This window comes from Pristiophorus japonicus, chromosome 5 (assembly GCF_044704955.1).
Source record: "Pristiophorus japonicus isolate sPriJap1 chromosome 5, sPriJap1.hap1, whole genome shotgun sequence".
NCBI classification, from domain to species: Eukaryota; Metazoa; Chordata; class Chondrichthyes; family Pristiophoridae; genus Pristiophorus; species Pristiophorus japonicus.
The window spans coordinates 289,204,664-290,168,695 of NC_091981.1; the positions used below are offsets into that span (position 1 = coordinate 289,204,664).

Below are 964,032 nucleotides of genomic sequence, written 5' to 3' on the forward strand. Positions count from 1 at the left end.
GGCCTGACCCTGATCCCGCCCGAGAGCCACACATACAGGGCCTGATCCTGATCCCGCCCGAGAGCCACACATACAGGGCCTGATCCTGATCCCGCCCGAGAGCCACACATACAGGGCCTGATCCTGATCCCGCCCGAGAGCCACACATACAGGGCCTGATCCTGATCCCGCCCGAGAGCCACACATACAGGGCCTGATCCTGATCCCGCCCGAGAGCCACACATACAGGGCCTGATCCTGATCCTGCCCGAGGGCCACACACACAGGGCATGATCCTGATCCTGATCTCGCCCAAGGGCCACGCACACAGGGCCTGATCCTGATCCCGCCCGAAGGCCACACACACAGGGATGGCCAGCAGGCTTTGGTGAGGAGGGGAGCCTGAGGGGAATCCCGGTTGATATTCCCTTCCCAACCAAGCGAGTGTCCCTATTACCATCCTGGGGTTGACTCAGCGCGGAGCACAGGCTGAGCCTGGGATCGTCGTGCTTTCGATATGTTACTGCAGCAAAGCTGCAATGTTGACTTATAAGAACATAAGACGTAGGAGCAGGAGTAGGCCATTCGGCCCCTCGAGCCTGCTCCGCCATTCAGTAAGATCATGGCTGATCAACGACCTCAACTCCACTTTCCCGCCCGATTTCTATATCCCTTGATTCCTCTAGACTCCAAAACTCTATCTGGCTCAGCCTTGAATATATTCAGACTCAGCATCCACAGCCCTCTGGCCTTATGGCCTCTTCCAGGTGCCAGGCTTTTCCTTGTGGTTTTGTACAAGCAGCATATTAAACAACAACAACTTGCATTTATATAACGCCTTTAACGTACTAAAATGTCCCAAGGTGCATCACAGGAGCGATTATCAAACAGAAATTTCACACCGAGCCACTTTAGGAGATTTTAGAACGACATAGGTTTTAAGGAGCGCCTTAAAGGAGGAGAGAGGTGAAGAGGTTTAGGGAGGGAATTCCAGAGCTTAGGGCTCAAGCAGCTGAAGGCACGGCCGCCAATGGTGGAGCGATTAAAATTGGGGATGTTCAGAAAGCCAGAATTGGAGAGGTGCAGAGATCTCGAGGGAATGTAGGGCTGGAGGAGGTTACAGAGCTAGGGAGGGTTTAGGGCTGGAGGAGGTTACAGAGATAGGGAGGGTTATAGGGCTGGAGGAGGTTACAGAGCTACGGAGGGTTGTCGGGCTGGAGGTTACAGAGATAGGGAGGGTTGTAGGGCTGGAGGGGGTTACAGAGATAGGGAGGGTTGTAGGGCTGGAGGAGGTTACAGAGATAGGGAGGGTTGTAGGGCTGGAGGAGGTTACAGAGATCTCAGAGGTTGTAGGGCTAGAGGAGGTTACAGAGATAAGGAGGTTGGAGGGCTGGAGGTTACAGAGATAGGGAGGGTTGTAGGGTTGGAGGGGGTTACAGAGATAGGGAGGGTTTTGGGCTAGAGGAGGTTACAGAGATAGGGAGGGTTGTAGGGCTGGAGGTTACAGAGATAGGGAGGGTTGTAGGGCTGGAGGTTACAGAGATAGGGAGGGTTGTAGGGCTGGAGGTTACAGAAATAGGGAGGGCGTTGTGTCAGATTTCCAGCCTCTGCATTATTTGCTGGTGTTTACTCAGTGACCATAAACAGGAGCTGATTGGAGGTGAATTGATTAACGGGGTACTTTGTGAAGGAAAGATCCTGAAGATAAGAATCATTGTCCCTGCATTTAGTCAAATGTGGAAAATGTGAGGAAGGAAAGGAAAGAAAGGAGAGAGGGGAGGGAGGTGCGAGGTACCAGGGAGAAGAAATCCTTTGGGATAAAGATTTGGGAGCTGGAAGTCAAGGACTGGTTTAATTTCGGAACCGGAACCAATCATGTATCTCACAGAACTCTGTGCCATGAGGTCACCGCGGGGTCAATTGAACAGACAGACTTTAATAGACAGTCTCTGGTGACAGGGGTAGCTCTCTGACACCGTTCAGCCTGTACTTAGTGGGGAATTGATTCGCTGGGTCAGGTCACTGGGCACTAACTCGATTCTGGAGACACATTGTGAACTGTGAAGGACACGGTGAAGGGTATTCGTTGCTGCCACTTCTGGCCCTGAAATCTCCACCTCGGCGACAGCTTCACTCCTCACCTCCCCGCCCACAAGCTTTGGGAGGGCCAATTCCCTCCCCCTGAAGCCAGTCATTTCTTCCCGGATTCCATGGACGTTGTCTGGTATCTCACCCAACCCACAGAGAGGCAGACAGAAAGAGAAAGAAAGACAGAGAGAGAAAGATAGAGAATGATTAAGAGAAAGAAAGAAAAAGAAAACAAAGAGAGAGAAAGATTGAAAGAAGATTTTAAAAAAAGAGAGCGAGAAAGAAACTTGAACATATAATCCAGGCTGACACTCCAGCGCAGTGCTGAGGGAGCGCTGCACTGTCGGAGGTGCTGCCTTTCAGATGAGACATTAAACCGAGGTCCTGTCTGCTCTCTCAGTTGATGTAAAAGATCCCGTGACATTATTTTGAAGAAAAGCAGGGGAGTTCTCCCCGGTGTCCTGGCCAATATTTCATCATCATAGGCAGTCCCTCGGAATCAAGGAAGACTTGCTTCCACTCCCAAAGTGAGTTCTTTGGTGGCTGAACAGTCCAATACGAGAGCCACAGACCGTTACAGGTGGGACAGACATTCGTCGAGGGAAGGGGTGGGTGGGGCTGGTTTGCCGCGCGCTCCTTCCGTTGCCTGCGCTTGGCCTCTTCATGCTTTTTGCATTGAGACTCGAAGAGCTCACCGCCCTCCCGGATGCACTTTATCCTCCTCGGGCGGTCTTCGGACAGGGTCTCCCAGGTGTCAGTGGTGATGTCGCACTTTACCAGGGAGGCTTTGAGGGTGTCCTTGTAACGCTTCTGCTGCCCACCTTTGGCTCGTTTACCGTGAAGGAGCTCCGCATAAAGCATTTGCTTAGGGAGTCTCATATCTGGCATGCGAACTATATGGCCTGCCCAGCAAAGCTGATCGAGTGTGGTCAGTGCTTCAATACTGGGGATGTTAGCCTGGTCGAGGACACTGATGTTGGTGCTCCTGTCCTCCCAGGGGATTTGAAGGATCTTGCAGAGACATCGTTGGTAATATGTCTCCAGCGACTTGAGGTGCCTTCTATACATCATCCATACCTCAGATCCATACAGGAGGGCGGGTATTACTACAGCCCTGTAGACCATGAGCTTGGTGGTAGATTTGAGGGCCTGGTCTTCAAACACTCTTTTCCTCAGACGGCCGAAGGCTGCACTGGCGCACTGGAGGCAATGCTGAATCTCCGCATCAATGTCTGCCTTTGTTGATAAGAGGCTCCCGAGATATGGGAAATGGTCCACGTTATCCAGGGCCGCGCCGTGGATCTGGATCTTGATCTTGGTGTCCTGGCCAATATTTATCCCTCAACCAACAGCACAAAAGAAACAGGTTATTGATCATTTATCACATTGCTGTTTGTGGGAGCTTGCTGTGCACAAATTGGCTGCCGCGTTTCCCACATTACAACAGTGACCACACCCCAAAAATATCTCATTGGCTGTGAAGCACTTTGGGATGCCCTAAGATGGTGAAAGGCACTATATAAATGCAAGTCTTTCTTTTATTTTGAAGTTGCTGTACTGGCCATTCATTAATGAGGAGACCACAGATGTGAGGTAATAACCCAGCAAGACAAGACATGAGTGCAACCAGGCATGTTAGAGCAGTGGCCCACAGTGCAGGCGAGGGTTGAGGGAACCGTCGGCTCTGGAATGAAGCATGAGGTGTAAATGATTTTAATTACACTACACGTCCCACTGGTCGCTCCAACACTTCATTCATTGTAAAAATCCACAGGACGCAATGTTACACTTGTTGCCAAAACACTGCTGTCCAAAGCTGTCATAATAATATATTATCCGTTTATAATCCGTTCATTTCACAGATCTCCCGCTGTCCCATTGCGTGTAGCAACATCCATGTACAGCAGATACATGGGATCTTCACTTGTCCTGTATTTCAATGCCCCTCGATGCAGGGTCAACTCCAAGATTTCACCATATAGAAACGTTAAAACAAATTGGTACAAACTGGCCGCCACATTACTTTCCCACATTACAACAGTGACTACAGTTCAGAAATACTCCATTAGCTGTAAAGTGCTTTGCGATGTCCTGAGGACGTGAAAGGAACTAGATAAATGTAAGTTCTTTCTTTATAATAGGAACAGGAGTTTATGCAGATCTGTACCTCAACTCCATGAGGCTCCGTATCCCTCGATACGCTTACCCCACAAAACTCGATTGACCTCAGTCTTGAACATTTCGATTTACCCGCAGCAGTCACCATCGGGTCACCAACCCTCCCGGATTGCCCTGGAGTCCCCAGGAGTTAAAGGATAATCTCCTGGATATTGCTGCACAGGAAACAAATCATGGGGGCTTTAAAACATATTGTGTGTTTCTTCCATTTCGTTTGACCATTTTTGTAATACACTTATGAATGACTCCACGAGGCAATGTGTTTATTCAAACTGGATTGACCTTGGTTCCTTTATTCGTAACCCTAGAGTGAGGCACAAGCTATGGTGGCTCCACTTTTATACTGGGCCCTGTACACCTATGCAGGTGACCCTCAGGTCTCCCACCGCAGTGCCCTCTGGTGGACAGCCTCTGCCACAGGGGCAGGAAACCCCTGTCTCCACCAGTTGCACCCTCTAGTGGTGCCAGCATAGTATATACACAGTGTAAACCTTATTGACAGTACATCAGGTAACAAGTCTCCATCTTATGCAACTATACAGTGACTACACAGAGAGTATATCTATAGTCTGCATATATAACAATTTTTATTTATTGGCTCTAAATATATTTGAAATGGGAAAAAAGGCTGATTGTCACCTGACTGTCTGTCAAAGATTCTGTTTGTTTTCCGATTAACATAGAAACATAGAAAATAGGTGCAGGAGTCGGCCATTCGGCCTTCGAGCCTGCACCACCATTCAATAAGATCATGGCTGATCATTCACCTCAGTACCTTCCTGCCTTCTCTCCATACCCCTTGATCCCTTTAGCCGTAAGGGCCACATCCAACTCCCTCTTGAATATATCCAATGAACTGGCATCAACAACTCTCTGCGGTAGGGAATTCCACAGGTTAACAACTCTCTGAGTGAAGAAGTTTCTCCTCATCTCACAAAAAGTTAGTATGCAGGTACAGCAAGTAATCAGGACGGCAAATGGAATGTTGGCCTTTATTGCAAGGGGGATAGAGTATAAAAGCAGAGAAGTCCTGCTACAGCTGTACAGGGTATTGGTGAGGCCACACCTGGAGTACTGCAAACAGTTTTGGTCTCCATATTTAAGGAAGGATATACTTGCATTGGAGGCTGTTCAGAGAAGGTTCACTAGGTTGATTCCGGAGATGAGGGGTTGACTTATGAAGATAGGTTGAGTAGGTTGAGTTTATAATCATTGGAGTTCAGAGGAATGAGAGATGATCTTATCAAAACATGTACGATAATGAGGGGGCTAGACAAAATGGATGCAGAGAGGATATTTCCACTCATAGGGGAAACTAAAACTAGGGGACATAGTCTCAGAATAAGGGGCCGCCCATTTAAAACTGAGATGAGGAGAAATTTCTTCTCTCAGAGGATTGTAAATCTATGGAATTCTCTGCCCCAGAGAGCTGTGGAGGCTGGGTCATTGAATATATTTAAGGCGGAGATAGACAAATTTTGAGCGATAAGGGAGTAAAGGGTTATTGGGTGCGGGCAGGGAAGTGGAGCTGAGTCCATGATCAGATCAGCCATGATCTTATTAAATGGCGGAGCAGGCTTGAGAGGCCAAATGGCCTACTCCTGCTCCTATTTCTTATGTTCTTATGGTCTCCCACAAACAGCATGTGATAATGATCGGACTGCCCACAGTGACTGAGCTCTCCTCCACTTGGTTCCAGTGTTCGGTCACCTGTGGAGGAGTGAACTCTACATCGTGTTCTTCCTCTGCTTCTTCTATGGGGTTGCTGAATCTCCTTTTTGTTTGATCCACATGTTTGCGGCAGATTTGTCCATTGGTAAGTTTAACTACCAGAATCCTATTTCCCTCTTTGGCAATCACCGTGCCTGCGAGCCATTTGGGCCCTGCAGCGTAGTTGAGGACAAAGACAGAGTCATTGACATCAATACATCGCGCCCTCGCATTCCCGTCATGGTAGTCACATTGTGACCAGCGCCTGCTCTCAACAATTTCTTTCATGGTGGGGTGTATAAGGGATAACCTGGTTTTGAGCGTCCTTTTCATTAGTAGCTCTGCGGGTGGAACCCCTGTGAGCGAGTGTGGTCGGGATCTGTAGGCCAACAAGAGGCGCGATAAGCGACATTGTAGGGAACCCCCTTGGATTCTGAGCATCTCCTGTTTGATTATCTGCACTGCTCGTTCTGCCTGGTCATTTGAGACCAGCTTGAACAATGCCATTCTGACATGGTTGATACCATTTCCTGCCATGAAGTCTTGGAATTCAATGCTTGTAAATAACGGGCCATTGTCGCTGACCAAGACGTCCGGTAGACCATGGGCGGCGAACATTGCCTGTAGACTTTCTACCGTGGCAGAGGATGTGCTTCAATTGAGAATGTCACACTCAATCCATTTGGAGTAGGCGTCTACTACAACCAAAAACATTTTTCCCATGAAAGGACCTGCGTAGTCCACATGGATAGAAACATAGAAACATAGAAAATAGGTGCAGGAGTAGGCCATTCGGCCCTTCTAGCCTGCACCACCATTCAATGAGTTCATGGCTGAACATTCAACTTCAGTACCCCATTCCTGCTTTCTCGCCATACCCCTTGATCCCCCGAGTAGTAAGGACCTCATCTAACTCCTTTTTGAATATATTTAGTGAATTGGCCTCAACAACTTTCTGTGGTAGAGAATTCCACAGGTTCACCACTCTCTGGGTGAAGAAGTTCCTCCGCATCTCGGTCCTAAATGGCTTACCCCTTATCCTTAGACTGTGACCTCTGGTTCCGGACTTCCCCAACATTGGGAACATTCTTCCTGCATCTAACCTGTCTAACCCCGTCAGAATTTTAAATGTTTCTATGAGGTCCCCTCTCATTCTTCTGAACTCCAGTGAATACAAGCCCAGTTGATCCAGTCTTTCTTGATATGTCAGTCCCGCCATCCCGGGAATCAGTCTCGTGAACCTTCGCTGCACTCCCTCAATAGCAAGAATGTCCTTCCTCAGGTTAGGAGACCAAAACTGTACACAATACTCCAGGTGTGGCCTCACCAATGCCCTGTACAACTGTAGCAACACCTCCCTGCCCCTGTACTCAAATCCCCTCGCTATGAAGGCCAACATGCCATTTGCTTTCTTAACCGCCTGCTGCACCTGCATGCCAACCTTCAATGACTGATGTACCATGACACCCAGGTCTCTTTGCACCTCCCCTTTTCCTAATCTGTCACCATTCAGATAATAGTCTGTCTCTCTGTTTTTACCACCAAAGTGGATAACCTCACATTTATCCACATTATACTTCATCTGCCATGCATTTGCCCACTCACCTAACCTATCCAAGTCGCTCTGCAGCCTCACAGCATCCTCCTAGCAGCTCACACTGCCACCCAACTTAGTATCATCCGCAAATTTGGAGATACTACATTTAATCCCCTCATCTAAATCATTAATGTACAGTGTAAACAGCTGGGGCCCCAGCACAGAACCTTGCGGTACCCCACTAGTCACTGCCTGCCATATTGAAAAGTCCCCATTTACTCCTACTCTTTGCTTCCTGTCTGACAACCAGTTCTCAATCCACGTCAGCACACTACCCCCAATCCCATGTGCTCTAACTTTGCACATCAATCTCTTGTGTGGGACCTTGTCGAATGCCTTCTGAAAGTCCAAATATACCACATCAACTGGTTCTCCCTTGTCCACTCTACTGGAAACATCCTCAAAAAATTCCAGAAGATTTGTCAAGCATGATTTCCCTTTCACAAATCCATGCTGACTTGGACCTATCATGTCACCTCTTTCCAAATGCACTGCTATGACATCCTTAATAATTGATTCCATCATTTTACCCACTACCGATGTCAGGCTGACCGGTCTATAATTCCCTGTTTTCTCTCTCCCTCCTTTTTTAAAAAGTGGGGTTACATTGGCTACCCTCCACTCTATAGGAACTGATCCAGAGTCAATGGAATGTTGGAAAATGACTGTCAATGCATCCACTATTTCCAAGGCCACCTCCTTAAGTACTCTGGGATGCAGTCCATCAGGCCCTGGGGACTTATCGGCCTTCAATCCAATCAATTTCCCCAACACAATTTCCCGGCTAATAAGGATTTCCCTTAGTTCCTCCTCCTTACTAGACCCCCCGACCCATTTTATAACCGGAAAGTTGTTTGTGTCCTCCTTCGTGAATACCGAACCAAAGTACTTGTTCAATTGGTCCGCCATTTCTTTGTTCTCCGTTATGACTTCCCCTGATTCTGACTGCAGGGGACCTACGTTTGTCTTTACTAACCTTTTTCTCTTTACATATCTATAGAAAGTTTTGCAATCCGTCTTAATGTTCCCTGCAAGCTTCTTCTCATACTCCATTTTCCCTGCCCTAATCAAACCCTTTGTCCTCCTCTGCTGAGTTCTAAATTTCTCCCAGTCCCCAGGTTCGCTGCTATTTCTGGCCAATTTGTATGCCACTTCCTTGGCTTTAATACTATCCCTGATTTCCCTTGATAGCCATGGTTGAGCCACCTTCCCTTTTTTATTTTTATGCCAGACAGGAATGTACAATTGTTGTAGTTCATCCATGCGGTCTCTAAATGTCTGCCATTGCCCATCCACAGTCAACCCCTTAAGTATCATTCGCCAATCCATCCCAGCCAATTCACGCCTCATACCTTCAAAGTTAGCCTTCTTTAAGTTCTGGACCATGGTCTCTGAATTAACTGTTTCATTCGTGACCATGGCTTGGCGGGCCAGGACCAGGGGCTAAGGGGTGCTTCCCTGGGTGCGTTGCCCAGCTGGGCACATGTGTTGCACCTGCGAACACAAAGTTCCAGGTCTGCATCTATCCCTGGCCACTAAACGTGTGACCTGGCAATTGTCTTCATCATGACAATGCCCGGGTGCTCATTGTGGAGTTCTCGGATGAACGCCTCTCTGCCCATCTGGGGCATGACTACTCGGTTTCCCCATAGTAGGCAATCGAGAGTTCATCCTTGCGCCTGTGAAATGGTTTAAATTCCTCAGGGCATGCCCCGTACATGGCTGCCCAGTCCCCATTCAGGACACATTTCTTGACTAAAGACAGTAATGGGTCTCTATTTGCCCAGACTTTGATCTGACGGGCTGTCACGGGTGAGCCTTCGCTTTCGAAAGCTTCAACAGCCATGACCATCTCAGCAGCATGCTCGGTTGCTCCCTCGATGGTGGCTAGTGGGAGCCTGCTGAGTGCATTGGCGCAGTTTTCGGTGCCCGGTCTGTGTCGAATTGTGTAGTCATAGGCGGCTAACGTGAGTGCCCACCTCTGTATGCGGGCCGACGCATTTGCATTTATGGCCTTGTTGTCGGCCAAAAGGGACATTAGGGGTTTGAGATCTGTCTCCAGCTCAAATTTCCTGCCAAACAGGTACTGGTGTATTTTTTTTACAGCATATACACATGCAAGCGCTTCCTTTTCTACCATCCCGTAGCCCCGTTCTGCCTGGGACAGACTCCTGGAGGCATAAGCTACCGGCTGTAACTGACCCTTGGCATTGACATGCTGCAACACACACCTGACCCCATAGGACGACGCATCGCACGTTAAAACAAGTTTCTTACATGGGTAATATAGCATTAACAGTTTGTTGGAGAATAACAAATTGCGTGCTGTACCAAAAGCCGGCTGTCCCCCCAGACCTATTCGCGACCTTTGCGTAGGATCACGTGTAGCGGCTCTAACAGCGTGCTCAATTTGGGAAGAAAGTTACATAAATAGTTCAGGAGCTCCAGGAACGAACGCAGCTCCGTCAGGTTACGAGGTCTGGGTGCTCTCTGGATCGCTTCAGTTTTGGATGCAGTAGGTCTGATCCCGTCTGCTGTTACCCTCATCCCCAGGAATTCTACCTCTGGAGCTAGAAAGACGCACTTCACCTTTTTCAGTCGCAGCCCTACCCGGTCCAGTCTGCGTAGCACCTCCTCCAGGTTGTGGAGGTGTTCTTCAGTATTGTAACCCGTGATGCGGATGTCATCTTGAAAAACCACCGTCCTTGGAAACGACTTGAGGAGACTTTCCATGTTTCGTTGAAAGATCGCGGCGGCCGAGTGAATCCCAAATGGACATCTGTTGTACTCAAACAACCCCTTGTGTGTCGTGATGGTGGTCAGCTTCTTCGACTCATTCGCCAGCTCCTGGGTCATGTAAGCTGAGGTCAGGTCCAATTTTGAAAAAAGTTTGCCACCAGATAGCGTCGCAAAGAGGTCGTCCGCTCTCGGTAGTGGGTACTGGTCTTGGAGTGACACCCGATTGATGGTGGCCTTGTAATCACCACATATCCTGACCGACTAATCCGCCTTGAGCACCGGCACAATCGGGCTCGCCCGGTCACTGAATTCGACTGGCGAGATGATGCCTTCCCTCAGCAGGCGGTCCAATTCGCCTTCTATCTTTTCCCGCATCACGTACGGCACTGCTCTGGCCTTGTGGTGTACTGGTCTGGCGTCTGGGTTTATGTGAATCACTACCTTGGTCCCATGAAAGTGCCAATGCCGGGTTGAAATAATGAGTCAAATTTGTCCAGGACCTGTGAGTTTGATACTCGCTCCACAGAAGAAATTGCATTGACATTGCCCCATTTCCAGTTCATGACAGCAAGCCAACTCCTCCCCAGCAGTGCGGGACCCTCCCCTGGGACAATCCAGAGTGGCAACCTGTTCTCCGAATCTTTGTGGGTCACGACTACCTTGGCGCTGCCTAGCACCGGAATGATCTCCGTTGTATATGTCCGTAGCTGTGTGTCAATCGGCAATAACTTTGGCCTCCTGGCCTTGGATACCCACAACTTGTCGAATTGGCCCCCATGTCTAGCTCCATTGATACTGGGATGCCATTGAGGAACACTTTCATCATTATCGGTGGCGTCCTGGTGTATGAAATGTATATGTGCTCCACATGAACTCGCTGAACTTCAGCTTCCAGTGATTTCCCCCAGTATCCATTTGGCCTCGTAGGGCTTACATCAGGCCTGTCCTCCTCGTACATCAACCTGGCTGCAGGCTGACGTTGCAATTTCTGCAGGTATATTGCTGATACCTGCAAGCTCTGGCTGTGTGTTTGCCTTCACACCTCCAACATGAGCCGTTGGAAACAAAAGGTCCATTACCAGTCGATCGTCTCTGACTGTCTCTGTAACTGTCCTTAAACGCACCATTGACAGGTGTTGATGGCCCCATTACTGGCCGTATTTTCCCTTGCGACGGCATGAATCGCCGTTCAGCTAGCCATTGTCTCTGTTGAATTCCCTCTTTGGGTTCGACTACATGCTCGGGCATGTCCGATTGCCCCTGTCTGCCTGGAGAACTGTGTGCCGCGTTAACAATGTTGACTCCCTGTCCATTTGCTGCATTTAAACCAAGATTTTTGTCAAACATCATTCTGGTCTCTTCCTCCCCTGAGATAAATGTCTGGGCCATCAAAGCCGCCGTTTCCAGGGTGAAGTCTTTGGCTCAATCAGTTTCCTGAAAACCCCAGCGTGCCTGATGCCCTCAATAAAAAAGTCTCACAGCATCTCCGCTCTGCATGCATCTGGGAACTTACATAGGCTCGCCAGTTGCCGGAGGTCTGCCACGAAGTCTGGAACACTTTGCCCTTCTCGCCGCCGGTGCGTGTAAAACCAGTGTCTCGCCATGTGCGTGCTGCTCACTGGTTTAAAGTGTTCCCCAATCAACTTACTGAGCTCTTCAAAAGTCTTGTCCACCAGCTTCTCTGGCGCTAGAAGGTCCTTCATCAGGGAGTACGTCCTGGATCTACAAACCGTCAGATGAGCCCTGTGTTTGTCGGCCGAATCCTGTCCTTAGTGAAGAAGCTTTGCTGTAGTCTCTCAATAAAGTCGTCCCAATCTTCACCAACACAGTACCTCTCGTCTGTGCTGCTAGTGGCCATGCTCGCGTGGTTTAAATCCCAGTTTCTTGTTGCCAATGATATGTCCTTACTATACAGTATAAATGCACACGAGGCCCACACTAAAGAGAAGGTCACTCTGTGACCAGTAACCTTTATTAGCCAGCACTGAAGTGGAGAAGATGGGTGGAGCTTCCCCTTTTATACCTGAAAGTTCAGGTTAGGCGTGTCTCCCACAAGTTCACCACCTAGTGGTCAGTGTTCTCACGGTGTACAACTTAGGTCAGTTTGTACATGGATTACAATGACAGTTGAATACATGACACTTATGTTCTTATGTTCTCCCACAAACAGCATGTGATAATGACCAGATAATCTGTTGTTGTTATGTTGTTTGAGGGATAAGTATTGGGCAGGGTACCGGGGATAGCATCCTGGCTCTTCTTCGAAATAATGCCGTGGGATCTTTGGCCTTTATTGCAAAGGGGATGGAGTATAAAAGCAGGGAAGTCTTGCTACAGCTATATAAGGTATTGGTGAGGCCACACCCGGAATACTGCCTGCAGTTTTGCTTTCCATATTTACGAAAGGATATACTTGCTTTGGAGGCAGTTCAGAGAAGGTTCACTAGGTTGATTCCGGAGATGAGGGGGTTGACTTATGAGGAAAGGTTGAGTAGGTTGGGCCTCCACTCAAGAATGAGAAATTATCTTATCAAAATGTATAAGATTATGAGGGGGCTTGACAAGGTGGATGCAGAGAGGATGTTTCCACTGATGGGGAAGACTAGAACTAGAGGGCATGATCTTAGAATAAGGGACTGCCCATTTAAAACTGAGATGAGGAGAAATTTCTTCTCTCAGAGGGTTGTAAATCCTTAGAGAGCTGTGGAAGCTGGGACATTGAATAAATTTAAGACAGAAATAGACAGTTTCTTAAATGATAAGGGATAAGGGGTTATGGGGAGCGGGCGGGGAAGTGGAGCTGAGTCCATGATCAGATCAGCCATGATCTTATTGAATGGTGGAGCAGGCTCGAGGGGCCGTATGGCCTACTCCTGCTCCTATTTCTTATGTTCTTATATTCTTCTTATGTCCATTTGAGAAAGCAGACGGGGCCTCAGTTCATCCGAAAGGCGGCACCTCCAATAGTGTAGCACTCCCTCCGCACTGCACTGGAGTAACAGCCTAGATTTATATGCTCAAATCCCTGGAGTGGGACTTGAACCCACGACCAACTGACTCAGAGGCAAGAGTGTGCTACCCACTGAGCACTGAGTCACAACTGAGTAACATGTCCTCCCCAAACAAAGATATCATGAGTAAAGTTAGATATAAATGAGATGGAAGTCCGATGTAGATTAAATGGGCTTCAAAATAAGTGCTCAGGGAGCAGGGAGCGATGGTATTTGTCCCAGAGTGCTGGGAGAGACTTGGGAGCAGACTTGTGAAAGCATTGACCATCATTACGAGAACGTCATTGGACTCAGAAATACAGGGGAAAGAGGGGATGATGGAACACATTTTGAGCCCTTGTGACCCATATGATGGACGGAACTTGCTGGTTTTATCCATGTCTGTGTGCTTGTTCACAGTTGTTAATTGAGGACTCCCACCTGAATCATGCCCAGTGCTGTCAGCTCCTGTATTACAAGCCTGGCTGGATAAGCAGATGTCTGACAGCAATGATCCACGCAGTGGTGGGCCGTGACATCTGGGCCATTTCTGGTGGGTTAATCAGGCTGGCACAGAGGCTGAGGGCAAGGTTTCATTAGTCTCTCGCTCTGAGAGTTCTTTGTGAAGCTTCCCAGTTAATAAACCTGTGCTCTCAGTGTCAGCTGTGGCTCAGTGGGTAGCACTCTTGCCTCTGAGTCAGAAGTCTGTGGGTTCAAGTCCCACACCAGGGACATGAGCACATCATCATCATAGGCAGTTCCTCAAAATCGAGGAAGACTTGCTGCCACTCTAAAAGTGAGTTCTCAGGTGACTGAACAGCCCAATAGAGGAATTACAGTCTCTGTCACAGGTGGGACAGACAGTGGTTGAAGGAAAGGGTGGATGGAGAGTCTGGTTTGCCGCACGCTCCTTCCGATGCCTGCGTTTGTTTTCTACATGCTCTCGGCAACGAGACTCGAGGTGCTCAGTGCTCTCCCGGATACTCTTCCTCTACTTTGGCTCGGGATTCCCATGAGCACATAAATCCAGGCTGACACTCCCAGTGCAGTGCTGAGGGAGTGCCATACTGTTGGAGGTGCCGTCTTTTGGATGAGACATTAAACCGAGGCCTCGTCTGCTCTCTCAGGTGGACATAAAAGATCCCATGGCACTATTTCGAAGAAGAGCAGTGGAGTTCTCCCTGGTGTCCTGGCCAATATTTATCCCTCAATCAACATAATAAAAGCAGATTATCTGGTCATTATCACATTGCTGTGTGTGGGAGCTTGCTGTGCACAAGTTGGCTGCCCCATTTCCCACCTTACAAGAGTGACTACACTCCAAAAGTACTTAATTGGCTGTAAAGCACTGGGATGTCCGGTGGTTGTGAAAGGCGCTATATAAATGCAAGTCTTTCTTTCTCTCAGATTCAGGACCAGGATCTGGAACGGCCACTCTGCCCTCACACCCATTGTGTATGAAGGTAGTATTAAATCAGGGACTCTCATTGGCTCATTTTTCATAGAGGTAGTTTCAGCTGGGGGCCCACTGGAGCTCCCTTAACACTACTTGTATTTAACGCTATTTTGAAATGTGGCAAATTTAAGGGAGTATGTTCATCTCTGCAGCAATGGCTCAATGGGCTGAGTGGCCTTTTAAAGGGATAGGCTTAAATAAAAACAGGAACTGCTGGAAAATGCTCAGCAGGCCAGGCAGCATCTGTGGAGAGAAACAGAGTTAACTTTTCAGGTCAGTGACCCTTTGTCAGAACTGGAAAAAGTGAGATATATAACAGGTATGTTGGCCTTTTAAAGGGACAGACTTTTGGGCTTTTTTCTATTTCTAATTCTTACGCTCCAATGAAAGCTGATACCATTTAAAGTACACAGCAAGTCTACCAGCACCTCCTGTAAAGATAGATTAACATTGCAAGTGGAGACCCATCACCAGGCTTCCAGAATCTGGGTGGTCATTCTTCATGTGTGAGCTTTGACAGCTTAAGTGAAGCCATTAGCCTGTGGGAACACAAGAACATAATAGCAGGAGTAGGCCATTCGAGCCTGCTCCGCCATTCAATAAGATCATGGCTGATCATCTACCTCAACTCCACTTTCCCACCCGATCCCATATCCCTTGAATCCCTTAGCATCCAAAAATCTATCGATCTCTGTCTTGAATATACTCAACGACTGAGCATCCACAGCCCTCTGGAGCAGAGAATTCCAAAGACACACCATCCTCTAAGTGAAGAAATTTCTCCTCATCTCAATCCTAAATGGCCGACTCTTTATTCTGAGACTGTATCTGAATGGCGGCAGATTAGGAAAAGGGGAGGTGCAACAAGACCTGGGTGTCATGGTACATCAGTTATTGAAAGTTGGTATGCAGGTACAGCAGGCGGTGAAGAAGGCAAATGGTATGTTGGCCTTCATAGCTAGGGGATTTGAATATAGGAGCAGGGAGGTCTTACTGCAGTTGTACAGGGCCTTAGTGAGGCCTCACCTGGAATATTGTGTTCAGTTTTGGTCTCCTAATCTGAGGAAGGACGTTCTTGCTATTGAGGGAGTGCAGCGAAGGTTCACCAGACTGATTCCCGGGATGGCAGGACTGATATATGAGGAGAGACTGGATCGACTGGGCCTGTATTCACTGGAGTTTAGAAAGATGAGGGGATCGCATAGAAACATATAAAATTCTGAAGGGACTGGACAGATTAGATGCAGGAAGAATGTTCCCGATGTTGGGGAAGTCCAGAACCAGGGGACATATTCGAAGGATAAGGGGCAAGCCATTTAGGACTGAGATGAGGAGAAACTTCTTCACTCAGAGAGTTGTTAACCTGTTGAATTCCCTACCGCAGAGAGTTGTTGATGCCAGTTCATTGGATATATTCAAGAGGGAGTTAGATATGGCCCTTACAGCTAAAGGAATCAAGGGGTATGGAGAGAAAGCAGGAATTGGGTACTGAGGGAATGATCAGCCATGATCTTATTGAATGGTGGTGCAGGCTCGAAGGGCCGAATGGCCTACTAGAATGGCACCAGGAATGAGGGACATCAGTTATGTGGAGAGACTGGAGAAGCTGGAATTGTTCTCCTTAGAAACATAGAAAATAGGTGCAGGAGTAGGCCATTCGGGCTTTTGAGCCTGCACCACCATTCAATAGGATCATGGCTGATCATTCCCTCAGTACCCCTTTCCTGCTTTCTCTCCATACCCCTTGATCCTTTTAGCCGTAAGGGCCATATCTAACTCTCTCTTGAATATATCCAATGAACTGGCATCAACAATTCTCTACGGCAGGGAATTCCACAGGTTAACAACTCTCTGAGTGAAGAAGTTTCTCCTCATCTCAATCCTAAATGGCCTACCCCTTATCCTAAGACTGTGTCCCCTGGTTCTGGACTTCCCCAACATCGGGAACATTCTTCCCGCATCTAACCTGCTGAGTCCCGACAGAATCTTATATGTTTCTATGAGATCCCCTCTCATCCTTCTAAACTCCAGTGTATAAAGGCCCAGTTGATCCAGTCTCTCCTCATATGTCAGTCCAACCATCCCTCACTGCACTCCCTCAATAGCAAGAACGTCCTTCCTCAGATTAGGAGACCAAAACTGAACACAATATTCCAGGTGAGGTCTCACCAAGGCCCTGTACAACTACAGTAAGACCTCCCTGCTCCTATACTCAAATCCCCTAGCTATGAAGGCCAACGTACCATTTGCCTTCTTCACCACCTGCTGTACCTGCATGCCAACTTTCAATGACTAATAGAGCATAGAAGGTTACGGGGAGATTTAATAGTGGTGTTCAAAATTATGAGGAGTTTTGATAAGAGTACATAAGGGAAAAAAATGAACAAAAAGCACACACATTTCTTTTATTGTCTCTGTGGTATTTCTCCTGGGTTGCTTGCAGCAGTATCCTCCAGATTAATCTTTCATTCCTGGAGACTCCCAGACAATCCTGGTGGGTTGGCAACACTTCCTTTTCCAGCACTAGAAACATTAGATATGCTTACTGCAAATAGATATGCTTACAGCAACCGGCAATGCTTGAAGCATACGATACATGTAGGCAATGCTAAAATCTCATAAGCTGATGGTGTTAGTGAATGCAAACTGACCATTTTACAGATGTTCCTCTCTTGCTCTCCATTTTGGGTAATATAGTTAAGATGAGCACACCTACCTGAAGATGCTGATTCAGACTGAAATATAGCTCGGTGGGTGCCAAGGGCTCATTCTTTATGTGCGACTGAGTCTTGGCAGGCTATTTGACTGCAAGAGCATCACAGTCTAGCCCAATCCAGTATTCCGCCTGATGTCAACACATTCTTCAGCTTCGAGCAGGAGTCACCAGTTGATGAGATCAAGAGCAAGAGCCCCATCTAATTGCCCCCCTTCCCATTGTAGTACCCCCACTGCTACCCCAGCACAGACGGGGAACATAGGAACAGGTGTAGGCCATTCAGCCCGTCGTGCCTGGCTGAGAGCTTGCTCTGTGGGGCACAGCTTAGACAGAGGTGATACACAAACCGACCAGGAAAAGAGAAAGCAGAAAAGTTTTCCATAACTTGTTTATTCATTATTCACACAACATGGAGTCTCTACATTTCCATGTGTTATAATTACAGAGTTAGGCTGACATCACGCACCGTTTGAAACCCTTCAGCCCTTTCCAGCCCGGGCGCCCTGAAATGGGCCGCAAATGTCGAAGGCCAGGTATAATGTACAAACATCCATCTCCACCATCAACACGTAGGACAAAAGAAAGCTGATTTTACTCGTGTTTAAAACCCACGGGGTGCTTTATCCCACCTCTGTCTGTATCAATAAACAGCCCGTCGGATCGCCAGCTTATTACTTAGCTGAATAAATAATAAATCTCAGTTCTTCAAAGTCAACATATAAAAACTGGAGAAACTTTACAGCAAAAAAGAAACCCAACAAAAAATTTACAAAGGTACATGTATAATCCGAGTCTTGTACAAAAGATTCCCTTACATGCAGGCAATTGTTTTCTGTGCTAGGTGTGGGTTCAGACAACTTATTTACCCCTCACTTTCTTTACAGGATTTCTGTGGAGGGGAGGGCAGTTGTTTTTTTGTTCATTTTATCCAGTCAAAGCCAAGAGGGGCCATCGACCCAGCTTAAAAAGAGCCGCCCTCTCTCAGCGGCGAGACACCGCCCGTCCCATCGTTACCCGCTCCTCCTACGCCACGTGGAGGGGATAAAGGACAGGAGACAATCGCTATATTCATTCCGACTTCCTACTTTCTGTTTTTCAGTGCACGCCGTCTATAAAATAAATTATTCAGACACAGAATCAGCGCCTGCACAGTCCACGTATGCAATAATCAGGTAAGTGACAGGCAGCGACCCACAGCTCAGTGTCCCATGCGAGTGAAATGAGAGCTGCTTACAAAGATCACCAGGAACCCCCCCCCCCCACCACTCTAAAACACACACAGGCATTCGTACTTAAAAAATAAAGTTTTGTTTTTAAAAATAACATTCTTCTGACTGTCCTCACTGTTAGGAGGTCGCGTAGCACAGGTAAAAGGGTAATAAGTGAGTTACATGACATCACACGCTCGGTTACTGTAGCACTGAATTCCCACCCTCCCCAACCCCGTGCATTGAAGTTCTGCATACACTTCTTGAATATATTAAAAAAACATTACACCTGCGCGCACTTAGTGTCAATTTTTTTCCATTATAATTTCCTAAGCCCACATTTATAATGGTAAGTGCCTATGTAAACGTCACGCTGTAATTGCGCTCTCCTTCCAGTGGAGGCATGCAGCACCAGCAGAGGATGCAATTACAGTATGACAAATTCTAAGAAGCCGTTTCCAGTGTAAATGAGGCCATAGACATTTGTAATGAAAATAGAATATGGAAAAAAAAACACACATTAAAATGGGGACTGAATTGCGTCTGTGAGACTGGCCCAATGAATCCCCACTCTCTAAGCCCATTTCACCTAAATACACCACTTGGTCTCGACCCCTCGTGTGAAATGCCACAGACCATGTATTCCATATGGAAATGATTTGGGAGTGAGAAATAAACAGCAGTTTCAATCTGAGGATTTGGACAACAGTATCATGCGGCATGAGGATGAATGTTGCGAGATTTAGGGGCACTTGGGATTATAATTACAACTTTTTACTCGCACCCTGTCAGACCAGGATACTCAGAACTACAGGAATGATGGGCAAGGGGGGACGAAACCACATGGAGGAACATCACTGGTTAATGTGGTATCACCACAGCAGAGCAACTTTATCAGGTGCTTCACAAGCGGGTGTAACAAGGGAATCAAATACAAACAGCTGTTAGATTATCAGATGAGACCATTCTCAACAGTTAGGGACCCGGATTCCCCATCTTTTGATCAGTGCAAAACCTGGGTGAAGGATGGACACTAAACTGGGGGTCAATATTCTGGAATTCTCTACCCAACAGTACTGTGGGAGCACCTTCACCGCACGGACTGCAGCGGCTCAAGAAGTGGTCCATCACCATCTCAAGGGCAACTAAGGATGGGCAATAAATGCCGGCCTTGCCAGCGACACCCACATCCAAAGAACAAATAAAAGAACCAAGGAAAGAGTTCGAGGGAAGGCGAGGTAAAACAGGAAGTAGTGACTGGGGGACAGGTGTAGAGACTGTAGGAAGGATGGAGGGAGGCAAGGAGTCCCCACAGTTTGGAGGCCCTGAGAATGGGTAGGAGACGGAGTGATGAGTCTTGATTAATAGAGTCTTACATTGGTAGGTTGCCAAATAAACATTCTGGTCAGATGGTGCATTGTTTAATAAGGACAGGAGCATATCATGTGCAGCCCTTTAAGGTTGCAAGTGTAATCGTATGTTCTTGAGGGCAATTAGAGGCGGATTATTCTTAGCAGAGATTCAGACAATTGGAGCTCAGATGAGCTCTTCTGTTGCCAAGTGTGACTCCTGAAGTCAATTAAAACCCATTTCGGAACCTATTTCTCTGTTGACTAGATTCTGGTTCTTGCAGGACTGGTGTGGAGTCCGAGGGATCATCAGGGTATAGAGACATTGGGAATCTGGGATCAGTGGGAAAGAAATCTCGGGATTTGGGGGCTTGGGAGAGGGAGGATTCAGGATCTGGGACCACTTGGTGGCCGGCCACTGGGATCAGGGAACATGCTGAGGAATTAGTGATTGGAGAGGGGGAATCCCAGAATCTGGGGAGTGGGGGAGCAGTCTAAGGATGAAGTGTCAGCAGGACTGGGCAGGTGGTTGTGGAGCATTATTGGGGGGTGGGGGTCTACCAGCCTTGTGAGGTAGAGGCCGAAGAGAACAGAACCCAAACTGCTGTTGGCCCCTTTCAAACCTTGAGACCGCAACCCTGTGTTGTATTCCTGCCTTCCATCACCCTCTCCCCTCCCTCCCCTCCACACCGCCACAGTATCTTCTACACACTCACCTTCATCAGCCAGTTCCTGTAAATCGCTAAGCTTACAATTTCTGCTTCTTAAAATGAAGGAATGGAAACTCACTGACTGGAGGTACCCAATTTCCTGACTTTCAGCCCTGGTGTGCACTGGGAGCGCAGAAGTAGAATATTTCATGCAGCACTGGTGACTGACTCAGACAGTCTTTAACAATCAGACATTTCCATAAACAAAATAATAATCATCTAATGAAATGCTCCAGAGTTCATAATTTATGCAGTTTCTAAGCCTTTTTTTTTGTTGAAAATTTAAGCTTCAAATGTTACAGAAGAGAATTTTGAACGGAATTTTTAAACAGCATTCCATTCCCAGCAATCCATTCACTACACCAGTCTGTTAGTATTCCTTTCTAATTGTCAGCAATGAAAGCACCATCACAGCTGCTTCTGTTCATACACATGTTAATAAATCCATAGAACTGCCAGACCTGCCTGAAATAAAAGCTTTGACAATTCAATCTCCAGTTTCTTTCAAGGTCGTTTGGAACAAATAAACTCTCAGATACTCAGGATGCGGGAAGCACATCACTATATTCTTCAGTTCGTATGCTGGGAAGTTGGGTAAACTGTGCATGCTCAGACTGCACAGATGTGGTTGGCAGCTTTGTGCAATTTTTTTGAGCTAAAATTGTCCAGTCAAAGCCCAGGCGTTTGAGACATACCCCAAATCTTCAAGTAAAAACTTTATGGAAGGCATTCAGAGAAACATTAGCAATTCAACGGGAAGATCTAATCATGTTATTGCGAAATATGCAATCTTTTGATATTTCAAATTTTGTTTAAAACCTTATTTTGGACATTAGCAATTTCAGCTACTGAGAAAAAAAATGGCAGATTCATTTTTTTGTTGTTGAAAAAAACATCAACAAAACGTTACCAGTATCGTTCATGCAGAAATGCCTACTCTAAATGTTTACATAGGAAGTTTCCATGTTAGATGTCGACATAAAAGTGTGACCATGATAACAGTAAGTAAGGTTTGTGGCCAGGAAGTACATGCATACTCAAGATTTGAATAAGATATATCAATATTAGCAGATCTCCCATAGTGTTACTCATGCTAAGTCAAAAGCTGACTATTTTAGAAAATGGGATGCTTGGAATGTAAGAGACAACATCTATTATATTCCATACTGAGGAAGACTGACAAAATACAAGATGACGTTAATATTGTAGAATAGGCATGTAAATGGTAAACTGATTTCAATATAGGTAAATGCGAGGTGGTACATTTTGGTGGGAGGAATAAGGAGGTCACCTACTCTTTGGGAAAGGAGTCCAAATGGGGTAGAGGCAAAGGGATCTAGGGACAATCATTAAAAGTTGCAACACAAGTTATCAAGGCCATAACAAAGCACTGGGGTTCATTTTTAGAGGAACAGAATTGAAAAGTAGAGAAGTTATTGGTTAAGACCATACTTGGGAGTACTGTGGCAGTTCTGGTCGCCATATTACAAAAAGGATATAGAGACTTTGGAAAAGGTGCAAAAAAGATTTACAAGGATGATACCAGAACTGAGAGGTTATACCTGTCAGGAAAGGCTGAGGCTAGGGCTCATTTCTCTAGAAAAGAGAAGGCTGAGTGGTGACCCAATAGAAATCTTTAAAATTATGAAGGAGGTTCGATTGGGTGGATGTAGAGAGGATGTTTCCACTTGTGAAGTCCAAAACTAGGGGTCATAAATATAAGATAGTCACTAATAAATCCAGTAAGGAATTCAGGAGAAATTACTTTACCCAGAGAGTGGTTAGAATGTGGAACTACTACCACAAGGAGTAGTTGAGGCGAATAGTATAGATGCATTTGAAGCTTGATTAAACACGAGAGAGAAAGGATATACAGATAGGGTTAGATGAAGTAGGGTGGGAGAAGGGTCATGTGGAGCACAAACACACATGGACCAGTTGGGCCAAATGGTTTGTTTCGGTGCTGTATATTTTATGTATAATGTGCACAAAAGCAGTTTATTTATAGATGGGTCTGTATACTGTATCTGATATGGATTCTCAGTTATTATTACCTAAACTAAATACAATACAGGCTGTATATGAAATAATTATTGAGTGATTCATTTCCATGTCACTGCAGTCTAATACTGTTTTATGTCCCTTACCAATATAAAAAGTGACCAGTCTCTTGTGTCCCGGTCCCATAATAATTTTCAATGTTATTGTTTATAAAATGTGTCATAGTACGAGAGTTGAATAGTGACACTCTTTTGGTTAATGATGATGCTGTGGGAGTTCAGATTGTGTTGCTGAGTAACGGTACTTTGATCAATTGAATCATGCCATAGCTTTAAACAATAAACTCAGACTATGCACAGAGGCACTATGCACACACTACCCCAGGCCCCTTAATGTAGTTCTCCTGCATGACAACAGCGACTAAAAGCGCATATGGTGACGTCCTGGGGTAGTGAGAGGAGTTGTTTAAATGTCAGTTCTTTAGGATGGCAACAGGACTGGACACATCCAATTTTTACAGGTGTGCAGGGAGTGATGAGCCATTTGTTCTGTAGGATATTTGATATTTTCTCTCCTTTTAGCCCTCTCTAGATCTTTCCCATATCCTGTACCGTATTATGCTTGGCTGAGGGTTTCATGTTAGCACAGTAGCTTCTCCATCAGTACTGCCCCCCTGGATCAGATCTACAACCTGCATTTATATAGTGACTTTAATGTGGGAAAAATGTCCCAAGGTGCTTCAGAATCCCCCCCCCCCAAATGATGCTGAGGCAAAGGAACAGAATGGTCAATCTGCTGCAGCTCAATCCCCACAGGGGAAACACCTGGCCTACAGGTACAGGTCCTGTTATTGGTAGCCACCTCACATCGTATCATTGGAACTCCGGATACATCTTGGGAACGGGTAAGAAATTGGCTAGTTGCTCGGAGTTATTGCAAGACGAGGGAGGAGCACTGAGTGGGGTTCCCCCGTCAGGAATCAGCGTTGGGGTGGTCCCATACTCTTTTCTAATTCACTTGGATTCAAAAAGTCAATGCAAATTGGTGACTGAGGGCCCAGTTATGTTCTGCCCCACTGGCCTTGCTCATGAACGTTTGGGTGCTGCGTGACTGCGGAAGCGCATGATCAGTGAGAGCAATTACAGGAAAATAATCCAGTTGAAAGGTTCAGACAATGCTGTCACCTCCAAGAGAAAAGCTTTAACCGATTGTGGTCTCACTCCTGGAGAGATTTTTACACTGCAATTACTCTCAAGCATGTTTTAAAAAGCAACACACACAGTGGGACCTACCAACATCTAACTTAACACAGGAGATGCCTGAGGACACAATGCGGACTGGTGGATTTAGCGAGAGCCCCCGAATATTGCACTTATGCACGCGATACAGCGATAGCTCGGGCACGGGAGGCAAGATCGATAACGGCTAAATAACAAAAGTATTACAACGTAGTGTTGTTCAGCAAGAAAAGGAGATGAAATAGACACAAGCAGCTAGGCAGTGAGGTGCCGTCTCACCCGAGGATTTGTGCTGAAACAAATAATAGTTGGAGTGTGGATAATGGAGTCCCACTTTACAGCAGTGGGATTCTGACCTGTAACAATTAACCCGAACCTCTTATTACTGGTTGAGGATGAGCTTTTGCCAATGTTAGTGGCCCACACTGGCAGACGGGTGCTGCATGATGTGGGGCCTTCGCCAAGAATGACACCTTGAAGCCACCGAGCATCTGAAAGTGCGTTACTGTCCAATGACAGTGGTCCGCGCATTCCAGCAGGATCTCTCCTCAGGGTCTAGCACTGAAACTGCCACAGGTCTCAGCTCGTCATTGTGTTCATTATTGGTAGTGGGAAACGTGGTTACATTTTTAAAAAGCACACGGGCCCCTTGGCTGCTGCTGTGCGTAAGAGAAGGCCAGGTGTATATTCACTTTGCGAGACAGAAAACACTTTCACTCAGCAAAGGTTAGCTGCTGGTACTTTTTGAGCAGGACTGTGCGTGGCCTACATACAGTGCCTAAAGGAAAAAGAGGGAGGGATGTAATATCCTGCAGGCGGGGTGGGAGAAACAATGCCAACATACTCCAGCCGTAATGATCAGGAACATTCAGGACAATAGGCCACGGGATCTTCCGTCAAAACTCGCGTGTTTGGAAAAGGCAAAATTGACTTTGGGTCTCGAAATGTGAATGAGCCGACTAATGCGGTGTGGGACCAGGAGGGGGTCCCGGGGTAGCATGTCCCATACACAGTGCCACTGAGATCCCAGCTTCGGACATGGTTGCATCAACAGCTCGAGTGGCGCGTTTCCGCTAAATTTTACCGGGGAATTTATTCATTGAGGAAAACCCAACGATGGCAGGACTCACCAAAATAATGCTTAAAAGTAAGACACGCGGAAGAATGCAGGGCAGTAGTTTAATTGTGGAGGGGTTCTTGCACCCCTCGAGCTGTGCTTGTGTTGGTAGCACCACCTGAACCTGTCTATTAAACCATTGCTTTGCTGCCTGCTTGTAACCAAAGATTGCCGGCACAGGCACGTTGGGCTGTGCTGTAAGATTCTTTGATCATTCACTCCCCCCACCCCCCCCCCATCACATCACATATCAATGTGCATCGTTCGCTCACAAACTCCACGGTACATGGCGAGAGAATGGAGCGGTTGATAGCGAGCGGTGGGATAGCAGGAATAAGTTGGTGCCATGGCCGGGTAGTGGAGCTTTAGAGGCTTGGAAAGTGGGAACGTGACTTTTCCATTGCATTTATGGGTCAGATGTACAATAAGCAATATAATATACAACTTTCCGACACAATGCTGGCGTTGGTCCCGCTACCCCACCAGTCCTGAGGATACCTGCGGGTTTAACCATTCGAGAAATGACCGACTGCCAGAACCCGAGTGGTTGAGAAAGAAACACGCGCTCATTTTAAGTCACATTCATATCAGTTGGAAAAAGAGGTCCTCTGCAGTTTTCAGCTCTGAAATCAGGCAAAGGAGATGGTGCTGAAGCGGCAATCTTCACCGGGAAGCCCAGTGGGAGAAAGTTTGGACACTGATAAGCAGGTGGCTTCCCTCAGTCTGATAGTTCCTCTCCAGTCTCAAAACAAGCACTCAGAGCCCAATCACAATGGATTAGGTGGTCCATAAATCCAGGCTTAGTCGGCCTTATGTAGACAGTAAAAAGGCAGTGGCCCCTGTAACAGGGCTGAGCTTTACGACTTAAATCTCTAAAGGTATAACTAGTGTGCTTTTCAACAGCCTCCGCCTGCGTAAGGCTTTCAAGGTTAGGTGCGGAAGTCGTTGGATCGTTCTTAATCGTTGGGAGTTGATTGCCGAGGCAGCAAACAGACTCTGGTGGAGAAACCAGTCATCAAGCCTGGACCCTGGACTGAAAGCAAGACTATAGTGAACGCAAATGTAATGTCACTTGGAGTCATGCTCAATTGAGTCAGGTCGCTATTTGCTAAGTAGTTAAGGGAGAAATTGAAAGCCTATGGAGCAGCCCTACTGCCACACTGACTGACAAGAGCCCATTCCACACAGCACGGCGGGTCTGTACGGCCGGCTCCGCCAAAGCTCTGCAATTGCCCTTTAAACCTCTGAGTCAATTTGTGCTTTTATCAACTGTTGGTATCTGTCCTCAATATCAGCCTCTGGCCGAGAGCCAGTGTAGGATTTATTTCCAATTAGGCAGCGGCTGAGAATGGGCCAGGCAGCTTCTTGGGTTTGTGAGCAGTTCAGATCTCAGATGTTTTCGGAGAGTGGTTAATATTTAGTTTTCGGATACAGGGAGGCAATCACAATTCAACCTTTTCTTTAAAAACAGAATTCAGTACAGGCCATTGGTTTGTAGCCAGCCAATGAATTACAACAGGAGATTGCAGGATTTTGCACCAGTATCGACTCCCGCCATTCCAGGTAAGTCCCAAAACACATTCAGACTCGCTGGAACGGACTAACCTTGAAAGCCCCAAACTGGGCGACTGGACTAAAACTCCGACATCAGAACTGCCAGAGCGATGAGAGTTAGCACCAAAGACTGGCAGCTTCAACACTGCCCTCAAACTCCAAAGGGAATTGAATTATTTGTTTTTGTTGTTGGAAGAAAAAGACAAGATTATTTAGAGAGAAAAAACACAGCAAAACAATTCTTTTTAAAAACATAAACCAGCAATATTTTGAATGTCTTTCACGCAACAAAAAAAAATTCAAACGACGTACGGTCTGGAATACTCTTGGCTAAAATTCACAGCGAAAAACGGCAAGACGTGGGGGGAAATGGTATGAGTACGCCTCGCCACATAAAAGGGTGTCTTTTGCTTCAGTTCTTTTTTTTAGCCCTGTATAATTAAATGCTATAAAAATAAAGTTACTTTTATAAAGTGGTTTAAAAACCCAATTACGAATGCTAAACTAAAAAATAAACTATTAGTAAACTGTGCCACAGGTGGGGATGGACCTGGATGGGAGCATCATACAGAGCGGATAAATCAAGCAGCTTCAAAACCAGCATCAAAATTTACATATACCTTTTTTTTCTTGATTTTTTTTTTCCCTTCTTATTTTTTTTTTACAATGTAGACAACACCAACCAGTAAGGGACTGGCAAGAAGATCGCAATTCGGTATAAACAAATGCAGACACAACCCATTACACTTTTGTATAAGGCTTATCTTCGTGCTTTTTTTTGTTTTGTTTCTCTTCCCCCTCCCCCCCCCCCCCACCTTTCAATTATTTTCTCAGATGCTCCTCGCTATAGCACATCTTTCATGAAGCTCGTGTCCAGATGTTGAATTAGCACTCGCAGGAAGGACATTTCTTTTCGTGTGTTCTGGAATATGACCCGGGGGTTATCGGATTGGCATCGGAGGCAGTTGGGAGCCATGACCATGGCCAGGTTGTTGACATCCATCTTGGTAACTGCGACATTGGCCGGTTGGACGAAAACCTGATTGGTGGGAGTCGAGAAAAGAGGGAAAAAATGCGATTAATTTTTCTGTTCAGCCAGTATGTCTCAGGCTACTTGGCCTTGGTTAAGGGGGAGAGGGCGGTAGACTTTACATCTGAATGTTTGTTTCTCTGCACCAACCTTCTCCCTCTCCTCATCTAAAAGTACTGACTCCTCAGGGCCACAGGAAGAGGCCATTCAGCCCCTCCAGCCTGTACTATGGGGTACGGTAGCACAGTGCTTATGCTACTGAACTAGTAGTCCGGAGGCCCGGACTAATAATCCGCAGATGGAAGTTCAAATCCCACCACGACAGCTGGGGAATTTAAATTCAGTTAATTAAATAAATCTGGAATTAAAAGGCTAGCATCAGCAATGGTGATCATGAAACTACTGGACTGTTGTAAAAACACATCTGGTTCATGTCCTTTAGGGGAGGAAATCTGCCATCCTTACCCGGTCTGACCTATACATGACTCCAGACCCACAGCAATGTGGTTGAATCTTAACTGCCCTCTGAAATAGTCAAGCAAGTCACTCAGTTGTACCAAACCACTCCGACAAAGTCAGCACTGTGGGAATACCTTCACCACACGGACTGCGGCGGCTCACCATCACCTTCTCAAGGACAATTAGGGACGGGCAATAAATGCTGGCCTTGCCAGTGACGTCCACATCCCGTGAAGGAATAAATAAAAAAAACCTCCAATGCAGCACTAAGAGACTGTTGCCCTTTCAGGTGCTATCTTTCAGATAAAATGTTAGATAGAAACCGAGGAACAGGAGAAGGCCATTCAGGATCTTCAACCAGTCAATCCGATCATGGCTGATCTATACCTCAACTCCATTATCTCTTGTAACCCTTACCTAACAAAACATCTGTCACTCAATCTTGAATTGCCCCTTAGATCCACAGCCTTTTTTGGGAGAAGAGATTCCCAGATTTCCACTACCCTGTGTGTGAAAACTCTGATTTCTCACTGCCCATAGTTCCACAAGTGCTGGTCACTGGCCAAGTGTCTACTGGAGGAAGAAGTTATTGTCTCCAAGTGGTCACAAATTTGAGCTGCTAGATCTGTTCTGAATCTATTCCATTTAGCACGGTGGTAGTGCCTCACAACACGATGGAGGGTGTCCTCAGTGTGAAGACGGGATTTCATCTCCACAAGGCCTGTGTGGTGGTCACAATGCTGCATCTGCGACAGGTAGATTGGTGAGGATAAGGTCCAGTAGGTTTTTCCCTCGTGTTGGTTCTCTCACCATCTGCCGCAGGCCCAGTCTGGTAGCTATGTCCTTCAGGACTCGGCCAGCTCGGTCAGTAATGGTGCTTCCGAGCCACTCTTGTGATGGACATTGAAGTCCCCCACCCAGAGTACATTCTGTGCACTTGGTACCCTTAGTGCTTCTTCCAAGTGGTGTTCAATATGGAGGATTACTGATTTATCAGCTGAGGGAGGGCGATAGGTGGTAATCAGCAGGAGGTTTCCTTACCCATGTTTGACCTGAAGCTACAAGACTTTATGTGGTCCAGATTCAATATTGAGGAGTCCCAGGGCCACTCTCTCCCTACTGTATAGCACTGTGCTGCCACCTCTGGTGGGTCTGTCCTGACGGTGGGACAGGACATACCCAGGGATGGTGATGGAAGAGTGTGGAACATTGGTTGAAAGGTAGGATTCTGTAAGTATGATCAGCCATGATCATATTGAATGGTGGTGCAGGCTCGAAGGGCCGAATGGCCTACTCCTGCACCTACTTTCTATGTTTCTATGTCAGGCTGTTGCTTGACTAGTCTGTGGGACAGCTCTCCCGATTTTGGCACAAGTGCCCAGATGTTAGTGAGGAGGTCTTTGCTGGTTCGACTGGGCTGGGTGTGCCGTTGTTATGTCTGAAGCCAGTGCCGAGGTTGATGACAGATGGCCCGTCCGGTTTTATTCTTATTGTTGTTTTTTGTAGTGGTTGTCTATAAATGAGTGGCTTGCTAAGCCATTTCAAAGGGTCTGGAGTCACATATAGGCCAGACCAAGTAATGACGGCAGATTTCCTTCCCTAAAGGACATTAGCAAACCAGATGTTTTTTTTTGACAATCCGATAGTTTCATGATCACCATTACTGATACTAGATTAAGTAAATAAATTTAAATTCCCCAGCTGCTGTGGTGGGATTTGAACTCACGTCTCTGGATTATTAGTCCAGGCCTCTGGATTATTAGTACAGTAACATAACCACTTTGCTACCGTTCCCATATCAAGTGCTGGAGCAAGGGCAGAACAGAGGCTCAAGTCTGACCCCTAGTGTCAGAGACCTGAATTATAAGAATTACTGGAGTTACTGAATGTCAGCATTGAAAGGTGATGTCCAAGAGTCAATCTTATGGAGGATAGCAAATGGTATGGAAAAGGCAAGTTCAGAAGGTTACTTTAAATTGTTAGAGCAAAGGGATACAGATTCAGATTAGGACTGATTTCAGGAAGGAGTTCTTTACACAATTACATTACAACTTACATTTATAAAGCGCCTTTAAAATATTAAAACGTCTCAAAGCGCTCATCAGACAACAACTAATGTCCAAAGGAGACATTAGGACAGGTGACCAATAGCTTGGTCAAAGAGGTAGGGTTTAAGGACCAAAGAGGAACAAACCACGGAATGAATTACTGGATAGAATAGTGGAAATTAAAACTCTGGAGCCAACTGGACATCACACTGGAGAAGGGGGAACTACTTTATGGTTCTTTGGATGGATGAACTAAGCTGGACCGAATGATCTTTCTCACACATACTGTATTCTAGTGAAGAGTCATAGGAATAGGAGGAGGTCATTCAACCCCTCAAGCTTATTCAATTAGATCATTGTTGATCTGAGTCGCAACTCCATTTATTCCAGCCAAAACAACTTTTTGGGGAAGAGATTTCCAAATTTCCATTACGCTTTGTGTCAAGAAATGTCAGCTGTGGTTCAGTGGGCAGCACACTCGCCTACCTGAGTCAGAACGTTGTGCGTTTGAATCCCACTCCAGGGACTTGAGCACAGGCTGACACTCCAGTGCAATCCTGAGGGAGTGCCGCACTGTCGGAGGTGCCGTCTTTCGGATGAGATGTTAAACAGTCAGGTAGATGTAAAAAATTTCATAGCACTATTTTGAAGAAGAGCAGGGGAGTTATCCCCGGTGACCTGGCCAATATCTATCCCTCAATCAACATAACGAAAGCAGATTATCTGGTCATAATCACGATTTGTGCAAATTGACTGCCCTGTTTGCACATTACTACACTCCAAAAGTGCTTTTGAGAAGTTTGATGGTTGTGAAAGGTGCTATATAAATCTAAGTCTTTCTTTATTCCTGACATCACCCTTGAACAGCCTAGCTCTAACTTAACCGTTTGGGTATAACTCTGGTGAATGTGCGCGGTACCCTCTCCAAAGGAAATATATATTTCCCAAGGTGTGGTGTTGAGAACTGAATGCAGTGCTCCAGATGCAAAGGTCGCACAGCAATTTCCACATCTGTGTGCCGCTGAGTACCATCAGCAGAGGAGAATAAAACTAGAGGGACAATGAAAGAACTGAACAAAGCCCTGGGTCAAACGGAGATCACACAGATTATTTAATAGAGCAGGTTATTATGGTGCCACGAGAAATAAGTGCAGTTTTGATGAACAAAATCCATTATGTGCAAGACATATGGACAAGCAGACCAGGAAATCAAATCTGACCCTAGACGCTAGGGTGTATAGGACGGAAGAAAATAAACATTAAATTCCTGAATCTAGAGGAAAATTAAGTTTATAATACAGTCCTTACTGCTTATAGCGAGCAACGCCATGGGAACCTGATTTGCTCGCTGATGGCCGATATAGCGGGGTAGCGCTATTACAGTACTCGACCATATAACAGGAACGCTCCTTCTAGTGACCCTTTGCCCATTTGATTCCAGCTCCACTCATACCTGCAGCTTTATTTGAACTGTAATCGGTGCTTAGTACAAACTGTAACCCCACACCACTTAGCGGAGATTAGATGGGCTTAAGTATACAAAAGGTAATTGAACATTATCGAGGTGTTATTTGCTTATTACATACATAGGATTACGTAGAATGTACAGCACAGTAACAGGCCATTCAGGCTAACTGGTCCATGCTAGTATTTATGCTCCACATGAGCCTCCTATCATCCCATCTCATCCCATCAGCATTTCCTATTGTTCCCTTCTCCCCTCGTGTTTTTCTAGCTTCTCCTTTGACTGCATCTACTTATGCCCGTTCTTGCATTCGGTGCATCTTAACGAGGTGTGAACGAGTGAGTGAGCACGGCTGTTTGTGCCTGAGATAAACAGAGCACGTAACACCCTATAACCGGCATCTCTGAAACTGACCTGAAAGCAAATGGATGATGGCTGTGGCTTTTTGGCCGATACAAGCAAGTGGCCGCTGTAAACGTGGACGTGTCAAGTGGCGGTGACTGTATATAAACAATTGTACCTGTAGAAAGCGGATGAGGTAGCCGAGCACCAGCCGGTTGAGCTTGGGTAGGGAGTGGACGACTGCGATTGCTGCCTCTGGGTCTTCATAATGCGTGATGGACTGCTCGTAAAACTCGTGAGGGATGAGTGGATCCTCCAGTTCACGGTACCATAACTTCAACAATGAGGCTGTCAGAAAGAGTAAAAAGGGAGAAAGAGAGAAGGGAGAAAGATTCATTTCAATCTTAATGCAGATGCACAGGCTCAGTTACCTTCAGCCGAATCCAAACTGTAGTCTCTGCATCTACCCTGTTGCCAGCTTTGATTTAGTTCAGACTTTATTTTGCTTTTTAAAACCCTCATGGCTCTCGGTAATGGAATTCAATCCATCCCGGCTCCAATCATAGGGCTCGATTTTCCCCAGTGATTTGCACCGGTTTTTTTGAGCAGGCTGCTCTTTTTGGCCTAAGTTGTAAAACCAGTTTCCCCAATCAATTTGCACCAGTGTAACTCGGTTAGTTACGATTTTTTAAAGTCAGTTTTAGTTTAGCCAAAGGGGTGTAACCAGCCACCTACGCCACTTTTGGCCATTTAGGGAAGTTTGGCCAGCTGAGAGTTACGCCAGTTCTGATTAGGCCAGCGTATGTGGCCTGTCCAGAAAAACCTTCTCTAGAGTTAAGGAAATCGGCGCAGGTAAGGAAAGTGACGCAGCAGATGCCCGGACACACTGAAAGAATTGAAAAACACATAGCAGCAACTTGCCTCCAAATCCACCCGAAGGCTGTCCGGTCTCATTCTCGGTCCCCGGTTCACACAAACACTACAGACAGACAGAGAGAGAGAGAGAGAGAGACAGACAGAGAGAGAGAGACTGAGTGTCCTGAGGACCGAGAATGGGACCGGACCGGGTTGGAGATAAGTTGCTGCTATGTGTTTTTCGATTCTTTTAGTGTGTTGGGAGGTGGCTGTATGTTTCCCTTTGCAGCCTCAGCTCGCATTGTGTCCCTGGTTACCATGGCAACTCGATCTTTTTGCCGCAGATCAAGGCCCCAAACTAAAAGTCAGGTTAGCCACATCAAATGAAGAGATCCAACGGGAAAACTTAGAATATTTTTTTGGGGTGTCCTTGGGCTCCCAAAAAAATCAGCGTGTAACTCTTCAAGTGCACCAAAAAAATGCTTTGGGGAAAATGGAGCCCATAAACTTTCAATCGTTGTTTTAAATGTAACACTTTATTTAAGTCTAAAGGAACAAATAGGGCCCTTTGGTTACAATGTCTGCTTGCTCCGGATGCGCTCTATCTACTCTCATCATAAAATGTAAGTCCATAGGTAAGCTTACCATCCCTCGGAGCTGGAACCTAACGATGTATTAATTATCTGGGATACAATACGCTGCAGGGGAAACAATTCTCCCACTGTGTAAACTTGAGGACACAGGATGTCGCTGAGTTTCATGTAATTTCACAAGATGGCTAATATTAACCATTCCACACACTTTAAACATTAGCAACGTGTATTTATATAGTGCCTTTAATGTTGTAAAACGTCCCCAGGCACATCACAGAAGCTTCATAAAACAAAATAATTGAGAGACAAAATAGGGCAGTAAAAGGCTAAACTATTAAATGGGATTATTCACAAATAGAATTATTTTCAAAATAGTTATAGATGAGATATTGAACAGGAGTCTGGAGAGAGATTCAGATTAATCAACAAGTCCCTTTCAATTCTTCTTCTAGGATTTGAGATGAAGCGCTTCTCAGAAAGATATAAGCAATCTTTCTCCTCAGCAGAAAGGGAATGGGGTCTTTCTATGAATTGAAACAAGCAGAGGGAGCTTCAGCTATCCCGGTGTGTCACTGCGAGACCAACCAAAGTGAGCCAGTACCGACAGTAACATTCATGTTCAGGATCCCACTATGATTTAAAAGCAGCCCATCCTGATGAGCTTACACTATTTAGAAACTTGAATTTATACAGTGCCTTTAACCATTAGTAAAACGCTTCACAGGAGCGTTAGCAGGCAGAATTTGACACCGAGCCACATACTAGGACAGATGAAAGAGGTAGCGTTTTAAAGGAGGAGGCGGGGTAGAGGGGTTTAGGGGCCCCAGCAGCTGAAGCATGGCCACCAAACAATCCAACAATGTAACAAGGTACAGTCGAGCAAATTGGACTGACGGACGACTAACCCCAGGAGGTTACAGGAAAAGTTCTTGTGGTGAACAACTTTGCAATCAAATCATAAACCAGACTGATTCCTGGGATGGGGGGGGGGGATTATCCTATGAGGAGAGATCGAGTAGACTAGACCTACATTCTCGATAGAGTTTAGAAGAATGAGAGGTGATCTCATTGAAACATACAAAATTCTTACAGGGCTCGACAGGGTAGATACAGAGAGGATGTTTCCCCCTGGCTGGGGAGTCTAGAACCAGGGGTCACAGTCTCAGGATAAGGGTCCGTCATTTAGGACTGAGATGAGGAGAAACTTCTTCACTCAGAGGGTGGTGAATCTTTGGAATTCTCTACCTCAGAGGGCTGTGGAGGCTGTCTTTGAGTATATTTAAAACTAATACCCCGTTCCATCAGAAGGACAAATATAAAGCCTCATGGTAACACCCTCGCTCCAAGCACTGGCATCTGCTAGATTACGCGAGGGACCGCAAAGCTTGTGCATCACCTGTGCCATGACAGGTGCTGACGGTTATGTATGTAAACCTGAAATTACCATGTCTAACCACCAGAGGGCTTATCCCCTGGAGTCCCAAGGGATCCCACAATCCCTTGGGAGCACCTGTATATAAGGAGGCCTCACAGGCTGGAGAGGCACTCTGAGATCTGCAATAAAGGACTACAGTCACACTTACTTTGAGCTTGCAGTATCTAGTTAATCAATAAGGGAATTAAGAATTACGGGGAGCGGGCAGGTAAGTGGAGCTGAGTCCACGGCCAGATCAACCATGATCTTGTTAAATGGCGGAGCAGGCTCGAGGGGCTAGATGGCCTGCTCCTGTTCCTAATTCTTATGTTCTTAGTCTGATTCTTTATTTCAAGACTTAACAACTGGCGACGAGATACAGATGACGAACCCCAATGCAACGATGCAGAGAACTGTGGGCACCCTGGAGAAATTTTCGGAGGGAGATGATTGGGAAACCTTCGTGGACTGACTCGACCAATACTTTGTGGCTAACGAGCTGGAAGGAGAAGGGAATGCTGCCAAACGAAGGGCGATCCTCCTCGCCGTTTGCGGGGCACCAACATATGGCCTCATGAAAAACCTGCTCGCTCCAGCAAAACCCACAGACAAGTCGTACGATGAGTTGTGCACACTGGTCCGGGAGCATCTGAACCCGAAGGAAAGCATTCTGATGGCGAGGTATCGGTTCTACATGTACAAGAGGTCTGAAGGCCAGGAAATGACGAGCTACATTGCCAAGCTAAGGTGCCTTGCAGGACATCGCGAATTTGAAGGACACTTGGAGCACATGCTCAGGGACTTCTTTGTACTTGGCATTGGCCATGAAGTAATACTTCGCAAACTTTTGTTGACTGTAGAGACCCCAACATTGAGTAAAGCCATAGCGACAGCCCAGGCGTTTATCTCCACTAGTGACAATACCAAACAAATTTCCCAGCACACTAATGCTGCTGCAAGTTCTGTGAACAAAGAAACATTGTTTTCAAATCGAAATGCACATGGCAGGACTTACACGCCTGTAGCTGCACGTCCACAGATGACTCAGAGTCCGCCATCAAGGGTGGTGAATACAAGGCAATTAGCACCTTGTTGGCGCTGCCATTCGATTCCATTCATTCTGCTTCAAAGGACACGTTTGCAAGGGCTGTGGAACAATGGGACTCCTCCAACGTATGTGCAGGCAAGCTGCAAATCCTGCTAATCTTGCAAACCACCATGTTGCAGAGGAGGACAGATCCACGGTGGATCACGACGAACCAGAGCCTCAGACCGAGGAGGCAGAGGTATATGGGGTGCACACATTTACCACAAAGTGTCCCCCGATATTGCTGAAGGTTGAATTAAATGGACTCCCGGTGTCCATGGAGCTGGACACGGGCGCAAGCCAGTCCATAATGAGTAAAAAGATTTTCGATAAGTTGTGGGGCAGCAAGGCTTCAAAGTCAGTCCTGACTCCCATTCGTACCAAACTTAGAATGTACACAAAGGAACTGATTCCCGTAATTGGCAGTGCTACGGTAAAGGTCTCCTACGATGGAGTGGTGCACGATTTACCACTCTGGGTGGTACCGGGCGATGGCCCCACGCTGTTCGGCAGGAGCTGGCTGGGAAAGATATGCTGGAACTGGGACGACTTCCGAGCGCTTTCGTCCGTCGACGACACCTCATGTGCCCAGGTCCTAAGCAAGTTCCCCTCGCTGTTCGAACCAGGCATCGGGAAGTTCCAAGGAGCAAAAGTGCAGATCCATTTGATTCTGGGGGCCCGACCATCCATCACAAGGCGAGAGAGGTACCTTACATGATGAGAGAGAGGGTGGAGATCGAGCTGGACCGCCTGCAACGAGAGGGCATCATTTCGCGATCGAATTCAATGAGTGGGCCAGTTCGATTGTTCCAGTCCTTAAGGGAGATGGCATCGTCAGAATCTGTGGTGATTACAAAGTAACTATCAATCGTTTCTCCCTGCAGGATCAATACCCGCTATCAAAGGCAGATGACCTATTTGCGACACTGGCGAGAGGGAAAACGTTCGCGAAGCTGTACTTGACCTCGGCCTACATGAAGCAGGAGCTGGAGGAATCTTCGAAAGGCCTCATCTGCATCAACACGCACAAAGGTCTTTTGGTTTACAACAGATGCCCGTTTGGGATTCGATCGCCTGCGGCGATATTCTAGAGGAACATGGAAAGCTTGCTGAAGTCGGTCCCGCGCACCGTGGTCTTCCAAGACGACATCTTGGTTACAGGTCGGGACATCGTCGAGCACCTGCAGAACCTGGAGGAGGTTCTTAGTCGGCGTAATCGTGTGGGGCTCAGGCTAAAACGCTCGAAGTGCGTTTTCCTGGCGCCTGAAATGAAGTTCCTGGGGAGAGGAATCGTGGCAGACGGCATCAGGCCCACCGATTTGAAGACAGAAGCAATCAAAAACGCACCGCTCCCACAGAACATGACGGAGCTGCGGTCGTTTCTAGGACTCCTGAACTACTTTGGTAACTTCTTACCGGGTCTTAGCCCATTGGTAGAACCCTTGCACTCTTTACTGCGTAAAGGAGATAATAGGTATGGGGTAAAAGCCAAGAAAATGCCATTGAGAAAGCTAGGAAACAGTTATGTTGAAACAAATTGCTTGTGTTGTACGATCCATGTAAACACTTGGTACTAGCATGTGATGCATCGTCATACGGGGTCGGGTGTATTGCAACAAGCTAATGAATTTGCGAAATTGCAACCAGTTGCTATGCATCCAGAAGTCTGTCGAAGGCCGAGAGGGCCTACAGCATGATTGAAAAAGCGTTAGCGTGTGTTTACAGGGTAAAGAAAAATGCATCAATATCTGTTCGGGCTCAATTTTGAATTGGAAACCAACCATAAGCCGCTTATACCCCTCTTTTCTGAAAATAAAGGGATAAATACGAATGCATCGGCCTGCATCCAGTGATGGGTGCTCACGTTGTCCACATACAACTACGCCATCCACCACAGGCCAGGCATAGAAAACTGTGCCGATACACTCAGTAGGCTGCCATTGCCCACCACCAGGGTGGAGATGGCACAGCCTGCAGATCTAGTTATAGTAATGGAAGCATTCGAGAGTGAGCAATCACCTGTTACCGCCTGACAGATTAGAACCTGGACGAGCCAGGACCCCTTACTGTTCTTAAGTAAAACACGTTCTGCTCCACAGGAGTTGGTCTAGTGTCCCGTTAGAGAAAAAATAAAGCTGTACCAGCGGCGCAAAGATGAAATGTCTATACAGGCAGACTGCCTCCTATGAGGTAATCGGGTAGTTGTGCCAAAAAAGGGCAGAGACACTTTCATTAGTGATCTCCACAGTACCCACACAGGCATTGTAATGATGAAAGCAATAGCCAGATCCTACGTGTGGTGGCCCGGTATCGATGCAGACTTAGAGTCCTGCGTGCACAAATGTAACACATGTTCCCAGTTAAGCAATGCACCCAGGGAGGCACTAAGTTTATGGTCTTGGCCCTCCAAACCGTGGTCTCGGGTTCATTGCGACTATGCAGGCCCAATCTTGGGAAAAATGTTTTTAGTGGTTGTAGATGCGTACTCCAAGTGGATTGCATGTGTGGTAATGTCGGCAAGCATGTTCGCTGCCACCATTGAAAGCCTACTGGCCATGTTTGCCACACACGGCCTGCCTGATGTCCTTGTGAGTGACAATGGGCCGTGCTTTATTCAAGGAATTCATAACCTGCAATGGGGTCAAACATGTCATGTCTGCCCTGTTTAAGCAAGCATCCAGTGGTCAGGCAGAACGAGCAGTTCAAACAATCAAGCAGAGCTTGAAAAGGGTAACTGAAGGCTCACTGCAGACTCGCTTATCCTGAGTCCTACTTAGTTACCGGGGTCCCCCCACTGCTGAACTGCTCATGAAAATGGCACTTAAGACAAGACTCTTGTTAGTCCACCCTGATCTATATGAACAGGTAGAGAGCAGGCGGCTTCAACAGAATACATATCATGATTGCGCAAATGTGTCACGAGAAATTGAAGTAAATGATCCTGTATTTGTGTTGAACTATGGACAAGGTCCGAAGTGGATTGCTGACACTGTTTTGGCCAAAGAGGGGAGTAGGGTGTTTGTGGTCAAACTCGCAAATGGACTCACCTGCAGAAAACACTTGGACCAAACCAAACTCAGATTTACGGACTATCCAGAACAACCCACAATAGACTCTACCTTTTTCGACCCTCCAACACACACACACACACGTGGCAACTGACCCAGTGGTTGACCACAAAGCAGAACCCATCGCCCACAGCAGCCAGCTGCGCAGCAGCCCAGCGAAGGCCCAACAAACGACTCACCAACACCAGCATTTGCACCGAGACGATCAACCAGGGAAAGGAAGGCCCCAGATCGACTCACATTGTAAATAGTTACACTATTGACTTTTGGGGGGGGGGGGGGGGGCGGGCGGGGAGTGATGTTATGTATGTAAACCTGTAATTACCATGTCTAACCATCAGAGGGCTTATCCACTGGAGTCCCAAGGGATCCCACAATCCCTTGGGAACACCTGTTTATAAGGAGGCCTCACAGGCTGGAGAGGCACGCTGAGATCTGTAATAAAGGACTACGGTCACACTTACTTTGAGCTTGCTGTATCTAGTCTGACTCCTAAGGCTTGAATAAACACTGACGACTACTGGACGGACCATCGCCTAATTTGCTCTGTCGTCACCATCAATATTGCCCCAAAACAGCGACGGCAACAGAAACAATGCCACAGGAAAATCAACGGCGGAGCACTCAAAAGACCCTGCTAAGAAAGCCCTATTCAGCCAAGGCCTCGCTACCAACCTGACGACTCCCAGTGACCCAGAGTATCCACAGTGCCTGGTCTGCCCTCAAGGTTTCCATAATTAGCACCTGCGAAGAGACGCTCGGTCACTCGACCAGTAAACACCAAGACTGGTTCGACGAGAACGACCAGGAGCTAATATGCCGCAAGCGCAAGGCATTCATGGACTGGAAACAGCAACACAACTCGAGGGCAAGAAAACAGCTCGACAGACGTCTGAAGGCCGAGGTCCAACAGAAAACCTGCAACCTAAAGAACAGATGGTGGATGGAGAAAGCACAAGAGATCCAACAGCTAGCCGACAACCACGATATGCGAAGATTCTTTAGCGCAGTCAAGACCACCTACGGCCCAAGCACCCAAGGCCCTATCCCACCGCTGGCCAAGAACGGAGAGGTGCTCATCAAGGACAGAGAGGTAGTTAGTGCCAGCTGGGAGGAGCACTTCGAGGATCTCCTCAACCGAAATTCTGTCTTCGACGCGAGTGTCCTCGACTCCATCCCACAGCACAACCCCAGCCCGGCACGAGGTTGAAAAGGCCATCCGACAACTGAAGAACAAGGCATCAGGAGCAGATGGAATCCCCGCTGAAGCACTAAAACATGGTGGAGAAGTACTACTGGTGTGGATCCATGATCTCATCTCTCTTATCTGGAAGGAGGAGATCATACCAGGAGATCTCAGAGACGCTGTAATCGTGACCATCTTCAAGAAAGGTGACGTGTCCGATGACGGTAACTACAGAGGAATCTCCCTGCTGTCTGCCACTGGGAAAGTCATCAAGAAAGTCCTCCTCAATCGCCTTCACCCTGTGGCTGAAGAGCTCCTCCCAAAGTCATAAATGGTTCATTCTCGGGTTGGCAATCGGTAACTAGTGGGGTGCCGCAGCGATCAGTGCTGGGACCCCAACTATTTACAATCCATATTAACGACTTGGAGGAAGGGACTGAGTGTAACGTAGCCAAGTTTGCTGATGATACAAAGATGGGAGGAAAAGCAATGTGTGAGGAGGACACAAAAAATCTGCAAAAGGACATAGACAGGCTAAGTGAGTTGGCAAAAATTTGGCAGATGGAGTATAATGTTGGAACGTGTGAGGTTATGCACTTTGGCAGAAAAAAAATCAAAGAGCAAGAAATTATTTAAATGGAGAAAGATTGCAAAGTGCCGCAGCGGGACCTGGGGGTACTTGTGCGTGAAACACAAAAGGGTAGTATGCAGGTGCAGCTAGTGATCAGGAAGGCCAATAGAATCTTGGCCTTTATTGCAAAGGGGATGGAGTATAAAAGCAGGGAAGTCTTGCTGCAGCTGTACAGGGTATTGGTGAGGCCACACCTAGAATACTGCGTGCAGTTTTGGTTTCCATATTTACGAAAGGATATACTTGCTTTGGAGGCAGTTCAGAGAAGGTTCACCAGGTTGATTCCTGGGATGAGAGGATTGACTTATGAGGAAAGGTTGAGAAGGTTGGGCCTCTACTCGTTGGAATTCAGAAGAATAAGAGGTGAACTTATCGAAATGTATAAGATTATGAGGGGACTTGACAAGGTGGATGCAGAGAGGATGTTTCCACTGATAGGGGAGACTAGAACTAGGGGACATAATCTTAAAATAAGGGGCCGCCCATTTAAAACTGAGATGAGGAGGAATTTCTTCTCTGAGGGTTGTAAATCTGTGGAATTCGCTGTGGAATTTGAATAAATTTAAGACAGAGGTAGACAATTTCTCAACCGAGAAGGGAATAATGGGTTTTGGAGAGCAGGCAGGGAGGTGGACCCGAGTCCATGATCGGATCAGCCATGATCTTATTGAATGACGGAGCAGGCTCGAGGGGCCGGATGGCCTACTCCTGCTCCTATTTCTTATGTTCTTATGTTCTTAATGCGGATTCCGCCCACCAAGGGGCACAATGGACATGATCTTCACCGCGCGGCAGATACAAAAGAAATGCAACAACACCAACCCCTGTACATGGCCTTCTTTGACCTCACAAAATCCTTCAACACTGTTAACCGTAATGGATTATGGAGCGTCCTCCTCAGATTCGGCTGCCCTCAAAGGTTTATCACCATCCCCCGCCTGCTCCACAACGACATGCAAGCCGTGATCCTGACCAACGGATCCACCACAGACCCAATCCATGTCTGGATCAGGGTCAAGCAAGGCTGTGTCATAGCACCAACGCTCTTCTCGATCTTCCTCGCTGCAATGCTCCATGTCACCCTCAGTAAGTTCCCCGCTGGAGTGGAGCTAAATTACAGGACAAACGGGAATCTGTTCAACCTCCGCCGCCTCCAGGCCAGATCCAAGGTCGCCCATCCTCCGCTGAAGAACTACAGTACGCAGGCGACGCTTGTGTCAGCGCACACTCGGAGGCTGAACTCCAAGCTATTGTCAACACCGTTCACCGAGGCATACGAGAGCATGGGCCTCACACTAAATATCCGTAAGACAAAGGTCTTCTACCAACCTGCCCCGCCACACAGCACTGTCCCCCCGGTTATCAAGATCCACAACGAGGCCTTGGATCATGTAAACCATTTTCCATACATCGGGAGCCTACTTTCAACAAGGGCAGACAGCGACGACGAGGTTCAACACCGCCTCCAGTGCGCCAATGCAGCCTTCAGTCGCCTGAGGAAGAGTGCTTTTGAAGACCAGGACCTCAAACTTGGCACCAAGCTCATGGTCTACAGGGCAGTAGTGATACCCGCCCTCCTATATTGTTCACAGACATGGACTATGTACAGCAGGCACCCTAAAACACTGGAGGAGTACCACCAATGTTGCCTCCGCAAGACCTTGCAAATTCATTGGAAGGATAGGCACACCAATGTCAGCGTTCTCGCTCAGGCCAACATCCCCTGTATCGAAGCATTGACCAAGCTCGATCAGCTCTACTGGACAGGCCACATCATCCGCACGCCTGACACAAGACTCCCAAAACAAGCGCTCTACTTGGAGCTCCGACACGGCAAGTGAGCCCCAGGTGGGCAGAGGAAACGTTTCAAGGACACTCTCAAAGCCTCCTTGATACCTGGGAATCCCCGGCCCAAGACCGCCCTAAGTGGAGGAAAAGCATCCGGGAAGGTGCTGAACACCCCGAGCCTCTTCGCCGAGAGTAAGCTGAAGCCAAGCATCGACAGCGGAAAGAGCGCACAGCAACCCAGGCTCCCCAACCTCCCGTTCCTCCAACCACCATCTGTGACAGAGACTGTAGGTCCCACATTGGACTCCTCAGTCAACAAGCTCCCCGCTGGAGGCGGTGTTGAATCTCGTTGTCAATGTCTGCCCTTGTTGATAAGAGGCTCCCGAAGTATGGGAAATGGTCCACGTTGTCCAGGGCCGCGCCGTGGATCTTGATGACTGGGGAACTAAACCAGTGGTCACCTGTTCAACCTTCGCCATCTCCAGGACAGGTCCAAGACCACCCCAACCTCTCGTCGAGCTACAGTACGTGGACGACGCCTGCGTCTGCGCACATACAGAGTCTGAACTCCAGGACATAGTCAACGTATTTACTGAGGCGTACGAGAGCATGGGCCTTACGCTAAACATTCGTAAGACAAAGGTCCTCCACCAGCCTGTCCTCGCCGCACAGCACTGCCCCCCAGTCATCAAGATCCACGGCTCAGCCCTGGACAACGTGGACCACTTCCCATACCTCAGGAGCCTCTCATCAACAAGAGCAGCCATTGACGACGAGATTCAATACTGCCTCCAGTGCAGCCTTTGGCTGCCTGAGAAAAAGAGTGTTCGAAGACCAGGCCCTCAAATCTGTCACCAAGCACATGGTCTACAGGGCTGTAGTGATACCCGCCCTCCTGTATGGCTGAGAGACATGGACCATGTACAGTAGACACCTCAAGTTGCTGGAGAAATACCACCAGTGATGTCTCCACAAGATCCTACAAATCCCCTGGGAGGACAGATGCACCAACATTAGCGTCCTCGACCAGGCCAACATCCCCAGCATTGAAGCACTGACCACACTTGATTAGTTCCGCTGGGCGGGCCACATTGTCCGCATGCCAGACACAAGGCTCCCAAAGCAAGCACTCGACTCGGAACCCCTTCATGGCAAACGAGCCAAAGGTGAGCAGAGGAAATGTTACAAGGACATCCTCAAAGCCTCCCTGATAAAGTGCCACATCCCCATTGACACCTGGGAGTCCCTGGCCAAAGATCGCCTTAAGTGGAGGAAGTGCATCCGGGAGGGTGCTGAGCACCTCGAGTCTCATCGCCGAGAGCATGCAGAAATCAAGCGCAGGCAGCAGAATGAGCGTGCGGCAAACCAGTCCCACCCACCCTTTCCCTCAACGACTATCTGTCCCACCTGTGTCAGGGACTGTGGTTCTTGTATTGGACTGTTCAGCCACCTAAGGACTCATTCTTAGCGTGGAAGCAAGTCTTCTTCGACTCCGTGGGACTGCCTAAGAAGAAGGATATTCAAGACAGAGATAGATAGATTTTTGGCTATTAAGGGAATTAAGGGAAATGGGGATAGTGCAGGAAAGTGGGGTTGAGGTAGAAGATCAGCAATGATCTCATTGAATGGCGGAGCAGGCTCAAGGGGCCGAATGGCCTACTCCTGCTCCTAATTCTTACATTCTTATGTTCTCTCCTGAAATGTTGACTCTAGCTTGGGAATGGGTCATCTTTTATCTCCACGACTGATCATTCTACATGCCTAGCATCAGCCATGGCTCAGTGGGTAGCACTCTGGCTTCTGAGTCATGAAGTCGTGAGTTCAAATCCCACTCCAGAGACCAGAGCACATACTCTAGGCTGACACTCTCAGTGCAGTACTGAGGGAGACTTTCAGATTAGACATTAAACCCAGGCCCCGTCTGCCCTCTCAGGTGGATATAAGTAGTGAAGCTCTCCCCCAATATTTATCACTCAACCAGCATCAGTAAAAACAGATTATCTGGTCATTATCATGTTGCTGTTTGTGGGAGCTTGCTGTGCGCAAATTAGCTGCCGTAGTTCCGACATTACAGCATGTCAAAAGTACTTATTTGGCTGTAAAGTGCTTTGGACATCCTGAGGTTGTGAAAGGCACTATATAAATGCAAGTCTTTCTTTTATTTAATTTCTTTTTACTTCCAACCTGCTTGTTTCCCCCATCCCATCCCTAACCCAAGGTACTGAGGCCTATTGTAGCAGCCCTACTCCAAGCCGACCCCCTCCTCACCTCCCTCCAAGTATCACCGCAAGATCCTTTCCTTTGTCTGAGTCGCCCATGAGCAAAGCTAACCCTGTCGAACGGGGAAGGTGAATTTACTGATTTGCTCCGCCCCCAACCACTCGTACTGCTGACATGTGCCATACCACAACAACGGAGTGGAATATTTTCTGGTACCCAAAGGGTTATTTCGGAAGAGAGCATCAGAAGCACGGTAGGAATTCTAATCACTTTCCGAACAAATTGCGGCGGTACAATACAGTTGCTTAATGTCTTGAAATGCAAAAGCAAATCCTGCTGCACTAATAGCGTCCCATGGGGTGCTGCGTGCCAAAAGGTGCCTTATATTTAATTTGTTAGAATGACATCAAAGCACAGTTCTTGTATGTAATGCAACATTTTGAGCAGAGCAATGGCAATATTATAATGCGCTATTTTGTCAAAGCATTCATCTCTCATCTCTTGCCGGGTGATATAAGATATGTATCCCATCGGCCTTTTTATTTTGAATGTTGCTGCTGCTTGCAGTGTGTTGATGATTGCCAGCAATACAATCTATTCTCCAAGGCAAAGTCTGCTCTCTCTCTCTGACTTGCTCTGCAGTGAATGCGGTGACTTCCTTGTTAAGGCACAGTCCCCACGGGTGCTCCCGTGCCACGCCCAACTAGCTATTCTTCTGGCACGGGCGCCTCCGGGCTATTCGATTGTTCCGGTGGAGAGGGGGGGGGGGGGAGCCCAATTCTGCCCCTCGCGCTGGGAGTCAGTGAAAAGTGATCAGGGGCAGGCGGAGGACCCTGGCTGATTTGGTCATCTCAATTGTGGAATGTTTCTGGTCTGTCTGGTTTGACAGCAAGGGAAAGATTTCTTTAAAAAAAAAATCTGATTGATGCAATGTACCAAGACCAGGGATGTTACAAGAACATGGTTAAACTAAATAAGCTTGGGTTTGATCCTCTGTCTGTTCCCAGAGCGGAGGGAGGTGAGGCAAAGGGGAAAGAACATATTATTGGGACGAATGAGCCTTACATAAGAAATAGGAGCAGGAGTAGACCATTTGGCCCCTCGAGCCTGCTCCGACATTCAATATGATCATGGCTGATCTGATCTTGGCCTGAACACTCCACTTCCCTTCCCGCTCCCTGTAACCCTCGACTCCTTTACCTTTCAAAAACGATACCAGACCTTGCTGGTCTGAACTTTCGTAAGCATTCTTAACCAAGCTAAACAAGGCAAAATTACACACGCACATCTTTGTGGGAAGGAGCTTGAGATCCACTGGTGAGGCTTAGTGGGGGATGGATATGGTACTAGTGCTGACCTGTGCTGTGCCAAGCCAAAGAGCCCTATTCCAACATACCAGTGACAAGAGGTTGTACTCTCCAAGTACAGACATCCTTCACCATAACCAGCAAGTATACAAAAAGTGGCATTACCTGGAACATGGGGGTCTGTCAGCCCTTGTGGGATAGTCCACTGATCCACTTGCAGCTTGAGGGCGTTGACCTCGTCGATGTCCCCTGGGACTCTGCAGAGAGACGGAGCACACAGGACTCAGTCGCACTGCTAATGTTATTCAGAGTCATTTGTCAGCAAGCAGCCTGCAACCACTAACCTCTCTTGCTCTCCGCGCTGAGCTTCAAACTATCCATCTTGTAAACAAATGACCCTCCTCCCTCACTCCATCCCTGCCCGCTAAATGAAACAAGCGTCAGAGTTATGGCTTTCTGAAACAGCGGTTAACAGAAGGATAATGGGGCCAATGGCCCAATGCAGAGCTGAACAAAGCCAACCTAATAACAAACAAGACAACTTTGCCTCACTCTAATGCTGAGGGATTGAGTGCCAAACGTCTGCCTTCGAGGGGTTGCAAACCCTCCAGGGATTGGCCTGGCATCTCCAGGAAGTGAAGATTAATCTCCTGGACACTGCCCTGAGCAACACCCGGGAGATAAATCATAGGGGCATTAAAAAAAAGTGAGTGTTCCATTTTCTTTGAACTTCTGTTTATTATTTATAAAAATACCGGAGTTGAGGAAAAGGCTATTTGTCTGGCCAAGAATCATCGAGTTGGATACTGAAGAGTCTGATTGCTTTCTAACTGGTGAAGGGAAGGCGGAGATACACAAGGATAGGCATGGGGGATGATCACTGGCATAAACCTGGGGACGGGAAGTCACGTTGTAATGCATTTGCTCCAAGGGTTCTTTGCTTAAGAACTCATAGCAACACATTGCTATTAAGAACTAGTTGGTTTGTTAACAAAGGTTTAACAATCACACTACACATTACCAGTTCATCCACCAGGCTCACAACCACCTGCCTCATCGTGGATGACCTAGACTCAACTGACTGGGGTTTTATTGAGTCTTGTGAACATCATATGACCGGCTAAGCCACTCACAATGCAACAGCTTTATAAACCTGTGAGCATACTCACAGGTGCATACATTACACACATGATGGAACTTCCAGGAATACGACTAACCAGAGTTGGCAACCGACCAAAAAGTACTTCGATGCCTGAAGAAGCATTTTGAGCTGTTGCAACTTAAATGCCTGATCGAAATATAAGTGTTTTAAAAATGTATTTTAAAAATCACTGACTTGATTACAATGTTAGATTAACAATTTTGGAGTCAATTACTTAATTGTCCTTGGAAGTCAGAAGCCATATTGTCAGAATGCACAGTTTTGGTCTCCTTAACTGAGGAAGGATATAATTGCCTTAGAGGCAATGCAACGAAGGTTCACTGAGATGATTCCTGGGATGTGAGGGCTGTTCTATGGAGGAGAGATTGAGTAGATTGAGCCTATACTCTCTGGAGTTAAGAAGAATGAGCATTGATCTCACTGAAACATACAAGATCTGAGGGGGATTGACAGAGTAGCTGCTGAGAGGTTGCTTCCCCTGGCTGGTGAGTCTAGAACCAGGGGGCATAGTCTCAGGATAAGGGGTAGGCCATTTAAGACCGAGATGAGGAGGAATTTCTTCACTCAGAGGGTTGTGAATCTTTGGAGTTCTCTACTCCAGAGGGCTGTGGATGCTCAGTTGTTGAGTACATTCAAGGCTGAGATAGATAGAATTTTAGACTCTAGGGGAATCAAGAGATATGGAGATTGAGCGGGAAAGTGGAGTTGAGGTCGAGAATCAGCCATGATCTTATTGAATGGCGGAGCAGGGTCGAGGGGCCGTATGGCCTACTCCTGTTCCTAATTCTTACGTTATTATCTGTTGGAAAGTTTATTTGCAGTCTTGTCATCTAGCTCTGAGGATAATGTGAAGCTAGGAAATGTGGATGGCATGCAACTTGTACAAAGAGAGACTGGATTCTGTTGGTCTGGGCTGTGCAGCCCCTTGTCATTAAAAGGATCGCTGTCAAGGTTTACACATGAATAATGGACAATGTGCTGGAGCGTGCTCAGTCCTCATGGATCTGTGGCAAGGCAAGGAGGGGAGGAAAAACTGGCAGCCCAAAAAATAAATCATGGAATTTAAAAAGAATAGATATTAGTCTCTGGAGTGTCTCAACATCACACATCCCTGTCAGAGCCACATCGGAACCAACTGCTAGAAGATTTCAAAAGGGAATTGGATAAAGACTGGAAGGAGAAAGAATTGCTGGGTTGTGGGGAAAGAGCGGGGGAGTGGAATTAACTAGATTCCTCTTTGAAATAGCTGTCGCAGATGATGCGCCGAAGATGCAAAGCCTAGGGTCATGGTGCTCCCAGAGGGTTGTGAATCTGTGGAATTCTCTGCCCAGGGAAGCAGTTGAGGCTAGCTCATTGAATGTATTCAAATCACAGATAGATAGATTTTTAACCAATAAGGGAATTAAGGGTGATGGGGAGGGGGCGGGTAAGTGGAGCTGAATCCACGGCCAGATCAGCCATGATCTAGTTGAGTGGCGGAGTAGGCTCGAGGGGCTAGATGGCCTACTCCTGTTCCTAATTCTTATGTTCTTATTTTCCTCTTCTTACCCTGGACGTACTGCCTGCCCTTCCCCTGAAGCTAGTGGAACTCCCTTTCATGTTGTTTATTTGGGGATTCACAAAGCTTTTGACAAAGTTCCACAAGACGTCTAACTGAACTATAAGCCAGCGGGAGTGAGGGTGGAACAATAATTGTCTAAAATAACAGATAACAGAAGGTGTAAAGTCAATTTGGTAGGTGCTGTATGGCCTTGATCTACATAAATGACCTTGATAGTGAAGCCAATTATAAGCTTTCCAACATCCATCATCATCATAGGCAATCCCCCAAAATCGAGGAAGACTTGCTTTCACTCCAAAAGTGAGTTCTCAGGTGACTGTACAGTCCAATACAGGAATTACAGTCTCTGTCACAGGTGGGACAGACAGTGGTTGAAGATCAGGGTGGGTGGGACTGGTTTGCCGCACGCTCTTTCCGCTGCCTACGCTTGATTTCTGCATGCTCTCGGCGATGAGACGCAAGGTACTCAGCACCCTCTCTGATGCACTTCCTCCACTTAGGGCGGTCTTTGGCCAGGGACTCCCAGGTGTCGGTGAGGATGTTGCATTTTATCAAGGAGGCTTTGAAAGTGTCCTTGAAACGTTTCCTCTGCCCACCTTGGACCCGCTTGCCGTGTAGGAGTTCCGAGTAGAGCGCTTGCTTTGGGAGTCTCATGTCGGGCATACGAACAATGTGGACCACCCAACGGAGCTGGTCGAGTGTGGTCAGTGCTTCGATGCTGGGGATGTTGGCCTTATTAAGAACACTGACGTTGGTGTGTCTGTCCTCCCAGTGGATTTGCAGGATCTTGCAGAGGCATCGCTGGTGGTATTTCTCCAGCGATTTTGAGGTGTTTACTGTATATGGTCCACGTCTCTCAGCCATACAGGAGGGCAGGTAGCACTACAGCCCTGTAGACCATAAGCTTGGTGCCAGATTTGAGGGCCTGATCTTCGATCACTCTCTCCCTTTCCAACACCAAAGTAGGGAAGACAGCAGAGGATGCAGCTAAAGATTTCATGAAGGATTTAGATTGACTGGCCTACTGAATGGCCTCCCCCTTTTTATCCTATGTAAACGAGATCATCTAAAACTGTGCCTGTGCCTGAACTCTCAGCAAATCCCATTCATCCATTACCCCTGAGCTCATTGACCTACATTGGCTCCCGGTTAAGCAATGTTTCAATTTCAAAATTCTCATCCTTGTTTTCAAATCCCTCCATGGCCTTGCCCCTCTATCTCTGTAATCTCCTCCAGTCCTACAACCGCCCCCCCCCCCGCTCCACCCCATCCCGTGATATCTGCGTTCCTCCAATTCTGGCCTCTTGAGCATCCCTGATTTTAATTGCTCAACCATTGGTGGCCGTGCCTTCTGCTGCCAAGGTGGCAATCTCTGGAATTCCCTGCATAAACCTCTCCACCTCTCTTTCCTCCTTTTAGACACGACATAAAATCTACTTCTTTGACCAAGGCTGCCCTAACTTCTCCATATGCGGCTCAGTATGAAATTTTGTTTTGACATTCCTATGAAGCATCTTGGGATGTTTTACTACGTTAAAGGCGCTATATAAATACAAGTTGTTGTTGATTGTTAAATGGAAAATATTGCACATTGATCAAAAATGTGTATCTAAATCTAAGTCATTGTATTTATATTGAAATTGAAAATCAGGAAATGGCAAACTTACTAAGTAATTACTTTATATCGGTCTTCACAGTAGAGGAAGAGGATAAAGTATCAGACATACAAGTAAAAGTAAATCTCGGGGAGGAACTAACTAGATTTAATACAGGTATAAGTAAAATAATGGTAATCAGGAAAATAATGAGAATGATGACTGACAAGTCTCCAAGATCTGATGGTTTCCACCAAAGGACATTAAAAGGTGAGGAAATTGTTAATGTTTTAGTCATGATCTTCCAAAGTTCTCTTGATTCAGGAATTGCTCTCTTGGATTGGAAAATTGCCAATGTCGCTTCATATTTTAAGAAGGGCTGGAGAGAGAAACTAGGACATTATAAAACTATTAGTTTAACATCAGCTGTTAACTAGAATCTGTTATGAGGGACAGAGAAACTGAGCACTTGGGCAAGAATGAATTGATTAGAGAGCCTGCATGGATTTGTAAAGGGGAAGACATGTCTAACTAAACAAGTTGAATTTTTTGAGGAGGTTACTAATGTGGTAGATAAGGGAGTGTCTATGGATATTATTTATATGGACTTCCAGAAGGCATTCCATAAGGTTTCACACAAGAGACCATTAGCAAAAATGAAAGTGTATGAAAGTGAGACAACCTCTTGACATACGAAGAGTATTGGTTAGGAGGTAGATGACAGGGAGTCGTGATCATGGGTATGTACTCAAATTAGCAGGATGTGATGAGTGGTGTCCCCCAAGGATCTGGACGGAGGCCACAGCTTTTTACTATATTTACCAATGACTTAGATGAATGAATAGAGAGCCGTTTATCCAAGTTTACTGACAACACTGAGGTGGCACAATAAATAGTGCAGAGAGAATCATAGAATAGTTACAGCAAGGAAGAAGACTATTCGGCCCATTGAGTTCAATGGGAGCAGAAAGTTGCAAGGGGACATTGATAGACGAAGTAAGTGGACAAAACTGTGGCAGATGGAATTCAATGTGGGGAAGTATGAGATAGAAACATAGAAAATAGCTGCAGGAGTAGGCCATTCGGCCCTTCGAGCCTGTAGCACCATTCAATAAGATCATGGCTGATCATTCCCTCAGTACCCCTTTCCTGCTTTCTCTCCATACCCCTTGATACCTTTAGCCGTAAGGGCCATATCTAACTCCCTCTTGAATATATCCACTTTGGACCCAAGAAAGATAGACCAGAGTATTTTCTAAAGGCTAGGAACTATGGAGGAGCAGAGAGATTTAGGGGTACAAGTACAGAAATCACTGAAAGCTCGTGGACAGGTACAAAAAAATGAAAAAGGCTAATGGAAACCCAAGCCTTCATCTCAAGGGGGCTGGAATACAAAGGGGTGGAAGTTATGTTAGAGTTATATAAAGCTCTGGTTAGACCCCATCTGGAGCACTGCGTTCAGTTCTGGGGCAGTCCAGCTCAGGATCATTTTGCCTCGGAGGGAGTTCAGCATGGATTCACCAGAGTGATACTCAGGCTAAAACGGTTAAATTATGAGGACTGCTTGCATCGATGAAGCATGTATTCCCTCGAGTATAGAAGATTAAGAGGTGATCTAATTGAGGTGTTTAAGATGATTAAAGGATTTAAGAGGGTAGATAGAGAGAAACTATTTACTCAAGGGGCCATAGACTTAAATTTACAGCTAGGGCTGATGTCACACAAAGGCTAATGTAATTCTGGAACTCTCCCAAAAAGGTGCTGATGCTGTGGATCAATTCCATAATTTCAAAATAGATTTTTGGTTAGGCAAGGGAATTAAGGGTTACAGAACCAAGGCGGATAAATGGAGTTGAGGTATAAATCAGTCACAATCTAATTAAATGGCAGAACAGACTCAAGGGGCTGAATGGACTGCTCCTGTTCCTATGTTCCCAAGTTCCAGAGTGTGGAGCCAAGACAGGTGAAGGCATGATGACCGAATGTGATGTGGAGGATACGGGTTTGTAAAGGAGACCAGGGTTGGAAGTGGGGAGCATGTAGGGCTGGAAGAGATAGTAGAAGTATGTAGTGCTGAGGCCCTTGAAGGTAGATGAAGACCAGGATTTTGAATTCAATGCATTGGCAAATGGTGAGACAGTGAAGGTTGGCAAGGATAGGGGAATGGGCTTTAGTGCGGGACACACTGTACACAGCATAGTTCTGATTGAAGTGTGGTCAATGTTGAGATGGACAAGGACAACTTTGGAGTAGTTAAGCCTGGAGGTGACCATGGTGAGGGTGTGGGTTTCAGCAGCAGTGGAATGACTCTGGATGGATGAAGGTGATAGTGGCGACGATGTGGGGTTTGAAGTTCAGCTCAAGGGTGAAACAGGATACCAAGTTCAGCTTGAGTGAACAGCCTAGGGAAGGAATGGAATCAGGCGATAATATTCAGAGCCTCGAATAAAGGCTGAACAGGGTGACTTCAGACTTGCTGATGTTAAATAGGAGATGGTTTTTATTGATGTTGGACAATTGGTGACTGTGGGTTCAAGATTGATGGCAGACAAGTAGAGCTTGGTGGTATCTGGTGGTAAGCTGACCATGTCTACGGACGGTGTTGCCAAAGGGAAGCATAGAAACATAGAAAATAGGTGCAGGAGTAGGCCATTCGGTCCTTCGAGCCTGCACCATGGCTGATCATACAACTTCAGTACCCCACCCCTGCTTTCTCTCCATACCCCTTGAACCCTTTAGCCGTAAGGGCCACATCTAACTCCCTTTTGAATATATCTAACGAACTGGCATCAATAACTTTCTGTGGTAGAGAATTCCACAGGTTCACAATTCTGAGTGAAGAAGTTTCTCCTCATCTTGGTCCTAAATGGCTTACCCCTTATCCTTAGACTGTGACCCCTGGTTCTGGACTTCCCCAACATCGGGAACATTCTTCCTGCATCTAACCTATCCAATCCCATCAGTATTTTATATGTTTCTATGAGATCCCCTCTCATTCTTCTAAATTCCAGTGAATATAAGCCAAGTCGATCTTCATATGTCAGTCCGTCATCCCGGGAATCAGTCTGGTGAACCTTCGCTGCACTCCCTCAATAGCAAGAATGTCCTTCCTCAGATTAGGAGACCAAAACTGTACACAATATTCAAGGTGTGGCCTCACCAAGGCCCTGTAAGACCTCCCTGCTCCTATACTCAAATCCTCTCGTTATGAAAGCCAACATGCCATTTGCCGCCTTCACCGCCTGCTGTACCTGCATGCCAACTTTCAATGACTGATGAACCATGACACCCAGGTCTCGTTGCACCTCCCCTTTTCCTAATCTGTCAGATAATATTCTGCCTTCGTGTTTTTGCCACCAAAGTGGATAACCTCACATTTATCCACATTATACTGCATCTGCCATGCATTTGCCCACTCACCTAACCTGTCCAAGTCACCCTGCAGCCTCTTGGCATTATCCTCACAGCTCACACTGCCACCAAGCTTAGTGTCATCTGCAAACTTGGAGATATTACATTCAATTCCTTCGTCTAAATCATTAATGTATATTGTAAATAGCTGGGGTTCCAGCACTGAGTCTTGCGGTACCCCACTAGTCACTGCCCGCCATTCTGAAAAGGACCCGTTTATCCCGATTCTCTGCTGCCTGTCTGCCAACCAGTCCTCTATCCACGTCAGTACATTACCCCCAATACCATGTGCTTTAATTTTGCACACCAATCTCTTGAGTGGGACCTTGTCAAAAGCCTTTTGAACGTCCAAATACACCACATCCACTGGTTCTCCCTTGTCCACTCTACTAGTTACATCCTCAAAATATTCTAGAGGATTTGTCAAGCATGATTTCCCTTTCATAAATCCATGCTGACTTGGACCGATCCTGTCACTGCTTTCCAAATGTGCTGCTATTACATTTTTAATAATTGATTCCAACATTTTCCCCACTACTGATGTCAGGCTAACCGGTCTATAATTACCCGTTTTCTCTCTCCCTCCTTTTTTAAAAAGTGGGGTTACATTAGCTCCCCTCCAATAGACTAGGAATTGATCCAGAGTCTATAGAATGTTGGAAAATGACCACCAATGCATCCACTATTTCTAGGGCCACTTCCTTAAGTACTCTGGGATGCAGACTATCAGGCCCATGGGATTTATTGGCCTTCAATCCCATCAATTTCCCTAACACAATTTCCTGACTAATAAGGATTTTCTTTCAGTTCCTCCTTCTCACTAGACCCTCGGTCCCCTAGTATTTCCAGAAGGTTATTTGTATCTTCCTTAGTGAAGACAGAACCAAAGTATTTGTTCAATTGGTCTGCCATTTCTTTGTTCCCCATTATAAATTCACCTGACTGCAAGGGACCTGTAGATGTAAATCAAAGAAAAGAAAGGCGTACAGGATGAAAACTTAGTGGCTCACCATGAGATGACGGGAACAGTAACTATTGCAGGCAATGTGTTGGAATAGGTAGGAGCAGAGTCAAGGAAATGATGGGAGGAAGGACTGGTCGACAATGAAGAACTCTGTGGAAGGGAGGTGGTGTTGTGGAGGTCAAGATGGGTGAACTTTGCGGTAGTTAAGGACATGGGGTTTGAAGTTCAGCTCAGGGTCAAACAGGATGAGTTGGTTAAAAGCAGTTAGCTTCATTGATATGATTCTCAGCCAGTGTCTCTCTCATGATGAACTGCCCCAATAATCCTTCCAGCATGTTAATATTGGATATGGATGTTTTAATAAAAGGAGAGAGATATAAATGAGCGTGAAAGCATACATTTTACAATCCTATCAATCGGTCATGCTTTCCACCCCATCATTTATGGAAAGACACCTTTATTTTCCCTTTCCTGTCAGCTTGGTTCACTTGGTAGCAAGCACTCCCACCTCAGAAGGTCATGAGTTTAAGCCCCACTCTGGTACTTGCTGGCACTTACATAGTTATACAGTACAGGAGGAGGCCTTTCGGCCCATCGTGCCTGTGCCGCTCTGAAAGAACTATCCAATCAGTCCCACTCCCCTACTTTTGCCCCATATCCCTGCAAATCTTTCCTTTTCAAGTATATATCCAATTCCTTTTTGAAAGTTACTATTGAATTTGCTTCCTCCACTCTTTCAGGCAGCGCATTCGAGATCGTAACAACTAGCTGAGTAAAAAAATGTCTCATCTCCCTTTCTGGACAATATTTATCCCTCAACAACTTCACCAGAAATAGATAACTGGTTATTCATCTCTTTATTGATGGGACCTTGCTGCCACCATTGCAAAAAATACAATTTCGAAAGTAATTCATTAGTTGTTGGTTGTAAGACGATCCAGAGATTGTGAACAACAACAACTTGTATTTATATAGCACCTTTAACGTAGTGAAACGTCCCAAGGTGCTTCACAGGAGTACTTTGTAATAAAAATTTGACACCAAGCCGCCCAAGTAGAAATTAGTGCACAAAGAGGTATGTTTTAAGGAACGTCTTGAAGGAGGAAAGAGAGTTAGAGAGGCGAAGAGGTTCATGCAGGGAATTCTAGAGCTTGGGACCCAGGCAACAGAAAGCACGGCCACCAGTGGTTGTGCGATTATAATCAGAGATGCTCAGGAGGGCAGAATTAGAGGAGCGGAGACATCTCGGGGGGTTGTGGGGTTAGAGGAGATTACAGAGACAGGGAGGGGCGAGGCCATGGAGGGATTTGAAAATAAGGATGAGAATTTTGAAATCGAGGCGTTGCTTAACCAGAAATCAATGTAGATCAGCGAGCACAGGGGTGATGGGTGAGCGGGACTTAGTGCAAGTTAGGACATGGGCAGCCAAGTTTTGGATCACCTCTAGTTTATGTTGGGTAGAATGTGGGAGATCAGCCAGGAGTGGAATAGTAAAGTCTAGAGGGAACAAAGGCATGGATGAGGGCTTCAGCAGCGGATGAGCTGAGGCAATAGCGCTGTATAAATGTAAATTATTTTTTTCTTCTTCGTTTGCATCTCACTGAGTAGCATAATTCCCTACCAACTCACTACAGAGAAGAAGGTCCCTTTTGATATTAAAAATGTGTGTGGGGGGGGGTTTGTCTGTGTGTCCAGGAATGCTGAAGATCAAATCTCACCCTCGACCAATATTTGTATTGATTTCCAGTGGGGGGTGTGGGGGCAGCGAGTGGATGTGGCCTTCTTTCTATCGCCGGATGCTCATCACTGCTTGCTTCCTCACAGAGATGGCAATGTATTAAAAAATATCCTGAAATTGTCGTAATTTCATCCACCTTGCCTACAAATATACAGGTGAGACTTGGGTATCTAACCTGACAAAAAGGCTGCTAAAACAGTGACTCTCGTAATACTCAATCATCTACAAAAACAATGCACGCTTAAAATATTATTGATTGTGTGAAGCGTGTCGAGACTTGGTGCTACATATTATGCAGAATATAGTGCCATTATAAATTCCTGAAACAAGAATTATATTTGTTGAGTAGGTCCAAGAGATTAAATACATTAGGGAATTGTCCATGGTAAATAGTTTATTGGAAAGGGCAGCCACAGTGTGCAGTTTACGGTGGGCTCTTTCTCAAGCACTTTCATCTCTAACAAGTGCTAATGAATTCCAACTATTTCCATATGCCAGCCAGTACATTTTTTAACTTTATCTATGTTGATCGGGTTAGATAAAGAGGGGTGGGAGGAGGCTGGTGTGGAGCATAGCTCACTTGGGCCGAATGACTTGTTTCTGTGCTATAGACTCGATAGAGGGACTCGTGTTATTCATCAGCACTGAATGGGGTTCTTTAGTACTATTGTAAAACATGGGTTGTTGCAGCTCCCCTTGATGGGCTTACCAAATTTGACAAGGGCCAGCGCTCCCGATTTCCATCATACAATCCCTGCTGGGAGTGCGTGTCAGGAAGAGATTGGGCTCGGCTATGATGCCTCTCATGGTCAAAAAGTCCACTGACATTTACGGTCCACGCTCACTAGCAGTAGCCCAGGTAAGATTGGACACCAATCAGCCATGATCTAACTGAATGGCGGAACAGGCTCGAGGGGCTGAGTGGCCCTCTCCTGTCCCTATGTTCCACTTAGCCAACGTACTGGAGGGTTCCCAGAGCACGTGAACAGTATCCAAGCAAAGGGTTGACAATTACCAGAGGATACCAGTGCGATTCAATAACAGACAGCAAGTGTTACCTGAAGATGCCCTCAGTCTGTGCTCCATTGAGTTTCAGCACTTCCTCCGAGAGTTTAGTTTGTACCCACGGCAATTGTGCGTCTGGATAGTGCTCGTGTTGCATGTTCATGACCTCTTCCAGGGAGCTGCCAAACATGGAAGGGCAGAAAACAACTTTTGTGGCATGCCTGATCTCGTCTGTGTTGGGTTTCCGGAGGCCCTGTTTGGGGACACAAACAAAATTATTATTCCTTTTTTCCCACTTTCATAATCTACTCAAGGGCAAGCAGTGTCTGGCCCAACTAGACAATAGAATGACTAGAATTAGCAGCACAGAAACAGGCCAGTTAGCCCAACTAGTCTATGTCGTGTTTAGGCTCCAGACATGCCTCCTCCCACCACACTTAATCTCACGCTGCGTGGTTAGAATGTGACATTCTCAGCCATAGACCATTGATAAAGATGAGTCCAGGTTATATCAATAGAGAATTAGTTGCTTGAAAAAGATCACTTTTAAAAACTATAGGGAGCAAGAAGGGGAGTATGAATGAAGCAGAGGCCTTGTGTGGAGAAACACACCAGCACAGACTGGAATGACTAAGTGGCCTGTTTCTTTGCTGCAACATAGTGGGATTCGACGATTTTCCACACTACAATTGCTCTACAATATTTACCTTGCGCTCTGCAGATGGAGGCTGTGTCACTGGTCTGTAACAAGCTGGTCTTTATCATAGGCAGTCCCTCAGATTCGAGGAAGACTTGCTTCACCCTTAACATGAGTTCCTAGGTGGCTGTACAGTCCAATATAAGAACCACAGTCTCTGTCACAGGTGGGGCAGATAGTCGTTGAGGGAGAGGGTGGGTGGGACTGGTTTGCCGCACCCTCGTTCCGTTACCTACACTTTTGACGACGAGACCCGAGGTGCTCAGCGCCCTCCCGGATGCGCTTCTTCCACTGGTACAGCAATCCTGTGTCATGGTGCTGCAACAAGCTGGTACAGCAATGCTGTGTCCCGGTGCTGTAACAAGCTGGTACAGCAATGCTGTGTCATTGTGCTGTAACAGGCTGGTACAGCAATGCTGTGTCACTGGGCTGTAACAAGCTGGTACAGCAATGCTGTGTCCCGGTGCTGTAACAAGCTGGTACAGCAATGCTGTGTCATTGTGCTGTAACAGGCTGGTACAGCAATGCTGTGTCACTGGGCTGTAACAAGCTGGTGCAGCAATGCTGTGTCACTGGGCTGTAACAAGCTGGCACAGCAATGCTGTGTCACTGGGCTGTAACAAGCTGGTACAGCAATGCTGTGTCATGGTGCTGTAACAAGCTGGTATAGCAATGCTGTGTCCCTGTGCTGTAACAAGCTGGTACAGCAATGCTGTGTCATGGTGCTGTAACAAGCTGGTACAGCAATGCTGTGTCACTGGGCTGTAACAAGCTGGTACAGCAATGCTGTGTCACTGGGCTGTAACAAGCTGGTACAGCAATGCTGTGTCATGGTGCTGCAACAAGCAGGTACAGCAATGCTGTGTCCCGGTGCTGTAACAAGCTGGTACAGCAATGCTGTGTCATGGTGCTGTAACAAGCTGGTACAGCAATGCTGTGTCCCGGTGCTGTAACAAACTGGTACAGCAATGCTGTGTCATGGTGCTGTAACAAGCTGGTACAGCAATGCTGTGTCATGGTGCTGTAACAAGCTGGTACAGCAATGCTGTGTCACTGGGCTGTAACAAGCTGGTACAGCAATGCTGTGACATTGAGCTCTAACAAACTGGTACAGCAATGCTGTGTCAAACTGGTACAGCAATGCTGTGTCATGGTGCTGTAACAGGCTGGTACAGCAATGCTGTGTTACTGGGCTGTAACAAGCTGGTACAGCAATGGTGTGTTACTGGGCTGTAACAAGCTGGTACAACAATGCTGTGTCACTGGGCTGTAACAAGCTGGTACAGCAATGCTGTGTTACTGGGCTGTAACAAGCTGGTACAGCAATGCTGTGTCATGGTGCTGTAACAAGCTGGTACAGCAATGCTGTGTCACTGGGCTATAACAAGCTGGTACAGCAATGCTGTGTCACTGGGCTGTAACAAGACTGGTACAACAATGCTGTGACACTGGGCTGTAACAAACTGGTACAGCAATGCTGTGTCACTGGGCTGTAACAAGACTGGTACAACAATGCTGTGACACTGGGCTGTAACAAACTGGTACAGCAATGCTGTGTCACTGGGCTATAACAAGCTGGTACAGCACTGCTGTCACTGGGCTGTAACAAGACTGGTGACTTTTATGCAGCAAACCAAAAGGCTTGATACTCTGATAAAAATAAATCTTTAAGATGTACTGTCTGATGTACATCGCAACTGTTAGATATCTGTAAGTACACTTGAGAGTGGAATCCAATCTCTATCAATGAGCAGAAACCATTCTTTGTGATTTACGACATCGTCAGAAGGTCCCGACTTACTAGCTGGCAATATACTGAAGTGATAAATGTGGGGGTCCCAGAGCTTGTAAAGCAATAAATGGTTTCTTCAGTTGATTAATCCACAGGAGCTGTCTGTGTCTCCCCACTCCCCCACTGTCTCCAAGTAAATACTGCAGTCCTTGTATTAATGATTCCTTATATAAGACGTGCTTCAACCAAGGCCCATATTGCAGTTTAGCACCATGGCTGCTAGAAAGCAAACCAGAAATGGCAGCATTGCCAAGTTTTGTGATGCGCAATTTTGCAGTGAAATCAAGTATCACTCACGATCTCGCGATGGAATGCCAAAATCTTGGTATTTTTGGGAGGGAAAGAAATCGAGATTTGCGCATGTGCAGAGAAAAAAAATACCTTTTGCGCATGCACGGGAAACCTCTATATTTGTGAGAAAAAAATGATAAAGATACATAAGAAACAGGAGCAGGAGTAGGCCATTTGGCCCCTTGAGCCTGCTCCGCCATTTAATAAGATCATGGCTGAACTGATCATGGACTCAGCTCCACTTCCCTGCCCGCTCCCCATAACCCTTCACTCCCTTATCGCTCAAAAATCTGTCCATCTCCGCCTTAAATATATTCAATGACCCAGCCTCCACAGCTCTCTGGGGCAGAGAATTCCACAGATTTACAACCCTGAGAGAAGAAATTCCTCCTCATTTCAGTTTTAAATGGGCGACCCCTTATTTTGAACTATGTCCCCTAGTTCTAGATTGCCCGACGAAGGAAACATCCGCTCTGTATCTCCCTTGTTGAGCCCTCTCAGTATCTATTATGTTTCAATAAGATCACCTCTCATTCTTCTAACCTCCAATGAGTATCGGCCTAACCTGCTCAAGCTTTCGTCATAAGACAACTTCTTCATCTCAGGAATCAACCTCGTGAACCTTCTCTGAACTGCCTCCAATGCAAGTATATCCTTCCTTAAATACGGAGACTAAAACTGTATGCAGTACTCCAGATGTACTGGCGACTTCAGGCCGCTTGCTGTCCCATATTTATCAACTACCTAAGGGTTCCTTTGCCGTCGTGAGGTACAAACTAATTGTAGCAAGTCATTCTGTAATGAAATCAGAACACACACAGCCTCCTGTATCGACCATCTACATAGAAGGAATGTCCCCAATGCACAACGTGTCAAATAAAACCTGCAGGGTTAAATAGGAAGGAAAGTGCATGGGAATACGTTCTGTTTAAAGCACTTTGCTCTTTTCCCTCCTTCCTCAATCTTCATGGGAGAAATAATCACCATAAAAATAAATAATGGCCCAGAAATCCCGGTCGGCTGCTTCCCGCGGGCGATCGGGTAAAAAAAACGTTTAAAAAAAATGCGCACTTACCTTATCCTGCTACACCCACGCGAGTTTCCCAGTCTCGAGACCTCCTCTGACTGTGCGTCGCAGCATGTGCACGTCAGGACGTGCGCAGGCCTGGAGCTGGAGTCACATGGCTCTGGGCAGCCAATCAGGTAAAGTATGTTCTCATTCATCATAATGGGAACTCCGTAAGTTGGGGTTCCCATTATGAATGAGAAACAGCCCCCAAAACACACAAAACCAATAAGAAAAAATACACCACAAATTTTTATTAATTTAAATTAAAATTATTTATGTACTTTAAAAAATATATATTTTTCTGATTTTTAAAAAAAAGTTTTTTAAATTATGGTTTAAAATAAACTTATCGTAGTGGGAAGAGTTTTGTAAACAATTAAATGTGTTTTTATAATTTTATTTTAAAATGTTTGTGTATTTTAAAACTCTAATGCCTGTAAAAGTAGTCGATGCGTCTGCTTTTATCTGGCGCAAGAATTTTGAGGACATTTGTTGGGCAAGATATGGGTAAATACCGCAATCTTTCCCAAGCAAATGTCCTCGCTCCCGAGATACGGAAGATCGGTCAAGCTCCAGCTTGACTGATCGGAAAAGCCGGTTGTCAGCGCATACGCACTGTGCGCTGAAAACTGGCTTTTGTGATGCCTTCCCGGGTCTGACACTCAGTACGGACCCGGGAGGCTGGAATTTCTGCCCCAATATCATCAAATTTCCTAGCTGAGAGAGAGCCACCATTTCTGGTTAACTGCAGGGCTGGGTCGTGAGCCAAAAGTGGATGCAATTGTTCACTGGGGCTGGAACGTATACCCCAGTGAACTAGAACTACACTCTCTCAGCCCAGACTTGGCCGGGGTTGGGGGAGGGGCGGGGGGTCCACTCTGCCTGTGTCTCTCTGTCTGCCCCGTACTTGCCCTATGGGTGAGATTGGGAACCCGCTGCCTGGGGTTCATTGGCCATGGACTTGCACCAAAACAATTGAGTGACACCTCTGTACCCCAGTGCACACTGGGCATGTTCCATTTGGTAATGTCATCTCTTGCGGATTAATCGAGAGATTCGCGACTTTTCATAAAGATTTACCCCAAGTCGCGAAGGGTGGGCATAACGAGTATGAGTTTTTAAAAAAGTTTTTTGTAAAGCATTTTCAGATACAGTAATATAGTTTTTGTACAGAGCTGTGACCCGTTGGAGATTAAATAAAGCCACTAATGAGGTTTATAAACCAAAAAATACCAACTCATGATCTCTTACCAAATCTCATGATTTTTAAGAGTTTGTCTCATGATTTATGAGACGCTTGGGTTGGCATTACTGAACGTGATTTGGTGACACCAAGCCCGTGTTTTTAAAAACCTGTAGATTGTAGGAATAGGGGAAGAATAGGTGAGGTGTTCCAAAGACTTGAAGTCCTGGGAAAGAATGAGGTAGAGTAGAGGGTTCGACAATTCTTGACTTCAACACAGTTTCAACAAAGCAGTATGTGCAGGGCGGTACAGTGCAGCTTAACAGAAGACCAATGAAACTAATATTAAAAGAGAAACATGAAAACTTGCAACATTATATAGAAACAGGCCATTCGGCCCAACAGCTCCACACGAGCTTCCTCTCAGCCTACTTCCTCTAACTGCACATCCTTCTATTCCCATCTCCCTCATGTACTTACCTAGCTTCCCTTAAATGCATCTACGCTATTCGCCTCAACCGCTCCATGTTGTAGTAAGTTCCACATTCTAACCACTCTCTAAGGACTGCTGACCATTGAACTTCCCTTCCTGGCCCCCATGTTAGCCAATGTCGTTCCCTTTCCCCCTCCCGTCATCACACACCTCCTCAAAAAAAAAATCCTTGACCCCTCTGACCTTTCAAACTACACCATCTCCAACCTCTCTTTCCATAATGTATCCTTCTCCTCAGATATTGGTCCCCCTCCTCTTCAAATCTGTTACAGCACGAAACGGCCCACATCAAAGTCACAAATGACATCCTATGTGACTGTGACTCTGGTAAACTATTCCTCCTTGTCCTTCTCGACCGGTCTGCAGTTTTTGAGATGGCTGACCACACCATCTTCCCCCAACCCCTCTCCTCCGTTGTCCAGCTGGGTGGGACTGCCCTCCCCTGGTTCCATTCCTATCTATCTAGTCGCAGCCAGAGAATCACCTGCAATGGCATCTCTTCCCATTTCCCCCAACATTACCTCTGGTGTCCTCAATGGATCTATCCTTCGTCCCCTCCTATTTTTCATCTACATGCTGCCCCTTGGCGACATTATCCAAAAACACATCAGACTCCAAATGTACACTAACGACACTAAGCTCTACGTCACCACAACCTCTCTCCATTGTCTCGGATTTGTCATGCTGCTTGTCCGACATCCAGTATTGGATGAGCAGAAATTTCCTCCGATTAAATATTGGGAAGATCAAAGCCATTGTCCATTCCCTAGCCTGACTTCATCCCTTTCCTTGGCCACTGTCTGATGCTGGACCAGTCAGTGGCAACTTTGGCGTCCTAATTGAACCTGAGCCGTGCTTCCAACCCCATAACCTCTCCACCACCAGGACCGCCTACTTCCACTTCCATGATTTTGCTTGTCCCTGCCTCAGGTCATCTGCTGCTGATACCCTCAGAAGCCCATCCAAAACTCGGCTGCCCGTGTCCTAACTCGCACCAAGTCCCCTTCACCCATCATCCCTGTGCTCGCTGACCTACATTGGCTCCCATTCTGGCAACACCTCTGTTTAAAAATTCTCATCCTTATTTTCAAATCCCTCTGTGGCCTCGCCTCGCCCCTCCCCATTATCTGTAACCTCCTCCAGCCCTACAACCCTCCGTGATCTTTACACTTCTCCAATTCTGGCCTCTTGCGCATTCCCGAGTTTTTCCTCAATTCCTGATCAGGAATTATTACTGACCATCTTAGAATCTGGACTTCCAGAAGGCATTTGACAAGGTGCCACATAAAAGGTTACTGCACAAGATAAAAGTTCACAGGGTTGGGGGCAATATATTAGCATGGATAGAGGACTGGCTAACGAACAGAAAGCAAAGAGTCGGGATAAATGGTTCATTTTCTGGTTGGCAACAAGTAACTAGTGGGGTGCCGCAGGGATCAACGCTGGGACCTCAACTATTTACAATCTATATTAACGACTTGGAAGAAGGGACTAAGTATAACGTAGCCAAGTTTGCTGACGATACAAAGATGGGAGGAAAGCAATGCGTGAGGAGGACACAAAAAATCTGCAAAAGAACATAGACAGGCTAAGTGAGTGGGCAAAAATTTGGCAGATGGAGTATAATGTTGGAAAGTGTGAGGTCATGCACTTTGGAGAAAAAAAAATTAAAAAGAGCAAGTTATTATTTAAATGGAGAAAGATTGCAAACTGCCGCAGTACAGCAGGACCTGGGGGTACTTGTGCATGAAACACAAAAGGATAATATGAGGTACAGCAAGTGATCAAGAAGGTCAATGGTATCTTGGCCTTTATTGCAAAGGGGATGGAGTATAAAAGCAGGGAAGTCTTGCTACAGCTATACAGGGTATTGGTGAGGTCACACCTGGAATACTGGGTGCAGTTTTGGTTTCCATATTTACAAAAGGATATACTTGCTTTGGAGGCAGTTCAGAGAAGGTTCACTAGGTTGATTCCGGGGATGAGGGTTGACTTATGAGGAAAGGTTGAGTAGGTTGGGCCTCTACTCATTGGAATTCAGAAGAATGAGAGGTGATCTTATCGAAACGTATAAGATTATGAGGGGGCTTGACAAGGTGGATGCAGAGAGGATGTTTCCACTGATGGGGGAGACTAGAACTAGAGGGCATGATCTTAGAATAAGGGGCCGCCCATTTAAAACTGAGATGAGGAGAAATTTCTTCTCTCAGAGGGTTGTAAATCTGTGGAATTCGCTGCCTCAGAGAGCTGTGGAAGCTGGGTCATTGAATAAATTTAAGACAGAATTAGACAGTTTCTTAAACGACAAGGGGATAAGGGGTGAGTCCATGATCAGATCAGCCATGATCTTATTGAATGGTGGAGCAGGCTCGAGGGGCCGTATGGCCGCCTCCTGTTGCTATTTCTTATGTTCTAGTTATGATCCCTGGAAATATCTTCTCTACATAGACCCTATCACACCTTTTTCTTAATTTTAAAGGCCTCTATCAGGTCACTCCTCAGCCTTCTCTGAGAGAAAAGAGCCCCAGTCTTTGTTAGTGTTCAGTCTTTCCTGCTTATAGTTATAATTTGAACATACAATTATAACTACTGTTTAATAGGATTTTAAGCGAAAGGCAAAATAAGGAAAGACTGCTGAGATTACCGCTAATGGTGGAGTCTAAACTAAATGTAATGTACAATATGCAGTAACTTCAAAGTCTGTGCATTTAAAATTGGTCACAGCAAACCTTCAAACTTCATCTCAAGCTGGCCACTTAACATTACAAGAGAGAGCGCTATGCCAGTGACATTGTGGGTACAGGAATTACATCATGTGCTAATCAGGCACATTGATCAGGGGTTCACGGGCTTGAGTTAGCTTGAGGGAGAGGGAGGGAAGCGAGGTTCATTAGTCAGTCTCCGTGTGCCTGGGTTGGGAAGGGGAATGAATACAGTGCCAAGATTCCCACTTCTGGGATCAATATTCAGTGACCCCCCTTGCTGGAAAGTGTACGTGTGGATGCCAGGTGAGAATAGCATCGGGTTCACCCACGATGCCACACCTGGTCAAAAAGCTCAGAGTTCTGTCGGTGTCCCTGGAACTATCGGGGAGTGGAAGAGAGGGGGGAAAAAAAAACTAGCAAAAAGATAGATCAGATGCTGGGAAGCTGATTGAGGCATCACCCAGTCTGGTGCTAATGTTATGGGTGGCTGGGCGCTGCTATTCGGGTGTCTTAGCACAACACGAGCAGGTGGAACTATTCCCTATCCCTCCTCTCACCCCCTTCATCTGTGTTGCCTGTACAACATGACACATAATTTACACAGCTTCCACTGCCTCTGGCATTCACGCTACCAAATACTGACCCTCTATGTTACAGTGTTGATTAGAGAGAAGGCACTATTTCCTGGTATCAAACCACCTCTTCTATTAAAAAAGCATCTTCTTCTCATCTGTTCCCGCTTTGCTCTGCCTGAACAATGTTCCTTTTCTTGTCCTCCAATCAGTGCATGAACTTGAGTATTGAAAAAGAACACTCTCCGGTTCCCAGGATGGGAATCTTGTGGTGATAAAGGTGCTGGAATTCCGATGTCCCGGGTCCGTACGAAGTTTCTATGGACCCGGGAAGGCATCGGAAAAGCTGGCTTTCAGTGTACAATGCGATCTGTCAAGTTTCTAAGCTTGACAGATCTCGCGCTATATCGGGAGTGAGGACATTTGCAGGGCAAGATTTCCGATATTTACGGATATCTTGCCCAGCAAATGTCCTCAAAAATCTTGCGCCTGAAAAAGCAGACATATAGCCTACTTTTACAGGCGCAAGTGTTTAAAAACACACAAACATTTTGAAATAAAGTTATAAAAACACATTTTATTCTTAAAAACCCTCCCCACTACGGTAAGGTTATTTTTAACCATATTAAAAAAAACTTTTTTAAAGATTGGGAAAATATTTTATTTTTATAAGACATAACAACTTTTATTTCAATTAATTTTAAATATGTGTGGTCTGTTTTTTATTTTTTATTATTTTGTGTGATTACTTTTGTTCCCATTAATAGCACTGAGAACGCGCGGCTCAGTGCTATTAATGGGAACCTGTGAAATACTTACCTGATTGGCTGAGCAGTCACACATGACTGCATCTTCTGCGTCGGGACCCTCTGGGTGGGAGCACGCTTCTCAGCGCAGAAGCTGAAGGCCTCCCCATCGGAAATCAGGGCGCCTCCTAGACCACCAGGTAAATTCGTAAAAAATAGCCAGTGAGGAGCGAGAAGACCCCCAGAGGAATTTCTGGGCCAATATTACAGGAGATATCTTCTCAGAGTTTTCAGACCAAAGACGTGCGATACTTTGACAATAAAAACAATTACTGGTGTTGGGAAATTAAAGTGGGGTGTGATTTAATTCTCGAGGGCAGGGGGGGGGGCGGGGAGGTGGGATTTGTTGAGGTTTACATGCTTCATTCCAGCTCTCAAGCCTTCGACTGAATGATAGTTGCTCCCTCCCACACATTCTTTGGGAGGAGCGAGGCTCATTTTGCAAGGCTTGCCCTGAGCCTGGGGCTTCAGTTTGCTGTAGCTCTATCTCCGCTGTGGTGACCACTGCCAGTGAGCTTCAAGCTGGGCAGTGGAGCTTCACAAAAGGACCTCTGTACAAACACATATAATGTCCACACTAACCAATTCACACACGGATGGTAAGCTTCATTCAATCACTCTCCTTATCCCCTGCAGCACAATACAAGAGGAAGTGTTACCCTAACTGAGCAGTTAGTTACCCAGAACAATTCTTGTCCGCTAATTTCAGTCTATATACAGTCCTCACCTCTTGTCATTGTTTTTAAAACATGATACACAGAGTCATCCTCATAATGTCATATTTTTTATGTAGGATCAGAAATAGTCCATTAAGCCCATGAGTATTTCCTTTCTTTGATTAAATCTCAACCCACCTGCCTTCTTGCCATAACCTCAATCACTTCTCTCTCTGCACGCATACTTAATCCTCCCAAAACATGCAACCTCCACAACATTGGAGGACAAGGGCAGCAGGTGCCAAGTTCCTGGTATCTTGGCATCACCTCCGACTCACACACCATTCTGACTTGTTCACATGTCGCCGTTTCTTCATCGCTGCGTTAAAATCCTGGAACTCCCTCCCACTGTGGGAGAACCTTCATCGCGCGGACTGCAGCGGTTCAAGACAGCGGCTCACCACCACCTTCTCGGGGGCAATTAGGGATGGGCAATAAATGCTGGTCTTGTCAGTGACCCATAATAATGAATAATAATATATTTTTTAATTGCCTCGAACTCATTTTTCAAAAAGCGATTGTTTGTCCCTGTTTCTTCACATCCTGAAGAGGCCCAACTGCTCATTGGGATAAGTTCCATTGGCCCCTATTGTTCCAAGGGATACAGTTCTAGTGGCCCCAATTGTTGAGGTACAGTTCCATAGGTACCAATTGTTCCATGGGGTTTAGTTCTACATGCCGCAATTGCTTCATGGGCTATGGTGCCACATGGCTCCAATTTCTTGATTGGATATAGCTCCAGAGGTCCCAATTTAAAAAAAATTCGCTCATGGGATGTTGACGTCATTGGCAAAGCCAGCATTTATTGCCCATTCCTAATTGTCCTTGAGAATGTGGTGGTGAGCCGCGTTCTTGAACCGCTGCAGTCCGTATGGTGAAGGTACTCCCACAGTGCCGTTAGGGAGGGATTTCTAGGATTTTAGCCCAGCGACGATGAAGGAACGGCAATTATTTCCAAGTCAGGATGGTATGTGACTTGGAGTTCCCATGTGCCTGCTTCTAGGTGGTAGAGGTCGCGTGTTTGGGAAATGCTGCCAAAGATGTCTTGGCGAGTTGTTGCAGTGTATCTTGTAGATGGTACACACTGCAGCCACGGTGCGCCGGTGATGGAGGGAGTGAATGTTTAAGGTGGTGGATGGGGTGCCAATCAAGCGGGCTGTTTTGTCCTGGATGGTGTCGTGCTTCTTGAATGTTGTTGAGCTGCACTCATCCAGGCAAATGGAGAGTATTCCATCACACTCCTGACTTGTGCCTTGTAGATGGTAGAAAGGCTTTGGGGAGTCAGGAGATGAGACACTTGCCACTGAATACCCAGCCTCTGACCTGCTCTTGTGGCCACAGTATTTATGTGGCTGGTCCAGTTAAGGTTCTGGTCAATGGTGATCCCCGGGATGTTGATGGTGGGGGATTCGACGATGGTAATGCCACTGAATGTCAAGGGGCAGTGGTTAGACTCTCACTTGTTGGAGATTGCCATTGCCTGGCATTTGTGTGTGCGAATGTTACTTGCCTCTTATCAGTCCAAGCCTGAATGTCATCGAGGTCTTGCTGCAGGCGGGCAAAGACTGCTTTGTTACCTGAGGAGTTGCGAATGGCACTGAACACTGTGCAGTCATCAGCGAACATCCCCATTCTGACCTTAGGATGGAGGGAAGGTCATTGATGAAGCAGCTGAAGATGGTTGTGCCTACGGCACTGCTGAGGAACTCCTGCAGTGATGTCCTGGGGCTGTGATGATTGACCTCCAACAACCACAACCATCTTCCTGGGTGCTAGGTGACTCCAGCCAGTGGAGAGTTTTCCCCGATTGCACAATGGAGTTCCACATGACCAGTATTAAAAGTTCGGTTCTGTCGCAGATGCCTTCTTGGTTTCAGTGGCAGCAGAACAGCAGTGATAATCGTACTAAGTGGTCCTTGTTCACGAGCCTAGATAGGGAGTTGGGTCTGAGGCCCACTGTCGTCGTCTTAGACAGTCCCTCGGAGTCGAGGATGACTTGCTTCCACACTAAAAATGAGTTCTCAGGTGACTGACAAGTCTGATTCAGGAACTACAGTCTCTGTCACAAGTTGAACAGACGCTAGTTTAAAGTACGTTGGTTGAAGGGCCGATTGGTTGAAGTGTTTGGGTTGTCGTGCATTCCTTCTACTGTTTGCGCTTGCTCCCGGCGAAGAGACTCGAGGTGTTCGGCGCCTTCACGGATTATTCTCTTCCACTTTGAACAATTTTGTGAGGACCGCTGAATTTGAAGAGAACGTTCCATAATCCATCACGGTTGACAGTGTCGAAGGTCTTTGTCAGGTCAAAGAAGGCCATGTACAGAGGTTAGTGTTGTTCCCTGCATTTCTCTTGAATTTGTCGTGCGGTGAAGATCATGTCCATTAGTGGGCAGAATCCACATTGCGACTCTGGGAGGAGCTCTTCAGCCACAGGGTTGAAGGAGGATTCTTACGATAACTTTCCCTGCGGTAGACAGCAGGGAAATTCCACTGTAGTTACCGTTGGGCGGGCCACATCGTTCGCATGCCCGACACAAGACTCTCAAAGCAAGTGCTCTATTCGGAACTCCTACACGGCAAGCAAGCTCTAGGTGGGCAGAGGAAATGCTTCAAGGACACCCTCAAAGCCTCCCTGATAAAGTGCAACATCCCCACCGACACCTGGGAGTCCCTGGCCCAAGACCGCCCGAAGTGGAGGAAGTGCATCCGGGAGGGGGCTGAGCACCTCGAGTCTCATCGCCAAGAGCATGCAGAAAGCAAGCGCAGGCAGCGGAAGGAGCGTGCAGCAAACCAGACTCCCCACCCACCCCTTCCTTCAACCACTGTCTGTCCCACCTGTGACAGAGACTGTAATTCCTGTACTGGACTGTACAGTCACCTGAGAACTCACTTTTAGAGTGGAAGCAAGTCTTCCTCGATTTTGAGACTGCCTATGATGATGATGATGATGATGATGATGATGATGGTGATATTCCCTTTCTCGAAGATGATCACGATTACGGCATCTCAGATCCCCTGGCATGCACTCCTCCTTCTAAATAAGAGAAATTAGTTCATGTATACATGCCAATAGTGTTTCTCCACCATGTTTTGGTGCTTCAGCGGGGATTCCATCTGCTTCTGAGGCCTTGTTGTTCTTCAGTTGTCGAATGGCCTTTCCAACCTCATGCCGGGCTGGGGTTGTACTGAGATGGTGGCGGATGGCATGCTGCGGGATGGAGTCGGGGACACTCACGTCGAAGACAGAGTCTCGGTTAAGGAGGTTCTTGAAGTGCTCCTTCCAGCAGGCACTGACTGCCTTTCTATCCTCGATGAGAACTTCTCCGTTCTTGGACTGCAGTAGTGCAGGACCTTGGGCAATAGGTGGTCTTGACTGCACTGAAGAATCCTCACACGTCGAGGACCACCGTAGGGCTCCGAGCACTGCACTGACTGAAACCAGCCAACAGCATATAGCAGGGATTGAGCCCAGGTGGTTGCTGCTCTGTGTGGCTCAGCTTCTTACTGGATAGATTCATAGAAACATAGAAAATAGGTGCAGGAGTAGGCCATTCGGCCCTTCGAGCCTGCACCACCATTCAATAAGATCATGGCTGATCATTCACCTCAGTACCCCTTTCCTGCTTTCTCTCCATACCCCTTGATCCCTTTAGTCATAAGGACCATATCTAACTCCCTTTTAAAAACATCCAATGAACTGGCCTCAACAACTCACTGCGGTAGAGAATTCCACAGGTTAACATTCTCTGAGGCATCACAAAACCAATACTATTGCACACTTCAACGTGCTTCCCTCATAACCCAGAGCAATTGTTGCCCCTTGGATGAAAAGGTTCAGCACCAGAACGTTAACTTTCTAATTTTTACTCCTGGTATTTTGGCTTGCAATGATACGAAGGGTTCAAATTGGCTGCATAAGCCAATGTTTCCTAACCTCAAAAACATCCATGGCCACCTGTTGGAAATGAGTCCTGGCGTAATGTTTGGTCTCAACTGTGGAAAGAGCAGACGCAGCAATCTGTTCACACATCAGCAAGGAAGTGGGAAAGCAGGAGGCCCGGGATTTCAGCAGGTGGGGGAGGAAAGGGCCAGTGAGTGGATTGCTAGATGACACTGAATTACAAAAAAAAACCCAAGTCGCCAATACCTATTTATGAATTCCCACCCAGAAGCCATGTTTCCAATTAGATCAAACTGTTCGAGCTTCCAGCACAGGGAGTACCAGCCAGTGGAAAAGAACGACATCTCGCTTGGGTGAGTTGAGTGTCGGAGAGGTGCGGAAACACATTTTACTGTCTCCACTCCAGCTGCCGAGATGTCTACAACCACCTGAAATATATCAAGGCCTTGGAGAGTGGGCAGGGCAGATTTACTGGAATGACTGGGGATAAAAGGGTTAAATTATGAGGACAGGTTGCATAGACTGGGCTTGTATTCCCTTGAATATAGAAGATTAAAAAATGATCTAATTGAGGTGTTGATTAAAGGATTTGATCAGGTAGATAGGAACTATTTCTTCTGTGCGGGGGGGGAAAGAGTCCCGAACACGGGGGCATAACCTTAAAATTAGAGCTAAGCCATTCAGGGGTGACGTCAGGAAGCACTTCTTCACACAAAGGCGAGCGGAAATCTGGAACTCTCTCCCCAAAAAAGCTACTGGAGGCCAACTGAAAATTTCAAAACTGCAATGGATAGATTTTTGTTCGACAAGGGTATTAAAGGTTACGGAACCAAGGTGGGCAGCTGGAGTTAAGATGCAGATCAGCCATGACCTAAGTGAATGGCAGTACAGGCTGGAGAGGCTGCATGGTCTCCTCCTGTTCCGACGCAAAGGCCTTGGCGAAGGTGCAGAGAAGATTTGCTAGAATGGCTCCAGGGAAGGGGGACTTCAGTTATGTAGAGAGACTAGTAAAGCTGGAATTGTTCTCCTTAGAGCAAGAATAAAAAGGGGAGACTTAATATCGGTGTTCAAAATTATGAAGGGTTTCGATAGCGTAAATAGGGAAAAACCGTTTCCACTGGTGGGAGGATTGGTAACCAGAGGACACAGATTTAAAATAATTGACAAAAGAACCAGAGAGGAGATGAGGAGAACTTTTTTTTACGCAGTGAGTTGTTACGATCTGGAATGCACTGCCTGAAAGGATGGTCGAAGCAGATTCAATGGTAACTTTCAAAAGGTAATTGGATATATACTTGAAAAATTTGCAGGGCTATAGCAAGAGATCAGGGGGGAGCAGTTCTAATTGGGTAACTTTTCAAAAGAGCTGGCACAGGCAGGATGGGCCGAATGGCCTCCTTCTGTGTGGTATGATTCTATGATCTGTCTGCACAACGTAGTTGGCACACTTCATCCCCACAAGGTCACATCACGCATCTAAACACCAAAAACTCACCTCTAAGTAACTATATAGTCTGTTAAACACCTTAAGCAAATAGTTACCCATGCTCTCACCCTCAGTCACTTTCTCAAGCACACAGTACAATATTCAGGGGGCAGAAACACCAGTGGAAGTGTTAAATTACATCACAATGACAAAGTGACATCGCCTGGGTTCCAGTCTGTTATGTCTGCAATGCACTTGTGAATGACTCCACGAGGCAGTGTATTGTACTCAAACTGTAGTGACCTTGGTCCATTATTCGTAATTCCCGAGTGAGGCACAAGCCATGGTGGGCAGTCCTCTATACTGGGCCCTGCACACCTATGCAGGTGACCCTCAGGTCTCCCACCGCAGTGCCCTCTGGTGGACAGCCTCTGCCACAGGGGCAGGAAACCCCGGTCTCCACCAGTTGCACCCTCTAGAGGTGCCAGCATAGTATATACACAGTGTAAACCTTATCAGGTAACGTCTCCATCTTATGGAACTATACAGTGACTACACAGAGAGTATATCTATAGTCTGCATATATAACACAGTCAGTTTTCTTTGAGGAGGGGGGTGGTGTGGGTCAAATAAAACACACACAAAGAGCTTTGTAAAACTCTCCCTTTCCTTTCTTCCTGTCCGTACTTCAGGATATTGAGATCGGGAATGTGGTTTGCTCTCCCGAAGGCAAGTTAGGGATTGTTACACACTTGACCCCGTGTCGGCAGTGCCTCAGTGGGTAGCACTCTCGCCTTGGAGTCAGAAGGTTGTGGGTTCAAGTCCCACTCCAGGGACTTGAGCACAAAAATCTAGGCTGACATACCCAGTACAGTGCCGAGGGCATGCTGCACTGTCGGAGGTGCCGTCCTGTGGATGAGACGTTAAACTGAGGACACGGCTGCTCTCTCAGGTGGACGTAAAAGATCCCATGGCATTATTTCAAAGAGCAGGGGAGTTATCCCCGGTTATCCCTCAATCAACGTAAACAAAAAAAACCAGAGTATCTGGTCATTGTCAGATTGCTGTTTGTGGGAGCTTGCTTTGCGCAAATGCGCTGCCGTGTTTCCCATATTCCAATAGTGACTACACTGCAAAAGTACTTCATTGGCTATGAAGTCCAGTGGTCGTGAAAGGCACCATATGGGGCAGAGAATTCCAAAGATTCACAACCCTCTGAGTGAAGAAATTCCTCCTCATCTCGGTATTAAATGGCCTACCCCTTATCCTGAGACTGTGCCCCCTAGTTCTTGACACTCCAGCCAGGGGAAACAACCTCTCAGCATCTACCCTGTCAATCCCCTTTAGAATCTTGTATGTTTCAATGAGATCTCCTCTCATTCTTCTAAACTCCAGAGTACAGGCACATTCTACACAATCTCTCATCATAAGACAGCCCTCTCATCCCAGGAATCAATCGAGTGAACCTCCGTTGTACCGCTTCCAAGGCAACTATGGTACAGAGGGTGCGGAATTCATAAAACGCATTCAGGAAAACTTCTTTAGTCAGTATGTAACAAACCCAACAAGGGAGGGGACGGTTCTGGACTTGGTTTGGGGAAATGAAGAATGGCAGGGGTATCAGTGGGAGAGCATTTTGGTGCTGGTGATCATAATTCAGTAAGATTTAGGGTAGTTGTGGAAAAGGACAAAAGGGGGACCAGGAATAAAAGTTCTCAATTGGGGTAAAGCCAATTTTACTGAGCTGAGATGGGATTTGGTCAAAGTGGACTGGAAACGGCTACTTGATGGTAAATCAGTGTCAGAGCAGTGGGATGCATTCACGGAGGAGATCCTGAGGGTAGAGAGCAAGTATGTTCCCTTAAAAAAAAAGGATGGGGCTAACAAATCTAGAGTCCCCTGGATGTCAAGGGACATACAGGGCAAGATAAAGAAAAAAAGGGAAGCGTATGACAGATATCAAGAACTCAACACTGCAAAAACTCTCGACGAGGAGTATAAGTGCAGGGGTGCAATTAAAAAATATATCAGGAAAGCAAAGAGAGAGCATGAAAGAATGTTGTCAAGTAAAATCAGGGAAAACCTAAAGATGATTTAAAAATACATTAAGAGGATAACTAGAGATAGAGATAGAGTGGGGCCTATTAGAGACCATAAAGGAAATGTGTGTGTGGAGGCGGAAGACGTGGGTAGGATTTTTAATGAATACGTTGCATTCGTTTTCACAAAAAAGAGGGGCGATGCAGACATTGCAATGAGGGAGGAGGAGTGTGAAATATTAGATAAGATAAACATATTGAGAGAGGAAGTATTAAGGGCCTTTGAAGCTTAGCAGCTTTGAAAGTGGATCAATCCCCAGGCCCGGATGAAATATATCCCAGGCTGTTAAGAGAAGCAAAAAAAGAAATAGCAGAGGCTCTGACCATCATTTTCCAATCCTCTCTGGCTATCGGACTATGGTGCCAGAGGACTGGAGGACTGCTAATGTTGTACCTTTGTTTAAAAAGGGAGAAAGGGATAGGCCGAATAATTACAGGCCAGTCAGCCTAACCTCAGTGGTGGGAAAATTATTGGAAAAAATCCCGAGGGACAGGATAAATCTTCAGTTGGAAAGACATGGATTAATCAAGGACAGTCAGGATGGATTTGTCTGACTAATATGATTGAATTTTTCGCAGCGGTAACCAGGAGGCTTGATGAGGGCAGTGCATGTGATGTAGTGTATATGGATTTTAGCAAAGCTTTTGATAAGGTCCCACATGGCAGACTGGTCATGAAAGTAAACCCCATGGGATCCAAGGCAAAGTGGCAAGTTGGATCCAAAATTGGCTCAGAGGCAGGAAGCAAAAGGTAATGGTTGATGGGTGTTTTTTGACTGGAAGGCTGCTTCCAGTGGGGTTCCACAGGGCTCAGTGCTGGGTCACTTGCTTTTTGTGGTATATATCAATGACTTGGACTTGATGTTTGGGGGTATGATTAAGAAGTTTGCAGATGACATGAAAATAGGCTGTGTGGTTGATAATGAAAGAGAAAGCTGCGGACTGCAGGAAAATATCAATGTACTGGTCATGTGGGCACAGCAGTGGCAAATGGAATTTAATCAAGATAAGTGTGAGGTACTGCATTTGGGGAGGTCTAACAAGGTAAGGGAATACACATTAAATGGTACGACACTGTAGTAGGGACCTTGGAGTGCAAGTCCACAGATCCGTGAAGGTAGCAGGCCAGGTAGATAAGGTGGTTAATGCAGCATATGGAATAGTTGCCTTTATCAGTCGAGGCATCGAATACAAGAGAAAGGTGGTTATGCTTGAACTGTATAAAACACTGGTTAGGCCGCAGCTGGAGTACTGTGTGCAGTTCTAGTCACCACATTACAAGAAAGATGTGATTGCACTGGAAAGGGTGCAGAGGAAATTTACAAGAATGTTTCCTGGACTGGAGAATTTTGACAATGAGGAAAGATTGGAGATGCTGGGTCTGTTTTCTTTACAACAAACGAGGCTCAGGGGGGACCTGATTGAGGTGTATAAAATGATGAGGGGCCGAGATAGAGTGGATGGGAAGGACCTGTTTCCCTTGGCAGAGTGGTCAACAACCAGGGGGCATAGATTTAAAGTAATTGGGGGGAGGTTTAGAGGAGATAGGAGGGGAAATGTCTTCACCCAGAGGGTGGTGGGGGTCTGGAACTCACTGCCTGAAAGGATGGTAGAGGCAGGAACCCTCACCACATTTAAAAGATACTTGGATGTGCACCTGAAGTGCCGTGACCTACAGGGCCACGGACCAAGAGCTGGAAAGTGGGATTAGGCTGGATAGCTCTTGGTCAGCCGGCGCGGACACGATGGGCCAAAATGGCCTCCTTCCGTGTTGTAAATTTCTATGATTCTGTATACTTCCTCAGACAAAAACTGTGCACAGTACTCCAAGGCTCTGTATAATTATAGCAAGACTTCCTTACTCATACTCCAACCCTCTTGCAATAAAGGATAACATGCCATTTGCCTTCCTTATTGTTTGCTGTATCTGCACGCTAGCTTTCTGTGTTTCTTGCACAAGTACACCCAAATCTCTCTGAACACCAACATTTAAAATTTTCTCACCATTTAAAAAATATTCTGCTTTTCTACTCTTTCTACCAAAAGTGAATAACATCACATTTCCGTACATTATACTCCATCTACCACCTTCCTGCCCACTCGCTTAGTCAATCTATATCCCTTTGTGTTCTCCTCACAGCTTGTTATCGTCAGCAAACTTGGATACATTACACTCGGTCCTTTCATAGAAACATAGAAAATAGGTGCAGGAGTAGGCCATTCGGCCCTTCGAGCCTGCACCACCATTCAATAAGATCATGGCTAATCATTCACCTCAGAACCCCTTTCCTGCTTTCTGTCCATACCCCTTGATCCCTTTAGCCGTAAGGGCCACATCTAACTCCCTCTTGAATATATCCAATGAACTGGCATCAACAATTCTCTGCGGTAGAGAATCCCACAGGTTAACAACTCTCTGAGTGAAGAAGTTTCTCCTCATCTCAGTCCTAAATGGCTTACCCCTTATCCTTAGACTGTGTCCCCTGGTTCTGGAGTTCCCCAACATCAGGAACCTTCTTCCTGCATCTAACCTGTCCAATCCTGTCAGAATTTTATATGTTTCTATGAGATCCCTTCTCATCCTTCTAAACTCCAATGTATAAAGGCCCAGTTGATCCAGTCTCTCCTCATATGTTAGTCCAGCCATCCCGCGAATCAGTCTGGTGAACCTTCGCTGCACTCCCTCAATAGCAAGAACGTCCTTCCTCAGATTAGGAGGCCAAAACTGAACACAATATTCCAGGTGAGGCCTCACCAAGGTCCTGTACAACTGCAGTAAGACCTCCCTGCTCCTATACTCAAATCCCCTAGCTATAAAGGCCAACATACCATTTGCCTTCTTCACCACCTGCTGTACCTGCATGCCAACTTTCAATGACTGATGAACCATGACACCCAGGTCTCGTTGCACCTCCCCCTTTCCTAATCTGCCGCAATTCAGATAATATTCTGCCTTTGAGTTTTTGCTCCCAAAGTGGATAACCTCACATTTATCTACATTATGCTGCATCTGCCATGCATTTGGCCACTCACCTAACCTGTCCAAGTCACCCTGCAGCCTTTTAGCGTCCTCCTCACAGCTCACACCGCTACCCAGTTTAGTGTCGTCTGCAAACTTGGAGATATTACATTCAATTCCTTCATCTAAATCATTAATGTATATTGTAAAGAGCTGGGGTCCCAGCACTGAGCCCTGCGGCACTCCACTAGTCACTGCCTGCCATTCTGAAAAGGACCCGTTTATCCCGACTCTCTGCTTCCTGTCTGCCAACCAGTTCTCTATCCACGTCAGTACATTACCCCCCAATACCATGTGCTTTGATTTTGCACATCAATCTCTTGTGTGGGACCTTGTTAAATGCCTTTTGAAAGTCCAAATACACCACATCCACTGGTTCTCCCTTGTCCACTCTGCTAGTTACTTCCTCAAAAAATTCCAGAAGATTTGTCAAACATGATTTCCCTTTCATAAATCCATGCTGACTTGGACTGTGCTGCTATTTCATCTTTAATAATTGATTCCTACAACTTCCCCACTACTGATGTTAGGCTAACCAGTCTATAATTATCCGTTCTCTCTCTATCTCCTTTTTTAAACAGTGGTGTTACATTAGCTACCCTCCAGTCCATAGGAACTGATCTAGAGTCGATAGACTGTTGGAAAATGATCACCAATGCATCCACTATTTCTATGGCCACTTCCTTAAGTACTCTGGGATGCAGACCATCAGGCCCTGGGGATTTATCGGTCTTCAATCCCATCAATTTCCCTAACACAATTTCCCGCTTTGTAAGGATATCCTTCAGTTCCTCCTTCTCACTAGACCCTTGGTCCCCTAGTACTTCTGGAAGGTTATTTGTGTCTTCCTTCGTAAAAACAGAACCAAAGTATTTGTTTAACTGGTCCGCCATTTCTTTGTTCCCCATTATAAATTCACCTGAATCTGACTGCAAGGGACCTACGTTTGTTTTCACTAATCTTTTTCTCTTCACATATCTTTTGAAGCTTTTGCAGTCAGTTTTTATGTTCCCAGCAAGCTTCCTCTCATACTCTATTTTCCCCCTCCTAATTAAACCTTTGTCCTCCTCTGCTGTATTACAAAATTCTCCCAGTCTGCAGGTTTGCTGCTTTTTCTGGCCAATTTATATGCCTCTTCCTTGGATTTAACACTATCCTTGATTTCCCTTGTTAGCCACGGTTGAGCCACCTTCCCAGTTTTATTTTTACTCCAGACAGGGATGTACAATTGTTGAAGTTCATCCATGCGATCTTTAAATGTTTGCCATTGCCTATCCACCGTCAACCCTTTAAGTATCACTAGCCAGTCTATTCTAGCCAATTCACGTCTCATACCATCGAAGTTACCTTTCCCCAAGTTCAGGACCCTAGTCTCTGAATTAACTGTGTCAGTCTCCATCTTAATTAAGAATTCTACCATATTATGGTCACTCTTCCCCAAGGGGTCTAGCACAACAAGATTGTTACTAGTCCTTTCTCATTCCACATCACCCAGTCTAGGATGGCCAGCCCTCTAGTTGGTTCCTTGACATATTGGTCTCGAAAGCCATCCCTAATACACTCCAGGAAATCCTCCTCCACCGCATTGCTATCAGTTTGGTTAGCCTAGTTAATATGTAGATTAAAGTCGCCCATGATAACTGCTGTACCTTTATTGCACGCATCCCTAATTTCTTGTTTGATGCTGTCCCCATCCTCATTACTACTCATCTAGATCATTAGTATAGATTGTAAATAGCTGAGGCCCCAGCACCGATCCTTGTGGCACCCCACTCGTTACAGTTTGCCAACCTGAAAAAGACCCGTTTACCCTACTCTGTTTTCTGTCTGTTAACCAATCCTCTATCCATGCTAATACATTACCTCCAATCCCAAGAGCTCTTATCTTGTGTAGTAACCTTTTATCTGGCACCTTATCGAATGCCTTTTGGAAATCCAAATATACTACATCCACTGGTTCTCCTTTAGCTACTCTGCTGGTTACATCCTCAAAAAACTCAAATTTGTCAAACACAATTTCCCTTTCATAAAACCATGTTGACTGCCTAATCATGTTATGATTATCTAAGTTCCCTGATACCACATCCTTAACAATGGATTCCAGCATTTTCCCGATGACTGATGTCAGGCTAACTGGCCTGTAGTTCTCTGTTTTCTCTCTCCCTCCTTTCTTGAATAGTGGTGTTACATTTTCTACCTTCCAATTTGCTGGGACCATTCTAGAATCTAGGGAATCTTGAAAGATTAAAACCAATGCATCCGCTGATCTTGCGTGCGGGTGACCGGCCAGAGCACTCCCTCTTTAAAATGATGAAGGGATTTGATAAGGCAGACACAGAGAAACAAATTCCTCTGGTGGAGGATCCAGACCAAAATCTTCAAATTAGAGCTAGGTGGTTTAGGAATTAAATCAGTAAGTACTTTTCCCACGCAGGAGGTAGTGGAAATCTAAACTCGTTCCCCCAAAAGGCTGCGGATGCTGGGGACAATTGAAAATTTTAATTCTGTGATCGACAGATTTTTGTTGGGGAAGGTTATCACAGGAATGGAGCAAAGGTAAGTAAATGCAGTTGAGATACAGATCAGCCATGATCAAAGTGAATGGCAGAACAGGCTCAAGGGGTGAATGTCCTGCTCCTCTCCCCAAGTTCCTATCCAACACCTCCGGCAGTACAGCACTCCCTCAGTACTGCACTGGAGTGTCAGCCTAGATTGTGTGCTCCAGTTCTGCAATGGGGCTTGAGCCCACAACCTTCTGACTCAGTGACGAGGGTGTTAGCACTGAGCCAAGGCTCCACGCAACACAAAACCTATCACACTCGGGACCCAAGTAGTATAAGCTAAAATTACTGATCTAATTTATTTAGAAATTAGTCATTTAAAGCACAAGGAATGGCAAGTAAAATACAAGGCAAGACGAGAAAGATACATTCAGCTCAGCAAATTTCTTCCCGTTCGTACCTAAACTAAAACTAAGCCAGACTTGGGACATTTATACATTGGATTTCCTTTGATATAAATGCAATATCTTTGAAGACTGCCCTTAAGCAATGAACTTTGATGAAATTACAAATCACGAACATTTAACAAGGTACAGATTACCAAACCTGTGCCGAATAAGGGATTTTGCCGGATAAAGAGAGGTCAGCCCGAGGGGAGGAGGTGGCCTGAGGTCGGGTAGGAGGGCCGGGGGGGGGGGGGGGGGGGGGGGGGAAGAGGAGGTCGGTGTCCCGGGCGGGTCCTAAGTGTCAGCAGGTCGCGAATTGTCGGCGGGCCCCAAAGTCAGGGTAGAGGTCGGCTGCGTTCTGCGCATGCGCCCCCGGCCACCATAATCATGCTGGACGAGGGGTGGTGCTGGATAAGGGAGTTCCAACCTGTAGTTACTTGATGCATTGATGTGTGGTTCTATCCATCCAAGGAAATCAAAAGAATGGACTACAGTTTTTAGGGACCAGATTCATACATCACACAAGTTGCAAACCACATTTCTAACTGGGAAGCAGTTGGTTACTAAATATGTAAATTAATATCTGAAACAATCTTTTGTCGGAACTAATTCTTCAGCAAAGAATGTTGTGGCTATGCAAGTCAGTCATAGGCTACAGCAAATAAGAGAGAATTAATAGAAATTTTCAAAATTATGAGGGGGTTGATAAGAGTCGGCGGCTCAGTAAACTAGAGGTAAGAACATAAGAAATAGGAACCATTTTGTAAGATCATGGTTGATCTGATCATGGACTCAGCTCCACTTCTCTGCCTCTCTGCCTGCTCCCCACAACACTTTACTCCCTTATCGCTCAAAAAACTGTTTATCTCTGCCTTAAATATATTCAATGACCCAGCCTCCACAGCTCTCTGGGCAGAGAATTCCATAGATTTATAACCCTCAGAGAAGAAATGCCTCCTTATCTCAGCTTTAAATGGACGGCCCCTTATTCCGAGACTATGTCCCCTAGATTTCGTTTCCCCTATGAGTGGAAATATCCTCTTTGCATTTAAAACCTTGTCGAGCCCCCTCATTATCTTATATGTTTCGATAAGATCACCTCTCATTCTTCTGAACTCCAATGTGTATAGGCCCAACCTACTCAACCTATCTTCATAAGTCAACCCCCTCATCTCCGGAATCAACCTTGTGAACCTTCTCTGAACAGCCTCCAATGCAAGAATATCCTTCCTTAAATACGGAGACCAAAACTGGACACAATACTCTAGGGGCCCAAGTTTCTACAAGAAAAAAAACGGGTGCCCCTCCGAGCTGGGCGCCTGTTTTTCGCGCCTAAAACGGCGCCTAAAAAAATCCTCGGTATTCTCCACCTACTTACAGGTCCTGTGGCACTCGGCGCAGCCAGCACGAGCTGTGGGGGGGGGCGGAGCCAGGTCCCTGCGCTGAAAACAGTGCCGGGACCTCTGCACATGCGCGCTACAGTCGGCACGCAAGTGCAGTAGCTCCAGGCGCCGAACTGTGTGGGAGGGGCCCGAAGCACACAGCCCCTAGCCCTGGCTGAATGGCCTCACTGGGGCTGCGTGAATAAGGATCCTCCCACGGCCAGCTCCTGCTGCCAGCCCGACCAGACCCGACACTCGCTCCCCCCGCCCCCCCCCTGCCAACCAGACCCGACCCCAGCTCCCCCCCCCCCGCCCCGACCCGAGACCCGCTCCCCGCCCCGACCCGAGGCCCGCTCCCCCCCCCCCGACCCGACACCCGCTCCCCCCCCGACCCGACACCCGCTCCCCCCACCCCCCGACACCCGCTCCCCCGACCCGACACCCGCTCCTGTTCCCCGACCCCCCCCCACCTCTCTCCTCCCTCTCCCTCTCTCTCTCTCTCCCTCCCTCTCTCGCTCAGCGGCACGAACGGCTGCAGAATTCTCCCTGGCTGAAGCACTTTCACACAGGTAGGAAGATGGTTTATTTAATCTTTTCTTGGCTTATAATTGTTTATTCAGGTTGGATTTATTTGTATAATATTTGTAGAAGTATAAATAAGGATTTATTGTAGAATTTAATGAGTTCCCTCCCCCCCCACCTCGTTCTGGACGCCTAATTTGTAACCTGCGCCTGATTTTTTAATGTGTAGAACAGGTTTTTTCAGTTCTACAAAAATCTTCACTGGCGCCATTCTACTTTAGTTTGGAGTACATTTTCAAATCAGGCGTCAGTGGCCGGACACGCCCCCTTTTGAAGAAAAAATTCTGTTCTAAACTAGAACTGTTCTACCTCACTAGAACTGCAGAAAAAAAAATGTGGAGAATTGCGATTTCTAAAATAGTCCATTCTCCACCAGTTGCTCCTAAAAATCAGGCGCGAATCATGTGGAAACTTGGGCCCTAGGTGTGGCCTCACAATACCCTGTACAGTTGTAGCAGGACTTCCCTGCTTTTATACTCCATCCCCCTTGCAATAAAGGCCAATATTCCATTTGCCGTCCTGATTACTTGCTGTACCTGCATACTAACTTTTTGTGTTTCATGCACAAGGACCCCAGGTCCCGCTGTACTGCAGCTATTTTCAATTTTTCTCCATTTAAATTATAATTTCCTTTTCTATTTTTTCTGCCAAAGTGGATAACTTCACATTTTCCCACATTATACTCCATCTGCCAAATTTTTGCCCACTCAAATTAGCCTGTCTATATCCCTTTGCAGATTTTGTGTGTCCTCCTCACAATTTGCTTTCCCACCCATCTTTGTATCAGCAGCAAACTTGGCTACATTACACTCTGTCCCTTCATCCAAGTTATTAATATAGATTGTAAATAGTTGGACCTAGCTCCGATCTCTGCGGCACCCCACTAGTCTCTGCTTACCAACCGGAAAATGACCCATTTATCCCGACACTCTGTTTTCTGTTAGTTAGCCAATCCTCTATCCATGCTAAAAGATTACCTCCAACCCAGTGAACTTTTATCTTGTCCAATAAGGGAATTAAGGGTTATGGGGAGCGGGCAGGTAAGTGGAGCTGAGTCCACGGCCAGATCAGCCATGAGGGGCTAGATGGCCTACTCCTGTTCCTAATTCTTATGTTCTTATGTGGCACCTTATCGAATTCCTTCTGGAAATCCAAATACACCACATCCACTGATTCCTCCTTATCCACCCTGCTCGTTACATCCTCAAAGAACTCCAGCAAATTTGTCAAACACGATTTCCCTTTCATAAAACCATGCTGATTCTGCTTGATTGAATGATGCTTTTCCAAATGTCCTGCTACTGCTTCCTTAATAATGGACACCAGCATTTTCCCAACAACAGATGTTAGGCTAACTGGTTTATAGTTTCCTGCTTTTTGTCTGCCTTTTTTTTTTCAAAAATAGGGGCGCTACATTTGCGGTTTTCCAATCCGCTGGGACCGCCCCAGAATCCAGGGAATTTTGGTAGATTACAACCAATTCATCCACTATCTCTGCAGCCATTTCCTTTAAGACCCTAGGATGTAAGCCATCAGGCCCAGGGGACTTATCCGCCTTTAGTCCGATTAAAAGAACCAGAGGGGCGATCAGGAGAAATCTTTTTACGCTGCGAGTTATGATCTGAAATGCACTGCCCGACAGGTTGGTGGAATCTGCTTCAATAACAACTTTCAAAAGAGAATTAGAAACACAATTGAATGGGAACAATTTGTAGGAGCTATGGGGAAAGAGTGGAGAAGTGGGACTAATTGAATAGTTCTTTAAAGAGCTGGCATAGGCACGATTGGCTGAATGACCTCTTTTTGTGCTGCACAATTCAATTAAAATGTCTCCAAGCAGCCATTCCTGGTTCCAACAGAATGGAATCCATCTTGTATCTGGGTCAGGTGTAGTTTTAAAAAATGGATATAAGCCTAATAAGGCAGCAGTTCCATTAATGTCACAAAAACCTATTATCTTTCTCTGACAGATGGGGAGAAACAAAACAACAGCAAACACTTTTTCTTTGACTACACTGAACCATCTTGATCTGCAAAAAGATTCACTAGGACACTTGCTGTTGTATCTATAAATCACGTAGTCAGTCACATTGTAAAGAGGTAGCTAACTCGCACTAAATCCCATTCAACCATCACCCCCGTGCTCGCTGTCCTACACTGCTTCCCGGGCTGGCAACGCCTCGATTTAAAAATTATCATCCTTGTTTTCAAATCCCTTCACGGCCTCGCTATTTCTGTAACCTAAAAATAATAGAGGGAGAAACTAGTATTAAATATAAAAACAGACAGTAAGAGCTTCTCCAAGTATATAAAAAGGAAGAGAGTAGCTAAAGTAAACGTTAGTCCCTTCGAGGATGAGACTGGGGAATTAATAATGGGCAACAGGGAAATGGCAGAGACTTTGAACAATATTTTGTATCTGTCTTCATGGTAGAAGACACGAAAAGCATCCCAATAATAGTAGAAAATCAGGGGGTAAAAGGGAGGGAGGAAATTAAAACAATCATTATCACTAGAGGCAAACTAATGGGACTAAAGGGTGACAAGTCCCCTAGACCGGATGGCCTGCATCTGAGAGTCTTAACAGAAGTGGCTGTAGAGATAATGGATGCATTGGTTGTAATCTACCAAAATTCCCTGGATTCTGGAAAGGTCCCAGCGGATTGGAAAACTGCAAATGTAATGCCCCTATTTGAGAAAGGAGAGAAACAGAAAGCGGGAAACTATAGGCCAGTTAGCCTAACATTTGCCATTGGGAAAATGCTGGAATCCATTACAAAGGAAATAGTAGTGGGACATTTAGAAAATCATAATACAATCAAGCAGATTGTTTTATGAAAGGGAAATTGTGTTTGACAAATTTATTAGAGTTCTTTGAGGATGTAATGAGCAGGGTGGATAAAAGGGAACCAGCTGATGTTGTGTATTTGGATTTCCAAAAGGCATTCGATAAGGGAATTAAGGGTTACGGGGAGAGGGCGGGTAAGTGGAGCTGAGTTAACGGCCAGATCAGCCATGATCTTATTGAATGGCGGAGCAGGCTCGAGGGGCTAGATGACCTACTCCTGTTCCTAATTCTTATGTTCTTATGTAGGTGCCACGTAAAAGGTTACTGCACAAGATAAGAGCTCATGGTGTTTGGGGTAATATATTAGCATGGACAGAGGATTTGCTAACCAACAGAAAACAGAGAGTCGGGATAAATGGGTCATTTTCCAGTTGGAAAACTGCACCGAGAGGGGTGCTACAGGGATCAGTGCTGGGCCTCAACTATTTACAATCTATATTAATGACTTGGATGAAGGGACCGAATGTATTACAGCAAAATTTGCTGATTATACAATGACAGGTGGGGAAGCAAGGTTGTGTTGAGGACACAGAGTCTGCAAAGGGATATAGATAGGTTAAGTGAGTGGGAAAAAATTTGGCAGATGGAGTATAATGTGGGAAAATGTGAGGTTATCCACTTTTTTGGAAGAATAGCAAAGTAAAATATTATCTAAATGGAGAAAGACTACTGTATGGAGAAAAGACTACTGAAAGGTTCTGGGTGTCCTTGTACATGAAACACAAAAAGTTAATATGCAGATACAGCAAGTAATCAGGAAGGCAAATAGAATGTTGGCCTTTATTGCAAGGGGGATAGAGTATAAAAGTAGGGAAGTCTTGCTACAACTGGTGAGACCACACCTAGAGTACTGCGAATAGTTTTGGTCTTTTTATTTAAGAAGGGATATATTTGCATTGGAGGCAGTTCAGAGAAGGTTCACGAGGTTGATTCCTAGGATATAAAGGTTGTCTTATGAGGAAAGATTGAGCAGGTTTGGGCCTGTACTCATTGGAGTTTAGAAGAATGATAGGTGATCTTATTGAAACATAAGATTCTGAGGAGGCTTGACTGGGTAAATGCAGAGAGGATGTTTCCCCTCGTGGGGGAATCTAGAACTAGGGAGCATAGTTTCAGAATAAGGGGTCGCCCATTTAAGATGGAGATGAGTAGTGTTTTCTTTTCTCAGAGAGTCTTGAATCTTTGGAATTCTCTACCCCAGAGAGCTGTGGAGGCGGAGTCATTGAATATATTGAAGGCTGAGATAGACAGATTCTTTAACTATAGGGGAGTCAAGGGTTATGGGGAGCAGGCAGGGAAGTGGAGCTGAGGCCAAGATCAGATCAGTCATGATCTTATTGAAAGGCGGAGCAGGCCTACTCCGGCTCCTATTTCTAATGTTCTCCTCCAGCCCTACAAACCTCCAAGATCTCTGCGCTCCTCCAATTCTGGCACCTTGAGCATCTCCGATTTTAATCGCTCCACCATTGGTGGCCATGCCAACAACTGCCTAGGCCCTGTGCTCTGGAATTTCCTTTAAACTAAACCTCTCCGTCTCTCCTGTTTCAAGACGCTCCTTAAAACCTACTTCTTTGAAGCTTTTGGTCGCCTGTCCTATTCGCTCCTTATGTGGCTCAGTGTTACATTTGTTTGAAAACGTTCCTGTGAAGCACCTTGGGATGTGCTATCGACTATCATTGCTATGGCAACAACCTCCATCCTCAAACGCTGTACCCTTCAAATAGCTTCTGGACTTCAATCCCCTGCTACACCTATCTCTGAATTTGGACAATGGTTTGTCGATGCCCCGTGCCGGCTCCATCCTGCTAATGTCGGCTTTGTCCCTCCAAGGGACCTCTGACTTTGATCCTGGTCTCCCTACTATTATCTCCAACCTATTCCCTGCTACCAGGAAATATGTATCCCATTAATTATTACATAACCAGGCCAATGTAACCCGAGCTTTTCCGTGTCCATTTGCATGCGCACTTTGTCTGCCGCTCCGGACCCGAGCTGTTCATTTCTTTTTCCACTATTTTCTCCCCCTTTTCCTATTCCCTCTCTCCCTCCCTGACTGCTCTATCCCATCATTATGCCACCTTTCATTTCTCCTTTCTCGGATACTCTGCCCTCCGAAATAACTACCCAAATCCTTTATTACTCTTTGACCTTCCTACTCGACTCCCTGTGATAAGCCTACAGCTTAGTCTGTGCCTCTCTTGGCATCCTGCGAAGGGCCAATTGAGGCATTCGTCGCTGCCTCTTTACGAGCAACTGTCCCATCCTATTCTCTCGCTGACCTTCCCACCCAGCGTGCCCACTGGGGGCTAATCTTGCCAATCTCCTCACCATTCCATTCACTGCCCCAGTGCGGACCCTGTGGACACTGGCAGTGGGTCAGCCATCACCGACTCTCTCCGCATCTCCCCCCAGAATGTCCGTTCGCTTGCGAACAAGGTCCTTGCCCTCCATGAGCTTATCGTGGATGATTGCATCGACATCATGGCCCTGATGGAAACATGGCTGAAGGATGATGACACCTTACCCTTAAATGAAGCCTCCGCCGCTTGGCTACTTTCACCACTTGCCCCACTCAGACCGCTAAGGTGGTACTGTGGCTCTCAGCAACAAATTACACCCTGGTCTGCCTCCCTACTCCTCCGGCACTTTCACTTCCTTTCAGCATCTCACCCTATACCACCCCTCTCATTTAAAATCTCGTTCTCTACCACCCACCCAAGTACCATAAAAATGTTATTACCGAGATATTTTCATTGTTTTCCTCCCTCAGCCTCTGCACCGAGTGACTTTTCATTCTCGGTGATTTCAACCTCCATCTCAATTCATCATGCTCTCTCTTCTGTGAGTTCACTACCCTCCTATCCTCCCTTAATCTCTTCCTCCATGTAAACTCCCCAACCCATATTCACGGCCACCCCCTCGATCTTGCCATCTCTTTTGGCCTCGCTACTCCCATCGTGTCAATCGCAGATAAGGCCATCTCTGACCACTGTCTCATATTACTCTCTATCCACATCCCCCTTAACCCCTGCCCCTCCAACCCTACCTCTTTCTGTGTCCACCCTGGAAAAAAAACTCTCGCAACTCTCTTACAACTGCACAGCCATTGGCCCTCTATTCTCTACAGCATTTCTTCAGCCACCGATCTGCTTAACCACACCCTCACCACCACCTTTGATGCCCTAGTCCCTATTAAAACAAATACTCTCTCCCACCAAGGCCGCTCCCCCTGATATGGCCCTCATCTTTGCTCACTTAAGTTCAAGGGACGCAGACTTAAACAGATATGGTGGACAACTGGTTCAACTGTTCACCGGCAGATCTGGCTGGAGCACAAAGCATTATTCTGTCTGTCTTCTGCCAAAATTGCTCACTATTCCAGAATCATTCTGGAATGCAAAGATAAACCCCAGCTTCTATTCTCCACTGCGAACCATCTTCTTAAGTCCCTCTCCCGTCTCCACCACCCTTGCCTCCGACAATAAGTGTGAGGAACCCATGGACTTGTTTGTCTCTAAAATTGAGACCATTTTTTCAGCTGCCTCTGCTACTTCCTTTCCTTCCCCTAGCCCACTGGGGTAAGCGTCCGCTAAGGTTCCCCCTAGCTCGAGCCTCACATCTTTCTCCAGTTTCTCTCTGATCTCCCCTCATGACCTCTCCGAGCTCAACCTGTCCATGAGACCCACTTCCTGCTCCCTTGACCCTATTCCCACCAAACTGCTGTCCACCGAACTTCCTTTTCTGTCTCCCATGTTAGCCGACATTGTTAACGGTTCTCTCTCCTCAGGTACTGTCCCCCCTCCCTCAAATCTGCAGTTACCACTCTGCTCCTCAAAAAAACAATCCTTGACCTGACGGTGCTTGCAAGCTACCACCCCATCTCTAACCTTGGTCCTTGAACGTGTTTGTCAAGGTTCCCGCAACTCCATACCACAGTAACAAAATGCCTCTCAAAGTCACGAATGACATCCTTTGTGACTGTGACAAAGGCAAATTATCCTTCCTCATCTGTTATATATGTAAATTTGTATATACTCTGCTCAGACACCAGAGGGCTCACCCCCCTGGAGTCCCAAGGGATCCCATAATCCCTTGAGAGCACAGGTATTTAAGGTTGGAGAGGCATTCTGGAGACCTACAATCAAAGACTAAGGTCACACTTTACTTTGAGCTCTCAATATTCAGTCTGACTCTTTCTTCAAACACAACAACTGGCGATGAGGTACAGATAGTGAACCCAACGATGCATAGAACAGTGGGCATCCTGGAGAAATTCTCGGAGGGAGATGATTGGGAAATTTTTGTGGAGCGACTCAACCAATACTTCGTAGCCAACGAGCTGGATGGAGAAGAGAACGCTGCCAAACGAAGGGCGATTCTCCTCACTGTCTGTGGGGCACCAACATACGGTCTCATTAAAAATCTGCTTGCTCCAGCGAAACCCACGGAGAAATCGAACGACGATTTGTGCACACTGGTCCGGGAGCATTTGAACCCAAAGGAAAGCATTCTGATGGCGAGGTACCGGTTCTACACCTACAAAAGGTCTGAAGGCCAGGAAGTGGCAAGTTATGTCGCCGAGCTAAGATGCCTTGCAGGACATTGCGAATTTGAAGGACATTTGGAGCACATGCTCAGACTTTTTCGTACTTGGCATTGGCCACGAAACTATACTTTGAAAACTTTTGACTGTAGAGACCCCAATCTTGAGTAAAGCCATAGCGATAGCCCAGGCATTCATTGCCACCAGTGACAATACTAAGCAAATCTCTCAGCACACAAGTGCTGCTACAAGTACCGTGAACAAAGTGATGTTGTTTTCAAATCGCAATGTACAGGGCAGGTCACACATGCCTGCAGCTGCACGTCTGCAAATGTCTCAGAGTCCACCATCAAGGGTGATGAATGCAAGGCTTGTTGGCGCTGCGGGGGTGATCATCGTTTCCATTCATGCAAAGGGTACGTTTGCAAGGGCTGTGGAACAATGGGACACCTCCAACGTATGTGCAGGCGAGCTGCAAATCCTGCTAATCCTACAAACCACCATGCTGCAGAGGAGGACAGATCCACGGGGGATCACGACGAACCAGAGCCTCAGACCGAGGAGGCAGAGGTACATGTGGTGCACACATTTACCACCAAATGTCCCCGATAATGCTGAACTAAATGGACTCCCAGTGTCAATGGAGCTGGACATGGGCGCGAGCCAGTCCATCATGAGCAAAAAGACTTTAGAAAAATTGTGGTGCAGTAAGGCCTCAAGGCCAGTCTTAACTCCAATTCACATGAAACTAAGAACTTATACAAAGTAACTGATTCCCGTAATCGGCAGTGCTACTGTGAAGGTCTCCTACGATGGAGCAGTGCACAAACTACCACTCTGGGTGGTACCAGGCGATGGTCCTATGCTGCTCGGCAGGAGCTGGCTGGGAAAGATACGCTGGAACTGGGACGATGTCCGAGCGCTATCGCCTGCTGACGACACTTCGTATGCCCAGGTTTTAAACAAGTTCCCTTCGCTGTTCGAACCAGGCATCGGGAAATTCCAAGGAGCAAAAGTGCAGATCCACTTAATTCCGGGGGCATGACCCATTCATCACAAGGCGAGAGCAGTACCGTACATGATGAGAGAAAGGGTAGAGATCGAGCTAGACCGGCTGCAAAGAGAGGGCATCATTTCACCAATCGAATTCAACGAGTGGGCCAGCCCGATTGTCCCAGTCCTCAAGGGAGATGGCACCGTCAGAATCTATGGCGATTACAAAGTAACTATCAACCGTTTCTCCCTGCAGGACCAATACCCACTACCAAAGGCTGAAGATCTCTTTGCAACGCTGGCAGGAGGAAAGATGTTCACGAAGCTGGATTTGACTTCAGCCTACATGACGCAGGAGCTGGAGGAATCATCAAAGGGCCTCACCTGCATCAACACACACAAAGGTCTCTTTACTTATAACTTATATACTTATGCCGATTGGAATTCGATCAGCGGCAGAGAAACATGGAAAGCTTACTGAAGTCGGTCCCGTGCACCGTGGTCTTCCAGGACGACATCTTGATTGCAGGTCGGGACACAGTCGAGCATCTGCAGAACCTGGAGGAGATTCTTAGTCGACTCAACCGCGTGGGGCTCAGGTTAAAACGCTCAAAGTGCGTTTTCCTGGTGCCTGAAATGGAGTTCCTGGGGAGGAGGATCGCGGCAGATGGCATCAGGCCCACCGATTCGAAGACTAAGGTAATTGAGAACGCACCGAGGTCACAGAATGTGACAGAGCTGCGGTTGTTTCTAGGACTCCTGAACTACTTTGGCAACTTCTTACCGGGTCTCAGCACAATGTTAGAACCACTGCACGCCTTACTGCGTAAAGGGGACAAATGGGTATGGAGTAAAAGCTAAGAAAATGCCTTTGTAAAAGCGAGAAAATTGTTATGCTCAAACAAATTGCTTGTGCTGTATGATCCATGTAAGCGTTTGATACCAGCATGTGATGCGTCGTCATATGGCATCGGGTGTGTATTGCAACAAGCTAATGATTTTGGGAAATTGCAACCGGTTGCTTATGCATCCAGGAATCTATCTATGGCTGAGAGAGCCTACAGCATGATTGAAAAAGAAGCGTCTATGGGGTAAAGAAAATGCATCAATATCTGTTTGGGCGAAAATTTGAATTGGAAACTGACCATAAGCCACTTATATTCCTGTTTTCCGAGAGTAAAGGGATAAATACCAACACATCGGCCTGCATCCAGAGATGGGCGCTCACATTGTCCACATACAACTACGCCATCCGCCACAGGCCAGGCACAGAAAACTGCGCCGATGCTCTCAGTAGGCTGCCATTGCCCACCACGGGGGTGGAAATGGTGCAGCCTGCAGATCTAGCCATGGTTATGGAAGCATTTGAGAGTGAGCAATACCCGTCACTACCCAGCAGATCAAAACCTGGATGAGCCAGGGCCCCTTATTGTCCCTAGTTAAAAACTGTGCTTCACGGGAGCTGGTCCATTGTCCAAGTGGAAATGCAGGAAGAGATAAAGCCGTTCCAGCGGCGCAAAGGTGAAATGTCTATACAGGCAGACTGCCTTCTGTGGGGTAATTGGGTACTGGTTCCCAAGAAGGGCAGAGACACCTTCATCAGTGACCTCCACAGTACCCACCCAGGCATCGTAATGATGAAAGCGATAGCCAGATCCCACGTATGGTGGTCCGGTATCGATGCGGACTTAGAGTCCTGAGTGCACAGATGTAATACATGCTCGCAGCTAAGCAATGCACCAGGGAGGTGCCACTAAGTTTATGGTCATGGCCCTCCAAACCGTGGTCTAGGGTCCATATGCAGGCCTGTTTTTGGGTAAAATGTTCCTTGTGGTTGTAGATGCGTGCTCCAAATGGATTGAACGTGAGATAATGTTGGCAAGTACGTCCACTGCCACCACTGAAAGCCTGCGGGCCATGTTTGCCACGCATGGCCTGCCCGATGTTCTGGTGAGCGACAACGGGCCATGTTTTACCAGTGCTGAGTTCAAAGAATTCATGACCCGTAACGGGATCAAACATGTTACATCTGCCCCGTTTAAACCAGCGTCCAATGGTCAGGCAGAGAGAGCAGTGCATACCATTAAGCAGGGCTTTAAGAGGGTAACGGAAAGCTCACTGCAGGCTCGCCTATCTCGAGTCCTGCTTAGCTACCTCACAAGACCCCATTCGCTCACTGGGATCCCACCTGCTGAACTGCTCATGAAAAGAGCACTTAAGACAAGGCTCTCGTTAGTTCACCCTGAACTACATGAACAGGTAGAGAGCAGGCGGCTTCAACAAAGTCAATATCATGATTGCGCAAATGTGTCACGCGAGATTGAAATCAACGATCCTGTATTTGTATTGAATTATGGGCAAGGTCCCAAGTGGCTTCCCGGTGTTTAGGGTTAAACTTTCAAATGGACTCATTCACCGGAAACACTTGGACAAAATCAAACTCAGATTCATGGACTATCCTGAGCAACCCACTTTGGACCCTACCTTCTTTGACCCCCCAACACAGTGGTTGACCACGAAGCAGAACCCATCATCCACAGCAGCCCAGCAAGGCCAGCTGCACAGCAGACGATTCACCAATACCAGCATTTGCCCTGAGACGATCAACCAGGGCAAGAAGGGCCCCAGATCGACTCACATTGTAAATAGTTACACTGTTGACTTTGGGGGGGGGGGGGGGGGTGTCGGTGGTGTTATATATGTAAACGTATATACTCTGTACAGCCACCAGAGGGCTCACTCCCTGGAGTCCCAAGGGATCCCATAATCCCTTGGGAGCACAGGTATTTAAGGCGGCTTCACAGGTTGGAGAGGTACTCTGGAGACCTGCAATAAAAGACTAAGGTCACACTTTACTTTGAGCTCTCAGTATTCAGTCTGACTCTTTCTTCATACATAACATCATCCTTCTTGACTTTGACATGGTTGACCACTCTATCCTTCTCCACAGTCGTCCAGCTGGGTGGGACTGCACTCGCCTGGTTCCACTCCTAACTATCACCTGCAATGGCTTCTCTTCCCGCTCCCATATCGTTACCTCTAGTGTCCCCCAAGGATTTATCCGTGTCCCCCTCCTATTTCTCAACTATATGCTGCCCCTTGGCGACATCATCCGGAAACACAGCATCAGTTTCCACATGTACGCTGATGATACCCAGCTCTACCTCACCACCACTTCTCTCGACCCCTCCAGGGTTTCTAAATTTCAGATTGCTTGTCCGACAACCAGTTCTTAATGAGCAAAAAGTTTCTCCAATTAAATATTGGGAAGACTGAAGCCATGGTGTTCAGTCCCTGCCATAAACTCCGTTCCCTAGCCACAGACTCTAGCCCTCTCCCTAACATTCATCTATGACCGAACCACATTGTTCGCAACCATGCGGTTATATGTGACCCTGAAATGAGTTTCTGACCACATATCCACGGTATAACTAAGACTGCCTATTTCTACCTCTGTAACATTGCCTTTCTCCGCCCCTGCCTCAGCTCATCTGCTGCTGAAACCCTCATCCATGTCTTCTAGACTTGATTATTCCAACGCACTCCTGCTGGCCTTCCACATTGAACGCTACGTAAACTAGAGGTCATCCAAAACTCGGCTGCCCATGTCCTAACTCGCACCAAGTCCCGCTCACCCGTCACTCCTGTGCTCGCTGACCTACATTGGCTCCCGGTTAAGCAACGCCTCACTTTCATAATTCTCATCCTTGTTTTCAAATCCCTCCATGGCCTCGCCCCCTCCCTTTCTCTGTAATTTCCTCTAGCCTCAAAACCCACTCTGAGATATCTGCGCTCCTCTAATTCTGCCCTCTTGAGCATCCCTGATTATTATTGCTCAACCGTTGGTGGCCATGCCTACTGTTGCCGAGGCCCCAAGCACCGGAATTCCCTGCCTAAATCTCTCCACCTCTACCTCTTTGGCTTTTGGCCATCTGCCCTAATTTATCCTTATATGGAACGGTGCCAAATGTTTTGTCTTATAATACTCCTGTGAAGCGCCTTGGGACTTTTTACAACATTAAAGGTGCTATATAAATACAGGTTGTTGCAGCAATCTGACCCCATGTGCTCAAGACTGCATAAAACAGCTGTGCCTTGACAACCTCCAACTGGCAATCTGGATTACAAAAAAAAACACAAAGGAACAAAGCAGGTCAAGGGCACGACGGTAAATGTCCGGGAATTCTCTTTGCAACTCAGGAGGACCAGGTGTCAGTTCAGCAGAATATGCCTCTGCCGTTGATATGATGAACTTTTTCCCATGTAAGGTGCTAAACGACTAAATGAGACCAGCTGCTCAGTTCTAAGGTAAAGTGAGGATATCCGATGTGATGACACGATAAACGCTCCCAATTAAAGGCCCAGACTTTCCTATTTACAGTTGTAGCACAGCTTACAGACTCACTTTCTACTTTTAGTGAAGATAGCAGGTGTTCTCAGTGCAAGTATCTCAAAAGATGTTGAATAGACTCGCAGTTTGCCACAGCAAGTTACATTTATTAGATGTCAGCCGTGGTACAGTGTTAACGCTCGCGCCTCTGTGTCAGCAGATTGTGGGTTCGAGTCCCACTTCAGAGACCTCATATGAAACACCTGTAAACTCATCCCTTTTTGGTGTGGAAACAGGTCATCCGCGACACGAGGGACTGCCTAATACTACTAGAGACCTGAGCACATAATCTAGGCTGACACTCCCAGAGCAATACTGAGGGAGTGCAGCCTTGCTTCTGTAGGATAAGTTCTGGTGATATTAGCCTGCCTTTCACCGTGGCTAGGGAATGGGACGCGTGATAGGGTAGTAAACTAGCCCCTGCAGTCTTGGTGAAGACCGAGCAACTCAGCTACCATCCCTCTCTGCACTGCACGCAGTGTGTTCCACAATGACAGAGATCTTGCTACAAGACAGAAGGGTTTGCGACATCCTCAACAGAATTGTTACAATGCAGCCACAGTTAATCATCCCAAACAGATCCCCAAAACAAAATGATTTGTTGCCTACAGTGTCTGGTGCAGCTTAAATTCATTTCTAAACCACAAAGCTCTAACACAACCGTTGGTTTCTGAAAACATTAATAAACTACTTCAGCATTCTCACCACACTCCAGGACCTTAGGGAGTGCAGCATTGTTAGAGGTACCATCTTTCAGATGAAATGTTAAACTAAAAGCTTTTTCACCTGGCCGTTCAGGTAAGCTTAAAAGATCCCTTGGCAAGTGTTGGAGATGAGCAGGGGAGTTGGTCTGTTGTCTTGGCCAATATTCATAAAATCTTACAGCACAGAAGGAGGCCATTCGGCTCACCCTGCCTGTACCGTTGTTCTTTGAAAGATCTATCCAATTACTCCCATTCCCATGCTCTTTCCCCATAGCCCTGCAAATTCTCTCCCCATCACATATTTATCCAATTCCCCATGTGAAAGGTATTATTCAATCAGCTTCCACTCTCATTTCAGGCAGTGCATTCCAGATCATAACACGCTGAGTAAAAACATTTCTCCTCATCTCACCTCAGGCACTTTTGCAAATGACCTTAAATCAATTCATCCCAATATGACCAAAAACAGATTTACTAGCTGTTGCTCATTAGACCTTGTTGTGGCAAATTGGTTGCTGTGTTTGCTTAGATAAAGAAACAGTAAATACACTTCAAAAATAATTTATTGGATCTGAAGTGCTTTGGGAAATAGTGCAGATGTGATAAAGTGATACCTAAATGCAAGATCTTTCTTTCAATTGTGTTCAATCGGAATATAAATGAGGGAATTATTTAAGTTAGCACACAACCCTTTCACTTCTGAGACATGGGTTTGCAGCAAGACAGATCAATGGGATGAAAGTCTCCACACTGGGAGCGAGGGGGCCAATATGAAAGGAGTTTGCTGTGCCTCAGCTCACTTCCTGATGAACAAGAGCTTCGAGCAGAAAACCACTTGGAATTTAGAGCTAAGCTGGCAATCTTATTCAGAGAAAGAAAATAAAGACTTGCATTTATATAGAGCTTTACACAACCCAAAATGCTATACAGCCAATTAATTACTTTTGAAGTGCAGTCGCCACTGTTGTAATGCAGGAAACATCTCTTCTGAGCCCCGATCAGCAGCAACATAATTCAACCGGAGCATAATGTTCATCCCCCCCGCCACCCCGCAAAACAATAAAAAATAATGTGCTTCCAATGCACCTCCACACTATTGCTGCACATGCTGCAATTTATTGAAAGGAAACTCAACGACATGACGGGGAGTGCAAATTAATCCAGTTTTGTGGCTCAGAAAAATTATCCAGTGAGTGGCTGAGCTGCAGGGAACGAGGAGGAGAAATGTGCAGGGCTATGGGGAAAGGGCAGGGCAGCAGCTCCTTCAAAGAGATGCCAGAGGCACGAAGAGCCAAATAGCCTCCTTCTGTACTGTATGATTCTATGAAGAAGGTGCTATCTCTTGCCAGGTAATGATTCTACAAACACAGGTGCTGTCCACTAACTCACACAGTGGTCATTTGAAACATGCTAGCCAAGACACTTTGTCAGGTCACTTGTTTACAGAGAGCCTTATACCCAGGCCTGCACCGGTTCTCATTCGATGCCCACAGCCGCAAATGTTCCAGCAGGGTTTCTGGACAGTGGTCAGCATCAGGAAACCTGGTTACATTTTCACCTCCTTACCCCGAGGCAAAAACTTTACCAGGATTCCTGTCCCGAGGCCAAAACGGTTCAATTATGAGGAAAGGTCACATACACTAGGCTTCCCTCAAGTACAGAAGATTAAGGGGTTTTCTAATTGAGGTGGTTAAGATGATTAAAGGCTATGATTGGTAGATAGAGAGCAACTATTTCCTCTGGTGGGGGACCCAAGAATAAGGGGACATAACCTTAAAATTCGAACTAGGCCGTTCAAAGGTGATGTCAGGAAGCACTTCTTCACAAAGGGTAGTGGAAATCATAGAATGGTTACAGCATGGAAGGAGGCCATTTGGCCCATTGAGCCCGTGCCGGCTCTCTGCAAGAGCACCTCAGCCAGTCCCACTCCTCCGCCCTTTCAACGTAGCCCTGCAATTTGTTTTCTTTCAGGTACTTATCCAATTCCCATTTGAAAGCAGTGATTGAGCCTGCCTCCATCACCCTGTCAGACAGTGCTCGCTGAGTAAAAAAGGTTTGTTCTTATGTCGCCTTTGGTTCTTTTGCCAATCACCTTAAATCTGTGTCCTCTGGTTCTCAACCCTTCTGCCAATGGGGACAGTTTCTTTCTACTCTGTCTAGACTCATGATTTTGAACACCTCTATCAAATCTCCTCTTAACCTTCTCTGCTCTAAGGAAAACAACCCCAGCTTCTCCAGTCTATCCACATAACTGAAGTCCCTCAACCCTGGAACCATTCTCGTAAATCTTTTCTGCACCCTCTCTAAGGCCTTCACATCCTTCCTAAAGTGCAGTGCCCAGGATTGGACACAATATTCCAGTTGAGGCCGAACCAGTGTTTTATACAGGTTCAATCTAATTTCCATGATTTTGCACTCTATGCCTCCATTTATGAAGCCCAGGATCCCGTATGCTTTTTTATTGCTTTCTCAACCTGCCCTGCCACCTTCAACGATTTGTGCACATATACCCTCTCTGTTCATGCACCCGCTTTAGTTTATATTTCCTCTCCTCATTTTTTCTACCAAAATGTATCACTTCGCATTTTTCTGCATTAAAGTGCATTAAAGAAGGGAGAACCAAGGAAGTAAAGGATGGTATCAAATTAAAAATAAGGGCATACAATGTTGCCAAGGATAGTGGGAGACCAGAGGATTGGGAAATTTTTTTAAACCAGCAAAGGACGACTAAAAAATAATAGAGAGAGAGAAGATGGATTAGGAGAGTAAACTAGCAAGAAATATAAAAATAGATAGTAAGAGCTTCTACAGGTATATAAAAAGGAAGAGGAGCTAAAGTAAATGTTGGTCCCTTAGAGGATGAGACTGGGGATTTAACAATGGGGAACAGGGAAATGGCAGAGATTTTGAACAAATATTTTGTATCAGTCTTCATGGTAGAAGACACAAAAAACATCCCAATAATAGATTATCAAGGGGTATAGGAAGGGGAGAATGTAAAACAATCACTAGAGATAAAGAAAAAGGAATTAGTAAAATAATGGGACTAAAGGTGGACAAGTCTGTGTGTGTCTCTCTCACTCTCTGTCTGTCAGTGTCTGTGTTTCTGACAGCGAGGGGAGAGGGGGGGGCAGCGGGGGAAGAGAGGGGTGGCGGGGGGGGGGGAGGTGGAGAGACGGGGAGGAGGGGAGGGTGGGAGAAGGGGAGGGGGGGAGGAGAGGAGGAGGGAAGAGAAGAGAGGGGGGGAAAGAGTTGGGAGGGGGGGGAGAAAAGGGAGGGAGTGGGGGGGGGGGAGAAGAGAGGGAGGGAGGGAGAGGGAGAAGGGAGGTAGGGGGAGAAGGGAGGGTGGGGGGGAGAAGGGAGGGAGGGGGGGGAGGGGGAGAAGGGAGGGGAGAAAGGAGAGGGAGGCTGAACGGGCCGGGCCCGGCTGGGCCCAAGACTGCGGGCGGCCCCCCAGCACCGGATTTACAGGTAGGTGACGTCGCATCGGGTCCGGGAGTTGGGGGGGGCGCGGGGGAAAAGATAGCGCGGGTCGGGAGGTGGGGGGGGGTGGAGAAGCGCGGGTTGGGGGGGAGCGCAGGTAGGGTCCGGTCCGGGGTGGGGGGGTTGGGTCAGGTCCGGCGGGGGGAGTCAGGTCAGGTCCGGGGGCGGGGAGGGGTCGTGTCGGGTCGGATCCGGGGGCGGGGAGGGTCCGGGGGTCGTGTCGGGTCGGGTCCAGTCCGGGTGCTGGGGGTGTCGGATCTGGTACAGGGCAGGTGTCGGGTCCGGTCCGGGGGCTGGGGGGGTCGGGTCGGGTCTGGTCCGGGGGCTGGTCAGGTCGGGTCCGGTCCGGGGGCGGGGATGGGGGGTCGGGTCCGGTCCGGGGGCTGGGGGGGTCGGGTCGGGTCTGGTCCGGGGGCTGGTCAGGTCGGGTCCGGTCCGGGGGCGGGGATGGGGGGTCGGGTCCGGTCCGGGGGCTGGGGGAGTCAGGTCGGGTCCGGTCCAGGGGCGGGGAGGGGAGGGGGGCGGGGCCGGTCCAGGGCAGGTGTTGGTTCCGGTCCGGGGGCTGGGAGAGTCGGGTTGGGTCCGGTCCGGGGGCTGGGGGGGGGGGGTCAGGTCGGGTCCGGTCCAGGGGGCTGGGAGGGGTCAGGTCGGGTCTGGTCCGGGGGCAGGGTCGGGTCCGGTCCAGGGCAGATGTCGGGTCAGGTCCGGGGGCTGGGCGGGTCGGGTTGGGTCCGGTCCGGGGGCCTGGGGGGTCAGGTCGGGTCCGGTCCTGGGGTGTGGGGTGTGGGGTGTGGGGTGTCGGATCGGGTCCGGGGGTGGGGAGGAGGGTGTCGGGTCCGGTCCAGGGCGGAGGTCGGGTCGGGTCGGGTCCGGGGGTGGGTCGGGTCCGGTCCGAGGTGGGGGTCGGGTCCGGGGTGGGGTTCGGGTCCGGGGAGGGGGGTCAGGTCCGTTCCAGGGTGGGGAGCGGGGTTGGTTCCGGTCCGGGGGTCGGGTCCGGGGGCTGGGGGGGTCAGGTCCGGTCCAGGGCAGGTGTCGGTTCCGGTCCGGGGGCTGGGGGGGGTCAGGTTGGGTCGGGTCCGGGGGCTGGGGGGGGTCGGGTTGGGTCCGGTCCGGGGCAGGTGTCGGGTCCGGTCCGGGGGCTGGGGGGGTCGGGTTGGGTCCGGTCCAGGAGCTGGGGGTGTCAGGTCGTGTCCGGTCCGGGGTTGGGGATCGGGTCCGGTCCGGGGGTGTGGGGTCGGGTCCGGGGAGGGGGGGGGTGGTCGGGTCCGGGGAGGGGGGGGGGTGGTCGGGTCCGGTCCGGTGGCTGGGGGGGTCGGGTTGGGTCCGGTCCAGGAGCTGGGGGTGTCAGGTCGTGTCCGGTCCGGGGTTGGGGATCGGGTCCGGTCCGGGGGTGTGGGGTCGGGTCCGGGGAGGGGGGGGGGTGGTCGGGTCCGGTCCGGTGGCTGGGGGGGTCGGGTTGGGTCCGGTCCGGGGCAGGTGTCGGGTCCGGTCCGGGGGCTGGGGGGGGTCGGGTTGGTTCCGGTCCGGGGGCTGGGGGGGTCAGGTTGGGTCCGGTCCGGGGGCGGGGATCGGGTCCGGTCCGGGGGTGTGGGGTGTCGGGTCGGGTCCGGGGGTGGGGAGGAGGGTGTCGGGTCCGGTCCAGGGCAGGGGGAGGGTCGGGTCGGGTCCGGGGGTGGGGAGGAGGGTGTCGGGTCCGGTCCAGGGCAGGGGGAGGGTCGGGTCGGGTAGGGTCCGGTCCGGGGCGGGTGTCGGGTCCGGTCCGAGGGGGGGAGGGGTGTCCGGTCCGGGGCGGGGTGTCGGGTCCGGGGGCGGGGATCAGGTCCGTTCCTGGGTGGGGAGCGGGGTCGGGTCGGGTCCGGGGGGGGGCGGTCGGGTCAGGTTGGGTCCAGGGCGGGGCTCGGGTCCGGTCCGGGGGCGTGGGGGTCGGGTCGGGTCCGGTCCAGGGCAGGTGTCAGGTCCGGTCCGGGGGCTGGGGGGGGTCGGGTTGGGTCCGGTCCGGGGCAGGTGTCGGGTCCGGTCCGGGGGCTGGGGGGGGTCGGGTTGGTTCCGGTCCGGGGGCTGGGGGGGGTCAGGTTGGGTCCGGTCCGGGGGCGGGGATCGGGTCCGGTCCGGGGGTGTGGGGTGTCGGGTCGGGTCCGGGGGTGGGGAGGAGGGTGTCGGGTCCGGTCCAGGGCAGGGGGAGGGTCGGGTCGGGTCCGGGGGTGGGGAGGAGGGTGTCGGGTCCGGTCCAGGGCAGGGGGAGGGTCGGGTCGGGTAGGGTCCGGTCCGGGGCGGGTGTCGGGTCCGGTCCGAGGGGGGGAGGGGTGTCCGGTCCGGGGCGGGGTGTCGGGTCCGGGGGCGGGGATCAGGTCCGTTCCTGGGTGGGGAGCGGGGTCGGGTCGGGTCCGGGGGGGGGCGGTCGGGTCAGGTTGGGTCCAGGGCGGGGCTCGGGTCCGGTCCGGGGGCGTGGGGGTTGGGTCGGGTCCGGGAGCAGGGGGGGGGTCGGGTCGGGTCCGGGAGCAGGGGGGGGGTCGGGTCCGGCCCAGGGTGGGGGTCGGGTCAGGTCTGGGTGCGTCGGGTCCGGTACAGGAGCGGTGAGGGCGGGGGAGCAGGCGTCAAGTCGGGTCGGGTCCCGGTCGGGAGGAAGCAGGAGCTGGGCGTGGGTGGCAGCCTTATCCACACAGCCCCTGTGAGGCCATTCGGCCAGCGCTAGGGGCTGCGTGCTTCGGGCCCCTGCCACACAGTTTTGGGCGCCTGGAGCTACTGCACATGCGCACCCACTGTAGCGCACATGTGCAGAGGTCCCGGCACTGTTTTCAGCACAAGGACCTGGCCCCGCCCCCCACAGCTCGTGCTGCGCCGTGCTCTGCTCCAGAGGGCTTGCAGGGAGCCGGAGAATAGGTAAGTATTTTTTAGGTGCACTTTGTGGCGCTAAAAACGGGCGTCCAGGTCGGGGCTGCGCCGTTCAAGGCGCGGCCCGAAACTTGGGCCCGACAGACTAGTTAGCCTAACATCTGTCATTGGGAAAATGCTGGAGTTCATCATTAAGGAAGTAGTAGCAGGTCATTAGAAAATTAGAATGCAGTCAAGCACAGTCAGCATGGTTTTATGAAAGGGAAATCATGTTTGACAAATTTGCTGGAGTTCTTTGAGGATGTAACGAGCAGAGTGGATAAGGGGGAACCAGTGGATGCAGTGTATTTGGACTTCCAGAAGGCTTTCGATAAAGTGCCACATAAAAAGTGCACAAGATAAGAGCTCATTGGGTTGGGGGTAAAATATTAACATGGATGAGATTGCGGAATTATTAGGATGAGACTGGGCAAAGTCGGAATAAATGGGTAATTTTACATTTGGCAAATGGTAACTAGTAGGGTGCCACAGGGATTGGTGCTGGGGCCTCAACTATTTACAATCTATATTAATGACTTGGATGAAGGGACTGAGTTTAATGTAGCCAAGTTTGCTGATGATACAAAGATGGGTGGGAAAGCAAGTTGTGTGGAGGACACAAAGAATCTGCAAAGTGATATAGACAGGCTAAGTGAGTGGGCAAACATTTGGCAGATGGAGTATAATGTGGGAAAATGTGAGGTTATCCACTTTGGCAGGAAAAATAAAGCAGCAAATTATAATTTAAATGGAGAGAGATTACAAAATGCTGTAGTACAGTAGGATGTAGACGTCCTTCTGCATGAAACACAAAAAGTTAGTATGCAGGTACAGCAAGTAATCAGGAAAGCATATGGAATGTTGGCCTTTATTGCAAGGGGGAAGGAGTATAAAAGCAGAGAAGTCCAGCTACAACTTTACAGGCTATTGGTGAGGCCACCCCTGGAGTACTGCGTACAGTTTTGGTCTCTGTATTTAAGGACATAAGAAATAGGAACAGAAGTATACCATACGGCCCCTCGAGCCTGCTCCGCCACTCAACAAGATCATGGCTGATCTAATCTTGGACTCAGTTCCACTTCCCTGCCCTCTCCCCATAACCCCTTATGCCCTTATCGTTTAAGACACTGTCTATTTCTGTCTTAAATTTATTCAATGTCCCAGCTTCCACAGCTCTCTGAGGCAACGAATTCCACAGATTTACAACCGTTAGAAGAAATTTCTCCTCATCTCAGTTTTAAATGGGCGGCCCCTTATTCTAAGATTGAGCCCTCTAGTTCTAGTTTCCCTCATCAGTGGAAACATCCTCTCTACATCCACCTTGTCAAGCCCCCTCATAATCTTATACGTTTCGATAAGATCACCTCTCATTCTTCTGAATTCCAATGAGTAGAGGCCAAACCTACTCAACCTTTCCTCATAAGTTAAGCCTCTCATTTCCGGAGTCAACCTAGTGAACCTTCTCTGAACTGCCTCCAAAGCAAGTATATCTCTTCGTAAATATGGAAACCAAAACTGCATGCAGTATCTCAGGTGTGGCCTCACCAATACCCTGGACAGCTGTAGCAAGACTTCCCTGATTTGGATGAAGGAATTGAGTGTAATATCTTCAAGTTTGCAGATGACACTAAACTAAGTGGCTGCAGGGTGACTTGGACAGGTTAGATGAGTGGGCAAATGCATGGCAGATGCAGCATAACGTGGATAAATGTGAGGTTATCCATTTTGGGGGCAAAAAACACGAAAGCAGAATATTATCTGAATGGTGGCAGACTAGAAAAAGGGGAGGTGCAACGAGACCTGGGTGTCATGGTTCATCAGTCACTGAAAGTGGGCATGCACGTACAGCAGGTGGTAAAGAAGGCAAATGGTATGTTGGCCTTCATAGCTAGGGGATTTGAGTATAGGAGCAGGGAGGTCTTACTGCAGTTGTACAGGGCCTTAGTGAGGCCTCACCTGGAATATTGTGTTCAGTTTTGGTCTCCTAGTCTGAGGAAGGACATTCTTACTATTGAGGGAGTGCAGCGAAGGTTCACCAGACTGATTCCAGGGATGGCTGGGCTGTCATATGAGGAGAGACTGGATCAACTGGGCCTTTATTCACTGGCGTTTAGAAGGATGAGAGGGGATCTCATAGAAACATATAAGATTCTGACGGGACTGGACAGGTTAGATGCGGGAAGAATGTTCTCTATGTTGGGGAAGTCCAGAACCAGGGGACATAGTCTTAGGATAAGGGGTAGGCCATTTAGGACTGAGATGAGGAGAAACTTCTTCACTCAGAGTTGTTGACCTGTGGAATTCCCTGCTGCAGAGAGTTGTTGATGCCAGTTCATTGGATATATTCGAGAGAGAGTTAGATATGGCCCTTACGGTTAAGGGGATCAAGGGGTATGGAGAAAAAGCAGGAAAGGGGTACTGAAGGAATGATCAGCCATGATCTTATTGAATGGTGGTGCAGGCTCGAAGGGCCGAATGGCCTACGCCTGCACCTATTTTCTATGTTTCTATGTTTATACTCTATCCCATTTGCAATAAAGGCCAATATTCCATTGGCCTTCCTGATCACTTGCTGTACCTGCATACTATCCTTCTGTGATTCATGCACAAGTACCCCCAGGTCCCATTGTACTGCAGCACTTTGCAATCTTTCTCCATTTAAATAATAACGTGCTCTTTGATTTTTTTCTGCCAAAGTGCATGACCTCACACTTTCCAACATTATACTCCATCTGCCAAATTTTTGCCCACTCACTTAGCCTGTCTATGTCCTTTTGCAGATTCTTTTGTGTCCTCCTCACACACTGCTTTTCCTCCCATCTTTGTATCGTCAGCAAACTTGGCTACGTTACACTCAGTCCCTTCTTCCAAGTCATTAATATAGATTGTAAATAGTTGGGGTCCCAGCACTGATCCCTGCGGCACCCCACTAGTTACTGATTGCCAACCAGAGAATGAACCATTTATCCCAACTCTCTGTTTTCTGTTAGTTAGCCAATCCTCTATCCATGCTAATATATTACTCCCAACCCCGTGAACTTTTATCTTTTGCAGTAACTTTTTATGTGGCACCTTGTCAAATGCCTTCTGGAAGTCCAAATACACCACATCCGCTGGTTCCCCTTTATCCACCCTGTTCGTTACATCCTCAAAGAACTCCAGCAAATTTGTCAAACATGACTTCCCCTTCATAAATCCATGCTGACTCTCCCTGACCGAATTTTGCTTTTCCAAATGTCTTGCTACTGCTTCTTTAATAATGGACTCCAACATTTTCCAACCACAGATGTTAGGCTAACTGGTCTACTTTTCGTCTGCCTCCTTTTTTTAAAAAATAGGGGCGTTACATTTGCAGTTTTCCAATCTGCTGGGACCTCCCCAGAATCCAGCGAATTTTGGTAAATTACAACCAATGCATCCACAATTTAAGGAAGGATATACTTGCATTGGAGGCAGTTCAGAGAAGGTTGATTCCTGAGATGACTTATGTTGGGCCGATACTCATTGGAGTTTAGAAGAATGAGAGGTGATCTTATTGAAACACTCGTAGGGGAATCTAGAACTAGGGGGCATAGTATAAGAATAAGGAGTTGGCCATTTAGAACTTCTCTCAGAGGGTCGTAAATTTGTGGAATTCTCTGCTCCAGAGAGGCTGGGTCATTGAATATATTTAAGGTGGAGATAGACAGATTTTTGAACGATAATGGAGTGAAGGGTTATGGAGAGCGGGCAGTGAAGTGGAGCTGAGTCCAGGATCAGATCAGCCATGATTGTATTGAATGGCAGAGCAGGCTCGAGGGGCCAATGGCCTACTCCTGCTCCTATTTCTTATGTTCTTATGTTCATCTGCCACATGCCAACCCATTCCACCAGCCTGTCTATGTCCTCTGGCCTCTCTCCCTCAAAAAGCTGTTGCAGCTGAGGATCAACTGAAAATTGCACAACTGAGATTGATTGACCTTTGTTAGGCAAGGGTATTAAGGATCCCTGCCTTTTGAAGACTTTTATTAGTCTGCTCACCGTTTACTCTTTGTGGGTCTCCCTAGGCTGTGCATCCTGCAACTGTTATGCTCTAAAGGTTTATTCCACTTTACAAGTGAGTGGCTGAGCGCGACTTCTATTTAATTCCCTACCTGTGGGAACGCTCATGGCCTGCTTCCAACAGCCGGGCTGAGATCTGGCTCTCATCGAGTGCGGAGTGTGAACTCAGGGTACCATCCTTGCAAAGCACTTAGGAGCACTGACGTGTTGTGCCATCTTGCATCCTCAAAATATTACATAGAATATGTTATGTATGTAGACTTGTATTTACTCTGTACAGCCACCAGAGGGCGCATTCCCCGGAGTCCCAAGGGATCCCTTAATCTCTTGGGAGCACAGGTATTTAAGAATGCTTCACAGGTTGGAGAGGCACTCTGGAGACCTGCAATAAAAGACTAAGGTCACACTCTACTTTGAGCTCACAGTGTTCAGTCTGACTCTTTCTCCATACACAACAACTGGAGACGAGATACAGATAACGAACCCAAAGATGCAGAGAACAGCGGGCATCCTGGAGAAATTCTCGGAGGGAGATGATTGGGAAACATTTGTGGAGCAACTCGACCAATACTTCGTGGCCAATGAGCTAGATGGGGAAGAGGACGCTGCCAAACGAAGGGCGATCCTCACCGTCTGTGGGGCACCAACGTATGGCCTCATGAAGAATCTGCTCACTCCAGCGAAACCCACGGAGAAATCGTACGATGATTTGTGCACACTGGTCTGAGAGCATTTGAACCCGAACGAAAGTTTTCTCATGGCGAGGTACCGGTTCTACACCTACAAAAGATCTGAAGGCCAGGAAGTGACGAGTTATGTCGCCGAGCTAAGACGCCTTGCAGGACATTGCGAATTTGAAGGACATTTGGAGCACATGCTCAGAGACTTTTTCGTACTTGGCATTGGTCATGAAACTATACTTCGGAAACTTTTGACTGTAGCGACCCCAACCTTGAGTAAGGCCATAGCGATAGACCAGGCGTTCATTGCCACCAGTGACAATACGAAACAAATCTCTCAGCACACAAGTGCTGCTACAAGTACTGTGAACAAAGTAATGTTGTTTTTGAATCGTAACGTACAGGGCAGGTCACACATACCTGCAGCTACATGTCCGCAGATGTCTCAGAGTCCACCATCAAGGGTGGTGAATGCAAGGCCATTAACACCTTGTTGGCGCTGCGGGGGTGGTCATCGTTTCGATTTATGCCGATTCAAAGGATACGTTTTGCAAGGGCTGTGGCACAATGAGACATCTCCAACGAGTGTGAAGGCGAGCTGCTAAGCCTGTTAAACCTGCAAACCACCAGGTTGCAGAGGAGGATCACGACGAAATAGAGCCTCAGATGGAGGAGGCAGATGTACATGGGGTACACACATTCACCACGAATTTTCCCCCGATAATGCTGAATGTTGAACTAAATGGACTCCTGGTGTCAATGGAGCTGGACACGGGCGCGAGCCAGTCCACCATGGGCAAAAAGACTTTCAAAAGGTTGTGGTGCAACAAGGCCTCAAGGCCAGTCTTAACTCCAATTCGCACAAAAGAACTGATTCCTGTAATCGGCAGTGCTACCGTAAAGGTCTCCTACGATGCAGCAGTGCACAAGCTATCACTCTAGGTGGTACCGGGCGATGGTCCCACGCTGCTCGGCAGGAGCTGGCTGGGAAAGATACGCTGGAACTGGGACAATATCAGAGCGCTATCGCCCGCTGGCGACACTTCGTGTGCCCAGGTCTTAAACAAATTTCCTTCGCTGTTCGAACCAGGCATCGGGAAATTCCAAGGAGCAAAAGTGCAGATCCACCTAATTCCGGGGGCGCGACCCATCCATCACAAGGCGAGAGCAGTACTGTACACGAGGAGAGAAAGGGTAGAGATCGAGCTAGACCAGCTACAAAGAGAGGGCATCATCTCACCGATCGAGTTCAGTGAGTGGGCCAGTCCGATTGTCCCAGTCCTCAAGGGAGACGGCACCGTCAGAATCTGTGGCGATTACAAAGTAACTATCAATCCTTTCTCCCTACAGGACCAATACCCGCTACCTAAGGCAGATGACCTATTTGCGACACTGGCAGGGGACAAGATGTTCACCAAGCTCGACCTAACTTCGGCCTACATGACGCAGGAGCTGGAGGAGTCTTCAAAGGGCCTCACCTGCATCAACACGCACAAGGGACTGTTCATCTACAACAGATGCCCGTTTGAAATTCGGTCAGCCGCAGTGATCTTCCAGAGAAACATGGAGTGCCTACTCAAGTCGGTACCATGCACGGTGGTTTTTCAGGACCAAATTGGTCACGGGTTGGGACACCTTCAAGCACCGACAAAACCTGGAGGAGGTCCTCCAGTGACTGGATTGTGTAGGGCTGCGGCTGAAGAGGTCGAAATGCATCTCCATGGCAACAGAAGTGGAGTTTTTGGGGAGAAAGATCGCGCCGGACGGCATTCGGTCCACAGACGCCAAGACAGAGGCTATCAGGAACGCGCCCAGGCCAGAGAATGTCACGGAGCTGCGGTCGTTCCTGGGACTCCTCAACTATTTTGGTAACTTCCTACCGGGGTTAAGCACCCTCTTAGAGCCCCTACATGTGTTACTGCGTAATGGTGAGAACTGGGTATGGGGAAAAAAACAAGTAATTGCTTTTGAGAAAGCCAGAAACATTTTATGCTCCAACATGCTGCTTGTATTGTATAACCCGTGTAAAAGACTTGTGCTAGCATGTGACGCGTCGTCGTACGGAGTCGGGTGTGTATTACAACAAGCTATCATTGCGGGGAAGTTGCAACCTGTCGCCTATGCCTCCAGGAGCTTGTCTAAGGCCGAGAGGGCCTACAGCATGATTGAGAAAGAGGCATTAGTGTGTGTGTTCGGGGTAAAGAAAATGCATCAGTACCTGTTTGGCCTCAAATTTGACTGGAAACCGATCACAAGCCCCTCATATCCCTGTTTGCTGAAAACAAGGGGATAAATACTAATGCCTCAGCCCGCATACAAAGGTGGGGACTCACGCTATCAGCGTATAACTATACCTTCTGCCACAGGCCAGGCACCGAGAACTGTGCGGATGCTCTCAGTCGGCTACCATTGCCCACCATGGGGGTAGAAATGGCACAACCTGCAAACTTGTTGATAGTGGCGCAGCCCGCAGACTTGTTGGCGGTTATGGAAGCATTTGAAAATGATAAATCACCTGTCACAGCCCTCCAGATTAGGACTTGGACCAGCCAAGATCCTCTGCTTACCTAGTAAAAAAAACCTGTGTACTACATGTGAGCTAGGCCAGCATCCCCGTTGAAATGCAAGAGCTAATAAAGCCGTTCCAGCAGTGAAAGTACGAGCTGTTCATTCAGGCAGACTGCCTGTTGTGGGTAACCGCATAGTGCTACCAAAAAAGGGCAGGGAGATGTTCATCTCGGATCTCCACAGTACACACTAGGGTATAGTGATGATAAAAGCGATAGCCAGATCCCACGTGTGGTGGCCCGGTATCGACTCTGACTTAAAGTCCTGTGTACGGCAATGCAGCGTATGTGCTCAGTTGAGCAACGCGCCCAGAGATGCACCACTAAGTCTGTGGTCCTGGCCCTCCAGACCATGGTCAAGGATCCATGTCGACTATGTGGGCCCGTTTCTCGGTAAAATGTTCCTGGTGGTGGTGGATGCTTTTTCAAAATGGATTGAACGTGATTATAATGTCGGTAAGCACCGCCACCGCCACCATTGAAAGCCTGAGGGTCATGTTTGCCACCCACGGGCTGCCTGACATACTGGTCAGTGACAACGGTCCATGTTTCACCAGTGCAGAATTTAAAGAATTCATGACCCGCAATGGGATCAAACATGTCACCTCGGCCCCGTTTAAACCAGCCTCCAATGGGCAGGCAGAGTGGGCAGTACAAACAATCAAACAGAGCCTTAAACGAGTCACAGAAGGCTCACACCAAACCCGCCTGTCCCGAGTATTGCTCAGCTACCGCACGAGACCCCACTTGCTCACACGGGTGCCCCCGGCTGAGCTACTCATGAAAAGGACACTTAAAACCAGACTCCCGCTGGTTCACCCCCAATCTGCATGATCAGGTAGAGAGCAGGCAGCAGCAACAAATGTAAACGATGGTCGTGCCACTGTTTCATGGGAAATTGATCTGAATGACGCTGTGTATGTGCTAAACTATGGACATGGTCCCAAGTGTATCACGGGCACGATGATAGCTAAAGAAGGGAGTAGGGTGTTTGCAGTCAAACTAGACAATGGACAAATTTGCAGAAAGCACCTGGACCAAGCAAAGCTGCGGTTCACAGACTGCCCTGAACAACCCACAGCAGACACCACCTTTTTCGAGCCCACAACACACACCCAAAGGATCAACGACACCACCCCGGACCAGGAAATCGAACCCATCATGCCCAACAGCCCAGCAAGGCCAGACTCACCCAGCAGCCCTGCAGGGCCACCAACACGCCAGCCCAGCGAGGGCACAGCCAACACACCAGAACAGACATTTGTACCGAGGCAGTCCACCAGGGAAAGAAAGGCTCCCGATCGCCTCACCTTGTAAATAGTTTTCACTTTAACTTTGGCGGGGAGTGATGTTGTGTATCTGTAAAGCATGCACTCCCATTTTCCGTCACCAGGGAGTGTATCCCTGAAGTCCCAAGGGATCCCAGCATCCCTTGGGAGCACTGTATATAAGCCGGCCCCTAAGGCCTGTTCCTCACTCTGGAGTGTCTTAATAAAGACTGAGGTCACTGTTACTTTAACCTCCCTGTGTGCAGTCTCATTTGTGTTAGAAACACAATAAAAGGGATAAATACCAACGCATCGGCCCGCATCCAGAGATGGAGGCTCACGTTGTCTGCATACAACTACGCCATCCGCCACAGGCCAGGTACAGAAAACTGTGCCGATGCTCTCAGTAGGCTGCTGCTGCCCACCATGGGGGTGGAAATAGCACAGCCCGCAGATCTAGCCATGGTTATGGAAGCATTTGAGAGTGAGCAATCACCCGTCACTGCCCGGCAGATCAAAACCTGAACAATCCAGGACCCCTTATTATCTCTAGTCAAAAGCTGTGTGCTTCACGGGAGCTGGTCCAGTGTCCCAGAGGAAATGCAGGAAGAGGTACAGCCGTTCCAGCGGCGCAAAGCTGAACTGTCTATACAGGCAGACTGCCTTCTGTAGGGCAATCGAGTAGTGGTCCCCAAGAAGGGCAGAGATACCTTCATCAATGACCTCCACAGTACCCACCCAGGCATCGTAATGATGAAAGCGATAGCGAGATCCCACGTGTGGTGACCCGGTATTGATGCAGACTTAAGAGTCCTGCGTTCACAGATGTAATACATGCTCGCAGTTAAGCAATGTACCCAGGGAGGAGCCGCTAAGTTTATGGTCTTGGCCCTCCAAATCGTGGTCGAGGGTACACGTCGACTATGCAGGCCCGTTCTTGGGTAAAATGCCCCTTGTGGTTGTAGATGCGTACTCTAAGTGGATTGAATGTGAGATAATGTCGGCTAGCACGTCTGCTGCCATTACTGAAAGCCTGCGGGCCATGTTTGCCACTCACGGCTTACCCGAAGTTCTGGTGAGCGACAACGGGCCATGTTTTACCAGTGCTGAGTTCAAAGAATTCATGACCCGTAACGGGATCAAACATGTCACAGCTGCCCCTTTTAAACCAGCGTCCAATGGTCAGGCAGAGAGAGCAGTGCAAACCATCAAGTAAGGCTTGAAAAGATGACTGAAGGCTCACTGCAGACCTCCCTATCCCGAGTCCTGCTTAGCTACCGTACGAGACCCCACTCACTCACTGGGATCCCACCTGCTGAAGAAAAGAGCACTTAAGACAAGGCTCTCGTTAGTTCACCCTGATCGACATGAACAGGCAGCTTCAAAAAGTGCATACCATGAGAGCGCAAATGTGTCACATGTGATTGAAATCAATGATCCTGTATTTGTATTAAATTATGGACAAGGTCCCAAGTGGCTTCCCGGCACTGTCGTGGCCAAAGAGGGGAAGCAGGGTGTTTCGGGTCAAACTTTCAAATGGACTCATTCACCGGAAACACTTGGACCAAATCAAACTCAGATTCACGGACTATCCTGAGCAAATCACCTTGGACCCTACCTTTTTTGATCCCCCAACTTAGACACCAGTGGCAACCGGCACCACGGTTGACTACGAAGCAGAACCCATCATCTACAGCAGCCCTGTAGGGCCCAACACACCAGGCAGCCCAGCAAGGCCAGCTGCACAGCAGCCCAGCGAGAGCCCAACAAATGATTCAACAACACAGACAATCAACCAGGGCAAGAAGAGCCCCAGATCGACTCAGATTGTAAATAGTTACACTATTGACTTTGGGGGGGGGGGGGGGGGAGGGTGGCACGAACGTTGTTATATACGTGGACTTGTATTTACTCTGTACAGCCACCAGAGGGCTCATCCCCTGGAGTCCCAAGGGATCCCATAATCCCTTGGGAGCACAGGTATTTAAGAAGGCTTCACAGGTTGGAGAGGCACTCTGGAGACCTGCAATAAAAGACTACGGTCACAGTTTACTTTGAGCTCACAGTGTTCAGTCTGACTCTTTCTCCATACACTACAGAATACAATAGAATTACAAAGAAACTGGCTATTCGGCTGAACTCGTGTTATTCGCCACACGAGCCTCCTCCCACCCTTATTCATCTATCAGTATATCCCACTATTCCTTTCTCCTTCATATACATATACTGGAGTGTCAGCGGTGGCTCAGTGTGTAGCACACTCGCCCGAGTCAGAAGGTTGTGGATTCGAGTCCCAGTCCAGGGACTTGAGCACATAAATCCAGGCTGACACTCTAGTGCAGTGCTGAGGGAATGCTGCACTGTCGGAGGTGCCGTCTTTCGGTTGAGACGTTAAACCGTCTGATCTCTCAGGTGGACGTAAAAGATCCCACGGCACTATTTCGAAGAAGAGCAGGGGAGTTATCCCCGGTGTCCTGGCCAATATTGATCCCCAATCAACAGAACAAAAACAGATTATCTGGGCATTATCACATCGCTGTTTGTGGGAGCTTGCTGTGTACAAATTGGCTGCTGCGTTTCCCATGTTACAACAGTGACTACACTCCAAAAGTACTTCAATTTCTGTAAAGCTCTGAGACATCCGGTGGCTGTGAATGGAGCTATATAAATGCAAGTCTTTCTTTTTTTTACTTCCCTGTCAATGCATCTATGCTATCTGCCCCAGCCAGTCTATATGGTAGCGAGTTCCACATTCTAACCACTCTCTGGGTAAAGAAGTTTCTCCTGAATTCCTTAGTGAATTTATTCGCGACTATCTTTTATATATGACCTGTAGTTTAGGACTTCCCACGTGTGGAAACATCCTCTACCCTATCGAACCCCATCATGATTTTAAAGACGTGAATTAGGTCACCCCTGAGCCTGTTCTTTCGCAGAGAAATGGAGCCCCATTCTGTCCAGCCTTTCCTGATCATTATAACCTCAGTTCTGGTATCAACCTGGTATTTATTTTTTTGGAACCTTCAACCATATCCTTTTTATAATAGGAGCCCAGAACTGTGCACAGTATGCCAAGTGTATATAATACTATATATACTCTAAATAAATCCTAGTCACGCCACAAGAAACAACACACATGCTTAGCTCAAAGGTTTTACTAGAGGGGATTAATCTCACAAGTAATAGAAAGATATAACCTACAGGACATACACAAATAAATGCCTTTACTGCTGCCAGAATGGCAATTACATTACAAATGAGCACTAATCTAGTCAGAAGATTCATGTTAATTACTTCAATCTCTGCTCATCAAATCGAAGTAGAAGCAATCTCCACAATTCTTAGCATTGGCCAAAGGGCTGTGGCTACACTGGGCTTCCAGAGCACCATTGTTAGAATATAAATCTCAATCTGAAAGGAGCTCCTTTACATAGCATATTGCTGTGTATAAATCCTTTGCTGAGATAGCTCCAACCGTGTGGGCAGAACCATAATGAACACTGAGAACAGCTGTGATCTGCCACTCACATGGATAAATATGTCACTTTAATGGCAGAAGAAGGAAAAGGTTTGTTTTAAACCACTACAGAAGAAATCCAAATTTAATCCCTGCCCCAGTCGGTTAACTTAAACTGATTAAGCACAGCACAGCGGCGGACGATGATTCATTTATAATAACAGTTCTCAGACAGGCAACACAGGTAGGCACTGTTTCTGTCTCTCAGGGTTTACACTTTAAAAAAAGACTGGCGTCCCTTCAGCCTGGATGTGACTCCAAAAAACAGCAGCGCAATGACATTTATATTAAATGGCAGCATCATTAAGGCATCGGCAACTGCAGAAATATCTACTCCAGGAGCCTTGTCCTAATGTGGAACCATTCACTCCGGGAACCTTGTCCTAATGTGGAACCATGCACTCCAGGAACCTTGTTCTAATGTGGAACCATTCACTCCAGGAACCCTGTCCTAATGTGGAATCATTCACTCCAGGAACCTTGTCCTACTGTGGAACCATTCACTCCAGGAACCTTGTTCTAATGTGGAACCATTCACTCCGGGAACCTTGTTCTAATGTGGAACCATTCACTCCAGGAACCTTGTCCTAATGTGGAACCATTCACTCCGGGAACCTTGTCCTACTGTGGAACCATTCACTCCAGGAACCCTGTCCTAATGTGGAACCATTCACTCCGGGAACCTTGTTCTAATGTGGAACCATTCACTCCAGGAACCTTGTTCTAATGTGGAACCATTCACTCCAGGAGCCTTGTCCTAATGTGGAACCATTCACTCCAGGAACCCTGTCCTAATGTGGAATCATTCACTCCAGGAACCTTGTCCTACTGTGGAACCATTCACTCCAGGAACCTTGTTCTAATGTGGAACCATTCACTCCAGGAACCCTGTCCTAATGTGGAACCATTCACTCCGGGAACCTTGTTCTAATGTGGAACCATTCACTCCGGGAACCTTGTCCTAATGTGGAACCATTCACTCCGGGAACCTTGTCCTAATGTGGAACCATTCACTCCGGGAGCCTTGTCCTAATGTGGAACCATTCACTCCGGGAGCCTTGTTCTAATATGGAACCATTCACTCCAGGAACCCTGTCCTAATGTGGAACCATTCACTCCGGGAACCTTGTTCTAATGTGGAACCATTCACTCCAGGAACCTTGTTCTAATGTGGAACCATTCACTCCAGGAGCCTTGTCCTAATGTGGAACCATTCACTCCAGGAACCCTGTCCTAATGTGGAATCATTCACTCCAGGAACCTTGTCCTACTGTGGAACCATTCACTCCAGGAACCTTGTTCTAATGTGGAACCATTCACTCCGGGAACCTTGTTCTAATGTGGAACCATTCACTCCGGGAACCTTGTTCTAATGTGGAACCATTCATTCCGGAAACCCTGTCCTAATGTGGAACCATTCACTCCAGGAACTCTGTCCTAATGTGGAACCATTCACTCCGGGAACCTTGTTCTAATGTGGAACCATTCACTCCGGAAACCCTGTCCTAATGTGGAACCATTCACTCCGGGAACTCTGTCCTAATGTGGAACCATTCACTCCGGGAACCTTGTCCAAATGTGGAACCATTCACTCCAGGAGCCTTGTTCTAAGGTGGAACCATTCACTCCAGGAGCCTTGTTCTAATGTGGAACCATTCACTCCGGGAACTCTGTCCTAATGTGGAACCATGCACTCCGAGAACCTTGTTCTAATGTGGAACCATTTACTCCGGGAGCCCTGTCCTAATGTGGAACCATTCACTTCGGGAACTTTGTTCTAATGTGGAACCATTCACTCCGGGAACCTTGACCTAATGTGGAACCATTCACTCCGGGAACCTTGTCCTAATGTGGTACCATTCACTCCAGGCGCCTTGTTCCAATGTGGAACCATTCACTCCGGGAACCCTGTCCTAATGTGGAACCATTTACTCCGGGAACCCTGTCCTAATGTGGAACCATTCACTCCGGGAACCCTGTCCTAATGTGGAACCATTCACTCCGGGAACCCTGTCCTAATGTGAAACCATTCACTTTGGGAACCCTGTCCTAATGTGGAACCATTCACTCCGGGAGCCTTGTCCTAATGTGGAACCCTTCACTCCGGGAGCCCTGTCCTAATGTGGAACCATTCACTCCGGGAACCTTGTCCTAATGTGGAACCATTCACTCCAGGAACTCTGTCCTAATGTGGAACAATTCACTCCAGGAACCTTGTTCTAATGTAGAACCATTCATTCCGGGAGCCCTGTACTAATGTGGAACCATTCACTCCGGGAACCTTGTTCTATTGTGGAACCATTCACTCCGGGAACCTTGTCCTAATGTGGAACCATTCACTCCGGGAACCTTGTCATAATGTGCTACCATTCACTCCGGGAACCCTGTCCTAATGCGGAACCATTCACTCCAGGAGTCTTGTCCTAATGTGGAACCATTCACTCCGGGAACCTTGTCCTAATGTGGAACCAATCACTCCGGGAGCCTTGTCCTAATGTGGAACCATTCACTCCGTGAACCTTGTCCTAATGTGGAACCATTCACTCCGGGAGCCTTGTTCTAATGTGGAACCATTCACTCCGGGAGCCCTGTCCTAATGTGGAACCATTCACTCCGGGAGCCCTGTCCTAATGTGGAACCATTCACTCCGGAACCTTGTCCTAATGTGGAACCATTCACTCCGGGAGCACTGTCCTAATGTTGAACTATTCACTCCGGGAGCCTTGTTCTAATGTGGAACCATTCACTCCGGGAACCTTGTCCTAATGTGGTTCCATTCACTCCATGAGCCTTGTCGTACTGTGGAACTGGACCCCTGATGAGCAGAGCCCCCACTTTTAATTCTGTGTTACCAGGCACACCTTCGACCCATATATGCCAACCATTCAAAGGAAGGAAGAAAGGGAAGAGGGACACTGATATCAATGAGACAATATTACAGCAATGGAATATAAAAATTTAAGCAATCCTAACAGAATCGCTTGGGAATTAACTGGAGAATAGCAAGGGATCGGTTACTGGGAGTAGACCAGTTAGAGAGGTTAGTGAGAATAAGTCATAATTGAAGGAGTTTTTAATAATTCTAAAATAAACTTCGATAGGGAAAAACTCTCTGGAAAGAATGGGGCGCGTTTTTTGTTAGGTTTTCTTAGGTGTTATGCCAACAAGGAATGAAGCACGACTTGACCTGGTTCTGAGTAATGAAATAAGACAATGGCATGCCCTAAAACTAAGGGAAAAAATAATGATCTGGAAGACGCTGCCTGAAAGAGTGGTGGAAGCAGATTCAATAGTAACTTTCAAAGGGGAATTGGATAAATACTTGAAGGAGTAGAATGCACAGGACTCTGGGAAAAGAGCTCGGGGAGTAGGATTTATTTGCTGAGCTGGCACAGGCACAATGGGCCAAATGGCCTCCTTGTGTGCCGTATCATTCTATGATTCTGGTATCCCAACATTTGATGTGAATTACACAATACCTGCATACACATTGCTGGAAATAATTTGTGGCCCCTATGGATGCGTACGAGGTGCATGCAAGTTCCGGGTTTAGACATGCACTAGAACCCGAAACTTGCGTTCTGTTAAGATTTTTCTGTTTGTGTCAGCTGTGGCTCAGTGCACACTCGCCTCTGCATCAGAAGGACATAAGAAGTAGGAGCAGGAGTAGGCCATTTGGCACCTCGAGCCTGCTCTGTCATTTAATAAGATCATGGCTGATCTGATCCTGGACTCAGCTCCACTTCCCTGCCCGCTCCCCATAACCCTTTATTCCCTTATCGCTCAAAAAACTGTCTCTCTCCGCCTTAATTATATTCAATGATCCAGCCTCCACAGCTCTCTGGGGCAGGGGATTCCATAAATTTACAACCCTCAGAGAAGAAATTCCTTCTCATCTCAGTTTTAAATGGGCGGCCCCTTATTCTGAGGTTATGGGTTCAACTCCCACTCCAGGAACTTGAGCACATAAATCTAGGCTGACGCACCGGTGCAGTGTTGAGGGAGCGCTGCACTGTTGGAGTTGCCGTCTTTTGGATATCATGTTAAACGGAGGCCAAGTCTGCTCTCTCAGGTGGACGTAAAAGATCCAATGGCACTATTTCGAAGAGCAGGGAAGTTATCCCCGGTGTCCTGGCCAATATTTATTCCTCAATCATCATAACAAAAACAGATTATCTGGTCATTTATTACATTGCTGTTTGTGGGAGTTTGCTGTACACAAGTTGGCTGCCATATTTCCCACATTCCAACAGTGACTACACTCCAAAAGTAATTCATTGATTGTCACAACCTGGTAGTTGTGAAAGGAATATATAAATCCAAGTCAGTCTTTCTTTTTTGAAGTGTGCTTTCGATCGCATATCCACAGCATAACTAAATGCGCCTATTTCCACCTCCATAACATCGCCCTTCTCCGCCTTTGCCTCAGCTGATCTGCTGCTGAAGCCCTCATCCATGCCTTTGTTACCTCTAGTCTTGACTATTCCAACGCACTCCTGGCTGGCCTCCCAAATTCTACCCTATGTAAACGAGGGGTGATCTAAAACGCGGTTGCCCGTGTCCTAACTCGCAGAAAGTACCGTTCACCCATCACCCCTGTGCTCACTGACCTATATTGCCTTTCGGTTAAGCAAAGCCTTGATTTCAAAATTCTCATCATTGTTTTCAAATGGCTCCATGGCTTTGCCCCTCCCTATCTCAGTAATCTCCTCCAGCCCCACACCTCCCCACCCCCACCCGAGATGTCTGCACTCCTCCAATTCTGTCCTCTTGAGCATCCCTGATTATAATCGCTCAACCATTGGTGGCTGTGCCTTCTGTTGCCTAGGCCCTAAGCTCTGGAACTCCCTCCCTAAACCTCTCCGCCTCTCTTTCCTCCTTAAAACCTACCTCTTTGACCAAGTTTTTGGTCACCTGCCCTAATTTTTTATGTGGATTGGTGTCAAATTTTTTGTCCCATAATACTCCTGTGAAGTGCTTTGGGATGTTTCACTACGTTAAAGTCGCTATATAAATACAAGTCGTTGTTGTTATGATGCCACAGATTTAGGTTCTATGGCAAACAAAGAGGGAGTACCTCTATGACACCAAACTCTCTTACACAGGAATGAGTTATATCACACTTAGCCAACATACAGAATTCACTATATATTGGCAACTGGGCCAATGTGTTTCTTGTACCCTGGTGACTGCAGGTATACAATAGAAGAGCCACAAGTTTCCATGTACTTTCTTCATTGTGTAAAGTTTTACATCTTCGCAAACTACATCTTGCCCCCTGACTGTGAAGGTTTGACCACACAATACTGCTATGTAAACAGAGGAACCTGACTACGTCATTCAGCCCCTCCAGCTGTTTCGCCATTCAAATAGATCACAACTGTTCTGCAGCTCAACCCCATTTTTCAATCTTTGCTCTCTTGATACCTTTACCGAACAAAATCTATCGTTCTCAGTCCTGAAATTTTCGATTGACCCACCATTCACATAAATGGCTATCAAGGATCCACATGATTATTTTCAATCAGTCCTCTTTTCTGATTGGTCCTTTATTGGAAAGAAATGTCCGAGAGACACCCATCACTCCAACTCACCTCCCACCATTGGATGAGCTCCACAGCTGCTGCAAGTAGAGGACAGTAACAAGTGGACAACAGGAACAACCTGAAGAGGACATCACCATCATCGATCAACCAACACACACCCAACCAGCTGTCAATCAAGAGGATGAACCCACCATTCCCAACAGTCCTGTCAGACCAGCCGCGTCACAGTGCAGCAATGGCCCAACCAACTCACCCATGCCAGAGTTTGAACTCAGACGATCAACCAGGGAGTGTCGGGCCCCGGATCGTCTCAACTTGTAAATAATTTGTATCAAAGACTTTGGGTGGAGGGATGTTATGTACGTAAACACTGTAACTGTGTAAGACTTGCCACCAGAGGGCACAACTGTTGGAGGCCCAAGGGTCACCTGCACACCTCGTGCAAGGGGGTATAAAAGGTTGTCTGCCATGTTGCTTAGGCACTCTGGAGTTGTATTAAAAAGAGACTAAGGTTACATCAGTTTTAGCTCACAGTACTCAGTCTTGTGGAGTTCTTCCAATTGGCCTGAACCACGCTGAATCCCCGATGATAAGGTGACCTTGGCAATGGTTGAGGAGAGGCTGATGGTGAAGACAGTCATGAAGGACCAAGATGAGAAATGATTGTAAACCTGAATTTGGGGATGAGGGGGTGAGGAGAGGAACGGGCATGAAGAAAGTACATTTCTCCCAGTCCCATCAACTACTTCCAGGTGTTCAGAGTTGCATTCAGAACTACTGTTTATATACAATTAAAATGTTGCATTCCTCCTACTTTCACCAAGATACCCCCGAGCTATCCTCCTTTGGCTAGCTGGAAACACGCAAAAGGACCTGGGCTCAATTCATTCGAGCTCTGTCATAGGGTCCTGTTGTCTTAAAACATTCATGTAAGAAAAATATTGCACAGCTCTCAAAAGACAAAGATTCCAAAATTGCCCAAGAGTGACATAATGGGTTTATAATGAGGACAATTTATGAAAAATTCTTCATTAATGACTGTAACTATGAATTCTGTATAGCATTTTCTGTATCACAGCTGGCACTGATTAAATACTGTGTGCACCACAATGACTGCCTTGTGCTATATATACTCCCTGAGCAGTCATTCGAGGTGGAGTCATCGTATGTACACGACTCTGACTGCAGCACACATGTTTAAGCTGTACGATCGGACATTGATTTCAATCGGATGAAATATATTTGCTCTTCTCTGGCTACAGCGTGCTGATTGAAAAGGGGTTTGGACAATCTTAATCTAGTTGCGGATATAGAAAAAAAAAGGACATCTTAATGCTCCAGGTGGGACACTTCATCAGAACAGTTATGACTTCTGACCAGGAGTTCCACATGGAACACTACCCCTTTCATCAATCCACTGTGCCTTTCCAGCAATTGCTGTTTACATTTCAGGTTTCCAGCAGTTTTTCTTTCCATCTCATTCCAATTCCCAGCGGGTACAACACAAAATCTGGCACCACATTAGCCATGTCATTGAGAGGCAGTAATGGTGTCGGAAATGGAAATGTCCCATCAGGCTGTGCTTGTCTATAGGTGAGGGGTCGAGGGAGTTTTGAAGCAGAGCAGAAAGACCTTACTTTGCATCTACTACCTCTGGTGTAGAAGCATCTGAAGAGCAAGAGCACTGAGATTTAACTCTCCCGTTAAACCCAAACAAGGCGTACTTGATGCTCACACTAGGTTAACAAAACAGCTAAGAAAATTCACTGGAACTAAAATTCCTTGGCCTAGAAATTCCATTAGACGGGAAATGGCCAGTGTCACTGCAGGCTGAAGTTAACGGCCACTCACAGAGTGCAGGCAGCAGACAGTATTTTGGTGCTGTTTCAGGTGTTAATCTCAGCAGGAGGCCCAATGTAGCATGGCCGTAGCGTCCCTGGAGCAAAGCAGCGTTGTCTTAAAGCTAGCATATCATTTCAGAAAGCAGTATCGCTCCCTTAAAGGGAAACTGCCTTCTAAAATGAAAAATATACAACAATTTAAAAATAGGCAGTCTTTAGCCCTTAAGAGACTGCCTTCTGCACTTAAAAAATGGTAAAAGCGCTTCAGCACTAACACAAATGGCTCAACAAGCCAGGGAAGGGGTACCCAGGGTCTCGCAAGCAGCACTCCAGCTTTGTGCAGGGGATCAACACTACCCACAGGGGGCCAGGAGGCCCTCCAGAAAGGATGTGGGACCAGATCACCAAGTTAGTCACTGCCAGCAGTGTCGTCCCCAGGACCTGGCTCCAGTGCCCAAAGATGTTTCATGACCTCAGAGCAGTGGTCAAGGTCAGTGGTGGTGGGAGGGGGGGTGCGGGGGGGGGGGGGGGGGGGTGCTGTATCTTCAAAAGCAGGCTCCTATCAATACCCTGAAAATTTTCAGCTAATCAGAGAGAGACAGAATGGACTTGTGAAAGGTAGGTCATGCCTAACAAACCTGACTGAATTTTTTGACGAGGTTATTAAAGTAGTGGACAGGGGAATGAATGTCTATGGATGTTATTTATATGGATATCCAGAAGGCATTTGATAACGTCCCGCATAAGAGACTGTTAACTAAGGTTGATGCCCATGGCATTGAAGGCAAATTATTGACCTGATTAAGAATATGGCTGACCGAGAGAGAGAGTAGGGGTAATAGGCAGGAGGTGATTAGTGGCGTCCCACGGAGATCTCTGTTGGGGTCTCAACTATTCACAATATTTATTAACGACTTAGATGATGGCATAGAAAGCCACATATTCACATTTGCCAGTGACACAAAGATATGCAGCATTATAGGCAATGTAGATGAAAGCATTAAAGTACAATGGGATAGCGATAGATTAGGTAAAACTGTAGCAAATGGATTTCATCGTAGGAAAATGTGAGGTCATCCACTTTGGATCTAAAAAGGATAGAGCAGGGTGAATAGCTTCAAAATGGTGAATAGCTTAAAAACAGTGGAGGTCCAAAGAGACTTGGGATTCCAGACACCTAGATCATTAAAATGTCATGAACAGGAACAGGAAATAATCAAAAAGGCTAATGGAATAATAGCCTTTATATCTAGAGGACTAGAATACAGGGGGAAGAAGTTATGCTGCAGCTGTACAAAGCCCTGGTTAGACCACACCTGGAGTACTGTGTTCAGTTCTTGGTACCACATCTTAGGAAGGATATATTGGCCTTGGAGGGAGTGCAGCGTAGGTTTACCAGAATGATACCCGGACTCCAAGAGTTAAATCACGAGAAGAGATTACACAAATTAGGGTTGTATCCCCTAGAATTTAGAACGTTAAGGGGTGATTTGATCAAAGTTTTCTAGACATTAAAGGGAACAGATAGGGTAAATAGAGAGAAATGACTTCCGCTGGCTGGGGAGTCTAGGGCTAGGGGGCATAGTCTAAAAATTAGAGGTGTGAAATTAGGAAACACTTCTAGACACAAAGGGTGGCAGAAGTTTGGAACTCTCTACCACAAACAGCAATTGATGCTAGATCAATTGTTAATTTTAAATCTGAGATTGATCGATTTTTGTTAACCAAAGGTAAAGGGATACGGGCCAAAGCCAGGTATATGGAGTTAGGTCGCAGATCAGCCATGATCTCATTGAATGGCAGGACAGGCTCAAGGGGCTAAATGGCCTGCTCCTGCTCCTATGTTTGCAACTGCACAGCTTGCCACACACTTTGCTCATTGCACAACCACCCCACCCCCACCCACCAACCAACAATTTAATAGGGGGCATGGTAGCATAGTGGTTATGTTACTGGACTAATAATCCAGAGTCCTGGATTAATGATCCAGAGATGTGAATTCAAATCCCACCACAGCAGCTGGGAGAATTTAAATTCAATTAATTAAATAAATCTGGAATTAAAAAACGAGGGTCAGTAATGATGACGATGATATTACCATTTTGTCAGAAAAACCCATCTGGTTCACTAATGTCCTTTAGGGAAGGAAATCTGCCGTCCTTACCCGGTCTGGCCTATGTGACTGCAGACCCACAGCAATGTGATTGACACTTAACTGCCCTCTGAAATGGCCAAGCGAGCCACTCGGTTGTAACGAACTACTACACAACGTCAGCACTGTGGGAGTACCTTCACCACACGGACTGCAGCTGTTCAAGGCGGCGCTCACCACCACCTTCTCGAGGCCAATTAGGGATGGGCAATAAATGCCGGCCTTGCCAGCAACGCTGACATCCTGTGAATAAATAAAATAAAAAAATCTGTACCAAACTCGAGGCACACCTCACCCCCTTGGAAGAGACAGTGCTGGCCATTCTTGGTCAGAAGCGGCATTGAAAGATGCTGATATCCTCCTTCCCCTCATATCTTCTGATTTACATGGTGTGATGGTGTAAGCATGCAGCTCTTGCCTTACCACAATTCCACCTTCCTCATTTCAGATATCCAAGAAATCCAGCCTGTCCAGCCAGTAGGTGACTGAGAAGGAGAGAGTGTGAAGAAGAAACATGGAAACATATGGAGCAGGAGTAGGCCATTCGGCCCTTCGAGCCTGCACCACCATTCAATAAGACTATGGCTGAACATTCACCTCAGTACCCCTTTCCTGCTTTCTCTCCATACCCATTGATCCCTTTAGCCGTAAGGGCCACATCTAATTCCCTCTTGAATATATCCAATGAACTGGCATCAACAACTCTCTGCGATAGGGAATTCCACAGGTTAACAAGTCTGAGAGAAGAAGTTTCTCCTCATCTCAGTCCTAAATGGCTTACCCCTTATCCTTAGAAAATGTTCCCTGGTTCTGGACTTCCCCAACATTGGGAACATTCTTCCTGCATCTAACCTGTACAGTCCCGTCAGAATTTTATATGTTTCTATGAGATCCCCTCTCATCCTTCTAAACTCCAGTGAATAAAGGCTCCTCATATGACAGTCCAGACAACCCGGGAATCAGTCTGGTGAACCTTCGCTGCCTCAATAACAAGAACGTCCTTCCTCAGATTAGGAGACCAAAACTGAACACAATATTCCAGGTGAGGCCTCACCAAGGCCCTGTACAACTGCAGTAAGACCTCCCTGCTCCTGTACTCAAAACCCCTAACTATGAAGGCCAACATACCATTTGCCTTCTTCACCGCCTGCTTTACCTGCATGCCAACTTTCAATGACTGATGTATCATGACACCCAGGTCTCGTTGCACCTCCCCTTTTCTTAATCTGCCGCCATTCAGATAATATTCTGCCTTCGTGTTTTTGCCCCCAAAGTGGATAACCTCACATTTATCCACATTATACTGCATCTGCCATGCATTTGCCCACTCACCTAATCTGTCCAAGTCACCCTGCAGCATATTAGTGTCCTCCTCACAGCTCACACCGCCACCCAGTTTAGTGTCATCCGTAAACTTGGAGATATTACACTCTATCCAAATCACTAATGTACATTGTAAATAGCTGGGGTTCCCTGCGGCACCCCACCAGTCACTGCCTGCCATTCTGAAAAAGACCCGTTTATCCCGACTCTCTGCTTCCTGTCTGCCAACCAGTTCTCTATCCATGTCAGTACATTACCCCCAATACCATGTGCTTTGATTTTGCACACCAATCTCTTGTGTGGGACCTTGTCAAAAGCCTTTTGAAAGTCCAAATACACCACATCCACTCGTTCTCCCTTGTCCACTCTAATAGTTACATCCTCAAATAATTCTAGAAGATTTGTCAAGCATGATTTCCCTTTCATGTTGACTTTGATCGATCCTGCCACTGCAATGTGCTGCTATTTCATCTTTAATAATTGATTCCAACATTTTCCCCACTACTGATGTCAGGCTAACCGGTTTTATTTTTACTCCAGACAGGGATGTACAATTGTTGAAGTTCATCCATGTGATCTTTAAATGTCTGCCATTGCCTATCCACAGTCAACCCTTTAAGTATCATTTGCCAGTCTATTCTAGCCAATTCAAGTCTCACACCATCGAAGTTACCTTTCCTTAAGTTCAGGACCCTAGTCTTTGAATTAACTGTGTCACTCTCCATCTTAATAAAGAATTCTACCATTTTATGGTCACTCTTCCCCAAAGGGCCTCGCACATCAAGATTGCTAATTAGTCCTTTCTCATTACACATCACCCAGTCTAGGATGGCCAGCCCCCTAGTTGGTTCCTCGAAGAAACAGTCACTCAATTTGACACTCCAGCTTCTCGAGGCCATCCTGCACAGCCATCTACAGTGTCCTCCACTGAAAGTCAGCAGCCTTCCACCAGCCATGTTGCAGCACTGGGGTAGCACTGCATGACATCAGTAGGATAGGCAAAGACACACTCAAGACAGTCATTAAGGGAATGCACAAGGTGGGGTGGGCCGGGGTGGGGGGGGCAGCATTTTAACCAACACCATGGCAAGTCTGTGATTCCTCACCTGGGAAATCCGGGCTTCAAATTGCACGTTTCAAGAGATAAAATAGTGTTTGCGAAGACGGTGTTAAATAAAATGGAGAAGGGTGTTTTAAAAAAGAAAATGTACAAACGAACGCAGCGGTTGGAAACATAATCCACGCGTGCTGGGCGCTCAATGTTCCATGGGCCCCCCCCCCACCCACCTTCTCCGGGGCAGACGTTGGTTTATCCAGCAACCCTCATGGGCCATCGTGCGCACACACACACACATGCGTGATTGGACAGGTTTCTGAATGGCAGGGGACGTTCGAGGACTGGAATGTTAAAGGCAGTGATCTGATCAGCACCCCCCCCCCCCCCCCTTCTCTAATTAATCACCGGGCCCTGGAACATTGTGGTCCGCCCCGACCTGTGTGAGACCACCACTGCAGGTCGGGGCTATAAATAGAGCTGGTGCGCCGGGTCGTGGAACATCGTAGGTGAAGGTGCGGCGAATGAGGGTACGGGGCCGCCCACACTATGATATGTGTGCACACGAGGTCCGTGCAGCAGAGGAGGTTTCCAGTTGTCTTGGTTAATCCTTGCCACTGGACCAAGACCAAGCTCTGTCAAGCCTGTGTGGTGGCTGGTGTGCAACAGCCACCCCACGTTAAAAAAAAATCCACGCACAGGCATCTTCCACCCTTCAATTGGAGTTCAGGACTGAAACATCTGGTCCTTCATTGAAACATCTGTGAACTCTTGTGGAAGCAAGTCATCCTCGTCTGTGATGATGCACAAGGGTGATTAGTTGATTTCTTGATGTTATATTGGATGCATATATGGATAAAGTTAGATTGGAGAGGTGGCTTTGTTGTGCTGGCAGCTTTTATTTCAGCATTGTGGTCAAGAGGATGCTGTGATGGTCAGGAGCAGAGAGAAGGTAAGTTGTGAGACAAATGTTGAAGGGAATTGGGGCTGTGGTCACTGGTACCGCAGGCGACTGATTTCATCCCGAATATCCCTGCCAGAAAGGGGCTGTCTGTTTGCATCATTCCTTCTGCTTCCTCCTATTCTACGTCTTCCTCTTCCTTCTGTGGGCAGATGCTGGAAATCTGAAATGACAGCATAAAATGCTGGAAATACTCAGCAGGTCAGGCAGCAACTCGACCCGAGACGTTAACTCTGTTTCGCTCTCCATGCCTGCTGCCTGACCTGCTGAGTATTTCCAGCATTTTCTGTCTTCTCAGAGGCCTTCCTTTACCATCCGAAGCCTTGTAACCGTTCAGCAGCTCTCCCTGCATTATTTAAATACTTTTTAAATCTATTGCACCAAGCCACTACAATAAAAAAAAAAGTCCAAAAGCTTAAATCCAAACTTACTTGAAAGATGTGGGTCTCCCTTTAAGAATGCTCTGCAGGGCTGCTTCACGCATGCGTTTCTGAGTGTGGTTAGGACATAGAGTAAAGGACAGCGAGAATGTCCAAATTAGCAGACGTGGCATCAAGTCAGGTGATGCAGGCTGATTGAAAGGCCAGCGTCGTCAAAAGCAGCGCTATGGCCCTCGCTAAAATGGCGGCCGCCGTGTCCCACGCCGGACACCATTTTTTCAACAAAGCCAGCCAGCGCGACACCAGGGAGTTTCTCAGCCCTTACCTTTTAAAAGTCATCAGAACACAATAATTAGATTACTGTAACCACGTCTGTGTTATCAGTTATTTAAATGCTGTTTATTTAAAAGGAATTTGCTCGTTCTCACCCCCTCCTGTCCCATGGTGCTGACATGTGCTAAGGTAGAGTTGCATAAATGTTATCTGGTTGCACACCCAAGTGGCCACTCTGCATGTGTGTGTCTGCACAGTGAGTGTCAGTGGGCCGTTCAATTGTGGAGGGTGTCACATCCGAGCTCAATCTTAGTCTCACTTCACACCTACATATGGGCAATTTCCATCAGGAGCCACAGGATTATGATCGGGAGCATCGGAAGGGGAGTAGGCCATTGATAGATTTCTGGATACTAAGGGAATCAAGGGATATGGGGATTGGCTGGGGAAACTGGAGTTGAGGTAGAAGATCAGCCATGATCTTATTGAATGGCAGGCTTGAAGGGCCGAGTGGCCTACTCCTGCTCCTATTTCTTAGGTTATTAACCCCTCGAGCCTGTTCTACCATTCAATTAGATCATGGCAGATTTATACCTCAACTCCATTTATCCACCTTTGCTTCATATCCCTTGATACCCTTACTTGACAGAAATATATCGATCTTAGTATTGGAAGCATCCATAAACTTTAGGGAGGGGAGAAGAATTCCAGATTTCCAATAGCCATTGTGTGAAAAAGTGCTTTGTGATGTTGCTTCCATTGTAGGATTGTGCCCCCTTGCTATTGATTCCTCCGCCAGAGGAAATAGTTGATCTGTATCTACCCTATCAAATTCATTTAACATTTTAAACACCTTGATCAGATCGCTCCTCAACCTTCTTATCTCAAGGGAATACAAGCCATGTTTATGCAACCTGTCCTCAGAACCTAAGCCCCGATATTATTCTCTTGAATCGGCGCTCCAAGGCAGATTTCTCTCCTCCCTAACATAGGGGAAGTAAGGTCCATTGTAGCAGCCTAAACTGCTGCTGCGCAGAGATTGCCACAAGTCACTAATCCAACCTGGAACTTGCTAGTACAGGTATGGCTTATTAGCCTTTTACCCAAGCTGATAGTGTGATCACTTTGTTCGGGTTATTTCGCCGACAGGTGTCGGGTGTCAGTGTACTTGGTGCTGTTTATGGACAATGACATTCGCACTGTAGGATAAATGAGCGTCACGCCACAAATACAGTTTCGCAGGGATGTAATTTGCAGCTGATTACAAGGAAATTGCACGAGTGCTTAGACAACCTGCTTATTAGGAAGCAGTCGGCACATCTGCTCCTGCCTGTGAAACGGTTACAGTGCAAATGAGATACAGCTGGGACAACAGGAGGCTGCCCTTGCTCTCCATTTACATACTGTGACCTATACTGAATAGTAAACACACAGCGCCCACTCAACATTCTGTTAATATTGCCACCTTCAGCGACGTGTAGTGTTTCTCTCTTACAGATTGGGGCCATTTCACCATCTTCAGTTTGCAGCATTTGCTACAATTGTAATCAGCTGTTTCTCTCCACATTATGGGCCCAAATTTGGCCAGGAGTTGCTCCTTTTTTTTGGAGCAACTTGATTTTTTTGGAGTATCTTAAAAATCACAATTCTGCACATTTAATTTGCGCCAGCGTAAGTGAGTTAGTTAGGATTTGTTTTAAGTTTTGTTTTTTTTTCCAAAAGGGGGCGTTATCAGCCACCTAAGCCTGTTTTGACCATTTAAGCTAATTTGGGTAGCTAACAGTTACTACAAACTAACTTAGACCAGCGTATGTGGCCACTTGTGGCCGCACAGAAAAACCTTGCGGAGAGTTAAGAAATCAGCGCAGGTAAGTACATTTAAAGTACTAAGCACTAAATAAAGCACAAAAATAAGCATTCAATAACAAATAAAAAAATACAAGGAAGCTGAGAGGACTTGCACCTAACACCAAGACTTACAAAGCACTAAACAAAGCACAAAAAGTAATAAGCAATTAATTAATAAAAATAGAAGGAACCCTGCACCTAAAGCACCAAGACCAATCAATCAATCAGTCAATCAATAACAAATAGAAGTTCTACCTTTATGTGAATGGAAGGCAGCGGGCCGCCGATGAGGGAGCCCACTCGGCCAGGGACAGGAGGGGGGCGGGTGCACTTCGGGCCCCTCCCATACACATGTCCATGTTCAGACAGCAAGTGCCAGCAAGCCATCAGCCAATTCTGAACCTGTTCTCAACGCTAATGCCCACGCAATTAGCAATTAGAGATGTGGATGGTTTTTCCTTTTACGAGCTCAAGGTACCCGTGCCAATTGATGCCCGAGCCAAGACTAGCCAGCTCAGCAGAGACTCAAAATTGAATCTGGAACCTTCCAGTCTGTACATCACAGTGTAAATTTGCAGTAAATTTATAATGAATGACCCAAAGCTCAGGTCCAGTATCTGACTCTAACGGCATGGTTTTAAGTTCAGTCTAATCTGATACATGGAGCACCACGTGGAGAAGGGAAGAAAACAATCAGATGACAGAGCCTGCAGAGCACACTCTGGCCGCCGATGAGGGAGCCTATTTGGCCAGGGATAGGGGGCGGTGCGCTTCGGGCCCCTCCCACACAGCCTGCAGAGCACTTAGAGATTCTGGGGGCGAGGAGCTACTGCGCATGCGTGCACACTCCAGCGCGCATGTGCAGAGGTCCCGGCACGGTTTTCAGCGCCGGGAAGTTGCTCCGCCCCCTAATCCGGTTGCCAAACTGTGCCACCATCGAAAAGAGGCTGGGGAGTGGCCAAACGCGGCCTGAAGATTTTTGGCGCCCTAATCATTCTACAAAAGCAGCGCACCTCTGGTGAGTGCGCCAGAAATCTGTAGTGGCCAAATTTGGGCCCAATATGCTGGTCTTAATTGGAGGTGCCAAGCGTGATTTACTCCAAAGTCGAATAACACCGCTCTTCCTTTTTCAGATTTTCTTCAGCAGTTACACATGTCAAATTCCCCACCTGGGTACGTTAATGTCGGGTTTACGACACTGGACTAGCAGTCCATAGATCACGGGATAGAAATTGGTTCCTTGAGGCAGCGCATCTGCTGGCCATTATACACGCCGCCAGATATTCAGTTCTACTGACTTCCACTGAAACTGACCATCAGGCGGGGTGTAGGACAGGCGGGCAATGCATATAACCATGGTGCGCTTCCGCCCAAGACGAGCATCTACCTCTGGGAGTTTAAATCCCACCATGGCAAGTTGTGAAATTGACTTCAATAAATCAGGTCATTTGTGGGCTGGCATTGGGGTGGTGGTGGGGTGGGGGCGGGTAGCAGGAAGGGAAATGACCAAGAAAGCTGTCGGTTGTCGTAAAAACCCAACTTGTTCATTCATCTTCTCGGTCCCACGCAAGATTATGTGGTTGAGCCTTGAAGCTCCCTGAGGTAGCTGAGCAAGCCAACCAGGGCTGGACAATAAATGTGGCATTGCCAATGTTACTCATCCCAAGAATAAGAGCATTGCTTTCCACCCCCTCACTGCAGTGCCTTGCCGCTCGACACGTGTGAGCTAGACAAATGACCAGCACGATGGGCATCACATCCGAACCGTATCCTTTCATCGCACAAATGGGTCATTTTAACTTTCTGCGATAGCGTCAAACAGGATTGGATCAGCCAGCCATTGTAAACCTCAGGATCAGGCAGGATTGTAAACCTCAGGATCCCACCAGTGTAAACCTCAGGATTCCACCACTGCCATGGTTGAGATCAACTAATCCAAGAGATCAAGGCTGGGGCTTGTGGCCTTCGTGGCTCAGCATCAAACGCACGGTGCACTTATCCAATGTTCTTTATTTGACGACTCAGTGTTACCCAAGTTTACTTGCCCTGATCCTCTTCTCTACCCTTTGGGAAGACGACAGATCTGTACATCGCCTCCCAACATTGCAAACTCCCCATATGTGCTTGTAAATAACCCATGTGGGTTATTTACAAGCACAAACCCTCAACATAATATTGAATATTCATGGAATCATATAGCACAGTAGGAAGCCAGTTGGCTCATCACATTTGTGCTAGCTTTTAGAATCATAGAATGGCAAGAGCACAGAAGGAGGCCATTCGGCCAGTCGAGCCCGTGCTGGTTCTCTAAGAGCACCTCAAGCTAGTCCCATTCGCCCATCCTTTCCTTTAAGCCCTGCAATTTTTTTCCCTTCAGATACTTATCCAATTCCCTTTTGAAAGCCATGATTGAATCTGCCTCCACTGCCCTTTCAGGTAGTGCATTCCAGATCCTAACCACTCCTGCGTAAAAAAAGTTTTTCCTCATGTCGCCTTTGGTACTTCTGCCAATCGCCTTAAATCTGTGTCCTCTAGTTCTTGACCCTTCTGCCAATGGGAATAGTTTCTCTCTATCTACTCTGTCTAGACCCCAAATGATTTTGAACACCTCTATCAAATCTCCTCTCAACCTTCTCTGCTCTAAGGAGAACAACCCCAGCTTCTCCAGTCTATCCACGTAACTGAAGTCCCTCATCCCTGGAATCATTCATGTAAATCTTTTCTGCACCCTCTCTAAGGCCTTCACATCCTTCCTAAAGTGCAGTGCCCAGAACTGGACACAATATTCCAGTTGAGGCCGAACCAGTGTTGTATAATGGTTCATCATAACTTCCTTGCCTCTATTTATGAAGCTCAAGATCCTGTAAGCTTTTTAACCGCTTTCTCAACCTACCCTGCCACCCTCAACGATTTGTGCACATATACCCCCAGGTCTCTCTGTTCATTCCCCCCTTTAGAATTGTACCCTTTAGTTTATAATACCTCTCCTCATTCTTCCTACCAATATGTATCACTTCGCACTTTTCTGCGTTAAATTTGATCTGCCATGTGTCTGCCCATTCCACCAGCCTGCCCATGTCCTCTTGAAGTCTATCACTATCCTCCTCACTGTTCACTATACTTCCAAGTTTTGTGCCTTCTGCCAATTTTGAAATTGTGCCCTGTACACCCAAGTCCGAATCAAGAAAAGCAGTGGTCCAAGAACCGACCCCTGGGGGACACCACTATGTACCTTCCTTCAGTCCGAAAAACAACCGTTCACCATTGTTCTCTGTTGCCACTTAGCCAAGTTTGTATCCACGCTGCCACTGTCCCTTTTATTCCATGGCCTTCAACTTTGCTTGCAAGCCTATTATGTGGCACAAATGCTTTGAGAGAGTAATCCAATTAGTCCCACTCTCTTTCCTCATGGTACTGAAAATGTTTCCCTTCAACTAGATATCCAATTCCCTTTTGAAAATTACTCTTGAATCGGCTTCCACTGTCCTTTCAAGCAATACATTCCAGATTTTAACAACAATGCAAAAATAATTTCTCCATCTCCCCTGTGCTTCTTTTGCCTTAAATGTGTGTCCGCTGGTTATCGACTCTCCTGCCAATGGAAACAGTTTCTCCTGATTTACTCCCCTATAATTTGGAGCACCTCTATTAAATCTCCCTTTAACCTTCTCTGCTCGAAGAACAACAATTGCAGCACCTCTCATCTCTCTACATAACTAAAGCCGCTTATCCCTGGCACCATTCGAGTAAATCTCCTTTGCAACCTCTTGAAGGCCTTGACATCTTTTGTAAAGTATGGTGCCCAGAATTGGACACAATACTCCAGCTGAGTCCTAAAGCAAAGGTTTAGCATAACTTCCTTGCTTTTGTACTCTATGGCTCTATTTATAAAGTCAGGGATCGCATATGCTTTTTTAAGAACCTTCTCAACATGTCCTGCCAGCTTCAAAGAGTCCATTCGTAAGATTAATTCCTTCTGTGATGAATTAGGTTCATCCAGCATATGGTAGCATGAATTCCTGTCTGCAGGAGTTAACTTGAATGTGTTAAAATGCACGCACTATACAGAAAGAATTAAGACCACAACTTGCTGCAGTGATTAACGCTGGCTCCCTGTGTTGCAACACAAATGCAACACACACCCTCACGTTCAGGTCCTTCCATAACTTTACCCTAGTCTACCTTTGCAAACTGTTCCAGGCAGATCTCTCCTCCCCGCACCCTTTGGTGCTTGGATTCTGCCCTCCTCCCTCTCGCTGCCTTGACCCGACTCTATGGAGCTCCCTCCCTAAACACTTCGCCTTTCCACTTCTCTCTCCACCTGTAGAAAACCTTCTTGAAACCCATTTTTACAACCAAGCTTTATGGGATGAAGCTGTGCACTCAACTTTATCAACCATCTAATGGGTTAATTGCAGTTAAAATGTAAAACTTGCATTTATGTCGTACTTCGATTTCCAGTCCCTGACTTGCTTCAGTTTGTGAAGTCAAGCTGTTGCTGTTTGATCTGAGATTATCCACTCCTCTCTGTACTTTTTATATGCCAATAACTGCTCCTGATTTTTTTGTGTGAAGTTCTGGCCTTCAGTAATACCACATCTGTTATGTTTAGAATAACTCCACAAGACTGAATACTGTGAGCTTAAACTAATGTGACCTTAGTTTCTTTAATAAAACTCCAGAGTGCCAAAGCAGCATGGCAGACAACCTTTTATACTCCCTTGCACGAGGTGTGCAGGTGACCCTTAGGTCTCCAACAGGTGCGCCCTCTGGTGGCAAGTACAGTTATAATGTTTACATACATAACATCATCCTCACTAAGAAATGCCCCAGATTCTATACAAAGAAAAATCCTTGCACCAAAGGATTGATCCCTGGGATGAGAGGGTTGTCCTATGAGGAGAGATTCAGTAGGATTCCCCTTGCCCTAGCCCTGAACTCACATCTTTCTCCAGTGTCTCTCCAGTCTCCCTCATGTCCTCTCCGAGCTCATCCTGTCCATGAGACCCACTTCCTGCTCCCTTGACCCTATTCCCACCAAACAGCTGACCACCCAACTTCTTTTTCTGGCTCCATATTAGCTGGCATTGTTAACGGTTCTCTCTCCTCAGGTACTGCCCACCAAGCTCCCTCAAATCTGCCGTCATCACCCCTCTCCTAAAAAAAACCCTTGATCCCTCCATCCTTGCAAACTACTGCAAACCATCTCCAACCTCCCTTTCCTCTCCAAAGTCCTAGAAAATGTGGTCGCCTCCCAAATCCGTGCCCATCTTTCCCGGAACTCGATGTTTGAATCCCTCCAATCAGTGCCACGAGCTAGTCAGAGTAGGAATCGCAGGATAGCTCAGATGAATACGTGGCTTGAGCAGTGGTGCAGCAGGGAGGGATTCAAATTCCTGGGGCATTGGAACCGGTTCTGGGGGAGGTGGGACCAGTACAAACCGGACGGTCTGCACCTAGGCAGGATCGGAACCAATGTCCTAGGGGGAGTGTTTGCTAGTGCTGTTGGGGAGAAGTTAAACTAATATGGCAGGGGGATGGGAACCAACGCAGGGAGACAGAGAGAAACAAAAAGGAGACAAAAGCAAAAGACAGAAAGGAGATGAGTAAAAGTGGAGGGCAGCGAAACCCAAGGCAAAAAACAAAAAGGGCCACTGAATATAAAGGGGCTGCAGGAGGGGTCAAAACTAAAAATCATAGTTTAAAAACTAGTATTAAAACACTCTACCTAAACGCACGCAGCATTCGAAATAAAGTAAATGAGTTGACGGCACAAATCATTACAAATGGGTATGATTTGGTGGCCATTACTGAAACGTGGTTGCAGGGTGGCCAAGACTGGGAATTAAACATACAGAATTGGCTGGCTAACAGAAAGCAGAGAGTCGGGATAAATGGGTCCTTTTCGGGTTGGAAATCGGTGGTTAGTGGTGTGCCACAGGGATCGGTGCTGGGACCACAACTGTTTACAATATACATAGATGACCTGGAAGAGGGGACAGAGTGTAGTGTAACAAAATTTGCAGATGACACAAAGATTAGTGGGAAAGCGGATTGTGTAGAGGACACAGAGAGGCTGCAAAGAGATTTGGATAGGTTAAGCGAATGAGCTAAGGTTTGGCAGATGGAATACAATGTTGGAAAGTGTGAGGTCATCCACCTTGGGAAAAGAAACAGTAAAAGGGAATATTATTTGAATGGGGAGAAATTACAACATGCTGCGGTGCAGAGGAACCTGGGGGTCCTTGTGCATGAAACTCTTTTTGGAGTTCACCTACAAAAACATAAAACATTAAACCGTGCCACCCGACCTGGGTGACACACCAGACATTTACAAGGCCCTTTTTTCCTTTTTTTTGGTTTTTTTTTGTGTTTTTCATTTTTTTTTGGTTTTTTTTTTTGGGCGCTAAAATCACATTTTTCCAGTGCCCCCTATAAAAGGGATGGGGACACTAAAAGCACCGGCAATTAAAACAAATTAAACTTTAAAACGTAAAATCAAATTAAAATTTGGTTGCCGGGCGTGATGATGCACTCCAGTCCCTCCGGTGCCCACCTCTCGCGGAAGGCCGCGAGCGTACCGGTGGACACCGCGTGCTCCATCTCCAAGGACACCCTGGACCGGATGTAAGAGCGGAAGAGAGGCAGGCAGTCAGGTTGAACGACCCCCTCGACCGCCCGCTGCCTGGACCGGCTGATGGCACCCTTGGCCGCGCCCAGGAGCAGTCCTACAAGGAGGCCTTCGGACCTACCCGCTCCCCTCCGCACAGGGTGCCCAAAGATCAGGAGAGTGGGACTGAAGTGCAGCCAGAATTTCAGGAGCAGCCCCTTTAGATAATGGAACAGGGGCTGCAACCTTGTGCACTCAATAAAAACATGGAACACGGACTCCTCCAGACCGCAGAAATTGCAGGCGGCCTGGGAGTCCGTGAACCGGCTTAAAAATTTATTGCACGGCACTGCTCCGTGCACCACCCTCCAGGCCAAGTCCCCGATGAATAGTGGGAGGACCCCTGCGTAGAGTGCCCTCCATCGGGGACCCCCGCCTCCTCCGGACGGCAAGATGGTACGCCATGGCATGTCTGGACGGCCGGCGAGGATGGCAAAGTTGAGAGTGTGCAGGAGCAGCCCGTACAGGAAACCCCTCCGTGCGGAACTGAAAGGCACGGAGGGATTTCCCCGAGGCGGCTCAAGTTGTGAGGCGCCGGCTTTGCAGGTGCAGCAGGTAATCAGGAAGGCAAATGGAATGTTGGCCTTCATTGCGAGAGGGATGGAGTACAAAAGCAGGGAGGTCCTGCTGCAACTGTATAGGGTATTGGTAAGGCCGCACCTGGAGTACTGCGTGCAGTTTTGATCACCTTACTTAAGGAAGGATATACTAGCTTTGGAGGGGGTACAGAGACGATTCACTAGGCTGATTCCGGAGATGAGGTTGTTACCTTATGATGATAGATTGAGTAGACTGGGTCTTTACTCGTTGGAGTTCAGAAGGATGAGGGGTGATCTTATAGAAACATTTAAAATAATGAAAGGGATAGACAAGACAGAGGCAGAGAGGTTGTTTCCGCTGGTCGGGGAGACTAGAACTAGGGGGCACAGCCTCAAAATATAGGGGAGCCAATTTAAAAGCGAGTTGAGAAGGAATTTCTTCTACCAGAGGGTTGTGAATCTGTGGAATTCTCTGACCAGGGAAGCAGTTGAGGCTAGCTCATTGAATGTACTCAAGTCACAGATAGATAGATTTTTAACCAATAAGGGAATTAAGGGTTACGGGGAGCGGGCGGGTAAGTGGAGCTGAGTTCACGGGCAGATCAGCCATGATCTTGTTGAATGGCGGAGCAGGCTCGAGGGGCTAGATGGCCTACTCCTGTTCCTAATTCTTATGTTCTTATGGTTTCCGTGCCTGCTGATGTGATCTTGATGAGCTCTACAGTGCATCCTGTTCCAATTGCAGCCAGGGGGTGCCGGTGGCGGAGGAGAGCCCATCAAGCAAATTGCTCTGTCCTGAATGGCATTGAGCTTCTTGAATGTTGTTCAGCTACACCGATCCAGGCGAGCGGTGAGCATTCTATCACACTCCTGACGCGCCTTTTAAAAAAAAATTATTTCATGAGATGTAGGTGTCGCTGGCAAAGCTGACATTTATTGCACATTTCTAATTGCCCTTGAAAAGGAGGTGATGAGCCGCCTTCTTGAATTGCTGCAGTCCGTGTGAAGAAGGTACTTCCATAGTGTTGTTAGGGAGGGAGTTCCAGGATTTTGAGCCAGCAATGATGAAGGAACGGCGAGATATTTCCAAGCTGTCGATGATGGAGAGGCTTTGAGTCGTCAGAAGGTGAACCACTTGTCATAGAATCTCCTGCCTCTGCTCTGCTCGTGTAGCCATGGTGATATGGGTGGTTAGGTCAGCTTCTGGTCAATACTGATCCCCCAGGATGCTGATGATTGGCACCAACATTGCGTGGCCTCTTTGAAGTTCAAGAGGAGATGGCTGGGCTTTTGCTTATTCCCGAGATGGCCATTACCTGGCACTTACATGATGGTAATATTACCTGCTCCTCAGCTCAAGCCTCAGTGTTATTCAGGTCTTGCTGCAAGATGTCAAGGGCTGCTTCATTATTAGAGCAGGACACTGTACAATGGTCAGCAAACAGCCCTACTGATCACGGTATGATGGATGGACAGGCACGAAGCAGCTGAATATGGTTGGTACTCCAGCTGTGATGTCCTACATTATACATGAGCCTCTGTACTCGGGAGCACTAGATTAAACACTAAGTAAAACTTTTCATTTGTGTCAACACATTTACTTAATCTTATGCCTCCGAGCACAGTGTGAGGCTTGTGTTTAGCACAGCAGTGTAGCCAAAGCAGAACAGGATGACAAGGAGGAAAGAATGAAGAAGACAGCCACAGATGGGGAGCCACTGCTAGTTTCCAGAAGGAAGTCAACCCATGAGATCACAAAGATGATTTACCAGAGAACCAGTTTATATGTATCTAACATTTTTTCTTGTCAATCTTACTGAATATGAACTATTGATCTAATCTTAATAAACCACACAACAATCTTGGAACCCTGAATCAATTTGCTATACTTTAAGTATAACCTTGCTATGCTGCAGCCGAGATACAGCGATTCGCTTAAATTACATTTGCGTCTGCAACACAGATTATCAGGTCCCTCATTGAAACACCTGTAACTCATCCTCAATACGAGGGACTGCCTAATTCTAACAATAGTAATCTCAATGTTTAACGAAATGCCTGCTACAAACTCCACATTTACCTTTATGATGATTTATTAGTTGTGTTAATTTAGATGTTTGAGTAAATTAGTATTAGCTGCAACATCTGAGAACAGTCAAAAGGGAGCCCGCTCTTTTTCACAAGGGCTGTACTTTGATTCTATGTTGACTGTCTCGGCGTGTAACTATTAAACGACTGGGTCATGGATTCAGCAGCAAACAGCCCCACTGATTACTTTATGATGCTGGGAAGGTCACTGAAGATGGCTTGGGTCGAGGATGTGTCCCAGAGGTACTCCTGCAGCGATAGAGCATGTAAGATGGTTCAGGGACAAGCTAAACTGGGTATTGCATAAACCGTAAGCATATATGGTGGAAGGTTGTGGGTTCAAGTCCTACTCCAGGGACTTGAGCACATAATCTAGGCTGACACTCCAGTGCAGTGCTGAGGGAGTGCTGCACTGTCGGAGGTGGGTCTTTCAGATGAGACGTTAAATCGAGGCCCTGTCTGCTCTCACAGATGGAAGTAATAGATTGCACCGCACTATTTCAAAGAAGGGTAGGGGAGTTATCCTCGGTATCCTGGGCAATATTTATCCTTCAACCAACACCTAAAACAGATTATCTGGTCATTATCTCATGACTGTGGTTCCTTACTGTGTGCAAATTGGCTGCCATGTTTTCTACACTTCAAAAGTACTTAATTGGCTATAAAGTGCTTTGGGACATCCTGAGGTCATTAAAGGTGCTATATAAATGCAAGTCTTTTTCTTTTCAATGTGATCTGGTCTGTAAATATGAGGGAGGAGAAAAGACAAAGATTGCCTGCTAATTATGATGTATTTATACAGAATATTGAAGGTTCCAAGAGTATATTCTGTAAACACAGGACGTGTTCTACCGTCCAGGCAGTTATCTTACAATAGAGATAAGTGACCAAACACTGTGCCGATACCATGGTTCAAATCCTGCTGGATAAAGTAAAAGGATAGTTGTGGAATGTGACTGGTCAGGGAGAAAATGCCTGCAAACTATAACAGTCTAGTTAAAAACGGCAGGATAGCAATCGATGTGCAGGTTTAATGGAAAACACAATAGATTTATCGAATTCGACTTGTGAAACACAGTTAAAAAAATTATGGGAAAATTCCAGAATCGCACATAAGAAATTGGAATTATTCAGTCACCAACAATGCCAAGTATAAATGAGCAGTCCTGCAAAACACGATCTCCAAAACATCTCCGAATCCTAGAATGCGGTAAAAAGGGAATTTGATCTAAAGCAACACTGTAAAACAGTGCCCATTACCAAACAGAGACAATTACATGAGCACACATGGTAGTACAGTAATGCAGAGCCTGTTACAGTAGCAGTCTAGGGACAATCCCCCCAGAATTGTCCTGCACTCTCCAGGAATTAAAGATCCATTTCCTGGACATTGCTGTGAGCAACTCGGAGAGAAAAAAAATCATCGGTACATTAAAACAATTGTGTTCCCCTTTTTTTTGTACATTCGTTATAAAAATCTTAGAGATGAAGGGGGGCGGGGGAAGGCTGCTTAACTGGACGGGGTGATTGGAGATCATTTGATGAAACTTCCTGGAATACATCAACAACTTATATTTATATAGCGCCTTTGACTTCATAGGAGTGTTATAAGACAAAAAAATTTGACATCGAGCCACAAAAGAAATGATTATGGCAAATGACCAAAAGCTTGATCAAAGAGGTAGGTTTTGAGGAGGAAAGAGAGATGGAGAGGTAGAGAGGTTTAGGCAGGGAGTTCCAGAGCTTGGGGCCTAGGCAACAGAAGGCACGGCCACCAATGGTTGAGCGATTATAATCAGGGATGCTCAGAGGGCAGAATTTAAGGAACACAGATATCACGGGGCAGCGGGGTGGGTGTGAGGCTGGAGGAGATTACAGAGATAGGGAGGGGCGAGGATATGGAACGATTTGTAAACAAGGATGAGAATTTTGAGGCGTTGCATAACCGGGAGTCAATGTAAGTCAACGAGTACAGGGTTGAAGGGTGAACGGGACTTGGTGCGAATTAGGACACAGGCTGCCGGGTTTTGGATCACCTCTAGTTTACTTAGGGTAGAATGTGGGAGACCAGCCAGGAGTCCGCTGTGTCTGCTTCGCATTCCTTAGAAAATGGTCTGCTGTAGTCTACTGTCACAGTCTCCATTAGTCTCTACACGAGCAACGTATGTCCGTTCTGTAAATTCACCCTAGGTGAGAGTGACAGTATCGTACCACAGACTTCTCGCTCCTTATACGCTCAGGTGAGTGACAGTACCGTACCACAGACTTCTCGCTCCTTATACGCTCAGGTGAGTGACAGTACCATACCACAGACTTCTCGTTCCTTGTACGCTCAGGTGAGTGACAGTACCGTACCACAGACTTCTCGCTCCTTATACGCTCAGGTGAGTGACTGTACCGTACCACAGACTTCTCGCTCCTTATACGCTCAGGTGAGTGACTGTACCGTACCACAGACTTCTCGCTCCTTATACGCTCAGGTGAGTGACAGTACCGTACCACAGACTTCTCGCTCCTTATACGCTCAGGTGAGTGACTGTACCGTACCACAGACTTCTCGCTCCTTATACGCTCAGGTGAGTGACTGTACCGTACCACAGACTTCTCGCTCCTTATACGCTCAGGTGAGTGACAGTACCGTACCACAGACTTCTCGCTCCTTATACGCTCAGGTGAGTGACAGTACCGTACCACAGACTTCTCGCTCCTTATACGCTCAGATTTCGAAGAGCGTGTAACACAACACAGGTTTTGAGGATACTTTCAACAATTGATAAATCTAGATTTAGATTAAATCGCCATGTACTTCAAGCAGTTCACTCACAGTTGCTGGAACACACATTCACATCAACAATCTGGACAATGTAAAAAACTCATCTGCCCAGATTCACAAGGCAACTGTCTGAGCAATTCAATTGACAGAGGACTCAGACACATATTTAGCACAAAGTGCTTTCAATCAGTCTGAGACTTAGTTACACTGCAGCATTGATCAACTAGTCACAGACTAACTTTACCACAGATCAAAGGAATTTTCTAACGAAATCCGAAAGGGTAGCTGGCTTATGCCACTGCAAACAAGCCCAACATCCATGTTTTAAACTAGATTTCCTTTAACTTCTTAAAAAGAGAGAACCATGTCAAGATAGAAATTCTAGTTTAAACACGTTTCTTTCCTCCTACAATCTTCAAATTTTTAAAACGCCAAACTTGAGTGGCATCCAAACATTAGCCCCCAATTTATCTCAGCTTTTTTGACTCTTTCTAACCATGCTGGTGTCCTGACAGGGCCTAAGCCTTTACCAGGCTCTGCAACTTAAATCAACCAGTCAAGCAGTCAGAATCAGGGGAAGTCATAACGGGGAACAAAGAAATGGCGGACCAATTGAACAAGTACTTTGGTTCGGTATTCACGAAGGAGGACACGAACAACCTTCCGGTTATAAAAGGGGTCGGGGGGTCTAGTAAGGAGGAGGAACTGAGGGAAATCCTTATTAGCCGGGAAATTGTGTTGGGGAAATTGATGGGATTGAAGGCCGATAAATCCCCAGGGCCTGATGGACTGCATCCCAGAGTACTTAAGGAGGTGGCCTTGGGAATAGTGGATGCGTTGACAGTCATTTTCCAACATTCCATTGACTCTGTGTCAGTTCCTATGGAGTGGAGGGTAGCCAATGTAACCCCACTTTTTAAAAAAGGAGGGAGAGAGAAAACAGGGAATTATAGACCGGTCAGCCTGACATCGGTAGTGGGTAAAATGATGGAATCAATTATTAAGGATGTCATAGCAGTGCATTTGGAAAGAGGTGACATGATAGGTCCAAGTCAGCATGGATTTGTGAAAGGGAAATCATGCTTGACAAATCTTCTGGAATTTTTTGAGGATGTTTCCAGTAGAGTGGATAAGGGAGAACCAGTTGATGTGGTATATTTGGACTTTCAGAAGGCGTTCGACAAGGTCCCACACAAGAGATTGATGTGCAAAGTTAGAGCACATGGGATTGGGGGTAGTGTACTGACATGGATTGAGAACTGGTTGTCAGACAGGAAGCAAAGAGTAGGAGTAAATGGGTACTTTTCAGAATGGCAGGCAGTGACTAGTGGGGTACCGCAAGGTTCTGTGCTGGGGCCCCAGCTGTTTACACTGTACATTAATGATTTAGATGAGGGGATTAAATGTAGTATCTCCAAATTTGCGGATGACACTAAGTTGGGTGGCAGTGTGAGCTGCGAGGAGGATGCTGTGAGGCTGCAGAGCGACTTGGATAGGTTAGGTGAGTGGGCAAATGCATGGCAGATGAAGTATAATGTGGATAAATGTGAGGTTATCCACTTTGGTGGTAAAAACAGAGAGACAGACTATTATCTGAATGGTGACAGATTAGGAAAAGGGGAGGTGCAAAGAGACCTGGGTGTCATGGTACATCAGTCATTGAAGGTTGGCATGCAGGTGCAGCAGGCGGTTAAGAAAGCAAATGGCATGTTGGCCTTCATAGCAAGGGGATTTGAGTACAGGGGCAGGGAGGTGTTGCTACAGTTGTACAGGGCATTGGTGAGGCCACACCTGGAGTATTGTGTACAGTTTTGGTCTCCTAACCTGAGGAAGGACATTCTTGCTATTGAGGGAGTGCAGCGAAGGTTCACCAGACTGATTCCCGGGATGGCGGGACTGACCTATCAAGAAAGACTGGATCAACTGGGCTTGTATTCACTGGAGTTCAGAAGAATGAGAGGGGACCTCATAGAAACATATAAAATTCTGACGGGGTTAGACAGGTTAGATGCAGGAAGAATGTTCCCAATGTTGGGGAAGTCCAGAACCAGGGGTCACAGTCTAAGGATAAGGGGTAAGCCATTTAGGACCGAGATGCGGAGGAACTTCTTCACCCAGAGAGTGGTGAACCTGTGGAATTCTCTACCACAGAAAGTTGTTGAGGCCAATTCACTAAATATATTCAAAAAGGAGTTAGATGAGGTCCTTACTGCTAGGGGGATCAAGGGGTATGGCGAGAAAGCAGGAATGGGGTACTGAAGTTGAATGTTCAGCCATGAACTCATTGAATGGCGGTGCAGGCTAGAAGGGCCGAATGGCCTACTCCTGCACCTATTTTCTATGTTTCTATGTTTCTATGTCTTCTTGATGAAATTTGCTGACAATTTTCTAAGTTTTAGATGGCAAATCCACCTTTCAACTTGGTGCAGCAACATAACTGTTACAGGGTGTAAAATAGAACTTGGCTAACGGAGGACACAGAAGAAAAACTTGCATTTATACTGCGTCTTTCACAACTGCAGGACGTGCCAAAGTGCTTTACACCTGCCAATTAAGTACAGTACGCTGTTTGAAGCGCAGCCACTGTTGTGAGAGAGAAAGGCAGCAGCCAATTTGTGCACAGCAAGCTCCCACAAACAGATAATGACCAGGTAATCTGTTTATTTAGTATTGTTGAAGAATAAATATGGGCCAGGACACCGGGAGAACAGAACTGTCAGCCTAGATTATGAGCTCAAGTGTCTGGAGTGGGAGTTGACGCACTGAACCAAGGCTGACACCTTGTGGACAATTGGGGAATTGAAACAGTTGTTGAGGTCAACGCTGTAATTAGAGGCCGAGTTGCTCTGACGTCACTATTTACATATATGTAGTGGGTGGTTATTAGCCACAGACACAAGTGATGTATGGATGTCAGGACATAGTACATAGAATTTTACAGCACATTCGGCCTTCTTTGAAAGAGCTATCCAATTAGTCCCATTACTTTGCCATTTCTTCATACTCTTTTAATGTTTTTTTTGCAAATATTTATTCACTTCCCGTCTAAAAGTTATTATGGATTCTGCTTCCACCACAGTTTCTGGCATGGCACGTCCAAACAATCCTGTGTGTAAAAGAAAAAATTCTCCTAACCTCTCCCTTTGTTCTTTTGGTGATTATCTTCAATTTATGCTCTCTACCAAACTCAGACCAAAATGTTTTTTCCCCATTTACTTCACCCAGACCTCTGTGTTCAGCACCTCGATTAGATCTTCTCTCAATCTTCCTTGCTCTAACGAAAAGAGCTCCAGTTTCTCTTCATCATTAAAGTCTTTCAATGACCACCAAAACGGATGAACTGGTCATTTATCCCACTGCAGTTTATGAAGCCTTACTTGTGTGCAAATTAGCTTCCACATTTGCCGACATAACAAGTGACTATTCTGCAAAAGAAATTCATTGTCGAAGATCGTTGGGATTTTTTGAGGATGTGAAAGGGTGCTACATTATTTTAATTTCTTTCTTGCCTTCGCCCCTCTAATGACTTATGATTTGAGGCTACTTTAATTAGCTATATTGTGCTTATGAAGATCATGCAGGTATCCCCTCCTTCTTGAACCTCTGATAGTGCTTTGACCTGTTGAGCCAACCATGTTGGTGTGGGACTGGAGTCACATATAGGCCAGACCAGGCAAGGACGGCAGGTTTCCTTCCCAAAAGGACATTGGTGAACAAGTTGGAATTTTACAACAATCGGACAGCTTCATGATCACTAATGCAGTTTAAAAAAAAACCCAGGTTTTTGCAAACTGAACTCAAATTCTTTTTTGGTTGAGACGTTAACCGAGGCTCCATCTGCTCTCTCAAATGGACGTAATAGATCCCATGGCACTATTTTGAAGAAGAGCAGGAGAGTCATCCCCAGTGCCCTGGCCAATGTTTATTCCTCAATCAACACCTAAAATCAGGTTATCTGGTCATTATCACATTGCTTTTTGTGGGAGCTTGCTGTGCGCAAATTGGCTGCCACGTTTCCTGCATTACAACAGTGACTACACTTCAAAAAAGTACTTCATTGACTGTAAAGCGCTTTGGGACGTCCGATGGCTGTGAAAGGCACTATATAAATTAATTTCATTTTTTTCCCCTCAAACTGCCCCTGGTGTGATTTGAACTTGCATTCTCCGAGTTACTACATAACCACTGTGCTACCGCAGAGGAGATAGATTAGTTGCAGCCTTTGGGCATGCATCATGTAGATAATGAGCACGACCAAGAGATTGCAACAGGCAAAAAAAGGAAATTTAAAAACAATACAAATGAAACTAAATAACCTTGCAGCTTTCAGCTGGAGTTTTTCTTTTAAAAAGTAAATCAACCAAGCCAATTTCACAATGGCTCCATTCTTGTGGCTTCTCTCGGCACCTAGAGCTGAAATAGAGGCACATTTTCAGTGCTGGAAAGTGGATTGATACAGTATGGAAATCACTTCACCCTGGACTCCAGTCAGCAGAAATGGAGAAGACTTTCATCCTCTCTGCTTGAGCTGGTTCTCAAGGCGGAGCCTGCTCTGGACCAGTGGATCAGTGAAAAATGAGAACAAAGCGCTTGACTGGCACGACACACACCTGGCCCGTGCAGCTCGTAAGGAAATGCGCACACACACATTCTTGATCAGCAATACTTCGCAACAGAAATGAAAACCGGCCAGAAATATGGTTACGATTACAAGTCCTTGCAGAGCTAATTCCACAGATTCACAGCAAATTCCACTGGACCCGAAACAACAGTGATCAGGTTCGCCACCATCCACAAGCTGCAGTTTCTCTCTCCCCCTCCCCCCACCCACCCATAAAATCGATAATCTGCCCCTCACTGCATTGAGGCACCGGAGAAGGAGCAAAAAATATTTCCCACGATGATACCAGAACTGAGAGGTTATAACCATCAGGAAAGACCAAAAAACTGAGGCTCTCTTCTCTAGAAAAAAAGAGAAGCTGAGGTGTGACCTAATAGAGGTCTTTAGAATTATGAAGGGGTTTGATAGGGTAGGTGTAGAGAAGATGTTTCCGCTTCCAGGGGAGTTCAAAATTAGTGGCCATAAATGCTGAATAGTCACTAATAAATCCAGTAGGGAATTCAGGAGAAACTTCTTTGCGCAGAGAGTGGCGAGAATGTGGAACTCGCTACCACATGGAGTAGTGCAATAGTATAGAGGCATTTAAAGGAAGCTAGATCATCATGGGCAGTCCCGCGGAATCGACTTTCTTCCACTCCTGAAGTGAGTTCTTTGGTGGCTGAACAGTCCAATACGAGAGCCACAGACTCTGTCACTGACATTCACCGAGGGAAGGGGGAGGGTGGGACTGATTTGCCGCACGCTCCTTCCGCTGCCTGCACCTGACCTCTTCACGCTCTCGGCGTTGAGATTCGAAGAGCTTAACGCCCTCCCGGATGCACTTTTTCCACCCAAGGCGGTCTTCAGCAAGGGACTCCCAGGTGTCGGTGGGGATGTTGCACTTTACCAGGGAGGCTTTGAGGGTGTCCTTGAAACGTTTCCGCTGCCCACCTTTGGCTCGTTTGCTGTGAAGGAGCTCCGCATAAAGCATTTGCTTAGGGAGTCTCGTGTCTTGCATGCAAACTATGTGGCCTGCCCAGCGAAGCTGATCGAGTGTGGTCAGTGCTTCAATGCTGGGGATGTTGGCCTGGTCGAGGATGCTAATGTTGGTGCACCTGTCCTCCCAGGGGATTTGCAGGATCTTGCAGAGATATCGTTGGTGATATATCTCCAGCAACTTGAGGTGTCTTCTGTACATCGTCCATGCCTCGGAGCCATACAGGAGGGCAGGTATGACTACAGCCCTGTAAACCATGAGCTTGGTGGTAGATTTGAGGGCCTGGTCTTCTAGGAAAAGAGTGTTCGATCAGTACACGAGGAATAAAGGAATAGGTTATGCGATGGGGCATGAAGAGGGGTGGGAGGAGGCTCGTGTGGAGCATAAACACCAGCAGTTGGGCCCAATGGCCTGGTTTCTATCATTTCTGTTTGCATTAATACTGAATTAGCTGCAGCTAAATAGAAATACGAAGCGCAAAGTTCTGGCGAATACCAACAGGACAATATAAACATAATTATACATGTGGAGTCAATTACCCTTACTAAGCATTTCTAGTGAAGAAGTCTAATTGTCCTGTCTGTTGTGAAACACAAAGTTCTGGTTCCTGGAAAATAAAATTCAGTGTCCTTCTCTTCTTGTACCACTTTCGGTATTGGTGCAACACAATGTAAACCATTCGTCTCCCTCAGAGGGAGCAGAAAATCAGCCTTCCAGCTGTTCAAACAACAGAAATTGTCAGCATTTTGTTTCAATGTCCTACTGTTCAAAGCTCAATGCTTTTCAAGACAAGGTTGCCAATGACAATGCAACTCATACAAAGCCACAATCAACAATTCCAACGTTTAAATAAGCAAAAGTGGAGCTTGATTGGATTCACACAGTACAATCAACGGGGAAACATTTGATCCTGCTAGAATCACTCGATAATTCGGTTTTCAAGCGTTTACAATAAATAAACCACTAACTCATTCGAGAATTACACTGATGCACCCATAGGCAATTTAATCCACAAGCCACTCAGGATCCCTTAAACTACAGTCATTATATTTAAAGATGCAATCCATATATTTACAACAGGTACACTGTTAGATTGAATCCAAATACGTGTGTGTGCGCGTGCGCGTATCCTCAGTTGATGGCCATACAAATGCGCTTTGCTTTCCAATAATCATTGCTGCAATCAGCAGTGAGAAACGGTACTGACTTTCTTTCCAGTCTGGAGGTGCTGATGTTTAATTGTACACTTCTTGTCTTGTTAGCTCATTTGCACTCTGCCTTCACCAATTGAACCATCGGGAGAGTGCTCTAAATAACTTCGAGGAGAGGGAGTGGAGGAAGAAATAATTGGCAGCCTTGGCTGAGTGGCCTCCAAGTCAGAAGGATTCGATTGAACCTCCAGGTCCGACTGGAGCACCAAGTCTAAGCTGACACTCAGTGCAGTACTGAGGGAGTGCTGCACTGTCGCAAAGGCTGACTTTCTAATCAGATATTAATCGGAGTTCCCATCTGCCATCTTAGTTTTTTTTTAAATTCGTAACGTCCCTGGCAAGGCTGAACGCATTCCCCATCACTAATTGCTCTGAGAGTGTGGTGGTGGGCTCTCTCCTTGAACCCATGCAGTCCTTGTGCTGAAGGTGCTCCCACAATGGTGTTTGGTAGATAATGCCAAGATTTTCACCCAGTGACGATGAAGGAACATTGATATATATCCAAGTCAGGATGGTGTATGAACCAAGGGGATCTTGCAGATGTTCTCATGACATTGCTGCTCTTGTCTTGGTAGTAGAGGGTGCAAATTTTGGCAGGTACTGTCAAAATAACTGTAGAGAGAGTTGCTGCAGTGCATTCTGTAGAGATATACTGCGACTGCAGTGTGCCGCTGATTGGGGGGGGGGGGAAGATTAGATATTGAGTTCAGTGACAGGGGTGCTGATCAGAGAACTGCTCTGTCCTGGACAGTGCCGAGCTTCTTGAGTGTTGCTGTGGCTGCAGTCATCCAGGCGAATATTCCATCATACCCCTGACTTAAGCCTTGTAGATAGTGGAGAGGCTTAGAGGTGTCGGGGGTTGAGTCACTAATCAAAGAGTGCCCAGCCTCTGCTCTGGTCTTGTAGCCACGGTATAAGATGTTGGTCCAGTTAATGTTCTGGCCAATGGTGATCCCCGGGAGGTTGAGAGTAGGGGATATGATGAATGTCAGGAGGAGGTGTTTGAGTCTATTCTTGTTGGAGATGATCAATGCCTGGCAATTATGTGGCATGAATGATACGCACCACTTGTTAGTCCAAGGCTGAATGTTGTTCAGGTCTCACTGTAGGCTGACATGGCATGCTCCATTGTCGGAGGAGTTATGAATGGAGCTTAACAACGTAGAATCACCAGCAGACAGTCCCAAATTTGACGGAGGGAAGGTCATTGATAAAGCTGAGGATTTGGGGCTGTGATGATTGGTCTCCGAAAACCAAGACTATATTTTCTTATGCGCCAGCTATGACTCCAGCCACTGGAGGGTTTTACTACTGACCTCAATTTCATTAGGGCTCCATAGTGCCATACTCGATCAAATATTGCTTTGATATCAAGGATAACTACTCTCACCTCTGCTCTTCGATAATTAAAAAAGATCCCATGGTAATATTTGAAGAGCAGTGTGTTTTCCTGATCTCCTCGCCGACTAATACCACCAAAAACAGTTTCTCTGGTCATTTCATTCATTTGCCATTTGTGGGAGCCTGCGGTGGGTAAATTGGTACCACATTTACCCACATACCAAGAGTGACTGCTTGATAAAAGTAATTCATTACATGTAAAGTGCTTTGAGACATCCTGAGGACATGAAAGGCAGTTATCTAATATTATTTATTGTTTTAAGATCCTGTAAAAAGTAGGTGGATACTCTCCTGTCTGTCTATTCACTCTTAAATCTGGCCGAGACTGATTATGCAAAGTTGCGTCTAATTCGATTGCGACTTCTGCTTTGATGAGCCAATTACACAGCAGCGGTGCAGTGTGCACTTCCATGTTCAATAAAACATTTCTGTTGAAAGAGACATTTGCTCTTCATTAAAGTGGACCTTAACGGACGCAGATTAAAGGCAACTCCCAGGCCGTGAAGGAAAGGGATTACAATCATTTTCTCTTGTTTGATGTGAGACAAATTAGCAGTCAAGAGGTGGAATGCCGGATGGCAGGATTAACATCTGCTGTAAGAGACGGCAACCTTACATTGATTTCAAGTGCCGACTACAATCCGCTGGAGCTGCAAGCTCACATTTGTTTCAAATTTGTGGCCAGTTCAGATTGTGTTTTTTCTTTAAATAAAAGGGAAAAGTGTCCCGTCCTCCCCCGTAAACAAGAACTAGCATGAGTAGGCCATACGGCTCCCCCCCACCCACGACCCGAGCCTACCCGCAACTGCTTCTACGCCCAGTTAGATTGAATAAGTGGCTCCTTTGATCCAATTGTCATTGAACCAATCCCCTCTTATCCTGGTTATCAATATTGGCGCAACAATCAAACACATCTCAGTGTTCTCGTGTCCCCTCCCCTCTCCCACGCAGCGCCATTCCTCCCAAAACAGTGGGAGCTTTGCCCTTTAAGCTTTTTTGTCGAGTGAAGGCAAGGACAAACGAACGAACAAAACGACGCCAGCATATTAACACACAGGCACAATTTATACTGAAACAGAGAATGAGGAAACACAGTTACCTTCTTTGCTCCAGTCAGAGCCGATTTCTGCAGTTTACGGTAGCAATACTTCGCATACGTGCTAATAGCAACACCTACCAAAGAGGAACAGAAAACTATTAGCCATGGATGTACATCACGTTTAACAGGGGGACAAAAAAAGGCGTGCATGTACATGTGTTCACTACTGTCGCTAAAACATGTCTGACTTCAGTGCAACTGCTAAGTCGATTTAGCATTGAAACTAGATTCTCCAACAGAGTCAACCCAACAAGAGCACTGTTGAGCTAGTCAAAGGGATCACTCAATTCCTTACATTGAGTAGTACATAAATTGAGGGATTTCAGTACACTGGTGAGGCATTCGGTGCTCAAGGGGTTAGTCACTCTTGGTTGGCCTGGGCAAGGCTCATCAGGTACTGGGTGATGTGGGGTTAGAATGGCGAAGGGTCGTCGACCCGAAACGTTAACTCTGTTTTTCTCTCCACAGATGCTGCCTGACCCGCTGAGATTTCCAGTATTCTCTGTTTTTATTACAAAATAGTATGTTGGCTGTGAAGCACTTTGTCCTGAGGATATATTAGTGCAACTTCATTCTTTTCCTGCAGCCCCGCTGTGTTGAAATAAAGAGCCATCACACTTTCTCCGAGAATCCCCAACACTTGCCCCTTTCTCACCTTCTTTTGTTGGTCCCTTAGAGGATGAGACCGGGGAATTAGTAATGGGGAACATGGAGATAGCAGAAACTCTGAACAAATATTTTGTATCAGTCTTTACGGTAGAGGACACTAACAATATTCCAACAATGGATAGTCTAGGGGCTATAGTGGGGGGAGGAACCTAACACAATCACAATCACTAAGGAGGTGGTACTCCGTAAGATAATGGGACTAAAGGCAGATAAATCCCCTGGACCTGATGGCTTGCATCCTAAGGTCTTAAGAGAAGTAGTGGCAGGGATTGTGAATGCATTGGTTGTAATTTACCAAAATTCCCTGGATTCTGGGGAGATCCCAGCAGATTGGAAAACTGCAAATGTAACGCCCCTATTTAAAAAAGGAGGCAGACAAAAAGCAGGAAACTATAGACCAGTTAGCCTAACATCTGTGGTTGGGAAAATGTTGGAGTCCATTATTAAAGAAGCAGTAGCAGGACATTTGGAAAAGCAAAATTCGGGTCAGGCAGAGTCAGCATGAATTTATGAAGGGGAAGTCATGACTGACAAATTTGCTGGAGTTCTTTGAGGATGTAACAAACAGGATGGATAAAGGGGAACCAGTGGATGTGGTGTATTTGGACTTCCAGAAGGTATTTGACAAGGTGCCACATAAAAGGTTACTACACAAGATAAAAGTTCACGGGGTTGGGGGTAATATATTTGCATGGATAGAGGATTGCCGAACAGAAAACAGAGAGTCGGGATAAATGGTTTATTCTCTGGTTGGCAACCAGTAACTAGTAGGGTGCCGCAGGGATCAGTGTTGGGCCCCAACTATTTACAATCTACATTAATGACTTGGAAGAATGGACTGAGTATAACGTAGCCAAGTTTGCTGACGATACAAAGATGGGAGGAAAAGCAGTGTGTGAGGAGGACACAAAAAATCTGCAAAAGGTCATAGATAGGCTAAATGAGTGGGCAAAAATTTGGCAGATGGAGTATAATGTTGAAAAGTGTGAGGTCATGCACTTTGGCAGAAAAAAAATCAAAGAGCAAGTTATTATTTAAATGGAGAAAGATTGCAAAGTGCTGCAGTACAGTGGGACCTGGGGGGTACTTGTGCATGAAACACAAAAGGATAGTATGCAAGTGATCAGGGAGGCCAATGGTATCTTGGCCTTTATTGCAAAGGGAATGGAGTATAAAAACAGGGAAGTCTTACGACAGCTATATAAGGTATTGGTGAGGCCACACCTGGAATACTGCGTGCAGTTTTGGTTTCCATATTTACGAAAGGATATACTTGCTTTGGAGGCAGTTCAGAGAAGATTCACTAGGTTGATTCCGGAGATGAGGGGTTTGACTTATGAGGAAAGGTTGAGTAGGTTGGCCTCTAATCATTGAAATTCAGAAGAATGAGAGGTGATCTTATCGAAACATATAAGATTATGAGGGGGCTTGACACGGTGGATGCAGAGAGGATGTTTTCACTGATAGGGAGACTAGAACTAGAGGGCATGATCTTAGTATAAGGGACCGCCCATTTAAAACTGAGATCAGGAGAAATTTCTTCTCTGAGGGTTGTAAATCTGTGGAATTCGCTGCCTCAGAGAGCTGTGGAAGCTGGGTCATTGAATAAATTTAAGACAAAAATCGACAGTTTCTTAAACGATATGGGAATAAGGGGTTATGGGGAGCAGGCGGGGAAGTGGAGCTGAGTCCATGATCGGATCAGCCATGATCGGATCAGCCATGATCTTATTAAATGGCGGAGCAGGTTCGAGGGGCCGTATGGCCTACTCCTGTTCCTATTTCTTATGGTCTTATGTTCTTTTATCCATCAAGACCAGGAAAAGCAGGAAGTGGCCTGCTCCAAAACCTCTACTAATTCTGCACGGAGGTGGACATCAGTCTTAATTCGATGCTCCCATGCTCTCTGTTGGGAAACCTCATGATCTCCACTAGACTTCTCTTCACAATGATAGAGACCAACAACTCGCTCGGTCATGAATACCAGTACAATTTTTGGAGCCTTAATCTGCTGCTGTACTACTGCACTGCCCTTAAGCAAATCATTTAAGTGAAGAAACACAGAGCAGCTATCATCCAATAGAGTGACAGCAGGTACATTTGCTTCTCAGATAACTTTTAGGTTCAGTTAGTTAGTTCGTTCTACTTTAAAGTTTATATTATGTACGTTTAATATCAGTTAGTCTACTTAGCACCTCCTTCTCTCTCTGTATCTCTTGTGCATCACGCTTATTCCGATCTCCTCCTTCAAGACACTCCTTAAAGCCTACCTCTTCGACCAAGCTTTTATATTTCCTTCTTTGACGGCATCGATCTTTGTTTAATAATGCTTCTGTGAAGTGCCTTGGGCTGTTGTACTACATTAAAAGGTGCATTATGCCCAATGCCCACCAATTAGCCGTTTCACCCTGTTCCCATCTCATTCCGCTACCAGCTCAAGCCATGTGCTCTTGGCTCAAGCTGGAGTCACGCAACAATCTCACACCTCCGTCAGGTAGCAAACAAAATATCAAGTTGAATCTATTCTCATGCAAATGTAACTGAACACAGGATGTTTGAAGATTTTCTTCCTCTCTAATGTAAAACAAGGTCTTCAGAATTTTGATAAGCTTGATGATAGCTGCACATCATAGAATCATAGAATGGTTACAGTACGGAAGGAGGCCATTCGGCCTGTCGAGCCCAGGCCGACTCTCAGCTAGTCCCATTCCCCTGCCCATCACTTCAACTTTTCTGCGCTAAACTTCATCTGCCGTGTTCGCCCATTTCACCAGCCTGTCTATCACTCTCCTCCTCACGGTTTACTATTCACGATATTTCCAAGTTTTGTGTCATCTGCAAATTTTGAAATTGTGCCCTGTACACCCAAGTCCAAGTCATTAATATATATCAAGAAAAGCAGTGGTCCCAGTATCGACCCCTGGGGAACACCACTGTGTACCTTCCTCCAGTCCGAAAAACAACCGTTCACCACTACTCTCTGTTTTCACACTCAGCCTTAAATATATTCCAAGACCAAGCCTCCACAGCTCTCTGGGGTAGAGAATTTCAAAGATTCACGACCATCTGAGAAGAAAAAATTCCTCCTCATTTATGTTGCAAATGGGCAACCCCTTATGCTGAAACTGTGCCCCCCAGTGCTAGATTCCTCCATGATGGGAACATCCTCTCTGCATCTACCCCGTCATGCCACCTCAGAATCTTGTATGTTTCAATAAGATCACCTCCCATTCTTCTAAACTCCAAGCAGTATAGGTCCAATAGCTCAACCTTTCTTCATAGGACAACCCCTTCATCTCTGAACAGCTTCCAATGCAAGTATATCCTTCCTTAAATACGGAGACCAAAACTGTACGCAGTACTCCAGGTGTGGCCTCACCAATTCCCTGTACAGTTGTAGCAGGACTTCTCTGCTTTTATACTCTATCCCCCTTGCAATAAAGGCCAACATTCCATTTGCCTTCCTGATTACTTGCTGTACCTGCATACTAACTTTGTGTTTCATGCACAAGGACCCCCAGGGGCCCTCTGTACTGCAGCACTTTGCAATTTTTCTCCATTTAAAAAATAATTTGCTTTTTTATTTTTCCTACCAAAGTGGATAACCTCACATTTCATCACATCATACTCCATCTGCCAAATTTTTGCCCACTCACTGAGCCTATCTACATCCCTTTGTAGATCATCCTCAAGAAACTCAAAACCATCCAAGACAAAGTAGCCCGTTTGATCGGCACCCCAAAACATTCACTCCCTCCACCATTGACTCAATATGTCTACAGTGTGTACCATCGACATGATGCACTGCAGCAACTCGCCAAGGCTTCTTCTGCAGCATCTCCTAAACCTGCGGCCTCTACCACCTAGAAGGACAAGGGCAGCAGGCGCATGAGAACACCATCCCCTCCAAGTTCTCCTCTAAGACAGACAAAATCCCGACTTGGAAATATATCACCGTTCCTTCATCGTCGCTGGGTCAAAAGCCTGGAACTCCCTCCCTAACAGCACTGTGGGAGCACCTTCACCACAAGGACTGCAGCGGTTCAAGGCGGCGGCTCACCACCACCTTCTCAAGGGCAACTAGGGATGGGCAATAAATGCCGGCCTTGCCAGTGATGCCTACATCCCTTGAATAAATAAAAATAAACAAATATTTTCATATTTTGTCAGAAGTATAATATACACAGTTGAATACTGTGGTAAAGGGATACTTGGATTATCTGTGACCATTACTTGAGGTACATGTGTGGGAGTGTTGGGTGAGAACAGTGCTGCAGTTCACATCTCCAAGAACAATTTAACACCTGAAGGAATGAGGCTCCACAGTTTAAATTGTTCACTTTCTGGGCCACAGAGTTGGATTGGCATTGCATTAACAATTAACATGCTGATAATTACCAGTCTTAATCTTCATTGAGTATAATGGTCAATATATGTGCAAATCCAGCAAGTTCCTAAAAATAATAGTGGGGCTAAGCGAAAGTCAGCGTTTGTCCAAAGCAAACTTAAATCGAGCAGAAAATTCTGGAGATTCGCAACTCTTATAGAATCATAGCAGAATCATAGAAATTTACAGCACAGGAGGCGGCTATTTTGGCCCATCGTGTCCATGCCGGCCGACAAAGAGCTAACCAGCTCAATCCCACTTTTCAGCTCTTGGTCCGAAGCCTTGTTGGTTACGGCACTTCAAGTACACGTCCAAGTACTTTTTAAATGTGGTGAGGGTTTCCGCCTCTACCACCCTTTCAGGCAGTGAGTTCCAGACCCCCACCACTTTGGGTGAAAATATTTCCCCTCAAGTCCCCTCTTAACCTTAAGCCTAACAATTACTTTAAATCTATGTCTTCTGATTGTTGACCCCTCTGCTAAAGGAAATAGGTCCTTCCTATCCACTCTATCTAGGCCCCTCATAATTTTATACACCTCAATAAAGTATCCCTCAGCCTCCTGTTCCAAAGAAAACCCCAGCCTATACAATCTTTCCTCATAGCTAAAATTATCCAGTCCAGGCAACATCCTCGTAAATCTCCTCTACCCTCTAGTGCAATCACATCGTTCCTGTAATGTGATGATCAGAACTGCACGCAGCTGTGGCCCAACGAGTGTTTTATACAGTTCAAACATAACCTCCATGCTCTTGTATTCTATGCCTCAGTTAATAAAGGCAAGTATGCCGTATACCTTCTTAACCACCTTATCTACCTGTCCTGCTACCTTCAGGGATCTGTGGACCTGTACTCCAAGGTCACTTTATTCCTCCACACTTCTCAATGTCCTCATTTATTGTGTAATCCCTTACCTCACACCTCCAGATTTCAACATCTCCCACCTCCTATATCTTCCTTGGGTTGCCTCTCGCTGCTTCAGCTGTTCACAAATTCTCTGATTAACTTCTTTAATGTTTCTTTTTACATTGTCTAAATGTAAAGATTATCTCCATCATCCTGTTTTTCTTCTGAGCAGGTTACTGATCATCCCACAGAAGCTTCTTCTGACCCCATTAAAATACTTCTTCGTCTTTCAATTCTCACTTCGGAAGAAGTGCCAAGCCCAAAAGGTTAGCTTTAGTCTGTTCTCTCTACAGATGTTGGCTGACCTGCTGTGTGCTTCCAGTGTGTTCTGCTTTTGTAACAATTTTACAGAATATGTCATTGTGGTTTATAATATGTGACGGTCACGTGCATAACCAGTGTGCTCTAAAAATGTTTAGCTATAATGTATATATGGTGAACTGGAAACAATTTCTTGCACCAAATATGATCCAAAAATCACTGGGGTAAGGACCAATATTTGACCCATTGGCAGTACCTGGGAACTGGCAATATACACTTCAGTTGTTCTCCATGTTTTGGTGTCAGCCGTGGCTCAGTGGGTCGCGTTCGTGTCTTTGAAGGTTGTGGCTTTAAGTCCCACTCCAGAGACTTGAGCACCTAATCCAGGCTGACACTCCAGTGCAGTACTCAAGGAGTGCTGCACTGTCGGAGGTGCCGTCTTTCGGATGAGACGTTAAACCGAGGCCCCGTCTGCTCTCTTAGATGGACGTAAAAGATCGCATGACACTATTTTGAAGAGCAGGGGGAGTTCTCCCGGTGTTCTGGCCAAAATTAATACCTCAACCAACATCATTAATAAGACTGCTGTTTGTAAGACATTGCTGTGCGTAAATTGACTGCCACGTTTCATACATTACAACAGTGATTACAGTTCAGAAAGTACTTAATTGGCTCTAAAGCGCTTTGGGACGCCCGAAGGTCATGAAAGGCGCTATTAAAAATGCAAGTCTTTCTTTTTACACAACTTACCTGTGAGACTGGGCCTCTGTTTAAACTAAAAATAAAAGAAAGTGGGATTAATTGGATAGCTCTTTCAAAGAGCCAGCACAGACACAATGTGGCGTGGCCTCCTTCTGCGCTGTATGATTCTGGAAGGTGTATTTTTAGCACCACCTTTGTTGAAAGCAGCTAACTCAGCACAGACAAGACTGAGTGTGGGATCTTCTGTTCTATGTGGCTGCCTTTGCCAGCCGAGCTATCTGGGAACTGCAATAAGGGCAGTACAATTGGCCTCAGTGTTCTTGGATTATAAAAAACCGAGTGATATTTTGTGACCTCTCCTGGAAGGTGCAGATGAGAAGCGGATCATGGTTGTTCTGTGATTCTCTACTTACCCGTCGAGCAGTCATTGTTCAGGGTCCACACGGATGCCCACTCGATGAGGGGGGGGGGGATGGGGGAATTCTATTGCCTCTGAAGGGTCAGTGCAGTATGAATTAGCACCTTCAGAAGAGAGAACTGGTGGTGTGAGGTGGGTAGGCAACCTCTCTCCGCCATCCTGTGCTGCTCTATGTCATTCATGAGCTGCACCAAGTTAAACCAGAGCTTAAACTCTGGTACCCAGTTAAGAAAATACTGTTATTTTAAAAAGAGTCTGAGTGAGTGTGTGCACGTGTGCACGAAGGGAGAAAGAGAGAGAATGTGCAAGAGGGTGAAAATGAGCGTGTATAACATTAAGTCATCAAGATCCACGGTGCGGCTCTGGGCAACGTGGACCATTTCCCATACCTCGGGAGCCTCTTATCAACAAGAGCAGACATTGACGACGAGATTCAACACCGCCTCCAGTGCACCAGTGCAGCCTTCGGCCGAATGTTTGAAGATCAGGTCCTCAAGTCTGCCATCAAGCTCATGGTCTACAGGGCTGTAGTAATACCCGCCCTCCTGTATGGCTCAGAGACATGGACCATGTACAGTAGACACCTCAAGTTGCTGGAGAAATACTACCAACAATGTCTCCGCAAGATCCTACAAATCCCCTGGGAGGACAGACGCACCGACAATAGTGTCCTCGACCAGGCCAACATCCCGAGCATTGAAGCACTGACCACACTTGATCAGCTCCGCTGGGCAGGCTACATGGTTCACATGCCAGACACGAGACTCCCAAAGCAAGCGCTCTACTCAGAACTCCTTCACGGTAAACAAGTCAAAGGTGGGCAGAGGAAACGTTACAAGGACATCCTCAAAGCCTCCCTGATAAAGTGCGACATCCCCACTGACACCTGGGAGTCCATGGCCCAAGATTGCCCTAAGTGGAGAAAGTGCATCCGGGAGGGCGCTGAGCACCTCGAGTCTCATCGCCGAGAGCATGCAGAAAACAAGCGCAGGCAGTGGAAGGAGCGTGCGGCAAACTGTCCCATCCACCCTTTCCCTCAACGACTATCTGTCCCACCTGTGACAGGGACTGTGGTTCTCGTATTGGACTGTTCAGCCACCTAAGGACTCATATTAAGAGTGGAAGCAAGTCTTCCTCGATCCCGAGGGACTGCCTATGATGATGATAGTAACATTAAACATACTCTGCTGTACTGTTACATCGCATGACAAATGATAGTTTAGTCATGTACACTACAACCAGTGCAATCCTCGCCAGAGATTATGAACACTTTCTACAAATATAATGTAATTTTTTTTAGAAGTCACTTGTCAGAACCGACCTTCAATACACGACTGCAGTGATTAAAACATTGGGCCGCCCAATTCCCATTAGCTTTCATCAGACTAGGTTGGCTGGACTGGTATTAGCATGACAAGATTCCATTAGTATCACAAGGACAAATGCCCAACAGCCTGGTTTAAATGCTGATGCACATTCCACAACATGAATAAATCTTGTTCTTTTATTGGTTGGAGATTCAGACCTTGGTTCTCAACTTCCCTAAACCGTAGCTTCCCTTCCAAAAACAAGGTCAAAGTGTGTTGCTGTGTAATCATCATAGGCAGTCCCTCGGAATTGAGGAAGACTTGCTTCCACTCTTAGAATGAGTCCTTGGGAGACTGAACAGTCCAATACGAGAACCACAGTCCCCGTCACAGGTGGGACAGATAGTGGTTGAGGGTAAGGGAGGGTGGGACAGGTTTGCCGCGCATTCCTTCCGCTGCCTGCGCTTATTTTCTGCATGCTCTCGGCGATGAGAGGTGGCAGTAAACTGCGACTTGATTACTGCGACCGTGTAGCTTGCCGAGTAAACGTCTGCTTCGCATCTGTGTGGTCGCAGAATGAAACAGACTTTGGACAACCTTTCAATCTGTACGTTGGGACGCGGCTCATGGAAACCCCTCGAAGCCTCCCCACCGTTTACAAGGTACATCAGGAGTGTGATGGAATACTCACCATTCACCGGTTGGTGGTGCTCCCATGCACCTGTTGCTCTTGTCCTTCTAGGTGATGGGGGGGTCACAGGTTTGGGAGGTGTCTCTTTGGGTGCACGCCTATGCCCTATACCCCTTGATATCCGTAACTAACAAAAATCTGTGGATCTCGGTCTTGAAAGCTCCAATAAGACCTAGCATCCATAATCTCTTAGGGGAGAGCATTAGAGATTTCCACTACCCTGTGTGTGGCAAAAGTGCTTCCTGATTTCACTCCTAAATGGTTCAGCTATAATTTAATGTTTTTGATTCCGCCTGTGAAACTCGTAGCTGCAGTCTGCATGGCCTGCCGGCTTCCATCATTCTATTTATGATCCTAACCCCAGATATTTGAACAGCCAAACCATGCTCCCTATTACTTACACTGCAAGATAAAGATAAAGAAAAGTGTTCCTATAACTTGAAGATGCACCTTATATGGAAAACCAGCAACCAGCCATCAAGAAAGGATCCTGACACCGTCAGCAAGAGGGATTGTTCAGTCCAAGTAGCAGTGAATTGGTTGGTTTCTGCTAGAAGAGGAGCATAGCTGCCAGCTTAACATTAAAGTGATTGTACTCATTGGGAGATGAGCAATGGCTTCCATTAATAGCGATTGCAGCACTATCGACAGGCCAGGTTCACTGGACACATCACATCAGTTTAAAATTGAACCACATACACTCCCTCCCCCTTTCCCAAGCAACAATAGCATTATACTGTGTACAGTACAATGCTGCTGATGTCTGGAATGGACCGTGAGAATGATGGCTTTCAGAGTGTTATTTCTTCAGATCGGGAAACTCAGAAAATTGAGCGGCCTTCCATTTTCAACTAGCCCAAAGCTAGTTCTTTTTGTGAGACAGTTTTCTATTGATCCAGCACGAATGACCCTTTGTGTAACCGAGTAGTTTTCTACAGAAGCTCCAAGAACCCATACAGTGAGGACTGGGGATGGGAAAAAGGTGGGAAGAAACCTTCAATTTTCAAGCCGAAGAAAGACTTGCATTTATATAGTGCCTTTCACGACCATCGGACTTCTCAAAGCGCTTTACAGCCAAGGAAGTACTTTTGGAATGTCGTCACTGTTGTGATGTGGAAAACGTGGCAGCCAATTTGCGTACAAGCAAGCTCCCACAGACAGAAATGTGATAATGACCAGATAATCTGTTTTTTTGTTATGTTGAGTGAGGGATAAATATTGGCCAGGACACTGGGGATAACTTACCTGCAATTCGAAATAGTGCCATGGGATTTTTTACACCCACTTGAGAGCAGATGGGGCCTCGGTTTAACGTCTCATCCGAAAGACGGCATCTCTGACAGTACAGCACTCCCTCAGCACTGCACTAGAGTGTCAGTTTTTTTTTGAACCTCAAACTTCTGACTCAGAGGACAGTGTGCTACCCACTGAGCCACAGCTGACACAGAAAGCAAATTAAGGTTCTCCCCCACTTCCCCCCCAAAATGAGGAGTGATCAACACATGGAATGGGCACCCGGGTAGAGTAGTGGAAGACCCTGTAAGCATTTGAGACCTAATTCTACGCTACAATAAGGGTTTTTTCTAGATGGACAATTAAGATGGGCCGAATGGCTTTCCTTGGCCCTAATTCTCTGCGATCTTGCGGTAGAGTAAATGGTAAACATCCATACTTTATTGTTGCCTACACATTCACAACTGAAACTTAAGGGTCAGAGAGCATTGACTGGGTTTAGGTGGGGGGAAAAAACCTTGAAACTATTATTTGATGGATAGCATGAGAAAAAACCTAAATATCACCAGCAGACTATGTACTGAAAAATACAATGATTGTGGGCAGCAGGGTTGTAAGAAATAGTTGATAAAATGACACTAGTGGCAGAGAGGTCAAAGCTGTTCATTTGGTCTGGATTTGGAAAAGTGTTACATGTACAGAGCCAGGATTCTAAAATCTGTTCCAACTTTCATGTCCAGTTTCCAGAAATGTAAGCCTTGATCCCAGGAGTCAAAGTGGAAGAAAGCATCAGTGCAGAAGCAGAATCTGCCCAGAGAGATCTTTGTTCCTTCCTTTTTCTCCTCCTCTCGCAAAGGGGAAGGGATACAGTTCCAAATTCACTGGTAGCGCTCTGGGTAAGTGATGCACCCAGTCTGTCCCCGTCCTGTAAAAGTAGGTCTTCACTTCACCCACTGGGACCAGACAGAAGCTGGGTAGGCAGCTATTCTCTGAGACAAAAGAGAAACAAGTGTGTGGGGGGGCGGGGGGGAGGGGAATACAAAGTTTTGACTGCTGATTTTGGTGGGTGAGGGGGGGGGGGGGCGGAGGGGCAGAAGGTGAAGAAAATACATTTGGAATGACTCCAATTTCATGTATTTGCTGCTCTGCGAAATATCTGAGGGATTCTTCAGCACACAGAGCAAGAACGTTTCTATCAATTGCACGCCTCTTTGTATCCCAAAGCTGTCTCAATGACAACACTGCAAACTTCTTGGAATAAAATGGAAACTGAAATGGCTGCTCTCGACAATTTGCAAAATGGTCCATTTCATTTAAATCAAAGAATGTGCTCCATCAACACCAGAGGGAAAAGACTTGCATTTATATAGCGCCTTTCACGACCTCAGAACGTCCCAAAGCACTTTACAGCCAATGAAGTGCTTTTTAAAAGGGTATTCACTGTTGTAATGTAGGAAAGTGGGAGCCAAATTGTGCACAGCAAGCTCTCAGAGAGTCAGATAATCAGATTTTAGTGATGTTGGTTCAGGGATAAATATCAGACAGGACTCCTCTGCTCTTCTTTGAAATAGTGCCATTGGATCTGTTACACCCACCCGAGGGGGAAAACGAGGCCTCGGTTTAACGTCTCATCAGAAAGGCGGCAACTCAGAGTGTGCAGCTCTCCCTCAATACTGCACTGGAGTGCCAGCCCGGATTTTGTGTTCATGTCTTTGGTGTGGGACTTGAACCCACAACCTTCTGATTGAGAGGCGGGAGCGCTACCCACTGACCACGGCCCACACTATGGAATCTGTTAAAACCCCTGTGGTGATCAATCAAGTAATAGCTGGCAAACTTGTTTTGCCTCGAGGCAAGCAGGGAGCGTTTCTGCACAGGCGAAATCCCCATCTGCTGGGCTCTCGGGGCACATCCTTCAATTAAAGCTTTATTCTGTAAATAAAACGGGATATGCAAGAGGGGAACCTCATTCCACGGAGAGCCTTTTTCCGACTCCCTATTTTACTCTCCTTATATGTGGTCAACGTAAAGCTAACTCATCACGTTCAGAAAATCTCCCATCCATCAGCAGGTATTGTCATTTACACTGGGGCCAGGCCGTTATTTTTACACACACAGACTGTAAGCAGGTTAGCAATTGCAACAACAAACAGGAAGATAGGCTTGTGCAACAGAACTGCATAGGGATTACAAAGGAATAACTGACAATCCAGGCAGCTCGCGTATTAATCATTATTACGCACAGCGTGTGTGTGCTGTCCTTTCATAAAAGAATAAATTAAATCTAGAACCTGTGAATTTAATAATAAGACACTCAATTCAAAATCAAGTGTTAAAAGATTAAAAACAAAGATCTGATTCAACAAAACAAAGTATCTTCCCCCCCCCCCCCCCCCCCCGTTTAATCATACATAAGCAAATGTGGCAAAATGTTTGCCAATAAATGAATCAGCAAAGTGCTACTCGCCGTCAGCATGTTAAATGGAGACAAGCAAAGAGTGAACAGGAGTAATGTAGAACAGAATCAGTGCGTTTACTGGGCTCAATTTTCCCCAATGCCCTTTTTTTTGGCATATTGCCAGAGTTATGCCCGTTTTTCTAGGCCCCAACTACTCCAAAACAAAGTGGCAAGTTTCCCCAATCTATTTTTTGAAACAGCCTGTCCTGTAACATCGGGGGGTGCAGCCTAATGTCTGCGCTGAGAAAATGATGTTGCCCCTACTGCACATGCGTGGGTGAAAAAAAAATGATGTTTTTGACGTCATTTCTATGCGCGCACATGCCCAGTACAGCTCCCGGTCTGCAATCGGCCATTGTTAAAGAGCCAGTTGTTGTGTGTGAGAACTTTAATTCACACTGGAAAAATCGGAGCTGCAATACAAGATGCAATGTGGCTCAAGGACCAAGGATTTCTCACAGGATGAAGTGAGGGCAGATAGCAGGAGCTGGACACCAAAAGAAGAAACGCTGGAACCAACTTGCCAAAGATGACTGTGCAGTGGTGACCACCCCGAGGTCTGGAAGCCAATGCAAAAAGTGGCAGCAGGACCTTGGTCAAGTAATTAGTGCAAGTAACATTTTCATTTATTCATCTGAATTGCAATTGTAAAAGTGACCAGCTGTATATGTCCCACCCAGCAGAAAGGCACCCTCTCTAAAGAGTTATATTTTCATCTTTGCGGAGGAAAGTGGCACACAAGAAATGAGAAAAAACTTGAACAGGAGGACGCCCGGCAAATCTGCATCCACTGACATACTTGGAAGACAGGGTCGCTGCTTTGATGGGTCCTGCCTGGAGAAAAACAACCACCACCGCACAAGCTAGCCCACACTCAATGGAGAGATTAGGTCCTGCAAATTCCACAGTCGGACTTTGCTAAATGTTAAGTACTGCGCAGGCTAGCCATGGGGATGCCTCTGTCAGCTACACTTCGGTTGAGGCAATGTGCCATCATTCATCGTGGTCCTTCAGATCAGCCTGCTGCCTGCGCAGTGTGAGCCTACTCATGTCACCCACCCTGCCCCCTCCTCTGCTGCTAACCATTTGTCTGTTCGGTTAGATTTTGCAGAACTTGAGGCATACCCTGACGATGCAGGCACAAGCCTGAAGAGGAACTAACCCCTTGAACCTGCTCCGCCATTTCATAAGATCATGGCTGATCTGATCATGGACTCAGCTCCACTTCCCTGCCCGCTCCCCATAACCCTTCATTCCCTTATCGCTCAAAAATCTGTCTATCTCCGCCTTAAATATATTCAATGACCCAGCCTCCACAGCTCTCTGGAGCATAGAATCCCATCGATTTACAACCCTCAGAGAATAAATTCCTCCTCATCTCAGTTTTAACTATATCCCCGAGTTTTAGTTTCCCCTATGAGTGGAAATATCCTCTCTGCATCCAACTTGTTGTGACCCCTCATTATCTTATAAGTTTCAATAAGATCACCTCTCATTCTTCTGAACTCCAATGTGTATAGGCCCAACCTACTCAACCTTTCCTCATAAGTGAACTCCCTCATCTCCGGAATCAACCTAATGAACATTCTCTGAACAGTTCCCAATGCAAGTATATCCTTCCTTAAATACGGAGATCAAAACTGTACGCAGTACTCCAGGTGTGGCCTCACCAATACCCTGTACAGTTGTAGCAGGACTTCTCTGCTTTTATATTCCATCCCCCTTGCAATAAAGGTCAACTTTCCATTTGGCTTCCTGATTACTTGCTGTACCTGCATACTAACTTTTTGTGTTTCATGCACAAGTACCCCAGGTCTCTCTGTACTGCAGCATTTTGCAATTTTTCCCCATTTAAATTATAATGTGTTTTTCTATTTTTTCTGCCAAAGTGGACAACCTCACATTTTCCATTATCCTTCAAGTGCCAAATTTTTGCCGATTCACTTAGTCTGTCTATATCCCTTTGCAGGTTTTTTTGTGTCCTCCTCACAATTTGCTTTCCCACCCATCTTTGTATCATCAGCAAACTTGGCTACATTACACGCGGTGCCTTCATCCAAGTCATTAATATAGATTGTAAATAGTTGAGGACCCAGCACCAATCCCTGTGGCACCCCACTAGTCACTGTTTGCCAACTGAAAAAGGATCCATTTATCCCGACTCTCCGTTTTCTGTTAGTTAGCCAATCCATGCTAATATATTACCCCCAACCCCGTGAACTTTTATCTTGTGCAGTAACCTTTTATGTGGCACCTTATCAAATGCCTCTGGAAATCCAAATACACCACATCCACTGGTTCCCCCTTATCCACCCTTCCAATTCCACCTTCCAGACCAAGAGCATGGGGGTGAGGGGGAGGGGATGGATGAAGCCCCCCCTGTTGTACTCACTCTGGAGGTGGTGCAGGTGCCGCCCATTGAGGTGCCAGCCCCTTCCCTGAGTAGCGGTTTGAGTGTTGGTGGAACATTCCATGGTTTCCCACTGTCCCAGGTTGCGGGTCCCAGTGGGGTGCAGTGAGGCACACCCAGGGCCCCACCGTCCGAGGCTGCGGGTCCCAGTGGGGTGCAGCGAGGCACACCCAGGACCCCACTGTCGAGACTGCGGGTCCCAGTGGGATTTAGCGAGGCACACCCCGGGCCCCACCGTCCCAGGCTGCGGGTCCCAGTGGGAGGCAGCAAGGGACACCCATGGTGAGGAAGGGAAGGAGAGCTCAATGCGCTCTCCTGAGGTGCAGGATCTAACAGATGTGGTTCATATGATGGCAATGAGTGCGGAGAGAATTGACCTTAACCGATCATTCCTGGAGACCATCAGTGGGATGGGTAATGAGGTATCCGGACTGTCGGGAGAAGTAACAACACTCTCATGAGAAATGGAAACACTGTCCAGGAACATGAGGGAGGGAATGTTTCAGGTAGTTCAAACACGGTCAGTGAACATGAGGGTGGGAATGTTGCAGGTAGCTGACACACTGCCAGGGCACATCAGGGAGGGAATGTCTGAGTTAGCTGCTGTAATAAGGGAACATGCCCAGACCACGCGCCCATTGACAGAATCAACTGCCACTCTAATCCCCAAGCCGGGCCCACCACATTCCCACCTGCCCCGCCCATCAACGTGCACATTACCCGAGGCGTTTGAAAGAATAAGCTCGGTACCAACCCGAGAAATGCTGCACCACCGCCTGTGGGCAGTGGTGGTGGAGTCACCAAGACCAAGTGCAGCGGGTGGTCTTAGAATAAGGTGGAGGAGAGATCGGTACAGCCTTTCTTTGCTGCTGTATGCGGTGGCCCGGCCCGGAAATCGGCATGATCCGGGCCTGCAAGACCATTAGCGGGCCGGGGCCATTAGAGGGAGCAGCGTGCGGTGGCATACCACTGCTGGAAGCAGCGCGTGCTCTGCAGGAGGGCGACGGCTGACTGCAGTGCGGGCAGGTACAGCAGGAGCGGCGAGGTCGGGGCGAAGGAGTGGCAAGAGTTCGTAGAGGGATGTGATCGGGGCCCAGGAGAGGCGAGAGTTCGGGGCCCAAGTGAGGCATGGGCCCAGGGGCAGCACGGGCCAGCCCACACTGCGATATGCACTAGGTCCGTGCAGCAGAGCTGATCTTCAGTCGTCTTGGTTAATCCTTGCCACTGGACCAAGACCTAGCTCTGTCAAGCCTGTGGTGGCTGGTGTGCAACTGTCACCCCACGTTAAAAAGATCCACGCACAGGCATCTTCCACCCTTCAAGATGTAGTTCTGGACCTGGAATATAAGATCCTTCATTGAAACACCTGTGAACTCATCCCTTTTCGGCGTGGAAGCAAGTCATCCTCGATATGAGGGACTGCCTATGACGATGATGATATTATTTTTGTTGTTACTGTTGTAGCTGTTCTCAAATTAAAAGTTTTTTTTAATAAGTTATGTAAATTTACAAGTTTCAAAGTTAGTAAGTGATCTTATAGTTTGTAAGTGATCTCAAAGTTTGTAAGTGATCTTAAAGTTTATAAGTGATCTTACCTGAAAACCTTAAAGTTTTGTACAAGAATATTTTTTATTAAAGTTAAGTACAAACAAGTGTTTGTTAAACTTTTGAATAAAATATATTTTAAATTATAACTGAATCATTTACATTATTAACACAACTTTTTGAAGTAAACAAGAATCATTTCCATCATTTGTTCCATTAACACAACATTACGGAACAGGTCCAAACAATAAACATGGTCCATGGGGAATAGTTGCCGCTGAGCCTTCAGGCAGCAAAGCGTTCACGGATGAGCTGCTGGCGCAAGGCTCGAGCAATCGTTAAAGTGGCACGATGACCCGCCGTCGTGCTCTGGGTTCAGGTAGTTGCATGGCTTCCTCGTCATCTGCACCTTCCTCCTCATCATCAGCCACTCTCACCTCAGGTGGGTCTTCTACTACCAGCTGCTGCTGCCTCATGATGGCTAAATTTTGCAGCATGCAGCACACAACAGTGAACTGACCGACAATCTCAGGGGTGTACAGCAAGTAGCCTCCGGAATGGTCCAGGCTTAGGAAACCAGGCATAGGAAATGTTGTTTCAAGATGCCAATGGACCTCTGCATTATGCTGCGCGTCGCAATGTGCAATATGTTGCATTCCCGGTCAGCTTCCGTCCAGGTTATGCTCAGGGGCGTCATGAGCCAGATGGCGAGGCCATACCCTTTGTCCCCCAGTAGCCTGTTCTGCTCTTCTGGCTGCTGCTGAAACATGGCAGATACAGCGCTCTCGCGTAGAATGAAAGCATCATGGGTGCTACCAGGGTATCTTGCATCAATTGACATGATGCATGTCGTCACACACAAGTTGCACATTAACGGAGTGGAAGCCTTTTCTGTTCCTGTACATCTTGGAATCCTCCAAAGATGCTCGCAAGGCGATGTGGGTACAATCAATGCAGCCCTGTACCTTTGGAAAGCCAGCAATACCGGAGAAGCCCACAGCCGTTTCACTCATTGCCTGGGCAGTCCTGGGGAACTTTATGTAGTCATTTCTCTGGGCATATAGCGCAGCAGTCACCTGCCGAATGCATGTTGAGAAATGGCACACACATCCCTATTTGTAGCCTGGAACGATCCAGATACATAGAATGGAAGTGCAGCTGTAACCTTCACTTCAACTGACAAAACAGTCCTCCTGACATTTCTAGGTTGCAGGTCTGCTTTTACTAACTCAAAGATCTCAGTTACAACTTCTTTGTGGAAACGCAGCCTTCTGACACAGTCTGCATCACTCAGGTGCAGGTACGAACGCCTGTCTGATTGACCTGACATGGGTAAGGCCTCCTGCCCATAACCCTACATGCTCTGAGGTTCCTCAAGCGATGACATCGAATCAATTCTGCAGTACCATCATGCAGAAGGCTTGCAACAAGGTATGGCATTGTCAGTATTGCCCCAATGATTAAATTGTACCTTTGAGAAAAGCTCAAAACGGCAGGCAGGACAAGGTTCTTTGTTCTCTCTCCCCACAAGGGTCTAGTATGGACCACACCCAGGTCTGAGCAGGCGCAGTGATTGGGAACCCCTCCTCGGGCTACATTTGATGTGTAGTGCAGGCTTCTGATGCCTTCCGTATGCCTTCCACAGCTCCCCACCCCTCCCCAGGCTTCTCTTGAAGCTGAGCCCCAAGCCCGTGTCTGGGCGAGGGACCGATTCTGCCGGCCGATGCTCCGACCCTCGAGCTCGGTGGCGTGTCAGTTTAAAAAAAAATGAAAACGTAAAGAATTCCATTAAGCTTCCATTTCCTCTGTTTTAAGTTAAAAAAAAATTAAGCTTTATTACGCATACTTATGTGTTCTTGACTTCGCCTAAAAACAATGGCGTCTTTCTGCGCCGATTTTTGGGATGTGTGCTGGTTTTTCTTAAGTCCCCAGAAGGTGTCACATGCGCCATCCTAGGAGAAATTTAAATTGGCCTCACTCACATAATTGAGAAAAACTGGCGCAGACATCAGGTTACACCCGCTATGACGCAAAAAAACCCTTAAAAAAGTCGTAACTGAGTAACGCTTGCGCACAAAGATTGGGGAAACTTGCATTTTTTAAACTTAGGCCAAAAAAAGCGGCGCAAATCACTGAGCCCACTAATCCGTTACTTCACCACAGCAAAACCACCACAGATTTGAAAGCAGCAGCAGAGACTCTGTAAAATGCAGCAACGGATGGATACAGACAGGTGTGTTCAACGGATTTGGATTTCCCCCACAAGTTCGTGTTCTACACAGATTTGTTTTCCCTCCAAAATATGAAGTCGAAAGTGAAACTCCTTCGTTAATATTCCCCACCTTATATTCTCAATGAGTTTAGGCTGCTGGGCCAAGAAAGCTACACTGGCCCATCTGGGCTGGGGAGGGGAAAAAAGGAGAGACGCAACGCTAAATAACTTGTGTCAATGGAGAAATTTGCCAGCTGGTGAGTAACATTGTCTGCGGGTCTCAGCGTCCAATGGAAATCCCACAGTAAACCTGTCGGCTTCACCACAGCTGGCAGCTGGGAAGTCAGGGTTGATTTAAAATAAAATAGGCTTTCCTGGCCGGCCACAGGCCTCACTGAATTCAGCAAGGTTATTAATACACTACTAAACCCAGAATAAAAAAAGCTACTTTCCTGACCAATACCCTTCTCTATTGTAACCAATACCCTTCTCTACTGATAAAAAGTATTTATTAAGTCCATGGAGGGATCCTTGTTTTCAAATCCCTCCATGGCCTCGCCCCTCCCTATCTCTGTAACCTCCTCCAGCCCCACAGAGATATCGGCGCTCCTCTAATTCTGGTCTCTTGAGCATCCCCAATTTTAATTGCTCTGCCATTGGTGGCCGTGCCATTAACTACCAAAGCCCTAAAATGCTCTGGAGCTCCCTCCCTAAACATCTCCGCCTCTCTACCTCACTATCCTCCTTTAAAACGCTCCATAAAACCTACCTCTTTGACCAAGCTTCTGGTCATCTGCACTAATATCTCCTTGTGTGATTCGGTGTCAAATTTTGTTTGATGGGCTTCTGTGAAGTGTCTTGGGACGTTTTACTATGTTAGGGCGATATATAAATACAGGTTGTTGCTGCTAAGAATTCCTGCCAATTTCCATTGATCTTCGACTAACTCATTATTCTCGGGAATCCCACCTCACATTTATTACGCCTCATTTATGAATATATCTGTAGAATACCTTAGTACTCTTTTTAGTACTTTTTGAAATTCCTGTCTCATAATTCCGCTTTGCTTTCTGTGTCCCTCGCTCAAGAAGGACGCAATGTCTTCAGGTGAGAAGGGTCGGGTGAGTAAACTAGAGAGAAATAAAATCAGGAATTTGAGTGCCAGAGAATGAAACTCGTCACATGGGGAAATGATTTCAAGTTGAACTGTGAATTCATCTTCCCATTAGTACTCTCTTTAAAAATAAAGAGCGATAAACTTCAATATTCTTTTGACCTGTTGCCCATTTTTGGTTAAAAGAAAAAAAAAAAGATAATTTAAAAAGAGTGCATTTGTTTCTGGTTTTGTTTAAACGCAGACGTGACTGAGCCCGAATACACAAAAATATGAAAAGCCATTAAACCGGAGATAACCTCAGTCCTTCATTCAGCTGATTGAAACTGAAGGACAGAAGGTAGAAAAAGGCTGATGACTTATAATTACTTCAAGCCTTGCTGGAAAAAAAAAAGAGCGGGATAATGGCAAAATGTGCTCCTTAAAATAATTTATGTATAAAAATATCAAACGTGGTCTCGAAGAGGAGATAAAACCTTGTCTCAGGAAATCCGAAATCTTTCACCAATACCTTAAACTAGCGGAGCGGCTAATCAAGGTTTGTTTCACACCCTGGCTGTGTCTCTTTGGAGCAGATTGTTCTTCCATCCTATTGCCTTGTGGCCAAGGCACTGCATCTTAGAACGGTGCAAAGCTGAAAGAGGAATGGCACAAGCACATGCAGCTGAACACTAGGCTGAGACACGCTGGCTCTCAGAATCAAAGCCTACCATCAGCATCCGCAATACAAGGCTTTGCCTTCTTTCGCAATTTCAATTTCTTCTTATTTTTCCTTTCCTGGAGTTCTTTAATGTGCTGCGTCACTGGTAAAATAAACGAAAGTTTGAACGAAACGACAAACAAAGAAAACAAACAGGCTCTGCCGTTTAAACACACCATCATAGAAGGATGCAGCACAGAAGGAGGCCATTCGGCCCACCTTTGAAGGAGCTGTCAAATTAGTGCCCCTGCTCTTTCCCCATAGCCCTGAAAATTCACACCCACTCATCAAGTATTTATCCAATTCCCTTTTGAAAGTTATAGTTGAATCTGCAGAACATCTGCAGATGACACAAAACTAGGAAATATAGTGGAACAGTGAGGAGGATAATGATAGACTTCAAGACGACAGACAGGCTGGTGGAATGGGCAGTCATGTGGCAGATGAAATTTAATGCAGGAAAGTGTGAAGTGATATATTTTGGTGGAATGAGGAGAGGAAACATAAACTAAAGGGTACACATGAACAGAGAGACCTGGGGTATATGTGCACAAATCATTGAAGGTGGCAGGGCAGGTTGAGAAAGCAGTTAAAAATACTTAAGGGATCCTGGGCTTCATCAATAGAGGCATAGAGTACAAAAGTGTGGAAATTATGATGAACCGCTGGTTCGGCCTCAACTGGAGTATTGTGTCCAATTCTGGGCACCGCACTTTAGGAAGGATGTGAAGGCCTTAGAGAGGGTGCAGAAAAGATTTACAAGAATGTGGTTCCAGGGATGAGGGACTTCAGTTACATGGGTAGCTGGGGTTGTTCACCTTGGAGCAGAGAAGGTTGAGAGGAGATTTAATAGAGATATTCAAAATCATGAGTGGTCTGGACAGAGTAGATAGAGAGAGACTGTTCCCATTGGCAGAAGGGTCAAGAATCAGAGGACACAGATTTAAGGTGATTGGCAAAAGAACCAAAGGCGACTTAAGAAATTTTTTTTTTTTAACGCAGCGAGTGGTTAGGATCTGGAATACACTGTCTAACAGGGTGGTGGAGGCAGACTCAATCACTGCTTTCAAAAGTGAATTGGATAAGTACCTGAAAGAAAACAATATTCAGGGCTACGGGGAAAGAGCAGGGGAGTGGGACGAGCTGAAGTGCTCTTGCAGAGAGCCGGCACGGGCTCGACGGGCCGAATGGCCTTCTTCTGTGCTGTAACCATTCTGTGATTCTATGAGCTGCTTCCACACAAAGAGACAGTGCATTCCAGATCACAATAATTTGCTGCTTTGGAAATAAAATTACTATGTCTAATTGCTTTTGGTTTTGCTTGTAGGTCACAATTATAAGCTTGATTTAAAAAACATTCTTTCGCATTTTCTTGGACCCTTGCGTGCACTATTTCCTAGCCAAGAGTGTGGCTGATCTCTTGCTCCCTTACATCTGCAAACACTGTGTGCTGTTATAACCTGCTCTCCGATTCTCCCTCCCTCCTTTCTTGAAGGCCTTCATTCGGCGCTTCTCCCCAATGGTGTGGTAAGCTCATTATTTGAGGATAATCCTGGGTCTCCCAATGCCATGGTGCAGCATTTTACTGAATCAAGAGATGGGAGCATGTCACTCCCCTATTGCCACACATGCTGCAGTGTGGGGATCGGCCATCCGAGGCCTCGGTTGGGGGCTGCATTCTCGGTGCTGGAGCTGCGATTTCACACTTCTAGTTTACACGGATCAAGCTGGGCACGTGATATTAAACCTCTCCAACCGAGATGAGAAAATGTTCTGTGGTGGACTGAACCAACTATCCAATGACTGACGAAGAGGATACCTTAGGCGGGGCTAAATGTATCCCAAGGAAGCAGTGCTAATGCTCTATCACCAGATATCTGCAGCACATTAATACATACTGATCCCAGCACATAAAACATGCTGAAGGTGTCGAGGGATAGACCAACGCGCCAATGTGTGCTCTACCTGACTCTTTAATTTGGACATGGAGTGGATTCGGAGTTTCAGACTCGGACCCAACAGATTATTAAAAATCTGTTCTCTGGATGTGAGTTACACTGGTAAAACCCTGTTTTCTGCCTCAAGTGTGCTTCAACATTATTCTCAGTAAACGGCGTAACTGTATCGATCACCTCGCTTACTACCAGATCTTACTCCTGTTAATGAAAGTTGTGGAACACAGACAGGGTTTTTCCAGTGCCCTTATTTCGGATGTGAGCAATGGCCAACTTGTCAGGTGTTTGCAACAGGAGACATTCACCTTTTTCTGCTGGCAGTGTTATTTTCAAAACACAAATACCTCGGCTCAAACCGTTTCTTTCATTATTGTATCACAGTCCCAGAGACCAACACCTCGGATCTTTTAGTCTCTTATTGTTGCCAAGTATATTAAACCAGACCGTGAGCAAGGTATTGTGTTATTACAAGGTGCTTGCACCCTGAGACGCCGAGCTTGTGGCCAACATCTCGCCGTGGGCAACTAGGCTCACACAGCAATGCCTGGTCTCCAGTCGTCTTGGACCCCCTTGCCACTGGACCAAGACCTTGCTCAGCTAAACCCATGTGGTAGCCGGTGTGCAACGACCACCCCACGTTTAAAGAACTCACACACAGGCATCTTCCACTCATCTAATCGTAGTGGAGGCAAGTCTGCCTCGATTCTAAGGGATTGCCTATGATGACCCTGATACTACATTTTCTTTGTTGACCATAGCAAGTCATTTTCTAATAATGATCACCGAGGGGAAAACCAATCTGATGGTTAGGATCACAGATCCTCATTCTGCTGTCACTCTTCAGAAATGGCCATTTTCTCTTTAACAGATCTCTTTATGCCCTTCTTTGGTTCAGGTCGATCTCCCAACAGCATGCACCATATTCCAACCCAGGAGACAGGCAATCTCTTCGGAGGGATCTAAATTCCGCAAACTACTGTGGCTTAAGATTGGCCACTAGGAGCTACACAAGATGGGCCCTCTGCCAATTTACTTCTCTCCCTTGCGCTGTACTCCTTCTCCCTTCCTGACCTAGACTCCCGGCTAAAATGGAAACTTGCCATGAGAGAGAAGTAACAACAATAACTTCCATTTATATAGTACCTTTAATGTATACAAGTAAAACGTCCCACTGCGCTTCACAACGTCATTATCAAACAAAATTTGACACCGAACTGCATGAGACTAGGGCAGATGACCAAAAGTTTGGTCAAAGAGGTAAGTTTTAAGGAGCGTCTTAAAGGAGGAGAGAGGTTGAGAAGCGGAGAGATTTAGGGAAGAAATTCCAGAGCTTAGGGCCAAGGGAGCTGAAGGCACAACTGTTAATGGTGGAGCAAAGGAAACTGGAGATGCACAAGAGGCTAGAATTGGAGGAGTGCAGAGATGTTGGAGAGTTGTAGGGCTGGAGGAGGTTAGAGAGACAGAGAGAGACAGGGAGAGATGAAAACAAGGATGAGAATTTTAAAACCGAGGCATTGCTGGACCGGGAGTCAATGTAGGTCAGTGAGCATTAATGGGTGTACGGGACTTGGCACAAGTTAGGATGCGAGTTTTGGATGAGCTCACATTTACGAAGAGCACAAAGTAGGAAACAGGAACAGCAGATGGCATTTTAAGATCATAAGAAATAGGAGCAGGAGTAGGCCATTTGGCCCCTCGAGCCTGCTCCACCATTCAATAAGATCATGGCTGATCTGATCATGGACTCAGCTCCACTTCCCTGCCCGCTCCCCATAACTCTTTACTCCCTTATCGCTCAAAAATCTGTCTGTCTACGCCTCAATGACCCAGCCTCCACAGCTCTCTGGGGCAGAGAATTCCACAGATTTATAACCCTCTTGAGAAGAAATTCCTCCTCATCTCAGTTTTAAATGGGTGGCCCCTTGTTCTAAGACTATGTCCCCTAGTTTTAGTTTCCTCTATGAGTGGAAATATCCCCTCTGCATCCACCTTGTCGAGCCCCCTCATTATCTTATATGTTTCAATAAGATCACCTCTCATTCTTCTGAACTCCAATGTGTATAGGCCCTACCTAACTTCATAAGTCAACCCCTTCATCTCAGGAATCAACCTAGTGAACCTTTTCTGAACAGCCTCCAATGCAAGTATTTCTCTCTGGACTGCAACACTTGGAAATTTGTCTCCATTTAAATTATAATTTGCTTTTCTATTTTGTCTGCTAAAGTGGATAACTTTACATTATACTCCATCTGCCAAATGTTTGCCCACTCACTTAGCCTGTCTATATCCCTTTGCAGATTGTTTGTGTCCTCCTCACAATTTGCTTTCCCACCCATCGTTGTATCATCAGCAAACTTGGCTACATTACACTCGGTTCCTTCATCCAAGTCATTAATATAGACTGTAAATAAATGAGGACCCAGCACCGATCCCTGCGGCACCCCACTAGTCACTGTTTGCCAACCGGAAAATTACCCATTTATCCCGACTCCCTGTTTTCTGTTAGTTAGCCTCTATCCTTTATCCATGCTAATATATTACCCTCAATCCCATGAACTTTTATCTTGTGCAGCAATCTTTTATGAGGCACCTTATCGAATGCCTTCTGTAAATCTAAATACACCACATCCACTGATTCCCCCTTATCCACCCTGCTCGTTAAATCCCCAAAGAACTCCAGCAAATTTGTCAAACATGATTTCCCTTTTATAAAACCACGCTGACTTTGTTTGATTGAATCATGCTTTTCCAAATGTCCTGCTACTGCTTCCTTAATAATGGACTCCAGCATTTTCCCAACGTCAGATGTTAGGCTAACTGGTCTATAGTTTCCTGCTTTTTGTCTGCCTCCTTTTTTTAAATAGGGGCGTTACATTTGTGGTTTTCCAATCTGCTGGGACCTCCCCACAATCCAGGGAATTTTGGTGGATTGCAACCAATGCATCCACTATCTCTGCAGCCACCTCTTTTAAGACCCTAGGATGTAAGCCATCAGGTCCAGGGGACTTGTCTGCCTTTAGTCCCATTATTTTATCATGTACTACTTCATTAATGATAGTGATTATATTAAGTTCCTCCCTCTCTATAGCCCCTTGATTATCCACTATTGGGATATTTTTCGCGTCTTCTACCGTGAAGACCGATACAAAATATTTGTTCAAACGTCTCTGCCATTTCCTTGTTCTCCATTATTAATTCCCCAGTCTCATCCTCTAGGGGACCAACATTTACTTTAGCCACTCTTTTCCTTTTTATGTACCTGTAGAAACTCTTACAATCTGTTTTTATATGTTGTGCTAGTTTACTTTCATAATCTATCTTCCCTCTCTATCATTTTTTTTTTAGTCGTTCTTTGCTGACTTTTAAAAGTTTCCCAATCCTCTGGCCTCCCACTAGTCTTTCAATTTGATACCATCCCTTATTTCCTTTGTTAGCCTCGGATGGTTATCCCTTCTCTTAGTCTTTCCTTCTCATTGGGATATATTTTTGTTGCGAGTTATGAAATAGCTCCTTAAATGTTTGCCACTGCTCATCAACTGTCCCATACTTTAATCTATTTTTCCAGTCCACTTTAGCCAACTCTGCCCTCAGACCTTTGTAGTCTCCTTTATTTAAGCTTAGGACACTGGTTTGAGAACCTACTTTCTCACCCGCCAACTGAATTTGAAATTCAACCGTGTTATGGTCACTCATTCCTGGAGGATCCTTTACTATGAGATAATTTCTTGTCTCATTACACAGTACCAGATCTAAGATCAGATCCAACAGTGTAGCTACTGTTAGGGGGCCGAGAGCCTACGTGCCCCCAGCGACTTTTCCCCCTTATTATTCCTCATCTCCACCCAAACTAATTCAACATCTTGATCCTCCCATCGTGGGCCTTTTCAGTGCACATAGACTGATATCAAGTTGCTCCCAGCTTTCAAAATACTTTGTGCCCTCTAAATGCAGGGAAGCGACTTCTACAATTGATCTTTTAGTGTGATTCTATCTCTTGTCAGCAGCATAGTATAGATCTTTATAAAAAAAAAATGTTCCTTCTAGGTTGGTGTCTATATAGTTTAGAATGTTAGAGCTACTAAGGCTCTTAATTCATCCCATTCAGATTGTGGAGCAAACTCAGGACATGGAAGCAATTGCACTTGCGATTATTAATGCCATGAACTTATTGAATGGCGGAGCAGGCTTGAGAGGCCCTAACAGAGAATAGTAATTCATGGATGTCTTTTCCTGATTGGTGCTATGTAAATAGTTCTATTCTTGGATATAGGGAGCACAATATCAAAAAAGGGAGTGTGCTAACTGTGAAGAGGCCTGTCATCCACTTCAGGAGGATGGTTGATAGGTTAGTGAGTTAGGCAGATAAAAAGCTAACATTTAATTTAATGTGGAGGTATACAACATTTTGGGAGGATGAATAAGGAGGAGAAATATACACTAGGGGTTCAAATATGTAAATATTTAATAGTGGGCAGACAAATTGATGAAGCTTTATAAACAGAGGTGTGGCGTATAGAAGCAGAGATAAAGCGAAACCTATACAAAGCATTGGTTGGGCTGCAGTTGGTGTACGGAGTCCCGTTTTGGGTGTCCTGCTTGAGGAAGGATGTTTAATGCCATGGAGAGTGTGCACTGAGGGTGAGAAACTTTAATGATGAGGATGGGCTAGGGGAACTCGAGCTCTTTTCATTGCAATTGAAGAATGATAAGAGGAGATCTGATGGAGAAAAAATGATTTCCACTGGTTGGTAGGTCAGTAACTAGAGAGCATGAATTTAAGATGGACAACAAAAAGGAAAGGAAAGGAAAGGAAAGATTAAATTTTTGAGTATAAAGAAGATTGTTAGGACACAGAATTCCCAACCAGAAACGGGAGTGAAAGCAGAATCCAGAAGAGGTTTCAAAAGGGAAATGAATAAATTTGAGTTTGGGGAAAGGGCAGAGAAATGAGACCAAGTGGAGAACTCAAGAGCCGGCACATTAGTTGTATGGCCTCCGCCTGTGTTGTAAAACTCTACAACTAGTTCTAGAATGATTCCTGGAATGAAGGGACTGAGCTATTTTGAGTTACTTGGTAGATTTTGAAACACATTCCCTAGAGACGAGGGTGTTAAGGGACGATCGGTGAAGCTCAGAACAATGCAAGGAATTGACAGGGTAGGCAGGAAATGACTCCTCCCTCTAGTGGGGGGAATTCAGAAAGAGAGAACATGCCCTTGAAGCTGGTAAAACGAATCCTGAAAAAAATTTCTTTGCACGAATGCTCATGAGAATGCAAAATGAATCGTTCCAGAAAGCCAGAGATGCAGAATTAACTGCGATTAAAAGGGAGGTAGAGACTTAATTGAGAAGTAAGCTTACTGAGGGATAAGGAGAAAGGAGCAGGGAACTATAGTTAAAACGGCTGCTATGACTAACAGAATAGTGGAGCAAGCTCAAATGACCCACTCCTGTTCATATACTTATTGGAACAGCGAGGCTAAGATAGTTTGACACTCTCAAGCATTTTACTGTTATGAAGAAACATATTCTTAATGTACATTTTGACGGATTTTTGAGTGGAATTCCCTGTCTCGGAAGAGAAAACAAATGCTGGAGGCTGATATTCTGATTAGCATAACTGAAAAAAAACTCACGTTTTTTTTGTTAGTCAGCAAGTGTTCAAACCAAATCTCCAATCTACCGTAACATAACATCTGACAACTGTGAGGAGCTGAGCACGGCTGTGCCTGGATGATTTAAGTGGCAGGAGCACTGGGCATTTAGAAACTTGCAGAAAGGAAGGTGGCTGGAGATGGCAGTTACCACCACACTAATGGGCAGCGTCTCACAGGCCTGAGGGAGCAGAGAATTACAGATGGCTGCTGTCATTTTCATTCAAACACATTGATGTCCAGTGATCACGACAGCGGTATACAGCAAGCATTTCTCGTGTTACTGGGTCTAACCTACACAGTAAGAAAAAAAAACAGATTTTTATAGTGCCTTTCGCAACCTCAGAATGCGCCAAAGCACTTTACAGCCAATGTACAAACTTGTGAAATATAGTCACTGTTATAATGTAGGAAGTGCAGCACGGGCCAGCCCACACTGCGATATGTGTGTGCACTAGATCTGTGCAGCAGAGCTGGTCTCCAGTCGTCCTGGTTAACCCTTGCCACTGGATAAAGACCGAGCTCTGTCAAGTTCGAGTGGTGGCTGATGTGCAACGGTCACCACACGTTAAAAAAATCCACGCACAGGCATCTTCCATCCCTTCAACTGGAGTTCAGGACTGGAATATCACCTATGATGATGATGATGATGATGATGGGAGGAAGTGCGGCAGCCAATTGGTGCACAGCAAGCTCCCATAAACAGCAATGAGATAGATGGCCGGATGATTTTTTTTGGAAGGTAGACGGGCTTCGGAAAGGTGGCACCTCCGACAGTGCAGCACTCCCTCAGAACGACACAGGCAGTAATGGCGCAGATCTGGCAACGCCGGCTGTGCCAATGAAGAACTGTTACCCAAAAGCTGACACAGTCCCTTTAAACTGAACCATCACCCAGTTTACGCACCACTACCCCTTCCGCATGAGCTCCCATTGCCAGGTGCAATACGGGATAGGAGCCCAACTACACAAGGGCAATAAGGCTGGGTCCACAGAATCATATAAATATAGCAACAGGAGGAGGCCATTCAACCCCTCGACCCTGTCCTGACATTCAATTAGATCAGGGATAATCTGTAACTTAACTACATCTACCAATCTTGGTTCCATAACCTTTAATACCCTTGCCTAACAAAAATCAATCTCAGTTTTGCAATTTTGAATTGACCCTCCAGCCTCAACAGCATTTTGGGGGGGGGGAGAGGGTTCCAGATTTCCATTATAGCCCCTTGTTTTGGTCGCTTTCCCCACCCCCCCCACCCCTCCTACTAGAGGAAATAGTTTCTCTCTTATGTACCCAACCAAATCCTAGAATCATCTTAAAATACCTCAATTACATCACCCCTTCATCTTTTATACTCAAGAGAATACAAGCCTAGTATTTTTTTTATTTGTTCATTGGAATGTAGCCGTCGTTGGTGAGCCAGCATTTATTGCCCATCCCGTATTGCCCGTGGGAAGGTGGTGGTGAGCCGTCTTCGCCAACCGTGGTGAAGGAGCTCCGACAGTGCTGTTTTTGACTCTACGACGTTGAAGGAACGGTGATATATTTCCAAGTCAGGATGGTGTGTGACTTGCGGGGGAACTTGCAGGTGATGGTGTTCTCATGCGCCTGCTGCCGAAGAAGCCTTGGCGAGTTGCTGCAGTGTATCTTGTAGATGGTACACACTGCAGCCACGGTGCGCCGGTGATGGAGGGAGTGAATGTTTAAGGTGGTGGATGGGGTGCCAATCAAGCGGGCTGCTTTGTCCTGGATGGTGTCGATCTTGTTGAATGTTGTTGGAGCTGCACTCATCCAGGCAAATGGAGAGTATTCCGTCACAGTCTTGAATTGTGCTTTGTAGATGGTAGGAAGGCTTTGGGGAGTCAGGAGGTGAGACACTCGCCGCAGAATACCCAGCCCCTGACCTGCTCTTGTTGCCATAGTATTTGTGTGGCTGGTCCAAGTAAGTCATTGCCTGGGCACTTGTGTGGCACAAATGTTACTTGCCACTTACCAGCCCAAGCCTGAATGTTGTCCAGGTCTTGCTGCGTGTGGGCATGGACTGCTCCATTATCTGAGGAGCTGCGAATGGAACTGAACACTGTGCAGTCAGCAGCAAACATCCCCACTTCTGACCTTATGATGGAAGGAAGGTCACTGATGAAGCAGCTGAAGATGGTATGCAACCGGTCCTCACAATTTAACCCTTTTTGCCCCGGTATCAAACTCAGGCAGGTTCCAGCACATTAAAGGTTGGGCAGGTGTTAATAACACAAAGCCTGACTATCACCCGATCAGAAAATCTACTCCCATATTTAAAGGTGTTGCTGTGTTAGTTCTCAGCATTACTTCAATATAGGAGCTCCTCTCCCACAGAGCACCAGGCAACTCCCCCACGTTGAGGCCATTGACTAGGTGTCAGCCGTGGCTCAGTTGGTAGCACTGTCACCTCAGAGACTTCAGCACAAACGTTAGGCCGACACTCCCAGTGCAGTATTGCGGGAGTCGCTGCTTTTTTTGGAAGCGTCATCTTTCGGATGAGACGTTAAACCGAGGCCCCGTCTATCCTTTCAGGTGGACATAAAAGTTCCCGTGGCACTATTTCAAAGAAGAGCAGGGGAGTTCTAGCCAGTGTCCTGGCCAACCAACACCTCAATCAGGTGATCTGGTAATTTATTCCATTACTATTTGTGGGGCTTCGCTGTGTGAAATTGGCTGCCACATTACTACAGCGACTACACTTCAAAAGTTCTTCAGTGGCTGTAGAGCTCTTTAGGACGCCCTGAGGTTGCTATATAACTGGAAGTCTATCTATTGAATAAGCTGCATTCTATACAAAAGCGAAATACTGCGGATGCTGGAATTTGAAACAGAAAATGCTGGAAATCTCAGCGGGTCAGGCAGTAGCTGTGGAGAGAAACAGAGTTAACGTTTCAGGTCTGTGACCTTTCGTCAGAACTGGCGAACGTTCGAAATTAATAAATTCTTAAGGAGCACTGAAAGGGGGAGGGGAGGAAAGAACACAAGGGAAGGTCTGTGATAGGGTGGAAGACAGGAGAGATTAGAGACACAAAAGGGATGATGGGCTGACTTGAAATGATAATGGCAGAAGTTAGAAAAAGGTTAGTCTAGATAGGGTGTGAATGGCAGGATGATTACCAGCTGCCATGGGAAACAGAGAGAGAAAAAAATACATCAGAGCAAGGCGGGGGGGGGGGGGGTACGGTGGTGAATAGCTGCATTACTCCTCAATCCGTGACATGGTGAGGCACAGAGTCAGCACAACCAATATAAAGTGGGCAGTGGTATACGGCCATGACTTGGTTTGTCAAGTCAGTGCCAATTCCAGACAGAGCACCCATAGGAACTAACTGTGCAGCAGAGGAATCAAACTGGCATTTTAAAGTAAGGCATTTTAGTCTAGAAATGACTGTTGCCAATATTGAGCACAAGCTATAACCAGCAAGGAGCACAGATTGTAATATAACCACAATAAAATACTCTTTGCAACACCCTGTCTTTATAATCTTGTGGGCAGCGCATCATTTCCTTAGCTCATAGCTAAAATTAAAACTTGGCAACTTTGAATAACTTGTAAAAATGAAAAATAAGCTGCAATTAAAAAAAAAGATTTAAATGGACAAGAGAGCAGGATGTGGCCAAGTACAGAAAGCTCATTTTGAGTCTGCTTCCAACCTACTCCATACGAAACAGAACAAAACTAGTCTTGTATTTCTTGGAAACAGCGCTGATTTAGCAACATGATGTACAATGTGGAACAATGTAGTCCTCATGTGGACGGCATCTTTGACAGAACAGATGTTGTGGAGGTGGTGAGGGAGGGGGATGGGGGAAAAGAGATTCTGATGTGCTGCAAGAATCTCTGCTCACAAGGGAGCGGCATAAAACCTGTGCATGTCAACTCACTGCCAGGATCATTAAACACTTCTGAAACACCTCCAGTAATGACAGAGCGAGTAAATGGACAGTGTGCTACAGAGCTGAGCCACACAGACCGGGAATGCCCCACTTCTTGATCACAGATCTGTGCAGCGACCCAATCTCAGCCCAGGCGGGAGAACGGCCGCTATAACTGGCCTCTGAACCCCGGGGCTAGGAAATAATATCCAGCCAGTAACCCCTGCTGGAAAATGTCCATTTGTGGACATCAACTCAGCCCTTCCAGTCAGACAACATTAACCACCAGCTAGAAACACTGGCCCAGGCTCACACATGTAGAATGGACACTTGATGAAGTAGAGAAAGGTGTTCCATGTTCAAGGAACTGAATCTCAGCAGGAGTTTGCACAGATGAGAATTGTGGATCAAAGCGGATCGTAACAAGGAAATGCACCGAGTCTCACTTACACCGTTTATTATTCATGTTCTTTGATGCGTTTGAGAGAATGTGGAATTCTCTACCACAGAAAGTTGTTGGGGCCAGTTCGTTACCTATTTTCAAAAGGGAGTTAGATATGGCCCTTACGGCTAAAGGGATCAAGGGGTATCGAGAGAAAGCAGGAAAGGGGTACTGAGGTGAATGATCAGCCATGATCATATTGAATTTGGTGCAGGCTTGAAGGGCCGAATGGCCTACTCTTGCACCATATGTTTCTATATTATTTACATTCCCACCTGTTTTGGTCTCCCTGCCCATGGGCAGTACTCTGGGACAAAGGATGCTTCCATTGCTGCTCTGTAACCAACTCTGCCAAGTGCCCAAAGGCATTGTGAAACTGCACGCCGATAAATGTGAATAAATATACGATTGATATACTGCAGGAGACAAACTTTATTAGTTTGTGAATCATAGTACAAAATGTATTTTTATTAATTGATGCATGTTATAAATTGTGTTATTGTGGTGATAATTGTGGAGAGTGTTTTTAGATGATTCCGGTGAGGAGAGGCTTGAGATGCTCAGACTGTTTTCACTGATGTAGGGAAGGATGTGAGATAGGCCACAAATGAGGCCAGGACCCAGATATGCTGAGTCTCGGCCTTACGGCTGGATTCCACAACAGTCTTTTGGAGACATAAACAAGGATTAAAACAGGGTCACGGCTGGGGGCATAGACTCCCTATGTTAAGGGACCTGGCATTCGGTAACCAGAGATACACCGAGTGAGACATAACTTGCCTTTGAATGTGGGGCACATCTGGGGGTTCAAGGCTGTGATTGTGTTCTGAGTTCCTGAAGAGAAACCAAATTTTATTTTTTAATTAAATGCAGCCCCTTATAAATGGGACCACTGAGAGCCTTCTGTTTCCGAGGTGAAGACACCTCCCCCGGCCTGATACTTTCGGCTACATCCATTCACCGTGGCTCCATATCCCTTAATACCTTTGTCTAGCAAAAATCTATTGATCTCAGATTTATAATTATTATTTGAGCTAACATCTACTGCTTTTTGTGAGAGAGAGTTCCACACTTCTGGCACCCTTTGTGTGACGGAGTATTTCCTAACCTCTTCTGGCTGGCCTGACTCTGATTTTAGGGTTATGTTCCCTTGTCCTAGGCTTCCCCACCAGCAGAAAAGGTTTTTTTTATCTACCGTAACAATTCTCCTCAAATCCTAAAAATCTCAATCAAGTCACCTTCTATATTCCAGGGAAAACAAGCCTAGTTTATGTAATCTCTCCTCATAATTTAACTGTTGGTGCCCTGGTAACATTCTGATACAGCTATGGAGAGAACTCAAGCCTGGGATTCGTTTCGGATTGTTCTAGCAAATGCAATGTGCCGAATGGCTAACTTGTCTCAGGGACTGGAAAAGTTAGATGCGGGAAGAATGTTCCCGATGTTGGGGAAGTCCAGAACCAGGGGACAGAGTCTTGGGATAGGGGGGAGGCCATTTAGGACTGAGATGAGGAGAAACTTCTTCACTCAGAGAGTTGTTAACCTGTGGAATTCCCTGCCGCAGAGAGTTGTTGAGGCCAGTTCATTGGATATATTCAAGAGGGAGTTAGATATGGCCCTTACGGCTAAAGGGATCAAGGGGTATGGAGAGAAAGCAGGAAAGGGGTACTGAGGGAATGATCAGCCATGATCTTATTGAATGTTGGTGCAGGCTCGAAGGGCCGAATGGCCTACTCCTGCACCTATTTTCTATGTGTCTCAGCCTCCCATTTCCCTCCTTTCTGTGTCTATGATGAAGCACAGGGCACCTGTGGAGATGGGACCTTCCCAGTTTGTGTGGCTCAGCTCTGCAGCACTCTGTCCATGTACCCACTCAATCATTAGTGAAGTGTTTAAAGATCCCGAGACAGTGTCTTTCACAACCTCAGGATGCCCAAAAGTGCTTCACAGGACATGAGTTAATTTTGAAGTGTAGTCACTTGTTTTGTCGGTACATTTTCATGATTCAGAGACCTTCAGATACAACATCTCGGCCACATCGACCTCCCCTTGCTCCCCCTCCTCCTGCCTTGCTCCCCGACCTCCCCCTTGCTCCCCGACCTCCCCCCCTTGCTCCCTTAACCCCCCCTCCTCGTTCCCTAACCTCCCCCTCGCCCCCTGACCCCACCTCGCTCCCTGACCTCCCCCTTGCTCCCTGACCCCCCCTCCTCCCTTTGCTCCCTGACCATCTCCTAGCTCCCCAACCTTCCCCTCGCTCCCTGACCTCCCCCCCATCGCTCCCTGACCTCCCCTCGCTTCCCCTCCCCCCCTCGCTCCCCTCCCACCCCATCGCTCCCTGACCTCCCTTCGCTCCCCGACACCCCCCCACCTCTCGCTCCCCGACCCCCCCTCGCCCCCCGACCTCCACCCATCCCTCGCTCCCTGACTACCCCTCCCAACCCTCTCACCCCGACCCCCCCAGCCCTCGCTCCCCTCCGCCCCCAACCCTCGCTCCCCGAGCCCCCCCCAACCCTCGCACCCCGAGCCCCCCCCAACCCTCGCACCCCGAGCCCCCCCCAACCCTCGCACCCCGAGCCCCCCCCAACCCTCGCACCCCGAGCCCCCCCCAACCCTCGCTCCCCGAGCCCCCCCAACCCTCGCTCCCCGAGTCCCCCCCCAACCCTCGCTCCCCGAGTCCCCCCCCAACCCTCGCTCCCCGAGTCCCCCCCCAACCCTCGCTCCCCGAGTCCCCCCCCCCAACCCTCGCTCCCCGAGTCCCCCCCCCCAACCCTCGCTCCCCGAGTCCCCCCCCCCCAACCCTCGCTCCCCGAGTCCCCCCCCCCAACCCTCGCTCCCCGAGTCCCCCCCCAACCCTCGCTCCCCGAGTCCCCCCCCCCAACCCTCGCTCCCCGAGTCCCCCCCCCAACCCTCGCTCCCCGAGTCCCCCCCCCAACCCTCGCTCCCCGAGTCCCCCCCCAACCCTCGCTCCCCGAGTCCCCCCCCAACCCTCGCTCCCCGAGTCCCCCCCCCCAACCCTCGCTCCCCGAGTCCCCCCCCCCAACCCTCGCTCCCCGAGTCCCCCCCCCCAACCCTCGCTCCCCGAGTCCCCCCCCCCAACCCTCGCTCCCCGAGTCCCCCCCCCCAACCCTCGCTCCCCGAGTCCCCCCCCCAACCCTCGCTCCCCGAGTCCCCCCCCCAACCCTCGCTCCCCGAGTCCCCCCCCCCAACCCTCGCTCCCCGAGTCCCCCCCCCAACCCTCGCTCCCCGAGTCCCCCCCCCAACCCTCGCACCCCGAGTCCCCCCCCCCAACCCTCGCTCCCCGAGTCCCCCCCCAACCCTCGCTCCCCGAGTCCCCCCCCAACCCTCGCTCCCCGAGTCCCCCCCCCAACCCTCACTCCCCGAGCGCCCCCCCCAACCCTCGCTCCCCAACCTCCCCCCCGCAACCCTCGCTCCCCGACCTCCCCCCCCCCTCCACCTCGCTCCCCGGCTCCCCCCGCCGACCCTCCCCGTCGCTCCCCGACCCCCCCCCTCCTCGCTCCCCGACCTGCAGACACAACACATCGGCCACACTCCAAACTGCTGGCTGGTTACTTTGGGTGGGTGGGGGGTGGGAAGTGGGGCAAGTGAAACTATCCACCTTCAATTCTCCTTCCCACTCATTATCCCACTCCACCACACCTGTGTCCCATTACTCCCCAGCACAGACACGTCTCTGTTGAGTATCCAGGTTGATATCTCACTGTCTTTCGCCAGATCACTCAGCAATTGCAAAACCCGCTGTTCAAACACAGACGGACCATATTGCACACTTCACCCAGGCAGATATCAGCACAAGTGATGAGCATTAAAGTCTGCTAGGATCCAGGGAGATGACATATTCTAGGATCAAACATTTACATCGAGATTCACACGCATCAGTGATGCAGACAGCTGCCCACAGAGAGGTGCTTAGTGCAGCGTCCCAAAGCTCCGGCAGGACAACCACACTGCCGACAAGACTGGGTGAGAAATGGCTCAGTTTGTACCAGAGCACCACAGAAAAACAAAACGTCTATCGGAAATATGTATTAAACTCGGACATATTCAGCTGGGTAAAACGATTCCACAAAACGTGAGAAAAATGTCCCAAACGAAACACACAGAATTGAAGTGAGGGAATATCATCCCGATGCAAGGTTGGGTTAAAAGCCAATTTAAGATTTTGTTTTTCTGACCACTGCTCACGTCGACAAATTTCTATCGTCCTCATTCCTGGGGCATGCTAGGACAGCCTGCTCTTAGCTCAAAATTACTTAATTCAAATCATCTGATAATTTAATTTTTTAGCATTCTGCCCCACTTTGCTGTGCAATTTATACTGCTTCGTTCAAATGACTGAATAATCCAGTTTTCAAAATGAAAAACCCCTTGATTTATCAACAGACTGTAGTAAACATTGGTACTTTCCCCTCTCTCGGCCACGTTGCTGTGGAATACAATGATGCAGAAGATCTGCCCTCTATTTTCTCCTCACCCTCTTCTCATACAAGAAACTTTACACAAAATGTTATTCCTCTCTCCCGTGGCCCCCCACACACACAAATACGGGAGCGTTCCCCCGGAAAATCTGCCTTTTAGAAAATTGAAACCTGTTTTTCATGTTTTGCGATCTGGAGGCATTAGTTATTGTGGTCAATAAGGTTTGCAATGAGTTTTCATGAACTAGTAAAGGAAAGCTCTGGGCCCCACCCACAATCTGAATCAATGACTCTTGTCCACAGAGTGCAATCAATGTAGGAGGGCCAATTTAGCCCAACACGCCCATCGGAAAACTGACAGGATTGGATGCAACACTGGTTTTACACCCCGCCTAATTGTACTCTCCATTTTTGTGGTGTGAAACCGGCATGCCACCTGATTGGGAGGGTTACCCACCTGGGGAGTTAGGTTAAAATTGCCCCCAATGTTTCCGCTATCACACACAGCACAGAGACTAAGTGTGCCTGCATTATCCACCACTTAAACCAAGCTTTATAATGCTCCTCCCAGAATCATCCTGTGCCAAGCACCGTCCCCGAGCGAGACAGGCGTCAGTGTTGTCTTCTGTCCTATACAATGCTCCTCTCCAGCAGGTATGAGGCAATGGGCCTGGGCTGGGTTCATGGTTTTCCTTGAGGGAGCGTGCCTGGCTGAGATTGGGAATTCCCCACATGGGGAATGATGGGCATCCTGTTTAAGAAAGGAGGAAGACAGAAAGCAGGAAACTATAGTTAGCCCAACCTCTGTCATTGGGAAATTGCTGGAGTCCATTATTAACTAAGTATTAGCAGGACATTTAGAAAATCATAATGCAGTCAAGCAGAGTCAGCATGGTTTTATGAAAGGGAAATCATGTTTGACAAATTTGCTGGAGTTCTTTGAAGATGTAACAAACAGGGTGGATAAGGGGGAACCAGTGGATGTGGTTTTCCAGAAGGCATTCAATAAGGTGCCACATAAAAGGTTACTGCACAAGATAAAAGCTCATATGGTTGGGGGTAATATTTTAGCATGGATAGAGGATTGGCTAACTAACAGAAAACAGAGAGTTGGGATAAATAGGTCATTTTCCGGTTGGCAACTGTAACTAGTGGGGTGCCACAGGGATCAGTGCTGGGGCCTCAACTATTTACAATCTATGTTAATGACTTGGGTGAAGGGACCGAGTGTAATGTAGCCAAGTTTGCTGATGATACAAAGATAGCTGGGAAAGCAAGTTGTGAGGAGGACACAAAGAATCTACAAAGGGATATAAACAGGCTAAGTGAGTGGGCAAAATGTGGGGAAGTGTGAGGTTATCCACTTTGGTCAGAAAAATAAAAAAGCAAAATTATTTAAATAGGGAGAGATTACAAAATGCTGTGGTACAGAAGGACCTGGGGATCCTTGTGCACGAAACACAAAGTTAGTATGCAGATACAGCAAGTGATCAGGAAGGCAAATGGAATGTTGGCCTTTATTGCAAGGGGGATGGAGTATAAAAGCAGGGAAGTCCTGCTACAACTGTACAGGATATTGGTGAGGCCACATCTAGAGTACTGCGTGCAGTTTTGGTCTCCTTATTTAAGGGGGAATCATCATCATAGGCAGTCCCTCGGAATCGAGGAAGATTTGCTTCCACTCTTAGAATGAGTCCTTAGGTGGCTGAACAGTCCAATACGAGAACCACAGTCCCTGTCACAGGTGGGACAGATAGTCGTTGAGGGTAAGGGAGGGTGGGGCAGGTTTGCCGCACGCTCCTTCTGCTGCCTGCGCTTGATTTCTGCATTTTTATTTTTTATTTTTCGTTGCCAATCTTTCCAATTCTTTGTCAAATCACAAACGCCAGAGGTCACCTTGCACACATCAAGGATCACTCTGCGCCAATGCTCTTAGCCAAAAGGCCTAGAGCCACTGCACCGTTCCTGGAAGTACTGCAATACCAGGTTCGTGCCATGGAGGTGGATGGGTCAGGCCCTCCACACACCTCCGTGGAGGTGGATGGGTCAATCCACCCCACCCACCTTACGCTTGATTTCTGCACGCTCTCAGCGATGAGACTCAAGGCACTCAGCGCCCTCCCGGATGCACTTCCTCCACTCAGGGTGGTCTTTGGCCAGGGACTCCCAGGTGTCAATGGGGATGTGGCACTTTATCAGGGAGGCTTTGAGGGTGTCCTTGTAACATTTCCACTGCCCATGTTTGGCTCGTTTGCCATGAAGGAGTTCCGAGTAGAGCGCTTGCTTTGGGAGTCTCGTGTCTGGCATGCGGACAATGTGGCCTGCCCCGCTGATCAAATGTGGTCAGTGCTTCAATATGCTGGGGATGTTGGCCTGGTCGAGGACGCCAACGTTGGTTCGTCTGTCCTCCCAGGGGATTTGTGGGATCTTGCCGTATACTTGCATTGGAGGCAGTTCAGAGAAGGTTCACGAGGTTGATTCCTGAGATGAGGGGGTTGTCTTCTGAAGAAAGGTTGAGCAGGTTGGGTCTATACTCAGTGGAGTATAGACGAATGAGAGGTGATCTTATTGAAACATATAGGATTTTGTAGAGGCTTGACAGGGTAGATGCAAAGAGGATGTTTCCCCTCGTGGGGGAATCTAGAACTAGAGGGCTCAGTTTCAAATAAGGGGTCACCCATTTAAAACTGAGATGAGGAGGAATTTCTTCTCTCAGAGGGTCGTGAATCTGTGGAATTCTCTAGCCCAGAGACCTGTGGAGGCTGGGTCATTGAATATATTTAATGTGGAGATAGACAGATTTTTGAACGATAAGGGAGTCAAGGATTATGGGGAGTGGGGAGTGGGCAGGGAAGTGGAGCTGAGGCCAAGATCAGATCAGCCATGATCTTATTGAATGGTGGAGCAGGCTCAAGGGGCCAAATGGCCTACTCCTGCTCCTATTTCTTATGTTCTTATTTCATGGCACAGCTCACTGCAGTTTTATGAACTGCATTTCACTCATTCCTATTTTTAAATAATACAACATAATGAAGGTGGCCCTGTGGTGAAGCCAATATAATGGAGTTTAAAACAAAACCAGTATTTCCTTAAACAGTCTTGACAAAGATAAGAAGCAAGCTCCAATTTTGTTTTCGCAATGCAAATAAAGCTCAGTAAAGAACTGCTACGATCACTCCCAATGGCCAAGTGGGTGAAGGCACCACCCCTGTTGTATCATGTCACAGGTCAGAAGGTCCCAGATTCACTCGGGTGCTCTGCTGTGTGAGAGTTTGCCGGTCTCAGTCATGGCCGAGATGCTGCAATTCGCCTCAGAGCTCCCGGATAGGGAGTTGGAATATAAAACTGACATAGGTGTCCCGCTCCTGATGGTGATCCAGGAATGTCTGTCAGAGAGTGCAGGTGTGTGGGCGAGGAAAGGATCAGGCCCAGGTACCCGGCACAATCCAACTGCCTCTCGATGCTCCCGGCCTAGGTCAGACTGGAAGTTTGGCCATTTGGGAAAGATACCAGATCACTTCTGGTGGCCGTGGGACTGTGACCCAGTGTGTGGCACCGCCTTTAGAAGCAGAGGGAAGGAAAGGGGATAGAGTATTAGAAAAAAATATGTTTCAAGAAATGCAATCTGTTCTTGAGATCAGTAGATCGGCAACAAAATGAACAGGAGATCAACTCGCACAGAAGCCATAAAAGTCCTGTGCAGACCATGATGCTGCTGCAAATGGCAGGATCAACATGTCGGAAAAACTTTTAGGAATACAAAAAGACCATCAGACACTTTTTTCAGTCACACCTACCCACCTCCTCACCATGTCCCTCAGTCCCTTCTCTCACTGCAAACACATCCAACAGTCTCTAAGTTATTAACTATTAATGTCCTGCACCAGTAAACAACACACAGCTCGAAATTTTGGGTGTAAAGACTCTACCCAACTCCCCGTCTTATTCTTAATGTCTTCATTTGAAACGTGCACGCCCAAGTATCTGAGCCCTTCACCACAGTGAGCAATCACCTGGATAAATGTAATCAATTCACTTCATAATCTTGAAAACTGCAATTGGGTCACCTCGAAGTCTCTTTTCCAAAGAAAACAAATGAAATTTCCTCAATTTTTCCTCATAACAAATACCTGGAATCCTCTTCTTTGCTCGGTCTATTTTCAAATACACTGGTCAAAGTACCTGGGCTGGTGTCACTATCAGCACACTCACAATATACTTCTTTCCCTTTCTTTGTTCACTATGTACGCCTACTTTTTGAAAACCACTTTCCGCTCAGATACTAATCTGCTTCCACTCTATGTTGTAGAGATTGTCTCCGCTGTAGAATATTCCTGAGTTCAAGTACCACCTCCCAGACCTCTGTCAATGTCACTCTGAAGCTGCCCGGCACGCTGACGGAGCTGCGCAGTCCTGGAATCTGCTGTGTGCAAGGGAAGTGCCTGGTCTCACTGACTTCCGGAGTAGGGGTGTTTCTGGTGCAGTGAGCGCAGCACAAGTGGGGAACCTGCAGATGTTAACTCCTATCTCTGTTGGCATCGCGCACTGATGATCCAATGTGCTGTGCTGCCACAACGTCCCTTTCTACTTTGGGTTTCTGCATGATCTGAAAGGGAGGCCTTGCTTTCAGCTAAAATGCTACCGTTTCTACTGAATGAGAACACAAGCTACAAGGATAGTACTGGGTAGTATTTACTATTAGTTAGGGAACACTACTGCTCCCATCATGGCAGTCTCCATGTCTTCAGGCTAAAAAGCACATATAAACATGACAAGTTCACTTCATATTTTTAATAGATCTGTAGCAGTACAAAAATCTATACATTATTACAGTCAAACAAAAAGGAAAGGAAAGAAAAAGATTTGCGTTTATATAGCTCCTTTCATGAACTCAGGATGTCCCAAAGCGCTTTACAGACAATGAAGTACTTTTGGAATGTAGTCACTGTTGTAATGTGGGAAACACGCAGCCAATTTACACACAGCAAGCTCCCACAAACTGCAATGTGATAATGAGCAGATAACCTGTTTTAGTGCTGTTTGTCGAGGATAAATATTAGCCAGGACACTGGGGAAAAACTCCCCTGCTCCTCTTTGAAATAGTGCCATGGAATCTTTTACCTTCATCTGAGGGGGCAGACATTTAAAAGTGTCATCCAAAAGATGGCACCTCTGACAGTGCAGCACTCCCTCAGCACTGCACTGGAGTGTCAGCCTAGATTTTGGGCTCAAGAACCTTCTGACTCAGAGATCAGGATATCAACTGAGTCACAGCTGGCACAAAAAACCCGAAGTGTCAAGGACACTGAGTAAATCAATTAATTTAAAAGAAAAAGTTTTGTGTTTTCAGCGGTGAAATGGTTAAGCTGCTAATCGTGGCCTCGATCTGTGCCACAGCAGCGAATATTAGCAGAGATGTTGAACGAGGACTGTCTGAAAGGCTTCTCCTTCTTCAAGGACAAGCAACGGAATTGATTTTTAATGTTCATTCAAGGGGTACCAGATTGCTCAAACCTATTGATTTTTCCATTGTTTTACAGATCACGATTTCAATGAAAAAGATGGAGCAGCAAGTATGAAAATTAGGGCTCAGAATAAAGGAGAAGCAGAAAGCAGAAACGCACCTTCGCGGAAGCAATAGATCCCTTTAAGTTTGCTTTTGAAATGTAATTACATTTAGCGGTTGCAAAATTTGCACTTTAAAAATGAAAGATAGGTACTTTACTCCCAAGTGCCATCGGCCACTTTAGTGAAGCATACCTTGCCCAAGTGCCTTTTCAGCTTCCACCTCAAATCTCAACATTTGAGTCGTGCCATTTAAATTATAAAAAAGACAGAAGCATTCCAGTGCAATGAAATGCAATCTCAATTTCAAAACATCTTGTGTTCCCTTGCTCCCCAAAGGCGCATTTTAAGCAAATTGACAGAACCAATTAGAAAGATCCTGCCCAGTCATCCCATCAGGAAAAATGAGAGAACAGGCGGGCAAAAATATAACCATCGCCAAAATGACAGCATTGCTTCGCCATTACTCAAGTGGGTATCTGCACTAGAAAGATGTCATTGATTTTAACATCCATGTCTGGCCATCCAGACTCGAAAGCAGGTGTGTGGGTGATGTCTCATAACGGACAGCAGTATGGATATTCATTTCGTACAAGTGATATGTACTGCCTAAAATAATAGTTGGAAGAGATTACAAGACTGGAATCTAATCGCGTTCAGTTGATTTGTGACAAAATTCAAGCCTGCACTAGATATTCTCTGGGTTCAGATACACTTGTCCCTCCCGTAATTGGACACCCCACACCTTGCGATCAGGAGTTTATTTTTATCGGCCAATGTTTAGTCATACAATGGTGTGACCCACGGGGCCACAGCAATGAAACCCCTGGCTATAGGAACTGGATACTGTAATATCGCACATGCTGTTGCGTGCACTTCACCGATCTTCTGATTGGACTGTAGGGAAATCAAGGGATATGGGGATCGGGCGGGAAAGTGGAGTTGAGGTCAAAGATCTTATTGAATGGCAGAGCAGTCTCGAAGGGCCGCATGGCCTACTCCTGCTCTTAATTCTTATGTTCTTAACACGTTAGTGAGGCAAGGCCAGATATAAATCAATAAATGGGTTTAGTTTACAATCAGTAAATGAACGAGAAGAACAATGTAAATATAACCATACCAACTTAATTCAGAAATACTCCTTGTGGCATAGAAGATAACAATACACTCCTCACTGTTACTGTTAGTGGGCTAAATATAATTTTCCTAGTCAATACTCCTCCCGATCCTGCTCAGCTCTAGCTTAAGGGGTAGGTAACAGCTTGCTCACTTCCTGCCTGTCTCCCTCAACAGACCTTCTGAACCAAAACCATATTCTCATTTGTCCTTCCTTTCTTTGGACTAGAATTTCCAAAAAATCCACCCAAAAATACTGCTAAGATTTTAAAATTACCGCCGGCAAAAAAAATCCACAAAAAAAGGAAGAAATTCCACCCGGTGAAAAAAAATGGACCTTACACCCCGATTCTCGGTGGAAAATGGAATCTTGGGCCGATTGGGCAGTAATTACTAAAATTTAGACCGAGGCTGCGGGTTGGGCCTAGGAGGGGGAAAACACACAAAATATTTTTTTCGAAAAACATAAAATAAAATTAAAAAAAATCAGAACACAGTCCCAGGACCCTTTTCACCTTAATCACTGTAAAAGAATTTAAAAATAATAATTAAAAGCCCTTTAACTTAACCTTTTTGTTGCAGGGCTACTTACCTACTGCCCAGCTCCCACTGCTTCTCGTGGGCGTTTTTTTCCTACTTACCCGCGGGTCACCGCTGAGTCAAAACTCGGGTGGTGGCGGTTTTTGGATGGTGCACGCCGGCAGTCCGTTCCCCAGGGGTATTTCAAAACCGCTAGCGGAACTCTATGGAAATTTGCCCAAAACAACCAATACCGCCGAGAAAGCGGGCGGAGATGTAGTGCAAATTCTAGCCCTTTCCAACTAAGGAACAAAGGAAACCAGCAGCTTGACTGCTGAACTTCCCCAGCTCTCCTTGCCTGAGGATTGGCTAATTGATTGTATACTGTCCTTAAACACTGCTCCTGCGGAACTCAAATGAAGGGCCGAATGGCCTACTCCTGCACCTATTTTCTATGTTTCTAATAGATTTCCCGAATATAGTGAGAATGGATGGCTCACAGGAAGGTTGAAATTAATTCCATTGTCTCATGCTGAAGTGGCATACAAGGAGCACCATTTCATAAATTGATTCATCTGGTTCTAATATACGCCCGCCAGTGCTTGACTGTTCAATGAATTTAACCTTGACAGCTAAATATAAATGAAGAGTAACATTTTAATATAGATTATACCAAGATCCTTCTGTGGCAATAGAGTCAAAAATGTGACACATATAAAATAATGGATTACAGGCTGGAGTCAAATCGAGGGTTTCTAATGGTTTATACACATGGAATAAAGGATACCCGGGAGTGAGTTACAGACTGGAATCTATCAAGGGATTCGGGGGGGGGGTTTATATATAGAATGATGAATACTTCGGAGTGAGTTACAGGCTGGATGTTAATCAAGGGATTCAACTAGTCTACAAGTGTAACAATGCATACCTGAGAACAAGTTACAGGCTGGGGTTTAATCAAGACATTCACTTGATTTAAATATAGAACAATGGATGACATAGCAATTTAAAGCAGTCGGGTGTATGTGTGTGTCTAATCATGTCACTGTGGGAAGGCACAAAGCCATCATGTGTAACAAACTGAAATCTCACTGTTTGCTTCACTGCAGTAGCTCCCTCAGACTCCACTGGAACTGTGGGGCTGGCAGGAATCATTGGCAACAGATCATTTCAATTTCAATGAGATGGATAGATTTTTGGACTCTCGGGGAATTAGGGGATATAGAGAGCGGGCGGAAAAGTGGAGTTGAGGTCGATGATCGGCCATGATCTTATAGAATAGTGGAGCAGGATCGAGGGGCTGCATGGCCCTTGTTTTCACATCCCTCCAGTAACTCACCCTCCCGATCTCTGTAACCTCCTCCAGCCCTACAAACCTGCGTGATCTCTGCATTCCTCCAATTCTAGCCTCTTGCACATCCCGTGCCTTCAGCAGCCTAGGCCCCAAGCTCTGGACTTCCCTCCCTAAACCTCTCTCCCCTCTTTTAAAACATCCCTTTAAACTCTAATCGGACAGCAACTTGTGGCAATTCGCAATTCACGGGGTATCTCTTCCTCGCTATAAGTTGCCGGTCGATTTGAGCATTAGTAACGGTGTGTGTTGTTCAGACGCCATTATTGTTTCAGCAAAACCTGGTCCAAATTACTGAATATCTTCAGACACTTTCAAATTTGAGATTATAAGCAAATGAAATCAGCGCTGGCAACTGGCCTTGTGTTAAACATCTGTTAGAGACGTGTGGCCGATTTTAGTCTCCCTTATGTCTTAGAAATGGACACAGACAAGGCATAATGGAACGGAAAAAGTGGCGGAGACCCATTTCTCATGACTTTCATGCTTCTGATGGAGTTTGAGGTGGGTAGTTGAGATGGTAGCTTAAATAAAGGAGACTACAAAGTATGAGGGCGGAGTTGGCTAAAGTGGAGTGGGAAAATAGATTAAAATATAGGACGGTTGATGAGCAGTGACAGATATTTAAGGAGATATTTCATAATTCGCAACAAAAATATAACCCAATGAGAAGAAAAGACTAAGAGACATAGGCGCAGGAGTAGGCCATTCGGCCCTAAGAGAAGGGATAACCATCCGTGACTAACTAAGGAAATAAGGGTTGGTATCAAATTGAAAACAAGGGCAAACAATGTGGCCAAGGCAAGTGGGAGACCAGAGCATTGGGAAACTTTTAAAAGTCAGCAAAGAACTAAAAAATGATAAAGACAGGGAAGATAGATTATGAAAGTAAACTAGCACAACATATGAAAGCAGATAGTAAGATTTTCTACAGGCACATAAAAAGGAAAAGAGTGGCTAAAGTAAATGTTGGTCCCCGAGAGGATGAGACTGGGGAATTAATAATGGAGTACAGGGAAATGCAGAGACGTTTTAACAAATATTCTGTATCCGTCTTCACGGTAGAAGACACTCAAAGCATTCTAATAGTGGATAATCAAGGAACTATAGGGAGGGAGGAACTTAGGGCCCAAGTTTCCACAGGATAAAAAACGGGCGCCCCTCCGAGCTGGGCGCCCGTTTTTCGCGCCTAAAACGGCGCCAGAAAAAAAAACGCACTATTCTGGAGCGCCCTGCAGCTCCATGTCTGTTTGGCGCGGCGCCCAAGGGGGCGGAGCCTACACTCGTGCCAATTTTGTAAGTGGGAGGGGGCGGGTACTATTTAAATTAGTTTTTTCCCTGCCGGCAACGCTGCGCGTGCGCGTTGAAGCGTTCGCGCATGCTCAGTGTGAAAAAAACATTGGCACTCGGCCATTTTTGTAGTTCTTTGTAGCTGTTTAATTTTTTAACATTTTTTAATAAAAGCACATTGCCATCAGCACTGAGGCTACCCTTCTCACGGTCTCCTTCCCCTCCCTACCCTCCACGGCAACAAACGGCGGTTTCCTCCCCCTCCCTCCCCTCCGACAACAAACCGCTGTCTCCTTCCCCTCCCCCCCCTCCGCGGCAACAAACCGCTGTCTCCTTCCCCTCCGCGGCAACAAACGGCGGTTTCCTTCCCCACCCCCCGCGGCAATGAACGATGGCTGAAGCACTTTCACACAGGTAGGAAGATGGTTTATTTAATCTTTTCTTTGCTTATAAATGTTTATTCAGGTTGGATTTATTTGTATAATATTTGTAGAAGTATAAATAAGGATTTATTGTAGAATTTACTGACTTCCCTTCCCCCCCCCCTCCCCCCCCACCTCGTTCTGGACTCCTAATTTGTAACCTGCGCCTGATTTTTTAATGTGTAGAACAGGTTTTTTCAGTTCTACAAAAATCTTCACTTGCTCCATTCTACTTTAGTTTGGAGTACGTTTTCACTGTGGAAACTTTGAAATCAGGCGCCAGTGGCCGGACACGCCCCCTTTTGAAGAAAAAATTCTGTTCCAAAGTAGAACTGTTCTACCTCACTAGAACTGCAGAAAAAAAAAAGTGGAGAATTGCGATTTCTAAGATAGTCCGCTCTCCACCAGTTGCTCCTAAAAATCAGGCGCAAATCATGTGGAAACTTGGCCCTTAATAACTTAATACTATCACTAATGCAGTAGTATTCTGTAAAATAATGGGATTAAAGGCCAACAAGTCCCCTGGACCTGATGGCTTACATCCTTGGGTCTTAAAAGAAGTGGCTGCAGAGATAGCGGATGCAGTGGTTGTAATTTACCAAAATTACCTGGATTTTGGGGCGGTCCCAGCGGATTGGAAAACCGCAAATGTAACGCCCCTATTTAAAAAAGGAGGCAGACAAAAAGCAGGAAACTATAGACCAGTTAGCCCAACATCTGTCGTTGGGAAAATGCTGGAGTCCTTTATTAAGGAAGCAGTAGCGGGACATTTGGAAAATTATAATTCAATCAGGCAGAGTCAGCATGGTTTTATGAACGGGAAATCATGTTTGACAAATTTTCTGGAGTTCTTTGAGGATGTAACGAGCAGGGTGGATAAGGAGGAACCAGTGGATATGGTATATTTGGATTTCTAGAAGGCATTCGATAAGGTGCCATGTAAAAGGTTACTGCACAAGATAAAAGTTCACCAGCTCTTAAGCAGGCTGTTGGAGGGCTCCCGGTGCTGCAGTAGGTGAGTAGAAAGTTTAAATTTTTTATTTATTGATTGATTTTTTATTATTTTTTTATGTTTTTATTTTTTGTTGATTGATTGGTTGATTTATTGATTGATTTATCATTTATTATTGATGATGGCTTTTTATTGGTAAAAGTGAAGTGTTTAATGCTTTGTAAAATCCCCTAACTTCCCTTCCCCCCCGCTATCTCTCGCTACCTGCGCCTAATTTATAAAGTGTAGGCAAGGTTTTTCTGAGCGTACAAAAATCGACACTTACTCCATTCTAAGTTAGTTTGGAGTAACTTTTCGCTGCCTAAACTTGCTTTAATGGCTGGTAATGCCCCCTTTTGAAAAAAAAACTATGCTAAAACGAAACTATTCTAACTAACTAGAACTGGAGCAAACTAAATGCCGAGAATTGCGATTTCTAAAATACTCCATGCTAAACTAGTTGCTCCAAAAAAATAGGAGCAACTCAAGCCAAAACTTGGGCCCAGTTTGAACCCAAGGGCAAAAGTGTTGAGTGATATATTAGCATGGATAGAGGATTGGCTAACTAACAGAAAACACTGAGTCGGGATAAATGGGTCATTTTCCGGTCGGCAAACAGTGACTAGTGGAGTGCCGCAGGGATCGATGATGGAGCTTCAACTATTTACAATCTATATTAATGACTTGGAGGAAGGGACCGAGTGTAATGTAGCCAAGTTTGCTGATGATACAAAGATGAATGGGAAAGCAAATTGTGAGGAGGACACAAAAAATCTGCAAAAGGATATAGACAGGCTGAGTGAGTGGATATACATTTGGCAGATGGAGTATAATGTGGGAAAATGTGAGGTTATCCACTTTGGCAGAAAAAAATAGAAAAGCAAATTATAATTTAAATGGAGAAAAATTGCAAAGTGCTACAGTACAGAGGGACCTGGGGGTCCTTGTGCATGAAACACAAAAAGTTAGTATGCAGATACAGCAAGTGATCAGGAAGGCTAATGGAATGTTGGCCTTTATTGCAAGGGGGATAGAGTGTAAAAGCAGAGAAGTCCTACTACAACTGTGCAGGGTATTGGTGAGGCCACACCTGGAGTACTGCATACAATTTTTAAGGAAGGATATACTTGCATTGGAGGCTGTTCAGAGAAGCTTCACTAGGGTCATTCTGGTGATGAGGATGTTGACTTATGAAGATAGGTTGAGTCGGTTGGGCCTATACACATTAGAGTTCAGAAGAATGAGAGGTGATCTTATCAAAACATACAAGATAATGAGGGGGCTTGACAAGGTGGATGCAGAGAGGATATTTCCACATAAGGGAAACTAAAACTAGGGGACACAGTCTCAGAATAAGGGCTCACCCATTTAAAACTGAGATAAGGAAGAATTTCTTCTCTCAGGGGGTTGTAAATCTATGGAATTCTCTGCCCCAGAGAGCTGTGGCAGCTGGGTCATTGAACATATTTAAGGCAGAGATAGACAGATTTTTGAGTGATAAGGGAATAAAGGGTTATGGGGAGTGGGCAGGGAAGTGGAGCTGAATCCATGATCAGATCAGCCATGATATTAAATGGCGGAACAGGGTCGAGGGGCCAGGTGATCTTCTCCTGCTCCTATTTCTTATGTTGTCGTCTTAAATCTGTGACCTCTAGTTTACTCACCCGCCTGCCAGTGGAAAGAGTTTCTATCAAACCCCCTCATAATTTTGAAAATTTCTCTTAAATCTCCTCTTAACCTTATTTGCTCTAGCCTATGTCTGACTTGCATAACCACAACATTCTTTGTTGAAGAATTAGTTGCAACAAAAGATTATTTAAGATATTAATTTACATATTTAGTAACCAACTGCTTCCCAGTTAGAAATGTGGTTTGCAACCTGTGTGATGTATGGGTGGCCTACTCCTGCTCATATTTCTTATGTTCTTATGTAGTGCAAGCTCTCATCTGAGACAGGCAAGAGCATGACTCAAATATAGAAATGGGGACAAGGCATCCAGTGTGCAATACTCTATGTTTAGGCATGTAGGACATTCAGTGTGAACAACGTAGGAGAAGCTAGCCAGCCAAGGTTTTTAGGAAATATGAAGTCAGGCAGGAATAATATAAAGACGAGTGTTTTTAGGCTATTGCTTCTCTATTTTGTTCATTTGTTTGGTCTTTTTTCACAGGGGGTAATTTTGACCTAAATCGCCTGGTGGGAAACCGACAGGAAATTGACTTCAATGTAAAGTGAAACGGGCGGCCAATCTAATCTCATCAGTTGGGTTAAAATCACTCCCTCAGATTCTCAGGAGGCTCCGTGCCAATCATTCTCAAAACAAACTTCTCCCCCAGGACCATTACGGGGACAGCTGGGTTTCTCCAATGGGAATGGCCACTTTGTGAAGTGGAAGGAAGGATGAAGACCTACAGAGAGATACCAGGGAGGTCAGGCTGAATGAAGCAGCTCTGTACACAGTCCTCTGCAGCCAAACGGACGCTCACATACCTTCCTTCAACAGACAAGACGTGCACATAGAGGCACCCAATCCCAACGGAAGCCGGGACAGCAGGACCACTGGCTCCACTTGGATTTGTGAACACCTGACTTAGTGATGCTGGACAATTCCTCAGAAGCCCTCCCAATCATTAAGCCAGACTGTTGCTTGCAACGCATCAAAGGCGGCAATGCCAGTATGATCAACAGCCAGCTTCACCTGCCCAGATACCAACAATATCTTGTATTTATATAGCGCCTTCAACATAATAAAACCTTCCAAGGTGCTTTACAGGACAGTTTTCAGACAGAATTTGACACCGAGCCACTTAAGCAGATCATAGAATCATAGAAGTTTACAGCACGGAAGGAGGCCATTTCGGCCCATCGTGTACATGCCGGCCAACAAGAGGCTATCCAGCCTAATCTCATTTTCCAGCTCTCGGTCTGTAGCCCTGCAGGTTACGGCACTTCAAGTGCACATCCAAGTACTTTTTCAATATGGTAATGGTTTCGGCCTCTACCACACTTTCAGGCAGTGAGTTCCAGATCCCCACAATCCTCTGCGTGAAGAAATTTCACCTCAAATCTCCTCTAAACCTTCTACCAATTACTTTAAATTTATGTCCCCTGGTTGTTGACCCCTCTAAGGGAAATTGGCCCTTTCTATGCACTGTATCTAGGCCCCTCATAATTTTATACGCCTCAATGAGGTGTCCCCTCAGCCTCCTCCAAGGAAAACAAACCCAGCCTATCCATTTTGTCCTCATAGCTTAGATTCTCCAGTCCCAGCAACATCCTCGTAAATCTCCTCTTTACCCTCTCCAGTGCAATCACGTCCTTCCTGTAATGTAGTGACCAGAACTGCAGGTATTAGGAGAGGCGACCAAAAGCTTGGTCAAAGAGGTAGGTGTGAAGAAGTGGAGATGTTTAGCAAGGGGATTCCAGAGTTTAGGACAGCTGAAGGCACGGCCGGCAATGGTGGAGCGATGAAACCTGAGGCCGCGCAAGAGACCAGAATTGGGGAAAGGCAGAGATCTGGGAGGCTTGTATCGTTGGAGGTGGTCCCAGAGACAGGGAGGGTATTTACTGGCACTGTCGCACCCAACCATGGGGGAGCTAACTTCACAGGGTCGAGCTCAGCAGTGAGGCTGAATTAGAGGTGAGCTAGCTGCTGCTAACATGTACCATAGGGCTGGCACATCCAGCGACAGTACTGGTCAGTTTTAGCCTGAAGCCTGCCTGCACCTCCATTCTGCAATGCTGACCTACGGTGATGGTGTGAGTAGTAGCACAGTTCCACCCTCACTGCAACCACCTCCACGTTAGCAGCCAGACAGGGCCTGGGTTATGGGACTGCTCCATCACTTGCCTGAAGAATATTGGCTGCACATTGGGTTTTGTTTCCCTTCATTTTTCCGTGTTGCTTCTTTACTCCCTCACCCTTCAGTCTTGGCAAAGGCCATCAATGGGAATGAGATGCTATTTGAGTTTTTCTAAGTCAGGACGAATTGATGTTTCCATGTTCTGCCATTTCCCTTTAATTGCTTACATCCCTTCACACAGTTTTCCATTCTCAGCCCTGGTGTGGTCTTTGCAACTATCCAAATCTGCAACTGGAACTATAATAACTGTGCAAATGGAAGAGCCAGGAGAATTGAGTGCTACGAGCATATTACCATTCTAGCAAGATTTACACCAGCGGTTAAATCATTTAGAACTGGCATAAATCAGTAAACACAAATCAGCCCCATGCACTCATTTCAGTTCCTTTCCAATCTACTCATTTAATTTACTGTGCCGATTATGGAGGTTTGAGCACATCAGTCCAGTTCCTTGAGGGTTCAGGTGTTTCAGCAGAAAATGACCTGGAGTTTGACACTAATTGCCAGCACCTTTCAGAGAGAATGGCTGGTGAGAAAAATGTTGCACTGGCACAGTTGAGTGTGCTTTTCTGAGGTTGGTGCTCAAGCATATTGGTGGGGTAGTTGACGGCATATTTTCACTAAAGGCCCTTTTATATTGGTGTCAATGGGACGTTGGTGCTGCCAGTTCTCAAAAGTGTAGGTCTGACACAGCTGACATTGACCATAGGAACGCAGGGACAGGAGGAGGCCATTCAGCCCCTCAAACCTGTTTTGCCATTTAATTAGATCATGGCTGATCTGTACCTCAACTCCATCTAATCCATTGTTCATATCACTCGATATCCTTACCTAATAAAAATATTGGCTGCACATTGGGTTTTGTTTCCCTTCATTTTTCCGCGAACATGCCAAACGTGGACTGCAATGCCAATGGGACTGAATGGGATCTGTGCTTTGACAATGCATGTCCGTGCTTTGGAAGTGCACGTCACAAATACCCTACAGACACCAACGTAAAAGCACTTTAACTGTACTCTGCTTGGCAAGGGAGTGATAAATATAGGAATGCTGCGGGCCCAAAAGGGAAAGTGTTCGATTCCCCAGCACTAGCACTTCTTAAGGAACTGAAGTGAGTGCATGGGGCTGATTTGTGTTTACTGATTTATGCCAGTTCTAAATGATTTAAGCGCTGGTGTAAATCTTGCTAGAATGGTAATATGCTCGTAGCACTCAATTCTCCTGGCTCTTCCATTTGCAGTTATTATAGTTCCAGTTGCAGATTTGGAAAGCAGTGACAGGATCGGTCCAAGTCAGCATGGATTTAGGAAAGGGGAATCATGCTTGACGAATCTTCTGGAATTTTTTGAGGATGTAACTAGCAGAGTGGACAAGGGAGAACCAGTGGATGTGGTGTATTTGGACTTTCAAAAGGCTTTTGACAAGGTCCCACACAAGAGATTGGTGTGCAAAATCAAAGCGCAGTGTATTGGGGGTAATGTACTGACGTGGATAGAGAACTGGTTGGCAGACAGGAAGCAGAGAGTCGGGATAAACGGGTCCTTTTCAGAATGGCAGGCAGTGACTAGTGGAGTGCCGCAAGGCTCAGTGCTGGGACCCCAGCTCTTTACAATATACATTAACGATTTAAATTAAGGAATTGAGTGTAATATCTCCAAGTTTGCAGATGATACTAAACTAGGTGGCGGTGTGAGCTGTGAGGAGGACGCTAAGAGGCTGCAGGGTGACTTGGACAGGTTAGGTGAGTGGGTAAATGCATGGCAGATGCAGTATAATGTGTATAAATATGAGGTTATCCATTTTGGGGGCAAAAACACGAAGGCAGAATATTATCTGAATGGCGGCAGATTAGGAAAAGGGGAGGTGCAACGAGACCTGGGTGACATGGTTCATCAGTCATTGAAAGTTGCCATCTAGGTACAGCAGGCGGTGAAGAAGGCAAATGGTATGTTGCCCTTCATAGCTAGGGGATTTGAGTATAGGAGCAGGGAGGTCTTACTGCAGTTGTACTGCCTTAGTGAGGCCTCACCTGGAATATTGTGTTCAGTTTTGGTCTCCTAATCTGAGAAAGGACGTTCTTGCTATTGAGGGAGTGCAGCGAAGGTTCACCAGACTGATTCCAGGGATGGCTGGACTGTCATATGAGGAGTGACTGGATCAACTGGGCCTTTATTCACTGGAGTTTAGAAGGATGAGAGGGGATCTCATAGAAACGTATAAGATTCTGAAGGTACTGGACAGGTTAGATGTGGGAATAATGTTCCTGATGTTGGGGAAGTCCAGAACCAGGAGACATGGTCTTAGGATAATGGGTAGGCCATTTAGGACTGAGATGAGGAGAAACTTCTTTACTCAGAGTTGTTAACCTGTGAATTCCCTGCCGCAGAGAGTTGTTCATGCCAGTTCATTAGATATATTCAAGACAGAGTTAGATATGGCCCTTATGGCTAAAGGGATCAAGGGTTATGGAGAGAAAGCAGGAAAGGGGTACTGAGGGAATGATTAGCCATGATCTTATTGAAGAGCCGAATGGCCTACTCCTGCACCTATTTTCTATCTTTCTATGTTAACTTAGTGAGCACAAAGTGCCACAGAGTCAGATATATAGACTCGCACCAAGATCAATTATTAAAACCGCTTTCTTTCTGCACCATTAATCGAGGCAAATTCTGGAGACTGAGTAGAAAATTAGTCCTGCTTCAATCACTTGAATAAATTATTTAAATGATTACTGAACAAAAACCTATTCTAATATCTGTAGCCCTCCACGAGTGGCACCAGCAGAGCGTGTATGAGGAGCGGTGGGATATGATTTATAGCCCAAAAGTGGGCTGCCCTGATAATTCATCACCAGTGAGTTATGGTCAATAATGTGTGTGGGATTAAGACTCTAATAAAATCACTCCTCCTTCTCTGTGTGCCACATACTAGGTAAGCAATTAAAATGAAAAATACCAAGAGCTTGAGGCCAGAATTAGTTTTAAACAAGGACTAAACAGATGCTTTTACTGCAGACCTGTTCTGGTCAGGTTGCGGCAGAACTTTTTAATCCTACAGTGTTGTGTATTTGCAGAGGTGACTCTTTTCCTTAAGTGAAATCTAAGGCCGATTAAAAGTGAAAGTTATGGGGATTAATTAGTGATGTTATCGATCAGCTTGTACTCTCAAGCTATTTTATTTATATCAGTGGTAGAAAGCTTTACATTCGATCAAACGTATTAAAAAAATTAGTGGAAATTCATTTGTTGTTATTGCCCAATTATTAATTTATATTTTGATCAAGTTATATGACCCAATATATCTGTAGCAGAACGTATGATTATAGCGGTGATCCAATTAAGGCATTCAAAATGATTTCAGGATAATTTGAGAAAAACTATTCCCTCTGGTGGGGGAATCCAGAATCAGGGGGCATAAGCTTAAAATTAGAGCCAGGCCGTTCAGGAGGGAGTTAAGGATGTACTCTCTCACAGAAAGGGTAGTGGAAATCTGGAACTCTCTTCCCCAAAAATCTGAATAAGCTGGGGGTCAATTGAAAATGTCAAGACTAAGATTGGTAGATTGTTAGTTAAAGGCATTAAGGGTTACGGAACCAAGGCGGGTAGATGGAGTTGCGATACAGATCAGCCATGAATTAAGTGAATGATGGAACAGGCTTGAAGGGCAGAATGGCCTACTTCTGTTCCTGTCTCTGCACACATCACACTTAGTATAAAATAGAAACAAGGATGTCCCAAATCAGTGCTACAGCAGGGTCCTATGTATCCCATGGCTGGATTCCTCACACTCACCCCTCCCCTCCCATTTCTAGGCACCACATGGGACACCCAGATTGGATGCAAATGCAGTATTTGTGCAGTAGCCAGCTACCACCTGATATCAGCGCAAAAGCAAAGGGAAACCATAACCAGCATCCACAGCCACCAGTTCACAAATGTATAATGAATAATACTCAGGCAGCGGAGAGAACTATTAATGCTCTTTGTGCCTATTTTGGAGATGTACTTGGTATACACTCATATAATATACAAGAAATAATGAAACCTTTTCAATACACAATACATTCCAGAGAGGGGAGGGATAAAAAAAAAGAATTCTCTTTGTCCATTTGTGGAACTTGGAAGTTATGGATAGCCCGCTTGGGTGTTTGTAAAAATCATTAGCAGCTTACCTTTTGCATCATTCACGGGATCCATGTGCCTGTAGATATAGCCTTCTAGGTAGGAGTGAAATTTGGGAGTAGGAGGGAAGAAGGCCAGGCAGATGGCCATTAATTCCCAGCCCCTGGCAAGGCTCTCGTATCTAAAGTTTTCAGTAGTCTGCCGGCACAGTTGGATGTACAGTTCGTCCCTCAGACCCTGCATGCTCCAGCCCTTTGTGGCGATCTCCAGAGCCACGTTAACCTGGTCCGCCTTGGCCCGCCGGTCGCCCATGTACATCTGGATCAGTTTGAACAAGTCGCACGCTTCCTTCTTCACGTTGCGGTCGGCCGTCATTATCATGGGCTTCTTGATCGACTCGCTGCTCCAGGCCAGCATGTTGGCGATGGAGACTTTGCGGCGGAAGATTCCTTGCGTGTGCTTGTTGAAGTGTTTGGAGGCCCAGTTCTCGATGTCCGTCTCGGAGGAGGGCTTCCGTAGCATGAATCCTGGGAAGACGCAGCTGGCGCTGGGGATCATGCTCCGGCCTTGCCTTCCGATATCGTACTGACTGCAAGTGCCCAGGTCTTCAGACTGCAGAAAGAGAAATGGGTCGTCAGTGTTTGGATAATGTGACAGATTCCATTTGTACGAACCACATTCCCACCGAGAAACCATTGGAGCATGAAGAGAAATGGAAAGGAAAAAAATAATGCTCAAAATGCACAGCAGGCCAGTTAGCATCTGTGGAGAGAAAGACAAGTTAACCACCTGTTCTGATGTCAAATTATACCTAAAACATTAATATGTCTTTTCTCTTTAAAGATGGTGATAGACCTGCTGAATATTTCCAGCATTCTCTGAATTGGTTACAGATTCATAATATTTTTTTCTTCTAAAGCATGTCATGTTCCAGATTTCTGCTCCCATCTTCGTTTTCAATGCAAGACGACAAGCTCCAGGAGTTGATCTCCTCCCACCTAAACATCAAAAAAAGAACTGCATTTCAACACACAAGATAAAATGAGTCACAAATCATCTATCTAAAGAAACCATCCAATATCTCCTGCTGATTTGGGTTAGTCTCTATCCAGGGCTTAGCAGGCAGTAGTACTAAATTGCGTGGTTTAGTCAGAGAGGCCATAAGGCTTACTACCTCTCCCTGTGGGGAAGGGAATGGAGCAAACAGACTTTCGACACCAATTCACAGTTACGATGCACCTCTTAAGCAGGACTTAAATACAAGTTAGTTTTGAATCTTAGTGCAGTTTGACTGAAGGTGGTCATGGCAGTTGCAACCTGAATTTAGGGAATCTAACAATTTGATGTAACTCCACCAGACGAGCACTCCTCACTGCAAGAGTCAGATATTTGAACTTCCCACACCATTAATCCTTGTGGCTTCTCTATAGCTGCTTTTACATTGAGCCAAGGCCTATGCAACTGGCGCCAGCTCCTCTAATGGGTTATCTTAATTAATGGCCTTAGTAAATCCCGGAAACTTTACTTTTGGTTTGCAGCCGGCTGCCCAAGTTCCATGCGTTGGAAGCTAGAGCCACTGGCACATGACATACACAACAGCTTAAGCAAATGGCCATATGCTGCCTTATACACGTGCCATTTTGGTTGGCATTCCGTGAGCCAGCTGCTCATGAGGGGGTTTGAACTAGCTTGGCAGGGAGATGGGAACCCGAGAATAGATTCAGTAGGGAGGGGAGTAAAGCTGAAATTGGAAAGCAAAAATGAAGAAAGTGAGTTTGAAAGACAGAGGAAAAAAGGGTAACAAAACAAATTTAAAAGCTCTTTGTCTAAATGCACATAGCATTCGTAACAAAATAGATGGGTTGACGGCACAAATGGGTATGATCTGATAACCATTAGAGAGATGTGGCTGCAAGGTGGCCAGGACTGAGAATTAAATATTCAGGGGTATTTGACAATTCAGAAACACAGACAGAAAGGAAAAGGAGGTGGAGTAGCTCTGTTGATAAAGGATGGAATCACTGCAATAGTGAGAAAGGATATTGGCTCAAATGATCAGGATGTTGAAACAGTTTGGGTGGAAATAAGGAATAATAAGGGGAAAAAGTCACTGGTGGGTGTAGTCTATAGGTCCCCTAACAGTAGCAACTCTGTTGGTTGGCATATAAACCAGGATATAGTGGGGGCTTGTAAAAAGGGAATAATCATGGGTAATTTTAATCTCCATATTGATTGGACAAATCAAATTGATCAGGGTAGCCTTGAGGCAGAGTTCATAGAGTGCATAAGGGATGGGTTCCTTGAGCAGTATGTAACAGAACCAACCAGGGGGCAGGCTATCTTAGATCTGGTCCTGTGTAATGAGACAGGATTAATAAACAATCTCCTAGTAAAGGATCCCCTTGGAATGAGTGAACATAGCATGGTTGAATTTCAAATTCAGATGGAGGTTGAGAAAGTTGGATCTCAAACCAGTGTACTAAGCTTAAATAAAGGAGACTATGAAGGTATGAGGGCAGAGTTGGCTAAAGTGGACTGGGAAAATAGATTGAAGTGTAGGATGGTTGATGAACAGTGGCATACATTTAAGGAGATATTTCATAACTCTCAAGAAAAATATATTCCAGTGAGGAGGAAAAGATGTCAAAGAAAAGATAGCCATCTGTGGCTAACTAAAGAAATAAAGGATGGTATGCAATTAAAAACAAGGGCATACAAAGTGGCCAAAGCTACTGGGAGGACAGAAGATTGGGAAGCTTTTAAAAACCAGCAAAGAATGACTAAAAAAATGATTAAGAAAGGGAAGATAGACTATGAAAGTAAACTAGCATGAAATATAAAAACAGATAGCAAGAGTTTCTACAGGTATATAAAAATGAACAGAGTGGCTAAAGTAAATGTTGGTCCCTTAGAGGACGAAACCGGGGAATTAGTGATGAGGAATTTGGAGATGGCAGAAACTCTGAACAAATATTTTGTATCAGTCTTTACAGTAGAGGGCACTAAAAATATTCCAACAGTGGATAGTCAAGGGGCTATAAGGGGGGGGGGGAAGAACTTACCACAATCATAATCACTAAGGAGGTGGTACTCAGTAAGATAATGGGACTAAAGGCAGATAAATCCCCTGGACCTGATGGCTTGCATCCTACGTCTTAAGAAAAGTAGCGGCAGGGATAGTGGATGCATTGGTTGTAATTTACCAAAATTCCTTGGATTCTGGGGAGGTTCTAGCAGATTGGAAAACTGCAAATGTAACCGCCCCTATTTAAAAAAGGAGGCAGACACAAGCAAGAAACTATAGACCAGTTAGCCTAACATCTGTGGTTGGGAAAATGCTGGAGTCCATTATTAAAGAAGCAGCAGCAGGACATTTGGAAAAGCATAATTTAGTCAGACAGAGTCAGCATGGATTTATGAAAGGGAAGACATGTTTGACAAATTTGCTGGAGTTCTTTGAGGATGTAACGAACAGGGTGGATAAAGGGGAACCAGTGGATGTGGTGTATTTGGACTTCCAGAAGGCATTTGACAAGGTGCCACATAAAAGGTTACTGCACAAAATAAAAGTTCATGGGATTGGGGTAATATATTAGCATGGATAGAGGAATGGCTAACTAGCAGAAAAGAGAGAGTTGGGATAAATGGTTCATTCTCGGGTTGGCAACCATTAACGAGTGGGGTGCCGCAGGGATCAGTGCTGAGACCCCAACGATTTACAATCTGTATTAACGACTTGGATGAAGGGACCGAGTGTTATGTAGCCAAGTTTGCTGACGATACAAAGATGGGAGAAAAGCAATGTGTGAGGAGGACACAAAAAACCTGCAAAAGGATAGACAGGCTAAGTGAGTGGGCAAATATTTGGCAGATGGATTATAATATGGGAAAGTGTGAGGTTATGCGCTTTGGCAGAAAAAAAAATCGAAGAGCAAATTATTACTTAAATGGAGAAAAATTGCAAAGTGCTACAGTACAGCAGGACCTGGGGGTCCTGGTGCATGAAACACAACAGGTTAGTATGCAGGTACAGCAGGAAGGTCAATGGAATCTTGGCCTTTACTGCAAAAGGGATGGAGTATAAAAGCAGGGAAATCTTGCTACAGTTATACAGGGTATTGGTGAAGCCACACCTGGAATACTGCGTGCAGTTTTGGTTTCCATATTTATGAAAGGTTATACTGGTTTTGGAGGCAGTTCAAAGAAGGTTCACTAGGTTGATTCCGGAGATGAGGGGGTTAACTTATGAGAAAAGGTTGAGTAGGTTGGGCCTCTACTCATTGGAATTCAGAAGAATAAGAGGTGATCTTATCGAAACATATAAGATTATGAGGGGGCTTGACAAGGTGGATGCAGAGAGGATGGGGGAGACTAGAACTAGGGGCATAATCTTGAATAAGGGGCCGCCCATTTAAAACTGAGATGAGGAGGAATTTCTTCTGAGGGTTGTAAATCTGTGGAATTCGCTGCCTCAGAGAACTGTGGAAGCTGGTCATTGAATACATTTAAGACAGAGATAGATAGTTTCTTAATCGATAAGGGAATAAAAGGTTATGGGGAGGGGCCGTCTGGCCTACTCCTGCTCCTATTTCTTATGTTCCTATGAGTCAGTTTCCAGTGTATACTAAGTCTAGCTCTTTTGCCCCAAGGGCAGAATTGTCGATTTGTGAAAAGTTAGGCTCTGACAAAAGGTCATCGATTTGAAACGTTAACTCTTTTTACTCTCCAAAGATGCTGCCTGACCCACTGAGTGTTTCCAGCATTTTCTGGGTTTATTTCAGATTTCCAGCATCCGCAGTATTTTGGTTTTGTATTAGAGCTGAAGTGAAATCATCAAATTGCCCCAAATTGTGGTCTCATACAATGAATTCGAACTAACTGGGAATCTGGCTGAAGGCGTATCAAGCAGAGCTTGTGTCTTTTTACCGCCGAGTGCAGGGTTTCATACTATTGGCCCCAGCTGCATTTATGTCTCAGAGGTTCGTATTCCAACCCATTTCGCCTAGCGCATTTTTCTGCTGTTCATTTTATATTTAATTATCAAAGAAAAGTTAGAAACAGAAGGAGGCCATTCGGCCCATCGAAAAAGAGCTACCCAGCCTAATCCCACCTTCCAGCATAAAGCCCGTAGTCCTGTAGGCTTTTTAACTGCACATCCAAGTACCTTTTAAATGTGGTGAGGGTTTCTGCCTCTACCACCCTTTCAGGCAGTGAGTTCCAGACCCCCACAACCCTCTGGGTAAAGAAATTCTTCCCTCTACCAATTACTTTAAATCTAGGTCACCTGGTTATTGACCCTTCTGCAAGGGAAATAGGTCCTTCCTCTCCACTCTATCTAGGCCCCTCATAATTTTATACCCCTCAATTAGGTCTCCCCTCAGCCTCCTCTGTTCCAAAGAAAACAAACCCAGCCTATCCAATCATTCCTCATAGCTAAACTTTTCCAGTCCTGGCAACATCCTCGTAAATCTCCTCTGCACCCTCTCTAGCAATCACATCCTTCCTGTAATGTGGTGACCAGAACTGCACGCAGTATTCCAGCTGTGGCCTAACTAGTGTTGTATCTATACAGTTGTAGCATAACTTCCCTGCTCTTGTATTCTATGCTTCGGCTAATAAAGGAAAGCATAACTACCTTATCGACCCATCATGCTACCTTTAAGGATCTGTGGCTTTATACTCCAAGGTCTCTCTGCTCCTCCACACCTTTCAGTATCCTCCCATTTATTGCATATTCCCTTGTCTTGTTGCCCCTCCCCATATGCATTACCTCACCGTTTTCCGGATTGAATTATATTTGCCACTTTTCTGCCCAACTGACCAGTTCATCGATATTCTCCTGCAGTCGAGAGCTTCCTCATTATCAACCACGGCCAATCTTTGTATCATCTGTAAATTTCTTTATCATGCCCTCTACATTTAAGTCTAAATCATAACATATACCGGTTGAGTGCCGAAATCCGGAGTTCCGAAATTCAGAACAATCCGTGGCGGGGTCAGAAAAATGTTCCGAAATCCATACCCAGCAACCCCCCACCTCGGCCAACCGACCTCACCCCGCTTTGGTCATCGCCACGACGCAACCCCCCCCCCCCGCCTCGGTCATCGCCACGACGCACCCCCCCCCCCCGCCTCGGTCATCGCCACGACGCCCCCCCCCCCCCACCACCCCACCTCACCTTACCTCGACCCGGGCTTTTCCGGATTCGGAAATACGCAGAATCCGGAACGGCCTCAATCTCGATGTTTCTGGATTTCGGACGTTCTACCTGTACCACAAAAGACCGAGTACTGAGCCCTGTAGAACATCACTGGAAACAGCCTTCCAGTCACAAATCTCCCCTCAACTTTGCTTCTTGCCACTGAGCCAATTTTGGGTCCAATTTGCCACTCTCCCTTGGATCCCATGAGCTTTTACTTTCTTGATCAGCCTACTATGTGGGACCTTGTCAAAAGCCTTGCTAAAATCCATGTAAACTACATCAAATGCATTGCCCTCATCGACCCTCATAAAAAATCTGCAGAGATATAGACAGGCTAAGTGAGTGGGCAAAAATTTTGCAGATGGAGTACAATGTGGGAAAATGCGAGGTTATCCACTTTGGCAGAAAAAAAAAATAGAAAAGCAAATTATAATTTAAATGGAGAAAAATTGCAAAGTACTGCAGTACAGAGAGACCTGGGGGTCCTTGTGCATGTAACACAAAAAGTTAGTATGCAGGTACAGCAAGTGATCAGGAAGGCAAATGGAATGTTGGCCTTTATTGCAAGGGGGTTAGAGTATAAAAACAGAGAAGTCATGCTACAACTGTACAGGGTATTGGTGAGGCCACATCTGGAGTACTGCGAACAGTTTTGGTCTCCGTATTTAAAGAAGGATATACTTGCATTGGAGACTGGTCAGAGAAGGTTCACGTGGTTGATTCCGGAGAGGAGGGATTGACTTATGAGGATAGGTTGAGTCTATACTCATTGGCGCTCAGAAGAATGAGAGGTGATCTTATCGAAACATACAAGATAATGAGGGAGCTCGACAAGGTGGATGCAGAGAGGATATTTCCAGCCATAGGGGAATCTAAAACTAGGGGCATAGTCTCAAAATAAGGGACCGCCCATTTAAAACTGAGATGAGGAGGAATTTCTTCTCGGTTGTAAATCTGTGGAATTCTGTGCCCCAGAGAGCTATGGAGGCTGGGTCATTGAATATATTTAAGGTGGAGGTACAGATTTTTGAGCGATAAGGGAATAAAGGTTTTGGGGAGCGTGCAGGGGAGTGGAGCTGAATCCATGATCAGATCAGCCATTATCTTATTAAATGGCACAGCAGGCTCGAGGGGCTAAATGGCCTACTCCTGCTCTTATTTCTTAAGTTCTTATGTTAACAAGTCCATGCTGACTGTCCTTGATTAATCTATGTCTTTCTAAATTAAGGTTTATACATAAGAACATAAGGTTCTTCAAGGTTAAACTAACTGTAATTGCTCGGATTTATCCCTTCCTCCCTTTTTAAACAATGGTACATGTTAGCAGTTCTTCAATCCTCTGGCACAACTCCTGCCGCCAGGGAAGATCAAAAAATGATGGTCAGAGCCTCCGCAATTTCCTCCCTTGCTTCTTTTAGCAGCCTCAGATATATTTCATCTGGTCCTGGTGATTTATCTACTTTCAAAGATGCTAAACCCCTTAAAACTTCCTCTCTCACAATGTTTATCTCGTCCAATATTTCACTATCTTCCACCTGAACTTCAACATCGGCACTCTTTTGTGAAGACGGCTGCAAAGTATTAATTTGGTATCTTACCCACATCCTCCTCTGCCTCCACCCATAGATCACCATTTTGGTCCTGAAAAGGTCCTACTCTTTCCTTCGTTAACCTCTTGCTGTTTATGTCATTGTAAAACATCTTTGGGTTTTCTTTGATTCTACTTGCTGGTATTTTTTCATGCCCTCTTTTTGCTTTCCTAATTTCCTTCTTAATTTCACCCCTGCACTTTCTATACTCTGCTAGGCTTTCTGCAGTATTGAGCTCACGATATCTGATATCGGCTTCCCTTTTTTGCCTCATCTTACCCTGTATGCACCTCATCATCCAGAGGGCTCTAAATTTGGCAGTACCTGTACTACCCTTTTTCTTTGTGGGAACCTGTTTACCCTGAACTCCATGTACCTCCCTCTTGAATGCCTCCCACTGCTCTGGCACTGATTACCTTCAAGTAACTGTTTCCAGTCCAGCTTTGCTAAATCATTTCTCAGCCTAGTAAAATTGGCGTTCCCCCAATTTAGAACTCTTACTCTCCTGTTTTTTCTTTGTCCTGATCCATAATTCTGCTAAAACCAACTGAATTATGATCACCACCACAAAAATGCTCTCCTGCTGCTACTCCTTCCACCTGCTCAGCTTCATTCTCTAACAGTAAATCCAAAACTGCATCCCCCTCTTGTTGGGCTTGCTACCTATCGGCTAAAAAAAGTTCTCAGAATGCAATTTGGGAATTCTGTGCCGTCTGTACCTTTTACACTGGTAGGGTCACTGAACTCCCCTATTGATTTTGCACTTGTTAAATACTTGCCTACAAATTTGCTCTTCCAGCTCCCTCTGACTGTTTGGGGGTCTATAGTACACTCCCAGCAGTGTGATTGACACTTTCTGGTTCTTTAGTTCAACCCATATTGCCCTCATTTGATGATCCTTCTAACATATCAACCCTCCTCTCAGCTGTAATTGTTTCTTTAATCAATACTGCGATTCCCCCCTCCTTTTTTAACCCTCTCTCTATCTCACCTGGAAACCCTGTAACCAGGAATGTTGAGCTGCCATTCCTACCCTTCCAATTATTAGGCACTATCTTTTGGCAAACAACAAATTTTCAGCAAATTACATTCAGTACCTTTTAGTATGTTGATGAGTTTGTCATTAGGCAGATTTAAAAAAATAATTATCTGTAAATAGAATGCATTATCAGATCAAAAAGGAAATATACAAACATAAGATCTTCACAAGAGCAGTTTGCATAGATTTTGCAGACCATATTTTCACTACATACTAAAGGAGGATCTGGCTGTTCTTCTCATGTCCAAGATGGCAACAGATACACAACTGCCACAGAGAGGTCGGAGGAGGGGGAAACCTGGTCCTAGGCCTCTGTCGATGCCCACTTGACTGGCTATGGGAGTTTTTCTTTTAAACTTGCCAGGGTGTGGGTGTTGCTGGCAAGGTCCAGCAATTATTGCCCATCCCTAATTGCCCCGAGAAGGTGGTGATGGGCCTTCTCCTTGAACCGCTGTAGTCTGTGTGGCGAAGGTGCTCCCACAGTGCAGGCACAACATACTGCTGAAACAGGACATCCCAGTCCAGTGTTTGCTCCACCTGCAGCTCTTTTCTCCTCTCAGAGCAGCTCAGAAATCCCCGATAATGATGAACAAACCTTCAACTCCAATGACCGTTGTCAGTAGTGGAACTGGTTATATTCTAAGTTGCCATATTGTTGCTGATCAATGAGAGACTGGTCTGAAGTTGCTTAAAGCTGCTTTATACACGTACCATTTTGGTTGGGATTCTGGGAAACAGTTGCTCGTGAGCCGGTTTCCAGTGTTTACTACATGCAACTCCCTTGGCTCAACGGCAAAATTGTAGATTCGTGCAAAACTGGGATCTGTGAGCATTTCAAAGGGTTAAGGGAGCCATGGTTGGTGGTCTCCAGGAACATAGAAAATAGCAGTAGTAGGCCATTTGGCTCTTCGAGCCTGCACCACCATTCAATATAATCATGGCTGATCCTCTATCTCAACATCATATTCCCGCTTTTTCCCCATATCCCTAGATGCCTTTTGTGTCGAGAAATCTATCTATCTAAAAACCTGAAGATAAACAGCACCAATACAAATGGGTTTATATCTGCCTCCAACTCCATACATGCAGCTCCAGTGTCAATTCACCTCATCTCTTCTGAATGTTGGGGTACTGGCAGCCCTCCAGTTCCTCATGCAAACCTACACAGTGAACGTCAGCAGCCTATTCACTTCTCAGGGGACAGCATGGTTGGCAGTCATCTCACTTTTCTGTTAAATTAAAAAACTTACTATACCACACCCGAGGAAATATCAAACACGACATCACTCCTATATGATGGACTCTATGGTCACTGTCAGTGACAGTGGGGTACATAGGAACATTGCATTGCTAGATGAAAAAAGACAAAGGTCCATCTACTTCACCTTCTACCATCCTGCTAGTGGCATGATACAACGATAATGAAGCTATAGACTAATGATAGCAATCAATCTCTGTCTGATAGTCTACAACAGACCCAGACATGAGGCAGGGAAAGCCCCAGTGATGGAGAGCTTTGGGAACCATAGTTCCAAAGTCCCCTGTTCTTCCCAAGCAGGGTCCTTCAAATCTTAAAACTCAATATAATGTAATAAACCACATAACATACCCAGATCGCTACCTCCTGCATAGAATATCTTTTAAGAAATGACTGACGATCAGTAGAAGCTAAGAACTTCATCTCTGGAGAAGGAATTGGAAACGTTCTCCCTCAGGTCACCAGATTATTTAAGTTGTTACACGAAGATCAATTGAACATACCCCACTGTTTGCCCTTAGGCTCCAGTCCTGTGACTGGCTGAAAACCCAGGGGTGTAAAGCAAAGGTTCGTGGTGAGAGTACATTAACTGTAATCCATCTCTATTGCAAGACTTTAAGAAACAAGCAGCATCAATTTTAATCCCTCTTCCCCTGCCCCCTCCCAGCAGTAGAGCTTTTTACCTCTATGTTCGGAATGTGTATGTGCTACAGTTTATAGTATTAGGCAGTCCCTCGTATCGAGGATGACCTGCTTCCACATCAAAAAGGGATGAGTTCACAGGTGTTTTAATGAGGGACTGAACTACATATTGAAGGGTGGAAGATGCCTGTGCGTGGATTCTTTTAACGTGGGGTGGCCGTTGTACACCAGCCACCATACGGGTTTGCCACTGGATCAAGACCTTGCTTGGTCAAGGGTTAATCAAGATGACTGGAGACCAAGCTCTGCTGCACGGACCTAATGCGCACACATGCTCCTACTGTCCATAGATCACAGTGTGGGCTGGCCCGTGCTGCCCCTGGGCCCTCGCCTCTTCTGGGCCCCGAACTCTCGCCTCTCCAGGGCCCTGATCACGATGCTCCTGAACCCCAATCCCTCACTGCTCCTCTGCACCGATCAAAAATGGAGCAGTCAGCAACAGGACAGTAACAGTAATTAGTCTCCTCTTATCTTGGAGACATCAAATATCGACACACTGTTATTTGAAATATCAAAATATTAAACTCCAGCCTAGTTGAAGAGTTATTATCACGAAACAAACGCCAACTAACAGAATGAACACGATTTAGTAGGGATGTGAATAATTGCAGCTACATACATAGGCATGGCAGATCTTTAAAAAAAAAATAAGAGTACACATCAGGGAGCATGCAAGGTGCAGCTGCAGGCAGCCTGAACTTGCAGGTCCGATCCGGTCCGGTCCCAAATGGCCTCCCCGGTTCTCTCTCTCTCTCTCTCTTCTCTCGTTACTGACCCTCCTGCCAGTGGAAACAGTTTCTCCCTATGTACCATCAAAACCTCTCAAAATTCTGAGCACTTCTGTTAAATCTCCCTTTAACCATCTCTAATCTAAAGAGAACAACCCCAGCTTCTCTAGTCTCGCCACAGAACTGAAAGTCCCTAATCGCTAGTGCCATTCTAGCAAATCTCCTCTGGACCCTCTCTAATGTCTTAACAACCTTCCTCAAATGTGGTACCCAGAACTGGAGTCAAACACTCCAGCTGAGGCCGAACCATGAGGCCTTGGCCTTCGGCTGAGGGCAGTGGAGGTAAGTTGCAGCAATATATTTCAATGTGTTTTAAGTTGATGCAATGTGTTTTAGTGTGTTGGGAGCTGGCTGTATGTTTCACTTTGCAGCCTCAGCTCGCATTGTGTCCCCGGTTACCATGGCAGCACGATCTTTTTGGTGCAAATCAAGGCTCCACCCCCAAAACTAAAGGACAGGTTAGGCCACGCCAAAATGAAGAAATCTAATGGGGAAACTTAGAACTTCATTTTAGCCGTACTCAGGCCCCCAAAAAAACAGGCACAACTCTTCAAGTACGCCAAAAAAAAGCTTCGAGGAAAATTGAGCCCCATGAAACTAGAAAGGTCAAAGCTATTCAAGGCTCAACTGTTATCTGACCTGATAGAGATCTTTAAAATTATGAAGGGGTTTGATAGGATAGACAGAGAGAAGATCTTTCCATTTGTGGGGGAGACTGAAACTCAGGGCTATAAATATAAAATACTCACTGAACAATCCAATCAGGAGAAACTTCTTTACCCAAAGGATGGTGGGAATGTGGAACTCGCTACTACAGGGGTAGCAAACAGCATAGATGCTGTTAAGAGGAAGCTAGATGAGCACAAGAGGGAGAAAGGAATAGAAGGATATTCTGATAGGGCTAGATGGCAAGGTCTTGGAGGAGGCTCGTATGGAGCATAAACACAGGCATAGTCCAGTTGAGCTGAAGGGGCTGGTCCTGTGCTGTAGACTCGATGCAATTTGTTCAACATCTTAGCTGCCAATGGTGCTTTCCGGATATACTGATAACATGTTACACATCTGTACTGCTTTGTTTCTATGGAGCTTGACTTAAAAGTACACGGTTTTGAAGATTGCGAGCGTAAAAAAAAAAACTAGAAATAACAAACTTGCATTTATATAGCTCCTTCCTCAGGACATCGTAAAGCACTGGGCAGCTAACAAATTACTTTATTGAATGCAGTCCCCATTTAAAAAAAATCTGTAATTTCATTCAAGGACTAAAAATGTACTGGAAACAAAAGTTTTTAATCATATCTATTTGATTTAGAAATTGAATCTTGGCCTTTTATATTCCTCAAGTTAAGGGACATCAGTAAGAAGAAATGGTATTGACATCCCGTGTCAATACATAAGAACAAACATAAGAATTAGGAACAGGAGTAGGCCATCTAGCCCCTTGAGCCTGCTCCGCCATTCAACAAGATCATGGCTGATCTGGCCGTGGACTCAGCTCCACTTACCCGCCCGCTCCCCGTAACTCTTAATTCCTTTATTGGTTAAAAATCTATCTATCTGTGACTTGAATACATTCAATGAGCTAGCCTCAACTGCTTCCTTGAGCAGAGAATTCTACAGATTCACAACCCTCTGGGAGAAGAAATTCATTCTCAACTCGGTTTTAAATTGGCTCCCCCGTATTTTGAGGTTGTGCCCCCTAGTTCTAGTCTCCCCGACCAGTGGAAACAACCTCTCTGCCTCTATCTTGTCTATCCCTTTCATTATTTTAAATGTTTCTATAAGATCACCCCTCATCCTTCTGAACTCCAACGAGTAAAGACCCAGTCTACTCAATCTATCATCATAAGGTAACCCCCTCATCTCTGGAATCAGCCTAGTGAATCGTCTCTGTACCCCCTCCAAAGCCAGTATATCCTTCCTTAAGTAAGGTGACCAAAACTGCACGCAATACTCCAGGTGCGGCCTCACCAATACCCTGTACAGTTGGAGCAGGACCTCCCTGCTTTTGTACTCCATCCCTCTCACAATGAAGGCCAACATTCCATTCGCCTTCCTGATTACCTGCTGCACCTGCAAACTAACTTTTTGGGATTCATGCACAAGGACCCCCAGGTCCCTCTGCACCGCAGCATGTTGTAATTTCTCCCCATTCAAATAATATTCCCTTTTATTGTTTTTTTTTCTCCAAGATGGATGACCTCACATTTTCCGACATTGCATTCCATCTGCCAAACCTTAGCCCATTCGCTTAACCTATCTAAATCACTTTGCAGCCTCTCTGTGTCCTCTACACAACCCGCTTTCCCACTAATCTTTGTGTCATCTGCAAATTTTGTTACACTACACTCTGTCCCCTCTTCCAGGTCATCTATGTATATTGTAAACAGTTGTGGTCCCAGCACCAATACTGTGGCACACCACTAACCACCGATTTCCAACCCGAAAAGGACCCATTTATCCCGACTCTCTGCTTTCTGTTAGCCAGCCAATTCTCTATCCATGCTAATACATTTCCTCTGATTCCGCGTACCTTTATCTTCTGCAGTAACCTTTTGTGTGGCACCTTATCGAATGCCTTTTGGATATCTAAATACACCACATCCATCGGTACACCTCTATCCACCATGCTCGTTATATCCTCAAAGAATTCCAGTAAATTAGTTAAACATGATTTTCCCTTCATGAATCCATGTTGCGTCTGCTTGATTGCACTGTTCCTATCTAGATGTCCCGCTATTTCTTCCTTAATGATAGCTTCAAGCATTTTCCCCACTACAGATGTTAAACTAACCGGCCTATAGTTACTTGCCTTTTGTCTGCCCCCTTTTTTAAACAGAGGCATTACATTAGCTGCTTTCTAATCCGATGATACCTCCCCAGAGTCCAGAGAATTTTGGTAGATTATAACGAATGTATCTGCTATAACTTCCGCCATCTCTTTTAATACCCTGGGATGCATTTCATCAGGACCAGGGGACTTGTCTACCTTGAGATCCATTAGCCTGTCCAGCACTACCCCCCTAGTGATAGTGATTGTCTCAAGGTCCTCTCTTCCCACATTCCCGTGACCAGCAATTTTTGGCATGGTTTTTGTGTCTTCCACTGTGAAGACCGAAGCAACATAATTGTTTAAGGTCTCAGCCATTTTCACATTTCCCATTATTAAATCCCCCTTCTCATCTCCTAAGGGACCAACATTTACTTTAGTCACTCTCTTCTGTTTTATATATCGGTAAAAGCTCTTACTATCTGCTTTTATGTTTTGCGCAAGTTTACTTTCGTAATCTAGCTTTCCTTTCTTTATTGCTTTCTTAGTCATTCTTTGCTGTCGTTTAAAATGTTCCCAATCTTCTAGTTTCCCCACTAACCTTGGCCACCTTATACGCATTGGTTTTTAATTTGATACTCTCCTTTATTTCCTTGGTTATCCACGGCTGGTTATCCCTTCTCTTACCGCCCTTCTTTTTCACTGGAATATATTTTTGTTGAGCACTATGAAAGAGCTCCTTAAAAGTCCTCCACTGTTCCTCAATTGTGCCACCGTTTAGTCTGTGTTCCCAGTCTACTTTAGCCAACTCTGCCCTCATCCCACTGTAGTCCCCTTTGTTTAAGCATAGTATGCTCATTTGAGACACTACTTCCTCACCCTCAATCTGTATTACAAATTCAACCATACTGTGATCACTCATTCCGAGAGGATCTTTTACTAGGAGATACCAAACACTCCCTGGTCAGGTACAACTATATAATACAGCAAAGCTCCCTCGAGACCCCAGCAAAAAACGTTCCGTTCTCCCATCATTCCTGTGCTCGCTGACCTACATTGGCTTCCGTTCCAGCAATGCCTCAAATTTAAAATCCTCATCCTTGTGTTCAAATCCCTCCACAGCCTCACCCCTCCCTATCTCTAACACCCTCCAGTCCTGCAACCCTCTGAGAACTCCATTCTTCCAATTCTGACCTCTTGTGTATCGCTGATTTACTTCGCCGCACAATTGGTGGCCGTGTCTTCAGCTGTCTAGGCACCAAGCTCTGGGATTGCCTCGCTCCTCCTGTAAGACGTTCCTCAAAACCTACCTCTCTGACTAATCTTTTGGTCACCTGTCCTAATATCTCGCGCGACTCAGTGTCAAAATATGTCTGATAACGCTCCTATGAAGCGTCTTGGGCCGATTTACGAGGTTAAAGGGGCTGTTTGAATGCAAGTTGTTGTTAAACCCTATCTTTGGAACACCATCTCCTGCTGACATTTCCGTTTCCCACGCCAAGGATTCAGATGGCCTGAGTGAGACTGACTATTTACTGTTGAATTATGAGCATTTCCGTGCTGTGGGCTCAGGCCAACTAAGAACCAGACTGACTATCCAAACTCATTTTATTCTGAAACCTTACAACCACCAAAGAAGAGACTTTCCCACCGACAGCAGGATCTGGACGCAAACCTCTGTCCACAGGTATGAAACAGCAGGTGAGGGTTTCACCTGAGCACACCAGTCAGTCACAAATTACCTTACCACAGGAGGCAGCTCTCATCTTTTTCAAACGATTGTGCAATGCTGTGCTAAAGCTGTGATTGTCGGATTACAGGAGAGAAACACTCCTGATGAGAAAGCATCATTTTTGCTTCAAAAAATTAAATTCAGCTGATGGAGTGACAGGATAGCAGCTGTGTTATTGATTGCTTACACAGGGAATGTGATGGGTGAAACAATTGTTGGACTAGTGTGCGGACTATCGAGCAGCTGGTCATAGACCAGCACCGGCAGCGATGGGACGGCCTGCTTGCTTTCTTGGCTGGGGACAGAGCGAGCTGCGGAAAGGTCACAGAACGGAAAATAACCTACAAAAATCTTTTTTTTAAATAAATAAAATGACTCTGGACGAGGAGAATGGGCGAGATCCTATTAATCACACGCTAGTGATCTATCGCAGGCGTGAAAGCCCATGAGAAATGCCATAATTATTTTCTTAAATCTACCATGACAATTGTGATTGTACCGAAAGTAGTGTGACTCCAGTTCCAGACAGCAGTTCGGACATTTCAGAAGAGATTTAAAATGTCCAGATCCTCATGACGTCTTGAGACCATACTCACCCAGAGTAAAAATCAGCCCTTCAGTTTCAAAAATATATGTATTTGGTGATACCAAGGAATATAAGCAGTGCAGAGACTCATTGGCCCCGATTTTAACTCCAGGTGGATTCCGCGCTCAGGCCAGAGTTAAAATTACAGTCGGGTCTCAATGATGTCATCGGGCTGCAACATACATATGTAAGGAAGGACCCTTTTGGCTCCGGGCACGTGTCCTTGCTCAGGAGAGCAGATTAAAATTGTAGATATTGCAAACATGGCTGCTTTCAGACAGGTAAGAGCCAGGGTGATTTTAACTGCCCACCCACCAGGTTTCTGCTGAGCGAGTCGGGTTAAAATCGCCCCCATTAAGCCAGCCACCAGCCATGAAAACAACAGAAAAATGGTGTCTGGCTATCGTATGGTAAATGGTAAATTAAAACATTAAAAATAATTAAACATACTTTGAAAAGAAAAAGTCAGTAAAATACTGGGGCGTCGGCAGTGGTTAATATTTGCTGATAATATTCCAATGTTAAAGCCTTATCGGGTAGTATTCCTTTAAATGTGCACCATCTACAGTAACTATAGCAACTTGGCACATTCCAAAGGTGTAAAAAATTCCGCTTGTAATAAATGAGGTGACACGCAATGCAATTTGATTTCAAGAATTTAAAAAAAACCTCAGGATATATTCGCTCACGCAGAAAAGATTAAATCTCAAAATCCACAATTCCTTACTTTATACAATGAAGTCTCATCACCCGAAAAGAAATGCTGTTCACTGGTTATTTTGTAAAGGAAGCTGTGATGGGGACACAGTTGCGGATTTCATGCCCACGTTCCATTGGGTTCTGAACTGCAGCTATACCTCCATGGGGAGAAGACCAGCACACCCCGTAAGGAGGGCAAGAATAGTCAGTGGAAACATGGTCACTGGGCCAGCTTCACGCTGATCTGAGCAGCTGGCCTGAAACGCCACCAGTGCAATTCTGGGAAGCGATTTTCTCAGTTGTACATTGCCTGCCGAGATAAGAGGAAGACTGGGGAGCAGGGGAAGAGATTTCTGGGCTCCCCAATGGCTTGGAATTTGTCCAATGAGTGGGTTATTTAGACCAAGAGGCCCCAGGTTGTTCCTCAGTGAAATCTGTTACAACCCGGGCTCGTGGCAAAAGGGTACATTCCATGAGCGGACCCATGAACTGAGGCCTGTACCTATTTTCTATGTTTCTATGAATGGGATAGTGTACTCCAGGACTAAAACTACCCTTTCACTTCTGTGTTTTGCAGGCTACAAACAATTGGGCTAACTCGAGATTGGCTTTCAAGACTGAGATTGATAGTTTTTAGCTAGTTAAGGATATAGAAACATAGAAATAGAAAATAGGTGCAGGAGTAGGCCATTCGGCCCTTCGAGCCTGCACCACCATTCACTATGATCAAGGGATATGGAGCAAAGCAGGAAAATGGAGTTAGGGTACAAATCAGACATGATCGAATTGAATGGCAGAGCAGTCTCGAGGGGCTGAATCGCCTCCTCTTGTTCCTGTCATTCTATTAAATGGTATTAATAATTGAGTATATTTACTTGATTTACACAACACTTAAATGGCTCTAATAATAGGCAGGCTATCATGTTGATTGATTATACCACTCAAGTAGAGAGGGTGTGGATAGCAATAATTCAGCCATTCCAGTGGTTTTGTTTTGAGTTTGACAAGTATTACATACCTATTACTTACAATAAAACAAGTTAGCAGATTTTACATTCCTATACATATGGGTGTATATTTAAAAAAAAAAAATCACATTCATCAGCTTGTCAGCTCTCAGACTATTCCCCGAGCTATGCCGACTAGATAAGTGTCCAACAGGAAGGAGTCTATAAAGATAAAGAATATTCAGCTCTTCTTTCTCCTGAAAAATCAAAATTTTTAGGCAAGATAAAAATAGACAGCACGGTTAACTGCGAAGAGACTGGATCAAAATCCTGGAACTCCCTCTCTTATAGCACTGTAGGAGCACCTTCACCACACGGACTGCAGCGGTTCAAGACGGTGGCTCTCCACCACCTTCTCAAGGGCAATTAGGGATGTGCAATAAATGCCGGCCTTGGCAGCGACGTCCACATCCCGTGAATGAACACAGACAGGTTACTGGATTGGCCAGATAGAGGTCAATTAAATTTAGCACAGAGAAATGTGAAGCAATACATTTTGGATGGACATCTACACCAAACGGTAAAAAGGTTAAAAGAAGAGTGGAAGCTCAGATACACAAATCTTTAGGAGAGTAAAGACAAGTCGATAAAGCTGCTAAAAAAAGCATATAGGATCCTAGGTTTATAAAAGAGGCAAAAAAGTACAAAAGTAAAGTGATATTATTATTTAAATGGAGAGAGATTACAAAAGGCTGCAGTAGAGAGGGACCTGAGGGTCCTTGTACATGAAACACAAAAAGTTAGTATGCAGGTACAGCAAGTAATCAGGAAGGCAAATGGAATGTTGGCCTTTATTGCAAGGGGAATGGAGTATAAAAGCAGAGAAGTCCTGCTACAACTGTACAGGGTATTGGTGAGGCTACACCTGGAGTACTGTGTGCAGTTTTGGTCTCCTTATATAAGGAAGGGTATACTTGCATTGGAGGCTGTTCAGAGCAGGTTCATTAGGTTGATTCCTGAAATGAAGGGAGTTGACTTATGAAGAAAGGCTGAGCAGGTTGGCCCTAAACTCATTGGAGTCCAGAAGAATGATAGGTGATCTTATTGAAACAAATAAGATACTGAGGGGGCTCGACAAGGTAAACGCAGAGAGGATGTTTCCACTCGTGGGGGAATCTAGAACTAGGGGGCTTAGTTTCAGAATAAGGGGTCGCCCATTTAGAACTGAAATGAGGAGGAATTTCTTCTCCGAGGGTTGTAAATCTGTGGAATTCTCTGCTCCAGAGAGCTGTGGAGGCTGGGTCATTGAATATATTTAAGATGGAGATACTGTAGACAGATTTTTGAGCGATAAGGAAGTGAAGGGTTATGGGGAGTGGGCGGGGAAGTGGAGCTGAACCCAAGATCAGATCAGCCCGGCCATGCTGTTAGTAAATGGCGGAGCAGGCTCGAGGGGCCAAATAGCCTACTCCTGCTTCTATTTCTTATGTTCTTATGTAATGATAAACATATATAACTGATTGGGTACAGTACTCTTAACTGCAGCATAACCATTCTCAGATACCCTACTTTAAGAAGGTTGTCTAGGTGAAGGAACAGATAAAGTACGAAGAGGATATCCGGGATCAGAGGCTTTAGTAATGGGGAGTAACGAGCAGAAATTGAAGCTCTTTTCACGAGGACAGAGGTGGTTAAGAGAGGCTGATAATGATAAAAGCTTTTTGTATAGTGAATAGCATAAAATTATTTCCACTAGAAAATGAGTTGATAACTAGAGGGAACAAATTTAAAGTCACTCCCAAAAGGACAAAGTGAGAAATTAGGAGAACTTTTTTCATGTTTAAAATGTTATGCCCCATCAGAAACATTGCTGGAAGCAGAATCCATAATGGCTTTTAAAAAGGAGGTGGATAAATATTTTAAAAAGAAAAATTTGCAATGACATGAAGAAGTGACTTAAGGGACAGCTTTTCAGCGATCCAGCACAGATGTGATGGGCCGACTGGCTTCCGGTGCTGCAATTTTAAAAAAAAATTGTTCATGGCTTGTGGGCATTGCTGGAAAGGCCAGCATTTATTGCCCATTCCTAATTGCCCTTGGGAAGTACCTTCACCACACGGATGGCAGCGGTTCACCTTCTTGAACTGCTGCAGTCCGTGTGGTGAAGGTACTCCCACAGTGCTGTTAGGGAAGGAGTTCCAGGATTTTGACCCAGCGACGATGAAGGAACGGCGATATATTTCCAAATCAGGATGGTGTGTGACTTGGAGGGGAACTTGCAGGTGATGGTGTTCCCATGTGCCTGCTGCCCTTGTCCTTCTAGGTGGTAGAGGTCACAGGTTTGGGAGGTGCTGTCTAAGAATTTGATGATTCTATTGGTTTAGCATCTGTGCAAGGCTGCCAACATTAACGTGTGCAGTGTAAATCCTGAGCTGAAGTACGGCCTGATGGCAGAAGAAAGCTCAGCAAGATCCCTCCTCTAATGAGTCTCACTCCACTCAGCTCTGGTGTCGAGTGATGGGCTCACTCCACTGTGCTCTGGTGTCGGGTGATGGGCTCACTCCACTGTGCTCTGGTGTCGAGTGATGGAGTCACTCCACTGTGCTCTGGTGTCGAGTGATGGGCTCACTCCACTGTGCTCTGGTGTCGAGTGATGGAGTCACTCCACTGTGCTCTGGTGTCGAGTGGTGGGCTCACTCCACTGTGCTCTGGTGTCGAGTGATGGGCTCACTCCACTGTGCTCTGGAGTCGAGTGATGGGCTCACTCCACTGTGCTCTGGTGTCGAGTGATGGGCTCACTCCACTGTGCTCTGGTGTCGAGTGATGGGCTCACTCCACTGTGCTCTGGTGTCGAGTGATGGAGTCACTCCACTGTGCTCTGGTGCCGAGTGATGGAGTCACTCCACTGTGCTCTGGTGTCGAGTGGTGGGCTCACTCCACTGTGCTCTGGTGTCGAGTGATGGGCTCACTCCACTGTGCTCTGGTGTCGAGTGATGGGCTCACTCCACTGTGCTCTGGTGCCGAGTGATGGGCTCACTCCACTGTGCTCTGGAGTTGAGTGATGGAGTCACTCCACTGTGCTCTGGAGTCGAGTGATGGGCTCACTCCACTGTGCTCTGGTGTCGAGTGATGGAGTCACTCCACTGTGCTCTGGTGTCGAGTGATGGGCTCACTCCACTGTGCTCTGGTGTCGAGTGATGGAGTCACTCCACTGTGCTCTGGAGTCGAGTGATGGGCTCTGTGCTCTGGTGTCGAGTGATAAGAGTCACTCCAGATTTAGACCGTATTTAAAACTGGTGCAAAGTGAATGCCAAGAGGTAATTAAGAACTTTAATAGGCCCTCAGTGCAATCGATATCTATATAGGACGGATATTGAGACGAGAGAGGATACAGCACAGATTCACTAGGATGCTGCCGGGTATGAGGAAATACAAATATGAAGGCACGACATGAAAAATTGGGTCCTTTTTTGTTCAAACACAGATTGCAGGGGTATAATAGAAGTGTTTAAAATTATGAAAGGATGGGACAGAGTAGATGGAAGCAGATTTTTTCCAGCAGTCAAAATGTCAAGAAGGAAGGGCCAGAGATACAAGATTAAATGCAAGAGATTTAGAACAGAGGGCAGGAGAAACTTTGTTACTCAGAGAGTCGTGTGACTGTGGAACTCACTTCCAGGGTTAGTAGTTGAGGCAGAAACTGCGGCCACATTCAAAATTAGACTGGGTGGATGAAGGAGAAAGGGATTGAAGAGATATGGGATCAGGGCGGGTAAATGTGATTTGGACTAGTTGCTCATGTTGCGAGTAAACACCAACACCGAATGGCCTGTTTCCATGTTAAAACTTCTATGTATTTCTATGAAACAATTTCCAATTGATGTTAACACTGTAATGTAAAGGCCCTGTCAATTTCAGAACTTGAAAGCTGATTTATAAATTGCAAGAGGGAGTTTTCCAACACAATGAGACTACTGCTGCCAGTGCACAGATAAATATTAGCTTATTCCATTAACGAGATGCCATAACTATCGGAGCGATTAGGGTTAACTATTCTAAATAGTTAAGCCATGACCATCTTTTGGTTTGTCACATCTTTATTTTGATTCAGGTTAGAGATCACAGAAACGTACTGCTAGTTGGAAGACAATCAGCCAGCCACATAAAAAACTAAAAACATGCTGATCTCCGACTGAAACTGCAGCAAGTGCCAAATCAGCTGTAAAATAAAACTGAATTTGCAGATTTTGTTGTTGTTGTTCAGATCAGAATGGTGGCTGACTGTAGCAGAGGCATCACCAATACAGATGCCACCATGAGTTGGTAGGAGATTAAATGTGGAATAGGGCTTTGCTGATATTTAATATTTGGTACAGCACAGCTACGCCCTTACACATGCAAGGGTAATGATTTTAAACGATCAAGGGCCCCGAGTGAAGAGTACAGATTCTCACTGCTCTCCACTCTCACGATGTGGAAAATATTACTGGTTCTGACATCCAATGCTAATTAAAACACTTGACAATTTTTCAACAGTGGGTCAACTTAAAGTTCTACCTTACACGGCAGTTAATTAAAAGACATTACACCATATTTTTGCTACACCTGGCAGAAATTTTGGTAAGCAGAAAAAGAAAAAAAACCCTTTACTGTTGATTAATTACAGTCGCCACTGAATTTTAGCTCGAGGACTGGTTTCCATGATCCAGGGAAGAGCAAGTAGAGTAAAAGATCTATTGAGGAATGGGGAAACTAAAACAACTGGAGGAGAAATTGGGAATGAAAATATACAAGCTTTAATTCCTCTCTCCAACATAACCATGTGAATTTATTCCCCTGCATTGTATTTAAAAAAAATAATTCTCGGGATGTGGGCATCACTGGCAAGGCCGGCATTTATTGCCCATCCATCCCTAATTGCCCTCGAGAAAGTGGTGGTGAGCCGCCTTCTTGAACTGCTGCAGTCCGTGTAGTGAAGGAACTCCCACAGTGCTGTTAGGGAGGGAGTGCCAGGATTGTGACCCAGCGACGATGAAGGAACGGCTGATATATTTCCAAGTCAGGATGGTGTGTGACTTGGAGGGGAACTTGCAGACGATGGTGTTCCTATGCGCCTGCTGCCTTTGTCCTTCCAGATGATAGAGGTCGTGGGTTTGGGCTGATGAAGAAGCCTTGGCGAGTTGCTGCAGTGATGTAGATCATGTAGATGGTACACACTGCAGCCACGGTAGTGGAGGGAGTGAATGTTTAAGGTGGTGCATAGGGTGCCAGTCAAATTGTCTGCTTTGTCCTGGATGGTGTCTCCAAAGTTACCATGTGAATGGATTCCCTTGAGCTATATCGCCAATGTTACCATGTGAATTTATTCCCTGACCTGGGCCTATACATCGTGCTGGCATACTGTGCTGTAGGTGGCAGCAGCCTTCAGTTATCTCTCTGGTATTTTCTTCACGTGTTAATCTGGACAGTGAGGACCACCACAATGAAACCCAATGCTGTTCTCATCAGGCATACATGCATAAGTATTTGCATCTGGAGTCGCTGGACAGGAATCCTGTCTGAACTGCCCTCCTCACTAGCTAAAGAAAGTTACGGTTCAACGATAGCTTCCTTCCCTCTGCTGGTCCAGCGAAGATCACCCAACTCATCACAGGCCCAAGACCGCCATAGGCTGCACGGTACAGTACTATACTAGACATTACTTCTACTACACAAATATACCAATGTTCATGGCAACAGTGAGAAATGAAGGGAGGGGCAAATATTCAGAGGAAGGTGGGATCTGTAGATCTGCATTCAATGCCTTTATAACTCTTGCAAAATATATCATTAAGGATGGCTAGGAGTGATTTACTCCAAGTTCACAGAACATCAAAAACAGCATTGGGAAGCTGGAGTGCTTCATCTCAATCCAGAGGTTAGACCAACTTTTTGCAACCCACAATTTATTCTACATAAGATTATAAGAAGAACATAAGAACTAGGAGCAGGAATAGGCCATAGGCCTCTCTAGCCTGCTCCGCCATTCAATAAGATCATGGCTGATCTGATCATGGATTCAGCTCCACGTCCCTGCCCACTTCCCATAACGCCTTATTCCCTTAACGCTTAAGACACTGTCTATTTCAGTCTTACATTATTCAATGTCTCAGCTTCCACAGCTCTCTCTCTCTCGGCAACGAATTCCAGAGATTTACAACCCTCAGAGAAGAAATTTCTCCTCATCTCAGTTTTAAATGGGTGGCTCCTAGGTCCAGTCTCCCCCATCAGTGGAAACATCCCCTCTGCATCCACCTTGTTAAGCTCCCTCATAATCTTTTACATTTCGATAAGATCATAGAAACATAGAAAATAGATGCAGGAGTTGGCCATTCGAGCCTGCACCACCATTCAATATGATCATAGCTGATCATGCAACTTCAGTACCCCATTCCTGCATTCTCTCCATACCCCTTGATCCCTTTAGCTGTAAAGGCCACATCTAACTCCCTTTTGAATATATCTAACGAACTGGCCTCAACAACTTTCTGTGGTAGAGAATTCCACAGGTTCACAATTCTCTGAGTGAAGAAGTTTCTCCTCATCTCGGTCCTAAATGGTTTACCCCTTATCCTTAGACTGTGACCCCTGGTTCTGGACTTCCCTAACACAGGAACATTCTTCTTGCATCTAACCTGTCCAATCCCATCAGAATTTTACATGTTTCTTTGAGATCCTCTCACATTCTTCTAAATTTCAGTGAATATAAGCCTAGTCGATCCAGTCTTTCTTCATAGGTCAGTCCTGCAATCCCAGGAATCAGTCTGGTGAACCTTCGCTGCACTCCCTTAATAGCAAGAATGTCCTTCCTCAGATTAGGAGACCAAAACTGTACACAATATTCAAGATGTGGCCTCACCAAGGCCCTGTACAACTGCAGTAAGACCTCCCTGCTCCTATACTCAAATTCTCTCGCTATGAAGGCCAACATGTCATTTGCCTTCTTCACCGCCTGCTGTACCTGCATGCCAACTTTTAATGACTGATGTACCATGACACCCAGGTCTCGTTGCACCTCCCCTTTTCCTAATCTGTCACCATTCAGATAATTTTCTGTTTTCCTGTTTTTGCCACCAAAGTAGATAACCTTACATTTATCTACATTATACTGCATCTGCCATGCATTTGCCCACTCACCTAACCTGTCCAAGTCACCCTGCAGCCTCTTAGCATCCTCCTCACAGCTCACAGCTCACACTGCCACCCAGCTTAGTATCATCTGCAAACTTGGAGATATTACATTCAATTCTATCGTCTAAATCATTAATGTATATTGGAAATAGCTGGGGCCCAGCACTGAACCTTGCGGTACCCCACTAGTCACTGCCTGCCATTCTGAAAAGGACCCGTTTATTCCTACTCTTTGGTTGGCAGACAGGAAGCAGTTCTCTATCCACGTCAATACATTACCCCCAATACCATGTGCTTTAATTTTGCACACTTATCTCTTGTGTGGGATCTTGTCAAAAGTCTTTTCAAAGTCCAAATACACCACATCCACTGGTTCTCCCTTGTCCAGTCTACATCCTCAAAAAATTCTAGAAGATTTGTCAAGCATGATTTCCCTTTCATAAATTCATGCTGACTTGGACCGATCCTGTCACTGCTTTCCAAATGTGCTGCTATTACATCTTTAATAATTGATTCCAACATTTTCCCCATGACCGATGTCAGGCTAACTGGTCTATAATTCCCTGTTTTCTCTCTCCCTCCTTTTTTAAAAAGTGGGGTTACATTAGCTACCCTTCAATCCATAGGAACTGATCCAGAGTCTATAGAATGTTGGAAAATAACCACCAATGCATCCACTATTTCTAGGGCCACTTCCTTAAATATTCTGGGATGCAGACTGGGATGAAGGCCCTGGGGATTTATCGGCCTTCAATCCCATCAATTTCCTGACTAATAAGGATTTCCTTCAGTTCCTCCTTCTCGCTAGACCCTCGATCCCCTAGTATTTCCGGAAGGTTATTTGTGTCTTCCTTAGTGAAGACAGAACCAAAGTATTTGTTCAATTGGTCTGCCATTTCTTTGTTCCCCATTATAAATTCACCTGATCCTGACTGCAAGGGACCTACATTTGTTTTCACTAATCTTTTTCTCTTCGCATATCTATAGAAGCTTTTGCAGTCAGTTATGATGTTCCCTGCAAGCTTACTCTCATACTCTATTTTCCCCTCCTAATTAAACCCTTTGTCCTCCTCTGCTGAATTATTAAATTTCTCCCAGTCCTCAGGTTTGCTGCTTTTTCTGGCCAATTTATATGCCTCTCCCTTGGATTAACACTATCCCTAATTTCCCTTGTTAGCCACAGTTGAGCCACCTTCCCCCTTTTATTTTTACACCAGACAGGGATGTACACTTGTTGAAGTTCATCCATGTGATCTTTAAATGTCTACCATTGCCTATCCACCATCAACCCTTTAAGTATCATTTGCCAGTCTATCCTCGCCAATTCAAGTCTCATTCACTCAGAGTTGTGGGCATGTGGAATTCTCTACCACAGAAAGTTGTTGGGGCCAGTTCATTAGATATATTCAAAAGGGAGTTAGATGTGGCGCTCACGGCTAAAGGGACCAAGGGGTATGGAAGCAGGAATGGGGTACTGAAATGCATGAACAGCCATGATCATATTGAATGATGTTGCAGGCTCGAAGGGCCTATATCCTGCACCTATTTTCTACGTTTCTATGTTTCATACCGTCGAAGTTACCTTTCCTTAAGTTCAGGCCCCTAGTCTCTGAATTAACTGTGTCACTCTCCATCTTAATGAAGAATTCTACCATATTATGGTCACTCTTCCCCATGGGGCCTCGCACAAGAAGATTGTTAATTAATCCTCTCTCATTACACAACACCCAGTCTAGGATGGCCAGCTCTCTAGTTCGTTCCTCGACATATTGGTCTAGAAAACCATCCCCAATACAATCCAGGAAATCCTCCCCCATCGTATTGCTACCAGTTTGGTTAGCCCAATCTATATGTAGATTAAAGTCACCCATGATAACTGCTGTACCTTTATTGCACGCATCCCTAATTTCCTGTTTGATGCCATCCCCAACCTCACTACTACTGTTTGCTGGTCTGTACACAACTCCCACTAGCGTTTTCTGCCCTTTGGTGTTCCGCAGCTCTACCCATACAGATTCCACATCATCCAAGCTAATGTCCTTCCTTACTATTGCGTTAATCTCCTCTTTAACCAGCAATGCTACCCCACCTCCTTTTTCTTTCTGTCTATCCTTCCTGAATATTGAATACCCCTGGATGTTGAGTTCCCAGCTGTGGTCACCCTGGAGTCATGTCTCCGTAATCCCAATTACATCATATTTTTTAACAGCTATCTGCGCAGTTAATTCATTCACCTTATTACGAATGCTCCTCGCCTTGAGACACATAGCCTTCACGCTTATTTTTTTAATACTCTTTGTCCTTTTAGAATTATGTTGTAATGTGGCCCTTTTTGATTTTTCTGCCCTCCACTTTTCCTCATCTCCTTTCTACCTTTTGCTTCTGTCCCCATTTTACTTCCTTCTGTCTCCCTACATAGATTCCCATTCCTCTGCCATATTAGTTTAACCCCCCCCCCCCCCCCCCCCCAACAGCACTAGCAAACACTCCCCCTAGGACATCGATTCCGGTCCTGCCCAGGTGCAGACTGTCCGGTTTGTACTGGTCCCACCCCCCCCCCCCAACCCCCCACCCACCTCCCCCACCCCCCCCAACCACCTCCCCACCCCACCCCCCCCAAGAGCCGGTTCCAATGTCCCAGGAATTTTAATCCCTCCCCCTTGCACCATTTCTCAAGCCACGTATTCGTCTTAACTATTCTGCTATTTCTATTCTGACTAGCACGTGGCACTGATAGCAATCCTGTGATTACTACCTTTGAAGTCCTACTTTTTGCTCCCTAAATTCAGCTTGTAGGACCTCATCCCATTTTTTACCTATATGCACCACGACAACTGGCTGTTCACCCTCCCCCGCCAGAATGCGCTGCAGCCGCTCCGAGACATCCTTGACCCTTGCACCAGGGAGGCAACATACCATCCTGGAGTCTCGATTGCGGCCGTAGAAACACCTATCTATTCCCTTTACAATAGAATCCCCTACTATAGATCTCCCGCTCTTTCTCCTGCCCTCCTGTGCAGCAGAGCCACCCCTGGTGCCATGAACTTGGCTGCTGCTGCCTTCCCCTGATGAGCCATCTCCCCCAATAGTATCGAAAGTAGTATATCTGTTTTGGAGGGAGATGACCGCAAGGGACTCCTGCACTACCTGATGGTCACCCATCCCTTATCTGCCTTTGTAATCTTTACCTGCGGTGTGACCAACTCACTAAACGTGCTATTCACGACATCCTCAGCATTGCAAATGCTCCAGAATGAATCCATGCGCAGCTCCAGTGCTGCAATGCAGTCTGACAGGAGCTGCAGCTGGATACATTTCCAGCTCACATAGCACAGGAGGAGTATGACATGGGTCTGGGCTCTCCTGCCATGACAACCCTTAAATTAACTTAATTTGGCAACAATGCCAAAGGTCACTTACTGATAAGAAAAAGAAAAAAGATAAAGCAAAAAGAAAAAGTACTCACCAATAAACCACTTACCCTCTTGACTGTGATATTACACTTCGATTTATTTTTACTTCTTTCTTTTACTTTTGACCCAGCTGCCGCTACTTCCCTCACAGGTCGACCCACTCCCGGTCTGGGGCCTCGAGCCTCGGGTTTTATTGAAGCGGTCTGCTGCCGCCGCTTACCTCACAGGTCCACCCGCTCCCATTGCTGCTCCCAATCACCTCTCATTCTTCTGAATTTCAACGAGTAGAGGCCCAACCTACTCAAACTTTCCTCATAAGTCATCCCCTTCATCCCAGGAATCAACCTAGTGAACCTTCTCTGAACTGCCTCCAAAGCAAGTATATCCTTTCGTAAATATGGAAACCAAAATTGCACGCAGTATTCCAGGTGTGGCCTCACCAATACCCTGTACAACTGTAGCAAGACTTCCCTGCTTTTATACTCTATCCCCTTTGCAATAAAGACCAAGATTCCATTGGCCTTCCTGATCACTTGCTGTACCTGCATACTAACCTTTTGTGTTTCATGCACAAGTACCCCCAGGTCCCACTGTACTGCAGCACTTTGCAATCTTTCTCCATTTAAATAATAACTTGCTCTTTGATTTTTTCTGCCAAAATGCTTGACCTCACACTTTCCAACATTATACTTCATCTGCCAAATTTTTGCCCACTCACTTAGCTTGTCGATGTCCTTTTACAGATTTTGTGTCCTCCTCACACAATGCTTTTCCTCCCATATAATATAGCATCAGCAGAATGAAAAAAACCAAGTTAACATAGTATTGAAATGGCTCTGAAGGAATATGGGAACATCACTGCAGAACAATCTTCCTCAGGGGCATTAAACTAAGACTGCGTCAAAAACAAAACCTTTACTGGCTTCTGGGATCACGCGCTAAATCTGGAGGAGCCTTGCTGTATTTAGTTTACAAAATGACATACAAAAAAAAAAATTAGATGGCAGCTGGCTGGCACAGTGGGTTCAAACAGTCACACCACACAAGTGCCAGGCAATGCCCATCTCCAACAAGCGAGAGTTTAACCACCTCCCTTCACACTCATGGCATTACCATCATTGAATCCTTCACCATCAACATCCGAGAGATCACCATTGGCCAGTATCTGTGGCTACCAGAGCAGGTCAGAGGCTGGGCATTCCGCGGCGAGTGACTCACCTTCTGACTCCCCAAAGCCTTTCCACCATTTATAAAGGCACAAGTCAGGAGTATGTTGGAATATTCTTCACGTGCCTGGATGAGTGCAGCTCCAACAACACTCAAGCTTGACACCATCCAGGACAAAGCAGCTGGCTTGATTGGCAGACCATCCACCATCTTAAACATTCACTTCCCCCACCACCGGCGCACCGTGGCTGCAGTGTGTACCATCTACAAGATGCAATGCAGCAACTCGCCAATGTTTCTTTGACAGCACCTCCAAACCCGTGACCTCTACCACCTGGAAGGACAAGGGCAGCAGGACTTCTCTGCTTTTATATTCCACCCCCCTTGCAATAAAGGCCAATATTCCATTTGCCTTCCTGATCACTTGCTGCACCTGCATACTAACTTTTTGTGTTTCATGCACAAGGACCCCCCCCCAGGTCCTTCTGCACTGCAGCACTTTGCAATTTTTCTCCATTTAAATTATAAATTGCTTTTCCAGTTGGGGCAGCAGTAGCTGTTCTTCTCAAAAAAAATTGTTTATGTGGAGCATAGAGTGTTTTACTCTATTAATCCCATTTTGCATTTGGTCTGTGAATGCTCAATGGCGACACTGGGCACAAAATAAATGGTAAAATGTTCTAACCCACCATCCTACACACCTTGATGAGCAGAGCGGGGGGCGGGGAAATACTGTGTGTGACTTTCTTTTTTCCTAAACGTTAGTTACACTCTCATCTTTTTTGATACTGGTTGTGCTGAAGACCTACCTGCGATGGGTGCAAATAAGGCTCTGGTGAAGCCAAGTTAGTCTGTACAGAAACACTCTTTTCCAACAGCACTTGAGGGAAGCCGAGCTTTTCAAAAGTGTTCCTTTTCCAGTGTTTGCTCTCCTGCTGAGCCAGTGCTTCGTCCTCGCTGAAAGCCCGGACCACGGGGCCCGGCATAGGTAAAGGAAGGGCCCCGTCGCTCTCGTAGCCAGACACTTCTTTCTGTGAGTCCCAGCTGCTCCGCTGCTTGATGTGATGCAGTTGTTGAGCCTCCCGGGCCAGCCTCGCCTGGGTCATGTGGACGTCGGGGTAGCCCCGCAGCAGCTCCGCCTCGACACTCTTGTTGTCGGTCTGGCTCATCTGAGGCTTGTCGAGGGGAGAGTGCCGCTCCTCCGCCAGCAGCCGCTCGGGCACCGGGCTCATCTCGCCGCAGCTCTCCCCGACCACGCCGCAAGTCTCCTGCGTCAGCGAGGGCTTCCGGCTTTTCCTTTTCCTCGTGTTCGGGGAGTAGCCGATTGAGGACAACGAGTCGTGCTGGCTGGACCAGGACATGGAGTCCTCGTGTACCAGCTGGCTGCCCTGGTGACTGTACCTGGCGTCAGACCCTTCCAGGCCATTGTAGTCGGTAGATCTCGACTCGGAACGCTGAAAGTCTCTCACCAACGAATGGCTGTGCTGTAATGTGTAAGAAATCGTGGACGTCGCACTCGGTGAATACCGATGTTTGGTACTGGATTTGAATTTTGGGCTCGAGCCGGATTGCTCCACGTACACCAGCTGCTTCACAAGTTCTTTGCCCGCCGGACTGTATTCTAAGCTCATGGATTTCTCTGGGCATTTTTGTTTCGTTAACACCAGATGTTGATAAGGAGAGTTCTGGCCCTGTTTGGGAGAGTGAAGCATCGGGTGCGGTTTCCGAACTGGGGACTTCTGAGGCGACCCTGCTTTGTAGTGGCCCAACCCCTCGCACTGTACCTCCATGGGCGGCTCATCGTAGATCGGAGCCTGATATTCAACGGGGGGCTCCTCGTAAAGAGGAGGCTCGTAGCCATAGCGAGGAGATGAGGGCTGGGATTCAAAGGAGTACTTTCTGTGCTGGTAATGGATGGGAGAGTGATAGGGTTCCCCTCTGGCGGACACTGGGGAACAGCCACCAATGTGCTCCGCCCTTTTCAGGTAAGGGGAGGGCTTGCGTTCAGTGAAGAAGACCTGGTTGTCACTGTCCGACGCAAAGCTGTGGGCGTGAGGCAGCTGGTGCCCCGAAGGCCGACGAGGTCGCGTCCCTGGCTGGTTCTCGGCATTCCCATTACCCTGATGCAAGAGGTAACTTGGTTCCCGGTCGGTAACTTTAATCAACATTCGTTCCTTGGTGCCAGTCATCCACCGATGAGGTGATGTCCTGCAAAAAATGGAGAGAAAAAAAAATGAAGAGTTAAAACAAGGGGGAACCGATAATAAGGACACTATCTTACAGCATGTGAAACTATCGGCACTTAATAACCTAATTAGCATTTCCATATTTGTAACTCTGGTGTCTGATTAAACCACTTGGCACACTCTCAATAAACATCTTGTTTACAGATGTCACAGTGTACTAAAAGAAATGTCTTCAAATGGATTTATTTTGCTGTGGATTTAGACTAATCTGGCAGGTCAGGTAATGCTGAGTGTGCAGCAGGCACATTGCATCAAACACTCCCGAGCTGCTGCAGTCCAACAATCATCGCTCGCCATCATTAACTGGCTGCAGCAGATTTCAGCATCATTTCCTGCTCCTCCTCGTCAGCCTGTTCATGGAACATGCCGTTTATACAGCCATTTCCATCATAACTAGAGATTTAAATTTAATTTAAAAAAAATTCAGTTTATAGTGTTTAAAAACAGTTCTTTTTGATGGGGGAGAGCACAATGTAATCAAATGGTCTTTCATTAGACTTTTGTTTGTTTGCCGTTGCTCCACGAGCACATGATAGAATCACAGAATGATACAACACAGAAGGAGGCCGTTTGGCCCAATTGTCTGTGCCGGCTCTTTGAAAGAGTTATCCATTAGTCCCACTTCCCTGCTCTTTATCCACAGCTCTGCAAGTTTCTCCTTGTCAAGTATTTAGCCAATTTCCTTTCGAGTTACATTGAAATTGCTTCCATCATCATTTCAAGCAGTGCATTCTAGATCATAACAACTCGCTGCGTAGTAAATGTTCTACAAAGTAAGGTTTATAAGGCAGTTAAGCCAACAGGGTTTAATGTTTCAATACACTTACTGTGGATACTCTTAATTCATTGACCCAAATTACTCTTGCTGAGTGATTGAACTGTAACCAACGGTGCTTCAACACAGTTCAAAATACTCTCTCCAGCCACAATACGTGTTTGGAAGATCAAAAAGGTACAAAAAGGTTCAGTGCTTTCCAAATTCAAACTCATAAGGCTACATGTTTAAAAAAAACACATTTGTTGTGCAGACGCAGTGGACACGGGAAAGCCTAATCCTTAGTTGCCCCGAGAAGGTACTGGTGGGCTTTCACCTATAAATGCTGCTCCAAACTCATCTCTGTGCTCGCTGACCTACATTGGCTCCTGGTCCGGCAACACCTCCATTTTACAATTCTGATCCTCGTCCTCAAATCCCTCCATGGTCTCGTCCTTCCCGATTTCTGCAACCTCCTCCTGCCCCAACAACCCTCCGAGATATCTGCTCTCCTCGAATTCTGGCCCTCTTGGGCATCCCCGATTTTCTTTGCTTCACCGGTGATCTTCAGCTGTCTAGGTCCCAAGTTCTGGAAATCCCTCCCTAAACCTCTCCACCTCTCCACCCCTCTCTCCTCCTCCAAGATGCTTCTTAAAATCTTCTTCTTTGATCAAGCGTTTGATGACTTGTCCCAATATCTTGTGGCTCTGTCAAATTTTGTTTGAGAATTGCTCCCACGAAGCGCCTTGGGGCGTTTAACTATGTTAACAGTGCTATATAAATACGAGTTGCTGTTGTCGTTGTAGCGATTCATGTTTTTTTTTTAAAACAACTGAGCGGCTCGCTAGACTACTTCAAAGGGCATTAAGAATAAACCCTGCATGCGTGACTGGGTATGTGTGATAGATTCCCTTCCCTGAAGGATATTGATACAGCAGTTGAGTTTTATGATAATCCGACAGCTTTCATGCTCAGTTTTTCACAAATTACCAGATGTATTGAATTCAATGACACAACTAGTTAATAGTGGGAATTATACTCTCACCCTCCGAGTTACTACTCGAGTGCCACAACCACTGCATTATATTGGGATGCAGGAAGCCTTGCAACCTATTTTATTGCACCCTTCTACAGTACCAACCCTACCATTTTCTCATTTCACCATCTGGCTGGTTAAGTAGATCCAACAACTTGGCCTCAGCCACCCCTTGTGGTTACCATTGCCGCTGCTGGTCACCCTCAGTCCGAAACATGCCCTGCTTGTCCGGTACCAGTGGACACGCAATGGAAATTTCACACACACCATGGAGGTAATTTCATTTTTGGCGATATGTAAAGCAGTCGATATTGGACCTTCCACCCATGATACACCTCTCCCCATTTCCTTTCTATTGAAGTCAGAAGTTAAAATAACCCTCATTACACATTCATCATAGGTGGTCATATGAGTTCACAATTGTTTCAATGAAGGACCCGATATTCCAGGTCCTGAACTCCCATTGAAGGGGTGGAAGATGTCTGTGCGTGGATTTTTTTTAAAAACGTGTGATGACCGTTGCACACCAGCCACCACACGGGCTTGACAGAGCTAGGCCTTTATCCAGTGGCAAGGGTTAACCAGGACGACTGGAGACCTGCTCTGCTGCACAGACCTAGTGCGTACACATATCGCAGTGTGGGCTGGCCCGTGCTGCCCCTGGGCTCTCGCCTCTTCTGGGCCCCATACCCTCATTTGCCACACCTCCGCCACGATCTCTCACTGTTCCTCCGCCACGATCTCTCACCGTTCCTCATTACACATTAACATCCTCGTGACCACATTGCAACAAAATGACCACAGGTCACTAAATACTGACATGCAAACCATACCCATTTATCTCCCAACTACAATAAATATCTCCTACTCAAACACATTGCAGCGACTCGCTGTTTAATTCTATCCTCCACCACTACCAACCTGCTCTCCTCTCCACCCTCACAGATTAGATCTAAATTTCAGTCCTCAAATACTATTGTACCATTACACGGCCTGCTGGGACTGAGTTAGTGGTGGCTCTGTAGGGAAAAACGCCCAACCTGGAATTGTTATAGGGAGGGCGAGAAGCAAGGAGACCAAACACGAACAAAACGGTCACAAAAGAATGCTTCATACACGCCAACCATCAGATTTTCAGGTGTTAACAGCAGCTCGGTGGGTAGCGCTCTTGCCCGAATCAGAAGTCCGTGAATTGAGCACATAATCTAGGCTGACACTCCAATGCAGTACTGAGGGAGCGCTGAACTGTCGGAGGTGCCGTCTGTCGGATGAGACGTTAAAGCAAGGCCCCGTCTGCCCTCTCAGGAGGGCGTAACAGATCCCATGGCACTATTTCAAAGAGGAGCAGGAAAGTTCTAGCCAATATTTATCCCTCAACCAACATCATCTAAAAAATAACACATTTTCTGGTCATTATCTCATTGCTCTGAGAGAAATTTGTGCGCAAATTAGCCGTCGTGTTTCCTACATTACAGTACACACTTCAAAAGGCACTTCATTGGCTGTGAACCGCTGTCGGACATAGAGGTCCTGAAAGGTGCTGTAACAATGCTGGTTCTTTCTTTTTAAACTGATAGTGCATTTCACAAGAAACAGTTCTTTTTCAGTCCGATTGGAAGTTGTCAATATTGGTATAACTTTCTATCCATAGTTAAGTAGAGGAGGTTCCCCGACTGCTATTCTCCCAACTTGGAAACATTAGTGTGATTGACAACCTTGTACTAAAATGCCTGATAAATACATACATGTATTAAAGCTCTAGTTATTTCTACTTTAGTAGCTGAAATGGCTAACAAATGCTACAAATATGAACCAATCTGATTACAGAATTCTCTCAGATATATATAGTGTATGTGCATGTGTGTGTGTGTGTGTATAAATATGTATATGTACGTGTGTGTGTGTATAAATATGTATATGTACGTGTGTGTGTGTGTGTGTGTGTGTGTGTATTATATACACACACATATGCAGTTTAACTTACTGCACTTTCAGTCTAACTCATTGTCTTCATAGGTCATATGGCCTTTATTTAGGTAGGTTTTTGAGTTATCCTGTTTTTTTTTAAAAAGCACTGTGATAGCTTGTTTGTCATTTTTTGCTCGTTTCCTAAGTTAGGCTTGCCAACTCTGGCTGGACGCATTCCTGGAGGTTTCATCATGTAACATCCAGCCCCACCTAGTCGAACAGTCTTTTTTTCAAGACTTTTTTCCACAGATTGTTTTCAATGCCCATGATCTTTCTCCCGGACGTCGCTCGCAGCAGTATCCTGGAGATTTATCTTCAATTCCTGGAGACTCCAGGCCAATCCTGGAGGGTTGGTAACCCTATCCTAAGTTGTCATGTATGATGCTTTGCTTGATCTAAAGGCACTTTAATCCATGCACTGATCAACCCAGTGGTACAGCACTCCTCTCGACATCAGAAGGTTAGACTAGATTGGATAGGTGGATGAAGGGATTTGGAAACAAGATGGATAAATGGGATTAGGACTTATTGCTTGCAGAGGAGGTAAACTTCATCACAAATTAAGTGGGCCGAATGGCCTGTTGCTGTGTTACAGGTCATGGATTTGAATTGTGGTGCTCAATGTCATTCCAACCTCCCTGCCTCCGCTGGGTGATCATCGGCTGGATGGAGCGTTGCTGATTGCAGAGTTCCCCACTTTCACTTTTTACTGATCGTCAAATTCCTAGAGCCTGAAATTGTCACTGATCAATTTTCACTTGAAATTGGACAGATTTGAAAACTTGCACAATTTCCTGAAACCTGGCAATTTTATCTGAGATTTACAGGATTGTGTTTTGTACACGTAGGCTGTACACGGAGACTGTGTCTGGTACTTCCTGTAGTGTTTGGTGTCGTCACTGTATACCAACAGCGGTCACATCAAACGGGATTGAAAACAGCCAGGTTCCTTGCTCTCGCTCCCCGAAACAAGTTTATTGCTACGCCAACTCTTTCTTCCCATCTGCTGTGCTCCTCCTGCTTTTCTCTGTTCTGCTGTGTCCAGGGACCCACCAACACCAGCTCTATCGATGCTGTGTCCAGGGACCCTCTAATACCAGCTCTATCGATGCTGTGTCCAAATATCCTCCAACACCAGCTCTATCGATGCTGTGTCCAGGGACCCTCCAACACCAGCTCTATCGATGCTGTGTCCAGGGACCCTCCAACACCAGCTCTATCGATGCTGTGTCCAAATATCCTCCAGCACCAGCTCTATCGATGCTGTGTCCAAATATCCTCCAGCACCAGCTCTATCGATGCTGTGTCCAAATATCCTCCAACACCAGCTCTATCGATGCTGTGTCCAGGGACCCTCCAACACCAGCTCTATCGATGCTGTGTCCAGGGACCCTCCAGCACCAGCTCTATCGATGCTGTGTCCAGGGACCCTCCAACACCAGCTCTATCGATGCTGTGTCCAGGGACCCTCTAGCACCAGCTCTATCGATGCTGTGTCCAGGGACCCTCCAGCACCAGCTCTATCGATGCTGTGTCCAAATATCCTCCAACACCAGCTCCATCGATGCTGTGTCCAGGGACCCTCCAACACCAGCTCTATCGATGCTGTGTCCGGAGGCCCTCCAGCACCAGCTCTATCGATGCTGTGTCCAGGACCCTCCAACACCAGCTCTATCGATGCTGTGTCCAGGGACCCTCCAACACCAGCTCCATCGATGCTGTGTCCAGGGACCCTCCAGCACCAGCTCCATCGATGCTGTGTCCAGGGACCCTCTAGCACCAGCTCTATCGATGCTGTGTCCAGGGACTCTCCAACACCAGCTCTATCGATGCTGTGTCCAAATATCCTCCAACACCAGCTCCATCGATGCTGTGTCCAGGGACCCTCCAACACCAGCTCCATCGATGCTGTGTCCAGGGACCCTCCAACACCAGCTCCATCGATGCTGTGTCCAGGGACCCTCCAACACCAGCTCTATTGATGCTGTGTCCAGGATCCTCTAGCACCAGCTCTATCGATGCTGTGTCCAGGGACCCTCCAACACCAGCTCTATCGATGCTGTGTCCAAATATCCTCCAGCACCAGCTCTATCGATGCTGTGTCCAAATATCCTCTAGCACCAGCTCTATCGATGCTGTGTCCGGGGGCCCTCCAGCACCAGCTCTATCGATGCTGTGTCCAGAGATCCTCTAGCACCAGCTCTATCGATGCTGTGTCCAGGGACCCTCCAGCACCAGCTCTATCGATGCTGTGTCCAAATATCCTCCAGCACCAGCTCTATCGATGCTGTGTCCAAATATCCTCCAGCACCAGCTCTATCGATGCTGTGTCCAAATATCCTCTAGCACCAGCTCTATCGATGCTGTGTCCAAATATCCTCCAACACCAGCTCTATCGATGCTGTGTCCAGAGATCCTCTAGCACCAGCTCTATCGATGCTGTGTCCAGGGACCCTCTAGCACCAGCTCTATCGATGCTGTGTCCAGGGACCCTCTAGCACCAGCTCTATCGATGCTGTGTCCGGGGGCCCTCCAGCACCAGCTCTATCGATGCTGTGTCCAAATATCCTCCAGCACCAGCTCTATCGATGCTGTGTCCAGGGACCCTCTAGCACCAGCTCTATCGATGCTGTGTCCAGGGACCCTCCAACACCAGCTCTATCGATGCTGTGTCCAGGGACCCTCCAACACCAGCTCTATCGATGCTGTGTCCAGGGACCCTCTAGCACCAGCTCTATCGATGCTGTGTCCAGGACCCTCCAGCACCAGCTCTATCGATGCTGTGTCCAGGGACCCTCCAACACCAGCTCTATCGATGCTGTGTCTGGGGGCCCTCCAACACCAGCTCTATCGATGCTGTGTCCAGGACCCTCTAGCACCAGCTCTATCGATGCTGTGTCCGGGGGCCCTCCAGCACCAGCTCTATCGATGCTGTGTCCAGGACCCTCCAACACCAGCTCTATCGATGCTGTGTCCAGGACCCTCTAGCACCAGCTCTATCGATGCTGTGTCCAGGACCCTCCAGCACCAGCTCTATTGATGCTGTGACCAGGACCCTCCAGCACCAGCTCTATCGATGCTGTGTCCAGGGACCCTCCAGCACCAGCTCTATCGATGCTGTGTCCAGGACCCTCCAACACCAGCTCTATCGATGCTGTGTCCAGGACCCTCCAGCACCAGCTCTATTGATGCTGTGACCAGGACCCTCCAGCACCAGCTCTATCGATGCTGTGTCCAGGGACCCTCCAACACCAGCTCTATCGATGCTGTGTCCAGGGACCCTCCAACACCAGCTCTATCGATGCTGTGTCCAGGGAACCTCTAGCATCAGCTCCATCCAATTCAAGTCTCCCATCTATCCCTACACTCAACCTCCAAATTACCATTGGGGATTTTTTTTTTTTTAATTGTTGAATTATTTAGTTTATATATTTAAAAATATTTGTCCTCATTTTATTATGAACTCGCCCGGAAAAAAAGTATTGAAGGAACTACTTTACAAATAGGAGTAAGCTGTAAGAGTGATTTTGGTTCGGCTTTGATGGCCGATGCACCTTCTTGGCCACAGTGGTCACTCAGCCATATGGAGCTCCCGACAGTCACTGCACTGCCTCCGACCGTTTGGGATTCAAACTGCCCAAGCTCCTTCTCAGCCACTCTAGCAGCAGACAGCCCTCCGTGGCTCTGAGTCACTGACTGCTTACCCAACTCCCGAGTCACTCTGCATTTGAGACTAGCTACCCAGCTCTTCAGCTGTTCTCAGTTTCAGAGCAGCATCTCCCTCGAGACGTTTTAATACTCAAATGATGTGAAACCTGTATCCTAGCAGCCTCGTTACTACGGTAACTGAAATGTTAGCTGTAAAAGGCAGAGAGAAGTTTCCCTCCTCCTGTATGTTGGGTAGCATAATAACAGGGTGCAGGCGAAGACAAGGTTAGTTGTCTCTCAAAATAGACCGTGGCAGTTTCATGGAGTATAACAATATTTGGAGACAATGTACTAGAGTACAAATTCCAGACAGTGTCAGATTTCCAAGCAATGTGCTGCTTGAGAGCCACAAACTTCCCTTGTGAACATACAAGTCAGTGAGTAGGACAGTATAAAACTACTTAGCCCCACCAACAAAACAAGGCACCACCACCTAAAATACAGAGTAGAATGGGCCAATATTCTCCAGAGTCAAGACAAATAAGAGATGATCTCATTGAAACATAGACTCTGAGGGGGATTGACCGGGTAGATGCTGCGAGGTTGTTTCAACCTGGCTGGAGACTCCAGAACTAGGGAGCATAGTCTCAGGATAAGGGGTCGGCCATTTAGGACTGCGATAAGGAGGAATTTCTTCACTCAGAGGGTTGTGAATCTTTGGAATTATCTGTCCCAAAGGACTGTGGATGCTCAGTCGCTGAGTATGTTCAAGACTTAGATATTTGGACACTAAGGGAATCAAGGGATAAGGGAACAGTGCAGGAACGTGGAGTTGAGGTAGAAGATCAGCCATGATCTTATCAAATAGCGGAGCAGGCTCGAGGGGCCGAATGGGCTACTCCTGCTCCTGTTTATGTGCTTCTAAAATACAGAGCGTTACACTTTTGGGGGGTGGGGGAGTGGAAGGGGTGGAGAGGTGAGCAGAGTGAAATACCAATACACATAGTATTAATACTTCTCCATATTGAACACCACTTGAAAGAAACACTGAGGGTATCAAGGGCACAGAATGTACTCTGGGTGGGGGACTTCAATGCCCATCACCAAAAGTGGCTCGGTAGCATCACTACTGACCGAGCCCTGAAGGACATAGCTGCCAGACCGGGCCTATGGCAGGTGAACCAACACGAAAGAAAACCGCACTTGACCTCGTCCTCATCAATCTACCTGTCACAGATGCACCTGTCCATGACAGCAATGGTGACAGTAACCACCACACAGTCGTTGTGGAGACGAAGTCCCGTCTTCACACTGAGGACACCATTCATCGTGTTGTGTTGTGTACCACCTTGCTAAATGAGATAGATTCAAAACAGATTTAGCAGCTCAAAACTGGGTATCCAGGAGGCGCTGTGGGCCATCAGCAGCAGCAGAAATGTATTCCAACACAATCTGCAACCTCATGGCCCAGCATATCCCACACTCTACCATTACCATCAACCCTGGTTCAATCAGGAGTGCAGACGAACATGACAGGAGGAGCACTAGGCGTACCTAAAAATGAGGCACCAATCTGGGGAAGCTGCAACGCAGGACTACATGCATGCTAAACAGCAGAAGCAGCATGCTATAGACAGAGCTAATAGATCCCACAATCAACGGTTCAGATCAAAGCTCTGCAGTCCTGCCACATTCAGTCGTGAATGGCGGTGGACAATTAAACAACTAACGGGAGGGGGCGGCTCCATGAATATCCCCATCCTTGATGATGGCGGAGTCCAACACGCGAGTGCAAAAGACAAGGCTGAAGCGTTTACAACCATCTCCAGCCAGAAGTGCCGAGCGGATGATCCGTATGGGCCTCCTCCTGAGGTCCCCACCATCACAGAAGCCAGTCTACAGCCAATTCGATTCACTCCACATGATATCAAGAAACAGTGGAACGCATTGGATACAGCAAAGGCTATGGGCCCGACAATATCCCCGCTGTCGTGCTGAAGACTTGTGCTCCAGAACTAGCTGCGCCTGTAGCTAAGCTGTTCCAGCACAGCTACAACACTGGCATCTACCTGGCAATGTGGAAAACTGCCCAGGTTTGTCCTGTCCACGAAAAGCAAGACAAATCCAATCCGACCAATTACTGCCCCGTCAGTCTACTCTCACTCATCAGCAAAGTGATGGAAGGTGTCATTGACAGTGTTATCAAGCAGCACTTACTCACTATAACCTGCGTGCCGATGCTCAGTTTGGGACCTGGCAGGACCACTCGGCTCCAAATCTCATTACAGCTTAGGTCCAAACATGGACAAAAGAGCTGAATGTCAGAGGTGAGGCCAGAGTGACTTCTCTTGACATCAAGGCAACAACTGAGGGAGTGTGGCATCATGGAGTGGGTCAGAGGCTGGGTATTCTGCGGCAAGTGTCTCACCTCCTGACTCCCCAAAGCCTTTCCACCATCTACAAGGCACAAGTCAGGAGTGTGATGGAATACTCTCCACTTGCCTGGATGAGTGCAGCTCCAACACTCACGAAACTTGACACCATCTAGGACAAAGTAGCTCGCTTGATTGGCACCCCATCCACCACCTTAAACACTCACTCCCTCCACCACCGGCGCACCGTGGCTGCAGTGTGTACCACCCACAAGATGCACTGCAGCAACTCGCCAAGGCTCCTTCGGCAGCACTTCCTCAACCTGTGACCTTTTCTATCAGGAAGGACAAGGGCAGCAGACACATGGGAACACCATCACCTGCAAGTTTCCCTTGAAGTTACACACCATCCGGACTTGGAAATATATTGCTGTTCCTTCAGCATCGCTGGATCAAAATCCTGGAATTCTCTCTCTAACAGCACTGTGAGAGACCTTCACCACACAGACTGCAGCGGTTCAAGGTGGCGGCTCACCACCGCCTTCTCAAGGGCAATTAAGGATGGGCAATAAATTCTGGTCTTGCCAGCAACGCCCACATCCCGGAACGAATAAAAAAACTCCCAGAATATTCTCAATACAAGAGGAAAGATAGAGCTGCGTGTATACTAGACATACAGCAGTGATAATGCCACAATATATATGTAGGAAGTGGAGGGGAATTGGTGCTATGTATACACTAGAAATGGAGAAGGGAGGCAGTGCGATGCCTGTAGGGAAATATGTCGCCACCTCATCATCATAGGCAGTCCCTCGGAATCGAGGAAGACTTGCTTCCACTCCCAAAGTGAGTCCTTAGGTGGCTGAACTGTCCAATGCGAGAGCCACAGATCCTGTCACAGGTGGGACAGACATTCGTCGGGGGAAGGAGGGGTGGGACTGATTTGCCGCACGCTCCTTCCACTGCCCGAGCCTGACCTCTTCACGCTCGCGGCATTGAGATTCGAAGAGCTCAGCGCCCTCCCCGATGCACTTTCTCCACCTAGGGCGGTCTTCGGCCAGGGACTCCCAGGTGTCAGTGGTGATGTCGCACTTTATCAGGAAGGCTTTGAGGGTGTCCTTGTAACGATTCCGCTGCCCACCTTTGGCTCGTTTGCCGTGAAGGATCTCCGTATAGAGCAATTGCTTAGGGAGCCTCGTGTGTGGCATGCGAACTATGTGGCCTGCCCAGCGGAGCTGATCGAGTGTGGTCAGTGCTTCAATGCTAGGGATGTTATATGTATGTGGGTATGATGCCACATATATATTACAATCACAGTGGAAACACAGTGCCCTGAAATAGGAGAGATATTGCTATGTGTGATACAAGTTGTGTGCGGGAGGCAGGATTGTAGAAAACGGGAGCAATACTGCGCAATTGATATACTAGTAATAGTTGGAAACATGTTGGGTTTATACTAGAATTAGGGCAGACTCTTGGCTTATATTAGAAATGAGGGAAGGGGTGTGGGGAGAGACACAATGCCAGGTGCATATAACAAAAATGGGGAGACAGTGCTGTGGAAATTTACACAAATACAAATATTTGGAGTAGGAAGGCAGTGCAGGACTCCCCTGCAGTCATCTCCCTCCAAAACAGATATACCGCTTTGGATACTGCTGGGGGAGATGGCTCACCAGGGGAAGGCAGCAGCAGCCAAGTTCAAGACACTGTGGGCGGCTCTGCTGCACAGGAGGGCAGGAAAAAGAGTGGGGGAGCTATAGTGGTGGGAGATTCTATTGTAAGGGGAATAGATAGGCGTTTCTGCGGTCGCAACCGAGACTCCAGGATGGCATGTTGCCTCCCTGGTGCAAGGGTCAAGGATGTCTCGGAGCGGCTGCAGGGCATTCTGGAGGGGGAGGGTGAACAGCCAGTTGTTGTGGTGCATATAGGTACCAACGATTATAGGTAAAAAGTGGGATGAGGTCCTACAAGCTGAATTCAGTGAGCTAGGAGTTAAATTAAAAATTAGGACCACAAAGGTAGTAATCTCAGGATTGCTACCAGTGCCACGTGCTAGTCAGAGTAGAAATAGCAGGATAGCCAAGATGAATACATGGCTTGAGGAGTGGTGCAAGTAGGGAGGGATTCAAATTCCTAACTGGGATTATGGAGACATGGCTCCAGGGTGACCAGGGCTGGGAACACAACATCCAGGGTTATTCAACATTCAGGAAGGATAGGCAGAAAGGAAAAGGAGGTGGGGTAGCGTTGCTGGTTAAAGAGGAAATTAACGCAATAGTAAGAAAGGACATTAGCTTGGATGATATGGAATCGGTATGGGTAGAGCTGCGGAATACCAAAGGGTAGAAAACACTAGTGGGAGCTGTGTACGGACCACCAAACAGTAGTAGTGAGGTTGGGGATGACATCAAACAAGAAATTAGGGATGCGTGCAATAAAGGTACAGCAGTTATCATGGGCGACTTTAATCTACATATAGATTGGGCTAACCAAGCTGGTTGCAATGCGGTGGAGGAAAGATTTTCTGGAGTGTATTAGGGATGGTTTTCTAGACCAATATGTCGAGGAACCAACTAGAGAGCTGGCCATCCTAGACTGGGTTTGTGTAATGAGAGAGGACTAATTAGCAATCTTGTTGTGCGAGGCTCCCTGGGGAAGAGTGACCATAATATGGTAGAATTCTTTATTAAGATGGAGAATGATACAGTTAATTCAGAGACTAGGGTCCTGAACTTAAGGAAAGGTAACTTTGATGGTATGAGACATGAAGTGGCTAGGATAGACTGGCAAATGATACTTAAAGGGTTGACAGTGGATAGGCAATGGCAGACATTTATAGATCACATGGATGAACTTCAACAATTGTACATCCCTATCTGGAGTAAAAATAAAACGGGAAAGGTAGCTCAACCGTGGCTAACAAGGGAAATAAGGGATCGTGTTAAATTGGCCAGAAAAACCAGCAAACCTGAGGACTGGGAAAATTTAGAATTCAGCAGAGGAGGACAAAGGGTTTAATTAGGAGGGGGAAAATAGAGTATGAGAGGAAGCTTGCAGGGAACATAAAAACTGACTGCAAAAGTCTCTATAGATATGTGAATAGAAAAAGATTAGTGAAGACCAATGTAGGTCCTTTGCAGTCAGAATCGGGTGAATTTATAATGGGGAACAAAGAAATGGCAGACCAATTGAACAAATACTTTGGATCTGTCTTCACTAAGGAAGACACAAATAACCTTCTGGAAATATTAGGGGTTCGAGAGTGTAGCGAAAAGGAGGAACTGAAGGAAATCCTTATTAGTCAGGAAATTGTGTTAGGGAAATTGATGGGATTGAAGGCTGATAAATCCCCAGGGCCTGATAGGCTGCATCCCAGAGTACTTAAGGAAGTGGCCCTAGAAATAGTGGATGCATTGGTCATCATTTTCCAACAGTCTGGACTCTGGATCAGTTCCTATGGACTGGAGGGTAGCTAATGTAACACCACTTTTTAAAAAAGGAGAGAAAACAGGGAATTATAGACCGGTTAGCCTGACATCGGTGGTGGGGAAAATGTTGGAATCGATCACGAAGGACGAAATAGCAGCGCATTTGGAAAGCAGTGACAGGATCGGTCCAAGTCAGCATGGATTTATGAAAGGGAAATCATGCCTGACAAGTCTTCTAGAATTTATTGAGGATGTAACTAGTAGAGTGGACAAGGGAAAACCAGTGGATGTGGTGTATTTGGACTTTCAAAAGACTTTTGACAAGGTCCCACACAAGAGATTGGTGTGCAAAATTAAAGCACATGGTATTGGGGGTAATGTATTGCCGTGGATAGAAAACTGGTTGGCAGACAGGAAGCAGAGAGTTGGAATAAACGGGTCCTTTGGCAGGCAGTGACCAGTGGGGTGCCGCAGGGTTCAGTGTAGGCACCCCAGCTATTTACAATATACATCAATGATTTAGATGAAGGAATTGAATGTAATATCTCCAAGTTTGCAGATGACACTAAGCTGGGTGGCGGTGTGAGTCATGAGGAGGATGCTAAGAGGCTGCAGGGTGACTTGGACCGGTTAGGTGAGTGGGCAAATGCATGGCAGATGCAGTATAATGTGGATAAATGTGAGCTTATCCACTTTGCTGGCAAAAACAGGAAGGCAGAATATTATCTGAATGGTGGCAGATTAGGAAAAGGGGAGGTGCAACGGGACCGGTTAGCTTGACATCAGTAGTGGGGAAAATGTTGGAATCGATCACTAAGGACGAAATAGCAGCGCATTTGGAAAGCAGTGACAGGATCGGATCAAGTCAGCATGGATTTATGAAGGGAAATCATGCTTACGAATCTTCTGGAATTTTTTGAGGATGTAACTAGCAGAGTGAACAAGGGAGAACCAGTGGATGTGGTGTATTTGGACTTTCAGAAGGCTTTTGACAAGGTCCCACACAAGAGATTGTTGTGCAAAGTCAAAGCGCATGGTATTGGGGGTAATGTACTGACGTGGATAGGGAACTGGTTGGCAGACAGGAAGCAGAGAGTCGGGATAAACGGGTCCTTTTCAGAATGGCAGGCAGTGACTAGTGGAGTGCTGCAGCGCTTAGTGCTGGGACCCCAGCTCTTTACAATATACATCAATGATTTAGATGAAGGGATAGAGTGTAATATCTCCAAGTTTACAGATGACACTAAGCTGGGTGGCGGTGAGCTGTGAGGAGGACGCTAAGAGGCTGCAGGGTAACTTGGACAGGTTAGGTGAGTGGGCAAATGCATGGCAGATGCAGTATAATGTGGATAAATGTGAGGTTATCCATTTTGGGGGCAAAAACACGAAGGCAGAATATTATCTGAATGGCGGCAGACTAGGAAAAGGGAAGGTGCAACGAGATCTGGGTGTTACGGCTCATCAGTCACTGAAAGTGGGCACGCAGGTACAACAGGCGATGAAGGCGGCAAATGGTATGTTGGTCTTCATAGCTAGGGGATTTGAGTATAGGAGCAGGGAGGTCTTACTGCAGTTGTACAGGGCCTTAGTGAGGCCTCACCTGGAATATTGTGTTCAGTTTTGGTCTACTAGTCTGAGGAAGGATGTTCTTGCTGTTGAGGGAGTGCAGCGAAGGTTCACCAGACTGATTCCAGGGATGGCTGGGCTGTCATATGAGGAGAGACTGGATCAACTGGGCCTTTATTCACTGGAGTTTAGAAGGATGAGAGGGGATCTCATCAAAACATAAGATTCTGACGGGACTAGACAGGTTAGATGCGGGAAGAATGTTCCCGATGTTGGGGAAGGCCAGAACCAGTAGGGGGATCAAGGGGTATGGCGAGAAAGCAGGAATGGGGTACTGAAGTTGCATGTTCAGCCATGAACTCATTAAATGGCGGTGCAGGCTAGAAGGGCCGAATGGCCTACTTCTGCACCTATTTTCTATGTTTCTATGTTAACCAGGGGACATAGTCTTAGGATAAGGGGTAGGCCATTTAGGACTGAGATGAGGAGAAACTTCTTCACTCAGAGTTGTTAACCTGTGGAATTCCCTGCCGCAGAGAGTTTTTGATGCCAGTTCACTGGATATATTCAAGAGGGAGTTAGATATGGCTCTTACGGTTAAGGGGATCAAGGGGTATGGAGAGAAAGCAGGAAAGGGGTACTAGAAACATAGAAAATAGGTGCAGGAGTAGGCCATTCGGCCCTTCGAGCCTGCACCGCCATTCAATGAGTTCATGGCTGAGGTTGAATGATCAGCCATGATCTTATTGAAAGGCGGCGCAGGCTCGAAGGGCCGAATGGCCTACCTCTGCACCTAATTTCTAAGTTTCTATGATGCTGGGATGTAGGGCTCTACACTGTGGTGCTGGGATGCAGGGTTCGACAATGTGGTGCTGGGCAGGGCTCTACAATGTGGTGCTGGGACGCAGGGTTCGACAATATGGTGCTGGGAGGCAGGGCTCTACAGTGTGGTGCTGGGATGCAGGGTTCGACAATGTGGTGCTGGGCAGGGCTCTACAATGTGGTGCTGGGACGCAGGGTTCGACAATATGGTGCTGGGAGGCAGGGCTCTACAGTGTGGTGCTGGGATGCAGGGTTCGACAATGTGGTGCTGGGATGAGGCCAAGTTTAAAAATAAAGCATCAGACTCAGGCCACTGTAATGCCTTCACGTCACTTAAACCCACAACCAAAGGCTTAATCAGTGCTCTCAGGAAGCGAGTGTCTCCCACTTTTAAGCTTCGTCAATGGCCACATTGTGTTTCTCTGAAAGGCACTCATTACAGCTTCCAAATCGTTCCTGTGATGCACGGTTTGAGATCGGCTCATTAAAAATAAGCTCTTTACAAAAAAACTATTTGGAGAAGATCTTTTTAAAAAAAAAATCAGCTTTATTCATCAAATCCCACACACATAATTGCAGTGGCCAACAAAACAAAAATGGATATGTTAAATTGAAAGATAGCAATCCAAGTGGAAAGCCCAGCAGGGACTTGGTTATTTCTAAAACACACACACCTGCACTGGGGGGGCCAGTACTGTACTCAGACTGCACTGCTGTGCCTGTCCCAAATAAAGCTGGCATCCTGAAAGCAGCACACAGTACAGCCACAACTGACCTGCAGCGAAAATATTAAATTGTCTGTCCGCTCGAGTGAGTGAGTGAGTGAGTGTGAGTGAGTGCGTGTGTTCAGCATTTTCTGATTGTATTCCTGCGACATCATTCCATTCCGATGCAGGGTCTCACCCGAGATGTTCAACCAGCTAAAACCACTCGGTATGAGAAGTGTTGTGGTAATGACACCAGTAATGTAGAGGTTTGCACTAATAATCCAGCAAGTTTTCATTCCACCACAGACAGTTTGTGAATTTGAATGTTTTTTTTTAAATGTGGAAATTGAAAGCTGTTGGATTTTCATAAAAACCCAACTGATTCACTAATGTCTTTTAGCCTATATGTGACTCCACAGCCATGTGGTGGACTCTGAAGTGGTCTAGCAAACTACTCAGTTGAGTCAAACCACTACCAGCAGTTCAAGAAGGCCCATCACCAGCTTCTCAGAGATGGCAATAAATGCCGGCCTTGCCAGTGACACCCGTATCCCTAAAATGAATTGAAAAGGTACACTGGGTGTGACCCTATGGAGAAAGAGCTTGTCCTCTATATCAGGCAAACAGAACCCCTACGGTTAGGTTTTTCTCAGTCGTTTGGCTCGGAGACTCAACATGGTGTTTTTGCGAATGCCAGATACCTCACTGATCCCCCACTTCCATGTCACAGACACCAAAGTTATGGCCAGCCTTGTGACAGCTTCATGGGCTCACAGGTCGCATTGCCAGCCCCACAAGGTTTGCAGGCAACGGTACGTCTCACGACGCTGGGCCTCGGCAATGTAACTGGCTCTCAAGGCCAGAGAGCAGGCCTCCGGTTGGCCTGTGCAGGTGGAATAGGATGAAAAAAATGAAGGCCGGGACCAAACCGATCATTGTGAAAGACACCAAACCAGCGTGCGATTACCACAGACCAACTAGATGCCCAAAAATAGAGCTTCAGCTAACAGACCAAATCAGATCCTTGATTACAAATGAACAAACTTTTTTTTTAAAACATAGAATTTACAGCACACAAAGAAGCCATTCGGTTGAACTGGTCTCTGCCTGTTTATGCTCCACACACCTCCTCTCACCCTAACAACATATCCATCTATTCCTTTCTCACTCATGTAATTATCCAGCTTCTCCTTAAATGCATCGAGACTATTCGCCTCAACCATCCCTGTGGTAGTGAATTCCACATTCTCACCACTCTCTGGGTAAAGAAGTTTCTCCTGAATTCCCAATAGGATTTATTAATGACCATCTTATATTTATGGCCAATGTTCCCAACTAAGCTGCGCGGTTGCGCAGTTATCTGCAAAGTTTCACGCAGGCCGCTCACCGGCTTTTCTATCGCAGACACTGCACATGCGCAACAATTTGAATGGACCACGTATTGGGGGAGGCAGTGTAGTTTATGGGGGGTATTCTTTATGGCCCCTAGCTTTGGATTCCACCACGAGTGGAAACAGCTTCTCTACATCTACCCTATCGAAGCTCGATCATGTCACCAGTCAGTCTTCTCTTGGCCAGACAAAGAGCTCCGGCCTGTCAGTCTTTCCTGATAAGTATAACTTCTCAGTTCTGGTGTCATCCTTATAAAAAGAATTTTGCACCTTCTCCAGATATCCTTTTGTTGGGATGTTTTCAAAAACTTCAGATCAAAAAAGGTTGCAAGACTTAATAACTATCGTTATTTCGATACAAAAGTATTCAGAGAGGTTTTGCATTAGCAGAAGTGGCAGTAATCTGGCAATTCACACAGCAATATCACTTACAGCATAATATTAATACCCTGTGGCACAGGTACTTCCCTGGTCTATAATGTAGCTTACAGCTGTCACAGAGACTAGAAAATGGGAGCAGGATGAGTGCATGTGCACAGAATGAGGGCTTCATTACACCCAGAAAGCAGAGAGAGAAAAAGAGAGAAGTACCTAGTGAGGGGACAAACACGTTTCCTCCCCCCCCCGCACCCACCCACCCACTTCCTCTCCACAACCTGCCTCTGTGATAGCCCATTTTACATCTTGGACTTAAACAGAAATAAAAATGGGGAAAGTTGTAAAACGGGTTGCCAATTCACTATCACCCATTGTACACTATTGCACAAAGTCACAATTACCACCTTGGGCCAGAGTACTACCAACTGAAGGAAACAGTTGAACTTTTGTTGCAAATCAATCTATGAATTATGCATTTAAAGGGAAGTTGGAGGAGCACGTGCAGGAGAAAGGAATAGGATATGCTGAAAGGGTTAGATGAAGAGGGATGGGAGGAGGCTTGTGTGGACATAACCGGACACTGTAAACAGTGGAAGAGATCAGTTGGGCCAAATGGGCCGTTTCTGTACTGTAATTTCCTTGTAAAATGTGTGCCGGTGGGGGGGGGGGGGGGGGGGAGTGCGTGTGAGTGGAGCAGTGCCAGGTCATTTTAGTTGTGGAGAGATGTCTGTGGCCGAATGCAAGTTTGCTTGCATAACAATGTCACTGCACTTCAAGAAAAGTTCATCGTGTGAAGCGTTCCGAGATGTTGACTTGAAAGATGCTATAAAAATGCAAGTGCTCTTTATTAGTGTGCAAATGACTTTTTATACAAGTACATTACACACACACGTTATTCCATTGTTCACCTGAGCTTTTTTCCACTCTTCTAAATTATATTCTGTCCATTACCATGGTTACACATTTTTAAAGAGATTTTCTTCGAAGCCAAAGCAAAATCAGCTTTGGTGACATGTGGCTACGAGAGACCAGTAAACAACTGTATCTATGGCCCAATGACATTTGATTGAAGGGAGTGAAGGATTATGGGGAGCGGGCGGGGAAATGGAGCTGAACCCAAGATCAGATCAGCCATGATCTTATTAAATGGTGGAGCAGGCTCGAGGGGCCAAATGGCCTACTCCTGCCGTATTTCTTATGTTCTTATTGCTCCCAATACAACGGTCAGAAGAAATGAGCACCAGTTACCGCAGAAATGGTCACGTAGTAACCAGGGTCCAATGAGCAGTGATTATCATGAGCCGATGTTACAAAACCTCTCAGCCATGGGGTTGTGAATCTTTGGAATTCTCTATCCCAGAGGGCTGTGGATGCTCAGTTGTTGAGTACATTCAAGACAGAGGTCAATACTAAGGGAACCAAGTGATATGAGGATCGGGCATGAAAGTGGAGTTGAGGTTGAAGATCAGCCATGATCTCATTGAATGGCGGAGCAGGCTCGAAGGGCTGAATGGCCTACTCCTGCTCCGATTTCTTATCTTCTTAAGCTTTTCAGTCATGGTGTTCCCACAAACCAGTTCCAGCACTCAGAAAATGCCACTGTTCCAATGTGACATTGACAGAACAGTCATGATATATTATTGGCCAATGAGCTGGCTAGAAACTGACAGTTGAACAAGCATCACGGCCACAATAAATGAATTAGCCAATGAGATTTCTCTAAAGGGACACATCAATTTATTTCTATATATAGAACTGGTTTGATTTACAACTGGAAGAATTGAACTTGAAACAAGATAACCCAGGATATCTGGGTAGGCAGTTAATGAAAACTTAATGGTAGGCTAGCTTAAAATAAAGGTCGTCATGGAATCTAACTTAACATTTCAGTTCTATCAGACTTTTAAAAAAAAACAGTTCGGAAGCTACACTGTCCTTCGATTTACTGGAGTCCTCAACATTTAACAAGGCAGCCTCAAACGTACCCGAATAGTTCTGGTTCACACTGGCCTGCCCCATGGTCTCGCAGGTTCATCCCAAGCACTCGTGCTCACCGTTACCCAGTGACCATGCGAATTAAGGTCACTCTATAAACAATAGTGTCCTTTCACGTCCCATTGCAACGTGCCACAGAGCTATAATATGCTGGTTTGGGTTGTGATTACCCACACGGTGAATGGGCAGATTGTGTATGGGGGAGGCGTGTGCAAAATCTTGGCAAACCTCTGTGGGCACGGGGAAACAAACCTGAAGAAATGGATTGGATGTGTGACGGAGGTAAATGTTTACATTGAATTGAGGCTAATTGTTACATATAAGACCCTGTACTCGATAAGTGGCATTGGTACATATATTTATATTTCACATGCCTTGTTTAATAATGAACAATTCAATAAGAAGTCTGCTTGCTTTACCAGTACAGATCGCGCAGATTGTTGGCTAGTGGCTTGTTAATCGGATCTCAATTTTGACAGATTGGTGTACACGGATTACTCCAAGCCTGCTAATTGGTGTCGCTGCACAGATAAGGCAGCAACAGCCTCCTTCACACCCTGGCTTTCTCTCGCAGACGGACTCTTTTACCAGCCTGGGGGCGGGGGGGCCGTAGAGAGAACTGTTGTGTGCCTCCTCAGGTTGAACACTGAGCACAGGCCCATGGAGACATGCCCTTTGAGTGCCATTTCGATGTGTGGACTTTATTCCGAACCTTCCCTGTAACAGCTGAATGTCAGCCACCTGCTGACAGGATATCTGAACAGATTTAAAAATCTAATCCAATCAATTGTCTGAAATAAAACAAAAAGTAACAAGTGTAAAACGAGTGCAACCTGCCGCCGGGTTGAGTCAAAACAGGTAGAAACGGCTGCAACTACTTCCGCATTCATCCTGCTGGTAGGTCGCATTGCAGAATAAAAACACCGCCTCAGAATTTTTATTTGGATCATTGCCAAGGAAAGAAACTGACTGCAGATTTATCACAATCAAACTGTATTCACCGAGCTGAAACTAAATGTTAGTTAGAGCTGTCCCAAAATGTGCCATTTTACCTTCATTCATCCCGCCCAGCATCAATTCTCATTCTCCTTAATAAGATACTCGGGCTGCTATTTGACTGTCAATTGGAGGAATCACTGTGGAACTCACTCAGGCTCAGTTAGTAACAGGCACACTGCATTCTTATCCTTACAAGTGGCTGATGTAATTCAGTTGGTAGCATATTTGCCTCCGGTATGAAGCTTGTGGGTTTGAGTCCCACTCAAGAGACCCAAACATATAATCGAAGAAGAGCAGGGGAGTTCTGCCCAGAGTCCTGTCCAGTGTTTAACCCTCAACTGACATCCCTAAAACAAATTATCTGGTCATTATCACATTGCTGTTTGTGGCAGCTTGCTGCGCGTATACTGCCTTGCTGACATTACTACAGTGACTACACTTCATTGGCTGTAAAGTGCTTTGGGATGTCCTGAGGTAGTGAAAGACACTGTACGAGGAACATGGTCTGTCTTTCTTTACAGCATCTTCATTATCAATGGAAGGTATTATAGTTTGAGGAATTGGACTGTGCAGTGGGCTACACAATGACCTACACAATGACCTTTCACCTCTGGGTTCAGGGTTCAAATCTAGCTCAGGCTGATGGGATGAAATGATCCTCTTGCGCCAGGTAGAAGGGTCCGATGAGAAGGAAAGCTTTGAAAGTGACTACTGAATCTGCTTCCACCACCCTTATTCCCGATGTTGGGAAAGTCCAGAACCAGGGGTCACAGTCTAAGGATAAGGGGTTTAGGACCGAGATGAGGAGAAACTTCTTCACTCAGAATTGTGAACCTGTGGAATTCTCTACCACAGAGAGTTGTTGATGCCAGTTCATTAGATATATTCAAAAGGGAGTTGGATGTGGCCCTTACGGCCAAAGGGATCAAGGGGTATGGAGAGAAAGCAGGAATGGGGTACTGAAGTTGCATGATCAGCCATAATCATATTGAATGCTGGTGCAGGCTCGAAGGGCCGAATGGCCTACTCCTGCACCTATTTTCTATGTTTCTATGTTTCAGACAGTGCTTTCCAGATCATAACTCAGAGTATATTGTTTTTTCCTCATGTTGCCTTTGGATCTTTTGCCAATCACCTTAAATCTGTGTCCTCTGGTTACCGACCCCTCTACCACTGGGAACAGTTTCCTTATTTACTCTATCAAAATCCTTCATGATTTTGAAACCCTCTATCAAATCTCCCCCTAACCTTCTCTGTCCTAAGGGGGATTTTTTTCCCCATTAATTCAAATTCTCAAACTGGCCAGGGTGGAATTTGAACTTGCGTTCTCCGAATTATTATTCCAGGCCTCCGGGCTACTCGTCTGCTAACATAAACACTGCACCACTGTATCCCATATATCAGACTCTACAGAAGCATTGCAGCTCATAGGACTGACCATTTAAAGACGTGCTCAGCTGAATGCAAAAATTCAAAACAGCAGAAAGCCTGTATGGGCTGAAGATTGGACAGGAAAGGTCAACAAGTAAGAATTTTATTCCAGAAAGTTTGTCATGAAAAAAAAGTCATCTGGCCCCAAATTAAAGGTTAACTGTTTGGTCTAAAAGCCATCGTTGTGCCATTACCCTCCGGTCCTTGTTCAACCCTTCACCACTTTCACTCAGCAATTCCTCAGTTTCTTTTCCCTTGCAGATGATTTTTGTTAATAAAAGGTTATTCGAAAGAGGCACAATGACTGCTCCACACCCACGCTAAACAGACTTTACTTTTAGAGGCAGCAGGCACAGACAGGGAGAGAATATTCACCATTCAAAAAGTCTGAACGACTTAAAATAGCCCAGTCACAAGATGGAGAGCTCTACCCATGTTTGTACCTACAGTCTGTTTGCGATGGATTGACAGAAAGGATCAAAACACAGTGAAAGTACATTTCCCATCAGAAAGACCCCCTTCCTTTAGGAAAGAGCTACATGGTATTATTCTACGGGATATGACACCAGCGGGATTTTGGAGGAAAATGGTGGATAGATCTTTGAGTCATCAGCACAGTATTTGGTGGTAATGGGAAAGGGAGGGAGTTGGGGGGTGGAAAGTGCATACATTGTGATACACAAAGTGCATACATTGTGATACACAAAGTGCATACATTGTGATACACAAAGTGCACATATTGTGATACACAAAGTGCATACATTGTGATACACAAAGTGCACATATTGTGATACACAAAGTGCATACATTGTGATACACAAAGTGCATACATTGTGATACACAAAGTGCACATATTGTGATACACAAAGTGCATACATTGTGATACACAAAGTGCACATATTGTGATACACAAAGTGCATACATCGTGATACACAAAGTGCATACATTGTGATATACAAAGTGCACATATTGTGATACACAAAGTGCATACATCGTGATACACAAAGTGTACATATTGTGATACACAAAGTGCATACATCGTGATACACAAAATGTACATATTGTGATACACAGGGTATCACCACAGTGTGGGACAGGCTGGATGGGCTAGAGGGCCTTTTCCTGTCCATTGTTCGTACTAAAGACAGCAAATAGCAGCTCAAGTTCTACAGCAAGCGGAACAGAGCACACACCTCAGTCATTCAGAGTTTGTTAAGAGCACTGATCCGGCCACACCTTTCTTGTTCTGCGCACAATTCTGGTTACTGCAAAGGGTGGAGCAAAAGGCAATTACATTGATAGCTGGGATTGGATAGCTGAGTTAGGAGGACAGGTTGCAGAAGATGGGGATGTTTACACTGAAGAAGAGAGGGCTCAAGGACTCGGGAGCATCCTCCCCGGTGTTCTGGTCAATATTTATCCCCTCAACCAACATCACTAAAACAGATTATCTGCTCATTATCACATTGCTATGTGTGGGACCTTGCTGTGCGCATATCGGCTGCTGCGTTTTCTACATTACAACAGTGACTACACTTCAAAAGTTCTTTATGGACTGTAAAGCAATTTGGGAAAGGTGCTATACAAATCCAAGTTCTTTCTTTATTCAAGATCCTAAAGGACAGAAACAAGATAGGTCAGTATATTTAACATACAAGGAAAGCATAGCCTTAGAAAGGAAGGGTGAAAGGAAGTTTAGATTTAACTACATTTCCCTCCCCATCCGCTGTTTTGCTGCAACGATTCATACCTTCTCTGGACCAATCTTTTGTTCCTTTACTTGTCCCACTGCCTTTTGCCTTGCACCATTGTGTCATTTAATCTCTCCTGCCTTCCACCCTGTCACAGACCTTCTCTTAGGCCTTTCCTCCACCTCCACCCTACCCTTTTCCCTGGCTCTGTACTTGCTTAAAAACTGGTAATCTACAACAATTACCCATTCTGATAAAAGATCATCAACCTGAAAACGTGAACCGTTTCTCTCTCCACAGATGCTGCCTGGCCTGCTGAGTGTTTTCCAGCATGTTTCTGTGTTTATTTTTGATTGAACTACTTTCCATAGAGGATGGTGAAGGTACGGAAGAATGCCTTGAATCCCACCTCTTGCACTGAACTTTTTGGTCATCCCTCCCAATATTTCTGTGTCACTGCTGCCACCATTTTTGGGCACTGATTGTATTGGTAAGTTCAAGAGAGAGTTGCATAAATAGCTGGAGAATATATTTGACAGAGGGACATGGCGAGATACGATAATATAGACACTAGGACGAGCTAAGATCTTCTGTGGCCCTGTAGCACATTCTGATGTTCCAGTAAGGTTCAGTCCTGAACATAAAGTTTACCAGTTTGTACTTAATTTGCATTTAGGATTTTTTTTTCTATTCTACTTAGTATCTTATATACTTCCAAGAGGTCTGCTCTTATTTGTCTTTTCAAGGTTGAAGAGGCGAATGTTTTTCTAATCTTTACTCATAACCCAGTCCTCAGTGACCAGCTGAAATGTTCCCCTTGTACCTCAATGACCAGAAGTGAACGTAGTATTCAAGGTCTGGCCTGACGAAAGCACAAAGCTTCAGCATGATGCTCCCAGACCCATCATTTACTGACTTGTTCCTTTTTATTTTTACCCTGATGTTATTTTAATCTGTGTTTTTCTCTCCCTCCCCCTCCAGCTATAAAGTGCCTCAGGACAGGTTCCATGTTAAAGGCACTATATGTGAATATGATGCTGTTCCCTTCTCCTCAACATCCACCCCACCAGTCTCCACATTCAACAGATCATCCTCCGTAGGCCACCTCCAGTGTGATACTACCACCAAACACATCTTATCCTTCCCTCTCAGTGTTCCGAAGGGACCGTTCCCACCACGACACACTTGTCCACTCTTCAATAAGCCCCAACAGCCCCTCCCCTTCTCATAGCACCTACCCTTGCAAGCCCAGAAGATGCAACACCTTCCCTTTTACCTCCTCCGTTCCCACTGTCCAGGGCCCCAAACACTCCTTCCTGGTGAAATAGCGATTTACGCACTTCTTTCAATTTAGTATACTGTATTCGCTGCTCACGATGTGGTCTCCTGGGGAGACCAAACGCAGATTGGGTTATCACCTTGCCGAGCACCTCCGTTCAGTCCGCAAGCGTGACCCCCGAGCTTCCGGTCGCATATCATTTTAATTCACTCCACTCTGACCTCTCTGTACTCGTACACTGTTCCAATGAAGCTCAACCTAAGTTTGAGGAATACCACCTCATCCTTCGATTACGCACTTTATAGCCTTCCGGACTTAACGTTGCGTTCAACCATTTCAGATCATAACCACTGCCTCCATTTGTTTGGACAGCAGTTGCTGGTAATGGTTCTGCTATTCTAATTTACACTTCCTCTAGATCGATCTTTTGTTTCTTTACTTCTCCCATTACCACCTCCTTTTGCCTTGCACCATCATCCCTTTTAGAATCACAGAATCGGTACAGAACAGTAGAGGGCTATTCGGCCTGTCGAGCCCGTGCCGGCTCTCTGCAAGAGCACTTCAGCTAGTCCCAATCTCTCGCCCTCTCTCTAGCCCTACAAATTTTTTTCTTTCAGATACTTATCCAATTCCCTTTTGAAAGCTATGATTGAATCTGTCTCCACCACCCTGTCAGGCCGTGTATTCCAGATCCTAACCACTCGCTGCATGAAAAAAGTTTTCCCTCATGTCGCCTTTGGATCTTCTGCCAATCACCTTAAATTTGTGTCCTCTGGTTCTCGACCATTCTACCAAGGGGAACAGTTTCTCTCTATCAACTCTGTATAGACCCCTCATGATTTTGAGCACTGCTATCAAATCTCATCATCTTCTCTGCTCTAAGGAGAACAACCGCAGTTTCTCCAGTATATCTACGTAACTGAGCTCCCTCATCCCTGGAACCATTCTTGTAAATCTTTTCTGCACCCTCTCTAAAGCCTTCACATCCTTCCTAAAGTGCGGTGCCCAGAATTGGACACAATACTCCAGTTTTGGCCGAACCAGTGTTTTATACCTGTTCATCATAACTTCCTTGCTTTTGTTCTCTATGCCTCTATTTATGAAGCCTAGGCTCCTATCTGCTTTTTTAACCGTTTTCTCAACCTGCCCTGCCACCTTCAACGATTTGTGCACATATATCCGCAGGTCTCTCTGCACCCCCTTTAGAATTGTACCCTTTAGTTTATATTTCCTCTCCTCGCTCTTCCTACCAAAATGTATCACTTCGCATTTTTCTGTGTTAAATCTCATCTGCCACGTGTCCGCCCATTCCACCAGCCTGTCTGTGTCCTCTTGAAGTCTATCACTCTCCTCACTGTTCACTATACTTCCAAGTTTTGTGTCATGTGCATATTTTGAAATTGTGCCCTGTACACCCACATCCAAGTCATTAATATATATCAAGAAAAACAGTGGTCCTAGAACCGACCCCTGGGGAACACCACTGTGTACCTTCCCCCAGTCCGAAAAACAACCGTTTACCACTACTCTCTGTTTCCTGACACTTAGCCAATTTCGTATCTATGATGCCACTGTTTATTCCATGGGCTTCAACTTTGCTGGCACTTTGTCGAACGCCTTTTGGAAATCCATGTACACCACGTCAACTGCATTGCCCTCATCAAACCCCTCTGTTACCTCATCAAAAAACGCAATCAAGTTGGTTAAACACGATTTGCCTTTAACAAATCCGTGCTGGCTTTCCTTAATTAATCCACACTTGTCCAAATGAATGTCAATTTTGTCCCTGATTATTGTTTCATTGTGCTATATCGTAGGGTTACCCAATGACTTGGAATGTCTGGCAAGATCTGACCATTGAGACATTGCTGGCTACCAGGTCGTTTCATACAAGCATTAGTCAACTTTGTTCCGAATGTCCTAATTGTGTCAGACACTGATGTAAAACTAATGGGTCTTTTGCTACCTGGGTATGTTTGAACGCCTTTAAGTACCATTTTGGCTGGTTTCCAATCCACTAAAGCTTCCTCATGATGACGATTAGCACTCCACAGATTTTGTCACTTCCAACCCTCCAGCTATGGGGATTTATTGGTTTTGTGCCTTTATGCCTGTCTGGGCTGCCCATGCTAGAAATATTGATGTCATTAAGTACAGTTGTAAAACCTCCTGTGATTGGTGAAATGCTACTACAGTCTGCTATAATGAATACTTTGCAAAAGTAATCATTTAGTATGTTAACCATTTTTTGCTCCTCTTCTATTTCAACCTTATTTGCATCCTCCAAAGGACTTAAATGATCTAGATTCCCTCTGGCTGTTATTAAACGAGCAGAATTTCTTACTGTTGAATGTAGTTCCTACAGCTTTCTTGTTCTGCTTCTCTCTTTGCCCTCGCCCGCTCGCCCAACACCACTCACCCACCCCCCCAACCCCCACCCTCCAGCTACATTTTTAAACTTATTAACTTATTTTTAGTGGTTCCTGTATAATGAGCATAAAAATAGCACATCAATTAACATTTCCATCACTGGAAAGTGTTCCAGCAGCTTTAACCAGAGCAGCAACATATGAAATGGACTGGATACAAAGGGGCAAACAGACAGTCTGATGAGTCACTTTGTTTTTTAGCTTCTTGAATGTCAGAACACAGCTCATCGGCAGGTCGGGAACTGGATTTGTCCATTGTCTCATCGTATCCAGACATCCTTCCTCCAGAAAATCCATCCCAGTGTCATCCCACCGGACACTCATCCTGGTGAAAATCCATCCCAGTCTCATCCCACCGGACACTCATCCTGGTGAAAATCCATCCTAGTCTCATCTCACCGGACACTCATCCTGGTGAAAATCAATCCCAGTCTCATCTCACCGGACACTCAACCTGGTGAAAATCAATCCCAGTCTCATCCCACCGGACACTCAACCTGGTGAAAATCAATCCCAGTCTCATAATTTTACATTCCTCAAAGCCCTCATCACTTTATCTCTGAAACTTCTTCCAGCTCTATATCCTCTCCCAAAACATGCCAATTCTCTTGACTCTGGCTTTGTGTGCAACCCCCTCCCATACTTCACCCCACCATTTGTGGCACAGCCTTCACCCCTCTCTTCTGTCCCCTACTCACCCTTTATATGAATGATTTGGATCAAGGCACATTGACGTTTGCTTTACCATATTAGGCCATTTTATTAATATTACCATGTTGTATTATATTAGTGAAGTGGGCAGATGCAGTTCAATGTGAATGTGAAGTGATACTTCTCACTTTTCCCTCTAAAATGTATGATTTAAACCATAAGGTTCTTGGAGTGGAAGACCAGAAATCTAAGGGTGTAGGTACACAGATCTAGAGGTGGAAATGAAGGTCAAAAAGGCAAATGGGTTGCTGGGTTTTATGTAATGCATTGGTTAAGACAATACTGAAGTCTTGCTTGCCGGCTGGGAACCCTGTTACAAGAAGGAGATTAGAGTTATGGAAAAAGGACAGAAGGATTAGCAGTTAGAATTTAAGAAAGACTTGAAAATGTGGGGCTCTTTTCACTGGAACAGGGTTAAGGAGCTTTTAAGGTTTTAAGAGGGTTAAGATAGTTTGTGCAACTTGGTGAATTGATGAAAAGTGGGAAACTGTTTCCAGAGTTATTAGGACATAAGAACATAAGAAATAGGAGCAGGAGAAGGCCATACGGCCCCTCGAGCCTGTTCCACCATTCAGTAAGATCATGGCTGATCTGATCATGAGCTCAGGCCCACTTCCCTGCCTGCTCCCCATAACCCCTTATTCCCTTATCGTTGAAGAAACTGTCTATTTCTGTCTTAAATTTATTCAATGTCCCAGCTTCCACAGCTCTCTGAGGCAGCGAATTCCACAGATTTACAACCTTCAGAGAAGAAATTTCTCCTCATCTCTGTTTTAACTGGACAGCCCCGTATTCTAAGATTATGCCCTCTAGTTCTAGTCTCCCCCAGCAGTGGAAACATCCTCTCTGCATCCACCTTGTCAAGCTCCCTCATAATCTTATACGTTTCGATAAGATCACCTCTCATTCTTCTGAATTCCAATGAGTAGAAGCCCAACCTACTCAACCTTTCCTCATAAGTCAACCCCCTCATCCCCGGAATCAACCAGGTGAACCTTCTCTGAACTGCCTCCAAAGCAAGTATATCCTTTCGTAAATATGGAAACCAAAGCTGCACGCAGTATTCCAGGTGTGGCCTCACCAATACCCTGTACAACTGTAGCAAGATTTCCCTGCTTTTATACTCCATCCCCTTTGCAATAAAGGCCAAGATTCCATTGACCTTCCTCATCACTTGCTGTACCTGCATACTAACCTTTTGTGCTTCATGCACAAGTACCCCCAGGTCCCGCTGTACTGCAGCATTTGCAATCTTTCTCCCTTTAAATAATAACTTGCTCTTTGATTTTTTTCTGCTAAAGTGCATGACCTCACACTTTCCAACATTATACTCCATCTGCCAAATTTTTGGCCACTCACTTAGCCTGTCTATGTCCTTTTGCAGATTTTGTGTGTCCTCCTCACACATTGCTTTTCCTCCCATCTTTGTATCGTCGGCAAACTTGGTTACGTTATACTCAGTCCCATCCTCCAAGTCGTTAATATAGACTGCAAATAGTTGGGGTCCCAGCACTGATCCCTGCGGCACCCCACTGGTTACTGATTGCCAACCAATGAATAAACCATTGATCCCTACTCTCTGTTTTCTGTTCGTTAGCCAATCCTCTATCCATGCTAATATATTACCCCCAACACCGTGAACTTTTATCTTGTGCAGTAACCTTTTATGTGACACCTTGTCAAATGCCTTCTGGAAGTCCAAATACACCACATCCACTGATTCCCCTTTATCCACTCTTTGTTACATCCTCAAACAATTCTAGCAAATTTGTCAAACATGACTTCCCCTTCATAAATCCATGCTGACTCTGCCTGACCGAATTTTGCTTTTCCAAATGTCCTGCTACTGCTTCTTTAATAATTGACTCCAACATTTTCCCAACCACAGATGTTAGGCTAACTGGTCTATAGTTTCCTGCTTTTTGTCTGCCTCCCTTTTTACATAGGGGGCATGAAATGCCTTACTACAAACAACTACTGAGACAAAGACTAGAACATTGGAAAGGGAACTGGATGGGTACTTGAAAAGAAATATGAAAAGATCCAGGAAAGGGGACGAGAATTGGGGTTCCATTTGAAAAACTTGCATTGGCACAGGAGTAATGGGTCAAATGGCTGTAGTTTCCTCCATGACTATCTGATTTGGAGTATTTTCTTACCATCATGTGGCAGAAGCGACACATAACCATTGTGGATGGGATGTTAAAATGTTCGGGGATCAGTGCTAAGGCATGTGATTTGGCCTTTTAGCAGGACAGTTCAGCACTATTTTCCTGACGTGTAGTAATCACTGCTTATACGAACTGGTACATTATCTGCTTTTGATATCTCCCTCCGCTCCATCAGCGGTCATTTCTACAGCCTCTATGCAACTTCCTCCCTCAGTACATCTTGATTGGTCACCTCTCTAACCATCCTCAGGAAGCCTTCTAACGGCCCACCTCTGATCAGGGAAGGGTTTGCGTCGTCTTACTCTGTGCCCACGCATCATAGAAACATAGAAACATAGAAAATAGGTGCAGGAGCAGGCCATTCAGCCCTTCTAGCCTGCACCGCCATTCAATGAGTTCATGGCTGAACATGAAACTTCAGTACCCCCTTCCTGCTTTCTCGTCATAACCCTTGATCCCCCGAGTAGTAAGGACTTCATCTAACTCCCTTTTGAATATATTTAGTGAATTGGCCTCAACTACTTTCTGTGGTAGAGAATTCCACAGGTTCACCACTCTCTGGGTGAAGAAGTTTCTCCTCATCTCGGTCCTAAATGGCTTACCCCTTATCCTCAGACTGTGACCCCTGGTTCTGGACTTCCCCAACATTGGGAACATTCTTCCTGCATCTAACCTATCTAAACCCGTCAGAATTTTAAACGTTTCTATGAGGTCCCCTCTCATTCTTCTGAACTCCAGTGAATACAAGCCCAGTTGATCCAGTCTTTCTTGATAGGTCAGTCCCGCCATCCCGGGAATCAGTCTGGTGAACCTTCGCTGCACTCCCTCAATAGCAAGAATGTCCTTCCTCAAGTTCGGAGACCAAAACTGTACACAATACTCCAGGTGTGGCCTCACCAAGGCCCTGTACAACTGTAGCAACACCTCCCTTCCCCTGTATTCAAATCCCCTCGCTATGAAGGCCAACATGCCATTTGCTTTCTTAACCGCCTGCTGTACCTGCATGCTAACCTTCAATGACTGATGTACCATGACACCCAGGTCTCGTTGCACCTTCCCTTTTCCTAATCTGTCACCATTCAGATAATAGTCTGTCGCTCTGTTTTTACCACCAAAGTGGATAACCTCACATTTATCCACATTATACTTCATCTGCCATGCATTTGCCCACTCACCTAACCTATCCAAGTCACTCTGCAGCCTCATAGCATCCTCCTCGCAGCTCACACTGCCACCCAACTTAGTGTCATCCGCAAATTTGGAGATACTACATTTAATCCCCTCGTCTAAATCATTAATGTACAATGTAAACAGCTGGGGCCCCAGCACAGAGCCTTGCGGCACCCCACTAGTCACTGCCTGCCATTCTGAAAAGTACCCGTTTACTCCTACTCTTTGCCTCCTGTCTGACAACCAGTTCTCAATCCACGTCAGCACACTACCCCCAATCCCATGTGCTTTAACTTTGCACATTAATCTCTTGTGTGGGACCTTGTCGAAAGCCTTCTGAAAGTCCAAATATACAACATCAACTGGTTCTCCTTTGTCCACTTTACTGGAAACATCCTCAAAAAATTCCAGAAGATTTGTCAAGCATGATTTCCCTTTCACAAATCCATGCTGACTTGGACCTATCATGTCACCATTTTCCAGATGCACTGCTATGACATCCTTAATAATTGATTCCATCATTTTACCCACTACTGATCCCTCCTTTTTTAAAAAGTGGGGTTACATTGGCTACCATCCACTCCATAGGAACTGATCCAGAGTCAATGGAATGTTGGAAAATGACTGTCAATGCATCCGCTATTTCCAAGGCCACCTCCTTAAGTACTCTGGGATGCAGTCCATCAGGCTCTGGGGATTTATCGGCCTTCAATCCCATCAATTTCCCCAACACAATTTCCCGACTAATAAAGATTTCCCTCAGTTCCCCCTCCTTACTAGACCCTCTGACCCCTTTTATATCCGGAAGGTTGTTTGTATCCTCCTTAGTGAATACCGAACCAAAGTACTTGTTCAATTGGTCTGCCATTTCTTTGTTCCCCGTTATGACTTCCCCTGATTCTGACTGCAGGGGACCTACGTTTGTCTTTACTAACCTTTTTCTCTTTACATACCTATAGAAACTTTTGCAATCCACCTTAATGTTCCCTGCAAGCTTCTTCTCGTACTCCATTTTCCCTGCCCTAATCAAACCCTTTGTCCTCCTCTGCTGAGTTCTAAATTTCTCCCAGTCCCCAGGTTCGCTGCTATTTCTGGCCAATTTGTATGCCACTTCCTTGGCTTTAATACTATCCCTGATTTCCCTTGATAGCCACGGTTGAGCCACCTTCCCTTTTTTATTTTTGCGCCAGACAGGAATGTACAATTGTTGAAATTCATCCATGCGGTCTCTAAATGTCTGCCATTGCCCATCCACAGTCAACCCCCTAAGTATCATTTGCCAATCTATCCTAGCCAATTCACGCCTCATACCTTCAAAGTTACCCTTCTTTAAGTTCTGGACCATGGTCTCTGAATTTACTGTTTCATTCTCCATCCTAATGCAGAATTCCACCATATTATGGTCACTCTTCCCCAAGGGGCCTCGCACAATGAGATTGCTAATTAATCCTCTCTCATTACACAACACCCAGTCTAAGATGGCCTCCCCCCTAGTTGGTTCCACAACATATTGGTCTAGAAAACCATCCCTTATGCACTCCAGGAAATCCTCCTCCACCGTATTGCTTCCAGTTTGGCTAGCCCAATCTATGTGCATATTAAAGTCACCCATTATAACTGCTACACCTTTATTGCATGCACCCCTAATTTCCTGTTTGATGCCCTCCCCAACATCCCTATTACTGTTTGGAGGTCTGTACACAACTCCTACTAACGTTTTTGCCCTTTGGTGTTCTGCAGCTCTACCCATATAGATTCCACATCATCCAAGCTAATGTCTTTCCTAACTATTGCATTAATCTCCTCTTTAACCAACAATGCTACCCCACCTCCTTTTCCTTTTATTCTATCCTTCCTGAATGTTGAATACCCCTGAATGTTGAGTTCCCAGCCCTGATCATCCTGGAGCCACGTCTCCGTAATCCCAATCACATCATATTTATTAACATCTATTTGCACAATTAATTAATCCACCTTATTGCGGATACTCCTTGCATTAAGACACAAAGCCTTCAGGCTTGTTTTTTTAACACCCTTTGTCCTTTTAGAATTTTGCTGTACAGTGGCCCTTTTTGTTCTTTGCCTTGGGTTTCTCCGCCCTCCACTTTTCCTCATCTCCTTTCTGTTTTTTGCTTTTGCCTCCTTTTTGTTTCCCTCTGTCTCCCTGCATTGGTTCCCATCCCCCTGCCATATTAGTTTAAATCCTCCCCAACAGCACTAGCAAACACTCCCCCTAGGACATTGGTTCCGGTCCTGCCCAGGTGCAGACCGTCCGGTTTGTACTGGTCCCACCTCCCCCAGAACCGGTCCCAATGCCCCAGGAATTTGAATCCCTCCCTGGTGCACCACTGCTCAAGCCACGTATTCATCTGCGCTATCCTGCGATTCCTACTCTGACTATCACGTGGCACCGGTAGCAATCCCGAGATTACTACTTTTGAGGTCCTACTTTTTAATTTAGCTCCTAGCTCCTTAAATTCGTTTCGTAGGACCTCATCCCTTTTTTTTAAAACCTATGTCGTTGGTACCAATGTGCACCACGACAACTGGCTGTTCTCCCTCCCATTTCAGAATGTCCTGCACCCGCTCCGAGACATCCTTGACCCTTGCACCAGGGAGGCAACATACCATCCTGGAGTCTCGGTCGCGGCCGCAGAAACGCCTATCTAGTCCCCTCACCATTGAATCCCCTATCACTATTGCTGTCCCACTCTTTTTCTTGCCCTCCTGTGCAGCAGAGCCAGCCACGGTGCCATGAACTTGGCTGCTGCTGCCCTCCCCTGATGAGTCATCCCCCTCAACAGTACTCAAAACAGTGTATCTGTTTTGCAGGGGGATGACTGCAGGGGACCCCTGCACTACCTTCCTTGCACTACTCTTCCTGCTGGTCTTCCATTCCCTAGCTGGCTGTGGACCCTTTCCCTGCGGTAAGACCAACTCACTACACGTGATACTCACGTCATTCTCAGCATCGTGGATGCTCCAGAGCGAATCCACCCTCAGCTCCAACTCCGCAACGCGGTCAGTCAGGAGCTGGAGGTGGATACACTTCCTGCACACGTAGTCGTCAGGGACACCGGAAGTGTCCCTGAGTTCCCACATGGTACAGGAGGAGCATACTGCATCTACTGCACTATAAAAGTATACTGAAATAATCTTACTTATCTTCCTGCATTATTCTGTATATTTTTATACTAGCCTTTAGCTCCAATATGTGACTCCTCAAGACAGGTTTGGACAAAGACCCTTCAGCCCATTTGATTTCATCCTTCTAGAGTATCCTCCTAAAAGTTCCCTGCCTTCTATGAACCTCATCATAGTTATTGGGCTAAAGAGATGCACACTGCAATGATGGGGAAAATAAACTTCATCCTCTCCACCCCTCAACAAATAAGATCACAAGGATCCTACCTTACTCAAGTGGCAAGAGGTTCAGTAATTACGTACCATCTCAATACATATCTTGCGACTTAGATAAATTGTGTTTTACACTCCTGGAGGATGTAAGAGGATCCTCTATAAATAATATATTTCTCCAAGCTCAGTGAGCCTTATTACAATGCCCGATTTGCCAGCCAGGCATAGGCCATCAATTGGCCACATAGTGTAAAGATAACCAGACTAAGGAGGCAACAACAAATTAAGAGAGCAACATACGCGAGGGGGATAAAGTGACTGTTAACAGACAGCAGGAGGGCAGAGTGGGGCAATGTATCGCATCTCCTACACACTGTGCCACAAAGCAGTAGGATATGATTAGAGTCTGCAATTCCACATGTTGTCCAATCTGAGCCATACCATTATCGGGGGGAAGGGGGGGGAGGCAACAAACTACAGCACAAAGAGACAGGAAAAAGGTCTGTGGGGGAAGAGACATCTGCTGACCCTTCCGCATCTCCAGGGGTTGGCTCCAGATTGGCACTGACTGAAGCCTTGCAGCAAGTCACCTTGGGTAAAAGTGACAGGAAACGCAAAAGGGAAAGGAACAAAATAACTTCTTAAAAATCCCGAATGGAGAGCTAGGTGCAAAAGAATTCTGAAATCAAGTAGAAAAACCATAGTACAAGAGGGAGTTAGATGTGGCCCTTACGGCTAAAGGGATCAAGGGGTATGGAGAGAAAGCAGGAAAGGGGTACTAAGGGAATGATCAGCCATGATCTTATTGAATGGTGGTGCAGGCTCGAGGGGCCGAATGGCCTACTCCTGCACCTATTTTCTATGTTCTATGTTTCTAAATAACGATCAGTGGTTAAAACTAGATCGGATGGTCAACCTGATCCTGCAGCCAATGGTTGAGATAATCCAGACCCAGACCCAGACTACAACAACTAAAACACCAGGAGTGACTCAATGCCCCTCAACATTCTTTTGAAGCACACGTCCAAGGTGTGTGTACTACCATGGTCAGCTGGAATCAGAAGACAGATATGGACCAGCCCAGATTTGGCAGTTGTAAAGGCGACATACCTACAGATCAGCACACGCCGCAAAGTCCTAATTTGATCCATTCCCAGTCAACTGATCTTAGTTTAGGTTGGGTTATTACTCCTGACGCAGACATCAGGCGAGATCAGCATCACCATTGACTGTAACACCTTCCAAGGCAAGTTGCATCCTTGCGGCTTCACAACGGACACGTGGTACAGCAGGCAGGCCCAACAGTACAGAACACAAGCCTGTTAGAAACATAGAAATTAGGTGCAGGAGCAGGCCATTCGGCCCTACGAGCCTGCACCGCCATTCAATAAAATCATGGCTGATCATTCAACCTCAGTACCCCTTTCCTGCTTTCTCTCCATACCCCTTGATCCCTTTAGACGCAAGGGCCATATCTAACTCCCTCTTGAATATATCAACAACTTTCTGCGGCAGAGAATTCCACAGGTTAACCACTCTCTGAATGAAGAAGTTTCTCCTTATCTCGGACCTAAATGGCTTACCCCTTATTCTTAGACTGTGACCCCTGGTTCTGGAACTCCCCCGCAACGGGAACATTCTTCCTGCCTCAAACCTGTCCAATCCTATCAGAATTTTATTTGTTTCTATGAGATTCCCTCTCATTCTTCTAAACTCCAGTGGATACAAGCCCAGTTGATCCAGTCTATTCCCATATGTCAGCCCTGCCATCCCGGAAATCAGTCATGAACCTTCGCTGTACTCCCTCAATAGCAAGAACGTCCTTCCTCAGATTAGGAGACCAAAACTGAACACAATATTCCAGGTATGGCCTCACCAAGGCCCTGTACAACTGCAGTAAGGCCTCCCTGCTCCTATACTCAAATCCTCTAGCTATGAAGGCCAACATGCCATTTGCCTTCTTCACCATCTGCTGTACCTGCATGCCAACTTTCAATGACTGATGTACCATGATACCCAGGTCTCGTTGCACCTCCCCTTTTCCTAATCTGTCACCATTCAGATAATATTCTGTCTTCCTGTTTTTGCCAACAAAGTGGATAACCTCATATTTATCCACATTATACTGCATCTGCCATGCATTTGCCCACTCACCTAACCTGTCCAAGTCACCCTGCAGCCTCTTAGCATCCTCCTCACAGATCACACCACAACCCAGCTTAGTGTCATCTGCAAACTTGGAGATATTACATTCAATTCCTTCATCTAAATCATTGATGTATATTGTAAATAGCTGGGGTCCCAGCACTGAACCCTGCGGCACCCCACGGGTCACTGCCTGCCATTCTGAAAAGGATCCGTTTATTCCGACTCTCTACTTCCTGTCTGCCAACCAGTTCTCTAGCCATGTCAATACATTACCCCCGATCCCATGTGCTTTAATTTTGCACAACAATCTCTTGTGTGGGACCTTGTCAAAAGCCTTTTGAAATTCCAAATACACCACATCCACTGGTTCTTCCTTGTTCACTCTACTAATTACATCCTCAAAAAATTCAAGAAGATCTGTTAAGCATGATTTCCCTTTCATAAATCCATGTTGACTTGGACCGATCCTGTCACTGCTTTCCAAATGTGCTGCTATTTCATCTTTTATAATTGATTCCAACATTTTCCCCACCATCGATGTCAGGCTAACTGGTCTATAATTCCCCGTTTTCTCTCTCCCTCCTTTTTTATATAAAGTGGTGTTACATTAGCTACCCTCCAGTCCATAGGAACTGATCCAGAGTCAATAGACTGTTGGAAAATGATGACCAATGCATCCACTATTCCTCGGGCCACTTCCTTAAGTACTCTGGGATGCAGCCCTCTTCCATCTGAATTTGGACAAATGGCAGAGGATTATTCAGCAAAGGACATCAAAGGAAGGCGGGGCCACCCAGCAAAGCACTCGGCTGAAGACTTCCGAGGAAGGGTCGACGAGCAACAAACTACCTAGTCAGAGATATCGGAGGAGGTGGCAACTACCAGGAATGACCAGATCCATCAGAAAGCATCAAGCCCCACTCCTCAGGCAGACACACAAAGGAAGTGGGTAGTGAGTCACACTCTCGCTCTACCCACTCGAGGCGAGAAATCAGAAGGGAAAGGTTACCTCCACCAGTCAGGCACAGTGTCAGTGGTTGAGGAGTCAGGAGGTGAGAGAGTGGGCCAAAGTCTTCCCACCATCTACAAGGCACAAGTCAGGAGCGTGATGGAATACTCTCCACTTGCCTGGATGAGTGCAGCACCAACGGCACTCAAGAAGCTCGACACCATCCAGGACAAAGCAGTCCACATGATTGGCACCCCATCCACCACCTTAAACATTCACTCCCTCCATCACCGGCACACCGTGGCTGCAGTGTGTACCATCTACAAGATGCACTGCAGCAACTCGCCAAGGCTTCTTCGACAGCACTTCCCAAACCCGCGACCTCTACCTGCTAGAAGGATGAGAGCAGCAGGCGCATGGGAACACCATCACCTGCAAGTTTCCCTCCAAGTCACACACCATCCTGACTTGGAACTATATTGGCGTGCCTTCATCGTCGCTGGATCAAAATCCTGGAATTCTCTCCCTAACAGCACTGTGAGAGTACCTTTACCACACGGACTGCAGCGGTTCAAGAAATGGGCTCACCACCATTTTCTCAAAGGCAATTAGGGATGGGCAATAAATGCTGGCTTTGCCAGCGACGCCCATATCAAATTTTTTAAAGAGTGCAGTATGTGGTAGGGCAATAGTAAAGAATGTGGCCCATTACCACCTCCTATAATATTCTTTCACTAGATATTTGTTCAGGCTTTCATGTGACAGTATCTGGAAGAAATTGTGATGGCATAATCAGTGAATTGGAAGCAAGAGTCAAAATATCTGTATTTTGTGACTCTTGACAGCAGAGCAAAGAGAGTTGCAGAAACTGCCAAATATGCAACACACGGCCGTAACACAGAATCCAAATCTAAAACACCAGGGTGGATATAATCATCGCAGCACTTCAAAGAGGATAAAGAAAAAAAAAACAGAATGGTAAAGCAGATATGGCATAATACTGCTGTCAGCCGACCTACAGCAGAGGCAGAACAAAACCTTTGCCTTAATTCCCAAATACTTTCAATCCTGCTCGCTGGTTTTAATCTTTTCTGTGGGGAATTTAAGGAAATTTACAAAAGGAATATTACTCAATTGAAACGAAGACATCTGCGTTCCCTTCCACCACCACACACACGCACAAGCATACACTCAGTTCAGTTCTGCAGGCCAAGATAAGAATAGATTTGCTGTCGTACAGAGCGCACTAATCTTCTTAATGGAGAATGCATTCCTTTTGTTGGATTCAACAGGAGGGATTGCAAGCTGCAGGAACCGGAGCTTTATACGGTTTCCCTGGTTACAGCCGGAAACTTACGAAGTAGTCTGCTGATGGGATGGGTGAGGGAAGATTGTACAGGAAGAAATAGAGGTTCTTCTCCCTCCCCTCAAAAGGAGGAAGCAGATACATACAGTACAGTTCTGCGAAACTATGACCGTAGGTCTCCAACCTTTCAGCCCACCATTCTTGTTAATCGCAGAGTGAGAAACGAGGGGCGCAGGAAGCCAGTCAGTGCTGCATAGTTTGCCACTAATACACTCATGGGATAGATAGAGAGATAGAGCGAGAGCGATCATTTTTGGGGAATTCCACCTTTCCAAAAGGGGAACAAGGAGACTGCTAGGTGCAGTGTTCTTTTACCTCGAGAGGCCCTTTTACCTGGGATATCAGTTGTAGGAGACCAATGTTAAATTGACATTCGCTTTGGAAGGTGATTCAGAAAATGGAGCTTAGTATTCGGACCGTGCTTACCTTCAGACTGCACTCACTCAGAGTAGAAGCACTTTAAGATATGTGTCAAACCCAGCCCGAGGGGTAGGAATGAAACTCTTCCTCTCCTCCCCCATTGACCTGTGGCCAAAGATAGCATCACAGACCACCAAATTCTAGTCTAATCCTAGATGTGTGCTGAGTTAACTGATCCTAGTTCAGCCGGGGTTGTCACTCCTGACCAGTGTTCAGTGACCGCCGATGCAAAGTGCACTTATGCAAGCATCATGTGAGAACAAGATCACTGGGAATGAGAAGTTATGCTAAACCATTGTAAATCACTGGTTAGGCCTCAGGTGGAGTGTCCACTTTAGGAAGGAAGGCTGTCAAGGCCTCAAGAGGGTGCAGAGGAGATTTACTGGAATGGTACCAGGGAGGAGTTTTAGTTCTGTGGAGAGACTGGAGAAACTGGGATTGTTCTCCTTAGAGTAAAGGTGGTTAAGGGGAGAATTAATAGAGGTGTTTAAAACTGTAAGGACTTTTGAGAGGGTAGATAGGGTGAAATGGTTTCCATTGGCAGGAGGGTGACTAACCAGAGGCCACAGTGAGTTTGAAAGGGTGGTGGAAGCAGATTCAATAGTAATTTTCATAAGGGAATTGGTAGCTCTTTCAGAGAGCCAGCACAGGTATGATTGGCCGAGTGGCCTCCTTCTGTGCTGTATGATTCGATGTGATGCCTTTCAAGGTGAGTTGCATCCTTGCAGCTTCACAACAGACACTTGGCACAGCAGTCAGGTCCAACAGCACAGAACAAAAGCCATTATAAAACATCAATTGATAACCGATTCCCTCTTCCACACAGCTAGCACGACCAAACCCCAGCAACAAATATTCTCCTACACACGGTCGTCATTGTGCAGCACATTCTGCGGCCGATTGTTTTTGTAAAGTTTCTCAGTAGGTCTGGCACTTTGTTGGTGTGTACGGCCTAAACCACTTGGATTACCTTTTCTTACATCACTCAACTGGGGGAAAAGCCAAGTTATCAGATTTTTGTTCTTGTCCATGGTTGACACTATGGATTTGGACTTGTGGTTACCCAGTGCAGTTATGATCATACCTGAAGGTCTGACCGTTCTGACCTATATTAGAAAATGAGCTGTCTTGTGATATCAATTTAATACCAATTTTAAAATCATTAAATAACAGATATAATTTTGAACTATTTTCTAACCTTAACCTCATCCCAGCATCTCTCGGAGGCTGAACCAGATAGTTTGCGAACTTGGTGTCATATTTGATCCCGAGATGAACCTCCGACCACTTTTCCGTGGCTCAGAGGCAGGAAGCAGAGGGTAATGGTTGATGGATCTTTTTGTGACTGGATGGCTGTTTCTAGCGAGTTTCCGCAGGGCTTAGTACGAGGTCCCTTGCTTTTTGTGGTATGTATCAATGATTTAGACTTCAATATAGGGGCATGATTAAGAAGTTTACAGATAATACAAAAATTAACTGTGTGGTTGATAGTGAGGAAGAAAGCTGTAGACTGCAGAAAGCTTTGAATGGACTGGTCAGGTAGGCAGAAATGTAGCTGCAAGGAAAGATTGGATAGGCTGGGGTTGTTTTCTTTGGAACAGAGGAGGTTGAGGGGCGACTTGAATGAGGTGCATAAAATTATGAAGGGCCTCAATAGAGAGGATAGGAAGGACCTATTTCCCCTAGCAGATAGGCCAATAACTGTAAAGTCCGGTCCCCTCAGTACAGATTCATATGAGGCATGTAGTGAAGTCAAAGTCATTCTGGACCTGCACCTTTATTTCACAGCTCTGGAATGCTGCACTTGCCTGAGATCTGTCCTTATATACCTGTCTCTTGCAATTGCACCCCTGGTGGTAAGGTATGCTGGTGGTTACAGGTCATATCTTATTACAGTCATGTGTAGCATGTTAGGATACAGTTATATATAATAATGTAAGATACATGGCATCACCCTCCCCCAAGGTCTTATTGTTTTTATAGGTTCAGTCTCTCAGGTGGTCTACGCTCTCGCGTGGAGCGTCTGAGTTGTGGTTCAGTTGTTTGCCTTGGTGTCTGTTTTTCTTTGGGTGTGGTTGATGGTATCTCGCCTGGGCTGTTTCGATTGGTGTGATTGTTGTTGACTCGCCTGGGTTGTCTGCTGGGATTGCCCTTTCCTCAGGTTGTTCCCTCTGTCTGTCCACCAGGTGTGGTGCCACATTGTAGTCTGCCTCTGGTTCCGCAGTGTTGCTTTTGACTTGGTCTACATGCCTCCGGCAGGTTTTGCCATTGTCCATTTGTACTACCAGTAGCCTGTTTCCTTCCTTGCCCGTTACTGTCCCTACAAGCCATTTGGGATCCCTGCCATAGTTTAGTAAAAAACACTTTGTCCCTTATCTCATTCCATCTCCCCCTTGAAGTTCTGTCATGGTACTCAGTCAGCTTATGGCGCTTTGCCTCAACGATTTCGTGCATGTCTGGGAGGATTAATGAGAGCCTTGTTTTTAAAGTCCTTTTCATCAACAGTTGCGTGCGGGGGGGGGGGGATCCCAGTCAGTGAGTGCGGACGAGATCTGTGTGCCAGCAGCAGTCGCGACAGGCGACCCTGCAGCGTGGGACCTTGGATTTTAAGCATGCCTTGTTTAATGATTTGCACTGCTCTCTCCGCCTGGCCGTTGGAGGCCAGCTTGAACGGTGCCGTCTTGATGTGATTTATGCCGTGGTCAATTATAAAGTCTTGGAATTCTGCGCTGGTGAAGCACGGACCATTGTCACTGACCAATATGTCAGGGATTCCATGCGTTGCAAACATGGTTGCGAGGCTCTCCACAGTGGTGGAGGTTGTGCTCGAGTTTAAAATGGTGCATTCGATCCACTTTGAAAATGCATCGACAACTACGAGAAACATTTTGCCCATGAATGGGCCCACATAGTCTACGTGCACCCGCGACCACGGTTTGGTAGGCCAGGGGCTCAGTGGAGCCTCCCTGGGGGCATTGCTGAGTTGGGCATAAATGGTGCACCTTCGGACACAGAGCTCCAAGTCCACGTCAATACCAGGCCACCAGATGCAGTGGAGCTCCCGGACAAATGCCTCTCTGCCTCGCAGAGGCATGACTACTCGGCTGCCCCACATCAGGCAGTCTGCTTGTAGTGATAGCTCATGCATGCGCCTGTGAAAGGGTTTTAATTCCTCGGGACAGGCATCGCGAGCCTCTGCCCAGTCACCGGTTAGGACACATCTTTTTACTAAGGATAACGTGGGGTCGCTGGCCATCCAGGCTCTGATTTGGCGAGCCGTCATGGGCGAACTTGTGGACTCAAAGGCATTGATTGCCATGACTATCTCACAGTCCTGTTCGTCAGACCCTTCCGTGGTCGCCAGGGGTAGCCTGCTGAGCGCGTTGGCACAGTTGTCTGTGCCTGATGGTATAGTCGTAGGATGCCAGCATGAGTGCCCACCGTTAAATTCGTGCCGAGGCGTTGGCGTTTATTGCCTTGCTCTCGGATAGGAGGGACGTGAGGGGCTTGTGGTTGGTTTCTAACGCAAACTTGGCCCCGAAAAGGTATTGGTGCATCTTTTTGACACCGTACACGCATGCGAGCACCTCCTTCTCTACCATTCCATACCCGCGCTCCGCCTGCGAAAGTGACCTGGAGGCATAAGCTATGGGTTGTAATTTGCCCGCACTATTGACATGTTGCAAAACGCACCCGACCCCATATGCTGACGCATCGCATGTGAGAACTAGCTTTTTACCTGGATCAAAGAAAGTCAAAACACTGTTGGAAAACAGAAGATTGCGTGCCTTATTGAAGGCGCGTTCCTGGGCGTCCCCCCAAAACCAATCGCACCCCTTCCTGAGTAGCACGTGGATAGGCTCCAGCAGCATGCTTAAGTTCTGCATAAAGTTCCCAAAGTAATTGAGTAGCCCGAGAAAGGCGCGCAGTTCTGAGACATTCCGGGGCCTGGGTGTCAGGCGAATTGCTTCTGTTTTGGACTCTGTTGGGCGGATTCCATCAGCGGAAATCCTTCTGCCCAAAAATACAACCTCGGGTGCGAGAAACAGTCACTTGGATTTCTTGACTCGTAGGCCTACCCAATCCAACCGCTTTAGTACTTCCTCCAAATTATGGAGATGGGAGTCGGTGTCCCTGCCCGTGATAAGTATGCCGTCTTGAAATACAACCGTCCCCGGGATGGACTTGAGCAGACTCTCCATGTTGCGCTGGAATATGGCAGCTGCCGACCTGATGCCGAATGGGCATCGATTGTACAGGGAAAGGCCTCGATGTGTGTTAATGGTGGTAAGTAGCTTGGATTCCTCGGTCAATTCTTGCATCATACATGCAGATGTGAGGTCTAATTTTGAGAAAAGTTTACCTCCAGCCAATGTGGCAAATAAGTCCTCCGCTCTGGGCAGCGGGTATTGGTCCTGTAGGGAGACTCTGTTTATGGTAGATTTGTAGTCCCCACAGATTCGTACGGATCCATCAGGCTTCATGACTGGGACGATGGGACTTGCCCAGTCGCTAAATTCCACAGGTGATATAATGCCTTCCCGCAGAAGCCTGTCTAGTTCGTGTTCAATCTTTTCCCTCATCACATAGGGTACAGCTCTGGCCTTGTGATGGACCGGTCTAGCATCCTGTGTGATGTAGATTTTGACTTTGGCCCCTTTGAAAGTGCCCAGTTTGGATGAAAGAGATGTTCAAATCGCTTTATAACTGTTGAGCAGGAGGTCCGTTCCTCTAATGACATGGCATGGACATCATCCCATTTCCAGTTTAGTTTTACCAGTCAGCTTCTCCCCAGCAGTGCGGAGGGGTCTCCGGGGACAATCCACAGGGGAAGTCGGTTCACTGTCCCTTTGTGTGTGACAGAGAGCATGGCACTGCCGAGGACTGGTACGATTTCTTTGGTATTGGTCCTTAGTGTGGTGTCGACCCTTGTGAGTTTTGGTCTGTCTCTTTTATGCGGCCAAAGTTGTTCAAATTGTTGAGCGCCCATGAGAGATTGACTCGCTCCCATATCCAGCTCCATGTTGACAGATATCTCGTTGAGTAGGACCCTCATCATTATAGGAGGCGTCCTGTTGTAGGAGCGGCGGCCATTGATCGTGTTGACCCGCTGTATATCGGTGTCCCGGGTACTGTCCCCACCGTCTTCTGGTCCGCTTTCCGACCCATCCGATTCGTATACCAGCCGAGCTGCCGTTTTTTTGCACATGCGGGCCAAATGCCCTGTATATTCACAATTTCTGCAAACAGCCTGCTGAAATCGACATCCCCTTGACGAGTGCCCACCCCCACACCTCCAGCACAGACCTGTTCCATTGTTCAAAGTGTTCCCACAGAATGAGCTGCGTCTGGCTGATCTCTCTTGAGCTTCTCTCAGTTTGTAGTTGATTGCTCGCATTGTGGGTTGATAAGGTGTGAACGGCCATTCCTGTGGCCCTTGATGGCTTCTGCCTGCTGTCGCAAGCCTGTTCTCCCGGTTTTGTCTGTGTGGGGGTAGCAGCTTGTTTAGTGCTGTGAACTTCTTGTTCCGATATTTTGTTAGTTGTCGTACCTGCATTGTAAATCAACCTCGTTTCTTCTTCCCCTACCAAGAATGTCTGTGCAACCAGTGCTGCTGCCTCTAAAGGTCAGGTTCTTGGTCTCTATGAGCTTTCGGAATATGCCTGCGTGGCCTATTCCTTCAATGAAAAAGTCTCTCAGCATTTCTCTCCTCAGTTCATCAGAGAACTCATATAAACTAGCCAACCTCCAAAGTTCCGCTACGAAGTCTGGTATGCTCTGGCCCACACAGCGTCTGTAGTTGTAGAACCTGAGTCTGGCCATGTGTAGGTTGCTTGCTGGCTTCAGGTGGTCTTTTACCAGTGTGCTCAATTCTTGCTGGTTCTTGGGTGCCAACAGATCCTTCATTAAAGCGTATGTTTTCGAGCCACAGCTGGTCAAGAGATGGGCTCTTCTCTTGTCTGCCTTATCGTCGCCTAACCAGTCTTTGGTAACAAAGCTTTGCTGGAGACTTTCTATAAAGTCCTCCCAATTGTCTCCCGCATTGTACTTTTCATCTGATCCGTTGTTCGCCATTCTGTGGATTCTGTAATCCCGTAACTCGTCGCCACTGTAAAGTCCTGTCCCCTCAGTACAGATTCACACGAGGCATTTGGAGAAGTCAAGGTCACTCTGGACCTGCACCTTTATTTCACAGCTCTGGAATGCTGCACTTGCCTGAGACCTGTCCTTATATACCTGTCTCTTGCAAGTGCACTCCTGGTGGTAAGGTATGCTGGTGGTTACAGATCATATCTTATTACAGTCATGTATAGCATGTTAGGATACAGTTATATATAATAATGTAAGATACATGTCAATAACCATAGATTTGAGGTAATTGGTAGTAGGATTAGAAGAGAGCTGAGGAAAATGTTTTTCAGCCAGAGAGTAGTGGGAATTTAAACTCTGCCTGAAAGAGTGGTAGAGGCAGAAATACTTGGATGTGCACTTGAAGTGCTGTAATCTATAAGACTACGGACCAAGAGCTGGAAGGTGGGTTTAGGCTGGATAGCTCTTGTTCGGCCAGCACAGTCACAATGGGTCGAATGGCCCCCTTCTATGCTGTAAATTTCTATAGTTCTTGAACATCCCAGATTATAATCTCTCAACCATTGGTGGCCAGGCTTCAGCTGCCTCGGCCCGAAGCTCTGTAATGCCCCCCCTAAACCTCTCTGCCTCTCTTTCCTCCTTTAAAATGCTCCTTGAAACCTACCTCATCTGTCTTTTATTCATTTCTCCTTACGTGGCTCGGTGTCAATTTTTTTGTTATAACACTCCTGTGAAGCACCTTGGGATGTTTTACTACGTTAAAGACGCTATATAAATACAAGTCAATGATGTAAAATTCTTTTCCAATACTTTCTCTTCAGCTGCATCCTCACAGCGCTATCTTTCTTTCCCAGGATCCTGATACTGTGGAACTTTTCCCATGATTGAATGGATTTTCTAGCCCTGCAGATCGTATTCCAGTCTGTGTGACAGGACTCTCTTTGTCACAGACTAGTTATAATGTTGACCAAAACAACAGGCGTAGAAAGAAATACCTTGCATTTTTATACGGATATGTTTATTTGTACTAATATTTGTACTAACGCTGCGTCTCTGATTGGCTCTCAATTATCACATGACCTATTGCTGATTGGTCCCCTTGGAGGATAAACCACACCCTGAAGTTTCTCTGGAATATGAACTGGAACCGCCCATCTCAAGTTCTGACTGACTTTGCAAATTGTAATTTGATCCATTCTAACTTCAGAAGCCAGAGAGGACAGTTCGCGAACAACCCAGCAAAGCCACCAAGTTGCAACCGAAGTCCCTTACCCAGCACAAGTGCATGACCGTACCCTCCCCCAACCCGCCCCCCCACCCCACCCCCGCCATAGATGGGGCATTGCGCGGGTCACGGATTGTTAACAGGTTTATTGGGTATGAAGTGAATAGTGACAGTGTCATGACTTCTGGATTTCATCCACTTCAACGATGTCCTTGACGCACCGAGCTCTCTGAGAAATGTGATCTGTCTTCCCAGAGTTCCCGATCTCCCCTCTCCCCTTCATGTATCTCTCTCTCTCGACCACGCCCCCCCTCCCCCCACTCCGCATGTCTCTCTTCCTCTGGCATCCGCCTTCCCTCTCCCTGCCCAGTCGGGATGGCTCAGTGGCTCAGTCGGACAACATGGATAAATGAGGGACAACGTGGTCCCATTTCCGGTTCTGGGCGGGAGGCGTCGGGGGCAGGGTCCAGAGGACGCAGGCGCAGAAGGAAGAGATATGTAAAGAGAGAAAAAGGTTAGTAAAAACAAAAGTAGGTCCCCTGCAGTCAGAATCAGGGGAAGTCATAACGGGGAACATAGAAATGGCAGACCAATTGAACAAGTACTTTGGTTCGGTATTCACTAAGGAGGGCACAAACAATCTTCCGGATATAAAAGGGGTTAGAGGGTCTAGTAAGGAGGAGGAACTGAGGGAAATCCTTATTAGTCGGGAAACTGTGTTGGAGAAGTTGATGGAATTGAAGGCCGATAAATCCCCAGGGCCTGATGGACTGCATCCCAGAGTACTTAAGGAGGTGGCCTTGGAAATTGCAGATGCATTGACAGTCATTTTCCAACATTCCATAGACTCTGGAGGGTAGCCAATGTAACCACACTTTTTAAAAAAGGAGGGAGAGAGAAAACAGGGAATTATAGACCGGTCAGCCTGACATCGGTAGTGGGTAAAATGATGGAATCAATAATTAAGGATGTCATAGCAGCACATTTGGAAAGAGGTGACCTGATAGGTCCAAGTCAGCATGGATTTGTGAAAGGGAGATCATGCTTGACAAATCTTCTGGAATTTTTTGAGGATGTTTCCATTAGAGTGGACAAGGGAGAACCAGTTGATGTGGTATATTTGGACTTTCAGAAGGCTTTCGACAAGGTCCGACACAAGAGATTAATGTGCAAAGTTAAAGCACATGGGATTGGGGGTAGTGTGCTGACGTGGATTGAGAACTGGTTGGCAGACAGGAAGCAAAGAGTAGGAGTAAATGGATACTTTTCAGAATGGCAGGCAGTGACTAGTGGGGTGCCGCAAGGTTCTGTGCTGGGGCCCCAGCTGTTTACATTGTACATTAATGATTTAGACGAGGGGATTAAATGTAGTTTCACCAAATTTGTGGATGACACTAAGTTGGGTGGCAGTGTGAGCTGCGAGGAGGATGCTATGAGGCTGCAGAGTGACTTGGATAGGTTAGGTGAGTGGGCAAATGCATGGCAGATGAAGTATAATGTGGATAAATGTGAGGTTATTCACTTTGGTGGTAAAAACAGAGACAGACTATTAACTGAATGGTGACAGATTAGGAAAAGGGGAGGTGCAACGAGACCTGGGTGTCATGGTACATCAGCCATTGAAGGTTGGCATGCAGGTACAGCAGGCGGCTAAGAAAGCAATTGGCATGTTGGCCTTCATAGCAAGGGGTTTTGAGTACAGGGGCAGGGAGGTGTTACTACAGTTGTGCAGGGCCTTGGTGAGGCCACACCTGGAGTGTTGTGCACAGTTTTGGTCTCCTAACTTGAGGAAGGACATTCTTGCTATTGAGGGAGTGCAGCGAAGGTTCACCAGACTGATTCCCGGGATGGCGGGACTGACATATCAAGAAAGACTGTATCAACTGGGCTTGTATTCACTGGAGTTCAGAAGAATGAGAGGGGACCTCATAGAAACGTTTAAAATTCTGACGGGTTTAGACAGGTTAGATGCAGGAAGAATGTTCCCAATGTTGGGGAAGTCCAGAACCAGGGGTCACAGTCTAAGGATAAGGGGTAAGCCATTTAGGACCGAGATGAGGAGAAACTTCTTCACCCAGAGAGTGGTGAACCTGTGGAATTCTCTACCACAGAAAGTTGTTGAGGCCAATTCACTAAATATATTCAAAAAGGAGTTAGATGTAGTCCTTATTACTAGGGGGATCAAGGGGTATGGCGAGAAAGCAGGAATGTGTTACTGAAGTTGCATGTTCAACCATGAACTCATTGAATGGCGGTACAGGCTCGAAGGGCCGAATGGCCTACTCCTGCACCTATTTTCTATGTTTCTATGTTAAAAGCGTTAGTACAAATAGGCACTCTGTTTTTATACAGTGCCTTATCACACCTTAAACATTCACTCTCGCCACCACAGGTGCACTGTGACTGCAGTGTGTACCATCTACAAGATGCACTGCAGCAACTCGCCAAGGCTTCTTCGGCAGCACCTCACATACCTGCCAGTACTACCATCTAGAAGGACAAGGACAGCATGCACATGGGAAAACCATCACCTGCAAGTTCCCCTCCAAGTCACACACCATCCTGACTTGGAAATATATCACCGTTCCTTCATCGTCGCTGGGTCAAAATCCTGGAACTCGCTCCGTAACAGCACCGTTGGTATACCTTCACCACAGGACTGGAGTGGTTCAAGGCGGCGGTTCACCATCACCTTCTTCAGGGCAATTAGGGATGGGCAATAAATGCCGGCCTTGCCAGCAACACCCACATCCCAATGAATGAATTTTAAAAAGCTAGCCCAGAGTCCCTGACAAGCGGTGAATTACGTCAGCCAATCCACAAAGGTCAAATAAGGGGCATAACGAGTCAATGCGTTACTGGTACTGGCGAGGGGTGTAATGTCAGCTTGAGTGGGTTGGAATTCTTGGGGCTCAGTGGTTGGACCCTTTTTGTTGTAATCAACATAAATGACCGAAAATGAAGTACAGGTTTGTCAAATTTGGTCACAATGGTAAAATGGGGAGAGGGAGAGAGCGCGAGCCTATGTGTGCAGCTGAAGATTTGCAAAAGGACTGTGATTGTCTGCATATTGAGCATGTAATGTTGCAGGCAAATTAATGTATATACTATAAAATGTACAAATGTATGGAGTGGAATCGAAACAGGGAGACTTTAGAAAGAAACCTTGGAATAATTGTGGAGATTTACTTTCAATATCCAGACAATGTGACCAAGAAATCGAGGGGGATGAGGGAATGTTAGGATAAAGTAGTAAAATTAACTTTATCCTAAGGTTTTACAATTCACAGATCACATACTTATAATATTGTGTTCAGCATTGGTCACTGTACTATTAAAAAAAGATCTAGTGACACTGAAAACAGCAAAGGGCAGCAGACTGAGCCCTCGTGTAAAGGGGATGATCTAGGAGATAAGATTAGAGAAGCTTAAGGTTTACAGACTAGAAAGAAGGCAGTGGACGGTGGAACTTTACTGAAGTAAATAAAATTACATCGGATTTACAGCACAGCAACAGGCCATTCAGCCTAACTGGTCCATACCAGTATTTATACTCCATACAAACTATCTCCCTATTCCTCTCGCCCTATCAACATATCCTTCTAATCCTTCCTCCCTCCTACTTATCTAGCTGTCCCTTAAATGTGCCAAATGTTAAGTGTAAATCCGGATTATTACTTCAGGGTAAGCCATGAAACAGTCCCAGAGGTCATGAATGGAAATGAGTGAAAAACAAATATTCAGAACAATGTATTTTCTTGAATGTGAAGAGATTGCAGGGGTTTTCCAGGTAAGGTCGACTTGTTGAGGGTAAGTTGGAGGTTGTGATAAGTGGGGCAGAGCTTCAATGGGAAGAGCAGCCTTTTCTAAAGCTGGTAATAATGGAGCTTACTGTATTTTAGCTCTACATAAAAGCAGGCTCTTTGACAAGAGTTCCACTTTCCACAAACTGCCCTGCCAATATTACCATTTCTACAGCAGAATATGAATAAAGCCAAGCCTCCTGCTTCAGCAAAGGTAGCTGATGCCAGGTGAATTAAAACCGAGCTGGTAATTTTTTCAATTAAAACACCATCTGACCAAAGTACTATTTACAAAACTGGATGATCCAGATTAAATAAACTAGGGCAAGAAAGCAAGGCAGCTCAAACAATCTGTCTTGTACACGTGGGAAATGATTGCAGAGCAGGTCTACAGCAGACACAGTAACTGGGGCACTAACACTATGTGGGGAGGGGGGTGGCTAGGAAATGGTTAAATATGTTGTTAGTTTGTACTGAAAGACCAACCAATCAGGTTTAAAGGCTCCTGCTCTGCAGAACCCCCAGGCAGGACGTACAACAGGTGCATCAGCACAGGCCAAAAACAAAGCGTTATATGTATAAATATCACAGCCTCAGACATGCTGAGGATAGTGCATTGGTTGAATAAAGATCTCCAGTGAGCATACGTTGCCTTATTTGGACGGACAGAATAAAATGTTTATTCTTTTCAAACAGTCCTCCATTGTGCCAATATTTAATTTCACGGTCACCAAATCTCTTCAGCTGTCAAGTGCGGCTGCACTAATTTTTCAGTTACTTTTGTGAAGCCTCCGTCTATTGTAGGATAATAGTTCAATCACAATCAGGTGCCCTTTCCTCCCATCCCCCATAAAGTACCACACCGTTATTATACACTATCTATACCGTGACGAGAGAGAGAGAGAGAGAGAGAGAGAGCAACAGAGACAGAGAGAAAGAGAGAGAAATAATTACATAGAATATACAGCACAGAAGCAAGCCATTCGGCCCCAATGGTCTCTGCCGGTGTTTCTACCCGACACCACTCTCCTCCCATTGCAGCTACTTCATCTCAAGATAGTTCAGCATATCTTTCTATTCCCTTTTCTTTCATGTGCTTGTTGAAAGAAATGGGGAGAGAAAGAAAAAGAAAGAACGAAAAGGAGAAAAAGGAAAAGAGAAAAAGAAAAGAAACAAAGACCGACTTGCATTTATACAGCGTTTTCACAACCTCAGGATGTCCCAAAGCAGTTTACAACCGGGAATCACGGGATATGGAGATCGGGCGGGAAAGTGGAGTCGAGGTAGAAGATCGGCCATGATCAGTTGTTGAATGGCTGAGCAGACTCGAGGGGCTGGTTGGTGGTCTCCTGCTCTGAATATTTATATTCTTATGTTCAATGAAGTACTTTTGAGGTGTAGTCATTGATGTAATGTAGGAAATGTCTTATAATTGCAAATTGTTCATTTTAAGTTATTGACTTGCTTCTACTTAAGGTCATTCACCATTCACAAGGTGAACCCTTGCAATTAAATGCAGCACTCGGCGTGATCAGTTATCTGAACAGGTGGAAAAAGAGGTTTTACTTTGTGGAATATATATAAAAGATTGTTTTGTTAACATCCAAACAAGAGATAAAAGAAAAGACTTGCATTTATATAGTGCTTTCACGACCACCGGACGTCTCAAATTAGTTTACAGACAATGAAATACTTTTGAAACACAGCAGCCAATTTGCGCACAGCAAGCTTCCACAAACAACAATGTGACAATGACCAGATAATCTACTTCTGTTACGTTGATTGAGGGATAAACATTGGCCTGGACACCGGGGATAACTCCCTTGCTCTTCTTCGATATAGTGCCAAGGGATCTTTTACATCTACCTGAGAGAGCAGACAGGACCTCGGTTTAACGTCTCATCTGAAAGACGGCACCTCCGACAGTGCAGCACTCTCTCAGCACAGCACTGGAGTGCTAGCTTAGATTTGTGTGCTCAAGTCCCCGGACTGGGATTTGAACTCACAACCTTCTGATGCAGAGGCAAGTTGCTACCCACTGAGCCACAGCTGACACCGACAGCAACAGACATCCCAGGATGGATCTACCAGAAGGACAGGCAGACAAGCATTGCAGGATGGGTACCACTACTCACTACTGTGACCTAACTGGAAGGAAGAAGTTGTACGAGATTGAGGAATCAGATTGTTAAAGTTATGTAGACTACAGACCACCTAATAGTGGAAGGGAGGTGGAGGAAAAAATATGCAGACAAATTAGGGAATTGAGTAAAAATACAGAACAATCATCATGGGGGGGATTTCAACCAGCCCGATATTAATTGGAGAGAAGGATTAGGTAAGGGGGATAAGGGAATGGAGTTCCTGCAATGTGTACAGGACTCCATTCTAACCCAACATGTAAAAAGCCTATGGGAGGAGTCGCTATTTGATCTAGTAATGAACTAGAGCACCTAAGAGAAGTAAAAGTAGGGGAACATCTAAGCAATAGTGACCATAAAATAATACGTTTTAGGATGATAATTGAGAAGGATAGAAGTATGATGAAAACCAGGGCAATAGATTGGAGGAAAGCAGATTTTGAGGGGCTGAGAATAGAACTTGGGACAATAAAATGGGCAACAAAATGGCAAAAAACAATGTAGAACAGCAACGGGAAACATTTAAAACAGTGTTTGAGAGTCCAGGAAAATATATTCCGCGAAAAGGAAAGAACAAACTAAACACAATGGGCCGAAGTTTCGAACCGCGCCTAGAACGGCGCAGTCCCGACCTGGACGCCCGTTTTTCGCGCCACAAAGTGCGCCTAAAAAAATCCTCCGTATTCTCCGGCTCCCTGCAGGTCCTCTGGCCCTCGGCGTGGCGCAGCAGGAGCTGTAGGGGGCAGAGCCAGGTCCCTGCGCTGAAAACAGTGCCGGGACCTCTGCACATGCGCGCTACAGTGGGCGCGCAAGATCAGTAGCTCCAGGCGCCCGAAACTGTGTGGGAGGGGCCCGAAGCACGCAGCACCTAGCCCTGGCCGAATGGCCTCACTGGGGCTGCGTGAATAAGGATCCTCCCACGGCCAGCTCCTGCTTCCTGCCGACACCGACTCGACTCCCGCTTCCCGGCTCCGGACCGGACCCGACACCGACTCCCGCTCTCTCCCCCGCACCCCCCCCGCCGACTAGACCCGACCCAACTCCCACTCTCTCTCTCCCCCCCCCCCCCCCCCGGACCCGACACCGACTCCCGCTCTCTGCCGCCCCCCCACCCCCCCCCGGACTGGATCCGACTGATCTCCCTCCCCCCGACTTGACCTCCCTCCCCCTCCCTCCCCCCGACCCGAACCGAACAGACTTCCCTCTCACCACCCCCCAGGACCCGACCCAACGCCACCTACCTGTAAATCTGGTTCTGGGGACGGGCCCCGCCCGAAGTCTCAGGCCCGGCCCGTTCAGCCTCCCTCCCCCCAATCTCCTTCCCCCACCCTCAATCTCCTTTCCCCCCCCCCCCCACAATCTCCTGCCCCCCCATCTCCTTTATCCCCTTCTCCTCCCTCCCCCCTTCCCCCTTCTCCCCCATCCCTCCCCCTGCTCCCCCCCTCTCTCCCTCTATCCCCCTCCCCTTGCTGTCAGAAACACAGACACTGACAGACAGAGAATGAGAGACACACACAGTAGGACAGAGAGATAGAAACACTGACAGAGACACACTGGGGGCGGGGGACATCCCAGCACGCTGTTGGAGGGCTCCCGGTGCTGCAGTCGGTAAGTAGAAAATGTTTTATTTATTGATTTAAAAAAAAATTATTTCTTATTAATTTTTTTTGATTGATTTATTGGTTGATTTATTGATGTATTTATCATTTATTATTGATGATGGCTCTTTATTTGTAAAACTGAAGTGTTTAATGTTTGTAAACTTCCCTTTAAACCCCACCCACCATTCCCTACACCTGATTTGTAACCTACGCCTGATTTTCTAAAGTGTAGACAAGGTTTTTTCGAGCGTACAAAAATCTTCACTTACTCCATTCTAAGTTAGTTTGGAGTAAGTTTTCACTGACGAAACTTTGAAAACAGGCGTAAGTGGCCGGACATGCCCCCTTTTGAAAAAAAAATTCTGTTCCAAAGTAAAACTGTTCTAACTGACTAGAACTGGAGCAAACTAAATGACGAGAATTCCGATTTCTAAGATACTCCGTTCTACACCAGTTGCTCCTAAAAATCAGGAGCAAATCATGTGGAAACTTGGGGCCAATGAGACTCCATGGATGAATAAAGCCATAAGGGAACAATTGAGGGTAAGGAAAGAGGCATACATTAAGTACATAGACAGCAGGGGAGTGCATGATAAGGGAGATTAGGAGAGAAGTAAAAAAAAACAATTAGGAAGGCAAAGAGGAACTATGAAATTAAATTATCAAGGAACATAAAACAAAATAGTAAAATATTTTACAGGCACACCAATAAAAAAAGGACGATTGGGATGGGAATAGGGCCATTAAGGGAGTCAAGGGTTATGGGGAGCGGGCAGAGAAGTGGAGTTGAGGCCAAGATCAGATCAGCCATATCGAGACTCGAAGGGCCAAATGGCCCACTCCTTCTCCTATTTCTTGCGTTCTTATGAAGGAATAGACAGGATAATACCACATGTAACGATAGAGATGGCAGAAATATTAAATAATTATTTTGCTTCAGTATTTACCAGGGAAATAGAACAGGTGGACATGACATTGGATGATCAGATTAGTAATGAGATACGTACATTTAAAATAAAAAGAAGGGATATATTAAGTAAACTAATCAAACTCAAGATAAAACCCCTAGATTGCACCCACGCATTTTAGAAGAATATAGGGAAGAGATAGTAGAGACATTACTACACATATTTAATAATTCGTTGGAAAAAGGTGTAGTGCTAGAGGACTGGTGGATAGCTGACGTAATACTTATATTTAAGAAGGGGGATAGAACATGTCCATGGAATTATCAGTCAACTTAACATCAATGTAGGAAAAATAAAGGAACCCCAACATATTGAATTTTTTTTAAAGTTAACAGAAACATAGAAAATAGGTGCAAGAGTAGGCCATTCGGCCCCTCGAGCCTGCACCGCCATTCAATGAGTTCATGGCTGAACATGCAACTTCAGTAACCCATTCCTGCTTTCTCGCCATACCCCTTGATCCCCCTAGTAGTAAGGACTTCATCTAACTCCTTTTTGAATATATTTAGTGAATTGGCCTCAACAACTTTCTGTGGTAGAGAATTCCACAGGTTCACCACTCTCTGGGTGAAGAAGTTTCTCCTTATCTCGGTCCGAAATGGCTTACCCCTTATCCTTAGACTGTGACCCCTGGTTCTGGACTTTCCCAACATTGGGAACATTCTTCCTGCATCTAATCTGTCTAAACCCATCAGAATTTTAAACGTTTCTATGAGATCCCCTCTCATTCTTCTGAACTCCAGTGAATACAAGCCCAGTTGATCCAGTCTTTCTTGATATGTCAGTCCCGCCATCCCGGGAATCAGTCTGGTGAACCTTCGCTGCACCCCCTCAATAGCAAGAATGTCCTTCCTCAAGTTAGGAGGCCAAAACTGTACACAATACTCCAGGTGTGGCCTCACCAAGGCCCTGTACAACTGTAGCAACACCTCCCTGCCCCTGTACTCAAATCCCCTTGCTATGAAGGCCAACATGCCATTTGCTTTCTTAACCGCCTGCTGTACCTGCATGCCAACCTTCAATGACTGATGTACCATGACACCCAGGTCTCGTTGCACCTCCCCTTTTCCTAATCTGTCACCATTCAGATAATAGTCTGTCTCTCTGTTTTTAACCACCAAAGTGGATAACCTCACATTTATCCACATTATACTTCATCTGCCATGCATTTGCCCACTCACCTAACCTATCCAAGTCACTCTGCAGCCTCAAAGCATCCTCCTCGCAGCTCATACTGCCACCCAACTTAGTGTCATCCGCAAATTTGGAGATACTACATTTAATCCCCTAGTCTAAATCATTAATGTACAATGTAAACAGCTGGGGCCCCAGCACAGAACCTTGCGGTACCCCACTAGTCACTGCCTGCCATTCTGAAAAGTACCCATTTACTCCTACTCTTTGCTTCCTGTCTGACAACCAGTTCTCAATCCACGTCAGCACACTACCCCCAATTCCATGTACTTTAACTTTGCACATTAATCTCTTGTGTGGGACCTTGTCGAAAGCCTTCTGAAAGTCAGAGAGCATAGACAATGGCAATTCAGAAGATGTAATTTATCTAGATTTTCAAAAGATCTTCGATAAGGTACCCCTAGGTCAGAGAATGCTGAGTCAGGGGAAAAGTAGCAGAATGGAAAGCTAATTGGCTTCAATAGGAGGATAGAGCAGATGAATACGTGGCTTGAGAGATGGTGCAGGCGGGAGGGCTTTAGTTTCCTGAGGTATTGGGACCGCTTCTGGGGGAGGTAGGACCTGTACAAGCCGGATGGGTTGCACCTCAACAGAGCCGGGACCAATATCTTTGCGGGGAAGTTTGCTCGTGCTGTTGGGGAGGGTTTAAACTAGCTTGGCAGGGGGATGGGAACCAGAGAATAGATTCAGTAGGGGGAGGGAAGTAAAGCAGGAATTAGAAAGCAAAAATAAAGAAAGTGAGCTTGAAGGAGAGAGGAAAGAAGCAGGAAAAGAGGGTAAAAAAAAAACTTAAAGGCACTTTGTCTAAATGCACGTAGCATTTGTAACAAGATAGATGAGTTGACAGCACAAATCGAGACAAATGGGTATGATCTGATAGCTATCACAGAGATGTGGTTGCAAGGTGACCAAGACTGGGAATTAAATATTCAAGGGTATTTGACAATCCGGAAGGACAGACAGAAAAGAAAAGGAGGTGATGTAGCTCTATTGATCAAGGATGGAATCACTGCAATAGTAAGAAACGATATTGGCTCAAATGATAAAGGGTGTTGAAACAGATTGGATGGAGATAAGGAACAATAAGGGGAAAAAGTCACTGGTGGGTGTAGTCTATAGGTCCCCTAACAGTAGCAACTCTGTTGGTCGGAGTATAAACCAGGAAATAGTGGGGGCTTGTAAAAAGGGAACAGCAATAATCATGGGTGATTTTAACCTCCATATTGATTGGACAAATCAAATTGGTCAGGGTAGCCTTGAGGAGTTGTTCATAGCGTGCGTAAGGGATGGGTTCCTTGAGCTGTACGTAATGGAACCAACCAGGGGACAGGCTATCTTAGATCTTGTCCTGTGTAATGAAACAGGATTTATAAACAATCTCCTAGTAAAGGATCCCCTTGGAACGAGTGATCATAGCATGGTTGAATTTCAAATTCAGATGGAGGGCGAGAAAGTTGGATCTCTAACCAGTGTACTAAGCTTAAATAAAGGAGACTATAAAGGTATGAGGGCAGAGTTGGGTAAAATGGACTGGGAAAATAGACTAAAGTGTACGACGGTTGAACAGTGGTGTACATTTAGGAGATATTTCACAACTATATTCCAGTGAGAGAAAAGATAGCCATCCGTGGCTAACTAAAGAAATATAGGATGGTATCCAATTAAAAAGGGCATACAAAGTGGCCAAAACTAGTGGGAGGACAGAAGACTGGGAAGCTTTTAAAAGCCAGCAAAGAATGACTAAAAAAATGATTAAGAAAGGGAAGATAGACTATGAAAGTAAACTAGCACGAAATATAAAAACAGATAGCAAGAGTTTCTATAGGTATATAAAAAGGAAAAGAGTGGCTAAAGTAAATGTTGGTCCCTTAGAGGACGAGACCGGGGAATTAGTAATGGGGAACATGGAGATGGCAGAAACTCTGAACAAATATTTTGTATCAGTCTTTACGGTAGAGGACACTAACAATATTCTAACAGTGGATAGTCTAGGGGTTAGAGGGAGGAACTTGCCACAATCACAATCACTAAGGATGTGGTACTCAGTAAGATAATGGGACTAAAGGCAGATAAATCCCCTGGACCTGATGGCTTGCATCCTAGGGTCATAAGAGAAGTAGCGGCAGGGATTGTGGATGCATTGGTTGTAATTTACCAAAATTCCCTGGATTCTGGGGAGGTCCCAGCAGATTGGAAAACTACAAATGTAACGCCTCTATTTAAAAAAGGAGGCAGACAAAAAGCAGGAAACTATAGACCAGTTAGCCTAACATCTGTGGTTGGGAAAATGTTGGAGTCCACTATTAAAGAAGCAATAGCAGGACATTTGGAAAAGCAAAATTTGGTCAGGCAGAGTCAGCATGGATTTATGAAAGGGAAGTCATGCTTGACAAATTTGCTGGAGTTCGTTGAGGATGTAACAAACAGGGTGGATAAAGGGGAACCAGTGGATGTGGTGTATTTGGTCTTCCAGAAACATTTGACAAGGTGCCACATAAAAGGTTACTGCACAAGATAAAAGTTCACGGAGTTGGGGTAATATAGTAGCATGGATAGAGGATTGGCTGACTAACAGAGAACAGAGAGTCGGGATAAATGGTTCATTCTCTGGTTGGCAATCAGTAACTAGTGGGGTGCCACAGGGATCAGTGCTGGGACCCCAACTATTTACAATCTGTATTAACGACTTGGAAGAAGGGACTGAGTGTAATGCAGCCAAGTTTGCTGACGATACAAAGATGGGAGGAAAAGCAATGTGTGAGGAGGGCACAAAAAACCCGCAAAAAGACATGGACAGGCTAAGTGAGTGGGCAAAAATTTGGCAGATGGAGTATAAAGATGGAAAGTGTGAGGTCATGCACTTTGGCAGAAAAAAAATCAAAGAGCACGTTATTATTTAAATGGAAAAAGATTGCAAAGTGCCACAGTACAGCAGGACCTGGGGGTACTTGTGCATGAAACACAAAAGGATAATATGCAGGTGCAGTAAGTGATCAGGAAGGCCAATGGTATCTTGGCCTTTATTGCAAAGGGGATGGAGTATAAAAGCAGGGAAGTCTTACTACAGCTATATAAAGGTATTGGTGAGGCCACAACTGGAATTCTGCGTGCAGCTTTGGTTTCCATATTTACGAATATACTTGCTTTGGAGGTAGTTCAGAGAAGGTTCACTAGGTTGATTCCAGGGATGAGGGGGTTGACTTATGAGGTAAGGTTGAGTAGGTTGGGCCTCTGCTCATTGGAATTCAGAAGAATGAGAGGTGATCTTATTGAAACATATAAGATTATAGGGGGCTTGACAAGGTGGATGCAGAGAGGATGTTTCCAATGATAGTGGAGACTAGAACTAGGGGGCATGCTCTTAGAATAAGGGGCCGCCATTTAAAACTGAAATGAGGAGAAATTTCTTCTCTCAGAGGGTTGTAAATCTGTGGAATTCGCTGCCTCAGAGAGCTGTGGAAGCTGGGACATTGAATAATTTAAGACAGAAATAGACAGTTTCTTAAACGATAAGGGATTAAGGGGTCTGGGGAGCGGGCGGGGAAGTGGAGCTGAGTCCATGATCAGATCAGCCATGATCTTATTGAATGGCAGAGCAGGCTCGAGGGGCCATATGGCCTACTCCTATTCCTTATGTTCTAAGACAGAAAGCAGAGAGTAGGGGTAAAAGAGGGGCAGTGGTGTTCCACAAGGATCAGTACTAGGATCACTGTTGTTCACAATTTATATTAATGATTTAGATTTTGGAATCAAAAACACAATTCTAAATTTGCGGGTGACACCAAATTGGTGGTGGGGGTGGGGGGGGGGGGGGGGGGTGAGGCGAGTCAATACTGAGGCGGACTGCAACAAATTACAGGACGACATTAATAAACTTGCAGAATGGGCATATAATTGGCAAATGAAGTTCAACACAGATAAATGTGAGGTATTACATTTTGGTAGGAAGAATAGGGAGGTCACTTATTACTTGGAGGGTGCGAGTCTAGGTGGGGTAGAGGATCAAAGGGATCTTGGAGTACAAATACAAAAATAATTGGAAAATTATTGGAAAGAATTCTGAGGGACAGGATAAACCTTCATTTAGAAAGACACGGATTAATCAAGGACAATCAGCATGGATTTGTTAAGGGAAGGTCGTGTCTGAATAATGATTGAATTTTTTGAGAAGGTAACAAGGAGGGTCGATGAGGGTAGTGCATTTGATGTAATCTATCTGGATTTTAGCAAGGCTTTTGATAAGGTCCCACATGGCAGACTGGTCACGAAAGTAAAAGCCCAAGGAAAAGTGGCAAGTTGGATCCAAAATTGGCTCAGTGGTAGGAAGCAAAGTGTAATGGTTACTGGGTGTTTGTGACTGGAAGGCTGTTTCCAGTGGGGTTCTGCATGGCTCAGTGCTAGGTCCCTTCCTCTTTATGGTATATATCAATGGTTTGGACTTGCATGTAAGGGGTATGATTAAGAAGTTTGCAGATGACACTAAAATAGGTCGTGTGGTTGATAATGAAGAAGAAAGCTGCAGACTGCGGGAAGATATCAATGGACTGGTCAGGTGGGCAGAACAGTGGCAAATGGAATTCAATCTGGAGAAGTGTGCGGTAATGCATTCGGAGAGGACTATCATCATCATCATAGGCAGTCCCTCGAAACGAGAATGACTTGCTTCCACGCCAAAAAAGAATGAATTCACAAGTGTTTCGATTGAAGGACCCGAACTACATCCTGAAGGGTGGAAGACGCCTGTGCGTGGATTTTTTTTAACGTGTGGTGGTCATTGCACACCAGCCACCACAGGGGCTTGACAGAGCTAGGTCTTGGTCCAGTGGCAAGGATTACCCAAGACGACTGGAGACCAGCTCTGCTGCACGGACCTAGTACACACACGTATCGCAATGTGGGCTGGCCCATGCTGCCCTTGGACTCCTGGCCCCTTGCGGTATCCTTGCAGCATCCCACTCGTTACAGCCTGTCAATCAGAAACAGTCCTGTTTATTCCTACTGTTTTCTGTCCATTAACCAACTAACAAGGCATGGGAATACACAATAAATGGTAGGACACTAAGAAGTGCAGAACAACAGAGGGATCTTCGAGTGCATGCCCACAGATCGCTGACGGTAGCAGAAAACGTAGCTAAGGTGGTTAAGAAGGTTTATTAGCCGAGGTATAGAATACAAGAGCAAGGATGTGTATAAAACACTAGTTAGGCCACAGCTAGAGTACTGCGTGCAGTTCTGGTCACCATATTACAGGAAAGATATGATTGCAGTAGAGAGGGTACAGAGGAGATTTACGATGCTGTTGCATGGACTGGAGAATTTTAGCTATCAGGAAAGATTGTATAGGCTGGGGCTGTTTTCTTTGGAACAGAGGAGGCCGAGGGAAGACCTAACTGAGGTGTATAAAATTATGAGGAGCCTAGATAGAGTGGATAGGAAGTATCTATTCCCCTTAGCAGAGGGGTCAATAACCAGGGGCATAGATTTAAAGTAATTGGTAGGAGGTTTTAAGGGGATTTGAGGAGAAATGTTTTCACCCAGAGGGTGGTGGTGGTCTGGAACTCACTGTCTGAAAGGTTGGTAGAAGCAAAAACCCTCATAGCATTTAAAAAGTACTTGGATATGCACTTGAAATGCCATAACTTACAAGGCTACGGACCAAGTGCTGGAAAGTTGGAGTCGGCTGAATAGCTCTTGGTCGGCCGGCAAGGACACGATGGGCCGAATTGCCTTCTTCTGTGCTGTAAATTTCTATGATTTTATGAAATCACAAGTTGCGACACAGTTTAGCAAGGTAAAAAAAAAGCAAACCAAGCTTTATTTCTAGTGATATAGAATTGAAAAGTAGGGAAGTTATGCTAAACCTGTATCGAACAGTTCCGGTTGCCATATTATAAAAAGGATATAGAAGCACCAAAGAGGGTGCCGAGAAGATTTACAAGGATAATACCAGAAATGCGAGGGTATACACATCAGGAAAGGATGAACAGGCTGGGTGTCTTTTCTCTTGGCAAAAAGGTTGAGGGGTGATCTAATAGAGGTTTTTAAAATTATGAACAGTTTTGATAGAGTGGATACAGAGAGAATGTTTCCACTTGTGGGGAAGAGCATAACTAGAGGCCATCAATAAAAGATAGTCACCAAGAAATCCAATAGGGAATTCAGAAGAAACTTCTTTACCCAAAGAGTGGTGAGAATGTGGAACTTGCTACCACAGGGAGTGGTTGAAGCGAATAGTATAGATGCATTTAAGGAGAGGCTGAACAAGTATATGAGGGGGAAGGGAATAGAGGGTTATGCTGATATATTTAGATGAGGAAAGATGGGAGGAGGCTCGAGTGGAGCATGGACTGGTTGGGCTGAAAGGTTATACGGCACAGAAACAAGCCAATGTAATCCTACAAGCTTATTTGTAATATGCTTATCTGGGCTTTAAACATACCTGACAGACTTGTTGTTGAAAGCTGTCAACTTGCCAGCTACAAGTGAAATCTCACAATAAATTAACCTTGCCACTTTACGTCAATCTTGGATACCGAGCATAATTTTATTTTGTACCGAGGCCAGATGGTGTCGAGTTCGTGAGATACAGTTAAACTGCCTTTCTAGCTGTCGGATTGCTGACTCGGTTAGATAATAACACATGCTCAAGTACCTTGTGCAGTCACTGATGGTTAGTCTTCAGATAATTATATTATCTAAAGTGGGCTAATAAAAGAAATATTAGTAAATGATTTAGCTGCCTGACTGTTTTGGAAAACTCTTTCACTCAGAACTCGCGTGTCCTAAAAGAGGGGCTTGGTTTGTGTAACAGTCAATGTATTTTGGACCACTTAATGCAAGATCGCTCAAGCTCGCTAACTTATAGCCAGCCAATAAACTAAAGGCGTGAATGGTTCTCTTATGACGAGTTACGGTAAAGGTGTTAAAGAGCCATCTGATGCCCTTGGGTTAATATTCCTCACAGGATTTGCTAACCATAGGATTCTTACCAAGGAGATTGCAGTTTAATCCTTTAATATTAACAACGAACACTTGATCCATGTGATCTCCTGAACTGGTTTTGATTGCCTGACAGCAATGTTCCCTGTAAACTGCACTCTATTCTGCATGGCCTGTTACTTTTAATGCGCAGTCCCTTTAAATTTCTACGCCTGCGCAATATTTAAAAGGTAAAAGCCAGTGAGTGGCCTGCGCGAGACCGTGCATGCACCTTAGTGGGAACACTATCAGAGAGGAATTTTCCTGAGTATATTTTCCCTTAGCAGCCCTGGGTTCATGTCTCTGGTTTTTTTTCTCTCCCAGGAGATTCCAAGGCGGGTGGGAGTATTTAGTCACGATGCTCCAGCCATTATGTGTGTGGGGCAGGTTTGATGGACCAGCTAGTCATTTCCTACCCGTCAACTTCGTACGCAACACTGAACAGCAGCTGACTCTCATCGTCCAAACTCATACAAGAATGGCCGCTTGAAAACATACGGAAGAACTGCGGCTATCCATGTAAAAAATTGTGAGGAGGTAAAGAAAAAGATGCAGGTACCCAACATTACTGAAGATCTACTTAGATGAAACTGAAGAGGACTACAGGTTAGAGAAAGACATGCATTTATATAGCACCTTTCACTACCTCAGGATGCCCCAAAGTGCTTTACAGCCAATGAAGTGCTTTTGAAGTATAGTCACTATTGTAATGTAGGAAACACCTTGTGATGAAAACATTCTTGACTTGCTTCTATTTAAGGTCATTGACACTTGAAGGTGAATCCTTGCAAATTTAACGTCTTGTCCGCAAGATGGCACCTCTGCCAGTACAGCAGTACAGCCTGGATTATAAAAACATAAGAATTAGGAACAGGAGTAGGCCATCTAGCCCCTCAAGCCTGCTCCGTCATTCAATAAGATCATGGCTGATCTGACCGTGGACTCAGCTCCACTTACCCGCCCGCTCCCCATAACCCTTAATTCCCTTATTGGTTAAAAATCTATCTATCTGTGATTTGAATACATTCAATGAGCTAGCCTCAACTGCTTCCTTGGGCAGAGAATTCCACAGATTCACAACCCTCTGGGAGAAGAAATTCCTTCTCAACTCAGTTTTAAATTGGCTCCCACGTGTTTTGAGGCTGTGCCCCCTAGTTCTAGTCTCCCCTACCAGTGGAAACAACCTCTCTGCCTCTATCTTGTCTATCCCTTTCATTATTTTAAATGATTCTATAAGATCACCCCTCATCCTTCTGAACTCCAACAAGTAAAGACCCAGTCTACTCAATCTATGTGCTCAAATCTCTGGATTGGGGTACAAGGGCAGCATTTTAAAATGCATTCTGTTGCACATAAAGGGGGGGGGGGGGGAAAGAGAGTAATTATTTAATGTTGGAAGTATCCTTCCTTATTGAAACCTTTTTGTTAACAGTAGGCAGTGGGAGCACACAGTGTGCACTTACACCTTGAATGTTTAAGCTGCTTTAGCAATATCAGCATGACCCTGGAATACAAACTAAATGACATCAGTACGTTTAATACTAAAGAACTCCTGAATCCCAAGGAGATTACAGTTTAATCCTTTAATATTTGGCTGATAGTTAGGAGATGCCAGTTGTCTGAAAAAAGATGAGGTCACAGATGACTGCTTTAATATCTGACGTAGGCCCGGATAGCTGAGAAGCCCGAGGCCAGGCTGGCCCCACCGGTCCAAGCAGGTACTAATCGCAATGTTTCACCTCCAAGCCTTGACACTATCTCCACGTATCACAGTGTCTGTCCGTTTACACATCCCACAGCAGTCATGCTACAATATACACTGGAAGTGTCAATCAAATCTGAACTGTCAGAAACAATGGCCCCAAGTTTCCACATGATTTGCTCCTGATTTTTAGGAGCAACTGGTGTAGAACGGAGTATCTTAGAAATCGGAATTCTCCAGTTTGCTCCAGTTCTAGTCAGGTAGAACAGTTTCACTTTGGAACAGAATTTTTTTTCAAAAGGGGGCATGTTCGGCCACTTACGCCTGATTTCAAAGTTTCGTGAGTGAAAACTTACTCCAAACTAACTTAGAATGGAGTAAGTGAAGATTTTTGTACGCTCGAAAAAACCTTGTCTACACTTTAGAAAATCAGACATAGGTTACAAATCAGGCGTAGGGAATGGTGGGGGGGGGGGGGGTGTTTAAAGGGAAGTTTACAAACATTAAACACTTCAGTTTTACAAATAAAGAACCATCATCAATAATAAATGATAAATACATCAATAAATCAACCAATAAATCAATCAAAAAAAATCAATAAATAAAACATTTTCTACTTACCGACTGCAGCACCGGGAGCCCTCCAACAGCGTGCTGGGATGCCCCCCCTAGTGTGTCTCTATCTCTCTGTCTGTCTCTCATTCTCTGTCTGTCAGTGTCTGTGTTTCTGACAGTGAGGGGAGGAGGAGGGGGAGGAGGGGGATAGAGGGAGAGAGGGGGAGGGATGGGGGAGAAAGGAGACGGTGGGGAAAGGAGATTGGGGGGGGGGAAGAGAAGGAGATTGGGGGGGAAGAGAAGGAGATTGGGGGGGGGAAGAGAAGGAGATTGGGGGGGGGGAAGAGAAGGAGATTGGGGGGGGGAAGAGAAGGAGATTGGGGGGGGGAAGAGAAGGAGATTGGGGGGGGGGAAGAGAAGGAGATTGGGGGGGGGGGAAGAGAAGGAGATTGGGGGGGGGGAAGAGAAGGAGATTGGGGGGGGGGGAAGAGAAGGAGATTGGGGGGGGGGAAGAGAAGGAGATTGGGGGGGGGGAAGAGAAGGAGATTGGGGGGGGGGAAGAGAAGGAGATTGAGGGGGGGAAAGAGAAGGAGATTGGGGGGGGGGGAAGAGAAGGAGATTGGGGGGGGGGGAAGAGAAGGAGATTGGGGGGGGAAAGAGAAGGAGATTGGGGGGGGAAGAGAAGGAGATTGGGGGGGTAGAAGGAGATTGGGGGGGGGTAGAAGGAGATTGGGGGGGGTAGAAGGAGATTGGGGGGGTAGAAGGAGATTGGGGGGGTAGAAGGAGATTGGGGGGGTAGAAGGAGATTGGGGGGGTAGAAGGAGATTGGGGGGGTAGAAGGAGATTGGGGGGGTAGAAGGAGATTGGGGGGGTAGAAGGAGATTGGGGGGGGGTAGAAGGAGATTGGGGGGGGTAGAAGGAGATTGGGGGGGTAGAAGGAGATTGGGGGGGTAGAAGGAGATTGGGGGGGTAGAAGGAGATTGGGGGGGTAGAAGGAGATTGGGGGGGGTAGAAGGAGATTGGGGGGGTAGAAGGAGATTGGGGGGGTAGAAGGAGATTGGGGGGGTAGAAGGAGATTGGGGGGGTAGAAGGAGATTGGGGGGGGTAGAAGGAGATTGGGGGGGAGAAGGAGATTGGGGGGGAGAAGGAGATTGGGGGGGAGAAGGAGATTGGGGGGGAGAAGGAGATTGGGGGGGAGAAGGAGATTGGGGGGGAGAAGGAGATTGGGGGGGAGAAGGAGATTGGGGGGGGAGAAGGAGATTGGGGGGAGAAGAAGGAGATTGGGGGGGTAGAAGGAGATTGGGGGGGTAGAAGGAGATTGGGGGGGTAGAAGGAGATTGGGGCGGTAGAAGGAGATTGGGGGGGGGGGGGGGGGGAGAAGGAGATTGGGGGGGGGAGAAGGAGATTGGAGGGGGGGAGAAGGAGATTGGGGAGGGGGGAAGAAGGAGATTGGGGGGGGAAGGAGATTGGAGGGGGTGGGGTGGAAGGAGATTGGGGTGGGTGGGGGGGGGGAAGGAGACTGGGGGAGGGAGGCTGAACGGGCCGGGCCCAAGACTTCGGGCAGGGCCCGTCCCCAGCACCAGATTTACAGGTAGGTGGCGTTGGGTCGGGCCGGGTCGGGGGGGTGGTGCGAGGGAGGTTGGTTCAGTTCGGGGGAGGGAGGGAGAGGGAGGTCAGGTCGGGGGGAGGGAGGGAGAGGGAGGTCAGGTCATAGAAACATAGAAAATATGTGCAGGAGCAGGCCATTCAGCCCTTCTAGCCTGCACCGCCATTTAATGAGTTCATGGCTGAACATGAAAGTTCAGTACCCGCTTCCTGCTTTCTCGCCATACCCCTTGATCCCCCGAGTAGTAAGGACTTCATCTAACTCCCTTTTGAATATATTTAGTGAATTGGCCTCAACTACTTTCTGTGGGAGAGAATTCCACAGGTTCACCACTCTCTGGGTGAAGAAGTTTCTCCTCATCTCGGTCCTAAATGGCTTACCCCTTATCCTTAGACTGTGACCCCTGGTTCTGGACTTCCCCAACATTGGGAACATTCTTCCTGCATCTAACCTGTCCAAACCCGTCAGAATTTTAAACGTTTCTATGAGGTCCCCTCTCATTCTTCTGAACTCCAGTGAATACAAGCCCAGTTGATCCAGTCTTTCTTGATAGGTCAGTCCCGCCATCCCGGGAATCAGTCTGGTGAACCTTCGCTGCACTCCCTCAATAGCAAGAATGTCCTTCCTCAAGTTAGGAGACCAAAACTGTACACAATACTCCAGGTGTGGCCTCACCAAGGCCCTGTACAACTGTAGCAACACCTCCCTGCCCCTGTACTCAAATCCCCTCGCTATGAAGGCCAACATGCCATTTGCTTTCTTAACCGCCTGCTGTACCTGCATGCCAACCTTCAATGACTGATGTACCATGACACCCAGGTCTCGTTGCACCTTCCCTTTTCCTAATCTGTCACCATTCAGATAATAGTCTGTCTCTCTGTTTTTACCACCAAAGTGGATAACCTCACATTTATCCACATTATACTTCATCTGCCACGCATTTGTCCACTCACCTAACCTATCCAAGTCACTCTGCAGCCTCATAGCATCCTCCTCGCAGCTCACACTGCCACCTAACTTAGTGTCATCCGCAAATTTGGAGATACTACATTTAATCCCCTCGTCTAAATCATTAATGTACAATGTAAACAGCTGGGGCCCCAGCACAGAACCTTGCGGTACCCCACTAGTCACTGCCTGCCATTCTGAAAAGTACCCATTTACTCCTACTCTTTGCTTCCTGTCTGACAACCAGTTCTCAATCCACGTCAGCACACTACCCCCAATCCCATGTGCTTTAACTTTGCACATTAATCTCCTGTGTGGGACTTTGTCGAAAGCCTTCTGAAAGTCCAAATATACCACATCAACTGGTTCTCCTTTGTCCACTTTACTGGAAACATCCTCAAAAAATTCCAGAAGATTTGTCAAGCATGATCTCCCTTTCACAAATCCATGCTGACTTGGACCTATCATGTCACCATTTTCCAAATGCGCTGCTATGACATCCTTAATAATTGATTCCATCATTTTACCCACTACTGAGGTCAGGCTGACCGGTCGATAATTCCCTGCTTTCTCTCTCCCTCCTTTTTTAAAAAGTGGGGTTACATTGGCTACCCTCCACTCGATAGGAACTGATCCAGAGTCAATGGAATGTTGGAAAATGACTGTCAATGCATCCGCTATTTCCAAGGCCACCTCCTTAAGTACTCTGGGATGCAGTCCATCAGGCCCTGGGGATTTATCGGCCTTCAATCCCATCAATTTCCCCAACACAATTTCCCGACTAATAAAGATATCCCTCAGTTCCTCCTCCTTACTAGACCCTCTGACCCCTTTTATATCCGGAAGGTCGTTTGTGTCCTCCTTAGTGAATACTGAACCAAAGTACTTGTTCAATTGGTCTACCATTTCTTTGTTCCCCGTTATGACTTCCCCTGATTCTGACTGCAGGGGACTTACGTTTGTCTCTACTAACCTTTTTCTCTTTGCATACGTATAGAAATTTTTGCAATCCGCCTTAATGTTCCCTGCAAGCTTCTTCTCGTACTCCATTTTCCCTGCCCTAATCAAACCCTTTGTCCTCCTCTGCCGAGTTCTAAATTTCTCCCAGTCCCCAGGTTCGCTGCTATTTCTGGCCAATTTGTATGCCACTTCCTTGGCTTTAATACTATCCCTGATTTCCCTTGATAGCCATGGTTGAGCCACCTTCCCTTTTTTATTTTTACGCCAGACAGGAATGTACAATTGTTGTAATTCATCCATGCGGTCTCTAAATGTCTGCCATTGCCCATCCACAGTCAACCCCTTAAGTATCATTCGCCAATCTATCTTAGCCAATTCACGCCTCATACCTTCAAAGTTACCCTTCTTTAAGTTCTGGACCATGGTCTCTGAATTAACTGTTTCATTCTCCATCCTAATGCAGAATTCCACCATATTATGGTCACTCTTCCCCAAGGGGCCTCGCACAATGAGACTGTTAATTAATCCTCTCTCATTACACAACACCCAGTCTAAGATGGCCTCCCCCCTAGTTGGTTCCTCGACATATTGGTCTAGAAAACCATCCCTTATGCACTCCAGGAAATCCTCCTCCACCGTATTGCTTCCAGTTTGGCTACTGGATGCGATACAAATTGATAGAGGAGATATGTTTTGAAAGGTTGGCTGTACTTAAAGTAGGTCAGCTGCCAAGACCGGATGGGATGCATCCTAAGATGCTGAGAGATGTAAAGATACTGGCTATAATCTTCCAATCCTCCGTGGATACAGGGATGGTACCAGAGGAGTGGAGAACTGCAAATGTTACACCCTTGTTCAAAAATGGGTGCAAGGTTAAACTCAGCAACTGCAGGCCATCTTAACCTTGGCAGTGGGGAAGCTTTTAGAAACAATAATTAACAGTCACTTGGACAAGTGTGGATTAATTAAGGAAAGCCAGCACAGATTTGTTAAAGGCAAATCGTGGGTAACTAACTTGTTGAGTTTTTTGATGAGGTAATGAAAGTTCAGAGGGGAAGTGAAAGAGGAAATAAGAGGGGCACAGAGAGGTGATGAGAATATATTGGCAGCCAACATAAAAGGGAATCCAAAACCTAGAGTATTGCATCCAGTTTTGGTCTCCGTATTTAAGGAAGGATATACTTGCATTGGAGGCTGTTCAGAGAAGGTTCACTCGGTTGATTCCAGAGATGAGGAGGTTGACTTATGAAGATAGGTTGAGCCTATACTCATTGGAGTTCAGAAGAATGAGAGGTGATCTTATCGAAACATACAAGATAATGAGGGGGCTCGACAAGGTGGATGCAGAAAGGATATTTTCACTCATAGGGGAAACTAAAACTAGGGGACATAGTCTCAGAATAAGGGGCCGCCCATTTAAAACTGAGATGAGGAGGAATGTCTTCTCTCAGAGGGTTGTAAATCTATGGAATTCTCTGACCTAGAACTGTGGAGTCTGGGACATTGAATATATTTAAGGCGGAGATAGACAGTTTTTTGAGCGATAAGGGAATAAAGGGCAGGGAAGTGGAGTCCATGATCTTATTGAATGGCGGAGCGGGCTCGGGGGGGGGTGCAGGTGGCCTACTCCTGCTCCTATTTCTTATGTTCTTACGAAAGAGAGGGTTGATGAGGGCAATGCGGTTGATGTGGTATACATGGACTACCAAAAGACGTTTGAAAAAGTTCCACATAATAGGCTTGCCAGCAAAGTCTGTTTGACTCTTGGTTGTGCTGTATTATCAAATATTACTCATAGAAGTTGGTTTGCAGGGAGCAAGAAGTTGTCCTTGGTACTGAACACGAGAGAAATATCTGATGAAAGATTCAAAATTGTAACCGAGCTAAATTAAGCAACAGTGATTAGGTGATATGCTAAGATTTGGTTTAAAATGCCTGGAGGAAAAAAAAGATTGCGAGGTAAGAAGTTCCTTAGCTATTGAGTCCTAGGAAATAATGAGTTTGAGTAGAAGCCAGGATGCAAAGTCTTGATTTCAACACAATAAGGGTTCAGGGTAGGACAAACAGTGATTAGGATAACTTAATTGCAGTTTAGAGCATGAATGATCAATAAAATGAAGACAATGTGATAGAGAGGTTAGAAATCAGAAATGAGGAAGATTTGATCAGATGTCAAACATTTTGTTGTAAATTGTCCAGGAGCGCGAAAAGTGCCAGAAGAGCTTGGAGTCAAATATGGAAGCAGATGGATGTTGGCTCTATACAGACAATTAAGATTTGTTGACAGAAAAGAAGCATTTTGCATGAAGGAGGAAATTAAGCTTTTTGGAAGCAGCTTTAACAATGGGGGAAAGTGTGGAAGCTGTGGCTAAGCATAGAATGTTAAAACATGGGGGACTAGGGGGGTAGGGTCAAACCGTAAGCCTAGATTTTTTTGATTGGCATTATTTTAATATGGCAGTTGCCCACTTAAAATAAAATGAGTCACTGGATCAGGGTCAAGTTAGCAACCAATAATTTCTTCCATTAATGTGTAGCCATAACACCAATATATTAGGTCCATTTCTGGTGACCAATGGGAAAATTATGGTTCAGACAGAAGATGTCATTTGTTGAGTGGCACCACAGCATACTTGTGGTTTTCAAGAAGTTTTGATACTTGTCAGACTCCCAGATTGAATTGATAAGTCATGAGATTCGAAGTGGAGAAAATGTTTGAGGAGTGTGTGTTGACAATCACTGATTCCTTCAAAATGAAGATTTCTTTGTACTTTATTATGGAGCTGACGTGGATGTGTTAACATGCACTATTCAATGGGTGTGCCTGCGCCAAAGTTGGACAAGATTTGAGCTCATCATATAAAGGAGAATGTTACAATATTTATTCTAATGATTTCCTCAGAACACACATTCTTTTGACTATTGTGCAATTTAACTTAACTTCAAAGGGAGCACAGGTGCTTTTACCCCCAGCTACAGGACTCTTGTGCAGTGCTGGTCCAGGTTATTATTATTTTTAATTTTTTTTAAAAAACAGCTTTGCAGCATTTCAAACACCTACAAGATTTTCTCAATACATGAATGTTCCCAGCTTTTTTCTAGTCTCCATCAGTTGGTCTAAGTTTTAAAGTCCATATTTGAAATATATGGGGCATATTTATGAAGAACTCTGAAATCTCAGCCTTGTCAATTACAATCAGTCAATTACCTAGACAGGGCACTACATGAAAGCCAACCATTCATTTTGAGAGAAGAAAGGCCAACACCACCCACCTCAACCTATTTGAATTATCCTTTCTGCCATTCAACTCCACAGTGACACTGATAGTAATTGCAACAAAAATTGCCCCATCACCATCCTGTCCTCCCTCTGAAGGACGATGCTCGATGGTGAATAGTCTACAAATGGTGAAAAAATAAACATTACTACTGGCATTAAAATAACGCTGATTGGAAAATCTAGATGGCTATCTGTTGGTTGGACTGAAAAAATAACGCTTTCCGTGGCTTTAATATCCGTTCAATAACGGGGCACACTACTCTAACAATTGCCTTGTACTCATTTATCCTTCCCTCTGCTTTTATACTCTATTTATAAGCCCTTATTTATAAAAGCAAAAAATGCTGTTGGCCTTTTTTATGGCTTAATCTACCTGCACTCACATATTGAAGAAATGATGTATATGCATCCCCGGTGCCTCTGTTCCTTCACAGCCTTTCCATTGAGTTTATATTCCCATTGCTTGTTCATCCTCAAATCTTATACACGTCACAGTCCTCCCGAGCAAAGAAATGTCTCAAATTGAAAAAGAACACTCACAGAAGCATTCAGCAGCCCTTTTCTTCTATACTTAAAAAGGAAGGGTGGATAGCTTTGTTCTTGTACATTAGATGCTTTCGACAGACTAAAAAGAGCTAAGTGTATAAATCCTGTCCTGTTTTATGCCTATGCTAAAGGGATGTTACATTGTCAACTGATCCATGCCATTCAGTCGAATCATGAATCGTTTAAAAGAAGTTCATTCATGCAATGAATCCAGACCTAAATGTGTTGTAATTGCCGTTTCATGTCCATAAAGACTGCCTCATATACATGAAAGCAATCAAGTGATATGTACGTGTGAACAGCTAAGATTCACTCAGAGGGTGGTGAATCTTTGGAATTCTCTGTGGATGCTGAGTCTCTGAATATATTCAAGGCTGACAGATTTTGAGTCTGGGGAATCAAGGGATATGGAGATCGGGCGGGAAAGTGTCTCTGAGGTCGATGATCAGCCATGATCTTATTGAATGGCTGAGCAGGCTCGAGGTACCGAAAGGCCTACTCCTGCTCCTATTTATATTATTTTTATTTTATTTCAGATAATGTAGCATTACATGAGTTCTTCAACAGTATGTGTTTGTATGCCACCTTTAATGTCCCAAGATACTTCACAGAGCTGCAAGGAGGAGGAAATGGACACTGAGCCAAAGGAGACGATATCAGGAGGGGTGACCAAGCTTGGTCAAACAGATGAGTTTTAGGAGGGTCCTTGAAGGAGGAGAGCTCGGAGGTAGAGAAGCAGAGAGGTTTATGGAGGCAACTCCCGAGCTAGAGGCACGGTTGGCAATGGTGGGTCAGGGATATGGGGAGGGAGGGGGGGGTGCATTGGGTCAGATGAAAGATAAGTTCTGTGAGGGGGGTGGGGAGTGGTTATAAGGCTACTGCAGGTTACAGAGCTTGGGAAGGATTTAAACACAAGGATGAGAATTTCTGATTTGTAACCTACGCCTGATTTTCTAAAGTGTAGACAAGGTTTTTTTCGAACGTACAAAAATCTTCACTTACTCCATTCTAAATTAGTTTGGAGTAAGTTTTCACTGCCGAAACTTTGAAAACAGGCGTAAGTTGCCGGACACGCCCTCTTTTGAAAAAAAATTCTGTTCCAAAGTGAAACTGTTCTAACTGACTAGAACTGGAGCAAACTAAATGCCGAGAATTTGAATTTCTAAGATACTCGGTTCTACGCCAGTTGCTCCAAAAAATCAGGAGCAACTGAGGCCGAAACTTGGGCCCAATGGGTGGTTTTAACAGAGGAGTGAGGGGTCCGACAGAGCTTGAAGTAGACCAGCCAGAACTGTTGGTGGACGGCTAAACCAGTTACGGACTAGATAGTATCAAATCTGCGTCCCTTGGACTTGGAGTGAAGATGGCAGCCATTCCAGGGGAAGAGCATGATGGAAGAAAGTAAACATTTTGCTGGGGACAAGGTGGATGGAAGTGAGGAAGTGGTTGAGCAAATAGACAAATGCAGAAATAATATGATTTAATATAAGAATCTGCTATTATTCCTTTGACCATTATTGATAAACAGCCCTGCCTTAAAAGGAATTAGGGGCAGAGTGTTCAGCAGATACAGAGAACTGCACATTCCCAGATTCCACATGCAACACCTACCTGAATAACCCACGTCAAGACAACATTCTGTTACCAAGAGGTGAGAGAAGGCGCTTTTCGGTTTCAGTCTAAGAAACCTTTCCCTTTCACAAAACTAACAGCTAGAAAAAGACTTGAACTGCTGAAAGTGAATTAATGACTTAACCTTCTGTGGTTGGCTACTTCTAGATCGTTTGTAGAGTTATTATTGTACCCTACAATACTTGCCCACTATCTTTGCTAATGTAAACTGTTTTAAGTGTAGTTTAAGCCTGTAACAGTCAGGTCCCAAGTATTTTACTTTCCATCTTTTACAACACAAGAGACAGTCAGAATTTCATAGCACAGTGTAAATAAGGTAATGGTTAGCCTTGGGCAAACTGAGATCTTCATTTCTGATTCTCGAGAAGCAAAGCTCACTTGAGGGGAATACGATAAAACATTATTTCTCTTTCAGTGGTTGTAACAGCCCAAACTGCAGCAATTATGACACAAGTTAACATAATGTGTTCAAGAATCGCTCCCAGCATCCATAATTATACAATTCCAACACCTTATTTTACTCAGTTAAAAACACCTTTCATGAATGATCAAATTGACTCTGTTTTCTGGGAAGGCCCAGTCACTTACTCGGACGCCATTTGCTCTAACCAGTGTAATTACTGTGAAGCAAATCACACACAGGGCGGGAGCAAGAGTTGTTCTCGCAACCTGATCTTGCAGAAAAACTGAAGAAGCGTCATCAATTAGACATGTATTGACCGTCTACAGTACGAGGTTTAAATAGATACCGAAGTTGGAGCAAACACTTGCTCTCTAGGGTTTTCAAGTAATGGTAAATTTTATGAGTAAGTTGTAACTAAAAGTATAATTGCTAAAACTGAAACCTATGCATGGATGCAGGTGTTTTTGAGAACAGATAAACCCAATTGGCCGATCAACTAATTTCCCTTATACAGTTTAATCTTGTCGCCCGCCTGTTACTTATTCCCTTGAATGCATTTACAGTCTTCAGATCCACAATCTCTCTGATAACTTGCATCTGACTTCACTACTAATTCCTAAATTATTAATCTTGAAATTTAACTTTCACCTCTAATATCGCTCATCTCTGCCCCTGCCTCAGCCCATCTGTTGCTGGAACCCTCATCCATGCCTTTGTTACCTCCAGATTCGATTATTCCAACGCTCTCCTGGCTAGCCTCCCATCTTCCACTTCAACTCAACCAAAGCTCTGCTGATCGTATTCTGACTCGCAGCGAGTCCTGTTCACCCATCATCATCATAGGCAGTCCCTCCTGAAGTGAATTCTTTGGTGGCTGCACAGTCCAATACGAGAACCACAGTCCTCGTCACAGGTGGGACAGATAGTCGTTGAGCGTAAGGGAGGGTGGGACTGGTTTACCTCACGCTCTTTCCGCTGCCTGTGTTTGGTTTCTGCATGCTCTCGGAGATGAGACTCGAGGTGCTCAGCGCCCTCTCGGATGCACTTCCTCCACTTAGGGCGGTCTTGGGCCAGGGACTCCCAGGTGTCAGTGGGGATGTTGCACTTTATCAGCGAGGCTTTTAGGGTGTCCTTGTAGCGTTTCTGCTGCCCACCTTTGGCTTGTTTGTCGTGAAGGAGCTCCGAGTAGATCACTTACTTTGGGAGTCTCGTGTCTGGCATGCGGACTATGTGGCCTGCCCAGCGAAGCTGATCGAGTGTGGTCAGTGCTTCAATGCTGGCGATGTTAGCCTGGATGAGGACGCTGATGTTGGTGCGCCTGTCCTCCCAGGGGATTTGTAGGATCTTGCGGATCACCCTTCACCCCTGTGCTTGCTGGCCTACATTGGCTCCTGGTCGGTAATACCTCGATCTAAAAATTTGCATCGTGTTCAGATCACTCCACGGCCTTGCCTCTCCTTAACTCTGTAATCTCCTCCAGCCCTACAATCGCTGAGAACTCTACGTTCCTCCAATTGTGGCTTCTTGTGCATTCCCATTGTCCTTCGTCTCCCCATTGGCAACGAGAATAAAAATGTAAATGAGGCATGCGGTTATAGAGGTGCCCCTCCATCTCTGTAATCTCCTTCAGCTCCTCCATCTCTGTAATCTCCTTCAGCCCTACAACCCTCTGAGAACTCTTCGTTCTTCAGCTGCCTACGCCCCAAGCTCTGGAATTCCCTCCCTAAACCTCTCCCCCTCTCCTTTAAACCATGCCTTAAAACCTACCTCTTTCAACAAGCTTATGGCCACCTGTCCTAGTATCTCATGTGGCTTGGTGTCAGATTTTGTTTGGCAATAGCTCCTGTGAAGCACATTTTACTAAGTTAAAGACGCTATATAAATGCAATTGTGGGCCACCCCAACCTACAAGAGAACATCGCCGCAGGTCGGGGCTATAAAAAGAGCTGGCGCATGCCACTGCAACTTCGAGCGGATACCAATGTGCGCCGGCTTCGAGGTGGGCGACAGTATGACATCATCAGGACCCAGGTCGCCATTTGGAGTGTGGGCAGGATCATCGGCTGGGCCCTGGTAAAGCAAAGGAGCGGGAAGGTCGTGGCGGACTTGCGATGAGTGATTGGGCTGGAGGAGTGATGAAGGATCGTGGCTGAGATTTGGTGGGTGATTGTGACGGAGGTGCAGCGAATGTTTGTGGCGGAGGAGCAGCGAGAGATCATGGCGGAGGTGCGGTGAATAAGGGTACGGGGCCCAGAAGAGCCGAGGGCCCAGGGGCAGCAAGGGCCAGCCCACATTGCGATGTGTGTGCGCACTAGGTCCGTGCAGCAGAGCAGGTCTCCAGTCTTCCTAGTTAACCCTTGTCGCTGGACCAAGACCCAGCTCGGTCAAGCCCATGTTGGTGGCTGATGTGCAACGGCCACCACATGTTTAAAAAAAATCCACCCACAGGCATCTTCCACCCCTTCAATTGGAGTTCAGGACTGGAATATCGGGTCCTTCATTGAAGCATCTGTGAACTCTTGTGGAAGCAAGTCATCCTCGTTCGAGGGACCGCCTGTGATGATGATGATAAATGCAAGTTGTTGTTGATATTTTAACCCACTTCCACTGCCCTTTCAGATTACAACTCGCTGCGGAAAAACATTTCTCCTCTGCTCCCCCTAGATTTTTTTGCCAATTATTTTAAATCTGTGTCCTCTGGTTACCAAGCCTCCTGCCAGTATAAACAGTTTTTCCATGTCTGCTCTATAAAAAACCCTCATCATTTTCAACACCTCGAAAACCTCATTTACATTTTTATTGCTGCAGAGCACAGGGATGATACTTTAACAGATTCATCCACAATACTCCCCAGGTCCTTCCTGATTAGCACACTGTATCACTGAACCAAACTTAAAGAACCATAACCTCACAAAAGTAAACTGAATCAGAGTAATTCAAAAAGTCTTTCAATATTACTTAATTGGGAGATAAGAATGCAATTATTTATTATAAATGTAAGCTTGCGATGAAGTCGTAATCCTGATAGAAGTTCAATGTATTCTACTTTAATAATCAGAAAAAAAATAGTGCGATGCAGACGTTGATCAGTGTCGTGATTCAATGGTACATTGAGATTCTGGGTGCAAGATTCTGTGACCTTTACACAACATTTGCTCAGTGACTATTTTAACAAACCATTCCCTCAGGATGAGTGTGTGTTTAATGATTGAACACCAATCCTGGCAATGTTATTGACTGATCAGGTTAGTAATATTGGTTACGAGTTATTCTGACAAGGTCTGGAAGCCAAGTCTACAGTTTATAATTTTAAGCACAGACCAAGTTTCCTTTAAGACATACAGCAATTGGGCTAGGATTTTATTTTCACAATCTGCAAATCAATGCTGTTCAGACCTGGGAAACAATTCTGTAAATTCGGCTTTAAATCTTGTTCTCACGCACTCTCATAGCACAGACCGCAAAGCAGTCACATCCTCCACCTCTGTGTTCATTAGTTTTTAACAAATGCATCAAAAGTACCTCAACTAAAGCATAGCAACTGTCCGTGAACAATATCCTGTTGGAAGACAGCACACAGTATCAGTGACTAAACCTACTGTACAGGTTACAGTCCCAAGGTGCTGCAGCTCTTTGGTACGTGGGGCAGTAGTTCGGATAGGACAGCTTAGTCACCAGACTATTCCACCACTGGGGATTCCACAGTCATCTTTAACCCTGTCCTCGCCCAATCACTTGTGCATATTCCCAGCATGGACAGAGATTGGGCGCATGGGGGGCAGTATCCCCAATCTAGTCCATTTACTGCCTGACCTCATTGACCCAATGGACAGTCTGGGGAAGAGCGCAGTGGTGATCCCCAGCGCTCCACCGGACCGGGAAACGTACTCAGAGGCCAACCAAACAAGTCGAAGGGAGAACCGAAGCGCCTTGTAATAGAGTTTAAAACAAATACACCCTCAGGTCTGCAGGTATTACTTTATTTTTGCATGGACAAATTGAAATAAATGTAAGCAAGTTAGCTCCATTAAGATGTTACAGATTGTTCAGCGGTGTATTTTCTACTACAAAGCATTTTCTAAAGACGTATCACTTCATGCCCTGTAGCATGTTCTTATGATATCCATCTCACTGCATTTCTAATTACATGGTACAGAAAGCTTTAACATTCTAATGCACAATCCAGTAGACCTATTGGGACTGCCTGTCTCAATAATGATTACACGGCATTAGAATAATCCATAGCTCACAACACTTTTAAGTTCATGACTGCAGCTAGATCAAAGCTTTAACGGTCTATACTTGGAGCCATTTCCAATGCCCACTGCAAGAGTCATTGATCAAGTCGTTAGACAATGACAAAGACTAATATGGACACAGAAGTTCAGACTGCAGCAAAACATTGCCGCCAGATATCTCTGGTCATTATAGCGGCTGGTTACATTACTCACGTTCCTTGCAAGCTGCACGCAACCTGTCGCAACCTCACAAACTCATCCAACACAACAACAACTTGCATTTCTATAGCGCCTTTAACATAGGAAAATGTCCCAAGACACTTCCGACAGAAGGGGTAGCATTTAGGTCCTTATCCAGCAAAACAGCCAGGCACCTTTTATTAAACCTTTTGACTTATTGTGCATCGAACACTTAACAGCATGTTGTAACATGAAATAAAAACTAGTGACTAGCAGATTCTCTCAACTTCAAAGGGCTAGACTTTCCACTATGATCGCTATTGGCCAGAAATGGGTGATATTTCCAGCCTTGGTGCTTTTTTTATTTTTCAGGATCGCTGGAATATCGCCCATTTTAAAAACCGCTAGTTTCGCCTTTTTCATTTGGGCGATGGCCTTAGCGATGTGAAATAGGCCTTAGCGATGAATTCAGTCATGCAAGGCTGGTGTGTCCATAACAACGGCCATTCTGCGCATGCGTATTTTCTTTTAAGCAAATAACTTTTCCTGCGATTCGGGAGTTCAGGGGCCATCTGCGCATGCTCAGAAGACTGAAAGAGAGGGAGAGAGAGGAGAGAAGGAAGCTGTCTGTGGAGGGTAAAAAATGTTGAGCTGTCAGGGAGAAGGAGAGCGAAAGCCTTCTCTGATGAGGCCAATGAGGCCCTCGTGGCCCTCGTTAATGAGGTTGAAAATAGGTGGGGCCAATTAACCCAGGGTGGGCGTGGGAAACCTCTCACCCGGACATATCAAAAAATATGGGGCGATATCGCCGCCGTAGTCTCATCGGTGGCCCACGATAGGTGTGAGGCAGACCAGTGCCGCAAGCGGTGGAACAGTTTGGTTGCACCGGCAAGAGTAAGTATTAAATTATTACACTGTAATGATGCACTGACTCATTAATTAGAATGTAAATCTGCTGGATTGTAATTAAGCTGGGTAATCTCGGGTAGCTTCCCTGCTAAGATTTGGACTGGGGTTGGAACCTATGCCCTTTAAGTCTAATTTTGCTGAGATGCCTTACATTTAATCAACAGTATTAATTATTATTTAAAGGTTTTGATCGAAAATTGTGGCCAAAGAAATGACTGGAAACAGACAGACCGCAAACATTTGGCATTTCTACCACTTTAGTTTAGAAGGACAATTTGTGTGTGCTGTGAGCAAGTCTTTAACTTGGGCACCGTCTCCTTTTTGGTTATGTTGGTGGATGGGGCACGACGGAGGACTGAGGGGTCCGGTCAGCTTTACCCAGACTGTGAGAGTCTCTCCGGCTGCTTTCAGTCACACAGTGACCCAGCCTGGACTCACTGGCTCACTGTCTGCCCTGGGACACTGCAACATTAGCTCCAGCCACATGGAGGTCTCCGAGCACAGCCCATGGACACGGTGCCCCTTCCCATTACAGTCCTGTCATTGCCGAGCTCACCAGCGGTCCTGATTCCCTCCCCCTGGGGGACCTTCATTGATTCAAATAAACCACCTACCTCCCCTCAGGCTCCGAATGGCACGGCCCGTGGATGGGGCCTTTCCTGAAGATTGTACACGAGATGTTTGGTATCAAGCATTAGTTCATAAACACAATCTTATTAAAAATTCTCTCTGAATGTAGATGTTCTAACCATGCATCCATTGTGGATACAAACCGTATTAGCATATAACGTTAAAGTTATGGATAAATAGAATGTGGGGTGCCTAATTGTGGATTACAATATCTGTTGTGTTTCCATAATAGTATCTAGTCAATTAGCTTATGTCATGTTCTTGATATGTTTGCAGAGCAGAGGCGGACCGGAGGAGGGCTTGCTGAGCTGCACCCTCTGACTGACCTAGAAGAACATGCCGCAGCCTTAGCGGGCACCCGTAATCTTCTGCCTCCCGTGGTGGTGCAGATCCCGTTGTTGCACCACGTAAGTGATGTGTAAACCAGTGGTAATTTAATGGCATTGCATTATAATATACGAATGATGTAATGTTATGCATGCAGCTCCTGTACTCTCATGTTAATCATATGCAACATCGCTCGTTCACATTTATTGCAGTAGTGTTGCTCCTCGTACATATGCCAGCACAGCGCAAGCATTCTCATGTCTCTCCTTCTCTTCTACTAACCTCAATTATGTTTTCCAGCTCCCCGGACGCAAAGGGAGGCCCCTGCAGCAACACTGGTACCGCTACTGGTCGTCATCACCACGGGTGACGAACACGAAAGTGAGGAGGAGGATGAAACAGAGGCCGAGTAGTCATCTGTGGTACCTGCGGCCACATCATTCTCAATGGATGAAGTAGCAGGACCAAATGGCTTGCAACAGGCCACTCCAAGTCGTCCAGTGCCCATGCTGACCCCGCGGAGGTTGAGTCGGCGATGTAGGCACGCACTGTGACGGCCAGATGTCAATGAGGACATGGTGTCACTGTCAAGGGCGAGTGTTGAGATAGGACGGGAGCTCCTCCAGGCGGTTGGTGAGCTGACCGGCAACACTGTCTGCCAGAATAACAGAGGGCATAGGTCAGATAGTTGCTGCAATGGGGCGAACGACCGACTCTGTCGATGCCTTGCGGCACGCGATAGTTTCGCGATACAGCACTGCACCCCAAAGTGCCATGCCACCAACCACCACCACGACAGATGCGAGACAGGAGGAAGAACTTCCTTCTGACTCGGAAGATGTTTCTTCACAAACGTCTTCTCCTCGACCCACTGAGGTCATTCTGCCGTTGTCACCCCCACCCCCCCAACAGCAGCCCTTGAGGTGCTCTGCTGCAAGACGCCTTGGTCCTATTACTCGGGGATTACGTGGGAAGCAGGGGGTTACAACAAGGGAAGGTACAGGAGGGAAGCGTGGGGGATGGTGGGAGGGTGTTGTTATATTGTTCTGTTAAAAATGTTGACGACTGTTGGGGATTAGGAGATGTGTTATATATGTTTGTTAAAAAAAACTTAAATTACGTGTTAAATTATTAAACATTCTTATTTAAGTTTACAATTGTTGTAAAGTGCCTTCTAATAATGTACGGTAAAACATCAATACAATGCTTGGAAACAATGGCCATGGCCAGGAAAAGATGAAATGTAATGCAACTGTAACTGTCACCAATGTAACTTCACACAGAGTCCATTTATGAGTTGCTGACACAAGAGTTTTGCAGCTTCGTAACTACCACGGGGCTTTTTCAGTGTTGTGGGGGGGGGGGGGGCGTGGGGGCATGGGTTCATCGCCAGGCTGAATGTCCTCGTCCGCCTCCCCTCTCTCCTGAGGTGGCCCGGCGGTCCCATCTAGCAATTGTTGTACTGATAGCTAGGTTATGCAACATGCAGCATGCCACAATGAACTCAGCGTCCTCCTCAGGATGGTATTATAGATTGCCTCCCGAGTGGTCCAGCTGCTTCAGATCTCCAATTGTCTTTGACGATATTGCGTGTGGCTATATGGCTTTCGTTGTAGCACTCCTTGGCTTCTGTCTGGGGCTTATGCAGAGGGGGTCATGAACCAGCTGAAAAGACCATATCCTTTATCCCCCAGCATCCAACTGAGACCTTGTGGCTGACTCTTAAACAGGTCAGAGACAGTGCTCACACTCAAGATGTGTGCATCATGGATGGTCCCTGGATAATTTGTATTTACTACCATGATTATTTGCTTGTGGTTGACAACGAGCTGCACATTCAGGGAGTGGAATCCCTTTGTTCCGAAACACCTGTGCATCCTGTAAAGGTGCTCGCAGGACGATGTGCGTACAGTCTATTGCTCCCTGCAGCTTGGGAAAGTTTGCTACTCGAGAAACCCAACGCCCTTTCAGTCTATGCTTCCCTGATCATAGGGAAGTTTTTAAAGTCTATCCTGTGTGCGTAAAGGGCTTCAGTCACCTGTCGAATGCAGCAATGTGTGGCGTGCTGAGATACCGCAAATGTCACCAGCGGAGGCCTGAAAGGAGCCCGAAGCATAGAAGGAAAGTGCTGCAGTAATCAACCTCAACAGGCAGTGCAGTCCTGATGGTGCTGGTAGGCTGCAGATCTCCCTTAATTAGCTGGCATATCTCACTGATGATCTCCTTTCAGAATCGCAGCCTTCTAACACACGTGTCATCGGACAAGTCCAGGTATGATCGCTTATCCCTGTAAATGCGTTGGGTTTAACGTCTCCTCCTTGTGAGCAGTCTGCCACCTCTTTGATTGGGCACATAATACTCGTCAATAAACCTTCTCCCATCTCTATTCTGAAGCATGTGATTAGTCATCAATGCTGGTTGAGAAATTACAGGCCCCATCGCTATAAATCACTTTAAATGCCCTTAATTTGTCCTCAACAAATACAAATGTGATTAGATGATTGGCAAGAGTCAAAAAGGCCCGTAAAATCACTCAAATTGCTTCTTCTGATAACCACTTCAAGCAGCCTTTTATTAAAGATCCTCATCATCATCATCATAGGTAGTCCCTCGGAATCGAGGAAGACTTGCTTCCACTCTTGAAGTGAGTTCTTTGGTGGCTGAACAGTCCAATACGAGAGCCACAGACTCTGTTACAGGTGGGACAGATAGTCGTTGAGGGAAGGGTGAGTGGGACTGGTTTGCCGCACGCTCTTTCCGCTGCCTGCGCTTGATTTCTGCATGCTCTCGGTGTTGAGACTCAAGGTGCTCAGCGCCCTCCCGGATTTACTTCCTCCACTTAGGGCGGTCTTTGGCCAGGGACTCCCAGGTGTCAGTGGGGATGTCGCACTTTTTCAGGGAGGCTTTGAGAGTGTCCTTGTAAAATTTCCGCTGCCCACCTTTGGTTCGTTTGCCGTGAAGGAGCTCTGCAGAGAGCACTTGCTTTGGGAATCTCGTGTCTGGCATGCGAACTATGTGGCCTGCTCAGCGAAGCTGATCGAGTGTGGTCAGTGCTTCAGTGCTGGGGATATTAGCCTGGACGAGGACACTGATGTTGGTGCGCCTGTCCTCCCAGGAGATTTGTAGGATCTTGCGGAGACATCGTTGGTGATATATTTCCAGCGACTTGAGGTGTCTTCTATACATCGTCCATGTCTCGGAGCCATATAAGAGGACAGGTATTACTACAGCCCTGTAGACCATGAGCTTGGTGATAGATTTGAAGGCCTGATCTTTGAACACTCTTTTCCTCAGGCGGTCGAAGGCTGCACTGGCGCACTGGAAGATGCGTTGAATCTCCGCATCAATGCCTGCTTTTGTTGATGAGGCTCCCGCGGTATGGGATACGGTCCATGTTTTTGAGGGCCGCATCGTGGATCTTGAAGACTGGGGGGCAGTGCTGTGCGGCGAGGACAGGCTGGTGGAGGACCTTTGTCTTACGAATGTTTAGCATAAGGCCTATGCTTTCGTATGCCTCAGTAAATACGTCAACTATATCTTGGAGTTCAGCCTCAGAATGTGCGCAGACGCAGGCGTAGCTCAACGACAGAGGGTGGGGTGGTCTTGGATCTGGCCTGGAGTCGGCGAAGGTTGAACAGCTTCCCCTGCTTCTGTAGTTTAGTTCCACTCCAGAGGGGAGCTTGTTGACTGAGGTGGAGCATGGCAGCGAGAAAGATTGAGAAGAGGGTTGGGGCGATGACGCAGCCCTGTGTGACCCCGGTCCGACATGGATTGGGTCTGTAATGGATCCGTTGGCAAGGATCACGGCCTGCATGTCGTCGTAGAGCAGGCGAAGGATGATGACAAACTTTTGGGGGCATCCGAAATGGAGGAGGACGCTCCATAGACCCTCGCGGTTGACAGTGTCAAAGGCCTTTGTAAGGTCGAAAAAGGCCATGTATAAGGGCTGGCGCTGCTCCCTGCATTTTTCCTGCAGTAGTCGCGCTACAAAGATCATGTCTGTTGTGTCCCGTAGGGGACGAAATCTGCACTGTGACTCCGGGAGGAGCTCCTCGGCCACAGGGAGAAGACGGTTGAAGAGAACTCTAGCGACAACCTTCCCAGTGGCTGATAGCAGGGAGATTCCTCTGTAATTGCTGCAGTCGGACTTGTCCCCTTTTTAAAAGATGGGCACGATCACTGCATCTCTGAGATCTCATGGCATGCTCTCCTCCCTCCAGATGAGAGAGATGAGGTCATGTATCCGCGCCAACAGTGTCTCTCCGCCATACTTTAGCGCCTCAGCAGGGATTCCATCTGCTCCCGTAGCCTTGTTGTTTTTAAGCTGTTTTATGGCTTTTCCTGCCTCGTGCAACGTTGGTGGCGGGTTGCATGCTGCGGGATGGAGTCGAGAACACTCAAATCAAAGGCAGAGTCTCGACTGAGGAGATCTTCGAAGTGCTCCTTCCAGCGTGCCCCGACAGCCTTGGTGTCCTTGATGAGCGTTTCCCCGTTCTTGGCCAGCAGTGAGGTGGGGCCTTAGGAGTTTGAACTATTGGTGGCCTTGACTGCAGTGAAGAATCCTCGCATATCGTGGCTGTCGGCCAGTTGTTGTATCTTCTGTGCTTTCTCCATCCTCCATTCCAAATCCTCTGCACAGATTCACACAAAAATAGGCCAAAGCGTTCTCCTCCACATAACTGTGCCACTGCCCATCACGATCCCCTCTCATTGCTGCTGCACTGTCTTGGTTGATAAGTAGAACATCTTTAGAAAGATGTTGGCAATTGTCCGAGCACCTAAATGCTATCCACCCAAGAGTGTACGAGATGAGCATTTATTTTGGCTCGACATTTTCTATGAAGAAAGAGTAAGTACGTGCACAGAGATGGCAACGCTTTGCTTGGTCCTTCTCTTGATTCCACTGAACTTTTCCTCGGGTATGATGGTATGAACCAGACCGGTCGCAATCTTGGTGTTGTATTTGACCCCAAGATGAGCTTCTGACCACATATCCGCTGTATTACCAAGACTGCCTACCTCCAGCTCCGTAGCATAGCCCATCTCTGGCCCTGTCTCAGCTCATCTGCTGCTGAAACCCTGAAACCTTCGTTACCTCCAGACTTGACTATTACAATTCTGTTCTGATGGCCTCCCATCTTCCACCCTACATAAACTTGTGCTTATCCAAAACTCTGCTGCCCTGTGCTTGTTGACCTGCACTGGCTCCCGGTCCAAAAACACCTTAATTTTTAAATCCTCATCTTTGTTTTCAAATCTCTTGCTCCTTCCTCTTTTGTGTAACCTCCTCTAATATCTCTGCGTTGCTCCAATTTAGGCATGTTGAGCATCCTCGATATTAATTGCTCCACCATTGGCGGGCATGCTTTCAGCAGCCTGGGCCTAATCTCTCTAATTCCCTCCCTAAACCGCTCCCGCTCTCTTTACTCCATTAAGATGCTCTTTAAAACATACCTCTTTGACCAAGCTTCTGGGCATGTCCCGATCTCTTCCTATGGCTCAGTATCAATTTTATATTTCTAAAGCGTCGTGGGACGTTTTGCTATGTTAAAGGCGCTATATAAATGCAAATTATTGTTGTTGATGGATGGACTAGTTCAGCTCTCTCTACCTTACAACCCCTACCTTGCTGTACCAAGCACTGCCACTCTCCTTCGCTGCACCTCCTAGCAAGAGCTCCAAAGAGTTATTAAATGGGGCACAGCCCTCATTGCATACCAAATTCTCAAAAAGTCTGTACTTTTGCACCTTCCTTCATTGCAAGAAAGAAACCTCCCCCTATAAGAGCTGCTGGATTACTCAAAATTGCAACTTCCAGCCAACCAAATTGCAGGCCTATCTCCATGTGCAGCGAGCAGATCAAAATGAAGGGGAGGGACTTCAGCAAGTCAGCCCTTCGTACTACCAGTGTGTCTGTCTTATGGACCAGCACAGTCATAGAATAGAATCATAAAATGATACAGCACAGGAGGTGGCCATTCGGCCCATCGTGCCTGTGCCAGCTCTTTGGTAGAGCTATCTAATTAATCCCACTTCCCCTACTAATATTTATCCAATTTCCTTTTGAAAGTTATAGTTGAATCTTTTTCCACCAGCCTTTTAGGAAATGCATTCCAGATCACAACAACTCTGCGTAAAATAATTTCTCCTCATCCTGGTTCATTTTGCCAATTATCTTAAACCTGTGTCCTCTGGTCCCGTTTTTGCCGTTCTTACAAATAGGGGCTTACCTGCCTTTAAGTTTTCAGGTGTTGGAAAGTAGTGCGTTTTAATTATAATAATAATGTTTACAGAGCGACACTTTGAAACTGGCTGATTACATTTAAGAATGAGACATATAATGTGTACTGTTTAAAAAAAAATTAACACAATTAGATGAAGCAGATTGGAAAATTGCAGCAGGGAAATGAGCTGAAGGTTGAACTCAACCAAAAACAAGATTGTTTTGAACAATTTTGCAAAGGTACATCAAATTTAGGCATATAATTAGATCCAAAGAGTATATAGGCCCAAGGAGATTATGCTGACACCCGTGAGTTATGAGTTATTGGTTAGAGTCTACCTGGGAGTTTTTTTTTGCTGCATTCATTAAAAGATTTAAAGGTATTGGGAAGGCTTCAAAGAATAAGAATAAATTAACTAAATCAATGAGCTATGAAGAGAGGCTAAGTAGCTCAATCTGTTTCCAGTGGGAAATGGTGACTAGGGGGAAGCATAATTCAAGTTTATTAAAGTCTTGGTAAGGCATCTGTAGAGGTTGTGTTGCAATAAGTCAGATGGCGAGACTGTAAACTAACTAATCATAACATATGAAGTAACTACTTTGACTATGGATTTAACTTGAAGAATAGCTGACTTGGTCAAAGCATACACTTTGCTCCGCCTCCGCCAAGGCTTTCCTTGTCCCTTGTTCCATGTGCTGACGGCACCATGTTAATGAAGGGACCCCGGGGCCAGCGACTAACCGGCCGAAGGGACCTGGGGCCGGCGACTAACCGGCCGAAGGGTCCCCGGGGCCGGCGACTAACCGGCCGAAGGGACCCCGAGGCCGGCGACTAACCGGCCGAAGGGACCCCGAGGCCGGCGACTAACCGGCCGAAGGGACCCCGAGGCCGGCGACTAACCGGCCGAAGGGACCCCGAGGCCGGCGACTAACCGGCCAAAGGGACCCCGAGGCCGGCGACTAACCGGCCGAAGGGACCCCGAGGCCGGCGACTAACCGGCCGAAGGGACCCCGAGGCCGGCGACTAACCGGCCGAAGGGACTCCGGGGCCGGCGGCTAACCGGCCGAAGGGACTCCGGGGCCGGCGGCTAACCGGCCGAAGGGACTCCGGGGCCGGCGGCTAACCGGCCGAAGGGACTCCGGGGCCAGCGACTAACCGGCCGAAGGGTCCCCGGGGCCGGCGACTAACCGGCCGAAGGAAACCCGGGGCCAGCGACTAACCGGCCGAAGGGACCCCGGGGCCGGCGACTAACCGGCCGAAGGGACCCCGAGGCCGGCGACTAACCGGCCGAAGGGACCCCGAGGCCGGCGACTAACCGGCCGAAGGGACTCCGGGGCCGGCGGCTAACCGGCCGAAGGGACTCCGGGGCCAGCGACTAACCGGCCGAAGGGACTCCGGGGCCGGCGACTAACCGGCCGAAGGGACTCCGGGGCCGGCGACTAACCGGCCGAAGGGACTCCGGGGCCGGCGGCTAACCGGCCGAAGGGACTCCGGGGCCGGCGACTAACCGGCCGAAGGGTCCCCGGGGCCGGCGACTAACCGGCCGAAGGAAACCCGGGGCCAGCGACTAACCGGCCGAAGGGACCCCGGGGCCGGCGACTAACCGGCCGAAGGGACCCCGGGGCCAGCGACCAACCGGCCGAAGGGACCCTGGGGCCAGCGACTAACCGGCCGAAGGGACTCCGGGGCCGGCGACTAACCGGCCGAAGGGACTCCGGGGCCGGCGCTAACCGGCCGAAGGGACCCCGGGGCCAGCGACTAACCGGCCGAAGGGACTCCGGGGCCGGCGCTAACCGGCCGAAGGGACCCCGGGGCCAGCGACTAACCGGCCGAAGGGACCCCGGGGCCAGCGACTAACAGGCCAAAGGGACCCCGGGACTGCGACTAACCGGCCAAAGGGACCCTGGGGCTGGCCCAGGACAACACAGGAAACTACTCGAAGCTACTGCTCAACACACCCAGCTTGCACTCGGGCCCCCGGCGGGGTCCAGGCCTCTCCCCGGCAGCGTCCAGGCATTCATAGAAACATAGAAAATAGGTGCAGGAGTAGGCCATTCAGCCCTTCTAGCCTGCACCGCCATTCAATGAGTTCATGGCTGAACATGAAACTTCAGTACCCACTTCCTGCTTTCACGCCATACCCCTTGATCCCCGGAGTAGTAAGGACTTCATCTAACTCCCTTTTGAATATATTTAGTGAATTGGCCTCAACTACCTTCTGTGGTAGATAATTCCACAGGTTCACCACTCTCTGGGTGAAGAAGTTTCTCCTTATCTCGGTCCTAAATGGCTTACCCCTTATCCTTAGACTGTGACCCCTGGTTCTGGACTTCCCCAACATTGGGAACATTCTTCCTGCATCCAACCTGTCCAAACCCGTCAGAATTTTAAACGTTTCTATGAGGTCCCCTCTCACTCTTCTGAACTCCAGTGAATACAAGCCCAGTTGATCCAGTCTTTCTTGATATGTCAGTCCCGCCATCCCGGGAATCAGTCTGGTGAACCTTCGCTGCACTCCCTCAATAGCAAGAATGTCCTTCCTCAAGTTAGAAGACCAAAACTGTACACAATACTCCAGGTGTGGCCTCACCAAGGCCCTGTACAACTGTAGCAACACCTCCCTGCCCCTGTACTCAAATCCCCTCGCTATGAAGGCCAACATGCCATTTGCTTTCTTAACCGCCTGCTGTACCTGCATGCCAACCTTCAATGACTGATGTACCATGACACCCAGGTCTCGTTGCACCTTCCCTTTTCCTAATCTGTCACCATTCAGATAATAGTCTGTCTCTCTGTTTTTACCACCAAAGTGGATAACCTCACATTTATCCACATTATACTTCATCTGCCACGCATTTGCCCACTCACCTAACCTATCCAAGTCACTCTGTAGCCTCATAGCATCCTCCTCGCAGCTCACACTGCCACCCAACTTAGTGTCATCCGCAAATTTGGAGATACTACATTTAATCCCCTCGTCTAAATCATTAATGTACAATGTAAACAGCTGGGGCCCCAGCACAGAACCCTGCGGTACCCCACTAGTCACTGCCTGCCATTCCGAAAAGTACCCATTTACTCCTACTCTTTGCTTCCTGTCTGACAACCAGTTCTCAATCCACGTCAGCACACTACCCCCAATCCCATGTGCTTTAACTTTGCACATTAATCTCCTGTGTGGGACCTTGTCGAAAGCCTTCTGAAAGTCCAAATATACCACATCAACTGGTACTCCTTTGTCCACTTTACTGGAAACATCCTCAAAAAATTCCAGAAGATTTGTCAAGCATGATCTCCCTTTCACAAATCCATGCTGACTTGGACCTATCATGTCACCATTTTCCAAATGCGCTGCTATGACATCCTTAATAATTGATTCCATCATTTTACCCACTACTGAGGTCAGGCTGACCGGTCTATAATTCCCTGCTTTCTCTCTCCCTCCTTTTTTAAAAAGTGGGGTTACATTGGCTACCCTCCACTCGATAGGAACTGATCCAGAGTCAATGGAATGTTGGAAAATGACTGTCAATGCATCCGCTATTTCCAAGGCCACCTCCTTAAGTACTCTGGGATGCAGTCCATCAGGCCCTGGGGATTTATCGGCCTTCAATCCCATCAATTTCCCCAACACAATTTCCCGACTAATAAAGATTTCCCTCAGTTCCTCCTCCTTAATAGACCCTCTGACCACTTTTATATCCGGAAGGTTGTTTGTGTCCTCCTTAGTGAATACGGAACCAAAGTACTTGTTCAATTGGTCTGCCATTTCTTTGTTCCCCGTTATGACTTCCCCTGATTCTGACTGCAGGGGACCTACGTTTGTCTTTACTAACCTTTTTCTCTTTACATACCTATAGAAACTTTTGCAATCCGCCTTAATGTTCCCTGCAAGCTTCTTCTCGTACTCCATTTTCCCTGCCCTAATCAAACGCTTTGTCCTCCTCTGCTGAGTTCTAAATTTCTCCCAGTCCCCAGGTTCGCTGCTATTTCTGGCCAATTTGTATGCCATTTCCTTGGCTTTAATACTATCGCTGATTTCCCTAGATAGCCACGGTTGAGCCACCTTCCCTTTTTTATTTTTACGCCAGACAGGAATGTACAATTGTTGTAATTCATCCATGCGGTCTCTAAATGTCTGCCATTGCCCATCCACAGTCAACCCCTTAAGTATCATTAGCCAATCTATCTTAGCCAATTCACGCCTCATACCTTCAAAGTTACCCTTCTTTAAGTTCTGGACCATGGTCTCTGAATTAACTGTTTCATTCTCCATCCTAATTCAGAATTCCACCATATTATGGTCACTCTTCCCCAAGGGGCCTCGCACAATGAGATTGCTAATTAATCCTCTCTCATTACACAACACCCAGTCTAAGATGGCCTCCCCCCTAGTTGGTTCCTCGACATATTGGTCTAGAAAACCATCCCTTATGCATTCCAGGAAATCCTCCTCCACCGTATTGCTTCCAGTTTGGCTAGCCCAATCTATGTGCATATTAAAGTCACCCATTATAACTGCTGCACCTTTATTGCATGCACTCCTAATTTCCTGTTTGATGCCCTCCCCAACATCACTACTACTGTTTGGAGGTCTGTACACAACTCCCACTAATGATTTTTGCCCTTTAGTGTTCTGCAGCTCTACCCATATAGATTCCACATCATCCAAGCTAATGTCTTTCCTAACTATTGCATTAATCTCCTCTTTAACCAGCAATGCTACCCCACCTCCTTTTCCTTTTATTCTATCCTTCCTGAATGTTGAATACCCCTGGATGTTGAGTTCCCAGCCCTGATCATCCTGGAGCCACGTCTCCGTAATCCCAATCACATCATATTTGTTAACATCTATTTGCACAGTTAATTCATCCACCTTATTGCGGATACTCCTTGCATTAAGACACAAAGCCTTCAGGCTTGCTTTTTTAACACCCTTTGTCCTTCTAGAATTTTGCTGTAGTGGCCCTTTTTGTTCTTTGCTTTGGGTTTCTCTGCCCTCCACTTTTCCTCATCTCCTTTCTGTCTTTTGCTTTTGCCTCATTTTTGTCTCCCTCTGTCTCCCTGTATAGGTTCCCATCCCCCTGCAATATTAGTTTAACTCCTCCCCAACAGCACTAGCAAACACTCCCCCTAGGACATTGGTTCCGGACCTGCCCAGGTGCAGACCGTCCGGTTTGTACTGGTCCCACCTCCCCCAGAACCGGTTCCAATGCCCCAAGAATTTGAATCCCTCCCTGCTGCACCACTGCTCAAGCCATGTATTCATCTGCGCTATCCTGCGATTCCTACTCTGACTAGCACATGGCACTGGTAGCAATCCCGAGATTACTACTTTTGAGGTCCTACTTTTTAATTTAGCTCCTAGCTCCTTAAATTCTTTTCGTAGGACCTCATCCCTTTTTTTACCTATGTCGTTGGTACCAATGTGCACCACGACAACTGGCTGTTCTCCCTCCCATTTCAGAATGTCCTGCACCCGCTCCGAGACATCCTTGACCCTTGCACCAGGGAGGCAACATACCATCCTGGAGTCTCGGTTGCGTCCGCAGAAACGCCTATCTATTCCCCTCACCATCGAATCCCCTATCACTATCGCGCTCCCACTCTTTTTCCTGCCCTCCTTTGCAGCAGAGCCACCTACGGTGCCATGAACTTGGCTGCTGCTGCCCTCCCCTGATGAGTCATCCTCCCCAACAGTACTCAAAGCAGTGTATCTGTTTTGCAGGGGGATGACCACAGGGGACCCCTGCACTATCTTTCTTGCACTGCTCTTCCTGCTGGTCTTCCATTCCCTATCTGGCTGTGGACCCTTCTCCTGCGGTAAGACCAACTCACTACATATGATACTCACGTCATTCTCAGCATCGTGGATGCTCCAGAGTGAATCCACCCTCAGCTCCAATTCCGCAACGCGGATCGTCAAGAGCTCGAGGCGGACACACTTCCCACACACGTAGCGCCCAGGGACACCGGAAGTGTCCCCGAGTTCCCACATGGTACAGGAGGAGCATATCACATGGCCGAGCTCTCCTGCCATGTCTTAACCTTAGATACCCTTAAATTGGTAATAACAATAAAAAGAAAAGAAAAGCTACTCACCAATCACCAGCCAATCACTTACCACATTGGCTGTGACATCACTTTTTGATTACTTTCTACTTCTATTTTGCTTTCTCTCCCGCTGTAGCTGCACCGGTATGCTTTTGACAGGTCGCTCCCCTCTCACCAACTTCGGGGACAACTGGGCCTCTACTTCTCCGCAGTGCTCCGGGTGTGGCCTGGTCAGGGCTTTGTGCAGCTGCAGAGGGCTAGCAGCGCCCATGGAGCAATGCCAAGGGAGTAACCTACTACTGACTTACTTCTTAAACTTCTAATCAACTTTTAATCAACTTTTAAACTTTTAATCAACTTTTTAACTTTTAATCAACCTGGATAAAATAATGACCACAGATGAAACATATAAAGGACATGATAAAGGGAAAGTACATGTAACGTTTGGATTGTGATGGAATTAAAAGTGTGCACTTGGTTGTTAATGTTCTGACATGGATCTTAATTTTGTTTTAATCCAGTTTGCTTTTTATTCACAATCCTTAAACTATAATTTTAGTTCACTAGAAACAAATATTCTACACCCGAGTTTTATACAATATACAAACAGCTCCTTTAAGTCTTTTGTTGTGTAATATATCCAACAGGAGTCTCTTCCAAGTCCGAATCTAAGCCCCAGGTCACTGACATTTTATATGATTATAGGGAAGATGCAAATGAAAAACAACAATTTAAAAACCCCAACCATCAAAGCAGTAAATCAGGAACTGAAACAAGCACTTCACAAAAGCTATTAATAGCAGAGAGGAGCAAGCAAGAGACAAATTAACATCTTCATTTGTCAAAGCACTGATCCTAAACTCTCAGGATATGCAACAGACAATAAAGGGGGTGTGTGTCCCGTGTTTGTACTGTAACACACTATATTATGGTGCATTTACTGTTTTTAAAAGAAAATACTTAAGTGCAAGAGGAATCACATAGCTTTAGCTTCAATCTAGTGACAGCACTAATGGCCCGGATTTTGTGGTCAGCGACGAAGGAACAGTGCCCTGAGTTTTTGCGGGCATTGCAGCGGTGACTTGCTGTCATCGGACGTCCAATTCAGCATGACACCCTCTACAGGGGATCTGTGGTATGTAAGAGCAGGGATAGCAACAGTGTGGCTCTTCAACCAATCAGATTGAATAATCCCCACTGAGACACACAGGCCGGAATCTTGCCAGACCTGAGAGCGGGTTTGGAGGCGGGCCCAATGTCAAAATGGCTCAGATTGACAGCAGGACGGAAGTCCGTTCTGAACCCGCCTCCATGTCAGTTTCTCAACCCGCCCGTCAGTTTCTCAACTGTTGTTTGCTGTATAGCGCAGGCCCGACACCAAGCGCAGGCCAGTTAATTAAGGTAGATAACAGGTAGTTGAATGCTACTCAAGAAGATTAGAAGCAGGCACTTACAATTTTACCAACCTTTTGACGAGTTTGCCGTCCCTTGGGGAACACGCCAGGTAAGTGCGTCGGGTTCTCAGGTGACTCTCCATTACTTTAGTTAGTTGACAGCAGCAGACGAGGTATAAAAGCTACCATTTTACAGCTGTTCACTTTCCAATGTCAGAAGCTGAAGCCTTCAGGATTTGAAAGAAACGTTTGAGCTGTATGCAGTTTGGAAGTGTTTGCAGTGAACTCTATTCACTTGGAGCAACTTCTCTCACCATTGACAGATCGCTTCTGTCATTTCAACCTCACTAGCCATCTATTTCAGCAGCATCTGTGCCCTTGAAAAAATCTCACCTTGGGCCTCAGAAACCCACCACGATCAAACCCAACATCACCAACCTTCGCAGTCATCAACTGATGCTGCACAGGACATAGGGCATCAGCACCCGACCACATTGCTTTCTGGGAGCCAGGGATGGCTTCACTATGGCCACATTTACCGCACTTGACGCTGTACACCCTGGCTGCCACATGATGTGCCAGGTTGGCACCACCCACCACCAGCTCCATAAAGCATCCCTGCAATGTCTAAGCTATTCCTTTCACACTCATCATCATTGTGAGGGTTACTTCCAAAGGTGCCCACAAACCTGTTCAAAAGTGTTGAAAATAAAGATTTCAATGTTTGACAACACATAAACATTGGCTAAAGGACCCAAGTGCTTACCCTTGTGTGTTGTTAGTTGGTATGATTGGACAAGGAGGAGAGCAAGTTTGAGGGGTGGCTACTGAGATGGGGAACTGATAATGTGAATCGAGAGGAATGGGTGGAAGTGCAAGGTAAGTTGGCATGAGTAAAGATGTGCAGGGGGAGAGTAGGGAATGCAGAGTGATGGGGATGGGATGAGTGGCACGGCAGGATGAGGTAGTGTGTGGCTTTGCGGTAACATTTTGTGATCTACTGAGATCATTGAAAAGTTTGCACCACTGCAGTCAGACCCTCCTGACAACATCCCCGCTTGTGCCCTCCTGTGCAATGTGCAACCAGGCTGCATTGGTGTCCTGGGGAGGTCTCTTCCGCCCATTGGAAGGGAAGAGAACCTCCCTGCGTACAGTGACTCCCTCCATAAGCATCTGGAGTGAGTCATGGGAGAGTCTGGGTGCAGCCATGCACCTCTTTGTAATGCTAGTGTTTGCAGCACCTCAATGCTGCAGAACACTGACGGAAGAACGGTCAAAATCAATGTGGACATGGTTCCTTTCAGGAAATCGGCTAATGACCCGCTTCCTGTTAATTGGCTGGGAACCTCGCAGGGCGGGCTTAATAAGCCTCATCTATGGAAGATTGCTTCGAGAGGGTGGAATGGAGCCGGGAGTGGATTTCCCACATGCCACCAATGCCAGTCGCACCGATCTCGCCATAGGTGGCAAAGTCGCGGCCGCAGAGTGCAAACCAGGAAGTGTAAATTATATTTATATCATATACAGAAAGTGAAATAATGAGGGAAGGAAAAATGGGATCAAGAGAAGGAGATAAAATAGACAAAGAAAAAGTTTTTAAAAAATTATATTTTGAAATCTCCAACAATAATTAAATTCAGAAGGAATGGGACTCCACACGTGTAAAATTAAACTTTCAGGGCCAGACAGATTATTTGGCAGTAATTATGACACACTGCTTCATTAAAATTCAGTTATACCTGAATGCACCAGCTCTAACATCTAGTACCGCTATTTCACACCCTTGCATAGATTTCAATGCCGAGTCTACCAGCAAGGTTCTGTTATAGTGCAGCTGTGGAGGAGCAGGCTAACTTCGACCACAACTTCCTGACTTAAGCATTTAACTGCGCATGTGCGCACTCCGGAAGTTGCTGTCTGATTTACTTTTTAAAAGCCGTTAAGCCTCACCATTATTCTCAAAGTAAAATCCGGGCCAATATGTTTTAATGTTGTATGATGCTCTGACTGAGAAGAATTATTTTGTTACGCACAAGTTGTTATGATCTGGAATGCACTGCCTGAAGGGATGGTGGAAACAGATTCAATAATAACTTTCAAAAGAGAATTGGATAAATACTCGAAGGGGCAAAATGTGCAGGGCCATGGGGAAAGGGCAGGGGGAGTGGGACTAATGGGACAGCTCTTTCAAAGAGCCAGCACAAGGCATGATGGGATGCATGGGCTCCTTCTGTGCAGTATCATTGTATAAATTCATCATCTACCTCTACACTACTCTAATAGTGCTCTACAGCTCAAAATGCTCTCTCCAAACACAACCCAAGCTTGGGAAAATCAAATCGATAACTCACTGTTGGGCCTTGCTCACACTTCAGAGAAACAAGCTATGAAAATTATACACTTACATTTATACTTCACTGAAATCCTAGCAACAGAAGCATTATAGAATATGTTGGAATGCTGTGGAAGATTCTAGTAGGAACTGAAAATGGTTCTGGAAATTTTGAGATAAAATTATAAATGAATTATAGCCCCGAATTTCATTTTTATATATGATACACCAAGTTATATAAATGTGGCAGCGTGGAAGTCGAGAATATTCCTCTACAACAGAAGACCTTGTAAGGATTACAGTCCATCGGAGCAACAGCAGTTTTTAATCTGTAATTACTGCAGCACTTAACAGACAGTTCTACAATAAAAGAGAGGGAATGCAGTGGGCGTGTTAGATTTGGATTTTTAAAAGCATTTGATAATACGCCACTTGCTGTGAAAATGAAGGCCCATGGTATTAAAGGTAAAGTGGTGGCCTCGATGGGGGGTTGGAGTTCGGCAATGGTTCTCAGATGACCGAGCTGTAGCTAGTGACCAGGGATCTGTGGTAAGATTGTCTTTGTTCTCCATATACACAAGCAATTTTAATACTGCAAGAAGGACTATCAGAACTTGCTATCAATTTAGGTGGTATGGAAAATTGAGGGAGGACACAGGAGACTACAGGGTACAGGTAGTCAGGTTAGGGATTGGGGAGATATGTGCCAAATGTAGCTCAATAAAGAAGCTGAGCGACCCCCGGCCTGCGAGCACCATCGGAGCAGGCCGGGGAGTGGAAGGAGCAGCATAGCGGCATACCACTCCAGGGAGCAGCACGTGCTGGAGCAGGAGAGCAACGGCAGTGAAAAGGGACATCACCAAGATCCAGGTCGGTGATTGGAGCATGGGCAGGTACTGCAGGAGTGGCGAGGTCGGGGCGAAGGAGCGGCGAGAGATTGTGGAGGGACATGATCGGGGCCCAGGAGAGGCGCGAGTTCGGGGCTCAGGGGCAGCACGGACCAGCCCACACTGCGATATGTGTGCGCACTAGGCCCGTGCAGCAGAGCTGGTCTCCTGTCGTCTTGGTTAACCCTTGCCACTGGATAAAGACCTAGCTCTGTCAAGCCCGTGTGGTGGCTGTTGTGCAACGGTCACCACATGTTTAAAAAAATCCACCCTTCAAGATTTAGTTCAGGACCTGGAATATTAGGTCCTTCATTGAAACACCTGTGAACTTTTTGACGTGGAAGCAAGTCATCCTCGACTCGAGGGACTGCCTATGATGATAACGATATTGTGAGAGCCAAAGGTGGGCAGTGGAAACACTACAAGGACACCCTCAAAGCCTCCCTGATAAAGTGCAACATCCCCACTGACACCTGGGAGTCCCTGGCCAAAGACCGCCCTAAGTGGAGGAAGTGAATCTGGGAGGGCGCTGAGCACCTCAAGCCTCATTGCCGTGAGCATGCAGAAATCAAGCGCAGGCAGCGGAAGGAGCGTGCGGCAAACTAGTCCCACCCACCCCTCCCCTCAACGACTGACTGTCCCACCTGTGACAGGGGCTGTGGCTCTCGTATTGGACTGTTCAGCCACCTAAGGACTCATTTTTAAGAGTGGAAGCAAGTCTTCCTCGATTCCGAGGGACTGCCTATACTGATGGTATATTGTGGGGGGAGAAAAAAAAAAAGGAGAATTGGAAACAGGATGCTAAGCAAGCAGTCAGGCAGGCTCAGAGAAAGGACAGGAGACTGAGCAAGAGGAGGTACTGCCCCTAGGCTGTAGCACAGAACACAGGAGCAATTCTATTTGTTAAATAAGACAAGACACCAACATGGGGGAAGGATAGCATGTTCATTATTTATTATCTGAAGACAAGTTGTATTCTTTGAAATATTTGACCATTAGGGGGGAGTGGGGAGGGGAGAAAAAGAAACATAGCAACATAGAAAATAGGAGCAGTAGGAGGCCATTCGGCCCTTCGAGTCTGCACCGTCATTCAATATGATCATGGCTGATCCTCTATCTCAACACCATATTCCCGCTTTTTCCCCATACCCCTTGATGTCTTTTTGTGTCTAGAAATCTATCTATTTCCCTCTTAAATATATTCAGTGACTTGGCCTCCACAGCCTCCTGTGGTAGAGAATTCCACAGGTTCACCACCCTCTGAGTGAAAACATTTCTCCTCATCTCAGTCCTAAATTTCCTACCCCGTATCCTGAGACTGTGAATCAGGTATTGGACCAAGAACGCTGCAGTTAGTAGAACACTGGTTAGAGAGTGAACTGGTTACATTTAGTCGGTCCTATCACATCGACTACCTGGATTTAAATCCAACCCAGACTGATGGAACCCTCCTCTCTCTGTCAACTGTGATCATCTGTAGTGAATGACTATGTGCTGTACTCTCAACCAAGACTAATCAGCGTGGGTCTAAGCATAAAATTGTCCATAATTCAGCAAAAAATTGCCACTAGATTGACAGCCTCCCTCAAAGCATAAAGGTAACTGGTGTGGGAAATGGAAATGGAAATGTCACACTGGTGCAGCAGGAACGCTCTTCTGAAATTTGAATATAAAGGGAGATATAGATAATATAAAAAGGGAGAGATGCTCTGCATCTAGCTGTGCCATGATAGCAAAAGTGAGAAAACATTGCTTACCAAGGAGATAAGCACAGAAATTCACCCAAAAATAACAACCTATTTTACAAAGACGAAAAACGGAATGAGACGGATTAGTGACAACGGAGGGAGGGGAAACGAGAGAGGGGAGACTGTCAAATAACACACGCACACACACACACACACACATATGCGGAAACATCCCAAGATTGCTGGCTGATTGATTTCAAATGTGTGTAATTGACGAGAAAGCTGGTTTGAAAAGGGATAGTGCAGGCAGTTTTAAAGCTGTTATGTAAATGCAAAGCAAAAGGGATTAGGCCAAAATGTCAATCCTTCTCAGAAAGATGTTATTGTCAAAGATTCCATAAAAGGAATGAATTTATTGGACACAATCAGCCACTAACATCATTTGAGAAGGATAACACAGCATTAAGTCGAGGGGAATCGGGCTCGGAGGGCAGACCATGCCTCCTGCTGCTGTGCTCTGACAATAATCTGTCACTTCTAGGATGAGAGCTCAGGATAGTTGCAGCGGTTACAACGGCAGCAGTTCAGGAAAAACAGCTGACAGAGACATAAACTGCTCGTGCTACACGCCACAAAATAGCACACTGACAATCAGCAACAAGGTCAGCACTCGGTTCGAGTTCTCTTTCTCTGGAATTTGATTAGGCTGTGGACTGCTTGGAATTAAAATGGGGACCATATGTTACTGACATTTCAATCCAAGTACTTTCTTGGATAGAGGACAGAGGAATAAGGAAGGTTAGTGGCTAATGTTGCAAGGCGGAACAAACCTGTCCTTGTACTTCATAAGAACATAAGAAATAGGAGCAGGAGTAGGCCACCTGGCCCCTCTCCGCCATTCAATAAGATCATGGCTGATCTGATCATGGACTCAGCTCCACTTCCCCGCCCGCTCCCCATAACCCTTCACTCCCTTCTCGCTCAAAATCTGTCTATCTCCGCCTTAAATATATTCAATGACCCAGCCTCCAAAGCTCTCTGGGGCAGAGAATTCCACAGATTTGAGAAGAAAGTTCTCCTCATCTCAATTTTAAATGGGCGACCCCTTAATCTGAGGCTATGACCCCTAGTTTTAGTTTCCCCGATGAGTGGAAATATCCTCTCTGCATCCACCTTGTCGAGCCCCCTCATTATCTTATCATAGGTAGTCCCTAGAAATCGAGGAAGACTTGATTCCACTCTAAAAGTGAGTTCATAGGTGACTGTACAGTCCAATAGGGGAATTACAGTCTTTGTCACAGGTGGGACAGATAGTCATTGAAGGAAAGGGTGGGTGGACTGATTTGCCGCACGCTCCTTCCGCTGTCTGCACTTGATTTCTGCATGCTCTCGGCGACAAGACTCGAGGTGCTCAGCGCCCTCCCGGATGCTCTGCCTCCACTTAGGGCGGTCTTTGGCCAGGGAGTCCCAGGTGTCGGTGGGGATGTTGCATTTTATCAAGGAGGCTTTGAGGGTGTCTTTGAAACGTTTCCTCTGCCCATCTTGGGCTCGCTTGCCGTGTAGGAGTTCCGAGTAGAGTGCTTGCTTTGGGACTCTTGTGTCAGGCATGCGAACAATGTTGCCCGCCCAACGGAGCTGGTCGAGTGTGGTCAGTGCTTCGATGCTGGGGATGTTGGCCTAATCAAGGAAGCTAACTGTCCTCCCAAGGGATTTGTAGGATCTTGCGGAGACATCGTTGGTAGTATTTCTTCAGCGATTTGAGGTGTCTACTGTATATGATCCACGTCTCTGAGCCATACAGGAGGATGGGTATCACTACAGCCCTGTAGACCGTGAGCTTGGTGACAGATTTGAGGGCCCGATTGTCGAAAACTCCCTTCCTCAGGTGGCTGAAGGCTGCACTGGCGCACTGGAGGTGGTGTTGAATCTCGTCGTCGATGTCTGCCCTTGCTGATAATAGGCTCCCGAGGTATGGAAATTGGTCCACGTTGGCCAGGGCCGCGCCGTGGATCTTGATAATTGGGGGACAGTGCTGTGTGGTGGGGTCAGGTTGGTGGAGGACCTTTGTCTTATGGGTGTTTAGTGTAAGGTCCATGCTTTCGTACGCCTCGGTGAAGATGTCGACTATGACTTGGAGTTCAGTCTCTGAATGTGCGCAGACGCAAGCGTCATCCACGTACTGTACTTCGACGACAGAGGATGGAATGGTCTTGGACCTGGCCTGGAGACAACGAAGGTTGAACAGGTTTCCCACTGGTTCTGTAGTTTAGTGCCACTCCAGTGGGGAGCTTATTGAGTGCGAGGTAGAGCATTGCAGTGAGCAAGATCGAAAAGAGGGTTGGGGCAATGACGCAGCCCTGCTTGACCCCGGTCCGGACATGGATTGGGTCTGTGATAGATCCGTTGGTCAGGATCACAGCTTGCATGTCGTCGTGGAGCAGGCGGAGGATGGCGACAAACTTTTGGGGGCAGCCGAAACGGAGGAGGACGCTCCATCGTCCCTCGCGATTGACAGTGTCATAGGCCTTTGTAAGGTCAAAGAAGGCTATGTGCAAGGGTTGGTGCTGTTCCCTGCATTTCTCTTGTAGTTGTCGTGCCGTAAAGATCATGTCCGTTGTGCCCCACCCAGAGTGGACGGAATCCGCATTGTGACTCTGGGAGGAGCTCCTCAGCCACAGGGAGAAGACGGTTGAGGAGGATTCTGCAGCTGACTTTCCCAGTGGCTGATAACAAGGAGATTCCTCTGTAGTTGCTGCAGTCGGACTTGTCCCCTTTTTTAAAGATGGTCACGATTACTGCATCTCTGAGATCTCCCGGCATGCTCTCCACCTTCCAGATGAGAGAGATGAGGTCATGCATTCGTGCCAATAGTGTCTCTCAGTCATACTTTAGTGCCTCAGCAAGGATTCCATCCGTTCCAGTTGCCTTGTTGTTCTTGAGCTGGCAGATGGCCTTTTCTACCTTGTGCAGGGCTGGGGTTTTGCTGAGATGGTGGCAGGTAGCATACTGCGGGATGGAGTCGAGGACACTCGAGTCAAAAGCAGAGTCTCGGTTAAGGAGATCTTCAAAGATTTTCAATAAGATCAACTCTCATTCTTCTGAACTCCAATGAGTATAGGCACAACCTAAGTCAAACCCCTCATCTCTGGAATCAACCTAGTGAACCTTCTCTGAATAGCCTCCAATGCAAGTGTATCCTTCCTTAAAAATGGAGACCAAAACTGTACGCAGTACTCTAGATGTGGCCTCACCAATACCCTGTACATTTGTATCAGGACTTCTCTGCTTTCATACTCTATCCCCCTTGCAATAAAGGCCAACATTCCATTTGTTTTCCTGATTACTTGCTGTACCTGCATACTAACTTGTGTGTGTTTCATGCACAAGGATCCCCAGGTTTCTGTATTGCAGCACTTTGCAATTTTTCTCCGTTTAAATTATAATTTGTTTTTCTATCATTTCTCCCAAAATGGATAACCTCACATTTTCCCACATTATACTCCATCTGCCAAATGTTTGCCCACTCACTTAGCCTGTCTATGTCCCTTTGCAGATTTTTTGTGTCCTCCAAACAATTTGCTTTCCCACTGTCGAAATCTTGACCTCCGAAAAGAATGACTCCGACACTTACAGCTCCGGTAGAAGTTTATTTAATTTACTTGACTCTTCCCGTTTCTCTAATGGCAATGACTCACAAAGGTATTGCACACAACAGTAATACAAGGACAACAAACAATATTCTCAGTCTGCGTTGTACGCCACTACAGACCGAGTCCTTAACTTATCCTAATAAAAAAACTGATAAAACTTTGATCGATTGCGCTTTCTTTTTTTTTTCTGTACTCTTATCACATAAGAACCCCTTCCGAATTAAAAACAATAAAAATCTTATCACATAAGAACCTTCGATCGATTAGCGCTTTCTTTTTTTTTAAAAAAATAGTCTTATCACATAAGAACCCCTTCCGAATTAAAAACAATAAAAATCTTATCACATAAGAACCTGGAATCCTTTTCGATCGACTAGCGCTCCCTTACCTACTGAAACCTTCCCCGGGCTGTCTCGAGATTTTTCCAGAACCTGTTCTCTTCTGCTGGCGAGCTGAGAAAGAAATGGTTATAAAAAATACCTTTAACTTTTAAATGCCGAGTCTTGTAGATGCAGTACCTCCGCTGTGGACAACAGATTACATATGCGATTCAACAGTGAAGAAACCTCTTGTGAGCAAAAGGCTCACCTTGTTTGGCCACTGAAGCCTTTCACTGGAGAGGCACTATGCCTGTATCCGTTTTACTCACAGGACAGAGAGTATGCATCTCGGTGGAACCTCCAAGTAATAACTGTCGAAATCTCGATCTCCGAAAAGAATGACTCCGACACTTACAGCTCCGATACAAGTTTCTTTAATTTACTTGCTCGCAAGGGGTAGGTTACACTCAGTCAAGGGCTAAGTGAACACCTCCGAAATGGTTCAGTTTAACAAGATATTTATACAGTAAAACCAAAGTTATGGCCTCTCCCTGTGTATTGCTCTGTCTCACAGTCAGTGAATACAGATAAAGAGTTAATTACTATATCCTGGTCCTGACATGGTATCCAGATATTTCCTTTTGTCAGGGTTATCAGTTGGCCAGCCGGCCATTACTCCATGAGTCATAGGTAATGGGCTATCACCTGTCTTGTATTGTGTCAGGATTGTTCCAATTTCCTGGTCAGTTTATCTGTTTGCATCAAATGGATGAGGTCTCGGAAAGAAGATAATGGCTAGAAGATAAGGGTGGGGTGACATGGAACTCCTGTAGTGTAGACAATAGGAGAGCACCATGGGGGGGGTTACTTGTCTCAGCATGACTTGTCTCCTAGCTGTCTGATGGCCATCAGCCATCTCAAACCAGGTTTAGCTGTTTATGCAAGCTGACTGCTAAAATGCAGAAAGTTCTGGAAGGGCCAGGACTCCATTTTGATCAAAAGGCACACAAATACCGTATGGTATCAGCTTAGATAAAAATACATTTCCACACCACCCATCTTTGTATCATCAGCAAACTTGGCTACATTACACTCGGTCCTTTCATCCAAATCATTAATATAGATTGTAAATAGTTGAGGCCCCAGCACTGATCCCTGCGGCACCCCACTAGTCACTGTTTGCCAATCGGAAAATGACCCATTTATCCCGACTCTCTATTTTATGTTAGTTAGCCAATCCTCTATCCATGCAGATATATTACCCCCAACCCAGTGAACTTTTATCTTGTGCAGTAACCTTTTATGTAGCACCTTATTGAATGCCTTCTGGAAATCCAAATACAACACATCCACTAGTTTCCCCCTTCTCCACCCTGTCCATTACATCCTCAAATAACTCCAGCAAATCTGTATCTAGGACCCCAATACAAAAAATATGATGGCGAGATCCAAATTTAAAATGGCGATTAGTGAACAAGGCATTGTAAAAACACATTGAATACCCGCTCAAACATTGCAATGGAAGCTTCAACTGAGGCGTGCACTCCACTAATGCTGCTGCAGCTGGCCGCAAGATCACAAGGTAATGGTAGATGAGGAATGCCATTCTGCCCATCTTCATTCAGTCAATATAGAATTATCCTACAGTCTCCCCCACTGCAGCATCCAATTGTTTAAGTGATCCCAATATTTTGGACTCCACCACTCTTATGTGGAAATCTTTTCCCATGTCTTAGTCGCTGTGTTTCAAGATGCATTTCCTGTTATCCATCTTAAATTTATCTAGTCTGAACTAGTGTCCCTTATCCAAGTCCCTCAATTTAATTAAAAGCATTATTCTGGATTTATCTTTTTTCATTCCCTTAACTATCTTGGATACCTCCAAGATCATCTCTTAGCTGTGCCTCCTTTCCTTGCTAAAAGCCTAAAGTTTCTCTAGTCTTTCCTCATAACTCACACCTCCAACACCAAGGAATCTGCTTCATGGCACTGCTCTGCACTGCCACCAGGCCTTGAATGTCACCCGTGTGTCTCAGCAACCAGAAACTGGACACAGTATGGCAGATGCCGTCTGACCAGAGCACTGTACAATGTGACTCGGACTTGTACCCTACCCTACAGGTTCTGTACTTCAACATTCTATTGGCTTTATTGAGTGCTGCTCTGCTTTGGTTAGACAAGTTTCGCGTCGTGTCTACCAAGACTCCCAGGTTTCTTTAGCTTCACCTTGAGCTAATGTGTCACGTAACTGTCCAGATTATGTACGGTACCTGTCTGCATTGCTCTACCCATATATTTACTTTGCCTAGCTCATTGTCATTTCTGAGCTGCTTTTGTTGTTTCCACTGCTCCTTCCAGTTTGGTACCATCTGCAAAATTGGACCACTTTCCATCAAGCTTCCGATTCCAGGTCATTGAGAAATAGCACTGGGTTCAGCACCATGCTCCGAGGCATTCACTCAGTATTTCCCCACCCTGATACCTTTAATACGAACTTGTTTTCTACTCTCCAGCCAATTTCTTATCCGTGAATCCCCATAACTTTGAATTTGACCAAAAGCCTTTTATATGCTTCTGTGTCAAATGCCTTTCAGAAACATAGAAACATAGAAAATAGGTGCAGGAGTAGGCCATTCGGCCCTTCTAGCCTGCACCGCCATTCAATGAGTTCATGGCTGAACATGCAACTTCAGTACCCCATTCCTGCTTTCTCACCATACCCCTTGATTCCCCTAGTAGTAAGGACTTCATCTAACTCCTTTTTGAATATATTTAGTGAATTGGCCTCAACAACTTTCTGTGGTAGAGAATTCCACAGGTTCACCACTCTCTGGGTGAAGAAGTTCCTCCGCATCTCGGTCCTAAATGGCTTACCCCTTATCCTTAGACTGTGTCCCCTGGTTCTGGACTTCCCCAACATTGGGAACATTCTTCCTGCATCTAACCTGTCTAACCCCGTCAGAATTTTAAACGTTTCTATGAGGTCCCCTCTCATTCTTCTGAACTCCAGTGAATACAAGCCCAGTTGATCCAGTCTTTCTTGATAGGTCAGTCCCGCCATCCCGGGAATCAGTCTGGTGAACCTTCGCTGCACTCCCTCAATAGCAAGAATGTCCTTCCTCAGGTTAGGAGACCAAAACTGTACACAATACTCCAGGTGTGGCCTCACCAAGGCCCTGTACAATTGTAGCAACACCTCCCTGCCCCTGTACTCAAATCCCCTCGCTATGAAGGCCAACATGCCATTTGCTTTCTTAACCGCCTGCTGTACCTGCATGACAACCTTCAATGACTGATGTACCATGACACCCAGGTCTCGTTGCACCTCCCCTTTTCCTAATCTGTCACCATTCAGATAATAGTCTGTCTCTCTGTTTTTACCACCAAAGTGGATAACCTCACATTTATCCACATTATACTTCATCTGCCATGCATTTGCCCACTCACCTAACCTATCCAAGTCGCTCTGCAGCCTCATAGCATCCTCCTCGCAGCTCACACTGCCACCCAACTTAGTGTCATCCGCAAATTTGGAGATACTACATTTAATCCCCTCGTCTAAATCATTAATGTACAGTGTAAACAGCTGGGGCCCCAGCACAGAACCTTGCGGTACCCCACTAGTCACTGCCTGCCATTCTGAAAAGTACCCATTTACTCCTACTCTTTGCTCGAATCCAGATTCAAACTGTGTGTATGGCTTTCTTACACACACTGCTAATGTTTCACTGCTGTGTACCGAGTCAGAGACCAGGAACATGCCAGGCTTGAATTTGAATTTGAGCTGATCTCCAGCACATTGTGAAGGATTATGCCCAGAGATCCCACTCCCAACTGCAATACTGTGATTCCTGCAGCACCATAAGGGCATTATCAACAGGAATGGGCTTTGCTATGATGATCCTCTCAAATAAATGCTTTACAGCCAATGAGGTACTTTTCTTTTCCTGAAGTGTAGTCACGGTTATAATGTAGGAAACACGGCAGCCAACTTGCACACAGCAAGGTCCCACACAAACAGCAATGTGATAACGTGATTATCTGTTTTTTAGTGATGTCGGATGAGAGATAAATATTGACCAGGACACCAGGGAGAACTTCCCTGCTCTTCTTCAAAATAGTGCTATGGGATCTTTTATGTCCACCCGAGAGAGCAGACAGGGTCTCAACTTAACGTCTCAGCAGAGGCTTTGGCTGCAATTTTTCAATCTCCTAAAATATACAAATGGTAGTGTGGGACTGAAGAGTAGCAGACGTAACACCCTTGTTCAAGAAGGGAAAAAGGATAAATTATTGAGCAGTTGCGGGAAAGCTGTTAAAATCCATAATTCAAGATAAAATTAGGAAGCATTTAGAAATGCATGGATCAATCAAAGGACAACCAGCACAGATTTATTAAAGGCAAGTCGGGTTTATCAAATTTAATAAACTTTTGTAAAGAAGTGGCCAATTGGGACAGATAAAGCGAATGCAGGAGATGTAGCACCGGCAACTCTCGATTATCCGGGTCCCTCGGGGATTGGGCTAATCCGGGTAAACGATTCTTCCATTAGGGTGAGTCCACATTTTAAAGTTAAAACTTCGTCAGCCGCGAGAGACAGCAGCAGCGCACACACACACACCAGCAAAGCAAGGGCAGAGGAGGGTGATTTTTATGGTGCGAGAGAGAGAGAGAGAGAGAGAGAGAGAGAGAGAGAGAGAGAGAGAGAGAGAGAGAGAGAGAAAAAAAGTGTGTGTGAGAGAGAGACTGTGCGAGTGTGAGTGAGTGAGTGAGTGAGTGAGTGAGTGAGTGAGTGAGTGAGTGAGTGAGTGAGTGAGTGAGTGAGAGAGAGAGAGAGAGAGAGAAAGTGTGAGAGAGAATGAGCACATACAAATGAGCACAGTGTTTGGAAGACGATTTTTTCAAATTATTTGGAGCTGTCTTTTCACTTGTTAGCAACAGAATATTAAATCCCGATACAACGGTTTCCCGTTGGATCCATGTATGGATAATCGAGAGTTGCCTGTATATGGATTTTCAGAAGGTGCTTGGATAAGGGCGCTCACAAGAGGCTCAATAGAAAAATGTAGGCATATGGCACAAGAGATATATGAATCATTGTGATGGAGAAACTGGAAGGAGGGAAAGAGGAGGCTAGTTCCTCTGGTTGGGGAGTCAGCGCTGAGGGAGTAAGAAGATTAGAAGATTTTTTTTTTATGCTGAAATCTGTTGGAACATGGAATAATGCTTTGTTGCAGGGAGTGGTTGGGGCAGAGACCACTGCAGCTTTCAAGGGAAAACTGGATGAATATTTTAAGTGGAGGGAGAGACAGGGTTATAGGGGGAGGGCAGCGGGATTAGTTGCAGATTGCTCAAGCAAAGATGCGACCAAGGCTTCTGTTAACAAACAGATCAGAAATAACAAAGTAACGGTAAAAAGAAAACTAAATGCTGGAATCCAAAATTTAAATCAGAAACTGCTCAATTGTACAGCAGGTCGATCAGCTACCCAACAAGGTTTCACGTGCAAGCCTTGAAAACTGCATTTCAGCAGTGTTATTCAGTTAAATGTTATCCCTCCTCTCCCCACAGTATATCCTAGAAACAGTGAATACAGGAGAATCTGTACCATGAGGCGGATTTTTTTCTACGGGTGAAGACAGATGCCAAAGCAATCATTGAGGTGGGATTTTAGAAAGCGAAAAGGTCACTATAAATGCCTTACTCGAGGGCAAACATGCATTATATCCATTACACAGTGGAACATATTTGTGCCTTATTACAACAAAGTCATTTGACAAAAAAATCCAATATATAGAAAGGTGCACCCTGTAACAGCCACACCCCATGGAGGTCAAATCGCATGAAATCACAAAAAGAAACTGGAATTCTGAATAATAAGCCTCAGGATTTGGAGTATTCAGCAATGTCATGACCATACATGGTTTGAGTTTTTAAAAAAAACATAAATACAATCAGCAGTGTAACAATGTTGAGAAATAAAAGCACTGGTCATTCTCTGGCACCTCACCCGTGGCCATTCATCATATTCAAACCTCGAATCTCAGAAGCACAGCAAGATCCCACAAACAGAACGGTGATAACCTGTTTTAGGTGTCGGTTGAGGGATAAATATCGGCCATGAATCCAGGGAGAACTCTCCTGCTCTTCTTGGAATAGTGCCTTGGGATTTTTTGATGTCCACCTGGGCAGCATCACAGCTGAGCAGGCTCCTGCCCTCATTAACTGCAGGCACAAGTACACAGACTTTCCAGCAGGAGATCATTGGATACCGATCAGGAGTGGGAACAATGGTTGGGTTTTTTTCTTTCCTTTCACTCATCATCATAGGCAGTCCCTCGAAATTGAGGAAGACTTGATTCCACTCTAAAAGTGAGTTCTGAGGTAACTGAACAGTCCAATACGAGAACCACAGTCCCCGTCACAGGTAGGACAGACAGTCGTTGAGGGAAAGGATCGGTGGGACTGGTTTGCCGCACGCTCCTTCCGCTTTCTGCGCCTGGTTTTCTGCATGCTCTCGGCGACGAGACTCAAGGTGCTCAGCGCCCTCCCGGATGCTCTTCCTCCACTTGGGCCGGTCTTGGGCCAGGGATTCCCACGTGTCGGTGGGGATGTTGCACTTCATCAAGGAGGCTTTGAGGGTGTCCTTGATTCGTTTCCTCTGCCCACCTGGTGCTCGCTTGCCGTGTAGGAGTTCCAAGTAAAGCGCTTGCTTTGGGAGTCTTGTGTCAGGCATGCAAACATGCATCCGCTCGCTATCGCAGTGATGACAATTGTTTGTTACTGCTGAGGCACAGATCACACACCCGAGCACAGACTTGGGACTCTCCTGGTCTGTATGGCTCAGTATAACTTGCCTTCACGCATTGAGCCAACCAACCATTTGTCATTTGCAGTAAAATGTTAAGAGGAGGATCAGCTGGGGGTTCTGAGCTCAAGCCTTGATACCAGAGCTCTAGATGGAATAAAATTGGCAAATTCAAAGTATCCAAATAGATCACAAAATCACATACTTTAAAAAGATTTTACAACACAATAACAACTTGCATTCAGATTGTGGCATTACTCCAAAAAATAAGCCGCAAAACTGAAATACAATAAACAACGGAATCTAAGGCCAGGAAAAGAGATTCGAAGAGATGATCAAACGCTTGGTAGAAGAGAAGGGATTGTGAGAAGGTTTTTAAAGCTGGAAAGAAGGGTAAAGAAACGGGCGACTTTAGGAAGCGAATTCAACAAAGTAGGGTTAAGTTGGCTAAAAGTTCCACAACCAATGGTGAAACAATGGGGCAGGGGGAAAGAACGGATTATTTGGTCAACATCACACTGCTGTTTGTCAGGCCTTGCTGTGCGCAGGTTGGCTGTCATGTTTCCTACATTACAACAGTGATATTTAACGGGCTGTAAAGCGCTTTGGGACATCCTGAGATCATGAAAGGAGCTATATTAATGCAAGTCTTTCTTTCTCCTGACACAAAATACCAGAGTCTGAGGATCGGGACATGGCGGGGGGGGGGGGGGGAGGAGACGGCAGGCAGGGTATAGAGTGAGGTCAAGGAGAAATTTGAAGTGAAGGGATTTTAAGTTGGGGGACGGAAGCACTATGGGTCAGGATGATGGGCGAGAGGGGTTATGGGTGGCTATGTTTCGCACAAACTGACAAGGAACGTGTTTGGCATAGTCAAGTCTGAAGATGACAATGGGATACATGAAGGTGATGTGGCAGAGGGACAGGATGCAGGTAATATTGCAGAGACGGAAACAGATGGTCTTGACTTTAATATTTTTATAGAAATCATAGAATGGTTACAGCACAGAAGGCGGCCATTCAGCCCGTGCCAGCTCTCTGCAAGAGCACGTCAGCTAGTCCCACTCCCCTGCCCTTTCCCCGTAGCCCTGCAAATTCTTTCCTTCAGGTACTTAAATCCAATTCCCTTTTGAAAGCCACAATTGAATCTGCCTCCACCACCCTTTGAAAAATGGAAAAATTAATATTATGGCTATTCACAATTGCAGGTTTGGTCACAAGCTATAAAACAAACACTTGCTCCATCTGGCTAATGCAATTTTAAGGTCAAAGCTCCAAGTGCTTTGGTCTGGATTTCTCCGCACGATTGTGCCATTGATTTCAGCTTCATACATCACACTTAAGACATCAGTTACTGGGATATCTAATTAAATTAATGCAGTTTCCTCAAAAGGATCTTTCTAAGGGAAGCAAGCAAGCAGTGACATTCATTATCAATTTGTAGCCATCTTGAATTCTTATTTAAAGGCATAATAATAAAAACACAGACACACAGCGAAGCTGAAGGGAACAGTAGGGTGCAGATGAAACATGTGATTACATAGAATGTACAGCACAGAAACAGCCCAACAGGTCCGTGCCAGTGTTTAGGCTCCACATAAGCCTCCTCCCAACCCTCGTCATCTCATTAGCATATAAGTAATAGGTAATAAGAATATCCTTCTATCCCTTGATCCTTCAGGTGTTTATCGAGCTTCAACAGGTACAACAAGAAGCTTTAATGTAGTAAAACGTTCCAAGGCGCTTCACAGGAGTGTTAATAAACAAAATTTGACACCGAGCCACATAAGGAGATATTAGATGACCAAAAGCTTAGTCAAAGAGGTAGGTTTTAAGGAATGTCATAGGAGGAGAGAGAGACAGAGAGGCTTAAGGAAGGAATTCCAGAGCTTAAGGCCTCGGCCGTTGAAAGCAGGTCTGCCAATGGTGGAGAGATTAAAATTAGAGATGCACAAGAGGCCAGAATTGGTGCAGAGATCTCGGAGGGTTGTAGGGCAGGAGGATGTGGGCGAGGCCATGGATACAGGTGAGAATTCTTTAAAGCTTCCACTTAAATGCAACAAGATTGACTCAGCGTCAAAAGCAACTTGCAGTGCGAAAGAAGAATGAACCATACTTGTAGAGCTATATGTGGCGGGGACCGGAGACATTGGGCTAGAAATTTGCCTATTTTTTTGGGCACCGTTTTTTTTGGCGCTAAGTGCGGTTACAGTCTTTTTTTAAATCGCCAAAATAGCGCTATAAAATAAGCTCTCAAAATTCATCAAACAGTAAATGGCACAGACGATAGCAGTAAAGACCCTAACCTTAACCGCACAACATTTTGTGCACCCAAATCGAAACTACCGAAGTTAAAAAAACCGGACCTTCTGCACATTCGCAAATTTTTTTTTCCCGCACGATTTTTTTCCCCCGTGATCCTGGTCACGTGTCAGGGCATGTGCAGTACACCAAGGGCTGAATCAGACATTTTTGAGAGTTGATTTAAACAGCAGGATCGAAGACAGCAGAGTTCAGCACAGTTCATCAGAGATTAAAAATGCAGGGTGATTGAGATAGGAGGAGGGCCAGGAAATTCACTCCTGATGCAAATGAGGTCCTCATTACTGCTGTAGAAAGCAGATGGGGGAGATTTCGAAGAAGGGTAGTGTAAAACTCCCCCCCCCCAGCCGGTGTAAAATGTGTGTGTAAAAGTGTGGCTGAGGAGGTTTCCTCGTTCGCCTGTATCAGGAGGGACCATGTCCATTATCGGAAAAGGCGGAATGACTATTGCAGGGTCGTCAGAGTAAGTAATATTTTGATTGATGCACTCCAATTACATACATCGTAAATGTGACATGTTGGTATCGGTAGGCTTAGTGTTGCATCTTATTTGCCATGAATCATCGTCACACATTATAAAGACTGCTTTTTGACATCTTAGAAGATGGTTCTGCACTTCGATATCATCCTCATGAACCACGTGCAACCAGGGCCATGAAACACAGATGTATTAAATGCACACAGTATGGTACAAGTGCTTTGGATGGTTATCTGTGTGTTCCACAAGAGCAGAAGGACCCTCCGATAACCATTTGTATAGTCATCTTTGCAGGGAAAGTTGTGAGGTGTGAGAGAGGCAGGTAGAGAGAGGGAAAGAGGCAGAGAGAGAGAGAGAAAAAGAGAGAGAAAAAGGGAGAGAGAGAGAGAAAGAAAAAGAGGCAGAAAGAGAGAAAGAGGCAGAAAGAGAGAGAGAGGGAGAGAGAAAGAGGCAGAAAAAGAGAGGGAGAGAGAGAGAGAGAGAGAGAGAGAGAGAGAGAGAGAGAGAAAAAAAAAAGAAAGGGCCATTGCAGGGGTGGGTCAGTGCCTTTACACACCATCTCATGTCCATTTGTATCGTCATCTTTGCAGGGAAAGTTGTCTCACAACCGCCAGGAGCAACGGCGCACAGACGGCGGTCCGGCCAAACTGTTGCCACTCACCCAGTTTGAAAGTCGTGCGGCAGGTCTGATGGGTGCCTCGCAGAGATCAGCTACCCGTGGGCGTGCAGAGCCCTCGTCTGAGAGTGAAGGTAAGTCCTGCAAAATCCACGGTCTGGCTTGGATCGAGTCTGTGGGCTAGGGTTCGGGTAATGCAATGTACAGTCTGTCGTCGACATGTAATGAGTAGTGGTGGCCCTTGAAATGAGCCTGCGCTATGTGACCCTACTCATGTCACCCTGTCCCCTCCCCTGCTGCTAACCAGTCGCCTGTTGTTTTCTATTTTGCAGACGTGGATTCTGAGGCCTTGCATCCAGGAGTGGAAGCCCCCACCTCGCCGGATGCTATGGTGGAGGACACAGACATCAGCCACGATGAGGAACCTCCACGGGAGGAGGACCAAAGCATTATCCTGATGGGGGGGGGGGAGGGGGGGGGCACGCAGGCACTAAGGACTTCAGCTGCAGCCACCAGTTCGTGGGACGAGGACACCACATTCGGAGGCCCCGGGTCCCAGTGGGTTGCAGCAATCAATCCCCAGGGTTGAATCCTGTTTGCCGTCTGTGGAGGCAGAGTCGACAAAGCCAGTCTGGTGAAAGGCAGGCAGACGCGCACCTGGATTTGGTGGGACTGTCGAGGGAGAGCATCCAGCTCAGCCGACAGCTCCTCGAGGTCCTGGGTGGGATCTCCGCAAACATTGCAGCACTATCTGCGGACATAAGGGAGGGTTTTTCGCAGCTTGGAGTTGCAACAAGGCAGAACACCGAGGATGTCAATGCCCAGCAGCAATGGACGGTCTTGACTCATGGCACTCCAGTCCCCAGAGTCATGCCACCCAGACTGACAGCACCAGTGAGTGATGAGGCTGAGCAACAGGCTCGCCACTCAGGAGCCGGGCCTTCCACAGTCCCAGCTTCTCTAGGGGGGCCATGACGTCTCCTACGTCTCTCCCTCTCCCCCAACAACACCGGCACCCTGACCAAGTTGCTAAAAAACATCTTGAGCCCAAAGTGGGTCGGGGTAGGTGCAGGGCAAGGGTTCAAATTAGAGGGGGGCTGGGGGTGGTAAAGGTGGCTGCAGCTGAAGGATGTTTGGTGCAGGGGTTGTTGTTTTGTCAACTTTAGCTAAATAACAGTAAATGTTTTACCATGAAATATTTTTAAAGTTACTAAATTAAAGTTCACAAAGTTTCATTCATCATCATCATAGGCAGTCCCTCGGAATCGAGGGAGACTTGCTTCCACTCTAAAAATGAGTCCTTAGGTGACTGAACAGTCCAATACGAGAACCACAGTCCCTGTCACAGGTGGGACAGATAGTCGTTGAAGGAAGGGGTGGGTGGGGAGTCTGGTTTGCCGCACGCTCCTTCCGCTGCCTGCGCTTGATTTCTGCATGCTCTCGGCGATGAGACTCATGTAAAAATATTTAATACATTTCAATTGTTTTTTTCACCTCAACCAATCTTGTGCAATGTCTCAATTGCAGAATAACGGGGGAAATAGTCAACATGGTGGGATAGAGTGGGCAGTCAACAATCAAACATGCCGTTCAGCCTTCATGCAAAGCGTTGAATTATCAGCTGCTGACGTAAGGCTTTTGCAGTGGCGAAAGCTCTGAGAGACCTCCCCTGTCGTGGTGGGGGTGGTGGTGGTGGCATGGGTTCATCGACAAGCTCCTCGTCCTCCTCCTCCTCCCCCCCCCTCTCTCTGTCCTGAGGCGGTTCTGCAATCCCCATTGGCAAATCCTGTCCCCTCATGATGGCTAAGTTGTGTGGCATGCAGCACACCACAATGAACTCAGCGACCTGCTAAGGGCAGTATTGCAGGGAGCCTCCAGATTGATCCAGCCGTTGGAAGTGCTGCTGGAGCTCTCCAATTGTCTTTGACGATATTGCGTGTGGCTATATGGCTGTTATTGTAGCGATGCTCGGCTTCTGTTCGAGGGTTGCGGAGGGGGGGGGTCATGAGCCAGGTGGCGAGGCCGTAACCTTTGTCCCCCAGCATCCAGTTCTGGCCTTGTGGCCAACGCCGTGAGACAGTGCTCTCACGCAAGATGAAAGCATCATGGATGCTCCCTGGAAATTGGGCATTTACTGCCATGATGAGCTGAGTATGGTCGCACAGCATCTGTACGTTCAGCGAGTGGAATCCCTTTCGGTTTCGGTAAACCTCTGGATCCTCGAAAGGTGCTTGCAGGGTGATGTGCGTACAGTCAATGGCAGCCTGTACCTTGGGGAAGCCAACAATTCGTGCAAAACCTATAGTCCTATCATTCTGTGCCTTCCTGGTCATTGGGAACTTTATGAAGTCCATCCTGCGTACATACAGTGCAGTAGTCACCTGGCAAATGCAGCGATGTGTAGCATGCTGGGAGATGCAGCATATGTCCCCTGCTGATGCCTGAAAGGAGCCGGAGACATAGCTGGCAAGTGCTACAGTCACCTTCACCTCGACGGGCAGTGCAGTCCTGTTCCCGCTGGTAGGCTGTACGTCTGCCTTTATGAGCTGGCATATCTCTGTGACCACTTCTTTTTGAAAGCGCAGCCTTCTAATGCAGTGTGCCTCAGACAAGTTGCAGGTATGAGCGCTGTTCTCTACAAACTCGTTGGGGTAAGGCCTCCTCCCCATATGTCTGCGAGCTCTTTGATTACACTCATAATGCTGCTGAATAAGCCTTCTTCCAGCTTTATGCTGCATAGAAAAAGCAACCAGTAATAATGGCAGAGTAAGCAGAGGCCCCATTCTTTTAAATGTCCTTAAAAACAAAGTATAAACTCACAAAGAGCTCAATCTGTAAAACACAGCCTGCCCTCCAAATCCTCTTCTGCACTGAACTCTTGCTCCGTTTTTCAAGATGGCGACGTTAGCGCCAAGTGTGCCGTGAGTCCGACCTGGTAAGTCTTGATTTTTTTTGGGTGGGTTTTTTCGCTTGCGGTAAAAATGGCGATATTGGTGAATTTTGCAAAAACAGTGCTGGTGGAGAATTGCAAGACAACTGATATCACAAAAGCGGCAAAAAAAAAGGCGGACAATAATTCTTATTGCCGGCACTAAACCACTAACGAAACTTGCAAAATGGCGATAAATATTTTTAGCGCCAAAAAACATACATTTAGCGCTAAAAAATGGCGCTAAAACGGATGCAAACCTGGCAAATTTCGAGCTCAATGGCTTCAGTCTTCCCAATGTTTAATTGGAGGAAATTTCTTCTCATCCAATACTGAATGTTGGACCAGCAGTGTGACAAATCAGAGGCAGTGGAGGAGTCGAGAGAGGAGGTAGCAGTGGAACAAACAAGATGCGCAAATTCAAGTTGCAGTTTGCAATCTACCCAAACCAACCCATGATGCAGAATAGAACACTGCACATAAATTCACAGAAAAGCTTGTTCATTCCACTTATGAAGCAAGTCCACACGCTTCCCCCTCCCCACACACACACACGTGCAAACACACACACACACGTGCAAACACACACACACACACACACGTGCAAACACACACACACACACACACACACACACACACACACACACACGTGCAAACACACACACAAAATAAAAGAATGCCTGAGCCACAAAGTCAGGTCCACCTACTGGACGTTATAGAAACATAGAAAATAGGTGCAGGAGTAGGCCATTCGGCCCTTTGAGCCTGCACCGCCATTCAATGAGTTCATGGCTGATCATTCCCTCAGTACCCCTTTCCTGCTTTCTCTCCATACCCCTTGATCCCCTTAGCCGTAAGGGCCATATCTAACTCCCTCTTGAATGTATCCAATGAACTGGCATCAACAACTCTCTGCGGCAGGGAATTCCACAGGTTAACAACTCTCTGAGTGAAGAAGTTTCTCCTGATCTCAGTCCTAAATGGCCTACCCCTTATCCTAAGACTATGTCCCCTGGTTCTGGACTTCCCCAACATCGGGAACATTCTTCCCGCATCTAACCTGTCTAGTCCTGTCAGAATCTTATATGTTTCTATGAGATCCCCTCTTATCCTTTTAAACTTCAGTGAATAAAGGCCCAGTTGATCCAGTCTCTCCTCATATGACAGCCCAGCCATCCCTGGAATCAGTCTGGTGAACCTTCGCTGCACTTCCTCAATAGCAAGAACGTCCTTCCTCAATCTAGGAGACCAAAACTGAACACAATATTCCAGGTGAGGCCTCACTAAGGCCCTGTACAACTGCAGTAAGACCTCCCTGCTCCTATACTCAAATCCCCTAGCTATGAAGGCCAACATACCATTTGCCGCCTTCACCGCCTGCTGTACCTGCATGCCCACTTTTAGTGACTGATGAGCCGTAACACCCAGGTCTCGTTGCACTTCCCCTTTTCCTAATCTGCCGCCATTCAGATAATATTCTGCCTTTGTATTTTTGCCCCCAAAATGGATAATCTCACATTTATCCACATTATACTGCATCTGCCATGCATTTGCCCACTCATCTAACCTGTCCAAGTCACCCTGCAGCTTCTTAGCGTCCTCCTCACAGCTCACACTGCCACCCAGTTTAGTGTCATCCGCAAACTTGGAGATATTACACTCGTATTCCTTCATCGTTAATGTATATTGTAAAGAGCTGGGGTCCCAGCACTAAGCCCTGCGGCACTCCACTAGTCATTGCCTGCCATTCTGAAAAGAACCCGTTTATCCCAACTCTCTGCTTCCTGTCTGCCAACCAGTTCTCTATCCACGCCAGTACATTACCCCCAATACCATGCGCTTTAATTTTGCACACCAATCTCTTGTGCAGGACCTTGTCAAAAGCCTTTTGAAAGTTCAAATACACCACATCCACTGGTTCTCCCTTGTCCACTCTGCTAGTTACAACCTCAAAAAATTCCAGAAGATTCATCAAGCATGATTTCCCTTTCATAAATCCATGCTGACTTGGTCCGATCCTGTCACTGCTTTCCAAATGCGCTGCTATTTCATCCTTAATGACTGATTCCAACATTTTCCCCACTACTGATGTCAGGCTAACCGGTCTATAATTACCCATTTTCTCTCTCCCTCCTTTTTTAAAAAGTGGTGTTACATTAGCTACCCTCCAGTCCATAGGAACTGATTCAGAGTCGATAGACTGTTAGAAAATGATCACCAATGCATCCACTATTTCTAGGGCCACTTCCTCAAGTACTGTGGGATGCAGACTATCAGGTCCCGGGGATTTATCGGCCTTCAATCCCATCAATTTCCCTAACACAATTTCCCGCCTAATAAGGATATCCTTCAGTTCCTCCTTCTCACTAGGCCCACTGTCCCCTAGTATATTCGGAAGGTTATTTGTGTCTTCCTTCGTGAAGACAGAACCAAAGTATTGGTTCAATCGGTCTGCCATTTCTTTGTTCCCCATTATAAATTCACCTGATCCGACTGCAAGGGACCTACGTTTGTCTTCACGAATCTTTTTCTCTTCACATATTTATAGAAGCTTTTACAGTCAGTTTTTATGTTCCCTGTTAGCTTACTCTTGTTCTCTATTTTGCCCCTCTTAATTAAACCCTTAGTCCTCCTCTGTTGAATTCTAAATTTCTCCCAGTCCTCAGGTTAGTTGCTTTTTTTAGCCAATTTATATGCCTCTTCCTTGCCTTTAACACTATCCTTAATTTCCCTTGTTAGCCATGGTTGGGCCACCTTCCCAGTTTTATTTTTACTCCAGACAGGGATGTACAATTGCTGAAGTTCATCCATGTGATCTTTAAATGTTTGCCATTGCTTATCCACCGTCAACCCTTTAAGTATCCTTTGCCAGTCTATTCTAGTCAATTCATGCCTCATACCATCGAAGTTACCTTTCCTTAAGTTCAGGACCCTAGTTTCCGAATTAACTTTGTCACTCTTCATTTTAATAAGGAATTCTACCATATTATGGTCACTCTTCCCCAAGGGGCCTCACACAACAAGATTGTTAATTAGTCCCTTCTCATTAAACATCACCCAGTCTAGGATGGCCAGCTCTCTGGTTGGTTCCTCGACATATTGGTCTAGAAATCCACACCTAATACACTCCAGGAAATCCTCCTCCACTGCATTGCTACCAGTTAAGTTAGTCCAATCAATATGTAGATTAAAGTCGCCCATGATTACTGCTGTACCTTTATTGCACACATCCCTTATTTCTTGTTTGATGCTGTCCCCAATCTCACTGCTGCTATTTGGTGGCCTGCACTCAACTCCCACTAGCTTTTTTTGCCCTTTGGCATTCCGTAGCTCCACCCGTACCGATTCCACATCATCCAAGCTAATGTCCTTCCTTACAATTGCATTGATTTCCTCTTTAACCAGCAATGCCACCCTGCCTCCTTTTCCTTTCTATCTATCCTTCCTAAATGCTGAATACCCTTGGATGTTGAGTTCCCAGCCTTGGTCCCCCTGGAGTCATGTCTCCGTGATGCCAATCACATCGTATCCGTTAACTGCTATCTGCGCAGTTAATTCATCCACCTTATTCCGAACACTCCTCGCATTGAGGCACAGAGCCTTCAGGCTTGTCTTTTTAACACACTTTGCCCCTTTAGAATTTTGCTGTAATGTGGCCCTTTTTGTTTTTTGCCTTGGGTTTCTCTGCCCTCCACTTTTCCTCATCTCCTTTCTATTTTTTGCTTCTGTCTCCATTTTATTTCCCTCTGTCTCCCTGCATAGGTTCCCATTCCCCTGCCATATTAGTTTAACTCCTCCCCAACAGCACTAGCAAACACTCCCCCCCCTAGGACATTGGTTCCGGTCTTGCCCAGGTGCAGACCATTCGGTTTGTACTGGTCCCATCTCGCCCAGAACTGGTTCCAATTCCCCAGGAATTTGAATCCCTCTCTTATGCACCACTGCTCAAGCCACGTATTCATCTGAGCTATCCTGCGATTCCTACTCTGACTAGCACGTGGCACTGGTAGCAATCCTGAGATTACTACTTTTGAGATCCTACTTTTTAATTTAACTCCTAGCTCCCTAAATTCGTCTCGTAGGACCTCATCCCGTTTTTTTACCTATATCATTGGTACCTATATCATTGGTACCTATATGCACCACGACAACTGGCTGTTCACCCTCCCTTTTCAGAATGTCCTGCACCCGCTCCGAGACATCCTTGACCCTTGCACCAGGGAGGCAACATACCATCCTGGAGTCTCGGTTGCGGCCGCAGAAACGCCTATCTATTCCCCTTACAATTGAATTCCCTATCACTATCGCTCTCCCACTCTTTCTCCTGCCCTCCTGTGCAGCAGAACCAGCCACAGTGCCATGAACTTGGCTGCTGCTGCTCTCCCCTGATGAGTCATCCCCCTCAGCAGTACTCAAAGCGGTCCATCTGTTTTGCAGGGGGATGATCACAGGGGACCCCTGCACTACCTTCCTTTCACTGCTCTTCCTGTTGGTCTTCCATTCATTATCTGGCTGTGTACCCTTTACCTGCGGTAAGACCAACTCGCTAAACGTGCTATTCACGTCATTCTCAGCGTCGTGGATGTTCCAGAGTGAATCCACCCGCAGCTCCAGTGCCACAATGCGGTCCATCAGGATCTGCAGGTGGATACACTTCCCGCACACGTAATCGTCAGGGACACCGGAAGCGTCCGAGTTCCCACATAGTACAGAGGGAGCATAAGACGTGTCCGAGCTGTCCTGCCATGACTTAACCCTTAGATTAACTTAATTGGGCAATAACAAGGCTAAAGGTTACTTACTGATAAATGAAAAAGAAAAACTACTCACCAATCACCAGCCAATCACTTACCCCCTTGGCAGTGACGTCACCTTTAGATTTCTTTCTACTTCTTTTTTGCCTCCCTGCTGCAGCTGCACCGGCTGGCCTCCGACACTGCTCCCGCCACGTAGGGCCTTTTATAGGCCTGCCTCTCCGACGCTGCTCCCGCCTCTCCGAACTGACACCGCGTTGGGCCTTTTATAGGTCTGCCTCTCCGACGTTGCTCCCGCCTCTCTGAACTGCCACCGCTTTGAGCCTTTTATAGGCCTGCCTCTCTGATGCTGCTCCCGCCTCTCCAAACTCCCAGCTATATTTAGCCAGCTGCTCTGTGCTATGGATTCTGCTTGCAACATGTGAATAAACTAGAAGAGGAGAAATTCGAGTATTTGGAATCGGTTAGAAAGTAGGAATTAAAGCAAGAATATGTCGGGTACAGTGGTGCAGTGGTTATTGTTACTGGACGAGTAATTCAGAGGTTTGGATGAATGATCCCGAGAAAGTGAGTTTGAATCCTACCAGAGCAGTTTGAAAATTTGCCCAGTTTAAATCTGGAAATGAAAAGCTGGTCTCAGTAAACGTGACCATGAAGTGGTCGTATTGTCACTAAAAACCCAACCGGCTCACTAACGTCTTTCTGGGAAGGAAACTTGCCGTCCTTACCCGGTCTGGGCTATACGTGTCTCAAACCAAACTCTTAATTTACCTCCTTGAATTAGCCTAGCAAGTCACTCAGTTGTACAGGGCAACCAGACAGGATAAATCCACATTTGTAAAGGCAAGGATTAATTAGGGACAGTCAGCACGGATTTGTTAAGGGAAGATCGTGTTTGACTAACCTGATTGAGGAACAGTGGAGGACTTTTAAGGAGCTCTTTCATAGTGCTCAACAAAAATATATTCCAGTGAAAAAGAAGGGTGGTAACCAGCCGTGGATAACCAAGGAAATAAAAGAGAGTATCAAATTAAAAACCAATGCGTATAAGGTGGCCAAGGTTAGTGGGAAACTAGAAGATTGGGAAAATTTTAGACGACAGCAAAGAATGACTAAGAAAGCAATAAAGAAAGGAAAGCTAGATTTCGAAAGTAAACTTGCGCAAAACATAAAAACAGATAGTAAAAGCTTTTACAGATATATAAAACAAAAAAGAGTGACTAAAGTAAATGTTGGTCCCTTAGAAGATGAGAAGGGGGATTTAATAATGGGAAATGTGGAAATGGCTGAGACCTTAAACAATTATTTTGCTTCGGTCTTCACAGTGGAAGACACAAAAGCCATGCCAAAAATTGCTGGTCACAGGAATGTGGGAAGGGAGGACCTTGAGACAATCACTATCACTAGGTGGGGTAGTGCTGGACAGGTTAATGGGACTCAAGGTAGACAAGTCCCCTGGTCCTGATGAAATGCATCCCAGAGTATTAAAAGAGATGGCGGAAGTTATAGCAGATGCATTCGTTATAATCTACCAAAATTCTCTGGATTCTGGGGAGGTACCAGCGGATTGGAGAGCAGCTAATGTAATGCCTCTGTTTAAAAAAGGGGGCAGGCAAAAGGTAGGTAACTATAGGCCGGTTACTTTAACATCTGTAGTGGGGAAAATGCTTGAAACTATTAAGGAAGAAATAGCGGGACATCTAGATAGGAATAGTGCAATCAAGCAGACGCAACATGGATTCATGAAGGGGAAATCATGTTTAACTAATTTACTGGAATTCTTTGAGGATATAACGAGCATGGTGGATAGAGGTGTACCGATGGATGTGGTTTATTTGGATTTCCAAAAGGCATTCAATAAGGTGCCACACAAAAGGTTACTGCAGAAGATAAAGGTACGCGGAGTCAGAGGAAATGTATTAGCATGGATAGAGAATTGGCTGGCTAACAGAAAGCAGAGTGTCGTTTAAATGGGTCCTTTTCGGGTTGGAAATCGGTGGTTAGTGGTGTGCCACAGGGATCGGTGCTGGGACCACAACTGTTTACAATATACATAGATGGCCTGGAAGAGGGGACAGAGTGCAGTGTAACAAAATTTGCAGATGACACAAAGATTAGTGGGAAAGCGGGTTGTGTAGAGGACACAGAGAGGCAGCAAAGAGATTTAGATAGGTTAAGCGAATGGGCTAAGGTTTGGCAGATGGAATACAATGTCGGAAAGTGTGAGGTCATCTACCTTGGGGGAAAAAAAAAAACAGTAAAAGGGAATATTATTTGAATGGGGAGAAATTACAACATGCTGCGGGGCAGAGGGACCTGGGGGTCCTTGTGCATGAATCCCAAAATGTTAGTTTGCAGGTGCAGCAGGTAATCAGGAAGGCGAATGGAATGTTGGTCTTCATTGCGAGAGGGATGGAGTACAAAAGCAGGGAGGTCCTGCTCCAACTGTACAGGGTATTGGTGAGGCCGCACCTGGAGTACTGCGTGCAGTTTTGGTCACCTTACTTAAGGAAAGATATACTAGCTTTGGAGGGGGTACAGAGACGATTCACTAGGCTGATTCCGGAGATGAGGGGGTTACCTTATGATGATAGATTGAGTAGACTGGGTCTTTACTCGTTGGAGTTCAGAAGGATGAGGGGTGATCTTATAGAAATATTTAAAATAATGAAAGGGATAGACAAGATAGAGGCAGAGAGGTTGTTTCCACTGGTCGGGGAGACTAGAACTAGGGGGCACAGCCTCAAAATACGGGGGAGCCAATTTAAAACAGAGTTGAGAAGGAATTTCTTCTCCCAGAGGGTTGTGAATCTGTGGAATTCTCTGCCCAGGGAAGCAGTTGAGGCTAGCTCATTGAATGTATTCAAATCACAGCTAGATACATTTTTAACCAATAAGGGAATTAAGGGGTATGGGGAGCGGGCGGGTAAGTGGAGCTGAGTTCACAGCCAGATCAGCCATGATCTTGTTGAATGGCGGAGCATGCTCGAGGGGCTAGATGGCCTACTCCTATTCCTAATTCTTATTATGATTGAATTTTTTGAGGAGGTAACCAAGAGGGTCGATGAGGGTAGTGCATATGATGTTGTGTATATGGACTTTAGCAAAGCTTTTGATAAGGTCCCACATGGTAGACTGGTCATGAAGGTTAAAGCCCATGGGATCCAAGGCAAAGTGGCAAATTGGATCCAAAATTGGCTTAGAGGTAGGAAGCAAAGGGTAATAGTTGATGGATATTTTTGTGACTGGAAGGATGTTTCCAGTGGGGTTCTGCAGGGCTCAGTACTGGGTCCCTCCCTTTTTGTGATATAGATCAATGATCTAGATTCGAATATAGGGAGTATGATTAAGAAGTTTGCAGATGACACTGAAATGGACTGTGTGGTTGATCATGAAGAGGAAAGTCATGGAGTGCAGGAGGATATCAACCTAATAAGGAAAGGGTATACACATTAAGCGGTAGGCCACTTAATAGTGTAGATGAACAAAGGGACTTTGGAGTGCTTGACACAGATCCCTGAAAGTAGCAGGCCAGGTGGATAAGGTGGTTAAGAAGGCATACGGAATGCTTGCCTTTATTGGTCGAGGCATAGAATATAAGAGCAGGCAGATTATGCTTAAATTGTATAATACTTTGGTTAGGCCACAGCTGGAGTATTGCGTGCAGTTCTGGTCGTCGTATTATAGGAAGGACATGATTGCACTAGAGAGGGTGCAGAGGGATTTACTAGGATGCTGCCTGGAATGGAGAATCTTAGCTATGGAGGACAGTCTGGATAGGCTGGGTTTGTTCTCATTGGAACACAGGAGGCTGAGAGGAGACCTCATTGAGGTGTGTAAAATATTGAGGGGCCCTGACATAGCAGATAGCAAGGGCCTATTTCCCTTAGTGGAGGGGTCAATTACAAGGGGGCCTAGGTTTAAGGTGATTGGTGGAAGGTTTAGAGGGGATTTGAGGGGTGGCTTTTTTACGCAGAGGCTTGTGGGGATCAGATCACCACATTTAAAAGGTGCATGGATGGGCACTTGAAGTGCCATAACCTGCCGGGTTGCGGACCTAGAGCTGGTAAGTGGGATTAGACTGAATAACCTCTTGTTGGCTGGTGCAGATACGATGGTAACATAAGAACATCAGGAATAGGAGTAGGCCATACGGCCCCTCGAGTCTGCCCCGCCATTCAATAAGATCATGGCTGATCTGATCATGGACTCAGCTCCACTTCCCCACCCACTCCCCATAACCCCTTATCGTTTAAGAAACTGTCTATTTCTGTCTTAAATTTATTCAATGTCCCAGCTGCCACAGCTCTCTGAGGCAGCGAACTCCACAGATTTACAACCCTCAGAGGAAATTTCTCCTCATCTCAGTTTTAAATGGGCTGTTTTAAAAAGTACTCCAGGGAATCGAATACGGCCAGGGTGATCTCCTGGACTAGTTTCGATCACCTGGATGGGTCGGAGGGGAATTTTACCAGATTTTTTTCAGCAATTAGCCTGGGTTTGTAATTTTTTTTTTTGCCTTTCCCAGGAGATCACATGGCTCCGGTTGGGGTGGAGTGTAGAATGTTGCGGTGCAGTGGGTACCGCAGTTGTGTGGGGCTGACTGTTTGGGCCGGGTGCTCGTTACCTTTCCGCCATTTTTCATTGTACATAGGTTTATATGTAACCTTCAGGGCTGCTGACCGAGGGCCGTGCGACTCGTTGCCGGCCGGCACGGACACAATGGGCCGAAATGGCCTGCTTCTGCGCTGTAAATTTCTGTGTTTCTACTAGGGATGGGCAATAAATGTCAGCATTGCCAGCGACACCCAGCTCCCGAGAAAAGTTTCCTGTGAACTAAAGATGCAGCTTTTTCTTGCATTACAAAAATCTTCTTGCGGCCAAGAATGAACTTGGTGTCATGGCTGCGAGTAGAATGGACTGTTCACTAGTCACAGCACAGGTAAGGGGATGTTTGTGGTTCACAAGGGGAGTTGCTGCAGCTTGTTGAAAGATGCACAAAGAGAATGCGGACTATCTCAATGGGTACGTGCATCGCCAGGTGTGGTACTGAGCGATATTTATCCGCAAGCAGACAGGTTTGATCGGTAGCCTGTAGCGAGTGAGCTGATCAATCGGACTCGGCACCATGGGAACAGGAGGGAAAAAGAGAAGGAATAAAATGGCCAAGGTTCCCACTTTTGGATATGGTTGCCGACACGTGTGGACACTAGGGGAGGACGGAATCAGACCAAGCTTGTCTGCAAAGACTCCCAATTCTCACTTTTGTAGACTTGCGCCCAAAATCTGTAGCACCAAAGGCATAGCCTGTGGAACCCATCGCGCAGCGCAAAGTATGCCATCGGGAGAGGCAGGGAATGGAGAGGAAAACCAGGCGGTGAATTGCTTGAGTAGTGCAAATCTTTACTCACTATCACTGCTCACGAGTTACGTAACGGGAACAATACAGCATTATCTCTGTGAGACATCCAAGGCCGAGATTGTGATCTACAATGTTGATATACACACACGAATATTTAATGCACTGCACACATTTTTGGGGAGATAAAAAAAACATCAGTGACGCTGGAATAAGCTTGCAATGATTTTTTGAAATGAAAATGTACAGCAGTTCAGCCAGCATCCATCAGACAGACGGTTAGTAAATGTTTTGGGAGGGGGTCTGTCTGTGAGAGCTTCAATGCAAGAGTTGCTTTTTATTCGCTCTCAAGCTTGTAATTTCGATACTCCGAAGGGCATCCACAAATCATTTTGGAATCTGCTTCTTGGCAAAGTCTGTTTATGCACTCCATCTTAAGAGGCCGTGTATTTGGATCCAGTGATCAGACTGGCAGCCGACAGGCACAAAGGCGCCGTTTTGCTCCCCAGGAAATGTTATTTTTGACGCTAGGGGCAGCCATAATCTAAAACATAAATCCATTTCAAATTTTAAACACCAGTGCTGTATTTGAAGTACTGTACCCACAAAGGATTATTGCATCTGACAGTACAATGTGTGCTCTTTAATGCCAGGGTCGAAGGAGGAGACTACAAGCGGATTAAAATGTTCTGTCTGCGTTTGCTAACTACGGACATTTCCAGAGCTGGCCAGAAACACACGATAGAAAGTGTTCACTGCCCCAGCATGTCAGTCACCAATCCATTACTAAACATGATGTTAGTATAGCTGCATGGAATTAATTATATAATGTACCAGACAGTTTGTCCCCCTACCTGTAGTTTAGATCAGTTTATGTTGGACAATGTGGGTAGGATTTTTTTAATTGAATAATAAACTGGTTAAAAAATAAGACTTAAATAAAATAAGATCACCACAAAAATAGCCAGCAGCTACACAGAGAATTCACTAAAAGTAAGCATCTCATCAGAAACAGGTTCTCGAACTAAAATGAAAATGAGAGATCATACATCAAACCATAAGCACTTCATCAGAAGTTGGCCTCAAGATCCGTCCCATATTTGAAATAAGCTATTACAGTTAATTTGGTCTCCCAAGAATTTTTCTTTGAGAGGGAGGGGAGAACAACACTGCCAAAACATCAGCACTCGATTAACAAATCCTAACTCCCGAGTATGGTATGATAGCAGTACGGTCCGTAGTAAAAACCAGGGTGAACCTGGTCCGGAATCTCGCTGGAACGTCATGGGGCGGGGGCGGTGGAGGGGGGGGGGGGGGGAAAGCACAGCCAGAATACTTTGCACCGCAAAACTGGCTCTGGTCTACTCTGCTGCAGAATACTGCTTTGCCCCATGGTCCTGCAGTCGCCACACACACATCGTGGATGTTCAGCTAACCGGTGCCATGACGACGGTGTCAGGGACATAGAAACATAGAAAATAGGTGCAGGAACGGGCCATTCGGCCCTTCGAGCCTGCACCACCATTCAATAAGATCATGGAACTTCAGTACCCCGTTCCTGCTTTCTCTCCATACCCCTTGATCCCTTTAGCCGTGAGGGCCACATCTAACTCCCTTTTGAATATATCTAACGAACTGTGGTAGAGAATTCCACAGGTTCACAATTCTCTGAGTGAAGAAGTTTCTCCTCATCTCGGTCCTAAATGGCTTACCCCTTATCCTTAGACTGTGACCCCTGGTTCTGGACTTCCCCAACATCGGGAACATTCTTCCTGCATCTAACCTGTCCAATCCCGTCAGAATTTTATATGTTTCTATGAGGTCCCCTCTCATTCTCCTAAATTCCAGTGAATAAAGGCCCAGTCGATCCAGCGATCCAGTCTTTCTCCATATGTAAGTCCTGCCATCCCGGGAATCAGTCTGGTGAACCTTCGCTGCACTCCCTAAATAGCAAGAATGTCCTTCCTCAGATTAGGAGACTAAAACTGTACACAATATTCCAGGTGAGGCCTCACCAAGGCCCTGTAGAACCGCAGTAAGACCTCCCTGCTCCTATACTCAAATCCCCGAGCTATGAAGGCCAACATGCCATTTGCCTTCTTCACCGCCTGCTGTACAGCGAAAGGGAAATATTTGAACCCATCCTCAAAAGATTAATTCATATTAAATGAAATTATTTTGAAAAACTATGAAATGACTGATATACCATGACACCCAGGTCTCGTTGCACCTCCCCTTTTCCTAATCTGTCATCATTCAGATAATATTCTGCCTTCCTGTTTTTGCAACTAAAGTGGATAACCTTACATTTATCCACATTAGTCCACTCTAACTGAATGGCTCCCAGTGCTGTCCCACATTGCCCCACCTGCCATTCGCGCGATGCCACCGTGCTCCACTAGATGGAAAAGATAATAAGCAACACCGACCATCCCATTCACAAAGGCTTGAGAAATCCCACCACGAAAGAGTTTAAAATCACCCCTGCCATTCTGGGAGACAGCAGCCAATATTCAAGCAGATGGTATCGACCCACTATCCAGGTGGACGGAATCGTGGGATGCATGCAACATAAAGAACGGATCAAGGACACCCTCAAAGCCTCCTTGATAAAATGCAACATCCCCACCGACACCTGGGAGTCCCTGGCCAAAGATCGCCATAACTGGAGGAAGAGCATCTGGGAGGGTGCTGAATACCTTGAGTCTCGTTGCCGAGAGGATGCAGAAATCAAGCGCAGACAGCGGAAGGAGCGTGCGGCAAACCAGTCCCACCCACCCTTTCCCTCAACGACTGTTTGTCCCACCTGTGACAGTGACTGTAATTTCCGTATTGCGACTGTTCAGCCACCTAAGAACTCATTCTAAGAGTGGAAGCAAGTCTTCCTCGATTCCGAGGGACTGCCTATGATGATGATGAAAAAACCAACAACTCTTCACTGCCCCAACAGCAGAAGTCCCTGGCTTCGATCTCCCTCGAAGACAGTGGACGGCGCTCCACCCAATCCACACAGGGCACGGACAATGCGACCATGTGCTTCACAAGTGAACAGCGAGGAACGACCAGAGGTGGCCATGAGTCTCAGACCATGGAGCACATCGCATCAACCTGCCCACTGAGACCTATCGTGGGAGGCACCTCATTTCTCCACTCGGTATCTCAGGAGGCCATCGAGTGGATAGCCAAACTAGACATCCCATTATAAGCTTCTTCCGTCATACGAAACAACAACTACAGTCCATACTGTAACCCTTTCACAACTGAAGTGTGCATCAACCTGCAGTCTCCAAGGGAACAGCAGCATGCTGGGGGCTGTGAATAGCCCACATTAGGCTCGAGTGTGAGTGCCCACACAGAATTCCACATCTCGTCAGTCACACCACAGGCCTGCACTAACCTGTTGCTAAATGTACTGCTCGCTCCAGCTCAATTGGGTTTCTAAATATAAATTATTTTACATAAATATAAAAGATCCTACCCAGCATGGCCACAGAGAGTGCAGTGACCCAAAAAGTTTAACTATTCAAGACGTCACACAAGTCATTCCTCATTTTTAGTTCCTTCTTGTAAGACAGAGCCGGTGTAGAGTCAGCATCCAACATACCCTAGCAACGTATTCCAGAGGCTCACTACTCTGGGAAGTGAACCTCCTAACATCTACTCTATTCCTGCTCTTACATAGTCTCCTGGTTTCCTTTAAGCTGTGCAGCCACGCAGCTCGCTAGAGGTCCCACACAGCCGGTGAGCCGGGTTTTTAAATAGAAAAAACGCTCACGTGCGGAATTTTGAATGACCCGCACAGCCCGTTAAAGGGGCGGGAGGGATTAGAGGGAACATGGTCGCCTGGTCCACCTCAACCGGTTAGACTGCAATAATCTATAAATAGGGACACGATCCGGTGGCTTAATTAGTTTATAAAGTGCTACCAGGTCAACTGATCAGGAATAAACGGGTCATTTTCGGGTTGGCAGGCTGTAACTAGTAAGGTACCACAAGGATTAGTATTGGGCCTCAGCTATTTACAATCCACATCTATGACATAGGGAGTGTAATGTTTCAAAGTTTACTGACGATACATGGTTAGGTGGGAAAGCAAGTTGCCAGGGGGATGCAAGGAGACTGCAAGTGATCTCTCTCTCCCTCTTAAAATCTCTCTCTCTCTCTCTCTCTCTCTCATCTGCTGCGCCAATTTCCTTACCTCCGCCAATTTCCTTAACTCTCCAGAAGGTTTTTCTGCAGAGGCCACATACGCTGGCCTACGCTGGAGTAACTCTCAGCTGGCCAAACTTCCCTAAATGACCAGAATTGCCGTAGGTGACTGGTTACGCCCCCTTTGGCTGAAAAAAAACTGACTTAAAAAATTGTAACTAACTGAGTTACACTGGTGCAAATTGATTGGAGAAACTGTGGTTTTTCAACAAGCAGCCTGCTCCAAAAAAACGCCGCAAATTACTGGGGAAAATTGAGCCCATAATGTGGAGAAGTGTAAAGATATCCACTTTGGCAGGGAAAATAGAAACTGATTTGTTTTTAAATGGAGAGAGACTGGGAAATGTTGGCATTCAAAGGGGCCTGGATGTCCTTGTACACGCATCACTGAAAGTTAACATGCAGGTACGGCAAGCAATTAGGAAAGCAAATGGTATGTTAGCCTTATTACAACAACAACTTGTATTTTTATGGCGCCTTTAACGTAGTGAAACGTCCCTAAGCGTATCACAGGATTATTATGAGATAAAATAATTTAACTCCGAGCTGCACAAGTAGAAATTGCCGCAAATGACCAAAAGCTTGGTCAAAGAGGTAGGTTTTAAGGAGCATATTGAAGGAGGAAAGAGAGTTAGCGAGGCGGAGAGGTTTGGGGAGGGAGTTCCAGAGCTTGGGGCCGAGGCAAAAGGAGGCACAGCCACCGATGGATGAGCGATTATATTCAGAGATGCTCAGGGGGGCAGAATTTGAGGAGTGCAGATATCTCGGGGGGTTGTGGGGCTGGAGGAGATTACAGAGATAGGGAGGGATGAGGTCATGGAGGGATTTGAAAACAAGGATAAGGATTCTGCAATTGAGGCGCTGCTTAACCAGAAGCCAATGTAGGTCAACGAGCACAGGGGTGATGGGTGAACGGGACTTGGTGCGAGGTAGGACATGGGCAACTGAGTTTTGCATCACCTCTAGTTTACGCAGGGTAGAATGTGGGAGGCCAGGAGTGAGTTGGAATAGTCAAGTCTAGAGGGAACAAAGGCATGGATGAGGGCTTCAGCAGCAAATGAGCTGAGGCAGGGGCGGAGACGGGCGATGTTACAGAGCTGGAAATAGGCGGTTTTAGTTATGCCGCGGATATGTGGCTGGAAACTCATTTCAGGGTCACCTAGGTTGCGAACAGTATGGTTCAGCCTCAGACAGATGCTAGGGAGAGGGATGGCATCGGTGGCTAGGGGAACGCAGTTTGTGGCGGGACCAAAAGACAATGGCTTCGGTCTTCCCAATATTGAATTGGAGGAAATTTCTGCTCATGTATTGGATGGCGGACGAGCAGTCTAACAATTTAGAGACTGTTGAGGGGTCGAGAGAAATTGTGGTGAGGTAGAGCTGGGTGTCGTCAGCGTACTTGTGGATACTGATGCCATGTTTTCTGATGACGTCGTCAAGGGCCAGCATATAGGTGAGGAATAGGAGGTGGCCAAGGATAGACCCTTGGGGGGCACTAGAGGTAACATGGTGGGAATGGGAAGAGAAACCATTGCAGGAAATTTTCTCCCATTGGCTACCATTAGATAGATAAGAATGGAACCAGGCGAATACAGTCCCACCCAGCTAGATGATGAAGGAGAGGCGTTGGAGAAGGATGAAGTGGTCAACCGTGTCAAAGGCTGCAGACATGTTGAGAAGGACGAGGAGGGATAAGTGTACCTTCGTCACAGTCACAAAGGATGTCATTTGTGACTTTGATGAGCCATTTCAGTACTGTGGCAGGGACGGAAACCAGATTGGAAGGATTCTAACATGGAGTTCCTGGAAAGATGGGCACGGATTTGGGAGGCGACAACACGTTCAAGGACTTTGGAGAGGACAGGGAGGTTGGAGATGGGGCAGTAGCTAGCAAGCAGAGTGGCGTAAAGGGTTGTTTTTTTTTTGAGGAGAGGGGTGATGACGCCAAATTTGAAAGAGAGGGGGAACAGTACTTGAGCAGAGAGAACCATTAACAATGTCGGCTAACATGGGAGCCAGAAAAGGAAGTTGGGTGGTCAGCTGTTTAGTGGGAATAGGGTCAAGAGAGCAGGATAAGGGCAGGGTCTCCTGGACAAGTTGAGTGTGGAGAAGTCAAGTGGGGCGAACACACGCCCATTCTTCTGATACTTTGTCGCAGTTGATTAGTGTACTCTCGATTCCAGAGTCTAAATCGTTCCTGCAAATTGTGAACAGTGACCCCAGCAGCAATCCTTGTGGAACACCACTTCCCATCTTCCAACAGTCTGAGTAACTACTATTAACCCCTACTCGGTTTTGTGTTTTGTAGCCAGCTTGCTTTCCATTCTGGTACTTGTCCCTTGGCTCTATGATTATGAAAATCCAAATATATTGCATACGAGCAGAAGAAATAGGAACAGGAGTAGGCCATACGACCCCTTAAGCCTGTCCCATCATTCAACACGATTTTGGCTGAACTGATCATGGACTCAGCTCCACTTCCCTGCCCGCTCTCCATAACCCCTTATCGTTTAAGAAACTGTCTATTTCTGTCTTAAATGTATTCAATGTCCCAGCTTCCACTGCTCTGAGGCAGCAAATTCTACAGATCCACAACCCTCCGAGAAGAAATTTCTCCTCATCTCAGTTTTAAATGGGCGGCCCCTTATTCTAAGGTTATGCTCATGAACGATTGGGAAACTTTCTTTTAGCTGTTCTTTGCTGGCTTTTAAATGATAGAGAGGGAAGATAGATTGAGAGAGTAAACTAGCACGAAATATAAAAACAGATCGTAAGAGTTTCTACAGTTACATAAAAAGGAAAAGAGTGGCTAAAGTAAATGTTGGTCCCCGAGAGAATGAGACTGGGGAATTAATAATGGAGAATAGGGAAATGGTAGCGACGTTGAACAAATATTTTGTATTGGTCTTCCCGGTAGAAGACCCTAAAAACATCCCAATAGTGGATAATCAAGGGGCTATAGGGAGGGAGGAACTTAATACAATCACTATCACTAAAGAAGTAATACTCGGTAAAATAATGGGACTAAAGGCGGACAAGTTCCCGGGATCTGATGGCTTACATCCTAGGGTCTTAAAAGAAGTGGCTGCAGAGATAGCGGATGCATTGGTTGCAATCCACCAAAATTCCCTGGATTCTGGGGCGGTCCCTGCGGATTGGAAAAGCGCAAATGTAATGCCCCTATTTAAAAAAGGAGGCAGATAAAAAGCAGGAAACTATAGACCGGTTAGCCTAACATCTGTTGTTAGGAAAATGCTGGAATCCATTATTAAGGAAGAGGTAGTGGGACATTTGGAAAAGCATAATTCAATTAAGCAGAGTTGGCATGGTTTTATGAAAGGGGAATCATGTTTGACAAATTTACTGTAGTTCTTTGAGGATGTAACGAGCAGGGTGGATAAAGGAGAACCAGTGAATGTGGTGTATTTGGATTTCCAGAAGGCATTTGATAAGGTGCCACATAAAAGGTTATTGCACAAGATAAAAGTTGGGGGTAATATATTAGCATTGGCTGACTAACAGAAAACAGAGAGTAGGGATAAATGGGTCATTTTCCGGTTGGCAAATAGTGGGGTGCCACAGGGATCAGTGCTGGGGCCTCAACTATTTACAATCGATATTAGAAGAAGGGACCATAAGAACATAAGAATTAGGAACAGGAGTAGGCCATCTAGCCCCTCGAGCCTGCTCCGCCATTCAACAAGATCATGGCTGATCTGGCTGTGGACTTAGCTCCACTTACCCGTCCGCTCCCCGTAACGTTGCCAACTGAAACGTTGCCAAGTTTGCTGATGATACAAAAATGGGTGGGAAAACAAATTGTGAGGAGGACACAAAAAATCTGCAAAGGGATATAGACAGAAACATAGACATAGAAACATAGGAAATAGGTGCAGGAGTAGGCCATTCGGCCCTTCAAGCCTGCACCGCCATTCAATGAGTTCGTGGCTGAACATGCAACTTAAGTACTCCATTCCAGCTTTCTCGCCATACCCCTTGATCCCCCTAGTAATAAGGACTACATCTAACTCCTTTTTGAATATATTTAGTGAATTGGCCTCAACAACTTTCTGTGGTAGAGAATTCCACAGGTTCACCACTCTCTGGGTGAAGAAGTTTCTCCTCATCTCAATCCTAAATGGCTTAGCCCTTATCCTTAGACTGTGACCCCTGGTTCTGGACTTCCCCAACATTGGGAACATTCTTCCTGCATCTAATCTGTCTAAACCCATCAGAATTTTAAACGTTTCTATGAGGTCCCCTCTCATTCTTCTGAACTCCAATGAATACAAGCCCAGTTGATACAGTCTTTCTTGATAGGTCAGTCCCACCATCCCGGGAATCAGTCTGGTGAACCTTTGCTGCACTCCCTCAATAGCAAGAATGTCCTTCCTCAAGTAAGGAGACCAAAACTGTACACAATACTCCAGGTGTGGCCTCACCAAGGCACTGTACAACTGTAGTAACACCTCCCTGCCCCTGTACTCAAATCCCCTCGCTATGAAGGCCAACATGCCATTTGCTTTCTTAACCGCCTGCTGTACCTGCATGCCAACCTTCAATGACTGATGTACCATGACACCCAGGTCTCGTTGCACCTCCCCTTTTCCTAATCTGTCACCATTCAGATAATAGTCTGTCTCTCTGTTTTTACCACCAAAGTGGATAACCTCACATTTATCCACATTATACTTCATCTGCCATGCATTTGCCCACTCACCTAACCTATCCAAGTCACTGCAGCCTCATAGCATCCTCCTCGCAGCTCACACTGCCACCCAACTTAGTGTCATCCGCAAATTTGGAGAAGCTACATTTAATCCCCTCGTCTAAACCATTAATGTACAATGTAAACAGCTGGGTCCCCAGCACAGAACCTTGCGGTACCCCACTAGTCACTGCCTGCCATTCTGAAAAGTACCCATTTACTCCTACTCTTTGCTTCCTGTCTGACAACCAGTTCTCAATCCACGTCAGCACACTACCCCCAATCCCATGTGCTTTAACTTTGCACATTAATCTCTTGTGTGGCACCTTGTCGAAAGCCTTCTGAAAGTCTAAATACACCACATCAACTGGTTCTCCCTTGTCCACTCTACTGGAAACATCCTCAAAAAATTCCAGAAGATTTGTCAAGCATGATTTCCCTTTCACAAATCCATGCCGACTTGGACCTATCATGTCACCTCTTTCCATGTGTGCTGCTATGACATCCTTAATAATTGATTCCATCATTTTACCTACTACTGATGTCAGGCTGACCGGTCGATAATTCCCTGTTTTCTCTCTCCCTCCTTTTTTTAAAAAGTGGGGTTACATTGGCTACCCTCCACTCCATAGGAACTGATCCAGAGTCTATGGAATGTTGGAAAATGACTGTCAATGCATCCGCTATTTCCAAGGCCACCTCCTTAAGTACTCCGGGATGCAGTCCATCAGGCCCTGGGGATTTATCGGCCTTCAATCCCATCAATTTCCCCAACACAATTTCCCGACTAATAAGGATTTCCCTCAGTTCCTCCTTCTTACTAGACTCTCTGATCTCTTTTATATCCGGAAGGTTGTTTGTGTCCTCCTTAGTGAATACCGAACCAAAGTAGTTGTTCAATTGGTCTGCCATTTCTTTGTTCCCCGTTATGACTTCCCCTGATTCTGACTGCAGGGGGCCTATGTTTGTCTTTACTAACCTTTTTCTCTTTACATATCTATAGAAACTTAATGTTCCCTGCAAGCTTCCTCTCGTACTCTATTTTCCCTGCCCTAATCAAACCCTTTGTCCTCCTCTGCTGAGTTCTAAATTTCTCCCAGTCCCCGGGTTCACTGCTATTTCTGGCCAATTTGTATGCCACTTCCTTGGCTTTAATACTATCCCTGATTTCCCTTGATAGCCACGGTTGAGCCACCTTCCCTTTTTTATTTTTACGCCAGACAGGGATGTACAATTGTTGTAGTTCATCCATGCGGTCTCTAAATGTCTGCCATTGCCCATCCACAGTCAACCCCTTAAGTATCATTCGCCAATCTATCCTAGCCAATTCACGTCTCATACCTTCAAAGTTAGCCTTCTTTAAGTTCTGGACCATGGTCTCTGAATTAACTGTTTCATTCTCCATCCTAATGTAGAATTCCACCATATTATGGTCACTCTTTCCCAAGGGGCCTCGCACAACGAGATTGCTAATTAATCCTCTCTCATTACACAACACCCAGTCTAAGATGGCCTCCCCCCTAGTTGGTTCCTCGACATATTAGTCTAGAAAACCATCCCTTATGCACTCCAGGAAATCCTCCTCCACTGTATTGCTTCTAGTTTGGTTAGCCCAATCTATATGCATATTAAAGTCACCCATGATAACTGACAGGCTAAGTGAGTGGCCAAAAATTTGGCAGATGGAGTACAATGTGGGAAAATGTGAGGTTATCCACTTTGGCAGAAAAAAAGGCAAATTATAATTTAAATGGAGAAAAATTGCAAAGTGCTGCAGTACAGAGGGACCTGGGGGTCCTTGTGCATGAAACACAAAAAGTTAGTATGCAGGTACAGCAAGTAATCAGGAAGGCAAATGGAATGTTCGCCTTTATTGCAAGGGGGATAGAGTATAAAAGCAGAAAAGTCCTGCTACAAATGTATATGGTATTGGTGAGGCCACATCTGGAGTACTGCATACAGTTTTGGTCTCCGTATTTAATGAAGGATATACTTGCATTGGAGGCTGTTCAGAGGTTGATTCCGGAGATGAGGGGGTTGACTTATGAAGATAGGTTGAGTAGGTTGGGCCTATACTCATTGGAATTCAGAAGAATGTAAGGTGGATCTTATTGAAACATTTAAGATAATGAGGGGGCTAGACAAGGTGGATGCAGAGAGGATATTTCCATTCATGGGGGAAACTAAATCGAGTCTCAGAATAAAGGGCCGTCCATTTAAAACTGAAATGAGGAGGAATTTTTTCTCTGAGGGTTGTAAATCTGTGGAATTCTCTGCCCCAGAGAGCTGTGGAGGCTGGGTCATTGAATATATTTAAGGTAGAGATAGACAGATTTTTGAGTGATAAGGGAATAAAGGGTTATAGGGTGCAGGCAGGGAAGTGGAACTGAGTCCATGATCAGATCAGACATGATCTTATTGAATGGCGGAGCAGGCTTGAGGGGCCGGGTGGCCTACTCCTGCTCCTATTTCTTATGTTCTTACTTCCACTACCCTTTGTGTGAAGAAATGCTTCCTGACATCACCCTGCTCTAAAATAGACCTTAATAAAACATTGAATGAATGAATGAATGATTAAATAAAGAATATAAATAAGTAAATCTGGCAGCAAGTTTGAGGGTGAATTCAATCTTGGGTTCCTTTAATATCTAGAATCTGCGAGACTAAAGCTTGAGCACTCTATAAAATGTGATCAGAACTCCCGAGACTGAATCTCAGCCTGAAACCAACAGCTCGTGACCGGATAATTATTCTTTCGAATTAATAAGATTACTTGCAATGCCGTTGGAACGCCGGTCACCTTCAAAATAATATTTCTACCAAGTGCTGTCACTTCGGATTATTTATATATATTTTTAAAATTATAAACGAGTGGTTACATTAAATAAGAAAACTAGGCTTGCTCTTCAGCTCTGCTTCCAGTCCCATCAAAGTAGAAAATATGACTTCAGAGGTCCAATTACTGAGATTACTCCAGGGCACAATAAAACGTACGTCGATCGATCTGGTTCAGATTCGCGGTCCGTACAAACTAGTGTTAGTAAATTAAAAAGAAAAAAAAAAACTTGGTTTCTCATTCCCTTACTGAGAAACTTAAAAAAAAATAGAAAATAAACAAAATGGTAAAAATATTGGATTGCCCTGAGTTCTGTCAAACAACAGATGAACTTTTATTGGCCTCTGCGATACGCATTCAAAGATTAGATCGAGTGCACCAATATCTCTAATAGAGTAAGTACAGAACGCCACAACACAATTAGAGAAGCAATTCTCAATTTTAAAAACATTGATTTGCTCGATGTTTCAGAAGGTGCTGCAATAGTTTATACTCTGAGAAATATTGAATTTTCCAAGGATGGGGCGGGGACATCCGATGGAATTCAGACTCTTCCCCATCTCTGTGCAGTTTACACCATTTGTACCGTTGACCATTCAGCAGGGGCCTAGTCACATGGCCTGAAGTGGCCTCCACACCTCCGCTCCTTTTATGGCCCCGACTTGCCGCTGGTGTTCTCACGCAGGTTGGGGCCTAGTGCGTGAGGGCGACGGCAGCGAAGAGTGACATCATCATGGTCCAGGTCGGTGATTGGAGCGTGGGCAGATACAGCAGGAGCGGCGAGAGACTGCGGAGGGATGCGATCGAGGCCCAGGAGAGGTGTGAATTCGGGGCTAGGAGCAGCACGGGCCAGCCCACACTGCGATATGTGCGCGCACTAGGCCCGTGCAGCAGAGCTGGTCTCCAGTCGTCTTGGTGAACCCTTGCCACTGGACCAAGACCTAGCTCTGCCAAGCCCGTGTGGTGACTGGTGTGCAACGGCCACCCCACGTTAAAAAAAATCCACGCACAGGCATCTTCCACCCTTCAGGATATAGTTCAGGACTGGAATATTATTGAAACACCTGTGAACACATCCTTTTTTGGCGTGGAAGCAAGTCATCCTCGTTTCGAGGGACCACCTATGATGATGATGATGATGGAGTCACACGGCCAGCATTGCCTGAATAGTCCCCAAATATAAATTAGTTCATATATAGAGTCTTTCACAAACTCAGAACGTCCAAAAGCACTTTACAGCCAATGAAGTACTTTCGAAGTGTAATCACTGTTGTAAGAGGAGAATGCTAAATCCTCACAAAAACAGTGAAGGGTGGACTCAGAAAACATTAACAGCTTTTGATATTCCACAGATACTAGCACTGGGCGTGATACATATAATGGGTGCAATAGGATTGCAGATGTGGTAAACATTGCTGTTTTTTGAAAGGTGACATGTTATTTGTCTGTTGTGAGGACTGTTGTGTTCTTATAATAAGTGCTCAAGGGAGAGATATGGAGCAAGAAGCAACCACCGACTGCAAAATGAGCCCTGTGTTGCCTTATTATCCATTAGTCTGACGGCGAGAGGTTTGAAGCTACACAGTACAAGAAGGAATAGACAGAGAAGATGTGTCAAGCCAGCTAGAAGCCGATCTTTCCTGCAGCAAACCACTTCACTTCCAGCCTACCTGCCCCCAGAAACAAAATCCACCGAGCACCCTGACTACAGGGACCGTGGGATTACTGAAATACAACCAGCAAAGCTTGTCATTTTAATTTCATTTTTAATGGATTTTCTCCTTCCTTTCTCTCTCTTTGAATGCTGTCACCTTCGGCATTTTTACCCAGTGACCCAAGACGGGAATGTAGCTTGGGCGACGTCCTCAGCAGCCAGCAAGGGATTATACTTTTTGGGGGGGGGGGGGGGGCGGGCGATGGAGAGCGGAGTAATAATCTGGCGCTCAAACTCCCCCCCACCCACCGCACAATCCTCGATTTTCACCAAGGTTTGAAATGGAATGAGATGTGTAATTATTTCTTTGCCGTCCCATTCACTTAAATGTGCTGGCCTTCAGTTTCAGATTTTTAAAAAATGTTTTGATGCCATTCCGCAGAGGACCATCTTCAAAAAAGCTGTGCCTTTCAGCTCCATAGGTTCTCTTAGAAACGTCAAGGACTTCAACATTATTTCTGAAATGTAAAAACTCCAATCGTGTAATATTTCTTATCACATTTATATAGAAACATAGAAGAAACACAGAAATTTACAGCGCAGAGGGAGGCCATTTCAGCCCATCGAGTCCATGCCAGCCGACAAAGAGCCGCACGGCCCTTGGTCAGCAGCCCTAAAGGTTACATATAAACCTATGAACAATGACGGAATGGCAAAGAGCACCCAGCCCAACCAGTCCGCCTCACACAACTGCGACACCACTTATACGGAAACATTCTACACTCCACCCCAACCGGAGTCATGTGATCTCCTGCGAGAGGCAAAAACCAGATAAAAACCCAGGTCAATTTAGGGAGGAAAAAATATGGGAAAATTCCTCTCTGACGCATCCAGGCGATCGAAACTAGTCCAGGAGATCACCCTGGCCATATTCTATTCCCTGCAGCACTTACCATTATATCTGCGCCATTCAACAAAAGGTCATCCAGTCTAATCCCAATTACCAGCTCTAGGTCAGTAACCCTGCAGGTTACTGCACTTTAAGTGCCCATCCAACCATCTCTTAAAAGTGGTGAGGGTTTCTGCATCCACCACTCTTCCAGGCAGCGAGTTCCAGATCCCCACAACCCTCTGCGTAAAGAAGCTCCCGCTCAAATCCCCTCTAAACATTCCACCAACCACCTTAAAACCATACCCCCTCATAATAGACCCCTCCACCAATGGAAATAGACCCTTACTATCCACTATGTCCAGGCCCCTCAATATTTTGTACACCTCAATGAGGTCTCCTCTCAACCTCCTCTGTTCCAATGAGAACAAACCCAGCCTATCCAATCTGTCCTCATAATGAAGATTCTCCATTCCAGGCAGCATCCTAGTAAATCTCCTCTGCACCCTCTCTAGTGCAATCACGTCCTTCCTATAATACGGCGACCAGAACTGCACACAGTACTCCAGCTGTGGCCTAACCAAAGAATTATACAATTTAAGCATAACCTCCCTGCTATTATAGTCTATGCCTCGGCCAATAAAGGCAAGCATTCCATATGCCTTCTTACCCACCTTATCCACCTGGCCTACTTTCAGGGATCTGTGGACAACACTCCAAGGTCCCTTTGTTCATCTACACTGTTAAGTGGCCTACCACTTAATGTGTATACCCTTTCCTTATTAGCCCTCTCCAAGTGCATCACCTCACACTTCTCTGAATTAAATTCCATTTGCCACTGCTCTGCCCACCTGACCAGTAGATTGATATCCTCCTGCAGCACATCACTTTCCTCTTCATTATCAACCACACAGCCAATTTTAATGTCGTCTGCAAACTTCTTAATCATACTCCCTATATTCAAATCTAAATCGTTGATATATACCACAAAAAGCAAGGGACCCAGTACTGAGCCCTGCGGAACCCCACTGGAAACATCCTTCCAGTCACAAAAACATCCATTAATCATTACCCTTTGCTTCCTACCCCAAAGCCACTTTTGGATCCAACTTGCCTCTTTGCCCTGTATCCCATGGGCTTTAACCTTCAAGACCAGTCTACCATGTGGGACCTTATCAAAAGCCTTGCCAAAGTCTATATATACTACATCGTACGCACTATCCTCATTGACCCTCTTGGTTACCTCCTCAAAAAATTCAATCAGGTTAGTCAGACACGATCTTCCCTTAACAAATCCGTGCTGACTGTCCCCAATTAATCCCTGCCTTTCCAAATGCAGATTTATCCTGTCTTTCAGGACTTTTTCCAATAATTTTCCCACCACTGAGGTTAGGCGGATAGGCCTGTAATTACTCGGCCTATTCCTTTCTCCCTTCTTAAACAAGGATACTACATTAGCAGTCCTCCAATCCTCCAGCACCATGCCCAGATCAAAAGAGGACTGGAAAATGATTGTCAAGGCCTCTGCTATTTCCTCTTTTACTTCGCTCAACAGCCTGGGAAGCATTTCATCTGGGCCTGGGGACTTATCTACTTTCAAAGCTGCTAAACCCCTTAACTATATTTCCCCTCTCACTATATTTATTTCATCCAGAATATCACACTCTTCCTCGAAGCAGTATCTGCATTACCCCTTTCCTTTGTGAAAACAGATGCAAAGAATTCGTTAAGAACCTTACCAACATCTTCCGCCTCCACACAAAGATTACCCTCATGGTCTCTAATAGGCCCTACCCTTTCTTTAGTTACCCTCTTTCTCTTAATATATTAAGAGAACATTTTAGGATTTTCCTTAATTGTACTGGCCAAGAATTTCTCGTGCTCTCTCTTAGCATTCCTGATATCCTTTTTAATTTTGCCTCTTAACTTTCTATATTCCTATAACGATTCTAAAGTCTTTAGCCATTGGTATATGACATAAGCGTCCCTTTTTTTCTTAATCCTCCCCTGTAAGTCACTAGACATCCAGTGGGCATTAGAATTATTTTTCCTAGCCTTTTTCTTTAAGGGCACATGTTTGGCCTGAGCCTTCCGGATCTGCTCCTGAAATGCCTCCCACTGTTCCGACACTGATTTACCCACAAGTAACTGTTTCCAGTCCACTATGGCCAAATCACTCCTTAACTTAGCAAAATTAGCTTTCCCCCAATTTGGAACTTTTATCGCAGGCCTATTCTTGTCCTTATCCTTAACTAACTTGAGTCTGACTGAATTATGGTCACTGGCACCCAAGTGCTCTTCCACTTGTCCTTATCCTTAACTAACTTGAGTCTGACTGAATTATGGTCACTGGCACCCAAGTGCTCTTCCACTAATACCTCTTCAACCTGACCAGCTTAATTCCCCAAAACTAAATCCAAGAACGCCCCCTCTTGTGTTGGGCTTGCTACATACTGACTAAAAAAGTTCTCTTGAATGCATTTCAAGAATTTCACACCCTCTATCCCCTTCACACTAAATTTGTCCCGATCAATATTTGGATAGTAAAAATCCCCTACTATTACTACCCTATGGTTTTTGGACTTCACAGCAATTTGCCTACATATTTGCTCCTCTATCTCCCTCCCACTGTTTGGGGGTCTATAATACACGCCCAGCAGTGTGATCGCCCCTTTTTTATTTTTCAATTCAACCCATATAGCCTAATTTGATGATCCCTGTAACATATCATCCCTCCTCACCGCTGTAATAGTTTCTTTAATCAATATCGCAACCCCCCGCCCCCCATCTCGACTAAAAATCCTGTAGCCAGGAATATTGATCTGCCAGGGTAAATAGAGTGCATTTAACGTAGCAAAATGTCACAAGAGCGATATCAATAAAAACATTTTTGACACTGAGCCACAGAAGGAGCTATCAGGACAATCAAAAGCTTGGTCAAAGAGGTAGGTTTTAAGGAGCATCTTAAAGGAGGAGAGAGAGCGGCAGAGAGGTTTAGGGAGGGGATTCACAGGGGCGGGAAAAATCTTCAGTGCCCCTCCTGAAAATGGTAGTGTCAATAATTATAGGATTTAACAGAGGTCAGGCAGGGGCAAGTGTGAAAAAATTACTTTACAGGCCTGGACAACTGAAGAGTTCTTCCTATTGACAATTTGGTTCCACTATTTCAAAACGCTACAACTTCATGCAATTTAAGGTCCCCTTCCTCCAAGCTCAACATACTGCACCAGTTCCACAAGAGTTGGGAATTAAAATAATCCCAGTCTGCTAAAACTCTGCTTTAACTTGTTGCTGGGAGTTGCACTGTAGCAGCTTTGGTGGTTTATCCTTGCATCTTCCACCCCCGTTGGATAAAGTCCTTGGTCTCAGCTTTATGCCTGCCCAAGGACACAACGGAGATTGGGAATTTATTATTGGAGAAATCATGGACCCAATCCCAAATAATACCAGATTATTCAGGAGGCAATTCAGTAATAGTGCGTTTGCCCATCAGTAAAATACAAGTCTTGGAACCAGTTTGTCATCAAACCAACTCAGTGACTCGCAACACTTATCTCCTTCCTTGTAACTCAGAGTTCAAGTCAGTATTGTAGGCTGGTAGACAGATCAAGGTTTTCAAGATGATGAAGAGAACTGACAAAATTGATCTGGGCAAACTGTGTACTGTGGAAGACGTTTCGAATACCAGGGCACATAGGTTAAAAATGAAAAGGTTTGGAATCAGAAGGGAAGTGTGGGAGAATTTCTTTTTACCCAAAGAGTAACAGATATGGAATAAGTTTCAAGGAAAGGGCCCTAGTGTACAGTGCAAATGGGTTCAAGAGGCAATTAGATGCTATTTTAGAGGAGAGGGGGAAAAAGAACAGAAAAAGACAGAGGGGGTATAGAGCGATATAATGAGAAAGTGAGCATGATCTGAGAAAATGACTGGCTTGTCATTCATGAAATTTTCTAATTCACATTCTCTTGTTCTTAAAACATCAAATTCTCGACAGTTGTGGAGAGAGTCCTCCACGAAGAAAATAAATCGATTCAATGGCTGGCTAAATTGATCCTCATGGAACACTTATTTTACCATATTTACACTTTCAAGTTCAAGAATCAATGATCTATATTTGGAACTGATCGAGTTGCCCGTGCTGGTTTGTTGAGCTGTATCTCAACACGCTGCCTCACTCCAAGAATCTGCCCAGTGGGTATCACCTTCTTTGTGATGTTCACTGCCAAATGCTGCCATCACCTTTGATTCGGTCTCTTGTGCGTATTAATTCAAATGCACAGTTAGCAATTAGCTCCCGAACACAGTCGTTTAAGAATTCATTAGGCCAGAGGAAGGCTGTGCGATTACCTACTGACAACCAGTATTAACTCCCCGCACAGTTTAACCATCTGTCGACAATTGTCTATCACCTCGTTATGCCATCCAACAGCCCACCAGAAACCAAGGGCTAGACTTTCCACTTCACATCGCCCAAAACGGCCTGCTATTACCTGGGCACACATTACATCGCTGACCTTTTGCATCGCCCATTTCACATCGCTGGCCTATCGCCGAGCGGTAAATCGCGATCCAAAAAATGGGCGATGTTCCATCGATCGGTAAGGCTGAGACATCGCCCATTTTTTGGGTGATAGCCAGCAAAGTGGAAAGTCTAGCGTCTAACCCCAAGAAACCAATGCCTCAGATTGCAGATACAATTTTGGTGATGTTGGGGGGGGTGGGGGAAGGGAAGGAACAAATGAGAATAAACATGACATGTACACATACTATAGAGGGCATGCAGCAGCTCTAAACCTTACCTCTCTGGTTCCTCTTTGCCAATAATCTGCTGGGCTTGTTTTGGTCGTGCTTGTTCCTGTGACCTGTCGGCTTCCAGTTCCTGTTCGAGGGAAGAGCTGGTGCTCCCTTCTCTGCTGATATTACTGCTGCGTCCCGGGCTGTTGTCTGCCGAAGCGCGGCTCGGCGAATCGGTGTTCTGTTTTAACGTCTGCAATTTGGCCAGTGGGATAATGTCACAGTTCTGAGGCCGATGCCAGACTGTCCGCTGTGTTGTGGCATTGTAATAATAAAACCGAGAGGTGTTTGGATCGAAGAGCTCCCACCACTGATTCTCATTGGTGCGCTTTATCCGGACACCAGAAGGCGGATCCCAGACGCATTCTCCAGTGATAAGGTTAGCGTACATACGCTCCCGAGTTCGAGGCTCAATGATCTCCACCCATTCCAGCCTTGAAAAAGAAAGATAAAAAGGCTTATAAAAGTATATATGTATATACACAGGCACACACACACACCAGCTCTTTACTTTTGTGAATAAATTGTTCACCATACGGTAGGACTGAGACATTTAAAACCCTCTTACTTTGTGCAGTACACCAGGTGTCGATGACCACGAGAGTGGTTACTGCCACTGCACAGACCCTGCCCTAAATGATCACACGAGACGGCCACTGAATGACCAGATTTGCAATCACTTCTGCCTACAGGAGACAAGAGGAATGATTACAAGATGCTTGACAGATCACAGGACCATTTCCGTGTGAAGGAATTCAGGTAGAACAGATCTTGATGAATCCTAGACATTTACAGCACAGAAACATGCCCATCAACGCTGTACTGATGGGTTTTCTCTAGGAGCCACTTAAATTTAATACAACTCTCCTGTTTGCTCCCTATAGCCTTCAGTATTCCCCTCAATCAAGTGACTATCTAATTCTCTTAAAATAACTGATGGATTAAGTTAATTTAATTGATTAGGCAAGGTAGTTGTGGCAGGGACTTCGGTTTAACGGGGACTTTTGAAGGAGGGCAGGGTTGTGGTCTCTGGAACTCTCATCAATCTTCAAGCAAAATGGCTGTGAGGCTTACCACAATGTGTCGGACATACAAACAAGGGAAGAGGAGCGACAGCTCTCCTAATCTACATGGAGTATAATGATTTTTTTTGTGGTAGCAATTACAGGAAACATTTTTTTTTGAAGAGTTCAAATGATGTAAAACCAAGTCAAACTCAAAAAAGATAGTTATGAGAAGAGATGTAATACTGGGACTATTCTTTGTGGAGCATAGATGGCTCATTGGTCTATTTTTTTTTAAATAGAAGTTTTTTAAATTATGAAGAATGTTGATGGGGCACACGGAAAGATGATTCCCTCTTGTTGGGGAGTTAATGACGTGGGGAGATCAATTTAAAATTAAATCACTAAATGAAGGAGGAGACACTCCACCTGCACTGGTAAAATGTGGCACTTTCTTTTTGTTCAATTACGTTGACCCCCCATCTCCAATAAAGAGAGGATAAGCAGCGTTCAGAGTATGTGCTTTATTGTACAGGATGGCGTAGGTTTGGGCATCATGTTAGAGCGCAGACTCAAGAGGACTGATTTCTCGAATGAGCAATTCCCAACATAGTGCCTCGCTGGCTGGGAGTGCACATCATGTAGTGCACACCCAAAACTCGCATCTTTCTCCAGTTTCTCACTGATCTCCCCACTTGACCTCTCCATGTTCACCTTGTCCATCATGTTCATCTCCCCACTTCCTGCTCCCTTGACCCTATTCCCACTAAATTGCTGACCACCTAACTTACTTTTCTGGCTCCCATGTTAGCCGACATTGTTAACAGCTCTCTCCCTCAGGTACTGTCCCCCTCTCCCTCAAATCTGCCGTCATCGCCCCTCTCCTCAAAAAACCAACCCTCGACCCCTCCATCTTTGCAAACTACCGCCCCATCTACAACCTATCGGTCCTCTCCAAAGTCCTTGAAAGTGTTGTCGTCTCCCAAATTCATGCATATTTTTCCTGGAATTCCTTGTTTGAATCCCTTCGATCTGGTTTCCGCCCTGTCACAGTACAGAAACAGCTCACATCAAAGTTACAAATGACAGCCTTTGTGACTGTGACAAAGGTAAACTATCCCTCCTCGTCCTCCTGGACCTGTCTGCAGCCTTTGACACAGTTGACCACTCCATCCTCCTCCAAAGCCTCTCCACTGTCATCCAGCTGGGTGGGACTGCACTCGCCTAGTTCCATTGTTATCTATCTAATCGTAGCCAGAGAATCTCCAGCAATGGCTTCTCTTCCCACTCCCGCATCGTTACCTCTGGTGTCCCCCAAAGATCTATCCTTGGCCCCCTCCTATTTCTCAACTATATGCTTCCCCTTGGCGACATCATCCGGAAACACGGAGTCAGTTTCCACATGTATGCTGATGACACCCAGCTCTACCTCTCCACCACTTCTCTCAACCCCTCCACGGTCTCTAAATTGTCAGACTGTTTGCCCGATTCCCAGTACTGGATGAGCAGAAATTTTCTCCAATTAAATATTGTGAAGACCAAAGCCATTGTCTTTGGTCCCCGCCACAAACTGCGTTCCCTAACCACCAACTCTATCCCTCTCCCCAACATCTATCTGAGGCTGAACCAGACTGTTTGTTCACAACCTAGGTGTCATATTTGACCCTGAAATGAGCTTATGGTCACATATCCGCGGCATAACTAAAACCGCCTTTTTCACCTCTAATGTTGCCCGCCTCCGCCCCTACCTCAAGCTCATCTGCTGCTGAAACCCTCAGATATCTGCGTTCCTCTAATTCTGCCCTCCTGAGCATCCCTGAATATAATCGCTCAACCATTGGTGTCCAAGCCTTCAGCTGCCTGGGCCCTAAGCTCTGGAACACTCTCCCTAAACCTCTCCGCTCGCTTTCCTCCTTTGAAGCGCTCCTTAAAACCTACCTCTGACCAAGCTTTTGGTCTTCTGCTGTAATTTCTTTTGTGGCTCGGTGTCAAATTTATTTGTTTGGTCTTATAATACTCCTGTGAAGTGCCTTAAGAGTTTTTACTACGTTAAAGGCGCTATATCAGTAAAAGTTATTGTTGTTGTCACTGGTGCACTCCCCGTGTTTTTCCAACCGTTCATTTTAACAGATGGAAAATCATGGGCGTGCGCCTGCTATCTCAACAGGTGAAGTTCCGTGACTGGCACCCGCATTTGGAAAATCATCCCTACAGTGCCGTGCAGTTGTAGGACATTCAGCTCATCTGCAACTCTCTTAAACACCCTGCCGTCCATTTCAATGTTCCACCCGGCTGTCAGGGAAGCTATTAAATAGAAGGCGCTTCACAGGAGTGTTATCAAACAAAGTTTGACAATGAGCCACACAAAGCGATAGGTTTTAAAGAGCATCTTAAAGGAGGAGTGTGAGATAGCGAAGCGGAGAGGTTTAAGGAGAGAAGTCCAGGGCTTACTGTCTAGGCAGCATACGGCCCATCCACCAATGGTGGAATGATGGAAATCAGGGATGCTCAAGAGGCCAGAATTAAATTTGTAGAAAGACAGGTCTAGGACAGTTCCCGTTTGGCTGGAAAGCTCCTATAAATTTGTAGGTAGAACATTCAGCATCAACAGACTTCTAAAAGACAGAATACAGACTAACCTACAGTGGGGCACCGTTTATCCAAACATCACTGATCTGAACCAGCTGGACCCCCCACAATGCCCTATGTGAATAATTCTTTCCTCGCACTGTATGGGGTTTCCGAGCTTAATCAGTAGAGCGCGATACAGTATAATGCTACAAGCCACATGCGAACAGCTATCCAAATGATTCCCTTATCCACACAGGGACGATTGTACAGCATAAAAGGGTGCAGTCACTGCGGCTGAAGACAGCCGTTTTGTAGCAGATTAACACGCTGCAGGTTCACTTCAGCAATGTGTTAAAAGTCAGCTGTTCACGTTCCTCAAAAGTGATGAGCCTCCCTAATAGCAATTTTCTCTATTGAATTTATTTTTGATTTCATCTTGTAGAACCTATCACAAAGGAGAAAAATGGATCTTTCCTCATTACTTTAATGGGTAGAAGCGTATAAAAAACACTTGACTGCAATCCTACGATTTACACACACGATATTTTCATCCAATGTTGGGTCCTCAATTCTAATCATATATTACATAGAATTTTACTGCACAGAAACAGCCCATGCGGCACAACAGGTCCATGCCGCGTTTTATGCTCCACATTAGCCTCCTTCCACCAGTCTTCATTTTACCCTATCCTTCTATTCCCTCCTTCTTCAGGTGCTTATCTGTGCTATTCGCCCCAACTACTCCATGTGATAGTGAGTTCCACATTCTCACCACTCTCTAGGTAAAGAAGTTTCTCCTGAATTCCCCAGTGGATCCCTATCTTGTATGCATGGCTCCTAGTTTTAGACTCCCCTCTTCTCTATGTCTACCCTATCGAGGCCCTTCATGCTTTTAAAGATCTCTAATCGGGTCACTGCTCAGTCTTCTCCTTTCTAGAGAAAATAGCCGCAGCCTGTTCAGTCTTCTTTGCACTGTACTGTGGAGGTTGGGATAGAGCTGGGGGGGCGGGCTAGGCAGCCAGCTGAAATCAAAGATGAGACAACAGTCTCAAAAAAATCTACTGTATTGAAGTACTCTGTAATACATATGATGCTCAAGACCAATTTGGTCGAGTCTGATTTAAGGTGATTTATAATACATTGTGGCTCAGGGCATTGTTAGCTGAACAAAGTACATCATTTAAGCACTTGTACTTTTGGAATCCTCTAGGCTTTTTCCAGACAAGATGACTTGAAAAGCAGGTTGGCACACATTACCCATCAGTGAAACAGCATTAATAAGTAAACCACAAACTACTAAAAATGGTAATTAGTGGAATAATTAGGCCAGAACAATCACAAACCTGATTGTGTATAGAAATATTAGATTCATACAACATATAGGGAGGCCATTCGGCACATTGCATCTGTTCAAGTATTTATCCACTTCCTTTTTGAAAGTTAATATTAAATCTGCTTCTACAGCCCTTTCACACAGTGTGTTCCAGATCACAACAACTCGCTGCGTATAAACAAATTCTCATCTGCCCTCTGGTTCTTTCACCAATTACCTTAAATCTGTGCCCTCTGGTTACCGACTCTCCTGATAGTAGAAACAGTTTCTCCTTATTTATTCTATCAAAACCCTTCATAATTTATAAAAGCAAATTATAATTTAAATGGAGAAAAATTGCAAAGTGCTGCAATACAGAGGGACCTGGGGGACCCTTGTGCATGAAACACAAAAAGTGAGTATGCAGGTACAGCAAGTAATCAGGAAGACGAATGGAATGTTGGCCTTTATTGCAAGGGGGATAGAGTATACAAACAGAGAAGTCCTGCTACAACTGTACAGGGTATTGGTGAGGCCACACCTGGAGTACTGCGTACAGTTTTGGTATTTAAGGAAGGATATATTTGCATTGGAGGCAATTCAGAGAAGGTTCACAAGGTTGATTCCGGAGATGAGGGGGTTGACTTATGAGGATAGGTTGAGTAGGTTGGACCTATAAATCATTGGCATTCAGAAGAATGAGAGGTGATCTTATGAGGGGTCTCGTCAAGGTGGATGCAGAGGGGATATTTCCACTCATAGGGGAAACTAAAACTAGGGGGTAAAGTCTCAGAATAAGGGGTCGCCCATTTAAAACTGAGATGAGGAGGAATTTCTTCTCTCAGAGGGTTGTAAATCTATGGAATTCCCTGCCCCAGACAGCTGTGGAGGCTGGGTTACTGAATATATTTAAGGCGGAGATAGATTTTTGAGCGATAAGGGAGTAAAGGGTTATGGGGAGTGGGCAGAGAAGTGGAGCTGAGTCCATGATCAGATCAGCCATGATCTTATTAAATGGCGGAACAGGCTCGAGGGGCCAAATGGCCTACACCTGCTCCTATTTCTTATCTTCTTATGAACACTTCGAATAAATCTCCCCTTAACCATCACTCCTCTAAGACAACAACTTTTTTTTTTAAAGAAAAAATATGAACAGGAAAACAAGCTGCACAGATCATTTTCAGCCATTATGAATTCGACCTGTTTCATCTAATGGGGAAAAATTCTGCATAAAGGAAATTCAAAGCTTCTCAAGTGAAATTCCCCCTAAATATCCACCTGTGCTTACATACCAATGCTACACTAATGGACTACTGTCCGGTCACAGAAGTGGTCTCTGATTTTCCATTCCTCTCGTGAGTGGGGAGTGTTCAACAGCCACTAAGCATCTTGCCCACCTCCACCAACCCGCAAACCCCAGGAGCACAGCTGGGCTACCCAACCACAATGTTCTTCACCAGCATTCTTACCTCTGCACAGCTCCACGTTTGGCAATCCCAGTTACTGAAGCCAGCAGCGAACCTCGCCCCCAGAGCACCGAACCCAGAGACGAGATGACATCAGACGAGGAAGCGGAATGGCAGATAGTCGGGAAAAGGCGCAAGGCCAAGAGGCGACCACCAAGCTCGGCAGAAACCAGCGACGGCAGCTTGTCTGATGAGGAAAAGTGCCACCGCCTGAAGAAGAGGCAATGCGCCATCCCACGGCCAGGGAAAAACAGGAGCAGGAAAGCGACCAACACAGCCCTGCCCCAGGAACCAGAGAGCAACAAAGGTCCCAGCGCACACGAGCTCCGGGAAACCGGGAGCGAAGGAGCAACCAACGCAGACCAGCCCCGGGATAACGGGAGCAGCGAAGTGCCCAGCACACCCCACCTCCGGAACACCGGGAGCGACGCAGAGGTCGACGCACACCAGCTCGACACCGCCGCGACTGATGAAAAGGGGGAACCACCAACACCAGGCGAGGACACTGCAGAGAACATTGAGGACTTAATCGCAGAACTGCAGCAGACCCCTGGTCAAAACATCCCCACAGCAGAGGACGATGATGACCACGCCACCCCAGGTGCAGTAAATGTGGAATTTGATGTAAACAGTAATAACTTAGACATGCTGGAAATCGCCATTGTGAAATATGGGGGAACTGAAAACGGTTCACCTGAAATTGAAGACGATGTATCTGAACTGCAATGTATGTAAATGTAAAACATAGCGTAAAAATGGATTTAAAAATTGCTAGTATTAACGTGCGTAGCGTGAAATCGACTACGCGATGTGTTTCCACCTTGGGGTACCTCGCCAAGGTCAAAGCGGACCTGCTGTTCTTGCAGGAGTGCGGCCTGCCGCACTTCAGCAGTTACCGGCAGTGGTCACGATGGTGGACCCATGGACCATCCATTTGGTCAGGGGGCAACGACAGCCGAGCTTCCGGCTTGGGCATTCTGCTGCGGGGAGGCCACTTCACCATCACCGAAGTTAAGGAGTTGGTGGGCGGCCGCCTCCTCGTAGCAGATGTAATGTACAAAAACTCCCCTCTCAGGTTAATTAATGTTTACGCTCCAGCTGTGAAGAACGAGAGGCTGGCCCTCTTCCAGCAGCTCCCACTGTTACTGGCAACGTCCAGACCGGTCATTCTGGGTGGTGACTTCAACTGCATCATCGATGCGGCTGGACGATCCAGCAGAGCCGACAGCAAACTGGACGCCACGTCCAAACTCCTGATGGATGCGGTAAAAGATGCCAAGCTGTGCGACGTCTTCAGCAACCCTGCAGACGGAGCACCGCGCAGATACACCTGGTCGAGACCAGACGGGTCCGTCCGTTCCAGAATTGACTTCCTGTTTGTGTCCCACACGCTCAAGGTCAGATCCACCGACGTCACGCCGGTGTTCTTCTCTGACCACTGCCTCCTACTGGCTGACTGCCACATGCAGGACAATCAGAAAGTTGGCAGAGGGATATGGAAGCTGAACGTGAAACTGTTGACTCGGGAAAACATTGAGGAACTCAAGAGGGATTACAAAGGTTGGAGGACCGTAAAACCCCTCTGCGATTCCCCGATGCACTGGTGGGAAACAATCAAGACGAACATCAAGAGGTTCTTCATCCTCAAAGGTGTTCAGGAGGCGAGAGGGAGACAGAGGGAATTATCCCGACTCCAGACAAATATGCAAAACCTGCTCCTGCTGCAGTCGATGGGGGTCGATGTCGCGGAGGAACTCGAAGAGGTGAAGGGCCAGCAAGGCTCGCTCTTTGCCTCGGAGTCCTCCAAGATCATCTTCCGATCCAGAGTCCGCTCCGTCGAGCAGGATGAGACGTGTTCGCGTTTCTTCTTCCAAAAGGTACACAGGGGGAGCTCTGTGATCACCAGCCTAAAGGAAGAAGACGGTTCTGTGACGTCTTCGCAGCCTGACATGCAGAGGATCAGCGAATCTTTCTATGCCAGGCTGTACGAAGTCAAGCCCACAGACCGCGCGGCCTCCCAGTCTTTCCTGTCGTCTATTTCGGATGTCTTAGATGACGGCAAGCGAGAGAGTCTGGACCACCCGCTAACTCTGGACGAGCTGACAAAGGCCGTCCGGTCCTTCGAGACGAATAAAACTCCCGGAAGCGATGGCTTACCGGTCGAGTTGTACTCGGCTCTGTGGGACTGGATAGGCCCGGACCTGCTGGAAGTGTACGGAGGTATGCTTCTGGCCGGCAGCATGTCAGAATCGATGAGGAAAGGCATCATCACCCTCATCTACAAGCAGAAGGGGGAGAGGGAGGAAATCAAAAACTGGCGGCCCATTTCGCTGCTCAATGTGGACTACAAGATCCTGTCAAAGGTCATCGCCAACAGGGTCAAGTCTGCTCTTGAGCTGGTGATTCACCCGGACCAGACCTGCGCTGTCCCCGGCAGGAAGATCTCTGATAGCCTCGCGCTACTCAGAGATACGATCGCCTACGTGCGGGACAGGAGGGTGAACACCTGTCTAATCAGCTTAGACCAGGAGAAAGCCTTTGACAGGATATCGCACACGTACCTGATGGACGTGCTCTCCAAAATGGGGTTCGGGGAGGGCATCCGAAATTGGGTCAAACTGCTCTACACAGACATCAGTAGTGCAGTTCTAATCAACGGGTGGGAAACTCAAAGCTTTCCAATCAGATCTGGAGTCAGGCAAGGCTGTCCTCTGTCGTCTGTCTTGTTTGTGTGTTGTATCGAGCCCTTTGCCGAGTCCATCAGGAAGGACGCGGGCATCAGAGGGGTGACGATCCCAGGCAGCGGAGGCGCCCAGGTCAAAACCTCGCTGTACATGGACGACGTCGCCGTCTTTTGCTCGGACACGCAGTCGGTCCGCAGATTGCTCGCAATCTGCGACCAGTTTGAACTGGCCTCGGGAGCAAAGGTCAACCGCACCAAAAGCGAGGCCATGCTCTTTGGTCACTGGACCGACCGAGCCTCCATTCCCTTCACCGTCAAGCCAGATTTCCTGAAGGTGCTGGGAATATGGTTCGGAGCGGACGGGGCGTGCGCCAAAAACTGGGACGAGCGCATTGCCAAGGTCAGACAGAAACTGTCATTTTGGGAGCAGCGCTCCCTTTCCATCACAGGCAAGAACCTGGTCATCAGGAGCGAGGTGCTCTCGGTTTTGTTGTACGTGGCGCAGGTCTGGCCCATCTCACGATGCAGCGCCGCGGCAGTCACCCGAGCCGTCTTCCACTTTGTCTGGAGATCCAAAATGGACCGTGTCCGCAGAGACACGATGTACAAATCTCTGGACAGTGGAGGAAAGGACGTTCCGAACGTGGCCCTCATCCTGATGGCCACCTTTGTGTGCAGCTGCATCAAGCTATGCACAGCCCCCCAGTACGCAAACACCAAGTGTCACTACGTGCTGAGGTTCTACCTGTCCCCATTGTTGAGAAGGATGGGTCTGGCCACGCTGCCGCGAAACGCCCCCACCAGTTGGACCATGCCTGTCCACCTGTCCTTCGTGGAAAAGTTCTTCAAAAGAAACCCGTTTGACCACAAGGCCATCAAACAGTGGTCAGCACGTAAGGTCCTGGACACCCTACGAAAGAAGGAGACGGTGGACCCTGTCGGGTGGTTCCCTGAGCGGACTGTCGAACTTGTTTGGCAGAACGTCTCATCGCCAAAGCTTACACACAAGCACCAAGACGTAGCTTGGTTGGCGGTGAGGGGGGCCCTACCCGTCCGAGTGTTCATGCACAGCCGACGCCTCAGCAGCACGGCACGGTGCCCCCGGGCCGGCTGCGGGGCGGACGAGACTGTCACCCATCTCCTTCAGGATTGCGCCTTTGCGACGCAGGTCTGGAAAGAGATGCAGTGGTTGCTGTCGAGGTTCATCCCAAGCAGCTCCGTAACACAGGACTCTGTGCTCTACGGGCTGTTCCCAGGGACACACACCGAGACAGACATCACCTGCTGCTGGAGGGCCATCAACTCGGTCAAAGACGCCCTTTGGTCTTGCCGAAACTTGCTGGTCTTCCAGAACAAGGAGATGACCACGTCCGCATGTTGCAGACTGGCGCAATCCAAGATCCAGGAATACGTGCTGAGGGACGCACTGAAAATTGGTGCAGTCGCCGCAAAGGCACGGTGGGGTAGGGCCACAGTCTAAAACCCTTCCGCCACGGAAAACCCGGGGGCAGAAATCAGCAGCAAACTCCCTCGGGCTGTATTTGTATTTGAAATTTACACTTTGTGTACATAGAGCACCAAATCTGTAAACATCAATGTAGTGCCATGTACAATGTAAGGTGTGTTATGAAATGCAAGTTTGAAAAGAAAAAATGTAAATGTACCATCACCCATTCCGGGCTCTGTAATGTAACACATGAAATGTAATTTGTGTAAATGTACCACAATGTACCCTGTTTATTGTACTGAATCGCAGTTGAACAGAAAAACGAGAAATGTAACGAACGAAACTGCCGTCGGCACCCAGATGTATTGTATGGGATTGCTGACCGCAGCGAAATGTAATGAAATGCCATCGAATGTACTGTACAGATTCTTTTTATGAATAAAGTATATTTTGAAATTAAAAAAAAAAAAAAAAAAATCCCAGTTACTGAATCATATAGGGCTTCACATTATTTTCCGACCAGAGTAATTCATAATTTGGAGAACGCATGGCATCTACTGCACTGAGATCTTTTAATAATAGGGCTTAATTTTATAATACGGCATTCTGGGTCTTACAACATGTGAGCACAAAGTGAATTTACTGCAGAGAGCACGAGTGATGCTGTGCGCATAAGTATGGGGATCTGGACCCATCCAATGGTATAAGTGTGCAGCTGTAAGTGCCATCATATATCAGAGTGGCAACACCCAAATAAAGAGTGCACAACATTCTCTGAAAATCTATTAGACGGTCACCCACAATTTTCAACGAACGGAAAACAGAGCTGCAGAAATTCGCTTTTGAGCTCGATCATAAAAATAAGAACATATGAACACAAGAAATAGGAGCAGGAGTAGGTTATTCGGCCCCTCGAGCCTGCTCCGCCATTCAATGTGATCATGGCTGATTTTCTACCTCAACTCCACTTTCCTCAACTATCCCCATATTCTTTGATTCCCTTAATATGCAAAAATCTATCGATCCCTGTCTTGAATATACTCAAAGACTGAGCCTCCACAGCCCTCTGAGGTAGAGAATTCCAAAGATTCACCACCCTCTGAGTGAAGAAATGTCTTATCTCGGTCCTAAATGGCTGACCTCTTATTCCGAGACTGTGACCCCTGGTTCTAAACTCCTCAGTGATCATCATAGAATCACTGAAGTATGCAGCACAGAATGAGGCCATTAGACCCATCGTGTCTGTGCCTGATTATGTTCCAATACCTTCATTGACCACTAAAGAACTTGCATTTATAAAGCACCTTTCACAATCTCAGGATGTCCCAAGCACTTCACAGTCAATAAAGTATTCACTGCCGTAATGTTGGAAAATGCAGCAGCCAATTTGTTTGTTTTTCTTTAGTGATGTTGGTTGAGGGATAAATATTGGCCAAGACACTGAGGAGAACTCCCCTGCTCTTCTTGGAATAATGTCGTGGGATCTTCTCCTTCTATCTGAGAGGGCAGGTCATTTAATCTCTCATCTGAAAGACAGCAATTCCAACTGTGAAGCACTCCCTTCGTACTGCACTGAAGTGTCAGTCCAAATTATGTGCTTAGGGCTACGGAGTGAGGCTTGAAGCCACGACCTTCTGACTCAGCAGCAAGGGTGCTACCCACTGAGCCAAGCCCAACGTGACACCAAGTAAAAGTAATTCAGCCTCCAAAATGAAGCAACCTATCTATTAAGTCCTAGCTATTAGCAACACAGTAATACAGGACTTACAGGTTGTTCATGCACGTGTGCCTTTTCCCCACAATTGCTGGCAACATTACAAGGACACCCTCAAAGCCTCCCTGATAAAGTGCAACATCCCCACCGACACCTGGGAGTCCCTGGCCAAATGCTGCCCTAAATGGAGGAAGTGCATCCGGGAGGGCGCTGAGCAACGAGTCTCACCACCGAGAGCATGCAGAAATCAAGCACAGGCAGCGGAAAGAGCATGCGGCAAACCTGTCCCACTCACCCTTTCCCTCAACGACTATCTGTCCCACCTGTGACAGAGTCTGTGGTTCTCGTATTGGACTGTACAGCCACCTAAGAACTCATTTTAAGAGTGGAAGCAAGTCTTCCTCGATTCCGAGGGACTGCCTATGATGATGATGCTGGCAAGTCAAACATCAGTTTGGTAATTTTGAGAGGGGGTAGGGGAGTGCGACAACAGTGGCATGGGTCTCCCCACACAGAAGACAAACAGCGGACACATTTAAATCAGAGAGGTGAGTGACTCTCTCATGCAACCCAATCATCCTCTCATCAGGTTATGAGGGAATGGCACTCAGATAATCTATTGCACAAAGGAGGAAGAGCATAAAGATCTTTTTTAAAAACAGCGAGACACACCAGGTTCTTCTGCATCACGACAAATAAAATGGTGTATTTGGTGGGATTGCTTTGTCTTCAGTTGATTGACTCAGGAAGATGTTTGAGACTGATTTATTTGAAGAGAGTGGACCTGCCACAATATTCCTTTCTTTTCACACCTGGCCAACACTCCTCTAAAGGTCCCCATGATCCTGTCCTCGCCCTGAACCTGCATCGTTCTCTCATTTCGATTGTGTTCCGAACACAGATGAGACTGCACACAGGGAGGTTAAAGTAACAGTGACCTCAGTCTTTATTAAGACACTCCAGAGTGAGGAACAGGCCTTAGGGGCCGGCTTATATACAGTGCTCCCAAGGGTTGCTGAGATCCCTTGGGACTTCAGGGTATGCGCTCCCTGGTGGCAGAACATGGGAGTGCATGCTTTTCAGATATAAAACATCACTCCCCCCCAAAGTCAAAGTGAAAACTATTTACAAGGTGAGGCGGTCAGGAGACTTTCTTTCCCTGGTGGACCACCTCGGTACAAATGTCTGTTCAGGTGTGTTGGCTGTGCCCTCGCTGGGCTGGCGCGTTGTTGGCCCTGCAGGGCTGCTGGGTGAGCCTGGCCTTGCTGGGCTGTTGGGCGTGATGGGTTCGATTTCCTGGTCCGGTGTGACGTCGTTGATCCTTGGGTGTGTGTTGTGGGCTCGAAAAAGGTGGTGTCTGCTGTGGGTTGTTCAGGGCAGTCTGTGAACCGCAGCCTCGTTTGGTCCAGGTACTTTCTGCAAATTTGTCCATTGTCTAGTTTGACTACAAACACCCTACCCCCTTCTTTAGCTATCACCGTGCCCGCGATCCACTTAGCACATACACAGGGTCTTCAGATCAATTTTCCGTGACACAGTGGCACGACCATCGTTTACATTTTGTTGCTGCCGCCTGCTCTCTACCTGATCATGCAGGTTGGGGTGAACCAGCGAGAGTCTGGTTTTGTGTCCTTTTCATGAGTAGCTCAGCCGGGGGCACCAGTGAGCGAGTGGGGTCTTGTGCGGTAGCTGAGCAGTATTCGGGACAGGCGGGTTTGGAGTGAGCCTTCTGTGACTCGTTTGAGGCTCTATCATTGTTTGTACTGCCCGCTCTGCCTGCCCATTGGAGGCTGGTTTAAACGGGGCCAAGGTGACATGTTTGATCCCATTGCGGGTCATGAATTCTTTAAATTCGGCACTGGTGAAACATGGCCCGTTGTCACTGACCAGTATGTCAGTCAGGCCGTGGGTGGCAAACATGGCCCTCAGGCTTTCAATGGTGGCGGTGGAGGTGCTTCCCGACATTATTTCACATTCAATCCATTTTGAAAAAGCATCCAGTACCACCAGGAACATTTTACCGAGAAACGGGCCCGCGAGCATGGTCGACATGGATCCGCGAGCATGGTCTGGAGGGCCAGGACCACAAACTTAGTGATGCCTCTCTGGGCGCGTTGCTCAACTGAGCACACATGCTGCATTGACGTACATAGGACTCTAAGTCAGAGTCGATACCGGGCCACCACACGTGGGATCTGGCCATCGCTTTCATCATTACTATACCAGAGTGTGTGCTGTGGAGATCCGAGATGAACGTCTCCCTACCCTTTTTGGGTAGCACCACGCGGTTACCCGACAACAAGCAGTCTGCCTGAATGGACAGCTTGTCCTTTCGCCGCTGGAACGATTTGATTCGCTCTTGCATTTCAACGGGGGTGCTGGCCCAGCTCCCATGCAGTACACAGTTTTTTACTAGGGACAGCAGAGGATCTTGGCTGGTCCAAGTTCTAATCTGGCGGGCTGTGACAGGTGATTTATCATTTTCAAATGCTTCCATGACCATCAACAAGTCTGCGGGCTGCACCACCATCAACAAGTTTGCAGGTTGCGTCTTTCCACCCCCGTGGTGGGCAATGGTAGCTGACTGAGAGCATCTGCACAGTTCTCGGTGCCTGGCCTGTGGCGGATGGTACAGTTATACGCTGATAGCGCGATTGCCCACCTTTGTATGCGGACTGAGGCATTAGTATTTATCCCCTTGTTTTCAGCAAACAGGGATATGAGGGGCTTGTGATCGGTTTCCAGCTCAAATTTGAGGCCAAACAGGTACTGATGCATTTTCTTTACCCCGAACACACACGCTAATGCCTCTTTCTCAATCATGCTGTAGGCCCTCTTGGCCTTAGACAAGCTCCTGGAGGCACAGGCGACAGGTTGCAACTTCCCCGCAACATTAGCTTGTTGCAATACACACCCGACTCCGTAAGACGACGCATCACATGCTAGCACAAGTCTTTTACACAGTTATACAATACAAGCAGCTTGTTGGAGCATAAAATGTTTCTGGCTTTCTCAAAAGCAATTACTTGTTCTTTTCCCCATACCCAGTCTCACCTTTAAGCAATAACACATGTAGGGGCTCTAAGAGGGTGCTTAACCCCGGTAGGAAGTTACCAAAATAGTTGAGGAGTCCCAGGAACGACCGCAGCTCCGTGACTTTCTCTGGCCTGGGCGCGTTTCTGATAGCCTCTGTCTTGGCGTCTGTGGGCCGAATGCCGTCCGCCGCGATCTTTCTCCCCAAAAACTCCACTTCTATTGCCATGAAGACGCATTTCGACCTCTTCAACCGCAGCCCTACACGATCCAGTCGCTGGAGGACCTCCTCCAGGTTTTGTAGGTGCTCGACAGTGTCCCGACCCGTGACCAATATGTCGTCCTGAAAAACCACTGTGCGTAGCACCGACTTGAGTAAGCTCTCCATGTTTCTCTGGAAGATCACTGCAGCTGACCGAATTCCAAACGGGCATCTGTTGTAGGTGAACAGTCCCTTGTGCGTGTTGATGCAGGTGAGGCCCTTCGAAGACTCCTCCAGCTCCTGCGTCATGTAGGCCGAAGTCAGGTCGAGCTTGGTGAACATCTTGCCTCCTGCCAGCGTCGCAAATAGGTCTGCCTTAGGTACTGGGTATTGGTCCTGTAGCGAGAAACGATTAATAGTTACTTTATAATCGCCGCAAATCCTGACTGTGCCATCACTTTTGAGTACTGGAATAATCGGGCTGGCCCACTCGCTGAATTCCACTGGGGAGATAATGCCCTCACGTTGCAGCCTGTCCAGCTCGATATCCACTCTCTCCCTCATCATGTGAGGTACCATTCGCGCCTTGTGGTGAATGGGTCGTGCCTCTGGGACCAAGTGGATTTGCACCTTCGACTCGGAAAAGTTTCCAATGCCTGGCTCAAAAAGGGAAGGAAATTTGTTAAGAACCTGGGTACATGAGGCCTCATCGACATGTGATAGCGCTCGGATGTTATCCCAGTTCCAGCGGATTTTGCCCAGCCAGCTCCTTCCAAGCAGCGTGGGGCCATCGCCTGGGACAATCCAGAGTGGCAGTTCGTGCACCGTGCCCTCGTAGGTGACCTTGACCATCGTGCTGCCCAGGACAATGATGAGCTCTTTGGTCTACGTTTTCAGTTTCGTGTGGTTGGGGCTCAGGGCTGGTCTGAGTGCTTTGTTGCACCACAGTCTCTCAAACATCTTTTTACTCATGATGGATTGGCTAGCACCAGTGTCCAGTTCCATGGCTATGGGTAAGCCATTCAAATTTTACGTTTAGCATTATAGGTGGACATTTCGTCGAAAATGTGTGCACCCCGTGTACTTCAGCATCTGCCTCCTCTCTGAGGCTCGAAATTGCTTTGATCCACCATGGACAGATCTTCCTCTGCCACGTGGTGGTTAGCAGGTTTTGCAGAGCTTGCAGCTTGTCTGCAAGCTCGTTGGGGGTGCCCCATTGTTCCACAGCTCTTGCAAACATACCCTTTGAAGCGGCATCAATAGGCTGAATGGAAGCTTCCACAACGCCAACAAGGTGTGAATTGCCGTGCATTCATCCTTTGTTGCGGACTCAGGATCATCTGGGTCATCTGAGGCCTGCTGGCAGTTGCAGACTCGTGGGTTCTGCCCTGTACATTTCTGCTCGCAAACACAGTTCCAGTTAATTTATGAACATTGCTAGCACTTCTGTGCTGAGAGATTTGTTTGGTGTTATCACTGGTGGACATAAACACCTGTGCTATCGCAATGGCCTTACTGAGGATCGGTGTCTCTACAGTCAAAAGTTTTCGTAGGATGGTCTCGTGGCCAATGCCCAGTACAGAAAAGTCTCTGAGCATTTGCTCCGGGTAGCCATCAAACTCACATTGTCCTGCAAGTCGCCTTAGCTCGGCGACGTAGCTCGCCACTTCCTGACGTTCATAGAACCGATACCTCGCCATCAGCACGCTCTCCCTTGGGTTAAGATGCTCCCGAACCAGTGTACACAGCTCCTCATACGACTTATCTGTGGGTTTCACCGGAGCCAGAAGATTCTTCATGAGGCTGTAGGTCGGTGCCCCGCAGACTGTGAGGAGGACCGCTCTCCTTTTTGTAGCGCTTCCTTCTCCGTCCAGCTCGTTGGCTACAAAATACTGGTCTAACCGTTCGACATAGGCTTTCCAGTCCTCACCCTCCGAGAACTTCTCCAGGATGCCCACAGTTTGCTGCAACTTTGCGTTGGATTCGTGTACTCGTCGCCAGTTGTTGTGTTCCTAACACAGATGCACACAGGGAGGTTAAAGTAACAGTGACCTCAGTCTTTATTAAGACACTCCAGAGTGAGTAACAGGCCTTCGGGGCAGGCTTATATACAGTGCTCCCAAGGGATCCTGGGATCCCTTGGGACTTCAGGGGATACGCTCCCTGGTGGCGGAACATGGGAGTGCATACTTTACAGATACACAACAGAGACCTCTCATACAACAATGCTAATTCATTCAGAATCAATTTTCCCAGTAACATGGAATTTCTGCTCGGATTAAACAGCTACATCACTACAGTACATAGTTAAAAGACTTATCTTTGAAACAAAAAAATACATAGGCATTATCAACAGCATCAAATAATCTGGAGAGAAATTTTTTGAATCAAAGGAGGAGCATTAGGTTGTTTCCTCCAATAACTGGGTGAGGGTATTCAGTATGTAAATAAGCCACAGGCCAGGTGGGTTCTGGGTTCGATCCCAGTCTGTGCCCAGTTAGCTGATTTAACTGGGGCAGCAGGAATGCTGCAATTTGCTTCAGTGCCTCGGGTTAGAAGAAAGAAGAAAGACTTGGATTTATATACCGCCTTTCACGACCACCGGACACCGGACAGTTCAAAGCGCTTTACAGCCAATGAAGTACTTTTGGAGTGTAGTCACTGTAGTAATGTGGGAAACGCAGCAGCCATTTTTGCACACAGCAAGCTCCCACAAACAGCAATTTGATAATGACCAAATAATCTGCTTTTTTGTTGTATTGATTGAGGGACAAATATTGGCCATGATACCAGGATAACTCCCCTGCTCTTCTTTGAAATAGTGGGATCCTTTACTTCCACTTGAGAGTCGACGGGGCCACGGTTTAGCGTCTCATCCGAAAGGAGGCAGCTCAGACAGTGCAGTGCTCCCTCAGCACTGCACCGGAGTGTCAACTTAGATTTTTTGTGATCAAGTCCCTGGAGTGGGGGACTTGAAGCCACAACCTCTGACTCAGAGAGCGAGTGTGCTACCCACTGAGCCACAGCTGAAACCTAGGGAAAGAAGTGTTAACCAGGCTTCCCATTCTATCATAATCCATGTTGGAAGTGCAATTGTGCGAATGTCGTGAACAGGATTTGCCTTCTATTGTTGAACAGCCTCCTGCTATTCACTGCCAAGGCTCACACCTGAATAATGGCCATGGGTGAGGTTCCAGAGAACACCTGGCACCCACGTTAAACAAAAGGGATCAAAAAAGTCGTAAAAATAAAAAAGGGAAGGTGGCTCAACCGTGGCTATCAAGGGAAATCAGTGATAGCATTAAAGCCAAGGAAGTGGCATACAAATTGGCCAGAAATAGCAGAGAACCCGGGGACTGGGAGAAATTTAGAACTCAGCAGAGGAGGACAAAGGGTTTGATTAGGGCAGGGAAAATGGAGTATGAGAGGAAGCTTGCAGGGAACATTAAGACGGATTGCAAAAGTTTCTATAGATATGTAAAGAGAAAAAGGTTAGTAAAGACAAACGTAGGTCCCCTGCAGTCAGAATCAGGGGAAGTCATAATGGGGAACAAAGAAATGGCGGACCAATTGAACAAGTACTTTGGTTCGGTATTCACTGAGGAGGACACAAACAACCTTCCGGATATAAAAGGGGTCGGAGGGTCTAGTAAGGAGGAGGAACTGAGGGAAATCCTTATTAGTCGGGAAATTGTGTTGGGGAAATTGATGGGATTGAAGGCCGATAAATCCCCAGGGCCTGATGGACTGCATCCCAGAGTACTTAAGGAGGTGGCCTTGGAAATAGTGGATGCATTGACAGTCATTTTCCAACATTCCATTGACTCTGGATCAGTTCCTATGGAGTGGAGGGTAGCCAATGTAACCCCACTTTTTAAAAAAGGAGGGAGAGAGAAAACAGGGAATTACAGACCGGTCAGCCTGACATCGGTAGTGGGTAAAATGATGGAATCAATTATTAAGGATGTCATCGCAGTGCATTTGGAAAGAGGTAATATGATAGGTCCAAGTCAGCATGGATTTGTGAAAGGGAAATCATGCTTGACAAATCTTCTGGAATTTTTTGAGGATGTTTCCAGTAGAGTGGACAAGGGAGAACCAGTCGATGTGGTATATTTGGACTTTCAGAAGGCTTTCGACAAGGTCCCACACAAGAGATTAATGTGCAAAGTTAAAGCACATGGGATTGGGGGTAGTGTGCTGACATGGATTGAGAACTGGTTGTCAGACAGGAAGCAAAGAGTAGGAGTAAATGGGGACTTTTCAGAATGGCAGGCAGTGACTAGTGGGGTACCGCAAGGTTCTGTGCTGGGGCCCCAGCTGTTTACACTGTACATTAATGATTTAGACGAGGGGATTAAATGTAGTATCTCCAAATTTGCGGATGACACTAAGTTGGGTGGCAGTGTGAGCTGCAAGGAGGATTCTATGAGGCTGCAGAGCGACTTGGATAGGTTAGGTGAGTGGGCAAATGCATGGCAGATGAAGTATAATGTGGATAAATGTGAGGTTATCCACTTTGGTGGTAAAAACAGAGAGACAGACTATTATCTGAATGGTGACAGATTAGGAAAAGGAGAGGTGCAACGAGACCTGGGTGTCATGGTACATCAGTCATTGAAGGTTGGCATGCAGGTACAGCAGGCGGTTAAGAAAGCAAATGGCATGCTGGCCTTCATAGCGAGGGGATTTGAGTACAAGGGCAGGGAGGTGTTGCTACAATTGTACAGGGCCTTGGTGAGGCCACACCTGGAGTATTGTGTACAGTTTTGGTCTCCTAACCTGAGGAAGGACATTCTTGCTATTGAGGGAGTGCAGCGAAGGTTCACCAGACTGATTCCCGGGATGGCGGGACTGACCTATCAAGAAAGACTGGATCAACTGGGCTTGTATTCACTGGAGTTCAGAAGAATGAGAGGGGACCTCATAGAAACGTTTAAAATTCTGACGGGGTTAGACAGGTTAGATGCAGGAAGAATGTTCCCAATGTTGGGGAAGTCCAGAACCAGGGGACACAGTCTAAGGATAAGGGAGAAGCCATTTAGGACTGAGATGAGGAGGAATTTCTTCACCCAGAGAGTGGTGAACCTGTGGAATTCTCTACCACAGAAAGTTGTTGAGGCCAATTCACTAAATATATTCAAAAAGGAGTTAGATGAAGTCCTTACTACTAGGGGAATCAAGGGGTATGGTGAGAAAGCAGGAATGGGGTACTGAAGTTGCATGTTCAGCCATGAACTCATTGAATGGCGGTGCAGGCTAGAAGGGCCGAATGGCCTACTCCTGCGCCTATTTTCTATGTTTCTATGTTTCTAACACCTTCACAGGCGAGAAAGGGAAGGGAGAACATTCGTGACAAATTAAAAATAAATAGCAGCATCTTCAATTAGACATAGACACCTACGATTTTCTACGCAGTAAGTTTTAATCCCAGCCTGGACTGCATTTATCAGAAACGAGCTGCTTCCCCAATCCATCCCGACAGGGAAGGAAAGGGACAAGCAAGGGATGAAGACAACCCTTGGTCATTCTTGCTCAACTTCCAGTATCAATGGTACAACAGGTTGCCTCCTCAGTTGGCAGGAGAATGGTGTGTAATGAGGGAAAACATGAGAAAACTATAGTAGGGCTGCAGAAAAATTAACAGTTTAGGAACATCGGAACGGGCCATTCTGCCCCTCGAGCCTGTTCCAATTAGATCATGGCTGATCTGTACCTCAACTCCACTTACCCACCTTTGCTCCATACCCCTGGATATTCTTACCCAAATAAAATCTATCGATATAGGAACATGGTTTGTAATATTTATGTTGATAATGTCCTTAACTTATGACAAAATCATCTCGTCAGAAAGATCAGAAAACAGCAACCTGGGGCTAGATTGGACGTTTTGAGCAGACATGGCGCTGGTTTAAAATTGATGAAGCAATGGTCAGCTACACTTGAGTGGAAAATAGTAAGCAGCGATCAAACGCATGGTTTTAGCAGGAGTGCGGTCTTGAGCTGCTTAGGAAATGCAACAGCACAAACTGAAACCAGATATTTCAGCCAGCATATCTTGGATTTTTTTCTTCACAAGTTGGAGTGGGGGTTTTTTTGAGGGGGGGTGGGGGCAGTCAGACAGCTAAACTTCAAAAGTAATTCACCTTTAATATACGTGAACTAGAAACCGTGAAACTTGCTGGCGGTGGAGGGAAGTAGCAGATTTGTCGCCTTTCAAATCATACAGTCTATATATTTTTAATATCAATCTATAGGGAAGTGGTTGGTAATTCTAAATTCTATTACTGCCTGTTGCGAAGCATCCAGCTGTCCGTCTCCCAGCTGATTAGTTTTTGCTTGGTTGAAGACGATACACAGTGCTGTCTGGTATGCAAAATGTCACTTCAAAGGCATTTTTCCGTTGCAATTAATTGCAAAGCAAGTGGAAACTACTCAACACAGACCATTTGCTTTGTCCTGGAATCAATCAATTTAAAGCAAAGGGCTCAAGTCACATATTCCAACGGACTTCACTCTGGTATCTGGTTGTAATTCAGGAATAATTCAATGAGCTTTGTTCAACTATGGAAGACACCTATTGATGCCCTGTATCCCAGTTTTGAACTTCACAAAAGGTACAAAGGATAGATCACAAGATGATTACACACAAGGCAGGCCATTCGGCCCATCTCAGTTCATCTACCCAGGAGTACCCTAATGTCCACCCAACTGCAACATCCTATTAGTTCTTCTAATGACTCCCGAGTTTATTTTCCACTGGGACCTACTCAACGTGTTGGTCAATCATAGTGGGAAGAACTTCCGGACTTCAGTCCAAATTTACCTTTTACTAGTTTAAACCTGTATCCACTTGTCTTGCACTCAATTTAATGCCAGGTCATTTTCTAAATTGACCTTCCGATATCATTTCCAATCTTGTGTGCCTCTCTGATCACCTCTCTGGCAGCATGCTGCCAGTTCGTCCTGTACTGGTTCCCATGGGGAGTTGGGATACAAGAATGACTCTTTGCTGGTTAGACAAAGCCTCACAAACAAGCTTCAGGTCACAGATTGGTCGAAGTTCGTATTACCAAGAGAGTCAGTGCAGTGGCACAACTATTATTTTTGTACCCAAAGAGATGTAGTTACACATTCTGAATCAAATGAATCCTGCAGTATTAATTTTACTTATGATAAACCTGATCCTTAGTTTACATACCCCCCAAAAAATCAGGCTCTTTATCTTTATGAAATAACCTTTTTTATTTCACTACCCGAACAGTAGGAGAACACAAGAGGGTTGGTCAATTAACTGAGTTAATTACAGTATAAAGGGTTTCTGTTTAACCCCTGGGCAGTGCTAAGTTACTCGATATTGCGTGTATAAAGTCACATAGGATTATAAGAACAGGAGAAAGTCATTCAACCTCTCGAGCCTGCCCCGCCATTCATTTAGATCATGGCTAGTCTGCACCTCAACCCAAAGTACCCACCTTTGCTCCATATCGCTTGATACTCTTACCCAAGCTGAGGTGGCCTGGTTATTTAATCGCAGCCTGGCACTCAGCAATGACCAGTCACAGGTAGTTACTGTCATTATGGGAGCAGGTTTTAACACCCGACCGGACTCCAGCCTATGGACACTCTGGCTAATGTCAGCTCTCCAGCCAAGGTCAGCTAACTCGCACAGAGCCAGTATCAAACTTGGGACATTCCTAGTCTGTACAGCTCACCATCAGACTCGACAATTTAATAACCTGCTAATCCAATGATGTAAATCCAATCCCTGCAAGATTAAATCAAGCTATAATCCACAGTTGATTCCTGGAGGGGACAAAACATGCTTGCTATTCATTACAAAGTGGTAAATCCAGTCGTGGAATTTTACTCACATCTCAAACCACAATTCATAAAGAAATAGCCTGAATTTTCTTTACTATTTTCCTCTTACCATGTGGTAGCACTTTCCGTTTCAGTTTCAAGTTGCATGTCGTAAGACCTGAAAGAACATTGATTTCATAAATTTAGCAAGTGTACTGTTACCATGTTATTTTTCCAACAACATATTACAATTAACCCTTTTATCCAGGTACAAAAACGTTTGAATAAAAGTTCCCCTCCAAGTAGCACACCATATATGGCCAGCTTTGCTGGGTCAATAACTTGGAATTCCCAACTAACCCCATAGTGTGAGCATTCTCACCACATGGACTGCAGCCGTTCCAAGGAGAAGGCCCACCATCGCCACAGGGCAACAAAAGCGGCCTTACTAACATCACCCACTGTAATGTACGCACCCGAGAGTATGCGCACAGGTTTGTAGAGCTGTTGCAAGAGGTGGGTGCTGGAGGGACAGGAGTGCTTCATCACCTCCGGCAACCAAATTTTAATTTGATCCATTAACGTCAAAAGTTTAATTGTTTTATTTTGTCGGTTTTAGTGCCCCCGTTTAATCACGGGGCACTTGATTTAGGTTCTACCAAAATAGTTGTAGAGCTGTTGGGTGGCCATTAACCAGTCCAGGTAGCAGGCGGTTGAGGGGGTTGATCAGCCCGACTGCCTGCCTCTCTTTCGTGGCTATGTTCGTGCCAGGGTGTCCCTGGAGATGGAGCACGTGGTGTTCACCGGTACGCTCGCGGCCTTCCGCAAGAGGTGGGCACCGGAGGGACTGGTGTGCGTCATCACCCCCGGCAACCAAATTTTAATTTGATCTAGTTTCCGTTAAAGTTTTATTTTGAAATTTGTGGGTTCTAGTGCCCTTGCCAAAAGGGGGCTCTTGATTTAAAGTTCTACTTAAAATAGTTGTAGAGCTGTTGCATTGTGAGCTGCTTAGCCAGTCACGTAATGTTCACAAGACTCGATAAAACCCCAGTCAGTTAGGTCTAGGTCATCCACGATGAGGTATGCAGTTGTGAGCCTAGTGGATGAACTGGTAATGTGTAGTGTGATTGTTAAAACTGTTAATAAACTAACTAGTTCTTAATAGCAACACTTAAAGCAAAGAACCCATGAGGAAAACATATTACATAAACGTTACCGGAACAATTTTTAATTTATAAAATGATTTTCGTTCGTTACGCCATTCATATGGCCGTGTTAGCAGGCCATATTAGATTTAGTAATGACAAATGAGCCGGATTTAGTTAACAGCCCAACGGTGCATGAACATTTATCCAATAGCGATAATAATAGGATCGAGTTCAACGTAGTATTTAAAAGGGAGAATCGTGAAACAGCCAAGATTCTAGATTTAGTTAAGGCTGACTTCAATAGGATGTGACAGAGTCTGTCCACAATGATACGGATAAATCTGTTAATGGGTAAAATGACAGATGATCAGTGGGAGGTGTTCAAAGAAGAATTTAATGCGATATAGAACCAATTTATAGCCCTAAGAGGCAAGGGCTCTTATTGTCAAACAAAAACAGCCATGGATGACTAAAGAGGTAAGGGAGGGCATAAAACTAAAAGGAAAAGATAGGCGGCATTGTACGCAGTGTAGATGGAAGCATAAAATTAGAGATATTAATAGATTAAGTGAATGGGCAAAACTGTGGAAAATGGATATCAATGTCGGCAAATGTGATCTGAAAAGGATAAAACAGGGTACTTTCTAAATAGTGAAAAGCTCGAACCAGTGGAGGTCCAAAGAGACTTCAGGGTCCATTTACACAGATTGTTAAAATATCATGAACAGGTACAGAAAATAATCAAAAAGATTAATAGAAATATATATATTATGGAATCTATATCTAGAGGACTAGAATATAAAGGGAGCAGAAGTTATGCTGTAGCGATACAAAACCCTGGTTTGACCACACCAGCAGCAGTTCTGGGCACCACACTTTAGGAAGGATATATTGGCCTAGGTTTACCAGAATGATACCTGGGCCCTAAGAATTAAATGAGGAGGAGAGATTACACAAACTAGGGCGGGAATTTAGAGGGTTAAGGGGTGATTTAGTCAAAGTTTTCAAGATATTAAGGGGAACTGATCGGGTAGATAGAGAGTAGCTATTTCAGCTGGGTTGGGGAATTCTAGGACTAGGGGGCATAAGCTAAAAATAAGACACAGACCTTTCAGGAGTGAAGTTAGGAAACACTTCTGCATGCAAAGGGTGGCAGAAATTTAGAACTCTCTTCCTCAAACAGCAATTGATGCTAGATCAATTGTTGCTAGATCAATTGTTATTTTTAAATCCGAGATGAATAGATTTTTCTTAACCAAAGGTATTAAGGGATATGGGCCAAAGGCCAAAGATCAGCCATGATCTCATCGAATGGTGGAACAGGCTCAAGGGCTAAATGTTCCCATCAGTATCAGGAGGTGGATGCAGTAAGATACAAATATTTGGTCTTGATTCATCAGAACTGGAACTCCTGAACCTCAGTGGTGGCTTCGAGAAGGAGATAAGGTGGTGCTTCTACACAGCATGTGTGAGAGAGAGAGAGAGAGAGAGAGAGGGAGGGAGAGAGGGAGAGGGAGAGGGAGAGGGAGAGAGAGAATCAAACAGCACTGGTAAACTCCTGAAAGCACCACCTCAATACACGAAGACTAAACGTAGGATGTAGCAGACAAGAGTGGATTACAAGGCAATAATCTAGTGGAGAAGTTAAAACAACATTAAAGAGCAGAAAGCTTATTGGTCACCTGAACCCCGAGGCCAAGGGACAGCCTGCAAAAGAAAGAAAGAATTGCATTTATATAGCGCCTTTCATGATCTCAGGACATCCCAAAGCGTTTTACAGCCAATGAAGTACTGGTGAGGTTTAGTGACTGTTGTCACGCAGCAGCCAATTTGAGCACAGCAAGATCCCACAAACAGCAATGAGATTGATGGGCCGATAATCTGTTTTTAGGCATTGGTTGAGGGATAAACAGTAGACAGGACACTACGAAATAGTGCCATGGGATCTTTTACGTCCACCTGAGGGGGGCAAGCGGGGCCTCACTTTTACTTCCAATCTGAAAGACGACAGTGCAGCGCTCCCTAAGTACTGCACTGGATTGTTAGCCTGAATTTTTAGTTCAAGTCTCTGGAGTGGGACTTGAACAATCTTCTGTTACCCAACATTTCCCACTGAAAAACCTCTACTGTTGGGTAATATTGTGACGGATGATCAAAATCTGTCAGATTAGGATGGCTACCCTTTTGAAAAATTCAGGATTGGACAGGGTAGATAATGCAGTGAGAACCTGGTTCAAGGAGAATGGCCATCAGGAATGATATGAAGTGCAGTAAAGTGCACACATTTCACATCTGTGGCAACAAGTCACAGTGCACACAAGTGCAGGATGTTGGGAAATTTGAAAGAGCTTTGTTATCTCCTGAACCAGGACACAATGTCAACATGCACTTGGACGACAAATGCTAGCAAAGGCTGACCACACGTGTCACAACACCATTGAAGTGAGGCTGGGGGGGGGGGGGGGGGTGGGGGGAGGGGGTAAAAAGACATTCATTCCAGAAACGTTTGGATAAAACCTGCTGAGCTAGCAAGGAAACGGAGAGTTGCTGGGCCATACAGATTAGAAAGGTTCTCCGTCTGTGCCGAATTCGCTGATCTCAACCAAGGTGACTATGGAGGCACTGCAAATGTCCTCAGTGGCCCTGCATTGGGAGGAGGTGATCGAGAGCCTTCCAGTTCGCACGCCGGATTGCTGTTCAGCGACCCGCCCCCACCTGGCTGAGAAGAACACATGGGCATCGGGTGAGAGAAAGATCAGGCATGGCAGTGATGCCCGCTTTGGTGGAATGGCCCGCCAACACTCACTATGTTCACACAGGAAGAACGCTGAGGTACCTTAAGCGAGGTTCCAGAGGGCGGCAGGTAACTGTATAATCGGACCCCAGCAGAAGTCGATGCCCTCTGAAGAAGCCCTGAGGGGAGAAAATTAGCAAATAAAAAACCATTTTAAAGGAAGGACTCTCGCTGCCAGCAGTGAGAAGATGAGCCTCCCCTCCTGCGGTGAAGTCACACTGCCCCCACCACACCGTGTGCATTAAACAAGAGTGGGATGGATATATGTGCCAGTCACAGCACATGATGTGCAGTCTCGATTTAGAACTGGGAACATAACACAAGAAATAGGAGCAGGAGTTGGCCATTCAACCCTTTGAGCCCGCTCTGCCATTCAATAAGATCATGGCTAATCTTTTACCTCAACTCCACTTTCCCACCCTGTCCCCATATCCCTCGATTCTCTTAGTATCGAGAAATCTAGCGATCTCTGTCTTGAATATACTCAACGACTGAGCCTCCACAGCTCTCTGGGGTAGAGAATTCCAAAGATTCACCACTCTCTGAGTGAAGAAATTTCTCCTCATCTGTTCTAAATGGCCGACCCCTTATTCTGACTGTGACCCCTGGTTCTAGACTCCCCAACCAGAGGAAACATCCTCCCTGCATCTACCCTGTCAAGCCTCTTGATAATTTTACGTGTTTCATTTAGATCACCTTTCATTCTTTTAAACTCTATGGAATATAGGCCAAGTCTACACAATCTCTCTTCATAGGACAATCTCCTCAGCCCAGGGGATCAAGGGGTATGGCGAGAAAGCAGGAATGGGGTACTGAAGTTGAATGTTCAGCCATGAACTCATTGAATGGCGGTGCAGGCTAGAAGGGCCGAATGGCCTACTCCTGCACCTATTTTCTATGTTTCTATGTTTCTATGAGTCTAGTGAACCTTTGTTGCACTCCCTCCAAGGCAAGTATATCCTTCCCTAGATAAGGAGACCAAAATTCTACATAGTGCTCCGAGTGCGGTCTCACCAGGGCCCTATAAGGCTTCTTTACTTTTATACTCCAATCCCTTTGCAATAAAGGCTAACATACTATTTTGTTTCCCTAATTGCTTTCTGTACCTGCATGTTAACTTTTCCCACTCGCTCACCTTTTTAAAAAAAAAAAATCTGCTTTTCTATTTTTCCTACCAAAAAGGATAACTTCACATTTCTCCACATTATATTCCATCTGCCACATTCTTGCCCACTCATTTGAACTCACCCTTTGTAATAGCTGAGGGCCAAGCACCGATCCTTGCAGCACCCCACTAGTTACAACCTGCCAACCTGAAAATGACCTGTTTATTCCTACTGTTTTCTGTCAGTTAACCAATCCTCAATCCATGCTAATATATTACCCCTCCGATCCCATGAGCCCTAATTTTATGTAATAACCTCTTGTGTGGCACATTATCGAATGCTTTTTGAAAATCCAAATACACCACATTCATTGGTTCTACCTCATCTTCTCTGCCAGGTACAACCTCAAAAAAACTAACAGATTTGACAAACACAATTTCTCTTTCATAAAATCATGTTGTCTCTGCCTAATCATATTATAATTGTCTAATTGCCCTGTTATCACGTCTCTAGTATTTTCCCTACTAGAGATGTCAGGCTAACTGGCCTATAGTTCCCCGTTTTCACTCTTCCTCCTTTCTTGAACAGCGGGGTTATATTTGCGACCTTCCAATCTGCAGGAACCGTTCTAAAATCTAAGGACTTCTAGAAGAAGATCAAAACCCAATACATCCACTATCTCTGAAGCCACCTCTTTTTAAAACGATAGGATGTAGGCCGTCAGGTCCAGGGGATTTGTCAGCATCGAGTCCCATTCATTTCTCCAGTACTCTTTTTTACTAATACTAATTTTTTTTTTTAAGTTCCCCATTCTCACTAAACCCTTGGTTCCTCGCTATTTCCAGAATGTTGGTTATGTCTTCTGCTGTGAAGACAGATACAAAGTATTTGTTTAATGTCACTGCCATTTCCTTATTCCCCATTATAATTTCTCCCGTCTCTTTCGGTATTCTCTTACCTATAGAAGCTTTTACAAATGTTTTTGTATTTGTTTTATGCTAGTTTACTCTCATTCTATTTTTTCTCCATCAATTTCTTAGTCATCCTTTGCTGAATTCAAAAATCCTCAGGCTTGGGAAAGTGTCAAGCAGCCTGAACTTTCTTCCTGGAAGCCTACACCCGCTCCCCTCACAAACACAACACAACACATCTCCTCACACGGACGGCCAGAAAATGGAAGAGCATCATCCCTTACCAAACATTCACAAATACTGACAACATTGCCATGCCCCAAGAACAGGTAGCTACCCCCTGTGTATGTGACTGAGTACCCCACCCGCCATGGCTGCCTAAACCCATAAGCTTACAAGACAACTGCCCTGCCATCGATATACCATTGTTTAACAGCCATCTGAAGAAAATGACCAACTAACCAATATGTGAATCACTATGATATTCCTCTGAAGAATTTTCAGAGAATGTTTGCACCTTGACTGTTTATAGTTAAATGTGTGTCTGCTTTCCTGTTGGAATTTGTACTGACTGGCATCAAGATATAAAAAAAAGGACTCCCGTGTCTCCAGAAGAATTGAGGCGTGCTTCATCGGAAGGGCTGAACAAGGAACATCCAGTTATTAGAACACATTTCTAAGAGTGCGACTGACACGCTGCTTTGCAAAGCGACTGGAGGAACTGCTGTCTTTACTTTATGGGATTTTAGATCGGGTAAATCCCAACATATAAACAGCCTCGGCCAGCTGTGCCTCTGGAGACGTACGTGTGAAAAATCTCTTTGTTCTGTAGGTAACGTATATAGGTAATTGGCTGCATGCTATCAGACACAGTCATTGTATTGAATGGGACATCAGACTTAAATGAGATTTCAGTGTTGTTTCAATCTCTGTCTGACCAACTAAAACATAACCCATTCTCTGTATACATTGATACTTTGTGAATTTCTCTTGGCAATAGCTATCACAAAAGGTAATTTCTTCTATCATCGAGTGTCACAGATATGAACATCACCAAAAGGCACGATTCCTGGACTGTTACCTCATTGCTTACTGTAATGCATTATTTCTCAGAAACCGTTTGTTGAGGATATTTTTTCAAAAGGGACTGATTCACATCAAAGGAAGCGAACCTGGGGACTCTCCACAGGTGTTCAGTCTTCTGTTCACCTCTGTACAAGGGAAGGTAATCGCAGTGCCACAAGAAATAAAGCATTGTGTATCCACCACCAGAGATTGGATTTCTGAAAATATGAGAATAGCTACAAGAAGTTTGCAGGGTCAATTCAATTTGTATTAGTGTCAGGTTGATTACTGTAGTTAGTATCTTGTCCAGATTTATATACGAAAGATTGGCAAGTTGTCTATGGCCCAGTGACGTGCTGTTTTCATACCTTCTGAGGCGACAGGAAAGCGCAGCGAGAGTTCAACATATTCTCCAGTTAGTGATACATCACAATATGGGGTTCACTGTGAAAGCTGGAGTACACCAGCTGATACCGGCAGCAAATAAAGACACAGGTTTTAATTTGAGCGCGACTCGGTCTGTTTATCAAACTATAGTCTTACCGTATCCGCAGAATGCTCACTATTTGTATAATTAAAACATTAAATGTTGCTCATGGTCTAGAGTTTGGGGCAATAGAGATTATTCTTTTCTCTCCAAGTGGAACCACTTAGTTCCCAGTGAATGCACCGAGGTTACAATTTGCTGGGAAAGATTAAGATGTACGTGTCCCGCTAATTGAAGAGGTTCCCTTTGAGATCTTCATTTGCCCTTGTGCTAAATTCTTTCACATATTATTCAGTCAATTTTGAATACACTGACAATCAGTCACTGCTGTCAAAATGGGGAAATGGAAGAATGAAATGAGGATTATGTAGCATGTGTTCAGAACAGGCACCAGACACGGTCGTGTTCAGCCAACAGCTGCAGAGATTTGTTTAATCTCAGGCTTCGCTACCACACAAGTTTCTCTGGCGTTGCTGACAAGGCCAGCATTTATTGTCCGTCCTGAGCTGCCTTGTGGTGGTGACCATCTTCTTCAACTGTTAGCAGCAGTTTGGATACAATGGAGCAGGTTTCCTTCCCTAAAGGACGTTACTGAACTAATTGGGGTTTTTTTTTACAACAACGCGACAGCTTCATGACACTTTTAAACTGAATTCAAATTCTCAAACTGCATTGGTGGGATTTGAACTCAGGTTCTCTAGATTATTAATAGAGTATCATAACCACTGCACGACCAGACCCATGTCCATGTGGTTCAGTAAAATACTGTACTGTAGTAACATGTACGTACGTACATACATACGTACACACTCCCACGCATCTCCAATGCAAGAGCCAGTTTGAAATTAAATCGAAACAGAAACAGATTGCACTGTCCCTTTTGAAAGACACTAGCATTTGACACAGTTCACATATGTTCTTTGCGTCAGTAACACAATTGTGATACAGTTGGCTAGAATTTATTATTTACAGTTCCTTTCCTTTCTCCTACATTCTTTATTTCCCACAGCTCCCAAGACATCAGACTATCTGCTCACAGGGTTGTTTCCAATTCTATTTGAGCTGGCCACAGTCACAACTGGCACAACTGAGATGAACTCAACACATGAACATTTGACAGCACAAACCTATCTGCCATCTCTCTGTAATGCAGTATATTTTATAGCAATATACCATGACCCTTAGATTCCGATTCCAGAACAGTGGCTTTTAAATGAAAATAATACAAAACGACATTCACAGTCTTAAAGATAAAGACTCAAGATGGGAATCAGCAACATAGGAACCAGCAATTCTGCACAACTGGACATTCTGCAAGTGTGAGCCTGGGTAGAAATCAGTGAGCTAGTCAACCATGAGAGTTATCGCAGCCAAGCTCAATTCTGCCCTCACCCAGCAGCTCAGTACACATACCCAATCTGGAGGTATCAGACAGTAAACAGGAACAGGAACCATGGCCAATGCTTCTCCTCCCCAGCCACAGGATGCTGAGGCCAAATGCATCATCTTCACTGTTGCCACAGGAGGGATCATATCTGGCTATCAAAATGTACAACTGCACAGACACCCAGCTACCGTGCCCCAGAAGAGAGTGCAGAAAACCTGGCTTAATGAGGGGTCACGTAACATCTTCCACGAGCAGGGCTGTGTATTTGGGCAGGTCCAGAAAATGTGCAACAATGTGCCCTCCCCACCGTCTCAAACAGACTGCTGTGACTCCGAGATACCACCTGTCTGTGCGGATAGAGGTATGAGGTGCCTTGAGCTTTAATGTTAACTTTTAATTGTATTACAGGTTGAGACTGCCTACTGTTTCACAAATAAAATTAAAATCACGGATGAGGCGGGTTTCGTTAGGTATCTATTCACAGCTATTCTTGTTGCATAATATGCACAGTAGCGTAATGGTTATGTTACTGGACTAGTAATGCAGAGAACACGAGAATCCTTCCATTGGAAGTTTGAGAAATTGAATTCAGTTTTTTAAATACCTAGAAATTAAAATTTAGTGAAGTGACCATGAAGCTGTTTGATTGCTGTAAAACCTGGTTCACGAATGTCCTTTGGGGCAAGAAACCAGCTGTCCTTACCTGGGCTGGCCTTTCTTTGACCAAGCTTTTGGTTCACCTCTCGTGGCTCGGTCTGAAATTTTGTTCAGTAACACCCCTGTGAAGCCCCTTAGGATGTTTTATTTACACTATATAAATGCAAGTTGTTCTTTATAACTCCAGTCCCACACTAACATGGGCTTGCTGAAGTGGTCTAGCAAGCCAGTCAGTTGTCATAAGGGATGATCAATAAATACCGGCCTTGCCCGCGATGCCCACATCCCAGGAATGAATAAATATAAAAGATTTGAATTTCTAGGACCATGGAAATAAAGATACACTCTGGAAGTTAGTTTCACCGTGACTTCACCTGCTTTATACGGGGCCGCAGGTGCTGCCGACTCCCGATGGGCACATCCTCTGTGCAGGGTAAACTTACTGGAGTCACGAAGGCCAGCCACAGAGAAGACCCACTGAAGATCCAAGGAGCCAAGGCACTAGTCACTAAACCCCGTATAAAAGCAGCTATTGTTGTGAAAGAACGTTTCTAGCGTTCAGAGTGGCCACGTGACTTCGATCCAATTGACCTCCACAGCTAGGAAGAGTTTCATTAGTCAGCACGAGGTGGTGTCATTCAGATGTAGCTGGAACGTGGCTTGAAGGGTAAAGGCTTCAACATCATTAAGTAGGAAAAGCCTTTCATTAACCACTTGGAGTTGAAGGTGAGCAGATACAGTCAGGCCATACACAATGTTTAAGTTAGTTCCCTCGGAACATGCATTATGTTTCTGAATATATACATATAATATATCAATTCTCAATTGCTCCCCCCCCCACCCCATTCCACCACCATGTCAGCAGGACTTCCCTCGCGCCCCTTCCAATGTCGGAAGGATTTCCCTCCCGCTCCCCCCCCCCCCCCACCCCATGCTGGCAGGAGCTCCCCAGCATGGAGTGCATCAAGCCCAACCCAATCTCAAGCTCACCTGATGCTCACACTCCAGCAAATTTTCAGTTTGCAGTCTACCCAGATTTCTTGATATATTCATCACTGCTGCTCTCTCATCACAAGACTATGGTCACTGTTGCAACGTACTCCTGGCTGGCACCCCCCCCCCACATTCTACCCGATGTAAACTAGAGGTGATCCAAAACTCGGTTGCCCGCGTCCTGACTCGCACCAAGTCCCGCTCACCCATCACCCCTGTAGTTGCTGACCGACATTGGCTCCCGGTTAAGCAACACCTCGATTCTTATCCTTATTTTCAAATCTCTCCATGGCCTCGCCCCTCCCTATCTCTGTAGAGAAACATAGAAACATGGAAAATAGGTGCAGGAGTAGGCCATTCGGCCCTTCCAGCCTGCACCACCATTCAATGAGTTCATGGCTGAACATGCAACTTCAGTGCCCCATTCCTGCTTTCTCACCATACCCCTTGATCCCCCTAGTAGTAAGGACTACATCTAACTCCTTTTTGAATATATTTAGTGAATTGGCCTCAACAACTTTCTGTGGTAGAGAATTCCACAGGTTCACCACTCTCTGGGTGAAGAAGTTTCTCCTCATCTCAATCCTAAATGGCTTACCCCTTATCCTTAGACTGTGACCCCTGGTTCTGGACTTCCCCAACATTGGAAACATTCTTCCTGCATCTAACCTGTCTAACCCCGTCAGAATTTTAAACGTTTCTATGAGGTCCCCTCTCATTCTTCTGAACTCCAGTGAATACAAGCCCAGTTGATCCAGTCTTTCTTGATAGGTCAGTCCCGCCATCCCGGGAATCAGTCTGGTGAACCTCCTCCAACCCCACAATCGCTCCCCTCCCCGCACCCCCAGCTCCTCTAATTCTGCCCTTTTGAACATCCCCGATTATAAATCACTCAACCATTGGCTCTGGAACTCCCTGCCTAAATCTCCGCCTCGCTGTCCTCCTTCAAGATGCTCCTTAAAATCTACCTCTTTGACCAAGCTTTTGGTCACCTGCCCTAATTCCTCCTTATGCGACTTTGTTATCTCTCAATACTCCTGTCAAACACCTTGGGATGTTTCACTATGTTATAGGCGCTATATAAATACAAATTGTTGTTATAACAGAACCGCTCCTGATGGTACAAGGACAATCCAGTTCAGCTGTTCACTTCCAGTCACTTGTCCAGTCAAGTTTAAAAATCCTATTTTTTATATTTGTAATGCCTCATTTGAGTTTTAGTTTTTTTGCATGATGTAAAGTACAGGTATATAACGACAGGCGGTCTACACCGTTTTACTTACTGTAACTGTACACTTGGTATGCGGTCATTACTTTGAGTGTCACTGGTCTTCATTTGTCCTTAAAGCCTCTTGAAGAGCTCGGCCTCGAATGTTCCCACACATATCATTTTAATATCTGGCACAGTTCGTCACAGTCACGGCTATATAAAAAAAGCAAAACCTGACTAACCTGTACTACTTCTATAGAAACCATTATCTCTCCTCATGGCAAGTTGTACGTTTGCACTGTCGAATCACTTAGCTCAGCAAATTTCATGTCTCCACCACATTCAGTGAAGACCAAGCACTTTCCCCATAAAGAATGATCCCATATTACCCTCACTCCCCTCCTGGAAGCCATTGCAGGAGCAACACATGCAGAGGCACAAGAGCATCTTATTTGTCCACCAGCTACTTGAGAAATTATGTTCAATATTAAGAACATCACAAAAAGCAGAGTTAAGCTGGATTTTTTTTTAAATAAAAGGAGCAAATACTTGATTCCTGGTATGATGCAAGGCATCACAGAATGGCATAACACAGCATTGTAGCTTTCACTTGGATAAAGCCCGAAATACAGGTCACTCACCTGATCTCCTGACTCGGATCATAGAAACATAGAAAATAGGTGCAGCAGTAGGCCATTAGGCCCTTCGAGCCTGCATCACCATTCAATAAAATCATGGCTGATCATTCACCTCAGTACCCCTTTCCTGCTTTCTCTCCATACCCCTTGATCCCTTTAGCCGTAAGGGCCACATCGATGACTGAAGACATCAGAGGTTAACATATCTCCAAAGAAAGGCATGCAAGGGAAGAATGCAGCATACTGAAGAGGAATGTTATCCCCAGCTACTCCTGCTCCTGACCACCTGGTTTCAGAGTGGTTATTTCAAATCTTTCGACGGAGACGCTAACACCCTCTCACGTGGCTGTAAAAGATCCCGTATCTCTATTTTGAACAAGAGCATGGTAGTTCGCCCCAGTGTCTTTGAAAATATTTACCCTCAACCACCATCATTAAAACAGATGACCTGGTAATTACCACATTGCTGTTTGTGGGATCTTGCTACACACAAATTGGCTGCTGTATTTCCTTCATTACAACAGTGACTAACTTCAAAAAGTGCTCCTTTAGCTGTAAAGTGCTTTGGGGAGGTTGTGAAAGGCACTATATAGGAGCTGACAACTGCTGGACAGACCACCGTCTAATCCGATCCATCACTGACGTCAATATAGCCCCAAAGTGGAGGGGGCAGCAGAAGCAGTGCCTCAAAAAAATCAATGCCAGGGCATTTAAAGACCCAACTAAGAGAGCCCTATACAGTCAGTGTTGTGTCCTTGGATGCTCTAATAATGACTCCACGAGGCAGTGTGTTGTGCTAGAACTGTAGTGACCTTAGTTCTTTATTCGTTAACTCCAGAGTGAGGATCACAACTGGTGGCCTGCCTTTTATACTGGGCCAGGCACACCTGTACAGGTAACCTACAAGTCTCCCACTGCTGTACTGGTCTGGTGGCACACCTTGTGATAGTACCAACAGTAGCCATGTAGGATACATGACATCACTCTCCCCCTGAGCCTTTAGTGCAAATCGCCTCTGCATTGACTGTGCTCTGGGCTTAGCTCTCTCTGGGCTCTATCTGGTTGACCCTTAGCAGATCATTTCAATCTTGCGTGAGTGGATGGTGCAGTAGAGTACTGGTGGTTGCTGTTTGTGTGTGTCCCTGACCACTCCATTCTCCCGCCCCCCCCCCCCCCCCCACACATATAGATTATGGCGGCGGCTCATTGCATTCATGTACATTCAAGTTCAGAAAAACAAGTTTGCATTACATTTGTGGTTCCGTGGTGAGACAAGTACATTAGACTGGTGAGATACATTATCGATGCGGTGACCAGTGTATAAGGACAAACTAGTTCCAGAACTGCTGGATGGTGTCCCTGCAGTCTGGTGGCGGCGCGGTGCCCAGTGCTGGCAGTGGGAACCCGGTTGGCTCAAGTTGCCTGCTCTTGGGGCTGTTGCCGTGGTTCCTAGTGTCGGGCCAGTTTGCAGATGCCTGTGACCTCCCTGTCCTTTCTTTGCGCCCTGGGTCGCTGCTGCTCCCTGAGGAGCAGTCGTCTAGCAGTGCACAGGGAACTGCTGAGTCGCTTGCCTGGGCGTTGTTTGGTTTGGGATCCTGGCTGGTCCCAGTCCCCTTTGGGGGGGGACTGTAGCAGGTGACCCTTCGTTTCCAGGTATGGCCTTGGTGCCGATGGGTTCTGAGGGCTGCGCCTTCTTCAGTTTGTGCTTTCAGGCTCTTTGCGGTAGGTGCCATTGGGTGCCTGAGAGATGGAGCCGATCCGGGGCAGGGTATCGATACCGATGCAGTTGCCCTGCTGAGATCGCTTGCTCTGCAGCTCGTGTGTGTTGTCTGCTTTTGGCCACACTCCATGGTGCATAACTCTGGTCTCCAGGACACAGGCTGCAGCATTAGGTAGCTCGCTGGACCTGTGTGCTCCCGATGAGTGTTTGCCCGCTGCATTGGCTGCATGCAGTTGAAATCCTACATTGCACAACTTTTCAGCACTTATTGTGGATACTCTGTAGCTCCGATCGCGATCACATGACTTTTCCTCGCTGGTTGCATGTACACAATTCTGATCAATTACACATTTTACATGATCGCGTGACTTTTCCTTGCTTGTTGCATGTATACAACTCAGTTACACATTTTGTCTCTAACTTAGTTACTATTACGTTGCTTGAGTGTGTGGAACTGTCCCTTTAATTGTAGTGGGTTGCAGGCCTCCTTTAAGAGAGCCTTGCTTTCTTTACCCCAATCCTCTTCTCTGTTTGATGCCACGTGTTGCTCCATCAGCGCTGCACCTCGTGGTCTGGCTGCCATCTTTCCTCCATCCACGATGTCGACTGCAGTGATCTTCTTCTCCCCGGGTTCTGCCACTGAAGCTGGGAAGTCGCCTTTGGATCCGATTTTCTTCCTCCGGAGTCCTGCCACTGGAGCCTGGAAGGTATGTTCGTGTCGTCTCAGCTGGATCATCTCCACGAAGTCGTGCTGAGCGATCTGTGCCTTGGGTGCTGTGCTGGTCTGCTCCCTGGTTCCGGGTCCACCCTCAAGTGAGGGCTTGCTGTGCCTCCGAACGCGGAGGACGTACGATCGCTGGAGGGTTGAAGTTTTCCCACTCTCCATCCACTTTCTGCCGAGCAGCATCTCCAACAATCCAGAGGTAACTTGTGCATCATGCCATCATGGAGTACCTTTACATTCGCGCACTACCAATGACTGGAATAAGTTTATCTGGACCAACTTGGGTCGTTCAGCTTGATTGTCCCATAGCCTCTCAAAGGCTTCTTGATTGGAAAGCAGCTAATGTAACGCCTCTGTTTAAAAAGGGGGGCAGACAAAAGGCAGGTAACTATAGGCCGGTTAGTTTAACATCTGTAGTGGGGAAAATGCTTGAAGCTATCATTAAGGAAGAAATACCGGGACATCGAGATAGGAATAGTGCAATCAAGCAGACGCAACATGGATTCATGAAGGGGAAATCATGTTTAACTAATTTACTGGAATTCTTTGAGGATATAACGAGCATTGTGGATAGAGGTGTACCGATGGATGTGGTGTATTTAGATTTCCAAAAGACATTCGATAAGGTGCCAGATAAAAGGTTACTGCAGAAGATAAAGGTACGCAGAGTCAGAGGAAATATATTAGCATGGATAGAGAATTGGCTGACTAACAGAAAGCAGAGAGTCGGGATAAATGGGTCCTTTTCGGGTTGGAAATCGGTGGTTAGTGGTGTGCCACAGGGATCGGTGCTGGGACCACAACTGTTTACAATATACATAGATGACCTGGAAGAGGGGACAGAGAGTAGTGTAACAAAATTTGCAGATGACATAAAGTTTAGTGGGAAAGCGGGTTGTGTAGAGGACACAGAGAGGCTGCAAAGAGATTTAGATAGGTTAAGCGAATGGGCTAAGGTTTGGCAGATGGAATACAATGTCGGAAAATGTGAGGTCATCCACCTTGGGGAAAAAAAAACAGTAAAAGGGAATATTATTTGAATGGGGAGAAATTACAACATGCTGCGGTGCAGAGGGACCTGGGGGTCCTTGTGCATGAATCCCAAAAAGTTAGTTTGCAGGTGCAGCAGGTAATCAGGAAGGCGAATGGAATGTTGGCCTTCATTGCGAGAGGGATGGAGTACAAAAGCAGGGAGGGCCTGCTGCAACTGTATAGGGTATTGGTGAGGCCGCACCTGGAGTACTGCGTGCAGTTTTGGTCACCTTACTTAAGGAAGGATATACTAGCTTTGGAGGGGGTACAGAGACGATTCACTAGGCTGATTCTGGAGATGAGGGGGTTACCTTATGATGATAGATTGAGTAGACTGGGTCTTTACTCGTTGGAGTTCAGAAGGATGAGGGGTGATCTTATAGAAACATTTAAAATAATGAAAGGGATAGACAAGATAGAGGCAGAGAGGTTGTTTCCACTGGTCGGGGAGACTAGAACTAGGGGGCACAGCCTCAAAATACGGGGGAGCCAATTTAAAACCGAGTTGAGAAGGAATTTCTTCTACTAGAGGGTTGTGAATCTGTAGAATTCTTTGCCCAGGGAAGCAGTTGAGGCTAGCTCATTGAATGTATTTAAATCACAGATAGATAGGTTTTTAACCAATAAGGGAATTAAGGGTTATGGGGAGCGGGCGGGTAAGTGGAGCTGAGTCCACGGCCAGATCAGCCATGATCTTGTTGAGTGGCGGAGCAGGCTCGAGGGGCTAGATGGCCTACTCCTGTTCCTAATTCTTATGTTATGATTCATTACTGACTGGCTCGCCCCCGTGTCCACTTCCATGAAGACCGGAACGCCATTTATCTCAACTTCCATCCTCAACGGGGAAAACTCGGTGGTGCAGGTAAACATGCTATACACCTCATCGAATGGCTGAGCTGCCTCTCTGCCTAACGTTTCATAATCCGCGCTGGATTCATGGCCATCTGCAGATTCTTCATCGACACAGAGAGTTATATTTCTCTTACATATTCGCTGGAGGTGGCCCTTTGTGCTGCAGCCCTTACACACATAGTCTTTAAAGTGGCACTGGTGAGCCCTGTGAATCCCTCCACAACGCCAGCATGGAGCTACTCGATTACTCCCTCGGCAGACTCGGAGTTAAGGGACTTGGAGGCCTGTTCTCTCTCCCGAGAGGGTTCGCGTTCTACAGTCCAGCCTCTAAAAGACACCACTCAGTGCACAGTACCTGCCGGGTTTGAGTCCTGAGGGTGAGACATCTGCCTCGATCCGCAGGTCGAGGTTATGAATGCCTGACTCACGGAGATGGCCTTCTGCAGTGTGACTGTGGTATCCATGGACAGTAGCTTGTGAAGAAGGCCCTCATGGCCAATGCCAATGACAAAAATGTCCCGCAGCGCTTCGGTGAGGTGGTTGACGAACTCTGTGCCGCCAGCCTCCTGAGGTCTGCGGCGTATTTCGCGATTTCCTGGCCTTCGGTGGGTGTAGAACTGGTGTCTGGCTGTGAGGATGCTCCCTTTGGGCTTGAATTGCTCGTGGATCAGGGTTACGAGCTCCTCGTACATCTTGGTCATTGTCTTCGCTGGTGCCAGCAAGTCCCTGATGAGGCCATAGATTGTGGGCTCACAACAGGTAAAATAAGATTACAAGTTTAAGTAAAACTGCAATATTAAACAGATAGGATTCTTGTAGGTTTAAGCAGAGACAAACAAGCAAGCTAGCTTAGTTAATTGGGCAACTAGTAAAAACTGGTTCCCTAAATAGGCCAGTGAGTCAGCCAGGAACAGTATAATAAGAGGGGGCTTGGTGCAGTCTTGCTCGGAGTGCAGCGGCAGGTCAGAGTACAAAGGTAAGAGTTTGGTAAGTGGGAGAGTTCGGGCACATGGGAGCAGGAGGTGTTGCTTTGTCTTGTTTTCCCCACCAGTGCTGACTCCCCAACCTGGGAGGAAAAGAAAACTAAGTGTGACATCACAGTAAGAGGTTCGGGGACATTGGAGCGGTCTATAAAGGTCAGCTGGTGCAGCTGCAGCAGGGAGAGAAGGCAAAAAAAGGAGAAAGAAATCGAAAAGTGACATCACAGCCAAGGGGTTAAGTGATTGGCGAGTAGTTTTTTTCTTTTTCTTTTCTTTATCAGTAAGTAACCTTTAGCATTATTGCTGCCAAATTAAGTTAATCTAAGGTTTAAGTCATGGCAGGAGAACTCAGACACGTGTTATGCTCCTCCTGTACTATGTGGGAGGTCAGGGACACTTCCAGTGTCCTTGATGACTACATTTGCGGGAAGTGTATCCGGCTGCAGCTCCTGGCAGACCGCATGGCGGCACTGGAGCTACGGGTGGATTCACTCTGGAGCATCCACGATGCTGAGAATGACGTGAATAACACGTTTAGTGAGTTGGTCGTACCGCAGGTAAAGGGTACACAGCCAGATAGGGGCTGGATGACCAACAGGAAGAGTAGTGCAAGGAAGGTAGTGCAGGGGTGCCCTGCGCTCATCCCCCTGCAAAACAGATACACCGCTTTGGGTACTGTTGAGGGGGATCACTCATCAGGGGAGGGCAGCAGCAGCCAAGTCCATGGCATCGTGGGTGGCTCTGCTGCACAGGAGGGCAGGAAAAAGATTGGGAGAGCTATAGTGATAGGGGATTTGATTGTAAGGGGAAGAGATACGACCTTTCTGTGGCTGCAACCAAGACTCCAGGATGGTATGTTGCCTCCCTGGTGCAAGGGTCAAGGATGTCTCGGAGCGGGTGCAGGACATTTTGAAGGGGGAGGGTAAACAGCCAGTTGGCGTGGTACATAGAGGTACCAAAGATATAGGTAAAAATCGGGATGAGGTCCAACAAGACGAATTTAGGGAGCTAGGAGCGAAATTAAAAAGTAGGACCTCAAAAGTAGTAACTCAGGATTGCTACCAGTGCCACCTGCTAGTCAGAGTAGGAATCGCAGGATAGTTCAGATGAATACGTGGCTTGAGGAGTGGTGCAGAAGGGAAGGATTCAAATTCCTGGGGCATTGGAACCGGTTCTGGGGGAGGTGGGACCAGTACAAACCAGACGGTCTGCACCTGGGCAGGACTGGAACCAATGTCCTAGGGGGAGTGTTTGCTAGTGCTGTTGGGGAGGGTTTAAACTAATATGGCAGGGGGATGGGAACCTATGCAGAGAGACAGAGGGAAGTAGAATGGGGGCACAAGCAAAAGACAGAAAGAAGAAAAGTAAAAGTGGAGGGCAGAGAAACCCAAGGCATAAAGCAAAAAGGGCTATATTACAGCAAAATCCTAAAGGGACAAAGGGTGTTAAAAAGACAAGCCTGAAGGCTCTGTGCCTCAATGCGAGGAGTATTCGGAATAAGGTGGACGAATTAACTGCGCAGATAGCAGTTAACGGATATGATGTAATTGGCATCACGGAGACATGGCTCCAGGGTGACCAAGGTTGGGAACTCAACATCCAGCGGTATTCAACATTTAGGAATGATAGACAGAAAGGAAAAGGAGGTGGGGTGGCGTTGCTGGTTAAAGAGGAAATTAATGCAATAGTAACGAAGAACATTAAGCTTGGATGATGTGGACCTATGGTGTACCAAAGGGCAGAAAATGCTAGTGGGAGTTGTGTACAGACCACCAAACAGTAGTAATGAGGATGGGGACAGCTTCAAACAAGAAATTAGGGATGTGTGCAATAAAAGGTACAGCAGTTATCATGGGCAACTTTAATCTACATATTGACTGGGCTAACCAAACTGGTAGCAATGCGATGTAGGAAGATTTCCTGGAGTGTATCAGGGATGGTTTTCTAGACCAATATGTCGAGGAACCAACTACAGTGCTGGCCATCCTAGACTGGATGATGTGTAATGAGAAAGGACTAATTAACAATCTTGTTGTGCGAGGCCCCTTGGGGAAGAGTGACCATAATATGGTAGAATTATTTATTAAGATGGAGAGTGACACAGTTAATTCAGAGACTAGAGTACTGAACTTCAGGAAAGGTAACTTCGACGGTATGAGATGTAACTTGGCTAGAATAGACTGGCGAGTGATACTTAAAGGGTTGACGGTGGAAAGGCAATGGCAAACATTTAAAGATCACACGGATGAATTTCAACAATTGTACATCCCTGTCTGGAGTAAAAATAAAACTGGGAAGGTGGCTCAACCGTGGCTACCAAGGGAAATTAAGGATTGTGTTAAATCCAAGGAAGAGGCATATAAATTGGCCAGAAAAAGCAGCAAACCGGTGGACTGGGAGAATTTTGTAATACGGCAGAGGAGGACAAAGGGTTTAATTAGGAGGGGGAAAATAGAGTATGAGAGGAAGCTTGTTGGAAACATAAAAACTGACTGCAAAAGCTTCTATAGATATGTGAAGAGAAAAAGATTAGTGAAAACAAACGTAGGTCCCTTGCAGTCAGATTCAGGTGAATTTATAATGGGGAACAAAGAAATGGCAGACCAGTTAAACAAATACTTTGGTTCTGTTTTCACGAAGGAAGACACAAATAACCTTCCAGAAATACTAGGGGACCGAGGGTCTAGTGAGAAGGAGGAACTGAAGGATATCCTTATTAGGCGGGAAATTGTGTTAGGGAAATTGATAGGATTGAAGGCCGATAAATCCCCGGGGCATGATATTCTGCATCCCAGAGTACTTAAGGAAGTGGCCATACAAATAGTGGATGCATTGGTGATCATTTTCCAACAGTCTGTCGACTGTGGATCAGTTCCTATCGACTGGAGGGTAGCTAATGTAACACCACTGTTTAAAAAAAGAGGGAGAGAAAATGGGTAATTATAGACTGGTTAGCCGGACATCAATAGTGGGGAAAATGTTGGGATCAATTATTAAAGATGAAATAACAGCGCATTTGAAAAGCAGTGACACGATCGGTCCAAGTCAGCATGGATTTATGAAAGGGAAATCAGGCTTGACAAATCTTCTGGAATTTTTGGAGGATGTAACCAATCGAGTGGACAAGGGAGAACCAGTGGATGTGGTGTATTTGGACTTTCAAAAAGCTTTTGACAAGGTCCTACACGAGAGATTGGTGTGCAAAATCAAAGCACATGGTATTGGGGTAATATACTGACGTGGATAGAGAACTGGTTGGCAGACAGGAAGTCGGGATAAACGGATCCTTTTCAGAATGGCAGGCAGTGACTAGTGGAGTACGGCAGGGCTCAGTGCTGGGACCCCAGCTCTTTACAATATACATTAATGATTTAGACGAAGGAATTGAGCGCAATATCTCCAAGTTTGCAGACGACACTAAGCTGGGTGGCAGTGGGAGCTGTGAGGACAACACTAGGAGGCTGCAGGATGACTTGGACAGGTTAGGTGAGTGGGCAAATTCATGGCAGATGCAGTATAATGCGGATAAATGTGAGGTTATCCACTTTGAGGGCAAAAACACAAAGGCAGATTATCTGAATGGCGGCAGATTAGGAAAGGGGGAGGTGCAATGAGACCTGGGTGTCATGGTTCATCAGTCATTGAAAGTTGACATGCAGGTACAGCAGGCGGTGAAGGCAGCAAATGGTATGTTGGCCTTCATAGCTAGGGGATTTGAGTATAGGAGCAGGGAGGTCTTACTGCAGTTGTGTCGGGCCTTGGTGAGGCCTCACCTGCAATAGTGTGCTCAATTTTGGTCTCCTAATCTGAGGAAGGACGTTCTTGCTATTGAGGGAGTGCAGCGAAGGTTCATCAGACTGATTCCCAGAATGGCAGGACTGACATTTGAGGAGAGACTGGATCAACTGGGCTTTTATACACTGGAGTTAAGAAGGATGAGGGGGGATCTCAGAAACATAAAAGATTCTGACGGGACTGGACAGGTTTGATGCGGGAAGAATGTTTCCGATGGTGGGGAAGTCCAGAACCAGGGGACTCAGTCTTAGGATAAGGGGTAGGCCATTTATGACTGAGATGAGGAGAAAGTTCTTCACTCAGAGAGTTGTTAACTTGTGGAATTCCCTACTGCAGAGAGTTGTTGATGCTAGTTCATTGGATATATTCACGAGGGAGTTAGCCGTTGCAAATGGCCCTTGTGGCTAAAGGGATCAAGGGGTATGGAGAGAAAGCAGGAAAGGGGTACTGAGGGAATGATCAGCCATGATCTTATTGAATGGTGGTGCAGGCTCGAAGGGCCGAATGGCCTACTCCTGCACCTATTTTCTATGTTTCTACGGTTAGCAAGATAGCTCTGCGCTTATCAGCCAGTGTGGCCGGGTCGTCTCCTGCCAGGTCGTTTGCTGTGAAGAAATGGTCGAGCCTCTCCACCTCGTCCCAATCATCACCATCGGCGAACTGCTGCAACGTGCCAAGGGTAGCCATTTTCGCGTGAAGGTTCGTAATCTCATTGCCAGTTGTTGTGTTCTTAGATGCAGTGTGTTGTACTTGAACTGTAGTGGCCTTAGTCCTTTATTTGTTAACTCCAGAGTGAGGATCACACCTGGTGGCCTGCCTTTTATACTAGGTCAGGCACACCTGTACAGGTAACCTACAAGTCTCCCATTGCTGTGCCATCTGGTGACACACCTTGTGACAGTACCAACAGTAGCCATGTAGGATACATGACAGTCAGTACCTCACAGCTAACCTGGCGTGCCTTGATGTCTGAGACACAGAATGCCCACAGCGCTTGGTCTGCAATCCACTCAACTCCAAAATCAACCTAGTGAGCCTTCTCTGAACTGCCTCCAAAGCAAGTATATCGTTTCGTAAATATGGAAACCAAAACTGTACACAGTATTCCAGATGTGGCCTCACCAATACCTGTACAACTGTAGCAAGACTTCCCTGCTTTTATACTCCATCCCCTTTGCAATAAAGACCAAGATTCCATTGGCCTTCCTGATCACTTGCTGTACCTGCATGCTAATGTTTTGTGTTTCATGCACAAGTACCCCCAGGTCCTGCTGTACTGCAGCGGTGTATCATTATATTAAACAAACGACCGTGACAGGCACAACAGGCTGGCCTTCATAGCGAGAGGATTTGAGTACAGAAGCAGGGAGGTCTTGCTACAGTTGTACAGGGCGTTGGTGAGGCCACACCTTGAATATTGTATACAGTTTTGGTCTCCTAATCTGAGGAAGGACATTCTTGCTATTGAGGGAGTGCAGCGAAGGTTCACCAGACTGATTCCCAAGATGACAGGACTGACATATGAAGAAACACTGGATAGACTAGGCTTATATTCAATGGAATTTAGAAGAATGGATCTCATAGAAACATATAACATTCTGATGGGATTGGACAGGTTAAATGCAGGAAGAATGTTCCCGATGTTGGGGAAGTCCAGAACCAGGGGTCACAGTCTAAGGATAAGGGGTAAGCCATTTAGGACTGAGATGAGGAGAAACTTCTTCGCTCAGAATTGTGAGCATGTGGAATTCTCTACCACAGAAAGTTGTTGAGGCCAGTTCGTTAGATATATTCACAAGGGAGTTAGATGTGGCCCTTATGGCTAAAGGGATCAAGGGGTATGGAGAGAAAGCAGGAAAGGGGTACTGAGGGAATGAACATATTGAATGGTGGTGCAGGCTCGAAGGGCGAATGGCCTACTCCTGCACCTATTTTCTATGTTTCTATGGTGAAATGACCACACAACATCAACAGAAAGCCAATGACACAAATTTGAATCTGATGACAAAGACAATGGCGATAACGGAGACCTGGCTCAAAAAAGGGCAGGATTGGGGACTAAATATTCCTGGATATAAGGTGTCAGGAAGGATAGGGAAGGAAAGAAAGGAGGTGGAGTGGCAGTATTGATCAAGGCGAGTATTACAGTGCTGGAGAGAGAGGATGTCCTGGAGGGGTCAAGGACAGAATCTATTTGGTTAGAATTGAGAAACGATGGAGGTGCCATTACAAGAATATAGAAGAATAAATTTGCAGGGAAATTACAGAGAGGTGCAAGAACTATAGAGTAGTGATAATAGGAGACTTCAACTATTCTAATATAGACTGGGATAGTAATACTATAAAGGACAGCGAGGGGGAAGAATTTCTGAAGTGTGTTCAGGAGAACTTTCTTGTTCAGTACGTTTCCGGCCCAACAAGGAAGGAGGCATTGCTGGATCTAATTCTATGGAATGAGGTGGGTCAAATAGAGTAAGTGTCAGTGGGGGAACATTTCGGGAACAGTGGTCACAATATCATAAGGTTTAGACTAGCTATGGAAAAGGATAGGGAGCAATCTAGAGTAAAAAATACTTAATTGGCAGGCAAAACTGTAAATAAACTTTAAAGAAGATATGGTTTGGGTACAGTTGAGGTATATTCCGAGGGGGAAAGGTGGGGCAACTAAAGTCAGAGCTCCCTGGATGACGAAAGAGATAGAGAGTAAGATGAAGCAGAAAAAGGTTGAGAATACAAGTGAGAACCAGGCTGAATATTGAAAGCTCAGAGGCGGAAGTGAAAAAGGGAATAAGAGGTGCAAAGAGATTGAGAATAGATTGGCAGCTAACATAAAAGGGAATCCAAAAGCCTTCTATAGGCATGTAAATAGTAAACAGATAGTAAACGGCGGGGTGGGGCCGATAAGAGACCGAAATGGAGACCTATGCATGGAGGCAGAGGTACCAAAAAAGTACTTTGCATCTCTCTTTACAAAGGAAGAAGATGCTGCCAAAGACATAGCGAAGGTGGAGGTAGTTGAGATACTAGATGGGATAAAAATTGGTAAGGAGGTGGTACTAGAAAGGATGGCTGTACTTAGATACATCACCAGGACCGGATGGGATGCATAGAAACAGAGAAACATAGAAAATAGGTGCAGGAGTAGGCCATTCGGCCCTTCGAGCCTGCACCACCATTCAATAAGATCATGGCTGATCATTCACCTCAGTACCCCTTTCCTGCTTTCTCTCCATACCCCTTGATCCATTTAGCCATAAGGACCACATCTAACTCCCTCTTGAATACATCCAACGAACTGGCATCAACAACTCTCTGCAGTAATGAATTCCACAGGTTAACAACTCTGAGTGAAGAAGTTTCTCCTCATCTCAGTCCTAAATGGCTTACCCCTTATCCTTAGACTGTGTCCCCTGGTGTCCTAGGATGCTGAGGGAAGGAAAAGATGGAAATTGCGGAGGTACTGGCCATAATCTTCAAATCCTCCTTGGATACAGGGCTGGTGTCAGAGGATTGGAGAATTGCAAATGCTACACCTTTGTTCAAAAAAGGTGCAAGGATAAACCCAGCAACTACAAGCCAGTCAATAACCTCGGTTGTGGGGAAGCTTTTAGAAACGTTAATCCAGGACAAAATTAAGAGTCACGTGGGCAAATTTGGATTAATTAAGGAACGCCAGCACGGATTTATTGAAGGCAAACCTTGTTTAACCATCTTGATTGAGATTTTTGATGAGGTAACAGAGAGGGTTGATGAGGGCAATGCAGTTGATGTGGTGTACATGGACTTCCAAAAGGCGTTTGATACAGTGCCCCAAAATAGGCTTACCAGCAAAGTTGAAGCCCATAGAATAAAAGAGAGTGATCGGAAACTGAGAGTAGTGGTGAACAGTTGTTTTCGAACTGGAAGAAGGTATGATGTTCCCAAGGGGTCAATACCAGGACCATGTTTTTCTTAAATATCCCCAATTATAACTGCTCAACCTTCAGTCGCTGGGCCTTCAGCTGCTTGGACCCCAAGCTCTGGAACTCCCTCCCAAATCTCTCCGCCTCTCTTTCCTCCTTTAAGACGCTCCTTAAAACCTACCTCTTTAACCAAGCTTCGGGTCATCTGCTGTAATTTCTTCTTCTGTGCCTCAGTGTCAAATTAATTTTCTTTGTCTTGTATCATTGCTGTGAAGCACCTTGTGCCATTTTACTACATTAAAGGCGCAATATAAATAAAAGTTGTTGTTGTTGATATATAGTAATGATTTAGACTTGGGTGTACAGGGCACAATTTCAAAATTTTCAGATAAAAAAAACTTGGGAGTATAGTGAACAGTGAGGAGGGTAGTGATAGACTTCAAGAAGACACAGACAAGTTGGTGGAATTGGCAAACATATGGTAGATGAAATTTAACGCAGAAAAGTGCAAGGTGATACATTATGGTAGGAAGAACAAGGAGAGGCAATATAAACTAACGGGTACAATTCTAAAAATAAAGGAGGTGCAGTAACAGAGACCTGGGGGTATATGCGCACAAATCGTTGAAGGTGGCAGGACAGGTTGAGAAAATGGTTAAAAAGCACACGGGATCCTGGGCTTCATAAATAGAGGCATACAGAACAGAAGCAGGGAAGTTATGATGAACAATTATAAAACACTGGTTCAACCTCAACTGGAGGTTTGTGTCTAATTCTGGGCACCGCATTTTAGGAAGGATGTGAAGGCCTTAGAGAAGATGCAGAAAAGATTTACCAGAATGATTCCAGGGATAAGGGAGTTCAGTTATGTGGATAGACTGGATAAGCTGGGGTTGTTCTCCTGAGAGCAGATTTGAGAGAGGTGTTCAAAATCATGAGGGGTCTGGACAGAGTAGACAGAGAGAAACTGTTCCCATTGGTGGAAGGGTCAAGAACCAGAGGACACAGATTTAAGATGATTGTCTGAAGAACCAAAGGCGACATGAGGAAAAATGTTTTTATGCAGCAAGTGGTTAGGATCTGGAATTCATTGCTTTCAAAAGGGAGTTGGATAATTACCTGAAAGAAAAATATTTTCAGGGCTACAGGGAAAGGGCAGAGGAGTGGGACCAGCTAACGTGCTTGTGCAGAGAGCCGGCACAGGCTCGACGGGACCATTATAACCATTATATGATTTGTATGATTATATGATGGTGCGAGCACCATCGGAGCAGGCCGGGGAGCAGAAGGAGCAGTGTGGCCTAGCCCAGCAGTCTGCGTGGACCCAGCCTGCGAGCACCATCGGAGCAGGACGGGGAGTGGAAGGAGCAGCATTGTGGCATACCACTCCAGGGAGCAGCACGTGCTGGAGCAGGAGAGCAACGGCAGTGAAAAGGGACATCACCAAGATCCAGGTCGGTGATTGGAGCGTGGGCAGGTACATCAGGAGCGGCGAGGTCAGGCCGAAAGAGCGGCGAGAGATTGCAGAGGGACATGATCGGGGCCCAGGAAAGGCGTGAGTTCGGGGCCCAGAAGAGGTGAGGGCCCAGGGGCAGCACAGACCAGCCCACACTGCAATATGTGTGCACACTAGGTCCATGCAGCAGAGCTGGTCTCCAGTCATCTTGGTTAATCCTTGCTACTGGACCAAGACCTAGCTCTGTCAAGCCCGTGTGGTGGCTGGTGTGTAACAATCACCGCACATTAATAAAATCCAAGCACAGGCATCTTCCACCCTCCAAGATTTAGTTCAGACCTAGAATTTTAAGTCCATCACTGAAACACCTGTGAACTTTTTGATGTGGAAGCAAGTCATTCTCGATTCAAGGGACTGCCTATGATGATTATATGATTCTATATCCCGATAACCCATTTTCACAAAAATCTGTAAACTAGTCACGGATAGAACTGTAAACCGCATCAGTCAACCAAGAATGCACCTTTCTCACTGTGCGTGACAGACCAAACCTTCCACACCATTTACCATAGTGTTCACTGGAGCATTTCAAATTCAAATTGGAAAGAGAAATCCCATCTCTGATTATATCAGGAATACCACAGCAGAATACAAATGAATCTTCAGACTAATACAAAAGGGGGCTAAAAGGCTTTTAAATCCTGAAGCATAAAGTCCCTTCCCACCTTCAAAGAAACATTTGTTACAACAGCTGTCAGATAGAGCATTTTCCAGCAACTTTGAGCTGAAATTACATCTGGAGTGATGCATTGACCACATGCACAGTGCACGTACAATACAGTTACAACAAACATTTGAAAACCTCAGATGTAACATTAGAAAATCAATGATTGAGAAAGGAGGCTCAAAAAGGATAGAACAGACAATTTCCTCTCTTTCCAGCTACCGCTCCTAAAGATTTGCTGAAGTGCAATCCTATAAGGCGCCAGCCACTCTTTACCTTTCCCAACTGATCACTCTTCATGTGCAATCCTAGATAGCGAATGTCAGCAGGTTATTCAATGGTGGAGTGGGCAAACACAGCCAAATCCAATCCTGCCCTCACTGTGAACAAACTAGTGCGCGTCTGACAGGTGTTGTTGGATAGAGATCAGAATAGGAGACCTGGCTTATTTTCCCCCCTCCCCATTAACAGAGGTGTGCCCAGACTAATTGTAGAGCACGGCACTGGCCAAGATGAGCTACCTTAAGAAAAACATGGCACCTTCCTGGTCTCTACAATTCTGCTGCTTTACGAGTGCATTACATAGAATGTACAGCACCAGAAACAGGCCAGACGGCCCAACTGATCCATGCCGATGTTTATGCCCCACACAAGCCTCCTCTCACTCTTCCTCATCTGACCCTATCAGCATAACCTTGGCTGTGTTAATAATACAAATTCAGCTCAAGATAAGGCTCCCACCGGAGCAGCATCGGTGAGGCGAGCGTGGGGAGGCCTATAAAGGCCCAACGTCGGCGGGAGGCGGCAGTCGGCAGTCGGAGCAGCGTCGGTGAGGCGAGTGTGGGGAGGCCTATAAAGGCCCAACGTCGGCGGCAGTCGGAGCAGCGTCGGTGAGGCGAGCGTGGGGAGGCCTATAAAGGCCCAACGTCGGCGGGAGGCGGCAGTCGGAGCAGCATCGGTGAGACGAGTGTGGGGAGGCCTATAAAGGCCCAACGTCGGCGGCAGTCAGAGCAGCGTCGGTGAGGCGAGCGTGGGGAGGCCTATAAAGGCCCAGCATCCGTGAGTCGTTGGGAGTTCGGAGAGGAGGCATTGCGGGAGTCCGGGGGAGGCCTATAAAGGCTAGCTGGTGCAGCTGCAGTAGGGTGAGAAGGCAAAAAAGTAGAAACAAATTGAAAGGTGACATCACAGCCAAGGGGGTAAGTGATTGGCAAGTAGCTTTTCTTTTTTCTTTTCTCTATCAGTAAGTAACATTTAGCGTTGTTGTTGCCAAATTAAGTTTATCTAGGGGTTAAGTCATGGCAGGAGAGCTCGGAAACGTGTTATGCTCCTCCTGTACTATGTGGGAAGTCAGGGACACTTCCGGTGTCCCCGATGACAACGTTTGCGGGAAGTGTATCCGGCTGCAGCTCCTGACGGACCGCATTGCGGCCCTGGAGCTGCGGGTGGATTCACTCTGGAGCATGCACGATGCTGAGAATGACGTGAATAGCACGTTTAGTGAGTTGGTAAAGGTTACACAGCCAGATAGTAATTGGGTGACCAGCAGGAAGAGCAGTGCAAGGAAGGTAGTGCAGAGGTCCCCTGCGGTCATCCCCCTGCAAAACAGATACACCGCTTTGGGTGCTGTTGAGGAGGATGACTCATCAGGGGGGAGCAGCAGCAGCCAAGTTCATGGCACCATGGGTGGCTCTGCTGCACAGGAGGGCAGGATAAAGAGTGGGAGAGCGATAGTGATAGGGGATTCAATTGTGAGGGGAATAGACAGGCGCTTCTGCGGCCGCAATCGAGACTCCAGGATGGTATGTTGCCTCCCTGGTGCAAGGATCAAGGATGTCGCGGAGCGGGTGCAGGACATTCTGAAAAGGGAGGGTGAACAGCCAGTTGTCGTGGTGCATATAGGTAAAAAAACGGGATGAGGTCCTACGAGACAAATTTAGGGAGCTAGGAGCTAAATTAAAAAGTAGGACCTCAAAAGTAGTAATCTCAGGATTGCTACCAGTGCCACGTGCTAGTCAGAGTAGGAATGACAGGATAGCTCAGATGAATACGTGGCTTGAGGAGTGGTGCAGAAGGGAGGGGTTCAAATTCCTGGGACATTGGAACCGGTTCTCGGGGAGGTGGGACCAGTACAAACCAGACGGTCTGTACCTGGGCAGGACTGGAACCAATGTCCTAGGGGGAGTGTTTGCTAGTGCTGTTGGGGAGGAGTTAAACTAACATGGCAGGGGAATGGAAGCCTATGCAGGGAGACGGGGGGAAATAAAATGGAGGCAGAAGCAAAAGATAGAAAGGAGATGAGTAAAAGTGGAGGGCAGAGAAACCCAAGGCAAAAAAACAAAAAGGGCCACATTACAGAAAAATTCTAAAGGGGCAAAGTGTGTTAAAAAGACAAGCCTGAAGGCTGTGTGCCTCAATGCGAGTATTCGGAATAAGGTGGACGAATTAACTGTGCAGACACAGTTAATGGATATGTAATTGGCATCACGGACACATGGCTCCAGAGTGACCAAGGCTGGGAACTCAACATCCAGGGGTATTCAACATTTAGGAAGGATAGGCAGAGAGGAAAAGGAGGTGGGGTGGCGTTGCTGGTTAAAGAGGAAATTAATGCAATAGTAAGGAAGGACATTAGCCTGGATGATGTGGAATCAGTATGGGTGGAACTGCGGAATTCCAAAGGACAGAAAACGTTAGTGAGAGTTGTGTACAGACCACCAAACAGTAGTAGTGCAGTTGGGGACAGCATCAAACAAGGAATAAGGGATGCGTGCAATAAAGGTACAGCAGTTATCATGGGCGACTTTAATCGACATACAGATTGGGCTAACCAAACTGGTAGCAATGCGGTGGAGGAAGATTTCCGAGAATGTATTAGGGATGGTTTTCTAGACCAATATGTCGAGGAACCAACTAGAGAGCTCGCCATCCTAGACTGGGTGATGTGTAATGAGAAGGGACTAATTGGCAATCTTGTTGTTCGAGGCCCCTTGGGGAAGAGTGACCATAATATGGTAGAATTCTTTATTAAGATGGAGAATGACACAGTTAATTCGGAAACTAGGGTCCTGAACTTAAGGAAAGGTCACTTCGACGGTATGAGGGGTGAATTGGCTAGAATAGACTGGCAAAGGATACTTAAAGGGTTGATGGTGGATAAGCAATGGTAAACATTTAAAGATCACATGGATGAACTTCAGCAATTGTACATCCCTGTCTGGAGTAAAAATAAAACGGAGAAGGTGGCTCAACCATGGCTAACAAGGGAAATTAAGGATAGTGTTAAAGCCAAGGAGGAGGCATATAAATTGGCTAGAAAAAGCAACAAACCTGAGGACTGGGAGAAATTTAGAATTCAACAGAGGAGGACTAAGGGTTTAATTAAGAGGGGGAAAATAGAGTACGAGATGAAGCTTGCAGGGAACATAAAAACTGACTGCAAAAACGTCTATAAAAATGTGAAGAGAAAAAGATTAGTGAAGACAAACATAGGTCCCTTGCAGTCAGATTCAGGTGAATTTATAATGGGGAACAAAGAAATGGCAGGCCAATTGAACAAATACTTTGGTTCTGTCTTCACGAAGGAAGACACAAATAACCTTCCGAATGTACTGGGGGACAGTGGGTCTAGTGAGAAGGAGGAACTGAAGGATATCCTTATTAGGCGGGAAATTGTGTTCGGGAAATTGATGGGATTGAAGGCCAATAAATCCCAGGAGCCTGATAGTCTGCATCCCAGAGTACTTAAGGAAGTGGCCCTAGAAATAGTGGATGCATTGGTGATCATTTTCCAACAGTCTATCGACTCTGGATCAGCTCCTATGGACTGGAGGGTAGCTAATGTAACACCACTTTTTTAAAAAGGAGGGAGAGAGAAAACGGGTAATTATGGACCGGTTAGCTTGACATCAGTAGTGGGGGAAACGTAGGAATTAATCATTCAGGATGAAATAGCAGTGCATTTGGAAATCAGTGACAGGATCGGACCAAGTCAGCATGAATTTATGAAAGGGAAATCATGCTTGACGAATCTTCTGGAATTCTTTGAGGATGTAACTAGTAGAGTGGACAAGGGAGAACCAGTGGATGTGGTGTATTTGGACTTTCAAAAGGCTTCTGACAAGGTCCTGCACAAGAGCTTGGTGTGCAAAATCAAAGCGCATGGTATTGGGGGTAATGTACTGACGTGGATAGAGAACTAGTTGGCAGACAGGCAGCAAAGAGTCGGGATAAATGGGTCCTTCTCAGAATGGCAGGCAGTGACTAGTGAGAGTGCTGCAAGGCTCAGTGCTGGGATCCCAGCTCTTTACAATATACATTAATGATTTAGATGAAGGAATTGAGTGCAATATCTCCAAGTTTGCGGATGACACTAAACTGGGTGGCGGTGTGAGCTGTGAGGAGGACGCTAAGAGGCTGCAGGGTGACTTGGACAGGTTAGGTAAGTGGGCAAATGCATGGCAGATGCAGTATAAAGTGGATAAATGGGAGGTTATCCATTTTGAAGGCAGAATATTATCTGAATGGCGGCAGATTGGGAAAAGGGGAGTTGCCACGAGACCTGGGTGTCATCGTTCATCAGTCACTGCAGTTACAGCAGGCGGCGAAGGCGGCAAATGGTATGTTGGCCTTCATAGCTAGGGGATTTGAGTATAGGAGCAGGGAGGTCCTACTGCAGTTGTAAAGGGCCTTAGTGAGGCCTCACCTGGAATATTGTGTTCCGTTTTGGTCTCCTAATCTGAGGAAGGATGTTTTGCTATTGAGGGAGTGCAGCGAAGGTTCACCAGACTGATTCCAGGGATGGCCGGACTGTCATATGAGGAGAGACTGGATCAACTTGGCCTTTATTTACTGGAGTTTAGAAGGATGAGAGGGGATTTCATAGAAATGTATAAGATTCTGACGGGACTGGATGCGGGAAGAATATTCCCAATGTAGGGGAAGTCCAGAACCAGGGGACATAGTCTGAGGATAAGGAGTAGGCCATTTAGGACGGAGATGAGGAGAAACTTCTTCACTCAGAGTTGTTAACCTGTGGAATTCCCTGCCGCAGAGAGTTGTTGATGCCAGTTCATTGGATATATTCAAGAGGGAGTTAGATATGGCCCTTACAGCTAAGGGGATCAAGGGGTATGGAGAGAAAGCAGGAAAGGGGTACTAAGGGAATGATCAGCCATGATCTCATTGAATGGTGGTGCAGGCGAATGGCCTACTCCTGCACCTTGTTTCTATGTTTTCCTTGAAGCACCCAGGAATGTACCACCACGTCAAAGGCAGGTTGTTGTTGAAAGGAAGTCTCTGTGTATGAACCAAGTGGATAATCAGGGAAGGACGATTGCCTTTTCTTAGATAAAAAAAACAGAAGTTCACGGGTTTTATTGAGAGTGGATGAACTAAAATGGAGGAAATAAAACTCCTTAATTGCAATAGATTGAGCAGAATAATGCTGAAGCACAGAATAAGCTGGCTGGGGCTGGCTGAAGGGATTTCACCCACCTTTTAAAAACAAAATGCATTTAATGCTCTCCCGCCTTTCCTTCAGAGCTCTAGATACACATCAACATGAAAGATGGCAACTCATGCTGGGGTAAAGCTCCAAAGCGCTGAAGGTCTACTAGTTGAAGGCAATGTAACCTAGCCAAATCTTGTCCACCTATGTGTAGCTCCAACAGGTGTGACTGGGAGCATCCTAGTGTGACATACCATGATAGGTGGTACTTTAGCTTCCAGAAATCAAGAACTCAGCACAGACCAGGATGTTTCTGTCATGCTTCCACAGAAGAGAGGCTCAATACATTGAGTGGGTGCTGGAATCATAGAATCATACAGCACAGAAGGAGACTATTCAGCCCCTCGTGTATGAGCCAGGTCTTTCAAAGAGCTACCCAATTAGTCCTGCTCCCCCGCTCTTTCCCTATTGCCCTGCAAATTTCTCATTTTCAAGTATATATCTAATTCCCTTTTGAAAGTTACTACTAAATCTGCTTTCACCACCCTTCCATCCAGCGCATTCCAGATCAGCATAAATCACTGTGAAAAACAATCACCATCAGTGGCCGCGCCTTCAGCTATTTGGGCCCTAAGCTCTAGAACTCTCTCCCTAAACCTCTCTGCCCTCCTTTAAGACGCTCCTATTTCTTATGTTCTTAAAACCTACCTCTTTAACCAAGCTTTTGGTCATCTGCCTTAATTTCTTCTTTTGGGGCTCGGTGTCAAATTTATCTGTTTGTCTGTAACACTGCTGTGAAGTGCCTTGGGATGTTTTACTACGTCAAAGGCGCTATATAAATAAAAGTTATTGTTTCCCCTATGGATATTTTGCCAATTATCTTAAATCTGTTTCCTCCGGTTACCAACCCTTTTGCAAGTGGAAACAGTTTCTTCCCATCTACCCTGTCAAAATCTTGAACACCTCTATTAAATCTACCCTTAACCTTCTCTACTCTGAGAACAGCTCCTGGCTTCTCATCTCTCTCCACATAACTGAATTTCATCACCTCTGGTATAACTGATCATTCTCCTCTATCCCCCGTCCCAAGGCCTTGATGTCCTTCCTAAAGTGTGGTGCCTAAAAGCTGGCAGAGGCCTACCAGTGAGTTAAGAGAAGTTTACCATAACATCCTCGTCAAGAATCCCATAGGCCTTTCCAAACAGCCTCATCGACTTGTCCTGACACCTTCCAAGGTTTATGTATGTGAACCCTCGGGTCTCTCTGTTCCTGTACCCCTTTTAAATTGTGCCACTTGATTTGGTAAAGGTTTAGCATGATTTTCTTGCTTTTGCATTCAATGCCCCTACTTACAAAGCCAAGTATCCCATACACTTTCTTAACTGCTTTATCAACTTGCTCTGGTACTTTTAAAGAGTTGTGAATATATACCCCCAGGTTCCTCTGCTGTTGCACCCCCTCAAAATAGTACTATTTAGAAACATAGAAAGTAGGTGCAGGAGTAGGCCATTCAGCCCTTCAAGCCTGCACCACCATTCAATATGATCATACAACTTCAGTACCCCCCATTCCTGCTTTCTCTCCATACCCCTTGATCCCTTTAGCGATAAGGGCCACATCTAACTCCCTTTTGAATATATCTAACGAACTGGCCTCAATGGTAGAGAATTCCACATGCTCACAATTTAGATTATGCTGCCTCTCCATGTTGTTTCTCAAGAAGTACATCACTTCACACTTACCAATATTAAATTGTATCTGCCATGAGTCTGCCGATTTCACCAGTCTATGTCCTCCTGAAGTCTGCTACTAACCTGCTCACTATTTACTATATTACCAAGTTTTGTAACAGCCGCAAAATTCAAAATTGTACTCTCTATACCCAAGTCCAGGACATTAACAAGAAAAGCAACGGTTCTACTACCGATCCCTATTGACTATCCTTTCACTCTTTATATGTTTATAAAATACTTCAATGTTCCCTTTTCTCATACACTCTTTGCCCCTCTTAGTACCTTTTTCAGTTCTCCTCTGCACTTCATGGAAACAAACATTTACTCTAAAAAGGAGAGAGAGAGAAATAGCCACTTCAAATGTATATTACATCTGATAGCTATTAGACAGTTCAATACAAAAACTGGACAAGTTGCCTTTTTTCCAGCTCATATCAGTTTTAATTCACAGGATTGCAAGAGCCTCATCGAGGGCACCCCTGTAAAGTAAACCCAGTCTGAGACCATGGGCTTCTCAAGAGGGAATCCTAGAAAGTTATAACACAAAAGGAGGCCATTCGGCCCATCGTGTCCACGCTGGCTGACAAAGAGCTAACCAGCCTAATACCACTTTCCAGCTCTTGTAGGTTACGGCTATTTCAAGTGCATAATCCAAGTACTTTTTAAATGCTATGAAGGTTTCTGCCTCTACCACCCTTTCAGACATTGAGATCCAGACCCCCACCACCCTCTGGGTGAAAAAACTTCTCAAATCCCCTCTAAACTTCCTTCCAATTACTTTAAATCTACGCCCCCTGGTTATTGACCCCTCTGCTGAGGGAAATAGGTCCTTCCTATCCACACTATCTGGGCTCCTCATAATGTTATACCCCTCAATTAGGTCTCCCCTCAGCCTCCTATGTTCCAAAGAAAACAAACCCAGTCTATCCAATCTTTCCTCATAGCTAAAATTTTCCAGTCCAGGCAACATCCTCATAAATCTCCTCTGTACCCTCTCGAGTGCAATCACGTCCTTCCTGTAATGTGGTGACCAGAACTGCACACAGTACTCCAGCTGTGGCCTAACTAGTGTTTTATACAGTTCAAGCAAAACCTCCCTGCTCTTATATTCTATGCCTTGGTTAATAAAGGCAAGTATCCTGAATGCCTTCTTAACCACCTTATCTCCCTGTCCTGCTACCTTCAGGGACCTGTGGACCTGCACTCCAAGGTCCCTTTGTTCCTCTACACATCTCAGTGTCCTACCATTTAATGTGTATTCCCTTGCCTTGTTAACCCTCCCCAAATGCTCTCCAGGTTGAATTTCACTTCTCTGGATTGAATTCCATTTGTCACTGTTCTGCCCATCTGACCAGTCCACTGAAATCTTCCTGCAGTCTACAGCTTACTTCTTAATCACCAACCACACGGGCAATTTTTATATCTGCAAACTTCTTAATCATACCCCTAATATTCAAGTCCAAATCATTGATATGTACCACAAAAAGCAAGGGACCCAGCATTGAACCCTGTGGAACCCCACTGGAAACAGCCTTTCAGTCACAAAAACACCCATCAACCATTACCCTTTGCTTCCTGCCTCTGAGCCAATTTTGGATTCAACTTGCCACTTTGCCTTGGATCCCATGAGCTTTTACTTTCATGACCCAGTCTGCCTTGCTAAAATCCATATACACTACATCAAATGCACTACCTCACTGACCCTCCTAGTTACCTCCTCGAAAAATTCAATCAAGTTAGTCAGGAACGATCTTCCCTCAACAAATCCATGCCGACTGTCCTTGATTAATTCGTGTCTTTCCAAATGAAGATTTATCCTCTCCCTCAGAATTTTTTCCAATAATATTCCGACTACTGAGGTTAGGCTGTCTGGCCCGCAATTAAACAATGGTACAACGTTAGCAGTCCTGCAGTACCACACCTGCAGCCAGACAGGATTGGAAAATGATGATCAGAGCCTCTGCTACTTCCTCTTTTGCTTCCCTCAACAGCCTGGGATACATTTCAACTGGGCCTGGGGATTTATCCACTTTCAAAGATGCTAAACCCCTTAATACTTCCTCTCTCACTGTGTTTATTTCATCTAATATTTCACACTTCTCCTCCTCGATAGAAGTGTCGGCAGCGTCCCTCTCTTTTGTGAAAACAGACGCAAAGTATTCATTAAGAACCATACCCACATCTTCCGCCTCCACACACAGGTTACTTTTATGGTCTCTAATACTCTTTCTTTCTTTTGTTATCCTCTTGCTCTTAATGCATTTATAAAACAACTTTGGGTTTTCCTCGATTTTACTTGCCGATATTTTTTCATGCCCTCACTTTGCTTCCCTAATTTCCTTTTTAATTTCACCCTGCACTTGCTATACTCTGGGGTTTCTGCACAATTGAGCCATCGGTATCTGTCATAAGCTTCCCTTTTTTCTTTATCCTACCCTGTATATCACTAGACATGCAGGCGGCTCTAGATTTGTAAATCCCACCATTTTTATTTAAGGGAACATACTTGCTCTGAACCATCACCATCTCCTTCTGAATGCCTCCCACTGCTCTGACACTGATTTACCTTCAAGTAGCTGGTTAGAAACATAGAAATTTACAGCGCAGAAGGAGGCCATTTCGGCCCATCGTGTCCACCCCAGCCGACAAAGAGCCACACGGCCCTCGGTCAGCAACCCTAAAGGTTACATATAAACCCATGAACAATGACAGAAAGGCAAAGAGCACCCAGTCCAACCAGTCCGCCTCACACAACTGCGACACCCCTTATACTGAGACATTCGACACTCCACCCCAACTGGAGCCATGTGATTTTCTAGGAGAGGCAAAAACCAGATAAAAACCCAAGCCAATTTAGAGAGAAAAAATCTGGGAAAATTCCTCGCCGACCCATCCAGGCGATCGAAACTAGTCCAGGAGATCACCCTGGCTGTATTCTATTCCCTGCAGTACTTACCATTATATCTGCTCCGTCCAACAAAAGGTCATCCAGTCTAATCCCAATTACCAGCTCTAGGTCAGTAACCCTGCAGGTTACTGCACTTTAAGTGCCCATCCAACCATCTCTTAAAAGTGGTGAGGGTTTCTGCATCCACCACTCTTCCAGGCAGCGAGTTCCAGATCCCCACAACCCTCTGCGTAAAGAAGCCCCCCCTCAAATCCTCTCGAAACCTTCCACCAACCACCTTAAAACTGTGCCCCCTCGTAATAGATCCCTCCACCAATGGAAATAGACCCTTACTATCCACTATGTCCAGGCCCCTCAATATTTTGTACACCTCAATGAGGTCTCCTCTCAACCTCCTCTGTTCCAATGAGAACAAACCCAGCCTATCCAATCTGTCCTCATAACTAAGATTCTGCATTCCAGGCAGCATCCTAGTAAATCTCCTCTGTACCCTCTCTAGTCCAATCACGTCCCTCCTATAATACGGCGACCAGAACTGCACGCAGTACTCCAGCTGTGGCCGAACTAAAGTATTATACAATTTAAGCATAACCTCCCTGCTATTATAGTCTATGCCTCGGCCAATAAAGGCAAGCATTCCATATGCCTTCTTAACCACCTTATCCAGCTGGTCTGCTACTTTCAGGGATCTGTGGACAACACTCCAAGGTCCCTTTATTCATCTACACTATTAAGTGGCCTACCGCTTAATGTGTATACATTATTTGCCCTCCCAAAGTGCATCACCTCACACTTTTCTGAATTAAATTCCATTCGCCACTGCTCTGCCCACCTGACCAGTAGATTGATATCCTCCTGCAGCCCATCACTTTCCTCTTCATTATTAACCACACAGCCAATTTTAGCGTTGTCTGCAAACTTCTTAATCATACTCCCTATATTCAAATCTAAATCGTTGATATATACCACAAAAAGCAAGGGACCCAGTACTGAGCCCTGTGGAACCCCACTGGAAACATCATTCCAGTCATAAAAACATCCATCAATCATTACCCTTTGCTTCCTACCTCAGCCAATTTTGGATCCAACTTGACACTTTGCTCTGTATTCCATGGGCTTTAACCTTCATGACCAGTCTACCATGTGGGACCCTATCAAAAGCTTTGCTAAAGTCCATATATACTACATCTTACGCACTATCCTCATCGACCCTCTTGGTTACCTCCTCCAAAAATTCAATCAGGTTAGTCAAACACGATCTTCCCTTAACAAATCCGTGCTGACTGTCCCTAATTAATCCTTGCCTTTCCAAATGCAGATTTATCCTGTCTTTCAGGACTTTTTCCAATAATTTTCCCACCACTGAGGTTAATCTGACAGGCCTGTAATACCCGGCCTATCCCTTTTTCCCTTCTTTAACAAGGGTACGACATTAGCAGTCCTCCAATCCTCCGGCAGCATGCCCAGATCAAAAGAGGACTGGAGAATGATTGTCAAGGCCTCTGCTATTTCCTCTTTTACTTCGCTCAACAGCCTGGGGACTTATCTACTTTCAAAGATGCTAAACCCCTTAATACTTCCCTTCTCACTATATTTATTTCATCCAGAATATCACACTCTTCCTAGATGGCAGTATCTGCATTACCCCTTTCCTTTGTGAAAACAGATGCAAAGTATTCGTTAAGAACCTTAGCAACATCTTCCTCCTCCACACAAAGATTGCCCTCATGGTCTCTAATAGGCCCTACCCTTTCTTTAGTTACCCTCTTACTCTTAATATATTTATAGAACATCTTAGGGTTTTCCTTAATATTACTGGCCAAGAATTTCTTGTGCTCTCTCTTAGCATTCCTAATATCCTTTTTGCAGTCCACTATGGCTAAATCACATCACAGCTTAGTAAAATTGGCTTTTCTCCAATTGAGAACTTTTATTCCTGATCTATCTTCGTCCTTTTCCATAACTACCTTAAATCTAACTGAAGTATGATCACTAGAGGTTTTGCCTGCTGCAAACTGGCAGTGGGAAACATATACATCGGCAGTTAAGCCTCATCAATCATTTTTAGTCTTGAACGTAGGCCAGCAATGTGTGTCTGGTATTTGGAGACCTCTCTGGCATTGGGCAAGGTCCCAGAGTAGCAAATGCAACTTGGCATTAACTGCACGTGCGCGCACAGCTACTGTAAAGTCACATTTGCAGCTTCGAAGCGAAACATATGTGCATAAATCTCAGTGTCGATGCTAAACTCGCCTCCCAAGATAAAGTGCAGGGAGTGGCATGGAGAGGATCGGATTAGGTTACAGAACCACTTCTAATGAAAGTGATTCTGTAATATAAATGTGGTGGAAGGAGTTTGGGAACTTCTACACTGGAACTTCATATCGAGACTTTGCCAAACCAAAAAATTGCTGACATAATGAGCCAAGCACTAAATTTTACAGCATGCAATCGTTTCAAGTTGGGGAGGCGGGGTGGTGGGGAAGATTTTTTTTACGTAAGGAAAGCTTTGAATCCCACCAGGCACTCCACATGGTGAGGAGTGGTGTGATGTTTTCCTCGTGGAGAGGCCAATACACTGTGAATAACAATCAGGAGTTGCAAGCCAAACTTCTCAAAACTGCTGGGAATAAATCAAAAGTTCTGAAGCTTCATCACAGGCTCATTTCTTTGCTTAAATTCAAAGCATTAAAAATAAATTCACCCTGGGGGACCTGGGTTTAAATCCAGTTCAGACTGATATAATATTCTCTTTCTGCAGCTCAAGAGTTTGGGCTGTCCCAATACCATTCCCGGTGGGAATAGATCCACAGCAGGCAGAATAAAAACCGTACCACAATACAGAACTGAATTGACACCCTCACTCTGAAAGGCCACAGGAATGTAAGAAATGGAAAAATGTCACACTGGTGCAATGGGGAGCATTCGGTGTCAGCTGTGGCTCAGTGGTAATGCTCTCGCCTCGGAGTCAGGAAAGTGTGGGTTCAAGTCCCACTCCAGGGACTCGAGCACATAATCTAGGTGAACACTCTGGAGGTGCCGTCTTTCAGATGAAACGTTAAACAGAGGTCCCAGTTGCCCTCTCAGATGAATGTAAAAGATCCCATGGCACTATTTCGAAGAGGAGCAAAGGAGTTGTCCTGGCCAATATCTATCCCTCACTACACAGATTATCTAGCCATCATCACATTGCTGTTTGTGGGACCTCTCTGTGCGCAATCTGGCTGCCGTATTTCCGACATTACAACAATTCAAAAATACTTCATTGGTTGTAAAGCACTTTGGGACGTCCAGACGACGATGAAAGTTGCTATACAAAGACAAGTTTTTCTTTTCTTGAGTCTGGGGCTGAGGCAGAGTGGAAGGAGCCTATATCTTTACACCAAACCCGTGCTATATCAGACCTGGGGAGCACTTGATGCGAGAAATAATTACCCAAAATGGAAAGGACTCCATTCCCCAACATCTCACCCTGATTAGCACAAAACAATCGCAGTAACAAGAAACACAAATATAGTTTGGTGCATATCCTTCTTTCAAGGCACTTACTCCAATATCCTGACAGCATCTACCTATTTGCATAACAACCTTCTACACAAAGCTAAGCAACTGCAGCTTCATATACAAATAACAAAGTCCTGGTCATCTTTGTTGGTTAAGTGTAGGGAAATTGGATTTGGCAAGCCTTCCACTTAAATTAAAATTGGAAAAATAAATGCAACTGCGACATTGATCTGTTCAGAGAAGGAAATCTTTACACAGGTATAATATGCGCAGATCATGAGAAAATTAGCACCCAGCACAAGCCAGGATCCAATGATCGTGCATTTGCGCGGTCAGAAAGGACAACATTCTTCCATCAACACTGGCACAGCTCATATTTTGTTATTTGAGTGTGTGAGTGTGCATATAGGGACCAGATCAAGTCTGTGGTTTCCTTGGAGAACCTCAAAGGCTAATTTAATAGCTTACTTGTAGAATTCAAATACCATAGAGATTGAAACGCTCAAAAAACCCTCTTGTATCAGTGTTTTGAGTTCTGATGAAGGGCCTGGATGTTATCAGTGGCAAACAAATGGCGCTCACTGTTCATTACACTTGCACTACTCCACAACACTGCAGCTTTTTTTATTTGTTCATTGGATTTGGGCGTCGCTGGCAAGGTCGGCATTTATTGCCCATCTCTAATTGCCCTCGAGAAGGTGGTGGTGAGTCGCCTTCTTGAACTCGCTGCAGTCCATGTGGTGAAGGTACTCTCAGTGCTGTTAGGGAGGGAGTTCCAGGATTTTGACCCAGGGATGACGAAGGAATGGCAATATATTTTTAAGTCAGGATAGTGTATGACTTGGAGGGCAACATGCACATGATGCTGCACTCATGCGCCTGCTGCTCTTGCCCTTCTAGGTGGTAGAGGTCGCAGATTTAGGAAATGCTGACGAAAAAGCCTTGGTGAATTGCTGCATTGCATCTTGTAGATGGTGCACACTGCAGCCACGGTGGTGGAGGGAGTAAATGTTTAACGTGGGGGATGGGCTGCTTTCTCCTAGATGGTGACGAACTTCTTGAATGTTGTTGGAGCGGCACTCATCCAGGCAAGTGGAGAGTATTCCATCACACTCCTGACTTGTGCCTTGTAGATGGTGGAGTCAGGAGGTGAGACACTCGCCGGAGAATACCCAGCCTCTGATCTGCTCTTGTTGCCATAGTATTTATGTGGTTGGTCCAGTTAATTTTCTTGCGTGATGAGCGCTAAAACAGCACAGCGCCCTCTACAGGGGATCTTCCACCTACGTGAACGGGACAAGCAACAGCGTGTCTGAATGGGGAGAAATTACAACATGCTGCGGTGCAGAGGGACCTGGGGGTCCTTGTGCATGAAACTCTTTTGGATAAATTTCACGCAGCAAGCTAAGTTGACCGCGGCCGGACTCGAGCCTGCAATCTTCTGATAACTTCGTGGTTATAATCGAAGTCAGACGCCTTATCCATTAGGCCACGCGGCCGCTGCCAAATAATTCACCCAACGTGGGGCTCGAACCCATGACCCTGAGATTAAAAGCCTCATGTTCTACCGACTGAGCTAGCCGGGCTTCTTAAATTCAACATTTTGAAACAACTGCCTCCTCGTCGGGGAATTGAACCCCGGTCTCCCGCGTGACAGGCGGGGATACTCACCACTATACGAACGAGTACCTGCATGAAACTCTTTTAGAATCCAAAAAAGTTAGTTTGCAGGTGCAGCAGGTAATCAGGAAGGCAAATGGAATGTTGGCCTTCATTGTGAGAGGGATGGAGTACAAAAGCAGGGAGGTCCTTCTGCAACTGTACAGGGTATTGGTGAGGCCGCACCTGGAGTACTGCGTGCAGTTTTGGTCACCTTACTTAAGGAAGGATATACTAGCTTTGGAGGGGGTACAGAGACGATTCACTAGGCTGATTCCGGAGATGAGGAGGTCACCTTATGATGATAGATTGAGTAGACTGGGTCTTTACTCATTGGAGTTCAGAAGGATGAGGGGTCATCTTATAGAAACATTTAAAATAATGAAAGGGATAGACAAGATAGAGGCAGAGAGGTTGTTTCCACTGGTCGGGGAGACCAGGGGGCACAATCTCAAAATACGGGGGAGCCAATTTAAAACCGAGTTGAGAAGGAATTTCTTCTCCCAGAGGGTTGTGAATCTGTGGAATTCTCTGCCCAAGGAAGCAGTTGAGGCTAGCTCATTGAATGTATTCAAGTCACAGGTAGATTTTTAACCAATAAGGGAATTAAGGGTTACGGGGAGCGGGCGGGTAAGTGGAGCTGAGTCCACGGTCAGATCAGCCATGATCTTGTTAAATGGCGGAGCAGGCTCGAGGGGCTAGATGGCCTACTCCTGTTCCTAATTCTTATGTTCTTATGTCTCCTCAACCAATCAGATTGAAGGATTGTGCCGAAGACACAGTCTAAACCAGGCAGTGCAAGTTAGAATATATAATTAAATGTAAAATTATGTACAGAAAGTGAAATAGAGGGAAAGAAAATGGGATTGAGTTGAAGATAAAAGACAAAGAAAAATGAATTTTCTTTTTTTAAGATCTCCAATAATTAAAATCTGAAGGAATCATCCCAAGCGGCTCTTATGGAGCCCCACCCCTCCACTAAAATAAGTTTAAAAATATATATATTATTTCATCTCTCAGAAATAACCCAAGAGCTGCACAGGAAGTACAGTGTCATGAGAAAGTAGCACTTGGATATATGCAAATGCAGCAGCTGTTTTACACAAGATCCCACAACTGACATGAAGATGAACAAGTTATTCCTTATTTTAGCAGTGTTGGCTGAGAGAGGAACCTTGGTCAAGAGAACCCCCTAATCTTCTTTGAATATTGTGATGGAATCTTTAAACCATCCCCTGAAGAGACAAATTGGTTTGTCACCTCCGACAATGCAGCACTGCCTCAATCAGCACTGGAGCGTCTGTTGCCCAAGTCCAGACGTAGGACTTGGATCCACGATCTTCTGACTCAAGAGGTGAGAATGTTAACTAAGCCACGCTGACACACACCATAGGGTTACAATATAGCACTGCATTGGTAGAGGCTTCGCAGCTGTCAAACTATCCTCGGCCTTGGCCAGAAAAGTCTGCATTCCAGAGCGGGGGCAAGGATGGAAATGTTCATTTAAAAAGGATCATGAGTTAATACAGTACACTATGATTGACTATCCCACTATATACTCCATCTAGGTTCGCACAGTTGAATATCCCACTAGATACGCCATCTAGGTTCTCACAGAACAATTGTGACGAAGGTATCAGAGAGCACCCAACGGACTTTAGCCCAGCAAGGGGTCAATAGGGGGAGAAACGGTCGGAGTTGAGCCATCAGCATTTTGTGGTACGCAAGCCAACATTTCTTCTTTGTAAGCAGGGCCATTTAAACCATGCTCAAGAGGCCAGCACTCTCCAATTTCAACAAGGTTGCCAATGATATCTCTTAAACCATTTAAAAATAAATATGAGCATTTACAAGAAAACAAACTAGAGTTCAAAGCAATCAGCCCCTGAGATTATGTCTCTTTAACCAGACTAGGGTGGATACAGTTGAGGTTTGGCAAGTGACTCCCAATGGCTGTTTTTCATTGCAACATGTGTTAAACATTATCCTCACTCACCTTAATGTTGCTGCCCATAGATCAGGGCGGTGGCGGGGGGGAGATGAAATGAAAAAGAGGGATTGGACTGACCATTGCTACCACACATATCAGCCCTGTCCCTCACCCCACTCACCCACACAACAGTTACACAGATTTGCTTTTCCTTCTTTAAACTGGGAACAGAAAACTGGAAGAGAAAGAAGTCAAATGTATCTGTATAATCAAAATCCCGACAGGTAATCCTGAAGCTCCAGACTTGAAGGGGAATGCTGATTGGCAAGTGGGAAATAACAAGAGTGCCAACACTTGCACCCAATATAGCTTTTAATTCCTTCTGCACCTTTAGCAGTCACAACACTTTTTCTCCAATAGACGTGGGAGCATAAAGCGGCTATGGGTCTTGGGCCCCGTGTAAAGGTGGCACAGGCCACCAGTTTGTTTACTGAAGAACCACAGACTCGACAGCATGACTGTGTTTGGGGAGTATTGCACTCCTCAGAAAAAAGTGGCACCTCAATAATCAACACGGCATCAACAGACTGCTGAATCCAAGGCGCCGGAAAAGGTGCTACAGTGCCCTCAAACAAAATAGTTAACAATGAATAAGTTCCACGTACACAAGAGGGAATGGTAGCACAATGGTTATGTTACTGGACGAGTTATCCCGAGGCCTGGACTAATTATCTGGAGACATGAGTTCAAATCCCACCGTGGCAGCTGGGGAATCTAAATTCAGTTAATTAAATAAAAATCTGGAATTAAAAAGCTAATATCAATAATGGTGACCATGCAGCTACTGGATTGTAGTAAAACCCCATCTGGTTTACTAATGTCCTTTAGACAAGGAAATTTGCCGTTCTTACTGTGTCTGGCCTATATGTGGCTCTGAAATGAGTTGTTAAGAAGGTGGCTCACCACCACCTTCTCAAGGGCAACTAGGGAATAAATGCTGGCCTTGCCAGCGACGCACACATCCCGTGAACGAACTATACAATCACAGTTACGTTTTTAAAAAATAATCTATTTTAAATACCAGATCTTACAATTACTATTTTCACACTCTGGTCTCAAAGGACCATGAGCAATGAAACTGTGAAGTCGGCTTGTACCAAAGTACAAAGACGTTCCTGAGCGCTAAATTATTCAACTGTGTTAAACTGGCACTAAGTTAATTATGGGTGAAAGTGGGTTAGTAAGCCATCTGAATAAAACCGAGAAAAATCAAACATTCTCCCCATGTTTAAAAGGAATTTGCAGTTTAACTGCAGAAAGGCTGACTCCATTCCCACTGCAATCGGTCTGGACTCACTTTAATTAAAACCAGCCTTCGGTAACAAAGTTGGGAACCCAAATTGAACAGAGTCACCTCCCCTGGATTATCTCTATATAAAAAGGAAAGAACAGGACTGTAAAGTCTGTAAGCATTTTAGCAAATTAACCCAGCTCGGGTAATATACAGGCTGAAGTCACATGATACAAAACTATATTTTGGAGATCTATTTGTGCCCCAATCAAAGGGACTGACTCTGGTGCCGAGAGCAAAACATTGTTCTCGTTTTTGGCACTTTTGCTGGCATCACTCACAGGTTAGCTGCTGAGTATAGCTTTCGGTACACAATTTATCTCAACAGGATAAGAACACTCCATACTGCAGCCCTGTAACATTTGAATCTCTTAAACCAGCTCCCTGAGCAACTGACAATTTTGTGCCAATTATAGGAAATATCCCGTTGCTGATCACAGATCCTAGGATTTTGTTCAGCCTCCCAAAATGCATTTGACATGGACACCTCTCAGCTAGAAAAGCAAGCGGACTTTTCTTCCAGCAATTGAATGTGATATTCCAAACGGCGTGCACACACCTCCCGGTAAAGCTTCCCGCTTTTCCAGGTGTAAAAACTGCACAGCACTTTTGTGAAAATCTGTAAGTCCAGCAGTTTGTTAATATGGGAAATTTTACAGCTACTCACCAAGGCCAAGATTCATCAGCCCAACAAAAACCTTACACTCTGAGCAGCATTTGGGAATGGTGAATTACAAATATTACCAACAATCAATTCTGACAAGTAATGAATTATAAAAAGGTGACTGTGTGTAGACTACTTCTTAACCTCAGTTGGCTTATTCGCTGATGTTGTGAATCTCGGTTCTCGTCCTTGGCGCCATTTGTCCAACAGCAACATGCCCAGATAGCTGGCATGGAACCAAGAGTGCAGTGTAATGCTAGCAATAAAACACAAAAGGAAACTTTTACACAAAAATTACACAGAAATGACAACACCGAAACAAGCTGCTCGGTCCGACCAGTCATTCGCCACATGATCAATGGTCCCAACCCCATGTGCTCACCTTGTTCCCTTATGCCTTTATTCTCCTTTCCTTCAACCGCCCATCTAACCTATTCTTAAATGTTGACGTGGTCACTACTGCCATCATTAACTGCATTCTACAGCCTTCAAACCCTCTGCATAAAAAAAAACTTCTTGCACCTAAATTCTATCTATATCTCTCTGTTCTCGGCCCATCAGTCTGTTTCGATCCACTCTGTTCTGCCGTCAATTTTGAACACCTCAATCATATTTTTTCTTTTTCTTTTCATCCATGGGATGTGGGCGTCGCTGGCAAAGCCGGTATTTATTGCCCATCTCTAATTGTCCTCGAGAAGGTGGTGGTGAGCCGCCTTCTTGAACCACTGCAATCAGTGTTGTGAAGGTGCTCCCACAGTGCTGTTACAGAGAGAGTTCCAGGATTTTGACCCAGCGACGATGAAGGAATAGTGGTATATTTCCAAGTCAGAATGGTGTTGGAGTTTAGAAGGATGAGAGGGGATCTCATAGAAACATATAAGATTCTGACGGGACTGGACAGGTTAGATGCGGGAAGAATGTTCCCGATGTTGGGGAAGTCCAGAACCAGGGGACACAGTCTTAGGATAAGGGGTAGGCCATTTAGAACTGAGATGAGGAGAAACTTCTTCACTCAGAGAGTTGTTAACCTGTGGAATTCTCAACCGCAGAAAGTTGTTGATGCCAGTTCATTGGATATATTCAAGAGGGAGTTAGATATGGCCCTTATGGCTAAAGGGATCAAGGGGTATGGAGAGAAAGCAGGAAAGGGGTACTGAGGGAATGATCAGCCATGATTTTATTGAATGGTGGTGCAGGCTCAAATGGCCTACTCCTGCATCTATTTTCTATGTTTCTATGTTTCAATGTGTGTGATTTTGGCTTTCAGGATTCTATTGCATTCAATGTTACCACTAAGGCCTCGCTAAGGTGCAATCCGATTAAATCAGACATTCACACTACACCCACTCGGACTATTAAAAATATTCAGGGACGTTATTATAGATTTTGTCTTGCCAAGCAGGGTTTTGTTTGTAGAGAATATTTAGAGCTGTATAACACTAAAGTGAGATACTGGAGGTGGTAGCAGTGGGGAGAGCAATTCGGAGGTGTTGAAATAAAATCACACAAGAAGAATATTGGCAAAACCAAGTGTTTAGCCTTATGATTTTACATTAGGCCTAGCAACACTAAATAAATCGAACGCGTGATTAATAATTCAATACAAGCCACAAAGAATTGAAAATAATATACAACCAAAACCCACAAATACACACACAAGGAAAATATCAACCGTACATCCTTGAGTGTTGAAGCCCATTTCGACTCTCGTGGAAAGGACCATCAAACATACTAGAGTTTATTCCCTGTATACTGCAATTAATCAGCTGCTGGCAATCCCAGGACTGCATCCAGTGATAGACCTCTGATCAGCAATTTGGTCCACAATAGCTTGGATCTCTGCTGCAATTTATCAGCAATCTTTCAAAGAAGAAAGGAAACATCAAACAAGAACAGACAACGATCAGCTTTATCTGGTTATTTACTGCTGAGCAGAGAGAGCAACGATTCAACACCGCCAAATTATTAGAAACATCCACTTAGACCAACACTGCAGGACCCCAGCTTACAACAAGCAAAGCTGATGGGCTCAATTGTCCCCAATTATCTGCGCTGCTTTTTTGGAGTGAATTAAAATCTCCAAGTTTCCCCAAAGTTTCTGCGCCAGTGTAATTCACTTAGCTACGGTTTTTTTAATCTCATTGGGGGCGCAACCTGCCACCTGCGTCAATTCTGGCTAATTAAGCAAGTTTGGCCAACTACGATTTTTCTTAAGACGGCGTTTGTAATCGCTCTGAAAAATCTTCTGGGCATTTAACAAAATTAGCGCAGGTAAGAGAATCAGCGTGGAAGAGCCAATTCCACAGCTGGGACAGCAGCGGTAGAGAGGGAGAGAGGGGGGTAATTAGAACCTCCTAGAATAATTATTCTGTTATTCCGACTCTAATCCCTTGATTTGTCTACAGATTCCTCTTATTTACGAATTCTGTAGTACAACTCCATTACTCTAACAATCTCCTTTTTGTCTTTAGTCTCCAATGAATCGAATTCACTTTAATCTGGGCTTTTGGCATGGGCTAGGAGTGGCACTGGTCAGGGTGGGGAAGGGAGGCCTTTCGGCCTGGGCTAGGAGTGGCACCAGGCATCGGCCCGGGTGGGGGGCTGGGGGCTTTCCAATTCGGTTTACAGGATAGACACAAAGACTCTTTAATATTTTCATGTTGGTGAGCTGCTGCCTTAAATAGCAGTAATGTGCAAGGTGCTTGTACAGGTTGCTGTGAGCTGGCCCGAATGTATTGTAGGTTTCATTTTCCTCAGCCCGCAGTGTGTCCCCTGTTACCCTGGCAACCCGATCTTTTGGGCGCAAATCTTAGGCTCCACAGAGCTTAAGGACAATGTGCGCTGGGCCACATTCACAAGTTAAAAAGGGGAAACTTGCAACTTGTTCTTTGGCGTAGTCGGGCCCAAATAAAACAGGCGTAAGTCTTCAAATATGTCAAAAAACGGCATTGGGGAAAACTGAGCCTAGTCTCTACAAACAGCAAGCTCTCAAAGTGGCTATTGGACACCAGACCCCAGGGAGGGAGTCAAATCATCTAGGTTTACACAACTTCTAGAATTAAAAGCAGTCAGGTGACAGTGTGTGGTCCAAAGAGGTTTGAAAAAAACCCACCACAAGTCTGATGTTTTAAATAATGGAGTTATGGTCATAACTGTGCAGGTGTGGATGTACAAGGGCAACTAGAAACCAGATCAGGCATCAAATTGACTTTGAATCCAAAGACTTATTCAGCAAAATAGTCACCTTACAAGGTTTAGTCTAAGTAAGCAATATAAAGCAGAAAAGCTGCGATCAGATCAAGGGTCACACGCAAAGTATTATCTTACCTGGACATTTCAGACCCTGACAATACATTTCTACCACTTTCCATTTTTATTTCAGATTTTGCAGTCGTTCTATTGCAACACACAACAATATGGATTTTTCCAATCCAAAAAACTCAACAACTAAATGGCTTTTTCAGCCGTAGTAATTTGCTGGAAGATTTGTAGAATTTGTATGCGGGCAGAAGGCAGAGGGGGATATAGCTGGAAGAGTTGACAGGTCTGAAGAGGCAGCCATCGCACACACGGTTGTGCACACAGTAAGGAGGTTGTTTCGCAGCTCACTGCACACGTTTGCTATATTTACTTTGTGTCACTTGCTCGCACCCTGGAATCCATTTATTGCCTGAAGAAAATAATCCAACAAAGTAATCGCCCGTATTGTATGGATGCTGGAATGCTTAAAGCAGTCACTGTATTACTCTTTTCATTCTTGTGTGGGACTAACACACAAAGAATCCAAAGTAGTAACCCGGATGGTAAATTTCGGAGAAAAAAAAAACAACTAGGATGTTCAGAATATTGTGTAGCCAGTCTAGTTTCCAAGCTTCAGTTGAATTTCCAGAAGTGCTGCTGAAATAACAAGATTACTGAAGCCCAGGACTAATAAGCTCTACCTCCATTCGTGTTAATTCAGTTCACTCTCACCGGTCAACTGTATGTCCATCCAGTCAATCCTTACAATATCAGCAGTCTGGCCTTCCAATTATGTCCAGTCAAGATTGGTAGGGAAGGCATTGTTTCGGGAAAGTTACAGGGGCAATCACTTACTGCACACCAACACACCATGCCAACTGACCCTAGTTATTTCCTACATCACAAGTGACTACACTTCAAAATTACTTCACTGGCTGTAAAGCACTTGGGGGATGTCCTGAGGTTGGCAAATGCACTACATAGTCTTTTTTCTTTTCATCGTATCCTTTACAAACATTTTACTGTAATCAAGATTTGAGAGAAAGCAGCACAATATTTTTTAAATATTAGCACCTTCCCAGAAAATGTGTTTATATTTAATATACACATTGATCAAATATAGAATACCAATACCGAATTATTTATTTCAGTCTGATATTGCAATGTGTTATAAATCATCGGTTCACTTTGAGCCACGTGCACAGATGTGAATTATTGCTGGGCTCCACACTCAGCCGCCTCTTTAAATCAAGTCCATTTAATATGGTCTGTGCTACATGGCACAACAAATAACCGTGGAGAACATTTAAAAACAATACTGCAGCTCCCACTCACACTGTTTCATAAAGCTATTTGCCCTGCTCTCCAAATTCAGGACATCACCAGCATCCAGAGATGTATTACTGCCTGTAACACACATCAATCCTACTTTCTTGCACATTTTGCAGTTCAGACTGTGAACTGTTATTACTAATAAGGCTGGGTCACATTACCATTATCTCTTTAATTGGATACAAGTACGACATAACTTGAGTTTGTCAACTACTGTACTATGAAAGATCACAAACCAAAACATTGGCAAGGCTCAGAACTGCCTTTCTCCGCTTAAGGTTTTGATAGAATGTTTTGGAAAAATGAAAACTGAAATGCAAAAAAAAGTATTCGACTCTCAGATGTGCTATTGTCACTATAAAGCTTTCAAAAACTTAAATTCTTCATCTCACCCCAAAAAATCCTAATTTATAGGTTTATGCGGAGGAAAGCCAGGCCTCACATCAGGGATGGGCAATGGCACAAGTATCCATCTATAAATGATGAGAGTGTGGGTTTTTGACGAGGTTAAATAAAGAAATGTTGGGTGGAAATGCGTTAAAGGTTAAAGCGGTTTTTATATTGGGCCAAGGCCCGTGCTCATATGGTCGGCTGCAACATGAAAAATAACCACGCGAGCATTCACCAAGGCTGCAAGGTCAGGAGGATCCGTTTTACCAGGCCAGGCTTTTGGCTTTTCACACTAGATCGTCTTTTGGGTTTAGTGTCACTAGCCACTCCTAGAAGCAGACCTCTTGTCCCTTACAATCAGGAGTGGGTCACATCCAGGTAAATGATAGTGTGATCTAGGGATCGGAACACAGAACGCTGATTTGGCACTCCAGTTGCTGGAATATATGCAACGTCTTATTTGCAAATGGTGGATTTGCTAAGCATTATTCCAAGTTTGGACACAGGTTTTGAACCAATAAACAGTTTTATTTACATCACAAGTAAAGTATTTCCCTATACCTTGACATAGAAAATCAAAGTCACGGCTTCCTTTCTCGTTAAAAATGGATCTTAAAACTAGGTCACTTCCATCTACGAACTCTTGGCGTGCCTTTGCCCCTCCTACTGTGCCTGCTCGCACTGTAATCCACGACCTGGTTTCGCTGCCGTCGCCCTCCTGCAGTAGCATGCACTGCTCCCTGAAGTGGCATGCCACTGCACGCTGCTCGCTCCAACGGCTCCGGCCTGCTGCTGGTCTTGCAGGCCGGGACCGCGCCGATTACCGGGCCGGGCCGGCGCACATATTCTACGTACCCTATGTATCACAACATTTTACACTCCATCCCACCCAGAGCCATGCGACCTCCTGGGAGAGGCAAATAGATAAAAACCCAGACCAATTGGGGGGAAAAAAAGGGAAAATTCCTCTCCGTTCCGTAATTCTAGGCCCCAATATCGGAGGTCCGCATCCAGAATGCACTGCGTACTCGAATATGCCTCATCCATTTTAGAGTGGAGTCATTGCTGCGCATCTCCACAAATCTTTTACTGAAGAAAGCTGCACCTTTCCTCTCCCAGTATCCAGAGTATGACGGCAAGGGAGATCTCATCTGGCACCAATTGGGACGGCATAAGTAATCTTAGCAGAGTGATACAAGGATGAGCGAGGTGGGAAATTGATGCTGACACAGGCTCTAAAGAGGATACAGTTTTATTTCACAGCACTGATATACAGAGACCAGAAGATATCACAATATTTTCAACTTTTATCTTTGATCCATTTCTAAGCAGTATCGAATACATATTATGTATGTAAAATAGTATCTGGCTACGACCTGAATTTGTGATAAAACAATGTTTATGTTTGTGCAATGCACCCTCTAGTTTTTTTTCCACGTGCGGTCCCTTTAATGCAGCTGCGGTGCGCAGTATCTCTTCCAGCGCAGGAGCTGGGTGATCGGCCTCTGCAGGACCTCGCAATCGGTAGAACATTGGTGGGCGGCCCGCAACAGCTCAACAAAATAATTGCCCACCCCTGCTCTGGATGAACTCTGCCTGGCTAAGGTGACTTAGATGGCCTATCAGCTGCAAGTGAGTCAGACAGTCTCTCTCTCTCTCTCTCTCTCCCCCAGATTGTGAGCAGCCAGTCAATTGCAGAGGGCTTTAGCCCATCAAAGCTCTGTCCTTTTACCATTGGCCTCAAAAATAGCCTTCAAATCACGACCCCAGGTTGAGGCCTACCGTTGAACTGTGACAAGTGGGAATGAGATCAATCACCCTCTGCCCCCACCTCAACATCTAGAACTTTATATTATTTACATTTATAAAGTTTGTCTGGAACTGAACTGATGTTTCTCTCTGTGAAATACCAAGTGTGATGCTGTTCCAACAGCTTACAGACAGATTCGAGCAATGCAAAAATACAAGTAAAAGAATTCAACACGGTATGGAGAGAAAGCAGGAATGGGGTACCGAAATGCATGATCAGCCATGATCTTATTGAATGGTGGTGCAGGCTCAGAGGACTGAATGGTCTACTCCTGCATCTATTTTCTATGTTTCTATGTTTCTAAAAAGCCATTTTGCTCCTCTTTAACCCAAAAGTATACTTGGCGGGAAGTTCCAATTTTCTGGGAAATCCCAGGCACCATGAATCCTGGCAAGTTTGCTTTCAGGTTGCAGTGAGCTTTGCAAGACTTGCACCCGTCAGCACGGATCATAGCATAATACGAAAGCAGCTCAACATTCTTAAGGGATTGGGATAATGTCAACAGAACCCATGGTGAACAGGTTATATTTTCAAAACATACTGCCAGACAACATTGTCATAAATATAGAGTCTGCTCCATGAATTTGAAGTTTTTTTTGCTGATCCAGTAATTAGAATTCATCAATTTAAATAAACAGTTCACGAGCTGTGTTTATGCTGGAAATATTTTCAAAGTAACAGATAATTCAAATTAAGTGACTGAATTAAGAGTAGGATGTATAGACGTTCCAGGGTTCTACCATTGCTTCTTCCACTTCAGTTGCCAATTTATCCTCAGCAACATCAATGTGCACTCGCTAAGATTTTCCGCACTGCATGGTAGAAAGATTTTTGACAAAAAGTGAATTGTATTTTCCCCTGCCCCCCAGTAATGGGGAGGGAACATTTAGCAAAGGAAAATACATTCTTTTACTGAGTCATGATGCATTTCTGTACAGAAAGAAGCGATGATGGCTGTGTGGGTAAATACACTATGTGGGATTGCACTGAGTTATACACACAGTCAGAGGGTCTCGGTTTCAATCTGTAGTCTGAGTTAGTTGACCTCAGCAAGACAATTGGCCTCAACATCCTGCAATAGGGGAAATAAGCAGTCAGCCAAAGAGTCACTGATTGCTGTCCAGTTACTCAGTTCATGAGTACATCCGAGTCGATGGGCTCATGATCAGTTGTGATGGCCGCCATGCTCAAATAGCTTGCCAATACTCACTGCCTACGCTGACTCGTGAAGGATAGCTGCTCGAGTGCAGTGCGAAAGACAAGAGAGTATTGAATTCTATTCCAGCCTGAATCACCACCTTCAGGTCAAGGCAGAAAGCTGACAGACATGAAAAGAAAAAAAAAAATCGGAGTCATTATGAAGGTGTGTGTGAAATGATTTATCTCACGCATGTAATCAACATGGGAACTTACAAGAAATGGAAGTCAAGTTCTAGTGAGTGCTATGAGTGGGAAATAACTGCTATCACAATTCCATACGTTAAAAATTAAAACATTAAAGTAGAAATAAAGCCAATTAGATAGAGGTAGGAAAAGATGTTTAATGGGGCACTGCATTCCCACAGGATTGTTTCCATTAAAATGGAGGCAGTGAGAACATGACATTCACTCATGTGCAGTGTGGGCTTCGAATGTTTCTATTTTGAACACTTCTATTTGAATTTTCAAAGGAAAAGCAATTCTAGGTCAGCTCCATCAATTTAAAAAGCATTTTATGACAGTTCCAGATTTCAAATGCACCATTTCTTCCCATTTACTCCTACTGTAGAGAATTGCTCGCCCAGTGCTTCATACAAAATCCTCATTTAAACAAAACAAGATTCTCCCACGGTCCTACTTTTAATGTTCACTGCACTGAACATGTTCGATCCAAGCCTGCACAAGGCTGGTCACTTCTGAAAAGTATCAACTGTTTTCTGCAGCGTCTGTCCACAAAGAATAGCACAACGCAAAATTAAACGGGCCGTGATACAAAGGTTTGCCAACTGACTAACTAAATAGAGAACGATAAAAAGTGCCAGAGTTGTCAGAAATGGAACATTTCCTTCCTGCCACTCAATGCTCCACACAGTGGTGTGCTCAGACCCAACTGGAGCTGGGACTGGGGTTTTGTAAGGTGAGCAAACAGCAAGGGACACAAAAGATGAAAGCGCGGGCTGTGTGTGGGGGGGGAGGAAGACAAGGAAGTAGGAGCATTAAAACGAGAGAAAATCTTGTCCCAAAATCTTATATTGGCATGTGCCTGAAACAGACTCCAGATTCGGCAGCTGCAATGTTAACAATTGAACGGATCGTCGGACTCTGGCAGATTGTGGTCCCATCCAACCTCCTCTGGTTAAATACATATAAACTGTGTTTGGCTCCAGTGTAAACTGATCCTTCCATTGCTCTGCTGATGGGTCAGCAGGTTTAGCCAGTTAATAGCAAAGCCCCATAGACCAACAACTTGTATTAATATAGCACCTTTAATGTAGTAAAACGTCCCAAGGCGCTCCCAGGCATTATAAAACAACATTTGACACACAACCACAGAGAAATTAGGGCAGATGACCAAAAACTTGGGCAAAGAGATAGGTTTTAATGAATGTCTTAAAAGAGGAAAGAGAGGTAGCGATGCGGAGAGGTTTAGGGAGGGAGTTCCAGAGCTTGGGGCCATGACAAATCATCATCATAGGCAGTCCCTCAAAATCGAGGAAGACTTGCTTCCTCTCTAAAAGTGAGTTCTCAGGTGACTGAACAGTCTAATACGGGAATTACAGTCTCTGTCACAGGTGGGACAGACAGTGGTTGAAGGAAAGGGTGGGTGGGACATGTTTTCCGCACGCTCCTTCCGCTGCCTGCACTTGTTTTCTGCATGCTCTTGGCGACGAGACTCGAAGTGCTCAGCGCCCTCCCGGATACTCTTCCTCCACTTAGGGCAGTCTTTGGCCAGGGACTCCCAGGTGTCGGTGGGATGTTGCATTTTATCAAGGAGGCTTTGAGGGTGTCCTTGAAACGTTTCCTCTTGCCCACCTGGGGCTCACTTGCCGTGTAGGAGTTCTGAGTAGAGCACTTGCTTTGGGAGTCTTGTGTCAGGCATGCAAACAATGTGGCCCAACAGAGCTGGTCCAGTGTGGTCAGTGCTTCGATGCTGGGGATGTTGGACTGATCGAGGATGCCAATGTTGATGTGTCTGTCCTCCCAGGAGATGTGCAGGATCTTGCAGAGACACCGTTGGTGGTATTTCTCCAGCGATTTGAGGTGTTTACTATATATGGTCCACGTCTCTGAGCCATACAGGAGGGCGGGTATCACTACAGCCTGTAGACCATGAGCTTGGTAGCAGATTTGAGGGCCTGATCTTCAAACACTCTCTTCCTCAGGCAGCCGAACGCTGCACTGGTGCACTGGAGGCGGTGTTGAACCTCGGCGTCGATGTCTGCCCTTGCTGATAATGGGCTCCCGAGGTATGGAAAGTGGTTCACGTTGTCCAGGGCCACGCCGTGGATCTTGATGACTGGGGGGCAGTGCTGTGTGGCGGGGTCAGGTTGGTGGAGGACCTTTGTCGTACGGATGTTTAGTGTACGCCTCAGTGAAGATGCTGACTATGATTTGGAGTTCAGTCGCTGAATGTGCGCAGAAGCAAAGGTATGGTGGAGCGAATAAAATGAGGGATGTTCAAGAGGCTAGAATTAGAGAAGTGCAAATATCTCGGAGGGTTGTGGAGCTGGAGGAGATTAGAGATAGGGAGGGGCAAGGCCATGGAGAGATTTGAAAATAAGGAAGCGAGTTTTAAAATCGAGGTGTTGCTTAACTGGGAGCCAATGCAGGTCAGCAAACAGAGGGGCGATGGGTGAACGGGACTTGGTGCAAGGTAGGACATGGGCAGCAGAGTTTTGGATGGCTTCAAGAAGTACAAGTCCCGATCCTCCATCTGTCCCGATTAGCTGATTCCAACTGAGGCAACAGCAAGGAAGTCAACCGCGAGCCGTGTATTAGAAGGAAAACAATGCCTAGTGCTGATCACTATTCAGCAAATCTGTTGGACGTTCATGTGTGCGGACGAGGACAGGACTAGACTTGACTCTGATACGGTCCCAGTGGGTGAATGATCGGCCAACACCACTGTTCAGACTCAAACATGAAGAATGTCTACCTGGCACAGTACCAGAGGGCAGGTGCCCTGCAAGGCATTGATGCTGTCAGAAGAGATGGGGAGGAGAAAAAGAAAATCAGAAGAGAAAATAGGCACGATGGATTTTGTAATTGCCCTTGCAATTCAGTACTGATATGCACTCACATTGTGCTCCCACTCAGACAAGAATGAATAAAATAGTATCACAGCGCAGAAGGCCATTCAGCCCATCCTGCCTGTGCCGGCTCTTTGAAAGAGCTATCCCATTAGTCCCTGCCTTGCTTTTTTCCCCATAGCCCAGCAAAAGTTTTCCTTTTCAAGTATGTATCAAATTCCCTTTTAGAAGTTACTATTGTGTCGGATTCCATCACCCTTTCAGGCAGTGCATTCCAGATCACAACTCAACAAAACAAAACTGATTGCTCAGTGGAAGAAATAGAAAAGCCAAGCAGACATTAAAACGGGACTGGTTCATTTAGCTAGGTTGAGTGGTGAATGCAAGAAACATGCCAGCAGCTTCCAGAAGCTACCTGAACAAGCCAGAATTTGCTGGGGCATGGCATCTAGCACCAGGCCCAGTTAGTTAGATGTTCACCCCTCACCCTCAGCTCAGAAATGTTTGGCCCTGCAAGTTGCGGAGGCAAAAGTCTATCTCCTTAGCCAATGAGATTTAAGGATTGCGAAAGTAGAGGAATGATGGAGAAGGAAATAGTGAATTAAAGTCAAATCAGGTCCAGAAAGCGAAATAAAGAGAAGGAAAGATTGGTTTGAGAGGTTTTGCGAAAGAGAGCGGTTTTGAGAGAGAGAGGGAGATTTTGAGAGAGGGAGAGGGAGAGGGAGATTTTGAGAGAGGGAGAGGGAGAGGGAGATTTTGAGAGAGGGAGAGGGAGAGGGAGATTTTGAGAGAGGGAGAGGGAGAGGGAGATTTTGAGAGAGGGAGAGGGAGAGGGAGATTTTGAGAGAGGGAGAGGGAGATTTTGAGAGAGGGAGAGGGAGATTTTGAGAGAGGGAGAGGGAGATTTTGAGAGAGGGAGAGGGAGATTTTGAGAGAGGGAGAGGGAGATTTTGAGAGAGGGAGAGGGAGATTTTGAGAGAGGGAGAGGGAGATTTTGAGAGAGGGAGAGGGAGATTTTGAGAGAGGGAGAGGGAGGTTTTGAGAGAGGGAGGTTTTGAGAGAGGGAGGTTTTGAGAGAGGGAGGTTTTGAGAGAGGGAGGTTTTGAGAGAGGGAGGTTTTGAGAGAGGGAGGTTTTGAGAGAGGGAGGTTTTGAGAGAGGGAGGTTTTGAGAGAGGGAGGTTTTGAGAGAGGGAGGTTTTGAGAGAGGGAGGTTTTGAGAGAGGGAGGTTTTGAGAGAGGGAGGTTTTGAGAGAGGGAGGTTTTGAGAGAGGGAGGTTTTGAGAGAGGGAGGTTTTGAGAGAGGGAGGTTTTGAGAGAGGGAGGTTTTGAGAGAGGGAGGTTTTGAGAGAGGGAGGTTTTGAGAGAGGGAGGTTTTAAGAGAGGGAGGTTTAGAGAGAGGGAGGTTTTGAGAGAGGGAGGTTTTGAGAGAGGGAGGTTTTGAGAGAGGGAGGTTTTGAGAGAGGGAGGTTTTGAGAGAGGGAGGTTTTGAGAGAGGGAGGTTTAGAGAGAGGGAGGTTTTGAGAGAGGGAGGTTTTGAGAGAGGGAGGTTTTGAGAGAGGGAGGTTTTGAGAGAGGGAGGTTTTAAGAGAGGGAGGTTTTAAGAGAGGGAGGTGTAGAGAGAGGGAGGTTTTGAGAGAGGGAGGTTTTGAGAGAGGGAGGTTTTGAGAGAGGGAGGTTTAGAGAGAGGGAGGTTTAGAGAGAGGGAGGTTTAGAGAGAGGGAGGTTTAGAGAGAGGGAGGTAGGTTTAGAGAGAGGGAGGTTTAGAGAGAGGGAGGTTTAGAGAGAGGGAGGTTTAGAGAAAGGGAGAAATTTAGAACTCAGCAGAGGAGGACAAAGGGTTTGATTAGGGCAGGGAAAATGGAGTATGAGAAGAAGCTTGCGGGGAACATTAAGACAGATTGCAAAAGTTTCTATAGATATGTAAAGAGAAAAAGGTTAGTAAAGACAAATGTAGGTCCCCTGCAGTCAGAATCAAGGGAAGTCATAACGGGGAACAAAGAAATGGCGGACCAATTGAACAAGTACTTTGGTTCGGTATTCACGAAGGAGGACACGAACAACCTTCCGGTTATAAAAGGGGTCGGGGGGGTCTAGTAAGGAGGAGGAACTGAGGGAAATCCTTATTAGCCGGGAAATTGTGTTGGGGAAATTGATGGGATTGAAGGCCGATAAATCCCCAGGGCCTGATGGACTGCATCCCAGAGTACTTAAGGAGGTGGCCTTGGAAATAGTGGATGCGTTGACAGTCATTTTCCAACATTCCATTGACTCTGGATCAGTTCCTATGGAGTGGAGGGTAGCCAATGTAACCCCACTTTTTAAAAAAGGAGGGAGAGAGAAAACAGGGAATTATAGACCGGTCAGCCTGACATCGGTAGTGGGTAAAATGATGGAATCAATTATTAAGGATGTCATAGCAGTGCATTTGGAAAGAGGTGACATGATAGGTCCAAGTCAGCATGGATTTGTGAAAGGGAAATCATGCTTGACAAATCTTCTGGAATTTTTTGAGGATGTTTCCAGTAGAGTGGATAAGGGAGAACCAGTTGATGTGGTATATTTGGACTTTCAGAAGGCGTTCGACAAGGTCCCACACAAGAGATTGATGTGCAAAGTTAGAGCACATGGGATTGGGGGTAGTGTACTGACATGGATTGAGAACTGGTTGTCAGACAGGAAGCAAAGAGTAGGAGTAAATGGGTACTTTTCAGAATGGCAGGCAGTGACTAGTGGGGTACCGCAAGGTTCTGTGCTGGGGCCCCAGCTGTTTACACTGTACATTAATGATTTAGATGAGGGGATTAAATGTAGTATCTCCAAATTTGCGGATGACACTAAGTTGGGTGGCAGTGTGAGCTGCGAGGAGGATGCTGTGAGGCTGCAGAGCGACTTGGATAGGTTAGGTGAGTGGGCAAATGCATGGCAGATGAAGTATAATGTGGATAAATGTGAGGTTATCCACTTTGGTGGTAAAAACAGAGAGACAGACTATTATCTGAATGGTGACAGATTAGGAAAAGGGGAGGTGCAAAGAGACCTGGGTGTCATGGTACATCAGTCATTGAAGGTTGGCATGCAGGTGCAGCAGGCGGTTAAGAAAGCAAATGGCATGTTGGCCTTCATAGCAAGGGGATTTGAGTACAGGGGCAGGGAGGTGTTGCTACAGTTGTACAGGGCATTGGTGAGGCCACACCTGGAGTATTGTGTACAGTTTTGGTCTCCTAACCTGAGGAAGGACATTCTTGCTATTGAGGGAGTGCAGCGAAGGTTCACCAGACTGATTCCTGGGATGGCGGGACTGACCTATCAAGAAAGACTGGATCAACTGGGCTTGTATTCACTGGAGTTCAGAAGAATGAGAGGGGACCTCATAGAAACATATAAAATTCTGACGGGGTTAGACAGGTTAGATGCAGGAAGAATGTTCCCAATGTTGGGGAAGTCCAGAACCAGGGGTCACAGTCTAAGGATAAGGGGTAAGCCATTTAGGACCGAGATGCGGAGGAACTTCTTCACCCAGAGAGTGGTGAACCTGTGGAATTCTCTACCACAGAAAGTTGTTGAGGCCAATTCACTAAATATATTCAAAAAGGAGTTAGATGAGGTCCTTACTGCTAGGGGGATCAAGGGGTATGGCGAGAAAGCAGGAATGGGGTACTGAAGTTGAATGTTCAGCCATGAACTCATTGAATGGCGGTGCAGGCTAGAAGGGCCGAATGGCCTACTCCTGCACCTATTTTCTATGTTTCTATGTTAGAGAGAGGGAGAGAGAGAGAGAGAGAGAGAGAGAGAGGTTTAGAGAGAGAGAGAGAGAGAGAGAGATTTTGAGAGAGAGAGAGAGATTTTGAGAGAGAGAGAGAGAGAGATTTTGAGAGAGAGAGAGAGAGATATTTGAGAGAGAGAGAGAGAGAGATTTTGAGAGAGAGAGAGAGATTTTGAGAGAGAGAGAGAGAGAGAGGTTTTGAGAGAGAGAGAGAGAGAGAGAGAGAGAGAGAGAGAGAGAGTTTTGAGAGAGAGAGAGAGAGAGAGAGAGAGAGGTTTTGAGAGAGAGAGAGAGAGAGAGAGAGAGAGAGGTTTTGAGAGAGAGAGAGAGAGAGAGAGAGAGGTTTTGAGAGAGATAGAGAGAGAGAGAGAGAGAGAGAGGGAGGTTTTGAGAGAGAGAGAGAGAGAGAGATTTTGAGAGATTTTGAGAGTGAGAGAGAGAGAGAGAGGTGAGAGGTTGAGAGAGAGAGAGAGAGAGAGAGAGAGAGGTGAGATGTTTTGAGAGAGAGGTTTTGAGAGAGAGAGAGAGAGAGAGAGAGAGAGAGAGGTTTTGAGAGAGAGAGAGAGAGAGAGAGAGAGAGGTTTTGAGAGAGAGAGAGAGAGAGAGGTTTTGAGAGAGAGTGATTTTGAGAGAGAGAGTGATTTTGAGAGAGAGAGTGATTTTGAGAGAGAGAGTGATTTTGAGAGAGAGAGTGATTTTGAGAGAGAGAGTGATTTTGAGAGAGAGAGTGATTTTGAGAGAGAGAGTGATTTTGAGAGAGAGAGTGATTTTGAGAGAGAGAGAGTGATTTTGAGAGAGAGAGTGATTTTGAGAGAGAGAGAGATTTTGAGAGAGAGAGAGTGATTTTGAGAGTGATTTTGAGAGAGAGAGTGATTTTGAGAGAGAGAGTGATTTTGAGAGAGAGAGTGATTTTGAGAGAGAGAGTGATTTTGAGAGAGAGAGTGATTTTGAGAGAGAGAGTGATTTTGAGAGAGAGAGTGATTTTGAGAGAGAGAGTGATTTTGAGAGAGAGAGTGATTTTGAGAGAGAGAGTGATTTTGAGAGAGAGAGTGATTTTGAGAGAGAGAGTGATTTTGAGAGAGAGAGTGATTTTGAGAGAGAGAGAGAGTGATTTTGAGAGAGAGAGAGTGATTTTGGAGAGAGAGAGTGATTTTGAGAGAGAGAGTGATTTTGAGAGAGAGTGATTTTGAGAGAGAGTGATTTTGAGAGAGAGTGATTTTGAGAGAGAGTGATTTTGAGAGAGAGTGATTTTGAGAGAGAGTGATTTTGAGAGAGAGTGATTTTGAGAGAGAGTGATTTTGAGAGAGAGTGATTTTGAGAGAGAGTGATTTTGAGAGAGAGTGATTTTGAGAGAGAGTGATTTTGAGAGAGAGTGATTTTGAGAGAGAGTGATTTTGAGAGAGAGTGATTTTGAGAGAGAGTGATTTTGAGAGAGAGTGATTTTGAGAGAGTGTGATTTTGAGAGAGAGTGATTTTGAGAGAGAGTGATTTTGAGAGAGAGAGTGATTTTGAGAGAGAGTGATTTTGAGAGAGTGATTTTGAGAGAGAGAGAGAGAGAGAGAGATTTTGAGAGAGAGAGAGAGAGAGAGATTTTGAGAGAGAGAGAGATTTTGAGAGAGAGAGATTTGAGAGAGAGATTTTGAGAGAGAGAGATTTTGAGAGAGAGAGAGAGAGATTTTGAGAGAGAGAGAGAGAGATTTTGAGAGAGAGAGAGAGAGAGAGAGAGATTTTGAGAGAAAGAGAGAGAGATTTTGAGAGAAAGAGAGAGAGAGAAAGATTTTGAGAGAGAGAGAGATTTTGAGAGAGAGAGAGAGAGAGAGAGAGAGAGAAAGAGAAATCTCCAACAATTTACTACCCGGGAGAGGTTGAGTGGCATTGCAAGAACACAAATCTTATTAAAAAGGGTACTTGCACTGTTAAATTCTAGCCCTAACTTTCTGCGGCTGGGTTCATGGGTAATTAATGTGTAAATGCAGCAATTCCATGAAACTCACGCTGAGGTTTAAGGCAAGCTACTGTTTTTGCGAAGCCAACGGCGGAGCGGTGTGAATCGTCCAGCAACTTATCACAATTGTAATTCATGGAGTATCTCTTCCTCCCCACCAGTTGCTGGGAGATTTAAACAACAACAACAGCAAGTGCCAGTAAATCACCGTTATTTTGGCAGCAAAATCTGGGCCATCGTTGTTGATTTTGATGATTCACTACATCACAGATCTTTCAGCAACATTTTTCACACAGCAGGAAAGGCACCGTTTTTCCTCTTGGTCCGCAGTACTATTTCACAAAATCAAGCCTGACATTTCAGTGCAATACTGAGGGAGTGCTGCGCTATCGGATGTGCCATCTTTCAGAGGCCACGTATGCTCTCTCAAGTGAATGTAAAAGATCCATTGGCACTTTGGTGTCCTGGCCAACATCTATCCCTCAACCAACATTACTAAAAAAAATAATTACATGGTAATTATCACATTGTTGTTTGTGGGACTTTGCTGTGCGCAGATTGGCTGCTGTATTTCTACATTACAACAGTGACTTCAAGAGTATTTTATTGGGATGTCCTGGCATTGGGAAAGGCACCATATGTATGCAAATCTTTCATTAAACTCTATCTCCTCAAAAAATCAACCCTTGATCTCTCCATCCTTGCAAGCTCCAACTTCCCTTTCCTCTCCAAAATCCTTCAATGTATTGTCATTTCTCAAATCTATGCCTATTTTTCCCACAATTCTATGTTTGAATCCCTCCAATCAGGTTTACACCTTTGCCAAAACGGCTCTCATCAAAGTCACAAATGACATCCTTTGTGACTGTGACAAAGATAACCTATCCCTCCTCGTCCTTCTCGACTTATCTGCGGCCTTTGACACAGTTGACCACTCTATCCTCTTGCAATGCCTCTCCACCGTCGTCCAGCTGGGTGGGACTGCACTCGCCTAGTTCCATTCTTATCTATCTAATCGTAGCCAGAGAATCTCCTGCAATGGCTTCTCTTCCCGACCCCGCATTGTTACCTCTGCTGTCTCCCAAGGATCTCTCCTTGGCCCCCTCCTATTTCACATCTACATGCTGCCCCTATCATCCGAAAACACAGCGTCAGTTTCCACATGTACGCCGACGACACCCAGCTCTACCTCTCCGCCACTTCCCTCAACCCCTCCACGGTCTCTAAATTGTCGGACTGCTTGTCAGACATCCAGTTCTGGATGAGTAGAAATTTTCTCTAATTAAATTCATTGTTTTCGTTCCCCGTTCCCAAACCACAAACTCCATCCCTCTCCCCAATATCTGTTGGAGGCTGAACCACACTGCTTGCAACCTTGTTGTCATATATGACCATGAAATGAGCTTCTGACCATATATGCACAGCATAACTAAGACCGCCCATTTCCACCTAAGTAACATCGCCCGTCTCTGCCTTTCCCTCAGCTCATTCACTGGTGAAACATTCATCCATGCCTTTGTTAGCTCTAGACTGGACTATTCCAATGAACTCCTGGCTGGCCTCCCACGTTCTACCCTACGTAAACATGAGGTCATCCAAACCTCGGCTGCTTGGAATGTACAGCACAGAAACAGGCCATTCGACCCAAGTGGTCTATGCCGGTGTTCATGGTCCAACCGTGCTTCCTCCCTCCTCTCTTCATCTAACCCCATCAGTATATCCTTCTATTTCTTTCTTCCTCGTGCACTTATTTAGCTTACCCTTAAAACCATCTATGCAACTTGCCTCAACCATTCCTTGTGGAAGCGTGTTCCACATTCTAAACACGCTCTGGGTAAAGATGTTTCTCCTGAATTCCCTGGATTAACTAGACTATCCAATATTTATGGTCCATAGTTCCTGTCTCCCTCTCAAATAGAAACATCCTCTCTCCATCTACCCTATAAAACCCTTCAGAATGTTAAAGTCCTCCATCAGGGTCACCCCTCGAGAGCAAAGAGTCCCAGCCTGTTCAATCTTTCCTGATGAGTATAACCTCTCAGTTCTGGTATCATCCTTGGAAATCTTATTTCTCCCTGTCTCCAGTGCCTTCATATGCTTTTTTTATAATAGGGCGACCAGAACTGTGCACATTAACTGCTCTGCTGCTGTATTTATACTGAAACTACTGCCCCAGACAGGCTGCATCATTTTTACTGACTAGCCAGAAATGCAATTTGTTAAGTTCAGAATAACTCCATGAGACTGTGTTGTAAACTCAAATCATTGTGACCTTGGTCTCTTTTATATAATTCCAAAGTGAGGCAGCAGCGTGGTGGACTGCCTTGTATACCTGCTTGCACCAGGGTACACAGGTGACCCAGAGGTCTCCCACAGGTGTGCCCCCTAGTGGGGAGACTTACACACAGGTGAAGTTCACATATATAACATAATTCTCCTGCCCAGGAGAGAATTCTGTGCATAGTCTAAACATTAATTGCACGTCGGCTTTAAAAAAAAGTGTCCAGGAGGTCAAAAAGGGATTAACTGAGCATTTTATAAGCTGGGTTTGAACCACACTGGAATTATACTTTGTGCAGCATTAAAACACAAACATGGGACTGTCTCACCCATAGAATTTTACAGCATAGAAGGGAGGCCATTTGGCCCATCGTGTATTGAGCTGTCTAAAAGAGCTCACCATTTAGTCCCAAACATGTGTCTTTTCCTCCTATCTTCTCCTTAGGCAGTCACCTGGAGTCGAGGATGGCTTGCTTCCACACTAACCTGAGTTCTAAGGTGACTGATGAGACCAATGCAGGATCGCCAGTGTGTGTCACAGGTGGGGCAGACGGGTGGATGGGATGCTTGGTTCGTCGTATGCTACTTTTGCTTTTTGTGCTTGGCTTCCGCGAGCACCCGGCAAAGAGACTCAAAAAGTGTTCGGTGCCTTCGCGGATGCTCCTCCCCCTACCTCTGCTCTCCTGAGTCAGGTCAGTCTCTGACTTACTTATGCTGTAACTCTGGCAGGACTTCCCAAGCTTGAAAACTCCGTCATGGAGAAGGTCAAGGACAGAGGGTGCCTGCAAACACCATCACCTCCAAGTCGCACACCATCCCCATATGTTGCTATCGCTGGTTCAAAATGCTGGAACTTCTTAGCTAATTGTACTGAAGGAGCAGCTAGCTGCACACGGACTGCAGTTCAAGGCAGTCCACCACCACCTCCTCAAGGCTAACTAGGGATGGGTAATAAATGCCGAACTTGCTGGCGACGCCCACATCCCAAGAATAAAAGAAAATGCTGCAAAGCAGAAACTGTTTTACAACAACACGAAGGTTGCATTATAAATGCACCCATAAAAGAAAATCCTGGACATTTGAAGAAACTTAAAAAAGTTATACAGTAACTATAAATCCCAGTGCCTGCATGTTTAAAGAATGGCCCAAGGGAACAGACAGCACCTTATTAAGCTGTTTCATTGGCCTACACAAGCGACTAAATGGAGACAAATCTCCTGGTACCAAAAATACAGAGATCAGGTCGCAGATATTTCAGAATCCTACACTCACACACAGAACATTGTTGATCTCTTGGTAAGTATCCCTGCCTAAGCAGCTAATGTTGCCTTAAGCCTACTAAAACTGAACATGTGCAAGCTTTATCCTAAAGGTAGTCTTACTGCTGACCCTGGAAAAGGCTTTGACGGATCATTAAGGATCAGACTGATGAGAAGTTTCATTCAGATGCTCTCAGAGAACTACACATTCATTGCTAAGAAGGATGTGGAGACACTAAGCTGAACAAGTGAGCACTAATTTGCCGCAAGAATTTTAATCAGTTTTATTACAGGCTGGTTTGTCTTTAAAGAGTGGGAGATCAAGAAGCAAATGACCCCGAAATGCTGTTCGCTCTCGAGTTGGGTGGTTTACATTTTGCTGTAACCTGGCAACTCAACCACAAGAAGCAGCAATGGGGAAGAACAGAGCAGAGGTGGGTGGCACAGTGCAGCTCTGGATTAATGGCAAGTAGGGTAGTAGGCGACGTCATAATCCGAGCTGTGCTGTCACAGGGAATGGCCATGGGCAGGTCAGCTACCTTCACAGAGTGAAGACAAGTGACTCCAGGACACTTGCGTGAGCCGGTCACACAACAGCTCAAGCAGGGACCGAATGCTAGGTCATCTTTCAACCTTCTCGAACAAGGCCTTCCCCACCTGTATGGCTCAGTAACGTACTGCTGGGAGCATTTATACACTCAGTGAGCAATAGAACTTTCCCAAGATAGGTTCTTGCAGCTGGTGCAAAATAATTCAGCTGGTTCACCAATTTCAAGGCACTGTCTGCAATGTTTCCTCTAATTTTGTTTTGGCCGGTGGGGCCGCTTTAACGGGCTGCACGGACCATTCAAAATTCCACACGTGCGCGGTTTTTCTATTTCACATTTGAAAAGCTGGTCCTCGGCTGCGTGGGACCTAAAGGGAACGTTGATTGTAGGGCTATATGGCAACTACATAGAAAGTACAGCACAGAAACAATGAGGAGATTTCTGCTTCTTGTACATGGAGTCTGAACTGATGCTGAGAAACAGAGTCTAAACTCTGGGAGATCAGATGGTTTGGTTCATGCTGATGTAAACGGAGTGAGACATCTCCAGGGCCTTCCCTCATCATTTAACAACGATTGTCTTTTCCTCTCCCAAGTTAGGATGCGTGGGATCATTAGCAAGCCATTTACCAGCCCCGTTAATCGCATTCTTTGAACAGCCTTACCAGGGAGCAACATTACACGGCGATGCAGCTGTCTGGCGGTCCCGCGCAGCCCAGGGCCGGCTTTTCAAATGTGACATTTCACTCATGTGCAAAACTTGGAAGGAACCACGCACCCGAAGAAAATTAGGGGGAACATTGCCAGGGAGCACACAAAACTGTTTCAGTGACATCTCACTCTCCAGCTTCTCCTCTCTCCGCACAGATGGGGAACTCTGCACAATAGGTATATCATGGGATCAAAACCACTTGATATACAGCACTATGGAGAAAGTAGATCATTTTTTCAACAAATTATTACTCTGATGGGAACCGGTGTCTTGAAGAATTGAATATAACGTGGTATCTTTTGCATCCATCGGTAAGGGCCTTGGTTTAACATCTCAGTCTAAAGACCTTCGACAGTGCAGCACTCCTTCAGTACTGCACTGGGAGTGGAGTGTCAGCCTGGATTATGTACTCCAGTCTCTGGAGCAGGGCCCAAACCCACAACCTTCTGACTCAGAGGCAAAAGTGCTACCCACTGAGCCATGGACTGACAGCTTTAAATAAAGCAACTTGTGAATAACATTTTCCTCTCCACCGTTTCGCCACCCCATCATTTACAGCCCTTCTCCAGGGCTCAGGAGAGAATTGGATGCAATTCTGGATTGAGCAATATGCCAAGAAGTTGAGATCCATCATAAGGGAATGGGCTCATCAGGCTTACTGGCCTTTCCCTGCTCCAAAAGCATTTCATTATCTTGGAACTAACCCCTCACCTAAACCATAATGTTATTTTAGTCTTTTATTAAAACTCTAGAAACCGTTTGGGAACAAAACTTACTCATCTAAGTTCTCACAATTTTGTAAAAATAATAATTGGCCACACAGAGGAGTATTTAAAAGCAGTTTTCCAGAATTGTAATCACAGACTATTTTTAAATAAAAGTCAAAAGCTCAGTTGTAAATCAAAGAACTTCTTTGATTAAGAAAACCAGAATAGAGAAAGCATCAGAGGAGACCTCATTATACTGGAGTTAAGGGATTAACAGTATCTTGTCTATCAGCTTCTAAAATTAATAATGTATTTTACCCATTACTTTCTGAAGTTAAACCTAATTCAATATATCCTGTTCACTTTTAAACATCATTTATCTGCTAGACAAGTTACTGTAAGATAATATCTGGTAGTGTACTTTCACCAAGCTGGATTCAGAACATAATTACAGACTTTGAACAGCTCGAGCCTTAAAAGCAGAGGAACGATGAGAGAGTAAGTTACTTTTGTACACGTCTTTTGAAAGTCATCCAATTCCATAAGCAAAAAAGTCATTCAATTGACATAGCAACAAGAGTAGGCCATTCAGCCCCTCGAGCCAGTTCTGCCATTCAAATCAGTAATGGCTGATTGGCATCTCAACTCCATTTACCCTCCCCTAAAAAAATCTTATTCTCAAGGCTTGAAAGTTACAAATGACCCAGAATCCACAGCCTTTTTTTTTTTGGGGGGGGGGGGGCGGTGAAAGAGAAGAGGAGACAGATTCCAGATTGCCACTATCTTCTGTGAAAAAAGTGCTTCCTGAAGTTAATTGAGTCCCATTGTTTGGAATTCCCCCACCAGAGGAAATAGTCTCACATAGGGGGCAATCTCACGCAGGGACACTTGGCACAGGAAATGGAAAGGTGTTATTGGCCCAGGAGGAACTGCTCCTCGGAGACCCATTACCAGGACAGAGTAGAGAGAGGCCTTCATTTTCATCAAGTCTCTGCTCCAACTGGCTTGGTATAATAGACACTGGGTTTTAAAAAGATCATTTCTCCAGCAGTGATCATCCTCAACTCAATCATCAAAAAATAAAATAAAAACATTTTTAAAGCTTTTCTTAAAAAATATGCTGCAAAGAATTATGTTTGAGAGAGGCGCTTTTTTGGCAATATTTATGTTTAACTAATAGATGGTGGTTTGGAGGAGGCACTCAAGTCTGTCCGGATGAAGAAACTAAATTAACTTTACATATGTTCGAAGTTGAAGCCTCCGGAAGTTATTATTTCAACTGTGGTCAATTAATCACACCCACATTGTCAGGCAAGATTAACTCCCCCAAATCAGTTCACTCAGTGAGACATGTTAAGATTGTGGCAATGTCTGCATGCATTAAACCGAACAGCACTATCAAGCCTCAACATAATGCTGAAAAATCACAAACAAAAACTGACACACAAGAAATGCAGCTTATTCATAGAATCATCGAAATTTACAGCACAGAAGGAAGCCATTCGACCCATCGTGTCTGCGCCGGCCAGCAAAGAGCTATCCAGCCTAATCCCACTTTACAGCTCTAGGCCCATAGCCTTGTAAGTTACGGCATTTCAAAGTGCACATCCAAGTACTTGTTAAATGTGGTGAGGCTTTCTGCCTCTACCACCCTTTCAGGCAGTGAGTTCCAGACCTCCATCATCCCCTGGGTGAAAAAGGTTCTCTTCAACTTCCCTCTAAACCTCCTACCAATTACTTTAAATCTATGCCCCATGGTTATTGATTCTGCGCTTGGGGAAAATAGGCCCCTCATAATTTTATACACCTCAATCAGGTCTCCCCTCAGCCTCCTCTGATCCAAAGAAAACAACCCAGTTGATCCAATCTTTCCTCATAGCTAAAATAACTGTGCAAATTACAGTTGTATTATGCTGTTGTGAATCGGTTTCCCCAAGTAGAATGTTAAACAGTGTAAAACTAAAACGTTAGTGGGTTACTGATTCCAAGTTACAGAAATAATAGGTATTGCATCTCCATGTACTAATCACGGGGATTACCAGCACGTTCCGTTTATAACTTTATCCAAATCAAAGTTAAGCATGTGCAACAAAAGGAAGAAGTTTCATTTTCAGAAGCGGTGCAGATAGAACTCTTCCCCTTCACTAAAGTGCTACCGAGTGACAATCTTCACCCTCTCGTTTCCCCTCCTAATTGCAGCCCACCAAGGCAATTAGTGCACATTGTATCAGATGGAAACCAACCCTGTCCAGGGTGAGAAACAAGGTCGAGTCTGGAGGCAACGGGCAATGTGACCGCAAAACAATACTGATCTCAATGCAACAGCCAGTCCCGGCACTACTTCTAAATTCCACATCGCTAGAATTAGTCCCATGGTCATCCGTAAACTACTACTCTCTCCCGAGCTGTTGCCAATACTGACCCATGATTACGATCTACCATGAGAACATATACAATTGTTTGACGGAATAATTGCCATAGTTAAAAAGTTAATCATAATTCTGCAGGGTCTAACATTTATATTATGAGATTAGCTTACTTGTAACACAAACTACTCAAATCAGATACATGTAAAACAAGCCAATTGTTGTTCATGCTCTCCCCTTGGAGAACAGAGTGAGGCAGTGGAATGAATCACAGGTTGGGTAATAGTCCGACAGGCTGCCACATGAATTCTCCTTCCATGGCCCTCCCCCACCCCATCCGCTGATATAAAGATTGTTGTTAGTCGTATACAGCTGGGGGATGTGGGGGGGAGGAGATGGGGGGGCATTAGTCATATAGAGCTCAGGTTTCGGCCTGAGTTGATCCAATTTTTTTGGAGCAACTAGTTTAGAATGGAGCATCTTAAGAAATTGCAATTCTCAGTATTTAGTTTGCTCCAGTTCTAGTGAGTTAGAATAGTTTCATTTTAGAACAGTTTTTTTTTCCAAAAGGGAGAGAGAGAGATGGGGGGGGGGGGGGGAAAGAGAGAGAGATGGGGGGGGAAGAGAGAGAGAAAAAGAGAGAGAGAGAGAGAGATGGGGGGGAGAGAGAGAGAGAGAGAGAGAGATGGGGGAGGGGGGGGAAAGAGAGAAAGAGTGGGGAGAGGAGAGAAGGAGCGAGAGGAGAGAAGGAGCGAGAGGAGAGAGGAGAGAAGGAGCGAGAGGAGAGGAGAGAAGGAGCGAGAGGAGAGAGAAGGAGAGAGAAGGAGAGAGAAGGAGAGAGAAGGAGAGAGAAGGAGAGAGAAGGAGAGAGAAGGAGAGAGGAGAGAGAAGAGAGAGGAGAGAGAAGAGAGAGAAGGAGAGAGAAGAGAGAAGGAGAGAGAAGAGAGAAGGAGAGAGAAGAGAGAAGGAGAGAGAAGAGAGAAGGAGAGAGAAGAGAGAAGGAGAGAGAAGAGAGGAGAGAGAAGGAGAGAGAAGGAGAGAGGAGGAGAGAGGAGGAGAGAGGAGGAGAGAGGAGGAGAGAGGGAGAGGAGAGAGAGGAGAGAGAGAAGGAGAGAGAAGGAGAGAGGAGAGAGGAGAGAGAAGGAGAGAGAAGGAGAGAGAAGGAGAGAGAAGAGAGAAGGAGAGAGAAGAGAGAAGGAGAGAGAAGGAGAGAGAAGGAGAGAGGAGGAGAGAGGAGGAGAGAGGAGGAGAGAGAAGGAGAGAGGAGAGAGAAGGAGAGAGGAGGAAGGAGAGGAGAGAGGAGGAGCAGGAGGGTGGCGGGGCCCGCCCCCAGCGAGATGCTGGGCGGGTAGGCCCCGCCGCCACTGCCGAGGTAAGAGGTGTCAGGCCACTCGGCCCGGGATAGGGTTGTTGCTCGGGAGACAGGACGCGCTGGGTGGGCCAAGAGCTACTGCGCACGCGCGCAGCTGCCGGCACTGTTTTTGGCACAGGGCTGTAGCTCCGCCCCCAGCAGCACTTGCTGTGCCGCACCGAACTGGAAACGGGCCTATAGCTATCGGAGAATCGGCAGGTAAGTATTCGGCGCAATTTTTGTTCTACAAATTAGGCGGGCCTCTCCGATTTGCGCCGTTCTAGCGGGGGTCCGAAACTTGAGCCCATACAGCTGGGGGGGGGGGGGGAAATAGGGGGGATATTGGTCATATACAGCTGGGGAGGGGGGCATGTTAGTCCGATATGCATGGGGGGGGTGGGGGGCGGGGTGGATATACCATTAGCTCCCACAACCCTGTACGATGAGAGAAGGGGAGCCACCCACACCCACTGGACGCGAGTATCCTGCAGAATGTGGACGCAGAGTCGCCATTCACTGGGACTGTCTGGAGCTGGGTTCAAACCTGCAGCTTCTGCCTCAGAGGCAGGAACGCTACCACTTGTCCAAAGGCTCATTCCAACCAGCTAATAATCTCATAACACAAGGAAGATCCAACACAGAAAGACTACTCCATCCAGATTATTCCATCATGGCCCATCCTCTCCACGACCCATCTAATGGACCTAGTCCAGCAGCACTGCAGCCAATAGGAGTTCAATAAAGTGCAACGTGTCAAATTTTCATTCCATGTTCACTTGAATTGCAAGAAAATAGCCAGAAATACCATTACCTATTCTGTCCTTCCAAACTTTGGTCGTGCCTCGAGAGCATTTCACGCAGTGAAACACTAGGGTGAAAGATTGATGCCGATAGTCATCATCATCATAGGCAGTCCCTCGGAATCGAGGAAGACTTGCTTCCACTCTTAGCATGAGTTCTTAGGTGGCTGAACAGTCCAATACGAGAACCACAGTCCCCGTCACAGGTCGGACAGATAGTCGTTGAGGGAAAGGGTGGACAGGGAGCCCAGTTTGCCGCACGCTCCTTCCACTGCCCGCGCTTGATTTGCCGATAGTAACTGTCGAATTAGTAACATACTGGCAGTGTTCAAATGTATCGGCACAAAGGTAACTCTTCCCCCTGGAGAAGCATAACTACAGCAGGGTCCAACATTGTACCCCCTCGCTCAGCTGCAGAATGTGCAGCAGCAGGTGAATTGCAAAAAGAAAATAATCAGAAAGGAAATCAAAGATTGCGTCGTAGCCTTCAAAAGGGAATTGGATAAATACTTGGAGAAAAAAAATTCAGGGATATGGGGAAAAGCGGGAGAGTGGGACTAAATGGATTGCTCTTCCAAAGAGCCAGCTCGATGGGTTGAATGGCCTCCTTCTGTGCTGTACTATACTGGGTACTAATTGGCGCGGTCCGGGCCTGCAAAACCATCAGCAGACCGGGGCCATCAGAGGGAACAGCGTGCGGTGGCATACCACTGCAGGAGGGCGTCGGCTGCGAAGTCCGGTCACTGATTGTAGTGCAGGCAGGCACAGCAGGAGGGGCGAAGGAGCGGCAATACTTTGTAGAAGGAAGTGACCGGGGCCCAGGAGAGGCGCGAGTTCGGGCCCAGGGGCAGCACGAGCCAGCCCACACTGCGATATGTGTGCGCACTAAGTCCGTGCAGCAGAGCTGGTCACCAGTCATCTTGGATAACCCTTGCCACTGGACCAAGACTTAGCTCTGCCAAGCCCGTGTGGTGACTGGTGTGGAACGGCCACCCCACGTTAAAAAAATCCACGCCCAGGCATCTTCCACCCGCCAGGGTGTAGGTCAGGACCTGGAATATTAAGTCCTTCATTGAAACATCTGTGAACCCATCCTTTTTTGGTGTGGAAACAAGTCATCCTCGCTTCGAGGAACTGTCTATGATGATTCTATGATTCTACAGAAAAACTTTGAAACGTTTAAAAATAAGCAAAATTAATTCAAAGTGTAAATAATTTAAAACAGCAAAAGAATATATTAACAATTTTTTTTTTTTTTAAATCACACACCAGAAATTTTTTTAAACCTGGCTGTTCAAAGTAAGCAACTTCAGAACCCCTCTCACACTCACTGCCAGAAGTTACAGGTTACACATCAGATTTATTCAGCTACCGCGGGCATCAAAGGATTCCACAATCAACCCCACCGCCCGTTCCTCATTAGCTGATGTCAAGCAACAGGTAGCCAATGTCGTTTACTCTGTGTCATGTATGTAACCTTTATGTAACAACACTGCAATAAGGAATATACGTAAGAAATGCACACCTTGACCACAGGGGATGAACTTGTGGGAGACACTACTCACCTGGTGATCCAGGTATATAAAGGGAGGTCCCACGCAGTGTCAGCACTTCTTGGTCCTGTGAATAAAGGTTCAGGTCATGGAGTGACCTTATCCATAGAATGTGCCTCGTGTGGATTTGTGGTATTGTGTAAGGACTTTACATTGGCAACGAGAAATGGGAATCAACGACCCACGAGAATGGCCACCGGCAGCACAGATGAACAGTACTGTGTTGGTGAGGACTGGGACGATTTCACTGAGAGGCTCCAGCAGAGTTTTGTCACGAAGGACTGGCTGGGAGACGCAGCGGCCGACAAGTGAAGGGCTCATCTGTTGACCAGCTGTGGACCCAAGAATTACGCGCTCATGAAAGACCTGCGAGCACCTGAGAAGCCGGCGGACAAAACCTTTGAAGAGCTCAGCAAGCTAATCGGTGAGCACCTCAAACCGGCGAGCAGCACAAACCGGCGAGCAGCGCACACTTGGCCCGACACAGATTCTATACCCACCGACGTCGGGAAGGACAGAGCATACCGAATTTCTTTGCGGACCTCCAGCGCTTGGCCAGCCTCTAAGTTCACAGACGCCTGCAGCGGGGAGATGCTAAGGGATTTCTTTATTGAGGGCATCGGTCATGCTGGGATTTTCAGAAAGCTAATTGAGACCAAGGACTTGACCTTTATGGCGGGGGAGGAGGAAACCAAGATAATATACGCGCGCACTTCTGCCTCAAACGTGGCGATGGATCAGGGAGTCAATATCATAAAACGCGACACAGAGCCCCGCAGGCAGGCAAGGGCAGTTCGACACACCCCAGGCAGCAATAGACCCAAGAGTAAGTCTCCAATAGAGAGAATGGCAGGTTGAACGGACATTTACACCCCCCAGTGGACAATGCGGCCCGGGATGGGGCCACTGACACCCACGAACAGGGTGCTCAAGAGCAGTGAAAGGGACAATCAGCGAGGAATGCCTGGTAACACTCTTTTGTTCACAACAATGGGAATCTCAGTTCATGCTGGAGGTGTGGGGGCAGACATGCTGCCAGGACTTGCAGGTTTCATCAGTTCGTCTGCAGAAATTGTAACCTCAGTGGCCATTTAGTCAGAATGTGCAGAAAGCCTGTAACCAGGCTAATATACGAGGTGGATGAACCAGATGAGGGGTCTGCGAGGCAGGATGACGTTTGGGGCAAATCAATGGACGCTGAGTTCAGTGGGTTCATGTGGCAAACATTCACAGCTCATATACCAAAACGCCACCTATGATGATGAAAGTCCCATTAAACGGCATCCCTGTACGCATGGAGCTGGACACGGGGGCCAGCCAGTCACTCATGAGTGTTCAACAATTTGAAAAGCTGTAGCCACTCAAAGCCAGCAGACCCAAACTAGAACGCATTGAGACACAATTACGGACGTACACCAAAGAAATCATTCCAGTGCTAGGCAGTGCAATGTTGGCAGTCACACACAATGGATCGGTGAACCAGCTGCCGCTCTGGATTGTCCTGGGCAATGGTCCCGCACTGTTGGGGAGGAGCTGGTTAGCTGAGATGAACTGAAATGGGGGGGGGGATGTGCACGCCATGTCATCTGTGGAGCGAAGTTCATGCTCACAGGTCCTACAGCAATTTGAGTCACCATTTCAACCTGGCGTCGGGACGTTCAAAGGTACCAAAGTAGTGATACGCATCACCCCGGACGCCAGACCACTGCACCACAAAGCCAGAGCTGTGCCATATGTGATGCGGGAAAAAACTGAGAGCGAGTTGGACTGGTTGCTGAGAGAGGGCATCCTCTCGCCCGTTGAATTCAGCGACTGGGCGAGCCCCATCGTTCTCGTCCTAAAAGCGGATGGCTCGGTCAGGATCTGTGGCGACTACAAGGCCACTATCAACTAGGTGTCCCAACAAGACCAATACCCACTCCAGAGAGCGGGGGACCTTTTTGCCACGCTGGCAGGCGGCAAGCTGTTCACCAAGTTGGACCTCACTTCAGCCTACATGACCCAAGAACTGGCCGACGAATCTAAACTACTGACCACCATCACCACGCACAAGGAACTGTTTGTTTACAACAAGTCTCCGTTTGGCATTCGATCAACGGCCACGATTTTTCAAAGAAACATGGAAAGCCTGCTCAAATCCATTCCCGGAACAATCGTATTTCAGGAAGACATCCTCATCACCGGTCGTGACACCGAGGAACACCTCCACAACCTGGAGGAGGTGCTACGCCGACTGGACTGGGTAGGCCTGTGACTCAAGAAGAAGTCTAAGTGTGTGTTTTGGCTCCCGAGGTAGAGTTTCTGGGCAGGAGGGTTGCTGCAGACGGGATTCGGCCCACCGAATCTAAAACGGAGGCGATTCGACGAGCGCCCAGGCCCTGCAACACATCGGAGTTGCGTTCATTTCTGGAACTCTTGAACTATTTCGGGAATTTTCTGCCGAACTTAAGCACATTGTTGGAGCCGCTACATGTGCTCCTGCGTAAGGGTTGCGATTGGTTTTGGGGGGACTGTCAGGAACGGGCTTTCAATCGGGCACGGAACCTACTTTGTTCAAATAAGTTGTTGACGCTGTACGACCCCCGTAAGAAATTGGTTCTGACATGAGATGCATTGTCCTATGGGGTTGGGTGCGTGTTGCAGCAGGGCAATGCTGAGGGCCAACTACAACCTGCGGCTTATGCCTCCAGGTCGCTCTCTTAAGCTGAACGGGGATATGGGATGGTTGAGAAGGAAGCACTCGCATGTGTCTATGGGGTGAAAAAGATGCATCAGTACCTTTTCGAATTAGAAAAGGGACCACAAGCCATTAACATCCCTGCTGTCAGACAGCAAGGCTGTCAATGCCAATGCATCAGCTCGTATACAGCAATGGCCTCTCACACTAGCTGCTTATGACTACACCATCCGGCACCGAAAACTCCGCTGATGCGTTCAGCAGGCTTCCACTGGCCACCACTGAGGGGGCAGTGGAGCAAAGTGCTGAGATGGTCATGGCCGTTGAAGCCTTTGACAGCGCAGGCTCCCCCATCACAGCCCGCCAGATCAAAATCTGGACCAACAGAGATCCCCTCCTATCCCTGATTAAGAAATGTGTCCTGACTGGGGATTGGGTGCTCGCACACGGAGCATGCCCTGAGGAGGTCAGACCGTTTCACAGATGGATGGATGAGCTCTCCATCCAAGCTGACTGCCCACTATGGGGCAGCCGGGTAGTCATGCCCCAGAGGGGCAGGGAAGCATTCATCATGGGACTCCACAGCGAGCACCCAGGCATCGTGCTGATGAAGGCCATTGCCCGGTCACATATGTGGTGGCCGGGAATTGATGTAGACCTGGAACACTGTTCACGGATGCACGTGTGCCCAGCTGGGTAATGCCCCCAGGGAGGCCCCGCTCAGCCCGTGGCCCACCAGGCCATGGTCACGTATTCACGTAGACTGCGTGGGCCCGTTCATGGGAAAAATATTTCTCATTGTGGTTGATGCGTACTCGAAATGGATCGAGTGCATCATTTTGAATTCGTGCACGTCATCCACCACCATGGAGTGTCTGCGCACGGTCTTTGCGACCCACGTTTTGCCGGACATCCTGGTTAGCGATAATGGCCCATGTTTCACGAGCTACGAATTCCGGGAGTTCATGTCGGGTAATGGCATTAACCATGTCAGGACAGCACCGTTCAAGCCGGCCTCCAATGGCCAGGCGGAACATGCGGTCCAAATCACAAAACAAGGCTTGCTCCGGATTCAAGGACCCTCCCTTCAATGCCGCCTATCTCGCCTCCTGCTGGCCTATAGGTCCCGACCGCACTCGCTCACGGAGCTACTCATGAAACGAACACTCAAAACTCGGTTGTCCCTCATTCATCCAGTCCTGACCAACATTGTTGAGGGCAAGCGCCAGTCCCAAAACGAGTACCATGACCGAAATTCAAGGGGGAATTGTATAGAAACTGATGACCCCGTATTTGTTCTCAATCACGCTTTGAGGCCCAAATGGCTTGAGGGTACTGTAATAGACAAAGAGGGGAATAGGGTCATAGTGGTTAAAACTTAGCAAGCATCTGGACCAAGTAAAAAAAAAAGATTCAGCATGGACACTGAGGAACCTGAGAAAGATCATGAGATGGTATTCACACCACCGCCAGTGAACGAGCAACAAGAACATTCAGCAGCATGCACAGTCCCTGCGGTCAGCCCGGAATCACCACAGGTGACAGACGCGCATACCAAGGCTCAACAATCAGAGCCCCAACTGCGGCGCTCCACAAGAGAGCGCAGACCACCCGAAAGACTTAACCTATGATTCCAATAAGATGTTGAGGGGGAGGTGATGTCATGTATGTAACCTTTATGTAACAACACTGCAATACTGTATTACTGTATATACATAAGAAATGCACACATTGACCACAGGGGGTGAACTTGTGGGAGACACTCCTCACCTGGTCATCCAGGTATATAAAGGGAGGTCCCACGAAGGGTCATCACTTTTTGGTCCTGTGAATAAAGGTTCAGGTCATAGAGTGACCCTGTCCATAGAATGTGCCTCGTGTGGATTTGTGGTAGTGTGCAAGGACTTGACACTCTGAATCCAGCTTTCATTTTGCAGATAAAACAATTTAACTGAGTGAAGCAGTAAGTGCCACAGTACAGACGCTGACTGAGTGCTCCATTACAATTACAAACACCTGTGGTGTCTGGAGTTTTCCATCAAACTACAGCAAACTCATCCACAGTCCGCCATTGACTTCCCTTAACCTCGGCGAGTTTATCTGGTAAGCTGCTGAGCATTAGTCGCAGGATGGTCCCAGGTTCTGTGCTGTGTTCGAGGCTAGAGCGATGAGAGAGGGAAAAAATTAACCAAGCAAGTACACCAGTCAACGACTTGAGAGAGTCAGAGCCGAGATCAGGCTCGGCCACGATATTCTGCATGGTGAAAAAGCCTGCCATCTGGAAGAATGCGCATTTGCATCAGGTACTTGGGGGGGGTTTTAGGCATCGTATTTAAGTGGAAGAAATTTCTCCTCGTCCAGTACAGGGCGTCGGACAAGCAATCTGACAATTCGGAGACAGGGGTTGAGAGATGTGGTGTTGAGGTAGAGAAAGGAGTCAATGAGAGAAAGTTAGGGGGAAGGATGCCAACATAGTTCTAATCTTTAAAAAGGGTGCAAAGGCAGAACTGGCTAACTATAGGCCCGTGTGTTTGATGTTACTAGATATATCACTGCTTAGATAAAGACGGTCTCATCAGGCTTCCGGAAAAGCAGCATTTTGACGAAATGTTCATTTGGTTTCTCTCTCCACAATGCTGCCGGACCTGCTGAGTATTTCCAGCATTTTCTGTTTCTATTTTGGATTTCCAGCATCTGCAGAATTTGCTTTTGTTCCGGAAAGAAGGTTGCATCTTACAAATTTGAAGAAGTCATTGGGTAAGCGGAAGAGGGTGACCCGGTAAACATTATCTACCTGGACTTTCAGAAAGCTTTTGATAAGGTGCCTCACTAGCGGGCTCTCTACGATCAATTCTTGTGGAATTTGCTGCGGTGGACTGAGAATTCCTGCAGGGTTCGGTGTTAAGACTTTTGCTCTTCATTATTTTCATGATGGCCTAGATGTAGCTGTTGGTGAGGGGTGGGGGGGGGGGGTGAGGGGGGAATGATCCGAAAGTTTGTGGACAATGTCAGGTTATGTGTGTTAGGACTGTAGAGGATGCTCAACTACTGCAGGCAGATCTCAATGTGTTGGGGAAATGGGCCCATGATTAGCAAATTATATTTAACTGAGAAAATTGTAGTGTAATGTATGGGGCAGGCCTAATGCTAAACCTGCATACACCCTACAGAAAAAGAAGTGAAGGCAGTAATGAAAGAAAAAGATCTGGGTGTTATATGGTGCATCAATCTCGAAAAGCTCATGACCAATGCTGTGAAGCTACAGCTAAAGCAAACAAGGTTTAAGGTTGTATCCTCAGGATAATTCTCAAGGTCTCACAAACAGCAATGAGATAAATGATCCGATGATCAGTTTTGATGGTATTGGTTGAGGGATATTTATTGTCGAGGGGAGACTCTACCCACCCTTCTTCAGGCAGTTCCATGGAATCCTTTGCAGGCAGATCTGACCTCAGTACAACACCCCATCCAAAAGATGGCACCAGCAAAGCAGCACTCCCTCAATAAAGCATTGAAGTGTCTGCCTAGATTTTCTGCTGAAGTCCCAGAGTGAGGCTTGAACCTACAACCCTCAGACTTGAACCTACAACCCTCAGACTTGAGTCAAGCTGACACTATTTAATAAAATGGAATAATGCAACCATAATCTTTAGATCTTCGAGGGAACTGGGTCAATAGGTGGCAGATGCAATTTAAATATGTCCTGATGACTACGGGAGCAAGGAATTAAAAGCAGTAGGTTTTAAATGACTGACCGAATTGACAAAACTGTTCCAGACAAATTGTTCATCACTAGTCCTCTGGCAAGTCACTCAGTGGCTCTTTCATTGCGAGCTTCGACTATGAGCTTATTCAACATCGAGGAGGGTGGAGAGTCGATGAAGGCAGAGTGTAAAGCTTTTGATAACGTCCCACTGGTCACTGGGACCAGTGGCAGACTGGTCACAAAAGTAAAAGCCCATGAGATCCAGGGCAAAGTGGCAAGTTGGATCCAAAATTGGCTCAGATGCAGGAAGCAAAGGGTAATGGTTAATGAGTGTTTTTGTGACTGGAAGGGCATTTCCAGTGCGGTTCCATAGGGCTCAGTACTAGGTCCCTTGCTTTTTGGGATATACATCAATGATCTAGACTTGAATATAGTCTAGATCATTGCTGTATAAGAAGTTTGCAGATGATACTAAAATTGGCTGTGTGGTTGATGAAGAAGAAAGCTATAGACTGCAGGAAGATATCAATCAACTGGTCAGGTGGGCAGAACAGTGGCAAATGGAATTTAATCCAGAGACATGTGAGGTAATGCATTTTGATAGGACTAACAAGGAAAGGGAATGCACATTAAATGGTAGGATACGGAGAAGTGTAGAGGAACAAAGGGACCTTGGAGTGCATGTCCACAGATCCCTGAAAGTAGGCCAGGTAGATAAGGTAGTTAAGGCGGCATATGGAATGCTTGCCTTTATTAGCCGAGGCATAGAATACAAGAACAGGGGGGTTATGCTTGAACTGTATAAAACACTGGTTAGGCCAAAGCTGGAGTACTGTGTGCAGTTCTGGTCACCGCATTACAGGAAGGACGTGATTGCACTAGAGAGGATACAGAGGGGATTTACGAGGATGTTGCCGGGAGTAGAGAATCTAAGCTGAGGACAGATTGGATAGGCTGGGTTTGTTTTCATTGGAACAGAGGAGGCTGAGGGGAGACCTCATTGATGTGTATAAAATTATGAGGGGCCTAGATATAGTGGATAGAAAGGGCCTATTTTCCTTTGCAGAGGGGTCAACAACCAGGGGGCATAAATTTAAAGTAATTGGTAGAAGGTTTAGAGGGGATTAGAGGGGAGGCTTCTTCACCCAGAGGGTGGTGGGGGTCTGGAACTCACTGCCTGAAAGGGTGGTAGAGGCAGAAAGCCTCACCATATTTAAAAAGTACTTGGATGTGCACCTGAAGTGCCGTAACCTGCAGGATTACGGACCTAGAGCTGGAAAGTGGGATTGGGCTGGATGGCCTCTTGTTAGCTGGCATGGACACGATGGGCCGAAATGGCCTTCTTCCGTGCTGTAAACTTCTATGATTATATGAAGTTACCATAATCCAACCTGATCCTGCCCTCACATGAACTCTTCAGCAGGGTCACTGTATATTTATAAGGAACAGGATTCTATAATATAGTTTTCCCTCCTGACCCAAGATACTGAGGCTAAATGAAGCACAGCTACTGCTAGTCCAGCCTAGGTCAGTATAAACTGGGCTCTAAAACAGAGCACTGAGCTGTAAGGCAGAAGCAGGCTGCACACAGTCATTGTGCTAACCAAATTGACCACAAAAATCTAGATCGGCCAGTGCAGTACTGAAGGAGGGCTCCACTATCGTAGGTGCCTTCTTTCGGAGGAGACATTAAACCGAGAACCCGCGCCTGCCTTCTCAGGTGGGCATAAAAGGTCTCATGGCACTATTTCAAAGAAGAGCAGGGGAGTTATCCTTGGTATCCTGAACAATATTTATCCTTCAATTAGCAACAGATTACCTGATCATTATCACATTGCTCTTTGTGGAAGCTTGCAGTGTGCAAATTGGCTGCCGCACATCCTACATTACAAGTGACTACACTTCAAAAGTACTTCATTAGTGCAAAGCGCTTTGGGATGTCCTGCATTTGTGAAAGGTGCTATATAAATGCAAATCTTTCTTTCTTTTTGGGGAGAGAAGCCTGTAGATGATGAGAAAGTGAAAGAGGTGAGGATATCTACAATTTTGATGTTAGAGTAAAGGACAGTGTAGCGGGTTTTCATTTAAACCAGATAAACTTGTAGGAACGAGAATTTAAAAAAAGTGTGTAATATATTCCGACCTTCAGGGAAATCTAAAGAAAAAAGTTCAAAAGAGTAATAAAGAAAGCAAAACCAGGCTAGAGGTGAGAGAGGGACCACCTAGGAGTATTCCCTGATATAGGAGGAGCATTCAAGTTTTGGACAAACTTGGACCTCAGAGAGTGTTCAACTAGGAGTCCCAACTGAAACATTCCCTCACACTGCCAAAAAACCTCCTCCTTCTTCTCCACAGATCTGCTGGCCCCCACCCAAAGGTGCTGCAAAAACAGCGTCTGGCAATTTGTCATGACTCCTTTCCCCAGCTTCTCGCAGGTGTAAGCTACCCAAAAGTCTGTAACCTATCCTATTAACAGAAAGTAATAAAAAAGCCAGGGAAAAAATATTAAAATGTTTCAAGTGGTCAGTTTTGATCACACCCCAAGTCAGCAAACTGGAAGACTGACATTATTAAAAAGAAATCACGGCCAAAGTGTAATTTACTCTAAAAGGTGCACTCAAATACTTTCAGACCGCTTATTTATTGCAGCGAGACACAGAATGCCAGAATCCCCTTCCACTTTGTAAACAGATATCAGTAATTGATGCGCAGGTTGCATTCAAGCAGGTACTAAATATGGGGATAACTAACCTTCCCATCACACCTCAGTGCAGGCAAGCGACGAGCACTGTTCCCACGTGCCCAGGGTGGAAATCCATTCAAAAAGAAGCTATACATTTGGCATATATTAAAGTTACCTGCCAAAGAAACTGTTGCACTCTTGCATTATTATTTTAAGTGATTATTTAAAACACAGACAAAAATTGGTTCAATGTGCCTCTTTTCCTCTATTTTCACTTCCGGTCTTTAATGCTCAACTTTAGAAGCATCCAATGCTGTTGTCACAATGCCCAGTTAGTGTGTTGGTAACAGTATGCTCTGGGAGAAACTGCACTTAAGCTAATGTACTCCCAATATTGAGCAACATGTTATGCAACACACAATTCATCATTTCAGATTGCTCTCTTACCAGTACAACTGCCACCAGTGACAGATCACTTAACTGGCATCATTCAGTATTATACAGCTCAAATTTTTCTTTGAAAAAAATCAAAGGACAAATACAAAATCCTGCTGCCGAATGCTTTTTCACAGTTCAAGTGGAATTGGCACAAAGTTCTCACAAGTGCCATTGTGACAATACTGTCATCTTTCTTTACTTCTTCCCGGCAGCCTTCTCCACACCCCCATCATTCAACAATGGCCTGATTTTAAACTCGTGCTTCAAGCGGCTGCGGGAGAACACGGGCGGTACTACAGCTAGCCTTTAATGCACCTCAGACCCAAACTACTGAAACGAGTGTGGGGCCGGGGGGGCGTGGGGTGGTGGTTTGCGGAGAATGAGACCAGAAAAAGGAGTGACTAACTGGATGAAGCTTGGCCAAAAGCATGACATTAAATGTGAGGTCAAACACATCAGCTAGATGTGGGCACATCTCAATTATGCAGCCTGTAAATGTAGACAATGCATACTCAGTCTCAGCATGCTCAACTCTGCCAACATCACTGGTCACTTATAACCATTCACTATCAGCTCCTGGTGCTTTTTTTCGATTACATTTTATGGTTTACAGCAACAAGCCTACATTTCCCTGAACGAGATAAAAATCAACCAGAATGCATTAAAATTTCCCTACCTGCTGAATACTGTATGTTGTAATTGTTGCCTTAGAATTGCCCCCGGTTCACACGGTTACATTCCCATTTTCTCATTTATCCCCTCTTATGATTCACGTGTGGTTAGAGTGGACACCACCAGTCTGGTACATCTCAAAAGTGCTCAATGCTCAGAGGGGAGCCTGAATACTGAGCGCCAGCATGCTGAATGATGGGTTTTAGTTGGGAGGTGGAGTCAGGGAAAACAGCCATCACAGCCACGCCTGCTCCTATTCTCATCCCCCTCTCCAACATTCTCCACAGATACTTACAGCACAGGTCAACTTTCTCCTCCTTAGCTTGGGGGCACTGGAACCAATGACAGTACCCATTCTACTCCCTAGATTAAGATTGGATAACTCAGCACAGAACACAGAACCAAACCCTGGCTTCGTGCCTTTATCCACTGAGACACGGGGAGCAGGGGATTTCCTGAAAGCAAGGCCCCTGAGCCAATGGATTAATCCATTGTGAAGTATAAAAAGATGCATCTCTTGAATTTACATTAAGTTAAAACACAAATTTTTGCAAGCTTATTTGTAGAAAAATACTCGTTGTAACATTTTTTTTTTGCGAGAGTGGGAGGGGCCAGCTCGTGGGGCGGGGTGGAGATGGGAGGGGCCAGCTCGTGGGGCGGGGTGGAGATGGGAGGGGCCAGCTCAAGAGGGGCCATCAGTATTTATCTAACCAAACATATCTGCATCAGGAAAATAACGGGGCGGAATTTATTTCAATAAATTAAACAGCAGAAAAATGTGCTGCATCTGCAATTCAATTTCTATTTTCCTTAAAACAAAACCCATTTGTTTTGTTGCACCAGAGTGGTAGAAGTGAGAAACAAAAGGTGTGTGGGTGTGGGGGGGGGGGGGGGGGGAAGAATGGTGGGAGAGACGCAGGCAATATAGCAAGTTCTAAATTCATTTTTCGCTGGCAGTTTGATGAAAGAGAGCATCAGAAAGGAAAGCGTAGCAGCTGATGAGAGTGGGAAGGAAAGAGAGGAGGAGGATGAGGAGGAGGGGAGAAGGGAAACATCGCAAAAGGAGAAAAGACGACATTTAAATGCAATTTTATTTCTCCGGAATGTAATTAACCGCCCACTATCTTTGCTTTTTCTCTTTACCTGCCATTCTTCACACTGCTTTTAAAGAAACACTGTCAAGAGAAATAGAAAGTGACATATTGCCCACATATAAGGAATAAAAGAAATGATGGGGCATGTTTAAAAAATGCCTCAGCTCACTGTCAGTTTCTGAATAGAGCCTATCCTGGCCATCTACACCAGTACTCATGGTGTCTGATTAATTATTCAAATACAATAGTCACGGTGCCTGTCCTAATATATATATATATTTTTTTTTAATATAAATGTTATACTGCATTTAACCGTTTGTGTAAAATATCCACACAGTACCAATGTCCAATCTGAGCGAGTCTTTGCTCTTGCACAGACTAAATCCACAATAGCTGACTGGACCATCACTCCAATAGGGCAACACGCTCCAAATGTGTCCTAAAAACGACGCCTCCTATAGGCTGGAGCTCAACATGGTCATTCATGGAAAAGTACGGCACATAAAAACATCCTTTGCATGTCTGAACTAAAGGGACATTGAATACAGAACAGTTGGGGGGCGGGGGCGGGGGGGGGGGGGGGGGGGAGGGTTTGAAATAGGCAGAAGAGAGGAAACAAAACAAGCTATGCCTGAGCCTCGAAAGCGATTATTGATAAAGATTGCTCACTTGGACAAAATGGCCAAAAGACTGCAAATGAGAGTCAGTGCCTGTGTAAAAAGGGAGTGAAAAATTAGTGAGAGGTGGAAGAATTGTGGAGAGGTCCCAGGCAACAGCCAGTTCTTCAGCTCTGGGCTAAAGTTTTCGTGCCTCAGAATTTCCACTGCTTTTTATGAATGGAGTAGAGGGGAAAAATACTGACTTAATAAAACTGTGCCATTGATATAGGAGCATTTGAAAGAGCCAAGATCTGTGCCATAATTATAAAAATTGTATGCCTCTAGCCCACAACCAGATAGTAAAATGAGAATATCTTCACATCTGTCCTTTTATCCTCTGGTTGCAGTAAAATGTCATGGGCACCAGCAGACTTCCCCATATCTCAACAAAGTGGCCATTTTCCCCCACACAAAGCTAGACAGAAAACAGGAAGAGGCTATTCGATCTTATGTGGCATCACAATGGAGCCCAGTCCTGTCCTTATCCAAAGTATATACACGTGGGTTCTCCTGCATGTGAAGGAACAGTGAACTATAAATGAGAAATTGGAATCCTGGCTTAGTGAACATCTCCCTCGCTTGGGAACAGTGCAGCGGGGATGAGCTAACAGTGCAGAGTAGGAACGGAACCATGGGCCTTGCCAATTGGAATCACTGAACCCCCTATTTACCCATGGAACAAGTAGTGAACCCCCCTCTCCTCTTATTTAAATCTTGAATTTAAAGCATTCAAATGATCTTAGCATCAGCCATAGCTCTTGCATCATTCGCATTCACACTAATGAAAGTGCCCCGTCTGCCCTCAGATAAGGTCCCATGGCACTATTTTGAAGAGCAGGGGAATTCATCAATGTTTATCCCTCAATCAGCATTGCTCAAAAAAAAAACAGATCATCTAGTTATCGCAATGCCGTTTGTGGGAGCTTGCTGTGTGCAAATTGCCTGCCGTGTTTCAGTACGTTATAACGGTGACTACATTTCAAAAGTACATCTTTGGCTGTAAAGCACTTTGGGGCACCTGGAAGTTGTAAAAGATGCTATATAAATAAAAGAGTTCTTTTTAAAAAAAAATCTAGATCCAGTTCATAAAGAAGAAAAAGTATCCACACATACAAAGTGCCATATGTATGTTAAATAAGACCATGTGTCCCAAACACACTGCAGAGATTCTGTTGAAGAATACAGCTCAGGATCTACACGAGCTACCATAAATTTAACACTATTCATCCTGCCGATATACTGTTAACACTTAAACACTTGGAACCTGGCCCACAACCACAAGACATGTCTGGCCACCAAGGTTCTCAATTAAGTTTAAGCCTGGTTGTACTCAGGAGAATTAAAAGCGTTTTTTTTAAATAAAAGGCAAAAATCGAAACCTTACTTGGGTGGTAGGAAGTGCCAGGGACAGTAGATCTGTGCTCTCCTTCCGGCCGCCCTCCCCCCCCCCACCAGTTTTTCTCTCCCTCTGGAAGAGGCTGGTGCAAAGGGTGCACATTACCTTACAGTGCCTTAGTGCCTTACCCATGGCCATTATTCATGCATGACCTTCCACCCAGAGGGTCATCTGGCTGCTTAACCATTTCGGCATCATTAATGCAAAGTCAATACATGTGCATGTTCCAGAAAAGACTGTTGCATTGGCATCAAGAGCAGGGGCCCCGGCTAACTTCTCCCATCACTAACTCAGGGAAGCAGAGGCTAATTTTAACATTGCTACTGTTGCCCCAGCTGAGAGGAACCAGCAGACCTGGAGATCATCCTTGTCTGTATTATACGGCTCAGTTAGACATCAGATGACCATGTTCTCAGCTTCCCTTAGCATAGGTCACCCCCCACCTCAAGTCCTACGAATATAGGAACAGGAGTGGGTCATTCAGCCCCTCCATTCAATCAGATTGTGCCCAAAGTCCCCCTAAGGTGCGTGCACCAATCAGGAGATCCCGCTCAGGCTGCTCACACGTGGCTACTACTGGAAGATACCTCAAATTTAAAGGGACTGCGCACGAAAATAATAAAGTGAGAGAGAACATTTATCATGGCTGATCTGTTACCTCAACCACATTTGCCCACCTTTGCTCCATATCTCTTGCTACCCTTGCCTACAAAAAATATCAATTTATCTTCAAAGCTCCAATTGTCCCAGCATCCACAGCCTTTTTGGGGAAAAGAGTTCCAGATTTCCACTACCCTTTGAACGAACAAGTGCTTCCCCAATTTCCCTCCAAAATGGACTAGCTCTCATTTGAAGATTATGAGCCCTTCTTTTTGACTCCCCCAGTTCAGCACAGAGTTCTGAAGCAACGGTGCTTTGAAGTTGCACTGTTGTCCATGAATACAGCAGTGGGGCTGGGTGGAGGGATGAGAGAATTACTGATGCAGTTTATTGCAAGTTGTCGGTATCAAAGAAAAAAACCCAGACATTTTAAGTCCATGTAGTGTAGTGGTTATGGTACCTACACTGGACTAATAATTCAGAGGCTTGGACTAATAAATCAGAGAAGGCCCTTTCAAAACACACCATGGCAGTTTGAGAATTTGAATTCCGGAAACTAGGGATGGGCAATAAATGGCAACTTTGCCAGCGATGGTCACATCTCGAAAGTGATTTTTTTTTAAATATAAAGTATACCAAACCTGCTCAATAGGCAGTCAGCAGTTACACTAGAGCAATCGTCCCATCCAACCTTAAACCTCTCTCTTTCCTTCCTCGTCTCACTCCACTATCGATAATACATGATCACTGCACCACTCGACTTTCCTCACCAGCTAAACAGCACCTTTTAAGTGTCAAACACGTCAACGTAATTCACGCAGTGAATTATTTATTTTTGAAGAACAGTGACTGTTGGGTGTAAGCAAATGCAGTCTTCTTACTCACAAGATCTCTCAAACAGTTGTGACTGGAATAACTAGTTAATTGGATTTTGGTATTGTTGTTGAGTGCGCAGTGTCAGCCAGTTCAACTGAAGAACTCCTGGCTCTTCTTTGAATAGCGCAGTGCATCTTTAAGATGAAGCTGGGGCACCAGAATAGGCAGACAAAGCCTTGGTTTAAAGTAATTCAGCAGCGCTTTCACTTTTTTACCCTGGTCAACCAATCACAGGGATCAAAATAGTATGTGGCCACACAAAACAGATGCCACTTACAGCAGATTTATCTCAGCCTGCCTTGTCTGCACAACTGGTATCAAACTGACAAAATTGAATACAATGACATTGAAGCAGATAGGAATCAGGAAATGCACTTTAGGAATATTGTCTTTCAAGTGATCCTCTACTTATCAGGGCTAATGTGTATTGTTTGCCGTATGAGAAAGCAGCTAGCAGCGCCCAACATTCAAAGTGACTCCCAGACTCCTACGCGAAGGATACGAGCCCGGAATTCGCGATACTGGCGACAAACGCTATAAATGAGACCGTTGTGCTCCCCCAACCACCAGTGGTAAATTTGCACCATAATTTGATTTTGTCGCTGTAATGCATTTTTACCTGAGTTTACCTGCCACCGGGGGAGCGGCCGTCGGAGGTCATTGGGCCACAGACACACACGTGCAGTCCTTGTATAATCAAGAAAGCCTCCATGTTTAATCCTCACTGAGAGGTAATAAAGTAGTCACGTCGCACCTGATTGAGTTCACGGTACTAAGCCTGTTGAGTTATTGCATACGCAACATTTGGCGACGAGGCACAATACGAACTTTCACGCACACAAAAGAAAATGAGCACCGTTGGAATCCTGGAGCGATTCGTGGTGGGAGAAGACTGGGAGGATTTTACAGATCGCCTCGACCAGTACTTCATGGCCAACAAGATGGATGAAGATGCTGACAGTTAGGTGCAGGGTGGTTTTCCTCACGGTTTGTGGTCCAAAGATCTATGGCCTCAAAGAATCTGCTCTCACCTGCACGTCCAACGGAAAAGACCTATGAGGAATTGTGTGCTCTGATTCGGAACAATCTCAAACCTAAAGAGGGCATCGTTATCTCGAGATATCGCTTTTCCAAGCATGTTCGTTCTGAGGGCCAGGACGTGGCGGAATTTGCTGCTTACCTGAGACGTCTCACTGGGCCGTGTAAGTTGGAAGACATGCTGCGTGACGTCTTTATAATAGGCATAAACCACTAGGTGATCCTGCGGAGGCTGCTGGCTGCGGAGACGCTGGATCTGAGCAGGGCCATCACGATCGCCCGGGCTTGCCTGACCACGGTCGATAGTACAAAGCAGATATCCTCGCAGAATCAGAACTCCACAGCAAGTACTGTGCACCAGATTGTGTCGTCTGTTGGCAGGGCCTACCCGACTGTGTTTGCGAAACCGGCAGCTACTCGAAGTCCGCCATTGGGCACGAATCCAATTTCGCCCTGTTGGCATTGTGGGGGCAATCATCGGCTTCATCAGTGCCGTTTCAGACAGTATATTTGTAGAGGCTGTGCGAAAATGGGGCACCTTCAGCGGATGTGTCCGCAGCTCAGCAAGCGTGCTGCGACACACCACGTGGATGATGACCGATCCGGAGCGGATCTGGCAATGCAACCTGAGAAGGAAGTGTATAGTGCACATTCGTTCCTGACAAAGAGCCAACCGATAATGATTGAAGTAAAATTGAACGGCGTGCCGGTATCTATGAAATTAGACACGGATGCGAGTCAATCAATTATGAGCCAGAGGACTTTTGAAAAGCTGTGGGACAGCAAGGCAGTGAAACCCAAGCTGAGTCCAGTAAATGTAAAATTGCGTACCTACACCAAAGAGCTCATACCAGTGATTGGCAGTGCAGCAGTCAAGGTGTCATACGATGGGGCGGTTCAAGATCTATCGCTGTGGATCATAGAAACATAGAAACATAGAAAATAGGTGCAGGAGTAGACCATTCGGCCCTTCTAGCCTGCACCGCCATTCAATGAGTTCATGGCTGAACATTCAACTTCAGTACCCCATTCCTGCTTTCTCGCCATACCCCTTGATCCCCCTAGTAGTAAGGACCTCATCGAACTCCTTTTTGAATATATTTAGTGAATTGGCCTCAACAACTTTCTGTGGTAGAGAATTCCACAGGTTCACCACTCTCTGGGTGAAGAAGTTCCTCCGCATCTCGGTCCTAAATGGCTTACCCCTTATCCTTAGACTGTGACCTCTGGTTCTGGACTTCCCCAACATTGGGAACATTCTTCCTGCATCTAACCTGTCTAACCCCGTCAGAATTTTAAATGTTTCTATGAGGTCCCCTCTCATTCTTCTGAACTCCAGTGAATACAGGCCCAGTTGATCCAGTCTTTCTTGATAGGTCAGTCCCGCCATCCCGGGAATCAGTCTGGTGAACCTTCGCTGCACTCCCTCAATAGCAAGAATGTCCTTCCTCAGGTTAGGAGACCAAAACTGTACACAATACTCCAGGTGTGGCCTCACCAATGCCCTGTACAACTGTAGCAACACTTCCCTGCCCCTGTACTCAAATCCCCTTGCTATGAAGGCCAACATGCCATTTGCTTTCTTAACCGCCTGCTGCACCTGCATGCCAACCTTCAATGACTGATGTACCATGACACCAAGGTCTCTTTGCACCTCCCCTTTTCCTAATCTGTCACCATTCAGATAATAGTCTGTCTCTCTGTTTTTACCACCAAAGTGGATAACCTCACATTTATCCACATTATACTTCATCTGCCATGCATTTGCCCACTCACCTAACCTATCTAAGTCGCTCTGCAGCCTCACAGCATCCTCCTCGCAGCTCACACTGCCACCCAACTTAGTGTCATCCGCAAATTTGGAGATACTACATTTAATCCCCTCATCTAAATCATTAATGTACAGTGTAAACAGCTGGGGCCCCAGCACAGAACCTTGCGGTACCCCACTAGTCACTGCCTGCCATTCTGAAAAGTACCCATTTACTCCTACTCTTTGCTTCCTGTCTGACAACCAGTTCTCAATCCATGTCAGTACACTACCCCCAATCCCATGTGCTCTAACTTTGCACATCAATCTCTTGTGTGGGACCTTGTCGAACGCCTTCTGAAAGTCCAAATATACCACATCAACTGGTTCTCCCTTGTCCACTCTACTGGAAACATCCTCAAAAAATTCCAGAAGATTTGTCAAGCATGATTTCCCTTTCACAAATCCATGCTGACTTGGACCTATCATGTCACCTCTTTCCAAATGCACTGCTATGACATCCTTAATAATTGATTCCATCATTTTACCCACTACCGATGTCAGGCTGACCGGTCTATAATTCCCTGTTTTCTCTCTCCCTCCTTTTTTAAAAAGTGGGGTTACATTGGCTACCCTCCACTTTATAGGAACTGATCCAGAGTCAATGGAATGTTGGAAAATGACTGTCAACGCATCCACTATTTCCAAGGCCACCTCCTTAAGTACTCTGGGATGCAGTCCATCAGGCCCTGGGGATTTATCGGCCTTCAATCCCATCAATTTCCCCAACACAATTTCCCGGCTAATAAGGATTTCCCTCAGTTCCTCCTTCTCACTAGACCCCTCGACCCCTTTTATAACCGGAAGGTTGTTCGTGTCCTCCTTCGTGAATACCGAACCAAAGTACTTGTTCAATTGGTCCGCCATTTCTTTGTTCCCCGTTATGACTTCCCCCGATTCTGACTGCAGGGGACCTACGTTTGTCTTTACTAACCTTTTTCTCTTTACATATCTATAGAAACTTTTGCAATCCGTCTTAATGTTCCCTGCAAGCTTCTTCTCATACTCCATTTTCCCTGCCCTAATCAAACCCTTTGTCCTCCTCTGCTGAGTTCTAAATTTCTCCCAGTCCCCAGGTTCGTTGCTATTTCTGGCCAATTTGTATGCCACTTCCTTGGCTTTAATACTATCCCTGATTTCCCTTGATAGCCACGGTTGAGCCACCTTCCCTTTTTTATTTTTATGCCAGACAGGAATGTACAATTGTTGTAGTTCATCCATGCGGTCTCTAAATGTCTGCCATTGCCCATCCACAGTCAACCCCTTAAGTATCATTCGCCAATCCATCCCAGCCAATTCACTCCTCATACCTTCAAAGTTCCAGGCAATGGTCCAACGCTGTTCGGCAGGAGTTGGCTCGAAAAAATAAAGTGGAACTGGAACGATATTAAAGCCTTGTCATCAGTGGATGACGCTTCATGTGCTTTAGTGCTGAGCAAATTTCCCTCGCTGTTTGAACTGAGCATCGGCAACTTCATGGGAGCCAAGGTGCAGATCCACCTGTACTGGGATGCAAGACCTGTCCATCACAAAGCCTGGGCAGTCCCGTACATGATGAGGGAGAGAGGTGGTCGAAATCGAACTGGACAGACTCCAACGTGAAGGTGTCATTTCACCGGTTGAATTTAACGGATGGGCTAGTCCCATTGTTCCTGTGCTGAAGAGTGATGGCACTGTCAGGGTGTGTGGAAACTACAAGGTTACGATCAACCGAGTTTCGAAACAGGATCAGTACCCATTACCAAAGTCTGATGACCTGTTTGCAACTCGAGCCGGGGGAAAATCGTTCACCAGATTTGATCTGACGTCAGCCTATATGACACAGGAGCTTGTCGAATCGTCGAAGAAACTTACATGCATCAATACGCATAAAGGGCTGTTCATTTACAACAGGTGTCCTTTCGGAATTCGCTTGGCTGCAGCCATATTTCAGAGAAACATGGAGAGTTTACTGAAGTCCGTCCCTCGAACCGTGGTGTTCCAAGACGACATTCTGGTCACAGGTTGTGACACTGCTGAATACCTGCACAACCTGGAAGAGGTTCTACGTCTTCTGGACAAAGTGAGGCTCAGGCTGAAACATTCAAAGTGCATCTTTATGGCACTGGAAGTCGAATTCCTGGGAAGGAAGATTGCTGCAGACAGCATCAGGCCTACAGACTCGAAAACAGAGGACATCAACAATGTACCCAGACCCCAGAATGTGACGGAGCTGCGTACGTTCCTTGGTCTTCTCAACTACTTCGGTAATTTGTTACCTAAATTGAGCACATTATTAGAGCCACTGCACATGCTGCTCAGAAAAGGCGACAACTGGGTTTGGGTTGTATCTCAAGACAGGGCCTTCGAGGCGGCTAGAAATCTGCTTTGTTCCAACAAATTGCTGGTACATTATGACCCGTGCAAGCGTTGAGTATTGGCCTGTGACGCTTCATCACATGGGGTTGGTTGCGTGCTCCAACAATCCAATGAGTCGGGCAAACTACAACCCGTTGCGTAGAAGCAGATCTAAAGTGGAAAGAGCCTACGGCATGGTAGAGAAAGAAGCTTTAGTCTGCATATATGGGGTTAAAAAGATGCACCAATATCTGTTTGGGCTTCTTTTCGAGCTTGAAACCGATCACAAGCTGCTCATATCTTTGTTTTCAGAGCATAGAGGTATCAACACCAACGCATCATCCCGCATCCAGAAGTGGGCGCTGACATTATCTGCCGATGATTATGTCATTCGCCATAGACCTGGCACCGAGAATTGTTCCGATGCATTGAGCCGTTTACCGTTGCCCATGCCGGAGGTGGAAACGCCACAGCCCGCAGACCTACTGTTGGTCATGGATGCCTTTGAGAGTGAAAGGTTGCCTGTCACTGCTCAACAAGTTAGGACCTGGACCAGCCAGGATCCGATCTTATCGGATGTAAAACGTTGTGTCCTTAGTGGTGATTGGCCAGCCATTCCCAGGGAAGTGTGTGATGAGACCAAACCTTACAACCATCGCAAAGACGAACTATCCATTCAATCCGATTGTTTGCTATGGGGTAATCATGTTGTTATGCTCAAGAAAGGCAGGGAGAGATTTGTACGGGATTTACACAGTACCCATCCCAATATTGTGATGAAGGCGGCCATTGCCAGGTCTCATGTTTCGTGGCATAGAAAAGTTTGGAAACATAGAAAATAGGTGCAGGAGTAGGCCATTCGGCCCTTCGAGCCTGCACCGTCATTCAATATCATGGCTGATCATTCCCTCAGTACCCCTTTCCTGCTTTCTCTCCATACCCCTTGATCTCTTTAGTCGTAAGGGCCATATCTAACTCCCTCTTGAATATATCCAATGAACTGGCATCAACAACTCCCTGTGGCAGGGAACTCCACAGGTTAACAACTCTCTGAGTGAAGAAGTTTCTCCTCATCTCATTCCTAAATGGCCCACCCCTTATTCTAAGACTATGTTCCCTGATTCTGGACTTCCCCAACATCAGGAACATTCTTCCCGCACCAAACCTGTCCAGTCCCGTCAGAATCTTATACGTTTCTATGAGATCCCCTCTCATCCTTCTAAACTCCAGAGCATAAAGGCCCAGTTGATCCAGTCTCTCCTCATATGTCAGTCCAGCCATCCCTGGAATCAGTCTGGTGAACCTTCGCTGCACTCTCTCAATAGCAAGAACGTCCTTCCTCAGATTAGGAGACCAAAACGGAACACAATATTCCAGGTGAGGCCTCACCAAGGCCCTGTACAATTGCACTAAGACCTCCCTGCTCCAATACTCAAATCCCCTAGCTATGAAGGCCAACATATCATTTGCCTTCTTCACCGCCTGCTGTACCTGCATGCCAGCTTTCAATGACTGATGAACCATGACACCCAGGTCTCGTTGCACCTCCCCTTTTCCTAATCTGCCGCCATTCAGATAATATTCTGCCTTCGTGTTTTTGCCCCCAAAATGGATAGCCTCACATTTATCCACATTATACTGCATCTGCCATGCACTTGCCCACTCGCCTAACCTATCCAAGTCACCCTGCAGTCTCTTGGTGTCCCCCTCACAGCTCACACCGCCACCCAGTTTAGTGTCATCCGCAAACTTAGAGATATTACACTCAATTCCTTCATTTAAATCGTTAATGTATATTGTAAAGAACTGGGGTCCCAGCACTGAGCCCTGCGGCACTCCACTAGTCACTGCCTGCCATTCTGAAAAGGACCCTTTTATCCCGACTCTCTGCTTCCTGTCTGCCAACCAGTTCTCTATCCATGTCAGTACATTACCCCCAATACCATGTGCTTTGATTTTGCACACCAATCTCTTGTGCAGGGCCTTGTCAAAAGCTTTTTGAAAGTCCAAATACACCACATCCACTGGTTCTCCCTTGTCCACTCTGCTAGTTACGTCCTCAAAAAATTCCTGAAGAGTCGTCAAGCATGATTTCCCTTTGATAAAGCCATGCTGACTTGGACCGATCCCGTCACTGCTTTCCAAATGCGGTGCTATTTCATCCTTAATGATTGATTCCAACATTTTCCCCACTACTGATGTCACGCTAACTGGTCTATAATTACCCGTTTTCTCTCTCCCTCTTTTTTTAAAAAGTGGTGTTACATTAGCTACCCTCCAGTCCATAGGAACTGATCCAGTCGATAGACTGCTGGAAAATTAGCACCAATGCATCCACTATTTCTATGGCCACTTCCTTAAGTACTCTGGGATGCAGACTATCAGGCCCCGGAGATTTATCGGCCTTCAATCCCATCAATTTCCCTCACACAATTTACCGCGTAATAAGGATATCCTTCAGTTCCTCCTTCTCACTCAACCCACTGTCCCCTAGTACATTCGGAAGGTTATTTGTGTCTTCCTTCATGAAGGCAGAACCGAAATATGTGTTGAATTGGTCTGCCATTTCTTTGTTCCCCATTATAAATTCACCTGAATCCGACTGCAAGGGACCTACGTTTGTCTTTACCAATCTTTTTCTCTTCACATATTTATACAAGTTTTTGCAGTCAGTTTTTATGTTCCCTGCAAGCTTTCTCTCGTACTCTATTTTCCCCCTCTTAATTAAACCCTTAGTCCTCCTCTGTTGAATTCTAAATTTCTCTCAGTCCTCAGGTTTGTTGCTTTTTCAAGCCAATTTATATGCCTCTTCCTTGCTTTTAACACTATCCTTAATTTCCCTTGTTAGCCATGGTTGAGCCACCTTCCCCGTTTTATTTTTACTCCAGACAGGGATGTATAATTACTGAAGTTCATCCATGTGATCTTTAAATGTTTGCCATTGCTTATCCACCGTCAACCCTTTTAGTATCATTTGCCAGTCTATTCTAGCCAATTCACACCTCATACCGTCGAAGTTACCTTTCCTTAAGTTCAGGACCCTAGTTTCCGAATTAACTGTGTCACTCTCCATCTTAATAAAGAATTCTACCATATTATGGTCACTCTTCCCCAAGGGGCCTCGCACAACAAGATTGCTAATTAGTCCCTTCTCATTACACATCACCCAGTCTAGGATGGCCAGCTCTCTGGTTGGTTCCTCGTCATATTGGTCTAGAAAACCATCCCTAATACACTCCAAGAAATCCTCCTCCACCGCATTGCTACCAGTTTGGTTAGCCCAATCAATATGTAGATTAAAGGCGCCCATGATAACTGCTGTACCTTTATTGCACACATCCCTTATTTCTTGCTTGATGCTGTCCCCAACCTCACTACTACTGTTCGGTGGTCTGTACACAACTCCCACTAGTGTTTTCTGCCCTTTGGTATTCCGCAGCTCCACCCATACCAATTCCACATTATCCAGGCTAATATCCCTCCTTACTATTGCATTAATTTCCTCTTTAATCAGCAATGCCACCCCACCTCCTTTTCCTCTCTGTCTATCCTTCCTAAATGTTGAATACCCCTGGATGTTGAGTTCCCAGCCTTGGTCATCCTGAAAGCCATGTCTCCGTGATGCCAATTACATCATAACCGTTAACTGCTATCTGCGTAGTTAATTGGTCCACCTTATTCCGAATACTCCTCGCATTGAGGCACACAGCCTTCAGGCTTGTCTTTTTAACACACTATGCCCCTTTAGAATTTTGCTGTAAAGTGGCCCTTTTTGTTTTTTGCCTTGGGTTTCTCTGCCCTCCACTTTTACTATTCTCCATTCTCTCTTTTGCTTCTGCCTCCATTTTATTTCCCTCTGTCTCCCTGCATAGGTTCCCACCCCTCTGCCATGTCAGTTTAAACCCTCCCCAACAGCACTAGCAAACACTCCTCCTAGGACATTGGTTCCAGTCCTGCCCAGGTGCAGACCGTCCGGTTTGTACTGGTCCCACCTCCCCCAGAACCGGTTCCAATGTCCCAGGAATTTGAATCCCTTCCTTCTGCACCACTCCTCAAGCCACGTATTCATCTGAGCTGTCCTGCGATTCCTACTCTGACTGGCACGTGACACCGGTAGCAATCCTGAGATTACTACTTTTGAGGTCCTACTTTTTAAATTTAGCTCCTAGCTCCCTAAATTCGTCTCGTAGGATCTCATCCCGTTTTTTTACCTATATCGTTGGTACCTCTATGCACCACGACAACTGGCTGTTCACCCTCTCTTTTCAGAATGTCCCGCACCCGCTCAGAGACATCCTTGACCCTTGCACCATCCTGGAGTCTCGGTTGCGGCAGCAGAAACGCCTATCTGTTCCCCTTACAATCGAATCCCCTGTCACTATAGCTCTCCCACTCTTTTTTCTGCCCTCCTGTGCAGCAGAGCCACCCACGGTGCTATGAACTTGGCTGCTCTTGCTCTCCCCGATGAGCTACCCCCCCTCAACAGTACCCAAAGCGGTGTATCTGTTTTGCAGGGAAATGACCTGCAGGGGACTCCTGCACTACCTTCCTTGCACTGCTCTTCCTGTTGGTCACCCATCCCCTATCTGGCTGTGTACCTTTAACCTGCGGTAAGCCCTACTCGCTAAACGTGCTAGTCACGTCATTCTCAGCATCGTGGATGCTCCAGAGTGAATCCACCCGCAGCTCCAGTGCCGCAATGCGGTCCGTCAGGAGCTGGGGGCGGATACACTTCCCGCACACGTAGTCGTCAGTGACACTGAAAGCATCCCCGAGTTCCCACATAGTACAGGAGGATTATAACACGTGTCCGTGCTCTCCTGCCATGTCTTAACCCTTAGATTAACTTAACTTGGCTACAACAATGCTAAAGGTTTCTTACTGATATAGAAAAGAAAAAGAAAAACTACTTGCCAATCACCAGCCAATCACTTACCCCCTTGGCTGTGATGTCACCTTTCGATTTCTTTCTACTTTTTTGCCTCCCTGCTGCAGCTGCACCGGCTGGTCTCTTGTAGGCCTCCAGACTCTGCTGTTCCGCCGCCTCCTCCCGACCGACGGACGTCTTGTAGACCTCCCGACTCCGCCTCTCCGACGCCTCCTCGATCTCCCGCTGGCGCCTCCCGACTGATGGGCCCTCTGTAGGCCTCCCGACTCTGCTGCTCCGCCCCTCCGACCTCCCGCTGGCACTTCCAGACTGATGGGCAACACTTGCATGCAGCTAAACAATGCACCAGTGGAATCTCCGCTATGTCTCGAGGACCTACATCGACTATGCGGGTCCTTTTCTGGACAAAATGTGTTTGGTGGTGGTGGATGCGTATTCCAAATGGATAAAATATGTAATCATGTCATCGAGCACATCCACAGCTACCACCGAGAGTCTTCGTGCCATGTTTGCCACTCATGGTCTGCCCGACATTATTGTGAGCGACAACAGATCGTGCTTCACGAGTTTGGAGTTTCAAGAGTTTGTGACTCAATGGTATCAAGCACGCAAGGTCAGCACCATTCAAACCCGCGTCCAATGGTCAAGCGAAGCAGGCTGTCCAAACCATCAAGCAGAGCCTGAAACGCGTAACTCACGGTTCTTTGCAGACTCGCTTGTCACACATACTGCTTAGTTACAGGACGAGACCCCACACGCTTACCTGGGACCCCCTGTTGAACTGTTGATGAAGAGAGGTCTCATTGCTCTTGCTCTCGCTTGTCCACCCTGATCTTAACGATCACATCAAACAGACGTCAACATCAGCAGTGGTATCATGATCGCACTGCCGTGTCATGTGACATCTCTATTAATGATCTTATGTATGTGCTAAATTATAGTCAAGGCCCCAAGTGGGTCACTGGCACTGTTACGGCCAAGGAGGGTAACAGGGTACTTATTGTCAGGCTCACTAATTGGCAAACATGCAGGAGGCACATAGGTCAGACAAAATTGCTGCACACAGACAAACCGTAACAGCTTGAAGAACACACCATCAATGACCAACCAATTCATATTCAGCCATCAGAAGATCATGCTGTTGTCAATGAATCTGGAACTTCAATCCCCGACATGGACAGCGTCACTCCCATTAGATCGGCTACCCAGCCTCAAGTCATGACTCGGAGAGCTCACCCAGATCTGGAATTGAACTGATACGATCAACTCGGGAACAGAAAGCCCCGGACCATCTCAATTTGTAAATAGGACGGATACCAAGATCTTGGGGGGGAATGATGTAATGTATGTATGCCTGGGTTTATCGGCCACCAGGGGGAGCGACCGTCGGAGGTCATTGGGCCACAGACACACATATGTATATAAAGAAAGCCTCCATGTTTAATCCTCACTGAGAGCTAATAAAGTAGAGTTAGGTTGCACCTGATTGAGTTCACGGTACTAAGCCTACTGAGTTATTGCATACGCAACAGTCGCAGCGAGCATAGCTGCAGATCGGGCCGAGCAGCCAATGGATAATTAGAAATCATTTTGTTTCGGAGAGAATTTCAACCTAATTTATTTGTCTATTGATTTATATCCAGCAGCAAATTACTGAAAGATAAAAGCAGAAATTAATTTTGAATGATCGAACCTGACAAAACCACAATGATAAAGTGTGAGCTACACCTTTATAGCGAATGATTAGAATGAAATTACAACACATCAGCCACCACATGCTGGGCCCAAGTTTCGGCCTCAGTTGCTCCTGATTTTTTGGAGCAACTGGTGTAGAACGGAGTATCTTAGAAATTCAAATTCTCGGCATTTAGTTTGCTCCAGTTCTAGTCAGTTAGAACAGGTTCACTTTGGAACAGAATTTTTTTTTCAAAAGGGGGCGTGTCCGGCCACTTACGCCTGTTTTCAAAGTTTTGGCAGTGAAAACTTACTCCAAACTAACTTAGAATGGAGTAAGTGAAGATTTTTGTACGCTCGAAAAAACCTTGTCTACACTTTAGAATCAGGCGTAGGTTACAGATCAGGCGTAGGGAATGGGCGGGGGGGTTTAAAGGGAAGTTTACAAACATTAAACACTTCAATTTTACAAATAAAGAGCCATCATCAATAATAAATGATAAAAACATCAATAAATCAACCAATAAATCAATCAAAAAAAATTACTAAGAATTTTTTTTTTAAATCAATAAATACAACATTTTCTACTTACCGACTGCAGCACCGGGAACCCTCCAACAGCGTGCTGGGATCCCCCCCACAGTGTGTATCTGTCTCTATCTCTCTGTCCATCTGTCTGTGTGTGTCTCTCACTCTCTGTCTGTCAGTGGCTGTGTTTCTGACAGCGAGGGGAGGGGGAGGGGGAGGCAGGCAGAGGGGGAGGGAGGGAAGGAAGGGGAGAGGAGAAGGGGTAGAGGGAGGGAAGGGGGGAGAAGGGGTAGAGGGAGGGAAGGGGGGAGAAGGGGTAGAGGGAGGGAAGGGGGGAAGGAGGAGAGAAGGAGAGAGAAGGAGAGGGGCGGGGGGGAAAGGAGGAGAGGGGCGGGGGGGAAAGGAGGAGAGGGGCGGGGGGGAAAGGAGGAGAGGGGCGGGGGGGAAAGGAGGAGAGGGGCGGGGGGGAAAGGAGGAGAGGGGCGGGGGGGAAAGGAGGAGAGGGGCGGGGGGGAAAGGAGGAGAGGGGCGGGGGGGAAAGGAGGAGAGGGGCGGGGGGGAAAGGAGGAGAGGGGCGGGGGGGAAAGGAGGAGAGGGGCGGGGGGGAAAGGAGGAGAGGGGCGGGGGGGAAAGGAGGAGAGGGGCGGGGGGGAAAGGAGGAGAGGGGCGGGGGGGAAAGGAGGAGAGGGGCGGGGGGGAAAGGAGGAGAGGGGCGGGGGGGAAAGGAGGAGAGGGGCGGGGGGGAAAGGAGGAGAGGGGCGGGGGGGAAAGGAGGAGAGGGGCGGGGGGGAAAGGAGGAGAGGGGCGGGGGGGAAAGGAGGAGAGGGGCGGGGGGGAAAGGAGGAGAGGGGCGGGGGGGAAAGGAGGAGAGGGGCGGGGGGGAAAGGAGGAGAGGGGCGGGGGGGAAAGGAGGAGAGGGGCGGGGGGGAAAGGAGGAGAGGGGCGGGGGGGAAAGGAGGAGAGGGGCGGGGGGGAAAGGAGGAGAGGGGCGGGGGGGAAAGGAGGAGAGGGGCGGGGGGGAAAGGAGGAGAGGGGCGGGGGGGAAAGGAGGAGAGGGGCGGGGGGGAAAGGAGGAGAGGGGCGGGGGGGAAAGGAGGAGAGGGGCGGGGGGGAAAGGAGGAGAGGGGCGGGGGGGAAAGGAGGAGAGGGGCGGGGGGGAAAAGGAGGAGAGGGGCGGGGGGAAAAGGAGGAGAGGGGCGGGGGGAAAAGGAGGAGAGGGGCGGGGGGGAAAGGAGGAGAGGGGCGGAGGGGAAAGGAGGAGAGGGGCGGGGGGGAAAGGAGGAGAGGGGCGGGGGGGAAAGGAGAGGGGCGGGGGGGGGTGGTTGGCTGAACGGGCCGGGCCCAAGACTACTGGCAGAGCCCGCCCCCAGCACCAGATTTACAGATAGGTGGCGTTGGGTCGGGTCGGGTCGGGTCCGGGAGCGCGGGTCGGGTCGGGCGGGGCGGAGGGAGGTTGGTTCGGTTCGGGTCAGAGAGGGAGGTCAGGTTGGGTGGGGCGCGCGGGTCGGGTCGGGTTGGTTCGGGTCCGGGTTGGGCGGAAGCGGGAGTTGGGTCGGGTCGGGTCGGGAGGAAGCAGGAGCTGGGCGTGGAAGGAGCCTTATTCACGCAGCCCCAGTGAGGCCATTCGGCCAGGGCTAGGGGCTGCGTGCTTCGGATCCCTCCCACACAGTGGGCGCGCCCACTGTAGCGCACCTGTGCAGAGGTCCCGGCACTGTTTTCAGCGCAGGGACCTAGCTCCGCCCCCAACTGCTCGTGCTGCGCCATGCCTGACTCAAGAGGACCAGCAGGGAGCCGGAGAATCTGGAAGTTATTTTTAGGCGCACTCTGTGGCGCGGAAAACGGGCGTCCAGGTCGGAGCTGCACCGTTCTAGGCGCGGCCCGAAACTTGGGCCCGCTGGTAGCACTCTTGCCTCAGAGCCAGTTGTAGCTTCAACTGCTACTCCAGAGATTGGAGCACAAAATTTAGGCCGTCACTTCAGTGCAAGGAGTACTGCTGTCCTCTGGAGAGGTTTAACCGAGGCATAATCTTCATAAAATATCCCATAGCACTATTTCAAAAAAGAGCAGCAAAGTTCTCCCCGGTGTCCTGGCCAATATTTATTCCTCAACCAACATCACCAAAAAACAGATTATTTGGTCATTATCACATTACTGTTTGTGGGACCTTGCTGTGTGCAAATTGCCTGCCATGTTTTCCTACATTACAACAGTGACTACACTTGAAAAGTACTTTGTTGACTGTAAAGTGCTTTGGGATGTCCAGAGGTCGTGAAAGACACTATATAAATACAAATTATTTCTTTCTTTACAAGTTTCCAGCAAATTCTGGGCCATAAAAATGTATAGACTTCCTTATTGTAAGAAATCTGACCAAAACCCTTTCAATCACAATACCTGTCAGCCTAGATTATATCCTCAAATTCTGTTCCTGAGCTTGAATATACAACCTTCTGAATTAGTGCTGCCAACTGAGTCAAACAAGACACTTTTTCACATCCTAAATTGCAAATATGTTTGACACCGTCTCCTTCATCACTGCACCCTCAAACTATTGAAATCTTATAACAGGCTTCTTACTCTAACTCATTCCTTCTTGGATCTCAAAACTGCAATTAATCACACCCTCCGTCTTCTCTTCCACATTAAATCTAGTCTTTTAAAACCCAAGGCTAATCTCATCAATTTGGTGCTATCTGTATCTTGTTCTGACTGTTGCATTTTCACCTAGGTTTTTCAATTTTTAAAAAAGCCTCACGTTCAAGAGGAGGTGCCTGGATGCCCAAGAGACGAGATCAGAAACTCACTGCGCACGCAAGGATTAAAAACTGACATATTATCCTTCTGTGGCACAGCACATGGGAATTTCAACAGCTTGCAAATACCTCAAACCTTGTGGCTACATACCTCTTCAATTAGTGCCCAGAGAGAGAGAGAGAAACACAGCAGCCAATTTGTGCACAAGGTCCCACTGTCAGCAATGAGCTCCATGACCAGATAATGTGTGTGTGATGCTGTGTGAGGGATAAATATTCGTCAGTACACTAGGAACAGTCTCCTGTTCTTTTTAAAAACAGTACCATGGGATCTTTTCCATCCACCTGAGGAGGCAGACAGGGCTTCAGTTTAACGTCTCATCTGAAAGACAGCACGTCTGACGACGCAGCACTCCCTCAGTACTTACTGGAGTGTCAGCCTAGATATATACTCAAGTCTCTAGAGTGAGGCTAATACCTATGACCTTCTGACAGAGGTACGGAGCCAGGATTGTATATTCTTAATTTCTTCAAAGTCTTACTTGGGAGCATTTAACCTCACACATCCGTTGTGTAGTCTAAGTGGCACAGATGGGTTCGGTCTGAGCATATTCAAGTTCAAGATGATGCATCCAGCAGCAGGTGGATGAGACACATATCACAGTGTTCAGGGACATCTTATGGTCTTAGAACTGCACCTGTAGAAATGGCAGTATCCTCACCAATATGCCCTTCTGACGAATGGATTCAGGAAGGGGTTATAACGGGAGAGAAAAGAAAATAACGCGTTTCAGTTCTTGGTCTAGTCACGAGTTAAAGCATCCCAAAAAGCACAGATTTTCAGCATGAGAGAGTAGTTAATGCAGTCCATCTCAGTAGTATGAGCACACCTCCCATCTCTGCAGATTATCAGCCATAAGAAAATCCACAACCCAGATTGTGCCCGTAGACAGAATTCAGGACATTTCAGCCCAGAATCTACAAATTAACAAAACTGAAAAAAATGGAGCAGTGGAAAACTAAAAGATCAATCTTCTTGATGTTCCCATAAACAGCTTCTAGTGACATTTCAGACATTATTTAAATTTTAAGCGACTAGAGTTTCCTTTCCAACTGCAACACCCCTTATACTGAAACATTCTACACTCCACCCCAACTGGAGCCATGTGATCTCCTGGGAGAGGCAAAATCCAGATAAAAACCCAGGCCAAATTAGGGAGAAAAAAATCTGGGAAATTCCTCTCCGACCCATCCAGGTGATCGAAAGTAGTTCAGGAGATCACCCTGGCCGTAGTGTTCGATTCCCTGCAGTACTTACCATTATATCTGTGCCGTCCAACAAAAAGGTCATCTAGTCTAATCTCAATTACCAGCTCCAGGTCCGTAACCCTGCAGGTTACGGCACTTTAAGGGCCCATCCAACCATTTCTTAAAAGTGATAAATCTGTTCATGTATTAAATCTGATCTGCAGCAAATAGTCCACAATGGCTGGTCCATAATGGCTGAAGTAAGGAAGCCAGAAAAGCTCAACACAGCCTGCAGAAATATCTGGAGATACAGCACGTGCATGTTTTGCCATGATTCACCCACACAAAAAGTCACCTTAGACAGCTATCAGAGGACAGGCCAATCCCGAAAAAAGGTGGGAAAATAAATAAGCGAGAGAAGATAGATTTCGAGCAACACTCAACAGCCATGCTGCAATGGTTGCTGTGCAAGTTGCCTGCCAATTTTAAACTCAGCCCAAGAATGGTTGATAACCTGGAGAAGGAAAGACCAGAAATCAGTACTGTGGGTTTAGTCCCTCCCAAAGGAGCACCAGCCATCTTTGTGAAAAGATGCTTAGCAAGCCTAGTTACATTTACATCATTGTTTTACAACAGCAAAAATTTTTTTAAGGTCTGCCCAATATAGAAGGATCTGATGTTGGGCGAGATGAAGATGGGTGGGAGGAGGCTCGTGTGGAGCATAAACTCCTGCATGGACCTTTTGTGCCAAATGGCCCATTTCTGTGTTGCAAATACCATGTAACACCTTATGAAAATAGCACCCATTAAAAAAGTACTTTTATAGATTTTACACACCATCCTGACTTGGAAATATATCGCCGTTCCTACATCGTCGCTGGGTCAAAATCCTGGAACTCCCTTCCTAACAGCACTGTGGGAGTACCTTGACCACATGGGCTACAGCGGTTCAAGGCGGCAGCTCATCACCACCTTCTCAAGGGCAATTAGGGATGGGCAATAACTGCTCGGAGTGGTTATTTGCAACAATGTTTTTGTTTTTTTCTGCACATCTTGGACTCCACCCCTGAATTCGGTCACGCATGCGCAGTGAGTGCAACACACGAGGAGGCCGGATGTGGGGCCGAACCGTGAACCACGTGGAGCTCACTGCCGCTACTTCTAGGGCTTTTGGATTATCTCCAGGACTTTTGCCTAAAATATCACTGTGATTATCTACACAAACATTTTCGTGGGTTTCTGTGGGAGAGAAAAAAAATAGGTGATGAGACCAAGGGAGAGAGACCAGGGGGAGGCGGGGGGAGAGAGAAGAGACCGGGGGAGAACTCAGGGAAGACGGATCATGTTCTTCTAACCACACCCCCTTTACACCCACACCACCTTCTCCCTCTATAGCTGGTTGATTTCTCAAAAAGCTCATTGCATGTGTGACATGTGGCATCATTGGAGTGGATGGAATTCAACAGTCACAACATTGTCGCTGTTCACTTCATACCCAATAAACCCGTTAACAATCTGTGATCCACACCCTATGCTCCAATAATGGCACGGCCGGGGGGGGGGCGGGGGCTAAGGAACTTGGGCTGGGATAGAGGAGTTGGGGAAGGTCTTAACCTGCGAGAGAGAGTGAGCTCTCTCCTGTCTGGAGTCGGCAGTCAGAATGGCTCAAATTGCACTTTGCAAAGTCTCTGATTAGGTAGGCAGGGCTGTTCTAATTTTACATTCCAGAGAAACTGCTGGGTGTGTCTTATCCCCCAAGGGGACCAATCAGCAATCAGGTCATGTGGTCAAGGGGACCCAATCAGTGCATTTTACTGTTTCAAATAAACACATCTATAAATGCTGGTCTTGATAACGACGCCCACATCCTATGAATGAATAAAAAAAAGTTGCCTGGATCTGCCACGGTCCCACGGGTCGCTCTCAGTAAGCTGCAAGGCAACTGTTAATTCCGATGGATTTCACCGCCGGCACTCACAGCTGGGAAAAAAAATTTTTTGGTCAAGACCTGCTCTCTGGATACCCAATGAAAATAATGCAATATGAACGCATCTAAAATGTGTTAACATTGGAAAAATAAAATATACACAAGATTCCATTTTAAAATATTTCTGCAAGCATAAATCAGAACTCTCAGTGGCCTACTCAGCAAAATGCAAGCTTTTCCTCATCGTAAAAATGTGAAACACACACACACACTAATAAATATTCCAGTGATTATTTGTTTTAAGTAAAGATTGATTTTTCTTGCTTTGGTTAATTACATCTTTCCCATTAACTGCAGAAGGACGACGAACCCTCGATATACATGTCGCAAACAGGGGACTTTAAAGAGGTGCAGTCATCAGGAGTTTTTGTCTTACAAGTCAAAAATTATAATTTGTAAAACAAGATGATTTGGAGAAACAAGCAAGTGAGGAGAGAGCGAGAGAGCGAGAGGGCGAGCGCGAGGCACAAAGAAGCAGCGCAGTACACAGGAAGGAAAATTAAGTGATATGCCATGAATGACACTCAAATAGCCAAGGATGAAGCTGAAATAGAATGGCAGATTACATTTAATGCAGACACGTACTGCACACAAGATGGTAAAATAAGTGATGCGTGTTGAAATAGCCAAGAATGGAGCTGAAATAGACCTTTGAGTCTTGGTAAACACATCCAACCAATCAACGGTCCACATAGCCCACAGCGGCAGGAGCTGTTGAGGGCTGCCCACCAATGTTCCCCCTAAAGCGTGTAGCCTCACGGTCACGCACCAATCGCACGGTCCCGCGCAAGCCGCTCCCCAGCTCCTGCCGCTGGAAGAGATACTGCACATGCATGGCTGCATAGCGGCATAGGGACCGCGTGCAAAAAATGATTAGAGGGAACATTGCATAAACATAAACACTGCATAAACATAAATTCAGATAGTAGTCAGATTCTACCTTACATACACAACATGTGTTCGATACTGCTTAGATATTAATCAAAGATAAAAGTTGAAAATGTTGTGGTATCTTCTGGTCTCTATAAATCAGAGCTGTGAAATAGAACTGTATCCTCTTTATAGAGCATGTGTCAGCATCAATTTCCCAACTCACTCATCCTTATGTCCCTCTGCAAAGATTACTAATGTCATCCCAATTAGTGCCAGATGAGAACCAGAAGAGGAAAGACGCAGGTCACTTTCTTCGATAAAAGTGTTGTGGAGATGAGCAGCCATGACTCCACTCTAAAGGGGATAGGGCATAGTCCACTACGCAATGCATTCTGGGCATGGACATCCGCCATTGGGGCCCAGAATCACGTTGGCTGGGAGAATCGCTTTTGCGAATTATTAATTTGAATTAAGTATTACTATATTTTGTCCTTGGCTGCAGTTCAGTTGTGTCTCTGACCCATGAGCAGTGGAAGTGGATAAGACGAATGTGCAGCTCGAGCTCGAGTTCTATTTCTGTCCTGTTCAGCGGGCCGGATAGAATGACTTAGCGGGCCGAATATGGCCCGCCACTGACAAAGCCAACGGAATAGTGAGCTGCACAGCAAAAATGATGGATTGAAAGTCATAGGAAGCAGTGATCAAACTTTATCGTGCTCTGCTCAGACTGCAACTTTAATACTGTATCCACTTCTGGCGGCAAGTAACAAAGGAGACATTCAAGTAAAGAGGCAGTGCAGCAAACAGCCACAAACTGATCCACAGCGCCAGGGTTCTGAGGAATACCAGAAAGGAGATTCCAGAGAAGCAATCTTGTAGAAATATAAGAGATAGCTAAAGGAATAGAAAAAGTAAAGCTGGAGCAGAACAAGGGAACACAGGTTCAAACTGGTGAAAGGAAAACAAAAGCAAAATACTTCAGATGCTGGAATCGGAAATAAAAACAGAAAATGCTGGAAATACTCAGCTGGTCAGGCAGCATCTGTGGAGAGAGAAACAGAGTTAATGTTTCAGGTCGATGACCTTTCTTTCATGCCTGAAATGCAACTGTTTTTTGCTCTCCACAGATGAAATACTCAGCAGGTCAGGTAGCAAGTATTTTATTATAAAAGGAAAATTTAGGATCGATATCAAGGAATTCTTCTTCGCACCAAATGGACTGCCAGATAGAGTAGTGGAACTGAAAGCATTTCAGTCACTTAAGAAACAAATATTTGCTACAAAAGGAGGAACTTTACAAAAGTACTTCGTTGGCTGTAAAGCGCTTTAGGACAGCCTGGGGTCATGAAAGGCGCTATAGAAATACAAGTCTTTATTTTCTTTCTTTAGGATCTTTCTGGATGAATGAATTAAGAAGCCAAATAGAAATGCGCATCCATAATTATCTCGTGACCTTAAGCAAGAGAGGCAGAGAGCGAGGCAGACAAGGAAAGTGAATTTTCTGCTAATCAGTGCTCTCAGTTCTGAAGAATGGTACATTTTTCATCTTTCAACGCCTACACGTCACTCCCAGCACAGATTAGATGCACAGGTCCTTTATTATGCCCCCAAAATATGACATCCCAATTTTGGACACACCCTTCACTATACAGGTGGCATTTCCATTTCCTTGCCCAACTGTAAAAAGCAGGTTGCTTTTGCACTCTTTGGATGGAACATTAAACCAAAGTCAGTTCCAGTGGTTCAGGTGAACATTACAGGTCCACAGTAATATTCAAAGAAGAGCAGAGAGTTCTCTCAGTATCCCATTCCATGCAGCCACCATCACCAAAAGCAGATTAACTGGTCATGGAATCTTATTACTGTTTATGGAATATTGCTCTACACAAAATGGTTGCCATTTCTGAGACGTAATGAGGCGCTACAGAACTGCAAGTCTCTCTTTGTTTAACGTGAATCGGTTTACACAGGATCATTATTTCCTGCAGAGGGAGAGTGCTTTCATTTCACTTCAGAAGTACTTCATTGGCTGTAAAGCACTATGGGACGTCCTGAGATCATGGAAGGCGCTATAGAAATACAAGTCTTCCTTTATCTTTAGTTGGGTGTGGCTTGGAGCCCAAGTCCCACAGGAGCAAACACAGTACGTTTAATCAGTCCAATCTCTCATTTTAAACATTCCATATCTCCAGTCATGCTGTCTTTTTCAATGAAAAGAAAATAGTCCCTTCATGTTCTTTTAACAAAATGCATCCTTGGCCTCCCCATGACTAATGCCACAGGAGATCCACTAGCATTAAACTAAAGAGAAGCCCAGCAGAGATTGTCAATGCTTTTGTTGTACAAATGAAGAACCACTCGCACACTGGCACTGGAAAGGTGCCGGCATGGTTGTCTGCCCACACTCATTTGGGAAAGGTGATGGGAGAGAAAACTGTCATCTATCCAGACATGTTTACTGCTTGTACTATTACATATAATGTGCCACCAGAGGGCACTATGGGAAACTTGCACACCAGCTGTATGGTCACGAAGGTGTGCCACCAGAGGGCACTGCAGTGGGAGACTTGTAGTTACCTGTACAGGTGTGCCAGGCCTAGTATAAAAGGCAGGCCACCATATGTGATACTCACTCTGGAGTTACATTAAATGGACTAGGGTCACTACATTTCAAGTACAATACATTGCCTCGTGGAGTCATCAGAACATCTAAAGACATAACAAAAATAATGATGGAAATTTTTTTTTTCAAAAAAAAATGTTTAACCTTTAAATCCCAAAAGTAACTACCTTTTTAACCAAGCTTTTGGTCACCTGTCCCAATGTCTCCACTTTGGCTCGATGTCAATTTGTGTCCGATTCTGCTCCTTGAGGTGTTTTGCTGTGGTAAAGGCACTATAGAAATACACGTTGTTGTTGTAAAGGCTTATACTTTCCCATCTGTAATAATTTTTCATGGTTGTAAAAATGTCAAGCTGACAGTCGTCCCTCCCCCTCCCATCTGCTCCAACAACCCTGTACCAGTTCTACAAACACCATTCACTATTTGAGATGCCATCTGCTTCAATCTAATAAATTGATGTATTCCCAGCAAAAATGTAGGTGATGAAGAAAGAGGGGAGAATCACTGCTACTCTTCCATTTCTTTTCAGGTAGGAGGCTCCAATTGTAAGAACATCTCGGAGCAGTTGAAGCAACACCAGAAAACTGAAGACCTTTTTTGCTGCCAACGGTCTCCCTTTCTTCCCCTCTCCTGGGGTAAGATTTCACAGATGTCAGCACATGTACAGAACCCCATCAAAGTATTCATTCCAGGAAATTAGAGTCAGGACATCATAAGACCAATCCATACATCCACGCATGCACTACCCAACATGTGTGGATGTCAGGCAAGGGGCTCCTGATGCCCAATAGTTCAGGACCAGAAGCAATCTAAGTGAATGGCGGAACGGGTTTGAGGGGCTGAATGGCCTCCTCCTGTTCCTATTCTGCCCTCATCTTCTGAAGCCCTGACATACTAGAGTGTGGTTTCACAGGTGCTGGCAACCCTCCAGTGCCCCACACCTGGCCATTCTTCATATGTAAGCCTAGGCCAACAAGGGTCGGCAATCTATTTGAAAAAAAAATCTATTTGACCAAGAGGAAGGGAGCATCACATCCGATCCTGGCCTCACCAAATGTATGGTGCCCCTGGGGAGGGTTTGTTGGTGTGGTCACTGGATAGTGTTTTGGAGCAGAAACTATGGACAAGTTTTTCTAGTTTTAACTCAGGAGCACCTCAATGGCCATCTGGGGTAGTGTGTTCCAGATTCTCTCAACCCTCTTTGTGAAGATTGTCTTCCTCAATGTAATCAGCTTTGATTAACTTCAATAGTAAAGCGTTTGTCATCCCCCATCCATTCTCTATTATTTTAAACACTTCAATCAGACCACCCCTGAACCTTATCCCCAGGTAACATATAACCCAAGTTTATCCATTGTACTTCAGTTCCTTCATCACTGGTATCATTGTTTGCGCCAAGGCCAGTGACAGGGTACACAACACTGAATACTATCCAACGAGGTCTACAAACACTCTAAAATTGAATGCACACTTCCTTACTTTTATATTCTGTACCTTGTGATGAAGCCTGGCATCCCATTAGTCTTTTTTTGATAACATTTTGCACCATGGGCTAGCTTTTAATGACAGGTGCCTGGACCCTTGAATCCAGTTCTTCATCCTTCCCCAACACCAGCATCTCCCTGCACAAGACTTCTCTGCTTCCCTTGCATCAGAAAAGGCATTTTTGTGATAAAGATAGAATTTTCAGCTCAGGAAGTTCATACATCTTGTAGATATATCTCTTAAAAGTTATGGTAACCCAGTTTGAAGATGAATCCCATTTATTCAACAATTTTAAATGGCTGCAGAGAGAGACAGATAATTCATTTACAGGCAGCAAACTCCTTGAGCGAGGTGTGAATCCGATTATGTAGTATAGGTTACTGTGAATCAAAGTCAAAGCAGGTACTAGGAATTTACATTTAACTTCTCATTAGCATTCCATGAAGGCTCCACCATAGTGATTTAACATGGAGGATTGGTGCTACTGTTCCTTTGATCAGGATTAATTGACATCCCTCTCCCTATCTTCAAAGAAATTAAGTATAAAATTAAGAGAATCCTTCAACAGTCAGCAGTTCGGGGTCAGTTGCCAAGATACGTTCAGGGACAGTGACAATTAGTGCCAACATATTCTACCTCAACCCAGAGATCGCATCTCAAGGCTACCTTCGATGTATCAAAGAATGAAACAAGGCTCAACACGGTTCAGCCAAGAAACCAGTAGGAAAGGTGAGAAAAGGTTCGGCATAACTGGTCCATCTAAAGACTGAGCTGCGAGAAGGATAAAATCTGTATCTTGTGGACAGTTTCATATACCTTTATTGTACCGTGTAGTAATCCTTTGGTGCTGTAGATTCTTCATTAGTAAATAAATTGGATTAATAGTGCTCAGGTCCTCAGTGTGCTATGTTCTACCTTCCAGACTGACAAGCAACAGAGTGAGAATACTATGCAATTTCTAGTACAGTGTGTTGCTGCTAAATAGGGTAATTATTAGCCCTGGGCTGTTCAATCCATATAGTGCCAGTTCTTAACAGGCACAGCCCGCTCAAGTAGAAATTATTGCAACTATTAGAATACAGTGTTTAAGAAGCCTAAACCATTGCACCTTTATTATTTTCTATAGTGTCACAGAAAATCTGCTGTGACTGTGACAAAGGTAAACTATCCCTCCTCGTCCTTCTCGACATGTCTGCAGCCTTTGACACAGTTGACCACTCCATCCTCCTCCAATGCCTCTCCACCATCGACCAGCTGGGTGGGACTGCACTCGCCTGGTTCCATTCTTATCTGTCTAATCGTAGTCAGAGAATCTCCAGCAATGGCTTCTCTTCCCACTCCCGCATCGTTACCTCTGGTGTCCCCCAAGGATCTGTCCTTGGCACACTCATATTTCTCATCTAAATGCTGACCTTTGGCGATATCATCCGGAAACACGGAGTCAGTTTCCACATGTACGCTGACAACACCCAGCTCTACCTCTCCGCCACTTCTGTCGACCCCTGCTTGGTATCTAAATTGTCAGATTGCTTGTCTGACATCCAGTACTGGATGAGCAAAAACTTTCTCCAATGAAATATTGGGAAGACGAAGCCATTATCTTTGGTCCCCACCACAAACTGTGTTCCCTAACCACTGACTCCGTCCCTCTCCCTCGCATCAATCTGAGGGTGAACAAGAACCTAGGTGTTATATTTGACCCTGAAATGAGTTTCCAGCCACATATCCGCGGCATAACTAAAACCGCCTTTTTCCACCTCTAACATGCCCGCCTCCGTCCCTGCCTCAGCTCTTCTGCTGCTGAAACCCTCATTCATACCTTTGTTACCTCTAGACTTGACTACTCCAACTCACTCCTGGCCGGTTCTTCCACGTTCCACACGACGTAAACTTGAAGTCATCCAAAACTCAGCAGCCCGTGTACTAACCCGCACCAAGTCAAGATCACCCATCACCCCTGTGCTTTCTGACCTACATTGGCTCCCAGTTAAACGCCTCAATTTCAAAATTCTCATCCTTGTTTACAAATTACTCCATGGACTTGCCCCTCCCAATATCTAATCTTTTTCAGCCTCACAATTCCACAAGATGTCTGCGCTCCTCAAATTCTGGCCTCTTAAGCATCTCTCATTATAATTGCTCAACCATCGGTGGACGTGCCTTCAGCTGCCTGGGCCCCAAGCTCTGGAACTCCCTTCTTAAATCTCTACCTCTCTTTCCTCCTTTAAGACACTTGTTAAAACCTACCTCTTTAAACAAGCTTTTGATCATTTACCTTAATTTCTTCTGTGGCTCAGTGTCAAATTTATCTGTTTGTCTGCAACACTGTTGAAGCACCTTGGGACGTTTTACTAAGTTAAAGGTGCAATATAAGTAAAAGTTATTATTCTGAGGCAAGGTAGGCTGGGAGTATTTCAGGCATGTGAAAAGTACTTGTAGGAAGCACAAGGATGGTATCACAGAGTGAGACCTCAGCACCACTTCAGAAAAACAAAAAGGCACAATCTTCTCTCCCCACACCCGCTTCAAAACTTCCCCATAATCCAAAGACAGGAACTCTCATTGAGGTACTTTTCCAAATCATGATCCAAGAGGCCAATCTTCACTCTTCAGTCAGCGAGCATCTACAGGCTACTGTAACAAGCCTGATCCCATCTTTGCCCGAAACCCCATGAAGCCTGATCCCATACTCAACCAACTTTGTCAATTCCAGCCACTATGGAGCAATTACCAGTGGCAACCCTGACTGATCCTTCACCCCCTCATCACCCCAGGCCAGAGCCACGGAGTTCAGTTGCAGCTCCCCTACTGCCAGCAAGACATCTAACCCGAGACATCCCTGGCCTGTATACTTCATTTCTACACTGTCGAGCATTTGTACCAACTGAGCCAGTGGGGAGCCAAAAATAGATCATTTTGGAGAATGTACTTCAGGGAAGGATTGATTTTTTTTTAAATCTGAAACGAAATCTTTGAAAATTAAGATTGCAGGAAAAGTTTTGCGTGAATCATCAACATTACAGCTCAACAATGATTGGAATTTGTCTACCATCATTCCCTTACCCCAGTGACAGGCCCCTGGGTTTTGTGGGGCACCTATCCCTCCCTCAAGGCAAAAACAATTAGATTTTTGTTTTAAAATCTATCTCCCAAGTTGACTAATGCGAAATGATTAAGAGCACTGGAATCCAAACACAACAACGCACATCATGTAGTATAATAGAAGCTGCCATTTTTTGGGGAGGGAAGAATGGGACAGGTGTGTTCGAATGGGTTAACACACTATCCTTTCAGTCAAAGGACTTGTACTCAATTCCAGCTCAGACCATTGAGATGAAACGCTCCTCATTGGCTACCACCTTTCCCTACATTGCAACAGTGAGTACACTTCAAAAGTACTTCATTGGCTGTAAAGCTCTTCAGGGCGTCAGAGGTTGTGAAAAGCGCTAAATAAATGTAAAGCTACCTTTTTTTCTTTCCCTCTCTACTAGTTGCAAGAGCTTTCCGAGTGGCTCTGTGGACAGTTGCACTATATGGAGCAAAACTAAGTCACAAAGGCCAGAAAGGTAGCTGTCAATCTCTAGGCTTGTGTCACGATAGCCAATCTCTGCTCGGCAACAGTAGGGGAATTACAATTGGCCTCAGAACCCCATAACTAGGCAGGAGTTAAAAACAAAATTCACCCAGGGCTTCTGTACCTAGCTTTGTTGCAGTGCCCTGGAATCATATTCCGGTAAGAATCAGCACGTTAAAAAAAGGGTGGGGAACTGGCCCTAATTTAGCATTAATTAGCAATGCTATCCAGCTGGGTCGCATGAAGGACGGTTTTGAAAAGTGGATCTATTGAAGTAGAGACTAAAGAAACTGACCTGTTGCAGATTAAAGCTCTTCCTATTCTAGCTCAGTAATATGCTGTGGCATTGATCCTAATAATGGGAGCCACAAGCATCAAACTGCCCACTCATCAGGCTGAGCGCAAAAATTCACCAGATCTTATTCTTGTCGCCTCTTCAAAAAGTGCAAAGATGTAAAATCGTTTCAATGCATAGAACTCTCTCATAGCTGTAGTTAGCAACAGAACACGAGTCTGCTCCACTGTGAGGAAAAACATTCATTCTTCTTACTCACCAGCAGACCTGCTGGAGACCCACATCCTTTGAATGGTATAACAAAAGAGGCACGCGCAGCTGAAATATGTGACTGTTTGCAAGTAGCTAGTCATAGAAACACGTATTGGCATCCTTCCCAATCCTTGATGCCAGTCCCAGACCTCTGAAGCAATTTATACATTCAGTAATGATAAGTCTGGGACCCGGATACATTTGTCCCTATTAAAATTAGATTAAAATCAGCAGCTTTTAAAAGTGGTGGCTATTTCTGTTTTAAGATGGTACTGCCCGATTAAAGAGCTTCATTACAACATCACATGGTAATTAGGATAAATTCAACCCATCTTCATTTATCTGTTCAGAAACAACCAACAGTCCTCCAATATCAGTCATAAATTTGCCTGTTACTCATTTGAACCTGCGTCAACAGAAAATCATCCTAACACACTTCACACAAGCTTAAATAAGATAAAAATCGATGGGTAGGGTAACCAAAAATTTGTTCAAAGAGATGGCTTTTAATCAGGATCTTGTAGGACAGGGAGGCGACGAAAATTCCAGAGCTTATGGCCTAGATGGCTGAAGGGATGGGTGATAGGAGTGGGGAGATAGGAGTGGGGATGCACCAGAGTTGGAGGAGCGCAGGAATCTCGGTGGGTTACAGGGCCAGAGGAGGTTAAAAGTGGGGCGAGTCCATGGAGGGATTTGAACACAAGGATGAGAGTTTTAAATTTCAGGCGTTAGAGGACCAGGAGCCAATTTTAGGCCAGCGAGGACCGGGGTGATGGGTGAATGGGACCTAGTGCAGGATAGGATACAACAAATGGAGTTTTGGAAGAGCTGAGGTTTATGGAGATTGGGAGCTCAGCCAGGGGCATTATAATAGCGGTATCTGGAGGTGGTAAGAGCAAAGGAGAGCTTTAGCAGATGAGGTGAGGCAGGGACGGTGACGAGCGATGTTGGAGAGGTGAAAGTAGGCACTCTGATAGGAGAGGATATGGGGTTGGAACGTCAGCTCGGGGTCAATGGGGATGGTGAGGTTGCGAATAGTCTGGTTCAATCCAAACAGTGTCCAGGGAGGGGACTGGAATCGGTAGTGAGAATACAGAGTTTGCAGCAACTGCCAAAGACAATGGTTCTGTCCAAGTGATGGCTCATCCAGCACTGGATGTCGAACAATTGGTGTGACAAACGCACAAGCTATGAACGGGTTGTGATGGGAGGGGTAAAGCTGGGTGTTGTCAATGTATATGTGGAACATAAGAACATAAGAAATAGGAGCAGGAGTAGACAATATGGCTCTTCGAGCCTGCTCCGCCATTTAATAAGATCGTGGCTGATCATCGAACTCAACTCCACTTTCTCGCCTAATCTCTATATCCCTTGATTCCCATAGAGTCTAAAAATCTGTCTATTTCAGTCTTTAATATATTCAGAGACTCAGCATCCACAGCCCTCTGGGGCAGAGAATTCCAAAGATTCACAACCCGAGTGAAGAAATGTCTTCTCATCTCTGTCTTAAATGGCCAACCCCTCAGCCCGAGACTGTGCCCCCTAGTTCAAGACACATCAGCCAGGTGAAACAACCTCTCAGTCAATCCCCTTCAGAATCTTGTATGTTTCAATGAGATCATCTCTCATTCTTTTAAGCTCCAGAGAGTATAGGCCCATTCTACACAAACTCTCATCATAAGAACCGGACCCTGCGAATTATGTCACTGAGGGGCAGCATGTAGATGAAGGGGTACAAGGACAGATTCTTGGGGGACTCCAGAGGTAACGTGCATGGGCAGAAAGAGAAGCCATTGCTGCGATGCTCTGGCTATAAAGAGATAGGCAAGAGAGAAACCAAGCGAGGGCAGTCCCACATCTCTTTGTCTTACTCTTGCAATTTAATTTAAAGTAATATTACGGATTTATTTTTTCCATTCCTTGTGCGCAATCACCTCTCTGACACTGCCTCTCCAGGCTGGATTAGCCTGGAGGAACTTCACTCTTCAGTGACCATGACTTCCTTTGACTTGTATTCTGCAGTTTTGGTCACGTAGCTCAACATTCAACTAGGTCTCTCAGTTTTATCCTTAGCTTTTTCAGCACCATCCATGGAGTAGGTGTTGATTCATTTTTCTTTCCGATTTACAGTATTTTGCACTTGTCTGCACTACCCTGCACTTCATCTGCCATTGCAATACCCACATACTTATTTTGCCCAATTCATTCTGTAATTTCGGAGCTGCTTCCTCCAGTTCTGCTGTCCCCCTCAGTCTGTTAACATTTCCAAATAGGACCACTTTGCACTGAGTTTGAGTCCAGCTCATTTATGTCATTGTGAAATAGCACTGCACAGCAGTTCTGGGAGCACCTCACTCAGGACTTCCTGCCTGACTGCCCTCCTCCCAGACAATACTCTTCCAACAAGTATGCATTGTATTCTACTCTTCAGCCAGCTCCTTATCCATTCCCAGGGCTTACCCCGAATTCCCCACAGCTTTGAGTTTGATCAATAATCCCATCCCCCCCCATCAACCACTCCAGTGAGGGAGTCACCTTTTGCTGTGTCTAAATGTAAAGACTTTTACATCAAGGGTCCAAGTTGGTCGTTCTTGAAGTGCCTCACTTGAATCACGGGTCGCAAAATGACAAACTGCCACATTCATGAGAACCTCAAAAATTCCGCAGCACATTTTTCTCGTTAAATCTGAGGTAGCTTTTTAATAACTGATAGTAGAAAATATTTACTCTCCAGTCACACCACTGTACGTTTCAATTTCATGACTTGGATTGTTCTATGTGATGTACTGAGATATAACTGACCTCAGTTTATCAACAGAAATAAACATACAAAATTCTGGAAACAAAGCGAACCGGACAGATTCTGAAAGAAAGACAGGTTCATGTTTTATGGTAGAGTCTGTTCAATACAGCTTATAGACACGATTGAAAAAAAGTTGATACTGTAGTTTGTGTAAACTTTGTTCAGGTTTGTTTTTTTTTTTAAAGTTGATAATTTTTTCATTTTAGGCAGAAAAATAACAGAAATCAACAAAAGCAAATTACTGCGGATGCTGGAATCCAAAATAAAAACAGAAAATGCTGGAAATCTCAGGTCAGGCAGCATCTGTGGAGAGAGAAACAGAGTTAACGTTTCAGGTCGATGTCCCTTCGTCAGAGCTGCTGAATGTTCGAAAAGAGCACAGACTTAAGAACTGAAAGGGGGAGGGGAAGAGAGAACAAAAGGGATGATGGTCCGAATTGAAATGGTAATGATAGAGTTTAGAAAAAGGTTAATCTAGATTGGTTGGGAATGCGTTGTAATGACCAGCTGCCATTATAGACAGAGAAGAAAGAAGAGAAAAAAACATAAGATGGGGGGAGGGAAAGGGAGGCAAAGATGGCCAGAGGTTATGCTCTGAAATTGTTGAACTCGATGGCGAGTCTAGAAGGCTGTAAAGTGCCTAAAGGAAAGATGAGGTGCTGTTTCTCGAGCTTGGGTTGAGCTTCATTGGAACAGTGGAGGAGTTCGAGGACAGAGATATCAGAGTGGGAGTGGACTGAACGGAGGTGTATGGCAAAGCGGTCACCCAATCTACGCTTGGTCTCCCCAATGTAGAGGAGATCACTCATGAGCAGCGAATACAGTATACTAAATTGAAAGAAATACAAGTAAATCGCTGTTTCACCTGGAAGGAGAATTTGGTGCCCAGGACAGTTAGAAGGGAGGAGGTAAAAGGGCAGGTGTTGCATCCCCTGCGCTTGCACGGGAAGGTGCCGTGGGAAGGGGAGGGGGTGCTGGGGGTGACTGCGGAATGGACCAGGGTGTCGCGGAGAAAGCGGTCCCTTCGGAATACTGAGAGGGAAGGGGAAGATGTGATTGGTGGTGGGATCACGCTGGAGGTGGCAGAAATGGCGGAGGATGATCCGTTGAACGTGGAGGCCGGTGGGGTGAAAGGTGAGGACAAGGGTAACCCTGTCGTGTTTCGGAGAGGGAGGGGAAGGGGTGAGAGCAGAGGTGCGGGAAATAGAACGGACACGGTCGAGGGCCATGTTAACCACGGAGGGGAATCCTCTGTTGAGGAAAAAGGCACGAGTGTGAAAGGTGGAATCTTCAGAGCAGATGCGACGGAGACGGAGAAACTGGGAGAATGAAATGGAGTCCTTACAGGATGCGGGATGGAAGTGCAATCCAGGTAGCTGTGGGAGTCAGTGGGCTTATAGTGGATACTGGTCGAAAGCCTATCCCCAGAAATGGAGGCAGAGAAGTCAAGGAAGGGAAGAGTCGGAGATGAACCATGTGAAGGTGAAGGAAGGGTGGAAATTGGATGCAAAGTGAATGAAATTTTCAAGTTCAGGGCGAGAGCAGGAAACGGTACCGATAGTCATCAATGTACCGGAAAAAGAGAGGGAGGGGACCAGAATAGAACTGGAACAAAGAATGTTCCACATATCCCACGAAAAGGCAGGCAATAAGCTAGGACCCATGCAGGTTCCCATAGCAACGCCTTTAATTTGGAGAAAGTGAGTGGAGTTAAAGGAGAAGTTGTTCAATGTGAGAACAAGTTCAGCCAGGCAGAGGAGGGTGGGGATAGGTTGGGCCTCTGCTCAAGGAAGAAGCGGAGTGCCCTCAGACCATCCTGGTGGGGGATGGAAGTGTAGAAGGATCAGACGTCCATGGTGAAAAGGAGACAGTTGGGGCCAGGAAACTGGAAACTATTAAATTAACGGAGGGTGTCGGAGTCGCCGCGGACGTAGGTGGGAAGAGAATGGACAAGGGAAGAAAAAAAAAAAAAGAGTTGAGATAGGAAGAAATCAGTTTTGTGGGGCAAGAACAGGCTGAAACTGTTATGTATGTAAACCTGTAATTACCATGTCTAACCCCCAGAGGGCTTATCCCCTGGAGTCCTAAGGGATCCCACAATCCCTTGGGAGCACCTGTATATAAGGAGGCCTCACGGGCTGGAGAGGCACTCTGAGATCTGTAATAAAGGACTACGGTCACACCTTATTTTGAACTTGCAGCATCTAGTCTGACTCTTTATCCAAGACATAACAGAAACAATGGGTCTACGGGGGTAGTCCTGTTTGTGGATCTTGGGAAGGAGGTAGAAGCGGGCTGTGCGGGGTTGGGGAACTATGAGGTTGGTGGCTGTGGAGGGAAGATCTCCAGAGGAGAGGTCAGTGACCGTCTGGGAAATGATGGCTTGATGTTCAGTAGTGGGGTCATGGTCCAGGGGGAGGTAGGAGGAGGTGACAGAATGTTGGCGATCAGCCTCTGCAAGATATCGGTTCACCAAACAACTACAGCGCCACCCTTGACAGTAGGTTTAATGACGAGGTTGGCGTTGGATCTGAGTGAGCGGAGTGCTGCAAGTTCAGAGTGGGGTAGGTTGGTGTGAGTGAGGGGGAGCAGAAAAATTGAGATGACCGATGTCCAGTTTGCAATGAAAATATCTAGAGAGGACAAGAGGCCAGAGGGAGGTGTCCAGGTAGAGCGAGAATTCTGAAAACAGGAGTAAAGGTCAGCTGTGCAGAGGGAAGACTCCTGGCCGAAGAAGTGGGCACAGAGGCGAAGGCGGGGGGAAAAGAGCTCAGCATCGTGCTGAGCTCGGAGTTCATTAAGATGGGAGCATAAAAGGGGGATGAAGCTCAGGACTTTGCTGAGGACTGATCGTTTGGGGTCAGAGAGGGGAAGGTCAGAGGGGATAGTGAAAACACGGCAGGGGGTGAGATTGGAAAAAGGGAAGGTGGTTCCAGAGGGTCATTGGTGTCCAAGAGTTGTTGAAGTTTACGATCCGTGACACCTGAAAAGGAAGGAAAAAGGCTTTGGTTAAAGCGCCAGATGAGGCGAAGGATGAAATGGAAGTGTGGACCAGGACAGCTTAGAGACAGAGTGAGTCGGTGCTGCTGTAGAGACAAGAATCAATTCATTAGGTCTCTCACCTGGAGCTTTATGTAATGAATACTGGAAGCTGATTTAAATCATTTTTATTTGAATCGCTTAGTCCTCCGTTGTGTTCTATTCCAATGTTTCTCCTGGAAGTTTCTGTAAACAGAATGCCTCCTTTATTCTTATCTTAGATCGCATACAACCGAAACGTTACTCTGAAATATTACAATATCAACTGCGAGGTGAAGGGTTTCTCAGTTTTCTTTCATGTTCTCCAAATGCTAGCAAACCCTTGTACAGCATTCTAACCAGCTGTAACACTGAACAAACAGCTTACACCGGCAAAGACATGCAGTTGCCACAATCAGGCCCAGCACGCACACCAAAATCATCGGCCAGTCAATCTTCCAACCATTTCAGCTTTGCTCTTCCCCGCCTGGGTCTTTTTGCCACCACTTTCCAAGGTTACCAATCCATACAGCACAACTTATTGTGAATATTGGTTGGATTGCAACAAGATTAAACGAAGACCGTGTCACAAATTATGGAAAGCAGGGACTGCAGATATTCCTTTTGTTTCTGCTCGCTTCTAAAGACTCTTCCATGTAAAAGAGCCCCTCAGGAATTTGGCTTATTATATGAAATAATATTCGGTTACCAAGAGGAATGAGGGGACAAGACTTTTAGCTTTCAATGTACCAGCTTTAAGCAATTCCCCCTCTCCCCAAAAAACTCTTAATTCCAAGAGACTATTCTAATTAGTAAAGAAGGGAGTCTGAAAGTACTGATATGATGCAGGTTTATAAACCTAGTTATCTTGTATTAGTCTAATTCTCTGTTTTATGACTCTACTTAGCTCAAGACAGTGCTTAACTCTGTATCAGTACCATAACTGGTCCTTGGGGCAGAAAGTGGAATGACACAGATTTTGCATCGTATCCATTATCTGGATTGTCAGCAGTGACTCAGTGGGTAGCATTCTCACTGAGTCAGAAGGTTGAGAGTTTAAGCCCCACTCCAGAGACTTGAGCACAAAAAATCTAAACTGACACTCACGTGCAGTGCTGAGGGAGTGGCGTCTTTCAGATGAGATGTTAAACCGAGGCCCTATCTGCTCTCTCAGATGGACGTAAAAGATTCCATGGCACTACAGGTTATACCTCTCCAGTCCGGGACTCTCTGGTCCGGAAACATCCATGGTTCGGCATTAGTCCCCGCGTCCCGGTCAGTGATTGTATGACCCCGTGTTAATATTTTGAAATGCGCTTTCAACAGATGGCAGTGTTTAAATAATTCAGGAAGGCAACACACACTGTAGTGATTGGGTTTTATTTTGTAAATTACAGCTAAAGGGAGAAGAATTTCCTCCATGCAAATTGAGAGAAAATGAGATGGGAAGGTATTGGAAAAGTTCAGTGAGGTAACCGGGCCAGGCAAGGAATGGGATGGGCAGGCGGCTGACTGAAGCGCCGAACTGTGCCAAAAGGAGAGGAGGGTTTTAAAAAAGAGCATCAAACCAGCACGGAGAGAGAGAGAGACAGGGGGAGGGGGGAGAGGGAGGTGGAGGGGGAGGTGGGGGAAGAAAGAGCGAGGCCCTAGTTTCGCAGCCTGAGCCAGAGCGTGGCAGAGGCGTTCAGGAGCCCGGCGTTGTCATCAGGTACCAGTAAGCCTAGGCTCGGCGTGACCGCCCGTGGTTCGGCAAATTCTCTCTTTGGCACCAGTCAGGTCCTGAGGGTGCCGGACCAGAGAGGTCCAACCTGTATTTCTAAGAAGAGCAGTGTCCTGGCCAATTTAGCCCTCAATCAACATAACAAAAACAGATTATTTGGTCATTATCAGACTGCTGTTTGTGGGACCTTGCTATGTGTATTGGCTGCCATATTTCCTACTCATCAGCATCATAGGCAGTCCCTCGGAATCAAGGAAGACTTGCTTCCACTCTTAGAACGAGTTTTTTGCTGGCTGAACAGTCCAATACGAGCGCTACAGACTCTGTCACAGGTGGGACAGATAGTCGTTGAAGGAAAGGGTGGGTGGGACAGGGTTGCCGCACGCTCTTTTCACTGCTTGCAGTTGATTTCTGCATGCTCTCGACGATGAGACTTCAGGTGCTCAGCGCCCTCCCGGATGCACTCCCTCCACTTAGGGCGGTCTTTGGCCAGGGACTCCCAGGTTGTCAGTGGGGATGTTGCACTTTATCAGGGAGGCTTTGAGGATATCCTTGCAACGTTTCCTCTGCCCACCTTTGGCTCGTTTGCCGTGAAGGAGTTCCAGTAGAGCACTTGCTTTGGTAATGTATTTCCTACATTACAACAGTGACTACACTTCAAAAGTTCTTAACTGGCTGTGAAGTGCTCGGAGAGGTCCAGAGATCATGAAATGTGCTATATAAATGCAATTCTTTCTGTCTTGTCTTTCTTTCATACAAATTCATAAGATAAAATGAATCAATTCTCATTACTTTTCTGCCTAAAGTTAACAATATTTTGACCTTTAAAAAAAGTTACACAGAAAACCATTATTTCAACTATTTTCAACAATGTCTCTTCAAGACAAAGTCTTAAACAGAGCATAAAATGTTCTGATCCTATTAATGCACTGTCTACAGCAAAATGGTGTTTTAAGCAGTATTGGTAAATTAAGTTTTCTTTTCAGCATTGCTGCAAAACATACCCACAATATGTATAAACATAATTTTACATGCTGTTTTTTCACTGAAATTAAAATGAAATAAGCTCCATGTCAATTTCAGACCCGTGTTTCCCACTTAAATAAGTATATTATAGTTCACCACTTCGCCCGAAAACGTTAATGAATATCCGATCAAGCAATAGTAACAGATTGCAAATAATTTTCAAGACACTCAGTTTAATGTTTAAAACCTGATCTGAATTCCATCAGGTTTTAAACATTACAATCCTGAGTGTCTTCCCCTGAACAAATTATTTGACAATCTGGTTACTATTTTGATTAGATCTGCAGCTAGTGGGATTGGGTGACAAATTGATGAGCTGTAACTGGACGAGTAGATGATTTAGGTTTCAAAAACACCACACTTTCTGGCATTGCTACTGTGCCATGAGTGCCGCTGCGGGAATGCCATTACTAGCAGACACACATGCAACCTAGCGACAACAGTATCGATACACTGGGAAGGAAATAAATTCTTGCTGTGCCTTCAGGTACCAGGTCAATAAAGTATTTATGTATTTACAACCATTATACGGTGCTCATTTGTGGATTTTTTGAAATCAGAGCAAGATAAGGAGTGTTCAATACCTGAGCACAGTCAGTTTGATGAATTACCAATAACAGACATGTTCCGCACTAGTGCCTGATTGAGGAATAAGCGTCTCCACAATGACATGAAAACATTGGCAAACTTTAAAGCATACCAAGCAATAATCACAGACCACTCCATCCACACTCGATCACAAAGTTAGAGCTTCACATTCAACTATAGAATGGTGCACCTGTGAGTTACATAGCTCCTCTAACGTAGTAAAATGTCCCAAGGCGCTTCACAGGAGCAAAATCAGTCAAAAAAAAAAATCAACACCAAACCAAAGGCGACATTACGGGCTCAAGTTTCGGCCTTCCCTTAGAATGGCGCAGCCCCGAGCTGGACGCCCGTTTTTCGCGCTCGAAAGTGCGCCGAAAAAAAACCTACGATATTCTCCGGCTCCTCGCAGGTCTTCAGCAGCTTGGCGCGGCGCGCACAGAACAGCAGGGGGTGGAGCCAGACACTCGCACCGATTCTACAAGCAGTGGGGGGGGGCGGGCCTAATTTAAATAAGGCAACGTCGTGCCGGCAACCCTGCGCGTGTGCGCATGCGCAGTGGGAAATAAACATTGGCACTCGGCCATTTTTAAAGGGACTAGAGGAAAAGTGAAGATTTGTCTCGTGGACCCTGGAAAGGCTTGTGATTTAATGTGTGATTTTTTTGCATAATACATGGTGTTGACAATGCAGCACCATTCTGCAAATTTAAGTTTAAAAGTGTCTATGTGGCTGACTCTCCCTATTCCTGGCCTAAGGGCCTCAGTCTCCCTTGCAGCTCGAAGGCTGCTTGATTGCTGTGTCTTTGACTGCCGTCCAGTCACTGACGCCGCCCCTATCGTGTGGCCAAATGGCCTCAGTCCCCTTTGGCTGCCGTCCAGCCACTGATGGAAGGAAGCCTGCCTGAAGCACCGCAGCTCGAAGGCTGCTTGCTGCCGCTGTTGGGCTGCCGTCGAGACACTGACGCCACCCCTGTCTCCAACATGGAAGGCCTGCCTGAAGCACAGCAGCTCGAAGGCTGCTGCTGCTGCTTCACACAGGTAGAAACATGGAATATTTAATCCTTGCTTTGTTTATAAATTTTTATTCAGGTTGGATCTTTATTTGTATAAGTATGACTGTTGAATGATTGTAGAATTTAATTACTTCCCTTCACCCCACACCCCCCACCCCCGTCCCCTATGCCTAACTTGTAACCTACGCCTGATTTGTAAAGTGTAGGCAAGGTTTTTTCGAGCGTACAAAAATCTTCACTTACTCCATTCTAAGTTAGTTTGGAGTAAGTTTTCACTGCCTAAACTTTGAAAACAGGCGTAAGTGGCCAGACACGCTCCCTTTTGAAAAAAAAATTCTGTTCCAAAGTGAAACTGTTCGAACTGACTAGAACTGGAGCAAACTAAATGCCAAGAATTGCAATTTCTAAGATACTCCATTCTAAACCAATTGCTCCAAAAAAAAAACAGGAGCAACTCAGGCCGAAACTTGGCCCCTACGAGAGGTCAAAGAGAAAGGTCTTAAGGAATGTCTTAATGGGCTTTAGGACACAGGCAGCAAAGCTTTGGATGAGCTCAAGTTTATGGAGGGTGGAAGGTGGGAGGCCAGCCAGGAAAGCACTAGAATAGTCGAATCTCGAATTGACAAAAGCATGGAGGAGGATTTCAGCAGATGGATTGAGGCAGGGATGGTTTAAGTACATTATCGGGACACATTATTCTGCCCGGATATTAAACCTCACGTGCTAATTTCCTACACATTTATTTTGTAATGCAAGTGTCTTAAGGCCAGCCCAGGGAGCACAGAAAGCTCACAAGAAGTGGAAGGGCAAAAGCTCACGAGATCTTGATCTTCAGTGTTTTAAAAAGATGCAAGTCCTCCAGTACTTCAAGTGACAATTCTCCACAGTGAGTTTTGGCAGTCAACACAACCAAACCCAATCCAGTCCTCGCTTCTCGCTCACATACATACATGCGCTGTCCAGCAGGGGTGACTGCACTGCAATCTGGAGCAGGAGACCTCGCAGATTCTTCTCCACCTTTCCCTGCCGTGGCACACGGACGCTAACTGCAGGCATCCGGCTAAGGTAGCTAACTCAGCACATAGCAGGGATCAATTCACAAGCCTAGAGGGCACCCATTCTTCATATGCGAGACCCGACAGGCTACTTAATCACGGCGGCCAAGCTGGATCCTCTGCTCAGCCAACATTCACACATACGTTCCAGCAGGGATCAACAGAAAGCGATGTTAAATGGCAATTTCAGCAATTTTTCACCTCGATAACCCACGGCGCAGAGGCAAGCTGTACTGCCCCAACCCTCACTCCAGTTGACATGGACCAGGGAATGAACAGACTTTCTTGTCTGTGCGTTTTAGTAACATCCAGTGCAGTACCTTTACCAACATTAGCGTCCTCAACCAGGCCAACATCCCCAGCATTGAAGCACTGACCACACTTGATCAGCTCCGCTGGGCAGGCCGCATAGTTTGCATGTCAGACACGAGATTCCCAAAGCAAGCGCTCTACTCGGAACTCCTTCACGGCAAATGAGCCAAAGGTGGGCAGAGGAAATGTTACAAGGACACCCTCAAAGCCTCCCTGATAAAGTGCAACATCCCCACTGACACCTGGGAGTCCCTGGCCCAAGACCGCCCTAAGTGAAGGAAGTGCATCCGGGAGGGCGTTGAGCACCTCGAGTCTCTCACTGAGAGCATGCAGAAATCAAGCGCAGGCAGCGGAAAGAGCTTGCGACAAACCAGTCCCACCCATCCCTTCCCTCAAAGACTGTTTGTCCCACCTGTGACAGGGACTGTGGCTCTTGTATTGGACTGTTCAGCCAACAAAGGACTCTTTTTTTTTTAAAAAGAGTGGAAGCAAGTCTTCCTCGATTCGGAGGGACTGCCTATGATTTACCCATTAAGCAGTCATGGGATGCTCATCTACAAGAAGCTTAAAACGCTATCTATTTGGTTACACAAGCAAGGGCGTGATGGAATAACGACCATTCCTCTGGGTGAAGTTACAGTTAGAAGCTCAACATAATTTAGGACAGGGTAATTTGATCCGCACTGCAGCCACTGGACTCAGCATCCAGCTTCTCCATCACCAACGTACTGTGGCTGCAGCAATTACTATCTCAGTGAATGTACCTCGACAGCACTTCCCTCTCCCACCCGAGAGCACCATCACCTCCAAGTCACACACCATCCCGATTTAGGCATTGTTCCTCATTGTTGCTGGCTCAAATTCCTGGAAGTATCTAACCAACCCTTTTGTGGGAGAACCTTCGCCACAAGGATGGCAGAGGTTTAAGGAGAAAGCCCACCACCTTTCCAGGTCAACCAGAGATGAGCAATAAGTGTAAAGGAGGTGAATGATTCGCCATGATCATATTGAATGCTGGTACAGGCTCGAAGGGCCGAATGGCCCACTCCTGCACCTATTTTCTATGTTAGCAAAATTGAAACCCATGGGATTATAGAGGCAGGAGCTATGTGGTTACAAAATTGGCTGAGACAGAAAGCAGAGTATAGTGGTAAATAGTTGTTTTTTCAGACTGGAGCTAGATGTACAATGGTGTCCCCCCCATGGGTCAGTATTTATAACCACTTCTCTTTTTAATAGCCATTTGGATATTTAGATACACAGGGCATAATTTCAAAGTTTGCAGATGACATGAAACTCGGAAATGTAGTAAACAGTGAGAAGGATAGTAACAGACTTCAGGAGGATATAGGCAGACCGGTAAAATGGGCAGACACATGGCAGATGAAATTTAACACAGAAGTGTGAAGTGATTCATCTTGGAAGAAAAAAAACAGGCTGAATATAGAAAGTTCAGAAGGGAACTGAAAAAAGAAATAAGAGGGACAAAGAGAATAAGAAAAGATTGGCAGCTAACATAATAGGAAATCCAAAAGTCTTTTATAGGAATATAAATAGTAAATGGGTAGTAAGCGGGGCGCTGGGGCCGATTAGGGACCAAAATGGAGACCTGCGCATGGAAGCAGAGGGGATGGCTGAGGTACCAAATGAGTACTTTGCATCTGTGTTTACCAAGGCAGAAGATGCTGCTAAAGTCATAGTGAAAGAGGAGGTAGTTGAGATACTGGATGGGATAAAAATTGCTAACGAGGAAGTACTTAAAGTGGATAAATCACCAGGACCGGATGGAATGCATCCAAGGATGCTGAGGGAAGTAAAAGTGGAAACTGCAGGAGTACTGGCCATAATCTTCCAATCCTCCTTAGATTCAGAGGTCGTGCCAGAGGACTGGAGAATTACAAATGTTAAAGTCTTGTTCAAAAAAGGGTGCAAGGATAAACCCAGCAACGACAGGCTGATCAGTTTAACCTCGGTAGTGGGGACGCTTTTAGAAACGATAATCCAGGACAAAATTAAGTCACTTGGACATGTGTGGATTAATTAAGGAAAACCAGCATGGATTTGTTAAAGGCAAATCATGTTTAACTAATTTGATTGAGTTTTTAGATGAGGTAACAGAGAGAGTTGATGAGGGTAATCCATCATTATAGACAGTTCCTCGAAATCGAGGAAGACTTGCTTCCACTCTAAAAGTGAGTTCTCAGGTGACTGAACAGTCCAATACAGGAATTATAGTCTCTGTCACAGGTGGGACAGACAGTGGTTGAAGGAAAGGGTGGGTGGAGAGCCTGGTTTGTTGCACGCTCTTTCCGCTGCCTGCGCTTGTTTTCTGCATGCTCTTGGCGGCGAGACTCGAGGTGCTCAGCGCCCTCCTGGATGCTCTTCCTCCACTTAGGGTGATCTTTGGCCAGGGACTCCCAGGTGTCAGTGGGAATGTTGCACTTTATCAAGGAGGCTTTGAGGGTGTCCTTGGAACATTTCATGTGCCCACCTGGGGCTCGCTTGCCATGTAGGAGTTCCGAGTAGAGCGCTTGCTTTAGGAGTTTTGCATCAAGCATGCGACCAATGTGACCTGCCCAACGGAGCTGGTCGAGTGTGGTCAGTGCTTCGATACTGGGGATGTTGGCCTGATCGAGAACACCAACGTTGGTGTGTCTGTCCTCCCAGGGGATTTGCGGAGACATCATTGGTGGTATTTCTCCAGCGATTGGAGGTATCTACTGTATATGGTCCACGTCTCTGAGCCATACAGAAAGGCGGGTATTACTATGCAGTTGATGTGGTGTAACTGGACTTCCAAAAGGCATTTGATAAAGTGCTACATAATAAGCTTGCCAGCAAAGTTGAAGCCATGGAATAAAAGGGACAGGGGCAGCCTGGATACAAAATTGGCTAAGTGACAGGAAACAGAGTAGTGGTGAATGGTTGTTTATCGGACTGGAGGAAAGTGGTGTTCCCCAGGGGTCAGTACTAGGACCACTGCTTTTCTTAATATATATTAATGACTTGGATGTACAGGGCACAATTTAAAAATTTGCATATGACACAAAGCTTTAAAGTATAGTGAACAGTGAGGAGGAGAGGAGAGTGATAGACTTCAATAGGACACAGACAGGCTGGTGGAATGGGTAGACATCTGGCAGATGAAATTTAATGCAAAAAAAAAAGTGCAAAGTGATACATTTTGATAGAAAGAACAAGGAGAGGCAATATAAACTAAAGGGTACAATTCTAAAGGTGGTGCATGAAAAGAGGCACCTGGGGGGAATATGTGCACAAATCGTTGATGGTGGCAGGTCAGGTTGAGAAAGCAGTTAAAAAAGCATATGGGATCCTGGGCTTCATAAACAGAGGCAGAGAGAACAAAAGCAAGGAATTTATGAAGAAACTTTGTAAAACACAGGTTCGGCTTCAACTGGAGTATTGTGTCCAATTCTGGGCACCGCACTTTAAGAAGGATGTGAAGGCCTTAGAGAGAGTGCAGAAAACATTTACAAGAATGGTTCCAGGGATGCTGGACTTCAGTTACGTGGATAGACTGGAGAAGCTGGGGTTGTTCTCCTTAGAGCAGAGAAGGCTGAGAGGAGATTTGATAGGGTTGTTCAAAATCATGAAGGGGTCTGGACAGAGTCGATAGAGAGAAACTGTTCCCATTGGCAGAAGGGTCAAGAACCAGACGACACAGATTTAAGGCACGTGGCAGAAGGACCAAAGGCAACACGAGGAAAAAACGTCTTTTTTTTTTTTTACGCGGCGAGTGGTTAGAATCTGGAATACATGAGAGGGTGCTGGAGGCAGAGTCACTCGTGACTTTCAAAAGGGAATTTGACAGGTACCTGAAGGAAAACAAAATGAAGGGCTACGGAGAAAGGGACGAGCTGAAGTGCTCTTGCAGAGAGCTGGCACAGGCTCGATGGGCCAAATGGCCTCCTTCTGTGTAATCATTCGATGATTCTATGAGGGGCAATATGAACTAAATGGTTTATTTTTACGCAGAGAGTTGTGACCTGGGCTGCACTGCCTGAAAGGATGGTGGATCAGATTCAATAATAACTTTTGGATAAATACTTGAAGGGGGAAAATAAAGCATGTTTAGCCTACCTCAACCCCATTCTTAGCAGGGACAAAGCTGCCTCTCGTCAACAATTAATTAGTATTTTACAAAGGCAATTAGCCTAGGAAATAAACACTAATGCAATGGGAGGGAGAGGGTGGATTCATTTCCTTAGTTGAGGTTACACAAAAGTAGGTAAAACATGAAAATAGACCAGTCCAGCAACCAGACTCCTTCCACAGACCATGTACACTTGTTTCTCTCTCTCCTCAGTACTCTCACTAGAAGATTGCTCACTTTGAACTGTGCGTTATGTACATCATTCACCTAGATGACTACAAAGTCGCTCGATTTAAAATACAGAAAATGATTATCTACACAAATATGAACATTAATATTTTGATACACAACCTTCAACAGAGAGATCAGCTTCTCCTTTATCATCCTTGCTGCAACTATGCTATGTGCAGCTGAAACCAAAAGAGAATATGGCAGGGCAAGGCATAAATGGTGGAGAGGAGAGGGCTTTACTGTACCTTCCCCAACAGCGTGAAAGACTGACCCCTAACATACACACAGTCTGATGCATGCAGCACGAGGTGCCAATCTGTCCTGCAAGGGTTTTCATTCAGGTGAGGGACAAGGGGAGCGAGAGAGGGAGGGAGGGGGGGAGCGAGAGAGGGAGGGAGGGGGGGAGCGAGAGAGGGGGCGAGAGAGGGGGCGAGAGAGGGGGCGAGAGAGGGAGCGAGAGAGGGAGCGAGAGAGGGAGCGAGAGAGGGAGCGAGAGAGGGAGGGGGGAGCGAGAGAGGGAGGGGGGAGCGAGAGAGGGAGGGGGGAGCGAGAGAGGGAGGGGGGAGCGAGAGAGGGAGGGGGGAGCGAGAGAGGGAGGGGGGAGCGAGAGAGGGAGGGGGGAGCGAGAGAGGGAGGGGGGAGCGAGAGAGGGAGGGGGGAGCGAGAGAGGGAGGGGGGAGCGAGAGAGGGAGGGGGGAGCGAGAGAGGGAGGGAGGGGGGAGCGAGAGAGGGAGGGAGGGGGGAGCGAGAGAGGGAGGGAGGGGGGAGCGAGAGAGGGAGGGAGGGGGGAGCGAGAGGAGGGAGGGGGGAGGGAGAGAGGGAGGGGGGAGGGAGAGAGGGAGGGGGGAGGGAGAGAGGGAGGGGGGAGGGAGAGAGGGAGGGGGGAGGGAGAGAGGGAGGGGGGAGGGAGAGAGGGAGGGGGGAGGGAGAGAGGGAGGGGGGAGGGAGAGAGGGAGGGGGGAGCGAGAGAGGGAGGGGGGAGCGAGAGAGGGAGGGGGGAGCGAGAGAGGGAGGGGGGAGCGAGAGAGGGAGGGGGGAGCGAGAGAGGGAGGGGGGAGCGAGAGAGGGAGGGGGGAGCGAGAGAGGGAGGGGGGAGCGAGAGAGGGAGGGGGGAGCGAGAGAGGGAGGGGGGAGCGAGAGAGGGAGGGGGGAGCGAGAGAGGGAGGGGGGAGCGAGAGAGGGAGGGGGGAGCGAGAGAGGGAGGGGGGAGCGAGAGAGGGAGGGGGGAGCGAGAGAGGGAGGGGGGAGCGAGAGAGGGAGGGGGGAGCGAGAGAGGGAGGGGGGAGCGAGAGAGGGAGGGGGGAGCGAGAGAGGGAGGGGGGAGCGAGAGAGGGAGGGGGGAGCGAGAGAGGGAGGGGGGAGCGAGAGAGGGAGGGGGGAGCGAGAGAGGGAGGGGGGAGCGAGAGAGGGAGGGGGGAGCGAGAGAGGGAGGGGGGAGCGAGAGAGGGAGCGAGGAGGGGAGCGAGAGAGGGAGCGAGAGAGGGAGCGAGAGAGGGAGCGAGAGAGGGAGCGAGAGAGGGAGCGAGAGAGGGAGCGAGAGAGGGAGCGAGAGAGGGAGCGAGAGAGGGAGCGAGAGAGGGAGCGAGAGAGGGAGCGAGAGAGGGAGCGAGAGAGGGAGCGAGAGAGGGAGCGAGAGAGGGAGCGAGAGAGGGAGCGAGAGAGGGAGCGAGAGAGGGAGCGAGAGAGGGAGCGAGAGAGGGAGCGAGAGAGGGAGCGAGAGAGGGAGGGGGGAGCGAGAGAGGGAGGGGGAGCGAGAGAGGGAGGGGGAGCGAGAGAGGGAGGGGGGAGCGAGAGAGGGAGGGGGGGAGCGAGAGAGGGAGGGGGGAGCGAGAGAGGGAGGGGGGAGCGAGAGAGGGAGGGGGGAGCGAGAGAGGGAGGGGGGAGCGAGAGAGGGAGGGGGGAGCGAGAGAGGGAGGGGGGAGCGAGAGAGGGAGGGGGAGCGAGAGAGGGAGGGGGGAGCGAGAGAGGGAGGGGGGAGCGAGAGAGGGAGGGGGGAGCGAGAGAGGGAGGGGGGAGCGAGAGAGGGAGGGGGGAGCGAGAGAGGGAGGGGGGAGCGAGAGAGGGAGGGGGGAGCGAGAGAGGGAGGGGGGAGCGAGAGAGGGAGGGGGGAGCGAGAGAGGGAGGGGGGAGAGAGAGAGGGAGCGAGAGAGGGAGGGGGGAGCGAGAGAGGGAGGAGAGTAAGCAAGAGAGAGAGAGAGAGAGAGAGCGAGAGCGAGAGAGCGAGAGAGAGGGGAAGCGCGAGAGAGAGAGAGAGAGAGAGAGAGAGAGAGAGAGAGAGAGAGGGGAGCGCGAGAGAGAGAGCGCGAGAGAGAGAGCGCGAGAGAGAGAGCGTGAGAGAGAGAGCGCGAGAGAGAGAGCGCGAGAGAGAGAGAGAGAGAGAGCGAGAGAGAGAGAGAGGGGGAGAGAGAGAGGGGGAGAGAGAGAGGGGGAGAGCGAGAGAGAGGGGGGAGGAAGAAAGAAAGAGTTTGGAATGCAAAAATCACAACAGTTATGATTAAATTTAAATACCCTTGCAACAAAATTGCAATTTTTTTTTTAAACTTCATTTGCAAGACTATTTTCCCTTTCTTTGCGCCCCTCCCACTCAGTGAAAGTGTTTTTAGACCTGGATTGTATGGGTAATCTACTTTCACCATCCATCAACCAGAGTCAAAAGCAGCCAGACACCAGGAAGGACTGTCTGTAGCATTAACCTGGGGTGACTTCTCCCTCAAATTTTTCCGTCTATCCTTGTGGGAAGGAAAAGGAAAATCCTGACCCTGCATTCCCCAAAACCTCTAATGTGAGCCGGTCTCCTCCCCTGCACACCACAGCAGAGTGTGGCTCCACACCAAAACCACGTTTATATATCCATCACGCCACCCCCACCCCATCCCCAATTTTCTAAGATCTTCGCTTAAATGCATTATGAAAAAACAATTAAACATATTTCTGATCTGCAGCTATACTGAATTCTCTTTACCATAAACATAAAATTAAGAATTAAGCAGCATTTTTTGAAAATAAATTCTTTAAAAATAAATACAAGGCTCGAAATAATCAACGTAGCATAAAAACCTGCGTCTGCAGTCACATCACTATGCAATATTCAGGACTGAAATCGCTACCACACTATTGCAATCTGCTGCATCTGCCCGAGACTGATTACAACAATCCTAAAAAAACAAAAATCCATCAGCTGCTAATCAGTTTTCCATTTACAGTATTTACAGATTGAAAATCCTTTACCAAGGTGTGCAGCTGAGATGCCACATCTCATTTACAGGGTGGTGACAGCGTGGAGCTCCTCCAGGCAGCAGGCACGCACGCTGCCCGCATTCACACAAAAGGTGGCTCGAGCTGCAAAATCCCAGAACCCGTGTGCTTATCAAATACCATAAGATCCAGTACATACATCGCAACCTTGCACTTCTTTTCAATAATATATATATATCTTTTAAAACATCCCTAAAAAGATTTGATTTCTACATCCTGGATTTTGTAGTTTAAACATACACCATTTTTAGAATGGAAGCAAGTCTTCCTCGATTCCGAAGGACTGCCTATGATGATGATTATACGGTGAAGATGATGTCTAAAATAGTGGGGCAAATTGCAGGGATTGAGAGAACGTACTATGCACTTATGGTCAAGGAATATTATTTTCGCCTCACGTGGATGTACTTGGAGGGGCTTGAAGTGATTAAATGGAAAATGATCTTTTGGGTTTTTTCTATATTCATAAAAAAAAAAGTCAGGACGTTTGCAAAGACTGCTAAGCAATGAAATTGGCCCCAACTTTTTCCATCCACACAGTCAGCAAACTCTTGCGGGTCAGGATTAATTTGAACTGACCATTGGAGTGGCGCTGGGCTAACCTAAAACACAATCACTGTAAGTGCCCCCTCAGGAGGAGGGCACCACTAATACATCACTACACACACGGGTCTGTCCAATATCTACACAATCAAAATAAAACCAAACTGTTAGCATCCCCCGCAGTGCAGCACTGCCCTCAGTACTGCACTGAAGTGCCAGCCTGGGTTACGTGCACCTTCTGACGCAGGAGGCAAGGTACGATACCGAGTGAGGCAAAAATCTAATTGCATGATGTTCCACGTTGCTACTCCAATATTGATATGCACTAGGCTGGCATACCACACATAGCACTGTTAGTTGTACAGCAATGTTTCCTTGGCTCTGTCCCAATGAATGCGCCTCAATGCCACCACTGTGACATTTTAGTTTCCCAGATCAGTCAACGAAACAAACACTTTTCTACATCAGGAGGCCTTTTGCTCCAGAGCCTGTGCTGCTGCCACCGGGCGATCGGCTCGAACCTCAAACTTTTCAGTATCTTTTTCTTTGAGTGTCCGATTTATCTTTACAAGAATTCTATGCCTTGCACGCAATACTTACACTTCAGATGTCACACTTCAGTAGGTCGAAAAGCATATATAAAAGAAGAAAGGCATTTCCTGCTGGTTTTGCTGAATTTGATGACCTTTGGAAGAGGCCAGGTTAAGAGGCAGGGATGGCTCAGCAGCTGAAAACTGAGTTAATCGGCCTCAGGATATGCCCATCACAGGGAGAACCTAAGCAGTCACCGTAAAAAAAAAGACAGCTCCGTCTTGACAGCTAAACGTCACAACCAAACTCCAAACTTCTATAAACAACCCTACAGGAGAGCAGCTGGTTCACTCTTCAAGTAGCATAACTGATCGGTTTCAATAGGCACTTGCAGTAATGTATTCCATGTGACTGACAGCCAGAGTAGCCATTCAGAGCACATAATAACCCTTTTACATGAAAAAAGTGCCGGACGTACTTTTATGCTTTTAACACTAATTGTGATTTGAGGCCCTCTTTTTTTTTTATTAACAGACCCATATTTTAAATCAACATCCACCCCCTCAAATCCTTTATAAAACTTTGAACACACCTACTAGATTCCACCTTTCACATTTATTCCTCCAGAATGTCGAAAATCTCACATTACAACTATCCTCTTAGTGAATTTATGTTGCACCTTTACCAAGTCTCTAAAGTACCTTCCATAATAGTGCTGAAAAATGCACATAGTACTCAAACTGTGGCTTAACTAATCTTTTGTATTCAATACAAAACTACAGTCCCTTTTTATGGCATTTTTCACCCAAACCCCTAGATGATCTCGTTCCTCCACTCCTATGAGAATTACACCATTTAGGGTACATTTCTACTGCACTCATCATCATAGGCAGTCCCTCGAAATTGAGGAAGACTCGGTTCTACTGTAAAAGTGAGTTCTTAGGTGGCTGTACAGTCCAATGCAGGAATTAGTCTTTGCAACAGGTGGGGCAGACAGTGGTTGAAGGAAAGGGGGGGGGGGGGGGTGGGTGGAGAATCTGGTTTGCCGCATGCTCCTTCCACTGTCTGCGCTTGGTTTCTGCATGCTCTTGGCAACGAGACTCGAGGTGCTTAGCACCCTCCCAGATGCTCTTCCTCTACTTTGGGTGTTCTTGGGCCAGAGATTCCCAGGAGCCAGTGGAGATGTTGCACTTTATCAGGGAGGCTTTGAGGGTGCCCTTGAAGCATTTCCTCTGCCCACCTGGGGCTCGCTTGCAGTGTAGAAGTTCAGAGTAGAGCGCTTGTTTTGGGAGTCTTGTGTCGGGCATACGGACGATGTGACCTGCCCAACGGAGCTGGTCGAGTGTGGTCAGTGCCTCGATGCTGGCCTGAGCGAGAACACGGACGTTGGTGCATCTAGCCTCCCAGTGGATTTGCAGAATCTGGTGGAGGCAGCGCTGGTGGGTCTTCTCCAGCGTTTTGAGGTGTCTGCTGTATATAGTCCACGTCTGAGCCATATAGGGTATCACTACTGCCCTGTAGACCACAAGTTTGGTGCCAAATTTGAGGTCCTGGTCTTCAAACACACTCTTCGTCACCCCGACCACCCTGTCTGGGGAGCGAGCCTTTGGAGCAGTGGTAGCATTCCTACCCCTGACCAGAAACCACTCCAGAAAGTCCCTACAAGGGGAGACTGGAAAGGCTTGCATTTAGATAGTGCCTTTCACGACCACCAGACATCTCAAAGCACTTTACAGCTAATGACGTACTTTGAGTGTAGTCACTGTTGTAATGCAGGAACTCCGGCTTTGAATTCGGAGTTGCCATCCAGTGGGATAATCGCATCCGGTGGGTGTGGGTCATCCCCACACCTCATTGTATGGGTTGTGGGAGCCCATAAAACTCTCCAGCCTTGTAGAGACAAACCACCCTATCAGCTGGTATAAAGATGGTTATCGCCATGGAAGGAGTGTTCACGTCGCAGCCTGATAATCAGCTTGCGAATCCTCCAACTACTACACACTGCTCTCAAAAAGGGGAGAGAATGAAGATATAAAAATGACAATATTGCAGTAGTTTGATTTGGAAACTGGCAGACATGGTGATGAGTTTCCACAAGTCAGACTTCACGGTCTAGAATCCATTGCAACTCTTTGTGCGAAGACGACCTCCTGCATATCAGTCCGAAATTTGTCTTTTATTAGTTTTGAACCTCATTCTCGAAAGCATGAACTCGCGACCTGGGCTTTGCAGCGAGACTGGCCGTCTGGAGAAAACATTGTTTTCTGGCCGGGGGAGTCCAGAACAAGAGGGCATAACCTTAAAATTAGAGCTAGGCCGTTCACAGGTGATGTCAGAAAGCACTTCTTCACACAAAGGGTTGTGGAAATTTGGAACTCTCTCCACAAAAATCTGTTGAAAATACAGGTCAATTGAAAATTATAAACCGGAGATTGACTGATTTGTGTTAGGCAAGTTAAGGGTTACGGAACCAAGGCGGGTAGATAAAGTTAAGATACAGAGCGGCCAGGAACTAACGGAGTGGCGGAACAGGCTCCAGAGGTTGAATGGCCTCCTCCTGTTCCTATTGTTGGATATATTTTAAACATATAAAAAGCTGCTGGGTGAAGTTTTCTTGTAAATGTTGTACTGCTTTTATTATAGTAAAAATCTTGCTTCCGGTATTAAGTTTCACACCTTTGGGAGAAAGCAAGATGGCAGCCAGGGAGATTTTTTTTAAATATTTTATTCCACCTTCTTCTTTGCAGATCTTCCTGATTTCGTGTGTTCTTATTATTTCTAAATTGGTAGCTATTCTATCCAATATGCTCACATTTAATTCATCTTTCTCACTCCATGTGACAATTTGTTATTGTTCCATGAATAGGAAATTTGAGCAATCAGGTCAAGTACTTCACTATACAATAATGATGGTGATAATGTGACACACAAGAAGTGTGACACACAAAAGGGACGAGACACTCTGCAGAGACTGCATGACCCACCCGAGCTGGTGTATTATTCTGTCACCATACCGTATTGGAAATTCCCTGGCTTCAAGATTAAGTACAGAGCAGATCTAAAAAAACTTCTGACGAAGGTCACAGGCTGAAACACTAACTCTTTTCTCTCCACAGATGCTGCCTGACCTGCGGGGATTTCCAGCATTTTCTGTTTTTATATGGAAAAAGTTAATATTCTTTACCTGAGCTACAAGGAGAAGTAAACATGGAAAAATAGAAAATAGGTGCAGGAGTAGGCCATTCGGCCCTCCTAGCCTGCACCGCCATTCAATGAGTTCATGGCTGAACATGCAACTTCAGTACCCCATTCCTGCTTTCTCGCCATACCCCTTGATCCCCCTAGTAGTAAGAACTTCATCTAACTCCTTTTTTAATATATTTAGTGAATTGGCCTCAACAACTTTCTGCGGTAGAGAATAGAGAACGTGGCTCAGGGGGAGATCTTGTTGAATTATCAATAATCAAAATGGGTACAGATAAATTAAAATCTCAAAATTGTTCAAGATCGTCACAGCACAGACTGAAACTCAAGAGTAGGAAGGGGAACAGACAGTTTAATTTAACTACTTTACAGAGGGTAACAAATGCATGGAACAAACTTCCCACCAAGACCGTGGAGGCAGATGGTGCATTATCTGCCGAAAGATGGGATACAAGATACAGGTACATAGAAAAGGAAAACAGTAGCTAAAGTAAATGTTGGTCCCCTAGAGGATGAGACTGGGGAATTAATAATGGAGAACAGGGAGATAGCAGAGACGTTGTACAAATATTTTGTATCTTGTAGTGGATAATCAAGGGGCTATAGGGAAGGAGGAACTTAATACAATTACTATCAGCAGTACTCTAAAATAATGGGACTAAAGGCAGACAAATCCCCTGGACCTGATGGCTTACATCCTAGGGTCTTAAAAGAGGTGGCTGCAGAGATAGTGGATGCGTTGGTTGTAATCTACCAAAATTCCCTGGATTCTGGGGCGGTCCCAGCAGATTGGAAAAGTGCAAATGTAACGCCCCTATTTAAAAAAGGTGGCAGACAAAAAGCAAGAAACTATAGAGCAGTTAGCCTAACATCTGTCGTTGGGAAAATTCTGGAGTCTATTATTAAGGAAGCAGTAGCAGGACATTTGGAAAAGCATGATTCAATCAAGCAGAGTCAGCATGGTTTTATGAAAGGGAAATCATGTTTGACAAATTTCTTTGAGGAGTTCTTTGAGGATGTAATGGACAGGGTGGATAAGGGGGAACCAGTGGATGTGTTTATTTGGATTTCCAGAAGGCATTCAATAAGGTGCCATATAAAAGGTTACTGCACAAGATAAAAGCTCATGGGGTTGGGGGTAATACATTAGCATGGATAGAGGATTGGCTAACTAACAGAAAACACAGAGTCGGAATAAATGGGTCATTTTACGGTTGGCAAACAGTGACTAGTGAGGTGCCGCAGGGATCGATGCTGGGGCCTCAACTATTTACAATCTATATTAATGACTTGGATGAAGGGACCAAGTGTAATGTAGCCAAGGATGGGTGGGAAAGTAAATTGTGAGGAGGACACAAAAAATCGCAAAGGGATATAAACAGGCTAAGTGAGTGGGCAAAAATTTGGCAGATGGAGTATAATGTGGGAAAATGTGAGGTTATCCACTTTGGGAGCAAAAAATAGAAAAACAAATTATAATTTAAATGGAGCAAAATTGCAAAGTGCTGCAGTACAGAAGGACTTTGGGGTCCTTGTGCGTGAAACACAAAATGTTAGTATGCAGGTACAGAAAATGATCAGGAAGGCAAATGGAATGTTGGCCTTTATTGCAAGGGGGATAGAGTATAAAAGCAGAGAAGTCCTGCTACAACTGTACAGGGTATTGGTGAGGCCACACCTGGAGTACAGTGTACAGTTTGGTCTCCGTATTTAAGGAAGGATATACTTGCATTGGAGACTGTTCAGAGAAGGTTCACTAGGTTGATTCCGGAGATGAGGGGGTTGACTTATGAAGATAGGTTGAGACTATACTCATTGGAGTTCAGAAGAATGAGAGGTGATCTTATCGAAACATATAAGATAATGAGAAGGCTCGACAAGGTGGATGCAGAGAGGATATTTCCACTCATAGGGGAAACTAAAACTAGGGGGCATAATCTCAGAATAAGGGGCCGCCCATTTAAAACTGAGATGAGGAGGAATTTCTTCTCTCAGAGGGTTGTAAATCTATGGAATTCTCTGCCCCAAGGTGCTGTGGAGGCTGGGTCATTGAATATATTTAAGGCGGAGATAGACAGATTTTTGAGTGATAAGGGAATAAAGGATTATGGGGAGTGGGCAGGGAAGTGGAGCCGAGTCCACGATCAGATCAACCATGATCTTATTAAATGGCGGAGCAGGCTCGAGAGGCCACGTAGCCTACTCCTGCTCCTATTTCTTATGTTATCTAAGAGATATGTTTTTTTTTAATAACTTGGAAAAATAGCTGGATGCAGTACAATGAAGTCCTTGCTATGTTGAACTGCCTTGGTCACATATCTGCCCACTATCTTAATCTGTAGTCAATCACATTCTTCCTCAGTTTGTTATGCTCTCCAATTTGCCATCAGCAAATGTTGATATCATACCCTCTGCACCCATGTCTAAAACATTTATGCAGATGGGAGGGGTCCCAACACTGGTCCTGAGCATGTCACCAACTACATCTTGCCAATCTAAGAAACTTCTATTCCGTTTGCTGTTCTTCAGTCTATATCAGCCGATATATATCTCGTGGCTTCAAGTCCCACCTCAGAGACTTGAAAACACAAAATCCTGGTTGACACTTCAGTGCAGTGCTGAGGGAGTGCTGCACCATCGGAGGTGCCGTCTTACGGATGAGACGTTAAACCAAGGCTCCGTCTGCCTTCCCGGGTGGATGCAAGAGATCCCATGATACTATTTCAGAAAAGTTCTCTACTGACCAATAATTCTAGTTCCCTCAAACAACATCACACAAACAGATGATCTGGTCATTATGTCATTGCTGTTTGTGCAATCTTGCTGTGCGCATATTGGCTGCCACGTTTTCTACATTACAACAGTGACTACACTTCAAAAGTATTTCACTGGTTGTAAAGCGCTTTGGGACAGTCTGAGGCTATGGAAGTCGCTTTATAAACGCAAGTTCTTTCTTAAAAACTTTTACTATTACATTATTAGTCTTTCTTTCCCCCAATATGTATTGTCCTCCTAAACTCGATCTTTGCTTTTCTTCAATAAATGTTGTTATTTCTCCTGGTTTTCATTTATTATGAGGCTCAAAAAAAATTGAAATCTAGATTTACATCATCTCGAATAAAAATTATGACTAATGTAGTTCAAATTAAAGACCAACGCAAAAGGTTACTGCCACTTCTAAATGTTAAATACCTATTGCGAATATTGAAACCTGCACACACCAGAATAAACACAATTCAGCTAGCTCAGCACTATTAGTTCAACAATGATCTGAATCGAGACTGTGGAGTAATTTAGTTAGTGAATGATTTTCAGATTTAAACATAAGTTGGTGTCGGGGCTTCCAATGTTTCTGTGGATAATTGAGCAATCTTCTATTCCGTGCTTTGTTAGCTGTGAAGGTACAATTGGCTTCATTGACCCAGGCCAAAGGAGAAACAGAAAGAGTAGAGACACCCAAGGGTAGTATGTAGCCAGCGATCCCATGGCTTCAGTCAGATCACCCGCAGACACCCCTTGGCTCGGCTCACAATGAAAGGAAGCACTTCGATGAGGTGCTGCAAAATTGCTGGTAGCCAAGGATCCTAGTGTGTTATTTATTGCCCTCTAATGGGTACGGGTCTTTTTTTTTTAAAGCATCAAAAGTGTTGGGGAGTGTTGAAAGCAATCAAGATTTGCAGGGAAAGACAGGTTGAACCTCCCTTATCCAGAACTCCTTTATTCGGAACCACCCCTTATCCAGAACCGTTCCTGGCCACTGGGTGGCGCTTGCGCAGAACTCCGATATGAACAAATTGAAGTCCTTCCTCGCTCTGACTCCCGCAATCACTGACCTGACCCCGCGATCCACTGCCCCTGACCCCGCGATCCACTGCCCCTGACCCCCCCCCCCGCTGGCCATGATCTCTCTGCCGCACTCCCAGCCCCAATATCCCCTTGCTCAGTACCTGTACCATCCAATTTAACCTGACCACCTCTCGTCCGGAAAAATGCCTTATCCAGAACAGGCCAGGTCCCGAGGGTTCCAGATAAGGGAGGTTCAACCTGTAGTGGCTTGTAACTGACGCTTCAGTCAGGCTTTTCTATTTCTTTCAAAAACCCACAGGGACAAGACTAGTTAATAAGGAATGTGGAGAAGGACAGAGCTGCCTGGTCAGATCAAGGACATCTGGATTGATACTTTTATATACAAACAATAATCTCGGCCTTGACTCAAATCAATAACTCTGTCAGAGCAATTGGAGCAGTTCACTGCATCACTCCCAGGTCAATACATGGTACGCTGATGCCCATTACTTGGGTGATGGCACCATCAAACTCCAAGAGACCACTAGCAAGATTTCACACAACACTGTTCGCAGGCAACAACAACAACTTGTATTTATATAGCACCTTGAACATCGTGCAATGTCCCAAGGTACTTCACAGGAGCATTGGGAGATTAAAAATTTGACACCGAGCCACACAAGTAGAAATTAGCGCAGGTGACCAAAAGCTTCGTTAAAGAGGTAGGTTTTAAGGAGCATCTTAAAAGGAGGAAAAAGATGTAGCGAGGTTTAGGCAGGGAGTTCCAGAGCTTGGGGCCTAGGCAGCTGAAGGCACGGCCACCAATGGTAGAGCGATCACAATCAGGGATGCTCAGGAGGGCAGAATTAGAGGAACGCAGACATCTCGGAGGGGCGGGGGGGTTTGGAGGAGATTACAGAGATAGGGAGGGAAGGATTTGAATTTTGAAATTGAGGTGTTGCTTAACCAGAAGCCAATGTAGGTCAGCGAGCCGACATCACCATCTTGTAATCCACATGGGTGAGCGGGACCTGGAGCGAGTTAGGACACGGGCAGCCAATAACAAATCCTCCAACTCTCTAAAACTTCAAACATTCACTCAATCTGAAGCCAACAGATGACCATGTTGACAAAATATCAAACCTGTACATTCAGTTCCATTTGGTAGGCAAGCAATAATCTTGTTAGGATGCAGTAGCCCTCTAGAACAGGAAACAGCCTTCTAATTCCCCACTCCCCCACATCAATTTTCCCCATTTGTTACTGTATCCCTGGCATTGAACCCACGGGATATTCTGCAATAGGATGAGAGAAATACACACAATTGTCTAGCTAAGATGTCAATATTTGAACTCCTGAAAATTTAATAAAAGGGTAATGTGTACTTTACATGCACCGCCACAACTCCAGGCTGTTCAAAGGATTACTGTACACACGTTGCTCAGTCAGCTGCACATGGAAAAATACAAAGAATATACAGTCTAGCACGTTATTCCAGTCACCTTGATAAAATAAAAAAGCAGAGTCAAGCACTATTAGGACGAAAGCAGGACAGAACACACTCCCTCCTGTTTCAGTTTAAAAAGTCCTTGAAATTTGTAGACTGTGAAATAATGAGATGGAAGATACTCAAGCAAAAAGAAAAAAGATGGGAAATTAAGAGCAGACTGCAGTCAAGGTAGTGGAAAACCACTTTGGTGAAGTTTATTTTTTTGGAAAGAGAATTAACTTTTAATTAGCAATTTAATAACACGCAGTCTAATTAGTGGAATTACTGTTACACAAATTACAAAGCCAACTGGGAGAAGAGGAGCTAGCACCTTATGGGATGTTCTAAAAGTAATATCTCAAAGACATTAAAGTAATGACAAAAGTTCAGACATGTATTACCTTAATCTATATAGTGGGACATTTAATTAGACAGCAAGTTTCCAGCACCAGCCTAGCATTAGACTCCAAGGGTTTTTAAGTAAAGAGTGATCTTTCTCAGGCCTTATTCAATTAAAAGAACTATACACCATAATTAAAAGAAACTGTAGCAATTTGAAGTCCACATCTTGCCTCAATAAACTGCTTAAAGAAAAACTACTGTAAGTAAAGGTTTCAAAACAGAACTTCACTGACCCAACATCACCATCTTGTAATCCACATGACTAGACGCACAATTCTTATTTCAGAGTTTAAGTACTACACACATGCAACCAGTACAAAGATGCTCTCAGTGGAAATTGGGAGTCACAGTCAGTTAGCGCTCTTTTCTTTGAGAAGAACTTGCATTCAGATAGTGCCCATGTTTCAGTGCCCATGACTCAGGTCCCAAAGCACTTAGGTAAAATGAACAACATTGTGCAGTTACAATTCATCATCATATCATAGGCAGTCCCTTGGAATCGAGGAAGACTTTCTTCCACTCCCAAAGCGAGTTCTTTGGTGGCTGAACAGTCCGATATGAGAGCCACAGATCCTGTTACAGGTGGGACAGACATTCGTCGAGGGAAGGGGTGGGTGGGGCTGGTTTGCCGCGCGTTCCTTCCGCTGTCTGCACTTGACCTCTTCACGCTCTTTGCGTTTGGGTGACAGCCATTTTGCGCACCAGGTCCCATAAACAGTAATCAGATGAAACACCAATCGATTTTCTGGCAGTGGTGTTTGTGCACGGCCCGTGTACCAAACTCGAATACTGCCATGGGGCTCCCCACCCCATAACCACCAACCCCACCCACACACGATTTAACATCTCATCTGAAAGAATGCACCTCCAATAAAGCAGCACTCCCTCAGTACATTGCACTTACAGGCTTTGAACAGAGCTCAGGCTGATGGTATGGAAGTCCCTTCTCTAGCTGAATGCACAGCTCAAAACTGCCCCTAATGTGGCACAAATTGGCACTCTCACACAGAAGGGGCAATGCAGATGGAAATGCACACTGGCGGAACATATTCCCAACCTCAGATCAACAACTTGCATTTACGAGGGAGGGAAGGACGGAAGAACGGAATGAAAGAAAGACTTGCATTTATATAGCGCCTTTCACGACCACCGGACGTCTCAAAGCACTTTACAGCCAATGAAGTATTTTTGGAGTGTAGTCACTGTTGTAATGCAGAAAACTAAATGGACACTTAAACCTGATTGTTCTACATCGGACTTCGGAATAATTAATGCTGAGAGTGCTCAAGATGGAAAGAAAGACTTGCATTTATATAGCGCCTTTCACAACCTCAGTTTTGCACTGGGGTGTCAGCCTGGATTATGTGCACAAGTCTCTGGATTGGGACACGAACCCACAACCTACTGAGCCACTGTTGACACCTTCTTTCATCCCCCCCCCCCTTTCCCCACTCCATAACATTAGTCAATCTTCAACATTAAAAAAGACAAAACATAAAAAAGAATGCCAAACATTGGCAGTGTACTTCACAACTCCGTGCAGTACGGTTATCAATGGAGGTACAATTCTAGGAGGGAAGATGTGGGTAAGGCCATAAGCAAGATGCTAATGCCACAATCTAACTGAAACAGGACGAGTAATATTTAGTGTGGAAACTTCTTTTGCTTGATTTGAGCAATTTGGATGATAAAACTTATCGCTCCTTATCTTGCGCAATCCACTGTAATGTCATTTCAATGCGCTTTGTCCACATTCTCTTCCTTCTTAAATATATTCAATTCTCTTTTAAATGATGTTATAATCTCTAGTTCAACAGCCACTTAAAGAATTCTAATCTCCCTGTAGAAAAAAAACTTCAATCACCTAGCGATAATCCAAATTTGAAGCCCCTTTGTAATTGATTCACCAACCATCTTTATTGAATCTTTCAAAATTTTGAAACCCTCTTAATATATTTCCGCTTCTTAACCTGGTATATTGCAGCAAATAAATCACCAAATTTGAGTGTGTTTCTCTGTAACTGTATATTGTTCGAGTGACTCTTTGCTGCATCTTTTTCATGGCTCTAACATCCTTCCTATAATGGGTGCCCACAACTATACATTATGCGCAAAGCGAGCGTGTCTGCCATGCCTCAGTGGTGGCCCTCTCGTATCCGAACCCAAAGGTTGTGGGTTCAAGTCCCACTCTAGAAACTCGAGTACAGAATCTAGACCAACACTAAGGGAGGGACCATCCCCTCTGACATGAGACATTAAATCGAGCCCCCCTTTTACCTCTCAGTTAGATCTAAAAGATCCAATGACACGATTTGAAGAGGGGACGGGGAATTGATCCCTCAATCAACATCAATACAACAGATTATCTGCTCACTACCTCATTGCTGCTTGTGGCACCTTGCTGTGCGCAGATTGGCTGCCACATTTCCTACATTACCACAGTGACCACACCTCAAAAGTACTTCATTGGCTGTGAAGCAATTTGGGACGCCCTGAAAAGACTTGAATTTATATCGCGCCTTTCACGACCACCGGATGTCTCAAAGCACTTTACAGCCAATGGAGTACTTTTGGAATGTAGTCACGATTATAATGTGGGAAACGCAGCAGCCAATTTGCGCACAGCAAGCTCCCACAAACAGCAATGTGATAATGACAAGATAATCTGTTTTTATGTTGATTGAGGGATAAATATTGGCCAGGGCACCAGGGATAACTCCCCTGCTCCTCTTCTAAATACTGCCACAGGATCTTTTACGTCCACTTGAGGGCAGACGGGGTCTCATCTGAAAGGTGGCACCTCCGACAACGTAGCACTCCCTCAGCACTGCACTGGAGTGTCAGCTTAGATTTTTGTGTTCAAGGCTCTGGAATGGGACTTGAACCCACAACCTTCTGACTCAGACGTGAGTGCTACCCACTGAGCCATGGCCAACACATGCAAGTTGTTTCTTTTTCTTGACATCTTGTACAAATTATACATAATTTCTTTGCTTTGATATCCAATGTCCACAAGTATAAAACCCAGAATCCCATTTACCTCTTTTATGGCATTTTATACCTACAAGTGCATATGAATGTTGTACTGGAGGTTTGATGAAGGGTTACACCCGAACGATAAACCGAGAACTTTCCTTCTACCAATGCTTTGCATTCCCAGTCCATTTTCTGTTTTTACACAAGGCTTACACACAAGGCTGAATTTTCAGCGCCAAAAACAGATGTTAAAAATTAAGCGGAACCCCGATCCCAGCCCGCCTTCAACCCACCCACTTCCAAGTTTAACAGAGGCGGGATAAGGGGCGAGCAGACAACCCGCTCCCAGGAGACGGGCTGACAATTTAAATATTTTAATGAGGCTGGCAGCCTCTGACTTAACTAGCTTTGCAGGTCTTACAGTGGGTGGCCGGGATATCCCAGGCATCGGGAAACCCGGCAGTTGAAGGGAGGAGAGGACAGCTATGGGGAGAAGTCCCACAGCACTGCTTGTGGGTCAGTAGAAACAGAAGCCCCCCGCCAAGCTCGCCCACATACAAAAATCCCCAGGACTGGACCTTCCGACCGGGTTGCGGATCTGAACACCGTCCCGCCCAGGATCACCCCTCCCGGGGTCGGGATTGGATCCACCCATCGGGAATGGGACTTCCCATCGGGAACTCAGCACCCCTGTTAATAAGCCAGGCCATCGTTTCTACTGGAAACAATGGCAGTACAAATACAAATGTCATTCTGCTTTTTGAAAGATATATTTTTCCTGCCCTGTAACATTCCCATCGGTTATCAAGTACCAGGACAGACAATAATTGTCTTACCAACACCCACCTTTGGAAATTTGCAGAGACTAGTGAACAAAGGACACGCACACTGAAAGCGGAGTATTTTGTTCTCAAAAGGCTCTACTCTCATCAATTACGCTTAAATAACTTAATTATAATTTTAAACAGGTTAATAGCAATGAAGAATTCACTGTTGTTACAAATTGGGCACACGAACCACAGAATTCTCCCAAATAATCCACAAAGTGATTTGTTCAATGCACTTGCTGTAATGAGGTCAGAATCTCCCAGTATTCAAAATGAACATGCAAGAATGCAGCACTGAAGGCACACAACAAAAACTGCACTGGACAAACAAGACAGAGATTCAGGTTATGGTAACAAATCGTCCGCGAATCACAATGCACCACGATTGAAGGTAACATACAAAGAGCTTCACATGTGACCTGGATGTATGGCGCACCAGCAAGCCATGAGAAAACATTATTTGATCACTCCTCTACCAGTATAAGGGTCCGGAGCGAGAACCTAACTCAGTTCTCAGTACGCGGGAGCCCCCATTACATCAGCAGCAGCAGCAGCAGCCTAGGCAGTCTGAATCGAGGAAGACTTGCTTCCACTCTTAACATGAGTTCTTAGGTGGCTGGACAGTCCAATTCGAGAACCAGAGTCTCTGTCACAGGTGGGACAGATAATCGTTGAGGGAAAGGGTGGGCCGGGAGTCTGGTTTGCCGCACGCTCCTTCCGCTGCCTGCGCTTGATTTCTGCATGCTCTCGGCGATGATACTCGAGAAGCTCAGCGCCCTCCCGAATGCACTTCCTCCACTTAAGGTGGTCTTTGACCAGGGACTCCCAGGTGTCAGTGGGAATGTCGCACTTTATCAAGGAGGCTTTGAGGGTGTCCTTGTAACATTTCCTCTGCCCGCCTTTGGCTCATTTGCCGTGGATGAGTTCTGAGTAGAGCGCTTACTTTGGGAGTCTTGTGTCTGGCATGCGAACCATGTGCCCTGCCCAGAGGAGCTGATCAAGTGTGGTTAGTGCTTCAATGCTGGGGATGTTGGCCTGGTCGAGGATACTAATGTTGGTGCGTCTATCCTCCCAGGGGATTTGCAGGATCTTGCGGAGACATCGCTGGTGGTATTTCTCCAGCGACTTGAGGTGTCTACTGTCGGTCCATGTCTCTGAGCCATAAAGGAGGGCGGGTATTACTACGGCCATGTAGACCATGAGCTTAGCAACAGTTTTGAGGGACTGATCTTCAAACACTCTTTTCCTCAGGCGGCCGAAGGCTGCACTGGGGGCGGTGTTGGATCTCATCATCAATGCCTGCTCTTGTTGATAGTTTTGTTTCGGATGCCCCCAAAAGTACATCACCATACTCCACCTGCTCCACGATGACATGCAGGCTGTGATCCTTACCAATGGATCCATCACAGACCCAATTCATGTCCGGACCGGGGTCAAGCAGGGCTGAGTCATCGCCCCAACCCTCTTCTCAATCTTCCTCGCTGCCATACTCCACCTCACAGTCGACAAGCTCCCCGCTGGAGTGGAACTAAACTACAGAACCAGTGGGAAGCTGTTCAACCTTCGCCATCTCCAGGCCAGGTCCAAGACCACTCCAACCTCCGTCGTCAAGCTACAGTAGGCGAACGACGCCTGTGTCTGTGCACACACACAGGCTGAACTCCAGGACATAGTCGACGTATTTACCGAGGCATATGAAAGCATGGACCTTATGCTAAATATTAGTAAGACAAAGGTCCTCCACCAGCCTGCCCTCGCCGCACAGCACTGCCCCCCCAGTAATCAAGATCCACGGCACGGCCCTGGACAACATGGACCACTTCCCCTATCTCGGGAGCCCCCATTACAAGCACACTATAACTGTACACAATTTAATCATCTATTTCAGAAAGGTCACTACTTGACCGAGTGCAATAATTCAGTCTGGCACAAGAAAGGAGGTGATCAGAGGTACAGTGGATGGGGCTCTGTACTATTTTATTTAGACATACAAGTTGTGGAATTGGGCAGAAAAATTGGAGTACTCAACAGGCATTGAACCAGAAAGTGTTTTGTACCAGAGACGTATCCCCTGAGCCTTCAGAGAAATGCTTTCTCCACTGGTTATATGTGACACAAGGGCATTTGATCCCGACCCTGGATGTGAGACAAGTCAACAAGTGCTCATTTGCCCAGCAAACTCATCGGAATACAAATCCATTTTTGAAATGATAGCTTTAAAAGCAAATTACGTTTAAATAAATTGAAGAGCAGCACTGATGGGAGACAGGGAGCAGGTCAGCCATCTTGCCAGTGATGCTGAAAAGCACAGGACAAAACGAAGATACAATCAGGGAGAAGAATACAGCACGAGAGAGTCTTACAAACAAGGTACAGTGTGTATAAAATATTCAGTATATATAAACATTTTACAAGGATAGCGGCAGATTTTATTTTTTACTACGTTAAAGAATTAACCACTGAAAAATTTAAAATTCATAAGCCTACATATGGACATCAGATGAAATACTTAGGATTACATCATCATAGGCAGTCCCTCGGAGTCGAGGATGACTCATAGGATATACGGCACAGAAACAGGCCATTCAGCCTAACCAGTCCATGCTGGCGCCCAGTCTTTCCTCATCTAAATTTATCAGCATAAACCTCTGTTCCCTTCTCCCTCATATGCTTGTCTAGCCGGTCATTCATCCCATTACTGTTGTGAATAGTGACTTTCATGTTTGCCTACATAACAGTCACTGCACTTTACTGCTTGTGAGACACTTTGGGATGTCAGGGGGAGAGTGAGCCACTATATAAATGCAAATTCGCCTCTCATTCTTCTAAACTCTAAGGAGTATAGACCCAACTTCGACATTAGGCAGATCACACAATGGGCACGCTAGCAGTAAGTTAGTAGCAAACAGATCTGTGTTTAGTTGTGATGCTCTGCAAAGTCAAACAGCCCAAAATTACTGAAATATTCCACATGAAGAATGTTCATAGTACCAAAGAACTGAACCTTCAGCAAAGTAGGAGAACATTTTCTGAAAATTAATTTGCTTAAAAATAAAGATAAAACAGGTTTTTACAGTTGAATATTTTTCAATTTTATTTGGGCTTAAACAAAGCAGAATCTCTTTAATACACACAATTCAACTCAATTCTAAAGTACAGTAAGGGAAATGGCACACTGGAACTTTATGCACTGGTCATTCATACACGTTGTGGACTCAAAACTATAGGCGGGGGGGGGGGGGGGGGGCATTTCAAAACTCCTGCACTAAATAGCCTCAGTTGGTAACACTCACGTCTCAAGTCAGAACATCCTGGCTTCTGACACCTCCGGTGTCCCTGACGACTACATGTGCAGGAAGTATATCCGCCTCCAGCTCCTGACGAAGCGCGTTGCGGAACTGGAGCTGCGGGTAGATTGACTCTGGAGCATGCACGATGCTGAGAATTATGTGATTAGCACATTTCGTGAGTTGGTCTTACCGCAGGTAAAGGATCCACAGCCAGATGGGGAATGGAAGACCAACAGGAAGAGCAGTGCAAGGAAGGTAGCGCAGGGGTCTCCCTGCAGTCATCCCTCTGCAAAACAGATACACCGCTTTGGGTACTGTTGAGGGGGGATGACTCATCAGGGGAGAGCAGCAGCAGCCAGGTTCATGGCACCGTGGCTGGCTCTGCTGCACAGGAGGGCAGGAAAAAAGACTGGGAGAGCAATAGTGATAGGGGATTCGATTGTAAGGGGAATAGATAGGCGTTTCTGCGACCGCAACCGTTGCCTCCCTGGTGCAAGGGTCAAGGCTGTCTCGGAGTGGCTGCAGGACATTCTGAAAAGGGGGGGGGGGGTGAACAGCCAGTTGTCGTGGTGCATATAGGTACCAACGATATAGGTAAAAAACGGGATGAGGTCCTACGAGATGAATTTAAGGAGCTAGGAGTCAAATTAAAAAGTAGGACCTCAAAAGTAGTAATCTCAGGATTGCTACCAGTGCCACGTGCTAGTCAGAGTAGGAATCGCAGGATAGCTCAGATGAATACATGGCTTGAGCAGTGGTGCAGAAGGGAGGGATTCAAATTCCTGGGACATTGGAACCGGTTCTGGGGGAGGTGGGACCAGTACAAACCGGACAGTCTGCACCTGGGCAGGACCGGAACCAATGTGCTAGGGGGGAGTGTTTGCAAGTGCTGTTTGGAAGGAGTTAAACTAATATGGCAGGGGGATGGGAATCTATGCAGGGAGACAGAGGGGAATAAAATGGAGACAGAAGCAAAAGATAGAAAGGAGAAAAGTAAGTGTGGAGGGCAGAGAAACCCAAGGCAAAAAACAAAAAGGGCCACTTTACAGCAGAATTCTAAAGAGTCAAAGTGTGTTAAAAAGACAAGCCTGAAGGCTCTGTGCCTCAATGCGAGGAGTATTCGGAATAAGGTGGACGAATTAACTGCGCAGATAGCAGTTAACGGGTATGATGTGATTGGCATCACGGAGACATGGCTCCAGAGTGACCAAGGCTGGGAACTCAACATTCAGGGGTACTCAACATTTAGGAGGGATAGACAGAAAGGAAAAGGAGGTGGGGTGGCGTGCTGGTTAAAGAGGAAATTAATGCAATTGTAAGGAAGGACATTAGCTTGGATGATGTGGAGTCTGTATGGGTGGAGCTATGGAATACCAAAGGGCAGAAAACGCTAGTTGGTGTTATGTACAGGCCACCAAATAGTAGTAGTGAGGTTGGGGACAGCATCAAACAAGAAATAAGGGATATGTGCGGTAAAGGTACAGCAGTAATCATGGGCGACTTTAATCTACATATTGATTGGGCTAACCTAACTGGTAGCAATGCGGTGGAGGAGGATTTCCTGGAGTGTATTAGGGATGGTTTTCTCGACCAATATGTCGAGGAACCAACCAGAGAGCTGGCCATCCTAGACTGGGTGATGTGTAATGAGAAGGGGCTAATTAGCAATCTTGTTGTGCGAGGCCCCTTGGGGAAGAGTGACCATAATATGGTAGAATTCTTTATTAAGATGGAGAGTGACAAAGTTAATTTAGAAACTAGGGTCCTGAACTTAAGGGAAAGGTAACTTTGATGGTATGAGGCGCGAATTTGTTAGATTAGACTGGCAAATGATACTAAAAGGGTTGACGGTGGATAGGCAATGGCAAACCTTTAAAGATCATATGGACGAACTTCAACAATTATACATCCCTGTCTGGAGTAAAAATAAAACGGGGAAGGTGGCTCAACCGTGGCTAACAAGCGAAATTAAGGATAATGTTAAATCCAAGGATGAGACATACAAATTAGCCAGAAAAAGTAGCAAGCCGGAGGACTGGGAGAAATTTAGAATACAGCAGAGAAGGACAAAGGGTTCAATTAAGAGTAGGAAAATAGAGTACGAGAGGAAGCTTGCCGGAAACATAAAAAATGACTGCAAAAGCATCCATAAATATGTGAAGAGAAAAAGATTAGTGAAGACAAACGTTGGTCCCTTGCAGTCGGATTCGGGTGAATTTATAATAATAGGGAACAAAGAAATGGCAAACCAATTGAACAAGTACTTTGGTTCTGTCTTCACAAAGGAAGACACAAATAACCTTCCTGATGTACTAGGGGTCCGAAGGTCTAATGAGAAGGAGGAACTGAAGGATATCCTTATTAGGCAGGAAATTGTATTAGGGAAATTGACGGGATTGAAGGCCGATAAATCCCCAGGGCCTGATAGTTTACATCCCAAGAGTACTTAAGGAAGTGGCCCTAGAAATAGTGGATGTATTGGTGCTAATTTTCTAACAGTCTATCGACTTTGGATCAGTTCCTATGGACTGGAAGGTTGCTAAAGTAACACCACTTTTTAAAAAAAGGAGGGAGAGAGAAAACGGGTAATTATAGACTGGTTAGCCCGACATCAGTAGTGGGGAAGATGTTGGAATCAATCATTAAGGATGAAATAGCAGCACATTTGGAAAGCAGTGATAGGATTGGTCCAAGTCAGCATGGATTTGTGAAGGGTAAATCATGCTTGACAAATCTTCTAGAATTTTTTGAGGATGTAACTAGTAGAGTGGACATGGGAGAACCAATGGATGTGGTGTATTTGGACTTTCAAAAGGCTTTTGACAAGGTCCCACACAAGAGATTGGTGTGCAAAATCAAAGCGCATGGTATTGGGGGTAATATACTGACGTGGATAGAGAACTGGTAGGCAGACAGGAAGCAGAGAGTCGGGATTAACGGGTCCTTTTCAGAATGGCAGGCAGTGACGAGTGGAGTGCCGCAGGGCTCAGTGCTGGGACCCCAGCTCTTCACAATCTATATTAATGATCCGGATGAAGAAATTGAGTGTAATATCTCCAAGTTTGCAGATGACACTAAACTGGGTGGCGGTGTGAGCTGTGAGGACGATGCTAAGAGGCTGCAGGGTGTTTTGGACAGGTTAGGCGAGTGGGCAAATACATGGCAGATGCAGTATAATGTGGATAAATGTGAGGTTATCCACTTTGGGGGCAAAAACACAAATGCAGAATATTATCTGAATGGCAGCAGATGAGGAAAAGGGGAGGTGCAGCAACACCTGGGTGTCATGATTCATCAGTCACTGAAGGTCGGCATGCAGGTACAGCAGGCGGTGAAGGCGGCAAATGGTATGTTGGCCTTCATAGCAAGGGGATTTGAGTATAGGAGCAGGGAAGTCTTACTGCAGTTGTACAGGGCCTTGGTGAGGCCCTCCTGGAATATTGCGTTCAGTTTTGCTCCCCTAATCTGAGGAAGGGCGTTCTTGCTATTGAGGGAGTGCAGTGGAGGTTCAACAGACTGATTCCTGGGATGACAGGACTGACATATGAGGAGAGACTGGATCGACTGGGCCTGTATTCACTGGAGTTGAGAAGGACGAGAGGGGATCTCATAAAATCATATAAAATTCTGACGGGACTGGACAGGTTAGATGCGGGAAGAACGTTCCCGATGTTGGGGAAGTCCAGAACCAGGGGACATAGTCTAAGGTTAAGGTTTAGGACTGAGATGAGGAGGAACTTCTTCACTCAGAGAGTTGTTAACCTATGGAATTCCCTACCGCAGAGAGTTGTTGATGCCAGTTCATTGGATGTATTCAAGAGGGAGTTGGATATGGCCCTGATAGGGATCAAGGGGTAGGGAGAGAAAGCAAAAACGGGGTACTGAAGGAATGATCAGCCATGATCTTATTGAATGGTGGTGCAGGCTCGAAGGGCCGGATGGCCTACTCCTGCACCTATTTTCTATGTTTCTATGCCCCAGTCCAGACTACAGCAATGTTTAGTGCCATGCTGATAGAGTGGGGAATTATTGCAAGTGTTATCTTTTAAGCCCTGTATGCCAGTTCAGGTGTCCCTGAAGGATCCCATGGTGCTACCTGAAGAGCAAGGTGTTCTCCCCATCCTGGCCAGTAGTCCTCCCTCAGCCAGCACCACTACAGACACAGTCGCTGGTCATTCATCTCATGACTGTTGTGAATAGTGATTGCCAGGTTTGCCTACATAACAACAGTCACTGCACTTCACTGCTTGTGAGGCACTTTGGGATGTCAGGGAGAGAGTGAGCCACTATATAAATGCAAATTCATAAATACAATATTTCCCTTCCTTTTGACATTAGGCAGATCACAAAATGGGCATGTTAACAGTAAGCAGACGAGAATTTTATATGCAAAGCTATCTGATTGCCATTGTAACATATATGCTTAAAACATACACAAGACATTAGCCACATGAAATGAATTAAAACACAAAGTACTCCTATCCAGCTAGAATAAACTGGATTTAAATCATAACTCATGCCATAAAAAAGATACAATTAGAACCGTCAATCACCATAAACAAGCAGGCATGCTTGTCAGAGTTTAACTATTAAAAACTATGTAAAGTAATATTTTGGGGAATGAAATACACCATGCAGTAGAGTAGAGGGACCTCCGTGTGTAAATACACAGGTCATTAAAGGCGGCAGCACAAGTGTACAAGGCCATAAAAAGGCAAAATGAATTCTAGTTTTGTGTCCAGAGGCATAAGGATACAAGAATATGTTAGTAATGTTGAACGGAGGCTGCAGCTGGTGTATTTTCTACCATTTTAGGCATATTATCGGAAAGGAATTCAAGTTTTGTAAAAGGTACAGAGTAGATTGACTAGGATCTTACCAGAGATGAGGAATTACAGCTATGGAGGAAAGGAATTAGGGCTTTCTTCTTCCCCACCCTCCCACTAGAGCGGAGAAGGTTTAAAATACAAACCCAATCGAGGTTTTCAAGATTATGAAGGTTTATGATCAGCTAAATTGCGATAGATTGTTTGCACCGATCAGTGTCACGGTAACCAAAGGGCACAAATTGAAGATAATCACAAAAAGAATTGAAAAGGTTGGAAAAAAAATCTTTTCACAAGTGGCAAGAATGTGCAATTCTCTGAGGGGTGAAGAGATTGGATTATGGAGGAGTGATTATGTAAATTGATCATTTTCTCATTGGAAAAGCGAAGGTTGAGAGGTGATACAATTGCTGTTTTAGGATTCTGAAAAGGATCAGATAATGTAGACAACGAAAGGCTGTTTTAGCTTGTCCAGAACAGCAGTACCAGAGGACATAGCCTACACATGAAAGGGGATAAATTCAAAACTAATCTGCACAAGCATTATTTCAGCGAACAAGTGGTCAATCTATGGAAAAGGCTCCCTCGAGAGAAGTAGCAGATAGCATTGAATCATTCAAATTAAATATACTTCTTTCATTTTGGGATACAGTACATGAGTAATTTGAGATATGATGTGGTGAGCGTAGCATGTTTGGGAGGAACAAATGACTTTGGATCTATAGTTCCCAAAGCTCTCCATCACTGGGGATTTTCCTCATCTCATGTCTGGGTCTGTTGTAGAACAACAGATTGATTGATACGATTAGTCCAACTCCATTATCATTGTTCCATACAGGATGATAGAAAGCAAACGAGATAAGCCATGGTCCGGTAATTCCAATGCCACAAATATATCCTGAAGCAGGATCCATTCATTCTTTTAAAAGGGAATTGAATAGATGGTTGAAAGAGAATTATGAGAAGGATAAGATCGACCCAAAACATTAACTCTGTTTTTCTCTGCACAGATGCTGCCTGACCTGCTGAGATTTCCAGCATTCTCTGTTTTTAATTATGAAAAGGATGGGCAGACTGGGGTCACATTTGGTAGGTCGGGTGGAGGAACAACCCCCACAGGCACGGGCTTGATGGTGAAGATGGCCTGTTTCTGCACTGTCAACCTTCTGTGGAACCAGGAGCAGCAACGCTAATGAGGTGGGAGGGGCCAGAGCCCGTGGCGCATGCGCTCACCGTTGCACCTGTTGCAAAGGGCGCTGCGCACGCGCAGTCAGCTGCCGCGCGCGCGGGGCGGGAGGCGCACTATTTAGCGAGGGCCGCGCCTGCGCACTGGGCATTCCCATCCCACACGGGGTCGGGCTCACTATTAGGCAGCGGGCAGTGACTCCCGAGCATCACCGGCATCCGAGCGGAGGCAGCCGGCCGTCTCTCCCCCGCCTTCATCATGATCATCATTCCCCCTTCCCCGCACCATCCACCAAACGGCTGGCCCACCAACTAATAAAAAAATATAACGGTTTAACATCGCCTCGGGGGGGGAAGTCAAGTCAGAAAACACACAAAAAATTTAAATCACCTCACGGTGTGGGAGAGAGGGGTTCAAGAAAAATAAAATGACATACTCCAATTGGGGGAAAAAAATGTAGGATTTTTTTTTTTATTTTTAATGAAAATTAACCGACCTCTCTGCCATCTTCGCCTCAGCGTGTGTAAGGTTCAGCGACAGCAAGCAGCGGATCCATCCGAAGCGCCCGCCTCAGCCGCCGGCTCGAGCATCATTAATATTGGATCCGCGTTTACTCTCCGTCCCGACAACAACCCGACGTCAGCGCGCAGTGCAGCGCCAGGCGTCTACACGTCACCGCGTCCTGCCCCGCCCCCCCCCCCCCCCCCGCCAAGCATTCTGGGAATTGTAGTCTTTGGCTGGTGGCCAAGGCAAGAATCTGGGAGGTCCAGATTCTAAGATCTTTGTCGACATGAGAGCTAAGTGGCGAAAGAAGCGTATGCGCAGGCTGAAGGAGGAAGGAGGTGGCCTTGGAAATAGCGGATGCATTGACAGTCATTTTCCAACATTCCATTGACTCTGGATCAGTTCCTTATTGAGCGGAGGGTAGCCAATGTAACCCCACTTTTTAAAAAAGGAGGGAGAGAGAAAACAGGGAATTATAGACCGGTCAGCCTGACATCGGTAGTGGGTAAAATGATGGAATCAATTATTAAGGATGTCATAGCAGCGCATTTGGAAAGAGGTGATATGATAGGTCCAAGTCAACATGGATTTGTGAAAGGGAAATCATGCTTGACAAATCTTCTGGAATTTTTTGAGGATGTTTCCAGTAGAGTGGACAAGGGAGAACCAGTTGATGTGGTATATTTGGACTTTCAGAAGGCTTTCGACAAGGTGCCACACAAGAGATTAATATGCAAAGTTAAAGCACATGGGATTGGGGGTAGTGTGCTGACATGGATTGAGAACTGGTTGTCAGACAGGAAGCAAAGAGTAGGATTAAATGGGGACTTTTCAGAATGGCAGGCAGTGACTAGTGGGGTACCGCAAGGTTCTGTGCTGGGGCCCCAGCTGTTTACACTGTACATTAATGATTTAGACGAGGGGATTAAATGTAGTATCTCCAAATTTGCGGATGACACTAAGTTGGGTGGCAGTGTGAGCTGCGAGGAGGATGCTATGAGGCTGCAGAGCGACTTGGATAGGTTAGGTGAGTGGGCAAATGCATGGCAGATGAAGTATAATGTGGATAAATGTGAGGTTATCCACTTTGGTGGTAAAAACAGAGAGACAGACTATTATCTGAATGGTGACAGATTAGGAAAAGGGGAGGTGCAAAGAGACCTGGGTGTCATGGTACATCAGTCATTGAAGGTTGGCATGCAGGTACAGCAGGCGGTTAAGAAAGCAAATGGCATGATGGCCTTCATAGCGAGGGGATTTGAGTACAGGGGCAGGGAGGTGTTGCTACAGTTGTACAGGGCCTTGGTGAGGCCACACCTGGAGTATTGTGTACAGTTTTGGTCTCTTAACCTGAGGAAGGACATTCTTGCTATTGAGGGAGTGCAGCGAAGGTTCACCAGACTGATTCCCGGGATGGCAGGACTGACATATCAAGAAAGACTGGATCAACTGGGCTTGTATTCACTGGAGTTCAGAAGAATGAGAGGGGACCTCATAGAAATTTTTTAAATTCTGACGGGGTTAGACAGGTTAGATGCAGGAAGAATGTTCCCAATGTTGGGGAAGTCCAGAACCAGGGGACACAGTCTAAGGATAAGGGGTAAGCCATTTAGGACCGAGATGAGGAGGAATTTCTTCACCCAGAGAGTGGTGAACCTGTGGAATTCTCTACCACAGAAAGTTGTTGAGGCTAATTCACTAAATATATTCAAAAAGGAGTTAGATGAAGTCCTTACTACTAGGGGGATCAAGGGGTATGGCGAGAAAGCAGGAATGGGGTACTGAAGTTGCATGTTCAGCCATGAACTCATTGAATGGCGGTGCAGGCTAGAAGGGCCGAATGGCCTACTCCTGCACCTATTTTCTATGTTTCTATGTTTCTAAGACGAAAGGTGAGGCAGAGGTCCAAGTGAACTACTGCTGAAGATGCAGCACTGATCAGGCTTTGTTGAATCTTACATGGCAAATGGACTCTGGACACTTCTGTATTATACATGTACCGCCAAGACCAACAATTTAGAGGCACCTCAGATGCTGGTTATGAGAAGATGTTGAACATTGGTCTGTTGTGGTACTGTGCTTTGATGTATAGTAGTTCTAAAATAAAAATTTGAAAACTCAAGAAAAAAACAACTTGTATTTATATAGCGCCTTTAATGTAGTGAGCAAGCGCTCTTCTCGGAACTCCTTCACGGCAAACGAGCCAAAGGTGGGCAGAGGAAATGTTACAAGGACACCCTTCAAAGCCTCCCTGATAAAGTGCAACATCCCCACCAACACCTGGGAGTCCCTGGCCAGAGACCGCCCTAAGTGGAGGAAGTGCATCCGTGACGGCGCTGAGCACCTCGAGTCTCATCGCCGAGAGCATGCAGAAATCAAGCACAGGCAGCGGAAAGAGCGTGCAGCAAACCTGTCCCACCCTCCCTTACCCTCAACGACTGTCTGTCCCACCTGTGACAGGGACTGTGGTTCTCGTATTGGACTGTTCAGTCACCTAAGAACTCATTCTAAGAGTGGAAGCAAGTCTTCCTCAATTCCAAGGGACTGCCTATGATGATGATGATTAATGTTGTGAAACATCCCAAGGCGCTTCACAAGAGTACTATGCGATAAAAAAAAATTGACACCGAGCCGCAGATGGCCTCAAGCTTGGTCAAAGAGGTAGGTTTTATGGAGCGTCTTGAAGAAGGAAAGAGATGTAGTGAGGTGGAGAGGTTTAGGCAGGGACTTCCAGAGCTTGGGGTAGGCAGCTGAAGGCACGGCCACCAGTGGTTGAGCAAACACAATCAGAGATGCTCAGTGTTGTGTATCTGTAAAGCATGCACTCCCATGTTCCACCACCAGGGAGCGCATCCCCTGAAGTCCCAAGCGATTCCAGCATCCCTTGGGAGCACTGTATATAAGTCGGCCCGGAAGGCCTGTTCCTCACTCTGGCGTGTCTTAATAAAGACTGAGGTCACTGTTACTTTAACCTCCCTGTGTGCAGTCTCATCTGTGTTAGGAACACAACAACTGGCGACGAGGATACGAATCCAACGCAAAGATGCTGCAAACTGTGGGCATCCTGGAAAAGTTCTCAGAGGGTGAGGACTGGGAAGCCTATGTCGAATGGCTAGACCAGTACTTTGTAGCCAACGAGCTGGACGGAGAAGGAAGCGCTGCAAAAAGGAGAGCGGTCCTTCTCACGGTCTGCGGGCACCGACCTACAGCCTCATGAAGAATCTTCTGGCTCTGGTGAAACCCACAGATAAGTCATATGAGGAGCTGTGTACACTGGTTCGGGAGCATCTTAACCCGAGGGACAGCGTGCTGATGGCGAGGTATCGGTTCTACACGTGCCAGCAATCTGAAGGTCAGGAAATGGCGAGCTACGTCGCTGAGCTAAGGCGACTTGCAGGACAATGTGAGTTTGATGGCTATCTGGAGCAGATGCTCAGATACCTTTTTGTACTGGGCATTGGCCACGAGACCATCCTACGAAAACTTTTGACTGTAGAGACACCGACCCTCAGTAAGGCCATTGCGATAGCACGGGCGTTTGTGCCCACCAGTGATAACACCAAACAAATCTCTCAGCACACAAGTGCAAGCAATGTTCATAAATTAACTGGAACTGTATTTGCGAGCAGAAATGTACAGGGCAGAAACCACAAGTCTGCAACTGCCAGCAGGCCTCAGGTGACCCAGGTGACTCAGAATCCGCAACAAAGGATGAATAAAAGGCAATTCACACCTTGTTGGTGTTGTAGAGGCTTCCATTCAGCCTATTCATGCCGCTTCAAAGGGTATGTTTGCAAGAGCTGTGGAACAATGGGACACCTCCAACGAGCTTGCAGATGAGCTGCAAGCTCTGCAAAACCTGCTAACCACCATGAGGCAGAGGGAGATCGGTCCATGGTGGATCAAAGCAATTTTGAGCCTCAGAGAGAGGAGGCAGATGCTGAAGTACATGGGGTGCACACATTTTTGACGAAATGTCCATCTATAATGCTAAATGTAAAATTGAATGGCTTACCCGTAGCCATGGAACTGGACACTGGCGCAAGCCAATCCATCATGAGTAAAAAGATGTTTGAGAGACTGTGGTGCAACAAGGCACTCAGATCAGCCCTGAGCCCCATCCACACGAAACTGAGAATGTACACCAAAGAGCTCATCACTGTCCTGGGCAGCGCCATGGTCAAGGTCACCTACAAGGGCACGGTGCACGAACAGCCACTCTGGATTGTCCCGGGCAATGGCCTCACACTGCTTGGAAGGAGCTGGATGGGCAAAATCCGCTGGAACTGGGATGACATCCGAGCGCTATCACATGTCGATGAGGCCTCATGTACCCAGGTTCTGAACAAATTTCCTTCCCTTTTTGAGCCAGGCATTGAAAACTTTTCCGGGGCGAAGGTGCGGATCCACTTGGTCCCAGAGGCATGACCCATTCACCACAAGGCGCAAGCGGACCTCACATGATGAGGGAGCGAGTGGAAATCGAGCTGGACAGGCTGCAATGCGAGGGCATCATCTCCCCAGTGGAATTCAGCGAGTGGGCCAGCCCGATTGTTCCAGTATTCAAAAGTGATGGCACGGTCAGGATTTGCGGCGATTATAAAATAACTATTAATCGTTTCTCGCTACAGGACCAATACCCGCTACCTAAGGCAGACGACCTACTTGCGACGCTGGCAGGAGGCAAGACGTTCACCAAGCTTGACCTGACTTCGGCCTACATGATGCAGGAGCTGGAGGAGTCTTCAAAGGGCCTCACCTGCATCAACATGCACAAGGGACTGCTCATCTACAACAGATGCCCGTTTGGAATTCGGTCGACTGCAGCGATCTTCCAGAGAAACATGGAGAGCCTACTCAAGTCGGTACCACGCACGGTGGTTTTTCAGGACGACATATTGGTCACGGGTTGGGACACCGCCGAGCACCTACAAAACCTGGAAGAGATCCTCCAGCGACTGGATCACGTAGGGCTGCGGCTGAAGAGGTCGAAATGCGTCTTCATGGCAACAGAAGTCGAGTTTTGGGGGAGAAACATCGCGACAGACGCCAAGACAGAGGCTATCAGGAACGCGTCCAGGCCACAGAACGTCACGGAGCTGCGGTCGTTCCTGGGACTCCTCAACTATTTTGGTAACTTCCTAGCGGGTTGAAGCACCCTTTTAGGGCCCCTACATGTGTTATTGCGTAAAGGTGAGAACTGGGTCTAGGGATAAAAAACAAGTAATTGCTTTTGAGAAAGCCAGAAACATTTTATGCTCCAACAAGCTGCTTGTATTGTATAACCCGTGTAAAAGACTTGTGCTAGCATGTGATGCATCGTCGTACGGAGTCGGGTGTGTATTACAACAAGCTAACGTTGCGGGGAAGTTGCAACCTGTCGCCTATGCTTCCAGGAACTTGTCTAAGGCTGAGAGGGCCTACAGCATGATTGAGAAAGAGGCATGTGTTCGGGGTAAAGAAAATGCATCAGTACCTGTTTGGCCTCAAATTTGAGCTGGAAACCGATCACAAGCCCCTCATATCCCTGTTCGCTGAAAACAAGGGGATAAATACTAATGCCTCAGCCCGCATACAAAGGTGGGCACTCGCGCTATCAGTGTATAACTATACCACCCGCCACAGGCCAGGCACCGAGAACTGTGCAGATGCTCTCAGTCGACTACCATTGCCCACCACGGGGGTGGAAATGGTGCAGCCTGCAAACTTGTTGATGGTGGCGCAGCCCGCAGACTTGTTGATGGTCATGGAAGCGTTTGAAAATGTTAAATCACCCGTCACGGCCCGACAGATTAGGACTTGGATCAGCCAAGATCCTCTGCTGTCCATGTAAAAAACTGTGTACTACATGGGAGCTGGGCCAGCATCCCCATTGAAATGCAAGAGCTAATCAAGCCATTCCAGCGGCGAAAGGACGAGCTGTCCATTCAGGGAGACCGCCTGTTGTGGGGTAATCGCGTAGTGCTACCCAAAAAGGGCAGGGAGACGTTCATCTCGGATCTCCACAGCAATACCCGGCTATAGTAATGATGAAAGCGATAGCTAGATCCCACGTGTGGTGACCCGGTATCGACTCTGACTTAGAGTCCTATGTACGTCAATGCAGCATATGTGCTCAGTTGAGCAACGCGCCCAGAGATGCACCACTAAGTTTGTGGTCCTGGCCCTCCAGACCATGGTCGAGGATCCATGTCGACTATGCGGGCCCGTTTCTCGATAAAATGTTCCTGGTGGTGGTGGATGCTTTTTCAAAATGGATTGAATGTGAAATAATGTCGGGAAGCATCGCCACCGCCACCATTGAAAGCCTGAGGACCATGTTTGCCACCCACAGCCTGCCTGACATACTGCTCAGTGATAACGGGCCATGTTTCACTAGTGCCAAATTTAAAGAATTCATGACCCGCAATGGGATCAAACATGTCACCTCGGCCCCGTTTAAACCAGCCTCCAATGGGCAGGCAGAGCGGGCAGTACAAACAATCAAACAGAGCCTTAAACGAGTCACAGAAGGCTCACTCCAAACCCGTCTGTCCCGAGTACTGCTCAGCTACCGCATGAGACCCCACTCACTCACAGGGGTGCCCCCGGCTGAGCTACTCATGAAAAGGACCCTTAAAACCAGACTCTCGCTGGTTCACCCCAACCTGCATGATCAGGTAGAGAGCAGGCGCCACTGTGTCACAGGAAATTGATCTGAATTACCCTGTGTATGTGCTAAACTATGGACATGGTCCCAAGTGGATCGCGGGCACGGTGATAGCTAAAGAAGGGAGTCGGGTGTTTGTAGTCAAACTAGACAATGAACAAATTTGCAGAAAGCACCTGGACCAAACGAGGCTGCGGTTCACAGACTGCCCTGAACAACCCACAGCAGACACCACCTTTTTTAAGCTCACAACACACACCCAAAGGATCAACGACACCACGCCGGACCCCATCACGCCTAACAGCCCAGAAAGGCCAGACTCACCCAGCAGCCCTGCAGGGCCAACAACATGCCAGCTCAGCGAGGGCACAGCCAACACACCAGAACAGACATTTGTACCGAGGTGGTCCACCAGGGAAAGAAAGGCTCCCGACCACCTCACCTTGTAAATAGTTTTCACTTTGACCTTGGGGGGGAAGTGATGTTGAGTATCTGTAAAGCATGCACTCCCATGTTCCGCCACCAGGGAGTGCATCCCCTGAAGTCCCAAGGGATCCCAACATCCCTTGGGAGCACTGTATATAAGCCGGCCCCTAAGGCCTGTTCCTCACTCTGGAGTGTCTTAATAAAGACTGAGGCCACTGTTACTTTAACCTCCCTGTGTGCAGTCTCATCTGTGTTAGGAACACAATACTCAGGAGGGCAGAATTAGAGGAGCGCAGACATCTCGGGGAGAGGGGAGCGGTTGTGGGGTTGGAGGAGATTATAGAGATAGGGAGGGACGAGGCCATGGAGGGATTTGAAAATAAGGATAAGAATTTTGAAATTGAGGTGTTGCTTAACCGGAAGCCAATGTAGGTCAGCGAGCACAGGGGTGATGGGTGAGTGGGACTTGGTGCAAGTTAGGACATGGTTAGCCGAGTTTTGGATCACCTCCAGTTTACATAGGGTAGAATATGGGAGGCCAGCAGGAGTGCATTGGAATAGTCAAATTTATAGGTAACAAAGGCATGGATGAGGGCTTCAGCAGCGGATGAGCTCAGGCAAGAGCGGAGATGGGCAACCAAAGTTGGCAGCCCTACCTCAATACCAAGTAGAAGAAAGGAGCGTGCACCTCATCACGTCTCACAGCAACAACCCAATGCGTTTCAATGAATTACATTGTGGATTTATTTTTAATCGTGTGTCAACCTAGACAATATTGCACCCTAAGTGAGTGGACCCAAATTGCAGCACATTTTTTCCATTTCTCACACCAGCGATCCCAGTGCTGTGAGCTCCCAAGGTAATTGCAGCTCATTTCTCTTACTATTCTGTCCCACCCCATGTTCCTGTGTTGCCAGCGTCTCTTTATTGAGAAACCTGTGTGAAAGGGCTCAGCTCCATAGTTCCGGACACTACCAAGGCTGAAGGGAGGAGGAGAGATGAGGACATTGTGAGTGAGTGACACCAAGCTTGGGTATTAAAGGCCCGTAGATTGTAGCAAGGCATCTTGGTTTGAGGTGAAATAGACCTCACCCATCCCCGCCAAAAAAACAGTTCATGTTTCAATGAAAACTTCCAACGTGGAGTGGAACCAATATGTGGTTGGGAATAAGATGGAGGTTTAAGGGATGAGCATCGACTGAGATGAGAGGATCATTCCTGTGCTGAAGGGAAGGAATAATATAAAGGATATAAAGCCACGCCTTTATTTGTTCACAGGATGTGGGCAAGGCTGCGTTTATTGTCCATGCATTGTTGCACTGAGAAGGTGGTGGGGAACCTCCTGAAACGGCTGTGGTCCTTGTGGTGATCGTGTTCCACAATGCTGTTGGGGTTCGGAATTCCAGGATTTTGACAATGAAGGAAAGGCATTTTATATCCGAACGAGGACTAGTGGGGTACCGCAAGGTTCTGTGCTGGGGCCCCAGCTGTTTACATTGTACATTAATGATTTAGACGAGGGGATTAAATGTAGTATCTCCAAATTTGCGGATGACACTAAGTTGGGTGGCAGTGTGAGCTGCGAGGAGGATGCTATGAGGCTGCAGAGTGACTTGGATAGGTTAGGTGAGTGGGCAAATGCATGGCAGATGAAGTATAATGTGGATAAATGTGAGGTTATCCACTTTGGTGGTAAAAACAGAGAGACAGACTATTATCTGAATGGTGACAGATTAGGAGAAGGGAAGGTGCAACGAGACCTGGGTGTCATGGTACATCAGTCATTGAAGGTTGGCATGCAGGTGCAGCAGGCGGTTAAGAAAGCAAATGGCATGTTGGCCTTCATAGCGAGGGGATTTGAGTACAGGGGCAGGGAGGTGTTGCTACAGTTGTACAGGGCCTTGGTGAGGCCACACCTGGAGTATTGTGTACAGTTTTGGTCTCCTAACTTGAGGAAGGACATTCTTGCTATTGAGGGAGTGCAGCGAAGATTCACCAGACTGATTCCCGGGGTGGTGGGACTGACCTATCAAGAAAGACTGGATCAACTGGGCTTGTATTCACTAGAGTTCAGAAGAATGAGAGGGGACCTCATAGAAACGTTTAAAATTCTGACGGGTTTAGACAGGTTAGATGCAGGAAGAATGTTCCCAATGTTGGGGAAGTCCAGAACCAGGGGTCACAGTCTAAGGATAAGGGGTAAGCCATTTAGGACCGAGATGAGGAGAAACTTCTTCACCCAGAGAGTGGTGAACCTGTGGAATTCTCTACCACAGAAAGTAGTTGAGGCCAATTCACTAAATATATTCAAAAGGGAGTTAGATTAAGTCCTTACTACTCGGGGGATCAAGGGGTATGGCGAGAAAGCAGGAATGGGGTACTGAAGTTTCATGTTCAGCCATGAACTCATTGAATGGTGGTGCAGGCTAGAAGGGCTGAATGGCCTACTCCTGCACCTATTTTCTATGTTTCTATGTTTCTATGTGTGACTTGGAGAAGATGGTGGTGATCCCATGACATTGCTGCTCTTGTCCTTCTTGGTGGGGCTGGGAGATGATGTTGAAGCAAACTTAGTGAGTTGCTGCGCTACACCTGTTCTTGTGTGTACAAATACATCATACATTTTGCACATGATGAAATCGTTCAAGCAGCAGTGAGGTGAAGGAGCAGTTAATCTGTTTCTTTTGATGGTTTTGGTTGAAGAATATTAGTTGAATGTTGACCTGGAAACTGGGAGAACTCCCTATTCCTTAAGCAGTGCCACACATCTGCCTCGGTGCAGTGTTTTATCCAAAGGATAGCACCTCTAACATTGCAACATTCCTTCAGTACTCTCGTAAAATTCACAAATAGCACCAAGCTAAGCAGAACTGTTCAATAGAGATAAGACAACCAAGTTCTTCCAAAGAGAGTTTTCACCTGGGTGGATAACAGGCAAATAAAGTTCAAGGTGCTGAATATTGAAAGAAAAGAAAAAAAAGAAAGACTTGCATTTATATAGCGCCTTTCACGACCACCGGATGTCCCAAAGTGCTTTAAAGCCAATTATGTTATTATAGAGCCCCCTGGTGGACTACTGATGTATATAATAATAAAGCCATGTGCAGGGCAGTTCTTACCCGGAGGCCATGTTGTGCAGTTCTCTGTAATACTGTGTGTCAAGATACTACAGAATTGGCGATGAGGATGCGATTTGGGATTCTCTAGATGAAATTTTTGTTGGATGATAATCCTGCCAACCGAAGGAGGGACTTTTAGAAGTTCTTCGTTTTGCAGAAAAACTTAAAAATTTTGAGCACACGTGGCTGAACTGCCGACATTGCCAGAGTCCAGATGTGGGGATAATAGGACGTTTGGGTGAGTTCCATCGCGAGACTTTCAGAGCATATGTGGAGCGGCTAGAAATGGTTTTCACCGGGAATAGTATCGTCAAAGTCCCCGAAGATGTAAACCGTAACCAGGCAGCTTTAGAAAGGAAACGGGCTATTTTCTTGACTGAAGCAGACCCCGGGGTGTATGAAACCCTGAAAAATGTGCTTGTTCCCGCCAAGCCATGCCAAGGTCATGCCATTGAAGGAGAGCCTAACCAAGTTAGAACAGCACTACAGTCCTGAGTCCCTGGAAATTGCTGAATGTTATCGTTTTGGAACACGCAGTCAATTAAATGACGAGGGTATTCGTGAGTACATTGTAGCCAAAGCTATCCTTTCACTATTATTTCGTAAACTTTCAGGATCGAGCTTTGCGTGACCGCTTTGTTTGTAGGTTGAAAAATGAACGTATCAGAAGGAAATTGTTGACAACCCCTAACTTGACTTTTGAGTTAGCTTGATTGATATGGCCGACCAATACTCCCGAGAATTTCATGCCATTTCCAGTCGTCAGACAACCGAGGTGAATCGGCTACAGGCTGCCGTAAAAGGCAGTTGGGCCCCAAGGCCTCAGCAAATGGCCAAGGTAACAATGTATTGAAGTCGTGCTATTAGCCGGGAAATTGTGTTGGGGAAATTGATGGGATTGAAGGCCGATAAATCCCCAGGTCCTGATGGACTGCATCCCAGAGTACTTAAGGAGGTGGCCTTGGAAATAGTGGATGCGTTGACAGTCATTTTCCAACATTCCATTGACTCTGGATCAGTTCCTATGGAGTGGAGGGTAGCCAATGTAACCCCACTTTTTAAAAAAGGAGGGAGAGAGAAAACAGGGAATTATAGACCGGTCAGCCTGACATCGGTAGTGGGTAAAATGATGGAATCAATTATTAAGGATGTCATAGCAGTGCATTTGGAAAGAGGTGACATGATAGGTCCAAGTCAGCATGGATTTGTGAAAGGGAAATCATGCTTGACAAATCTTCTGGAATTTTTTGAGGATGTTTCCAGTAGAGTGGATGAGGGAGAACCAGTTGATGTGGTATATTTGGACTTTCAGAAGGCGTTCGACAAGGTCCCACACAAGAGATTGATGTGCAAAGTTAGAGCACATTGGATTGGGGGTAGTGTACTGACATGGATTGAGAACTGGTTGTCAGACAGGAAGCAAAGAGTAGGAGTAAATGGGGACTTTTCAGAATGGCAGGCAGTGACTAGTGGGGTACCGCAAGGTTCTGTGCTGGGGCCTCAGCTGTTTACACTGTACATTAATGATTTAGATGAGGGGATTAAATGTAGTATCTCCAAATTTGCGGATGACACTAAGTTGGGTGGCAGTGTGAGCTGCGAGGAGGATGCTGTGAGGCTGCAGAGCGACTTGGATAGGTTAGGTGAGTGGGCAAATGCATGGCAGATGAAGTATAATGTGGATAAATGTGAGGTTATCCACTTTGGTGGTAAAAACAGAGAGACAGACTATTATCTGAATGGTGACAGATTAGGAAAAGGGGAGGTGCAAAGAGACCTGGGTGTCATGGTACATCAGTCATTGAAGGTTGGCATGCAGGTGCAGCAGGCGGTTAAGAAAGCAAATGGCATGTTGGCCTTCATAGCAAGGGGATTTGAGTACAGGGGCAGGGAGGTGTTGCTACAGTTGTACAGGGCATTGGTGAGGCCACACCTGGAGTATTGTGTACAGTTTTGGTCTCCTAACCTGAGGAAGGACATTCTTGCTATTGAGGGAGTGCAGCGAAGGTTCACCAGACTGATTCCCGGGATGGCGGGACTGACCTATCAAGAAAGACTGGATCAACTGGGCTTGTATTCACTGGAGTTCAGAAGAATGAGAGGGGACCTCATAGAAACGTTTAAAATTCTGACGGGGTTAGACAGGTTAGCTGCAGGAAGAATGTTCCCAATGTTGGGGAAGTCCAGAACCAGGGGACACAGTCTAAGGATAAGGGGTAAGCCATTTAGGACCGAGATGAGGAGGAACTTCTTCACCCAGAGAGTGGTGAACCTGTGGAATTCTCTACCACAGAAAGTTGTTGAGGCCAATTCACTAAATATATTCAAAAAGGAGTTAGATGAGGTCCTTACTACTAGGGGGATCAAGGGGTATGGCGAGAAAGCAGGAATGGGGTACTGAAGTTGAATGTTCAGCCATGAACTCATTGAATGGCGGTGCAGGCTAGAAGGGCCGAATGGCCTACTCCTGCACCTATTTTCTATGTTTCTATCAGTGCCAGGGACAACACATCGCTCAAAGCTGTCCATATGTGATGGCAGGAACCAGGATACCTGTGGAAATCGACACTGGCGCATCCGTGAGCGTAGTGCCGGAATCGCTATATCGCAGCTTGTTGTGTGATTTTCAACTGGAGAAATCGAAGGTAGGGCTGTGAGGCTACTCAGGAGAGCAAATCCCTGTAGTAGGAAGTGTCACCACACCAGTGAACTACATGGATCAGTATCAGAGCTTGCCTCTCAAAGTAGTGGCAGGAGACAAGCCTGCTTTGATAAGTAGAAATTGGTTGGGATCACTGCAGCTGGAGTGGAATGAGATTTTTCGTGTGGAAGCGAAATTTGCATCGAAAGATGATGTCATCAAGCAGTATCCGAAGGTGTTCTGTGTTCACTGGAGTTCAGAAGAATGAGAGGGGACCTCATAGAAACATTTAAAATTCTGACGGGTTTAGACAGGTTAGATGCAGGAAGAATGTTCCCAATGTTGGGGAAGTCCAGAACCAGGGGTCACAGTCTAAGGATAAGGGGTAAGCCATTTAGGACCGAGATGAGGAGAAACTTCTTCACCCAGAGAGTGGTGAACCTGTGGAATTCTCTACCGCAGAAAGTAGTTGAGGCCAATTCACTAAATATATTCAAAAGGGAGTTAGATTAAGTCCTTACTACTCGGGGGATCAAGGGGTATGGCAAGAAAGCAGGAAGGGGGTACTGAAGTTGCATGTTCAGCCATGAACTCATTGAATGGTGGTGCAGGCTAGAAGGGCCGAATGGCCTACTCCTGCACCTATTTTCTATGTTTCTATGTTTCTAAACAGGCAGTCCGATCCAAGACTACAGGCGAGTGTTAGAGTACAGTAGGACACTACAACTAGTTTACTGCAAGCCATGTCCCGTACCATATGCACTCAAGGAGAAAGTTGAGCAAGAACTCAAAAGACTAGAAACTGAGAACATTATCTCTAAGGTAGATCTGAGTAATTGGGCTACACCCATTGTTGTTGTACCTAAGTCAGATGGTAAGGTAAGGTTGTGTGGTAATTATAAGGAACCATAAACTAGAATCTAGAGTGTAATCTACCCAATACATTGCCAAATGTCGAAGATTTGTTCACAGTGCTGACAGAGTTAGATCTAACAAATGCTTATCTACAACTTAAGTTAGATAAAGAGTCCAAGTTAAGCTGGGTGGCGGTGTGAGCTGTGAGGAGGATGCTATGAGGCTGCAGGGTGACTTGGACAGGTTAGGTGCGTGGGCAAATGCATGGCAGATGCAGTATAATGTGGATAAATGTGAGGTTATCCACTTTGGGGGCAAAAACACGAAGGCTGAATATTATCTGAATGGTGGCAGATTAAGAAAAGGGGAGGTACAACGAGACCTGGGTGTCATGGTTGATCAGTCATTGAAAGTTGGCATGCAGGTACAGCAGGCGGTGAAGAAGGCAAATTATATGTTGGCCTTCATAGCTAGGGGATTTGAGTATAGGAGCAGGGAGGTCTTACTGCAGTTATACAGGGCCTTGGTGAGACCTCACCTGGAATATTGTGTTCAGTTTTGGTCTCCTAATCTGAGGAAGGACGTACTTGCTATTGAGGGAGTGCAGCGAAGGTTCACCAGGCTGATTCCCGGGATGGCTGGACTGACAAATGAGGAGAAACTGAATCAACTGGGCCTTTATTCAGTTTAGAAGGATGAGAGGGAATCTCATAGAAACGTATAAGATTCTGACGGGACTGGACAGGTTAGATGCGGGAAGAATGTTCCCGATGTTGGGGAAGTCCAGAACCAGGGGACACAGTCTTAGGATAAGGGGGAGGCCATTTAGGACTGAGATGAGGAGAAACTTCTTCACTCATAGAGTTGTTAACCTGTGGAATTCCCTGCCGTAGAGAGTTGTTGATCCCAGTTCATTGGATATATTAAAAAGGGAGTTAGATATGGCCCTTACGGCTAAAGGGATCAAGGGGTATGGAGAGAAAGCAGGAAAGGGGTACTGAGGGAATGATCAGCCATGATTTTATTGAATGGTGGTGCAGGCTCGAAGGGCTGAATGGCCTACTCCTGCACTATTTTCTATGTTTCTATGTAAGTTATGCTTGACTATAAATACTCACCTTGGCATATATCAATTCAATAGGCTACCATTTGGAGTGTCTTCTGCCCCGTCAAATTCCAGGGGTGATGAATCAAATTTTACAAGAGATTGAAGGAGTAGTGTGTTATTTGGATGACACACTCATTTCAGCATCAATCAGGCAAATCCATGATAAAGTGTTGAATGAAGTGCTCAAACGGCTAGAGAAGCACGGAGTGCGAGTGACTGCTCACAAGTGTGTGATGTTTTAAAACTCAGTCGAGTACTTAGGGCACAGAGTAGACAAAGATGGTTTACATCCAACCAAGAGTAAGCTGGATGCAATCAGAAATGCACCCACTCCCAAAAATGTTTCTAAACCGATCATTTTTGGGTATTTTGAATTATTACAGGACGTTCCTCCCAAATTTAGCTGCAGTGTAACATCCACTGAATGAGCTATTGAGAAAACAGGTACCTTGGAAGTGGTCAAAAGAATGCGACACAGCATTCAAAGAGTGTAAAAGCCAGTTGGTAGAGAGTACCATGTTAGTTCACTGCGACTTATCTAAGGAGATCAAGCTAGCATGTGATGCCTTTCCATATGGAGTTAGGGCAGTGATCTCTCATATACTAATTAGTCGGGAGGAAAGACCAATTGCTTTCGCTTCAAGCACTCTCAGTGCCAGTGAGCGTAATTATGCGCTAATCGAAAGGGAAGGTTTGGCATTAATTTTGGGGGTCAAGAAGTTTCACAAATACTTGTTTGGTCATAAGTTTACAATAATTACTGACCATAAGCCCCTGACAGCAATCCTCCATCTAAAATCCCCAGTTCCAACCTTAGCTGCAGCCCGAATGCAGAGATGGGCTTTGATTTTGTCAGTATATACGTATGACATTGAGTACAGACGATCAGCTAATCATAGTAATGCAGATGCTATGTCCAGGTTGCCATCCCCATTACAAGTTACGCCCAATAGGGAAGAAATGTTCTATTTCTTATAAATTGATGAGCTGCCAGTCACAGCTGAAGAGAATGGTAGGGCAACCAAACATGACCCATTTATGTTGAAGGTGTATAATTACATAGCAAATGGATAGCCAAACCAGGAAGATATTCATCCATACTTTGTTCGTAAGATGAATTGTCAGTGGATAAAGATGGTATCATGTGGGGATTATGATGGTATCAAGAGTAGTTATCCCAAATAGGTTCAGGTCCAAATTGGCAGGAGTTCATCATGACCAGCACCTGGGAACGTGCTTCACCAAGAGTTTTGCACACAGTTACTTATGGTGGCCAGATTTAGACAAAGAGATAGAGTACATCGTCAGTCAGTGTACAACATGTTAATTGGTGAGCAAGAAAGCACATCAGTACCAGTGCAGCTATGGAAATGGCCTCCCAGGATGTAGCAAAAGTTACATGTAGATTTTGCTGAGCTAGAAGAACAGCAATTGTTCATTGTGATAACTAGTCACTCAAAGTGGGTAGAGGTATTTCCGATGCGGAAAATAGAAACAGGTAAAACACTAGAAAGTTTTCTTCATATGCCTCCCAGAAGAAATTGTGTCTGATAATTGGCCGCAATTTTGTTTAGAAGAGTTCACACAGTTCAGAAATGGTGTGAAACATACCAAAGTTCCACTGCTTCAAATGGTGCAGTAGAGTGCACAGTACAAATTGGCAAACGTGCCCTCATCAAGCAAATGTTGGGTACAAATCAAAAGAAATGTCAGTTGCCGTTGCGCCACAAACTGACAAATTTTCTGATTACCTATGGGAATACTCCTCATTCCACTACTGGTAGAAAAGCAGCAGAGTTGTTTCTCAAACGACAGCCACGAACCCGGTTCTTGTTAAAGCCAAACTTGGCACAGTCAGTAGAAGAGAAACTATCAAGGCAGAACGAGAGTCATAATAAAGGTAGAGGTAGAACGAGAAGTGTGAAGTTGAATCAGAAGGTTAGAGTGAAGAACCATCGCCATAAATGGTTAAAGTGGTTACCAGGAAGAGTAGTGAAGGTATGTGGCATTCGCACATATTTGGTCATGATGTTTGATCATGGTAAGGTTAGGTGTGTTCACATTGATCATATTTTACCTATAGATGTGGAAGGAGTTGCAAGTTGGAATGATTCAATTTATTCTGATGAGTCAGATAGTCTTGTTACAAGTAGAGTTCCTGTATCAGATGTACGAAATCAAGTAAAAAAGAAAGTAAAAATTTAAGTCTCAGTCCGAGTCAGGCAGCCAAACAATCTGAAAATATAGAGAGTCCAAATGTGGATCAAGGTCAGCTGTTGGAGAAAAACTCTCCAGGTGTGGCCTCACCAAGGCCCTGTACAACTGTAGCAACACCTCCCTGCCCCTGTACTCAAATCCCCTCGCTATGAAGGCCAACATGCCATTTGCTTTCTTAACCGCCTGCTGTACCTGCATGCCAACCTTCAATGACTGATGTACCATGACACCCAGGTCTCGTTGCACCTTCCCTTTTCCTAATCTGTCACCATTCAGATAATAGTCTGTCTCTCTGTTTTTACCACCAAAGTGGATAACCTCACATTTATCCACATTATACTTCATCTGCCATGCATTTGCCCACTCACCTAACCTATCCAAGTCACTATGCAGCCTCATAGCATCCTCCTCGCAGCTCACACTGCCACCCAACTTAGTGTCATCCGCAAATTTGGAGACACTACATTTAATCCCCTCGTCTAAATCATTAATGTACAATGTAAACAGCTGGGGCCCCAGCACAGAACCTTGCGGTACCCCACTAGTCACTGCCTGCCATTCTGAAAAGTCCCCATTTACTCCTACTCTTTGCTTCCTGTCTGACAACCAGTTCTCAATCCACGTCAGCACACTACCCCCAATCCCATGTGCTTTAACTTTGCACATTAATCTCTTGTGTGGGACCTTGTCGAAAGCCTTCTGAAAGTCCAAATATACCACATCAACTGGTTCTCCTTTGTCCACTTTACTGGAAACATCCTCAAAAAATTCCAGAAGATTTGTCAAGCATGATCTCCCTTTCACAAATCCATGCTGACTTGGACCTATCATGTCACCATTTTCCAAATACGCTGCTATGACATCCTTAATAATTGATTCCATCATTTTACCCACTACTGAGGTCAGGCTGACCAGTCTATAATTCCCTGTTTTCTCTCTCCCTCCTTTTTTAAAAAGTGGGGTTACATTGGCTACCCTCCACTCGATAGGAACTGATCCAGAGTCAATGGAATGTTGGAAAATGACTGTCAATGCATCCGCTATTTCCAAGGCCAGTTTCACAACTGATAAAATAGGGTCATGGCTGGTCCAGATCCTAACTTGTTGAGCAGTGACAGGTGTTCCTTCACTCTCAAAAGCATCCATTACTAACAGTAGATCTGCAGGTTGAGGCATCTCCATCTCAGGTATGGGCAACGGCAGACGACTCAGTTCATCGGCACAATTCTGAGTGCCAGGTCTACGACGAATAACATAGTCATAGGCAGACAATGTCAACGCTTACCTCTGGATATGGGACGATGCATTGGTATTAATCCATTTGTTTTCTGAAAAAAATGAAATGAGTGGCTTGTGATCTATTTCGAGTTCAAAACAAAGAACAAACAGGTACTGATGCATTTTTTTGACCCCATATACACAGGCCAAAGCTTCTTTTTCTACCATGCTGTAAGCTTTCTGCCTTTGACAAACTTCTCGAAGCATACTCAACAGGTTGTAGCTTACCAATTGAACAAATACTTTGGTACTGACTTCACTAAGGAAGACACGAATAACCTCCCAAAAATACTAGGGGACTGAGGGTCTAGCGAGAAAGGGGAACTGAGGGAAATCCTTATTAGTCAGGAAATAATGTTAGGGAAATTGAAGGGACTGAAGGCCGATAAATCCCCAGGGCCTGATAGTCTGCATCCCAGAGTACTTAAGGAAGTGGCCCTAGAAATAGTGGATGCATTGGTCGTCATTTTCCAACATTCTATAGACTCTGGTTCAGCTCCTATGGATTGGAGGGTAGCTAATGTAACACCACTTTTTAAAAAAGGAGGGAGAGAGAAAACAGGGAATTATAGACCAGTTAGCCTGACGTCGGTAGTGGGGAAAATGGTGGAATCAATTATTAAAGATGTAATAACAGCATATTTGGAAAGCAGTGACAGGATCGGTCCGACTCAGCATGGATTTCTGAAAGGGAAATCATGCTTGACAAATCTAGAATTTTTTGAGGATGTAACTAGTAGAGTGGATAAGGGAGGACCAGTGGATGTGGTGTATTTGGACTTTCAAAAGGCTTTTGACAAGGTCCCACACAAGAGATTAGTGTGCAAAATTAAGGCACATGGTATTGGGGGTAATGTATTGACATGGATAGAGAACTTGTTGGCAGACAGGAAGCAAAGAGTGGGAATAAACGGGTCCTTTTCAGAATGGCAGGCAGTGACCTGTGGGGTGCCGCAGGGTTCAGTGCTGGGACCCCAGCTATTTACAATATACATCAATGATTTAGACAAAGGAATTGAATGTAATATCTTCAAGTTTGCAGATGACACTAAGCTGGGTGACAGTGTGAGCTGCGAGGAGGATACTAGAAACCTGCAGGGGGACTTGGACAGGTTAGGTGAATGGGCAAATGCATGGCAGATGCAGTAAAATGTGGATAAATGTGAGGTTATCCACTTTGGTTGCAAAAACAGGAAGGCAGATTATTATCTGAATAGTGACAGATTAGTAAAAGCGGAGGTGCAATGAGACCTGGGTGTCATGGTATATCAGTCATTGAAGGTAGGCATGCAGGTACAGCAGGCAGTAAAGAAGGCAAATGGCATGCTGGCCTTCATAGCGAGGGGATTTGAGTACAGGGCTTTGGTGAGACCACACCTTGAGTATTGTGTGCAGTTGTGGTCTCCTAATCTGAGGAAGGACATTCTTGCTATTAAGGGAGTGCAGCAAAGGTTCACCAGACTGATTCCCGGGATGGCAGGACTGACATATGAAGAAAGACTGGATCGACTAGGCTTATATTCACTGGAATTTAGAAGATTGAGAGGGGATCTCATAGAAATATATAAAATTCTGACGGGATTGGTTAGATGCAGGAAGAATGTTCCCGATTTGGGGAAGTCCAAAACCAGGGGTCACAGTCTAAGGATAAGGGGTAAGCCATTTAGGACCGAGATGAGGAGAAACTTCTTCACTCAGAGAATTGTGAACCTGTGGAATTCTCTACCACTGAAAGTTGTTGAGGCCAGTTCGTTAGATATATTCAAAAGGGAGTTAGATGAGGCCCTTACGGCTAAAGGGATCAAGGGGTATGGAGAGAAAGCAGGAATGGGGTACTGAAGTTGCATGATCAGCCATGATCATAGTTAATGGTGGTACAGGCTCGAACGGCCGAATGGCCTGCTCCTGCCCCTACTTTCTATGTTTCTATGTTACCTGACTCATTTGTTTGTTGGAGTACACAGCCAACCCTATATGATGAAGCATCACAGGCCAATACAAGACGCTTACACTGGTCACAATGAACAAGCAACTTGTTTGAACAGAGCAGATTCTTAGCTTTCTCAAAGGCTCTACATTGAGACACACCTCAAACCCAGTTGTCACCTTTTCTGAGTAGCAAGTGCAGTGGCTCTAACAAAGTGCTCAATCTGAGTAAGAAATTACCAAAGTCGTTGAGTAGCCCAAGGAATGAACGCAGCTCCGTCACATTCTGAGGCCTGGGTGCATTTTTGATGGCCTTGGTTTTCGAATCAGTAGACCTGATGTCATCAGCAGCAATCTTCGTCCCCAGGAATTCAACTTCAGGTAGCATGAGGACACACTTCGAACGTTTCAGCCTGAGTCCCACCTTGTCCAGACGATGTAGGACTTCTTCAAGATTGTTCAGATGTTCAATAGTGTCACGACCTGTGACCAGAATATCATCTTGAAACAAGACAGTTCTAGGAATAGACTTCAGTAGACGCTCCATATTCCTTTGAAATATGGCTGCAGCCGAACGAATTCCAAAAGGACATCTGTTGTAGACAAACAGTCCTTTATGGGTGTTGGCGCAGGTGAGTTTCTTCAAAGTGTCGACAAACTCCTGTGTCATATAGGCCAACGTCAGATCCAGTTTAGTGAACGACTTTCCACCAGCTAGCATGGCGAACAGGTCATCAGCCTTCGGTAACGGGTACTGATCCTGTTTCGAAAATTGGTTAATCGTAACCTTGTAGTCTCCACAAATCCTGACAATGCCATCACTCTTCAACTTAGGAACAATAGGACTAGCCCACTTGTTAAACTCGACCGGTGATATGACCCCTTCACATTGGAGTCTGTCAAGCTCAATTTCAACCTTCTCCTTCATCATGTAGGGAACAGACCGAGCCTCATGATAGGCCTTGCATCAGAATCCAGGTGAATCTGCTCCAGTAAAATTACCAATGCCCGGTTCAAACAAAGAAGGAAACTTCTTCAACACTTGAGCACACGAAGTGTCATCCACCGATGACAACACTTTGATATCATTCCAATTCCTGGAGTGCATAAGGGATGGTTTTCTAGACCAATATGTCGAGGAACCAACTAGGGGGGAGGCCATCTTAGACTGGGTGTTGTGTAATGAGAGAGGATTAATTAACAATCTCATTGTGCGAGGCCCCTTGGGGAAGAGTGACCATAATATGGTGGAATTCTGCATTAGGATGGAGAATGAAACAGTTAATTCAGAGACCATGGTCCAGAACTTAAAGAAGGGTAACTTTGAAGGTATGAGGCATGAATTGGCTAAGATAGATTGGCGAATGATACTTAGGGGGTTGACAGTGGATGGGCAATGGCAGACATTTAGAGACCGCATGGATGAATTTCAACAATTGTACATTCCTGTCTGGCGTAAAAATAAAAAAGGGAAGGTGGCTCAACCGTGGCTATCAAGGGAAATCAGGGATAGTATTAAAGCCAAGGAAGTGGCATACAAATTGGCCAGAAATAGCAGCGAACCTGGGGACTGGGAGAAATTTAGAACTCAGCAGAGGAGGACAAAGGGTTTGATTAGGGCAGGGAAAATGGAGCACGAGAAGAAGCTTGCAGGGAACATTAAGGCGGATTGCAAAAGTTTCTATAGGTATGTAAAGAGAAAAAGGTTAGTAAAGACAAACGTAGGTCCCCTGCAGTCAGAATCAGGGGAAGTCATAACGGGGAACAAAGAAATGGCAGACCAATTGAACAAGTACTTTGGTTCAGTATTCACTAAGGAGGACACAAACAACCTTCCGGATATAAAAGGGGTCAGTGGGTCTAGTAAGGAGGAGGAACTGAGGGAAATCTTTATTAGTCGAGAAATTGTGTTGGGGAAATTGATGGGATTGAAGGCTGATAAATCCCCAGGGCCTGATGGACTGCATCCCAGAGTACTTAAGGAGGTGGCCTTGGAAATAGCGGATGCATTGACAGTCATTTTCCAACATTCCATTGACTCTGGATCAGTTCCTATCGAGTGGAGGGTAGCCAATGTAACCCCACTTTTTAAAAAAGGAGGGAGAGAGAAAGCAGGGAATTATAGACTGGTCAGCCTGACCTCAGTAGTGGGTAAAATGATGGAATCAATTATTAAGGATGTCATAGCAGCGCATTTGGAAAATGGTGACATGATAGGTCCAAGTCAGCATGGATTTGTGAAAGGGAGATCATGCTTGACAAATCTTCTGGAATTTTTTGAGGATGTTTCCAGTAAAGTGGACAAAGGAGAACCAGTTGATGTGGTATATTTGGACTTTCAGAAGGCTTTCGACAAGGTCCCACACAGGAGATTAATGTGCAAAGTTAAAGCACATGGGATTGGGGGTAGTGTGCTGACGTGGATTGAGAACTGGTTGTCAGACAGGAAGCAAAGAGTAGGAGTAAATGGATACTTTTCAGAATGGCAGGCAGTGACTAGTGGGGTACCGCAAGGTTCTGTGCTGGGGCCCCAGCTGTTTACATTGTACATTAATGATTTAGACGAGGGGATTAAATGTAGTATCTCCAAATTTGCGGATGACACTAAGTTGGGTGGCAGTGTGAGCTGCGAGGAGGATGCTATGAGGCTGCATAGTGACTTGGATAGGTTAGGTGTGTGGGCAAATGCGTGGCAGATGAAGTATAATGTGGATAAATGTGAGGTTATCCACTTTGGTGGTAAAAACAGAAAGACAGACTATTATCTGAATGGTGACAGATTAGGAAGGGTGAAGGTGCAGCGAGACCTAGGTGTCATGGTACATCAGTCATTGAAGGTTGGCATGCAGGTACAGCAGGCGGTTAAGAAAGCAAATGGCATGTTGGCCTTCATAGCGAGGAGATTTGAGTACAGGGGCAGGGACGTGTTACTACAGTTGTATAGGGCCTTGGTGAGGCCACACCTGGAGTATTGTGTACAGTTTTGGTCTCCTAACTTGAGGAAGGACGTTCTTGCTATTGAGGGAGTGCAGCGAAGATTCACCAGACTGATTCCCGGGATGGTGGGACTGACCTATCAAGAAAGACTGGATCAACTGGGCTTGTATTCACTGGAGTTCAGAAGAATGAGAGGGGACCTCATAGAAACGTTTAAAATTCTGACGGGTTTGGACAGGTTGGATGCAGGAAGAATGTTCCCAATGTTGGGGAAGTCCAGAACCAGGGGTCACAGTCTAAGGATAAGGGGTAAGCCATTTAGGACCGAGATGAGGAGAAACTTCTTCACCCAGAGAGTGGTGAACCTGTGGAATTCTCTACCACAGAAAGTAGTTGAGGCCAATTCACTAAATATATTCAAAAGGGAGTTAGATGAAGTCCTTACTACTCGGGGGATCAAGGGGTATGGCGAGAAAGCAGGAAGGGGGTACTGAAGTTTCATGTTCAGCCATGAACTCATTGAATGGCGGTGCAGGCTAGAAGGGCCGAATGGCCTGCTCCTGCACCTATTTTCTATGTTTCTATTCCACTTGATTTTCTCGAGCCAATTCCTGCCGAACAGTGTTGGACCATTATCTGGGACAATCCGTAATGGTAGATCATGAACCACACCATCATATGACACCTTGACTACTGCACTGCCAATCACCAGTATGAGGTCCTTAGTGTAAGTACGCAACTTGGCATTGACTGGACTCAGCTCAGGCTTCACAGCCTCAGTGCCCCACAGCTTGTCGAATGTCCTTTGGCTCATTATCGACTGACTCGCACCCGTGTCGAGCTCCATTGATACAGGCACGCCATTTAGCTTCACATTAACGATTATCGGCTGGCTCTTTCCCAAGAACGAATACTGACCATACACTTCCTCCTGGGTTGTATATCCGGGCCAGCACTGGACTGGTCATCATCAGCAATGTGATGAGCGGCAGCACGCTTGCTCAGTTGTAGGCACATTCTCTGAAGATGCCCCACTTTCGAACAGCCATTACAGGAGTACTGTTTAAACCGACACTGATGAGGCCGATGATTGACCCAAAACGGCAACAGGGTGAAATCGGATTCATACCAGTTGGCGGACTTTGAGCAGCTACAGGTTTCATATAAGCAGTCGAGTAGGCCCTGCCATAAGCAGCTCTGCCAGACGACGACACAATCTTGTTTACAGTACTTGCCGTGGAGCTCCAACTCTTCGATGATATCAGCCTCAAATTATCATCAGTTGTCATGCATGCCTGGGCAGTTGCGATGGCCTTGCTCAAATCCAGCTTCTCTTCGGCCAATAACTTCCGAAGAATCACATCATGGTTGATGCCTATCACGAAGAAATCTCGCAGCATGTCTTCCACACGTTCCCGAACTTACACGGCTCAGCAAGACGTCGCAGGTCGGCGATGAATCCCGACACATCCTGGCCCTTAGCACGAACATGCGTGTAGAAGCGATAGCATGAGATGACGATCTCCTCTTTTGGCTTAAGATGGTCACGCACCAAAGCACACAAAGCATTCTTCACGAGGCCATAAATGATTGGATCACAAACAGTGAGGAAAACCACCCTGTGCCGAACTGCGTCAGCATCTCCCGACATTTTGTTGGACACAAAATACTGATTCAAGCGGTCGATAAAATCCACCCAATTCTCGCTATCCGCGAATCTCTCCAGAATTCCAAAAGTGCCCATTGTACATGTGAAGGTTCTTAAGTTACCTTGTCGCCAAATGTAATGAATGTAATGACTCAAAAGACTGTAAACTGCCTTGGGTGTAAACCTGATCCAACTTTATTCGCGCCCAAAGTAACCCGCGTGACATGGTACCCGCACTTATGTACCAGTGACCGTGTACGCGCGCGTACAGCCCGATGACCTCCGACAATGGCGCCCCCTGGTGTCTGGTGACCCCAAGTATAAATACATAACAGCTTGTCACCATCGTCCTATGTTCTGCTACAGCTGAAGATAGTGGTGACTCGCTGGGTTGTACTTCCATCAGCACCAGTTGCCCTCCAGGACCTCCACAAGTGGCCATCTCTCCGAAGTCCTTGACAGCGAGCATCAGCAGGCTAGTCAATAGTGGAGAATCACAGCCAGTTCCAAATCTATCCTCGTCCAGCATCTACAAAGATGCATTTGGTGGCTAGGGAACCCTGACTGATATTATTTCCTCCACCCTAACCCAAGCCAACTGTACTGCACTCACTGCTACCCTGCTTGCACCTAGCACTTTCCTACTTGAGCTCAGTACCGTGTCAATCAGGCCATTTACCTACTAGGAGCCTATTTAGTGTGTGTGCTGTTGTATCAAATTATTCACAGTCCCTACTAACTAGGGATTGCAGTTTTAAATTTTTATTAGCCAGAACAAATTTCTGGAGCTAGAGTTTGCCAGTAATGAACTGCAAATTATCTCTTGATAAACCTTCAATGATGTTGTCACAATCGTTAACCCTCTCCTGTGTACGTCGCCACGCTCTGGCGACACGGAGCGCGTTGTCAACCAATATCTGCACTGACAGATGCCACAGGCACAAACAAACTGATTCACACTGGAAACCAATTCTTAAATTTGAGTTTGTGTATGATTAAAAATAACAGACTCACCCCAGTGATTTCAAGGCACAAAACTCATTCTGAGATAAAGTTTGCAGTTGGTGCCCGTGACAAGAATTATGCAGCTGATATTTTCTACATTACATTTTAAAATTCTCAATATGGTTTTCAATTCAGTCCAGTGCCTCGCCCTCCCTTCCTTTGTAACCTCCTCCAGCCCCACAACCCTCCGAGATCTCTGTAACCTCCTCCAGCCCCACAACCCTCCGAGATCTCTGTAACCTCCTCCAGCCCTACAACCCTCCCTATCTCTGTCATCATCATCATCATAGGCAGTCCCTCGAAGCGAGGATGACTTGCTTCCATGCCAAAAAGGGATGAGTTCACAGGTGTTTCAATGAAGGATTGAATATTCCAGATCCCGAACTACATCTTGAAGGGTGGAAGATGACTGTGTGTGGATTTTTTTTAATGTGTGGTGGCCGTTGCACACCAGCCACCACACGGGCTTGACAGAGCTAGGTCTTGGTCCAGTGGCAAGGGTTACCCAAGACTAACTGGAGACCAGCTCTGCTGCACGGACGTACCTAGTGCGCAGACATATAGCAGTGTGGGCTGGCCCGTGCTGCCCCTGCGTCCTCGCATCTTCTGGGCCCCAGATTCACGCCTCTCCTGGGCCCGGGTCATCTCCCTCTATGGACTCTTGTCGCTCCTTCGCCCCTCCTGCTGTGCCTGCCCGCACTGCAATCAGCGACCTGCCTTCGTAGCCATCGCCCTCCTGCAGCAGCACGCGCTGCTCCCTGCAGGGGTATGCCACCGCACACTGCTCCCTCCAATAGCCCCGGCCTGCTGATGGTCTTGCAGGCCAGGACCGTGCCGATTTCCAGGCCCAGCTGGGCTGCCGCACGCTGCTCCCTCTAATGGCCCCGGTGTGCAAGACTATCTCTGTAACCTCCTCGAGCCCTACAACCCTCCCTATCTCTGTAACCTCCTCCAACCCTCCAACCCTCCCTATCTCTGTAACCTCCTCCAGCCCTACAACCCTCCCTATCTCTGTAACCTCTTCCAGCCCTACAACCCTCCCTATCTCTGTAACCCCCTCCAGCCCTACAACCCTCCCTATCTCTGTAACCTCCTCCAGCCCTACAACCCTCCCTATCTCTGTAACCTCCTCCAGCCCTACAACCCTCCCTATCTCTGTAACCTTCTCAAGCCCCACAACCCCACAAATTTGGTTCGGTATTCACTAAGGAGGACACAAACAACCTTCCGGATATAAAAAGGGTCAGAGGGTCTAGTAAGGAGGAGGAACTGAGGGAAATCTTTATTAGTCGGGAAATTGTGTTGGGGAAATTGATGGGATTGAAGGCCAATAAATCCCCAGGGCCTGATGGACTGCATCCCAGAGTACTTAAGGAGATGGCCTTGGAAATAGCGGATGCATTGACAGTCATTTTCCAACATCCCATTGACTCTGGATCAGTTCCTATCGAGTGGAGGGTAGCCAATGTAACCCCACTTTTTAAAAAAGGAGGGAGAGAGAAAGCAGGGAATTATAGACCGGTCAGCCTGACCTCAGTAGTGGGTAAAATGATGGAATCAATTATTAAGGATGTCATAGCAGCGCATTTGGAAAATGGTGACATGATAGGTCCAAGTCAGCATGGATTTGTGAAAGGGAGATCATGCTTGACAAATCTTCTGGAATTTTTTGAGGATGTTTCCAGTAAAGTGGACAAAGGAGAACCAGTTGATGTGGTACATTTGGACTTTCAGAAGGCTTTCGACAAGGTCCCACACAAGAGATTAATGTGCAAAGTTAAAGCACATGGGATTGGGGGTAGTGTGCTGACGTGGATTGAGAACTGGTTGTCAGACAGGAAGCAAAGAGTAGGAGTAAATGGATACTTTTCAGAATGGCAGGCAGTGACTAGTGGGGTACCGCAAGGTTCTGTGCTGGGGCCCCAGCTGTTTACATTGTACATTAATGATTTAGACGAGGGGATTAAATGTAGTATCTCCAAATTTGCGGATGACACTAAGTTGGGTGGCAGTGTGAGCTGCGAGGAGGATGCTATGAGGCTGCAGAGTGACTTGGATAGGTTAGGTAAGTGGGCAAATGCATGGCAGATGAAGTATAATGTGGATAAATGTGAGGTTATCCACTTTGGTGGTAAGAACAGAGAGACAGACTATTATCTGAATGGTGACAGATTAGGAAAAGGGGAGGTGCAACGTGACCTGGGTGTCATGGTACATCAGTCATTGAAGGTTGGCATGCAGGTACAGCAGGCGGTTAAGAAGGCAAATGGCATGTTGGCCTTCATAGCGAGGGGATTTGAGTACAGGGGCAGGGAGGTGTTGCTACAGTTGTACAGGGCCTTGGTGAGGCCACACCTGGAGTATTGTGTACAGTTTTGGTCTCCTAACTTGAGGAAGGACATTCTTGCTATTGAGGGAGTGCAGCGAAGATTCACCAGACTGATTCCCGGGATGGTGGGACTGACCTATCAAGAAAGACTGGATCAACTGGGCTTGTATTCACTGGAGTTCAGAAGAATGAGAGGGGACCTCATAGAAACGTTTAAAATTCTGACGTGTTTAGACAGGTTAGATGCAGGAAGAATGTTCCCAATGTTGGGGAAGTCCAAAACCAGGGGTCACAGTCTAAGGATAAGGGGTAAGTCATTTAGGGCCGAGATGAAAAGAAACTTCTTCACCCAGAGAGTGGTGAACCTGTGGAATTCTCTACCACAGAAAGTTGTTGAGGCCAATTCACTAAATATATTCAAAAAGGAGTGAGATGTAGTCCTTACTACTAAGGGGATCAAGGGTTATGGCGAGAAAGCAGGAATGGGGTACTGAAGTTACATGTTCAGCCATGAACTCATTGAATGGCGGTGCATGCTAGAAGGGCTGAATGGCCTACTCCTGCACCTATTTTCTATATTTCTATGTTTCTATCTCTGTAACATCCTCCAGCCCTACAACCCTCTGAGATCTCTGTAACCTCCTCCAGCCCTACAATCCTCCCTATCTCTGTAACCTGCTCCAGCACTACAACCCACCCTATCTCTGTAACCTTCTCAAGCCCCACAACCCTCCCTATCTCTGTAACATCCTCCAGCCCTACAACCCTCTGAGATCTCTGTAACATCCTCCAGACCTACAACCCTCCCTATCTCTCTAACCCCCTCCAACCCCACAACCCTCCCTATCTCTGTAACCTTCTCCAGCCCCACAACCCCTCCCTATCTCTGTAACCTTCAGCACTACAATCCTGCGAGATCTCTGTAACCTTCTCCAGCCCCACAACCCTCTGAGATCTCTAACATTCTCCAGCCCCACAACCCTCCCTATCTCTGTAACCTTCTCCAGCCCCACAACCCTCTGAGATCTCTGTAACCTTCTCCAGCCCCACAACCCTCCCTATCTCTGTAACCTTCTCCAGCACTAAAACCCTCCCTATCTCTGTAACCTCCTCCAGCCCTACAACCCTCCCTATCTCTGTAACCTCCTCCAGCACTAAAACCCTCCCTATCTCTGTAACCTCCTCCAGCCCTACAACCTTCCCTACCTCTGTAACATCCTCCAGCCCTACAATGCTCTGAGATCTCTGTAACCTCCTCCAGCCCTACAACCCTCCCTATCTCTGTAACCTCCTCCAGCCCTACAACTCTCCCTATCTCTGTAACCTCCAGCCCTACAACCCTCCCTATCTCTGTAACCTTCTCCAGCTTCACAACCCTCCAAGACCTCTGCGCTCCTTCAATTATGGCCTCTTGCACATCCCTGATTTTCTTCACTCCACCATTGTCAGCTGTGCCTTCAGCTGCCGAGGCCCGGCACTCTGGAATTCCCTTCCTAAACATCTCTGCCTTTATCTCCTCCTTTAGCACGCTCCTTAAAACCTATCTCTTTGACTAAGTCACCTGTCCTAATATCTTCTTATGTGGCTGTGTCAAATTTTGTTTGATAACGCTCCAGTGAAGTGCCTTGGAATGTTTTACTACGTTACAGTAAATGTGCTATATAAATATACGTTGTTGTTGTTGTTATAGATTCCACTTCATCATTCTAGAAATAAACCATGCACCCCTCGATTAGCCTCCATCCTGTAACTCACTCCCAGGTATCCATTAAAAGTTGTACAAATTTACGTTGTATAGGGCTAGATCTAGGTTAGACATCAAGAGATGGTTCTTTTCCCAGAGAATAGTAGGCCTCTGGAACAAGCTGCCATTTCATGTGGTAGATGCAGACTCGCTGAATTCCTTCAAGCGAAAGCTGGATTTTGTTTCTGACTGTGGCGGAGATCAGCTCTTACAGAAGGTAGGTACTGCAGGCAATTCAAGGCCAGAGTGAGGAGCTGGACTAGTTTTAATCGCGTACATGGGTCGGAGAGGAATTTCCCAGATTTTTTCCCCCCAAATTGGCCTGGGTTTTTAATCTTTTTTTTGCCTCTCCCAGGAGATCACATGGTTTGGGGTGGGGTGGAGTGTATATGTTGTGATACACAAGGTATTGCAGTTGTGTGGGATAGGCTCGATGGACCAAATGGTCTTTACCTGTCCGTCATTGTTTGTATATTCATATGTTCGTATTATTCTATATATAAACCCACCGAACGCCTCGGTTAGATTCCAATCTGTAATTCACTGCTGCCAATCCATTATTCTATATATAAACCATCCGAACTCCTCGATTAGATTCGGGTTAGTGTGTGTCAGTTGCCGAAACCAGCTTATTAAACGGCGTCAGTGAAAGTGAAAAATGTGGGTGTCAGTCAACAAGTCACTGTACGTTTTGGGGAATGAAAGCAAACACAAACAAATAAAACTGCAGCTGTTATCATATCGAGCAGGTCTGGCGATCAACCCGAGTACTCGTGTCGCACTGTGGCCATTAACAGAAAAAGCAAGCAGCGAGTAGTCTGTGCTTTATCATTAAAATCAAGCCGTGGTTTGCACAGTCCTTCACGCTCTGTCTCACAAGTTGCAACAAGCTGCCCACAGAACAAGTTTCAATCTCCAGCCCAGTGAGAATAAATCAATGACCATTCTGCCCTCAGTTCTGCTGAACACCACTTTTTGTGTGTTCTTCCTCTGTTCTGTACTCTTCCAATGACATGTATTTTGTGACTTGCTCGTGGAATAGATTTTGCGGTTCATGAAGCCAACTGTCAATGTTGAGATTGGAACAATTGCCACTCATTCTTGGCGTCAGGTACTCCCATGTCAGGCATTGTATGGTTAAATACAAAATAGAGCTCACTCTAACTGCCTCAACAGCAAGCCATGACTTCCACCTCAGCCTCAGCAGAACTCCTCTTCAGCTCCAATACGTTAGATATGGGAGGCACCAGGTTTAGGGAGGAAGTTCCAGAAAGTGGGAGCTATGTGGCTGAAGGCACGGCTGCCAACGGTCGGGGAAAGGGAGAGAGGCATGAACAAGAGGCTACAGTTGGAGGAACTGAGTGTTCAGGGAAACGGTTGTAGAGTTCAAGGACTGCTCCTGGGCACGGCCAAGGTGGCCATCAACCGGTCCAGGCAGCGGGCGGTCGAGGGGGTCGTTCATCCCGACTGCCTGCCTCTCTTCCGCGGTTACACTCAAGACAGGGTGTCCCTGGAGATGGAGCACGCGGTGTCCACCGGTACGCTCGCGGCCTTGCACGAGATGTGGGCGCCGGAGGGGCTGGAGTGTATCATCACCCCCGGCAACCAAATTTTAATTTGATTTAAGTTTACTGTCCAAAGTTTAATTTGTTTAATTGTGTCGGTTTTATTGACCCCCCTTTAATCAGGGGCATTTGTATTAATGTTTAAAATAGTTGTAGAGTTCAAGGACGTGAAAGAGCTAGGGAGGGGCGTGGCCATGGAGGTGTTCATATAAACTTAAAGAAAAATGCAGACCACTTCCTTACTAAAGGTTTTCCCTGGCCCCAGAGGGGAAATTGAGCAGAATTTAAGAATATTTATGTAACTTTACAATCTGTGCTGTGCATTCTGAGTCAGCGGCCTTCCTTGGCATGGTATTTTCAGAGTCCCAGAATCTCAGGAACATCGCGTTCCACACACCATTTGACTATCTCTGGCCTGGCCTTAAGCTGGCTCAGTGGCAGCACTCTCGCCTCGGAGTTCAAGATCCACTCCAGGGACTAGAGCACAAAATCTAGACTGACACCGCAGTGCAGTACCGAGGGAGTGCTGCACTGGCGGAGGTGCTGCCTTTCGGATGAAACGTTAACTAGAAGCCCCATCTGTCCTCTGAGATGGAGGTAAAAGATCCCCGGTGTCCTGGCCAATATTTATCCCTCAAGCAACATCTCAAAACCTCATTATCTGGCCATTATCACATTGATGTTTATGGGACCTTGCTGTGCGTTTCTTACATTACAACAGTGATTAAACTTCAAAAAGTACTTGGATGCAAAACTCTTTTGGGACAGCCTGAGGTCATGAAAGAACATAAGAAATAGGAGTAGGAGTAAGCCATTTGGCCCCCATTGTTAAGGTAAAGTCTCTCATTACATACTCAAACTAATACGAAACATTAAGACATACAGAAGTTTGTCTTCTGCCGGGATCTCCCCTGTTGGAAGGTCTTACCGTCTGGTGTGGACAAGGGTCCCTAATGGAAGTCTTACAATTGGGAAGCCTTCCCGGCACCCCTGAGATGGAGGGTATTAAATGGCATAGGGGCATGCAAGGACCACTTTACTGATGTCACTACTACAAGTACCTTTTGCAGCCAGGAGTAAACTGCTGAACCGGTGTATCTGCAATGTCGGAGGTTGCTGGCCCATATCCATTCGTTGAAGGAAATGCTGCATTTTTGCCCAGCAGTGCCTGTCTTTAGTCACCTGGTGCACAGGAGGGAACAAGTTGCAGGACCTCCTGGGAAATGTCTGACCCTGAGCTTGGCGAAATAGGGAAGACACAAGTGGAGGGTGTGCAGATCACCAAACAAGGTCTCTCTGACTGCTGTCCATGTTTCTAAGTCTATAGGACTGAGATGAGGAGAAACTTCTTCACTCAGAGGGTGGCCCACCTGTGACCGAGTCTGTGGCTCTCGTATTGGACTATTCAGCCACCAAAGAACTCACTTCAGGAGTGGAAGCAAGTCTTCCTCGATTCCGAGGGACTGCCTATGATGATGATGATGGTGAATCTTTAGAATTCTCTACCCCAAAGGGCTGTGGAGGCTCAGTCTTTGAATATATTCAAGACAGAGAGCAATAGATTTTTGAATATTAAAGGGAATCAAGGGATATGGGGACAAAGCAGGAAAGTAGAGTTGAGGTAGAAGATCAGCCATGATCTTATTAAATGGAGGAGCAGGCTCGGGGGGCCGAATAGCCTACTTCAGCTCCTAATTTTTACGTTCTTATGTAGTCTGTGTCAGGGTGACCATGGAATATAACTACAATGTGCCACTAAAATAATGAAAATGGTGGAACTCTGAAATAAAACCAGAAAATGCTGGGAACACTCAGCAGATCAGACAGTATCTGCGGAGAGAGAAATTGTTCTGGTGAAAGGGTCATCGACCTGAAAAACATTAACTCTGTTAGCGGTATGCACAAAGCAAGACACTCACTGACATAAGAACATATGAAATAGGAGCAGGAGTAGGCCGTACGGCCCCTCGAGTCTGCTCTGCCATTCAATAAGATCATGGCTGATCTGATCTTGGCCTCAACTCAACTTCCCCGCCTACTCTCCATAACCCTTCACTCCCTTTTTGCTTAAAAATCTGTCTATCTCCACTTAAATATATTCAATGACCCAGCCTCTACAGCTCTCTTGGGCAGAGAATTCCAAAGATTTACAACCCTCTGAGAGAAGAAATTTCTCCTCAGCTCAGTTTTAAATAGGTGGCCACTTATTCTAAAACTATGGGCTAGAACCTCCACTTTTGAGCTTAGTGCCCCAAAATGGGCGTTAAAAAAGGGGTTTTCAGATCGCTGGCTTCTTGCCCACTCTCAAAACACCTAGTTTACATTTTTGAAAATGGGCGTTACCGCAAGCAATATCAAATGGGCGGTCGTGTTAAATTTTTCTGACCTTCTGGCGTAAAGTGTGGCCGTCCTTAGCAACGGCATGGCAACGCTCCATTCCTGCGATTTTGGAGGTCAAGGGTCACCATGACATGCACAGAAGAGGAGACAGAGAGAGGGAGCTCAGAGGCACTGAAAGCATGTGTGGCTGTGATGTGTCCTTGTTTGGCTGTTGTGGGAGGAACTATGGAGATTCACCAGCAGCAAAAAGCTCACTAATCACCAAGAACATAGTTGGCAACGAGTTTTTGTCCAACAAATAACATATATAAAATGGAAGGGATGGAGGAGGCCCTGGAACTGGTAGCCAGGAACACTGGTGGCAGAGGGCTCCCAGTGGTCCCGGAGCACCGCAATGTACCTCAAGGTGACACCCTCACCATTGCCAACCACACAAGAGCCAGCAGCAACATCCTGCTTATGGCTCGGAGCACGCCCGTCCTCTATTGTATCCGTTCAAGCAACACTTCGGCCGTCGTTCCCCCTCCCTCCCCCAATGAAGCATCGCCTGAGGACCTCCTCGGCCAGGCAGCTTGGAGTCAGGAGGGTAAGGGGAAGCAGTAGAGGTGGGGAGGAGAATCGGGGGGTGGGGGAAGGGTTGATTTGTACAGAAATACTGATGATTTCAGACTAATGTTCGGTTTAAATGTTTTTTATTTAACAAAACCTTGCAGCACATTGGCTCAGATAGCTGTACCATTACACGCTGGTGATTGCTTAACATCAAAGGGTATAATCACACTTAACTTCAATCAACTTAAACTTTAACTGTCACCAAGGTGATACTCACCATTGATGTATGACCTGCATACCCAGCAGTGTGTCAGCCTTGTAAATAACACCAACGTTCTTTCAGGCAAAGCGATCATTGATGAGCTCCTGACATAAGGCTCTTGCAGCTATCATGCCACCATGCGCCCTTTCATGCGGTCTACAGGGGGGCTTCAACGTCAGCCTGATTGTCTGGCCTGATGTCAGCGTCTGCCTCCTCATCCTCCTCTTCCTCTCTCTGGTGAGGTGGACTGTCAGACTCATCAGGCAATTCTTGGCCCTTCCTGATAGCTAAGTTGTGTCGCATGGAGCAAACGAATTGAGCTACTTGCTCAGGGTGGTATTGGAGCTCAACTCCTGAGTGGTTCAGCATTCTAATGGTTTTCTCAACGATATTGTGAGTTGCTCTGTGGCTCTTGCTGTATCGCCTCTCGGCCACGGTGTGGGTGTCACGTAGGGGGCTCATCAGCCAGGTGGCGAGGCCATATCCTTTGTCCCCAAGCTACCTGCATTGACCTTGTGGCTCATTGTTAAACAAGTCAGATACAGTGCTCTCACGCAGGATGTGCGCATCATGGATGCTGCCCGGAAATTGAGCATTCACTGCCAGTATAATTTGCTGGTGGTCAACAACCAGCTGGACATTCAGGGAGTGGAATCCCTTGCAGTTCCTGAAAACCTCTGCATCCTGAAAAGGTGCCCGCATCGCGATGTGCGTACAGTCTATTGCTCTCTGCACCTTGGGGAAGTTTACAATTCTGGAGAAACCTAGAGCCCTCTCACTCTGTGCCTCCCTGGTCATAGGGAAGCTGATCAAGTCCCTCCTGCGTGCATACAGGGAATCAGTGACCTGTCTAATGCAGCGATGTGTGGCTGAGACAGTCTGCAAATGTCGCCAGCTGTGGCCTGAAAAGAACCTGAGGCGTAGAACGACAGTGCCACGGTGACTTTGACCTCGACGGCCAGTGCAGTTCTGATGGTGCTGGCAGGCTGCAGATCTGCCCTCATCAGCTGACATACCTCAGTGATAACCTCTTTGTCTCAGAAGGCAGGTGGTGTCGGGCAAGTCGAGGTAAGAATGCTTCTCCTTGTACTTACGGGGGGGTGTAACGTCTCGTCCTCCTTTATCTGTCTGTCATTTCGTTCATTGTGCACATAATGCAGTTCAGTGCTCCTTCGGCGATGTTGAGTCTGCTGCATGTATTTGGTCACCAAGAGAGGGTGAGAAAGGACAGGTCCCATTGCAGTAGTTCTCTGTTTTCCACCGATTGCTCACAAATCGGTGACGAACACACCTCTTCAATTCCAATCAGTCACAGTGTGGTCAAGATGTTTTTAGGGATGTTCACATCAACTCCAACGACCTGCAGAGTACATCCGAACTCCGCCAATGTTGAAGCACAGCAGCCTTTTAAAGGACGGGACATGTGATCTGCAATATGGCGTCCATAACGCTGTGATTCGTCCCGGTTAGTTCCACTTTTTGTGGGCGGTTTTTTGAACGAGCGATATTGTGGGCGAAATGTGTGCGAGGTGGTGAAATTGACGCTGGGCAATCTCCATGGCCTCTAGTTTGGGTAAAAATGCTCTTTACGACAAAAAACAGTCGCTGGGCATTAATATTGAATCTCAGCATTAATTCCGTGCGGAAAGTAACGCTCGGCAATAAGTTTCTGAAAAATGCCCGGCAGTTTCATTTTGTGCCAAAATGGACAATATATGGGCGTTATACGTCATTTCAGCGGTAAAATGGGCTTTAAGTGGGTGCTAAGCAGACAGAAAAAGTGAAGGTTCTAGCCCATAGTCCCCTAGTTTTAGTTTCACCTATGAGTGGAAATATCCTCTCTGCATCCACCTTGTTGAGCCCCCTCATTATCTTATATGTTTCGATAAGTTCACCTCTCATTCTTCTGAACTCCAATGTGTATAGGTCCAACCTATGCAACCTATCCTCATAAGTCAACCTCCTCATCTCCGGAATCAATCTAGTGAACCTTCTCTGAACAGCCTCCAATGCAAGTATATCCTTTCTTAAATACGACCAAAACTGTACGGAGTACTCTAGGTGTGGCCTCACCAATACCCTGTACAGTTGTGGCAGGACTTCTCTGCTTTTATACTCTATCCCCCTTGCAATAAAGGCCAACATTCCATTTTCCTTCTTGATCACTTGCTGTACCTGCATACTAACATTTTGTGTTTCATGCACAAGGACCCCCAGATCGCTCTGTACTGCAGCACTTTGCAATTTTTCTCCATTTAAATTGCAATTTGCTTTTCTAATATTTCTGCCAAAGTGGATAACCTCACATCTTCCCACATTTACTCCATCTGCCAATTTTTTGCCCACTCACTTAGCCTGTCTATATCCTTTTGCAGACTTTTTGTGTCCTCCTCACAATTTGCTTTCTTTGTATCATCAGCAAACTTGGCTACATTACACTCGGTCCCTTCATCCAAGTCATTCATATAGATTGTAAATAGTTGAGGATGTGAAGCAACAGCTATAAATGCTCATACTGTAGTGTTATAGGAGTCCGGTGTAGGCAGATAGAGAGAGCTACGGAGAGAGTGTATTCATTATCCCGATATGAAGACCTTCCTGTCAATAACTTCACCTGTTTATTATATGTTTGGACTGGTGACTGATTTATTTAATGTAATGTATCAATTGGGTTATTTAATCATTTATATCAACTATTTATTTATTCCAGTCAGGAATTACTTAATTACTTAATATCTAAAGTTCAGCTATTGAAATTATTCAAGGATTGAACCATTGTTGAATTATTCAGTGTATCAGGGACATTATTATTTCGGGAACTCATCAATTATTTATTTTTTCTTGTCAGATTAATGAATTATTTATTCATTAAAGCTGATCATATTGTTAAACCAAATCAATAATTGTTTATGTATTAAAGCTAATCAATTATTCTGTATTTGTTGAAACCAACCAATTATTTTTTATTAAATTTCTAATTGATTTTTAATTTCAAAATCAAATATTTTTTCTTGTTAAAACCAACTTATTATTGTTTATTACAAGCAATTTATTGTTGCTTAATAGCTAATACATTGACACTCGGTTGAGCAACACCTTGATTTTAAAATTCTCATCCTTGTTTTCAAATCCTCCACGGCTTTGCCCCTCCCTACCTCTGTAATATCCACCAGCTCCACAATCCCCCCCGAGATCTCTGCGCTTCTCCAATTCTGGCCTCTTCAGCATCCCCGATTTTAATCACTTCAGCATTGACGGCCGTGCCTTCAGCTGCCTGGGCCCTCAGCTATGGAAGTCCTTCCCTAAACCTCTCCACCTCTCTACTTCTCTTTCCTCCTTTAAGACTCTCCTTAAAACCCACCTGCTTGACCAAGCATCTGCACTAATTTCACCTTACGTAGCTAGCTGTCAAATGTTGTTTGTTAACGCTCCTGTGAAGCACCTTGGGACATTTTACTATGTGGAAGGCACTATGCAAATGCAAGTTGTTGGAATGCATATTTAATGAATGTGGCACCGTCAATGGGCCCAATAGGTAATTGCTTCTGGAAAGAAGTGATTGAGGGGAATGCTGAGAAGGGATTGAGGAACATATTGAGAACAGGTTGAAGATGCTGGGAAGGGGTTGAGGTGCTGAGAAGGTGAGGATGCTGGGAAGGGGCTGCGGATGCTGGGAAGAGGGTGAGGATGCTGGGAAGGGGTTGCGGAGCAGTGAGGGTATGTGTCAGTCGTGGATCTGTTGGTACCTCTGAGCCAGAAGGTTGTGGGTTCAAGTCCCTCTCTAGGGACATGTGCACAAAATCTAGACTGACATTGCCAGTGCAGTGCTGAGGAAGCGCTGCACTGTTGGAGGTGCCATCTTTCAGATGCAACATTAAACCGAGGCTCCTTCTGCCCTCTCAGATGGACGTAAAAGATCCCATGACAGTATTTCGAACAAGAGCTGGGGAGTTCTCTCCATTGTCCTGGACAATATTTATCCTCAACCAACATAACAAAACAGATTATCCAGTCATTAACACATTGCTGTTTGAGGGAACTTACTGTGCACAAATTGGTTGCTGCGTTTCCTACATTACAACAGTGACTACACTTTAAAGGTACTTCATTGGCTGTAAAGTGCTTTGGGCCATTGAGATCGTGAAAGGTGCTATATAAACGCACATTGCTGCCCGGGACGCCAGAGATGGCCTCACCAAAGCCAGATTTGCTTCACTTGACGTTGTACATCTTGGCTGCCACATGATGCGCTAGGTTGGCACCACCCCACACCATAAAGAATCCCTACAATGCCCAATCCATTTCTTTCACACTCGTCACCATTGCGAGGGATACTGTTATGTCTCACCATTCACCTCAACTCACTAAGCCACTTCCAAAGAACGCAGCACGCAGGGAGGTCCTCTTCCCTTCCTATGGGCGGAAGAGACCTCCCCAGGAGACCAACACAGCCTGGATGCACATTGCACAGGAGGGCACAAGCAGGGGGTGTGGTCAGGAGGACCTGGGTGCAAGTGCTGCAAACCTATCAATGATCTCAGTAGATCACGAAATGTTAGTACAAAGCCACACTCAACCTTATCCTGCTGTGCCTCTCAGCATAACCCGATCGAGACACATCACCAACATCACCTGCCACAGAGGTTCATAAAATCCAGCCCTCAGAATCTGCAGTTTATTGAATAAGCTATGAACCGTTCTGAGGGAAAGGGGCAGGAGAGAGCATCAGTGTTACCCAGGGATTGATGAAGGGATAAAGTAATGCTAATGGGAAGTGAATCGTACTAATCACTATTCAACACATATCTCAGTGTATATCTGAGGTAACGATGTCTGTTTATCCCCCCGTTTGTACGGTTGTTCTAGGGACTGAGTAGTGGCAATCTCAAACCTAGGATCCTGGGTGGAGAAAGAAGACTTTCACACAAGGTAAGCCACAAATTGGTTGGTGTGAGGAATGGAGAAATATCTCACTGCTTCAGTAGGGAGCGCTCCTTTGAGGTTGGGGCTGAGAGACATAATTGGGGCAGATTAGAAGGAGTCTCACTCTGCATTTGATAGTGCCGTACTTGACCTGGCAGAGCTTGGTGCTGACACAGAGTGCCTGAAAAGACAAAATGTTCCACTCCCCAGTGTTGACATCTATGTAACTGAGCTCAAAAATCCACGAAAAACAGAGTGTCGAGACAAGAACAAGAAACAACAACTTGTATTTATATAGCGCCTTTAACATAGTGACATGTCCTAAGACGCTTCATAGGAGCATTACCAGACAAAATGTAACATCTAAGGAGATATTAAAACAGATAACGAAAAGCTTGGTTAAAGAGGTAGGTTTTAAGGAGCGTCTTAAAAGGAGGAGAGGTAGAGAGGCGGAGAGGTTTAGGGAGGGAATTCCAGAGCTTAGGGCCCAGGCAACTGTCGCCAATTGTGGAGTGATTAAAATCGGTAAAACAATATTAAACAGTTGCAGAGATTATTTTGACTGTTGTCTGTCACAGTCTTATCTATTATAACAGGAAGATGTGTTTTTTTTGGTATTCATTCATGGGATGCGGGCATTGCTGGCAAGACCCGCATTTATTGCACATCCCTAATTGCCCTTGAGAAGTTGAATACACCTTGAAGCCATCTTCATGACAGAGGGCAGTTAAGGGTCAATCGCATTACTGGGGGTCTGGAGTCACATATAGGCCAGACTGGGTAAGGACGGCAGATTTCCTTCCCTAAAGGACATTAGCGAACCAGGTGGGTTTTTATAACAACATGGTCACCATTACTGATACCGTGTTTTTGTTCTAGATTTATTGAATTAAATTTAAATTCCCCAGCTGCCGTGGTGCGTTATGAACTCATGTCGCCGGATCGTTAGTCCAGGCCTCCACCACTATTCTACCGTACAATGTGGTCAGCATCGTGCTGTGTAGATGCAGAGCCAACATTTCTCAACAGGGCCAGTCAGGGTAAAACCTAAATTATACATATTGTTGTGTAACTGTGTTTACGCTAGGAAAGTGTCATTGTGTCAGCAACACCTCCATGGGAGCGATTTTATCCTGACTCGCTCAGCAGAAACCTGCAGTGTGGACAGTTAAAATCGCCCTGGCTCTTACCTGTCTGAAAGCTGCAATTTTAACCTGTTCTCCTGAGCAGGCAGCAAGTTCACACGCCCCGAACCGACAGGGTCCCTCTTCACATGTGCGTGTCGTGGCCCAATGACATCATTGGGACCTGACTGTAATTTTAACTCAGGCCTGAGCGGGGTGTCCATCTAGAGTTAAAATTGGGGTCATTGTTTGACGAACTCAGTCTAATACTGATGATGATGATGATGATGATAGGCAGTCCCTCGAAGTGAGGATGACTTGCTTCCACGCTGAAAAGTGATGAGTTCACAGGTGTTTCAATGAAGGATCTAATATTCTGGATCCTGAGCTACATCCTGAAGGGTGGAAGATACCTGTGCTTGGATTGTTTTAACGTGGGGTGGCCATTGCACACCAGCCACCACATGGGCTTGACAGAGCTAGGTCTTGGTCCAGTGGCAAGGATTACCCAGGACGACTGGAGACCAGCTCTGCTGCACAGACCTAATGCGCACACATATCGCAGTGTGGGCTGGCCCGTGCTGCCCCTGGGCCCACGCCTCTTCTGGCCCTGAACTCACGCCTCTCCTGGGCCTCGATCACATCTCTCTACATTCTCTCGCCGCTCCTTCGCCCCGACCTCGCTGCTCCTGCTGTACCTGCCCACGCTCCAATCACCGACCTGGACCTTGGTGACGTCCAATCCAGTCGCCCTCCTGCACCAGCTCGCGCTGTACCTTGAAGAGGTACGCCGCCACGCTGCCCATGGCCCCGACCTGCCGCTGATGGTCTCTTGCAGGTCGGGGCCGCCTGATAGCAATCGGGGAGCGGGAACCAACCCTCAGCTAATCCCCTCCTTAACCCAGGGGGGGACTGAGGCTAATGGTACTGGCCCCAACCTCCCTCGGAATAAGCTCAGTGAACTCAGTACAGGTAGGGATAGTTTACGTATTCGCATTGAACTTTTCAATCCCCAGGCCAGTTCTTGAATCACCTTTCAGAATCAACTCGCTGCACTCTCTAATCCTCACACTGAGTTTGACCCAAAACTTGCTGTGTAATTTCTGCAACTCCCCAGCCCCACTCCGGCCCAAAACACTCTGGGACCAGTCATCTTCTAGTCCCTCACCTGTGTACGAGACTTAACGGGGAGAGCCAGCAGGATATTCGACAGCTCAACTCCATACACGTGCACTCTCCAGCCTGGGTCACTGGCCAGCAATCGGGGAGTGGGAACCAACCCCCAGCTAATCCCCTCCTTAACCTGGGGGGGGGGGGGGGGAACTGAGGCTAATGGTACTGGCCCCAACCTCCCTCGGAATAAGCTCAGTGAACTCAGCACCGAATGGGGATCAAACGAAGGACCTTCCTGTTCCTGGCAAGTGAGATTCAACTGCTCACTGGATAAGCTCAGTGTGCCACTGAGGGGTCCTTTATCAATGTTGAGCCCTTGAGAATCGACTGAAGACGTTCCCTCCCCTCCCCTCTCTGCTCGGTGTCAGTCACAGTCCCAATTAGCCCAGTTGCCAGTTTAATTGGAGTTCCTCCCCCCACCCCTCACACTCAGTTTCCAGGAGCGCACTGCACCTGAGCAACCTGCTCCTGGTAAACGAGAAACTCATTTGCATCTAAATTGTATTCACGTCTCAACGATGGGCTTAATAGGAATTCACGCTGAAATATTAAGTGTGTGAGCTTTTGCAAAGAAAATATCGGCCAGACTGTCAAAGGCAATTAAAAGATGCACCAATTTAATGACAGTCGAAGTTCGTTACATGAGCCACGCAAAACCCACTGACAACATCTGGAAGTAACGGGAATGGGAATAATGTTTCTCACACAATGGATGGGTTTCTCTCTCTATTGATTAGTCGTTGATACGGTCCTGGTGTTCGAATCGCCACCTCTTTATAAAGGCTGTAAGCTTTGCCCCCTCATAGAATCACAGAAATTTACAGCACGGAAGGAGGCCATTTCGGCCCATCGTGTCCGCGCCGGCCGACCAAGAGCTATCCAGCCTAATCCCACTTTGCAGCTCCAGGTCCATAGCCCTGTAGGTTACGGCACTTCAAGTGCATATCCAAGTACGTTTTAAATGTGGTGAGGGTTTCTGCCTCTACCACCCTTTCAGGCAGTGAGTTCCAGACCCCCACAACCCTTTGCATGAAGAAATTTCCCCTCAAATCCCCTCTAAACCTCCTACCAATTACTTTAAATCTACGCCCCCTGGTTATTGACCCCTCTGCAAAGGGAAACAGGTCCTTCCTATCCACTCTATCTGGGCCCCTCATAATTTTATACACTTCAATAAGGTCTCCCCTCAGCCTCCTCTGTTCCAAAGAAAACAAACCCAGCCTATCCAATCTTTCCTCATAGCTAAAATCCTCCAGTCCAGGCAACATCCTCGTAAATCTCCTCTGTACCCTCTCTGGTGCAATCACATCTTTCCTGTAATGTAGCGACCAGAACTGCATGCAGTACTCCAGCTGTGGCCTAACTAGTGTTTTATACAGTTCAAGCAGAACCTCACTGCTCTTGTACTCTATGCCTCGGCCAAAAAAGGCACGTATTCCATATGCCTTCTTGACCATTTTATCTACCTGGCCTGCTACCTTCAGGGACCTGTGGACCTGCATTCCAAAATTCCTCTGTTCCCTCTACACTTCTCAGTGTCCTACCAGTTAATGTGTATTCCCTGCTGTTATGTATGCAATATTTTGGCCCAAAATGCCTCACTCACAAAATGGCTGGCCTTTTATACCAGAGCAGCACCATGTGCGTGCTGCTCAGTGGCCTCCAACAATGACACCATCTGGTGGCTACAACCAGCATGTACATACATGACAATACCCTCCTCTGAGATCGTATCACAGTCTTTCACGGGTTGAGACGGTCCAGTGCTTTACACTCCCAGGTTGACCGTCTCAGTTCGATTCCGGCCTTGGGTGAATGTGCAGAGTCTGTTGTGGCTGATGGCTGGATGGCTGACTTGTTGGCGGGTGGGGGGAGGGGCAGTGGCCATGTCAGGAATTGTAAGTCCATTTTTATTGAACAAGTCCGTGATGGAAATTCCGGGTTCACTGAAGGCTGCTGGTAGGTTGGTTGGTCGCCGATGGTTTCTTCGTCCGACTGCTCTGGCTCGTCTGTGTGCCTCAGCTTTGATCCATGTGTTTCCTGTAAGTTTGCCCATTCTTTAGCTTAATAACAATCACTCTGTTGCCCTCCTTGGCCATGACTGTGCCAGCGATCCATTTAGGACCCTGACCATAATTCAACACATATACAGGATCATTAACAGAAATCTCGCGTGACACAGTTGCGCGATCGTGGTTCCCTTGTTGACTCTGTCTTCTGTATTCACCATGATTACTTAAATCCGGGTGTACAAGAGATAATTTAGTCTTAAGACCTCTTTTCATCATGAGTTCAGCAGGCGAGACCCCTGTGAGTGTGTGGGGTCTTGTCCTGTAACTCAGCAGTATGCAAGACAAGCGGGTCTGCAGTGACCCTTGGGTTACTCTCCTCATGCTTTGTTTGATAATTTGTACTGCACAGTCTGCTTGCCCGTTGGATGCAGGCTTGAACGGTGCTGACCTTACATGTTTTATGCCATTAAGTTTTACAAATTCCTGAAACTCCTGACTGGTGAAGCATGACCCATTGTCGCTCACCACTATGTCAGGCAGACCATGTGTCGCGAACATGACATTGAGATTCTCTATGGTTGCCATGGATGTACTGGATGACATGATTATGCATTCTATCCACTTCGAATAAGCATCCACACCACTAAAAACATCTTGACCAGGAAGGGACCTGCAAAAATCTACATGGATCCTGGACCAAGGTTTGGATGGCCATGACCACAGACTCAGCGGCGATTCTGCTGGTGCTTTGCTGAGCTGCATGCAGGTGCTGTACTGATGCACGCTGCTTCCAGCTCAGAATCAATTCCTGGCCACCATACGTGGGACCTGGCGATGGCCTTCATCATCACTATACCAGGATGTGTGCTGTGTAACTCACGCACAAACTTCTCTCTCCCTTTCTTAGGCATTACAACTCGATTGCCCCACAATATGCAATCTGCTTGAATAGACAGTTCGTCCTTGCGACGAATGTACGATATGGCCTCCTCACACATTTGCTTGGGTATGGCAGACCAATCCCCTTTGAGGATGCAACCCTTTACCACCAATGATATCGGGTCCTGGCTGGTCCAGGTCTTAACTTGTTGAGCCGTGACAGGGGTACCTTCACTCTCAAAAGCATCCATGATTAACAGTAAATTTGCCGGTTGTTGCGTTTCCACCTCTGGTGTGGGCAACGGCAATCGGCTCAAAGCATCGGCATAATTTTCTGTGCCAGGTCTGTGACAAATGACATAATCATAGGCAGATAATGACAGCGCCCACCTTTGGATGCGGGATGAAGCGTTGGTATTGATACCTTTGCTCTCGGAAAACAACGAAATGAGCAGCTTGTGATTGGTCTCTAATTTGAACCTCAGACCGAACAGGTATTGATGCATCTTTTTAACACCATACACACACGCTAAAGCTTCTTTTTCTACCATACTGTAGGCTCTTTCTGCTATAGACGAACTTTTGGATGCATACGCGACAGGTTAAAGTTTCCCTGACTCATTGGCTTTTTGTAACACGCAACCAATTCCATATGACGATACGTCACAGGCCAAAACTAAACGTTTACATGAGTCATAATGTACCAGCAGCTTGTTCGAGCAAAGCAGATTGGTGGCTTTCTCGAAAGCTCTGTCTTGCAATACGCCCCACACCCAGTTGTTGCCTTTTCTCAACAGCATGTGCAGTGGCTCAATTTAGGTAGGAAGTTACCAAAGTAGTTGATTAGACCCAGGAACGAACACAGCTCCGTCACGTTCTGTGGCTTGGGTGCATTCTAGATGGCTTTGGATTTCACGTCAGTAGGTCTGATGCCATCAGCGGCGATTTTGCTCCCGAGGAATTCGACCTCCGGTGCCATGAAGACGCACTTCGAGTGTTTAAGTCTGAGTCCCACTCTGTCCAAACGTAGTAGAACCTCTTCCAGGTTGTTCAGATGTTCCTTGGAATCATGACCGGTGATCAGGATGTCATCTTGGAACATGACGGTCTGGGAACAGATTCCAGTAGACTTTCCATATTCCTCTGGAATATTGCTGCAGCCGAGCCAATTCCAAACGGGCACCTGTGGTCAATAAACAGTCCTTTGTGCGTGTTAATGCACGTAAGTCTCTTCGACGTCTCGACCAACTCCTGCATCATATCGGCCGACGTCAAGTTCAGTTTTGTGAACGACTTCCCTCCGGCTAGCTTCGCAAACAAGTCATCAGCCTTCGGTAACGGGTACTGATCTTGTTTCGAAACCCTGTGATCATAGCCTTGTAGTCTCCACAGATTCTGACTGTGCTATCACTTTTCAGCACAGGAACAATGGGGCTGGCCCCTTCATTAAATTCGACCGGTGATATCATCCCTTCACGCTGGAGTCTGTCCAGTTCAATTTTGATCTTCTCTCTCAGCATCCGAGCTTTACGATGGACTTGTCTTGCATCTGAGTCCACGTGGATCTGCACCTTGGCTCCCGTGAAGTTGCCGATACCCGGTTCGAACAGCGAGGGGAACTTGCTCAATACTTGGGCACGTGTATCTTCCTCCGACAACAACGCCCTTATGTCATTCCAGATGCATCTGATTTTCTCCAACCAGCTCCTGCCGAGCAGCGTTGGGCCATTGCCTGGAACAATCCACAACGGTAACTCGTGAACTGCAACGTTATACGACACATTAATTTGTGCACTGCCAATCACCTTTAACAGTTCTTCGGTGTACATGCGTAGCTTGGCATTAACAGGGCTCAGCCTGGGCCTCACAGTCTTAGTATCCCACAGCTTATTAAATGCCCTCTCGTTCATGATCGATTGACTTGCCCTTGTGTCCAGTTCCATCGATACCGGTATCCCGTTAAACTTCACATTAATCAAAATTGGTTTACTCTTGGTTACGAAAGAGTACAGTCCATTCACTTTCTCCTCTGCATCTCGGATTGCGTATCCAGATCCGCGCTAGTCTGGCTCTCATCCTCCACGTGGTGTGTCGCAGCACGCTTGCTCATCTGTGGACACTTGCGCTGGAGATGCCCCACTCTCAGACAGCCTTTGCAACTATATTGCTTAAATCGGCACTGCTGGTGCCGATGATTTCCCCCACAACGCCAACACGGAGAAGTCGGATACATTCCTGCTGGCGGACTTTGGGCAGCCACAGGTTTCACGAACGCAGCCGGATAGGCTCTGTCATGTGCCGCTCTGCCGAACGCCGAATCAATTGCATTTACAGTACTTGCCGAGGTTCGGTTCTTCACCGATATTTGCTTTAGACTCCTGTCCGTCGTCATACATGATTGAGCGATCTGGATGGCCCTTTTTAAATCCAACTCCTCCACCGCCAGAAGTTTGCGCAGGATCACCTCGTGGTTGATACCGATAACAAAGAAGTCCCGCAGCATGTCTGCCAACACCGTCCCGAACTTGCATGGTCCCGCTAGATGTCTCAGGTTGGCAACGAATTCTGCCTCACTCTGGCCCTCTGATCGAGCGTGTGTATAAAACCTGTATCTCGAGATGATGATGCCGTCGTCTGGCTTAAGGTGCTCCCGTACCAATGTACACAACTCCTCATACGTTTTCTCTGTTGGATCACTAGGCATGAGTAGATTCTTTACCAGATCGTAGATCTTTAAACCGCACACAGTGAGGAACACGGCCCAGTGCCGATCTCCATCGTCGACCCCCTTCATTTTGTTGGTTCAAACGGCTCACAAAGTCTGCCCAATCTTCTCCCTCCACGAATCGCTCTAAAAATCCAATCGTGCTCATTTTGCAAACAAAGCTTCTTGTACTCTCGTCGCCAAATGTTATGTATGCAATAAAGGTTCAAACTGAGTACTGTTTAACCAAGCAAGGTATAACTTTGCTTCTGCTTTATTTTGGCCCAAAGTGCCTCACTCACAAAATGGCTGGCCTGTTATACCAGAGCAGCACCATGTGCGTGCTGCTCAGTGGCCTCCAACAATGACACCATCTGGTGGCTACAAACAGCATGTACATACATAGAAACATAGGATATAGGTGCAGGAGTAGGCCATTTGGCCCTTTGAGCCTGCACCACCATTCAATAAGATCATGGCTGATCATTCACCTCAGTACCCTTTCCAGCTTTCTCTTCATACCTCTTGATCCCTTTAGCCATAACGGCCATACCTAACTCCCTCTTGAATATATCCAATGAACTGGCATCAACAACTCTCTGTGGTAAGGAATTCCACAGATTAACAACTCTCTGAGTGAAGAAGTTTCTCCTCATCTCAGTCCTAAATGGCTTACCCCTTATCCTTAGACTATGTCCCCTGGTTCTGGACTTCCCCAACATCAGGAACATTCTTCCTGCATCTAACCTGTCCAGTCCCATCAGAATTTTATATGTTTCTATGAGATCCCTTCTCATCCTTCTAAACTCCAGTGAATACAGGCCCAGTCGATCCAGTTTCTCCTCATATGTCAGTCCTGCCATCCCGGAATCAGTCTGGTGAACGTTTGCTGCACTCCCTCAATAGCAAGAATGTCCTTCCTCAGATTAGGAGACCAAAACGGAACACAATATTCCAGGTGAGGCCTCACCAAAGCCCTGTACAACTGCAGTAAGACCTCCCTGCTCCTATACTCAAATCCCCTAGCTATGAAGGCCAACATACCATTTGCCTTCTTCACCACTTGCTGTACGCATGCCAACTTTCAATGACTGATGTGCCATGATACCCAGGTCTCATTGCACCTCCCCTTTTCCTAATCTGCCACCATTCAGATAATATTTTGCCTTCGTGTTTTTGCCCCCAAAGTGGATAACCTCACATTTATCCACATTATACTGCATCTGCCACACGTTTGCCCACTCACCTAACCTGTCCAAGTCACCCTGAAGCCTTTTAGCGTCCTCCTCACAGCTCACACAGCTTAGTATCATCTGCAAACTTGGAGATATTACACTCAATTCACATGACACTTGCCTTGCTGGCCCTCCCCAAATACATTACCTCACATTTCTCAGGATTGAATTCCATTTGCCACTGTTCTGCCCACCTGACCAGTTCATTGATATCTTCCTGCAGTCTGCAGCTTTCTTCTTCATTATCAACGACACAGACAATTTTTGTATCATTTGCAAACTTCTTCATCATTACCTCCTATATTCAAGTCTAAATCATTGATATATACCTCCAAAAACAAGGGGCCTGGTGCTGAGCCCTGCAGAACCCCACTGGAAACAGCCTTCCATTCACAAAAATACCCATTGACCATCCGACGGGGGTTTTGCTCACTGGTACCCTGCTTGAAACCAGATGGTAAGCAAGAACATAAGAACATCAGAATTAGGAGCAGGAGTAGGCCATTTGGCCCCTCGAGCCTGCTCCGCCAGTCAATAAGATCATGGCTGATCTTCTATCTCAACTCCACTTTCCTGCACTATCCCTATATCCCTTGATTCGCTTAATATCCAAAAATCTATTGATCTGTGTCTTGAATATACTCAAAGACTGAGCCTCCACAACCCTCTGCGGTAGAGAATTTCAAAGATTCACCACCCTCGGAGTGAAGACATATCTCCTCATCCGAGTCCTAAATTGCCGACCCTTTAGACTGTGACCCCTGGTTCTGGACTCCCCAGCTAGAGGAAACATCCTCCCTACATCTGCCTTGTAAGAATTTTGTATGTTTCAATGAAATCATCTGTCATTCTTCTATACTCTAGAAAATATAGGCCTAATCTATTCAATCGCTCAGAGCACTGACACCCCGGATCTGCGAGGGAACAACACCGGTAGCAGCCAGGATAAAAGGAGCCACCGCAGGGAGCAGCGCGAGCAGGTACGAGAGGGCGACGAAGGAGAACAGGGCGACTACATTCGACGTCACAGGAAAGCAGAGAAGTGATTGGTTGGTGAGTTTCTCTCTCTCTCTCTTCTTGCTTTAAATTATGGGCCTTAGATTAGGGGACGGGTTTAACAACTAAAAACTAAATCTGATTAATTAAATACATTAGAGATGGCAGGGCAGACGATGCATCACTGCTGCAGAATGTGGGAGCTGGTGGACGCCATTGAGGTCCACGGCGACCACATCTGCGACAAGTGTCTGCAGCTCGAGGAACTTCGGCTCCGTGTTGATGAGCTGGAATCCGAGCTGCAGACACTGCGACACATCAGGGAGGGGGAGAGTTACCTGGACGCCGTGAACCAATTAGAGTAATTAATTCAAATTCGATCCATGCTCATGGACAGGAGGGTGTGACTATGAGTGAGGAAGGTATGGAAACTCAGGATGGAGTGATGGAGGAGGCTCAGCAGTTGATGTTGTCCAACAGGTTCGAGGCTCTTACTCCGTGTGTGGACGGGAGCAAGGACTGCAGGGAGAATGAGCAAACTGACCACAGCACTGTGGTACAGGAGGCCATTCAAGTGGGGGGAGTATAAAGAAATGTTGTAGTGGTGGGGACAGTATTAGGGGGATAGATAATGATCTCTGCAGCTGAGAGCGTGAGTCCTGAAGGCTGTGTTGCCTGCTCGGTGCCAGGGTTAAGAACATCTCCTCAGGGCTGGAGAGGAACTTGGAGTGGGAGGGGGAAGATCCAGTTGTCGTGGTCCACGTGGGTACCAACGGCATAGGCAGGACAAAGAAACAGATTCTGCTGAGGGATTATGAGCAGCTAGGGGCCAAATTAAAAAGCAGAACCACAAAGGTAATAATCTCTGGATTACTATCTGAGCCACGAGCAAATTTGCATAGTGTAAATAAGATCAGAGAGTTGAACATGTGGCTCAAAGACTAGTGTGGGAAAAATGGGTTTTGGTTCATGGGACACTGGCACCAGTACTGGGATAAGAGGGAGCTGTTCCATTGGGACGGGCTCCACTTAGACCGCGTTGGGATGAGGGTCCTGGCAAATCAAATAACGAGGGCTTTAAATTAATTAGTGGGGCAGGGAGGATTCAGCTGAGCGAAAATTTAAAAAGTTAAAGAATAAGGAGAAGGCAATAGAGCAGAGTAGCACTGGGGGAAATGAAAACCAGAGCGTGTCAGGAGGGGACAGAATGTATAAACATAAAGGTGAATCAGAGGGCCCAAGTTTCCACATGATTTGCGCCTGATTTTTAGGAGCAACTGGTGGAGAACGGACTATCTTAGAAATCGCAATTCTCCACATTTTTTTTTCTGCAGTTCTAGTCAGGTAGAACAGTTCTACTTTGGAACAGAATCTTTTCTTCAAAAGGGGGCGTGTCCGGCCACTGACGCCTGATTTGAAAGTTTCCACAGTGAAAATGTACTCCAAACTAAAGTACAATGGAGCAAGTGAAGATTTTTGTAGAACCGGAAAAACCTGTTCTACACATTAAAAAATCAGGCGCAGGTTACAAATTAGGCGTCCAGAACGAGGTGGGGGGGGGGGGGGGGAAGGGAAGTCATTAAATTCTACAATAAATCCTTATTTATACTTCTACAAATATTATACAAATAAATCCAACCTGAATAAACATTTATAAGCCAAGAAAAGATTAAATAAACCATCTTCCAACCTGTGTGAAAGTGCTTCAGCCAGGGAGAATTCTGCAGCGGGAGGGGGAGAGAGAGAGAGAGAGAGAGAGAGGGAGGGAGAGAGAGGGGGGAGAGGGAGGGAGAGAGAGGGGGGGAGGGAGGGAGAGAGAGGGGAGGGAGGGAGAGAGAGGGGGGAGGGAGGGGGGGAGAGAGAGAGAGAGAGAGAGAGGGAGGGAGGGAAAGAGGGAGGGAGGGAGGGAGGGAAAGGGGGAGGGAGGGAGAGAGAGAGAGGGGGAGGGAGGGGGAGAGAGTTGGGGGGGGAGAAAGAGGGAGAGGGGGGGGGGGGAAGGGAGAGGTCAGGTCGGATCAGATCCAGTCCGGGAGTGAGCGGAAGTCGGGTCCAGTGGGGGGGGGGGGGGGCGGGTCGGGTTGGGTCCAGTCGGGGGAGGGTGGCGGGGAGCGGGAACAGGAGCGTGGGTCGGGTCGGGGGGGGGGAGGGAGCGGGTCTCGGGTCTCGGGTCGGGGCGGGGGTGGGGGGGAAGCGGGTGTCGGGTCTGGTCGGCGGGGGGGGAGGGAGCGGGTCTCGGGTCGGGGCGGGGGGTGGGGGGGAGCGGGTCTCGGGTCGGGGCGGGAGCGGGTGTGGGTCTGGTCGGCGGGGGTGAGGGGGAGCGGGTGTCGGGTCTGGTCTGGAGGCAGGGGGGAGCGGGTGTCGGGTCGAGTCTGATCGGCGGTGGGGGAGGAAGCGGGTGTCTGGTTGGGGGGGGGGGGAGCGGGGAGCGGGTGTCGGGTCTGGTCGGGGGAGGGGGGGGAAGCAGGAGCTGGCCGTGGGAGGAGCCTTATGCACGCAGCCCCAGTGAGGCCATTCAGCCAGGGCTAGGGGCTGCGTGCTTCGGGCCCCTCCCACACAGTTCGGCGCCTGGAGCTACTGCACTTGCGTGCCCACTGTAGCGCATGTGCAGAGGTCCCGGCACTGTTTTCAGCGCAGGGACCTGGCTGCGCCCAGGGCCAGAGGACCTGCAAGTAGGTGAAGAATACCGAGGATTTTTTTAGGCGCGAAAATCGGGCGCCCAGCTCGGAGGGGCGCCCGGTTTTTTTCTTGTGGAAACTTGGGCCCAGAAAGTGGGGTCAAAGCAGGAAAAAATAGTAAAGAAACAAATTTAAAAGCTCTTTATCTGAATGCACATAGCATTTGTAACAAAATAAATGAGTTGATGGCACAAATTGATACAAATGGGTATGATCTGCCAGAGGCGTGGTTGCAAGGACTGGGAACTAAATATTCAGGGGTAATTTGACAATTCGGAAACACAAACAGAAAGGAAAAGGAGGTGGGGTAAACATAGAAACATAGAAATTTACAGCGCAGAAGGAGGCCATTTCAGCCCATCGTGTCCGCGCCGGCCGACAAAGAACCACACGGCCCTTGGTCAGCAGCCCTGAAGGTTACATATGAACCTATGAACAATGTACAATGGCGGACAGGTAAAGAGCACCCAGCCCAACCAATCTGCCCCCCACAACTACGATACCCCATGTATCGCAACATTTTACACTCCATCCCACCCGGAGCCATGTGAACTCCTGGGAGAGGCAAAAAAACAGATAAAAACCCAGGCCAATTGGGGGAAAAAATCTGGGAAAATTCCTCTCTGACCCATCCAAGCGATCAAAACTCGTCCAGGAGATCACCCTGGCCGTGTTAGATTCCCTGAAGTACTTACCAGAGTATCTGCACCAGCCAACAAGAGGTTTTACAGTCCAATCCCACTTATCAGCACTAGGTTCGGAACCCTTCAAGTGCCCATCCAAGAACCTTTTAAATGTGATGAGGGTTTCTGCCTCTACCACCTTTCCAGGCAGTGAGTTCCAGATTCCTACAACCCTCTGCGTGAAGAAGCTTCCCCTCAAATCCCCTCTAAACCTTCCACCAACCACCTTAAACTTATGCCCCCTCTGTAATTGACCCTTCTACCAAGGGAAATAGGCCCTTGTTATCCACTATATCCAGGCTCCTCAAAACGGTATACACCTCAATGAGGTCCCCTCTCAGCCCCCTCTGTTCCAAGGACAACAAACCCAGCCTATCCAATCTGTCCTCATAGCTAAGATTCTCCATTCCAGGCAGAATCCTTGTAAATCTCCTCTGCACCCTCTCCACTAGAATCACGTCCTTCCTATAATACGGCGACTAGAACTGCACGCAGTACTCCAGCTATGGCCTAACCAGAGTATTATACAATTTAAGAATAACGTCCCTGCTTTTGTATTTAATGCCTCGGCCAATAAAGGCAAGCATTCCATATGCCTTCTTAACCACCTTATCCACCTGGCCGCCTACTTTCAGGGATCTGTGGACAAGCACTCCAAGGTCCCTTTGTTCATCTACACTATTAAGTGGCCTACCGCTTAATGTGTAAACCCTTTCCTTATTAGCACCCACCACCCCACCCTCTCCAAGTGCATTATCTCACACTTTTCCGAATTAGATTCCATTTGCCCCTGTTCTGCCCACCCAACCAGTAGATTTATATCCTCTTGCAGTCCATGACTTTCCTCTTCATTATCAACCATGCAGCCAATCTGCAAACTTCTTCATCATACCCACTATATTCAAATATAGATCATTGATGTATAGCACAAAAAGCAAGGGACCCAGTACTGAGCCCTGCGGAACCCCACTGGAAACATCCTTCCAGTCACAAAGACATCCATCAACCATTACTCTTTGCTTCCTACCTCTAAGCCAATTTTGGATCCAAATTGCCACTTTGCCCTGGATCCTATCGGCTTTTACCTTCGTGACCAGTCTGCCATGTGGGACCTTGTCAAAAGCTTTGCTAAAGTCCATATACACTACATCATACGCACTGCCCTCATCGACCCTCCTGGTTACCTTCCCGAAAAATTGATTTAGGTTAGTCAAACACGATTTTCCCTTAACAAATCCATGCTGACTGTCCCTGATTAATCCTTGTCTTTCTAAATGTAGATTTATCCTGTCCTTCAGGATTTTTTCCAATAATTTTCCCACCACTAAGATTAGGCTGACAGGCCTGTAATTACTCGGCCTATTCTTTTGTCCCTTCTTAAACAAGGGTACCACATTAGCAGTCCTTCGGCACCATGCCTGAATCTAAATAGGACTGGAAAATGATGGTCAAGGCCTCTGCTATTTCCTCTTTTGCTTTGCTCAACAGCTTGGGATGCATTTCATCCGGGCCTGGGGACTTATCCACTTTCAAAGTTGCGAAATACTTTAATATCTCCTCTCTCACTATGTTTATTTCATCCGGAATTTCACACCCCTCCTTGATAGCAGTATCTTATCTGCATTGCCCCTTTCCTTTGTGAAAACAGACGCAAAGTATTCATTAAGAACCATACCAACATCTTCCGCTTCCACACACAGATTACCCTCATGGTCTCTGATAGGCCCTACCCTTTCTTTAGTTATCCTCTTGCTCTTAATAGAACATCTTTGGGTTTCCCTTGATTTTACTTGCCAAGAATTTCTCGTGTTCTCTCTTAGCAGTCCTAATATTCTTTTTAATTTTACCTCTGAATTTTCTATATTCCTCCAGAGATTCTACAGTATTTAGCCGTTGGTATATGACATAAGCTTCCCTTTTTTTTATCCTCCCCTGTAAGTCCCTAGACATCCAGGGGGCTCCAGGATTGTTATTCCCACCCTTTTTCTTTAAGGGCATATGTTTGGCCTGAGCCCTCTAGATCTCCTCCTTGAATGCCTCCCACTGTTCCGACACTGATTTACCCACAAGTAGCTGTTTCCAGCCCACTATGGCCAAATCACTTCTCAACTTAGCAAAGTTAGCTTTTCCCCCATTTGGGGCTTTTATTCCTGGTCTATCCTTGTCCTTATCCATAACTACCTTGAATCTGACTGAACTATGATCACTAGCACCAAGTGCTCTCCTACTGATACCCCTTCCACCTGCCCAGCTTCATTCCCCAAAACTAAATCCAAAACCGCCACCTCCCGTGTTGGGCTTGTTACAGACTGACTAAAAAGTTCCCTTGAATGCATTTTAGGAATTGTGCACCCTCTATACCCTTCACACTATATTTGTCCCAATCAATATTAGGATAGCATTAGGATAGCACTTTTAATAAAGGATGAGATCAATGCATTAGTTAGAAATGATATTGGCTGAGAAGATCAAGATGTTGAATCAGTTTGGATGGAGATAAGGAATAATAAGGGGAATAAAGTTGTTGATGGGTGTAGTCTATAGGCCCCCTAACAGTAGCTACACTGTTGGACGGAGTATAAATAAAAAAATAATGGAGGCTTGTAAAAAAAGGAACGGCAATAATCATGGGCAATTTTAACCTTCATATTGATTGGACAAAGCAAATTGGCCAGGGTATCCTTGAGAAAGAGTTCATAGAGTGTATCCGGGATGGTTTCCTAGGACGGTACGTTGCGGAACCAACCAGGGAGCAGGCTATCTTAGATCTGGTACTGTGCAATGAGACAGGATTAATAAATGATCTCATAGTAAAGGATCCTCTAGGAATGAATGACCATAACATGGTTGAATTTCAAATTCAGTTGCAGGGTGAGAAAATTGCATCCCAAACCAGTATCTTAAGCTTAAATAAAGGAGACTACAAAGGTATGAGGGCAGATTTGGCTAAAGTGGACTTGGAAAATAGATTAAAGTATGGGACAGTTGATAAGGAGATATTTCAGAACTCGCAACAAAAATATATCCCAATGAGAAGGAAAGTCTAAGAGAAGGGATAACTATCGTGGCTAACTAAGGAAATAAGGAATGGTATCAAATTGAAAACAAAGGCATACAATGTGGCCAAGACTAATGGGAGGCCAGAGGATTGGGAAACTTTTAAAAGCCAGCAAAGAACGACTAAAAAAATGATAAAGTCAGGGAAGATAGATTATGAAAGTAAACTAGCACGAAATATAAAAACAGATAGTAAGAGCTTCTACAGTTACATAAAAAGGAAAAGAGTGGCTAAAGTAAATGTTGGTCCCCTAGAGGATAGGACTGGGGAATTAATAATGGAGAACAGGGAAATGGCAGAGATGTTGAACAAATATTTTGTATTCACGGCAGAAGACACTAGAAACATCCCAATAGTGGATAATCAAGGGGCTATAGGGAGGGAGGAACTTAATACAATCACTATCACTAAAGAAGTATTACTCGGTAAAATAATGGGACTAAAGGCGGACAAGTCCCCTGGACCTGATGGCTTACATCCTCGGGTCTTAAAAGAAGTGGCTACAGATAGTGAGGCATTGGTTGTAATCTACCAAAATTCCCTGGATTCTGGGGCGGTCCCAGCGGATTGGAAAACCGCAAATGTAACGCCCCTATTTAAAAAAGGAGGCAGACAAAAAGCAGGAAACTATAGACCAGTTTACCTAACATCTGTCGTTGGGAAAATGTTGGAGTCCATTATTAAGGAAGCAGTAGCAGGACATTTGGAAAAGCATAATTCAATCAAGCAAAGTCAGCATGGTTTTATGAAAAGGAAATCATGTTTGACAAATTTGCTGGAGTTCTTTGAGGATGTTATGAGCAGAGTGGATAAAGGAGAACCAGTTGATGTTGTATATTTGGATTTCCAGAAAGCATTCGATAAGGTGCCACACAAAATGTTACTGCACAAGATAAAAGTTCATGGGGTTGTGGGTAATATATTAGCATGGATAGAGGATTGGCTAACTAACAGAAAACAGAAAATTGGCATAAATGGATCATTTTCCGGTTGGCAAACTAGTGGGGTGCTGCAGAGATCGGTGCTGTGTCTTCAACTATTTACAATCTATATTAATGACTTGGATGAAGGGACCAAGTGTAATGTAGCCAAGTTTGCTGATGATACAAAGATAGGTGGGAAAGCAAGCTGTGAGGAGGACGCAAAGAGTCTGCAAACGGATATAGATAGTCTATGTAAGTGGGTACAAATTGGGCAGATGGAGTATAATGTGAGGTTATCCATTTTGGTAGGAAGAATAAAAAAGCAAATTATTATTTAAATGGGTCCTTGTACATGAAACACAAAAAGTTAGTTTGCAGGTACAGCAAGTAATCAGGAAGGCAAATGGAATGTTGGCCTTTATTGCAAGGGGGATAGAATATAAAAGCAGAGAAGTCCTGCTACAACTGTACAGGGTATTGGTGAGGCCACACCTGGAGTACTGCGTTCAGTTTTGGTCTCTGTATTTAAGGAAGGATATACTTGCATTGGAGACTGTTCAGAGAAGGTTCACTAGGTTGATTCCCACCCTCGAAACCCACCGTCGACCCTCCCTCCACCAGCCTCAAACCCCCCCCCCACCCTCAAACCTCTCTTCCAAACCCCACCCTCGAAACCCAATGTCGACACCCCCTCCCCCACCCTCGAACCTCCCCTCTCAAAAAACCCCACCCTTGAAGCCCCCTTCCCCACCCTCAATCTCCCCCCCACCCCCGCCCTGCACATCCCCTTCCCCCACCCCCCCAGACATTACAACAGTGACTACACTCCAAAATTACTTCATTGACTGTAAAATGCTTTGAGCCATCCGGTGGTCATGAAAGGTGCTATATTAATGCAAGTCTTTCAGACACACAATGAGCGGTCGGTTTGAAGAGGGACCAGTCGGCTGCTGACGGTTGAACGGTCCCCTCAAGAAGAGGGGAGGACGGAACAGGGCCAACGATACAAAAGGTCGTGAAATATTAACTCTGTCTCTCTCTCTCTCTCGCTCCACTGTTGCTGCCTGATCTGTTGAATGTTTCCAGCTTTTTTCACATCCGCAGTATCGAAGTAGGATCACTAAGGTCCCGAGATGCTTGTAGTCAGTTGCCCCTTTGTCAATCAAACAACTTTATTCATTGCTGCTATTCGAGGAGGACTTGCTCACTGCCATTGCTGCCATTCTATCCATTTATGTATTATTCAGATGACCATTATTCTACAACTTTAGCACTGACTTCAGTCTTTGATCCTGAGACAGGGCACTTCTGATTGGTGGCGCTCTGGTGTCCTCTTGTGGTTGATCTGTTGTATCGAACAAGTGCTTTTTGAGACAGACAGTGGGACAGTTGCTCGAAGGCAAATGGCATGTTGGCCTTCATAGCAAGAGGATTTGAATATAGGAGCAGGGAGTCTTACTGCAGTTGTACAGGGCCTTGGTGAGGCCACACCTTGAATATTGTGTACAGTTTTGGTCTCCTAATCTGAGGAAGGACATTCTTGCTATTGAGGGAATGCAGCGAAGGTTGACCAGACTGATTCCCGGGATGACAGGACTGACATATGAAGATCGACTAGGCTTATATTCACTGGAATTTAGAAGAATGAGAGGGGATCTCATAGAAACATATCAAATTCTGACGGGATTGGACAGGTTAGATGCAGGAAGAATGTTCCCGATGTTGGGGAAGTCCAGAACCAGGGGTCACAGTCTAAGGATAAGGGGTAAGCCATTTAGGACTGAGATGAGGAGAAACTTCTTCACTCAAAGAATTGTGAACCTGTGGAATTCTCTACCACAGAAAGTTGTTGAGACCAGTCAAAAGGGAGTTAGATGAGGCCCTTGCGGCTAAAGGGATCAAGTGGTATGGAGAGAAAGCAGGAATGGGGTACTGAAGTTGCAAAAATGATCAGCCATGATCATATTGAATGGTGGTGCAGGCTCGAAGGGCCGAATGGCCTACTCCTGCTCCTATTTCCTATGTTTCTATAAAAGGGGCGAAATTGCCTCTCGCCCCGATTGGGGCCTGGAACCTTCCGGGGCCAGGACTTTTATCGCCCGTCCCGGAGGTCCCACCCATGATGCGGAATTGGGCCTTCCGCCTCTCAAAGGAAGCGGACGCTGTCTCTGGTGCCCCCGGAGGCGTTAGTGCGGCACTGAGGCCAGCGCCTGGCGGATGCTCCATTAAAGGGGAGGGGCCGCTACGCACTCTGCACAGCCCTTTGGTGGCCCCCAACCAGGGCCGCGAGAGACCGGGCCAACAGCCCAGCACCCAAGATGGAGTGTTGGACTGCACGATGGCGGCCCTGGTCCACGCTCGGCCGAGAGTCGGCCAACCAACAAAGACCAGGGCCCAGGGCCCTTTAAACAGCGCCCCGGGAGCGGATATCCGCCAGCTTTGTGACCCGCGGGGCACTTTCCCCTCCCCGCAGGACGTTAAGGGGCTGGCGCACACGGCGATGATGTCGGCTGCGGTTGTGTGCCGGCCGGGGCCCTAACTGCGGGGCGCGGTGCTACCGGGACCGTGCTTTCCAAATCTCTGGGGCAATTTCCCGGGACGTGCTAACGGGGCGCAAACAGGAGCAATTTCACCCCCAAAGACTTGCGTGGTGCCGGAGGATTGGAGGACTGCTAATATGCCCTTGTTTAAGAAGGGAGACAGGGATAGGCCGAGTAATTACAGGCCTGTCCGCCTAACCTCAGTGGTGGGAAAATTATTGGAAAAAATTATGAAGGACAGCATAAATCTACATTTGGAAAGGCAAGGATTAATTAGGGACAGTTAGCATGGATTTGTTAAGGGAAGATCGTGTTTGACTAACCTGATTGAAATTTTTTGAGAAGGTAACCAGGAGGGTCGATGAGGGCAGTGCGTACAATGTAGTGTATATGGACTTTAGAAAACCTTTTGATAAGGTCCCACATGGTAGGCTGTTCATGAAGGTTAAAGCCCATGGGATCCAGGGCAAAGTGGCAAGTTGGATCCAAAATTGGCTTTGAGGTAGGAAGCAAATGGTAATGATTGATGGATGTTTTTGTGACTGGAAGGATGTTTCCAGTGGGGTTCTGCAGGGCTCAGTACTGGGTCCCTTGCTTTTTGTGGTATATATCAACGATTTAGATTTGAATATAGGGAGTATGATTCATCATCATAGGCAGTCCCTCGGAAACGAGGAAGACTTGCTTCCACTCCTGAAGTGAGTTCTTTGGTAGCTGAACAGTCCAATACGAGAGCCACAGACTCTGTCACAGGTGGGACAGACAGTCGTTGAGGGTAAGGGAGGGTGGGACTGGTTTGCCGCTCTTTCTTTCCGCTGCCTGCGGTTGATTTCTGAATGCTCTCGGCGACGAGACTCGAGGTGCTCAGCGCCCTCCCGGATGCACTTCCTTCACTTAGGGCAGTCTTTGGCCAGGGACTCCCAGGTGTCAGTGGGGATGTCGCACTTTATCAGGGAGGCTTTTAGGGTGTCCTTGTAGCGTTTCCGCTGCCAACCTTTGGCTTGTGATGCCGTGAAGGAGCTCCGCATAGAGCACTTGCTTTGGGAGTCTCGTGAATAGCATGCGAACTATGTAGCCTGCCCAGCAGAGCTGATCGAGTGTGGTCAGTGCTTCAATGCTGGGCATGTTAGCCTGGATGAGGACGCTGATAGAAACATAGAAAATAGGTGCAGGAGTAGGCCATTCTCTACGGTAAGGAATTCCACAAGTTAACAACTCTCTGAGTAAAGAAATTTCTCCTCATCTCAGTCCTAAATGACCTAACCTTATCCTTAGACTCTGTCCCCTGGTTCTGGACTTCCCCAACATCGGGAACATTCTTCCTGTATCTAACCTGTCCAGTCCCGTCAGAATTTTGTGTGTTTCTTGAGATCCCCTTTCATCCTTCTAAACTCCAGTGAATACAGGCCCAGTTGATCCAGTCTCTCCTCATATGTCAGTCCTGCCATCCCGGGAATCAGTCTGGTGAACCTTCGCTGCACTCCCTCAATAGCAAGAACGTCCTTCCTCAGATTAGGAAATCAAAACTGAACACAATATTCCAGGTGAGGCCTCACTACGGCACTGTACAACTGTAGTAAGACCTCCCTGCTCCTATACTCAAATCCCCTAGTTATGAAGGCCAACATACCATTTGCCTTCTACACCGCCTGCTGTACCTTCATGCCAACTTTCAATGACTGATGAACCATGACACCCAGGTCTCGTTGCACCTCCCCTTTTCCTAATCTGCCACCATTCGGATAATATTCTGCCTTCGTGTTTTTGCCACCAAAGTGGATAACCTCACATTTATCCACATTATACTGTATCTGCCATGCATTTGTCCACTCACCTAACCTGTCCAAGTCATCCTGATGTTGGTGCGCCTGTCCTCCCAGGGGATTTGTAGGATCTTGCGGAGACATCGTTGGTGATATATCTCCAGTGACTTGAGGTGTCTACTGTACATGGTCCATGCCTCTGAGCCATACAGGAGGGCGGATATTATACAACCCTGTAGACCAGGAGCTTGGTGGTAGATTTGAGGGTCGCAAGGGGCTATGGAGCTTCCTCCTCCATTTCGAATGGCCCCAAAAGTTTGGCAACATCCACGACGACATGCAGGCCATGATCCTTCCAAATGGAGTATGATTAAGAAGTTTGCAGATGACACTAAAATGGACTGTCTGGTTGATAATGAAGAGGAAAGTCATGGACTGCAGAAGGATATCAATCTACTGGTCAGGTGGGCAGAGCAGTGGCAAATGGAATTTAATTCAGAGAAGTGTGAGGTGATGCACTTTGGGAGGGCTAATAAGGAAAGGGTATACACATTAAGCGGTAGGTCACTTAATAGTGTAGATGAACAAAGGGACCTTGGAGTGCTTGTCCACAGATCCCTGAAAGTAGCAGGCCAGGTGGATAAAGTGGTTCAGAAGGCTTGCCTTTACTGGCTGAGGCAAAGAATATAAGAGCAGGGAGGTTATGCTTAAATTGTATAATTCTTTGGTTAGGCCACAACTGGAGTACTGCGTGCAGTTCTGGTCGCCGTATTATAGGAAGGACGTGATTGCACTAGAGAGGGTGCAGAGGAGATTTACTAGGATGCTGCCTGGAATGGAGAATCTTAGTTATGAGGACAGATTGGATAGGCTGGGTTTGTTCTCATTGGAACAGAGGAGGTTGAGAGGAGACCTCATCGAGGTGTACAAAATATTGAGGGGCCTGGGCATAGTGGATAGTAAGGGCCTATTTCCATTGGTGGAGGGGTCTATTACGAGGGGGCATAGTTTTAAGGTGGTTTGTGGAAGATTTAGAGGGGATTTGAGGGGGGGCTTCTTTACGCAGAGGGTTGTGGGGATCTGGAACTCGCTGCCTGGAAGAGTGGTGGATGCAGAAACCCTCACCACTTTTAAGAGATGGTTGGATGGGCACTTAAAGTGCAGTAACCTGCAGAGTTACTGACCTAGAGCTGGTAATTGGGATTAGACTGGATGACCTTTTGTTGGACGGTGCAGATATAATGGTAAGTACTGCAGGGAATAGAATACGGCCAGGGTGATCTCCTGGACTAGGTTCGATCGCCTGGATGGGTTGGAGAGGAATTTTCCCAGATTTATTTTCCCCAATTGGCCTAGGTTTTTATCTGTTTTTTGCCTCTCCCAGGAGATCACATGGCTCCGGTTGGGGTGGAGTGTATAATGTTTCAGTATAAGGGGTGTCGCAGTTGTATGAGGCGGACTGGTTGGGCTGGGTGCTCTTTGCCTTTCCGCCATTGTTGATAGGTTTATATGTAACCTTCAGGGCTGCTGACCGAGGGCCGTGTGGCTCTTTGTCGGCCGGCTTGGACACGATGGGCCGGAATGGCTTCCTTCTGCGCTGTAAATTTCTATGTTTTCTATTTATACGGCCCTGTTCATGGCCTCAGGATGTCCCAAAGCGCTTTCCAGCCAATGAAGTACCTTTGATTTGTAGTCACTGTTGTAATGTAGGAACAGCGGCAGCAAAGAATGCTCCCACAAACAACAATGAAATAAATGACCAGATAATCTATTTACATGTTGATTGTAAGACAAATGTTGGCCATGATACAAGGGAGAGCTCCCTTTTGATTGAGCAGTGGGATCTTTATCAGCCACCCGCGAGAGCAGACGGGGCCTCGGTTGATCGTCTCATCTGAAAGACGGCACCTCCGACAGTGCAGCACTCCCTCAGTACCGCACTGAAGAGTCAGCTTAAGATTTTGTGCTCAAATCTCTTGATCGAGACTTGAACCTAGAGTGTTGTGACTCAGAGAGGATAGAGCTGCCACTGAGCCACGGCTGACACCTAAATGGAATTTCTATACTCACATTTAATTTCAGAAATGTTTGATTCACAACACTGCACTTTTTTATACATTGTTTTGATCCCTGGGGTCCAGTCTCACTGAAGGCTGTGTGAAGATCTGTCATGTAACATTAGATTTGTAGCACAACCTACTGGTACAGCTCCTCCCTCCATAAACCTCAGCTCCTCCAAATCTCTGCTGCCCGTATCCTGACTCGCATTGAGTCCCACTCACCCATCACTCCTGTGCTCGCTGATCTACATTGACTCCCGGTCCGGCAATGCCTCAAATTAAAAATTCTTATCCTCAGTTTCAAATCCCGACATGGCCTCCCCCCTCCCTATGTCTGTAACCTCCACCAGCCCTGCAACCCTCCGAGATCTCTGCGCTCCTCCAATTCTGGCCTCTTGAGCATCCCTGGTTTTCCTCGCTCCACCATTGGCGGCAGTGCCTTCGGCTGCTGAGGACCTAACCTCTGGAATTCCCTCCCTACACCTCTCCGTCTCTGTAGCTTCCATCCCTTCCTCTTTGAGCAACGTTTCATTCAGCTCCTACTGTATGCTCGTTTAGTTTGGTGTCAATTTTTGTCTGATTGTGCTTCTATGAAGCCCCCCAGAGATGTTTTACTATACTAAAGGTGCTATATAAATGCAAGTTGTCGTGATCTTGTTTATTTATTTTATAAAGCTATATTTCGATACTCTTATTGCATAAATCATAGAATCATAGAAATTTACAGCAGGGAAGGAGGCCATTTCGGCCCATCATGTGCCGTCCAACAAGAGCTATCCAGCCTAATCCCATTTTCCAGCTCTTGGTCCGAAGCCCTGTAAGTTACGGCACTTCAGGTGCACATCCAAGTACTTGTTAAATGTGGTGAGGGTTTCTGCCTCTACCACCCTTTCAGGCAGTGAGTTCCAGACCCCCACCACCCTCTGGGCAAAGTTATTTCCCCTCAAAACCTCTTACTAATTACTTTAAATATATACCTCCTGGTTGTTGACTCATTTGCCACAGGAAATAAGTTCTTCCTATCCACTCTGTCGAGGCTCCTCATAATTTTATACCTCAATGAGGTCTCCCCTCAGCCTCCTCTATTCCAAAGAAAACAAACCCAGCCTATCCAATCTTTCCTCATAGCTAAAATTCTCCAGTCCAGGCAACATCCTCGTAAATCTCTTCTGCACCCTTTCTAGTGCAATCACATCTTTCCTGTAATGTGGTGACCAGAACTGCACGCAATACTCCAGCTGTGGCCTAACTAGTGTTTTATACAGTTCAAGCATAACTTCCCTGCTCTTGTATTCTGTGGCTCGGCGAATAAAGTCAAGTATTCCATATGGCTTCTTAACCACCTTATCTATCTGGCCTGCTACTTTCAGGGATCTGTGGACATGCAATCCAAGGTCCCTCTGTTCCTCAACACTTCTCAGTATCCTATCATTTATTGTTTATTGCCTTTCCTTGTTAGCTTTCCCCAAATGCATTACCTCACACTTCTCTGGATTGAATTACATTTGCCCACCTGACCAGTTCATTGATATCTACATGCCGTCTACAGCTTATCTTTTCATTATCAACCACACAGCTGATTTTAGTATCATCTGCAAACTTCTTAATCATACTCACTATATTTAAGTCTAAATCATTGATATATACTACAAATAAAAGGGACCGAGTACTGAGCCCTGTGGAACCCCACTGGATACAGCCTTCCAGTCACAAAAGCACCCATCAACCATTACCCTTAGCTTCCTGCCTCTGAGCCAATTTTGGATCCAACTTGCCACTTTCCCTTGGATCCCATGGGCTTTTACTTTTGTGACCAGTCTGCCATGTGGAACCTTATCAAAAGCTTTGCTAAAATCCATATACACTACACATCAAACGCACTGCCCTCATCAACCCTCGTTACTTCCTCAAAAATTCAATCAAGTTAGTCAGACATGACTTTTCCTTAACAAATCCATGCTGTCCTTGATTAATCCATATATTTCCAAATGAAGATTTATAATGTCCTTCAGAATTTTTTCCAATCATTTTCCCACCACTGAAGTTAGGCCGCCTGGCCTGTAATTACTCGGTCTATCCCTTTCTCTCTTTTTAAACAAAAGTACATTAGCAGTCCTCCAGTCCTCTGGTACCACATCTGTAGCCAGAGAGGATTGGAAAATGATAGTCAGAGCCTCTGCTATTTCCTCTTTTGCTTCTCTTAACAGCCTGGGATATATTTCATCCGGGCCTGGGGATTTATCCACTTTCAAAGCTGCTCAGCTCCTTAATACTTCTTCTCTCACTATGTTTATCTCATCTAATATTTCACACTCCTCCTCCCGGATTGCAATGTCTACATTATCCCTCTCTTTTGTGAAAACAGACTGGAAGTATTCATTAAGAATCATACCCACGTTTTCCAAACTCCACACACAGATTGCCTTAAAGAAAAATGTCAAATTAAATGCGCATTTCTTCTCTGCAATAGCCACCTAGGGACAGCGGAGCACCAGTGAGGATGAGTGACCTATCCTGCCCGGCTGGGTGTGATGTATTTCCGGCTCTGCATGTTGGGGGCGGGGTTGAATTTTTGGCGGAACACCCGGGGCGGCTCTGGTATTCCAGCCGGAGCGCATTTACCGACGCACACTGGCTCCACGGAGCCATGGCAACAGGCGCGGGAAGGTTAAAGGTTGCCGGGCTCGGGCCTGGTAGCGGCCGCCGCACCGAGCCCGCGGGATGTCGCTGACCTGTCTCCTCCTCTTCGGCCGCCGCTTCTTGGCCGCCAGTCCCGGCACTTTGTCCCGGAGCTTCTCCCGGAGCCGGAGCTACGTCCAGGGCCAGAGTCCGGAGCCCAGAGTCCGCGAGTACTTCTACTACATCGACCATCAGGGCCAGGTAAACACCCGGAGTCAGTGTAAACACCCAGTGTAAACACCCGGAGTCAGTGTAAACACCCAGTGTAAACACCCGGAGTCAGTGCACCCGGAGTCAGTGTAAACACCCGGAGTCAGTGTAAACACCCGGAGTTAGTGCACCCAGAGTCAGTGCAAACACCCTGTGTAAACACCCGGAGTCACTGCACCCAGTTTCAGTGTAAACACCCGGAGTCACTGCACCCAGAGTGTGTGTAAACACCCGGAGTCACTATACCCAGAGTCAGTGTAAACACCCGGAGTCACTACACCTGGAGTCACTGCACCCAGAGTCAGTGCACCCAGAGACCCGGAGTCAGTGCACCCAGAGTCAGTGTAAACACCTGGAGTCACTACACCCAGAGTCAGTGTAAACACCCAGAGTCCGTGCACCCAGCGTCAGTGTAAACACCCGGAGTCACTACACCCGGAGTGTGTGTAAACACCCGGAGTCACTGCACTCAGAGTCAGTGTAAACACCCGGAGTCAGTGCACCCAGAGTCAGTGTAAACCCCTGGAGTCACTGCACCCGGAGTCACTACACCCAGAGTCAGTGTAAACACCTGGAGTCAGTGCACCCAGAGTCAGTGTAAACTCCCGTAGTCAGTGCACCCAGGGTCAGTGTAAACACCCAGAGTCAGTGTAAACACCCGGAGTCATTGCACCCGGAGTCATTGCACCCGGAGTCAGTGTAAACACCCGGAGTCATTGCACCCGGAGTCAGTGTAAACACCCGGAGTCATTGCACCTGGAGTCACTACACCCGGAGTCAGTGTAAACACCCGGAGTCACTACACCCGGAGTCAGTGTAAACACCTGGAGTCACTGCACCCAGAGTCAGTGTAAACATCGCCCCGGAGTCACTGCACCCGGAGTCAGTGTAAACACCCGGAGTCAGTGTAAACACCCGGAGTCAGTGTAAACACCCGGAGTCAGTGTAAACACCCGGAGTTAGTGTAAACACCTGGAGTCAGTGTAAACACCCGGAGTCACTGCACCCAGAGTCAGTGTAAACACCGCCCCGGAGTCACTGCACCCGGAGTCACTGCACCCGGAGTCACTGCACCCGGAGTCGGTGTAAACACCCGGAGTCACTACACCCAGAGTCAGTGTAAACACCCGGAGTCGGTGTAAACACCCGGAGTCGCTGCACCCAGAGTCAGTGTAAACACTCGGAGTCACTGCACCCAGAGTCAGTGTAAACACTCGGAGTCACTGTACCCCGAGTCAGTGTAAACACTCGGAGTCATTGTACCCAGAGTCAGTGTAAACACTCGGAGTCACTGCACCCAGAGTCAGTGTAAACACTCGGAGTCACTGCACCCAGTTTCAGTGTAAACACCCGGAGTCACTGCACCCAGAGTCAGTGTAAACACTCGGAGTCACTGCACCCAGTTTCAGTGTAAACACCCGGAGTCACTGCACCCAGTTTCAGTGTAAACACCCGGAGTCACTGCACCTGGAGTCACTGCACCCAGAGTCAGTGCACCCAGAGACCCGGAGTCAGTGCACCCGGAGTCAGTACATCCAGAGTCAGTGTAAACACCTGGAGTCACTACACCCAGAGTCAGTGTAAACACCCAGAGTCCGTGCACCCAGCGTCAGTGTAAACACCCGGAGTCACTACACCCGGAGTGTGTGTAAACACCCGGAGTCACTGCACCCAGAATCAGTGTAAACACCCGGAGTCACTGCACCCAGAGTCAGTGCAAACACCCAGAGTCAGTGCAAACACCTGGAGTCACTGCACCCGGAGTCACTACACCCAGAGTCAGTGTAAACACCTGGAGTCAGTGCACCCAGAGTCAGTGTAAACACACGTAGTCAGTGCACCCAGGGTCAGTGTAAACACCCGGAGTCATTGCACCCGGAGTCAGTGTAAACACCCGGAGTCATTGCACCTGGAGTCAGTGTAAACACCCGGAGTCACTGCACCCAGAGTCAGTGTAAACACCCGGAGTCACTGCACCCAGAGTCAGTGTAAACACCCAGAGACAGTGTAAACACCCAGAGTCACAACACCCGGAGTCACTACACCCGGAGTCATTGTAAACATCCGGAGTCATTGCACCCGGAGTCAGTGTAAACACCCGGAGTCACTGCACCCCGAGTCAGTGTAAACACCCGGAGTCACTGCACCCAGTTTCAGTGTAAACACCCGGAGTCACTGCACCCAGTTTCAGTGTAAACACCCGGAGTCACTGCACCCAGTTTCAGTGTAAACACCCGGAGTCACTGCACCCAGTTTCAGTGTAAACACCCGGAGTCACTGCACCCAGTTTCAGTGTAAACACCCGGAGTCACTGCACCCAGAGTCAGTGTAAACACCCGGAGTCACTGCACCCAGAGTCAGTGTAAACACCCGGAGTCACTGCACCCAGAGTCAGTGTAAACACCCGGAGTCACTGCACCCAGAGTCAGTGTAAACACCCGGAGTCACTGCACCCAGAGTCAGTGTAAACACCCAGAGCCACTGCACCCAGAGTCAGCGTAAACAGCCGTAGTCACTGCACACGGAGTCAGTGTAAACACCCGGAGTCACTACACCCAGAGTCAGTGTAAACACCCGGAGTCACTGCACCCAGAGTCAGTGTAAATACCCGGAGTCACTGCACCCAGAGTCAGTGTAAACACCCAGAGCCACTGCACCCAGAGTCAGTGTAAACACCCGTAGTCACTGCACCCGGAGTCAGTGTAAACACCCGGAGTCACTACACCCGGAGTCAGTGTAAACACCCGGAGTCACTGCACCCGGAGTCAGTGTAAATACCTGGAGTCAGTGTAAACGCCCGGAGTCACTGCCCCCGGAGTCAGTGTAAACACCCGGAGTCACTACACCCAGAGTCAGTGTAAACACCCGGAGTCACTGCACCCGGAGTCAGTGTAAACACCCGGAGTCACTGCACCCGGAGTCAGTGTAAACACCCGGAGTCACTACACCCGGAGTCAGTGTAAACACCCGGAGTCATTGCACCCGGAGTCAGTGTAAACACCCAGAGTTACTACACCCGGAGTCAGTGTAAACACCCGGAGTCAGTGTAAACACCCGGAGTCAGTGTAAACACCCGGAGTCACTGCACCCAGAGTCAGTGTAAACATCGCCCCGGAGTCACTGCACCCGGAGTCGGTGTAAGCACCCGGAGTCGCTGCACCCAGAGTCAGTGTAAACACCCGGAGTCACTGCAGCCGGAGTCAGTGTAAATACCTGGAGTCAGTGTAAATACCTGGAGTCTGTGTAAATACCTGGAGTCTGTGTAAATACCTGGAGTCTGTGTAAATACCTGGAGTCTGTGTAAATACCTGGAGTCTGTGTAAATACCTGGAGTCTGTGTAAATACCTGGAGTCTGTGTAAATACCTGGAGTCTGTGTAAATACCTGGAGTCTGTGTAAATACCTGGAGTCAGTGTAAACCCCAGGAGTCACTGCACCCGGAGTCAGTGTAAACACCCGGAGTCGCTGCACCGAGAGTCAGTGTAAACACCCGGAGTCAGTGTAAATACCTGGATCAGTGTAAACACCCGGAGTCACTGCACCCGGAGTCAGTGTAAACACCCGGAGTCACTGCGCCCAGAGTCAGTGTAAACACCCAGAGTCACTGCACCCGGAGTCAGTGTAAACACCCGGAATCAGTGTAAACACCCGGAGTCACTGCACCCAGAGTGTGTGTTGCCCATGTCACTGCATCCGGAGTGTCCACCCCCCCCCCCCCCCGTGTCACTGCAAACACCCGGAGTCACTACACCCGGAGTGAGTGCAAACACCCGGAGTCACTACACCCGGAGTGAGTGCAAACACCCGGAGTCACTACACCCGGAATGAGTGCAAACACCCGAAGTGAGTGCGAACACCTGTAGTCACCGTGTTACAACAAACACCTGGAGTGACAGTAAACTCCCGGGGACTGGCAAATTTCAGCATAAACCGGCGGGACAATATCACCATAAATCCTTATGGAAATATCACCATAAATCCTTATGGAAATATCACCATAAACCACTAAGGACCAGGCAAATAACCCAATAAACCGCGAGGGAAATATCACCATAAACCACCGGGAACGAGGGAAATATCACAATAAACCACCGGGGACGAGGGAAATATCACCATAAACTGCGAGGGAAATATCACCATAAACCGCCGGACAAATATCACCATAAACCGCGAGGGAAATATCACCATAAACCACCGGGGACGAGGGAAATATCACCATAAACCACCGGGGACGAGGGAAATATCACCATAAACCACCGGGGACGAGGGAAATATCACCATAAACCGCGAGGGAAATATCACCATAAACCGCGAGGGAAATATCACCATAAACCGCCGGGGAAATATCACCATAAACTGCGGGGGAAATATCACCATAAACCGCTGGGGAAATATAACTATAAACCACCGGGGAAATATCACCATAAACCGCTGGGGAAATATCACTATAAACCACCGGGGAAATATCACCATAAACCGCCGGACAAATATCATCATAAACCGGTGGGCAAATATCACCATAAACCGCGAGCGAAATATTCCCATAAACCGCTGGTGGTTGGGCAAATATCACCATAAACCGCGAGCGAAATATCCCCATAAACCGCTGGGGGTTGGGCAAATATCAATACAAAAATGCAGATATTGGGAAAATATAAATACACTCTAATGTTCAAAATAATTTTTTGCACGAAGTAAATGACTTATCCAATAATTTGAAATAAAAAACCTTATATAATGCTGCAAAGTGGGAATTTAGTGCAAAGAAAATGTATTATCCAATATTTTGAATGAAACAATTTAGAATTTTGAGGCTGTACCAGGACACTGTGCAAATATGAACACAATCTCCAAGAGATTGGGTAAATATGAGAAGAAACGCTCAGAGACTGGGTTAATATCAATATTAAACCCCAAAAACTGTGTAGATATTAACATAAATACCCAGAAATAGGATAACTATTAATATAACCCCAGAGACAACTTAATGTAAGCACAAATGTTAATAGTGATACAAGCCACCAGGTCCTTGATAAATATTAACATAAACATCCAGGGACCACCTCGTATTGTAAATCCTGGGACTGAGTAAATACTGATACAAATATTAACATGATTCATCGGAACCCAGTAAATATTGATAAAAATGTCAAGGGCTCAGTAAATATTAATGCAAACACTTAGGAACTGGTTAAATAGTAATTAAAATAATCAAAGACAAAGTGCATGTTATTAGTCTAAAAATCTCAGATATCTGGTAAATATTAATGTTGAACATCCAAGGCCCAGGTAAATGTCAATATAAATCCCAGGAGCTGGTACATGGGAATAGACATTCTTGGACCCATGAAATATTAATATAAACCCTGTGACATTGTAAACAATATAGAAGCATTTAGATTTACCAGATATATACAGTTTAAATATTTTGTATAAGGTCCCTTCTCATTTGTCTCCTTTTGAGTCAGAAGAATCCCAGTCCCTCCTCAAATAGTTCTAACCGCCAGGTTGTGACCCATTTTTGATGTCTCCCTTGAGCCGTGATGATTCCCACCGAGAAATCATTAAGAATGGATGTGAAGGAAGCTATTGTGCTTGGGACGTGCTCAATTTGCTGCTACCAAGCCTGTGCAGCTAGGTGACTGGTGTATTGTAGACTTGAAGCAATTTGGACAAATTAAGTAGATGCTCTCAGGACTGACACAGATGTTGTGAGTATATTTTAAGCATCTAGACCCTGGATACAGGAAACTTAGAAACATAGAAAATAGGTGCAGGAGTAGGCCATTCAGCCCTTCGAGCCTGCACCACCATTCAATAAGATCATGGCTGATCATTCACCTCAGTACCCCTTTCCTGCTTTCTCTCCATACCCCTTGATCCCTTTAGCCGTAAGGGCCATATCTAACTCCCTCTTGAATATATCCAATGAACGGGCCTCAACAACTCTCTGCGGTAGAGAATTCCATAGGTTAATAACTCTGAGTGAAGAAGTTTCTCCTCATCTCAGTCGTAAATGGCTTACCTCTTATCCTTAGACTGTGTCCCTTGGTTCTGGACTTCCCCAACATCGGGAACGTTCTTCCTAAATCTAACCTGTCCAGTCCCGTCAGAATTTTATGTGTTTCTATGAGATCCCCTCTCATCCTTCTAAACTCCAGTGAATACAGGCCCAGTCGATCCAGTCTCTTCTCATATGTCAGTTCTGCCATCCTGGGAATCAGTCTGTTGAACCTTCGCTGCACTTCCTCAATAGCAAGAACGTCCTTCCTTCGATTAGAAGACCAAAACTGAACACAATATTCCAGGTGAGGTCTCACCAAGGCCCTGTACAACTGCAGTAAGACCTCCCTGCTCCTATACTCAAATCCCCGAGCTATGAAGGCCAACATACCATTTGCCTTCTTCACTGCCTGCTGTACCTGCATGCCAACTTTCAATGACTGATGTACCATGACACCCAGGTTTCGTTGCACCTCCCCTTTTCCTAATCTGCTGCCATTCAGATAATATTCTGCCTTTGTATTTTTGCCACCGAAGTGGATAACCACATTATACTGCATCTGCCATGCATTTGCCCACTCACCTAACTTGTCCAAGTCACCCTACAGCCTCTTAGCAGCATCCTCACAGCTCACACCGCCACCTAACTTAGTGTAATTTATAAACTTGGAGATATTACACTCAATTCCTTCATCTAAATCATTAATGTATATTAAATAGCTGGGGACCCAGCACTGAGCCCTGCGGCATCCCACTATTCACTGCCAGCCATTCTGAAAAGGACCCGTTAATCCCGACTCTCTGCTTCCTGTCTGCTAACCAGTTCTCTATCCACATCAGTACATTACCCCCAATACCATGTGCTTTATTTTTGCACACCAATCTCTTATGTGGGACCTTGTAAAAAGCTTTTTGAAAGTCCAAATACACCACATCCACTGGTTCTCCCTTGTCCACTCTACTAGTTACATCCAGAAGATTTGTCAAGCATGATTTCCCTTTCATAAATCCATGCTGACTTGGACCGATCCTGTCACTGCTTTCCAAATGCGCTGCTATTTCATCTTTAATAATTGATTCCAACATTTTCCCCACTACTGATGTCAGGCTAACCAGTCTATAATTGCCCTTTTTCTCTCTCCCTCCTTTTTAAAAAATGGTGTTACATTAGCTACCCTCCAGTCCATAGGAACTGATCCAGAGTTAATAGACTGTTGGAAAATGATCACCAATGTATCCACTATTTCTATGGCCACTTCCTTAAGTACTCTGGGATGCAGACTATCAGGCGCTGGGGATTTATTGGCCTTCAATCCCATCAATTTCCCTAACACAATTTCCCGCCTAATAAGGATTTCCTTCAGTTCCTCCTTCTCACTGGACCCTCGGTCCCCTTGTATTTCCGGAAGGTTATTTGTGTCTTCCTTCGTGAAATGTATTCAAACACTAGTTAGACTACAGCTGGCGTACTGTGTGCAGTTCTGGTCACCACATTGCAGGAAAGAGAAGGTACAGAGAAGATTTACGAGGATGTTGCCTGGACTGGTAAATTTTAGCTATGAGGAAAGATTGGATAGGCTGGTTTTGGTTTTTTTGGAACAGTGGAGGCTGAGTGGAGATCTTATTGAGGTGTATAAAATTATGAGAGGCCTAGATAGAGCGGATAGGAAGGACCTATTTCCCTTAGCAGAGGGATCAATAACTAGGGGTAATAGATTTAAAGTAATTAGAAGTAGGTTTAGAGGAGACTTGAGGGGAAATGTTTTCACCCAGAGGGTGGCGGGGGCCTGGAACTCACTGCCTGAAAGGGTGGTAGAGGCAGGAACCCTCAACACATTTAAAAAGTACTTGGATATGCACTTAAAGTGATGTAACCTACAGGGCTATGGACCAAGAGCTTGAAAGTGGGATTGGGCTGGATAGCTCTTTGTTGGCTGGCATGGACAACACGGGCCGAAATGGCCTCCTTCCGTGCTTAAGTTTCTATGATTCTGTTCCAAATGATAAACTGATTTGTGTTTGATGGTTGAATATTGAAAGGCTGTTGAGCAAGACTTTTCAACGAGAGAGAGGTTTCTTGGTTGCGATTACCTGTATAAGACAAAACCATTTCTTGTAACCATGTAATTTTAATCCTGTTCACAATGGGGAAAAAAGCAATAAAATCAGCAATAATAGGGAAAGCTCTCGCCTCTGAGTCAGAAGGCCATGTGTTCAAGTCCAGAGACTTGAGCACACAATCTAAGCTGACATTTGTGTGCAGTACCGAGGGAAAGGTACGCTGTCGGAGGTGTCGTCTTTTAGGCAGAACCCTCAACACATGTGCCAAAGTAGCATGTGCCAAAGCATTTATGTCCTACAGTGTTTGTGAAAGCAAATGCCAAGGTTTGCAGATAGGCCCAGATGATCCCTCTACACATTGCCCCAAGCAGTGGCCACTGCATGAGCAGAATGGGCTCAAACGTTTCCTGGCAGAGCTTGCCCTGCAAAGGAAGAGAAGCTCAAGGTCACATGTCTTCGGACAATGGGCGACGCTGGCAAAGTCACATTTATTGTCCTCTTTCACTTTCCCCTGAGAAGGTGGCAGTGGGGCCTTCTCCTTGAGCTGCTGCAGACCTTGTGCTGAGGTTTTCCCACATGGTGCATTCAGTGCTCCTTTCTGGCCCCGCCAATGGCTGTGTGATCGGCCTCTGTCTGCCTTGCTTTGAACCCATTCTGTGAGACAGCGCTGAAATGTCCTATTGTGGGATTTCCTCCCCTCTCCAAAGGACACTGGAATTGGGAACTTGCATTCCTTGGAACGAACCTTCAGAAAGAAAATGATTAAGACATATCATTTGTACATTTGGAGGTGCAATAAAACGAGCATATTTATTTACAGCGATTAGGTCTGCCTTGCACTTGCTGTGTGCACGGGCAGAAAGAGTACATGAGTGAGAAAGGAATAGAAAATATGCTGATATGGTGAGATGAAGAGGGGTGGGAGAAGGCTCGACTGGCAGGGATATTCCTGTTTCTGTGCTGTAAATTCTATGTCATTCTACAACGACACATTAATAGGGACTAGAGTTTCTGACACCATAATCTTTATATTCCCAGTATCTATAATTATGAGATTCGGTATGTTATAATAACCGAATATTATTTAACTTGCAATTACTGTTTCTCTTCTGGCAGCTTAACCTGTCAGGCCTTGTACCTCTCATAAGAACATAAGAAATAGGAGCAGGAGTAGGCCATACGGTTCCTCGAGCCTGCTCCGCCATTTTATACGATCTTGGCTGATCCGATCATGGACTCAGCTCCACTTCTCTGCCCGCTCCGATAACCCCTTATTCGCTTATTGTTTAAGAAACTGTCTATCTCTGTCTTAAATTTATTCAATGTCCCAGCTTCCACAGCTCTCTGAGATTGTGAATTCCACAGATTTACAACCCTCTGAGAAAATAAATTTCTCCTCATCTCAGTTTTAAATGGGCAGCCCCTTATTCTAAGATTATCCACCCTAGTTCTAGTCTCCCCCATCAGTGGAAACATTCTCTCTGCATCCACCTTGTCAAGCCCCCTCATAATCTTATATGTTTTGATAAGATCACCTCTCAATTTTCTGAATTCCAATGAGTAGATGCCCAACCTACTCAACCTTTCCTCATAGGTCAACCCCCTCATCTCTGGAATCAACCTAGTGAACCTTCTCTGAACTGCCTCCAAAGCAAGTATATCTTTTCGTAAATATGGAAACCAAAACTGCATGCAATATTCCAGATGTGGCCTCACCAATACCCTGTATAGCTGTAGCAAGACTTCCCTGCTTTTATACTCCATCCCATTTGCAATAAAGGCCAAGATTCCATTGGCCTTCCTGATCACTTGCTGTACCTGCATAATATCCTTTTGTGTTTCATGCACAAGTACCCCCAGGTCCCGCTGTACTGCAGCACTTTACAATCTTTCTCTATTTAAATAATAACTTGCTCTTTGATTTTTTTCTGCCAAGTGCATGAACTCATACTTTCCAACATTATACTCTATCTGCCAAATTTGTGCCCACTCACTTAGCCTGTCTATGTCCTTTTGCAAATTTTCTGTTTTCTCCTCACACATTGCTTTTCCTCCCACTTTTGTATCGTCAGCAAACTTGGCTACGTTACACTCGGTCCCTTCTTCCAAGTCGTTAATGTTGTGTATGGAGAAAGAGTCAGACTGAACACTGAGCTCAAAGTAAAGTGCGACCGTAGTCTTTTATTGCAGGTCTCCAGAGTGCCTCTCCAACCTGTGAAGCCTCTTTAAATACCTGTGCTCCCAAGGGATTATGGGATCCCATGAAACTCCAGGGGATGAGCCCTCTGGTGGCTGTACAGAGTAAATACAAGCATACATATATTACAGTTAATATAGATTGTAAATAGTTGGGGTCCCAGCACTGATCCCTGTGGCACCCCACTAGTTACTGGTTGCCAACCAGAGAATGAACCATTTATCCCGACTCTCTGTTCTAACACCTTATCGCCCAGCACATACATTAGTGCAGTTGATCAGCCATCTGGGAACTTGGGAGTGCTTTTTAATCTCTCCTCTTGGATGAGAGAACTAATTGACCCACATGTTTCACACTCCTTTGCAATAGTGGCTCTTTGTTGTAGCATGCTTCTATCTGGAAGTTACACAATCACGTTAACAGAATTAACATTGCTCTGCTCTCGCAGCTAATTGTTAATGGACTTTCCTTCAGCGACAGGACCTCTGCTGACGCAGCTGTTGCCTTGGTGAGCCCAACAAGTAGCAGTTGCCTTCATCCGGTTTGTTTTTAATTTCATCTCCCAACAGTCGGGGACCTTCATTCAAACCTCCGGTGTCACCTTTTTGCCGGTAGTTGCCACTGTGAAAGGAGTTTCCCAGTTAATTGTCCACTTCAGTAACACATCGAGCAGGCACACGAGGCTGGCTTAACTTGATGCTCCCTTAACAATACTGAATATTCTCCCCTCACATTTCCCCCCTGCCACCCTTGGCTTTCCATTTTATAAAACCCAAAGAGACAGGACTGGGCTCAAGAAGCTTCCCTCCTCCAGGACTTCCACGCAACCTTCCTGGCTGTCTCCCTTCCGGTCTCCCCACCCTCAGCTGCCCCTCCTGGCCCTGAACCGTTTGGGCTGGGCGACCTGTTTTCTGGTAGCCCAATGATTCCTGCCCTGCTCATCAGAGGCTTCACTGTGCCCCACAGCTGTAAATGTCCAATGATGATCAAAATGAGGAGGAATTTCTTCTCTGAGGGTCGTGAATCTGTGGAATTCTCTGCCCCAGAGAGCAGTGGAGGTTGGGTCATTGAACATATTTAAGTTGGAGATAGACAGATTTTTGAAAGATAAGGGAGTCGAGGGTTATGGGAAGTGGAGTCGAGGCCAGGATCAGATCAGCTATGATCTTATTGAATGGCAGAGCAGGCTCGAGGGACCAGATGGCCTACTCCTGCTCCTATTTCTTATGTAAAATAGATTAGCCCGTAATTTTTTGTTTTTAAAAAGCTACCCCTCATGGATCTAAGCCCTCTTGGTGACCAAACCTGGGCACACTACCCGAGGTCAGACTGACAGAGCACTGTACAGTTTGAGCATGGCTTCCTCCAACTGATTTTGCAATGTGGTCCAGTATTTTGCTCATTTTCTGCTCCACAGCACTTTGAGATGTTAAATGCTAATTCTACTATAATCACAGAACACATTCTACTTCATCTTTAGTAAGTTCTATGCTAACCATTGTGCATGTATTATACCCAACCTGCATTACCTTACTATTTGTCTGTACTAAAGTTCAATTGCCACTGTCCCTCAGTTTACAGATCTTATCCACAGCAATTGTAACTTGCATTTATACAGCTCCTTTAACATAGTAAGACGTCCCAAGGAGCTTCACAGGAGCGATTATCAAACAAAATTTGACACCAAGCACATAAGGAGGGGTTAGGACAGTTTGGCCAAAGAGATAGATTTTAAGGAGCGTCTCAAAAGAGGCAGAGAGGTTTAGGGAGGGAATTCCAGGGCCCAGACAGCTGAAGGCACGGCTGCCACATCTCGCTCCTTTTGGAGGTCTCTTCCACTGACTGAACAGGCCTGCTGTCTAATTACAGCCATCTGGGGATATAACCAATTTGCATTGGGTATCTGAATCCAGTGAATGTAGATTAGGAACAGCTCAGACCTTGGTTGTTCTGTCAATATTTGCTTGCCCTTAACATGTACCCGCTGCTTCCTTTCATTCAGAACGTGGTGGGATAGACGAACAGGGGGATTTAGGACTCAGTGTTTTTGGCTTACTAGGCTACTTCAAGGGCAGTTAAGAGTCAACTGCTTGGAGTTAAATGTTTCCTATGTTACAACAGCGACTACACTTCAAAAAGTACTTCATTATGTGTGAAGCACTTCGGGAAGTCCTGAGGTTGTGGCAGGCACGGCATAAATGCAAGTCCTTCTTTCTTTTCAACCACAGACACACGTTGGGCTGACTAGGTAGGCTCCCTTCCTTGAAGGAGATTAGTGAACCAGTTGCCATTTTTGCCGATAACTTTCTTGGTCATTTTTTTCTAGTGTCAGTCAGATTTATTGAATTCAGTTTCACAACTGGCCAAGATGAAATTTGAACGCACAAATGTGGGAAACGCGACAGCCAATTTGCACACAGCAAGCTCCCACAAACAGCATTGTGGTCATGACCAGATAAACTGTTTCAGTGATGTTGGTTGACGGATAAATATTGTTAGGTACACTAGGTGGGGAGAACTTCCCTGCTCTTCTTCTAACAGTACCATGGGATCTTTTACATCCATCTGAGAGGGAAGACGGTACCTTGGTTTAATGTTTCATCTGAAAGACGGCATTTCCGACAGTGCAGCACTCTCTCAGTACTGCACTGGCGTGTCAGCCTGTATTATGTGTTCAGGTCTCTGGAGTGGGATTTAAACCCACCACCTTCTGATTCAGTGGTGATAGTGCTACCCACTGAATATATTCCATAAAAATGTATCGGACTGAAAAGGTAGTTATCCAAACATCTTTACCCAAAGGGTGGTGAGAATGTGGAACTCATTACCAGAGGGAGTGGTTGAAGTATAGATACATTTAAGGGGAGGCTAGATAAACATTTGAGGGAGAAAGGAATAGAGGGTTACGCTGATAGATTTAGATGAGGAAAGACTGGAGGAGGCTCGAGTGGAACATAAACGTTGGCATGGACGGGTTAGGCCGAATGGCCTGTTTCTGTGCCGTATATCCGATGTAATCTGGCCAGTCTCAGTGTTTAGGAAATCTCTCTCTCGTACCCTTCTACCATATTATCCTTCAGGTACTCCCTCTTGAATTTTCGGATCGATCCCCAACTACCTCCCCAGGCAGTCAGTTCACACATTCACCATCCTCTGTCTTTTCACCCTCTCTCATCTAGGTTTAAGGATTCTTGTAGACTCTGACTATGTTAAACTTATTGATCTTTACCTCGTTTACAGCCTTTAGCATCTTGACTACATTGATGAGATCACCTCTGAGCCTTCTCTTTAATGTAATAAGAACATAAGAACTAGAAACAGGAGTAGGCCATACGGCCCCTCGAGCCTGCTCTGCCATTCGATAAGATCGTGGCTGATCTGATCATGGACTCAGCTCCACTTACCCGCCCGCTCCCCATAACCCCTTAATCCCTTATCGATTAAGAAACAGTCTATTATTGTCTTAAATTTATTCAATGTCCCAGCTTCCACAGCTCTCAGGCAGCGAATTTCACAGATTCACAACCCTCTGAGTGAATAAATTTCTCCTCATCTCTGTTTTAAATGGGCGGCACCTTATTCTAAGATCGTGCCCTCTAGTTTGAGTCTAACACATCAGTGGAAACCTCCTCTCTGCATCCACCTTGTCAAGCCCCCTCATAATCTTATACGGCTCGATAAGTTCACCTCTCATTCTTCTGAATTCCAATGAATAGAGGCCCAACCTACTCAACCTTTCCTCATAAGTCAACCCCCCTCATCCCCGGAATCAACCTAGTGAACCTTCTCTGAACTGCCTCCAAAGCAAGTATATCCTTTTGTAAATATGGAAACCAAAACTGCATGAATTATTCCAGGAATGGCATCATCAATACCTTATATATTAAGGATGAAATAGCAGCACATTTGGAAAGCAGTGACAGGATCGGTCCAAGTCAGCATGGATTTATGAAAGGGAAATCATGCTTGACAAATCTTCTGGAATTTTTTGATGATATAACTAGCAGAGTGGACAAGGGAGAACCAGTGGATGTGGTGTATTTGGACTTTCAAAAGGCCTTTGACAAGGTCCCACACAAGAGATTGGTGTGCAAAATCAAAGCACATGGTATTGGGGGTAATGTACTGACGTGGATAGAGAATTGGTTGGCAGACAGGAAGCAGAGAGTCGGGATAAACGGGTCTTTTTCAGAATGGGAGGCAGTGACTAGTGGGGTGCCGCAGGGCTCAGTGCTGGGACCCCAGCTCTTTACAATATACATTAATGATTTGGATGAAGGAATTGAGTGTAATATCTCCAAGTTTGCAGATGACTTTAACCTAAATGAGGGAGGGTGAAAAGTCAGAGGATGTTGAATGTGTGAACCGACTGCCTGGGGAGGTAGTTGGGGATCGATTCGAAAATTCAAGAGGGAGTACCTGAAGGATAATATGGCATAAGGGTATGAGAGAGAGATTTCCTAGACACTGAGACTGGCCAGATTACATAAGATTTACGGCACAAAAACAGGTGTGAGCTGTGAGGAGGATGCTAAGAGGCTGCAAGGTGATTTGGACAGGTTAGGTGAGTGGGCAAATGCATGGCAGATGCAGTGTAATGTGGATAAATGTGAGGTTAGCCACTTTGGTGGAAAAAACACGAAGGCAGAATATTATCTGAATGGCGGCAGATTAGGAAAAGGGGAGGTGCAACGAGACCTGGGTATCATGGTTCATCAGTCATTGAAAGTTGGCATGCAGGCACAGTAGGCGGTGAAGAAGGCAAATGGCATGTTGGCCTTCATAGCTAGAGGATTTGAGTATAGGGGCAGGGAGGTCTTACTGCAGTTGTACAGGGCCTTGGTGAGGCCTCACTTGGAATATTGTGTTCAGTTTTGGTCTCCTAATCTGAGGAAGGACGTTCTTGCTATTGAGGGCGTGCAACGAAGGTTCACCAGACTGATTCCAGGGATGGCTGGACTGACATATGAGGAGAGACTGGATCAACTGGGCCTTTATACATGAGTTTAGAAGGATGAGAGGGGATCTCATAGAAACATATACGATTCTGACGGGACGGGACAGGTTAGATGCGGCTAGATTGTTACCGATGTTGGGGAAGTCCAGAACCAGGGGACACAGTCTTAAGATAAGGTGTAGGCCATTTAGGACTGAGATGAGGAGAAACTTCTTCACTCAGAGAGTTGTTAACCTGTGGTATTCCCTGCCGCAGAGAGTTGTTGATGCCAGCTCATTGGATATATTCAAGAGGGAATTAGATATGGCCCTTTCGGCTAAAGGGATCAAGGGGTATGGAGAGAAAGCAGGAAAGGAATACTGAGGTGAATGATCAGCCATGATCTTATTGAATGGTGGTGCAGGCTCGATGGGCGAATGGCCTACTCCTGCACCTATTTTCTATTTTTCTATGTTTCTGATCACTTGCTGTACCTGCATACTATCCTTTTGTGTTTCATGCACAAGTACCCCCAGATCCCGCTGTACTGCGGCACTTTGCAATCTTTCTCCATTTAAATAATAACTTGATCTTTGATTTTTTTTTTCTGCCAAAGTGCCTGACCCCTCACTTTCCAACATTATACTCCATCTGCCAAATGTTTGCCCACTCACTTAGCCTGTCTATGTCTTTTTGCAGATTTTTTGTGTCCTCCTCACTCATTGCTTTTCCTCCCTCCCATCTTTGTATCGTTAGCAAACTTGGCTACGTTACACTCAGTCCCTTCTTCCAAGTCGTTAATATAGATTGTAAATAGTTAGCATCCCAGCACTGATCCCTGCGGCACCCCACTAGTTACTAGTTGCCAACCCGAGAATTAACCATTTATCCCGACTCTGTTGTCTGTTAGTCAATCCTCTATCCATGCTAATATATTACCCCCAACCCCTGTAAGCATGCTCAGCATCTGCAACCTCCCCTCTAACCTGGGTGCCTAATACCAGCTGTCAGTTGAGTTGCCTTTCTCTGCACCCTCTCCAATATCTGGATGACTTTCTATTCATACGATGCCTTGTCCCTCACTCTGTGCAAACTCAGAGACACCTGCCTGTGCTGTGATCCTCTGACTGTGCAGATGCTGATTCTGCCTGCTCTCTTTACTGCTGCTGCACATTGTGCTGATGGCTCCAGTGATCTGGGGCAGTTTCAAGGCACCAGTTGCTCTTTTCCTGCCCGCCATTTTTGTAGTTCCTATCCACCATTCCCCCTCAAAAATTTCATTTGGGGTGTGCAGCAAAGACAAAATGTGCACATAGACGGGTGCAATGGGCAAAACCTGTGCCAGATGTACCCATTCCATCAGTTTTAAAACATTTGTACATGGGATATGGGTGTCGCTGGCAAGGCCAGCATTTATTGTCCATCCCTACTCGCCTTTGAGAAGGTTGTGGTGAGCCGCTGCCTTGAACCGCTGCAGTCCGTGTGGTGAAGGTTCTCCTACAGTGCTGTTATGGAGGGGGTTCCAGATTTTTGACCCAGCGACGATGAAGCAACAGCGATATATTTCCAAGTCAGGATGGTGTGTGACTTGGAGGGGAACTTGGTGGTGCTCCCATGCGCCTGCTGCCCTTGTCCTTTTGAGAGGTGCTGCTGAAGAAGCCTTGGCCAGTTGCTACAGTGCATCTTGTTGATGGTACAAGTGACAAACCTGTTACATAGAAACATAGAAAATAGGTGCAGGAGTAGGCCATTCGGCTTTTCGAGCCTGCACCACCATTCAATGAGTTCATGGCTGATTATTCACCTCAGTACCCCTTTCCTGCTTTCTCTCCATACCCATTGATCCCTTTAGCTGTCAGGGCCATATCTAACTCCCTCTTGAATATATCTAACGAACTGGCATCAACAACTCTCTGCGGTAGGGAATTCCAGAGGTTAACAACTCTCTGAGTGAAGAAGTTTCTCCTCATCTCAGTCCTAAATGGCCTACCCCTTATCCTTAGACTGTGACCCCTGGTTCTGGACTTCCCCAACATCGGGAACATTCTTCCTGCATCTAACCTGTCCAGTCCTGTCAGAATTTTATATGTTTCTATGAGATCCCCTCTCATTCTTCTAAACTCCAGTGAATACAGACCCAGTCGATCCAGTCTCTTCTCGTATGTCAGTCCCGCCATCCCGGGAATAGTCTGGTGAACCTTCGCTGCACTCCCTCAATAGTAAGCACGTCCTTCCTCAGATTAGGAGACCAAAACTGAACACAGTATTCCAGATAAGGCCTCACCAAAGGCCTGTACAACTGTAGTAAGACCTCCCTGCTCCGATACTCAAATCCCCTAGCTATGAAGGCTAACATGCCATTTGCCTTCTTCACCGCCTGCTGTACCTGCATGCCAACTTTCAATGACTGATGAACCATGACACCCAAGTCTCGTTGCACCTCCCCTTTTCCTAATTTTCATCATTCAGATAATCTGCCTTCATGTTTTTGCCACCAAAGTGGATAACCTCACATTTATCCACATTATGCTGCATCAGCCATGCATTTGCCCACTCACCTAACCTGTACAAGTCACCCTGCAGCCTCTTAGTGTCCTCCTCACAGCTCACACCGCCATCCAGTTTAGTGTCATCTGCAAACTTGGGAGATATTACATTCAATTCCTTCATCTAAATAAAAGGGAACGAACGGTACCAAGTGGGCTGTCACTAGTGTTGATACAAGATCCCCATGGCTGGCCAGTGTGAAAATAACATGTAAACATTCTGTGACTATAAATAAATGCTTAAATTGAGTGGTCATCAATTTAAAATGATCACAAAGAAAATGACCATCAATATAAAATTATCCACAATATTCTGTTGGAGCATGGAATGGTTTTCCACAGGGGCTGATTGAGAGGCTGAGACCATTGCATCGTTTAAGGGGAAAATGAGACGAATGTTTGAAGCAGGGAGAAAACGGGACAGCTGGGTTAGTTTTGGATTGCTCTAGCCAAGAGCCAACAAGGATATTATGGGTGAATGGCCCCCTTCTGCTGAGAACGTCTGTGGTTTTATGGTGCTAAACAGAAGAAACCGATATATAGTAAATATTTATATGCAAATATTAAAGCATAGTAAGAAAGCATTTTTTTATAGCGCCCTTCACGACCAGTGAATGTCTCAAAGCGCTTTACAGCCAATGAAGTACTTTTGGAGTGTAGTCACTGTTGTAATGTGGCTCCCACAAACAGCAATGCGGTAATGACCAGATAATCTGTTTTTTTTGTTACGTTGATTGAGGGATAACTATTGGCCCCAGGACACGGGATAACTCCCCTGCCCTTCTTCGAAATAGTGCCATGGGATCTTTTACATCCACTTGAGAGGGTAGACGGGGCCTCGGTTTAACGTCTCATCCGATCGATGAGCCAACACCATACTGGAATGTCAACTTAGATTTTTTGTGCTCAAGTCCCTGGAGTGGGTCTTGAACCCGCAACCTTCTGACTCAGAGGCGAGAGTACTACCCACTGAGCCACAGCTGACACAGCAATTGAGCCAGACAGACCAGGGACAAGCATGGTGGCAGCCCAGTCTGCTGAGTTAACTGATCTCATCCAACACTACAAAGGACAAACCCAGTCAGCATTCCTGCTCCCGATCATCATCCCCACTGGACGTTAGATGAGATCTAGTTGTGTGCTGAAGGGACAGTTGGGACATGATTGAAAGTATTGCATCAGAATAACGATCAGGATTAGTGTGGCTTTGATGTTGTGCCATGAGAGGGAGCTACAGTACTATATCTACAGAAGGTGACCGGAGCAGAACATTGTTACTGCAGCACACCAGCTTCCAGTCCTTAAAGGGGCAGTGTACACCACTGTATTACCACCTAACCACAACACTATCGAGGGAGATTTGTTTAAAACTGCAGCCTAGAGGCAGCCTGGGAATGTACTTTAAGCTGCCCTGGTGTAAATATTATGAAGTTATATTCTAGTGATAGGATGGTGAGCTGTGGGGATCACTCCTTGCTTATAACATCACACCAGGGAGAAGCATTGTGCACCATGTCAGCCCCTAACCTGCAGTATCCCCTATACAGGAACATGGAGAGAGAGAGAGAGAGAGCGGGACAATGGGATTCCTTGTGGGTCATGCTTGCAAAGAGCTGGCACAGACAGAATAGGCCGAAAGGCTTCCTTCCGCGCTGCATACCTCTGTGTATGGTTCTGTGAAAACACAGAAACCAAGGAGGCAACAAAAGGTGCTAATTTGGACTAATGGTCCTTCCATTCCTAGTCAACAGGTGGAACGTGTAGCCCTTAGTAAATGTACAGGTGTCACCCTTCATAACATTATGAAATAGTGTGACAATTCCACAGAATAAACTTCCCCTTTAAATGCATGTTTGAATTCCTGGAGTGGGGAGCCTGAACAAACTCTGGATCTGGCAGTGGAAGCACGCTGCAAGGGAATGTGTTTGGAATGTTACTTGCCCTTTTCTGCTGAAGGCATTCACTCGGAGTACGGTAACTCATCCAAATGGCCAATTCTTCATGTGTGACCATGGGCAGTGAGTGTTGGCAGCTCATTGAACTATGCAGGGGCATCCAAGGAAAAAACCAACATGCCATCTGTATTAATTCAAATATCTACCATCCATGTCTTAAGGTTTACAAGGTACATAAATTAGCTTGCCTATTGGACTGTCACACACAATCCAGTCTAAATTATGTCAATCATTACCCAAACCAAATCAATCACAACAGCATCAGAATACAACACTGGTTGAATTATAATGAAATCTCGTTTGCCAGTCATTAAAGATGAAGTCAGACACAGGGATGCTTTAACCAACATTACTTTATTCAATGACACCTATGATAATGCACAACATCATAACTATGGATTGCTGTAGAGTACTATTAACCAACAGAGTCTAAATTGTCATAGTCAACCCAATCCCCACAGGACTGCAGTACAACACCAAGTGAAGTAACTCCTATCTGTCAGTCATCAAAGGTGAAGTAGGACATGCATTAAGTCAAAAAAGAAAGACTTGCATTTATATAGCACCTTTCACAACTTCAGAACGTCCCAAAGTGCTTTACATCCAATGAAGTACATTTGAAATGTAGTCACTGTTGTAGGAAAACTAGTACCTGTTACAAGTTCTGGGTCTGCTGCAGATATTCTCTCGGGTACGGTGTTGCTGGTCTTGCTGTAAGTGGACTCCATGTCTCCGCAAGATCCTGCAAATCCCCTGGGAGGACAGGCGGACCAACATCGACCAGGCTAACATCCCCAGTATTGAAGCACTGACCACACTTGATCAGCTTTGCTGGGCAGGTCACCTAGTTCGCATGCCAGATACGAGACTCCTTAAGCAAATGCTTTATGCGGAGCTCCTTCGTGGTAAACGAGCCAAAGGAGGACAGCGGAAACGTTATAAGGACACCCTCAAAGCCTCGCTGGTAAAGTGCGACATCACCACTGACACCTGGGAGACCCTGGCCGAAGACCACCCGAGGTGGAGAAAGTACATCCAGGAGGGCATTGAGCTCTTCGAGTCTCAACGCAAAGAGCGTGAAGAGGCCAAGCGCAGGCAGCTGAAGGAGCGTGCGGCAAACCAGCCCCACCCACCCCTTCCCTTGACGAATGTCTGTCCCACCTGTGACAGGGTCTGCGGCTCTTGTATCGGACTGTTCAGTCACCAAAGAACTCACTTAGGGAGTGGAAGTAAGTCCTCCTCGATTCCGAGGGACAGCCTATGATGATGATGGACTCCATGTCCTTTATGATTGGGAGTTTACCGTGACTTACCACTATCCAGTGATCCATTGAGTCGTAACAATGAAACTTACAGGAACTGGATACTGTAATCATGCACAAGGCTCGAGTGCTTTTCTCCCATTTGCTGGGAGACAGACTGTCGAGCTGATTTATTTTTACATATAATATGTGAATGAACAGAATAATGTTTACAGTGAATTTTAATCTAAGGTGTAACCCTGTTAGCAGGCTAAATAAACTTTACTGACTAACAGATTTTCAGAAACTTACTGGCACTACACGTAAGTAGGGAGTTCTCACTCTCTGTGCCTGGCTTCCTCGTCAGATTTCTGTAGACTGCCCTTTCTTAGCTGGACAGATGCTAGGGGCATTACCTCTGACCCATCCCAGCTGGCCACTTCAGGTGCCATTAAAACCTGCTCCTACCCTCCTGGGTGAGGGCATCCCTGCCAATAACCTCACCCCCGCCAACATCCTCCCCCACTGAGCTCACAAATTAAAATATTCCAACATATTATGAGACATTAAACCAATACCTAAAGCAGATAATCTGGTTATTTTGTGGGATCTTGCTGTGCAAAAATTGGCTGCCGCGGTTCCCTACGTTACAACAGCGACTACACTTCAAAATGATTTCATGAGGTGTAAAGCGTTTTGGAACCCTCCTCTTACTATCCTCTTTGAGTATCTCGAGGTCCGAGGGAATCCTCTTCCAATGTGGCGCGACACGGAGAGGATGCAATATGAACTGGGCACTTGGAGCGACGTTGGCACGGCTTGTGGGAGTAACACTGTTCTGTGTTTTCTTGCAGCTCTTCCTTGATGACACAAAAGTGAAAAATTTCATCACTTGCTTTAAAGGTGAGTGTTACCCTGCCAGGTGTGTGCACACCCTAACTTAGACTTGAACTAATACATCTGACACTCAGAAACAAAACCAATTACCTTAGGATCAGATAATGTGGACCGACTTGTTACAGTTCACACTTTTTGGGCTCAATGTTCCCCAAAGCTGTTTTTTGGCATACTTAAAGAGTTACGTCTGTGTTTTTTGGGACCCAAGTACACCCAAAAAAAATCATCCACGTTTCCCTGTTTGAATTCTTCATGTTGGCGCCGCCTAGCCTGTCGTTTAGTTATGGGGGTGGAGCCCAAGATCTGCACCAAAAAGATCAGGTTCCCACGGTAACCAGGGGCACAATGCAGGCTGAGGTTGGAAAGTAAAACATACAGCCAGCTCACAGCAACCTGCACAAGCACATTACACATTGCAGCAAATTACCTCCATTAAATTATTAAAGTGTAATGACAAAAATCTATCTCTTTCCCCCCCCCCCCTTCCCGGTATCGGTCCCCGCTCCTATCCCTGGCCAAATGGCCTCTCTCCCAGTCCCACTCCTATCCCTGGCCAAATGGCCTCTCTCCTGGTCACCACACCGATCCCTGGCCGAACGGCCTCCTCCCTCCCGGTCCCCGCCCCTAACTATGCCCGAAAGACTTCTTCCCCCCCCCCCTGCTCTCCCACTCTCTCTTTCACCTCTCTGCTGCTGTCCAGGCCCTGGAACTGCATCTGTTGTGCTGATTTTCTTGACTCACCCAAGGCCACAGAGGCCACATATGTCGTCCTAAGAAGAATTGGAGTAAATCGGAGCTGGCCAAACTTGCTTAAATGGCCAGAATTGGTGCGGGTGGCAGGTTACGCCCCCTATGACACAAAAAAAAACTAACATAAAAAAACCGTAACTGATTGGGGAAACTTGTATTTTTTAACTTGGGCCAAAGAATGCGGCGCAAGTCACTGGGCAAAATTGAGTCCTTTGTCTTGTTTTCAGAATAAAAATGTTGCTTTCATAAGCAGTTCAAGACTCTTATTATCTGAAACATCCCCTTATGCGTGCTATGTCAGGGTTAGCATGCCTAGGATTGCAGTATGAACAGTCACGATCACCTGCATTCTCCTGACTCTCCCGAAAGGCAAAAAAAACTACTCCGACATACCACCTCATGCTGGTTAAAACTACTGGTCAGATTTATTTATAGATTAAGTAGTCCGCAGTAGTTCTGTCAAAAAGTACAAGCTCTGTCATCTGTTTTCTGAGGACCTGACAATGTTGTGAATTTAATGACCTGCTTAGCGCAAAGACCCTGTCTGCTGACCAATACCCAATCAATCACTCTAGCCTGGACTGGTAGACAATTCATCGCAGGACTCCCATTTTCACCTTGGTGAAGGAAAGGTGGCTTCGATTATAACTCGCAATTAAACTATGTAATAAAGTACAGAAATGTTCCCATTTTCTCAAACTTTACAGAATATAGCGACTGCAAACCCCTCCCCAAGTAACATTTCATTTAAAAAAAAAAACACATTTGCGAACGAGTTGTATTTTGTCCATCCCCACTCCCATGAAGGTCCTCAAATTCTATTCCTCTACTGGGACGGGACTATGGGTTGTTCTCAGACCACTGCTCTGAACTGGCAACTAGTGTAGGTGAGCGGAGCATATAGTCCAATCTCTCTTCCTCTCTCCCCATGGAGAAAACGTGGCTTCCATTCAGAGTCTTCTGCTGATAACGTGACTTAGATTCGGGAATATATGTGGGAAGTACAGGTGCCTTTAAGAATTGAGATTGTTCTAACAAACATTCAGTCATTGCTTTCTAAAAATATAGGGTGAAAATTTTCCTTCCGTCTCATGTTTCTATGCAATTAAAAAATAACTTTTCCAATGGATCTTTGTGTCCCTTATGGTGAATGCTATCAATTCATGGGAGTTAGCTCATTTCTGTTTTTAGCACCTGGGCTCTTTATCCATTTCTCTCGTGTTGGGTATTGCCTGTTAGATTATGGAGTAAAGCTCTATTAAACCTGCCTCAACAATAGCTTCAGCCCTAGAAAAGCTACTCTTTCTGTGTTATTTCCATTTGCCACACTGCTATCCCCTTCATGACTGACGGTGTAAGACTGGATTACAGTTGGGGCTGTGTTTGAGATTGATCTGTAAGAGCCCTAAGTAAAAGTAAGAAACAGACTTAACGTTTCAATGATCTTTTGCCATTGAGTTCTGATGAAAGGTCGTTGACCTGAATCGTTAACTCTCTCTTTCTCTCTCCACAGACGCTGCCTAACCTGCTGAGTATTTCCAACATTTTCTGTTTCTATTTCAGATTTCCAGCATCCACAGTATTTTGCTTATGTGCCGGGAAGAACTCCCCTGCTCTTCGAAATAGTGCCATGGGATCTGTTATGTCCACCTGAGAGGGCAGACGGGGCCCTTGGTTTATCATCTCATTGGAAAGACTGGCACCTCCGACAGTACGGCACTCCCTCAGTACTGCACTGGCGTGTCAGCGTAGATTTTGTGCTCAAATCTCTGAAGTGGGACTAAAACCCACAACCTTCTAATTCGAGCGAGAGTGCAACCCACTGAGCCATGGTTGACACCAGGTCATTATAGGTCGGGAATTAATTCCGGGTCAGTTCCACATCATGTAGTACATTTACCAGCTAAACAATGGGGCGGGGGGGGTCAACCCTTTTATTTTGTGGGTGACATATTTACGTTCCATGGAACTCTGTGTGCCCCGTGCAGTTTGAAACCACTTTCCCGTTAGTTGCTGCTGCTAACGGATCTGGGTGCTGTGATTTCAGATTGATCCACCAAGGAGGAAACAGTGCTAAATACAGCCCTACCCTACCCTGCCTAAACTCCCGGGCCTACACAATTCAAACAGGGCAAATTGGCAAATAAGAATTATAAGTGTAAAGAGGAGCAGGGTTTCTGAACTATGAAAACGGGATTGCCAGGGCTCGGAGGTGACAGGTGGCCTTCCGGCCGCAGTTTGATTAGCCCTGCAGCATACAACAACAACTTATATTTATATAGCGCCTTTAACGTCCCAAGTAGCTTCACAGGAGTATTATACGATTAAAATTTGACAGCGAGCGCATAAGTAGAAATTAGCGCAGGTGGCCAAAGAGGTATGTTTTAAGGAGCGTCTTGAACATAAGAACATAAGAAATAGGAGCAGGAGTAGGCCATTTGGCACCTCGAGCCTGCTCTGCCATTTAATAAGATCATGGCTAATCTGATCTTGGGCTCAGCTCCACTTCCCTGCCCACTCCCCATAACCCTTCACTCCCTTATCGTTCAAAAATCTGTCTATCTCAACCTTAAATATATTTCAGCCTCCACAGCTCTCTGGGCAGAGAATTCCACAGATTTATCACCCTCAGAGAGAAGAAATTCCTCCTCATCTCAGTTCTAAATGGGCGACCCCTTATTCTTAAACTATGCCCCCGAGTTCTAGATTCTCCCACGAGTGGAAATATCCTCTCTGCAATCTACCATGTCGAGCCCCCTCAGAATCTTATACGTTTCTATATGATCACCTCTCATTCTTCTAAACTCCAATGAGTATAGATCCAACCTGCTCAACCTTTCTTCATACATCAACCCTCTCATCTCAGGAATCAACCTCGTGAACCTTCTCTGATCTGCCTCCAATGCAAGTATATCCCTCCTTAAATAAGGAGATCAAAACTGTATACAGTACTCTAGGTGTGGTCTCACCAATATCCTGTACAGTTGTAGCAGGACTTCTCTGCTTTTATACTCTATCCCCTTTGCAATAAAGGCCAACATTCCATTTGCCTTCCTGATTACTTGCTGTATTTGCATACTAACTTTTTGTGTTTTATGCACAAAGACCCCCAGGTTCCTCTGTACTGCAGCATTTTGTAATCTCGCCTCATTTAAATAATAATTAGCTTTTTTATTTTTCCTGCCATAGTGGATAACCTCATACTTTCCCACATTATACTCCATCAGACAAATGTTTGTCAACTCATGTAACCTGTCTATATTCCTTTGTAGATTGTTTGTGCCCACTTCACAACTTGCTTTCCCACCCATCTTTGTATCATCAGCAAACTTGGCTACATTACACTCGGTCCCTTCATCCAAGTCATTATAATAGATTGTAAATAGTTCAGGCTCCATTATCGTTCCCTGCGGCACACCACTATTTACAGTTTGCTAACCGGAAAATGACCCATTTATCCTGACTCTCTTTTCTGTTAGTTAGCCAATCCTCTATCCATGCTAATATATTACCCCCAACCCCGTGAGTTCTTATCTTGTGCAGTAACCTTTTATGTAGCACCTTATCGAATGCCTCTGGAAATCCAAATACACCACAGCCACTGGATGAAAGAAAGGTAGAAGGAGGTCAAGAGGCAGAGAGGTTTAGGCAGGGAGTTCCAGAGCTTGGGGCTTGGGCAACAGAAGGCACGGCAACCAATGGTTGAGCGATTATAATCCGAGATGCTCAGGAGGACAGAATTAGAGGAGCGCAGTCATCTTGGGGTGGGGGGATTGAGGGGCTGAAGGAGATTACAGAAATAGGGAGGGGCGAGACCATGAAGGGATTTGAAAATAACGATGCGAATTTTAAAATCGAGACCAATGTAACTGGAAACCAATGTAGGTCAGCGAGCATAGGGGTGATGGTAGAGAGGAGACTTGGCGCAAGTTAGGACACAGGCAGCTGAGTGTTGGATCACCTGTAGTTTACGTAGGGTAGATTGTGGGAGGCCAGTCAGGAGTGCTTTGGAATATTCAAGTTTAGAGATAACAAAGACATGGATGACGGCTTCAGCAGCAGATGAGCTGAGGCAAGGGGTGGAAACGGGCGATGTTACGGAGGTGGAAATAGGCGGTCTTAGTTATGCTGCGGATATGTGGTCAAAAGCTCATTTCAGGGTCAAATGCGAACAAGAGAGCTACATAGAATTTACAGCACAGAAACATGAGCTTCCGCCCATCTTACTTCATCACGCCCTATTAGCATATCATAAGAATAGAAGGAGGAGTAGGCCATTTGGCCCTTCTAGCCTTCTCCGCCATTCATTAAGATCATGGCTGATCTTCTACCTCAACTCCACTTTTCTGTGCTATCCCCATGTCCCTTGATTCCCTTATCCAAAGATTTATCGCTCTTAAGTCTTAAATATACACAGAGCATCCACAGCCCTCTGGGGTAGAGAATTCCAAAGATTCACCACCCTCCTGAGTGAAGAAGTTTCTCCTCATCTCGGGTCTCTATCCTTTTATTCCGATCTCCCTCATGTACTTATCTAGCTTCTCCTTAAATGCATCTACGCTATTCGCCTCAACCACTCTCTGTTATTCGATCCGCTCCATTTAATGAAACTTCTCTTTCTGTTGATATTGAACAGATAAACAGTTCCTCGTTTTTTTCTTCAAGCAACTGCGGAAGAACTCCACGGGCCGCTACCTGGAATTCCCCTACGTGTCGCCCTGCGGGAGGGAGCGGAACTTTGTGCGCTGCGATGACCTGCCGGTCGTGTTCACGCACCTGATGAAGGTCGAGGGGTCTGAGGGGGAGCTCCTGTCCTACGGCGGGGGCGGCGACAAGCTGGCCGTAAGGTTCGAACCTGAAAGGTTGTTCATGCCGGAGAACGGGAGAGTGTATCACCCGGCCCCGGAGAGGTCGGGCAGCGTGGGGCTGGTCAAGTCTTCCCTGGCCTTCGAGCTCAGCGCCCACTTTGAATACGCTGGCGCCGGCCCCGAGAGGGAACCGCCGTCTCACTTCCACTGGAACGGCCAGCGCCACAGGTTGACCAATGAGCTCTCCTCGTTCATCCGCCGTGAAGAACCCACTTAGACGCGAAGCGCTCTTTATGTTGCCGGTGCGAGTTGGGGGGGGCGGGGGATGGTCACGATTAGCTCACTGGGGCCATATTATAATCTTGAAATATAATATATTGTCATTTTTTTGTCCCCAAGAAAGGCACCTTTATCAGAAAGAATCTGTAACAAGTAAAGCTGCCATGCAGTCCAGTTGGGAAATTGTGTGTTTCCACATCCTGGTGGGAATAGAATCGCTGTGACCCCCTCGCCTCCAAATAGGGCATTTTCCTGGCTGACTGCAATGCATTGACACCAGAGGGCGCTGTTTGTATTTCTGACTGCCTTGAGCGCCGCAAATGGGCCAGCCAAGAGAGGAAAGCAAGCGCTGCTTCCTCTAAATGTGTAACGTGCATTCGCTGGAAAGTGATTATTCAGTGAACACTTGCATCAAATTATTTTCTCACCCCACCCCCGTACCCCTCCATATTGTTTGTACTCGGGAGCTGTAATGTATTTGCTTCAAGGGTTCTTTGCTTAAGAATTCACAGCAGCACATTGCTATTAAGAACTAGTTGGTTTATTAGCAAAGGTTTAACAATCACACGACACATTACCAGTTCATCCACCAGGCTCACAACCATCTGCCTCATCGTGGATCCCCTGAACCCAACTGACTGGGGTTTTATTGAGTCTTGCGAACATCACGTGACTGGCTAAGCCTCTCCCAACTCAACAGCTCAACCAACCTGTGAGCATGCTCACTGGTGCATATATTACAGGGGCCATCACATCATTTCATCCAGAGAGAGTGAGCACACAACACGTGAAAATCTGAAAGTGTTTTATAACCCCCCCCCCCTCCCCCTCATTGCTGCTGAATTACCATTTTATTTGCTTACCACAGCAAGGCCCCTGCTGAATATTGCAGAAGTGGAAGGACATGCTGATTCATGTTTCATAGTTTGGCCGTGAGCTTCCGGTGTTACAAGTGGATGTGTTTAGGCTGATGCAGACACAGGCCAGGGATCGCCTTGAGACCTTCTGGTGTATGCCTCAGTCCCACATGGTGTGACATTCTGATTCCCCACACCAAATCATCCTTGTCACCTCTTAGGAGTTCGGCTGATCATTTGAGTGCAGGACCGTATAGCATTATTGTTGCAGACATGAACTTGCTATGAACTACACCGAGACTGTCAGCAATAATTTCAGTTGGAAGCCTTACAGATGCAAACCCAAATTCTGGAGGGAGAGTTCTATCCTGCTGTGGATTTCCAGTCCCATTTCATGCTGTCTGTTCCATCGCTGGTTGACATCAGTCCTGACTACTCATGCATTTAGCCAACAGGGGATGAAAGTATTTTCTCGCAGTAGCTGTCTGTTCAGGCATCACTGTTTAGTGCTTCATTACATCAGTACAATAAAGGAAATCATTTTAATATTGAATGCAGTGCTAATTTATTTACTCAGTGATGTACAAGAAGGTAATTTGCTGTAAAAAAATGTATAAACTATGTGGCAGTTAAGTAAATGCAAGTGCACTTAATATTGCAGTAGCTATAACAGAATTTGTGTTGTGCATTAATTCCAATTCTCTCACCGGTGCAAGGCTTCTGCTTTTGTGGGGTTGGGAGAATCAGCTTAATAATGAATGGCACCAGTGTTCTTCTTTGCAGTTTAATATTTTCTCTTTTAGAATGTTGTTCCTGTGGCTCAGTGGATAGTACTGCCGCCTCTGAGTCAGAAGGTTGTGGGTTCAGGTCTCCAGAGACATGAACACAAAAATCTAGGCGGACACTGCAGTGCAGTGCTGAGGGTGTACCTCACTTTCAGATGAGACATTAAACTGATGTCCCGGCTGCTCTCTCAAGTAGACGTGAAAGATCCCATGGCACTATTTCAAAGAAGCGCAGGAGAGTTCTCCCCGGTGACCTGGCCAATATTTATCCCTCAACCAATAAAACAAAAAAAACAGGTGATCTAGTCATTATCACATTGCTGTTTGTGGGAGCTTGCTGTGCACAGATTGGCTGCTGCGTTTCCAACATTACAACAGTGACCACACTCCAAAAGTACTTCATTGGCTGTAAAGCGCTTTGGGACGTCCGGTTATCGTGAAAGGCACTGTGTAAATGCGAACGTCCCCTCACATCTGTTAGGTGCTCTGTAGCTGTACATGAATGTTGGGGTTTTTTGCTCAGTGAGTGACGTGGTCAGTGGTCGATATCTCTGCTTATTGCACTGGTATCCTCATCATCATCATCATGGCAGTCCCTCGAAGTCGAGGATGACTTGCTTCCACTCTAAAAGTGAGTTCTCAGGTGACTGAAGAGTCCAATGTGGGACCCACAGTCTCTGTCACAGGGGGGCAGACGGTAGTTGGAGGAACGGGAGGTTGGGGGTGCCTGGGTTGCCACGAGCTCCTTCCGCTGTCGACGCTTGGCTTCAGCTTGCTCGCGGCGAAGAGATTCGAGATGTTCAGCGCCTTCCCGGATGCTTTTCCTCCACTTTGGGCGGTCTTGGGCCAGGGATTCCCAGGTGTTGATGGGAATGTTGCACATTTTCAAGGAGGCTTTGAGGGTGTCCTTGAAGCGTATCCTCTGCCCACCTGGGGCTCGCTTGCCGTGTCGGAGCTCCGAGTAGAGTGCTTGTTTTGGGAGTCCAGTGCCACTGCAAGGCTCATGCAGAACCACCTGGATGTAGGTGCCATTTGCCATACACTGACACAGAAGGAAGTTGGGTGCCATTCACCATACTCTGGCACAGAAGGGAGGAAGTGGCCATTCACCATCATCATAGGCGGTCCCTCAAAGTGAGGATGACTTGCTTCCACACCAAAAAGTGATGAGTTCACAGGTGTTTCAATGATGGACCTAATATTCCAGGACCCGAACTTCATGTTGAAGGGTGGAAGATGCCTTTGTGTGAATTTTTAACGTGGGGTGACCGTTGCACATCAGCCGCCACATGGGCTTGGCAGAGTTAGGTCTTGGTCCAGTGGCAAGGATTACCCAAGACGACTGGAGACCAGCTCTGCTGCACGGACCGAGTGCGCACACATATCGCAGTGTGGGCTGGCCCGTGCTGTTCATTCACCATACTCTGGCAGTGAAGGGAGGTCGGTATCAGTCACCATACACTGGCCCAGAAGGGAGGTAGATGCCATTCACTGTACTCTAGTAGAAGGGAGGAAGGTGTCAGTCACCATACTCTAATAGACAGGCGGTAGGTGCCATTCACCATACACTGGTACAGGAGGGAAGCTGATAAGTAACACTCAAACACCAGCCAGTGTGCCCCTCACCATCACTAGCATTTGCTTGCTCTCCAAATTTGTAATCTTAATCCATTTCCTCCCTGTGGGGAGATTGGGCCTCTGCTTGTCACCTTTCTAATGATGACATGGGTGAAATGGGGAATGGGCTTCATGGCAAGGCCACTGGCACTATTGTGCACCCTGTCACTTTAGGGCAGGTGGGTCACATCCCTCATTGCCCTGAAGGTGTCACAACCCAGCCTGATCCTGCTGTTGCCCCATGTTCACACATGCAGGGATCACAGGATAGGGAACAGAAACAGAATTTACTCGAATTTCAGGGATGAGGGACTTCAGTTACGTGGATAGATTGGAGAAGCTGGGATTGTTCTCCTTACAGCAGAGAAGGTTAAGAGGAGATTTGATAGAGGTGTTCAAAATCATGAAGGGTTTAGATAGAGTAAGTAAAGTGAAACTGTTTCCAATGTCTGAAGGGTCGATAACCAGAGAGCACAGTTTAGTGTTGGCAAAAGAACCAAAGGCAACATGAGGGAAAACATTTTTACGCAACGAGTGGTTAGGATTTGGAATGCACTGTTTGATAGGGTGCTGGATACAGATTCAATAGTAGCTTTCAAAGCGGAATTAAATAAATATTTGAAGGAGAAAAAATTGCAGGGATGTAGGGAAAGAACAGAAGAGTGACACTCACTGGTTTGCTCTTTGAAAGATCTGGCTCAGACTCGATGGGCCGAATGGCCTCCTTCTGCGCTTACTATTCTTTGATTCTATGGACAGTAACGGCGCCTTTTATTTTTTTCCTTTCTCATCCCAATTCCTGCACCGATGAGCTCAGCTAACAGCATAGAGTGGGGACAAAGGTGAGATCTTCATTAGACCGTGGGCCGAAGCCTGTTTTCTTGCCTAGATTGTTAGTTCCGTAGTCTCTGTGTGGGAAGTACTTAGAACCATGTTAATCTGTTAAACATATGTATCTGAAGCAAAAGCCAAATGTCCCCCAGTCTGAAAATTGATTGTTACCGAAAAATGGCCAAAATCAAAGAAAAACATAAAAATTGTTTCTTTTCCCTAGCAACGGTGAAATATCAGTGCTACTGCTAAATTTTAAGCATGGATAGTGTAAGAGTTGGTAAAAAGAAATCTCGGGCAAAGATGCAACATTCTCACAACCTACACAAACAGATGTTGGTGCAAGTTAGCTTGTTGAGAAGACAAGAGCGCCTTTCTTGTGCACACTGGGTCCTTTTGCATGAACAATGTGCAAGCTCCATTACACTTGCTGGTGCTGGAGGAAGTGTCATCCAGTCTGTGACAAGTATGTCATCTTCAAAATTCCACCCATAGTTCTTTGGAGATGGGATTTCCGGAATGTTCTCAAGACATCGCTTGTGAATTGGCATAAGAACATAAGAATTAGGAACAGGAGTAGGCCATCTAGCCTCTTGAGCCTGCTCCGCCATTCAATAAGATCATGGCTGATCTGGCCGTGGACTCAGCTCCACTTACCCGCCCGCTCCCCGTAACCCTTAATTCCCTTATTGGTTAAAAATCTATCTATCTGTGATTTGAATACATTCAATGAGCTAGCCTCAACTGCTTCCTTCCTTGTGCACACTGTATATGCTCGTATAGTGAATCTTTATTTGGTGGCAAGCACTTCTCTGCATAACTTCCGTTCTTGACAAAGGTGAGACCTTCATTAGACCGTGGGCCGAAGCCTGTTTTCTTGCCTAGATTTTTAGTTCCGTAGTCTCTGTGTAGGAAGTACCTAGAACCATGTTAATATGTTAAACATATGTATCTGAAGCAAAAGCCAAATGTTCCCAAGGCTGGGAATTGGGATGAGGAAGAAAAAAAATAAAAGGTGCCGTCACTGTCCGTAGAATCAAAGAATAGTAAGCGCAGAAGGAGGCCATTCGGCCCATCGAGTCTGAACCAGATCTTTCAAAGAGCAATCCAGTGAGTCCCACTCCTCTGCTCTTTTCCCAGACCCGTGCAATTTTTTCTCTTTCAAGTATTTATCTAATTCCGCTTTGAAAGCTACTATTGAATCTGTATCCATCACATCTCTGCATTCACTCTGCCCATAGAGTTTGCAAGTGTATGCCTCTAGTTCTTCACAAAGGGATTGTGAAATGTTGAACCGTGCTCTTTGCTGATCTCACCTTCCCCATTCCATACAGAGCACTCACTGAATCACATCCTGAAAAACTGTGAAACCCTATGAGAGCAGCACATCTTTCCCAAAGTGATCACAGATGCGTGTTGTTTCCTCTTCCTGTGCAAAAGTAGAGCTTGGCATCATTTGTATAGTGAGTTATGCGCTTTCCTCACAATGTCTCCTCTACAAATTCATTGTTGTCCCAAACCAGTGTTTTGTGTATGTTGGGCTTGATGTTGGGTGGGATATACTGCTCACCTCAGTGAACCTGAAGCTCAGCCAGTGCTGAGTCATGGTCTAGTACTTGACAATTTGAAGAGTAGTGCCCAAGAGCGTTCAGAAAGCTGATCAACTGTGCTGAGCCAGTCGTATGTCTGACAGACATGGCCAAAGGTGAGTGTTTTGGCATGATCCTCCGTCCTTTCAATCCTAGATTCATGATGTCTTGGCAAACAGAAATAATTTTGTGGCTGTTGATGTCATCTACTACTACCTGTGAGTTGTCTACTGGAAGCTCACTTGTGATTCCCTTGTTCATGCCAGGAAATTAAAAAGCTCATTTTGTATCAAATTCTTTGCCGCATCCAGAGTTAATTCCTTTGCAGAAACAATACCAGACTTCTCTTTCATTAAGTGCATCAGTGCCAGAGCAGTGTGGTACAAGGGTCTTAAATCCAATCCTCTGAAGGAACTTTGGCTCCATGTTGGTATCCATGTCCGTGTCGGTCTCACTTGTGCTGGTTTCTGAAAGCAAATCTCTGACTACCTCCTCAACAACTTCTTCTGTTGCAAGATCTTCTACAAAAACAAAATCACTCTCATTACTGTGTGATGATCTAACAAATTTCAGGAAAGGATAAGATTTCTGCATTCTATGTTTAAGATTATACGTTTCATAAGAAGAAGCATCGATACCCTCTTTCTCAAAAATGCATTTCTGAAACAAACTGTTCAGCTTTGTCATTGTAAGAACTTCATGGTTCTTTACGATCCTGCCCTCTATCACTATATCACAGAAGTGCCGATATCCTGTCTGGTAGAGGTTGCCTTCTGGTGGGTCTTCCTGCTACTTTCTGCACAAGATAAGAGCTTACGGGGTTGGGGGTAATATATTAGCATGGATAGAGGATTGGCTAACTAACAGAAAACAGAGAGTTGGGATTAATGGGTCATTTTCAGGTTGGCAAACTTATTAGTGGGGTGCCACAGGGATCAGTGCTGGGGCCCCAACTATTTACAATTTATATTAATGACTTGGATGAAGTGTAATGTAGCCAAGTTTGCTGATGGTACAAAGATGGATGGGAAAGCAAGTTGTGAGGAGGACGCAAAGAGTCTGCAAACAAATAAGTGAGTGGGCAAAAATTTGGCAGATGGAGTATAATGTGAGATTATCCACTTTGGCAGGGAAAATAAAACATTGTTATTTAAATGGAGAGAGATTACAACATGCTGCGGTACAGAAGGACCTGGGGGTCCTTGTACTTGAAATACAAAAAGTTAGCATGCAGGTACAGCAAGTAATTAGGAAGGCCTTTATTGCAAGGGGATGGAGTATAAAAGTAGTGAAGTCCTGCTACAACTGTACAGGGTATTGGTGAGACCACATCTGCGTACAATTTTGGTCTCCTTATTTAAGGAGGGATATATTTGCATTGGAGGCAGTTCAGAGAAGGTTCACGAGATGAAGGGGTTGTCTTATGAAGAAAGGTTGAGCAGGTTGGGCTTATATTCATTGGAGTTTAGAAGAATGAGAGGTGATTTTATTGAAACATATAAGATTCTGAGGGGGCTTGACAGGGTAGATGCAGAGAGGATGTTTTCCCTCATGGGGGAATCTAGAACTAGCGGGCATAGTTTCAGAATAAGGGGTCGCTCATTTAAAATGGAAATGAGGAATTTTTTCTCTCAAAGGGTCATGAACCTGTGGAATTTTCTACCCCAGAGAGCAGTAGAGCCTGGGTCATTGAATGTATTTAAGGTGGAGGTAGACAGATTTTTGAAAGATAAGGGAGTAAAGGGTTATGGGGAGCGGGCAAAGAAGTGGAGTTGAGGCCAAGGTCAGATCAGCCATGATCTTATTAAATGGCGGAGCAGGCTCGAGGGGCCAAACGATCTACTCCTGCTCCTATTTTTTATGTTCTTGTGTTCTTTCTGGTCAGAAATCAGGTGTAGCTCTGATCACAGCTAAGATGATACCTTGCTTCAAGGGCAACAAGATCTTGGTCACGGATATGTAACAGAATTGCCTTATCCTTGTGGGTTTCTGCTGCAAGGAGCAGCTTACCTGCAGTTTTAGTCTCACAGTGTACCAGCCTCTCTTTGTCTCTTTCGGCTGTGTCTCTCCGCAATGTTCTTGTCCTTCTGCACTGAAAGAAGATGGGAAGTCCTCGCAGGTATAACCTTGGGGTCTGTCGTCTTTGAGCGGCTTAACTCGTCTCTCCTTTCTGTACTGGTTCTGCAATGGCTGTGAAGGAATGATAAATGGATATTCTAATCAACACCATTGACAATGATTCTTGGTTGAAAAAAACTGTTTTTTGCTGTGTTTGTGCAAGTTATGACCAGAGTGAGAAGTTTAGAGTCAGTCTGTCTGTTCAGAAATAAGTATACAGGGCTGAAGCAGGCCCACAAAATGGAATGTGTCAAATGACATAACCATTGAACTAAGGAACAAAAGTTGGATATAAACATTTGTAGGCTGACACAGTTTCGTAGGAAATACTGTAAAAACATGTTATGAATGCAAACCTATAATTACCTTGTCTAACCACCAGAGGGCTTATCCCCTGGAGTCCCAAGGGATCCCACAATCCCTTGGGAGCACAGTATATAAGGAGGCCTCATATGCTGGAGAGGCACTCTGAGATCTGTATTAAAGGTTACACTTACTTTGAGCTTGCAGTATCTAGTCTGACTCCTTATCCAAGACATAACACCCACGTGTACTCACGTTCATCGTTCTGATTTTCGCTTTCCTGCTTCTCCTTGGCACTGTCGATCTTGAATTTATTAGTGAAACGCATGTAGCACTGCCGCTGATATCCAATCGAATGTGGGATTGATGCGTGTTTCTGGTGCAATAACTAGCTCCAGATCTAAACAATCCATGGCATTCTCTGCAATTTTAGCTTCTCTTGTTCCAGTAAATTTTCACAGATGAACACACGTGAAAAATTTTATCCGGCTAGAGTCCGATAAAAGAAATTATGTTGTCGTTGGCTCCCGCAACTACGTGCATGCAGCAAGCCATTGTTTCGGTGCATGCTGTCACTGACTCTAATCAATCTAGTGCAGAGATTGTGATTGGCTAATTTCATGGTACTGACAAATACAGCAGTTGTGATTGGTCATTTAAGTAACTCGCAATTACGTCATCACTCTGGGTTTTGATGAGATTTCTGCCTACATGGATTGTCCTGCTCGGTATTGCACAGAGTGGTTCATTCCGTCTCCGAGCCATCAAGAGGAGCTTGATTGTTATTCCTTTCATTAGAAATCCCCTTTGCTGATCATTCTTGTACACAGCAAACAATAAAACAATTAGCAGATGAGTAATTGTTGGTGTTAATGGCTGGGAAAACAGTGCTGGCTCTGAACGGCAGCAACTGTAACCCAGTGCAGAGATAATCATTAACTTCCTCGTGATTCTCCCTTAAGCTGTTCAATTGAAGCGCTGACCACACTCGACCAGCTCCGCTGGGCAGGCCACATTGTTCGCATGCCTGACACAAGACTCCCAAAGCAAGCACTTTACTCGGAACTCCTACACAGCAAGCGAGCCCAAGCTGGGCAGAGGCAATGTTTCAAGGACACCCTCAACGCCTCCTTAATAAAATGCAACATCCCCACTGAAGCCTGGGAGTTCCTGACCAAAGACCGCCCTAAGTGGAGGAAGTGCATCCGGGAGGGCGCTGAGTACCTCGAGTCTTGTCGCCGAGAGCATGCAGAAATCAAGCGCAGGCAGCGGAAGAAGCGTGCGGCAAACCAGTCCCACCCACCCTTTCCCTCAACCATTGCCTGTCCCACCTGTGACAGAGACTGTAATTCCTGAATTGGATTGTTCAGTCACCTATGAACTCACTTTTAGAGTGGAAGCAGTTCCTCGATTTTGAGGGACTGTCTATGATGATAATCTTTCACAGTAGCATCTACCAGCGTAAGAGGGTGGAAGGCAGCAACATTGTCAGGCTATATTTAACTCTTGGGTGTCAGCCTTAGCTCAGTGGGTAATACTCTCACCTCTGAGTCAGAAGGTCACGGGTTCAAAGTCTCTATCTTTCCTGCATTACAATAGCGACAACGCTTCAAAAGTACTTAATTGGTTGTAAAGTGATTTGATATGTCGTGAAGTCGTGAAAGGCACCGCATAAATAAAGTCCTTCTATGATTCCTTGTTCAGCCTGCTGATATGGACTTGGCTGGACTTGGAGGTGGCTGGCTTATGTCATTCATTGAGAAACTCAGTGAAGGGGCGAAGTCCATTGTGCAAGACTCCATCAGGGTGGAAAAGAGCAGGACATAAAAGGATAAATCAGGGGCACGCAGCTTATGCTTTGAAAGAATGCAGGAGGCAGACTGAGGGAGGTAAGGAGCTCCAAGTTATGAGATGCTGGGAAGGCGTGAGGTAGAGTGGAAGACTACAAGGAGTTCTGATTTCAACACGCTGAGAACAGGGAGCATACGGAGCTGTGTCTTTGGAGCTTATGAAACATAGAAACATAGAAAGTAGGTGTAGGAGTAGGCCATTCGGCCCTTCGAGCCTGCACCGCCATTCAATAAGACTATGGCTGATCATTCAACCTCAGTACCCCTTTTCTGCTTTCATTCCATACCTCTTGATCCCTTTGGCCGTAAGGGCCATATCTAACACCCTTTTGAATATATCTAACGAACTGGCCTCAACAACTTTCTGCGGTAGAGAATTCCACAGGTTATTCCTCTGAGTGAAGAAGTTTCTCCTCATCTCGGTCCTAAATGGCTTACCCCTTATTCTTAGACTGTGACCCCTGGTTCTGGAACTCCCCAGCAATGGGAACTTTTTTCATGCCTCTAACCTGTCCAATCCCATCAGAATTTTATATGTTTCTATGAGATCCCCTCTCATTCTTCTAGACTCCAGTGGATACAAGCCCAGTTGATCCAGTTTCTCCTCATATGTCAGTCTTGCCATCCCTGAAATCAGTCTGGTGAACCTTCGCTGTACTCCCTCAATAGCAAGAACGTCCTTCCTCAGATTAGGAGACCAAAACTGAACACAATATTCTAGGTGTGGCCTCACCAAGGCTCTGTACAACTGCAGTAAGACCTCCCAGCTTCTATACTCAAATTCTCTAGCTGTGAAGGCCAACATGCCATTTGCCTTCTTCACTACCTGCATGCCAACTTTCAATGACTGATGTACCATGACACCCAGGTTTCTTTGCACCTCCCCTTTTCCTAATCTCTCACCATTCAGATAATATTCTGTCTTCCTGTTTTTGCCACCAAAGTGGATAACCTCACATTTATCCACATTATACTGCATCTGCCCACTCACCTAACCTGTCCAAGTCACCCTGCAGCCTCTTAGCATCCTCCTCACAGCTCAAACCGCCTCCCAGCTTAGTGTCGTCTGCAAACTTGGAGCTATTACATTCAATTCCTTCATCTAAATCATTGATGTATATTGTAAATAGCTGGTGTCCCAGCACTGAACCCTGTGACACCCCACTGGTCACTGCCTGCCATTCTGAAAAGGACCCCTTTATCTTTGCTTCCTGTCTGCCAACCAGTTCTCAATCCACGTCAATACATTACCCCCAATACCATGTGCTTTACTTTTGCACACTAATCTCTTGTGTGGGACCTTGTCAAAAGCCTTTTGAAAGTCCAATTACACCACATCCACTGGTTCTCCCTTGTCCACTCTATTAGTTACATCCTCAAAAAATTCCAGAAGATTTGTCAAGCATGATTTCCCTTTCATAAATCCATGCTGACTTGGACCAATCCAGTCACTGCTTTCCAAATGCGCTGCTATTTCATCTTTCATAATTGATTCCAACATTTTCCCCATCACCGATGTCAGTCTAACTGGTCTTTAATTCCCTGTTTTCTCGCTCCCTCCTTTTAAAAAAAAGTGGTGTTACATTAGCTACCCTCCAGTCCATAGGAACTAACCCAGAGTCAATAGAATGTTGGAAAATGATCACCAATGCATCCACTATTTCTAGGGCCACTTCCTTAGCCTATCAGGCCCTTGGGATTTATCGGCCTTCAATCCCATCAATTTCCCTAACACAATTTCCTGACTAATAAGGATTTCCTTCAGTTCCTCCTTTTCGCTAGACCCTCGAACCCCTCATATTTCCGGAAGGTTATTTGTGTCTTCCTTAGTGAAGACAGATCCAAAGTATTTGTTTAATTGGTCTGCCATTTTTTTGTTCCCCTGAAATTCACCTGATTCTGACTGTTGGTCTTCACTAATCTTTTTCTCTTCATATATCTACAGAAGCTTTTGCAGTCAATTTTTATGTTCCCAGCAAGCTTCTTCTCATACTCTATTTTCCCCCTCCTAATTAGACCCTTTGTCCTCCTCTGCTGAATTCTAAATTTCTCCCAGTCCTCAGGTTTGCTGCTTTTTCTGGCCAATTCCTTGGATTTAACACTATACCTAATTTCCCTTGTTAGCCATGGTTGAGTTACCTTCCCCGTTTTATTTTTACTCCAGACAGGGATGTACAATTGTTGAAGTTCATCCAGGTGATCTATAAATGTCTGCCATTGCCTATCCACTGCCAACCCTTTAAGTATTATTTGCCAGTCTACCCTAGCCAATTCATGTCTCATACCATCGAAGTTACCTTTCCTTAAGTTCAGGACCCTAGTCTCTGAATTAACACTGTCACTCTCCATCTTAATAAAGAATTCTACCATATTATGGTCACTCTTCCCCAAGGGGCCTCGCACAACAAGATTGCTAATTAGTCCTCTCTCAGTACACAACACCCAGTCTAGGATGGCCAGCTCTCTAGTTGGTTCCTCGACATATTGGTCTAGAAAGCCACCCCTAATACCCTCCAGGAAATCCTCCTCCACTGCATTGCTACCAGCTATGAGGGACAAGAGAACTTCAGAGGAGCCGGTAACCATAGTCGTGCTGATGAAACGGAGATTAGAAAGATTGCGACAGAGAAAGGATGGAGGTTCGAAGTGAGAGAGGGATTACCTTGTAGTATCCCACTCTACCTGAATAACACACTCCAACCTGTGCAATATCCACTGTGTAACACAGTCCAACCTATGCAATATCCACTGTGTAACACACTCCAGCCTGTGCAATATCCACTGTGTAACACACTCCAGCCTGTGCAATATCCATTGTGTAACACACTCCAACCTGTGTAATATCCACTGTGTAACACACTCCAACCTATGCAATATCCACTGTGTAACACACTCCAGCCTGTGCAATATCCATTGTGTAACACACTCCAACCTGTGTAATATCCACTGTGTAACACACTCCAACCTATGCAATATTTACTGTGTAACACACTCCAACCTGTGCAATATCCACTGTGTAACACACTGCAGCCTGTGCATTCATCATCATCGTAGGCAGTTCCTCGGAATCGAGGAAGACCTGCTTCCACTCTAAAAATGAGTCGTTAGGCGGCTGAACAGTCCAATACAAAAACCACAGTCCCTGTCACAGGTGGGACAGATATTCGTTGAGGGAAAGGGTGGGTGGGACTGGTTTGCCGCGTGCTCTTTCCGCTGCCTGTGCTTGATTTCTGCATGCTCTCGGCGACGAGACGCGAGGTGCTCAGCACCCTCCCGGATGCACTTCCTACACTTAGGGCTGTCTTTGGCCAGGGACTCCCAGGTGTCAGTGGGGATGTTGCACTTTATCAGGGAGGCTTTGAGGGTGTCCCTGCAATGTTTCCTCTGCCCACCTTTGGCTCGTTTGCTGTGAAGGAGTTCCGAGTAGAGCGCTTGGTTTGGGAGTCTCGTGTCTGGCATGTGAACAGTGTGGCCTGCCCAGCAGAGCTGATCAAGTGTGGTCAGTGCTTCAATGCTGGGGATGTTGGCCTGGTCGAGGGCGCTAACGTTGGTGCATCTGTCCTCCCAGGGGATTTGCAGGATCTTGTGGAGACATCGTTGGTGGTATTTCTCCAGCGACTTGAGGTGTCTACTGTACATGGTCCATGTCTCTGAGTCATACAGAGGGTGGGGATTACTACAGCCCTATAGACCATGAGCTTGGTGGCAAATTTGAGGGCCTGGCCTTCGAACACTCTTTTCCTCAGGTGGCCGAAGGTTGCACTGGCGCACTGGAGGCAGTGTTAAATCTCCTCATTGATGTCTGCTCTTGTTGACAAGAGGCTCCCGAGATATGGGAAATAGTTCACGTTGTCCAGGGCTGCGCCGTGGATCTTGGTGACTAGGGGGTAGTGCTGTGCGGCGAGGACAGGCTTACGGATGTTTAGCATAAGGCCCATGCTTTTGTACGTCTCAGTAAATACGTTGACTATGTCCTGGAGTTCAGCCTCTGTATGTGCGCAGACGCAGGCGTCGTCCGCGTACTGTAGCTCGACGACAGAGGTTGGGGTGGTCTTGGACCTGGTCTGGAGACGACGTAGGTTGAACAGATTCCCACTGGTTCTATAGTTTAGTTCCACTCCAGTGGGGAGCTTGTTGACTGTGAGATGGAGCATGGCAGCGAGGAAGATTGGGAAGAGGGTTGGGGCGATGACGCAGCCCTGTTTGACCCCGGTCCAGACGTGGATTGAGTCTGTAATGGATCCGTTGGTAAGGATCACGGTCTGCATGTCGTCATGGAGCAGGCAGAGGATGATGACGAACTTTTGGGGGCATCCAAAACAGAGGAGGACGCTCCATAGACCCTCGCGGTTGACAGTGTCAAAGGCCTTTGTAAGGTCGAAAAAGGCCATGTATAAGGGCCGGCGCTGTTCCCTGCATTTTTCCTGCAGCTGTGCAATATCCTCTGTGTAACACACTTAAGAACATAAGAACATAAGAACATAAGAATTAGGAACAGGAGTAAGCCAGCTAGCCCCTCGAGCCTGCTCCGCCATTCAATAAGATCATGGCTGATCTGGTTGTGGACTCAGCTCCACTTACCCGCCCGCTCCCCGTAACCCTTAATTCCCTTATTGCTTAAAAATCTATCTATCTTTGACTTGAAAACATTCAATGAGCCAGCCTCAACTGCTTCCTTGGGCAGAGAATTCCACAGATTCACAACCCTCTGGGAGAAGAAATTCCTTCTCAACTCGGTTTTAAATTGGCTCCTCCGTATTTTGAGGCTGTGCCCCCTAGTTCTAGTCTCCCCCACCAATAGAAACAACCTCTCTGCCTCTATCTTGTCTATCCCTTTCATGATTTTATCCTTCTGAACTCCAAGGAGTAAAGACCCAGTCTACTCAATCTATCATCATAAGGTAACCCCCTCATTTCTGGAATCAGCCTAGTGAATCGTCTCTGTACCCCTTCCAAAGCTAGTATATCCTTCCTTAAGTACGGTGACCAAAACTGCACGCAGTACTCCAGGTGCGGCCTCACCAATACCTTATACACTTGCAGCAGGACCTCCCTGCTTTTGTACTCCATCCCTCTCGCAATGAAGGCCAACATTCCATTTGCCTTCCTGATTACCTGCTGCACCTGCAAACTAACCTTTTGGGATTCATGCACAAGGACCTCCAGGTCCCTCTGCACCGCAGCATGTTGTAATTTCTCCCCATTCAAATAATATTCCCTTTTACTGTTTTTTTCCCCAAGGTGGATGACCTCACACTTTCCGACATTGTATTCCATCTGCCAAACCTTAGCCCATTTGCTTAACCTATCCAAATCTCCTTGTAGCCTCTCTGAGTCCTCTACACAACCCGCTTTCCCACTAATCTTAGTGTCATCTGCAAATTTTGTTGCACTACACTCTGTCCCCTCCTCTAGGTCATCTATGTATATTGTAAACAGTTGTGGTCCCAGCACTGATCCCTGTGGCACACCACTAACCACTGATTTCCAACCGGAAAAGGACCCATTTATCCCGACTCTCTGCTTTCTATTCGCCAGCCAATTCTCTATCCATGCTAATACATTTCCTCTGACTCGCGTACCTTTATCTTCTGCAGTAACCTTTTGTGTGGCACCTTATCGAATGCCTTTTGGAAATCTAAATACACCACATCCATCGGTACACCTCTATCCACCATGCTCGTTATATCCTCAAAGAATTCCAGTAAGTTAGTTAAACATGATTTCCCCTTCATGAATCCATGCTGCGTCTGCTTGATTGCACTATTCCTATCCAGATGTCCCGCTATTTCTTCCTTAATGATAGTTTCAAGCATTTTCCCCACTACAGATGTTAAACTAACCGGCCTATAGTTACCTGCCTTTTGCCTGCCCCCTTTTTTAAACAGAGGCGTTACATTAGCTGCTCTCCAATCCGCTGGTACCTCCCCAGAGTCCAGAGAATTTTGGTAGATTATAACGAATGCATCTGCTATAACTTCCGCCATCTCTTTTAATACTCTGGGATGCATTTCATCAGGACCAGGGGACTTGTCTACCTTCAATCCCATTAGTCTGTCCAGCACTACCTCCCTAGTGATAGTGATCATCAACTTAAACTGTGCAATATCCTGTGCGTAACACACTTCAACCTGTGCAATATCCTGCGCGTAACACATTCCAACCTGTGCAATATCCTGTGCGTAACACATTCCAACCTGTGCAATATCCTATGCGTAACACATTCCAACCTGAGCAATATCCTGTGTGTAACACACTCCAACCTGTGCATTAACCTCTGTATAACACATTCTAGCCAGCACAGACCCAATATACGTGCGGACCGGGTCAAGCAAGGCTGTGTCATCGCACCGATGCTCTTCTCGATCTTCCTTGCTGCAATGCTCCATCTCACCCTCAATAAGCTCCCCGCTGGAGTGGAACTAATCTACAGAACAAACAGGAAACTGTTCAACCTCCATCACCTCCAGTCCAGACCCAAGGTCGCCCATCCTCTGTCATTGAATTACAGTATGCAGACAACGCTTGTGTCTGCGCACACTCGGAGGTCAAACTCCAAATCATCGTCAACACCTTCACCAAAGCATACGAGAGTATGGGCTTTACATTAAACATCAATAAGACAAAGGTTTTCTACCAACCTACTCCCACCACACAGTACCGCCCCCCAATTATCAAGATTCACAACGAGGCCTTGGACAACGTGGACCACTTTCCATATCTAGGGAGCCTACTCAGGGCAGACGTCGATGACGAAATCTAACACCGCCTTCAGTGCGCCAGTGCAGCCTTCGGTCACCTGAGGAAGAAAGTGTTTGAAGACCAGGATCTCCAACCCAGCACCAAGTTCATGCTCTATAGAGTAGTAGTGATACCCACTCTCCTATAAGCTTCAGAGACATGGACGATGTACAGCAAGCACCTCAAAGCACTGGAGAAGTACCACCAACGTTGCCTCCACAAGATCCTGCAAATCCATTGGCAGGATAGGCGCACCAACATCATCAGTGTTCTCGTTCAGGCCAATATCTCCAGCATCGAGGCATTGACCACACTTGATCAGCTCCGATGGACAGGCCACATCGTCCGCGTGTTCGATACTAGACTCCCAAAACAAGCGCTCTACTCAGAGCTCCGACACGGCAAGCAAGCCCCAGGTGGGCAGAGGAAACGCTTCAAGGACACCCTCAAAGCCTCCTTGGAAAAATGCAAAATCCCCACCGACGCCTGGGAATCCCTGGCCCAAGATTGCTCAAAGTGGAGGAGAGCAAGCGGGCAGGCGCCGAACACCTCGAGTCTCTTCACCGGGAGCACGCGGAAGCCCAGCGCAAACAGCGGAAGGAGCGCATGACAACCCAAGCACCTCACCCACCCGTCCCTTCAACCATCACCTGCCCCACCTGTGACAAAGACTGTAAGTCCCGCATTGGTCACATCAGTCACCTGAGAACTCGTATTTGTGTGGGAAGCAACTCATCTTTGACTTCGAGGGACTGCCTAAGAGAGAATAAGCTTTATCCTCTGTGTCCCTCGAACGAGGATGACTTACTTCCACGAGTTCACAGGTGTTTCAATGAAGGACCCGATGTTCCAGTCCTGAACTCCAATTGTGGCCGCGCGTGAATTATTTAACGTATGGTGACCGTTGCACACCAGTCACCACACGGGCTTGACTGAGCTAGGCTTTTATCCAGTGGCATGGGTTAACCAGGACCACTGGAGACCTGCTCTACTGTACGGACCTCGCGCGCACACATATCGCAGTGTGGGCTGGCCCGTGTTGCTCCTGGGCCCTCTGCTCTTCTGGGCCCCGTATCCTCATTTGCCGCACCTCCGCCACAATCTCTCGCCGCTCCTCCGCCACGATCTCACACCGCTCCTCCGCCACGATCTCTCGCCGCTCCTCCGCCACGATCTCTCGCCGCTCCTCCACCACAAAAACAATCACTGCACCGCCGCCGCGATCTCACACCGCAACTACGCTACAAACTCTCGCCGCTCATCCGCCCCGATCTTCCCACTGCTCTGTACCTGGGCCCCACCGATGTTCCTGCCCACGCTCCAAAACGGTGACCAGGGTTTTGATGACGTCATCCAGTCGCCCATCTCAAAATCGTCGCGCACTTGGAGCAGCTCGCACTGGAGTTTGAAGTGGTACGTCGCTCCAGCTCTTTTATAGCCCGACCTGCGGAGCAGTTCTCTCGCAGGTCGGGGTGGCCCTCTGTGTAATGCACTCCTGGCTGTGCATTATCCTCTGTGTTGTTTCTCTTTGTCAGATAACTGGTGATAAGACTCACAATATCAGCAATTAATATCACTTCTCTCAGCTTCTGCTAGTGCTTGAAGTTTGCAGAATATCTGCCAGCAACTGAGAGTGGGAGGAGATTCCTAACCCATGCGGAAGATGGCTAGCTTTTGCTGTACGTGAGTTATGGTCGATCACACCAATAAATAAGCCCAGTAACTCAGCGCGCTCACTAATCTTCCCTTGGAGAGAGTGAGATATTGCTGACTATCTAATCACCTCCATTCCTTCCATTAACCAGATAGAATTCACACACTTGAACAGTTACAAGTAATGAACAAACATTGCAAGCAATTAAGAGAGGTACTGAGCTGTTGGCAGAGAGCTACGCATAAGCTTCATACATAGAAACATATATAGAAAATTGGTGCAGGAGTAGGCCATTCGACTCTTTGAGCCTGCACCACCATTCAATAAGATCATGGCTGATCATTCCCTCAGTACCCCTTTCCTGCTTTCTCTCCATACCCCTTGATCTCTTTAGCCGTAAGGTCCATATCTAACTCTTGAATGAACTGGCATCAACAACTCTCTGCGGTAGGGAATTCCACAGGTTATCAACTCTCTGAGTGAAGAAGTTTCTCCTCATCTAAGTTCTAAATGGCCTAACCCTTATCCTAAGACTGTGACCCCTGGTTCTGGACTTCCCCATCATCGGGAACATTCTTCCTGCATCTAACCTGTCCAGTCCCGTCAGAATCTTACAAGTTTCGATGAGATCCCCTCTCATCCTTCTAAACTCCAGTCTATAAGGCCCAGCTGATTCAGTCTCTCCTCATATGTCAGTCCAGCCATCCCTGGAATCAGTCTGGTGAACCTTCGCTGCACTCCCGCAATAGCAAGAACGTCCTTCCTCAGATTAGGAGACCAAAACTGAACACAATATTCCAGGTGAGGCCTCACCAAGGCCCTGTACAACTGCAGTAAGACCTCCCTGCTCCTATACTCAAATCCTCTAGCTATGAAGGCCAACATGCCATTTGCCTTCTTCACCGCCTGCTGTACCTGCATGCCAACTTTCAATGACTGATGAACCATGACACCCAGGTCTCGTTGCACCTCCCCTTTTCCTAATCTGCTGCCATCCAGATAATATTCTGCCTTCGTGTTTTTGCACTCAAAGTGGAGAACCTCACATTTATCCACATTATACTGCATCTGCCACACATTTGCCCACTCACCTAACCTGTCCAAGTCACCCTGCAGCCTCTTAGCATCCTCCTCACAGCCCACACCGCCACCCAGTTTAGTGTCATCTACAAACTTGGAGATATTACACTCAATTCCTTCATCTAAATCATTAATGTATATTGTAAAGAGCTGGAGTCCCAGCACTGAGCCCTGCGGCACTCCACTAGTCACTGCCTGCCATTCTGAAAAGGACCTGTTTATCCCGACACTCTGCTTCCTGTCTGCCAACCAGTTCTCTATCCACGTCAGTACATTACCCCCAATACCATGTACTTTGATTTTGCACACCAATCTCTTGTGTGTCAAAAGTCTTTTGAAAGTCCAAAAAATTCCAGAAGATTTGTCAAGCAAGGAGGACAAAGGGTTTGATTAGGGCAGGGAAAATGGAGTATGAGAAGAAGCTTGCAGGGAACATTAAGACGGATTGCAAAAGTTTCTATAGATATGTAAAGAGAAAAAGGTTAGTAAAGACAAATGTAGGTCCCCTGCAGTCAGAATCAGGGGAAGTCATAACGGGGAACAAAGAAATGGCGGACCAATTGAACAAGTACTTTGGTTCGGTATTCACGAAGGAGGACACGAACAACCTTCCGGTTATAAAAGGGGTCGGGGGGTCTAGTAAGGAGGAGGAACTGAGGGAAATCCTTATTAGCCGGGAAATTGTGTTGGGGAAATTGATGGGATTGAAGGCCGATAAATCCCCAGGGCCTGATGGACTGCATCCCAGAGTACTTAAGGAGGTGGCCTTGGAAATAGTGGATGCGTTGACAGTCATTTTCCAACATTCCATTGACTCTGGATCAGTTCCTATGGAGTGGAGGGTAGCCAATGTAACCCCACTTTTTAAAAAAGGAGGGAGAGAGAAAACAGGGAATTATAGACCGGTCAGCCTGACATCGGTAGTGGGTAAAATGATGGAATCAATTATTAAGGATGTCATAGCAGTGCATTTGGAAAGAGGTGACATGATAGGTCCAAGTCAGCATGGATTTGTGAAAGGGAAATCATGCTTGACAAATCTTCTGGAATTTTTTGAGGATGTTTCCAGTGGAGTGGATAAGGGAGAACCAGTTGATGTGGTATATTTGGACTTTCAGAAGGCGTTCGACAAGGTCCCACACAAGAGATTGATGTGCAAAGTTAGAGCACATGGGATTGGGGGTAGTGTACTGACATGGATTGAGAACTGGTTGTCAGACAGGAAGCAAAGAGTAGGAGTAAATGGGTACTTTTCAGAATGGCAGGCAGTGACTAGTGGGGTACCGCAAGGTTCTGTGCTGGGGCCCCAGCTGTTTACACTGTACATTAATGATTTAGATGAGGGGATTAAATGTAGTATCTCCAAATTTGCGGATGACACTAAGTTGGGTGGCAGTGTGAGCTGCGAGGAGGATGCTGTGAGGCTGCAGAGCGACTTGGATAGGTTAGGTGAGTGGGCAAATGCATGGCAGATGAAGTATAATGTGGATAAATGTGAGGTTATCCACTTTGGTGGTAAAAACAGAGAGACAGACTATTATCTGAATGGTGACAGATTAGGAAAAGGGGAGGTGCAAAGAGACCTGGGTGTCATGGTACATCAGTCATTGAAGGTTGGCATGCAGGTGCAGCAGGCGGTTAAGAAAGCAAATGGCATGTTGGCCTTCATAGCAAGGGGATTTGAGTACAGGGGCAGGGAGGTGTTGCTACAGTTGTACAGGGCATTGGTGAGGCCACACCTGGAGTATTGTGTACAGTTTTGGTCTCCTAACCTGAGGAAGGACATTCTTGCTATTGAGGGAGTGCAGCGAAGGTTCACCAGACTGATTCCCGGGATGGCGGGACTGACCTATCAAGAAAGACTGGATCAACTGGGCTTGTATTCACTGGAGTTCAGAAGAATGAGAGGGGACCTCATAGAAACATATAAAATTCTGACGGGGTTAGACAGGTTAGATGCAGGAAGAATGTTCCCAATGTTGGGGAAGTCCAGAACCAGGGGTCACAGTCTAAGGATAAGGGGTAAGCCATTTAGGACCGAGATGCGGAGGAACTTCTTCACCCAGAGAGTGGTGAACCTGTGGAATTCTCTACCACAGAAAGTTGTTGAGGCCAATTCACTAAATATATTCAAAAAGGAGTTAGATGAGGTCCTTACTGCTAGGGGGATCAAGGGGTATGGCGAGAAAGCAGGAATGGGGTACTGAAGTTGAATGTTCAGCCATGAACTCATTGAATGGCGGTGCAGGCTAGAAGGGCCGAATGGCCTACTCCTGCACCTATTTTCTATGTTTCTATGTTTCTATTTCCCTTTCATAAATCCATGCTGACTTGGACTGATCCTGTCACTGCTTTCCAAATGCGTTGCTATTTCATCTTTAATAATTGATTCCAACATTTTCCCCACTACCGATGTCAGGCTAACTGGTCTACAATTACCCGTTTTCTCTCTCCCTCCTTTCTTAAAAAGTGGTGTTACATTAGCTACCCTCCAGTCCATAGGAACTGATCCAGAGTCGATAGACTGTTGGAAAATGATCACCAATGCATCCACTATTTCTAGGGCCACTTCCTTGAGCACTCTGGGATGCAGACTATCAGGCCCCGGGGATTAATCGGCCTTCAATCCCATCAATTTCCTTAACTCAATTTCCCGCTTTATAAGGATATCCTTCAGTTCCTCCTTCTCACTAGACCCTCGGACCCCTAGCATTTCTGGAAGGTTATTTGTGTCTTCCTTCGTGAAAACAGAACTAAAGTATTTGTTTAACTGGTCTGCCATTTCTTTGTTCACCATTATAAATTTACCTGAATTTGACTGCAAGGGACCTACGTTTGTCTTCACATATCGAGAGAAGCTTTTGCAGTCAGTTTTTATGTTCCCAGCAAGCTTCCTCTCATACTCTATTTTCCCCCTTCTAATTAAACCCTTTGTCCTCCTCTGCTGTATTACAAAATTCTCCCAGTCCTCAGGTTTTCTGTTTTTTCTGGCCAATTTATATGCCTCTTCCTTGTATTAACAATATCCTTAATTTCCCTTGTTAGCCACGGTTGAGCCACCTTCCCTGTTTTATTTTTACTCCAGATAGGGATGTACAATTGTTGTGAAGTTCATCCATGTGATCTTTAAATGTTTGCCATTGCCTACCCACTGTCAACCCTTTAACTATCACTCGCCAGTCTATTCTAGCCAATTCACGTCTCATACCATCGAAGTTACCTTTCCCCAAGTTCAGGATCCTAGTCTCTGAATTAACGGTGTCACTCTCCATCTTAATGAAGAATTCTACCATATTATGGTCACTCTTCCCCAAGGGGCCTCACACAACAAGATTGCTAATTAGTCCTTTTTCATTACAAAACACCCAGTCTAGGATGGCCAGCCCTCTAGTTGGTTCCTCGACATATTGGTCTGGAAAGCCACCCCTAATACCCTCCAGGAAATCCTCCTCCACCGCATTGCTACCAGTTTGCTTAGCCCAGTCAATATATAGATTAAAGTCGCCCATGATAACTGCTGTAACTTTATTGCACGCATCCCTAATTTCTTGTTTGATGCTGTCCCCATCCTCATTACTACTGTTTGGTGGTCTGTACACAACTCCTACGAGTGTTTTCTGCCCTTTGGTTTTCCGTAGCTCCACCCATACCGATTCCACATCATCCAAGCTAATGTCCTTCTTTACTGTTGCATTAATTTCCTCTTTAACCAGCAACGCCACCCCACCTCCTTTTCCTTTCTGTCTATCCTTCCTAAATGTTAAATACTCCAGGATGTTGAGTTCCCAGCCTTGGTCACCCTGGAGCCATGTCTCCGTGATGCCAATTACATCATATACATTAACTGCTATCTGCAGTTAATTCGTCAACTCCTTGCATTGAGGCACAGAGCCTTCAGGCTTGTCTTTTTAACACCCTTTGCCCCTTTAGGATTTTGCTGTAGTGTGGCCCTTTTTGCTTTTTGCCTTGGGTTTCTCTGTCCTCCACTTTTACTTTTCTTCTTTCTATCTTTTGCTTCTGCCCCCATTCTACTTCCCTCTGTCTCCTTGCATAGGTCCCCATCCCCCTGCCATATTAGTTTAACCCCTCCCCAACAGCACTAGCAAACACTCCCCGTAGGGCATTGGTTCCGGTCCTGCCCAGGTGCAGACCGTCCGGTTTGTACTGGTCCCACCTCCCCCAGAACCGGTTCCAATGTCCCAAGAATTTGAATCCCTCCCTTCTGCACACTCCTCAAGTCACGTATTCATCTGAGCTATCCTGTGATTCCTACTCTGGCTAGCACGTGGCACTGGTAGCAATCCTGAAATTACTACTTTTGAGGTCCTACTTTTTAATTTAGCTCCTAGCTCCCTAAATTCGTCTTGTAGGACCTTATCCTGTTTTTTACTTATATCGTTAGTACCTATATGCACCACAACAACTGGCTGTTTACCCGCCGCCTTCAAAATGTCCTGCACCTGCTCTGAGACATCCTTGACCCTTGCATCAGGGAGGCAACATACCATCCTGGAGTCTCGATTGCGGCCGCAGAAACGTCTATCTATTCCCCTTACAATAGAATCCCCTATCACTATAGCTCTCCCACTCTTTTTCCTGCCCTCCTGTGCAGCAGAGCCACCCACGGTGCCATAGATTTGGCTGCTGCTGCCCTCCCCTGATGAGTCATCGCCCTCAACAGTACCCAAAGCGGTGTATCTGTTTTGCAGGGGGATGACCGCAGGGGATCACTGCACTACCTTCCTTCCACTGCTCTTCCTGTTGGTCACCCATTCCCTATCTGGCCGTGTACCCTTTACAAGCGGTGTGCCTAACTCACTAAACGTGCTATTCACGTCATTCTCAGCATCGTGGATGCTCCAGAGTAAATCCACCCGCAGCTCCAGTGCCGCCATGCGGTCTGTCAGGAGCTGTAGGTGGATGCACTTCCCACACATGTAATCGTCAGGGACACTGGAAACATCCCTGACTTCCCACATATTACAGGAGGAGCATAACACGTGTCCGAGCTCTCCTGCCATGACTTAACCCCGAGATTAACTTAATTTGGCAACAATAATTCTAAAAGGCTACTTACTGATAAAGAAAAGAAAAAAAAAGAAAAACTACTCACCAATCACCAGCCAATCACTTACCCCCTTGGCTATGATGTCACCTTTCGATTTCTTTCTACTTTTTTGCCTTCTCTCCCGGTTGCAGCTGCACCAGCTCTCCTTTATAGGCCTCTCCGACTCCCCGAACTCCTGCCTCTCTGACTGCCGCCGCCTCTTGACTGCCGCTGGGCCTTTATAGGCCTCTCCGACTCCCCGAACTCCTGCCTCTCTGACTGCCGCCGCCTCTTGACTGCCGCTGGGCCTTTATAGGCCTCTCCGACTCCCCGAACTCCTGCCTCTCTGACTGCCGCCGCCTCTTGACTGCCGCTGGGCCTTTATAGGCCTCTCCGACTCCCCGAACTCCTGCCTCTCTGACTGCCGCTGCCCCTCAGCTGCCGCTGGGCCTTTATAGGCCTCTCCGACTCCCCGAACTCCTGCCTCTCCGACTGCCGCTGCCCCTCAGCTGCCGCTGGACCTTGAGAGGCCTCTCCGACTCCCCGAACTCCTGCCTCTCTGACTGCCACCGGGCCTTCCGTATCAGAGCAGAAGTATCTGCAAAAAAAAACAACAACTTGCATTTATATAGCGCCTTTAACATAGTAAAACATCTCAAGGCGCTTCACAGGAGTATTAGCAAACAAAATTTTACACCGAGCCACGTGAGATATTAGGACGAGTGGCTGAAAGAGACAGCTTTTAAGGAGGGTCTTAAATTAGGGGAGAAAGATTTTGTTTGGTAATGCTCCTGTGGAGCGCCTTGTTGGGACGTTGTACTACATTAAAGGCGCTAGATAAATGCAAGTTGTTGTTTTATCCTTTAACACACACACACACCCTGACCCTGCAGTGACCAGCTCTTTTAGTAAATACAATTTGCAAATTCCCAACATGCTTGCTTGTCAGGAGAATGCGAGAGAAATTGTTAACTTCAAGAGATTGATCATGACATTATACGTAAAATATCTGGACGATTACACGTTAGTAATTTAATCGAACGGTTCAGTTCAATCGTAAACCGGGAAAGTGAAGTGATGTTTTCTGCAGCCTCAGATTAAATTAAATTAAATTCTCGGCAACTCTTCTTTCTCCGGGATCTGTAATTTTATTTTTAATGATACCAACTACAGTCCCAATAAGAGGAAAACATTGTGAAGAGCAGTTGGAGACAGAACTGATGTGACACCGAGCTGTGGGAGAGGCTGTGCTGATGCCTAACTGGCAGATTCAGACTGTCAGCCCATTCCCAGCAGACAGTGTAATGGAATCACGCTAGCTATTCTGTGGGTGTTTAATCTTATTTTATATTATTGTGCGGTATCTCTATCGGAAGGAATAACCTCGACCAGTGCAGCAGGGAGAGGTTCCAACAGGCTTAGAGGATGAAGGAATCTCAACATCATTGAAACAGATAATCTGCTCATTATCACGTTGCTGTTTGTGGGAGCTTGCTGTGCGCACATTGGCTGCCACGTTTCACACAACGGTGACTGCACTTCGAAAATACTTAATTGACTGTAAAACTCTTTCTTTTCCTTTTTGAAACAGGGCAAATTCAGAGATCAGGAACCAAAAGATACCGTGAGACCACTCAGAGATCAGGAACCACAAACTGGGGGGGGGGCAGGCCAAAGAATGGTTGTTGTGATGAATGGAACTGGGGCAGTGCAAGGAGCAAGAGACACCTGGAGAGGGGACAGAGAGTAGGGTGGGGTTCGGGGGTGGAGGGTGGGGGGGGGCGATTAGGGGACAGAAGCACAATCCTGGGGCAAGATAGAGGGGGATTACAAATGAATGTAAAACTCTAACTAAGGTCTTCAGCAAACACATACACAGACACACACGTGCACAGAGACACACATACGCACGCATGTAAATACATGTACAGACACACGCATGCAAAGACACACACACATGCACACGCACAGACATATACACATGCACACACACATATACACATGCACACACACATACACACATGCACAGACACATACATGCATACATGACATACACATGCACAGACATACACACACACACACAGACGCATGCATAAACACACATGCACAGAGACACACATATGCACACACATACGCAAGCATGCAAACACAGGCACAGATGTGCAAAGTCATACACATACATGCTCACACACACATGCACAGATACACGTAGAGACATATACATATGCACACACAGGCACACACACACACACATGCAAAGACATACACATACATGCTCACAGACATATGCACAGACATACCTACATGAGACACACGCATGCACAGACATGTACATGTGCACACGGACTCAGGTATTCGCATCCACATTCATATTTGGACCCGTGTGCACACACACTCAGCTAGCATCACTTTACAATGATCTAAAGTGGGAACCCTAGCTGAATTTTCCTGTCCCTCCTCGCTGGTTCCTGGACACTTACACTGATTGAGACCACACTGCTGTACCAAGTAATGCTGGGGCCTACCTGGTCTGTGCGCCCTACCCAGCAGTACGTTTAACATCAGCGAATCCTTCGAGACTAATCACGAAAAATCGAGAGTCTTGTGAGAGTTCGACTGAGTCAGAGTTCAGTAGTGCGAGCGTAAGTGCAATAACACTGCGGCACAGGTAGACGGGGCTTCCCAACCCTCCAGGCTTAACCTGGAGTCTCCAGGAATGAAAGATTGAGCTGCTGGGTACTGGTGCGAGAAAAATCGTATGGGCATCAAAAGAATTGTGGCTATTTTTCATTTTCTTTGAACATTTTCGTTCATCAGTTATACAAATATTGGAGATGCGAAAAAAGGGCTGTTTGATCGAGGCGGGAGGTCATATGATGAAACCTCCAGGAATATGTCCGACCAGAGTTGGCAACCCCACAGACAGCTGTGGAAAGACATATCTTATTTGAAGACCTTAAAAGTGCACAGTCACTGCCAACTCAATAACATGCCTGCTTCACCAGAACTAATATACGTTGCTGTTGCGCCAGGCAGCAGCTTCAGAGACGGTTGTAGCCAATGGCCAAAAAACACAACAAAGCCAGTTCTGATGGAGAGTTAGGCCCAGGACCTGCCTTTCCCTTTTAGAGTGAGCTGCCATGGGTGTTTTTGTCTTGTTTCAGATTTTCATTGTGTGTTATATTCCTGAGGAAATGATAACTGTCAAATTGAATGTCACTTGGCGCATGATGGATGAGCACAAGTGAGGGAGAAGCAATTACACTGTGGAGGCATTCAGAGCAAGTCATAACACTCACGTTCTGAAAACATTCATGTACTGCCCTCAAACTCATTGATGCTAGTTGGCATCCGATGGTGTGTTGGTGCTGTCATAGAATACAGCACGGAAGGAGGCTATTTCGGCCCATCGTATCCACGCTGGTCAACACAGAGCTATGACAGGAGCTTACGACTGTTGGATGGACCACCGCCTAATCCGTTCCAACATCAACATCAATATAGCCCAAAGCGACGATGACAGCAGAAGAGTGTACCGCAAAAAAAATCAATGCCGGGGCACTCAAAGACCCAGCCAAGAGAGCCAGTGCCTCACAGCTAACCTAGCGACCCTTGATGACCCTGAGATGCAGAATGCCCACAGCGCTTGGTCTGCCCTCCAGGCCACCATAACCAGTGCCTGCGAAGAGACGCTCAGTCACTTAACCAGGACACAGCAGGACTGGTTTGATGAGAATGACCAGGAGATCCAAGAGCTAATAAATCGCAAGCGCAGGGCATTTCTGAATCTAAAACAACAACCCAACTCGGGAGCAGCAAAGCAGCTGTACAGACAGCTTAAGGCCAAGGTTCAACAAAAAATTTGCGACCTAAAGAATAGATGCTGGGTGGAGAAAGCACAGGAGATTCAGCAGCTGGCCGACAGCCATGATGACAAATTTAGTGTGAAGGGTATAGAGGGTGCGAAATTCTTGAAATGCATTCACGAGAACCTTTTTAGTCAGTATGCAGCAAGCCCAACATGAGAGAGGGTGGTCTTGGATTTAGTTTTGGGGAATGAAGCTGGGCAGGTTGAAGGGGTATTAGTGGGAGAGCACTTGGGTGCCAGTGACCATAATTCAGTCAGATTCAAGTTGGTTATGGATAAGGGCAAGGATAGGTCTGGAATAAAAGTTCCAAATTGGGGAGAAGCTAATTTTGCTAAGTTAAGGTGTGATTTGGCCATGGTGGACTGGAAACAGCTACTTGTGGGTAAATCAGTGTCGGAACAGTGGGAGGCATTCAAGGAGGAGATCCGGAAGGCTCAGGCCAAACATGTGCCCTTAAAGAAAAAGGCTGGGAAAAATAATTCTAGAGCCCCTAGATGTCTAGGGACTTACAGGGGAGGAGTAAGAAAAAAATGGACACTTATGTCATATACCAACGGCTAAATACTATAGAATCTTTAGAGGAATATAGAAAGTTAAGAGGCAAAATTAAAAAGAATATTAGGAATGCTAAGAGAGAGCACAAGAAATTCTTGGCCAGTAAAATTAAGGAAAGCCCTAAGATGTTCTATAAATATATTGAGTAAGAGGGTAGCTAAAGAAAGGGTAGGGCCTATTAGAGACCATGAGGGTAATCTTTGTGTGGAGGCGGAAGATGTTGGTAGTGTTCATAATGAATACTTTGCATCTGTTTTCATAAAGGAAAGGGGCAATGCAGATACAGCTATCGAGGGGGAGTGTGATATTCTGGATGAAATACATGTAGTGAGAGAGGAAATATTAAATGGTTTAACAGCTTTGAAACATAGAAACATAGAAAATAGGTGCAGGAGTAGGCCATTCGGCCCTTCGAGCCTGCACCGCCATTCAATAAGATCATGGCTGATCATTCACCTCAGTACCCCTTTCCTGCTTTCTCTCCATACCCCTTGATCCCTTTAGCCGTAAGGGCCATATCTAACTCTCTTGAATATATCTAACGAACTGGCATCAACAACTCTCTGCGGTAGGGAATTCCACAGGTTAACAACTCTCTGAGTGAAGAAGTTTCTCCTCATCTCGGTCCTAAATGGCTTACCCCTTATCCTTAGACTGTGACCCCTGGTTCTGGACTTCCCCAACATTGGGAACATTCTTCCTGCATCTAACCTGTCCAGTCCCGTCAGAATTTTATACGTTTCTATGAGATCCCCTCTCATTCTTCTAAACTCCAGTGAATACAGGCCCAGTCGATCCAGTCTCTCCTCATATGTCAGTCCAGCCATTCTGGGAATCAGTCTGGTGAACCTTCGCTGCACTCCTTCAATAGCAAGAATGTCCTTCCTCAGATTAGGAGACCAAAACTGAACACAATATTCCAGGTGAGGCCTCACCAAGGCCCTGTACAACTGCAGTAAGACCTCCCTGCTCCTATACTCAAATCCCCGAGCTATGAAGGCCAATGTGCCATTTGCCTTCTTCACTGCCTGCTGTACCTACATGCCAACCTTCAATGACTGATGTACCATGACACCCAGGTCTCGTTGCACCTCCTCTTTTCCTAATCTGCCGCCATTCATATAATATTCTGCCTTCCTGTTTTTGCCACCAAAGTGGATAACCTCACATTAATCCGCATTATACTGCATCTGCCATGCATTAGCCCACTCACCTAACCTGTCCAAGTCACCCTGCAGCCTCTTAGCATCCTCCTCACAGCTCAAACCGCCACCCAGCTTAGTGTCATCTGCAACCTGAGAAATATTACACTCAATTCCTTCATCTAAATAATTGATGTATATTGTAAAGAGCTGGGGTCCCAGCACTGAGCCCTGCGGCACCCCACTAGCCACTGCCTGCCATTCTGAAAAGGACCCGTTTATCCCGACTCTCTGCTTCCTGTCTGCCAACCAGTTCTCTATCCACGTCAATGCATTACCCACAATACCATGTGCTTTAATTTTGCACACCAATTTCTTGTGTGGGACCTTGTCAAAAGCCTTTTGAAAGTCCAAATACACCACATCCACTGGTTCTCCCTTCTCCACTCTACTAGTTACATCCTCAAAAAATTCTAGAAGAGTTGTCAAGCATGATTTCCCTTTCATAAATCCATGCTGACTTGGACCGATCCTGTCACTGCTTTCCAAATGCGCTGCTATCTTTAATTATCTTTAATAATTGATTCCAACATTTTCCCCACTACTGATGTCAGGCTAACCGGTCTATAATTACCCATTTTCTCTCTCCCTCCTTTTTAGAAAGTGGTGTTACATTAGCTACCCTCCAGTCCATAGGAACTGATCCAGAGTCGATAGACTGTTGGGAAATGATCACCAATGCATCCACTATTTCTAGGACCACTTCCTTAAGTACTCTGGGATGCAGACTAGCAGGCCCTGCGGATTTATCGGCCTTCAATCCCATCAATTTCCCTAACACAATTTCCTGACTAATAAGGATTTCCTTCAGTTCCTCCTTCTCGCTAGACCCTCTGTTCCCGAGTATTTCCGGAAGGTTATTTGTGGTCTTCCTTCGTGAAGACAGAACCAACGTATTTGTTCAATTGGTCTGCCATTTCTTTGTTCCCCATTATAAATTCACCTGATTCTGACTGCAAGGGACCTACATTTGTCTTCACAAATCTTTTTTCTTCACATATCTATAGAAGCTTTTGCAGTCAGTGTTTATGTTCCCAGCAAGCTTCCTCTCATACTCCATTTTCCCCCTGCTAATTAAACCCTTTGTCCTCCTCTGCTGAATTCTAAATTTCTCCCAGTCCTCAGGTTTGCTGCTGTTTCTGGCCAATTTATATGCCTCTTTCTTGGATTTAACACGATCCCTAATTTCCCTTGTTAGCCACGGTTGAGCTACCTTCCCCGTTTTATTTTTACTCCAGACAGGGATGTACAATTGTTGAAGTTCATCCATATGATCTTTAAATTACCTATCCACCGTCAACCCTTTAAGTATCATTTGCTCGTCTATTCTAGCCAATTCATGTCTCATACCATCAATGTTACCTTTCCTTAAGTTCAGGACCCTAGTCTCTGAATTAGCTGTGTCACTCTCCATCTTAAAGAAGAAATCTACCATAGTATGGTCACTCTTCCCCAAGGGGCTTCGCACAACAAGATCGCTAATTAGTCCTTTCTCATTACACATCACCCAGTCTAGGATGGCCAGCCCTCTAGTTGGTTCCTCGACATATTGGTCTAGAAAACCATCCCTAATACACTCCAGGAAATCCTCCTCAACCGTATTGCTACCAGCTTAGTTAGCCCAATCTATATGTAGATTAAAGTCACCCATGATAACTGATGTACCTTTATTGCACGCATCCCTAATTTCTTGTTTGATGCTGTCCCCAACCTCACTACTACTGTTTGGTGGTCTGTACACAACTCCCAATAGCATTTTCTGCCCTTTGGTATTCCACAGCTCTACCCTACAGATTCCACATAATTCAAGCTAATGTCCTTCCTTACTATTGTGTTAATTTCCTCTTTAACCAACAACGCTACCCCACCTCCTTTTCCTTTCTGTCTTTCCTTCCTGAATTTTGAATACCCCTGGATGTTGAGTTCCCAGCGTTGGTCACCCTGGAGCCTTGTCTCCGCAATCCCAATTAGATCATATTCGTTAATAGCTGCCTGCGCAGTTAATTCATCCACCTTATTACGAATACTCCTCGCATTGTGGCACAAAGCCTTCAGGTTTGTCTTTTTAACACACTTTGTCCCTTTAGAATTTTGCTGTAATGTGGCCCTTTTTGATTTTTGCCTTGGGTTTCTCTGCCCTCCACTTTTACTTTTCTTTTTTCTATCTTTTGCTTCTGCCCCCATTTTACTTCCCTCTGTCTCCCTGCATAGGTTCCCATCCCCCTGCCATACTAGTTTAACCCCTCCCCAAAAGCACTAGCAAACACTCCCCCAAGGACATTGGTCCCGGTCCTGCCCAGATGCAGACCGTCCGGTTTGTACTGGTCCCACCTCCCCCAGAACCGGTTCCAATGCCCCAGGAATTTGAATCCCTCCCTCCTGCACCATTCCTCAAGCTATTCTGCAATTCCTACTGTGATTTGCATGTGGCACTGGTAGAAATCCTGAGATTACTATCTTTGTTTTAATTTAACTCCTAGCTCCCTAAATTCAGCTTGTAGATCCTCATCCCATTTTTTACCTATATCGTTGATACCGATATGCACCACGACATCTGGCTGTTCACCCTCCCCGTCCAAAATGTTCCGCAGCCGCTCCGATACATCCTTGACCCTTGCACCAGGGAGGCAACATACCATCCTGGAGTCTCAATTGCGGCTGCAGAAATGCCTATCTATTCCCCTTACAATAGAATCGCCTACCACTATAGCTCTCCCACTCTTTTTCCTGCCCTCCTGTGCAGCAGAGCCACCCATGGTGCCATGAACTTGGCTGCTGCTGTCCTCCCCTGATGAGTCATCCGCCCCCAACAGCACCCAAGGTGGTGTATCTTTAGATAAGTCCCCAGTAGATAAGTAGATAAATCCCCAGGCCCAGATGAAATGCATCCCAGGCTGTTGAGCGAAGTAAAAGAGAAAATAGCAGAGGCCTTGACCATCATTTCCCAGTCCTCTTTGGATTCAGGCATGGTGCCGGAGGATTGGTAGACTGCTAATGTAGTACCCTTGTTTAAGAAGGGAGAAAGCGATAGGCCGAGTAATTACAGGCCTGTCAGTCTAACCTCAGTGGTGGGAAAACTATTGGAAAAAATCCTGAAAGACAGGATAAATCTATATTTGGAAAGGCAAGGATTAATTAGGGACAGTCAGTATGGATTTGTTAAGGGAAGATCGTGTTTGACTAACCTGATTGAATTTTTTGAGGAGGTAACCAAGAGGTTCGATGAGGGTAATGCGTATGATGTAGTGTATATGGACTTTAGAAAGGCTTTTGATAAGGTCCCACATGGTAGACTGGTCATGAAGGTTAAAGCCCATGGGATACAGGGCAAAGTGGCAAGTTGGATCCAAAATTGGCTTGGAGATAGGAAGCAAAGGGTAATGCTTGATGGATGTTTTTGCGACTGGAAGGATGTTTCCAGTGGGATTCCGCAGGGCTCAGTACTGGGTTCCTTGCTTTTTGTGGTATATATCAACGATTTAGATTTGAATATTGAGAGTATGATTAAGAAGTTTGCAGACGACACTAAAATTGGCTGTCTGGTTGATAATGAAGAGGAAAGTCATGGGCTGCAGGAAGATATCAATCTACTGGTCAGGTGGGCAGAGCAGTGGCAAATGGAATTTAATTCAGAGAAGTGTGAGGTGATGCACTTTGGGAGGGCTAATAAGGAAAGGGTATACACATTAAGCGGTAGGTCACTCAATAGTGTAGATGAACAAAGGGACCTTGGAGTGCTTGTCCACAGATCCCTGAAAGTAGCAGGCCAGGTGGATAAGGTGGTTAAGAAGGCATACGGAATGCTTGCCTTTATTGGCCGAGGCATAGAATATAAGAGCAGGGAGGTTATGCTTAAATTGTATAATACTTTGGGAAGGCCACAGCTAGAGTACTGCATACAGTTCTGGTCAAAGTATTATTGGAAGGATGTGATTGGAATGAGTAGCTTTTCTTTTTCGTTCTTTATGAGTAAGTAACATTTAGCATTTTGTTGCCAACTTAAGTGTATCTAAGGGTTAAGTCATGGCAGGAGAGCTCGGACTCGTGTTATGCTCCTCCTGTACTGTGTGGGAAGTCAGGGACGCTTCCGGTGTCCCTGACAACTACGTGTGCGGGAAATGTATCCACCTTCAGCTCCTGACGGACCGCATTGTGGCGCTGGAGCTGCGGGTGGACTCACTCTGGAGCATCCATGATGCTGAGAATGACGTGAATCGCACGTTTAACGAGTTGGTCACACCGCAGGTAAAGGGTACACAGCCAGATAGTAAATGGGTGACCAGCAGGAAGAGCAGTGTAAGGAAGGTAGTGCAGGGGTCCCCTGCGGTCATCCGCCTGCAAAACAGATACACCGCTTTGGGTACTGTTGAGGGGGATGACTCATCAGGAGGGAGCAGCAGCAGCCAAGTTCATGGCACCGTGGGTGGCTCTGCTGCACAGGAGGGCAGGAGAAAGAGTGGGAGAGCGATAGTGATAGGGGATTCGATTGTAAGGGGAATAGATAGGCATTTCTGCGGCCGCAACCGAGACTCCAGGATGGTATGTTGTCTCCCTAGTGCAAGGGTCAAGGATGTCTTGGAGCGGGTGCAGGACATTTTGAAGGGGGAGGGTGAACAGCCAGTTGTCGTGGTACACATAGGTACCAACGATATAGGTAAAAAACGGGATGAGGTCCTACGAGACAAATTTAGGGAGCTAGGAGCTAAATTAAAATATAGGACCTCAAAAGTAGTAATTTCAGGATTGCTACCAGTACCACGTGCTAGTCAGAGTAGGAATCGCAGGATAGCTCAGATGAATACGTGGCTTGAGGAGTGGTGCAGAAGGGATGGATTCAAATTCCTGGGGCATTGGAACCGGTTCGGGGGGAGGTGGGACCAGTATAAACCGGACGGTCTACAGCTGGGCAGGACTGGAACCAATGTCCTCGGGGGAGTGTTTGCTAGTGCTGTTGGGGAGGAGTTAAACTAATATGGCAGGGGGATGGGAACCAATGCAGGAGGCAGAGGGAAATAAAAGGGAGACAGAGGCAAAAGAAAGAAAGAAGAATAGTAAAAGTGGAGGGCAGAGAATCCCAAGGGAAAAAACAAAAAGGGCCACATTACAGCAAAATTCTAAAAGGGCAAGGTGTGTTAAAGGGACAAGCCTGAAGGCTCTGTGCCTCAAAGCGAGGAGTATTCGGAATAAGGTGGACGAATTAACTGCAGATAGCAGTTAATGGATACGATGTAATTGGCATCACAGAGACATGGCTCCAGGGTGACAAAGGCTGGGAACTCAACATCTAGGGGTATTCAGCATTTAGGAAGGATAGACAGAAAGGAAAAGGAGGTGGGGTGGCGTTGCTTGTTAAAGAGGAAATTAATGCAATAGTAAGGAAGGACATTAGCTTGGATGATGTGGAATCGGTATAGGTGGAGCTACGGAATACCAAAGGGCAGAAAGTGAGGTTGGGGAAAGCATAAAACAAGAAATAAGGGATGTGTGCAATAAAGGTACAGCAGTTATCATGGGTGACTTTAATTTACATATAGATTGGGTTAATCAAACTGGTAGCAATGCGGTAGAGGAGGATTTCCTGGAGTGTATTAGGGATGGTTTTCTTGATCGATATGTGGATGAACCGACTAGAGAGCTGGCCATCCTAGACTGGGTGATGTGTAATGAGAAGGGACTAATTAGCAATCTTGTTGTTCGAGGCCCCTTGGGGAAGAGTGACGATAATATGGTAGAATTCTTTATTAAGATTGAGAGTGACACAGTTAATTCAGAAACTAGGGTCCCAAACTTAAGGAAAGCTAACTTCGATGGCATGAGGCATGAATTGGCTGGAATAGACTGGCAAATGATACTTAAAGGGTTGACGGTGGATAGGCAATGGCAAACATTTATAGATCTCATGGATGAACTTCAACAGTTGTACATCCCTGTCTGGAGTAAAATTAAAACAGGGAAGGTGGCTCAACCGTGGCTAACAAGGGAAATTAAGGATAGTCTTAGATCCAAGGAAGAGGCATATAAATTGGCCAGAAAAAGTAGCAAACCTGAGGACTGGGAGAAATTTAGAATTCAGCAGAGGAGGACAAAGAGTTTAATTAGGAGGGGGAAAATAGAGTATGAGAGGAAGCTTGCCGGGAACATAAAAACTGACTGCAAAAGCTTCTATAGATATGTGAAGAGAAAAAGATTGGTGAAAACAAACGTAGGTCCCTTGCAGTTGGACTCAGGTGAATTAATAATGGGGAACAAAGAAATGGCGGACCAGTTAAACAAATACTTTGGTTCTGTTTTCACGAAGGAAGACACAAATAACCTTCCGGTTGTACTAGGGGACCGAGGGTCTAGTGAGGAGGAGGATCTGAAGGATATCCTTATTAGGTGGGAAATTGTGTTGGGGAAATTGATGGGATTGAAGGCCGATAAATCCCCAGAGCATGATTGTCTGCATCCCAGAGTACTTAAGGAGGTGGCCCTAGAAATAGTGGATGCATTGGTGATCATTTTCCAACAGTCTATCAACACTGGATCAGTTCCTATGGACTGGAGGATAGCTAATGTAACACCACTTTTAAAAAAGGAGGGAGAGAGAAAATGAGTAATTATAGACCGGTTAGCCTGACATCAGTAGTGGGGAAAATGTTGGAATCAATTATTAAGGATGAAATAGCAGCGCATTTGGAAAGCAGTGATGGGATCGGTTCAAGTCAGCATGATTTATGAAAGGGAAATCATGCTTGACCAATCTTCTGGAATTTTTTGAAGGTGTAACTCGTAGAGTAGACAAGGGAGAACCAGTGGATGTGGTGTATTTGGACTTTCAAAAGGCTTTTGACAAGGTACCACATATAGATTAGTGTGCAAAATCAAAGCACATGGTATTGGGGGTAATTTACTGGCGTTGATAGAGAATTGGTTGGCAGGCAGGAAGCAGATAGTCGGGATAAACGGGTCCTTTTCGGAATGGGAGGCAGTAACTAGTGGAGTACCGCAGGGCTCAGTGAAGACCCCAGCTCCTCACAATATACATTAATGATTTGGATGAAGGAATTGAGTGTAATATCTCCAAGTTTGCAGATGACACTAAACTGGATGGCGGTGTGAGCTGTGAGGAGGATGCTAAGAGGCTGCAGGGTGATTTGGACAGGTTAGGTGGGCAAATACATGGCAGATGCAGTATAATGTGGATAAATGTGAGGTTATCCACTTTGGTGGCAAAAACACGAAGGCAGAATATTATCTGAATGGCGGCAGATTAGGAAAAGGGGAGGTGCAACGAGACCTGGGTGTCATGGTTCATCAGTCATTGAAAGTTGGCATGCAGGTACAGCAGGCAGTAAAGAAGGCAAATGGCATGTTGGCCTTCACAGCTAGGGGATTTGAGTATAGGAGCAGGGAGGTCTTACTGCAATTGTACAGGGCCTTAGTGAGGCCTCAACTGGAATATTGTGTTCAGTTTTGGTCTCCTAATCTGAGGAAGGACATTCTTACTATTGAGGGAGTGCAGCGAAGGTTCACCAGACTGATTCCAGGGATGGCTGGACTGACATATGAGGAGATACTGGATCAACTGGGCCTTTATACACTGGAGTTTAGAAGGATGAGAGGGGATCTCATAGAAACGTATAAGATTCTGACGAGACGGGACAGGTTAGGTGCGGGAAAAATGTTCCCGATGTTGGGGAAGTCCAGAACCAGGGGACACCAGTCTTAGGATAAGGGGTAGGCCATTTAGGACTGAGATGAGGAGAAACTTCTTCAATCAGAGAGTTGTTAACCTGTGGAATTCCTTGCTACAGAGAGTCGTTGATGCCAGTTCATTGGATATATTCAAGAGGGAGTTAGATGTGGCCTTTACGGCTAAAGGGATCAAGGGGTATGGAGAGAAAGCGGGAAAGGAGTACTGAGGTGAATGATCAGCCATGATCATATTGAATGGTGGTGCAGGCTCGAAGGGCTGAATGGCCGACTCCTGCACCTATTTTCTATGTTTCTATGAGATTGCACTCGAGAGGGTGCAGAGGAGATTTACTAGGATGCTGCCTGGAATGGTGAATCTTAGTTATGAGGACAAATTTGATAGGCTGGGTTTGGTCCCATTGGAACAGAGAAGGTTGAGAGGAGACCTTATCGATGTGTACAAAATATTGAGGGGCCTGGACATAGTGAATAGTAAGGGCCTATTTCTATTGCTGGAGGTGTCTATTCCGAGAGGACGTAGTTTTAACGTGGTTGGTGGAAGATTTAGAGGGGATTTCAGGTGGTGCGTTTTTACACAGAGGGTTGTGGGGATCTGGAATTCTCTGCCTGGAAGAGTGATGGATGCAGAAACCCTCACCACTTTTAAGAGATGGTTGGATGGACACTTAAAGTGCAGTAACCTGGTAACTGGGATTAGACTGGATAACCTTTTGTTGGACGGCGCAGATATAATGGTAAGGGAATCGAATACGGCTAGGGTGATCTCCTGGACTAGTTTCGATCACCATTTTCCCAGATTTTGTCTCCCTAAATTGGCCTGGGTTTTTATCTGGTTTTTGCTTCTCCCAGGAGATCACATGGCTCTTGTTGGAGTGGAGTGTAGAATGGTTCAGTATAAGGGGTGTCTCAGTTGTGTGAGGCGGATTGGTTGGGCTGGGTGCTCTTTGTCTTTCCGTCATTGTTCATAGGTTTATATGTAGCCTTTAGGGCTGCTGACCAAGGACCGAGCGGCTCTTTGTCGGCCGGCGTGGACATGATGGGCCGAAATGGCCTCCTTCTGCGCTGTAAATTTCTATGTTGCTGTTTGCGAGAATTCTTCGCTGCAGTCAAGTCCACCTACGGCCCAAGCACCCAAGACCCCACCCCACTGCTGGCCAAGAATGGGGAGACACTCATCAAGGACACCGAGGCAGTCAGGACCCGCTGGAAGGAGCACTTCGAAGATCTCTTTAACCGAGACTCTGCCTTTGACTTGAGTGTCTTCGACTCCATCCCACAGCATGCTACCTGCCACCATCTCAGCAAAACCCCAGCCCTGCACGGGGTAGAAAAGGCCATCTGTCATCTCAAGAACAAGAAGGCAACGCTGAGGCACTAAAGTATGGCGGAGAGGCACTATTGGCACGAATGCATGACCTCATCTCTCTCATCTGGAAGGAGGAGAGCATGCTGGGAAATCTCAGAGATGCAGTAATCGTGACCACCTTTTAAAAAGGGGACAAGTCTCCCTGTTATTAGCCACTGGGAAGGTTATCTGTAAGGGATATAGAATTGTAGAAGGCAAAGAGCAGACAGGTAGGTGGTCTTAACACAATGCTGAAGGTAGTGAACTAATCAGTATAAGGAGGGTCTGAGGAATAATTGCCTATGTATGTAACACCTGCTTATGTAAGTATAGCACACTTATAACGCATTAAAACTGTATGGTTAACCTTAGTAACACTTAACAAAACAGCCAAACTCAACAGTTACAATTTTGATTAGAAGTCTCTGAGGAAGAGATAAGAAAGCCAGTATTTTGGGAACAGTTACTTCAGGCGACATATAGACTGTGGCAAAGTGAAAATCATGGAACAACACAATTAACATATGATGGGAGATGGACAATTGCATGTACCACTCAGAGCCAGTCTGATAAGAGTCAACAAATCAATGTAACTCCGCTGATAGCAATAGACCTATCGATGATTTTGTAGGAGGGTAGATCCTCTACAAAACCTGTATAAATTATTGTACTTTGAAGGTTCCACGATTGAATCTTCCCTTGCATTTGCTCGAAATAAAGCCGGTTGAAGCTAAGTTTTGTTTGTTTAATTCCGTGGTCGTTACACGGAGGACGAAGGGTGAGGTATCGATTACCTATATCAGGTAGTCCGCCCCAAGGAAGAGAAGTCTTCCTTTTACCCCAACAATCGCTAGAATCTTCCTCAACCTTCTTCTCCCTGTGACTGAGGAGCTCCTCCCGGAGTCACAGTGCAGATTCCGTCCACTACGGACATGATTTTACGGCACGACAACTGCAAGAGAAATGCAGGGAACAACACCAACCCTTATACATGGCCTTCTTTGATCTTACAAAGGCTTTCGACAATGTTAACCGCGAGGGACTATGGAGCGTCCTCCTCCGTTTGGCTGCCCCCAAAAGTTTGTCGCCATCCTCCGCCTACTCCACGACGACATGCAAGCCGTGATCCTGACCAACAGATCCACCACAGACCCAATCCAGGGTCAAGCAGGGCTGCGTCATCGCGCCAACCCTCTTCTCGATCTTGCTCGCCGCCATGCTCCACCTCACACTCAACAAGCTCCCCGCTGGAGTGGAACTAAACTACAGAACCAGTGGGAACCTGTTCAACCTTCGTTGTCTCCAGGCCAGATCCAAGACAGTTCCATCCTTTGTCGTCGAACTACAGTACACGGACGACACTTGCATCTGCGCACATTCAGAGACTGAACTCCAAGTCATAGTCAATGTTACATTTGAGAACTTGTACAGCCACCAGAGGGCTCATTCCCCAGAGTCCCAAGGGATCCCATAATCCCTTGGGAGCACAGGTATTTAAGAGTGCTTCACAGGTTGGAGAGGCACTCTGGAGACCTGCAATAAAAGACTAAGGTCACACTTTACTTTGAGCTCACAGTGTTCAGTCTGATTCTTTCTCCATACACAACAACTGGAGTCGAGATACAGATAGCGAACCCAAAGATGCAGAGAACGGTGGGCAGCCTGGAGAAATTCTCGGAGGGAGATGATTGGGAAACTTTTGTGGAGCGACTCGACCAATACTTCGTGGCCAACGAGCTAGATGGGGAAGAGAGCACGGCCAAACGTAGAGCGATCCTCCTCACCGTCTGTGGGGCACCAACGTATGGCCTCATGAAGAATCTGCTCACTCCAGCGAAACCCACAGAGAAATCGTACGACGATTTGTGCACACTGGTCTGAGAGCATTTGAACCCGAAGGAAAGCGTTCTGATGGTGAGGTATCAGTTCTACACCTACAAAAGGTCTGAAGGCCAGGAAGTGGCGAGTTATGTCGCCGAGCTAAGATGCCTTGCAGGACATTGCGAATTTGAAGGACACTTGGAGCACATGCTCAGAGACTTTTTCATACTTGGCATTGGCCATGAAACCATACTGCACAAGCTTTTGACTGTAGAGACCCCAACCTTGAGTAAGGCCACAGCGATAGCCCAGGCGTTCATTACTGCCAGTGACAATACTAAGCAAATCTCTCAGCACACAAGTGCTGCTACAAGTACTGTGAACAAAGTGATGTTGTTTTCGAATCATAATGTACAGGGCAGGTCACACATACCTGCAGCTACACGTCCACAGATGACTCAGAGTCCACCATCAAGGGTGGTGAATGCAAGGCCATTAACACCTTGTTGCCACTGCGGGGGTGATCATCGTTTCCATTCATGCCAATTCAAAGGATACATTTGCAAGGGCTGTGGAACAATGTGACATCTCCAATGAGTGTGCAGGCGAGCTGCTAAGCCTTGTAAACCTGCAAACCACCATGATGCAGAGGAGGACAGATCCACGGAGGATCACTACAAACCAGAGCCTCAGATAGAGGAGGCAGAGGTACATGGGGTGCACACATTCACCACGAATTGTCCCCCGATAATGCTGAATGTTGAACTAAATGGACTCCCGGTGTCAATGGAGCTGGACACGGGCGCGAGCCAGTCCATCATGGGCAAAAAGACTTTCGAAAGGTTGTGGTGCAACAAGACCTCAAGGCCAGTCTTAACTCCAGTTCACACGAAACTAAGAACTTACATAAAAGAACTGATTCCTGTAATTGGCAGTGCTACCGTAAAGGTCTCTACGATGGAGCAGTGCACAAGCTACCACTCTGGGTGGTACCGGGTGATGGTCCCATGCTGCTCGGCAGGAGCTGGTTGGGAAAGGTACGCTGGGACTGGGACGACATCCGAGTGCTATCGCCCGCTGATGACACTTCGTGTGCCCAGGTCTTCCTTCACTGTTCGAACCAGGCATCGGGAAATTCCAAGGAGCAGAAGTGCAGATCCACCTAATTCCGGGGGCGTGACCCATCCATCACAAGGCGAGAGCAGTACCGTACATGATGAGAGAAAGGGTAGAGATCGAGCTAGACTGGCTGCAACGAGAGGGCATCATTTCACGATCAAGTTCAGCGAGTGGGCCAGTCCTATTGTCCCAGTCCTCAAGGTCGTCAGAATCTGTGGCGATTACAAAGTAACTATCAATCGTTTCTCCCTGCAGGACCATTACCCACTACCAAAAGCCGACGACCTCTTTGCAACGCTGGCGGAAGGAAAGACTTTCACAAAGCTAGATCTGACTTTAGCCCACATGATGCAGGAACTGGAGGAATCATCGAAGGCCCTCACCTACTTCAACACGCACAAAGGTCTTTTTGTTTATAACAGATGCCCGTTTGGAATCCGATCAGCGGTGGCGATATTTCAGAGAAACATGGAAAGTTTACTGAAGTCAATCCCGCACATCGTGGTTTTCCAGGACGACATCTTGGTCACAGGTCGGAACACAGTCGAGCACCTGCAGAACCTGGACGAGGTTCTTAGTCGACTCAACCGCGTGGGGCTCAGGTTAAAACGCTCAAAGTGCGTTTTCCTGGTGCCTGAAGTGGAGTTCTTGGGAAGGAGGATTGCAGCGGACGGCATCAGGCCCACCTACACGAAGACGGAGGCAATCGAGAACGCACCGAGGCCACAGAACGTGATGGAGCTGCGGTCGTTTCTGGGACTCTTGAACTACATTGGTAACGTCTTACCAGGTCTCAGCACCCTGCTAGAACCTCTACATGTCTTACTACAAAAAGGGGGCGAATGGGTTTGGGGCAAAAGCCAAAGCGAGAAAATTGTTATGCTCAAACAAATTGCTTGTGTTGTATGATCCATGTAAGTGTTTGGTACTAGCATGTGATGCAAAATCATATGGCATTGGGTGTGTATTGCAACAAGCTAATGATTCCGGGAAACTGCCACCGGTTGCTTATGCATCCAGGAGTCTGTCTAAGGCCGAGAGAGTCTACAGCATGATTGAGAAAGAAGCATTAGCGAGTGTCTATGGGGTAAGGAAAATGCATCAATACCTGTTTGGGCTAAAATTCGAATTGGAAACTGACCATAAGTCACTTATATCCCTATTTTCCGAGAGTAAAGGGATAAATACCAACTCATTGGCCCGCATCCAGAGATGGGCGCTCACGTTGTCCACATACAACTACGCCATCCGCCACAGGCCAGGCACAGAAATCTGCGCCGATGCTCTTTGTAGGCTGCCATTGCCCACCATGGGGGTGGAAATGGTGCAGCCCGCAGATCTAGCCATGGTTATGGAAGCATTTGAAAGTGAGCAATTACCCGTCACTGCCCGGCAGATCAAAACCTGGACAAGCCAGGATCCCTTATTATCTCTAGTCAAAAGCTGTGTGCTTCACGGGAGCTGGTCCAGTGTCCCAGTGGAAATGCAGGAGGAGATAAAGCCGTTCCAGCAGTGCAAAGATGAAATTATCTATACAGGCAGACTGCCTTCTGTGGGGCAATCGAGTAGTGGTCCCCAAGAAGGGCAGGGACACTTTCATCAATGACCTCCACAGTACCCACCCAGGCATCGTAATGATGAAAGCGATAGCCAGATCCTACGTGTGGCGGCCTGGTATTGATGCGGACTTAGAGTCCTGCATTCACAGATGTAATACATGCTCACAGTTAAGCAATGTATCCAGGGAGGAACTGCTAAGGTTATGGTCTTGGCCTTCCAAACCGTGGTCTAGGGTACACGTCGACTATGCAGGCCCGTTCTTGGATAAAATGTTCCTTGGATAAAATGCGTACTCCAAGTGGATTGAATATGAGATAATGTCGGCTAGCACATCCACTGCCACCACTGAAAGCCTGCGGGCCATGTTTGCCACACACGGCTTACCTGAAGTCCTGGTGAGCGACAACGGGCCATGTTTTACCAGTGCTGAATTCAAAGAATTCATGACCCGTAACGGGTCATGACTCAAACATGTCACATCTGCCCCGTTTAAATCAGCATCCAATGGTCAGGCAGAGAGAGCAGTGCAAACCATCAAGCAAGGCTTGAAGAGGGTAACTGAGGGCTCACTGCAGACCTCCCTATCCCGAGTCCTGCTTAGCTACCGCACAACACCCCACTCACTCACTGGGATCCCACCTGCTGAACTGCTCATGAAAGGAGCACTTAAGACAAGGCCCTCGTTAGTTCACCCTGATCTACATGAACAGGTAGAGAGCAGGCGGCTTCAACAAAGTGCATACCATCATAGCGCAAATGTGTCACACGAGATTGAAGTCAATGATCCTGTATTTGTATTAAATTATGGACAAGGTCCCAAGTGGCTTCCGGGCACAGTCATGGCCAAAGAGGGGAGCAGGGTGTTTTGGGTCAAACTTTCAAATGGACTTATTCACCGGAAACACTTGGACAAAATCAAACTCAGATTCACGGACTACCCTGAGAAACCCACCTTGGACCCTATCTTTTTTGATCCCCCAACACACACACCAGTGGCAACTGACACCACAGTTGACCACGAAGCAGAACCCATCATCCACAGCAGCCCTGCAGGGCCCAAAACACCAGGCAGCCCAGCAAGGCCAGCGGCAACCAGGGCACAAAGGGCCCCAGATCGACTCACATTGTAAATAGTTACACTGTTGACTTTGGTGGGGGGGGGGGGGGGGCGGGGGCGGTGGGGGGAATGTTGTTATATACGTGGACTTGTATTTACTCTGTACAGCCACCAGAGGGCTCATTCCCTGGAGACCCAAGGGATCTCATAATCACTTGGGAGCACAGGTATTTAAGGAGGCTTCACAGGTTGGAGAGGCACTCTGGAGACCTGCAATAAAAGACTAAGGTCACACTTTACTTTGAGCTCACAGTGTTAGTCTGACTCTTTCTCCATACACAACAGTCAACATCTTCACTGAGGCATATGAAAGCATGGGCCTTACACTGAACATCCATAAGGCAAAGATCCTCTACCCACCTGACCCCGCCACACAACACTGCCCCACAGTCATCAAGATCCATGGCGTGGCCCTGGACAACGTGGCCCACTTTGCATACCTCGGGAGCCTAATATTAGCAAGGGCAGACATCGACGCCGAGGTTCAACACTGCCTCCAGTGCGCCAGCGCAGCCTTCAGCCGCCTGAGGAAGAGAGTTTTCGAAGATCAGGCCCTCAAATCTGGCACCTACAGGGCTGCAGTAATACCCGCCCTCCTGTATGGCTCAGAGACATGGACCATATACAGTTGACATCTCAAATCGCTGGAGAAATACCACCAGTGATGTCTCCGCAAGATCCTGCAAATCCCCTGGGAGGACAGACGCACCAACGTCAGTGTTCTCGATCAGGCCAACATCCTCAGCATTGAAACACCGACCACAGTCGACCAGCTGCGTTTGGTGGGCCACATTGTTCACATGCCTGACTCAAGACTCCCAAAGTAAGCGCTCTACTCGGAACTCCTACACAGCAAGCGAGCCCCAAGTGGGCAGAGGAAACGTTTCAAGGACACCCTCAAAGCCTCCTTGATAAAGTGCAACATCCCCATCGATACCTGGGACTCCCTGGCCAAAGACCGCCCTAAGTGGAGGAAGAGCATCCGGGAGGGGGCTGAGCACCTCGAGTCTCGTTGCCGAGAGCATGCAGAAAGCAAGCGCAGGCAGCGGAAGGAGCGTGTAGCAAACCAGACTCTCCACCCTCACTTTCCTTCAACCACTGTTCCACCTGTGACAGAGACTGTAATTCCTGTATTGGACTGTTCAGTCACCTTTTAGAGTGGAAGCAAGTCTTCCTTGATTTTGAGGGACTGCCTATGATGATGATGATGATGATGATCCAGCCTAATCTCCAGCTTGTGCTCCGTTGCCTTGTAGGTTACGGCACTTCAAGAGCACATCCAAATACTTTTTAAATGTGGTGAGGGTGTCTGCCTCTACCAACTTTTCAGGCAGTGAGTTCCAGACCCCCACCACCCTCTGGGTGAAGAAATTTCCCCTCAAATCCCTTTAAATTACTTTAAATCTATGCCCCTGGTTACTGACCCCTCTGCCAAGGGGAATAGGTCCTTCCTATCCACTCTATCTAGGCCCCTCATAGTTTTATACACCTCAATAAGGTCTCCCCTCTCTCTCCTCTGTTCTAAAGAAAACAAATCCAGCCTATCCAATCTTTCCTCATAACTAAAATTCTCCAGTCCAGGCATCATCCTCAGTATCCTCTCTATCTTTCCTGTAATGTGGTGATCAGAACTGCACGCAGTACTCTAGCTGTGGCCTAACTCGTGTGGGGAAGGGGCACTGATGGTGTGTTGGTGCTGTGGGGAAGGGACACTGATGGTGTGTTGGTGCTGTGGGGAAGGGGCACTGATAGTGTGTTGGTGCTGTGGGGAAGGGGCACTGATAGTGTGTTGGTGCTATGGGGAAGGGGCACTGATGGTGAGTTGGTGCTGTGGGGACCAGGCACTGATGGTGTGTTGGTGCTGTGGGGAAGGGGCACTGATGGTGTGTTGGTGCTGTGGGGAAGAGGCACTGATGGTGTGTTGGTGCTGTGGGGACCAGGCACTGATGGTGTGTTGGTGCTGTGGGGACCAGGCACTGATGGTGTGTTGGTGCTGTGGGGAAGAGGCACTGATGGTGTGTTGGTGCTGTGGGGACCAGGCACTGATGGTGTGTTGGTGCTGTGGGGAAGAGGCACTGATGGTGAGTTGGTGCTGTGGGGAAGGGGCACTGATGGTGTATTGGTGCTGTGGGGAAGGGACACTGATGGTGTGTTGGTGCTGTGGGGAAGAGGCACTGATGGTGTATTGGTGCTGTGGGGAAGGGACACTGATGGTGTGTTGGTGCTGTGGGGAAGAGGCACTGATGGTGTATTGGTGCTGTGGGGAAGGGACACTGATGGTGTGTTGCTGCTGTGGGGACCAGGCACTGATGGTGTGTTGGTGCTGTGGGGAAGGGGCACTGTTCGTGTGTTGGTGCTGTGGGGAAGGGGCACTGTTGGTGTGTTGGTGCTGTGGGGAAGGGGCACTGATGGTGTGTTGGTGCTGTGGGGAAGGGGCATTGATGGTGTGTTGGTGCTGTGGGGAAGGGGCACTGTTGGTGTGTTGGTGCTGTGGGGAAGGGGCATTGATGGTGTGTTGGTGCTGTGGGGAAGGGGCACTGATGGTGTGTTGGTGCTGTGGGGAAGGGGCATTGATGGTGTGTTGGTGCTGTGGGGAAGGGGCATTGATGGTGTGTTGGTGCTGTGGGGAAGGGGCACTGATGGTGTGTTGGTGCTGTGGGGAAGGGGCATTGATGGTGTGTTGGTGCTGTGGGGAAGGGGCACTGATGGTGAGTTGGTGCTGTGGGGAAGGGGCACTGATGGTGTGTTGGTGCTGTGGGGAAGGGGCACTGATGGTGAGTTGGTGCTATGGGGAAGGGGCACTGATGGTGAGTTGGTGCTGTGGGGAAGAGGCACTGATGGTGAGTTGGTGCTGTGGGGACCAGGCACTGATGGTGTATTGGTGCTGTGGGGAAGGGACACTGATGGTGTGTTGGTGCTGTGGGGAAGAGGCACTGATGGTGTATTGGTGCTGTGGGGAAGGGACACTGATGGTGTGTTGGTGCTGTGGGGACCAGGCACTGATGGTGTGTTGGTGCTGTGGGGAAGGGGCACTGTTCGTGTGTTGGTGCTGTGGGGAAGGGGCACTGTTGGTGTGTTGGTGCTGTGGGGAAGGGGCACTGATGGTGTGTTGGTGCTGTGGGGAAGGGGCACTGATGGTGTGTTGGTGCTGTGGGGAAGGGGCACTGATGGTGTGTTGGTGCTGTGGGGAAGGGGCACTGTTGGTGTGTTGGTGCTGTGGGGAAGGGGCACTGATGGTGTGTTGGTGCTGTGGGGACCAGGCACTGATGGTGTGTTGGTGCTGTGGGGAAGAGGCACTGATGGTGTGTTGGTGCTGTGGGGAAGGGGCACTGATGGTGTGTTGGTGCTGTGGGGAAGGGGCACTGATGGTGTGTTGGTGCTGTGGGGAAGGGGCACTGATGGTGTGTTGGTGCTGTGGGGAAGGGGCACTGATGGTGTGTTGGTGCTGTGGGGAAGGGGCACTGATGGTGTGTTGGTGCTGTGGGGAAGGGGCACTGATGGTGTGTTGGTGCTGTGGGGAAGGGGCACTGATGGTGTGTTGGTGCTGTGGGGAAGGGGCACTGATGGTGTGTTGGTGCTGTGGGGAAGGGGCACTGATGGTGTGTTGGTGCTGTGGGGAAGGGGCACTGATGGTGTGGTGATGCTGTGGGGAAGGGGCACTGATGGTGTGTTGGTGCTGTGGGGAAGGGGCACTGATGGTGTGTTGGTGCTGTGGGGAAGGGGCACTGATGGTGTGTTGGTGCTGTGGGGAAGGGGTCACTGATGGTGAGTTGGTGCTGTGGGGACCAGGCACTGATGGTGTGTTGGTGCTGTGGGGAAGGGGCACTGATGGTGTGTTGGTGCTGTGGGGAAGGGGCACTGATGGTGTGTTGGTGCTGTGGGGAAGGGGCACTGATGGTGAGTTGGTGCTGTGGGGAAGAGGCACTGTTGGTGTGTTGGTGCTGTGGGGAAGGGGCACTGATGGTGTGTTGATGCTGTGGGGAAGGGGCACTGATGGTGAGTTGGTGCTGTGGGGAAGAGGCACTGTTGGTGTGTTGGTGCTGTGGGGAAGGGGCACTGATGGTGTGTTGGTGCTGTGGGGAAGGGGCACTGATGGTGTGTTGATGCTGTGGGGAAGGGGCACTGATGGTGTGTTGGTGCTGTGGGGACCAGGCACTGATGGTGTGGTGATGCTGTGGGGAAGAGGCACTGATGGTGAGTTGGTGCTGTGGGGACCAGGCACTGATGGTGTGTTGGTGCTGTGGGGAAGGGGCACTGATGGTGTGTTGGTGCTGTGGGGAAGGGGCACTGATGGTGTGTTGGTGCTGTGGGGAAGGGGCACTGATGGTGAGTTGGTGCTGTGGGGAAGAGGCACTGTTGGTGTGTTGGTGCTGTGGGGAAGGGGCACTGATGGTGTGTTGATGCTGTGGGGAAGGGGCACTGATGGTGAGTTGGTGCTGTGGGGAAGAGGCACTGTTGATGTGTTGGTGCTGTGGGGAAGGGGCACTGATGGTGTGTTGGTGCTGTGGGGAAGGGGCACTGATGGTGTGTTGATGCTGTGGGGAAGGGGCACTGATGGTGTGGTGATGCTGTGGGGAAGGGGCACTGATGGTGAGTTGGTGCTGTGGGGACCAGGCACTGATGGTGTGGTGATGCTGTGGGGAAGAGGCACTGTTGGTGTGTTGGTGCTGTGGGGAAGGGGCACTGATGGTGAGTTGGTGCTGTGGGGAAGGGGCACTGTTAGTGTGTTGGTGCTGTGGGGACCAGGCACTGATGGTGTGTTGGTGCTGTGGGGAAGGGGCACTGTTGGTGTGTTGGTGCTGTGGGGACCAGGCACTGATGGTGTGTTGGTGCTGTGGGGAAGGGGCACTGTTGGTGTGTTGGTGCTGTGGGGACCAGGCACTGATGGTGTGTTGGTGCTGTGGGGACCAGGCACTGTTGGTGTGTTGGTGCTGTGGGGACCAGGCACTGATGGTGAGTTGGTGCTGTGGGGACCAGGCACTGATGGTGTGTTGGTGCTGTGGGGAAGGGGCACTGATGGTGTGTTGGTGCTGTGGGGAAGGGGCACTGTTGGTGTGTTCGTGCTGTGGGGACCAGGCACTGATGGTGTGTTGGTGCTGTGGGGAAGGGGCACTGTTGGTGTGTTGGTGCTGTGGGGACCAGGCACTGATGGTGAGTTAGTGCTGTGGGGAGTTGGGGCTGTGTGTGAGGGCAAACCTGTGCAGTTGAGTAGAGAGGACACTCGGAAGCCGGCGAATGGTGCTCGGTGCAGTGGGCGGGGAACGATATTCATGCAGTTTGCGGAGTTGACACTGAATTATCGAATGTTCCAGCAGAGAATTGAATTCCATCAGCTCCGCACCATTGTGTTCCTCCAATGAGTCACCTATTCTCATCCCACTCTGGTGCTCGGTCCCCTAACCTTTAATATTCCTCTGCTTCAAGCAACTATCTAATTTTATTTTAAAATAATTTATGGACTCTGCTTCAACAATGATTTGTGGTCGAGGTCTCCACATTCTAATCACTCTCTGTGTGAAGATCCTTTCTCCTGAACTCTTTAATTCTATTTGTGAAGATCTTAAATTTGTGCCCTATCTCACTGACAACGCGAGGCAGTCTATCACTATTTATGGCATCGTAATCCTTCATCATCGTAATCCTTCATAATCTTAAAGGCCTCGAGCATTCCACCCCTTAATCTTCTTAGCTCCAGTGAGAATAGGCCACAATTTCTCAAGAATTTCTTCATAACTGTAATCTCTCATCCCTGATAATGTCCCAGTGAACCTACATTGCATCTTTTCCAATTCTTTTATGTTCTTTCTAAAATGGGGTGCAGCAAATGATACACAGTACCCCAACTGCAGCTTAACCCAGGTCTGGCGCAATTTAAACATTACCTCCTTGCTTTTGAATTCTGCTTCTCGCTATTAAACCAAGAATTTGATTTTTTATGGCCTTACTGACAGTCACTGGTGCCTGTAATAACCCGTATATCTGCACACCAAGGGCTCTCTGCTCCTCCACTCCATTTAAAATCTAACCATTTAAGATGTGTTAATTTCAAAATGTATTACTTCACATTTCTCTGCATCAGCGTCCCATCTTTCCATTCCCCCTAACCTATCTATATCCTCCTACAGTCTTTCACAATACTCCTCACAATTTGCCAAACTTCCAATTTGGTATCATCAGCAAATTTCAATACAGTTCTCTCAAGTCCGGATCATTTATCTACGCAGTATCTCGGAGCAGTCCAACATGAATCCCTGTGGAAAAACACTCACACCTTTTAATTCCAAGAAACATCCTTTTTCTTTACCCTTGATTTTCTGCGCTCTGACCATCTCCCTCTCCATAGCCACATACCTCTTTGTGTGTTCCTCCCTCTGTAGCTTTTAACAGGGATCTTAAAGCTTTGGGCGAAACTCCTTTTCCCCAAAGCCTGCCCAGTAGGTCCCTTGCTCCGACTTTCTCCAGAACTGTACAACCTGCCCTGTTACTTATTATGAGGCTTTAACTACGTACACCCACCATCATCATCATCATCATAGGCGGTCCCTCGAAACGAGGGTGACTTGCTTCCACACCAAAAAAAGGATGAGTTCGTAGGTGTTTCAATGAAGGACCCGAACTACATGCTGACATCCCTCCACATTCTCTCGCCGCTCCTTCGCCCCGACCTCGCCGCTCCTGCTGTATCTGCCCACGCTCCAATCACCGACCTGGACCTTGATGATGTCACTCTTCACAGCCAGCTCGCGCTGTACCTTGACGTAGTACGCCTCCACGCTGCCCATGGCCGCTCCTTTTATGGTCCCGACCTGCCGCTGATGTTCCCTCGCAGGTTGGGGCCTCCACGCTGCCCAAGAAGTCAGTGCACTGGAACACTCTCACTCAGGGGTGTGTGTGTCTCGGTGCTTTTCCAGTCACACTGATGTTTGAAATCTTTTCCGACAGCTGATGCTTGCCCACGGACTGGGCCAGTCTTCATGTGTGAACCTAGGCTGTGAGTGTCGGCAGGTTGGGGAGGGTGTGTCCAAGCCTGGCATCTGTTTTTATCCATTGCCCACACATAGCTTTCCAGCAGAGGTCATCACATAGTGACCAGGAGTGGGAACTCCGGCAGATCCCGCCGCCCCTCTCTGCAGGGCGTTGAGCCCATTGGTAATGTCCTTACACGACTGCTGTAAACTGGAGGGTTTTATTGAGGCTGTAAATCCACAACTTTGACCGACCAGGTCCACAGTGACCACACCACAGTGATCACACCACAGTGACCACCACACAGTCATCACACCACAGTGATCACACCACAGTGATCACACCACAGTGACCACACCACAGTGATCACACCACAGTAATCACACCACAGTGACCACCCCACAGTGATCACACCACAGTGACCACACCACAGTGATCACACCCAGTGACCACACCACAGTGACCACACCACAGTGATCACACCACAGTGACCACACCACAGTGACCACACCCAGTGACCACACCACAGTGATCACGCCCAGTGACCACACCACAGTGACCACCCCACAGTGACCACACCACAGTGACCACACCCAGTGACCACACCACAGTGATCACACCCAGTGACCACACCACAGTGACCACACCACAGTGATCACACCCAGTGACCACACCACAGTGACCACAACACAGTGACCACACCACAGTGATCACACCCAGTGACCACACCACAGTGACCACCCCACAGTGACCACACCACAGTGACCACACTACAGTGACCACACCACAGTGACCACACCACAGTGATCACACCCAGTGACCACACCACAGTGATCACACCACAGTGACCACACCACAGTGATCACACCACAGTGATCACACCACAGTGACCACACCCAGTGACCACACCACAGTGACCACCCCACAGTGATCACACCACAGTGACCACACCACAGTGATCACACCACAGTGATCAAACCAAAGTGACCACACCCAGTGACCACACCACAGTGACCCCACCACAGTGACCACACCACAGTGATTACACCACAGTGACCACACCACAGTGATCACACCACAGTGATCACACCACAGTGACCACCCCACAGTGACCACCCCACAGTGACCACACTACAGTGACCACACCACAGTGATCACACCACAGTGATCACACCACAGTGACCACCCCACAGTGACCACACTACAGTGATCACACCACAGTGATCACACCACAGTGACCACACCACAGTGACCACCCCACAGTGACCACCCCACAGTGATCACACCACAGTGACCATACCCAGTGACCACACCACAGTGACCACACCACAGTGATCACACCACAGTGACCACCCCACAGTGACCACCCCACAGTGACCACACTACAGTGACCACACCACAGTGATCACACCACAGTGATCACACCACAGTGACCACACCACAGTGACCACCCCACAGTGACAACACTACAGTGATCACACCACAGTGACCACACCACAGTGACCACCCCACAGTGACCACCCCACAGTGACCACACCCAGTGACCACACCACAGTGACCACACCACAGTGATCACACCTAGAGACCACACCACAGTGATCACACCCAGAGATCACACCACAGTGATCACATCCAGTGACCACTCCACAGTGATCACACCCAGTGACCACCCCACAGTGATCACACCACAGTGACCACACCACAGTGACCACACCCAGTGACGACCCCACAGTGATCACACCACAGTGACCACACCACAGTGACCACACCACAGTGATCACACCACAGTGATCATACCACAGTGATCACACCACAGTGATCAAACCAAAGTGATCACACCACAGTGATCACACCCAGTGATCACACCACAGTGATCACACCACAGTGATCACACCACAGAGTTCACACCCAGTGATCACACCACAGTGATCACACCACAGTGATCACACCACAGTGATCAAACCAAAGTGATCACACCACAGTGATCACACACAGTGATCACACCACAGTGATCACACCCAGTGACCGCACCACAGTGATCACACCCAGTGACCACACCACAGTGATCACACCCAGTGATCACACCACAGTGATCACACCACAGAGTTCACACCCAGTGATCACACCACAGTGACCACACCAAAGTGATCACACCACAGTGATCAAACCAAAGTGATCACACCACAGTGATCACACCCAGTGATCACACCACAGTGATCACACCACAGAGTTCACACCCAGTGATCACACCACAGTGACCACACCAAAGTGATCAAACCACAGTGATCAAACCAAAGTGATCACACCACAGTGATCACACCACAGTGATCAAACCAAAGTTACCACACCACAGTGATCACAACCAGTGATCACACCACAGTGACCACACCACAGTGATCACACCACAGAGTTCACACCCAGTGATCACACCACAGTGATCACACCACAGTGATCACACCACAGAGTTCACACCCAGTGATCACACCACAGTGACCACACCACAGTGACCACACCACAGTGACCACCCCACAGTGATCACACCCAGTGACCACCCCACAGTGATCACACCACAGTGATCACACCCAGTGACCACCCCACAGTGATCACACCACAGTGTTCACACCACAGTGACCACACCACAGTGACCACACTATAGTGATCACACCCAGTGATCACACCCAGTGATCACACCCAATGACCACACCACAGTGATCACACCACAGTGACCACCCCACAGTGATCACACCACAGTGATCACACCCAGTGACCACACCACAGTGACCACACCACAGTGATCACACCCAGTGACCACACCACAGTGATTACAACACAGTGATTACACCACAGTGACCACACCCAGTGACCACACCACAGTGACCACACCACAGTGATTACACCACAGTGACCACCCCACATTGACCATACTACAGTGATCACACCCAGTGACCACCCCACAGTGATTACACCACAGTGATCACACCCAGTGACCACACCACAGTGACCACACCACAGTGATTACACCACAGTGACCACCCCACATTGACCATACTACAGTGATCACACCACAGTGACCACCCCACATTGACCATACTACAGTGATCACACCCAGTGACCACACCACAGTGATTACACCACAGTGACCACCCCACATTGACCATACTACAGTGATCACACCCAGTGACCACACCACAGTGATTACACCACAGTGACCACCCCACATTGACCATACTACAGTGATCACACCCAGTGACCACCCCACAGTGATCACACCACAGTGACCACCCCACATTGACCATACTACAGTGATTACACCACAGTGACCACACCACAGTGACCACCCCACAGTGATCACACCACAGTGATCACATCCAGTGACCACACCACAGTGATCACACCACAGTGACCACCCCACAGTGACCACACCACAGTGATCACACCACAGTGACCACCCCACAGTGATCACACCCAGTGACCACCCCACAGTGATCACACCACAGTGATCACACCCAGTGACCACCCCACAGTGATCACACCACAGTGTTCACACCACAGTGACCACACCACAGTGACCACACTATAGTGATCACACCCAGTGATCACACCCAGTGATCACACCCAATGACCACACCACAGTGATCACACCACAGTGACCACCCCACAGTGATCACACCACAGTGATCACACCCAGTGACCACACCACAGTGACCACACCACAGTGATCACACCCAGTGACCACACCACAGTGATCACACCACAGAGTTCACACCCAGTGATCACACCACAGTGACCACACCAAAGTGATCACACCACAGTGATCAAACCAAAGTGATCACACCACAGTGATCACACCCAGTGACCACACCCAGTGACCACACCACAGTGATTACACCACAGTGACCACACCACAGTGACATCGGTAGTGGGTAAAATGATGGAATCAATTATTAAGGATGTCATAGCAGTGCATTTGGAAAGAGGTGACATGATAGGTCCAAGTCAGCATGGATTTGTGAAAGGGAAATCATGATTGACAAATCTTCTGGAATTTTTTGAGGATGTTTCCAGTAGAGTGGACAAGGGAGAACCAGTTGATGTGGTATATTTGGACTTTTAGAAGGCTTTCGACAAGGTCCCACACAAGAGATTAATGTGCAAAGTTAAAGCACATGGGATTGGGGGTAGTGTGCTGACGTGGATTGAGAACTGATTGTCAGACAGAAAGCAAAGAGTAGGAGTAAATGGGTACTTTTCAGAATGGCAGGCAGTGACTAGTGGGGTACCGCAAGGTTCTGTGCTGGGGCCCCAGCTGTTTACATTGTACATTAATGATTTAGACGAGGGGATTAAATGTAGTATCTCCAAATTTGCGGATGACACGAAGTTGGGTGGCAGTGTGAGCTGCGAGGAGGATGCTATGAGGCTGCAGAGTGACTTGGATAGGTTAGGTGAGTGGGCAAATGCATGGCAGATGAAGTATAATGTGGATAAATGTGAGGTTATCCACTTTGGTGGTAAAAACAGAGAGACAGACTATTATCTGAATGGTGACAGATTAGGAAAAGGGGAGGTGCAACGAGACCTGGGTGTCATGGTACATCAGTCATTGAAGGTTGGCATGCAGGTACAGCAGGCGGTTAAGAAAGCAAATGGCATGTTGGCCTTCATAGCAAGGGGATTTGAGTACAGGGGCAGGGAGGTGTTGCTACAGTTGTACAGGGCATTGGTGAGGCCACACCTGGAGTATTGTGTACAGTTTTGGTCTCCTAACCTGAGGAAGGACATTCTTGCTATTGAGGGAGTGCAGCGAAGGTTCACCAGACTGATTCCCGGGATGGCGGGACTGACCTATCAAGAAAGACTGGATCGACTGGGCTTGTATTCACTGGAGTTCAGAAGAATGAGAGGGGACCTCATAGAAACATTTAAAATTCTGACGGGGTTAGACAGGTTAGATGCAGGAAGAATGTTCCCAATGTTGGGGAAGTCCAGAACCAGAGGTCACAGTCTAAGGATAAGGGATAAGCCATTTAGGACCGAGATGCGGAGGAACTTCTTCACCCAGAGAGTGGTGAACCTGTGGAATTCTCTACCACAGAAAGTTGTTGAGGCCAATTCACTAAATATATTCAAAAAGGAGTTAGATGAGGTCCTTACTACTAGGGGGATCAAGGGGTATGGCGAGAAAGCAGGAATGGGGTACTGAAGTTGAATGTTCAGCCATGAACTCATTGAATGGCGGTGCAGGCTAGAAGGGCCGAATGGCCTACTCCTGCACCTATTTTCTATGTTTCTATTACACCACAGTGACCACCCCACATTGACCATACTACAGTGATCACACCCAGTGACCACCCCACAGTGATCACACCACAGTGATCACACCACAGTGATCACACCACAGTGACCACACTATAGTGATCACACCCAGTGATCACACCCAGTGATCACACCCAATGACCACACCACAGTGATCACACCACAGTGACCACCCCACAGTGATCACACCACAGTGATCACACCCAGTGACCACACCACAGTGACCACATCACAGTGATCACACCCAGTGACCACACCACAGTGATCACACCACAGTGATCACACCACAGTGACCACCCCACAGTGATCACACCACAGTGATCACACCCAGTGACCACACCACAGTGATCACACCACAGTGATCACACCCAGTGACCACACCCAGTGACCACACCACAGTGATTACACCACAGTGACCACCCCACATTGACCATACTACAGTGATCACACCTAGTGACCACACCCAGTGACCACACCACAGGGATTACACCACAGTGACCATACCCAGTGACCACCCCACAGTGATCACACCACAGTGATCACACCCAGTGATCACAGCACAGTGATCACACCCAGAGACCACACCCAGTGACCATACTACAGTGACCACACCACAGTGATTACACCACAGTGACCACCCCACAGTGATCACACCACAGTGAGCACACCCAGTGACCACACCCAGTGACCACACCACAGTGACCACACCACAGTGACCACACCACAGTGACCACACCTAGTGACCACACCACAGTGACCACACCACAGTGATTACACCACAGTGACCACACCCAGTGACCACACCACAGTGACCACACCACAGTGATTACACCACAGTGACCACACCACAGTGATCGCACCTAGTGACCACACCCAGTGACCACACCACAGTGATTACACCACAGTGACCACACCCAGTGACCACACCACAGTGACCACACCACAGTGATTACACCACAGTGACCACCCCACATTGACCATACTACAGTGATCACACCTAGTGACCACACCACAGTGATCACACCACAGTGACCACCCCACATTGACCATACTACAGTGATCACACCCAGAGACCACACCACAGTGATCACACCACAGAGTTCACACCCAGTGATCACACCACAGTGACCACACCACAGTGACCACACCACAGTGACCACCCCACAGTGATCACACCACAGTGATCACACCACAGTGATCACACCCAGTGATCACACCACAGTGATCACAGCACAGTGATCACACACAGAGGCCACAGCACAATGATCACACCACAGTGATCACACCCAGAGATCACACCACAGTGATCACACCACAGTGATCACACCACAGTGACCACACCACAGTGATCAAAAACAGGGACCACCCCACAGTGATCACACCACAGTGACCACATCACAGTGACCACACCACAGTGACCACACTACAATGATCATACCCAGTGACCACACTAGTGATCACACCAAAGTGATCAGACCCAGTGATCACACCACAGTAACCACCCCACAGTGACCACACTACAATGATCATACCCAGTGACCACACTAGTGATCACACCACAGTGATCACACCCAGTGACCACACCAGAGTGATCACACCACAGTGATCACACCCAGAGACCACACCACCGAGACCACACCCAGTAATCACACCACAGTGATCGCACCACAGTGATCACACCCAGAGACCACACCACAGTGATCACACCCAGTGACCACACCACAGTGACCACACCACAGTGACCACCCCACAGTGACCACACTACAGTGATCACACCCAGTGACCACACCAGAGTGATCACACCACAGTGATCACACCCAGAGACCACACCACCGAGACCACATCCAGTAATCACACCACAGTGATCACACCACAGTGATCACACCCAGAGACCACACCACAGTGATCACACCCAGTGACCACACTACAGTGATCATACCCAGTGATCACACCCAGTGACCACACCACAGTGACCACCCCAGTGTGACCACCCCACAGTGACCACACTACAGTGATCACACCCAGTGACCACACCAGAGTGATCACATCACAGTGACCACACTAGTGATCACACCCAGTGACCACTCCACAGTGACCACACCACAGTGACCACACCACAGTGATCACACCCAGTGACCACACTACAGTGATCACACCACAGTGACCACACCACAGTGATCACACTAGTGATCACACCCAGTGACCACTCCACAGTGACCACACCACAGTGACCACACCACAGTGATCACACCCAGTGACCACACTACAGTGATCACACCACAGTGACCACACCACAGTGATCACACTAGTGATCACACCCAGTGACCACTCCACAGTGACCACACCACAGTGACCACACTACAATGATCATACCCAGTGACCACACTAGTGATCACACCAAAGTGATCAGACCCAGTGATCACACCACAGTAACCACCCCACAGTGACCACACTACAATGATCATACCCAGTGACCACACTAGTGATCACACCACAGTGATCACACCCAGTGACCACACCAGAGTGATCACACCACAGTGATCACACCCAGAGACCACACCACCGAGACCACACCCAGTAATCACACCACAGTGATCGCACCACAGTGATCACACCCAGAGACCACACCACAGTGATCACACCCAGTGACCACACCACAGTGACCACACCACAGTGACCACCCCACAGTGACCACACTACAGTGATCACACCCAGTGACCACACCAGAGTGATCACACCACAGTGATCACACCCAGAGACCACACCACCGAGACCACATCCAGTAATCACACCACAGTGATCACACCACAGTGATCACACCCAGAGACCACACCACAGTGATCACACCCAGTGACCACACTACAGTGATCATACCCAGTGATCACACCCAGTGACCACACCACAGTGACCACCCCAGTGTGACCACCCCACAGTGACCACACTACAGTGATCACACCCAGTGACCACACCAGAGTGATCACATCACAGTGACCACACTAGTGATCACACCCAGTGACCACTCCACAGTGACCACACCACAGTGACCACACCACAGTGATCACACCCAGTGACCACACTACAGTGATCACACCACAGTGACCACACCACAGTGATCACACTAGTGATCACACCCAGTGACCACTCCACAGTGACCACACCACAGTGACCACACCACAGTGATCACACCCAGTGACCACACTACAGTGATCACACCACAGTGACCACACCACAGTGACCACACCACAGTGATCACACCCAGTGACCACACTACAGTGATCACACCACAGTGACCACACCACAGTGATCACACTACAGTGACCACACTAGTGATCACACCCAGTGACTACACCACAGTGACCACACTACAGTGATCACACCCAGTGACTACACCACAGTGACCACACCACAGTGACCACACCACAGTGATCACACCCAGTGACCACACCACAGTGATCACACCCAGTGATCACAACCAGTGACCACACCACAGTGATCAAACCAATGTGATCACACCACAGTGATCACACCCAGAGACCACACCACCGAGACCACACCCAGTGATCACACCACAGTGATCACACCACAGAGCTCTTTGCTCTGTGATTCTGTTGTGTATCTGTAAAACATGCACTCCCATGTTCCGCCACCAGGAAGCTCATCAGCTGAAGTTCCAAGGGATCCCAGCATCCCTTGGGATAACTGTATGTAAGCCGGCCCCTAAGGCCTGAACTTCACTCTGGACTGTCTTATTAAAGACTGAGGTCACTGTTCCTTTAACCTCCCTGTGTGCAGCCTCATCTGTGTTTGGAACACAATAACTGGCGACGAGAATACGAATCCAAAGCACAGGTGCAGCAAACTGTGGGCATCCTGGAGAAGTTCTCGGAGGGTGAGGACTGGGAAGCCTATGTCAAATGGCTAGACCAGTACTTTGTAGCCAACAAGCTGGACGGAGAAGGAAGCACTGCAAAAAGGAGAGCGGTCCTCCTCACAGTCTGCGGGGCACCGACCTACAGCCTCATGAAGAATCTTCTGGCTCCAGTGAAACCCACAGATAAGTCGTATGAGGAGCTGTGTACACTGGTTCGGGAGCATCTTAACCCGAGGGAGAGCATGCTGATGGCGAGGTATCGGTTCTACACGTGCCAGCGATCTGAAGGTCAGGAAGTGGCGAGCTACGTCGCCGAGCTAAGGCGACCTGCAGGACAATGTGAGTTTGATGGCTACCTGGAGCAAATGCTCAGAGACTTTTCTGTACTGGGCATTGGCCACGAGACCACCCTACGAAAACTTTTGACTGTAGAGACACCGACCCTCAGTAAGGCCATTGCGATAGTACAGGCGTTTATGTCCACCAGTGATAACACCAAACAAATCTCTCAGCACACAAGTGCTAGCAATGTTCATAAATTAACTGGAACTGTGTTTGCGAGCAGAAATGTACAGGGCAGAACCCACAAGTCTGCAACTGCCAGCAGGCCTCAGGTGACCCAGATGACTCAGAGTCCGCAACAAAGGATGAATGCAAGGCAATTCACACCTTATTGGCGTTGTGGAGGCTTCCATTCAGCCTATTCATGCCGCATCAAAGGGTATGTTTGCAAGAGCTGTGGAACAATGGGGCACCTCCAACGAGCTTGCAGACGAGCTGCAAGCTCTGCAAAACCTGCTCACCACCACGAGGCAGAGAAAGATCGGTCCATGGTGGATCAAAGCAATTTTGAGAGAGGAGACAGATGCTGAAGTACACGGGGTGCACACATTTTCGATGAAATGTCCACCTAATGCTAAACGTAAAATCGAATGGCTTACCTGTAGCCATGGAACTGGACACTGGCGCTAGCCAATCCATCATGAGTAAAAAGATGTTTGAGAGACTGTGGTGCAACAAGGCATTCAGACCAGACACGAGCCCCATCCACACGAAACTGAGAACGTACACCAAAGAGCTTATCACTGTCCTGGGCAGCTCCATGGTCAAGGTCACCTACAAGGGCACGGTGCACGAACTGCCACTCTGGGTTGTCCTGGGCAATGGCCCCACACTGCTTGGAAGGAGCTGGCTGGGCAAAATCCGCTGGAACTGGGATGACATCCGAGCGCTATCACATGTCGATGAGGCCTCATGTACCCAGGTTCTTAACAAATTTCCTTCCCTTTTTGAGCCTGGCATTGGAAACTTTTCCGGGGTGAAGGCGCGGATCCACTTGGTCCCAGAGGCATGATCCATTCACCTCAAGGCGCGAGTGGTAACTCACATGATGAGGGAGAGAGTGGAAATCGAGCTGGACAGGCTGCAACGCGAGGGCATCATCTCCACAGTGGAATTCAGCGAGTGGGCCAGCCCGATTGTTCCAGTACTCAAAAGTGATGACACGGTCAGGATTTGCGGTGATTATAAAGTAACGATTAATCGTTTCTCGCTACAGGACCAATACCCGCTACCTAAGGCAGATGACCTATTTGCGACACTGGCAGGAAGAAAGACATTCACCAAGCTCGACCTGACTTCGGCCTACATGACGCAGGAGCTGGAGAAGTCTTCGAAGGGTCTCACCTGCATCAACAAGGGACTGTTCATCTACAACAGATGCCCGTTTGGAATTCGGTCGGCTGCAGCGATCTTCCAGAGACACATGGAGAGCCTACTCAAGTCGGTACCACATACCGTGGTCTTTCAGGACGACATATTGGTCACGGGTCAGGACACCGCCGAGCACCTACAAAACCTGGAGGAGGTCCTCCAGCGACTCACTCTGGAGTGTCTTAATAAAGACTGATTTACTGTTACTTTAACCTCCCTGTGTGCAGCCTCATCTGTGTTAGGAACACAATAGATTCTATGTATTTTATTTTGCTCGGATGCTGAAATGGCCCTTTGCCAAAGTTCTGCCCTAGGACTGGGTTAATATGTCAAGTTGTGGCTCTGAGCCCATGCCCACAGTGTTGCTCGATACCATGGTGTCGCACACAGAATAAGGAGGCCACATACTCCTTGGAAAACAAGTGTCTAAATGGGGGTAGAGGAGCAGAGGGATCTGGGGGTACATGTACACAAAACACAAAGTAGGTCATAAAAAAACAAATAAAGCACTGGGATTCATTTCTAGAGGGATAGAAATGAAAAGCAGAGAAGTTATGGTAACCTTAGTTAGACCATACTGGGAGTGATGGGAACAGTTCTGGTCTCCACATTATAAATAGGATATCGAGACATTGGAGAAGATTTACAAGGACAATATCAGAACTCAGAGGTTATACCTGTCAGGAAAGATTAAACAGGCTGAGGTTATTTTCTCCAGAAAAGAGAAGGCTGAGGGGTAACTTGATAGAGACCTTTAAGATTATGAAAGGGTTTGATAGAGTACATATAGATAAGATGTTTCCATTTGTGGTGGAGACCAGAACTAGGGGCCATAAATGTTATATAGTCACTAATAAATCCAATCAGGAAGTCAGGAGAAACCTCTTTACCCAGGGAGCAGTGAGAATGTGGAACTTTCTACCACAGGGAGTGGTTGAGGCGAATAGTATAGATGCATTTACGGGAAGCTCAATAAACACATGAGGGAAAAAGGAATAGAAGGATTTGCTGATAGAGTTAGAGGAAGATGGGTGGGAGGAGGCTGGTGTGGAGTACAAACACCGGCACCGACCCGTTGGGCGGAATGGCCTGTTTCTGTGTTGTACATTCTATGTAATACTTTGTCAGAAACTTCCACAGGCTGTGTCAACCTCTAGGAATCCAGAGACCAACTCGGGGTTTTCTCGGCTGAACTCTTAAGATCCATTCCTGAAACGTGAGAATATTCTAGAAGTCATCACTTTACTATAGGGTTGCCAACTCTGGTTGGATGTATTCCTGGAGGTTTCATCACATGACCTCCCGCCTGCAACCTTCGCCCCCACCCCCCCCACAATCCAATTGGTCACCTTACACCTCCATCCACGCGATACACTGCCTTCCCACGCCCAATTGGAAAGCAAACAGGCTCTTAATTACCCGATAGGCTGATTCTTGGCTGTCAGTCATATATTCTTTCTTCCCATCTTTGATGGGATTCTTCACACAGAATGGTGAGCATGTGTGTAATGTATGCACCTGTGAGTATGTTCACAGGTTTGTAGATCTGTTGACATCATCACCCCCGGCAACCAAATTTTAATTTGAACCATGTCCAAAGTTTAATTTGTTTAAGTTTGTCGGTTTTAGTGGCCCCGCTCCACCCCCCCCCCCCTCCCACCCTCCTTTTAGCCAGGGGGGCACACGTATAATTTGTGTTTTTAGTGCCTCCCAAAAAAAACAAGGGGGTACTTGAAAAGTTTTTGGAGTGCACCCTCTCCCTCCCCCTTTACTGATACAAATCAAAATAGTTGTAGAGCTGTTGAGTTGGGAGCATGATGTTTATAAAACTCAATAAAACCCCAGTCAGTTGGGTTTGGGGATCAACGATGAGGCAGGTGGCTGTGAGCCTGGTGGATGAACTGGTAATGTGTGGTGTGATTATTAAACCTTTGTTAATAAACCAACTAGTTCTTAATAGCAATGTGTTGCTATGAATTCTTAAGCATAGAACCCATGAAGCAAATACATTGCAATGTGCAACTTCTCGTTGAAGCAGATAGCATTGATACATACTTCTCCTTTCGTATGGTAGAAGCAAATCAAATCAAACATCAATATCTAAGTCGGACATCCAGGCCAAAGCTTCCGGTGTAACAGCGTGGATATCTTGCGAATTCCCTCTGAGGGCAGTACTCAATGATGTGCTCCAGGGTCTGGTTAGGAGCTCCACAGTCGCGTGATGGGGATACTTTAACCTTCCATCTGTGGACAAGGTGGCAGCATCTACCATGACCTGTTCTGAAGCGGGTGATGGTTGTCCACTGTTTGCGAGGAAGGTTTGATCCTTCAGGTTGCACTGTGGAGTCCTCTAGAAGGAATCCATTCCGTATGTCGCAGTTCTTCCGAGCATTTCGCCACCGGTCATCGAGACTGAGGGGAGATCGCTGAAGGGCTTCGGCGACGGTCCAGAATGGCCTTCTAGATTGGAGACGGGTTGGTGGTAGGTTGTTCAAGTCGGCCTGGATCGGCATGTCTTTGCTGGTGTTGTTTCATATAAGTACTTACATATAGGTTGCTTATATGTATTGATACATATAAGAGGAGGCTTAATGCATGCGTGAGTGGGAAGAGAAGAAAAGGTGGGAAGAGGTATTCAGAGCGGGTGTTGGCTCATATGGACTATAAACACTGGCCAGTTTCTATGTAAATCTGTGCAACCTCTTTTCTTGCATTCATTATTTTTATATCTAATAAACTGAAAGTGTAAAAGAAAAAAAGCACAATTGTTTTAATGCCCTTATGGTTTTTCTCCCGGCTGTTGCTTGCAGCAGTGTCCAGCAGATGAATCTTTAATTGGCTATGAAGCGCTTTGAGATGTGCGGTGGTCGTGAAAGGCGCTACATTAATGCAAGTCTTTCTTTTTAATTCCTGGCGACTCCAGGCCAATCCTGGAGGGTTAACAACACCTGCTTTACTGCGATGCCTGCATTAGCTTGAAGGTCACTCTGATTAGCTTCCATTGTGATAAATGGTTGCTGTCCATGCACAGGTCACAAGCTGAGAACTCCAGCACGTAACGGGAGCTCAGGGGACTTTTATTGTGTTTTCACACCGCAGGCTTAGAACTCTGGGCGGATTTGCTTGTGACTGGGGAAAAGCCGGGGATTCGAATGTAATTTTTCACCAGTGCTGCTGTCCATGTATTTCACTTTCAGCAGAGTCAACGAGCATTTTGCTGCAGACATTCTTCCAGGTAAATGGAGCTCCCGGATTTCTCCTGGGTGCAGCGCATGCTTCCAAACCAGGGGTTCATCCATCCTTAATCTCCAGTGCTGGGGGTCAGCTATCGCAGGTATGCAGTGCTGAGCCTCGCTAAACTTAGAGCAACTCTCAGTGGAATACTAAATGAAATTGCGGAGTTCTGCACTTGTGCACAGTTCTGGTTTCTATATTACAATAAGGATATAGAGATTGATAGAGAATTCAAACAAGCTGCAAAGTTGAGAAGACACAGACCCCATGCCTAAGTGATAGTTAACACATTGCATTGAGCTATAACTCACACTTGACATTTCAGGACTTTTGGCAGCAAACCAATTATGGGCTAACAACATATCAATTGAGCCAATAAGGTCAAAGGGGGCGAGGTCACAATTGTCAATTGATCCAGGATAAGTACAGCCATTTTTTTGGCATGTGTTTCAGAAGGACAAAGGACCTGGCATAAAGCCAGCAGTTTGTTGCAGCTGCCAGAATAAAGTTATGTTAAACTATCACCGGAGTTCGCATCTCATTGAAAATTAAGAGATCTAACAATTTTGGCATCACGAACAGGATCGCTGAGGGAAGAAACTGAATTTTGGACATCGGACCTACATACTGAGGTAAGGACTCCTCTTTATAAAAGTCCTCGGTCAATTGTCTAAATTCACCTCCCCTTCTATGCGATTCTGAAAGCCTCCGGTTTGCGAACCCTCCGGTTGGTAATTGGCTCGAGGTCCCATAGACGTCTAAACTTCGGCAGTGTGTTAGTTAATTCATCACGGACCCACTGATCGGCTGGAAAGCCTACGACTCCGGACCTCAGTAAAGAAATTTGTACTATGGCAGCAGAAGATAAGAGCAAAGAATTGCCTCCAACTGTTAAAGGCGGTCGGGCACCACCTGAGGTTTTGATAGATGAAATCCTCGAACAGTTGAAAGAATACATAGAGCAACAATTCGACTTATCTAAAACCTGTATTAAGATCGAACAAAAATACGGTACCTCCAAAGGACAATGGTCCTTGGACGAGATCAAAAGGGTCTGGGGAAAACGACCCGTATGAAAAATAAAAAAACGAACCAGATGGTCCCTAGCGGTTATGGGACAGATCCGACAGCGGAATGAAATTATAATGCGTTCCCAATATGATAGGGACCTGACCAGTGCAAAGGATCAATTGCAAGCGGTTTGTGCGCAGCAGCGACAGAAAAAACTTGAACTTGAAAAGCTGGAAGCGGAAGTTAAAGATCTTAAAGGTGAAATTAAAGAATGGAAAAAATCATTAGGTCAAGAGACAGTAATAGGAAAAGGAAAATGTATCGGTCAATTCCCAGGGTACCCATGTTTGAATAAATTAAAAGCGCAAACCCGAAGACACGACCGAGGAATAGATACGGATTCTGAGTCCTCCGATGATACAGGGTCGGAGGATGAAGAATTAGGGGTGCATTTTGCCCCGTTTAAAAAAAGGCGAGTTGTAGTCAAATCAGAAGAGACTGAGGATGAGGGCGGAACCAAAAGACCGAAGAAAAGGCTGTATGAAAAATACTTAGTTCATGCTCCGGCAGACCCAGAGAAAATTGATAAATGGTCCAAGGAGTTGCCCAATCCAAAGAAAGGGGGAGTGAAAACGTGGGACCAATTGGACCGCTTAAGAAATATATATCGACTTCATCCCTGGGATGGAGTGCAAATTTTGACCATAATGGTGCCAAAAACACAAGGAACAAAATTGCACGACAAGGCAAAAGAAGCTTTGGAGCAGGATGAGCAAGAATTAGACGCAGGGTGGGAGGCGATTAAACACTGGCTGCAAGCCTTCAGTCCAGCTAAGACAGACTGGGGAAAAATTGCAGCCTGCCAACAGAAAGGAACAGAGGAGGTCCTGGAGTATGACGAGCGGTTTAGATGCACGTGGCTAGAACATTCGGGTATGAATCATACGGATGAGGAAATGGATGGACAAGAGTTTGGACCCCTGAAAGCAGCTTTCGTGGCAGGTCTAAAGCCAGAACTGTCCAAATTGCTTAAGGTAGTGTTACCGGACTGGGAAGGTAGAGGAACTACCTTTGCAGCGTTGGTGGAGCGATGTAACCAATTAGACAGGGATATCGGAGCTAAAGTCCGAGCTGTGCAGGCTATGGGATGGAAATCCCAGGATTCCGATAAACAGTCATTCGGAAAATTACCCGGAAAATGTAATTATTGTGGGAAAGAAGGTCACTGGGCCAAGACATGCAGGGCAAAACAGCAAGGTCGTGGCTGGGGAAGAGGACGCAGCCAGGGATACAATTCAGCCAACAAGCCAGGCTTGTCACAAGATAATGACCTCATAGAAGCATTTAAGCGACTGACAATACAACAACAGAAAGAGTTACTTGGGATAGCGAAAAACGATTAGAGCCCACCCTGGCCCCCCTCCTCGCACTAATACAATAGAGGGGAGATGGGCTATATATAACTGTGAGGGTGGGCGATAAGGATGTGGACTGTCTTTTAGACACAGGGGCGGAATTAACATGCTTACCCCTACAATATGGAGACTTTTTGCCATTGGATGGTAGGGCACGTACAGCCTATGGAGTTGGAGGCCATAAAATGGAAATTAAAAGGACAACACCGATACTTATAGGGCTGGGTCCACATGAACTAACCACGCCGGTTTGGATAGGCCCAGTAGATCATCCCCTTTTGGGAATGGACGTTCATATCCAAGTAGATTCATTGTTGCATTTCGAGGATGGTCGGGTGACATGGTCAATTAGAACTTTGAAGAAAGAAGAATTGAAGGAACACCCGATATGGGCTAAAGATAAGGACGATTGTGGCCTACTCCAGATGGAGCCTGCATCATTTACCAGGACCAAGCCTCCATGCACTAAACAGTATCCCATCAGTCCAACTGCCATCGCGGGAATCTTACCGGTTAATCACGCAACTATTCTCCCGATGTCAGAATCGAGGGAGCAAGAGGGGGGAGAATGTGAAGAGCATGACTGCGTGGAGATTTTAAAAGAAACAGAAGAAGCAGCCTTAGCAGCAGAGGAGCCTCTGCACAACCCAGACCTCATCCTGTTTACAGATGGTTCCTCCTTTGTTGACAATGGTACCAGAAAAGCAGGATGGGCAGTTACAACCTTATATGAGCTAGTGGCAAAAGGACGTTTACCCTCAGGAACATCAGCACAACAGGCCGAGTTACGGGCCCTGTCAGAAGCATGTCGAATAGCAGAAGGACAGACAGTTAATGTCTACACAGATTCGCGTTATGCTTTTGGAGTCGCTCACGACTTTGGTCTGTTATGGCGGAAAAGAGGATTCCTCACTGCTGCTGGTACACCTATTTGAAATGGAAAAGAAGTCCGAGACTTACTAGAGGCCATACAATTACCTCAGGAAGTGTCCATCCTAAAGTCTAAGGCCCATACCAAGGAAAATACCACAGAAGCACAGGGAAATGCCCTAGCCGACCAGGCAGCTAAAGATGCCGCCTCACAGGGCGCTCCCCCAGAAGAACCAACACAGATGTGCAGATTGAAAGCACTCAGGACTCTGACACGAGACCTTCAAACAATGCAAGATGAGTGCTCCCGAGAGGAAAAATGGACATGGATTGAGACAGGAATTAAGCTATGCGAAGATGGTGCCTGGAGACAAAGAGTTACCGACAAGCCAGTCGCGCCACAAGCGCTTATGCCTTTTTTAGCCCAACAGATCCACTCGTGGGGACACTTGGCCTCACAAATGATGATGGCATGGTTCCAGAAAAGCTGGTGGGGTCAGGGATTTAAAAAACACGTCCAGCTGGTAGCAGACCGTTGTGTGGTCTGCCAGAAAAATAATTCTGGACCCATCACAGTAATGCCCCAACTGAGGCCCCCTGCCCCTATTGAACCATTCCAGCATCTGCAGGTTGATTATATATCTCTTCCTTCATGCCAAGGATACACTAACATTCTTGTCATGGTCGACAGATTCTCTAGATGGGTAGAAGCTGTCCCAACTAAAAGAGCCACAGCCAATCACACTGCAAAGGTCCTATGTAAGGATTACATTCCCGGATGGGGAGTCCCGAGTAGCATTGACTCAGATCAGGGAACACACTTCACAGGTGCTGTCTGCCAAGAAGTCTGTAGGTTAATGAATATTACGTGGGATTTACACTGTTCTTAACACCCACAATCATCAGGAAAAGTAGAGCGAATGAATCGAACTCTGAAACAACGGCTTGCCAAATATCACCAAGAAGGAACACCATGGCCCCAGGCACTACCAATAGTGCTATGTAGCATTAGGGCAACCCCAAACAGAACTACAGGTCTAAGCCCATTTGAAATTATAACAGGAAGACCCATGTCGCTGCCAGGAACTATCGATTTACGGAAAGCTGATGCTCACTTAATGAGTGACAATTTGTTATTATACTGTCAGGACTTAACCAATGCTATTAGTTCTGTTTCCCGACAAGTATTGGCAGCTTGGGGTAATCCACCTGAAGGAGGACACGACATCATCCCGCGAGTCTGGGTGTATGTGAAAAAGTTGCATAAAGAACCTTTGGGTGCCAAGTGGGAGGGACCTTACCAAGTGTTATTGAACACCCAGGCAGCTGTTAAAGTCCAAGGAAAGAAAGCCTGGATCCACGCTTCACACGTTAAACGAGCACCCGTAACTGAAGCTGAAATCTAATAAGGACAATTGCTTTTTGCCAAAATGTATAAATTTACTGTATTACTGACTGTAGGTATTCTAGGCATTTGCCTACTTCTTACTAGCCGACCCTCTGCACCAAAGGGAAATAGTAGAGTACCCAGGGAATTACATGTAAATACTTTTTTATATATGTCATACATTTATGCCAAAGTAACATTTCTAGTTGTTGGGTGTGTGCGCATATTCCTATTCACTCAAAGGGAGGGATTCCCTTGAGGCCAGTTCCCTTGAATATCTCAGAAATGGCTGAGTGGATAATTAATCAAAACAAAACAGGCAATGCGTTTCAGGATACGGAAAACTAGGCACGTAAATGGAAGTCAGCTGGTTACAATCTGACTACCTTTGAAGAGATGTACCAACCGTGCTACAATAATTCCAAACGGCCCCCATTTTTTGTTATCACTAATACAACGGGGATAGGAAGACCGGGGGAATCGGTCTGTCTGATTAGAAACATCAAAGGAGGCCAAAATATGGGATATAGTAACTGCTCCCGGAATTATAATATAATCAAGCTACGGAGCTGTCCAAACTGGGCCGATGTGGGAGTTTTTAACGTAATGGGGATTCTGAATAAAACAGATGGAAAAGCCTGGACAGGCCCCGGAGTGTTGCTGACAAAGAAACAGCTAACATTCATTGCATATAATGGCACCTATTGGGTGTGTGGCCACAAGGCCTACCCTTGGCTGCCCCAGAATGGGACGGGATCCTGCTATTTAGCCTACATTGTGCCATATATGTATCATATAAAGTCATTGTCGGAACATTTACACCGTCCTAAGAGAGCTATCAGAGAAACAGAGAGGTTCTTTGCCATTCTGATCCCCAGGTATGGGACCGCCAAACTGGCAAGGAAATCCATTAACATGGCATCCGTTGTGGAACGGGTAGCTCAGAGGCCCTAGTTAAAATCAATGCAGAAATGGTAGCAATCCGCACAGTAGCCCTAAAGAATAGATTGGCCCTTGATTACATCCTGGCTGAAAAGGGAGGTACTTGCGCCCTACTCGGAACTGAGTGTTGCACATATATCCCAGATAGCTCCGAAGAAATTACCCACTTAGCGGAGCATATCCAAAAGGAGGTAGAAAAACTTAAGCAACCCCCATCATTTACTTTGTGGAGTGGAGCCACTGAATGGCTAGGTTCAATAGGAACTTCATTGGTGGAAGATTTAATTCTATTTGTTGTAATTATTTTACTTTTATATTGTTTGTTTATGTTGATTAAATGTTGTTGCGACCAGGCGGCTGTAGCTGCTGTCCCGCAGGTGAGACACCTTGCAGATCCCAGCAGACCGTCTGTACGTGGCACAGGGGTATGTTATGCTTAAGGGAAGGTTGTTTACTGGTTGAATTAAGATATTGATTTGGATTAAATTGGAATGAGGTTAATTAACCTACTAAAACCAGACTTCCATTGTGGCCACGATGGAACTCGGGTTGGTGTAAATCTGTGTGGAAGCTACTAGTCCGGTCATGTGGTGAAACACATCAACAAATTTTAGAAGGAAACTCTACTAACATGTATGAAATTATTTTGTAGAATGTTTAATCAGTGATACCTGATGTTTTATGATTCAGTTTGTGAAAGAATCAAAGGGGGGATTGATAGAGAATTCAAACAGGCTGCAAAGTTGAGAAAACACAGACCCCATGCCTACGTGAGAATTAACACATTGCATTGAGCTATAACTCACGCTTGACATTTCAGGACTTTTGGCAGCGAGCCAATTTATGGGCAAACAACATATCAATTGAGCCAATAAGGTCAAAGGAGGCGAGGTCATGATTGCAAATTGATCCAGGGTAAGTGCAGCCATTTTTTGCCATGTATTTTAGAAGGACAAAGGACCTGGCATAAAGCCAGCAGTTTGTTGCAGCTGCCAGAATAAAGTTATGTTAAACTATCACCAGAGTTCGCATCTCATTGAAAATTAAGAGATCTAACAGAGGTGCACATTATATTTACAAGGATGGTACCAGAATTGAGAGGATATAACTCTCAGGAAAGACTGACCAGGCTGGGCTCTTTTTTCTAGAAAAGAAGGCTAAGGGGTAAATCTATGGGCCCCGAATTTGGTCAACGGTAAGGCCCGCCCATTTCTCGGCGGTCCCCGGGCGGAGCGGAGCCTTTTGCTGTCCGCTGCTGCTGCACCTGCACAAGTTGCTGGAGCAGAGGCAGTGAGGGGCAGGTGTGTGGCTCGCCACGATGAAGGCGGAGCCATGAAGAAGACGATGGGCCTCACATCGAGGGAGGGGGAGTGGGGAAGAGAGGTGGCGGTAGTGGGGTAGAGGGTTGGGTGTTGGTGGTGGAGATGTTGTTTACTCATTAAGTTGTATCTGTTGTTGCACATGGGTCGCTGTCAATGTCACTTGACTGGTTTCTGAGATAATGTACATATATATGCTGGATTCAATTGTTTGCACGTTCTGTCACTTTGGCACGCTGCACTATTCAATACAGTCACATTGTTCACCCACTCTTGCTCAGTGTCTCATTTTTACATTATCTGGGGTGTGTCCTGAGAACAAGACAAATCTCCTTCAGGTGTACTGCTGTCTGAGGAATATCTTGCCTTCCACATATGATGCGACTGTTTAATGGGTCTTGTCATCAGGCGATTGCGATAAGTAAGGGTGACCAATGCAGGAAGACTGCCATTCAATGAGAGACAGTTGCACAACTTGGAGAGCACACATTAAGGCTTGCACTTCAGTCCACATTTTCTTAGGTCCAACATTGCGGAATCCGACCCCTGATATCACATGTTCCTCAGTGACCTTGCAGTCCATTATATATCTTTTTCCGTCTTCTATAGTTGAGGTCATGCTGTTCTCACTATCACATGCTGCCACCTGACAGAGCATTACATGTTATCATTTTCACCTATTTACTCTGACAGAAGCTCAGACCATGTGTGCACTCACATTCTGTCAATAACTCTGTTCTGCCTGCAATGCTCTAAAAACCCTTATAGGGCATCTCCATTGAGCCTTTACTATCTCTCGGAACTCACACACCTTCCATTCAATGGAGTACTTTTCATTTACATGTCTGAACTCATTCTGTGCAGGTTAAGGTCGATGAGATAACTCATTCTGAGCCTGTGATAATGGTGCAGCGTACGGACGCTATCCGGGTTGTGCAGCGCTGGAGCACTCTGCGCGATTCTCCTTGCCGCCTAATTCACAGCCAGTTCAGACCACCTTTTTGCCAGCAGTCCTTCTGGTGGGCGGGAACTCAACCTTAGAGGATCGTGCACGAGGAAAATCCCAGTTTTCCAGCCTCCGGCATGGGCGCTGGCGATACTCCACCAAGGAATCTCCCGCCGGGAGGGACGTGGGCGGCAGATGGGCGAGACGTGAGGAATCTTTCAACAAAAAATTTTTGGGGCAGAACCTCGGCAGCTGTGGGCGGAATTCTGACCAAGTTCGGGCCCATAGAATCATAGAATGATACAGCACAGAAGGAGGCCATTCGGCCCATTGTGCCTTTTTGGTAGAGCTACCTAATTAATCCCACTCCCCTGCTCTTTCCACATAGCGCTGTAATTGTTTTTCTCCCTTCAAGTATTGATCCAGTTCTCTTTTGAAAGTTACTATTGAATCTGCCCCCCATCACCCTTTCAGGCAGCGCGTTCCAGATCACAACAACTCGCTGCGTAAAATAATTTCCTCATGTTGTTCTTTTGCCAATCACCTTAAATCTGCGTCATAAAAAATAGAAAATTCTGGAAATACTAAGCTCTGGAATTCACTCCCTAAACCTCTCCTCCTTGAGAAACATAGAAACATAGAAAATAGATGCAGGAGTAGGCCATTCGGCCCTTCGAGCCTGCACCACCATTCAGTATGATCATGGCAACTTCAGTACCCTATTCCTGCTTTCTCTCCATATCCCTTGATCCCTTTAGCCGTAAGGGCCACATCTACGGGGAGCGGGCAGGTAAGTGGAGCTGAGTCCATGGCCAGATCAGCCATGATCTTGTTGAATGGCGGAGCAGGCTTGAGGGGCTCGATGGCCTACTCCTGTTCTTAATTCTTATGTTCTTATGTTCTTATGTTCTAACTCCCTTTTGAATATATCAAAGAACTAGCCTCAACAACTTTCTGTGGTAGAGAATTCCACAGGTTCACAATTCTCTGAGTGAAGAAGTTTCTCCTCATCTCTGTCCTAAATGGCTTACCCCTTATCCTTAGACTGTGACTCCTGGTTCTGGACTTCCCCAACATTGGGAACATTCTTCCTGCATCTAATCTATCCAATCCCATCAGAATTTTACATGTTTCTATGAGATCCCTTCTCATTCTTCTAAATTCCAGTGAATATAAGCCTAGTCGATCCAGTCTTCCTTCATATGTCAGTCCTGCCATCCTGGGAATCAGTCTGGTGAACCTTCGCTGCACTCCCTCAATAGCAAGAATGTCCTTCCTCAGATTAGGAAACCTAAACTGCACACAATATTCAAGGTGTGGCCTCACCAAGGCCCTGTACAACTGCAGTAAGACCTCCCTGCTCCTATACGCAAATCCTCTCCCTATGAAGGCCATCATGCCATTTACCGCCTTCACCGCCTGCTGTACCTGCATGCCAACTTTTATGACTGATGTAGCATGACACCCAGTTCTCATTGCACCTCCCCTTTTCCTAATCTGTCACCATTCAGATAATATTCTGCCTTCCTGTTTTTGCCACAAAAGTGGATAAACTCACATTTATCCACATTATACTGCATCTGCCAATCATTTGCCCACTCACCTAACCTGTCCAAGTCACCCTGCAGCCTCTTAGCATCCTCCTCACAGCTTAGTGTCATCTGAAAACTTGGAGATATTACATTCAATTCCTTCATCTAAATCATTAATGTATATTGTAAATAGCTGGAGTCCCAACACAGAACCTTGCGGTACCCCACTAGTCACTGCCTGCCATTCTGAAAAGGACCCTTTTATTCCTACTCTTTGCTTCCTGTCTGCCAACCAGTTCTCTATCCACGTCAATACATTACCCCCAATACCATGTGCTTTAATTTTGCACACTAATCTCTTGTGTGAGACCTTGGCAAAAGCCTTTTGAAAGTCCAAATACACCAATCCACTGGTTTTCCCTTGTCCACTCTACTAGTTACATCCTCAAAAAATTCTAGAAGATTTGTCAAGCATGATTTCCCTTTCATAAGTCCATGCTGACTTGGACCGATCCTGTCACTGCTTTCCAAATGCGCTGCTATTTCATCTTTAATAATTGATTCCAACATTTTCCCCACTATCGATGTCAGGCTAATCGCTCTATAATTCCCTGTGTTCTCTCTCCCTCCTTTTTTAAAAAGTGGTGTTACATTAGCTACCCTCCAATCCATAGGAACTGATCCAGAGTCAATAGAATGTTGGAAAATAACCACCAATGCATCCGCTATTTCTAGGGCCACTTCCTTAAGTACTCTGAGATGCAGACTATCAGGCCCTGTGGATTTATCGGCCTTCAATCCCATCAATTTCCCTAACACAATTTCCTGACTAATAAGGATTTCCTTCAGTTCCTCCTTCTCGCTAGACCCTCGGTCCCCTAGTACTTCCAGAAGGTTATTTGTGTCTTCCTTCGTGAAGACAGAACCAAAGTATTTGTTCAATTGGTCTGCCATTTCTTTTGTTCTCAATTATAAATTATAAAATTTACTCAGTCCCTCTGATTACGATGCTCTTTAAAACCTACCTCTTTGCTGAAACTTTTGGTCGTCTGTCCTAATATCTCTTTAACTGGCTCGGTGTCAAAAATGTTTTTATTGATATTGCTTTTGTTCAGCGCCTTGTGACATTTTGCTACATTAAATGCGCTCTATAAATGTAAGTTGTTGTTATTTAACTGGTCTTTGTGTGGGTGTTATTGCGTTACCCAGTTCCTGGTGTTAGTTCTGATAGTTATGCTGCCCGGTGTGTTTCTAATGATATTTACCTTAATTCCTGGCAATTATAATATTTACTCAATCCATCTGAGTTTGCTATTTACTCAGTCCCTATGATTATATGATCTAATAAGGGTCTTTATAATTATGAAGAGGTTCGATTGCATAGATGCAGAGAGAATGTTTCTGCTTGTGGGGGAATCTAAAACTAGAGGCCATAAATGTATTTAAAGTCACCAATAAATCCAATAGGGAATTCAAGAGAAACCTCTTTGCCCAGAGAGTGGTGAGAATGTGAAGCAGTTGTGGCGACTTTAAGGGGAAGTTAGATAAGTACATGCGAGAGAAAAGAATATGTTGATAGGGTGAGATGAAATAAGGTGAGAGTAGGCTTGTGTGGAGCATAAACACCGGCCTGGATCAGTTGGGCCAAATGGCCTGTTTCTGTGCTGTAAATTCTATGGCCCCCATATTGGTGGCCTTACCGCCCACTGCCGCCGACTGCCGCCGAGTTTTCCTGCCGTTTTCCTCTCTCTCCCAGTTTCCATTTGGGTTGGAGCGGACAGGAGGGGAGCACTGCCGGGAACGTCGGAGAGGTGGCGCGGGTGTCCGGGGAGGCCTATAAAGGCCCATCAGTCAGAGGAGCGTCGGAGAGGCCAGCCGTTGCAGCTGCAGCAGGGTGAGAAAGCAAAAAATAATTAGAAAGAAATCGAAGGGTGACGTCACAGCCAAGGGGCACTGGAGCTGCGGGTGGATTTACTCTGGAGCATCCGCGATGCTGAGGATGTCATGAATAGCATGTTTAGTGAGTTGTCCACACCGCAGGTAAAGGTTACACAGCCAGATAGGGGATGGGTGACCAACAGGAAGAGCAGTGGAAGGAAGGTCGTGCAGGGGCCCCCTGCGGTCATCACCCTGCAAAACAGTTACACCGTTTTGGGTACTGTTGAGGAGGATGACTCATCAGGGGAGGGCAGCAGCAGCCAAGTTCATGGCACCGTGGGTGGCTCTGCTGCATAAGAGGGCAGGAAAAAGAGGAGGTGCAACGAGACCTGGGTGTCATGATGCATCAGTCATTGAAAGTTGGCATGCAGGTACAGCAGGCGGTGAAGAAGGCAAATGGTATGTTCGTCTTCATAGCTAGGGGATTTGAGTATAGGAGCAGGGAGGTCTTGCTGCAGTTGTACAGGGCCTGAGTGAGGCCTCACCTGGAATATTGTGTTCAGTTTTGGTCTCCTAATCTGAGGAAGGACGTTCTTGCTATTGAGGGAGTGCAGCGAAGGTTCACGAAACTGATTCCCGGGATGGCAGGACTGACATATGAGGAGAGACTGGATTGACTGGGCCTGTATTCACTGGAGCTTAGAAGGATGAGAGGGGATCTCATAGAAACATATAAAATTCTGACGGGACTGGACAGGTTAGATGCAGGAAGAATGTTCCCGTTGTTGGGGAAGTCAAGAACCAGGGGACATAGTCTAAGGATAAGGGGTAAGCCATTTAGGCTAAAGGGATCAAGGGATATGGAGAGAAAGCGGGAAAGGGGTACTGAGCTGAATGATCAGCCATGATCTTATTGAATGGTGGTGCAGGCTCGAAGGGCCGAATGGCCTACTCCTGCACCTATTTTCTATGTTTATATGTAACCGCCCTCTGCTCTCCTCTGGCGACCAAGTCGTGAAAGTGGCCTCCCGCCCGCCGAGATGCCAGATTGATACAGGCGGGAGTCGCCGCCAACAGGGGGAAGGACTGCTATGTGGAGGCTGTATGTATGCATGGTATGTATGACGACATGAAACAATAGGTTAGTGACCATCTTAAAAACATTTTTTTACAGCGACCTATCTGGAATGAGGTCCCCTGAAGGTGTTCCGGTGAGTTTTGTTTGTGATGTTTTTACTTTTCAGAGTTCCCCCCTCCCTGGGCCCGACTCCATCCTTGGTGGCACTTGGGCAGCAAGCTCCTTTGCCGCCGGGATTGAGAGCTCCCGCCCACTGCCGCCCAGATTGACAGTGTAAGCTGCTATTTTGCAGCCGAGCGGTACTGCCACCTCTTTTAGAGCAATCTTTCAGGCAAAGTACCGCCCGGTCTCTCAACCGCCATCGACGGTCCTTTGGGCGGCAAATGGGCAGGTCTTGTAGCTCATGAACACCGGAGACCATGAATTCCACACCAGATTAAATTGAGTTCAATATAAATTGGTTGCTTACAGCGGCTGGTAATTGCATGATTAAAGGAGATATTATCCTTGTCCTTTCTTCTTATAGTTGTTCCTGGATGACACTGGCAAGGCTGGCATTTATTGCCCATCCCTAAGTTGCTTTGAGAAGGTGTCTCCTTGAACCTCTGCAGCCTGTGTGGTGAAAGTGCCCCAACAATGTAGATAGGCAAGGAGTTCCATGATTTTGACCCAGCAAGGATGATGGAATGCCAATATTTGTCCAAGTTGGGATGGTGTGTGAGCTGGAGAGGAAGTTGGAGGTGATGGTGTTCTCTCGACAATGCTGCGCTTGTTCTTGTTGGTGCTGGAGGTTGATGAGGGAAGGAGATGTCTGTTGAAGTAACCTTGATGAGTTGCTGCAATGCACCCTGTAGTTTGTTCATATTGCGGCCACAGTCCGCTAGTGGTGGAGGGGGTGGACATTGAGTCCATTCAAAGCAAAATGCTCTTGAGGCTACATCCAACCGAGTTATGGATATTGGGTAGATGCCAATGTTGAGTATAATTGGAGCCAACTTTAAATAAAGGATGTGCTTATTTGTACTGCAAAAATGGCCAACATGCTCCACCCTTTGTTTCTGATTGGTCCCCTTGGAGGATAAGCCACGCCCTAAAGTTTCACAGGAATGTGTCACTGGAACCGCCCATCCCAACGTCTCACTGACTTTACAAATTGTAACTTGATCGACTTTGATTTCCTGAAGCGACAGAGGGCAGAGCTCCCGAGAAGACAGCAAGGTCAGAAAAAGTGCAAATAGCCAGTCCTTAAATAAAACCTTTGCTTATGGATAGATAAATAATTACCTCAGAGATGCTCGCTCCCAATTACTCTGTTGACCTGCGAGATTTCCATTAAAAGGCCAATATTTAACCACAGAAATTTACCGCACAGAAAAAGGCCATCGTATCCGTTCCAGTTTTATCTCCTAATGTTAAACTCATCTGCCTATCTTAACATTTAGCCAGTATACAGTTCTCTCTCTCTCACACACACACAAACCAGTTAAATGGCTATGTCCAGCTTGTCACAGAAAGCCAGAACTTGCTAGCCTTGCAATATCTTAGTTTGAACTTAAGTTCGTAAGGTTGAATCTTTGTTATTTTTCTTGAAAGGAAGAATATAGGAAATTGCTCGATTCACTGTGAAAATGATATTCTGTTCATTCGTGTTTTATATAAAATAAACCTATTTGTTGGTTTGTAGTCATGCCTGATCTCGATAGAATGCTTTCATAAAGAAAAGCTCCCGGTGGCATTGGCAACATTTCAATAGCTGGTAGACCACAGTAAGAGTCAGTGTTACGATCCCTGGATCACACTATCATTTAACTCAATATTGGGCAGTCAAAGGTGCACTCCGGATTATATAGGATGCAAGGTCCTCTGATGGGTATGTCTGTTGATGTTGAACCCGATAAAATCCAGCCCAAAATCTAAAACTTGTGACTTCACAGTACTGCTGCAGTTCAGCTCTTTAGTAAGAGCTATTTTCACTCAATGGGGAGGCGAAGGAATGGCAGAGTTGGTGTACACGGTCATGAACTGAGGCTATATAGTTTTAAATAGTTCTGGGCGGGAGTCAGGTGAGCTCGAGGTGTGCAGGTTAAAGAGAAGATAGTTTGTGATTGACGTTTCCTTTAAGCTGTGCGGCCGCACTCCAGGGCTCCCGCACAGCCAGTAAGCTGGCTTTTAAATTGAAAAATACGCGGACGGCTGGATGTTGGAATGGGCTGAGCAGCCCAGTAAAGGAGCTGCGTAGCCCCCCAAATAAAATGACAGGGAACATTGTTTGTGATGTGACAATAAAAAGAACCCAGTTATTAGTCGCCATTGCCCAGGATGATTCAGAACCTTCAAGGGGAGGGGAGAGTAGAAATGAAGAGACAATTTGGCAAGGGGCACGGGAATGGTTTCAACAAAGCAGCCACTGAGAGGGTGGCAACATTAATTGATTGCTGATAAAGAAAAGAAAGATTTGCATTTATATCACACCTTTCATGAGCTCAGGATGTCTCAAAGCGCTTCACAGCTAACAAAGTGCAATCACCGTTGTACCCTCAAAGCACTCCCTGAAAAAGTGCGACATTCCCACCGACACCTGGAAATCCCTGGCCCAAGACTGCTCAAAGCGGAGGAGAAGCATCCGGGAAGGCGCCGAACACCTCGCGTCTCTTCGCCGGGAACAAGCGGAAGCCAAGCGCAAACAGCGGAAGGAGCGCACGACAATCCAAACACCCCACCCACCCGTCCCTCCTCACCACCGTCAGCCCCACCTGTGACAGAGACTGTAGGTCCCGCATTGGACTCGTCAGTTACCTGACAACTCATTTTTAGTGTGGAAGCAAGTCATCCTCGACTCCGAGGGACTGCCTCAGAAGAAGAATATAGGGAAATGTTGCAGCCAATTTGCAACACAGCATACTCCCAAAAAAAGCAATGTGATAAATGACCAGATTTGTAGGATCTTGGTGATATATCTCCAGCGACTTGAGGTGTCTACTGTACATGGTCCATGCCTCTGAGCCATACAGGAGGGCAGGTATTACTACAGCCCTGTAGACCATGAGCTTGGTGGTAGATTTGAGTGGTCTTTGAACACTCTTTTCCTCAGGCGGCTGAAGACTGCACTGGCGCACTGGAGGCGGTGTTGAATCTCCTCATCAATGTCTGCTTTTGTTGATAAGAGGCTCCTGAGGTATGGGAAATGGTCCACGTTGTCGAGGGCCGCGCCGTGGATCTTGATGACTGGGGGGGGGGCAGTGCTGTGCGGCAAGGACAAGCTGGTAGAGGACCTCTGTCTTACGGATGTTTAGCATAAGGCCCATGCTTTTGTATGCCTCAGTAAATACGTTGATTATATCCTGGAGTTCAGCCTTAGAATGTGCGCAGACGCAGGCGTCGTGATAATGATGATGATGTGTTTTTAGTAGGAACATAGGAAGGCCATTTAATAGGTCATTCAGCCCCTCAAGCCTGTTCTGCCAATCAATGAGATCAAGTCTGATCTGTAACCTAACTCCATTTACCCGCCTTGGATTTCTATTGCTTAATACCCTTGGTTGGCAAGTATCTATCAGTGTTGGTTGAGGGATAAATATTGGCCAGGACACTGAGGCAACTCCTCTGCTCTTCTTCAAAATAGTGCCATAGGATATTTTACGTCCACCTGAGAGAGCAGACAGAGCCTCGGTTTAATGCCTCATCCGAAAGATGGCACCTCATCACAGTGCATAAGAACATAAGAAATAGGAGCAGGAGTAGGCCATTTGGCCCCTCAAGCCTGCTCCGTCATTCAATAAGATCATGGCTGATCTGATCATGGACTCAGTTCCACTTCCCTGCCCGCTCCCCATAGCCCTTTATTCCCTTATCGCTCAAAAATCTCTCTATCTCCACCTTAAATATATTCAATGACCCAGCCTCCACAGCTCTCTGGGGCAGAGAATTCCATAGATTTACAACCCTCTGAGAGAAGAAATTTCTCCTCATCTCAGTTCTAAATGGGCGGCCCCTTATTCTGAGACTATGTCCCCTAGATTTAGTTTTCCCTATGAGTGGAAATATCCTCTCTGCATCCACCTTGTCGAGCCCCCTCATTATCTTATATGTTTCAATAAGATCACCTTTTATGCTTCTGAACTCCAATGTGTATAGTCCCAACCTACTCAACCTATCTTCATAAGTCAACCCCCTCAGCTCCGGATTCAACCTAGTGAACAGCCTCCAATGCAAGTATATCCTTCCTTAAATATGGAGACCAAAACTGCACGCAGTACTCTAGGTGTGGCCTTACTAATACCCTGTACAGTTGTAGCAGGACTTCTCTGCTTTTATACTCTATCCCCCTTGCAATAAAGGCCAACATTCCATTTGCCTTCCTGATTACTTGCTGTACCTGCATACTAACTTTTTTGTGTTTCATGCACAAGGACCCCCAGGTCTCTCTGTACTGCAACACTTTGCAATTTTTCTCCATTTAAATTGTAATTTGCTTTTCTATTTTTTCTGCCAAAGTGGATAACCTCACATTTTTCTCCATTATACTCCATCTGCCAGATTTTTGCCCACTCACTTAGCCTGTCTATATCCCTCTGCAGATTTTTTGTGTCCTCCTCACAACTTGCTTTCCCATTCATCTTTGTATCATCAGCAAACTTGGCTACATTACACTCGGTCCCTTCACCCAAGTCATTAATATAGATTGTAAATAGTTGAGGACCCAGCACTGATCCCTGAGGCATCCCACTAGTCACTGTTTGCCAATCGGAAAATGACCCATTTATCCTGACTCCCTGTTTTCTGTTAGTTAGCCAATCCTCTATCCATGCTAATATATTACCCCCAACCCGACAAACTTTTATCTTATGCAGTGATTTTTTATCTTTTGCAGTAACCTGTTATGTGGCACCTTATCGAATGCCTTCTGAGAAATCCAAATATACCACATCCACTGGTTCCCCTTTATCCACCCTGCTTGTTACATCCTCAAAGAACTCCAGCAAATTTGTTAAACATGATTTCCCTTTCATAAATCCATGCTGACTCTGCTTGATTGAATTATGCTTTTCCAGATGTCCTGCTACTGCTTCTTTAATAATGGACTCCAGCATTTTCCCAACAACAGATGTTAGGCTAACTGCTCTATAGTTTCCTGCTTTTTGTCTGCCTCCTTTTTTAAATAGGGGCGTTACATTTGCGGTTTTCCAATCTGCTGGGACCTCCCCAGAATCCAGTTAATTTTAATAGGTTACAACCAATGCATCCAATATCTCTGCAGCCAGCTCTTTTAAAACCCTAGGATGTAAGCCATCAGGTCCAGGGGACTTGTCAGCCTTTAGTCCCATTATTTTACCGAGTACTACTTCATGAGTAATAGTGATCGTATTCAGTTCCTCCCTCCCTATAGTCCCTTGATTATCCACTATTGGGATGTTTTTAGTGTCTTCTACCGTGAAGACCGATACAAAACATTTGTTCAACGTCTCTGCCAGTTCCCTATTCTCCATTATTAATTCCTCAGTCTCATCCTCTAGGGGACCAACATTTACTTTAGCTACTCTTCTTTTTGTGTACCTGTAGAAACTCTTACTATCTGTTTTTATATTTTGTGCTAGTTTACTTTCATAATCTATCTTCCCTCTCTTTATCATTTTTTTAGTTGTTCTTTGCTGGCTTTTAAAAGTTTCCTAATCCTCTGGCCTCCCACTAGTCTTGGCCACATTGTATGCCCTTGTTTTCAATTTGATACCATCCCTTATTTCCTTAGTTAGCCACAGATGGTTATCCTTTCTCTTACAGCCTTTCCTTCTCATTGGGATATATTTATGTTGCGAGTTATGGAATAGCTCCTTAAGTGTCTGCCACTGCTCATCAACCGCCCCATACTTTAATCTATTTTCCCAGTCCACTTCAGCCAACTCTGCCCTCATACCTTTGTAGTCTCTTTTACTTAAGCTTTGAAACCAACTTTCTCACCCTCCAACTGAATTTTAAATTACACCATGTTATGGTCACTCATTCCGAGAGGATCCTTTACTACGAGATCATTTATTAATCCTCTCTCATTACACAGTACCAGATCTAAGATAGCCTGCTCTCTGGTTGGTTCCGCAACGTACTGTTCAAGGAAACAATCCCGTATACACTCTATGAACTCTTCCTCAAGGCTGCTCTGGCCAAAATGCTTTGTCCAATCAATATGAAAGTTAAAATCGCCCATGATTATTGCCGTTCCTTTATTACAAGCCTCCATTATTTTTTGATTTATACTCCGTCCAACAGTGTAGCTACTGTTAGGGGGCCTATAGACGATGCCCACCAGTGACTTTTTCCCCTTATTATTCCTTATCTCCACCCAAACTGATTCAACATCTTGATCTTCTGAGCCAATATCATTTCTCACTAACGCACTGATCTCATCCTTAATTAACAGTGCTACCCCACCCCCTTTTCCTTTCTGTCTGTCCTTCCGAATTGTCAAATACCCCCGAATATTTAGTTCCCAGTCTTGGTCACCTTGCAACCACACCTTTGTAATGGCTATCAGATCATACCCATTTGTGTCTATTTGTGCCGTCAACTCATCTATTTTGTTATGAATGCTACGTGCATTCAGATAAAGAGCCTTTAAATTTGTTTTGTTACCATTTTTTCCTGTTTTGACCCCACTTTCTGATTCACCTTTATGTTTCTACACTCTGTCCCTTCCTGGCACGCTTTGATTTTTATTTTCGCTCAGCTGAATCCTGCCCCCCACTAATTATTTTAAAGCCCTCTCTACAGCCCTAGTTATTCGATTCGCCAGGATCCTAGTCCCAGCGCGGTCTAAGTGGAGCCCGTCCCATGGAACAGCTCCCTCTTACCCCAGTACTGGTGCCAGTGCCCCAGGAACCAAAACCCATTTCTCCCACACCAGTCTTTGAGCAACATGTTTAACTCTCTGATCCTATTTACCCTATGCAAATTTGCTCGTGGCTCAGGTAGTAATCCAGAGATTATTACCTTTGTGGTTCTGCTTTTTAATTTGGCCCCTCAGCACTGCACTGGAATGTCAGCCTGAATTATGTGCTCAAGCCTCTGGTGTTTAACAAATATTAAAACTTAAATATTTTAAACAGTTTAAAGTTCAGATGAATCGCTTTAAGGTTGTGTGAATATCTGAAAGCCAGATTTTTATATTCATTTAATCAGAGCTGTCACTATCAGTGAGGTGTGAGTACTCACTTACATAACATTGTTGTATATGCATGCCTGTTTCCTGTGTGATGTCTGTAACATTGTTATGCAACACTGAATGTACCCTTACACTGTACACATCTTACCTGTACACCAGAGGGTGCTGCTGTTGGCGACCTAAGGATTACCAGTATATGAAGGAGCTCACAGCTTGGTGTCCTCACTCGAGGAGCTGCAAATGAAGAACTACAGGTCTACACAGTTTCAGTATCATACCCTGCCTCGTGGAGTCATTTGCTAAAGGTATCTACATACACCACAAACATGATGACAGAGGGATGTGAAAAATTGCTCTCTTGTGCATTCCACCAGGAAACCTGTAGTTTTTCATTAATTTCCTTTTTTTAATTTGACGATTGGGGATGGAGGTAAAGAGTTGAAGAGAAGATTTTGCTCCTAAATCTTTAAGAAAAGTCATTTGTGGTGTAACCAATGTTTTGAAGTTTTCCTGCTGACCATGGCTTTTGGTCGGGTCCTGAATGCCGGATTGTGACTGCTCCTGACCTAGTTAGGCTCTGCTCGGCCTGCATTAACTGCAAACTCAACTAATGAAATAAATTGCAGCCATTCACGCGAGTGTCACATCACGGCACTCGGGGAGGTGGGAATTTCAGTGTGCTGGGCTGAGATCACATCGGCACAGAATGGAAGGAGCTGGCAGTTTTCTTGCTGAAGTTCTGCATACGATGTATGGAACTTGCAAAATAAACATTGCAAACAAGAGGAAGCGAATAAATAACACTGTGAATAATGAGATCTGCGGCTGCAGGCTTCAAGCTGACGTATTCAAGCAGGAGATTGATGATAAGAACATAAGAAATAGGAGCAGGAGTAGGCTATATGGCCCCTCGAGCCTGCTCCGCCATTCAATAAGATCATGACTGATCTGATCATGGGCTTAGCTCCACTTCCCTGCCCACTGCCCATAACCCTTCACTCCCTTATCGCTCAAAAATCTATCTCTGCCTTAAATATATTCAATGACCCAGCCTCCACAGCTCTCTGGGGCAGAGAATTCCAGAGATTTTCAACCCTCTGAGAGAAGAAATTCCTCTCAGTTTTAAATGGGCGACCCCTTATTCTAAAACTGTGCCCCTTAATTCTAGATTCCCCCATGAGTGGAAACATCCTCTCTGCATCCACCTTGTCGAACCTCCTCATAATCTTATGTGTCTCAATGAGATCACCTCTCATTCTTCTGAACTTCAATGATTAGAGGCCCAACCTGCTCAACCTATCTTCATACGTCTACCCCCCATCTCCGGAATCAACCTTGTGAACCTTCTCTGAACAGCCTCCAATGCCAGTATATTCTTCCTTAAATACGGAGACCAAAACTGTACACAGTATGGGTGCAGCGTCGAGAATCCGGAACCTTCCGAACTGAGGCCGTTCCGGATTCCAGGCTTTTCCAGACTTTCGACCATCTTTCTGACGTCACGAATCCAGAAACATCTGAGCCCAAGTTTGGGTATTTCCGGATTTCGGAATGTCAGAAAGGCGGTGGGGGTGGGGGGCTCCCCACCGAGTTGCTGTTCGGGCCCGCCGAGGAGGAGGTGTTTGGGCAGACCGGCAGTGATGCCCCGATGCAAGGGCAGCGGCGGCGAGCGGGGCCAGGCGAGGCCCGAGGTCGGGAAGCGGTGGGGCCCCAAGGTCGGCAGGGACCCGATTCCGGAACATTTTACGGATACCGGAACGCCGGAATTTTGACGTTGCACCTGTCCTCTAGGTGTGGTCTTCCCAACAGTTGTAGCAGAACTTCTCTGCTCTTATACTCCATCCTCCTTGCAATAAAGGCCAACATTCCATTTGCCTTCCTGAGTACTCGCTGTTCCTCTGGGATTTGCTTATTCCCAGTCTGAGAAGACAATGTGTGTGCTTTTAATGAACAACTTGTTTTTTTGTGTTAATAACATGATCCTGATCTCACCCAAAGGCCACCCACCAACATATTTGAACGCACATTGTGCAACTCAATTTTCTGCAATCCTTCGGCAATTCTTCTCCTCAGGCAAGATCGGGGGACATTTGATCAGGGGCGGGTCATTCAGCCCCTGCAGCCTGTTCCGCCCTTCAGTTAGATCCTGGCCTTCCCCAACTGCATTTACCTCTATTGCTCCATGTCCAATGCGTTTCCAATGACTGCACATAGCCACTGGCCCCTGTGTCAGCCCCACACACCGACACAGCTGCTGGAGGCACATTGAGGTGAATAGCCGTACCGGTTCCTTATTGCAGTTACATTACAACAGTGACTGCACTTCAAAAGGATGAATTTCCTCCTGACGTTAGTGGTAATCATCATTTCAATCCGAGGAAGCTCACAGTCTCAGGAACAATAATATGCAGTGCAGCATGTGAATCAGAGCAAGGGGCAGGACCCAGCACCATATAGAAACCTATGAACCACACACAGGAACAGGAGGAGGCCATTCAGCCCCTCGAGCCTGTGCCGCCATTCAATGAGATCATGGTTGATCTGCGATCTAACTCCATGGGCTCAATTTTGGCCAGGGGTTGCTCCATTTTTTTTTGGAGTAACCTGCTTTTTCTGGCGTAACTTAAAAATCCCTAGTTTCCCCGATCAATTTTTACCAGCGTAACTCACTTAGTTACGTTTTTTTAGGTTAGTTTATTTCTCAAAAGGGGGCGTTACCAGCCACCTACGCCAGTTCTGCCCATTTAGGGAACTTTGGCCAGCTAATAGTTACTCCATTTCGACTTAGGCCAGCGAATTCTCTACTGCAGAGAGCTGTTGAGGCCAGTTTGTTAGATATATTCAAGAGGGAGTTAGATATGGCCCTTACGGCTAAAGGGACCAAGGGGTATGGAGAGAAAGCAGGAACGGGGTACTGAGGGAATGATCAGCCATGATCTTATTGAATGGTGGTGCAGGCTCGAAGGGCCGAATGGCCTACTTCTGCATCTATTTTCTATGTCTCTATGTTCTATGTATATGGCCACTTGAGAAAACCCTTGCGGAAAGTTAAAGAAACCTGCGCAGGTAGGTACAAGGGAAGCCATTCGGCCTGGGCTAGGAGCGAGGACCTGCACCTAAACCAACCAAGCCTTACCCTTAGCAATGTTTGCAAACAAAAACTGCTAACAATTCTATAAGAAATAAAAAATTGAAGTCCTACCTTCATCTTCAAACTGCAACTCACCTTTCTGCACTTGGCTGGGGAAGGCAGCAGGCTGGTATGGGAGGCCCCTCGGCCTGGGCTAGGGGCAGGACAACGCACCGGGAGGCCCCTCGGCCTGGGCTAGGGGCAGGACAACGCACCGGGAGGCCCCTCGGCCTGGGCTAGGGGCAGGACAACGCACCGGGAGGCCCCTCGGCCTGGGCTAGGGGCGGGCAGGAGAACTGATAGTGCTCCTGTCTGCCGGTGATTTCTATCAGTTCTCCTGCCCGCCCCTAGCCCAACAAAGGAGGCAGAATTTATGAGATAGAGAATTTTACCTAAAGGAGCCCAGCAACACAGATTCGAAGAGAGGGAATGATGGAAATTCAGCCCCAATGAAACGTGAGGAGAAACATAGACACATAGACACATAGAAAATAGGTGCAGGAGTAGGCCATTCGGCCCTTCTAGCCTGCACCGCCATTCAATGAGTTCATGGCTGAACATTCAACTTCAGTACCCCATTCCTGCTTTCTCGCCATACCCCTTGATCCCCCTAGCAGTAAGGACCTCATCTAACTCCTTTTTGAATATATTTAGTGAATTGGCCTCAACAACTTTCTGTGGTAGAGAATTCCACAGGTTCACCACTCTCTGGGTGAAGAAGTTCCTCCGCATCTCGGTCCTAAATGGCTTACCCCTTATCCTTAGACTGTGACCCCTGGTTCTGGACTTCCCCAACATTGGGAACATTCTTCCTGCATCTAACCTGTCTAACCCCGTCAGAATTTTATATGTTTCTATGAGGTCCCCTCTCATTCTTCTGAACTCCAGTGAATACAAGCCCAGTTGATCCAGTCTTTCTTGATAGGTCAGTCCCGCCATCCCGGGAATCAGTCTGGTGAACCTTCGCTGCACTCCCTCAATAGCAAGAATGTCCTTCCTCAGGTTAGGAGACCAAAACTGTACACAATACTCCAGGTGTGGCCTCACCAATGCCCTGTACAACTGTAGCAACACCTCCCTGCCCCTGTACTCAAATCCCCTTGCTATGAAGGCCAACATGCCATTTGCTTTCTTAACCGCCTGCTGCACCTGCATGCCAACCTTCAATGACTGATGTACCATGACACCCAGGTCTCTTTGCACCTCCCCTTTTCCTAATCTGTCACCATTCAGATAATAGTCTGTCTCTCTGTTTTTACCACCAAAGTGGATAACCTCACATTTATCCACATTATACTTCATCTGCCATGCATTTGCCCACTCACCTAACCTATCCAAGTCGCTCTGCAGCCTCACAGCATCCTCCTCGCAGCTCACACTGCCACCCAACTTAGTGTCATCCGCAAATTTGGAGATACTACATTTAATCCCCTCATCTAAATCATTAATGTACAGTGTAAACAGCTGGGGCTCCAGAACAGAACCTTGCGGTACCCCACTAGTCACTGCCTGCCATTCTGAAAAGTACCCATTTACTCCTACTCTTTGCTTCCTGTCTGACAACCAGTTCTCAATCCATGTCAGTACACTACCCCCAATCCCATGTGCTCTAACTTTGCACATCAATCTCTTGTGTGGGACCTTGTCGAACGCCTTCTGAAAGTCCAAATATACCACATCAACTGGTTCTCCCTTATCCACTCTACTGGAAACATCCTCAAAAAATTCCAGAAGATTTGTCAAGCATGATTTCCCTTTCACAAATCCATGCTGACTTGGACCTATCATGTCACCTCTTTCCAAATGCACTGCTATGACATCCTTAATAATTGATTCCATCATTTTACCCACTACCGATGTCAGGCTGACCGGTCTATAATTCCCTGTTTTCTCTCTCCCTCCTTTTTTAAAAAGTGGGGTTACATTGGCTACCCTCCACTCCATAGGAACTGATCCAGAGTCAATGGAATGTTGGAAAATGACTGTCAACGCATCCACTATTTCCAAGGCCACCTCCTTAAGTACTCTGGGATGCAGTCTATCAGGCCCTGGGGATTTATCGGCCTTCAATCCCATCAATTTCCCCAACACAATTTCCCGGCTAATAAGGATTTCCCTCAGTTCCTCCTCCTTACTAGACCCCCCGACCCCTTTTATAACCGGAAGGTTGTTCGTGTCCTCCTTCGTGAATACCGAACCAAAGTACTTGTTCAATTGGTCCGCCATTTCTTTGTTCCCCGTTATGACTTCCCCTGATTCTGACTGCAGGGGACCTACATTTGTCTTTACTAACCTTTTTCTCTTTACATATCTATAGAAACTTTTGCAATCCGTCTTAATGTTCCCTGCAAGCTTCTTCTCATACTCCATTTTCCCTGCCCTAATCAAACCCTTTGTCCTCCTCTGCTGAGTTCTAAATTTCTCCCAGTCCCCAGGTTCGCTGCTATTTCTGGCCAATTTGTATGCCACTTCCTTGGCTTTAATACTATCCCTGATTTCCCTTGATAGCCACGGTTGAGCCACCTTCCCTTTTTTATTTCTATGCCAGACAGGAATGTACAATTGTTGTAGTTCATCCATGCGGTCTCTAAATGTCTGCCATTGCCCATCCACAGTCAACCCCTTAAGTATCATTCGCCAATCCATCTCAGCCAATTCACGCCTCATACCTTCAAAGTTAGCCTTCTTTAAGTTCTGGACCATGGTCTCTGAATTAACTGTTTCATTCTCCATCCTAATGCAGAATTCCACCATATTATGGTCACTCTTCCCCAAGGGGCCTCGCACAACGAGATTGCTAATTAATCCTTTCTCATTACATAACACCCAGTCTAAGATGGCCTCCCCCCTAGTTGGTTCCTCGACATATTGGTCTAAAAAACCATCCCTTATGCACTCCAGAAAATCCTCCTCCACCGTATTGCTTCCAGTTTGGTTAGCCCAATCTATGTGCATATTAAAGTCACCCATTATAACTGCTGCACCTTTATTGCACGCACCCCTAATTTCCTGTTTGATGCCCTCCCCAACATCACTACTACTGTTTGGAGGTCTGTACACAACTCCCACTAACGTTTTTTGCCCTTTGGTGTTCTGCAGCTCTACCCATATAGATTCCACATCATCCAAGCTAATGTCCTTCCTAACTATTGCCTTAATCTCCTCCTTAACCAGCAATGCTACCCCACCTCCTTTTCCTTTTATTCTATCCTTCCTGAATGTTGAATACCCCTGGATGTTGAGTTCCCAGCCCTGCTCATCCTGGAGCCACGTCTCCGTAATCCCAATCACATCATATTTGTTAACATCTATTTGCACAGTTAATTCATCCACCTTATTGCGGATACTCCTTGCATTAAGACACAAAGCCTTTAGGCTTGTTTTTTTAACACCCTCTGTCCTTTTAGAATTTTGCTGTACAATGGCCCTTTTTGTTCTTTGCCTTGGGTTTCTCTGCCCTCCACTTTTCCTCATCTCCTTTCTGTCTTTTGTTTTTGCCTCCTTTTTGTTTCCCTCTATCTCCCTGCATTGGTTCCCATCCCCCTGCCATATTAGTTTAACTCCTCCCCAACAGCACTAGCAAACACTCCCCCGAGGACATTGGTTCCGATTCTGCCCAGGTGCAGACCGTCCGGATTGTACTGGTCCCACCTCCCCCAGAACCGGTCCCAATGCCCCAGGAATTTGAATCCCTCCCTGCTGCACCAATGCTCAAGCCACGTATTCATCTGAGCTATCCTGCGATTCCTACTCTGACTAGCACGTGGCACTGGTAGCAATCCCGAGATTATTACTTTTAGAGTAAACAAAAATAAACATTAGATCAAGTGCCCCCCGATCTGGGGGACACTCCAAACATTTCCCAAGGCCCTTTTTTTTTTTTTTTTTTTGTATTTTTGTAGGTTTTTTTGTGTTTTTTTAGTGCATTAAAATTACATACTTTACAAGTGCCCCCTATAAAAGGGGAGGGGGACACTAAAAACCCCGGCAATTAAAACAAATTAAACTTTAAAACATAAAATCAAATTAAAATTTGATTGCCGGGGGTGATGATGCACTCCAGTCCCTCCGGCGCCCACCTCTCGCGGAAGGCCGCGAGCGTACCGGTGGACACCGGGGAGAAACAACACAAGGCTGACGAGAGGGAGGAAGAACATCGCCATGACAAATTGGGACTGTTGCAGATTCGCAGCGCTACTGCGCATGCGCAGACATCACGAATCACCACTGAGCATGTGCAGACGTCCCGGCACATTTTCCAGTGCAGAGCGACTGGCCACGCTGCGCGACTGCAGTGAAGAGGCCAGACAGTGGCCAAAGTTCCAACTATTTTTTTCGGCGCATCTGGGAACGTACATAAACGGCGCAACTCCGATAAGTGCGCCGAAAAACGGGCTCGGCCAAAATTGAGCCCCATATGTGGGTCTTTGCCCCATATCCCTTAATATCTTTGGTAAACAAAAATCTATCAATCTCCAATTTAAAATCAACGACTGACCTCACATCAATTGCAGTTTGCGAAAGAGAGTTCCAATATTCTACCACCCTTTGTGTGTAGAAGTGTTTCCTAATTTCACTCCTGAAAGGTCTGGCTCTAATTTTTAAACTATGCCCCCTAGTCCTAGACTCCCCAACCAGTGGGAATAGTTTCTCTCTGTCCACCCGTAAGTGGTGGGGAACACCTTGGAGAAGGAAAAGAATGAACTTACATTTATATAGCGCCTTTCATGTCCTCATGACATCCCAATGCTTCACAGCCAATTCATTACTATTGAAGTGTAATCACTGTTGTAATGTTGCAGCCAATATGCGCACAGCTAGGTCCCATAAACAGCAATGAGGTAAATGACCAAATAATCTGTTCTATTGATTTTGGTTGAGGGATAAATGTTAGCCAGGGCTAGCTCAACTGCACTAAAAGGCCACATAAGTAAAAAAGAGACTTGTATTTATATAACGCCTTTCATGATCTCAGGACATCCCAAAGTGCTTTACAGCCAATGAAGTACTTGTGCCGTATCGTTACCATTGTAATGTAGGAAATGCAGCAGCCAATTTGCTCACAGCAAAGTTCTACAATTATGTGATAATGACCAGATACTCTATTTTAGGTATTGATTAAGGACTAAATATTGTCCATGACACTGGGGAGAACTCTCCTGCTCTTTTTCATGTATGTACTTTTGGGATCACTAGCCACTAGATGGCGTCATTATTGGAGCCCAAGTATAAAAGGCCAGCCATTTTGTATATTAGTCACTTTGGGCCTTAATAAAGCAGAGCCAAGGTCATACCTCTTGGAGTTAAACAGTACTCAGTCTAACAGTTATTGCATACACAACACTCTTCTTCAGAATAGCACCATGGGATCTTTTACATCCACCTGAGAGGGCAGACAGGGCTTTGGTTGAACATCTTATCTGAAAGACGACACCTCCGACAGTGTAGCACTCCCTCACTACTGCATTAGTGTGTCAGTCTGGATTAGGTACTCAAGTCTTTGGAGTGGGACTTGAACTTACAACCCTCTGACCTAGAGGTGTGAGTGCTACCCACTGAGCCAAGATTGACATATAGCTAAGTGCCACCATACACAGAAAGTAAGTTAAATTATACCCGTGATAAAGAAAATGTTAAGAAAAATTAACGCCAGAAACCTGAATTTAAAGCAGGAAATTGTGGGACTACATTGCAGTTTAGTCAACAGCTTTTTAAAATCCGTTCACGGGATGTGGGCATCACTGGCAAGGCCAATATTTATTGCCCATCCTAAATGTCTTCGAGAAGGTGGTGGTGAGCCACCTTCTTGAACCACTGCAGTCCATGTGGTGAAAGTGTTCCCACAGTTAGGGAGGGAATTCCAGGATTTCGACCCAGCGATGATGAAGGAATGGTGATATGTTTCCAAGTCAGGATGGTGTGTGACTTGGAGGGGAACTTGGAGGTGATTGCAGCTTCCTACATCAATACCTGAGTACTCCCTCCAGTCCTGTCCACTGAATCTGCTGCTCAGACAGGAGATGTGCTTTGCATTGTGGAGATCAAACGCAGACCAGTGATTGCTCTTCTGAGCAAATCCATTCTGCTGGCCGGTATGATCCTGACTTGCCTAGAGATCACACTGCTACTCCTCCATGCATTCCCCTCCCACCATTCCCACACTGAGCCAGCCAGGTTCAATGCAAATTTCAATGGACAGCATCTCATCTTCCTCCGGCGCACACTGCAACATTCTGGTCCAAACGCTGACCCCGCCAACTTGAGCTGGCTTCTGCGTGTTCCTTGCCTGCTTCTACCTTCTGGCCTCTCTTCTATTCTGGAGAATGTGGTGTTTGCAAGCACTCTAGTAATGACTCCACGAGGTGAGCTTTTGCACTTGAACTGTTGTGATCTTAGTCCATTTATTGCAGCTCCTGAATGAGGTTACAGTAAGGTGGGCTCTCTTTTATACCTGGTTACCTGCGGTGTGCAGGTGACCTCTAGGTCGCCATCTGATGCACCCTCTGGTGGTACAGGCATATTGTATACAGTGTGAAGATACATTCACTAGTCTTATAGTAACTGTACATTGAGTGTACAGGGTATATACATACACAACAGAGAAGTTTTGACTTCTCCCATCCGGAGAAAAAATAAAATGAAGCAAAGAACTGACTTTAAAATTGAGAATGCAAAATTGCACTGGCTCTTCAACGCAAATATAGAATAGCACTTGTTGCAAAATAGCTCTGCGGCACCGGGGAGAATATGTGCTCGTGTGATGTCTCAATAACCACTGTACTGCACTCACGTTGGTGATGTGGGAGCAGGGGCATGGGAAGGCAGAGAGAGAGACAAACTCACAGACAGAGAAAGGGGTAATAAGAAAATTAAACATGCATTACATCCAGGATTGCTTTTTGTTTTCGTTGCGGAGGAGGTGGGGAGCAATAGGGAATCAAGTGAGCAAGGCTCAGTGAGTGCTGGAACTCAACCAGCTTGTGAAACCGATCATCCTTAAATGCAAATGCTTTAGTTGAAACAAAAATGCCCGGTAGGCCTATCATCATCTCCGCAAGTGACAAAAATTGAGATGCTGTCACCGTTCGATCAGGATGATGTGCAGGATTTGGAAGGGGCAGGTGGAGGAGATTTACAGTGCACTGAGGATAATTGGACTTTGGAATATGCAGTGCTGGGATTCTTGCACCAACCTCGAAACCACTCCAGGGCCTTGGAGAACCACATAAACCTGCAGCAGTGAAACATGAGCGAGTTCGCTCTATCCTCTAATCTCTCCGAGAGCAAGAAGCAACCTTCCATATACAGGCATCACGCCAATAATACACAGTGCATGAGCTTCCCTTCATTTTTAAACTTTTCAGACATTGCCTGTTGAGATTCTGTTGACATTCCTATCTTCATTTTCTGCTTGCCATCACCCCTGTGCTCGCTGACCTACATTTGCTCCCACTCCAGCAATGGCTCGATTTTAAAATTCTCATCCTTCTGTTCAAAGCCTTGCCTCCATGGCCTTGCCCCTCCCTATTTCTGTAACTGCCTCCAGCCCTACAACCCTCCCTATTTCTGTAACTGCCTCCAGCCCTACAACCCTCCCTATTTCTGTAACTGCCTCCAGCCCTACAACCCTCCCTATTTCTGTAACTGCCTCCAGCCCTACAACCCTCCCTATTTCTGTAACTGCCTCCAGCCCTACAACCCTCCCTATCTCTGTAACCTCCTCCAGCCCTACAACCCTCCCTATCTCTGTAACCTCCTCCTCCCCTACAACCCTCCCTATCTCTGTAACCTCCTCCAGCCCTACAACCCTCCCTATCTCTGTAACCTCCTCCAGCCCTACAACCCTCCCTATCTCTGTAACCTCCTCCTCCCCTACAACCCTCCCTAACTCTGTAACCTCCTCCAGCCCTACAACCCTCCCTATCTCTGTAACCCCCTCCAGCCCTACAACCCTCCCAAACTCTGTAACCTCCTCCAGCCCTACAACCCTCCCTATCTCTGTAACCTCCTTCAGCCCTACAACCCCCTCTATCTCTGTAACCTCCTCCAGCCCTACAACCCTCCCTATCTCTGTAACCTCCTCCAGCCCTACAACCCTCCCTATCTCTGTAACCTCCTCCAGCTCTACAACCCCCTCTATCTCTGTAACCTCCTTCAGCCCTACAACCCCCTCTATCTCTGTAACCTCCTCCAGCCCTACAACCCTCCCTATCTCTGTAACCTCCTCCAACCCTACAACCCTCCCTATCTCTGTAACCTCCTCCAACCCTACAACCCTCCCTATCTCTGTAACCTCCAGCCCGACAACCATCCCGAATCCTCTCTACCTCTCTCTCTGCTCCTTTAAGGCGCCTTTAAAACCTATCTCTTTGACCAAGCTTCCTGTCCTAATATCTCCTTATGTGGCTCCATGTCAATATTATGTCTGATAACTCTCCTGTGAAGCGCCTTGGCATGTTTTACTATGTTAAAGATGCTATATAAATGCAAGCTGTTGTTGTTGCTATATCCAGTGCTATAATAGCAGCAGTGGTAGAGGTATAACATTCTTGTCTGTCCATCTGTATATATTATAAAAACATCTATTGTGCATTGCACATCAGCCATGTATTCCTTCTTTGTTCATGAGATGTAGGAGACACTAATAATTCATTGTCGATCCTTAGCTTCCCTCAGGGCATTAAGAGTCAGCTACATAGTGTGGGGCAGGAGTCACATGTAGGCCAGACCAGTTAGGGGTGGTAGGTTCCCTTCCTTGAAGGACGCAAGTCAACAGGTTGGATGTTCAAGGCAATCTAGCAGCTTTCATGGTAATTTTATTTTCTGGTGCTGTAGCCCACTTATGGCCAAATTTATCGAATTCAATTTCAGTTCGCTGTCACACTGACGTTTTTGTAACAGGATGAAACCTGGGGTAGATTTTATGACTTAAATCTTTGCTCCATTGGATTTTTGGCCTTGGGTGTTCAGTCAGCCCTGCACAATCCACTGTCCAGCGATTGCACTGACCTGGGCGCCCCCGTTCCCGTTGTGCCCCCATTGTCTGAACTTTTGAGCATGGAACGCTAATTCCTTAAAACTACCCCGTAGAAAGCACAAAGGAACTCTCCAGGAGCTCAAAACACCAGAGCCGGACTGTCCAAAGCTGCTTATTAGACCTCAGCATGAACTCAGTCATTGTTTACTTAACAGCAGTTGGTCTACGTAGCCTTAATGGGGTATATGTATTGGCTTGGCTTGGGTGGATACATGACCTCATCTCTCTTATCTGGAGGGAGGAGAGCATGCCGGGAGATCTGAGAGATGCAGTGATTGTGACCATTTTTTAAAAAGGGGACAAGTCCGACTGTGGCAACTACAGGGGAATCTCCCTGTTATCAGCCACTGGGAAGTTGTCACTCGAGTTCTCCTCAATCGTCTTCTCCCTGTGGCTGAGGAGCTCCTCCCAGAATCAAAGTGCGGATTTCGTCCCCTACGGGACACAACAGACATAATCTTTGCAGTGCAACAGTTGCAGGAAAAATGCAGGGAGCAGTGGCAGCCCTTATACATCGTCTTTTTCGATCTTACAAAGACCTTTGACACTGTCAATCATCAAGGTTTATGGAGCGTCCTCCTCCGTTTCGGATGCCCCCAAGAGTTTGTCAACATCCTTCGCCTGCTTCACGATGACATGCAGGCCGTGATCCTTACCAACGGATCCATTACAGACCCAATCCACATCTGGACCGGGGTCAAACAGGGCTGCGTCATCGCTCCAACCCTCTTCTCAATCTTCCTCACCGCCATGTTCCACCTCACAATCAACAAGCTCCCCGCTGGAGTGGAACTAAACTACAGAACCAGTGGGAAGCTGTTTAACCTACGCCGCCTCCAGGTCAGGTCCAAGATCACCCCAACCTCTGTCGTTGAGCTGCAGTATGCGGACGACGCCTGCGTCTGCGCACACTCGGAGGCTGAACTCCAGGATATAGTCAATGTATTCACTGAGGCATATGAAAGCATGGGCTTTATGCTTAACATCTGTAAGACAAAGGTCCTCCACCAGCCTGTCACCGCTGCACAGCACTGCCCTCCAATCATCAAGATCCATGGGGCGGCCCTGGACAACGTGGACCATTTCCCATATCTCGGGAGCCTCTTATCAACAAAGGCAGACACTGATGCGGAGATTCAACATCACCTCCAGTGCACCAACGCAGCCTTCGGCCGTCTGAGGAAAAGAGTGTTTGAACACCAGGTCTCAAATCTACCATCAAACTCATGGTCTACAGGGCTGTAGTAATACCCGCCTTCCTGTATGGATCTGAGGCATGGACGATGTATAGAAGGCACCTCAAGTCGCTGGAGATATATCACCAACGATGTCTCCGCAAGATCCTGCAAATCCCCTGGGAGGACAGGCGCACCAACATCAGTGTCCTCGACCAGGCTAACATCTCCAGTGACCACACTCAATCAGCTTCGCTGGGCAGGCCACATAGTTCGCATGCCAGATACGAGACTCCCTAAGCAAATGCTTTATGCACAGTTCCTTCATGGTAAACGAGCCAAAGGAGGACAGGGGAAACATTATAAGGACACCCTCAAAGCCTTCCTCATAAAGTGCGACATCACCTCTGACACCTGGGAGACCCTGGCCGAAGACCGCCCGAGGTGGAGAAAGTGCATCCGGGAGGGCGTTGAGCTCTTCGAGCATGAAGAGGTCAAGTGCAGGCAGCGGAAGGAGCGCGCGGTAAACCAGCCCCGCCCACCCCTTCCCTCGACGAATGTCTGTCCCACCTGTAACAGGATCAGTGGCTCTCGTATCGGATTGTTCAGCCATCAAAGAACTCACTTTGGCAGTGGAAGCAAGTCTTCCTCGATCCCGAGGGACTGCCTATGATGATGAGTGAATATTTTGAACATTTTTATTAGAATCCGTAGATTGATACATAAGAACATAAGAAATAGGAGCAGGAGTAAGTCATTTGACTCCTCGAGCCTGCTCCGCCATTTAATAAGATCATTACTGATAGATCTTGGGCTCAGCTCCACTTCCCTGCCCGTTCCCCATAACCCTTTATTCCCTTATCGCTCAAAAATCTGTCTATCTCCACCTTGAATGTATTCAATGACCCAGCCTCCGCAGCTCTCTGGGGCAGAGAATTCCACAGATTTACAACCCTCTGAGAGAAGAAATTCCTCCTCATCTCAATTTTAAATGGGCGGCCCCTTATTCTGAGACTATGCCCCCTAGTTTTAGTTTCCCCTATGAATGGAAATATCCTCTCTGCATCCACCTTGTCGAGCCCCCTCATTATCTTACATGTTTCAATAAGATCACCTCTCATGTTTCTGAACTCCAATGAGCGTCGGCCCAACCAACTCAACCTATCTTCATAAGTCAACCCCCTCATCTCCGGAATCAACCCAGTGAACCTTCTCTGAACAGCCTCTGAGGCACTAAAGTATGGTGGAGAAGCACTATTGGCATGACTGCATGACCTCATCTCTCTTATCTGAAGGAAGAGAGCATGTCAGGAGATCTTAGAGATGCCGTAATCATGACCATCTTCAAAAATGGGAACAAGTCCAACTGCGGTAACTACAGAGGAATCTCCCTGCTGTCGGCTACTGGGAAAGTCATCGCTAGAATCCTCCTCAATCATCTTCTCCCTGTGGCTGAAGAGCTCCTCCCAGAGTCACAATGCAGATTCCGTCCACTAAGGGGTACAACTGACATGATCTTCACCGCGCGACAACCACAAGAGAAATGCAGGTAACAGCATTAACCCTTGTACATACATAAACATAAAACATAAACATAAACATAAAAAATAGGTGCAGGAGTAGGCCATTCGGCCCTTCGAGCCTGCACCGCCATTCAATGAGTTCATGGCTGAACATGCAACTTCAGTACCCCATTCCTGCTTTCTCACCATACCCCTTGATCCCCCTAATAGTAAGGACTACATCTAACTCCTTTTTGAATATATTTAGTGAATTGGCCTCAACAACTTTCTGTGGTAGAGAATTCCACAGGTTCACCACTCTCTGGGTGAAGAAGTTTCTCCTCATCTCGGTCCTAAATGGCTTACCCCTTATCCTTAGACTGTGATCCCTGGTTCCGGACTTCCCCAACATTGGGAACATTCTTCCTGCATCGAACCTGTCTAAACCCGTCAGAATTTTAAACGTTTCTATGAGATCTCCTCTCATTCTTCTGAACTCCAGTGAATACAAGCCCAGTTGATCCAGTCTTTCTTGATAGGTCAGTCCCGCCATCCCGGGAATCAGTCTGGTGAACCTTCGCTGCACTCCCGCATAATAATATATAACGTTAATGGTGACAATGATTAGCTTGGGATGACTAATTGTGGATTATCTGTGTGTTGTGTGTGTTATGTAATAGTAATAATACTAAGATAATATCTGTCAGTAATCTAATATCTGTCATATATGTAATAGTACCTTGGCAATGATCTTATGCGTGGTGGTGCTGAAGCTGTTCTTGTGCCATGTGAGAAATGTATAAACCATTGGTGATTTAAAGTAATTTAATGCCATTTCCATATAATATATAATTGATGTAATGTTATGTAATGTTATGTAATGTATTAATAATGATGGGATCATGAAATACCATTGTAATGCGATGCAGATTCTTCCGTACTATCATGATGTTAATTATATGTGATGTCTGTATATATATACTGACAGACATCACATATAATTACTCCTCGTGCATATACCTGCATAGCATAAGCATTCTCATGTGACCCTAGCATCCCCTTGCTTCTATTAACCTCATTTTTATTTGTAGGTCACCAAATAGCGCAGGCTTTCCAGGCGCCCCAGGTTCATCAGCCTGCACAAGATCCCCAGGTTCCCGTGGTTGTCTACAGAGGCAAGGAGGTAAGAGTCTCGCCTGTGCTTCTACAGGTCCTCCTATCTACTGAGGATAGTGAGGAGGTGGCGGAGGAGCCTGCAGCCCTCTCGTCCTGTGTTCCTGCGGCTACGTTCTCTTCAACTGAGGATGTAGCGGGGCCAAGCGACTTACAGCAGGGCACCACGAGTGGTTCCATGCCTGCGCTGACCCCGCGGAGGTTGGTTCGGCGAGGTCAGTCTGCTCCAAGACCGGCAGATTTGAGTGTGGGCATGGTAAACCTGTCTAGGACGAGCATTGACATAGGTCGAGAGCTCCTCCAGGCAATGGGCGCGCTCATCGGCCACGTAGCCACTCTAACCACGATCGACTCGCAGGAGATGTCACGGATGGTAGCGGTGATGGAGAGGATAGCCGAATCCATGGATGCCAGACGGCAGCCAGTGGTCCCGGAATATGGCACTGCACCCCAAGGTACCATACCGCCATTGCCAATGACACACGCGGGTCAGGAGGAAGCTCTTCCTTCTGACTCATAGAAACATAGAAACATAGAAAATAGGTGCAGGAGTAGGCCATTCGGCCCTTCTAGCCTGCACCACCATTCAATGAGTTCATGGCTGAACATTCAACTTCAGTACCCCATTCCTGCTTTCTCGCCATACCCCTTGATCCCCCTAGCAGTAAGGACTTCATCGAACTCCTTTTTGAATATATTTAGTGAATTGGCCTCAACAACTTTCTGTGGTAGAGAATTCCACAGGTTCACCACTCTCTGGGTGAAGAAGTTTCTCCGCATCTCGGTCCTAAATGGCTTACCCCTTATCCTTAGACTGTGACCTCTGGTTCTGGACTTCCCCAACATTGGGAACATTCTTCCTGCATCTAACCTGTCTAACCCCGTCAGAATTTTAAATGTTTCTATGAGGTCCCCTCTCATTCTTCTGAACTCCAGTGAATACAAGCCCAGTCGATCCAGTCTTTCTTGATAGGTCAGTCCCGCCATCCCGGGAATCAGTCTGGTGAACCTTCGCTGCACTCCCTCAACAGCAAGAATGTCCTTCCTCAGGTTAGGAGACCAAAATTGTACACAATACTCCAGATGTGGCCTCACCAAGGCCCTGTACAACTGTAGCAACACCTCCCTGCCCCTGTACTCAAATCCCCTCGCTATGAAGGCCAACATGCCATTTGCTTTCTTAACCGCCTGCTGCACCTGCATGCCAACCTTCAATGACTGATGTACCATGACACCCAGGTCTCTTTGCACCTCCCCTTTTCCTAATCTGTCACCATTCACAAAGGCCTTTGACACTGTCAACCATAACGGACTATGTAGCGTCCTCCTCCGTTTCGTCTGCCCCCAAAAGTTTGTCACCATCCTCCGCCTGCTCCACGATGACATGCAAGCCGTGATCCTGACCAACGGATCTACCACAAACCCAATCCACGTCCGGACCGGGGTCGAGCAGGGCTGTATCATCACACCAATGCTTTTCTTTTTCTTCCTTGCTGCAATGCTTCACCTCACTCTCAACAGGTTGGAGTGGAACTTAACGATAGAACCAATGAGGAACTGTTCAACCTTCGCCTCCTCCAGGCTAGGTCCAAAGTCGTCCCATCCTCTGTCACTGAACTACAGTAGGTGGACGACGCTTGCGTCTGCACACATTCAGAGGCCGAACTCCAAGCCATCATCAACACCTTCATCGAGGCGTACGAAAGCATGGGCCTTACATTAAACATCCATAAGATAAAGATCCTCCACCAACCTGACCCCGCCTCACAGCACTGCTCCCCCGGTCATCAAAATCCTCGGCGTGGCCTTGGACAACGTGGACCATTTTCCATATCTCGGGAGCCTACTATCAGCAAGGGCAGACATCGACAACGAGGTCCAACACCACCTCCAGTGCGCCAGTGCAACCTTCGGTCGCCTGAGGAAGAGAGTGTTTGAAGATCAGGACCTCAAATCTGGCACCAAGCTTATGGTCGACAGGGCTATAGTGATACCCGACCTCCTGTATGGCTCAGAGACATGGACCATATACAGCAGACACCTCAAAACGCTGTAGAGTTACCACCAGTGCTGCCTCTGCAAGATCTTGCAAATCTCCTGGGAGGATAGACACACCAAGGTCAGTGTTCTCGATCAGGCCAACATCCCCAGCATCGAAGCACTGACCACACTCAACCAGCTCCATTGGGCGGGCCACATCGTATGCATGCCTGACACGAGACTCCCTAAGCAAGCGCTCTACCAGGAGCTCCGACACGGCAAGCGAGTCCCAGGTGGGCAGAGGAACGTTTCAAGGACACCTTCAAAGTCTCCTTGATAAAGTGCAACATCCCCTCTGGCACCTGGGAATCTCTTGCCCAAGACCGGCCAAAGTGGAGGAAAAGCATCCGGGAGGGCGCTGAGCACCTCGAGTCTCATCGCCAAGGGCATGCGGAAATCAAGTGCAGGCAGCGGAAGGAGCATGCGGCAAGCTAGGTTCCCCACCCACCCTTTCCTTCGCCCCCACCTGTGACAGAGACCGTAATTCCCACATTGAACTGTACAGTCACCTGAGAACTCACTTTTAGAGTGGAAGCAAATCTTCCTCGATTTTGAGGGATTGCCTTCTTTAAATATGGCGACCAAATCTGTACGCAGTACTCTAGGTGTGGCCTCACCAATACCTGTACAGTTGTAGCAGGACTTCTCTGCTTTTATACTCTATCCCCCTTGCAATAAAGACCAACATTCCATTTGCCTTCCTGATTACTTGCTGTACCTGCATAATAACTTTTTGTATTTCATGCACAAGGACTCCTGTATTGAAGCACTTTGCAATTTTTCTCCATTTAAATTATAATTAGCTTTTCTATTATTTATGCCAAAATGGATAACCTCACATTTTCCCAAATTACACTCGGTCCCTTCATTAATATAGATGGTAAATAGTTGGGGTCCCAGCACTGATCTCTGCGGCACCCCACTAGTTACCGTTTGACGGCTGGAAAATGACCCATTTATCCCGACTCTCTGTTTTCTGTTTGTCAGCCAATCCTCTATCCATGCTAATATATTACCCCCAACCCCATGAACTTTTATGTTGTGCAGTAACCTTTTATGTGGCACCTTGTCAAATGCCTTCTGGAAGTCCAAATACACCGCATCCACTGGTTCCCCCAATCCACCCTACTTGTTACATCCTCAAAAAACTCCAGCAAATTTGTCAAACATGATTTCCCTTTCATAAAACCATGCTGACTCTGCTTGATTGAATTATGCTTTTCCAAATGTCCTGCTACTGCTTCCTTAATAATAGACTCCAGCATTTTCCCAATGACAGATGTTAGGCTAACTGCTCTATAGTTTCCTGCTTTCTGTCTGCCTCCTTTTTTAAATAGGAGTGTTACATTTGCGGTTTTCCAATCTGCTGGGACCTCCCCAGAATCCAGGGAATTTTGGTAGATTATAACCAATGTACAGCACAGAAGGAGGCCATTTGACCCATTGTACCTCTTTAATAGAGCGATCCGTGATTTTCCCGCTCGTTCCCCATAGCCCTGTAAATGTTTTCCCTTCAAGTATTTATCTAGTTCCCTTTTGGAAGTTGCTATTGAATCTGCTTCCACTGTATGGTAGCATAGTGGTTATGTTACTGGATGAGCTAATGATCCAAAGACATGAGTTCAAATCCCACCCCGGAAGCTGTGGAATTTAAATTCAGTTAATTGAATAAATCTAGAATAAAAAGCCAGTATCAGTAATGGTGACCATGAAACTATCGGATTGCCGTAAAATCCCATCTGGTTCACTAATGTCCTTTAGGAAAGGACCTGGTCTGGCCTACATGTGACTCCAGACCCACAACAATGTGGTTGATTCTTAACTGCCCTCTGAAATGGCCCAGCAAGCCACTCAGTTGTAACAAAACCACTACGAAAAACAATAAGAAGAATAAAACTGGAGAGACCAGTCAACATCGACCTTGACACTGGCTACGGACACGACAAAGACACACCCAGCCCAGTCGACCCTGCAAAGTCCTCCTCACTAACATCTGGGGACTTGTGCCAAAATTGGGAGAGCTGTCCCACCGACCAGTCAAGCAGCAGCCTGACTCACAGAATCATACCTTTCGGCCAATGTCCCAGACTCCTCCATCACCATCCCTGGGTATGTCCTGTCCCACCGGCAGGACAGATCCACACGAGGTGGCGGCTCACTAATGTACAGCAGGGAGGGAGCGGCCCTGGGAGTCCTCAACATTGACTCCGGACATAAAGTCTCATGGCTTCAGGTCAAGCATGGGCTAGGAAACCTCCTGCTGCTAACCACCTACCGCCCTCCCTCAGCTGGAAGGTAAATCAGTTTCAGACCAGCGGGAGGCATTCAAGGCCGAGGCAGTGAGGGTTCAGAGCAAGGATGTTCCCTTAAAGAAAAAGGCTGGGACGAACAAACCTAGAGCCCCCTGGATGTCAAGGTAGGATACAGGGTAGGATAAAGAATAAAAGTGATGCTTATGACAAATACTGAGGGCTCGATACTGCAGAAACGCTAGAGGAGTATAGAAAGTGCAGGGATGAAATTAAAAAGGAAATCAGGAAAGCAAAGAAAGGGCATGCAAAAATATTGGCAAGTAAAATCAAGGAAAACCCAAAGATGTTTTATAAATACATTAAGAGAAAGAGAATAACTAAGGAACGAGTAGGGCCTATAAGAGACCATAAAGGTAACCTGTGTATGGAGGCGGAAGATGTGGGTGTGGTTCTTAATGAATACTTTGCGTCTGTTTTCACAAAAGAGAGGGACGATGCAGACATTGCAATCAGGGAGATGGAGTGTGAAATACTGGATGAAATAAATATCGGAAAAGAGGAAGTATTAATGGGTTTAGCATCTTTGAAAGTGGATAAATCCCCAGGCCCGGATGAAATGTATCCCAGGCTGTTAAGAGAAGCAAGAGAGGAAACAGCAGAGGCTCTGACCATCATTTTCCAATCCTCTCTGGCTTCAGGTATCTATGAAGCTAGGGAGGACTGGAGGACTGTTAATGTATCGTTGTTGACAAAGGGAGGAAGGGATAGACCGAGTAATTACAGGCCAGTCAGCCTAACCTCGGTGGTGGGAAAATTATTGGAAATAATTCCGAGCGACAGGATTAATCTTCATTTAGAAAGACATGGATTAATCAAGGACAGTCAGCATGGATTTGTTCAGGGAAGGTCGTGTCTGACAAAGTTGATTGCATTTTTTGAGGAGGTAACTAGGAGTGTCGATGAGGGCAGTGCGTATGATGTAGTGTATATGGATTTTAGCAAAGCTTTTGATAAGGTCCCACAGGGCAGACTGTTCACGAAAGTAAAAGCCCATGGGATCCAGGGCAAAGTGGCAAGTTGGATCCAAAATTTGCTCAGAGGCAGGAAGCAAAGGGTAATGGTCGATGGGTGTTCTTGTGACTGGAAGGCTGTTTCCAGTGGGGTTCCACAGGGCTCAGTAATAGGTCCCTTGCTTTTTGTGGTAAATATCAATGATTTAGTCTTGAATCTAGGGGGTATGATTAAAAAGTTTGCAGATGATACTAAAATTGGCTGTGTGGTTGATAATGAAGATGAAAGCTGTGGACTGCAGGAAGTTATCAATGAACTGGTCAGGTGGGCAGAACAGTGGCAAACGGAATTCAATCCAGAGAAGTGTGAGGTAATGCGTTTGGGGAGGGCTAACAAGGCAAGGGAATACATAATAAATAGTAGGACACTGAGAAGTATTGAGGAACAGAGGGACCTTGGAGTGTATGTCCACAGATCCCTGAAGGGAGCAGGACAGGTAGATAAGGTAGTTAAGAAGGCATACGGAATGCTTGCCTTTATTAGCCAAGGCATAATAAAAGAACAGGGAGGTTATGCTTGAACTGTATAAAACATTGGTTTGGCCACAGCTGGAGTTCTGCGTGAAGTTCTGGTCACCACATTACAGGAAAGATGTGTTTGCACTAGACAGGGTACAGAGGAGATTTACGAGGATGTTGCCTGGACTGGAACATTTTAGCTATGAGGAAAAATTAGATAGGCTGGGTTTGGTTTCTTTGAAACAGAGGAGGCTGAAGGGAGACCTTAGAGATGTATAAAATTATGAGGGGCCTGGATAGAGTGGGACCTATTTCTCTTTGCAGAGGGGTTAATAACCAGGGGGTGTAGATTTATAAATAATTGGTAGAAGGTTTAGAGAGGATTTGAGGAGAATATTTTTTCACCCAGAGGGTGGTGGGGGTCTGGAACTCACTGCCTGAAAGGGTGGTAGAGGCAGAAACCCTCACCACATTTAAAAAGTACTTGTATATGCACTTGAAGTGCTATAACCTACAAGGTTATGGACCAAGAACTGGAAAGTGGGATTAGACTGGTTAGCTCTTTGTCGGCCGGCACTGACATGATGGACCAAATGGCCTCCTTCTGTAAATTTCTATGATTCTATGCTTCTAGGGAATCAGTTCTCCTCCATGTTGAACACCACTTGGAAGAAGCACTGAGGGTAGGAAGAGCACAGAATGTACTCTGGGTGGGGGACTTCACTGTCCATCATCACGAGTGGCTCAGTAGCACCACTACTGACTGACCTAGCTGAGCCCTGAAGGAGATGGCTGACAGACTGGGCCTGCGACAGGCGGTGCGAGAACCAACTTACTTGACCTCGTCCTCACCAATATAGCTATCGCAGATGCATCTGTCGTGCTGAAGACTTGTGCTCCAGAACTAGCCGCGCCTCTAGCCAAGCTGTTCCAGTACAGCTATAACACTGACATCTACCCGACAATGTGGAAAACTGCCCAGGTGTGTGCTGTCCACAAAAAACAGGACAAATTGAATCCGGCCAATTACCGCTCCATCAGCCTAGTTTCAATCTGCCGCAAAGTGATGGAAGGTGTCGTCGACAGTGCTATCAAGCGGCACTTACTCACCAATAACCTGCTCACCGATGCTCAGGTTGGGTTCCGCCAGGACCGCTCGGCTCCAGGCCTGATTACAGCCTTGGTCCAAACATGGCCAAAAGAGCTGAATTCCAGAGGTGAGGTGAGAGTGACTTTCCTTGACAAGGCAACATTTGACCGAGTGTGGCATCAAGGAGCCCCAGTAAAATTGAAGTCAATGGGAATCAGGAGAAAAACTCTCCACTGGCTGCAGTCATACCTAGCACAAAGGAAGATAGTTGTGGTGGTTGGAGGTCAATCATCCCAGCCCCAGTATATCGCAGCAGGAGTTCCTCAGGGTAGTGTCCTCGGCCCAATCATCTACAGATGTTTCATCAAAGATCTTCCCTCCATCATAAGGTGAGAAGTGGGGATGTTCGCTGATGATTGCACAGTGTTCAGTTCCATTTGCAACTCCTCAGAAAATTAAGCAGTCCATGCCCGTATGCAGCAAGACCTGCATGGCTTTCAGGCAAGTAACATCCGCATAAATGCCACGCAATGGCCATCTCCAACAAGTGATATTCAACGGCATTGTCATCATACCATACATATGCCAGGCAATGACTATCTCCAACAAGCCCATTGAGGTTCAATGGCATTACCATTGCCGAATCCCCCACCATCAACATCCTGGAGGTCAGCATTGACCAGAAACTTAACTGGACCAGCCACATAAATAATGTGGCAAGAAGAGCAGGTCAGAGGCTGGGTATTCTGTGGCGAGTGTCTCCCCTCCTGACTCCCAAAAGCCTTTCCACCATCTAAAAGGCACAAGTCAGGAGTGTGATGGAATACTCTCCATTTGCCTGATGAGTGCAGCTCCAACAACACTCAAGAAGCTCGATACCATCCAGGACAAAGCAGCCCACTTAATTGGCACCCCATCCGCCACCTTAAACATTCACTCCCTCCACCACCGACATTCTGTGGCTACAGTGTGTACCATCTACAAGATGCACTGCAGCATCTTGCCAAGGGTTCTTTGACAGCACCTCCCAAACTCGCCACCTCCATCACCTAGAAGGACAAAGACAGCAGGTGCATGGGAACACCACCACCTCCACGTTCCCCTCCAAGTCACACACCATCCTGACTTGGAAATATGTCGCTGTTCCTTCATGGTCGCTGGGTCAAAACATCTGGAACTCCGTCCCTAACAGCACTGTGGGAGTACCTTCACCACACGGACTGCAGCGGTTCAAGAAGGTAGCTCACCACCACCTTCTTGGGGGAAATTAGGGATGGGCAATAAATGCCGGCCTTTCCATCAATGCCCACATCCCAGGAATGAATTTTAAAAAACTGTATCCTCTGGTTACCAACTCATCTGCCACTGGAAACAGTTTCTTTAAAATTTGAAATTATGTCCTGTATACCCAAGTCCAGGTCATTAATATATATCAAAAAGAGCAGTGGTCCTAATACTGACCCCTGGGGGACACCACTGCACAGTCAGAAAAACAACCATTCATCACTACTCTCTGCTTTCTTCCCTTAGCCAATTTTGTATCCATACTACCTGCTACTGCCACTTTCATTTTGCTAACAAGTCTATTATATGGCACTTCATCAAATGCCTTTTGAACGTCCATAAACACAACATAAACCGCGCTACCCTCACCAATCCTCTCCTTTACTTTATCAGATAAATATCTCCTTAAAGAACTCTGTTCTTGAACAAATAATCCCAGTCTTTCTAGCCTCTCCTTATCTCTCCCTTCCTGGTACAGTGGCCATTTTACTTATGTCTATTTGCGAAGTGCCTTGAGGCGTGTTTTAAGTTATGTCGGAGTAGACGTGATTGTCGCATAACATGCCTGTTCTTATAAAGCAGCATGTCAACCGACTTAACACGAGCGAGAGCAATCCACTATTAGTCATCATCTTTGGCCTCTGCTGCAACTCACACCTCCACCATCACCTGCGTTCCCCATACCCCACCAGTCCACGGCCTCTGTCTCATGCTGTTCACAATCCCAGCATACCAACAAACCCGAGCTGAGCTTCCATCAAAAAACAAAACTGTAGCAGAGGGGCTCAACAGCCAGGGGTCATAGCTTTAAAGTAATTGGTAGGAGGCTTAGAGGGGATATAAGGGGGAATTTCTTCACCCAGAGAGTGGTGGGGATCTGGAACTCACTCATTTAAAAAGTATTTGGATATGAGCTTGAAGTGTCATAACCTACAAGGCTACAGACTGTGATATCTTTATACAGCTACTCAAGCACACACTACAAGATGGTTCCTTAACAGAAACTGATTTCATGTGACCTTGCCACATGACTTTTTATTGTTATTACATTACATCAGTAGTCCACTAGGTGGAGCTCTATTAATCTTCTCCTTCCCTATTAAAGAAGTAATCACAACAAAATAATCATTATACATAACGTGCATAGTATACACAACAAATGGGCTAGACTTTCCACTTTGCTGTCTATCGCCCAAAAAATGGCCGATGTTCCAGTGATGTTCGGTTTCTCAGCCTTACCGATCGCTGGCTCATTGCCCAGTTTTTGTGTGGCGATTTTCTACTTGTGATAGGCCAGCGATGTGAAATGGGCAATGCAAAAGGTCAGCGATGTGCCGTGCGCCCAACGAACGACCAGCGATGTGGAAGGCAAAAGCTTCTCTAATTTGTGGTGGTGGGGAAAGAGAGAGAGAGAGCGAGAAGGAGGAGAGAAGATTGGAATGAGAGATTTAGGAGAAAGTGAGAAAAGCAAATTTAAATCAAATTAAAAACGATAATATTGTGAGAAAATAATTAGGAGCAAAAGGAGATATATTTGAAAAACGTAAATTCAAAATATAAACACATAGAAAAGATAAAGATCCAATATGTCAGCATCGTCATCTGATGTGGAGGAGGCTCGCAAAAGGGCCAAGCCCTTCTCAGATGAACCAAACGAGGTTCTGGTCCAGGAGGTGTATGCAAGGTGGGGCGAGTTAACCCGGGGCGACAGTGGGAACCCCCCACCCCGGGCGTACAGGAAAATATGGGCTGAGATTTCTGACGTCGTCTCGGCAGCGTCAAATGAGGCAAGGGGGTCTGACCAATGCCGCAAGTGTTGGAGCAGCCTGGTCGCGTCAGCAAGAGTAAGTTCAGATTTTACATTGTATTGATGAACATTGTAATTATAATTTTAATATTGAATCTCCTGCATTGAAATATATTTTGTACACAGCGGGACACTTTTCTACATTAGCTCCTGACATTGCTGACCTCAATGGAGATTGTATTAGAGGGAGATAGAAGAACATAAGAACATAAGAAATAGGAGCAGGAGTAGGCCATACGGCCCCTCGAGCCTGCTCCGCCATTCAATAAGATCATGGCTGATCTGATCATGGACTCAGCTCCACTTCCCCGCCCGCTCCCCATAACCCCTTATCCCCTTATCACTCAAGAAACTGTCTATTTCTGTCTTAAATTTATTCAATATCCCGGCTTCCACAGCTCTCTGAGGCAGCAAATTCCACAGATTTACAACCTGCTGAGAGAAGAAATTCCTCCTCATCTCAGTTTTAAATGGGCGGCCCCTTATTCTAAGATCATGCCCTCTAGTTCTAGTCTCCCCCATCAGTGGAAAGATTCTCTCTGCATCCACTTTGTCAAGCTCCCTCATAATCTTATACGTTTCGATAAGATCACCTCCCATTTTTCTGAACTCTAATGAGTAGAGGCCCAACCTCCTCAACCTTTCCTCATAAGTCAACCCCCTCATCCCCGGAATCAACCGAGTGAACCTTCTCTGAACTGCCTCCAAAGCAAGTATATCCTTTCATAAATATGGAAACCAAAATTGTACACAGTATTCCAGGTGTGGCCTCACCAATACCCTGTACAGCTGTAGCAAGACTTCCCTGCTTTTATACTCCATCCCCTTTGCAATAAAGGCCAAGATTCCATTGGCCTTCCTGATCACTTGCTGACAATCATCACCTCGTATCCCCGATGTGTGTTATAATTGTGAAAATGTATTTCCATGATACCATACAGCTTATGCCATGCACTTTGTCAATTTTGCAGAGGAAGATATATCGAACAACTGAGCCCAGTAGAGGCGCACGGGAGGGGGCACAGCTGCTTTACAACCACTAACTGACTTTGAGGAGTGTGCTGCGGCTCTGGTGGGGAGCCACAGTCGAGCGTCCACCTCCCGTGGATCTGCCGAGCCCTCTGATGTGACAGAGGTCCTCTTAATCAATCTGTATATCTCAGACTAAGCCTGCCTCCACAACTCTGTGCCACTCAATTCCGCACAGATATACTACCATATGTACTAACATATGATGCATTGTATTGTAACGTCTCCTGGTCTCATTTATTGCAGTAGTGAAGCTGCTCCTTCGTATGCCCGCGCAGCGCAAGAATGTGTACCCTTCTGCTCCAATAAACTCAATAAGCTCAATTGTGCTCTGCAGGGCCCACAACACCAATGCACAGGTCTGAACCGCAACCTGCACTGTTACAGGTGGTCCTCACTATGGGTGGGGAGGAGCAGGAGGAAGATACCATCGAGCCTGAGGAGGAGGAGGAGGAGGAGGAGGAATTGGAATCAGAAGAAGATGCCCCTAGCATCCCTCAGCCTGTGGCAGAATCATCTGTGGGACCTGTGGCCATTACGTCGGCATCTTCGACGGAAGAAGCAGCGGGACCAAGCAGCGTGAAACTGTCGACGCCAAGGTGAGCATGAGTGCCCTCGCAGGCCCCGCGGAGGTTGAGTCAGCGAGTAGAACACACGGCTACCCTGGCCAATCGCTTGGATGGCTTGGCTCAACTGTGCCCGTCGCGATAAGTCGTTTGTGGACGTCACGGAGGCCTTCTCCCACTTCACGGAGGCCTTCTCCCGGGTGTCACAACAGACGCTCGAGCTGATGATTCAGCAGTCTGTCGCCACCAATGCCTTGCGGCATGCGTTGGCGGGACACGGCACTGCACCTGAACGTGACGTGATGCCGCAGACGGCAAACGCCAGCACACAAGCGAGTCAGGAGCAAGCAATTCCTTCCGACTCGGAGGGCAATCCCCGCACTTCATCTTCCCTTCCTACACCCCCCAACAGGCGATGGCACCAGCAGATCCCCCACCACAGCAGGAAGGCTTGCCATTGGAAGTTGCACGCCCGCGACGTCTCGGTGCCCCGCGGGGACCAAATTAGGCGGGTGGGGCTAGAGTACGGGGAGGGACACGTGGGCGCAGATGATGTGCGAATGATGTTTGTTCTTTCTGTTAATGGTTTACTGTTGGGGTGTTGGGGTTGAGGTTGGGGTTGAGGTTGGGTGGGAGGGTGAGTGGGAAGGTGAGTGGGTGGGTGGGTTGTTTGGGCTGCCCCTGATGTAGTTGAAACTGAAATTTTTGTTTGAGTAAAAAATTTTTATTACATTTTACAATTTACAATTGTTGTGCATTTTCTTATAATAACGTAATAACATATTAATGTAAACAATGGCCGACCAGACCGGGCAATGATGTAACGTAGCTCAACGCTAACGCAAATGCCACCGTTGTTTAGCGATAACCGTAACGGTAACTCTGACTGTCCACAATGAAAGTTCATGCAAAGCATTCATTTATGAGCTGCTCACGCAGCAGTTTTGCAGCCGTGTAACTCCCACGGGGTTTTTCCAGTCTTGCGGGTGGGCGTGGGGTCATGGGTTCATCGCCAGGTTGAATGACCTCCCGAGGTGCTCATCAGCCTCCTCCTCCTCCTACTGCTCCTCGTCATCTCCCTCTTCCACCTCCAACCCTTCTTGAGGTGGACCTGCAGCCCATCTCGCAAATGTTGTCCGCTCCTTATAGCCAGGTTATGTAACATGCGGCACACCACAATAAACTCAGCGATCTGGTCAGAATGGTACTGTAGGCTGCCTCCTGAGTGGTCCAGGCATCTGAAGCGCTGCTTTAGGACTCCAATTGTCTTTTCGACGATGTTGCGTGTAGCAATGTAGCTTTCGTTGTAGCGCTTCTCGGCCTCAGTAATGGGATTATGAGCCAGCTGGCAAGGCCATATCGTTTATCCCCCAGCATCCAACCCTGACCTTGTGGCTGATTGACAAACAAGTCAGAGACAGCACTCTCATGCAGGATGTGTGCATCATGGATACTGCCTGGAAAATTAGCATTAACTGCCATGATAATTTGGTTGTTGTCGACAACGAGCTGCACATTCAGCGAGTGAAATCCCTTTCGGTTACAAAACACCTCCGCACTCTGTAAAGGTGATTTCAGGGCGATGTGCGTGCAGTCTATTGCTCCCTGCACCTTGGGGAAGTTTGCTATTCTCGAGAACCCCAAAGCCCTCCCGGTTTGTGCCTCGCTGGTCATAGGGACATTTATAAAGTCCATCCTGCGAGCGTAAAGGGCTTGAGTCACCTGTCGAATGGAGCAGTGTGTGGTGTGCTGAGAGATACAACAGATGTCGCCAGCTGAAGCCTGAAAGGAGCCCGATGCATAGAAGGATAGTGCTGCAGTAACCTTCACCTTAATGGACAGTGTGGTCCTGATGGTGCTGGCAGGCTGCAGATCCCCCTTGATGAGCTGACAAATCTCATCGATGACCTCCTTTCGGAAGTGCAACCTCTGAAGGCACATGGTATCAGACAAGTTGAGGTAAGATTGCGTTTCCTAGTAAGTTCTTCGGCTGTAAGGTCTCCTCCTACGTTTGCGACCTCTACAATTGACCCCTTCACTAAACCTTTCACTTAATTCAAGCTCAGATGCCAGCAGTTCTGCACTTACAAGTAATGGCAGAGAAGATATAGATGCCCTTTCTACTACTAAACTGTCCTTTCTACAAAAATAAATGAAAATATAATTATAGTAATAAATATAAGTTTAAACTTGACTGGGTATATCTGTAAAATACACTTATAACTCACAAATTACTAAGCATTCTTGTTTTAGCAACCTTCCTCCCTTCCTCTGATATTCAAAATGGCATCAAAATGGCGTCCGTAGTTCATAGTTCTGTGAGGAAAGCTCAGGAAAAGAAACTATTCCCCAGCAATGTTGTCGGCGAGCGATCAGCCTGGCGATGTGCCGGTGATGTGCCGAAAGTTAGACTGGGCGATGTACGGGTGATCACCTCAGCGATCAACTCGGCAATGTGCTGAAAGTTAGACTGGGCGATGTGCCGGTGATGTGCCGAAAGGTAGACTGGGCGATGTGCCGGTGATGTGCTGAAAGTTAGACTGGGCGATGTGCCAGTGATGTGCTGAAAGTTAGACTGGGCGATGTGCCAGTGATGTGCCGAAAGATAGACTGGGCGATGTGCCGGTGATGTGCTGAAAGTTAGACTGGGCGATGTGCCAGTGATGTGCCGAAAGATAGACTGGGCGATGTGCCGGTGATGTGCCGAAAGTTAGACTGGGCGATCTGCGGGCAATCACCTCGGCGATCAGCCTGGCGATGTGAGCCAAAAGTGAGGGGGATAATTTTTCAGCGATGTTCCAGCCTGAATTTCGACTTTTTTGTCAAAATGAGTCATAAAAGGTAGTTTGGGGCGATATATGCGTGATGTGAAGTGGAAAGTCTAGCCCCATGGACTTATTTTTTCCATATTTACAAATCAAACTTATCCACTGGTTTTTTGTTTCGGAGAGGACACCAGAGGGAATGGGTGACCAACAGGAAGAGCAGTGCAAGGAAGGTAGTGCAGGGGTCCCCTGCGGTCATCCCCCTTCAAAACAGATACACCGCTTTGGGTACTGTTGAGGGAGATGACTCATCAGGGGAGGGCAGCAGCAGCCAAGTTCATGGCACCATGGCTCTGCTGCACAGGAGGGCAGGAAAAAGAGTGGGAGAGTTATAGTGATAGGGGATTCAATTGTAAGGGGAATAGATAGACGTTTCTGCGGCCACAACCGAGACTCCAGGATGGTATGTTGCCTCCCTGGTGCAAGGGTCAAGGATGTCTCGGAGCGGGTGCAGGACATTCTGAAAAGGGAGGGTGAACAGTCAGTTGTCGTGGTGCATATAGGTATCAGCGATATAGGTTAAAAATGGGATGAGGTCCTACGAGACGAATTTAGGGAGCGAGGAGCTAAATTAAGAAGTAGGACCTCAAAGGTAGTAATCTCAGGATTTCTACCAGTGCCACGTGCTAGTCAGAGTAGGAATCGCAGGATAGCTCAGATGAATACATGGCTTGAGGAGTGGTGCAGAAGGGAGGGATTCAAATTCCTGGGACATTGGAACCGGTTCTGGGGGAGGTGGGACCAGTACAAATTGGACGGTCTGCACCTGGGCAGGACCGGAACCAACGTCTTAGGGTGGGGTGTTTGCAAGTACTGTTGGGGAGGGTTTAAACTAATATGGCAGGGGGATGGGAACCAATGCAGGGAGACAGAGGGAAGTAGAATGGGGGCAGAAGCAAAAGATAGAAAGAAGAAAAGTAAAATTGGAGGGCAGAGAAACCTACGGCAAAAAGCAAAATTCTAAAGGGGCAAAGTGTGTTAGAAAGACAAGCCTGAAGGCTCTGTGCCTCAATGCGAGGAGTATTCGGAATAAGGTGGACAAATTAACCGCGCAGATAGCAATTAATGGGTATGATGTAATTGGCATCACGGAGACATGGCTCCAGGGTGACCAAGGCTAGGAACTCAACATCCAGGGGTATTCAACATTTAGGAAGGATAGATAGAAATGAAAAGGAGGTGGGGTGGCATTGCTGGTTAAAGAGGAAATTAATGCAATAGTAAGAAAGGACATTAGCTTGGATGATGTGGAATCGGTATGGGTGGAGCTACGGAATACCAAGGGGCAGAAAACGCTGGTGGGAGTTGTGTACAGACCACCAAACAGTAGTAGTAAGGTTGGGGACAGCATCAAACAAGAAATTAGGGATGTATGCAATAAGGGTACAGCAGTTAGCATGGGTGACTTTAATCTACATATTGATTGGGCGAACCAAACTGGTAGCAATGCGGTGGAGGAGGAATTCCTGGAGTGTATGAGGGATGGTTTTCTAGACCAGTATGTCGAGGAACCAACTATGGAGCTGGCCATCCTAGACTGGGTGATGTGTAATGAGAAAGGACTAATTAGCAATCTTGTTGTGCGAGGCCCCTTGGGGAAGAGTGACCGTAACATGGTAGAATTCTTTATTAAGATGGAGAGTGACACAGTTAATTCAGAAACTAGGGTCCTGAACTGAACGAAAGGTAACTTCGATGGTATGAGGCGTGAATTGGCTAGAATAGACTGGCAAATGATACTTAAAGGATTGATGGTGGATAGGCAATGGCAAACATTTAAAGATCACATGGATGAACTTCAGGAATTGTGCATCCCTGTCTGGAGTAAAAATAAAATGGGGAAGGTGGCTCAACCGTGGCTAACAAGGGAAATTAAGGATAGTGCTAAAATCCAAGGAAGAGGCATATAAATTGGCCAGAAAAAGCAACAAACCTGAGCACTGGGAGAAATTTAGAATTCAACAGAGGAGGACAAAGTGTTTAATTAAGAGGCGGAAAATAGAGTAGGAGAAGAAGCTTGCCGGGAACATAAAAACTGACTGCAAAAGCTTCTATAGATATGTGAAGAGAAAAAGATTAGTGAAGACAAACGTAGGTCCCTTGCAGTCAGATTCAGGTGAATTTATAATGGGGAACAAAGAAATGGCAGACCAATTGAACAAATACTTTGGTTCTGTCTTCATGAAGGAAGACACAAATAACCTTCCGGAAGTACGAGGGGACCGAGGGTCTAGTGAGAAGGAGGAACTGAAGGATATCCTTATTAGGTGGGAAATTGTGTTAGGGAAATTTATGGGATTGAAGGCCAATAAATCCCCGGGGCCTGATAGTCTGCATCCCAGAGTACTTAAGGAAGTGGCCCTAGAAATAATGGATGCATTGGTGATCATTTTCCAACAATCTACCGACTCTGGATCAGTTCCTATGGACTCGAGGGTAGGTAATGTAACATTACTTTTTAAAAAGGGAGGGAGAGAGAAAGTGGGTAATTATCGACTGGTTAGCCTGATATCAGTAGTGGGGAAAATGTTGGAACCAATTATTAAGGATGAAATAGCAGCGCATTTGGAAAGCAGTGACAGGATCGGTCCAAGTCAGCATGGATTTAGGAAAGGGAAATCATGCTTGACAAATCTTCTGAAATTTTTTGAGGATGTAACTAGTAGAGTGGAGAAGGGAGAACCAGTGGACGTGGTGTATTTGGACTTTCAAAAGGCTTTTGACAAGGCCCCACACAAGAGATTGGTGTGCAAAATCAAAGCACATGGTATTGGGGGTAATGTACTGAGGTGGATAGAGAACTGGTTGGCAGACAGGAAGCAGAGAGTCGAGATAAATAGGTCCTTTTCAGAATGGCAGGCAGTGACTAGTGGAGTGCCGCAGGGCTCAGTGCTGGGACCCCAGCTATTTACAATATACATCAATGATTTGGATGAAGGAATTGAGTGTAAAATCTCCAAGTTTGCAGATGACACTAAACTAGGTGGCAGTGTGAGCTGTGAGGAGGATGCTAAGAGGCTGCAGGGTGACTTGGACTGGTTAGGTGAGTGGGCAAATGCATGGCAGATGCAGTATAATGTGGATAAATGTGAGGTTATCCACTTTGGGGGCAAAAACAGGAAGGCAGAATATTGTCTGAATGGCGGCAGATTAGGAAAAGGGGAGATGCAACAAGACCTGGGTGCCCTAATTCATCAGTCATTGAAAGTTGGCATACAGGTACAGCAGGCAGTGAAGAAGGCAAATGGTATGTTGGCCTTCATAGCTAGGGGATTTGAGTATAAGAGCAGTTGTACAGGGCCTTGGTGAGGCCTCACCTGGAATATTGTGTTCAGTTTTGGTCTCCTAATCTGAGGAAGGACGTTCTTGCTATTGAGTAAGTGCAGCGAAGGTTCACCAGACTGATTCCCGGGATGGCAGGACTGACATATGAGAAGGGACTTGATCAACTGGGCCTTTATACATTGGAGTTTGGAAGGATGAGAGGGGATCTCATAGAAACATATAAAATTCTGACTGGACGGGACAAGTTAGATGCGGGTAGAATGTTCCCGATGTTGGGGAAGTCCAGAATCAGGGGATACAGTCTTAGGATAAGGGGTAGGCCATTTACGACTGAGATGAGGAGAAACTTCTTCACTCAGAGAGTTGTTAACCTGTGGAATTCCCTGCCACAGAGAGTTGTTGATGCCAGTTCATTGGATATCTTCAAGAAGGAGTTGGATGTGGCCCTAACGGCTAAAGGGATCAAGGGGTATGGAGAGAAAGCAGGAAAGGGGTACTGAGGGAATGATCAGCCATAATCTTATTGAATGATGGTGCAGGCTCGAAGGACTGAATGACCTACTCTTGCACCTATTTTCTATGTTTCTATGTTTCTATATTATTTCTTGAACAGAACATTTCAATTTTGATGTAGTACTTAGACTCATTCTAGGCTGAGCCTGAGGAGAGTTTTTCTATATTTAGCCTTGATCTATATTTGGACTCTCTACACCTTCAGACTGTTTGTCTGCCTGACTCGGACTCAGACTTAATTTCTGACTTTCTCTTAGATTTGTTTCTAGAACATCTGATACAGGTACTGGATGCAGGTTTCGAGAACATTTGCTGCTGGTACTCTACTTCATCAGAAATAATCAAATCATTCCAACTTCCACATCTTTCGGTAAAATGTGATCTATGTGAACAAACCTTACCTTTCCATGATCAAACATCTTGACCAAGGGCTACATATATTCATTACTTGTCCTGGTAACCACTTTAACCATTTATGGTGATAGTTCTTCACTCTAACCTTCTGATTCAATTTCACACTTCTCTCTCTTACTCTATCTATATCATAACTCTGCTTCTGCCTTGATTGTGTCTCTTCTACTGACTGTGCCAAGTTTGGCTTTAACAACGAGAAGCTGGTTTGTGGCTGTCGTTTGAGAAACAACTCTGCTGGTGTTCTACCAGTAGTTGTATGAGGAGTATTCCTATAAGTAATCAGAAAATTTGCCAGTTTGTTGTCCAACGACAATTGCCATTTCTTTGGATTTGGATCCAACATTTGCTTGATGAAAGTATGTTTTACAATTTGTACTGTGTGTCTGTTGCACCATTTGAAGCAGGATAGTATGGTGGAACTTTGGTATGTTTCTCACCATTTCTGCTGATGAACCATGCTAATTCTTCTGAACAAAATTGCGGTCCATTATTAGACACAATTTCTTTGAGGAACAAATAATCTTCGCAAATTGTCTAGTGTTTTACTTGTTATTTTCCACATCGGAGATGTTTTGTATCTGTAAAGCATGCACTCCCATGTTCCGCCAACAGGGAGTGCATCCCCTGAAGTCCCAAGGGATCCCAGCATCCCTTGGGAGCACTGTATATAAGACGGCCCCTAAGGCCTGTTCCTCCCTCTGGAGTGTCTTGATAAAGACTGAGGTCACTGTTACTTTAACCTCATCTGTGTTAGGAACACAACAGGAACCACCTGTACCCACTTCGAATGGCTGCGAATGTACATAAAGGCACATCACTTTATGCCACCTGTGAGTGTGAGGGGAAATGGGAGAGGAGAGAGTTGAAATTTGAGAGGAGCGCGGTGGCATTTGAGAGGAGAGAGGTGCAGGTTGGAGAGGAGAGAGAGAAAATCGGAGAAATTGAGACACACAAAGTGTTGAGCAACCATTCGTTTCATCATTGACGATGATTGGCCAGAAGTCAACAATGAAGACTGGCAAAAGCAGGCCCAGAGCTCCATGGTTTAATGAGGAGGAATTTAAAGAGCAAGTAATGGAGGTGGAGCACAGGTACAAAGACCTCACTCAGGATGGTCATGGCAAGCCTCCACCACCCAATACCGAGCATTAGGTGGGAGATCACTGAGATCGTGTCCACAATGGGCATCATTGAGCAGGATAGGGACCAATGCCAGAAATGTTGGAACGATTTGGTGGCGACAGCAAGGGTGAGTAAAAATTTATTCGGCCCCTCCTGTCCAACGCCAAAAGGGTTGTGCGCCAGATGTGAGTGTGTGTGTGTGTGTGGGAGTGTCTGTGCGAGGCATCAGCAAAGGGGCTAAAGGCTGCCACGTTTCTTTGTGCAGAAGAAAAACGCATCCAAGGCAGCAAGCCTGCGTGCGCCAGGAAGGGGACCTGTAGAAGTGGTCGAATTGTGCATGCGTTGGCATTGGTGGGTGACTGCCACCGTGCAACCACAGACATTGATGCAGATCCGGTGCTACAGCATGGTAAGGTTACACTAATCTGCGGTGTGAGCCATGCTCATGGCATGAAAGGTCATACAATGATAAGGCACTCACAGTGGGCGAGGCCCCTTGGGGAAGAGTGACCATAATATGGTAGAATTATTTATTAAGATGGTGAGTGACACAGTTAATTCAGAGACTAGGGTCCTGAACTTAAGGAAAGGTAACTTCGACGGTATGAGACATGAATTGGCTAGAATAGACTGGGAAATGATACTTAAAGGTTTGACTGTGGATAGGCAATGACAAACATTTAAAGATCACATGGATGAACTTCAACAATTGTACATCCCTGTCTGGAGTAAAAATAAAACGGGAAAGGTGGCTCAACCGTGGCTAACAAGGGAAATTAAGGATAGTGTTAAATCCAAGGAAGAGGCTTATAAATTGGCCAGAAAAAGCAGCAAACCTGAGGACTGGGAGAAATTTAGAATTCAGCAGAGGAGGACAAAGGGTTTAATTAAGAGGGGGAAAATAGAGTATGAGAGAAAGCTTGCCGGGAACATAAAAACTAACTGCAAAAGCTTCTATAGATATGTGAAGACAAAAAGATTAGTGAAGATAAACGTAGGTCCCTTGCAGTCAGATTCAGGTGAATTTATAATGGGGAACAAAGAAATGGCAAGAACATAAGAATATAAGAACATAAGAATTAGGAACAGGAGTAGGCCATTTAGCCCCTTGAGCCTGCTCCGCCATTCAATAAGATCATGGCTGATCTGGCCGTTAACTCAGCTCCACTTACCCGCCCTCTCCCTGTAACCCTTAATTCCCTTATTGGTTAAAAATCTATCTATCTGTGATTTGAATGCATTCAATAACCAGTTGAACAAATACTTTGGCTCTGTCTTCACGAAGGAAGACACAAATAACCTTCCAGAAGTACGAGGGGACTGAGGGTCTAGTGAGCAGGAGGAACTAAAGGATATCCTTATTAGGTGTAAAATTGTGTTAGGGAAATTGATGGGATTGAAGGCCAATAAATCCCCAGGGGCTGATAGTCTGCATCCCAGAGTACTTAATGAAGTGGCCCCAGAAATAGTGGATGCATTGGTGATCATTTTCCAATAGTCTATCGACTCTGGATCAGTTCCTATGGACTGGAGGGTAGCTAATGTAACACCACATTTTAAAAAAGGAGGGAGAGAGAAAACGGGTAATTATAGTGGGGAAAATGTTGGAATCAATTATTAAGGATGAAATAGCAGTGCATTTGGAAAGCAGTGACAATATCGGTCCAAGTTAGTATGCATTTATGAAAGGGAAATACTGCTTGACAAATCTTGTGGAATTTTTTGAGGATGTAACTAGTAGAGTGGACAAGAGAGAACCAGTGGATATGGTGTATTTGGGCTTTCAAAAGGCTTTTGACAAGGTCCCACACAAGAGACTAGTGTGCAAAATCAAAGCACATGGTATTGGGGATAATGTACTGACATAGATAGAGAACTGGTTGACAGACAGGCAGCAGAGAGTCGGGATAAATGGGTCCTTTTCAGAATGGCAGGCAGTGACTAGTGGGGTGCCGCAGGGCTCAGTGCTGGGACCCCAGCTATTTACAATATACATTAATGATTTGGATGAAGGAATTGAGTGTAATATCTACAAGTTTGCAGATGACACTAAGCTGGGTGGCGGCGTGAGCTGTGAGGAGGATGCTAAGAGGCTGCAGGGTGATTTGGACAGGTTAGGTGAGTGGACAAATGCATGGCAGATGCAGTATAATGTGGATAAATGTGAGGTTATCCACTTTGGGGGCAAAAACAGGAAGGCAAAATATTATCTGAATGGCGGCAGATTAGGAAAAGGGGAGGTGCAACGAGACCTGGGTATCATGGTACATCAGTCATTGAAAGTTGGCATGCAGGTACAGCAGGCGGTGAAGAAGGCAAATGGTATGTTGGCCTTCATAGCTAGGGGCTTTGAGTATTGGAGCAGGGAGGTCTTACTGCAATTGGACAGGGCCTTGGTGAGGCCTCACCTGGAATATTGTGTTCAGTTTTGGTCTCCTAATCTGAGGAAGGACGTTCTTGCTATTGAGGGAATGCAGCGAAGGTTCACCAGACTGATTCCCGGGATGGCAGGACTGACATATGAGGAGAGACTTGATCGACTGGGCCTTTATTCACTGGAGTTTAGAAGGATGAGAGGGGATCTCATAGAAACATATAAAATTCTGACGGGACTGGACAGATTAGATGCAGGCTGAATGTTTCCAAGGTTGGGGAAGTCCAGAACCAGAGGACACAGTCTAAGGATAAGGGGTAAGCCATTTAGGACCGAGATGAGGGGAAACTTCTTCACTCAGAGAGTTATTAACCTGTGGAATTCTCTGCCACAGAGAGTTGTTGAGGCCAGTTCATTGGATATATTCAAAAGGGAGTTAGTTATGGCCCTTACAGCTAAAGGGATCAAGGGGTATGGAGAGAAAGCAGGAAAGGGATACTGAGGTGAATGATCAGCCATGATCTTATTGAATGGTGGTGCAGGCTCGAAAGGCCGAATGGCCTAATCCTGCACCTATTTTCTATGTTTCTATGTTACCGCACACTTTGTTGCCCAGTATTGGTGTGCCCACGTAGAGATGCAACTCGTTGCTGGCAGAATGTGAGATGGCAGGGCTCACATCTCAGCTTGCTGAGCACCACCCCCCACACAGACTGAAATGTTGTCCTCCACTTGCAGATGCTGACTAAGGCAGCATGGCTCAAGGCATACCATCGACCTCTGGCCTTCCGAGAAACCGTCAGCTCCCAACGCCTCCCACGTCGACTTCTCCCCCAGCCCAAGACAGCAGATCTCCTCTATTTCCCCCGGCCCCCCAATCACCCATTTCCATGGCTTCCATCTCCGCCACCCTGAGCCACGAAGAAGAGGAGAGAGAGGAGGGAGAAGGGCCCGTCTTTGAGCCCCTTGAGCTCCAAGAACAGGAAGAGGATGACAGCAGCCTCCTGGCATGTGAGCCAGGTATTAGCAGAACCTCGGCATCGGCCTCCGAGTTCCTGGGGTTTGGAACGGACGCCACACTGGCAAACTCAACCGAGCGCAGAGGCCGTGGCCTGAACATAAGAACATAAGAATTAGGAACAGGAGTAGGCCATCTAGCCCCTCGAGCCTGCTCCGCCATTCAACAAGATCATGGCTGATCTGGCCGTGGACTCAGCTCCACTTACCCGCCCGCTCCCCATAACCCTTAATTCCCTTGTTGGTTAAAAATCTATCTATCTGTGATTTGAATACATTCAATGAGCTAGCCTCAACTGCTTCCTTGGGCAGAGAAGTCCACAGACTCACAACCCTCTGGGAGAAGAAATTCCTTCTCAACTCGGTTTTAAATTGGCTCCCCCGTATTTTGAGATTGTGCCCCCTGGTTCTAGTCTCCCCGACCAGTGGAAACAACCTCTCTGCCTCTATCTTGTCTATCCCTTTCATGATTTTAAATGTTTCTTTAAGATCACCCCTCATCCTTCTGAACTCCAACGAGTAAAGACCCAGTCTACTCAATCTATCATCATAAGGTAACCCCCTCATCTCCGGAATCAGCCTAGTGAATCATCTCTGTACCCCCTCCAAAGCTAGTATATCCTTCCTTAAGTAAAGTGAGCAAAACTGCACGCAGTACTCCAGATGCGGCCTCACCAATACCATGTACAGTTGCAGCAAGACCTCCCTGCTTTTGTACTCCATCCCTCTCGCAATGAAGGCCAACATTCCATTCGTCTTCCTGATTACCTGCTGCACCTGCAAACTAACTTTTTGGGATTCATGCACAAGGACCCCCAGGTCCCTCTGCACCGCAGCATGTTGTAATTTCTCCCCATTCAAATAATATTCCCTTTTACTGTTTTTTTTTTCAAGGTGGATGACCTCACATTTTCCGGCATTATATTCCATCTGCCAAACCTTAGCCCATTCGCTTAACCTATCCAAATCTCTTTGCAGCCTCTCTGTGTCCTCTACACAACCCGCTTTCCCACTAATCTTTGTGTCATCTGCAAATTTTGTTACACTACACTCTGTCCCCTCTTCCAGGTCATCTATGTATATTGTAGTTGTGGTCCCAGCACCGATCCCTGTGGCACACCACTAACCACTGATTTCCAACCTGAAAAGGACCAATTTATCCCGACTCTTTGCTTTCTGTTAGCCAGCCAATTCTCGAACCATGCTATTACATTTCCTCTGACTCTGCGCACCTTTATCTTCTGCAGTAACCTTTTGTGAGGCACCTTATCGAATGCCTTTTGGAAATCTAAATACACCACATCCATCGGTACACCTCTATCCACCATGCTCGTTATATCCTCAAAGAATTCCAGTAAATTAGTTAAACATGATTTCCCCTTCATGAATCCATGTTGCGTCTGCTTGATTGCACTATTCCTATCTAGATGTCCCGCTATTTCTTCCTTAATGCTGGTTTCAAGCATTTTCCCCACTACAGATGTTAAACTAACCGGCCTATAGTTACCTGCCTTTTGTCTGCTCCCTTTTTTAAACAGAGGCGTTACATTAGCTGCTTTCCAATCCGCTGGTACCTCCCCAGAGTCCAGAGAATTTTGGTAGATTATAACGAATGCATCTGCTATAACTTCCGTCATCTCTTTTAATACCCTGGGATGTATTTCATCAGGGCCAGGGGACTTGTCTACCTTGAGTCCCATTAGCCTGTCCAGCACTAACCCCCCTAGTGATAGTGATTGTCTCAAGGTCCTCCCTTCCCACATTCCCGTTACCAGCAATTTTTGGCATGATTTTTGTGTCTTCCACTGTGAAGACCGAAGCAAAATAATTGTTTAAGGTCTCAGCCATTTCCACATTTCCCATTATTAAATCCCCCTTCTCATCTCCTCAGGGACCAACATTTACTTTAGTCACTCTCTTCCGTTTTATATACCGGTAAAAGCTTTTACTATCTGTTTTTATGTTTTGGCAAGTTTACTTTCGTAACCTATCTTTCCTTTCTTTATTGCTTTCTCAGTCAGTCTTTGCTGTCGTTTAAAATTTTCCCAATCTTCTAGTTTGTCACTAACCTTGGCCACCTTATACGCATTGGTTTTTAATTTGATACTCTCCTTTATTTCCTTGGTTATCCACGGCTGGTTATCCCTTCGCTTACCGCCCTTCTTTTTCACTGGAATATATTTTTGTTGAGCACTATGAAAGAGCTCCTTTAAAGTCCTCCACTGTTCCTCAATTGTGCCACCGTTTAGTCTGTGTTTCCAATCTACTTTAGCCAACTCTGCCCTCATCCCACTGTAGTCCCCTTTGTTTAAGCATAGTATGCTCGTTTGAGACACTACTTCCTCACCCTCAATCTGTATTACAAATTCAACCATACTGTGATCACTCATTCCGAGAGGATCTTTTACTAGGAGATCGTTTACTATTCCTGTCTCATTACACAGGACCAGATCTAAGATAGCTTGCTCCCTTGTAGGTTCTGTAACATACTGTTCTAAGAAACAATCCCGTATGCATTCTATGAATTTCTCCTCAAGGCTACCCCGTGCGATTTGATTTGACCAATCGATATGTAGGTTAAAATCCCCCATGATTATTGCCGTTCCTTTTTCACATGCCTCCATTATTCCCTTGATTATTGCCCGCCCCACCGTGAAGTTATTATTTGGGGGCCTATAAACTACGCCCTCCAGTGACTTTTTCCCCTTACTATCTCTAATCTCCACCCACAATGATTCAACATTTTGTTCATTAGAGCCAATATCGTCTCTCACAACTGCCCTGATATCATCCTTTATTAACAGAGCTACCCCACCTCCTTTCCCTTCTTGTCTATCTTTCCGAATTCTCAGATACCCCTGTATGTTTAATTCCCAGTCTTGGCCACCCTGCAACCACGTTTCTGTAATGGCCACCAAATCATACCCATTTGTAATGATTTGTGCCGTCAACTCATTTACTTTATTTTGAATGCTGCGTGCATTTCGGTAGAGTGTTTTAATACTAGTTTTTAAACCATGATTTTTAGTTTTGACCCCTCCTGCAGCCCCTTTATATTCATACATATTGTCCCTTCCTATCACCTTGTGGTTTACACTTACCCCAGTGCTACTCTGCTCTGTTGCCTCCTGCCTTTTGCATTCTTTCTTGGGGTCCTGTTCATCTGAGCTCTCACCCACTCTAACTAGCTCAGAGCCCTCTCCTGGGTTCCGAATACACCTTGCATTGAGGCACCGAGCTTTCATGCTTGCCTTTTTATTACACTTTGACCCTTTAGAATTTTGCTGTACAGTTGCCCTTTTTGTTCTTTGCCTTGTGTTTCTCTGTCCTCCACTTTTACTCATCTCCTTTCTGTCTTTTGCTTTTGTCTCCTTTTTGTTTCCCTCTGTCTCCCTGCATTGGTTCCCATCCCCCTGCCATGTTAGTTTAACTCCTCCCCAACAGCACTAGCAAACACTCCCCCTTGGACATTGGTTCCGGTCCTGCCCAGGTGCAGACCGTCCAGTTTGTACTGGTCCCACCTCCCCCAGAACCGGTTCCAATGCCCCAGGAATTTGAATCCCTCCCTGCTACACCACTGCTCAAGCCACGTATTCATCTGCGCTATCCTGCGATTCCTACTCTGACTAACCCGTGGCACTGGTAGCAATCCCGAGATTACTACTTTTGAGGTCCTACGTTTTAATTTAGCTCCTAGCTCCTTAAATTCGTCTCGTAGGACCTCATCCCTTTTTTTACCTATATCGTTGGTAACAATGTGCACCACGACAACTGGCTGTTCACCCTCCCTTTTCAGAATGTCCTGCACCCGCTCCGAGACATCCTTGACCCTTGCACCAGGGAGGCAACATACCATCCTGGAGTCTCGGTTGCGGCTGCAGAAACGCCTATCTATTCCCCTTACACTATCGCTCTCCCACTCTTTTTCCTGTCCTCCTGTGCAGCAGAGCTAGCCACGGTGCCATGAACTTGGCTGCTGCTGCCCTCCCCTGATGAGTCATCCCCCTCAACAGTACTCAAAGCAGTGTATCTGTTTTGCAGGGGGATGACCGCAGGGGACCCCTACACTACTTTCCTTGCACTGCTCTCCCTGCTGGTCTTCCATTCCCTAACTGGCTGTGGACCCTTCACCTGCGGTAAGACCAACTCGCTATATGTGCTACTCACGTCATTCTCAGCATCGTGGATGCTCCAGAGTGAATCCACCCTCAACTCCAATTCCACAACGCGGACCGTCAGGAGCTGGAGGCGGATACACTTCCCGCACACGTAGTCTTCAGGGACACCGGAAGTGTCCCTGAGTTCCCACATGGTACAGGAGGAGCATATCACGTGACCGAGCTCTCCTGCCATGACTTAATCCTTAGATACACTTAAATTGGCAACAACAATGCTAAATTTTACTCATTGTTATAGAAGAGAAAAAAGAAAAACTACTCACCAATCACCGGCCAATCACTTACCCCCTTGGCTGTGACATCACCTTTCTGTTTCTTTCTACTTCTTTTTTGCCTTCTCCCTGTAGCTGCACAAGCCTCTCGCTGACCCCAGACTCACGCCTCTCCACGCACCTCCGACGCTGCTCCCTACTGCCGCTGCATTGGGCCTTGTATAGGCCTCTCGCACCTCCGAAGCTGCTCGGCAAGCAAGGCGCCAGAACCCACCAGGAGCGAGCGACCAGCTGAGGATCCACCACGGTTCTCTGCAATTCTGGAGATAAGAACATAAGAACATAAGAATTAGGAACAGGAGTAGGCCATCTAGCCCCTCGAGCCTGCTCCGCCATTCAATAAGATCATGGCTGATCTGGTTGTGGACTCAGCTCCACTTACCCGCCCTCTCCCCGTAACCCTTAATTCCCTTATTGCTTAAAAATCTATCTATCTGTAACTTGAATACATTCAATGAGCTAGCCTCAACTGCTTCCTTGGGCAGAGAATTCCACAGATTCACAACCCTCTGGGCGAAGTAATTCTTTCTCAACTCGGTTTTAAATTGGCTCCTCAATATTTTGAGGCTGTGCCCCTAGTTCTAGTCTCCCCGACCAGTGGAAACAACCTCTCTGCCTCTATCTTGTCTATTCCTTTCATGATTTTAAATGTTTCTATAAGATCACCCCTCATCCTTCTGAACTCCAAGGAGTAAAGACCCAGTCTACTCAATCTATCATCATAAAGTAACCCCCTCATTTCTGGAATCAGCCTAGTGAATCGTCTCTGTACCCCTTCCAAAGCTAGTATATCCTTCCTTAAGTAAGGTGACCAAAACTGCACGCAGTACTCCAGGTACGGCCTCACCAATACCTTATACAGTTGCAGCAAGACCTCCCTGCTTTTGTACTCCATCCCTCTCGCAATGAAGGCCAACATTCGATTCGCCTTCCTGATTACTTGCTGCACCTGCAAACTAACCTTTTGGGATTCATGCACAAGGACCCCCAGGTCCCTCTGCACCGCAGCATGTTGTAATTTCTCCCCATTCAAATAATATTCCCTTTTACTGTTTTTTTTCCCCAAGGTGGATGACCTCACACTTTCCAACATTGTATTCCATCTGCCAAACCTTAGCCCATTCGCTTAACCTATCCAAATCTCCTTGCAGCCTCTCTGAGTCCTCTACACAACCCGCTTTCCCACTAATCTTATTGTCATCTGCAAATTTTGTTGCACTACACTCTGTCCCCTCTTCTAGTTCATCTATGTATATTGTAAACTGTTGTGGTCCCAGCACCGATCCCTGTGGCACACCACTAACCACTGATTTCCAACCGGAAAGGGACCCATTTATCCTGACTCTCTGCTTTCTGTTCGCCAGCCAATTCTCTATCCATGCTAATACATTTCCTCTGACTCCGCGTACCTCTATCTTCTGCAGTAACCTTTTGTGAGGCACCTTAGCGAATGCCTTTTGTAAATCTAAATACACCACATCCATCGGTACACCTCTATCCACCATGCTCGTTATATCCTCAAAGAATTCCAGTAAATTAGTTAAACATGATTTCCCCTTCATGAATCCATGCTGCATCTGCTTGATTGCACTATTCCTATCCAGATGTCCCGCTATTTTTTCCTTAATGATAGCTTCAAGCATTTTCCCCACTACAGATGTTAAACTAACCGGCCTATAGTTACTTGCCTTTTGCCTGCCCCCTTTTTTAAACAGAGGCGTTACATTAGCTGCTTTCCAATCCGCTGGTACCTCCCCAGAGTCCAGAGATGGTCCAGCTATCACGGACAAGCGTACAGCTAGGTCGCGATAGTTTGTTCTGTTTGAGCGCTCAACCGACAGCATTGAGGCGATGTGGCAAAAGATGGCTTCTGGGTGTGAAGTGCAAGCCCCCGGGCCCACACCCTCAAGGCAGACAGGTCCGGAGGAGCAGTAGATCCCGGCGCCTTCAGTCACGCCCCCTGCCTTCTCAGCAAGACGCACACGTCTGCAGACATCCCGCTGCCCTCTTGCACAAGTTTGGCAACCAGAGGCAGAGAGGGGCAGGGGAGCGGGACGCTGTGGTGTAGGTGGGGCAAGGAAGAGGAGCTTGGGCATCACTTCCAGGCGGGGGGAAGAGGGATGGCGGTCGTGTAAATGTTTGTAAATGTAATAATGTTATGTAACCTTTGTTATTGTGCATTTGTAAATACACTCACATTGTTGACCCTCTCTTGGGTGAGTGTTTGATTTTAAAGTCATGTGTGGTGCCTTGTGAGAAACACACAGCTGTCCCTCAGGTCATCTGCTTGATCAGGAATATTTTCCCATCCACATATGACTGCACTATATAATGGGTAGTGTCATCAGGCCATCGCAACACGCTTTATGTACTGTTCGGGTTATGCGATTTGTCAGATGAATTACATCTCTCAGAATAGACTTATGTCTGTCACCACAACAAGGCATGCTGGGTACAGGTTTTTTGTGATGAATCAGAACAGATTTTATGAAGTAGTTTCCTTGCAGTACAAAGAAAGACACATTACGAAGGCAATAGTGACAGTCTGGTTGTTGAAACCTCAACAGTAGGCCACTGAGTCACCACGGTGCTTGTCTCTTGCTGTGTTCTATTGACCATAGTCCTTCCTCAGTTTGATCTGTAATTGCGTTGCGCCTAAAGTTGAATAGCTGTAACCTTATACCTTTTTCCTCCCATACAAATGTTGTCAGAGTCTGCAGCTGTCTCAGGCTTACAATAGATCATTCTAACCCTAACCCTCTCACACTCTATGTGATATGTAGTGCTTCTTCAAGGACTGTGTCACTGAATTAATGAATCAGCTTGGATGGACAAAATGTGACTTTTCACTTATTCATTATTATTTTGCCTTCGCCCTTGGGCTTCTCAATGAAGGTCTTTCAGCAAGGTCAAAGAAGAAAGTTTCCATCAGCCTAGGCACATTGAGTCGCTTTTATCACATCCAAATTAAACATCTCCATCAGCAATAAAGTAAAGCAACATCCAGCTAACTTTTTCCCAGCAGTCCCAGTGATGATGGTCCGGTATCTGCACCATAGCCGCGATGTGCAGCGCTGCAGCACTCGGAGCCCTTCCCCCTGCCGCCTGACTCACGGCCAGCTCAGTCCTGCTTTTTGCGAGCGGTCCTTTTGGCGAGCGGCAGGTGGATCTGAGGCCAGCATCCCTGACCAAAATGGCCAATTTGCAGCATCCGGCATGGGCGGGAGCATAACGTCACGCTGGCGGAACCCTCTGCGACCAATCTCACGCCGGGCGGAACCTGGACGGCCGATGGGCGGTTCCAGTGGATCCTCAGCGGCTGCGGGCGCAATCTGCATCAAATTCGGCCCCATATATCTTTATCTAAACCTGTCCACCATTAATAACTGTGTGCAAAACTCTTGGTCAAGCACATTCCCAGGTCATGACGATGTCCTAAAAATTTGGACCTGAACCTATTTGGGATAACCACTCTTGCACTCCACATGATACAATCTTTATCCACTGATAATTCATTCCTATGAACGAAGTATGGATGAATATCTTTCTCTGATACCTGGTTTGGCCATCCATTTGGTATACCTGTATAATCACACACCTTTGACATAACTGGGTCACGTTTGGTTGCTCTACCAATCTCTTCAGCTGTGACTGGCAGTTCATTAATTTATGAAAAATAGAACACTTCTTCCCTATTGGGTGTAACTTGTGAAGAAGATGGCAACCTGGACATGGCATCAGCATTACTGTGATCAGCTGATCATCTGTACTCAATGTCATACGTATATACTGACAAAATCAAAGCCCATCTCTGCATTCGGGCTGCAGCTAAGGTTGGAACTGGGGACTTTGGATGGAGGATTGCTGTCAGGGGATTTTGATCAGTAACGATGGTAAACGTACAACCAAACAAGTATTTGTAGAACTTCTTGACCTCAAAAATCAATGCCAAAGCTTCCCTTTCAATCTACGCATAATTACGCTCGCTGGCACTGAGAATGCCTGAAGCAAAAGCAGTTGGTCTCTCCTCCCCATTACATAAGAGATCACTGCCCCAACTCCATACGGAGAGGCGTCACACGCCAGCTTGATCTCGTTAGATACATCATAGTGATCTAACATGGCGCTCTCTACCAACTGGCTTTTACACTCTTTGAATGCTATCACATTCTTCTGACCACTTCCAATGGACCTGTCTTTTCAACAGTTCATTCAGTGGATGTTACACTGTAACCAAATTTGATAGGAACCTCCCATAATAGTTCAAAAGACCCCAAAATGATCGAAGTTCAGTGACATTCTTGGGAGTGGGTGCATTTCTGATTGTATCCAGCTTTCCCTTGCTTGGATGTAAACCACCTTTGTCTACTCTGTGCCCTAAGTACTCCACTGAGTTTTGAAATAACTCACACTTCTGAACAGTCACTCGTACTCTGTGCTTCTCTTGCTGTTTGAGCACTTAATTCAATACTTATTATGGATTTGCCTGTTTGGTGCTGAAATGAGTATGTCATGTAAATAACAAACTACCCCTTCAATGCCTTGCAAAATCTGGTTCATCACCCCTTACAATATGGCGGGGGTGGAAGACACTCCAAATGGTAGCCTATTAAACTGATATAGGCCTAGTTGAGAATTTATAGTCAAGCATTACTTGGACTCCTCATCAATGTCAAGTTGTAGATAGGCATTTGTGAGATCCAACTTTGAGAAGATCTGGCCACCTGTCAGCATTGTGAACAAATCTTCTACATTTGGCATTATATTGGGTAGATTACTCTCAAGAACCTGGTTTATGGTTACATTATGATTACCACACACCCTTAACTTACCATCTGACTTAGGTGTAGCCCAATTACATCTACTTTAGAGATAATGTTCTCAGTTTCTAGTCTTCTGAGTTTTTGCTCAACTTTCTCCTTGAGTGCATATTGTATAGAAACATAAAACATAGAAAATAGGTGCAGGAGTAGGCCATTCAGCCCTTCGAGCCTGTACCACCATTCAATATGATCATGGCTGATCATTTTTGCTACTTTAGTACCCCAATCTTGCTTTATCCCCATACCCCTTGATCCCTTTAGCCGTAAGGGCCACATCTAACTCCCTTTTGAATGTATCTAATGAACTGGCCTCAACAACTTTCTGTGGTAGAGAATTCCACAGGTTCACCACTCTCTGGGTGAAGAAGTTTCTCCTCATCTCGGTCCTAAATGGCTTACCCCTTATCCTTAGACTGTGACCCCTGGTTCTGGACTTCCCCAACATCAGGAACATTCTTCCTGCATCTAACCTGTCCAATCCTGTCAGACTTTTATATATTTCTATGAGATCATTCTTCTAAATTCCAGTGAATATAACCCTAGTCGATCCAGTCTTTCTTCATTTCTCAGTCCTGCCATTCCGGGAATCAGTCTGGTGAACCTTCGCTGCACTCCCTCAATAGCAAGAATGTCCTTCCTCAGATTAGGAGACCAAAACTGTACACAATATTTACCTTGCAGTGGCTTGCAGTAAACTGGTCTTGCGTCCTTCTGCACGCTGACACTCGCCTTGAAGTCTTGGATTGGACTGCCTGTTTCACGGAACACCTTCGGATACTGCTTGATGAAGTCATTTTTCGATGCAAATTTCGTTTCCACACAAATAATCTCATTCAAATCCAGCTTCAGTGAACCCAACCAATTTCTACCTATCAAGGCAGGTTTGTCTCCTGCCACTATTATGAGAGACAAGCTCTGAAACTGATCCTTGGATTTCATCAGTATGGTGATACTTCCTACAACAGGGATTTGCTCTCCTGAGTAGCTCGATCTTCGATTTCTCCTGTTGAAAATCATGCAACTTGTTGAGATATAGCGATTCCGGCACCATGCTCATGGATGCACCAGTGTTGATTTCCATGGGTATCCTGGTTCCTGTAACATCTACTTGGATGATGGTACTTTGTGAATCGCTGTTAGATACCTTTGTGCTCCTGATTACGTGTATCTCCATAACCCCCTCATCCTGTTGTTTCTCTTCAATGCACAGATAGTAAAAGCTTTTACCGATATATAAAATGGAAAAGAGTGACTAAAGTAAATGTTGGCCCCTTAGAAGATGAGAAGTGGGAGTTAATAATGGGAAATGTGGAAATGGCTGAGACCTTAAATAATTATTTTGCTTCCGTCTTCACAGTGGAAGACACAAAAACCATGCCAAAAATTGCTGGTCACGGGAATGTGGGAAGGGAGGACCTTGAGATAATCACTATCACTAGCGGGGTAGTGCTGGACAGGCTAATGGGACTCAAGGTGGACAGGTCCCCTGGTCCGGATAAAATGCATCCTAGGGTATTAAAAGAGATGGCGGAAGTTATAGCAGATGCATTCGTTATAATCTACCAAAATTCTCTGGACTCTGGGGAGGTACCAGCGGATTGGAAAGCAGCTAATGTAATGCCTCTGTTTAAAAAAGGGGACAGACAAAAGGCAGGTGACTATAGACTGGTTAGTTTAACATCTGCAGTGGGGAAAATGCTTGAAGCTATCATTAAGGAAGAAATAGCAGGACATCTAGATAGGAATAGTGCAATCAAGCAGACGCAACATGGATTCATGAAGGGGAAATCATGTTTAACTAATTTACTGGAATTCTTTGAGGATATAACGAGCATGGTGGATAGAGGTGTACCGATGGATGTGGTGTATTTAGATTTCCAAAAGGTATTTAGATTTCCAAAAGGCATTCGATAAGGTGCCACACAAAAGGTTACTGCAGAAGATAAAGGTACGCGGAGTCAGAGGAAATGTATTAGCATGGATAGAGAACAAAGTGGTCACGCAATGCTCGGTCCTAAAAGTTTCTGAAATAAAGTGAATGGCTAGCTTTTGTAAAGCTACAATGTACTCACTGTGTCCCAAAACAATAACTTTCAGCAATTTCTAGGGGCTCAGGTTTGTAGTGCTGTTCTAACTTGGTTAGAATCTCCATCAGTAGCATGGCCTTTGGCTTGTGAGGAAATTTTTTAGGGTTTCATGCACCTTGGGGCCTGCTTCAGTCAAGAAAATAGCCCGTTCCTTTCTAAAACCACCCGTTACGATTTGATGATACTATTTGAGGTGAAAAACATTTCTAGCCACTCCACATAAACTCTAAAAGTCTCTCAGTCACTATGAAACTCACCCAAGGGTCCTATTATTTCCATAGGCGCAGCCGTCTAGACTCTGGCAACGTTGACAGTCCAGCCAAGTGTGCCTGAAATTTAACCTTGGAGTTTTAGCTGTTCTGCAAAACAAAGAACCTCTCAAAACCTCTCTGTCGGTTGGCAGGATTATCCACCAACAAAAATATCAGCTGGGGAATCCAAATATCCTATCCTCATCGCCAAACTGTCATATCTTCATACAGCTACTCAAGCACACTACAAGATGGCACCTTAACAGAAACTGTTATCATGTGACCTTGCCACATGACCTTTTATTGTTATTATATCAGTGGTTGCATTTTTCTTCAGCGACAGGTCAGGGCCATAAAAGGAGCGGCGAGCGGCGGACCCTGGACAGCGTGGCAGCGTCGAGAGAGGCGGGAGTCAGCGAGGGGCAGCGGCCTATAATGGCTCAGCAGTCGGGCAGTCCGGGGAGCGTCGAGAGAGGCGGGAGTCGGCGAGGGGCAGCGGCCTATAAAGGCTCAGCAGTCGGGCAGTCCTCAATGTTGGGGAAGTCCAGAACCAGAGGTCACAGTCTAAGGATAAGGGGTAAGCCATTTAGGACCGAGATGAGGAGAAACTTCTTCACTCAGAGAGTGGTGAACCTGTGGAATTCTCTACCACAGAAAGTTGTTGAGGCCAGTTCACTAAATATATTCAAAAAGGAGTTAGATGTAGTCCTTACTACTCGGGGGATCAAGGGGTATGGTGAGAAAGCAGGAATGGGGTACTGAAGTTGCATGTTCAGCCATGAACTCATTGAATGGCGGTGCAGGCTCGAAGGGCCGAATGGCCTACTCCTGCACCTATTTTCTATGTTTCTATGTTTCTATGGACCACGCTAGGGAGCAGCACAAGCTGGTGCAGGAGGGCAACGGCAGTAAGAGTGCTGTCAGTAAGGTCCAGGTCGGTGATTGGAGCGTGGGCAGATGCAGCAGGAGCGGCGAGATCGGGGCCAAGGGGCTGTGAGAGACTGTGGAGGGATGTGATCTTGGCCCAGGGGAGGCATGAGTTTGGGGCCAGGGGCCCAAGGGCAGCAGGGGCCAGCCCACACTGCGATATGTGTGCGCACTAGGTCCGTGCAGCAGAGCAGGTCTCCAGTCGTCTTGGATAACCCTTGCCACTGGACCAAGGCCTAGCTCGGTCAAGCCTGTGTAGTGGCTGGTGTGCAACGGTCACCCCACGTTAAAAAAATCCAAGCACAGGCATCTTCCACCCTTCAGGATGTAATTCAGGTCCTTCATTCGAAACACCTGTGAACTCATCCTTTTTTGTGGCGTGGAAGCAAGTCATCCTGGTTTCGAACGACTGCCTATGATGATGTTAAGGTTGCATTACCTCAGTAGTGCCCAAGGTGGAGCTGGAAAGTGGGATTAGGCTGGATAATTCTTTGTCTGCCGGCGCGGACATGATTTGCCGAAATGGCCTCCTTTCGTGCTATGATTCTATGATTCTACAGAGTAACTATGAATGCGGTGACGGCAAGGGGAGAATGACACCGGGGCTGTTACATGGTGTAAAGTCAAGAACATGTTCTTTTTGATACACATTCCTAATGCCGTTAAACATTGCGACCAGCATAAATCTGGTCATTTAAGTTGCTCAAGGCTGTAGACGATGGTTAGTCGTGGCTCGGTGGGTAGCTCTCTCACCTCTGAGTCAGAAGGTTGAGACTTGAGACTTGAGCACAAAATCCAGGCTGACATTCCAGTGCAGTGCTGAGGGAGTGATGCCTTATTGGAGGTGCCGTCTTTCGGATGAGACATTAAACCGAGGCTGTGTGCTCTTTCAGGTGGATGTAAAAGATCGCATGGCAATGTTTTGAAGATGAGCAGGGGAGTTCTTCCCAGTGTCCTGGCCAATGTTTAATCCCTCAACCAACACCAAAAACAGATTATCTGGTCATTATCTCATTGCTGTTTGTGAGACCTTGCTGTGGGCAAATTGGCTGTTCTGTTTCTGACATTACAATAGTGATAACACTTCAAAAGTACTTCATTGGCTGTTAAGCGCTTTGGTACATCCTGAGGTCGTGACAGGAGCTATATAAATGCAAATACTTTCTCTCTCAGAAAGATGCTGGTATAGTTCAGACAGTAATTAAATTAACAGATGAAGGTTGCCCGATGAATGTTATTAACTTGGATCTGCAGAAGGCAATGAAGGATTTTAAGGAAGATTAAGGTTCATGGAAATAATGACAAATTAGCTGGCTGCGTTTAAAACTGGCTTTGACATAGATTGCAGAAGGAGATGACAAATGGACGCAAAGCTCTGTTGCAGGGGAGAGGGCAGTGTCTAGTGACAATCTGCGATATGTTCCTTGGGACCCCTGCCGTTTATGCTGTTCATGAATGATAAGAAGGTACTTATTGTACTACTCTGAAATGTGCTGCTGAGACACAGCTACGGGATCAGTCAAAGAGTCTAATAAGATTTCAAGGGATCTGGATTAATTAAATGGATGGAGTAAGGATGACAGATGGATGTTAATGCAGATAAATCTGAGGATATACACAATGAAACAGACAATTGCAAGAGGCGAATGCATAATGAGGTAATGAGAAGGAGGGGAAATTGGGAGTCACTCGTGAGCATTCACTGAAAGCCAATGTGAAGCTGGTGTCAATGTGGCTAACTGGACACATCTCAAGGGCATTGGACTATAAGTCAGAACAGGTTTATTTTAACCATTTATAGATCTTTGAAATATCAAGTTTGAAATGTTAGCCCCAATTTCCATCACTGAAACGCTTCCTGTACTTTTGGTCTCCATTAAGAGTGCATAATGGAGTGGAATTGCAGGCAGAGATCAGTTGTTCTTGAACTCCAGCCATGCTATGGATCAGTGGGTAGCACACTTGCCTCTGAGTCAAAAGGTTGTGGCTTCAAATCCCACTCCAGGAACTTGAGCACACAAAAAATCTAGGCTTGCAGTGGAGTGCTGCATTGTTAGAGGTGCTGTTTTTTGGATGAGATGTTAAACTGAGGTTCCCTCAAGTGGATGCAAAAGATCCCATAGCACTATTTCGAAGAAGAGCAGGGTAGTTATCCCCAGTGTCTTGGTCAACATTTATCCCTCAATCAACATAACAAAAGAAACAGATTATCTGGTCATTTTCACATTTGTGGGATCTTGCTGTGCGCAAATTGGCTGCTGCGTTTTCTGCATTACAACAGTGACTACACTCCAAAAGTACTTCATTGGCTGTAAAGCGCTTTGAGATGTCCGGAGGTCGTGAAAGGCGCTCTATAAATCCAAGTCTTTCTTTCCTTTTACTCCACCTTTTCCAGGGGCTGTTCGGAATGGCTCAGGAAGCTCCCACCAGAGGGCGGAGCTTCCTTACAATATGATAATGAGGTGGTAGTGACACTGTTTTGACGTTCCAACGATTGGGTAGGAGCACTTAGGGATACATGGCTGCAATCACTGCCACCCTGGAATTTGGGCAATAATACTAGCGGGAAAAGGTCCAGTGCCCTATTACCCCAATTGACTGTGGGAAAGTCATGAAGCACCTATCCCCAGCAAACAATGCATCAGTCATCTAATTCTATCAGCCTGTCCTCTGCTGTTTCCTTCAGCTTTTGATGTAAGACACAGATAGGAATATTCCAGTGAGCAGCAGGAACTAGGAATTATCAATGTACCAAGGGATTCATCAAATAGATTTATACAAGTCCCGGCCAAGCATTGAGCAGATGCTCTACATTCAGAATCTTTCTGGATCTGATCTCCACACTCTGGCAGAGAATATTTTCTATTCATTCCTTTTTTTATCTCGATAACCCTTTCCCAAACCTTCCAGAGCCAGAAATTCGTTATAGCCAAGAAACGGGCAGTGTTTAGACTAAATAAGGTTAAACTGCGCCACCAAAACTTGGTCATGATAGCACGCAAAATTCGTGCTCACTCCTCATTAACGTGATTTTAGTCATGATTTTAATCTTAAAACCCAAGCTAATTGGCGTGACACTGGAAAGCTGGACCAATATCGGGGGCAGTCTAATTGCAAGTCTTGATTACCACAGGCTTTTTCCATTATTTAAAGGGGAGGTTCATTGATGCTGCAGAACCTCATTGTCAGTGTTGTTGGGTCTGCAGATGCCCCGCAGCAAAGCAAACAACAGTCAGAGACATCCGTAGCAATCATGGAAGAGCGCAGATGGAGGGAGAGAGCCCGTAAGTTCTCCCATGAAGCTCTTGAGGCATTGGTGTTTGCGGCAGAGAGGAGGCAGGCAGTCCTATACCCGCCAACTGACCGGAGACCCTCACCACAAGTCTGCCTCAGTACATGGAGGGAGATAGCGGACCACGTCACGGACAGCACTGTGGTCTCCAGGACCCACATCCTGTGCAGGAGGAGGTTGAACAAACTCGCACAGGTGGTCAGGGTGAGTGAAGGCTTCAGCAAATGACACATACCACCATCTGTACCACGAGCTTCACACACTGCTCAATGCACCACGCCCCCAGCACTCACCCACCAACAATCTCAACCTATCGGCACTCTCGCCCACATCTCACACCCTGCACACAATGGCAGCTATTCAACCAGGGCAGGCACATCACCCAAACACATTGCATCACACTCACTCAACAATTCACTTGCTCTTGCAGGCCAAACTGGCACAGAATCTCCTGGAACAGGGGCGGACAGGCGGGGGCAATGGGCTGGGGTGTGGGGGGGGGGAAATGGGGGGCAGGCCGACATTGAAGAGCTGAGCCAGCTGGAGACTCGGGTGATGGAGATCATTGGGCGCCAGGTCATCAGCACTGTGGCCACTGGCGACGTTGACCCCCCCCCTTGGGGAACATAATGGTCTGTTCATTTCGAATCCTTCTTCTCACATCCCATTTCCCCCTCAGCCCACAATCTATCTCACTTTCAAGCTACTCATGCTGTATTCATGCGTTTCTGACTTCCCCAGCCTCACACCATAACCCAACTCTTGTACCTTGCTGCTCAGATAATCCGCAAACACCCGAGCATTCTGTCCCCGAGGGCACTGCAGAAAGCGAGGGGGGAGAAGAGGAGGAGGAAGAGGAGGAGGAAGATACCTTGTCACTGTATCTCTCAGGGAGATGGAGTGTAAAATATTAGATGAAATAAACATAGTGAGGGAGAAGGTATTAAGGGGTTTAGCAGCTTTGAAAGTGAATAAGTCCCCAGGTCCGGATGAAATGTATCCCAGGCTGTTAAGAGAAGCAAAAGAGGAAATAGCAGAGGCTTTGACCATCATTTTCCAATCCTCTCTGCTACAGGTGTGGTGCCAGAGGACTGGAGGACTGCTAATGTGGTACCTTTGTTTAAGAAGGAAGAACAGGATAGACCAAGTAATTCATCATAGACAGTCCCTCGGAATCGAGGAAGACTTGTTTCCACTCTTACAATGAATCCTTAGGTGGCTGAACAGTCCAATACGAGAACCACAGTCCCTGTCATAGGTGGGACAGGGGGTAAGGGAGAGTGGGACAGGTTTGCCGCACATTCTTTCTGCTGCCTGCGCTTGTTTTCTGCATGCTCTCGGCGATGAGACTCGAGGTGCTCAGCGCCCTCCCGGATGCACTTCCTACACTTAAGGCGGTCCTTGGCCAGGGACTCCCAGGTGTCGGTGGGGATGTTGCACTTTATCAGGGAGACTTTGAGGGTGTCCTTATAACCTTTCCTCTGTCCACCTTTGGCTCATTTGCCATGAAGGAGATCCGAGTAGAGCGCTTGCTTAGGGAGTCTCGTGTCTGGCATGCGGACAATGTGGCCTGCCCAGCGGTACTGATCGACTGTGGTCAGTGCTTCAATGCTGGGGATGTTAGCCTGGTCGAGGACGCTAATGTTGGTGCGTCTGTCCTCCCAGGGGATTGGTAGGATCTTGTGGAGACATCGTTGGTGGTATTTCTCCAGCGACTTGAGGTGTCTACTGTACATGGTCCATGTCTCTGAGCCATACAGGAGGGTGGGTATTACTACAGCCCTGTAGACCATGAGCTTGGTGGTAGTTTTGAGGGCCTGGTCTTCGAACACTCTTTTCCTCAGGTGGCCGAAGGCTGTGCTGGCGCACTGGAGGTCGTGTTGAATCTCCTCATCAATGTCTGCTTTTGTTGATAAGAGGCTCCCGAGGTATGGGAAGTGGTCTGCGTACTGTAGTTCGACGACAGAGGCCAGTCAGCCTAACATCAATGGTGGAAAAGTTATTGGAAAAAATTCTGAAGGACAGGATAAATCTTCATTTAGAAAGACACGGATTAATCAAGGACAGTCAGCATGGATTTGCTAAGGGAAGGTCGTGTCTGACTAACTTGATTGAATTTTTTGAGGAGGTAACAAGAAGGGTCAATGAGGGTAGTGAATTTGATGTTGTGTATATGGATTTTAGTAAAGCTTTTGATAAGGTCCCACATGGCAGATTGATCACGAAAGTAAAAGCCCATGGGATCCAGGGCAAAGTGGCAAGTTGGATCCAAAATCAAAGGCAGGAAGCAGAGGGTAATGGGTGATGGGTGTTTTTGTGACTGGAAGGATGTTTCCAGTGGGGTTCCGCAGGGCTCAGTACTGGGTTCCTTGCTTTTTGTGGTATATATCAATGATTTGGACTTGAAATAGGGGGGTATGATTAAGAAGTTTGCAGATGACACTAAAATCGGCTGTGTGGTTGATAATGAAGAAGAAAGCTATAGACTGCAGGAAGGTATCGATGAACTGGTCAGGTGGGCAGAACAGTGGCAAATGGAATTTAATCCAGAGAAGTGTGAGGTAATGCATTTTGGGAGGGCTAACAAGGAAAGGGAATACACATTTAATGGTAGGACACTGAGAAGTGTAGAGGAACAAAGGGACCTTGGAATACATGTCCACAGATCCCTGAAAGCAGCAGGCCAGGTAGATAAGGTCTGCTTTCCTTGGAACAGAGGAGACTGAGGGGGAGACCTCATTGAGGTGTATAAAATTATGAGGGGCCTAGATATAGTGGATAGAAAGGGCTGATTTCGCTTTGCAGAGGGCTCAACAACCAGGGGGCATAAATTTAAAGTAATTGGGGGGAGGGTTAGAGGGGATTTGAGGGGAAATGTTTTCACCCAGAGGGTGGTGGGGGTCTGGAACTCAATGCCTGAAATGGTGGTAGAGGCACAAACCCTCACCACATTTAAAAGTACTTGGATGTTCACTTGAAGTGCCGTAACCTACAGGGCTACGGACCTAGAGCTGGAAACTGGAATTAGGCTGGATAGCTCTTGGTCGGCTGGCATGGACATGATGGGCCGAAATGATCTCCTTCCGCGCTGTAAACATCTATGATTCTATGATTCTCACTCGCAGACACCAGCTCGGATATTGGCACGATGCCTTCTTTAGAAGCTAGTGTAGTAGTGGGATCTGCACAGGGTTAGGTACTGGGCACGAGTTGGCTGCAGCAAGGCCAAGGCTCGGGGCCATCTCCCCGGAGGGTGAGTTCGTGTGTGAGCTCTGCTACACAGGATTCAGATGAGGACCTCGATGGGGAGGCCTTCAGAAGAAGGATTGATGGGTATGCACACGGAAATGATAGATGCAATGGCAAAGTTGCCAGAGAGTCTCTTGACGATGTCAAGGAATGTGGAGGAGTGCACCTCCAACAATGCACGGGGCTCTGCGCAGAGCATGGAGCCCCGGACTTTCAGTCTGGAAATGACGGGGCACTCCCAGAGTGACCGTGGGGACCCAGACATGATGGCATGCATGATAGGCGACGTCGCAGCTTCCATTGCAGCACAGGTGGAAGCAACTCATTGTCTTAGTGCTGCAGCGGAAGTTTAGATGCTCTCATGCAATCTCTGCTTGGTGCCACCCAAGCTCTGACTGCTGCCATCGTGGCTGGGTTTACCACAGTCGACCAGGGCTTTCACATCATCATCATCATAGGCTGTCCTTCAGAATCGAGGAAGACTTGCTTCCATTCTTAACATGAGTTCTTTGGTGGCTGAACAGTCCAATACGAGAGCCACAGACTCTGTCACAGGTGGGGCAGACAGTCGTTGAGGGAAGGGATGGGTGGGACTGGTTTGCCGCACGCTCTTTCCGCTGCCTGCGCTTGGTTTCTGCATGCTCTCGGCGACAAGACTCGAGGTGCTCAGCGCCCTCCCGGATGCACTTCCTTCACTTAGGGCGGTCTTTGGCCAGGGACTCCCAGGTGTCAGTGGGGATGTCGCACTTTATCAGGGAGGCTTTGAGGGTGTCCTTGTAACGTTTCCTCTGCCCACCTTTGGCTCGTTTGCCGTGAAGGAGTTCCAAGTAGAGCGCTTGCTTTGGGAGTCTCATGTCAGGCATGTGAACTATGTGGCCTGCCCAGCGGAGCTGATCAAGTGTGGTCAGTGCTTCAATGCTGGGGATGTTGACCTGGTTGTGGACGCTAACGTCGGAGCGGCTGTCCTCCCAGGGGATTTGAAGGATCGTGCGGAGACATCGCTGGTGGTATTTCTCCAGCGACTTGAGGTGTCTACTGTACATGGTCCATGTTCCTCTTTCACAGTGCCGCAGCAGGCCGGCAATCTGTGCTCCAACTGCTGCTGAGGCACCGCCCCAGGGTGTGGCAGTGGGTCAATGGAGCAGGAACCCGCTGTCCTCTCCCAGGGGGACAGCATTCCTACTCCCACCATGGCTATTCCTCCATTCCTCTGGTTGCTGCCTGTCAGTCAGCCAGCCCTGACTGCTGTCGGCAGTGCCAAGGTTGTGCCGTCTACAGCTGGGCCTTCGAGGTCCACGGCAGGTCAAGGTCATTCTGCAAAACTTTCTCCTGCACGGAAATGCAGCAGCCTTCCACCAGCTGTGCTGTAGCTACTGGTGGAGCACTGCGTAGGAGCACTAGAACAGGAAAAGACACACGAAAAACAGACACGAAGGGATTGCGCAGAGGTGATTAGTTAATGATATTAATGTAAATATGTGCGATATGATTATAGATAAATTTCTTCATTGTTTTTGGAGCCTTTTGTGGTGTCTCTTTCAGCTTTGTGCCCAGGAGGACACTGTGATATGGCATGAGACAGAGATGGGGATGTGGTATGCAACGGGGATCTGGGGTTTCATTCATGCGAATCAGAGTCTGATGAGCTGGTCACAGACATCCGCCTGCCTCCTCCCTCTTCCTCCTCGCCCTCTTCCTCCTCGCCCTCATCCTCCTCGCCCTCTTCCTCCTCACCCTCTTCCTCCGCCTCCTCCTGAGGTGGTCCCGCAATCCCTGGTGGCAAGGGTTGTGCCCTCATGGTGACCAAGTTGTGGAGCATGCAGCCGGCCAGCATGGAATGGGGCACCCGCTCAGCCGAGTACGGGAGGGCTCCTCCCGAGCAGCCTAGGCAGCAGAAGCTGTGCTTCAGTAGCCCGATGATCTGCTCGATGATGTTCCTGGTGGCAGCATGGCACTCATTATATGAGTGCTGGGCACGGGTGTTGGTGTTACGGAGGGCAGTCATGAGCATGATGGAGAGCATGATAGCCCTAGTCTCGGAGCAGCCACCCTTGAGCTTCACGTGGTGGCAGGAAGATTGCTGGCACACCGGACTGGCACAGGATGATGGTGTTGTGTATCTGTAAAGCATGCACTCCCATGTTCCGCCACCAGGGAACGCATCCCCTGAAGTCCCAAAGGATCCCAGCATCCCTTGGGGGCAATGTACATAAGCCGGCCCCTAAAGCCTGTTCCTCACTCTGGAGTGTCTTAATAAAGACTGAGGTCACTGTTACTTTAACCTTCCTGTGTGCAGCCTCATCTGTGTTAGGAACAAAATAACTGGCGACGAGTATACGAATCCAACGCAAAGATGCAGCAAACTGTGGGCATCCTGGAGAAGTTCTCGGAGGGTGAGGACTGGGAAGCCTATGTCGAACGGCTAGACCAGTACTTTGTAGCCAACGAGCTGGACAGAGAAGGAAGCGCTGCAAAAAGGAGAGCGGTCCTCCTCACGGTCTGCGGGGCACCGACCAACAGCCTCATGAAGAATCTTCTGGCTCCAGTGAAACCCACAGATAAGTCGTATGAGGAGCTGTGTACACTGGTTCGGGAGCATCTTAACCCGAGGGAGAGCGTGCCGATGGCGAGGTATCGGTTCTACACATGCCAGCGATCTGAAGGTCAGGAAGTGGCGAGCTACGTTGCTGAGCTAAGGCGACTTGCAGGACAATGTGACTTTGATGGCTATCTGGAGCAGGTGCTCAGACTTTTTTGTACTGGCATTGGCCATGAGACCACCCTACGGAAACTTTTGACTGTAGAGACACCGACCCTCAGTAAGGCCATTGCGATAGCACAGGCGTTTATATCCACCAGTGATAACACCAAACAAATCTCTCAGCACACAAGTGTTAGCAATGTTCATAAATTAACTGGAACTGTGTTTGCGAGCAAAAATGTACAGGGCAGAACCCATGAGTCTGCAACTGCCAGCAGGCCTCAGGTGACCCAGATGACTCAGAGTCCGCAACAAAGGATGAATGCAAAGCAATTCACACCTTGTTGGCTTGATGGAGGCTTCCATTCAGCCTATTCATGCCGCTTCAAAGGGTATGTTTGTAAGAGCTGTGGAACAATGGGGCACCTCCAACGAGCTTGCAGACGAGCTGAAAGTTCTGCAAAACCTGCTAACCACCACGTGGCAGAGGAAGATTGGTCCATGGTGGATCAAAGCAATTTTGAGCCTCAGAGAGAGGAGGCAGATGCTGAAGTACACGGGGCGCACACATTTTCGATGAAATGTCCACCTATAATGCTAAATGTAAAATTGAATAGCTTACCCATAGCCATGGAACTGGCACTGGTGCTAGCCAATCCATCATGAGTAAAAAGATGTTTGAGAGACTGTGGTGCAACAAGGCAATCAGACCAGCCCTGAGCCCCATCCACACGAAACTGAGAATGTACACCAAAGAGCTCATCACTGTCCTGGGCAGCGCCATGGTCAAGGTCACCTACGAGGACACGGTGCACGAACTGCCATTCTGGATTGTCCTGGGCGATGGCCCCACACTGCTTGGAAGGAGCTGGCTGGGCAAAGTCCGTTGGAACTGGGATGACATCTGAGCGCTATCACATGTTGATGAGGCCTCAAGTACCCAGGTTCTTAACAAATTTCCTTCCCTTTTTGAGCCAGACATTGGAAACTTTTCCGAGGCGAAGGTGCAGATCTACTTGGTCCCAGAGGCACGACCCATTCACCACAAGGCGCGAGCGGTACCTCACATGATGAGGGAGAGAGCGGAAATCGAGCTGGACAGGCTGCAATGCGAGGGCATCATCTTCCCATTGGAATTCAGCGAGTGGGCCAGCCCGATTGTTCCAGTATCACTCAAAAGTGATGGCACGGTCAGGATTTGCGGCGATTTATAAAGTAACTATTAATCGTTGCTCGCTACAGGACCAATACCCGCTACCTAAGGCAGACGAAATATTTGCGACGCTGGCAGGAGGCAAGACATTCACCAAGCTCGACCTGACTTCGTCCTACATAACGCAAGAGCTGAAGGAGTCTTCGAAGGGCCTCACCTGCATCAACATGCACAAGGGACTGTTCATCGACAACAGATGCCCGTTTGGAATTCGGTCGGCTGCAGTGATCTTCCAGAGAAACATGGAGAACCTACTCAAGTCGGTACCACGCACGGTGGTTTTTCAGGACGACATATTGGTCACGGGTCGGGACACCGTCGAGCACCTACAAAACCTGGAGGAGGTCCTCCAGTGACTGGATCGTGTAGGGCTGCGGCTGAAGAGATCGAAATGCGTCTTCATGGCAACAGAAGTGGAGTTTTTGGGGAGAAAGATCACGGCGGACGGCATTCGTTCCACAGACGCCAAGACACAGGCTATCAGGAACGCGCCCAGGCCACAGAACGTCACGGAGCTGCGGTCGTTCCTGGGACTCCTCAACTATTTTGGTAACTTCCTACTCGGGTTAAGCAACGTCTTAGAGCCCCTACATGTGTTATTGCGCAAAGGTGAGAACTGGGTATGGGGAAAAAAACAAGTAATTGCTTTTGAGAAAGCCAGAAACATTTTATACTCCAACAAGCTTGTATTGTATGCCCCGTGTAAAAGACTTGTGCTAGCATGTGATGCGTCGTCGTATGGAGTCGGGTGTGTATTACAACAAGCTAACGTTGCGGGGAAGTTGCAACCTGTCGCCTATGCCTCCAGGAGCTTGTCTAAGGCCGAGAGGACCTATAGCATGATTGAGAAAGAGGCATTAGCGTGTGTGTTCGGGGTAAAGAAAATGCATCAGTACCTGTTTGGCCTCAAATTTGAGCTGGAAACCGATCACAAGCCCCTCATATCCCTGTTTGCTGAAAACAAGGGGTAAATACTAATACCTCAGCCCGCATACAAAGGTGGGCACTCGCGCTATCAGCGTATAACTATACCATCCGCCACAGGCCAGGCACCGAGAACTGTGCGGATGCTCTCAGTCAGCTACCATTGCCCACCACGGGGGTGGAAATGGCGCAGCCTGCAGACTTGTTGATGGTCATGGAAGCGTTTGAAAATGTTAAATCACCTGTCACAGCTCGCCAGATTAGGACTTGGACCAGCCAAGATCCCCTGCTGTCCCTAGTAAAAAAACTGTGTACTGCATGGGAGCTGGGTCAGCATCCCCGTTGAAATGCAAGAGCCAATCAAGCCGTTCCAGCGGAGAAAGGACGAGCTGTCCATTCAGGCAGACTGCCTGTTGTGGGGTAACCGCGTAGTGCTACCAAAAAAGGGCAGGGAGACGTTCATCTCGGATCCCCACAGCACACACCCGGGTATAGTAATGATGAAAGCGATAGCCAGATCCCACGTGTGGTGGCCCGGTATCGACTCTGACTTAGAGTCCTGTGTACGGCAATGCAGCGTGTGTGCTCAGTTGAGCAACGCGCCCAGAGAGGCTACACTAAGCTTGTGGTCCTGGCCCTCCAGACCACGGTCGAGGATCTATGTCAACTATGCGGGCCCGTTTCTCGGTAAAATGTTCCTGGTGGTGGTGGATGCTTTTTCAAAATGGATTGAATGTGAAATAATGTCGGGAAGCACCGCCACCGCCACCATTGAAAGCCTGAGGGCCATGTTTACCACCCACGGCCTGCCTGACATACTGGTCAGTGACAACGGGCCATGTTTCACCAGTGCCGAATTTAAAGAATTCATGACCCACAATGGGATCAAACATGTCACCTCGGCCCCGTTTAAACCAGCCTCCAATGGGCAGGCAGGGCGGGCAGTACAAACAATCAAACAGAGCCTTAAACGAGTCACAGAAGTCTCACTCCAAACCCGCCTGTCCCGAGTACTGCTCAGCTACCGCACGAGACCCCACTCGCTCACAGGGGTGCCTCCGGTTGAGCTACTCATGAAAAGGACACTTAAAACCAGACTCTCGCTGGTTCACCCCAATCTGCATGATCAGGTAGAGAGCAGGCAGCAGCAACAAAATATAAACGATGGTCGCGCCACTGTGTCACGGGAAATTGATCTGAATGACCCTGTGTATGTGCTAAACTATGGACATGTTCCGAAGTGGATCGCGGGCACGGTGATAGCTAAAGAAGGGAGTAGGGTGTTTGTAGTCAAACTAGACAATGGACAAATTTGCAGAAAGCACCTGGACCAAACGAGGCTGTGGTTCACAGACTGCCCTGAACAACCCACAGCAGACACCACCTTTTTCGAGCCCACAACACACACCCAAAGGATCAACGACACCACCCCGGACCAGGAAATCGAACCCATCACGCCCAACAGCCCAGCAAGGCCAGGCTCACCCAGCAGCCCTGCAGGACCAGCAACACGCCAGCCCAGAGAGGGCACAGCCAACACAACAGATTAGACATTTGTACCGAGGCGGTCGACCAGGGAAAGAAAGGCTCCCGACCGCCTCACCTTGTAAATAGTTCTCACTTTGATTTTGTTGTGGAGTGATGTTGTGTAACTGTAAAGCATGCACTCCCATGTTCCACCACCAGGGAGCGCATCCCCTGAAGTCCCAAGGAATCCCTTGGGAGCACTGTATATGAGCCGGCCTCTAAGGCCTGCTCCTCACTCTGAAGTGCCTTAATAAAGACTGAGGCCACTGTTGCTTTAACCTCCCTGTGTGCAGTCTCATCTGTGTTAGGAACACTATAGATGGCATCATGGCCGCTGCCAGAGTAGTGGGCACTGACATTGAGGATTCTGCGAGTGTGGTCGCACACCAACCGCACATTAAGTGAGTGGTAGCTTTTGCGGTTACGGAATACCTCAGGATTGTTATGCGGTGATCACAATGCCATGTGGGTGCAGTCAATGGCGCCCTGCACCATGGGGAAGTCCGCTATCCTGGCAAGGCCATGCATAGCTCTCTGCTCAACGTAGTCCCTTGTCCTGGTATAGAGAGCCTCTGTGACTTCCCGGATGCGGCAATAGACGACAAACTTGGGGGAGATGTTAGCTGTGTCTCCTGCTGCAGACTGGAAGGATCCGCTGGAGAAGATATTGAGGGCCACGGTGACCTTGGCCCCGATATTGGTGGCCTTACCGCCCACTGCCGCCTGCTGCCGCCGAGTTTTGCTGCCAATCTCCCCTCTGTGCCAGTTTCCACTTGGGCTGGAGTGGGCGGGAGGGGATTACCGCCGGGAACTGTCCGCTAACATCCTCTGGTGGCCAAGTGGCACAAGTGGCCTCCCGCCTGCTGAGATGCCAGATTGGTGTGGGTGGGAGTCGGTGACAGCAGGAGGAAGGACCGCTGTGTGGAGGCAGGTCTAACCCCAATGGTAAGCACCAAGAACGGAAAAAAAGGTTAGTGGACATATGTTAAAAAAACATTTTACAGCGACTTACCTGGATGGAGTCCCCTGAAGGTGTCCCGGTGATTTTTTTTTGTCATGGTTTTTATTTTCAGTTCTTCCACGCTCCCTGGGCCTGACTCCATCCTCGGCGGCACTTGGGCAGCAAGCGCATTTGCTGCCGAGATTGAGAGCTCCCGCCTGCTGCCGCCCAGATTGATGGCGTAAGCCGTTATTTTGCCGCCGGGCGGTACTGCCACCTCTTTTAGAAGAATCTTCCTGGCAAAGTACTGCCCGGTCTCTCAGCGGCCATTGGCGGTCCTTTGGGCGGGCCTTGGCCTTCATCAATTTTGGGCCCATTGACTGCCGCTGGGAGAGCCGTGGTCACCCTGGTCTGAGGCTGGACTTCTGGTTGCAGGAGGTGTCAAAGTTTTGTGACCACCTCCTTGGTGAAGTGGAGCTTCCTGATACACTGCTCCTGGCTTAATTGGAGGCAGGGGACGTGATGGCTGAAGACTTTCAGAAGGTAAGGCCAACTGACGAGAGCCCTGATGGCCCTCCTCCTCATTCTCTGCATCTTTCTCGCTGCCTCCGTTCTCTCCGCTGTGGATCCTGGAGAGCGAGGTGGACTGCCAGTAGAGCCCCCCGTGACTTTTAGCAAGCGTTGTAGTTTGAAGCGTGTTAAAAATAATGAGGGCACTTGCCAGAACATTTCTTGAAGCTAAATAACCTTTGAAATAATGAAAGAAAACTCTTGTGGTTGCAGGAAGTAGCACACAGCAAAACTGCAAAAACACTGTCAGCTGCGAGTGATTGGTAATGATCCCTTTAAATATCATCTCTGGAGCCGGCTTCCTGCTGCTGCACGCCACCTCAACCCGTGGTTGCTTTCTCCAGCTGGTAACTGCAATGGCCGAAATGAAATTGGGAGGCCGGGCATCAAGTGAGCATTGCACACTCACTGATGTCATGATCTCCGTGAGCGAGTTTTGCAGCAGCGTTACCGGCAACACGGATATGATGTGTGCTGCTGGAACTGCCGTCAACTGGTGGTAGAGCGCTGACTGCTGTATTAGCACCATCTTGTGGCGCTAATATGTGGTGCTAAACACACGAATTTCGCCCCTGCTGTGTCAGTCGTAGCTCAGTGGGTAGCATTCTTGTCTCTGAGTCAGAAGGGTTGTGGGTTCAAGTCCCACTCCAGTGCCATGAGCACAAAATGTAGGCTGGCGTTCCCAGTACAGTACTGAGGGAGCGCTGCACTGTTGAAGGTGCCGTCATTCGGATGAGATGTTAAACTGAGACACCATGGGCCCTCTCAGGTGGATGTAAAAGATCACATGATTCTATTTTGAAATGTCTTGGCCAATATTTATCCCTCAATCAACATCACAAAGCAGCTTATCTGGTCTTTATCACATTGCTGTTTGTGGGAGCTGCCGTGTTTCCCAGGTTACAACATTCCTACACTTCAGCTCTCCCGATCCCTGTGTTGCCTTGCTGCTTGCCTGATGTTCAGTTCCAGATGAGCCACAATCTCCTGCAATTAAACATCGGGAAGATTGAAGCCACTCTCTTTGGCCCCTGCCACAAAATCCTATTGCTCGCCACTGATTCCATTCAACTCCTTGGCCACTGTCACCGAGCTGTTCACATCTTCGGCCTCCTATTTGACCCTGGACTGAAGGGCCAGCCCCATAACCTCGCCATCACAAAGGCTGCCTATTTCCACCTCCGTAACATCGCCTGTGCCTCAGCTCATCAGCTGCTGAAAAACTCATCCATGCCTTTGTTACCTCCAGATGTGACGATTCCAATGCACTCCTGGCTGGCCTCACATCTTCCACCCTTGAGCTCATCCAAAACTCTGCTGACTGTGTCCTAACATGCCCCAAGTCCTGTTCACCCATCACCCCTGCGCTTCCGCTCCACCAACCCCATAATTATCGAGAGTTCTCATCCTCTGTTCAAATCCCACCACAGTGAGTGTTGGCAGGCTATTTGGATGGCATTGGGGGGGCGGGGGAAGGAGGGGGGGTGTCATCATAACCAAGGCTGATCCTGTCACCAACCAACTCCGTCACATATACTTGCCATTGAGGGAGTGCAGCGAAAGTTCCTGGGGTGGCAGTACTGTCGTAAGAGGAGAGATTGGGTCAACTAGGCCTGTATTCAGTAGCGTTGAGAAGAATGAGAGGGGATCTCATTGAAACGTATAAAATTCTGACTGGGTTGGATAGACTGGATGCGAGGAGGATATTTCCCCTGGCTGGGAAGTCTAGAATAAGGGGTCACAGTCTCAGGATACGGGGTAGGAAATTTAGAACTGAGATGAGGAGAAATGTTTTCACTCAGAGGGTGGTGAACCTGTGGAATTCTTTACCACAGAAGGCTGTGGAAGCCAAGCCACTGAATATATTTAAGAGGGTTATAGATAGATTTTTAGACACAAAAGACATCAAGGGGTATGGGGAAAAAGCGGGAATATGGTGTTGAGATAGAGGATCAGCCATGATCATATTGAATGGTGGTGCAGACTCAAAGGACCGAATGGCCTACTACTGCTCCTATGGATTACTGCTCCTATTTTCTATGTTTCTACGTTTCTATGTGCTTTCCAGCGGGACTCCCCGGCTATGAATCTGTAGCAATTTTATCTTATTTACCCGGAAATGCTGAAGCTAATTCTCGCGCCCATATGCCTGAGATCAGGGAAATCAGCAAAGGCCCAGGGTCCAGTCTGGGATCATCCTGCTCTTTGTGGCTCTAAACAAACTCACTGAGCCATCAAGTGGAGCAATTCCTGTTCATTGAACTCTTTCAGAAGTGCGTATTACACCGATCTCCTCTTCTCATGCGAACATTGGCAGGTCCACCATTTCCAATGGTCACCCTTGTACTCTGATTGGCAGGGTGTGACTGGTAGTGTTCCCCAGGGATCTGTACTGGGGCCTCATCACCATATTCATCAATTACTTGGATGAAGGAACAGAGAATTGTACATCCAAGTTTTCAGATGGCACTAAGTTAGGAGGGATAGTAAGTAGTGCAGACGACTGCAGAAAGTTACAAAGGGACATTGATGGATTAAGTGAGTGGGCTAAACTCTGGCAAATGGCGTTCAATATGGGGAAAGGTAGATCAGAGTATTTTCTAAATGATGAGAAGCTGGGAATTGTGACGGAGTAGAGATTTGGGGGTCTGAGTACAGAAGTCACTAAAAGTTAGTGGACAGGTTAAAAAAAAAAATCAAGAAGGCTAACTGAATGCTGGCCTTTATCTGAAGGGGGCTGGAATACAAAGGGGGAGGAAATGATGCTTCTGTTGTACAGAGCCTTGGCCAGACCCCATCTCCATGGAGTATGTTCAGTTCTGGGTACCACATCTCAGGGAGGGTATTGCAGGGGCTCCAGTACAGAGTCACTAAACTGATACCGCCGGGGCTTAAAGGTTACATTGTGAGGACAGGGGGCATAATCTAGGCTTGTATGCATTCCCTTGAGTACAGAGGATTAAGGGTTGGTCTAATCTAGGTGTTTAATAGGGTAACAGAGAAACAATTACTTCTAGTGGGGGAATATACAACAAATGGGCATAACCTTAAAATTAGAGCCAGGCTATTCAGTGAAATCAGAAAACAAAGAGTATAGAAATCTGTATCTCTCGCCCATAAAAAGCTGTGGATTGAGATCGATAGATTTTTGTGAGGTAAGGGTATCAAGGATTATGGAAAAGTTGGGTAGATGGAGGTGAGGTACAGATCAGCCGCGATCGGATTGAACGGCGGAGCAGGCCGGAGGAGCTGAATGGCCTCCTCCAGCTCCTATGTTCATTCGATCACGGATGAGATCGGCCATTTGGTCCATTTTAGTTCATCCATCCAGAAACACCCTACAGACCCACATTCTTAAATATATCCAGGGTTTTCATCCCCACCATTCTACCTGGGAGTCCATTCCAGAACACATGATGTGTGAACAACAATTTCCTGATATCCGTCCTCCCTTTTTAGTTTGACCTGTGTCCCTTTTCTGGGCTCTCGCGATTTAATATAAATAGTTCTCCGGATTAACTTTTTCCATCCCTTTATCTACTTTATATAAGACCAGCTCTCAGTCTCCTCATTTCCAGGATGCAAAGCCCAAGTCTCTCTCGTCATTCCTAATAACTCAGACCTTTAATGCAGGAATGCATTGCGGGTCTTCTCTGCCCTGGCTCTGGCACTTGTGTCTTGATGACCAGAACAGGATGCACTACTCAAGTTGGAGTCTGACCAGAGCACTGTGCAGTTTGGTTATAACTTCCTCTGACTTATGTTCTACACTTCTGGCTGTGGTTCTACATGTTATTGTCTTTATTGATTGCTCATCTGCATTGGTTGGATGTGTTGAGTGTCAAGTCTACTATGATTCTTGGGTCTTCAATCTTAAGTATGTCAACACCATTCATGGAGCGTGTGTCTTGCTTATTTTTCCTTCCTATGTGCAGTACTTTGCACTTGGCTGCAGTGTTCCCCTCTGCCGTTGATTTATCCACATACATATTTTTGTCCAACTCAATCTATTTTCTGGGCTTCTTCTCCAGTTTGATTTCATCAGCAAATTTGGCCACTTTACATTGAGTTTCTCAGTCCAGATGATTCTTATAAATTAGAAACTATTATGTATGTAACTATGTAATACTTGCCACCAGAGGGCGCGACTGTTGGAGTCCTAATGGTCACCTGCACACATGTGCAGGGCCAGTATAAAAGGTTGGCTGCCATGTTATTGAGGCACTCTGGAGTTGTAATAAAGAAGACTAAGATCACACTAAGTTTAGCTCATCGTACTCTTGTGGAGTTCTTCTATACACAACAGAAACAGCAGTAACATAGAAACATAGAAACATAGAAAATAGGTGCAGGAGTAGGCCATTCGGCCCTTCTAGCCTGCACCGCCATTCAATGAGTTCATGGCTGAACATTCAACTTCAGTACCCCATTCCTGCTTTCTCGCCATACCCCTTGATCCCCCTAGTAGTAAGGACCTCATCTAACTCCTTTTTGAATATATTTAGTGAATTGGCCTCAACAACTTTCTGTGGTAGAGAATTCCACAGGTTCACCACTCTCTGGGTGAAGAAGTTCCTCCGCATCTCGGTCCTAAATGGCTTACCCCTTATCCTTAGGTAGTTCGAGCACAGAGCCCTGAGCCACCCCACAAGTACTGTACACCTCCCCCCCACCAACACCCCAAATACCTCCTGTAACCAGTACTATCTGTTTCCTTGTAACAAGTTAAAGGTGGATGAGGGTGGGCTTCCATGAACAGAGTAGGTCACTAAACAACAACAACTTGCATTTATATAGCGCCTTTAATGTAGTAAAACAACCAAGGCGCTTCACAGGAGCGTCATCTAACAAAATTTGACACTGAGCCACGCAAGGAGATATTAGGGCCGATGACGCAAAGCTTGGTCAAAGAGGTAGGTTTTAAGCAGTGGCTTAAAGGAGCAGGGGAGGTAGCGAGGCGGAGAGGTTGAGTGGGGAATTCCAGAGCTTAGGGCCTCGGCAGCTTAAGGCCCGGCCGCCAATGGTGGAGTGATTAAAATCAGGGATGCGCAAGAGGCCAGAATAGGAGGAGTGCTGAGTTGTAGGACTGGTGGAGGTTAGAGAGATAGGGAGCAGTGGGGCCTTGTCGGGATTTGAAAACAAGGATGAGAATTGTCAAATCGAGGCGTTGTCAGACTGGGAGCCAATGTAGGTCAGCGAGCACAGAGGTGATGGGTGAGCGTGACTTGATGCGAGTTCGGATGTGGGCAGCAGAGTTTTGGATGAACTAAAGTTTACGGACGGTGGAAGGTGGGAGGCCGGCCAGGAGGGCGTTGGAATAGTCGAGTCTGGAGGTAACAAAGGCATGGATGAGGGTTCCGGCAGCAGCTGAGCTCCGACAATTGAATGAAAGGACAAACATGCTTTGTGCTGTAAAAGAGTAATTTGTGGGAGCTGTACATGCTGACGACTGAGTGGCAGAATCATTTTCTGAAATCGTTTGAAAATGAACAACCCCATCCTCACACAGTCCGTGCTGCTGGCTCGATATGTTGGAATCCTTCTGTTCAAACATGTTTGCAATCCCTGCTCTGCCTCGACCCAGAGTACCAGCATCGTGGGATTAAAAGGCTGTGTAACAAGAGGCACACGGCCCATTTGACACAAGATTAATGAAACGAGAAACGCAAGGCAACATCCAAACATGCTTGTCAAGAGACAGCCTCCTTCACCTCAGCTGCAGACTGGTTGCCTAGTAACTGAAGCCTTATTTTCAACCGCTACCCCCCCCCCCCCCACCACTCCCTCTCCCCGCCGCTTCCAACATTTAGTCACAGATGGCAAGTAAGAATGAATAGAAACATGGGCCCAGGATGCGGTGACATCACCCACTGGGTCTGCAGTTGGCTGGGTATAGAGGTGATGCACACGAGTGTCACCAATCATGGTGAGAGGCAGACCAGTCCTTGATTGGCGATTGTTTGAGATTTTAGAATAGTGGAGAGAGAGAGAGAGAGAGAGAAGTCACTGAAATGGAAGAGAGAGAGAGAGAGGCGGACAGAGCGAGAGAGAGAGAGAGAAATCATGCTTGGTGCCAGTGGGCTTGATCTGGCGGTTCTTAATGACACCACCGAAATGTAATGAGAACTACAGGTGCTTAAAGGAGGTCCCACGGAGACAGCTAGTTTTACAGGTAAGGATACTGCATGCAGCCTGCTTTATGTTACAGCCTGATTTGGAGAGCCTTGTCAATGCTGCTGTAGTTTAATAATCTCTACATTGAGGCAACTTATGCCTCATCCAAACAGTGCACACATATCCATCCATGCAATGATCATTTAATTGTATGCAAGGCTCTTTTTATATTCACCTCACACACTGTTTTAATCAACGGTTCGAGGGAACTAAATTGTGTTTCACACATTCAAACCTTAATCTCTGTCATTTCTGCCAAAAGTATATTGAAAATGATTTGAAATGCAGGTCACATCTAACAATAAATAATACATGTAAACTGGTCGGGTACAGGGAATGGGACTGATTGAGGGAGTGGGACTGATTGAGGGAGTGGGACTGATTGAGGGAATGGGACTGATTGAGGGAGTGGGACTGATTGAGGGAATGGGACTGATTGAGGGAGTGGGACTGATTGAGGGAATGGGACTGATTGAGGGAGAGGGAATGGGACTGATTGAGGGAGTGAGACTGATTAAGGGAGTCGGAATGGGACTGATTGAGGGAGTGGGACTGATTGAGGGAATGGGACTGATTGAGGGAGTGGGAATGGGACTGATTGAGGGAGTGGGACTGATTGAGGGAATGGGACTCATTGAGGGAGTGGGAATGGGTCTGATTGAGGGAGTATGACTGATTGAGGGACTGGGACTGATTGAGGAAATGGTACCGATTGAGGGAGTGGGACTGATTGAGGGAATGGGACTGATTGATGGAGTGGGAGTGATTGAGGGAATGGGATTGATTGAGGGAGTGGGAATGGGACTGATTGAGGGAGTGGGACTGATTAAGGGAATGGGACTCATTGAGGGAGTGTGAATGGGACTGATTGAGGGAGTGGGACTGATTGAGGGAATGGGACTGATTGAGGGAGTGGGAATGGGACTGATTGAGGGAGTGGGAATGATTGAGGGAATGGGACTCATTGAGGGAGTGGGAATGGGTCTGATTGAGGGAGTGTGACTGATTGAGGGACTGGGACTGATTGAGGTAATGGGACCGATTGAGGGAGTGGGATTGATTGAGGGAATGGGAATGGGACTGATTGAGGGAGTGGGACTGATTGAGGGAGTGGGACTGATTGAGGGAATGGGACTGATTGAGGGAGTGGGAATGGGTCTGATTGAGGGAGTGGGAATGATTGAGGGAATGGGACTCATTGAGGGAGTGGGAATGGGTCTGATATAGGGAGTATGACTGATTGAGGGACTGGGACTGATTGAGGGAATGGGACTGATTGATGGAGTGGGACTGATTGAGGGAATGGGATTGATTGAGGGAGTGGGAGTGGGACTGATTGAGGGAGTGGGACTGATTAAGGGAATGGGACTCATTGAGGGAGTGTGAATTGGACTGATTGAGGGAGTGGGACTGATTGAGGGAATGGGACTGATTGAGGGAGTAGGAATGGGACTGATTGAGGGAGTGGGAATGATTGAGGGAATGGGACTCATTGAGGGAGTGGGAATGGGTCTGATTGAGGGAGTGTGACTGATTGAGGGAATGGGACTGATTGAGGGAGTGGGAATAGGAATGATTGAGGGAGTAGGAATGATTGAGGGAATGGGACTGATTGATGGAGTGGGACTGATTGAGGGAATGGATAGATTTAAGGGAATGGGATTGAGGGAGTGGGACTGGTTGAGGGAATGGGACTAATTGAGGGAATGGGACTGATTGAGGGAGTGGGACTGATTGAGGGAATGGGACAGATTTAAGGGAATGGGGCTGATTGATGGAGTGGGACTGATTGAGGGAATGGGACTGATTGAGGGAATGGGGCTGACTGAGAGGGTAGGACTGATTGAGGGAGTGGAACTGATTGAGGGAGTGGGACTGATTGAGGAAATTGGACTGATTGAGGGAGTGAGACTGATTGAGTGAGTGGGACTGATTGAGGGAATGGGACTGATTGACGGAGTGGGAATGGGACTGATTGAGGGAGTGGGACTGATTGAGGGAGTCGGAATGGGACTGATTGAGGGAGTGCGACTGATTGAGGGAATGGGACTGATTGAAGGAGTGGGAATGGGAATGATTGAGGGAGTGGGACTGATTTGAGGGAATGGGACTGATTGAGGGAGTGGGACTGATTGATGGAGTGGGACTGATTGAGGGAGTGGCACTGATTGAGGGAGTGGCACTGATTGAGGGAATGGGACAGATTTAAGGGAATGGGATTGAGGGAGTGGGACTGATTGAGGGAGTAGGACTGATTGAGGGAGTGGGACGGATTGAGGGACTGGAACTGATTGAGGGAATGGGACTGATTGAGGGAATAGGAATGGGACTGATTGAGAGAGTGGGACTGATTGAGAGAGTGGGACTGATTGAGGGAGTGTGATTGGGACTGATTGAGTGAGTGGGACTGATTGAGGGAATGGGACTGATTGAGGGAGTGGGAATGGGACTGATTGAGGGAGTGGGACTGATTGAGGGAATGGGACACATTGAGGGAGTGGGACTGATTGAGGGAATGCGAATTGGACTGATTGAGGGAATGGGACTGATTGAGGGAATACGACTGATTGAGGGAATGGGACTGTTTGAGGGAGTGGGAATGGGACTGATTTAGGGAATGGGACTGATTGAGGGAATGGGACTGATTGAGGGAGTGGGAATTGGACTGATTGAGGGAGTGGGACTGATTGAGGGAGTGGGACTGTTTGATGGAATGGGACTGATTGAGGGAATGGGGCTGACTGAGAGGGTAGGACTGATTGAGGGAATGGGACTGATTGAGGGAGTGGGAGTGATTGAGGGAGTGGGACTGATTGAGGGAATTGGACTGATTGAGGGAGTGGGACTGATTGAGGGACTGGGACTGATTGAGGTAATGGGACCGATTGAGGGAGTGGGATTGATTGAGGGAATGGGAATGGGACTGATTGAGGGAGTGGGACTGATTGAGGGAGTGGGACTGATTGAGGGAATGGGACTGATTGAGGGAGTGGGAATGGGTCTGATTGAGGGAGTGGGAATGATTGAGGGAATGGGACTCATTGAGGGAGTGGGAATGGGTCTGATATAGGGAGTATGACTGATTGAGGGACTGGGACTGATTGAGGGAATGGGACTGATTGATGGAGTGGGACTGATTGAGGGAATGGGATTGATTGAGGGAGTGGGAGTGGGACTGATTGAGGGAGTGGGACTGATTAAGGGAATGGGACTCATTGAGGGAGTGTGAATTGGACTGATTGAGGGAGTGGGACTGATTGAGGGAATGGGACTGATTGAGGGAGTAGGAATGGGACTGATTGAGGGAGTGGGAATGATTGAGGGAATGGGACTCATTGAGGGAGTGGGAATGGGTCTGATTGAGGGAGTGTGACTGATTGAGGGAATGGGACTGATTGAGGGAGTGGGAATAGGAATGATTGAGGGAGTAGGAATGATTGAGGGAATGGGACTGATTGATGGAGTGGGACTGATTGAGGGAATGGATAGATTTAAGGGAATGGGATTGAGGGAGTGGGACTGGTTGAGGGAATGGGACTAATTGAGGGAATGGGACTGATTGAGGGAGTGGGACTGATTGAGGGAATGGGACAGATTTAAGGGAATGGGGCTGATTGATGGAGTGGGACTGATTGAGGGAATGGGACTGATTGAGGGAATGGGGCTGACTGAGAGGGTAGGACTGATTGAGGGAGTGGAACTGATTGAGGGAGTGGGACTGATTGAGGAAATTGGACTGATTGAGGGAGTGAGACTGATTGAGTGAGTGGGACTGATTGAGGGAATGGGACTGATTGACGGAGTGGGAATGGGACTGATTGAGGGAGTGGGACTGATTGAGGGAGTCGGAATGGGACTGATTGAGGGAGTGCGACTGATTGAGGGAATGGGACTGATTGAAGGAGTGGGAATGGGAATGATTGAGGGAGTGGGACTGATTTGAGGGAATGGGACTGATTGAGGGAGTGGGACTGATTGAGGGAATGGGACTGATTGATGGAGTGGGACTGATTGAGGGAGTGGCACTGATTGAGGGAGTGGCACTGATTGAGGGAATGGGACAGATTTAAGGGAATGGGATTGAGGGAGTGGGACTGATTGAGGGAGTAGGACTGATTGAGGGAGTGGGACGGATTGAGGGACTGGAACTGATTGAGGGAATGGGACTGATTGAGGGAATAGGAATGGGACTGATTGAGAGAGTGGGACTGATTGAGAGAGTGGGACTGATTGAGGGAGTGTGATTGGGACTGATTGAGGGAGTGGGACTGATTGAGGGAAAGGGACTGATTGAGGGAGTGGGAATGGGACTGATTGAGGGAGTGGGACTGATTGAGGGAATGGGACACATTGAGGGAGTGGGACTGATTGAGGGAATGCGAATTGGACTGATTGAGGGAATGGGACTGATTGAGGGAATACGACTGATTGAGGGAATGGGACTGTTTGAGGGAGTGGGAATGGGACTGATTTAGGGAATGGGACTGATTGAGGGAATGGGACTGATTGAGGGAGTGGGAATTGGACTGATTGAGGGAGTGGGACTGATTGAGGGAGTGGGACTGTTTGATGGAATGGGACTGATTGAGGGAATGGGGCTGACTGAGAGGGTAGGACTGATTGAGGGAATGGGACTGATTGAGGGAGTGGGAGTGATTGAGGGAGTGGGACTGATTGAGGGAATTGGACTGATTGAGGGAGTGGGACTGATTGAGTGAGTGGGACTGATTGAGAGAATGGGACTCATTGAGGGAGAGGGAATGGGACTGATTGAGGGAGTGCGAATGATTGAGGGAGTGGGACTGATTGAGGGAATGGGACTGATTGAGGGAGTGGGACTGATTGAGGGAATGCGAATTTCACTGATTGAGGAATGGGACTGATTGAGAGAATGGGACTGATTGAGGGAATGGGACTGTTTGAGGGAGTGGGAATGGGACTGATTTAGGGAATGGGACTGATTGAGGGACTGGGACTGATTGAGGGAGTGGGAATTGAACTGATTGAGGGAGTGGGACTGATTGAGGGAGTGGGACTGTTTGATGGAATGGGACTGATTGAGGGAATGGGACTGATTGACGGCATGCGGCTGATTGAGGGAATGGGACTGATTAAGGGAATGGGACTGATTGAGGGAATGGGGCTGACTGAGAGGGTAGGACTGATTGAGGGAATGGGACTGATTGAGGGAGTGGGAGTGATTGAGGGAGTTGGACTGATTGAGGGAATTGGACTGATTGAGGGAGTGGGACTGATTGAGTGAGTGGGACTGATTGAGAGAATGGGACTCATTGAGGAAGTGGGAATGGGACTGATTGAGGGAGTGCGACTGATTGAGGGAGTAGGAATGGGACTGATTGAGGGAGTGGGACTGATTGAGGGAGTAGGAATGGGACTGATTGAGGGAGTGGGACTGGTTGAGGGAATGGGACTGATTGAGGGAGTGGGAATGGGATTGATTGAGGGAGTGGGATTGATTGAGGGAATGGGACTGATTGAGGGAGTGGGACTGATTAACGGAATGGGACTCATTGAGGGAGTGCAAATGGGACTGATTGAGGGAGTGGGACTGATTGAGGGAATGGGACTGATTGAGGGAATGGGACTGTTTGAGGGAGTCGGAATGGGACTGATTGAGGGAATGGGACTGATTGAGGGAATGGGACTGATTGAGGGAGTGGGACTGTTTCAGGGAATGGGACTGATTGAGGGAATGGGACTGATTGACGGAATGGGACTGATTGAGGGAGTGGGAATGGGACTGATTGAGTGAGTGGGACTGATTAAGGGAATGGGACTGATTGAGGGACTCGGGATGGGACTGATTGAGGGAGTGGGACTGATTGAGGGAATGGGACTGTTTGAGGGAATGGGAATGATTGAGAGAATGGGACTGATTGATGGAATGGGACTGATTGAGGTAATGGGACTGATTGAGGGAGTGGGACTAATTGAGGGAGTGGGCATGGGACTGTATGAGGGAGTGGGACTGATTGAGGAAATTGGACTGATTGAAGGAGTGAGACTGATTGAGTGAGTGGGACTGATTGAGGGAATGGGACTCATTGAGGGAGTGGGAATGGGACTGATTGAGGGAGTGCGACTGATTGAGGGAATGGGACTGATTGAGGGAGTGGGAATGGGACTGATTGAGGGAGTGGGACTGATTGAGGGAGTCGGAATGGGACTGATTGAGGGAGTGTGACTGATTGAGGGAATGGGACTGATTGAAGGAGTGGGAATGGGAATGATTGAGGGAGTGGGACTGATTTGAGGGAATGGGACTGATTCAGGGAGTGGGACTGATTGAGGGAATGGGACTGATTGATGGACTGGGACTGATTGAGGGAATGGGACTGATTGAGGGAGGGCACTGATTGAGGGAATGGGACAGATTTAAGGGAATGGGATTGAGGGAGTGGGACTGATTGAGGGAGTAGGACTGATTGAGGGAGTGGGACGGATTGAGGGACTGGAACTGATTGAGGGAATGGGACTGATTGAGGGAATAGGAATGGGACTGATTGAGAGAGTGGGACTGATTGAGAGAGTGGGACTGATTGAGGGAGTGGGAATGGGACTGATTGAGGGAGTGGGACTGATTGAGGGAATGGGACTGATTGAGGGAGTGGGAATGGGACTGATTGAGGGAGTAGGACTGATTGAGGGAATGGGACTGATTGAGGGAGTGTGACTGATTGAGGGAATGCGAATTGGACTGATTGAGGGAATGGGACTGATTGAGGGAATACGACTGATTGAGGGAATGGGACTGTTTGAGGGAGTGGGAATGGGACTGATTTAGGGAATGGGACTGATTGAGGGAATGGGACTGATTGAGGGAGTGGGAATTGGACTGATTGAGGGAGTGGGACTGATTGAGGGAGTGGGACTGTTTGATGGAATGGGACTGATTGAGGGAATGGGACTGATTGACTGCATGCGGCTGATTGAGGGAATGGGACTGATTAAGGGAATGGGACTGATTGAGGGAATGGGGCTGACTGAGAGGGTAGGACTGATTGAGGGAATGGGACTGATTGAGGGAGTGGGAGTGATTGAGGGAGTGGGACTGATTGAGGGAATTGGACTGATTGAGAGAATGGGACTCATTGAGGGAGTGGGAATGGGACTGATTGAGGGAGTGCGACTGATTGAGGGAGTGGGACTGATTGAGGGAATGGGACTGATTGAGGGAGTGGGACTGATTGAGGGAATGCGAATTTCACTGATTGAGGGAATGGGACTGTTTGAGGGAGTGGGAATGGGACTGATTTAGGGAATGGGACTGATTGAGGGACTGGGACTGATTGAGGGAGTGGGAATTGGACTGATTGAGGGAGTGGGACTGATTGAGGGAGTGGGACTGTTTGATGGAATGGGACTGATTGAGGGAATGGGACTGATTGACGGCATGCGGCTGATTGAGGGAATGGGACTGATTAAGGGAATGGGACTGATTGAGGGAATGGGACTCATTGAGGGAGTGGGACTGATTGAGGGAATGCGAATTGGACTGATTGAGGGAATGGGACTGATTGAGGGAATACGACTGATTGAGGGAATGGGACTGTTTGAGGGAGTGGGAATGGGACTGATTTAGGGAATGGGACTGATTGAGGGAATGGGACTGATTGAGGGAGTGGGAATTGGACTGATTGAGGGAGTGGGACTGATTGAGGGAGTGGGACTGATTGAGGGAATGGGACTGATTGAGGGAGTGGGAATGGGACTGATTGAGGGAGTAGGACTGATTGAGGGAATGGGACTGATTGAGGGAGTGTGACTGATTGAGGGAATGCGAATTGGACTGATTGAGGGAATGGGACTGATTGAGGGAATACGACTGATTGAGGGAATGGGACTGTTTGAGGGAGTGGGAATGGGACTGATTTAGGGAATGGGACTGATTGAGGGAATGGGACTGATTGAGGGAGTGGGAATTGGACTGATTGAGGGAGTGGGACTGATTGAGGGAGTGGGACTGTTTGATGGAATGGGACTGATTGAGGGAATGGGACTGATTGACTGCATGCGGCTGATTGAGGGAATGGGACTGATTAAGGGAATGGGACTGATTGAGGGAATGGGGCTGACTGAGAGGGTAGGACTGATTGAGGGAATGGGACTGATTGAGGGAGTGGGAGTGATTGAGGGAGTGGGACTGATTGAGGGAATTGGACTGATTGAGAGAATGGGACTCATTGAGGGAGTGGGAATGGGACTGATTGAGGGAGTGCGACTGATTGAGGGAGTGGGACTGATTGAGGGAATGGGACTGATTGAGGGAGTGGGACTGATTGAGGGAATGCGAATTTCACTGATTGAGGGAATGGGACTGTTTGAGGGAGTGGGAATGGGACTGATTTAGGGAATGGGACTGATTGAGGGACTGGGACTGATTGAGGGAGTGGGAATTGGACTGATTGAGGGAGTGGGACTGATTGAGGGAGTGGGACTGTTTGATGGAATGGGACTGATTGAGGGAATGGGACTGATTGACGGCATGCGGCTGATTGAGGGAATGGGACTGATTAAGGGAATGGGACTGATTGAGGGAATGGGACTCATTGAGGGAGTGGGACTGATTGAGGGAATGCGAATTGGACTGATTGAGGGAATGGGACTGATTGAGGGAATACGACTGATTGAGGGAATGGGACTGTTTGAGGGAGTGGGAATGGGACTGATTTAGGGAATGGGACTGATTGAGGGAATGGGACTGATTGAGGGAGTGGGAATTGGACTGATTGAGGGAGTGGGACTGATTGAGGGAGTGGGACTGTTTGATGGAATGGGACTGATTGAGGGAATGGGACTGATTGACTGCATGCGGCTGATTGAGGGAATGGGACTGATTAAGGGAATGGGACTGATTGAGGGAATGGGGCTGACTGAGAGGGTAGGACTGATTGAGGGAATGGGACTGATTGAGGGAGTGGGAGTGATTGAGGGAGTGGGACTGATTGAGGGAATTGGACTGATTGAGAGAATGGGACTCATTGAGGGAGTGGGAATGGGACTGATTGAGGGAGTGCGACTGATTGAGGGAGTGGGACTGATTGAGGGAATGGGACTGATTGAGGGAGTGGGACTGATTGAGGGAATGCGAATTTCACTGATTGAGGGAATGGGACTGTTTGAGGGAGTGGGAATGGGACTGATTTAGGGAATGGGACTGATTGAGGGACTGGGACTGATTGAGGGAGTGGGAATTGGACTGATTGAGGGAGTGGGACTGATTGAGGGAGTGGGACTGTTTGATGGAATGGGACTGATTGAGGGAATGGGACTGATTGACGGCATGCGGCTGATTGAGGGAATGGGACTGATTAAGGGAATGGGACTGATTGAGGGAATGGGGCTGACTGAGAGGGTAGGACTGATTGAGGGAATGGGACTGATTGAGGGAGTGGGAGTGATTGAGGGAGTGGGACTGATTGAGGGAATTGGACTGATTGAGGGAGTGGGACTGATTGAGTGAGTGGGACTGATTGAGAGAATGGGACTCATTGAGGGAGTGGGTATGAGACTGATTGAGGGAGTGCGACTGATTGAGGGACTGGGACTGATTGAAGGAATGGGACTGATTGAGGAAATGGGAATGGGACTGATTGAGGGAGTGGGACTGATTGAGGGAGTAGGAATGGGACTGATTGAGGGAGTGGGACTGGTTGAGGGAATGGGACTGATTGCGGGAGTGGGAATGGGATTGACTGAGGGAGTGGGATTGATTGAGTGAATGGGACTGATTGAGGGAGTGGGACTGTTTGAGGGAGTGGGAATGGGACTGATTGAGGGAATGGGACTGATTGAGGGAATGGGACTGATTGAGGGAGTGGGACTGTTTCAGGGAATGGGACTGATTGAGGGAATGGGACTGATTGACGGAATGGGACTGATTGAGGGAGTGGGAATGGGACTGATTGAGTGAGTGGGACTGATTAAGGGAATGGGACTGATTGAGGGAGTGGGAATGGGACTGATTGAGGGAGTGGGACTGATTGAGGGAATGGGACTGTTTGAGGGAATGGGAATGATTGAGAGAATGGGACTGATTGATGGAATGGGACTGATTGAGGTAATGGGACTGATTGAGGGAGTGGGACTAATTGAGGGAGTGGGCATGGGACTGTATGAGGGAGTGGGACTGATTGAGGGACAGGGACTGATTGAGAGAATGGGACTGATTGAGGGAGTGGGAATGGGACTGATTAAGGAAATCGGACTGATTGAGGGAGTGGGCATGGGACTGATTGAGGGAATGGGACTGATTGACGGAATGGGACTGATTGAGGGAGTGGGATTGGGACTGATTGAGGGAATGGGACTGATTGAGTGAATGGGACTGATTGAGGTAATGGGATTGATTGAGGGAGTGGGATTGGGACTGATTGAGGGAATGGGACTGATTGAGTGAATGGGACTGATTGAGGGAATGGGATTGATTGAGGGAGTGGGAGTGGGACTGATTGAGGGAGTGGGACTGATTGAGGGAATGGGACTGATTGAGGGAGTGGGAATGGGACTGATTGAGGGAGTGGGAATGGTTGAGGGAATGGGACTCATTGAGGGAGTGGGAATGGGTCTGATTGAGGGAGTGTGACTGATTGAGGGACTAGGACTGATTGAGGAAATGGGACTGATTGAGGGAGAGGGACTGATTGAGGGAATGGGACTGATTGATATAGCGGGACTGATTGAGGGAATGGGACTGATTGAGGGAGTGGGAATGGGAATGAATGAGGGAGTGGGAATGATTGAGGGAATGGGACTGATTGAGAGAGTGGGACTGAGTGAGGGAATGGGACTGATTGATGGAGTGGGACTGATTGAGGGAATGGACGGATTTAAGGAAATGGGATTGAGGGAGTGGAACTGGTTGAGGGAATGGGACTAATTGAGGGAAAGGGACTGATTGAGGGAGTGGGACTGATTGAGGGAATGGGACTGATTGAGGGAGTGGGACTAATTGAGGGAGTGGGCATGGGGCTGTATGAGGGAGTGGGACTGATTGAGGGAGAGGGACTGATTGAGAGAATGGGACTGATTGAGGGAGTGGGAATGGGACTGATTAAGGAAATCGGACTGATTGAGGGAGTGGGACTGATTGAGGGAGTGGGCATGGGACTGATTGAGAGAATGGGACTGATTGACGGAATGGGACTGATTGAGGGAGTGGGATTGGGACTGATTGAGGGAATGGGACTGATTGAGGGATTGGGACTGATTGAGGGAGTGGGACTGTTTGAGGGAGTGGGAATGGGACTGATTGAGGGAGTGGGACTGATTGAGGGAATGGGACTGATTGAGGGAGTGGGAATGGGAATGATTGAGGGAATGGGACTGATTGAGAGAGTGGGACTGAGTGAGGGAATGGGACTGATTGATGGAGTGGGACTGATTGAGGGAATGGACGGATTTAAGGAAATGGGATTGAGGGCGTGGGACTGGTTGAGGGAATGGGACTAATTGAGGGAAAGGGACTTATTGAGGGAGTGGGACTGATTGAGGGAATGGGACTGATTAGGGAACGGGGCTGACTGAGAGGGTAGGACTGATTGAGGGAGTGGAACTGATTGAGGGAGTGGGACTGATTGAGGAAATTGGACTGATTGAGGGAGTGAGACTGATTGAGTGAGTGGGACTGATTGAGGGAATGGGACTGATTGAGGAAGTGGGAATGGGACTGATTGAGGGAGTGCGACTGATTGAGGGAATGGGACTGATTGAGGGAGTGGGAATGGGACTGATTGAGGGAGTGGGACTGATTGAGGGAGTCGGAATGGGACTGATTGAGGGAGTGCGACTGATTGAGGGAATGGGACTGATTGAAGGAGTGGGAATGGGAATGATTGAGGGAGTGGGACTGATTTGAGGGAATGGGACTGATTGAGGGAGTGGGACTGATTGAGGGAATGGGACTGATTGATGGAGTGGGACTGATTGAGGGAATGGGACTGATTGAGGGTGTGGCACTGATTGAGGGAATGGGACAGATTTAAGGGAATGGGATTGAGGGATTGGGACTGATTGAGGGAGTAGGACTGATTGAGGGAGTGGGACGGATTGAGGGACTGGAACTGATTGAGGGAATGGGACTGACTGAGGGAATAGGAATGGGACTGATTGAGAGAGTTAGACTGATTGAGAGAGTGGGACTGATTGAGGGAGTGGGAATGGGACTGATTGAGGGAGTGGGACTGATTGAGGGAATGGGACTGATTGAGGGAGTGGGAATGGGACTGATTGAGGGAGTGGGACTGATTGAGGGAATGGGACTGATTGAGGGAGTGGGACTGATTGAGGAAATGCGAATTGGACTGATTGAGGAAATTGGACTGATTGAGGGAATGGGACTGATTGAGGGAATAGGACTGTTTGAGGGAGTGGGAATGGGACTGATTTAGGGAATGGGACTGATTGAGGGAATGGGACTGATTGAGGGAGTGGGACTGATTGAGGGAGTGGGACTGTTTGATGGAATGGGACTGATTGAGGGAATGGGACTGATTGACGGCATGCGGCTGATTGAGGGAATGGGACTGATTGAGGGAATGGGGCTGACTGAGAGGGTAGGACTGATTGAGGGAATGGGACTGATTGAGGGAGTGGGACTGATTGAGTGAGTGGGACTGATTGAGAGATTGGACTCATTGAGGGTGTGGGAATGGGACTGATTGAGGGAGTGCGACTGATTGAGGGACTGGGACTGATTGAAGGAATGGGACTGATTGAGGGAATGGGAATGGGACTGATTGAGGGAGTGGGACTGATTGAGGGAGTAGGAATGGGACTGATTGAGGGAGTGGGACTGGTTGAGGGAATGGGACTGATTGAGGGAATGGGACTGATTGAGGGAATGGGAATGATTGAGGGAGTGGGACTGATTGAGGGAATGGGACTGATTGAGGAAGTGGGAATGGGACTGATTGAGGGAGTGCGACTGATTGAGGGAATGGGACTGATTGAGGGAGTGGGAATGGGACTGATTGAGGGAGTGGGACTGATTGAGGGAGTCGGAATGGGACTGATTGAGGGAGTGCGACTGATTGAGGGAATGGGACTGATTGAAGGAGTGGGAATGGGAATGATTGAGGGAGTGGGACTGATTTGAGGGAATGGGACTGATTGAGGGAGTGGGACTGATTGAGGGAATGGGACTGATTTATGGAGTGGGACTGATTGAGGGAATGGGACTGATTGAGGGTGTGGCACTGATTGAGGGAATGGGACAGATTTAAGGGAATGGGATTGAGGGATTGGGACTGATTGAGGGAGTAGGACTGATTGAGGGAGTGGGACGGATTGAGGGACTGGAACTGATTGAGGGAATGGGACTGACTGAGGGAATAGGAATGGGACTGATTGAGAGAGTTAGACTGATTGAGAGAGTGGGACTGATTGAGGGAGTGTGATTGGGACTGATTGAGGGAGTGGGACTGATTGAGGGAATGGGACTGATTGAGGGAGTGGGACTGATTGAGGAAATGCGAATTGGACTGATTGAGGAAATTGGACTGATTGAGGGAATGGGACTGATTGAGGGAATAGGACTGTTTGAGGGAGTGGGAATGGGACTGATTTAGGGAATGGGACTGATTGAGGGAATGGGACTGATTGAAGGAGTGGGAATGGGAATGATTGAGGGAGTGGGACTGATTTGAGGGAATGGGACTGATTGAGGGAGTGGGAATGGGACTGATTGAGGGAGTGCGACTGATTGAGGGAATGGGACTGATTGAGGGAGTGGGAATGGGACTGATTGAGGGAGTGGGACTGATTGAGGGAGTCGGAATGGGACTGATTGAGGGAGTGCGACTGATTGAGGGAATGGGACTGATTGAAGGAGTGGGAATGGGAATGATTGAGGGAGTGGGACTGATTTGAGGGAATGGGACTGATTGAGGGAGTGGGACTGATTGAGGGAATGGGACTGATTGATGGAGTGGGACTGATTGAGGGAATGGGACTGATTGAGGGTGTGGCACTGATTGAGGGAATGGGACAGATTTAAGGGAATGGGATTGAGGGATTGGGACTGATTGAGGGAGTAGGACTGATTGAGGGAGTGGGACGGATTGAGGGACTGGAACTGATTGAGGGAATGGGACTGACTGAGGGAATAGGAATGGGACTGATTGAGAGAGTTAGACTGATTGAGAGAGTGGGACTGATTGAGGGAGTGGGAATGGGACTGATTGAGGGAGTGGGACTGATTGAGGGAATGGGACTGATTGAGGGAGTGGGAATGGGACTGATTGAGGGAGTGGGACTGATTGAGGGAATGGGACTGATTGAGGGAGTGGGACTGATTGAGGAAATGCGAATTGGACTGATTGAGGAAATTGGACTGATTGAGGGAATGGGACTGATTGAGGGAATAGGACTGTTTGAGGGAGTGGGAATGGGACTGATTTAGGGAATGGGACTGATTGAGGGAATGGGACTGATTGAGGGAGTGGGACTGATTGAGGGAGTGGGACTGTTTGATGGAATGGGACTGATTGAGGGAATGGGACTGATTGACGGCATGCGGCTGATTGAGGGAATGGGACTGATTGAGGGAATGGGGCTGACTGAGAGGGTAGGACTGATTGAGGGAATGGGACTGATTGAGGGAGTGGGACTGATTGAGTGAGTGGGACTGATTGAGAGATTGGACTCATTGAGGGAGTGGGAATGGGACTGATTGAGGGAGTGCGACTGATTGAGGGACTGGGACTGATTGAAGGAATGGGACTGATTGAGGGAATGGGAATGGGACTGATTGAGGGAGTGGGACTGATTGAGGGAGTAGGAATGGGACTGATTGAGGGAGTGGGACTGGTTGAGGGAATGGGACTGATTGAGGGAATGGGACTGATTGAGGGAATGGGAATGATTGAGGGAGTGGGACTGATTGAGGGAATGGGACTGATTGAGGAAGTGGGAATGGGACTGATTGAGGGAGTGCGACTGATTGAGGGAATGGGACTGATTGAGGGAGTGGGAATGGGACTGATTGAGGGAGTGGGACTGATTGAGGGAGTCGGAATGGGACTGATTGAGGGAGTGCGACTGATTGAGGGAATGGGACTGATTGAAGGAGTGGGAATGGGAATGATTGAGGGAGTGGGACTGATTTGAGGGAATGGGACTGATTGAGGGAGTGGGACTGATTGAGGGAATGGGACTGATTTATGGAGTGGGACTGATTGAGGGAATGGGACTGATTGAGGGTGTGGCACTGATTGAGGGAATGGGACAGATTTAAGGGAATGGGATTGAGGGATTGGGACTGATTGAGGGAGTAGGACTGATTGAGGGAGTGGGACGGATTGAGGGACTGGAACTGATTGAGGGAATGGGACTGACTGAGGGAATAGGAATGGGACTGATTGAGAGAGTTAGACTGATTGAGAGAGTGGGACTGATTGAGGGAGTGGGAATGGGACTGATTGAGGGAGTGGGACTGATTGAGGGAATGGGACTGATTGAGGGAGTGGGAATGGGACTGATTGAGGGAGTGGGACTGATTGAGGGAATGGGACTGATTGAGAGAGTGGGACTGATTGAGGAAATGCGAATTGGACTGATTGAGGAAATGGGACTGATTGAGGGAATGGGACTGATTGAGGGAATAGGACTGTTTGAGGGAGTGGGAATGGGACTGATTTAGGGAATGGGACTGATTGAGGGAATGGGACTGATTGAGGGAGTGGGACTGATTGAGGGAGTGGGACTGTTTGATGGAATGGGACTGATTGAGGGAATGGGACTGATTGACGGCATGCGGCTGATTGAGGGAATGGGACTGATTGAGGGAATGGGGCTGACTGAGAGGGTAGGACTGATTGAGGGAATGCGACTGATTGAGGGAGTGGGACTGATTGAGTGAGTGGGACTGATTGAGAGATTGGACTCATTGAGGGAGTGGGAATGGGACTGATTGAGGGAGTGCGACTGATTGAGGGACTGGGACTGATTGAAGGAATGGGACTGATTGAGGGAATGGGAATGGGACTGATTGAGGGAGTGGGACTGATTGAGGGAGTAGGAATGGGACTGATTGAGGGAGTGGGACTGGTTGAGGGAATGGGACTGATTGAGGGAGTGGGAATGGGATTGATTGAGGGAGTGGGATTGATTGAGGGAATGGGACTGATTGAGGGAGTGGGACTGATTGAGAGAATCGGACTGATTGAGGTAGTGGGGATGGGACTGATTAAGGAAATCGGACTGATTGAGGGAGTGGGACTGATTGAGGGAGTGGGCATGGGACTGATTGAGGGAATGGGACTGATTGACGGAATGGGACTGATTGAGGGAGTGGGATTGGGACTGATTGAGGAAATGGGACTGATTGAGTGAATGGAACTGATTGAGGGAATGGGACAGATTTAAGTGAATGGGATTGAGGGTGTGGGACTGATTGAGGGAGTAGGACTGATTGAGGGAGTGGGACTAATTGAGGGAATGGGACTGATTGAGGGAATGGGAATGGGACTGATTGAGGAAATGGGGCTGATTGAGGGAGTGAAACTGATTCAGGGAGTGGGCATGTGAATGATTGAGGGAATAGGTCTGATTGAGGGAGTGGGAATGGGACTGATTGAGGAAGTGGGACTAATTGAGGGAATGGGACTGATTGAGGGAATGGGACAGATTTAAGGGAATGGGATTGATGGAGTGGGACTGATTGAGGGAATGGGACTGATTGAGGGAATGGGGCTGACTGAGAGGGTAGAACTGATTGAGGGAATGGGACTGATTGAGGGATTGGGACTGATTGAGGGAGTGGGACTGTTTGAATAATGGGACTGATTGAGTAGGTGGGACTGATTGAGGGAATGGGACTCATTGAAAGAGTGGGAATGGGACTGATTGAGGGCGCGCGACTGATTGAGGGTCTGGGACTGATTGAGGAAATGGGACCGATTAAGCGAATGGGAATGGGACTGATTGAGGGATTGGGACTGATTGAGGGAGTGGGACTGATTGTGGGAGTGGGAATGGGACTGATTGAGGGAGTGGGACTGATTGAGGGAATGGGACTGATTTAGGGAGTGGGACTGATTGAGGGAGTGGGACTCATTGAGGAAATGGGACTGATTCAGGAAGTGGGAATGGGACTGATTGGGGGAGTGGGAATGATTGAGGGAATGGGACTGATTGAGAGAGTGGGACTGATTGAGGTAATGGGACTGTTTGTGGGAATGGCACTGATTAAGGGAATGGGACTGATTGAGGGAATGGGAACGATTGAGGGAGTGGGACTGATTGAGGGAGTGGGACTGATTGAGGGAATTGGACTGATTGAGCGAGTGGGACTGATTGAGAGAATGGGACTCATTGAGGAAGTGGGAATGGGACTGATTGAGGGAGTGCGACTGATTGAGGGATTGGGACTGATTGAAGGAATGGGACTGATTGAGGGAATGGGAATGGGACTGATTGAGGGAGTGGGACTGATTGAGGGAGTAGGAATGGGACTGATTGAGGGAGTGAGACTGATTGAGGGAATGGGACTGATTGAGGGAGTGGGAATGGGATTGATTGAGGGAGTGGGACTGATTGAGGGAATGGGACTGATCGAGGGAGTGGGACTGATTAAGGGAATGGGACTCATTGAGGGAGTGCGAATTGGACTGATTGAGGGAGTGGGATTGATTGAAGGAATGGGACTGATTGAGGGAATGGGACTGTTTGAGAGAGTGGGAATGGGACTGATTAAGGTAATGGGACTGATTGAGGGAATGGGACTGATTGAGGGAATGGGACTGATTGAGGGAATGGGACTGATTGAGGGAGTAGGAAAGGGATTGATTGAGAGAGTGGGACTGATTGAGGGAATGGGACTGTTTGAGGGAATGGGACTGATTGCGGGAATGGGACTGATTGACGGAATGGGACTGATTGACGGAGTGGGAATGGGACTGGTGGAGGAAGTGGGACTGATTGAGGGAATGGGACTGTTTGAGGGAATGGGACTGATTGAGGGAATGGGACTGGTTGACGGAATGGGACTGATTGAGGTAATGGGACTGATTGAGGGAATGGGAATGGGACTGATTGAGGGAGTGGGACTGATTGAGGGAGTAGGAATGGGACTGATTGAGGGAGTGAGACTGATTGAGGGAATGGGACTGATTGAGGGAGTGGGAATGGGATTGATTGAGGGAGTGGGACTGATTGAGGGAATGGGACTGATCGAGGGAGTGCGAATTGGACTGATTGAGGGAGTGGGATTGATTGAAGGAATGGGACTGATTGAGGGAATGGGACTGTTTGAGGGAGTGGGAATGGGACTGATTTAGGTAATGGGACTGATTGAGGGAATGGGACTGATTGAGGGAATGGGACTGATTGAGGGAGTGGGACTGATTAAGGGAATGGGACGCATTGAGGGAGTGCGAATGGGACTGATTGAGGGAGTGGGACTGATTGAGGGAATTGGACTGATTGAGGGAGTAGGAAAGGGATTGATTGAGAGAGTGGGACTGATTGAGGGAATGGGACTGTTTGAGGGAATGGGACTGATTGCGGGAATGGGACTGATTGACGGAATGGGACTGATTGAGGGAGTGAGAATGGGACTGATTGAGGAAGTGGGACTGATTGAGGGAATGGGACTGTTTGAGGGAATGGGACTGATTGAGGGAATGGGACTGGTTGACGGAATGGGACTGATTGAGGTAATGGGACTGATTGAGGGAGTGGGACTGATTGAGGGAGTGGGAATGGGACTGATTGAGGGAGTGGGACTGATTGAGGGAGTGGGACTGATTGAGAGAATGGGACTGAGTGAGGGAATGGGACTGATTGAGGGAGTGGGACTGATTGAGGGAGTGGGACTGATTGAGGGAATGGGACTGATTGAGGGAGTGGGAATGGGAATGATTGAGGGAGTGGGAATGATTGAGGGAATGGGACTGATTGAGAGAGTGGGACTGAGTGAGGGAATGGGACTGATTGAGGGAGTGGGACTGATTGAGGGAATGGACGGATTTAAGGAAATGGGATTGAGGGAGCGGGACTGGTGAGGGAATGGGACTAATTGAGGGAAAGGGACTGATTGAGGGAGTGGGACTGATTGAGGGAATGGGACTGATTGAGGGAACGGGGCTGACTGAGAGGGTAGGACTGATTGAGGGAGTGGAACTGATTGAGGGAGTGGGACTGATTGAGGAAATTGGACTGATTGAGGGAGTGAGACTGATTGAGTGAGTGGGACTGATTGAGGGAATGGGACTCATTGAGGGAGTGGGAATGGGACTGATTGAGGGAGTGCGACTGATTGAGGGAATGGGACTGATTGAGGGAGTGGGAATGGGACTGATTGAGGGAATAGGACTGTTTGAGGGAGTGGGAATGGGACTGATTTAGGGAATGGGACTGATTGAGGGAATGGGACTGATTGAGAGAGTGGGACTGATTGAGGGAGTGGGACTGTTTGATGGAATGGGACTGATTGAGGGAATGGGACTGATTGACGGCATGCGGCTGATTGAGGGAATGGGACTGATTGAGGGAATGGGGCTGACTGAGAGGGTAGGACTGATTGAGGGAATGGGACTGATTGAGGGAGTGGGACTGATTGAGTGAGTGGGACTGATTGAGAGAATGGGACTCATTGAGGGAGTGGGAATGGGACTGATTGAGGGAGTGCGACTGATTGAGGGACTGGGACTGATTGAAGGAATGGGACTGATTGAGGGAATGGGAATGGGACTGATTGAGGGAGTGGGACTGATTGAGGAAGTAGGAAAGGGATTGATTGAGAGAGTGGGACTGATTTGAGGGAATGGGACTGATTGAGGGAGTGGGACTGATTGAGGGAATGGACGGATTTAAGGAAATGGGATTGAGGGAGTGGGACTGGTTGAGGGAGTGGGACTAATTGAGGGAAAGGGACTTATTGAGGGAGTGGGACTGATTGAGGGAATGGGACTGATTAGGGAACGGGGCTGACTGAGAGGGTAGGACTGATTGAGGGAGTGGAACTGATTGAGGGAGTGGGACTGATTGAGGAAATTGGACTGATTGAGGGAGTGAGACTGATTGAGTGAGTGGGACTGATTGAGGGAATGGGACTCATTGAGGGAGTGGGAATGGGACTGATTGAGGGAGTGCGACTGATTGAGGGAATGGGACTGATTGAGGGAGTGGGAATGGGACTGATTGAGGGAGTGGGACTGATTGAGGGAGTCGGAATGGGACTGATTGAGGGAGTGCGACTGATTGAGGGAATGGGACTGATTGAAGGAGTGGGAATGGGAATGATTGAGGGAGTGGGACTGATTTGAGGGAATGGGACTGATTGAGGGAATGGGACTGATTGATGGAGTGGGACTGATTGATGGAATGGGACTGATTGAGGGTGTGGCACTGATTGAGGGAATGGGACAGATTTAAGGGAATGGGATTGAGGGAGTGGGACTGATTGAGGGAGTAGGACTGATTGAGGGAGTGGGACGGATTGAGGGACTGGAACTGATTGAGGGAATGGGACTGACTGAGGGAATAGGAATGGGACTGATTGAGAGAGTTAGACTGATTGAGAGAGTGGGACTGATTGAGGGAGTGTGATTGGGACTGATTGAGGGAGTGGGACTGATTGAGGGAATGGGACTGATTGAGGGAGTGGGAATGTGACTGATTGAGGGAGTGGGACTGATTGAGGGAATGGGACTGATTGAGGGAGTGGGACTGATTGAGGAAATGCGAATTGGACTGATTGAGGAAATGGGACTGATTGAGGGAATGGGACTGATTGAGGGAATCGGACTGTTTGAGGGAGTGGGAGTGGGACTGATTTAGGGAATGGGACTGATTGAGGGAATGGGACTGATTGAGGGAGTGGGACTGATTGAGGGAGTGGAACTGTTTGATGGAATGGGACTGATTGACTGCATGCGGCTGATTGAGGGAATGGGACTGATTGAGGGAATGGGGCTGACTGAGAGGGTAGGACTGATTGAGGGAATGGGACTGATTGAGGGAGTGGGACTGATTGAGTGAGTGGGACTGATTGAGAGAATGGGACTCATTGAGGGAGTGGGAATGGGACTGATTGAGGGAGTGCGACTGATTGAGGGACTGGGACTGATTGAAGGAATGGGACTGATTGAAGGAATGGGAATGGGACTGATTGAGGGAGTGGGACTGATTGAGGGAGTAGGAATGGGACTGATTGAGGGAGTGGGACTGGTTGAGGGAATGGGACTGATTGAGGGAGTGGGAATGGGATTGATTGAGGGAGTGGGATTGATTGATGGAATGGGACTGATTGAGGGAGTTGGACTGATTGAGAGAATGGGACTGATTGAGGTAGTGGGGATGGGACTGATTAAGGAAATCGGACTGATTGAGGGAGTGGGACTGATTGAGGGAGTGGGCATGGGACTGATTGAGGGAATGGGACTGATTGACGGAATGGGACTGATTGAGGGAGTGGGATTGGGACTGATTGAGGAAATGGGACTGATTGAGTGAATGGAACTGATTGAGGGAATGGGACAGATTTAAGGGAATGGGATTGAGGGAGTGGGACTGATTGAGGGAGTAGGACTGATTGAGGGAGTGGGACTAATTGAGGGAATGGGACTGATTGAGGGAATGGGAATGGGACTGATTGAGGAAATGGGGCTGATTGAGGGAGTGAAACTGATTCAGGGAGTGGGCATGTGAATGATTGAGGGAATAGGACTGATTGAGGGAGTGGGAATGGGACTGATTGAGGAAGTGGGACTAATTGAGGGAATGGGACTGATTGAGGGAATGGGACAGATTTAAGGGAATGGGATTGATGGAGTGGGACTGATTGAGGGAATGGGACTGATTGAGGGAATGGGGCTGACTGAGAGGGTAGAACTGATTGAGGGAATGGGACTGATTGAGGGATTGGGACTGATTGAGGGAGTGGGACTGTTTGAGGTAATGGGACTGATTGAGTAGGTGGGACTGATTGAGGGAATGGGACTCATTGAAAGAGTGGGAATGGGACTGATTGAGGGAGTGCGACTGATTGAGGGTCTGGGACTGATTGAGGAAATGGGACCGATTAAGCGAATGGGAATGGGACTGATTGAGGGAGTGGGACTGATTGAGGGAGTGGGACTGATTGTGGGAGTGGGAATGGGACTGATTGAGGGAGTGGGACTGATTGAGGGAATGGGACTGATTTAGGGAGTGGGACTGATTGAGGGAGTGGGACTCATTGAGGAAATGGGACTGATTCAGGAAGTGGGAATGGGACTGATTGGGGGAGTGGGAATGATTGAGGGAATGGGACTGATTGAGAGAGTGGGACTGATTAAGGTAATGGGACTGTTTGTGGGAATGGCACTGATTAAGGGAATGGGACTGATTGAGGGAATGGGAATGATTGAGGGAGTGGGACTGATTGAGGGAGTGGGACTGATTGAGGGAATTGGACTGATTGAGCGAGTGGGACTGATTGAGAGAATGGGACTCATTGAGGAAGTGGGAATGGGACTGATTGAGGGAGTGCGACTGATTGAGGGATTGGGACTGATTGAAGGAATGGGACTGATTGAGGGAATGGGAATGGGACTGATTGAGGGAGTGGGACTGATTGAGGGAGTAGGAATGGGACTGATTGAGGGAGTGAGACTGATTGAGGGAATGGGACTGATCGAGGGAGTGGGACTGATTAAGGGAATGGGACTCATTGAGGGAGTGCGAATTGGACTGATTGAGGGAGTGGGATTGATTGAAGGAATGGGACTGATTGAGGGAATGGGACTGTTTGAGGGAGTGGGAATGGGACTGATTTAGGTAATGGGACTGATTGAGGGAATGGGACTGATTGAGGGAATGGGACTGATTGAGGGAGTAGGAAAGGGATTGATTGAGAGAGTGAGACTGATTGAGGGAATGGGACTGTTTGAGGGAATGGGACTGATTGCGGGAATGGGACTGATTGACGGAATGGGACTGATTGACGGAGTGGGAATGGGACTGATTGAGGAAGTGGGACTGATTGAGGGAATGGGACTGTTTGAGGGAATGGGACTGATTGAGGGAATGGGACTGGTTGACGGAATGGGACTGATTGAGGTAATGGGACTGATTGAGGGAATGGGAATGGGACTGATTGAGGGAGTGGGACTGATTGAGGGAGTAGGAATGGGACTGATTGAGGGAGTGAGACTGATTGAGGGAATGGGACTGATTGAGGGAGTGGGAATGGGATTGATTGAGGGAGTGGGACTGATTGAGGGAATGGGACTGATCGAGGGAGTGGGACTGATTAAGGGAATGGGACTCATTGAGGGAGTGCGAATTGGACTGATTGAGGGAGTGGGATTGATTGAAGGAATGGGACTGATTGAGGGAATGGGACTGTTTGGGGGAGTGGGAATGGGACTGATTTAGGTAATGGGACTGATTGAGGGAATGGGACTGATTGAGGGAATGGGACTGATTGAGGGAGTGGGACTGATTAAGGGAATGGGACGCATTGAGGGAGTGCGAATGGGACTGATTGAGGGAGAGGGACTGATTGAGGGAATTGGACTGATTGAGGGAGTAGGAAAGGGATTGATTGAGAGAGTGGGACTGATTGAGGGAATGGGACTGTTTGAGGGAATGGGACTGATTGCGGGAATGGGACTGATTGACGGAATGGGACTGATTGAGGGAGTGAGAATGGGACTGATTGAGGAAGTGGGACTGATTGAGGGAATGGGACTGTTTGAGGGAATGGGACTGATTGAGGGAATGGGACTGGTTGACGGAATGGGACTGATTGAGGTAATGGGACTGATTAAGGGAGTGGGACTGATTGAGGGAGTGGGAATGGGACTGATTGAGGGAGTGGGACTGATTGAGGGAGTGGGACTGATTGAGAGAATGGGACTGATTGAGTGAGTGGGAATGCGACTGATTAAGGAAATCGTACTGATTGAGGGAGTGGGACTGTTTGATGGAATGGGACTGATTGAGGGAATGGGACTGATTGACTGCATGCGGCTGATTGAGGGAATGGGACTGATTAATTGAATGGGACTGATTGAGGGAATGGGGCTGACTGAGAGGGTAGGACTGATTGAGGGAATGGGACTGATTGAGGGAGTGGGAGTGATTGAGGGAGTGGGACTGATTGAGGGAATTGGACTGATTGAGGGAGTGGGACTGATTGAGTGAGTGGGACTGATTGAGAGAATGGGACTCATTGAGGGAGTGGGAATGGGACTGATTGAGGGAGTGCGACTGATTGAGGGAGTGGGACTGATTGAGGGAATGGGACTGATTGAGGGAGTGGGACTGATTGAGGGAATGCGAATTTCACTGATTGAGGGAATGGGACTGATTGAGGGAATGGGACTGATTGAGGGAATGGGACTGTTTGAGGGAGTGGGAATGGGACTGATTTAGGGAATGGGACTGATTGAGGGACTGGGACTGATTGAGGGAGTGGGAATGGGACTGATTGAGGGAGTGGGACTGATTGAGGGAGTGGGACTGTTTGATGGAATGGGACTGATTGAGGGAATGGGACTGATTGACGGCATGCGGCTGATTGAGGGAATGGGACTGATTAAGGGAATGGGACTGATTGAGGGAATAGGGCTGACTGAGAGGGTAGGACTGATTGAGGGAATGGGACTGATTGAGGGAGTGGGAGTGATTGAGGGAGTGGGACTGATTGAGGGAATTGGACTGATTGAGGGAGTGGGACTGATTGAGTGAGTGGGACTGATTGAGAGAATGGGACTCATTGAGGGAGTGGGAATGGGACTGATTGAGGGAGCGCGACTGATTGAGGGACTGGGACTGATTGAAGGAATGGGACTGATTGAGGAAATGGGAATGGGACTGATTGAGGGAGTGGGACTGATTGAGGGAGTAGGAATGGGACTGATTGAGGGAGTGGGACTGGTTGAGGGAATGGGACTGATTGAGGGAGTGGGAATGGGATTGATTGAGGGAGTGGGATTGATTGAGGGAATGGGACTGATTGAGGGAGTGGGGCTGATTAAGGGAATGGGACTCATTGAGGGAGTGCGAATGGGACTGATTGAGGGAGTGGGACTGATTGAGGGAATGGGACTGATTGAGGGAATGGGACTGTTTGAGGGAGTGGGAATGGGACTGATTGAGTGAATGGGACTGATTGAGGGAATGGGACTGATTGAGGGAGTGGGACTGTTTCAGGAAATGGGACTGATTGAGGGAATGGGACTGATTGATGGAATGGGACTGATTGAGGGAGTGGGAATGGGACTGATTGAGTGAGTGGGACTGATTGAGGGAATGGGACTGTTTGAGGGAATGGGAATGATTGAGAGAATGGGATTGATTGATGGAATGGGACTGATTGAGGTAATGGGACTGATTGAGGGAGTGGGACTAATTGAGGGAGTGGGCATGGGACTGTATGAGGGAGTGGGACTGATTGAGGGAATGGGACTAATTGAGGGAAAGGGACTGATTGAGGGAGTGGGGCTGATTGAGGGAATGGGACTGATTGTGGGAGTGGGACTAATTGAGGGAGTGGGCATGGGACTGTATGAGGGAGTGGGACTGATTGAGGGAGAGGGACTGATAGAATGGGACTGATTGAGGGAGTGGGAATGGGACTGATTAAGGAAATCGGACTGATTGAGGGAGTGGGACGGATTGAGGGAGTGGGCATGGGACTGATTGAGGGAATGGGACTGATTGACGGAATGGGACTGATTGAGGGAGTGGGATTGGGACTGATTGAGGGAATGGGACTGATTGAGTGAATGGGACTGATTGAGGGAATGGGATTGATTGAGGGAGTGGGAGTGGGACTGATTGAGGGAGTGGGACTGATTGAGGGAATGGGACTGATTGAGGTAGTGGGAATGGGACTGATTGAGGGAGTGGGAATGATTGAGGGAATGGGACTGATTGATGTAGCGGGACTGATTGAGTGAATGGGATTGATTGAGGAAATGGGACTGATTGAGGGAGAGGGACTGATTGAGGGAATGGGACTGATTGATGTAGCGGGACTGATTGAGTGAATGGGATTGATTGAGGGAGTGGGAATGGGACTGATTGAGGGAGTGGGACTGATTGAGGGCATGGGACTGATTGAGGGAGTGGGAATGGGAATGATTGAGGGAGTGGGAATGATTGAGGGAATGGGACTGATTGAGAGAGTGGGACTGAGTGAGGGAATGGGACTGATTGAGGGAGTGGGGCTGATTGAGGGAATGGACGGATTTAAGGAAATGGGATTGAGGGAGTGGGACTGGTGAGGGAATGGGACTAATTGAGGGAAAGGGACTGATTGAGGGAGTGGGACAGATTGAGGGAATGGGACTGATTGAGGGAACGGGGCTGACTGAGAGGGTAGGACTGATTGAGGGAGTGGAACTGATTGAGGGAGTGGGACTGATTGAGGAAATTGGACTGATTGAGGGAGTGAGACTGATTGAGTGAGTGGGACTGATTGAGGGAATGGGACTCATTGAGGGAGTGGGAATGGGACTGATTGAGGGAGTGCGACTGATTGAGGGAATGGGACTGATTGAGGGAGTGGGAATGGGACTGATTGAGGGAATAGGACTGTTTGAGGGAGTGGGAATGGGACTGATTTAGGGAATGGGACTGATTGAGGGAATGGGACTGATTGAGAGAGTGGGACTGATTGAGGGAGTGGGACTGTTTGATGGAATGGGACTGATTGAGGGAATGGGACTGATTGACGGCATGCGGCTGATTGAGGGAATGGGACTGATTGAGGGAATGGGGCTGACTGAGAGGGTAGGACTGATTGAGGGAATGGGACTGATTGAGGGAGTGGGACTGATTGAGTGAGTGGGACTGATTGAGAGAATGGGACTCATTGAGGGAGTGGGAATGGGACTGATTGAGGGAGTGCGACTGATTGAGGGACTGGGACTGATTGAAGGAATGGGACTGATTGAGGGAATGGGAATGGGACTGATTGAGGGAGTGGGACTGATTGAGGGAGTAGGAATGGGACTGATTGAGGGAGTGGGACTGGTTGAGGGAATGGGACTGATTGAGGGAGTGGGAATGGCATTGATTGAGGGAGTGGGATTGATTGAGGGAATGGGACTGATTGAGGGAGTGGGACTGATTGAGAGAATGGGACTGATTGAGGGAGTGGGGATGGGACTGATTAAGGAAATCGGACTGATTGAGGGAGTGGGACTGATTGAGGGAGTGGGCATGGGACTGATTGAGGGAATGGGACAGATTGACGGAATGGGACTGATTGAGGGAGTGGAATTGGGACTAATTGAGGGAATGGGACTGATTGAGTGAATGGAACTGATTGAGGGAATGGGACAGATTTAAGGGAATGGGATTGAGGGAGTGGGACTGATTGAGGGAGTAGGACTGATTGAGGGAGTGGGACTAATTGAGGGAATGGGACTGATTGAGGGAATGGGAATGGGACTGATTGAGGAAATGGGGCTGATTGAGGGAGTGAAACTGATTCAGGGAGTGGGCATGTGAATGATTGAGGGAATAGGACTGATTGAGGGAGTGGGAATGGGACTGATTGAGGAAGTGGGACTAATTGAGGGAATGGGACTGATTGAGATAATGGGACAGATTTAAGGGAATGGGATTGATGGAGTGGGACTGATTGAGGGAGTAGGACTGATTGAGCGAGTGGGACTGATTGAGGGAAAGGGGCTGATTGATGGAGTGGGACTGATTGAGGGAATGGGACTGATTGAGGGAATGGGGCTGACTGAGAGGGTAGAACTGATTGAGGGAATGGGACTGATTGAGGGATTGGGACTGATTGAGGGAGTGGGACTGTTTGAGGTAATGGGACTGATTGAGTAGGTGGGACTGATTGAGGGAATGGGACTCATTGAAAGAGTGGGAATGGGACTGATTGAGGGAGTGCGACTGATTGAGGGTCTGGGACTGATTGAGGAACTGGGACCGATTCAGCGAATGGGAATGGGACTGATTGAGGGAGTGGGACTGATTGATGGAGTGGGACTGATTGTGGGAGTGAGAATGGGACTGATTGAGGGAGTGGGACTGATTGAGGGAATGGGACTGATTTAGGGAGTGGGACTGATTGAGGGAGTGGGACTCATTGAGGGAATGGGACTGATTCAGGAAGTGGGAATGGGACTGATTGAGGGAATGATTGAGGGAATGGGACTGATTGAGAGAGTGGGACTGATTGAGGTAATGGGACTGTTTGTGGGAATGGCACTGATTAAGGGAATGGGACTGATTGAGGGAATGGGAATGATTGAGGGAGTGGGACTGATTGAGGGAGTGGGACTGATTGAGGGAATTGGACTGATTGAGCGAGTGGGACTGATTGAGAGAATGGGACTCATTGAGGGAGTGGGAATGGGACTGATTGAGGGAGTGCAACTGATTGAGGGATTGGGACTGATTGAAGGAATGGGACTGATTGAGGGAATGGGAATGGGACTGATTGAGGGAGTGGAACTGATTGAGGGAGTAGGAATGGGACTGATTGAGGGAGTGAGACTGATTGACGGAATGGGACTGATCGAGGGAGTGGGACTAATTAAGGGAATGGGACTCAGTGAGGGAGTGCGAATTGGACTGATTGAGGGAGTGGGATTGATTGAAGGAATGGGACTGTTTGAGGGAGTGGGAATGGGACTGATTTAGGTAATGGGACTGATTGAGGGAATGGGACTGATTGAGGGAATGGGACTGATTGAGGGAGTGGGACTGATTAAGGGAATGGGACGCATTGAGGGAGTGCGAATGGGACTGATTGAGGGAGTGGGACTGATTGAGGGAATTGGACTGATTGAGGGAGTAGGAAAGGGATTGATTGAGAGAGTGGGACTGATTGAGGGAATGGGACTGTTTGAGGGAATGGGACTGATTGCGGGAATGGGACTGATTGACGGAATGGGACTGATTGAGGGAGTGGGAATGGGACTGATTGAGGAAGTGGGACTGATTGAGGGAATGGGACTGTTTGAGGGAATGGGACTGATTGAGGGAATGGGACTGGTTGACGGAATGGGACTGATTGAGGTAATGGGACTGATTAAGGGAGTGGGACTGATTGAGGGAGTGGGAATGGGACTGATTGAGGGAGTGGGACTGATTGAGGGAGTGGGACTGATTGAGAGAATGGGACTGATTGAGTGAGTGGGAATGCGACTGATTAAGGAATTCGGACTGATTGAGGGAGTGGGACTGTTTGATGGAATGGGACTGATTGAGGGAATGGGACTGATTGACTGCATGCGGCTGATTGAGGGAATGGGACTGATTAATTGAATGGGACTGATTGAGGGAATGGGGCTGACTGAGAGGGTAGGACTGATTGAGGGAATGGGACTGATTGAGGGAGTGGGAGTGATTGAGGGAGTGGGACTGATTGAGGGAATTGAACTGATTGAGGGAGTGGGACTGATTGAGTGAGTGGGACTGATTGAGAGAATGGGACTCATTGAGGGAGTGGGAATGGGACTGATTGAGGGAGTGCGACTGATTGAGGGAGTGGGACTGATTGAGGGAATGGGACTGATTGAGGGAGTGGGACTGATTGAGGGAATGCGAATTTCACTGATTGAGGGAATGGGACTGATTGAGGGAATGGGACTGATTGAGGGAATGGGACTGTTTGAGGGAGTGGGAATGGGACTGATTTAGGGAATGGGACTGATTGAGGGACTGGGACTGATTGAGGGAGTGGGAATTGGACTGATTGAGGGAGTGGGACTGATTGAGGGAGTGGGACTGTTTGATGGAATGGGACTGATTGAGGGAATGGGACTGATTGACGGCATGCGGCTGATTGAGGGAATGGGACTGATTAAGGGAATGGGACTGATTGAGGGAATAGGGCTGACTGAGAGGGTAGGACTGATTGAGGGAATGGGACTGATTGAGGGAGTGGGAGTGATTGAGGGAGTGGGACTGATTGAGAGAATTGGACTGATTGAGGGAGTGGGACTGATTGAGTGAGTGGGACTGATTGAGAGAATGGGACTCATTGAGGGAGTGGGAATGGGACTGATTGAGGGAGCGCGACTGATTGAGGGACTGGGACTGATTGAAGGAATGGGACTGATTGAGGAAATGGGAATGGGACTGATTGAGGGAGTGGGACTGATTGAGGGAGTAGGAATGGGACTGATTGAGGGAGTGGGACTGGTTGAGGGAATGGGACTGATTGAGGGAGTGGGAATGGGATTGATTGAGGGAGTGGGATTGATTGAGGGAATGGGACTGATTGAGGGAGTGGGGCTGATTAAGGGAATGGGACTCATTGAGGGAGTGCGAATGGGACTGATTGAGGGAGTGGGACTGATTGAGGGAATGGGACTGATTGAGGGAATGGGACTGTTTGAGGGAGTGGGAATGGGACTGATTGAGTGAATGGGACTGATTGAGGGAATGGGACTGATTGAGGGAGTGGGACTGTTTCAGGAAATGGGACTGATTGAGGGAATGGGACTGATTGACGGAATGGGACTGATTGAGGGAGTGGGAATGGGACTGATTGAGTGAGTGGGACTGATTGAGGGAATGGGACTGTTTGAGGGAATGGGAATGATTGAGAGAATGGGACTGATTGATGGAATGGGACTGATTGAGGTAATGGGACTGATTGAGGGAGTGGGACTAATTGAGGGAGTGGGCATGGGACTGTATGAGGGAGTGGGACTGATTGAGGGAATGGGACTAATTGAGGGAAAGGGACTGATTGAGGGAGTGGGGCTGATTGAGGGAATGGGACTGATTGTGGGAGTGGGACTAATTGAGGGAGTGGGCATGGGACTGTATGAGGGAGTGGGACTGATTGAGGGAGAGGGACTGATAGAATGGGACTGATTGAGGGAGTGGGAATGGGACTGATTAAGGAAATCGGACTGATTGAGGGAGTGGGACGGATTGAGGGAGTGGGCATGGGACTGATTGAGGGAATGGGACTGATTGACGGAATGGGACTGATTGAGGGAGTGGGATTGGGACTGATTGAGGGAATGGGACTGATTGAGTGAATGGGACTGATTGAGGGAATGGGATTGATTGAGGGAGTGGGAGTGGGACTGATTGAGGGAGTGGGACTGATTGAGGGAATGGGACTGATTGAGGTAGTGGGAATGGGACTGATTGAGGGAGTGGGAATGATTGAGGGAATGGGACTGATTGAGGGAGTGGGAATGGGTCTGATTGAGGGAGTGTGACTGATTGAGGGACTAGGACTGATTGAGGAAATGGGACTGATTGAGGGAGAGGGACTGATTGAGGGAATGGGACTGATTGATGTAGCGGGACTGATTGAGTGAATGGGATTGATTGAGGGAGTGGGAATGGGACTGATTGAGGGAGTGGGGCTGATTGAGGGAATGGGACTGATTGAGGGAGTGGGAATGGGAATGATTGTGGGAGTGGGAATGATTGAGGGAATGGGACTGATTGAGAGAGTGGGACTGAGTGAGGGAATGGGACTGATTGAGGGAGTGGGGCTGATTGAGGGAATGGACGGATTTAAGGAAATGGGATTGAGGGAGTGGGACTGGTGAGGGAATGGGACTAATTGAGGGAAAGGGACTGATTGAGGGAGTGGGACAGATTGAGGGAATGGGACTGATTGAGGGAACGGGGCTGACTGAGAGGGTAGGACTGATTGAGGGAGTGGAACTGATTGAGGGAGTGGGACTGATTGAGGAAATTGGACTGATTGAGGGAGTGAGACTGATTGAGTGAGTGGGACTGATTGAGGGAATGGGACTCATTGAGGGAGTGGGAATGGGACTGATTGAGGGAGTGCGACTGATTGAGGGAATGGGACTGATTGAGGGAGTGGGAATGGGACTGATTGAGGGAATAGGACTGTTTGAGGGAGTGGGAATGGGACTGATTTAGGGAATGGGACTGATTGAGGGAATGGGACTGATTGAGAGAGTGGGACTGATTGAGGGAGTGGGACTGTTTGATGGAATGGGACTGATTGAGGAATGGGACTGATTGACGGCATGCGGCTGATTGAGGGAATGGGACTGATTGAGGGAATGGGGCTGACTGAGAGGGTAGGACTGATTGAGGGAATGGGACTGATTGAGGGAGTGGGACTGATTGAGTGAGTGGGACTGATTGAGAGAATGGGACTCATTGAGGGAGTGGGAATGGGACTGATTGAGGGAGTGCGACTGATTGAGGGATTGGGACTGATTGAAGGAATGGGACTGATTGAGGGAATGGGAATGGGACTGATTGAGGGAGTGGGACTGATTGAGGGAGTAGGAATGGGACTGATTGAGGGAGTGGGACTGGTTGAGGGAATGGGACTGATTGAGGGAGTGGGAATGGCATTGATTGAGGGAGTGGGATTGATTGAGGGAATGGGACTGATTGAGGGAGTGGGACTGATTGAGAGAATGGGACTGATTGAGGGAGTGGGGATGGGACTGATTAAGGAAATCGGACTGATTGAGGGAGTGGGACTGATTGAGGGAGTGGGCATGGGACTGATTGAGGGAATGGGACAGATTGACAGAATGGGACTGATTGAGGGAGTGGGATTGGGACTAATTGAGGGAATGGGACTGATTGAGTGAATGGAACTGATTGAGGGAATGGGACAGATTTAAGGGAATGGGATTGAGGGAGTGGGACTGATTGAGGGAGTAGGACTGATTGAGGGAGTGGGACTAATTGAGGGAATGGGACTGATTGAGGGAATGGGAATGGGACTGATTGAGGAAATGGGGCTGATTGAGGGAGTGAAACTGATTCAGGGAGTGGGCATGTGAATGATTGAGGGAATAGGACTGATTGAGGGAGTGGGAATGGGACTGATTGAGGAAGTGGGACTAATTGAGGGAATGGGACTGATTGAGATAATGGGACAGATTTAAGGGAATGGGATTGATGGAGTGGGACTGATTGAGGGAGTAGGACTGATTGAGCGAGTGGGACTGATTGAGGGAATGGGGCTGATTGATGGAGTGGGACTGATTGAGGGAATGGGGCTGACTGAGAGGGTAGAACTGATTGAGGGAATGGGACTGATTGAGGGATTGGGACTGATTGAGGGAGTGGGACTAATTGAGGTAATGGGACTGATTGAGTAGGTGGGACTGATTGAGGGAATGGGACTCATTGAAATTGTGGGAATGGGACTGATTGAGGGAGTGCGACTGATTGAGGGTCTGGGACTGATTGAGGAACTGGGACCGATTCAGCGAATGGGAATGGGACTGATTGAGGGAGTGGGACTGATTGATGGAGTGGGACTGATTGTGGGAGTGAGAATGGGACTGATTGAGGGAGTGGGACTGATTGAGGGAATGGGACTGATTTAGGGAGTGGGACTGATTGAGGGAGTGGGACTCATTGAGGGAATGGGACTGATTCAGGAAGTGGGAATGGGACTGATTGAGGGAATGATTGAGGGAATGGGACTGATTGAGAGAGTGGGACTGATTGAGGTAATGGGACTGTTTGTGGGAATGGCACTGATTCAGGGAATGGGACTGATTGAGGGAATGGGAATGATTGAGGGAGTGGGACTGATTGAGGGAGTGGGACTGATTGAGGGAATTGGACTGATTGAGCGAGTGGGACTGATTGAGAGAATGGGACTCATTGAGGGAGTGGGAATGGGACTGATTGAGGGAGTGCAACTGATTGAGGGATTGGGACTGATTGAAGGAATGGGACTGATTGAGGGAATGGGAATGGGACTGATTGAGGGAGTGGAACTGATTGAGGGAGTAGGAATGGGACTGATTGAGGGAGTGAGACTGATTGACGGAATGGGACTGATCGAGGGAGTGGGACTAATTAAGGGAATGGGACTCAGTGAGGGAGTGCGAATTGGACTGATTGAGGGAGTGGGATTGATTGAAGGAATGGGACTGTTTGAGGGAGTGGGAATGGGACTGATTTAGGTAATGGGACTGATTGAGGGAATGGGACTGATTGAGGGAATGGGACTGATTGAGGGAGTGGGACTGATTAAGGGAATGGGACGCATTGAGGGAGTGCGAATGGGACTGATTGAGGGAGTGGGACTGATTGAGGGAATTGGACTGATTGAGGGAGTAGGAAAGGGATTGATTGAGAGAGTGGGACTGATTGAGGGAATGGGACTGTTTGAGGGAATGGGACTGATTGCGGGAATGGGACTGATTGACGGAATGGGACTGATTGAGGGAGTGGGAATGGGACTGATTGAGGAAGTGGGACTGATTGAGGGAATGGGACTGTTTGAGGGAATGGGACTGATTGAGGGAATGGGACTGGTTGACGGAATGGGACTGATTGAGGTAATGGGACTGATTAAGGGAGTGGGACTGATTGAGGGAGTGGGAATGGGACTGATTGAGGGAGTGGGACTGATTGAGGGAGTGGGACTGATTGAGAGAATGGGACTGATTGAGTGAGTGGGAATGCGACTGATTAAGGAAATCGGACTGATTGAGGGAGTGGGACTGTTTGATGGAATGGGACTGATTGAGGGAATGGGACTGATTGACTGCATGCGGCTGATTGAGGGAATGGGACTGATTAATTGAATGGGACTGATTGAGGGAATGGGGCTGACTGAGAGGGTAGGACTGATTGAGGGAATGGGACTGATTGAGGGAGTGGGAGTGATTGAGGGAGTGGGACTGATTGAGGGAATTGGACTGATTGAGGGAGTGGGACTGATTGAGTGAGTGGGACTGATTGAGAGAATGGGACTCATTGAGGGAGTGGGAATGGGACTGATTGAGGGAGTGCGACTGATTGAGGGAGTGGGACTGATTGAGGGAATGGGACTGATTGAGGGAGTGGGACTGATTGAGGGAATGCGAATTTCACTGATTGAGGGAATGGGACTGATTGAGGGAATGGGACTGATTGAGGGAATGGGACTGTTTGAGGGAGTGGGAATGGGACTGATTTAGGGAATGGGACTGATTGAGGGACTGGGACTGATTGAGGGAGTGGGAATTGGACTGATTGAGGGAGTGGGACTGATTGAGGGAGTGGGACTGTTTGATGGAATGGGACTGATTGAGGGAATGGGACTGATTGACGGCATGCGGCTGATTGAGGGAATGGGACTGATTAAGGGAATGGGACTGATTGAGGGAATAGGGCTGACTGAGAGGGTAGGACTGATTGAGGGAGTGGAACTGATTGAGGGAGTGGGACTGATTGAGGAAATTGGACTGATTGAGGGAGTGAGACTGATTGAGTGAGTGGGACTGATTGAGGGAATGGGACTCATTGAGGGAGTGGGAATGGGACTGATTGAGGGAGTGCGACTGATTGAGGGAATGGGACTGATTGAGGGAGTGGGAATGGGACTGATTGAGGGAATAGGACTGTTTGAGGGAGTGGGAATGGGACTGATTTAGGGAATGGGACTGATTGAGGGAATGGGACTGATTGAGAGAGTGGGACTGATTGAGGGAGTGGGACTGTTTGATGGAATGGGACTGATTGAGGAATGGGACTGATTGACGGCATGCGGCTGATTGAGGGAATGGGACTGATTGAGGGAATGGGGCTGACTGAGAGGGTAGGACTGATTGAGGGAATGGGACTGATTGAGGGAGTGGGACTGATTGAGTGAGTGGGACTGATTGAGAGAATGGGACTCATTGAGGGAGTGGGAATGGGACTGATTGAGGGAGTGCGACTGATTGAGGGACTGGGACTGATTGAAGGAATGGGACTGATTGAGGGAATGGGAATGGGACTGATTGAGGGAGTGGGACTGATTGAGGGGTTAGGAATGGGACTGATTGAGGGAGTGGGACTGGTTGAGGGAATGGGACTGATTGAGGGAGTGGGAATGGCATTGATTGAGGGAGTGGGATTGATTGAGGGAATGGGACTGATTGAGGGAGTGGGACTGATTGAGAGAATGGGACTGATTGAGGGAGTGGGGATGGGACTGATTAAGGAAATCGGACTGATTGAGGGAGTGGGACTGATTGAGGGAGTGGGCATGGGACTGATTGAGGGAATGGGACAGATTGACGGAATGGGACTGATTGAGGGAGTGGGATTGGGACTAATTGAGGGAATGGGACTGATTGAGTGAATGGAACTGATTGAGGGAATGGGACAGATTTAAGGGAATGGGATTGAGGGAGTGGGACTGATTGAGGGAGTAGGACTGATTGAGGGAGTGGGACTAATTGAGGGAATGGGACTGATTGAGGGAATGGGAATGGGACTGATTGAGGAAATGGGGCTGATTGAGGGAGTGAAACTGATTCAGGGAGTGGGCATGTGAATGATTGAGGGAATAGGACTGATTGAGGGAGTGGGAATGGGACTGATTGAGGAAGTGGGACTAATTGAGGGAATGGGACTGATTGAGATAATGGGACAGATTTAAGGGAATGGGATTGATGGAGTGGGACTGATTGAGGGAGTAGGACTGATTGAGCGAGTGGGACTGATTGAGGGAATGGGGCTGATTGATGGAGTGGGACTGATTGAGGGAATGGGACTGATTGAGGGAATGGGGCTGACTGAGAGGGTAGAACTGATTGAGGGAATGGGACTGATTGAGGGATTGGGACTGATTGAGGGAGTGGGACTGTTTGAGGTAATGGGACTGATTGAGTAGGTGGGACTGATTGAGGGAATGGGACTCATTGAAAGAGTGGGAATGGGACTGATTGAGGGAGTGCGACTGATTGAGGGTCTGGGACTGATTGAGGAACTGGGACCGATTCAGCGAATGGGAATGGGACTGATTGAGGGAGTGGGACTGATTGATGGAGTGGGACTGATTGTGGGAGTGAGAATGGGACTGATTGAGGGAGTGGGACTGATTGAGGGAATGGGACTGATTTAGGGAGTGGGACTGATTGAGGGAGTGGGACTCATTGAGGGAATGGGACTGATTCAGGAAGTGGGAATGGGACTGATTGAGGGAATGATTGAGGGAATGGGACTGATTGAGAGAGTGGGACTGATTGAGGTAATGGGACTGTTTGTGGGAATGGCACTGATTAAGGGAATGGGACTGATTGAGGGAATGGGAATGATTGAGGGAGTGGGACTGATTGAGGGAGTGGGACTGATTGAGGGAATTGGACTGATTGAGCGAGTGGGACTGATTGAGAGAATGGGACTCATTGAGGGAGTGGGAATGGGACTGATTGAGGGAGTGCAACTGATTGAGGGATTGGGACTGATTGAAGGAATGGGACTGATTGAGGGAATGGGAATGGGACTGATTGAGGGAGTGGAACTGATTGAGGGAGTAGGAATGGGACTGATTGAGGGAGTGAGACTGATTGACGGAATGGGACTGATCGAGGGAGTGGGACTAATTAAGGGAATGGGACTCAGTGAGGGAGTGCGAATTGGACTGATTGAGGGAGTGGGATTGATTGAAGGAATGGGACTGTTTGAGGGAGTGGGAATGGGACTGATTTAGGTAATGGGACTGATTGAGGGAATGGGACTGATTGAGGGAATGGGACTGATTGAGGGAGTGGGACTGATTAAGGGAATGGGACGCATTGAGGGAGTGCGAATGGGACTGATTGAGGGAGTGGGACTGATTGAGGGAATTGGACTGATTGAGGGAGTAGGAAAGGGATTGATTGAGAGAGTGGGACTGATTGAGGGAATGGGACTGTTTGAGGGAATGGGACTGATTGCGGGAATGGGACTGATTGACGGAATGGGACTGATTGAGGGAGTGGGAATGGGACTGATTGAGGAAGTGGGACTGATTGAGGGAATGGGACTGTTTGAGGGAATGGGACTGATTGAGGGAATGGGACTGGTTGACGGAATGGGACTGATTGAGGTAATGGGACTGATTAAGGGAGTGGGACTGATTGAGGGAGTGGGAATGGGACTGATTGAGGGAGTGGGACTGATTGAGGGAGTGGGACTGATTGAGAGAATGGGACTGATTGAGTGAGTGGGAATGCGACTGATTAAGGAAATCGTACTGATTGAGGGAGTGGGACTGTTTGATGGAATGGGACTGATTGAGGGTATGGGACTGATTGACTGCATGCGGCTGATTGAGGGAATGGGACTGATTAATTGAATGGGACTGATTGAGGGAATGGGGCTGACTGAGAGGGTAGGACTGATTGAGGGAATGGGACTGATTGAGGGAGTGGGAGTGATTGAGGGAGTGGGACTGATTGAGGGAATTGGACTGATTGAGGGAGTGGGACTGATTGAGTGAGTGGGACTGATTGAGAGAATGGGACTCATTGAGGGAGTGGGAATGGGACTGATTGAGGGAGTGCGACTGATTGAGGGAGTGGGACTGATTGAGGGAATGGGACTGATTGAGGGAGTGGGACTGATTGAGGGAATGCGAATTTCACTGATTGAGGGAATGGGACTGATTGAGGGAATGGGACTGATTGAGGGAATGGGACTGTTTGAGGGAGTGGGAATGGGACTGATTTAGGGAATGGGACTGATTGAGGGACTGGGACTGATTGAGGGAGTGGGAATTGGACTGATTGAGGGAGTGGGACTGATTGAGGGAGTGGGACTGTTTGATGGAATGGGACTGATTGAGGGAATGGGACTGATTGACGGCATGCGGCTGATTGAGGGAATGGGACTGATTAAGGGAATGGGACTGATTGAGGGAATAGGGCTGACTGAGAGGGTAGGACTGATTGAGGGAATGGGACTGATTGAGGGAGTGGGAGTGATTGAGGGAGTGGGACTGATTGAGAGAATTGGACTGATTGAGGGAGTGGGACTGATTGAGTGAGTGGGACTGATTGAGAGAATGGGACTCATTGAGGGAGTGGGAATGGGACTGATTGAGGGAGCGCGACTGATTGAGGGACTGGGACTGATTGAAGGAATGGGACTGATTGAGGAAATGGGAATGGGACTGATTGAGGGAGTGGGACTGATTGAGGGAGTAGGAATGGGACTGATTGAGGGAGTGGGACTGGTTGAGGGAATGGGACTGATTGAGGGAGTGGGAATGGGATTGATTGAGGGAGTGGGATTGATTGAGGGAATGGGACTGATTGAGGGAGTGGGGCTGATTAAGGGAATGGGACTCATTGAGGGAGTGCGAATGGGACTGATTGAGGGAGTGGGACTGATTGAGGGAATGGGACTGATTGAGGGAATGGGACTGTTTGAGGGAGTGGGAATGGGACTGATTGAGTGAATGGGACTGATTGAGGGAATGGGACTGATTGAGGGAGTGGGACTGTTTCAGGAAATGGGACTGATTGAGGGAATGGGACTGATTGACGGAATGGGACTGATTGAGGGAGTGGGAATGGGACTGATTGAGTGAGTGGGACTGATTGAGGGAATGGGACTGTTTGAGGGAATGGGAATGATTGAGAGAATGGGACTGATTGATGGAATGGGACTGATTGAGGTAATGGGACTGATTGAGGGAGTGGGACTAATTGAGGGAGTGGGCATGGGACTGTATGAGGGAGTGGGACTGATTGAGGGAATGGGACTAATTGAGGGAAAGGGACTGATTGAGGGAGTGGGGCTGATTGAGGGAATGGGACTGATTGTGGGAGTGGGACTAATTGAGGGAGTGGGCATGGGACTGTATGAGGGAGTGGGACTGATTGAGGGAGAGGGACTGATAGAATGGGACTGATTGAGGGAGTGGGAATGGGACTGATTAAGGAAATCGGACTGATTGAGGGAGTGGGACGGATTGAGGGAGTGGGCATGGGACTGATTGAGGGAATGGGACTGATTGACGGAATGGGACTGATTGAGGGAGTGGGATTGGGACTGATTGAGGGAATGGGACTGATTGAGTGAATGGGACTGATTGAGGGAATGGGATTGATTGAGGGAGTGGGAGTGGGACTGATTGAGGGAGTGGGACTGATTGAGGGAATGGGACTGATTGAGGTAGTGGGAATGGGACTGATTGAGGGAGTGGGAATGATTGAGGGAATGGGACTGATTGAGGGAGTGGGAATGGGTCTGATTGAGGGAGTGTGACTGATTGAGGGACTAGGACTGATTGAGGAAATGGGACTGATTGAGGGAGAGGGACTGATTGAGGGAATGGGACTGATTGATGTAGCGGGACTGATTGAGTGAATGGGATTGATTGAGGGAGTGGGAATGGGACTGATTGAGGGAGTGGGACTGATTGAGGGCATGGGACTGATTGAGGGAGTGGGAATGGGAATGATTGAGGGAGTGGGAATGATTGAGGGAATGGGACTGATTGAGAGAGTGGGACTGAGTGAGGGAATGGGACTGATTGAGGGAGTGGGGCTGATTGAGGGAATGGACGGATTTAAGGAAATGGGATTGAGGGAGTGGGACTGGTGAGGGAATGGGACTAATTGAGGGAAAGGGACTGATTGAGGGAGTGGGACAGATTGAGGGAATGGGACTGATTGAGGGAACGGGGCTGACTGAGAGGGTAGGACTGATTGAGGGAGTGGAACTGATTGAGGGAGTGGGCATGGGACTGATTGAGGGAATGGGACAGATTGACGGAATGGGACTGATTGAGGGAGTGGGATTGGGACTAATTGAGGGAATGGGACTGATTGAGTGAATGGAACTGATTGAGGGAATGGGACAGATTTAAGGGAATGGGATTGAGGGAGTGGGACTGATTGAGGGAGTAGGACTGATTGAGGGAGTGGGACTAATTGAGGGAATGGGACTGATTGAGGGAATGGGAATGGGACTGATTGAGGAAATGGGGCTGATTGAGGGAGTGAAACTGATTCAGGGAGTGGGCATGTGAATGATTGAGGGAATAGGACTGATTGAGGGAGTGGGAATGGGACTGATTGAGGAAGTGGGACTAATTGAGGGAATGGGACTGATTGAGATAATGGGACAGATTTAAGGGAATGGGATTGATGGAGTGGGACTGATTGAGGGAGTAGGACTGATTGAGCGAGTGGGACTGATTGAGGGAATGGGGCTGATTGATGGAGTGGGACTGATTGAGGGAATGGGACTGATTGAGGGAATGGGGCTGACTGAGAGGGTAGAACTGATTGAGGGAATGGGACTGATTGAGGGATTGGGACTGATTGAGGGAGTGGGACTGTTTGAGGTAATGGGACTGATTGAGTAGGTGGGACTGATTGAGGGAATGGGACTCATTGAAAGAGTGGGAATGGGACTGATTGAGGGAGTGCGACTGATTGAGGGTCTGGGACTGATTGAGGAACTGGGACCGATTCAGCGAATGGGAATGGGACTGATTGAGGGAGTGGGACTGATTGATGGAGTGGGACTGATTGTGGGAGTGAGAATGGGACTGATTGAGGGAGTGGGACTGATTGAGGGAATGGGACTGATTTAGGGAGTGGGACTGATTGAGGGAGTGGGACTCATTGAGGGAATGGGACTGATTCAGGAAGTGGGAATGGGACTGATTGAGGGAATGATTGAGGGAATGGGACTGATTGAGAGAGTGGGACTGATTGAGGTAATGGGACTGTTTGTGGGAATGGCACTGATTAAGGGAATGGGACTGATTGAGGGAATGGGAATGATTGAGGGAGTGGGACTGATTGAGGGAGTGGGACTGATTGAGGGAATTGGACTGATTGAGCGAGTGGGACTGATTGAGAGAATGGGACTCATTGAGGGAGTGGGAATGGGACTGATTGAGGGAGTGCAACTGATTGAGGGATTGGGACTGATTGAAGGAATGGGACTGATTGAGGGAATGGGAATGGGACTGATTGAGGGAGTGGAACTGATTGAGGGAGTAGGAATGGGACTGATTGAGGGAGTGAGACTGATTGACGGAATGGGACTGATCGAGGGAGTGGGACTAATTAAGGGAATGGGACTCAGTGAGGGAGTGCGAATTGGACTGATTGAGGGAGTGGGATTGATTGAAGGAATGGGACTGTTTGAGGGAGTGGGAATGGGACTGATTTAGGTAATGGGACTGATTGAGGGAATGGGACTGATTGAGGGAATGGGACTGATTGAGGGAGTGGGACTGATTAAGGGAATGGGACGCATTGAGGGAGTGCGAATGGGACTGATTGAGGGAGTGGGACTGATTGAGGGAATTGGACTGATTGAGGGAGTAGGAAAGGGATTGATTGAGAGAGTGGGACTGATTGAGGGAATGGGACTGTTTGAGGGAATGGGACTGATTGCGGGAATGGGACTGATTGACGGAATGGGACTGATTGAGGGAGTGGGAATGGGACTGATTGAGGAAGTGGGACTGATTGAGGGAATGGGACTGTTTGAGGGAATGGGACTGATTGAGGGAATGGGACTGGTTGACGGAATGGGACTGATTGAGGTAATGGGACTGATTAAGGGAGTGGGACTGATTGAGGGAGTGGGAATGGGACTGATTGAGGGAGTGGGACTGATTGAGGGAGTGGGACTGATTGAGAGAATGGGACTGATTGAGTGAGTGGGAATGCGACTGATTAAGGAAATCGTACTGATTGAGGGAGTGGGACTGTTTGATGGAATGGGACTGATTGAGGGTATGGGACTGATTGACTGCATGCGGCTGATTGAGGGAATGGGACTGATTAATTGAATGGGACTGATTGAGGGAATGGGGCTGACTGAGAGGGTAGGACTGATTGAGGGAATGGGACTGATTGAGGGAGTGGGAGTGATTGAGGGAGTGGGACTGATTGAGGGAATTGGACTGATTGAGGGAGTGGGACTGATTGAGTGAGTGGGACTGATTGAGAGAATGGGACTCATTGAGGGAGTGGGAATGGGACTGATTGAGGGAGTGCGACTGATTGAGGGAGTGGGACTGATTGAGGGAATGGGACTGATTGAGGGAGTGGGACTGATTGAGGGAATGCGAATTTCACTGATTGAGGGAATGGGACTGATTGAGGGAATGGGACTGATTGAGGGAATGGGACTGTTTGAGGGAGTGGGAATGGGACTGATTTAGGGAATGGGACTGATTGAGGGACTGGGACTGATTGAGGGAGTGGGAATTGGACTGATTGAGGGAGTGGGACTGATTGAGGGAGTGGGACTGTTTGATGGAATGGGACTGATTGAGGGAATGGGACTGATTGACGGCATGCGGCTGATTGAGGGAATGGGACTGATTAAGGGAATGGGACTGATTGAGGGAATAGGGCTGACTGAGAGGGTAGGACTGATTGAGGGAATGGGACTGATTGAGGGAGTGGGAGTGATTGAGGGAGTGGGACTGATTGAGAGAATTGGACTGATTGAGGGAGTGGGACTGATTGAGTCCGTGGGACTGATTGAGAGAATGGGACTCATTGAGGGAGTGGGAATGGGACTGATTGAGGGAGCGCGACTGATTGAGGGACTGGGACTGATTGAAGGAATGGGACTGATTGAGGAAATGGGAATGGGACTGATTGAGGGAGTGGGACTGATTGAGGGAGTAGGAATGGGACTGATTGAGGGAGTGGGACTGGTTGAGGGAATGGGACTGATTGAGGGAGTGGGAATGGGATTGATTGAGGGAGTGGGATTGATTGAGGGAATGGGACTGATTGAGGGAGTGGGGCTGATTAAGGGAATGGGACTCATTGAGGGAGTGCGAATGGGACTGATTGAGGGAGTGGGACTGATTGAGGGAATGGGACTGATTGAGGGAATGGGACTGTTTGAGGGAGTGGGAATGGGACTGATTGAGTGAATGGGACTGATTGAGGGAATGGGACTGATTGAGGGAGTGGGACTGTTTCAGGAAATGGGACTGATTGAGGGAATGGGACTGATTGACGGAATGGGACTGATTGAGGGAGTGGGAATGGGACTGATTGAGTGAGTGGGACTGATTGAGGGAATGGGACTGTTTGAGGGAATGGGAATGATTGAGAGAATGGGACTGATTGATGGAATGGGACTGATTGAGGTAATGGGACTGATTGAGGGAGTGGGACTAATTGAGGGAGTGGGCATGGGACTGTATGAGGGAGTGGGACTGATTGAGGGAATGGGACTAATTGAGGGAAAGGGACTGATTGAGGGAGTGGGGCTGATTGAGGGAATGGGACTGATTGTGGGAGTGGGACTAATTGAGGGAGTGGGCATGGGACTGTATGAGGGAGTGGGACTGATTGAGGGAGAGGGACTGATAGAATGGGACTGATTGAGGGAGTGGGAATGGGACTGATTAAGGAAATCGGACTGATTGAGGGAGTGGGACGGATTGAGGGAGTGGGCATGGGACTGATTGAGGGAATGGGACTGATTGACGGAATGGGACTGATTGAGGGAGTGGGATTGGGACTGATTGAGGGAATGGGACTGATTGAGTGAATGGGACTGATTGAGGGAATGGGATTGATTGAGGGAGTGGGAGTGGGACTGATTGAGGGAGTGGGACTGATTGAGGGAATGGGACTGATTGAGGTAGTGGGAATGGGACTGATTGAGGGAGTGGGAATGATTGAGGGAATGGGACTGATTGAGGGAGTGGGAATGGGTCTGATTGAGGGAGTGTGACTGATTGAGGGACTAGGACTGATTGAGGAAATGGGACTGATTGAGGGAGAGGGACTGATTGAGGGAATGGGACTGATTGATGTAGCGGGACTGATTGAGTGAATGGGATTGATTGAGGGAGTGGGAATGGGACTGATTGAGGGAGTGGGGCTGATTGAGGGAATGGGACTGATTGAGGGAGTGGGAATGGGAATGATTGTGGGAGTGGGAATGATTGAGGGAATGGGACTGATTGAGAGAGTGGGACTGAGTGAGGGAATGGGACTGATTGAGGGAGTGGGGCTGATTGAGGGAATGGACGGATTTAAGGAAATGGGATTGAGGGAGTGGGACTGGTGAGGGAATGGGACTAATTGAGGGAAAGGGACTGATTGAGGGAGTGGGACAGATTGAGGGAATGGGACTGATTGAGGGAACGGGGCTGACTGAGAGGGTAGGACTGATTGAGGGAGTGGAACTGATTGAGGGAGTGGGACTGATTGAGGAAATTGGACTGATTGAGGGAGTGAGACTGATTGAGTGAGTGGGACTGATTGAGGGAATGGGACTCATTGAGGGAGTGGGAATGGGACTGATTGAGGGAGTGCGACTGATTGAGGGACTGGGACTTATTGAGGAAATGGGACCGATTGAGCGAATGAGAATGGGACTGATTGAGGGAGTGCGACTGATTGAAGGAATGGGACTGATTGAGGGAGTGGGAATGTGACTGATTGAGGGAGTGGGATTGATTGAGTGTGTCGGAATGGGACTGATTGAGAGAGTGGGACTGATTGAGGCAATGGGACGGATTGAGGGAGTGGGAATGGGACTGATTGAGGGAGTGGGAATGATTGAGGGAATGGGTCTGATTGAGAGAGTGGGACTGATTGAGGGAATGGGAATGATTGATGGAGTGGGACTGATTAAGGGAATGGGATTGAATGAGGGAGTGGGACTAATTGAGGGAATGGGACTGATTGAGGGAATGGGACTGTTTGAGGGAGTGGTACTGATTGAGGTAATTGGACTGATTGAGGGAATGGACAGATTTAAAGGAATGGGTTTGAGGGAGTGGGACTGATTGAGGGAATGGGACTAATTGAGGGAATGGGACTGATTGAGGGAGTGGGACTGATTGAGGGAATGGAACTGATTGAGGGAATGGGGCTGATTGATGGAGTGTGACTGATTGAGGGAATGGAACTTATTGAGGGAGTGGGACTGATTGAGGGAGTGGGACTGATTGAGGAGAAGGACTGATTGACGGAGTGGGACTGATTGAGGGAATGGGACTGATTGAGAGAATGGGAATGGGACTGATTGAGGAAATGGGGCTGATTGAGGGAGTGAAACTGATTGAGGGAGTGGGCATGGGACTGATTGAGGGAATAGGACTGATTGAGGGAATGGGACTGATTGAGGGAGTGGGAATGGGACTGATTGAGGGAGTGGGACGAATTGAGGGAATGGGACTGATTGAGGGAATGGGACAGATTTAAGGGAATGGAATTGAGGGAGTGGGACTGATTGAGGGAGTAGGACGGATTGGGGGAGTGGGACTGATTGAGGGAATGGGGCTGATTGATGGAGTGGGACTGATTGAGGGAATGGGACTGATTGAGGGAATGGGGCTGACTCAGAGGGTAGGACTGATTGAGGGAATGGGACTGATTGTGTAAGTGGGACTGATTGAGGGAATGGGACTCATTGAAAGAGTGGGAATGGGACTGATTGAGGGAGTGCGACTGATTGAGGGACTGGGACTGATTGAGGAAATGGGAACGATTGAGCGAATGGGAATGGGACTGATTGAGGGAGTGCGACTGATTGAAGGAATGGGACTGATTGAGGGAGTGGGAATGGGACTGATTGAGGGAGTGGGATTGATTGAGGGAGTCGGAATGGGACTGATTGAGAGAGTGGGACTGATTGAGGGAATGGGACGGATTGAGGGAGTGGGAATGGAACTGATTGACGGAGTGGGAATAATTGAGGGAATGGGACTGATTGAGAGAGTGGGACTGATTGAGGGAATGGGAATGATTGATGGAGTGGGACTGATTGAGGGAATGAGATTGAATGAGGGAGTGGGAATGGGACTGATTGAGGGAGTGGGACTGATTGAGGGAATGGGACTGATTGAGGGAGTGGGACTGATTGAGGAAGTGGTACTGATTGAGGGAATTGGACTGATTGAGGGAATGGACAGATTTAAAGGAATGGGTTTGAGGGAGTGGTACTGATTGAGGGAATGGGACTAATTGAGGGAATGGGACTGATTGAGGGAGTGGGACTGATTGAGGGAATGGGACAGATTTCAGGGAATAGGATTGAGGGAGAGGAACTGATTGAGGGAGTAGGACTGATTGAGGGAGTGGGACTGATTGAGGGAATGGAACTGATTGAGGGAATGGGGCTGATTGATGGAGTGTGACTGATTGAGGGAATGGGACTGATTGAGGGAGTGGGACTGATTGAGGGAGTGGGACTAATTGAGGGAATGGGACTGATTGAGGAAATGGGACCAATTGAGCGAATGGGAATGGGACTGATTGAGGGAGTGCGACTGATTGAAGGAATGGGACTGATTGAGGGAGTGGGAATGGGACTGATTGAGGGAGTGGGATTGATTGAGAAAGTCAGAATGGGATGGATTGAGAGAGTGGGACTGATTGAGGGAATGGGACGGATTGAGGGAGTGGGAATGGGACTGATTGAGGGAGTGGGAATGATTGAGGGAATGGGACTGATTGAGAGAGTGGGACTGATTGAGGGAATGGGAATGATTGATGGAGTGGGACTGATTGAGGGAATGGGATTGAATGAGGGAGTGGGAATGGGACTGATTGAGGGAGTGGGACTGATTGAGGGAATGGGACTGATTGAGGGAGTGGGACTAATTGAGGGAATGGGACTGATTGAGGGAATTGGACTCATTGAGGGAGTGGTACTGATTGAGGGAATTGGACTGATTGAGGGAATGGACAGATTTAACGGAATGGGTTTGAGGGAGTGGGACTGATTGAGGGAATGGGACTAATTGAGGGAATGGGACTGATTGAGGGAGTGGGACTGATTGAGGGAATGGAACTGATTGAGGGAATGGGGCTGATTGATGGAGTGTGACTGATTGAGGGAATGGGACTGATTGAGGGAGTGGGACTGATTGAGGGAGTGGGACTGATTGAGGGAGTAGGACTCATTGACGGAGTGGGACTGATTGAGGGAATGGGACTGATTGAGAGAATGGGAATGGGACTGATTGAGGAAATGGGGCGGATTGAGGGAGTGAAACTGATTGAGGGAGTGGGCATGGGACTGATTGAGGGAATAGGACTGATTGAGGGAATGGGACTGATTGAGGGAGTGGGAATGGGACTGATTGAGGGAGTGGGACGAATTGAGGGAATGGGACTGATTGAGGGAATGGGACAGATTTAAGGGAATGGAATTGAGGGAGTGGGACTGATTGAGGGAGTAGGACGGATTGAGGGAGTGGGACTGATTGAGGGAATGGGGCTGATTGATGGAGTGGGACTGATTGAGGGAATGGGACTGATTGAGGGAATGGGGCTGACTGAGAGGGTAGGACTGATTGAGGGAATGGGACTGATTGAGGGATTGGGACTGATTGAGGGAGTGAGACTGATTGAGGGAATGAGACTGATTGTGTAGGTGGGACTGATTGAGGGAATGGGACTCATTGAAAGAGTGGGAATGGGACTGATTGAGGGAGTGCGATTGATTGAGGGACTGGGACTGATTGAGGAAATGGGACCAATTGAGCGAATGGGAATGGGACTGATTGAGGGAGTGCGACTGATTGAAGGAATGGGACTGATTGAGGGAGTGGGAATGGGACTGATTGAGGGAGTGGGATTGATTGAGGGAGTCGGAATGGGACTGATTGAGAGAGTGGAACTGATTGAGGGAATGGGACGGATTGAGGGAGTGGGAATGGGACTGATTGAGGGAGTGGGAATGATTGAGGGAATGGGAATGATTGATGGAGTGGGACTGATTGAGGGAATGAGATTGAATGAGGGAGTGGGAATGGGACTGATTGAGGGAGTGGGACTGATTGAGGGAATGGGACTGATTGAGGGAGTGGGACTGATTGAGGGAGTGGTACTGATTGAGGGAATTGGACTGATTGAGGGAATGGACAGATTTAAAGGAATGGGTTTGAAGGAGTGGGACTGATTGAGGGAATGGGACTAATTGAGGGAATGGGACTGATTGAGGGAGTGGGACTGATTGAGGGAATGGGACAGATTTCAGGGAATAGGATTGAGGGAGTGGAACTGATTGAGGGAGTAGGACTGATTGAGGGAGTGGGACTGATTGAGGGAATGGAATTGATTGAGGGAATGGGACTGATTGAGGGAGTGGGACTGATTGAGGGAGTGGGACTAATTGAGGGAATGGGACTGATTGAGGAAATGGGACCGATTGAGCGAATGGGAATGGGACTGATTGAGGGAGTGCGACTGATTGAAGGAATGGGACTGATTGAGGGAGTGGGAATGGGACTGATTGAGAGAGTGGGACTGATTGAGGGAATGGGACGGATTGAGGGAGTGGGAATGGGACTGATTGAGGGAGTGGGAATGATTGAGGGAATGGGAATGATTGATGGAGTGGGACTGATTGAGGGAATGGAATTGAATGAGGGAGTGGGAATGGGACTGATTGAGGGAGTGGGACTGATTGAGGGAATGGGACTGATTGAGGGAGTGGGACTAATTGAGGGAATGGGACTGATTCAGGGAATGGGACTCATTGAGGGAGTGGAACTGATTGAGGGAATTGGACTGATTGAGGGAATGGACAGATTTAAATGAATGGGTTTGAGGGAGTGGGACTGATTGAGGGAATGGGACTAATTGAGGGAATGGGACTGATTGAGGGAGTGGGACTGATTCAGGGAATGGGACAGGTTTCAGGGAATAGGATTGAGGGAGTGGGACTGATTGAGGGAGTAGGACTGATTGAGGGATTGGGACTGATTGAGGGAATGGAACTGATTGAGGGAATGGGGCTGATTGATGGAGTGTGACTGATTGAGAGAATGGGACTGATTGAGGGAATTGGACTGATTGAGGGAGTGGGACTGATTGAGGGAGTGGGACTGATTGTGGGAATTGGACTGATTGAGGGAGTGGGTCTGATTGAGGGAATGCGAATGGGACTGATTGAGGGAATGGGACTGATTGAGGGGGTGGGAATGGGACTGATTGAGGGAGTGGGACTGATTGAGGGAATGGGGCTGATTGAGGGAGTGGGACTGATTAAGGGAATGGGACTCATTGAGGGAGTGCGAATGGGACTGATTGAGGAAGTGGGACAGATTGAGGGAATTGGACTGATTGAGGGAGTAGGAATGGGACTGATTGAGGGAGTCGGACTGATTGAGGGAATGGGACTAATTGAGGGAATGCGACTGATTGAGGGAGTGGGACTGGTTGAGGGAATGGAACAAATTTAAGGGAATGGGATTGAGGAAGTGGGACTGATTGAGGGAGTAGGACTGATTGAGACGGTGGGACTGATTGAGTGAGTGGGTCTGATTGAGGGAATGGGACTCATTGAGGGATTAGGAATGGGACTCATTGAGGGAGTGCGACTCATTGAGGGACTGGGAATGATTGAGGGAGTAGGAATGGGACTGATCGAGGGAGTGGGACTGATTGATAGAATGGGACTGTTTGAGAGAATGGGACTGATTGGGGGAATGGGACTGATTGAGGGAATGGGACTGATTGAGGGAACGGGACTGATTAAGGGAATGGGACTGATTGAGGGAATGGGGCTGACTGAGAGGGTAGGACTGATTGAGGAAATGGGACTGATTGAGGGAGTGGGTCTGATTGAGGGAGTAGGACTGATTGAGGGAATTGGACTGATTGAGGGAGTGGGACTGATTGAGTGAGTTTGACTGATTGAGGGAATGGCACTCATTGAGGGAGTGGGAATGGGACTGATTGAGGGAGTGCGACTGATTGAGGGACTGGGCCTGATTGAAGGAATGGGACTGATTGAGGGAATGGGAATTTGACTGATTGAGAGAGTGGGACTGATTGAGGGAGTGAGAATGGGACTGATTGAGGGAGTGGGACTGATTGAGGGAATGGGACTCATTGAGGGAGTGGGAATGGGATTGATTGATGGAGTGGGACTGATTGAGGGAATGGGACTGATTGACGGAGTGGGACTGATTAAGAGAATGGGACTCATTGAGGGAGTGCAAATGGGACAGATTGAGGGATTGGGACTGTTTGAGGGAGTGGGAATGGGACTGATTGAGGGAATGGGACTGATTGAGCGAATGGGACTGATTGAGGGAGTGGGACTGATTAAGGGAATGGGACTCATTGAGGGAGTGCGAATGGGACTGATTGAGGGAGTGGGACTGATAGAGGGAATTGGACTGATTGAGGGAGTAGGAACGGTATTGATTCAGGAAGTGAGACTGATTGAGGGAATGTGACTGTTTGAGGGAATGGGACTGATTGAGGGAATGGGACTGATTGACGGAATGGGACTGATTGAGGGATTGGGAATGGGACTGATTGAGGGAAAGACACTGATTAAGGGAATAGGACTGATTGATTGAGTGGGAATGGGACTGATTACGGGAGTGGGACTGATTGAGGGAATGGGACTGTTAGAGGGAATGGGACTGATTGAGGGAATGGGACTGATTGAAGGAATGGGACTGATTGAGGGAGTGGGACTAATTGAGGGAATGGGACTGATTCAGGGAATGGGACTCATTGAGGGAGTGGAACTGATTGAGGGAATTGGACTGATTGAGGGAATGGACAGATTGAAAGGAATGGGTTTGAGGGAGTGGGACTGATTGAGGGAATGGGACTAATTGAGGGAATGGGACTGATTGAGGGAGTGGGACTGATTGAGGGAATGGGACAGGTTTCAGGGAATAGGATTGAGGGAGTGGGACTGATTGAGGGAGTAGGACTGATTGAGGGATTGGGACTGATTGAGGGAATGGAACTGATTGAGGGAATGGGGCTGATTGATGGAGTGTGACTGATTGAGAGAATGGGACTGATTGAGGGAATTGGACTGATTGAGGGAGTGGGACTGATTGAGGGAGTGGGACTGATTGTGGGAATTGGACTGATTGAGGGAGTGGGTCTGATTGAGGGAATGCGAATGGGACTGATTGAGGGAATGGGACTGATTGAGGGGGTGGGAATGGGACTGATTGAGGGAGTGGGACTGATTGAGGGAATGGGGCTGATTGAGGGAGTGGGACTGATTAAGGGAATGGGACTCATTGAGGGAGTGCGAATGGGACTGATTGAGGAAGTGGGACAGATTGAGGGAATTGGACTGATTGAGGGAGTAGGAATGGGACTGATTGAGGGAGTCGGACTGATTGAGGGAATGGGACTGATTGAGGGAGTGGGACTGGTTGAGGGAATGGAACAAATTTAAGGGAATGGGATTGAGGAAGTGGGACTGATTGAGGGAGTAGGACTGATTGAGACGGTGGGACTGATTGAGTGAGTGGGTCTGATTGAGGGAATGGGACTCATTGAGGGATCAGGAATGGGACTCATTGAGGGAGTGCGACTCATTGAGGGACTGGGAATGATTGAGGGAGTAGGAATGGGACTGATTGAGGGAGTGGGACTGATTGATAGAATGGGACTGTTTGAGAGAATGGGACTGATTGGGGGAATGGGACTGATTGAGGGAATGGGACTGATTGAGGGAACGGGACTGATTAAGGGAATGGGACTGATTGAGGGAGTGCGAATGGGACTGATTGAGGAAGTGGGACAGATTGAGGGAATTGGACTGATTGAGGGAGTAGGAATGGGACTGATTGAGGGAGTCGGACTGATTGAGGGAATGCGACTGATTGAGGGAGTGGGACTGGTTGAGGGAATGGAACAAATTTAAGGGAATGGGATTGAGGAAGTGGGACTGATTGAGGGAGTAGGACTGATTGAGACGGTGGGACTGATTGAGTGAGTGGGTCTGATTGAGGGAATGGGACTCATTGAGGGATTAGGAATGGGACTCATTGAGGGAGTGCGACTCATTGAGGGACTGGGAATGATTGAGGGAGTAGGAATGGGACTGATTGAGGGAGTGGGACTGATTGATAGAATGGGACTGTTTGAGAGAATGGGACTGATTGGGGGAATGGGACTGATTGAGGGAATGGGACTGATTGAGGGAACGGGACTGATTAAGGGAATGGGACTGATTGAGGGAATGGGGCTGACTGAGAGGGTAGGACTGATTGAGGGAATGGGACTGATTGAGGGAGTGGGTCTGATTGAGGGAGTGGGACTGATTGAGGGAATTAGACTGATTGAGGGAGTGGGACTGATTGAGTGAGTTTGACTGATTGAGGAAATGGGACTCATTGAGGGAGTGGGAATGGGACTGATTGAGGGAGTGCGACTGATTGAGGGACTGGGCCTGATTGAGGGAGTAGGAATGGGACTGATTGAGGGAGTGGGACTGATTGATAGAATGGGACTGTTTGAGAGAATGGGACTGATTGGGGGAATGGGACTGATTGAGGGAATGGGACTGATTGAGGGAACGGGACTGATTAAGGGAATGGGACTGATTGAGGGAGTGCGAATGGGACTGATTGAGGAAGTGGGACAGATTGAGGGAATTGGACTGATTGAGGGAGTAGGAATGGGACTGATTGAGGGAGTCGGACTGATTGAGGGAATGCGACTGATTGAGGGAGTGGGACTGGTTGAGGGAATGGAACAAATTTAAGGGAATGGGATTGAGGAAGTGGGACTGATTGAGGGAGTAGGACTGATTGAGACGGTGGGACTGATTGAGTGAGTGGGTCTGATTGAGAGAATGGGACTCATTGAGGGATTAGGAATGGGACTCATTGAGGGAGTGCGACTCATTGAGGGACTGGGAATGATTGAGGGAGTAGGAATGGGACTGATTGAGGGAGTGGGACTGATTGATAGAATGGGACTGTTTGAGAGAATGGGACTGATTGGGGGAATGGGACTGATTGAGGGAATGGGACTGATTGAGGGAACGGGACTAATTAAGGGAATGTGACTGATTGAGGGAATGGGGCTGACTGAGAGGGTAGGACTGATTGAGGGAATGGGACTGATTGAGGGAGTGGGTCTGATTGAGGGAGTGGGACTGATTGAGGGAATTAGACTGATTGAGGGAGTGGGACTGATTGAGTGAGTTTGACTGATTGAGGAAATGGGACTCATTGAGGGAGTGGGAATGGGACTGATTGAGGGAGTGCGACTGATTGAGGGACTGGGCCTGATTGAAGGAATGGGACTGATTGAGGGAATGGGAATTTGACTGATTGAGAGAGTGGGACTGATTGAGGGAGTGGGAATGGGACTGATTGAGGGAGTGGGACTGATTGAGGGAATGGGACTCATTGAGGGAGTGGGAATGGGATTGATTGATGGAGTGGGACTGATTGAGGGAATGGGACTGATTGACGGAGTGGGACTGATTAAGAGAATGGGACTCATTGAGGGAGTGCAAATGGGACAGATTGAGGGATTGGGACTGTTTGAGGGAGTGGGAATGGGACTGATTGAGGGAATGGGACTGATTGAGCGAATGGGACTGATTGAGGGAGTGGGACTGATTAAGGGAATGGGACTCATTGAGGGAGTGCGAATGGGACTGATTGAGGGAGTGGGACTGATAGAGGGAATTGGACTGATTGAGGGAGTAGGAACGGTATTGATTCAGGAAGTGAGACTGATTGAGGGAATGTGACTGTTTGAGGGAATGGGACTGATTGAGGGAATGGGACTGATTGACGGAATGGGACTGATTGAGGGATTGGGAATGGGACTGATTGAGGGAAAGACACTGATTAAGGGAATAGGACTGATTGATTGAGTGGGAATGGGACTGATTACGGGAGTGGGACTGATTGAGGGAATGGGACTGATTGAAGGAATGGGACTGATTGAGGGAATGGAACTGCTGGAGGGAGTGGGACTGACTGAGGGAGTGGGAATGGGACTGATTGAGGGAGTGGGACTGATTGAGGGAGTGGGACTGATTGAGGGAATGGGACTGATTGAGGGAGTGGGAATGGGACTGATTGAGGAAATGGGACTGATTGTGGGAGTGGGACTCATTGAGGGAGTGGGCATGGGACTGATTGAGGGAATGGGACTGATTGACGGAATGGGATTGATTGAGGGAGTGGGAATGGGACTGATTGAGGGAATGGGACTGATTGAGGGAGTAGGAACGGGATTGTTTGAGGGAGTGAGACTGATTGAGGGAATGGGACTGTTTGAGGGAATGGGACTGATTGAGGGAATGGGACTGATTGACGGAATGGAACTGATTGAGGGAGTGGGAATGGGACTGATTGAGGGAAAGACACTGATTAAGGGAATGGGACTGATTGAGGGAGTGGGAATGGGACTGATTGAGGGAGTGGGACTGTTAGAGGGAATGGGACTGTTAGAGGGAATGGGACTGATTGAGGGAATGGGACTGATTGAGGGACTGGGAATGGGACTGATTGAGGAAATGGGACTGATTGTGGGAGTGGGACTGATTGAGGGAGTGGGCATGGGACTGATTGAGGGAATGGGACTGATTGATGGAATGGGATTGATTGAGGGAGTGGGAATGGGACTGATTGAGGGAATGGGACTGATTGTGGGAATGGGACTGATTGAGGGAATGGGACAGATTTAAGGGAATGGGATTGAGGGAGTGGGACTGATTGAGGGAGTAGGACTGATTGAGGGAGTGGGACTGATTGAGGGAATGGGACAGATTCAGGGAGTGGGAATGGGACTGATTGAGGAAATGGGGCTGATTGAGGGAGTGAAACTGATTGAGGGAGTGGGCATGGGACTGATTGAGGGAATGGGACTGATTGAGGGAATGGGACTGATTGAGGGAGTGGGAATGGGTCTGATTGAGGGAGTGGGACTGATTGAGGGAATGGGGCTGATTGAGCCAATGGGACAGATTTAAGGGAATGGGATTGAGGGAGTGGGACTGATTGATGGAGTAGGACTGATTGAGGGAGTGGGACTGATTGAGGGAATGGGGCTGAATGATGGCGTGGGACTGATTGAGGAAATGGGACTGATTGAGGGAATGGGACTGATTGACGGAATGGGACTGATTGAGGGAGTGGGAATGGGACTGATTGAGGGAGAGACACTGATTAAGGGAATGGGACTGATTGATTGAGTGGAAATGGGACTGATTAAGGGAGTGGGACTGATTGAAGGAATGGGACTGACTGAGGGAGTGGGCATGGGACTGATTGAGGGAGTGGGACTGATTGAGGGAGTGGGACTGATTGAGGGAATGGGACTGATTGAGGGAGTGGGAATGGGACTGATTGAGGAAATGGGACTGATTGTGGGAGTGGGACTCATTGAGGGAGTGGGCATGGGACTGATTGAGGGAATGGGACTGATTGACGGAATGGGATTGATTAAGGGAGTGGTAATGGGACTGATTGAGGGAATGGGACTGATTGAGGGAGTAGGAACGGGATTGATTGAGGGAGTGAGACTGATTGAGGGAATGTGACTGTTTGAGGAAATGGGACTGATTGAGGGAATGGGACTGATTGACGGAATGGAACTGATTGAGGGAGTGGGACTGATTGAGTGAATGGGACTGATTGAGGGAATGGGACAGTTTTAAGGGAATGGGATTGAGGGAGTGGGACTGATTGAGGGAGTAGGACTGATTGAGGGAGTGGGACTGATTGAGGGAATGGGACTGATTGAGGGAATGGGAATGGGACTGATTGAGGAAATGGGGCTGATTGAGGGAGTGAAACTGATTGAGGAAGAGGGCATGGGACTGATTGAGGGAATAGGACTGATTGAGGGAATGGGACTGATTGAGGGAGTGGGAATGGGTCTGATTGAGGGAGTGGGACTGATTGAGGGAATGGGGCTGATTGAGCCAATGGGACAGATTTAAGGGAATGGGATTGAGGGAGTGGGACTGATTGAGGGAGTAGGAACGGGATTGATTGAGGGAGTGAGACTGATTGAGGGAATGTGACTGTTTGAGGAAATGGGACTGATTGAGGGAATGGGACTGATTGACGGAATGGAACTGATTGAGGGAGTGGGACTGATTGAGTGAATGGGACTGATTGAGGGAATGGGACAGTTTTAAGGGAATGGGATTGAGGGAGTGGGACTGATTGAGGGAGTAGGACTGATTGAGGGAGTGGGACTGATTGAGGGAATGGGACTGATTGAGGGAGTGGGAATGGGACTGATTGAGGAAATGGGGCTGATTGAGGGAGTGAAACTGATTGAGGGAGTGGGCATGGGACTGATTGAGGGAATTGGACTGATTGAGGGAATGGGACTGATTGAGGGAGTGGGAATGGGTCTGATTGAGGGAGTGGGACTGATTGAGGGAATGGGGCTGATTGAGCCAATGGGACAGATTTAAGGGAATGGGATTGAGGGAGTGGGACTGATTGAGGGAGTAGGACTGATTGAGGGAGTGGGACTGATTGAGGGAATGGGGCTGAATGATGGCGTGGGACTGATTGAGGAAATGGGACTGATTGAGGGAATGGGACTGATTGACGGAATGGGACTGATTGAGGGAGTGGGAATGGGACTGATTGAGGGAGAGACACTGATTAAGGGAATGGGACTGATTGATTGAGTGGGAATGGGACTGATTAAGGGAGTGGGACTGATTGAAGGAATGGGACTGATTGAGGGAATGGAACTGATTGAGGGAGTGGGACTGACTGAGGGAGTGGGCATGGGACTGATTGAGGGAGTGGGACTGATTGAGGGAGTGGGACTGATTGAGGGAATGGGACTGATTGAGGGAGTGGGAATGGGACTGATTGAGGAAATGGGACTGATTGTGGGAGTGGGACTCATTGAGGGAGTGGGCATGGGACTGATTGAGGGAATGGGACTGATTGACGGAATGGGATTGATTAAGGGAGTGGTAATGGGACTGATTGAGGGAATGGGACTGATTGAGGGAGTAGGAACGGGATTGATTGAGGGAGTGAGACTGATTGAGGGAATGTGACTGTTTGAGGAAATGGGACTGATTGAGGGAATGGGACTGATTGACGGAATGGAACTGATTGAGGGAGTGGGACTGATTGAGTGAATGTGACTGATTGAGGGAATGGGACAGTTTTAAGGGAATGGGATTGAGGGAGTGGGACTGATTGAGGGAGTAGGACTGATTGAGGGAGTGGGACTGATTGAGGGAATGGGACTGATTGAGGGAATGGGAATGGGACTGATTGAGGAAATGGGGCTGATTGAGGGAGTGAAACTGATTGAGGAAGAGGGCATGGGACTGATTGAGGGAATAGGACTGATTGAGGGAATGGGACTGATTGAGGGAGTGGGAATGGGTCTGATTGAGGGAGTGGGACTGATTGAGGGAATGGGGCTGATTGAGCCAATGGGACAGATTTAAGGGAATGGGATTGAGGGAGTGGGACTGATTGAGGGAGTAGGACTGATTGAGGGAGTGGGACTGATTGAGGGAATGGGGCTGAATGATGGCGTGGGACTGATTGAGGAAATGGGACTGATTGAGGGAGTGGGACTGATTGAGTGAATGGGACTGATTGAGGGAATGGGACAGTTTTAAGGGACTGATTGAGGGAGTGGGACTGATTGAGGGAGTAGGACTGATTGAGGGAGTGGGACTGATTGAGGGAATGGGACTGATTGAGGGAATGGGAATGGGACTGATTGAGGAAATGGGGCTGATTGAGGGAGTGAAACTGATTGAGGGTGTGGGCATGGGACTTTTTGAGGGAATGGGACTGATTGAGGGAATGGGACTGATTGAGGGAGTGGGAATGGGTCTGATTGAGGGAGTGGGACTGATTGAGGGAATGGGGCTGATTGAGCCAATGGGACAGATTTAAGGGAATGGGATTGAGGGAGTGGGACTGATTGAGGGAGTAGGACTGATTGAGGGAGTGGGACTGATTGAGGGAATGGGGCTGAATGATGGCGTGGGACTGATTGAGGAAATGGGACTGATTGAGGGAGTGGGACTGATTGAGTGAATGGGACTGATTGAGGGAATGGGACAGTTTTAAGGGACTGATTGAGGGAGTGGGACTGATTGAGGGAGTAGGACTGATTGAGGGAGTGGGACTGATTGAGGGAATGGGACTGATTGAGGGAATGGGAATGGGACTGATTGAGGAAATGGGGCTGATTGAGGGAGTGAAACTGATTGAGGGTGTGGGCATGGGACTTTTTGAGGGAATGGGACTGATTGAGGGAATGGGACTGATTGAGGGAGTGGGAATGGGTCTGATTGAGGGAGTGGGACTGATTGAGGAAATGGGGCTGATTGAGGGAGTGAAACTGATTGAGGGTGTGGGCATGGGACTTTTTGAGGGAATGGGACTGATTGAGGGAATGGGACTGATTGAGGGAGTGGGAATGGGTCTGATTGAGGGAATGGGACTGATTGACGGAATGGGACTGATTGAGGGAGTGGGAATGGGACTGATTGAGGGAGAGACACTGATTAAGGGAATGGGACTGATTGATTGAGTGGGAATGGGACTGATTAAGGGAGTGGGACTGATTGAAGGAATGGGACTGATTGAGGGAATGGAACTGATTGAGGGAGTGGGACTGACTGAGGGAGTGGGCATGGGACTGATTGAGGGAGTGGGACTGATTGAGGGAGTGGGACTGATTGAGGGAATGGGACTGATTGAGGGAGTGGGAATGGGACTGATTGAGGAAATGGGACTGATTGTGGGAGTGGGACTCATTGAGGGAGTGGGCATGGGACTGATTGAGGGAATGGGACTGATTGACGGAATGGGATTGATTAAGGGAGTGGTAATGGGACTGATTGAGGGAATGGGACTGATTGAGGGAGTAGGAACGGGATTGATTGAGGGAGTGAGACTGATTGAGGGAATGTGACTGTTTGAGGAAATGGGACTGATTGAGGGAATGGGACTGATTGACAGAATGGAACTGATTGAGGGAGTGGGACTGATTGAGTGAATGTGACTGATTGAGGGAATGGGACAGTTTTAAGGGAATGGGATTGAGGGAGTGGGACTGATTGAGGGAGTAGGACTGATTGAGGGAGTGGGACTGATTGAGGGAATGGGACTGATTGAGGGAATGGGAATGGGACTGATTGAGGAAATGGGGCTGATTGAGGGAGTGAAACTGATTGAGGAAGAGGGCATGGGACTGATTGAGGGAATAGGACTGATTGAGGGAATGGGACTGATTGAGGGAGTGGGAATGGGTCTGATTGAGGGAGTGGGACTGATTGAGGGAATGGGGCTGATTGAGCCAATGGGACAGATTTAAGGGAATGGGATTGAGGGAGTGGGACTGATTGAGGGAGTAGGACTGATTGAGGGAGTGGGACTGATTGAGGGAATGGGGCTGAATGATGGCGTGGGACTGATTGAGGAAATGGGACTGATTGAGGGAGTGGGACTGATTGAGTGAATGGGACTGATTGAGGGAATGGGACAGTTTTAAGGGACTGATTGAGGGAGTGGGACTGATTGAGGGAGTAGGACTGATTGAGGGAGTGGGACTGATTGAGGGAATGGGACTGATTGAGGGAATGGGAATGGGACTGATTGAGGAAATGGGGCTGATTGAGGGAGTGAAACTGATTGAGGGTGTGGGCATGGGACTTTTTGAGGGAATGGGACTGATTGAGGGAATGGGACTGATTGAGGGAGTGGGAATGGGTCTGATTGAGGGAGTGGGACTGATTGAGGGAATGGGGCTGATTGAGCCAATGGGACAGATTTAAGGGAATGGGATTGAGGGAGTGGGACTGATTGAGGGAGTAGGACTGATTGAGGGAGTGGGACTGATTGAGGGAATGGGGCTGAATGATGGCGTGGGACTGATTGAGGAAATGGGACTGATTGAGGGAGTGGGACTGATTGAGTGAATGGGACTGATTGAGGGAATGGGACAGTTTTAAGGGACTGATTGAGGGAGTGGGACTGATTGAGGGAGTAGGACTGATTGAGGGAGTGGGACTGATTGAGGGAATGGGACTGATTGAGGGAATGGGAATGGGACTGATTGAGGAAATGGGGCTGATTGAGGGAGTGAAACTGATTGAGGGTGTGGGCATGGGACTTTTTGAGGGAATGGGACTGATTGAGGGAATGGGACTGATTGAGGGAGTGGGAATGGGTCTGATTGAGGGAGTGGGACTGATTGAGGGAATGGGGCTGATTGAGCCAATGGGACAGATTTAAGGGAATGGGATTGAGGGAGTGGGACTGATTGAGGGAGTAGGACTGATTGAGGGAGTGGGACTGATTGAGGGAATGGGGCTGAATGATGGCGTGGGACTGATTGAGGAAATGGGACTGATTGAGGGAATGGGACTGATTGACGGAATGGGACTGATTGAGGGAGTGGGAATGGGACTGATTGAGGGAGAGACACTGATTAAGGGAATGGGACTGATTGATTGAGTGGGAATGGGACTGATTAAGGGAGTGGGACTGATTGAAGGAATGGGACTGATTGAGGGAATGGAACTGATTGAGGGAGTGGGACTGACTGAGGGAGTGGGCATGGGACTGATTGAGGGAGTGGGACTGATTGAGGGAGTGGGACTGATTGAGGGAATGGGACTGATTGAGGGAGTGGGAATGGGACTGATTGAGGAAATGGGACTGATTGTGGGAGTGGGACTCATTGAGGGAGTGGGCATGGGACTGATTGAGGGAATGGGACTGATTGACGGAATGGGATTGATTAAGGGAGTGGGAATGGGACTGATTGAGGGAATGGGACTGATTGAGGGAGTAGGAACGGGATTGATTGAGGGAGTGAGACTGATTGAGGGAATGTGACTGTTTGAGGAAATGGGACTGATTGAGGGAATGGGACTGATTGACGGAATGGAACTGATTGAGGGAGTGGGACTGATTGAGTGAATGGGACTGATTGAGGGAATGGGACAGTTTTAAGGGAATTGGATTGAGGGAGTAGGACTGATTGAGGGAGTGGGACTGATTGAGGGAATGGGACTGATTGAGGGAATGGGAATGGGACTGATTGAGGAAATGGGGCTGATTGAGGGAGTGAAACTGATTGAGGAAGTGGGCATGGGACTGATTGAGGGAATAGGACTGATTGAGGGAATGGGACTGATTGAGGCAGTGGGAATGGGTCTGATTGAGGGAGTGGGACTGATTGAGGGAATGGGGCTGATTGAGCCAATGGGACAGATTTAAGGGAATGGGGTTGAGGGAGTGGGACTGATTGAGGGAGTAGGACTGATTGAGGGAGTGGGACTGATTGAGGGAATGGGGCTGAATGATGGCGTGGGACTGATTGAGGAAATGGGACTGATTGAGGGAGTGGGACTGATTGAGTGAATGGGACTGATTGAGGGAATGGGACAGTTTTAAGGGAATGGGATTGAGGGAGTGGGACTGATTGAGGGAGTAGGACTAATTGAGGGAGTGGGACTGATTGAGGGAATGGGACTGATTGAGGGAATGGGAATGGGACTGATTGAGGAAATGGGGCTGATTGAGGGAGTGAAACTGATTGAGGGAGTGGGCATGGGACTGATTGAGGGAATGGGACTGATTGAGGGAATGGGACTGATTGAGGGAGTGGGAATGGGTCTGATTGAGGGAGTGGGACTGATTGAGGGAATGGGGCTGATTGAGCCAATGGGACAGATTTAAGGGAATGGGATTGAGGGAGTGGGACTGATTGAGGGAGTAGGACTGATTGAGGGAGTGGGACTGATTGAGGGAATGGGGCTGAATGATGGCGTGGGACTGATTGAGGAAATGGGACTGATTGAGGGAATGGGACTGATTGACGGAATGGGACTGATTGAGGGAGTGGAAATGGGACTGATTGAGGGAGAGACACTGATTAAGGGAATGGGACTGATTGATTGAGTGGGAATGGGACTGATTAAGGGAGTGGGACTGATTGAAGGAATGGGACTGATTGAGGGAATGGAACTGATTGAGGGAGTGGGACTGACTGATGGAGTGGGCATGGGACTGATTGAGGGAGTGGGACTGATTGAGGGAGTGGGACTGATTGAGGGAATGGGACTGATTGAGGGAGTGGGAATGGGACTGATTGAGGAAATGGGACTGATTGTGGGAGTGGGACTCATTGAGGGAGTGGGCATGGGACTGATTGAGGGAATGGGACTGATTGACGGAATGGGATTGATTAAGGGAGTGGGAATGGGACTGATTGAGGGAATGGGACTGATTGAGGGAGTAGGAACGGGATTGATTGACGGAGTGAGACTGATTGAGGGAATGTGACTGTTTGAGGAAATGGGACAGATTGAGGGAATGGGACTGATTGACGGAATGGAACTGATTGAGGGAGTGGGACTGATTGAGTGAATGGGACTGATTGAGGGAATGGGACAGTTTTAAGGGAATGGGATTGAGGGAGTGGGACTGATTGAGGGAGTAGGACTGATTGAGGGAGTGGGACTGATTGAGGGAATGGGACTGATTGAGGGAATGGGAATGGGACTGATTGAGGAAATGGGGCTGATTGAGGGAGTGAAACTGATTGAGGAAGTGGGCATGGGACTGATTGAGGGAATAGGACTGATTGAGGGAATGGGACTGATTGAGGGAGTGGGAATGGGACTGATTGAGGGAGTGGGATGAATTGAGGACATGGGGCTGATTGAGGAAATGGGACAGATTTAAGGGAATGGAATTGAAGGAGTGGGACTGATTGAGGGAATGGGGCTGATTGATGGAGTGGGACTGATTGAGGGAATGGGACTGATTGAGGGAATGGGGCTGACTGAGAGGGTAGCACTGATTGAGGGAATGGGACTGATTGAGGGATTCGGACTGATTGAGGGAGTGGGACTGATTGAGGGAATGGGACTGATTGTGTCGGTGGGACTGATTGAGGGAATGGGACTCATTGAAAGAGTGGGAATGGGACTGATTGAGGGAGTTCGACTGATTGAGGGACTGGGACTGATTGAGGAAATGGGACCGATTGAGCGAATGAGAATGGGACTGATTGAGGGAGTGCGACTGATTGAAGGAATGGGACTGATTGAGGGAGTGGGAATGTGACTGATTGAGGGAGTGGGATTGATTGAGGGAGTCGGAATGGGACTGATTGAGAGAATGGGACTGATTGAGGCAATGGGACGGATTGAGGGAGTGGGAATGGGACTGATTGAGGGAGTGGGAATGATTGAGGGAATGGGTCTGATTGAGAGAGTGGGACTGATTGAGGGAATAGGAATGATTGATAGAGTGGGACTGATTGAGGGAATGGAATTGAATGAGGGAGTGGGAATGGGACTGATTGAGGGAGTGGGACTGATTGAGGGAATGGGACTGATTGAGGGAGTGGGACTAATTGAGGGAATGGGACTGATTGAGGGAATGGGACTGATTGAGGGAGTGGTACTGATTGAGGGAATTGGACTGATTGAGGGAATGGACAGATTTAACGGAATGGGTTTGAGGGAGTGGGACTGATTGAGGGAATGGGACTAATTGAGGGAATGGGACTGATTGAGGGAGTGGGACTGATTGAGGGAATGGAACTGATTGAGGGAATGGGGCTGATTGATGGAGTGTGACTGATTGAGGGAGTGGGACTGATTGAGGGAGTGGGACTGATTGAGGGAGTGGGACTGATTGAGGGAGTAGGACTGATTGACGGAGTGGGACTGATTGAGGGAATGGGACTGATTGAGAGAATGGGAAGGGGACTGATTGAGGAAATGGGGCTGATTGAGGGAGTGAAACTGATTGAGGGAGTGGGAATGGGACTGATTGAGGGAGTGGGACGAATTGAGGGAATGGGACAGATTGAGGGAATGGGACAGATTTAAGGGAATGGAATTGAGGGAGTGGGACTGATTGAGGGAGTAGGACGGATTGAGGGAGTGGGACTGATTGAGGGAATGGGGCTGATTGATGGCGTGGGACTGATTGAGGGAATGGGACTGATTGAGGGAATGGGGCTGACTCAGAGGGTAGGACTGATTGAGGGAATGGGACTGATTGAGGGATTGGGACTGATTGAGGGAGTGGGACTGATTGAGGGAATGGGACTGATTGTGTAGGTGGGACTGATTGAGAGAATGGGACTCATTGGAAGAGTGGGAATGGGACTGATTGAGGGAGTGCGACTGATTGAGGGACTGGGACTGATTGAGGAAATGGGACCGATTGAGCGAATGGGAATGGGACTGATTGAGGGAGAGCGACTGATTCAAGGAATGGGACTGATTGAGGGAGTGGGAATGGGACTGATTGAGGGAGTGGGATTGATTGAGGGAGTCGGAATGGGACTGATTGAGAGAGTGGGACTGATTGAGGGAATGGGACGGATTGAGGGAGTGGGAATGGGACTGATTGAGGGAGTGGGAATGATTGAGGGAATGGGACTGATTGAGAGAGTGGGACTGATTGAGGGAATGAGATTGAATGAGGGAGTGGGAATGGGACTGATTGAGGGAGTGGGACTGATTGAGGGAATGGGACTGATTGAGGGAGTGGGACTGATTGAGGGAGTGGTACTGATTGAGGGATTTGGACTGATTGAGGGATTGGACAGATTTAAAGGAATGGGTTTGAGGGAGTGGGACTGATTGAGGGAATGGGACTAATTGAGGGAATGGGACTGATTGAGGGAGTGGGACTGATTGAGGGAATGGGACAGATTTCAGGGAATAGGATTGAGGGAGTGGAACTGATTGAGGGAGTAGGACTGATTGAGGGAGTGGGACTGATTGAGGGAATGGAACTGATTGAGGGAATGGGGCTGAGTGATGGAGTGTGACTGATTGAGGGAATGGGACTGATTGAGGGAGTGGGACTGATTGAGGGAGTGGGACTAATTGAGGGAATGGGACTGATTGAGGAAATGGGACCGATTGAGCGAATAGGAATGGGACTGATTGAGGGAGTGCGACTGATTGAAGGAATGGGACTGATTGAGGGAGTGGGAATGGGACTGATTGAGGGAGTGGGATTGATTGAGGGAGTCAGAATGGGACTGATTGAGAGAGTGGGAATGATTGAGGGAATGGGACTGATTGAGAGAGTGGGACTGATTGAGGGAATGGGAATGATTGATGGAGTGGGACTGATTGAGGGAATGGGATTGAATGAGGGAGTGGGAATGGGACTGATTGCGGGAGTGGGACTGATTGAGAGAATGGGACTGATTGAGGGAGTGGGACTAATTGAGGGAATGGGACTGATTGAGGGAATGGGACTCATTGAGGGAGTGGTACCGATTGAGGGAATTGGACTGATTGAGGGAATGGACAGATTTAAAGGAATTGGTTTGAGGGAGTGGGACTGATTGAGGGAATGGGATTAATTGAGGGAATGGGACTGATTGAGGGAGTGGGACTGATTGAGGGAATGGGACAGGTTTCAGGGAATAGGATTGAGGGAGTGGGACTGATTGAGGGAGTAGGACTGATTGAGGGAGTGGGACTGATTGAGGGAATGGAACTGATTGAGGGAATGGGGCTGATTGATGGAGTGTGACTGATTGAGAGAATGGGACTGATTGAGGGAATTGGACTGATTGAGGGAGTGGGACTGATTGAGGGAGTGGGACTGATTGAGGGAATTGGACTGATTGAGGGAGTGGGACTGATTGAGGGAATGCGAATGGGACTGATTGAGGGAATGGGACTGATTGAGGGGGTGGGAATGGGACTGATTGAGGGAGTGGGACTGATTGAGGGAGTGGGACTGATTGAGGGAATGGGGCTGATTGAGGGAGTGGGACTGATTAAGGGAATGGGACTCATTGAGGGAGTGCGAATGGGACTGATTGAGGAAGTGGGACTGATTGAGGGAATTGGACTGATTGAGGGAGTAGGAATTGGACTGATTGAGGGAGTCGGACTGATTGAGGGAATGGGACTAATTGAGGGAATGCGACTGATTGAGGGAGTGGGACTGGTTGAGGGAATGGAACAGATTTAAGGGAATGGGATTGAGGAAGTGGGACTGATTGAGGAAGTAGGACTGATTGAGACGGTGGGACTGATTGAGTGAGTGGGTCTGATTGAGGGAATGGGACTCATTGAGGGATTAGGAATGGGACTCATTGAGGGAGTGCGACTCATTGAGAGACTGGGAATGATTTAGGGAGTAGGAATGGGACTGATTGAGGGAGTGGGACTGATTGATAGAATGGGACTGTTTGAGAGAATGGGACTGATTGGGGGAATGGGACTGATTGAGGGAATGGGACTGATTGAGGGAACGGGACTGATTAACGGAATGGGACTGATTGAGGGAATGGGGCTGACTGAGAGGGTAGGACTGATTGAGGGAATGGGACTGATTGAGGGAGTGGGTCTGATTGAGGGAGTGGGACTGATTGAGGGAATTGGACTGAATGAGGGAGTGGGACTGATTGAGTGAGTTTGACTGATTGAGGGAATGGGACTCATTGAGGGAGTGGGAATGGGACTGATTGAGGGAGTGCGACTGATTGAGGGACTGGGACTGATTGAAGGAATGGGGCTGATTGAGGGAATGGGAATGGGACTGATTGAGAGAGTGGGACTGATTGAGGGAGTGGGAATGGGACTGATTGAGGGAGTGGGACTGATTGAGGTAATGGGACTCATTGAGGGAGTGGGAATGGGATTGATTGATGGAGTGGGACTGATTGAGGGAATGGGACTGATTGAGGGAGTGGGACTGATTAAGGGAATGGGACTCATTGAGGGAGTGCGAATGGGACTGATTGAGGGATTGGGACTGTTTGAGGGAGTGGGAATGGGACTGATTGAGGGAATGTGACTGATTGAGGGAATGGGACTGATTGAGGGAGTGGGACTGATTAAGGGAATGGGACTCATTGAGGGAGTGCGAATGGGACTGATTGAGGGAGTGGGACTGATAGAGGGAATTGGACTCATTGAGGGAGTAGGAACGGTATTGATTCAGGAAGTGAGACTGCTTGAGGGAATGTGACTGTTTGAGGGAATGGGACTGATTGAGGGAATGGGACTGATTGACGGAATGGGACTGATTGAGGGATTGGGAATGGGACTGATTGAGGGAAAGACACTGATTAAGGGAATAGGACTGATTGATTGAGTGGGAATGGGACTGATTAAGGGAGTGGGACTGATTGAGGGAATGGGACTGTTAGAGGGAATGGGACTGATTGAGGGAATGGGACTGATTGAAGGAATGGGACTGAATGAGGGAGTGGGACTAATTGAAGGAATGGGACTGATTGAGGGAGTGGGAATGGGACTGATTGAGGAAATGGGACTGATTGTGGGAGTGGGACTCATTGAGGGAGTGGGCATGGGACTGATTGAGGGAATGGGACTGATTGACGGAATGGGATTGATTGAGGGAGTGGGAATGGGACTGATTGAGGGAATGGGACTGATTGAGGGAGTAGGAACGGGATTGTTTGAGGGAGTGAGACTGATTGAGGGAATGTGACTGTTTGAGGGAATGGGACTGATTGAGGGAATGGGACTGATTGACGGAATGGAACTGATTGAGGGAGTGGGAATGGGACTGATTGAGGGAAAGACATTGATTAAGGGAATGGGACTGATTGAGGGAGTGGGAATGGGACTGATTGAGGGAGTGGGACTGATTGAGGGAATGGGACTGTTAGAGGGAATGGGACTGATTGAGGAAATGGGGCTGATTGAGGGAGTGAAACTGATTGAGGGAGTGGGCATGGGACTGATTGAGGGAATGGGACTGATTGAGGGAATGGGACTGATTGAGGGAGTGGGAATGATTGAGGGAATGGGACTGATTGAGGGAGTGGGAATGGGTCTGATTGAGGGAGTGGGACTGATTGAGGGAATGGGGCTGATTGAGCCAATGGTACAGATTTAAGGGAATGGGATTGAGGGAGTGGGACTGATTGAGGGAGTAGGACTGATTGAGGGAGTGGGACTGATTGAGGGAATGGGGCTGATTGATGGCGTGGGACTGATTGAGGAAATGGGACTGATTGAGGGAATGGGATTGATTGACGGAATGGGAGTGGGACTGATTGAGGGATTTGGAATGGGACTGATTGAGGGATTGGGAATGGGACTGATTGAGGGAGTGGGATTGGGACTGATTGACGGAATGGAACTGATTGAGGGAGTGGGAATGATTGAGGGAATGGGACTGATTGAGGGATTGGGAATGGGTCTGATTGAGGGAGTGGGACTGATTGAGGGAATGGGGCTGATTGAGCCAATGGGACAGATTTAAGGGAATGGGATTGAGGGAGTGGGACTGATTGAGGGAGTAGGACTGATTGAGGGAGTGGGACTGATTGAGGGAATGGGGCTGATTGATGGCGTGGGACTGATTGAGGAAATGGGACTGATTGAGGGAATGGGATTGATTGACGGAATGGGACTGATTGAGGGAGTGGGAATGGGACTGATTGAGGGAAAGACACTGATTAAGGGAATGGGACTGATTGATTGAGTGGGAATGGGACTGATTGAAGGAATGGGACTGATTGAGGGAGTGGGACTGATTGAGGGAGTGGGACTGATTGAGGGAATGGGACTGATTGAGGGAGTGGGAATGGGACTGATTGAGGAAATGGGACTGATTGTGGGAGTGGGACTCATTGAGGGAGTGGGCATGGGACTGATTGAGAGAATGGGACTGATTGACAGAATGGGATTGATTAAGGGAGTGGGAATGGGACTGATTGAGGGAATGGGACTGATTGAGGGAGTAGGAACAGGATTGATTGAGGGAGTGAGACTGATTGAGGGAATGTGACTGTTTGAGGGAATGGGACTGATTGAGGGAATGGGACTGATTGACGGAATGGAACTGATTGAGGGAGTGGGAATGGGACTAATTGAGGGAAAGACATTGATTAAGGGAATGGGAATGATTGAGGGAGTGGGAATGGGACTGATTGAGGGAGTGGGACTGATTGAGGGAATGGGACTGATTGAGGGACTGGGAATGGGATTGATTGAGGAAATGGGACTGATTGTGGGAGTGGGACTGATTGAGGGAGTGGGCATGGGACTGATTGAGGGAATGGGACTGATTGAGGGAATGGGATTGATTGAGGGAGTGGGAATGGGACTGATTGAGGGAATGGGACTGATTGAGGGAATGGGACAGATTTACGGGAATGGGATTGAGGGAGTGGGACTGATTGAGGGAGTAGGACTGATTGAGGGAGTGGGACTGATTGAGGGAATGGGACAGATTCAGGGAGTGGGAATGGGACTGATTGAGGAAATGGGGCTGATTGAGGGAGTGAAACTGATTGAGGGAGTGCGCATGGGACTGATTGAGGGAATGGGACTGATTGAGGGAATGGGACTGATTGAGGGAGTGGGAATGGGTCTGATTGAGGGAGTGGGACTGATTGAGGGAATGGGGCTGATTGAGCCAATGGGACAGATTTAAGGGAATGGGATTGAGGGAGTGGGACTGATTGAGGGAGTAGGACTGATTGAGGGAGTGGGACTGATTGAGGGAATTGGGCTGATTGATGGCGTGGGACTGATTGAGGAAATGGGACTGATTGAGGGAATGGGATTGATTGACGGAATGGGACTGATTGAGGGAGTGGGAATGGGACTGATTGAGGGAAAGACACTGATTAAGGGAATGGGACTGATTGATTGAGTGGGAATGGGACTGATTAAGGGAGTGGGACTGATGAAGGAATGGGACTGATTGAGGGAATGGAACTGATTGAGGGAGTGGGACTGACTGAGGGAGTGGGCATGGGACTGATTGAGGGAGTGGGACTGATTGAGGGAGTGGGACTGATTGAGGGAATGGGACTGATTGAGGGAGTGGGAATGGGACTGATTGAGGAAATGGGACTGATTGTGGGAGTGGGACTCATTGAGGGAGTGGGCATGGGACTGATTGAGAGAATGGGACTGATTGACAGAATGGGATTGATTAAGGGAGTGGGAATGGGACTGACTGAGGGAATGTGACTGATTGAGGTAATGAGACTGATTGAGGGAGTGGGAATGTAACTGACTGACGGAATGGGACTGATTGAGGGAATGGGACTGATAATGGGAATGGGACTGGTTGAGGGAGTGGGACTGATTGAGGGAATGGGACTGATTGAGGGAGTGGGAATGGGACTGATTGAGGAAATGGGACTGATTGTGGGAGTGGGACTCATTGAGGGAGTGGGCATGGGACTGATTGAGAGAATGGGACTGATTGCCAGAATGGGATTGATTAAGGGAGTGGGAATGGGACTGATTGAGGGAATGGGACTGATTGAGGGAGTAGGAACGGGATTGATTGAGGGAGTGAGACTGATTGAGGGAATGTGACTGAGGAAATGGGACTGATTGAGGGAATGGGACTGATTGACGGAATGGAACTGATTGAGGGAGTGGGAATGGGACTGATTGAGGGAAAGACACTGATTAAGGGAATGGGACTGATTGAGGGAGTGGGCATGGGACTGATTGAGAGAATGGGACTGATTGACAGAATGGGATTGATTAAGGGAGTGGGAATGGGACTGATTGAGGGAATGGGACTGATTGAGGGAGTAGGAACGGGATTGATTGAGGGAGTGAGACTGATTGAGGGAATGTGACTGAGGAAATGGGACTGATTGAGGGAATGGGACTGATTGACGGAATGGAACTGATTGAGGGAGTGGGAATGGGACTGATTGAGGGAAAGACACTGATTAAGGGAATGGGACTGATTGAGGGAGTGGGAATGGGACTGATTGAGGGAGTGGGACTGATTGAGGGAATGGGACTGATTGAGGGACTGGGACTGATAATGGGAATGGGATTGATTGAGGGAACGGGACTGATTGAGAGGGTGGGACTGATTGATGGAATGAGACTGATTGAGTGAATGGGACTGATTGAGGGAGTGGGATTGATTGATGGAGTGGGACTGATTGAGGGAATGGGACTGATTGAGGGAATGGGACTGATTGAGGGAGTGGGAATGGGACTGACTGAGGGAATGTGACTGATTGAGGTAATGAGACTGATTGAGTGAATGGGACTGATTGAGGGAGTGGGATTGATTGATGGAGTGGGACTGATTGAAGGAATGGGATTGATTGAGGGATTGGACTGATTGAGGGAGTGGGACTGATTGAGGGAATGGGACTGATTGAGGGAGTGGGAATGGGACTGACTGAGGGAATGTGACTGATTGAGGTAATGAGACTGATTGAGGGAGTGGGAATGTAACTGACTGACGGAATGGGACTGATTGAGGGAATGGGACTGATAATGGGAATGGGACTGGTTGAGGGAGTGGGACTGATTGAGGGAATGGGACTGATTGAGGGAGTGGGAATGGGACTGATTGAGGAAATGGGACTGATTGTGGGAGTGGGACTCATTGAGGGAGTGGGCATGGGACTGATTGAGAGAATGGGACTGATTGACAGAATGGGATTGATTAAGGGAGTGGGAATGGGACTGATTGAGGGAATGGGACTGATTGAGGGAGTAGGAACGGGATTGATTGAGGGAGTGAGACTGATTGAGGGAATGTGACTGAGGAAATGGGACTGATTGAGGGAATGGGACTGATTGACGGAATGGAACTGATTGAGGGAGTGGGAATGGGACTGATTGAGGGAAAGACACTGATTAAGGGAATGGGACTGATTGAGGGAGTGGGAATGGGACTGATTGAGGGAGTGGGACTGATTGAGGGAATGGGACTGATTGAGGGACTGGGACTGATAATGGGAATGGGATTGATTGAGGGAACGGGACTGATTGAGAGGGTGGGACTGATTGATGGAATGAGACTGATTGAGTGAATGGGACTGATTGAGGGAGTGGGATTGATTGATGGAGTGGGACTGATTGAGGGAATGGGACTGATTGAGGGAATGGGACTGATTGAGGGAGTGGGAATGGGACTGACTGAGGGAATGTGACTGATTGAGGTAATGAGACTGATTGAGTGAATGGGACTGATTGAGGGAGTGGGATTGATTGATGGAGTGGGACTGATTGAAGGAATGGGATTGATTGAGGGATTGGACTGATTGAGGGAGTGGGACTGATTGAGGGAATGGGACTGATTGAGGGAGTGGGAATGGGACTGACTGAGGGAATATGACTGATTGAGGTAATGAGACTGATTGAGGGAGTGGGAATGTAACTGACTGACGGAATGGGACTGATTGAGGGAATGGGACTGATAATGGGAATGGGACTGATTGAGGGAGTGGGACTGATTGAGGGAATGGGACTGATTGAGGGAGTGGGAATGGGATTGACTGAGGGAATGTGACTGATAATGGGAATGGGACTGGTTGAGGGAGTGGGACTGATTGAGGGAATAGGATTGATTGAGGGAATGGGATTGATTGAGGGAGTGGGGTAGATTGAGGGAATGGGAATGGGACTAATTGAGGGAATGGGATTGATTGAGGGAATGGGACTGATTGAGGGAACGGGACTGATTGAGGGAGTGGGAATGGGACTGACTGAGGGAATGGGACTGATTGAGGTAATGAGACTGATTGAAGGAGTGGGAATGGGAGTGATTGAGGGAATGGGACTGATTGAGGGAACGGGACTGATTGGGGGAGTGGAAATGGGACTGACTGAGGGAATGGAACTGATTGAGGTAATGAGACTGATTGAGGGAGTGGGAATGGGACTGACTGAGGGAATGGGACTGATTGAGGCAATTGGACTGATAATGGGAATGGGACTGATTGAGGGAACGGGACTTATTGAGGGAGTGGGATTGATTGATGGAGTGGGACTGATTGAGGGAATGGGAATGGGACTGATTGAGGGAGTGGGACTGATTGAGGGAATAGGATTGATTGAAGGAATGGGATTGATTGAGGGAGTGGCAATGGGACTGACTGAGGGAATGGGATTGGGATTGATTGTGGGAATGGGACTGGGACTGATTGTGGGAGTGGGTCTGATTGAGGGAATGGGACTGATTGAGGGACTGGAATTGGGACTGACTGAGGGAATGGGAGTGGGACTGATTGAGGGATTTGGAATGGGACTGATTGAGGGATTGGGAATGGGACTGATTGAGGGAGTGGGATTGGGACTGATTGACGGAATGGAACTGATTGAGGGAGTGGGAATGATTGAGGGAATGGGACTGATTGAGGGAGTGGGAATGGGTCTGATTGAGGGAGTGGGACTGATTGAGGGAATGGGGCTGATTGAGCCAATGGGACAGATTTAAGGGAATGGGATTGAGGGAGTGGGACTGATTGAGGGAGTAGGACTGATTGAGGGAGTGGGACTGATTGAGGGAATGGGGCTGATTGATGGCGTGGGACTGATTGAGGAAATGGGACTGATTGAGGGAATGGGATTGATTGACGGAATGGGACTGATTGAGGGAGTGGGAATGGGACTGATTGAGGGAAAGACACTGATTAAGGGAATGGGACTGATTGATTGAGTGGGAATGGGACTGATTAAGGGAGTGGGACTGATGAAGGAATGGGACTGATTGAGGGAATGGAACTGATTGAGGGAGTGGGACTGACTGAGGGAGTGGGCATGGGACTGATTGAGGGAGTGGGACTGATTGAGGGAGTGGGACTGATTGAGGGAGTGGGAATGGGACTGATTGAGGAAATGGGACTGATTGTGGGAGTGGGACTCATTGAGGGAGTGGGCATGGGACTGATTGAGAGAATGGGACTGATTGACAGAATGGGATTGATTAAGGGAGTGGGAATGGGACTGATTGAGGGAATGGGACTGATTGAGGGAGTAGGAACGGGATTGATTGAGGGAGTGAGACTGATTGAGGGAGTGGGACTGAGGAAATGGGACTGATTGAGGGAATGGGACTGATTGACGGAATGGAACTGATTGAGGGAGTGGGAATGGGACTGATTGAGGGAAAGACACTGATTAAGGGAATGGGACTGATTGAGGGAGTGGGAATGGGACTGATTGAGGGAGTGGGACTGATTGAGGGAATGGGACTGATTGAGGGACTGGGACTGATAATGGGAATGGGATTGATTGAGGGAACGGGACTGATTGAGAGGGTGGGACTGATTGATGGAATGAGACTGATTGAGTGAATGGGACTGATTGAGGGAGTGGGATTGATTGATGGAGTGGGACTGATTGAGGGAATGGGACTGATTGAGGGAATGGGACTGATTGAGGGAGTGGGAATGGGATGACTGAGGGAATGTGACTGATTGAGGTAATGAGACTGATTGAGTGAATGGGACTGATTGAGGGAGTGGGATTGATTGATGGAGTGGGACTGATTGAAGGAATGGGATTGATTGAGGGATTGGACTGATTGAGGGAGTGGGACTGATTGAGGGAATGGGACTGATTGAGGGAGTGGGAATGGGACTGACTGAGGGAATGTGACTGATTGAGGTAATGAGACTGATTGAGGAAGTGGGAATGTAACTGACTGACGGAATGGGACTGATTGAGGGAATGGGACTGATAATGGGAATGGGACTGGTTGAGGGAGTGGGACTGATTGAGGGAATGGGACTGATTGAGGGAGTGGGAATGGGATTGACTGAGGGAATGTGACTGATAATGGGAATGGGACTGGTTGAGGGAGTGGGACTGATTGAGGGAATAGGATTGATTGAAGGAATGGGATTGATTGAGGGAGTGGCAATGGGACTGACTGAGGGAATGGGATTGGGATTGATTGTGGGAATGGGACTGGGACTGATTGTGGGAGTGGGTCTGATTGAGGGAATGGGACTGATTGAGGGACTGGAATTGGGACTGACTGAGGGAATGGGAGTGGGACTGATTGAGGGATTTGGAATGGGACTGATTGAGGGATTGGGAATGGGACTGATTGAGGGAGTGGGATTGGGACTGATTGACGGAATGGAACTGATTGAGGGAGTGGGAATGATTGAGGGAATGGGACTGATTGAGGGAGTGGGAATGGGTCTGATTGAGGGAGTGGGACTGATTGAGGGAATGGGGCTGATTGAGCCAATGGGACAGATTTAAGGGAATGGGATTGAGGGAGTGGGACTGATTGAGGGAGTAGGACTGATTGAGGGAGTGGGACTGATTGAGGGAATGGGGCTGATTGATGGCGTGGGACTGATTGAGGAAATGGGACTGATTGAGGGAATGGGATTGATTGACGGAATGGGACTGATTGAGGGAGTGGGAATGGGACTGATTGAGGGAAAGACACTGATTAAGGGAATGGGACTGATTGATTGAGTGGGAATGGGACTGATTAAGGGAGTGGGACTGATGAAGGAATGGGACTGATTGAGGGAATGGAACTGATTGAGGGAGTGGGACTGACTGAGGGAGTGGGCATGGGACTGATTGAGGGAGTGGGACTGATTGAGGGAGTGGGACTGATTGAGGGAATGGGACTGATTGAGGGAGTGGGAATGGGACTGATTGAGGAAATGGGACTGATTGTGGGAGTGGGACTCATTGAGGGAGTGGGCATGGGACTGATTGAGAGAATGGGACTGATTGACAGAATGGGATTGATTAAGGGAGTGGGAATGGGACTGATTGAGGGAATGGGACTGATTGAGGGAGTAGGAACGGGATTGATTGAGGGAGTGAGACTGATTGAGGGAATGTGACTGAGGAAATGGGACTGATTGAGGGAATGGGACTGATTGACGGAATGGAACTGATTGAGGGAGTGGGAATGGGACTGATTGAGGGAAAGACACTGATTAAGGGAATGGGACTGATTGAGGGAGTGGGAATGGGACTGATTGAGGGAGTGGGACTGATTGAGGGAATGGGACTGATTGAGGGACTGGGACTGATAATGGGAATGGGATTGATTGAGGGAACGGGACTGATTGAGAGGGTGGGACTGATTGATGGAATGAGACTGATTGAGTGAATGGGACTGATTGAGGGAGTGGGATTGATTGATGGAGTGGGACTGATTGAGGGAATGGGACTGATTGAGGGAATGGGACTGATTGAGGGAGTGGGAATGGGATGACTGAGGGAATGTGACTGATTGAGGTAATGAGACTGATTGAGTGAATGGGACTGATTGAGGGAGTGGGATTGATTGATGGAGTGGGACTGATTGAAGCAATGGGATTGATTGAGGGATTGGACTGATTGAGGGAGTGGGACTGATTGAGGGAATGGGACTGATTGAGGGAGTGGGAATGGGACTGACTGAGGGAATGTGACTGATTGAGGTAATGAGACTGATTGAGGAAGTGGGAATGTAACTGACTGACGGAATGGGACTGATTGAGGGAATGGGACTGATAATGGGAATGGGACTGGTTGAGGGAGTGGGACTGATTGAGGGAATGGGACTGATTGAGGGAGTGGGAATGGGATTGACTGAGGGAATGTGACTGATAATGGGAATGGGACTGGTTGAGGGAGTGGGACTGATTGAGGGAATAGGATTGATTGAGGGAATGGGATTGATTGAGGGAGTGGGGTAGATTGAGGGAATGGGAATGGGACTAATTGAGGGAATGGGATTGATTGAGGGAATGGGACTGATTGAGGAACGGGACTGATTGAGGGAGTGGGAATGGGACTGACTGAGGGAATGGGACTGATTGAGGTAATGAGACTGATTGAAGGAGTGGGAATGGGAGTGACTGAGGGAATGGGACTGATTGAGGGAACGGGACTGATTGGGGGAGTGGAAATGGGACTGACTGAGGGAATGGAACTGATTGAGGTAATGAGACTGATTGAGGGAGTGGGAATGGGACTGACTGAGGGAATGGGACTGATTGAGGCAATTGGACTGATAATGGGAATGGGACTGATTGAGGGAACGGGACTTATTGAGGGAGTGGGATTGATTGATGGAGTGGGACTGATTGAGGGAATGGGAATGGGACTGATTGAGGGAGTGGGACTGATTGAGGGAATAGGATTGATTGAAGGAATGGGATTGATTGAGGGAGTGGCAATGGGACTGACTGAGGGAATGGGATTGGGATTGATTGTGGGAATGGGACTGGGACTGATTGTGGGAGTGGGTCTGATTGAGGGAATGGGACTGATTGAGGGACTGGAATTGGGACTGACTGAGGGAATGGGAGTGGGACTGATTGAGGGATTTGGAATGGGACTGATTGAGGGATTGGGAATGGGACTGATTGAGGGAGTGGGATTGGGACTGATTGACGGAATGGAACTGATTGAGGGAGTGGGAATGATTGAGGGAATGGGACTGATTGAGGGAATGTGAATGGGACTGATTGAGGAAATGGGACTGATTGAGGGAATGGGACTGATTGAGGGAGTGGGAATGGGGCTGACTGAGTGAATGCGAATGTGACTGATTGAGGGAATGGGAATAGGACTGATTGAGGGAGTGGGACTGATTAAGGGAATAGGACTGATTGAGGGAGTGGAAATGGGACGGACGGAGGGAATGGGACTGATTGAGGTAATGAGACTGATTGAGGGAGTGGGAATGGGACAGGATGAGGGAATGGGACTGATTGAGGGAGTGGGACTGATTGAGGGAGTGGGACTGATTGAGGGAATGGGACTGATTGAGGGAGTGGGAATGGGACTGATTGAGGAAATGGGACTGATTGTGGGAGTGGGACTCATTGAGGGAGTGGGCATGGGACTGATTGAGAGAATGGGACTGATTGACAGAATGGGATTGATTAAGGGAGTGGGAATGGGACTGATTGAGGGAATGGGACTGATTGAGGGAGTAGGAACGGGATTGATTGAGGGAGTGAGACTGATTGAGGGAATGTGACTGAGGAAATGGGACTGATTGAGGGAATGGGACTGATTGACGGAATGGAACTGATTGAGGGAGTGGGAATGGGACTGATTGAGGGAAAGACACTGATTAAGGGAATGGGACTGATTGAGGGAGTGGGAATGGGACTGATTGAGGGAGTGGGACTGATTGAGGGAATGGGACTGATTGAGGGACTGGGACTGATAATGGGAATGGGATTGATTGAGAGAACGGGACTGATTGAGAGGGTGGGACTGATTGATGGAATGAGACTGATTGAGTGAATGGGACTGATTGAGGGAGTGGGATTGATTGATGGAGTGGGACTGATTGAGGGAATGGGACTGATTGAGGGAATGGGACTGATTGAGGGAGTGGGAATGGGACTGACTGAGGGAATGTGACTGATTGAGGTAATGAGACTGATTGAGTGAATGGGACTGATTGAGGGAGTGGGATTGATTGATGGAGTGGGACTGATTGAAGGAATGGGATTGATTGAGGGATTGGACTGATTGAGGGAGTGGGACTGATTGAGGGAATGGGATTGAATGAGGGAGTGGGAATGGGACTGATTGAGGGAGTGGGACTGATTGAGGGAATGGGACTGATTGAGGGAGTGGGACTAATTGAGGGAATGGGACTGATTCAGGGAATGGGACTGATTGAGGGAGTGGAACTGATTGAGGGAATTGGACTGATTGAGGGAATGGACAGATTTGAAGGAATGGGTTTGAGGGAGTGGGACTGATTGAGGGAGTGGTACTGATTGAGGGAATGGGACAGGTTTCAGGGAATAGGATTGAGGGAGTGGGACTGATTGAGGGAGTAGGACTGATTGAGGGAATGGAACTGATTGAGGGAATGGGGCTGATTGATGGAGTGTGACTGATTGAGAGAATGGGACTGATTGAGGAAATTGGACTGATTGAGGGAGTGGGACTGATTGAGGGAGTGGGACTGATTGAGGGAATTGGACTGATTGAGGGAGTGGGACTGATTGAGGGAATGCGAATGGGACTGATTGAGGGAATGGGACTGATTGAGGGGGTGGGAATGGGACTGATTGAGGGAGTGGGACTGATTGAGGAAGTGGGACTGATTGAGGGAATGGGGCTGATTGAGGGAGTGGGACTGATTAAGGGAATGGGACTCATTGTGGGAGTGCGAATGGGACTGATTGAGGGAATTGGACTGATTGAGGGAGTGGGACTGATTGAGGGAATGCGAATGGGACTGATTGAGGGAATGGGACTGATTGAGGGGGTGGGAATGGGACTGATTGAGGGAGTGGGACTGATTGAGGAAGTGGGACTGATTGAGGGAATGGGGCTGATTGAGGGAGTGGGACTGATTAAGGGAATGGGACTCATTGAGGGAGTGCGAATGGGACTGATTGAGGAAGTGGGACTGATTGAGGGAATTGGACTGATTGAGGGAGTAGGAATGGGACTGATTGAGGGAGTCAGACTGATTGAGGGAATGGGACTAATTGAGGGAATGCGACTGATTGAGGGAGTGGGACTGGTTGAGGGAATGGAACAGATTTAAGGGAATGGGATTGAGGAAGTGGGACTGATTGAGGGAGTAGGACTGATTGAGACGGTGGGACTGATTGAGTGAGTGGGTCTGATTGAGGGAATGGGACTCATTGAGGGATTAGGAATGGGACTCATTGAGGGAGTGCGACTCATTGAGGGACTGGGAATGATTGAGGGAGTAGGAATGGGACTGATTAAGGGAATGGGACTGATTGAGGGAATGGGGCTGACTGAGAGGGTAGGACTGATTGAGGGAATGGGACTGATTGAGGGAGTGGGTCTGATTGAGGGAGTGGGACTGATTGAGGGAATTGGACTGATTGAGGGAGTGGGACTGATTGAGTGAGTTTGACTGATTGAGGGAATGGGACTCATTGAGGGAGTGGGAATGGGACTGATTGAGGGAGTGCGACTGATTGAGGGACTGGGACTGATTGAAGGAATGGGACTGATTGAGGGAATGGGAATGGGACTGATTGAGAGAGTGGGACTGATTGAGGGAGTGGGAATGGGACTGATTGAGGGAGTGGGACTGATTGAGGGAATGGGACTCATTGAGGGAGTGGGAATGGGATTGATTGAGGGAGTGGGACTGATTGAGGGAATGGGACTGATTGAGGGAGTGGGACTGATTAAGGGAATGGGACTCATTGAGGGAGTGCGAATGGGACAGATTGAGGGATTGGGACTGTTTGAGGGAGTGGGAATGGGACTGATTGAGGGAATGGGACTGATTGAGGGAATGGGACTGATTGAGGGAGTGGGACTGATTAAGGGAATGGGACTCATTGAGGGAGTGCGAATGGGACTGATTGAGGGAGTGGGACTGATAGAGGGAATTGGACTCATTGAGGGAGTAGGAACGGTATTGATTCAGGAAGTGAGACTGATTGAGGGAATGTGACTGTTTGAGGGAATGGGACTGATTGAGGGAATGGGACTGATTGACGGAATGGGACTGATTGAGGGATTGGGAATGGGACTGATTGAGGGAAAGACACTGATTAAGGCAATAGGACTGATTGATTGAGTGGGAATGGGACTGATTAAGGGAGTGGGACTGATTGAGGGAATGGGACTGTTAGAGGGAATGGGACTGATTGAGGAAATGGGGCTGATTGAGGGAGTGAAACTGATTGAGGGAGTGGGCATGGGACTGATTGAGGGAATGGGACTGATTGAGGGAATGGGACTGATTGAGGGAGTGGGAATGGGTCTGATTGAGGGAGTGGGACTGATTGAGGGAATGGGGCTGATTGAGCCAATGGGACAGATTTAAGGGAATGGGATTGAGGGAGTGGGACTGATTGAGAGAGTAGGACTGATTGAGGGAGTGGGACTGATTGAGGGAATGGGGCTGATTGATGGCGTGGGACTGATTGAGGAAATGGGACTGATTGAGGGAATGGGATTGATTGACGGAATGGGACTGATTGAGGGAGTGGGAATGGGACTGATTGAGGGAAAGACACTGATTAAGGGAATGGGACTGATTGATTGAGTGGGAATGGGACTGATTAAGGGAGTGGGACTGATGAAGGAATGGGACTGATTGAGGGAATGGAACTGATTGAGGGAGTGGGACTGACTGAGGGAGTGGGCATGGGACTGATTGAGGGAGTGGGACTGATTGAGGGAGTGGGACTGATTGAGGGAATGGGACTGATTGAGGGATGGGAATGGGACTGATTGAGGAAATGGGACTGATTGTGGGAGTGGGACTCATTGAGGAAGTGGGCATGGGACTGATTGAGAGAATGGGACTGATTGACAGAATGGGATTGATTAAGGGAGTGGGAATGGGACTGATTGAGGGAATGGGACTGATTGAGGGAGTAGGAACGGGATTGTTTGAGGGAGTGAGATTGATTGAGGGAATGTGACTGTTTGAGGGAATGGGACTGATTGAGGGAATGGGACTGATTGACGGAATGGAACTGATTGAGGGAGTGGGAATGGGACTGATTGAGGGAAAGACACTGATTAAGGGAATGGGACTGATTGAGGGAGTGGGAATGGGACTGATTGAGGGAGTGGGACTGATTGAGGGAATGGGACTGTTAGAGGGAATGGGACTGATTGAGGGAATGGGACTGATTGAGGGAATGGGACTGACTGAGGGACTGGGAATGGGACTGATTGAGGAAATGGGACTGATTGTGGGAGTGGGACTTATTGAGGGAGTGGGCATGGGACTGATTGAGGGAATGGGACTGATTGATGGAATGGGACAGATTGAGGGAATGGGACAGATTTAAGGGAATGGGATTGAGGGAGTGGGACTGATTGAGGGAGTAGGACTGATTGAGGGAGTGGGACAGATTGAGGGAATGGGACAGATTTAGGGAGTGGGAATGGGACTGATTGAGGAAATGGGGCTGATTGAGGGAGTGAAACTGATTGAGGGAGTGGGCATGGGACTGATTGAGGGAATGGGACTGATTGAGGGAGTGGGAATGGGTCTGATTGAGGGAGTGGGACTGATTGAGGGAATGGGGCTGATTGAGCCAATGGGACAGATTTAAGGGAATTGGATTGAGGGAGTGGGACTGATTGAGGGAGTAGGACTGATTGAGGGAGTGGGACTGATTGAGGGAATGGGGCTGATTGATGGCGTGGGACTGATTGAGGAAATGGGACTGATTGAGGGAATGGGACTGATTGACGGAATGGGACAGGTTTCAGGGAATAGGATTGAGGGAGTGGAACTGATTGAGGGAGTAGGACTGATTGAGGGAGTGGGACTGATTGAGGGAATGGAGCTGATTGAGGGAATGGGGCTGATTGATGGAGTGTGACTGATTGAGAGAATGGGACTGATTGAGGGAATTGGACTGATTGAGGGAGTGGGACTGATTGAGGGAGTGGGACTGATTGAGGGAATTGGACTGATTGAGGGAGTGGGACTGATTGAGGGAATGCGAATGGGACTGATTGAGGGAATGGGACTGATTGAGGGGGTGGGAATGGGACTGATTGAGGGAGTGGGACTGATTGAGGGAGTGGGACTGATTGAGGGAATGGGGCTGATTGAGGGAGTGGGACTAATTGAGGGAATGGGACTGATTGAGGAAATGGGACCGATTGAGCGAATGGGAATGGGACTGATTGAGGGAGTGCGACTGATTGAAGGAATGGGACTGATTGAGGGAGTGGGAATGGGACTGATTGAGGGAGTGGGATTGATTGAGGGAGTCAGAATGGGACTGATTGAGAGAGTGGGACTGATTGAGGGAATGGGACGGATTGAGGGAGTGGGAATGGGACTGATTGAGGGAGTGGGAATGATTGAGGGAATGGGACTGATTGAGAGAGTGGGACTGATTGAGGGAGTGGGACTGATTGAGGGAATGGGGCTGATTGATGGCGTGGGACTGATTGAGGAAATGGGACTGATTGAGGGAATGGGACTGATTGAGGGAATGGGATTGAATGAGGGAGTGGGAATGGGACTGATTGAGGGAGTGGGACTGATTGAGGGAATGGGACTGATTGAGGGAGTGGGACTAATTGAGGGAATGGGACTAATTCAGGGAATGGGACTCATTGAGGGAGTGGAACTGATTGAGGGAATTGGACTGATTGAGGGAATGGACAGATTTAAAGGAATGGGTTTGAGGGAGTGGGACTGATTGAGGGAATGGGACTAATTGAGGGAATGGGACTGATTGAGGGAGTGGGACTGATTGAGGGAATGGGACAGGTTTCAGGGAATAGGATTGAGGGAGTGGGACTGATTGAGGGAGTAGGACTGATTGAGGGAATGGAACTGATTGAGGGAATGGGGCTGATTGATGGAGCGTGACTGATTGAGAGAATGGGACTGATTGAGGGAATTGGACTGATTGAGGGAGTGGGACTGATTGAGGGAGTGGGACTGATTGTGGGAATTGGACTGATTGAGGGAGTGGGACTGATTGAGGGAATGCGAATGGGACTGATTGAGGGAATGGGACTGATTGAGGGGGTGGGAATGGGACTGATTGAGGGAGTGGGACTGATTGAGGGAGTGGGACTGATTGAGGGAATGGGGCTGATTGAGGGAGTGGGACTGATTAAGGGAATGGGACTCATTGTGGGAGTGCGAATGGGACTGATTGAGGAAGTGGGACTGATTGAGGGAATTGGACTGATTGAGGGAGTAGGAATGGGACTGATTGAGGGAGTCGGACTGATTGAGGGAATGGGACTAATTGAGGGAATGCGACTGATTGAGGGAGTGGGACTGGTTGAGGGAATGGAACAGATTTAAGGGAATGGGATTGAGGAAGTGGGACTGATTGAGGGAGTAGGACTGATTGAGACGGTGGGACTGATTGAGTGAGTGGGTCTGATTGAGGGAATGGGACTCATTGAAGGATTAGGAATGGGACTCATTGAGGGAGTGCGACTCATTGAGGGACTGGGAATGATTGAGGGAGTAGGAATGGGACTGATTAATGGAATGGGACTGATTGAGGGAATGGGGCTGACTGAGAGGGTAGGACTGATTGAGGGAATGGGACTGATTGAGGGAGTGGGTCTGATTGAGGGAGTGGGACTGATTGAGGGAATTGGACTGATTGAGGGAGTGGGACTGATTGAGTGAGTTTGACTGATTGAGGGAATGGGACTCATTGAGGGAGTGGGAATGGGACTGATTGAGGGAGTGCGACTGATTGAGGGACTGGGACTGATTGAAGGAATGGGACTGATTGAGGGAATGGGAATGGGACTGATTGAGAGAGTGGGACTGATTGAGGGAGTGGGAATGGGACTGATTGAGGGAGTGGGACTGATTGAGGGAATGGGACTCATTGAGGGAGTGGGAATGGGATTGATTGAGGGAGTGGGACTGATTGAGGGAATGGGACTGATTGAGGGAGTGGGACTGATTAAGTGAATGGGACTCATTGAGGGAGTGCGAATGGGACAGATTGAGGGATTGGGACTGTTTGAGGGAGTGGGAATGGGACTGATTGAGGGAATGGGACTGATTGAGGGAATGGGACTGATTGAGGGAGTGGGACTGATTAAGGGAATGGGACTCATTGAGGGAGTGCGAATGGGACTGATTGAGGGAGTGGGACTGATAGAGGGAATTGGACTCATTGAGGGAGTAGGAACGGTATTGATTCAGGAAGTGAGACTGATTGAGGGAATGTGACTGTTTGAGGGAATGGGACTGATTGAGGGAATGGGACTGATTGACGGAATGGGACTGATTGAGGGATTGGGAATGGGACTGATTGAGGGAAAGACACTGATTAAGGCAATAGGACTGATTGATTGAGTGGGAATGGGACTGATTAAGGGAGTGGGACTGATTGAGGGAATGGGACTGTTAGAGGGAATGGGACTGATTGAGGAAATGGGGCTGATTGAGGGAGTGAAACTGATTGAGGGAGTGGGCATGGGACTGATTGAGGGAATGGGACTGATTGAGGGAATGGGACTGATTGAGGGAGTGGGAATGGGTCTGATTGAGGGAGTGGGACTGATTGAGGGAATGGGGCTGATTGAGCCAATGGGACAGATTTAAGGGAATGGGATTGAGGGAGTGGGACTGATTGAGAGAGTAGGACTGATTGAGGGAGTGGGACTGATTGAGGGAATGGGGCTGATTGATGGCGTGGGACTGATTGAGGAAATGGGACTGATTGAGGGAATGGGATTGATTGACGGAATGGGACTGATTGAGGGAGTGGGAATGGGACTGATTGAGGGAAAGACACTGATTTAGGGAATGGGACTGATTGATTGAGTGGGAATGGGACTGATTAAGGGAGTGGGACTGATGAAGGAATGGGACTGATTGAGGGAATGGAACTGATTGAGGGAGTGGGACTGACTGAGGGAGTGGGCATGGGACTGATTGAGGGAGTGGGACTGATTGAGGGAGTGGGACTGATTGAGGGATGGGAATGGGACTGATTGAGGAAATGGGACTGATTGTGGGAGTGGGACTCATTGAGGGAGTGGGCATGGGACTGATTGAGAGAATGGGACTGATTGACAGAATGGGATTGATTAAGGGAGTGGGAATGGGACTGATTGAGGGAGTGGGACTGATTGAGGGAATGGGGCTGATTGAGGGAGTGGGACTGATTAAGGGAATGGGACTCATTGTGGGAGTGCGAATGGGACTGATTGAGGAAGTGGGACTGATTGAGGGAATTGGACTGATTGAGGGAGTAGGAATGGGACTGATTGAGGGAGTCGGACTGATTGAGGGAATGGGACTAATTGAGGGAATGCGACTGATTGAGGGAGTGGGACTGGTTGAGGGAATGGAACAGATTTAAGGGAATGGGATTGAGGAAGTGGGACTGATTGAGGGAGTAGGACTGATTGAGACGGTGGGACTGATTGAGTGAGTGGGTCTGATTGAGGGAATGGGACTCATTGAGGGATTAGGAATGGGACTCATTGAGGGAGTGCGACTCATTGAGGGACTGGGAATGATTGAGGGAGTAGGAATGGGACTGATTAATGGAATGGGACTGATTGAGGGAATGGGGCTGACTGAGAGGGTAGGACTGATTGAGGGAATGGGACTGATTGAGGGAGTGGGTCTGATTGAGGGAGTGGGACTGATTGAGGGAATTGGACTGATTGAGGGAGTGGGACTGATTGAGTGAGTTTGACTGATTGAGGGAATGGGACTCATTGAGGGAGTGGGAATGGGACTGATTGAGGGAGTGCGACTGATTGAGGGACTGGGACTGATTGAAGGAATGGGACTGATTGAGGGAATGGGAATGGGACTGATTGAGAGAGTGGGACTGATTGAGGGAGTGGGAATGGGACTGATTGAGGGAGTGGGACTGATTGAGGGAATGGGACTCATTGAGGGAGTGGGAATGGGATTGATTGAGGGAGTGGGACTGATTGAGGGAATGGGACTGATTGAGGGAGTGGGACTGATTAAGTGAATGGGACTCATTGAGGGAGTGCGAATGGGACAGATTGAGGGATTGGGACTGTTTGAGGGAGTGGGAATGGGACTGATTGAGGGAATGGGACTGATTGAGGGAATGGGACTGATTGAGGGAGTGGGACTGATTAAGGGAATGGGACTCATTGAGGGAGTGCGAATGGGACTGATTGAGGGAGTGGGACTGATAGAGGGAATTGGACTCATTGAGGGAGTAGGAACGGTATTGATTCAGGAAGTGAGACTGATTGAGGGAATGTGACTGTTTGAGGGAATGGGACTGATTGAGGGAATGGGACTGATTGACGGAATGGGACTGATTGAGGGATTGGGAATGGGACTGATTGAGGGAAAGACACTGATTAAGGCAATAGGACTGATTGATTGAGTGGGAATGGGACTGATTAAGGGAGTGGGACTGATTGAGGGAATGGGACTGTTAGAGGGAATGGGACTGATTGAGGAAATGGGGCTGATTGAGGGAGTGAAACTGATTGAGGGAGTGGGCATGGGACTGATTGAGGGAATGGGACTGATTGAGGGAATGGGACTGATTGAGGGAGTGGGAATGGGTCTGATTGAGGGAGTGGGACTGATTGAGGGAATGGGGCTGATTGAGCCAATGGGACAGATTTAAGGGAATGGGATTGAGGGAGTGGGACTGATTGAGAGAGTAGGACTGATTGAGGGAGTGGGACTGATTGAGGGAATGGGGCTGATTGATGGCGTGGGACTGATTGAGGAAATGGGACTGATTGAGGGAATGGGATTGATTGACGGAATGGGACTGATTGAGGGAGTGGGAATGGGACTGATTGAGGGAAAGACACTGATTTAGGGAATGGGACTGATTGATTGAGTGGGAATGGGACTGATTAAGGGAGTGGGACTGATGAAGGAATGGGACTGATTGAGGGAATGGAACTGATTGAGGGAGTGGGACTGACTGAGGGAGTGGGCATGGGACTGATTGAGGGAGTGGGACTGATTGAGGGAGTGGGACTGATTGAGGGATGGGAATGGGACTGATTGAGGAAATGGGACTGATTGACAGAATGGGATTGATTAAGGGAGTGGGAATGGGACTGATTGAGGGAATGGGACTGATTGAGGGAGTAGGAACGGGATTGTTTGAGGGAGTGAGATTGATTGAGGGAATGTGACTGTTTGAGGGAATGGGACTGATTGAGGGAATGGGACTGATTGACGGAATGGAACTGATTGAGGGAGTGGGAATGGGACTGATTGAGGGAAAGACACTGATTAAGGGAATGGGACTGATTGAGGGAGTGGGAATGGGACTGATTGAGGGAGTGGGACTGATTGAGGGAATGGGACTGTTAGAGGGAATGGGACTGATTGAGGGAATGGGACTGGTTGAGGGAATGGGACTGACTGAGGGACTGGGAATGGGACTGATTGAGGAAATGGGACTGATTGTGGGAGTGGGACTTATTGAGGGAGTGGGCATGGGACTGATTGAGGGAATGGGACTGATTGATGGAATGGGACAGATTGAGGGAATGGGACAGATTTAAGGGAATGGGATTGAGGGAGTGGGACTGATTGAGGGAGTAGGACTGATTGAGGGAGTGGGACAGATTGAGGGAATGGGACAGATTCAGGGAGTGGGAATGGGACTGATTGAGGAAATGGGGCTGATTGAGGGAGTGAAACTGATTGAGGGAGTGGGCATGGGACTGATTGAGGGAATGGGACTGATTGAGGGAGTGGGAATGGGTCTGATTGAGGGAGTGGGACTGATTGAGGGAATGGGGCTGATTGAGCCAATGGGACAGATTTAAGGGAATTGGATTGAGGGAGTGGGACTGATTGAGGGAGTAGGACTGATTGAGGGAGTGGGACTGATTGAGGGATTGGGGCTGATTGATGGCGTGGGACTGATTGAGGAAATGGGACTGATTGAGGGAATGGGACTGATTGACGGAATGGGACAGGTTTCAGGGAATAGGATTGAGGGAGTGGAACTGATTGAGGGAGTAGGACTGATTGAGGGAGTGTGACTGATTGAGGGAATGGAACTGATTGAGGGAATGGGGCTGATTGATGGAGTGTGACTGATTGAGAGAATGGGACTGATTGAGGGAATTGGACTGATTGAGGGAGTGGGACTGATTGAGGGAGTGGGACTGATTGAGGGAATTGGACTGATTGAGGGAGTGGGACTGATTGAGGGAATGCGAATGGGACTGATTGAGGGAATGGGACTGATTGAGGGGGTGGGAATGGGACTGATTGAGGGAGTGGGACTGATTGAGGGAGTGGGACTGATTGAGGGAATGGGGCTGATTGAGGGAGTGGGACTAATTGAGGGAATGGGACTGATTGAGGAAATGGGACCGATTGAGCGAATGGGAATGGGACTGATTGAGGGAGTGCGACTGATTGAAGGAATGGGACTGATTGAGGGAGTGGGAATGGGACTGATTGAGGGAGTGGGATTGATTGAGGGAGTCAGAATGGGACTGATTGAGAGAGTGGGACTGATTGAGGGAATGGGACGGATTGAGGGAGTGGGAATGGGACTGATTGAGGGAGTGGGAATGATTGAGGGAATGGGACTGATTGAGAGAGTGGGACTGATTGAGGGAGTGGGACTGATTGAGGGAATGGGGCTGATTGATGGCGTGGGACTGATTGAGGAAATGGGACTGATTGAGGGAATGGGACTGATTGAGGGAATGGGATTGAATGAGGGAGTGGGAATGGGACTGATTGAGGGAGTGGGACTGATTGAGGGAATGGGACTGATTGAGGGAGTGGGACTAATTGAGGGAATGGGACTAATTCAGGGAATGGGACTCATTGAGGGAGTGGAACTGATTGAGGGAATTGGACTGATTGAGGGAATGGACAGATTTAAAGGAATGGGTTTGAGGGAGTGGGACTGATTGAGGGAATGGGACTAATTGAGGGAATGGGACTGATTGAGGGAGTGGGACTGATTGAGGGAATGGGACAGGTTTCAGGGAATAGGATTGAGGGAGTGGGACTGATTGAGGGAGTAGGACTGATTGAGGGAATGGAACTGATTGAGGGAATGGGGCTGATTGATGGAGCGTGACTGATTGAGAGAATGGGACTGATTGAGGGAATTGGACTGATTGAGGGAGTGGGACTGATTGAGGGAGTGGGACTGATTGTGGGAATTGGACTGATTGAGGGAGTGGGACTGATTGACGGAATGGGACTGATTGAGGGAGTGGGAATGGGACTGATTGAGGGAAAGACACTGATTTAGGGAATGGGACTGATTGATTGAGTGGGAATGGGACTGATTAAGGGAGTGGGACTGATGAAGGAATGGGACTGATTGAGGGAATGGAACTGATTGAGGGAGTGGGACTGACTGAGGGAGTGGGCATGGGACTGATTGAGGGAGTGGGACTGATTGAGGGAGTGGGACTGATTGAGGGATGGGAATGGGACTGATTGAGGAAATGGGACTGATTGTGGGAGTGGGACTCATTGAGGGAGTGGGCATGGGACTGATTGAGAGAATGGGACTGATTGACAGAATGGGATTGATTAAGGGAGTGGGAATGGGACTGATTGAGGGAGTGGGACTGATTGAGGGAATGGGGCTGATTGAGGGAGTGGGACTGATTAAGGGAATGGGACTCATTGTGGGAGTGCGAATGGGACTGATTGAGGAAGTGGGACTGATTGAGGGAATTGGACTGATTGAGGGAGTAGGAATGGGACTGATTGAGGGAGTCGGACTGATTGAGGGAATGGGACTAATTGAGGGAATGCGACTGATTGAGGGAGTGGGACTGGTTGAGGGAATGGAACAGATTTAAGGGAATGGGATTGAGGAAGTGGGACTGATTGAGGGAGTAGGACTGATTGAGACGGTGGGACTGATTGAGTGAGTGGGTCTGATTGAGGGAATGGGACTCATTGAGGGATTAGGAATGGGACTCATTGAGGGAGTGCGACTCATTGAGGGACTGGGAATGATTGAGGGAGTAGGAATGGGACTGATTAATGGAATGGGACTGATTGAGGGAATGGGGCTGACTGAGAGGGTAGGACTGATTGAGGGAATGGGACTGATTGAGGGAGTGGGTCTGATTGAGGGAGTGGGACTGATTGAGGGAATTGGACTGATTGAGGGAGTGGGACTGATTGAGTGAGTTTGACTGATTGAGGGAATGGGACTCATTGAGGGAGTGGGAATGGGACTGATTGAGGGAGTGCGACTGATTGAGGGACTGGGACTGATTGAAGGAATGGGACTGATTGAGGGAATGGGAATGGGACTGATTGAGAGAGTGGGACTGATTGAGGGAGTGGGAATGGGACTGATTGAGGGAGTGGGACTGATTGAGGGAATGGGACTCATTGAGGGAGTGGGAATGGGATTGATTGAGGGAGTGGGACTGATTGAGGGAATGGGACTGATTGAGGGAGTGGGACTGATTAAGTGAATGGGACTCATTGAGGGAGTGCGAATGGGACAGATTGAGGGATTGGGACTGTTTGAGGGAGTGGGAATGGGACTGATTGAGGGAATGGGACTGATTGAGGGAATGGGACTGATTGAGGGAGTGGGACTGATTAAGGGAATGGGACTCATTGAGGGAGTGCGAATGGGACTGATTGAGGGAGTGGGACTGATAGAGGGAATTGGACTCATTGAGGGAGTAGGAACGGTATTGATTCAGGAAGTGAGACTGATTGAGGGAATGTGACTGTTTGAGGGAATGGGACTGATTGAGGGAATGGGACTGATTGACGGAATGGGACTGATTGAGGGATTGGGAATGGGACTGATTGAGGGAAAGACACTGATTAAGGCAATAGGACTGATTGATTGAGTGGGAATGGGACTGATTAAGGGAGTGGGACTGATTGAGGGAATGGGACTGTTAGAGGGAATGGGACTGATTGAGGAAATGGGGCTGATTGAGGGAGTGAAACTGATTGAGGGAGTGGGCATGGGACTGATTGAGGGAATGGGACTGATTGAGGGAATGGGACTGATTGAGGGAGTGGGAATGGGTCTGATTGAGGGAGTGGGACTGATTGAGGGAATGGGGCTGATTGAGCCAATGGGACAGATTTAAGGGAATGGGATTGAGGGAGTGGGACTGATTGAGAGAGTAGGACTGATTGAGGGAGTGGGACTGATTGAGGGAATGGGGCTGATTGATGGCGTGGGACTGATTGAGGAAATGGGACTGATTGAGGGAATGGGATTGATTGACGGAATGGGACTGATTGAGGGAGTGGGAATGGGACTGATTGAGGGAAAGACACTGATTTAGGGAATGGGACTGATTGATTGAGTGGGAATGGGACTGATTAAGGGAGTGGGACTGATGAAGGAATGGGACTGATTGAGGGAATGGAACTGATTGAGGGAGTGGGACTGACTGAGGGAGTGGGCATGGGACTGATTGAGGGAGTGGGACTGATTGAGGGAGTGGGACTGATTGAGGGATGGGAATGGGACTGATTGAGGAAATGGGACTGATTGTGGGAGTGGGACTCATTGAGGGAGTGGGCATGGGACTGATTGAGAGAATGGGACTGATTGACAGAATGGGATTGATTAAGGGAGTGGGAATGGGACTGATTGAGGGAGTGGGACTGATTGAGGGAATGGGGCTGATTGAGGGAGTGGGACTGATTAAGGGAATGGGACTCATTGTGGGAGTGCGAATGGGACTGATTGAGGAAGTGGGACTGATTGAGGGAATTGGACTGATTGAGGGAGTAGGAATGGGACTGATTGAGGGAGTCGGACTGATTGAGGGAATGGGACTAATTGAGGGAATGCGACTGATTGAGGGAGTGGGACTGGTTGAGGGAATGGAACAGATTTAAGGGAATGGGATTGAGGAAGTGGGACTGATTGAGGGAGTAGGACTGATTGAGACGGTGGGACTGATTGAGTGAGTGGGTCTGATTGAGGGAATGGGACTCATTGAGGGATTAGGAATGGGACTCATTGAGGGAGTGCGACTCATTGAGGGACTGGGAATGATTGAGGGAGTAGGAATGGGACTGATTAATGGAATGGGACTGATTGAGGGAATGGGGCTGACTGAGAGGGTAGGACTGATTGAGGGAATGGGACTGATTGAGGGAGTGGGTCTGATTGAGGGAGTGGGACTGATTGAGGGAATTGGACTGATTGAGGGAGTGGGACTGATTGAGTGAGTTTGACTGATTGAGGGAATGGGACTCATTGAGGGAGTGGGAATGGGACTGATTGAGGGAGTGCGACTGATTGAGGGACTGGGACTGATTGAAGGAATGGGACTGATTGAGGGAATGGGAATGGGACTGATTGAGAGAGTGGGACTGATTGAGGGAGTGGGAATGGGACTGATTGAGGGAGTGGGACTGATTGAGGGAATGGGACTCATTGAGGGAGTGGGAATGGGATTGATTGAGGGAGTGGGACTGATTGAGGGAATGGGACTGATTGAGGGAGTGGGACTGATTAAGTGAATGGGACTCATTGAGGGAGTGCGAATGGGACAGATTGAGGGATTGGGACTGTTTGAGGGAGTGGGAATGGGACTGATTGAGGGAATGGGACTGATTGAGGGAATGGGACTGATTGAGGGAGTGGGACTGATTAAGGGAATGGGACTCATTGAGGGAGTGCGAATGGGACTGATTGAGGGAGTGGGACTGATAGAGGGAATTGGACTCATTGAGGGAGTAGGAACGGTATTGATTCAGGAAGTGAGACTGATTGAGGGAATGTGACTGTTTGAGGGAATGGGACTGATTGAGGGAATGGGACTGATTGACGGAATGGGACTGATTGAGGGATTGGGAATGGGACTGATTGAGGGAAAGACACTGATTAAGGCAATAGGACTGATTGATTGAGTGGGAATGGGACTGATTAAGGGAGTGGGACTGATTGAGGGAATGGGACTGTTAGAGGGAATGGGACTGATTGAGGAAATGGGGCTGATTGAGGGAGTGAAACTGATTGAGGGAGTGGGCATGGGACTGATTGAGGGAATGGGACTGATTGAGGGAATGGGACTGATTGAGGGAGTGGGAATGGGTCTGATTGAGGGAGTGGGACTGATTGAGGGAATGGGGCTGATTGAGCCAATGGGACAGATTTAAGGGAATGGGATTGAGGGAGTGGGACTGATTGAGAGAGTAGGACTGATTGAGGGAGTGGGACTGATTGAGGGAATGGGGCTGATTGATGGCGTGGGACTGATTGAGGAAATGGGACTGATTGAGGGAATGGGATTGATTGACGGAATGGGACTGATTGAGGGAGTGGGAATGGGACTGATTGAGGGAAAGACACTGATTTAGGGAATGGGACTGATTGATTGAGTGGGAATGGGACTGATTAAGGGAGTGGGACTGATGAAGGAATGGGACTGATTGAGGGAATGGAACTGATTGAGGGAGTGGGACTGACTGAGGGAGTGGGCATGGGACTGATTGAGGGAGTGGGACTGATTGAGGGAGTGGGACTGATTGAGGGATGGGAATGGGACTGATTGAGGAAATGGGACTGATTGTGGGAGTGGGACTCATTGAGGGAGTGGGCATGGGACTGATTGAGAGAATGGGACTGATTGACAGAATGGGATTGATTAAGGGAGTGGGAATGGGACTGATTGAGGGAGTGGGACTGATTGAGGGAATGGGGCTGATTGAGGGAGTGGGACTGATTAAGGGAATGGGACTCATTGTGGGAGTGCGAATGGGACTGATTGAGGAAGTGGGACTGATTGAGGGAATTGGACTGATTGAGGGAGTAGGAATGGGACTGATTGAGGGAGTCGGACTGATTGAGGGAATGGGACTAATTGAGGGAATGCGACTGATTGAGGGAGTGGGACTGGTTGAGGGAATGGAACAGATTTAAGGGAATGGGATTGAGGAAGTGGGACTGATTGAGGGAGTAGGACTGATTGAGACGGTGGGACTGATTGAGTGAGTGGGTCTGATTGAGGGAATGGGACTCATTGAGGGATTAGGAATGGGACTCATTGAGGGAGTGCGACTCATTGAGGGACTGGGAATGATTGAGGGAGTAGGAATGGGACTGATTAATGGAATGGGACTGATTGAGGGAATGGGGCTGACTGAGAGGGTAGGACTGATTGAGGGAATGGGACTGATTGAGGGAGTGGGTCTGATTGAGGGAGTGGGACTGATTGAGGGAATTGGACTGATTGAGGGAGTGGGACTGATTGAGTGAGTTTGACTGATTGAGGGAATGGGACTCATTGAGGGAGTGGGAATGGGACTGATTGAGGGAGTGCGACTGATTGAGGGACTGGGACTGATTGAAGGAATGGGACTGATTGAGGGAATGGGAATGGGACTGATTGAGAGAGTGGGACTGATTGAGGGAGTGGGAATGGGACTGATTGAGGGAGTGGGACTGATTGAGGGAATGGGACTCATTGAGGGAGTGGGAATGGGATTGATTGAGGGAGTGGGACTGATTGAGGGAATGGGACTGATTGAGGGAGTGGGACTGATTAAGTGAATGGGACTCATTGAGGGAGTGCGAATGGGACAGATTGAGGGATTGGGACTGTTTGAGGGAGTGGGAATGGGACTGATTGAGGGAATGGGACTGATTGAGGGAATGGGACTGATTGAGGGAGTGGGACTGATTAAGGGAATGGGACTCATTGAGGGAGTGCGAATGGGACTGATTGAGGGAGTGGGACTGATAGAGGGAATTGGACTCATTGAGGGAGTAGGAACGGTATTGATTCAGGAAGTGAGACTGATTGAGGGAATGTGACTGTTTGAGGGAATGGGACTGATTGAGGGAATGGGACTGATTGACGGAATGGGACTGATTGAGGGATTGGGAATGGGACTGATTGAGGGAAAGACACTGATTAAGGCAATAGGACTGATTGATTGAGTGGGAATGGGACTGATTAAGGGAGTGGGACTGATTGAGGGAATGGGACTGTTAGAGGGAATGGGACTGATTGAGGAAATGGGGCTGATTGAGGGAGTGAAACTGATTGAGGGAGTGGGCATGGGACTGATTGAGGGAATGGGACTGATTGAGGGAATGGGACTGATTGAGGGAGTGGGAATGGGTCTGATTGAGGGAGTGGGACTGATTGAGGGAATGGGGCTGATTGAGCCAATGGGACAGATTTAAGGGAATGGGATTGAGGGAGTGGGACTGATTGAGAGAGTAGGACTGATTGAGGGAGTGGGACTGATTGAGGGAATGGGGCTGATTGATGGCGTGGGACTGATTGAGGAAATGGGACTGATTGAGGGAATGGGATTGATTGACGGAATGGGACTGATTGAGGGAGTGGGAATGGGACTGATTGAGGGAAAGACACTGATTTAGGGAATGGGACTGATTGATTGAGTGGGAATGGGACTGATTAAGGGAGTGGGACTGATGAAGGAATGGGACTGATTGAGGGAATGGAACTGATTGAGGGAGTGGGACTGACTGAGGGAGTGGGCATGGGACTGATTGAGGGAGTGGGACTGATTGAGGGAGTGGGACTGATTGAGGGATGGGAATGGGACTGATTGAGGAAATGGGACTGATTGTGGGAGTGGGACTCATTGAGGGAGTGGGCATGGGACTGATTGAGAGAATGGGACTGATTGACAGAATGGGATTGATTAAGGGAGTGGGAATGGGACTGATTGAGGGAGTGGGACTGATTGAGGGAATGGGGCTGATTGAGGGAGTGGGACTGATTAAGGGAATGGGACTCATTGTGGGAGTGCGAATGGGACTGATTGAGGAAGTGGGACTGATTGAGGGAATTGGACTGATTGAGGGAGTAGGAATGGGACTGATTGAGGGAGTCGGACTGATTGAGGGAATGGGACTAATTGAGGGAATGCGACTGATTGAGGGAGTGGGACTGGTTGAGGGAATGGAACAGATTTAAGGGAATGGGATTGAGGAAGTGGGACTGATTGAGGGAGTAGGACTGATTGAGACGGTGGGACTGATTGAGTGAGTGGGTCTGATTGAGGGAATGGGACTCATTGAGGGATTAGGAATGGGACTCATTGAGGGAGTGCGACTCATTGAGGGACTGGGAATGATTGAGGGAGTAGGAATGGGACTGATTAATGGAATGGGACTGATTGAGGGAATGGGGCTGACTGAGAGGGTAGGACTGATTGAGGGAATGGGACTGATTGAGGGAGTGGGTCTGATTGAGGGAGTGGGACTGATTGAGGGAATTGGACTGATTGAGGGAGTGGGACTGATTGAGTGAGTTTGACTGATTGAGGGAATGGGACTCATTGAGGGAGTGGGAATGGGACTGATTGAGGGAGTGCGACTGATTGAGGGACTGGGACTGATTGAAGGAATGGGACTGATTGAGGGAATGGGAATGGGACTGATTGAGAGAGTGGGACTGATTGAGGGAGTGGGAATGGGACTGATTGAGGGAGTGGGACTGATTGAGGGAATGGGACTCATTGAGGGAGTGGGAATGGGATTGATTGAGGGAGTGGGACTGATTGAGGGAATGGGACTGATTGAGGGAGTGGGACTGATTAAGTGAATGGGACTCATTGAGGGAGTGCGAATGGGACAGATTGAGGGATTGGGACTGTTTGAGGGAGTGGGAATGGGACTGATTGAGGGAATGGGACTGATTGAGGGAATGGGACTGATTGAGGGAGTGGGACTGATTAAGGGAATGGGACTCATTGAGGGAGTGCGAATGGGACTGATTGAGGGAGTGGGACTGATAGAGGGAATTGGACTCATTGAGGGAGTAGGAACGGTATTGATTCAGGAAGTGAGACTGATTGAGGGAATGTGACTGTTTGAGGGAATGGGACTGATTGAGGGAATGGGACTGATTGACGGAATGGGACTGATTGAGGGATTGGGAATGGGACTGATTGAGGGAAAGACACTGATTAAGGCAATAGGACTGATTGATTGAGTGGGAATGGGACTGATTAAGGGAGTGGGACTGATTGAGGGAATGGGACTGTTAGAGGGAATGGGACTGATTGAGGAAATGGGGCTGATTGAGGGAGTGAAACTGATTGAGGGAGTGGGCATGGGACTGATTGAGGGAATGGGACTGATTGAGGGAATGGGACTGATTGAGGGAGTGGGAATGGGTCTGATTGAGGGAGTGGGACTGATTGAGGGAATGGGGCTGATTGAGCCAATGGGACAGATTTAAGGGAATGGGATTGAGGGAGTGGGACTGATTGAGAGAGTAGGACTGATTGAGGGAGTGGGACTGATTGAGGGAATGGGGCTGATTGATGGCGTGGGACTGATTGAGGAAATGGGACTGATTGAGGGAATGGGATTGATTGACGGAATGGGACTGATTGAGGGAGTGGGAATGGGACTGATTGAGGGAAAGACACTGATTTAGGGAATGGGACTGATTGATTGAGTGGGAATGGGACTGATTAAGGGAGTGGGACTGATGAAGGAATGGGACTGATTGAGGGAATGGAACTGATTGAGGGAGTGGGACTGACTGAGGGAGTGGGCATGGGACTGATTGAGGGAGTGGGACTGATTGAGGGAGTGGGACTGATTGAGGGATGGGAATGGGACTGATTGAGGAAATGGGACTGATTGTGGGAGTGGGACTCATTGAGGGAGTGGGCATGGGACTGATTGAGAGAATGGGACTGATTGACAGAATGGGATTGATTAAGGGAGTGGGAATGGGACTGATTGAGGGAGTGGGACTGATTGAGGGAATGGGGCTGATTGAGGGAGTGGGACTGATTAAGGGAATGGGACTCATTGTGGGAGTGCGAATGGGACTGATTGAGGAAGTGGGACTGATTGAGGGAATTGGACTGATTGAGGGAGTAGGAATGGGACTGATTGAGGGAGTCGGACTGATTGAGGGAATGGGACTAATTGAGGGAATGCGACTGATTGAGGGAGTGGGACTGGTTGAGGGAATGGAACAGATTTAAGGGAATGGGATTGAGGAAGTGGGACTGATTGAGGGAGTAGGACTGATTGAGACGGTGGGACTGATTGAGTGAGTGGGTCTGATTGAGGGAATGGGACTCATTGAGGGATTAGGAATGGGACTCATTGAGGGAGTGCGACTCATTGAGGGACTGGGAATGATTGAGGGAGTAGGAATGGGACTGATTAATGGAATGGGACTGATTGAGGGAATGGGGCTGACTGAGAGGGTAGGACTGATTGAGGGAATGGGACTGATTGAGGGAGTGGGTCTGATTGAGGGAGTGGGACTGATTGAGGGAATTGGACTGATTGAGGGAGTGGGACTGATTGAGTGAGTTTGACTGATTGAGGGAATGGGACTCATTGAGGGAGTGGGAATGGGACTGATTGAGGGAGTGCGACTGATTGAGGGACTGGGACTGATTGAAGGAATGGGACTGATTGAGGGAATGGGAATGGGACTGATTGAGAGAGTGGGACTGATTGAGGGAGTGGGAATGGGACTGATTGAGGGAGTGGGACTGATTGAGGGAATGGGACTCATTGAGGGAGTGGGAATGGGATTGATTGAGGGAGTGGGACTGATTGAGGGAATGGGACTGATTGAGGGAGTGGGACTGATTAAGTGAATGGGACTCATTGAGGGAGTGCGAATGGGACAGATTGAGGGATTGGGACTGTTTGAGGGAGTGGGAATGGGACTGATTGAGGGAATGGGACTGATTGAGGGAATGGGACTGATTGAGGGAGTGGGACTGATTAAGGGAATGGGACTCATTGAGGGAGTGCGAATGGGACTGATTGAGGGAGTGGGACTGATAGAGGGAATTGGACTCATTGAGGGAGTAGGAACGGTATTGATTCAGGAAGTGAGACTGATTGAGGGAATGTGACTGTTTGAGGGAATGGGACTGATTGAGGGAATGGGACTGATTGACGGAATGGGACTGATTGAGGGATTGGGAATGGGACTGATTGAGGGAAAGACACTGATTAAGGCAATAGGACTGATTGATTGAGTGGGAATGGGACTGATTAAGGGAGTGGGACTGATTGAGGGAATGGGACTGTTAGAGGGAATGGGACTGATTGAGGAAATGGGGCTGATTGAGGGAGTGAAACTGATTGAGGGAGTGGGCATGGGACTGATTGAGGGAATGGGACTGATTGAGGGAATGGGACTGATTGAGGGAGTGGGAATGGGTCTGATTGAGGGAGTGGGACTGATTGAGGGAATGGGGCTGATTGAGCCAATGGGACAGATTTAAGGGAATGGGATTGAGGGAGTGGGACTGATTGAGAGAGTAGGACTGATTGAGGGAGTGGGACTGATTGAGGGAATGGGGCTGATTGATGGCGTGGGACTGATTGAGGAAATGGGACTGATTGAGGGAATGGGATTGATTGACGGAATGGGACTGATTGAGGGAGTGGGAATGGGACTGATTGAGGGAAAGACACTGATTTAGGGAATGGGACTGATTGATTGAGTGGGAATGGGACTGATTAAGGGAGTGGGACTGATGAAGGAATGGGACTGATTGAGGGAATGGAACTGATTGAGGGAGTGGGACTGACTGAGGGAGTGGGCATGGGACTGATTGAGGGAGTGGGACTGATTGAGGGAGTGGGACTGATTGAGGGATGGGAATGGGACTGATTGAGGAAATGGGACTGATTGTGGGAGTGGGACTCATTGAGGGAGTGGGCATGGGACTGATTGAGAGAATGGGACTGATTGACAGAATGGGATTGATTAAGGGAGTGGGAATGGGACTGATTGAGGGAATGGGACTGATTGAGGGAGTAGGAACGGGATTGTTTGAGGGAGTGAGATTGATTGAGGGAATGTGACTGTTTGAGGGAATGGGACTGATTGAGGGAATGGGACTGATTGACGGAATGGAACTGATTGAGGGAGTGGGAATGGGACTGATTGAGGGAAAGACACTGATTAAGGGAATGGGACTGATTGAGGGAGTGGGAATGGGACTGATTGAGGGAGTGGGACTGATTGAGGGAATGGGACTGTTAGAGGGAATGGGACTGATTGAGGGAATGGGACTGATTGAGGGAATGGGACTGACTGAGGGACTGGGAATGGGACTGATTGAGGAAATGGGACTGATTGTGGGAGTGGGACTTATTGAGGGAGTGGGCATGGGACTGATTGAGGGAATGGGACTGATTGATGGAATGGGACAGATTGAGGGAATGGGACAGATTTAAGGGAATGGGATTGAGGGAGTGGGACTGATTGAGGGAGTAGGACTGATTGAGGGAGTGGGACAGATTGAGGGAATGGGACAGATTCAGGGAGTGGGAATGGGACTGATTGAGGAAATGGGGCTGATTGAGGGAGTGAAACTGATTGAGGGAGTGGGCATGGGACTGATTGAGGGAATGGGACTGATTGAGGGAGTGGGAATGGGTCTGATTGAGGGAGTGGGACTGATTGAGGGAATGGGGCTGATTGAGCCAATGGGACAGATTTAAGGGAATTGGATTGAGGGAGTGGGACTGATTGAGGGAGTAGGACTGATTGAGGGAGTGGGACTGATTGAGGGATATGGGCTGATTGATGGCGTGGGACTGATTGAGGAAATGGGACTGATTGAGGGAATGGGACTGATTGACGGAATGGGACAGGTTTCAGGGAATAGGATTGAGGGAGTGGAACTGATTGAGGGAGTAGGACTGATTGAGGGAGTGTGACTGATTGAGGGAATGGAACTGATTGAGGGAATGGGGCTGATTGATGGAGTGTGACTGATTGAGAGAATGGGACTGATTGAGGGAATTGGACTGATTGAGGGAGTGGGACTGATTGAGGGAGTGGGACTGATTGAGGGAATTGGACTGATTGAGGGAGTGGGACTGATTGAGGGAATGCGAATGGGACTGATTGAGGGAATGGGACTGATTGAGGGGGTGGGAATGGGACTGATTGAGGGAGTGGGACTGATTGAGGGAGTGGGACTGATTGAGGGAATGGGGCTGATTGAGGGAGTGGGACTAATTGAGGGAATGGGACTGATTGAGGAAATGGGACCGATTGAGCGAATGGGAATGGGACTGATTGAGGGAGTGCGACTGATTGAAGGAATGGGACTGATTGAGGGAGTGGGAATGGGACTGATTGAGGGAGTGGGATTGATTGAGGGAGTCAGAATGGGACTGATTGAGAGAGTGGGACTGATTGAGGGAATGGGACGGATTGAGGGAGTGGGAATGGGACTGATTGAGGGAGTGGGAATGATTGAGGGAATGGGACTGATTGAGAGAGTGGGACTGATTGAGGGAGTGGGACTGATTGAGGGAATGGGGCTGATTGATGGCGTGGGACTGATTGAGGAAATGGGACTGATTGAGGGAATGGGACTGATTGAGGGAATGGGATTGAATGAGGGAGTGGGAATGGGACTGATTGAGGGAGTGGGACTGATTGAGGGAATGGGACTGATTGAGGGAGTGGGTCTAATTGAGGGAATGGGACTAATTCAGGGAATGGGACTCATTGAGGGAGTGGAACTGATTGAGGGAATTGGACTGATTGAGGGAATGGACAGATTTAAAGGAATGGGTTTGAGGGAGTGGGACTGATTGAGGGAATGGGACTAATTGAGGGAATGGGACTGATTGAGGGAGTGGGACTGATTGAGGGAATGGGACAGGTTTCAGGGAATAGGATTGAGGGAGTGGGACTGATTGAGGGAGTAGGACTGATTGAGGGAATGGAACTGATTGAGGGAATGGGGCTGATTGATGGAGCGTGACTGATTGAGAGAATGGGACTGATTGAGGGAATTGGACTGATTGAGGGAGTGGGACTGATTGAGGGAGTGGGACTGATTGTGGGAATTGGACTGATTGAGGGAGTGGGACTGATTGAGGGAATGCGAATGGGACTGATTGAGGGAATGGGACTGATTGAGGGGGTGGGAATGGGACTGATTGAGGGAGTGGGACTGATTGAGGGAGTGGGACTGATTGAGGGAATGGGGCTGATTGAGGGAGTGGGACTGATTAAGGGAATGGGACTCATTGTGGGAGTGCGAATGGGACTGATTGAGGAAGTGGGACTGATTGAGGGAATTGGACTGATTGAGGGAGTAGGAATGGGACTGATTGAGGGAGTCGGACTGATTGAGGGAATGGGACTAATTGAGGGAATGCGACTGATTGAGGGAGTGGGACTGGTTGAGGGAATGGAACAGATTTAAGGGAATGGGATTGAGGAAGTGGGACTGATTGAGGGAGTAGGACTGATTGAGACGTTGGGACTGATTGAGTGAGTGGGTCTGATTGAGGGAATGGGACTCATTGAAGGATTAGGAATGGGACTCATTGAGGGAGTGCGACTCATTGAGGGACTGGGAATGATTGAGGGAGTAGGAATGGGACTGATTGAGGGAGTGGGACTGGTTGATAGAATGGGACTGTTTGAGAGAATGGGACTGATTGGGGGAATGGGACTGATTGAGGGAATGGGACTGATTGAGGGAATGGTACTGATTGAGGGAACGGGACTGATTAAGGGAATGGGACTGATTGAGGGAATGGGGCTGACTGAGAGGGTAGGACTGACTGAGGGAGTGGGAATGGGACTGATTGAGGGAGTGGGACTGATTGAGGGAGTGGGACTGATTGAGGGAATGGGACTGATTGAGGGAGTGGGACTGGTTGAGGGAATGGAACAGATTTAAGGGAATGGGATTGAGGAAGTGGGACTGATTGAGGGAGTGGGACAGATTGAGGGAATGGGACTGATTGAGGGAGTGGGAATGGGACTGATTGAGGAAATGGGACTGATTGTGGGAGTGGGACTCATTGAGGGAGTGGGCATGGGACTGATTGAGGGAATGGGACTGATTGAGGGAGTAGGAACGGGATTGTTTGAGGGAGTGAGACTGATTGAGGGAATGTGACTGTTTGAGGGAATGGGACTGATTGAGGGAATGGGACTGATTGACGGAATGGAACAGATTGAGGGAGTGGGAATGGGACTGATTGAGGGAAAGACACTGATTAAGGGAATGGGACTGATTGAGGGAGTGGGAATGGGACTGATTGAGGGAGTGGGACTGATTGATGGAGTGTGACTGATTGAGAGAATGGGACTGATTGAGGGAATTGGACTGATTGAGGGAGTGGGACTGATTGAGGGATGGGAATGGGACTGATTGAGGAAATGGGACTGATTGTGGGAGTGGGACTCATTGAGGGAGTGGGCATGGGACTGATTGAGAGAATGGGACTGATTGACAGAATGGGATTGATTAAGGGAGTGGGAATGGGACTGATTGAGGGAATGGGACTGATTGAGGGAGTAGGAACGGGATTGTTTGAGGGAGTGAGATTGATTGAGGGAATGTGACTGTTTGAGGGAATGGGACTGATTGAGGGAATGGGACTGATTGACGGAATGGAACTGATTGAGGGAGTGGGAATGGGACTGATTGAGGGAAAGACACTGATTAAGGGAATGGGACTGATTGAGGGAGTGGGAATGGGACTGATTGAGGGAGTGGGACTGATTGAGGGAATGGGACTGTTAGAGGGAATGGGACTGATTGAGGGAATGGGACTGATTGAGGGAATGGGACTGACTGAGGGACTGGGAATGGGACTGATTGAGGAAATGGGACTGATTGTGGGAGTGGGTCTTATTGAGGGAGTGGGCATGGGACTGATTGAGGGAATGGGACTGATTGATGGAATGGGACAGATTGAGGGAATGGGACAGATTTAAGGGAATGGGATTGAGGGAGTGGGACTGATTGAGGGAGTAGGACTGATTGAGGGAGTGGGACAGATTGAGGGAATGGGACAGATTCAGGGAGTGGGAATGGGACTGATTGAGGAAATGGGGCTGATTGAGGGAGTGAAACTGATTGAGGGAGTGGGCATGGGACTGATTGAGGGAATGGGACTGATTGAGGGAGTGGGAATGGGTCTGATTGAGGGAGTGGGACTGATTGAGGGAATGGGGCTGATTGAGCCAATGGGACAGATTTAAGGGAATTGGATTGAGGGAGTGGGACTGATTGAGGGAGTAGGACTGATTGAGGGAGTGGGACTGATTGAGGGATTGGGGCTGATTGATGGCGTGGGACTGATTGAGGAAATGGGACTGATTGAGGGAATGGGACTGATTGACGGAATGGGACAGGTTTCAGGGAATAGGATTGAGGGAGTGGAACTGATTGAGGGAGTAGGACTGATTGAGGGAGTGTGACTGATTGAGGGAATGGAACTGATTGAGGGAATGGGGCTGATTGATGGAGTGTGACTGATTGAGAGAATGGGACTGATTGAGGGAATTGGACTGATTGAGGGAGTGGGACTGATTGAGGGAGTGGGACTGATTGAGGGAATTGGACTGATTGAGGGAGTGGGACTGATTGAGGGAATGCGAATGGGACTGATTGAGGGAATGGGACTGATTGAGGGGGTGGGAATGGGACTGATTGAGGGAGTGGGACTGATTGAGGGAGTGGGACTGATTGAGGGAATGGGGCTGATTGAGGGAGTGGGACTAATTGAGGGAATGGGACTGATTGAGGAAATGGGACCGATTGAGCGAATGGGAATGGGACTGATTGAGGGAGTGCGACTGATTGAAGGAATGGGACTGATTGAGGGAGTGGGAATGGGACTGATTGAGGGAGTGGGATTGATTGAGGGAGTCAGAATGGGACTGATTGAGAGAGTGGGACTGATTGAGGGAATGGGACGGATTGAGGGAGTGGGAATGGGACTGATTGAGGGAGTGGGAATGATTGAGGGAATGGGACTGATTGAGAGAGTGGGACTGATTGAGGGAGTGGGACTGATTGAGGGAATGGGGCTGATTGATGGCGTGGGACTGATTGAGGAAATGGGACTGATTGAGGGAATGGGACTGATTGAGGGAATGGGATTGAATGAGGGAGTGGGAATGGGACTGATTGAGGGAGTGGGACTGATTGAGGGAATGGGACTGATTGAGGGAGTGGGACTAATTGAGGGAATGGGACTAATTCAGGGAATGGGACTCATTGAGGGAGTGGAACTGATTGAGGGAATTGGACTGATTGAGGGAATGGACAGATTTAAAGGAATGGGTTTGAGGGAGTGGGACTGATTGAGGGAATGGGACTAATTGAGGGAATGGGACTGATTGAGGGAGTGGGACTGATTGAGGGAATGGGACAGGTTTCAGGGAATAGGATTGAGGGAGTGGGACTGATTGAGGGAGTAGGACTGATTGAGGGAATGGAACTGATTGAGGGAATGGGGCTGATTGATGGAGCGTGACTGATTGAGAGAATGGGACTGATTGAGGGAATTGGACTGATTGAGGGAGTGGGACTGATTGAGGGAGTGGGACTGATTGTGGGAATTGGACTGATTGAGGGAGTGGGACTGATTGAGGGAATGCGAATGGGACTGATTGAGGGAATGGGACTGATTGAGGGGGTGGGAATGGGACTGATTGAGGGAGTGGGACTGATTGAGGGAGTGGGACTGATTGAGGGAATGGGATTGAATGAGGGAGTGGGAATGGGACTGATTGAGGGAGTGGGACTGATTGAGGGAATGGGACTGATTGAGGGAGTGGGACTAATTGAGGGAATGGGACTAATTCAGGGAATGGGACTCATTGAGGGAGTGGAACTGATTGAGGGAATTGGACTGATTGAGGGAATGGACAGATTTAAAGAAATGGGTTTGAGGGAGTGGGACTGATTGAGGGAATGGGACTAATTGAGGGAATGGGACTGATTGAGGGAGTGGGACTGATTGAGGGAATGGGACAGGTTTCAGGGAATAGGATTGAGGGAGTGGGACTGATTGAGGGAGTAGGACTGATTGAGGGAATGGAACTGATTGAGGGAATGGGGCTGATTGATGGAGCGTGACTGATTGAGAGAATGGGACTGATTGAGGGAATTGGACTGATTGAGGGAGTGGGACTGATTGAGGGAGTGGGACTGATTGTGGGAATTGGACTGATTGAGGGAGTGGGACTGATTGAGGGAATGCGAATGGGACTGATTGAGGGAATGGGACTGATTGAGGGGGTGGGAATGGGACTGATTGAGGGAGAGGGACTGATTGAGGGAGTGGGACTGATTGAGGGAATGGGGCTGATTGAGGGAGTGGGACTGATTAAGGGAATGGGACTCATTGTGGGAGTGCGAATGGGACTGATTGAGGAAGTGGGACTGATTGAGGGAATTGGACTGATTGAGGGAGTAGGAATGGGACTGATTGAGGGAGTCGGACTGATTGAGGGAATGGGACTAATTGAGGGAATGCGACTGATTGAGGGAGTGGGACTGGTTGAGGGAATGGAACAGATTTAAGGGAATGGGATTGAGGAAGTGGGACTGATTGAGGGAGTAGGACTGATTGAGACGTTGGGACTGATTGAGTGAGTGGGTCTGATTGAGGGAATGGGACTCATTGAAGGATTAGGAATGGGACTCATTGAGGGAGTGCGACTCATTGAGGGACTGGGAATGATTGAGGGAGTAGGAATGGGACTGATTGAGGGAGTGGGACTGATTGATAGAATGGGACTGTTTGAGAGAATGGGACTGATTGGGGGAATGGGACTGATTGAGGGAATGGGACTGATTGAGGGAATGGTACTGATTGAGGGAACGGGACTGATTAAGGGAATGGGACTGATTGAGGGAATGGGGCTGACTGAGAGGGTAGGACTGACTGAGGGAGTGGGAATGGGACTGATTGAGGGAGTGGGACTGATTGAGGGAGTGGGACTGATTGAGGGAATGGGACTGATTGAGGGAGTGGGACTGGTTGAGGGAATGGAACAGATTTAAGGGAATGGGATTGAGGAAGTGGGACTGATTGAGGGAGTGGGACAGATTGAGGGAATGGGACTGATTGAGGGAGTGGGAATGGGACTGATTGAGGAAATGGGACTGATTGTGGGAGTGGGACTCATTGAGGGAGTGGGCATGGGACTGATTGAGGGAATGGGACTGATTGAGGGAGTAGGAACGGGATTGTTTGAGGGAGTGAGACTGATTGAGGGAATGTGACTGTTTGAGGGAATGGGACTGATTGAGGTAATGGGACTGATTGACGGAATGGAACTGATTGAGGGAGTGGGAATGGGACTGATTGAGGGAAAGACACTGATTAAGGGAATGGGACTGATTGAGGGAGTGGGAATGGGACTGATTGAGGGAGTGGGACTGATTGAGGGAATGGGACTGTTAGAGGGAATGGGACTGATTGAGGGAATGGGACTGATTGAGGGAATGGGACTGACTAAGGAAATGGGACTGATTGTGGGAGTGGGACTGATTGAGGGAGTGGGCATGGGACTGATTGAGTGAATGGGACTGATTGATGGAATGGGACTGATTGAGGGAGTGGGAATGGGACTGATTGAGGGAATGGGACTGATTGAGGGAATGGGACAGATTTAAGGGAATGGGATTGAGGGAGTGGGACTGATTGAGGGAGTAGGACTGATTGAGGGAGTGGGACTGATTGAGGGAATGGGACAGATTCAGGGAGTGGGAATGGGACTGATTGAGGAAATGGGGCTGATTGAGGGAGTGAAACTGATTGAGGGAGTGGGCATGGGACTGATTGAGGGAATGGGACTGATTGAGGGAGTGGGAATGAGTCTGATTGAGGGAGTGGGACTGATTGAGGGAATGGGGCTGATTGAGCCAATGGGACAGATTTAAGGGAATGGGATTTAGGGAGTGGGACTGATTGAGGGAGTAGGACTGATTGAGGGAGTGGGACTGATTGAGGGAATGGGGCTGATTGATGGCGTGGGACTGATTGAGGAAATGGGACTGATTGAGGGAATGGAACTGATTGACGGAATGGGACTGATTGAGGGAGTGGGAATGGGACTGATTGAGGGAAAGACACTGATTAAGGAAATGGGACTGATTGATTGAGTGGGAATGGGACTGATTAAGGGAGTGGGACTGATTGAAGGAATGGGACTGATTGAGGGAATGGAACTGATTGAGGGAGTGGGACTGACTGAGGGAGTGGGCATGGGACTGATTGAGGGAGTGGGACTGATTGAGGGAGTGGGACAGATTGAGGGAATGGGACTGATTGAGGGAGTGGGAATGGGACTGATTGAGGAAATGGGACTGATTGTGGGAGTGGGACACATTGAGGGAGTGGGCATGGGACTGATTGAGAGAATGGGACTGATTGACGGAATGGGATTGATTAAGGGAGTGGGAATGGGACTGATTGAGGGAATGGGACTGATTGAGGGAATGGGACTGATTGAGGGAATGGGACTGATTGAGGGAGTGGGAATGGGACTGATTGAGGGAAAGACACTGATTAAGGGAATGGGACTGATTGAGGGAGTGGGAATGGGACTGATTGAGGGAGTGGGACTGATTGAGGGAATGGGACTGATTGAGGGAGTGGGACTGGTTGAGGGAATGGAACAGATTTAAGGGAATGGGATTGAGGAAGTGGGACTGATTGAGGGAGTGGGACAGATTGAGGGAATGGGACTGATTGAGGGAGTGGGAATGGGACTGATTGAGGAAATGGGACTGATTGTGGGAGTGGGACTCATTGAGGGAGTGGGCATGGGACTGATTGAGGGAATGGGACTGATTGAGGGAGTAGGAACGGGATTGTTTGAGGGAGTGAGACTGATTGAGGGAATGTGACTGTTTGAGGGAATGGGACTGATTGAGGGAATGGGACTGATTGACGGAATGGAACTGATTGAGGGAGTGGGAATGGGACTGATTGAGGGAAAGACACTGATTAAGGGAATGGGACTGATTGAGGGAGTGGGAATGGGACTGATTGAGGGAGTGGGACTGATTGATGGAGTGTGACTGATTGAGAGAATGGGACTGATTGAGGGAATTGGACTGATTGAGGGAGTGGGACTGATTGAGGGAGTGGGACTGATTGAGGGAATTGGACTGATTGAGGGAGTGGGACTGATTGAGGGAATGCGAATGGGACTGATTGAGGGAATGGGACTGATTGAGGGGGTGGGAATGGGACTGATTGAGGGAGTGGGACTGATTGAGGGAGTGGGACTGATTGAGGGAATGGGGCTGATTGAGGGAGTGGGACTAATTGAGGGAATGGGACTGATTGAGGAAATGGGACCGATTGAGCGAATGGGAATGGGACTGATTGAGGGAGTGCGACTGATTGAAGGAATGGGACTGATTGAGGGAGTGGGAATGGGACTGATTGAGGGAGTGGGATTGATTGAGGGAGTCAGAATGGGACTGATTGAGAGAGTGGGACTGATTGAGGGAATGGGACGGATTGAGGGAGTGGGAATGGGACTGATTGAGGGAGTGGGAATGATTGAGGGAATGGGACTGATTGAGAGAGTGGGACTGATTGAGGGAGTGGGACTGATTGAGGGAATGGGGCTGATTGATGGCGTGGGACTGATTGAGGAAATGGGACTGATTGAGGGAATGGGACTGATTGAGGGAATGGGATTGAATGAGGGAGTGGGAATGGGACTGATTGAGGGAGTGGGACTGATTGAGGGAATGGGACTGATTGAGGGAGTGGGACTAATTGAGGGAATGGGACTAATTCAGGGAATGGGACTCATTGAGGGAGTGGAACTGATTGAGGGAATTTGACTGATTGAGGGAATGGACAGATTTAAAGGAATGGGTTTGAGGGAGTGGGACTGATTGAGGGAATGGGACTAATTGAGGGAATGGGACTGATTGAGGGAGTGGGACTGATTGAGGGAATGGGACAGGTTTCAGGGAATAGGATTGAGGGAGTGGGACTGATTGAGGGAGTAGGACTGATTGAGGGAATGGAACTGATTGAGGGAATGGGGCTGATTGATGGAGCGTGACTGATTGAGAGAATGGGACTGATTGAGGAAATTGGACTGATTGAGGGAGTGGGACTGATTGAGGGAGTGGGACTGATTGTGGGAATTGGACTGATTGAGGGAGTGGGACTGATTGAGGGAATGCGAATGGGACTGATTGAGGGAATGGGACTGATTGAGGGGGTGGGAATGGGACTGATTGAGGGAGTGGGACTGATTGAGGGAGTGGGACTGATTGAGGGAATGGGGCTGATTGAGGGAGTGGGACTGATTAAGGGAATGGGACTCATTGTGGGAGTGCGAATGGGACTGATTGAGGAAGTGGGACTGATTGAGGGAATTGGACTGATTGAGGGAGTAGGAATGGGACTGATTGAGGGAGTCGGACTGATTGAGGGAATGGGACTAATTGAGGGAATGCGACTGATTGAGGGAGTGGGACTGGTTGAGGGAATGGAACAGATTTAAGGGAATGGGATTGAGGAAGTGGGACTGATTGAGGGAGTAGGACTGATTGAGACGGTGGGACTGATTGAGTGAGTGGGTCTGATTGAGGGAATGGGACTCATTGAGGGATTAGGAATGGGACTCATTGAGGGAGTGCGACTCATTGAGGGACTGGGAATGATTGAGGGAGTAGGAATGGGACTGATTAAGGGAATGGGACTGATTGAGGGAATGGGGCTGACTGAGAGGGTAGGACTGATTGAGGGAATGGGACTGATTGAGGGAGTGGGTCTGATTGAGGGAGTGGGACTGATTGAGGGAATTGGACTGATTGAGGGAGTGGGACTGATTGAGTGAGTTTGACTGATTGAGGGAATGGGACTCATTGAGGGAGTGGGAATGGGACTGATTGAGGGAGTGCGACTGATTGAGGGACTGGGACTGATTGAAGGAATGGGACTGATTGAGGGAATGGGAATGGGACTGATTGAGAGAGTGGGACTGATTGAGGGAGTGGGAATGGGACTGATTGAGGGAGTGGGACTGATTGAGGGAATGGGACTCATTGAGGGAGTGGGAATGGGATTGATTGAGGGAGTGGGACTGATTGAGGGAATGGGACTGATTGAGGGAGTGGGACTGATTAAAGGAATGGGACTCATTGAGGGATTGCGAATGGGACAGATTGAGGGATTGGGACTGTTTGAGGGAGTGGGAATGGGACTGATTGAGGGAATGGGACTGATTGAGGGAATGGGACTGATTGAGGGAGTGGGACTGATTAAGGGAATGGGACTCATTGAGGGAGTGCGAATGGGACTGATTGAGGGAGTGGGACTGATAGAGGGAATTGGACTCATTGAGGGAGTAGGAACGGTATTGATTCAGGAAGTGAGACTGATTGATGGAATGTGACTGTTTGAGGGAATGGGACTGATTGAGGGAATGGGACTGATTGACGGAATGGGACTGATTGAGGGATTGGGAATGGGACTGATTGAGGGAAAGACACTGATTAAGGCAATAGGACTGATTGATTGAGTGGGAATGGGACTGATTAAGGGAGTGGGACTGATTGAGGGAATGGGACTGTTAGAGGGAATGGGACTGATTGAGGAAATGGGGCTGATTGAGGGAGTGAAACTGATTGAGGGAGTGGGCATGGGACTGATTGAGGGAATGGGACTGATTGAGGGAATGGGACTGATTGAGGGAGTGGGAATGGGTCTGATTGAGGGAGTGGGACTGATTGAGGGAATGGGGCTGATTGAGCCAATGGGACAGATTTAAGGGAATGGGATTGAGGGAGTGGGACTGATTGAGAGAGTAGGACTGATTGAGGGAGTGGGACTGATTGAGGGAATGGGGCTGATTGAGGGAATGGGGCTGATTGATGGCGTGGGACTGATTGAGGAAATGGGACTGATTGAGGGAATGGAACTGATTGACGGAATGGGACTGATTGAGGGAGTGGGAATGGGACTGATTGAGGGAAAGACACTGATTAAGGAAATGGGACTGATTGATTGAGTGGGAATGGGACTGATTAAGGGAGTGGGACTGATTGAAGGAATGGGACTGATTGAGGGAATGGAACTGATTGAGGGAGTGGGACTGACTGAGGGAGTGGGCATGGGACTGATTGAGGGAGTGGGACTGATTGAGGGAGTGGGACAGATTGAGGGAATGGGACTGATTGAGGGAGTGGGAATGGGACTGATTGAGGAAATGGGACTGATTGTGGGAGTGGGACACATTGAGGGAGTGGGCATGGGACTGATTGAGAGAATGGGACTGATTGACGGAATGGGATTGATTAAGGGAGTGGGAATGGGACTGATTGAGGGAATGGGACTGATTGAGGGAATGGGACTGATTGAGGGAATGGGACTGATTGAGGGAGTGGGAATGGGACTGATTGAGGGAAAGACACTGATTAAGGGAATGGGACTGATTGAGGGAATGGGATTGAATGAGGGAGTGGGAATGGGACTGATTGAGGGAGTGGGACTGATTGAGGGAATGGGACTGATTGAGGGAGTGGGACTAATTGAGGGAATGGGACTAATTCAGGGAATGGGACTCATTGAGGGAGTGGAACTGATTGAGGGAATTGGACTGATTGAGGGAATGGACAGATTTAAAGGAATGGGTTTGAGGGAGTGGGACTGATTGAGGGAATGGGACTAATTGAGGGAATGGGACTGATTGAGGGAGTGGGACTGATTGAGGGAATGGGACAGGTTTCAGGGAATAGGATTGAGGGAGTGGGACTGATTGAGGGAGTAGGACTGATTGAGGGAATGGAACTGATTGAGGGAATGGGGCTGATTGATGGAGCGTGACTGATTGAGAGAATGGGACTGATTGAGGGAATTGGACTGATTGAGGGAGTGGGACTGATTGAGGGAGTGGGACTGATTGTGGGAATTGGACTGATTGAGGGAGTGGGACTGATTGAGGGAATGCGAATGGGACTGATTGAGGGAATGGGACTGATTGAGGGGGTGGGAATGGGACTGATTGAGGGAGTGGGACTGATTGAGGGAGTGGGACTGATTGAGGGAATGGGGCTGATTGAGGGAGTGGGACTGATTAAGGGAATGGGACTCATTGTGGGAGTGCGAATGGGACTGATTGAGGAAGTGGGACTGATTGAGGGAATTGGACTGATTGAGGGAGTAGGAATGGGACTGATTGAGGGAGTCGGACTGATTGAGGGAATGGGACTAATTGAGGGAATGCGACTGATTGAGGGAGTGGGACTGGTTGAGGGAATGGAACAGATTTAAGGGAATGGGATTGAGGAAGTGGGACTGATTGAGGGAGTAGGACTGATTGAGACGTTGGGACTGATTGAGTGAGTGGGTCTGATTGAGGGAATGGGACTCATTGAAGGATTAGGAATGGGACTCATTGAGGGAGTGCGACTCATTGAGGGACTGGGAATGATTGAGGGAGTAGGAATGGGACTGATTGAGGGAGTGGGACTGATTGATAGAATGGGACTGTTTGAGAGAATGGGACTGATTGGGGGAATGGGACTGATTGAGGGAATGGTACTGATTGAGGGAACGGGACTGATTAAGGGAATGGGACTGATTGAGGGAATGGGGCTGACTGAGAGGGTAGGACTGACTGAGGGAGAGGGAATGGGACTGATTGAGGGAGTGGGACTGATTGAGGGAGTGGGACTGATTGAGGGAATGGGACTGATTGAGGGAGTGGGACTGGTTGAGGGAATGGAAGAGATTTAAGGGAATGGGATTGAGGAAGTGGGACTGATTGAGGGAGTGGGACAGATTGAGGGAATGGGACTGATTGAGGGAGTGGGAATGGGACTGATTGAGGAAATGGGACTGATTGTGGGAGTGGGACTCATTGAGGGAGTGGGCATGGGACTGATTGAGGGAATGGGACTGATTGAGGGAGTAGGAACGGGATTGTTTGAGGGAGTGAGACTGATTGAGGGAATGTGACTGTTTGAGGGAATGGGACTGATTGAGGGAATGGGACTGATTGACGGAATGGAACTGATTGAGGGAGTGGGAATGGGACTGATTGAGGGAAAGACACTGATTAAGGGAATGGGACTGATTGAGGGAGTGGGAATGGGACTGATTGAGGGAGTGGGACTGATTGAGGGAATGGGACTGTTAGAGGGAATGGGACTGATTGAGGGAATAGGACTGATTGAGGGAATGGGACTGACTAAGGAAATGGGACTGATTGTGGGAGTGGGACTGATTGAGGGAGTGGGCATGGGACTGATTGAGTGAATGGGACTGATTGATGGAATGGGACTGATTGAGGGAGTGGGAATGGGACTGATTGAGGGAATGGGACTGATTGAGGGAATGGGACAGATTTAAGGGAATGGGATTGAGGGAGTGGGACTGATTGAGGGAGTAGGACTGATTGAGGGAGTGGGACTGATTGAGGGAATGGGACAGATTCAGGGAGTGGGAATGGGACTGATTGAGGAAATGGGGCTGATTGAGGGAGTGAAACTGATTGAGGGAGTGGGCATGGGACTGATTGAGGGAATGGGACTGATTGAGGGAGTGGGAATGGGTCTGATTGAGGGAGTGGGACTGATTGAGGGAATGGGGCTGATTGAGCCAATGGGACAGATTTAAGGGAATGGGATTTAGGGAGTGGGACTGATTGAGGGAGTAGGACTGATTGAGGGAGTGGGACTGATTGAGGGAATGGGGCTGATTGATGGCGTGGGACTGATTGAGGAAATGGGACTGATTGAGGGAATGGAACTGATTGACGGAATGGGACTGATTGAGGGAGTGGGAATGGGACTGATTGAGGGAAAGACACTGATTAAGGAAATGGGACTGATTGATTGAGTGGGAATGGGACTGATTAAGGGAGTGGGACTGATTGAAGGAATGGGACTGATTGAGGGAATGGAACTGATTGAGGGAGTGGGACTGACTGAGGGAGTGGGCATGGGACTGATTGAGGGAGTGGGACTGATTGAGGGAGTGGGACAGATTGAGGGAATGGGACTGATTGAGGGAGTGGGAATGGGACTGATTGAGGAAATGGGACTGATTGTGGGAGTGGGACACATTGAGGGAGTGGGCATGGGACTGATTGAGAGAATGGGACTGATTGACGGAATGGGATTGATTAAGGGAGTGGGAATGGGACTGATTGAGGGAAAGACACTGATTAAGGGAATGGGACTGATTGAGGGAGTGGGAATGGGACTGATTGAGGGAGTGGGACTGATTGAGGGAATGGGACTGATTGAGGGAATGGGACTGATAATGGGAATGGGACTGATTGAGGGAACGGGACTGATTGAGAGGGTGGGACTGATTGATGGAATGAGACTGATTGAGTGAATGGGACTGATTGAGGGAGTGGGATTGATTGATGGAGTGGGACTGATTGAGGGAATGGGAATGGGACTGATTGAAGGAATGGGATTGATTGAGGGATTGGACTGATTGAGGGAGTGGGACTGATTGATGGAATGGGACTGATTGAGGGAGTGGGAATGGGACTGACTGAGGGAATGTGACTGATTGAGGTAATGAGACTGATTGAGGGAGTGGGAATGTAACTGACTGAGGGAATGGGACTGATTGAGGGAATGGGACTGATAATGGGAATGGGACTGGTTGAGGGAGTGGGACTGATTGAGGGAATGGGACTGATTGAGGGAGTGGGAATGGGACTGACTGAGGGAATGTGACTGATTGAGGGAATGGGACTGATAATGGGAATGGGACTGATTGAGGGAATGGGAATGGGACTGACTGAGGGAATGGACTGATAATGGGAATGGGACTGGTTGAGGGAGTGGGACTGATTGAGGGAATAGGATTGATTGAGGGAATGGGATTGATTGAGGGAGTGGGGTAGATTGAGGGAATGGGACTAATTGAGGGAATGGGATTCATTGAGGGAATGGGACTGATTGAGGGAACGGGACTGATTGAGGGAGTGGGAATGGGACTGACTGAGGGAATGGGGCTGATTGAGGGAGTGGGACTAATTGAGGGAATGGGACTGATTGAGGAAATGGGACCGATTGAGCGAATGGGAATGGGACTGATTGAGGGAGTGCGACTGATTGAAGGAATGGGACTGATTGAGGGAGTGGGAATGGGACTGATTGAGGGAGTGGGATTGATTGAGGGAGTCAGAATGGGACTGATTGAGAGAGTGGGACTGATTGAGGGAATGGGACGGATTGAGGGAGTGGGAATGGGACTGATTGAGGGAGTGGGAATGATTGAGGGAATGGGACTGATTGAGAGAGTGGGACTGATTGAGGGAGTGGGAATGTAACTGACTGACGGAATGGGACTGATTGAGGGAATGGGACTGATTGAGGGAGTGGGACTGGTTGAGGGAATGGAACAGATTTAAGGGAATGGGATTGAGGAAGTGGGACTGATTGAGGGAGTAGGACTAATTGAGACGTTGGGACTGATTGAGTGAGTGGGTCTGATTGAGGGAATGGGACTCATTGAAGGATTAGGAATGGGACTCATTGAGGGAGTGCGACTCATTGAGGGACTGGGACTGATTGAGGGAGTAGGAATGGGACTGATTGAGGGAGTCGGACTGATTGAGGGAATGGGACTAATTGAGGGAATGCGACTGATTGAGGGAGTGGGACTGGTTGAGGGAATGGAACAGATTTAAGGGAATGGGATTGAGGAAGTGGGACTGATTGAGGGAGTAGGACTGATTGAGACGTTGGGACTGATTGAGTGAGTGGGTCTGATTGAGGGAATGGGACTCATTGAAGGATTAGGAATGGGACTCATTGAGGGAGTGCGACTCATTGAGGGACTGGGACTGATTGAGGGAGTAGGAATGGGACTGATTGAGGGAGTGGGACTGATTGAGGGAATGGGGCTAATTGAGGGAATGCGACTGATTGAGGGAGTGGGACTGGTTGAGGGAATGGAACAGATTTAAGGGAATGGGATTGAGGAAGTGGGACTGATTGAGGGAGTAGGACTGATTGAGACGTTGGGACTGATTGAGTGAGTGGGTCTGATTGAGGGAATGGGACTCATTGAAGGATTAGGAATGGGACTCATTGAGGGAGTGCGACTCATTGAGGGACTGGGAATGATTGAGGGAGTAGGAATGGGACTGATTGAGGGAGTGGGACTGATTGATAGAATGGGACTGTTTGAGAGAATGGGACTGATTGGGGGAATGGGACTGATTGAGGGAATGGTACTGATTGAGGGAACGGGACTGATTAAGGGAATGGGACTGATTGAGGGAATGGGGCTGACTGAGAGGGTAGGACTGACTGAGGGAGTGGGAATGGGACTGATTGAGGGAGTGGGACTGATTGAGGGAGTGGGACTGATTGAGGGAATGGGACTGATTGAGGGAGTGGGACTGGTTGAGGGAATGGAAGAGATTTAAGGGAATGGGATTGAGGAAGTGGGACTGATTGAGGGAGTGGGACAGATTGAGGGAATGGGACTGATTGAGGGAGTGGGAATGGGACTGATTGAGGAAATGGGACTGATTGTGGGAGTGGGACTCATTGAGGGAGTGGGCATGGGACTGATTGAGGGAATGGGACTGATTGAGGGAGTAGGAACGGGATTGTTTGAGGGAGTGAGACTGATTGAGGGAATGTGACTGTTTGAGGGAATGGGACTGATTGAGGGAATGGGACTGATTGACGGAATGGAACTGATTGAGGGAGTGGGAATGGGACTGATTGAGGGAAAGACACTGATTAAGGGAATGGGACTGATTGAGGGAGTGGGAATGGGACTGATTGAGGGAGTGGGACTGATTGAGGGAATGGGACTGTTAGAGGGAATGGGACTGATTGAGGGAATAGGACTGATTGAGGGAATGGGACTGACTAAGGAAATGGGACTGATTGTGGGAGTGGGACTGATTGAGGGAGTGGGCATGGGACTGATTGAGTGAATGGGACTGATTGATGGAATGGGACTGATTGAGGGAGTGGGAATGGGACTGATTGAGGGAATGGGACTGATTGAGGGAATGGGACAGATTTAAGGGAATGGGATTGAGGGAGTGGGACTGATTGAGGGAGTAGGACTGATTGAGGGAGTGGGACTGATTGAGGGAATGGGACAGATTCAGGGAGTGGGAATGGGACTGATTGAGGAAATGGGGCTGATTGAGGGAGTGAAACTGATTGAGGGAGTGGGCATGGGACTGATTGAGGGAATGGGACTGATTGAGGGAGTGGGAATGGGTCTGATTGAGGGAGTGGGACTGATTGAGGGAATGGGGCTGATTGAGCCAATGGGACAGATTTAAGGGAATGGGATTTAGGGAGTGGGACTGATTGAGGGAGTAGGACTGATTGAGGGAGTGGGACTGATTGAGGGAATGGGGCTGATTGATGGCGTGGGACTGATTGAGGAAATGGGACTGATTGAGGGAATGGAACTGATTGACGGAATGGGACTGATTGAGGGAGTGGGAATGGGACTGATTGAGGGAAAGACACTGATTAAGGAAATGGGACTGATTGATTGAGTGGGAATGGGACTGATTAAGGGAGTGGGACTGATTGAAGGAATGGGACTGATTGAGGGAATGGAACTGATTGAGGGAGTGGGACTGACTGAGGGAGTGGGCATGGGACTGATTGAGGGAGTGGGACTGATTGAGGGAGTGGGACAGATTGAGGGAATGGGACTGATTGAGGGAGTGGGAATGGGACTGATTGAGGAAATGGGACTGATTGTGGGAGTGGGACACATTGAGGGAGTGGGCATGGGACTGATTGAGAGAATGGGACTGATTGACGGAATGGGATTGATTAAGGGAGTGGGAATGGGACTGATTGAGGGAATGGGACTGATTGAGGGAATGGGACTGATTGAGGGAATGGGACTGATTGAGGGAGTGGGAATGGGACTGATTGAGGGAAAGACACTGATTAAGGGAATGGGACTGATTGAGGGAGTGGGAATGGGACTGATTGAGGGAGTGGGACTGATTGAGGGAATGGGACTGATTGAGGGAATGGGACTGATAATGGGAATGGGACTGATTGAGGGAACGGGACTGATTGAGAGGGTGGGACTGATTGATGGAATGAGACTGATTGAGTGAATGGGACTGATTGAGGGAGTGGGATTGATTGATGGAGTGGGACTGATTGAGGGAATGGGAATGGGACTGATTGAAGGAATGGGATTGATTGAGGGATTGGACTGATTGAGGGAGTGGGACTGATTGATGGAATGGGACTGATTGAGGGAGTGGGAATGGGACTGACTGAGGGAATGTGACTGATTGAGGTAATGAGACTGATTGAGGGAGTGGGAATGTAACTGACTGAGGGAATGGGACTGATTGAGGGAATGGGACTGATAATGGGAATGGGACTGGTTGAGGGAGTGGGACTGATTGAGGGAATGGGACTGATTGAGGGAGTGGGAATGGGACTGACTGAGGGAATGTGACTGATTGAGGGAATGGGACTGATAATGGGAATGGGACTGATTGAGGGAATGGGAATGGGACTGACTGAGGGAATGGACTGATAATGGGAATGGGACTGGTTGAGGGAGTGGGACTGATTGAGGGAATAGGATTGATTGAGGGAATGGGATTGATTGAGGGAGTGGGGTAGATTGAGGGAATGGGACTAATTGAGGGAATGGGATTCATTGAGGGAATGGGACTGATTGAGGGAACGGGACTGATTGAGGGAGTGGGAATGGGACTGACTGAGGGAATGGGGCTGATTGAGGGAGTGGGACTAATTGAGGGAATGGGACTGATTGAGGAAATGGGACCGATTGAGCGAATGGGAATGGGACTGATTGAGGGAGTGCGACTGATTGAAGGAATGGGACTGATTGAGGGAGTGGGAATGGGACTGATTGAGGGAGTGGGATTGATTGAGGGAGTCAGAATGGGACTGATTGAGAGAGTGGGACTGATTGAGGGAATGGGACGGATTGAGGGAGTGGGAATGGGACTGATTGAGGGAGTGGGAATGATTGAGGGAATGGGACTGATTGAGAGAGTGGGACTGATTGAGGGAGTGGGAATGTAACTGACTGACGGAATGGGACTGATTGAGGGAATGGGACTGATAATGGGAATGGGACTGATTGAGGGAGTGGGACTGATTGAGGGAATGGGACTGATTGAGGGAGTGGGAATGGGATTGACTGAGGGAATGTGACTGATAATGGGAATGGGACTGGTTGAGGGAGTGGGACTGATTGAGGGAATAGGATTGATTGAGGGAATGGGATTGATTGAGGGAGTGGGGTAGATTGAGGGAATGGGAATGGGACTAATTGAGGGAATGGGATTCATTGAGGGAATGGGACTGATTGAGGGAACGGGACTGATTGAGGGAGTGGGAATGGGACTGACTGAGGGAATGGGACTGATTGAGGTAATGAGACTGATTGAAGGAGTGGGAATGGGAGTGATTGAGGGAATGGGACTGATTGAGGGAACGGGACTGATTGGGGGAGTGGAAATGGGACTGACTGAGGGAATGGAACTGATTGAGGTAATGAGACTGATTGAGGGAGTGGGAATGGGACTGACTGAGGGAATGGGACTGATTGAGGGAATTGGACTGATAATGGGAATGGGACTGATTGAGGGAACGGGACTGATTGAGGGAGTGGGATTGATTGATGGAGTGGGACTGATTGAGGGAATGGGAATGGGACTGATTGAGGGAGTGGGACTGATTGAGGGAATAGGATTGATTGAAGGAATGGGATTGATTGAGGGAGTGGCAATGGGACTGACTGAGGGAATGGGATTGGGACTGATTGTGGGAATGGGAATGGGACTGATTGAGGGACTGGAATTGGGACTGACTGAGGGAATGGGAGTGGGACTGATTGAGGGATTTGGAATGGGACTGATTGAGGGATTGGGAATGGGACTGATTGAGGGAGTGGGATTGGGACTGATTGACGGAATGGAACTGATTGAGGGAGTGGGAATGATTGAGGGAATGGGACTGATTGAGGGAATGTGAATGGGACTGATTGAGGAAATGGGACTGATTGAGGGAATGGGACTGATTGAGGGAGTGGGAATGGGGCTGACTGAGTGAATGCGAATGTGACTGATTGAGGGAATGGGAATAGGACTGATTGAGGGAGTGGGACTGATTAAGGGAATAGGACTGATTGAGGGAGTGGAAATGGGACGGACTGAGGGAATGGGACTGATTGAGGTAATGAGACTGATTGAGGGAGTGGGAATGGGACAGGATGAGGGAATGGGACTGATTGAGGTAATGAGACTGATTGAGGGAGCGGGAAAGTGACTGATTGAGGGAACGGGACTGATTGAGAGGCTGGGACTGACTGAGGGAATGAGACTGATTGAATGAATGGGACTGATTGAGGGAGTGGGATTGATTGATGGAGTGGGACTGATTGAGGGAATGGGATTGATTGAGGGATTGGACTGATTGAGGGAGTGGGACTGATTGAGGGAATGGGACTGATTGAGCGAGTGGGAATGGGACTGACGGAGGGAATGGGACTGATTGAGTTAATGAGACTGATTGAGGGAGTGGGAATTGGACTGACTGTGGGAATGGGACTGATTGAGGGAGTGGGACTGATTGAGGGAGTGGGACTGATTGAGGGAATGGGATTGAATGAGGGAGTGGGAATGGGACTGATTGAGGGAGTGGGACTGATTGAGGGAATGGGACTGATTGAGGTAATTAAACTGATTGAGGGAGTGGGAATGTGACTGACTGAGGGAATGGGACTGATTGAGGAAATGGGACTGATAATGGGAATGGGACTGGTTGAGGGAGTGGGACTGATTGAGGGAATAGGATTGATTGAGGGAATGGGATTGATTGAGGGAGTGGGGCAGATTGAGGAAATGGGAGTGGGACTGATTGAGGGAATGGGATTGATTGAGGGAGTGGGACTGATTTAGGGAATGGCACTGATTGAGGGAATGGGATTGATTGAGGGAACGGGACTGATTGAGGGAGTGGGAATGGGACTGACTCAGGGAATGGGACTGATTGAGGTAATGAGACTGATTGAGGGAGTGGGAATGGGACTGACTGAGGGAATGGGACTGATTGAGGGAACGGGACTGATTGACGGAGTGGGAATGAGACTGATTGACTGAATGGGACTGATTGAGGGAGTGGGAATGGGACTGATTGAGGGAATGGGACTGATTGAGGGAGTGGGAATGGGACTGACTGAGAGAATAGAACTGATTGAGGGAATGGGACTGATTGAGGGAGTGGGACTGATTGAGGGAATGGGACTGATTGAAGGAGTGCGAATGGGACTGTTTGAGGGAGTGGGACTGATTGAGGGAATGGGACTGATTGAGGGAGTGGGAAAGGGACTGATTGAGGGAATGGGACTTATTGAGGGAGTGGGACTGATTGACGGAATGGGAATGGGACTAATTGAGGGAGTGGGACTGATTGAGGGAATGGGACTGATTGAGGGAATGAGAATGGGACTAATTGAGGGAGTGGGACTGATTGAGGGAGTGGGACTGATTGAGGTAATGGGACTGATTGAGGAAGTGGGACTGATTGAGGGAATGAGAATTGGACTGATTGAGGGAGTGGGACTGATTGAGGGAGTGGGACTGATTGAGGAAGTGGGACTGATTGAGGTAATGGGACTGATTGAGGAAGTGGGACTGATTGAGGGAGTGGGACTGATTGAGGGAGTGGGACTAATTGAGGGAGTGGGACTGATTGAGGAAGTTGGACTGATTGAGGTAATGGGACTGATTGAGGAAGTGGGACTGATTGAGGGAGTGGGACTAATTGAGGGAGTGGGACTGATTGAGGAAGTTGGACTGATTGAGGTAATGGGACTGATTGAGGAAGTGGGACTGATTGAGGGAGTGGGACTGATTGAGGAAGTGGGACTGATTGAGGGAGTGGGACTGATTGAGGGAGTGGGACTAATTGAGGGAGTGGGACTGATTGAGGAAGTTGGACTGATTGAGGTAATGGGACTGATTGAGGAAGTGGGACTGATTGAGGGAGTGGGACTAATTGAGGGAGTGGGACTGATTGAGGAAGTTGGACTGATTGAGGGATTGCGATTTATTCAGATTAATTTGGTGGGATTGCTTTGTCTTCAGTTGATTGACTCAGGAAGATGTTTGAGACTGGTTTATTTGAAGAAAGTGGACCTGGCACAATATCCCTTTCTTTTCACACCTGGCCAACACTCCTCTAAAGGTCCCCATGATCCTGTCCTCGCCCTGAACCTGCATCGTTCTCTCATTTCGATTGTGTTCCTAACACAGAAGAGACTGCACAAAGGGAGTTTAAAGTAACAGTGACCTCAGTCTTTATTAAGACACTCCAGAGTGAGGAACAGGCCTGAGGGGCCGGCTTATATACAGTGCTCCCAAGGGATGCTGGGATCCCTTGGGACTTCAGGGGATGCGCTCCCTGGTGGCGGAACATGGGAGTGCATGTTTTACAGATACACAACATCACTCTCCCCCAAAGTCAAAATGAAAACTATTTACAAGGTGAGGTGGTCAGGAGCCTTTCTTTCCCTGGTGGACCACCTCGGTACAATTGTCTGTTCTGGTGTGTTGGCTGTGCCCTCGCTGGGCTGGCGTGTTGTTGGCCCTGCAGGGATGCTGGGTGAGCCTGGCCTTGCTGGGCTGTTGGGCGTGATGGGTTTGATTTCCTGGTCCAGGGTGGTGTCGTTGATCCTTTGGGTGTGTGTTGCGGGCTCGAAAAAGGTGGTGTCTGCTGTGAGTTGTTCAGGGCAGTCTGTGAACCGCAGCCTCGTTTGGTCCAGGTGCTTTCTGCAAATTTGTCCATTGGTTAGTTTGACGACAAACACCCTACTCCCTTCTTTAGCTATCACCGTGCCCGCAATCCACTTGGGACCATGTTCATAGTTTAGCACATACACAGGAACATTCAGATCAATTTCCCGTGACACAGTGGCGCGACCATCGTTTACATTTTGTTGCTGCCACCTGCTCTCTACCTGATCATGCAGGTTGGGGTGAACCAGCGAGAGTTAGGTTTTAAGGGTCCTTTTCATGAGTAGCTCAGCCGGGGGCACCCCTGTGAGCGAGTGGGGGCTCGTGCGGTAGCTGAGCAGTACTCGGGACAGGCGGGTTTGGAGTGAGTCTTCTGTGACTCGTTTAAGGCTCTGTTTGATGGTTTGTACTGTTCGCTCTGCCTGCCCATTGGAGACTGATTTAAATGGGGTCGAGGTGACATGTTTGATCCCATTGCGGGTCAAAATTCTTTAAATTCGGCACTGGTGAAACATGGCCCGTTGTCACTGACCAGTATGTCAGGCAGGCCGTGGGTGGCAAATATGGCTCTCAGGCTTCCAATGGTGGCGGTGGCAGTGCTTCCCGACATTATTTCACATTCAATCCATTTTGAAAAAGCATCCACCACCACCAGGAACATTTTACCGAGCAACGGGCCCGCATAGTCGACATGGATCCTTGACCATGGTATTGAGATCAAGGACCACAGACTTGGTGCGGCCTCTCTGGGCGCGTTGCTCAACTGAGCACACACGCTGCATTGCCATACACAGGACTCTAAGTCAGAGTCGATACCGGGCCACCACATGTGGGATCTGGCTATCGCTTTCATCATTACTATACCCGGGTGTGTGCTGTGGAGATCCGAGATGAACGTCTCCCTGCCCTTTTTTGGTTGCACTACGCGGTTACCACACAACAGGCAGTCTGCCTGAATGGACAACTTGTCCTTTCGCCGCTGGAACGGCTTGATTTACTCTTGCATTTCAACGGGGATGCTGGCCCAGCTCCCATGCAGTACACAGTTTTTTACTAGGGACAGCAGGGGATCTTGGCTGGTCCAAGTCCTAATCTGGCGGGCTGTGACAGGTGATTTATCATTTTCAAACGCTTCCATGACCATCAACAAGTCTGCGGGCTGCACCACCATCAACAAGTTTGCAGGCTGCGCCATTTCCACCCACGTGGTTGGCAATGGTAGCCGACTGAGAGCATCCGCACAGTTCTCGGTGCCTGGCCTGTGGCGGATGGTATAGTTATACGCTGATAGCGCGAGTGCACACCTTTGTATGCGGGCTGAGGCTTTAGTATTTATCCCCTTATTTTCAGCAAACAGGGATATGAGGGGCTTGTGATCGGTTTCCCGCTCAAATTTGAGCCCAAACAGGTACTGATGCATTTTCTTTGCCCCGAACACACACGCTAATGCCTCTTTCTCAATCATGCTGTAGGCCCTCTCGGCCTTAGACAAGCTCCTGGAGGCATAGGCGACAGGTTGCAACTTCCCTGCAACGTTAGCTTGTTGTAATGCACACCCGACTCCATACGACGATGCATCACATGCTAGCACAAGTCTTTTACACGGGGCATACAATACAACCAGCTTGTTGGAGCATAAAATGTTTCTGACTTTCTCAAAAGCAATTACTTGGTTTTTTTCCCCATACCCAGTTCTCACCTTTATGCAATAACACATTTACGGGCTCTAAGAGGGTGCTTAACCCCGGTAGGAAGTTACGAAAATAGTTGAGGAGTCCCAGGAACGACCGCAGCTCCGTGACATTCTGTGGCCTGGGCGCATTCCTGATAGCCTGTGTCTTGGCGTCTATGGGCTGAATGCCATCCGCCGCAATCTTTCTCCCCACAAACTCCACTTCTGTTGCCATGAAGACGCATTTCGACCTCTTCAGCCGCAGCCCTACGTGATCCAGTCGCTGGAGGATCTCCTCCAGGTTTTGTAGGTGCTCGGCGGTGTCCTGACCCGTGACCAATATGTCGTCCTGAAAAACCACCGTGCGTGGTACCAACTTGAGTAGGCTCTCCATGTTTCTCTGGAAGATCACGGCAGCCGACCGAATTCGAAACGGGCATCTGTTGTAGATGAACAGTCCCTTGTGCGTGTTGATGCAGGTGAGGCCCTTCGAAGACTCCTCCAGCTCCTGCATCATGAAGGCCGTAGTCAGGTCGAGCTTGGTGAACGTCTTGCCTCCTGCCAGCGTCGCAAATATTTCGTCTGCCTTAGGTAGCTGGTATTGGTCCTGTAGCGAGAAACGATTAATAGTTACTTTATAATCGCCGCAAATCCTGATCGTGCCATCACTTTTGAGTGATACTGGAACAATCGGGCTGGCCCACTGGCTGAATTCCACTGTGGAGATGATGCCCTCACGTTGCAGCCTGTCCAGCTCGATTTCCACTCTCTCCCTCATCATGTGAGGTACCGCTCGCGCCTTGTGGTGAATGGGTTGTGCCTCTGGGACCATGTGGATCCGCACCTTTGCCCTGGAAATTTTTGCAATGCCTGGCTCAAAAAGGGAAGGAAATTTGTTAAGAACCTGGGTACATGAGGCCTCATCGACATGTGATAGCGCTCGGATGTCATCCCAGTTCCAGCGGATTTTGCCCAGCCAGCTCCTTCCAAGCATTGTGGGGTCATCGCCCGGGACAATCCAGAATGGCAGTTCATGCACCGTGCCCTCGTAGGTGACCTTGACCATGGCGCTGCCCAGGACAGTGATAAGCTCTTTGGTATACGTTCTCAGTTTCGTGTGGATGGGGCTCAGGGCTGGTCTGAGTGCCTTGTTGCACCACAGTCTCTCAAACATCTTTTTACTCATGATGGATTGGCTAGCGCCAGTGTCCATGGCTACGGGTAAGCCATTCAATTTTACATTTAGCATTATAGGTGGACATTTCGGCGAAAATGTGTGCATTCCATGTACTTCAGCATCTGCCTCCTCTCTCTGAGGCTCGAAATTGCTTTGATCCACCATGGACTGATCTTCCTCTGCCACGTGGTGGTTAGCAGGTTTTGCAGAGCTTGCAGCTCGTTTGCAAGCTCATTGGAGGTGCCCCATTGTTCCACATCTCTTGCAAATATACCCTTTGAAGCGGCATGAATAGGCTGAATGGAAGCCTCCACAACATCAACAAGGTGTGAATTGCCTTTCATTCATCCTTTGCTACAGACTCTGAGTCATCTGGGTTACCTGAGTTCTGCTGGCAGTTGCAGACTCATGGTTTCTGCCCTGTACATTTCTGCTCGCAAACACAGTTCCAGTTAATTTATGAACATTGCTAGCACTTGTGTGCTGAGAGATTTGTTTGGTGTTATCACAGATGGACATAAACGCCTGTGCTATCGCAATGGACTTACTGAGGGTCGGTGTCTTTACAGTCAAATGTTTTCGTAGGATGGTCTTGTGGCCAATGCAGAGTACAGAAAAGTCTCTGAGCATCTGCTCCATGTAGCCATCAAACTCACATTGTCCTGCAAGTCGCCTTAGCTCGGCGACGTAGCTCACCACTTCGTGACCTTCAGATCGCTGGTACGTATAGAACCGATACCTCGCCATCAGCAGACTCTCTCTCGGGTTAAGATGCTCCCGAACCAGTGTACACAGTTCCTCATATGACTTATCTGTGGGTTTCACCGGAGCCAGAAGATTCCTCATGAGGCTGTAGGTCAGTGCCCCGCAGACCGTGAGGAGGACCGCTCTCCTTTTTGCAGCGCTTCCTTCTCCGTCCAGCTCGTTGGCTACAAAGTACTGGTCTAGCCGTTCGACATAGGCTTCCCAGTCCTCACCCTCCGAGAACCTCTCCACAATGCCCACAGATTGCTGCATCTTTGCGTTGGATTCATATACTCATCGCCAGTTATTGGATTTGTGTACTTGTCGCCAGTTATTGTGTTCCTAACACAGACGAGACTGCACACAGGGAGGTTAAAGTAACAGTGACCTCAGCCGGATAATATACAGTGCTCCCAAGGGATTCTGGGATCCCTTGGGACTTCATAGGATGCGCTCCCTGGTGGCGGAACATAGGAGTCCATGCTTTACAGATACACAACAATTTCTGTCCTATCTCCTGTTTTGTCTATGAGACCCAACTCTTGCTGTCTTGACACTATTCCAACTAAACTGCTGGTCAACTATTCCAATACTGTCCTTGTTGGCCACTCATCCTCCACCCACATCCAAAAATCTACAGGTCATATCCTATCCTGCACCTGGTCACGTTCATCCATCATCCTCTATATTTGCTGACCAATATTATGGCCCATTGCCACTACATTATCAAATTAAAATGCCCATCTTCATGTTGAAATCCCTGATGCCAGTTAATTGGATATATTCAAGAGGGAGTTAGATATCCTTATTAGGTGGGAAATTGTGTTAGGGAAATTGATGGGATTGAAGGCCGATAAATGCCTGGGGCCAGATAGTGTGCATCCCAGAGTACTTAAGGAAGTGGCCCTAGAAATAGTGGATGCATTGGTGATCATTTTCCAGCAGTCTATCGACTCTGGATCAGTTTCTATGGACTGGAGGGTAGCTAATATAACACCACTTTTTAAAAAAGGAGGGATAGAGAAAACAGGGAATTATAGACCAGTTAGCCTGACATCAGTAGTGGGGAAAATGTTGCAATCAATCATTAAGAATGAAATAGCAGTGCATTTGGAAAGCAGCGACAGGATCGGACCAAGCCAGCATGGATTTATGAAAGGGAAATCATGCTTGACGAATCTTTTGGAATATTTTGAGGATGTAACTAGTAGAGTGGACAAAGGCGAATTGAGTGCAATATCTCCAGGTTTGCAGATGACACTAAACTGGGTGGCGGTGTGAGCTGTGAGGAAGACGCTAAGAGACTGCAGGGTGACTTGGACAGGTTAGGTGAGTGGGCAAATGCATGGCAGATGCAGCATAATGTGGATAAATATGAGGTTATCCATTTTGGGGGCAAAAACAAAAAGGCAGAATATTATCTGAATGGCGACAGATTAGGAAAAGGGGAGGTGCAACGACACCTAGGTGTCATGGTTCATCAGTCAGTGAAAGTTGGCATACAGGTACAGCAGGTGGTGAAGAAGGCAATGGAATGTTGGCCTTCATAGCTAGGGGATTTGAGTATAGGAGCAGGGAGGTCTTACTGTAGTTGTACAGGGCCTTAGTGAGGCCTCACCTGGAATATTGTGTTCACATTTTTGGTCTCCTAATCTGAGGAAGGACGTTCTTGCTTTTGAGGGAGTGCAGCAAAGGTTCACCAGACTGATTCCAGGGATGGCTGGACTGACATATGAGGAGAGACTGGATCAACTGGGCCTTTATTCACTGGAGTTTAGAAGGATGAGAGGGGATCTCATAGAAACATATAAAATTCTGACGGGACTGGATAGGTTAGATGCGGGAAGAATGTTCCCGATGTTGGGGAAGTCCAGAACCAGGGGACACAGTCTTCGGATAAGGGCTAGGCCATTTAGGACTGAGATGAGGAGAAACTTCTTCACTCAGAGAGTTGTTAACTTGTGGAATTCGCTGCCGCAGAGAGTTGTTGATGCCAGTTCATTGGTTTTATTCAAGAGGGAGTTAGATATGGCTTATGGCTAAGGGGATCAAGGGGTATGGAGAGAAAGCAGGAAAGGGGTACTGAGGTGAATGATCAGCCATGATCTTATTGAATGGTAGTGCAGGCTCGAAGGGCCGAATGGCCTACTCCTGCACCTATTTTCTATGTTTCTATGTTTCTATGGCCGCGGCCCTCCCTACCTCTGTAACCTTCTGCAGCCCTACAGCCCTCGAGTACTCTGTGATCCATCAACTCTGGCCTCTTATTCATCTCGCATTTCCTTCACCCCACCACTGGCGGCTGTGCTGCAGCTGTCTAAGCACAAAGCTCTGGAATTCTCTCCCTATACCTCTCCACCTCTCTCTCGTCCTTTAAGACCAACTTTAAAACCTCCCTCTTTGACCAATCTGTTCGTTATATCTCCTAATATCTCCTTCCTTGGCTCACCATTGATTTTTGTGAAGTGCTGTTGGAATTTTTCTATATCTGAAACGTTATATAAATCTACGTTGTTAGTTCATGTACTTTGTGTGAGAATATTTCATGTATAAGAACATAAGAACATAAGAATTAGGAACAGGAGTAGGCCATCTAGCCCCTCGAGCCTGCTCCGCCATTCAACAAGATCATGGCTGATCTGGCCGTGGACTCAGCTCCACTTACCCGCCCGCTCCCCGTAACCCTTAATTCCCTTATTGGTTAAAAATCTATCTATCTGTGACTTGAATACATTCAATGAGCTAGCCTCAACTGCTTTCTTGGACAGAGAATTACACAGATTCACAACCCTCTGGGAGAAGAAATTCCTTCTCAACTCGGTTTTAAATTGGCTCCCCCGTATTTTGAGGCTGTGCCCCCTAGTTCTAGTCTCCCCGATCAGTGGAAACAACCTCTCTGCCTCTATCTTGTCTATCCCTTTCATTATTTTAAATGTTTCTATAACATCACCCCTCATCCTTCTGAACTCCAACGAGTAAAGACCCAGTCTACTCAATCTATCATCATAAGGTAACCCCCTCATCTCCGGAATCAGCCTAGTGAATCGTCTCTGTACCCCCTCTAAAGCTAGTATATCCTTCCTGAAGTAAGGTGACCAAAACTGCACGCAGTACTCCAGGTGCGGCCTCACCAATACCCTATACAGTTGCAGAAGGACCTCCCTGCTTTTGTACTCCATCCCTCTTGCCTTCCTGATTACCTGCTGCACCTGCAAACTAACTTTTTGGGATTCATGCACAAGGACCCCCAGGTCCCTCTGCACCGCAGCATGTTGTAATTTTTCCCCATTCAACTAATATTCCCTTTTACTGTTTTTTTTCCCAAGGTGGATGACCTCACACTTTCCGACATTGTATTCCATCTGCCAAACCTTAGCCCATTCGCTTAACCTATCTAAATCTCTTTGCAGCCTCTCTGTGTCCTCTACACAACCCGCTTTCCCACTAATCTTTGTGTCATCTGCAAATTGCGTTACACTACACTCTGTCCCCTCTTCCAGGTCATCTATGTATATTGTAAACAGTTGTGGTCCCAGCACCGATCCCTGTGGCACACCACTAACCACCGATTTCCAACCATTTATCCCAACTCTCTGCTTTCTGTTCGCTAGCCAATTCTCTATCCATGCTAATGCATTTCCTCTGACTCCGCGTACCTTTATCTTCTGCAGTAACCTTTTGTGTGGCACCTTATCGAATGCCTTTTGGAAATCTAAATACACCACATCCATCTACCATGCTCGTTATATCCTCAAAGAATTCTAGTAAATTAGTTAAACATGATTTCCCCTTCATGAATCCATGCTGCGTCTGCTTGATGGCACTATTCCTATCTAGATGTCCCGCTATTTCTTCCTTAATGATAGTTTCAAGCATTTTCCCCACTACAGATGTTAAACTAACCGGCCTATAGTTACCTACCTTTTGTCTGCCCCCTTTTTTAAACAGAGGCGTTACATTAGCTGCTTTCCAATCCGCTGGTACCTCCCCAGAGTCCAGAGAATTTTGGTAGATTATAACCAATGCATCTGCTATAACTTCCACCATCTCTTTTAATACCCTGGGATGCATTTCATCAGGACCAGGGGACTTGTCTACCTTGAGTCCCATTAGCCTGTCCAGCACTACCCCCTAGTGATAGTGATTGTCTCAAGGTCCTCCCTTCCCACATTCCTGTGACCAGCAATTTTTGAAATGGTTTTTGTGTCTTCCACTGTGAAGACCGAAGCAAAATAATTGTTTAAGGTCTCAGCCATTTCCACATTTCCCATTATTAAATCCCCCTTCTCATCTTCTAAGGGACCAGCATTTACTTTAGTCACTCTTTTCCGTTTTATCTATCTGTAAAAGCTTTTACTATCCTTTTTTGTGTTTTGCGCAAGTTTATCTTCGTAATCTATCTTTCCTTTCTTTATTGCTTTCTTAGTCATTCTTTGCTGTGGTTTAAAATTTTCCCAATCTTCTATTTTCCCACTAACCTTGGCCACCTTATACGCATTGGTTTTTAATTTGATACTCTCCTTTATTTCCTTGGTTATCCACGGCTGGTTATCCCTTCTCTTCACGCCCTTCTTTTTCACTGGAATATATTGTTGTTGAGCACTATGAAAGAGCTCCTTAAAAGTCCTCCACTGTTCCTCAATTGTGCCACAGTTTAGTCTGTGTTTCCAGTCTACTTTAGCCAACTCTGCCCTCATCCCACTGTAGTCGCCTTTGTTTAAGCATAGTACGCTCGTTTGAGACACTACTTCCTCACAGGGTGTACAGGGTGTGGGAATATCTCATATACATTGTGTGGGAATATTTCATGTGCATTGTGTGGAAATATTTCATGTACTTGGTGTGGGAATATTTCATGTGCATTGTGTGGGAATATTTCATGTACAGGGTGTGGGAATATTTCATGTACATTGTGTGGAAATATTTCATGTACAGGTGTGGGAATATCTCATATACATTGTGTGGAAATATTTCATGTGCATTGTGTGGGAATATTTCATATACAAGGTGTGGGAATATTTCATGTACATTTTGTGGGAAAATTTCATGTACAGGGTGTGGGAATATTTCATGTACATTATCTGGGAATATTTCATGTACAGGTGTGGGAATATCTCATACATTGTGTGGGAATATTTCATGTGCATTGTGTGGGAATATTTCATGTACAGGGTGTGGGAATATTTCATGTACATTGTGTGGGAAAATTTCATGTACAGGGTGTGGGAATATTTCATGTACAGGGAGTCGAGCTGATTGAGGTGATTTGACGTTTCAGGGTGTGAGGTACTTCAGAAGGCTGCTCTTTGATTGGTGCCCTTGACAATCCACTTTACATCCTCGCACCCTGCCACGTGGTTTTGTGGTTTGTAGTTGTCTTTTGCTCCCCTCTCACCAACCCCCACCGCCTCCACTCCACTCCATCCCAATCCCCGCTCCCGCCCCCACCTCCCACGCCCATCCCCACCCCCGGCCCCCACCACTCTTCCAAAGCTGTCATTTGCTGTGGACACATTAGCGAGTTCTCGGCAGTCTTATTGATGGAGATCCACCTCATTAGCACCTATTTGATAATGAGCTCAATCTGTGATTCCATTAATCTAGGCTTGCTGGTTCTGCGAAGTAATATGCATTTTATGTACCATTGTTGCAGTGATAAATAACAGGGGTCAGGAGGCTAAGTGCTGCTTAGTTGAATCTGTTTAAAGCAATTACTGAACACATCTTTCTTTCCATGTCATAACTCACCATCAACAGAAATCTTTTTTAATTCATTCTCAGGATGTGGGCGTCACTGGTGAGGCCGGAATTTATTGCCCTTCCCTAACTGCCTTTGAGAAGGTGGTGGTGAGCCGCCTTCTTGAACCGCTGCAGTCCGTGTGGTGAACATAAGAAATAGGAGCAGGAGTAGGCCATTTGGCCCCTCGAGCCTGCTCCGCCATTTAATAAGATCATGGCTGATCTGATCATGGACTCAGCTCCACTTCCCTGCCTGCTCCCCATAACCCTTCCTACCCCCTTTTCGCTCAGAAATCTGTCTATCTCCGCCTTAAATATATTCAATGACCCAACCTCCACAGCTCTCTGGGGCAGAGAATTCCACATATTTACATACCTCTGAGAGAAGAAATTCCTCCTCATCTCAGTTTTAAATGGGTGACCCCTTATTCTTTTTACTTTTTCCCCTAGTTCTACGAAGGTAAACATCCTCTCTGCATCCACCTTGTTGAGCACCCTCAGTATCTTATATGCTTAAATAAGATCACCTCTCATTCTTTAAACTCCAATGAGTATAGGCCCAACCTGCTCAACCTTTCTTCATAAGTCAACCTCTTCATCTCAGGAATCAATCTCAGGAAGGTGCTCCCACAGTGCTGTTAGGGAGGAAGTTCCGGTATTTTGACCCAGCGACGGTGAAGTAACGCGATACATTTCTTATACCGATTCTGGATGGTCCCTCGTATCGAGGATGACTTGCTTCCACGCCAAAAAAGGATGAGTTCTCAGGTGTTTCAATGAAGGACCTAATATTCCAGGTCCCGAACTATATCCTGAAGGGTGGAAGATGCCTGTGTGTGGATTTTTTTAACATGGGGTGGCCGTTGCACACCAACCACCACACGGGCTTGACAGAGCTTGGTCTTGGTCCAGTGGCAAGGGTTGAACCAGGACGACTGGAGACCTGTTCTGCTGCACGGACCTAGTGCGCACACATATCGCAGTGTGGCCTGGCCCGTGCTGCCCCTGGGCCCTCGCCTCTCCTGGGCCCCGAACTCACGCCTCCCCTGGGCTTCGCTCCACGATCTTTCGCCGCTCCTGCGCCCCAACCTCGCCGCTCCTGCCCACGCTCCAATCACCGACCTGGACCTTGATGACGTCCAATCCAGTCCCCTCATTGCTGGACTCTGGATGAAGTGTACTCTTCTCACCCCCAATGTTCCCCGCTCACCCAGTGATCTGGAAATGTTGCCACCATTAAGCCTAAGGAATTCTTAACGATTGCTCTTTCAACAACTCAACACAAACCCCCCCGTACCCCTCACATTGGCGGGGCAGTCGCCCCCTGGGGTAGCCTGTCATTATGGAGGAGAAATTGAACTCAGGATTGCTACACATCATTGTCATTATGAGAAAGTACTTTGGCCAACCTTTTGACTGATTTGAGAATCTGCTGCTGAAACCCTCATCCAAACCTTTGTCACCTCTACGCGTGACTATTCCAATGCTCTCCTGGCCGGTCTCCCATCTTCCACACTCCATATACTTCAGCTCATCCAAAACCCTGCTGCCCGAATCTATACTCGCACCAAGTCCCGTTCGCCCATCACAGCGCCCTGTGCCCGCTGAGGTATACTGACTTTTAGTCCCGCAACGCCTCGATGTTAACATTCTCAAACTGGTTTTCAAACCCCTCCATGGCCTTACCTCTCCCTATCTCTATAACCTCCAGCCCTACAAACTTCTGAGATCTGGGTACTCCTCCATTTCTGGCCTCTTGCACATTTCTGATTTCCTTCTCTCCGCCTGTGCCCTACACTTCGGAATTCGCTCCCGAAACCTCTCCGCCTCTCTCTCCTCCTGTAAGATGCTCTTTAAAATCTATCTCTTCGACCAAGCTTTGAGTCACCTGTCCTAATATCTTTTTATGTAGCTTGGTGTCAATTTTTTTCTGATAATGCGCCTGTGAAGCACCTTGGGATGTTTTACTATGTTAAAGGCGTTATATAAAATTCTGACGGGGCTGGACAGGTTAGATGCAGGAAGAATGTTCCCAATGTTGGGGAAGTCCAGAACCAGGGGTCACAGTCTAAGGATATGGGGTAAGCCACTTAGGACCGAAATCAATTATTAAGGATGAAATAGCAATGCATTTGGAAAGCAGTGACAGGATTGGTTCAAGTCAGCATGGATTTATGAAAGGGAAATCATGCTTGACAAATCTTCTAGAATTTTTTGAGGATGTAACTAGTAGAGTGGACAAGGGAGAACCAGTGGATGTGGTGTATTTGGACTTTCAAAAGGCCTTTGACAAGGTCCCACACAAGAGATTAGTGTGCAAAATCAAAGCACATGGTATTGGGGGTAATGTACTGACATGGATAGAGAACTGGTTGGCAGACAGGAAGCAGAGAGTCGGGATAAACGGGTCCTTTTCAGAATGGCAGACAGTGACTAGTGGAGTGCCGCAGGGCTCAGTGCTGGGACCCCAGCTCTTTACAATATACATTAATGATTTGGATGAAGGAATTGAGTGTAATATCTCCAAGTTTGCAGATGACACTAAACTGGGTGGTGGTGTGAGCTGTGAGGGGGACGCTAGGAGGCTGCAGGGTGACTTGGACAGGTTAGGTGAGTGGGCAAATGCATGGCAGATGCAGTATAATGTGGATAAATGTGAGGTTATCCACTTTGAGGGCAAAAACGCGAAGATAGAATATTATCTGAATGGTGGCAGATTAGGAAAAGGGGAGGTACAACGAGACCTGGGTGTGATGGTTCATCAGTCATTGAAAGTTGGCATGCAGGTACAGCAGGCAGTAAAAAAAGCAAATGGTATGTTGGCCTTCATAGCTAGGGGATTTGAGTATAGGAGCAGGGAGGTCTTACTGCAGTTGTACAGGGCCTTAGTGAGGCCTCACCTGGAATATTGTGTTCAGTTTTGGTCTCCTAATCTGAGGAAGGACATTCTTGCTATTGAGGGAGTGCAGCGAAGGTTCACCAGACTGATTCCTGGGATGGCAGGACTGACATATGAGGAGAGACTGGATCAACTGGGCCTTTATAGATTGTAGTTTAGAAGGATGAGAGGGGATCTCATAGAAACATATAAAATTCTGACGGGACTGGACAGGTTAGATGCAGGTAGAATGTTCCCAATGTTAGGGAAGTCCAGAACCAGGGGACACAGTCTTAGGATAAGGGGTAGGCCATTTAGGACTGAGATGAGGAGAAACTTCTTCACTCAGAGAGTTGTTAACTTGTGGAATTCCCTGCCGCAGAGAATTGTTGATGCCAGTTCATTGGATACATTCAAGAGGGAGTTAGATATGGCCCTTACGGCTAAAGGGATTAAGGGGTATGGAGAGAAAGCAGGAAAGGGGTACTGAGGGAATGATCAGCCATGATCTTATTGAATGGTGGTGCAGGCTCGAAGGGCTGAATGGCCTACTCCTACACCTATTTTCTATGTTTCTACGTTTCTATAAATGCAAGTTGTTGTTGTTGTTGTAGGTAGGTCCTGGGAAGGGGGGAGGAGGGGAATTGGAGAGGAGCTATCTGTGCAAAATAACTTATTTCCACACCTCCCTCTACTATCTATCAACATATTACTGATTTGTGCAAATATCGAACACAATACGTGTGTAAAGCATGTTCTCAGCACCCCTGGGGTGGAGAGGCCACAGGTCACTAATCAGCGCTCCCTCCTGGAACTGGATGGATGTCGGGTGAGGATAGAATTGATCTCGGTGGTGATTCCCCTCATGGTTGAATATTTACCTGAAGCTCACTGTCGAGTCTCACACATTCATAATAATCACTAAAGCTGAGGTAGCCTGGCACATTCCGGCCATCATCCAGTAAAGAGGAAAGAGGATAAACTGGCAAGAGAAAAGATACAGAGACTCAATTAATCAGTTAGAGACTTCAGTACTGCCACAGGCAAAGGTTAAAACTAAAGGTTCATACACAGTCCCAGCCTGGAATCTAACCGAGGGGTTCGGGGGGTTTATATATAGAATCATGGATACCCGGGAGTGAGTTACAGACTGGAATCTAACCGAGGGGTTCAGGGGAGGGGGTTTAGATAGAGAATCATGGATACTCAGGAGTGAATTATAGGCTGGAATCTAATCGAGGGGTTTGGGGGGTTTATATATAGAATCATGGATACTCAGGTGTGAGTGACAGGCTGGAGTCTAATCGAGGTGTTTGGGGGGGCGGGGTGGTGGGGGGGGGGGTTTATATATAGAATAATGGATACCTGGGAATTGAGTTACAGACTAGAATCTAATCGGGGGGGGTTTATATACCCGGAGGGGTTTATATACACAATAGTGGATACTGGGAGTGAGTTACAGACTGGAATCTAATCGAGGGGTTTGGATGGTTTATATATAGAATAATGGATACCCGGGAGTGAGTTACAGACCGGAATCTAATCGAATGGTCCGGGAGGTATATAAATATAATAACAAATACCTGGGTGTGAATTACAGACTGGAATTTAATTGAGGGGTTCAGAGAGTTTATATATAGAATAATGAAATCTGATGGTTGAAAATGTAATTGATTGTATAAGAAAAAGAAAGACCTGCATTTACATAGTGCCTTTCATGGCCACCTGACGTCTCAAAGCGCTTTGCAGCCAATGAAGTACTTTTGGAGTGCAGTCATTGTCGTAATGTGGGAAACACGGCAGCCAATTTGCGCACAGCAAGCTCCCACAAATAGCATTGTGATGATGACCAGATAATTTGTTTTTGTTATGTTGATTGAGGGATAAATATTGGCCAGGACACCGGGGATAACTCCCCTGCTCTTCTTCGAAATAGTGCCATGGGATCTTTTACATCCACCTGAGAGAACAGACAGGGCCTTGGTTTGACGTCTCATCCAAAATACCAGAAGGATGAAGTTTAAAGAGTTTCTGAACACCATGTGACCCCACCCCCCTCCCCTTCCCCAAGATTCCAAGATTACATTCAGCCTTAAATGTTATCCCTCTTACAAACTAGCCTGGACTTTCAAAATGCCAGCTTCCATCAAGCTGGCCTGGAGACAGGGAGGGCCCTTTATCCATCTTAAGGGCCCAGATGTCTATTATTATGTGGAGCTGCAGCTAGTGCCAAATCAGCAGGAAGAGCTCGCCAGGAGAGAAACACGTTTAAAATCACGTTCGGATTGAGAATTTGAAATGACTTAAGAATTCCAATGTGTTGTCCCATTGCCAACATGTCAAATTTGGAGCTTGGGTTCTCTGCCAATCTCCAGTCTCTGCTTGCTCCTAGAATTTGGATTTGAGCTCATTATCTGATTATGCTGGAGTGGAAATAATTTAGATTGTCAGCTCCTGATGTGCAAGATTCTGCTACAGAGCACGTACTCCCTGCGGAATGAACTCCGACATTCTACAGGCACGGCAGGCTGGAGAAATCAGGTCACATTTCCTTGGCTCCTTTCCATCGCTATCTCCGTGTTCTGTCTATGTTGGTGCCCTTTCATCCACCAGATATTATGTGGATGACATATCCCAGGGAATGGATATTTCAATTTGGTCAGGGAGGACATGTGTGGACAGGACAGTGTGATCCAGGAATACATGCCCAGAGAATGTGTGATCCAGTACTAAATCCCTCGGGAATGTGTGATCCAGTAATAAATCCCTAGGGAATATGTGATCCAGTAATAGGTCCCTAGGGAATGTGTGATCCAGTAACACATCCCAGGGAATGTGTGATCTAGTAACACATCACAGGGAATGTGTGATCCAGTAATAAATCCCTAGGGAATATGTGATCCAGTAATGGGTCCCTAGGGAATGTGTGATCCAGTAATAGGTCCCTTGGGAATGTGTGATCCAGTTTCAGATTCCTAGGGAATGTGTGATCCAGTAATGGATCCCTCAGGAATGTGCGATCCAGTAACAGATCCAAGGGAATGTGTGATCCAGCAATAGTTCCTCAAGGAGTGTGTGATTAAGTACAGATCCCAGATAATGTGTGATGCAGTAATAGATCCCAGGGAATGTGTGCTCCAGCAATAGATCCCAGGGAATGTGTGATCCAGTAATAGATCCCAGGGAATGTGTGATCCAATTACAGATCCCAGGGAATGTGTGATCCAATTACAGATCCCAGGGAATGTGTGATCCAGGAACAGATCCTGTGAATGTGTGGAGTATTCAGCAGGAGATCCTGGGATATCAGATATGGAGGAGGCAGAGATGCACTGGCAGGGTCTGAGAATGTGGGCAGGGAGTGAGTGATAAGGAAAGGGCGGGGGAGCGATCCCCAGGGACATGTATGGGGTAGGGGAAAGCCCGGGAGTGCACCATAAGGAGAGGACAGTGAGATCGATTGTCCCGAGAGCCCGGGTACACAGTAGGAAGAGCGATCAAGCTGGAAGGACCTGCGAGTGTGAGCGGGGAACGTGTGATAATGAAAGGCCCTTGGAATGTGCGAGAGCAATGTACAGAGTGGGCCGTCTCAGTGAGCAGTACATTGGTGGCAGCTGAATTTACCACGGCAGATCCAAGGAGACTTGGATTATACTTTATTGTATTTTGCTTGTAATGCTGTCACTTCGGAGTCATGGTTAGGAGAGCATGTCTAATGCTTCAAATGCCTGATAATATCTCCTATTGGACATTTCTAATTATCATCTCCACAAGCACTGGAACGGGGTAAGGATTAACAAAGGCGGTAAGTAAATATCTGTATTGTGGCTCAGTGGGTAGCACTCTCCCCTTTGAGTCAGAAAGTCATGGGTTCAAGTCCCACTCCAACGACTTGAGCACCTAATCCAGGCGGACACTCCAGTGCAGTGCTGTGGGAGTGCTGCACTGTTGGAGGTGCCGTCCTTTGGCTGAGATGTTAAATCGAAGCCCTGTCTGCTCTCTCAGGCAGATGTAAAAGATCTCATGGCTCTATTTCAATGAAGTGGAGTTCTCCCCGGTGTCCTGGCCAATATTTATACCTCAACCAACAGCAGATTGCTGTTTGTGGGAGCTTGCTGTGCACAAATTGGCTGCCACGCTTCCTGCATTACAACAGTGACTACACTTCAAAAGTACTTTTTAGCCAATGAATTGATTTTGAAGCATAGTCACTGTTATTTTTGCAGAAAACCACAACAGCCAAATTGCGCACAGAAAGATTCCACAAACAACAATTAGATGAATGACCAGTTAATCTATTTGAAGTGATATTGATTGAGGGATAAATATTGGTCAGGACATCAGGAGAAATCTCCTGCTTTTCTTTGGGTAGTACCATGAGGTATTTTACTCCACCTGAATAGATAGGCAGGGCCTCAGTTTAATGTCTCATCTGAAAGACGGCACCTCCGACAGTGCAGCACTCCCTCAGCACTGCACTGAGATGTCAGCCTAGATTCTGTGCTCAGGTCCTGGACTCCACAACCGTGTGCTTTAAAGGCAACCGAGCCAAGCTAACAGTTAATAAAGGCAAAATACTGTGAATGTCAGCTAACATCCATGGAGAGAGAAACAGAGTTAACGTTTCAGGTCAATGATGAAAGTTCATCGACCGGTTCTCTCTCCACGGATGATGTTGCCTGACCTGCTGAGTATTTCCAGCATTTTCTGTCTTTCAACAGTTAACAAGCTAGTGATAGAACAGAATATAATGGAGAAAGACAGAGCAAGAGAGTGAGAGAGGGACAGAGAGAGAGAGAGATACAGGGACAGAGAGAGAGAGAGAGACAGGGACACAGAGAGAGAGAGACAGGGACAGAGAGAGAGAGACAGAGACACAGAGCGCGCGAGAGAGAGACAGGGACAGAGAGAGAGAGAGAGACAGGGACAGAGAGAGAGAGAGAGACAGGGCCAGAGAGAGAGAGAGAGAGAGACAGGGACAGAGAGAGCGAGAGAGACAGGGACAGAGAGAGAGAAAGAGAGGGACAGAGAGAGGGAGACAGGCACACAGAGAGAGAGAGGCAGGGACGGAGAGAGGGACAGGGACAGAGGGAGCGAGAGAGAGAGAC

At 47.0% G+C, this 964,032-nt stretch overlaps 2 protein-coding genes and 1 non-coding gene across 7 annotated transcripts; 1 reads left to right on the forward strand and 2 right to left on the reverse strand.

Moving 5' to 3' along the window:
- Positions 1-17,838: 17,838 nt before the first annotated feature.
- Positions 17,839-636,820, reverse strand: arhgap39 (Rho GTPase activating protein 39). Of its 5 annotated transcripts, none has more exons than XM_070881793.1 (14): positions 636,764-636,820; positions 589,319-589,361; positions 415,078-415,154; positions 411,224-411,271; positions 387,864-388,292; positions 239,410-240,808; positions 208,588-209,149; positions 172,921-173,013; positions 151,900-151,973; positions 57,613-57,812; positions 46,289-46,380; positions 32,153-32,322; positions 27,446-27,669; positions 17,839-18,562 (listed from the first exon to the last, which is right to left on the reverse strand). In XM_070881793.1, exons 4-13 carry the CDS (start codon positions 411,259-411,261, stop codon positions 27,475-27,477), a joined length of 3,252 nt encoding a protein of 1,083 aa, XP_070737894.1. In that variant the 5' UTR covers positions 411,262-411,271; positions 415,078-415,154; positions 589,319-589,361; positions 636,764-636,820; the 3' UTR covers positions 17,839-18,562; positions 27,446-27,474. The 5 variants fall into 5 exon arrangements, with proteins under 5 accessions (XP_070737894.1, XP_070737895.1, XP_070737893.1 ...); XM_070881794.1 differs by lacking the exons at positions 589,319-589,361; positions 636,764-636,820 and adding exons at positions 413,924-413,948; positions 571,011-571,124; XM_070881792.1 differs by lacking the exons at positions 589,319-589,361; positions 636,764-636,820 and adding an exon at positions 571,011-571,124.
- trnak-uuu (transfer RNA lysine (anticodon UUU)) lies at positions 453,779-453,851 on the reverse strand. The gene has a single exon. It is a non-coding gene; the product is annotated as a tRNA-Lys (tRNA).
- Positions 636,821-636,988: 168 nt separating the features above from the next.
- Positions 636,989-666,339, forward strand: c5h8orf82 (chromosome 5 C8orf82 homolog). The gene is made up of 3 exons (XM_070881798.1): positions 636,989-637,247; positions 659,050-659,098; positions 664,479-666,339. Exons 1-3 carry the CDS (start codon positions 637,089-637,091, stop codon positions 664,925-664,927), a joined length of 657 nt encoding a protein of 218 aa, XP_070737899.1. The 5' UTR covers positions 636,989-637,088; the 3' UTR covers positions 664,928-666,339.
- Positions 666,340-964,032: the final 297,693 nt, after the last annotated feature.

Bases quoted from the DNA above. Each gene is read 5' to 3' on its own strand.
- c5h8orf82 (XM_070881798.1), top strand. From the start codon at position 637,089: ATGTCGCTGACCTGTCTCCTCCTCTTCGGCCGCCGCTTCTTGGCCGCC. The intron at 637,248-659,049 runs GTAAACACCCGG...GTTTTCTTGCAG, and splicing joins ACATCGACCATCAGGGCCAG to CTCTTCCTTGATGACACAAA. The intron at 659,099-664,478 runs GTGAGTGTTACC...GATATTGAACAG, and splicing joins TTTCATCACTTGCTTTAAAG to ATAAACAGTTCCTCGTTTTT.
- arhgap39 (XM_070881793.1), bottom strand. From the start codon at position 411,261: ATGCAACTTGAAACTGAAACGGAAAGTGCTACCACATG. The intron at 240,809-387,863 runs GTAAGGTTTAGA...CATTTTTTGCAG, and splicing joins GGCAAAGAGGAACCAGAGAG to GACATCACCTCATCGGTGGA. The intron at 27,670-32,152 runs GTACAATTGTTT...CCCACCAATCAG, and splicing joins ACCTCATCCGCTTTCTACAG to GTTTTCGTCCAACCGGCCAA.